Below are 1,153,433 nucleotides of genomic sequence, written 5' to 3' on the forward strand. Positions count from 1 at the left end.
AGTGGTAATACAGGTGTGTTTATTTTAACTTGATAAGTGATAAAAAATAACCACAAATGCATTACACCTTAAAAAAAATAAGGAGAACATTTACATTTCTTAAAATTCTGAAAATGCACTAGACAAGGAGAAATGTTACATTAATAAATAAATTAAATGGTTTAAGTTTAGAACCAACATTGATTTTACATTGATTTGAAAAAAAGAGTTTACCTTGTCTACTGCAATTTCTAAATTAGATTACATTTCAATTATTCAAATAATGTGTAATGTATACGTTTATAATTTGATAGTTTACAAATAATAATTAAATACACCTGTATGGATACATTTAGATTTTTGATTAATGTAAATTTGTGCGTAAATTTCCATTATGATGAAGGCAGCTTGCACCAAATGTGAGTTTTTTATTTGTTTTATACAGGTGTGTTTCTTTAAATTTCTTAAACAATAACATTACACACACATATGCATTACACATTGGAAAATTATTGCTTGTAATAGAGAATTAAAAATGCTTGAGTCCAGAGCTAATCCAAACAGACAAGTCAAATGGAAACAAGTAGTTCAGTTCAGTTCAGTTCAAAATCTTTATTTCGATGGTTTAAAAATCATCATAAAAAGTACATATTAAAAATACAGCAACATATACAGTTATACATATCATCAATATAAAAATAACCATCAGCCGAACTGTTACAATTCATTTAGGTGCAAATAGTGAATTAGTCTCTAGTATTCCTTAATCTCACTGCAGCTTTCAAAAAGCTTATCACTGAACATAAAGTGTACATATCACTTGCTTTTTGGAGAAACAACAAAGCTACCTTTGCATGTCGGAATTTTCCACGTTTTAAAATATCAATTAAAAACATTTGTCTAGGTAAACGGTAAAATGGACACAATAATACAAAATGAAGGGTGTCCTGCGGAGACAAGTTGTCGCAGCCGCAGGCACCCTTCTGCTCAATAGTTGCAGTAAAACCCGATGGATAAGATAAAATATTATGCAACAAATTGAGCCTAAAACGACACATTAAAAATCTATCCTGTTGTTTATGCAACAGGAATAGATATGGTTCCATGCCCCCTGTCTCCTTAACTAGACAATGGGCTACCACTGAGCGTTTTGATGTGAGTGCTTTAGTCTCCCTGAGGGCTTCCATTTTATCCACCAACAATCTTTTAATTTGTGTTTTACTATTTCTTGAAATTAGAGCAGGGGAGCTAAAGAGTGTGTGCTGGCCTACAGATTCTAGGGTTACTTTAACATATTTCAGCCATGGGATTGACATTCCTTTGTCTCTTTGTAAGCAGTCATTAAGAATTTCCTTGCTTAGTTCAGCATCCGGGTTTGCCCAGATGCTGAGCCAAGCCAAAACTGGTTTAGTTTTGACCAAGTCAGCAATGTATGGGATACCAAGTTCAGAGTGTGCGATTTCAGCTGGTATCGTGTGTGGGATCTTCAGTATTCTGCGAATAAATTTATCTTCTTCCATTTGCAGATATTTAACATCCCTGAAGCCCCACACCTCTGCTCCGTATACCGCTTTGGCTATACTTATTGAGTTGTATAAGGTCATTACTTGCTCGGGGGACCAGCAGCCTAATCTTTGTGCGAAATTCAGGATTGCACCACATGACGAAGCTAATTTAGAGCAGCGTTCCTCCACCAATTTATCAAATTGATTTTTTTGATCAAACAGTAGACCTAAATACGGGAAGGTATTTACTATATCCATGACATGGGTCCCAATATTGAACACTGGTTTTTTAATCGGTTTTTTGCCTGCGATCAACGCAAATGACTTGGTCAGGTTTACAGACAAATCTAATTTTTCCATAAAGTCTACAAAACCATTAATCAATATTTGGAGACTTCGCGGTGTCCGAGCAAGGAGGACTGCGTCATCCGCATATAAAAGAACAGGTATTTGACGCTTTCCTACCCTGGGACAATCGGCTGCCTTGGCTACGAGGGTTGCCTCTAAGTCATTTATATATAGTGAGAATAGGAAGGGGGCAAGAATGCACCCCTGCCTTACTCCACTTGAACACGGGAAGGTATCAGTTTGTCCCCCCTCCATGCTATAGCGCACCCTCGCCGTAGTGTTCCAGTGTAGCTCTCTCAGAATGTTTATCAATCCCTGATCAATCCCCAATGCAGTCATCATTTCCCAAAGCTTACTTCTGTTCACGTTGTCGAAAGCCGCTGCAAGGTCCATAAATCCCATGTAAATGGTCCCATTACTCGCACAGGTATATTTAGCGACCAGTAAGTATAAATTTAAACATTGATCACTGGTCGATCTTCCCGCTCTAAAACCATACTGGGTGTCAACTATTGTGTGCTGTTCTTCCGTCCAGGCCATTAGACGATTTAAAACCACCCGCCCCAAAATTTTTGCCGAAACATCAATTAGTGATATAGGTCTATAACATTGGGGATTGTCCTTATTTCCTTTTTTAAAAATAGGAACTATTAGGGCAGTGGACCATGACCTCGGGAGTCCTGTTTTAATGGCTGCGTTTAGCACTCTCATCAAAATAGGTGCCCACAGATCAACATTACTTTTATACAGATCTGGGGGAGTGCCATCTGGCCCAGGTGCTTTGTTTGAAGTTAATCCATTAATTGCTTGCGTTATCTCCGTGAGTGTGAAGTCCCGTGCCTCATTCCTGTTGCCAACCCATTCCCCTTCTTGTTTACAGGCCTTGGAATTATTATAGAGCTTCTCAAAGTGGGCTACCCATTGCTGTGGGAGTATATTTGTGCTGACGACCGGTGTGTTACAATCATACAGAGAGGGCCTATTTATGATCTTCCAGAATTCAGTAAAGTCTCTGTTTTCACCAGCCTCTCTTAAATCCGCCCATAATTCAGCTTTTAATGTGGCTTTTCTTTCTAGGATCGTTATGTTATAGATTTTCCTATGCTTTGCCACTTCCCCAATATCCCTCGGCTTTACCTTTAGGCTTGACTTTAGATTTCTTAGTGCACGTGCACAATTTACATCAAACCATCTTGGGTGACTCATTAATTTTCTGGAGCCTTTTGCCACCAAAAGTTTCCCAACGCGTTCCGTTAGCTCCCTAAAAGCGGCAACTAAGTCAGCTCCCTCAATGTGGAGGTCTAAACACTCCTCAAGCCACTTTCTCCCCTTTTGCACCAATGCAATATAAAATTCAGGGGCGTTGATTTTTGCCCATTTTAACCGCCTTCCCTGATCGGTGGGATGTAGAATAATATCCAGTTGTTTATTCATTTTAGTATGGTCTTTGTACAGTATATCTATAACCAAAGGGTTATGATCGCTGAAGGCACTCCATTTGGTATTTATCATCCCAATCAGGTGTTTAGCGAAGGTGGATATAAAAATATAGTCTATAATAGACGAACATCCCCTTCCTTTGAAGGTCGGTATCAGGGTGCCCTCAGGTTCTGGGATTACCAAGTCAATGGTATGTACTAATGAGTGTCTCCCTAATATTTTTGATATTAGTATACCCTCGACTGTGTGCTCCAAATGTGGGCCCTTTTCAAATGGGCATAGATCCCAATGGGTAGTTACCGGTGTCAAACGTGCGCAAAGATGACAATTTAGGTCCCCCATTAGGAGGACGAATAAATTATCTCCGCCTTTTCTTAGATCAGATTCCTGTTGTAGTCTAAGATCTAATTCTTCCAGCACGGCATTAGTGCCACTTCCCGGGCCGGGGTTATAGAAGTTAAATAATTGTACCCTCAGCCCATGTCCCTGGAAGGTAACTGCTTGCAAGTTATCTGAGGTCCAAGCAGGCACAGTCCATCTCCCCTTCAGGTTAACATCAGCGTATATTAATAGACCTCCCTTTGCTCTACCAGCCCTACTCTCTCGAGCTGGTACAAAGAAGGATTTATACCCCTCTAAATAATAATTATCGGGCTCAACTGCCCATGTCTCCTGCAGGGCTATTATATGGGAATCCCTTAATTGCTTCCTCCATTCTGTATTGCTTATTTTCCCAGCAAGGCCTGCAATATTCCAGGATGTTATTTTCACTATTGGGTCCTGTGTCCCGGAGAGCCTTAAGCCATGGGTAACCAATTCGTGTACCTCCCTCCCTTCTAATAGTGTATCTGTCCTCTCCCCAATCTGGTGTTGCGGGCCGATTTCTAAGTCATTGGATGTGTGCATTCCCTCTGATGTTAGTTCACTTATTTCCGTGGGCGTCTTTAATTCCTTCCCTACCAAACATACAACTGATTTAATCAGTCAATCATTTTCGTCCAATGATTGGAGGGGGCTGAATCTATTCTCCCACTGTGGGCCCAGCGAGTTTAAAGGTGGGAAATAACTGTATTCACTATTCCTTATCCAGCCTCCATCTGTACCTCCTCCTTTCCCACCTAGATTGTGAGTCAGAGGGGGCACAGGGCCATTTCTAGGATAAAAATAGGCCAGAGGCAAAGTTCGAATAGTACTAGTTGCATTTTTGTTGTAATTTCCCAGTATATACTCCACTAACTTTGGGTTCCTAAAATTTGCGATAATGCAATCCCCTTCAATGTCTTTTCCTCTGTTGCCCAACCATGGTACTCTTCTTACATGGATGATTTCTCCCCTTTCCCTCCCCTGGAGCGGTCTGTGTGTATTTAACCAGTATATAATTTTATTTTTTAGCTCTAGGTGTACCTCCCTTTGGCCCCCCCTGAGTTCAGGAACCCCAGCGAAAATCACAACATAGGGGCTTGCTTCAGGGGGTAAATTTACTCCAGGGGGGGAGGGGCAGATTTTTCCCTTGCTAATAGGTACTTTCTGCCATGCATCCGCCTGCTCATGGGACACAACCTGCCCTGACTTTACCTGCGGTCTACTAGACTGATCTTTATTTCTGAGTTGACAGTCTTCAGTGTTTTCAGGCCGACCTCTATCCTGTAACTGGTCTGCACTTATAGATGGAACATGAACCTGGGCAGTAATGCATAGCTCATTTCTAGTGCTAGTGTTATCCATGGGTGGTGGCCTTGATGGGGGATTTACAATTGGGGTTGAATTTCCAGCAGGGTTGGAGTTACTTTCCTTCAACTTAGCCTGTTTATGAAGCTCATTAGTGATTTTATCTAGTTTGCTAAAGAGTGGCTTTATTTGAGCAGTGATGAAGGATTCTAGATGTTTTTGCAAATCAGCTATAACTGGTTGTAGCCATCCTGGGGGATTTAGTGGAGTTGATGTATTTACATCTATAGGCTCGTCCTCAGTTAATTGCTTCTTCCTACACTTATTAGAAGGTTTTGACTTCTTTGCTTGCGTGAACTTGGGGCCTCTTTTAGGCAACATAGATTTATCAGAGTTGAGTTTTTTTGTTACCTTAGCAATTGGTGAATCGACCTCTATTAGTTGCTGGCCACAAGGTAAATTTTCAATTGAAATATCCCGGCTGTTACCTAACAGGCTATCACACAGATTTACTTGTGGGCCTTGCATAGGACTACTGTGTGTTTGAGTATGAGGGTTTTGCGTGGGGGTCATTGATAAGCGTCTCTGGGTGCGTTCAATTTCCCCGTTTACTGCCCCAATGACCTTCCGTAGCATTAAATCAATGGCCGTTGGGGGTGCAGAATACCCGACAAGAGTATCAGTGTTAGATGGGCCATTTGACGTAATCAGCGGGGTGCTCGCTTTACTTTTGGTTGATCTAGTTTTTGGTTTGGTAGCCATTGCCCTCTTTATGTAAACAACCCCCTTACACCCAATATGGTGAAAACTAAGTGACCAGATATTATTCAGCGTTTGTTAATCAGCAGTTACCTACTCAATACAACAATACACCTCATATATATCAGTTACTCTATTACCTGTAGCGCTACACAACCACCACACCAATCAACATATGTAACCTGGACAGTCCGGATACCGCTACAATATTCACAGGTTTGCAACAGAAGCTCTCATATGTCATACGAGTCCAGTACCCAATAATCAATTGTGACTGGACGTGGCCCAGCCCGGCCTCCTAGTGCCTCTGAGGGCCACAGAGGGCCCGCCCTTTGCCCGGGCTTAGCCCGGCGCGTCCCGCGCGCGTCCTCGCGGGACGAGCAACCGCCCTCAGATTTAAATGCCTCCAGGCGCGGGAAAGCTCGTCAGCAGGAGCGGGAGCGTCACCTGGTCCCCCTGGAATGCTGGGAGATGCAGTCCCTATCGGCGGAACCCAGCCTGGCCGATCGTGGCGTTGAGGGGAAAAGCAGTGCAAGTGTGCTCAGCGGAGCACAAGCCCGGCCGCACACAAAGGATTCCAGCAACAGCCCACAGAGTCCTCGCCACCGCCCTCAGATTTAAATGCCTCCAGGCGCGGGAAAGCTCGTCAGCGGGAGCGGGAGCGTCACCTGGTCCCCCTGGAATGCTGGGAGATGCAGTCCCTATCGGCGGAACCCAGCCTGGCCGATCGTGGCGTTGAGGGGAAAAGCAGTGCAAGTGTGCTCAGCGGAGCACAAGCCCGGCCGCACACAAAGGATTCCAGCAAGTAAAAAAGAAGCTTACCTTCGATTCCAGCGATGATGGGGTCGATTTGCTTCATGGTCAAGTAGCAACAGCAAAGGAAAAACTTGGCCGATAGGGTTCATGTCAGAAACAGAAGTGGAAAAAGAAAAAAAGGTCAATTTCTACCTTAGATACCTTTGAAACCGCCAAATCTGGTGTGGAGGTTTACCTGCCACAGTTACATTGGCGGGAAGGCACAGCGTGATTGGCCCGGTAGGAATATTGGCTGGACTCCCTCCAACAGCTGTTTTTGCTTATGGCGCCGTCGATGTGGGATGAAAATGTTGACAGAGACGGCGGTACTCAGAAGGACTAACGTCCATAGGCCAGCCAGCATCTAAACTGAGCGGGCAGACCACCTAGTAGGCGGGAGGAAAAACCTATGAAAAAGTGACAGCGGGACTAGATACGCCAAGATCTAACTCAGGCCCTAAGAATTGGGCTATTGTGTTGTCTGCAAGCTCAACCCTAAACAACAGTGTGTAAACCTTGCCATACACAACTATTCCCACAACTCCTTTCATTACCCTACCCACACAGATCACCCCAACTATTACTGCCAGAAGCCCCAAACAGGTAGCATACTCAACCATCTAGGCATTGCAGAGGTGATACACACCAAACAAGTGTGGTGTGCCCACTAGGGCCCATGCTCTTTGAAGGCAATGTTAATTTTGCATCATGAGTGGTGCGATGCCCGCTATACATTTTCATAAAGGGCTCTAAGGTACCATCTCAATATCCACCGTTGCCTGCTGGTGAGAAAAATACAATACGTTTATCCAATACTATGTTGCTGTCTTTCCTTTTCGAACACTAAAAACAAACAGGTCGCAAAGGTGTTTCTCTAAGTATGTACAGTGATATTGCTCTCCCCCATCATGGGCCCTTGATTCCCATCCAAGGGTGGCAGTAGCTTGGGAGTCAATGACCATCTCCATACATTGATGCACTTAATGCAGAACTTGATCGCCACTGCTGCATCTGTAAATTTGTTAGGTTTTCCATTGTCATCAACCTTTAATTTTTTTGTTTTTTTAAACATTTGTTTATTGAGTCTTGGATTTTTTTGCAATTACAAACAATTGTGCATGCATTATTCCCACATCATTACAGCAAGTTAGCAGCGTTAGGCCAGTTTGAAGATTTATTGTGTACGTGTCTTACAGTTGTCACAGCTGTCCCTATATTGTGACATTCCAGCAGGCTTTCAATGTCTGTGATTAAGTCCAGACTGATTTTTGCACTTATTGAGGGCCTTTAACAGATGATTGTTACTACCGGGTTTAACATAAACAACGGTAACTTCTGAGCATTTACCAGTGACTTCCCTTCAGGACATATTAAAGAGTATCAATGGCGTGCGATTCCCCCCTTGAGTTTCTAGGCACTATATCAGTTGAGTGGGTATTGTGCGCAGCATAGTGTGTATAACCAACTGTTCGCAGGTATGTTCCAGGGAGTTTGCGCCTTGGGGGGAGGGGTGGCGCATGATAATTATATTCAGCGGCTTGCAGTCAGTCCAACGCACCACTCTTGCCATATGAATGCGTACTGGGTGTGTGGTGACGTGTGGCTCCCACAAGTCTCGCATTAGTTCAGCCCACCTACCCATTGCAGAGATCTACCTGGCACGTCTATAGAGAATGGAGGAGGGGGTGAACATTGCAGGGCCCTCACTGTGTGAGATGGCCATTCGGCCTGTGACTCCCTATCTTGGCCACCAGGAATGACAGGGGAGGCCGTGGCGGAGGCCCTTATGTTATCTGTTTGCAGCCCTTGAAACTCTTGTGTAATGGCCTCCCACTGCACTGCAATAGGTTCTTTGCGAAGGCCTCTGGTGTCTTCGGTTTGGAGCGCTTTGCCCTCTGCTCTGGCCCACGCTAGTAGCGACTGACTCCATGCCAACAACACAGGGGGATCAGGTTTCTTCCATCGTTTTGTGATCATACGCTTACCAGTCAGCATGCCTAAATCAAGGAAGCGGGAGGTGACCTTCAGTCTCTTGCCTCTAGGGTAGAGGTGCAAAATGCCCTCCTCCTTTGTGCACTCCAGTCGGCGGTCCGTGGACACTGCCAGGGTGACACAAACTTGGTGCCAGTGAGTATGTAAAGTTGAGCAGGCCCACAGCATGTGCAGTAGATCAGCGGCTGGTTGCTGACATCTGGGGCAAAACATGTCTGTCCTCCTATAGAACTTGTTAATTTTTGCTGGAGTGAGGTAGGCCCTATGAAGTACATAATGCTGGATGACCCTAAAGCGTGAGTTTACGCGGGATGATTATAGGTCTATTCAGTATATCTGTCCACTCCTTATCTGTAAAAGGGTGTTCCCTGTCTGTCTGCCACCTCTGTCTCACTGGTGTCCTCGATATCGCTGTGTGGAGTCGTAGCAAATCTGTGAACCATCTGGTAAGGTACATACCCTTGCCCATGACATGCAAGTATTGGAGGGTGAGGTGTGTGGGCTTGTTCCGCACTCATGTCACCCCATTTTCCTCTGAGGACCGCTAGGAGAGAGTGGTATGGTAAAAACTGACCAGGCGGTCGGTCATTTATATCCTACACAAAATCAAAAAGGAGTGGAGCTTTGAGGCCTCGAGGGATCTGGATATAAAAAATATGTATGTGACCCTCAACAGCCCTTTTTCGCCGTTGGTATGTCTTTTGCTACTGGCATAATACTTGTTGGTAGCATCATCATCGGGTCTTTGTTGGCCTCCATCAGGAGTTGATACCGAGGAATTAGTTGGGATCTACTTTGTGAAAAATGTGAGTTAAAATTACCTCTTTATCATAGACTCAATTTTTTATTTTTTAAACAATAAGGGTAAGGTTAAAAACAACAGTGGATGTGGAAAATAGGACCTGCAATGTGTCCTTCACATCTCTATCAAAAAGGTTAAAAGAATGGTCTACATCAGGGGTACTCACAAACTTTCTCTTGGGGGCCAAATTTACAGTGTGGTTTGTGGCCGAGGGCCGCACTTTGGGGGCGGGCTCACTGGGGGAGGGAGCGGGGCTAGAGCAACAAAATAAAACTGTGACCATGAGGTGGAACACAGGTCTCTGCAGCGGACGCCTTCGTCCACTGAGCCACCGGACCCGGCATACACATATCTCTCTCTCTCCCTCTCTCTATCTCCCTCCCTCCTCCGTCTCCCTCCCTCTCTCCTTCTATCCGTCTCTCTCCCTCTCCGTCTCTCTCTGTCTCCCTCTCTCTCTGTCTCCTTCCCTCTCTGTCTCCCTCCCCCTCTCTCCCTCTCCCTCCCTCTCTCCCTCTCCCTCCCTCTCCGTCTCCCTCCCTGTCCCTCCGTCTCCCTCCCTCTCCCTCCGTCTCCCTCCCTCCTCCATCTCCCTCCCTCCTCCGTCTCCCTCCCTCTCTCCTTCTATCCGTCTCTCTCCCTCTCCATCTCTATCCGTCTCCCCCTCTCGGTCTCCCTCTCTCTCGGTCTCCCTCCCTCTCTGTCTCCCTCCCTCTCTGTCTCCCTCCCCCTCTCTCCCTCTCCCTCCCTCTCTCCCTCTCATTCCCTCTCCGTCTCTCTCCGTCTCCCTCCGTCCTCCGTCTCCCTCCGTCCTCCCTCTCCCTCCGTCCTCCGTCTCCCTCCCTCCACCGTCTCCCTCCCTCCCCCGTCTCCCTCTCTCTCTCCGTCTCCCTCTCTCTCTGTCGCCCTCCCTCTCCGTCTCCCTCTCCGTCTGTCTCTTTGCCTCTCTGTCTGTCTCTGCCTCTATCTGTCTGTCCCTGTCTCTGCCTATCTGTCTCTGTCTGTCCCTGTCTCTGTTAGTCTCTATCTCTATCTGTCTGTTTCTGTCTCTCCCTACTGCCCTCTGTCACCCTCTGTCCCCTTACCCGACTCTCACACCCTGCTGTTCTCTTACCATTCTTTGTCACCTCTCCCCTCCCCCCCCGCACCCCCCCTCCGCTTGCGTGGCAGCTGAGGCAGCTTCCCTTCCAGGGCACACACACAGCCCCACCCGAGTACTTCACAGGTCTTTAAGAGACCATTTGCATGATAACGAGGCTTTGTTGTATTTCACCTCTTAGCGCCCCAGCAGCTCCACTCGGACTAACGCTTGAATCCCCAGGCCCCCACAGAGCAGAGTCTGTGTTTGCTGACACTGTTAAAAAAACCCAAAAAACACCTGTACGATGTCTGCAAGGTCCGCGGGCCGCCAAGAAAGGCTTGCCGGGCTGCTGGCGGCCCGTGGGCCGTACTATGAGTACCCCAGGTCTACATGTTTCAGCCGACATGTACCCTTGCCAGGTCGATGGCCTTTGTCAGGACCTTTTTGAGGGGAGAAAGGATAATCCCCCCTTGTTTTTTCTATATTACTCACGTCAGGTGGAATACTATCCCCTGGATATGATTATTCAACCGGTTGTATTTATTCCGGCAAGCGAGAATGCATTTGTTCTCAGCTTTATAAATCACCAAACATTCCTATAGGTAGCAGGAGAGATATGTCGGCTGCCCTCTTGAGGTGCAGATTACAGCCTCCGGTTCGATCTCTCCCCTCCTGAATGTTGTCAGGGCAGCCTCAAGAGGGCAGCCTACACATCAATCTATGGGGAATGTTTGGTGATTTCAAAAGCTGAGAACAAATGCATTCTCGCTTGCTGGAATGAATACAACCGGCGGAATAATCAGATCCAGGGGATAGTATTTCACCTGATGTGAGTAATCTAGAATAAACAAGGGGGGATTATCCTTTCTCCCCTCAAATAGGTCCTGACGAAAGCCATCGACCCGGCAAGGGCGCATGTCGGCTGAAACATCTAGACCATATTTGTTACCTTTTTGATAGAGATGTGAAGGACACATTGCAGGTCCTATTTTCCACATCCACCGTTGTTTTTAACCTTACCCTTATCATTTTTTTTAATACATTTGAATCAATGATAAAGAGGTAATTTTAACTCACATTTTTCACAAAGCAGATCCCAACTAGTTCCTCATGATCACCTCCTAGTGGAGGCCAACAAAGACCCGATGATAATGCTACCAATCAGGATTACTTCTAAATACAGTGATCCCTAGACAAGGATTAATGAGAGCAAACAATAAATATAGACCCAATCAGTACTATATTTTACAGCTGTCCAGCTGGACAGGTGTTTTTAATATATAGTTGCTTAAATATACACAAAATTCAGCAAGAAACAACTAAAGCGGGACACAAGCCTGTATCCAACTTAGTGGGAAGGACGTACAACATGAAACAAAAAGGCTCAGGCAGAGTAAATTGTTTCTGCGAGACACATTTTGGTAGGACAAACAAATTATAGTGGAGACACTGCTGGAGCAGAGTTTTCAGTTTGAAAATTCAGTGGCTTTTGAAGCTCTGGCATGTCTATTCGTTGTACTAATTTATTAATAATTAATAATTAATTATTTGTCTTGTGCAAGTGCGTTTATTAATCAATCTGTTTGTCCTAACAAGAGAGAGTTACACGTGGGTGTGCATAAATGTGCTGTTTTAAAAATAACGTGCGTGTTTTCATGTTTAAACGTTGCTATGTGCTGTTTATTTTTGAGCACAAAATGCTTTCCGAATTAATGCTTTTCCATGTTGCAAGTGCTAGATAAATGCATACACATAAGGGTATTAGTGGGGTTAACACTGTTTAATCACTATGCTGTGGTAACGTTGTTTTTGTTTCTTTTAATTAAGATGGTCTATTGAGGCCTATGATGGCCTAGAAAAGATGGCCGATTTGTCAGCCTGGCTGTGATTTATAATATGAAAACTGTGACGAGGGAGACCCCTGCTGGAAATGGTCCTGAAGCTAACTGACCATGGTCCTTGCTTGCTTGTTTGAAAACTTTCCATGAGGACAGCAGCAGTTTTGGGAGATCTCCAAGTGAAATGAAAATGTCCTTGGCAGCCTTGGGAAACAAAGGAGCCTTAGAGAAAACTCTGAACTGTGGCTCGATTGCCGAGGAGAAGTAGAACTAATATGATACATGTTTTATTTCTTGGTTCCTGTTCCGTAATCTTCATTATGTGAACTTTTCCTGAGTGGAGATTTTCAAATGTAGCGATGTTACATCCTTTCCTTCTCGCTCTGCTCAGCAAGTCCGGCGGACATTACAGTTTTTTCTATGTTTCCAATGTATCTTTCCATTGTTTAGAAACTATAAGAAATGTTAGCCTAGAGAGGGTTTTTGCCATTTGCCATTTTGCCTTTGCCGCGTACCGAATCTGCGTTGCTGAGGATTGATGCTGAAGGGACTTCGTCTTGAGAGACATTTACCGAGAGACTTGTCTTGACCCGTTCTGACATTTAGCTCGAATAGGTAACTATGAGAAATGATTTACTCTGATTGATTTTCTTTGACTAATTTTAGATAAAGCAATATAATTTTAAACATGGTGTTGGATATTCTTTCTTGTCAATTATTGGGTTTACATTTTTGATTATTGCTGTATATGTTGTATAGATTATGCTTAAGGACAGTCACAAAAACCAGGTCTTATCGACCTCGATATAGATGCAGGGTGATTAGGAGTTTTCCTTCCACAGGTTTATTGCTGGTAGAGTATTTGAGCGTATGTTAGTGAAATGGGCCCTAGCGTATGATGTATGCATGTGCGTGTAACTGTGAGATTACTCTATCCGTGGTAGTGGGAATATTATACACATCCTGATCTCTATCAATTTCCTGGTAGCAGAGGATGGTTTTTGATGATTGTCTTGATCTGATAAGATTGCTTGTACATTAGTTTATTGATTATTGATTATTGGTTCATGTTGGTATATGTACTAATACTATATGTTGGAGTCGTAATGTTGAGTTATATGTAGTGCTTCTGGAACTTGGAAGCTGTAGCAGTTCCGTAGTAGGGCAGAGGGAAGTATATGCTGCTCTCGGGAAAGACGGAATTGTGAGGAATAACGTGTGACAATTGAAGTTGCGCGTCACATTGTCTGGGTTCGGAATCAGTGACATCGTCGTATGTTACTATTAGATATTTCTGGTATATAAGGAGTGTGTATGATAGTGAAGGTTATCTGTGAAACTCTGGTCTTAAGTCCCAGGGATCCGTAAGGATTTCCGTTAAAGCTTATCGCGGGAGGAGTAATAGGTATTCTCTGAGCTTGTTTGAAGAACTGGGCAAAGAAAGTTTGCTTAGTTGATGTATGTTCTAATTCTGTAGTGGAGCAGATTGTCTGTTCTCGGGAAGCAGGATTCTGTGCGTATGTACTATATTTCCTTGTATGAATGTGCGTGAATGTTTGTACATTTAGTTGATTGTAAGACTCTTTGGACAAGTCCTAGAGGAAACAGTTAATGAATGTATGTTAGTAGGGCAGAGTAGAGGAAGTGCTACTGTGTCAATGAAAGGTCTCTTATGAAATAGATTCTCTTTTACTATTCTGTGGTTAGCGAAGCAGACAATGGAGATGTTTTTATGTTGTAACTAATAGATTTTGTAGAAATTTTGACACGAAGTCTACTGAAAAGATTTTGTAAAGGAGGGGTAGACGAGTGACAGAAGACAGGAGACAAGCGACTGCAGCGACTGTTGACGTCAGAAAGACCGCGCTCTGATTGGATGGTAGATCAGAATAGTGCTCGTGCTAGGATTGGTGCGTTAGTGTGAGCCGCGCAAGGATTGGAAGGGCTATTTAGTGACGTAGACGTTCCAGGATTGGTGCGTTAGTGTGAGTCGCGCTGCAATTGGTTGAAAAATTCGTATTGTATATTTATAATACGGAAAGAGTAGAGAGTTTTGGTAAACGCTAAAATGTATTACCAAGAAGAGAAAAAGAAGAAAACATTTTTTGGTAAAATTAAAAAGTGGTTTAGCAAGGATAAAGATGTTAAAACAAGAGAGGGTGAGTTGTTACCTCCACCGAAAACACCTGCATCCTTCATGGCTGCAAGACATGGGTTTCATACCTGTATATGGTTGGAGAATTGGGTTAGGTATACTAAAGAAGATGGTGTTCTAGCATTTCCAGAACATGGTTCATTTAATTTGGCCGTGTTGAGAAATTTACGGGAAAAAGATGCTATGTCTTGACCCGAAACCGAGACCTACACAGTTCAAGGCTTTAGTGGAATGGGAAGAGGAAGTACATGAGAGAGAAAAACAGAGATCTGGAGGGTACTATAGGTATATGTTTGGGAGGAGACATGATCGTGAGACTCATCATGATCGAATGAAAAGGTGGCGAGATGTTAGTATGTCAGAGGGATTATATCCGATGAGAACAGTTGAAGGAGGAGCAGAAAGGGTTCCTGAGTCAGAAATGAGAAAATATGGAGTTAATGAGTATTAGGATGAGGTCTTGAATGATATGATTTACAAGAGACCACCTCCATATAGACCAGAACCGGATAAAAGTACACCAGTTGTTTCTCCGATAAGAGATACAGTTTGTGTTAGTGAGACGGAAAATGAGACACCTGAGGTAAGAAGTGATCATTACCTTGATGAGAATGCCAGACAATTAGCCAGAACTACAACAGAGTTGACAGAGAAGATTAGGGAGTTAACGAAGAATCTAGAAGCTGTTACGGTGCCTGTAACAATAGGTCCGGTTATGCCTGTGTTTGATAAACAGAGGACAGGTGAGAATGGACTGGTGATTCCATATGTTGGGAATAATCTGACAAATTCAGTTGGTCCTTCAGGAGATTCAGGCAAAAGAGCAGAAAGAAGTGACCTGAGACAATCAAGACATGACACATGTAGTGAAATATTGGATGCTAGTGAAGCTAGTTGTTCAGGGATGCCAATTTTAGAACCGCAAAAGAGAGTGGTTCCAGTGAGAAAAACTGCTGAAATAACAGTTGATGATTTGAATGATTGGATGAAGGTTCTACAGAAAAAGGATAAAGATTCACAAGTAATTGATGTAGCTAGGTTACGTGTAGAACTAGAAGAGCTTGTTACAGGAACAGTTCCAAGAGAGATTCTGAAGAGTCATCATGATGGTGAACTAATGTTTATGTGCAAGAATATTACCTGGAGAGCAAGAAATACACATGACAGGCTAAGAGCAATAGCAAATGAACAGGGAGTTGACATTGATAAAGTGAAAGCTTTACAAAGAACTTACAGGATGGATTTTACAGAGAAAGATATTGAAAATTTGAATGCTACTGGTAGAACAGGACAGATTAAGGAAATGGTAGCATTATTGCGAAGATGGGGTGATGTAGAAAAGTGGAAGGATAGGTGGTACAAGAAAAGAGATGAGGCTGAAGATAGAACAACTTATTCAGCATTTCCAGTGAGAGAAAAGGAGAAACCAGTGGATAATTATCCTATGAGAGAAATACCTGGAGGAGGATATGTACATGTTCCATGGACCAGACAGGATATTTTATCATTCACGAATGATTTTCCTCGATTGAGAGAAAAGCCCGTCGAGTGGTATAGGCAGGTAGATAGGTTTGTGAAATTGTCAAAAGTGCTGTGGGTTGACCTGAATAGTCTGTTTGATATAATTGTTCCAGCAGACTTATGGACTGAGTGTAAAATAGTTGTGAGTTGGCCTACTGAGGAATATCCAAGAGACCCAAGAACAGGGGCACCAGATCCAGAGGTAATGAGAAAGTATGATCAGGTGATGGTATACCTGAAGAGTAAAGTTCCTGCAAAAGAGACAGACTGGGTAAAGATAGATCGAACACAACAGGAAGCGAAAGAATCAGTTCATGCTTTTTACGAAAGGCTGATACTGGCATTTAAACAATTCAGTGGAGATGAACACCTGGGTGACAAAGATTTGAGTCATTTTGTATACAGATTTGTATATGGCCTTAGACCTGAAATTGGTGAGAGAATTCGTGAGCACACAGTGGATTGGCAGAGTAAGAAAGTAGATGAGATCCTGAGGCATGCAAAATACTTCAGTGATGAAATTGAAGCAAAACAAAGAAAGCTGAAAGAGAAAGCAATGTGGGCACAAGTGAAAGTTGCGGAGAGACAGGAAGCACAGTTAGTGGAACAAGCGAATAATCCAGGAAATAATGCAGGGAATAGACCTAGATATGCAGGGAAAGGAAAAGGAAGTCTTGAGGAAGCGAAGAAAAAGTTTCCTTGTCACAACTGTGGCCAATTGGGGCATTGGAGATCGGAGTGTCCTAATCCACCATTAGTGAGTAATGAGAATAAATCCTTAAATCAACAGGTGCAGAACGAAGGAAATAATCAACAGCAGCAACAACAGAAAGTTGTGAGACAGCAGAGTCAAGAGCCAAAACCGCCCTTGCCGCAGAATAGAGGATTACAAAAGTATAATCAGGATTCAGGATTCTACAATGATGAGCAGGTAAACAAACCAAGACGTTCTAACAAAGTACAACAGTACTTGTTAAAGAGTGAAGGGAGTGAGTCTGAGGGTGATTATTGACGGTGCCGAGGAGAGGAAGAAGAGTGCATACTTGGTGCAACTCTAGAAATAGACCAGGCAGGACCATTTGTGGATGGGAAAATAAATGAGGAGAGTGTTATTTTTTTGGTAGACACAGGTGCGACAAGATCAACTGTCAGGTCAACAGATGTTAGAAATCTTCCTCTCTCGGATGAAGCAATCCAAGTAGTTGGTGTAGCCAATACGCAAATCAGAACACGTCTTACTGAACCTGTAAGAGTACAGATAGGGAAATTTTCAGACATGCACAGATTCATTGTCTGTGACACGAGTCCAGTGAACCTATTGGGTAGGGACTTGTTGTGCAAATTGAACTGCACAATTTTTTGTACACCGGATGGAATAGCCTTTGAGACACCAGATGAAGATGTTTTGTACCGAGTGACTCTAGAGAATAGAGAAAGTGAGTTAATTGGTGCATTTGCTGTGTTTAATCCGGAGGATTTGCCTCGAGAGCTGAGAGACACAGTGAAAAGGACAGTTTGGATTTTACTGGAGAGGATGTGGGATTGATGAATAATGTAGATCCAGTGAAAATTGCAGTGAAAGAGGGAATCACATATCCTAACATTCCTCAATACAAAATGACACCAGAAATAATTGAAGGGATAACTCCTATAATTGAGAAAATGATTCAGCAAGGAGTCCTGAGAGAACTACTGAGTAGTCCGTGTAATTCACCGATAATGGGACTAAAAAAGCCCAATGGGAAATTTAGAATCGTACAGGACTTGAGAAAAGTTAATCAAATTGTGGTGGCATGTTGTCCTATTGTGCCAAATCCATCAGTGATCCTGTATCAAATTCCACATGATGCTGAGTGGTATACAGTGATTGATTTGTGTCATGCGTTCTTTTCAATTCCATTGCATCATGATAGCCAGCCGATTTTTGCATTTAGGTTTGGCCAGCGTATCTTAGCATGGTGTCGTATCCCACAGGGGTATACGGAGAGTCCTTCAATATTCAATCAGTTATTGAAGAAATCGTTGGAAAGTTTGATCATGCCCGAGAGTTCAGTGCTAGTGCAGTATATTGATGACCTACTGGTGGCATCAAAGACACGTGAAGCTTGTGAAGTAGATACCATAGCTTTACTGAATCATCTGGCAGATGGAGGGTTAAAGGTATCTCCAGCCAAATTGCAATTTTGCAAGAAAGAGGTGCATTATCTTGGACACAATATTGAAAAGGGTCTGAGAAAAGTGACTAATGACAGGATCAGAATAATCAGAGAAATGAAAGCTCCAAAAACCCAGAGAGAAGTGAGAATGTTCCTGGGTATGGTGGGTTATTGTCGTCAGTGGATAATTAATTTTTCCTTGATAGCAAAGCCACTGATTAAACTGACAAAAAGTGAAATGACAGATCCATTGGATCTAGATGCAGAACAAATGGCAGCATTTGAAGAGCTCAAAAATAAAATGTGTGAGGCTCCAGCTTTGGGTATGCCTGACTACGAAAAGGAATTTGAGCTGTACTGCAGTGAACGAAATGGATGTGCACTTTCAGTGTTAATTCAGAAGCATGGATTACTGAGAAGGCCTATTGCGTACTTCTCATCGACACTTGACCCTGTAGCTATGGGTTTACCAGGTTGTCTGAAATCTGTGGCTGCAACATGCAGAAGTCTGGAACAGAGTGAGGGAATCATAATGGGATATCCTGTAAGGGTATTCGTACCTCACAATGTGGCAATTCTTTTGACAAGAAGCAGAACTCAGTACATGTCACATAGTCGGTTGACTAAATATGAAAAAGTGATTCTGGGAGCATCAAATGTGACTCTCGAGAGATGTGTAAATGTGAATCCAGCGACACTTTTGCCAGATATTGAAAATGTGGGTGTGAAGATGGAAGATGATCATGATTGTTTGGATGTGCTTGAGTACTGTACAAAACCGAGACCAGACATAAGGGATCTACCCTTGAATGAGAGTGATCATGTGTTGTTTGTGGATGGATCATGCCTGAGAAATGATGATGGTGTGCTATGTGCAGCATATGCGGTATGCAAAGTTTCAGAGGTCATGGAAGCATCACCATTGAAAGGAGTGAAGTCTGCGCAAGTTGCTGAATTGGTGGCATTGACAAAAGCTTGCGAAATTGGGAAAGATTTGAGGACAACTGTAATGACTGATAGTCAGTATGGATTTGGAGTGGTGCATGATTTTGGCCAACTTTGGCTACAAAGAGGTTTCTTGACATCGAGTGGAACTCCGATAAAGAATGCTGAAATGATTGGTAAATTGCTTGAGGCGATACAGCTGCCTAAGGAGTTAGCAGTTGTAAAATGTGCTGCCCATGGACAAGGGGAGGATTTTATAACGGTCGGAAACCGTTATGCAAACGATGTTGCGCAATACTGTGCCAAAACAAATCAGTCCATCAATAGGGACAGAGAAGGGGAAATGTCTTTACTCTCTGTGATGTTTACTAATGTCTTAGAAACCTGGGATGAAGTGAAACAGTTGCAAGATGAGGCAGGAGAGGAAGAGAAAAAAGATTGGATTAAGGCAGGATGTGCTCCAAGAGAAACAGACCATGTTTGGGTCTACAGAGATGGCAGACCAGTAATGCCCAACTCCATCTTGTCGTCAATGGCAAGGATGTATCATGGCCAGGGACATTTGGGGAGGGACGCGATGGTTAGGTCGTTCAAGCAAACCTGGTACAATGCAAAGTTCAGGACAATTGCAGAAAGCATCTGTCAGAGGTGTTTAGTTTGTCAGCAATTTAACACTGGGAAAAAGACAGTGGTGAGTCTGGGGACAATAGGCAGAGAAGGAGGTCATTTTACAAGAATGCAGATTGATTTCATTGAAATGCCCCAAGTAAACAGACTGAGGTATGTTTTAGTGGTAGTCTGTTTGTTTTCAAGGTGGGTGGAAGCTTACCCGACTAGAAGAAATGATGGATTAACAGTGGCAAAGTTACTGTTAAGGGAGTTGATTCCTAGGTACGGTTTTCCAGTAACAGTTGAGTCTGATAGAGGTGGACACTTTCAAAATGAGCTTATGGGTTTGATTTGTGAAGCATTGAAAATACAGCAGAAGCTACATTGTGCATACCGACCAGAGGCTTCTGGTGTGGTTGAGCAGATTAATGGCACAATCAAGAATAGGATTGGAAAAATGTGCTTAGCCACTGGCATGAAATGGCCAGATGTTTTACCTCTAGTTCTGATGACTATGAGATCTACTCCAGATAGAACTACTGGTTTGAGTCCGCACGAAATAATAATGGGACGTGCAATGCGCCATGCATTCGTGCCTGTCAATAAGTTGGTGACAATAACTGATGACATGATTTTGGATTACTGTAAAGGCCTGGCTGACGCAGTTCATTCTGTGTTTCACCAGGTTGGAGAAGAAGCTACCACACTTGAGAAGAAGCAAGCCCATGATCTGAGTCCAGGAGACTGGGTGAGGATAAAAGTTCACAGAAGAAGAAATTGCTTGATTCCAAGGTGGGGAAGGCCGAGACAAGTTATTCTGACTACGACGACTGCAGTAAAGTGTGCTGGAGTGAAGCACTGGGTACATGCAAGTCATACTCTGAGAGTTCCAAACCCAAAAGAAGGGACTGGTAAAGAGTATTTTGAAGAGTCAGATTCCAGTGATGATGAAGATACAGAATCAGTGGGGAAAGAAGTAGGAAAAGCTTCGAATGAACCACTGCGAGTATCAGAGAAGAGATCAAATTCTGTAAGAGAGCCTGAAGTTTCAAACAGCACTGAAGGAAAAAGAAAAGAAAAGAGAAATCACACAGAGACTACTCCTGAATCAGAAGAAGAGGAGATTGAAGAACCACTTGAGATTATACTTGAAGAAGTAGGGTCAGAAGAAGATAGAGAGGGACAGATTGCGGAAGACCCCCGAGGAGGTGTAGGGAACATTCTTGATGAGCCAGGTGAAGGGACAAGTAGACAGCAAGAAGATTGCGTGTCGGAGACCCGAGGAGGGACAGAAGTAGGGAAGTCTCAAACAGTGGTGAAAAAATCTGTGGAAAAGAAGAAAGCTGCTGGAAAACGGAAACAAGAGGCACTTGAAACAGATGATGAGGATGAACAAACAGAGGGTCGAGTTCTGAGAAAGAGAACTTGGATTGGAGAAAGAAGTAATAAAGAAATAAAGCCGAAAAAGGTGTTAAGAGGAGATCGTTGGCCTAACAACAGAGTTAAGAGGCTGAGATACAAAATAATAAGAGCAAGTACATCGAAAGCTGAACAAGTGAATGAAGTTTCGAGTCAAAGTTCAAAAGCTGAAGGAGAAGAATCAAAGGAGTCAAACGAACCAGTGGAAATAAAAAGAGTAAGAAGACCCAACCAAAAGTACAGATCACCGGAAGGGTCTTATGTGGCACTGTCTGAAGGAGGAAAAGAAGAAACAGTGACTCGAGATAATCCGGAAGAGATCTTGAGAGAAGTGGTTGAGGAAGATACTGGTGAAATTCTGAAAGTACTCTTGACTGACATTGGAGAAGAGTCGAGTACTGAAGATTTTGATGTTGGAGATCTAATACAATTTGATGTTGAAGAAATTGAAGTGAAGAATGACAAGTATCCAAACTGAATAAAAGAAGGATTCACTTGGATTAAGTGAACGAAAAGATCATTTGGAAAAACAGAAAGCTGAAGAATTGCTGAAGAATTGAAGAAGTTCCAACAGTAGTGGAGTAGTAGAGGCTAAAATAAAGTAGTAAAATGGCTAACATAGAGGATAATAGAAATAGATGTGCCTTCTTTAAAAGGTGGTGTAGGATGTGCTGCTGCTGTACTGGATTATTAATGCTTCTATGGGGTGTTTTAGTTTTATTAGTTACTTTTAAAGTAGAGTTTGAGATGCATACAGAGAATGTGACAAATGTAAGAAAGAATTCGCAAAAAGTAGTTCCAATTAGAATTAGTAATACTTACATACACAAAGATAGGTCAATTAATAACTTTTCTAGTAATGTTTTTTCAAAATTGTTATATGAATATGTGAAAACAATGGAAGTAAGGGATTGCTACGTCTGTATGCAATTACCTGTATCCGTTTCAGAGGGTGTTACTTATCATCATTTACCAGCTACATATGGTATTTCCTGTAGTATTTTAAGTAGTGTTTTTTATTTGTTAGGGAAAGTAGATTATAAGATGTCTAACAGAGATAGTATTTTTGGACATTTGCCAATGAACAACGAGCTGAATCCAGCTAAAGAAGCTAACACTTTTGGTGAGATTTTTATTGAAGAAAAAGGATTAACATTAGATTACATTTTTAAGAATAATTTAACTTGCAGTTTGAAAGGAGAGGAGAAAGCTTTCCTGGATATGGTAGAAGAAAGGAGATTGAACATGCATGAGAAAGCAGGAAAATATAAAGTGAGTGAGACAATTTGGGACATTGAGATGGGAAAAGAGTTGAAGAATGGGGCTAGTCCAACTTTAGCTTTAGATGCACCACAGAAGGGTAAACTTTGTATTACAAGAAGGAAATCCCAATATGATACATATTTTGTCGGGACTAGTGAGTGCCATGATACATACTTCATTGCAACAGGTTGGGGTTTCAGAGGTGGAGAAGATACAATTTTTCCAGGAGTATATTATGTTTGTGGGAATAAGGCTTATTACAAGTTGCCTGACCATTGGTATGGCACGTGTTATGTGGGCCTAGTTTTTCCAAAGATTTTTCATATAGATAAAATAACAGATGTAGAACATATTAATTTACTAATGCGTTTTAAGAGAGAAACTTGGTCTGAAATAGTGGGTGATATTTTTGGGGTTTTGATTCCAGCAGTGGGAATTTCTTTGAATGCTTATGGAATTCGGAAACTGTCCACAGTGGTTGATCGCTTATCGACAAATACCGCTGGAGGGTTTCTTTTGGTGAATACGGAATTAAGTGCTGTACGTGCCATGTCTATGCAAAATCGACTTGCCCTTCATATTCTATTGGCCAAGGAGGGTGGAGTCTGTGGAATGCTGAAAGTTCAACATTGTTGCACTTACATTCCAGACGAAAGCAAAGACCTGAAGGTCTATATCAAAAATATTACTGATTTGCATGAAGAATTAGTACCACTTGAAGCTGAGAATTTATGGACTAAAATAGCTAATAAAATGATAGCTGTTAAGGATTTTATTGCAAAAATAGGTAGTACTATTATAGGTAGAATATTGTTTCCCTTAACTTGTATAATTGTTGCTTTATTGATAATAAGATTGGTGTGTGTGTGTTGTAAAAACAGGGGAGGGAGGAAGAAATTGAATAAAGAAAAGAAAAACAAGAGGTTGAAAAGAGAACCGCAAGAAATTGAATTAGAAGAATTGAGGGAGAGTGTTTACTTAGAGACAAAAAGGGATGATGAAAGAGTGACTGGTGTGTAATGTTGTGTAAGGGGAAAAGACATTTCCGATTTCTCCTAAAATGGGACTAAATTTTCACGAATTTTTTTTTTTGGGTTTATTTGGTGATAAAATCACCAAAGGGGGGATTGCTGGAGCAGAGTTTTCAGTTTGAAAATTCAGTGGCTTTTGAAGCTCTGGCATGTCTATTCGTTGTACTAATTTATTAATAATTAATAATTAATTATTTGTCTTGTGCAAGTGCGTTTATTAATCAATCTGTTTGTCCTAACAAGAGAGAGTTACACGTGGGTGTGCATAAATGTGCTGTTTTAAAAATAACGTGCGTGTTTTCATGTTTAAACGTTGCTATGTGCTGTTTATTTTTGAGCACAAAATGCTTTCCGAATTAATGCTTTTCCATGTTGCAAGTGCTAGATAAATGCATACACATAAGGGTATTAGTGGGGTTAACACTGTTTAATCACTATGCTGTGGTAACGTTGTTTTTGTTTCTTTTAATTAAGATGGTCTATTGAGGCCTATGATGGCCTAGAAAAGATGGCCGATTTGTGAGCCTGGCTGTGATTTATAATATGAAAACTGTGACGAGGGAGACCCCTGCTGGAAATGGTCCTGAAGCTAACTGACCATGGTCCTTGCTTGCTTGTTTGAAAACTTTCCATGAGGACAGCAGCAGTTTTGGGAGATCTCCAAGTGAAATGAAAATGTCCTTGGCAGCCTTGGGAAACAAAGGAGCCTTAGAGAAAACTCTGAACTGTGGCTCGATTGCCGAGGAGAAGTAGAACTAATATGATACATGTTTTATTTCTTGGTTCCTGTTCCGTAATCTTCATTATGTGAACTTTTCCTGAGCGGAGATTTTCAAATGTAGCGATGTTACATCCTTTCCTTCTCGCTCTGCTCAGCAAGTCCGGCGGACATTACAGTTTTTTCTATGTTTCCAATGTATCTTTCCATTGTTTAGAAACTATAAGAAATGTTAGCCTAGAGAGGGTTTTTGCCATTTGCCATTTTGCCTTTGCCGCGTACCGAATCTGCGTTGCTGAGGATTGATGCTGAAGGGACTTCGTCTTGAGAGACATTTACCGAGAGACTTGTCTTGACCCGTTCTGACATTTAGCTAGAATAGGTAACTATGAGAAATGATTTACTCTGATTGATTTTCTTTGACTAATTTTAGATAAAGCAATATAATTTTAAACATGGTGTTGGATATTCTTTCTTGTCAATTATTGGGTTTACATTTTTGATTATTGCTGTATATGTTGTATAGATTATGCTTAAGGACAGTCACAAAAACCAGGTCTTATCGACCTCGATATAGATGCAGGGTGATTAGGAGTTTTCCTTCCACAGGTTTATTGCTGGTAGAGTATTTGAGCGTATGTTAGTGAAATGGGCCCTAGCGTATGATGTATGCATGTGCGTGTAACTGTGAGATTACTCTATCCGTGGTAGTGGGAATATTATACACACCCTGATCTCTATCAACACCATTACACATAATAAGTATTAAATAAGGAGGTGTATATGGTGTACAACAAGTCAACGGCGTTTCGATCCTTCCAAAAAATATAGGATCATCATTAGGACATTAACAATGGTATGCCTGTATACATTTTGCCTAATAAGGGCTGTTGAAATGTTCGCACCGCGGAGCGGTCTTGAAATCAGAGTGGCCTATTGCAGTGGACTGCTGTATATGAGGGACGGCAAGCCAGTAATGTGTGTGCCGCGTCCGCGGTCTCTATTGACAAGGAATGGGGTTGAGTCCAATCTGTGAACAACCTCTGTTACTCATGTCTTGCTTGTCGGGATCAGGGATATGTGTCTCACCCTTCAGACATAACAGCAGAGGGTTATGGTCAGAGTTATGGTCAGAGTGTGTGCAACCAAGGTACTCTATCTATCATAGGGTGGAATGTCAGAGAGCCCACTATCCAGTCAATGCGCATATGGAGTCCATGCGGCACTGAGTAGGACGAATATATTCTTGTTCTAGGGTTCGTGTGTGCCATAGGCTTGCAGCGACCAGTAGTGCAGCTGGTCTTTCAGTGTGCGGGTGTTAGTTAGAGAGTGTGTGCTAGACAGCAGAGGAAAGGAACGATCTAGTGTCGCGTTGATAGCGGCATTATAATCTCCACCTATCAACCATGGGAGCCCACTCCAGCCCGCCAAGACAGCCAACAGGGATCAGAGGAACAGCGCCTGCTCCACATTAGGGGCATTTACCACACCCAGTATCAGCAGTATGCCTTTCAGACGTGCTTTTATGAACACATATCTCCCATTCAGGTCTACTTTAACCTCTTCCGCCGCAAAGGGAGTCCCCGCCCACACCCAGATCATCACCCCTCTCGCATAAGAGGAGTAGCCAGCAGCAAAGATCTGTCCACGCCAACCGCGACGCAGACGGTTGTCCTCCAGGGCAGTCAGGTGTGTCTCCTGGAGAAGAGCTATGTCGGTAGACCTACGTTTAAGGTAGGAGCAGATGAAGTAGCAACGCACAGGTGTGTGCATGCCCCTCACGTTCCACATTATTATATTTGTGTGTGCTATTGTTGCTGTGGTATTGTGTGCCCCGTGCCAGCCTGTCCCCCTTTGCAATAGCTGCTCGCACGCCTACCTATGTTGTGTGTAAGGAAGTGAAGCAGCGTGTAGGGCAATATTGCTCAGTAACTGGGTAGTTATAACAACAATTATTAGCCCTTAATTTATAGAACAATAGCAGGGCAGATATGTAGGAGGGATCCGCCCAAACTGGTACACCAAATTTTGACAACAAGCGTAGGCCCCCATGCACGATGGGCTCGATGTGCATTTCCTGTGGAGGATGGGGGCGAGGTCACTTTTTTCCCTGTACCCATTTGACTATATATGCTGCTAGCCGGTTAAGTTGCTTGTGCTCACATATATTGGTACAGAGCTAGTATGTATTTCCATCGTAATCATTTTCTACATGCAATTTACAGCACATTTTGATTGCGAAGGTTGTGGGGGGCACCCCGGGGCTTAGTCAATGGCCATTGCAGAGTGGGAGTCCGAAGTTAGCTATGTCCTAGGGATGCGCACGGTAATTTGTATTGTGAGGTCAGATGATATGGTCTGCTGTTTGTAACTTCATTTCAGCTGGCGTCGGTGTATCAGAGTCTGACGTGTGTCCAATTATGGATTCTTCTTCGCTAGTCGATTTCGCTCAATCGTTATCTGGGTCAGAGGCACGGGTCTCTGTGTGCAGTGCTGCCGCTGTTTGTAGAGCGCTCCGTCGCTCTGAGATCATTTGTTCTAGGTTAGGCACCGCCACCAACTGCCCAATCCAGTTGGCTCATCCACACCTACCGCGGTTCCGCCACCGCGATGTGCCAGGAGTTCTCTCCACTGTAGCAGGTCGTGTTGCCGCTATTGCGTGGCCCACCGACTCCATCTAGTCGCAAGCATCCTCTGGAGCATTAAAAAAGTGAGTATTGCCATTGTCCACCACTCTAAGGCACGCAGGAATGAGCAGTGAATAGTGTATATTCAGTTTGCGCATTACCCATTTGACTATATATGCTGCTAGCCGGTTAAGTTGCTTGTGCTCACATATATTGGTACAGTGCTAGTATGTATTTCCATCTTAATCATTTTCTACATGCAATTTACAGCACATTTTGATTGCGAAGGTTGTGGGGGGCACCCCGGGGCTTAGTCAATGGCCATTGCAGAGTGGGAGTCCGAAGTTAGCTATGTCCTAGGAATGCGCACGGTAATTTGTCTTGTGAGGTCAGATGATATGGTCTGCTGTTTGTAACTTCATTTCAGCTGGCGTCGGTGTATCAGAGTCTGACGTGTGTCCAATTATGGATTCTTCTTCGCAAGTCGATTTCGCTCTATTGTTATCTGGGTCAGAGGCACGGGTCTCTGTGTGCAGTGCTGCCGCTGTTTGTAGAGCGCTCCGTCGCTCTGAGATCATTTGTTCTAGGTTAGGCACCACCACCAACTGCCCAATCCAGTTGGCTCATCCACACCTACCGCGGTTCCGCCACCGCGATGTGCCGGGAGTTCTCTCCACTGTAGCAGGTCATGTTGCCGCTATTGCGTGGCCCACCTACTCCATCTAGTCGCACGCATCCTCTGGAGCATTAAAAAAGTGAGTATTGCCATTGTCCACCACTCTAAGGCACGCAGGAAAGAGCAGTGAATAGTGTATATACAGTTTGCGCAGACGCTTTTTAATAGCCAGGAAAGAGTGTTGGTGTTTCTGGACCACCATGGTGTAATCTGGGAATAACATCAATACAGCGCTGTTTACTTTAATCTCCTGTTGCCGGCAGGCTTCATGGAGGATACTGTCATTGTCCCTGTAGTCAGGTAGACAGAACAGGTATAGACTGGCGCTGGCCCCCAGTGGCGGTTTCCACGCTGGCACTCGATGCACCCGTTCTACCACAAATTCTGAAGATAGTTCTGTTTAGGGGCATCCATTCACGCAGCCAGTTCTCAGTGAATTTCACAGCATCCATGCCTTCAGCACCTTCTGGTAGTTCAATCACAGGCATATTGTTGCTGCGTGATCTGCCTTCCGCGTCTTCCACTCTGTCTTCTAAAGCAGATATGCTCCCCATGAGCGCTTGCAGCTTGGACGTATATTCTTGTGTAACTGGCTGCAACTCTTCCAATTGTAGTCCAGTTGTGCGCTACTTATCTGCTAGTTTACATTGGTCCGCATGCAGTTGGTTAAAATCAATAGTTATTTTGTCTATTTTGCTTTCGAGTGACGTCCTCGTATTTTCTAGAGCTGCACAGATTTTCTCCACTGCAGATAACACAGTGTCTATCTTGTCGTTTAGCGCCATGTCTGTGTGCTTTGACCTCATCTGTGAGTCATCCTCTAGGAGTTTCCCCAATGACTGGGAGGGCTCCAACGGGGCAGAAGAGGGGTTAGAGCACAGGTTTCCAAACTTTTCATGCTGGTGACACACTTTTTTGACATTCCTGCTTTAGTGACACGGTAATGCGAGCGAGCGTAGCGAGTGAGCCGGAATCACCACAGAGGTGTTCGGGGGGGTTTAAAAAATAGTGGGCAAATGGTGCATTTTCAATCAAATTGGAGAAAGCAAGAAGGTTTAATAAAGCAATTGTGAATCTGTTTTTAACAAAGACAGTGACTGGCAAAACAGGGAGTAAGGTTAGGTTTGTGCCTGAAACAAGAATATAATCATGCACACATCGACACATGCCCCAGTGATTTACAGCACAAAAAGGGCACCCCCACAGCATATGGAGTGTTGGTTTTGGCAAACGTTTCTTCCTTCTTAAATACTAAAAAGAAACATGTGAATCAAATTAGAATAATTCCCAGTTAAAAAAAACAAGGCAGTACATTAGATCAACTGTCGGTTGGGTTGTGGAGTTTTGTTTCGCCACGTTATCAAAAGAAAACCTATTTCCTGTATTGGGCCAAATATTAAGTTGCTGGTGAGCTATTATATAATAATCAACTTTAAGCATGTTGGCCTTGTTTGTCATATTCTGTCCTTTTTTTTTTTTTAGGTCCCGTCTAGGCTGCGCATGTGCTGTCTCGAACAGCATGTTTTCAATCTGTGGGCTTCAGCCCGCCCATTGCCTTACCACTTGTTTGCTCCATCGTGCTCTCATATCCGTCGTTCCCGTTAGTCCATAGCATAAAAGCGTCATGCTTCTTCCTGTGTTTGACCCTTCCCCTGAACATGGACCAAGTGCTTGCGTCATTCCACTACTCCCGTTATAGGAGCTACTATTTTCTTTGTCTTTGAGCACTCCACACGAGTGCTGGTGTTTTCACTCACTCCATCTCCTCCCGCCCGCCCCAACCCTGTTGATTCGTTTTCTTTGTAGATCGGCTTTATTATTCACCTCACTCACCGAGCCAGCAAAATGATAAGTGATGTGTACTTACCCCTTTGAGCTCATCCACTTACGCACAGATCAAGAAAATAAATGGCCTTCCTGCTAGTTAGGAGCTTGGGCCTCAGTTTTCTAAATGCACCTGTTTTAACTAGCATATTAATAATTTCCTAAACACCGCTTCATGGTTCGTTGTAAAGGAAATGTACTATGTACCTATCTACTAACTTACACTGCAAAGATCTCTTGCCCTCGCTTTTCAGTATTAGGGCACACAGGTGAACTTCATCATTACTAAAATGAGCAATAGCTGCTACATAGCGTCAAGAGATGCACATGCATCTCTTGGCACTATGTAGTAGACCGGGCACAAGTTGAGGGTAGACTGAGTCTATCCACTCTTTTCACAGGGTGATCGCAGTCTACCCTGCTATGAGATTGGGCCCCACAGAAATATGGTAAACTTGTCTTGGTGCAATTTTTAGACACCGGGACACATTCAACAGTGCCTGCACATTGTTTGCTTTTGTTCCAAGCAGCAATGTACAGACGGGGAAGGGGCTTATCAGATTCCAGCTGGGCCTATAACAAAGGTCGAAGTTAAGGGGCCATCAGGTCTCCTTTTCTTGGAGTATCCAGGCTGGGAGCTATCAGGAGCCTCACATCTAAATGAAATGGAGGAGAAACAAAGGCACATAGCTTATCACATCACATCACACAAGAGGCAGGCATGCTTTTGACTTTGTTCAGTCCTTTTATATAAGAGATATGCATGTGTGTAGGAATGTCAGATTTGTTAGTCTGTCCCAGTATTTACACAAACAATTTAAATGCCACTATTTTGTTTTGTTTCTTTTACAGCGCTATAGTGCTACTAATCCCATTGTAGTGTCAGAGTGCTTTATACATACACATTATACATTGACAATAAATGATGTGTGTAAATCAAGGGAGTGTTACATAAGATGGGGAGAGTTACAAGGTGTAGGAGCCACATGTCCTTCTTGGCTCACTGTGCTATATTAGAAGAATTACAATGTATGAACTGCAAGTAACAAAAGGATCTCTGTGTTCAAAGCGCTAACTCACTTGCCCATTTACATACAATAAAAATCTGTCATCTGCGCGTTACATAATGTGCTTTCCAGGAGACCTATTAACCCTCAATGCTACTTTGATCCAAAACTGGGACTAGACAAAACACAAACCTCTCCAGCAAATAGTTATTTTACCATTATTATTATTCCCCGAGCTTTACTGAGCACACAAAGATCTCTGCCACAGGTGCCTTAACCCCATGATATTTTAAAATACAGACTTTGCAACCAGTTGAGTAGAACAGATTTACTGCCGCATTTCTCCTTGTTGCCAGTTTCTTTGTGGCAGGATTTAAAAAAAAAAATACATGTTAAGGCCCTGATTTTGCATCGGGTTGCATAATTTTTTTGCACAACCCCGAAGCAAAATCTAATTTGTTAAATATTGTAATGAGCTCAAATGTACTTACGATAGACCTGCTAAACAAACATATAACTTTCATGTTTGGTTTCTTGTGCTACTGGCAGTGACTAATATTGATTTTTAGTTTTTGTTTTCAGCGGCAGTCATTAAAGCTGTGAGATAATTGAGAGGATTTGTTAAATAATTGATAGTTGTCATTTTGCTTTGTCGGGTTATTACCTGGTAAAAGTAATACAGTTGTTCAACTCATCGTTCAGTGGGAAAAGCCTGTTGTTTAGTTCAGCTTTTTGTAAACAGCAGTGTGCAGGGGTGAGAGTATTGCCTGAAACAGCTTGAAGCAGTAACTGCTAAAGAGCAGTGAACATGTTGCATTAGCCATGCGTTAGGGATTGTTTAATGACATGTCTTAACCAAAAGGGTTGGGGTGTTGGGTGTGTGTAAGTGAGAGAGGGACATGGAATAAGGTAGAAAAGGGCTGGTAAAAATGGCCCCATGGCCTGCGACCTCTTATTTAATTATCCTGATCAGGCCCGGCTCCAGGAATTTTTATTTGGGTGGGCCAAGGGTGCATTTGTGGGGGCCACTGCGGGATCGATTTGTCGCATATATGTCTAGGCAGGCCTGCTTCAGTGCCCTCCTTTATCTCTTCTTAGTCTTACAAGGCCCAGTAAAACGTACTCTTTTCCAAATCTCTTTCTAAATATTATCACTCTCAAAAAGTGTTTTTTCTATGAAATGTTCCTTTGATGGGAAAAGGAGGTTCCTGAGGTGGTAGTATCAGGCAACTGACACTACTCGGGCTCCCTCTGAGCGAGCCTTCAGGGAGAATCCCTCTTCATTACTACCTCCACCTGACCCCGGACTCTGCAACGCACTCCCTTACAGGCTTGATTATCCACTACTCCTCTCCAGTGCACCTTATCTCACAGCTGACCTTGGGCCCTAGCCCCATATCAGGCACCATCGGGCTCCACTTTCATTTTTCCCGGTAAAAACAATAGTAAAATCACCTTCAAACTTAAAACATTGAATAAAGCAGTAAATATAATTAGCACGCACTTTAAAGTATGTTCCACAGTAGCCTGTATGACCAGACTGCTAATTAAACAAAAACAGAAAGGCCATGACAGGGCCGGGTTTAGCGCTGATGCGAAAGTCTTTTTTGGCGCCACACTAATAATCTCTTTCTCCGTAAATACCTTTACTACCACCTTCCAACAGTGCCCCTCATCCCTCCATGGCCCCCCCATTGACCTCTTCCTCGGATTCCCTCACTGCCACACTCCACAAGTGCCCCTGATCTCCCCATAGCCCCTCCCCCTCGTGACCTCCTCCTCGGATTCCCTCACTGTCACCCTCCACCAGTGCCCCTCATCTCTCTGTAGCCCCTCCCCCTCATGACCTCCTCCTCAGACTCCCTCTCTACCACCCTCCACCAGTGCTCCTCGTCTCTCCCTAGCTCCCCCCCTCCACCCCATGACCTCTTCCTCGGATTCCCTCACTGCCGCCCTCCAACAGTGCCCCTCATTGCTCCATAGCCCCTCCCACCACCACCTCCTCCTCAGATTCCCTCGCTGCCACCCTCCAACAGTGCCCCTCATCTTTACGTAGACCCTCTCTCATATGCATTTCATTTGTTGTATAGCGCTACTCATGTCAGTGTAGTGTGTCAGTACTTTACACCACGCACACATTATACAGAGACAATGAGTCATACAAGTATGTAAATCAGTCTACAGGGAATGTCACATAAGCCAATGAGGATGACAAGGTGTATGAATCACGTCATACATACTGGTGGGCAATATATTTTAAGAGGGTTTGGTGTGGGGAAACAACTTTAGGATTTAAAGAGTATTACATGGGGGTCAGCTTTACTGATAAAAATGTATATCTGCCCAAACATACTCATTTCAGCAACATTAGAATAATGAAAGACTGGGGAAGTTCTAACTATATCACAAAACAAAAATAAGCGAAGTTCTAACTACACCATTCATGTTTGTATGCAGCTCTTTGGTGACAGTTCATTGGTCACTGTCCTATGTTAGGATTGTAACTTCTGAACTGCAAGTAGCACAAGGATCTCTGTGACAAAGGCAGTAACCCACTGAGCTTCCACATAAAATACAGTTGATCTGCATTTAAAAACTACGGACAGACAAACGATTGCCCTCCAGCAGGATCATTAATCACCAGCGTTATCTGGGCATGTTGTGTTGTCTTATTTTATCCTGCATCGGTCATGATAATGATAAAAAAATTGTTTAAATGAAGCACGCACAAAGTATGTGTCCTGCTGGTCCTGTGCACATTTTAAATCGAAAAACAAATAGTGACAAATTCCCCTACCTACTTTATTAGTCAAAGTGTGTCACAGCCTGGTGTGATAAACTGCTGCAGGGGTCGGGAAAGGTGACAGGAATAAACAAACTTCTTTTCTCCTGCACTGCATAGAAAAGGAAATATCCACGCAGCAGGACAGTCGGCAAAGGTTACCGGTGACAAACAAAGGATTTGTCCCTTTCGCCATGTGGAGATGGAGGGGTGAAAAAAAAAACAAAGCCTCGTTAATGGTCTTGTAAAGACCTGTGAAGTACCCGGGTGCGGCTGCGATAATCTCAAAGCTGTCTGTGTGTGTGGGAAGCTGTCTCAGCCTGGGCGCGCGCACACACAGACAGCTCTTTGAGCTCAATTCCGTTGCGCCCCTGCCTTCAAGCCCTCACTGCGAGGGCCAAGGCTCCTGTTGCGCGACACACCCACGAAGGTCAGGCGACACAGTAACGTGTCGCGACACATACTTTGGAAAGCTCTGGGTTAGAGCGAAGGCGTCCCATGACCAGCTGCTGAGCTGTGAGCATCTGTCAGTCTGCAGGGAGTTCCTAATTGCCGTGTGAGTGGTGCCATATGTGTAGCCCAAGGTGAACTCCCCAGTCTTCAACGGTCTAGTGTAATAGGGCATTATCACTGCACTCTCCGCCGACCCAGTGATGCTACTCAATAGGCTTACATGGAATAAATATTGACCCCCTGCTACTCCAGTGTACCCAGTCCTGAGTCCCACCCAGAGGGGTGGGACAATTAACCCTATCCCTGATGTGCCTCTCTAGCACTCACCTTTAGTAGCAGGGCACACCAATAGATCAATGCCAGGCTGTAGTAGATAGCATTCTCCTTCAAAAGTTGCCCCAGTTTGGACAGAGCGCCCTCAAGTATAACTGCCCCCCACATCCCCCCTCACAAGCCCCTGCCTCAATACAAATCAGTGTCGACCCACTCACTATTATTACAGTCCGATTTAGTGCTCAACGTGTCCCACGCCTCCGCTCCCTATGTAGTTAGTGCCTTCCCCTCAGGCAGCACGGACGTGATCGTGGTAAGGGTCAGCCATACCCCGCACCACCTCCCAAGCCCGCCCCCAGTCTACGGGCCGGCTCTTGGCCCACGCAGCAGCGAGGAAAGGGCAAGGCGTCAATTCTTTCACAGGTGTGCCCTCCCACAGACATGGGGGAGTCCCCGGGGTACGTCCTCTACTTGGACTCCATCAAGGCATACAAGTCCACACCTGTCAATACACTTGCCATCTGGGCCAGCTCCACACACTCTCCATGCTGAGACCTGGGTCTCCCAGGACACCTGCGTCTGTCTGCAGTGCGAGGCCTCAGCTCCAATAGGCGGAAACAAAATCCAGATTCAGTAGGCTCTATTGAGGCAGTGTCAGTATTAGACGCTCGTAATGTACTAGGCAGAGTGCAAGAGGGCCACAACCAGGCCCAGTCCAGTGTCTTTCTTTGTGTCCAGAGCCACTCCCCTGCAGCCAGTCACCACTGCCCGGATTTTAGTCTCATTCTCCTCTGCTTCTATGCAGCGCAGTCTAGACCCAGGACAGGCCCCAGGTCCCTGCAGTCCCCACTCCGCAGGGGAGGGAGGCTCCCAGTGGATGGATGAAAAGCGTGCGCCACACTGCCCGTGACCCCACACCCTCCGACCTGGGCCGGATCCGGCACCCGGGTCTGCCCAGTCACCAACAGAGAAGGAACCCAACAAGCGAGCAGCAGGTGAGTGTTGCGCCTGTCCCCCACGCGAGGCCTCACCCAAATGCACGGCAGAGGACTGATTCCCTACTTCAACCTGGGCCCCTGCGGCCATGGCACTGGGGAGGGGAAGATCCCCAGCAATCAGGTGACAGACTGCCACTACTCAATCCCTGACTCTGCGTCACACGGCCTGGGGCCGATACAGACCCCGGGCCCACTCAGCCACTCTTGTCCAGAAGGGGGGGTACGCCAGTTGGATGACACGAGGGGTCCTTCCACCCCAATCTGCACGCCTCATGGCCTAGGCCCGATCCGGCCCCCGGGGCCACACAGCTGCGGTCACGCATGGGGGGATCCCAGATGATAAAGGGGGCCAGAGGTCCACCAGATAGCACTCACCTCTAGTGCCTCTGTCCGCCAGGACAGCTACCACAGCTCAGCACACCGTGTTGTGGAATGTACACGACCCAACAGCAGCTTCGATGGCAGCGATGCTCCGCATCTCAAGCCCGGGTCCATTCGGGTATGAAACGGCTGGCGGTAGGTAAATGTTCTGTGTAGTAGGCCACGTAACCAATTTCGGTCATCCCAGCCAGATACACAAGCAGACGTTGGGCCACTGGATCGAGTCTCGTCAGGCAAGGCCCCCGGTGAGTGCACGGACTTGTGTCGAAGTCAAAATACCAGGGCATTGAAGAATGCCCAGGGATAGTGTGGGTTTCCACCCCTCGTGGTGCTCGTGGTTCCAGGGCAGTAGGCATCTACACACGTCTCAAGTGTAGTGGTAGACAGCCAGGGGATGGGTTGCACCTGTTACCAGTTCTCAGCAGCTCCACGCGGAGGGCCTAGGCCCAGCACTGTTCCGGCCTTTACTGGTGCAATCACACATCGCTCTGCACAGCAGATGGCCAGTGGGGTTCTCTGGGGGGTTTAAGGGTTTCTGCAAACTCCAGGATGGAACTGTAGAGTCACTGCAGGCTAGGATATATGCCGGATGGAGAGGCAGGGATTCGGAGCTTCAAGCAGAAGCATCCGCCTTCTCAGCATGTTGGCCATGCCCCCTTGTCATCAACCTTTAATATGGCAGGATACAGCATTGCATATGGGGCCTATTAGGATGGCGGTGGGAAAACCACCCCGACCGCCATGGAAGCGGAAAACAACTGCCCGCCGGCACCGTGAAAAATACGGCGGTCAAATTAGGATCATCCGCCAAAAAACACTGACCGCGGCGGAACGGGGCCAAGAAAAACCGCCCGTAGCAGGCGGTGATTGCCAAAATCCGCAAGCATAGCGGAGACACCGCATGGGAAAATAGGATATCCCGACGGTCCCGTGGTACGTACCGCTGTTTCCGACCGCCACGGTCGCACACTGGGATGAATGGGAGAGCCAGCGGAAGAGCTGCAGCACAGCCACCACTGCGGATGATCCGTGAAAAATATGGCGGATGAAGCAAAAAACCCACAATAAGGCTAAAAAGTGCAGACAGCAAACTAGCCATGCCCCGCAAATACACAAAACACACCCCAATAACACTACCACATGGCAAAAAGAAAAATACATTTCCCAGGACAACACACACACCACACCTGACAGCAATACCCCATTTGGACACACCCACATAGCTGAGTATAAAACCAGCCCCTTCCCTGACCACAATCCTTTGCAATACTCGGACGCGCTGAACAGAGACCGAGCAGATTTATTTTGACACAGCGAGGAGCAGGAGCACCTGGTAAAGGGCTCCCATTCTTTGCACTGCTTTTTAAACATTTATGTACTGCTTTTAACTTTGCTTTTTAAAAAAAAGAATTGACACGCTTCACCGTATTTTAACTTGTTGCACTCACCTTTCATTCTGTGCCCATTCCCCGGTCCACCACCGATTAGCGGATTGAGTGGAGGGAATTCGGACCCACAGAAAGACACTCCGGAAGTGATTACTACTTCCGGGTCACCGGGAGAGTCAGCTGACTAGCAGCTGAGCTCGCCCCTTTATAAACAGGACTCCTCTCTCCATGCGCACGGACGCGCTGAACAGAGACCGAGCAGATTTATTTTGACACAGCGAGGAGCAGGAGCGCCTGGTAAAGGGCTCCCATTCTTTGCACTGCTTTTTAAACATTTATGTACTGCTTTTAACTTTGCTTTTTAAAAAAAAGAATTGACACGCTTCACCGTATTTTAACTTGTTGCACTCACCTTCTTTCTGTGCCCATTTCCCGGTCCACCGCCGATTAGCTGATTGAGTGGAGGGAATTCGGACCCTCAGAAAGACACTCCGCAAGCGATTACTACTTCCGGGTCACCGGGAGAGTCAGTTGACTAGCAGCTGAGCTCGCCCCTTCATAAACGGGATGCCTCTCTCCACGCGCAGCAGACGCGCGCAGTGGGCGTGCCACCGGCACGCCAAAGGCAAGCCCGTCTGTGCCTGTCCGTGGCCGGCCGGGGCCAGGGACTATGACCCCAGCTCGTTCTACCACCCATGTCAGGAGATACAGCCCCAACTCTCTACATAAACTCAGAGGAAAGGTCTCACCCCATGCCTCTCCACATGTAACCCAGCAGAACAAGGCTCAATCTGCCCACATTGCGAATTTCGGCCTCTCTCCGACCTCCCATTGAAAAACACCCAGCGAAGCATGTATCTCCTGAACTGCAGATCACTCCCTAAACACACTACAGAGATATCCCTGCTTTTAGATGAATTAAACCCAGATGCCCTCTTTCTGACAGAAACCTGGCTCCACTCCAAATCAGAACCTGATATCATCCAGGCCCTACCTAGAGCATACCAAATTTTACGCGTAGACCGCTCAACAGGAAGAGGAGGTGGCTTAGCAATTATCTACAAAGATTGCTACGGCTGCCGAAGCTCCCCCAACCCAATTCCCAACTGCGAAAGTCTCGCCTTCTCCCTTGACTTCTCCCCCACTAGCACCTTCTTGGGGATGCTTGTATATCGTCCACCCGGGACCCTGGGACAATTTCTCAACTCCCTGTCTTCCTCTATAGCAACCTAGCGGGTAGCTCAGCAAACTACACACTCCTAGGGGATTTTAATATCCATTTTGATGACACCATGGACCACAATGCCCTAGACATGACTACCAGCCTCGCCGCACTACAACTTCAACAACTAGTGCTGAAACCAACCCACTCCAAGGGTCATCTCCTTGATCCCATTTTTAGCAATTGTACAGATCTCCTAGTGGGAAATCCCTCCCCCCTGCCATGGATGGACCACGTCCTGATCCCTGTCTTCTGGGTCACTACACATACCCACCCTTCCTCCACTATAGTTACTCGGAATGAACGCAACTGGTCAAAACTCCCCCAGGCCGAATGGGCATCGACCCTCGAAACTTCTAGACTACCCTGCAACTCTGACCCCACCCTAGCCAACGAACACTATAATAGATGTATCTCAAACTCACTAGACTCTGTACTCCCCATAAAACGCACTGAATCCAAGCGCAGCACTAAGACTGCCCCCTGGTATTCCCAAGATTTACGAGAAAGGAAACGTCAATGCAAAAAACTGGAGAGGAAGTGGCGTCTGGACTACTCACTCCCCAGAAAAACCGCATATAGAGCTGAGGCAAAATCATATAAAAATGAAATAAAAATCTCGCAAGCGGCCTTTTACGAAAACAAGATCAATGCAGCTGCCTGCAGGCCTAAGGAAATTTATCAAATTGCAAAAACCCTTCTCAAACTCCCAGAAAAACCTCAAAATCCCCTTAATGCCCAATCTCGCTGCAATTACCTGGTAGAGTTCTTTTACAATAAAATACAAACCATCTATACCTCCTTTCCCCACACTCAGATCCCTACATCGCCCGCCAAACCTCCTGAGCTAGAGCTCCACTCCCCAGCAACACTCGATAACCTTCCCTTTCTTGACTCTTCCACGCCACAATCTATCATGCTTCAGGTAAAATCCGGCTCCCCTAATGACCCAGCACCCCGCGCTCTCTGCTGACAGTTACCACGCACATCCTACCTACCATTCTTGAATTGCTCAATGCCTCTCTAGCCACCGGGACCGTCCCGCTCCCCTGGAAACGGGCTGTGGTCAAAGCCCTCCTTAAAAGACCCAACTTAGATCCAAACAACCCTGGGAACTACCGACCAATCTCCCTACTACCCTGGCTTAGCAAGATTATAGAGAAACACGTCAATAAGACACTGACGGAGTTCCTAGAGATCAACCACTTGCTTGACCCTTCCCAGATAGGATTCCGACCCATGCATGGGATTGAGACCGCCCTCGTCGCCGTGACAGAGGAGGCAAGGAAGATCATGGCTCAAGGAGGCACCGCAGCCATTTTCCTCCTTGACCTAAGTGCCGCCTTTGACACTGTAAATCATAACATCTTACTGCAAAGACTTACCAATCTAGGAGTCTCAACGAAAGCACTCACATGGTTTGAGTCCTTCCTGTCTGATCGATCCTTTCAAGTCTTTGAGGGCGACGTCACCTCCCCCAGCAAACCTCTCGGATGTGGTGTGCCGCAGGGCTCTTCTTTGAACCCTACGCTCCTTAATATCTACATGAGCCCCCTTGCTGAGATTGTCCGCCCCTTTGGGATAAAAATTATTACCTATGCGGACGATACTCAGCTAGTGGTGGCCCTAAAACAACTTCACACCGGGCCCAACAACTTAAGGCATTGCTTAGAAGCGGTGACCTCATGGATGACATAATCTTGTCTCAAACCAAACGGAGACAAGACCGAGCTGATGCTCCTAGGCAATTCCCCTAATAACATCATTAACTCCCTCTAGCCGGCGTGTCTCGGACCCGCCCCACTCCCAAGGACACAATTAAGAGCCTGGGCATCTGGCTAGATAAATCTTTTAATTTTAACCACCAAGCAGCCAAACATTCGGCCATCTGCTTTGGTATACTTAGGCTTACCCGAAAAATCCTTCCCCTACTACCCTTTAAGGCCAGACAAATCATGATTCAGGGTCTCATTTTGTCTCGTTTGGACTTCGGGAATGCCCTTTACCTAGGGGCCCCCCAGGCCACCCTAAACAAGCTCCAGGTCATCCAGAACTGTGCAGCAAGAACCCTCCTTCAGATCCCTCGTCGCCTCTCTGTCAAGTTCGAATTGAGAAAACTTCATTGGCTCCCAATCAGGGAAAGAATCCTATTCAAGAACCTGTGTATTGCCCACCGAGCCTTCTGGAAAACAGGCGCCTTTATTAACCATTCTCTGATCACCCCCTACCAACCCAACAGACAGCTCAGATCAGCTTCTTCCTTTCTTGTCACAGTATCCAAGATCAAGAGAGCCAGGTGTGGGGGCCGTTCGTTCTCCCACAACTCGGCTAAACTCTGGAACTCTCTACCCCTCCACCTGCGTTCAGAACCCAATCATCTGCCCTTTCGAAAAAAGCTAAAAACCCTGCTGTTCAACAAATCAGACTAGGTCCCCTCCGTTCCTCCACACGCGTTTGTCCACAGCACTATGACGCCTCAGGGTAGCTATCGCGCTATACAAATGATCTTTTCATTTAATTTCATTTCATTCAATACTCCAGGAGAGAAGGGACATACACCCCAGCTTAAAGGAGAGGCAAAGAACACAACATCACTAGCCACACCACCACTTCCACACCTGCACCACTAACACCCCTGCACATCACACACCATACACGTCACAACCACACCCACCACTCACACCCCTGCACCCCTGTACCCACAACCACTTTGCACACCAAACACCATGTCAACACATAAAATGCCCAAATTCACTGAGAGTGAGTTGACAGTCATGGTAAATGAGATAGTCAGAGTGGAACCACAACTGTTTGGTAGCCTGGTCCAACAGACACCATTAGCCACAAGGACACAAATGTGGGCAAGGATAGTCCAAAGGGTCAATGTAGTAGGGACCACCCCAAGATCCCAAAAGGAGATCATGAAGCGGTGGCATGATCTGAAGAGGGTTGTCAAAGAGAGGAGAAGCAAGAACCGTGAGCTGGCTCAGAGGACTGGCGGTGGCTCTCCCATTCCACCAAAACCATTCACACCATGGGAGGAGAAGGTGCTTGCCATACTGAATCCAGAGAGTCTCACAGGAGTAGCCAGGGGAGTGGAGGCTGGTAAGTACAAACAAATGACTACCACCACACTGCTATGTACTGTCTTGCACAACTACAAAGCTACACCACCTAGGACAAATTCCATCCATGTGCACCACACACTCACAAAAACATGTCTTACAGATCCAATATTCACCCACTCCCATTCACCCCAAACATAGCTACCAACATTACCATGGGGGCATATGTACAGGCAACCAGCACTACTACTCCTATTCGGCCCCCTTGTCCCACAGCATGAGCAAGATGGAGCCCTCACCCCACCCCACCCCACCCAGAAGCATGTGTCAGCCATTACATTACCCTTATCAAACTTACAGGTAGGTAGCCATCTTCCCTGGGAGTCGATTTGTGGCTGGGAGGCCTGTACCACTACTCCCACCATGCCCCCTGGCCCACACCTCAGCAGGATGGAGCCCTCCCCCCACCCCACCCAGAAGCAAGTGTCAGCCATTACATTACCCACATCAAACTTACAGGTAGGCAGCCAACTTCACAGTGAGGGTGTTTGTGGGTGGGAGGCCTGTACCACTACTCCCACCATGCACCCTGTCCCACACCTAAGCAGGATGGAGCCCTCCCTCCACTCAGAAGCAGTTGGAATCCATTGCAGTACACCAACCACACTTACAGGTAGGTAGCCATCTTCCCTCGGAGGGTGTCTGTGGGTGGGAGGCCTGCACTACCACTCCCACCATGTCCCCTGTCCCACACCTGAGCAGGATGGAGCACTCCCCCACCCAGAAGCAGTTGGAAGCCATTGCAGTACACCAAACAAACGTACAGGTAGGTAGCCATCTTCTCTGGGAGGGTGTTTGTGGTTGGGAGGCCTGTACCACTACTCCCACCATGCACCCTGGCCCACACCTCAGCAGGATGGAGCCCTCCCTCCCCCCTCCCAGAAGCAGTTGGAAGCCATTGCAGTACACCAAACATACTTACAGGTAGGTAGCCATCTTCCCTGGGAGGGTGTTTGTGGGTGGGAGGCCTGTACACTACTCCCACCATGCCCCCTGGCCCACACCTCAGCAGGATGGAGCCCTCCCCAACACCACCCAGAAGCAAGTGTCAGCCATTACATTATCCTCATCAAACTGACAGGTAGGCAGCCAACTTCACAGTGAGGGTGTTTGTGGGTGGGAGGCCTGTACCACTTCTCCCACCATGCACCCTGTCCCACACCTGAGCAGGATGGATCCCCTCCCTCCACCCAGAAACAGTTGGAAGCCATTGCAGTACACCTAACAAACTTACAGGTAGGTAGCCATCTTCACAGTGAGGGTGTTTGTGGGTGGTGAGGCCTGTACCACTACTCCCACCATGCACCCTGTCCCACACCTAAGCAGGATGGAGCCCTCCCTCCACCCAGAAGCAGTTGGAATCCATTGCAGTACACCAAACAAACTTACAGGTAGGTAGCCATCTACCCTGGGAGGGTGTTTGTGGGTGGGAGGCCTGTACCACTACTTCCACCATGCCCCCTGGCCCACACCTCAGCAGGATGGAGCCCTCCCTCCACCCAGAAACAGTTGGAAGCCATTGCAGTATACCAAACAAACTTACAGGTAGGTAGCCAACTTCACAGTGAGAGTGTTTGTGGGTGGGAGGCCTGTACCACTACTCCTACCTTGCACCCTGTCCCACACCCGAGCAGGATGGAGCCCTCCCTCCACCCAGAAGCAGTCGGAAGCCATTGCAGTACACCAAACAAACTTACAGGTAGGCAGCCAACTTCACAGTGATGGTGTTTGTGGGCGGGAGGTCTGTGCCACTACTCCCACCATGCACACTGACCCACACCTGAGCAGGATGGAGCCCTCCCCCCACCCCAACCAGAAGCAAGTGTCAGCCATTACATTACCCTCATCAAACTTATAGGTAGGTAGCCAGCTACACAGTGAGGGTGTTTGTGGGTGGGAGGCCTGTACCACTACTCTCACCATGCACCCTGGCCTACACCTGAGCAGGATGGAGTCCCCCCTCCACCCACCTAGAAGCAGTTGGAAGCCATTGCGGTACACCAAACAAACTTACAGGTAGGAAGACATATCATTCGGTCTTATGACACCACTGAGCAGGATGTAAGCCTCCACCACGCACACACAGATGTGTCACATCACAAAGCCAAATGCGAGCACGTAACAGGCAAGTAGCTAGTACGTGCACCCACACATTTGTCACAAAAGAAATGGTGCCATATGACAACACCAGTCCTCCCATTGCACAAATATGCACACCGACCCCATTGCCACGCACAGTGTGCACACAGGTAAGCTAAGGAAACTGTCACAGCTACCAAAGTGTGACACACCAATGCACATGTAGAAGAAAGTCTGGGCACAATCATGCACAGCACCTATTTACATGTGCATCGCTATGGGGCAAGTGCTACAAGGACCATTCAAAAAATACAAAAGCATGTGTGGTGGTACAAATCAAGATATGCACATGACAAGACAAAGGTATGCAGGAGATGATAATGGCCAGTCCATGGCCAGATGTGACACCTGCCAGGTCAGACAAATCAACAAAGAGTCCTCAATGAAAAACATGTTGTGCTAGTCCCTAGATGGCAACAGGTCCCTGTAATCATAAATTATGCACAGGTCGCATGGTATGCCTTGACACCTCACACCATGGACAAGTAATGCATGTACCACTGCATCATGTCAGGAAGCACAGTAGTGCACATAGGAAACAATGTGGTGACCAGTCAATTATGCAGTGTAAAAAAAGTGAATGACACAGCTAACACAAAGCTTGTGGGGTGCACTACAATGACCATTTCCCATCTGATCCACAGGTGACCAAGAACTCACTGCAGAGGACAACACCAGCAACCTGCAGAGCCAGTCTCCCCCCGGTCCATGGACTCTCGGATGTTGACTCCCAGGATTCCCAGGATTCCCTGGACGATGAGCTCGAAGCTGGCCCATCTGGTGTGCCAGGGAGCAACAGATCCCAGGACCCCATCATCCCCCCACCACATCTGCGGCAATAACAACTTCACTGCAGACCCCTGCTGTTACAGCCTGTGTGGCCACCGCCACCACCACCACCACCAGTGCTGCCTGCAACACCCTCCCTGTCCCAGAGGATGACCACCCCACACCACCAACAGAGGAGGGCAGGGAGAGGATGCAGGTGCCCACAGTGGTGGGGCAACAGGTCCGTGGCAGCAGGATAGGTGGGAGGGGCAGGGTCACCCACAGACACCAGGAGGCTGGGACCCAATCCCTGGAACACATCACCAGAGTCCTTGGTGCATACGAACAGGCCCGGGGACGAACAGGCCGGTCAGACGAACTGTTGCACAAGCTCATCTTGCTGATGAGGTCCATCGACACCCACATGGGACAAATTGTGGACCTCTTGGGCCAGCAAGTGGCGGTACTGAGGGACAGGCCTGCGCCACAACCAACACCTTCACCTCCCTCTGGTGGGCCGCAGGATGACAGTTCACCATCCTCCCCTGCGCCCGCAGAGAGGGGGAGTCCTCAGACCCCACTGGCCCTGCAGCAGGGCCCCCCATGCCAAACGACAAAGGGGCCATCCTAAGAAGACCCTGGGAATATCTGGAGGCAAAGCACCTGCCAAACGCCAGTCACAGAGCCAGCCATGATGGCAACCCTCTTCACCTCTGCATTGACTTTTTGGACTGTCCTTCCCCACACGCCTTGTGAATGGCATCTGTCTGTTGGACTGGGTCACCACATCAATGTGGTGACTACTCGATTATCTCATTTACCATAACTGTCAACTCACTGCTCCACCACCACCTCAATGGAAATGTACACCCCCCTCACATGTCACCATTGCAAATAAAATATCCTTACACACATGTTGTCGTGTCTGCTCCGTCTTTATTGCAGGATGTACAGTCTTCAACATGATCACAATGTACCAGGAGTATGGGCTGTATGTAGGCAAGGAGAAGTTGAAGGCACCTAGGGAAACACAACAGAATAACATTCACTGGTCTGAGTGTGGCATCACAGAAATCACACAACACCTACCATCAAGATAACCCAACATGCACACGTCACAATGGGCAACAAGTGTCAACATACCTGTCCTGTAGATGTTCCCAAATGACCTGTACCAGAAACATTGCCAACCACTGCTGAGTCTACAACTGGCTGCTGTTACAATTCTCACATACGCCTTCACGACAACAGCAATATCAGCAGAAAATGGGTATGTTGTACATGGTCACCCACCTTCAAGTGAAGTAGCGGGTGATGAGTTGTTCACGCAGGTCAACACCTTCCTCCTCTCCAGTGACTTCATCACTGGATACGGGTTGGTTTGCAGACTGGGGCCTTTTGTCCTCACCATCATCCAGGAGCAGGGGAATCTCCTTGCGAATGGCTAGGTTGTGGAGCATGCAGCATGCCACTACAATCTGACACACCTTCCCGAGCGAGTATGCCAGTGCACCTCCAGCCTCCTCCTATTTGAGATGAAAGTGGACACATGTCAATGCAATACATCATGAGATGGGCACGGCATCTCACGTTCTGGATGACACAACAACAACAATGACTGCCATCAATATTGAGTAACAGACCAGCTTACATGTAGGGACACCTTCAGCTACACAAAGGGCACACCTGTCAACTTACACAAAACAAATACCTCAAACACTACCTTGGTCAATGTGAATGCACATAGGGATATAGCCACATTTCAAATGGGCACACCTGGGAGTGTAGCATCCAGCATATGTGTAACAAATCAACCCCACTGTCTCATACCTTCATGCGTCATTTCAACCTGGCACACATCCACAACACAATGACCAGAGTCGGCGCAGAAATGACGATTGTGTGCATGAGCAGACATAAGAGGCCATGCAAAAAAGATCATCATTCATTGAGACGAGCATTGCTGTGATTGGCACCTCAACACATTGGCATGTGCACACATTGTAGAGTCCAGGACAACACTGTCCTGCCTACCCGACCATCAAATCCATAAGTGACATGTGAGGGAGTACAGGCCAATCTACGAAATCACATACACAAACATGGCATGTGTAGTCACCAGTGGAGTAAATGGAACATTGGCATAGTGTGCACAATGATGTGCCATTGACCATGTGGGCACTGTGCACTGTTGATGTTTGCCAGATGGCTATTGCCATTGTATGGCACCCATATCGCGGTAGCTACCGCCTGGCTCCAGCGGTGTGTCACCAGCACCCCCATTCACACATGTGCGGTAGTGATAGGCATGGAGACATGGGAAAATGGCGGTTGGCATTCTCCACTGCCTGAATCGCGGTGCCTCATGTCAATGTATGGCACCCATATCGTGGAAGCTACTGCCTGGCCCCGGCGGTGTGTCACCAGCATCCCCATTCACACAAGTGCGGTAGAGATAGGCATGGAGACATGAGGAAATGGCAGTTGGCATGCTCCACCATCCATATCGCAGTAGCTACCACCGGGCACCGGCGGTGTGTCACCAACACCCCCTATTCACACAAGTGCGGTAGTGATAGGCATGGAGACATGGGGAAATGGTGGTTGGCATGCTCCACCATCCATATCGCGTTAGCTACCACCTGGCCCCAGCGGTGTGTCACCAGCAACCCCCATTCACACAAGTGCGGTAGTGATAGGCATGAAGACATGGGGAAATGGCGGTTGGCATGCTCCGCAGCCTGAATCGCGGTAGCTTCCGCCTGGCCCCGGCGGTGTGTCACCAGCACCCCCATTCACACAAGTGCGGTAGTGATAGGCATGGAGACATGGAGAAATGGCGGTTGGCATGCTCCGCCACCAAAATTGCGGTAGCGCACACCTGGCCCCTGCGGTGTGTCACCGCCATGGAGCTTGCCCTGGAGCCACTGGGAACCTTGATAGAGGGGACATGATGCAATTTTAAAGATCACGGTAGGCATGCTCCGCCACCGGGGAGGCGGTCATTGGATGCATTTGAAAGATGCACCATCGTGCTAGCTCACACCAGGGCCCTGCGGTGTGTCACTGCCTTGGAGCTTGCCCTGGAGACAATGGGAACCTTGATTGCGGTGGCATGAAGCAATTTTGAAGATCGCAGTCGGCGTGCTCTGCCACCGCGGATGCAGTCATTGGATGCATTTGAAAGACGCACCATCGCGCTAGCGCACACCGGGCCCCTGCGGTGTGTCACCGCCATGGAGCTTGCCCTAGAGCCAATGGGAACCTTAATTGCGGTGGCATGATGCAAGTTTGAAGATTGCGGTAGGCGTGCTGCGCCACCGCGGAGGCGGTCATTGGATGCATTTGAAAGAGGCAGACCTGGACCACCAAGTGCTGCAGCTTGGCACCTTTGAAACGACCCCAGGGGGCTATATATGTATGGGAGTGAGCCTCACATTACCACTGCCCCCCGAGCTTGCTGCCAGACACCCCTCACCTGCTGCTGCCTCCAGGGACTGCTGCCTGAGACCCCTCGCCTGCTGCTGCCTCCAGGGACGGCTGCCTGAGACCTCTCACCTTCTGCTGCCTCCAGAGACTGCTGCCTGAGACCCCTCACCTGCTGCTGCCTCCAGGGACTGCTGCCAGGCACCCCTCACCTGCTGCTACCTCCATGGAATGCTGCCTGAGACCCCTCACCTGCTGCTGCCAGAGACCCCTCACCTGCTGCTGCCTCCAGGGACTGCTACCTGAGACCCCTCACCTGCTGCTGCCTCCAGGGACTGCTGCCTGAGACCCCTCACCTGCTGCTGCCTCCAGGGACTGCTACCAGAGACCCCTCACCTGCTGCTGCCTCCAGGGACTGCTGCCTGAGACCCCTCACCTGCTGCTGCCTCCAGGAACTGCTGCCAGAGACCCCTCACCTGCTGCTGCCTCCAGGGACTGCTGCCAGAGAACCCTCACCGCCCAATTCTGCCGTTGTTGTCTCATGTCCACAGTGATGGCAAGGACAGAGAAGATGCGTGCCAGTCCCTTCACATGCGAGGAGCTGGAGGTCCTGGTGTACGCGGTGCTCACACAGTACCCAAGGCTATATGGTGCCCCAAATGTCATGGTAAGTCCTCAACAGTGGGGGGGTAGGGCAGGGGGGGCACACATGTAGTTGGACTGATGCAGTATGTGCCTGGGAGTGTGGGGTTGTGTCATGCACTGCCTGACATGCTGTCTCCAGGGGGAAGGTGTGTGTACCCAATGCCACAGGTTTGCCTGCCTGCACTTGTATGTATGAGTGACCTGTGTTGTGTTGTCAGCCATGCAGTGACGCAGAAGGTTGTTCATGCATGAGTCAGGACAGTGATTGCTTGGCTGAATGGCTGTGTGTGCCCGTGAAGTCCATCTCAGTGTGAGCCCAGCTGGCCAGCACAGTCCCCGCCCACAAAGACAAGGACACATCACTTCACTTACAGAGTATTACATCAGTCTTTTCACATTGCACTCCAGCTATGGGCCATCTCAGCACTGTAGATTGCACACAACCGGCCCTGTGAAGAGGATTTTGGATTTGTGAGATCATGTCCCTCAATTTGACATCCATGACACAGTCATCTATTCACAGGGCAGGGACATTGAGGGCTGTGCAGTCTTGGACACAGTGAGTCTACCCCCAAACACAGGTTGATATGTGATGTATGTGTTGCTCAACCCAACAATGAACTGGAGATGTGGACAGGCAACATAGGTGTTTCAGTGCTGGCATCCTGCATGGGTGTGAGATGTGCAGGAACTGTGTTCCCCTCACACCTGCATGCATTTACATCAGCTTTTCCCATGCAGATGTACCATGTGAGATGTACTCCTGTCTCTGATAGACATATCGTTGGATATGTGATGAGTTTGTATCTTGCTGCTATACTGATAGATGTCGGTACATAACACTGTGTCACTGATCATTTCCCCCACTTGTCTCCCATGCCTGCAGCTCAAGGTACACCAGTGTAAGGCCGTGTGGAGGGATATTGCAGCGAAGGTGCGAGCTCTGGGGGTCTCAAACCGACGGCACACCCACTGCCACAAGAGGTGGGACGACATCAGCCGGCTGGCGAAGAACGTGGAAGAAATTACCTTGGGGCTGTTTCCTCGCACTGGGCGTTTGGCACGGCGCAGCATGACACCACTAATGGGGCGCATCTTGGTGGTGACACAGCCTGAGCTGGATGCACGTTTGAAGGAGCATCAGCAGCAAGCCAGGGGTGAGCATATGGGGAAGGTGACTTTGGCTGGGAGTGGCTTCATGTGTACAGAGGCCTGTGCCAGCGCTGGCCTATGTGATGTTGGTAGTATGATGCAGTGGCATGTAAGTGGCTGCTGGGCTGGGTGCCGGTGTCATGCATTTGCCCTACCTGCACTTAAAAGGTGATTTGGATGCTGTGCATTCACATTGCATTCTGAGTTGTACTCTTCAGGTTTCTTCTGCATTGGGGTAGTCTTGGGAATCCCATGGGAGGGAACGGCAGTGTGCCCGATCTGATTGTGCCTTCATCAATGCGTCCATTGCATGCACCCAGATTGGGGAGGCCTAGACATCTGACAACAATGTGCACCAGTCTTTTGTCCCCAAAGTACAACATGGTGGGTGGCATGGGCTAATGGCCATTGTGGACTGTCATGTTGTAGTCTGTGTCTGTGTTGTCCCCTCCTGTTCCATCCAGATCTGTCATTGGCAACAAGTAGTGTGCCCCCATCATGTCCCTAGGTGTGCTCAGAGCTAGTTGTGTGTCTGGTTGAACAGAGCCACAAGCAGGGTGTTGTGCTGTGTGGTCATCACATGGCTCACTCATGCCTGAGTTTCCAGTTTCCATGCACTGTTTGAGTCTATATAGTGAGTTGGCACAATGTGATTGCACAGGGTGGTGTGCAACATGTAGATGTGGTCCTCTTTTGTTATGCATTGCTTGCATATGTTTGTTCTGTTGCTGCCACTGACCTGACCCTACATCTCTCTCTCTCTCATGCAGCATCTCCTGTGGTCACATAGGAACAGGAGACGGACACCAGTGGGGGTGAAACTAGCACAACAGCTGCACAGGAGCCCAGTGACACAGATGTCACCAGTGCCTCAGAGGGGGACAGGAGTCTGCTGAAGGAATCCCAGCCTGAGACACAAAGCACCACATCATCTGATGCCAGCGGGGATGCATCCATGTTGGCGGGCACAGGGAACGGGGACTCTGCATCGTCTTCCACCAAACAGCGGCCAGTGGCTACCCTCCCAGACACTTCCTCTGGTGCTGCCCGTGTCTGCCTCAGTAAGAGGGGAAGAGAGTCCTTCACCCCTAGCACCGCTGCCCCTGCCCCCCTGCTGCCATCAGTGCTGAGTCTGTGGACCATTTGCGCCAGCTGTGTGTAGGCCAAACAGCTCTCCTCAATGCCTTCAAAAAATTGGCCCAGGTGGTTGCGTTCATGGTGGACATACATTCAGACGTGGGTGGGCTGCACCGGAATGTTCAGTCTTTGTCCTCAACAGTGACGTATGCCCTTCGACAGGCACATACTCACAGTCCAGCTCCGGTCCCTTTGTTCACCCCCCTGGCAGTGGCCACATCTGACGATAGTGACCATGGTTCACAGACATCAAAGTCACGATACGGCACATGAAGCACACAGCAGCAGCAACCCAAGCGGTCCCGGGCGCAGACACCATCCCCACAGAAGACCAAAGCCACCCCAGAGCGCAGAGAGAAAAGCCCGTCAGGCGACACCAGGGGACAATAAGTAAAGCAGCAGACCTCAGGCACACATGCCTCAGAGGCTTCACCATCCAAGGATTCTCCTGCCCCTAAAGCATCTTGCAAAGAAAAGCATACAGTGTCTGTGCCCACCAAGGAGGTGGTGCATGCCAAGGGTACACCTAGGAAGGGCTCCAAGGCAGATTCACCCACCACCTCGACTCCCATTCCAAGCCCAGTGAAGCAGGGGAAGGAGGGCACTGTAGGGGTGACACCTAGTAAACAGAGGAAGGGGGGCAGAGGCGAAGCCAGGCAAAGCGTTCCGCTGGGTCCAGCACATCTCCAGAGGGGGTGCCAGTGTCTGCACCTGATGCAGCTTTGGTGGTGAGCGTTCCTGTTGTGTCCACACCACTTCCCATTGATCCAGAGTCAGTCAAGCCATTTAGGATCCCCAAGAAGTGGAAAGGCACCCCTCCACAATCTCCCAGCCACACCATGTCTCCCGTCTGCATGACCCCGCCTCTACGTGCCACTAAACCATCTGGTCCATGGAGCCCTCCAGCTTGCCAAGCCACTGATAGCTCTACCTCAGCTGTTCCGCTCTCTCCCTGGTCAAGTGCCCTGCGGGTCCCCGAGACACAGCTAGCTCCCAGTCCGCTTGACAGCCAAGTCTGAGTGTTAGTCGCCCTCACACACCTGTCTCTCACACACATAGGCCTGTACTGCACATTGTTACCCACTGACTGTGTTGCTGACCATGGATAGGTACAGTCGCACACATTCCCTGTGCAGCTTCTCATGGACCTACTCTGCACTTTGCCCTGGCCACTGGCCTTGTCATTCACTGCTGTGTGCCCCTTGCCTGTGCAGCTTCTCATGGACATACTCTGCACTTAGCCCTGGCCACTGGACTTTCTGTTTTGCCCTTGCAGCTTCTCATGGACATACTCTGCACTCTGCCCTGGCCACTGGCCTTGTTGTTCACTGCTGTTTTGCCCTTGCCTGTGCAGCTTCTCATGGACATACTCAGAAACTAAGCCCTGGCCACTGGCCTTGTTGTTCACTACTGTTTTGCCCGTGCAGCTTCTCATGGACATACTCTGCACTTTGCCCTGGCCACTGGCCCTGTCATTCACAGCTGTGTGCCCCTTGCCTGTGCAGCTTCTCATGGACATGCTCAGAAACTAAGCCCTGGCCACTGGCCTTGTTATTCACTGCTGTTTTCCCCTTGCCTGTGCAGCTTCTCATGGACCTACTCTGCACTTTGCCCTGGCCACTGGCCTTGTTGTTCACTGCTGTTTGCCCTTGCCTGTGCAGCTTCTCATGAACATACTCTGCACTTTGCCCTAGCCACTGGCCTTGTCATTCACTGCTGTGTGCCCGTTGCCTGTGCAGCTTCTCATGGACATGCTCTGCATTTTGTGCCTTGCTCTTCTCTTATCATGGTGCCTATCTGTGCAATATGTGAATAAAGACAGTTGCTCCTGTTGTCTATTTTGTCAGTGTCCTTACTGAATAAAGTTATTTTGCTGTGTGTATATGGTTTACTGTGCCACATGGTCTGTGTGCCACTTCAACATAGTCAATGTTTGGGCTCACTTACTCACTTTCTTTCAGGGGTGACAGGGTCTTCAGTTTTTCCTGACCCAGATACTTGTGGGGGCAATGGTGCCAATTTTCAATGGGAAGCAGTTGTCATTTACTTAATTTGTTCATGTTGGCTATATTGTACACATGTCAGGTTGGGGGGCACTGCCAGCACAGAGTGGGTTTCTGCACACAGTATTGCAGGCAGGCTGGCCAAGGTCATCATGTATGTGTATTCTTCCTTTATGTGTGCCCAGTGGTGTATGTGTGTGGTCATCTTGTGATGGCCAGTCATCCTAGTCCCATGGCTTACTTTCCATGTGTGCTCTTGGATGGTCAGGTAGTGTGGAGGGGGTGAGTTTGTGGGGAGTGTTGATGTGTGCATGCCCCTGCATTGTCAACTACACACATGTGTCACCCAGGAGTTGAATGCCTGTTGTTTTGATTGTTCAGACCTGTGGATGAGGTTGTATGCACATGTGTGAGTTGTATGTTGTGCACTGTGCAGTGTGTTGGTGTGTCCTTGCAGTTCTGTCTGACTCCTACTTGTTGTTTTTGTCACTTGTGAATATGCACAGTGTGTGACTGGCAAGTCAGTGTTGTGTTTTGTTGCACATCCATGTGTCTTGTTGCTGTTTGTGGTGACTGTGCAGACCTGCTGTTCCACACTGCCATTGTGATGGTGTTTTCTCATGCATCGCTGTCACATGGTGCCTTCTTGCCTCCAGTGTGGCATGTTGTGTATGTTGCCATACCATCCACTATCTGTGCTTCAGATGCCTACCCATTGTGGCTCTGCACTCCTTCTCTTTGTGTATGGTACACTCCTGCCATGTCCCCTACTGACATGCAGAACACTTCACTTTGGTGTGAGCTGTCCCCTTGGTTTACATGTGTGTGTGCCTCCCCATCACTTCATTTGTGACACTGTGCTTTGTGGTGCAGTTCTTTGGCCAGGGTCAATGTGTCACTCAGGGCATTTCACCAATGCGTTGTATGTGATGTTGTGGTGCTGTTTGTCAGTCATGGTTGCTCCTATGCAGTTCAACTATGTGTGCTGCCCAGTCCTCTGGTCAAGTTGTTTCCACCTTTGTGTCCCAGACTTGTGCATCTGTTGGTGTTGTGTTGGATGTATGTGTGTTGGCTGTGTTATTGCTTCACTTCCTGGGTGTGCTGTTGTCTTTGTGCTGTGCTGTATGGTGTTGTGTGGGATGCTGTTCTGTCACTGATGTCTGTGTGTGGCTGGTATGCTTGGTGTGCACACACTGCTTGTTGTGCATGCAGTGCTGTGTGTGTATGTTGCCTTGTCATTGCCTGGTGTGCATCCCCCGATGTCCTGTTGTGTTTGCTATGTGATTTGTTTTGCCCGTGCATTTGTTGTTTGTTTGATGTGGCTGTGTTGTTCTGTGATGGTGCACTTCTTGTGTGTGTTGTGGTATGTTATCTGTGCATTGTTCCTGAGTGATGAGGTTGTGCACTCCTGTTGTGTCTGTGCTCCCACTGCCTTTCCACAGTTTAGCTACACAGAGCATATGTGGTCTTGTTGTGGTTCTGTGTGTGCTTCTGTTGGGTTATGTGTCTGTGTGTTGTTTTGTGCAAACATTTGTTGTGGCATCCCTGTGTGTGTGTGTGATGTTTGTGGCTACCCCCAGGGTGTGTAATTGTTTGTGTGTGTATTGACTGGCAAGTATTGCCAGCCTTCAGTGTGTTTGACACTGGTGTTGTGTGCTGCTGGTGTGAGGGGGTATGTGTGTAGATTCCTACTGGTGTTTGTCAGTCATGGAGTGTGTTAATGGGCCCTGTGTGTAGTGCTGCTGGTGTACTCCTGTGTAGTAGTTGTATAGATGTGTGGCTGTTCACAGTTTGACTTCAGGGCCTTCCTTTCATCGTTGTGCCTATACATGGTTTGCCTTGCTGTCTCCCTGTGTTGTTGCACTGTTATGTCTGTGGTTTGACCTCACTGACTGTATCAGCCATGTGTGCTTTGATGGTCTGAGGGTGTTGTTCTCTGTTCCTTGTCTTGCATGTGATGTACACATGCTTGTTGTGTCTCTCCATGGCCTTCCATTTGTGTGCAGCCCACTTTGGTTTTCCTATTTGTTGTGCTCCATTGCTGTTGGCATGTGGGGTGTGTATGTGTCTGTGTGTCAGTCTGTGGTAAGTATGTGTGACAATGCAGGCTGTGTGTCCATTTGGATGTTTGTTCCTTGTATGTGTTCATGTGGTGCTTGTCCTCATTTTTGTTTACCTGAGTGTGGTGGTGTGGTGGTGTGCATGTTTCCCTGGCCCTGTGCTACTGTGCTGTGTGTTCCTGTGCAGCCACTCCTGCAGTGTCTGTCTCCCTGGTTGTTTGTTGTGTGGTGCAGGGTGTGTATTCACCTGGCTTGCTGTTGTGCATGGGGTGCACAGGAGGGGCACATGACATGTGCCTTCATGGGGTGTGCTAGTGTGTGGTGGGAGGGGGTGTGGCCCTGTGGGCTTTGTGCCCTGCCCATGCCTGGCACTGGCCCTGCCTTCTGCATTGTGCGCATGTATTTCCTTTTCTTCACCGCTGCGGTGACGTGGCCGAGACATTGCTGCATAGTGACGGTAGCTGTGTGTCCAGGATGCAGAGGGGTTACTTGGTGGCTGGTGGGTGATGTGTGGGTGCCCTTGTGGATGTGTCCCTGTCCCCACCAGGGTGTCTGATGTGGATTTGGACCCTGTGTCAGCCCATGTGTTGTGTGTTGTCTTATTACATACCAGCGGCGGCGTCCGCCGCGGTCCATGAGTTGCTGATGATGTAGCAGGTACAGCACCGGAAAAACGTGTAGAACTGGATCCATGGCGGTCGTGACCGGGTGGTGTGGACCGGGACTCTGGTTTCGCGCTCCGCTGTCGAGCTTCCGCCGTCTCTGGTTGGGCGGTTTCTCCGCTGCGGTGCGTCTGCTTGTTTGTGGTATCCTAATTTGTGGAGCGGGGCGGACGTCATTCCGCACCGCGGAGAGTCTCCATTGGCGCCCACCGCCACGGTGGCAGGTGCACTTTGATGGCGGTGCGCGTCGCACTGCGGTGGTTGGAAAATGGGCTATGTTTGGCCATGCCAATATGGCGGGCGTGAGGACCGCTGCTCGCGGACAGAAAAATGCATTTTTCCGCACCGCCAGCACCGCGGTGGTGCCACCGTCTGACATTCTAATGGACCCCTTAATATCCTTGGAACTGAGGATGTGTTTAACTTCTGCATATTTACATTTGGCTTCTTTGACCACCAAAGTACAGTCCGGATATATGGCAATAATCACAGCTTGATACTAAAGCGGATCTTTCTTGCTCGCCATTTGAAGAGCCACATAACAATCCCTAAAGTTGAGGAGCCTTGCAACAATTGATCGGGGAGGCACTCCTTATGACAGTTTGTGGCCCAAAGATCAGTGGACTCTCTTAATCGGGAATTCTTCCGAAAAACAATACCGACTGAATAACTCAGATAGCAGATTTTCAACAAAGGAGTTGGGGCGACCCATGAGTGCTGACCCAGCGACGTCTTTAATCCTTATTTGGTTGAGTCATGATCATGCTTCCAGATCTTCCTTTTTGGCTGCTATGCTGTTGACTAATTTTTCCATTTTCAGTCATTTCTATGTGACTACTGTGGAGTCATCTTCCAGGTCGGATGGCTGACACTCTGCTTCGTCCAGCCTGACATTCTGGCGACCAATGCCCTCTGTAAAGTGAACCAAGCATGATGTCATCACATTAAATTTGCTGTCAAGTGATCTAAGACTGACTTTAAGGTCTAGTAAAATGGCCATCCCCACTGGGGCCCAGCTGATCCGAGTCCATCAGGAGAGGAGGCGGTATAGGAATAGCCGCAGGGTTGGACTGGAGATCCCTATATTGGAGACCACTACCGTGGAATGGTCCGAACTGTGCATTTTTTTAATGAAAAAACAATCCAAGGGAACTTGGAGAGGGGCATTAGTGTACAGACCTCCCGGCCCCAAAACCAACTTTATAAACCATCTGACTGAGACAATTGCCCCACATGTACTAGCGGCTGATAACTTTCTTCTCATTGGGGACTTTAACTATCATGCGGAACTCCCTTCAGACACTGATACAAGTAAACTGATCTCTAATTTAAATACACTGGGTCTAGTTCAAATGGTGACGGGACCTACCCACCTGGCAGGTCATACCCTTGACCCTTCATTGTTCACCAATACGGCCAGTGTCAAAGTGGAGTCTCCCATCCCTCTGCCCTGGTCTGACCACAGCTTATTGAAATTTTCTCTAAAAATATTCACCATCTAAAATAATTTTAACAGTGAGCTCAGATGGAGCAGGCCATGGCGGAAAGTCACCCCTGCCTCCTTTTCGTCCCATTTTAGCCTCCTGCCCCTACCAAGCACTGAGAATATAGACCATGCCGCAACAGCCTTTGAGGCAGCAATCACACTGACCTTGAATACCATTACACCTTTGTCTAGGGTCAAGTTTAAGCCAAAGCTATCACCCTGGTTTATCGAATTACTAAAAACTGAAAAACATTCCAGTAGGCAAGGGGAACGCAAATGGAAAAAAACCACAAGCACTGAAGATCGTCAAAGGTATAAACGTACCCACCGAGGTTATCTAGACAATATTAAGCTAGCTAAAAAACTATATATTATATACAGGATCGAAAAAGCTGCCAACTCTAACAAGGAACTCTACAAAATACTAAAGGAATTTATCAACCCTTCCCCCTGTCAGCCCAGTAATCCATCTTCACAAGAATGGGTAGACACGTTGTCCACTTTTTTTGAGGAAAAGATCAATATAATTCATAGTTCCTTCCCACATCATGATATTAAAAATCCTGACAATGATCCTAACATCAATCTTAAACCTACCATCACATTTTTTGGAAGAGTTCACCGTATTTACCGCAGATGAAGTTTCAACTACTTTGTTTAAAATTTAGGGGTCTATTAGAATGGGGGGGCGGATCGCCACCACCCGTCTGGCGGTGGCGATCCGCCCGCCATTTTATACCGCCTGCCTACCATTTCGCCCCCGCCAAATTACGATGGCGGTGGGGACCCCAGCCGACGGAAAGACCGTCCACCGGTTTTACGCCGATCGGACAGGCGACCGGGCAGAAAAGGGCTCCAATATGGTGGCGGTGTCTTCAAGACACCGCCATCCATATTAGGATGGGCGGCAGTGCAGGGCTTTCCATGGCGGAGACCCCGCCATGGAAAGCCAGGCGGAGTTCATTTTCGGTGGCCTGTTGCGGGCCCCAAGGTGTTGGGGGCGCACTTGGGGGGTACCCATGGTACCCCCCTCCATTTGCATGCACAATGTGGCAGGCACCGTGCGGTGCCTGCCAGGTTGCGCATGCAAATGCATGACATGCATATATTGCATTGTGGCGGGTGCTGCTTACAGCACCACCCGCAACAATGCAATATATGCGGGATGCCACCATGGCGGTGGCATCCTGATTCCCATGGCGGGACCGCTGCACCTGTGGCGGCCGGTCCAGTTTCCCGGTACGGTTTGTCCGCCCGCCATCGTAATAGGTCCCTTAGTCGGGTTCCACAGTAGACCCAGTCTCACCTCGTCTTTTTTCTATGCTGACCCCCCTACTCCTCAAGAACCTCACTGATCTATTTAACATGTCCTTAGCCCAAGCAACTGTCCCTGTCAGATGGAAAGCGGCAAAGGTTAAACCCATTTTGAAAAAACCTTCTACCAATCCTAAGGAACCAAGAAGCTGTCACTCAATTTCTTTGCTTCCTTACTTTGGAAAGGTACTCGAGTCAGATCAATGATAAAATATTGACTACAAAAACCTCGTCCTAAAAAAATATCGCTGAAAAAATATTGTAAACATAAATATCGACACCCTATACTTAAACTAGGAATTACACAAACATCGATAAAAATATATATATATTTTTCTTTTTTTTTTTTTGTGTTCTCATTTGCCTTACCCCACATAGAATATCCCGTAGAGCCAGCTGTTTTGTTTACAACACTTCAGCCGAAGGGATTCCAATTGCTCAAGGGAAAATCTTTTTTGCTCCACCAAGGATATTTCGTATCCTGCTGGACCGTGATGCTGGGAGGCCCTTTTGTTGTTAGTCCGAGGAGAGATATAGGCATAATCATAGGACCCGGGGGGGAAAAAAAAAAAACCCGGACTCCTATCTCCATGATCTCAGTAAATCCCCAAAAAACAGATTTTTCTTGTTACAGGATCTAGCCATATCTACTTTAGACACTTCATACAACGATGTCAACCATTCTGAGTGAGTCGGTGGTGAGGCCTCTACCCAATATTTACATATTAGTCTTCTAGCGATAAGAATCGCATAGAAAAGTAAAGATCTTGCAGGCCCCCTAATAGTATCGACCAGACCAAAAATGATTAAGGGTAAACTGATGGTCAGAGGAACCCTAAGAATGGATTCCATTGATGAAAAAACTCCGCCCCAGAATTCCTGTAACAGAGGGCAGTCTTTAAACATATGTATGTCCGATGCTGCGATGAGGCCACATTTATTGCATGCTTTATCGGGCTGGAATTTTGATAGCCTAAGAGGAGAAAAATAAGCTCTATGGGCTGTAAAGATGTGATTACGCCTAAGCCAAGCAGGTTTAACAGTTCTAAACAGTGTATTGAAAGAGTCCCTCCAAATCGATTCACATTGCATGCTCATCTGCTGGCCCCATAGAGCATCTGCTAATTTAAACTCGCCATCTACTTCCTCTACTATTGCTCAATACCAAAAAGAGACCTCCCTTCTTACTCTAGGCTTTGAAACCAGTTGCTCCTCTAAATTGCTCTCCCTTCCTAAAGGCGCGGTACTCCTAGCCTGTGATTGTGCCCAGCTTCTCAATTGAATATACTTAAATTTTGAGAGTCCGGGCCCAACTATCTCCTAGAGCACATCCCAAGGAGGGAGGTCAGCACCATCCAATAGATCCCCCCACGACAGAAACCCTGCATCTCTTAAAGGCGTGCTCAAGCTGTCACGGAGGCATGCAGGAGTGCCGGGGGAATCCCATATTGGGGCCTTTCCTGAGAAGTAACCCAGCCCTATTCTCCTTCTTATTGCTAACCAGCTACTAGCTGATGACCGAAGGATTTTTAGTTTGACTTTTTTGAAGTATTTATGGTCTCCGAATTTAAACATAAAGCCATCTTCTGACAAATCTGAGCCCCTCAGCATAGCCCGGAACAGGTGTCCTTCTGTAGTATTAGTGGGTGTCTTCAACAGCATACGAGAATGAGACAACTGGAATGCCCATGCGTAATATTGCAGATCGGGCATAGCCAGACCCCCCTTCTCCCTCTTCTGCCTAAGCTTCTTCCATGCTATCCTAGTAGTTTTATTCTTCCAGATAAATGAATTCAAAACTCCTTGACATTTTACCAATTGTTTCATATCAAAGGCCAGAGGGATAGCACCGAAGAGAAACAAGATCTTAGGGAGGATAGACATTTTAATCAAGTTAATCCTACCCAAAATTGATAAAGGGAGATGCACCCATGAGTTCAATTGAATTTGGCATTCTTTGAATATTTTTTTAAGGTTACATTCCGGGATCTTTTCCACTTCCTGAGTGATTCTAATTTCTAGGTATCTCATGTTAGTGACGATATGATGATGCGTGGGTTCCATATTCCATACCATGATCTCCGTTTTACTTGGGTTAATCTCGTATCCCGAGATCATGCCAAACTCTTCTCAGCGTGTGATGGTCGTATTAAAGGCACTGTCAAGATCTGCTGTGAACATTAGTATGTCATCTGCATACAGTGCCACTCTCCTTTCCCACTCTCCTAATTTAAAAGGGATGATGTTATGTTCTTCTCTTAAAACCTGTGCAAAGGGTTCTATATATAAATTAAACAGGAGAGGGGAAATGGGGCAGCCCTGTCGCGTTCCCCTGGTGATGGAAAAGGGATCTGTCAGACCCCCGTTGACAAGTAATCTGGCAATCGGAGCTTTATACAATAATTCAATTGTCCAGCAGAAGCCGGCTCCCAAGTTAAACTTTCTCATCACCTCCAAGAGATATGGCCAGTAAACCCGATCAAAGGCCTTTGTTGCGTCTAGTGTTAATACTGCCAAGGGGAGGGAAAAGGAAGACGCAGGTCGTAGGTGAGGTCTGTTAGTTGTCTGCCTTGGATAAAGCCCTTCTGGTCTGGATGGATAACCTTATATACTACACCTCCTAACCTTTTTGAGAGGATGGCGGTAAAAAAATTGAGGAGAGATATGGGGCGATAATAACCACAGTCAGTAGGAGATTTTCCTGGTTTTAAAATTACAACGACTGTTGCTTCGCTCCAAGACCCCGGAGGGTCATCTCCATCCACCAATATACTATTAAAAAGTCTAGATAGAACAGGGATTATAGAATCTAAAAGAAGGCGATATAACTCTGCTGGAAGGCCATCAGGCCCTGTCACCTTACCTTTTTTGGAGTTATTAATTACCATTCTAATTTCAGCTTCAGTGATTTCGTTATCCAAAGCATCATGCTGATCCCTCGTGAGGCTTGGAAGTTTAATCTTGTCCAGCCAGTTACATCTTCTCACGGGATCCTCAGTGGTGTCGTTAGTATATATCTTCTGAAAAAAGTCTCGAAAAGCCGCCCCGATTTCTGAATTAGAGAAACGGGGAGAACTTTCTCCATCCACCACTATCTGCTTGATATGGTTCCGGACCTGATCGGCTTTTACTTTCCACGCGAGCAATTTATCAGCACTCTCCCCGAATTCAAATGGGGAAATTTTGCTCGCTTCCCATTTGCGTGAGATTCTGTCTTGGAGAACACTCTCCAATTTTTTTTTTAGGGAATCTAATTCTTCCAGATCCACCTTAGAGTTACTTCCTGGTATAACATTTAATTTTGATTGGACTCTAGCAATGTCCTCTTCTAACCCTCTAACAACATTACTGAAAGTCTTTTTCCTAAAGGAGGCACGATTAGTGATGCAGCCTCTCCAATAGGCTTTCAAAGTATCCCACACCGTCGATATTTTCGCTGAGTTCAGATTTAGGTTGAGGAACTGAGTTGTCTCAAGTTTAAGAAATTTTATCTCGTCCTCCACTAGTAATATAGTGTGGTCAAAAGACCACGATCTAGGTTGGTGCTGCTGCGGAAGTGTTAAAGAGAAAGCTAATGCAGAGTGATCTGACAGATGGGATGGAAGATATTCAATAGATTTAATCATATCCCTTAACGCATAGCTGAAGAGGGCATAATCAATTCTGGATTTATGATGGTATTTCAGATTGATGAACGACACCCCAGGTTGGTCTCCAGCACGCTCTCTTCAGACATCTGAAAGGCCGATCTGTCTCATAATACTTAATAGAGTAGAGCGTGATTTAGATGGAACCCCGGCTCGTGACTTAGGCGATTTATCCAATCCAGGATGTAACACAATATTAAAGTCTCCCATCCAAATGATGGGATCCGTAAAATCAAGCAAGTGAGTACTAACTGTATCTAAAAAGGAAGGATCATCTTGATTCGGTCCATAGTAGACTACTAAGGTAAAAAGCGAATCGGAAAGTAATGTTTTTAATATGAGCCATCTTCCACTGAAATCCTCCCTACATTCTAGTACCTGAGCCTTTGCTTGTTTTTTAAAAAGAACCATCACCCCTCTAATATTGGCCGTCTGATCATTGCAGGCAAAGACGTCGATCCATCTCTGATTAATTAAAATTTCAGAGGTCTCTGCTTTTAGCAGATGAGATTCCTGGATTGCAATGACTTGCGCAGGTGAATCTTTTAAATATTGTAAAATTCTAGCCTTTCTATTCCTTGTACGCAACCCATTCACATTCCAGGACAGAAAGTGGATTAGTGCCATACTAATATTCTTATTTCAACCTTTAGTGCCATCCCATCGGCCCAACAGCGCAACAAGCTTATAAAGACCTGCAAAGGAGAGTTAAACCCGAAAGAATAATACTGGGGCAACGAAAAATGAGGACTTTTTATGCTTTTACCCTTCCCAAACCTTCTCCCCCCTCCCATGGGAAACCCCACCCTTATTGCTATGACCTGGTGTAAGGCCATATTTACGTCACACTGCTTCTGCTGATCCCCCCCTGACCTACTACTAGGGGGTTAAGATCAGCAACACTATAAAAAAAAAAAAAAGTGACCAATCCATCAAGAAAAAAAAAAAAAAAAAGCAAAACTAAGTGGTGTGCAAGCATCGGTTGAGAGAGTTGATTGAGGACCCCATTAGAAGTTAGTGCATTACTAAATTAACTATATAATTTTTATTTTTTCAAATTTCATATATATATTTTATTTTTTATTTTAATTTTTTTTTATTTTCTCTCCCTTCTCCACCTTTCCTTCTTATTTTTTTCTTTCCTTTTTTTTTCTCTCTTGTCCCTCTTTCTCTCTTTTTTCCCTCTTTCCTTCCCCCTCCTTCTCCTCTTTTTTTTTGTCCCTTTTTTGTCCCTTTTTTCTTCCTTTCCTTCTCTTTCCCTATCCTTTTTATCCCTTCTCTTTTATATATACCTCTTTCCCCTCACTCCCCCTTTTTCATTTTTCTTTTCCCTACATTTCTTCTCATCAATTCTAGTCATTTAAACTAGCTTGTACCTAAGCATCTTGTACTCTTCTCTGATTTTCAGCTTCCTGGAAGTGAGGGGGCGGAGGGGGGGGGCATACCAGATTGGGTTTCCTAAGATGAATCAGTTCAAACTTTCTCGCTTCTACTTAAGGACTCTAATAGTTCATCGGCCTCCTGTGGAGATCTAATGTTAAACATTTTGTTGTTATGCATGATCTTGAGGAAGGCGGGGAATCTCATCTGAACTGTGGCACCCACTGCCCTGAACTTATCCATCCTCTGACCCAATTCCCATTGGCGCTCCAGAGTTACTTTGGATAAGTCCGAGCGCACTTCATACGAAAAACCCGGTCCTCTTAAAAAAGACTTCGCCTTAAGCGCCAGGTTCAGAATCTTCTCCTTTAGCGCATAAGTGAGGAAGTTTATAAGGATTTTCCTTGGTTTCATTCTCCCGCGATTCAATCGAAATGGATCCCTATGAATCCTCTGGATATCATTTCCAAGGAACTCTGGTGACTCTTCCAGATTGAGAGAGTCTTTAAGCATAGCCACGACATACGCCTTTAAATCACTCCCCTCCTTCCCCTCCGGAACCTTTAGGAGACGTAAGTTATTTCGGCGTGAGTTGTTTTCAAGTGACTCCACTCTCTCCCTCAGGGCATCTCCGTCTCTACGTAAGGCCTGGATTTTATCCTCAGCAACCCCTAAATTAGCCTTAAGATGCTCAACAGAGCCCTTCAGATTATCAGTCCTCACATTCAGGAAATCCACTTTCTTTTCTAAGGCATCACATGCAGCTCTTATCTCAGCCTGGTTCTCAGAAGAGACCGCAAACCCTTGTTTAATGTCGTTTTTTACTAACAAAAAGAGGGCCTGTATCGAGTGAGTCTCCACTCCTGCCCCTCCTCCCTTCTCCGAGTCAGTCAGAGTTACAGCCTGGATCAAACCCTGATCTTGCGCCGCTTCCGAAGAAACAATAGTGGGCGCGAAGTCCACAGGGATAGAAATCGTGCTGTTTGGGGCTGCAGATGCTATCATAGGGGGTATAGCCTGAGACGGTGTAGAGACTATAGAATTGTTAACTTCTGAGACATTAGAAGTGGCCGAGACATCAGAGGTAGACATGGAAGATAGAATGAGGATATCAGGTATACTGGGCGCCCCCCTATCAGGACTAGCAACGGTATCAGGATTCTCCGTCCTGGATAATGAGAGGGGGGGAGCTCTTGGGTCGCCCCCCAAGGTGGGAGAGCAGTACAACTCGAGGGAGTCTCTTGGCTTATAATGTTTAATATCTGGGGCTGGACCCTAAAAAAAGAGCGGAGTGAAGGCGTAACTTTTACGGTAGTAGATCTAGTAGTGGCCTTAGCACAGCTCTCCTTGCTTGACTCTATTGCTCTCCTCCCCTTCACAGAAATGTTGTAAGTTTTCTGGGATATCTGCTCCACCCGGGTCAGAACGTTTTGCTCCCCCCTTCTCTTGCCTGGTAATGGTATAACAAGGGAGATCTCCTGACCCCCTGCCTCCTCTTCTAAATCCGAGGAAACCCAGTCCAACGACTTCTCTCGGGATATCGCCTCACTCTTTTCCTTCCTTTTGCCCCCTACGATAGAAATACTTTGCTGTGTCCTTTTAGTTTTAATTTCGGCCCGACCGGCTTTCTTCACCCGAGTAGAGGAAGATGAGCTAGATCTCTCTGATAAGGGATTAGGATGTTCCTTACCGGCCACAGAATCATGCCCTCGATCCTCGCTATTGTCCTTTTTGGATGTGGCAGAGACAGCAACCTTACCGTCTTTAGACTCCTTAACGCCGCACTGTAGGAGGTAGGCTCCGATCCCCCTTGTGCTGACACTGCCTGTATTCTCCCGGAGGAGACCGCGAGCCGCCGCTCTGCGCCCGCGTCGCAGCTCCAGGGCGGCTCTGTCCCAGCGCGGCAGAAACAAGGGGCAGGAGAGACCGGGACTCATCCGGAGAACCTCGTAGGTAAAAGACGTTTATTCAGCAGAAGAATCCTCACTCAACCCGGTGATTTAGGTGTTGGACCCGGCCTCGTAGAATGGCCCTCCGTGCCCCCGCACCACCGAAACCTGGTACATACAGCCCAAGCCCCCGGCCCCGCCGAACCTCCCCACCAGGACACACGCACCGACCCGGACATCCCCGTCCCTGGCCTCTCCCCTTTCGGCCACCCCGGGCCCGCGTGCCCACTTCATGCACCAAGATGGCCGCCCGGCCCCAGCGCGACCCGGGCATAGAGGCGCCACTCCGGCTGGAGGACATCCCGCTTCCAGGGGAGGAGAGAGGGAGGAGCAGTTTCTATCGCACCTCTGAACTCCCCCGGGACGATGGGTTTCGATCGGCCCTCCGGCCTCCCTGAGGGCTGGCTCCACGCCTGCTGGGTGTCTGGGACTCCTCCCGACCCGGCCCTGAAAGAATCAAAAGACTATAGCAGGAAATCCCGACAAGCGACCCCCAGGTGACAAGACCCCTGCCTGCACAGACTCCGGACATCAAAGAGGGGTCGAACTATAAGAAGGGGTGCTCTGGGGCTGTCCGGCAGATTCGACGCTGGAACAACGAGAGCCTGCTGACGTGGTCGCGGCTCCTGGAACTGGAACTCACCTGAGCCCTGCTGAGTGACTCGCGGCTCCCTGAAGATCGTAAGACCTCCGAACTTGTACCTGAGCCCTGCTGAGTGACTCGCGGCTCCCTGAAGATCGTAAGACCTCCGAACTTGTACCTGAGCCCTGCTGAGTGACTCGCGGCTCCCTGAAGATCGTAAGACCTCCGAACTTGTACCTGAGCCCTGCTGAGTGACTCGCGGCTCCCTGAAGATCGTAAGACCTCCGAACTTGTACCTGAGCCCGCTGAGTGACTCGCGGCTTCCACAGACTCCACCGGTCCCGCCGGACCCCACGACAACCAACCTACCCCCCAGCTCGAGGATTGTGAGCTGTGCGCCGGGTACGTCCCTCCTTTGAACCGTTACCAGAGACAGTCCCGCTACCCCCTACCTTTCCGAGACTCTTGAGCCCGTGCTCACCTTGTACATATTTGCAGTGATACCTGTTTGATAAAACTTGTTCTGAGAATACCCAGTGTGGTCCCTCTGTGTCGTGTGGTGCCAGAAGTACGATCTTAGTTGCGAGAGTCCTCCCCCTGGGGAATCTCCCGCCAGTGCCCGGCTACGATACTTTGAGGGTGGGTCTCAGGGTAGTCAGGACCCCCTTTCCGGGCTCCTCTGAGGTCGCCGTCTAACATTGGTGGCAAGCGACGGGATTCGGGCCCATCACCTAGAGATCGTACAGTAAACGACGGACGCACGACCAACAAAGATGGCAGAAGGAAGCGCCACGAGCTCCGCAGAAACCAACGCCAACAGAGTGTTCCAGGTGGAGCATCTGGAAGAATACACACACAAAGAGCTAAAACAATTTTGCAAAGAACTTAAAATCGCTACCACTGGCCTCAACACTAAGGAAGACTTGCAGAAAGCACTGAAAACTTGGGTGGAGACCGGGGCCTCCCGCCCGGAAGGCACGGGGGAGCGCCCCGACGAAGCTGAACCCCCCCAAAGTGAAAGCAGTAGCAATCAGGTGCGAGGCATCGTACCAGACGGGGGCCTATCCCCGGAAGAGCTCGCGGACAGAGAGAGAAGCCGCAGTCATGAACTCGAGTTAGCCAAACTCAAAATCGAGGGCGAATTGAAGTTAGCGGAGAAGAAGCTAGCAGTAGAGCAAATGCGTGTACAAGGCGAACTGGAAGAAAAGAAGCTCCAACGGGAGCACGAAGGAAGAAAGCTCCAACTGGAGCACGAACGGAGCTTAAAGGAACTCGAGCTCAAGGCCTGAAATGAGGACGGGAGGCCCTCGGGGAACCGAGAGACGGCCCCCCCAGCGGAACAGAAGGTCCACATCCCCAAGGATGTGGTCAAAGAATATTATAAAAACGATGACATTCAGCAATGGTTTCGGGCCTACGAGGTCGCCATGACCTCCCATCGGATTCCACAGAAGGACTGGGGGGCGGGGTTGTGGGGACGGTTTCTGAGCGAAGGAAGGGACACCCTGCTCGACCTACCCCTCTCCCTGCAGACCTCCTACAGCCACATGAAAGAGGCTCTCCTCACAAGATACGGCCTCACCCCAGAAATGTACCGCCAACGGTTCCGGGACTGCAGGAAGATCCCGGGCACCACCTGGGTGGAGTATGTAAACTTTTTTAGTCGGGCCTTCGATGGGTGGGTCAAGGGCAGCAAAGTCACCACCCTTGCCGAACTCACTGACCTCATGTTATGGGAACATTTGGCTGCGAACTGCTTCGTAGAGCTACGTCAACATCTGCTGGATAGCAAGCTCACAGATCCCCGGAAGCTGGCCGTGGAGGCCGACCGCTGGACCAACACCCGGGTCTCCCGGGGCATGGTAGGAGAGTACCCCCGAACCAGTCAGGGACCACCCCGCCAGAGAGGGGGAGGGAACCAGGGAGGGCCGAGGGAGTCCCAGCCTAGCCCCCCGAAGACACCACCTCCACCTTTCCCGGCGCCCCCCCCACCAGTAACAGGGCCCCCTGGGAGACGGGGACACCGGGTGACCGTCACATGTTTCCGCTGCCAGAAACCCGGGCACTACGCCAATGACCCAGAGTGCCCCATGGCCACCCAAGTCACCCCTGCGAGACAGATAGCCAACGTGGCCCTAGGGGAGGAGGTTGAGGAAGCCGAGGAGTGGGAACCAGCCGCGATGGCCCTAGTATCCCTGGGAGATAGGGAAATGATCCCTGGTAGCCTCCTACCGTCCAACACACAGAAATATGGGCAGCTCGTCAAGATCAATGGCCACCAGGTAGAGGCCCTGCGGGACACCGGGGCCAGTATCACCGGTGTCCTCAGGCACCTAGTTCCCGTGGAGCAGATCCTCCCCAATGTCTTTTGCCCCGTGATATCTGCAGACAATAGGGAAAGTATGTGTCAGGTGGCCCTGGTGCCATTTGAGTGGGGAGGGGTGATAGGTAAACTCAAGGTGGCCGTAAGAACCTCCCAGCCGGTCGACTGCCTCTTAGGGAACGACCTGGAGAGTTCTCCCTGGAAGCACGTAGAGCGCAAGGCCCACCTAGGAATGATGGGACTCCCCGAGTGGGTGTGTGCCACCACCCGATCTATGACAGCCCGACTCACTCCCCGGAGAGAAATCGAGAGCACCCCGGTCGAAGTAGCCAGCACCGTCCCCGCCGAGGGTCCTCCCGTTCCCCCATCGGAAGGGTCCGTCGCCAGCGACGAACCCGCACCATCCGACCCCGCCCCGGTCCCCGAGTTGGGGGATCTACCCGAGTTGGCCCATTGGCGCCACGAGGGCGGGCCCACCCGAGAAGAATTTTGCCAGGAACAAGCCACCTGTCCTTCCCTGGTCGGGCTGCGGCGCCAGGCCGAGGGCCAAGCCGCAGGTGACCAGACCGGAACGCACCGAATCTATTGGGAGAATAACGTCCTGTATAGTGAGCAGAAATCAGTGGAGCTGGGATCCGGACGGGTACTGGTGGTACCTCTCCGCTTCCGGGATTTCCTCCTGGGCTTAGCCCACGATGTCCCCCTCGCCGGTCACCTGGGTCAGGACAAGACCTACAGCCGTCTCGTGACCCATTTTTATTGGCCTAAGATGAAAGCAGCGGTAGAGGCCCACTGCAAGTCCTGCCCCACGTGCCAAGCCAGTGGGAAGAGTGGGGGGAAGCGCAAGGCTCCCCTCCAACCCTTCCCGGTCGTCAGTACCCCCTTCGAACGAGTCGGGATCGACATCGTGGGGCCACTGGACCCCCCCACCTCCCAAGGTCACCGTTTCATCTTGGTCCTAGTGGACCACGCCACCCGGTACCCAGAGGCTATTCCCCTACGCACCATTACGGCCCCCGTGGTGGGCCGGGCCCTGATGGGGATCTTCTCCAGGGTGGGTTTCCCCCGCGAGGTCGTGAGCGATCGCAGCACTAATTTTATATCCAGGTATATGACGTCCCTGTGGCAACAATGTGGGGTGTCCTATAAGTTCACCACCCCGTACCATCCCCAAGGGAACGGCCTAGTAGAGAGGTTTAATAGGACTTTGAAAGGGATGATCGCTGGCCTAGAAGAGCCCCTCCGGCGTAAGTGGGACGTCCTGCTCCCCTGCCTCTTGTTCGCTTACCGGGAGGTCCCCCAGAAGTCCTTAGGGTTCAGCCCGTTTGAATTACTCTATGGGCACCCCGTCCGAGGTCCCCTCAGTTTAGTTAAGGAAGGGTGGGAGGCAGCACCCCAGACCACCCCCCGAGATGTGTTCCAATATGTCCTGGCCCTCCGGAACCAGACCAGGAGGTTCCGAGAACTGGCCGAGGCCAACCTGGAGGCGAGTCAAGAAGAAATGAAGCGCTGGTACGACCAGAATGCTACTCTGGTCGAGTTCCAGCCGGGCCAGCAGGTGTGGGTCATGGCCCCCGTGAAGCCTGGCTCTCTCCAGGACCGATGGACTGGGCCCTACAAAGTGGTCGAGAAGAAGAGCCAAGTCACCTACTTGGTGGACGTCCAGTCGCCTCGGGATCCCCTCCGGGTCCTGCACGTGAACCGCCTCAAGCCTCACTTCCAGCGGACAGAACTGAGCCTCCTGCTGGCCACCGATGACGGGGCCGAAGATGAGTCGGATCCCCTCCCGGACCTCCTGTGTATCAAGGAGCAGGATGGCTCCGTGGAAGGAGTGAACCTCTCCCCAGCCCTCACGGCCCAGCAACAAGCGGACTGCCGCCAGCTCCTAAGACAATTTTCTGACCTCTTCTCCCTGACCCCCCGGGTCACCAACTGGTGTGTTCATGATGTGGACACCGGGGACAGCCCGCCGGTGAGACACCGAGCCTACCGGGTTCCTGACCGGGTCCGGTCCTGCATTCAAGCGGAAGTCTCGAAGATGTTGACCCTGGGGGTGATCGAGCCCTCTGACAGTCCCTGGGCCAGCCCCGTGGTCCTGGTCCCGAAGGCAGCGGCCCCCGGTGTCGCCCCCGAGCTCCGATTCTGCGTGGACTACCGGGGGCTCAATGACGTTACCCGAGCCGATGCCCACCCCATTCCACGAGCCGACGAACTCATTGACCGACTAGGGGCAGCCCGGTTCCTCAGCACATTCGACCTCACCTGCGGATACTGGCAGATTGCGCTCACCGAAGGGGCCAAAGAGCGGTCCGCTTTCTCCACCCCCGATGGGCACTACCGCTTCCGCGTAATGCCCTTCGGGATGAAAAATGCCCCGGCCACTTTCCAGCGACTGGTGAATAGAGTCCTGGCCGGGCTAGAACAGTTCAGCGCGGCATACCTGGACGACATCGCTGTCTTCAGTTCAGAGTGGAGTGAGCACCTCCAGCACCTCCGAAGGGTGCTAATCGCCCTGCGCCAGGCAGGCCTCACAGTAAAAGCCAGCAAGTGCCAGATCGGGCAAGGATCCGTGGTCTACTTGGGGCACCAGGTCGGGAGTGGCCAGGTCGCCCCGCTACAGCCAAAGATCGACGCCATCCTGGCCTGGGAACCACCCATCACCCAGACGGAGGTCCGAGCCTTTCTGGGACTCACGGGCTACTACCGAAGATTCATTCGGGGGTATGGCAGCCTTGTCGGCCCTCTCACAGAACTCACGTCTAAAAAACAGCCAAAGAAAGTGCAGTGGACGGCTGCCTGCCAGGAAGCTTTCGATGCCCTAAAAAGGGCCATGTGTACTGCCCCCGTCCTCCAGGCTCCCGACTACGCCAAGGAGTTCATAGTCCAAACCGATGCCTCCGAGCATGGCATTGGGGCCGTCCTGTCCCAAGTAAATGACCAAGGCCTAGACCAGCCCGTCGCCTTCCTCAGTCGGCGGCTGTTGCCCCGAGAACAAAGATGGAGCACCATAGAGCACGAAGCCTTTGCCGTGGTCTGGGCACTCAAAAAGCTACGACCCTACCTGTTTGGCACCCATTTCAGAGTCCAAACTGACCATCGGCCCTTACGTTGGCTCATGCAGATGCGAGGAGAAAACCCCAAGCTACTGCGGTGGTCAATCTCCCTCCAGGGGATGGATTTCACCGTGGAACACCGCCCTGGTACGGACCACGCCAATGCTGACGGCCTCTCCCGGTTCTTCCGCCTCAGCGAAGAGAACCCCCCAAGCTGATGGGCAGTTCTCTCCGGCTTTCAGCTGGGGGGGACGCGTGTTGGACCCGGCCTCGTAGAATGGCCCTCCGTGCCCCCGCACCACCGAAACCTGGTACATACAGCCCAAGCCCCCGGCCCCGCCGAACCTCCCCACCAGGACACACGCACCGACCCGGACATCCCCGTCCCTGGCCTCTCCCCTTTCGGCCACCCCGGGCCCGCGTGCCCACTTCATGCACCAAGATGGCCGCCCGGCCCCAGCGCGACCCGGGCATAGAGGCGCCACTCCGGCTGGAGGACATCCCGCTTCCAGGGGATGAGAGAGGGAGGAGCAGTTTCTATCGCACCTCTGAACTCCCCCGGGACGATGGGTTTCGATCGGCCCTCCGGCCTCCCTGAGGGCTGGCTCCACGCCTGCTGGGTGTCTGGGACTCCTCCCGACCCGGCCCTGAAAGAATCAAAAGACTATAGCAGGAAATCCCGACAAGCGACCCCCAGGTGACAAGACCCCTGCCTGCACAGACTCCGGACATCAAAGAGGGGTCGAACTATAACAAGGGGTGCTCTGGGGCTGTCCGGCAGATTCGACGCTGGAACAACGAGAGCCTGCTGACGTGGTCGCGGCTCCTGGAACTGGAACTCACCTGAGCCCTGCTGAGTGACTCGCGGCTCCCTGAAGATCGTAAGACCTCCGAACTTGTACCTGAGCCCTGCTGAGTGACTCGCGGCTCCCTGAAGATCGTAAGACCTCCGAACTTGTACCTGAGCCCTGCTGAGTGACTCGCGGCTCCCTGAAGATCGTAAGACCTCCGAACTTGTACCTGAGCCCTGCTGAGTGACTCGCGGCTCCCTGAAGATTGTAAGACCTCCGAACTTGTACCTGAGCCCGCTGAGTGACTCGCGGCTTCCACAGACTCCACCGGTCCCGCCGGACCCCACGACAACCAACCTACCCCCCAGCTCGAGGATTGTGAGCTGTGCGCCGGGTACGTCCCTCCTTTGAACCGTTACCAGAGACAGTCCCGCTACCCCCTACCTTTCCGAGACTCTTGAGCCCGTGCTCACCTTGTACATATTTGCAGTGATACCTGTTTGATAAAACTTGTTCTGAGAATACCCAGTGTGGTCCCTCTGTGTCGTGTGGTGCCAGAAGTACGATCCTAGTTGCGAGAGTCCTCCCCCTGGGGAATCTCCCGCCAGTGCCCGGCTACGATACTTTGAGGGTGGGTCTCAGGGTAGTCAGGACCCCCTTTCCGGGCTCCTCTGAGGTCGCCGTCTAACATTAGGCATATGTTTTCTCGCTGGGTAGGTCAGGGAGGAACGCAGAGCAGGGACGTGCGCGACCGCTCAGCTAGCGAACGCCATGTTTCCCCTCGAGGATAATAATATATTGTCAACAAATATATCGATAACAAAAATATCGACAACATAAATATAGCCAACAAAAATACCAATAACATTAAAAAATAAAAAAAATACACCAAACATATCGATATCAACAATATCGACTACACAAATATCGATAAAATATATATAAACGACATCGAAAAGATGATTTAACATTAAAAAACAATATTTAAAATTATAAAATTTAATTACATATCCCAATTACTTAATATAAACTATAACAAGATATATAAAAATTAGATTATTTAAATAAAATACTATTATAATACTAATACAAATAACAAAAATAATTAACTATACAACATTAAATGAATATCCAAGAAACCGAAAATGAACTCAAATTAATATATATCAACTGTAAATAAATTACATTTGATTTATTTACAATTATATTTAACCGCTCCAGTGCCCATGACGAGCTGGACAGTCGCGCTGTGCCCATGACGAGTCCAGCTCGTCATGAGGCATTCCCTGGGGAATCCCTATGGTGCGGGCACCAGAGGGATTCCTTTTTAGTGAAAATAGCCTCGGGAGCTGGGGAAGCCCCCCCCCCCTTTCACTGTAATGACGATCGGCGCGCACGTCGCGCCGACGTCATTACAGTGAAAGTGAAACTAAAATGAGCCAAGAGGCTCATTTCAGTTTCACTTTCTACGTGCTCAGGGGGCTATCTCAGCCCCCTGAGCACGTAGAAAGACGGGAGAGGTATCGTTGGAAAGGGGAGAATCTCCCCTATCCAATGGTACCCCTCCCCAGTGGATCCCTGCTTGGGGATCGCCACAGGAGGGTGTTGGACAGGCCACACGAAGGGCTTGCTCCCTCCCCGCATGACAGGGCCTAAGCCCCAGCCCGCCAGGCGTGACCCACACGAATCACCCGCACTCCGTCTCCCGACGGAACTCCTGCCCCCGGACCTCCATGTATCACGGGACCGAGCCACCACCGGCTCCCCCGGCCGGATCAAGCCGCCATCTTGGGCCCTGCGCCACGAGGCCGCGTGGCCTCCACCCGACCCTAACCCTGGGCCTGGCCGGCCCCGGCATCCCGGCACCACCATCCACCAGGAGGTGAGCGGACCACTTGGCAGGTCAATGGGAGAACGAAGCGTCAAGGGCTCTCCCCCGCCAGGTGCCGATCGCCTCCAGCTCCCCCCAGGCGCTGGCTCCACCCCCTGCTGGGTGTCTGGACACCTTCATCCCGGACCCTCCGACCTCCAAGTGCGAGGGTCCGGACATCAAAGGGGGCCAGACCTATAACTAGGGCAGCTCCGGAGAAGGACGGCAGTTGTATCCTGGAGTCGAGAGACACCGAGAGAACTCAGCCTTGACGGACTACTGGCGCTGCCGTAGCCCTATCTTGTGAACTATCGTCCTGCCTGCTGGCGCTGCCGCGGCCTTCTGCAACATCCATCCTCGTCGGGACCTGCTGGCGCTGCCGCGGCCCGTTGTAACGACCATCCTCACCGGGACCTGCTGGCGCTGCCGCGGACCGTACATCGACCATCTCTCCGGGACCTGCTGGCGCTGCGCGGACCGTGTATCAACCATCTCCACCGGGACCTGCTGGCGCTGCCGCGGACCGTGTATCAACCATCTCCACCGGGACCTGCTGGCGCTGCCGCGGACCGTGTATCAACCATCTCCACCGGGACCTGCTGGCGCTGCCGCGGCCCGTCCCAGCTAGAACACCGAGCTCGAGGATTGTGAGCTATCCACCGTACCACCTCAACTACCAGACTGGTAACCAGACTGTCCCGCTACCCCCTTTCCCCATCTTGAGAGACTTGAATCGAGGGGACCCCTGAGTCCAGACCTCCTTGTACCTTCCATCGTACCGTAAGAAATTGCCTATAAAGAACGCTAAATCTTCTCCGTGTGTGGTGTCTGTCTGTGGGGGGGAAGCTAGTTATCTGTACGATCGCTGGAGACGGCTCTCCCCGGAGACCTCTCCCCTTGTCCTCGGCCGACCCTCCCGGTCCGTCTAACAGAGGGCGATCCCCAAGCAGGGATCCACCCACTAGACACCAGGGAGGGGGGAGCGGCCCCTTGGGCAAGGGCCTTTGCTCCCCCCTGGTTATTTTGTTGCAATTTAGTCTTTTCTCCCCCCCTGGGGGGCAGATGGGGGCATTATCCCCCAATCTGCCCCCCGGGGGGGCAAAAAGCCCACTAGACACCAGGGAATTAAAAAAAAAAACAAATAGGGGTGGGGGCTGCCCAAAACGGGCAGGCCCATGCCCCCACCCCACCCCCCAATTACTACAGTCTTTCTGCCCTCCCCGGGGGGCAGATGGGGCATTGGCCCCTAATCTGCCCCTTCGGGGGGGCAAAAAGCCCACTAAATACCAGGGATTAGTTTTTAGTTTTTTTATTAGGGTGGGGGCTGCGCGCAACCGACACGCCAATGCCCCCACCCACCCGCCACCATTACAGCCTTTCTGCCCCCCCTGGGGGGCAGATGGGGCATCGGCCCCCAATCTGCCCCCCCCCCCCCGGGGGCAAAAAGCCCACTAGACACCAGGGAATAAAAAAAAAAAAAAAAAAAATAGGTGGGTGCTGCCCAAAACGGGCGGGCCCATGCCCCCCCAATTATTACAGTCTTTTTTCCCCCCATGGGGCAGATGGGGCATTGGCCCCTAATCTGCCCCTTTGGTGGGGCAGAAAGCCCACTAAACACCAGGGATTGATTTTTAGATTTTTTTTAGGGTGGGGGTTGCCCGAAACGGGCACGCCAATGCCAACACCCACCCGCCACCATTAAAGCGTTTCTGCCCCCCCCCTTGGGGGCAGATGGGGCATTGGCTCCTAATCTGCCCCTTCGGGGGGGCGGAAAGCCCACTTGATGCCAGGGATTTTTTTCGCGCAATTTTCTTTAGGGTGATGGATTTTATTTAGGGTGGAGGGTGCCCGAAACGGGCACGCCAATGCCCCCACCCCCCACCACCATTACAGCCTTTCTGCCACCCCCAGGGGGCAGTTGGGGCAGTAGCCCCCAATCTGCCCCCCCCAGAGGGGCAGAAAGCCCACTATCCACCAGGGATTTTTTTGCGCAATTGTTTTTAGGGTGTGGGCTGCCCGAAACGGGCACGCCAATGCCCACACCCCCCCCCACAAAAATGACAGTCTTTCTGCCCCCCAGGAGGCAGATGGGAGCTGTAGCCCCCAATATGGCCCCCCCTGGGGGGGGCGCAGAAAGCCCACTAGAAACCATGGATTTTTTTGTTTTATTAGTGTAGGGGTAGGGGCTCCCCAAAATGGGCATGACAATACCCCCAACCCACCCCCAGAGAAACTCCAGTCTTTCCGCCCCCCTGGGAGGGTAGTTGGCGGCAGCGGCCCCTGATCTGCCCCCTGGGGGGGCAGAAAGCCCACTAGGCGCCAGCGAGTACGCAGGCTTCTTTTATGCGTGGGGTGGGGGCTGCCCAAAATGGTCATACCAATGCCCCCACCCCCACCCCCACAAAAAATATCCACAGTCTTTCTGCCCCTTTAGGGGCATATCAGGATGAAACCCCCTTCCCCGATTCCCCCCCAGGGCGGCAGAAAGCCCACTGGGCTCCGGCTTTTTTTTAGCAATGTGCATACCTGTGGATTTTGGGCCCCAGGCGCAGTTGGCACGTAGGCAAACCTAGCAAACCTGTACATTTTCTAAAACTAGACACCGAGGGGATTCCAGGATGGGGTGACTTGACTGGCTCTCACCAGGTTCTGTTACCCAGAATCCATTGCAAACCTAAAAATGTGTCCAAAATAACAAATTTTCCTCACATTTCTGTGGTGGAAAGTTCTGGAATCTGCGTGGGTCCACAAAATTCCACCCACCCCGCGTTCCCCAAAGTCTTCTGAGAAAAATGGTACCTCACTTGCGTGGGTAGGCCTAGTGCCCGCGTCAGGCAAGGGACCAAAACCAATTGAGGAGACCTCAAAATAACCTATCACAAAACAACCTGGTTTTGCAAAGGGGGTCCCTTGAGTTTTTGGCCCCGGGCTTGGCGGCTATCTAGGGAAACCTACCAAACCCACACATTTCTGAAAACTAGACACCCGGGGGATTCCAGGGAGGTATGGCTTGCGTGGATCCCCCAACGTTTCCTTACCCAGAATGCCCTACAAACCTCAAATTTAGCTGAAAAAATCACCTTTTTCACAAATTTTTGTGTGGGAAAGTTGTGGCATCAACGGGCTGACACAAATTTCCTACCACCCAGCGTTCCCCCGGGTCTCCCGATAAAAATGGTGCCTCACTCGTGTGGGAGGCCCAAGTACCCGCGACAGGCAAGGGCCCACAACGTAGTGAGGCGACATGAAAATTGCCTATCTCAAAAGGACCTGGTTTTGCAAGGGGGGGGTCACTTGGGTTTTTGGCCCGGTGCTCGGCGGCCACCTAGGGAAACCTACCAAACCCACACATTTCTGAAAACTAGACACCCGTGGAATTCCAGGGAGGTATGGCTTGCGTGGATCCCCCAACGTTTCCTTACCCAGAATGCCCTGCAAACCTCAAATTTAGCTGAAAAAATCACCTTTTTCACACATTTTTGTGTGGAAAAGTTGTGGCATCACCGGGCTGATGCAAATTTCCTACCACCCAGCGTTCCCCCGGGTCTCCCGATAAAAACGGTGCCTCACTCGTGTGGGAGGCCTAAGGACCCGCCACGGGCAAGGGTCCAAAACATAGTGAGGTGTACTATGTTTAGGACCCTCGCCTGTTGCGGTGCACTACGTTTTGGACCCTTGCCTGTCGCAGGTACTTGGGCCTCCCACACGAGTGAGGCACCGTTTTTATCGGGAGACCCGGGGGAACACTGGGTGGTAGGAAATTTGTGTCATCCCGGTGATGCCACAACTTTCCCACACAAAAATGTGTCAAAAAGGTGATTTTTTCAGCTAAATTTGAGGTTTGCAGTGCATTCTGGGTAAGGAAACGCTGGGGGATCCACGCAAGCCATACCTCCTTGGAATCCCCCAGATGTCTAGTTTTCAGAAATGTGTGGGTTTGGTAAGTTTCCTTAGGTGGCCGCCGAGCACCGGGCCAAAAACCCAAGTGACCCCCCTTGCAAAACCAGGTCGTTTTGAGACAGGCAATTTTCATGTCGCCGCACTATGTTGTGGGCCCTTGCCTGTAGCGGGTACTTGGGCCTCCCACACGAGCGAGGCACCGTTTTTATCGGGAGACCCGGGGGAACGCTGGGTGGTGGGGAATTTGTGTCAGCCCGGTGATGCCAGAACTTTCCCACACAAAAATGTGTGATAAAGGTGATTTTTTTCAGCTAAATTTGAGGTTTGCAGGGCATTCTGGGAAAGGAAACGTTGGGGGATCCAGGCAAGCCATACATCCCTGGAATCCCCCGGTGTCTAGTTTTCAGAAATGTGTGGGTTTGGTAGGTTTCCCTAGGTGGCCGCCGAGCACCGGGCCAAAAACCCAAGTGACCCCCCTTGCAAAACCAGGTCGTTTTGAGATAGGCAATTTTCATGTCGCCTCACTAAGTTTTGGGCCCTTGCCTGTCGCGGGTACTCGGGCCTTCCACACGAGTGAGGCACCGTTTTTATCGGGAGACCCGGGGGAACGCTGGGTGGTAGGAAATTTGTGTCAGCCCGGTGATGCCACAACTTTCCCACACAAAAATGTGTGAAAAAGGTGATTTTTTCAGCTAAATTTGAGGTTTGCAGGGCATTCTGGGTAAGGAAACGTTGGGGGATCCACGCAAGCCATACCTCCCTGGAATCCCCCGGTGTCTAGTTTTCAAAAATGTATAGGCTTGCTAGGTTTCCCTAGGTGCCGGCAGAGCTATGATTCAAAAACTACAGTTAGGCACTTTGCCAAAAAAGGGTCATTTTTCACAGCAAAATTGAGGTGTGTCCACGTTGCGTTTTGCGCCGTTTCCTGTCGCGGGCACTAGGCCGACCCACACAAGTGAGGTACCATGTTTCTCAGAAGACTTTGGGGAACGCGGGGTGGGTGGAAATTTGTGGATTCATGCAGATTCCAGAACTCTCCACCAGAGAAATGTGGGGAAAATGTGTTTTTTTTGGCAATTTTTTAGGTTTGCAAGGGATTCTGGGTAACAGAACCTGGTGGGAGGCAGTCAAGTCACCCCATCCTGGATTTCCTTGGGTGTCTAGTTTTCAAAAATGTATAGGTTTGCTAGGTTTCCCTAGGCGCCGGCAGAGATATGGTTCAAAAACTACAGCTAGGCACTTTGCCAAAAAAGGGTCATTTTTCGCTACAAAATTGAGGTGTGTCCACGTTACGTTTTGCGCCGTTTCCTGTCGCGGGCACTAGGCCGACCCACACAAGTGAGGTACCATTTTTCTCGGAAGACTTTGGGGAACACTGGATGGGTGGACATTTGGGGATCCAAGTAGATTCCAGAACTTTCCACCAGAGAAATGTGGGGAATATGTGTTATTTTTGGCAATTTTTGAGGGTTGCAAGGGATTCTGGGTAACAGAACCTGGTGGGAGGCAGTCAAGTCCCCCCATCCTGGATTCCCCTGGGTGTCTAATTTTCAAAAATGTATAGGTTTGCTAGGTTTCCCTAGGTGCCGGCAGAGCTATGGTTCAAAAACTACAGCTAGGCACTTTGCCAAAAAAGGGTCATTTTTCGCTGTGAAATTGAGGTGTGTCCACGTTACGTTTTGCGCTGTTTGCTGTCGCGGGCACTAGGCCGACCCACACAAGTGAGGTACCATGTTTCTCAGAAGACTTTGGGGAACGCGGGGTGGGTGGAAATTTGTGGATTCATGCAGATTCCAGAACTCTCCACCAGAGAAATGTGGGGAATATGTGTTATTTTTGGCAATTTTTGAGGGTTGCAAGGGATTCTGGGTAACAGAACCTGGTGGGAGGCAGTCAAGTCCCCCCATCCTGGATTCCCCTGGGTGTCTAATTTTCAAAAATGTATAGGTTTGCTAGGTTTCCCTAGGTGCCGGCAGAGCTATGATTCAAAAACTACAGTTAGGCACTTTGCCAAAAAAGGGTCATTTTTCACAGCAAAATTGAGGTGTGTCCACGTTGCGTTTTGCGCCGTTTCCTGTCGCCGGCACTAGGCCGACCCACACAAGTGAGGTACCATGTTTCTCAGAAGACTTTGGGGAACGCGGGGTGGGTGGAAATTTGTGGATTCATGCAGATTCCAGAACTCTCCACCAGAGAAATGTGGGGAAAATGTGTTTTTTTTGGCAATTTTTTAGGTTTGCAAGGGATTCTGGGTAACAGAACCTGGTGGGAGGCAGTCAAGTCACCCCATCCTGGATTTCCTTGGGTGTCTAGTTTTCAAAAATGTATAGGTTTGCTAGGTTTCCCTAGGCGCCGGCAGAGATATGGTTCAAAAACTACAGCTAGGCACTTTGCCAAAAAAGGGTCATTTTTCGCTACAAAATTGAGGTGTGTCCACGTTACGTTTTGCGCCGTTTCCTGTCGCGGGCACTAGGCCGACCCACACAAGTGAGGTACCATTTTTCTCGGAAGACTTTGGGGAACACTGGATGGGTGGAAATTTGGGGATCCAAGTAGATTCCAGAACTTTCCACCAGAGAAATGTGGGGAATATGTGTTATTTTTGGCAATTTTTGAGGGTTGCAAGGGATTCTGGGTAACAGAACCTGGTGGGAGGCAGTCAAGTCCCCCCATCCTGGATTCCCCTGGGTGTCTAATTTTCAAAAATGTATAGGTTTGCTAGGTTTCCCTAGGTGCCGGCAGAGCTATGGTTCAAAAACTACAGCTAGGCACTTTGCCAAAAAAGGGTCATTTTTCGCTGTGAAATTGAGGTGTGTCCACGTTACGTTTTGCGCTGTTTGCTGTCGCGGGCACTAGGCCGACCCACACAAGTGAGGTACCATGTTTCTCAGAAGACTTTGGGGAACGCGGGGTGGGTGGAAATTTGTGGATTCATGCAGATTCCAGAACTCTCCACCAGAGAAATGTGGGGAATATGTGTTATTTTTGGCAATTTTTGAGGGTTGCAAGGGATTCTGGGTAACAGAACCTGGTGGGAGGCAGTCAAGTCCCCCCATCCTGGATTCCCCTGGGTGTCTAATTTTCAAAAATGTATAGGTTTGCTAGGTTTCCCTAGGTGCCGGCAGAGCTATGGTTCAAAAACTACAGCTAGGCACTTTGCCAAAAAAGGGTCATTTTTCGCTGTGAAATTGAGGTGTGTCCACGTTACGTTTTGCGCTGTTTGCTGTCACGGGCACTAGGCCGACCCACACAAGTGAGGTACCATGTTTCTCAGAAGACTTTGGGGAACGCGGGGTGGGTGGAAATTTGTGGATTCATGCAGATTCCAGAACTCTCCACCAGAGAAATGTGGGGATAATGTGTTTTTTTTGGCAATTTTTTAGGTTTGCAAGGGATTCTGGTTAACAGAACCTGGTGGGAGGCAGTCAAGTCACCCCATCCTGGATTCCCCTGGGTGTCTAGTTTTCAAAAATGTATAGGTTTGCTTGGTTTCCTTAGGCGCCGGCAGAGATATGGTTAAAAAATTACAGCTAGGCACTTTGCCAAAAAAGGGTCATTTTTCGCTACGAAATTGAGGTGTGTCCATGTTATGTTTTGCGCTGTTTCCTGTCGCGGGCACTAGGCTGACCACCACAAGTGAGGTACCATTTTTCACGGAAGACTTTGGGAAACGCGGGGTGGGTGGAAATTTGTGGATTCATGCAGATTCCAGAACTCTCCACCAGAGAAATGTGGGGAAAATGTGTTTTTTTTGGCAATTTTTTAGGTTTGCAAGGGATTCTGGGTAACAGAACCTGGTGGGAGGCAGTCAAGTCACCCCATCTTAGATTCCCCTGGGTGTCTAGTTTTCAAAAATGTATAGGTTTGCTAGGTTTCCCTAGGTGCCGGCAGAGCTATGGTTCAAAAACTACAGCTAGGCACTTTGCCAAAAAAGGGTCATTTTTCGCTGTGAAATTGAGGTGTGTCCACGTTACGTTTTGCGCTGTTTGCTGTCGCGGGCACTAGGCCGACCCACACAAGTGAGGTACTATGTTTCTCAGAAGACTTTGGGGAACGCGGGGTGGGTGGAAATTTGTGGATTCATGCAGATTCCAGAACTCTCCACCAGAGAAATGTGGGGATAATGTGTTTTTTTTGGCAATTTTTTAGGTTTGCAAGGGATTCTGGGTAACAGAACCTGGTGGGAGGCAGTCAAGTCACCCCATCCTGGATTCCCCTGGGTGTCTAGTTTTCAAAAATGTATAGGTTTGCTAGGTTTCCCTAGGCGCCGGCAGAGATATGGTTAAAAAACTACAGCTAGGCACTTTGCCAAAAAAGGGTCATTTTTCGCTACAAAATTGAGGTGTGTCCACGTTACGTTTTGCGCCGTTTCCTGTCGCGGGCACTAGGCCGACCCACACAAGTGAGGTACCATTTTTCTCGGAAGACTTTGGGGAACACTGGGTGGGTGGAAATTTGGGGATCCAAGTAGATTCCAGAACTTTCCACCACAGAAATATGGGGAAAATGTGTTATTTTTGGCAATTTTTGAGGGTTGCAAAGGATTCTGGGTAACAGAACCTGGTGGGAGGCAGTCAAGTCACCCCATCCTGGATTCCCCTGGGTGTCTAGTTTTCAAAAATGTATAGATTTGCTAGGTTTCTCTAGGTGGCGGCAGAGCTATGGTTCAAAAACTACAGCTAGGCACTTTGCCAAAAAAGGGTCATTTTTCGCTACGAAATTGAGGTGTGTCCATGTTACGTTTTGCGCTGTTTCCTGTCGCGGGCACTAGGCTGACCCCCACAAGTGAGGTACCATTTTTCACGGAAGACTTTGGGAAACACGGGGTGGGTGGAAATTTGTGGATTCATGCAGATTCGAGAACTCTCCACCAGAGAAATGTGGGGAACATGTGGTTTTTTTGGCAATTTTTTAGGTTTGCAAGGGATTCTGGGTAACAGAACCTGGTGGGAGGCAGTCAAGTCACCCCATCCTGGATTCCCCTGGGAGTCTAGTTTTCAAAAATGTATAGGTTTGCTAGGTTTCCCTAGGCGCCAGCAGAGATATGGTTCAAAAACTACAGCTAGGCACTTTGCCAAAAAAGGGTCATTTTTCGCTACAAAATTGAGGCGTGTCCACGTTACGCTTTGCGCCGTTTCCTGTCGCGGGCACTAGGCCGACCCACACAAGTGAGGTACCATTTTTCTCGGAAGACTTTGGGGAACACTGGGTGGGTGGAAATTTGGGGATCCAAGTAGATTCCAGAACTTTCCACCACAGAAATATGGGGAAAATGTGTTATTTTTGGCAATTTTTGAGGGTTGCAAGGGATTCTGGGTAACAGAACCTGGTGGGAGGCAGTCAAGTCCCCCCATCCTGGATTCCCCTGGTTGTCTAGTTTTCAAAAATGTATAGGTTTGCTAGGTTTCCCTAGGTGCCAGCAGAGCTATGGTTCAAAAACTACAGCTAGGCACTTTGCAAAAAAAGGGTAATTTTTCGCTGTGAAATTGAGGTGTGTCCACGCTACGTTTTGCGCCGTCTGCTGTCGCGGGCACTAGGCCGACCAACACAAGTGAGGAACCATGTTTCTCAGAAGACTTTGGGGAACGCGGGGTGGGTGGAAATTTGTGGATTCATGCAGATTCCAGAACTCTCCACCAGAGAAATGTGGGGAAAATATGTTTTTTGGGGTAATTTTTTAGGTTTGCAAGGGATTCTGGGTAACAGAACCTGGTGGGAGGCAGTCAAGTCACCCCATCCTGGATTACCCTGGGTGTCTAGTTTTTAAAAATGTATAGGTTTGCTAGGTTTCCCTAGGCGCCGGCAGAGATATGGTTCAAAAACTACAGCTAGGCACTTTGCCAAAAAAGGGTCATTTTTCGCTACAAAATTGAGGTGTGTCCACGTTACATTTTGCGCCGTTTCCTGTCGCGGGCACTAGGCCGACCCACACAAGTGAGGTACCATTTTTCTCGGAAGACTTTGGGGAACACTGGGTGGGTGGAAATTTGGGGATGCAAGTAGATTCCAGAACTTTCCACCACAGAAATATGGGGAAAATGTGTTATTTTTGGCAATTTTTGAGGGTTGCAAGGGATTCTGGGTAACAGAACCTGGTGGGAGGCAGTCAAGTCACCCCATCCTGGATTCCCCTGGGTGTCTAGTTTTCAAAAATGTATAGATGTGCTAGGTTTCTCTAGGTGGCGGCAGAGCTATGGTTCAAAAACTACAGCTAGGCACTTTGCCAAAAAAGGGTCATTTTTCGCTACGAAATTGAGGTGTGTCCATGTTACGTTTTGCGCCGTTTCCTGTCGCGGGCACTAGGCTGACCCCCACAAGTGAGGTACCATTTTTCACGGAAGACTTTGGGGAAAGCGGGGTGGGTGGAAATTTGTGGATCCACGAAGATTCCAGAACTTTCCACCAGATAAATGTGGGGGAAAAGTGTTTTTTGGCAATTTTTTAGGTTTGCAAGGGATTCTGGGTAACAAAACCTGGTGGGAGGCAGTCAAGTCACCCCATCCTGGATTCCCCTGGGTGTCGAGTTTTCAAAAATGTATAGGTTTGTTAGGTTTCTCTAGGTGCCGGCAGAGCTAGGGTTAAAAAACTACAGCTAGGCACTTTGCTAAAAAAGGGTAATTTTGCATTGTGAAAATGTGGTGTGTTCACGTTTGGTTTTGAGCCATTTCCTGTCGTGGGCACTATGCCTACCCCTACAAGTGAGGTACTGTTTTTATCGGGAGACTTAGGGTAATTCAGATTTGTAAAGGAACTGTTATTACCTATTGACTTTCGATGCATTTCTGCCTTCCAAATGAAAGACATTGTGTAAAAAAGAAGTCATTCTAAAAAATGACTGATAATTCTCATGCTAGTATGAGTATTCCCAATTTCGGAAATGTGCAAATATCTACTGTTTCTAAACTCTATATTTTGTTCCCATTTCAGAAATACATAGGTGTCTTTCATACCGATTTTTCCATGTACACATTTTTACAGAATAATTACTACATACCCGGTACATAATAAAAAACCATTGCAAGTTGCTGCTCAGTTTTTGGCTCTGGGTTCGTCGGGTTCTTGGTGAACCTACAAGTCTTATATATCACCACAACCAGTAATGTCCAGCGGATGTAACGTTATATTGCTTTCAAAGAGCTGTCATAATTAGAAGAAGTTACAGGTGAAAACGTTGAATAAAAAAGCCTTTTGTGTCAACACATTTTCAATTTATCCTATATTTAACTGTTAGTTTCTATAACAAAACCTTGATGGATCTACACAAATGACCCCTTGCTGAATTCAGAATGTTATCTACTTCTCTAAAATGTATAGCTTTCCAGGATCCATTATTTCTTTTGTATCCATTTCTACCATTAACTGGAAGGAGGTCGAAAGCACAAAAAATAGCAAAAATAGGCCAGATGTCCCAGAAAAATGCCAAAACTGTGTAAAAAATGTTGGGTTTCTGACAAAAGTCTGGTATCCCCTAAAAGCTGGGAAAATGGTGATTTCAGCCCCACAAACCCTTTTTCGATAACACTTGCAGGGAAAAACCCAGAAGCTTTCATTTGCAGCCCATTTTCCCCCCAAAAAACAAAATTTTGCTGTATTTTGGCTAATTTCTGTGACCCCTCCAGGGGAATCCACAAACCCTGAGTACCTTCAGAAGCCCCATGATGTTGGAAGAAAAGGATGGAAATTTGGCGTGGATACCTTATGTGGTCAAAAAGTTACAGGGGCCTCAGCGCGCACTACCCCAAATAGCCAAAAAAGGGCGTGGCACAGGAGGGGGAAAAGGCCTGGCAGCGAAGGGGTTAAATGACAACAATATATAACAAATACAAACATTAAATAAACATTACATATATGATAAACTAATTTAAAGGTAACTGCTAAAAAATTCAAAAAAGGTATCTTTACCAATAAATTTAAACGAAACTAAAATATACCAATAGAAAACATAATTAAATAAACACTATAAAAACAAGGAATTAATTAAAGCAATTTTACCGTATATCGGCCAAACAAGGAGGAAGAGCGTTACTTTTGCGAGACAGAGAACAGAGAAGAAAGAAGAACTACATAAACAACTATATCAAATTTTCTAATACACAGGTAATAAGAACAATACTTTATAACAAATTATAAATACTTCACCTTCTTTAATTTAATTAAGTTAAAATAATTACATGTTTTTCTTTAAATATCACAGATTAAACTTCATAACAAACACACCTAGAAAATATAGAAGAAACATTTTGGGGCCGATTCCAATCCTGTAAAAAGGCCGTACGAATCGTTGTACGGAGCGTATTCCCCATATGACTCGTACCCGGTAAACTTTCTGTACAACCTAGGAAGTATGAATCGTACAGAAAGCCTATTTCCGTACGTTTCGTACAAAAGCCCATACGGGTCAAAAAAACCTACGATTCTGATCCGGAACAGCTTGTACGCGACGTCCGGACATATTCAGGCAGCGGTTTCCGGCTAAGCAAGTACGATTCATACCTACGTCACTCCGTACGTCTCTTTTTTTACGGGACCCAAACACAGCCTGAAAAGCAGAGTCCTACGCGAACCTCTACGCAACGGAGCCCCGGTACAGGACGTACACGCCATGAACCCCGTTGTACGTGTCATCCCGGTCCTCTTAGCATACGACCTGGTGCACCGCACCCGACGCACACGCCGCAGAAGGTGAGAACAACAACCAGGGGCCAGGGTGGGGGTGAGGGGCAGGAAACATACCCCATACTCAAAGCCAAACCTATAATATGGAGGCCATACATTACCACCAGGGTCTGGTCACTTGGGGGGGCGTGTCCAGCAACCCCTGCGTACCGCAACAACGGAAGTGGACGTGTACGGTGCGTACCACACGTACCCCTATGGCACAGTACAGCAGTGATATGGACCGTACACACGCAATGAATGCGTGGGTACGGTGCGTACCACATGTACCCCTACAGCACAGTACAACAGTGAGACGGACCGTACACACGCAATGAATGCGTGGGTACGGTGCATCCCACACGTGCCCCTACGGCACAGTACAACAGTGAGACGGACCGTACACACGCAATGAATGCGTGGGTACGGTGCGTACCACACGTACCCCTACGGCACAGTACAACAGTGATACGGACCGTACACACGCAATGAATGCGTGGGTACGGTGCGTGTCACACGTACCCCGTTACGGCACCAGTACATTTTGTATACGAGGCGTACACACGCCAGGAATGTGGGCTTAGAGGACTGGACCAGCATGTTACCTTCATATTGGTGTGTGTGTAGGTCCAGGCCAGCAGTGTACTGCTCCTAGGGCGTGCGTGCGTGGGTGCAGAGGACTCCCAGCATTGTCCAGACATATGAGGGGTGGGTGCATAGGACTCCCAGCAGTGTCCAGACATATGAGGGGTGGGTGCATATGACCCCCAGCAGTGTCCAGACATATGAGGGGTGGGTGCAGAGGACTCCCAGCAGTGGACCGAGATATGAGGGGTGGGTGCAGAGGACTCCCAGCAGTGGACAGAGATATGAGGGGTGGGTGCATATGACTACTAGCAGTGGACTGAGATATGGGGGTGGGTGCATATGACTCCCAGCAGTGCCCAGACATATGAGGGGTGGGTGCATATGACTCCCAGCAGTGGACTGAGATATGGGGGTGGGTGCAGAGGACTCACAGCAGTGGACAGAGATATGAGGGGTGGGTGCATATGACCCCCAGCAGTGTCCAGACATATGAGGGGTGGGTGCAGAGGAGTCCCAGCAGTGGACCGAGATATGAGGGGTGGGTGCATCTGACTCCCAGCAGTGCCCAGACATATGAGGGGTGGGTGCATATGACTCCCAGCAGTGTCCAGACATATGAGGGGTGGGTGCATATGACTACCAGTAGTGGACTGAGATATGGGGGTGGGTGCAGAGGACTCACAGCAGTGGACAGAGATATGAGGGGTGGGTGCAGAGGACTCCCAGCAGTTGACCGAGATATGAGGGGTGGGTGCAGAGGACTCCCAGCAGTGGACTGAGATATGGGGGTGGGTGCATATGACTCCCAGCAGTGCCCAGATATATGAGGGGTGGGTGCATATGACTCCCAGCAGTGTCCAGACATATGAGGGGTGGGTGCATATGACTATCAGCAGTAGACTGAGATATGGGGGTGGGTGCATATGACTCCCAGCAGTGGACAGAGATATGGGGGGTGTACATCATTATCAGATGGCCACACCTACATGGTGGTATGGACGCATCCCTAACTTTTGATTATGATTTTAGTGCTATTACAACACATCACTGACAGCAGTGTCCCACCCCCAGGAGGATGGATGTCTTTCACACACTGCATGACACACCAAATGTGGGTGTGAGGACATATAACACATGCATACCCACCCATGGCGGATGCAGCACAATACACACCCTGAATTCATGCCACAAGACTGTATAGTCATGTAACTGCATACAAAACTAAGATAGCCAAAGGGAACACACACTGTCACGCACATCCCAGGAGTGATAGGAATGTTCAGGTGCTGGTCCAGCCACCAAGATGCTGTCTCTCATGGAAGGAATAGGGTTCAATTGCACTAGATACAATGCCCACAATTGTGAGTCAGGTGCACAAATACCCTGCATAACAAGTACCATTTGTGTAGTAGGCCGTGATTACACACATGCATAGTGCTGAAAAGGGCCAATTTGTCCCTGAAGGCATTCCTACAAACCCAAAACACAAGTACAGTGACTAGCAAGGATGGCACAGACGATTCAGCAGGAGACATCGGTGAGCAGGCAGGGCCATTGTAGAAGGGATCCCTCACCAACAAAGGAAATGTTGACACAGGTCAGCACAACAAATGTGCAACTGTTTGCAGGGAAGATGTCAGGTGCCACAGAGGAAGGAACACTCCTTCGGACAATGTCTCAAAAACAAATGAACACACACTACCAATGATTCTTTGCTGAGACATTGTGATGACACACAGATCCCATGGTCCACCTCATAACCATCATACAAAAACATTTATAGACTATGTACAAAGGCCAATGGCCAGTCCATTTTTCAAGTCCAAGGGTGGACGTAGGGGACCGCGTCCACCCCTACCTTGCCTGCACAAAGGAACCTCAAGGTTTGTCGACCGGGGGGGGTGTCATCTGTGGCAGGACCAGGCACTGCAGGGACAGTAGGGGGATGGGTAGGTGTGGTGGGTGCAGGGGTGGACGTCTCCACCACAGGGGGTGGGGCAGCGCCAAAGGTGGAGGTGAGCACGGCGCTGCACATTTCTGCTACGGCCGCCATCTTGACCCCTGTACCTGAAGATACCCCATTGCCAACGGAGGGTGTGGTGGCCGAGGGATGGGGTGCAGCGCTCTTGGGGGAGGGGGTGGACATGGTGGGGGACTCAACTCCCGTGCCCGGGAACTTCCATATAGATGTCCTTGGGTGAGAGTTTGGCAGGAGAGCTAAGAGGAGTGGTTTTAGAGGAACTGGGTTGTGAGGACTGCGGACTGCGACTGTGGCTGCGTGTCTGTCGTCTGCCCCCAGACCCTGTGGGTGTGCCTACATCCCCCTGAGTGTGTGTGCCAGGAGGTGTGCGCTGCGCCTTACTTGGGGGTGTGCTGGATGTGTCTGTTGGGGTGCGTGCCCGTGACAGTCTGTGTGTGCGTTGGGCAGGCATGGGAGAGGGCAGTGTGGATGGGTCCGGGGTAGGGGGGGACAGAGCGCTGCAGGAGAGAAACTGCTGCCGTCAGGTAAGAGTCCATGGACCGCAGAATCCTGCGTTGCTCAGACATCGTTGATGACATGCCCTCCACGAACGACACCAACTGTGTGAGCAGTTTAGTGTGTCCATGGAGGACAGTCAGCACCGATGCCTGACCAACCTGCAACTGCCGCAGTATGTCCAAAGACTCTTCACTGAGGGCAGCAGGGGTGACAGGGGCAGGGGGTGCGGTGCCTGGGACGAAAGAGACATGGTGGGACTCTGCACAGACAGAAGGGACGGGAGCAACTGGGAGGGCGGAGATGGCAATGGAGGAGGCGGGTACAGATGGTTGGATGCTGCCAGTTGTTGTTGCAGCCTCCGCCTCCTCAAGGAGGTCAGCCTCGGACCCGTCGGCGTCGTAGATGCTCTCGCCTCCAGACAGGTCCTCCGACTGACTCCCCTCGCCCTCCGTGCCACTGGCTCCTGCTGACTCCACTGCACTGGTGGCACTGTCGCTGGGTCCCTCCTCCAGGTCCATGCAGGTGTCTCCCTCGCTTGCGGATGATGATGCTGTGGGCAAGGAGAAGAAACCAAACTGCATCAGTCACCTGTATACACCTGACACATGAGCACAAGAACAATTGGTCACAGTGCATATCAGGCAATGCATCATGAGTAACAGCTAGATTACTCCGCACATATGTAAGCCCTGTACTGCCCAGTTGGTAGACCCACTATGCCACTTGGACACCAGGAAAAAAAATACACAAAAGGCCACACATTGAATGAGAAATACACTGAGAAGCAAGTGTCTGTGAACTGGTGAGCACAGCAATACAATGAAGTCATGCCACCTCGTGTTTACCCTGAAAGAAACAGTAGTGGTGCACCCAAGGTAAACTAACACACCTCAATACTCAAGGTGTCACCACGCTCAGAGACCTGTAAGTACTTTGGAACTCAAAACGAAAAAATGTTGCTATCTTGGGACTCACAATACTTTACACAATCAACATGTTTTGAATGTGCCAATTGGCCATTTCGTGAAAAGAACACTCATGTGCCTGCATGCAATATGTCGCACAAGGCAGTGCACACAAAAGTACATTGACACTGTCATTGAAGAACCTGGCACCTTTTCTAAGAAGCCACTGTTAGAAATAAATGGTGTTGCAGAAAGTACATATACATGGGCCCACGGAGGTCTTGATGTCTTGAGACTCGTTATTTTGTCTCACCAACAACAAAGAAGTCTCACAAAATCAAGACCACTGTGGGAACATGTATATGGAGAATCTGCAACACCATGTCATTCTAACAGTGGCTTCTTTGAAAAGGTGCCAGCGTGTTCCATGAAAGTGGAAATGTCGTTTGGTGTGCACTTCCTTGGGAGACTTTTTTCATGCACGCACATCAGTGTTCTTAACACAAATCTTTACATTTACACATTTAAAACATGAACAACTGTTGACAAGTGCTGTGAGTGCCAAGGTACAATATTTTGGTAGTAACAACTTGAATTATGTCAGTTGTCACATGGCCATCCGTCACCTGATTACACAGTCGGCTACACATATGACCTACTGCCTGTCATCTGGAGTAGCACACATGTCCACACCCAGGACAATGCATAGGCTAATGGGCCTGCAATTGGGTTGAAAAAAAGCCTAGCTGTACTGTGGGGACACCCTCATGGCCAGCCAGAATGTACACACAGATGTCAGCACACAAAGTCCAAACTGCGTTGCATCTCAACCACACACAGGTGCCAAAAATGTATGAGCAGGATTCATGTTTTTAAAAAACTGACACAGGCTGCAAAGCACGAACATCAAGCACTGGACAGCATCACAGGGGCACTGCACGGTGATTCTCTGTACAGCCAAGTCTCACACACAAGTCAGTGAAAAATCAGGGTTGCACATGTATGCCACTCCCGCACCCCCCCCATACCTGAGTCAATGTGATTGATACAGATCAAGAAGTGATACCTCTTATTCAGGGTTACAATAACTGTGCATGAAATATTGCTTCATTTACACAACATCACCTCGTGGGGCTGGCAACACATATTTGTGACAAACAACCATCAACAGATTGTTGTGAATAGCCACACAGGCACTGTCCAGTGTGAGTATGCACAAGCAAAATGGTGTATCCCTGTCCAGTGGACACATGTAGCACACATTTGCAAAATACAAACTAGGCCAGGGAACAATGCCACAGAGGCAGACCTATGCTGAACCCACAGAGAATGTGCACAGTGTTGGATGACACACATGATTAGGAGGCCAGGGTGTCTCAGGGGACTGTAGTGGGCACACTGCTCCGTGGTCCTGGAATGAGCTGACTGTACCATGTTCAAACGTCATGGCACTATGCATATCTCCCACTCATGCACATCATGTTTGAGGCCACAACATTGGTCATGCATGCTGCAAGCGTGTTCATTTGAAAGCTCACACTCCTATGTTGAGAATCATCATCAGTGACAACAAATATGGACCCCCAACATAGTGAACAGGTCATGGCACAGGCAAGGTACCAACACAAGTCACAGACCACCCTCCCACATGATGCAGAAAGCTATGTGCACTTAGATTCACTGGCACCCTAGATGACCATGTGCAAATGTGATTACACACAGACCAGGGGACACATGTCAAGGAGGGGAAGGGATGAAAAAGAGCACCAGGTGACATTGGGGAACAGAAAATGCACTGCACATATAAACTCTGGGAGTGTATCCGGCCTACAGAGCACTTCAAAAAGCTGGCGACACATAACACGACAAACAGCCATGTACCTACCCCCTCCTTGCTGCAGTCTCTCCTGTAACTGCCTATCGAGCTCAGGGAAGACCACTGCCAGGACACATCTCATGTGGGGGGTCAGGCGTCAGCGGCCGCCGTGGGGGCGAGGAAGGTCGAGCCCCAGCTGGACCCGGGCGATCCGCCGGGTCCAGCACCGGATGTCCTGCCACCTCTTGCAGACCTGTGGCAGCTGCCGACTACGCTCCCCCTCAGATCTCACGGCCCTGACGATGTCTTTCCAGATCACCCTCTTCTCGTAGGCAGTTACCTGTCAGGATGACAAAGTGAAACAACATCAATACACCTGCTCCATGTCCCAGAGACACACATTTGAACATCTTTGAAATGTTGAACAGGGCATAGGATGCAGACTGGAATTACATCATACACATTAAGAAATTTGCCTGTGTGCAAGCCCCAATGCACTACATGGCATTGAAAGTCAACAGGTTGGCATGAGGGGGGACCACTGAATCACCTCAGGACAATAGGAAAAAAAAGCCACCAAGGATTTGCCAGGCTGAATGTGTCATGCACTATGCAGTGAAAGTCACAGTAAGCACAATGCAAGTGAGGAGTGCACACAGGAACTACATCATGCTCTGCATGAGAGACATCAGCATGTCCCCCCCCGGGACCCACTCTAAACAACATTGCATGTCTGTTCCACCAGGACACAATATTCAAAGTCACACAACAGGTGCATGGGCAAAGGTAGTGGACTCAGCACTCACCTGCTCCCCTGGTCTCCCATACAGCTTGGGGTACTGTGGGAGGAGGGCGTCCAGCAAGGCCTCATTCTCCTCCTGGGTGAATGGCTGGGCCCTCTCCACAGTACGTGACATGGTCCAGAGGAAGCAGAGACAGCAGCAATGTGGTCAACTGGAAAGTTGTGCAGGCAAGTGCCCTCTCATGGCTTCTGGCTGCCTTATATCTGTCTTGCTGAGGGGCATTCATTTTGAGGAGTACATAGTGATTGGTCAGACTCATTAGCATCGTACGTTTACTCCAATCCCTTTAAACATACACCAATGACAGCATTCGCATCGTTCAAATTTTGAGCATCATGTCAAGTCAACAACCACTTTGCAACATTGTATTTTGTGGCCAACTGACTGTTCCAGGACACCTGATCGACACTTTTCAACTGAAAACTCTGTCTCCATGACTCCATGTCTACTACTAGTGCGAACACGTACGTGTACGCACTAGTAGTACACATACTGTGTACGCACTAGGAGTACAGTGCGTACACATACGTGTACTACTAGTGCATACACGTACGTGTACTACCTTAGTACTCGTACGGGTACGCACTAGTAGTACACGTACATGTGCTACTACTAGTACCCGTACGGGTATGCATTTCACACGCTTACAATGGTAATACAGGCGTACACATGCCAGGAATGGAGGGCTACGAGTCGCACAAGGATGTCCATCAAGTACTTGTCATTGCATACTGTCATGTGCAGGCCCTAGGTGTGGCAGCCAGTGATATTGCAGAGGTCATCTCATCTAGTTGCACAATTGATGTGTGATGACCTGTGGACACATGTCATGTGTGATGGGGCACTATGTGGCACACATCACCTTGACACTTGCCACATGTGTGTCTGTAGTCCAACTGTGTCATGCACAGAAGCAGTGGGATGGCACAGTCATCAACACCCGCACCTGTCTCCTGATGCCAGGGACAGGGACACTCTATCAACTGACATGTCACGATCAGCGTGCCCCTTTGTGACTATGTCAGGTGTGTGTCATGTGTTCCCATGAGCTTGATGTCAGTGTCCCGTCAACTGTATCTGCTGTTGGTGCATCCAACAGGGGTCTGTGTGGAACACATCTATGCACACCATGTCACATGTGGATGTAGGGTCTGTGTGCATCGGACATCATATTTTCCCAGTCATACATGTGTGCATTGCCTCAATGGCTGTGTCTTTGTGTTGTCACGTGTACCCCTTCATCGCACTGTGTTTGATATGTACATTTGACATTCCCTGTGACCTGTGCGTGTGCCTTGCAATCAGCTGTCTGGATGAGATGACGTCCTTCCTGTTAGACCTGGCACCATTGGCGTGTGTCACCCTTCCATTTTTGTCTGTGCCTCAATGTATTTTTGTGCTGGTGTTAGCTGCTCAGGGCCCTGTGACACTGCCATCCAGTGCCACAGGGCAAGTGCTCCCTATGGGAAAATGTATTATGTGAATTGACTTCCATATTTGGCTTATTTGGTTTACTATCAGTCCCTAGTAGAGTGCACCAGGGGTGCCAAGGGCTTGTATATCCAAATGCTGCTAGTGGGCTTGCAGCACTGGTTGTGCCACCCACAGAATCAGCCTGGTAAAATGTGTCTAAGGTCTGCCACTGCAGAACCTGCATGCAGTCTGGTACGGTCATGCTGACTGGGCAAGTGTCCCCACTTGCCAGTCCCTAAACCTTCCCTTACCTTCATGTTAGTCACCCCTAAGGTAGGCCCTAGGGCAGGGTGCATTGTAAGGATAAGGTAGGACATGCCCTGAAGTGTGTGGCATGTCCTAATAGTGAATTACAGCCATTTTCGTTTTTCACTATTGCAAGGCTACCTGCTCTCCATAGGCCAGAATGGGCTGCTAGATTATAACACTCTATAATCCTAGCAGGCTCAGGAAGCATGGTAGAAATTCATGTTTAGTATGCCTGAACTCAGAATAATAAAATACATCTTTTAGCAAAGGTTATTTTAATATCCTGGGTTTGCAAATGCTACTTTTAGAAAGTTAGCCTTTGCGTGCCTAACCATCTCAGTCCGCCTCTGCTGGGAGGGGCTGTCTTCTTTGTGTGTAGCTTGAGTGACAGGGCTGGGAAGTTCCAGGAGACAGGCTGGGGCTGGCAGGTGGTGAATAGAGAGATTACACCAGGATGGGTGGGAGGAGTGCACCTTGACTCTGAATAGGACCGTGCTCTGCCACCACAATGCTGGCTCCACCCCTTGGGGAGCGTCTGATGTCTCTGCCCTGCCTGCTGAAAGAAGAAGCCAGAGTCCCAACAACAAAGTGCTCCTCACTGAAAAGAACTGGACTGGGATTATGCAAAGGCCCCCCTGGCCTGTAAAGACAAAAGAAACTTGGTATAAATGTAGGAGCCCTGCTCCTAAGAAATCAGATCCTGATTGAACCACGAAGAAACTCTACTTGACTAGAAGGACCTGGAAGAAGCTGAAGGAGGAGTAATTTTCCCTAACCTGGGGGATTGGCCTGCAGTTGGTGCCTTGCTGAGAAAGGAGAGGAAAAGACTAAGAGAGACTTTGCACTTTGTTTTCAACAAATCTCCAAGGGCTTGGAAGAAGAGCTGGCCCCCTGAACTGAGTCCCAGGACCATTGGGCTCATCTGCCTTCCAAAACTGAGTTGCCTGGACAATTCTTGCTTGTTTCCCGCTGGATTTGGCCCCCAGTACGACTCGTACCCCATCCGCCGCGAAGCCGTGTCTTTGCCGCCGGGCACCGTGTGTCTACGCTGATTTAACCCCTTCAGTGCCCGCCCCTTTCCCCGCCCTGTGCTGGCCGTTTCATTAGCGGGCGGGGTTTATGACGAGCTGGTCTCGTCATGGGCACAGCGCCACCGCGGCCCATGACGAGACCAGCTCGTCATGGGCATTGAAGAGGTTAAAAGCGTTAGTACGCACCGTATCCCTCCCGGCCGCATCGCACCTAACCTTCCCCGCCGATTCGAGTCGTACACCCCTGGCTGCCTAATCCTGTACGCCAGACCCAAGCTTCGTTGTCCCGCAGGTACGGTCTGTACGCTGCTAACGTACTGCACCGTGCCGTACTCAGAGCTGAGAAGCCGCATCACGCTGATCCTCCCCGTACGCTGTACGGCTCGCCGAGAAGTGTCGCCGCCTGTCCGCACCGAAGGTACGGCTCGAACGCCGAACGCCACGGACTCTGCAAGCTGATCCGGGCCATCCGCACGTATCCCTGAAGGTCCCGTACCAACGCCGCGTCCCGATGCCGCGACCCGACCAGCATCCGAATACGTTGCCGAACTACGACCCGGACCCATCATCTTGTCCCGCACTGTCCGTCGCGGACCCTACAGCCCCCAGGTACTTTGTTCTGTTCGCACCGCAGCCTGCATGTCACGGACCCCGGAGTCCGCAACGATTGTTTGACTCGTACTTCCCTTGTTTTGAATGCCAACGAGTCGCACATCCAGGTACGAACCGTACAGAGCCTTGACAGAAGCCTATTTTTGCATTTTAAGCCTTTCTACAAGAACATTGAACTTTAAAATAATACTGTGGTCATTTTATTCGTTATTCTGGTCTTGTGCTAAGCCTTATATAAAGAAAACTATTTTGATACAACCTTGACTGGTGTCCATTTGTGGTGTGTCATTGTATTACTGTATGTGTTCACAAATGCTTGACCTATGACGCCCTGAGAATAGTCTTGACTGCTTGCGCCACACTACCTAAAGGGTGAGCAGGGGTTATTTGAAAGGGTGATCCCCTTACTCTGACTTAGAAGTAAGAGTCCCTGCTTGTCACAAGGGCATACCTGTGCCAACCAGAGATTCACAATTCTAACATTGGTGGTCAGCGGTGAGGATTTTAATTTGCATTTGTGATTCATGTACAGTAATTGAGTGAACACCACGTAGTGAGTTCAGACCAATAACGCAGCCACACAGTATTGATTTTTGATTTTGCTGAAGAATCTCCACTTTGAGAAACCATGCCTAGCTCAGACAATGGAGGCAGGGCGTCCTCTATATTCTCTGGGGTTGATGATCTAGATTGGGAGGAGAAGGCACTGATGACGCGCACAAGTGAAGTCTTGAAAGGATACCTCTCCAAGTACAGAATTAACCAAACTGGATTGAAAAACAAGGAGCAGTACACAAAGGCGCTGAGGGCCTGGTACGAATCCAAGTTCCCAGAGAATGTGCAGGAGGTGATACCCCCAGAAGGTACTTCTGAGCCTGGCAGAGGCCTGTCGCCAGAGGAGATGGCCGACAGGATTGCTGCAAGAGCACATGAAGTGGAGATGGCAAAGCTTCAAATGGAAATGGAAAGACAAAGGCTGGCCATGGAGCATGAGGTAAAAATGAGGGAGTTGGATCTCAAGGCCAAGAGTTTAGACCACTCTCCCTCTGGTGGCAGCAATTTAACAGAGTCAAGGGTGCACATTCCTAAAGATGTGGTGAAAGAGTATTACAAGCAGGATGATATCGGGCAGTGGTTCAGGGCCTATGAAGTAGCCATGTCCTCCCATGTTGTGTGGAAGGTTCCTGAGTGAGGGGCGGGACACACTGCTGGATCTCCCCTCTGATGTCACCACATCCTATCCGCACATGAAGGAAGCTCTGATGACAAGGTATAGGTTAACTCCTGAATTGTACAGGCAGAGATTTAGGGATTGCACCAAGAAGCCTGGTACCACTTATGTAGAATATGTGACTTTTTTTCCAGAGCGCTAGATGGTTGGGTGAAGGGTAGCAAAGTGAATAATTACCAAGGGCTGTTTGATCTAATTGCATGGGAGCACTTGTCTGATAATTGTTTTCCTGAGCTACGCCAGCACCTGATCGATAGCAAGCTAACTAACCCTAGGAAGCTTGCTGAGGAGGCGGACCGCTGGATCAGCACCAGGGTCCACAAGGGTCCCGTAGGAGGCCCCGCCAAAGGTGGTCAGGGTCCCCAGCAGAAGAGTGGGGGGGACAAGGGTAAACAGAGGGAGTTCTACAGAGGGCCCCAAAGTAATTCCCAGAGGAACCAAGGGAAAGGTTCTCAGCCACCCCCACCCCCGAAGCAGACCGGGGCCCCGACAGGTAACCCTGTTCAAAGAGGGCCCCCCAGATGTTACAAGTGTAACAACCTGGGGCACTATTCCATGGATCCCAAGTGCCCCATGTTTGGTAAACCAGCACCCCCTGGTGCTCCACCCCCCAAGCAGGTGGCTAGTGTAGCCTTTGGGAGGGAGGTAGATGTCCAAGGGGAGGGGGATCCCGTACAGATGACCCTAGTCTCATTAGGAGACAGTGAGATGGTCGCTGAGGCCCAACTGCCCCCCAATACTCAAAAGTATGGGCAGTGGGTGACCATAAATGGCAAAAGGATGGGGGCTCTTAGAGATACAGGAGCCAGTGTGACTGCTGTCAAGCAACACCTGGTGTCTCAAGAGCAGGTGGTCCCACGCGCATTCTGCCGTGTTGTCAACGCTGACAACACAGAGAGTCATTGTCCAATGGCTCAAGTTCCCTTTGAGTGGGGGGTTCTCTGGTACTCTGCAAGTTGCTGTGAGAACTGCCATGCCTGTAGACTGTCTCCTAGGGAATGATTTGGAGAGCTCCCCTTGGGAAAAGGTGGAGAAGACAACTCACCTGCGGATGGTGGGTTTACCTGATTGGGCGTGCGTGACCACCCGGTCGATGGCAGCCAGTAGGGGTGTTGAAGGGACCCTGGAGCCTGAGGGAGAGGCCCAGGAACCGGCCTTAGGGAGAGGGTGCAGGAGGCACAGGAAACCGGCTCCTAACGTTCCCACGGCCCAGGAGGAAGCAGACCTTGAGGGGGATGCCCTGGAGCCTACCGGGGAACAGATAGCCGACTGGGGGACCTGCCTGAGCCGACCCATTGGCAGCAAGAAGGAGGCCCCACCAGGGAGGAATTCTGCAGGGAGCAGAAAGAGTGCCCCTCTCTAGTGGGCATGCGGCAGCAGGCTGCAGCCCAGGCCAATGGTGATCAGTCCGGTACTCACTTAATCTACTGGGAGAACGACCTCCTGTACTCAGAGCCTAAGGTTGCTGAACCTGGGTCAGCCCGTGCGCTGGTGGTACCCCAGAAGTTCAGAGCCTTCCTACTGGGGCTGGCTCACGACGTTCCGTTAGCAGGGCATTTGGGGCAGGACAAGACCTTCGAAAGGCTTGTCACCCACTTTTATTGGCCTTAAATGCGCAGGAGTTCTGACACTCACTGCAGGACATGCCAGACTTGCCAGGCAAGTGGTAAGAGTGGAAGGAAGCTGAGGGCTCCACTCCAACCTTTCCCTGTGGTCAGTACCCCATTCCAGCGAGTGGGGATTGACATTGTGGGGCCACTGGACCCCAAGACAGCCATGGGCAACAGGTTTATCCTGGTCTTGGTGGACCATGCCACCCGGTACCCTGAAGCCATCCCTCTGAGGACAGTGACGGCCCCCGTGGTGGGACGGGCACTGATGGGAATTTTCTCACGAGTAGGATTCCCTCTAGAGGTGGTGTCTGACAGGGGGACCAATTTCATATCGAAATATATGAAATCCCTTTGGCAAGAGTGTGGTGTGACATACAAGTTCACCACCCCTTACCATCCCCAAGGAAACGGGTTGGTTGAGAGATTCAACCGAACCCTAAAGGGCATGATTATGGGCCTTGAGGAGCCCATGAGGTGTAAGTGGGACGTCCTCTTACCATGCCTTCTCTTCGCGTACCGTGAGGTGCCACAGAAGTCTCTGGGGTTCAGTCCCTTTGAGCTTCTGTATGGCCACCCAGTACGAGGACCTCTTATTCTGGTCAAGGAAGGCTGGGAGCAATCTCCCAGGAAACCTCCCCAGAATGTATATAGTTACATGCTGGCCTTTCGGAACCAGACTAGGCGTTTCAGGCAACTTGCTGAGGCAAATCTGGAAGCCAGCCAGGAGGAAATGAAGCGGTGGTACGACCAGAATGCCACTCTGGTTGAGCTTCAACCTGGTCAAAAGGTATGGGTCCTGGCCCCTGTGGAGCCCTGTGCACTCCAGGACAAGTGGACAGGACCCTTTGAGATTGTGGAGTGCAAGAGTTCTTTCACCTACTTGGTGGACTTGCAGTCTCCTAGGAACCCCTTAAGGGTCCATCATGTCAATCGACTGAAGCCCCACTTGGAGAGGTCCGAAGTAGGCATGCTCTTGGCCACCGATGATGGGACAGAGGAGGAGTCTGAGACTCTTCCTGACCTCCTGGTAGCCTCAGAGCGAGACGGGTCAGTGGATGGAGTTAACCTCTCACCCACCCTGACCCCTGAGCAACAGGATGACTGCCGCCAGCTGCTGGGGCAGTTTCCTGACCTGTTCTCCCTGGTTCCTGGTATCACAGATTGGTACGTCCATGATGTGGATACAGGAGACAGCTTACCTGTGAAGCACAAAGCTTACAGGGTAACTGACAGGGTCAGAGCCTGCATCAAAGAGGAGGTCTCAAAGATGCTTGCTCTAGGGGTGGTTGAGTCCTCCAGCAGTCCTTAGGCCAGCCCAGTGGTCTTGGTCCCAAAGGCTGCCGCGCCGGGTGTCACACCCGAACTCTAGTTCTGTGTGGACTACAGAGGACTCAACTCAGTCACGAAGACGGACGCGCACCCCGTCCCCAGAGCTGACGAGCTCATCGATCGGTTAGGGGCGGCACGGTACCTCAGCACGTTTGATTTAACGTCTGGGTACTGGCAGATCGCCTTGACTGATGGGGCCAAAGATAGGTCCGCATTCTCCACACCAGATGGGCATTTCCAGTTCCGGGTTATGCCATTTGGGATGAAGAATGCCCCTGCCACCTTCCAGAGGTTGGTCAACCAGGTGTTGGCTGGGCTGACCGAGTTCAGCGCCGCATACCTGGATGACATCGCAGTGTTCAGTGGCACATGGAAAGAACACCTGCAACATCTCTGGGAAGTGTTGATGGCACTGCGCAAGGCAGGCCTGACGATCAAGGCAAGCAAGTGTCAGATCGGGCAGGGATCAGTGGTGTACTTGGGACACCAAGTGGGGAGCGGCCAGGTGGCGCCCCTCCAACCCAAGATTGAAACCATCCTGGCTTGGGAGCCCCCAAAGACCCAGACAGAGGTGACGGCCTTTTTAGGACTCACAGGGTACTACAGGAGGTTTGTCAAGGGGTATGGCAGCATTGTTGCCCCCTTGACAGAGCTGACTTCGAAGAAGCAGCCCAGGAAAGTGATATGGACTGACACCTGTCAGAAGGCCTTTGACACCCTGAAGACTGCCATGTGCACGGCGCCCGTGCTCTTGGCTCCTGACTTCTCCAAAGAATTCCTTGTGCAGACAGATGCATCAGAGCATGGTGTAGGGGCTGTTCTCTCACAGATGACTGAGGAGGGCTGGGACCAACCGGTAGCCTTCATAAGTAGGAGGTTACTTCCCCGGGAACAAAAGTGGAGTGCGATTGAGCGAGAAGCATTTGCTGTGGTCTGGGCATTGAAGAATCTAAGACCCTACTTGTTTGGGTCTCACTTCCGGGTTCAAACAGACCACAGGCCCCTCAGGTGGTTGATGCAGATGAGGGGTGAGAATCCTAAGTTGTTGAGGTGGTCCATTTCCCTACAGGGGATGGATTTCACGGTGGAACATCGCCCCGGTATAGACCACGCCAACGCTGATGGTCTTTCCAGATTTTTCCGCCTTAGTGATGAGAACTCCCTGGGGTAGGGTAGTTCTCCCCACATTTCAGCTGGAGGGGACACGTGTTAGACCTGGCACCATTGGCGTGGGTCACCCTTCCATTTTTGTCTGTGCCTCAATGTATTTTTGTGCTGGTGTTAGCTGCTCAGGGCCCTGTGACACTGCCATCCAGTGCCACAGGGCAAGTGCTCCCTATGGGAAAATGTATTATGTGAATTGACTTCCATGTTTGGCTTATTTGGTTTATTATCAGTCCCTAGTAGAGTGCACCAGGGGTGCCAAGGGCTTGTATATCCAAATGCTATTGGGCTTGCAGCACTGGTTGTGCCACCCACAGAAGCAGCCTGGTAATATGTGTCTAAGGTCTGCCACTGCAGAACCTGCATGCAGTCTGGTACTGTCATGCTGACTGGGCAAGTGTCCCCACTTGCCAGTCCCTAAACCTTCCCTTACCTTCATGTTAGTCACCCCTAAGGTAGGCCCTAGGGCTGGGTGCATTGTAAGGATAAGGTAGGACATGCCCTGAAGTGTGTGGCATGTCCTAATAGTGAATTACAGCCATTTTCGTTTTTCACTATTGCAAGGCTACCTGCTCTCCATAGGCCAGAATGGGCTGCTAGATTATAACACTCTATAATCCTAGCAGGCTCAGGAAGCATGGTAGAAATTCATGTTTAGTATGCCTGAACTCAGAATAATAAAATACATCTTTTAGCAAAGGGTATTTTAATATCCTGGGTTTGCAAATGCTACTTTTAGAGAGTTAGCCCTTGCGTGCCTAACCATCTCAGTCCGCCTCTGCTGGGAGGGGCTGTCTTCTTTGTGTGTAGCTTGAGTGACAGGGCTGGGAAGTTCCAGGAGACAGGCTGGGGCTGCCAGGTGGTGAATAGAGAGATTACACCAGGATGGGTGGGAGGAGTGCACCTTGACTCTGAATAGGACCGTGCTCTGCCACCACAATGCTGGCTCCACCCCCTGGGGAGCGTCTGATGTCTCTGCCCTGCCTGCTGAAACAAGAAGCCAGAGTCCCAACAACAAAGTGCTCCTCACTGAAAAGAACTGGACTGGGATTATGCAAAGGCCCCCCTGGCCTGTAAAGACAAAAGAAACTTGGTATAAATGTAGGAGCCCTGCTCCTAAGAAATCAGATCCTGATTGAACCACGAAGAAACTCTACTTGACTAGAAGGACCTGAAAGAAGCTGAAGGAGGAGTAACTTTCCCTAACCTGGGGGATTGGCCTGCAGTTGGTGCCTTGCTGAGAAAGGAGAGGAAAAGACTAAGAGAGACTTTGCACTTTGTTTTCAACAAATCTCCAAGGGCTTGGAAGAAGAGCTGGCCCCCTGAACTGAGTCCCAGGACCATTGGACTCATCTGCCTTCCAAAACTGAGTTGCCTGGACAATTCTTGCTTGTTTCCCGCTGGATTTGGCCCCCAGTACGACTCGTACCCCATCCGCCGCGAAGCCGTGTCTTTGCCGCCCGGCACCATGTGTCTACGCTGATTTAAAAGCGTTAGTACGCACCGTATCCCTCCCGGCCGCATCGCACCTAACCTTCCCCGCCGATTCGAGTCGTACACCCCTGGCTGCCTAATCCTGTACGCCGGACCCAAGCTTCGTTGTCCCGCAGGTACGGTCCGTACGCTGCTAACGTACTGCACCGCGCCGTACTCAGAGCCGAGAAGCCGCATCACGCTGATCCTCCCAGTACGCTGTACGGCTCGCCGAGAAGTGTCGCCGCCTATCCGCACCGAAGGTACGGCTTGAACGCCGAACGCCACGGACTCTGCAAGCTGATCCGGGCCATTCGCACGTATCCCTGAAGGTCCCGTACCAACGCCGCGTCCCGACTCCGCGACCCGACCAGCATCCGAATACGCTGCAGAACTACGACCCGGACCCATCAACTTGTCCTGCACTGTCCGTCGCGGACCCTACAGCCCCCAGGTACTTTGTTCTGTTCGCACCGCAGCGTGCCGGACCCCGGAGTCCGCAACGATTGTTTGACTCGTACTTCCCTTGTTTTGAATGCCAACGAGTCGCACATCCAGGTACGAACCGTACAGAGCCTTGACAGAAGCGTACTTATGTGAACGAAGCGTATTTTAACTAAAAGAAGCCTATTTTTGCATTTTAAGCCTTTCTACAAGAACATTGAATTTTAAAATAATACTGTGGTCATTTTATTCGTTATTCTGGTCTTGTGCTAAGCCTTATATAAAAAAAACTATTTTTGATACAACCTTGACTGGTGTCCATTTGTGGTGTGTCATTGTATTACTGTATGTGTTCACAAATGCTTAACCTATGACGCCCTGAGAATAGTCTTGACTGCTTGCGCCACACTACCTAAAGGGTGAGCAGGGGTTATTTGAAAGGGTGATCCCCTTACTCTGACTTAGAAGTAAGAGTCCCTGCTTGTCACAAGTGCATACCTGTGTCAACCAGAGATTCACAATTCTAACACTTCCAATGCAGCTATGTGGTTGTGTGTCACTCCGGTGATATCTGTGGCTCTTCACTCAGACTGGCCCCCAGCTCATTTCAGGGCATGTCATGTATACTTGACAAACAACAGGTGTATCTTGTTTTTTGTAGGAGTGCCAGCAAGCTGGCATATGTGTCCTGTATGTATTGCACACACCCGACTCCATAGTTACCTGATGTGTATTAGCAGTGTAGCATGTGCTATGTTCATTGACATTGATATTGGCAGACTCTCTATCTTCATTCTTACAAACAATCTCTTGCAGGGCACAGCCTGTCCCAAGAACAATGCCAGACTTGGGTGTCATGAGGGAACGTGCCTGCATCCGCCGTTACAGATTCACTCGCAAGTTGATTGTGGACTTGACAGACAAGCTGGCACCACACCTCCAACCGCGACACAGGTATCCTACTGCGCTGACCCCCAAGATGAAGGTGATGGCAGCTCTACATTTTTTTGCCACAGGTACGTTTCAATTGACCATAGCTGATGTGGGTGGGATGTCACAGACAATGTTCAGCCGTGTCCTGCGTGATGTTTTAGCAGCCATGTTGGAGCACCTTGATGAATTCGTCAAATTTCCTACTCCTGAGGAGTTGACAGAGGCCAAGGGTGATTTCTATGCCCTTGGAGGGACGCCCCATGTAATTGGGTCCATTGATGGGACACATGTGGCTTTGGTACTACCACAGGCACAAGCCTATCGCAATAGAAAACATTACCACTCGATAAATGCCCTTGTGGTGTGTCTTGCTAACATGCTGATTTCCCATGTCTGTGCACGTTTTCCAGGATCAGCACATGATGCCTACATCATGAGGTGTAGCAGGGTGCCACAAATGATGCTGCGGCTGCACAACAAACGAGCATGTCTTGTTGGTGGGTATACTCTGTTTGTCCTGTGTGTTGTGGTATCTTTGGCTCTTACGGCATCTCCTGACCCACTTATTTACATGACGTTTCCATGTAGGGGACTCTGGATATCCCAACATGCCATGGCTGATGACACCTCTCCGCAACCCAAGAACAGCTGCAGATCACCGGTACAACAATGCACACGGGCAGACCAGGCGAGTGATTGAGAGGACGTTTGGACTCCTGAAGAGCCGATTCCGGTGCCTGGACAAGACAGGCGGGTCCCTCCCTTATGCCCCGGAAAATGTCTGCCAAATCTTCCTCGTATGCTGCATGCTGCACAACATGGCCATTGAGAAGGCAGTGCCACTCATCCTTGATCCTGATGAGCAGGAACATCCACCCGTGGAGGATCCAGGGCTTGGTCACGAGGCAAGTGATGAGGAGGAGGAGGATGATATCCGGAGTCAGCTCATACGCAACTTCTTCTCATAATGGTGAGTCACTGGGTATGAGTGTGCAAGCTTGTAGCATTGAGTGGCATGTGTTGCAATGTGTGTGTCCAGCTGACTGAATGCAAAGTGACTTTGATGTGGGTTCTAATGTGTCACTCGAGTGATGATGTCATGCCATACTGTTTTGTGTAGAGACTTTCTTCCAAATGTACATGTGTCCAACATTGTTCATGTTTCGTAACTGACCATGTGTGCGGCGAGAATTGTTTTAGGTGACTTCTTGTGTGTCTGTCATTCCCAGGTTTTTGTGCCTGTTGTCTGCTCGTGTTATCATTGTCCTCCTGCTATTCCTCATGAGGATTGCAACGTGTGCTGAATCAGCGTTCCATGCACGGACATGTGGAAATGTCAGTTTGGGTAAGGATTGCAGCAAGTCTTTTTGGTGTTGGTACGGGTTGGGAATGTGTGGGCCTGCTTCGGTGCATGTTGTGGTAACATGCATACATGTCTTCTCACCATGGAGCATATAACATGTAGCATCACTCCCATGACATGATAGTCACCCTTCTTGACAGTCATCTGTAGTGGAGTGTGGCGTCGGATGAAGGCATCAATGTGTGTAAACCTTGCCTCTGAAACATTGCGGATGGTACGGGTGGACATAGTATGGGACATCACACCAACAGGCTCTATGGGGAATTGCAGCCTCTCCGTGTGCAGCAGGATGTGTTTGGCTCATCTCCTTAACTTGTGTGCCAGTTCATTTGGATTTACATCATCCGTGTTGTGAAGGGGGGTCCAGCGTATGTCCTACATGTTCTGGCAACTGACCTGTGAGTCTGTTAATATGGATGCATATCCCTTTGTGTGTGTATGTGGAATAAAGGTGTTCAGCACAATACAAAGTGCCTCATCTCTGTCACTGCATATCTCTTGCCACTTTGCATGCGTCATCTATGGCATAATTGGCAAAGAATGAGCATATGTGTGTATGTGTACCTCGGCAAAATGCATGCAGTTCTTCATGTCTAATAATATCTATTGTGCATGGAGTACCTGGTTGTGTATGTATTTGTGCAGCTTACTCCCCACAACAGGACGTGAACGCATGCTGATGGTGTTTCTCCTGTGCACAGCTCCGCTTTTTGTTGCCTGATCCTGTGGCCATAATTTTTGGTGATTGTTCATACATTTTCCCGGAGTGACCCATGAGTAACCTGACACTCCTTCCTTTACATACACCTGTTGCACTGTGCCTTTCTGTCCTCCTTGTCTTTGTGGGCTACTTTTTGACTAATATCTCACCCCTTCCACCTGCTGCTGCCTCACCTGCGGCACTGCCCCACAGAGTGCCCTGATTCTGCAACCCACACGCCTACAAAATGCTCAGCCCTTCCCCTCAGACGGATCCAAGATCACCCGCAGGGACGGCAACAACAATCCCGGAGGATGAATTGCAATTTATTCACAAGTACACCCTCAGAGTCACTAATCCAGTTTGGCAGCAAATCCCTGGCAACTCTCAGAGTAACACTCATCTACAGATCTCCAGGCCTACATCCACAAATCTGATAAGAGATCAACACGTACATCTGCACGCACGCCCTCAGCTCCACAGGCTACATGTGGCAGGGGGCCAGTAACTTCTTGATGGAGGAGAACCACACCACCATCCATCATTGGTCCATCAACATTTGAATCCACGTCTCCGACAAGCAACACACTGCCCCACACCCCACTACCGATACCCCAAAGATGCTTGATGTAAGTCACCACAGACAAGCTGTGTGGGACACTCGAAACAACACCACCGCCACACCCTGCAACCACACCCACTGGATCAGCAACTGATCAAACAATCTTGCCACATTGACGGACTGTCCTGTGAAGCACAACAACAGTTAAGGCACCTGGGACAAGGCCGACCTACTGGACTCCTACAGACCTAGCCAGACTCTTGTGCAAACCTTTCAACACAAAGAGCCATCATTTACCTTACAGCCCTGGAAAACACCACACACAGCCATCACCATATCATCACAAAGGACAAGTGGAGATCCTTCAGATAGTGCCGAGACACCTAGACACACGACATCAAGGAGCTCATCAGCATTGTGAGTGAACTGACAGCAGATCTCCATCCAAGACACCCCACCCTTGCAAGGCAGATCACATCCCTTGCAACTTTGTACCACTGCAAGCTCATGGCCATACACGGCCGCCTTAGCACACAGAGGCAGACAGCACTATTATCCGCAGGACAAACATCCCTCAGGTTCTGGACTCCCGTCAGCAGCAAGTACACAACCTGGGTCATGTGCAAGATCCACTCTGGCTCTCCATCAGGCCCCTTCCCACACAACATCTCAACCACATCATTCCCCATCCTTGAAGCCCACGTCCAGCTCGTCATGAATGTCTCCTTTGAGTTTGCCACATTCCATGGGTGCTGGAGGCATGCAGAGACACAGGGCCTTCTTAAACAACGGACGGCAGTACCGCAGGATCTCCTGGAACATCACTCTGCTTCCCTACACAACAAATGTCATCACGAACACACTCAACAAGCAAATGACAAATTTCCTCCACGCAAACTGCTCCAGGCAACCGGCACCTGACCATCTTCCACAGTAATCACCACTGCAACCGTCATCATTGCCACCACCGATGACAACTTTGCCCTGCTCAACTATGGTGAGGCCAGCCCCCTTGACCTCTCAACGGCATTCTACACCATGTGCTACCACACTGTCAGCTCACACATCTCCAACACTGGTATCCAGAGGAGGGCCAAGGATTAAATCAGGAAGTAGCTGTTCTGCTTGGGTTGTCGGATCAGATAGAACCCGCTCAACAGAGCCTTTCTAACCCAGCCAGAACGTTACCCCCTCCCTAGGGCCTATTCACAATAAGTAACCACATATATATATACCACCTAAGGACAGGGAATTCCTACTATATATATATATATATATATATATATATATATATATATATATATATCAAGACCTCGTATAATACAAGTGGCGGCCTCGCGATCCAAGACGGACCCAGGACTTCCTACCCAGACGGCAGCCTTAGCCTCGCGGTCCCAAACGGACCCAGAACTTCCTACCCAGACGGCAGCCTTAGCCTCGCGGTCCCAAACGGACCCAGAACTTCCTACCCAGACGGCAGCCTTAGCCTCGCGGTCCCAAACGGACCCAGGACTTCCTACCCAGACGGTAGCCTTAGCCTCGCGGTCCCAAACGGACCCAGGACTTCCTACCCAGGCGGCAGACTTAGCCTCGCGGTCCCAAACGGACCCAGGACTTCCTACCCAGACGGTAGCCTTAGCCTTGCGGTCCCAAACGGACCCAGGACTTCCTACCCAGACGGTAGCCTTAGCCTCGCGGTCCCAAACGGACCCAGGACTTCCTACCCAGACGGTAGCCTTAGCCTCGCGGTCCCACACGGACCCAGGACTTCCTACCCAGACGGCAGCCTCAGCCTCGCGGTCCCAAACGGACCCAGGACTTCCTACCCAGGCGGTAGCCTTAGCCTCGCGGTCCCAAACGGACCCAGGACTTCCTACCCAGACGGCAGCCTCAGCCTCGCGGTCCCAAACGGACCCAGGACTTCCTACCCAGGCGGTAGCCTTAGCCTCGCGGTCCCAAACGGACCCAGGACTTCCTACCCAGACGGCAGCCTCAGCCTCGCGGTCCCAAACGGACCCAGGACTTCCTACCCAGACGGCAGCCTTAGCCTCGCGGTCCCAAACGGACCCAGGACTTCCTACCCAGACGGCAGCCTTCACGAGTTCATCCTATGATCACTATAACATACGACAAGGGAATCAGTGTATCAGATCACACAAGAACTGCCAGTTTGAGCACAACCTGTTCTCTGGTTCGAGGGGCTCCTTTCTCCCTTATTCAGCTACCACTTACCGGATCAGGGTTAACATCTGTTCATGTCGAGTTGCAGCTGACTAGAAGAATAGGCTACCCTCTTATACAAGAACACGCAGCACATGTTGATTTACTACAAACTGACTTTATTATATATATACATATCATATACGCAAGCACATAATGTAACACATAACCTGTAAAGAAAAAGTGAAAGATTAGGTTGTACACTCTAATAAGAAAGGGGTCGACATCACCTTAGTCGTGTGTAGCCTGCACTCAATGGTCATCTAGGTCCCCTTCTCGTCTGTGCCTCGGCTCGCCTGGGGATCACACCTCCGTAGCTCCCTTCTCCGAGTCACTGGGACCTCTTCCTCATCGGCTACTCTCTCCTCTCTGGCAATTCTGCTAGAAGAGTATCTGTCTCTTGGTCTTTCTCCGCCCTCAAGTTTGTCATCTGTCTTCCCTGGAATAAGTAGTAGCTTTTCTGCTAACGGCTAGGTGCCGCCTATGGATTGAAAGAATAAGCGCCAGTATCTGCCTCAGGCTTTCACTAATATAGAGGTGCATTTTCTCATGGAAAATTCCAGCCCGTAACCTGCCGCCCACCAAATTCTTGTACCTCCCCGTGCCAAGGACACTTTCCCAGCCGGCCGGCCTGATGTAGCGTCTTCGGCATGAAGAAAAATACAATCCTTCGATAAGGGCCGGTCTGAACCGGTTCTCTCCAAGCGAATAACACCTCATAACTAAAACATCCCCTGTAACCTAGAAACATCTCAAGCTGCTGGAGCAGAAAGAAAGATGGAGTCTCCCCCGTTTGAGGCCTACCAGGCCTGAATTCAACACGGCTCCATGAAATACCCTCACTACAGGGCAGGTTATCCCTAAGACTAACGAATCTATCCCCTAGGATATGTGTGCAAGCCCTAATCTATGGGGAAGAACACAGGATCATGTCGAAGTGCCTAGTAAATAGACTTCATTCACTACTCTAACCCTTAGGCTTGAATGGTAATAGACTGAAGTCACCCTAATCACCCATCAACACAATAGGGCCGGGAAAATCGAGCAGTACATTTCACCCTTGACTTCAGTCCATTATACATTCATTAAACCGAACTAACATCCGTAGAGGAATAATATGAAACAAAACTAACTGACCTATGTCTAGTACCAAGTGTGCAGAATTGAAGTAGTGAAGGGATACACTGAATAAAACAACAAATAGAGATCAAAACAGCGATGGTAAGTAGAATACCTCCTAATATTCGACGTAATAGATACAGGTCAGGTAACCAATTAAAGAGCCAGTCAAACCAGCCCTGGTCAATGTGTTTTCTCACTTCCTCCGTCAAATCATGTAACCTGTCAATGTGGGCACGAATAGATTGTGTATGATCAGACAAGTTAAAACAACAAAGACCCTCAAAGTCAGAGCAGTCATGTCCATGTTTAAGTAAAAGATAATCAATGGCCGCTCTATTTTGCAAGATGGCTCTACGTTCACCCTGGGCGTCTAACAGCATGTCAGATAGGACTGTAGAAGTATGATTAATAGATTTTACCATCCAGCAGGCCATTTTCTCAATAGATTTAGCATTATAAACCGCCAAAGCAGGAACACCAATAATTGAAATAGCCAAGCTAAGGTATTCAGACTTGGAATACAAATGCAAAGACGAGTCACAATCCTCCTGTAACATCACTGTATCTCGAATCACACGAGAATTGGCATTCGGATGTGACGAGAACATTAGTAAACTGAGTCTTGTAATAGCACAGGGGCCACCGGAAATATTCGCGGGGACATATGGCCAAGAAGTATTACCACATGAGAAAAGCCATCCGGCAGGTAGCAACATCGTGCGATAATGACTAGGGGTAACTACCAAACTCTTGCAAGTCATATTGTTCATAACCGAAGCACATGTTTTCGGTGTCCTTTGAAAGCACAAAGTTCGCTCATGAAAGGTGAAGGAAGTAGCACCTTTCAATTTCAGCTGTAGACATTCAGAGATTGCACTAGGATTACATGTAAGAAAAAAGCATATATCACCTTGTGTGATATTATAGGTAACTATTTGGGATTGGATGGGGGGTATCCTGTCCGGAAGTTCCGTACATAAGGGGCAATACGTGTGGGTGGCAAAATCGCCCAGAAGAACATTGGGGCGAGCCTTCGAAATGTTGAAAATATTAGTTAGGGTTTCCAGTGAAGCAGGGACAGCAACCAGACAGGTCGCTAGGATATCATGTACGGATCTCATCGGCGTCAAACAAAAGTGAGGGGCATCGGTCACCCTTTTCGCCAGTAGTGTCCAAAAGTTCGATGACGAATCCCACGCAGCAAAGGAACGCGACACTCGGGCGCGTAGCTCATCCGGGGTTGACGGGAGTCCTCCTCCCTCGTCGAACCAACCCGAAAATAGTCCTGCGACGACACATCCTGCAGCAACAGTCCAAAGAATGATCTGAAAGAGAATCAAATACAGGCATTAATCATTCTCGTAAGTAACATTTGTCAGCCGGGACTGCTTCCCAGCTATCTTTCCCTGGTCTCATAACTAAAATGGTATTATCATGACCGGTGGCAATGACCTCTGCCTGTTCAGGGGGAGTCTTAGGCGACTGCACCCAAACCCTGGCCCCAGGGTTATCTGTGGAGCCAAAACCTTTCTGGCCTCGTACAGTTAGCAAAGTTGGGGCAGTGCCTTTTACCATCCCACCACTGAAGACAGGCATTATCAGTAATTGAGCCACTCGGTCAGTTCGATGGATCAGCAAATCAGCCTCACTGCTATTTAGCAGGAGCACCTTAATCTCTCCCTGATAATCGCTGTCAATGACCCCTCCAAGTACCTGAATGCCTTTTACGGCCAGCCCCGATCTAGGGGCGATTAATCCAAAATTCCCGGGTGGTATATGAACACCAACACCGGTCGCGATGATGACCCGATCTTTACCTTTTAGAACGGTGTCATCCATGGCATGCAAGTCTAAACCTGCCGACCCTGGGGTCGCTCTACATGGAGCCAAAGCTCCGGGAGTAATCTCCCAGTACATCACAGTCTCTCTGATTTCATTTGGCTGAGCATTAACATTCGGAGGGAACAAACGCATAAGTGGAGATTCAGCATTTAGAAAAGGACGATTATTCAAAATTAATAGTGCTTGAGACAAAAAGTCTCGCCAATTCTTATATTTGTCATCAGTTAGTTTACGCAGCTGCCCCTTCAGCAGACCATTCATTCTCTCCACAAGACCTGAGGCCTGTGGATAGTACGGGACATGGAACACCCAGTCAATATTGTTTTCCACACAGAATTCCTGTACCAATCTTCCACGAAAATGGGATGCATTATCAGATTGAATTTGGAATGGCACACCATAATACATGATAACCAATTCCAACGTTTTAATGGTATTCAATTGGGTAGCTTGCTTACAGGGAAGGGCTACCAACAAGCCACTGTATGTATCAACAATTGTGCAAACATATTGACAATTCCTGCTCATGGGAAGTGGACCAATGTAATCAATTTGCCAAATTTGAGCGGGCAGTTTCCCGCGATGTAAATGACCTTTAACAATTTGGGGCACTTTGCGCTGTCTGATATGCTGACAAATGGGACAATGTAAAATAACATTCTTGATGAAATCCAAGGGAATATAAATTCCTCGATCAGCAGCCCACCTGCTAGTGGCTTTCTCTCCAAAATGTCCTGCCTTCTGGTGGGCCCATTTCGCCAATCCCGCCATATCAGAATCTTGCCTGTCCACCACTGCCTCAGCAATTTTAGATTTCTCATCTGCAATGTTATGAAAAAATTTGTCAAGAGAATCTATCGGGGTGTGAGCATCCACATGGAAGATTGTAACAGTACTCTGTGGGAGCATCTCCCAAATCTCTTGCCATAACTCTCTTCCCCACAACTGTTTTGAATGCAATTCCCAATTATGGGAATGCCAAGTCGGTAACCAAACTGCCAATCCATTGGCAGTAGACCAAGAGTCAGTGAAAATATGACATGTACCGGGTAATTCTTGTTTCAGGACTTGATAAACAGCATACAATTCAGCGAATTGGCTGCTCTTACCTTCACCAGTTGTGCTCAGCAGTTTCTGCGTGACCGGATTATAGGACACCGCTTTCCAGTGCCGTTTCGGCCCTATGAACCTTGCTGAACCATCCGTAAACCAGACATGGTTCCTGTCCTCTACGGACAAATCATCAAAGGGTCTACCCCACTTGACAGGAGACTCCTGTACTAAAGGTACGGAACATACACTCTCAGTCTCAGTCGATGGCGCTCGCGCCACCTGCTCATGCAAAGATGCAACTCCTTTCTGTCCCACACGTGCCCTGTCTTGTATATACCATTTCCATTTAATCACACTCGCCTCCTGAGCGTGTCCAATGCGGTGAGTTTTTGGCGAACTCATAACCCACTGCATAATAGGAATCTCAGGTCGCAAAACTATATCATGTCCCAAAGTCAATTGCTCGGTATCCACCAGAGCCCAATAACATGCAAGTAACTGTTTCTCAAAGGGTGTATAACGCTCACTAGCATCAGGTAACTTTTTGGTCCAGAAACCTAACGGCACTCTACTTCTGCCTTGCTTCTGCCACAAGCTCCAATTCGCATAAAGGCCCTGTACAGACACATTTAAATCTACCTCCCCATCACGTACGGGCCATAAATCCAAAGCATGTTGAATTGCCTCTTTTGCTAGGTCGAACGCATCTTGCTGTGGTGTATCCCAATCAAACGCATTCTTTTTACGGGTGACACGGTACAAGGGGGCCAATATTTGACTCAAATGAGGAATATGCTGATGCCAAAAACCAAATAAACCAATGAAGCTTTGGGCTTCCTTCCTATTCCTTGGAACTGCAAAATCAAGAATCTTCTGTTTAACCTGAGGGATCACTTCACGGTGCCCTTCATGCCAATTAATACCCTAAAATTTCACAGCCTGGGACGGGCCTTGTAGTTTATCCGGATTGATTTCCCAACCTTTATCACGCAGGCACTCAATGACTCTGTCCAATTGGGTCTGAACTTCCTCTTGTGTTTCGCCTTGGATCAAAACATCATCAATATAATGACACATCTGAACCTGTGGATGAACTGGTACCTCAGCCAAATGCTCTGCCACCAGCCGGTGACATATAGTAGGGCTATGCACATAGCCCTGAGGAAGACTCCTAAACGTCATTTGACGCCCATTCCACGTAAAACTGAACTGTTCCTGACACTCAGGGGCAATCGGGATCGAAAAGAAAGCATTAGCAATATCAATTGACGCATACCATGTACCCGGATGTTTTTGGATTCTTTCAATTAGAGTAATAACATCCGGTACTGCAACAGTCAAAGAGGGTGTGTGTTTGTTCAATTCTCGATAATCAACAGTCATACGCCAAGAATTATCACTCTTACGTACAGGCCAAACAGGATTATTCCAAGCAGAAGTAACTGGGGCTATAACACCTGCATCCACCAACTCCTGAATAGTGGTACTAATCTCCTCATGACCACCCGGAATACGATACTGCTTCTGACAAACCACTTTTGTCGCCTGAGGAACTGTTATAGGGGGCATTCGTAAACGACCAACCCGTATAGGCCTGGACGATATATAATGCGTAGTTCCAAATTGGTAACATCCATCATCTAAATGCAAAGTCATTCCTTTCAAAATATCTATTCCAATTATGAATTCCAAGAGAGGCACCACTAGTACAGAGTATTCTTTTCTAGGGATTCTACCTATTCTCATTTCAAGTAATGTTTGAATTGCGGGAGTTTCCTTTCCACCTAATCCGGTAATTGTAAAAGGCTGACCTTTAAACTTCTTTGATTTACCATGAATAAGAGTGGCCTCCGCTCCTGTATCTACCAATGCTTGGGCTCTTTGGATATTACGATGTCTCCAATAAATTTCAATATCTACATAGGGTCTATTATCTCTGTGAGCCCATCGGTGTACTGGAGCTTGACCTATTTCCTAGTCATGTTTACCGCATTCTGTGTACCAGGATAAATCAGGATAAAGACTCTCACGTTTCTTAGGTATAGGTGCCTCCTGTTCATATCCATTCCCAGTACGAAATGGATTTGTGTCAGCAGCAGTACAGTGCTGGTTTCGATCGGCCAGATTATGACGATCCTCTCTCCTCCTCAACTCAGGGGATTGATCCCTATCATCTCTACGTCTATTGTAAATATAATCATTTTTTCCCCTCTCTCTTTCCTCTTCTCTCTCTCTGTCTCTCTCTCGACGGGGGGACATATCACGTACATAACGTCGGTCATCACGACGAACAGAGCGCCCACGGCGGTCATCATCACCGCTACCGTCAGAACCACCGCGATCACACTCAGACATCCGAACACGCCGGGCACCCTCCTTCCGATCCAAGCCACGTTTGCGAAACAACTCCCACAAACGAGCAGTTGTCTCACCGTCAATGTCCTCCCTCCGCACACCATCAGCCAAAAGACCAGAAAAGATATCACGTCTAGTAAGCTTATTGTCACCAGGAGTACGAGTGTCAGGCCGGGACTGACGTTCAGGTTTAAACCACTCGCCTAACTCACCGAGTTGGCGTACCGATTCCAGTACTGTAGATAACACGTTACCAGTTTGATTAATCAATAAAGTCATCATGACCTGCTTATAAGCAACAGGGGAAGAACGAATAATACGATTCCGCACAGAAGATGTCAATGAACCATCAAGCAACCGGTCAGCAGTACCTAGAAAAATCGCCGTTTTCATCACCTCTTCTTTGAGACGTTGTGCAGCGTCGCGCAAAGTATACCACTGTTTGTCATTCACAGGCCAATCAGACTCAGTAGGGTACTTTATATTACAACCCTCAGTCGCCAATTGAAGTAAAGAAATTTGACCACCACCATTATAGTTACGAAAATGATCCTGTACAGTAGAATCCGAGCTCAAGGAACAAAACTTCAAACAATCACCATTATCCAACATAATGCCAGCAGCGCCCAGTTCATAAAGGCGCACCATCCATGTGAGTAATGTCTCACCAGCTCGCTGCCGAAATCGCTGCAAAATATCACTAATTTCCTGTTGGGTAAAGTCCTCTAAAGAGTCTAAAGAAATACCCTGCGGAGCAGCAGGAGACTGCTGCAATTTCCGACGAAAAACTGGATGCACCGAGACCGCGGGGTGAGCATCACAAGGAGCTCGACCAGTACACGTAGAGGAACAATCAGCGGAAGCATCAACCCCGCTCGAAGGACGAGCGCAATCACGGGGTGCACCATCAGGGGTGCGAGAAGCAGGCTTACAATCATGGCGGGAGCGGGAGGACTCACATTTAACAAATTCCTCACCCGAGGAACAAGAATCGCTCGAGTTCCAGATATTACCATCCCATTCATCAGGATTCCAATCCAGTCCGGCATTCGCCACGACCAGGCGCACCTTTCCCGTCGAAACCCGGCCGCGCCGATGTTTGTATTTATAACGGGCAATTCGCACAGCCGCCCTCTCGGCAATAGTCTGATAAGTCTCAAGTTTGTCAGTAAGCAACTTATTTTGACACCGCAATAAAGTATGAGAATTCTGAATCTCAACAAAGTGCGCTTCCACATCCTTAAAAGAGATCTGTAGCTTCAACAACCTCTCATGCAGAATTCTGTACGCAGACAGGACAATCCAACCTCTGCGCCCTAAAATGGGAATCTCCTCACCCTTCGAGATGGGTGCCTTCTGTAAACAAGTAATCACATTAGCCGGCTCCGCCAGCTCCAAAGAAGAATTCCAATTCTCACTCAAACCAGTAGAATCATCCCACTCCCGGGCTAAGGCTTCATAAGGCGTTGAATCCCATCCGGGAATATCAATGGGCAACTTAAAAGTAGATTTTGACTTTTTAGAAAACATTGTGGAAAAGAAAGAAGAAAGGAAAGAAAAAGAAAAACTATACACACAATTATACCACAAATAATATACAAAGAAAACCACGCACACGCCGAAAGCAAACACAAGACAACACGACGCACACAGGTTTCGAAAACGGTTCGTGACGCCAAATGTTCTGCTTGGGTTGTCGGATCAGATAGAACCCGCTCAACAGAGCCTTTCTAACCCAGCCAGAACGTTACCCCCTCCCTAGGGCCTATTCACAATAAGTAACCACATATATATATACCACCTAAGGACAGGGAATTCCTACTATATATATATATATATATATATATATATATATATATATATATATATATATATATCTCAAGACGTCGTATAATACAAGTGGCGGCCTCGCGATCCAAGACGGACCCAGGACTTCCTACCCAGACGGCAGCCTTAGCCTCGCGGTCCCAAACGGACCCAGAACTTCCTACCCAGACGGCAGCCTTAGCCTCGCGGTCCCAAACGGACCCAGAACTTCCTACCCAGACGGCAGCCTTAGCCTCGCGGTCCCAAACGGACCCAGGACTTCCTACCCAGACGGTAGCCTTAGCCTCGCGGTCCCAAACGGACCCAGGACTTCCTACCCAGGCGGCAGACTTAGCCTCGCGGTCCCAAACGGACCCAGGACTTCCTACCCAGACGGTAGCCTTAGCCTCGCGGTCCCAAACGGACCCAGGACTTCCTACCCAGACGGTAGCCTTAGCCTCGCGGTCCCAAACGGACCCAGGACTTCCTACCCAGACGGTAGCCTTAGCCTCGCGGTCCCACACGGACCCAGGACTTCCTACCCAGACGGCAGCCTCAGCCTCGCGGTCCCAAACGGACCCAGGACTTCCTACCCAGGCGGTAGCCTTAGCCTCGCGGTCCCAAACGGACCCAGGACTTCCTACCCAGACGGCAGCCTCAGCCTCGCGGTCCCAAACGGACCCAGGACTTCCTACCCAAGCGGTAGCCTTAGCCTCGCGGTCCCAAACGGACCCAGGACTTCCTACCCAGACGGCAGCCTCAGCCTCGCGGTCCCAAACGGACCCAGGACTTCCTACCCAGACGGCAGCCTTAGCCTCGCGGTCCCAAACGGACCCAGGACTTCCTACCCAGACGGCAGCCTTCACGAGTTCATCCTATGATCACTATAACATACGACAAGGGAATCAGTGTATCAGATCACACAAGAACTGCCAGTTTGAGCACAACCTGTTCTCTGGTTCGAGGGGCTCCTTTCTCCCTTATTCAGCTACCACTTACCGGATCAGGGTTAACATCTGTTCATGTCGAGTTGCAGCTGACTAGAAGAATAGGCTACCCTCTTATACAAGAACACGCAGCACATGTTGATTTACTACAAACTGACTTTATTATATATATACATATCATATACGCAAGCACATAATGTAACACATAACCTGTAAAGAAAAAGTGAAAGATTAGGTTGTACACTCTAATAAGAAAGGGGTCGACATCACCTTAGTCGTGTGTAGCCTGCACTCAATGGTCATCTAGGTCCCCTTCTCGTCTGTGCCTCGGCTCGCCTGGGGATCACACCTCCGTAGCTCCCTTCTCCGAGTCACTGGGACCTCTTCCTCATCGGCTACTCTCTCCTCTCTGGCAATTCTGCTAGAAGAGTATCTGTCTCTTGGTCTTTCTCCGCCCTCAAGTTTGTCATCTGTCTTCCCTGGAATAAGTAGTAGCTTTTCTGCTAACGGCTAGGTGCCGCCTATGGATTGAAAGAATAAGCGCCAGTATCTGCCTCAGGCTTTCACTAATATAGAGGTGCATTTTCTCATGGAAAATTCCAGCCCGTAACCTGCCGCCCACCAAATTCTTGTACCTCCCCGTGCCAAGGACACTTTCCCAGCCGGCCGGCCTGATGTAGCGTCTTCGGCATGAAGAAAAATACAATCCTTCGATAAGGGCCGGTCTGAACCGGTTCTCTCCAAGCGAATAACACCTCATAACTAAAACATCCCCTGTAACCTAGAAACATCTCAAGCTGCTGGAGCAGAAAGAAAGATGGAGTCTCCCCCGTTTGAGGCCTACCAGGCCTGAATTCAACACGGCTCCATGAAATACCCTCACTACAGGGCAGGTTATCCCTAAGACTAACGAATCTATCCCCTAGGATATGTGTGCAAGCCCTAATCTATGGGGAAGAACACAGGATCATGTCGAAGTGCCTAGTAAATAGACTTCATTCACTACTCTAACCCTTAGGCTTGAATGGTAATAGACTGAAGTCACCCTAATCACCCATCAACACAATAGGGCCGGGAAAATCGAGCAGTACAGTAGCTCACCAGCAAGGCCCAGGGAGTCTGCCTCCACCCTGCAGCATGTAGTACACTGGGGTCATCTGGCCCATGCCCCAGGGCCCTTCTCTCAGCGTGACAATCTTCAATGTCTCCATGACCCCCCTCTCCACCATCACGCGCACACGACCTCATCATCATCTCGTATGCCATTGACACCCAGCTGCTCCTCACCCTCATCAAAGACCCAGCCATTGCCAGATCCACCCTTCAAGAAGGCATGAGATCCGTTGACGAATGGCTGAACATCAGCCACCCGAGGCTGGACTTGGACAGGACTGAGGTCATCATCTGAAGATTGTCCCCTTACGGATGGGTCAACTCCTTGTGTCCCACCGGCCTGGGTACCGCACCAGCACCCAGTAGCCACGCACGCAAGCTGGTGTTCATCATGGACCCATCGCTCACAATTACCATGCAACTCACCACCATCTGTACCTCATGCTGCAACACCCTCCACATGCTGCAAATGACCCACAGATGGATCCACTCCAAGGCAAGACAGACCTTCCCCCTGGGCCACGACACCAGCCGGCTCAACTAAAGCACCGGCCTCTACGGAGAACAACAGCAAAACTGCAGGAGAAGTTGTCCACACCCAAGGTGCATCCGCACACCTCATCTGCAACATCCCCTGCCCCAGCCACATCACCGTCCACCTGAGATAGGTACAATGGCTCACTGTCTGCTGCTGGATCACCTTCAGACTCCTCAACCACACTCAGGAGGCAGTCCACAACCCCAGACCCAAAACCGACCTTGGACGTCTGTTATCCAACATCCAGTTGGCCCAACTCCATGCAGCCCACCTTGCCCTGGCCACCATTCATCACATCCACATAAAAACTGCATGCAGGAGATAGTTGTCCCACCTCGCCAAACAGACCTGGGACTCCCTCCCCGGGCACATAAACATGACACATGACTTCTACACCTTCATGATACTCTTCCAAATTGGTCTGTCTGAGCAGTATTGCAAGCCCCCCCTCAGCAGCTTGAGGCCATCACGGGTGAGTATTGGGCTCCATGTCTGTATTTGGTGATACATTGTGACTCATGTGTGTCCTCGAGCGGACTCAGATCCAAGTGTATGGATGGCTGGAGTTAGTTCCACTCTCAGGCATACTTTGACATATCCCCACACGTATGTTGTGTACTCATGCTAAATGACTTCAACATAAAATTTCAAGTATTAATTTTTTAATTATAGCTCTGGGGCGTGATTTGTGTACATAAAAAGGTGCAATGCAGGGACCATAGAATCCAAATTTCATAGGGGGAGATGGGATCCTTGGCATTTGAAGTCATCAGAGTCCAGACCACAGTGTTTGGCATCATTGGTCAGACTGTGACCAGCAGGTCCATGTGGCAGATGATGTCAGTCAATGAGGTGATGCTGTCGCACATGAAGACCAGGTGCCAGGCCAGGTGAACTAGGAGATGTGGATGGGCCGCTGCCTCTCACGGTCTTTTCCGTGGACGACCCACCTTCCTCGCGGGATCCTCAGATGCAGGCCTTGACGATGCTTGGGACGCGCCGTCGGACGAATCCTCCTCCTCCTCCCTCCCTGTGGCTGGTGGTGGTCTGCGCCTGGTGGCACAGGGAGGGTTGCCCATGTTGTCGGCGATCCGACGGAGTGAATGGCTTATGTCCCTTTGCACCGCCAGGAGCTCAACCAGTCTTGCCTCCATCCGTCCTTGATGTTGTTGTTGACTGGCGTGTTGCTCGGCCTGCTGGTTCTTGATCTCTGTGAGGGTGACCACTACCTGGCTGAACTCCGGCTGGAAAACCGACGCGAATATCACCGACCGACACGAACCCGGAATGAAGGGGACCGACCCGTGCCCGCAATGTACGATTTGCGCAGTACGATGCAATGCGTGCGAAACCAGACCGACTTACACGGAGAACAAGCAGTACCGACACGAACAGACAACCCGGCACACAAGCAATAGAGACCGCCGCGAACTACGCGTACCAAACACAGAAGACAGGCAGCGTGAATGAGGCAGAGAAGCCCGCACGAGGACACAGCAGCGTCCGTTTCCACACATGAACGTCTCCTTCATGCCTACAAAACACAAACGAAAAAAGACAAAAAAAGGACCAAACAAGCAATCAATCAATCAACATGGTATTTGTAAAGCGCGCTACTAACCCGTGAGGGTCTCAAGGCGCTGAGGGGCGGGGGGGGGGGGGGGGGGGGGAAGTTGCACTACTGCTCGAAGAGCCAGGTCTTGAGGAGTCTTCTGAAGGCGAGTAGGTCTTTGGTCTGCCGTAGCTGGGTAGGTAGGGTGTTCCAGGTCTTAGCGGTGAGGTAGGAGAAGGATCTGCCGCCGGAGGTTGTTCATTGGATGCGGGGGACGGCGGTGAGTGCGAGGCTGGCGGAGCGGAGCTGGCGGGTGGGGGTGTGGAAGCTGAGTCTGCTGTTCAGGTAGGCTGGTCCGGTGTCGTGGAGTGCTTTGTGTGCGTGGGTGAGGAGTTTGAAGGTGATCCTCTTGTCGACGGGGAGCCAGTGTAGGTTTGTCAGGTGGGGGGTGATGTGGCTGCGGTGGGGGATGTTGACGATCAGTCGGGCGGAGGCATTTTGGATGCGCTGTAGTCGTCGTAGGTATTTGGCTGGGATTCCGGCATAGAGTACGTTGCCATAGTCCAGCCTGCTGCTGACGAGGGCCTGTGTCACCGTTCTTCTTGTTTCGGTCGGGATCCACTTGTAGATCCTGCAAAGCGTGCGGAGGGTGTTGTTGTAGCAGGAGGAGGAGACGGCGTTGACCTGTTTGGACATGGAGAGGGAGGAGTCGAGGATGAATCCTAGATTGCGTGTGTGGTCAGTGGGTGTCGGTGCTGTCCCGAGAGTGGTCGGCCACCAGGAGTCGTCCCAGGCCGAGGGGTTGGGTCCGAGGATGAGGACCTCCGTCTTGTCCGAGTTCAGTTTCAGCCGGCTGCTCCTCCAGTCGGCGATGGCCTTCATTCCGTCGTGGATGTTGGTTTTGGCAGTGCGTGGGTCCTTGGTGAGGGAGAGGATGAGCTGAGTGTCGTCGGCCTAGGAGATGATGTTGAGGTTGTGGTGGCGGGCCACTTGTGCGAGGGGGGCCATGTAGAAGTTGAACAGCGTTGGGCTGAGGGAGGAGCCCTGGGGGACGCCGCAGATGATGTCGGTGGCTTTGGATCGGAAGCGTGGGAGTCGGACGCTCTGGGATCTGTCGGAGAGGAAGGATGTGGTCCAGTCGAGGGCCTTCTCTTGGATACCGGCTTCTTGGAGGCGAGTTTTTAGAGTGTGATGGCAGACCGTGTCGAAGGTGGCCGAGAGGTCTAGGAGGATGAGGGCTGATGTTTCGCCGTTGTCTAATTGGCACCTGATGTCGTCTGTGGCGCCGATGAGGGCAGTCTGAGTGCTGTGGTTTTGTCTGAATCCGGATTGGGACGGGTCCAGTATGTTGTTGTCTTCGAGGTGGTGGGTCAGTTGCATGTTGACGATTTTCTCAATGACCTTCGCCGGGAACGGGAGCAGGGAGATGGGCCGGAAGTTCTTGAGGTCCTTGGGGTCCGCCTTGGGCTTCTTGAGGAGGGCGTTGATTTCGGCGTGCTTCCAGCTTTCCGGGAATGTCGCTGTTTCGATAGAGATGTTGATGACCTTCCGTAGTTAGGGGGCAATGGCTGCGCCTGCCTTGTTGAATATGTGGTGTGGGCACGGGCCGGTCAGAGATCCTGAGTGGATGAAGTTCAGGACCTTGCGTGTCTTGTCGTCGCGGACGTTGGCCCAGGAGGTAAGGCGGTTGGCGTTGTTGGTGTTCGGAGGAGGGGTGGAGTCTGGCGTGGTCGGGTCGGTCGTGGTGTTGAAACTGTCGTGGGTGTCAGCGATCTTGCGGTGGAAGAAGATGGCCAGTGAGTCACACAGTTCCTGTGAGGGCGGGATGTCGTTGGTGTTGGCGCTGGGGTTGGATAGTTCTTTAACAATGCGGAAGAGCTCTTTGCTGTCATGTGCGTTGTTATTCAGGCGGTCTTTGAAGGAGGACCTCTTGGCTGATCTGATGAGGTGGTGGTGTCTGCGGGTGGTGTCCTTGTGGGCTGCGTGGTTGTCCGGTGTACGTTCGTGGAGCCATTTCTTCTCCAGTTTCCGGCATGCGCGCCTGGAGACCAGGAGCTCGTCGGTGAACCAGGTGGCTCTTTTGCTGGCGTGGCTGTTGGAGGGTTTCTTCAGTGGGGCGAGAGTGTTGGCACAGTCGTCGATCCACTGTCTGAGGTTGCGGGCTGTGGCGTCTGGGTTGGTGGGGGTCGGTGGGTGGGTTCTGGGAGAGGGTGGTGAGCAGCTGGTCTTCTGTGACTTTGCTCAAGCCGCGGCGAGGCAGCTGTTAGGTGCGGTGGTGCGTGGTTGGTTTTTTGAAGGTGAAGTGAATGCAGCGGTGGTCGGTCCAGTGGGGTTCAGTGGTGTGGTTGAAGGTGACGTGGGTGCTTGTGGAGAAGACGGCGTCCAGCATGTGGCCGGCGGCGTGGGTGGGTGCAGTGACGAGTTGTCTGAGGCCGAGGTTGGCGAGGTTGCCGATCAGCGTGGTGGAGTTGACGTCGTTGTTGTTCTCGAGGTGGAAGTTCAGGTCCCGAGGAGGATGTAGTCTGTGGAGGCGAGTGAGTGGGTGCTGGCGAGGTCGGTGATGAAGTCGCTGAACTGGGCCCGGGGTCCGGGGGATCTGTAGACGAGCGTTCCTCTGAGGGTGGTGTTGGGGTCGGTGTGGATCCGGAAGTGCAGGTGTTCGGCGGCGTTGAGGGTGTCGTCTGCGTGGGTGGTGACCTGGACTGGATGAGGAGCATGGGACAAAGACACACCCACCACTCCAACTATATAAAGGACTACAATCACTACCATCATCCCTTGAAAACAGGAGACACAGCCAGCAGCAAACACCACTCACAACTCACCCATCACACATCACACAACTCACACACCATCAGCACCTCATACAAAAGCACACACAGATACACCCAGCAAAACCAACACCAACCCACCATCACTTGTACCCTCACACACACATCCCTCACCACCACCACCACCCATCACCATGCCTCCAAAGAAGAATCCAAAGTTCACAGATAGTGAGTTAGAAGTGCTGGTAGACGAGATCATCAGAGTAGAGCCACATTTGTTTGGTACATTGGTCCAAAGGACCCCCATCTCACAGAAAACCAAGATGTGGGCGAGGATTGTGGACAAGGTGAACGCCCAAGCACCAGCAAGGTGCACTAAGGACGACATCCTGAACAGGTGGTATGACGTGCGCAGGAGGGTCAAGAAACTCATCGAAAAAGATCACGCCTTGAGTCAGTGCACCGGCGGTGGCCCTCCTGCCAAACCAGTCTACTTCAGGACCTGGGAGGAGAAGGTGCGGGACATCCTACCACCAGAGAGCGCCCATGGCCTAACAGACATCCCAGAGCCTGGTGAGTACACAAACAACATACCCAAGATTGTGTGGCAAGGGGACAGTGAAACCATGCACCGCAAGCAAAGCTACAGTACCAATAGATAATCAGCCCAAGATGTGTATGCCAGTCACACAAACACAATACCTGCCACCTCATAGTGACTGGGAACTGTGTCATGACATGCACCAACCTACAAACAAATAGAGCAAGCCAGTGGCACTAAGCCAAATACACCCTGCCAGACAGTTTGACACCACAAACACACCACCTCACAGTACAGCTGACTGTCAGGAAGGAATAGTGGGGATGCAGGTGAAGTGAGTGTAGACAAAAGAATGATGGGGCCTGTAGTCACAGATAATGCTCCCCCTCCTGATTGGCCCATCAAGACCTCTCTGAAACATGCCCACATCACAGGGAGTGGAAAATGACTGACAAGATGGCTGACACTGGGTCCTGCTCTGGGGAGCACAAGGCCCTGCTAGGGCCTGTGTGCAAATCAGAAGCAGGACACCACTGATTGACATCCTGAAAGACAATTTGCACACCCTACAATGGAAGCAGGTTTTATGATGGGAAAGAGGACTGACAGCCCTGACCATACTAATCAGCATGGGGAGACACACCCCCTCAACACAAACTCCACACAACTCACTGGGAACAATGCATTATTACACACCTCATTGAAATATCAGCAAAAGATACCCCGAACTGGGTGCTGCTGTGTGAAGCACAGGGGCTCACTTGGGACTTGTAGCCTAACAAATACCAGGATTTCTCAGTCAGCCATCTTGCCATTGCTGTCACACCCCCTCACAGGGAAGAAGAGTCAAGAGGGAGGAAGTATGGGCATGGTGGGAAGGGGGTGTAGCCAAGAGTATGATGGGACTCGCAGCCACAGACAACCTACACCCACCCACATGGCCCAGCAAGATCAAACTGAACCATACTCACCTCACAGGGAGTGGGTAGGGACTGACAAGATGTCTGACACTGGGCTCTGTTGTGGGGAGCACAAGGCCATGCTGGGAAATGGCCAACAACAAACATCAGGATTTCACAGTCAGCCATCTTGCCATTGCTGTCACACCCCCTCACAGGGAAGAAGAGTCAAGAGGGAGGAAGTATGGGCATGCTGGGAAGGGGGGTGTAGCCAAGAGTATGATGGGACTCGCAGTCACAGACAACCTGCACCCAACCACATGGCCCAGCAAGAACAAACTGAACCATACTCGCCTCACAGGGAGTGGGTAGGGACTGACACGATGTCTGACACTGGGCTCTGTTGTGGGGAGCACAAGGCCATGCTGGGAGATGGCCAACAACAAACATCAGGATTTCTCAGTCCGCCATCTTGCCATTGCTGTCACACCCCCTCACAGGGAAGAAGAGTCAAGAGGGAGGAAGTATGGGCATGGTGGGAAGGGGGTGTAGCCAAGAGTATGATGGGACTCGCAGCCACAGACAACCTACACCCACCCACATGGCCTAGCAAGATCAAACGGAACCATACTCACCTCACAGGGAGTGGGTAGGGACTGACAAGATGTCTGACACTGGGCTCTGTTGTGGGGAGTACAAGGCCATGCTGGTAAATGGCCAACAACAATATCAAACTCTGTCAGTGACAAGCTGGGAAAAAGCAGTGTACAGGCAGGCATCTGTTTGAAAAGTAGAAAATGTCATGTTTGTGAACCAACGATGCATGTAGAAACATAAATCACATTGTGTGTCTCTTCCAAACACAGGTGGTGCCGGGCACCCAGCACCAAATGATGAGGATACCCAGTCCCAGACTGTGGTGGACACTAAGATCTCTGGTCTGACTCTCACTGTCCTCTTCGGATGACTACGACCAACCTTGCCCCTCTGGTGTGAGTTATCATGCAGCACCAGCAGCATCAACATCTGCTCCCCCTGTACCCACGCCTCCAGCATCTGGACACCGACAGGGCACCCCCACCAACACGGACAGACCAAGGATAATCAACACCCACAGCACAGGGACACAGGACCCCCCGGAAGCTACAGCCAACACCACCAGCAACACCACCCAAGGGGTCCCAGTGTCACCTGTACGTCCTGCCCGTGTGGAGAGGGGTGCTGGGAGGGGTGGGAGGCCCAGGGCGCACCTTGCAGAGGGGTCTGGACTGCATGATGACCCCCACCTGGCACGCATCTTAGATGCGTACCAGGATAGCACCGGAGGATTTGGCCAGGTAGTGGGGATCCTCAAGGACATGCAACATGAGCAGGTCGCCCACCATGCCCTCATGGAGGCCAAGTGGGATGATATCACTGCGGTGCATCGGGACATACTACAATGCCTCCGCCAGATCAACACCAACCTGTCCACACCCCCCTGTGTGCCCACAACATCTGTCGCAACACCATCTGCCAGCGCCACAGGGAGGGAGGAGGACTCTGGTAGAGAGTCCCCTGCACCGCAGAGGCCTGCACATGAGGATCCCCCCCCCCCCCGGAAGAAGAGGGGTCGTCCGAAGAAGGACATGTGAGAGGCAGATGTCCCAGCACATCCCCCAGGGCATCTAAACCTGTTCTGGACAATGTTCTTTGTGCGCAACCGGTTCACCTTGTCCATTCGCACACAACTCGCCCACATGACATGGAGGGTTCATGTTGGGCCAATGTATCAGATGACTGTGGACTTTACTCTGGACATTTCATCTACCAGCACTTCCAACTCCAATGTGAACTTTGGATTCCCAAACCACTGTACAGCACCCACCATCTTGTGCACTTCCCTCACACATGTTTGTAAATAAACTCACCAGTACACCATACTTGACTCTGTTGTGATTCCAACTTGTCATGTTCAGGGAGATGTCGATCTGCTACACAACACAGTGCATGCCAAATACTGCAACACTGTGACCAACGTAAGGTGAGTCATGGGGATGTGACACATGTGAGGGAGACACACCACTATGGCAACACAAAACATACTCACCATGGCCATGTTACTCATCACACACAATGATGTTGACCTGAAACACATTAGCATGCACAGACGCAACACCAAGCCCAGTCAGTGGTAACAAGTCCACAGGTGAGGTAAGCAGATGTCACGCAGATGTGGGAAGACAGACAACGCACATAAAGCGTAGCACAGGTTCATTACACATCAGCAACATGTTTATTCCACACTAGTTGCACGGTAATTCTACGTAACAGTGGACACACGCTCTCAATGTGTTGGAGAATGGAAGTCCAGGGATGTGTGGTACATCAGTTGATGGGAATTGTCAACTTCCACACTGGTGTTGGCTTCTGGGTGTTGGGGGTCAGAGTTGACCACACAACAGGCAAAGTACGCTGGGAAGGACAGACAAGATACAGTCAAAAGCACAGAAGAACAGGAGAGAAATGCAATACACATGCACAAAACATGTTGCAAGACACCTACACAAACACTAGTTAGCAGCACTACCCTATTGTGGAGTACACACCACCTGAATGGACACATCACAGCACGCATCCAGTCAAGTGGCACACAGACACACTCAGACAGCAACAGAGCTGGCACAACACATTCCTTTCTACCTCCATACATTCACATAACAACCCTGGAAACTCACATTCAGGTGAAGAAGTTGTTGATGAGCTGGGAGCAGACGTCACCCTCATCTTCATCATCACTGGCATCTTGGCCCAGGCCGGGATCCTGCCGAATGTTGGTCGTCGTCATCGTCATCCTGGATGAGAGGCACCTCCTTCCGCACCGCCATGTTGTGTAGCATGCAGCAGACAAGGATTATTTTGCACACCTTTGCAGGCTGATATGGGAGGGCCCCTCCAGTCTTGTCCAGGCAGCAAAAGCAGCTTTTCAGGAGGCCGAATGTCTGCTCAATCACCCTCCTGCTCCGACCATGTGCCTCATTGTAGCGCAGCTCGGCTGGTGTCACAGGGTTCCTGAGGGGTGTCAGCAACCACGGCATGTTGGGGCATCCGGAGTCACCTACACACACAAAAATGAACAAGTATCTGAGTTTTGTCGGAGTGCGGAATACAACATTGACAAACACACACAATGAGAAACAGGCAGTACACACCGACAAGCCAGGCATGCTGAGCTGGCATCTGTAACATCAGTGTTGCAATGCGACTACTCCTCATAATGTAGACATCGTGCGCAGAACCAGGGAACAGTGCACACACATGTGTGATCGACATGTCAGCAAGACAGACCACCAGAGCATTGATCGAATGGTAGTGCTTCCTGTTCCGGTATGCCTACTCATGTGCCTGTGGTGGTATCAGGGCAACATGCTTCCCATCAATAGATCCGATGACGTTCGGCATCCTCCCCAGTGTACAAAAGGCATCCTTTATTTCAGGGAGTTCAGCTGGGCTCGGGAACTTGATATACAGGTCGAGGAATTGCAACATCCCCTCCAAGACATCGCGTAGCACCCGACTAAACATCGTTTGCGACATCCCACCAGCAGTAGCCACAGTGTACTGGAAGGTACCAGTAGCAAAGAAGTGCAGGGCTGCCATCACCTTCACCTCTGGGGTCAGTGCTGTAGGGTATGTCCGGCCAGGTGGCAGATGTGGCGCCAACTGCTCCACCAACTCCGCAATCAGTGGCCTGGTGAAGCGGTACCGTCTGATGCAGTCGCGTTCTTGCATGGTTGCAAGTTCTGGGAATGGCTGATGGACAGCTGGTGCCCTGCAGTACAGAGATGCACAAAGGAAGATTGTCAGTTCATCCACCCATGTGGCCATGACCACGATCACTATCACATGCTAGTTCATGACATTACACAATGTACTGAGGTGTGTGCTGTTGGTCATGGACACATATGTCACCTACAAGACCACCACCTCACATCTCAATTCCACATGTCCACATGAGTCCCATGTAGTGCAATGGCCAATCATCTGGCTGTGTCACCCAACCTATGTGCCGCTGCAACGTTCCAAAAACACACCACAGTGACAATTGAGGGCTCATGTCTCCCAGGCATCACAGATCTTTGCCATGCAGAAACCCAGGCTCCCTGTATTGCCACATCAACACAGCAATGGACATGGCGTAGCACGTACACACCACAAGGCAAGGGTAAGTCCCACAGGTAGTGGCCACTGTTGTTCCCACCGGCCCTATATGTACGTCTCTTAGACACACACCCCATCAAGGTTGATGCATATACCACATGGATGTGGAGACTGTCACCCATTGGTAACATTTGATCAGACACATCTGAGACACAACATGCACACAGACTGTGGGTGCACATCAGTATTGTGGCTACAGGTCTCACTGTGACGTACATGCCATCACCCCCAGGACTCAGGGTGTATGTGACCTGTCCTAAACATATCCAACCTGACACTGTGTCCGTGACTCATGCCCATTACTGTCCAATTGCACATCACAGTGGTAATGTGCACAACACACAAAGGATTCTGCCCCCATGTACACGTGCACAGCCTGGGAGTGGCTGCACAAAGTGCCAGCCAAAAAAACAGATGTGGCCCCCCCAAACACCCAGGGAATGCAGCCTTACATGCCATGGGACACTGTGTGGCCAATGCTGTTGTGTGGTAGGTGTTTACAGGTGTCCCTGGCCAGTATATGTGTGTTGTATCCGTATAATAGTCACACTAATGAGGTCCGACGCGGGTGACAATGCGTGCGCATTGCACGGGTCATGTCCGAGCCGTGCGTACTCTTTGTCATTGAATGCAATGAGGTCCGACACGGGTGACAATGCGTACGCATTGCACGGGTCATGCCCGAGCCGTGCGTACGCTTTGTCATTGAATGCAATGAGGTCCGACACGGGTGACAATGCGTACGCATTGCACGGGCCATGTCCGAGCCGTGCGTACGCTTTGTCATTGAATGCAATGAGGTCCGACGCGGGTGACAATGCGTATGCATTGCACGGGTCATGTCTGAGCCATGCATACGCTTTGTCATTGAATGCAATGAGGTCCGACGCGGGTGACAATGCGTTCGCATTGCATGGGTCATGTCCGAGCCGTGCGTATGCTTTGTCATTGAATGCAATGAGGTTCGACGCGGGTGACTATCATGCATACGCGTCGGACAGGCATGGTCCGAGACAGGCATACGCCTTGACCATTGAATCGTATGGAGACGGGTGCATGTGTATATTCAAAATACGCGTTGTACAGTCAGTTGAACGAGCCGGGCGCACCCATTGGCTCAGGACTGTCATGGAGACGGATGCGGATTCATAACTTATACGAGTTGTGCACTGGAAATTCAGTTGGATGCCTACAACAATGTTGCAATTTCACGTGTTGCATGAAGGTGAAGATTTGAACGATGCGGAAGGCGTGTACGAGTCGTACTTTTGAATGGATTGGCCAGATTCATAGAATGCAACCGTGTTGGCCCTATCACTTGAGACACATGGCACAGAGTCTGACTCTGCAGCACAGATATAAGTCTGGTTGGCCCCCAGGGAGCTCACTTGCCTGCACTACATGCTACTGGACCACATCCCTGCTACCACTGCTGCTGTCTCTGCATCCTCTGGCTCCTGCTATGGCACGTACTCTGGAGAGGTCCCCAGCCTTCACTGAGGGGGAGAACCAGGCCCTGCTGGACGGGCTCCTTCCAGAGTACAGAAAGCTCTATGGGACACCAGGGGAGCAGGTGAGTGTGCAGTCCACTGCCTTCCTAATTTTGCATGTTGTCTGACTAGCAGTACTAGCAGTGTGTACACCAGTGGCAAGCATTCTCACTGACTACTTTCATCCCCCAAAGTTTGTAGGTACATGTAATGAATAGTTTTCCTGCTGCTAAAGTGCATTATTGCAAGTTTAAATTATCCAGGCATTGTTAACATGTCAGACATGCATGTGATTTTTCCTTCCCCATGGTTGCACTACCTGTGTAATTTATTTCCCTTTGTGATGATGACATGTATATCCAAATGTGTGCTGCACAAATCTGGGGCATGTGTGTTAATGTACTTTTCACTTTGTCCTCCTCACAGGTTGATGCCCAACAGAAGCAGGAGATTTCTGGCTGACCATCGCCCGGACTGTTCGTTATGTGGGGGTCTACAGGCGCCGGATCCGCAACTGCCAGAAGAGGTGGCAGGACCTTCGGGGCTGGACCCGGAGGATAGCTAGAGTCCAGCTGAAGCTGTCACCTCCATGCAGGAGGGGTGGATACCGGGCCCTGACTCCCCACATGCTCTGTATCCTGGGGGTGGTCTTCCCGGACCTGGATAGGCAGCTGAAGGTCAGACAGCAGCAGGAAGGGGGTGAGTCCATGTCTGATCTGTGTACTATGTCTGACATGCAAATAGCAGTCTTTTGTCCTGGTCACACTTCCAAATTACGTAGGTCTTGTAGTCCCAAACTCAGGTCCCTCATTTGTGTGATGCACCCTCCTCATCTGTTCCACAGGTGTGGCCCCTCCAGTCTGTTGCTTGTGTCACTAGGGCACTGTGTCCCTGCAGTCAGATATGCTTCAGGTACCGGTCAGCATCAGTTCCCGTGAATCTGTTGTGTGTTTCATGGGTGGGTCAATTGTTTACACAATGCCTGAGATTTGACATGTGATCTGTGTGTGCCCTTGAGATGTGTACCAATTGCTGGTCTGACTCGCAACATGTGGCTGGGGTATTCCAAACAAACCCATGTAGCAGGGGACTCCAATTTTTGGGCCTCAGGAGTATGTATATCAAGTATGTCACACTTGCTTAGCCACCTGACTACTGTCCAGGGCCAAACACTGTTTCACTTAGTCCTGGCCAGTCATGCCCCCTCAAGGGCATTTAGAAACACTCTGTAATCCCACTCCTGTGTATGAAATTGCAGGTTGTGCTTAGTGACATGTGCCCTCAGGTGTCTGCCTCTGTGTCATTAGGGGTGTGGCTTGTTGCTACGTACAACTGGGGTGTCCATGACTCAGAGGGTCAGCATGACATCTGCGATGTGACTGTGAGAGACAAGACCTGTGTGACATATAGGTGTGTGATCATCTGACAACGCACAATGGTGTATGCAACTGTGTCCTTCATGCAGCTGGGTTACATGCATGGCAGCCTGTGATGTGTTAATGTACAGGGATTTGTGTTTGCTGAGACTCATATGTATGATTTGCATGATGTGGGGTCTTCTGGGTCCTGGATCTGTTGTTTGCATGGGATGGGCAAGTGCGCCGGTCATCATGGCACGTGCATGGGAAGCGCTAGTGGTTGTCCTCCAGGGGTACGGCAGCGGAGGAGGGCCCTGAAGCACTGGAGCAGCCGGCAGAAGCGTAGGTGTGGGGAGACACCGGATGGATTGCACATGAGGGCGGGAGAGCTTTCCTTCTCCTTTCTGCTCTGAGCCTGACCATGGGGGTGGGGAGTAGCCCGCGGCCACTAACACGGCTACTTGCAAGAAAGACTTATCCCGGCACCTGATGTTATGGCACACTGACATGAGGGTGGGGGGGGGAGGGTGCATTTGCTTAGGGGGGGTGTTGGGGGACAGTGCATTGGTAATTGGAAGTGGTCTACACTGTACTATGCAATGGTTTCTATCTGCGGGAGATGACCACTGATATGATGGATATTGCGGCTGGCAATTGTAATTGAGTAATGCAATAAAAATTGTTTTTGCAAGTGCGCCGGTCATCTGCAGAGTTAGCTTTACCCCTGAGCTAGGATTGTGAGTCAGTGCATATTGTTGTTGTCTGGATGCTCTGACCCTGTGACAGGAGACAGTGTTGACTGGCTTTTAGGGCATCCCAGTGCCATGGCATTTAACTTGCTATGAGTGAGCCTGCATTGTGTTCAAGTGTGCACCATGAACCCCATTGTGGCATTGCCCATCAGGACATGAGTATATCATAGTGTGTGTTGCTGGCATGCATCCCAAGCATGTGAAATGAATCTCTGCCCATCCCTTCATCCGGACACCTGTACTGAGTCAGTAGCAAGAGATGTGCTGTGTGTATACTGACATACTCCTACATGTTCACATGCATGTACAACTAATGTGTGGGTGGTGCGTGTTGGCACATTGGGGTGTTAGCATCCAATATGCAACGGACATATGTGTGCAAGTCAAGGAGGGATATGTGTGCCATGGTTGATGTTGAGAATGACAATTGTCTTATCCTAAACAGTGTTGGCACTTTGAGCTGTGTTCAGCTGATGATGCCAGGGCTTGCCCTATGATGTGATGTACTCACACTGGTGTGTGCAGTCGGTGCAGGTGACTGATGTTGTTCTCTTACTTCCTATTCCTATCCAGATACATCCACAGCCACAGGAGGGGACAGCTCCATGGACCAGGAGGAGCCACAGAGCCTTACAGGGACAGAAGGAGAGGAGTCAGGTGGACCCAGTGGCACGGAAGGCGAGTGGAGCCACACAGAAGAGTCGTCAGCACCATCCCCCCCAGCTGAGGGCCACAGCAGCTCTGAGGAGGACTCCCTTGTGGAGGCGGGTGTCAGCAGCCACCAAACCCCAGCTAGTGAGGCTGTCCCCGCCCCCGCCACCACCACCCCCACCCCCCTCCTATCGGCTCCCATCCCAGAGGTCCCTGTGGGCTCCCGTGTTCATGAGCATGTCTCCTTTGTGCCAGGCACCGCACCCCCTGCCCCTGTGTCCCCTGCTGCCCTGAGTGAGGAGTCTGTGGATTTACTTCGACAGATCCATGTAGGGCAGATGTCGATGCTGAAGGTCCTCCATGCACACACAGGTCTGTTGACACAACTGGTGTCATTCATGGAGGGCATTTCCTCGGGCATGTCTGCCCTACAGAGGACCAATCAGTCCGTGTCCCTCCTCCAACAGTCCCGCACCCCTCCTACCCCTGCACCACCCATGATTTCTAGCGCCCTACATGTCCCAAGCACAGAAACCCCCAAACCAAGGTCTAGACGTGCACACAAGCAAGCGCAGGGGACTGGTTCCACACTCACAGGGGCTGTTTTGCAGACACACACACAGTCATCCACAACCACTCCGCAGTCTTCCGAGACCTCTCCCTCCCAGCCCCCTTCCCTTGCCTCACCTGCAACCCCATCCCCCCAGAAGCTCTTCCTCTGTGACCTTGGCCTCTTCCCCACCGACCCTGCAGATCCTGATTACAAGGGGAAGAGGAAGTCCCCACACACACTCACTTCCACATACTTTGTGCTCATCACCACTGGACCTACAGGTGTGGGCATCATTGTAATAGGAGCAACTGGGGCCTCTGTGCAACTTGCTAGACATATGTTATGGGTATGTGCAGATGACTTAGGGGAGACTCACGTACCCAGGCTGTTGTGACCAGAGCCTTCATTGTGTGGTAACTGATGGCTGACTGACCAAGTGTTCTGCAGACATGAGTGGGACTTGCGGTGAATATGTTTGGCACAGCTGGGCTCCCACAGGAGTTGGGTCCCCTCAAGTAAGTGTGTTGTCCAGTGACATGTAATGCAAAGAATTTGCTCTACCTATCTAAATAATAAGAACGCTGAAAAGTCGTAATATCAAAAGGTCACTCAGGCTAGACCATATGAAAAACATAAGAAAAATAGACAAACAACTTATGTTGACAATATTTATTTTTGTCTTTGTTGATATATACAAAAAAATAATTAAATATCAAAATTCATTGGTATAATATAATGAAAAATATGCAAAATCGATAATGACCCCATCAGGATGATCATTTAAATGGACAGCCTAACATATCTCATTCATACAACACAGGCATACGATAAATCCATTCACAACCTAATTCCATGCAACACATTCATCTCCAAAGCATACAATCTATATCAAAAGAATCGTCCCAACCGGAGGTTGGTATACGTTGTTAGGATTGATCTGAAAGACAGAAAAACAAGAGGACACGCCAACGGGCATTTCGGTGCTATCTCCCTTTGATGCGGGTGCCACCTTCTTCAGGGCGTAAAATATATATGTTTCAGGAGTCCAAGGGGCCTAGACTTGATCGAGGTTTTAGACCGATGAAAATGTACTGGATAACATATAAACAATAGTGTATGAATCCGATGTGTTTGGAATAGAATAATATGACGGATAAAATGAAGAGTTGCAGGTGTTCGTAAGAGCAGACTGGAAATGGAAAATGTTACACACCGTGCGGTAATGGGCTCTAATGTATGATCAATCTTTTGAAGTAATGAGCAATCTCGTGAAGCTAGAGTTGGATAGAAGGTTTCTGTAGCCTCGAGTTTGCCCGGTAATGAATGGTTTTGAAATTCCGTTTTGGTGCTTCTGATACAAGTACACTAGACAGTGCGATGGGTAACCGCTCGATAGAATCGTCCTGCCGCGTTGGTTGGAGGCCGATGCAGCCTACAGGTGTGGGCATTATTGTACTAGGAGCAACTGGGGCCTCTGTGCAACTTGCTAGACATATGTTTTGGGTATGTGCAGATGACTTAGGGGAGACTCACGTACCCAGGCTGTTGTGACCAGAGCATTCATTGTGTGGTAACTGATGGCTGACTGACCAAGTGTTCTGCAGACATGAGTGGGACTTGCAGTGAATATGTTTGGCACAGCTGGGCTCCCACAGGAGTTGGGTCCCCTCAAGTAAGTGTGTTGTCCAGTGACATGGCCTGGGCCCATGGTATGTGTTGTATGAGCATGTGTGTGTGTCCACATCCCTGTTCATACACAGACAGTGTTCCCTTAATATGTTCCTGTTGTTGATGCTTGCTGAGTGGTACTGGGTTCATCCCACTACTTTTCCAATGGGCTACCAGATGTGTGGGTGCATGACACACTACTGTTAATTGGTGTATCATCATTGGGATTTGCCAGTTCTGAGTGGTGATGATGTTGTCAGACACAGATGGGACACAGTCAGGGTTCCTCAAGGCACCTGTTTATTTGCTAAATCATGTAGTTGTCCCTAGGTGGTAGTTTTCAGTGATTGAGACATTTGTATGTGTGTGTGACTGCTCCCACTTGTCGGGTTCATGGCTGCGATGCTGGCAGGTGTCAGCATGTGTGCCTTGTGGTTCTCCTTGGCATCTGCATTGTCCTGGGATTGTGGCAGGAATTCTGAAGGTTACATGAGCTTTGAGGTCATGGCCATGTGCCGCATACTGTGCAGTATGTCTGTCATTCCCCAGGGTTGTGAACTGTCCTTGTGTGATGAGTCTCTGCACCTTAGTTCCTCCCAACATTCCTGTGTTTGTCATGGGTGCATGTGCAATGTCACCTGTCCATGTGGGCTTCACAGATACACATTGTTGCAGTTCAGGGTGTGTGGTGTTGAGGGTAGACTGATGTGAAAGTTTGCATGGGTGGTCCCCTAGCTCCCGTTTGTCCATGGATGAGGGGCCATGCTGAGTGATTTGTGTTTGTGTATGTGTGATGTACGTTTGTGGCACAGGACACATGTCTGGGTTTCCCAGTTTGTACGACATCTGCCTTTGTCATCACAGTGGAGGTGTCATGCATGCTTGTGTCACCCCAATGTCTGGTCCCTAGTGGGTTGGGGTGTTGTGTGTCAGTCTCTTGCTGTGTTAGTTGGTGTTCATTCCAGCTTGTGTCACATGTGTCTGTTGTGTTCCCTCTCACCTCCCAATACCTGATTGCCCACTGAGGGTGTCCCAATGATGGTTTACTTTTGTGTGGCACTGTGTCCACATCTGTGTCACTGTGGTTCAGCCCCCCTCATGTGTTGTGTAGTTGCCTTGGGCTACTGTGACACACATACACACACACACACATGCTGTGTCAGATGTACAGTGTGAGTTTGCCTGATTTTTTTTGTGCATCTGCAGCAGTGCATTGGTATTGCTGTTGTGGGTCTTTGTCTGGATGCTGTTTCTGTGATTTTGCATGCTATCCCTGTGAGTCATATCACATCATTGTGCACATTCATCCTGGTTGTTAGGTGCCATTGCTGGCATGGAATGTGAGTTTGGGATCTGACACCTACATTCTACACATGTTGTTTTGATTGGTGTGTCTATTTTCGAGATGTGTGCATGCTTGGTGATGTTCACTTCTGCTGTTGTGTCATTGTACGCTGTATGCATTGTCAGCCCCCATGTGTGGTGCTTGTCTGCACATGGCCGAGAGTGTGTTATGTTTTCACAGCACTGTTGGCCTCACCACATCTCTGTGTGTATGGGACGTAACCACTAGTTTGCCCCAGAAGTGTTTGATGTGTTGAGAGCAGGGATCATACATGCTGTTTGTTATTTGCAGCTTTGACCATGATGACACTTACCTTTTGGTCACTGTGATGAGGGGTGTTTAGTCCCCATCACCACAATGCTCAACATCTGCTGCATTTTGGAACCCCCCCACTTAACTTCTGTTCTACACAGTGAGGAGGTGTTCTTTTAACATTGCCACAGTGCTATGGTGATGCTTGCCCTGTGTATGTCACACTCATGTGTTGGTCACACATGTGCTGTTACTTACATTGTGTGCTCTTAGCCATAATCACTGTTGTGGGCATTTGTCACAGACTACACACTGTTGACATGATGTTAGGGGGGATGTATTTTGCGGACATACCTGATGTTGGAGTATGCTGGATGTGTTGCGCACCACCCATCCTATGGGTGGGGGTGGCAGTAGTGATGGGCAACAGGTCCCCTGTGAGTGTGGGTGGCAGGGGTGATGGGCAACATCAGCCATATGGGTGGGGGTGGCAGGGGTGATGGGCAACAGATCCCCTATGGGGGTGGCAGGGGTGATGGGCAACAGGTCCCCTGTGAGTGTGGGTGGCAGGCGCGATGGGCAACATCAGCCATATGGGTGGGGGTGGCAGGGGTGATGGGCAACATCAGCCCTATGGGTGGGGGTGGCAGTAGTGATGGGCAACAGGTCTCCTGTGAGTGGGGGTGGCAGGGGTGATGGGCAACATCAGCCATATGGGTGGGGGTGGCAGTAGTGATGGTCAACAGGTCCCCTGTGAGTGTGGGTGGCAGAGGTGATGGGCAACATCAGCCATATGGATGGGGGGGCAGGAGTGATAAGCAACAGGTCCCCTATGGGTGGGGGGCTGTAGTGATGGGCAACATGAGCCCTATGGCTGGGGGTGGCAGTAGTGGTGGACAACATGAGACCTATGGGTGGGGGTGGCAGGGGTGATGGGCAACATAAGCCCTATGGCTGGGGGTGGCTGTAGTGATGGGCAACATAAGCCCTATGGCTGGGGGTGGCAGGGGTGATGGGCAACATCAGCCATATGGGTGGGGGTGGCAGGGGTGATGGGCAACATCAGCCATATAGGTGGGGGTGGCAGGGGTGATGGGCAACAGGTCCCCTGTGAGTGTGGGTGGCAGGGGTGATGGGCAACATAAGTCATATGGGTGGGGGTGGCAGGGGTGATAGGCAACAGGTCTCCTATGGGTGGGGGTGGCTGTAGTGATGGGCAATATGAGCCCTATGGCTGGGGGTGTTAGTAGTGATGGACAACATGAGACCTATGGGTGGGGGTGGCTGTAGTGATGGGCAACATAAGCCCTATGGCTGGGGGTGATGGGGTGATGGGCAACATCAGCCATATGGGTGGGAGTGGCAGAGGTGATGGGCAACATCAGCCATATGGGTGGGGGTGGCAGGGGTGATGGGCAACAGGTCCCCTGTGAGTGGGGGTGGCAGGGGTGATGGGCAACATCATCCATATGGGTGGGGGTGGCAGTAGTGATGGGCAACAGGTCCTCTGTGAGTGTGGGTGGCAGGGGTGATGGGCAACATCAGCCATATGGGTGGGGGTGGCAGGGGTGATGGGCAACAGGTCCCCTATGGGTGGGGGTGGCTGTAGTGATGGGCAACATAAGCCCTATGGCTGGGGGTGTGTTAGTGGTGCTGGCCATGCAACCCGTATGGTGGGCTGTTAGTGGCCAGGATGTGGATCCCCTGTGTGTGTGTGCCATTTTGCGGGTACGTGTCGTTTGCTTATGTGGTAGGTGTCCGCGTCGGTTCCTGAGCCGGTCATGGATGTAGAGTACTGGTATGACCTGCACGATGGGATTCATGATGTGTTCGTGTCGTACACGCTGCTTGTTGCTCCGTCTCGTACCCGCTGCAAGTTGGTCCGTCTCGTAGCCGTGTATTGAGTTGTGGCACGAATCGAAGCTGATATGTTTGTTTTCCGGATGCTGTGACGTGTCGTACGTGATGACTCGTCCGGCGCATAGGAAGTACGCATCGTACTTGTCATGCCGGAAACTGCTATGGATACTGCTTCCGGGCAACTCAGTTCAGCGTTAGGAGTTACAGCTCGGACGGAGAATGGAGCTTGAATCACAGCCTATGTGTTGGTCGTGTTTTTGGCAGTTATGCGCATCGTACTTACTCTACAGGACGGACCGGCTCCGGGTACGTGTCGGTCGCATGGTAAGGCTACGGACAGCTGTCCGACCGGCTATCGGAATCGGCTCCTAAATAGCAATTCCTTAAATATGACTATTAAAGATTTGCAATCCTTTAACTTCATACATGTGTTCATAAATTATGTAAATAATCTAATAAACTAAAAATATAACCTTTTCTCTTTTACTTCACAGCTTACACTTCAATACAACTGCACCAAAAAAGGTTACAACAAACAACTTCGAAGAAAACTTCAAAATCTACATTAAAGAAAAAAAATCAAACAAAGTAAGTATATAAAGGAACTAACAAATCAAACAAAATAATGAACAATAAATTAAATAACAATTTTAACTAATACATTATTTTCTCTTCTCAGCTTCTGCAAACTGCACCAACAAAAAACATCCACAAAATTAAATTCATCAACTACAACTAGTAAGTATTAATTATTTGCCTACTAAAGACAAAAGGATACAATTTAATTAAAAATATGTATAATTTTTTAATAACAAAAACATTTTGCTTTCATACCAACAAAAACTATAACAGTGAACAAACAAGGACCATCAATACATACCATAAGAAAAGTAACGCAACACTAATGTAAGTATCATTTATATAATATTAATTTATTATTTAACATTGCATAATTATTAAACATATATATATATATATATCTTCACAAATATACCCCAAAAATGACAGAAGGAGCAAAATTAATTTCATCGCAAAAAGGGAAACTAATGCTTTGCTACATGGGTTACACTTATACCCAAGAAAAAGGTATTGAAAATAAAACACACTGGAAATGTAGTAAATATTATTCCAATGCCTGTTATTATAGAGCCACTACAATAGATACAAAAGTTGTAAATGTTAGAGAACACAACCATCCCCCCAATGTAACTGAAGTTGAAGTAAGAGATGCCCTAGAGACAATAAGGAAAGCAAGCACAAGTTCCCAACAAACAAGCACCCAAATACTGAAAAATGTAGACTAGAGTGCCAGAACATGTCACAGAACAACTACCTTCTATCCCCAATTTGAAAAGACTAATAGCAAATACTAAAAGAGCTACATCTCAAACTCCACCTATCCCCCAAACTTTTAGAGAAATTCAAATACTACCTTAGTATACCATCACCCACAAAGAGGAAACATTCCTTATTTATGATAAGAAAGTGATGAAAAAAGAATTATAATGTTTGCAACTAATACAAATTTACAAAAACGTTAAAACTGCGCAACGTGGATGATGGATGGTACATTTAAAGTTTGCCCAAACCATTCTATCAGCTGTATACCATCCACAGAAAATATGAAGACAAATATCCCCTTTATTTACGCATTACCGCCTAATAAACAAAACACCACTTATGTAGAACTACTAACTACAATCAAACAATTCACAGAAAACTACTGTCCCCAAAGAATCATAATAAACTTTGAGCAGGCAATGATTCAATCCATCCTCAAACTATACCCACACACTGCAATACAAGGTTGCTATTACCATTTTAATCAGAGCATATGGAGGCACCCACAGAAATCTACTTTGAGCATAGATTATCCAACAAATAGCAACTTTGCTTATAAAATTAAAAAATGAATAGCCCTGGCCCATGTGCCAACTACTGAAGTAGCCAATCACTACAACTTACTTATAGAAAGTCCTTTCTATCGAGCCAATGAATCAAAATTAAATTCCTTCCTAGATTACTTCAAAGACACCTTGGTGGGAAGGTTACATAGGTCAGGGCACCGCAGACAACCTACATTTCAGATCCCCTGGTGGAACGTATACGGCAGTACTGTGGCTCAAAAAGCCAAAACAAACAATACGGTGGAAGGATGGCATAATGCCTTCCAAGCCACAATAGGAATGGGACATCCAACACTACGTAAACGAAATGAAGCAATTAAAAAAAGAACACAGCTACCAAGAACTCAGACTTAAGCAATCACTAAGGGGTCGATTCCGATCCTGGATTTTTTTTTCCCGTACGAATCGTATCCGTATTTTTTTACGTATGAATCGTACAAGTCCCGTACAAACAGCGAAGTACGATTCGTACGTGGAAAATACATACGAATCGCCTCGGGAAAAGTCTACGAGACTTCCCCGGTCAGTTTTACTTACAACTCGTAAAACTGAAGTCCGAGCGCGCTAGTACGATCCGTACCGCCCGTCCGAACACAAGCGCATGGAAAAGGCCCCGTACAGAGCGAACTTTGTACGACCCCTACCCCGAGTACACTTGTGCCCGGGGTACGAGTCGTACGGCCCCCCCAGCCTCCCACCCCTCCCGCGTACGTCCGCACCGTACCCCCCACCCCCCGTATGTACGGACCGTACCCCCCAACCGTGTATGTCCGCACCGTACCCCAGGCGTACTCCCCACCCGCGTATGTCCGCACTGTACCCCAGGCGTACCCCAATCCTCGCGTATGTACGGTCCGTACATACGCAAGGATTGGGTACGCCTGGGGTACGGTGCGGACATACGCGGTGGGGGGTACGCCTGGGGTACGGTGCGGACATACGTGGGTGGGGGTACGGTCCCTACATACGGGGGTGGGGGGTACGGTCCCTACATACGGGGGTGGGGGGTACGGTCCATACATATGCAATGTTGGGGTACGCACCGTACATGATGACACGCACGATGTGGGTGATGGCGTGTACATCACGTTGCGGGCCCCCTTTTCCTCGTGCATCGCAGCGTACTTAGCTTTTCCGGCACTTTTTGGCTCCCGTAAAAATATAGCCGTGCGGAGTGCTGTAGGTACGAATCGTACTTGCTGGTCCGTAAAACGCTGCCTGACTCCGTGCGGACGTCGCGTACGCTCTGTTCAGGATCAGAATTGTATGTATTTTTTTGCCGTACCGTGTTTTTTACGATTCATACGGAAATGGTATTTCTGTACGAATCGTACTTGCTGGTTTGTACGGTGGAATTCCTGGGTACGAGTCGTACGGAGAAAACGCTCCGTACGACCATTCGTATCCTGGTTTTACAGGATCGGAATCGGCACCTAAGTAAAATAGGCCCTAAACTAAGCAAACTAAAACCATGTACGAATACCTGCAACATAAAACTACGTTGTATCCAACTACACAAGGTCTAGAATATCTAGACAATCGCTAAATCAATTCAAAACATATAAACATCATAATTTCTTTTTTTTAAATAATTATGGTATACAATGTTAAATATAGCACACAATTATATGACATAATATAAATATGAAATAAAAAATAAACAATGAAAAGAGATACATTTCCCATCCATAGTGAAAAAATAATACTCACAGTTATGTAGCAGTAGAATATCCTCGAAAACGATAAAATCCACGGCAAACAAATTAAATAGGAATCCATTGCATAACAAACCCCCCAAAAAATGCAAAAAAAGAAAACACATGCCCAAAACACAAATACAAACCCACAAGCATTAATATCAACATTAAAAATACAATAATACATTTATTAAACACATAACTAACTCTACATAACATTCTAATTATATCCAACACTATGTCAAACACATAAAACACTAAACTACCAAAACAACACCTAACTACACCAAAAACCACCAAATAACGCCCTAACAAAGCTTTTTACACTACTAGCACCTTACCACTACCCTAAAACTAACTTAAAAATATGTAAAATTAAACTTACCTGAACGGATGAAAAGCAGTTCCCAACCGCGAGGTTCCGTCTTCCAAAATGACCTAAAAACGAAACCGATAGAAAGAAAAGTGAGGAAAAAAAATAAAATAGCCGCATAATTGAAATGAATAAAAGACTAACAGGGTCATTAGGATGGCGGGCGGATCGCCACTGCCAGGCCGGCGGTGGCGATTCGCCGGCCATCCCAACCTGATGTACCCCTGCCATATTATCATGGCGGGTGTATCGACTTTGCGTCCGGTGCTTTTTCGCCGGTCGGCAATCGGGCTGGGTGGAATTGGGCCTCAATATGGTGGCGGTGCCTAGCAGGCACCGCTTTCCATATTAGGATGGGTGGGAACAAGGCCTTTCCATGGCGGCATCGCTGCCATGGAAAGGCTGGCGGGGATTCACTTTGGGGGCCCATTGCGGGCCCCCAAGGGTGTGGGGGATGCACTTGGGGCCATGCACAAGGTGGCAGGCACCGCGTAGTGCCTGCCATGTTGTGCATGGCATTGCACAACATGACATTTCACCATTGTGGCGGGTGCTGCTTACAGCAGCACCCGCCGCAATGTTAGAAATGCAGAATGCGACCGCCAGGGTGGCGGTCGCATCCTAATTAGCGGTGTGGGAATCCGCCGCACGTCTGGCAGCCGGGACCAAAGTCCGCTCGCCATGCCAATCAGCCCCTAACTCCCCATAGAAAACAATGTGAAATATAGAAAAAAAAATATATAAATATATACAACTGTATGAATTGCTATTTTTTTTCCTAATGTTTAAAAAAAAAAATATATATATATAAAATATACATTAAGGGCTCGATTCTGATGCAGTTTGGAAAGCTTCCCAACTGAATTGGTTTGGAAATGGATTCCGACCCACTCGGATCGGGAGAGTCCCACCGACCGAGTACGATGCATCCAGATGTTTCCAGATACGATTTGGTTGGACTCCCATTGGCTACAATGGGAGCATTTGTTCCCAACCGCATCGTAATTGGGCCCTCGGTCGGGAAAACATGTTCCCGATCCGATTTGGAAGGAGCAAATGCTGTTAGGAGGCCTTCCTGACCGCATCATAATCGGGCCCTAGGTGGGAATGCTTTCCTAACCGCATCAGAATCAGGCCCAAACTGTTATATTATTAAAAAAAGAAAAATATAATATTTGATGTACATAAAAATATATGTTTATTTCATGCAATGTGAATGTACAAAAAATATAAAAATGTGATAAAAAATGTATATATTGTACAAAAAATGTCTGTTAAAAATATTGTAAATTATTTAACATATTAAATATTATTTTATTAAAAATAATATTCAATATACTAAATAATAAAAGATAACCTTGTTAAATACATATTATTTAATTTTCCAAAAATAAAAAAATATGTAAAATATTTTATACAAATGTTTTCTTTTATGTACAAAAAAATAAATAATCCATAAAAATGAAACTGTTTCTAAATAAAAAATGGAAAATACTTTGCTTTACCTTTCCATGACTAAGGAGCTCATTACGATGGCGGAACGATCGTTACCGCCAGGCTGGCGGTGGCGATCATTCTGCCATCACAATGAGATTTACCCACCGCCATATTAGGATGGCGGTAGGTATCGCGGCAGATGCAAAATCCGTCTGCCGCTTTTCCACCGGTGGCAATCGTAACAACTGCCTGGCGGGCGGAGCAGAGCCACTAATATGGTGGCGGTGCCTACCAGATACCGTCCACCATATTAGGATGTGGTTATTGGAGAGGCCTTTCCATGGCGGCGATGCTGCCATGGAAGGGCTGGTGGGGATTGGGTTTGGGGGGGGGGGGGTCGCTGCACGGGGGGTAACCATGGTACCCCCCCTGCATATCCATGCACCAAGTGGCAGGCACCGCGTGGTGCCTGCCACGCCTTGCAGGGAAATGCAGTGCAAGCACCTTCAACATTGCGGACGGCGCTGCAGCCAGCAGCACTGCCCGCAATGTTGAAAGCCCAGTATGCTCGTGCCAGTATGGCAGGCGCATCCTAATTGCAGTGGTAGGACCGCCACATGTATGGCAGGCGGTCCCAATCACCGTTACGGTGGCAGGCGGACTAAGTCCGCCCACCATCGTCATGAGCCCCCATGTTACCAAAAAATGTACTCTATTTCGAAATTGTATAAAAAATTATTATATGTTTAATATTTACACATAAAAAATGAATGTTACAAATATGTTATGCTTTGTAATAAAATATTCATACCATCAAAATTAAAGATTTATGTTTTCATATATTATAATACATTTTCTAACCAAACAAAATGCTAAGAATTTAATTGTGAATGAAAATATAAACGTTTTCAAATAAAGAAATGTTGAAAAAAAACGAACAGATTTCTATGTACTTATTGCAATATACATATAAACTGTACAAACATTTTTACATAATAAATTAAAATCCCTATTACTAACTTCCAAATAAAATAAACTGAAAAAACATCAAAATATTACCCCCCAAATTACAATCTCAACAATAAAAATAACTATACTCAACAAAACTATTTTATAATAAACAATAATAATTTACTATTCCAACTCGAAATCCAACTAAACCCAGTGAAAGTGCTAGATAGTAAACCATAATAATTTACTATTCCAACTCCAAATCCAACTAAAGTCAGGGAAAGTGCTGGATACTAAACCATAATAATTTACTATTTCAACTCCAAACCAAATTAAACTCAGGGAAAGTGCTGGATAGTAAACCATAATAATTTACTATTTCAACTCCAAATCCAACTAAAATCAGGGAAAGTGATGGATAGTAAACCATAATAATGTAATATTCCAACTCCAAATCCAACTAAACTCAGGGAAAATGCTGGATAGTAAACCATAAAAATATACTATTCCAACTCCAAATCCAATTAAGGGGGTCATTATGATGCCGGCAGCACCGCCACCGGCAGCCGTGTGGTAGCGATCCATCCGCCATCAAACGTGGATTGTCAACCCGCCAGATTAGGATGGCGGGCGGATCCACACTACAACCGTGGCGGACACAAAGACCGTCCGCCTCAGAACTGCCACAGGCAATCGGATCGATTGCCTGGCAGAGCGGTCTGCATGCATAAAATGGTGGCGGTGCCTAGCAGGCACCGTCCACCATATTATGATGCAGGCTTGATCCAGCCTTTCCATGACGGCAAAACTATCATGAAAAGGCTAGCGGAGGTTCTTATCGGGGGCCCGTTGTGAGCCCCCAATGTGTTGTGGGGAGGTGTATGTGCACTGGGGTACCCTCCTACATTTCAGTGCACTAAGTGGCAGGCACCATGTGGTGCCTGCCACGTAGTGCACTGAAATGCACAATATGCACTTTTGACATCACGGCGGGTGCTGCTGTCAGCAGCACCCACTGCAGTGTTAACATGCAAGATGCAACCGCCATGGTGGCGGTCGCATCCTAATTTGGTGAGCGGAACTGCCGCATTTATTGCGGACGGTCCCGGTCACCACCACGATGGCAGACGGACTTAAGTCCGTCCGACATCATAATCGACCCCTAAATTCAGAGAAAGTGCTGGATAGTAAACCATCATAATTTACTATTGCAACTCCAAATACAAATTAAATAAAGGAAAATACAAAATAAACACCCCTCCCTGTATTGATCTTTCAAACAAAAAAAATTGATGATTAACAAAAAGAAATCACGTAATTTTTATATTTTTTACAAAAACCTATACAATACTTTTTTTAAAATTTGAAATATTTCATATTTTCAAATTGTCTATAAATATGTAGAATATATAAATATTTAAAATATATATTTTAAATTAATTTAAAAAATATATATTTACAAATACACATATTTGATAATTTTTAAAATGTAATAAAAAAATTAAATATTATTAAAATGCTTAATAATTGCGAAATTTAAAAAAAGTACAAAATTGTATTACATTTTTTTTATCAACGCAATATTTTTAAATTACTCCCCTCCCTTATCTGCTATAAACCCAACATCCCGTTCCTAAAATATATAACAGAACTGAAATGATATACATTTTTCATCTACATTTTTAAATTACCCCCCACCCTTATCCCTTATAAACCAACATCCCGCTCCTAAAATATATACAAATTAGATTTTTATATTAATTTGAAATCAATATTTTTATATTACTCCCCACCCTTATCCCCTATAAACCCAACACCCCACTCCTAAAATTTATATTAAAACAAAAAAACCATTAAACATTAAAAAAATTAAAATTATAACATTAAAAAAATTAGAAACCATAAAATCGATATTATTTACATCTATATTTTTACCATCAATATTTTCGATTTCGGTATTTCTAAAAAACATTAAAATCGATATTTTTAGCATCAATAAAACTTACCTCGATATTTAAAACAATTCGATATTCTTACCTCAATATTCTTGCATATCGATGTTTTTACATCAATATTCTTTCTCTGCACCCTCGAGTCCCTGGTCAACAAGCAGCTCACCACCCACCTGGAGAGCCATGGATTGTTGGATCCTTCGCAATCATGGTTTAGGGCTGCCCATAGCACTGGAACCTCATTGGTGGAGGTTGTCGACAATATAAGACTTGCCCAGGACAACGGGCAGTCAGCAATGCTTGTCCTGTTGGACCTGTTGGCTGCTTTCAACACCATCTTCCACAGTATTTTAGAACAACGGCTCTGGGAGATGGGAGTCAGGGGGATCAGCTCTAGACTGGCTTAGAAATTACCTAACTGATCGAAGCTCTGGTGTATAAGTGGGCACCCTGGTCTCCTGTAGTCGGCCGGTAAAAATGGGAGTCCCCCATGGATCCATCCTAAATCCCATGCTTTTCAATCTTTACGTGACACCTTTGGCCAAAGTGATCAGGTCCTACGGGTTTGATGTGGTGTAGTATGCTGAGGACAGCCAGTTACTGATCACTCTTGGCCCCAACCCTACCGACACGAGGATCCAATGAAAAAATTGTATGACCGACATTGATAATTGGATGCATATTAACCATCTCCAACTCAATGCTAGTAAGACAGAGGTCATCCTCTTTAGTAAGGCACTCACATTTTGGTTAAACGACTGGTGGCCCCAGAGCCTTGGTCCCTGTCCCTCTCCTAAGACTATGGTGTGGAACCTTGGAGTAAAGATTGACAACCAGTTATCCATGAAAAATCCCATAAATCATATAACTGGCACCTGCTATGGATAAATGTGTAGCTTACGTAAAATCCTTCAATGGATTCCAATTGAATCAAGGAATCCGCTGGTCCAGGAACTAATCATAAGTCGGCTCGGCTACGGAAATGCCCTACTGGCATCCATTAATGAGGAGTTCTATTCTCGACTTCAAGTCCTGCAGAATACTGCTGCTAGGCGGGTACTAAACCTTCCATTGAGATCCCCATCTGCGTTCAGTTTGAAGACCCTCAACTGGCTCCCCATCAGGAAACAAATTCGTTTTAAAGTCCTCTGTCTGGTACACAAGAACACGTATGGGATCGGGCCAAGCTACTTTGCCAAAAAACTCAGTTGGTATCAGCCTAACAGGATGCTTAGGTCGAGTACCAAATTTCTCCTTACCCCTCGTAGGATCCGCACCGCCAGGAATGGTGGCAGATCCTTTTCCTACCTGGCTCCTGCTTTTTGGAATGAGCTTCCATTACAGCTCCGCACTATCGCAGGCCACAAGCTGTTCCGCAGGGAATTAAAAACCTGGCCATTTGCTCATCTATAATGGCCCTCTCTGTTTCAGTTGCCTTTCAGCCCTTTAAAGGAGTTTCTCTAGTACCATGAGACCCATGGTTGATATGTGCGCTCAATAAATCTCTATGACTTGACTTGACTGCCACTGGTTCCAGTGTAGCTATTGTGTGTCTCTGCACTCTCTACTGATTAGAAACAGGTTCTCTGGGCCTCGGGTCACTTTTGCCCACTGCAATGTCAAAGAGAGTGCTGAATCTATAACACGGTATACAAGGGTCAAATTAGTGATTACGATACACATGATGCCGTAGACACATCATGCTTTCTGCAGACTACTCTCTCCAGGTCGCTGATGGGGAGCTATGTCTCCTACTCAGATGCTCTACAGCCCAAAATGAAAGTCAGCAGTTTTAAGGCCAGATTATCTGCATGGAAGAGGACAGAGTCCACACTCTTGCCACCTGCCAAGCCAGGGGTACGTTAAACCAACCTTAGCATAGTGTAAAGCTGCATCAATCACCACAGGTAAGCAAGGGTATCTCCGATGTGACCAACCGGTTGTAGTGCGTTTCTTCTATTTCCACACCCTTTCAGCACCCAACACCTGTCTTAGGACCGGCCACCAGCCTGGGCCCAGTAATCAGCCACAAAACCCACTGTAGCTGATTGTGGGCAATATTATCCTAGGAAGAAGGATGATTTGAGAAACATCAAGTTGAGTTCCTGCAAATTCCCACAAGAGTGAGAAGTTGTCGAGGGAGTCAGAAGAACTTCTGTGAGGCTGAGGAGTTCTTGCGAGAGCTGGCAGCCCTTTTTAGTGTGGCAATAGTATTTAAAACCACCCCCAAACCGCTGACTTTGCTTTTCGTTCAGGATCTTGAAAAAGGAGCTCCTGATAGAAGCAGTTCCTGATAGAAGCAGTGTTAGCGCGAAGTAACTCACCTGTATTTTTCACCTTCATACTACACACGGCTCAGCAGCAAAGAATTGGTTATGACAAGACAGACCTGTGAGGAGAGAATTAGGACATAATCTTGGAAGCAAGGCACGGTGCAGGCGCCTAATATGAATCTTCATAACTTACCTGATTAATCCATTCCCTCTGGAAGCACAGACAGATCCTTGGAGAACCAAAGGCAAAGTCAGGAGTTTATGCTTTATAGCAAGAGTTTGTTGAAAAGTGCAAAGAGCCAAGCAGAGGCAATGCAATGCAATACAAGCACACTATCGTTTTTTGAGACATTTAACAGTTGTATATTACAGTTGGATTACTTCCTGGTAAATTGTTTTGTATGGAGTATCGAGAGAGATCTCTTCAGTGATTCAGGGTGAGACGCTAACACCTACATTTTGAAAAACTTAAGGAAAAAGATGTTATCAAAACTCTAGAGTCACTGAGTGATTTCCAACTCGGTAAGCAATAACACACAGTTCCAAGGAGAGACAGTTAAACCCAGAGAAAGTATTTTTGGGAAAGGGGATATTAAATGGCGCAACACGGTCTTACCTGTGCCATTGTATTGGTTTCAGATAACCACTTATTCCAGAGTCAGGGAACTCTTCATAGCCAAGAGAGGGGAGCCGGGGTGTTTTAAGTAGGTAGTACACAACCCAGAGGGGCTACGAAGTGGAGGCTACATGGAATACTGCACTAGTCAACTAAAAGTTATAACTCCATGGTTTCTGTCTGCAGAGCTATTTGAACGTTCGTAGACTAGCTGACAGCGTGACCCAAAAGGTTTTCGGAGGCATCCGCCTCCACAGTCAAGACAGCCCAGTGGTGCTCACGCTCCTCAGATCTCCTCTCCTTCTTCCACTCCTTACTTCCCCTGCCTGTCCTCCAGGTATTTACCTGCGTGTTTTCTCTTTTGCACGGTTAGTCTAGGGAAAAATTGGAGGGGGGGGGGGGGGTGTGGGGACTAGCAGCCCGGTAGATGTATGTCTCTCCCTAAGGAGGGAAATCACAGATTAGTACTCTCATATCGGACACTGCATGGGTGTAAATTCTGCCAGGTGATATTGAGGGCTAATTCTGCGTTCCACACTCTTCCCTCAGGAAGCATGCCCCTCCGAGGTGGCACCGGCACCAGAGCCAATAGGCCCGCAAAGTGGGAGCAGCATTGGGCCCAGAAATCGATAGGGACAGCAGCAGGGGTGGGGTGGGGTGTGCAGGCTCACCCAATCACCGTAGCAGGTGTCAGCGAAAGCAGCAACAGAAGCCCTTGCTACTATTGTCCCGGTCAAGCCCTGAGTTCCCACCAAATGCATAGACCACACCTCGGGATCAGCGTCAGGCCCACAGAGATGTAGAACAGGTAGAGGTGCCTACACCAAGGGTCTGTGCAGGGGGGCACAATGGCTGGGGGTTTGCACAGCTGCCCATATCTATAGGTGGGCAGATAGGGTGGCCTCAGTAACACCGGCTGCCCCTGTTTCAGCCAGGCCTACAATCCTCCCGTGTGACCTGTGGCCCAGCTCTGCCATCAGCACCTAGTCAGTATTGAGCCCCCTGGGCCATGATTGTCTCACGACCCCTCCCTCTGCACCCAGTTCCTCGTATCTGTCTTCTCGACCTCTCAGGCACTAAGCCTTAAATAAGGAGGACAAACAGGGATGCTGAACTCCAATGTTACACGGCTATCTTGGCTCTCCTTTCGCTTTTATATTTTAACAATACCTGCATTTAAACTGTGGCTATTTAGTTGAGTTGCTAACGTTTTTTTGGAAACACTTAAATCTGTTATAACCAAAGCTAAAAATAACTTCACTTTAAACGTTATTGTGGTTCATTGAATTTGAGTTTTATTCTGATCATGTACCACATGCAAAAGTTTGCTGTGCCTGACCAGCCATGAGCAAACAGCCCCCACAAGGCATGACATTGGCCTACAAGGGCATTGGTCACAGGGACTAGCAGTGCATAGCAGAGGTAAGCTGTAATGCTTGGCCTTTGGCCAGACCAGAACTTTTCCACAAACCCCTGCGCACATGGACTACAGAAATGGCGAGACAGCCAGGCCCTGCATCCATCTCACAGCATGCAGCCAACCACAAGGGCTTCAGCTACATGCAGGAGGCGTTGCAACAGGACCCACTCCTGACATGTGTGGCCAATCCCCAATGTATATGATCTTTGACAGTGTACCGCAGTGGTTGACAGCAAAGTCTGGACTGCGGGTGGCCATGCTCCGAACCAGTGGCATGTTGGCACCATTCACATGTGAATGTTGGCCAGGCGCAGCAGTAGTGTCCAGAATACTTTTTTTCATTTTTGGTAAAGGATTCTCAAACCCAGTGCTGGATCCTAGACCCTCACTGCGTCCCTCCGACCCAAGGAGTATCCATGTTTCAAAATATATATTATTACATTTATTCATTTTGTCCGAGGGTCCCTTAGGGGCTCTCCCACATACATCTTGGAGTAAAGCTGGGTGCACCCGGCCTTCTTGTGACTTTTCTCTTTTTCTTTTTCCCAACGCAGTCCTTGGTGCATTTTTCCGTGACACCCAGAGAATAAAAGAATGAAGCAGACTTGTGATTCCACAGCTAGATTTGCAAATCAGCAGCACACAACAGGAGAACTAGCTCCCTAGTCTAATGGTGTGCCTGTTTTTTCAAACAGGATTCATGACTCCTTTGTGGAATTGTAAATCTGAGCAGGATTTTTGTAGTAATGGTCGAAATATCAATTATATTTTACTCTTCATGCCCCGAATGGAAAACTTTTTCTATTTGATGGCAAGTTTAGTGTAATTAATTGTAGCCCTTTCTTTGTATGGAGGAGCAGGAAATCCTAATGAAGTTAAAATGGGAAATGGCACTTGTGGGATCCTTGCCATGAAGAACCCAAAGTGGATGTACGTTTTTTTGGGAAAGTTTTATAAATATTTATTTAACAATGTCAATTTTATTAAGAAACAAATGTATTTGGAAAGGAAACTCTGACCTCACAATAGCTACATAGTCACCACAGTGTGTATGTGTATACATATATTTATCTGAATATCTATCTATATCTATCGATATCTATATCTATATATATTACCTACTGGCGGTCGCTAGTAGGTAGTTATAGTTAGGGCACAGTATCCATGGGAAAAGCGTATTTTGATTTGCCAATAATTTTGGCACCGTTTGACGAATCTTTGCGAATTTTTCAAAACTAATGGGGTGGTCAGGTCAGCTGCTGTGTTGAAGGTTTCGGGGTGATTCGTTAAGCGGGGGTCGGGTAAAATGGGGGTCCCAAAATGCTTTTTCTCCATGTTAATTTCCATAGGTAACTGTTGACATAGCTACAGCCCAAACTGCTGAATGGAATTATACCAAATTTGGCAGAAAGGTAGCTTTTGGTCCAGAGTGCACTCTGTTTGTTAAATGGTGTAAATCTGTTTAGTAGTTCCTGAGAAATGTAAAGATTTCTCAGATATATAAATATGGCCGCGGAGGATCCACAAACCCTCCTGATCTCGAGCCTGCGATCTGATTGGCTGCCAAAACTTCAAACCAGGATGTGTTAGCAGCCATCTTGTGACTCAGTTGAACTGAGTCACAAGAAAAAAGGTGAAAAAATCGTAAAAATCAAGAAAAGTGGTCAGAGTAAAAACCTGACACCCTAGGCCTGCACAGGGGGTCCCACCGGGAGCCCCAGGGCCCAAAAAGCATTTAAAAATGATATATATTTGGTGGGAATCGCGTTCAATCCGTGAATCCCGCCGAAAGGTCTTTTCAAAAAGTAGCGCAAGTTCCTGCGCTTCGTTTTCTTTGTTTTAAACCACCGGATGGGCCTGGTCCCAGGGGTTATGATTGAAATAGTTGCAGGGGCCCACGCTGGCCCCCACAGCCCCGGGGACCGCCACCTCCCTGGGGCTAATTATGTTAAATGCGGGGGGGTTCAACGTGGCCCTCCACAGCCCAGGGGACCGTCACCTTCCCCTGGCTAAATTGAACAGATGCGCTGGGTAAACCAGCCCCCCACGGAGCTACGGGGTACGCCACCTCCCCGGAGCTAATGTATTGTAATGCGGGGGATCACGTGCCCCCCGCAGCCCCGGCGACAACCTCACGGCCCCCCCCCCCCCCCCCCGCAAGCCCGGGGACAACCACCTCTCTGGGGCACAATTTAAGTAAAGGCTTGTTGCGGACCCCCAGCCCCGGGGCTACAATGTAAATGGGAGGGGGGCTGCATGGCCCATCTCCACGAGACTCCATGGCCCAGGGGACCGCCATCCCGCAGGACCGCCCCCAGGAATGTCCCTGGGTGCCCACCCCCAGGACATTGCATTTTGCTATGGCTTGGCGGGAGCACTGCTCCCACCAATCAATGGCAAACTCTGCTTCGCTTCATGGAAGTGAGAGCAGGGAAAAGTTTGAAGAATTTGCTTTGCCCCACTGCCTCCCAAAAGACATAAAGAAAACAAACATGTATAATAAATAAACACTAAATCACTGGCATGCTTTACAGTAACATTATAAATAAAATAAATGTTACTTACCTGGGCTGCATCCTCTGTGTCCTTTACAGTCTGTGGCTCTCAGCACAAGTCGAAGAGCTAACTTCCCTGAGCAATACAGACGCTGCTCTCATGCTGTTTCACCAGCATGGGAGCAGCGCCAAGATTGGATGGAGCTGGCTGGCTAGACGCTCCTTCAGGCCGTGGAGGCCTGTGATTGGTCTCTACCCTGCTGTCTAAGACAGCTGGGTTGAGTAGCCGCAAAGAGCGTGTGTCAGGCTGGCCATCATAAGACAGCTGGCCAAACTGACTTGCACACTTTGCAGCGTCTGGTCAGCCACTGCTCTAGTGCTCCATGCTGCCAATCGGTGGCAGGGGACATGATCTGCATTTCTCCCGGCTCGGGGGCAGGCTGGCGTCTGTGGCACGCCTCAGGAAAAATAAAATGGCAACAAAATTATTTAATTGCCATTTTATTGAGGTGAAAGGAGCGACGGATAGCCCGTCCGCTATATCACAAGTGCAATTGGATATAATGCACTTTTAATGCGGCAGACATTATATCTGTTAATTTTGTGATGGAGTAACCCATCCGCCTAACTCTAAAGAGGCCCATTTCATGTTCCCTCAATTATAGAAACTAGAAAAATACAATAATAGAAACTAGAAAAACTTATTGATTCATGTACAACAACAGAACTACGTTCTCATTACTGTCAATTCATTTGCAAAACCGAATTAACACACTAAAGTATACATAATCAGTGAAGATATGCATAACATTTAAATATTAAATGCATTAACTTGGAGTGACATTTCTAGAGGACTGATTATCCCACTGTTGTAACTGGTAGAACTGATTAATCCACCAGACACTGCCATTTTGAATAAAAAAAGAGTCACCCATCTCTCCTTGTTGGACATTTTAACTAAAAGAAATCAAATGATTGTTAATCGCTGTAAGTGTAGCTCGGAGTGCAATAAAGATGTTTTAAAGTTATGTGCTGTTGTGTTCACTAAATGGCAACTCAAGGACAGCGAAGCTGTAATTTGTGAGGAAATAAAATCTATTAGAAACATTGATAGTATACTGTTCTTCATGCAAAGTCACTTGGTATCACAAACGGCCTAGATAATTGGCAATTATTTGCTAGAAGTTAAGGGAAAGGGAGAGATATTTGGCACTTGGAAAATGAGGTTGAGAAAGGTATTGCAACTGCGGTTGGACCAGCCTATTTAGGAGCCTGATTCACAGACTTCATTTTGCAATAGAAAACAGGCACCTTTAGTAAATATAGAACTAAAAGAGACAAAACAGCAAATTAGAAACACACCTTGCACACAACAAAGAGCAATCGAGACAAACTTCACCTACGGAAACTTAACGGATTAAATAAGTCAGCTACCAAAACAGCTAAAAAAGGTACTTTTCAGACAGAATTCAAAATGTTAAGTGTGCCAATAAAGAATTTTACAAAATTCTCACAGAATTTCGTAAACCTAAATGCATAGAAAGAACTCATCCAATTGCTCAAAAATTCACTGACAAACTGGGAAACCATTACACAACAAAAGCAGACATTTTGGTATGGCTCCTTGCTTGCTACACTGGTTTCCCCACACCTCGAAGACTAAAATAACTAGTAAATTTATAGATCTGGGATTGGTACTGGCCAAGCGGGAGATTACATCTAACTGGAAGGCACAACGTGGGCCGAGATTGCAGAAGTGGAGGGCGGAATTCGTTCGGTGGGCGGACTGTGAAACGGCTCTTAGGTTGCAGGCGGCCACTCGAGTTCATAGCGATAGGGCGCTGGACTCGGCCCGAGCCTGGAGAGCCTTAGCAGAACTTCTGAAATCCACAGACTCTGATATGGAAGTGGGGTCGGAGATTAGTGATACGCAAAACATGCCCTCCTCTGGGCCTGGTTAGAACGGTTACGGGAGAATAGATGGACCTTATTGCTAGCCTGTCAGTAGTCCTGAAACGGGAAAGTTTGATGTTCACCTTAGAATTGTAGAAGATGCAAGTATGCGCACAGCCGAAGGCCTTGTTCTGTATCCACTCAACAAGCCATGCCAGGGGAGTTGTGGGAATGGGGGGTGGGGGGGGAGGAGGGGAGGTAGCATGGGATAGGTTTAAGGGTTTTATGTACTTGTCTTTATTACGATATGGAACTTCCGAGGGCACTCACTGTTATTCGCATTGTTGCGGTGCGCCTTGATATGAAAAGATAATGGAGCGGCTATTGGGTGGTATATCACAGGATGTTACAATGGGTATGAGCAACTCTGTCTGTAAATCATTGCACATGAACAGTATTGTTTGTACGAGGAGGATGGTGGATTAGGATCTTAGTATGTGCGCGGAAGTTTTTGCTTGAAAAGTTCCTGAAGTACTGTACAAGGTTACTTAATAAACATATTTTACAAAAAAAAAAAAACAACAAAAGCAGACATGTTGGACTCCTATTGAAAACAAAGGAAAACCACCAGCATCAAACCATTTCCAAAATACACTCCAGAAGTAGGCTAACCAAGCCTTTCCATTCCTTCAAACAAATATCACAAAGTGAATTTATGGACCCGGACAAGGCAAGCAGGCCTGCCTTCAGCGCTTCTGAGCCTTGTCCACCACAAATATTCAAGAACATTCTTCTAACTACCTCCGCGGCCACAACAGTAAGAAGAATCATCAATAATTCCTTAACCATGGAAATCTTTCCAGAAGACCTAAAAAAGGCATACATACACCCATTATTAAAGAAAACTAACCTGGACCCGCTTGACCCCGACAACCACAGACGGATTACAAATGGACCTTTCCTGGGCAAACTGATGGAAAGAGCAGCATTTGCCCAGATGTCACAATTCATTCACGGTAACTCCATACTTCCGACTTCCAAACAAAATTCCATCCAGGAAGAGGCACGGAATCTACCCTCATCGCCATCTGGGATGACCTTAAAAACATAGTAGACCTCAAGGGGGTTGCTGCACTACTTCTCTTGGACCTCTCAGCTGCCTTCGACACAGTTGACCATGACACTCTAATCCAAAGACTCTATGAAGCCGACATAGAGGTGACTGCCCTCGACTGGATCACATCCTACCTTCAAAACAGAACAAATGTCATCCATTCTCCACCATTCTCAGCCAAACCGTACTTCACAAAAGCAGGAGTCTGTCAAGGCACTATCATCTCAACCATGCTTTTCAACATCTACATGAAGTCATTACCGGCAATCAATGAATTCCAGCTCACATGCTATAACTATGCAGATGACACACAAATACTCATTCAACTGGAAAGCCCCAAAGACATTGGGAACTCACAAATCTTCAGTTGCCTCCGAGCCATTGATCAGTGGATGACATGGCGCCATCTCAACTTGAATGTTTCCAAAAAGGAAATACTCACATGTGGCGATTGGAAAAATTATGACCCACTTTGCACCTGGGCTGACGATCTGGGACCACCTTCTAAAATATCTAAGGAATAAAGAAACCTTGGAATTACCATGGACTCCAAGTCATCAATGAATGCCCAAGTGGACAAATTAGCAAGATCAAGCTTCATCACTATGAAAATTCTGTGACACATCTTCCCCCACCTGGGATTTCCACACAAGATCCAAGCCACTATCTCTTGTACTGTTCCAACATGATTACGCCAATGGCCTCTACCACGGAGCATCTTTAACAACTATGAAAAGACTAGAATAGATTCAGACTCTGCTGCCAGACTATGCCTACATGTAAAGTCACAAGCCCACATCTCCCTTGCCTTCAGGGCCCTATATTGGTTACCGGTTGCCAGATGATCCACAATCAAGCTGTTTTTATCACCCAAAAAGCAATACATGGAACAGGACCGCCTTTCTTTAGGAATAAAATCACCAAATACATTCAACAAAGGAACCTCCGCTCCAGATTGGCACCTCGATTCGAAAATCCTACCATACAAAGAAAAAAAATATAGGTGCCACATCTTTCTCTGTTCAAGCAGCCACACTATGGAATTCATTACCCCCAAACATAAGATCCACAGATAACTATCTTATTTTCATAAGACTACTAAAAAATTGGCTCTTTTCCTACATAACCACCATACTCAAACACAAATCGTCAGGGGTAGTAAGCGCATTATAAATGCAATTACAATACAATACAAATGCACAGCATATCCCTGTGTGCATAAACATTTCATTTTAACATATGTATGTATCTAGATATGTGTATTTCTTGATATAAACATGTATAATATCTACAATGATGTATCTATATACTTATTACTTTACTCCTACTGAAAATAAAAAACGTTGACTCTCTCCAATGCACTACCCTATCTTTCACCCAGTACCTCTCTCAATATATCCTCTACCTCTACTCTCGGGCTCATCCCAAACCTCATTCTACTACTATGATCTCCAATATTACCCTTTCTAGACTCTTCCCTCCTCTATCCCTCCTTGGATCACCCCAAACCTCATTTTAATACTGTGATCTCGCAAACAACCCTTCTAAATTCATCCCTCTCCTATCCCTTCTTTGACTCATCCCAAAACTCATTTTACTACTACGATCTCCCTAATCCATTTCTAGACATTCTTCCCTCCTCCATCTCTCCTTATACTCATCCCAATCCTCATCTTATTACTATGATCTCCCAATAAAACTTTCTAGATTCTTCCCCCTTCTATCCTCCCATTATCCTTTTCAATCCAACTAACATGTCTACTGCCTAAATTAACTCACATTTCACTATACTAATCCACCACTAATAATTTTTGGGTTCCGGAGTAGCGTGCTACCTGCCGAAAAGAGCTTCTACGCCTCGTCATGGGAAGTAAGTGCTATATAAATACAATTATAATACCATGGGAAATACTACTAAAAGGGAGGGGCCCAGGGAAATTTAAGGAGGCATTTGGGAAGGACATGCTAATTGCAAAACACACACCTAAGAAAAAGTAAGACCATTATCACAAAATACACTTCTGAAGTTACTACAAACCTAAGTGTATGAAAATTCCACCCCAGTCTTGAAGTAAGTCAAGCACCCCACATGGCTAACCACTGGTGCTGCAACACACTCCATTACAAATCATTGGAGGCAGGAAATTAAAATAACACTACAGAGGAACTAATGTTAAAATATTTAAATTAGTCTAACATTTAAAATTATATATTTAATTGATGAAAAAAATATACATAGAAATATATACTTATTTACTTTATTTAACGTTTTAATTAAAGGAAAAAATACAATCAACTTAGGCAGTCAAACATATCATTACAGTTATTAGCAAATCCAATAAAGTATTCTCACCATAGAAATAACAAATACATTATCAATCAATGCAAATCACATCTATCTATCTGAAATAGAAGTTTAAGTATCATATCATGTAACATATCATGACAATCAAGCCAACAGATTGAATTATTACACTGTCAACACTTCTTGCTCTTAAGAAATTGCATCTATTATGCGACGTTAGAGGGCTGCTTTGTAATCTCAAGATTCCCAACCAAAGACTCCCCCCTCAGCTGAGTCTTTCTTCATCAATTTTTAAAAAAAAAATCAAAACATATTGATCAGCATTGGCATCACTGATGGGAATACTTCATACGTGCTGGCAATTTCCTTGAGACATGGTCGTCATTCTTGATTTGGGGCAGACTTATGACATTTACCACCCAATTAGGCACTTGTGTTCCTCCACTTGGATCACTTCAGTCCAGCACCCTGTGTGTCAGTCCTTCATGCCAGTACCACACCATGTTTCTCCTAGCATTGTCACTTTTAGTCTTGGAGTTCTTTCCATGGGCCGCAGATGTTTATACATTTATGGTGGCATCCTTGTGCCTTATAGATAGCATCCTCTTCTTGTATTTACCAAACCATATTCTGGGCCCACTGTGTCTCTGTGGGTGTCTCAGTGCTCCTCATAATCTTATATCTCTTCTGGCCACCATCAAAGCAATATTACAACCAAACCCAACATACTCAGGTTGCTCAAAGAAAGGGCTCTGGCCCTGGGTAACATTTCTTTCAGATGTGTCGTAAACAGGAGCATGTATTTTAGATCCACAGCTCTAAGCTACTGCTTCACCTCCGAAAAATGACTTCCTGGGAGTTTGGACCTTACTATTATAGTCCAGGTAAACAGTAACGTTATGGTTCTCAAGTGCTCAGCCTCTCGAGCCATCCTCAGAATACAGTCCTTGCCCGTGTAAATAAGTCTTCAGACTATCAAGGCTCTCGGTGCAGCCCCCGGTGGCGGTATCAACAGAGCAGCCCTGTGTGCCCCTTCAATCACAAACATGTTCGACAGTCCACGTGGGTTTAATTCTCGTTTAATCCACACCTCCCAATGTGCCTGCCTCTTTTGCACGCTTCTGAAATCCGAGGAAATCTACCAGGGGGGTTTTCTGCACCCTCCTCTGCATTCAAGGATTGTCTTTACCATTGTCATTTTTGCCATCCTGTATTTTTCAAACCTTTGACTTCAGATTGCAGATTTTCAACAGCACCCTAATGCACCCTGTCAACCAGCATGTAAAAGGTTCATCTCTACTGGCAATTTTCCCCTCATGGGCAGTATAGTATCCATGAACGGCTGACAGGAGGTCAGCTCTGGATGGTTCCTCCATGGGTAACTCTTGGCGCAAGGACTTTTGGGCTTCGACCTGTCTCGTCTCACTTTGGGTGAGAGCCTGTGGTGTCATGTACTCATATTGCCTTGTTGGACCTTTTTAGAACTGCCTTTCACCATTGTACCGCTGTCCTTCCGCAGTGCAATGGATGCACCGATATGGTGTATATTCTGCTCTGCTCAGTGGCCCCCACTAGCCAAGCACTTGGTCCACTTTACCTTCTTAACTTCACAATATTTACCCTCTCCATGGAGGCACCATCAAGGATCAGTCTCTCACCCTCAGCAGGAGGACAAGGATGGTTTGGGGGAGAAAGGAATCCAGGGCTCCCCGCCTTGCTAGACAACTCCCCACATGGATCCAGCCAGGCCTATCTGATCCACCACTGAACACCAGCAGGGTCATCTCTGACAAACGTCCCTATCCCACATGCCAGCTAATCACTATGGGAGATTCACAGTCAGCTCATGACCAATATGTAAGACTGCCGGGGATCCTAGATCCCCTGTCTCTCCCCTCAAGGAAGCAAATTAATGTACGTGGGCCGCAGTTGGCCCCAAATCAAAAGAAAGGGAGGTTAAAGGGCCTGGGAGCACAAGTCCCGCCGATATAATCCCCACCAGGCTTTGCAATCCTTCCACAAGCCCACTATATCTTCAAGTTGGGTTCAGCTTCAGCTTCTGGGGCCAAGTGATCATCTCACCATCCGCCACCTCTGGCCCTTGCAGTCACCCACCGCCCTACAGGCCATTTCCCGGCTACAGCGCACCTCCCCTGGGAGTGAGTCCAGTTTAGGATTGCATTTGGGGGGATAGTCACTCCTTCTCCGTGCCCCCTAGGCCCCTGTGTCGGCACCCTGCCGCCCAGGTCACTCCCTGCATCAGCTCCTTCAGCTGGACTGCTCCTCCAGCCAATCGCAAGAGACATTACCACTGCTTACCTCTGCAGCTATGTGATTTAACCAAAAATGAATTTACATTTATCAATGCAACAGAATGTTTGCACTGTCATCATCATCAATAAATCTTTATTGGGCTTAAGTAACCATAAAATAATACAAATAAGAAAAGAAACATTCAGTACATTAAAAACATCACATAAGGGATCCATGAGTCTTGTCAAAACATAGGATAAAGTGCATTTCTAGTGGGCTTTATAGCAACTGAGTAGACCTCCATAGATTCCAGGTTAATTAAAACCATAAAACACAAAGAACTAACTTGGGTCTAAGAGTGAACAATGATCACAAGTGACAGAGGTTAGTTACGGTAAACTCCCACTAGGAAAAATCCCTTTAGAGGACTGGAACCCTCACTCACCCTAGGTGACATGCTTCCTCATTAAGTTCTTTCTCCCGATGGAAAAACCTAGTTCCACCGAGGGCTACAAACCCCTCACTGTGAGGGAGGAGTCCAGGGATGTTATATGTAAAGATGAGGCTGTATACAAAGGAGATCCTTTTTAGTCCCTTATGCGGTGAGTGGAGTGAGAAAACAGCAGCTCAAACAATAAGCTAATTTAGGAAAAAGAGTGTGGTGAAGTTAAAACTAAGTGGTGAGAACCAAAATATTTTTATTTTGTAGGTTTCATCATCAGGGTTAAAAAGCAGTGCAAACAGAGCAGTATAGAGCTTTAAACTGCTCGATGTAAAAGGTCAACATGTTTCAGCCCTATTGATCTGTAGAGAAGTATCCGGGCTTTCTTCAGGACCATGTGTAAACAATAAGCTGCTGCTATTTGGTGCTTAGACAAACGAAAAATAAATTTTGATACTACACCAGTAATCAGTTCATATGTCTTCGGTATTACTGGGTATATCTAAAAGAATAACGTAAACAAAATCTCTGTCAGAAAAGTGTCAAAAGTTCATACAACACTATTGTAGTATATATTTACTACTAATAAACCAATTAGAAATAATTGGAAGCCCGTGCTGTGGGCAAGGCACTTACCCAAATAGTTGGATATCCACCCTCACCTCAACCTGGTAACAACTCAGGGAAGGGGGGCCCCGCTCTAAGAAGAATAAAAAATCCCTCTGTCAGACCGTGGAGAAACCTACTTGCTGACAAATTGGTCTATTCCTCAAAATATTCTTAAGTGTCACATAGAGACACATCAGCAAACAAACCAACTTTAAGACTATGTATGAATATTAGGTAGACTGGCCTTCAGTCAAAAGAGTAATAAATGATGGAATTTAAGTAAGGTTGTCTGGTGACATACAACTATTGAGCAATAAAAGGGTTTGGGAGGTACCGACTGGAGGCTAACCCACTCTGTTAAATAGTGCCTGTGATCAAGGTTGACTGCCGGCAGCTGTGGTGGACCCAGAAGGTGCCTCCGAGTGTGCCTGATTGGAAAAACGGTAGTTCCACGTACTGAGCATGTGCCAAGATATGTAGTTGGATATCCACCCTCACCTCACCCTGGTAACAACTCAGGGAAGGGGGGGCACGCTCTAAGAAGAATAAAAAATCCCTCTGTCAGACCGTGGAGAAACCTACTTGCTGACAAATTGGTCTATTCCTCAAAATATTCTTAAGTGTCACAGAGAGACACATCAGCAAACAAACCAACTTTAAGACTATATATGAATATTATGAATATTAGGTAGACTGGCCTTCAGTCAAAAGAGGAATAAATGATGGAATTTAAGTAAGGTTGTCTGGTGACATACAACTATTGAGCAAAAAAAGGGTTTGGGAATGCCAATCAGACAGTATGTGAAAATATATCTGATGGAGCTCATTCTCCCAACACACTCTCTTTGTAATGCTAGTTTCAAAATCAAAGAGAATCAGAGGGTAACAAAATAATAGAGAAAAAGAGTAGGGGACATAATCTAAACAGTTTCTGAATCAAAGTTCCTATTCTGCTCATGCAATCCCTTACCTCTCCGTCGGTACCCGGGACGGTCGTTGAGCTGGAACCGGAGGCACCGACTGGAGGCTAACCCACTCTGTTAAATAGTGCCTGTGATCAAGGTTGACTGCCGGCAGCTGTGGTGGACCCAGAAGGTGCCTCAGAGTGTGCCTGATTGAAAAAACAGTAGTTCCACGTACTGAGCATGTTCATAGAGGCAGCTACTAACCTAATGCAGTGTCCCATGAACCGAGCATGCCCAGTAGAGAGGCGGTGGTTCTACATACTGAGCATGCTCAAAGGGGCAGCCGCTAACATAATGTAGTGCCCCATCAATCGAGCATGCGCAATTGAAAGGGAACACATACAAAGAATTTATTGGAATATTCCACAGTGTTTAAATGAAACTCTATGCACGAAATGTTATTAAATGAATGTTTTCAACAAAAGAATGAATACAGTAGGTTATTTGTAAACTTGATGAACTGTTTAAGCATAACACCCAATATTTGAGAAGCCAAATATTATCCGTGTTTATGAAACACGTGCAGGAAGTGCAACATGTAAATGGTTCATCAAATTTGTTTAACAAAGTAAACACCCAAATAGTACCATCAAGAGTCCTAGCTGGTGCCAAGGCAAGAAGGAAGGCAGTACCGATGGTATTTACCTAACTAAGAAAGTTTATGAGAGACTCACATTAAAGGATGCAATACATGATGAGAAGGGCCATTAATGTGAACAGAGCAATATGTCACAATCATGAACTTGTATCAGGAAAGCAGACTACTGATCTTTACTCATGGCTAGTTCTAAAGCGATAGCCATGGTATATCGTTGATTAACCCCATGGTGTCAGTATGCAATTTGTGCACCCAACACTGTTCTCAAATGAAGAGAAACTTCTGAATATCTGTCACGTGTGGGGGAATAGAGGGTTGCTCCAACACTACCCATTTAATATCCTGCTCCGTATGATCATAATTAATGAAATGGTTAGTCATTTTAGTGGAACTCTTTTTACACCTGACAGTGCTTTTGTGTTCAAGGATTCGTGTCTGTATTTTCCTTGTAGTCATCCCAACATATCGCATATTGCAGGGGCACGTGATCATATAGATCAGTTTCTCACTATTGCAGTTAGTGTGTTTAGAGACACACCATGGTCTATCCGTGCCTATATCAATCTCAGTAGTGTGCGTAGTTAGTGGACAAACAGCACACGAGCCGCATGGAAAGTGTCCCTTAACGGGGGACAAACCCCAAAGGGATACTTGGTTGAGTGGTTTTTTGGAGTGAGGGCGAGTGTGCACCAACATGTCTTTTATATTGCTGCTACGCTTAAAAGCAAACAGGGGAGATGGTAAAGATGTGGCTCCAACATTGAGAATACGCCAATGTTTCAGAATGGTATTCTTTTTTTTTTTTTCTTTTTTTTTTTTAAAGAAACCTTTATTATACAATAAAATACATACAAGGGCCAACAACCACCAAGGCCGGCCGCTACAGAGCCCGAAGGCCCGCAATGCAACGCCAAACATTCAAATGAACCAGAGGCAAAGCTCCCGGCAGTCCGAGAGCACATGCAACAGGCCGTGGCTATAGGCCGAGAGCAATAAAAAAAAAAACAGTTTCATTTTTTGTTAAATACAAAACACACTCAAGGCAATGAGAGTCCGAAATAACAACGTGCGCTACCCAGGACAGGGGACAACGGACGGTGTCTAAAGCAGTTCTTGACAGGAAGTGGTAGCGGGGGGGCAACGGGGAGACAAAGCATGGAACACACCTCACACAATCCCGCAGAATGTGTGGCTAGGGGGACAAAGCAATATCGAGCTCTAACGGCAGAGGCGGGGTGCAGATATGTCCACGATATAAATTCCATGGACCCCAAACCTTAGTCCATTTCCCAGGCTTGCCTCTCGCCACATACACCGTCTTTTCCCTAAACATACACCAGTCCATATTCTCCTTCCATACCGCGACCATGGGCGGCCTCGGGGAACCCCACAGCTGTGCAATGTTACGCTTAGCCACCATGTACCCCAAAGTCACCCACTGCGCCTGTGCCACATTATAGTCATTCGGTTCCCAGACATTCAACAAACACATCCTAGCCTCTGGCAACAGAGCAACGTGCGTGACCTCCTCCATTACAGCGTGGATACCGTTCCAAAATCGCACAACCTCCAAACATTCCCATAGGATATGAAGATAGGTACCCGACAGGCCACATCCAAGCTTACACATTCCATCCATCGAGTAACCCATACGTAGCAAACCGGGCCCCGTGACATACACTCTGTGGAGGATCTTCAGCTGTACGAATCGTAAGCGGGCTGGGATCGTCACCTCTTTCGGGGAGGCCACCGCCGTTACCCAGTCCTCATCGTCCAGTTCCAAGCCGTCGCCCGTCCATGCCTCCCGCAGACGGATTAGCAAGTCCGTGCGATCATTAATAAGTTTTTTGTAGATCAGAGAAATAGTGCTGTCGGGCACATAGCCATCTAACACTCTATCCTCCAGCGGGGAATATTCGGGGATAGCAGCAACGTCCGGAAAGACCGAACACAGTGCATGGTAGACTTGTGCATACCGGAAGTACTCTCTATCATTTAATTTGTATTCAGTTTTAAGCATTTCAAACGTTTTAACAGACCCCTTCGCCCAAAGGTCACCCACCTTACATATACCAATCATATCCCATTTCTCAAAGCCTTTCGTTTTCCACAAACAACCCAGCCGCTCGGAGGCATACAACGGCGTCGCCCGAGTCAAGCGACCCCTCCACCCCATCGCAGCACTCGCCGCATGCCACACACGCACCGCAACCTGCGTGGGTCCTGTCAACCGTGCATCCGGGGTCACCGAATACAGCGCCCTATTATAATCCCCACCCGGGAGTAGTAATGTATCCATCTCGAAGGCCGGATTCAAGGCGGGACCGTATATCCCGTGGTTCACCGCCGCTAATTGAGACGCCCAATAGTATCTTTTAATATCGGGAAGGGCGACCCCCCCATCATACCAAGGGAGTGTCAACTTGGCGAGAGCGATCCGCGGCCGCCCGTCCCAAAACAGTTGGCGCTGAAGACCCTCCACCTCATGGAAATAACGGGCTGGCACGACGTCTAGAGTATTTTGCAAAGCGTACAAGAAGCGAGGTAGCGACATCATTTTAAACAATGCCGCCCGTCCGAGCGGCGAGAGCGGAAGTCGTCGCCACCTCGCGACGTCGGCCTTCAATCGCTGGAGGGGAGGGAGAAGGTTCCGCTCATAGCGGACCGCGGGATCCAGAGAGATAAAGATTCCCAAATATTTGAACCCCAGTGTAGCAATCTGGATAGGGCAATCCCGCGGCAGAAGGGGGGCCTCACCCGCGAGGACGTAAACACATGACTTGGCCCAATTGATAACCAGGCCAGAGTTGCGACCAAAGGAATTCAATACGTCCACCAATACAATTAGTGACTGTCGGGGGGAGGTAAGATACAGAAGGATATCATCTGCGTAAAGGGAGACACGGTCCTCAAACTCCGGCGTCCATCTAATGCCCCGCAGCAACGGCTCCCAACGCAACCAGGCGGCGAGGGGCTCCAAAGAAAGTGCAAAGAGAAGGGGTGATAACGGACAACCCTGCCGCGTACCTCTCCCCAGTGCGAGGTGAGCCGACACCCTACCATTCACCACAAGCTGAGCCAGTGGGTCAGCATATAGTAATTTTACCCAACCAATAAACTCAGGGCCGAACCCGAATTTCGCCAACACGGCCCAAATATATGGCCACTCCAAAGTGTCAAACGCCATAGTAGCGTCTAAAGATGCCAAGATGGCCGGCTCACGTATGAACTCCGCTCTAGCAAGCACGCCGTGCAACCGCCTCAAATTCAGGGCGGTATTCCGATGGGGTATAAAACCGGACTGATCCTGATGTATCAAGTCGCCCACGACCCGGGCCAGCCGATTAGCCAATACTTTGGCAAGAATTTTGGGTCCTGCATTCAACAGCGAAATGGGCCTATAGGAGGCGCAGCGATCTCGCGGCTTCCCCTCTTTTTGTATCACAACTATGGTGGCGAGACGTTGGTCAGGGGGGAGGAAGCCCGCCGCACATGCCGCGAAAAACATGTCCCGAAGATACGGCGCCATCTTATCGGGACGCAACTTATATAGTTCAATGGGAAGACCATTAGGACCCACAGCCTTACCAGACGCGATCGAGCGAGTGGCCAAAGCGATCTCATCTGACGACAACTTCGCCTCCATCAATATTGCATCAGCCTCTGATAGGGTTGGCAACGCAATGTCTCTAAGCAACAGCTGAGAATCCTCCTCCGAACGCACAGAAACCGGAGAGTATACCCCGCGGAAATAATCCGCGAAGCAGTCAACAATCTCCACAGGGTCAGTCACACGCACTCCATCCATTCTCTCCACAACGGGCACCACCCTGCTCGCTCTCTCCTTCTTATCCAACCAAGCAATCAACTTTCCGGCCTTATCCCCCACATCATACAATCGTCCTTGCTGCTCTCTACTCATCTCTTTAGCGGCATCCGTGACTAGCGCTCTATAATCTGATTGTTTGAGGCCGAGAACGTGCAATTTCTCATCAGTAACACCCCGCTCCAAGTCCTCCTCCATTTCAGCTATTTCAGTTTCCAGGCGAACCACCTCTGCTCTCCCGCACCTCTTAGCATGGGAGATAAGTGACAAGGCCTGCCCCCTGATCACCACTTTGTAACCCTCCCATAGGGAGACAGCCGACGACACCGACCCCACATTATCATTGAAGTAGTGATCGGTGGACTTGACCAGTTCCGCGCGGATCTTAGGGTTACGTAAATACCAGGGGTTAATGGGCGCTACTCTCCCCTCTGCCCCGGGGACAACCTTCAGTTGCAACCATATAGGGGAATGGTCAGAAATACCTCGGGCCAAATGACGCACCTCTCCAATCATCCCAGCCTGGACCGCCGGCATAAGCATATAATCAAGTCTCGAGAGACTTCCATGGGCCCCCGAGTGAAAGGTGTATTGCGCCTGTCCCGGGTGCATCAACCTCCAGCAATCTACAAGTCCCAAAGTGTCCAGAAAGCCACCCAACCAGGCCTGGGCCCTAGGGAGATCTCTGGGGGGGCGACGGTCCTCCAACCCGGATACAACAGCGTTAAAGTCACCCCCCAACACCAGAACCCCCCCAGGAAGTCCCAGGACCAGACGTCCCAAATCAGCAAATGTAGCCGTCTGTAACCCCGGAGGCACATAAACAGCAACGAGCGAAACAGTCCTACCCTCCCATCTCCCCACCAGTGCCACATAGCGCCCCCTATCATCGTGAAGCACCTCGTCCACCTCCAATGAGAGAGAGGTCCGAACCAAAATACCCACTCCCCTTGAGCCAGAAGTGAAACCAGAGTGAGCGGCAAGGCGATAGCCCCTCCTATTTAGGGCATGGAAGGAGTTCCCAATCAGATGTGTCTCCTGCAGGAAAACAATGTCGGGCGAAATCCGTTTCAAAAACTGCAACACTACCCCGCGCTTGATCCTGTCCCCCAATCCATTCACATTCCACAAAAGGATTCCCAATCCCCTACCCCCCATCCCACTCCCGTGCATGATACCCACATCCCGGAGAGCACAACCCGGACAAGTCAGCAGAGAACTTCACATTGCCTTGCGAAACAAACGAACAATCCCCAACATCCCCCCTCCCCCACAATCCCCCAACCACAACTCCCCCCTCCCTGCACCCCTGCATGAGCCCAAACAGCCCCCCCAAATCGCAGTGTGCCTGTCACCCTAACATATACCACAAAAAGAACCCCAGAAGGCGGAAAAGGCCCCAATAAGCTCCCCACAACCTCCAGCATTTGAAGGGCATAGTGTCCCAAACTAGAGTCCAGTTGAGCCAAGGTACAAGACGTCACCAGTCCAGTCCATCTCCAGGAACCAAGTTCTAGTCCTGCTGCACCAAACCCTCTACGATCTCCGCCATCTGACCGTCCCGATCCTGTCCCCGAGGCAGGGCATCCAACCAGTCTCCAACCGCCTCCGGCCGGTCGAAGAAGTGTGAGCGACCCCGGAACTCAACCCGCAGCCTGGCCGGGAATAACATCGCATATTTCAGCTCCATGTCCCTCAAGCGCCGCTTGACGCCCAAAAATCCCAGCCGTTGTTTTTGGACCGCTTGCGTGAAGTCCGGGTAAAAACTGACATTAGAGTTCTCAAACTTCAGCGGCCCAGCCACCCTCGACGCCTGAAGGATAGCATCCCTATCCCGAAAGTTAAAGAGTCGGGCGATTATAGGCCGCGGGGGAGCCCCCACTTTGGGCGCACCACCCGGAATCCTGTGGGCCCGCTCCACCGCGAAGAACTTGCTCAGTCCCTTGGGCGCGAGACGATTGATCACCAGATCCTCCACAAAAAGGTCGGTAGCAGAGTCCTCCGATCTTTCCAGCACTCCGATGATACGAACATTGTTCCATCTAGCCCTGCTTTCGGAGTCCTCAAGTCGACGGTCCGTCTGGTCACTGGCAACCCGCAACCTACGGACTTCCGTCTGCAGGGCAGCCACGTCCACAGTCAGGCTCGACGCAGCTTGAGCCAAAGAGTCGACCCGCTCGTTAGTTTTGGACAGGTCTGCCCTGACCAAATTCACATCGATCAGGACCGCGTCCAATTTATGAGCCAGGGTATCAAACTGCTGACCCACAGCAGCCTTCATCTCCTCAATGGCACCCATAACATCCAGCAAGGTCAATTCCGACGAAGGGCCCGAGACCTCTTTGGACCTCTCAGGCGATTTATGCGAGCCACTAGGGGATCCCTTTGTCTGCGCATAACGATCCATGTTATTGACCTGAGTATAGGCTCCCCTCCGGGTTGACTTGGGTTTCGACTTGTCTCCGTCTAGTCTCGCCGCCATCGTCCGGAGGCCACCAAAGTTGGCACTCGCCAGCACCAGGAACAAGGACCAGGTAGCTACTTCAGTTGAACACAGCCGTCACAGACAGGAAGCCCGAGTATAGTCCGAGAGGCAGGCCAGACACTCCGCCATCCGCGCCCCTCTGAAGCACCAAAGTCCCTCAGCTGATATCAGAATACAAGCTTGAAAACGAAAGTGAAAGTGCGGGGTACGTGGCAGGTCGAGCCCAGCCTGCCGCTGTTGTTCACTTCGTACCCGGGCACCTCACCAACTCGAGATCGGGACCAAGGCAAGAGCAGGCCGCAAACTTCGGAGCGCAACCATTCCGGTTCCCGGCGTCTGATCCGAATTTGGAAAACGGGTGGCACCTCAGCGCAAGTTCATCAGCAAAAGCCCGTCAAATAAATCAGGATTAAGTCAGGATAGACGTGGGAGGTTGCGGAGGCCCTCGAGAGCCGTAAGCCTACGCGGCCATCTTGGATGCGCGCTAGGCTCCTCCCCAGAATGGTATTCTTGATTTTATTAGAATAACCACATAACGTGTTAACACAGGTAAGTCTCTGTAATGCTTCTTTGGCTGGGGCTTTTTCAATGAGGGCTTCACGATGGTTATTCGAAGCCCTCTTTCTGCACCTACGAATGATGTTAACAGGATATTGCCTTTCTTTAAGCTGTGCAGAAAGGGATCTAGCATGTTCTGTGTATTTCTCCATACTGGAACAGTTCCGACGGAGATGTAGAAATTGCCCAAATGGAAGATTGTCCCACAGGGCTTTTGGGTGGAAGCTATTGTAGGATAACAACGAATTGCGTACCATCGGCTTGCGATAGAGTTCGGTTGCAAGCAAACCGTTCTCCGGATAGATCCTGACATCAAGAAAAGGAAGGCTGGATTGAGAGAAATCATATGCGAATCGTAGATACTCATTTCTTGTGTTTAGCCAGCTGTGGAAGACTATGACTGATGCCGGTGTCCCTTTCCAGATCACAAAGATGTCATCTATGTACCTCTTCCAGGTCAGTATGTGGTGTCTGAAGGGATTGGATTGCTGGAGAACCTTAGTCTGTTCAAAAGTATGCATGTAGAGATTTGCCAGGCTGGGGGCAAAAACACTGCCCATGGAAGTCCCCGATGTCTATAGGAAAAGTTCTTCCTCAAACTTGAAAAAGTTTTCTTTCATCGCCAAGGTGGCACAGGCCATGATGAAACTCAAAGGAGTGATAGAGTCAAGGTCTTCTTCCTCCAACAGAGACTGAATAGTGACGAGAGTCTCGTCCTGAGGGATACATGTGTATAGTGACTCTACGTCGAACGAGACCAAGAGGTCTTCTTCTTGGTCAAAAGTTAAGTCTTGTAACAGGCGTAACAGGTCTTTAGTGTCCTGTATATATGTTGGCATCTTCGCTACAATGGGTTTCAAGAAGAAATCCACAAAGGTCGACAGGGGCTCAAGCAGGGACCCTATCCCCGAAATGATGGGTCTGCCCAGAGGTGGTATCTTTTCTTTGTGGATCTTCGGTAACACGTAGCAGTATGGTGTTACAGGATGTTGGGTGGTCAAGAAATTCGCCTCATTGTCAGTTATCCATCCTTCACTTTTGGCCTCATCCACAAGGCCTTTGATGGTATTGGTTAACCTCTTTGTGGGGTCCATTTGCAGGGATCTGTAGTATCTCCTGTCTTCCAGTTGACGTCTACATTCAGTTCTGTAAACTTCTGTATCAAGGATGACAGTGGCACCCCCCTTGTCTGCTGGCTTTATGACGATGGATTCATCCTTCGCCAAAAGTTGTAAAGCCAGTCGTTCGGCTTTCGGAAGATTCTGATGTTGATTGGTATCCGTGTTGATGATGGTTTCCACATCGTAGAGAACCGCTTTTTCAAAGGCGGCAATCTCAGGGGGGACCAAGTGTATCCGAGGGTTAAACGTAGACTTTGGTTTTAACCCAGTGTTGGTAGTCCTGGAGTCAGTTATCATTGAAGATTTGTCACTGTAAAAAGCTTGTAGTCTCATTTTCCTGAAGAATCCAGCCAATTCTTGCATGATGGTAAAAGAGTCCCCTTTGATTGTAGGAACAAAGCCTAGTCCTTTTTCTAGGGCAGTTTTCTCCACCTCAGTGAGCACACGTTGGCTGAGGTTCACTACTAGAGTGTTTCGCTGCTCATCCCTGGAACTGCCGATGTCTTCAAGTTGCTGCGTGTCCGTCATGAGGGAGGGGGGCTCCAGTGCACATTGGCCTGCGGGCCCCTTCTGCGTCCTCTTGGTCGGTTTTAGCCCTGTCCTAAAAAAGACTCATTGGGCATTACAGTAGAGAAGGGTTGAAAAGGAGACATAGGTGTTTGGAAAGGTTGTTGCGGATACCCATAAGGGCCAGGCGGCCACCATTGCGGGGGTGCTGGTCGAAGGTAACCTCCTCTTCCTCTCCTCGGACCTCTGTTGCGTCTACCTTGATTCCTTCCGCCTTGATTCTCATAGTTGGAGGCATCAGAGTCCGAGGAGCCATCTTCACTGGCGGAGGTTGAATAGTTGGAGCCATATCGTTTGTTTCTTTGGTTAAATTGGGGTGGTACATAAGAGTCGCTTGTGTACGGGTAGACTCTTTCAAGAGAGAATTTGGCCAAATCTTTTTTGAACTTCCCGATCTTGTTGGCTAAGACTGCATCCTTAAAGTCCTTGTTGTTTTTATCTGTTTCTTTGGCCTGTTTGTTGTAGGCAGTAGTGACTAATACGGACTTTATCTGTGCCTCCAGGGTCTGGATCTCTACTAATATGGTGTCTGCTATCTTTTTGGCCGTGGTGATTATCAAAATCAGCCAGTACCTAGTGCATCGCCATGCAATGAGGGACCAATCTTTGAGGAAGGCTTTATCCTCTAAGAACAGCCTGGGGGCATTTTTCACAATCAAGCCAGTTGGTGCACAGTCTGCCCTTAAATACTCCGTCATGATGGCCCCATGAATATAGGTGCGGGAGTGTGAGCGTTTAAGGACTAATAATGTCCAATCATCATTAGGGCTGGTGTTGGTAATGGGACCAGAGTCTATGATACTAGGCGTAGACAGAATGTCAGCTGCAATTGTGTCATCAAAAGCTAGGCCTTGTCGTTCCGACATGTTGGTAAATTAAAGTTAGTTGGTGCGAGCGTAAATCGTGACACAAAAAGAAATAAAGAGCGTGAAAATATGAAGGCTCCAAAGGATTGTGGAGACACAACCAAAAGGACCCACGGCCGAAGGCCGTACTAAATAGAAAACACAACAATGGGGGAGGGTCCAAGGGAGAAAAGTTTATAGACCTGCAAGATAGTAATACCCCAATCAAGTTTACTACAAAACACAAAGAACTATCTTAGGTCTAAGAGTGAACAATGATCACAAGTGACAGACGTTAGTTACGGTAAACTCCCACTAGGAAAAATCCCTTTATAGGACTGGAACCCTCACTCACCCTAGGTGACATGCTTCATCATTGAGTTCTTTCTCCCGATGGAAAAACCTAGTTCCACCGAGGGCTACTACCCCCTCAATGTGAGGGAGGAGTCCAGGGATGTTATATGTAAAGATGAGGCTGTATACAAAGGAGATCCTTTTTAGTCCCTTATGCGGTGAGTGGAGTGAGAAAACAGCAGCGCAAACAATAAGCTAATTTAGGAAAAAGAGTGTGGTGAAGTTAAAACTATGTGGTGAGAACGAAAATATTTTTATTTTGTAGGTTTCACCATCAGGGTTAAAAAGCAGTGCACATAGAGCAGTATAGAGCTTTAAACTGCTTGATGTAAAAGGTCAACATGTTTCAGCCCTATTGATCTTTAGAGAAGTATCCGGGCTTGCTTCAGGACCGTGTGTAAACAATAAGCTGCTGCTATTTGGTGCTTAGACAAACGGGAAAAAAAATGGATACTACACCAGTAATCAGTTCATATGTCTTCGGTATTACTGGGTATATCTAAAAGAATAACGTAAACATAATCTCTGTCAGAAAAGTGTCAAAAGTTCATACAACACTATTGTAGTATATATTTACTACTAATAAACCAATTAGAAATAATTGGAAGCCCGTGCTGTGGGCAAGGCACTTACCCAAATAGTTGGATATCCACCCTCACCTCAACCTGGTAACAACTCAGGGAAGGGGGACCCCGCTCTAAGAAGAATAAAAAATCCCTCTGTCAGACCGTGGAGAAACCTACTTGCTGACAAATTGGTCTATTCCTCAAAATATTCTTAAGTGTCATAGAGAGACACATCAGCAAACAAACCAACTTTAAGACTATGAATGAATATTAAGTAGACTGGCCTGCAGTCAAAAGAGGAATAAATGATGGAATTTAAGTAAGGTTGTCTGGTGACAAACAACTATTGAGCAGAAAAAGGGTTTTCAGATAGTTCTCGAGGAACAGGAAGCGTAAGTCCAACAATCACAAAAACAAAAGGACAAACAATAAAAAACAAAAGGCGAGTTATGAGGGAAACCAGTGCGGGTCAGGCTCCCCCCGGGAAACTCCAGTCAGGACAATTGAGCAAACCGCTAAAGAGAGGAGTACCGGGAGGCCGGGGACGGAGGGGGGGGGGAGGGGGTCAAGGGAGATGAACGTCCATATGTAGTTGTTCCAAAAGGCGCCAGGAGCCATCAAGGGTCAGGGGGACATGGCGATATCAGTATCTACCAGGGGGGGCGTACAGATGCCTCCGCGATACGCGTTCCATTGCCCCCAAATTCTACCCCATGCCCCCGGCTTGCCACGGGCCACATACACTGTCTTCTCCCTAAACATACACCAGTCCATATTCTCCTTCCATACTGACACGGTGGGCGGCCGTTGAGCGCCCCAAAGTTGTGCTATGTCCCTCTTGGCAATCATGTTCCCTAGGGCCGCCCACCGAGTCTGAGCCGCGCTGTAGTCATTGGGCTCCCACACATTCAGGACACAGCGACGCACCTCCGGCAGCAGCACAACCCCAGTGACCTGTCCCATAACCGTGTGGACCCGGCGCCAGTAGTCCGCCACCTCGCGGCACTCCCAAAGGATATGAAGAAAGGTGGCGCTGAGCCCACAGCCTCGCTTACAGAGCCCGTCGCCGGAAAATCCCATCGAGACCAAGCGCGGACCCGTCACATACACCCGGTGGAGAATCTTGAGCTGTACCAACCGGAGACGAGCCGGAATGGCAACCTCCTTGGGGGACGACAGTGCAGACTGCCAATCTTCTGCCAAGAAATAGTACTATCAGGGACATGTCCGTCAAGTATGCGGTCCTCGAGGGGCGAGGAAACAGGGATCTTGGTCCCCTCCCCGAAGACCGAGAGCAGGGCGTGTCGAACCTGGGCGTAGCGGAAGAACTCCCTGTCGGTCAGCTCGTATTCGGCCTGGAGCACCGCGAAAGTCTTGACCGCGCCCTTGTGCCACAGGTCTCCCACTTTGCTGATACCAATCGTGTCCCACTGGTCAAACCCCTTCGTGGTCCACAAGCTGCCCAGGCGGTCGGAGGCAAACAAGGGAGTAGCACATGTTAATCGCTCACTCCAGCCCATGGCCGCAGTGGCAGCCCTCCAGGTCCGCACAGCAATCTTAGTAGGACCCGTAAGGGTCCGGCCAGCCAGGCGGGAATAAAGTGCCCTGTTGTAGTTCCCGCCGGGGAGCAGGAACTTGTCCATCTCATACGCCGGATTCAAGCCGGGCGCATACGTGGCGTGGTTAATGGCAGATAGCTGCGAGGCCCAATAGTACCTGCGAATGTCAGGAAGCGCGATGCCCCCGTCATACCAGGGGAGAGTGAGCTTGGCAAGAGCAATACGCGCCCGCCCGTCCCACACCAGTCTCCTCTGCAGGCTCTCCACCTCCCGAAAGTAGGCCACTGGGATAACGTCGAAGGAGTTCTGGAGTGCATAGAGGAACCTGGGAAGGGACATCATTTTAAACAGCGCGGCCCGACCCAGCGGGGACAGGGGGAGCCTGCACCACCGGGCCGTGTCCTCCCGCAGTCGCCGAAGTGGACGCAGGAGATTCTGCTCATAGCGAGCCACCGGGTCCAGCGAAACGTATATCCCCAGGTACTTAAAGCCGCTCAGAGATATTTGAATCGGGAGCCGAGGCGGCAGGAGAGGAGGACCACCAGAGATGGGATAAACGCAGGATTTAGACCAATTGATCGTGAGACCCGAATTGTTCCCAAAGGAGGTCAGAACGTCAAAGAGGACGTTGAGTGACTGCCGCGGTGAGGTGAGATACAGGAGAATGTCGTCCGCATACAGCGAGACCCGATCTTCGAAGCCCGGGCCCCACCGGATCCCTCTAAGCGAGGGCTCCCAACGGAGCCAGGCAGCGAGTGGCTCCAGGGCGAGAGCAAAAAGCAACGGGGACAACGGGCACCCCTGCCTCGTGCCCCTGCCGAGGGCAAAGGGCCGAGAGACCCGCCCATTCACCACCACTTGAGCCATGGGTCCCGTGTAAAGGAGCCTCACCCAGCCAATAAATCCCTCTCCAAAGCCGAATTTATCCAAGACGGCCCAGAGGAATGGCCACTCAATAGTGTCAAAGGCCATCGTGGCATCCAAAGAAACCAGCACGGCCGGTTCGGAGAGGAACTCCGCCCTGGCAAGGGCACCGTGAAGACGCCGCAAGTTAAGAGCGGTGTTGCGGTGCGGGATAAAGCCGCATTGGTCCGGATGAATAAGGTCGCACACGACACTCAACAATCGATTGGCCAGGACTTTCGCCAGGATTTTAGGCTCCGCATTGAGCAGTGAAATAGGCCGGTAAGAAGTACAGCGGTCTCGCGGCTTGCCCTCCTTGGGGATAACGACTATAGTGGCCAAGCGCTGGTCGGCCGGAAGGGAACCCGCCGCAAGAGAGTCGCGGAACATGCGGCTGAGGAAGGGCGCAAGCTTATCAGGACGCAATTTGTATAGTTCAATGGGCAGACCGTTAGGACCCATAGCCTTGCCCGAGCGAAGGGAACGGATCGCGGTCGCTATTTCATCCGACGACAAGGGGGCGTCCAGCCGCTCCCGGTCCTCAACGGACAGGCCGGGCAGAGCAATATCTCTCAGTAGGAGGCGAGAGTCATCCTCATCCCGGTCAGTCACCGGGGAGTACACCGCCCGGAGGTGGTCAGCGAAACATTCCACAATCTCATCCGGCTCAGTCACACACACACCATCCGCAGCACGCAACTCGGGGACCACACGATTCACTCTCTCCTTTTTGTCCAGCCACGCAATCAACTTTCCCGCCTTGTCCCCCGCGTCATACAATCGGCCCTGCTGCTCCCTATACATAGTTTTGGCCGCGTCAGTGACCAGGGACCTATATTCGAACTGTTTCAGGCTAAGGGCATGTAGCCCGTCCGGAGTAACATTCGCCTCCAAGGCCGACTCCAGCCCCGAGATGTCAGTCTCCAGCTTCACCACCGCCTCGCTCCTAACCTTCTTGGCCACCACTATCTGGGCGAGGGCGTGTCCGCGTATCACAGTTTTAAAGGCTTCCCAAAGGGACAACGCAGACGACACCGACCCCTCGTTTTCACTGAAGTATTGGTCCATGGCCTTAACCAGGCTGTCACGAGTCGCAGGGTCCCGCAGGTACCAGGGGTTAATAGGAGCTATCCGCCCTGCGGACCGCGACCCGGTGTCAAAGAGAAGCCACAGCGGAGAATGGTCGGAGATACCACGCGCCAGGTGTCTGACCTCTCGAATCCGACCAGTCTGCGCCGCGGGCATAAGGAAGTAGTCTAACCTGGAGAGACTCCCATGCGCCCCCGAATGAAAGGTGAACTGACACTGGGTCGGATGCATTAGTCTCCAACTATCCACCAAGCCGAAGGTCTCCAACATCCCACCCAGCCATGACTGGGCAGCGGGGAGGGTCCTTGGTGGGTGACGGTCCAGTTCACCCGAAACCACAGAATTAAAGTCCCCGCCCATGAGCAGGAGGCCGTCCGGAAGGTCAAGCAGCATTCGACCCAAGTCAGTAAAGGTGGAGTTCTGGAGGCCCGGGGGGACGTAGACTGAAACCAGGGTAAGGGGCTGCCCCTCCCACCTCCCAATCAAACACACATAGCGCCCTCTGTCATCCGAGACTATCCTCGTGATCTCCACCGGAAGGGAGGTTCGCAGGAGAATGCCCACCCCCCTGGAGCCAGTTGTGAAACCAGAATGGGCTACGAGGCGGTATCCCCCCCTGTTCATCGCATGGCAGACATTGCCGACCAAGTGCGTCTCCTGGAGAAACACCACATCAGGAGTCACACGACGCAAATATTGCAGAACAACACCCCGCTTAATACGGTCCCCCAACCCATTGACGTTCCATGACATAAGCCTCAACCCGTCTCCCCCCATCCCCTCCAATAGATCAAGAGGCCCCCAGCCCGCAGCACGGTTCCCAAATATGGACAAAAATCAATACCTCGCCCTGTAAACAAAAAACACACAACAAAAAAACCCCTCTTCCCCCCAACCCCACCCCAAGTCCAACTCCCCCCACCCTGCACCCCTGCGGGCCAAAGACCCCCCCCAACTTGCAGTGTGCCTGTCGCCCCCCTAACCCCATTCTACAAAAAGACCCCGGAGGAGGAAAGGGACCCGAACCCGCCCGCACCCCTCACGGGTCCTGGTAAGACACAGTATGCAAAAGAAGTAAGACCCAACTGTACAATGCAAAACCGCAAAAGCAAGGACCAAATGTCAGTCTAAGGGGACCCGTCACCTGCGGTGCCCCCAGAGGGCCCGGGCCGGCCACCCCCGTCCGGCAGCGAGTCCAGCCAGTCACTTGCGGCCACAGGAGAGTCAAAAAAGGCTGTCCGCTCTCCATGCTCCACTCGGAGTTTCGCCGGGTAGATCATCGAATACTTCAGGCCTAGCTCGCGGAGACGGCGCTTAACCCCTTGGAATCCCATCCGCTGTTTCTGGACCAGTTGCGTGAAGTCCGGATAAAAATTGATGGTCGAGTTCTCGTAGCGGACCGGGCCACGGGTCCGTGAAGCCTGCAGAATAGCGTCGCGGTCCCTGTAGTGGAACAGTTTAGCCACGATAGGCCTCGGGGGGGCCCCCGGCCGCGGCCGGCCGCCCGGAACTCGATGGGCCCGCTCCACGGCGAAGAATTTGCTTAGGCCAACCGGGGACAGCTGTTGCAGGATAAGTTCCTCGACCACGAGGTCCACCGGGCGGCCGTCGGAGGACTCCGGTACACCAATGATGCGGATGTTGTTGCGTCGGGCCCGTCCCTCGAAGTCCTCAAGCCGCCGGGCCATATGGTCGTTGACCACTCTAATGTCCCCAAGCGCGGCCCGCAGATCCGACACCTCCGCACCCAGGGTGGAGGTCCGTGTATCAAGGGCCTGGACCCTCTCGTTGGTTTTGGAGAGGTCGGCCCGAATCAGGGTGACATCGATCGCGACAGTGTCGATCTTACGGGCCAGGGCCTCATATTGCGTCGCGATGGTTTCCCTGATGCCCTCGATGGCGCCCATAATGTCCTGCAGGGAAAGTTCCGCAGAGACGGTCGTGCCTCCCCCTGCAGCATCCGGGGAGAGGCCAGCAGCGCCAGGGGACCCCCTGCCCTGGGTGTAGCGGTCCATGTTGTTGCTCTGGACCGCTCCCCCGCGCAGAGAAGCCTTGGTCTTGCGCCCCTCCGGACCCCCTTTGCCCGCCATGCGAGCGCAGTCTCTCAATGGGACCTCCGATCAAGAGGTGTGCGGGCGCCAGCAAAAGGACCACAAACTGTCGGTGTAGGGGTCGGAGGCGTTAGGCCCACCAGTAGCAGATGGAAGCAAGCCTCGGTCAGAGGCCCAGGAGGCACCTCGCCACCTTGAGCACGCACGCCAGCCGATCTCCTGAAGGCCAAAACCGAAACCGAAAGTGCTGAATCGGCAACTGGCACCGCGCTGAGGCCGCTGTTGTTCAATTGCAGCCCGGCCCCACGGGTCACCTTCACCCCGGCCACCTCCGTCGGGTGGGTCCCAAAAGTTCCGACGACGACAACTCAGGATTCCCAGGTCCGATTAGAGTTTTAAAAAGAGATATATGATCAGCTGGTCTTCATCTCCCAGATTCCATAAACCAAATCAGGATAGTCTCAGGATATATTCCGAGGAGCAGAAAGGGTCCGGGGAGCCCTGTGCTCACGCGACCATCTTGGATGCGCGCTAGGCTCCTCCCCGAGACAACTTCAATGTGTTCTTATTCATATCTTTTCCTGATGGCCAAAGATACTTTTATGTAACTGGCTATTGCACTGCAAATGTCTGGGGTGACCAATGATTGCAAATATTTAAGACCATCAACATATGTACAAGGGCGAATTTTCTTTAACAGTGGAATTATAAATCTACTCCTTGCCGTTTTATATAAAAGGCAAAATAGAATAAAGTGCAAAGTGCTTTGGCTTGTGAGGCTATCACATGGGCGAAGAGAGAGATCATTCGCCCAACCACACTGGCGTGGAAACGCCAGCAAAAAATGCACCATACCTAACCGAAATATAGTTAGGTAAAATCTAATCTATGAGTTAGTGGTGAATGCTAAATAATATTGCAGTGGGGCAGGGGCAAATGCATCGGACCAATTTAATCTTGATGAAGATAACGCATGTTTCCCCTTGAATGCAATGCCTCTTTGATGATAAAGTTGGCATTCAGTGGAATACTTTCAGGTCTATCAGAAAAATGCCCCAGTCTTATTTCATGATATTTGTCTTTCAGGAAGCGAAGCCATGGTATTTTCAGAGAATTGGCCTTGGCAGTCTTTTATTATTTCTCGTGAGAACATTCGTTCTTCAGAAAGCCAAATTTTCCCCCATAATAGTAGAGGGGCACCAGATATACGGTCTTCTAACTGTTCTAGACCCAATTCATCATGACATAGGCGGTAAGGGGCCCTATTAGGCGTCATAATAAGCCTTTTAATGAATTTATTTTCCACTACTTTTAACTGTTGTGTATTGTGATGCCCCCACAGCCCTGCGCCATATGTTGCGATTGAAAGGCATTTGGCTTTATAAAGAGTAAGGATTTCCCTCACTGGCTTATGGCCTAATTTGCAGGCAAAACGAAAAAAGCTCATCCACCGCCCTAGTTGTATGGTGAGCTCTTGCTGTCATGAGTGGGTCCCAGCTAAGTTTATTATTAAATAAGTTGGCCAAGTACTTAAAATTCTCAACCTTTTCTATTCTCTTGTCCCGTGCTACAAAGATCTTAGTCTTCGTGCTCTTTGGGCCGCAGACCATGATATAAGATTTAATAAAATTAACTTTAATGACAAAGTAACGACATAAAATCGATAAAAGTGTCCAGGGAATTCTGAAGGCCATTCGCTGTTGTGGTCATTAGCACTGTGTCATCAGCGAAAGATAACAAGGGGACAGATTTGCTGTCAATCTTGGGAAAATCCCAATTTCTATTTAATAGGGAAGCCTCCAGACCATTAGTGTAAATTAAAAACAAAAAGGGGCTAGGATGCACCCTTGCCGGACGCCCTCTGTTGAAGCTATCTGCTCCGTTTTTTCCCCTTGGGTGCCATATCTTATGGAAACTCGGGTGTTGAAGTGTAGCCTACGGATAAGCTACACCAGGGCTTGTTCCACCCCTAAACTTTCCAGCATATCCCATAGTTTCTCTCTGTTAACAGTATCAAAGGCGCTAGACAAACCTATGAAGGCCAGGTGGATTGAGCTCTTCCTGGCCTTCACCTATTTATTAATAATTAAGGACAGGTTTAGGCATTGTTCACACGTACAGAGCCCCTTCCTGAAACCATTTTGCGTATTGGATATCGCTCCTGACGCTGTTGCCCAGGTCTCCAGCCGAGCAAAGAGAACTCTACCCAATACCTTGGCCACGGCATCAATGAGCGATACTGGCCTATGACAGGCCGGGTCACTTGTATAACCCTTTTTGAAAATAGGGACCACTATTGCTTTCTTCCAGGTCACAGGCATTGGGCCAATAATTACTGCCTTAAATACGTTCGTCAGCAAGGGCGCCCACAGGTTTGGATTATTTTTTAAAAGGTCAAGGAGGACCCCATCAGGACCTGGTGCTTTCAGTTGGGACCCCAGGGCTAGTGCCTCCTCGACCTCAGTTACTGTAATAGACATACTGAGTTTGGTAGCCGCACCTAGATCTACAAGCAAGTCCCTTGTGTGTTCCTCCACCCTTTTGTTTTGGGGATTAAATATGCCATTAAAATGGGCAACCCAATTGACTCCCAGTATCAATGATTCCATCTGCCTGGGTTCTTCAACAAATAATGGGCGATTTATGATTTCCCAAATTATTTTTGTATCTCTTAGGGCTCCTGCTCTCTCTAGTTCTTCCCACGCTAAACTTGTTAGATCTGCTTTCCTCCGCTCAATTATTATTTTATATTTATGCCTTGCTGCTTTAATTTGCTCTGTGTTATGGTGGATAACATGGAGCGCCCTTTTTAAGTCTTTATGGGCCCTAGAACAATCGGGGTTAAACCACCGAGCCTCCTGGGGTTCCCCAGGCTTGGGGTTCCTTGTCAGCCTTCAGGCTACCTCAGCACACAGTGACCCAAACTCCTGAACAACATCCTCTGAGTGTTAATCTGAGTTCAGACACCCCATAATTAATTGGGGATAGCCTTTGACAATATCTCTCTCAAATTTTAGGGGATCAATCTTGCCCCAATTCAACCTGACACCCTTGTTGTGATGGAAATGGATCGGGCTATCAATGCCCTCTCCTGCTTGGATCTTTAATTAGAGGGAGACGATAAGGGGGTTATGGTCACTTAGGCAGTGAGGTTCCACCACAAAGTCCAAAATATATTTTTTAAAGTTTCTAGATATTAATATAAAATCAATGTATCTAGCCCTACCGCATCCAACATAAGTGGGGCACTGCAGTGAGAAGCCCTTGACCCATCAATTGATAAGGCCTAGGTTGGTCCCTATCAGGACAGAATTTAGAGCTTCTCCATGTAATGAGTGGGTAAACTGGGGTAGGGGATGTCCCTTAGTATCTTCCAGACCACACACACGCTGCGTGATGTGCTTACACAATGTACAGGTAAAATCCCCTACCCAGATGATACATAGTGGCTGCCACTTCCCAGTGATTTCCGTGAGCTCATGTTGTAGAGTCTCAATGGCTTTACAATTATTTGGGTCAAAGATATTATGGTACCAATTGGCCAAAAATATTTTGGCCTTGCTTAAATTATCAATCATAATTAGTTGGTACCAGGGTGTTGAACTTTTACTAGTAACTTTAGGAGATCCGTATTTTACTGATATCAGGACTGCAATCCCACCCCTGGCCCGTCCAGCAGCAGAGGGTAATACAGGCACACAAAAGGAGCGATAGCCATCCAGGCATATGTCATCTCTCGACCAAGTTTCCTGGAGGCAAATGAGGTCAAAGCCTCTGATATATCCTAGCCACTCCTCATTCCCTATCTTAGAACAGAGGCCTGCAATATTCTATGAAATGATTTTGAAACAAGAGGTAGATTTCCCCTTATTTTCTGTGCCCCCAACTCTATTAATGGGGGGATGGGATATGGGACACACTAAGGGCACATGCCCTATATCTACAGTTTCTACAACCTCCGTGGCTCTGCTTGAATTTTGGCCAGCCTGTATAGTTCCTCCCTCCTCAGGAACATCTTTGGGATAAACTGACAGTCAATCAATATCAGCAAGATCTGATAGGATTCCAAACCGGTAGGGGTTGGTAGGCACCGATTGCTGCAAATAGGTATAAGTTCTTGGGCCTAGGGTATAGGGCCTTTGGGACTGGCTAATCCCCCTATTGGGTGGGTAAGAAAAGCTCAGGGGGTGGACCCTTATGGGTTCGTTCTCCCCTGCCGCATCATTAAGGGACCTCAGAAGGAAGTGCACTAGCCCAGGGTCCCTAAAGTTGAGAATCACACAATCTCCCTTCACTGATTTTGTTGTACGGCCCACCCAGCTCACTCGCCTAGCCATGCTGATGTTATCTATCAGGTTTGCCTGGAGCGGTAATTTGCTACGACACCAGTGAGCTGATTTATTAATATGACTTTGGCAATTTTCTTGACAACCTGGTGGGAGATAGGGAATTCCAGTGAGTACCAAGGTGTAGGGGGTACAATCTGAAGGTAGGTTCAATATAACTTTTTCACCCTCCCTATTTAGAGATGTAGTTCCTGGGCACTCTAGATTTGGGGTGTGAAGTGGATGTCGTTAGTTGGACCGAATTGTCACTTTGAAGGTAATATTAATAATAGATTCTCAGTTTCGTGATTTTTGCGCTCCAATAGATCTTGTCTTGCCAAAGCATCAAATTTCCCATTCTAAGAACCGGGTTTTTCATTTGTCACATAATCTTAGCCAGAGAAAAACCAAGTACATCATAACGGTCTAGGGAAAAAGCGCTTTTATAGTGTATTTGTCTCCTAACTTATAAGATCTACATTCTTCAAAAGATCTTTTAATAGCCAAAGATTCTCTCTCTGTGATGGTATAATTTAAGTATGATAGTGAAAATATCTTAGAAAAGTAAGCTACCAGATGAACCTGATCAGTATTTGGATCTCTCAGAGATAAATCACCTCCCATCACATGATGGGAAGCCTCTGTCGCAAAAATGATGGGACATTTTACATTAATGGGTTGCAAAATTGGATCCCTTGAAAAACATTGTTTAAAAAAACAAATGCCTGATCTGCTTCAGTTAACCAAAGAAAGGTTACACAATTCCTCACCGTAGTAACTTAGTGATGGATTTTATAATTTAAAACAACTGATGAATAAACTTCCTATAAAATTGGCAAAGCACAGAAAACTCTGAGTTGCCTTAAATGAAATAGCTGTAAGCCATTGCATTATTGATGCTAATTTTCGTTAAACTATCTTGGTACCCCCGGGGCGTGGCTTAGCGCACGGCAAGATGGCTGCACTGTAGTGCAGCTCTGCCGGCCGCCGATATTATCCTTCGGCTATCCTGATTGCTGCATGCCATCCGCGCTTGTAAATGCGTGGAGATACGTTTAACACAGCGTCTCATCTAAATCGTGGTGTGTGAAAGGCAGTGGAGGTTACTGGCAGCTGTGTTTGACGAGCGCCACTGCATCACCTATGAGGCAAGATGGCGCCTCCATAGAGCGCGGTGCTCGGAGCTGGGACACTGAGCATGGCCTTGTTGAATATTACGGCCCAGGGGTCATAGAATTGTGGATCCCACCTACTGTGGCTGGGCCCGGCGTGGGACGAGCTGCACATTCCGACTAGCTGCATGAGACCACCTATCGGCGGAGCCACGCATGCGGGTGCACGAGCGGGGCTGCATCTAGCCCGTTGAGCCCGCCCGCGGCCCTGTGTGTTGGGCTTGGTGCGTGGCGGCCTCGCCGGGGGGCCTGTGGTGCTGGCGGCTCCCATGGCTCAGCTGGTGCTGCGAGAGGGACTGGTCCGGCGGGGTCGTGTTGGTGAAGGAGGTATGTGAGCCGCCAGTACGGCCTGACTGCGGGTGCCATTTCACCTCGGCCGCCCCGAGTGGGCGAGAGCCTGCATCGTTGTGACATCCTGCCAACGTGCGTGTTAAAAACTGCAGTGACTCTCTGAGGTGTGCTACTGGGGGAGTGTTTTCAAAACTAGACATCTATTGTCGGACTGTAGCAGAACCTGGCGGGCTGGACATTGCTGTTACTGGGCCTCGCCCCTCCCCGCTACCCATTGCACGGCCCTCGGGCCTGGTTGCGTGCGGGGCCTGGCTTCCATGTTACTACGGCATCCTTCGCTGTCTACATCACAAGGGCCCACAGCTAACCACAGGGACGGCTGCTCTTACTGCACAGCACCGGCTTGGGAGGGACATAGTTTGGCAGACGCACAGAGCGACACGGATCTGAGCCCATTTCTACCGCTACAGCTGCGCATGAAGTGAGTCACCCTGTCGCTATCTTCTATGTACTGTGCTCTACCTCACTGCCACGTGTGTTGCACTGCGTGCTGTCGGGTTGCGGGGCACCCGCCTAGGTCCTCTGGCCTGGGCACTAGAGTATCTGCTGTGGAGGTCTGTCTGTGAGCGGTGTGCAAACCTGGGAGCAACTATCCCCAAGAGTACACACGGTCTGCCATATAATCTCTCAGCAATAGCAGGACTCGAATCGGCTAAGAGGGCTTCATCTCGCAAATAGGTGTCGGTGCCTTCCTATTCTAGTCATCTTGGGCAAACCTGATAAAAATCGACCCCGCCTCAATTTTGAGCTACGCAAATCAGGAAAATCCTATCAAATGGCCGCATCTGACTCAGAACTGGACAATGCAGCCGAGTCTCCGTCTGCACTCGAAAAATCGCATGCTGCTATTCAGGCTAGCCTACAGTCGATAGACGGAAAAATTGAGGCCCTCAGTAATCGGATGGACCACATGTCAGCTAAGCTGGATAAGCAGGCAGTCAGGATCGGCGAGGCGGAGCAACGCACAGAGGACGGGCTGCAGCAGGTCGCTACCAAAACAACGGACATAGAGAAGATCCTGGCGGTCATTCAAGCGAAAAATAAAGACCTTGAAGCGAGCTCTCGGCGCAATAATATTCTTATTTTGGGACTGCCAAAGTCCACAAATGTGGGAAGATTAGAAACCTACGTGGAACCTGCTCCGAGACATCTGTGGCGCTGAAAACCTGTCTGCTATGTTCATTGTGGAGAGGGCTATCGGTCTCTTGCGGTCCGCCTGCCACCGGGGGCCCCTGCTAGGCCGATCATCGCCTGAGTGCTAAATTTCAGAGACCGTGATGCGGTGCTCTGCATTTCCAGACAGAAGGGCACCATCACCTACCAAGGTAACACCCTGTTGTTCTATACAGATTTCACAGCAGCAGTCCAGGTGGCCAGAAAGGAGTATAACCAAGCCAAAAAGATTCTGATTGCTGAAAATGTACAATATGCAATGCTCTATCCAACCCGCCTTCGAATAGGAACGGACGACAAGGCCAAGATTTTCACAAGTCCCAAACAGGCCTTAGACTTTGCCAAGTCTCTTCTGCGCGAAAAACAGGTTCCTCCGGATATATCAGATAAGGATGACTGACAGGCAAGACCCACTTAAATGTCCTCGGAGCTACAGGCCACCTCCTGGATCGTACATGGTCCGGTGGGTTGTGGTCACCAGGGTCATCGACCACGATGACAAGGGGCTTCATGCGGGCTGCTATTCCCTTTTTCATTGCCAAGACAGAGTGCCTTCGCTGGCTTTCTATATGTACTCATATCCTTTTACTCTATGCTGATTTTTGATTCCACGGGGACTGTAGGACGATTGCATAATGTTTGCTGATTGTCTGTATGCTATGTGGGAGACGCAGCTCCTTTCTATTAGAAATTTCGCCACTGTAGGTTTCCTCCTTTCTCTAATTGTTGTTGGATTGCAGGAATATGAGATTTCCTTAGTCGGCTACCTCCCTGTTTCACCTGGGAGGGGAATGTGCTGTGGTGTCCCCCAATGGGTGTACCCCATACTGTGCTCTGTAGTTGTTTTTATCTGTTGGGGTATGTTACAATTTTGGGGTATGGCTTTGGCAAAATGGGTCTGCTGAAGTGGGTCGTGGGGGGTTTGTAGTTTCCCTTGGGGACTGTTTGTTGTGATTGTACTACGACACTTGTCTATCCGCCTACATATTACTGCACCTGCCTATGCCCTGCTTAGCTATGCCTATGTGCTTGGATTTATTAAACCTGGTAATGGGCGATAATAACACATGTCTAACCTGGAACGTTCTTGGCCTAAATTCTCCAAAAAAGATCCGACAAGTCTTTGCCTCTTTAGATAGGCATGGGGTGCAGCTAGCTCTCCTGCAGGAGACACACTTGTCGAGGGTGACGGAGGCCAAGATCACGCTCAGGTGGGCGGGTTACAAACTTGCCTCATCGTATTCCATCTACGCCAGGTGGGTACTTATTTTATTCAAAAGAGGGATACCATTTACTCCACTCAAAACCTATACAGATGATGAAGGGCTTTGTGCTATGGTTCATGGGAAGCTGGGGATGTCAATGATCACGATTACTAATGTATATGGCCCTGTTGTAGATGAGACTTGGGTATTCATACAAATGCTAAACATACTGTGCACCTGGCCAGAAGCAGCTATCTTGTAGGGTGGGGATTTAAACGTACATTGGACCCTTGCAGAGACAGTTCCAATCCACTGGGTGCGCGCACTATTAAAGTTGCTCAATGCATAAAAGATGCCATGCTAGAATTGGGCTTTTTGGATGCGTGGCGCTTGAGGAACGGCGAAACACGGGAAGGCACACACGCTACACTGGCGCATAACAGTTGGTCCCGCTTGGACTATTGGTTAATGAGCGAGGGGGTGAGTGGGTGGGTCACAAATATTTCTTCCCTTCCACACCCCTTATCTGATCACAACCCAGTGCGACTGGACCTCAATATCCCTACAAACACTCATCGTCCCTTCACGTGGTGCTTTCGACCGGAGGCCCTGCTCGACCCCACATATGAGGATGCTATTAGAAAGGCAATAACACAATACTTCGAATTAAACGTGGGCACGGTTGGTAGCACGGCCAACTTATGGGAGGCGTTTAAGGTCACTGTGAGGGGAGCCTTCATTAGCACATCAGCAGGTATACTGCGCGATATCAGGGGCCAACTGTCCAAGATAGAGAAGGAGCTGGGCGATTTGGAAAAACGATACACGGCCACACCAAATGCTTCCACTCTTGCTCGCATACATGAGCTGCTTGTGGATTATAACACCATGGCGGAAACTAAAACACACTATCTATCACGTCAACATGTCGCCAGGGCATATGGTGAAGGGGGCCGAACAGGACAGCAGCTGGCTACTAGGTTAAAATTTTGGGTCGAACATCACCACATTACTAAGATCGTTGATACCCATGGGGGGGGGGGACATTTTACACCGCAGGATATAGTGGATCAGTTCAAGGATTGCTATGCAGATATATATAAGTCATGTGGGAGCTTGGCAGAGGATGCCCTAGATGTTTACTTATCTGATATTGCCTGTGCCTGGCTGTCAAACGGGCATCGCGAGTATCTTAGCCAACCCATTGACAAATCCGACATTAAAGCGGTAATAATTTCTCTCCCAAATAACAAAGCCCTGGGACCGGACGGTCTGATCGCCGAATTTTATAAAGCATATGCTGACCTTCTAGCGCCCTATCTTTTGGAAATGTATGCAGAGGCCCATGAATCGGGCCTTAATCATCACACTCCTTAAAAAGGATAAATCACCCTCTGTGAATCATACCGTCCTCTTTCGCTGATCAATCTGGATGCAAAAATCCTGGCTAAAATCCTAGCTACCAAGCTTCAACCTCTAATGTCCAGTTTAGTATTACCAGACCAATCCGGGTTTATACCAGAGCATTCCACTTCTCACAATCTGAGAACCATATTTGCTATGCTCCATGTCTTGGATCCGGATTTACCCGCTGCTGCTGTGATGTTGGATGCAGCCAAAGCATTTGACTCCATTAAATGGAGCTATATGTTTAATATTTTAAAACGGATGGGGTTTCCGGGTCTTTTTCTGGGTTGGGTGTAACTCCTGCATACTGATCCATCGGCACGGGTGCGAATGGGAGGGCTCACCTCTCAGCCATTGAAGATCGATAGGGGCACCCGCCAAGGCGGCCATCTATCGCCACTCTTATTCGCTCTCATGCTGGAGCCACTGGCGTGCGTGATCCGACAGAGTCATAGGGAATCAGCACTAAACTTCCTACATTGCCCTGTCGGCATATCCTTATATGCGGACGATATGGTGCTTTTCATCCGGAAACCGCACAAGTATCTGTCCCCTGTTTTGCGAGAATATATTTGATTTGGCTTGTTTTCGGGTCTCACAATCAACTGGGATAAGTCGGTGATAATCCCCCGACCGCGAATACTACCCCTCCACCAATGGAATATCCACTTGTGTGGTCAACTGAACCAGTGAAATATTTGGGGGTGTGGGTGCATCACGACCCGGAGATTGTTACACGGGGAAACTATGGCAAAGCCTGCACCGTACTTCAGCGCCAGGTGGATAGATGGTGACCACTCCCGCTGTCCCTGGCAGATCGCATCGCTGTCATTAAAATGGTTATCTCACCACCTTTTTTATATCTTTTTTGCAGTATACTATGAAACTATCTAAACGATTTTCGCAATGGTGAAAACTCAGTTGCTTAGACTTATATGGAGGGGCAAACAGGCAAGAGAAAGTTGGTACATGCTAAAACCGGACTATGGGAGGGGCGGCTTCTGTGCGCCGGATTTCTACATCTATTATCTTTATGCACAAGCGCAATAAGCCTATTACTGGTATCGTACCCATGCTTTCACACCTCACGTTGCAGTGGAGGACAGTGACACACATCCTGTCCCTTTGGCTGGTATGATTACACACATAAACAGAGTCATGCCTAGATCAGAGATTAATACCCTACGATCGCTGCCTAGCAGGCCATTGGCAAGCTTGCGAATAAACTCTGGCTTTGCGGTTGGATGGCCATGCAGCTCTATCGGTGACGCAGGAGGCTGGACCAATGCGCTTGCTTAGGGAGGCTGGTCTCGAGCGCATGCAGGATATATACCCGGACGGGATCTTGATTACACCTGAGGGCTTTGCATACATCACTAACCAGTCTCCTCTCTTTCCTCTTTCAATTCACTCTACACCATATGAAGCTTGCAGTCAAGATGCACTACACGTCTTATCCTGCAGAACCGCTCCCTTACACTCCCTGCAGTTGTTATTTGTTGCCCCCACTCGGCGCCAGCTGGTCACCAAATTATACAAAGCAGTGTGGGGTGAAACAGGGTGGGAGGTGGATAGAAGCCTAGCTCGATGGAATGATAACCTAACTCCTCCACTGACTCTGAAGGAATGGGAACACATCTGCACACTGACCAGCCAACTCTCTCCTAATGGTAATTTATGAATTATTCATTTTAAATACATTCATCAAATATATCACACGCCTCTCAAACTACACAAAATTGGCCTCAAGTTACACAAGTAATTGTAAGTGGTGCGGCCAGCCAGATGCCGACTCTCGGCACCTGGTGTGGTACTGCAAGCTCCTTTTTCAGTATTGGAATGATGTAGTGACACGCATACATGCTATGTTGAATAACTCTTTGCGATGTACACCTCTGATTTGTTTGCTCTGCTATGTGCCCCACTTAAAAGGTACTCTAGGGACATTTGTGAGAATCGCACTGTTATTGGCAAAGAGGCACGTAGCGCTAACATGGAAGGTGTTATGGCACCCCGTGCTAACAGGTGGATCAAAGACATGGTGTACTGCAGGGAAAACCTAGAATTGTACGCAGAAGAACTTCCATCTTCCTCGAAGCCAAAGGACACTTGGGAACCACTTAGGCAATATCTACTACTGCAGGCCCTAGACAAATCCGTGCAGGACTGTTGACCAATACTAATTGGGTATTAGGTGTTTTATCCTGATAATAAGTGTTGTTATGTGGGATTAAGGATCAGATGCAGTTATACTGCTAGGGGCTCAATCACAGCTTTTTATTTTTTTTGTAATATTATTGTTTCTCCTTTTTTTAAATTATGTATCGCCTAACATGGCGGCAATGTTGACTGTCTACTTTGAAAATTCAATAAAAAGATTTAAAAATAAATAAACTATCTTGATATCCTCAGGCATAATGAGGTACCCCAAAAACTCCACAGGATTTGTGTGAAACAGGCATTTATCCAGCTTAGCATAAAGGCGATGCTCCCTTAAGCATTACAACATTGCTTTAAAATGTGATATGTGAGCCTCCAATGTGTCAGAGAAAAAAGAAATATCACCTCTACAGACAACGTAGAAAACATCTTTAAAATCTTCAATATTTAATAAAATATAAGAATGCTGTTGAAGCATTGTAGAGTCCAAAGGCATGGCCTGGTATTAGAACAATCCAAACCTAGTACAGAAAGGGTTCTTCCTCTCATCGCCCTCTCAGACTCTGACTAGACGATAGCTCCTTTTAAATGATACTTACTTAATAGTTTTGCATTTCTGATCTGATGTATTAAAATAGATATCAAAGAAAAGGAGTAACAATTCTTTACCATAATTCTATCCAGGGCTCTGTAATCTATACATATTCTCAACTCACACCCTTTCTTACATTCGAAAAATAATGGTGAAGAAGGTGGCATCTGTGAAGGTCTAACAAAACTATTGGTCACATTTTCATCTAGATACTGCCTGAAATATTCTGTTTCTGATTCAGTGAGCACATATACTCAGCTACCAGGTGTACCTGGTTCTAAATCCACCTAGCAGTCGTAACGTATGTTCTGTGGTAATACATTTGCCTTTTTCATGTCAAAAACACCACCAAATTCTTGATGACGAGGAAGTAAAGAAATGGCACACGCTACAGATGGCAACATACCTACTCCTGCAATGATCTTGGATAGACAATTTTCTCTTGGTAGAAAGAAATCACCCAGATATCCTGTCAATTTTCAGGATTCAACTGAACTGTTCTGGCAGCTCATCCAACACAAGGATTATGCAGTTATGAAGTTAACCAGGGCATACCAAGAATCACCTTATACTGAGGAGCATCTATAACATGAAAACAAATGTTCTCTTGATGATTCCCAAAACAAAACATAGAAATCATATGTGTATGGAACCTCATTAAACCCGAGGCTAGATTGGAACCTTCCACTACCCGAACATCGTCAGGAATATTTAGCTTAATAACTAGAATGCTTGGTGCTGTGCAAGGACTTTGCGGGGACTACATAGCCCATAAACCTGCTTTGACCCTTTGTGACCTGATGGAGGAGGGACCTAGGAGCACTCTTAAGTGCATTCTCATCTCCCCTGCAGTGCGGCATGATTGGTGCTCTGCAGGTACCTTGCTGGGACTACAAAACCCATAAAACCCCTCTGACCCTTTGTACTGTGTGGGGACTTTGTGGGGACTACAAAGCCCATAAACCTGCTCTGACCCCTTGTGACTTGACAGAGAAGGGCCCAGGAGTGCTCTTAAGCGCATTCTCATCTCCCGCAGCATGGGACGCTTGGTGCTATGTTGGGACTACAAAACCTGTAAACCTGCTCTAACCCTTTGGGACCTAATGGAGAAGGGTCCAGGAGCGTTCTTAAGCACATTCTCATCTCCCGCAGCGTGGAATGGTTGGTGCTGTCCGGGGATTTTTCTGGGTCTACAAAGCCTATAAATCTGCTTTGATCCTTTGTGACCTGATGGAGAAAGGACTCAGGAGCACTCTTAAGTGCATTCTCATCTTCCCGCAGTACGGGATGCTTGGTGCTCTGTGGGTACTTTGCTGGGACTACAAAGCCCATAAACCTGCTCTGACCCTTTGTGCTGTGCGGGGACTTTGCGGGGACCACCAAGCCCATAAACCCCCTCTGACCCTTTGTGACTTGACGGAGAAGGGGCCCAGGAGTGCTCTTAAGCGCATTCTCATCTCCCGAAGCGCAGGACGCTTGGCACTATGTGGGGACTACAAAGCCCGTAAACCTGCTCTGACCCTTTGTGAACTGACGGAGAAAGGCCCAGGTGCATTCTTAAGCACATTTTCATCTCCCGCAGCACGGGATGGTTGGTGCTGTCCAGGAACTTTGCTGGAACTACAAAGCCAATAAACTCTGGCCCCATGTGATCTGACGAAGGAGGGGCCATGGAGCACTCTTAAGCACATTCTCATCTACCATAATACGGGACGCTTAGTGCTGCGTGGGGACTACAAAGTCCATAAACCCGCTTTGACCCTTTGTGACCTGGCAGTGGAGGGGCACTGGGGCACTCATTAGCACATTCTCATCTCCCGCAGTGAGGGATGGTTGGTGCTGTGCGGGAATTTTGCAGGGACTACAAAGCCCATAAACCCTTTCTGACCCTTAGAGAACTGATGAAGGATGGGCCTAAGCACGCTCTTTAGTGCATTTTCATCTCCCACATCGCAGGACACTTGGTGCAGTGCGTGGAATCTGCGGGGACTACAAAGCCCATACACCTGCTCTGACCCTTTATGACCTGACAGAGGAGGAGCGCTCTTAAGCGCATTCTCATCTCCTGCAGCGAAGCATGCTTGGTGCTGTGTGGAGACTACAAAATCCATAAACCTGCTCTGACCCTTTGTGACCTAATGGAGCAGGGGCCCAGGGGAGCTCTTAAGCACATTCTCATCTCCCACATCATGGGACGCTTGGTGCTGTGTGGGGACTTCTAGGGGACTACAAAGCCCTTAACCCCACTCTAACCCTTTGTGACCTGACAAAGGATGGGGCCCAGGCTCACTCTTAAGCACAGTCTCATCTCCAGCAACGCAGAATGCTTGGTGCTGTGCAGGGACTCTGTGGGGACTACAAAGCCCATAAACCGGCTCTGACCCTTTGTGACCTGACAGAGGAGGAGCCCAGGAGGGCTCTAAAGCGCATTCTCATCTCCAAGATTAAACCAAAAGGTAAGCCCTTGGCAAAAATATTTGAGAAAAGAACTGGCAATGCATTCAAACCATGAGAGACCCCGGTTAATCGCCCCCCTAGTGCTGTCAATGGATGTGTTCAAAATGAGCCACTTCAGGTCGAAGCAATATGTGATCCTGCTCCTATAGTGGACTCCTATGACATCATGGTGCATTGTGAGAATCACTTTGAAATTTTACAGGACAGGATCCTCCCTTGGCTCATGATGATTCAGTACAAGGGGAGTCGGTAAAATTGGATGTACTCAAGGATTTTAATGCTCTAAAGCTGGAATTAAAGGAGCTTAGAGAACATGTGACAGTACTAACATATTAGGTCTCATCAATCATCCCTCTTTTGCATCAATTGTCCCCACTTAATCTTCAGCATTAAAATAGTATATATTCTGGGAACATCTGTGATTTGGTCGCTCCTACGAATTGTCGCACCACTCTTTTGGAGGGAAGTCACTCCCTACCCTCTCGAGAGCATGATCCATCTTTTTTGAATAGAGCTAACCTTGAAGCTAAAGCAGGCCGTTAATGCCTAGTCTTATGTTCAGCTCGCTTGTTCCTTGTAAAGGATCCTATGTGTCAGAAGGGAGGGACTATCGCTCTTATAGGAGCTCTTCAGCTAGTTTCCTCTTCTGCTCACCCTTCCAACCAAACTGTTAACACATTGCCTATTACTAAAAATGAATTGCTTAATGATCCTGTCGTATATATGCATAGTGTGCCCAAACTCCCTCTTGGGGCAAGAGAAGCAAGGAACTCATTGACTAACAAAGTCATTGATTGGTTTTGCAATGTGTTCAAATGTCTATCTGTAGTTCGCTCGGACATTGTGAGTGTGATTCGCCACCAGGTACCAGGTGATAACTATGATTACTTTGAAATAACATTAAATTCCCAGACACTGATGGAAGACCTCTTGCCTAGGAAGTTTGATCCTCTTGTTATGTCAAACTAAAGTATAATCGTTCTGAGACCAGGGTGGCCCCACGTCTAGCTGCTACTATCACAACTTTGGATTCTACGGAGTCCCAGCTAGCAAATAACAAAGAGTGACTCAAAGAGGACATTTGTTCCCAAAATTATATTCTGTGACTCCCATTGATGAATGGAAAGTTCTCTGTTGGAACGTTGCTGGGCTAAAATCCAAAATTGCTGACCTTGATCGGGGGTCTTTTGTTGACTCTTGATATTTGTATTGTCCAAGAGAATTGGTGTGTTGATCCAGTTTTCAGGTTGGAGTTCAAGATTTACCATTGTGAGGCAATTTATTTGGGTAAGGGGCGCCCTGCTTGGGTTCTAGCAGTTTGGGTCAAACCTATGCTTAATTGCAGTATCAAAATGCTCCTTTTAAACTCAGCTGATATCCTTGGGTTGTTGATTTCTTCTGCTAATGAAAAGCTTCTCTATATTTTTAATGTGTATAATAGGCCTTATGAACATAACCAAGAGTCGGGTACTGTCACTAGACTTGAAGACTTTGTTAATGGTTTATTGCCTAGCAGTTTGGTTATTGTTGCTGGAGATTTTAACGTTACCTTTGAACCGTTCGACAACTCTTATTTTGATATTACTGAATAGGATGATAAAGCTTGGAGCGTACCACAATTAAATTTTGCTCAGTTGAAAAGCCGATCTGTCCATTCTACCCAACTTCTGGGGTTTACTTTAAATCTTGGCCTTAGCCTTAGAGCGTATAATGGCAAATCCTCCTCTGATTTGAATGCTGTGCACATGTTCAAGCGATATAATCACTCAGTAGAATAGATTATTTTCTGCTTTCCTTGCATCTATGGCCATATCTGGTAGGCATAAAGATCATTCCTGGAAGCGATAGTGACATAATGCGCTCCAATTGACAATGAAAGGACATATAGTAACGGAAAGTAAATTGCAGTTTTCTCAACACCAGAGGGAACCTTGCTATGCTAACAACAAACATTCCCTAAAGTGGTCCCCTGTTTTTGGTAAACCCAATATTATGGCTGAAATATATAGCACAGCTGCAGGCTCAATTGAGCTGATGTCAAGTATCAAGCTAGATGGGGATGGTGTAAAGTGGTATCTCAAACAGCATGGTGACTTATTTGACCAAATAGGTAAAAAATTATTTAGGTAATGTAATAGGCCACACAAAGGAAGACCTAAACATCATTGATTTAACAAGCAGTGTAGATCCCCTAAAACAGCTTTGATACAGTCTATTAAATTAAATAATCGGGGGCAAATTGTACAACCAAGAAAGGAGTTCAGGGGCCAGCTTCAGAATGCTAGATCCAGCTGGGAGATGGATGATTGGGAAGAACTGGTTAATGTAGTGAGAGGTGGGGATAACAAGTCTTTTTTTAATATTGCTGCCCATGGAAGTAAATCTGCTGAAACTCATGTTCAGCCTCATGCCTGGGTCGAGTAGTTTGAAGAGCTTTATTCTGACTCTATTATGACCTCTAGGTCTATACAATCTTAAGTAATTTGCTTATCTTCATGACACATCACTTCAATAGTCACTGGAGACCCTGGCAGCCCCGGGCCCTGATGATATACTGTGTGATTTGTTTGCTGCCGAACCTAATATATCGGGCCCTTACCTAAATTTCCTTACAAAGTCAATCTTGGGGGTGGGCCTCCTCCCAATTCATGGCACCTTGCTGAAATAGTTTCCATATTTAAAAAGGGCAGTCAAAAAGACCCACGTAATTATAGGCCTATCAGCTTGATAGATGAAATGCAAAAACGTTTCTATCGCCAAATCTTGGGGAAACGTGCTTATTGGGCCTGTGAGAATAATATTTTATCTGATCTCCAAGCTGGCTTTTGGGATGAGGTCTGCAAAATGGATCAGATATTTTGCTTTTACACTTTACATTGGAACACACTGCTAGTGAAGAAGGGTCACTTGTATGTGGTTTTTGTGGACCTGAAATCGACCTTTGACTCCATTCCCAGACATAAGTTATGGACTGTATTGGGCGATATGGGGGTCCCTGATTGAATCCTATCAATTTTGATTCGGCTGCATGAGTTTAATTTTGCTCGGCTTAGGTGTGGTAGGAAGGGCAAGTCGACTAAAAGTTTTAGATTTCAGAAGGGAGTGCATCAGGGCTGCATGCTGGCTCCTACTCTCTTCTCATTATATATAAATGAATTTGTGTGCTATATGGACTTCGTAAAGTCCCAATATTATTGTTTGCGGGCGATACATTGCTCATACATAAAACTCCATCTGGTCTACAGGCCTAGTAGACTGTTTTCTATCATGGGCGGGTGGTGGATTTTGAAAGTGGTGGGGCAAAAAATGTTGTACCCTAATGCAATAAGCGAGCAAGCGAAGCTGCGAACTGCAGAAGGAGGGTGCGGGGTGAACCTCCCCCAGCAAGAAAAGTTTGAAAAAAATTGATTAAAATGGTGGGTTTTACACCACATATTTACTGCAAATTGTTGAAAAAAGGGGGGATCCAAATATAGCATTTTGAAGTACAAGTGTGAAGAAAGCATTAGAATCAAATCAAAAATGTGCCCAATCCTCAAACTGGTCTGCTTGCAAAATGACCCCCAAGCCAAGCACATACAACCAACGGAAACAGGCCATCTAAGTGTTTCCCACCAGTAACACATCTCTGAACCACCTATGTTTTCATTGTATATAATAATGAAAATGCTGCAGTTTGTTCTTATTTATCTTATGCAACTTACAACCATTGACAATGGGAACCATTGACATCCCATAACGTTGCCAATCACAGAGTACAAACTACTCTGAGCACCCTAACAACAAACTGCACTGTGTATCACACTCATTACTAACGTTGTGTATCAAAGAGAACACACACAACACAGTCCATCACACATTACTCACAGCACTATTCAGCAGATACCACAGCTACCAATGCACGTCACAACACAAACAGTAGAGAGCTTGCCGTGCAGAGCATTGGTGCACTTACTGGGATGAATCGCTATAATACAGACAGCCTAACAGCAGTGCAGATGTAAATGTTCCCCCTGACCCCTAAGCCAAGAGTTTGAAAAATAATGGAGCAGCAGGCACATAGGCAGAAGAGAAAACACTCATCAGCGGCGCATGACTGTGTCATCCTGTCCAGTGATTAAGGCATACCAGCACCTCGTGGTGTTCACATAGAAGTGCATTTTCAGTCACTGACTTACATGAAATTGTCATCAAAGGTACCAAGAAGTCAGATGGCCGACACTCAAAATGGGAAGAAACGTGCAGGGACCTGAACAGAGATATCGGTGTTCTCTCCCTGTTCGATATTTCTACAGAGTGGCTCACGGTTTAGATATGGTACAGCGAGTGGAGTAATATTGTCTCCTGTTTAGCGCGAAGGCCGATTTTCAGCTGTGTGAGAAATCACGCTGCATTCCTATCTAAATACTTCCCACATTTTATTTTGAACGCTAGGTACTGCCCTCGCGTCAGAAGGGAATCACACAGGCTGGAGACAAAACATTTCATCTAATCGCGAGCAGAAACAACGCAGCACATGTGCACAGCAGAAATGTAAAACGTCCTGAGCAGCAGTAAATCCTCCTGAGCCCCTCGCAATACCAATGAGCGACATGTACAGAATTAAGGGTGGACACAACATCTACATGCAGCCTACGAATGTCACCCCTCTCACCTGAAATGTTTATGCATTCCATTTAAACTAATGCAGCCCGACAGCCTAGTCGCGGCTCACGCTCCAATTCTCGCGGAGGGGGGGTGTTGGGGGTCACGCGTGGAGATTAAAATGAAGCAGCATTATTTATTAAGCAAACTAAACTTACCGGGTCCGCGCCGCCTCTGCGAGTCCTCTAAATCCTGGGCCGGGTTCCGATTCCCGCATTGGCGCCTTGGCAAGTACCGCCTGCATCGGTCTCAGCCAATCCAGATGCTGTTCCAGCAGCAGCGCCAGCCCGGACATGCGCACTAGGCTGCTCATTAGAAGAGCGGCATGGAACAACCCTCACTCTTCTAATGAGCACCGCGTAGTGCGCATGTTCGGGCTGGTCGCACATTTTTTAAGCCCTCAACAGAGCATGCGCACTCTTGACGTTGTGCGCTCTGCTGACCACCTGTGATACATGTAGATGTCAATCATTCAGACACTTGCAGCAGCTGAACTCCTGTAGTGTTGCCCCGCCCCTTCTGAGCCAACTGCCTCCGCTCCAGTGGCCTGGGATAGAATTATTGCATTGTGTGAGTGGGACGAGAGTCGGAGAGAGTGACTGACGGCAACACTCAGTGGGGGGGCAACGCCCAAGTGCCCTAATGGACGCACCGCCCCTGTTTTCTATCCATCTGTGCAGAGAGAGGATTGGAATTGAATATAAAAAGATATCATTTATGTCTTTTAATACATATACATCTGGGAGGTGCTCTATTCTGGCACAAAATGAATCGCTTGAGCAAATAAAAGATGTTGACTGCCTTGGAATCAGATTGACTAATAACCTTGCCTGGTCCTCACAGATAGAGAAGAGTGCACTCAAGGTCCAGTAGGAAACTAGGGCGATCTTATTGATGACAAAGAAGACTAGGGCCAGGTTACTGTCTCCAGTGATCGGGAAATACAATGGTAAGGCCAAAGGGTCTTCCCTTTATAATGCTAAGCTTTGGAGCCATGCCATGGTCAAGAGTCTTTCAGGAAAAAAATGTTTTAGGTCCCTGCTGAAAGTACCACCTGTTTACCACAGTTTTTAGATGTGGATGTTTTTCTGATTGCTTTAGTAAGCAACTTTAGACCCCACCTGCACTGGCACAAATTGCAGACTAATGACGAGCTGGTTCTGTATAGATTTCCTCTTATAAAATTAATGCGTCCCAATGTCTGTATGACAATTCCTCGGCTAAGGTTTGTCAAGGAAATGATCTTTAGGCTTGGTCTAGCTGCCCTTTGAGACTCCCCTGCAGATGCTGTTCTCATTTCCAAATCTATGGCAAAAGACAGACTTAAGGTTTATCTGTGTGATGAGGAATTAGAAAATGTCAATCAAGCAGTTGGTTGGATATTTTTCTAGATTTTAAAGAGGTTCCATCTTTTGAGCCATTTTTGGACAGGATTGTTTGTCCTTTAGCCAATCAGTTGTTTATGAGATTTAGCTATGAAACTCTACCTTTCAATAGTTTTTGTATCCGTTGGGGAGCAAGCTACTGCAACAGCACCTTATGCTTTTCTTGCAACTTGGAGTCTGAAACTTTACACCATTTCCTTTTTTAGCAATGCTATATAACTCCTCTCAAGAAGTGGATTAAACAAATGCGACGCTCTTTAGGTATTAGGCAAATTGAACATGCGTTGAGAATAATGAGATCTGAAATGAATAAAATGATTTTTATAAGTGTTTCTACATTTGTATTCTCTGCATGGACCATTTGCAAGAAACTTATTAGTGCTCAAATCTGATCACTATTTTATTGCGATTAATTATCAGCTGTGATATGTATTCTTGGAATTCAATGCGTGTTTTGCACCTACTGTACTCTTGCATTTTATAAGATTTACGTGCATCACTATTGCTGATTGGGGATGCTCATAATCTGATTATTTTATTACTACACTATTGTTTTTGATGATTGACTGTGCAATCGTTTTAAATATATTTTAAACAACAAGGGAACCCAAAGGTAATGGACCAGGGACCTTGGGAGTTAATTATTCTAGAAAACAATGGTCCCTAGAAGGAAGAATGTTTGAGAGCGAAATGAATATAGACTCAGTCGTTACTATATTGGCTTGACTTGCCCAGCTGGGCAGAGGTCTAATATTTTCTTTTAAACAATTTTAAAAACAATTAGTACAAACAGTACATAAAGTGGGACACAAGCCTGTGTCCTACTTAGCCATGAGGTACAAGAGAGAGCGGTGAACAACAGGAGGCTCAGTCAATGCTAATTGGTTTGTTACACATGAGTATACACAGAATTGTGAGGAACAAATCGCAAAAAACACCTTTACAAAGAAATAAATAGCAGTTTTTCGTATAAGGTGTATCAAGGTGTCGACGGCGTTTCGAACCGTGGAAAGAATGAGCGGTTCATCATCAGGACATAAGGTACATGCCTGTTAGGTAGAGTCTATTAGCCTGAAGGGAAAGTGTGGAAGGAAAATACAACAAGGAGGCAATTAGGGTATATATGCTTAGATGTCAAGAAGTTAAAATACAACGCGGTTTTAAACTCAGGAAGGTGTGGATTGAAGAACGGTGAGTGGTAGTGAGTTGCGTAGTTAAGGAGCGGTACTGGAAGTGATAGGGTACGTGGTATAGTGTATTAGGGATATGCGTGTGACCTATCAAGGTGGCTAATTAGGCCAAAAGCGTACAGTGCTGATGCGAGCAATAACGGCAAATAGGAACCATGCTGGGGAAGATGTGAATAGGATCAGTTACATGCTACGAACACGTAGAATGAGCATATTTAAGGTTAAGGTGTCGTTTTAAATATGTCTTGATTCTCAGGAATCTAATGCGTGTTTTGCACTCACTGTGTTTTGGCACTTTGTATCATTCATGTGCAATATTATTGTTGAGTAGGGATGTTTATAAATTGGTTGTTATGTTGCATTTGCATTCTATCATTATCAAGTACACTATTTGTAAAAATGACCCTTATAAATTGTTAATTGGGACTATATCGAACTCTCGTCATACCCTTGTGAGCTGTGATTACCTTCTATTCGAACTGTGATTTATGGTCCTTTTACTTGTGTGCAAAGGATAGAGTGTTATTTACCATTTTATTGCTATGTGATTTTATTGTGATTGTTATGATATATAGTTGACTGTCTTAATATGATTGATGTATTTTTTAAGGATCTTGAATCTGAAATAAACTATATTAATTGAAATAATGACTAGAATTTGTAAAGATTGAAATAGGCATATAATTTCCAGACGCTCCGGGATCTACAAATTCCTATTCTTCTGACAAAATCATCTTTATAGGAATTATCATGGGTATTACAGTTGACTTCATAGTATTTACAAAGCATATGAGAAGGTGGTCAGCCGGGAGTAACTCCAGAAGGCTGTAAGCATAAGAATTGTACTGAAGGAATACCAACAGATTATTACTCAATGCAAGGTCCAGTGGTACTGTATGAACACTGGAATATACTGGGGAAATAGCTTAACAGGTGTGCTCAGCCACCGGGTAAACTGTATTCTTAGTGCTCTTGTGTTCCTGGAGTTTGCCTGGCCCTTGCATTAAGTAATAATCTGTTGGTATTCTGTCAGTAGAATTCATACGCTTACTGGTTATTCTATAAGTATAATGTGTGCCTACACAAGTGACTCATGATTGACTACCCTCACATTTTTTCAATCACACTGATTTTCACTTGATTTGTTCATGTAGAGATTAATGAAGACTCCATTCCTTGTCCCTACTGATTCTAGCCCTGGTAAGTACTGGCTCTATGTCGCCCTACTGCTCAGCCAAATTATATTAATCTATTAATCTAAGTGACTGCTCGCTAACTTAATATTCTGCTGTTTTTAGTGTCCTCACTAACTTCACAGTACTTCCTGACTGCTCTTGAGAGATTCCTTAGGACCCCTCGGACCTCTGCAAATCTTATCTCACTTAACATTAGAGTGATGTCTTTCTGAAGGTCACCCTACTCTATTTTTAATTCTTCATATTCTCTCTTTAATGCTCACAACTTCTCTTTGTCCCATGACATTAAAAGGTCAAAACGCTATCGATTTAGATGCATTTAGACTCTTTGACATAGCTTTTTTTTGTATGTCTCTAAGTCTTGAGTCATCTGTTCATTAGTATACACGTCACCCCTTCACGTCTCCTGTACTGTGTGATCACTACTTTGAACAGTTTATTGTATTTTATTGACTTTATTTGTTAAATAAATAATTTGGTAATTGACTTATGTTTATGTGTTGATTATGTAGCGATTGGCTGATTGTTGTTTGAAACTATTTGCTATATGTTCGATCATATTTGTAAAGCCACTAAGTCTTGTATATTTAAACTAAATGAATCCACAGTGACCCATTGTCTTTTTTGATATTTAATTTAGCCTTGGCTCCTGATTTGCATATCAGGGTAACCCTTGTTATTTTTACCTCTTTAAAAGTTCTTCTATAGCATAACCTAGCCAATATGCTTAAATGAGAGAAGAGTGTATAATATATTGGGGTGCTTGAAACAGATTGCGGCAGCACATTATGAGTAATTGATGTTTCTCTAAAAACAAGTAAAATAATTCAGAGAGGTTGGTTGGTCATTGTTGTCACTTGTTTTTTTCTTTTTCTTTGGTGTGAGTTATACCAAGGGTAGTAAGCTCATAGGTCTGCATATGGCAACCACAGATCTGCGAGGGTTCTCCATTTGTGGGAGGCACGGAAGGATAAAGGAGATGGGCCCGAGTGGGAGTGGGTTGAGAGAAAGGATAAAATGTTGTCATATTATGCAAGAGAGACTGGATAACCTCATGGTTTATAGTGATTAACCAGGGTGAAAATACCCCTCAGGTTTGGATCTGGAACTTTAACGGTTTAAAACTGAAAAGAAATAGAGAGGGGGAGACTGGTAGAATATGTGTTGTTTAAGGGAGTTGAAATTATCTGTCTGCAAAGTACCCATTTCACCGAGAGAGAGGTTGCCAAATGGCTAAAAAAGATGGTTGAGCAAGGTTATTGCCACTGCTCGAAACACTTAAATATGAAGCACCACAATCTTAATTGGCTGACTTTCTTTGCTTTAGGCTCTCCAGATTCAGTTTGTCCCTCCTGTTGCCTAAACTGTGTTTACTGTATTCTTCCACAAACTCCCTTTCTGTAAATAGGCCTTTCAGTCTTGTTCTTATCTTGTAACATTTGCTGTGCATTCAAAGACTGAGGTCAAATTTCAGGAGCTGTCTTCAAAGGGGGCTTGTTTACTCTTGTTTCTCTGATTTTAAAATGAGAGCATTTGTGTAACAATCTTGCATGATCCTGGGAGTAGTAAAGAGGTTTTTTTTCTAGCACACGACAACATTTAAATGAACTGTGTAAGTATTTCAGAATATATCAGAATTAAGAACACAAATGAAGCACGTTTGTTGTTATTTCTGAAGAATGTTTGAAACAAATACTTTAATATGGTCAAAACAAATCATTACACTAGGTGATGCAATTTCCATAAATATTTGTTAGTACACTGTATCGTTTTATTAGTAAAACTGTATGTCTGTGCAAATGTAATGGTCATTTCAATTGGAAATGTGTTGTCTGTAATGGCAGTGCTCTACCATACCATGCATACTCCACTCTACGCCACTCCACTCTACTCTGCACCACTCCACACCACTGCACTCTACTCTGCACCACTCCACTTTACACTGCTCTATGCCACTTCACGCTATGCCTCTCTACTCTAATCTACCCTGTACCACTGTACTCTATGCCAAAGCACTCTTTGCCACTCTATTCTACACCACTACACTCTGTCACTGCACTCTAGACCACTTCAGTCTAGGCTACACCAATCTACTCTGCACAACTCCACTCTGTGCCACTGTTCTCTTCGCCACTCTGCAACACTGCACTCTACGCCATTGCACTTTACTCTGTAACACTCAACTCTATCCCCCTGCACTCTATGCCAATCCACTATACACCACTCTAATCTACTCTGCAGCATTCCACTCTACACAACTTTACTCAATGCCATTACACTCTATGCCACTCTACGCAACTGTACTCTATCCTGCACCACTCCACTCTACTCTGAAACAATCTACTCTTCGACACTGCACTCTATGCCACTCTAATCCATTCTGTGCCACTGCACTCTACTCTTAACCACTGCACTATATGCCAATGCACTCTACACAACTGCACTCTATGTCACTGATCTCTATTATACTGCACTCTATTCTGCATCACTGTACTCTACGCCACTGCTCCACTCTACACCACTGCACACTGACACTCTGCTCTGCAACACTGCACTCTCCACCACTGAACTCTATACCACTCTTCTCTACACCACTGCACTCTTTGCCACTGCACTTTACGGCACTATACTCTACTCTGCACCACTTCATGCTACTCTACTCTGCACCATTCACCGCCACTGCACTCTATGCCACTCAACTCTACTCTGCACTCTACGCCTTTACACTATGCCACTCGACTCTACTCTGCGTCACTGCCCTCTGCATCACTCAACTCTATGCCACTCCACTCTGGACCAGTCTATGCCACTCTACTCTATGCCACTGCACTCTACGCCACTCTACTCTGCGCCACTCTACTCTGCGCCACTCTACTCTGTGCCACTCTACTCTCTGCAACTCTACTCTGCGCAACTCCACTCTGCACCACTGCACTTTACTATGCACCACTCTAATCTACGCCACTGCATTCTACGATGCTGCATTGTATGCCACTGAATTCGATGACACTGCACTCTACTCCACTCTACTCTGCAACACTCTAAGCCAATGCACTCTACACCAGTCCACTCTACTTCATGCCGCTCCGGTGTATGTCACTCTACGCGACTCCACACTATGTCACTCCAATACATGAAACTCTCTGCCACTCCACTCTACAACTCTCTACTCCTCTCTTCGCCATTCCACTCTCCAACACTCCACACGATTCTCCTGTACGCCACTGACTTTTAGGCATGCTGAACAGCAGCCACACTGGTGTACAACATGGCTAAAACACGTTGGCAAAGCCAATAGCTCTTGCATAGGTGAGACCTATTGGCTTTGCCAATGCTTGTTAAAACAGGATAAGGAACACTGATGTTTATTTCCGGCTAGCGTTGTTTTTCCCAATTGAGAAACATTGCTCAGATTTAAAATAAAATGCAGATGCCTCGCGTTCCGCTCTTTTCCCACACCACCAAAGCAGAGTCCAGAGTATGGAGCGATGGTGGAGATGTGGGAGTTGGAGCGCATTGACCTTTCCTACCAGCACAGTGACGATCCCTGGTCTGTTGATCAGATCAGATAAGGGAAGCTCTCTAACCATAAAAAAGAGTTATCGCCCGGCATGGTGTTTGTTTTCTTAACTTGTTCCTTAGAAATGCAGTCCTGGAGCAGCTCGGCAGGTAAAGAAAACAAACCCCACTCGGGGAATACGATTTTTTTTCTCCCCCTGTGGGCTTCTTTAATATCGCCGGCAGTGAATGGGCACTAGCAATGTTGCAGAGATTTTGCAAATCACGGAATGACGAAAAGCTGGTAGGGCTGATTACAAAACATCACACAACTACAATGCAGAACATGTACACGAATACAAAACTGAATAGATGAAACAGGTCGCACGGACGTGCCCCGGCTTGTGGGTCTCCAGCTTGTCATTGAGGTGTGGCAAGGCCTTTGCCACGACCCTCTGCTGAAGTGGGGTGACCTGAGGGTGCCTAGGGGGCCTAGCAAGAGTACCTCCCGGCGCTTCCTACAATCCCAGGCTGTCCTGGAGGTTTCGCCCATAGCAGTGTATTTCCTGATCTTCTCAGTCCAAATCGCTGTGTGTGCATTCTCGGCAGCTGGTTGTCTAGCCCCCTAGGACAGCTGAGGCTAGTGTCTGAGGACTCCCTCCCCAATGATGTCCACTTCCTCTTGTATGAAGCTCTGGCCCTCTCTGGCCCTTCCAAAGCTATTTCTGAAGCTCAACAGTTGTACAAAGCAACAGGGCGGAGGTGGATTCCATCTCAATGAGTGGATGGATCAGGAATGGCCGATTTTCTTCTTCCAATACATTGCTCATGGCTTCATGCGGTTGATGCCCCCCTCGCCCCCGCCGCAATGTACATGTACGCAGTGTAGAGTCTGGAAACAGGAAAAAGGAAAGGCGGGAGGGAGAAAGCAGGCCACATGTAGGTGTGTTTGTGTATTTAAATCTCCTACCCTGTAGGCCTTCATTTTCAGACTGGTCCTCACATTCTGAGGTAGATATTCCCCACTTTCCAACTCACTCCCACTTGCCATTCCTTCCTACATTTACACCTCTGTAGTATGTTTATGTGTGTAGAGTAACACTCAGTCACTTCCTTATAGGTATTACAAACTCCTCAGAGCTTAATGTTCTTTCCAAACCTAGCACATGAAGCAATAAAATTGTTCTCATATTTGTGGGCCCAGAAGGTGGTAGTATCTTCTGGTTTTCTGCTCGTATCTTAATTTTAACTAATTATTTTACTTACTTGTTAATAAAACTATTTATCATTGAAGTTATAACTGACTGAACACTGAGTTTAGTGTGTGGTATTTCTAGTTAATGCTCAATTATATAATTGTGTTCCTAAGCTCTACTATCTCCTGTAGTGAGCTTTGACTTTGCCATTCATGGAGAATCAAGTGTCGATGAGAGTAACTCTGTTTTTTATTATTTTAGGATCATTTTTATTGGGTTTTATTGATTATTGACATCAGTAGTTATAGCAGGATAAGAACAAGAGCAGGCAGCATTCCTCAGATACATTACAATTGCAGTACGATGAACGCAAGGAAACACGATTTAGTTACTATACAGTCAATATTAAAGGGAAATAACAGGATATCGGTTTCAGCTTGTGAGTCGTTCTCTAGGCTGAAAAAGGAATGCCCTGGCTCACGATGAGTTGTACATGTGCGCATTCTTCAAATATTAGCTGCCGCATAAAGCGTCACTGTGGCGCTATATCTCCTCACGTGTCCTAGTAGGATGAGGGGAACCCAATAGATGACAACATATAGAGCAACTGGTGTGGAAGGCTGAGGATGGGGATGGGTTGCTGAACTGGGAAGGAGGTTCCAGGGGGGGCAGGAGCGGTGGTGGTAGAATGATACTAAACACAATTAGGGGGATTTGCGGGTTGGAGGGGGTCGCATGGGCGAGCATGTATGGGAACAGTCACCCGGGAGGTATGACCTCTGGCAAGTCTCGGTGTGACTAGCAGGGTGGGGGGTAATGTTAGGGAATGAGGGAGGGAAGTTGAGTTGACACCCGAGGAGATATATGGCAGTGCTGAGACGAGGGCCAAGGCTGTTATTGGCTCCCGAAGGAAGCCGGGGACCAGATTTGGGCTGGTGAGGGAGGGAGGACCTCTTCACCTAGTTCTTTGAACTGCATGAGCATTGTGTCCCAGGCTGTGGCTAGAGGGTGCAGGTATATTCGTCTGGCTTCTTCCCAGTGAAGTGAGGAGCTTTCTGCCTCTCCCCATCGGAGTAGTGCCTTGTAACATTTGGGGAGAGCCGGAGGGTGTTGGGTTCTCCAGTGCATGGTTAGGAGACGCTTGTTCAATAGGAGGGCAAGGTCGGCGAAGCAAGCCCGTAACTTATGGTTCTTCTCTCACGGGAAAATACCTAGTGCTGTAGCTTCCCAGGATTTTAATGTGGTGAGTCCAGTGACTGTGGCTAGTGAGGTATGTACAGCATGCCGGAAGCTTGCTATACTGGGGCAGGACCAGAGCATATGCTGGAGGTCGGCTACCTGGGTGAGACATCTGGGGCAGGTGCGATTGGCCATGGGGAACATACAATTTAGTCCAGAGGGTGTAAGATATGCCCTGTCAATGATCATATACTGGATATTTTTAAAACAAGCTTTCCTCTAAACAGTCTTGTGGGACTCCAGGGTTCTGGACCACTCAGTGTCGTGAAGAGATCTTGCTAAGTCCTCTTCCCAAAGGCGGCGAAGATAAACCAGAAGGGTACCCATGTGCTCCCTAATAGCTTTGTATAGCCATCTAATGAGGTGTCGACCTTACACCATGAGGTATAGATTATGTATCACCGCATGGGTAGGCGGTTCTTCATCCAGCACTCCCCACAGTAAACAGAGTGCCACAGTAGCTGCCTGTGTGTTAGAAACTGGCCCGGGGGGAAGTTATTTGCTCGAAAGTAAGGATCTGGGGCATCTTGAAAGAAGTCTCGCACTGCGTTTAAGGAGTTTGCTTGCCACTCTGACAGCTGGTCTGCTGTGAACGGACCTAAGGGTCCCAGTAGGCCCTGGAGGGGGATATTAGGGGAGTAAATGGTGATCTTTCTCATCAACGGGAAAACCCTAGTTAGACATTTCTGGGTGACCCACCCGTGTAAGGACCAATATCGATGTGTCTTAATAGTAGGGTGCAGGAGCTGGAGTATTATATAGGAGGGGAGAGGACTGTCTCCTGTGCTCGCCTCGTAGAGGTTTGTACCCACTGGAGCTGCGCCGCTATGTAGTATGTTTCAAAGGATGGCACTCCAAGCCCTCTTTGAACTACCGGTAGTTGGTGTTTATGAAGGGCCATACGTCGCCTCCCATCATTCCACAGCAGGTTCCCTAGCAACTGGTCCAAATTGCGAAAAAAGTGATGGTGGGGGAACACCAGCAAGTTTTTGAAGTAATATAGGAGGCGGGAGAGGGCGATCATTTTGGAAAGCACTATCCTACCTGTTAGGGCAAGGGGAAGCCACTGCTAGAAATACACTTGGGATCTGAGGGATGTGAAAGCACATTTCAGGTTGCCTTTAAACAGGTCTCTTTGGGAGTGACATAATCGAACCCCTAGATAACGGACCGCTGCTGTCTTCCAGGTTAGTGAAACATCGCCCATTCAGATTGCCTGTGGGGAAGCATCGGAGTGAAATGGAAAGGCACACAATTTCCCCTAGTTCACATAGAGGTGTGCCACTTCCTCAAATTCCCAAAAGGTAGTCAATATCAAAGTCATGCCTGTGGATGGTCTTGGATATATAGTAGCAAATTGTCCACATAGAGCGACACTGCATGGGTAGTCCCGTCTAGAGGGATCCCCATTGTTGGCCTTCCAAGCGAAGGCAATGGGCCAACGGCTCCATGAAAATAGGATAGGGGAGCAGGGGCAATCCAGACATGTACCCCAACCTATGGGGAAGGGGGTCGAGATCAAGTGACAAATGCGCACCCTGGGTGACGGGTTTGTGTACAACAGCTTTGTACTGGCCAGCCGACGCTGGCCTAGGCCTGCTGCCAGCAGGACCTCGAAGAGGTATTCCTAAAATAAGGAATAAAAGGCCTTCTTGAGGTCCAGTATGAGGCATGCTCACTTTGGGGCACATTAGGATGGCGGGCAGACTTCAGTCTGCCTGCCATCCCAGTGACAACGGGACCGGCCGCCAGACATGCGGCGGTCCTGCAGCCCTGATTAGGATGCGACGCCACCCTGGTGGTCGCATTCCGCAAATTAACATTGCGGCAGTTGCTGCTCACAGCAGCCCCCGCCGCAATGTCCAAATGACATGACGTGCATTCCCATGCACAATGTGGCAGGCACCGCGCGGTGCCTGCCACCTTGTGCATGGGAAGGTAGGGGGTACCCCCCAAGTGCAGCCCCCCACCCTCCCCCCCCGGGGGCCCGCAATGGGCCCCAGAGCCATTCACTGCCAGCCTTTCCATGGCGGCCTCGCCACCATGGAAAGGCCTTAACAGCAATACATCCTAATATGGATGGTGGTGCCAGCTAGGCACCGCCACCATATTAGGGGCCAATTCTGCCTGGCCGGCAATCGTAACGATTGCCAACCGACGGAAAAGCGGCAGACGCACTTTGCGGCCACAGCGAAACCCCCTGCCATAGTAATGTGGCGGGGGTTTCACTCGTTACGATGTCGTGACGGTCGCCACCGTCGGCTCGGCGGTGGCGAATGTCACGACATCATAATGAGCCCCTAAGCCACTGAATTCAAGTTAGCCTGGCTGATGAGGGGCCTTACCCCGAAGCCGGTCCCAGGATGCTTGTTTCCATGCCAGGGAAGATATGGCTTTGCAGTTCGGGCTGTACTGTTCCCATGAGGCACAGGGTCAACCAATGTTCCCTCTAATTTTTTTCCTCTGTGTGCGACAGTGTAGGGTCTCTGTGCGCTGCAGCCATGGCTATGTGCGCCAGGAACCAGACCGCGCATGTGTGCAGCGCCAAATATTACTTAAACATTTGCTTAAAACCCTAGCAGCCCAGCTCTGTTAAGAAGAGACATTTTATTCCTCTGTCTGATGTAACATTTCTTATACATTGATTTACACACTATGATTCAGTGTTTTTGTGTAATGTGTATGCGATGTAAAGTGCCTAACACCTTACACTGGTAGGAGTTGCGCTATTAAACAAAATAAATATGAAAGAGAGAGGGGTTATGAAGACTTGAGGGTCACTGTTAAAGTTTGGTAATGAGAGTATGAGTGGCGGAGGTGGTCATTGGGGCGCCAACAAACATTGTTACACCAAGCACCACCAGCACTAAAGACAGCCCCCTTCAAATGGCGCTAATAATTATAGTGAAATTATGAAAACATTCCACATTGCAATTTGAAACTTTGGCAGCTATGTTGCTACATTTCTTTTCCTCATTGGGTTGTGGGGTGATAGTGTGCATTTGTTAAGGTTTTCATGTTCATTGCAGCTCATGATGGGTGCTGCGATTAACATAAAACTGTAACAAACGCACAGGGACATCTTAAGGATTTTGAGTGCCAGGGCCAAACTTTTTTCTGACATCTGACGGCTAATTTTAATCTACGCATAATACACTTTAAATACCTCCAACAGATGTACTACATGCCCCTTCAATTGCACAGGTACGGATTGAGAGAGATGGCTAGCTGCAAATGGTGTGGGATGCAAGAGTCTGATTTTCGTCATCTGGCTTGGGATTGTTATAATGTCAATGATTTTTGGACGTTGGTTAAACAAGCTTTAACAATAATGGTGTAGGAGAAAGTTGACTGCTCGCCTCGGATCTGCTTGCTAGTCCTGGTGAAGTGCTAAAAACCAAAGAATAGTCGACTGGTCCTGATTGCATTGTTACTAGCAAAAAGGAAAGTGGCTCAAACATGGGACAGTAACCGGGTGCCAACATTTTAAAGCTGGATACAGGACTTGGTGTTCTGCAGAGATCAACTGGCTTGCCATGCAGAAGAACTTCCAGCCCCCTCCAGGGCCAAAGATGTCTGGTCACCTCTGACTACTTATCTACTGTCTAGTCCTCAGGATGCGGCAGGAGTTTTGGATTCACCCTAGTAAAGTTAAAGATGTACTGTTACGACTATGTGGGTTAATATGTGGGACTGGCTGTACGACAATATATACTGTACACAATATACCTGTTGTCACACGGGGGGAATGTTGCGTGTAATACACAGAAGTTTCATGTCATTTTTTAAATGCAAAAATAAAATAAAAAAATAAAAAGAATACTATTTTTCGTTTATATAACTCTAAGATTTATGTGTATTGATTATTTGAGCAAGGAATATCATTACCCTGATGACGTCTATGACGTATATGCTTTTTGTCGCCAACTGGGAAACACGCACTGTGTTCTTTATCAGTGGATAGTAATCAAGGATGCTCTCAAGAATCTGATAAGAACCATAGCCACAATGTGCAATGTTCATCTAGAGGTAATATCCTGATGTGATATTTAGCACTTATGCTCTTACAAAGCACACCCGATACTGGAGTGCATGGTTTACTTTGATGAACACGAGATAGTTCTCCTCTATTGAGAGTGATGTTGAAGTATTCAAGATCTGACTTTCCACTTACCTGATAAAGTTACATATCCGTTTGTTGGCTATAATATGGGCAGTGGTCATATCCTAATACAGCAAGCAGTGTTGTACGTATTTATAGTGGTTATTTATAGGAAGTGTATTTTACCTAGAATTTTAGCACATCAAGTTTGAGATGAACACATGCTAGACATATTTTTTTGTGAACAAGGACATCCCAACGCCGATCCTCTTTCTGATTAGTGTAGCCTCTAGATAGATTATGTAGCAAAGGCACTTGCGGATAAGGTTTAGTATGTCCAGCCTACATACACGCACAGTTCCCTCACAAAGAATCAATGAGTGGTAGAAGAAGTCAGTGCTATATCACTACTCTTAGGTCCCTTTGTGTGCTATGAATTCCTGGGGTTTTCAGCAGCGCACTAGCCCTGAGTTTCCAGAGATATGTTGTAGCCTAGTAAGTACTTCTTTGTCTATTCGTTTTAGTTCTCCTGAATGATATTCTATAATCATTTACTGCATAATCTGTAGATATTAACAAAAAGCACCTCAACTACTGAACAGGCTCCAGACAATTAAAAACGCTGCAGCAAGGCTCATCCTCGACCTCCCGAGTTGGTCCCATATTACCCCCCCACCTCAAGTCTCTGCACTAGCTCCCCGTCAGCAAACAGTGCCAGTTTAAACTGCTCACCCACGCCTACAAATCACAACACAACAAAGGATCATCATACCTCTACTACTGGGCAAACTTCCCACCAGTAATCTATGATCTGCATTCCTCTACATGGCCCACTTGCCCCGCATATACAGGAGAAGGAGCGGCGGCCGCGCCGTCTCGCACCTGGCAGCCAGATCCTGGAACGGCCTCCCCCTCCACTTCCGAACAGCCCCCACCCTACTGGAATTCAGCAAGGGCCCGAAAACTTGGCTCGTTGACCAATCAACTCAGCAGCAGCACCCCCCAGCACCCAGAACAGGAGTACCCTCACAGGTGATAAGCAGCGCTCTACAAATCCTTATTGATTGATTGATTGATTTCTGGCTCCAACAGGTCAAAAGATTCTAAAAATGTTGGGAATTCAGTAAGGGCTTAAAAACTTGGCTCTTCGACCAATCAACTCAGCAGCAGCACCCACCAGCTCCCAGAACAGGAGTACCCTTACGGGTGATAAACAGCACTCTACACATCCTAATTGATTGATTGATTGATTGATTGATTGATTTCTGGCTCCAACAGGTCAAAAGGTACTAAAAACGTGGTAACGTGTTTGCGCATAGTGGAAGGCCCTTTGCAACGGTTAACTGGTTATCTTTCAGCTGCTTTTTCTTGATATGGTTGCTAAACTGGTTACTAATGAGGTCAATCAATCAATCAATCACATTTATAAAGCGCGCTGCTCACCCGCGAGGGTCTCAAGGCGCTGGGGGGGTGGGGGAGGGGTGCCGCTACTGCTCGAAAAGCCAGGTCTTGAGGTGCCTCCTGAAGGAGAGATGGTCCTGGGTCATACGTAGGTGGGTTGGGAGGGAGTTCCACGTCTTGGCAGCCAGGTAGAAGAAGGATCTTCCTCCGGTGGTGGTTCTGCGAATCCGTGGGACTGTGGCGAGGCTGGCGGAGCGGAGCTGGCGGGTAGGTGTGTAGAACGTGAGGCGGGTTTTGAGGTATTCGGGGCCTATGTCGTGGAGAGCCTTGTGTGCGTGGGTGAGGAGTCTGAAGGTGATCCTCTTGCTGATGGGGAGCCAGTGCAGGTCTCTCAGGTGGGCCGAGATGTGGCTGTGTCGGGGGATGTCCAGGATGAGTCGGGCAGATGCGTTCTGTATTCGCTGGAGTTTTTTCTGAAGTTTGGCGGTGGTCCCGGCGTAGAGGGCGTTCCCGTAGTCCAGACGGCTGGTGACGAGGGCCTGGGTAACCGTCTTCCTGGTTCCGGTGGGTATCCATCGGAAGATCTTACGGAGCATGCGGAGTGTGTTGAAGCAGGAGGATGTAACGGCGTTGAATTGTTTGGTCATTGTGAGGGAGGAGTCAAGGATAAATCCCAGGTTGCGTGCGTGGTCTGTGGGCTTGGGGGCGGTTCCCAGGGCGGGGGGCCACCAGGAGTCGTCCCAGGCGGAGGGGGATGGACCGAGGATGAGGACTTCCGTCTTGTCTGAGTTCAGTTTCAGACGGCTGAGCTTCATCCAATCTTCGATGTCTTTCATTCCTTCCAGGAAGCTGGCTTTGGCGGTGGCGGGGTCGTTGGTGAGGGAGAGGATTAGTTGGGTGTCGTCGGCGTAGGAGATGATGTTGATGTTGTGTTTGCGTGCGATGGCTGCGAGGGGGCTCATGTAGACGTTGAAGAGGGTTGGGTTGAGCGAGGATCCTTGGGGTACGCCGCAGATGATCTTGGTAGGCGCTGCGAGGAAGGGCGGGAGACGGACTCTCTGGGTTCTGTCGGCGAGGAAGGAGGTGAGCCATTCCAGGGCCTTCCCTTGGACCCCGGCGCGGTGGAGACGGGTTGACAGGGTGCGGTGGCAGACAGTGTCGAATGCGGCCGACAGGTCGAGGAGGATGAGGGCGGCCGTTTCACCGTTGTCCAGCCGGGCCCTGATGTTGTCGGTGGCTGCGATGTGGGCGGTCTCGGTGCTGTGGTTCGCTCGGAATCCGGACTGTGATGGGTCGAAGGAGTCGTTCGTCTCGAGGAAGGCCGTCAGCTGTTTGTTGACGGTCTTCTCGATGACTTTGGCTGGGAAGGGGAGGAGCGAGATGGGGCGGAAGTTCTTGAGGACTGTGGGATCCGCGGTGGGTTTTTTCAGGAGGGCGCTGATCTCTGCATGCTTCCAGCTCTCCGGGAAGGTGGCAGATGTGAAGGAGTTGTTGATGATGTCCCGGAGTTGGGGTGCGATGATGGAGTCGGCTTTGTTGAAGATGTGGTGTGGGCAGGGGTCCGCTGGGGAGCCGGAGTGGATGGAGTTCATCGTGTGGGTGGTGTCTTCTGTGCTGACGGGGTTCCAGGTGCAGAGGGTGGTGGTGGGGGGCGTAGACTTGGTAGGAGGGTGCGTGGTGTGGGTGCCGAAGCTGTCGTGGATGTCGGCGATCTTGCGGTGGAAGAATGTTGCGAGTGAGTCGCAGAGGTCTTGTGATGGTGTGATGTCGTTGTTGCTGGCGCTGGGGTTGGAGAGCTCTTTGACGATGCTGAAGAGTTCCTTGCTGTTGTGGGAGTTGTTGTCCAACCGGTCTCTGAAAGCCGCCCTTTTGGTGGTGCGGATCAGCTGGTGGTGTTTGCGGATGGCGGTCTTGAGGGCTGTCATGTTTTCTGATGACTGGTCATTGCGCCAAGTTTGCTCGAGGGTACGGCAGGATTTTTTGGAGTCTTTGAGATCGTTGGTGAACCATGAGGCTTTCTTGCTGTCAGAGTTGCTGGGGGGGTTCTTCAGTGGTGCGAGGGCGTCGGCGCTGTTGGTGATCCACTGTGTGAGGTTGAGGGCTGATTCGTTTGGGTCCGTAGTGTAGGAGGGTAGGTTTTGGCTCAGGGAGGTGGTGAGCTGGTCGTTGGTGATCTTGCTCCAGCATCTACGGGGTGCTTGTTGTGGGCGGTGGTGAGTTGTGGCTTTCCTGAAGTTGAAATGGACGCAGCTGGTCAGTCCAGTGAAGTCCGGTGGAGTGGCTGAAGGAGATGTGGTTGCTGGAAGAGAAGATGGGGTCCAGCGTGTGGCCGGCGTAGTGGGTGGGGGTGTTGACCAGTTGCTTGAGGCCGAGGTTGGCGAGGTTGTCTAGCAGGGTGGTGGTGTTGTTGTCCTTGTTGTTCTCCAGGTGGAAGTTGAGGTCCCCTAGGAGGATGTAGTCGGAGGAGGCGAGGGCGAGCGGGCTGATGAAGTCTGCGATGGCTTCGCTGAATTGTGTGCGAGGGCCCGGGGGTCTGTAGATGAGGGTACCTCTGAGGGTGGTCTTGTGGTTGGTGTGTATCTGGAAGTGGAGGAATTCGGCGTCAGTGAGGGTGTCGTCGGTGTTGGTCGTGATGCGGATGGTGTTTCTGTAGACAATGGCGATGCCGCCTCCGGCTCGGTTGATGTGGTCCTTCCGGGTGATCTTATAGCCGTCCGGGATGGCTATGGCGATGTCGGGGGCTGAGGAGGCGTTCATCCAGGTTTCCGTGAGGAAAGCGACGTCCGGAGCCGTTGTGTCGGGGAGGTCCCAGAGTTCGACGGCGTGCTTGTGGACGGAGCGAGTGTTGAGCAGGATGCACTTGAGGTGGTTGTTGTTGGTGCCTGTCCTGGCGTGCGCGGTGCAGGTCCGGGGGCAGGTGAACTTGCAGGCGTGGCAGGTGAAGGCTCCATGGGTGCGTTTCGGGGTGGCTCTGAAGCAGGCTGGATGTTGGCCGGTGTTGGACAGGCCACACAGAGGGCTGGCTCCCCCCCCGCACGACAGGGCCCGAGCTCCGGCCCACCCAGCATACCCCCGTGACAAGCCCCTGTACTCCGTCTCCCGACGGACCCTCTGCCCTCGGACCCCTACTCATCACGGGGTCCAGCCCCACCGGCTTCCCCGGCCAGGTCAAGCCGCCATCTTGGGCCCTGCACCACGCGGCCGCGTGGCCTCACCTCGACCCTAACCCCGGGCCTGGCCGGCCCCGACATCCCGGCACCACCATCCACCCAGGAGGTGAGCGGACCACTTGGCAGGTCAATGGGAGAACGAAGCGTCAAGAGCTCTTCCCCCGCCAGGTGCCGATCGCCTCCAGCAGCCCCCAGGCGCTGGCTCCACCCCCTGCTGGGTGTCTGGACACCTTCATCCCGGACCCTCCGACCTCCAAGTGCGAGGGTCCGGACATCAAAGGGCACCAGCCCTATAACTAAGACAGCTCCGGAGCAGGAAGGCAGTTGTATCCTGGAGTCGAGAGACACCGAGTGAACTCAACCCTGACGGTCTACTGGCGCTGCCGTAGCCCGCTCTTGTGAACCATCGTCCTGCCTGCTGGCGCTGCCGCGGCCTTCTGCAACCTTCATCTTCCTGGGACCTGCTGGCGCTGCCGCGGCCCGTTGTACCGACCATCCTCACCGGGACCTGCTGGCGCTGCCGCGGCCCTCTGCAACCTTCATCTTCCTGGGACCTGCTGGCGCTGCCGCGGCCCGTTGTAACGACCATCCTCCCCGGGACCTGCTGGCGCTGCCGCGGCCCTCTGCAGCCTTCATCTTCCTGGGACCTGCTGGCGCTGCCGCGGCCCGTTGTATCGACCATCCGCACCGGGACCTGCTGGCGCTGCCGCGGCCCATACCACCTAACCACCAAGCTCGAGGATTGTGAGCTCATCACCATCTCATCCGAATTACCTGATTGGTAAATAGACTGTCCCGCTACCCCCTTCCCTACCTTACGAGACTCTAATCGAGGGGACCCCTGAGTCCAGACCTCCTTGTACCCTTTTACCGTACCTTAAATAAGTGTCGATAAAGATCACTGAACCTTATCCGTGTGTGATATCTGTCTGTGGGGGGGAAGTTACTTGTCTGTACGATCGCTGGAGACGGCTCTCCCCGGAGACCTCTCCTCCTGACCCCGGCCGACCCTCCCGGTCCGTCTACCTTTTCTAACATTGGTGGCCAGCGGCGCGATCCGAATCAACGCGTAATCGTACAGAGAGTAGCTCACCCCACGACAAAGCACGATGTCGACCAAAGATAGCAGCTCCACCGAGAAGTTCCAAATGGAGAAACTAGAGGAGTACAACCACCGCGAACTGAGACAATTTTGCATAGAACTTGGCATTGCTACCACTGGCCTGAGTACCAAGGATGACCTAAAGCACGCCCTTGAGTCGTGGACAGAAACGGGGGTCGCAAGACCCTCCGACCAAAACAGCGTCACACCAGAGGGGAACGCCACGACTCCCGAGGAACGGGGAACGGGCCGATCACCGGAGGAGATACGAGAAAGAGACAGAGTCAGACTGCACGAATTAGAGATGGCACGACTCAAGATGGATGGGGAGCTCAAGTTAGCTGAACAGAAACTCAACCTCGAGCAGATGCGGATTCGAGAGGAGCGAGAAGAAAAACAGAGACAGAGAGAGCTGGAAGAGAAAAAGATAACGCTCGAGCACGAGCGCCAATTGGCAGAGATAGAACTGCGCAAACAGCATAAGGACTTGGGGGTGCCTGAAAGACCACACACCCCGGGACCAACTGAGAAAAAAGTTCACATCCCCAAGGATGTGGTCCGCGAGTATGTCCGAGAAGACGACATACAACAATGGTTTAAGGCCTATGAGTTCGCAATGACCTCCCACAGGATCGACCGGAGTGATTGGGGAGCCGGACTTTGGGGGAGATTTATCAACGAGGGTCGCGATGCCCTGCTGCAGCTCCCCGATCACCAAATGTCGTCCTACGACCACATGAAGGCTGCCCTCCTCACCCGCTACGGCCTCACGCCCGAGATGTACCGCCAGAGGTTCAGGGATTGCACCCGGATCCCAGGTACCACTTGGGTGGAATACGTGAACTATTTCAGCCGGGCCTTCGAGGGTTGGATCAAGGGAAGTCAGGTCACCACCTACGAACAGCTCTTCAACCTCATGGTATGGGAACACCTGTCAAACAACTGCTTCGTCGAGCTCCGGCAGCATCTACTCGACAGTAAGCTGACTGACCCCCGGCAGCTCGCCGCCGAAGCTGACCGGTGGGAGAGCACCCGAGTGGGCCGGAAAGGGCCACACGACCAGAACAGAAGCAACCAAGGCCAGCACCGTCCTCGGGGAGGAGGAGGAGGCCAGGGGCGGGGGAGAGACGCCTTGCCAGCAACAACCGTGGCCAGCACCCCGCCGCCGACCGGCCGGGGCAACCCCCCGTTGCGGCCTGGGTACCGAGCCAACGTCACGTGCCACAGATGCCAGCGACTAGGCCACTACGCCAACGATCCGAACTGCCCGCTGAACCAAACGCCCAAACCCCGCCAGGTAGCTGCCGCTGCCCTGGGGGAGGAGCAGTCGTTGGAGGGTCCCGAGGAGTGTGAGCCGGACCAGCAAGGGTGGGAACCGGCCGCCATGGTCCTGGCATGCTTAGGGGGAAGAGACATGGTTCCGCGGGCTCCCCTACCCGCCAACACCAGGAAATACGGTCAGTGGGTGACCATTAATGGACAGAGAGCTGAGGCCTTGCGCGACACCGGCGCCAGCGTGACGGCCGTCCGCTGTCACCTGGTGAAGCCCGAGCAGATCTTGCCGAACATTCTCTGCCCCGTCCGCTCGGCAGATAACTCTGAAAGCATGTGCAAGATGGCCTGCGTCCCGTTTGAATGGGGAGGGGTCTCCGGCCTACTGAAAGTGACGGTCCGGGACGATGCCCCCGTGGACTGCCTCCTGGGGAATGACCTCGAGAGTTCCCCGTGGGCCACCGTCGAGAGAAGAGAGCACTTGGGGATGCTGGGCCTCCCGGACTGGGCCTGCATAACCACCCGATCCATGGCCGGCCGGGCCGCCCCCCGATCAGAAGAAACCGAATGGCCGGCACCTCCGCCCCCGGTTGCCCCCGTAGAGGACAACGGCGAGGCCGACCTCCCAGACCCGGCCCCCGAAGAAAACGCGCAACCCCAGGACCTTCCGGATCTGGCTCAGTGGCGGCAAGAAGGGGGGCCCACCCAAGAACAGTTCCGCCAGGAGCAAAAGACCTGTCCCTCCCTCGAGGGGCTTCGCCAACAAGCCAGCACCCAAGCCGCCGGGGACACCACCGGAACCCACTGGGTCTACTGGGATAACGACCTGCTCTACAGCGAGCAAAGAATCGCCGAGCTGGGGGCCAGTCGAGTTCTGGTGGTACCGCTCCGCTTCCGAGACTTTCTACTCAACCTAGCCCACGATGTCCCCCTGGCTGGGCACCTGGGCCAAGATAAAACGTACAGTCGACTGGTGACCCACTTTTTCTGGCCAAAAATGAGGAATGACGTCCTGAACCACTGCCGATCGTGCCCCACATGCCAAGCAAGCGGGAAGAGTGGCCGGAAGCTTAAGGCTCCTCTACAACCCTTCCCGGTGGTCACCACCCCGTTCGAGAGGGTGGGGATAGACATTGTGGGGCCGCTGGACCCTCGCACGGCACAAGGACACAGGTTCATCTTGGTACTAGTGGACCATGCCACCCGCTATCCCGAGGCGGTGCCCCTACGGACCGTGACCGCTCCAGTGGTTGGCCGGGCCCTGATGGGGATCTTCTCCCGGGTAGGCTTCCCCCGAGAAGTCGTCAGCGACCGAGGTACGAACTTCATATCGAAGTACATGAAGTCCCTCTGGCAACAATGCGGGGTCACATACAGATTCACGACCCCCTATCACCCCCAAGGAAACGGACTAGTGGAGCGGTTCAACCGCACTCTCAAAGGGATGATTGGGGGATTGGAAGAGCCTCTCCGTCGCCAGTGGGATGTACTGCTCCCGTGCCTCCTCTTCGCCTACCGAGAAGTACCCCAGAAGTCCCTCGGCTTTAGCCCCTTTGAACTCCTATACGGACACCCTGTGCGAGGGCCCCTCAGCCTCGTGAAGGAGGGCTGGGAGTTGGCCCCCCTAACGACCCCTCCAGACGTCTTCAAATACCTCCTGGCCCTACGAAACCAGACCCGGCGCTTCAGGGAGATGGCCAAGGCGAACCTCGAGGCCAGTCAGGAGGACATGAAAAGGTGGTATGATCACAATGCCTCCTCCGTTGAGTTCGAGCCTGGGCAGCAAGTATGGGTGATGTCCCCCACCGAACCATGTGCCCTGCAAGACAAGTGGACGGGGCCCTTCAAAGTGGTCGAGCGTAAAAGCCCCGTCACTTACCTCATCGACATGGGGTCCACCCGGAACCCCCTGCGGGTCCTCCACACCAACCGGCTCAAACCACACTTTGTGCGCTCAGAACTAAGCCTCCTGATGGCGACCGACAGTGGTACAGAAGAAGACTCCGAGCCCCTCCCGGATCTCTTAAAGACTCAGGAGAAGGACGGCTCCGTGGATGGGGTCCGGCTCTCCGACGCCCTCACTTCGGAGCAACGCCAGGACTGCCGGGACCTCCTGCTGCAGTTCGCTGCCCTGTTCTCACTCACCCCCGGGGTCACCCCTTGGTGTTTGCACGACGTAGACACCGGGGACAGTCCCCCTGTCCGGCACCGGGCCTACCGCGTACCAGATCGGGTACGGACCTGCATACAGGAGGAAGTGGCCAAGATGCTCACGATCGGGGTCATCGAGCCCTCGGACAGTCCCTGGGCCAGTCCGGTTGTATTAGTTCCCAAGGCCGCTGCCCCCGGCACCGCCCCTGAACTGAGATTCTGCGTCGACTACCGGGGCTTGAACGCTGTCACCCGGACCGACGCTCATCCCATCCCCCGAGCAGACGAGCTGATCGACCGGCTGGGGGCCGCCCGCTACCTTAGTATCTTCGACCTGACGGCGGGCTACTGGCAGATCGGCCTCACACCCAGGGCTCAAGAACGGTCAGCCTTCTCCACCCCCGATGGCCACTATCAATTTAAGGTCATGCCCTTTGGCATGAAGAATGCCCCCGCCACATTCCAACGTCTTGTGAACCAGGTCTTGGCAGGGCTCGAAGAATTCAGCGCTGCCTACCTGGACGATATCGCTGTATACAGCCGCCACTGGTCCGACCACCTCCGTCACCTCCAAGAGGTCCTCCAAGCCCTCCAGCGGGCCGGCCTCACCATTAAAGCCGGCAAGTGCCAAATTGGCCAAGGGTCTGTGACCTACCTGGGGCACCAAGTGGGAAGCGGGCTGGTGGCCCCACTACAACTTAAGATTGCTGCCATCCAGTCCTGGCAGCCCCCCGTCACCCAGACCGAGGTCCGAGCCTTCTTAGGGCTCACCGGCTACTACCGGCGGTTCGTGAAGGACTACGGCAGCATCGTGGGGCCCCTCACGGGACTCACATCCAAGAATCAACCGAAGCGGGTCCACTGGACTCCTGATTGTCAAGCGGCCTTCGAAGAGCTGAAGGCCGCCCTGTGCACCGCCCCGGTGCTCCAGGCCCCCGATTACAGTCGGGAATTTGTAGTACAGACCGACGCCTCCGACCACGGCATCGGGGCCGTCCTCTCTCAGCTGAACCCCGAAGGTCATGACCAGCCGGTGGCCTTCATCAGTCGACGTCTCCTGGCCCGAGAACAGCGTTGGAGCACAATCGAGAGGGAGGCATTTGCAGTAGTGTGGGCCCTCAAAAAGCTCCGGCCCTATCTCTTCGGTACCCACTTCCGGGTACAAACCGACCATCGACCCCTGCAATGGCTGATGCAGATGCGGGGGGAGAACCCAAAACTCTTGCGCTGGTCCATTTCCCTGCAGGGAATGGACTTCACTGTGGAGCACCGGCCAGGCCAAGACCACGCCAACGCGGACGGCCTGTCCCGCTTTTTCCGCCTCGACGAAGAGAGTCCCCAAGGAGATGGGTGACTCTCCCCGCCTTCAGCTGGGGGGGACGCATGTTGGACAGGCCACACAGAGGGCTGGCTCCCCCCCCGCACGACAGGGCCCGAGCTCCGGCCCACCCAGCATACCCCCGTGACAAGCCCCTGTACTCCGTCTCCCGACGGACCCTCTGCCCTCGGACCCCTACTCATCACGGGGTCCAGCCCCACCGGCTTCCCCGGCCAGGTCAAGCCGCCATCTTGGGCCCTGCACCACGCGGCCGCGTGGCCTCACCTCGACCCTAACCCCGGGCCTGGCCGGCCCCGACATCCCGGCACCACCATCCACCCAGGAGGTGAGCGGACCACTTGGCAGGTCAATGGGAGAACGAAGCGTCAAGAGCTCTTCCCCCGCCAGGTGCCGATCGCCTCCAGCAGCCCCCAGGCGCTGGCTCCACCCCCTGCTGGGTGTCTGGACACCTTCATCCCGGACCCTCCGACCTCCAAGTGCGAGGGTCCGGACATCAAAGGGCACCAGCCCTATAACTAAGACAGCTCCGGAGCAGGAAGGCAGTTGTATCCTGGAGTCGAGAGACACCGAGTGAACTCAACCCTGACGGTCTACTGGCGCTGCCGTAGCCCGCTCTTGTGAACCATCGTCCTGCCTGCTGGCGCTGCCGCGGCCTTCTGCAACCTTCATCTTCCTGGGACCTGCTGGCGCTGCCGCGGCCCGTTGTACCGACCATCCTCACCGGGACCTGCTGGCGCTGCCGCGGCCCTCTGCAACCTTCATCTTCCTGGGACCTGCTGGCGCTGCCGCGGCCCGTTGTAACGACCATCCTCCCCGGGACCTGCTGGCGCTGCCGCGGCCCTCTGCAGCCTTCATCTTCCTGGGACCTGCTGGCGCTGCCGCGGCCCGTTGTATCGACCATCCGCACCGGGACCTGCTGGCGCTGCCGCGGCCCATACCACCTAACCACCAAGCTCGAGGATTGTGAGCTCATCACCATCTCATCCGAATTACCTGATTGGTAAATAGACTGTCCCGCTACCCCCTTCCCTACCTTACGAGACTCTAATCGAGGGGACCCCTGAGTCCAGACCTCCTTGTACCCTTTTACCGTACCTTAAATAAGTGTCGATAAAGATCACTGAACCTTATCCGTGTGTGATATCTGTCTGTGGGGGGGAAGTTACTTGTCTGTACGATCGCTGGAGACGGCTCTCCCCGGAGACCTCTCCTCCTGACCCCGGCCGACCCTCCCGGTCCGTCTACCTTTTCTAACAGCCGGTGTTGAGTGCGTGGAGGGCGGTGGCACTGTATCTTCTTCGGGTGGGCTGGCTGTGTCGGGAGCCAGGGGTCCTGGCACTGGGCGCGATCTGGGCTCGGACGGGCGCAGACGGGCTTGCCTTAGGCGCGCCTTCGGCACGCCAGCGGCGCGCCCGCTGCGCGCGGCCTCCATATAAGTGGGAGTGGGAGGGAGGAGCAGCTGGGAGGCGGGAGCGGGGTGGCGAATGGGGCCGCGGGGGGCGTGGCCGCAGGGTGAAGCGGCGGGAAGGTGGACCAGAGGGAGCGGGGGGAGGGGGGCACGGGCTGGAGCGTGGGACTAGGGGGCAGGGTACAGAACGAAAAACGGGTCACTGGGGGCACAGAGCAGGGCACAACAGAGCGGGGGAAGCAAAAAACGGGGTACAGAACGAAAAACGGGTCACTGGGGGCACAGAGCAGGGCACAACAGAGCGGGGAAAGCAAAAAACGGGGTACAGAACGAAAAACGGGTCACTGGGGGCACAGAGCAGGGCACAACAGAGCGGGGGAAGCAAAAAACGGGGTACAGAACGAAAAACGGGTCACTGGGGGCACAGAGCAGGGCACAACAGAGCGGGGGAAGCAAAAAACAGGGTACAGAACGAAAAACGGGTCACTGGGGGCACAGAGCAGGGCACAACAGAGCGGGGGAAGCAGACAAAAACGGGGTACAGAACGAAAAACGGGTCACTGGGGGCACAGAGCAGGGCACAACAGAGCGGGGGAAGCAGACAAAATGGGGTACAGAACGAAAAAACGGGTCACTGGGGCACAGAGCAGGGCACAGCGAGCGGGGAGCCAGCAGGCGCAGGGACTCACTGGCAGCAGCGAGAGCTGGCAGGCAGCAGCAGGGCACAGGAGGACCGTCTGGCGGCTGGGGGGGCGACCTACCTGCAGGCAGGGTCAAAGGTCGCTCCCTTCAGCGCTGCGCGGCCTCCATATAAGTGGGAGTGGGAGGGAGGAGCAGCTGGGAGGCGGGAGCGGGGTGGCGAATGGGGCAGCGGGGGGCGTGCCCGCAGGGTGCAGCGGTGGGAAGGTGGACCAGAGGGAGCGGGGGGAGGGGGGCACGGGCTGGAGCGTGGGACTAGGGGGCGGGGTACAGAACGAAAAACGGGTCACTGGGGGCACAGAGCAGGGTACAACAGAGCGGGGGAAGCAAAAAACGGGGTACAGAACGAAAAACGGTTTACTGGGGGCACAGAGCAGGGCCCAACAGAGCGGGGGAAGCAAAAAACGGGGTACAGAATGAAAAACGGGTCACTGGGGACACAGAGCAGGGCACAACAGAGCGGGGGAAGCAAAAAACGGGGTACAGAACGAAAAACGGGTCACTGGGGGCACAGAGCAGGGCACAACAGAGCGGGGGAGGCAGACAAAAACGGGGTACAGAACGAAAAACGGGTCACTGGGCGCACAGAGCAGGGCACAACTGAGCGGGGGAAGCAGACAAAACGGGGTACAGAACGAAAAAAACGGGTCACTGGGGCACAGAGCAGGGCACAGCGAGCGGGGAGCCAGCAGGCACAGGGACTCACTGGCAGCGGCGAGAGCTGGCAGGCAGCAGCAGGGCACAGGAGGACCGTGTGGCGGCTGGGGGGGCGACCTACCTGCAGGCAGGGTCAAAGGTCGCTGAGGTGAAATATTTGCTCAGACAGTATTAATTATTCATATACCAGAGCAACATGGCCATAGTTAAGCTTCAGCCAAAAGCTGTTTTTCAAAATGCCAAATTTTAAGTGAAATGCCAGCAGTTCCATTTCACATTTGGGTGAAATGAACTTAACTTCAAATTATAGAAGGGGAATTAGTAATCAAAAAAGATGAGATATTATGATGGCGAACTGTGAGCTGAAACCTAAATGCATCAAAGTATAATTTCAAAGTTTGATTAGTTAAACACTATATTCATGTCTTATAAACGGTGCTGTTGGTATGGGGCAGGTTATTTAGATAATACTGCTTTTTAGGTTGAAGCCTACCAGACAGCGCAGCTGTCTAGTTGCAAATACATATTGGGGACATGCTTAAAGCGTACCTAGGAAAACATTTCACCCTTTGCATATCACTGGCTTTTTGTTTAGTCAGTCACAATTGCTTTCTTTCTTTTCTCTGGCTCTATTTATTTTAGCCCCTCCAGCATGTCTTTGTCCTTCCTTGGGTGCATATCACCTCTCTGATTGACTCCTCCTATACTTCAGGAGTGCTTGCTTTTCGGGGGCTCTTTTTTTCTTTATCCTGGAGCACTCCATGACAGTGCGTGTTTTATCCAGTTGACTCCCTTACATACTTCTTCTACCCCACCCTCTGCCCTCCATGTTGCTCTTTAAAGCACAGTGTACAGCTGTGCAACAACTGTGCTCCAAGTTACAGTCTTTCCTGTGGGCAGCCGACGCGCGACTTTATTGTAGTCTCATGTGCACCTGTTTATTTTTCATTTATTTATAGCGTGAACTCAGTGCAAGGATTTTAGAGCACTTTACGACCGATTACATTGCACAGTGTGACACTCATTTTTGGGCACAGGGGAGAATAAATAATGTCCCCACAATCACACGATGTTGAGCTGATGCTGGGCCTCGAACCTGGTTTCCCAGTTCCAAAGAGGGCTATTCTGGCCGTAGGCTACATCAGCTGCTCCTCTCTCACTGCTTTCTGTATTCCTCGTCCCGTCCGTGTGATCTATCCGCCCACTGAAATACTGTCCAGTTAGTTTTCATTAGAGAAGTCAACATATCCTTAAGCCGGAATCTGTTGACTTTGCCAATGCATGTTTACTCCGGGCTTTTAGTCATGTTGTGAGACAGGTGAAGCAGCACCATCTTCTCAGGTCTCTAGCCAAAACGCCACATCATGTTTGAGGTAACAATGACATCAGGGCAGTTAAAATTAGTCAATACTGCTTCTCGTAGCTATCGGGCAGAAGGAAGACGACGTTCGAAAAAAGTGTGCTCCCAGAAGAGACTATTGGAGGGGCTGTATATGGGAACACAAGCAGGGCAGCCATGGTAAGAAGAGAAATTCATTACGTTTAAAAAACGACGTGTGCTGATGATCAGATTGTGTGCTTTTGTTTAAAGTATTTATGTTAATTGCAGCTCGTGATGGCGCTGCAATTAATATGAATACTTAAACAAAATCACACAGTATGCACCGCAGCGTGAAAGAAACACCCGTTTTTCGCGCCGCTCGCTTTTTAAAAGCAGCGGCACGAACGTTCTCGTTTGATGTGCTGTGTGTGTGTGCGCTCCACCCACAGCACTGCGCGCTACATGCAGCAGAGGTGCGCGCGCGCACATGCGCACACGTTATTGGGAACAGTGGTCAAGACTGATTTGCATATAGCTGTGTCTGAACTGAGGTGGCAAAGCTAAAGAATGATGATGGATTCAACCCAGATCTATGACTGGGGGTGAGTTTTTGAAAGGTTTCAGTGCTCCATCCATCATCTCCTTGTGTTTGCTTTGTTCGCCCTAAGTTGGCAGGGTATGCCCAGACGTGGGTCCCTTGCTTACTTTGTCACTGGATTGAAGCTAGCCTGGCTGATGAGGGGTGTTACCCTGAAACCGGTCCCAGGATGCTTGTTTCCAGTCCAGGAAAGATATGGCTTGGCAGTTGAGACTGGATTGTTCCCATGAGGCACAGGGTCAAGACTGATTTGCATATAGCTGTGTCTGAACTAGAGTGGCAAAGTGAGTTAAATAATGATGATGGATTCAACCCAGATCTGTGACTGGGGGTGAGTGTCTGAAACGTTTTGGCGCTCCATCCATCATCTCCTTGTGTATGCTGCCTGTGGGTATCATAGTGAGGCCTGAGGGAGTAACTCTGTTATCCAACTAGAGTGCAATGGTATTGATGGCCCCTGGACTGCAGACATAAATTATAATACACACACTGGATAGTGCCTAGTAATCATTGACTGTACCTGGGTCAACAAGAAAGGGTAGCATAAGAGAAAACAGTGAACGCCTGGGGCACATCAGCATGGGGACAACTTCGAGCTGCTTCTTCAAGTTATAAGACCTACCACATTGCCAGTTGTGGAATCAGCAAAGTGAAATAAAAACCACTATCACTACTCACGTCTTTAATTTAAAAAGAAAAAACAAGAGTCATGTTTATTGGGGAAGGAGGTTAATCTGAATGTGGATCACTGACACAATATTGAAAACAACAATATCGTGAAACAAAAATATTGTTTACAAAAATATCATGTCACTATACTTATAATGGTAAGTACAAAAATATCCCAAAAAATATCGTTTCACACTGATATTATTAAAAATATAATTGTGTAATATATATATAATATATAGTTTAAAATAGTTAATCTTAAATACTTTAGTATATAACATTAATATAATGTAAATTAAATAATATTTAATACTGTATATAAATATATACCTATATAAACAGACACACACATATGTGTGTGTATGTTTATATATATAGATATATATATCTATATATACACATCATGTCACACTATTATTAAAAGTATATATTTTACATTATATTAAATATATATGTATATATATATATATATAAAACATAAAAAGATTAACAAATCAACTGCAAAATATTCAATAAATTACCAAATTTTTAAAATATAAAAATATTAAATCCCCCCAAAATATATTTATTAATCTATATATATATATCTCTCTCCAAAGAAACAGTCACTCCGCCCGGGAACCTGGAGACCCGAGGGGGGTGGCGCGCACGCCGGCGGAGTTTCCGGCAGTAGTGTTGCGTGAACAAAGCAGAATAAAGCGCACTCTCAGTGACACCAGATTTGAAAAAAAGAGGAAGATATATTCCTTCAAAAATCCACAACGCGTTTCGGCTATCAAGCGGCCTTGGTCACATGAACGTATGACGGCCGAAACGCGTCGTGGATTTAAGAAGGAATAAATCTTCTTCTTTTTCTTCAAATCTGGTGTCACTGAGAGCACGCTTTATTCTGCTTTGTTCACGCAATAGATAGATATATATATATATATATACACACACACACACATAAATAATATAAAATTAAAAAATAAACAAATAATAGATATATTTAAACAATATTGGGAAAAGTATTGGAGTCTGGGAATAATAGATATACTATTCCCACTCATTTATGTAACGTTAGTGAAAGAGTAGGCTTTCAGAGGGGTTACATTTATTATTCCCACTCCAAACATGTCAACAGTAGGGAAAGTATTGGACTTAAGAGGGGTAAGATTTACTATTCCACCTCCAGTCTGTGCAACAGAGGGGTAAGTATTGGACTTCGTAGGGGTAATATTTACTATTCCCACTCCAGTCTGTGCAACAGTAGGGAAAGCGTTAGACTTTGGAGGTATTACATTTACTAATCCTACTCCAGTCTGTGCAACAATAGTGAAAGCATTGGACTTTGGAGGGGTAAATTTACTATTCCTACTCCAGTCTGTGCAACAGCAGGAGAACAGCGCTGGACTTCGGAGGGGTAAGATTTACTATTCCCACTCCAGTCTGTGCAACAGCAGACAAAGCATTGGACTGTGAAGGGGTAAGATTTACTATTCCCACTCCAATCTGTGTAACAATAAAAAAAGCTTTGGACTTCAAAGGGGTTAAATGTACTATTTCCGCTCCCATCTGTGCAGCAGTAGGCAAAGCTTTGGACTTCGGAAGGGTACATTTACTATTCCCACTCCAGTTTAGCAACAGTAGGGAAAGTACTTGATTTCAAACACATTACATATTTAAATAACGCTATTAATTCAGAACAATATCAAACTCTTAATATGAAAATTATTAACTCAAAAAGAATTATATATGTAAAAATAAAAACAATCAATTTACATGATTTTTAAACAATTTAGTAATTATCAATTTTAAAAAAATTGGAATGTATTACTTAATTAACTTCCAACACTATACCCCTACAAACCTAGCAGCCCACAGTTAACATATAATTCAAATAAATAAGTATAACATAACTTACATAATTGATAATCAATTAACTAGTTAATTATTACTTAATTAATGTCCCACCCTATACCCCTACAATCCTAGGAACCCACAACTAAAATATTAATAAAATAAATCAGTATTACATAATGTACGTAATTCATTATCAATTAAATAATTAATAATACATAATGTATGTTAATTAATTATTGATGAAGTAGCTTTGCACCCTATAGCCCTACAAACCCAACATCATACCCCTAAATATATAACTAAAATATAAAGTTATTACACAATTTACACAATTAATCAATTAAATAATTATTAAGTTAATAAATAATTGTTAATGAATTATTACTTAATCAACTTCCCACCCAAAACCCTTAAAACCCAGCAGCTCACACCTAAAATATAACAAACAAATATAATTACACCATTCACACAATTAATAATCAATTAAATAATTCATAATAAATTCATAATACATTGATAATTATTACTTAACTAACTTCCCACCCTATACTCCTAAAAACACAGCTGCCACACCTAGAAAATATAATTAAAAGTATAATTCTTATACAGTTTGCATATTTAATAATCAATTTAATTATTAATAATACATGAATATCACTTAAAATAACAAACTATATTTAAAAATATTATTAACAATTAAACAAATAATAACACAAAATTAATATATGAACTAAAATGCATTCAGATAATTTAAAAATTATAGTTTTTACAACTATATTATTAAAAACGATATTAACAACAGCAATATTCTTAACAATGCTATAATTTACCTGGAAAAAACGATATTCTTGACAACAATATTTCTGCACCACGATATTTTTGTATCAAAATATTTTTCCCGATATTTCTGTCTCCTGATATTTACAACTATTTTGGCCAATTACCCTGAATGTGGAGAACTGATGATGTTCTGGTTATCCTGCAACACTTTATTTTTCGGTCCTGTCCGCCCCTTTCTTTTAGGGCCACCATGACAACATTAGAGGTAGGCTACAGTTTTACCATTTTACATTCTGCACTGGGTTCTTGTCTACATAAGTTACTTTAGATCTCTTAAGTTACCAAGTTAGGCACAAGCTACTGTTCCTTGTTATGTGTTTTTTATCCTTACACTCTTGTACTTGTAATTTTGTTTTTTGAAGTTGTGAGGAAATGGGGTGTATTTTTTGGTGCGGTTGTGTGACCTCACTGTGTAATACACTTACCAACCCCTTTAGGACCAGTAGGCTTTGTTTGACAAACTTTCCGCTCAACTCTTGGTAGCTGTGGCTCTGAGCAGCAAGACTTACACAAAGGAACATGTGTAAACCATTTAAACAGCACCAAAACAATTGAAGAAGAAATAACCAAGACTCTTGAGAAATCTGACACCAATTTATAAAAATAGACTGTATTTTAATGTATTTTTAGAGACCACAAATCAAAGCATAACACTCAACTGCAAACAAGTATTGGCAAATTTAACAAATTTGACAGTTAGAAAAAGTTTTGGGTAGTTTTAATGCGGTCATGCAGTGTCACTTTAGATGACCAACTCTAGTGGGCAGCCAGTCAGAGGGACCAGCAAGGTCCTTAGAAATAGTTACCTCAACAGGTGAAGCAGTTTTCAGTGAGTTACGGGCACTTTTATCCTTTGCACGGGTTTCCTATGGAAGTGGTTCTAATGCAAGGGATGAAGGATGCTGAAGATGTTCAAGGGTGCTGTGGATGCAATGCGGTCAACGGGGGTCTTGATGCGACTACTCCTTGGTCCACAAAAGGGGTGAGGTGGTCCTGGTCCCAGGGCTCACTTCCCTCAAAGCCTTCTTGGTGCTGACAGAAGTCCAGTCGCCAGTCGCCATACTGTCCAGTCATCCAGTATTGCAGTTACGGCCAATCGTTGCTTGATAACTCGTCTCCTGGGTGACCCAGCTCCACTCCAATGACACTCCTTAGCTCAGCAAATTCGGGAGCAACTTTGTGCATTGGGTCCTGGTCCTTGATGCTGCACAGCGGCGCTTGGCTGCAGGTTGAAGATTTTGGGCTACCAACTTGCCGCAGCAGACTTCACAGACGTATTGGCCCTGTGATGTGAACAGGGGGTCAGCTGATTGACCCTTAGAGTCTCTTGGCTTTGGCTGGGCTCTTTGAATGATGTTCTCATAGAGCAGGATACAGCAGCCATAGTCCCTCTTCTTTGCCAGCCTCCAGGATCAGCAGATGCAATCCATGCCGATGTAGCCTCTCTTTGCAGGTTGCAGGTCGCAGCAGGGCAGTCCATCTTCCAGTCCAGTTGAGATCTAAGTTCTGGGTGCCAGGGGTGTACAACTTATTCTCAGAAAATACCCTCAGGAAAGGATGGGGTTGGTAGCCAATGGACTACCAGGTCTCCTCCCACATGATAACCACTTCCTGCGAAGTGTGGCATCTGGGCATCCCGGATGCACCATTCTGCCCACTTCTAACATGGCCGCAGGACCCCTCTCTTGGCGTGTGGAGCTTTATAGCCCAACCCAGAGGTGTGGCTACCAAGGGGGTACACGGCCCTGAAGAAACCATTTTGGCAACTGGCTTCCCCTCCCTGTCCCTAGTGCCAGCCTGTTTGCCTAAACAATGGATCAGCCCCCTTCCCAAGTGTTACCTATTTGCCCTTCAAGGGTGGCTTCTTCGCCTTTGAAGCACACCTTTTGGGCCAACACCGGTGTGGCTTCCTGCAGGAGGGAGGTAACACCTCCTCCCAGGGCAGGCCGCTATTGTATCTTTTCCAGGTAGTCATTAGCATGTCTCCACAGGAGTACAGAAAGCTGTCTCAGTGACAGGACAACTATGTGCAACGGTAAGGGCACAGTGGACTCAAGGCAACAAAGTGTCATTTTTTTTTTTGCACAGTGTGTTTCGTTACATTAATTTTGACGTGAGAATCAAGCCAGGCTCAATGTAACAAATCGCTGGATAGCTTGGATGACCCACTTTGGTCGCACTGTTCCTGAGTTAGGATCGCTCACAGCGTCAGTGCGTAACACTGTACTCGCCAAATGGGGGACCGAGTCTCACCGTAGTAAAAAAGATAGTTTTGCGTTTTTACTAACAGAACATGTCAAATACAGGTCCACCCTGCAGAATGTGTTGCACCCTGCCTTAGGGCTCGATAGGCTTGCCACAGGGGTGACTTACACATATGGCAGGAGGAATTCTGGCTTTGCCATTACTTTAAATGGCAAAGTCGGGCTAGCAGTTTAAACTGCTCTTCCAGTTTGCAAATGGTGGACTGGGGTCTCGTTTTACACGTGTTTTCCCCCAGGCTGTCAAACCAGTGTAGCAATCCCTGGGGTGATCCTCTAACTTACATGCCAAGGGTACGCTGGGTACCATTTACTAGAGACTTACAGGTAAGTTAACCTAGCCAATTACGCATGAAACCATTCGCTATATATATGTTTAAAGGTAAGGTAACACGCACTGAGGTCTGTTAGCCGGACTCAGTGCACTCTCAGAGTCAAAAAACCAACTGCCTCTGTCTAAAAACACGGGGGTGACCATAGAAAAGAGGTTTTTCCTTACACAAGTCTAAATGTGGTGCCAACTGTACCACAATGTGAAACTTCAACCTGAACTGGAGGGCGGCTGAATCCTGCATCGGAGCAGACGGAAGACATCATGGTGGTGTTGACACTCGTGTGCATTTGAGGTCCTTCGGGTAGCACTGCTTGGCTTGAAAGTTGTCTCGGGGGCCTGGCTCATGATTTCTGTACCAGTGGCTTGAGGTACATTGCACTTGGGAGATAGGCAGACAATTATTTTAGGCAAGGGGGCCCCATATCAAAAGGTAACCCTCTGAAAGGGTATATGCCAAATTCTCTTCCCCCTAAATATAATATTAGCAGCCAAGTTTTAACTAAAAATGGACACCTGCTTGCCTTGCTTTGGTTCTGTTACGACACAGAAGCTCATATTAAGCTTAAAACCTTCCTTTACTACTTGCCAGCAGCAAATACATTTCAGCAATACATATATACTACCACTACCATGAGTTTGTAGTGAGTGTCATAACATAGTAAACATAAAAGTAATATAGAACAGTCAACTAATCATCTTCGCCAGTCTGTAACTGCACTAATGAATAGCCCTTTGATATCCCCTATGGTTTTTTTTGCTGCTCGTCAGTGAGTTATGCGTCCTTTCATATCCAGCTGGAATTCTTGGCATATTTGGGAGGGTGTTATACATCAAATTACTTGTGGTTCACCGTATTCTGTTGTATTTATTCTGTCCCCTGCTGTGCATATCCACCATATAGGCAGAGCCACTGGAATTATGCTATTGTGCGGCTGCTGCGATTTTCGCATCATTATAGATTTGCCGCATTTGCCACATAATGCATCACCTGCTGCATAATCTGCAGATTTTAACAACAAAAAAAATAGTTTTAAGCGTGTCATTGGGGCTTTGATGGACTATACTGCTTGTCGAGCCATGTCAGAAGTCCTGGAACTTTAACTTTTAAAGGAGGCCTTAGCAAAGTTATCGCAACATTTTCTGCGGCCTTTGATCCTGTTTGGGTGGGGTGGGGGGGTACCCAGGCAGGAATCTGTAGTGCATGGTTCTGATAATGCTCTCACATGGAAAAAAGAGGAGGAAATATGTGCACCTAGAGGCAAGGGACAGTAGTAGGCACCTTCATGGGGAGCTTCCTCCTCAGCTCAAGCGGTTGCAAGACTCCTCTGGCGGAGGCGCTGAAGAAGAAGAGCCACAGGTGGGTCCTTCATGGGACATGGATCTTTTCACAGGAAATGGATACTTTCATAAGTTTAAGGACCTTTTTTGGCAGAGGCGGCTCAGGGCTATGTGATGATACTACCGTGGGCAGAAGCAAGCCCAGGAGAACCAGGAAGGAAGGAAATACGTCCCAGAGTGATTCTGACTGCACCGAGTTTACATCTGCCTCCTCTGAATCGGACACCAAATCCAAATGGGATGACTTGCTGCAACTGAAACTTCACAAGTGGGAACCCCCAAAGGCACCTCAGAAAAACAGCAAATGGGAGGATACTTAGCGCAATTCCTACAGAAATGGCAAAAGCTTTCACAAGGAGCTTGGATTCTACAAACCAGTCAAGGGTTCAAAGTTAGAATTCACAGAACAATCCAAACAATGTCAAGGATGAAGGCCCATTATGTTCTACAAAGAGCATCAACTGCCTATACATGTAGAGGTCACAAACCTTGCTCAGAAAGGCGTCTTTGTAAAGGCGGATCTGACCAAAGACAGTTTCGTGAGCAATATTTTTCTTGGAGCAAGAAAAGATTCACTGGAAATGTATCCAGTAATCTGTGGAAGTTAAACCAGTGGATCTTGTACAGATATTTTAAAATGGAGGGGATTCACCTCCTTCGACATGTGTTACACCAGGGAGACTTGATGGCTCGTCTCAACTTAAACGACATGTACAAAACTGAGCCCATTTGGGAACCTCGACAGTGCGTTCTAAGGTTTGAAGAGGTCAGCCAGACCTGGGAGTTTCTTGTCTAACCTTTGACTTCTTGTCTGCTCTGTGGTTCTTCATGAAGCTTCTCAAACTGTTAGTGGCTTGTCTGAGATCAAGGGGAACCAGAATGATTGTCTATTTGGAATATATAATTTTCATGGCAAAGGATGCTGTATTGAAACGCCATCAGATGGAAAAAGGAATACAGTTACTGCAGGATTTAGGATTTGCCATAAATTGGTAGAAATCAATCCTTTGTCCAGTACAGAGGATAGGCTCCATGGGTTTCTGAATAGATTCTGTGCAAGCAGTACTTCAACTGTCAGACAAGAAATTGAAAGATGTATTCAAAAGGAGATAACACAACCTCTGTGGTCCCCTGTGATCTCTTTGTGATCCCTGGCACGTATAGTGGTTTGCTTCTCTGCATCCATACAGGCGATCTTTCCTGAGTCGCTCATTACGGGGCCCTACAGAGAATGTAGATTTATTACCTAGGCGATGGTCTGACTTATGCGAATGAGGCTCCTTGGATGACAGATGCCAAAGAGGAACTGCAATAGTGGCTGAACCACGTTTAATCATTGAAAGGAAGAGCCATATTCAGGACGTTACTGGATGTGGCCATAGGTTAAGATGCCAGTCTCATGAGTTAGGGAGCCCAATGTGGTGACTTAACAACAGGAGGATGGTGCTCAGAACAAGAAATTATTAGTGAGGTCTTTCCAGATCCAGACCTTTGCCAAAGACAGAGTTTGCTGTTGTATTGTGTTATAGATAGGCAATATCCCAGCAGTGAGCTAAGTTAATTGCCTGGGAGGAACTTGGTCCATATCTGGCGGAAATGACTAAAGGAATCTAGCACTTTTCTCTAGAACAAAAGGTTGCAGTGATCACAGAATATCTTTTCAGGCTGTCTAACATGGTGGCAGATTGCCAATCTTGTCATGTCAACAATAAGACAAATTTAAAACAGGATCTGACCGCTGTGCTTCAACTTCAAGAAATCTGGGGTCAGTGTGCCATAGATCTAATTACATCCATACTGGTGAGACAGATGCAACACCATTTCAGTTGGAGACAGGATCCCGATGCGTTACCAACAGATCCTTCCCTTCAAATGTGGGCCCTTCAATGGAATTATGCATTCCCCCTTTTGGATGACTCCGAAAACATTAGTGCAAGTCAGATGACAAGATGCAGAATTTATCATAATTACTCATAGTAGGCAACTCATGTATGGTATCCAAACTTGCTCGAGTTATCAATAGACATTGCTAGACTGTTGCAAATGGACAAAGATATACTGCCAAACTCATCAGGAGACATCCATCCTTTAGCGCAGGAGTGCATCCGACGTCTCCCGGCTTGGAGGACGGCAGCTCAAGGTGGAGCATCAGAGGGCTTTTGGGCTAGGCTGAAAAATTCATCAGGGAATCATGGACCCCAGGAACTCTTAGGAGTTACAAGACTACATGGGGTAGATGGTCTAGCTGGTGATTGGAGAGAAGCTTGCATTCCTCTTAGGCCCCTTTCCTGCAATTTATTTTTGTATTGGAATTGGTTCAAAAACACAATGCATATATAGACTATAAATATTTACAGGTCCACAATTTCAGAAGGAAAGTAAAACAAATTGCATGTTAAGTATTTATCCTGAGTTTCCATCAAAGCCTAAGCTATGTGTGGTCAGACATCTGAGAGAATATGAGAGCAGCTTGTATCACGTCAGCGGGCATAAAGCAATTGTCTACTTCTTTGAAACCTCCAAATTAGGCTGTTGCCTTACCTACTATGGCTAGAAGAGCAAAATTATTTATAAAACAAGTAGACTTTGACACTGAAGATTTTGGTGCACCATCTACCAGAGGGGCTATGGCATTGAAGGTGTTCCAGGTGGGAACACACTTGGAAGATTTTTTGAGGGCTGTAGATTGTTTTTTATTTGTTTATTTTTTTAACACAACCTTTATTGCATTTCCACATACAAGTAAGCGCTACCAACAGAGCGAGTAATAAAATATAAAATCTATATGACCAACAAATTGGTAAAATCAATGCAAGGCTCAGTTACAAATACCAACACAAAAAGAGGGTAGAGGCTGTTTAATTCCGCACCCAACAAATGATCCGTGTCTGTGATCTATGAAATAGCGCAACGAACCAAGGAATACTCCCCTCTATACTCCTTATTTAGGAACAAGTCCTAGTTACAAATACATTCGCAGGTGTGCAAAAAAATATCACGTCATATTTACCTACAGCATTAAAAGAAAAATAAACAGAGACTGCAATCCTTAATCTAAAAATAAACGTACAACCTCAACCCGCCCCACCCCCCAACTTAAAAAAAAAATCGAATTTTTTCACAGGGCACAAATGTCATTGTGATAAATCCTCCCCTTTCACAACGTCCCACTTATTATTACATTTCTATATGTCTACAATGTTCCATCAATAACCGCTGTCAACATGATATGCCATTGTAACCTTCAGCAACTAACCCCCCCTCCTTCCCATCCTCCCCTCCCACTGTGTCCTTGTGTCGAGATCAGTCCAATCCTATCACATTTCGGGGTGTCTGTTATTCATTTATTGATCTCGTCTTCTGATTGATCATCACCTTGTGCTATATAAACTATAGAGTTCCTCTCATCTCCTCCCATTACATTGTTATGTCTGTCTCATGCGTCTGGGGGACCCCTCAAGTCTGTTACCATAGTCGTCCATGCCCTAATGTCGTCTTCAAGTTTCTCATCTCTCCGGACCTGTTTCATGTGGACCTTCTCCGCTGTTACCCATTCGCACACCTCTTCCGTCCATACCTCAATTCTAGTGGGCAAGGAGCTTAACCATTCTGTAGCAATTCATCGCTTTGCCAACACTAGTCCCAAAAGTACGAACTTCCTGCTTAATTTCTTGTTTTTGGGAGCAGGCAACAACACTAGTAACACTGTACTGACCTTCCTGGACACCTCCCATCCCGTAGCGTATTATTATCCCCCAGTATGCAGTTACATCTGGGCACATCCCCACCATGTGTATAAAATCTGCCTCCGGTTCTTTACATTAAGGGCATTTGCTTAGAGTTTTGGGGATGAGTTAGGTCTGATGTACATAATTATATTGGATCAGTTTAAAAACCGTTCATTCGAACTCACTTTCTTAACCCCCTCATGTATTTGTATCCATTCCTTCTCCATCAGGGGATCCCCCACCATGACTTCACATTTTGCCTGCACAGGAAGGACTTCACTCGGGAGGTCATCCCGGAGTGCCCGGTATAAGTGAGAGGCGGTGGCACAGCAGTCTGGGGCAGAAATATGCTGACTGTGCTGCTAGCACCGCCCAACATTACTTGCAGTACCTTAGTGGTAGGGGGTTCCTGGCTTTAACTTATAGGTCCCCGGGCGTAACACAGGCCCCCCGCAGCCCTCGCGGTGCGGGGGGCCCCACGCTCCAGTGGCCCCCTCACTCTAAGCGGAGGGAGACGGCTGCGCCTGCAAGCAAGCCTCTTCACCCTCCCCAAGTCCTCATAAATGAAACTGTGCGCGCACACCACGGTGACGGCATCTAAGCCTCCTAGTCTTCCCTCTCATTCTGTCTCGCTGCTCAGTTAGTGAAAACCGAGACTTCAAGAAACGGGTATTACCCTCTCTTTCCTCCTTTCGTTTATTTGCTCCCCTGTGAAATGGATCCAAAAAAGAATAACATTTTTGCTGGAAACGTTGTCTTTTTCTGACACAAGTGCAGCCTCCGGGTGGAGAGAAATAAAACATTCCAAATGTTTGCCAGTGAAGTGATACTTTTGTTTACTCCTCTCTCTTTGAACAAAATTGTTTTCCATGCTTGGGAAAGTGCACCTTGCCTGGAGGTACTGAAATACTTGCTTGATGGGTGAATTGGAAAACAAAATGTGTACAGCAACTGTGTGTTTACGAATGTGGTCTTTTTAAACCATACTGCCTATGTTTTGAAAGAATATAAGCAATGGGCACTGCAACGGGTCCCTTCTGGGCCCTGTAGTCATGGCCTTACCTTTTCACGCAAAAGCACTCACTAATTTCAGAATAATGAGTGTAAAAGGAAAAAAGTAACCATTTTGTTCCTGCTTACATTTCACATGCTTTACTTAATCTTGCATTCCCTATGAGTGTTTGCTTTTTCTAGGATGTTGTTAATTTTTTTAGGCATCATATTGCTCTTGTCTAGTGCGTAATTAGAATTGAGTCACATCCAGGTGTTTATAGTGGGTCAGTGCAGTGCAAGTTTCTCTAAGTGGGGCAGTATGGTGTTCAGTGGGGGAGAGGATGTGGCGCTATGGTCAGAGCTGCTGAAGTGGAACTGGTGAACCAGGTTCCTCCTTAATGACCAGGCTCCCAGACCACTCTCCTGAGGGAGCACATTCCTGTGCTACACCTTAGAAGCGCTGCAAGATCTTAAAAGCCCTGGTGTCTTAGCACCAGCAGGTGGACCCTAGCGGTGGCAAGTGTGCATTAACCTTGAAGGCCTGTCCACCACTATCCATGAAGTTCATCTCCAGTCTTGGGGACAGACCTATGAAGCAGCACACCATAGAGTGGCAGTGACTCTGTCACTGAGGTCACAGGACCCTTGAGCAGGGTGGCTCTAGGACAGTACGACCGCACCGGGCGCTAACTTCAGGTGGGGGCGTCGTGTTTGTAAGTATATTATGGTTTTGAAAGCACTTGCTGCCTCCTTCCTGGCCTCCAACATTTTTGGGCAGCAATAAAAATGTCTTGATAACTCCAGTGATTAATGTTCTTAGTAGAGAGAGATGGTGTTTGAGTTTGAGTTTAAAATATTTGTAGAGCGCACGTACACCTGGCGGTTTCATGGCGCTATGAAGTACTGAGGCCAAGAGGGCAAGAGGGTCGGGGAGGAGGGGGAGAGTAGGACGATTATGATGGGAAGGCCTGTGAGAAAAGCAAGGTTTTGAGCGCCTTGCGGAAGTGCGGGTATTGAGTGGAAGATCTAAGGTGGGCGGAGAGAGAGTTCCAGAAGGCAGGAGCAAGTTTGGAAAATTTCGTGCCCCCCCACTTTGTACGCCTAAAGCGGGAAATTGTCAGCAATTGTTGAGAGGATGAGCGTAGTTCTCTGGCGGGAGCGTAGGCTTTGATTTCCGAGGAGATGAACGCAGGGGCTACGCCAGCCCGAGCTTGAAAGGTGATACATCCTATCTTGAATTGAACTCGTTCTCGAACAGGGAGCCAGTGCAAGGACTTCAAGAGCGGAGTGACATGGTGGAGTTTGGCCAGATTGTGAACCAGGCGGGCAGCCTGGTTTTGGACCAGTTGTAATCGGCGCATGCTGTAGGCGGGCATGCCGCTGTATAGGGCATTGCCATAGTCTAGGCGGGAGATTACCATCATCAGGACAATGAGTTTCAGGGCGGAAAAAGAAAAGAAACGGGAGACTTTGCGGATGGTGCGGAGTGAAAGAAAGGAGGAGGACACCACGGAGCTGACCTGGGAGTGCAGAGTGAGTTGGTCGTTCAGTTTGATCCCTAGAGTTTTCACGGAGGAAGAGGGAGGAGGGGGGGGACCTAGGGAGGGGGGCCAGAAGAACCCTTTTTTGTGTTTTGTCTATTGGAAGATTTGACTCATGAAAAGGAATGGCAGAGGTGTAATGTGCATGCTGCTAAGAACATGTGCCATGCATATCACAAAGTGCACATAATATGAATAGGTCAGTGGGTTACTGCTTTTGTCAGAGAGACCCTATTGTTACTTGCAGTTAATAAGTTAAAATCCTAACATAGAAAAGTGAGCTATTAACTGTCATGTAAGAGCTGCATGCAAACTGCAAGGTATAAGTTAGAGCGTTATGTTTTTTTCCCCAGTCTTCGATTATCCTAATGTTGCAAAAAAGGGTTCATTTGGGTAGAAATCAATTCTGATTATTAAAGAGAAACCCTAACCATGGTATTATGTTTTTAATTCTGAGTTTGTGTTTCTGCAGACCAATCACTATTAAACTATGCTGCCTACTAGTATGGTTGTCATGTGACTCCTACACCTTGTAATTCTTTGTCTTATGTAACATTTCCTACACAGTGATTTGCACACATATGAATGATTGTCTCTGTGTAATATGTGTGATGTAAAGTGCCCTACACTGGTATTAGTGGTGCTGTACATTTTCTGATACTTCATTATTTTGAAAGTTTTACACATGCTAACAGTCTCTGCAAAGATGTTTCCTTATTAGTACTAGTGGAACATACAACTGCAGCAATGAGAAAGGTGACCAGTCAACCTTTGCAAAGGGCCTTCCACTTCACAGCAGCAGAAGTCACATTTTTTAGTAACTTTTAATGTGTTTGAGCTATAAACAATTTATTAGTTAAAATCGTCAGATTATGCAGCAGATGATGTATTATTCGGCAAATATGGTAAAGCCATAGTTATGTGGAAAACATTTGCAAACTAGGATATTTTGCCATTCATGTTTGAACTCTCTCTCTAGGCATCTTGAAGCTGGAAAACTCCTGCATCCATCCCAAACTGGGTGGGTCTCTAGCCGTGATATTGTTAGATCTCAGCGCGGCATTTGATATGGTTAATCACTGTATCCTAATGCATCGACCCAAAGATCTTGGTGTGACAGAAACAGCCCTGAATTGGCTGTGCTCTTTCCTCGAGGGTAGATCCATCCAGGTCTTCGAGGGCGAGGCCATTTCAAGCCAGAGGCCCCTTTATTGTGGAGTGCCTCAGGGGTTGTCCCTGAGTCCCACTCTATGGTTTACATTGCTTCTCTCTCAGACATTGTTCTACCCTTTGGGGTGCATATAATTACATATGCCGACGACACTCAATTAGTGGTGGCATTTAACTACAAAAGCAGTTCCCCTACTTGTCTTGGCCAATGCCTCGAGGAGGTGATGAGGTGGATGTGCCATTCCCATCTAAAACTGAACGGTGATAAGACCGAGCTTATGTTGCTCGGTAATCCCTCCCCCCTCGAGGTTTCCTCTATCTGGCCAGCATGTATGGTCCCGGTGCCTATCCCCAAATCCGAAATAAAGCGTTTGGGTTTCTGGCTTGATTCTGAGCTTAGCTTTTAAACCCAAACAAGGAAAGTTGTTGCCTCCTACTTCGGTATTCTAAGACTGCTGCGTAAAGTGTTGCCTTTGCTATCCCCTCAAGCAAGAAAGCTCGTGGTCCAGGCACTTGTCTTATCCCGCCTGGACTATGGCAACGCTCTTTATCTCGGTGCTCCCTGTGCGGTCTTTAAGAAACTTCAAATCATGCAAAATTGTGCCGCAAGGATTCTTGAAGGTACTCCAAGCCGCCAGTCAGCCAAAGCTGCACTTAGGTCTTTACATTGGCTTTCTATTCAGGAAAGAGTCCACTTTAAAGCCCTCTGCACCACCCATAAGATGCTAGGGGGTGTGGGACCAGCTATCATTTCTTCCTTTGTCCAGCCCTACCAAGCCAACAGGCGGTTACGTTCAAATGACCTCCACCTGGCGTCTGTTCCCAGAATCAAGAGGTCCAGAAGTGGCGGCCGGCTCTTCTCTTACAACGCCGCTAAACTCTGGAACTCCTTGCCGCTTCAGCTACGTAAAGAGCCAGACCACACCGTCTTCCGCAGGAGGCTCAAAACCTGGCTTTTCCCTAATTGATTGCCACAGCTTAGTGCGGTTTCTGCCCTAGCACTGGGATGCCTTCGGGTAACCATGCGCTTTGTAAATGCTATTTCATTCATTTCATTTCAACTGCTCTTGTGGAAAAAGGGAGGAGAAGTGCTGATGACAGAAACTCCATGGCTGGGAGACAAATGGCTTGCGATTCCACTTTTAAGGATATTTGGGACATTCTGTGATTGGAAATGTATCCCACTTTGTGAATGTATTTTAATGTCAATAACACATATTTAACCTTAAATAAACATGTGTATCTATTGGATAAATTAAATAATGTAATAAGCTGTAACCGGTTAGTGAAATGGGAAACGAATACTAAAAATTGGGATATTTTGCTCTTTCTGCCACACCTCTCACTCCGCCCACTGACCCAATCCATTGGTTATTCCCGCCCTCTGATTTTCCTCCCACAGTTCATCTACTTTTTTTCCCCCACTTCGACCACTGCCTGGCACTAACATGCATTAGAGACAACTGTGGGCTTTTACCACTGGATCTCTTAGAGAATGACACCTCAGGTCCATACACGGGGGCTAAACACAGCACGTTTCTGGGTTCTCCGCACAACGTGTTTGCTATTTGACGCCAGACTTCTGCAGCATGTGTTGAGGAAATTAAACATCCCCTTGTGCTTGTATAAAACATAGCTGCCAAGTGGCATTGGCACCATGTCGTGTCCATTCGTAGCTTTTATCCAACAACACTTTGCATGCTGGAATGTTTAACCCCTTACTTAAATGGTCACAGCACAACTCCCAGAATGCAAGGCGCTGTTGGCTTAAAATCCAGGCCTGGCTGGCGGTGTCACACGTCACGATAGAGACATTTGGAGGCAATGGTGAATCTGTAATTTAGCAGGCGTGCCTATACTCTTAGTAAATTGTAAATACTGCCAGTGTTATCACACTGAGGTCTGAGGCCTCTGTTTGTTATGAACTAAGGCCCAGTCTGGTGGTTCAGTTCAGTCCTTGTGAGGGAAGCTGCTGGACTTGATTTTACCATGCACTTTGAAAGTATTTTCACCTTGATGCAAGAAGAAAGTTGGATTGTATTACGAAACATGCTTGATTTTTGTATATTGCTGGACTGGTGATTGCTTTATTTTGCACTTGGAAAGTATTTGCACTTTTTCTTTTGCTTTACTAACTACAGTTTGTATAGATTGTCATTAGGTACTTGCTGATATGGTTTGTTTTTATTCTACATGCAGTGTTATTTATGGTGTATTGCATGCACTTGTCTGTAATACGTGTACCTTAAATCTTGTATTTAGCATTGTTTACACTACAGAAATGATAAATTAAAACAGACAAACAAGGGGGGCGTGGTCACGGCGCCGACGAAGATGGCCGCCTGATTCGGGACCTCCGGCGCACCGGACTGCTTCTTCCATGCCGGTCCCGATTTCTGCTCGTTTCAAGTCCACCTGAGGTCAGATTATACTGGGGGAACAGAGCGCGCTTCTGGTGAGCGCTGTTTTCTTCATTTTCAGTGCCGAAATGCCTCTTTTTTTGCCGCGCTCATTATTCCCTCAGTGCGGCCGCCATTTTGTTTAACGCACGACGCTCGCGCTTGATAATGGCTTATTTTTATTCATTTGCCTTTACCCTAAACTGGCCTCTTTGATGTTTTGAATACTCTGGAGACTGATTTTCCAACCACCTTGGATATTGAACTGTTTCAACTGATGCCTTTTCAACCACTTTGGATACTGGACTATTTTTATTGATGCATTGTCACTTTTGTTTTCCATACTACAGAAATGAGTTCATTTTCTCACTGTTGTTTTTATATATGTGAGTCTACATTTTCTTTTGATGCATTTCGCCGCATCTTTGGCTTGGATATTCGTTAACGTACTTGGCACCGACATTGCAGTCATATTTTTTTGGGTGAAGACCCTCACTAACCTGCCCTTTTGTGGATGTTTAATCTTGTTCAAGTTTGGGGCATTTTTGCGTTTATTAATCTCCTTCACGATAAACTCTGCCCTCTCTTTTTCTATTGTGCATGGACTGCTTTGGCTACTCCTGAATTGTCTTTCTAGCCACTCCTCTTGCTCTCCTATTGACATTGCTATTACACTACATGTGAGTGGACTCCTTCATATCCTAGGCTCCTTCATCCTGTGGTTTCCTCACCTCTTCCACGGTTGCAACGACCTAGTTTTTCTATGGGCAAATTACGCAATCCGAAATTTGTCTTTATTCCCTCGGGGAGCACTCCTGTTACAACATCTTCACTTCCCTCAACAACGGACTCCCCTTCCAAGGCAGCCCAAATGGCGGGAGTGTCTCTTCCTCACTCCTCTTCAACGCAGCAGCTTTTGAATAAATCTTCACCTCCATCAACGTCTACTAAGCGTCTCAAGCAGGACTCTTCCTCCCCAGATAAGTCGTCATCTCCCATCTCTATGGAGATGCTTTTGGAGGAAATTCGTGCTTTACGCCCATTTGTAGAAGAAACCAACAATAAAATGCAGTTTCTTGAAGAGAAATGGTCGTCCATGGATAATAGAGTGACATCTGTGGAGCGGCAGATTTCGGAGCTTCAATCTACATCTCAACGAGTTTCCTCTCTGGAAAAGTCTGTTTTGGCGCTCCAGCAACATACTGAGGAATTGGAAAATAGAAATAGGAGGAATAATCTTCGTATTTATGGTTTGCCGGAGTCTCTGGAGGGGGACGATCCTGTGCTCTTCTTCTCCTCTTTTCTTCCAAAGCTTTTGGCTATGCCGTCCACCACCTCTCTTAATATTCAGAGAGCTCATAGACTTGGCGCTCGTTCATCCACGTCAACCAAGCCAAGGGGAGTCATTATTCTTTTTTTGAAATTCACGGATCTTCTTTCTGTTCTCTCAGCAGCTAGATCTAAACGCCATGTCTCCTGGTTGGTTCAGAGAGTGTTCCTCTCTCAGGATGTTTCGAATGCTACTGCTTCTCGACGGAAGGAATTTTGGTCTCTGCGTGCTCCTCTAAGATCTCTTGGTGCTAGATATGGTTTATTTCACCCATGTACTTTCAAAGTCACTCACCAAAATCAGACATGGACCTTTCAAGATCCTGCTGAACTTAAAAACTTCATTCATATTCGTTCTAATTCTGCTATGGAAACTTCCTCCTCTTCCTGTGGCTGATAGTTTAACTTTTTCTTCTTTTGCAGGGTTCCTGAATGTGTTTAACTTTTTCTTCCTTTACAGGTTTTTATAATTATGTTTTTTATCTTTGTTTCCATATGTCAGACTTTAAATATTACATTGTAAATTCGCTCCTTTCCAATTTTTCTTCTAACTATAATTCATTTCTTCCCTTTGTTTAATAATAATGTATCCTTTTTGTTCTTCCTTGATCTTTTTAGGCATCTCATTTCTCCATTACCCTCATTTCTTCTAATTGTTTGTCTCTCTTTAACATTTTACCCTTGGTTTCTCTTTGTATATTTCTATGATCTCAAATGCTATTTATTTATTTATTTATTTATTTATTTATTTATTTATTTATCTAGATGGATTGATTTCTTCCCTATTTGGTTCTTCGTTCAAGTCCTTCGTCCTGGTGCGATCCGGTCTGGACTCCCGTTTTGGGAGGCCTGTCTCGTTGAGTGTCGCCATTTCCCCTTGTCCTCTCTCGTATTCCCCTCAGGTATGTTTACCTCAGTCATCCTTTTGGGATATGTACTGTCTCTTCTTGTAATTTCCTCCTTTTTTCCTTTTTCCTTTTTCCCTTTCTTTCCCTTTTACTTGTTGGTCAAATTCATTTTTCCTTCATTTCCATTTCTCCCCTATCCCTCTACTCTATTTTATTTTTTCGATACTCTCCATACTTATCTCGTTTTAGGCTTTTTGTACATGCATCTTTTTTACTTTTTTCTATTCTACTTGATTTTATGTTATTTGTAAATTCAAAGTTGTTACTTGGAATGTAAAAGGTTTCATTAAGCCTATTAAGCGGCAGAGAGTTCTTTCCCATTTAGCCTCTTATAACCCGGATATAGTTCTTTTGCAAGAAACCCACCTTAATGATATTGAATCTCTTAAGTTAAAAAGGAGTTGGGTGGGTACAGTCTTATTCTCTCCTTCCAATAATAAAAAGAATGGAGTTGCTATCCTATGTCACAAAAAGCTAAAGTGTATGGTGCTGTCTCAAGAAAAGGACACTGAAGGACGATGGATATTAGCCAAATTATAACTTAACTCTATTCCTTTAACTATCTTCAATGTTTATGGAGCTATGCAACCGGATTGCTCTTTTTGGCCTTTAATTACAAAGAAATGTATCCAATATAAGGATGATACATATATTTTAGGTGGAGATTGTAACCAGATTGTTGACCCATTCCTTGACCGTAAATCCACAGTTCGCTTCCCACCACACAAATCTCACAAACAATTTCTTAGCACCATTTCACAATCACATCTCATTGACTCTTGGCGTCTTTCACACCCTGACACTTTGGACTACTCTTTTTTCTCTCCTCCTTACTCATCTCTTTCTCGTCTCGACTATATCTTTCTTTCTAAACCTTTATCTCAGAACTTGCTGTCTTCTTCTATTGAACCCATTGTCATTTCGGACCATGCCCCTATTGTAACAGATCTTGATCTACTCCCACCACATCCCAAGCCCTCTCGTTGGCGCTTTAATAGCGCTCTTCTTACCGATCCCAATTTCTCCTATTCTTTTCGTTCTTTTGCTGCGGAATTCTTTCTCTTTAACTGTGACCCTAACATCTCTCCTTTTATTCTCTGGGACTCCTTTAAGGCCACTGCAAGGGGATTCATTATTGATTTTGTATCTCGGAAAAAAAAACAATATCTTCAAAAACGGAAAACCTCTCTGGCACATATTACATTTTTGGAGCACCAGTTTTATACCTCTTCAGATAAATTTATGTCACCAGATCTCTTGCGAGCAAAACTGGAGTTCAATAAATTAACTACAGATAATGCCTCTTCGATTCTTCTTCGTAGTAGTGCCCGTTATTATGGCGGCCGCAATAAGTCATGAAAACTCTTAGCTAATTATCTTAAATCCCGTAAAGAACGTACTCTTATTGACTCCATCTACTCTTCTGACAATGTTCTTCTCCATAAAGATAAGGAAATACTTGACCAATTTCAATTATTTTATCAACAACTCTACATCCCAGAATGCTCTTCTACTCCTTCTCTTATTCAGGATTATTTTGAGAAACTTCCTAAACCGTCCAACTCTCATCTTAACTTTCTGGACCTTGAACTTGACCTCTCATTGCATGAACTTTCTGAAGCCTTGACCTCTCTTACTAAAGGTAAAACCCCAGGCCCTGATGGCTTTCCTGTGGAATTTTATTTGCATTTTTCAGATCTTTTACTGCCCAAACTCTTGACTCTTTTTCAGTCATTTTATTCATCTGGTAAGGCAGAGGGTACTTTTCAGGATGCTACCATCTGTCTTATCCCAAAAGAACGTCGTGACCATCAGCTATGTAAAAATTATCGTCCGATCTCTTTAGTTAATGTGGACTATAACATTTTTGCCAAATTACTTGCGATGCGTTTAGACCCCCTCATGCCTCATCTCATTGGCAAAGAACAATGTGGCTTCGTTAAAGGTAGACTCACGTCGGATAATTCTCGCCTATTTCTTAATGTCCTCAATAAAGCTTCCTCACTTTCAACCCCTCTTGCCGCTATTTCTGTTGATGCGGAAAAGGCCTTTGACAGGGTCGATTGGTCTTTTTTGTTTGCTTCATTACATTGGCATGGCTTTGGCCCCAAATTTATATCCCTTATCTCTCTGTTATACTCTGCTCCCAAGGCCTCGGTGCTTGTGGACGGTCAGCTTTCTTCACCTTTTACTCTCCGGAGGGTTGTTCGCCAAGGTTGTCCGCTCTCCCCACTTCTCTTTGTCTTGACTCTTGAACCTTTTTTATCTTCCATTCGTAATTATATTTCTATTTCTGGTTTCCCATACGGTAATAATCAATTAATGCTTTCTGCCTATGCAGACAATATTTTATTGTTTATTTCTGACCCAGAAACATCTGTACCCCCCTTATTATCTGAATTCATATCCTTTTCCTTGGTATCAGGATATAAGATTAACTCAGATACGACTGAAATTCTCTCTCTCACCACATCCTGTCTCCCTCACTTTTTTTCCTCTACCGGTTTTGCTTGGAATAGTTCAAGGATTAAATATCTTGGTATTTGGTTCTCTAACTCTATTTCCTCTTCAGTTAAATTAAATATGTCTGCAGTTGTCTCTAGAATTGACCAGTTGTTTTCAGCTTGGAATCCTCTTTTTCTCTCCTGTTGGGGTCGATTGGATTCAATTAAAATGATGATAGCCCCTATTCTAATTTATATCTTCTCCATGTTAACGGTTCATATTCCTGCATTTTACTTTAAACGTATTGACTCTCTCCTTTCGCAATTTCTCTGGAAGAATAAAAAACCCAGGATTTCTATTGCAACTCTTCGTAAACCTAAATCCAATGGTGGAATTAACTTTCCAGACTTCCGTCTTTATCATAGATCCTTTTCTTTACGACAAGCCTCGAGATGGATCTCATCAACTCTTTCCCCTTTCACTCCTCTTTGGCTCCTCATTGAACACTCATTACTACTACCTTTCTCCTTCGCCGAAGTGGTGCGTTTTTCTGCCAGGAATTCCTATTCTTTGTTTCCCTTATTCAAACACACTTCTTCTCTTTTAAGATCTTTGGTTCTTCCTTCTACCATTACACGTACATCATTTTTAGATACCCCTATTTGATATAATTCACTTCATCTTTTGGAGATCTTGGAGAGTGAGGGGTGTAATGTGGGTCAACCAACTCTTTGTGTCAGGCGCTGAGCTTGGGCGCCTACCCGGACTGAAGCTGGGCCCGGGACTACGACACCCACAACACCCGGCTACAGGAAGGCGTGGCCTTGGGCTCAAATCTCGGAGACGCGAGCCGCAAGGCGCGCATTATTCTGCCATTTGGAATCCGGAAGCGACGGAGGACTACGCGTTGCCGGAGACCGTTTGTTAATCCGCCAGGAGTTGGAGGTTCCCGCATCACGGGTAGCCGTTGTGAAGCGCTGAGGTAAGCGCCTCGAATCCAACCCAGGAACTCTTCCAAAGGTACGCAAGGGAGCCGACTGGGTGTCGTTTGGCGGCCCTGACCCTGCATTCGTGATTCCCGCCAGGAGGGAGACTACCGCAGGGCGCTGCGGTAGCGCCGCTGCTTCTTTCCTGGATTCAGAGATCTCGTCCGTTCCGAACGGAGGAGCGACACCCGCCTGCCTCAGTAAGAGGCAAAGTACTCGCTGCCTGTTCGGGATTAATAACACTCTCAGCTCGCCGAGTACTAAAGGAAGGGTGACTGTCCCTAGCGAGACTTGGTTTACATTGGCTGCATTATTTCTGGAGACCTTGGGCTACATATTATGTTTCTTCATGACTCATAGCCTATTTTAGGGCTAGCATGGAACTAATGCTAGTGAGGCTATCCATTACGTGCAGGGCAACACTTGGATTATAAAACCTTGGAAATCGCTGTAAAGCACAGCAGAGTTCGGTTATAATTTGGAACAGGGACAGGGAGGAGTTGTATGAATGTTTAGTAAGGATGACTCCAAGCAGTCTGAAGAAGTATGAAGATGTTTATTGGGGAGGATAAGTCTCACCATGAAGGGGCCCTGGAGCAACTGCTTACAATCAGAATGCAGTGCTCTCATGACCTCATCACACATTCTAATGTCTGGACATTCTGAGCCAATGCTCACATTACCACACATCTCCCTTTTTACAAAACAAAGTATGATACAATACATTTATACAAAGTATGAAGCAAGATAAACATTTTAAACATAAAACTTTAAATATAGTACCCATACCCCCTTCCAAAAAAACAAGGTAGGTAAACAAAAGAAAAGATAAGAAAGAAAAGAAGGAAGAACAAGAAAGAAGAAAGAAAGGAAGAGACAAAGAAAAAGCGAAAAAGAAAAAGAAAATAGAAAGAGAAAAGAAAATAAAGTTAAATAAAGTCATTCAAATTTTTTTTTTAGGTCGTACAGGAATGCGAGAACTATTCCTGATGGTCACATTATTTCTTGAATGCTCTTTGATAGGTAAAGAGGAACATTGTGAAAAATACTTTTCAGTGTTGCTAGACATATCATCGTGAGGAACAGGTGCCACATGAGACATACCCCACCAATTCCCATCAGAAAGTTTAACAGAATTCTTCCCTAGTTCACAAACTTGAACTGGAGTTTTGAATTTGGACAAGCCTTTGCTAACAAGGATTGGATTCTTCACACGTACCCAGTCACCTATTTTCAATGTGGTTACTCTTTTTGAACTGGGAATACTTTTAGTAAACCTCTTCAAGTTTGCAAAATTGGAATTAAATTCAGCTGATTTCCACCAGTCATCCACGTTTCCATCTTTTTGAGAAATTCTTGTGGTCCAAAAAGGGCAAAGTTCAGTGGATGGTTCTCTACCTCTCATCAAAGAGGCAAGAAAGGCAGCAGGTAAGAGAATTTTGAAGTAATGTAGGTTGTTGCGCTGGCTGAACAAGGAGAATGGAGCGTAAAATGCAGAAAAATGCAGGCGAAGTAAAGATGTGCTCTCTGTTCGTATCGTGAGATGTTAAAAAAACACGCGCTCCTCACAGGATGCTGGTAAAGTCTAGAGCTCGTGAGAAAGAGCGTGGCAAGTACGGCGGCCGGATGAAAATCAGTGGCAGTCCGATACTGAGGCCAATTAAAAAACCACTGTTGCCACAGAAATTGAAATATGAAAATAAAAGCAACACAGTGCTCAAAGTACACCACAGATTGTCGAAGATATAGCGCAAAGCTTTCGAGACATAGCGCGTGGGACAGTACACAGTGGCAGTTGAAGCGCTAGGCAGGGCTCAAGAGCAAAAATCAATGTGGAAACCACAAAAAACAAAACTACGAAGCGATGAGCAGATGAAAGAAAAATGGGTCTCTCACCTTGGTGGTTCACTTACTCGTGAACAATGACGAATTCAATCCTGAAGAAAACAAGCCAGTAAATAGTTTGCTCTCTGGCCCCTTCTTTATCCTGTCATTATCCAAGTTGCGTAGTGACATCTAGGAACATCCCAGGTCGTCGCCAGTTTAGTAAGGATGACTCCAAGCAGTCTGAAGAAGTATGAGGATGTTTATTGGGCAGGATAAGTCTCACCATGAAGGGGCCCTGGAGCAACTGCTTACAATCAGAATGCAGTGCTCTCATGACCTCATTACACATTCTAATGTCTGGACATTCTGAGCCAATGCTCACATTACCACAGAATGTTCAATGGCTGCTTGATGTTTCAGGGCTTGGGAGGTCCTTCTTGAGGTAAAAAGCATTGTTACAGGGATTCGGTGCATGTGAGGTGGAGTGCATGTAGAGACACACGTATTGAGGTGTATTTAGTGAGACCTAAAGAGAGTAGCCATGATGTTTGTTCTGTTATTCTTTGGGTAATCTTTTGTTACAGGTATCCTCTTCCCCACTGTTCCCTTCCTAATTCCTTTCCCTCACCTGATAGCCCTAGCACTCTGTGTTGGTTTAAATCCAGAGTCGGGGACATCTGGAGGTGGAACCCTTTGTGCTTCGGTCAAGACCAACGGAGTCGCAGTGGAACGTGACAGAATAACGCGCCCACAAAAATACTCCTTGGGGTTTTGAGCGAGGCACAAACATGGCGTCCCTAGATGACGTATTGCAGGCTCTCCTGGCAGTGCAACAAGAATTAGCTGCCTTTAAGGCGGAAACTGCCGCCCTCAGGGAAAGGGTTGATCGACAGGGTAGGAATCCGTTTGACGCCACTCAAGCGTCATCCCCTATACACGTAAATGTCTCTCCTCCCAGTCCGCTGGCTAGTCCCGAGCGGTTTTCAGGGGACCCCTTCAAAATCCAGACATTCCTCACTCAGATCATGTTACACTTTTCATGTAAACCTGCGTCGTTTCCCACTAACCATTCACGGGTAGCTTTCGCCATCTCGTACATGACAGGGGATACGGCCAATTGGGCGGTTCCCTTGGTGAAATACGACGATCCTCTGCTCACTGACTGGAACTTCTTTCACAGGGAATTTGAGAGGGTGTTTGACCGCAGAGCCACCACCTTCTCGGCTGACCGAGAATTGCTGGAGCTTAGGCAAGGAAAACAGGATTTAGTGACATATCTCACCCAGTTCAATCGTCTTATAGCTGAAACAGCATGGCCGGAAGAAAAGAGAATGTCTCTATATTATCAGGGGCTGCGAGACGACATGAAGGACGTGCTTGCACAAATCGATCCTCAACCAACCACATACACAGATCTAATGAATCTCACCCTACGACTGGACCATAGGTTGGCCGAAAGGAAGGGAGAGAGGGTGTACGCTCATGTCGAGAAAGCAGAGAGGGGCACCAGAACGACGGGTTCCTCCTCTGAGGCCCCGTCGGAACCCATGGAGGTGGGGGCGATCAGAGCTCCGTTGTCTCGAGCCGAACGAGAGACCCACAGGGCCTCAGGCTTATGCATGTATTGCGGGAAGAAGGGTCATTATGTGCGGGAGTGTCCCGTAAAACCCAGGAAACCTAGTGGGTATTTCCCTGGTAAAAAAGTGGCGGTCACTAGGATCGTCACCCCTCTTCCCGTCCAAGTGGTCCCCGGAGAGAAGCCCGAAGCACCCCAACTACAGGTATTGCAGCTGCCCTCATTGGCGGTAATCGACTCGGTTGCTTCTGAATCCCACATCACGTTGTCCATGCTTCTGGCTGTGGGCACACAAGCCCATGAGGTAGGGGTCATGGTGGACTCGGGAGCCACCGGGAACTTTATTGATAGCGGGTTGGTATGGCGCCTGGGGTTGCAGCATCTCCCGAGGACCATTCCGGAAAACGTCTTAGCAGTAGATGGGAAACCGCTGAAATCTGGGCCTATCACTGAAGTCACAGAAACACTCACACTAACCAAACCTGGTTATGACTGGGATCACGTAGAGGAGTTGTCGTTGAACATCATCGAGGCCCCTCAGTACGAGATTATCCTCGGTATGCCGTAGTTGGGAAGACACAATCCTACGATAGATTGGAAGCAGAAGACAGTAGAATTCGAAACCGAGCAGTGTAGAGAGAATTGCTTGAGTGCGCACCCTACCCATCTCCTGGCTCTCACGCAGGGTTACCATATCGCTACAGCCGCAGAGAAAGAGACAGTCCTTCCCTCCGTGTACGAAGAATACCGGGAGGTGTTTAGTGAAAGTAAGGCCGAGCAGCTGCCGCCACATCGAATATATGACTGCCAGATAGATTTGATACCAGGGGAACTCATGCCTTCATGTAGAGTGTATGCCTTGTCAGATCCAGAAACCACTCATCTACGCAGTTACCTTGAACATTACGTGAACATCGGGTTTATTAGACCCTCTCGTTCCCCTGCTGCTTCGCCTCTTTTTTTTATTAAAAAGGCCAATGGCGATTTAAGGGCATGCATTGACTACCGCGTGTTGAACAGAAACACAGTACGCAACCGATACCCTCTTCCACTCATCCCTGTCTTGTTGGACCAGGTGAAGGAGGCAGCCGTCTACACTAGATTGGATCTAAGGGGGGGCCTATCACCTGGTCCGGATAAGAGAGGGAGATGAGTGGAAGACGGCGTTCAAAACGCGCTATGGCTTATTTGAATATTTGGTTATGCCGTTCGGGCTTTGTAATGCCCCGGCGGCTTTCCAATATTTCCTCAATGATGTCCTCAAGGAGTACATAGATAAGACCACCGTCGTGTACATTGACGACATCCTGATTTATTCCAATGATCAGGAAGCGCACATTCAGCACGTGTCACAGGTTTTACAAAGATTAAGGGAAAACCATCTGTTTTGCAAGTTGAGCAAATGCGAATTCCACGTGGACAGAGTGGAATTTCTGGGGGTGGTATTGAGTCCCTCCGGGTTGTGCATGGCGGAGAGAAAGGTGGGGGCAGTGCAGGATTGGCCGATCCCGAAGAATGTGAGAGATGTCCAGTGTTTCTTGGGTTTTTCAAACTACTATAGAAGATTCATTTCGCATTTCTCTTAACTAGTCTCTCCTCTCACACGTCTGCTATGCAAGGGACACCAGTTTTGTTGGACCCCAGAGGCCATGGAGGCCTTTTGCTGCCTAAAGAAGGCGTTCACCACAGCTCCGATCCTAGGACACCCACAATCGGACGTACCATTCATCGTCGAGGCTGACGCTTCAGACATTGCTGTGGGAGCGGTATGGTCGCAAAGGGAGAAACTCACGGGACAAATGCATCCCATCGCCTTCCTGTCCAGGAAACTGTCTCCAGCCGAAGTGAACTACACGATCGCGGAGAAGGAATTTCTGGCTATAAAACAGGCCTTCCAAGAGTGGAGGCACTATCTGTGGGGGGCTCAACACCAGGTCACGGTGTTCACAGATCACCGGAATCTGCAATACCTAAAAACAGCCCGGCATCTCACACAACGACAGATGCGATGGATGCTGTTTTTTGGTGATTTTGACTTTGTCATCACCTTTCGTCCAGGGTCGGAAAAAAAAAGGCGGATTCGCTATCATGGCAAGACAACGGTCAAGAGTCCAGACAAGTAGTTTCCGAGGCCATCATCCCTCCAGAGAAGGTGGTAGGGGCAGTCACGGTGCAAACGTTTTTGGACACCATAAAGACACATCACACTCTTGTTCAATGGTTATGATGGGCGGAGCATGACCCGCATCGAAACATCAAAGAGGGATTGCCCTTCTTTCGAGACAAGTTGTTCTTACCCTCGCTAGTTCTTAGGCGTAAGGCCTTCACCTGGTGTCATGATTCACTGCTAGCCGGTCATCCCGGATGCACGAAGACTCTGCAACTGTTGCAGTGAGAGTTCTGGTGGGATCGCATGGACAAGGACATTCGCCTATGGATGTGCCCGGGCCAAAGGCGAACGCTCGAAAGCTAAGGGCCTGTTGGTTCCTTTGCCTACTCCTGCAGGACCCTTGCAAAACATAAGCATTGATTTCGTGTTGGGACTGCCACTAGACCAGGGATGCAACGCGATAATGGTCGTGGTAGACAGCCTCACTAAGATGGGGCATTTTGTTCCGTGCAAAAACCTGCCCACGGCTAGTGAAACCGCCCAACTGCTACTGTCCCATGTGGTGCGGTTGCATGGCTTTCCAGGAGTGATTGTGTCGGACAGAGGCCCGCAGTTTATTGCCAGGTTCTGGAAAACATGGTGCAAGGCTTTGCAAATCAACATGTCCACGTCCACCAGTTTCCACCCGCAGACGGACGGCCAGACTGAACGTCTGAATCAGACGCTGAAGTCCTATCTCCGGTGCTACTCGAAAGAAGTAAGCACTTCGTGGGTATCCCTACTTTGGTTGGCCGAACTGTCCTACAATAATGCGTGGCACAGTTCCATTAAAGAATCACCCTTCCGGGCCAATCATGGATTCCATGCCAAGGTTCTTCCAGTGTTGTTCCCCGACGACGTGCGGAATCAGCCCGCTATCGCATCCCGGTTGAAGGTCCTTTGGGCGATCAGAAGTAAAATACGGAGGAACCTGGAACATACGAAGACGCTTTACAAGTCGTGGGCCGACCGGCATCGTCAGGACGGGCCCTCCTATGTTCCGGGCGACCGAGTGTGGTTGTCCACGAAGTACATTTGCTTCAAGTTGCGCAGCATCTTCCATCCCCGGTATATCGGTCCGTATACCGTGCTGCGCCGCGTGGGCTCGGTGGCGTGTCGCCTGCGGTTGCCCATCTCTATGCGCATCCATCCGGTCTTCCACTGCAGCCTGCTGAAACCGGCGACCGGGGCTCGTCGTGTGGCAGTTCCGCCGGTGTGCCGAGACGGTCATTTGGAATACGAGGTGCGGAAGGTGTTGGATTCTCGATACCGTCGGGGCCGATTGTGGTATCTCCTGGCTTGGAAGGGATATTCGGCGGAGGAGGACTCGTGGGTCCCGTCGTCGAATGTCCACGCCCCGGCCGCGGTACGCCTGTCACTTCCCGGACAAGCCTGGTTCTAGGAGGCGCTTGGGGGGGGCATACTGTCAGGTGCTGAGCTTGGGCGCCTACCCGGACTGAAGCTGGGCCCGGGACTACGACACCCACAACACCCGGCTACAGGAAGGTGTGGCCTAGGGCTCAAATCTCGGAGCCGCGAGCCGCAAGGCGCGCGTATTTCTGCCATTTGGAATCCGGAAGCGACGGAGCACTACGCGTTGCCGGAGACCGTTCGTTAATCCGCCAGGAGTTGGAGGTTCCCGCATCACGGGTAGCCGTTGTGAAGCGCTGAGGTAAGCGCCTCGAATCCAACCCAGGAACTCTTCTAAAGGTACGCAAGGGAGAGGACTGGGTGTCGTTTGGCGGCCCTGACCCTGCATTCGTGATTCCCGCCAGGAGGGAGACTACCGCAGGGCGCTGCGGTAGCGCCGCTGCTTCTTTCCTGGATTCAGAGATCTCGTCCTTTCCAAACGGAGGAGCGTCAACCGCCTGCCTCAGTAAGAGGCAAAGTACTCGCTGCCTGTTCAGGATTAATAACACTCTCAGCTCGCCGAGTACTAAAGGAAGGGGGACTGTCCCTAGCGAGACTTGGTTTACATTGGCTGCATTATTTCTGGAGGCCTTGGGCTACATATTATGTTTCTTCATGACTCATAGCCTATTTTAGGGCTAGCATGGAACTAATGCTAGTGAGGCTATCCATTACGTGCAGGGCAACACTTGGATTATAAAGCCCTGGAAATCGCTGTAAAGCACAGCAGAGTTTGGTTATAATTTGGAACAGGGACGGGGAGGAGTTGTATGAATGTTCAATGGCTGCTTGATGTTTCAGGGCTCGGGAGGTCCTTCTTGAGGTAAAAAGCATCGTTACAGGGATTCGGTGCATGTGAGGTGGAGTGCATGTAGAGACACACGTATTGAGGTGTATTTAGTGAGACCTAAAGAGAGTAGCCATGATGTTTGTTCTGTTATTCTTTGTGTAATCTTTTGTTACAGGCATCCTCTTCCCCGCTGTTCCCTGCCTAATTCCTTTCCCTCACCTGATAGCCCTAGCCCTCTGTGTTGGTTTAAATCCAGAGTCGGGGACATCTGGAGGTGGAACCCTTTGTGCTTCGGTCAAGACCAACGAAGTCGCAGTGGAACGTGACACTTTGATGGTGCTTTGCCTTGATCCTTTCCCCAATTTCAACTTTTATTTCATTGTCCTCGGTCCTTTTTGCAGAAATTTACAACCCTCATGGCAATAATCCTTGACCGCTACTATTCTCTCCCTTCTTCGTCCCCATTAATACCTCCATCTCCTCTTCTTAATATTCTTAATACCCTCCCTAAAGCGTCTCTTATCTATAAATTTTTCGTATCTCCTAATCCAAACCGTGCCAAAACTAAAGTGGAGCTTTCTTGGGAAGCAGATTTTGGTTGTACCTGGTCTGTTGCTCTTTGTGATAAACTTTGGTCCAGATCTTTAAAAATTTCTCGTTCTGCTTCTCTTACTCAATCCTTATTTTATCTGTATCATAGACTTTATCTCTCTCCTCTTTCCTTGTCTCGTTTCTCATCCTCTTCTGATTCTAAATGCTGGACTTGTTTTACTTCTAATGCTGACCTTTTACATTTGTTCTTTTTGTGCCCTGTCGTCTCTACTTTTTGGGAGAAAGTTTGGTCATGCCTTTCTCGCATCTTCACTCTTTCTACTCCTTTCTCAATCACTTTTCTCTTCTGGGGTAGTCTCTCTGAATCTTTAAATTTATCCGTACCCTTACATGGTCTTTTCGACCTGACACTTGCTCTTGCCTTCCAGCACATCGCCTCTAACTGGAAATCTCTAACAAACATTTCTTTACAAGGCTGGTGGAACTCTTTATGTCATTTTCACAGACTAGATGTTTCCTTTGCCTCCACTTGCAAACCTATGCGTATTGTTGATCTTTTTTGGTTACCCCTCACCACATATCTTGATCGATTGGCTTTGAAGAAGTCTATGCATATCAATTCAGAAAATTTTAAACCCCCCTGAACGAATTGAACTCTCTCCTTTTTGTTATCTCTTATAGGTTTATCCAGTTCTATTTTTTGCTTATACTGATCATTTTGTATCGTTCATTTATATAACTTGGTTGTATGCCGTAAACAGTTTATGGTTTGTAATGCTAGTTCTTTATCCCTCCCACCTCCCTTCCCTTCCTATCTCTTCCCTTCTCTTCTCCCCTTTAGCTTTAAAATCCTCATAAAATGCTTTTTGGTTTTCTTTTAGCATTGATATTAGCAGTATTAAGGTTTTATACTGGATTTATGTATTATTTCTATGTATGCTAATATCTTTATGTGTTAACAAATTCTTCAATAAAGCTTTCAAACATAAAAAAAACAGACAAACAACTGCATCAATGTTCTGAAGCATCCAAACAGTTTTCTTCCTCAGCCTTGTTTGCCTGCCTGTTTTGCAGTGCTTACTAATAAAGACATTATGATTGAAATTGCTTCCTCAGTTCACGTTATTATCATGCACAACCCTTGACAGCCGCTAGTGTGTGGCATGCAGATAATTCACCAGTCTATTTCTCTTGACTTTCGCAGGATACTGAGTTATAGGTTGTGTACTTCTCATGTATATTGTCAGTCGAGTTTTTGTGGAATTGCAGGTTTGGGTTGGTCTTTCAAGGTTTCAAGGTATTGGCAATTCTGTTTCAGATCCTTCATAGTTGTTCTTTGTTCTTCAGCCATAGGCAGTTCCTGAGACAATAGGACCGCTCCCTGGCATAGTTCTGATTGCTGCCTCAGTTAAATAATCTGCTTTTGATAGTATTGTTACAAATGGCATTGCTTGTATGTTAAGAGTGCTTCCCACTTTCTCATTAGAACTTAGAGAAAGACAATATAGATGCATTTCATTTAAATGTTGGAGGTATCAAATCAAAATATGCTAGATTTCTGGGTGGTAGGGCAAAGTGGTAGATGGAGGGCCGCCCCGCCGGGGGAGGGGGGCCCCCTCCATGTGCTTTGCAGGGGGGCCCCCTCAAGTTTTGTTACGCCACTGGGTCCCCCATTATTAGGCAGCCTCCTTCCCTCCATCTTCCTACCGACATAGACCATGCGATTTTACAGAAAGGCTGTGCAGCCCATAGTGGTGTGTCCTGGGAAAAGGGTGCGTGCCGCACTGCCTTTCATATTGGGGTCTCCCAAATTTCCACCACATGATGTGTTATATGTGGGTAAGTGGAGGGGACCCTCCCACCAAGCATCAATAGTTACGGTAAAGACCTTTCCCCGTGTGTACCTGCCAGAAGCTGTTTTTCCCAATTATCGTGATCATCTAACCAATGGATTGCATGTTGAAGCAGAGAGGCCATGTAGTAGTGTTTCAGACATGGTACTTCTAAGCCCCTGCAATTCCATGCTTTCTGCAACTTTGCCAGGCGAACATGTTTATGTTTGGTGCCCCACAGGAGGCCGGTTAGTAAGCCATTTAGGATTTGAAAGTAACCACAGAGAAGTCTATACATCGAATGTTGTAGTGTATAGAGGCATTGGGGCAGGATGATCATTTTTGTAATAGCCATCCTGCCCATAGGGGACAGAGGCAAATCCCCCCAGAACCGCACAGACCCATGAAAACCCTCCACCACTCTCCCTATATTGAGCTCCATGTATAAGGCAGGCATGTGTGCCACTCTAATCCCCAAATATTTAAGTTCGGTGGTTGCCCAGGGGAGCCCCACCTCCATACCACCCCGAACTTGACATTGTCACTGTATGAATAGGGATGTCCGTATCATGTAAGTTGTTCATAAAAGCTGAATAAAAGAATGGTATTTGGGAGTGGTATGCGCACCATGGCCTAACATCCGTAGTGGGGAAAGTCATGAGTGTTAGTCAGAGGTGAATGGGGAGAAGCGCATGCACATTTATATCATGCAGGTAGGCGAAGGTTACAAAGCAGCCTTGGGCGTGACGGAAATATTAAACTCAGGAGGGTTGGACCTCCAACCGATAGAGCCCTGCTTAATCCTCACTGGAGTTTTGAGCTTTGAAGAATTCCAACAGAGCATCCCATTCCGGTGTTGAGGGTCGCTTGTGCAAGCCCCTATACTCCTCCATACAGAGGGCCTCGCTTTTGGACGGAGCCCAGCACTCTACCTCCATTGGGAGACATGGGGTGCTGCCGAAGACTTCCAACACCCTGTTAATAGATGATTTGCCAGTTCCCCAAGCCAGATCGATCAGTAGCGTGTTTAGTAGTTTAAAGATCCGGGCCAGAACAAGGATGGGTAGATTCACAAAATCACAGGGAAGATAAAGTAGCATGACCATCTTTGCTAGTGTAAGTTCCATTCTAACAATAAAGATCTGCATGTGTTTTGTACAATCATGATGACATTTCTGTACAGTCACTTATTATACAATACTAATTTCATACATAGGTACTTCCTAACATTACATGTCTTCACCCGAATCACTATCTTCTTCTGGGGGCGAACAGATGTTTCCTCTGTGTTCATTCCACCCTCCCCACACCCTAGCCCATTTGCGGGGGCATTTCCTATTTATGAACGTGGCCTTTTCCGCTACCATGGACATATCCAGGTCCCTACGCCACTGCTTTATTGTTGGTACCGTTCCCACTCCCCACTTTTGCGCTATATTTCGTTTGGCTATGATCATGCCAGTTCAGGCCCATAAGCGTTTGGCGTGGATGAGATCTGTTGGGCCCCAGACATTAAGAATGCAGCATTGAGGCTCAAGTGGGACCTGTTTCTTGGTGACGTCTGCTATTGTGTCTACCACTTCCTCCCAGAGAAGGTGTAGGATTTGTCAATATTAAGGCAGAGGCCAGAGAAATCATTAAACACAGAACACAAATGGGAGCTCTCATCAGTGTTCATCTGGAGATCACTCATATACAATATCATACTGTTAGCATACAATGATATTGAGTTTGTTTTGGGACCAATAGGGATCTCCCAACCCGAGCATCTTGCCGAATTCAGTGTGCCCGGGGCTCCGGCACCAGAACAAAAAGCAGTGGGGATAGCGATCTATCTTGTCTGGTGCCATGAAATATTGGGTATGAAATATGTGGTCTGGTCCCTCGCAGTGGGAGAAGTGTACAAAAGTTTAACTCACCGTATGTAATTGGGGGAATGCTAAAACACGTAAGGTCTGCAAGCATAAAGTCCTAGGCCATGTGTCAAAAGCATGTCGAAGATCTAAAGACAGACGGCCGGCCAGTGGATAATGATCATTTGCCCCATCTTTGATCTGATGCAAGCGGCATATCTTGAATGAGGTGTAGCGGCATGGGACAAAGACGCATTGGTCCATGTGTAGGAGTTGTGGAAGCCCTGGTGCCAATACCGGACTCAAGATTTTCTTTTCAGTGTTAAGTAAAGATAAAGGCCTGTAGGAGATCATATCCATTAAGGGCTTACCTGATTTCAGAAGGGAAAAGACCGATGCCTGTCTGGTTGTGGGTGGTAGTGCTCCCTCTCCAGGGAGACCTTACATAGCCAGTCCAGCCGCAGAACTAATTGTTCAGTGTAGGAAGCATAAAATTCAATGGGAAGGTTGTCAGACCCTTGTGTTTTGTTACGTGCAAGTTCTTTGATGGCCTCATAAATTTCGCTCGGGTGATAGAGGCACTCATGGCCTCCCTTTCTGTATACGGAACTTTGAGCAGTGTCAACTGTTCCAAAAAGGAGCATACGGCCAGTGGGTCTGTGGGGTGGGGGAGTTTGGGGGGCCTCGTATAGGTTGTTATAAAAGTTGTGAAATGCCTCATTGATCTCCACATGGATGTTGACAGTGGTGCTCTGTGGTGTGGTTATAATGAGGATAGGTATGGGCATATGCTCGGGCCAAATCATGCAGGCTAGCAGGGCACTGGACTTGGACCTGTCAGCCTCACAGTGGACCTTCTGCATATGAGCCCAATAATCAAGAATGTGCATGCACTTGAGGAGCTCTTCATGTTCAATTCTTGCCTCTTGCAGCCTAGGTGCATGTACATCATTTGCTGCTGTGGCCCTTTCAAGAGGGTCCAGACTGTTCTCAACTTAAGTAAGATCACGAAGAATTGTTTTGCAGGCACCGACAACTGTATTAATAGATGTCCCAGCATTACATTCATTCAAAGTGCCCAATGCATTTCGGGCATGTGAGCCCTTCATCAGGGGCCGATGTGCTAAAAAGGGTTTCCTTTGTACAATACTGATTTAGAGAGATCTTTATGGAACTGCCCTAGACATTTTTGTGCACTCTGAGTTGTATCATGGGCCATGAGTGCCTGTATCTTTTCAAATATGGGAATTACCCTCGCGTAAAGCATGGGTATCTTCTCTGGGTTGGAAACTAATCTCTCCCATTTCACTCTGCGTCTATTATGTGTGAGGCCGAGCCCCACCTCTGATGTTACCCTCTGGCTTACCCTGGGGTCGAGACCGGGATGATCGTATTCCAGTTCCAACGCATTGTGGTCACTGTCTACCCTAGGTATCACCTGGAAGTCAATAATACGCGGCCACAGAGCTAAAGGAACAAGGATGTAGTCCAGTCTCGACTCCCTACCCGCTCTATTATAAGTATACCTGGCTGGAATATCCGAGTTTATCCTGCCATTACAGGCCCGAAGACCATATTTCAGGGTTAGAGAGGTGATTTGTTTGGCTAAGGGCGTCCAGGCTCTTGGTGGCGGTGCATATAGGAGAGGTATCGACCACTCCAAGTCCTCCTCCTGTGCCAAATCCACCAATAAGCCCGGGAGGGGCTCGAAGTGGCAGTTAAAATCTCCCCCGATTAAGATGGGGGTACCCTGTGGAATTTCATCTAAAGCGAGTGCCAACTCCTCTATCGTACGCGAGTCCTGCGAGATGTTAGTTGGCCTTGAATAGACATTAATCAGCAGGAGACTGTTTGCGTTCGGCCACTCGAGCCGAACTATGAGAATATCCTCCGATTTTTGTGGGTAAGCATTGGCCCTACATCCCAGATCATTAGCCACCCATGTAGCCAAACCTCCCGAGGGGCGTCCTATACCGCCCCATTTTGCTTGCACAGCAAAAGTTGCAAACCCTGGGTGGGGAAGGTGTTCTCTCATCCAGGTTTCTTGAAAGAAACAGAGGTCTTGGTCCTGAATATAGGCGCACCAGTCTGGGCAAATTAATTTAATGCCCAGACCGGCCACATTCCAGGATAGAATCTTAAGGGAGGGGCAATTTATTCTCTCCGTTGCTAAGTTAAGAGACTCTCCTGTGTCGTGCCTTAATGGTAAAATATCAACTGGGCAGGCTACTTGGGGTAAGATTTCCTCTTTTAAGCTGGACGTAGATAGAAAAGTCCCGGCGCCTTTCTCTTGATCTAAATGTTCCCAGTTGCTTTTAGCCTTTACTAGAGGAACTGTTTCCCGAGCTTGAGTTTTATTAGTCCTTTTGGGCATTATGGCCTCCTCCCCCACTATCTTTTTTGGTCAGTCCACCATGTCAAGACTACTAAATCTGTTATAGGTGGAAAAATGGTCAAATCGTGGTGGTCTGAGATAGGGATTTACGCTTGTGTCCCTAGTCACCCGATTTCTACCCCTTCTGGGGACTAGTTCCCATTGCTCCTCTGCCTGTTCACGATTGACAAATGGACAGCAGAAAGATAGGGGAAGTGGATGTATTGAGGTCCCTTGTGTCTGATGTGACCAACTACATATGTGAGTGACGGTAAGGGGATCTCTAAAATTAATCAGGACACAGTCACCTTGAATTGACTTACTGGTGTTTCCTATCCAAGGGACACGCCTCACCATCAACACTTCACTGTATATTCCTTCCGGAAGAGGCCTGTTGGCGGTGAGCCAATGTATAATTTATTCTTCAAGGCCCCCCGGTGGTTCTCGCGTGGAGGGCTTTAGTTCTGGGATACCAGTTAAAATTACTGTATAAGGAATGGCCTCTGGTGGCAAGTTAATAGATCTATAATTTGCGTCTCTACCGGAGGTGCCCATTAAGGGTTCAGGCGTCTTCGCGTACTGGCTCGAGCCTTGAATATTCAATGGGAGTTTAGAATTTAGAAACTCCGAAGTCTCGGGCATTTGCTGTTGCAGTTGTATAGCCTTAGGTGACAAACAGCCGACCTCAGTTAAGGTCACAGATGGAGGGATCGTTACAGTACCGGGCAGTCTGTCACTTGGAATCTGATTGGATGAGTTAGTTCCCTCTATTAGTCGGGTTATACCCTTCTGAAGGTGCACTAGGGATATTTCTATCGTTGCCAAACGATTTTCAAGAGGATTAAGTAGGTCCCTTAGGAGAGCACCAATATTTGACATGGTAAGGCCCTCCTCCCTCGGTACGGCATTTGGACTGGGTTTTTTTTGGGGCATAATGTTAGGAGTTAATGCGGTATGTTGTTGAGATTTATCCGGACCCTTTTTAGCCGAACTATCTAAGATATTCTCACAGATGAGATTGTATTTGGGATTCTTGGGCTTGCGCCCTCCTGTTATTTGTGCCCTTCTTTTTCTTTTCGGGATATCTCCTTCCCGTACGTGTTGGAGTGTTAGGTCGGACTGGGAGGCCTTGGTAATGATTTGCTCTCTGTTTGTTATACTAGATTTGGTATTAATGACAGGTGTTAATGTAGTAGGTGGTGGGAGGGGTAATAAACTGAAATCAGTATGAGCGGAAATATCGCAATCAGTTATTGTGGCACTATAAATGCTAAGTGCAAACTGATCAGTTATTACATTGGATGATACAATAGGTCCCCCCCCTTCTGCCAATATGCGACTGGGCAAAGATCTGGAATTATAGCATGTTGAAGAGGACCTAAGGATGACCTTCTAACCCATTCTATCTCTTGGGAAATACGCCTTTCTAATGTGGTAATTTCGTCTATGAGAAGGGACCCCGCCTTGGCAAAGTACGTGGCCAAAGTACCTTTAGGGGCCCCCGTGGCCAACGATGTTTTACTCCTCGTTTCTCTTGCTGACATCTTTCCCAGCTCAGTTCCAAGCTTCGTAGCGAGGGCGAGAGCCTAGTGTCTTAGCCCTTGCCCTTCCTCGCCCGTACTCGAACGGCCTCAAACGGCCCGCTCGCGTCCCGCTAGCGCGTAAGGGCTGGGCTATACTAATGAAAGAGAGGGTAAAAGGAGGAGGAGTCGGGAAGAGGAGCCAGGTGCATCAGGTGAGTTGTGCGCTAGGCACCCTGGTCCTCGCAGACCCGGCTGCAAGTAGTTCCGATTAAAATCAGCGTTCCCCCTCAATGCGACGTGGCGTCCTCTGCTGCCGTGGAGCAAGACCTAGATGGAAGCACAGCCGGTTGAAGCCAAAGTCAAATCCTTCGAGCGGCTCCCGCGAAGCGGGGGCCGCAAGGCGTAGAGTAGGTGATGGGGAGGAGTCGGGAAGAGGAGCCAGGTGCGTCAGGTGAGTTGTGCGCTAGGCAACCTGGTCCTCGCAGTCCCGGCTGCAAGAGGTTCCGATTAAAATCAGCATTCCCCCTGAATGCGACGTGGCGTCCTCTGCTGCCGTGGAGCAAGACCTAGATGGAAGCACAGCCAGTTGAAGCCAAAGTCAAATCCTTCGAGCGGCACCCCTCAAATCCTTCGAGCGGCACCTTTTTTATTTAACCTTTTCGGTGCTCGTGACGAGACCAGCTCGTCATGAGTCACGGTGGAGCTGTGCTCATGACGAGCTGGTCTCGTCATAACGGCTGCGCTCCGCCCACGCACGATTAATTCCTCGCCTGTGCGGGCAAATTAATCAGTGGGCGGGGTCGTGACGAGATCAGCTCGTCATGAGCACAGCTCCACCGTGACTCATGACGAGCTGATCTCGTCATGACCACCGCAGCACCGCGCTCACCCCCCCGCTGCCCCCCCCGCACAGTGGGGGGGATTACCCCCGCAGGGAAGGGGTTAACCTACACTACAAGATAAGGCTGGTAAAACATGCTGCTTAGCACTCCTTCAAGATAAACCTGAAGGCTATTTTCACAGCTACCACTTTGAGTGCAAGGTGCATCACTTAAGTGATCCCCATATACTAAGTCAGCCTCCTACATTGGTATACAGTGGTTGGGATTTAAGCCTGCACTGTTTTACCAGCTAATCTAGGTGTTGTTCTGGGAAAAAACATCACTAGCTTAGGCGCATATAAAATGCTTTTTGTAATTAGTAAGTTCTACTGAACTTTTTGGATTGGCAGTTAAAGGTCAAGCACAACCCTTTCTCCAATCTTTGGTAATTTCGTTTTCATTAGGGTAGGTAGGTGTAACACCACACTACACCTAGTAAACATGTCATTAGTTGGGAAGGTCAGTGGGTCCCAGCCCTCTAGATACAGTGTTCTGAGGGTCCAGAAACTCAGGACCCTGGCTACATCTAGAAAGCTAAACACGCTAACAAATAGCAACTCATAGAGATGCTTCTGAGATGCTTCTGCACTATGGCCTTCAGAATCCTGAAAGGCCAGAAGAGCAGGATGACATTGGGATGGTGGAGGCCAAGAAGAAAGGTCAGGAGTGGCTCACCCCAATGACCTCAATTCTGAGCCTGACCAGGAGGAGTCTGAAGACCCCACACTGGTAAACTCTGATCTCCCAGGGAATGGGTTAGATGGCCTGGAGGTAGTCCCTAGAAGTATGTCCCCTTAGTTCCTCCTGGGAGGGTGAAAAGAATTCAGGGGAGGTCTAGAGCCTCCTCTGTCAATTCAACCTCATCTAACACTTCAAATGGGACCTTCATCTCGAGCAAGAGCGAGGACTCATTAGAAAGGACATACCACCTGCTCAAGCTGAAGAGAGCTAAGCTCAGGCTCAGGAAAGAGCAGTTAGCCCTTGATAAGGAGACCCTGGAAGTGCAGAAGGCTAGGAGGAATTTGGGACTATTATCCCATGGTGGCAGCACTAGCAACCCTAGGATCAGGGAGACTTCCTTTGATACTAGGACCCTGAGAAGGATAGTCCCTCCTTACCAGGATGGGGATAATATTCATAAATGGATCACTGCTTTAGAGAGGCCCTGTAAAGTTCAGAAGGTCCCTCAAGGGCAGTGGGCAGATATCCTGTGGCTCTCCTTTGCTAACAAAGGTAGAGATAAACTTCTCACTGTTAGTGTCAGGCCCAGCTTCGCAGAATCCAGTTGTAGCAGAAAATAGGTCCACCTAAAAATATTTCCAACACCAAGAAGCTGAAAGTAACTGGGTGTGTGAAAGATCAGGCGGGGGAAAAGGAGTGGGAAGGGACAGCAGTGGAATAGAACCTGTGGAAACAAAACATAAAGGGGTAAAACACCGCAATATTTCTACTCTCAATACTTTCTCGCTAGGATTGACAGGTACCTGCTTTCGACACTGCGGTTGTATCACCCTGGAAGGCCTGCACGTCCTTAGACCACCACACGACCTATTTGATAGAAGAGGCTCTTTATTACATCAACGGACCCATCGCATGCGCCATACAATGCTTGCCAATCACATAACTCACATACCAGGGAATAACAAGCAGTAAGCAGAACCACTGGGAATAACTCCTTCCGGAAATCCTCAAAGAATAATAGTCTCGAAAAAACTAAAGGATAATTATTATGCAGAGGTATTGACCCTCTCCTCAGTCTCTGCTCATCAATAAAGAAATCCTGAGGTTACTTCACCTCAAATCACTCCACTCCTTTTTGTGTCTGAATCGTAAGTAATATCAAAGTTTGAAGCTGCCAGCATCATCCCAAAAGTATATACACGAAGGAACGCACACACGGTAATACGCGGTTGAGTCACCGCCGTATTCCGCTGTGCTACCCGTCACAGAGAGAAACAAGGAAAAACGACCTCTTGTCCCAGAAACGGCAATTTGCGGAGCACCGCTATATTCCGCTCTAAGCGCGACCTCCGCAGTGGCCACTCGGGAACCCACAAGGTGAGCCTTTCTTTCGGCTCCGTGCCCCCATCTCTCTCTCTCTACTCACGGTTACGTGATTTCTCCTTGCCGCTCTCGTCCGCCTCAAATCCCCGGATTCAGGCGGCTGCACTCCTGACGGCACGATGAACTCCAACCTCCTCTACGCTCAGCCGAGGCAGAGGTAAGTCCTCGAAATCAGAATTACGCGCAACTTCCTGCGCGACGGGGCGACCTAAATCCATTCTTCCTACGAGCATCATGGGAAATGTAGTTCCGGGACCTCGGTAGGCGCGGTGATGCGTGAATCCTGACAGTTGGTACCCCTTTCCTAGCGCCTCCTAGGCCCAGGTTTCAAAGGGAAACGGAGATGGAACGAACGAACAGCCTTCGGGGCGTGCACATTCCTCCAAGGCTCCCATGAATCGTCCTCCGACGGATACCCTTTCCAAGACACAAGGTACCACAACACCCCTCTCCTCAGCTTGGAATCACGAATGCTTCGGACTTCATATTCCAAGCCTCCATCGCATAGCACCGGAGGTGGTGCTTGTCTGCACGCCCCCAGGGCAGGTTTCAAAAGATTGCAGTGAAACACAGGGTGGATTCGAAGTGTTCCGGGCAACTTTAGCTTGTACGTGACGGATTGAGTTGACGTACTATGGTGTATGGGCCGATGTATCTGGGATGAAAGATACTTCGCAACTTGAAACGTATATTTCTGGTGGACAGCCACACTCGGTCTCCCACCTTGTATTGCGGCCCCTCTCTTCTGTGGCGGTCTTCCCACTTCTTATAGGTCGCCTTGGCCTGCGTCAAATGTTTTCTGACCTGGCGATGTACGGAATGAAGTTTCCGCACTTGAGACAGAACCATGGGTTGGTTGCGCACTTTCTCTGGTATGTGGATAGGCATTATTCTGGCATCAAACCCAAAATTGGCATGAAAAGGGGAGAGACCGACAGAACTATGCCACACATTGTTGTATGCCAACTCTGCCATCCACAACATCTCTATCCAGGACTCTTGGGCCTCCTTGGCGTAACATCGGAGGTATTTCTTGAGAGTCTGATTTATTTTTTTGTGTTTCAATTTTTTATTGAAATTTACAAAAGAATACATATAGTATAATAACTGTTTGCATTATCATACAATAAATATATAAGAAAATTGTTATATATAAGCATATAATAAAACTTTCTGAATAATTAATCATATTATATAATTTAATAAATACATAAACAGATCCATGCAAAAACAAATATTTGACTTTATATTGAGGCCATAAAAGATGGAATTACGGGAAGGGGGGGGGGGTAGGAGAGAGAAAGGGAAGGTAAAGAAGGGAACACAAAAGAAAACGATAAATGAAAATGTACACAAATATAAGACATAATGCTATATAAAGCTATATAAATATGTTCCTGAGAAAAGAAGACACTCTAGAAAACCAATAAGAATAGAGAAAAGATGAATATAAGGGATAATAATTTCACTTGATGTATAAATATATATATTAAAAGATACAGAATTATATGTAAGTGTTCTGGTGAGTAGCTATTAAAAACAACAACAAATAATAGGTAGACACAGTATGTATTAAGATTTATTAACCACCAATAATGAATGATGAATGAGAATGAAAAGGGATAAGAATTAAATTACTGCGTAGATGGGTCATTAATATTAGCATTGGTATTTAAAGCTAGAAAAGGTGACCATACTCGAAGAAAGAGATCAGATTGATCCTGTATGTTGTATATAATACGTTCGTAGGAAGCTGTTTGAATCATGGCCACCATCCATATTTCTTGTGATGGTGGTTGAGGTGACTTCCATTGCCGTAGTATACAAATTTTGGCTGTAGCTAAGGCTGTGTGTAAGAGTCGGGCTTGTGGTTTAGAGAGTGATTGTGATTGACGTGTATCATGCAGAAGAATGGTAGCATGCGAAAGTGGAGTTTGTAGAGGCATCGTGGAATGTAAGGTTTTACCTATATAATTCCAAAAGGGTTGGATCACTGGACATCCGCAAATGATATGAGAAATGTTACAAGACGTACTATCACATCTCCAGCAGTTTGAATGGGGAAGCAAGCCAGCTTTATGCAGTTTTGTGGGTGACCAGTGCCAATCATGTAAGATCTTGAATAAGCAAAATTTCAATCGTGCTTCACGTGCACCCTTGTTGAGATTGTTAAGAATGTCAGACCATTCATTATCAGTATAAGAGACTGATAATAAGGTTTGCCGTTTAGTACGTAAAGTTTGCGATAAGGGTTGAGAAAAAAGATGCGAAGTGAGAGTTTGGTAAAAGCCAGATGTAGCTCCTTTCATCTTACCCCAAGTGTGGAGATATGTTACAATTGGTGAGTCAGGCAAGAGCCATGGTGGAGGTCCTAGACTCCTCCGTAAGGATTGTCGTAACTGGTTGTATTTTGAGACTTGTATATCAGGCAAATGGAATTTTTCCTGCAGTTGGGCAAATGATTTAATATCTCCGTTTGAAAAAAAGTTGATCTAAGGTGGAAACACCTGCTGTTTCCCAAATAGGCCAAGATATTGATTGTCTATTAATACGAATTGCAGAATTATTCCATAATGGGGCTTTTCTATGAAGACGAGGATGTGAGCCCAGTAAGCGGTGTGCCCTTTGCCAAGCAGCACGCATAGCAGACAAAATAGGATTAGTGGTGGAGTCTCGGGGACGAAATTCCGAGCCGTATAAAACAGAAAGACCTGCGTTTGTTAATGAAAGGTGGCGTTCAAGATGTACCCACTGTGGTGTATCCGATGAATGTGAAAACATATATGACATTTGAGAAAGCTGTAATGCCAAAGCATAATGCTCCACTGAGTGTAGACCTATTCCTCCATAGGAGCGATGAGCCTTTAGTTTTGAAGCTGAGACACGGGGTTTGGCAGAGTTCCATATAAAGGATTTTATCTTAGAATCAATTGAACGTAGCGTGGTTAAAGGGATTTGAATAGGAAGCATCCCGAGGACATAAAGAAAACGGGAAAGAGTAACCATTTTCACGGCTTGAACCCTTCCCCACATTGAGAGACCCAGTGCCTTCCATTTTTCAAAATCACGTTGCATTTGAGCGATGAGGGGATTGAGATTATCCGTAACCATACTCTCTACGCCTTTGTTCACTAGTATGCCCAAATACTTGAGATGAGAAGATTTCCATTGAAAAGGAAAACCTTGAATGGCCGCTTTTGTGGTCCCATTCTAGATGGGCAGTGCTTCGCTTTTGTTCCAATTAATTTTGTACCCAGAAATGGAGGAGAAGTCATCTATTATTTTTAACACAGATGGTAAAGAGATGGAGAGATCTGTGAGTGTAAGGAGAATATCATCTGCGTAGAGATACATTTTGGATTCTCCTGTCGGAAGAGAAATGCCCTTAATATAAGTACATTGTCTTAAGGAGGCAGCCAACGGTTCCATGGCTAGAAGAAAGAGTAACAGGGAGAGGGGGCAACCCTGACGAGTACCTCGATTGATAGAGAATGGATCTGAGATAAAGCCCCCACAATTTACCTGTGCTGAAGGATTTTTGTACAACAAGCGTATTTTGTTTATGAATTGATCTCCCAGGCTGAATTTTTGTAACACCCTAAAAAGATAATCCCATTCAATTCGATCAAACGCCTTTTCCGCGTCAAGCGACAAGACCAAAGCGTCATCCGGAAGATTCTTGGCATACCATAGTGTGTGGGCAAGAGTGCAAAGATGGTTCCTAGAGGAATGCCCCGGAACAAATCCTACTTGGGTATGATGTATGAGAGATGGGATAACCTTACGCAAGCGAGAGGCCAGAATGCTAGCTAGAATTGAGAGTCTGATTTAGACGCTCCGTTTGCCCATCCGTCTGTGGGTGGAAGCTGGTCGACAGGGAAGAGTCTATGTGTAGGGCTCTACACCATAATTTCCAAAATCTTGCTATGAATTGTGGGTCTCTGTCAGACACGATGATTTCAGGCAGGCCATGTATTCTGATGACGTGGGTTAACAGGAGCTGTGCAGTGAGGCCCGCGGTAGGGAGATTCACACAAGGAATGAAATGTCCCATCTTTGTCAGCCCATCCACCACCACCATGATGGCAGATTTGCCCTTCTCTAACGGCAGTCCAGTGACAAAATCCAGACTGATGTTTTGCCACGGGCGACTTGGAGTGGGCATTGGGATAAGTTTTCCTTTCTTTCCCAAGGTCTCGTTTTTGGCTCTAGCACAGTCTTCGCACCGCGACACCCATTAGGCTACATCTTTGGAGATCGTACTCCACCAAAAATGACGTTGGATCAAGTGCAACGTTTTCCGTATTCCTGGATGTCCTGCCAAGGGGGATACATGACACCACACGAAAGCCTTCTTTTGTAACTCCTTAGAGGGAAGGTGTGAGAAGTTGGCCTGATGTATGATGTCACTAATTCTAGTGTACACCTTGTATCAGTCCAAACAACCCTTATGGTGATTGGTTGTAAAGTCAACCTTATAGACCAGCTATCCTAGTGGTAGCAAGGACAAGAGCAGTCTTAGGCTAAACTCTGTATGGCATGTGAAGCCAGCTGTTATACCATTTGCAACCCCTTGAATATCAAATGAAAGGACACCACAACAGATATATAAAAATAGAATGTATTTATTCTAAGTCAAAACACCCTCAGCACTCTTTATGAGATTCGAGGTAAGTACCACACAATCTTATTCAAGCATACATAAGTCACACAGGTAAGTAATACAGTTAGGCCCTAGGGGCCACGCAAACCATATACTAAGTAAGTGGTATAAGAACCACTGTCACGAACACAGGATAGGCCTAGGCCTAGGGAATCGCTGGGGCTACACTACACTACCAGGAATTAGGAAGTAGGAGGCCCACGGGATTCAGGTGCAGAGTGGAAACACTCACGCGTAATGCGTAAAAGTCGATAGAAATAGTGATAGTTAGAAATTAAGAGTTTTAGGACACTTCTGAAGTAGCTAGGAGCTCGAGACTTGGAAACTAGACCCTAGGATAGTCAATACCCTTGTGAGCACCGGAGTACTCAAGTTACCTAGCCCACGGGCTGCGGGTGCATAGATGTGAACTTGCGTCGGGTTTCGTCGTTGACTCCTATGGATGCCTGAAGAAAAGTTGCTGACAGGCAGTCAGTGAAGAGTGTCCGGTGGATTCCGGGGATGGAATCAAGAAGAAGGAGTCCTGCAAGAAGAAGGGACAGAGTCTAGGCCACCAGCCCAGGACCAGGAGGGAACCAGGAAGGAGCCAGGCGATGTCGTGAAGATGCAGGTGGAGAGGTGAAGCTTGTCTCAGCAGCCACGGGTACCAGGAGGCGTCGAGGACGACCAGAACCAGGAGGCGAGCTGTCCCACGAAGGCTCTTGCTGTTGGCGGCGTCGATGTCGAGATAGGACCCAACAAGCCTTGGCAAGCGTAACCCATGCAGGATGGAGGACTTGCTTCTGTTGCAGACCAGGAAGGTCTGGGGTGCTTCCCTTTCACAGGGGAGGGAGTGCAAGTCTGGAGGAGCCGGACCAGCAAAGCAAAAATAGCAGGTTCGTCGTCACAGAGATCACTAGCCAACGGGCCAGCAACCGAACAACGAGTCGAGCAGCTCAGGTGCAGAAGGGCCCCACGCAGAACACGAGAAGTGTGGGGAGCTGATCTTCTTTGCAGATGGTACTCGGGAGTGGGGCTTCTCAATTCCCCAAGCACAACCTCGAGGGAGCCTCAGAAGTCGTGCTAGTCAGTTACTAGCCACTTTTCCCAAGTCGCCGGTCCCACGTCCCTCGTCGCCTCCACGGGTCTCAGCTTTGCTGTAGATGTGGATCTGGTTCAGAGGTGTCTGGAAGTCATGGCGCTGGTCAGTCTCTGCAGTCGTTCCTCGTGGATCAGTCACAAAGCAAGCAGCGGTCGCTGGATGGTGCCTGGTTGCCCAGGGTGGTCACTCCTTGGCCACAAGGGAGATTCTTCAGTCTTCTTCCTGAGGTCGAATGTCGAAGGTCCAGAGTTTCTGTACAAGTTGCAGATTTTCAGGGTAATCTAATTCTGCAGGGCTCAGCTACCTCCTAATATACTAGGCTAATGGGCTGGGCTACCTGCAAGGTCCCTCCTATGGGTGGGACCAGGAAGGGGAGTGGCTACACCCCCTTTCCTTTGTCCAGTTTCGCGCCAGAGCTGGGGCTGGAGTGCCCCAGGACCGGTTTGAACTGGACTATGCATGGGACACCTTGTGTGTCACAGGCAGTGTCTCATTCCTTTCAGCCCTCCCTGCCCCAATACACTAAAGTCTGTCTGGGGAGGTGCTAGCACCTCCCCAAGGAGGAAACCTATTGTCCAGGCCTCCCTGGCTGGGAGGGCTCCCAGCTGCAGGAGGTCAGACTCGGGTCTGTGGCAGCAGCATCCAATTTGTGATGCTGAGGCTTTGGTTAGAGTTAAACAGCAAAGTAGGATTTTAACATGTCTCTCCCTCTAGAAGGGAGGAATAATATCCTCATCACCAGAAATGGTATGGGGGTATTATTCCAAAGTGTAATACACCTTACACAACATGTTTTGATAAAGCCAAACCATAGTTACCATAACCGTTTAAGATTATAAGGCACTTAAGAGTATATGGTAGGCGATATCATAGAACAGCTATAAGGACATGGTTCCGAAAGCTGCAGACAGGCTCAGCTCATGCTAGAGCACCATCTCACATGTTACCAAGCACTCTGCCTCCAGGATTGTTAAGGCTTGCCATAGGAGTGGCTTACAGGTACACATGTGTCTATTTTAAGTGTAGATATAGGTATACTATATCTAAGCAAGGAGTGATTACATGACCTTGCCCCAGCTGAGTGATCAGCCAGTTGTGTCTGATTGGAAGGCCAGGCCAGGGGTGGCATAATATATGCTGCAGCCCCTGGTAGGCCTAGGGTACACCTATGCCCTGGGTACCTATGGTACACTGTACAGGGGCTCATAAGGTGATCCTCCCAATTGTGTATGTACCTAGGGTACATGGAGTCCATTTGAAAGAAAGAGCAGACAGCCTGAGACCCTGAATGGCAGGTTCTCAGGCCAACTAAGTCGAAAAATCAGCTAGACACTAGGCAAAAAGTTGGGGGTAACCATAGTCAGATATTCACCTTCCTACAGAAGGTACAATCTGTTTCGATAGAAAGGCAACCCCTTCCTGACAGAGCGTTCTGTAGCCTTGTTAGCCCAGGTTTCCCATTTTGTGAGGGGACGATGTCTTCGTACTTCTGTCAAGAAATTTTCTGCTCGCACTACACACAGCACCTTTGAGGGATTGATGATGGCTTCCGTCTTTTGGTCACGAAGGGCGAGATTGGTTGTTTCTTGTCTAGACAAAGAGTCTGCCTTGCGATTCTCCACCCCCGGTCTGAATGTTACCATGAACTCGTATTCGGCAAAGAACAACATCCATCTCATTTGTCTTTGGGAAAGATGTCTAGCAGACTTCATATACTGTATATTTCTATGATCCGAGTACACCGAGATAGGATGTTGGGCCCCCCACAGGTACTGTCTCCATTCCTGGAACGCCTTCTTGATAGCTAGTAGTTCTTTCTCCGCTACTGTATAATTCCTTTCTGCTGGATTCAGTTTCTTTGACAGATAGGCCACGGGGTGCAGCTGCCCCGTGTTTGGATTTCTTTGTGACAGTATGGCTCCAATGGCCTCGTCGGAGGCGTCTGCCTCCACCACAAAGGGGTGCTCTGGTCGCGGATGTGCTAATATTGGAGCGAAAGTGAAAGCATTCTTGAGGAATACGAATGCTTCCTCCGCTTCTTTGGTCCATTGGAAAGGGACCCCCTTCTTAAGTAACCTCGTGATCGGAACAGCCACCTGAGAGAACTGTAGAATAAACCTACGATAGTAGTTCGCGAAGCCCAGGAAACTCTGTACCTCACAAGCGTTCTTTGGGGTAGGCTATTCCTGAACTGCCACCACCTTTCTCTCAGCCATGTGTAACCCTTCGGGACGAAGCATAACCCCTAGGAATTCCACTTGTTTCACCCCAAATTCACATTTACTCAATTTACAGAATAACTGGTGCACTCTCAACCTATTCAATACTCTGAGAACATGACTGGTGTGTCCTTCTACCGTGTCAGAATAGATGAGGATGTCGTTGATATACACCACTACAAACAAATCCACGTAGTCCTTTAAAACATCATTAAGAAAATACTGGAATGCCGCTGGGGCGTTACACAGCCCGAACGGCATGACAGTATATTCAAATAAACTGTACCTGCTCTTAAACGCCGTTTTCCACTCATCCCCAGCCCGCTCGCGCACCAAATGATAAGCACCCCGTAGGTCTAACCTGGTATATATCTTGGCCTCTCTCACTTGGTCTAGCAGAACTGATATGAGTGGCAACGGGTAGCGGTTCCGGACAGTGTTTTTATTTAAAACACGATAGTCCACACAAGCCCTCAAATCCCCGTTAGCCTTTGGAATGAAAAACAGTGGGGAAGCCGCCGGTGACAGAGAAGGTCTTATGAACCCTAGTTCCAGGTAATGGTCTAAATAGTCCCTCAAATGTCTAGTCTCTGGCACCGACAAGGCGTACACCCTACATGTAGGGATAGTTGCTCCCTCTACCAGATCTATTCGACAATCGTACTCCTGGTGAGGGGGGAATTGTTCTGCTTGTTTCTCACAAAACACGTCCTGATACTGCGAATATTCTTCAGGTAACATAATATCCTTTTCTGCAGCGGTGGCTACCACATGCGAATGGATCAACGACACGACCTGAGTGGGGGTATTATCAGGGACTACATGCTCCCGACATTCGTCGGAATGGAACTGCACGATCTTTGTTTTCCAGTCTATATCAGGGTTATGGTAACACAACCAAGGCATACCCAAGATAACTTCATACTGAGGGGCTTCTATGATGTTAAGCGATATTTTCTCCTGATGTCTTTTCTCCCCCAAGGCTAAGGTCATGAGCAGCCTTTCCGTTTGCTCAACAATCAACCCTGATTTCAAGGGCTTGCCATCTACGGCAAACACCTCTTCCGCTGTCTTCCTCGGCACCCTTAGTAACCCCAGAGTATTGACCAATCCGCTGTCTATGAAATTCCCGGTAGCCCCGGAATCTACCATGGCCTTTATCTGTTGAAAGCGATCCCCCTGTTTAAGAGTCATAGGGAGCACTATGTGTGTTTCTGTATCATGTATGTCGGGGGTGGCCAATGAAGGTATTTGCCAACCCGTCTCCTTGTTTCCACCGCTGAGAGGGAGCCCTGCCCCCTCCCCTGCTGCAGGTGAGAATGTAGAGACAGCTACTCTCTTATTTCTGGACCAGGCTTCGGTGGGCTTCGGTTTTGTGGGACAGTCTCTAACGTAATGGCCTTTTTTCCCGCAGTACATACATAAACCCTGTACCCTTCGACTCTCTCTCTCTTCTCTGGACAACGGGCTCTTAACCACCCCTATCTCCCTAGGTTCCGAGGACGTCTCAGTGCTCATTACAGGTCTATGGGAAGTTCCCTCTACTCTGTAAGAACCTCTTTCCCACTTCTTCTTCTCACCTCCCCTTTCCAGCATTCTCCCATCTAAGCGCAAGGTCAAGTTAATCATGTCAGTGCAAGTGGTGGGTTGTGGGTCTATTTGGGCTAAGACGTCCTTCATCTCCTCCCTCAGCCCCTGATAATACAACGACATCCTCTTCTCTTCAGGCCAGGCGTTTGCAGACACTAAGCGGTTGAATGTGGTTAAATAAGTGACCAAATCATTTCTTCCTTGTTTGAGTTCTAACAATTCTTTATCCGCACTGAGCGTTGTCGCCCTCCTATCAAATACCCTCTCGAATTCGGACCTAAACGCCGCCCAATCCGAAAGCACAGCATCATTGTTCCTTACTAGCGGGACAGCCCAATTCGCAGCATCCCCTATCAGATAGGAAATGGCCAACGCTACTCTAGAATGATTAGTAGGGAAGGAGGCTGGTTTGCAAGAGAAATGCAGCATAATCTGTGTAAGAAAAACCTGTATTTTCAAGGGATCCCCGGCTTATCTCTCCGGACTCGCCAATGGTATAGGAGGAGGCACCGTGACCTGTATCTGAGATGCCACAGGAGAGGCATCAAATGGGTTCCTAGATAACCTCTCCACCTTTTCTCGTAGGGCTGCGGTTTCGGCTTTGGAGGAGGCTAATTCCTGCTGCACTAACAGTAATGCCTGAAGAACATCCTCCATGGTGGCCATTGTCTACCTCAACCAAACCGGGCGAAGCTACAATTCGTGGGCGCGTAATTCTGTCAGACCCAGCTTCGCAGGATCCGGTTGTAGCAGAAAATAGGTCCACCTCCAGATATTACCAACACCCAGAAGCTGAAAGTAACTGGGTGTGTGAAAGATCAGGCGGGGAAAAAGGAGTGGGAAGGGACAGCAGTGGAATAGAACCTGTGGAAACAAAACATAAAGAGGTAAAACACCGCAATATTTCTACTCTCAATACTTTCTCGCTAGGATTGACAAGTACCTGCTTTCGACACTGCGGTTGTATCACCCTGGAAGGCCTGCACGTCCTTAGACCACCACACGACCTTTTTGATAGAAGAGGCTCTACATTACATCAACGGACCCATCGCATGCGCCATACAATGCTTGCCAATCACATAACTCATATACCAGGGAACAACAAGGTAGTAAGCAGAACCACGGGGAATAACTCCTTCCGGAAATCCACAAAGAATAATAGTCTCGAAAAAACTAAAGGATAATTATTATGCAGAGGTATTGACCCTCTCCTCAGTCTCTGCTCGTCAATAAAGAAATCCTGAGGTTACTTCACCTCAAATCACTCCACTCCTTTTTGTGTCTGAATCGTAAGTAATATCAAAGTTTGCAGCTGCCAGCATCATCCCAAAAGTATATACACGAAGAAACGCACACACGGTAATACTCGGTTGAGTCACCGCCGTATTCCGCTGTGCTACCCGTCACAGAGAGAAACAAGGAAAAACGAACTCTTGTCCCAGAAACGGCAATATGCGGAGCACCGCTATATTCCGCTCTAAGCGCGACCTCCGCAGTGGCCACTCGGGAACCCACAAGGTGAGCCTTTCTTTCGGCTCCGTGCCCCTCTGTTGATCGTGGTAGGGGGAGCACCTTGTTCTGAGGCTGTAGGCTTCTTCAGGAGTGTCGAGGGAGGTCCTTGGGTGCCGGACTCGGGGTCACGGTCGCCGTGGGGTCATCCTCGTTGTCATTGTTCACTCCGGTACTGGCCAGGCTTGGCTGGTGCAGAGTGTGCTGGGTTCACGGTTCCGGGCTGCTGCCAGGGATTAGAGGTAGGTTTTGAGTAGAGCCTCTACTCATGGGAGTCCCAGGGGCTTAGAGCCAAAAGGTAGCCAGGTCCTTCGCGGTTGGTGAGGTTGCTGGCCACAAGAGATGCCGGGTTGGAGCAGGAGCAGGTTCGAGGGTCGACAGGCCGGTAGGGCTGGGGCCAAAGCAGTTGGTGTCTTCCTCTTTTTAGCAGCTGCAGGGCAGGTCTTCTTTCTTCTTGCTCTTCTTTGTAGTTTTTGAATCTGGAATCTGGGGAAGGAAGGTTCAGGGTGCCCCTAAATACTAGATTTAGGGGCGTTACAGGTAGGTGAAGGGCAGGGACCAATGGGTCCCTGTCCTGGGGTGGGTACACCCCCTATCCTGCCTCTATCCTGTGGGAGGGGGGCAGTAGCCTAGTCCTGATAGGGTAGGGCTTAAACTCTTCAAGATGGCGAGAGCCAGCAGATGTGCTTCACCTCGCCTCCCCCACCTGAGGGGTGAGGTTGGCAGGCTGGCACATCCCCTGTCCTTATTTGGGGTTTCCGGCCAAAGCTTCCCGCCAGAGTGGGGGGTTGCAGTGGCCTGGGGAAGCTCACAGAGGCGGCATGCCTTTGAAGCTTCCCCCTGCCCATCCTGGAGGAGGAGATTTAGCACCTCGCCCAGGATGTGCATTGTTGCAGGCCCAGGAGAGCAGGGGCTCTCCTACCCAGGGGTCCAGCAACATGTCTGCTGGGTGGCAGCTTAGGCAGCCTCAGAGAAGACGTGGATTGTAGGTTAGGTTTAAGGGGGCACCTCTAAGATGCCCTCTGGGGTGCTGGATACAGTAAATCCCAGAACAACAAAAGAGCCCGTGGGTCTGAGGAGATCTACCTAACGATGAAACCTAGAAACCAGTTTGCATACCCCAGTAGAGGATCCTATCTACAAGGACCAAGTCCCATCACCCACCGAGGTGGCATGCTTCATCATCTGGCTGGCTATGACTGAAAACTTCTTCAAGTTTGAGAATCAGTTTTACCTTCAAACATCTGGTACTTCTATGGGCAGTGTTTTCTCCCCCAGCCTGGCCAATCTCTACGTTCACTTGTTTGAACAAGGTTCTGTCCTTAATGCCACCAATCCCTTTCACGACAGAATAGTCGTATGGAAGCGCTACATCGACGACATTTTTGTCATTTGGCGAGGAGATCTAGCCACCCTGAACACCTTTCATTCGTGGCTCAATGATCAAAACCTGTTTTTGAATTTCACTATGGAAGCCAGCAAATCCAGCTTGCCTTTCTTAGACCTGCGGGTTTTTTCTTCGGACAATGGCCTGGCTAGTGAGTTATACACCAAGCCGATGGCGAGGAATTCTCTGTTGTCCTTTGACAGTTTTCATCCGAAATCTCTCCGTGCAGGTCTACCGTTTGGGCAATTCCTGAGATTGCGGCGTAACTGTTCTACTACTGCTAGTTACAAACAACATGCTGCTGTCCTGTCTCGGAACTTGAAGGCCCGCCAGTATCCTTCTAGTCTGGTCCGACGAGCATCAAAACGGGCATTGAATAACAACCGAGAGGCCTTACTTGAACCATCTACACCTAAGCCCCCATTGGAAAGACTTACTTGTGTACAAACATTTAGCACACGGTCGAACCATATTCAGAAGATCATACGGAAGCATTGGCGTATTCTGAATGCAGGGCATTTACATCTAGCTCCTCCACTGTTTTCGTTCAAGAGAAGCGCTAATTTGCGCGACACCCTGGTTCACACACGTCCGGGAGATATGCCGGTTGCCACAGCTAACACACTCTGGAATTTGCCACCAGTTCAGGGGCATTATGCCTGTGGTAACTGTGGTGTATGTGCCTACACACAACATACCACTGAGATCGACATCGGTAGTAACAAACCCTGGAAACAACTGAAACATAACAATTGTAACAGCGAGAGAGTGATCTATATGATTACCTGTCCCTGTCATAAGAAGTATGTGGGGATGACCATCAGAAAGGTCAAAATACGGATCATGGAGCATAGAAGCACCATAAGATGCCATAGACAGGCGACACGTCTAACTAAACATTTTCTGGATCTGAAACACAGTTCTGATGACATCAGGTGGACGGTTTTGGAACAACCCTCGATCCCCTCCCATGTCTCAGATGTTTCTAAATTTCTGTTCAGAATAGAACAGCGCTGGGTCTTTAAATTGAAGAGTGATCAATCAGGGCTCAACGAGGCAATCCCGTGGTCCTCACTGTGACGATAATGAGGGGGCTTTTGTCCTACGCATGAGTCTTCTTGTCATCATGATAGACCCTGATGCCTTCGTTTTGCATGTCCACCCATATATACATTGTTGCCAGGTCCGCTGGGTTCCTATTGTCTGTTGTCATCATCATAACAATCGTCATGGCGACATTAACCTACTCTTAGGACTTAATTATCATGGTCCTATTTGATGTGCGGCTTGGTTATATACTATATTGGGTTGCTGGTGCTTTTGTCATGTACGAGTAAGTTTAACTTCTTGACAGAATGTACTGTCTTATCTTGGCATGTCCACCCTTGTGTATACTGTTGCCACGCTGGATGAGTGATTACTAGTTATGGACAGGATGAGCACAAGTGTTGTGGCGACAACAACCCTCCTATATGAATCAGACACATTGTTTTGGTTGTTGCGCAGACGAGTCAGATTCCATTTGCTATATAACAAAAAAAATGTTGTGGGCACTTTGTGTCCGGAATTATTTTTAATCATATGGTGCGGTTTGGTGGCAGATGGAACGTCTTTGCCGGACCATTTTGGTGGTTACGTGTGCCTTGACACTGTGTGTGTGTTCGGCAGATTAAACGATTCACTCGAAGCGGGTCGGGGCGTCTGTCCGACTACATTACCCAACATGCTCCGATATTCGCCAATAGGCCCCCCCCCCCACGGGTCAACCCTCATCACATGGGTTGGTGGCCGGGCATGTGATTGGTTCATGTACCGATATCCGCCTATATGCCCCTCCTAATATGTCAACTCTCAGATCACGTGTTGGGGGCCGGGTTGTGATTGGTGCATGCGCGTCTGCGAGGCCTCAAGGGCGGCATCCACACAGTTCCGGCTACCACTCGGCACATCCAGGAAGGAGGCCCGGGGTAGCGACGGATAGGTAGGCGAAGTTCTTTGTACTTTGCACCAGCGTAGCCTTTTTACTGCATGGGCTGTATGGTTAAAGTTATCCTCTGTGTTGTCTTAGGGAACGCGTAGCCTGGAGCCGTAGACTGTACTAGCTCAGCCCTATATTGTCAGTGGTTCTGCTTTACCCCTGAGCTCCACTCGAGAAGGGTTGAGGTCCCATTTATTCATTTTCTTTGGACCTTAGCAGTTAGAGTCGGAAACGGCAGACTCTAGAAATGTATTGCTTTTGTGGCATTTTAATAACAGCCCCATAGTCTATTGCAGCCGGGCGTGAATGCCCTTATTAACCCCATTGGTGTGACCAGCTGTACCAATTTAGATTCATAGAATGGCCCCAGAGCGTAATTCCTTGTGAGGGGCATTCAGTTTTTCTGAGTTATAGTCAATTCACCTTGTATTACAATGTGTGAGTCTTAGAGCTAACCGTAGTAAATGTTTACATCAGTGAGCAGATTACATTCTGGTGTATCTGTTCCTCTTGTTTTTTTAGAGCGTTGCCTCACGCCCTGAGTTGTGACCAGGAGTGTGGGACGTTCCCCGATCTCTTGACGGGTAAGGAGGCATTTTTTGATCCTTTTCTAGACAGACGTTCATTTATTTAACGTGTGCTGTAGATCTACCATCATGTCTTTTCGATCCAGTTTGCAACAATTTGTATGTTTATCCTAGGTCAACAATAATTTCATTTTGAACAGAGACCATTCTGTCTTTTAACAGGTGACCTGAATACTCCCAGATGGTGCCGTAGATCAATGACAAGCAGGTACCACTGTTGGTTGTATCGTTCCTTTTTTATTCCTTTGCACACTTTATCACATTGCAGTAGTGTATTACTTTGGTCCTGAAGAAAGCCACGGTCATCTCTCAGAGACGCTAGTTGGCTGAAACATGTAGACCTACACTCAGAGTACGTGTTCCGTATTGTTTGGTGTACACGCTTTACTCTATTATTTCTGCGTCTTTTTATTGTTGATATCACTGGATATTTAATAAAACAGTTTTCCCGTGGTAATCAATTTTAAATTCACATTTTTCACACACTGCACTTCATTTCACTACACCATAGGCAGCTTCCTTCCATTTTGGTAGTGTTTTCCCCCCCTGTTGGATAGTTAAAAACATCCCTGAGCTCCTCCTTTTTTAAGTAATTAAAGGAGTAGTAGCTCTTTAACCACACCAGGTGTGGTTAACGGGAGGTCCCAGATGATGAAGCATGCCACCTCGGTGGGTGATGGGACTTGGTCCTTGTAGATAGGATCCTCTACTGGGGTATGCAAACTGGTTTCTAGGTTTCATCGTTAGGTAGATCTCCTCAGACCCACGGGCTCTTTTGTTGTTCTAGTTCTGGTATTTGGGGATTTGCCCGTGCTGGTCTTTAAATTCCCTTAGACCCTCCATCCATTGTGTGTTTACCTACAGTAAATCCCACACTGGCATCAGTGTGGGTTTAATGTGCTGAAAAGTTTGATACCAAACTTCTCAGTCTTTAGTGTTGCCATTATGGTGCTGTGGAGCTCGTGTTTGACGAGCTCTCAGCACCATGTACTCTTAAATGGCAGCACTGCACTTACAGTGCTCAGGAATGGACCTGGGCACTGTAGGGGCACAGGGCTCCTGCTCCTGTGCCCACACCATTGGCATAAGGCACCCAGCTAGAGGGGTGGCTGATGTATGCCATGGCAGTGTAGGTGATGGGCATGGCACACAGGGATGTGTGTCATGTCGACTTTGTTTTTGTCTTGCACTCAAACACTCAGCCTGCAAAGGCAGTGTGTGTGTGTAAGGGTACAGGGCCTCTAAGGGTGGCACAAGGAGTGCTGCAGCCCTTAGAGGCCTTCCCTGGTCACAAGGCCCTGGGTGCCTAGGGTACCATTTACCAGGGGCTGACATGTGGCCAGGGTTTGCCAATTTGGGTTTGGTTTATTTTAGGGAAGGAACATAGGCCCTGGGAACCCGATTGGCAGGAGTCCAGGGCACACTCAGTCAAAGTACATTCAGCAATTCAGCAAAAAGTGGGGGCATACCATGCAAGAAAGATGGCACTTTCTCACACAACCCCCCCCCCCCAAACGAAAGGTGATGAGACTAACCTTGCCCTATGGAGTCTTCATTGTCTAAGTGGAAGAACCTGGAAAGTCCATCTGCATTGGCATGGGCAGTCCCTGGTCTGTGTTCCACTTCAAAGTCCATTTCCTGTAGGGAGATGGAGCACCTTAGTAGTTTTGAATTTTCCCCTTTCATCTGCATTAGCCATCTGAGAGGTCTGTGGTCAGTTTGAACCAGGAAGTGAGTACCAAACAGGTATGGCCTCAACTTCTTCAGGGACCAAACCACAGCAAAGGCCTCCCTCTCAATGGCACTCCAACGCTGCTCTCTGGGGAGTAGCCTCCTGCTTATAAAAGCAACAGGTTGGTCTTGGCCTTCAACATTGGTCTGGGATAGGACCGCTCCTATCCCTAGCTCAGAGGCATCAGTCTGCACTATGAACTGCTTGGCATAATCTGGAGCTTTTGGAATTGGTGCTGAGCACATTGCTTCTTTTAGGGTGTCAAAAGCCTTTTGGCAACTAACTGTCCAGTTAACCTTCTTGGGCATCTTCTTGGAGGTGAGTTCTGTGAGGGGGGTCACAATGGACCCATACCCCTTCACAAACCTCCTGTAGTACCCAGTCAAGCCAAGGAATGCCCTGACTTGGGTCTGGGTTATTGGAGCTATCCAGTCCATGATGGCCTGGATCTTGGGTTGTAAGGGCTGTACCTGGCCTCCACCTACAAGGTGGCCGAGGTACACCACAGTGCCCTGCCCTATCTGGCATTTGGATGCCTTGATAGTGAGACCTGCATTGTGCAGAGCCTCTAAAACTTTTCCAAGGTGGATCAGGTGATCCTGCCAGGTGGAGCTAAAGACAGCAATATCATCAAGATAAGCTGCACTAAAGGACTCCAGCCCAGCCAGGACATGGTTCACCAGCCTCTGGAAAGTGGCAGGGGCATTATTTAACCCAAAGGGCATCACAGTAAACTGATAATGCCCATCAGGGGTGGAGAATGCTATCTTTTCTTTTGCTCCTGGGGCCATGCCAATCTGCCAGCACCCTGCAGTTAAGTCAAAGGTACTGAGGAATTGGGCAGCCCCTAATTTATCTATCAGCTCATCTGCTCTTGGGATAGGGTGAGCATCTGTCTTGGTGACAGAGTTGAGCCCTCTATAGTCCACACAGAACCTCATCTCTCTCTTTTCACTTTGTTGATGAGGTTTGGGGACCAGAACCACTGGGCTGGCCCAGGGGCTCTCAGAGGGTTCAATGACCCCTAACTCCAGCATCTTGCTGACCTCAGCTTTGATGCTCTCCTTGACTTGGTCTGACTGTCGATAGATTTTGTTTTTGACAGGTGCACTGTCACCAGTGTCCACATCATGGGTACACCAGTTTGTCAGACCAGGGGTCAGGGAAAAGAGGCTAGCATACTGCTACAAGACCTGCTTGCAGTCAGTCTGCTGTTGGGCAGAGAGGGTGTCTGAGAAGATCACACCATCTACTGATCCATCTTTTGGGCTTTCGGAGAGGAGGTCAGGGAGAGGTTTACTCTCTGCTTCCTGCTCCTCATCAGTCACCATCAGCATGGTGATGTCAGCCCTGTCATTGTAGAGCTTGAAGCGGTTCACATGGATGACCCTCTTGGGTGTCCTGCCAGTGCCCAGGTCAACTAGATAGGTGACCTCACTCTTTCTTTCTAGGATAGGGTAAGGGCCACTCCATTTATCTTGGAGAGCCCTTGGTGCCACTGGCTCCAAAACCCACACCTGTTGCCCAGGTTGAAATTCAACCAGTGCAGCATTTTGGTCATACCAGTGCTTCTGGAGCTACTGGCTGGCCTCAAGGTTCTTGGATGCTTTTTCCATGTACTCAGCCATTCTGGACCTTAGGCCAAGCACATAGTCCACTATGTCTTGTTTGGGCTCTTGAAGAGGCCTCTCCCAGCCCTCTATTACAAGACAAAGTGGTCCCCTTACAGGATGACCAAACGGAAGTTCAAAGGGTGAAAAACCTACTCCCTTCTGTGGTACCTCCCTGTAAGCGAAAAGCAGGCATGGTAACAGGACATCCCATCTCCTTTTGAGTTTTTCAGGGAGCCCATGATCATACCTTTCAATGTCTTGTTGAATCTCTCAACAAGGCCATTGGTTTGTGGGTGGTAGGGTGTAGTAAACGTATACTGCACTCCAAACTCCTTCCACATGTGTGTTAGGTAAGCAGACATGAAGTTGGAACCTCTGTCTGAAACCACCTCCTTAGGAAACCCCACTCTGGTGAAGACACCCAGGAGGGCCTTGGCTACTGCAGGAGCTGTAGTAGTCCTAAGTGGAATTGCTTCAGGGTACCTAGTTTCATGATCCACTACCACTAGAATAAATTTGTTCCCTGAGGCTGTAGCGCTAAGGAAAAGGATGCCACTAACCTGGAAATGGAGCCAGTGGGGACGATGATGGACGAGAAGCCCCCTTCTTCCCCTGGGCGCAAGCTCTCAAGGAGGGGCAAGCACTCCTGGGGAAGGGAGCACTCCGGGAAAAAAGGGGAATTAGTGGAAACACAAGACGCGGCTGTTCTGAGTTCCCCTGCTGTTCTGCTTCTCAATGGGGGTGTCTAGAAGTTTCCCATGTTCTTTCCGAGGGACCACTATACGAAAGGAGAGAAAAGGCGATAAAATAGAGTAGGGACTTATTGGATAAGGTACCGCTCTACTATCAGCCCCCAACCCCCACGAGAAACCCCCACTCACTTCAGAAATCAGCAAAGGTGGGGTGGAGCCTCTTCAAGGACACTGAGGGATTTTAGGAGCAAGAAGGATGGTCCTCCCTGGAGAGGCAAGGAACTGTATATCTGACAGGACTTTAGGATTTCAGAGCGGGGGAGCCGTTCTCTAGGCACTGTAAGAGCGTCTTAACGCTGTAAGTATTTACAGCTTAACTGAAGTGTCTGCACCTGGAGTCTCGCTGTTCTCTTCACAGCGGGAGGTGCATTGTAGGCCATAGCTCGGCCAAGTACATTCCAAACTTCACCATTCAATGCACAGTGAGCTTGGCAAGGCTTTTGATTTGGGCTCTCTATCAAAGAGTCCGGAAACGCGGAGGAAAATGTGCCGGCGTCTTCCTTCGTTCTAGGGAAATGGGGGCCCAAATACCTGGGAGTCCCACGACGAGGTGTGCCTTCAAATGCGGGTGAGGAGCGCCGTCTGGGAAGATGCCAGTCTTTTCTGACTTCTGCAGCAAGGTTGGAGCTTTCAATCCGTTCTGCGACTTTCGCGGACCTCCGGGGGGGTAAACAAGTCGATCCGGTGAGGAAAACCTTCCGCCACGAACCAGGAACCACAACTGATGGCAAGATTGTCAAGCGCCGCCCCTCGGAACCAGGTGCACGGTTTTTACCCAGCGGGCGCTCGGCAAGGGAACTTGGTAACCATGACAGAACCCCCTCTCGAGGATCGCCGTCACGGCGGTCGGCCCGGTTTACCAGGATGAGCTGTATGGAAGCGTTCCAATAAGTCAGGGCAGTGGAGTTCCCAGGACCTATCTTCCACCCTGAACCCCTTCCAATCCACCAGATATTGAACCCTTCCCCTTACTAGCCGGAAGTCCAGGAGCTCCCTCACCTCGTACTCTTCTTGACCGTCTATCTCTACAGGGGGGGGGTTGGTCTGGAAGCCTAACATCTGTGGCGCAGGGCTGAAGCAAGGAGACATGGAACACAGGGTGGATGCGCCAGGAACGGGGCAAGGACAATTTCATGGCCACGGGATTAATTACTCTTTCAATACTATAGGGACCTATGTATCGCGGCTTTAGTTTATCAACCCCTTTTAAATGGAGATTCTTTGTGGCAAGCCACACCTTATCTCCCTCCTTATATACTGGCTCCTCTGTTCTCCTCTTATCTGCATAACGTTTATGTGCTGTTTGTGCTGTGGTTAGGTGCCTTCGGGCTTCACACAAAACGGCTCGGAGATGAGCGTGATGTTCCTGAATACTGGGAAGTTTGGTTTCTATTGGCCAGTCGAAAGGCAGCATGTTCGGGTGATGACCATACAAGCAGAAAAAAGGGGAACATCCTAAGGTAGCGTGCTCAGCATTGTTGTAGGCGAATTCAGCCAGCCAAATCAGTCGGTGTTGTTTTGCAGGGTAAAGCATCGCAAGTACTGTTCTAGTGTTTGGTTTAACCGTTCTGTCTTACCATCTGTCTGGGGATGGTAACTGGTTGAAAGCCTGGCGTCCACTGCCAAGGTTTCACATAAGGTTTTCCAAAACCGGGAGGTGAACTGAGTTCCTCTGTCTGTGATGATAACGCTGGGTATTCCATGGGCTCATACCACGTGCTGTAAGAAAATGAATGCCAACTCGGAGGAGGTGGGAAGTTTCTTTAGCGGAATGAAGTGTCCCATTTTTGTCAGATGATCCACTATCACCAGGACGGTAGTATACCCGTCACAAGGGGAATTTCTACAATGAAGTCCATCGAGATGGTATGCCAAGGTCGGAGAGGAATAGGTAGTGGCCGCAACAGCCCTACGGGTTTAGAATGGCTAGCCTTCCCCTGCGCACACACAGAGCAGTTCTTTATGTATGTTTTAGTGTCGTTCCGTAATGTAGGCCACCAAAAGGAACACTCAAGGCAAGAGATAGTCTTATACTCCCCCAGATGTCCACCTAACGTTGAATCGTGGACCCATTTCAGCGCTTGTTGTTGGAGCGGGATGTTTGGGATGTATAAAGCCTGGAAGTGGTATGCTAACCCCCTTGTTGTCGTCCGGTGTTCGGGGTTTTCTTGTACCCATGCCTGAATGTCCTGATCTGCTAGGGCTGCCTTTACTTCTTCCAGGTAGTTCTGCGATGACACTAGGGCTAGGGAGGTGTATTGGAAGGCGGATTCAGGAAGGATTGAAGGAGCGGCAACACGCTTTCTCCAGGGTCATCTAGGCGTGATAAGGCATCGGCTTTTCCGTTTTGCTGTCCTGGGCGATATTTTATTACGAAATCGTAATCAGAAAAGAAGAGCGTCCATCTCAACTGACGTGGTGTGAGGGCCTTGGCTGTTTTTAGGAATAACAGATTAAGATGGTCCGTGTAGATTTCCATAGTGTGATGCGCCCCCAAAAGGTAATGTCTCCAGTCCTCACAAGCCCTTTTTATGGCCAGTAGCTCCTTGTTGGTGATGGAGTAATTGGCTTCACTAGGGGCGAGCTTCCGAGAGAAGTAGGCTACGGGGTGCACCTGTCCTGTCTCAGGGTGTCGTTGCGACAGAACTCCGCCGATAGCATGCTGTGAGGCGTCTGTTTCAACGATGAAGTGGAGCTGGAGATCAGGGTGCCGCAGGACGGGAGCCTCTGTGAATCTTTTCTTCAGGAACTGAAATGCTCTCTCGGCTTCTTTGTTCCAGAGAAAGGGGGTGTTTTTTCTCAGCAGACGGGTAATGGGGTGTATGATTTTGGAAAAGTCCTTGATGAACCGACGGTAGTAATTTGAAAACCCCAGGAAACTCTGCACTGCCTTGACGTTACGAGGGGTTGTCCAGTGTGTTATCGCCTTCACCTTACTAGTGTCCATCTGACACCCTTGAGCGTTAATCACGTATCCTAAGAATGTGACTTCCTGGACGTGAAACAAACACTTTTCCAGCTTGGCGTACAAGGAGTACTGTTGCAGCCGGTCCAATACAGCCTTCACGTGGGTTACATGTTCCTGGGGGTCTGAGGAGTAGATGAGGATGTCGTCGATATAGACTACGCAGAATGTTTCTAGGAACCCTCGTAGTACCTCGTCCATAAAATACTGGAATGCAGCTGGGGCGTTACAGAGGCCGAAGGGCATTACCAAGTACTCGTAAAGCCCGAACTTCGTGCGAAACGCCGTCTTCCACTCATCCCCGCTCCGGACCCGCACTAAGTGATAAGCCCCCCGTAAATCCAGCTTGGTGAAATGACGAGCGCCCTTCAGTTGGTCCGGCAAAACCGGTATCAGAGGTAACGGGTAGCGATTCTTGATAGTGACCCTGTTTATCGCTCTGTAGTCTATACAAGGACGCAATTCGTCACAGTCTTTCTTAGGAATAAAAAAAAGAGGAGAGGAAGCTGGTGAAGAGGAATGCCTGATAAAGCCAGAAGCCAAGTTGTCTTTTAGGTATGTTTTGAGGTACTGTGTTTCTGGTTCAGTGAGAGCGTAGACCCTGCTGCAAGGAATGGCTGCTCCGGGCGTTAAGTCGATGCGGCAGTCGTACACATGATGAGGGGGGGAGTTGGGTGGCTTTCTTCATATCGAATACTTGAAGGTATTCCTGATAAACATCCGGTAGGGTGATTGAACAGCAGAACCGTTCTTCCTCCCGTCCAGTGGCCAGAAATCCGGCCAGGGTTTCTCTTGCTCCTTCCTGTTTGACCTCATGTTTTGTACAGTGCTCTTTGCAGAAGTCGGAGGTTAATAACACAGTGCGGGCTGCCCAATGAACGACAGGATGATGCAGGGTGAGCCAGGGCATGCGAAGAATGAGGCGGAACTGTGGAGCATCGATGATGTCGAACTGAATGATCTCGAAGTGGTCCTCACCGTACTGCATCATAAGAGGGGTGGTATGGTATCGCACTGGACCCGAGGTGAGTGCAGTTCTGTCAACGGCCTTCACGACTTCAGGAGTTTTCTTTCTCACCCATGGCACCGCGATGTTTTTTGCATAGGTCTGGTCTATGAAGTTTCCGGTGGCTCCGGAATCGAGCAAGGCAGGTAACTCCAGTGGGTGTTCAGTCAATAACCAAAGGGTGACGAACACGTTCAAATGCGCTACTGATGTTTGCATGGTGTTGGCTATGACTGAAGAGATCGTCTTCTGTCTATCACCCGAGTCGGCGATCTCGTCCTGTCTCGGGCGTCTCAGTTTTCCGCCGGCTCTGTGCGAGCCTCTGGCTGGAAGGTTACAGCCTGCAGCCGTTGCGAGTAGGGGCGATCTGGAATCTTAGTTCGTGCTTTACACTCACAAATGAAATGCCCGTCTTTCCCACAGTAGAGGCAGAGCTTCATCTTCCGTCTCTTATCTCTCTCTTCCGGCTTGAGGGGGCCTCGAATGCCCCCGATTTGCATAGGTTCATGTCCATCTTGGGACTTAGCGGGTTACTCAGAGGCAGCCTTCGTCCTTGGGTATGGAAGCTGGCCTTCTCCTCTGCTTCTGTCCCCTTTCCGCTCTTGGAGACGGTGATCCAGTTGGACCGTAAGTTCAATCAGTTCTTCACAGGTTTGCGGGAGCTGCACCACTTGTGACAATACGTCTTTTAACTCCCCCCATAGTCCTTGATAATACAAGGTCGTTCTCTTCTCCTGGGGCCAGTCTGTCTCTACTACGAGGCGATTGAACGTTGTTATGTATGACAGAAGGTCCTGCGAACCCTGGCGGAGAGTGATGAGTTCTCTATCCAAAGCCATCATGTGTGATTTTCTGTCAAACAATTTTCTCATTTCCAGGCAGAAGTCGGTAAAGTGGTGTAACACAGGATCATTTCTTTCCATTAGGGGAATAGTCCAACTGGCAGCGTTACCTCCCATATAAGACATCATGAACGCGGTTTTTGCCGTGTCATCTTGGAATACTACGGGTTTACACAGGAAATGCAGCCTACATTGATTTAGAAACGTCTCGAATCTTTTTGGGTCTTCATAGAAGCGTTCTGGTGGTGCCAAGGGAATGCTGGTATTCTGTATCACATGGATGGTGGGAGTGGGGTCCGCAGGATGTGTGGGAGTTGTGGAACCAGTAAAGTACCCCGCCCCTTGAGTGCGGTCGGATGTGTGCGGCAACCCTGCCTGTGCTGGAGGGGGAAGCATCCACTCTCTAATGTACGACCCCATACCTCTGCCTTCTGATTGGCCCTTTCTAGACAGGCCTGCCACTTCTCTATGCAGGGTACCAATCTCCTTTTTCAATTCCTGGTTTTCTAATCTAGAGGTGTGGACCTCCTGTTGAAGTGACGTCATGCTCTCCAACAGAGAGGCCAACACTACACTGGTGTCCATCGTCCAGGCCGTTCGATTTACGTGGGCTTGACAATCTGTCACGACTTGATAGTAGCGCTAAGGAAAAGGACGCCACTAACCTGGAAATGGAGCCAGCGGGGACGATGATGGACGAGAAGCCCCCTTCTTCCCCTGGGCGCAAGCTCTCAAGGAGGGGCAAGCACTCCTGGGGAAGGGAGCACTCCGGGGAAAAAGGGGAATTAGTGGAAACACAAGACGCGGCTGTTCTGAGTTCCCCTGCTGTCCTGCTTCTCAATGGGGGTGTCTAGAAGTTTCCCATGTTCTTTCCGAGGGACCACTATACGAAAGGAGAGAAAAGGCGATAAAATAGAGATTTTAATTCTCCCGTTTTGTCTTTTACTTTGTTTTTAGTTGTGCTCACTGCTTTACCTTGCTTTTATTCACCCTCCGCATTGCCGCACTATAATCGTGCCCCTCACCGCTATTTGGCGGCTCTGACCTTCGCGTTCTGTAATTACTGGGCGCCTTCTTGGGTGGGTTTTAGGGAGCTCTCTCCTCACTCTGCGCTCTAGCAGTCAGGTGGACTGGATAGAGGCAGTTCCTGGGCATTATTTTTATAAGCACGGCTTGAGGTAGGAACGACCCATTAGGCTCCCCACTACTGCGCGATGCGCTTGCACTAAGACGCTTCAGAGATTTTAATTCTCCCGTTTTGTCTTTTACTTTGTTTTTAGTTGTGCTCACTGCTTTACCTTGCTCTTATTCACCCTCCGCATTGCCGCACTATAATCGTGCCCCTCACCGCTATTTGGCGGCTCTGACCTTCGCGTTCTGTAATTACTGGGCGCCATCTTGGGTGGGTTTTAGGGAAGCTCTCTCCTCACTCTGTGCTCTAGCAGTCAAGTGGACTGGATAGAGCCCTATTTTAACTGGACATCATGGCGCGCAGCGTCTGCGCGCAGCGTGTGCACCACAGTGACGCCAGAGTCCAGCCCGTCTGCGCCCGTCCGCGCTGAGGACTGGCTGGCCGGCTGGACGTCCGGTCATCGCAGGGCGAATCCTATGTCCTTTAGATATTCTAGGCATGACCTTCTCAGGCTTAAACCATTAGGACTTTCATGTTCCCATAAGAACTCTCCGGATGATCTTCTACTTCCTTTAGGCTGCGGATGTTCATTGGTAGGTTCTGGGGGTCCGTTTCTTCCTCCATTCCCCCATTCGTCAAGACACAATATTGATATAGGAATCAGTTCGGTGAGAGAAGACTGTATTCTTATTAACGCCCGCTCGCTGATAAAGAATAATATTGCTTTTAAGGAGCTTGTACTGGACAGGAAACCCTCGTGGGTCTTTGTCACGGAGACGTGGGCGAAGGACTCTTCTGGTCCTGATCTTGTTGAAGCGGTCCCTGTGGGCTATTGCCTGTCCCGGCAGGATAGAATGGGTCGTGTGGGAGGAGGCTTAGCGATTCTGTATAAAGACAGCTTTCATTGCCATACCCTACCTCTATCAGACCCCAAGGATAACTTCCACGCCCTGTATTTCTCTTTAAAAGGTGTTCATGTGACCACTTTTAATGGGATCCTGATTTATCGTCCCCCCGGTCCTAGAGTGGACTTTGGACAACAGCTGCTCCATATTTTAGAACCCTATTTTGGCCGCTAAAATGTAACTGTTCTGGGAGACTTAAATTATCACCTGGAGTTGTTGGAGGCCAATGATACTCTTTCCCTGCTGGATGTTACATCAGCCTGTGGACGGGATTTTCTCGAATGATGGGAGGTTGGTGGTAAAGGACCCCTTTTTCCTCTCATGGTCCGATCACCTGGCCGTTCCGTTTGAGGTGTCTTGCCCGACCGTCGACAGGTACAAAAAAGTTCTGAGCAAAATGGAACTACGTAGGGATTTTAAGAATATCACTAATAGTTCCTTTGCTCCTTGGACTTCTAGCCTGTCCATTCTTCAGGAGGAGAATGTCCAGGTGGCGGTCGCGCAATTTGAAAAGGCTGTCATTGAGGCGCTGGATGAGTTGGCTCCTATCCGGGCGCGTTACTCAGCGAGAAAAAAGCCATCTGCCCCTTGGTTTTCGGAGCATTTAAGATCTTTTAGACAGGAAGTCAGGAGACGGGAGCGGCTATGGCATACTAGCTGGGATCGGGTGAACAAGGAGGCCCACAAAACCCTGATGAGGAAATATAAGATGGAAGTGATAAGGGCTAAACAGGAATATTTTACGGCCCCTACCACCTCACTCTCCTCCCCGAAGGAGCTTTTCAGGATAGCGGACTCTCTTATGTCCCTTCAAACCCCGGACCCTGTTACTGCCTCGCAGCAGCTCTGTAACAGCATAGCTGTCTTTTTCCAGACGAAGATCTCTGACATTTATTCCGCTTTAGAGCTGCAGAGGACTTTAACCATTGAGCCCCTTGTACCTGTGGATGTGGCTCCTGTTCCCATTGCTTTTACTGAGAATCCCTCTCTGGGACGTTTGGAATCCTTCCCTCCTCTCTCCTTGCAGGATTTAGAGAACCTCCTGAATAATACCAAGTCAGGCTCGCCATTGGATACCTGCCCGCTTAAGATCCTTAAGCAATGCAGGGAATCCCTCCTGCCCCCTCTCGTTGACATCATGAATAGGGCCATGAGGGATGGTATTTTTCCCCCTCAATGGAAAAGGGCGGTAGTGAAACCTTTACTCAAGAAACCATCTCTTGATCCTGGGGTTTTAAAGAACTTTCGCCCCATTTCACTGCTCCCTGCCCCTGCGAAGATGTTAGAAACTCATCTGAATAAACATCTCGCAGCTTTCGTAGAAAGTTCGGGCTGCCTAGATTACTCCCAGCATGGTTTCAGGAGGGAACATAGCACCGAGTCGGCCCTCACCATAGTGCTGGATAATATCCGCACACGTGCGGATGGGGGTCAGACCACCCTCCTGATCCTGCTGGACCTCACGGCAGCCTTTGACACCCTTTCTCCCTCAGTTCTATCATCTCGTCTGAGGGAGATCAGGGTTGAGGGAGCTGCCCTGTGTCTACTGACCTCTTTCCTCGACCAAAGAGAGCAAAGAGTGAAGCTGGGGGAGTTTCTATCTCCATCCATGTCTGTGCAATGTGGGGTCCCTCAGGAGTCGGCATTAAGTCCGACCCTTTTTAACATATATGTGACCCCCCTTGCCAGACTAATCAGATCTTTTGGGATGGAGGTAGTTTCCTATGCAGACGACACACAGATCCTCGTCTCTCTCTCCCAGTCAGTTAGTTCGACTGCCTCCAATTTTAGATCTTGTATGGAGGCAGTCGGCCAATGGATGATTCATAATTCATTGAAACTGAATGGGGAGAAGACGGAGGTGATGGTGTTTGGAGGAAAGGAAGAGGTATGGTCAACCGATTGGTGGCCGGACTCATTGGGAGCGTGTCCTGTTCCCGCCTCTTCGGCCAAGAATCTAGAAGTTTTGATCGACCCCACCCTCAGCATGTGTCAACAAGTCAATAGAACTGTCTCTACCTGTTGGGGCATTTTACACATACTGAGGAAAATCAGGCATTATCTCTCGCAGCAGGCAAGGAAACAAGTTGCTGTTGCTCTCATTGGCTCCCGGCTGGACTACTGCAATGCGCTATATGCGGGACTGAATAGAAGTCTGCTGCAGCGCCTGCAAATGGTCCAGAACGCAGCAGCTAGGTTTGTCCTGGATCTGCCCAGGCGTGCTTCGGCTACCTCTGCCAGAAAACTGTTACACTGGCTTCCTATAGAGGACCGGATACTTTTTAAGACCATGTGCATGACCTATAGGGCCTTAGCTAATGGTAGCTCTACTGGAATTGGATCTATTTTATCTTTTTATAGCCCCTCCAGGAACTTGCGCTCCTCTAATAGACTTCTCTTGTTAGTACCCCGTATCCGGAGAACTAAATGGGGGGGCAAAGCCTTTTCCATTCTGGCACCTAAGGGGTGGAATGCTCTTCCACTGGAACTTAGGTCCCTTCCCACTCTACAGCTATTTAGAAATGCTTTGAAAACCCGTCTTTTTGCGAGGTCATACTTGTAGTTGTTTTCTGCCTTCTGGTTTTGATCTGGTTTTGATTTGTTTTGTAGGTGCCTTGATGCCTTCGGGTTTTAGTTGCGCAATATAAATTTTATTTCATTCATTAGGGACTTATTGGATAAGGTACCGCTCTACTATCAGCCCCCAACCCCCACGAGAAACCCCCACTCACTTCAGAAATCAGCAAAGGTGGGGTGGAGCCTCTTCGAGGACACTGAGGGATTTTAGGAGCAAGAAGGATGGTCCTCCCTGGAGAGGCAAGGAACTGTATATCTGACAGGACTTTAGGAGTTCAGAGCGGGGGAGCCGTTCTCTAGGCACTGTAAGAGCGTCTTAACGCTGTAAGTATTTACAGCTTAACTGAAGTGTCTGCACCTGGAGTCTCGCTGTTCTCTTCACAGCGGGAGGTGCCTTGTAGGCCGTAGCTCGGCCAAGTACGTTCCAAACTTCACCATTCAATGCACAGTGAGCTTGGCAAGGCTTTTGATTTGGGCTCTCTATCAAAGAGTCCGGAAATGCGGAGGAAAATGTGCCGGCGTCTTCTTTTGTTCTAGGGAAATGGGGGCCTAAATACCTGGGAGTCCCACGACGAGGCATGCCTTCAAATGCGGGTGAGGTGCGCCGTCCGGGAAGATGCCGGTCTTTTCTGACTTCTGCAGCAAGGTTGGAGCTTTCAATCCGTTCCGCGACTTTCGCGGACCTCCAGGGGGGTAAACAAGTCGATCCGGCGGGGAATACCTTCCGCCACGAACCAGGAACCACAACTGATGGCAAGATTGTCAAACGCCGCCCCTTCCGGGGGGAGGCACTTTATGGGTTTTGCGGAAGAGAAACAGTGCGTGTCTTTCTCTGGTGCCCCAGGGAGTTATGGGGCATGTAGTTCTTAGCGCGCCGTCCACCTCGGAACCAGGCGCACGGTTTGTACCCAGGGGGCGCTCGGCAAGGGAACTTGGTAACCATGACACTCAGGCTCTCAAGAGTGGGACAGTCTCGCTGACCCTGGCACAGCTCTTCCCTAGAGGGTCCCCCTGGACCCAAGAGTTCAACCTGGTAAGGGTCAAGCTCCATGGACTCAGTTCCCTCAGGGGTATCCAAATCCTCTCCCTGGGGAGAGGGGTCCTGAATGTTTTGCTGTGTAGAAGCTGGTTCCCCAGTCTTCTTTCCTTTTCTCTTGGTTGGCTGGGCCATTATTTCAGGCTCCAGACCTACCTTTTCACTCTTCCTCTTGCTCTGTGCTCTGGTTTGCACACACACCAATTCAGGGATGCCCAGCATGGCTGCATGGGCCTTTAGCTCAACCTCAGCCCAGGCTCATTTCCAAGCAGACAGGCAGCTGGAAACTTTGGAGAGACCACTACCTGTTTCAGGCCAGTAACTCCCCCCCCAGCCTAATGTTACCATGGCCATGGGATGACTAGTGGTGACACTGTCAGCGTTGGTGACTGGGTAAGACTTCCCAATCAAGTATTGCTCAGGGGACACTGGCACCTGTATCCCTCAGAGCTTCTACCCTAGTTCCATTCACCCAGGGGTACTGTAAGTATTTCTTTAAGTTGGGGGGCCACACAGCTACAGTGGCAAACTCCACTTCTCCCAAGGAGACTAGACTTGCTTCATTGTGTTCCCAGATTTGCTCAGGGTACACCTCTGATCCCAGTTGTATGCTTGCTGCCCCAGGCGTAGCTGTACTGGGTGCCTTAGGGGCTTTGTTTTGGGGGCAAGCTACAGTTAGGTGTCCTGACAGTTATTACACCAGGCCTTTAAGGGATCAAAGTTCTTCCCCCTATATGGTTGGGGCACATAGGGAGTAGTTTGGGTCCCACCCACCTGAACAGGTTTTTGGGGCCCTTTGGAAGACTCAGACTTTTTATCTTGGGGATTCTCACCACCTTTCCCCTGGGGAGGTTTTGTGACCACTTTCTTTTGGTCACCCCCAGTGGCTGTCCTTGTCACCCTAGTCTTGACCCAGTGGTCTGCCTTCTTTCCCAATTCTTGGGGAGAAATTAGACCTAGGTCTACCAAATGCTGATGCAACTTTTCATTTGTGCAGTTACTCAATATATGTTCCTTCATGAATAAATTATACAATCCAGTAAAATCCTGCACACCATATCCAGCTAACCAACCATCCAGTGTCTTCACTGAGAAGTCTACAAAATCAATCCAGGACTGGGTCTGGGTTTTGTGAGCCCCCCTGAATCTAACTCTATACTCCTCAGTGGTGAATCCAAATCCCTCAATCAGAGCTTTCTTCATGAGGTCATAGGATCCTGCTTCTGGCCCAGAAAGGGTCAGAAGCCTGTCCCTGCAGTTACCAGAGAACAGTTCCCACAGGAGTGCCCCCCCCCGAGAGGTTTCCTTACTTTTCTGATATCACAAGCCCTCTCAAAGGCTGTGAACCATTTGGTGATATCATCACCTTCCTTAAATTTAGGGACAATCCCTTTGGGGATTTTAAGGTCAGAAGTTTCCTCCCTATCCTTATTTTTGTTATTGCTGCCACCATTGATGGGTGCTAAACCCATCTCTCTCCTTTCTTTTTCTAGAGCCAGGAGTCTGGACTCTAGTTCTAGTCTTCTGGCCAGCCTCATAAGGCTGTCCTCTTCACTGGTGGGTCCCCCAGTGTTCTCTCTGGTACCAGAGTCACCTGTGTAAACTCTAGGTGCCCAGATGCTAATCCTTGGATTGAAGGGTATGGGTGCCCTCTCCTCCCTAGGGGATAGTATGGGGGGGGGTTATTGCCAACCTCCTCTGCTTCCCCTTCCTCATCTGACTGGCCATCACCATGTTCAGATGGCTGGTCCTTAGCATACTCAGCCAAGAGCTCCTGGAGCCCTTGTTTGGTTGGATGCAGGCCCATTGGTACATTTTTAAGTTTGCATAGGGACCTCAATTCCTTGAAAGACAAGTGTAAGTAAGGTGTGAGGTCGAGCTCCTCCACCAGGTCCATGTTATTATTGTCACTAACAGCTGGGTTTGTTTGAGTCATTCTAACCTGACAGTTCTAATCCTCTACCCTGACTATAGTGACTTTTATTTTCTAAAATTCTAATGGGACTTAAGCAAGGCCCCAGCAAGACTTTTAGTAATTTTGGAAAGACCAATCAGAATTCTAAAGGCAATTTTAAGAGTTCTGTCGTGTGATCAGATGGTAACCAAGTAGTCCAACAAATGCAAGTTTGTATCCCACCGCTGATCCACCAATGTGAGAAAGTGGCTCTGTATATACAGTTCCTTAATAGGTACAGGGTGTACAGAGTCCACAGTCCCCCAGGGTTTGACAGAGGTTAAAGTTAGATATAACCTTACTCTCTAAAGTGGTAGCTTGGTCGAGCAGTAAGGCAGTATCAGAGGACAGTGTAAAGCATTTGTTGTACACACTCAGTCAGCAACTGGTCTCACACACTCAATAACTGAACTCTAGGCCAATGGTTTATATATAAAAAATATATGCTTGTTTTATTTTAGAACCAACACTTGGATTTAAAATATACTTTCTCAGAATGAGATGTTTCATATAAATACTTTTGCAATATGCAATTGACTTTTGTAAACAGTTACAAGTGGTTGCAATAGGCAACTCTATTTTAAACACAACATTGCATTGAGTTCAATGGAAAATTCAAGTTATTTGCAACAGATTACTTTTTAGATTACTTTTGGAATTCCAGGACTGGATCCTAGATTCAGTCCTGGGTCAGTACTCAGAATCAAGTGATGAAAGTCGACTTAATTACTTTAATGTTTTTTTTTTTTTTTTTTTGAAACCGTTTATTACAAAATTCAAAAAATATACAAAGATGGGCCTACAACCTTCAGGCCGGCCGCTAGCAAGCAAGAGGAGCATGTGATACAAACAATAGCGCGCATGCCGCGGCAAAGGGAAATGCACAGGAGTTAAAAGCGGTGGTAGCCACACCATCCGGACCCCACATAACGGTTTCATTTTAATATAAATAACAACAACAAACAAATCCACAAGGCAACCCACAATCGGAAACAGCAGCATGTGCTCCCCTAGAGGGGGGGCCCTACCAATCCATAGGAGTATCAAGGGGGGGAAAAAGTCGAGACGGGGATTAGGTGGACTCAGTGCACTTTAATGATTTTTAAACAATATTTAGCTATTTGAAAAGTTGACACTTAGAAAATATTTCAAAGAAAACAGTCAATGATTCCCTATGGAAGAAAATTCAAGTTGCAGGTTACTTTTGTAATCCAGTACTGGGTGCCTAGACTCAGTACTGGGACCTTTATCCAAAACAGGTAAGTAATTACGTTTTCAGATATTATACGATTTTTGAAGAATATTTAAAGATTGTAGAAATTGACACTTAAAAGAAATTTCACAGAAAAACAGTCAATGATTTCCTATGGAAGAAAATTGGGTTACGGGTAAGTACAGTTGTAAGTATTTTTCAGAGTCAGTGCTGGGCACCAAGATCCAGCACTGGGAGCTCACCTAAGAGCAGGTGAGTAATTTCGTTTTCGTTACTCGGCTGATTTTTGGTGAATAATTTAAGATTTGAAAAGTCCACACTTAGAAGAAATTTCAGGAAAGAGCCAGTCAATGTTACCCTATGAGGAAAATAGAGTTATCGGTTTAAGGGTAAGTACTCGACTGGCAGAGTTGAGGTTCTGGGCATAGACTCAGGGGTCCCCCAGGGTCAGGTAGGTACAGTTGGTTCACCCTCAGCGACTCTAGGGCGGCCGGGTGCAGAGAGAGTTAGGCCCAATGTTATCCTATAAGGGATAGGGGGGCCTTGGTTGGTGGCTGCTGACTGGCAAGCCACGCGGCTGCGGGAGCTGGGCTCCTGGCCACTTACTCAGGGCAAGTGGGGAAGTAGGTAGGTGTAGAGTTTTCACTGCCAGGGCCACTCGGGCGGCTGGGTGCAGGGTGCTTTTGAGCCTTCGGGCGCTCAATTGATTTCAATGGGAAATCTCCGGTTTAGAAAAAGACTGCAAACTCGGGGACGAGGACTCTTCAGGTGCCACCACCACTTCGAGAGGTAAGTTGGGTAGTTGGAGGATAGGTAGGTACCCCGTGATTGGGCACAGGGGGCCGCGGGGCACCGCGTGCAGGGGTGCCTTTTGGTGCTGGGAAATCTTACCCTCTGTTGATCGTGGTAGGGGGGGCACCTTGTTCTGAGGCTGCAGGCTTCTTCAGGAGTGTCGAGGGAGGTCCTTGGGTGCCGGACTCGGGGTCACGGTCGCCGTGGGGTCGTCCTCGTGGTCTTTGTTCACTCCGGCACTGGCCAGGCTTGGCTGGTTCAGAGTGTGCTGGGGTCACGGTTCCGGGCTGCTGCCAGGGATTAGAGGTAGGTTTTGAGTAGAGCCTCTACTCATGGGAGTCCCAGGGGCTTAGAGCCAAAAGGTAGCCAGGTCCTCCGGGGTTGGTGAGGTTGCTGGCCACAAGAGATGCCGGGTTGGAGCAGGAGCAGGTTCGAGGGTCGACAGGCCGGTAGGGCTGGGGCCAAAGCAGTTGGTGTCTTCCTCTTTTTAGCAGCTGCAGGGCAGGTCTTCTTTCTTCTTGCTCTTCTTTGTAGTTTTTGAATCTGGAATCTGGGGTAGGAAGGTTCAGGGTGCCCCTAAATACTAGATTTAGGGGCATTACAGGTAGGTGAAGGGCAGGGACCAATGGGTCCCTGTCCTGGGGTGGGTACACCCCCTATCCTGCCTCTCTCCTGTGGGAGGGGGGTAGTAGCCTAGTCCTGATAGGGTAGGGCTCCCCATCTTCAAGATGGCGAGAGCCCGGAGATGTGCTTCACCTCGCCTCCCCCACCTGAGGGGTGGAGTTGGCAGGCTGGCACATCCCCTGTCCTTATTTGGGGTTTCCGGCCAAGGCTTCCCACCAGAGTGGGGGTTTGCAGTGGCCTGCGGAAGCTCACAGAGGCGGCATGCCTTTGAAGCTTCCCCCTGCCCATCCTGGGGGAGGAGATTTAGCACCTCGCCCAGCATGTGCATTGTTGCAGGCCCAGGAGAGCAGGGGCTCTCCTACCCAGGGGTCCAGCAACATGTCTGCTGGGTGGCAGCCTAGGCAGCCTCAGAGCAGACGTGGATTGTAGGTTAGGTTTAAGGGGACACCTCTAAGATGCCCTCTGGGGTGCTGGGTACATTAAATCCCACACTGGCATCAGTGTGGGTTTAATGTGCTGAAAAGTTTGATACCAAACTTCTCAGTCTTTAGTGTTGCTATTATGGTGCTGTGGAGCTCGTGTTTGACGAGCTCTCAGCACCATGTACTCTTAAATGGCAGCACTGCACTTACAGTGCTCAGGAATGGACCTGGGTACTGTAGGGGCACAGGGCTCCGGCTCCTGCTCCTGCGGCCACGCCATTGGCATAAGGCACCCAGCTGGAGGGGTGGCTGATGTATGTCATGGCAGTGTAGGTGATGGGCATGGCACACAGGGATGTGTGTCATGTCGACTTTGTTTTTGTCTTGCACCCAAACACTCAGCCTGCAAAGGCAGTGTGTGTGTGTAAGGGTACAGGGCCTCTAAGGGTGGCACAAGGAGTGCTGCAGCCCTTAGAGGCCTTCCCTGGTCACAAGGCCCTGGGTACCTAGGGTACCATTTACCAGGGGCTGACATGTGGGCAGGGTTTGCCAATTTAGGTTTGGTTTGTTTTAGGGAAGGAACATAGGCCCTGGGCACCTGATTGGCAGGAGTCCAGGGCACACTCAGTTAAAGTACATTCAGCAATTCAGCAAAAAGTGGGGGCATACCATGCAAGAAAGATGGCACTTTCTCACAGATCCATAGTGTGCTGAGAGCAAATCAGGGTCAACAATGAGGCTGTTTTAGTCTCTGAAGGGGAGGGAGGGTTAGCCACTTTGGCTGTCTAGCCCCCTAACTTTAAGACATACATGCAGTATCCCTTAGTGAATTGGACTAAGATAGAAGCCCTGAGGAGTATGGGTGCAAGTGTCACCATGGTGAGAGGCACTGTGTTTTCCCCAGAGCAATCCCTGACTGGAAAGACTTATCCAGAGACCAATGCTGACAGTGTCACCACTAACCATGCCATGGCTGTGGTGACATTAGACTGGGGGAGCGGGGGGTTGCTGGCCTGAAACAAGTAGTGGTCTCTCCAAACCTCACAGCCACCTGTCTGCTTGGAAATTATATGGAAACCTCAGCATAGGTTGAGGTAGAAAGAAAGACACATGCAGCCATGCTGCAAATCCCTTAGATAGTGTGTGTGAGAACAAGAGCATAATGCCTAGTACAGGGTGAAAAAGGAGAATTGGAGCCCTGAAAATATGTCCCAGCCTCCCAAGAGAAAAGGTAGGAAGACTGGGGAAACTGCTTCCACACTGCACAAGGATCAGGATCCCTCTCCTCAGGGAGAGGACTTGTCAGCCCCAGAGGGAACTGAACACATGGAGCTTGAAACTTAGGAGGTAGACCTCTTGGGCCTGGGGAGACCCTCCAGAGAACAGCTGTGTCTTAGGTCTGCCCCACTCTTGACGGCCTGAGGCAGCAAGATGCTGCACAGGAGCAGGGAGATGTCAGTGGCTCCCACAAGGTCTATTGGTAGGAAGGCCTCCTGTATACTAAGGCCAGAGACCCCAATCATGGTGCCACCAGGAGACTGGTAGTGCCTCAGTTGTATAGAGAGTTTCTACTCACAATAGCCCATGACATCCCCCTAGTTGGACATCTAGATCAGCAAAGACTTAGGAAAGACTTGCCACCCACTTCTATTGTCCACTGATGTCCCAAAAAGTAAAGTAGTTCATATGCTCCAGTGTCACCTGTCGAGCCAGTGGCAAGACAAGAGGACACCCAAAGACCTCCTTAATTCCACTACCAGTGGTTGGGTTCCCTTTGTTGATATAGTGGGTCTACTTGAGCCTCCCACCGCCTCAGGAAACAAATTCATACTGGTGGTAGTCGATCATGCCACCAGGTATCCTGAAGCCACTCCACTTAGGACTACTACAGCCCCTATAGTAGCCAAGGCCCTTATTGGTGTCTTCACCAGGGTAGGGTTTCCTAAGGAGGTAGAATCAGACTGAGGTTCCAACTTCATGTCTACATACTTAAACACGTGTGGGATGAGTGTGGGGTGATCTATAAGTTCACAACACGTTACCACCCACAAACCAATAGCCTTGTTGACAGATTTAACAAGACATTGAAAGGCATGATAATAGGACTTCCTGAAAAACTCAAAAGGAGATGGGATGTCCTGTTACCCTGCCTGCTTTTTGCCTACAGAGAGGTGCCGCAGAAGGGAGTGGGGGTTTTACCATTTGAACTTCTGTTTGGTCACCCTGTAAGGGGACATCTCTATCTTGTGAGGGAAGGATGGGAGGAACCCCATCATGTACCAAAGTAGGATGTGGTGGACTATGTACTAGGTCTTCATTCCAGGATGGCAGAGTACATGCAGAAAGCATCCAAACACCTTGATGCCAGCCAGGAGCTCCAAAAGCTCTGGTATGACCAATATGCTGCACTGGTGGAGGTCCAACCAGGGCAGCAGGTGTGGGTTTAGGAGCCTGTGGCACCAAGGGCCCTCCAGGACAAATGGAGTGGCCCTTACCCTATCGTAGAAAAAAAGAGTGAGGTCACCTACTTAGTGGACCTGGGTACTAGCAGGTCCCCCAAAAGGGTGATATATGTGAACCGCCTAAATCTCTATTGTGACAAGGCTGATGTGACCATGCTGATGGTTACTTATGAGGATCAGGAGACAGAGAGTGAAGCTCTCCCTGACCTCCTCTCTTAATGCCCCCAAGTTAGGTCAGTAGAACGAGATGTCTATTCAGACACCCTCTCTGCCCAACAGCAGGTTGATTGCAGACAGGTTCTGCAACAGTATCCACAGCTCTTTTTCTTAACCCCTGTTCAGACCCCCTGGTGTACCCATGATGTGGACACTGGACATAGCTTGCTTGTCAAAACCAAAATCCATCACCATTCTGACCAAGTTAAGGAAAGCATCAAAGCTGAGGTCAGCAAAATGCTAGAGTTGTGGGTCATTAAGCCTTCTGAGAGTCCCTTGGCCAGCCCAGTGGTCCTACTCCTTAAACCTCATCCACAAGGTGGAAAGCGAGAAATTATGTTTTGTGTGGACTACACAGGCCTCAGTGCTGTCACTGAGACAGAAGAACACCCCATCCCAAGAGCTGATTAATTGATAGATAAGTTAGGAGCTGCCAAATACTTAAGTACCTTTGACTTAACTGCAAGTTAATGGCAGATTAGCATGGACCCTGGAGCAAAAGAAAAGACAGCATTCGCCACTCCTGATGGGCCCTGCCAGTTCATTTTGATGTCCTTTTGTCTAAAGATTCCCCTGCCACCTTCCAGAGGCTGGTTAATTAAGTCCTTGCTGTGTTGGAAGGCTTTATTGCAGCTTATCTTGATGATATTGCTGTGTTTAGCTCTTCCTGTCAGGATCACCTGATCCATATAGGGAAGGTTTTATAGGCCCTGCAACCTGCAGGCCTAACTGTCAAGGTATCCAAGTGCCAGATAGGAGAGGGAACTGTTGCATAATTGAGCCACTTTGTAGGTGGAGGCCAGGTTCCACCACTTCAGCCCAAAATCTAGACCATTCTGAATTGGGAAGCCCCAACCACCCAGACCCAACTTAGGGCATTTCTTGGCTTGACTGGGTATTACAGGGGGGTTGTGAACGGGTATGGGTCCATTGTGACATCCCTCACAGAACTCACCTCCAACAAGATGCCCAAGAAAGTTAACTGAACAGTTGGCTGATAAAAGGCTCTTGACACCAAAAAAAAGGCAATGTGCTCAGCACCTATTTTCAAGGCTACAGATTACACCAAGCAGTTCATTTAGCAGACTGAGGCCTCTGAGCTAGGGATAGGAGCGGTCTTATCCCAGACCAGTGATGATGGACAAGACCAACCTATTGCTTTCATAAGCAGAAGGCTACTCCTCAGGGAACAGCGTTGGAGTGCCATTGAGAGGGAGGCCTTTGCGGTGGTTTGGTCCCTGAAGAAGCTGAGAACATGCCTGTTTGTTACTCACTTCCTTGTTCAAACTGACCACAGACCTCTCAGATAGCTAATGCAGATAAAAGGGAAAAATCCGAAACTTTTGAGGTGGTCCATCTCACTCCAGGGAATGGACTTCACTGTGGAACATATACCTGGGACTGCCCATGGCAATGCAGATGGCCTTTCCAGATTTTTCACTTAGACAATGAAGACTCTCTTAGGAAAGGTTAGTCTCCTCCTCTTTCGTTTGGGGGGGTTGTGTAGGAAAGTGACCCTTTTTGCATGGTTACATCCCCCTTCTCACCTGACACATGATGCACTTTGACTTGGTGTGCCCTGGGCCCCTGCCAATCAGGTTCCCAGGGTTGTGTTCTGTTCCAAACCTGTACTTTGTATCCACAATTGGCAGATCTCTGGCCACAGGTAAGCCCCTTGTAAAAGGTGCCATGGGCAACAAGGGCACTGTGATTAGGGAAGGCCTCTAAGGGCTGCAGCACCTATTGTGTCACCCTTAGGGGCCCTGCACCTTAACACCCACACACTGTCAGTGCAGGCTGCTTGTTTTGGTGCAGAGACTGTAAAAAGACATGGAACCTGACGGACAGAAAGCCAAAGACCCCACACTACAAGCAGTACAAAATATGGGCACAAGACGCCACCTCATCACATGGATCTACAGATCCATCATAGAACTCACGGCTCACGCGGCTCCGATCTAAATAGGAAGATGAAGTTGGCCATGCACTACATGATAAAGAATGGCTGACAGCCCTAGAGCACCATAAGAAAGTATTGCAAAATCAACACTTCAAAAATATCCAGTTTAACACCCGGCGTATCTCACACCGGCAAGTCTCAAGCGATTTTACACCGAAACACAGTTCGAATGCCCACGATGCCACCTGCCCAGTACCCCATTTGTGCACATGCTCTGGACGTGGCCGGTGCTGCAGTCATGCTGGTCACAAATACATACCATACTGCAAACAACCACAGGCCTTGCAGGCCTCGACACATGGGAAGCTTGTGCCCTGGGTATATTCAAGCGCTAGAAAAATAAAAAAATAGAGACGCGATTCGCATTGGTAACCTTACTCCTAGCAAAATGAAGCATCACATTACATTGGCGCTCACCTACAGGTCCTCCAATAGAGGCATAGAGGGGGCGGTTATAAAATGGGGCGCGGCAGAAGAATTTGCGATCAGACTTGAAGAAGCAAGAGGGATACGTCGCCGCCCTGTATCAATGGAATGGGCAGCAGTCCTCCAAATCTTTAAACAAACACACAAGACACCTACGAAATCCCCGGCGGCCACCCCGGTGATACCATTCCCCACAACTCCTAGCACCCCGCACACAAACACTTGCGGGAAGTCCGTTCCTCCAACTCCCCCAACTCTTCACAACACCTGCAAGCGCCACAATAAGAAAGCAAGGCCCATGTGTAATCAGGCCACCCAAAACAACACACTACCACAAGCCCTAAAGCCCATACCCAGCTACACCTTCCAAGTTACACCCCCAGTTGGTTTATTGGAAACAACACTCATAGGCAATCCATCAGCAGCAGGGATACACTGCAATGCTCAAGAACCAAAAACTATACTATAGACCTAGGTTACTCCCAAATTTACACCCCTCCTACATCAGTCACAACTCACCCAAACACCCAGACAACCGAACCGTATTACACTCTGGCAACATAATGTAACTAAAAGTTGAATAATCACAATTGATATTGATTCCGTATATTCTATCTGAACCTGAAAACTCAATAAAAAGATTTACAAAAAACAAATGAAGCGTTTCTAACGTGGCTTCTGGGGATCTAGCAAAAAATCCCTGAGATCCATGTCATCTGACAGTAAGGACAACTGTTGTTTAACCTGGGACAGTGTTGAGGTTCTTAGCCACTCTAGGCATAACTTCCCAACACTGTAAGATGTCACTACCCCGTGTGTTCTCTTTGTACATAGCGCTGGTTAGGCCTATGCATACAAAACCCTTCAGTGGTACCCCTGAATCTTTACTGGCACCTATTCGTGTCGATAGGCCAGACCAACCATCCCTTCCAAATGGGGTCAGATGAATTGTAGGAGCCATCATGTAGACTGTCATCTAATGTTTTCTCACTATGTTGTGTATAGTTTTGTCATCCCTCAAAGTGTGTAAGTGAGGGAATCCGTGGTGTGTTCAAGTCCTTGATCTTGGCTAACCCAAGACAGGAAGTTTGTTGCACTCTGTCGTTCAGGAATATTATCTGATGTGTTATGAGGCATGCTCTAAATAAGACCTCAGTTCCCTGAACTTGTCATTCTTTAGTCCCCCAGACAGATTTTGTGTCTATAGGGCCCCTCCAATAGTCAAAACCCTGTAAAAACTGTTGGGAAATAAAGGAAGCAGAGTATATCTTTTTCGTGTTTGTGGGCATATTTATCTTTGTAGGTGTAGGTGCAACCTTATAATAATAAGTAGTCGGGTCTGATGTGTTAAACCCAGAAAATGAAGCAACCTTTTGTGCAAAAGTAGCTGAATTATCTTTTGGTGGTGTTGGGCAATATTCTCATTGATGGTAAGGGAAAACTTTACATGGGATACTTGCTTTGTACAAAATACGATGACCATAGTGTTGGTAACAAAACATGGTGTCAAAATTAGATGTATCATCATACAGTTCATCACTAGAAAATGCAGCAGATTGTTCTACAGCAATAGTATTTACAGTTTCAAAGTCCCAATCATCAGAGAAAGTACTGGAGGCGACGATATAATTTAAGGACATTTTAAACAAGTGTGGTATTTTAAAAAGTTCAGTTGGGCCATATACATCATATGAAACCTTGTCCCAAACTATTCCTCCAGGAACTGGAACTGCTTTAATGTTCACCAAGGACAGGTCTCTCTGTTCATGGTGTGATGATGCATGCGGTTTCAGGACCAAGGTCACATGTTATACTGCAGCGTTCTGGGAGGTAATGTCCATTCAGGAGCAGGAAAAAGACTGTCACAACACCTATCTAGAGGCGAAGGAACAGTAGACCTATAGCAATCTAGACCTGTAGCCAGGGAGAAACAAAGTAAGTCTTTTTCAGCCAAAGGTAGAAGTCACAAATTTGTTGTTTGTGGGAAACAGGCGGTGACGGTAACTTGGGTTCACTGGGATCCAATGAGAAAGTATCAATATCGATGAAGTAGCCAGACGCAGTTTGATCTATCTTTGGCAGCTTAGCACGTTTTGTAGAACTGGCAGATGTCTCCTGTAGAGACATATTCACGTAGATGTCGTTATTAGGCCGAATTGAGATCTGTGTTTCATTTGTACTTTGTTGTTGTTAAATTTCAACTGGTACAAGTTCAATTCCATTGTTGGTGACTCCTTCACTTTGTATTGTAGAGTCTTCAAACGTTATTAATCTTTTTGTTTGAACTTCCTGTATGGTAGCAAGAAGAGATCTGGTGCTACCCAGGAGCACACGCCGCATACTATTGAGAATCAGCCACATAGCGGGGTTTGATCAGATCAATTGAGATGAATCTTTTTTCTTTCTTGCCGGCAAGAGGCGGAAGTAGTACTGTTCTCGTTCCTTCAGCAGCCAGGACAGGTACAGGCGTAAGATGGCCCCAATTCTTTTTTGTCCACAATCTTTTCTCTGACCTGATCCCCAATCTACAGGAGCCAGGCAGGTCTTGCCGGTACAGCTTTCACTTCTCCTGTGGAGGTGCGTTTTACTTGGACGTTGCTTTGTAATGCCTAGAACTCATTGAGTTCCGATAAAACAGCCAAACGATCATTGATGTCAAATGGTTTTTCAGCCGCCACTGTGCTGCCACAGTCGAGGTCAGGTACCCACATTCTAATCCCGAACAGGACAGCATATGGAGTACAGCCCCCCAGGGAACTTCTTAGCATGTTATTAAGTGCCCTCTGGACCTCATATAGGTGACTGACCCAACTGCCACCCGAGCTTATTACCTTAGCTGTTAAGGATTGCTTTAAGTCCCGGTTTTTCCTCTCCACAACTGAATTTCCCTTGGGGTGATACAGAGAGGAGTATCGCAATGCAACCCCAAAACTTCCCATGGCTTCTTTGTAAGCCCATGATCTAAGCGCAGGGCCACGGTCAGAACGCAATGTGCAAATTGCGGATGTCCCTATAAAGACTCAAAAATCGTTGATAACAGTCTGGGCGTCAGCCGAGCACTAGGGTGAACACCACAGGAATCTACAGCATGAATCTACTGCCACCAGGATGTACCTGTAAGCCCCGTCTGATTGTAAGGGGCTGCAGTGGTCCAAATAGACACATGCGAAAGGTCTGTCTGATTTCAGTAATGGTGTTTGCGGTGGACGTGCTACGGTGGAATCCTTCATCTGCTGACAGATGTCACACTTAAGGACATAACCCTTGATCTGTTTAGTAAGACCCGGACAGCAGAAACGCTGCTTCAGTAATGAAATAGTTGCAGCAATACCCGCATACTGAACACAGACCCTAGTGTGCAGCTACCATTAATCCTAATATGCGATCCATGTTTGGTATTACTCTATCTCCCACTCCTGGAATTGGAGCATATAGAATATTTTGCGCATCTAACTTGTAAGAGTACTTGAGTGGAAAATGTTTTGGCAAGGCTAAGCTGTTATTGTGCGTAGCGTTCACAGCTATCATTATCTGTTCGTCTATTCTCGTACTAGAATGAGTGGTTGCAGCAATGGCAGCAGTTTTCACTGTCGCCTTGGCGGCTTAATCAGCCAGTGAATTCCCTTCAACATGCACGCCAACACACTGATGACTCAATGTGTGAATTACATGAGCCCATGGCAAGGCTTTTTTCACCTCTGCCACTTGTTCCCACAACTTGTGCTTTAGTGTGCAACCTTTGGCATCTCTAAACCCATTTTGGCCCCAATAGTGAATTCCCCACACTCTCAGTGTGGGGAATTCAAGATCCTTTTTTTTTTACTGCCAGTATCAGGGCTTTTAGTTCTGCCAGCTGTGCTGTGCAATCTCCTAGAGACTGCGTCTGTGTATTGTTAGTACGGAACTTGCCATCTCGCATACGTCCCATCACAATCGCACATGCTGTGCTATATAGCTGTCTCCTTCCTACGACAGGCTGGGCAGATCCTTCAGTGTAAATGATATATTCATATTGACCTAGAGGCATTATTTCATTTGGGAGAGGATATTCTTGTTCGTATTGCAGAAATGCTTATGTTTTTAATATAGAATCAAATTTGTAGTCTAAATCTGTTGCTGTGAGAAAATTAGCCTATCTTATCCATTGTGGATGCAGTGCTTTTGTGTTTGGAACGCTTGCTTTGGTAACAGCCTCTAAGGTTGGTACCAGAGTAACAACAATTATGCGTTTCCCCTGAGCTAGTGCTCTCACTACAGCAGTCTGTACTGCCGTCAGTATCTTTTTTGTGGATGCAAAACGCATTTCAGCGTTTGTTTACAAATGTGATTTGGATGCAATGGGTACAGTCGCCTTCATTGAAGGTTAGATAAGTGTACCCTGATTGACCCGCAGCTACACGGATCACCAAATTCATGGTGTTTACACGTGTGTGTAAGTGTTTTGAAGCTATCATGTCAGCTTGTATGAAACATAGAATTTCAGTGTGGTTCTGTGTCCAATGTCGAACTGAAAAATCAGGTCTGATCATGTCGTAAAAAGGTTTTACTTTTTCTGCATAATCCAAAATGTATGTTCTGCCAGAGTTTAGGAATTATAAAATGAATTGTAATCCTTTCAGAGTCTTTGGAGGTTGGAGAAGCGCACATTAAAAAAAAAATAGCTGTCAGGCTTTTCCCTTCACTTGTTAGTTCATATCCTCTAAAAAGGACATTTAGGTGGGCAATTTTCGATTTTTTTAAAATTAAATTTGTAGCCCACAGTGGCAAACCTCAAAATTATATTGTTCACCGTGTGTAAGTAATCCGGTAATTCATAGTCCGTCAGATAAATATCATCTACATAGGACAAAGCCTCCTCATCATAGTTTTGAAGTAACTCTGTTACTCTTGCTGAGAACAACCCAGGGCTATTCTTATATGAATTGTCAGGTTTCATTACGGAAAACAGAGGCTTATTCATGGAAGAGGTGCAATTTTCAATCACACCTTGGTATTCAAGTTAATCTAAGAATTCCCTGACCTGTTTATTTGTGTCATGTTTTATTGGGTACTTCCTCTGTGGTATAGGAGTAGTTTTAACTGGGATTTCATGGTGAGGTGACTCAGCATCTTACCCTACATGATTGCGATAAAGTGCAGGAGCTAGCACTAATGCCCACTCCTGCGCGTATATATGTTTGAGTGAAACCAGTAAAATTACCTCTTCCCCCTTTGGGCAGTCCATGACGAACTCAGGCGGCCAATCTCTTTCAGCTAAAAGGATATCGTATCCAAAAGTCAGGTTCTTCCAAAAGAGACCCTTCACTTTTGAGGGTATGTCCCCCTCCATTTGGAGTGTCATTTCATATAACTGTTCTGCGACACTGACCCTAGTATCATGTGTTTCCACCGTGATATGCTCATTTAATGCTGCTGTCACCAGAAATTCCATTAGGTTCTGGTGATCTATTGTTACTTCTGCTGCGCTGTCTAGCATTGTCAGAGTCTATTCCCCGTTCAGTAGTAGAGTACTCAGTGGCCTGGGCATTTCCTATTTTAAGGTTGGCTACCTTTTTCTTTTTAAATTGAGGTTTATCATTAATAATGTAGTCTGAAGTGCGATGTGTCTCTCTTCGCTTGGGTCGCTCTTCTGATCTGCGTTCTGAAGGAAGTGATTAGATTAGGGCTACCCAGGTCACTCGCGACCACCTCTCAGCCTTCCATAGAGATGAAGAGTCGGTCAGACAGTAGAGAATACAAACCAAGTATTTATTCAGGTACACTTGAGCGGAGCCCAATCTGCCCAGTCTCTAAGGATTGCTGCAGAGGGACTGATATCAGAAAACATGGTGATACATTATGTACGATTCAGAAGCAATGAAGGCACGCCCAGACTGTAAATTTCCAAATATAGGCAGCTACATAAAGGAGGTATAGAAGAATAAGTTTTGATCCTGAGACCAGGCACACACTATCTCTATGCCAAGGTCGTTCTGCCTGCGCCCATCGCTGGACTAGTGGGGCAAGGCTTCTATCTAGTGGAAAAGGTATGCGCTAGTAAGAACAGTGTATTCATTAGTACAGAAAGGCCCAACCTTGGAGAAAATGAAAATTACCAAAGCTGCTTCTCGCAGAGGCAGAGAGAGAGAGAGATTAGTTTTGCCCATGGATCAAAATGGCAGCCAAACATAAAATGGTGCAATGAATGCTAAATTATGCAGAACAATATATAAATGACACAGCTAAGACATTTTTTATTCTAACAGACCCTCCATTTAGCAGAAGCTAACAATTTTATGTTACTTTCAAGGAACGTATAACATGTTGCAAGGATAAGAAACATCACTATGAACTGGTGCTCACATAATCAGTATTCAAAGACACCCTCATCGATCTGCATCATGTCATCAATGTCCTACTGCAACATGATCGCAGCACTAGAATCATGAACTGATATTTTCTGTTTAGGGGTTAGAACCTTTACACAATAGGTGCAACAAACCGGGAGACAATGTATACAGAAGCAATATGAAAAAATAATACTAGCAACCACAAACAAAAAGATGAGAATCTTCCAACCACATGTTGTTAGCATATTCCAGAACCGCTCGATAGGGTCCAAGTACCTGTCTCTTAGTTTATGTCAGACAAGAGTCTATGCAATTTTTGTATAGCTGCATACACATTGGGAGCGTGATCAGGTATGTAAACGCAACAGCTGCTGCCAATTACGCGACAGGCCCATCCCCGATCTGCAAGGATGACGTCTAACAGTATCCTGTTCTGCAAAGTGACTAATCTCGTAGCCTGGAGCTCAGCAGTGATATTTGTCATGATCCCCGCAGTTATATTGATAACCCCTTCAACAACTCTTGTTAGCTGGCGAATTTTAAGGCTATTAGCCATGGAACCCCAATAAGGTAGTAGGCCCTTCAAAGCATCCCCAAACTGCTGTGCGGTTGTGTCAGTCTGATCTATGTCATTCGTATCAACGATCCTCTTGACTCGGGACAGGGATGGACTTCTACGCTGCAATCAATGAATTTGGTGATAGTTTGACGGGGCAACATATACAGGGGGAAGGTGGAAAAAGAGATAACATGTGCCTGACCATCCCCTCAGAAGCTAGACATGAGCTTGGGCTCCACAGACAAAATAGACATTATGGGGCAGGATCAAAGGCGGACTCCTAGTTGTATTCAGCTTGTTGGAGAAATTACATTTACTCTTCCCCACCTTCATCTCCCCAGTCCCCTGGACACAAAAACTAGCTGTTGTGTTGACCACGGACACCGGTATTGGTTTGTATTTGGAAATATTGCAAGCTTCGAAAGATTGAAAATACTCAGATGTGGTGAACCTTTGGAAATCAACCATTTCCATTCGAAACCACTTCCGCAGTGTGAGAACCCAGAATAGAGAGTTGTAATTGGTAGTACACCAGCAGAAACAATTCAAACCAACCTTTACAGCTACCAATATACGACAGTGGCATGAACAACACATTTTTGCTCTTATGAGTGACTGAAGGGAGCAACCCACAAACCCAAAAATGTGTTGTATTCGAGACGTTATGAGCTTGATGCAACATTTGTATAAAAACGTTATTCGTGTAGGACAACCTGTGCGTTGCTTTGTGTGGAACCAAAGTGACAAAAACTTGCTCGGGGGAGTGGGCGTTGTACCATTCACGGAATGTACAGGATATTTCTCCTCTAGAAACCAGGATATTCCAAGTATTGTTATTAGCGTAATCACAACAATTAATATGCAAACTATCTTACTCTTTGTTGAGCAACCCCGCGCTACATGCCTTGGTGCAAATGGGTGTTCCTCTTCCTCAATAGGTCGACCGAACAGATGCATTATAGAACAAGAAGAGGAATGCAATAAAACTGATAGCAAAGGTAAATGTTCCCAGTGTCCGTCAGAGCCTCACTGGTACAGGCTCCTATTGTTCATCAAAGTTAGCGCTCTTGAGCACCGGCGGTGGAGCTTGCTCAGTCATTAGCTCACAATGAATCCCACTTCACTCAGAATAAGGTACCCCCTTCTTATGGAGCACGTTCTATTTATCCTGTCCAATGTCAGAACAGTGCACCAATCACACGACACCCTAAACTAACACCATTGGTACTATAGCAAAGTACACCCTAACTTACACAGTCCATCCCTGGCTAATGTGACTTCTCCTTTGGTGCACTATTCCTAAGCTGAGGACGTAAATTTTACCTGGTGATTCCAAGCACAGAGGGGTCAACAAAAAGTAGCTCCTTAATGGCTCAAATTTCTGGAGGGACCGCTGCATTTAGCGCGTCATCATTCTCTGCATCCATTTGGGTCTACGTTAACTTTGCGTCGCTAAAGGGGACGAACTTAGGCCCCTTCTCACACTCAGTGTCCCCAATGCCATCCCTCACCCACTGATCATAGGGCAAGGGTAAGGGGATCCTGCAGCAATGGCTAGTGTGTATCCAGTTCTTTCGGCCGGTGACTTTCACAGCGGTTCGAGTGGCCAGGAGGATCTGTTCAGGTCTCTTCCAATGGGGCTCCAAACTCTTCTTCCGCTGGAAGTTCTTCACTAGAACGAAGATTCCAGGCCGAATAATAAGTCCAGGCCCCTCTGGTGTGGGTGGAAGGGACTCGCGGACCTGTTGGTGAATAGAACGCAGATTTTCAGTTAACTGGCAAAGATAGTCTGTCAACAATGGATACTCAATATCAGAAAATCTACGAGGGTGTGGGACGCCCCAGACCTTTGCCAGGCATACAAACACGACCTCGTAGGGTGACAATCCTGTTCTAGAATGTGCTGTTGCGGTGTTCTTGTCGACAAAAGAACTAATGGCAAAGCATTTGGCCACTGTAACCCTGTTGTCTCCTGAATCTTTGCTAACTTCAGTTTGAGAGTACCATTGTACTTCTCCGCCAAACCTGCTGATTGCGGTGGTTTGCAGCATGGAATTTCTATTTTATGTTCAACCCGTCACAAATTAACTGTATGACCTTGGCATTAAGGTGGCTTCCGTTATCACTCCAGATCAAACAGGGAAAGCCGAAACGAGGAAAGAACTCCTTCAGGAGTACCTTTGCAGTCACAATGGCTGTATTGTCTCCAGTGGGGTAAGCCTCAACCCATTTACTGAATGCACAAACAATCACCAACACGTACTTCAAATTCTTGACCCTGTCCAATTCAATATAATCTAACTGGAGGACCTCAAAAGGGAAAGTAGGTGGTCTAGGGGTACCTTTTCCAGGATTGTGCATCATGCACACCATGCAATACTTCACTAAATGTGAAGCAGTTTTAGAGATGTTATCATTCTGCCATACAGGGTGTAACAACTTGCAAATACCCATAGCACTGATATGGGCTGGGTCATGGGCTATTGTGACTACAGGAAGAAGATATGCATCTGACAACATCCATCTTTGCTTCCCTAACTTGTCAATCCAACATCCCCCATTGTTCAATTGTGCTGTACTTCCTTGCCACACTGCTAATTCCTCCACTGTGGCCTCACTCTGTAGTTCCTTCATATTCTCAAGTGTTTCTTCAAACATGGTGACCTCAGGTACCCACCTAGCGGGACCTGCTACGAACATTCTTTTCATCCTAGTCCAGGCTGTTTCCTTAGCTGTCCCATCTGCAAAAGTGTTTCCTTTACCTACATCGTCAGTAACTTTCCTATGGATGCTACACTTTACTATTGCCAATTTCTTAGGGAGTGTCAAAGAGGACAGAAGCCTACATATAAGATGATCGTGCTAAATCTTTGCACCATGGGAAGTAAGGAACCCTCTCTCTGCCCAGAGTCGCCCGAAATTATGGGTGACTCCAAAGGCGTACTGGCTGTCAGTATAAATATTAACAATCAGTCCCTCACTCAACTCGCAGGCTCGTATTAGGGCAACAAGCTCTGCAGCTTGGGCCAATTGATAGGGAACTCGTGATGTCTCAATTACCGTACACAGCGTAGTAATAGCATATGCAGTAGTTGTAGTGCCATCTGATCATTTAAAACAAGAGCCATTGACATATAGTTCCCCTTGAGGGTCAGATAAGGGAACATCAGTCAAGTCTTCCTGTCCTTTTGTCTCTTCTTCCATCCGGAAGATACAACCATGTATGTCAATCTCCTTATTCTCAGAAGGGAGGGGTAGTAACGTTGCTGGACTCAGAGTAGCACATCGTTGGATCGTAATATATTTGGTGAACAGTGTTAACTCATACCCTGTCGGATGTGCACTGGTGAGGTGCTGTATCTTTGTCTTATTCAAAAGTGTATCCACAGTATGGGGTACCATGACTGTGAATTCAGTATCAAGTACGAGTCTAGCCGATTGCCTTATCGAGACAGCCACGGCCGTGACCGCTCTTTGACAGCTCGGGAAGGCTCCTGCGACTGGATCAAGCACAGCAGAGAAGTAAGCACACGGCCGTTCCTTATCTCCAAATTTTCTAGTTATTTCAGAAAACGCGCAACCAGCCATCTCATGGACGTACAACACAAACTGCTTAGTATAGTCTGGGGTGCGGAGTACTGGAGCCAAACAAAGCGCAGTTTTCAATTGCTCAAAAGACTGCTGACATTCAGGCGTCCAGGGCAGGGGTCCATGCACATCCTTCAATGTTAGAGCAAGCAGGGGTTTGATTTACAGCGAATAGCTAGGTATCCACTGCCTGCAATAGGAAGTGATACCTATGAAAGCGCGCACATCTTTCTGAGTTTGCTGAATGGGTATTTTAACAATGGTACTGGTGCACTCATGGGTTAATCTGCTACCCTGCAACCTTGTTCTGTATCCGAGGCAATGAGCAAGTCATCGACATACTGAAGCAATACAATACCTGTAGGGAGCGACAAGGAATCCAGCTGACCTTTTAATGCCTGACTATAGATACTCAGACTATCTGTATAGCCTTGAGGAGCGTGACAGAATCTAAAGATTCTACCAGCTAGGGTGAACCCAAACAGATACCTGCTGTCCAGATGAATGGGAATACTGAAGAATGCATTTTTAAAGTCAATGACAGAAAAGAATGTAGCAGAAGAGGGAATCATTGTCAAAAGAGTTGTAATGTCAGGGACCACCGGAAACTGGGGAATCACTATTTTATTAACTTCCTACAAATCAATCACAAAGCGATAAACATCTGCATGATCATCAGAGGAACCCGAAGGTGTCCGTTTGAGAATGGGAAGAATAGAGCTATTACAAACATTAGCAGTCGTCTCCTCAACCACTCCTTTCTCAATCAAGTCCTGTATAATTTGCAATAAAGGTCGCTCCCCTGCCTGCGGTATTTTATACTGAGGGATGTGAGGTAAAATAGCATTGCCTTTAACTCGGATCGAAACTGGCGGTATCTGTAACAGTCCCACATCTCTGTCACCTGTTGCCCAAAGGGTGGGCGGTACATCTTTAAACTCCGCAGGGAGAGACGCCTCTTTGGACAGGCACTGCGCAGCGCACACGACATCCGGACCCATTGTCATGTAAACACACGACGGGTAGCAGAATATCGTAGCATGCAATTTCTTCAACAGGTCCAAACCCATCAAATTTTCTCCACAATTAGACATCAACATGAATGGTGAATCCACAGTGAAAGGACAAATAGTCAACGCAAGGGTTTTTTAAATGGGGCTCACAACCAGTACACCAGAAAAACCTATTGAAACATTATTATGGCCAGACAGTGCCACTCCAGGGACCAAGGAACGAGAAATAGAACTGCTCATCACACCTGTAGCCACCAAAAACTCCTTAGCTGAGCCATGCACTTCCACATTAACACACGGACCGTGTTGATCTACAGGTATCGGAACTGGTCCCTCACTCTGTCCCTGGCTGTCCTAGCTGTAAGACATCCCTGTCACCTCATCCGTGTCATAAGCATCATGATAATACTGTCCTCCTTGCTCTTTGTTCAAAACCACAAGGAGGCGAACTCCAGGACAATGTCAAAAGAAACTGTTCCCATCTTATTAACTCCAAAATATAGTTCAAGGGAGATAGCAACGTACCACATACTGTTCCACAATGTAGATAGTCCAGCTATGCCCTTGTTACTCTGCACAGTCCTATTGGTTGCCTCGCCGAGTCTCCGATCCTAAATGACTTTCACCGCTGAGTTCCGCGGTTGCATCACCGCCGTCCAGACCCAGCGCGGTAGAATCCAGAACACGCTCACTGCCGAGCGTTGTGGCATTTAGTCCGCTTCCTCGTCGGCTGTTATCCAGCCATGAGATTTCAGGAATCCTTTGATAGAGGCTCCGATGTCCAGTCGAGCCTAATTTGAGTCCCAGATACATTCAGTATTATGCACACTCTCCACCATGCATCGCGTCTACTTGTAGACGCTGGTTCCTCCCCGCCTGCATCTGGGAATTGTAGTTTTACCAGCTAGGCAGGCGCGTAACCACACGATCCCTGACACAGACGTAACAGTGTGGTTTAGGGATGTGCGAGAGTGGGCATTAGCTGAAGAAGTTCATATGAAATTAAATCGTTAGAGATGATAAGCTGCAGACAGACCAAACGGAGTGGCGGGAACTGTGCAACTCTGTCTTTAATTCCGATACTCCTGAGAATGTCCAACATGAGTCTGAGATGAACAAGGGTGGTCCGGGTGGAGCGGATAATGGGTCTGGAAAGTAGTCAACATGCACAGAACAGCTGTGCGACTCCCCTCAACTACATGTGCCTATTGTTATGTTTTATCTTTCTTCATTGTCACTTGAAATTGTGTAACTGGGAGACTGTTGGCTTCAGGGAACCTGCTAATGTGTACAAGATTATTGTATCCTAATGACTGCTGCACTGTTTGTCTGTTATCCATGAGACAGTGTGTGTGAAAACAACAGCACAATGTCTAGCTCAGTGTGAAAAAGGAGAATTGGAGCCTGAACTCTCCCAAGAGAAAGGGTAGGAAGACTGGTGAAATAGCTTCCACACAGCACAAGGATCAGGACCCCTCTACTCAGGGAGAGGACTTGTCAGCCCCAGAGGGAACTGAGCCCATAAAGTTTGAAACTTATGAGGTAGACCTCTTGGGCCTAGGGGACCATCTAAGGAAGAGATGTGCCTTAGGCAGCAGGTCTGCCCCAATCTTGAAGGCCTGAAGCAGCAAGATGCTGCACAGGAGCAGGAAGATATGAGTGGATCCCACAAGGTCTATTGGGTGGAAGGGCCAGAGACCCTAACCCTGATGCCAAAAGCTGAGTGGTAGTGCCTCAGTTGTATAGAGAGTTTCTTACACCTGACATCTCACTAGCTGGACATTTGGGTCAGACAAAATCTCTTTAATTCCACTACCAGTGGTTGGGTTCCCTTTGAGAGGGTAGGTGTGGCCATAGTGGGTCCACTTGAGCCTCCTACTGCCTTAGGAAACAAATGCATACTGGTGGTAGTGGATCATGCCACCAGATATCCTGAAGCAATTCCCCTTAGGACTACTACAGCCCTTGTAGTAGCCAAGGCCCTTATTGGTGTCTTTACCAGGGTAGTGTTTCCTATGGGGGTAGTATCAGACTGAGGTTCCAACTTCATATCTGCATACTTAAAACACAAGTGGGATGAGTGTGGAGTGATCTATAAGTTCACAACACCTTACCACCCATAAACCAATGGCCTTGCTGAGAGATTCAACAAGACGTTGGAAGGCATGATAATGGGACTCCTTGAAAAACTCAAAAGGAGATGGGATGTCCTGTTCCCCTGCCTGCTTTTTGCCTACAGAGAGGTGCCGCAGAAGGGAGTGGGGTTTTCACCATTTGAATTTCTGTTTGGTCACTCTGTAAGGGGACCACTCTCTCTTGTGAAGGAAGTATGGGGAAAACCCCATTATGTACCAAAACAAGATGTGGTGGACTATGTACTAGGCCTTCTTTCCAGGATGGCAGAGTACATGCAGAAAGCCTCCAAACACCTTGAGGCCAGCCAGGAGCTCCAGAAGCTCTGGTATGACCAATAAGCTGCACTGGTGGAGTTCCAACCAGAACAGAAGGTTTGGGTTTTGGATCCTGTGGTACCAAGGGCCCTCCAGGACAAATGGAGTGATCCTTACCCTATCCTAGAAAAAAGATTGAGGTCACCTACTTAGTAGACCTGGGCACTAGCAGGTCTCTCAAAAGGGTGATGTGAGAAAGTGGCTCTGTATATACTGTTCTCAAATAGGTACAGTGTGTACAGAGTCCACAATCCCCAGAGGTTTGGCAGAGGCTAAAGTTAGATATAACCTTACTCTCTAAAGTGGTAGCTTGGTCGAGCAGTAAGGCAGTATCAGAGGACAGTGTAAAGCATTTGTTGCACACACTCAGTCAGCAAATGGTCTCACACACTCAATACCTGAACTCTAGTCCAGTGGTTTATAAAAAAAAGATATGTCTGTTTTATTTTAGAACCAACAATAGGTATTAAAATATACTTTCTCAGAATGAGATGCTTTGGTTAAATATTTTTGCAATATGCAATTGACTTTTGTAGATAGTTACAGGTTGTTGCAATAGGCAACACAATTTCAAACACAATAATGCATTGAGCTCAATGGAAGTTTTAAATTATTTGCAATAGATTACTTTCAGGATTACTTTTGTAACTCCAGGACTGGATCCTAGATTCAGTCCTGGGACAGTTCTTAGAAACAAGTGATAAAAGTCGACTTAGTTACTGTTGTGATTTTTAGGCAATATTTTGCTATTTTAAAAGTTGACACTTCGAAGAAATTTCATAGAAAAACAGTCAATGATTCCCTATGGAAGAAAATTCAAGTTGCAGGTAAAGTAGGTTCTCGTTACCTTTGTAATCCAGTACTGGGCTCCTAGACTCAGTACTGGGACCTCTATCTAAAACAGGAAAGTAATTACGTTTTCACAGTTGGTACGATTTTTAAAGAATATTTGAAGTTTGCAAAAATCGACACTTAGAAGAAATTCACAGAAAAACAGTCAATGATTTCCTATGGAAGAAAATTGGGTTACTGGTAAGTATGGTTGTGAATATTTTTCAGGGTCAGTGCTGGGCACCAAGATCCAGCACTGGGATCTCTCCTAATAGCAGGTGAGTATTTTCGTTACTCAGCTAATTTTTGGTAAACATTTTAAGTTTTAGAAACTCCACACTTAGAAGAAATTTCAGAAGAAACCAGTCAATGTTACCCTAAGGAGGAAAATTGGGTTATCGGCTTTTGGGTAAGTACTCGACTGGCAGAGTTAAGGTTATGGGCACAGACTCAGGGGTCTCCCAGGGTCAGGTAGGTACAGTTGTTACACCATCAGCGGCGCAGGGGCAGCCGGGTGCAGAGTGAGTTAGGCCCAATGTTTTCCTATGGGAGGTAGGGGGGCCTTGGTTGGTGGCTGCTGACTAGCAGGCCACGCGGCTGTGGGAGCTGGGCTCCTGGTCACTTGCTCAGGGCAAATGAGGAAGTAGATAGGTGTAGAGGTTACACTGCCAGGGCCACTCGGGCGGCTGGGTGCAGGGTGCTTTTGAGCCTTTGGGCACTCAATGGGTTTCAATGGGAAAGCTCCTGGTTGAACAAAGGCTGCAAGCCCGAGGACGAAGATTCTTCAGGTGCCACCCCCACTTTGAGAGGTAAGTTGGGTAGTTGGAGGATAGGTAGGTACCCAGGAGTTGGGCACAGGGGCCGCAGGGCGCCGGGTGCAGGGGTGCCTTTTGGTGTCAGGGAATCTTACCCTCTGTTGATCGCGGTTGGGGGGCTACCTGGTTCTGAAGCTGCAGGTGTCGTCAGGAGCGTCGGGGTGAGTCCTTGGGTGCCGGATTCGGGGTCACAGTCGCCGGGGGGACGTCCTCGGGGTCTTTGTTCACTCCGGCACAGGCCAGGCTTGGCGGGTGCAGAGTGTGCAGGGTTCGCGTTTCTGGGCTGATGCCAGAGATTAGAGCTGATTTTGAGCAGAGCCTCTGCTCATGGGAGTCCCACGTGCTTAGAGCCAAAACGTAGCCAGGTCCTCCGGGGTTTGTGAGGTTGCTGGTCACTAGAGGTGCTGGGATGTAGCAGGAGCAGGTTCGAGGGTCGACAGGCCGGTAGGGCTGGGGCCAAAGCAGTTGGTGTCTTCCTCTTCTTATCAGCTGCACGGCAGGTCTTCTTTCTTCTTGCTCTTCTTTGTTTTTCAGAATCTGGAATCTAAGGAAGTAAGGTTCAGGGTGCCCCTAAATACTAGATTTAGGGGCGTTACAGGTAGGTAAAGGGCAGGGACCAATGGGTCCCTGTCCTGGGGTGGGTACACCCCCTATTCTGCCACTCCCCTGTGGGAGGGGGGCAGTAGCCTAGTCCTGATTGGGCAGGGCCTCCCATCTTCAAGATTGCGAGGGCCCGGAGATGTGCTTCACCTCGCTTCCCCACCTGAGGGGTGGGGTTGGCAGGCTGGCACATCACCTGTCCTTATTTGGGGTTTCCGGCCAGGTTTCCTGCCAGAGTGGGGGCAGCAAGTGGCCTGGGGAAGCTCACAGAGGCGGCATGCCTTTGAAGCTTCCCCCTGTCCATCATGGGGGAGGAGACCTAGCACCACCCCCAGGATGTACATTGTTGCAGGCCCAGGCGAGCGGGCTCTCCTACCCAGGGGTCCAGCAACATGTCTGCTGCGTGGCAGCCTAGGCAGCCCCTCAGACCAGACGTGGATTGTAGGTTAGGTTTCAGGGGGCATCTCTAAGATGCCCTCTGTGGTGCTTTGTACATTAAATCCCACACTGGCATCAGTGTGGATTTAATGTACTGAGAAGTTTGATACCAAACTTCTCAGTCTTCAGTGTTGCCATTATGGTGCTGTAGAGTTTGTGTTTGACGAGCTCTCAGCACCATGTACTCTTAAATGGCAGCACTGCACTTACAGTGCCCAGGAATGGACCTGGGTACTGTAGGGGCACATGGCTCATGCGCCAGTGCCCACACCACTGGCATAGGGCACCCAGCTAGAGGGGTGGCTGATGTATGCCAGGACAGTGTAGGTGGTGGGCATGGCACACAGGGATGTGTGCCATGTCGGCTCTCTGTTTTGTCTTGTACCCAGACACTCAGCCTGCAAGGGCAGTGTGTGTATGTTAGGGTACAGGGCCTCTAAGGGTGGCACAATGAGTGCTGCAGCCCTTAGAGGCCTTCCCTGGTCACAAGGCCCTGGGTACCTAGGGTACCATTTACCAGGGGCTGACATGTGGCCAGGGTTTGCCAATTTGGGTTTGAGGTTTTTAGGGAAGGAACATAGGCCCTAGGCACCTGATTGGCAGGAGTCCAGGGCACACTCAGTCAAAGTACATTCAGCAAAACGTGGGGGCATACCATGCAAGAAAGATGGCACTTTCTCACAGGTGATACATGTGAATCACCTAAACTCTATTGTGACAGGGCTGATGTGACCATGCTGATGAGTTACTGATGAGGATCAGGAGACAGAGAGTGAACCTCTTCCTGAACTCCTCTCTTACAGCCCCGAAGATGGGTCAGTAAATGGAGTTGTCAATTCAGACCCTCTCTGCCCAACAGCAGGCTAATTGCAGACAAGCTCTGCAACAGTAAGCACATCTCTTTTCCTCAACCCCTGGTCAGACCCCTTGGTGTACCCATAATGTGGACACTGGAGACAGCTTGCCTGTCAAAACCGAAATCTATCGCCAGTCTGACAAAGTTAAGGAAAGCATCAAAACTTAAGTAATTTGCCTAGAACCGAGATACCTCATGTAACAAATATCATTGTTGTACCTGCGATCCACCATCCCAATTGCTGTAATGCTGAACTTTATTGTTCTGCCCAAAAAATAGAGTTTAAAAAAAACTGAGGTCAACATGATGCTGGAATTGGGGGTCATTGAGCCTTCTGCGAGTCCCTGTGGTCCTGGTCCCCAACCCTCATTCACAGGGGGAAAGTGAGAAATAAGGTTTTACGTGGACTACAGAGGTCTCAATGTTGTCACCAAGACAGATGCACACCCCATTCCAAAAACTGATGAATTGATAGATATGTTAGTGGCGACCAAATACCTAACTACCTTTGACTTAACTGCAGGGTACTGACAGATTGGCATGGCCCATGGAGAAAAATAAAAGACAGCATTCTTCTCACCTGATGGGCACTTCTAGTTCACTGTGATGCCCTTTGGTCTAAAGAATGCCCCTGCCACCTTCCAGAGGCTGGTGAATCAAGTCCTTGCTGGGTTAGAAGACTCTAGTGCAGCTTATCTTGATGATATTGCTATGTTTAGCTCTTCCTGGCAGGGTCGCCTGGTTCACCTGGGGAAGGTTTTACAGGCCCTGCAAACTGCAGGCCTAAGTATCAAGGCATCTAAGTGCCAGATAGGACAGGGAATTGTTGTATACTTGGGCAAGATTGTAGTTGGAGGACAAGTTCAACCGCTACAGCACAAAATCCAAATCATTCTGGATTGGGAAGCTCCAACCACCCAGACCCAAGGCAGGGCATTCCTTGGCTTGACTGGGTATTACAGGAGGTTTGTGAAGGGGTATCAGTACATTGTGACCCCCCTCATAGAAGTCAACTTCAACAAGATGCCAAAGAAAGTTACCTGGATAGTTGGCTGCCAAAGGGGTTTTGACACCCTAAAAGAGGCAATGTGCTCAGCACCTATCCTCAAGACTCCAGATTACTCCAAGGAGTTAAAAAACAAACACAAAGTGATAGGGGGTCTAAGGGAATGTTTAAAGACCTAGCATGGATATATTCCCCATCAGTAACTATAAATACAATAAAATATACACGTGTCTAGCGAGCCTGTACAGAGTCTAGGCATAAGCAGAGACCTTTAAACCTGTAATCGCCAACAGTCCTTAAAAAGGAAAATCCTTAAAAAAGGACGGATTCCTTTCACTCACCGAAGTGACATGCTTCATCATCTGGGATCTCCTTCTGGTTGCAAAAGTAATGCAACCAAGGGCTACAACCCCCTCACTCAGAGAGGGGAGTTCAGGGATGTTTTCAAAATAATCTAGTTTTGCTAGAATAAAATCCAACAGATGTGAATATTTATAATGAATATCAGTGATGGGCACAGTGCATAAGTGTGCAAAGTGAAGATTAAAATTGGTTAGCAAGAGAAAGAAGTTTTATTCGTTATCGCTTGATATCCAAATTAAAAACAGTGCAAGTGCAGTTTTGAAATAATAACTGCATGAGTCCAAAAACAAGGTCTACATGTTTCAGCCAAATGGATTATGTGTAATCTAGGCCTTCCTCAGGACCTCAATATAATATTGCTACTGCGTAGTGAATAAGTGGAAAAAAACAACAACTCAAGGCTGGAAAAAAATACAACCTTATAACCTGATATCGAGGTCCTCCGTGGATTTACAGAATGCTGTTGGCACCCGTAATTCATGAGGAAACAACCTCACCTCACCTGGCACCTGCTCAGAAAATGAGGCTCCCGCTCTGTCTGTCGGTACCTCGGGCGCTTCTGAGCTACATACGGAGGCATTCTGTAACTCCACGGAGGACCTAGATATTAGGTTATAAGGTTATGCATTGCACCCATCACTTATATTCATTATAAATCTTCACATCTGTTGGATTTTAGGAAATCCTAGCAAAACTAGATTCTTTTAAAAACATCCCTGAGCTCCCCCCTCTCAGTGAGGGGGTTGTAGCCCTTGGTTGCACTAGGTTTGCAACCAGGAGGAGATCCCAGATGATGAAGCATGTCACTTCGGTGAGTGATGAGAATCCGTCCTTTTTTAAAGGTTTTTCCTCTTTAAAGACTATTGGTGATTACAGGTTTAAAGTTCCCTACTTATGCCTAGGGTCTGTACAGGCTCGCTAGACCCGTGGCTATTTTGTGATAGACAAGACCAACCTGTTGCTTTTATAAGCAGATGGCTACTCCCCAGGGGGCAGCGTTGGAGTGCCATTGAAAGGGATGCCGTTGCTGTCGTTTGGTCCCTATGAAGCTGAGACCATACCTGTTTGGTACTCACTTCCTAGTTCAAACTAACCACAGACCTTACAGATAGCTAATGCAGATGAAAGGGGAAAATTCAAAACTTTTGAGGTAGTCCATCTTCTTACAGGGAATGGACTTCACAGTGGAATACATACCTGGGACTGCCCATGCCAATGCAAATGACCTTTCCAGATTTGTCCACTTAGACAATGAAGAATCTCTTGGGAAAGGTTAGTCTCATCCTCTTTCATTTGGGGGGTGGGTTGCATAGGATAGTGCTTCTTTTTGTAATGGTTACCCCCATATTTTGCCTGACACATGATGCACTTTGACATGGTGCACCCTGGGTCCCTGCCAATTATGTTCCCAGGGCCTGTGTTCTTTCCCAAAGCTGTACCTTTTTACCCACAATTGGCACATCTCTAGCCACAGGTAAGGCCCTTGTAAATGGTACCGTGGGTACAAAGGAACTGTGACCAGGGAAGGCCTCTAAGGCCTGCAGCGCCTATTGTGCCACTCTTAGGGGCCCTGTACCTTAACACTGACACAATGCCATTGCAGGCTCCGTGTTTTGGTGCAGAGAAACGTGAAGAGTCGACATGGCACACATCCCTGCGTGCCATGCCTGCAATCCACTGCCTGTGGCCTAGGTAAGCCACCCCTCAAGCAGGGTGCACTGGACCACAGATGAGGGTACAGTTGTATGAGCATTGTACCCCTACAGTGTCTAAGTCCATTCTTAAACATTGTAAGTGTAGTAAAGCCATGAGAAGTATATGGGCTAGGAGTTGATCATTATGAACTGCACAGCTCCATAATGGCTTCACTGAACACTGGATGTTTGGTAGCAAACTTCTCAGCACATTAAACCCATACTGATGCCAGTGTGGGATTTAATGTAAAATGCATAAGGGGCATCTTAGAGTTGCCCCCGGAAAACAACCAGCCCTGGTGTGGTTCCTGAATGGCTGCACGCCATTTACCACCACCAGACAGGTTTCTGGACCCCTGGCTGGAGAGCCTCCGCTCTCCATGGTCCTGAAACAAAGCCCATCCTGAGCTGAGGTGTCATGCCAACTCCTCCAGGATGGGCTGGGTCCACGAAGGGGAAGCTTCAAATGCCTACCGCCTTTGTAAGCTGTCCCTGCCTTTTGTTGTCCCATCAAGTGGCTCGCACTGGTTCTGACCCCCACTTTGGGTTGGAGAATCATTGGGAAAACAAAACTAGGAGTAGAGGTATGCCCACCTTTGCAAACCCCACGCCTAAGGTGGAGGAGCCAAGGTGAAGCATACATCTCAGCCTCCCTACATCTTGAAGAGGACAAGACCTATTCAATTAGGAAGAGTATCATGCACCCCTCCCACTGGAGGGTGACCTAATAAGGGGTTTACTCACCCCAAGGAAGGGACACATTGGTCCCGACCTGCACACCCCTGTAAATGCCGCTAAATTTAGTATTATGGGGTGACCTTGAACCTTTCCTCCTCAGATTAGAGAAAGAAAAAAGAAGGACCGAAGAGCCGTGCTGACTCAGGAAGAAGAGGACACCAACTGCTTAGGCCCAGCCCTGCCGGCTTGTCCCAACTCTGACCTGCCAATAGCAGATACCCCGGCTTGTCCAGCAGCTCCCCCAGAGCCCAGAGGACCTGCCCTGCAACCATCTTAAAGACTCTGCCTCCCGTGACCCCCGGATTTGCTCAAACGAAGACTCACCTCAGAATCCGGATGCAGACAGCTCCGTGAATTTGCACCACTCTGCTCCCGATGTACACGGCCCGAGTTTAAGTGGCCCAACACCACGAGGAGGTCTCCCTAGTGATCCTGACCTGGGATCTGGTGATCCCTGACCTCACTCAAGCTTCAAGCCGACACCTGCAACTTCAACCTGAAGGGTCCCCCAATCACGACCGGAGCTGGTAAGAAGATCCGACACCAAAAGACACCCCTGCACCAGACGTCCCACGGTCATGGGTGGCCCAATCGATGGTGTGCAGCCTTCCCCCAAGAACCCAACTTACCTCTCCAGTTGGTGGTCGCCTTTAGGAAGCCTTCATGACTGAGCCTGCAGCATCTTTTCCGAATTGGAGATCTCCATTGGAATCCACAGGGCCCCCAACATCTCCTTGGCACTCTGCATCCGGCAGCCCATGTGTCCCTGGTTGTGCAGCTCCTGTGCTGATTGTTGGCCCCTGCATTGCTGATATCTACACCAGGAACTTTGCTTCCACAGCCAAGTGGCCTGCTCGCAAGCAGTCCCTAACCGAAGACCCCCCATAGCCCAATTGGCTAACATTGTGCCCCTACAAATTACACACAAAAAAGAGAGGCAACAGGTATGAACAGTCATATAAGAGACAGAAACGTTCTTGAGTCTTCAATCAAATACAAAATTCTTGTTTAATGATTTTAATTCTTGAAAAGTACAGCCGATGCGTTTCTCGCTAAACAGGGCTTCATCAGGGCTGCAAATACAATATATGCACATCAAGATACTGTACATACAGCACAATCTAAAATACAGTCACCAATGTGAACAAACAAATGTATTTAAAAAAGCCTAAGTGACACACAAATTCATGTGCACGTGACATGTAGCCTCAAAGCTCTTAACACCTGTGTGAAGACCAACAGGCATTCAGAAAATGTAAAACCTCTTTATAGAACAGCTGGAAGAACTCAAGAAGAAATTAGAGAAGAGCAGTGTGTTTTAAGAAAAAGTGGACAGGAACACACACCCAAAAAGATTGTGTAATTACTTAAATAGAGTCATCTAGTGCATCACACCATCACAGACCGCTCTAACTAGAAAACGAGTTGTGGCCGTCATGTAGTGCTAAAACGAGTGGTCAAGTGCATTATTCTAACTTGCTTACCAATGATAATGTCATCCCGCGATTATCCGGATTATGTACGGTGTTGTCTAGCGTAAAGGACACAGACCTAGGAGTGTAGTCTTCCTACAAAAAGGGACTAACAAAACTCAAAATACGTACTCCTTAATTTTTTATTTTTTTTAAGTTACTTATATAGCTACTGCCCCATAAGGGTTCTGAAATACCTTACAATGAAACAATCATGCACTCCCTCCTAGTCAGACTGGCTAATGTAATAGCACAGGTAGCGTATCTGGGAGAAGCAGCAAATCTTGTACCTTGCACAGAAAAACTCATAATATTAAGACACTCAAGAGGCCCTTAAACATTACTCGGGGGCAAATACCTCATTCTATTTAAAAAGTAGATAAAAGGGCCCGATATCTGTTAATGAACTGGGAACCAAATTCATTTATCCGAATTCAAAGATGCGGGCACATCAAAAGTACGTCTGGCCTGTCAACGCTGTAAAACTACCCGCTCTACAGCCAGCACCAGAGACGTATCCGTGTGCGGCTCTCTTCTCCTCCCACCGGTACACAAGGTAGAAACGCCGTCAATAGACTTACGTTTCGTGAATCTTATGATCTGCTTCAAATGGAGGGATAGCCTATGTCCATCTGACACATCACATTCGGGGCGTGGCCTACCCTTAGCAAGTTCCGTCTACTCTACCGTGCCACCTATCATGGGCATAGGCTCATCAAATCCCGAGTTTGAACAGACTTTATTGTTCACTCGCGCATAAGGGGTTTGAAACGAAACTTATTCATTACGAAATGAAGCTAGTACGCAAAGTACTCGGTAATACCAACTCAGCTATCACAACTCCATAAAAAAAGCGATTCTTCGCCAGGTCACACAATTGAACAAACTTTATTTTTTCACCTGTGTATCTAGTTGCGCACAAATATGCGATGGATTCATTAAACAGATGTCAGATCACATTCAATAATTCCCGTGTATCCACAGATTCCATCGTGTCAACAACCTAACAGTTACAATAGCCAGGTACCAAAAAATTAACAATTAGATTACATATCTTAGTGATTCGAAGTACCAAAGGAGAAAAATATAACGCCCCTCTGGGGTGAGATCATTTATTTCTGGATAAAACATAAATGTTTACACAGCAGGTAACCACAGAAAGTGTCTACAACCATATTAACCTGATTGTGAATAAAAGAAGCGGAGGGTGGGGGGAGACACAGAGTCAACCAACAACCATAGGAAAAATGACAGAAACAATAGTACGCATGGAAAGTGCCTTTCAGAACAGATTTGCCACAAAATATTACACACTTCAATCCCATATTTAAACATCATATACCCTTAAACACATCAAGTATATGTTCAGAGATAAGAGCCACGTATATTAGCAAGTACTGTAAAGTAGAAGTGCCTGCTCAAAATAGGCAGGAAAAAAACAAATAACAAACACATCAATAGAAATAGCTCCCTTATAAGGGGTTTTTGTTCACATTGATTTGCTCAGCAATTAATTGCAGAAAAAAATAGTACAATTGTCACAATTCAGAATCCAATTTGGTTAAACAGATTTTTTTGTACCATATCGCTCTAATAGCACCGCAATGATCCAAAATTCTGGCGAATTACATTATTAGAGTCACAAAGAAACCACAAACAACAAGATGTTAGTTCCAGGTACATGAAACAACAGGGATCCAAACGTCTAGCAATATTGTTACAAACCTCACATACCCTTTAATGAATCCAAGCATCATGATGTTGAAATAGATTAAAGGAAGAAATGAATTTCATTATCAGTATTGAAGCCTTGGGCCACAGCCCTCAATTTACAGATCCATTGGACCTCCAGTTTTCGTAGGTGCAATTCTCTATTGCCACCTCTTATATCCTGGTTTACAGTCTCAATACCATGAAATTTAAAGATGGCTTTAGAGATGTCTGGATCGCAGGTGTGTGCTCCCGAGGCATATGACGGGTCATTCCTTAGACAGGTTTGATGATGTTCTTGAATACGAACCTTTAACTGTCTAGTAGAACTGCCTACATAGATCCTAGAGCAGTTGCAAATAATGACATAGATCACAAAGGTAGACTGACAATTCAAAAATTGGTGAATATGGTATGTATGTCTACTGTTGTAAGTAAACTCATGTGTTCTATTTAGACCTAGACGGCAAATATTGCTTTCCCCTCAAGTAAAGAAACCATTTGGACGTTTCAACCAGGTTCCCACATGTTATGGTCTTGGGGCAGTATAACTTGGACAGAGTAGTTCTGTGAAGGTTTTAGACCTTTTATATGTGATTGAAGGTTTGTCCTTCAGTAAAGATCCCATCCCTGGGACACCCTTCAGATTCTCCCAGTGTTTATGAAGAATTTTAAACACATCTTGATAGCTTGGACTTTGGAGAACCTTGGTCCTAACCCCTAAAACTCACTCGCATAAGTTGTTTACTTACCTGAGAACCGATAAGATTCTTTTCCCCATAGGAACCAATGTTACAAGTTGTGTTCCTAAAAAATGTCTGTGGTGATCTACTATTTGCATGAAAAGAAAGTAAGTGTGCTTGAATTTTAGAATAGTCGTACTTACCTGTAAGTGACAACATTCAGTGTGTGATGTCTCGGCATATCACCTCAAGTCCTAAAAGTAACTGAAAAGTAATCAAAGAGTAATCAAAAGTAATCTATGTTTAAACTGTTTTAAACGTAGTACAAACCTGTGAACAGTTCCAATACAATCCACAATTGCATTTCTATGTACAGCTTTGCATTTGAAAGTATTCTTCCTTACCTGTGCTAAGTCATGCTTGGTTCTACAAAATAAATTACAAATATATCTTTTTATGTTAAACTAGTTGGTCTGGATTCAGCCTCTGAGTGTGTGCCATCAGCCTTGAGTGAGTGAATACACACCCTTTGGATAAGCCTAACTGCTCGCCCACACTACCACAAAGAGAGCTGTTAGTACTTGTCTAATTTAGCCTTTGCTATACCTCTTGGAACTCGCTGGATGCTGTGTACACTATACCTTACTTTGGTGTAGTATATACAGATCCAGCTTCCTACAGTGGACCATGCCACTAGGTATCCAGGAGATATTCCACTTAGGACCACTATAGCTCCTTCTAATGGCTTGGGGCCCTTCTAGGAGTCTTTTCCAGAGTGGGGTTTCCTAAGGAGGTCTTGTAGGACAGAGGCACAAACTCCATGTCTTGCTACATCACTGCTATGCGGAAAGAGTGTGGTGGAAACTACATGTTTACCACATACTACCATTCACAGTGTGCAATGGGATTGTTGAAAGGTTCAACAAGACCCTAAAGGGTCTGATCAGGGGAATCCCAGAAAAGCTGAGTAGAAAATGGAAAGTCTTTCTGCCCTGCTTTCTCTTTGCCTATTGAGAGGTTCTTCAAGAGGGGGTGGCCTACAGCCCATTTGAGCTTCTGTTTGGACATCCAGTTAGGGGCCCATAGTGTCTGGTTAAGGAGGGAAGGGAGCAGCATATCAAACCACCGAAATAGGACACAGCAGACTATGTGCTTGGCCTGCATTCTCATATGGCTGAGTACATGAAAAAGGGCAGCAAAAACCTTGCTGCCAACCAGAAGCTTCAGAAAGCTTGTCATGACCAAAAGCCTGACTGACTGTTTACCAGCCAGGACAGAAAGTGTAGGTGTTGGAGCCCGTGGCCCCAGCAGCTCTCCAAAACACGTGGTGTGGCCGCTACATTATCCTTGAGAAATAAGGTGAGGTCACCTACATGGTTGACCTAGGCACTCCAAGAAGGCCCCACAGAGTTCTTCATATGAACTGGCTAAAGCTTTTTATTGGGGCTGACATGAGCTTGCTCGTGGCAACTGATGAGGGACAGGAGGAAGAGCGTGACCCTCTCCCTGATCTCCTCTCCCAGGACACTGTTGATGGGTCAGGTGATGGTGTAGCCTTGGCAGGCAGCCTCACTGACCAGCAGCATGCTGATTGTGGACAGGTTCTCAATCAGTTTCCCAGCTTATTCTCTCTGACTCACAGTCAAACCAACTGGTGTACCCATTAAGTGGACACAGGTGACAGTCTGCCTGTGAAGAGTAAAATCTACAGACAGCCTCACCATGTCAGAGATTGCATCAGGACAGAGGTCCAAAAGATGCTGGAGTTGGGGGTCATTGAGCCTCCGGATAGCCCCAGGGCTAGTCCTGTAGTCCTTGTGCCAAAACTTCACACCCAGAATGGTAAGAGAGAGATAAGGTTTTGTGTAGACTATAGAGGTCTCATTGCAGTCAACAGAGGACTGATGACCATCCAATTCACGGGGCAGATGAGTTGATTGATACTCTGGCGTCTGCCAAGAATCTGAGTACAATTGACCTGACTGCTGGGTACTGGCAAATCAGACTCTCTGGAGATGCCAAACCAAAAACAGCATTTTCCATCCCCAAGTAGGCATTTTTAATTTATTGCAATGCCTTTTGGTTTGAAGAATGCACCTGCCACATTTCAGAGGTTGGTGAACAAAGTCCTAACAGGTCTGGAAGCCTATAGTGCAGCATATCTAGATGATATTGCTGTCTTTAGCTCCACCTGGGAAGCTCACCTGGTCCACCTCAGGAATGTTCTGGAGGCCCTGCAAAAGGTAGGCTTCACTATCAAGACCACGAAGTGTCAGACAGGGCAGAGTAATGATGTGTACTTGGGCCACTGTAGGAAGCTGGCTCTGTATATACTATACCCAAGTGAGGTATAGTGTGCACAAAGTCCAGTGGATCCCCATGGGTAGGCAGAGGTAAAGTTAGATAGCGCCTCACTCTCTATTTGTGGTAGTGTGGTCGAGCAGTAAGGCAGTATCAGAGGACAGTGTTAAGCATTTGTTGTACCCATTCAATCAGCAAATTATTTCACAAACTCAAAGACTGAACTTCAGACCAATTGATTTTGTATGAAAATATTCTTTTAGTTATTTCCTAGAACCAAGCAATCCTGCCACAGGTAAGTTGATAAATTCTTTGCAGTAAATATACAGTTTGGAATTCAGTTGTAAATGTACTTTAAAATGTATACAGTTTGAATTACTGGTAATACAATACGGTGGAATGCTGTACATATACTTTGTATCAATTGTGCAGTAAAAATTACAGGTAAGTTACTTTTACGTTACTTTTGAGATTACTTTTTGGATTACTTTTTCTACTCAGTGTGATATGCCTAGATATCACACTGGGACATTTCCTAGAGAAAAGGTAAGTTAAATCAGCTTTTCACAATTGTTATTTTTCAGGTTTCCATACAAATCAACTCTACACTTAAAACATTTTTCAGAGAAAAACAGCCAATAGGTTCCTAGGGAGAGAAATTAAGTTAACAGTTACCAGGTAAGTAATTGGTCTTTGGAGTTGAGCTTCTGGGGTTAGAACAAGGGTTCCCCCAGGGTCAAGAATGCACTCTTGTTACACCCTCAGCGGCACAAGGGCGGCCGGGTGCAGAGTGCTGAGGCCCAATGTTATTCAATGGGGGATAGGGGACCTCCGGTTGGTGGCTGCTGGCAAGCAGACCACTTGGTTGTGGGAGCAAAGTTCCTGGACATTAGCTCAGAGCAAATGGGGAAACAAGGTAGCACCAAAGGTGCACCCTCAGCGGCACTAGGGCGGCCGGGTGCAGGGTGCTGTTTCGACGTCTGGCGCCCTGTTGGTTTCAATGGGGAACCTCCGGTTTGCAAAGGCACTGGAGGCTCGGGCACGAAGGTCTTCTGGGTGCGACCACCACTTCGAGAGGTAAGTTGTGAAGTTAGGGGTTGGTTAGACACCATCTGATTGGGCACACAAGGCCGTGGGGCGTTGGATACAGGGGTGCCTTTTGGGGTCGGATCTTCTTACCAGCTCCTGGTCGAGGTTGGGTGGATCTTCTGGATTTAGGCTGCAGGCGTTGGCTCGTGGCTTGAGGCAGGTCAGGGGTCACCGGATCTTGGGTCAGGATCGCTGGGGGGACCTCCTCGTAGTGTTTGCCCACTCGAGTTCGGGCTGTGGGCGGCGGCTGCAGAGTGGGCGGATCTGCGTTTTCCGGCCGGAGCCAGAGGTTGCAGATGAACAAATCTGGTGTTTACGGCAGACAAGTCTTTGTAGTTGAAGGCAGTCAGGTACTCTGGGGTTTTCGAGGTTGCTGGCTGCAGGACACACCGGGATTTCGAAGGAGCAGGTTTGAGGGGGGACAGGCCCGTAGGGCTTGGGCCAAGTCAGTGGGCATCTTTCTCTTGTTAGCTGCTGCATGGCTGTTCGGTCCTTCTTCTTCTTCTTCTTGTAATTTCTTCTTGTCTGAGGGAGCAAGGTTCAGGGGTGCCCCTAAATACTAGATTTAGGGGTGTTACAGGTAGGTAAAAGGCAGGGACCATTGGGTCCCTTCCCTGGGGTGGGTACACCCCCTATTATGCCACCCTCCAGAGGGAGGGGGTCATGAGCCTGTCCCTGGTTGGCAGAGTCCCCCCATCTTCAAGATGGCGTGGACTGAGAGTTGTGCTTCACCTCGTCTCTCCCCCACCTAATGGGTGGAGTTGGCAGAGGTGGGCACACCTCTCTTCCTCACTTGTTTTTCCTGCTGGTTCTCCCGCCCAAAGTGGGGGTCAGAACCAGTGGGGACAAAGGCGGCAAGCCATTGAAGCTTCCCCTCGTGAACACTGCCCATCCTGTGGGAGGAGGCTTGGCACCTCGTCCCAGGATGTGCATTGTTTCAGGCCCCAGAGAGCAGCAGGCTCAGGGGTCCTAAAACATGTCTGGTGGTGGTAGCTGAAAGCAGCCACTTAGCCTGGACACTGGTGGTAGGTTAGTTTTCAGGGGGCATCTCTAAGATGACCTCTGTGTGCATTATTCATTAAATCCTACACTGGCATCAATGTGACTTTAATGTACTGAGAAGTTTGATACAAAACTTCTCAGTTTTCATTATAGCCATTATGGTACTGTGGATTTCGTAATGACAAACTCCCAGCACCATATAACCTTAATGGCAGCACTGCACTTACAATGTCTAAGAATTGGCTTAGACACTGTAGGGGTACAGGGCTCATGCACCTGTACCTGCACCACTGGTATAGTGCACCCAGCTAGAGGGGTGACTGAGCTATGCCAGGGCAGTGAGTTGCAGGCATGGCACACAGAGATGTGTGCCATGTCGACTCTTCACTTTGTTCTGCTCCAAGACACGCAGCCTGCAAAGGCAGTGTGTGAGTGTCAGGGTACAGGACCTCTAGGGGTGGCACAATAAGTGGTGCAGCCCTTAGAGGCCTTCTCTGGTCACAGTGCCCTGGGTACCTGTGGTACCATTTACCAGGGGCTGACCTGTGGCCAGAGATGCCAATTAGGCTTAGGCTTCAATGCAGTTTTAGGGAAAGAGCATAGTCCCTGGGCACCTGATTAGCAGGAGCCCAGGGCACACTCAGTCAAAGCACATCAGCAATTCAGCAAAAATTGGAGGCAACCATGCAGAAAGAGGGCACTTTCTCAAAGCCACCTTAGAGGCGGAGGCCAGGTTCAGCCATTGGAGAGCAAAATCCAAACCATAATGGATTATGTTGCTCCCACTACCCAGACTCAGGTCAGAGCTTTCTTGGTCCTGACTGGGTACTACAGGAGGTTTGTTAAGGACTATGGATCCATAGTGACACTTCTTAATGATCTCACCTCCAAAAGAATGCCTAAGAAAGTTCAGTGGACAGTTAGCTGTCAGAGAAGACATTTGATGACCTGAAGCAGGCCATGTGCTCTGCTCTCATCCTGCAAAGTGCTGATTTCTCCAAAACCTTCATTGTCCAGACAGATGCTTCTGAAATAGGGGTAGGTGCAATATTATTACAACTTAACAGAGATGGCCAGGACAAACCAGTAGCTTTTATAAGCAGAAGGTTAACCTCCAGGGAGAAACGTTGATCGGATATTGAGAGAGAGGCTGTTGCTGTGGTCTGGGCCTTGAAGAAGTTGAGGCCATACCTGTTTGGTACTCAATTCATTGTTCAGACAGATCACAAGCCCCTCTTATGGCTTAAACAAATGAAGGGTGAACATCTCAAACATTTAAGGTGGTGAGGTGGTCTATTTCCCTACAGGGGATGGACTTTTCTGTGGAACATAGACCTGGGGGTAACTATGTCAATGCAGATGGGCTCTACAGATATTTTCACTTAGAAAATGAAGCCTCAACTGGGCTGGTTTGGTCTTATCTCCTTTTGTTTAGGGGGGAGTCGTGTAGAAAAGTAGGATCTGCTTTCATGGTTCCCCCCCTTATTGCTTGGCGTTAGTATGTTTTTGACAAGTCTAACTGGGATCCTGCTAATCTGGACCCCAGTCAGTGTGCTTTCTCCCTAAATTGACCATGGTACTTCTGTACCTACACAATTGGCTATTAGTGTACCCCTGTAAGTCCTTAGAATATGGTACTGAGGTACCCTGGGCATAAGTACACTAGGGGTCTCCCATAAGCTGCAGCATGCATTCTGCTCCCGATAGGAGCCTACTTAAACTGTGACTACAGGACTGCCATTGCAGCCTGTGTGAGTAGGTGCTTGCACCTCTAATGACAGATATAAGTTTCCTTATATCTAGGGTCACTATACTTAAAACCTATAACTCACCACTATGGCAGGCCCTTCAGTACTGAGGGCAGGCTGCTTGGTTATAAGTTTGAGGGTGCCCCTGCATGAGCAGGACACCCCTATAAACGTTAGAGTCAATTATTCAAGCTTTGTTAGTGAGGGCAGTCATGTTAATACATATAGTGGGCATCATTCATTATGAGATTTTTAACTATATAGTGGCTGCACCGAACCCGGTGATGTTTGGTATCAAACATGTTGGGATTATACTACAACACTGATTCCAGAGTTGAAAGTATGATCCCATGTACTGGGAGCTCGCTTGGGGTACCCCCCTGAACTACCACTAACAGCCTTTAATGGTCTGACAGCAAGTTAGTGCTGCTGCCAACCAAAGACACAATTCTCCCCTCTTGCTGCTGAGCCAAGCTCGAGCAGGGGAAGGTAGAACAATAGGATTCCAGTTGCAGTGAGGGGTGACCACCTCCCAGACAGGACTTTGTGTATTGAGCTAGGGTGGGGGTGCTTGTCAGCGCCACCAAACTGCTTTGTCGGGCACATTTGTTGCCCTCCTTGCATACTTCAGCTTGAGCCAGTTCAGGGAGCCCTTGGCTCCCGCTCTGGCGCGGAACTGGATAAAGGACATGGGAGTATCTTCCCCTCTGGCCAGCCCCTCCTCTGGGAAGGACCTCTGAGTCGTTCCAACCATTTCCCTAGGGTACTTAAGGGCTTACCTGTGGTTGGCTCTTCAGATTCGTTGTGGGACAAGACTCAAGCCTGAAACCACGTCACTCTTCGAGCATCTGGACACTTGGACGTCGCCTGGAATCGAGACTACATCAAGGAAGATTCATGCAGCTCCTGGTCTTGCAAGTCTTCTTTGTTGTCTCTGTCTGTGCTTCTTCCAGGATATTCAACAGACCTGTGGGCATTAAGGACACCCAAAGTAATCTCCCTTGGAGTGAAGGAGTCACTCCCCTGTATCTCTAGGCACCACAACTAAGCTAACACGGCTACTGCTCCTAACGTCCCACGGACTTCAAAAGGATCAGTAACACAGGTGGTAGTTCTGCAACTCCCTTGAGGCCTGGCCTGTCCTCTCGCCAATTTTGACGCCACTATTCCTCGATGAAACCACTGGGACCCAACCACTGTGCACTGCGTCAACTTGCCGTTGCCAAGGCTAGTTGCCTCTGCACTCCAGAGATCTTCAGGCTACAAGAAGCTCCAGCCACCAGCATCTCTTCCTCCCAGGTATAGCACCCTAACCACATCCTCTGCAACGTGGGTCTTTCTTCTTGATGAGCTGCTTGAGGTCCTCCTGCGACTTCTGTACCTTTGGCCTGTGACCGTTCCTGAGGGTCTTCTTCTGCTTCAGTTGGCTCCCCTGCTTAGTTGGGACCTGCTCTCAGTCTCTTGCTTATGGTGAGTCCCTTGGACCTTGCTGGTCCCTTGGACCTTGCTGGTCCCAACATTGCTCCTTCTTCATTTTCCATTGCAGTTGCAGCTGCCAAGCCTTTTCAGAGCTCCCGCCGGACACCGACCCTCTGGTTCTCGACTTCCGATGTGGGACAGGTCGTGCATGGGTCCTGGTCTTCCTCAGAGTCGCCTGGTCCTCATAGCTGCAGCTATCAACACTTCTGAACCGTCCGACTTCGGTGGGCATTGCTCTTCAGAGCCTCCTGGTCACCTCTGAGTGACATAGACTCTGTCCACTCCGCTTACAGATTCTTCTCTTCAAGAATCCACCCATGGAATCCACCCGACTCTTGCACAGTCTTCTCCAGCGGCATCTTCTTCAAAGTCCTCCATTGTGTTCTATGGCGGTTTCTGACAACATTTCACACCTAGGAAACCAAGCTTCCCTGGTGTAGATATCCTGCTTCCTGGGGTATCCACGGGTGGGGTGACTCTCCAAACTTCTGTCTTTCACAGGGTTTCTTCAGGGTCTGCTGGGAAGGGTCCTTCGTCTTAAAAACTGCAACCACAACTTTCCCCTTGACTTGGACATGCAGCTGTGTTTCCACTCTGCACACAGCCTCCGTGGAGTTCCTGGCTACTTGCCATGGGTGGTTCCATGTGTCCCCAGCTCCTTTGAGTCTCCTGGTCCAAGTCCCGACTTCGGTCGCAGTTCGCATTCCACTTTTTATTATATGGTTTGGTCTCCCACAGAGACCACTGTATTTTGTACTTATTTACTTGATTGCAATTAAGTATTGTTGTGTATTTGTGTTGATATCTCTGGGTAGGAGATATACCAATGTGTTAGTGAGTGCTGAATAATAAATAGACATATATTTATATATACACTGTGTGGTTCTTTTTTGTTTAACCTACACTACATGATTAAACTGGTAAAACAAGCTGCTTAACGCTCCTTCAATATAAGCCTGAAGGCTGCTCTCCACAGCTACCGCTTTGAGAGCTTTACATGATTATCAAAGACAACTAAAATGACCATAAGGGTTGCCTTGATTAGTGGAATTTGCATCACTTAAATAAGTGTGCACCATATACTAGGTCAGCCTCCTACACTGTGCCTCGAGCAAATGCAAAATAAGAAGTGTGGAGCAGCTGACTCCTCCATCTTCTTCACAGTTTGAGGGCCTCCGAGTTAGTGAGGGGGGTCTTCCAAAAGTACACTATGGTGCCAATTCCGATCCGGTAAAAAAATTCCCCGTCCGACTCGTATCCGGATTTTTTTCCGTCCGAATCGTCAAAGTAGCGTACAAACTGCCAAGTACGATTCGAACGGAAAAAAGTCCATACGAATCGCATTGGGAAGATTTCCCCACACGTCCTCGGGTCGGGAAAAGTCACCGACACGTCCCCGGGCGAGAAACCCACCGTGCGGAAAAATAAAGTCCGACTGCGCAAGTACGATCCCTCCCGTCCTCCCCATTTCACAACCGTACGCAAAAAACACCGTCCGAACCGAACTCCCATAGCAACCATGGAGACATGTGCCCGCATACGCGCCGAACACCCCACCACCCCCCGCCCGCGTATGTACGCCCCGAACCCCCACCCGTGTATGTACGCACCAAACACCCACCCGTGTATGTACGCCCCCGAACCCCCCCCAGCCGTGTATGTACGCACCGAACCACCAGCCGTGTATGTACGCCCCCGAACCCCCCCCAGCCGTGTATGTACGCACCGAACCACCAGCCGTGTATGTACGCACCAAACCCCCCCCCCAGCCCTGTATGTACGCACCGAACCACCAGCCGTGTATGTACGCCCCCGAACCCCCCCCAGCCGTGTATGTACGGACCGAACCACCAGCCGTGTATGTACGCACCAAACACCCACCCGTGTATGTACGCCCCCGAACCCCCCCCAGCCGTGTATGTACGCACCGACCCACCAGCCGTGTATGTACGCACCAAACACCCACCCGTGTATGTACGCCCCCGAACCCCCCCCCAGCCGTGTATGTACGCACCGAACCACCAGCCGTGTATGTACGCCCCCGAACCCCCCCCCAGCCGTGTATGTACGCACCGAACCACCAGCCGTGTATGTACGCACCAAACCCCCACCCCAGCCGTGTATGTACGCACCGAACCACCAGCCGTGTATGTACGCACCAAACACCCACCCGTGTATGTACGCCCCCGAATCCCCCCCCCAGCCGTGTATGTACGCACCGAACCACCAGCCGTGTATGTACGCACCAAACACCCACCCGTGTATGTACGCCCCCGAACCCCCCCCAGCCGTGTATGTACGCACCGAACCACCAGCCGTGTATGTACGCCCCCGAACCCCCCCCAGCCGTGTATGTACGCACCGAACCACCAGCCGTGTATGTACGCACCAAACCCCCCCCCCAGCCCTGTATGTACGCACCGAACCACCAGCCGTGTATGTACGCCCCCGAACCCCCCCCAGCCGTGTATGTACGCACCGAACCACCAGCCGTGTATGTACGCACCGAACCACCAGCCGTGTATGTACGCACCAAACCCCCCCCCCAGCCCTGTATGTACGCACCGAACCACCAGCCGTGTATGTACGCACCAAACACCCACCCGTGTATGTACGCCCCCGAATCCCCCCCCCAGCCGTGTATGTACGCACCGAACCACCAGCCGTGTATGTACGCACCAAACACCCACCCGTGTATGTACGCCCCCGAACCCCCCCCAGCCGTGTATGTACGCACCGAACCACCAGCCGTGTATGTACGCCCCCGAACCCCCCCCAGCCGTGTATGTACGCACCGAACCACCAGCCGTGTATGTACGCACCAAACCCCCCCCCCAGCCCTGTATGTACGCACCGAACCACCAGCCGTGTATGTACGCCCCCGAACCCCCCCCAGCCGTGTATGTACGGACCGAACCACCAGCCGTGTATGTACGCACCAAACACCCACCCGTGTATGTACGCCCCCGAACCCCCCCCAGCCGTGTATGTACGCACCGAACCACCAGCCGTGTATGTACGCACCAAACACCCACCCGTGTATGTACGCCCCCGAACCCCCCCCCAGCCGTGTATGTACGCACCGAACCACCAGCCGTGTATGTACGCCCCCGAACCCCCCCCCAGCCGTGTATGTACGCACCGAACCACCAGCCGTGTATGTACGCACCAAACCCCCACCCCAGCCGTGTATGTACGCACCGAACCACCAGCCGTGTATGTACGCACCAAACACCCACCCGTGTATGTACGCCCCCGAATCCCCCCCCCAGCCGTGTATGTACGCACCGAACCACCAGCCGTGTATGTACGCACCAAACACCCACCCGTGTATGTACGCCCCCGAACCCCCCCCAGCCGTGTATGTACGCACCGAACCACCAGCCGTGTATGTACGCCCCCGAACCCCCCCCAGCCGTGTATGTACGCACCGAACCACCAGCCGTGTATGTACGCACCAAACCCCCACCCCAGCCGTGTATGTACGCACCGAACCACCAGCCGTGTATGTACGCACCAAACACCCACCCGTGTATGTACGCCCCCGAACCCCCCCCCAGCCGTGTATGTACGCACCGAACCACCAGCCGTGTATGTACGCCCCCGAACCCCCCCCAGCCGTGTATGTACGCACCGAACCACCAGCCGTGTATGTACGCACCAAACCCCCACCCCAGCCGTGTATGTACGCACCTAACCACCACCCCACCAGGGAATGTACGGACCGCACCCCCACCAGTGCATGTACGGACCGTACTGACGCCAAAAAAACACGTACTGAACCCGGACAAACCATATTTACACAAGGAGAGTCAAGTAGAGTTTCCCCACACCACCAAACAGGCCCAACAACCCCACAAACATCACATACACTCACCTGCAACTGCCAAACTGCCAAACAGAGGCCCAAAACTCAATCACTCCTCATAACACACCCACACAAATTTCAAACACAGCCACACCCACAAATGGACCAATTAAAATGGACCACACACACAAACCATGAGCCTTTGCAACAGACCCACTGCTGCCAGAGCCCACAGACGACCCACACCACCATACTTGAACCTCACACTTGCATACCTTCACACAACCACCTACACAAACACCCCCTCATCACATTCACACACACACCTCCACTACCACACCCACACACCCACAGCCATCCACACCCACACCCCCACAACCACACCCCACGCCATGTCCACCACCAAGAATCCAAAGTTCACAAAGGAGGAGCTGGAGATCCTTGTCGACGAAATCCTCAGAGTCGAGCCACAGCTCTTTGGGACATTGGTCAGACAGACCAGCATATCCGAAAAAACCGCCATGTGGCAGAGGATCGTCGATTCTGTGAATGCTGTTGGGACAACCAGAAGGACCAGGCACGAGTGCCAATCCAGGTGGTACGATCTGCGGAGGACGGTCAAGAGGAAGATGACTGACAATCACAACCAGGGGAACATCACTGGAGGAGGGCCGCCCCCCAGACCGGTACAATACCATCCCTGGGAGGAGAAGGTGATGTCCACGCTGGCGGTGGAGGGACTACACGGACTGCCAGGACTCCCAGACCCTGGTGAGTACACAAACAACTCACCTCACATGGGGGGGATGCCATACACAATCAATCATGCATGCCACCCCCCCCAAGCCACCACCGGACACAACAACACTCCACAAACACACACATGCCACTGGCACCTCCATGCCCCATGCATCAATCAGGGCCATGCCAAGTCACAGGCCACACAAAACACCAACACAACACAGGATGTGGTCGATGCTGGGAGTGGGGGCAGCAAAACTAACATTGAGCAACTCACAAGCACACAACAATGCCCTCAGCCCATATGGCCCAGGGCACAGCCATACAAACTGTGTGTACCCACACAGTACTGTCTTGCCTGCAAATGATGGCTGCCATGCAGGATGCCATGGGTCTGAAGGCACAATTTGCACATAACAGCAGACAATGAAGATGCATCGCTCTGATAGAGTCTCAGCACACACCGCCACAGCAGCAGCCTACACTCAGACACACTGCCCAATGGGTGCCCGGAGAACAGGGACTAACTCACATGAACAAGCCAATGGCCATTCAAAGACCGGCTAACTGTGTGTGCCCAGGAAGCTGGCCTGAGGTGACAGAGAGTGACAAAGAGAGGGAGGGAGAGGGGGAATGAGAGGGAAGGAGACAGAGGGGGGACACAGGGAGACAGACAGAGGGAGGGAGTAGGGTGACAGAGGGAGACCGACAGAGGGAGGGAGGAGGGTGACAGAGGGAGGGAGGAAGGGAGACACAGGGAGACTAAATCACCCTTGGGTGGTGTGGCCATGTCCACTCGTCAGCCGGTGGACTGTGTGCATGCAGACCAGGTCTGGCAGTGCCTCAACCCCCCCTTCCGTAGATGAAGACCGGTCCATGTGTCAATCTGTGCACGAGTCCATCCGTGCTGCAGGCACCGACCTAACCACACACCCAGTATACCCACCCACCGTGTCGGTAAGAACCCTGTCACAAATGCTTCAGTCCCCTACCTGCAACATCAAATTGCCTTGCCAAAACACCATTTGGCCACGTACAGTGCAACACGTAAGGCGCCTCTGCATGGCTCGCTACGCCCGCACACCACACTGCTGACTGTGTACCCAAATAGATGCATCAACTAAGATTGTGTCTCACACATGCGTAAAGCCCTGACAGCTGTGGCCAAGGGACATAGCCATGCACAAGTGCACTGTGAGAGGAATGCAGGACAGATCCAACTACCCAGAGGAAGAGTGCCAAATCAGAAATGCATGCAACATGGATGCCACATGTGACACTGTTAACATTGTCTCTCTCACACACAGGTCAACGTCGACGAACACCCCCCAACACTGGGGGGGAAGTCACACAGGACCAGGCTCCGCGGGATGATGACCCCACCGCCAGCGATGACTCTCACCACTCCGTGGATGACCCAGACCAACCTGGCCCCTCTGGTGTCCAACCACCTGCAGCACCTGCGTCAGGTACAACTGTGCCAACCACCACCCCCATTCCTGCCACATCCCAGGAGACGTCCAGGAGCCCTGCCCGCACACGACCACCCAGCCAGTCTGCCCAGGAGGGACACGGTCCTCCGGGCACCCAGGAGGAGGCAGGCGGCAACGCAGATGCCATCCCTCAGGGGTCCCGGAGACCCGATGCACCCACAACGGCAGGCCAGGTGCACGTGGGCAGGGGTGGCGGGAGTGGAGGACGGCGGAGGCGCGAACCTGACCAGGCAGCTCAGGACCCGGTAGTGTCCCAGGTCAGCAACATCCTGGATACATACCGGCGTGACACCAGGGGCATGGACCAGATTGCGTCCACCCTCAATGACATCAAGGGGACCCTCCAGGAGATGAAGACCCTGCAGTCCCAGCAACATGCCTGTCAACTGCAACACCAAGGAAGGATGGAGGATAGACAGGCTGAGCTCGTGGCGGTGCAAACCCAAATGACCGGTGTACTCCGTCGGATTGCCGACAACATGGGCAACCCTCCCTGTGGCACCAGGCGAAGGCCATTACCAGACACAGGGAGGGATCAGGAGGAGGAGGATTCATCCGACGGAGCGTCACAGACATCGTCACGGACTGCTTCCGAGGGTCCCCGCAGGAAGGTGGGTCGTCCACGAAAAAGACTGTGAGAGTCAGCAGAACATCACCATCTCCCAGGTCACCTGGCCTGGCACCTGGCCCTCTGGCCCAATAGCAGCACATGACATTCTCTGCCACATGGACTTGCTGGTCACTGTCTGACCTATGTTGACGAAGACTGTGGCATGGACTCTGACATTTTGCTACGACAAGGATACCAACTCCCCCAGTGAACTTTGGATTCTACACTCCCGCTGTGCACCTCTTGTCATCCCCACAAACCCGTACCCCACCACAAATAAATTAATCACACTTACAAGATGATGCCGTGATTCTACATTATTACAATACATGTGTGTGTCGTACAGTCAAAGCATGCCTGATCTCAGAATTAACTCCAACCATCCAAACCGTGGGGTCGCAGTCTTGCCCAGGACACACATGGGTCCCAATGTCTCATCTGATACAGACATGGAGTACCAAACTCACCTGTGCTGGGCCCAACCAGCTGAGTGGTTCCCGCACAACTGTGGCTACAGACACATTCAGGGGAGCAACAGTCATGCGCAGAGGTCAGGGATCATGTGGAGTGACCTGGCTTGCCGCTCCCAGGTATGTCTAGACATGTGTCCCTACAATGTGCAGCATGCTTGCGTCAGGCGGATGTTGAGAATGGTGGCTAGGCCAAGGTTGGATGCATGGAGATGCCAGAATGCAGTTTAGGATCACTGTGCCACATGGTTGTGTTGGGGTTGTGGGCTGCATCATGAGTGTGGGCGTGGATCTAGAAGGTCATCCTGCAGCTGGCTGTGAAACATTCCCCCCATCCCGTTAGGACGTTGATGTGGCCTGGTTGCCCGACGCAGTAGCAGAGCTGTGCAGATGCACTCCGGATATGGACAAGTACCATGGGAGTCGTGAGGCACATGTCCGTAGACTGCAGGGTAGGATTCTACACAGATGTTGTAGTTTCCCTGGGGGATGGTCTCTCTTGCCTTGAGGTGGATGGAACTGTGCATCTTGTGCATAATACAGTTCCCACTCCCTGACAAACCCCTAGCATCTTGTCACTCTACACATAGACACATATGCACCACCTATGAAAACTATGCCAGACCTGCGGCACGCACAGTGGCAACAGGGCACCATTGACAGGGAAGAGGCACCTTGGAGACAGAGGGACAAATTTATTAGTCATGTGTGTTGGAATGACAATGATACTCTGTCAACACATACACAGGTCATGTGGATGTACATGTGGGAGCAACACTGGCACCCCCCATTGCAACACAGATGCTGGCATCCCATTGACCTGGCACACAAGTGACGGATAACAGCTAAACACCCCCTGCTGCCACGGAGAGGCCGCTATACACCATTGAGGCCCTGATGGGGCAATCACACACCATGTCAACCCGGTGCAACCTGTATGTTTCCGAGGCCAGTGTTACACACAATGATGGCCTCATCACAATCCCCAATCCCCTGCCACATGACAGTCACCAAGTCTGAGCATGGCTCCAGGTGAAGCCTGCCCCATGTCATGTTCCCCATGTAGGATCACCATGTATGCAAATGGAACACACATGAACCGGAGAAGTGCACACAGACTACAAACAATTCACACACCCAAAACGACGTGAGGCATCCCTTACCCTGAGGAGATTTCAACACTTGCCCGTGCATGTGACGCTGAATCAGCACATGTCGCTGTGTTCATGAGGAGTAGCAGGAGCACAACAATGCCACCAGCAGACAGCATGCACATGGACCTGTGGAAGAGAGACACACAAGGATTCAGCACAAAGGAGCACATCCGCAAGCATGTACTTAACACGTATCATGTTGTTAACATGACAGGTGACAATGATGACCCTCAGACAACATCCTTCCATTGCGCCATCACTTGAGTGACACTTCAATACACACCACTGACTCACTTGGCAGACATGCAGATGGACACACACATTGCAACACATGCCACACACGGCCCAATGCGTGCACACTCAGACACTGGAACTCACCACTAAGCAAAGAAGTTGCGTATGAGCCGACTCCGCATGTCCTCCACAGCCTCCTCCTCCTCCACATCACTTGCCCCGTCACCAAGCCCTTCATCCTCCACGGGTGGATGGTCCTGGTCATCTTGATCCAGTATGAGTGGAACAGCTTCCTCCACTGCCATGTTGTGCAGCATGCAGCAGACGATGATGATCTTGCACACCTTCACCGGGGCATATGGGAGTGCTCCGCCGGTCTTGTGGAGGCACCGGAATCGGCTCTTCAGAAGTCCAAACGTCCTCTCAATGACTCTCCTGGTCCGCCCATGTGCGTTGTTGTAGAGGTGCTCGGCAGCCGTGCTGGGGTTGCGGACAGGCGTCATCAGCCATGGCATGTTGGGATAGCCAGCGTCCCCTACAAGGAAACATCATGGACAGAAGTGTGTCAGCACAGGCAGTGAGATTGGAAGATGACGCCAAACACTGAACTGCCAGAGTCTACCCACCAACAATACATGCTCGCTCGTTCCGCAGCTGCAGCATCATTTCTGGCACCCTGCTACGCCTCATGATGAAGGCATCGTGTGCTGATCCTGGAAAGCGAACACAGACATGTGAAATCACCATGTTGGACAGACACACCACAAGGGCATTAATGGAGTGATAATGTTTGCGATTCCTATACACCACCTCCTGTGCCTGTGGTGGTACCAACGCAACATGTGTCCCATCTATGGACCCAATGACATGGGGCATCCCTCCCAGGGCATAGAACTCACGCTTGACATCTGTCAACTGCTCACGATTTGGGAATTTAATGTACTCATCCAGGTGAACCAACATGGCCTCTAAGAAATCATGCAGAACACGGCTGAACATCGTCTGGGACATGCCCCCGACATCAGCAATGGTATGTTGGAACGTACCCGTGGCAAGGAAATGTAGGGCTGCCATCACCTTCAACTTGGGTGTCAGTGCACTTGGATACCTGTGGCGCGGGAGGAGTTGTGCTTCCAGCCGGCCAGTCAACTCATCAATCAACCGTTGGCTGAATCTGTAGCGGCGTATACAGTCCCGTTCATGCAGGGCAGCAATGTCTGGCATACGTCGAGGGAGAGGCGGAGCCCTGCAGTGAAATGGAAGGAACACCTAAGAGTGAGCACTGTACAACAACATCGTCAATGCACTGAGCACATGTTACACAGCCAATACACATATGCCACGTTGTGAGTCAGGTCTGTGCCACAGTTCCTGGACACGAACGCCAGTCAGGTTACACTCCTACCAAGGGACAGCCACTAACGGAGGGGGGCAAGATCACGATGACATGGCATGAGACTAGCTGTGGGCCAGTGTAAGTGAACATGCACACGCATCACAGGATTCACAGACATCCACACATGTGCAGAAGTAGTATGCGTATGGTACAGACAGGTAGTTGGATGCGATATGCACTGGTCACATGTCATAGGAATAGGACAGGCCACACACATTGCCTTTGAGGAGTACATGTCGAGACAGAACATACATAGGGAGCATGTGGATATGTACTTGTGTTGATACTCCGTGTAGTTGGATACATACACACCTCATGGCAAATCACATATGTGGGCTGGTGTGCGGAACAGTGTGCCATGCCCATCGACACACAGACACATGTTGGCAGCAGCAACTGCTGACACATTGAATCACACACCTACAGCAAAATCATGGAAAGACATGCCACACACATGACATGGTTGCAGCATGCAACGCAGCCATACACGTGTCATATGTAATATTCCGTGTACCTGGCATCAGGGGACAGGTGCGGGTGTCCGTGACTGGGACATGCAAGTGACTCATGGCTCCACTAGTGTGTACGACATGCACACATGTCAAAGGAGTGCAGGGGATGTGTGGTACAATGCGCACCATCACACACGACATGTGTACACAGCTCATCGTACATGTGCTTTGCCCACACCTCAGGGGTAAAGTGCCACATCACATCCTGACACACCTGTGTCACACACAGGTGGTATTGCACAGACAATGCATTGGTGTCCACCCTTGGCAATACCTGTCCGCTCCATTCCTGTCTGTGTGCCGCCTGTCACCACTGACAGTTGTTATACGCACCGTACATACGCTCGGAGCGCGTGTATAGGGTCCCTGGGCCAATATTGCCGCTGGCGTATGCGTACGCCACAGTAGTACGGACTGTACACGCGCTTGTGCGGTCCGGATCACAATATGGGCGCTGGCGTATGCGTACGCCACAGTAGTACGGACTGTACACGCGCTTGTACGGTCCGGATCACAATATGGGCGCTGGCGTATGCGTACGCCACAGTAGTACGGACTGTACACGCGCTTGTACGGTCCGGATCACAATATGGGCGCTGGCGTATGCGTACGCCACAGTAGTACGGACTGTACACGCGCTTGTACGGTCCGGATCACAATATGGGCGCTGGCGTATGCGTACGCCACAGTAGTACGGACTGTACACGCGCTTGTACGGTCCGGATCACAATATGGGCGCTGGCGTATGCGTACGCCACAGTAGTACGGACTGTACACGCGCTTGTACGGTCCGTACTACTGTGGCGTACGCATACGCCAGCGCCCTTATTGTGATCCGGACCGTACAAGCGCGTGTACAGTCCGTACTACTGTGGCGTACGCATACGCCAGCGCCCATATTGTGATCCGGACCGTACAAGCGCGTGTACAGTCCGTACTACTGTGGCGTACGCATACGCCAGCGCCCATATTGTGATCCGGACCGTACAAGCGCGTGTACAGTCCGTACTACTGTGGCGTACGCATACGCCAGCGCCCATATTGTGATCCGGACCGTACAAGCGCGTGTACAGTCCGTACTACTGTGGCGTACGCATACGCCAGCGGCAATATTGTGATCCGGACCGTACAAGCGCATGTACGGTCGGTATCACTGCTTGTGGGGTGCCCTAGGGCGTGGAACGCACCGTACCTGTGTGTAAATGTATGAAAACACATAGGGGACACATGAGGGACAAGTATAAGGGCCGAAATGCCTGATGGTTGCCATGGAGACTGAGTTAAATTTTTGAATTTGAGCACCAGGTGCACAGCAGAAGTCAGTTTGAAAGAATCTACATTGTTGCAATGTGGATGTTGACTTGACATCATTATCAAAACTGAAACCATGCAAAGCCACACACTGGGGTAGGTTTGAAGGGATTGGATGAAACGTAGGATGCTAATGTGACTGACCAATCAATCTGTACTCCTATACATGAACAGGCCAGCCAGGCATATATAAGGCAGCCAGGTCCCATGAGAGAGCACTTGCCTGCACATCCATTCATCCATGACCACTGCTGCTGATAGTGATTCCTCTGGCACCATGTCCAGGACTGTGGAGAGGTCACAGCCATTCACCCAGGAGGAGAACCTTGCCCTGATAGATGTGATCCTCCCACAGTTCCAGAGCCTGTATGGTCGACCAGGGGTTCAGGTGAGTGCAGACTCCACTAGCTTAGACTGTGCCCCTTTTGTGTGACAGTGACTTCTGGCATTGTGTCCATGTGTGACAGACATGCACTGTTGTTTGGAGTGGGTCCCAGGGTGTGGAAGGCCTCATGTCACCCATGCAGAGCATGCTGTGTTTCCTGTGTGCACTCCTCACTTGCATAGTGCCTACTGTGACAATGAATGCAAGGTGCATGGCACATTCTGCCTGCATACTCCTCCTGGGGATGTTGTTTCCACAGTCCTGATGTGATCCTGTGTTCCCCCCAGTGTGACAGGTGTCAGTACCCATGGATGTGTGTTTGTTCAGTGTACCTGTGCTGTGAGTGTCCAAAGGCCGTGTTCGTCCCCTGCACATTGGTGTGTGTGTTAGTCCCCTGTCATGTGGGTGAGTGCATATGGGGAGTGTTGCACACAAGCAGCATGAGGGATGGATATGGCCTGGCCATCGGATGTGAGCAGGGAGCAGTGCTGTGTGCATGCCGTGCTGAGCCAGCCCCACACCTGTGACACCCCCGTCTACTGGCACATGGGCAGAGTGAGGTGTGTACCCGCAGTTGGCAATGCCATGTGATTGTCCTGTACCTGTGTGTGTCTGTGTACTCTGCTGAGGTAGCATCAGTGTGCTGGGGCAGGTGACTGCTGTGAGGTGCTGTACATAATCCTGGTGTAGCCTGTGAGGCACAGTGTGATCCCTGGTCAGTGAGTGTGTGGTACCCCTCATGCCACCCGTGTGCTTCCACTGGCACGTAGTGCATTTGGCCTTCCACAGTGGATAATGTCCCTATGACAAAGGTGCAATTAGTTGCATGCATACCATGGCCTGTTCATAATGAGGATTGTTCTATATGTGTGTCTCTGTGTCTTTGCTCATGTGGATTAATGTATTCTCTCTTTTGCATCCTCACAGGTAGGCGCCATTGCCAAGGGGGAGATCTGGAGGGAAGCCGTCAGTGCCGTGAGGGGTACAGAGGGTCGGAGGCGGAGCCTGTCTCAGGTGAGGAAACGCTGGCAGGACATCCGGTGCTGGACGAGGAGGATTGCACGGCTCCTGCTGGGGGACTCACCTGAGAGCCGTAAGAACCGTGGCCGCCGTCGTCTGACCCACATCCAGAAGCGTGTGCTGGCGGTGGTCTTCCCCGATATGGACAGGCGCCTACAGGAGAGGCAGCAGCAGGAAGGGGGTAGGTACATGTGTGTCAGTTGTGTGTCCCCAGCCAATGTAAGTGTGCAGTTGCATGGATACACTGCCAGGGTTTGATTGTGCAGTGCGTCAACTTCTCCACAAAGTAGCACAGTGCTGTTCTCACTCCCTCCCTTCCCCTCCTTGCAATGTGTTCCCTGGTCTGTCGCCACTCTTGCACAAGGTTATTTATGCAGGCAGTTCATGCAGGTGCCCTATGCTATCAGCATCATGTGTGGGGGTGATGTGCCACAGGTATGGGGACCTTGCGTGTGCCATGGCCAATTTCAGTCATTGTGGTGTCCATGTCACTTGGCACTGATTGTGAATCACGACATAGGGGTGTGTCTCCAAAATGTACAGCCTTCCAGCATGCATGTCCAATTGTGTGCCCTCTGACATGATGTGCCTGAGTGGGAGGCCTGCTAAGTGCAGGGACGGTTGCTTAATTTGCAGTCATGTCCATCCTGGACCATGGAGGAGTGTGGGCACTACTGTGCCCTGGGGCACCTCTTCCTAGGTATCATGTGCGTCATCCAACAATATGGCCATTCACTGTGTCTTTGCCATGGGTTGCGTAGGGTGGCATTGTACCCTGGGCTCAACTGTTAGGACCTACAGGTTGCTACATGTGTCCACTGTACAGGGGGACCCATTTTGCTTGTGCATACTCACAGTGGGCATTACCTGTGTGTGTTGTTGAGACAATCTGATGATGTTTGCCTGTCAATGATGTGTGGACATGGCCACCAGGGGCTGTGTGTTTACAGTCATGAATTAGTGGAGGCCATGTGTTTCCATCCCAGAGTAAGAGGTGTACATACTTTCTCCGTCTCAATGAGATTGTCTCAGGTGTGGGTGGTTTGTGCGTACAAGGCCTACATGTCAGAAGCTTCATCCTCCTTGCTGGGTTTAGCCTGTGTGTGATGTTTGACTGGACATACGCTCAAGGTGCAGTGACCCTGTCATGTGTGGCCTGGTTTCATGTATTGCCTTTGCAGCATGCGGCAAGAGTAAATGGATATGATTCATGCTCATCCCTTTTTGACGACGCAGTGTGGTGCAGGTGCTGTGCACATTTGTCCCCAGAGGCTGACTCCTCTCTAAAATTTCAGGTGCAGTGATTTGCTGTTGTGTCATGATCTCCATTGTGTCTCAGTGGCATGGTGGGTAGAAAAACTGTGTGTTCCATGGCCTACATGTGTACATTGTTTTGTAGGTGTTACTCCTGTTGCTTTTCAGGCTATGCAATGTGACCTATGTATATTTGACTCATGTGACATAAGTGTACAGGTGTCTGATTTTCTCCTGTCTCTTCACCTTGCCCACAGCATCGCCGGGGGACACGGAAGGAGACACTAGCACGGACCGGGAGGAGAGATTGAGCACCAGTACCAGCAGTGCTGTCCTGTCTGGCACATGGAGTGGCACGGAGGCCGAAGGGAGTGAGGCGGAGGACCTGTTGACTGCCAACACAGACTATGACGCAGACGGGTCCGAGGCTGAGCTCCCAGAGGTGGCGGAGTCTGCCCCCCCAGCTGATGGCAGCCCTCCACATCCCCCCGCCACCTCAGGTTCCATCACCGGCCTCCCACATGCTCGTGGCCCTTCCCTCCGTGCTCGGTCCCCACATGTCTCCTTCCTGCCAGGCACCGCACCCCCTGCCCCTGTCACCACTGCTGCGGTGAGTGCGGAGTCTGTGGACATCCTGAGGCAGTTGCAGGTTGGTCAGACTGCGATGCTAAATGTCCTCCATGCCCACACCCAGGTGCTGACCCAGATGGAGGCATACATGGAGGGCATGTCGGCTGCGCAGTCTGACCAACGGCAGTTGCTGAGGTCCATAGACTCCACACTGACTGCAGCACTGGATCTCCTGCAGCGCTGCGTAACACCCCCTACCCCTGCCCCATCCACAATTCCCACTCCCGTGCCTGTCCCACGCACATCCAGACGTCAGCGTGCACGCACCCCAACAGACACAGGCACCACACCACCAGGGAAGTCGAAGCGCACACCTCCTGTCACGCACACACAGGGTGAGGAAGGCACACCCACTGGGTCGGGGGGGAAACGTAGAACACGCAGCCACAGTGGGAGTCCGCATTCCACACAACCCACTCCCTCCAAATCCACTCCCCTTAGCTCTCCTGGCCAACAGTCAGTGACAGCATCATCCACTGCGAGTGTGCCCCCCAGCCCCAGGATGACACCACCCCGCAAGCGGTGGAGGCGGGACCCGGCCAGGGGAGTTGAGTCCCCCACCCTGTCCACACCCTCCCCCAGTGGCGCTGCGACCCATCCCTTTGCCCCCCCCCCCTCCTTGGGGCCTGTGGTTGGATTGGGTACGGGGGAGTCGCTGGGGGAACTTGCCGACGTGTGCAGCGCCATTCTGTCCTCCACCTTTGGCGCTGGCACCCCCCCTGTGGCAGATTCATCCCTCCCTGCACCCACAACACCTACCCTTTCCCCTCCTGTCCCTGCGGTGCCTGTTTCCACCCTCCCCCCTGATGCCCCCTCTTCTGTGGATGAAATGGACTTGTGAACTGTGCAGGCAAGCTAGGGGACACACGTCCCGATGTGTACCCCCCCCCCGGACATTGCTGCTGGGCTGGCCCATGGCCCTTGTACATAGTGGACATTTTCTCTGATATATTTTCCTGCTGAATAAAGCCTTTTCTTTTTGTTTTGCACACTGATGCTTTCCTGGACTTGCTGTTGGTGCTGGTGCTCCCTGCGTTGGGGTGGTGATAATGTGTTAGGGGTCTGTGAAATGTTGGAGTGTGCTGCTCATGGGGTGTACCCTGCCATCTGCGTGCCATCACAAAGGTCTCTGCAAATGGTATTTGGTCATGTTTGCTCTCACTGTATGGTGACATTGTCCCAAGGTGTGTTCCGTCCTCTGTGGCCCAGGCCATTTTTCCTGCAGGGTGTCTCCCAAATGCTGTGCTGTGCTGTGTCTACATTTCCTGGATGTGTGAGGGTTGCCTTTCAATATAGCCATGCTGGCTCAGCGATGGCTCCGCCTGCATCTGGGGTATCACCCTTGTAGGTCACTGAACTTGTTGATGGGGTATATTGTCCGATGTCTGGGCACTGCTGGGAGTGATAGGTACACACCCCTCCTGTGTCTGGGCACTGCTGGGAGTGATAGGCACACACCCCTCCTGTGTCTGGGCACTGCTGGGAGGACCCTGCACCCACCCCTCCTGTGTCTGGGCACTGCTGGGGGTGTTTTGCACACCCCATTCTTATAGCAGGTTCGGTGCGTACATGCACGGGTGGGGGTTTGGTGCGTACATACACGGGTGGGGGTTCGGTCCGTACATACACGGGTGGGGGTTCGGGGCGTACATACTCTGCTGGGGTGGGGGTTCGGTGCGTACATACACGGGTGGTGGTTCGGTGCGTACATACACGGCTGGGGTGGGGGTTTGGTGCGTACATACACGGGTGGGGGTTTGGTGCGTACATACACGGCTGGGGGGGGTTCGGGGGCGTACATACACGGGTGGTGGTTCGGTGCGTACATACACGGGTGGTGGTTCGGTGCGTACATACACGGCTGGGGTGGGGGTTTGGTGCGTACATACACGGCTGGTGGTTCGGTGCGTACATACACGGCTGGGGGGGGGTTCGGGGGCGTACATACACGGGTGGTGGTTTGGTGCGTACATACACGGCTGGGGTGGGGGTTCGGTCCGTACATACACGGGTGGGGGTTCGGGGCGTACATACTCTGCTGGGGTGGGGGTTCGGTCCGTACATACACGGGTGGGGGTTCGGGGCGTACATACACGGCTGGGGTGGGTGTTAGGTGCGTACATACACGGGTGGGGGTTTGGTGCGTACATACACGGCTGGTGGTTCGGTGCGTACATACACGGCTGGGGGGGGGTTCGGTCCGTACATACACGGGTGGGGGTTCGGGGCGTACATACTCTGCTGGGGTGGGGGTTCGGTGCGTACATACACGGGTGGTGGTTCGGTGCGTACATACACGGCTGGGGTGGGGGTTTGGTGCGTACATACACGGCTGGTGTGGTGGTTTGGTGCGTACATACACGGGTGGGCGTTTGGTGCGTACATACACGGGTGGTGGTTTGGTGCGTACATACACGGCTGGGGTGGTGGTTTGGTGCGTACATACACGGGTGGGGGTTTGGTGCGTACATACACGGGTGGTGGTTTGGTGCGTACATACACGGCTGGGGTGGGGGTTCGGTCCGTACATACACGGGTGGGGGTTCGGGGCGTACATACTCTGCTGGGGTGGGGGTTCGGTCCGTACATACACGGGTGGTGGTTCGGTGCGTACATACACGGCTGGGGTGGGTGTTAGGTGCGTACATACACGGGTGGGGGTTTGGTGCGTACATACACGGCTGGGGGGGGTTCGGGGGCGTACATACACGGGTGGTGGTTCGGTGCGTACATACACGGGTGGTGGTTCGGTGCGTACATACACGGCTGGGGTGGGGGTTTGGTGCGGACATACACGGCTGGTGGTTCGGTGCGTACATACACGGCTGGGGGGGGGTTCGGGGGCGTACATACACGGGTGGTGGTTTGGTGCGTACATACACGGCTGGGGTGGGGGTTCGGTCCGTACATACACGGGTGGGGGTTCGGGGCGTACATACACGGCTGGGGTGGGGGTTCGGTCCGTACATACACGGGTGGGGGTTCGGGGCGTACATACTCTGCTGGGGTGGGGGTTCGGGGCGTACATACACGGGTGGGGGTTCGGGGCGTACATACACGAGTGGGGGTTCGGGGCGTACATGCACGGGTGGGGGTACGGGCCGTACTTCCACGGGTGGGGGTACGGTCCGTACATACCCCTGCCCACGCTCTGCGTGCCTGGGTACGGGCCGTACCCATGCCTTTGGTGTGTGGGTACGGTGCGTCCCACCATTGTTGCGGGCCGTGGGGTCCGCACCGTACACAGGCCTTGGGGGCGTGGCTACGGGTCGTACCACGCGTACCCCTACATGACCCCAGCAATGCTGGTACGAGCTGTACCAAGGCCTTTCTGACGTGGGTACGGGCCGTACCGCTATTGTTGGAGTGACGTAGGGGGACGCGTGGTACGTTCCGTACCCACGCTCTTGCGGCCTGGGTAGGGTACGTACCGGTTCGCGTGACCATCCACTTCCGTTGTGGCGGACGCTTGCGTTGCTGGCCTTGCCCCCACCCCCTGGAAGTGACCAGGCCCTGATGGTCAGGTATGTCCAGGCCATGTGTGATTTGGTACCATGTGTTGGTGTTGTGTGTCCTGCCCCTGCCCCCCCCTTTGCCCCTGGTTGTTGTGCTGACCTTCTGCGGCGTCTGCGTCGGTTCCTGTACGCCAGGTGGACTGCTAGGAGGGCAGGGATGGCACGTAGGTTCGGGTCCATGTCTGTTCGTCGCGTCCAGCTGCTCCTTGCGTGTGTCGTCCTGATTTCCCGGCAGTTTTTGGCAGCCGGTAAATATTTTCCGTGCGGGATGACGTCGGTTCGAATCGTACTTCCTGGTTCGTGAAACGTAGGCTGGATGCGTACCGACGTCACGTCGGCTCCTTTCAGGATCGGAATTGTGTTTAGTTTCTGTTCGGTCGGTGTTTTGTTCGAATCGTACGGAAATGGTGTTTCCGTATGAATCGTACTTGCATTTTCGGATGGATTTCGCACCGGGTACGAGTCGGACGGAGAAAAGGCTCCGTCCGACGGTTCGTACCCGGTTTTTACCGGATCGGAATTGGCACCTATGTGTGTCTGATGGCGGTGCAACTGTGCCAGTGTCTTGTACCTTTTTAATCAAACTCATGCCGTGGACATTCCAGGTGATCACATTATATTTACATACAACATCCAGCATCTTACAAAAAAAGGGAGTGACAGGGTCCACATATCTTTGAACATACATGTTTACCATAAGTATAAAACACGTGACATGATTTTTTTTTACCCCAAAACTAGCCCCTAATACCAGGTCCAGCGTTGACCATTCGTTCGACTAAAACTGTAAGAAATGTATATAAACAACAGAACATGCATACACCCTTGGGATAGTGGCCATACACCTCGTCTACTCCTCCCGCTGAAGTCGGTAGACGCCGCTGTGTCCCGCGTAGGGCACCCGTGGCAGTCAATGCCTGGTCCACGAGGACTGCAGGCGGCAGTCATTGCAGGTTCTTGAGTACTGTGTGCCGTGCCTACAACCCACTGCCCTGGCATAGGTCAGCCACCCCTCTAGCTGGGTGCACTATACCAGTGGTGAGGGTACAGGTGCATGAGCCCAACAATGTCCAAGCCAATTCTTAGACATTGTAAATGCAGTACAGCCATTAAGAGTATATGGTGCTGGGAATATGTCATTACGAACTCCACAGCATCAAAATGGCTTTAATGAAAACTGGAAAATTTGGTATCAAACTTTTCAGCACATTAAACCCAGTGTGGGATTTAATGAAAAGAAATGCACTCAGAGGGCATCTTAGAGATGCCCCCTGAAAAACAACCTAACACTAGTGTCCCGGATGAGTGGCTGCTCGCCAGCTGCCACCACCAGACATGTTTCTGGACCCCTGGGTCAAGACCCTGCTGCTCTCGGGGGTCTGAAACAATGCGCATCCTGGGACGGAGTGCCAAGCCTCCCCCCCCCCCCCCCCCCGGATGGGCAAGGTCCACGAAGGGGAAGCTTAAAGGCTTGCCACCTTTGTGAGCTACCCCAGGCCTTTGATGCTTCCAGCAGCTGGCCCCCACCGGTTCTGACCCCCACTTGGGGTGGGAGAATTTGGCAGGAAACCCAAATGAGGAAGGGAGCTGTGCCTACCTTTGCCGACCCCATCCCTCAGGTGGGGGAGGCAAGGTGAAGCACAACTCTCAGTCCCGCCATCTTGCAGATGGGGGACCCAGCCAACCAGAGTGAGGCATATGCCCCCCTCCCATTGGTCCCAAGCTTTACCTACCGGTAACACCCCTAATTCTAGTATTTAGGGGCAACTCTGAACCTTGCCTCCTCAGCCAAGAATTGACAAGAAGAAGAGAAGAAGGACCGAAGAACCCGTGCTGAAACTAAGAAGAGGAGGACACCCACTGACTTGGTCCTAGCCCTACCGACCTGTCTCCACCTCGAACCTGCTCCAGCACAATCCCGGTGTGTCCTGCAGCTAGCAACCTCAAGAACCCTGAGGACCAGCCCTACCTTCCAAGTTAAAGACTTTGTTTCCCGTGAGCACCGGATTTGCTCACCCACAGACTCTGGCCCCAGCCAAAACAGTGAGTCTGCACCACTCTGCACCCGACGCTTATGGCCTGAGTTCAAGTGGCCCAACACCACGAGGAGGTCTCCACAGCGATCCTGACCTGAGATCTGGTGTTCTCTGACCTGCTTCGAATCTCCTAGCAAAGCTTGCAGCCTCTTTCTGGAGGATACCCCGACCGCGACCGGAGCTGGTAAGAAAACCCGATGCCTAAAGACAACCCTGCACCCGACGTCCCACAGCCTTTGGTGGTCCAACCGATAGTGTCCCAGCATCCCCAGGCATTCCAACTTACCTCCCCAACTGGTGGTCACCTCCAGAAGATCTCCGTCCCCGAGCCCGCAGTCTTTGTTGCAACCGGAATATCCCCATTGAAACCAACAGGACACCTGACGTCAAAACAGCACCCTGCACCCAGCCGTCCCTGCGTGGCTGTGGGTGCACTTTGGGTGCTAACTTGGATTCCCCTTTGCCTTGAGCCTAACACCAGGAGCTTTGCTCCCACAACCTTGTGACCTGCTTGTGAGCAGCCACGAACCGGAGGCCCTCTATCCCCCATTATAAAACATTGGGCCTCAGCACTCTGCACCCGGCCACCCTAGTGCCGCTGAGGGTGCTTTGAGAGTGCATCCTTGACCCTGAGGGAATCTTGGTTCTTACCCCAGAATACCAACAACCACAACCAAGTACTTAACTGTTAACTGACAACCACATTTTCTCCAAAGGAATACATTGACTGTTTTTTCTTGAAGATTGTTTTGTGTGGAGTTGGTTTTGTATGGGAACTTGAAAAACTGCAAATAACTAAAAGCTGCTTTACCTACCTTTTCTCTAGGAAATGTCCCAGTGTGATATCTAGGCATATCACACCGAGTAGAAGAAGTAATTCATAAAGTAATCTGAAAAGTAATCAAAAGTAATCTAACAGTAATTTCCACTGTATTGAAAAGATTTACAAACTTGTAACAAAGACATTTTTATACAGCTTGCTTGTATTGTTCAACCTGCTTGAAAAGTACAATTTACATTTACCTGTACCATGTTTGCTTGGTTCTAGAAAATAAATATAACTAAATAATATTTTTATACAAACAAATTGATCTGAGTTCAGTCTTTGAGTGTGTGACATAATTTGCTGTCGAGTGTGTACAACAAATGCTGAACACTACCCTCTGATAATGTCTTACTTCTCGCCCACACTACCAAAAATAGAGAGTAAGGTGCTATCTACTTTTACCTCTGCCTACGTTTGGGGTTCTCCTGGACTCTGTGCACACTATACCTCATTTTGGTATAGTATATACAGAGCCAGCTTCCTACAGCTGCACAGGCGCCCACATGTGGTTTCAGGACTCGACACGTGTCGATGTAAGTGTTTAAAGTGTGATGTGACCCATGTGATAGTCTTTCCAGGACGATGTGCTTTCACCATGTGTCCCTTGCATACTACCACCTGTAAGGGCTCAGTTGCAAAAGGAGTATTTGTTTTCCGCTTCTGTCTCTGTTTAACCAGTACCCAATCTCCTTTGTCAACGGTGTTTCAAACTTTGTCAGCATTTACTGATCGATCCAATGTCCATTGAGGTGGTTTTGCTGTGAGGGCTCTCCCAAAAAGCAAGGTGGCTGGACTCTCACCAGTTGTGGAGTGAGGAGTAGATCGAAAGGCCCAGAGGGACTAGCACAGGCTTGGTTCTGATCGATTCTTTCCATTGACGCTTGTTGAATCAGCTTCTTGACGGTACCCATAAATCGTTAAACTACATAATTGGCTTGAGGACAGAGGGGCATAACTTTTGGTGTTTGATGTTGAGTCTAATCAGAAATTCCTTGAACTCTTTGGTATTGAGAGGCGGGATATTATCATATTTGAGGATCGTGGGGATTCCCCATGCTGCAAAGATGTCATCAAGCCGCTCTACGACCTTGTCATGAGTTGTCGACGATAAGTCTTCTACTCAAGGAAAACGTGAATAGTCATCTATGACTACCATGAGATGGTGTCCATTTCCAGGAGGCCCAAAGAAATCAACTGCAACTCTCTCCCAGGCATGAGCAGGAAGATCAGACATTGTTACTGGGTGTGGCGTCACATTGGGGGACAAGCAGTGGTAAATGTGGCATGCTTTCAACTCCTTCTCAACTCGCTCATCTAGTCGAGGGAACCACACAATCTATCAAGGCTCTTTTCGTTGTTACAATACCACAGTGTTCTTCATGGGCCAGCTTGATGACCCGCTGCCTCAGGCTCTCAGGTATGACAATTCTCAAGCCTCTCAATATTTTGCCTTCTTGGGTGACTACTAGTTCATCCTGTACATTTTTTTACTTTTGGAATTCAATATCATCGGCAAGGGGACGAGTACTTTTTCTCCATGATTGTGCTGTAATTAGGTCTTTGATGATAGTCATGTCACTGTCTGTATTGGTGGCAGCAATGATTTGTTCCACAGATAGATCCGCTGATGTACTGAATTTCATGATTAAGTTGAGATATTCTTCAGCCATCCTTGATGTCCAACTGTGAAGTTGTAGCGCCACATGTGAGAAGTAATCTGCTGGGTTTGGATCCTTCCACGGTTTGTGTACAATATCATAGTCGTACTCTTACAGCCTCAACCCACACCTCTCGATGCAAGCAGGCAACTTGGCCTCTGGGTTTCCAAAAATACTGAGTAACGCCTGGTGGTCCGTGGTGACAGTAAATCGTTTTTCATAGAGTAATACATGAAAATGTTCATAGGCCCACACCACAGCCAGGCACTCCTTCTCCTGCTGGGAGTAGGCATGTTCTGTTGCAGATAGACTTTGACTAACATAGGCCACAATGTGTCTCTGAGCATCTGGATGTCTGTTGTGTTGAGCAAGGATTGCCCCCAGCCCTACTGGGCTCGCGTCTACCATGATTTCAGTATGTAACTTGTGGTCAAAGTAGGCCATTTTGGTTGCATTCTCAATCACATGCTTTATTTCTTTGAAATTTTTGTCGCATTCAGGAGACCACTTGAATGGGAAATTTAACTTTGTTAAGTCTCTCAGTGGGGCACTGCCTGTAGCAAAATTGTGACTGTATCTTGAGCAATAACTACCGATGCCCAAAAAGGTTCGCAGCATGGTAACATCTTGGGGTGGGGGGGGGGGGAGAGGCGAGTGGATGACAGTGCTTCCACTTTGGCTGTGTCTGAAATCATTCCCCATCCGAGAATATGTGCCCAAAAAACATCAGTTTGGTTTTGCAAAACTCACACTATGCTGCATTCAGAGTGAGACCAGCATCAGCAAGTAGCTGGCACACTTGAATAAGGGCTTTGTCCTGTTCTTTTGTCTGTCCTCCCAAAAATCAGTATGTTGTCACTGTAATCGAAAGCATGGGTAGCAGTTTGGATTTCTCAGCAAATAACATCCTGAAATATCTCAACAGCTGAAGACACTCCAAAACTCAGTCTCTTGTATCTGAACAAACCAACATGAACTGAAAAAGTAGTTATATACCTGCAGTTCACTCCTAGCTCGAGTTGATGGAATCCTTTATTGAGGTCAAGATGGGCGAAGACTTTGGTTCAGTTCAGTTGCATGATCATGTCGACTATAGGGGGACCAGGGTGCCTCTCCTTCTCGATTGCTTTGTTTGCCTGGCCCATATCAACACAAACGTGCACCTCTTCGCAACTGTCCTTTTTTGGTACAACTATGGATGAAAGCCATGACGTGGGGCCTGTGGAGCGTTCAATTATGTTTTGCTTTAGCAGTAAATGTAACTCTTTCTCTACGGCATCTTGTAAATAAAAAGCAACTCTGCAGTGCTTGACGGAGTGAGGCATGGCACAGGGGACAGGCTGTTAAACTTTTCTAATGGCATGATATTAATTGACGCTCCACTATCTATGATGAAGGTTACTGGCTAGTCGTTCACTTTCAATGTAATTTTAGGACAGTGTCAAAATGGTGTTTGTCATTTTGTGAGTCTTCTTTTACTTTTGATCTTCTCTACAGCTGCCACAGCCCATGTAGGTAAGAGTGGGGGGTGGTAGGGCAGGGTGGGAGGAATATCAACAGACGTCCACGAGGGAAAATTAAATAAATAATTAATGTTCCCTTGTTTTTGTCTGTTGAACCCCCTCCCACTCCTCCTTACTGGCCCTACCGCCCCAACGCTCTTACCTGCACGGCCACGGCTGCCTTACAGGCAGCTAAACCCACATGTGCATGTCGTCCTTTAGTAGCTATCATCGGCGCACATCCGTCTTCTTCACTGGTGCTCAATATTGACGTTGAAGAACCTTTGTATGACGAACTTGACGACGATTGATTTTGCTTGGTTTCTACTTGTAGCTGATGGTGCTTTTTGGATTTGTAGGTGTGGCGAGAGTGCTTCTGGAACGTTCTGGCATATATATTTTCTTTCCTTTGGTGGAGCAGGTAAAACAATTTTTTTTGTATACCTCCTCTAGTTGCATGAAAATACTAATTACTTAATCATTCTAATTATTAACCTATACCAATTGTGTGAAGACTTGGTATTAACCAACTGTACACCTTAATAGACACGAATTACACGTGGGACTGAATGCAAATTGCATGGCAAATAACCCTAATGAATAACTGTGGTACGCATATTGACGGTAGATTGTGTTAATATAGAAATTTGCATGATTTATGTTGCTTTTGTAATGTTCTGCGTTCCTGATGGGGCGAAATGGTGAGTATTATTGCTTTAAATGTTGCTATAAGCTAGGAAAATACTAATATATAAAGGGATTAGTGTGGGTTTAACATTAGAATCTTCATTTCTGTATATTAATTATTTCCTTATGTTTGTTTCGCTTAAGTTGGCATTCGGGCCTACTAGGCCGCAATATCCAAAATGGAGTTCGGAAGTGGCCCCCATCGTGTGAGCACGATGTCTACTGCGCAGACTCGGATGGCTCTGAAGATCTCCATGCATCCTCCGATCAGGTCACAGTGTTCCTTGTCAAGGATAGGAACGTGGAGGACTGCCAAAGCTCAACTAGTGAGACTGACAGAGAACAAAAGGGACACCTGTCCCGAGCAGACCGAATATTGATACGTTGGACCTTTTCACATGAGAACTGCCCAAACCAGGACATGACATCTTTAGTTTCATGAGAATGAAGGAGCTATGGGAATCGTACTCGACCTCACAAAATGTGATGATTTCACCAATCACCGACAGTCCCAACTCAACAAATGTAGCATGTTATCCAAAATTTATTATAAAAGGGGGTTAGTAGACGAGGGTGTAGATTAGTGCGTTCCAGAAGGGTGTCCCAAACTTGCGTGATCGATTTGCTTGCACGATTATCTGGTCCTTTGGACATCTTTGGGACTGAGTCGTGCCGAGCGAAAGAACTTTTCCGGACCTCTTTTGGAGGTTACCCTGTACGCGAGTGGTATGATTTCACACGAAGGGATTTGATTTAAGCAGAGCTAACAGGGTTTGAGAAAGGGTCCCCGATATCAAGAATTAGATAAATATGATTGGCATGCTAAATTGTGCTGAATGATCAAATTTGAACTCTGTGTTGACCGAAATACTGATTATGCAACTGGAAGCAAATTGATTAGATAAACTAAGCATTGATTAACAGAAAATGAGTTTGTGATTCTTTGAAGGTTATTGATTAAGGATTCTAAACTTTAAAATGTGTTTTAGCTGGTTCTAAATCACCATCAACCAGTCCAACTAATTGGTCCATCGACCAAGTGGTGGAGTGCCTTGATGTTAAAGCTAGGATTCTACAGATGCAGATGTACATAATGTATTTAATGTAAATATATTTCCTATAGGTAATAATGTACCCCCCCACATGTCCAGCGCTTCCTTCCTCCTGTGTGCAGACTCGGAGTGAGACGTATGAGTGTTGGTGTTATGGGCCCCACCAATGAATGCGTGCGTGAATGAGTAAGGGTGATGACGGATCTGTGACACAGGGAGGATATGTAAATTTGCCCTTTCTCGCTGGAGCAGTTTTTCTGGTAGCAGAGTTATGGTTTTATTGTATTGGTTTGGTGATTATTGATTATTGATTATTTGATTACTGATGATTGATTGATTAATTGTTGATTTATGTTCTAACATTCTATGTTGAGTTGCGTTGCATTCTATGTTGTTTTGAAGACTTCCGGAATGTAGGAAGTTGGACGCCCTGTAGGTACACGGGGAAAACGTGTGGCAAGTGAAGTCGCACGGTGTATTGTCTTGTTGCCCTGTAGGTACACGGGGAAAACGTGAGGCGATTGGAGTCGTGCGACGCATTGTCTGGTTTCGAAAGTGGTAACATCGTCGTGTGTTATTGTTAGGGACATTTCTGTGTGAAAGTGCGTGAGTGAAATAGCAACAGGTTCTCTCGTGAAACTCTGGCCTTAATTCTCAGGAGCAGTGTAGTCTCCGCATGTGTTTTATCCCCAGAGAAATGGTTAGCCTTTTTGCTTGGTAGAAGGGTAAGGTAGAGGGACGTGCTACTTTATCGGCGAAACAGAATAATTCCGTGGGAGGGCAGAGGTAAGCGCTGCTCTCGAGAAATACGGAATTCTTGTGTAATTGGATAAAACTATCTCTTTGGTTTAGCGAAACAGGCAATGGTGGTGTTTTTATGTCGTTACTAACAGAGTTTGATTGAAAAGAACGTCAGAGAAAGGTTGCAGATACATTTTGTAAAGGAGCGGTCAGCAGAAGCTGGAGTAGCAAGAAAAGCTGACGTCAGTAAGACCGCGTTGGGATTGGTCAGCTGTGAAGTGACGTAGACGCACAGGACTGGTGCGCTGGTGTGTGCCGTGACAGGAGTGGAGAATTGCCAGTGTGACGTAGACGCTCCTGATTGGTGCGTTAGTGTGAGTCGCGCTGTGATTGGAGAATTACGGAACAACGTAGACGCTCCTGATTTGGTGCGTTAGTGTAAATCGCGCTGCGATTTGACAGCAAGCAGAATAGTCGTAGTGGAGCGATTCAAGGAGTCTAGCAAATCGAGATTACATACAGACTAAGAAAATGATGTACTATGATCCTCCCGAGAGAGAGAAAAGGTCATAGTTTGGGAAGATCAAGAATTTATTTAAAAAGGATAAGCCGATAGTGACTAGAGAGGGACAGTTACTTCCTCCACCGAAATCACCTGCATCCTTCATGGTAGCAAAATATGGATACCATACATGTATCTGGCTAGATAATTGGGCAAAGTATACAAAAGACGATGGAGTTTTAGCGTTTCCGGAAAATGGTTCATTTAATTTAGCGGTATTAAGGAACTTAAGAGAAAAGATGATGAGAATAGAACCAAGACCTAGACCTACACAGTTTGAAGCTTTAATGGAATGGGAAGATGAGATGTACGAAAGAGAGCGACAGCAAAGTGGCGGAAGGTATAACCACATGTTTGGTAGACCGTGTGGACAGGAAAGTCATGATGACAGAATGAGGAGATGGTGAAGTGCGAACATGGCTGATGGAATGTTTCCGTTAAGAAATGCTAAAGAGACCAGTGGTAGAAAATGTACAGAGAAGAGAAATAATACAGGGTCAGAAGGTTACAAGTATGGTGTGAATGAGTTGGAGGATGATGTGCTTGAGGACATGTTTTATAAAAATTCTCCCCCGTATCAGCCGAACTCCACGTTGCTGACGCCAAGTGCGCCAGTAAAGGAAGTACCACAAACTAAAACTTTTGAACAAACGCCCCCTGATGTAGGGAAAAATAATCCCTTTAGAGAATCTGAAATAGCACGACCTGTTAGGATGGTAAATGAAAATTCAGCAGAACTGGCTAGGACTACTTTGGAGCTAACTGAGAAAATTAGGGAATTAACCAAAAATATGGAAGCTGTAACTGTGCCTGTAACTATAGGACCAGTAATGCCCATTTGTGATAAACAAAAGGATAGCGAACATTGCTTGACCATTCCATACCATAGTAATAAACCAATTGAGACAGAATCAAGAAATTGGGGAGAAAATCCATGGGGAAAATTAGCAGGAACCTCGGGATTAAGTACTCCTAAAAATCTGACTATGAATCAAAGTCCAGCAAGTAAAACATTAATGACAACAGAATCAACACCAGAGACCCCAGAGAGGTGTAGAACGAATAAGAAATGAAACAATTCCTGTAGGTCCCACTACCGACGAATTAAGTGACTGGTTAAGGAGTTTACAGCAAAAAGATACAGAACCGCATCCTTTAGATGTGGCGAAACTAAAAATATCTCTGGAAGAATTAATAGTAGGTACTATTCCAACCGAAATATTGAAGGCATATCAGGGCGAGGAATTGATGTTTTTGTGTAAGAGTATAACTTGGAGAGCAAGAAGTTTGCATGAGAAACTAGAAGAGACAGCCAGCGAAATGGGTATTGATTTTGTTGCAGAAAGGTTAACACAAATCAGCGAGCTGATTGCCTTACTAAAGAAATGGGATGATGTAGACAGGTGGAAAAGTAGGTGGTTCCGGAAAAGAGATGAAGCAACAGATTAGACTTTTTCGGCATTCCCGGTAAGAGAAAAGGAGACAGTGGTAACCGAGTGTCCCATGAGAGGGATCCCAGGAGGAGGGTATGTCCATGTTCCTTGGACTAGACAGGACATTTTATCATTTACAAATGATTTTCCCCGACTTTGCAAGAAGCCCGTGGAGTGGTACCGGCAAGTAGAAAGATTTGTTAAATTATCGAAGGTACTGTGGATAGATTTGAATAGTCTGTTCGATATAATTGTGCCGGCAGACTTATGGGCAGAATGTAAGATTACGATTGGTTGGCCCACTCAAGAGTATCATAGGGATGCAAAAACAGGTGCCCCTGATCCCGAAGTAATGAGGAAATATGAGCAGGTAATTACCTTTTTGAAGAATAAAGTGCCCCCGAGAGAAACTGATTGTGTGAAGATTGATAGAACTCACCAGGAAGTAAAAGAATCTGTACATGCCTATTATGAGAGGTTACTATTGGCGTTTAAACAATACAGTGGTGATGAGAAACTGAGTGAGAAGGATTTAAGTCATTTTGTATATCGATTTGTGTATGGGTTAAGACCTGAGGTAAGTGAAATGATTAAACACCATGCTGTGGTTTGGCAGAACAAAAAGATAGATGAAGTATTGAGACATGCAAAATATTTTAGTGACGAAATTGAAGCCAAGCAACGTAAGCTAAAGGAAAAGGCCATGTGGGCTCAGGTCAAGATAGCAGAAAGACAGGAAGCCCAACTGATTGAACAAGCAAATGGCATGGGCCATGTAAAACTAAAGCCAAATATTGGAAAAGGAAAAGGACAGATTAGTTTAGAAGAAGCCAAAAAGAAGTGGCCATGTCATAATTGCGGAAAGGTAGGGCATTGGAAATCCAAGTGTAAATTTCCCCCAAGTGCTAATGGCGATAATGCATCATTAAATCTGCAGGTGCAGAATGAGGTGAGTTGTCAACCACAGCGTCAGCAGCAGATTGTTGCCCAACAGTGTCAGGTGCCAAAGCCACCTTTTCCACAGAGCGTAAACCCTCAGAGATACAGTAATGAGACAGGATTCTACACCGAGAAACAGGTAACAAAGCTACCGCGCGCTAGTGCTGTATCGCAGTATTGGCTGCAACGTGATGAGAGTGAGTCAGAAGAGAGCTATTGACGGTGCCGAGGAGAGGAAGAAGAGTGCGTACTTGGCGCATCTCTAGAAGTAGACCAGACAGGCCCTTTTGTGGACGGAAAGATAAACAATGAGAATATTACTTTCCTGGTAGATACTGGTGCTACTTGTTCAACTGTTAGATCAGCTGACGTTAAAAATCTTCCTCTCTCGGATGACACGATCCAAGTAGTCGGAGTTTCAAACAGACAGATAAAAACGTATCTCACTGAACCAGTTAAAGTTAAAATAGGGAAATTTGCAGACATGCACCGCTTTGTTGTGTGTGATATTTGTTAGGAAGGGATTTGTTGTGTAAAATGAATTGCATGATTTTCTGTACTCCTGATGGTATAGCTTTTGAAACTCCTGATGAGGATGTACTGTACAAAATTACTATGGCCAATCTGGAACCCGAGGTTACTGAGGCATTTGCTGTATTCGACCCAGAAGAATTGCCTCAGGAATGGAAGAAAACAGTGAAACCCGAAGTATGGGATTTCACAGGTGAAGATATGGGGCTAATGAGAAATGTAGATCCTGTAAAAATAACCGTAAAGGAAGGAATAAGTTACCCAAATATTCCCCAGTATAAATTGACACCCGAAATAATTGCAGGAGTCACCCCTATAATAGACAAAATGATTGAACATGGTATTTTGCGATAGAAAATGAGCAGCCCATGTAATTCACCAATCATGGGTTTGAAGAAACCTAACAGAACCTTCAGAATAGTGCAAGACCTGAGAAAGGTGAATAAAATTATTGCACCATATTTGTCCCATAGTACCAAATCCTTCAGTGATCCTATACCAGATTCCTCATGATGCAGAATGGTATATGGTCATCGACCTGTATCATGCTTTCTTTTCCATCCCATTGCACCCTGACAGCCAACAGATCTTTGCGTTCCGATTCGGCGAACGTACCTTGGCATGGTGCCGAATCCCACAGGGGTATACAGAAAGTCCATCGATATTTAATCAGATCTTAAAGAAATCCCTGGAAGATCTAAAAATGCCCGAAAGCTCAGTATTGGTGCAATACATCGATGACCTACTGGTTGCATCGAGAACCCGAGAAGCCTGTGTGGTAGATACAGTTGCATTGTTAAATCACTTGGCAGATGGAGGACTTAAGGTGTCCCCATCGAAATTACTATTTTGCAAAAAGGAAGTACAATATTTAGGCCATAAAATTGAGAAAGGTTTGAGGAAAGTGACTACAGACAGGATCAGAATAATAAAAGGAATGAGAGCACCAATGACTCAAAGAGAAGTGTGAATGTTTCTTGGAATTAATGGATACTGTCGTCAGTGGATCAGCAACTTTTCACTGATTGCAAAACCTTTGGTGCGACTAACGAAGAGTGACGTGAAAGATCCCCTTGAATTGAATAAAGAAGAGTTGAAGGCTTTTAAACAATTAAGAGACAGTTTATGTGAAGCCCCAGCTCTTGGAATGCCTGACTATGAAAAGGAGTTTGAGCTCTATTGCAGTGAGAGAGATGGATGTGCACTTTCTATGTTAGTACAGAAACATAGAAAATTGAGAAGACCAATTGCATATTTTTCAGCTGTATTGAATCCTGTAGCTGTGGCATTGCCTGGTTGTCTGAAAGCAGTAGCTGCTACCTGTAAGAGCCTGGAACAGAGTGAAGGAATTATGATGGGATACCCTGTGAGAGTGTTTATACTGCATGATGTGGCGATCCTTTTAACAAGGAACCGCACCCAATTTATGACGCATAGTCGCCTGACAAAGTATGAGAAAGTCATTTTGGGAGCAACGAATGTGAGCCTTGTGAGGTGTCTCAATGTGAACCCCTCGACGTTATTACCCGATGCTGAGAATGTGAAAGTAAAAGATGACGTATATCATGTCTGTCTGGAAGTACTTGATTATTGCACCAAGCCACGTCCAGACATAAAGGATGTGCCTCTAAAAGAAAGTGACTATGTGATGTTTGTGGATGGCTCATGTTTGAGAACAGATAAAGGGATCTTGAGTACAGCATACGCAGTGTGTACTGTAGCGGCTGTGTTGGAAGCATCTTGGCTGAACGGAGTGAGATCGGCTCAAGTTGCTGAACTGTTTGCGTTAACAAGAGCATGTAAATTGGGAAAGAATCTGAGAGTCACTGTGATTACCGATAGTCAGTATGGCTTTGGAGTGGTGCACGACTTTGGGCAAATATGGTCCCAAAGGGGGTTCTTGACATCGAGTGGAATTCCTATAAGGAATGCTGAAGTGGTTGGGAAATTGCTTGGGGCGATACAGCTGCCTAAGCAATTGGCAGTGGTGAAGTGTGCAGCTCACTCAAAGACTGCTGATTAAGTGTCAGCGGGAAACGAGTTCGCAGACAACATAGCGCAATATTGTGGGCGCAATCAGAATTCGATAAACAGAAACAGGGAAAAGGAGATGAATTCATGTCCCTTACGTTTTACTAACACCGTAAATACATGGGAAGAGGTGAGGCAGTTGCAGGAAGAGGCAGGAGATGAGGAAAAGAAGCAGTGGATAAAATCAGGATGCGCACCTCGAGAGTCAGACCGAGTTTGGGTTTATCGGGATGGAAGACCAGCCATGCCTGATAGCATGGTCTCTACCATGGCACGGATGTACCATGGACAGGCACATTTAGGAAGGGATGCTATGATCAGGCTTTTCAAACTGACATGGTATAATGCCAAGTTTCGGCTTGAAGCAGAGAGCCTTTGTCAGAGATGTCTCACATGTCAGCAATACAATCCAGGAAGAAAGACAGTGGTGAGTCTGGGAACAATAGGACGGGAGGGAGGTCCTTTCACCAGAATGCAGATTGATTTCATTGAGATGCCCCCATGTAATCGGCTGAGATATGTCTTGGTAGTGGTTTGTTTGTTTTCACGATGGGTAGAGGCGTACCCAACCAGAAGAAGTGATGGGGTTACGGTATCCAAACTCCTATTGAGAGAGTTAATTCCTAGGTTTGGCTTCCCAGTTACGATTGAATCAGATAGAGGAAAGCATTTTAAAAATGAAATCATAAAATTGATATGTGAAGCATTGAATGTACAACAAAAACTGCATTGTGCCTACCGTCCAGAGGCTTCTGGGGTAGTGGAACAAGTAAATAGCACCATTAAGAACAGATTGGGAAAAATGTGTTTGGCCACAGGATTGAAATGGCCTGATATCTTGCCTCTGGTACTCATGACTGTTAGATCTATTCCTGACAGGAATACTGGATTGAGTCCTCATGAGATTATTATGGGTAGGGCAATGAGACATGTTTTCGTTCCTGTCAACAAACCACTGCCTATATCTGATGACTTTGTGTTGGATTATTGCAAGGGCTTGGCTGATTCCGTTCATTCTGTGTTTCATCAGGTTGGATTGGATGCAACCACTATTGAAAAGAAGCCAGCTCATGATTTGAGTCCAGGTGACTGGGTAAGAATCAAAGTATATAGAAGAAGAAATTGTCTGGTCCCACGCTGGGGAAAGCCACGGCAAGTGATTCTGACCACGACGACGGCTGTGAAATGTGCCAGGGTGAAGAATTGGATTCATGCAAGTCATACTCTGCGAATCCCTAGTCCAGTGGGTCGACTGGAAGAAGAATATTTCGGAGAATCTGATACCAGCTCAGAGTCGGATTCAGAAGAAACAGGAGCCAGATCAACTCAGAGAAGAGGAGAGTTGGAACCAAGTCAAGTTACAGAACCAGAGAATTTGCCATTAAGAAGGCGATTGGAGATTTCTGATACTAGCTCAGAGTCAGATCCTGATCAAGAGAAGGAACAGGAAAGTGTAAAGGAGAATATTGAAGAGACTGTTAAGGAAATTTTTGATAAAAAGGCTCCACATGCAAGTGCACGAGAAATTCCACCAGAGGTCGTAGAAGTAGAAGGTGAGGAATTAGGTACAGGGAGAGAGGGCAAGATTGTTGCGGAAGAGCCCCTAGGCGGTGTAGGGAAACAACACACCCAGTTAGAAGAAGGGAAAGTTAGTCAGCAGGAAGATTGCATGGAAGAAACACGAGGAGGGACAAATGGAGACAGGGAACAGGAAGTTGTGGAAGAAAAATCGATGGAAGGCAAAAGTCAGAGTGAGACTGAATCTGCGGATAGCGAAGGAGAAGTACAAGAAGGACGAGTCTTGAGAAAGAGACCCTGGAAAGCAGAAAGAGATGAAAAGGTGAATAAGTTGAAAAGGCCAGCGAAGGAGGAAATTTGGCCAAACAAAGTAAAAAGACTGAGGTATCGATTGACACGAATGAAGTTATCCAAAGCAGAACAAGTGAATGAGGTGTCGAGCCAAGAAAACCCTGGAGACACTGATCAGGCACACTTGAAGAAGGGAAAACGAATTAAGAAACCCAACCAGAGGTATAAGACACCGGATTGCAAGTATGTGGCACTTCCTGAAGTACAAGAGGAAGCAGACAGCCAAGACAGTCTAGGAGTGACTGTACCGGAAGTGGTTGAGGAGGAAGAAGATTCGGAAATCCTGAGAGTTATCTTGTCCGATATAGGAGAAGAAACTGATGTTCAGGAAGTTCTGAACCAAGATTGTGAAAACAAAGTAAAAGACGATCAAATGCCAGACTGAAGCGATAAGAAAAGGTTGCGGAGAGATTGAATTACCGGATAAAGACATATAACTGAAGGAACCAAGTAGGCGCTCAGAGCCTTTGGTTTAGACAAAACCTAGTGTGAGTAGACGAGGCTAAGTCAAAAGACACTGATGATTTCCGATATGGCAAACACAGAAGGTAGAAAATCTACGTGTGTGTTCCTTCGAAGATGGTGCAAGGTGTGTTGTTGTTGTACAGGATTACTAATGCTTCTGTGGAGTGTGTTAGCTTTGATAGTTTCATTTAAAGTAACATTCGAAACGATAGAGGGTCATATTGAGAATAAGACTAATGTAGAAAAGAGTCATGATACTGATACAACTAGATTGATAGATAGAACTGACTTACATAAGGATAGGTCTATAACAGATTTTTCTAACAACTTGTTTTCAAAGTTATTGTATGAATACGTAAAAACCATGGACGTTAGAGATTGTTATGTCTGTATGCTGTTACCTGCATCGGTGTCAGAGGGTGTTACATATCACCACCTTCCTGTGACTTATGGAATAACACGTAGTGTGCTAGCAAGTTTGTTTTCAAGTCAAGAAGGCTTTATTTCGATATAAATATATCTTAAAAGCATACATACACAAGGTACACATTAAAATATTTAAAAGACATCAGTGCATTAAAAGATAGCCAAACATTTCAGAACCGCTACTGGTGTCAATAATTTAAGTAAAAGCCAAAATATTTAGATAAAAAACAGATTAAACAAGATAGGAAAGCCTAGTTGATCTAATGCGCCAAGCCCAACCTAGGAACTTGGCTAACCCACAGGCAAAAAGGGGCCGTGGGTCGTTTTTTAATATTCGCATGGCCTCTGTGTGGAACCTGGTTCCAAGTTCTCTGCAAAGGGGCTTGAGCCATCTGCTCCGGGGGGCTGCATAAGCCGGGCATTCAAACAATAGGTGGGGTACAGACTCAAGCCTATTTTCACAGAAAGGGCAGGAGGAAGTTGTCTGGGTTGGAACCTTCCACTTAGATGTCAGATCACCAACGGGAAGTAATCCTACTCTGAATTGGAAGTACAAGGCCCTATCTTTGCGGTTTGAAATAATGTCCAGGTAGGGTTCACAGAAATACACTTCCTTGATCAGGAGAAAGTCCTTAGATGTCCTACACAAATTGGCATCACTATTTCTAGTACCAGCTACCCAGGCCCAGTAGATCTTTTTCAACTCTAGCTTAGGAGGAGCAGTTCTATTGGTCCAGTTTACGCTGAGGCCAAGGTTGAAGAGAAGACGCTTGACTTCCCTCAGCCAAGGAATTTTGGCCCAGGCTGCTGAACCCAGCACGTCGGTTAGGCCGTCAGCGTAGCTTGATAATTCTGGTGTTCTCCATATTCTTGCCCATAGGAGGAGAGGGCGAAGCTTTGCTTGGTCGCTCAATGGGCGAATTCCTGTATCTAGAAACAGGGGGAGGGTTGGGGTGCTATAAGGAAGCCCCATTAGATCTTTAAGGAATTTATTTTCCGAACGGGAAAGAAGATCTACCTTTTGAACCCCCCAGAGTTCGGCCCCATATAGAGCAGCGCTAGCAGCCCTTGCCTTGTAAATGTCCAGAACAGCAGCGATGGGTTTTAAGGATGAAGCGCGGTGTTCCTTGAGCAAGGCACCCACCACCCTCTTATGTGTCAGCAACATCTTTTGAAGGTGGCAATTCCAGCTCATAGAGTCACAGAGTCGGACACCCAGGTAATCGAACTCAGAGACTCTCTCCAGCGCGACAGAATCTAAGATCGGTGGTTTAGCCAGTTTTTTGGGGGGGTTGAGGACCAAATACTTGGTCCTTGCAGTGTTAATAACTAACCCTCTTGCATCGCAGAAGGACTTGAAGTTAGTTAACAGACTCTGGGGAGGAGCCTAGCGCGCATCCAAGATGGTCGCGTGAGCACAGGGCTCCCCGGACCCTTTCTGCTCCTCGGAATATATCCTGAGACTATCCTGATTTGGTGTATGGAATCTGGGAGATGAAGACCAGCTGATCATATATCTCTTTTCAAAACTCTAATCGGACCTGGGAATCCTGAGTTGTCGTCGTCGGAACTTTTGGGACCCACCCGACGGAGGTGGCCGGGGTGAAGGTGACCCGTGGGGCCGGGCTGCAATTGAACAACAGCGGCCTCAGCGCGGTGCCAGTTACCGATTCAGCGCTTTCGGTTTCGGTTTTGGCCTTCAGGAGATCATCTGGCGTGCGTGCTCAAGGTGGCGAGGTGCCTCCTGGGCCTCTGCCCGAGGCTTGCTTCCATCTGCTACTGGCGGGCCTAACGCCTCCTACACCGACAGTTTGTGGTCCTTTCCCCTTGATCGGAGGTCCCATTGAGAGACTGCGCTCACATGGCGGGCAAAGGGGGTCCGGAGGGGCGCAAGACCAAGGCTTCACTGCGCGGGGGAGCGGTCCAGAGCAACAACATGGACCGCTATACCCAGGGCAGGGGGTCCCCTGGCGCTGCTGGCCTCTCCCCGGATGCTGCAGGGGGAGGCACGACCGTCTCTGCGGAACCTTCCCTACAGGATATTATGGGCGCCATCGAGGGCATCAGGGAAACTATCGCGACACAATATGAGGCCCTGGCCCGTAAGATCGACACTGTCGCGATCGACGTCACCCTGATCCGGGCCGCCCTCTCTAAAACCAACGAGAAGGTCCAGGCCCTTGATACACGGACCTCCACCCTGGGTGCGGAGGTGTCGGATCTGCGGGCCGCGCTTGGGGACATTAGATTGGTCAACGACCATATGGCCCGGCGGCTTGAGGACTTCGAGGGACGGGCCCGACGCAACAATATCCGCATCATTGGGGTACCGGAGTCCTCCGACAGCCGCCCGGTGGACCTCGTGGTCGAGGAACTTATCCTGCAACAGCTGTCCCCGGTTGGCCTGAGCAAATTCTTCGCTGTGGAGCGGGCCCATCGAGTTCCGGGCGGCCGGCCGCGGCCGGGGGCCCCCCCGAGGCCTATCGTGGCTAAACTGTTCCACTACAGGGACCGCGATGCTATTCTGCAGGCTTCGCGGACCCGTGGCCCGGTCCGCTACGAGAACTCGACCATCAACTTTTACCCGGACTTCACGCAACTGGTCCAGAAACAGCGGATGGGATTCCAAGGAGTGAAGCGCCGTCTCCGCGAGCTAGGCCTGAAGTATTCGATGATCTACCCGGCGAAACTTCGAGTGGAGCATGGAGAACGGACAGTCTTTTTTGACTCTCCTGTGGCCGCAAGTGACTGGCTGGACTCGCTGCCGGACATGGGTGGCCGGCCCGGGCCCTCTGGGGGCACCGCAGGTGACGGGTCCCCTTAGACTGACCTTTGGTCCTTGCTTTTGCGGTTTTGCACTGTACAGTTGGGTCTTACTTCTTTTGCATACTGTGTTTTACCAGGACCCGTGAGGGGTGCGGGCGGGTTCGGGTCCCTTTCCTCCTCCGGGGTCTTTTTGTAGAATGGGGTTAGTGGGGCGACAGGCACACTGCAAGTTGGGGGGGGTCTTTGGCCCGCAGGGGTGCAGGGTGGGGGGCGTTGGACTTGGGGTGGGGTTGGGGGGGAAGAGGGGTTGTTTAGTTGTGTGTTTTTTGTTTACAGGGCGAGGTATTGATTTTTATCCATATTTGGGAGCGGTGCTGCGGGCTGGGGGCCTCTTGATCTATTGGAGGGGATGGGGGGAGACGGGTTGAGGCTTATGTCATGGAACGTCAATGGGTTGGGGGACCGTATTAAGCGGGGTGTTGTACTGCAATATTTGCGTCGTTTGACTCCTGATGTGGTGTTTCTCCAGGAGACGCATTTGGTCGGCAATGTCTGCCATGCGATGAACAGGGGGGGATACCGCCTCGTAGCCCATTCTGGTTTCACAACTGGCTCCAGGGGGGTGGGCATTCTCCTGCGAACCTCCCTTCCGGTGGAGATCACGAGGATAGTCTCGGATGACAGAGGGCGCTATGTGTGTTTGATTGGGAGGTGGGAGGGGCAGCCCCTTACCCTGGTTTCAGTCTACGTCCCCCCGGGCCTCCAGAACTCCACCTTTACTGATTTGGGTCGAATGCTGCTTGACCTCCCGGACGGCCTCCTGCTCATGGGCGGGGACTTTAATTCTGTGGTCTCGGGTGAACTGGATCGTCACCCACCGAGGACCCTCCCCGCTGCCCAGTCATGGCTGGGCGGGATGTTGGAGACCTTCGGCTTGGTGGATAGTTGGAGACTAATGCATCCGACCCAGTGCCAGTTCACCTTTCATTCGGGGGCGCATGGGAGTCTCTCCAGGTTAGACTACTTCCTTACGCCCGCGGCGCAGACTGGTCGGATTCGAGAGGTCAGACACCTGGCGCGTGGTATCTCCGACCATTCTCCGCTGTGGCTTCTCTTTGACACCGGGTCGCGGTCCGCAGGGCGGATAGCTCCCATTAACCCCTGGTACCTGCGGGACCCTGTGACTCGTGACAGCCTGGTTAAGGCCATGGACCAATACTTCAGTGAAAACGAGGGGTCGGTGTCGTCTGCGCTGTCCCTTTGGGAAGCCTTTAAAACTGTTATACGCGGACACGCCCTCGCCCAGATAGTGGTGGCCAAGAAGGTCAGGAGCGAGGCGGTGGTGAAGCTGGAGACTGACATCTCGGGGCTGGAGTCGGCCTTGGAGGCGAATGTTACTCCGGACGGGCTACATGCCCTTAGCCTGAAACAGTTCGAATATAGGTCCCTGGTCACTGACGCGGCCAAAACTATGTATAGGGAGCAGCAGGGCCGATTGTATGACGCGGGGGACAAAGCGGGAAAGTTGATTGCGTGGCTGGACAAAAAGGAGAGAGTGAATCGTGTGGTCCCCGAGTTGCGTGCTGCGGATGGTGTGTGTGTGACTGAGCCGGATGAGATTGTGGAATGCTTCGCTGACCACCTCCGGGCGGTGTACTCCCCGGTGACTGACAGGGACGAGGATGACTCTCGCCTCCTACTGAGAGATATTGCTCTGCCCGGCCTGTCCGTTGAGGACCGGGAGCGGCTGGACGCCCCCTTATCGTCGGATGAAATAGCGACCGCGATCCGTTCCCTTCGCTCGGGCAAGGCTATGGGTCCTAACGGTCTGCCCATTGAACTATACAAATTGCGTCCTGATAAGCTTGCGCCCTTCCTCAGCCGCATGTTCCGCGACTCTCTTGCGGCGGGTTCCCTTCCGGCCGACCAGCGCTTGGCCTCTATAGTCGTTATCCCCAAGGAGGGCAAGCCGCGTGACCGCTGTACCTCTTACCGGCCTATTTCACTGCTCAATGCGGAGCCTAAAATCCTGGCGAAAGTCCTGGCCAATCGATTGTTGAGTGTCGTGTGCGACCTTATTCATCCGGACCAATGCGGCTTTATCCCGCACCGCAACACCGCTCTTAACTTGCGTCGTCTGCACGGGGTCCTCGCCAGGGCGGAGTTCCTCACCGAACCGGCCGTGCTGGTTTCTTTGGATGCCACGATGGCATTTGACACTATTGAGTGGCCATTCCTCTGGGCCGTCTTGGATAAATTCGGCTTTGGAGAGGGATTTATTGGCTGGGTGAGGCTCCTTTACACGGGACCCATGGCTCAAGTGGTGGTGAATGGGCGGGTCTCTCGGCCCTTTGCCCTCGGCAGGGGCACGAGGCAGGGGTGCCCGTTGTCCCCGTTGCTTTTTGCTCTCGCCCTGGAGCCACTCGCTGCCTGGCTCCATTGGGAGCCCTCGCTTAGAGGGATCCGGTGGGGCCCGGGCTTCGAAGATCGGGTCTCGCTGTATGCGGACGACATTCTCCTGTATCTCACCTCACCGCGGCAGTCACTCAGCGTCCTCTTTGACGTTCTGACCTCCTTTGGGAACAATTCGGGTCTCACGATCAATTGGTCTAAATCCTGCGTTTATCCCATCTCTGGTGGTCCTCCTCTCCTGCCGCCTCGGCTCCCGATTCAAATATCTCTGAGCGGCTTTAAGTACCTGGGGATATACGTTTCGCTGGACCCGGTGGCTCGCTATGAGCAGAATCTCCTGCGTCCACTTCGGCGACTGCGTGAGGACACGGCCCGGTGGTGCAGGCTGCCCCTGTCCCCGCTGGGTCGGGCCGCGCTGTTTAAAATGATGTCCCTTCCCAGGTTCCTCTATGCACTCCAGAACTCCTTCGACGTTATCCCAGTGGCCTACTTTCGGGAGGTGGAGAGCCTGCAGAGGAGACTGGTGTGGAACGGCCGGGCGCGTATTGCTCTTGCCAAGCTCACTCTCCCCTGGTACGACGGGGGCATCGCGCTTCCTGACATTCGCAGGTACTATTGGGCCTCGCAGCTATCTGCCATTAACCACGCCACGTATGCGCCCGGCTTGAATCCGGCGTATGAGATGGACAGGTTCCTGCTTCCCGGCGGGAACTACAACAGGGCACTTTATTCCCGCCTGGCTGACCGGACCCTTACGGGTCCTACTAAGATTGCTGTGCGGACCTGGAGGGCTGCCACTGCGGCCATGGGCTGGAGTGAGCGAATGACATGTGCTACTCCCTTGTTTGCCTCCGACCGCCTTGGCAGCTTGTGGACCACCAAGGGGTTTGACCAGTGGGACACGATTGGTATCAGCAAAGTGGGAGACCTGTGGCACAAGGGCGCGGTCAAGACTTTCGCGGTGCTCCAGGCCGAATACGAGCTGACCGACAGGGAGTTCTTCCGCTACGCCCAGGTTCGACACGCCCTGCTCTCGGTCTTCGGGGAGGGGACCAAGATCCCTGTCTCCTCGCCCCTCGAGGACCGCATACTTGACGGACATGTCCCTGATAGTACTATTTCTTTAATTTATAAAAAATTGATTAATCACCGGGCGGATCTCCTGGTGCGCCTTCGGGAGGCTTGGACTGGGGATGGGGTCGAATTGGACGACGAAGACTGGCAGTCTGCACTGTCGTCCCCCAAGGAGGTTGCCATTCCGGCTCGTCTCCGGTTGGTACAGCTCAAGATTCTCCACCGGGTGTATGTCACGGGTCCGCGCTTGGTCACGATGGGATTTTCCGACGACGGGCTCTGTAAGCGAGGCTGTGGGCTCAGCGCCACCTTTCTTCATATCCTTTGGGAGTGCCGCGAGGTGGCGGACTACTGGCGCCGGGTCCACACGGTTATGGGACAGGTCACCGGGGTTGTGCTGCTGCCGGAGGTGCGTCGCTGTGTCCTGAATGTGTGGGAGCCCAATGACTACAACGCGGCTCAGACTCGGTGGGCGGCCCTAGGGAACATGATTGCCAAGAGGGATATAGCGCAACTTTGGGGCGCTCAACGGCCGCCCACCGTGTCAGTATGGAAGGAGAATATGGACTGGTGTATGTTTCGGGAGAAGACAGTGTATGTGGCCCGTGGCAAGCCGGGGGCATGGGGTAGAATTTGGGGTCAATGGAATGCGTATCGCGGAGGCATCTGTACGCCCCCCCTGGTGGACACTGATATCGCCATGTCCCCCTGACCCTTGGCGGCTCCTGGCGCTTTTTGTCACAACTACATATGGACGTTCATCTCCCTTGACCCCCTTCCCCCCCCCCCCCTCCGTCCCCGGCCTCCCGGTACTCCTCTCTTTAGTGGATTGCTCAAATGTTCTGACTGGAGTTTCCCGGGGGGAGCCTGAGCCGCACTGGTATCCCTCATAACTCGCCTTTTGTTTTTATTGTTTTTATTGTTTTTCATTTTGTCTCTGTTATTGTTGGACTCACGCTTGCTGTTCTTCGAGAACTATCTTGAGCCACTGCGGGGCAGTGCCCTGGGAACTGACTGTAGCCTTGATATGTGTATATTTCCTTATGTACCTAGCGGCCGGCCCGGGTGGTTGTAGGCCCATTCTTGTAACCGAATTACTGTTCAATAAAAACTTTTTCAAAAAAAAAAAAAAAACAGACTCTGCAAACCTGCCGGGGATTTTGAGATCAGGAGGGTGTCATCTGCAAATAAAAGGGTAGGTATTCTTCTACCAGCCAGGGATGGTGCATCTGCTGGGTGTTGGAGCAGGTGCTCCACCACTCCATTAACATATAGGGAGAACAAGGTAGGAGCAAGAACACATCCCTGGCGTACCCCTCTATTTTGTTTTACAAAACAGGGAAATTAGAATACTATTTCTCAGATGTAGATAATATTTTATCACAAGTACCTGTAATTCCTGTACTAAACAAGATAAAACCTGGTAACGTTTTTGGTGAATATTTCTTAGAGACTAGAGAGCTAACTTTAGAGGCAGTATTTAGAAATAATCTTACTTGTAGTTTGAAGAAGGAAGAGAAGACTTTTTTGGAGATGGTGGAAGAGAGAAGAATTAAGATGCAAAGGAAAATTCCTGAGGGAAAAGGGGAGACGACAGTTTGGGATGTAGAAAGAGAAAAACATTTGAAAGGAGAAACCAGTCCGGCTATGGCTTTAGATTGGCCTCAGAGAGGAAAATTGTGTATCAGAAGAAATGAAACTGTGTATGATAACTATTTTATAGGTGCGAGCGAATGCCATGATACATATAGAATCATGGGAGGATGGGAATTTAAAGGAGGAAACAATCCGGTATTCCCTGGGTTATATTTTATCTGTGGGAACAAAGCTTATTATCTGTTGCCGGACCATTGGTATGGCACATGTTACCTAGGTCTGGTCTTCCCAAAGTTATTTCATGTGGGAAGGGGAAAGGATGGTGCGCATGAGATAGGTAGACAACTAACACGTAGAAGGAGGGAAAGTTGGTCAGAAGATGTAGAGGATATTTTTGGAGCACTGATACCCGCCGTTGGAATATCTCTGAATGCACACAAAATTAGAAAATTGTCTACAGTAGTGGATCGCTTATCGACAAGCACTGCTGGAGGGTTCTTATTGGTAAATACTGAAATGGTAGCCATGAGAGCCATGGTAATGCAAAATCGACTTGCCCTTGACATTATTTTGGCAAAAGAGGGAGGAGTTTGTGGGATGCTGAAAGTGCAACATTGTTGTACTTATATTCCTGACGAGAGTCAGGATTTAAAGACATATATTAGGAACATTACGAATTTGCATTAGGAAATTGTTCCATTGGAGGTTGAAAGTGTTTGGGAAAAGATTGGTAAAGGATTTTCTACTATTAAAAACGTCTTAATTAAGTTAGGTAGTTCATTCATAGGTACAATTCTAATTCCAGTAACTTGTGTGGTAATACTAGTATTAATCTTGAGATTAGGGTATGTATGTATAAAAAGAAGAAAACTACAAAATAAAATAAAAAGAGAAGTTGCCAAGAAAAGAGAGAAAGAAAGATAGAAAAGAGAAATGGGAGATATAGAACTCGAAGAAGGGAAAGACAATATGTATAAGAGAACAAGAGAGGATGAAATGAGGGAAACAATGATGTGACGTAACATTTTGTAAGGGAACTGAAACCATTTCCATAAAATTTAAACTGAAATTTAGTGGGATTTGTGATGATATTAAAAATCACCAAAGGGGGGATTGGTGGAGCAGGTAAAACAATTCTTTTTGTATTTTTTTTTGTATACCACCTCTAGTTGCATGAAAATACTAATTACTTAATCATTCTAATTATTAACCTATACTAATTGTGTGAAGACTTGGTATTAACCAACCGTTCACCTTAATAGACACGAATTACACGTGGGACTAAATGCAAATTGCATGGCAAATAACCCTAATGAATAACTGTGGTACGCATATTGACAGTAGATTGTGTTAATATAGAAATTTGCATGATTTATGTTGCTTTTGTAATGCTCTGCGTTCCTGATGGGGCGAAATGGTGAGTGTTATTGCTTTAAATGTTGCTATAAGCTAGGAAAATACTAATATATAAAGGGATTAGCGTGAGTTTAACATTAGAATCTTCATTTCTGTATATTAATTATTTCCTTATGTTTGTTTCGCTTAAGTTGGCATTCGGGCCTACTAGACCGCAATATCCAAAATGGAGTTCGGAAGTGGCCACCATCGTGTGAGCGCGATGTCTACTGCGCAGACTCGGATGGCTCTGAAGATCTCCAGGCGTCCTCCGATCAGGTCACAGTGTTCCTGGTCAAGGATAGGAACGTGGAGGACTGCCAAAGCTCACCTAGTGTGACTGACAGAGAAAACAAAGGACACCTGTCCTGAGTGGACCGAATATTAATACGTTGGACCTTTTCACATGAGAACTGCCCAAACCAGGACATGACGTCTTTAGTTTCATGTGAATTAAGGAGCTATGGGAATCGTACTCGACCTTACAAAATTTGATGGTTTAACCAATCACCGACAGTCCCAACTCAACAAATGTAGCATGTTATCAAAAATGTATTATAAAAGGGGGTTAGTAGAAGAGGGTGTAGATTAGTGCGATCCAGAAGGGTGTCCCGAACTTGCGTGATTGATTTGCTTGCACGATTATCTGGTCCTTTGGACATCTTTGGGACTGAGTCGTGCCGAGCGAAATAACTTTTCCGGACTTATTTTGGAGGTTACCCTGTACATGATTGGGATGATTTCACCCGAAGGGATTTGATTTAAGCAGAGCTAACAGGGTTTGAGAAAGGGTCCCCGATATCAAGAATTAGGTAAATATGATTGTCATGCTATATTGTGCTGAATGATCAAATTTGAACTCTGTGTTGACCAAAATGCTGATTATGCAACTGGAAGCAAATTGATTAGATAATCTAAGCATTGATTAACAGAAAATGAGTTTGTGATTCTTTGAAGGTCATTGATTAAGGATTCTAAACTTTAAAATGTGTTTTAGCTGGCTCTAAATCACCATCAACCAGTCCAACTAATTGGTCCATCGACCAAGTGGTGGAGTGCCTTGATGTTAAAGCTAGGATTCTACAGATGCAGATGTACATAATGTATTTAATGTAAATATTTTTCCTATAGGTAATAAGGTACCCCCCCACATGTCCAGCGCTTCTTTCCTCCTGTGTGCAGACTCAGAGTGAGACGTATGAGTGTTGGTGTTATGGGCCCCACCAATGGATGCGTGTGCTGCTGACGGGTCTGTGACGCAGGGAGGATATGTAAATTTGACCTTTCGCGCTGGAGCACCTCCATAACGCACTTAAATTCTCTTTAGCTCGGCACACCTGTCCTAGGGCTTGATTAGCCTTCATGGGGGAACGAAGATTGACATTGGAAGCATAACTTTGGTTTCTTTGAAGACGTTGACTTGTGTACATCTGTTTTGTGCCTATGCTTGCTTTTCACAGCCAACGCTGATTCATTTTGTGCTGTCCCTACTTCCATGTCAGCAGCTTGTCGTTCTGCTCATTCCTCTGCTCTCGCAGCCATCAGCATTTTCTCTAGGCTGAGAGTCTTGCTCAGCATGCGCCTTCTAAAGGGATCCAAAAGACAACCATCGATGACTCTGAGGCACATGGCTTCTTCGTCTGTAAAATCACAGAACTTGTAATGTTTAATAAGTGTGTCAAGTCTTTCAACAATTTCATCCATTGTTTCACCAGCTTGTTGTCATGCTTGGTTGAAAATGTACCTTCTATTCGGTATTGGATTGAACTTGGTTTCCAACGCTTCTTTTACCTTTCGATACGATGTTGCATCAGTTTGTGAAACATTCTTTAGTACTTCTTTCACTCCATCACCTGTGAGGTTTTTCAAATATTTAATGATTTCCTTGTCATCTTCTTCTAGTGAGTCTATAAAATCATCAAATGTTTCAGTCCACTTGGCACCAATGCTCTGTTTCTTAGTGGTGTTGAATGGTGGTTATGTTATGCTAATTGAATTTGTAGAGTACGATGGTTACCAAAAGGTGTCCTGGCGCTATGCACTGTGGTGGTGGTTTCAGGACACGGCTGAAGTCTGCCGCCATTGTGTGAACATGTGTCATTCAGACAACTTTCACTGAGCAGAGTGGCACCGACAACTTCTGCAAGCAGAAGTCGCCACAGAAGCATGTGCCGCAATATGCTTTAATTGCCTTTAAAAGGGAGTATGTTTTCTGTTTTTCATACCTTGTTGGTACTGTCATTTTCTTTTTTTCTTTCGCTTTGTCAGAATAATTGCTTTCTGTTTGGGTGCAGCGCAGTGTCTTTGCTGACCATCACACTGGTGGCTTTCTGGTGGACGTTTTGAATATGCTCCTCTGTAGAGCCTACACTTTCTTCAGTGGTTGTGTATTGTAGGACGGTGGAATCTGACTATATGGTTGCCCCCAACTTTTTGCCTGGTATTTGAATGGTTTTTGACAAGACTGGCTGGGATCCTGCTATCCAGGACCCCAGCCTATCTGCTTCCTCTCTATACTGATGTGAGTACCCTAGGTACATCCCAATTGGATACTGAGGACACCCTGTCAGCCCCTTGTAGATGGTACCCTAGGTACCCAGGGCATGGGTCCCTCAGAGGCCTACCAGGGGCTGCAGCACTTATTGTGCCACCCCTGGGACAGCCATACAAACAGACACCACCCGACCACTACTGTAGTCTGGGTAAGGTGGTGCTTGCACCCCTTACAGGGATATAGGTATCCTGTATCCCACTTAATACAACACATATATCCTCATAGGTCACCCCTAAGGCAGGCCTTGCTAATCCTACAAGGCAGGGTGCTGAGATATGTGTGAGGGGGAACCCCTACCTGAGTAGGGCCGCTCTGCAACCTTCGTAAAACTATTGCTGGGTTGTTTGTAGTGCAGCCATACCATATGCTCTTAACCGCATTATAAGTAATCGCGATAGCGTGATAACTTGAGAGTGGCTGCACAGAACCATGTCGTGTGTGGTGTCAAACATGTAGGAATCATACCCCCAATCCAACCATGGGAGTGAGGGCATGATTCCCCCCTGCTAGAGGGGCGATATGGTAAAAGCGGCAGATTTTAGACACCAATTTAAAAGTGCACACGTAGTACAAAATGGATGCTACCCGCCACCCACACGACTCTGGCTGCCTGTTGCTGGGCAGAACTCCAGCCACGGCAGCTGGACAATAGGGATCTTGTTGCAGGGAGGTGCTCCCACCTCCCCAGACAGACTATGTGGATTGGAACTGGGTGGGTGCACCATAGGATGTTATTCAGATTTGCACGTAGGCTTCTCCAGTGCCTACTTCTGCATACACCGCCTCAAACCGGTTCAGGTGCAAAAACAACAATTGATGGACAGAATGCAGAACAATGTCATACATTCACCCCAGTACAGAGATCTGGACCTAAATCCATCGTTTTTTTGCTCACCATGCCATTCCAGTTTGAACCCAGCCATATGCAAATCAGTCTTGACCCTGTGCCTCATGGGAACAGTCCAGCCCGAACTGCCAAGCCAGGTCCTCCCTGGACTGGAAACAAGCATCCTAGGACCGATTTCGGGGTTTCACCCCTCTTCAGCCAGGATAGCTTGATTCCAGTGGCATGGAGAGCACGGGACTCACGTCTGAGCATACCCGTCCCACTCGGGGTGACAAATGCAAAAACAACAATTGATGGACAGAATGCAGAACAATGTCATACATTCACCCCAGTACAGAGATCTGGGCCTAAATCCATCGTTTTTTTGCTCACCATGCCATTCCAGTTTGAACCCAGCCATATGCAAATCAGTCTTGACCCTGTGCCTCATGGGAACAGTCCAGCCCGAACTGCCAAGCCAGGTCCTCCCTGGACTGGAAACAAGCATCCTAGGACCGGTTTCGGGGTTTCACCCCTCTTCAGCCAGGATAGCTTGATTCCAGTTCAGGGGCATCCTGTCCCCTGCCCAGGCGGGAAACCACACAAAGGAGAGAGGGTGTAGCCACCCTTTCCCGCCTGAACTCTCATAGGTGGGCTCTGATCTGGACACTCCCCTAATCTTTGGATAAAGGTGAATACAGGGTCCCCCGAGCCTCAGATTATTCTTGGACTTTACAGACTTGAACTTCGACTTGCTGCCGCACAGCTGAATGAAGAAATCTTCCTTGGGGTAAAGGAGTTACCCCCCTGCTTGGCAGGCACCTGAAACACTGCAAGTGACCCGGTTGGAACTTTGCTGCTCCTACGGACATCGACGACTCTTTCCTACCTTGAGGTAGGTTTCCAAGCATCCCAGAGGCCTGTGAGTGTGCACAGCAAAGCTCAGCACCGTGGACCCCGTGGGTGCCGAGATCCCCAATACCATAGGACACCGGCCACCTCTTGCACAGTACACGACCCCGACGAATGGGGAAGTTGTGCTTTGGCCCATTATTGAGCCAACCTCTCACCATCATCTGTGCCAAAGATCGACGCCCTAGCCCGCTTCGGCGACCCGTGGGCGCATCTTTATGCACGCCAAATTGCTGCCTCCCGCGGTCCCTTGTCTCTCGACTGGTGGGCCCTGGTGGAGGTCAATCTTCACTTCCAAGAGTTTTCCTGGTTGCTCCAGGCCTGCTCTTCAGTCTCCTCGCTGGAAACCTGGCTCAGACCTTGTGGGTCTGCACCAGTAGCTGTTTTGTGATTCTTGCGTGGGTTGCGGTTGCCAAGGCTTAGTGGATCCAATCCGGACACTAATACTGCAGCGACCCTCATCCTTCCTGGGACAGTCGCCCTCCAGAAGCTGGCCTTCCTTGACGCCTCCTGGACCCTGTGGCTGACGATCCAAGCTACACCTCTTGCACCTGGAAGCACCTGACATTGAAGGGCTCTTTCTCCTCAGCCCCCTGGTCACTGTGCCGTGACCCAGACTCTGTCCCCTCGGCTTTCAGGTCCTTCTCTTCAAGATCTACATCTTCAATCTTCACGACATCGACGACGCTTCTTGCTAGCAGCAGTTCTTCAGGTTTTGCCATCGAAAATCAGCCCGCGACCCGACATCGAAAACGACCTATGCACCCGGCTTCCCTGGGGCAGGTAACAGTGGTACCTCGGTACTCTCGTGGGTGTAGGCTCTTCAAAAGCTTAACTCTAAACTCTTGAACTTGAACTCCTGCTAGAAGTGTTTTTAATCTTGTAAAATTCAACTGCGACATTCTCCATAGGCTTTAATAGAGATCCCGACAGTAGCTTCTGCCACTGCACGCGTCTCCCGTGGGTCCCCTTCCTCACTACCTTGGGTGGTTTCACAAAGGGCCAGTGACCCTAAATGCCCTAGGCATTGTCTGTAGAATTGTCGTGGTTCTTATACCACTTTTTTGATATTTGGTTTGGTCCCCCCCTGGGGCCCTATGATTCCAGTGCTATTTATTGTAACTATCAATGCTTGTTTGAATTGTATCTTTACCTCCAGCCTCATAAATAGACTAGTGGAATTATTCTTAGAATAAATACATATATTTTATATATATACCTGTGTGGACTACTCTTTCATTTGGTTATTCAAGAGGTTATCTATGGTAAAGCAATAAGCTTAACACTCCTTCAAGACTTAGCCTGAAGGCTGCTCTCCACAGCTACCACTAGGATAGCTTTCTTTAAAGGTTGTCTTTAACCTATCACCATAAGAGTCAAATTGGACTGGTACAAGGTGTCCCTTATAACTAGTGGACAGCATATGCCAGGCCAACTTCTCACATGTATGGCCTGGAGTAAGTCTTTGACTCCACATGTGCCAGTCACGGACTGTCTTACATCGATTCGGGGAACACATGGCACTCACAACCAGTTTGCCATACCGTTGCAAACTCTCAGGGAGAACAGCAGCCTTGTTTTCCACGGGCACGTATCTCATCCTCGTCACTAGTTGTAGCATCTTCCACAGCCCTGGAGCATGCAACCGAACTACACCACACACACTGAGCTATGTTTCAGACTTCTTTGTTCTCCAACATCCACTCGCACAGTGCTCATTGTGTCATACTTCCCATAACCACACTCCCAGCATATCACGCAGTTCCTGTCCAGAATCTGCGCAGAACCACAATTGTCCTAGTGCGTACGGCAATAATATGCTACAGGAAGATGCTCTTTTTTGAAACCCCAAAAATATTTTTGCCTTTAGACAATGTTTTTTTTTTAACTAAAGAGGGAGCATTTAAAGAATTTTTTATACAATCTCAAGGTACAGAATGATACACAATTGAATCCCAAGAATGCTGTTATTCTTTTACTCCAAATAAGCGGAGGGAGTCACATGATTTTCAGTACAAACGTCTTTTTTTGATGTTTCATCAATATTCAGCACCTCAGCCAACGCGTTTCATCCTGTAAAGGACTTCATGGGGACGCGCAGCGCTTGGAGTGTGGACCTGGCTGATTGACACTCGAAGGAACTACCAAGCCCAGAAACACCTTGGGGGCAGTATCACCACCTGTTGGCCCTCCCATTTACCGGCGGCGGATTTAAAAGCGCCTCGCGCCTCCCGCTTCGCGGGACGCGCAGCGCTTGGAGTGTGGACCTGGCTGATTGACACTCGAAGGAACTACCAAGCCCAGAAACACCTTGGGGGCAGTATCACCACCTGTTGGCCCTCCCATTTACCGGCGGCGGATTTAAAAGCGCCTCGCGCCTCCCGCTTCGCGGGACGCGCAGCGCTTGGAGTGTGGACCTGGCTGATTGACACTCGAAGGAACTACCAAGCCCAGAAACACCTTGGGGGCAGTATCACCACCTGTTGGCCCTCCCATTTACCGGCGGCGGATTTAAAAGCGCCTCGCGCCTCCCGCTTCGCGGGACACGCCGGGCTAAGCCCGGGCAAAGGGCGGGCCGTCTACGGCCGTCCAAGGCTGACCGAGGCAGGGCTGGGCCACCCCTCTTTCGCTGGCTACCCAAACTCAACAACTCGCTTAAAAACCAGGTGACTGTCATTTGTTCAGTTTCACGTTTGGGCATAAGAGGCCTGTTCTCAGTAGACGTCGACTGTTTTTTGATTTATGTGTTTTACCATCTCCTCTGCAAGTCAACTTTGGTTCTTATTTTTCATTAGTGTTTTAAGTTTGTAAAAGAGAACAAATAGTAATTCACTATGGCTACACAATCCACAAAAACAAGGCCTTCCCTGTTAGGCGGCTCAGTGAGGGGGACTCTAGACCATTTTATTACTAGGGCGGCATCCGTGTTAGAAAAAGAGATCGCTATCACGGAACGCCGTCTTTCATTAGACCCTGTGTTCCAGAAGCGTTCCTCTTTGGGTCAAATCCAACAGGTTTCTTCTCCGCCAATCAGGAATCTGGATCCTGAACGACCTGACGACTTTGGTCTTCCCGCGCAACTGTGCGATTCAATGAATATAATGCCTATTTCAAATGAAATTGGGATATCTTCTTCTATTTTGCAACCTTTAACGGGCACTTCCCCTGTGGACTCTTCCCTTACTTATATCGCCCCGACTTCTAAAGGGAAATCCGTTAAAAGTAGGCTTCCTAGTTCAAAGTCTGTGGCAAAAAAAAACTTATATGGTCCCAACAAAAAAAAGGAGAAAAGATCGCCATCTGGATGTGCCTAAAGCCATGCCCCAACCTATATTAACTCCCTCACGAACTAAGCAACCAACTCCACCGACACAGCCTCCCATGTTTCCTTTTTCTAATCTACTGTCAGATGTAGAGCGCATGGTAAGAGCTCTACTTTTACCTCTAGTAGAGAGAGTAAAGAACATTGAGATATAATTAACATCTTTGGAAGCATCTCATGCCTCCCTTATTTCACTAAACACTGATCTGAATTCCTACTTGCGTAAAAATTCTACTGAGGTTATTACACACCCTCCCCTAACTCAAATAACTACTCAGTCTAACACATTGAATCATATACAGAACACACAAGTCTCCCAGCCCATACGAGAGAATCAACCTACCGCCAAGAGGGATTTGAGAGAAGACCAAATTATTAACTCCGTAGCACCCCTGGGCAATAACAGTAATAGGCAGCCTCTCCCAGATTATAAACTGGATAAAAGCTCCCATATTGACTTGCCCCCCGAAGCGGCTCCATATGTAGTGACCCTAATGGGGGTCCCTGTTCTTGCTCAGGGTAAAACTGAGAGCTACCAGCAACTTAAAAACAAAGTAGTGCACTGGTTGACTCAAAATAGACCACTTCCCCCTGAAATTAACGGTGAAATACTACATGTTAGGAGACTGAATTGGTTGGGTCCTAGACCTAAGGACAAACAGGGCGATGTCATTATAATCAATTTTCGAGACCGTAGGGTGTTACCATACATAGCGGACTGGTATACCCCGGGAAGGAGTCTTGGAATCACAACGGCCGATCTCAGTTACTTTTACCCCCGTTCTCTCTTGACAAATTTTTCACTTCCATATCCACCACCGAGGGCTATCACTGAGATATCTCATTCCACCATTCCAACTTCAAACAGATATGCTATTCTATCAGGACTGGACGAACAGGATTGACTCCCCAACCGTGAAATCACGACTGATAATCCCCCTATCATGATTGATATTTCTAATCTACATCGTGCAGAATTAAATTCTTCCACCACGGAAAACCCAGGAGTTATACATATTGACCGATCAGATTGCTCACCTGAATCTTCTTCTACTGATGTTTACCCTGGTTTTGAGTTATACGATGCTTATAATGTGTCTTTAGTCTCCTGGAACGTAGCAGGACTGGCCGATAAAATAAGTGATCCTGCCTGGTTGGCATTTGTTAAAAAATACACCATCATTTGTCTTCAAGAGACATAGTTGGAAGACAATAGCGAAGGATATCAAAGCTTTATTAGCCCAGCAATTCCCTCAGTTAGAGGTAGGGCAAAGGGGGGTCTGGCTATTTTTATTAACTTGGCTCTTTCCTGTGTTATAAGTAACCGACATCACGCAAACAGAAATGTCCAAATACTTGATTTAAAGAGAGGCAAACGTGATTTGACTTTGATTAACTTTTATAATGCTACATCCAGTCAAGGGGATTGTAATATAATGTCTTTGAAAGAAATGTTGGCAGAAGGCGCAGGTGTGATGTCATGTAATTTATTAATAGTAGGAGACTTTAATGTGCACCCCTGCGGTAACCCTCGAGATACTCCTATGGGGTCTCTAGGATGTAACAATGTGAACGGCTTTCATTTCAACCACACTAGGTGTGGACTCCTCTTAAATGATTTGCTAAATGAAAACAACTTGTCCGTAGCTATGTCTGTGGTACCGGAGGACAAGGTATATGACGTGCCAACTTTTAAAGGTTGTGCCCACGGGTCTTTTATAGACCATATAATTTTATCCGCAGACCTTACCATCCAGGCTTCTAGTTTCACTATTCAATCGAATATCTTTAGTGATCATAACCTGTGAGAAGTTGGCCTGATGTATGATGTCACTAGTTATAGTGTACACCTTATATCAGTCCAAATACCCTTATGGTGATTGGTTGTAAAGTCAACCTTATAGACCAGCTATCCTAGTGGTAGCATGGACAAGAGCAGTCTTAGGCTAAACTCTGAATGGCATGTGAAGCCAGCTGTGATACCATATATAATCCCTTGAATACCAAATGAAAGGACACCACAACAGATATATATAAAATAAAGTGTATTTATTCTAAGCAAACCCTCAGCACTCTTTATGAGATTAGAGGTAAGTACAACACAGTCTTATTTAAGCATACATTAAGTCACACAGGTAAGTAATACAGTTAGGCCCTAGGGGCCACGCAAACCATATACTAAGTAAGTGGTATAAGAACCCCTGTCACGGAAATAGAATAGGCCTAGGCCTAGGGAATCGCTGGGGCTACACTACACTAGCGTTAGTTAGGAAGTGGGAGGCCCACGGGATTCGTGTGCAGAGTGGAAACACTCACGCGTAATGCGTAAAAGTCAATAGCAATAGTACAGTTTAGAAAACGGTAGATTTAGGACACTTCCGGAGTAGCTAGGAAGTTGAGACTTGAAAACTAGACACTAGGATAGTCACTATCCTGATGAGCACCGGAGTACCCAAGTTACCTAGCCCACAGGCTGCGGGTGCATAGGGGTGAAGATGCGTCGTTTTCGTCGTCGACTCCTATGGATGCCTGAAGAAAGATGCTGACAGGCAGTCAGTGAAGAGTGTCCGGTGGATCCCAAGGCTGGGATTAAGAAGAGAAGAAACCTGCAAGCAGAAGGGACAGAGTCAAGGTCACTAGCCAGTGACCACGTGGAACCAGGAAGGAACCAGGCGATATCGTGAAGATTGCAGGTGAAGGTGAAGCTTGTCGCTGCAGCCAGGAGGACCAGGAAGCGTCAAGGACGACCAGGACCAGGAGGCGAGCTGTCCCACGAAGGCTCTTGCTGTCGGCGGCGTCGAAGTTGGACTAGGACTCACCAAGCCTTGGCAAGCGGGACCCACGAAGAACGAAGGACTTGCTTCTGGTGCAGACCAGGAAGGTCTGGGGTGCTTCTTCTTTGCAGAGAAGCGGGAGCCAGTCTGGAGGAGCCAAACCAGCGCAGAAGATTTCAGGGTGCGTCGTCACAAAGGCCACTAGCCAGCGGGCAAGCAACCGGACAGACGCGGCAAGCAGGAAAATGCTGAAGGGCCCCACGCAGGACTCGTGGAGTGTGGGGGGCTGATCTTCGGTGCAGATGGTGCTTGGGGTTGGGGCTTCTCAATCCCCGGTGCACAACTTCGAGGGTACCTCAGAAGCTGCGCTTTAAGTTACTAGCCACTTTTTCCAGGTAGCCGGTCCCACGTCGCTCGTCGCCTCCACGGATCTCAGCTCTGCTGTAGATGTGGATCAGGGTCGGAGAAGTCTGGAAGTCAAGGCTCTGGTCAGGCTCTGCAGTCGGTTCCTCGTAGAACGTGGGCAAAGCAAAGGGTAGTCTCTTGATGGTGCCTGTTTGCACAGGGTAGCCACTCCTTGGCTACAAGGGAGATTCTTCAGTCTTCTTCTTTCGTCGAATGTCGAAGGTCCAGAGTTTCTGTTCAGTTTTGCAGGTTCAGGATAATCTAAAGTCTTGAGGCCCAACTCCCACTCTTATACTAATCCGGGGGGCTGGGATACCTGCTAGGTCACGCCTTATGGGTGGGACCTGGGAGGGGGTGGTTACACCCACTTCCCTTTGTCCAGTTTCGCGCCAGAGCTGGGGCTGGAGTGCCCCAGCGCCGGTTTGAACTGGACTATGCAAGGAACACCTTGTGTGCCCCAGGCATGTCTCATTCCTTTCAGCCCACCCTGCCCCAATACACTAAAGGCTGTCTGGGGAGGTGCTAGCACCTCCCCAAGCAGGAAACCTATTGTCCAGGCCTCCCTGGCTGGGATCACTCCCAGCTGCAGGAGGTCAGACTTGTGTCGTGGCAGCAGCATCCATTTTGTGATGCTGAGGCTTTGGTCAGAGGCTAACAGTTGAAGTATGATTTTAACATGTCTTTCCCTCTAGAAGGGGGGAATAATATTCTCATGTCCAGAAATGGCATGGGGGTATTATTCCACAGTGTTAGACACCTTACACGACATGTTTCGATAAAGCCAAACCATAGTTACCATAACCGTCTAAGATTATAAGGCACTTTAAGAGTATATGGTAGGCTATATCATAGAACAGCTATAAGGACAAGGTTCCGAAAGCTGCAGACAGGCTCAGCTCATGCTAGAGCACCATCTCACATGTTACCAAGCACTCTGCCTCCAGGATTGTTAAGGCCTGCCATAGGAGTGACTGATAGGTACACATGTGTCTATATGTAAGTTAGGTATAGGAATACTACACCTAAGCAAGGGGTGATTACACGACCTTGCCCCAGCTGAGTGATCAGCCAGTTGTGTCAAAATGGAAGGCCAGGCCAGGGGTGGCATAATACATGCTGCAGCCCCTGGTAGGCCTAGGGTACACCTATGCCCTGGGTACCTAGGGTACACTGTACAGGGTCCAATAAGGTGATCCTTACCAATTGGTTATGTACCTAGGGTACATGGAGTCCATTTTACAGAGAGAACAGACAGCCTGAGACCCTGAATGGCAGGATCTCAGGCCAACTAAGTCGAAAAACCAGCTAGACACTAGGCAAAAAGTTGGGGGTAACCATAGTCAGATATCCACCTTCCTACATAACCCCTTAACTATTAAACTGGGTGGAGGAATTTTTGAACTGCGTAGGTACCGTGAAGATCGGGGAACCTTAAAATGTATTAATGGAAAACGTCGTTTGAAGTGGAATTTAGTTAATCATGATAACTTTTATAATGAAATCAATAAGTTATGTGGCCAGGAACTTGCGGCTTGTGTATCAACATCTATTTCTCCTGAACAAACCATAGCCTCGTTTGAGGTTGTGGTGTCTACTGTAGGTTCCATGCTGCTAGTTCCAGTGAAGGGACAAACCAGAAATTACCCTAAATGGTTTGACCATACCTGCTCCAAGGCAAGCAAAGACCTAAGAAAAGCTTTGAAAATTACACCTAGGGACTCAGGCCTAATTAAAAATCTACGTGCGACTTATAAAAAAGCACTCGCCAGACGTAAAAAGGAAATCAAGGCCTTTACCTGGGATTCTTTGCTTGACCCCTCAACTCTGGGCAACAGCAGTAAATTCTGGGAAATTATTAACAAACCCCTATTTGACAATCCCAGTGATACTGACCTAGGAACTAATATCCCAGAGGAGGACTGGATTAATCACTTTAGTGTAATCTTTAAAAGTAATAAGCAACAAGCAGAATTCGATTTTTTAACTATAAGGGTGAATCCTCTGTGTTTTCTGGACAACGAGGTAGAAAAGGCCATTCAAGGGCTAACTGGAAATAAGGCACCTGGCCCGGATGGCCTACCTCCGGATCTTTTTAAATCTTGCACTTCACTTTGGGCCCCCGTACTTACTAAAGTAATAAATGCTGCCACGGTTTCGGGTTGCCCGAAGACATGGGGGCACTCGACAATAGTCCCCGTGTTTAAAAAGCGTGACCGTAGCAACCCATCGTGCTACAGACCAATTTCATTGATAAATTCAGTAGCAAAGGTAGTGGGGGGTGTAATCCTGACTAGATTAACAACATGGGCCCAAGAGAACAAAATTTTATCCCCAATACAATATGGATTCAGACCTGGTCACTCAACAGTGACCCAATGCCTGAATCTATATTTGATTACAGGTAAATATACTTTGGCCCGGAAGGGAACTATTCATACGGCTTTCATGGACCTATCGTCCGCTTTTGATTGCGTGGATAGGGGTAAACTATGGGACAGCATGTTAAAAATGGGTGTCGAGCAAAACCTAATCCATCTATTGGCTGATTTGCATTCTGACACAAGAGCAAACGTCCGTTACACCCAAGATTTGAAAGTGACTGGGGACATAAGAATTAAAAGGGGTGTTAGACAAGGCTGTATCTTGGCCCCATTCCTCTTTAACCTGTATATCAACGAGTTAGAGGACTACTTGTTGAGAACAGGTACGGATTATCCTTATGTAGGTCTAAGAGGAGTTCCGGTTCTGCTTTATGCAGATGATGCCGTCCTGATTTCAAGGACAGCGAATGGTCTCCAGACTCTTCTAAATTCATTTTATCTTTTTATGGAGTCTCGAGGCCTCAGTATTAATAACTCTAAGTCGTTTGTCATGAAAATTGGCCATGGTTCGCGAAAACCAAATTCCTTTACTATAAACGGGGAAAAAATTCCAACATCTAAAACTTTCTCATATCTCGGAGTCCTTCTCGATGACCAATTATCTTGGGGCCCAGCAGTCCATAAAAAAAAGGACGAAATGACTCGTGTCAACGCAGCCATATTAGGATTTGCGAGAAAAATGGGCAATAGCCCGGTGGCGGCCTTGCTTAAATTATACCAAGCAAAGAGCATTGCCGTTGCCTGCTATGGCAGCGAACTCTGGGGCTATAGCCAGACGCGAGACCTAGAGGTCACAGAAAATAATTTTCTAAAGAAGATTCTAAGGCTGCCTAGGGGCACCGGAAACTTCTCGGTTAACGAGGAGCTAGGTGTGCCCTTTCTAAGCGATAGATTAGCCGCAAATCCCATATTTTGTTGGTTGAACTCTTGGTTGAATAATGACATACCCCTTACCCACGATATATTAAGAGAAGCCCTAACCTGGGATGGTAGACTCAAGGTCCCATGGCTGAAATATATAAAAGATTGCCTTACTGAACTTGGACGGCCAGCCCTGTTTTTAACCCCATCCACTATAACAAAAGCTGATGTCACATTTGTGAAAAAAGCATTTTTTACAACCAGGTACTTTGCCCGGGAGGAGGCCGAGTTTGTGAAAGGCAGTGTCAGGAAACACGCCCTACTTAAAACATGTTTACACTTGGAACCATATCTTTCATGGCCTATATCTGGCTATGACCGTTTTTTGCTGACTAGGTTCCGCTTCGACCTGTTCCACCTCCTATTGGCAGTACCATCATCATCAAATATCTTTATTCGAATGTAATACAATACATCCATAAAAGTACATTTTAAAACATACAGACATAACATATTCCTTTCATATAAAAAGAAGCCATCCATTTCATCAATGAAACGCAAGATAATGTGCAAGAGTTTTGTAAAACCAGGATAACACATAAAATACAACAAGTTAAAAATATAAATAATTGTACAGAGTTAAAAAGGGATAAAAATACAACGATAGTAGCAGCATAATTAACCTTCCATACTTTTCCTGAAGGTGATAGCAAGTTTCAAAAAGCTACATATAAACAGAGTATAATCACAATTCAGGAGTTGGAGGTAATAAAGTGCTGGTTTGATTTGGGTAAATTGTAAATCCTTTAAACAAGGCTTCAAATACAACCTCCGAGGTACTAGATAATAAGGACAAACAAATAAAAAGTGTGCCAAATCTTGCGGAGACTTCCCGTCGCAGCCGCAAGCAGGTAACACTTGACCTCGGTGGGCTCCTTTTGGTGTTGCCAACAGGAGATGAAATAAATCAAAACGGAACCTTATCAAGAGATAGCGTTCATACCCTGACATAGGCCAGGATAGGTATGGTTCCATTTGAGAACATGTCTTAAGTAGGGCGTGTTTCCTTACACTATCTTTCGTCAACTCGCCCTCCTCCCGGGCAAGATACCTAGTAGACATGAATGTCTTTTTCACAAAAATTACATCAGCTTTGGTTATAAAATTTGGGGATGAGAACAAATCCGGCCGCCCCATTTCAGTGAGGCGGTCGTTAATATACCTCAGCCACGGAACCTTAAACCTACCGTCCCAGGTTAGAGCTTCTTCTAGTATAGCATGAGTGAGAGGTATATCATCATTTAGCCAGGAGTTCAACCAACATAACAGGGGATTTGCTGCTATTCTGTCACTCAGGAATGGTACACCTAATTCCTCGTGTACCGAGAAATTTCCGGTGCCCCTTGGCAGCCTCAATACCTTCTTTAAGAAGTTATTTTCTGTAACCTCCAGGGCTCGTGTCTGGCAGTAGCCCCATATCTCACTGCCATAGCAGGCGATGGCGACACTTTTGGCTTGATATAGTTTGAGCAAGGCGGCCACCGGACTGTTGCCCATTTTTCTAGCAAAGCCAAGTATTGCTGCATTGACACGTATTACCTCGCCCTTTTTTTTAGCAATAGCTGGGCCCCACTCTAGTTGGTCGTCGAGAAGGACCCCGAGGTATGAGAAGGTTTTGGAATTTGGAATTCTTTCCCCATTTGTATGAAAAGAGTTGGGTTTACGTGACCCCTGGCCTATTTTCATAGTGTAGGACTTTGAATTATTGATACTTAAGCCTCTGGACTCCATAAATTCATAAAAAGAATTTAGAAGTTTCTGAAGACCAATTGCGGTCCTTGAAATAAGGACAGCATCATCCGCGTAGAGTAAGACTGGGATACCTTTTTTGCCTACATAGGGGTAATCTGCACCTGTTCTCAACAGACAGTCCTCCAGCTCATTTATGTACAAATTGAAGAGAAATGGTGCTAGAATACATCCTTGACGGACGCCCCTATTAATTCTGATGTCCCCTGTCACCTTCAGGTCTTGTGAGTAACGGACGTTGGCTCTTGTGTCTGAGTGCAAATCGATCAGGACATAAACTAAGTTCTGATCAATGCCCATTTTCAACATAATGTCCCATAATTTACCTCTGTCCACACAGTCAAATGCGGACGATAGGTCCATAAAGGCCATGTGTATGGTTCCCTGGCGGGCTAGAGTGTATTTACTTACAATTAAATACAGGTTCAGACACTGGGTCACTGTTGAATGGCCTGGTCTGAAACCGTATTGTATTGAAGATAGAATATTTTTCTCGTTTGCCCATGTTGTAAGTCTGTTCAAAAGCACACCCCCTACCACTTTTGCTACAGAGTTAATTAAGGATATTGGTCTGTAGCATGTCGGGCTGCCACGATCACCCTTTTTAAACACGGGGACGATAGTTGATTGTCCCCAGGATTTTGGGCACCCAGATATTACAGCTGCATTTATTACATTTGTAAGGATAGGAGCCCATAACTGAATACTGGATTTAAAAAGATCCGGAGGAAGGCCATCCGGACCAGGTGCCTTATTGCTAGTTAAACCTTGGATTGCCTTTTCTACTTCGTTGATTGAGAAACAGGGAGGCTTCTCCTCTAGAATTAAGAATTCATGATCTGAAAGTTGATCATGACTTTTAAAAATTGCACTAAAATGGGACACCCAATCTGCCTCTGGGATATTTGTGCCTATTGCAGTATCACTTGGGTTGTCAAACAAAGATTTGTTGACAATCTCCCAAAATTTGCTGCTATTTCCCAGGACAGCTGGGTCAAGCAGGGACTCCCAAGTACTGGCCTTAATTTCCTTTTTCCGCTTGTCTAATGCTTTTTTATAGGTATAGCGGAGGATCCTGATTTCGCCTAGATCTCTAGGTTCGTTTTTTAACGCCATCCTTAAATTTCTGTTTGCGACAGAGCATGCATGATCAAACCATTTAGGGTGACTATCAACTTGCCCATTTGCTGGAACCAGTAACATAGAGCTTACTATTAACGCTACACCTTCAAAAGTGACTAAAGTTTGCTTTGGAGACATAGAAGTTGAGGCACAGGTCGCTAATTCCTCACCACATAACTTATTAATATCGTTGTAAAAGTTTTCTTGATTTACCCTATGCCATTTCAAACGACGTTTACCATTTGTACATTGTAGAATTCCCCTGTCTTTACATTGTTTACGTAATTCAAATATACCACCATTCAAATTGATAGAAATGGGGTTGTGATCACTGTAAATATTCATGTGAATAGTAAAGCAGGAGATCTGGTTTACAAGGTCAACAGATAATAATATATGGTCAATAAAAGACCCATAACGTGACCCTTTAAACGTCGGGACATCAAAAACTTTGGATTCTGGCACCAAAGACATGGCTACAAACAAGTTATATTCGTTGAGTAAATCATTAAGAAGGGAACCGCGTCTAGTATGATCAAAGTGAAAACCATCCATGTTGTTACACCCGAGGGATCCCATTGGGGTATCTCTTGGGTTACCGCACGGATGTGCATTAAAGTCACCTACAATCAATACTTTACAAGGTAATATGTCTGTTCCTTCTTTCAACATTTCCTTCAATAATAGTATGTTACATTCCCCTTGACTAGATGTGGCGTTATAAAAATTGACTAAAGTCAAAGCATTTTTGCCTCTCTTCAATATAAGCACTTGAAGGTTACTATTTACATGTTGGTGAATGGTTATATCACAAGACAGGGCCAAGTTTATAAAAATGGCCAGGCCCCCTTTTGCTCTGCCACTAGTAGAGGGGGATGCTGGCCTAAGGAAGCTTTGATACCCTTCGATGAAGGCAGTATTTTCTTCTAACCATGTTTCTTGGAGACATATAATCGCATATTTTTTAACAAAAGCAAGCCAGGCAGGGTCGCATATCTTGTCTGCCAAGCCTGCAATGTTCCAAGAAACTAAACTCATTTTACAACCATCATCATTCTCTGTGTTCATGGGAGCCTCATTACTAGTAAGTTCTGATAACTGGTTTTGTTGTTCATTGACAATAAATCCCAAAGTTTCTACTGCAGAGGATTTTAATTCTACATTAGATAGGTCAACGTTAAGTGCATCAGACTGATGATGCAGTATATTAGGATATTCACAATCAAGGGATACAGGCCTGGGTAACAAACAATCTATATCTGGTTCTACAAAATTTATGTTGTCTAATTCTTTATTTGGATGACAAATGGAAGCATCGCAATTAAAATCACTTAATGGGGAATCAGCAAGCGTAGGCATTGCTGCTGCAGCATACAGTCAATCAACCCCTCCTAGACCATTTTGCTCGTAAAAAACATCAAACCTGTTTGTGGTTGGGACATTATAATATGTATTAGAAGGTATTGGTTGGAAATGATTTTGATAGCAATATGAGTCATCTGGGGTCTTCCGTCTTTCATGATAAGCAACTGGATAGTTAACATTTCTGGGTCCCCCAAATATATCATTGGCAGTACCAAGAGGGTCCCATCGTGGACAAGTGCTACCTGCTTGCGGCTGCGACGGAAAGTCTCCGCAAGATTTGGAGCACTTTTTATTTTTTTGTTCTTATTATTCAGTACCTCGAAGGCTATACCTAAAGCCTTGTTTAAAGAAATTAAAATTTACACAGATTAAACCAGCACTTTATTTCCTTCAACTTTTGAACTGCGATTGTACTTTATATGTAAGCAGTTTTCTAAAACTAGCTATTACTTTCAGGAAAAGTATGGAGGGATAATTATGTTGTTATTATTGTCCTATTCCCCAATGATTTTTAACTTTGTACAAATTATTTATATTCTTAACCTGTTTATCCTGCTTGTTGCCTTTACTCATATTGTTTACATAGTCCGCCTATCATACATAAGTATTGGACAGCCTTTTTAAACTTTTTCTTTTTTTTATGCAATTTATTTGTGAAATGTTTATTCATGTATTGCGCTTTTATGATTGTTAAATTTTACAATCGAATAAAGTTATTTGAACTTGAACTTGACTTCATCAGGGTTTTTCATAATCATATATAGATTCTTTAAAAGCAGGTACAATCTGAGGAAATATGAAATTCTACAAGCTGTGTTTCCCACAGAGGATATTGTATGATGGTAAGACAATCCTCAAAAGTTGAATGTAACCAATAAAACCGGGGCATTGAGCAAGTATTTTTTACCAAGTGGGATCTGCAGAGTGATGCAGTTTAGCATGCGTCAGCACTGTTGCCGGAAAATAGTGGCTCTCACAATTTCTTACAGGAAATCGTCTGGCTCCCTCCTCCTATGTGGACTGAAAGAAGAACAGAATGTGTGGGATTCAATTGTGTATCAATCTGTACCTTGAAATTGAGATTGTATTAAAAACACTAAGTCTTCCCTCTTTGGTAGAATCTTTGCATACGTATAGTGATTCCCGGGCTGTGAAACCACAAAGGGTTGAGCACTATTACCTAATACATCCAACACTAACGCTTGTGTGGTCATTCTAGGGCCAACACTGCTCGGTTCTTATGTGCTTATTTTTTTTAAAGATTATTTACGGTTCAGCAGCTTTCCCAATCACAAAGTTTTGCAAAATCATGAGGACGAAATAAGAATTGCCAAAGGGCTTGTTCTAACCTATTGGAGCAACTGTTGTCTTGTGAAGCGCTCTGATACCCTTCTGGGTTTTGTTCATACTACATAAATAAGCCAATAGACTTAGTTAGACACTCACAGGTGATGTGGCGGCAACTCATAGGTGCCACGTTTGCCAGAATCTCTCTTGAGAGATTTGTTGCACCAAAAGACTCGGTCCAGTTACATTTTGAAGACGAGGTTGTTGGTATAACGAAAGTGTGCAAAATCACAGCCTTTTCAGCCAAATTATTTGGGAATGTCTGAGAAGGTCAGGGAAAGGTAACATTGAGTTGTAAAGCTTGAGGTACAGTTTGCCTTTCCCTGCTAAACTTTCTGTGATAACTTTTATTGTCTCACAAATAGCCCAGTGATGTATGTTCACGAGCTTTAAAATCATAGGGTTTTCCTTCTTCTGATCCCAGGCCATAACAGTGTATTATTACATATTATGTTATTAATCACTACGCGCCTCCCAAAAAGAGTCATTGCCCACTATCCCACCCCCAGAGTTGCGGGTAAGCTGCGTGAGAGAGAATGCCGCACCACGCACTCGGATGCAGCCGTGGGCGAGTGCCCGATCCCTTAGATAACTGTGCGAGCGCGAGCACGACGAGTTAGACGAGCACCCGCATGACGCGATGACGTCTGGTGCGTTTAAGAACACAGTGAAGACTCTGACGTCGTTCAGTTAGAAGCAGTTCTTCTTACGGGGTGGAGGTGGTGACGAACCTTCTTTGAAGCAGCGCGACGGACGTCGAGCACGCATAGAACAGCAACCCCGAACAAAAATAAAAATCAGAAACATCACCAAGCACACGTCTCCGGATTCCATAAAGCGAGAATCGACTCCTTTATCCTTTAGTTATGAGTCATGTGGCCGTCGAAAATGTACTCAATCTAGATCAGCAGGTGAGCTGTCGCGTTGTTTCCCTACATCTCAGCCTATATGTTAAGGTGATGATAGAAACCGGTCATAAAAGCAGGGTGGGGGCAAGGGCAGCGGTTGGTTGATGTGTTCTCCCGGGTGAAATGTGTCCTGCGTTTTGTGATTGTGACGTCATCGCGCGTCGGTTAGCGGGTGCTGCGTGGAGCCGGCGCTGTTACTGGCATCGAGTGTGTAAAGATGGCGCAGAAGGGGGGGGCGGTGGTTAGTAGCAGCGACCATAATGGCCGCTGCTTCTATGGACAATAGGAGGCGGATAAGCGGATCGTCCGCGGCGGCCATTTTCTCACGGTTTTATTGCTAGCCGGCCAAAGAGAGAGAAATAGCTTGTATAGATTCCCCAAGTGTCTTTCTGGAGCACCCCGCCATTTTGAATAGTTCCCCCACCGGGTCAATTAAAATGGTGGGTCCAATCGGCTTTGAAGGTGGCTTACCTGGTACGCTGGTCTTTAATACAAGTTTCTTGATGGTAGTTTAAGAAGTTACAGTTCAATGACCTTTATGGTCCCTTTTTCTGTAACCAATGTGTTTATGGTGACCAGTGCGTGGTCGTTAGTGCAATGTCCTGCCTGTCAAGTATGTGTACTATTGCCCGGAGGCTAAATTTTGGGGCCCAGATGTTTGCCGGCCGGAAGCGATGCGCTTTCCTGTTGGTCTTTTGTTTTGTTGTCACCCTTACACCGCCTTCTCTCCGTAGAGCCGGGTGACGTAGCGTAGTGTGTCTTTGGCCTCTGCAGGGAGTGGCCTCCATTCGACGCATTCAGGGAGACTTGGCTGCCAAGCTCTCTGGGACTGCGCTGTCAGTCGTCCACGACGGACCTGGCTTCCGTCTATGTAATATTACTGGGCGCAGCAGTCTTCGCCTCGCTTGCTTTCTTTTGCACAGGGGAGGCTAGCGGCCGTATATCTTCGTTCGATTGATATAATTCTTAGTCAAGGGGAACGGAATTTAAGACTCAAAGAGTGAACTGGACCAGTACTGTTAGTTCGCGCACCTTTGCAGTAGTATGCGTAGAAAGGTCTGAGGGATATCGGTTTAGGTTATCATATATTTGCCTTTTGGGGTTAAAGGGCAACACCGGCATTCATATGCGCCTATGTAGTGTTGTACATTGAGATGTAAACGAATAAGTCAGTCAGATGAGCCCCTACCATCCCCTTGGGCCTATGGAGCTTCCTGGTCTGGAGAATGCTTAGTAACTTACTGGATTCGATATAAATAAGACGCATGTGACGCCATGACGTTCGAAATTCCGCGTACCTCTTAAAGAACAGTAAAATCACCTTCATAATAAGGCGCATTAATGCTGATCCACTATCACGCCTTGGACACCATTCTAAAGATGCCTTCTTCCTGACAACGGGCACGAAATTGGGTTTATGTAATGTTTTTGCTAGACGGCTGCAGCAGGTACCTTGGCGTCGTGACGTTGATGTAATTGTCTGGGATGAAGGGTGATTTTAATCGATTGTCATTTACGTGAAGACTGTCGACATCATTGTGAAGTGTGTTTTTTCATCATTTATGTTTGCGCCCTCGCTGTAACCGTCATTGAATCATGAGCTTGTACGCCTTTGAATAACATTCCTTAATTTTTACAGGACGTTTTAAACGTTTCCCTGGACCTCACCTGAAGAACCTTTTCATTATAGGATATTGCTAAACTGTGTCTTGTTGCAACTAACCTCAGTTTGTTCTTGCAGTTTAACAGTTCTAATGTTTTAAACTGTCCTTTAACTAGCCACTTTCACAGTGTGCTTTAAACCTAACTATGGTAGGATTAGTCCCCTTTGGTGCCATTCTCTGTGATTACCGAAGATGTAGTTGACCTAAAGTGGCATCTCACGCACTCTGCTGCCCCGCTTTGCCGACCTGCAGGTGGCACAGAATGTCTTGTCTGTTTTTGGAGGGCAGTATTGGGGCAGCAGACACGTAGTATTTGCAAATTTCTTTATTGGCAGTTTACTAACGCATATATTTAGATATAAACAATTCATAGTATTGGACTGAACTGTTGTGTAGGTTCTTTCTTTTTCAGTGTTGCGTGTCCTTGGTAGAGATGCACGTTGTATCTCTACATGTGTTAAATACGCCAGTAATTTTCGCTATAATGTACTGTGCGAGCATTAACCGTTGTGCTATTTTACTGCACTAAGACGTACTGCCACACATTCTAGTGAGGCCCGTGGTCTCCATGCCACTGAAATCAAGCTATCCTGGCTGAAGAGCGGTGAAACCCCGAAACCGTTCCTAGGCTGCTTGGTTCCAGTCCAGGGAGGACCTGGATTGGTAGTTCGGGCTGGACTGTTCCCATGAGGCACAGGGTCAAGACTGATTTGCATATGGCTGGGTTCAAACTGGAACGGCATGGCGAGCAAAAAAACGATGGATTTAGGCCCAGATCTCTGTACTGGGGTGAATGTATGACATTGCTATGCATTCTGTCCATCAACTGTTTTTACACATTCTTGTGGGCAGAGTCCGCCCACTGTTGGTCTGTGATTGTTAGGTCTGCCGGCCCTGTTACTCACACTTATTCCTCATCTGGGCCCTTTTTTCCGGAAGTATTTTAAATGTAATTGCTATTTTAGTTGCAAAAAAACAGTATGTCTGGCATGTTCGATGGTGAATACACACCAAAGCCGATGCTTTAGTTGTGGATTGTTTTTACAAAACTTGGAAAGACACCCCCCTCGCCCTTCACAGATTACCATAGTTGCAAATTATTTAAATGCTGCTTTGACCGCTTGGGAAACCTGTATGGTAGATTTGCTCTAGTAATGAATGTCTTGAGGCCCCATTAGGGTGGATGTATTTTCTTAGCCAACTTGATTTGTACATATTTGTAATTATGGCTGTCTTGTTGCCATGTATTTGGAAAGCTTATGCTTAATACAGTAGGTCTGAGTTGGTTATGTTGACAAGCAAATTCCGAGTTATGTCCAATGCCATAGGCCCCTCATAACTGTGAAAAGCATTAGTTAAAGCTCAAAGGCTGCAAACATATTTTCCTACATGTAATCTCACAAATGACTACCAGACAATTGATTTTGTTGGGCGCCCCTCTAACAAACTCTTTGTGGTGAAGCTGTGCAATTTGATGCCCGTTTTAGACCCTTTTGAAAGGGGGTGCATTTTTTTGTCCACTTTTTTGTACCCATTTGTAATTTTAGAACTGCATGCCTGATAGTTGCCATCCCATGGACAGTACAGTAGTTCTGAGCAGTTTACGGTGACAAGTCTAAAAGAAAAGTAATTGCATCATTTGGTAAAGTTATGCCATAGGCTTGATATGAGTATTATGCAAAGGTAGTAAGTAACCCTGATGTAATTATTATAAGTTTATAAAAAAGTTAAAGCCAATAGTCTTTTATGGGCTGATTGACACTGCATTTTATTGAAGATGGGCTGCGGGTATTATGTTACCCAGAAGGTCACTGGTCACCTTACAAGTCCAGAATGTTGGTGCTATCCTTTGACAAGCACGGGGGGTGGTCGGCTATCTGCAACGTATGTGATTGTCTAATGGTTGCTTTGTAGGAAAACGAATGTTCAGCATAACAGGCTGTAGGAGGTTAACCAGACTAATTTAACGTGTATAGACGTCATAACTTTACTGGGAATTACGCCTCTCCTAACTGATTTCTTATGAAAAAGTTAAGACAAAAGCAAGCACTACGTTCGACTTTTTATGAAAAAAGCATACATGAAAGTCAATATGCCTAACAGTAGTGTTTTTTTTTTTTTTTACCTTCACTTTTTTTGTTGAATGGAATCAAACTAATTATATTAGTAGGTAAGGACTTTTGGTAGAAGGCTTGTACTTTGATAATCCTAGCTGTATCCTCTCTTAAAAGTACCTTTAAGGTTTAGTTGTCTGTCAGGCACTTGCTATACAAATACATTGCGTTTTATTTATTATAGATGTATTTGTAAAAAAAAAAAAAGTTTCCTAGACGATTCTACTTAGTCGCTTGTTTGCTGTTCATTCGATCCGCAATGCAGCGCATCCAGCATGGCCACCGATTGTAACCTGGGCTGCTGTCTTGGAATATAGTATTCTCCACAGTGTACTGTTGATCATTTCAAGTTGGCCAGCCCTTTCCCTCTAATGTGGTAGTCATGTTGGAACTTTAAAACAGTGGTACACTAAGTACAGTATCGCTGCAAGACGTTTCTGCTGCTTGTTACTTTTTTTTGTTTCAGAATTTTAAGTATACTGTTTAGACAGACTTGTTTTTTCCTACTTCTAATTTATCGTGCACGTGCTTGTTATGAACGTGTGTTTTATTGTGGATAGGCGAGTGGTTGACTCCGAGTGCACGGATAAATGCATGCCAGTGAGTGACAGTTTGTATTTATCTTGCTGTATGGGGTACCTACCCACCAGTGACTGAAGAGGTACTTAAGAGACAAGCCAAACCTATTAACATTGCCAGTGTTGGTTTATACTCTGCTTGCAGTCTAGTGATGTCCTGGCTGTGTTTGTTCTGAGCCTCTGGAGACGGTGAGCTTTCCAGCTACATGGACTGGGCTACCAGTCTTGAAGGCTTTGTACATGAATACGATTTATTCAAGCTAGAGAAGACTGTGCAGTTCGTCAGGATGGGGGTAATTTGATCCTATTTTCTCAGGCCATGGATGAAGTGTGAAGTGTGATGCTGTATCTAGCGTGCCCATAAGAAAAGGGGGTAGTATGGAGTCTGGAATGCCATGGGGCAGGGTAGTGCCACTATCTAATGCAAGGGAGTTTTGAAGTTGTTTTCTGGAAGGGACAGTTTCACTTTCTTCAATAGCGAGCTGGTACCATGCTTTATTTTCTTGAAGTGCTCTTTAGGGTGAGGTTGGTACCCAGGTTTAAACAAAGTCACTTGGCATTTGGAAGTTGGGGAGTTCAGAACCACCTGGCTTAATTTCATTTGACCGGTTTGATTAGTTGTGGCTTGTTGGCAAATTTGAGTCCTGTGTAAACTTCATGTAGGTGAACCAGTTAATATTTATGGATACTGCCGTTTCTTCCTTGAGTTGTAATTTTTATCGTGTGGAATAGAAAACAGATGTCTTGCATGAAAAGAGTAGTCAGCTGCCTGTTTTCTTTGCATGTGCTGATTTCTATTTCCTCCGGATGAAGGTCTAGGTGAGCGAGCCCCAATAGTTTACTTGGCTATTGAATAATTTGCAGCTGATTGGAGTTTTCTTTTGGTGGTTGGTCCACAGGTACACAACAGCAAAACTGAAAGATGCATGTACTACTATGACTTCTCGTCTCCATCCATTCCCCATCGGCAGTTCTTTCAATCATATCAACCCCCCCCCCACCTTATACAAGTCCTATTAGGGCTTCTGATTTTATGGTATATATATTTTTAACATTTCCATCTGTTCAGATTTGGTTTTTGGCCATCAAATTGGTATTGCTCTGTGCATGTTCACTTATGCCTTTATTTAAGGAAATCTTATGTCTTTCTATCTCCCCGTGCTCTCTATCTGCTCAGCTGTTGCCCTAAAATTCACGAAGGACGGCATGGAGTCTCTCAAAAGAAGCAACATTTTCTATATTTTATCCGTTTTACAAATACAGACAAACTTAGTTTTCTGTCTGAATTTAACTGTAAAAGCTTAGAATCCTAATCTTCTGTTTGCAAGATGGTTCTTATCACTACATAGATTTGTGATGGTGTGTTTCTAGCAGTGGTGAAATGTGGTGCAGAGGTGGGGACTTGAATGAGCTGCTTAACAATTCAAGGTGTGTTTGAGAGATCAGAGCCTTACTCGTGCAACATCAGAGCAATGCACGAAGTGGTAGAGACAACTATACATCAACGTAATTGATTTTGAGAACTTTTGATCGTATTACCGTGACATCCCTCGCTTATACTGAGAGCTTATCGCATACCGCAGCAGATAGTTCTCATCATGAGAGCCAATGACCATTTTACTTGCAAGGTGGGAGATGGTGAGTATGACTTCGAAGTTCAGACCTGTGCAAAACAAAGATGCGTGATGTCGGTGTTCCTCTTCAGCCTAATCCTCGACTGGGCGATGTGAGACCCAATTAAAGATCAAACCAAAGGGGTCATATGTACCTTATTCTCTACACGGGAGCACCTTGACTGTGCCGATAACTAGCCTAATATACACATGCATATGCATGAACACACACACCTCGCCTCATGATCTATGCACATCAAGTGGGCCAGAAGAATAACGTCCCAAGCCCTTCGCCAATTAAGGTGGAAGTAGAGGACCTAGCCATGACATAAGAGTTCACTACTGTCAGACATGGAGGGCTGGCGGTGATATCAAGAGATGATCTAAGAATCCAGGCCAGGAATGCCTTCAGAATGCTGAACAATTTGTGGGAGTCATTTCAATACAAAACCAACACCAGACTGAGGTGTTACCAGGGCTGTGTTCTCGCCGCACACTTGTATGGGTCAGGATGCTGGTAGATGACAAAGCGACATCACCAAACTGTTAGCCTTCCATACCAGTAACATGAGCGTAATCTTGCTCATATTCTGGCTGTGAACTATCTCCACAGGAACTGGTCACCAGATGCAAGCAATAGACCCTGGACACAATCATTATGAGAAAAAAGATGGAAATGGGGAAGGACACCATCGGAAGAGACCAAACCTCCATAGCAAAAACAGCTCTCCGTTGGACCCCTTGAAGGACAACTGTAGCGAGACAGGCCAAATAATACCTGGAGGCGAACAACTGGAACAGAAATGAACCCCATATCACAAATGGGGCACAGTACAGAACCTTGCCCAAAGCGGGAGTGGAGGTCCTTTGATGCTGCCAGTTGGCATAACGAGCAGCAAGTAAGTGTCCTCTCTGGGATGCTTTTGAGCAGTGCATTGCCTCCATTTAGGTGAGGGGGCGTCTAGGACTTGAAGTGTCTTTCTAAAAATTTCTCCTGGGCAAAAGTTTCCTTTCAGAGGAGACTTGGACCCAAGCTGTGTTTGGCATTTGTGACAATGTCTTCTTCAAGGCTCAAGTTAAGGGTGAATCTGGGGCTCAAGTTGAGGGTGAATACGGGGAATTTGGCTTGTTCATTTGGAGTGTGATGCCCTTAGGGTTTGGTAGGAAAGCGGAGGCTCAACATTTTTAACATTGTTGGCAAACATTTTTTCTATGTTTATGGGGTTTAGCATGAAGTGCAAGAAATCCAGTTGTGGGCAAGTTTGAGGCATCGGTTACATCTGTCTATTTTAGTTAAGGTGCTTTTGAGAGAGCTGGGTGTCATCTGCATACTGTTAAATTGTAATTAGGGCTCCCGGTTTTATGGTATTTCTTTTTGAACATTTCTGTCTGTATTCATCCGCATTTATTTTTGGGACATTTTATTGGTATTTATCCATATTTATTTTGTGTGTTTTGTGAATAGATGAGGTGATAACTCATGTATTTCTGCATTTAACGGATAAACGCGGACTCCTACTCTGACTGTCAGGTTTTAGCACATTACACAGCCGAAAATAACCCACCTTAAAGTGTTATAACACATGTACATGTTGAGTGAGATGTGCAGTAATTTATAAACATCCCATTGAGCTTTGTAGCTTCTCCCATGAAGTCATTATGTACAGCTACTTGCCTGAAAGTCCTTAATCTCAGCATGGTGAATCATTTAAAAGAAGCTAAATTATCTGTATTCCGCTTTTTAAATAAGTACAGACAGGAGAGACTGTTTTCTGTCTGTATTTATCTGTAAAAATCAGAACAAACGGCAGCCCAAATTGTAATATTGCGGTCTACTAGAATGGCGCCCATCGATTCCCTATAAGGGTTGAAAATGGTGGGGCACAATATGGAGCCCTGGGGACTCTGCAGGTGACTGGGAGAGTCTGGGATTTGCTAGTTGATAACACAAGTTTCTGTTGGTTGAAAAGGTGGGATATGAACCATCATAGACTTGTGCCAGTGAAGCCCCAGCACGTTTTTAGGGGTGAAACCGTACCAAATCAGATTGTCTGGTCTGTAACCTGGCATTGAATGAGTTTCCTTAACAGACTGTCGCCAATAAAATTTCTTCCTTGCCATTTGATGATTTTAATTTTTGGGCTGACTTATCTCCATGTACTCTCGCTAAACTCTTTTCTTGGTTATTAATTTTGATTGTCTGCAGTGAATGAATTCTCTATGTATAGACGGCTACTAAATGAACATGAAGGGACAGTGTTGCCTGATATGCAGTGATGAGTCTGGGGACCAGGTAACAGTATACATCTTCGCTGGCTAGCTTGAGAGCCTGGCTACTGGAGTGTTTGTAGTCATTAATAGTATGGACGGTTCTAGGAAAATCAAATCTCCCTTTTCATTTTGATGAAGTTTACAGTAGTGATTATTGGGCCTGCAACCATAAAATATTTGTCCATGGCTCGGCTATGGGGGGGGGGGGGGGGGGGAAGCACATTGTGCGTTAACCAGATTATCATTTTTAAAACATTTTGCTAGCTGTTAGTGTATCCTATAACTTAGGCCCCAAATGTTTTCAGGGAGTTTTAAAAAGAAAATGTGTGAACGGTAGGATCTGCTAAAGACCTCAGTAAGAAATAATTTGTTGATGACACTAGTGTTTAGCAGCAAAAATCATCAACTTTCGAACGTGATAAGACATTTCTAGCTCACTGTGAGGAAACTCGGGGGGGAGAGAAAAGCGAGGTATGGAGAGGTAAGGCAAATTGGCATAGGTAACAACGTTGCAGAAAGGACCAGGTAGTTGCCCAAGAGAGAATTCTGCCAGTCACCTGATGTTTATGCCTTTCTGTAAATGCAGGATAAGTTGGATGCCGCAAGAGGAGTCTTAATGCCAACACTTCTCATCTTTGGTACCTCGATCACAGCGCGTTTTTTTTCTTCTCCCCCCCCCCCCCCCCACCTTAGTACCTTCCTCTATTTCAGGATTCAGCCTCCCAAGTGTCAGAATGATTCCACTTGTGTTGATAATGTTATCTTGACACCTAGCCAAAGCCCAAGCTTTTCTTTCTTCCCCATGTGACGTTTCTTGCTGAAACTGGCTAGTAATAGGCACCTAGTTAAGGAATAGTTGGATCTCCTGTTTCTCAGATCTCTGAATTGCTGGAAATTCTTAGTATAAATGTTTACAGACCGTCCCAAATTTTCTAGTTCCTCTATTATCTAGCATCAACATTGCCAGCAGGACTTTAATTTCACTTAGTCTTGCACCTTCTTGTAGGGCAACATGTGCATTGCATCTACTGCAGTGGACGAGCACTCTGCTGTATCAGTTTTTTTTATTGCATTATGTGCTGCAGTGTTTTGACCCTGCATCATATCTTCTGCTGCCACTTAGCATCTGTGTTTGCATGAAGTCCCCATCAGAGGGGTCAAGATTCTGAAACCATAGCAATGGAAAGTTCTTAGGTCTGGTCTTCAACCGTTATCACAATCCTCTGGAGTGCTTCTTGGTGGTATTCTGATGCAAAGCATTGTTCATCTATTCCTAACCAGGCAATGGGCTAGTGAATTAATTGCCGATTTGGATGGTTGGCGTGTGCTGCACAGAGTGGTGGTGTCCTTTATTTGAGCTGGACGTGTCACTCTGGTACATTCAGCCTTCATGCCCCCACATTCCTAAACACTACTGATGGATAAAAGTGGATTCTTAGCAATTTCTTTTGTAGTCCCCTGCCTGGAGGAAATGTGTCTCCCAGTCCTCCTATTTCCTTTTTGCAAACTTCTGAATGTTGGAGACCTCCACCCCAATTGACTGACTGCCATCCTAGCTTGATTGCCAGAGGTGTATCAAGTACTGCTTCCTTCTGCCTGTAGTTGGTTAATTCTTTGTCATCTGTACACTGAGACTTGTACTCTGGAGAAGGATGGAAGACACCTTGGACCCGTGGTAAAATATCTTATGGTTTGTTTCACCCCCTCTAGTCGAAGTGTGCAAGTTGCCTTGCTGCAGTGACCTGGGGAGTTTTGGGTCTCCCCAAAAGCTGAACTGTACTTAGTAGGAGCATTGTGACCCCCTCCGTCAGGAAGACCCGCAGACAGCTGAGCTGACTTATCTGCATGAAGGTAGTTTGATGGACTGAGCCTGCCCAGGAAAAGCCAGGCTGGCATAGCCTGGTCAATTCTGGGTTTCATCCATTTGATGGGCAACATTTATTCCCCTTTGCTACCACAGTGATATCCAAGGACTGAAGTTGCGCCAAGAACCTACTCTACTGCATCCATTGCCTGCTTTCAGAATATTTTGTGAGTGCTTAACCACTGCTAAAACTATAAACCTGTGTTTCTGAAGTTCCCCTGTTAGGCAGAACTATACCCTGCAGGATGACATTGGCCATAGAGCCTATTTAAACAAAACATTTCGCGCGGAGTCTCCACTGTGTACTTGGCACCCATACGACTCAGTAGAATTGACCCCACCTACACAGATAAGTGTCCGTGCTGCAAAAAAAGAGGTGCAGGCTTCATACATGTTTTGGGATTGTGTAACTCCTCCAATATTGACAGGAGGCCTGGGATCGTTGAGCACGCGTCACCCATATTCAGCTTGAGGCTTCAATCAAACTGGGTTTAATGGGCCTTATTCCATCCCCCAAGTAAGGAAGAGTACGCCATAGGTTTTTCCAACTGGGTGCATTGCTAGCGAAATGCAGGGTTGCCATCGGGCTGTTTTCTCTGGCCAGGCCCACAATCTTTGCATGGTCCCGGAACCTCATGGAGTGGTCTTGAGCAGAATTGACTCCTGACATCCGTATAGCTGAACGCTTGAAAGATGATTGTCTAGAGTGGGAGCTCATGATACAGGACGTAACTGAAGAGGGAGGGTCAGCACAGAGTGGGACATTAAATGTGGTGGCACTAGAGGGGGGCGGGGGACACAACTCCTGAGGAGAGGGCAGCTCAAATTTGCGAACCGTAAAAAGCTGAAGGGGGGGGGGGGGGTACCGTCGTAGACCTGGCTGAGTGGGGCTAGGGCCTTTCTGGGGTCCTGATTATAACTAGAATATGGGGCACTGCAAAATGGAAGACCGCCTGGAGAAATAGTTCAGGGAGACAGTGAGTCTGAAGACGCCTTCTCATATGGACAAACATGATTATTCTCTTAATGTACCGGCATGACCTCACCCGGACACATGGTTGCTTTGCTCGGACACTTGGGTGGGTTGGCACAGCTGCAAATTCTTGGTTGTAACACAGCCATGCGCTATGACTGTTACACTATTGGGAAATCTTGATAAAGCTTTAACAAAAATCTAGCGCTAAAGAACTGTACTAACATAACTCTAGAGGTTCATGCCCATGTAAATCCTTGTTTTTCTTAACTGCTGTAATGCCTTCTTTTTTCTAAAGTCAAGTTCTGACTTAACTTAGATTTTTTTGTGCTTTCACAGTTTCACCTCGCCCTCAGAGTAAGCTTTGACTACTGTCCCTTGCTGTCCTGCAAGAGAAATGCCCAACTGGTTTAGGGGGTAAAAGAAGCCTTTTCGCAAGGACCTTTGATGGTCTCATTACTGGGTCCCAACTTGTGTGACTTAAGGTAGCTTGTCACTGGTTCTAGGGCCATCATAACTGTGTACACTAATTGAACTGCTTAGTACTCCTTAAAGCACTTCTGTATCTCAGGGTAGTTTTCAATAAAGGCTTATTTCAGGAGCCTGGAATGGCTTAGGAATTCTGTGTGAAACCGTGGGAAAGTTAATAAAACAAATGTACAATCGCAACTTTTTAAAATAAAGTAACTATCTAGCACCTTTTAACGGGTGGTGAAAATAGGTAGTGCATAGACCAGTCATGAACCTACAAGGCACTGGGTGGCTCAACTCTCTTAACTTCTTGTCCAAGCCCAGGAGTAATTTAGTTATCCATGTTTTTGTTGTGGTCCATGGCATCAGTAATAAATGACAGAACTGCTTCAGGATGCAGTCCTGTAACCACTAACTGCTCGGAACCCCAGAAAAGACCTCAGTCCGGGCTAGGAAAAACTTTCCAGAGGTTGTGAAATCTGGTTCAATTTCACATACGCTGGAGGTGGTGAGGCATTCACCTGGTCTGTGAAAACCTGGTACTTTCGGAAGAGTTGCTGATCTCGTAAGGATACAAGATTGGTTGGGGTTCTTGGTGACTTCCACTTTGCTGCAAATCTATGACTTCGGTCTATTTCATGTCCTCACCAGCAGGATACAAGGATTTTGTGACTCCTGGTGCTCTTGTTGATTGAGAAAGTATCCAGATGGACCCTCTGCATGTTTCCGGAGATCAAGTAGCTTTCTGACAGTCCTGCACTTGTTGGCTGAAGTCTGCGCCTCTCCAAATGTCACAGCAGCGCTGCTTTATGCAGTATTCCAGACTTTTGTCTAGTTTTTTTTTGTTTTAAATCTTTTTATTGAGAACTTAAACGCAGTTAGCAATTCAAGGGCCGCACTTTAGCAGTTGGCACACGGTCAAAGCATGTTATGTCAAAAATGGCTGTACATGTTAGGCGCCCAACACAATTAGAGAAGTGTGATAATACTTATAAAGGAGTCTTACTCTAACCCCCCCCCCCCCCCCCCTCCCTGTCCCTTGTCCACTGAGAAAGAAGAGGAAAACAGGTGGAAAGAGACATGACGTAACCTATGTGTAATCCTGACACACCAGATGTCATGAGTCTGTTTGCCGTTGGTCAGAGTCTCAAAAGGCAGAGGTACCTGGGACCGGTGACTTCCCGCAATTCAGAGGAAAGGAGGGACGGGTATGGCTTCCGTAATTCGTTGAATGTGGATCCCTTCCCCATCATGGTCAGAGTGAGCTTCCCCATACCCAACACGTGCCATAGTCGATATAACCAGCCTGTAAAGGTAGGAATCTGGGGGGGGGGGGGTGCGCCAGTGTGTCAGAATGTTTTGAACGGCTGATCCCAGCGCTATGGCAATCAGCCGGCCTCTGCGAGATTTTAGTGGGTAGGTCAGTGGATTCGGAAGGCCCAGAAGGACATAGGCAGGGAAGCGTGGGATTGGTGTCTGTTTATTCACTTCCGCAAGGATTTGGCCCCAGTAAGATTGGAAGTGGTTGCATTCCCACAACAAGTGTACAAGAGTGCCCCTCCCCCTGGCAGCAGTCCGCCTCTCTGGAGGGATCCCTAGAGTGTAGATGGTCAGGGGTGTAGTACCAGTATGTAGTCAGTTTAGTGAAGGTATCGGCCAGGCCCATGTGATATGCTGAATGGTGGGCTCTGTAGTACACCCCCGCCCATTCTTTGTGGATTAGTGTTCTGCCTAGATCACTTTCCCATCGCTCACGGCTCGTATGTGTTCCTATGTAGTAGCATCTTGTATAGATCTGAGATTAGATTTTTGTCCGAAGTACGGGTGACTAGCCATTTCTCAAAGGTTGAGAGGAGTCTGCTGGCAGAAGGCTGAACCTGGTTGTGTAAGGCCCAATGCATAAGTTGAAGGTACTGTAGCCTTGCGGTCTCGGTTAACCCGTAGTCCCACTTGAGTTGATGAAATGGGATAATCCCAGCAAGATCAAACAAGTGGCCAAGGGAACGACACCCTGTGGGCCTCAAACGTGTGAAGGTGGCTCCGTCGAGTCCCGGCTGAAAGTCTGAGTTGTCAAAGAGGAGTAAGCGGCGAGGGAAAGGTGGTCACATTATGCTTGGTGTTAGTACGGTCCCACGTTTCAAGGGTGGTCCGAGTGATAGAGGACGTGTGTAAATTGGGAGGCCTATGCACCTTCCTAAGGAAGGGGATCCCGGATCCCCTGTAGAGGCCAGGCAGTTACTGCCTGATCTTGGAACAGCCAGTGTTTTTTGTGATTCTAACTGGCTCCACTCCACTAAATGACACAGTTGCGTCGCCTGAAAATACATCTGGATATCAGGGACACCAAGGCGTCCCTCTTCAGGTGGAAGCACTGTCAAAGCCTGTCATCCGCGGCTTACAACCATTACAAATCGAGCCAAGTCAGATTGAGTTTGCTGAATCCACCCCTGTGGGGGTTGGAGAGGCAAGGTTTAAAATAAGTACAGAATCTGAGGTAACGGGGGTCATTTTGACTGCCGCTATTCTACCCAGCCAACACTGTGGGTAATGTTTCCATTGGCGTAATTCCCGTTGCAACTTTGCCCGTAGTTGTGCCTAGTTAATGGTTATTGTGGCTGGCAGAGAAAGCCAGCTGGATCCCGAGATATGGAACAGAGTTGGACGCCATTGTATGGGGAGATGCGCCTGGAGTTGTGCACGGGTAGGAGATGATGGGGAGAGATCCAACGCCACCAATTTTTTTTTTTCCGCATTCACCATGAATCCCGAATTTTGTGCAACGGTCTCCAACTCTGCGAGACAGGCTGTGAGAGGACCGGGTTCGACAACAAGATCGAGGCGTCATCTGCATATAGGCTAATCACATGAGTGTCCCGCCAAATTTAATCCCCTTGATATCCGGGTTATGGCGAAAATGGGAGGCCAAGGGCTCAATATAACGCAGAGAGGGGCAACACTGCACCCCAGTCTTGTGCCACTCTCTATTGGAAACCAGGATGAGGTATGGCCATTGACCCGCACCGTAGCCTTGGGAGACCGGTAGCAATTGAATATGCGCGTTCAGAACTTCTCACCCATCCCCACCCGCTCAAGGACTCTGTCTGGCCAATGGACCCTATCAAACGCCTTTTCTGCATCGATGGCAAGGAACATGTATTCCCCTGGCGTCCTAGTGGCTTTCTCTGAGGTGGAGTGCCTGTTTGGTATTGTCGCATGTTTGGTGTTGGGGAATAAAGCCCGCTTGATCTGGGTCTATCAGACCTGGTATATGGGGCGTAAGGCGGGCGGCTAAGATTCCAGTGTATAGCTTAATGTCCACTTTAAGAAGAGATGGGGCGATAAGCACCGCATTTCGTTTTCTCTTTGCCCGGCTTCGGGGTGGCCACTATTGAGACCTCTGGCATTTCTTCTGGAATGGCTCCAGGTTCTGCGAGTTGAGGAGTTTAGTGAGTATCGGGCTATCAGTGCGCAGAAAGTTTTGTAGAATATGGGCGAAAAGCTGCCGGGGCCTTTGGCAACTTTAAGGTGGGAGATTGCTGCGATGACCTCCTCTATCCAGATGTCCCTGTCTAGGGAAGCTGCCTGGGCCTCAAAGTGGACATGTCAGTGGCTGCTAGCTAACCAAAATCATCAGAAGATATGGGCGCACTAGCGTATAAGCGGGCATAAAAGTCGTGAAACTTCTCGACTGTTGTGGCATCCTCTGAGACGCAACTACCACCCCATCCCGGATCTCCTGGCCCTGCCTCTGTTGGGTCTCACCTAATATGTGGGCCAGAAGCTGACCGCATTTGTCACATCCGGTGTAGTAAACATGGCGCAACCGGAGGGCTGCGTGCTCTGCTCTGTCCTGGTCGAGGGCCACCAACTGTTTCCGCACTGCCATCAACTGACGCCACACCTGCAGCACCCCTGTCCGTTGGTGCATCTGTTCAAGCTCCTTCGTTTTTGGGGTGAATTCTTTCCTCTTACGCTCCCGTATTTCCCCCTCGGAGGACCGCTTTGAGCGCTGTCCATTGGGTGGCTAGGGACGTATCTGTGTTGTCATTGTGAGAATCTTTTATCATGCGTTTTAGTTCTACCACTGTGGCACGGTGTAGTAGGGTGTCGTGCAGGATGCTGCATGGGGGGGGGGGGGGAGTGAAGTGTTAAGGTGGATAGCACAGGTGCATGATCTGATAAAGAAGCTACCCCTATGTCTACAGTCGTCGCTAGCGCACGTAGTGTAGTAGAGGTCAGCAGGTAGTCCAGCCTGGCGTAGGTATTGCGTGCGTTAGAATAATAAGAGTATTCCTTGGAACTGGGATGGAAACTATGCCACAGGTCGATAAGGCCTCAGTCTCGTAAGCGTGTCAACCCTGCCTGTGACAGTGCCCCCGATTGCCCGGTGCGGTGACCAGATCTATCCACCACATTATCTGAAACCAGATTCAGATCTCCCCCCGTAGGATCCGCCTTTCCGTCGTGGCCGTTGCCTCAGTGAGTGCTGTGTGCAAAAACTTTTCTTGTCCTTCGTTAGGGCCATACACGGAGCCCACTGTGAACGTGAGGCCTCCTAAAGTGAATCGGTACGTGAGTAGCCTCCCCCTGATCTCGGCCTCCTTATGTAGGAGCTTACCTCGGAACCTCTGGGCGACTAATATAGCAACTCCCGGTGTGACTGCAGGAGAATAGCTGGGTTGGAAATCTACGGGACTTAAGCCGGTAACAATCTTTGGGTAAAAGATGCAGTAGGCATATATCTGCCTCAGTGCTTTCAAGACTGGATACGACAGCCCTGCGCTTGACAGGATTACATCCCTGCACATTCAGTGTAAGGACCTTAAGTGTGGTGGGAGTCATTCAGGCGGAAGTGGGTGATGGCCATGTGCACCGGCTAACGCCTACGTTTGTGCTCTCTGGGAACGAATCATGGTGCCGAATAGCTACTATTGCAGAACTGAGTTGCTAATATAGAAGAGTGGACAAGGGACCCCAAAGGAAACTACCCCACACAAATATCAAAGCAGAACTCTTCCGCGTGAAGCAGAAGTAAAGTGGTTAACAAATGTAACCACTAAATAGTCTGTCATCCGCAGATGAGCGAGTAAGTCATCATGGGGTAAAGATCAGAACCGGGGGCATCCCCCGCACCCCCACCGGCGGCCTGCTATTGTAGAAACGGGCAGCAAAGGAATGGGCAAGCCTCAGCCAGGCTGCGATTTTGCCAGTAGTAGTAGGGGGGGGGTGGTAGATGCCCAAATGCTACAGGCCTCGAATAGTGAACGGAGTTGGAACAGCTTGCTGTTCATCCAGAAGATCAGGCGAAATGGGTGATCCCAGCTGTAGGATATGCCCCGGTCACGGAGATGCGAGGTCACCGGTCGGTAGGTTCTCCTCTTGTGCAGGGTGAGGGCTGCTAGGTCTTGGTATAGTACAAGATTCTGCCTGCAGAAGGACAAGGGGTGCGTCTGTCTGGCTTTCTGAAGTATTTCCTCCTTGATTCTTCCTCCATACAATCGTTGGCCTGAGCTTTTGCAAACATCTTTCCGTGTTTTTTGGCTCTGGCCTCTGGAGGTGGTCATGGCATGCAGCTGTAGGCACCAGTCTCAGGCGCCAGATCGCTGTCTGCAAGAGAGGGCCAACCAAAGTCTAGTGTCTCCTGTCAGTGCCCGGAGTCCCCTGCTCTGAAGTCAGTCCGCAGCCCTGTACCCCAGCCTCTAACCGACACTCAAACCTCGGGGAGCTCCCACAAGTCTCTGTGCCAGGCGGGAGCAGGGGGAACACCCACCACCCTGATGCACCCAACGCAGGTCCTCCACGCCCCTGCTGTAGCCCCCTGGGCGCAAGGGGTCTGGAAGGTTCTGGCACCTCCAGTCGTGGGAGCGTGCAGGGATCTGTCGGTGCCCTGAGCGAGGCAGCCAAAGTCGGCAGGCTATGTATTGTGTGGCCAACCTCTCCTCCCGCTTCTCCGAGGGTCTGCAATGCCCAAGGCCCCTGGTGCGCCCCAAGTATAGCCGTTAGTTTGGGCCTCTGTCCGCTGTGAGCGTTGTCCCAGGCGCAGCCACTACAAGTGTCCGAGCCGCGGGCCGACCTTTCCCGCCGAGTTCCTCTGCAGACCGGCATACCTGGGGGGCCCGCTGCAGGGCCTAGTCGGGATGACGGTGGGGGGGATGGTAGCCAGTACACCGCCAGGTGGACTGCCGTTAGGCTGTTGCTGAAGGCAGGGCACTTGACCTCTCCCTGCGCAGCACGTTCACGCAGGGTCTGTGCGTCCTTTGCTCACCTCGGGGTGCTATTACAGGGGGGTTCACGCAGGGTCTGTGCGTGCTTTGCTCACCTCGGGGTGCTATTACAGGGGGTCCAGCTCTAGGTGTCGAAGCCGTGGTGAATCGGCTGCTTTATGCACTGGGTGGACTGCCTTCCGCCATTGAAGCCCATTCCCCGGGGTAGACTTTCCGCTCCTCTCCACTCCTCCCAGCACCGGGCACCCAGTGCGCCGGCCGTCCCTGAGGTGTATGGCTTGCCTGTGATGCGGCGGGCAGTGGCAGCAGTGATCTCCAATTCCTGGGGTGGCAGCAACAACTGGCGCCCGGCCGCGGCACAAGATGGCGCATCGGAGGGAGCAGCTCAGGGGTGCTGTAGTCTGTGCTGAGCGGACCAGTCAGCGCACTCAGGTTTCCACTCACTGGGCGACGTCCCTGTTGTCTGGCCTCCCATGGATGGAAGCAGATACTCCTACGGACTGCACCGATGTCTGGCCTTGCCCGCCGCCTCTGCTAATCTGCGATCCCGGGCAGGGCTTGACCACCGTTCAGCCCAGCGATTGCCTCCAGAGCCTTCACCACTTGCGGGGTCACCGCGTCAGCAGTCTGTTTGCTGTAGACTGCGAGATGCCATTGCTTTTCAAGGTCGCCGGCGGGAGTGAAGACACCGCACGTCCTATCTGTTTGCCATCTTGGCCACGCCCCCTTTTGTCTAGTTTTAAAATGTATATCCCCTCACAACATGGTTGTAAATAGAAATTAATCTAGAAATCCAATGAGATCTAGGAGTCTGCCCATCCGGGCAAAGAATCTTTAATATATTTAAAATAAGTCAATATTCAAGTGGGAACACATTACACTATAAAGGGGGAAGAAGGCAGACATTTGCAAACGCTTGGGTTAGTAAAGTATATAATTTTCCAAGCAAACGCATAAAGCAACACTGTACACTTTGACGCAATCATTTTTTAGGTCTCGCCTGGCGATAGCACCGCTGCTCTCGCCATGCGAGTGCTCTTTGTAATCGATTTCAAGATGTGCACACGTAGAGAGGGACAAAATTAACGTGCATGTGGACAGCCCAACGCCATCTTTGTTTACTCTCTCTACCCTTCCCTCCACCCTCATCCGTGCCCTGGCGCTGCCCGGCACCCTCCACACTCTGCTGCTTCCCAAAGTTCAGTCCGTGGCTAAAAAGCACTGTGCCATTATTCTCTCTGCGCTTCCCTCCCGATACCCCTGATCTCCCCCCCCCCCCCCCCCTGTCCTTCGCATCGCTGCTTTCTGTCAAGTTTTCAGCTCACTACTCCAAGTGTGAGTAAAGTAGAGATGGCTTCCATTCCCCTCTGCCCGCAGTCCTGCCCCTTCCCTCCACCCTCTCTCCATTTTATCTATTTATTCACCATTGCAGGCTACCTCACTGCTCCCTGTTTACAGCTCATGACAAAAGGAGAACGTGCCTAGCTCCACAGCCCATCTGCTCCACTCTACCCACCACACAACCTCCCGCCAGCAGCAGTGTTAAATGCTTGCAAACAAAACGAGCATTAAAAATGCAATAGGTCTCGCCTTTTAAGTTAAAGCCGTTTGCTTTGCTATACAATACCATTTGCAAAGGAAGTGGCTAACTTAATCAAAGGTGAGACCTATTGCAATGCTTGTTTTTACATTGTATGGTGCTAAGAAGTTGAGGGCATTTCAATCCCAAATAACAAGGTACCGGGGATCATCATCAGGACATAACATTATTTGCCTTGAGACTAATGCCTGTTGATCTCAATCAAGTCGGTGATTCCATGTCCAAAGTGGAACCGGGATGAACTAACTTTGCAGGCACCGGGCATGTGCCGTAAAGAGCACCCCAAGGAAGGTTTGGTAGCCCCAGAAGCTGGTGCAACACATTCGCGGCAAATAGATTTCCGGTTAGCAGGTACTATATATAGACAATGAATCACCTAGGTGCCACGGTCGGTCCGGATGGGTCCAATAGCACGCGGGCGAGCAGGAAAATCGCTCAATCGCCTGATGTGTACCGGATCGGGGCTACAAGTTTTAAGAGAACAGCATCCAGTAGCGTGCTTGCTCTGGAAACACTTATTTGCTCCACATTGGTGCAAGTTTCTAAGTCCAAATTGGGTACAAATTAATGGCTGGGGAGGTGGTTTTCCTCTGTACACGGTACGGTATCAAACACCTCCACCAAGCATGTATAGCCCTTGCAGCTGAGCAGCTGCACAGCCATGATTGCTTAGTAACTACAATTAGCATGTAGTGCTTATAGTTCTCCAGTATTGGGGTGTCTTTCATAGTTCTCTTCCAGGGGATCCTCATCAATAGTCATAAGCACTGAATATTCCCGCCCATGTGCGGGGACCCCGGAAATAATAAAATTATATATGTAAAAAACATACATATATACACAGCTCTGTATATGTATAAACATATATCATTTTTTCCAAGCAAATGCAGCTCCCATAAAAGGCTAGGCAATGTAAATATACACCTCCAATAACATATATATATATATATATATATATATATATATATATATATATATAAAGGTATAACAATACACCTAAATCTTTTTTTTTTTTTTTTTTTATGAGGTAAACACTCATGAGAAAGCAAAAAATAAAGAGAACAAACTGTGGAAAAACACAGATGTACAACACATTGCCAGCCTGCAGGCTGCATTGCAATATAATACCATAGAGACTAAAGCCCTGTACAGGTAAAAACTGGCACCGTGCCTTTAAGGCAGCCCTGACTTCCATATCCCATCATGCCTCAGGGGTGACAGTTAGGTCAGTTGTTCTTTCCGGCTCCTTCAGTCAGGACCCTGGAATTCAGCTCTCTTCTTTTTTGACTCTTTAGTCAAGAATTATTACTACTTTAAGATTTTTTGGACTTCTTCTTAGAACTTCTTTGAGGAAGTCTGTATCCTGTGTTTTTCTGACTGACTTTTTTGCTATTTTGTCAGAAAAATGCCTTCTTTATTTGTTCCATGTCCATCTTGTGGAAAAAAGAAGGCGGCTTCAGACACACATGAGGTGTGTATTATCTGTCTGCCGGACTCTCACTCTCCAGCAACATGCCATCATTGTGAAGACCTTTCCAAAAGGACTTTAAAGGAGAGGGAGAGGATTAGGCTGTATGGCCTAGCAGAACGGTCGACGTCGAAGCAGTTGGTCCCTGTTTGCTCCCCATCGACGTCGGGCTCGGCGTCGAAGACTCCAGCGGCGGGATCGTCGCTGAGAGGTGAGGAGTCAAGGGGAAGTCATGCTGCAAAGAGAAAATCGTCGTCGACTTTAGATTCAGCGTCGAAGCGGATGCGTTCGACGTCGACGGCGTCTAAAAGCTCGGCGTCGAGGACTCTGCGCCATAGTTCAACGTCGAAAAAGCATCTGTCGACGTCAAGAGAAGATCGATCGACGTCTGCACAGAGATATCGTTCGTCGTCGAAAGAAAGACATCGTTCGACGTCTAGGTCGGCGAGACATCATTCGACGTCGCAAGAAGTACGTAGACTATCTCCACAGTCGACGTCGAGACCAAGATCGCCATCAAGATCGCCGTCGAGGAAACATCGTTCGACGGCAAAGAGGCTTTCGACGTCGTCGGGAGCATTCGACGTCGAGACAGAAGTCTCCGTCAGGAGTGACGTCGAGGCAGACGCCTCCGTCAGGGCCGACGTCGACGCAGAGGCCTCCGTCGGAGTCGACGCAGAGGCCTCCGTCGGAGTCGACGCAGGGGCCTCCGTCGGAGTCGACGCAGGGGCCTCCGTCGGAGTCGACGCAGGGGCCTCCGTCGGAGTCGACGCAGGGGCCTCCGTCGGAGTCGACGCAGGGGCCTCCGTCGGAGTCGACGCAGGGGCCTCCGTCGGAGTCGACGCAGGGGCCTCCGTCGGAGTCGACGCAGGGGCCTCCGTCGGAGTCGACGCAGGGGCCTCCGTCGGAGTCGACGCAGGGGCCTCCGTCGGAGTCGACGCAGGGGCCTCCGTCGGAGTCGACGCAGGGGCCTCCGTCGGAGTCGACGCAGGGGCCTCCGTCGGAGTCGACGCAGGGGCCTCCGTCGGAGTCGACGCAGGGGCCTCCGTCGGAGTCGACGCAGGGGCCTCCGTCGGAGTCGACGCAGGGGCCTCCGTCGGAGTCGACGCAGGGGCCTCCGTCGGAGTCGACGCAGGGGCCTCCGTCGGAGTCGACGCAGGGGCCTCCGTCGGAGTCGACGCAGGGGCCTCCGTCGGAGTCGACGCAGGGGCCTCCGTCGGAGTCGACGCAGGGGCCTCCGTCGGAGTCGACGCAGGGGCCTCCGTCGGAGTCGACGCAGGGGCCTCCGTCGGAGTCGACGCAGGGGCCTCCGTCGGAGTCGACGCAGGGGCCTCCGTCGGAGTCGACGCAGGGGCCTCCGTCGGAGTCGACGCAGGGGCCTCCGTCGGAGTCGACGCAGGGGCCTCCGTCGGAGTCGACGCAGGGGCCTCCGTCGGAGTCGACGCAGGGGCCTCCGTCGGAGTCGACGCAGGGGCCTCCGTCGGAGTCGACGCAGGGGCCTCCGTCGGAGTCGACGCAGGGGCCTCCGTCGGAGTCGACGCAGGGGCCTCCGTCGGAGTCGACGCAGGGGCCTCCGTCGGAGTCGACGCAGGGGCCTCCGTCGGAGTCGACGCAGGGGCCTCCGTCGGAGTCGACGCAGGGGCCTCCGTCGGAGTCGACGCAGGGGCCTCCGTCGGAGTCGACGCAGGGGCCTCCGTCGGAGTCGACGCAGGGGCCTCCGTCGGAGTCGACGCAGGGGCCTCCGTCGGAGTCGACGCAGGGGCCTCCGTCGGAGTCGACGCAGGGGCCTCCGTCGGAGTCGACGCAGGGGCCTCCGTCGGAGTCGACGCAGGGGCCTCCGTCGGAGTCGACGCAGGGGCCTCCGTCGGAGTCGACGCAGGGGCCTCCGTCGGAGTCGACGCAGGGGCCTCCGTCGGAGTCGACGCAGGGGCCTCCGTCGGAGTCGACGCAGGGGCCTCCGTCGGAGTCGACGCAGGGGCCTCCGTCGGAGTCGACGCAGGGGCCTCCGTCGGAGTCGACGCAGGGGCCTCCGTCGGAGTCGACGCAGGGGCCTCCGTCGGAGTCGACGCAGGGGCCTCCGTCGGAGTCGACGCAGGGGCCTCCGTCGGAGTCGACGCAGGGGCCTCCGTCGGAGTCGACGCAGGGGCCTCCGTCGGAGTCTACGTCGAGGCAGGTGCCTCCGTCCTCACAGGTCTCCAAAGCTTTGGTGAGGTACATGAAGCCTCCGTCGAAGATAATCTCGACGTCGAGACAAGAAGCTCGGAGCCTCGAAGATTCGAGTCAAAGATCTCCGGTGATAGGCCTATCACCGTCGAGGCAGCCCTCTGTTGAGGGTACGCAGGAGGTGTCACATATTCGCCTCACGATTCGACCAGTCTCAAGGCGGAAATCTCCTCATAGACTGATATATACGACTCCTGAATCACCGCGTCTCATATCTATCTCGCCTTCAGGATCAGAGGGCTCAGGTTCAAGATCAGAATCACCAGAGCTTGTGCATCAATCTCCAGTACCTGCAAGAGAAAGTTCGCAGGAGGAGGACAATGCTGTACCTCAAAGTCCCGTAAGGGAGATGCCTCAGGACCCTGCTATGCCAGACGCAATAAAGGCATCGCTAACAAGAATAAGGGGCGTGGTATTCCCAGCGACACCGATCAGACCAAGATCTCGAGAAAGAGAATCCCGAAGTCACTCTCGAGCACCAAGAAGGCGATCCAGGTCTCCCTCCCGCAGAAGAGAGTCGACCAGATCAGAGAGAAGGCGCCGTAGGACCCCTTCTACCTCCCCTTCTTCCAGATCATCCAAAAGGGATTATTCACCGACACTCTCGGAGACGCCACCCTCTCGGGTATCTCCGGTAGATGATATTTCTACGTTTCAAGAAGTGTTGTGTAGAGGAGCTACAAAATTAAATATCCCTATGCCGGTTCAGGAGACCACTTCATCCATAATTTTTGAAACTCTTCATGAACGCACAGTGTCACGCCCTTTATTGCCGTTAGTCCCCGGTTTGCTACAACCGGTAATGGATATCTTTCTCACACCAGCAACCACCAAAACGGCGCCGGCGAGAATTCTAAAAAAGTACCGTCCAGCTCCGGAGGATCCTCTATTCCTAAATCGGATCCTCCACCGGACTCTGTCATCACCGCCGCTGCCAGGAAGACACATGCAGTAGCGGGATCTTCAACGGTACCACCAGATAAGGACAGTAAAACACAAGACTCCTGGGGGAGGAAAGTTTGCGGCTCAGCATCCTCAAGCCTTAAGGTGGCGAGTGCCTCGGCGCTTCTGGGGCGCTATGATAGGTCATTATGGGACTCTCTGCAGAGGTTCATTGACAAAGTTCCATCAGAGGACAGACGGGACTTTGAAGAGATTTTGCATGAGGGGAGTCTGGTTTCTAACCAGATCATAAGTGCAGCGGCAGACGGGGCAACACTGGCAGCGCATGAATATGCACATGGAGTCACAGCCAGAAGATCATCCTGGCTTAGATTGACGGCCTTGAAACCGGAAGCGCAGGCAAGAATTTTAAATCTGCCTTTCTCCGGTAGTTCTCTTTTTGGGTCCCATGCAGACGAAGAAATGGCCCGTATGAAAGCAGAGCTGGAGACCATGAAAGCTGTCGGGCTTGAAAAGAGAAAGTTTCGACGCCGCAAGGGAAATGACAGGCGCAGTTACCAACAGAGGGTTCAAACCCCTCATTGGCAAAAGAACCAGGACCAGCAAGGTCAAAAGAAACAGCAATACCAGTCTCGCAAGCCATCCAGGGGACGAGGTAACAGGCAGTCTAATGCTGGAAACAAAGCTCCGGGGAAGCAATGAGAAGCCGCTTCCTCCGATGCTGTCCACCGCTCCGGTGGGAGGAAGTGTTGCACATCATCTTCCAGAGTGGCAATCCATCACAAAGGACAAGTGGGTACTGAATATACTGCGTCATGGGTGCTCGCTTCGTTTCAAAAGTCACCCCCCATCGATTCCTCCTGTCAATTCATCCCAGCATCTAAAGCAGCTCAGAGAAGAGGTAGCGACGCTACTACTCAAATCTGCAATAGAGAAAGTGCCCATAAACCAGAGAGGAAAGGGAGTTTACTCCAGATACTTTCTCATCCAAAAGAGGAGTGTGAAGGTAGAGTTCAGACCCATTTTAGACCTACGGATACTGAACAAGCACATAAGAAAGGAAAAATTTCGCATGCTGGCGCTCCACCAAATATATCCTCTTCTCCGGATGGGCGATTGGATGTGTTCACTGGACCTTCAGGATGCATATTTCCATATTCCCATCCTAAGGAATCATCGAAAATTTCTCAGGTTTGTGGTAGGCAACTCTCACTATCAGTTCAAAGTCCTCCCTTTTGGCCTGAAGTCAGCTCCTCGGGTATTCACAAAATGCGTGGCAGTAGTAGCGGCTGCTCTGAGACGCGCAGGAGTCTTCGTCTATCCCTACCTAGACGACTGGCTAATAAAGGGCTCATCACCACAGAATGTGCGGTCACAGCTGTCGCTATGCCTGAACTTATGTCGCAAGTTGGGTCTCAGAGTGAATGTCAAAAAGTCCAATTTTTCACCAACGCAGAGGATCCACTACCTGGGTGCAACTATAGACTCCGTAGTAGGAAAAGTGTTTCCTTCGGAGGAAAGACAGTCATCCATTATGCTAAAAGGCAGACAGATCATAACCAGCAATCTGTCGTCGGCAAGGCGAATCTCATCTCTGCTAGGGGCCATGGCATCCTGCATCTTCCTAGTGCCCAATGCCAGGCTAAGGATGCGTCCTCTCCAGCAAGATCTCGAGGACAAATGGGATCAAAGGAACTCCCTGTGGGAAGAAAAGGTTTGCCTCTCCTCTGCAGCCAAACAGTCAGTCAAGTGGTGGCTGAAGCCAAGGAATCTACAAGTGGGGATCCCCTTCCATCAAGAACCCCCAATTCAGACTTTAATCACCGACGCATCCCTTCAGGGATGGGGTGCGCATTTTGGGACGCTGCAAACTCAGGGACGGTGGTCCAGCAGCGAGCAGTTGTACCACATCAACATGCTGGAGCTCAGGGCAGTCCACCTAGCCCTCAAAGCGTTCCTGCCTGCGATCACGACGAGTACCATTCTAGTACAGACGGACAATACCACCACAATGTACTACCTGAACAAGCAGGGGGGGTACTCGATCCAGAACGCTCTCGCTGGAAGCTCAGTCCCTGTGGCACTGGATCCTAGCAAGGAACATCTCATTGAAAGCGGTGCACCTACCAGGAGAACTCAACGTGCAAGCAGACTTGCTCAGTCGGCATTTTCAAGAACCAGAGGACTGGGTGAAAAACGACGAGGTGTTAGACATCTTCGAGGAATGGGGGCGCCCGCAAGTGGACCTCTTTGCGGACGAGCAAAACACAAAATGCCGAGGCTTCGCCTCAAGATACCATCGACCAGGATCCCTAGGGAATGCCCTTTTGATCAATTGGTCGAATGCCCTTTTGATCAATTGGTCAATGACATTTGTGTACGCTTTTCCGCCTCTCCCACTAATTCCCAAGGTGGTGACCAAGCTACAGAATTCATCTGCCAAGATGATCCTCATAGCACCGGACTGGCCGAGGCAGTGGTGGTACACGGATCTCCTACACATGTCGATCCGCCCCCACAAGCGGCTGCCGTGCAGGCCGGACTTGTTATCCAAGATGCAGGGGAAGATTTACCATCCCAGCCTTCCCTCGCTGAGCTTAACAGCATGGCTCCTGAAGTCCTCCAGTATGGCCATCTGAACCTCCCTCAAGAGTGTATGTCCATACTGAAGGAAGCCAGGAGGCCTTCGACAAGACACTCCTACTTCTGTAAGTGGAAAAGATTTTATATATGGTGTGCTCAGCATCATTATGATCCCACTAAATGCCAGGAGGATGTAATTTTGCCCTATCTTCTACATTTAGCAAGGGCAGGGTTGAAATTTTCATCCATAAAGGTTCACCTAGCAGCCATAACAGCATACAGGCGTTCGCCTTCACAGCAGTCATTTTTTAAAGTGCAGGTAGTGAAGGATTTCTTGCAAGGACTCAAAGTCTATCCCGCTGTTAGACCTCCCTCTCCTTCCTGGGAGCTAAACTTGGTTCTGTCGAAGCTCATGGGTTCGCCTTTTGAACCTATTCTTAAGGCTACCCTACAGCACCTCACATGGAAGACAGCATTTTTAATAGCCATCACTTCAGCACGGAGGGTCAGTGAGATACAGGCCCTCTGTTCTAAAGAACCCTACACAATTTTTCATCTAAATAGGGTGGTGATGAGAACTCATCCTTCGTTTCTACCCAAGGTGGTATCGGAATTTCATGTAAACCAAGCCATCTCCTTACCAACCTTTTTTCCCAACCCCTCCTCTCCGGCAGAGAGGGCGTTGCATTCTCTAGATGTCAAAAGGGTCCTAAAATTCTACCTAGATAGGACTAAGAATGTCAGGAAATCTGATCAATTGTTTGTGAACTATGGGGTTGTCCGTATGGGCTTTGCTGCATCCAAACGTTCCATTGCTAGGTGGATTGTTTCAAGTATTACATTGGCCTACCAACTGGCTCAGAAACCATTGGGGGCGCGCCCTAAAGCGCATTCGACAAGAGGAAAAGCGGCTACCGCGGCTTTTCTCAATAATGTCCCACTCTCCGAGATCTGCAAGGCAGCCACTTGGAGGTCTGTCCACACTTTTACCAGGCATTATTGTCTGGATTCGGACACCAGAGCAGACACTCCAGTAGGACAAGCCTCCTTGAGGAATCTGTTCCATGCATAATCATTTTCATGATTCTCTTTCTCCATGGGTGATACAACCTTAGTTTCATTTGCCTGCTGGTGGAAGGGGAGCTTGCTACTCTATTCAGTGCTTAGGACTATTGATGAGGATCCCCTGGAAGAGAAGGGTAAGTTACTTACCTGTAATCCTAGTTCTCTTCCAGGGGTATCCTCATCAAAGTCCTAAGCAACCCACCCACCTCCCCAGGCAAATGAGAAGAAGTGTATTATTCATTATGGAAAGGATATATCTTTGTGTTTAGGACTACGGTCCCGCAAAGAACAACTGACCTAACTGTCACTCCTGAGGCATGATGGGATATGGAAGTCAGGGCTGCCTTAAAGGCACGGTGCCAGTTTTTACCTGTACAGGGCTTTTTAGTCTCTATGGTATTATATTGCAATGCAGCCTGCAGGCTGGCAATGTGTTGTACATCTGTGTTTTTCCACAGTTTGTTCTCTTTATTTTTTGCTTTCTCATGAGTGTTTACCTCATAAAAAAAAAAAAGAGATTCAGGTGTATTGTTATACCTTTATTTATTTATGTGTGTTATTGGATGTGTATATTTACATTGCCTAGCCTTTTATGGGAGCTGCATTTGCTTGGAAAAAATGATATATGTTTATACATATACAGAGCTGTATATATGTATGTTTTTTACATATATAATTTTATTATTTCCGGGGTCCCCGCACATGGGCGGGAATATTCAGTGCTTATGACTTTGAGGATACCCCTGGAAGAGAACTAGGATTACAGGTAAGTAACTTACCCATTCACATGCTTGAATATTCCCCGTCGTCGGAGTGGGAGTCCCACGGTAAATAATATAGCAATATATACAGCCATTATATATATATATATATATATATATATATATATATATATATATATATATATATATATATATATATATATATATATATATATATTCACTGAAAAAACCATAGGTTTCACACATGTTATAGTTAGCTGGACATTTTACTGATAAAAAAACCTATGAAATTCCCCCGTTGTAGTTAGTGCAGGCAACTATGACTCAAGTGACCGCAATCCTCTGCTGATGCTAATACTGTATTTAGACACTTATTTGCCCATGTCTTCTTCCATTAAATTTAAGCTATACATATATTACAAATATTTTTTTTTCATAAAGACCCACATGTCATCAGCAGAGGATTGCGGTCGCGTGAGTTAGTTGCCTGCACTAACTATAACGGGGGAATTTCATAGGTTTTTTTATCAGTAAAATGTCCAGCCAACTAACATGTGTGAAACCTATGGTTTTTTCAGTGAATTTGCAAGGTTTTTTTAAATGCTAATTCTAACTATAACGTGTGTGAAACCTATGGGTTTTTCAGTGAATTTGTACGGTTTTTTAAATGGTAAGTTACTTTACGCCATTCGTGGCGTGCGCGCCCACTTAACGCAGTTCGTTGCTTTGCGCACCGTGCGCCCACTTAACGCAGTTCGTTCCGTGCGCGCACGGTCCGCTTCGCGCACAGTGAGCACGCGGTGCGCTTTGCGCACCGTGCGCCCACTTTACGCAGTTAGTGCCGTGCAGGCACGGGCACGCGGTGCGCTATGCGCACCGCGTGCCCACGTTACGCTGGATGGGCCATGTACGCACGATACGCTTCGCGCACATGGAGGACATATTATGCGCTTCGTTGTGCAAGGTAAACTTTTACATTTTCATTGACATATATGACATGCACAAATGGTGCCCTTCGGGCACCATTTACACACGGGGTGGGGAGAGTATGGTTGATTTTGTTTAAAAAAAACTTTTTCATTTTCAGACTGATATTAAGCATGCACAAATGATGCCCTTCAGGCACCATTTGCACATGGGGTGGGGAGAGTATGGTTAATTTAAAAATTTTTTTTTTTACCATACACGTACGGTAAGCATAATCGGCGATTTTGCAAAAAAAAAATAAATTGACTTTTTGGCCTTGGGGGTTCTTTGGGGACACCATCAACAAGGCTAGGGGGTTAGGAGCTGTCTAAACAGCCCCTTTACATGTTTTTTGGCTTTGTTTTTCCTCTTCCCCCCCCCCCCCCCCCCTTCAGAGTGCGAGAGAGAAAATGGCAGCCGCCGCTTCCTGGTTTCGACCGATTCGAATGTTTACTAAGATCTAACAGCCAATCAGAATCGCGCACGTCACCGTACGCGTACGGTAAGCTTACCGTAAGCGCACGGTAAGCGCACCGTAAGCTGCCACAGATATATATTGATTTAAATGCTATTTTCTCAGGAACTACTGAACAGATTTACACCAGACCTACAAAAGGCACTTCCTTGACCTGAGGACTACCTCTCTGCCAAATTTCAAGTAACTCTGTTCAGCCGTTCGGGCTGTAGCTGTGCCTAAAGGTCCTATGGAAAAATGCATGGGAAAAACGTGTTTTGGGACCCCCCCTTTTTTCTCAGCCCCCGCTTGACGAATCCCCCCCCCCCCCGAGACTTTCAGGGTAGTATATATATATATATATATATATATATATATATATAATCTATCCCCTACTGGCGGTAGAGTTTTGTAGAAAAAGTTCTACAAAACTTACATTTTGCCACTTCATGATCTGGGTACCAACAGTAAATACACTTACTGTGTGGGTCCTCAGAAAATAAACGCAGCTTTCCACACGAAGGACATGGTCTAAACAAAGATTTCTTACTTGAAGACATTCTGACTGACAAAAACTGAGCAGAGCTCAGGGAGACTCCCTGTCACACGATGTGCGGTAGAAAATCTGAGGTGAGGAGAAGGTTCTAGAGAGGAGCTGGCGCCTGATTGGCCGTACTAACATAATGACAGAGATAGACTACGAATGTCTTTTCTCTTTCCATCTATCTCTATGGAGATTCCATATAGGGACATTCTTGATGGTATCACTTGCTTATAATAAGCAAGTGATACCATCAAGAATGTCCCTATATGGAATCTCCATAGAGATTCATGGAAAGAGAAAAAAGACATTCGTAGTCTATCTCTGTCATTATGTTAGTACGGCCAATCAGGCGCCAGCTCCTCTCTAGAACCTTCTCCTCAGAGCTCCTCACCTCAGATTTTCGTAGCACCAAAGTGACCTTTAGAGTGTATGAGGAGAAGAGAGCCTCTGAAGGGAGGAGGGAGGGTCGCATGTGAATCTATGAAAGACACCAATACTGGAGAACCACCTGTTTACAGGTAAGTAACAATTGTTGTTCTCCAGTATTGGGGTGTCTTTCATAGATTCACATGCTTGAATATAGAATAGCTAGCAGTAACAATCATCATTGTTTCCATGATCACACAGCTTCGAAATTGTAATGACAATCAATCTTCTTATGCATATGACAGTACTGAATAACTGTAATAGTATAAATGCATCGTATGTCAATTATAAATGGAAACAAAATGGAGGCGGGAGGAAGAGGCTCACCTTATTTAAAAAGATTGCGTAGCACTGCTTGTCCTACTGCAGAGTCCTCCTCGCTTAATGTTGCCAAGCAGTAGTGCTTAGTAAACGTGTGTCTGGTCGACCACGCAGCTGCTCTGCAGATGTGTTGCAAAGGTACTCCAGCAAATAAGGCAGTAGATGATGATACTGCCCTAGTGGAGTGCGCTCTCACTGAAGACTGTAGGGGTTTGTTTGCCTTTTGGTGGCAGAAAACAATAGCTGCCGAAATCCAGCGTGCAATCGTCGGCTTAGTAACCTAACGTCCATATGCTATAAAAAATTGATCGGATTTTCAAAACTAACTTGTCCTACTGATGTCGAATTTTAGGCATCGCTTCACGTCCAAAGAGTGCAATCTTTGCTCTGCAGGTGTCTGAGGATTGGCAAAGGTCTTTAATATTACTGGTTCATTAATATGAAAATCAGTAGGCACCTTGGGTAGGAATGATGGATTGGTGCGCAACACTACAGCATCCGGTTTGAACTGCAGGAACGGAGGTTTGACGGTAAAAGCATGAATGTCACTGACACAACGTGAAGACGTTAATGCCAGAAGTAGTGCGACCTTCCAAGTTAGATATTTTAAGTCGGCCTTGTGAATGGGCTCGAACGGAGGTCTCATCAATTGCGCCAACACAACGTTAAGATGCCACAACGGAGGAGGGCGCCGTACTGGCGGAAATTTTCGGAATAAGCCTTTAAAGAATTGGCGGATTATTCTTGAGGAACAAAGGGAATTTGATCGATCCTGCCGGAAACGGGAAATTGCTGCTAGGAAAACCCGTAAGGTTGCATGAGACAGTCCAGAATTAGCTAGGTGCAAGAAGAAAGGTAGTAATTGGTGCGCCGTGGAGTGTATCGGGTGGACTCCGTTAGAAGCACACCAGTGGCAGAATCTTTTCCATTTGAACTTGTACGTCCTGATTGTAGAGGGTGCTCTTGCTTGGGCCAAAATATCCCTACAATCCTGCGGGATGTCTAGATGGGCGAACTCATGGTGTTCAGGTTCCAGGCCGATAAGCTCAGTGAGGAGGGATTTGGATGACAAATTCTCCCTTCGCTCATTGTGAGCAGATCTGTCCGATGTTGCAGGAGGATTGGTTGACATTGGGACATCAGGAGCAGTTCTGAGAACCACGCTTGTCGGGGCCAGCGTGGGGCTATTAGAATCAGGTGGCAAGGCTGTCTCTTCATCTTCCAAAGGACCCGAGGTATGAGGGGAATTGGAGGAAAGGCATACGCAAATAGATTGCACCAGTTTATCAAAAGGGCATTCCCCAGCGACTCCTTGTGGGGATGCCAGCTTGCATAATTCTGGCATTTCCGGTTCTCCGGCGTAGCAAAGAGATCCAGTTGCGGACGACCCCATAGTTGGAATATCCTCGAGTGGGTCGGTGTAATTCCCACTCGTGGGTCGACGAGGAGGACCTGCTCAGGGAATCCGCTAGGACATTGGATACTCCTGGCAGGTGTACTGCTGTAATCATGATTTGATGACTGAGAGACCAGTCCCAAATTCTTTGAGCTAACCTGGACAGACTTGGGGATTTTGTTCCGCCCTGTTTGTTCACATAGTGCATACAGGTTGTGTTGTCTGTCTGTATTAGCACTGACTCTCCTTGGATCAAGGGCAGAAAGGACTTTAGAGCGAGATAAATCTCCCATCAACTCCAACCTGTTGATGTGCCAAGTTCTTTGGTGTGTTGACCATCTCCCTTTTACCGAGAGATCCTCCAAATGTGCACCCCATCCCTCTAATGAGGCGTCTGTCGTGATTGTCCAGTCCGGCGGAACCGACAGAAAAGACGTGCCTTCTGTCAAGTTGGCTGGATTTGTCCACCATGCGAGTGCTGACCTCATTTGATCTGAGACACGTACCATGTCGTGGAAAGGACCCGTTACTTGACGCCACTGAACATCCAGTGCTTCCTGAATAGGACGTGTTCTCAGCCTGCAATGGGGAACTAAGGCAATGGAGGATGACGCCATCCCCAGAAACTATTTTAACAATCTCACAAACTGACTCTTTTGACTTGATCAAAGCCACCAGCCGTAGAATCTTTTGCAGACGCTCTTGGGAAAGAAACGCTCTTGCTGATACCGTTTCCAGAGTTGCTCCCAGAAAATCCCTTTGCTGAGCAGGATGAGGTTGGGATTTCGCTGCATTTATGGACAGACCTAATGAGCGAAACACGTTCTGGCATAGAAGTATGTGTTGTCTTAGGTGAGTGCTTGACTGAGATTTCAGGAGAAAATCGTCCAGATATGGAAAAATTTGCACTCCCTGGAGTCGCAGAAACGCTATTACTGGAGCTAGCACCTTCGTGAACACACGAGGGGCCGAGCGCAGACCAAACGGTAACACTTTGAATTGGTAATCGTGTTGACCCACTCGAAAGCGCAGGAACTTGCGATGCCTTTGTAATATAGGAATATGAAAATAGGCATCCTGGAGATCTATAGTTGCCATGAAATCTTCCTGCGAGAGTAGACGCAAGATGTCTACTAGCGTCATCATACGAAAGGATTGGCTCTTTAGGTATTTGTTTAGTGCCCTTAGATCGAGGATGGGCCTCCACTCTCCGTTCTTTTGTGATCAGAAAGAATCGGGAATAAAAACCCTTTCCCCTTTGAGATACTGGCACCAATTCTACAGCTCCCTTCTGCTTTAGAAGTCTAACTTGATGCAAAAGTTCTTTCATGTGAGCAGGTGGTGGTCCGGAGGGTGGTGTGGAAGGAGGGAATTTGGTGAATTCTAAGGCATGTCCTTTTTTCACAATGTCCAAAACCCAACGGTCCCTTGTGATGGAGGACCATTGAGAAAAGAACAGAGATTCGACCTCCAACCTTGCATGTCCGGAAAGAGTCTGTCTTTTAGATGAATTTCCTCTGTATGAGGATTTCCCTCTATACGACTTGGAGGCCTGCTGTCGTGAAGATTGCTGTTGCTGGCCATTTGAATATTGGTTGGATCCTTGATTATAGGGTCTGTATTGATTACTACCCCTTCGAAAATTTGAGGAGGTGCCGCGTCCGCGTGCACCACGAAAATTTTGCCTTTGAAATTGTAGGTTTCCTAAGGATCTAGCTGTTTCAGTATCCTTTATGGACTGGAGCGCCTCATCAACGTGACTTCCAAATAACGCCTCGCCGTCGTAAGCCATGTTAAGGATCATGGACTGTACCTCCTGACGAAAGGATGTTGATCTTAACCATCCTTGCCTGCACAGAACAGCCGCTCCGGCAAGCTGACGGAACCCCGTGCAGGCGATGTCTACTGCACAATCAATTATCTCCGCCGATGCTGCTTCTCCCTCTTGAAGCAACTTCATTGCTTCTGCCTTAGATGGCTCCGGCAACTCTTGCAGCACATCTGAAATATCAGCCCACACTTGTCGGTCATAGCGACCCAAAATGGCCAAGGCATTAGCTGCTCTAACCACAGTAGAGGCCATTGAAGAGAACTTACGCCCTATGGCATCCATTCGACGTCTGTCACGATCCGGTGGTGCGGTGACAGTCGACGCCGGATTTTTTGCCTTACGTTGCGCTGCCTGCGTAACGACTGACTCCGGTTTAGCCTGTCCCGTGAGGCATGCTGGGGTTCCTATTGGTGCCTTATATTTCTTCTCTAAACGAGGCACCTGTGCCGGCAAGGTATTCGGTGTTTGCATCAACTTCTTGCCTTCTTCCCAAATAAATTCCACAATAGGAATGGCATAAGTCTGTTTAAAAGGTTGACTCTTAAAATCATACAGGAAACAATCTTCCTCTCTGCGCTCCGTTGTCAGTTTAAAACGTTGCGCCGTCCTCTCCATTAGTTGGTGAAAGTTCGCTATGTCCACTGGAGGTGAATCCCCTGTTACTATCTGCGAGGGGGATGGAGTTTGTCTGTTTTTATATGATTACTTATGTGTATGTATATATATATAATTATGGCTGTATATATTGCTATATTATTTACCGTGGGACTCCCACTCCGACGACGGGGAATATTCAAGCATGTGAATCTATGAAAGACACCAATACTGGAGAACCACCTGTTTACAGGTAAGTAACAATTGTTCTTCCTAATCGAACAGGCACCATGACCCTTTCATACTATCCAATGTTGATTAAGAGGGTTTTTCTCTGTATATCCATGTGGTACAAAGTTGGGTTGGTTCCTACAAATCTGAGGAGAATTTCAAACATCCTTTAGCTTTGAGGTACATATGACACTTTGTTCATGAGTGTTTGTTGGTTTTGAAGTAGGTGAACTGACCTTGAGCCTTTGTCTTTTAGTTTGCTGGCCTAGACTTGAATTCAGCTGATGGTCAGAGTGGTGGTGGAACAACAAGCAGTAAGTACTATTCGTAAACTTGTATTTGTATGATTAGTTTTTTCTTTTTGGTTTCTGTGAAGGTGCATTTGTTGAAAGTTCAATGAACTAAGTTGCTTTGTTAACTCTAATGAGAACACTCGCTTAAAACTACTTTAAAGTTATGAACCTCCTCCTAGAGTGACATAGAGTGCAATTCAAACAATGGTACAAGAATGTGGCCAAGCAATGGCCAGTGACTGATGCTTTTGCAATCATTTAGCCATCTCCTTTGAATTGAAAGTACTACAAAAGGTGAAAGCTACTCTACTTTTACTAGACATGCCTTCCACGTGCAGGCATCACAGGACAAAGTTTAAAACCAAATATATATTTTGATTTATAAATAAACATGCAAGTAACAATTGTGTAACTTTAGTCGCATGTAACCTAGCCATCCATACCAAACTCCCTTCGCCCCTGGGGTGAACTCATGATCATCGTATTCAGTGAGGGGTGTTCTTTGCCATTTGATTCCATTAGTTGGAGCAACTTGCGGCATTTTCATTTTGAGTCTCGATTTTCGGTTTTGATATCTACTCCGGAGGACAGTGCTATGTTGTCCTGTGTATTATCACGGAGGTCCACTCTGTGGTATCGCTGCCACTGTCCCCATACTCTTATTTTTTTGGGGCATCCTCTGCTCGTACAAGTGGTACGCTCAGTGGCCACATATAGATCCATTCCCCCTGGTCCATTCCTGCACTGTGGGTGTCTGCCCGCCCCCCCCCCCCCCCCCCCACCCCCAATTGTCTAGCAACATCCCGCCTCGCCACTACCAAGCCTAAAAAGGCGAAGAGTAGTTGTGTTCTAGGCACATCTACCTCACTTGGGATGCCCAGATGTACAAACAGTCCAGCAGCAAAGTCTCCTCCAGTACCTCCCCTCAATGTTCCAAGTATGACCGTCCAGTAAGCCTGAATGGCGGGGCATGGCCATATTGTTTGATAAATGACCTGTAGTCTCTTTGCAGTCCAATACAATGTGATGTCTTCTCCCTGCCCATCTTGTGTAACTTGTCCCTGTTCTATGTAGAATCTTGTACTGTACAAGGCGTAGCCTGGCTTTAATGGCTTTCTCTCGGGGGTGTATTAGTGCCGCCTCCTTGTCTATGTACTCCAAAGGCCCTATGTCTGTCTCCCATCTCTTTAAGCTTGTGCAGTTGGTCAGGTGTATTTATGGTTTTATATGTAAGGGATACTGCCTTCTCTACAAGTTCTTCTTATAGAAGCCTCCCCTAAAGTGGGGTCCATTCGGACATGTCCGAACGCAGGAAATTCTGCGTTTGCCATGCATGGTGCTGCTGCGCGTATTTAATGAATGGGATCTGTCTAGCCCATGTTCCTGCCTTATTTTGGGACATGTTTTAATGGTCACTTGTTCCAGGATGTCTCTAATTACGGGGATGCCCAGGAGGTCCCATGCCTTGAGGCCCTTTAGCTTCCCCAACCCCCTCATAGCAGCATAGCGTGTGATACGATTTGCCCATCCAATAGCCTTTGTGGCTCTCTCCCATGACTCCATGGTGACCTTTGTTGCTGGTAATAACTGAGCTGAGAGATGCATTTCACCCATATAGGTAGTGTAGGTGTGTGAGGTGACATCCGTTCTCTTTATTTGATATGTGGGGTGATCACGTGTCACATGCGACCATTCACTAATAGAAATAAGGTGGGCAGCCCAATAATAAGCCTGTCTGACAGTGCGATTCCACCTTTAAATGGCTTTGTAGCATCTTCAGCGCTATTCTGGGCTGTCCACCCTGCCATAATGGGGATCTAATGTCTTTCTCTAGCCCCTTGAATGTCGCTCATGGTAGGGGGTGGTACGTGTTCTGGAGTGTGTAGAGCAGTTGTCGGAGGATAATCATTTTAAGAATAGCTGACCTTCCCAATAGAGGCAATGGGAGTTCTCTCCATCTCTCCGCATCTTGTCTGCAATTTTGCAGTACCCTTCCTAGGTTAAGGTGGCATCCTTTTTGGCTTAGGAAGGTTTTCAGTATCTAGGAATCTTCAATACCCCACACACTCTTAGCTCTCCCGGTATCACCGGGTTATCCAAGCCTGTGGCTGGGCAGTAGATTGTGGACTTGATCGGGACAGGGTGGGGTGTGCGGTAAGAGTCCGCCCGTGACCACCTGCTCGCGGGCCAGTCCGTCTCCTCCGGCTGGCCCTTTTTACCGCATTAATGCAGGTGTGCCGTCCGCCTCTGTGCTGTTATCCTATCCCTCTGTGATGTCTCTTGCCCAGCGTGGTCTCAGTCAGTCTCATACATGGCAGGGGCTCAGTCTTTCTCCCAGGTCAGTGGAATTGATGAAGCAATCTGAATACAATGGCAGCGAGGGCTCAAAACAAGGGCGCACTGGTGTCTTACCAAGACAAATTCTGTTATCACGCTCAACTTTCAGTTGCCCCACTGCCCCTGGGCCGCGTTAATACGAAGTCCAACTTTTGTAGTAAAGGAGCATGTACTAATCAGTCAATTTTGTCTTCCAATATTCCAAGAGTATTAACTGTTGTCCCATAACTTGTTCCATAACTTATTCCATCCATCATCAGGACTCTAGATCTCGATTGGAGTTGAGCATGGACCACATCGACACAAGGTGAGCTGCGGTTAGGAGGTCTCGACGAACTGGGTGTGGAGTTTTGCGGCACAAAAACCTATGGAACAGGCAGCCACAAATGGCCATATAGTGTGCTGCCCCTGGATAGACTAATTTGAAGCTTGAATAGAGTCTGCTGACTCAAATCATGATCTAGAGCCTTGATGTCCACTTGGATGAAACGTGTTGGCTGGGCTGAGCTGACTACTTGTGATGAGTAAAATTGATTGAATGAACCTTTAGATTGGAAGGAAACGCAAAACTCCCAAGCGATTATTTGGATGGAATAAGTTATGGTATAACCATTACTATTCTTGGAATAATGGAAGAAAAATTGATTGATTAGGGCACTCCTTTTCTACGAAAGTTGGGATTTGATGAAACGTTAAACCTCTCAGGGGGAGGGCAGGGAGTTGTAATCTGTCGCGCCTGGGGTGCAAGTTTCTCCAAAGAGCGGCTGCAGTTCCTCACGAGCCCCGTGAGGGGTGGTGCCATTTTGTTGGGCGGCCCTCCAAACCGCAGCCGCACGGCATCAGTTTGTGTTATCGGGTCAGACTTTTTTACGGCTGTCTACCTACTGACCTCTGGACCCTCAGCAGCCGGTAGGCTTTGGCAGACTTGATCTCTCCCCAGGTTGGCAGCATTTGTCACGGATTATGAGGTCTGTTGGGAGCTCTAACGAAGGACGTCTCACTTGGCCATTGCTCAGGCCACGCCCCATCACCGGACAATGTTAACATGTAAACCATAAATAAAACTACTGAAAATCTTGGATTTACTAAATGTATACATACTTGCCTTACTAAAGTAATCTTTTCCATTTTAAAAGAGGCTCATAAAATCAAGTCGCAGTATGAGCCCTTACATGACTGCCTGAGAAATTAGAAGCTTTTGCAGAGCAAAGAAAATGTAAACTGATGAGCAGCATCCTAAGACCAGTTTTTAAGGATGCAGCTGGTTCCATATCATATCATTCCTGGCATTTGATTGAACTACATGGCTAGTTTTTTTTTTTTTTTTTTTTTTTTTTTTTTTTTTTTGGCGCTGGACACTGGTCCAATGAGTTAATTTTTTTTCTTTGATAGTTCGGGGGTGAAGAGGAGTAGGAAGAACGTTTCTGCGGCTAGATGGGGGAGGTGGTTGTAAGAGATGGGATGATCACATCCTACCTAGGTGGATAAATGCTTCCCCCAGACTGATTTCCCCCTGGGCGACATGGCCTGCATTCATGATCTCCTGCAGTGCGTCACTGACATTCACCAATGGCTTCTGTAAAACTATTTCTTTACATTGTATAGAACAATTCTCTTTAAGGACTGCTATGCTTTCACATAGCTCACACCTAGAACCATTGGCTGGCAGTGAGTGAAATGTATGAGTAGTACACGGCTCTGTGCCTACAAACCGGAGTCTGACGGCATATCTCGATCATGGGTTTTATGAGATGGCTACTTGAACGACAGTGAAGTAGAAATGCCAGTAAAAGGCAATGTAGGGTTATACTATCCTTCTCTCCCCCCCCTTTTTTTTTTCTCACCCCCTTTCCCGATCTCCACCACAACCTAGTTTCTTTACAGGGCTCGAAAAATGGTACTAGTCCTGCAGGTCTAGTCCCTTGGAAAATCCCCTCGACCTCACTGCAACCTACTTGACCTCCGTCTCTGAAAACAGAGTAAAAGTGACAAGATTACAAGATTTAAAGGCATCTTTATTGCTCATTCCCTTTGTGAGCAATAAAAATGCCTTTAAATCTTATCTTGTCACTTTTGCTCTGTTTTTAAAGACAGGACAAAAGTTAGTTTGTCTTCCTACTCGCCAGAAAGGGCGAGTAGAACCTAAAAATAGCTAGTCATCAATTTTCCCTCACAAATGCCAGCAGGCGAGTGGATTTGTCGAGCCCTGCTTTGTCTTAATTTCTAACGAATCCCTTGAGCCTCTTCGTAAAGGATGAGGTTGTTTTCTTTCAGACAACAAACTATGTGGTTTCCATATCCTTTTGCGGCACCAGGCGCAGAGCAGGTGTTCTGGGCGGGTCACTTACCCCAGTATTGGAACTTTCATAGATTCTCATGCTTAGTATCATTCCCCGTCGTCGGAATGGGAGCCTCGGTAAATAAAAAAAATGTATATATGTATATATGTATATATATATATCATAATCTCATAACCATAGAAACAAAAGAGAAAAATAGGCCTAGGCCTCATCTCATTTTGTAGTATATCACCCTCTTTGTGTAAAAGAGCCCAAACTTTTGCCAGGACCAATCAGCACAGCCTCACCCCTTGGAACCTTCCTGAGAGAGCTCAGAGCCTCAGATTTTTCTACCGCACGTTGTGCTAGGGAGTCTCCACTGAGCTCTGCTCAGTTTTCTCACAAATTTTCTGTTAGTAATCTACATTGCCATCTTTAGTGACATTATGTCAGAAAAGGAGAAGAAAGCCTTATTCAGACCTTGTGCTTCTTGTGGAAAGAAGAGACTTTTCGTGGAAGATAAGCATGACCATTGTATTTACTGCTTATACCCGGAACACAAGGCCACAGACTGCAAGATTTGTGGGACCTTCTTTACCAAGACTTTGCGGGACAGAGAAGGTCGGTTGCTGACATGGCTGCAAAAGCTGAAGACCAGGACGGAGGTTCTCTTCAGATGAGGATTCGATTTCTGGCACCACCTCCAGGAGATCAAAGAAGAGGGGTAGGTCATCTCCCTCCATCTCTGCGGAACCCCCTGTCAAAGCCCCTCACGTGATCTCTGAAAGGTCTGAGGAGGCTGGTCCCATGAAATCTCCTCACGGAAGTGTAAAGGAGAGGCAGGGACAGGCTGCTGGTGTGGACACAGTTTCTAGGGAAAAAAGGAGGTTTCCATATCTTCTCCTCCGTCCCAAAAGGAGAAACCTGCGAAGAAGCACGCTGCAGGAACTCCACAGACAGTTCCGATGAAAAAACAGCGTCCGTCGACGCTGACTACAGCAGGTACGTCGACGACAATTTCCATAGTAAAGACTGTTTCCATGGAGGCGTCAACGGGACCGTCGACTGTCTGCTTCATCGTCTATGACCGCCTCATTCTCGTCTTTGACGGCGGTGTCGACGACTAAGACCACGGCGACGTCTATGTTGATGACAAGTTCGTCGACGAGACCATCGACGGTTGTCCCGTCTACAATGAAACACGTTCCGTCGACGAGCCTGCCGTCGACTACCTCGTTGTCTACGACGATTCTCGCTCCGTCGACGAAGACTACCCTGCCGGCGACTATGTCATCGTCTAGTTGGACAACGCTTGGGATTCCTTCGTCGACGGGACCGGCGACGGCGAAAAATTCAGGATTTTCAATCCAGAGGTTGAAAATTACACCAGGACATGACTTCACCTAGGCGGGTCACGCCTTTACCACCATCCATGCTTCTCGATGACTCGGAGGATGAGGAGTAACAGTATGGGGACGCCTACAGCCCTTCAGATCTGCATGTAAAGCAACAAGACGCTGATACTGAGGAGTATTATGGTGAAGAGGTGCAGGAGGAGCGACAATATGTTCACCAGGAAGTACATTCTCGCTCTTTGAGGCAGGATATGATAGCTTTACCAGTGGCTCTAGTTTCGGATTTGCAGATGATGCTACAAGACTACAAAGCTCATTTTCCGTCACGCCCGGACGTCCCACCAGTGCACCCATCTACGCCGGTGGTTCCGCGAGAAACTGCAATGGACTTGCCACCTCTTCCTAAGGACATATCCCGTACCGCTTCAATAGTGGTTCCTCAGACTTCATATTCGGAACCTGCCAATGGGGATACACAAGATGTGGATACAGATGACGATGAGGGGCATGTGATACCACTAACTGATCCAGGGGATCCGGATGACACTGGATTGCAAGATCCAGATGCTGCAGGCCAGGAGATGAACATGTCGCCTCTGGCAGATATGGGGGGGGGGGGGGTTCCATAATCTTATGGAGCGTGCATCCTAGAGGTTTGGTCTGCCTCTTACAGTGGAACAGTCGGACTGTTTTCTGTATGACTTTAAAGCGCAGTGTAAAGTCGGTCAGATCAATTCCCATCATTGCGCATGTCTGGGATGAGGGAATTAAGACTATGCAGAAGCCAGCGACGGTCATCCCGGTTCTTCCCCGGCTGGAGAAGAAATACAAGGCCCCTGAGGGCAGTCCTGCATGTCTTCTAGGACAACCAAAACCTGACTCTGTAATATCTCAGGCCGCGCAGAGCAAGTCCAAGAACCCGTCAACTCCTTTAACTACGCCTCAGGATAAAGAGGGCAGGCGGCTGGAAAATGTAGGGAAAAGATTTTCCACCATGGCCAGCTTGTTGGTTCGAGCGGCAAATTCATTGGCCATTCTAGGCAGGTACGACCGCCAGATGTGGTGCGACATGGAGCAGTTTATGGACCTACTGCCAGATTCGAGTCAGGAGGAGTCCAGGCAAGTTCTTATGGAAGGAGAGAGATGTTCTTCAAGAGTCATTGACTGTGCTATGGACATAGCCTCTACTGCTTTCAGGGCTTTGGCAGGGTCAGCGGTCTTGTGCCGTCCAGGCTGGTTAAAAGCAACCTGGTTTCGTCAGGAGGTCCAAAATAAGATCCTGGACCTTCCCTTTGACGGAGAAATGCTTTTCGGTAAGCATGTAGATGAAGCCCTGCAAAGCATAAAGAAGGACACGGACACAGCTAAGTCCTTAGGATCCTTGAATTATCGCAAGGTTCCATTCAGAGGAGCACGTGGTCGAGGGTTCTCTACTTGCAGATGAAACCAACGTCAGTATTCCACACAGTCAGGACAGTCCTATAAAAATCAATACTCAAAACTGAAACCTGCTACAGTCAAAGTGATTTGTTAAAGATAGTGTTCGAGGCATATGAGCTACAGATTATACACTTTTGCATAGATCGCCATCTGGTGTTGGGCCCGGATGTTTGCAGTTTGTTTTTCCTCTTGGAAAGTCTTTGGAAGTCACGAGGTCGGTGACTCCTCCTTTAAATCGTATTGCGCATGGGCTTCGGCTCCATCCTCAGATTGGTTTTTTTCCGCCATCGGGCTCGGATGTGATCTTCGCGCTCCGGTTCCGAACAGCTTCCAGTTCGACGATCGACACGCAATCCTCACCCAATCGCTGTATTGTTTCGATCACGATCTCTTCAATCAACATGCCTTCTCATCGACACACACCTTCGGTTCCAGTAGTCGACTGCGGCCTTCGGGCCTACCCAGGCCCCGGTTCCGGCTCATGGAAAGAACTCCATTTAAAAAGTGCCCTCGATGTGGGTCCAAATTTCCCCACACCAATCTTCATGAGGTATGCAACCTTTGCCTCTCCCCGGAACACTAGGCTCGAGACTGCCAGGCCTGTAAGTCTTTCCGATCCAAAAAGACTATTCGGGACCGAAGAGCCAGAAGGAACATGGCACACTCCTCGACGTCCATTCCAGTCGACCTCTTCAGAGACTACATCGACTATCCGGAACATCATCGTACCGAAGAGGACCTCGTCAGAGCTTCCGAGGCCGACGAGTCTGATGTGGAGGACATCACCCCGGCGCAGAGGGTCGTGAGTACCAATCTACCCCCTCCCACACCCGTGCCAACACCCAAAAAGGCTTTGGTCACGCCTTCGCCTCCAGGCCTAGGCAAGACCAGAGACACTGCTTCACACACCACACCTTCAGGCCCGGTGAAGAAGCCAAGTAAGCCTTCCGGCGGCTCTGGCTCAAGCCAGCCTGCCAGTGGTACCGAGAAACACACGTCGGCACCGAAAAAGAAGACTGCCTCCACCTCGACACCGAGCTCCGCACCGAGACCCTCGGGGTCGAAACCCAGCCCTTCGGCACCGACCAAACCACACAAGGCCACCGACACTTCCAAGCCGAAGCCCATCTCGGTGCCGACCAAGAGACCGGAGGGTCCCAAGCCGGGTTCTAAACCTCAAACCGGCACGGAAAAACCTGAAATCATCGGCCCGACTCCTTCGGCGCCGACTGACCAAACTACCTCACCAGAGATATTTACACCGGATCCCTTGCAAAAAACACTTACCAAGGATCCAAAAACTGGACATTTGACGCTCTCTACTAAGAAGAGACATTTGGAGAAGCCTGCTCCGCCTCCACCTCCAATGAGGAAGGACTTTGCTACCTCACCATTCAGAATACCTTCCCCCTCCTCCTCCTTCCCCACCTCCACCCCCACCTCATCGTTCTCCTACTCTGTCTCCAGACGATAATCACGGGGACCTATATTATGAATCATAATATAGGTCCCCAGGGGATGTGCCACAAGACCCCACCCCTACAGGATTTCCAGATCCATGGGACGATTACCATATACCAGATATCCCCAACGTCCCACAAGACGATATTTACCCTTCTAGACCATCTCCACCAGAAGATTCACTAGGGTTTAACAATCTTCTGCAAAGAGCAGCACATTATCATGGGGTGGACATGCATAATGACCCTGTGGAGGAAGATTTCCTCCTAGACACATTCGATACTACAAAGGTCCGCCTCCATACTGCCCATGCTCAAAGGGGTGGTAAAGCATGCAGCAGAAGTTTTTAAAGACCCAGTTAGAGCCAGGGTCCTTAACCCACATATCGAAGTACAAACCTGCTCCCTCAGATCCCTCTTACATCAGAGGACCAGCGCCACTAGATTCATTAGTGGTTTCTACGGCACGTAAAAGGGCAAACTCAAAAGCGTCCGGTGATGCAGGCAAACGCACAGCATCCCAGGCCGCCAACATATGGCGTATAGCAAACACTCAGGCACTTCTGGACAGATATGACAGGGCTCATTATGACGAATTAGAGAGCATAATGCAACATCTCCCTGAAAAATATCAAAGTAAAGCCAATGAGTTGATTCAAGAGGGTAAAACAATCACAAACACCTCCTATACGTTGTGCCCTAGACGCAGCAGAAACAGCCTCCAGGGCCATTAACACCAGCGTCCTTCTCCGGCGTCCTGCCTGGTTAAGGGTATCTGGGTTTAAACCGGAAGTACAAGCCTCCATCCTTAACCATCCTTTTGACCAGGAACATCTATTCGGGCCAAAGGTGGATGAGTACATTGGAGTACATTCAGAGGCTACTCCTCAGACAGTGTCCACATCGTACAAGCCCCCTAATCAGACCACCTTTACAAAAGGTTACCAAAGAGGCGGCTACAGGGGTAACAACAAGGGCAGTGGCAAAACAAACCACGCCCGTTCTGCCACACCTACTACCCAATGACACCCCCCTCCCCCTAACCATTCCACTTCAGTCGGGGGCAGACTCACAAACTTCCTTCATGCCTGGGAGACCATCACCTCAGACAAATGGGTGACCCAAATGATTCGGTCAGGATACTGCCTGGAATTAACATCTACCCCCCCAAACATTCCACCCAGGCAACGCCCAATGTCACAAGAACATTCCACATTGCTACAGCAGGAGGTAATCTCCCTCCTACAAAAACAGGTAATAGAACCCGTTCCTGTCAATCAACAATTTGGGGGTTTACTCCCTAGATTTTCTAATACCAAAAAGGGATGAGACTCTACGACCTATTCTAGATCTCCAGCCCCTAAACACCTACATACTTGGACCATTGTCATATGGTAACGCTTCAGCAGGTACTTCCGCTCCTCTCCCAGAACGATTTTCTCACCACACTGTACTTGAAAGACGCATACTTCCACATTCCAGTACACCATGCTCACAGAAAGTACCTCAGATTTGTAGTGGACGGACAACACTACCAGTTCAAGGTGCTCCCATTCGGAGTCACAACAGCACCACGGGTATTCACCAAGTGCCTAGCGGTAGTGGCGGCACACCTCAGACCGCGCATTCACGTCTTCCCATACTTGGACGTTTGGCTGATAAAAGCAACTTCATACAATCAATGTGTACACCACACCGCCACTACAATCCAACTACTTCACCAACTAGGCTTCACGGTGAACCACAAAGTCCCAGCTAACACCATCCCACATAAAACAATACCTCGGTGCCACCATAGACACCTCAAAAGCAATAGCCTACCCCAATCCGGCCAGGATTGCAAGCATTCAGGCTTTGCGACAAATTCGTGCTTCAACACTCCCTTCCAGCAAGAGTGTTTATGCAACTGATAGGGATGATGGCCTCTTGCATTTTCTTAGTGCCTCACTCTATACTCCAGATGCGTCCACTCCAAGAGTGCTTAGCGCGCCAATGGAACCAGGCCCTGGGGCAACTTACAGATCTGGTGTTGGTAGATGGTTGCACCCATCGCTCTCTGCAGTGGTGGAACACCACAAACCGTTCCAAAGGTTGACCGTTCCTGGACCCGGTTCCCCAAATAATACCGGACGCATCGCTCTCCGGCTGGGGATCTCATCTATTACACCTCACAGTGCAGGGCACATGGACGCCGCAACAAAAGTTACTCCATAACAACCATCTGGAGTTACTAGCAATCTTTCTAGCCCTGAAATCCTTTCAACCATGGATTTTGCACAGACAACATGACGGCCATGTATTGTATTCAAAAACAAGGTGGCACACACTCCACAGCTCTCTCAATTAGCACAGAGCCTATGGAGATGGGCAATTCCCCACCAAATCTTTCACTTAGCTTAACATGTCCCAGGAATCCTAAACACTGTGGCAGATCTGCTCAGCAGACAGACACAACAGATCCACAAGTGGGAACTTCACCCACAGGTTCTTCATCCGTTCTTTCAAATGTGGGGGCATCCTCAGACCTCTTCGCCACCCACAAACACAAAATGCCCAAGCTTCGCCGCCAGATACCAACACCCATTGTCCAAAGGAAATGCGATATGGATGAACTGGTCAGGCAAATTTGCATACGCTTTTCCGCCTCTCACACTCCTTCCATTAGTGGTGCGAAAGCTACAACAGCACTCCCTCACACTGATCCTAGTAGCTCCAACGTGGGCCAGACAACCGTGGCACTCTCAGTAGTACCACATCAAAAGCTACACCTCTCACCATGCCTCCTAACCCAGAACCACGGAGAGATCAGGCACCCAGACCCAGCTCAGCTCAAACTTGCGATCTGGCTCCTGAAATCCTAGAATTCAGGTACCTAAACCTTCCCCCTGACTGTATGAACGTCATCAGAGAAGCTAGACGCCCTGCCACTAGAGCCTGCTACGCTGCCAAGTGGAAAAGATTTGTTGTTTGCCATAACACAATCAATCCTCTAGACGTGTCTATACAACACATCATATGCTACTTACTCCACCTACAAAGGTGTAATCTAGCCTATACCTCCATTCGGCTACACCTCGCAGCAATTGCAGCTTTCTTACAAAACAGGCAGCACCTATCCATTTTTAGTGTACCTGCCATTAAAGCCTTCATGGAAGGCCTCAAAAGAATAATTCTCCCCAGAGTACCACCCTCACCTGTGTGGAACTTAAATATCGTTCTCAAGGCTGATGGGGCCTCCCTTCGAACCTTTCCATAAATGCGACCTGCAATTCCTCACATGGAAAACAGCTTTCCTTGTAGCCATCACTTCCCTTAGAAGGGTCAGAACCTTTTCTTCAAATGCACCAGAACAAGGTTGTTCTCCGTACCAACCCAAAATTCCTACCTAAAGTCATTTCCCCTTTTCACCTAAACCAATCTGTAGAATTAACAGTATTTTTCTCGCAACCTCAGACTGTTGCAGAAAGGGCTCTGCACACGCTAGATGTTAAACGAGCCTTACTTTACTATATCCAAAGAACACAACCTTTCAGAAAGACCAAACAACGGTTTCTCTTTCTCTCCACCACACAAGGGCAACCCCATCTCAAAATCAGGGATAGCTAGGTGGATTGTAAAATGCATCCAGATTTGCTACCACAAAGCAAAACTAACGCTTTCCGTTCCCCCTAAAGCCCATTCTAAACGTAAAATAGGGGCTTCCATGGCTTTTCTAGGGAACATCCCACTAGATATCTGCAAAGCAGCTACATGGTCAACACCGCACACTTTCACTAAACACTATTGTGTAGATGTGCAAACCAAGCAACAAGCTAGTGTGGGCCAGGCTGTACTAAAAACACTATTTCAAACCACTGCAACCGATACCGGTGGTCGCCGCTAAGGTTGGGAACTGCTATATAGTCTATGCAAAAGTGTGTAATCTGCAGCTCGTATGCCTCGAACGGAATATGCTACTTACCAGTATGCATCTGTTCTTGGCATGTAGAGCTGCAGATCTACACATGCCCACCCGTCTCCCCGGCTACCTGTATCTGTTCCTGTCTATCTTATTTAGATACAACACACATGGGTTTCTTCACTGTTACTACGCTCCATCTTTCCCTGCTGACGAAAAACAATGTGAGGATGGAGCCGAAGCCCATGTGCAATACGATCCAAAGGAGGAGTCACCGACCTCGTGACATCCAAAGACTTTCCAAGAGGAAAAACAAACTGCAAACATCCGGGCCCAACACCAGATGGCGATCTATACAAAAGTGTGTAGATCTGCAGCTCTACATGCTAAGAACAGATTCATACTGTTAAGTAGCATATTCCTTACTAAGTACAAAGCGCAAAAGCAAAGTATTATGGCAGGCACATAGTTTCCCATCTGGCTTAATTATACCCACAGAGACCTTACTTGCATGGCCTAGCTAGTGCCAGCGACATACAAAGGACAAGTGTATTAGGTGGCAAAAAATGCTGTCGCCAATTAATGTGAGAAGCAGCAGAATGAGAGAAGCAAAAGAACAAACAAAGGTAACAAACGGTTAAAATATCGGGCGTAAAACAGTAAACCATTGATCTATGGTGGAGAGAACACTTTCAGAAGTCATAGAGGGGGGGGGGGGGGGGTGGTGTCAAAGGCACTGACCCAGCATGATTTGCTCTGCTGCTTACTCCAATACGGAGAATACATCTCGTATTCCCAAAGATTAAAAAAGACTTGAGGCTGTATAACAAGCCAACTAAAGAGAATAGCGAACGGGTCACAATACTATCATCTCAGCTAATAATTCGCCATGTTTAAAAGCTTGTTCAGAAGGGCCGTCGAACATTCTCCAATTGTAACTGGAAAGCGTGCCATGTTACTTCTACCTCAAACCGATCTTTTATTTACCACTACTGTTAATCATAATAAAAATTGAGCAACAGAATAATTGAAACAGTCTTCATCCTCAATAGGAGAGTAAAGTTCTACAGAGCTGTCTTCAAACACAGCAAATGACCGCTTCGTACAAAAATTGCAGAGAAGGAAAATAAAACCAGCCTAAAGGGTGAAAGCCGACCTTCCAAACCCAGACTCTCCAACTAAAAATAAACAAGATGTCAATTGCACCATGGAAGCAGTCTTAAAAATAAAATATAAAAACATGTGGATGTACATGAACTGGCAAAATCAACAAAGGAGAATACTGATAATATGTAAAGTGAAATCTCTGCAATCCGTCCAGACATCAGTGACCAACTCTAGAATTGCAGAAGCAGACGGCCGCTAAATTGAGCAAATCCTTCCAGACACTGTTACCATGATTTCAATGAATAAGCTCCTCGTAATTGGAAGACCGGAACATGCGTGGAAACCTGTGTTTTTGGAGTCCCAGAAGGCAAAGAAGAATCATACTGATCATGCATCACCTTTCTTGAAAAATAGTTCACACCTCCCACAGTCCAGGAAGAGCCATCTGTGGCAGGGGGAGCTTCAAAGGCCTTGCTGTCCCCAGCCTCTCCTGTATCAGGAGCATGCCCCCTTCCTGTTGCCCCCCTTTTCGGTGGGAAGAGAGGTGGATAAAAATTAGCCAAACCAGAAGGTGTGGCCCCCACCCCTCAGGTGGGGGAGGCTAGGTGACGTCCCCTCTTCAGTGCCTGCCATCTTGCAGATGGCAGGCACTCTCCAATCAGGATTAAGGATTATGCCCACTCACCCATATAGGGTGAGCACACCAAGGGTGTAGTCACCCAAAGGTCAGTGGCCAATGGCTACTGACCTCGAGGCCCCTAAATACAGTATTTAGGGGGCAGCCCTTTACCAAGAAGACAGATTCCCGCAGCCTACAATGGACGAAAGACTCACAGCAGAGGAGACTGCAGAGAAGAATTGACTTTACCACAGCCCTACTAGCCCATCTGCAGTTTCCTGAGATCCTGCGCCAAACGTCTCCTTGTCCTGCAGCCGGCAACCTCCAGAACCCTAGGAGGATTGACTGCCTTCAACAAAGCCCGGATCATCTGTGAACCGCAGCTCTGTTCAAAAGTATTCTCAAGACACAGCCTGCTGAGGATTAAAACACCTGGAACCACCAGTGCACCTGTCCCCTAAAGCCAGAGTTCGAGTGGCCCACCAGTCCCAGCGAGGTCCCCCAGCACTCCAGTGTCTGATTCCACCATGGATTGGCCACCCCTCCAGGACTCCCCGATGTCGCCTGCAGCCTCTGCAATGACCCTCCCCCAATTGCGTTTGGCACTGTAAGGTGAAATCTGACCTAGACACCCGTGCATCCAGCCACTCTGCGCCCAGAAGGGAACCTGAGGTGCACCCATGTACCTGAGCCCTTCAACGTACCTGCCCAGCTGTTTGTCCCTGTCAAGTCTTCCTGGACCGATCCTGAAGCTAAAAAACAACCAGCAATCCCCACTGAAAACTGGGCACCCGATTTTTATTTATTTTTTTATTTTTTATTTTTATAAAAACAACTTTTAACACCCAGCCGCCCCTGCGCTGCTGCAAGTGTTCTTTGGGTGGTAACTCTGATTCCCCCTTTGCCTTGGGCCTAACACCAGGAGCTTTGCTCCCACAACCCTGTAGCCTGCTCGTGAGCAGCCAGAAACCGGAGGCCCCTTCTCCCCCCCCCCCCCCCTCCTCTATTGGATAACATTGGGCCTCAGCACTCTGCTCCCGGCCCCCGTTGTGCTGTTGAGGGTGCTTTGAGAGTGCTTTCTTTACCCTGGGGGAACCCTTGTTCTAACTCCTGAAACTCCACCCCAAATACTTAACTGGGAACCGATAACTTAATTTCTCCAGTATTGGGGTGTCTTTCATAGATTCACATGCTTGAATATTCCCGTTGTCGGAGTCCCACGGTAAATAATATAGCAATATATACAGTCTTAATATACAAGTAATCATATAAAAGATATAAACAGGTGATAAGCATCAAGAATATCCCTATATATGAAATCTCCATAGAGATACATAGAGAGAGAAAAAGACATTCGCAGTCTATCTGTCATTATGTTGGTCCAAACTACGGCCAATCGGGCGCCAGCTCCTCTAGAACCTTCTCCTCTGAGCTCCTCACCTCAGATTTTCTAGCGCACGTCGTGTGAAAGGGAGTCTCCCTGAGCTCTGCTCAGTTTTCACTTCAGCATGTCTTCAAGTAAGTCTCTGTTTAGAGCTTGTTCCTCTTGTGGAAAGCTGCGCTTGTATTCAGAAGATCGACACAGTAAGTGTATTTACTGTCTTTACCCTGACCACGAAGTGGGTAAATGTAAATTCTGTAGAACTTTTTCTACAAAGACTCTTAAGACAGGGGAGGTGGTCTCTTGTGGTCCAGAGACTGAAAGATGAGGATGAGGTGGTTTCTGAAGTAGAACGCCTTACTTCTGGCCGTTCCCTCACAGCCTCAAAACGCAGTAGTGTTCAAGATCTACCTTCTCCATTCATTAAGAAGAAGAAAATGTCTTTCTATGACATCTGCCATGTCTTCATCTATGGCTACTGCGATATCGCCCACGAGACCTAGTTCTCAGGCTTCTGAGGCATCGACTTCCCTGATTTCTGGCAAGAAATTGGCTTCATCGTCGACGAGACCTCCGACGAAATCCGCAGTGTTCGAGGCATGTGGGCTGCTGAATTCATATCTGTGCATAGATCGCCGCCTAGTGTTGGGTCCAGATGTTTGCACGTTGTTGTCCTGGAAGAGTCTTCGAAGTATCCTTGGATAGGTGACTCCTCCCCTGGACTACAGTGTGCATGGGCATCCTCTCCATCCTCAGATTGTTTTTTTCCGCCATTGGGTTCGGATGTGCTTATCTTGACTCAAGTTAGGAAAAACTCTTTTCAGGCCAAAAGGCCTCTAGTTCGCGTCGGTACTGTTCCCGATCGGTATCGATAGTATCTTTGTTAGTTTACTAACTTCCAGAACCAACTTTTTCGCATCTTACCCGACATCGACGATGGAATAGAGGACACCATTCAAGCGGTGCCCTGTATGCAATGCGAAATATCCACACATCGACGTCCATCCGGTGTGCAACAAATGCCTTTCACCGGATCACGACAAATCTACGTGTATGGCCTGTGCCCGATTTCGATCCAAGAAGACTCTCCGGAATCGGGGAGCGGCGTGACTCGAGGCGCAGCAAGCGGCACCGGCCCCGGCCGACATCTTCAGCGCCGAGACCGAAGATGTCGAAGAAGTGGAGAACCTACCCTCCAGCCCCGCTTCCGAACATGACTCCGGATCGGAAGACGTCGACGAAACACTCTTTCGCAGAGATGAAGACGACACCGAGGTAGGAGACTACAATGAGGCCTTAGGGGCCGAAGAGAGTAGCTCCGATGACGAGCAAGGCCTACCCGTTCAGACTGAGGAAATCCCAGTGCAACAGTCTATGGCACCGGTCGAGGAATCGCCTTCGGGCCTTACCCAAGACCTATCCCGCAGTTCTTCGGCCCCGCCCTCGGACATTCAACGGCAGCCATTAATGCCCAAACCGGCTGGTTTCCCTTCTTCGAAACCGAAACCAAAAGCTGTATTGGTTCAACTGAAACCGAAACCGAAAGTGGCGCTGGTCGAATCGAGGCCCTCCACACCAGCAAAACCCGTCGGCACCGAGCGCAACAAACGAGACTTCGGTGCCGAGCTCGAAGCGGCCGACGTCGGAGTCGACATACGGAGAAAGACCTTCGGTGCCACCAAACCTACTTTGCTCCCAGCACCGACGCGATCGACTCCGACCCCAAAGGTCAAACTACCTGCCGCGTCTCGCGCCACTTCGACGGCACCACCAAAGCCACACTCATCGAAGGCGTAGACTACCATTCCCGCCCCTCGACTCCACGACTCACCGGCGCCGAAAAAGTCCACGCCCGCCTCCACAGAACCGGTCGGCGCAAAGGAATCCAGGGCGCTCCAGGTGCCACCCGTTGCTGCGCAGCGCACCAAAAATAAAAATGTCCTCCAGCACACTTCGGGCTCCGAGCCAATAAAAGCTCCCAACAGCCTCTTCGGCACCAGCCAACATTACTTTTGGCCTGCCACCATCCACGGCCCCGAAACTGTTCCAAATCAGGACACGGGTCACCCACACCACGATCACGCCTGCCGAACACTCTGCGGAGACGTCTCCATCGCATATCATCGACGCAGACACCGGCAGGATGATTATCCACAAAAGGAGAATAACTTCTGAGCCAGCTTTGGACTCCTTCCGGATCCCACTTAAGAGAAAGCTGCCAGTGGCTTCAGAACCAGTTCTTTACGAACCTTTCCATTCACCCTACCAGGATCCACAATCCTTCTCTCTCCCACACACTCCGACACGGATGCGTTGGAGGACTACATAGGTGACCAAGTCCCCTACCCCGGAGGGATGGACCCTGATGGCCAACAGGACCCTGATCAAGCTTGGGATGACCCTGTAGACCCAGGTGCACCTATGGATGCAGAGGACCCGCAACTCTATGGAGCAAAAACATCTCCCACAGAGGACACTGCCGCGTTCAACGCTCTAATTGAACATGCTGCGGCCAATCATGGGGTGCAACTTCACTCGGACACCATCGAGGACGACTTTCTCATGGATACTTTCGCATCCTCAGAAAGGAATATAAAGACTCTGCCCATGTTAAAGGGGGTCCTCAAGCCAGCAAAGGACATCTTCAAAGAACCCACCAGGGCAAGAGTGATAAACCCCAGGATCGACAAAAAATACAGATCAGGGCCTGGGGACCCTACTTGCATTAGAGGCCAATTACCTCTGGATTCCATTGTCGTTGCGAATGCTCGCAAGAGGGCACATTCGCAAACAACAGGTGATGCTCGTCCCCCGGACAAAGAGTCCAAGGTGCTAGAGACCTCTGGCAAACGGGTTGCCGCCCAAGCAGCTAACATTTGGCGCATTGCCAATACTCAAGCGCTCCTCGCTCGCTATGATCGAGCGCACTACGACACATTAGAGCAACTACTCCAACATCTCCCTGACCAATACAAAGAAGGTGCAGAGATCCTCATCAGGGAGGGACAACTGCTCACAAATGCATCCATTAAGTGTGCACTGGATGCCGCGGATACAGCTGCCAGAGCCATAAACACTAGCGTCATGTTGCGACGACGCGCCTGGTTGCGAATCTCCGGATTCAAACCAGAGGTACAAAATAACATCCTCAACCAACCTGTCAACCCAGACTACTTATTCGGCCCGGAGGTTGACACTACCCTAGAGAAAATAAAAAAGGACACGGACACTGCAAAGTCCATGGGGGCCCTACAGACGCAGTCCTTTCGGAGCGGCTCCTTTCGTCGCCCCGGAAAAGCGAGGAGCAGGTAGAGGACAGGGGTCACAGCAAACATACAACAAGGGCAACACACAACACCTACGATAAAAACACCCGGGGTGGATATCGTGGCTCCAGCACAAAAGGCAGAGGATGCGGCTACGGCAACACCAGGTCCTCTCCCAAGAACAAGCAGTGACGCCCTCTCCCTTCCTCCCGACCACATAACACCTGTCGGGGGAAGGCTACAAAGGTTACTGTCCACGTGGAACTCCATCACCACGGACAGGTGGGTCAAAGATATTGTCAAATACGGTTACTGTCTAGAACTAACCTCCACTCCACCCACCATACCTCCAAAAAACCGTCCTATGTCCTCAGAGCACTTAACGCTCTTGCAGCAGGAGGTGCAAAGCATGCTTCTAAAAGGCGCAATCGAGGTCGTACCAGTCCACGAGCAAGGTACGGGGGTGTACTCCCTGTACTTTTTAATACCGAAAAAGGACGGGTCACTCAGACCTATATTAGACCTGAGACCCCTGAACCAGTACATTCTTTCCGAGCATTTTCACATGCTCACTCTACAGCAAGTCCTCCCGCTGCTCAAGCAGGGAGACTTTCTGGCCACACTGGACCTCAAGGATGCGTATTTCCACATACCCATTCACCCCTCACACAAGAAATACCTCAGGTTCACTGTTCAATGGCAGCACTATCAATTCAAAGTCCTTCCCTTCGGCGTGACAACAGCACCCAGGGTGTTCACAAAGTGCCTAGCTACTGTGGCGGCACATCTACGGAGGCAGCACATACACGTCTACCCTTACCTGGACGACTGGCTCGTTCAAGCGAAGTCAGCCCAGCAATGTGCCAGCCTCATGTCCCGCACCATCCACCTCCTTCACAGTCTGGGGTTCTCACTAAATTACCCAAAATCCCATCTCCAGCCCGCACACGTACAACAGTACCTCGGTGCGACTATAGACACTCTGGCGGCCACAGCGCAGCCTAACTTAGTGAGAATCAACAGCATGCAAATGCTGATTTCCAAGTTCAAACCACAACACTCCCTTCCCGCGCGAGTGTTCATGCAGTTGATAGGCATGATGGCCTCCTGCATCTTCATAGTCCCACACGCGAGACTACATATGCGCCCGCTTCAGGAGTGCTTAGCACATCAGTGGAATCAGGCTCAAGGACAGCTGAAAGACCTAGTGTTGGTGAGCGGTCGGGCATACAACTCTCTGCATTGGTGGAATCCACAAAACCTTTGCAAGGGCCGACCGTTGCAAGAGCCTGTCCCACAGATAATACTGACGGCGGACGCGTCTCTCCAGGGATGGGGAGCTCATGTACTCCATTACACAGTGCAGGGACTATGGACACAACAACAGAAGATGCACATCAACCTTCTAGAGCTGATGGCAATCTTCCTCGCTATGAAAGCATTCAAAGTACACTTGTGCAACAAAGTCGTGTTGATCCGGACGGACAACATGACTGCAACATGACTGCAATGTACTACATACAGAAGCAGGGAGGAACACTCTCCACAGTTGTCTCATCTGGCTCAGAGCCTGTGGAAGTGGGCCATTCAGAGGAACATGTTCCTCATGGCAGAACACCTCCCCGGCAAGGACAACCAGATGGCGGATCTGCTCAGCAGACACAGCCACCAGATGCACGAGTGGGAGTTACACCCATCAGTACTCCAACCGTACTTCCAGCAGTGGGGTCATCCAGAGATAGACCTATTTGCGACAAGCGAAAACGCAAAATGCCAAAGATTTGCCGCCAGGTTCCCACATCCACAGTCGCATGGCAATGCGATATGGATGAACTGGTCCGGCAGATTTGCGTACGCTTTTCCCCCAGCACCACTGATACCGCTGGTGGCACGCAAACTCAGACAACACTCACTGACACTCGTCCTGGTTGCTCCAACGTGGGCACGCCAGCCATGGTACACCACCTTTCTCGAACTTTCCGTGGTGCCTCATCAAAGGCAGTGGATCAAACCTGCGCATTTGACGCAGAACCATGGAGAGATTCAGCACCCAGATCCACAACAGCTGAACCTGGCAATCAGGCTCCTGAAGTCCTAGAGTTTGGCTACCTAAACCTGCCACCTGACTGTATGGACATCATTAAGGAGGCCAGGAGACCCACTACCAGAGCTTGCTATGCAGCCAAATGGAAGAGGTTCGTCATTTATTGCAATAATAATGACATTAACCCGCTAGACGCATCCATCCAAAACATTATTTTTGCAGCGTGAATCTTTCTGGATTCACTATGCTGTGCATTATTCCGCGATCTTGTGGTTGGGTCCGGATTCGTAGTCTTTTCTTTGTGTTTTTTTTTTTTGTAGCCCAGGTGGGCGGCGACGACCACCATTTGGTGCACCTTCCGTGACGTCGTCGTGCTTCCTGCGGAAGTCCCACCTTTGGGGCGCCATCTTCAGATTCTTTTTTCCGCTGTTGGGTCTGGATCGTCATCGAGAAGCTCCAGAGTTGCAACCGAAGAAAGAAGAAAGAAAAGCGAGTTTCGTCGACAAATACATCGGAGTTTTCACAGGAAAGGAGGTTATTTCATCAGCAGCGCGAAGAAAGGAGGTTCAGCGCCCTTTTTTTCTTCGACCTTGGAGAATGCGCACTCAGAGGCCCTGAGCGCAATGGACAAGACGCCATTCAAGTTCTGCCCAAACTGCCACCACAAGTTCGCGCAGAAAGACCAGCATCCGGTCTGCAACCTCTGCCTACCGGTCGAACACCAGAGTAAGGACTGCAACGCCTGCTCAGCCTTCGCGCCGAAGACGCTCAGGGTGAGAGATCGGCAGAGAAGAGCCAACGCCAGCATGGATGGCAAGGGTAAGGCCCTGTCGCTCTACGATCTGGGCCTCTCCTCGGACGACGAGGACAACGTCGCCGGGACAGCCGAAAACTTCACGGTCGTAGAGACCGACAAGAAAAAAGAAGACTAGGTAAGAGAATCGTCGAGCGAAAAACAGAAAGTACCTCGAACACGAGGGTGACTCGAGAAAATCTGAGTCTGTCCACGAAGGGAGCCCCGGCGCCGAAAATTTTGACGACCAAAGGGGGAACCATGGACAAGAGGCCGAGCGGATCCTTAGAGAAGGACTCCCTGGTGCCGAAAGACGCCGAAAGGCAAGGGTCGTCGAAGACAACCCAGGGAGCGGCCCGATCGACACTGAAAGAACGGTCAACGTCGACGCAAGTTTCGACAAAGATCCGCGGTCGACGCCGAAAGCATCTCCGAGATGGAGAAAAAGAAGAGGCGGCTCGAGGCCGAAATGGAGAACATCCTTCAAAGGAAGAAGGAGTTCGACGCCAGAATGAAGGAATTCAAGATTCCAACGGTTTCATCGGCGGACGTCGTCTAGTTCGAGGAAGAATTCGACACCGAGGGACTGATGAGGGATCTCGAAGAGGAAGACGAGACCTATTATGAAGAGGAAGAAGACCAACAGTCGGTCTACGGCTCGGCACCATCGACCAGCCACGAGATTGAATGGCAGGATCTCGACACCGAGAACCCGGAGGAGTCCGTGGACACGTACCCTTCGAGGCCTTCGCCACCCGACGACATCGGGGTGTACAATATGGTGGTCAGGAGCGCAGCGACAGCCTTCGGCGTCAAACTCGACGAAGAGAAGCCGAAAGCCGATTTTCTCGTCGAGACCCTGCTCCCCATCCAGACGAGGAGCCAGTTCCTCCCCATGCTTCAAAGCGTGATGAATCAGGGGAGAGAAGCCTTCAAGGAACCAGCGACCTGCCGGTCGATCACTCCCAGGACTGAAGAAGTATAAGCACTCTTCCCTGGACCCCCCTTACATCAAAGGTAGCGTGACCGCAGACTCCATCATAGCGTCCACAGCCAGGAGAAGGGCCAACGTACCAGCAACCTCGGGCCCACCTCCGGATAAGGAGAGCAGGAGGATAGACCTCACAGGAAGAAAGGTCGAGAGGAACGCCGCTATGCACTGGCGCATGGCGAATTCCAATGCTCTCCTCAATAGACACCAGTACCAGCACTGGGACGAGATGGGAGAGCTAGGAAAGCATCTCCCCGAAGAATACCGCCAGAGAGCCTCACACCTAGTTGATGAAGGCAAAAACATCGCCAACTCCTGCATAAAGACGGCGTTGGACGGGGCAGAAACTTCAGCAAGACTCATGGCCATAGGGGTCACCGAGAGAAGGCATGCATGGTTAAGAATCTCGGGATTCAAACCGGAGGTGCAGAACAACATCCTTAGCACCCCCTTCAACGGAGAGACACTGTTCGGAGCAACAGTTGACAAGAAGCTCACCCAGCTAAAAAGAGAACGAAACGGCGAGGTCCATGGGGGCCCTACAGCAGAGGGGAATGAGGCGAGGCAACCCCTCAAGGAGACCCTACGGTAGGGGAGGAAACCAACAGGGCCCGTCGCACCAGACGTTCCAGCAGGGTCAGCAGGGTGAAGGTCACGGACAGGGTCAGCAGAAGCAAAACTGGCAGTACCAGCCCCGGGGCCAGTCCTTTCGCGGGAGAGGGAACGGACGTGGCCAGAGAAGGAGAGGGGGGGGAGCAGCCCTCATCAAAGTGACTCTGCACGCAGGCGGACGCCTACCCTCGACATGCCCCCAAGGGTGAGGCGCGAAACAGTAACATCGAGGGGGAGAGAAGGATCAGAAGCCTACGAGCATACAACACCAGTAGGCGGAAGGCTGAGACTCTACCTTCACGAGTGGCAGCGTATAACCACAGACAAGTGGATACTGAACATCATGCAGTACGGGTACTGCGTAGATTTGGAAAGGAAACCGCCAAACAGGAAGCCAAGGGGAAGGCAAAGATCGGGCCAAGAACTGACCCTACTCAGAGAAGAAACACGGAAGCTTCTACAAAAGGGAGCCATAGAGCCAGTGCCGTTCAGAGAACGCAACAAGGGGGTCTACTCAAACTACTTCGTGGTCCCGAAGGTAGACGGGAGCCTCAGACCCATCCTAGACCTGCGCTACCTAAACAAGTTCGTCAGAACGCAAAGGTTCAAGATGACTTCGCTGCAGGAGGTGCTGCCCCAAATAAGACACGGAGACATCATGGTCACCGTGGACCTCGAAGATGCCTACCTGCACATCCCAGTAAACAGAAGACACAAGGGATTTCTAAGGTTCAACATCGACCAGGAACACTACCAGTTCACAACCCTGGCATTCGGATTAAAATCAGCACCAAGGGTTTTTACAAAATGCCTGTCGGCGGTCGCGGCCCACCTACGAAAGCAGGGGATACACGTCTACCCCTACTTAGACGACTGGCTGGTCAAGGCAAACTCGCGCGAAAAGTGCGCGAGGCACGCAAAACGCGTAACAGACACTCTCACGAAGCTGGGGTTCTCGATCCACTTGGGGAAGTTGTCGATGGAACCGGAGCAGGTGAAGATTTTCCTGGGGGCAAAAATCAACTCCCTGAGCGGCACCGTGGTGCCCAGCGACAGGAGGACAGATGCCCTACTGAAGGAGACGCGGCTCTACAAGAAGGGGCGAGCTCTGACAGTGAGGACGGTGAGCAAATTGATGGGGATGATGGCGTCGTGTATCCAGCTAGTGCCGAATGTACGCTTGCACATGAGAACATTCCAGGAATGGCTACAACAGCAATGGTCACAAGCAAACTGAAGTTGGGAGGATCTAGTGGTTGTTACGCACGCAGTGCAGGAGGAGAACTTGGTGGAACAGAGACAACATGACAGCAGGGAGAAGCCTGACACCACCAAACCCAACAATGACCATTACCACGGACGCATCGCAAAAGGGATGGGGGGGCACACATGGACAACCTCAGAGTGAGGGGTCTGTGGGCTCCAGCAGATGCGGTTCGCCATATCAATTACCTCGAGTTGAAGACAATCCTACTAGCCCTGAAGGCATTCCAGAGGCACCTGTACAACCAGAGGGTGTTGGTTCAAACAGACAACACCACGGCAATGTTCTACATCAACAAACGGGGGGGGGACAGTCGTTCCCTCTCTCCTCTCTGGCTCAGGAGATTTTGAGATGGGCCATACCTCTCAGGATAGATCTACTGGCAATTCACCTACCGGGGAAGGACAATGTGGAGGCAGACTGGCTAAGCAGGCAGACCTCTGCATCTCACGAGTGGGAGCTCAATGGCCAGGAAACGAAGAAGCTTTTCCGGAGATGGGGAACTCCCACAATAGACCTATTTGCAACACGCCAAAATGCAAAATGCCAAAGCTTCGCGTCCAGGGAACCAGATCAGCAATCCCAGGGGAATGCCCTATGGATAAGCTGGTCGAGGACATTTGCCTACGCCTTTCCACCGACACCCCTGTTGCACACAGTGCTCAACAAGTGCAGGACCAGCAACATGACTCTAATCCTAGTGGCCCCGCAGTGGGCGAGGCAGACATGGTTCTCACAAATTCAAGAAATGGCGCAAGGCAATCCGTACAGGTTCGAGAGGAGAAAATACCTGCTCTCAATGCAAAACGGGGAGGTCCTGCACCCAGAGCCAGAGACCCTCAACTTGGCGGCATGGCTCCTGAAGACCTAGAGTTCGCACACCTAAGGTTGCCTCAGAGCACTATGCGAGTGCTACGGGAGGCAAGGAAACCAACTACAAGAAAATGCTACAGCGCAAAATGGAAAAGATTCACGGTGTGGTGCAGGAAAAAAGGCCTGCAAAACAGAATGACAAGAGACTCAACTGTGCTGAGGTACCTCACACACCTTCTAAAGAGTAACCTCTGCTCGAGCTCCCTAAGGGTACACCTAGCAGCGATCGTTGCCTACACCAGAGGTGAGAAGGGTACAAGTTTCTTCACCTCGCAGGTGGTGAGGAGATTCCTGGAAGGAGCCAAAAGAATGGCCCCCCCGAAAAGGTTGCCGCCGCCGGCATGGAATTTAAACGTGGTTCTGACGGAGCTCAGGAAGGCGCCGTTTGAACCCATTCACAAGGCCACTCTGCAAATGTTGACGATGAAAACTGCCTTTCTAGTGGCCATAAGCTCACTACGCAGGGTGAGCGAGCTTCAGGCACGAACGCTACAGGAACCCTACATTCAAATTCACAAAGACAGGGTAGTCCTGAGGACGGACCCACACTTCATGCCCAAGGTAGTGTCGGCGTTCCACATGAATCAGAGTATCCAGATACCAAGTTTCTTCCAAAACCCGACTACAAACGCAGAAAAGGCCCTGCACACCCTCGATGCCAGAAGAGCGGTGATGCACTACATTGAAAGAACCAAGGAACTCAGGAAGTCGAAGCAGCTGTTTGTGTCCTTTGCTACTAGCTTCATGGGTAGACCAGTGACCAAGGGCACCATCGCTAGGTGGATTGCCCTCACTATTCAATTCTGTCACAGACAGGCTGGACAGGAGCTAGCGGAGGGGCCCCAGGCTCACTCCACAAGGAAGAAGGGGGCCACCGTTGCCTTCCTGGCAAACACGCCCATCCAAGACATTTGTCTCGCTGCAACTTGGGCATCTGTGCACACGTTCACAAAACACTACTGCGTGGACATTCAAATGAATAAGGAAGCACAGGTCGGACAGAAGGTGCTACAACACATTTTCAACGACCAACGCTCATCTTCCACCCAGCCACCACAAAATTAGGAAAACCGCTACAAAGTCTATGCACAGCATAGTGAATCCAGAAAGATTCACGCTGCAAAACGAATAGTTTCTTACCTGTCGGTGTAGTTTTGCAGCTTGAAGATCTTTCTGGATTCACTAGCGAACCCACCCACCTCCGCCAGGAAGATGAGGCTGGAGGAAGAGGGGGTAAAATGGAAAAGATCAAAGAAATGGAAACGTTCAGAAAATGGACAAAAGGATTGAGCAATCGCCTAGGGTAAAAAAAAAGAGGGAAAAAAGAACCCGAAGATGGCGCCCCAAAGGTGGGACTTCCGCAGGAAGCACGACTACGTCACGGAAGGTGCACCAAATGGTGGTCGTCGCCGCCCACCTGGGCTACAAAAAAACAAAAAAAAAACAAAGAAAAGACTACGAATCCGGACCCAACCACAAGATCGCGGAATAATGCACAGCATAGTGAATCCAGAAAGATCTTCAAGCTGCAAAACTACACCGACAGGTAAAACTTTTCGATACCTGCAAGCAGAAGGGACAGAGTCTGGGTCACTAGCCAGTGACCACGTGGAACCAGGAAGGAACCAGGCAATGTCGTGAAGATTGCAGGTGGAAGGTGAAGCTTGTCGCAGCAGCCACAGGTACCAGGAGACGTCGTGGACGACCAGGAGGCGAGCTGTCCCACGAAGGCTCTTGCTGTTGGCGGTGTCGAAGTCGAACTAGGACTCACCAAGCCTTGGCAAGCGGAACCCACGAAGAAAGGAGGACTTGATTCTGTTGCAGACCAGGAAGGTCTGGGGGGCTTCTCTTTTGCAGAGGAGCAAGAGCCAGTCTGGAGGAGCCAAACCAGCAGTGGAAATTCAAGGGTGTTTCGTCACAAAGGCCGCTAGCCAGCGGGCAAGCAACCGGACAGACGCGGCAAGCGGGAAAATGCAGAAGGGCCCCACGCAGGACTCGTGGAGTGTGGGGGCTGATCTTCGGTGCAGATGGTGCTTGGGGTTGGGGCTTCTCAATCCCTGGTGCACAACTTCGAGGGTGCCTCAGAAGCTGCGCTGGAAGATACTCGCCACTTTTCCCAGGTAGCCGGTCCCACGTCTCTCGTCGCCTCCACGGATCTCAGCTCGGCTGTGGATGTTGATCAGGGTCCGAGAAGTCTGGAAGGCAAGGCTCTGCAGTCGGTCCCTCGTAGAACTTCAGCAAAGGGTAAGTCTCTTGATGGTGCCTGTTTGCACAGGGTAGCCACTCCTTGGCTACAAGGGAGATTCTTCAGTCTTCTTCTTTCGTAAAATGTCGAAGGTCCAGAGTTTCTGTTCAAGTTGCAGGTTCAGGATAATCTAATCTCCTGGGGCCCAGCTACCACTTATATTAATCTGGGGGGCTGGGTTGCCTGCTAGGTCACGCCTTATGGGTGGGACCTGGGAGGGGGGTGGTTACACCCCCTTCCCTTTGTCCAGTTTCGCGCCAGGACTGGGGCTGGAGTGCCCCAGCACCGGTTTGAACTGGACTATGCATGGGACACCTTGTGTGCCCCGTGCAGTGTCTCGTTTCTTTCATCCCTCCCTGCCCCAATACACTAAGGCCTGTCTGGGGTGGTGCTCGCACCTCCCAAGGCAGGAAACCTATTGTCCAAGCCTCCCGTGCCGGGATCACTCCCAGCAGCAGGAGGTCAGACTTGTGTCGTGGCAGCAGCATCCATTTTGTGATGCTGGGGCTCTGGTTAACTTTAACCGGGTAAGTAGGTTTCAACATGTCTTCTCCCTCTAGAAGGGAGGGATAATATCCTCATCACCAGAAATGGGATGGGGGTATTATTCCACAGTGTTAGACACCTTACACGACATGTTTCGATAAAGCCAAACCATAGTTACCATAACCGTCTAAGATTATAAGGCACTTTAAGAGTATATGGTAGGCTATATCATAGAACAGCTATAAGGACAAGGTTCCGAAAGCTGCAGACAGGCTCAGCTCATGCTAGAGCACCATCTCACATGTTACCAAGCACTCTTCCTCCAGGATTGTTAAGGCCTGCCATAGGAGTGGCTGATGGGTACACATGTGTCTATATATAAGGTAGGTATAGGAATACTACACCTAAGCAAGGGGTGATTACACGACCTTGCCCCAGCTGAGGGATCAGCCAGTTGTGTCATAATGGAAGGCCAGGCCAGGGGTGGCATAATACATACTGCAGTCCCTGGTAGGCCTAGGGTACACCTATGCCCTGGGTACCTAAGGTACACTGTACAGGGGCCAATAAGGTGATCCTATCCAAAAGGGTTATGCACCTAAAGTACATAGTAATAATTTAGAGAGAACAGCAGGGCTGTGGGTCTGATTAGCAGGCCCACAGCCACATCTAAGTCGAACCAGAAAAGCAAAAAGTGGGGGTGAACATGGAAAGCAGACCCTACTCTCCTACACCGTCGACGCTGGTTCCGTCGACGTTGGTTCCGTCGACTATTCCGTCTGCGAAGATGTCGACAGTGGCTCCTGTACTTCCGATCCCGTCGACGGCAGTCTAGTCGATGATAAAGATTAAGAAGGTTTCAAAATCATCTTTGACACCAGCAACGACTATTTCTGCGCAGAGGTCAATAGATGCACAAAGTTCTTCCGCGCCTTCAACGACTACTTCGTCCTTTGCCTCTGTACCTTTGTTGCCATTGCAACCAAGTAGCCAACAGGATATGTTAAAGGAGGTTATACCCTTGGATGATTCTCAACTTCCTTCACCTTTGTTCGCAACTGATTCCGATCAAGATTCAGGAGAAGGTCTACCTGAATCTTTCGGTACAGCACACAGTATCGGATTTGATAATAAAATGCCAGGAGGAAAGTGATGATGATGATTAACAGTTTTATCAGGAAGAAATTCCTATGGAAGAACAGACTGCGGCGTTACCCTTGTCGCTGATTACAAATCTTCAACTCATGTTGGAGGATTTTAATCGGCGTTTTCCTTTATCACCAAGAGTCTGTAGTTCCTGCTGTTCCAGTGGTTCCAACACCTGTGTCGGCGCCAGTGCCAGTTATAACGCCTTCAGTTCCGCTGATACAATCATCAGCTCGGACATTGACTGAACATGACCATGAAGACTAAGTTCCTCAAGACAAGGAAGATGGTGAGATCCTGGATGATGGTGGCGATGGTGGTGGCGATGGTGGTGGCGATGGTGGTGGCGATGGTGGTGGCGATGGTGGTGGCGATGGTGGTGGTGGTGGTGGTGGTGGTGGTGGTGGTGGTGATGGTGATGGTGATGGTGATGGTGGTGATATGGCAGAGTGGGGATGACTACCATGCCCAAACACCATCTCCCTCTCCAGTGGTAGCAGGAGATTCACCACCAGTTGACATTGCAAGTTTTCACCAGTTGATGGATCGAGCGGCCTAACGGTTCAAATCAACTACGGAACATAAAGAAGAGGATTGTTTTCTGTATGATTTTAAAAATCAACCTTTCAAGCAGACGCATACAATCCCTATTGAGTTTATTTGGGATGAAGGTAAAAAGATAATGAACACCAAATAGCCTTCCGGCACAGTTACCTAGGTTGGAGAAGTATAAGCAGCCGGTAGGAGCTCCAGCGTGCCTCACTGGTCAGTCAAAACCAGATTCGGTAATCGCACAAGCAGCGCAACGTCGGGCTAGAAACCCTGTATCTACAATCACTGCACCACCTGATCGTGATGGACGTCGCTTGGATGCCATAGGGCGACCGTCAACTATGGGCGGATATATCGGCTTTAGTTGAAATGCTACCTGATGCATCTAAGACTGAAGCTGTGATGCTACTTCAAGAGGGAGAGAGAACATCTGAAGAAATAATTGACTGTGCAGTTGACATCGCTTGTACAGGTTTCCGTCAACTCGCTGGAGCAGCGGTATTGCGCAGGCAAGGTTGGTTGCGCTCGACATCTTTTCGCCAGGAGGTGCAGGCGAAAATTTTGGATATGGCATACGACGGAGAATCTTTATTCGGAGATCATGTGGATGAAGCTCTCCAATCGATCAAAAAAGATACAGAAACTGCTCGCTCTCTAGGTACATTGCAATTTAGGAAAACGCTCTTTCGGGGTGGACGCGGCACCTCTAATTTTCGGAGAGGAAGCAATCCATATCGACCATACAACCAGGGTTCCAATCGTTATACCTACAATCAACAGCAATCCTCTCGGCAGCAGTCTTCCAAGACTTTGAGGGAAATCCTCGTACAGAGGTTCCACTCCTAAAAGACAATGACTTACATCAGTCCCAGAAAATTGGAGGTCGAATCTCACTGTACTGTTCTCAATGGTCCTCCATAACAAAGGACCGTTGGGTTCTGGACATTGTAGAAAAAGGTCACACGTTAGATTTCATCTAATTTCCCCCACCCACGCCACCTACCGGACCACCGCCGGCTTATATCAAAGAACTTTTTCATCAAGTTCAACTTTTAATACGCAAAGGAGCCATAGAGTTAGTACCAAGATCTCAAAGAGGGAGAGGATTTTATTTCCGATTCTTCCTTATCACCAAGAACGGGGAATGGAGGCCAATACTAGATTTAAGGGCTCTCAACAAATTTAAAGAAACAATCCTTTCGTATGTTAACGCTTGTAGAGATCTTGCGATTACTCTCAAAGGGAGATTTCATGGCAACAATCGACCTCCAAGACGCATATTTTCATATCCCCATACTACATCGACATCGGAAATTTCTACGCTTTCGAGTCGGTCAAAAGGACTTCCAGTTCAAGGTATTACCTTTCGGTCTACGATCAGCCCCTCAAGTGTTTACGAAAGTGCTCGCTCCTGTGGTAGCTTTCCTACGTCTCCAGGGTGTTCAAATCTTCCCATACCTGGACGACTGTCTCCTAAAATCGGAAACTCAACTTCTACGGGACACACGTCTGTCAGGAGGTGTTTCGCTCCTTAGGACTATCCCATAAATTCCATAAAGTCCAAACTACTCCCATCTCATCGCAAAGAATTTCTAGGAGCAACATTGGATACAGTGTCAACAAAGGCGTTTCTCTCCCAAGACCGTCTACAAAGGATTCTTCGATTGGTGTCCCTTATACGATCAAAAAGGTCCGTTTCTGTAAGACTATTAAAGTCATTTATAGGGATGGCGTCATCGTGTATTGCTTTGATCCCTCATTGCAGATTAAAGACACGCCCCATCCAAGAAGAACTAGACATCAATGGTGTCAAGTTACTGGCTCGTTCAACGACGTAAACGTCACAGACCGTATGAATTCGGCACTCAAATGGTGGACAGAGCCATCGAATCTAATAAAAGGAATTTAATTTGTCGGTAGTACCAGACATGACAATAACAGACGCCTCTCTAGAAGGATGGGGTGCTCATCTGGAGGATTTGTCAATAAAGGGGAAGTAGACGATATGTCAAAAAACCTGGCACATCAACAGGTTGGAGCTCATGGCTATATTTCTAGCTCTCAAGTCGTTCCTTCCTTTAATCCAAGGAGAAACAGTCCTAATACAGATGGACAATACAACCTGCATGCACTACATAAACAAGCAGGGCGGAACAAAATCTCAAACTGTCTCGACTAGCTCAGTCTATCTGGGACTGGTCTCTCGACCATCGCATCACGATTGCAGCAGTTCATCTACCGGGGGTATCCAATATTCTGGCGGATTCCCTGAGGAGTTCCTCATCGACCCACGAATGGGAGCTACATCAACCAACGATAATATTTCGACGATGGGGTCGTCCACAGCTGGATCTCTTTGCCACACCAGAGAACCGGAAATGCCAAGATTATGAAAGCTGGCATCCCCATCAAGGGTCATGGGGCAATGCCCTTTTGATGAACTGGTACAATCTGTTTACCTACGCTTTTCCCCCAATCCCTCTCGTACCTAGTGTCCTGTGGAAGATGCGGAGGCAGCCCTGCCATCTACTTCTCATAGCCCCACGATGGCCTAGACAGGCATGGTTCTTGGAATTACTCCTACTTTCCCAATGCGAACCCATCCTTCTACATCCTCGTGCAGATCTACTTACAATGAGCAAGGGGCAAGTTTGTCATCCGAATCCCTCCTCACTGAGCTTATCAGCTTGGAACCTGAGCACTGTGAATTTGCCCATCTAGATATTCCACAGGACTGTAGAGACATCTTGGCTCAGGCGAGGGCTCCTTCTACGGTGAAAACGTACAAATTAAAGTGGAGGAGATTCTGCCATTGGTGTGCATCTACTGGGGTTCATCCAATTCACTCTACACCAGAACAACTGCTACCGTTCTTCTTACAATTGGCTAAATCCGGACTTTCTCTTGCAACCTTGAGAGTTTTTCTTGCGGCAATTTCTCGTTTCCGTCAGGATGGTTCAACTTCCCTTTGCTCTTCGAGGATAATGCATCAATTCTTCAAAGGGTTGTTTCGTAAATTCCCACCTGTTAGACGCCCTCCTCCATTGTGGCACCTTAACATCGTGTTGGCACAATTAATGAGACCACCGTTCGAACCAATACACAAGGTCGATTTGAAGTATCTGACATGAAAGGTGGCTCTTCTTCTAGCACTAACGTCTTCACGTCGGTGACATTCACGCTTTTACAATAAATCCTCCTTTCCTACAGTTCAAACCAGATTCTGTAGTACTGCGCACTAATCCAACATTCTTGCCTAAAGTGCCTTCAGACTTCCATATTAACGAACCAGTGATCTTAAAGACTTTCTTTGCTAAACCTCAAACTCCTGCGGAGCATCAATTACATTCCCTGGATGTGAAACTATGTTTAAAGTTCTACATCAGCAGAACAGCTTCTTTTCGAAGATCTGATCAGCTCTTCATAGTTTATGGGCGTTTTCACAAGGGACGTCCAGTTACTAAACCAACAATTGCACGTTGGGTTTCAGCAGCCATCGTCTTCTGCCATCAAAAAGCGAACAAGCCTTTGCAGTCACCAGTGAGGGCTCACTCCACTAGAGCAATGTCCTCCTCAACTGCCTTATTTGCTGGAGTGCCTTTACATCACATCTGCAGAGCAGCTACATGCTCGAGTAGACCTACTTTTACAAGACACTACTGTTTGGTGGCTTTAAACAAAGAGGATGCTGCAGTTGGGCAGGCAGTGCTTCGCAATCTTTTTAAATAAGGTGAGCCTCTTCCTTCCTCCATATTGTTTCCATTTACCGTTGAATAGTGGCTCATTTGCACTTGTATAGATATTGAATGATATCATATATATATAAGGATATTGATTGTCATTACGATTTCAGTTTAATATGATTATGGAAACAATGCTAATTGTTACTGCTAGCTATTCTATATTCAAGCATGTGAATCTATGAAAGACACCCCAATACTGGAGAAGAACAATTGTTACTTACCTGTAAACAGGTGGTTCTCCAGTATTGGTGTCTTTCATAGATTCACATGCAACCCTCCCTTCTCCCTTCAGAGGCTCTCTTCTCCTCATAAACTCTAAAGTCACTCTGGTGCTACGAAAATCTGAGGTGAGGAGCTCTGAGGAGAAGGTTCTAGAGAGGAGCTGGCGCCTGATTGGCCGTAGTTTGGACCAACAGAATGACAGACTGCGAATGTCTTTCTCTCTCCATGTATCTCTATGGAGATTTCATATAGGGACATTCTTGATGCTATCACCTATTTATATCTGTTTTATATGATTACTTGTATATTATGACTGTATATATTGCTATATTATTTACCGTGGGACTCCCACTCCGACGGGGAATATTCGAGCATGTGAATCTATGAAAGACACAAATACTGGAGAACCACCTGTTTACAGGTAAGTAACCATTGTTCTTATCTCCGTAGGAATACATTGACTGTTTCTCTGGAAAATGTTTTAAATGTGGGAAGGAAGATGGCATGCTGATGCCGCCACTGCTCGCTGGCGCCGAGAGCAGCTCCCAGCCTTGACACTCCCGTCAGACTGAGAACGTGGCGGAGGCAGGAGAGGGAAGAAAGAACTGAGCACAGCGGCGAGAAAACGGCAAACTAAACCCTTTAATCCTGCAGGCATTGCAGCAGCAAAGGTTGGAGGCACAAGATCACTATGCGGAGGTTAGGGCAGACAACCTCAATGTCCAGCAGTACTTAATTGAGGTGACCAGCACGGTGGGGGTACTAACAAAGACCTTGCAGAGCAGCAAACACTGACAGAGGAGACTACTAATGCATCTATTGGAATTGCACTGACCCATAACTAGCAGATACTAGCCATGCATACAAAAATGGATGATTTGGAGAACCCGCAACGTCGTAACAACTTGAGGCATGGAGGGCTCCGATTGTTCCTACGTGGTCCAGCTATTCCAAAGGGCCTTCCCTGAACTGTCGGACTGGGATTGTCAAATCCAGCAAGCACACAGAATGCCTGTAATTCTGCACAAGCCAAAATCTCGCTATCCCAGACATTTCCTGATCTTTTTGGCAGCTTATTAAGGCAGGAGATATGTAAAGCTCGACCCGGTACCCCAGTATCGGTTGATTCCCTCTATTTTAGTTAGATCAGACCTATGCAGAGCCACCATGGACAGACACTTGAATATCAGACAGCTTATCGAGCCATTAAAGGCAGAAGGCACCCAGGTGTATTTGCAAGAGCCGGCCCGATTAAAGGCTATCAAAGGTGGATCCTCGAAGTTCTCATCCAGGGGATACTCATCAATAGTCATAATCTATGAATAATCCCCGCCCATGTGCGGGATCCCGGAGCATATAGAAAATATATATATATATATATATATATATATATATACATATGTGAAAACATATAAATGCAGCCTAATGTTCAAAACATGGCAATGCTGTAAATTACATATCTTTGCATAGTAGTGCCCCCGTAACCCGTAAGGAAAAAAGGAAGCATCAGGCAAATTATAACACAGCACTGCTTTATTGCTATAAAGCAACATGTAATTGTAGGCATTCGCCAGTAGGCTGCAGCAGAGTATCAAGAAACCAAGAAAACTGACACCCTGCCTTTAAGGCATTAGAGTAGGGGGACCATGCCTTTAAGGCCTGCCTGTGACCCCCTGCTCCCATGATGCACTACAGGTGGCAGTTGGGCCAGTTCTTTTTTCCGGCTCCTTCTGTGAGGATCCTGGAGCTTGAGCTCTTCAGTTTTTTTTACAGAAATTTTGAATTATAGCTTTTTCAAGCTTTTTTCGACGTTTTCTGGCTTTTAAGGGCTAATTCTGCTGGTTTCCAGTGATTTTCCAATTTTTTCCAGTCAGAATGTCTCCTTTATTTAGGAAATGCCCTTCTTGTGGTAATAAAATGGCACTGGCGGATCCACACTCGGTGTGTATTGTGTGTTTACCATCAAAACACGATCCTGACCAGTGTCCCCACTGCCAGAAGTTCTCAAAGCGCACTCTGAGGGACAGAGTGCATTAAACTGCATGCAAGACTGGAGAAGGAACGAAGCCGTCGTGAAGGCGAGCATTCATCATCAAGACCACCTTCAGCTACGCAAGTACAGAAACGGTGACATACCAGCTCCCCGGGCTCCAAAAAGACCAGGAGTCCAAGAGGTTCGCCGTCTACGTCGAGGATGCCAGCGAAAAGGCAGAGAACTTTGGCGTCGAGGGATTCATCCCACCATCAAGAGTCTCTGCCGCGCAAAAGTAAGTCGGCGTCGAGGCGGCCCTTCGGGCTCGAAGGCTGCTAGTCTGGTGACATCTGGACTGTCTCCGTCTACGTCGAGGCTTCCGTCGACGTCGAGACACTCTCCGCCACCCTCGAGGGGGTCGACGTCGAGAGATGCGGCGACGTACATTCCGCCGCGAGTGGGCCGGTCGCCGTCGATGGTTACCCCCCACTCGGCGACATAGAAGGTCGACGTCGAGAGGAAGATCGACGTCAAGATCACCACGTCGACGTCGAGAGGTAAACGTCGAAGTCGCCCAGTCGACGTCGAGAGGTCGACGTCGAAGACACGACGTCGAAGACACGGTCGAGGTCATCTAGCCGACGTCAGGTGCCAGAGAAGAGGTCGAGGTCTCCGCGATCGGCGTCAAGACCAGAATGGCATACCTCACACTTGCCGATGGTGACGCAGACGACGTCGACGTCAAGGGATTCGACGTAGAGGGCGAAAACTGGACCGCCTGCGGAGAGGTCCCCAGGAGAACAGTCATCTCCGGGACTGCACATCGTGCAAATATCTCCGGAAAGATCACCCGAGGCTCCAGAGCAGTTCGGACTGTCACCGCGCTGGTTACAAGATGTGGGCGCTGGTGCATGTCGGAGTCCGGGATCGGACTACCCCCGCACGTATTCCCCACCGCGCAGGAGTAAATCGCCTCTGAGGGATCCAAGGCCAATTTCACCACGCCGGTCTCGTTCCAGGGACCGTCGCACCGCGTCAAAACGTCCAAGATCTCCGTCCAAGCGCAGATCAGGATCAAGGGCTCACCATAGCGAACGCTCCCACAAGAGGCGACGCACCAGGTCGTCCACTGGGACTTCATCCACAAGATCCTCAGTCCGGGACTACTCTCCTACTTTTTCATCCACGCCTCCATCGCGAGTGTCCCCGGTGGATGACATTATAACTTTCTCGGACGTCCTGGGTAGAGGGGCGCAGAAGTTGAACATCGCACTGCACGTCCCTCAGGCACCCACTTCTGTGATCTTTGACACTTTACACCATTCGTCAGCTCCCAGACCTCTGCTCCCGTTGGTGCCAGGATTGTTAGAACCAGCGATGGCCACGTTCCTTACACCGGCTACAGCGGGCTCGGTCCCCTCGAATAGCAAGGAAGTACAAGGCTCCGACCGAGGACCCTTTATTCTTGAGGGCGGACCCGCCAGCGGATTTGGTGATCGTGGCGGCGGCCATGAAGTCTCACTCAGCCTCAGTATCTGCTTCTGTCCCCCCTGAGAAGGACAGCAAGCTGATGGACTCCTACGGCAGGAGAATGTGCAACACCTGCCTCGCACATGAAGGTTGCTAGCGCTTCAGCCCTGCTGGGGAGGTATGATTGCTCCCTATGGGATTCCCTGTCCAGAATCGTGGAGAAATTGCCTAGGGAGGACAGGCAGGACTTCACGGAGATCCTCCATGAAGGCGGACTGGTGGCCAACCAAGTAATAAGCGCAGCGGCGGATGCATCAGACCTAGCCGCGCATGGCTACTCCCGCCGTTCGGCCTGGCTCAGATTAACGGGCCTCAAACCAGATCCGCAGAAAAGAATTCTTAATCTGCCGTTTAATGGATCATCGCTATTTGGAGCTCATGCGGACGACCAAATGAGCAAGATGAAAACGGAATTGGACACCGTAAAGGCTGTGGGACTGGTAAAGCGCAAAGAGTTCCGCAAGCGCTTTCGACAAACGTGCCTTTCACCAGCGCGTTCAAACGCCCCAATGGTCCTCTCAAAACCAACAGAGGTCCCAGTTTCAGCAAAGGGGCCGGGGCAGAGGAAGAGGAAATGCTTAACAGCAGCAGTCCTCTAACAAGCAACCTCCCAAACAGTGAACTTACTTCCTCCGCGCTCGTTCGCCACTCCGGTAGGAGGAAGTATCACCGCTCACCTGGCAGAGTGGAATGCAATTACAAACGACAGATGGGTGCTGAGTATTGTAGAGCGTGGCTACTTGCTGAGGTTCAAATCTCCCCCTCCGCAGGTACCCCCACGGAAACAGCCACTCCCTCCCAGCCAAAACAAGCTTTTAAAGGACGAAGTTGCCACTCTCCTCTCCAAAAACGCCATAGAGGAAGTTCCAAACAGGCAGAGAAATCGGAGTGTAGTCCCGGTACTTTCTTGTTCAGAAAAGAGGAGCGATCGGAGATTACAGACCCATCCTCGATCTCCGCCTACTCAACAGATTTCTCAGAAGAGAAAAATTCAGGATGCTAGCACTGCACCAGATCTTCCCACATCTACACCAGGGGGACTGGATGTGTGCCATCGACTTACAGGATGCATACTTCCACATTCCTGTCTCAGCGAAACATCGAAGTTTCTCAGATTTCACATCTTTCACCAACATTATCAATACAAGGTCCTGCCATTCGGCCTCAAGTCCGCGCCACGAACATTCTCAAAGTGCATGGCGGTGGTGGCTGCATTTCTCCGCAAACGGAAGATATTAGTCTACCCCTATCTAGACGACTGGCTCTTAAAAAGTTCCACTCCGGCTCGACTCCAGAGTCCTCTCTCGTTCTGCCTAAACCTTCTACACTCGCTGGGCCTTCAGGTCAACTACAGGAAGTCGATCCTCAATCCAACTCAGCGGATCCACTACCTGGGCGCCTCTCTAGATTCCTCAAGCGTGTGTCCTTCGGAGGAGAGGTTATCCTCCATGCTGCAAAAAAGCCGCACGCTTCTCAGCACGGAATATCCCACAGCCAGACAAGTGTCATCTCTCCTGGGATCCATGGCCTCGTGCATCTACATCGTGCCCAACGCACGTCTGCACATGCGTCCTCTGCAACAAGACCTAGAGGATCAGTGGTCGCAGAGGTCCGGCCGCTGGGAGGATCACATTACCCTTCATCAAGTTGCCAAAGATTCCATCCGGTGGTGGATGAAGCGCTCCCATCTGCTTCACGGCGTCCCTTTCCATCAGGCGCCTCCGACAGACAGTGGTCACAGACGCCTCCATGCAGGGCTGGGGGGCTCATATGGGCCGGCTTCAAGTACAAGGTCTCTGGTCCGCTACCGAACAGAGCTATCGCATCAACTTCTTGGAGCTACGAGCAGTCCATCTCGCTCTCAAGTCCCTGTACCCATCCCTGCAGGCTGACTATGTTCAGGTTCAGACGGACAACACCACAACTATGTTCTATCTGAACAAGCAAGGAGGGACCAGATCACGGGTCCTGTCTCTGGAGGCCCAGTCAATCTGGAAATGGCTTCTGGCGAGAAACCTGACGATCGTCGCTGTTCACCTGCCAGGGACCCTGAACGTGCAGGCGGACGGCCTCAGCAGAGACTTCGTCGAGGCGCACGACTGGTTGCTCAACGAAGATGTCGCTCAAGTCATCTTCCGCTTGTGGGGCATACCAGGCATCGATCTGTTCGCAGACGCGGACAACAAAAAATGCCCCGTCTTCGCCTCCAGGTTCCTTCAACGGGGGTCGCAGGGGAACGCGCTTTTGATCAGCTGGTCGAGGACATTGCTTTACGCTTTTCCTCCTCTCCCTCTCATCCCGGCTGTGATTCAAAAGTTCTACAGGGCCAGAACTCGGATGATCCTAATAGCACCGGAGTGGCCCCGGCAGTGGTGGTACCCAGATCTACTCCAGCTGTCGGAGGTACCACAGAGGAGGTTGCCATGCCTGCCGAACTTGCTGACCAAGGACAAGGGGAGAGTGTTCCACCCCAATCTCCCCTCCCTCCGCTTGACGGCATGGCTCCTGAATTCATCCAGTATGGACACCTAGATCTTCCACCGGACTGTATGAGCATTCTTCGGGAGGCAAAGAGGCCCTCCACGAAGAAGTCGTATGGCTTTAAATGGAAAAGATTCTGCTTCTGGTGTAGAGAACACCCTTGATCCGATCCGGGGTCAAGAACAGGTTCTTCTCCCCTACTTACTGTACTTGGCGAAGTCTGGGTTAAAGTACTCTTCCATCAGAGTGCACTTAGCTGCTATTACAGCCTATAGGAAGTCTCCTACCCAGACCTCATTCTTTCAGATGCCAGTGGTAAAGGATTTCTTAGAAGGGCTTAAGAAAGTTTACCCACCTGTGAGGTCTCCTTCCCCTTCCTGGGAACTGAACATCGTTCTCTCTAAGCTGATGGGAGCCCCTTTTGAACTGATTCATAAGGCCTCCTTGCAACATCTGACCTGGAAGGCTGCCTTCTTAGTAGCCATCACTTCGGCCCGTAGGGTTAGTGAAATTCAGGCCCTCTGCTGCAAGGAACCTTACACTGTTTCATGCTAATAGGGTGGTGCTCCGTACCCATCCGAGCTTCCTACCCAAGGTGGTCTCGGACTTCCACATTAACCAGGTGATCACGTTGCCCACCTTCTTTCCTCAACAGACCACTCCCCCGGAGAGAGCCCTACACTCTCTTGACCTCCGGAGGGTTTTGAAATTCTATCTGGCTAAGACCCTTACTCTTAGAAAGTCAGACAGGCTCTTTGTGAACTATGGGCCCACGAATACCGGGCTGGCTGCATCCAAGACATCTATTTCAAGATGGATTGTCTCTTGTATAGCTTTGGCTTACCAACTATCCCACAAAGTTCTGCAGGGTAAACCTAGAGCACACTCTACTCGAGGGAAGGCTTCTACGGTAGCACTCCTTCGCAACGTTCCCATGTCTGAGATCTGTAAAGTGGCTACATGGCGCTCAGTCCATACTTTTACGCGCCATTACTGCCTAGATTCAGACGCGCAGGCCGACGCCCAGGTGGGGCAGGCTTCTCTGAGGAACCTGTTTGCATAACTGTAATGCAAAATGTGTTTTGCTGTTTGTTTTTTAAGTTTTTTGCTCGTCCGCGAGACTTTGGGGTATGGGCTTGCTACTCTATTCATAGATTATGACTATTGATGAGTATCCCCTGGATGAGGATTAGTTACTTACCTGTAATCCTAGTTCTCATCCAGGGGTATACTCATCAAAGTCATAAGCGACCCACCCACCTCCCCGGACGAGCAATGTTTTCTCTTTAAATAAGTGATGTATGGAAGGCAGATCTACTCGGGTGCGGAGGCACCGCCAAAAAGAACTGGCCCAACTGCCACCTGTAGTGCATCATGGGAGCATGGGGTCACAGGCAGGCCTTAAAGGCATGGTCCCCCTACTCTAATGCCTTAAAAGCAGGGTGTCAGTTTTCTTGGTTTCTTGATACTCTGCTGCAGCCTACTGGCGAATGCCTACAATTACATGTTGCTTTATGGCAAAGCAGTGCTGTGTTATTTGTCTGATGCTTCCTTTTTTCCTTACGGGTTACGGGGGCACTACTATGCAAACATACGTAATTAACAGCATTGCCATGTTTTGAACATTATTAGGCTGCATTTATGTTTTCACATATGTGTATATATATATGTATTTTCTATATGCTCCGGGATCCCGCACATGGGCAGGGATTATTCATAGATTATGACTTTGAGTATACCCCTGGATGAGAACTAGGATTACAGGTAAGTAACTAATCCTTCTTTCTCATGGACCAGGAGGCTAAGCAAGCTTTAAGCCAATGGCAATCGGAGAGGGCTCCCAAAAAGACCTAGAAGTTTAAGACAATAAGCGCTTTAGCCCAGAAATGAAGCTAATTGTTTGCTTTCTGTTTTTTCTTTTTTTCTTTGAACTTGATTTTTGGGATGGCTCTACCTCTCTTCTCTACGGAACATTTTGGTGGCTGGTGATGGGTGGGCAGAGGGCTTCTCTGGGTGTGCTGCGGGCTGATGCTGCCAATTCAAATGGCCGCCTATAAGGACGATTTTTTGACGACGCGGGGGGGGGGGCGCGTGTGTGGGCTAAGAGGGGAAGGGTGGTCGGGATGGGGCTCTAGATAAAAAGGTCAAAAGGGCACACGTAGGGAAGGAGGGTGGCAGGGAGCAGGACTAGGGAACATCAAGATGGCTTGAAGATTGATAATGGGTCCACTCTTAAAATGCACTGTAGCAGCACAGCTCACCAAGTCCTATGGTCTTTAAGGTCTTCCTGCGCGGGACTACTGACCACTTGAGTCAACCTTTGGTGACCAATGTGTCGATGGAGGAAATGCCCCTATTTTTTTTTTTTTTTTGTTTTTGAAACCGTTTATTACAATCTCAACTAGTTACAAGGATGGGCCTACAACCGTCTGGCCGGCCGCTAGAGTGGCAGTAGCATATACCATACATACAAGGAAATCTCTTGGCGGTGCAAAAAGGGTAAGTCAGGAGATATCAGTAGTGCAGGCCACATAACTCCAAACCAACGATACGGTTTCCTTTTATCAAAACACAACAACACAAAAACAACCACACCCGCAAGGCAACCCACAATCCCAAGTGACAGCACGCGCTCCTTAAGTGGGGGACCCTAACCAATCGCCAAACTCTGACGAGGGGAATGAGAACAGATCAGGGACTGGGGAACCACGTGCCAATGGCTGTGGGAGGGGGTCGGCTAGGGGGACGGAGCTGGCGAAGCAGCCGGCAGCAGCGGCGGCTCGCAAATACCCCAGCGATAGGCGTTCCAGGGGCCCCAGATTTTCACCCACGCCCCAGGCTTACCCCTCGCAACATACACCACCTTTTCACGAAACAGACACCAATCCATGTGTTCTTTCCAGGCCGACACCGCCGGAGGCCTCTGGGATCCCCACAATTGGGCAATGTCACGCTTAGCGATCATGTATCCCAGAGTCACCCACCGCGTCTGCGGAACCGAGTAGTCATTTGGCTCCGCCCCTATTTTTGAATTTTGATATTCACTATTTAGGAAAGCATTATGCTTTGCTTTTCCATCACCATTGAAAAAATATTTTAATCTGTGCATGCTGTTAAGGTGAAAATGCCATGAAGTCACGTTTGATTAGATCAACTTGACAATGCTGTGGAGCTAATTTTGTGTTTTTGTTTCTCCAAAGAACGGTACATACCACCCCATTTAAGAAACAAAGAAGCTTCAAGACAAGGTTAGTGTTTAATCTTGATGGATAACCACTGAAATAAATTGTGTATAATTGTATGCCTTGAAACCACTACTAATTTACGCTTTAGAGGCCCAGATTAATTGAACAAAATATAAGCACTAGTCATGCATGTTCGCTTTTTTTTACATTTTTGTGTGGCTGAGGTGTAGGTAGATTATTATACAGGAGAGGGAAAACCCTGTCCGACTGACTGCAGCACTTACTGAAGAAAACAAGGTGGTTTTCTTCATTCACTTTCTGTTTTTTTTTTTTTTTTTTCCCTTCCGCGTTTAAATCTAATGCTAAACGTTAATCTAAGATTAAATTTATAATTTCAAAATTTGTTTCCCTTTTGCCATTATTCCAATAGTTCCTTGGTGGCAATCATGTTAGTCATCCATATCATTATGGAACCCAATGCATTTCGGGTCAATGTTGGCCCTTCGTCCGGGGTCTGAACAGTAAATTCGAGCCGACGCTTGGGAAAACCTCATGTTCAAACCAGAAGTGTCACCTGTTTGAACATGAAGTTTTCCCAAGCGTACTCAATTCCTGCATTTACAATGGCCCCTACACACTCAGACAGAACTTAACATTTCTATTCTTTCACATCCGCAGAAATTATCTCCGGTTCCACGCCTGGGCACTTCATTTGCCAGTCGTTTGATACACTGGCCTTCAACCTTTTCATGTCCTATGTGGTGCAAGGCACATTCTGTTTTGCTTCTGACCGAGGGGACTCACTCCCCGAATTCCCCCTCTCACTTCACCAAGTTTGGGAAGATGGCGGTTTCATCCAGCACACTTAAGTAAATGAAAAATGAACATTTACTAATTATGTGATAATAACCTTCACTGTTTACCACCCACCTTGTTCTATTCCTTGAAGTTACCTGGCAAAAGCTTTAAGCGCAAAGCAGCAGCATTTATTATTCCAAAGCAGGATGCAATATTACTGATGCACATGTGGCGTAGGTATTACAATATTTATTTACGTGTTAGTTCAAGCATTTCCCCTGTGTTCATGTTGGGTGTACGATAGTGTTCCTACTACTACTTACTTGGGCTTTGCAAATATTTTAAGTAATCCTTCTGTGACTCTCGGCCCTACTTTTTAATGGGCATGGATCCTTCTCTACGATAGATTTTATATTGGTGTCTAATTGCTTTGGCTCAATTATTGACAATTTCTCCCAACACCAGATTGCACTGAGCGACCATTTTGCTCCGTGTCGGTTTATCCCCATTTAGACATAACATAGGTAAGGCCAATAGTCCAAACGCTATTTTAGAAAATCATTATTCGAACTAGTCAACATGGTTACACCCTGAGTTGGGAGAAAGTGGTACCCTCAGATTTTATGGCTGGAGTGATAACAAACTGTTATGAGGCGATTAAGGTATGTCTGGATAAATGCTGTACCTAAGGATATTACAGACCGTTTTATCATAATCACAGATCACATTAAAAAGGCGCTTACTATCAATATAAAGCGTAGGAATCACTAAAGCGAAAAAGGGCTGGTTTGATCCAAACTGTACCCGGGCCTATAGAAACCTCAAGCATGTCCTGCATCAAGAGGTTAAAGATGGGGGACAAAATTAGAGAGGCACAGAATGAGTATAAGCAGGCTCTAAAAGGTAGAAAAGCTAATTTGAAAACAGAAGCATGGACAGCCCTCCGTGAAGCATCAATTGCTAAAGATTCTTGTGCATTCTGGAGAGCAGTTAATGCTCCCTTTCTCAAAGAGAAGGCGGTATCTACTATTGAGGTGGCTATTGCTGAGAATAAATGGATAGAGCATTTCTCGCTATTGTATGATGCAACAACTCCACACTCGCATGTAATTGGGGGTGTACTGAGGGTGACCAAAGCCTACTGCCTAGGAAAGTAGTGTCCTTTGAGCTCAATGAGGTAATGCTGGCCATTGCTGCAAGTTCGGGAGGTAAGGCAGCAGGGCCGGACGGCGTTCCTGTTGATATTTTTAAAGCTAATACTGCGTTATGGGGCCCTCTATTGACACAAGTATTTAATGCATCAAGTTCGACTGGCTTTATTCCAACATGGTTTTATTCCAACATGGTATGAGTCCATCCTCGTCCCAATATTTAAAAAAGAGGACCGGAATGATCCAGCCTGCTATCGACCAATATCGTTGTTAGATTCAACAGTAAAAATAGTAGGCCGGGTCATATTGAACAGGCTCCAGGATTGGGCAGAAGAGTGGGCGGTGATAAGCGACTTACAATTCGGCTTCCGTAAAAAATTAGGTACGATTGAGCAGGCCTTAAACTTAAATATTTTAATGAATAAGTATATCAAGGCAAAAAGGGGCCCTTGTATATGGCTTTTTTTGACTTATTGGCATTTGATTGTGTAAACCATAAGCTGTGGCTTATTTTAGAAGAATTGGGCGTCCAATCAGTTTTATTTTCCTACATGGGGATAGTGTTTGATTGTACGGGTTCAGGCTGTCAAAGCAAGGAGACTGCTATACATTAAGATCTGCTCTATCTAATTTCAGTAGGAAATTGGGTAGATGCCCTACACTGGAACTTTTCGATATCTACAAAAGCGAAATGCGTCCGCGTTGCAACGTATGGAGCAGGCATATGGGGATATGCGGACTTGGGCTCACTCCAGGTAGTTGAAAACATGTTTCTGAAATTCTTATTGATGGTTCCTAATAGTACTTCCTCCTTTGTCACACTGAACTAGGACTTGTATATTTGGAAGATATTGTAAGGATTCAACCTGTCCTATTGTGGCACAGGATATGGATAACGGAGGAGACCAGTTTTAACAGGAGAGTTTTAGAAGACTAGGGGCCTGGACGGGGCTTTAAGGATTGGATGGTTTGCATGTTAAATCCATTTTTATATAAGATAGGTCTTCATGATTTTTATGATAAACCGCTAACTATGGTCGGGACGAGCAGGAGATATTTAAAGAATACCTCTTTGAATTACCTGTTGGAACAGAGACTGTGTACTGAGCTGAACAAATCCTCGGTCCAAGCACACACTTATATTAACAACTTTTAGTCTCCAACCCTACCTACGCCTGAGTGATTATGATCAATTTTTACTTGTGCGTTTTCGTCTGGGTACTTTCTATAGAGTAATAACTATTCCTGTTCCGAATGACTGGTCTAAACATCTCTGCAAATGCCCATGTGATACCTCTGACCAGTCAATTATACATGTTATTCTTTTGTAAATTTTATATCCTGCAGAGAAAAACATGGATTGTCCCTGTTTTAAAAGAATTGGGCATGAGGTCCTGTCGCCCAGCTCTTTTGGTGCTCCAACAATTAGACAGTTTTGCAGCGTGAATCTTTCTGGATTCACTATGCTGTGCATTATTCCGCGATCTGGTGGTTGGGTCCGGGCTCGTAGTCTTGTGTGCTTTTTTTTTTTTGGTAGCCCAGGTGTGAGTCTACGTCCCACCATTTGGTGCACCTCTCGTGACGTCGTCGTGCTTCCTGCGGAAGTCCCACCTTTGGGGCGCCATCTTCAGATTCTTTTTTCCGCCGTTGGGTCTGGATCGTCACCGAAAAGCTCCAGAGTTTCTATCAAAGGAAGGAGAAAACACGAGTTTCATCAAAGAGAAAATTGGAGAAAACTACAGAGGAAGAACTTGTAGCTGGGACGCGAAGAAGGAAGAGATCCCCGAAATTCTTCGATGCCCATAGGAAAATGTGCACTCAGAGGCTCTGAGCGCAATGGACAAGACAGTTTAAATTCTGCCCTAGCTGCCACCACAAGTACGCGCAGAAGGACCAGCATCCAGTCTGCAACCTCTGCCTACCGATTGACCACCAGAGCAAGGACTGTAACGCCTGTTCAGCATTCACGCCGTAGACACTCCGGGTGAGAGAACGACAGAAGGGCCAACTTCAACATGGAAGGCAAGGGTAAGGCCCCGTCGCTGTACGATCTGGGCCTCTTCACAGACTATGAAGACAACATCGCCGAGGGACCTGATGTCTTCACGGTCGTAGAGACTGACAAGAAAACGCCTGACTAGGTAAGAGACGTCGAGTTCAAAACCCCCGAAAGGGCCCCGAAAGTGACTCTCGGAAATCAGAGTCAAAGTCCACGAAAGGAGCATCGGCGCCGAAAACTTCGACCAAGGGTGGATCCATGGACAAAAGGCCGAGCGGATCCTTCGAAAAGGACTCCCTGGTGCCGAAGGCCGCCGAAAAGCAGAGTTCGTCGAAGCAGGCCCACGAGGTGGGGCGTTCGGCGACGAAGGACAAGACTGCGTCGACACACGCTCCGTCGAAGAGACCTGCGGTCGACGCCAAACTTCTCCGAAATGGAGAAAGAAGAGAAGGCTCGAGGCGGAGATGGAGAGCATCCTTCAGAGGAAGGAGTTCGACGAAAAAAATGAACAATTCAAAATCCCTACAGTCCTGTCAACGGACGTCGAGATCGAGGAACAGGATGAATTCGATGCTGAAGAGCAGCCGAGAGATCCTGAGGAGGAAGAAGGTCCCTACTATGAGGGCGATGACGAAGATGACCAGCAATCGTTCTACTGCTTGGTGCCGTCAACGACTCAGGAGCTGGAGTGGCAGGACATCGATGCCGAAAATCCCGAAGAACCCGTGGACTCTTATCCTTCGAGGCCTTCGCCGCCTGATGACATCGGCGCATACAACATGGTAGTAAAGAGTGCTGCAGCAGCCTTTGGAGTAAAATTGGATGAGGAGAAGCCGAAAGCTGATTTCCTCCTCGAGACTCTGCTCCCCATTCAGACGAGGAGCCAGTTCCTCCCCATACTTCAAAGCGTGATGAACCAAGGGAAGGAGGCGTTTAAGGATCCAGCATCATGCCGGTCTATCACGCCCAGGACGGAGAAGAAATAAAAGCATTCCTCCCTGGATCCACCTTACATCAAGGGATCGGTCACTGCCGACTCCATCATTGCCTCCACGGCCAGGAGAAGAGCAAATGTACCAGCGACCTCCGGACCACCTCCTGATAAGGAGAGCAGAAGGATGGACCTCACTGGAAGGAAGGTGGAAAGGAATGCCGCAATGCACTGGCGCATGGCGAACTCTAATGCGCTACGGAACAGGCACCAGTACCAGCATTGGATGGGGGAGCTAGTCAAGCATCTCCCAGAGGAGTACCGTCGGAGGGCTTCCCACCTGGTGGAGGAGGGAAAGAATATCGCCAACTCATTATTTTTTATTTTTTTTAGTCTTATATAGCGCGTAGTTACCCTCGGGCATCCCAGCGCTTGATCAGACACACCCTGGCCAAGATCAACTTAAGCACATCACTGAGGAAATAAGTAAGATTTCAACAGCTTCCGGAAACTAAGAGTGCCAGTTTCTGAACGCAACTCCAACGGGAGCGCGTTCCAAAGGGTGGCTATGTGGACTGCAAATCTTCTGCCGCCCGTCCGGGCCTTTAACACCCTAGGAACCTGGAGGAGGAATTTCTGATCGGAACACAAGGCTCTGGAGGCTTTATAGGGCACCACCAGCTTTCTTAAAATAGGGGGGCCTTTACCCTGCAGGATTTTGTGCTATGCAGAGGGACTTAAACTTGACCCTCTCCCGCACAGGGAGCCAATGCAAAGTCTTCAAGGCTGGTCTGGCCGACTGTCTCTTAGGCACACTGGTCAATAACCTGGGTGCGGCGTTTTGAACTTGTTGGAGCTTCCTCAGCGTCGCCTCCGGGGCGCCAAGGAAGATCGCATTGCAGTAATCTAGCCTTGATATAATCAACCCCTGAATAAGTAACTTCCTTGAGGTGGGAGGAAGAAGGGGCAGGACTTTGTGAGCGGAGCGAAGGAGCCCAAAGCAGATCCCTGCCGTGCATTAAGACTGCATTGGACGGGGCGGAGACTTCGAGCAGACTGATGGCCATAGGCATTACGGAAAGGAGGCAGGCCTGGCTCAGGATTTCTGGATTTAAGCAGGAGGTCCAGAGCAACATACTGAACGCACCATTCAATGGTGAAACGCTGTTCGGGGCAACAGTGGACGAAAAGCTCACCCAGCTGAAGAAGGAAAATGAGACAGCAAGGTCCATGGGGGCCCTGCAATTCAGGGGGATGAGAAGAGGCACACCAACTCGGAGACCCTTCGGAAGGGGAGGAATCTAGCAGGGAGCGTCGCACCAGACTTTCCAGCAAGGACAGCAGGGTGAGAGTCACAGCCAGCAAGGACAGCAGAAGCAGAGCTGGCAGTACCAGCAGAGGGGCCAGTCCTTTCGCGGGGAGGGGAAACGGACGTGGCCAAAGGAGAGGTGGAGATCAACCCTCTTCTAAGTGACTCCGCACGAAAGAGGACGCTCACCCCCAGGGGTGAGGCGCAATACAAACACAAGGGGGTTACACAATACAAACGCCTACGAACATGCAACACCGGTAGGCGGAAGACTGAGACTCCACCTTCGAGAATGGCAACGAATAACCTCAGACAAATGGATTCTAAATGTCATGCAGCACGGATACTGTATAGAACTAGAGAAAATGCCTCCAAACAAAAAAACAAAAAAGACTACGCTCGGGTCAAGAGCTTGCCCAACTCAGAGGAGACACTGCAGCTGCTCGAAGGGAGCCATAGAACCAGTGCCATACAGAGGAAGGAACAAGGGGGTGTACTCTAACTACTTCCTGGTACCAAAAGTAGACGTAAATCTACGACCCATCCTGGACCTACGATTCTAAACCAATTCATAAAAGCGCAAAAATTCAAAATGACATCGCTGCAAGAAGTGCTACCCCAAATACGTGGCAGAGACTTAATGTCCACCGTGGTTCTCAAAGATGCCTACCTGCACATCCATATGAACAGGCGGCACAAAACCTTTTAAGATTCAACATCAACCAGGATCATTTCCAATTCACAACACTGGCCTTCGGTCTGAAGCCAGCCCCAAGGGTATTCACGAAATGCCTCGCGGCAGTCGCGGCGCACTTACGAAGGGAAGGGATTCATGTGTACCCTTACCTAGACGACTGGCTAATCAAAGCAAGCACTCGCGAAAGGTGCGACGAACACGCAGAACGGGTGACAAGAACCCTGGCGAACCTGGGGTTCTCGATCCACTGGGGAAAGTCATCAATGGAACCGGAACAGGTGAAGATTTTCCTGGGAGCGAAAATCAACACCATAACCAGAACGGTCATGCCCAGCGACAGAAGAACAGCCCTACTGAAGGAGATTCTTCTCTACCAGAAGGGGCGAGTTCTGACAGAACAGTGAGCAAGATCATGGGCATGATGGCATCATGTATCCACCTAGTCCCCAATGTACGACTTCACATGAGACCATTCCAAGAATGGCTACAACAGCAATGGTCACAGGCAAACTGAGTTGGGAGGATCTAGTGGTTGTTGCGCACGCAGTGCAGGAGGAGATAGCTTGGTGGAACAAGGTCAACATAACTACGGGAAAGAGCTTGACACCTCCAAACCAAACCGTGACCATCACCACGGACGCATCACAAATGGGATGGGGAGCACACATGGACAAGCTCAAAGTGAGGGGTCTGTGGACTGACCTATCAATTTCCTGGAATTGAAGACTGTCCTGCTAGCCCTGAAGGCTTTCCAGAAGCAGCTATACAACCAGAGAGTGTTGATTCAGACGGACAATACCACAGCCATGTTCTATATCAACAAACAGGGAGGTACACAATCATTCCCCCTCTCCTCTCTGGCACAGGAGATTTGGAGATGGCCTATCCCACTCAAGATAGACCTTCTGGCCATACACCTACCGGGGAAGGACAATGTGGAGGCAGACTGGCTCAGCAGGCAGAAGTCTGCATCCCACGAGCGGGAGCTCAATGGACAGGAAACACGGCCTATTCCAAAGGTGGGCAACTCCCACAATAGACCTGTTTGGCATTTTGCATTCTGGCGTGTTGCAAAGCTTCACGTCCAGGCAACCAGAACAGCAATCCCAGGGGAATGCCCTATGGATAAGCTGGTCAATGACATTTGCTTACGCTTTTCCGCCGATACCACTGTTACACAGGGTGCTCGACAAGTGCAGAACCAGCAACATGACCCTGATCCTAGTGGCACCACAGTGGGCAAGGCAGACTTGGTTCTCCCAAATAATGGAAATGGCACAAGGCAATCCTCACGTATTCACAAAAAGAAAGGACCTGCTCTCCATGCAGAACGGGGAGGTCCTACATCCAGAACCAGAGAGCCTCAGCCTAGCGGCATGGCTTCTGAAGACTTGTTTGCGCACCTTAAATTGCCTCCAAGCACTATGCGGGTGCTGCGGGAGGCGAGGAGACCAACAACACGCAAATGCTATGGGGAGGAATGGAAAAGATTTACAATATGGTGCAGCAAAAATAAACTACAGAATTAAATGACTAGTCAACGGTGCTTAGATACCTCTCACCTTCTGAAAAGTAATCTATGCTCGGCCTCCCTAAGGGTACACCTAGCAGCCATCGTAGCTTACACAAGGGGAGAAAAAGGAGGAAGTTTATTTACGTCTCGGGTAGTAAAGAGATTCTTGGAGGGGGCAAAAAGAATTGCTCCAACGAAGAGTGTGCCGCCACCGGCATGGAACCTCAATGTGGTCCTAACAGAACTTATGAGGGCACCTTTTGAACCCATCCACAAGGCATCACTGCAAATGTTGACGATGAAAACAGCCTTCCTGGTAGCCATAACATCGCTACGCAGGGTGAGCGAGCTGCAAGCACTGACGCTGCAGGAGCCCTACATAGATACACAAAGATAGGGTTGTCCTGAGAACGGACCCGCACTTCATGCCTAAGGTGGTGTCTGCATTCCATATGAACCAGGCAATTCAAATACCGAGTTTCTTTCAGAACCCAACTTCAAGCGCAGAAAAGGCTCTGCACACTCTAGACGCTAGAAGGGCGGTGATGCACTACATCGAGAGGACCAAGGACCACAGAAAAACCAAACAGTTCTTTGTGTCCTTTGCAACGAGTTTCCTGGGTAGACCAGTGACCAAAGGCACAATCGCTCGATGGATCGCACTAACAATACAATTCTGCCACAAACCGGCAGGACAGGAGCTATCTGAGGGGCCACAAGCTCTCTCCTCAAGGAAAAGGAGTAACCATTGCCTTTCTGGCAAATACCATTCAGGACATATGCCTGGCGGCAACATGGGCTTCAGTGCACACGTTCACTAAGCACTACTGCGTGGACATGCAGATGAACAAGGAAGCACAAGTAGGTCAGAAGGTGCTTCAACACATATTCAACGACCAACGCTCATCTACCACCCAGCCGCCACAAAGCTAACAAACCGCTACAAAGTCTATGCACAGCATAGTGAATCCAGAAAGATTCACGCTGCAAAACGAATAGTTTCTTACCTGTCGGTGTAGTTTTGCAGCTTGAAGATCTTTCTGGATTCACTAGCGAACCCACCCACCTCTGCCAGGAAGATGAGGCTGGAGAAAGAAGTGTAAAGACAAGGAAGAACAGAAGATTTGATACACTAAAGAAAATTTGAAAAGGAATTTAATCGAACGCCTATGGTTAAAAAAAAGAAAAAAAAAACGAGAGGAAAAAAGAACCCGAAGATGGCGCCCCAAAGGTGGGACTTCCGCAGGAAGCACGACGACATCACGAGAGGTGCACCAAATGGTGGGACGTCGACGCCCACCTGGGCTACGGAGAAAAAAAGACTACGAATCCGGACCCAACCACCAGATCGTGGAATAATGCACAGCATAGTGAATCCAGAAAGATCTTCAAGCTGCAAAACTACACCGACAGGTAAACTATTCGTTACGCTAGCTAGGACATTTTCCATTGTACCTAAATCACTAAGGTTAAATTTGTAGCATGAATATTTTCTGGATTCACATGCATGTATTTAGAAATCTAGTTGTTTGTTCCAGGAATGTACTCACCCCTTCCCCTAAGTGTCGACCAGTTGGTGGGCAGTGCTATCACCAAAATCATGTCGGGCGTATGCCCACTGTTCCCCAGTTTGTGGTCTTCAAACTATTCCATTGGGTTCAGTAGCACTGTCCACCGCAGATAACAGTGTTTTGTCAGAGGAATATGCCAAAAAGTGGTAAACACCAAAAAGCGTGACTCTGTACCCGAACCCAGTGACAAACACAAAAAACCCCTGAAGATTTGTGTTTTGCAATTGGGCTTTGACCACATGGTTGAAGGCTGTTTGGGTGTGGAGGGTTGGGTCGAGGTTTAGATTTCCCTAGTCACCCTACTTAAGACCTGAAGGGATGTTAATTTATAATTTTAGGGTTTGTCTTCAGGACCACAACAACTTAGCATAGCTGGCAGTTTGAAATTTGTGCATACCGAAAGACCACTAATTGGAGGGGTGCAAGGCATTTGCAAAATTACTTTTACAATTGTAAAAGTATAAGAGAAACTGAGGTGAACATTACACAAGGCAATTCAAACATGGACCCTTTAAAGACCTAGAACTCACAAGTGACAGATCCTTGAGGAAATAGGGAGGCCAATAGACAAAGGGTCTGACATTGATGAAATTACATTCTTTGAACCAGAAGGTGCTACTAACAAAACCAAAAGACAGATGGCAAAAATGTATGTCCCCTGTGCCACAGTGTAGCAGAACTGAGGTTTGGGCTCCTGGTAGCTCTAAACAGCCCGTTGAGCAGAAGCACATGGCAGTGAAAGGGAAGACCAAAACAAGAAACCATTTACCTTAAGAATGCCTGCTTCCATATCTTGATGAACATGCACCATATCGCCACTTGTGGTGACCAACTAATTAACAAAATAAAATGCTTCCATTTGGGATAAAGTGAGCACCAACTGTTTACAAAATGTCTTGCTGTCAAGACAGCCCAGATCCGAAGGAAGATGCAGCTGTACCCCAGCTAGACAGGACTACACATACTGGAGTCCTCTAACTTCGAGGAATCTTCTCCACGTATGAAGGATAGTGTTCTTACAGTGACTCTGAATTTGGCTTTGGCTTTCCTGCTACTAAGGAGCATTGACTTGGCAAGATCAGCTGTAAGGCGCACAGTGAGTATGGAGTTGAAATTGCTTGGTATGATGTCATATTGACAGCTGCATTCCAATGACACTTACTGCACATACTTATCAACTGAGAAAGTGTTCACGAATTGACAGCCTTTATATCTGAGTCCAATAGAGCCAAAAAGAGACCGAGAAGCACATACAAATATGTTGGGACTCATGACAGTCTGTGTTCAATGTATTTCACAAACGCAGCACAGGCATTAATACAAATGGACACCACGAAATGAGCAGAGGAACCAGGTCATACTTGCTTTCCAAACTAGCACAAGATGTAGAACCAGCATTTGCATTGCAATCTGTCTTGCCTTTGGGACCTTGTAAGTGTTTAGCCAAAGATATTGGCCCTGCTAAAGTGTTAAGTTATTTAAAAAAACAATTTAAGTGATCCGCAGTTGCCAAGGCAACAGTCCTATTTGTGTAAGTTCTCCTGTTATATTCAGACTTTTACTGTTAATTACAGGTAAATTTGTTAGCAAAAGATGTGTGGGCCTAGACAACGGCACGATCTTGCTGAGTGCTGCTTCTTTACTGGAAATAAGTGCGGGAGTCTAACCAGACTGTTTGCGCACTCCGATGAAAAGTTATTGGAGTATTAAATGAATGTGTATTGAAAGGTTAACCGGGGTGCCACATGTAAATGGCAACTGAACAATACTCTAGAGTCCTTTCGGTGATGTGTATTCTTACAGCGCCACAATGGGCAATAGCAGGACAGCAAGAGAATGTGTTAACAATTGTGTGCACTGTTTGTTATAGCACTAAAATTATAAATGAATGTGACAGGAAAGTATTTGTTTAAAAAATAAAAATACCCAGTTGCCCTTTCAGGTGACAAACCGCTGCGGGTTCCTCACCTCCTGTTTGGGGCCTTTGTAGAGCAATGCTTACTTGACCGGAGGTGTAAAACTCAACCAATGGTGAAAATTTGCAGCTACACTATTAATTCTAATGTTTGCAGTTGTGAAGTAGCGTGTTACACAGATGCTTTCCAGGCTTGGCTCGTGCTTTAGCTATTAGGGTGAAGCTGGGTCTCACGAGAGGGGAAGAATTGAAAGCGATGGCAGGGTAGGTCCAAGAACTCAAAACAGCAATATGAGGTTGGGTTAAGAATTGTAAACAATGGGTGAGGAGAATTGAAAACTGTGTGGGGATTGAAGTCAGTCTGCTATAAACTCATCACAAGGAGCAGGTGAGAGGTAGGGACTGTGTGCAAGTAACTGAGCATTTAAACCGGTCGAAGGCGGCTGTATCGAATTGGCACTATATAAAGCTGCAAAATAAGTTAAAGCCTTGCCAAAGCTTTGCGAATGTTAGCGAGTTGAGAGGACCGACATTCTGAGGCTATTTGTGAACAGGAGGGGGGATGGGAAAGAGCAAGGTGTGCGGGAGACCAGGGAGAGCGAGCAGAAGGTGTTGGGGGGTGGTAGAAGCAAGAATGCAAGTGGGGAGTGTGATTACGCGTGTGGTATTCCAACAATTGATCTGCTTGAACATGCCAGGCCACAAGCACATGTTAGCAGCCTTGCATGTCCTCCCCTCCAAGGTTGTGCTACAGTTAAGCTAGGGCGAGGGGAGCCGGGCAAAGCCATTGTACTCTAATAAATTATGTTCCTGTCCCCCAAAGTGCGAATTTAACATCTGCAAAAGGAAAGGGGGGTGAAACGATCTGCTGTTGTCCCCTCCGACAAGGATAAACTAGGGTGAGGGGAGGAATATTGGTGGAATGAAGGCACAAGCCACTACCGTAGATACTTTTGCTCAATGAGCTGCCTGGATCAATTAAAAAATGTGCCCATACGGGTATCGATACCACAACCTCTGCAGCATTAGCACTGTTTTGACAAGAGTGGGCTGTCTGATCAGGCTCAATGATCCCTGTGCATGTTTACACAGCTGAAGAAACATGCTGCTCGGATAGTTCACTTATAGCGCCGTGTCCGATGTGCCCCAAAATGCCTGGAGGCATGGACAGTAGCCCCTAAAGGGCACTGCCAGGAGACAAGAGAAACTGCCCCAAAAGGCCCTAGACTCAACCCATGAAGTCAGATGTTGCCTCCTGGCTCAAGAGCACGAGAGGGAAAGGGCAACCAGAGTAAAGGTCAAAGTGCTTTGAAAGCAGCTATGTGGGGGACGCAGCTATGCAGAGGGGGCAGGGTTTTTCAAGCAGTGATCTGGGAGGGGTGCTGTCGGTGGGTAAGTAGCAAAGATGTGCCTCTGTGGTCCTAGAGAATTACAGCACGGCTTGTTGCACCCAGTACCTGAGATGGGAACTGCCACTCTGGCTGTTGGTGGGCTGCTCCCAAGGAGCTTGTGGTACTAAAGTCTGAGCTTGGCTCTTGAACTGCAGGGGACCGTATTGAAATAAAAATGCAAGTAGAAAGCTCTGGTGCAGCACTTGGGTGCCGTGCATAATTAAAAAAAGAAAGGCACATGCGTGAACATGATCACATGTGAATAGCTGTTCAGAATACATTAAAAAAATAAAGTTCCAGAACAGATCGTTAAATCAAAGGCCCAGGCAAACAAATCCTTGGGCATTACTCCTGAGGAGTCAGTGAGTTGCAGAAAGGATAGAACAGCACGAACCATTAGCAAATTAGAAGCAACATTTTTCAAAGGACACTGACAAAAGACAATCAAAAGCTAGAGGAAGCTGGAGGCGTGGTCTTAGCCCACAGTGAATACAGTACGCATGCACGGTTTAGGCTCGACCTAAAAAAGGAATACAGACAGATCTAGAACTGTTGGTTCTATAAAACATATAAGCAGACTGAGCTGGCTAGAAGCAGTCTTGTGCAAGTCTGAACTAGATCTGGAAGCAGTACAAAAGATGTTCAGAGAATAGGGACACCCACACACACACCTAAGACTTGAGACACTGGTACCCTCTTCACCTATCAAGGGATTCCCCGCTCTATAGACTGATCTGGTGGATTTGCATACAGCTTTTCCTTTATCCCATTCATTCTTGTGGTGATAAACCGACATACCTGGCAATAGGCCAGAAAGACATGGGTTTTAGACCTGGTGGAAAAAGTACATACACTAGTCAGGGTGATAAAAATATCAATCTCTAAATCTAGTGACGCATAAGGGGGACAGATGCCACACAGCCACTGCAAGTCTGAATAATGCACACCATGCAAGTCCCAACAAACCTCCTGCAGCAAAACTGTTGAAGTTGGTAATCTTTTCCTTTCTTTCTATTTGGCTGTGTAGACCTTCCAGGCTCCCTGCTTGGCAGTGGTTGAGCCACAGCCATGCTTTGTTAGAATTTGGGTATAGGATGGCAGGGTGACTATTGATTGGGAACTAGTCTTTGGTAGTGGATTTGACCTAAATGGTTCCTTTCAGCTGTTCATCCAATAGAAATTACAACACCCAAGGAGACTTGTTTTCCACTGGGTGATTTAGAGTTTAAGCACTATTCTATTATTCCCCCGTATACCCATATCTACTCCCCTCAACCCCCCACTCCTTTCTGCGTTCACTAATTTTTTTGTTTTTTTAAAAGCCTGCTTCAGTCTTGGCCCTAAAGCATTCCAAGTGGAGACTGTCATCTAGTTTCGTTAGGCACTTGTCAAATCACATCACTTAGGCATTTTCTGCCAGCGGAGACCCCAGTCCACTAGAAAATATGGAGAATAATCCTCCGTGGAGACGCCTCTGTTTACATATTGTCGGTTTTCCCATACGCTAATTAGTGGGTCAAACCCTGTGTCAATGTGTTGAGGCTTTTAGCAATTTTAGTAAGAAAACACAAGTCCCTATTCGAAAGATTAATGTTGTGGGCAAAGATCTCCGTAACTAAGTGTGCCTGAATATGGATCATGTGCTATAGCAAAGAAAAATGTACATATTTAGCTATATAGTAACAGTAACAAAATATATCAATGTGCAGGCAATTTAAACAAATATATAAATATTTTAACAGGTAATCACGATATCAGTGAAGTTTATTTAAATAAAAAAACAAGTTTTGCAGCGTGAATCTTTCTGGATTCACTATGCTGTGCATTCCGCGATCTGGTGGTTGGGTCCGGATTCGTAGTCTTTCTTCTTTTTTTTTTTTGTAGCCCAGGTGGGCGTCTACGTCCCACCATTTGGTGCACTTCTCGTGATGTCGGCGTGCTTCCTGCGGAAGTCCCACCTTTAGGGTGCCATCTTCAGATTCTTTTTTCCGCCGTTGGGTCTGGATCGTCGTCGTCGAAGCTCCAGAGTTTTAACGAACGAAGAACAGAATTACACGAATTACACGAGTTTCATCGAAGAGAATTTATAGAAGACTACAGAGGAAGAGCATACAGCAGGGACGACGACTAAGGAGGAGATCCTCAATCTTCGCCCATAGGAAAATGCGCACTCAGACTCTGAGCGCAATGGACAAGACACCCTTTAAATTCTGCCGTAACTGCCACCACAAATATATGCAGAAGGACCAGCATCCGGTCTCCAACCTTTGCCTGCCGATCGACCACGAGAGAAAGGACCAACGCCTGATCCGCCTTCACGCCGAAGACACTCCGGGTCAGAGAAAGGCAGAGGAGAGCAAACTTCAACATGGAAGGCAAGGGTAAGGCCCCGTCACTGGGCCTCTCCACCGGCGATTAAGACATCGCCGAGGGACCTGATGTCTTCACAGTCGCAGAGACCGATAAGAAAACTACAGTCAAGGTAGAAGACACGTCTAGTACGAAACCCCCGAAAGGGCCCTGAAAATCTGAGTGACTCTCAAACAGTCAGTCCTCGAAAGGAGCACCGGCGCCGAAACTTTCGACAACCGCGAGTGGATCCAAGGACGAAAGGTCCAGCGGATCCTTCAAGGAGGACTCCCAGGGGCCAAAGGCTGCCGATAAACAGTTATTTGAAGCAGGCCCACGAGGTGGGGCGTTCGGCGACGAAGGACAAGGCTGCGTCGATGCAAGCTCTGTCGAAGAGACCAGTGCTAGACGCCTAACATGTCTCCGAAATGCAGAAGAAAAAGAGAAGGCTCGAGGCGGAGAGCATCCTTCAGAGGAAGGAGTTCGACGAAAAAATGAGTTCAAAATCCCAACTATTCTGTCGACGGATGTCGTCGCGATCGAAGAACAGTCGAGAGATCCTGAAGAAGAGGAAGAAGACCCCTACTATGAGGGAGAAGATGAGGAAGAGGAACAGCAGTCGATCTACGGCTCCGCGCCATCTACGCATGAGCTGGAATGGCAGGACATTGACGCCGAAAATCCCGAAGAGCCCGTGGAGACCTATCCTTCGAGGCCTTCGCCGCCAGACGACATTGGGGCATACAACATGGTCGTCAAGAGCGCTGCAGCAGCTTTTGGCGTGAAATTCGACGAGGAGAAGCCGAAAGCAGATTTTCTACTCGAGACTCTGCTCCCCATCCAGACTAGGAGCCAGTTCCTCCCCATGCTCCAAAGCGTAATGAACCAAGGGAAGGAGGCGGTCAAGGATCCTGGAACTTGCAGATCCATCACTCCCAGAACTGAGAAGAAATACAAGCACTCCTCTCAGGACCCGCCTTATATCAAAGGATCAGTCACAGCTGACTCCATTGCGTCCACGGCCAGGAAAAGGGCCAATGTACTGGCAACCTCGGGACCGCCTCCCGACAAGGAGAGCAGAAGGATGGACCTCACCAGGAGAAAGGTTGAGAGAAATGCGGCAATGCACTGGCGCATGGCGAACTCCAATGCCCTATTTAACAGGCACCAGTACCAGCACTGGGACGAGATGGGAGACCTAATCGAACATCTCCCTGAGCGATACTGGCAGAGGGCTTCCCATCTGGTGGAGGAAGGGAAGAACATTGCAAACTCATGCATTAAGACAGCATTGGACGGGGCATAGACATAGAGCAGGCTGATGGCTATAGGAATCACTGAAAGGAGGCAGGCCTGGCTCAGAATTTCAGGATTCAAGCAGGAGGTCCAGAACAACATACTGAACACCCCTTTCAACGGTGACGCTGTTCGGTGCTCCGGTGGACGAAAAGCTCACCCAACTGAAGAAAGAAAATGAGACGGCAAGGTCCATGGGGGCCCTGCAGTTCAGAGGGATGAGAAGAGGCACCCCAGCTCGGAGACCCTACGGAAGGGGAGGAAACCAGCTGGGAACGGCACACCAGACATTCCAGCAAGGACAGCAGGGTGAAAGTCACGGCCAGCAGGGACAGCAGAAGCAAAACTGGCAGTACCAGCCTCGGGGCCAGTCCTTTCGCGGGAGGGGAAACTGACGTGGTCAAAGGAGAGGGGGGAGACCAACCCTCAACTAAGTGACTTAGCACGGAACAAAATGCTCACCCTCAGTATACCCCGAGGGGTGAAGCACAAAGTAAGCACAGTAAGGGGGGTACACAAACCGAACACCTACGAACAACTAACACCGGTAGGCGGAAGACTGGGTCTTTACCTTCAACAATGGCAAGAAATAACATCAGACAAATGGATACTCAATGTCATACAGCATGTATACTGCATAGAGTTGGAAAAAAGACCCCAAACAAGAAACCCAAGAAGACAACGCTCTGGTCAAGAGCTTGCTCAACTCAGAAGAGACGCTACAACTACTTCAAAAGGAGGCCATAGAACCAGTGCCATGCAGAGAAAGGAACATGTGAGTGTACTCAAACTACTTCCTGGACCCAAAGGCGGATGAAACACTAAGACCCATCCTGGATCTACGGTTCCTAAACACATTCATAAAGACGCAAAAATTAAAATTTGACATCGCTACAAGATGTGCTACCTCAAATACGAGGAGGAGACTTCATGTCCACCGTGGATCTCAAAGATGCCTACCTGCACATCCCGATGAACAGGCGCCACAAAAACATGTTAAGGTTCAACATCAACCAGGATCATTTCATTTCACAACCCTGGCATTCGGTCTGAAGTCGGCCCCAAGGGTTTTCACAAAATGCCTAGCAGCGTACCTACGAAGGGATTCATGTGTATCCTTACCTAGACGACTGGCTAATCAAAGCAAGTACTCGCGACAAGTGCGAGGAACACGCAGAGCGGGTCACAAGAACATTAACAAACCTGGGGTTCTCCATACACTGGGGAGAGGGGAGAGTCATCAATGGAACCAGAACAGGTGAAGATCTTCCTGGGGGCGTAGATCAACACCATAGACAAAACGGTCATGCCCAGCAACAAAAGAACAATAGCCCTGCTGAAGGACACGTCTCTAACAGAAGGGGCGAGCTCTGACAGTGAGCCGCGAGCAAGGTCATGGGGATGATGGCGTCATGCATTCACCTAGTCCCCAATGTACGCCTTCACATGAGACCACTCCAGGAATGGCTGCTACAGCAATGGTCACAAGCAAACGGAAATTGGGAAGATCTAGTGGTTGTTACGCACGCAGTGCAGGAGGAAATAGTATGGTGGAACAGGGAGAACATAACTATAGGAAAGCCCTTGATACCACCAAACCAAACTGTGACCATCTCCACAGATAGGATGGGGAGCACACATGAGCAAGCTCAGAGTGAGGGGGTCTGTGGACTCCAGCAGATGCGATCAGACATAAATTACCTGCAATTGAAGACTGTCCTGCTAGCCCTGAAGGCCTTCCAAAGACAGCTATACAACCAGAGAGTGATACAGACGGACAATACTTCAACCATGTTCTACATCAACAAGCAGGGAGGGACACAATCGTTCCCCCTTTCCACTCTGGCACAGGAGATTTGGAGAGGGGACATCCCACTCAAGATAGACCTGCTGGCCATACACCTACCAGGGAAGGACAATGTGGAAGCAGACAGGCTCAGCAGGCAAACCTCGGCATCCCACGAGTGGGAGCTCAATGGACCGGAAACGCAGAGGCTATTCAAAAGGTGGGGTACACCGACAATAGACCTGTTTGCAACACACCAGAATGCAAAATGCCGAGACTTCGCATCCAGACAACCAGAACAATCCCAGGGGAATGCCCTATGGATAAGTTGGTCAAGGACATTTGCCTACGCTTTTCCGCCAATACCACTGTTACACAGGGTGCTCGACAAGTGCAGGACCAGCAACATGACACTGATCCTAGTGGCACCACAGTGGGCAAGACAGACATGGTACTCACAAATAGTGGAAATGGCACAGGGCCCTCCTCACAAATTTGCAAAAAGAAAGGACCTGCTCTCCATGCAGAATGGAGAGGTTCTACACCCAGAGCGCCTCAGCCTGGCGGCATGGCTCCTGAAGACATAGTGTGCACACCTTAAGGTACCTCCAAGCACTATGCGAGTGCTGCGGGAGGCAAGGAGGCCAACAACACGGAAATGCTATGGGGAGAAATGGAAAAGGTTTACAATGTGGTGCAGCAAAAATAAGCTACAGAATAAATTGACAAGAGAGTCAACGGTGCTTAGATACCTCACACACCTACTGAAAAGTAATCTATGCTCGTCCTCGCTAAGGGTACACCTAGCGGCGATCGTAGCTTACACACGAGATGAGACAGGAGGAAGTTTCTGTTCGAGGCATATGAGCCGCAGATCACACACTGAGGATAAGATCGCCATCCGGTGTTGGGCTCGGATGATTGCAGGTTGTTGTTGTCTTCGGAAGAAGCCTTTGGTCACGAGGTTGGTGACTCCTCCCCTGGACAACAGTGCGCATGGGCATCCACTCCATCGTCAGATTGTTTTTTTCCGCCATTGGGTTCGGATGAACTTTTTTCTGCTCCAGCAGAAAACTTCCAGCAATCGATTTAACTCTTCAATCTTCATTCCATCGACGTCTAAATCAACTCGGACCGGTTCCGGAAGCGGCTGATAGACAGGACACCCTTCAAAAAATGCCCCCAGTGTGGAGCGAAGTTCCCCCCACAGTGACCACCACGAGGTTTGTAACCTCTGCCTGTCGCCGGAACACAACGAATCGACCTGTCCAGCTTGTGCCGCTTTCCGTTCGAAGAAGACCCTCCGGGACCGAAGAGCTCGACGCCATATTATGGCCAAACCAGCTCCAGAACCGGAGGACATCTTTGCTCAAGATGTTCCTGAAGATGACACCGAAGATCTCGATCGTGTCCGAGGCCGACTATTCCGATGACCTCATCACTCCAGGGCAGCGTGTGAGTACCACCCCCCCTGCCCCTGCCCCTGCCCCATCCAAAGACAGTGGTCAAGACTCCGCCAGCTGGGCCCAGTCGCGACCGGAAATCCTCTTCAGAAGCCCCGCCCTTGGGCCCGGCTCCGAAGACATCTAAGCCTGTAGGTGGCTCGGGCTCGAGCAAACCTCATGTGATTGTGCCTTTAACACCCTCGGCACCGAAAAAACCACTGTCTGCACCGAAACAGGCTTCAAGACCGAAATCTCCACCGGCGCCGAAACGTTCTTCGACATCGATGCCTAAAAATCCATCGGCACCGAAAAATCCATCGGCACCGAAAACTACGTCCACACCGAAAAAAGCTCATAAAGACCCGAAACGGCCGTCGCCGCCACCACCTTCGGAGCCAGATGAACTTTTTCGCCCAGATCCTACTCAAAAGCGGATCTACATCAATCCCGACACTGGACATGTGACTGCCGTCCCATATAAGAAACGGAAGCTGGACATCACACCTCCTCCAGCTCCCATACGGAAAAAGGACTGTGCCACTTCACCACTTCGTCCTTCCTCTCCTGTATTACCTCCTAACCCGTCCCGTCCCCCCCCCCCCCCCACCCTCCTCCTCCTCCTCCTCCTCCTCCTCCTCCTCCTTTACCCTTACCGTTACCATCTCCCTATCATTCACCTCCTCCACAGGATGATAATGATGACTTGGGGGGGGGAGGGGCGGACCCTGATTTATTTAATGATCCTGTTGATCCACACGACCCTTTTACATTTCCAGACACAGCACCAGTAGCTGACTGGTCTTATCCAATGCCTGACATGCCTGACCCCACTACCTACCCCTCCAAGCCCTCCCCTCCTGATGACCATTTGGGGTTTGGCCAACTAATAAATAGGGCAGCAACATTCCATGGTGTCACTATGCACACAGACCCCCTTGAAGAGGACTTTCTCCTCGATACTTTTGAGCAGTCACAAAAAACTGTTCACATACTGCCCATGATTAAAGGGGTTATAAAGCATGCCACTGAGGTCTTTAAAGACCCTGTTCGAGCTAGGGTTCTCAACCCCCGCATTGAAAAAAAGTACCGACCAGCCCCGCAGGACCCTGCATACATTAAAGCCCAGCTCCCTTTAGACTCCTTGGTCGTATCAAATGCCAGGAAGCGCGTTAACTCACAGACAACTGGAGAAACGCCTCCCCCGGACAAGGAGTCTAAGCTTTTAGAGGCCTCAGGCAAACGAGTCGCCGCACAGGCGGCGAACCACTGGCGTATTGCCAATACCCAGGCCCTGTTAGCCCGGTATGATAGGGCGCATTATGACCAACTTGAGGACCTTATGCAACATCTGCCTGATCCCTTTAAATCCCAGGCCGCTGACCTCATTCAAGAAGGCAAGTTAATATCTAATGCCTCCATTAAATGCGCCTTAGATGCAGCAGACACTGCTTCTCGGGCGGTCAATACTAGCGTCTTACTCAGACGACATGCCTGGCTCCGTATTTCCGGTTTTAAACCAGAGGTTCAAACCGCAATTCTAGCTCAACCTTTCAACCAAGAGCAGTTATTTGGCCCTGCAGTGGACACTGCATTAGAAAAAATGAAAAAGGATAATGAGACTGCCAAGTCTATGGGAGCACTGCAGTCTCCTCAAAACCGGGGTTCCTTTCGTCGCTCCTTTTATAGAGGAGGCTCCAAAAACACGGCAACTGAGACCACGTCCACCTTTAAAAATTCTGGACAAACATCCCCTAACAGAGGATATTTCCGGGGAGGTTATAGGGGAAACGATAACAAAGGTCGAGGGCGGGGCAACAACACCCGCACCTCCCCAGCCACCAAACAGTGACTTGCCACCACTCCCCCCCCCCAGATCATTCCACTCCGGTCGGGGGGCGACTCCAACAATTCCTACCTGTCTGGACTTCCATCACCACAGAAAGATGGGTAAGACAAATTATCCAGTCTCGCTACTGCCTAGAACTCATACAATACCCCCCAAACATACCACCCAAACAACGTCCAATGTCCTCACATCATCTCTCTCTCCTCAAACAAGAAGTTCAATCCCTGTTACAAAAACATGCGATAGAACCAGTCCCTCTTCAACATCAGGGAACAGGGGTGTATTCTCTATACTTCCTCATTCCCAAAAAGGACAAAACATTACGGCCCATACTGGATCTCAGACTGCTAAACCAGTATATACATTCAGATCATTTTCATATGACTACCATTCAACAAGTCCTCCCACTGTTACAACAGGGAGAGTTCCTTGCCACATTGGACCTTAAGGACGTGTACTTTCACATCCCTATGCATCCCGCTCACAGAAAATATCTACGATTTGTGGTAGATGGGCAACACTATCAATTTACAGTTCTCCCATTCGGAGTAACGGCACCCAGAGTGTTCACCAAGTGCTTAGCAGTCGTGGCAGCGCACCTCAGAAGACAACAGATCCATGTCTTCCCCTATCTGGACGATTGGCTCATAAAAGCCGATACTCACCAAAAATGCGTTCTCCACACTCCGCACGATTCAAACTCTCCACAATTTTGGATTCACTATCAACTACCCCAAATCCCATCTACAACCTTCCCACTTATATCAGTATCTAGGAGCAACCATAGATACATCCAAAGCCATTGCTTATCTCAGCACTGCCAGGATAGCCAGTATACAAAATCTCATCTCTCAATTTCAAACTCGTCCATCTCTTCCAGCAAGAGTGTTCATGCAGCTCCTAGGCATGATGGCGTCATGCATCTCCATAGTCCCACAAGCACGACTTCAAATGCGTCCCTTACAGGAATGTCTAGCACAACCGTGGAACCAAGCTCACGGACAACTTACCGATCTGGTGTTGGTGGACAGTCGCTCACTTCGCTCACTCAAATGGTGGAACACCATCAACCTGTCCAAAGGGCGACCGTTCTTAGAGCCTCTTCCACAAGTTGTGCTAACTACCGACGCATCTCTCACAGGGTGGGGAGCCCACCTCCACCATACCACTCAGGGCAGATGGACCAATCAACAGAAACTGCTCCACATCAACCACCTGGAACTCTTAGCAGTGTTCCTAGCACTAAAATCCTTTCAGGTTCACCACCTAAAGAACAAAACTGTCCTCATACGCACAGACAACATGACGACAATGTATTCTATACAGAAACAGGGAGGGACACATTCTCTCCAACTGTCCCAACTGGCACAGCAAATCTGGAGATGGGCAATTCCCCAAAACATCTACCTGTTAGCAGAACATCTCCCAGGGATCCACAATCAAGTGGCCGACCTCCTAAGTCGCCACACGCATCAGATCCATGAATGGGAATTACACCCCAAGGTTCTACTCCCCTTCTTCCAAAAATGGGGACAACCAGACATAGACCTGTTCGCCACTCCCGAAAACACAAAATGCCCAACCTTCGCCGCCAGGTTTCCACACCCACAGTCGAAGGGCAATGCCCTATGGATGAACTGGTCAGGCAGATTTGCGTACGCTTTTCCGCCTCTCCCACTAGTTCCATTTGTGGTGCGCAAACTGAAACAACAGTCGCTAACGCTAATACTAGTAGCTCCCACTTGGGCACGTCAACCGTGGTTCACCACACTTCTGGAACTATCTTTAGTTCCACATCAAAGGCTACGCCTCTCCCCGGATCTATTAACCCAGAACCATGGAGAAATCAGACACCCAGATCCTCAAACTGAACCTAGCAATCTGGCTCCTGAGGTCTTAGAGTTCGGATACCTCAATCTCCCTCCAGACTGTATGAATATCATAAAGGAAGCTAGACGACCTACTACTAGGGCGTGTTATGCCGCAAAATGGAAACTATTTGCCATCTACTGCGCTAATAATGACATACATCCATTGGATGCTTCCATCCAAAACATCATTTGCTATCTACTACACTTGCAAAGATGCAATCTAGCGTATTCCTCTATACGTTTACACCTGGCAGCCTACTTGCAAAATAGGCAACACCTGTCCCTTTTTAAGGTACCAGCCATCAAAGCGTTTATGGAAGGTCTCAAAAGAATTCTTCCCCCAAGATTGCCACCTGCCCCAGTGTGGAATCTCAATGTGGTTCTAACAAGACTTATGGGACCCCCATTTGAACCTATGCACAAATGTGAATTACAATTCCCAACATGGAAGGTAGCTTGCCTTATCGCAATCACTTCCCTACGCAGAGCAAGTGAAATACAAGCCCTTACACTAGAGGAACCTTTCTTACAACTACACCGTAACAAAGTGGTTCTTAGGACAAACCCTAAATTTCTTCCAAAAGTGATTTCCCCTTTCCACCTTAACCAATCAGAGCTACCAGTCTTTTTCCCAAACCCAGACTCCGTAGCTGAAAGGGCCCTACATACCTTAGATGTCAAAAGAGCCTTGCTTTATTACATCGACAGGACAAAACCTTTTCGAAAGACGAAACAACTCTTTGTTGCTTTCGCACCACCACATAAAGGCAATCCAATCTCCAAATCCGGTATAGCCCGGTGGATAGTTAAATGCATCCAAATATGCTACCTAAAGGCTAAACGTACACTTACAGTTCCCCCTAGGGCGCACTCCACGCGTAAAATAGGGGCTTCTATGGCCTTCTTAGGTAACATTCCCTTAGACATTTGCAAGGCAGCCGCGTGGTCTACCACGCATACCTTCACTAAACACTACTGTGCAGGCCAAACAACAGGCCTCAGTGGGCCAGGCTGTCCTAAAAACTTTATTTTAAGCTGCTGCAACGGATACAGGCGACCACCGCTAAGGGGAAGCACTGCTGTATAATCTATCCTCAGTGTGTGATCTGCAGCTCATATGCCTCGAACGGAATATGCTACTTACCAGTATGCATCTGTTCTTGGCATGTAGAGCTGCAGAGTCACACATGCCCGCCCGCCTCCCCGGGACCTGTATCTGTTCCAGCATCCGTCTTACTTAGACATTACACATGGACATCCTTTCTTTCATTCCTATACACCATCTTTTCCCATCATGGCGAAAAAACAATCTGACGATGGAGTGGATGCCCATGCGCACTGTTGTCCAGGGGAGGAGTCACCAACCTCGTGACCAAAGGCTTCTTCCGAAGACGACAACCTGCAATCATCCGAGCCCAACACCAGATGGCGATCTTATCCTCAGTGTGTGACTTTGCAGCTCTACATGCCAAGAACAGATGCATACTGGTAAGTAGCATATTCCTTTCTTGCAGCTAGACCCTGTTTCTTGCAGCTAGACCTAAACCAGACTGTCATAGTATCCGCTGTGAGAACGCATGCGTTTGGACCAGAAACATAAGTTGCATCAGGTACCAGAAATATCGGAGGATACTACTCCTTGAAGTCTATAGGCAAAACAATCTGACATCCGCAACAATTTCAACCCCGAGTCTACTCTAGAAGTGTCCATGAAAACCAACAGCAGCAACGTTGCTTATCACCCAGCAAGCCAAGAACAGTTTAAACAATGAGGTCATCACTTCACTCGTGGTGAACACTTTTATGAGGGAGTAAATCTGAACTTAACAGAGGGGATCCAAATAACATCGGATAGATAGGTTCTACAAATCATCGAACACAAATATGCTATCCTATTGAAATCTCCCCCTTCCACAATTACTCCAAAAAGTGCACCGAAACATGAGCGGCACCCATTAAATGCTTCATATCCCCTATAAAACAAGCAGTACAACCTGTTCCTCCATCACAAAGAGGAAAAGGGTATCTTTTTAAGAGAATATTTTGGTTACCAAAAAGGGCCAGAAAAAAAATATTCTGAATCGAGACACAAGCTAACAAACTCTAGGAGACAAAACAGATGTTGATTTTGCATAAAATTTATCGCCAATTGTTAAAATGAGATTGGATGCTTTTGGTGGACCTTAAAACATTCCAATTTCAATAACAGAAAACACTTAAAATCCCTGAGTCTTACATTACAAAAAACACACAACCATTACAGAGTTGTTCGTTTCTTTCTGAAATCTGCACTGAGTGTTTTCCGAATGCTTGGCGGAAGTAGCACCATTCCTATACAGAAAGATGAATTTACACATACCTTATTTGGTTAATAAAAGCAAACTAAATTACAAGTTGAATGCAAAAGCTGTGCAACCTTAAGCACAAAATGAACAGTCTCCTCGGAAGAGTGTTTAACAAATTAAATGGTAGCAACTTCGACGTTCTCTTTTTGCAAGATCAGTTTCCTCCGTGCTCCGAGCAAAGGCCCCTTGCATTATTCTATTTCCAAAAGCACATCTCTACATGAGACCTCTACCTATGCAAGGAAGATTGGTGGAATCAACACAGCCCATTTTAAGACTAACTGATCCTAATTGTTCAAGCTGTGGTGTCAAAAAATCTCTCAAAAGGGAATCCTTTCCAGATCCTTTCATGACTATAGTAATATATTGGTCTGACTGGTTGTGCAGCATATCTACAAGACTTAACCTAGAGTAGTCTCTGACCTGAAGCCCTATCATAAATGTACTAAAATTCAGCACTGTACATCTGGCATTGAAAGCTAAACAGCTCTCCATTACTATAAACAAGCGGTTGAATCATAGCGGCAACACAACCAGTTTATTAATTGAAGTAAGGCCGTATCAGATCCAGGATTTTATCTGCTCTGAGATCCTGATTGAGAAGGAGGCTGCGGGACTGCTCCAGGAGCCCCAAGTAGTCATCTTCCCATTCCTGGTCCGCGGGCGATTCACGGAAGAAGCACAAGAAACACAAGCAGTTGAAGTGTACTTCTACGTCCCCTCGTTTGTTGGCTGGCGTGACGAAGGATCATAGACGTTCAAGCCATGGTTCTTTGGAATTGTTGCCAGGGCCGACTCATAGCCCCCAACTTTCCTAGGAGCTGGAGCAACTACCGCTCAAGTATTTTACTCTGCCATGAGTATGTGTGAAGTGTGACCCCTTCCGGGTACCTTTGTGTCCCGTGGGGTTGGAGGCCCCATCCGGTTCTGTGCGGACTGCTCCAGTCTAGATACTCTTGACGGGTCCCCATAGATCTGGGCAAGGATCCCAACCATCACCAATCCTGCCGCTGCTGAGCCCTATTCTGAAGGGCTAGGCATGGGAGTGTAGGGGTCACTGGACCTTTTCGAATACCATTTAGAAGGTAGTATGGACTGGTGCGAGGAACTCTGGGAGGCCAGTAATCTGGACACTTCCCCAGGCACTGGTATGCTTCCCCCCCACCCCCCCAATCCCCCTCCCCGCTGTGGCTTCGGAGGAAGGCGTCTTATTCCATGTTTGTGAAGAGGGCAGCTGAGGTCCTGGATCTCAAGTTGCCCTCCGTGGCAGTCAAGACTAACATCTTGACGTAAGTGCTGCAGCCATGAGCTTTTTCCTTCCAAACCCTTGCTCCCTTTTAATGAAGCACTTATGGGTGTCCTGCTAGGAACCTGGTCCAAGCTCAGGACTGGGTTTCTGGTCAACAGGACAATTGCCTGCCACCTGAGGACCTGAAATTCCTCACTTAACACCCCCCGCAGCCTTGCGTTGCTGTCAAGTGAACACCTGGTTTATTGGGCTGCTACTCCCTCACTCTTAAGGACATGGTTGCACAGTTGGTGCCACAGGTCCTTGGGCTTCTCAGTTGCCCTGTGTCAAGCCCAGTCTTTTAATCACTCCTTTCTTGGCTACGGAAGGGTTTTTCAACTGCGTCTGCCATACGCCAGCTGCCGCCCCATGCAAACTTTCCAGACTGTGGGTGAGGACTTGTTTTAATACGACCCTGTGGTTTATATGCTAGGTTGGCCACAGCTACGAACCCCCCCCTCACCCCCCCTCTCCCACCACCACAGCCACAACCTCTAAGCCCGCCTAATCTTGCTCTCAAAGATCATGGGCCTCACAGTGGTGGCAGTATCTGCCATCATTTCCACCACTGGCAGTCCAGAACATCAGACAGGTGGGGTCTTACAGATCATTCGGAGCGGGTACTCCCTCTGAATCCTCCCCCTTTGCCTCCATCTGACAACCGGCTGACAGAGTATCATTTGTCTTTGCTCCATGAGTAAGTCACAGCTCTTTGCCAAGAGACCCATAGAGAGGGATCTGATGTCAGAAGGGGGTAGTGGTTGCTATTCTCGCAATGGTTCCCAAAAGAACAAAAGTTTACAGTATTTTAGCTCTTGGAACCCTCAATCTCTTTCTCAAGGAAAAGTTAAAGATACTCACATTGGCTCGGGTTTTGTTTGCCCTGGACCCAGGAGACTGGATGGTAGCGTTGGACTTGCAGGATGCCTATTTTCATATTCGTCGTGCCTGCCTATCATAATTACCTCCGGTTTACAGTAAGCCACAAGCATTTTCAGTTGATCGTGCTCCCCTTTGGCCTTGACAGCGCCCCTTGAGTGATCACCAAAGTGATGGCGGTGATTGCAGCTCATCGGCGCACATCAGAGGTGCTGGTCTACCCCGATCTCGACTGGCTGCTGCAGGCGAACTCACCCCAGGTTATCTCCCACCTCCAGACTATGGCGGATGTCCTGCATTTGCAGGGGTTTACTATTAACATGTTAGTTTCCCCAGACACACTCCCTTTCATCTGAGCTGTTCTGGACTCAGTGCAGTTCTGATGGATACATCTGCCTGTAAATTCCTCACCTTTCGAATTGCACCTTGCGCAGCATTCCACAATCTTTTTTCATAGCTCTCCCATGTTGACGAGGACATAAAATTACACAGCTCTGCATGACCTCATCGGAGCCAATAGAGGACCTCGTAGGGGTGCGGAAGTCATTTCCCTTTTTTCCACGCCGTCGACTTGTAACGGTTTTCTCAGGGCTCTCCATTTCTTTGTGGTCTAAATTGTTGCAGTTGCCTTTAACCTGGTTCTGTGCAATGGCTTCTTTGAAGAAGCCTGGTTTTAAACCCTGTGGGGAATGTCTGTCAATGACCCCCCACAAAGATTGCCTTTGTTTATTGTCTGACCACGTCGAAGAATGTTCTTCATGCACTCAGATGAATCCGAAGGCACTTGAAGAAAAAGGTGAAGTTGTTCATGGCCCTGGCGAGAAAGGGGAAGAGAGGTCAGAAGAAGACTAAGTTGAGGTCCAAGTCGCTGGCTTTCACTCCATGAAGTCGTCAAATTACTCAAGCTGCTTCTTGGGTCCAGGCATTACTCTTCAAAAGATAGGTCATCGAAGTCTGTTCTCGGTCCTGCGCCGCCGTTGGGATGTTTCGTCTTCTCCTTAACTGCAGGTGAATCCGGTTCAGTCTCTGATGCAGAGAGACTCTCCGGTGCCTAGGGAGGCGTCTCCTGTGCCTGCGGGTGCTCAGATTCTAGGTCCAGTGTCTCCGGGCTTCGCTCCAAGAACCTGCTTCACATCCTCTGCCTATTTTGAACCTTGGCTGTTCCAGATCCGTACCCACCTTGCCTGGCACCAGGAGCGTGTCATCACATTTTCTTAATGTGATGTATGGCATGTTTGCTAGGGTGTTAAACCCATCCAGCACGCATGGTGGCCCCATAGGACTGTCTTCTTACAATTTGGGCATTCCTCAAAATTATGCTTAGGCGCCATTCATGCCGATTGCTCCATCTTGGGCTCTTCAGGCCCGAGGTTCTTGATGCCGATTCCAACCCAGGAGGGTTGGAATCGGCTGTCCGGCGCCGTCTATTTGTACAGAGCTGCTGGCCATTCCTGAGCTGCTTCCCTAGATGCCGGCTCTGAGATTACGGACGTAGAGTTTGGTGCCACCGCCTATTCCTAAATTGCAGAGGGAGGCTCTGAGGCTTCTGGAAGAGGAATAATTCCAGGAACAGGAGCAAGCTGAAGAGGGGGATATTCTTGCGTCTGTCGATGACCTTGTGGGTCTCCAGGAGGCCAGTGGGCTGGATACTTAGCCAGAGTAGGAGCGGTCTTCTTCCAAAGCTCTTCCTTCTCAGGAGGTTGCCCCTTACCACCCTGTTACAAGGAAGGGTGCAGACCATCTGGCCTGCAGTTGCCACTGTGGAAGTCCAATTTAACTTTTTGACTGAGGTTCTGCACTTCCGTCATGATCAACGGAGCCTTTGCTTCTGTTCAATGGGTCCTTAAAGGAACCAATTTTGGAGGTCTGGCAGAAGGCGGTGACTGCCCCTGCAATATCCAAGACTGTGTTCTAAGGCAGCACCTGGTGACCTGGCATTTTTAACTTCCCACCATTCACCAGTCACCAGAAAGCTTGGTGGTTCAAGCTTCATGTTCTACTAGGCAGTCTGCAGGTAACTTCCCCACTACTCCAGGGGATAAGTATTCCAAAAAGCTGGATCAGTCAGCTAAAAAGTGTGTTCTTAAAGCATGACTTTGAATTCTACTAATGTCACATGCCTGTTAGGAAGGTATGTACATGCTTTGTTGGACACAGCTAAGGATGTGGCTCCTAAGCTGCCTGAAGATGTGAGGTCACTTCATGGAGGTCCTGACAGATGCACAGGTGGTGACCAGTCAGTTGATCCAGTCTAGTCTTGATTCTGCAGTTTGTCACCAGGGTGAGTTCTTCGGTGGCAACCATGAGATATGCCTGGTTGAGAGGATTGGGTTTCTCTCCAGATGTTCAAACCACGCTGCTGGATCTTTCCTGCAATGGCTCCAGACTCTTAGGGACGGATGCATACTCAGCTCTGCAAGGTTTAAAGGATACCGGTAGATATTGGGCTTTTAAATCTTGTAGAAAAGAGGTAGGCCCCAACTTTCTAGGAGTTTCCTGCACCTTTCCCTCCTTGACAGGGCTGGTGTTCGGAGGACCATCTGTTGCTCCTGCAGCAGGAGTTTTTTTCCCTGTTACAGAAAGGTACGATAGAGGTGGTTCTAGAGCAGGAAAGGGGTCGGGGGTGATACTCCCGGTATTTAGTGATTCATAAAAAGGACGGTCGTTTAAGGCCGATCCTAGAGCTGTGGATCTTTAATTTGTATCTCAAACAGCAGGAGTTCAGGATGTTGACTAGTTCAGGTTCTTCTGGTACTGCAGCTGGAAGACTGGATGGTGTCGTTTGATTTGCAGGATGCGTATTTCCACAGCTCCATCCTGAGGTTGCTTTGAAAGTATCTCCGTTTTACAGTGGGATCTCGCACCATCAGTTTGCAGTCCTCCCTTTCGGTCTTACATCCACACATCTTTAGGAAGGTGATTGCTGTGGTGGTAGCACATCTCGGGAGCTAGGGGATTCTTGTTTACCCCTATCTGGATGACTGGCTGCTCAAAACGAGGTTGCCAGAGCGCTTCATCCTCCAGTAACACCGGGACACTGCAGCGGAGCGGTCTTCGTGGAGCGTTCCGTGCAACCTGTCTCAAGGAAAGCCTTTTCAACCTCCTTCTCTGGCCACAGTAATATGGATCCCTCTCCTCTAGGGTGGGGAGCTCAGCTGGGGTATTTGGAGATTAAGGGCCTTTGGTCTCCAGAGAAAAGATTGCTTCACATCAATCTTCTGGAGCTGCGGCCAATGTTTGGCATTTAAGGCCCTTCTTCCCTCCCTTCGTGGTCAGTCGGCTCAGGTCCTGAGACAACACTACTGCATTGTGGTACGTCAAACAGGGAGGAGTAGGGTTGTATAGTTTCAGCAGAGACTCTGACTCTGGGCGCGACCACCAGATTTGCGCAATTGCAAATCTGTCCAGGGTGCTGAATGTGCGTGCGGACAGTCTTAGTCGGCCTATCACGAGTGACGTCTTCACTCGGAGGTGGTTCACCACATTTTGGGAATGTAGGGGGGTTTCCTCGGGTGGACATTTTTGTGACTCACGAACGCTCACTGCATGTCGTTCTACAGTATCCGATGCGGGGAACATTGGGGGGATGTGTTTCAACTAGATTGGAGTCTTCAACTTTATGTGTTTCCTTCCATACCCTTGATTCCTCTGGTTCTGAGCCAGGTTTGCCAAGACCTGGCCCAAGTCATATTGATCACCTCGGATTGGCCAAGAAGGGAGTGGTACACAGACATCTCATCGCATCCTCTGCTCAGTCCCCCTCTCGGGGCAGACCTCTCTCAATCATAAGGCCAGGTTCTACACCCCCACTGCCAGAGCCTGCATCTTCATGCCTGAAGGGATGGTTGCAGACTTGATGGTGATCACTCAAATTGGTATTTTGAGAGGCACTGTGGATTGTATTGAAAAAAGAGCCCTTTCTATTCCTCAAGGTTCACTTTCGTTGATAGTTTGGCCCCTTTTAAAAACTCTCCACTTCCCTCAGAGGCCCGAGGCCATAAATGTTTGGTATCGAGAGTTGTAACTTTCTAGGACTGACTTATGATGAAAATTGGATTGATCGTCTTCTAAGCATACCTTCTGGTAGCAGAAGCCCCACCCCCTTCCTCTCCCAGCCCCTCTCTGCAGGAAGAAAGGTTGGGAAACCCACAATATCCAGGAGGTGTTCCTTCCTCTTCCAACCCGCACCCCTCAGGTGGGGGAAGCGAGGTAAAGCCTTAAATTCGCTTCCCACCATCTTGAAGATGGGGAAAGATCGCCAATGGTGTTGGGGAAATGACCAGGCCCCACCTCACCCCTTCCCGGTCAGGGGCCCATTGGCCTTTGCCTTCTACGTTACTGAAATGCCCCTAAAGGGACCTCCCCAAACCAGGAAACCAGATTCCACGAAGTAGGAACAGTTGCTGTAGCAGGAACAGATTATCTTGACAGACATTTTGGTGCCGATCCCCTGCCTACCACTAACTTTAGAATCTCCCTCAGCCACTCCTGCAGCTGGGTGGCCTCTAATAAACCCCGAGTGCTGCCAGCCTTTAAAGAAATTTAAAGATCGCCCTCAGCACAGAGGTACTTTCCCCTTGCAGTTGCCTGAAACCCCTAAAGTCCAGTACCATGTTTTTGCTCTGCCCATTCAAGACCACCGAGAGCAGAGCTTTGGTACCAAACGTGAGGGTCAGATCCACCGCACCAAATTTGGTGGTCTCAGGACCACCTTAGCCCACCTGGCACTAATACCAGAGGTACCAGGCTACGAAACTAAATGTGAAACTAGTCCTAGCGGCCTCCCACCTGCCAGCACCCCTCCAGGGATGTCCAACCTCCGGAGACCCACTGCCTCAAGTGGCCCAGAAGACCTGGAAACCTGATGAGAATCCTGCTTTCCCTGAGAATCCTGCTTTCCCTGACCGAAACACGCACCTTGGTGCACGGTGCCAAGCTGTTCTGTTTGTGCTGTTTCCTGCTAGGATCTTCAAAAACCTGCAAAGGTCCCGCGACGCTTGCAACCTTCTCCCCCTTTGGGGAGACCTGACTTCCTTGGAAGTCCCTTTCTACCGCCTTCATCCAGGTGGCTACCTCTTGGTGGTGCACCAGTGACAGTGTTCCGTTCTCCCCAAAAACTTGCGAGTTTCCCCGCAAGGCACTCCTTAGAACCTTTGACCTGAGCCTCGACTGCCTGCTCTTTAAAGGTGAACCCTGTAATGCTGTGCATTGTATATTTTCTTACTGTGCCACATTTCTCCTTAGCAAACGTGTGGTGTGCCATTGTGCACCCTTGGATAACATCTTAGGGGACAGAATTGTCTTGTAAAAATGTTTTCACTTGTATTCAAAGCCTTAAAACGCCTTTCTAAATTGAATGGCCCTAGGAAAAGTTTCCAGTACATATCTGTTGAAAGTGCTGACCTGTCTTCCCTTCATATTCATAGGATTGCATGGCACTTTTCTGACATTGCACGAAGTATTGATTTCTCAAAGTATTACAAAGCATTTCCAAACACTATGTATTTTTATCCTACTGTAAAGTATTTTACTGACCTTGCAAAACAATCCTACTGCATATGAAAAGTATTAATGCTTTTGGAATGGTACTTTACCTGCAACTGACTTTCTTTGTTCTAGAAATAAAATATATATTTTTTAATACAAATAATTGGTCTGGATTCAGTCTGTGTGCTGTCATTTCTTGTCCAGTATGTGTACAATAAAGGTTTAACCCAGCCCTCTCATAAGCCTAACTGCTCGACTACACTACCTCAGTTGGAGCTTTTAGTATTATCTACTTAAACCTCTGGGGATCCAATGAACTCTGTGCACACTATACCATACCATAGTATATACAGAGCCAGCTTCCTAGAGTGTTTGATACCAAACTCCCATTATTTTCACTGAAGCCATTGTTTATCTGGGTAACTCGTAATGACCAGTACCCAGTACATACCTTAAAAATGGCTACCTGATCACTTTCAATGACTAGTAATGGAACGAAGCTTTATAGGGGCGTCTGCTCTTTCAGATGTGCCCTCAAATGTAATGCATCCTCGCAATGTTAAGTTTTGAAAATTATTTTCACTGATCCTGCAATGGAAGTCTGCATGTAGTTTGTATGTAGGTCCCTTAAGGTGGCATAGTACATGCTGCAGCCCATAGGAACCCTCTTTAGTACCCATGCCATGGGTACTAGTGGTACCATTTACCAGGGGCTTGTAGGAGTGTTTAAGTCCTTGCCAATTGGGTTACAATTATCATTTGTATAGTGTTAGGAAAAGAGCTTGGATACTGGGGTGTGGTTAGCAGGGACTCAGTGCACCTCCAATCAAACACATCAGTACCAGTGAGCAAAAAGTGGGGTGGTGACCATGTCTAAAAGAGGTACTTTCCTTTAGATACCAACATAACGAGTTTGAGGCCGAAGGTGCTGCCATCAAAAGGGTGAAGACACTGGAAAAAAAAAACCCTGAAAGACACGGGAGTCTGCAAACTGACTATAAACCAAAGGGTGACTGGGAGCAAAGCACTTCAGACTACAAGCACGCCAAAACCACAGACTGCAAAATCCATTCTTCGTGGATTGAGAAAAAACCCCCAAAAAATCAAGTCCCTCGGATCCAAAATCTGGGATACCTCCGACACCCAGGGAGGGGGGGGGGCGCGAATGAATGCAGCCAAGTGGAGCCTTTTGTGCTGTAAAAAAACCTTTTTGACATCTACCAAAGGGCACTCCACATTGAAAAGAAGTGTGACGGGAAGGAGGCCTTAGGAAAGGTTGAGAACCTAATGTTTATTTTTCCACTTTAATCCCCTAAGAAGAAACCAATTGAGGTTGAATAGAAAATGGATCTATAGACTACGTCGGAACACGTTGATGAACACGAAGCAGCAATCTTGTAACTGGGAAATCTCGTAAGGCCCTTATTGACTGGGAGCAGTTGAAGGAAGAATGATGGCAGGATTGAGATGGTGACTTGCCAGAGGGCAGGGCTGAGATGGTGACTCGCTTGAGGGAATTCAGCATCTACACCTCTAGGCAAACATGGTTACTTGCAATGCAGTAGTAAAGAGACTGCTGACACTAGGGGCAACAAACTCTTTCTGGACTCACTATGCTGTGCATTATTCCGCGATCTGGTGGTTGGGTCCCGATTCGTAGTCCGTTCCCCCCCCCCCCCCCCCCCCCCCCCCCCTCTTCCCTAGCCCAGGTGGGTGTCGACTTCACACCATTTGGTGCACTTCTCGTGACGTCGGCGTGCTTCCTGCGGAAGTCCCACCTTTGGGGCGCCATCTTCAGATTCTTTTTTCCGCCGTTGGGTCTGGATCGTCATAGAGAAGCTCCAGAGTTAACGAACGAAGAATAGAAATACACGAGTTTCATCGAAGAGAATTTATAGAAGACTACAGAGGAAGAGCATACAGCTGGGACGACTACTGAGGAGATCCTCAATCTTCAACCATAGGAAAATGCGCACTCAGACTCTGAGCGCAATGGACAAGACACCCTTTAAATTCTGCCATAACTGCCACCACAAATACGCGCAGAAGGACCAGCATCCGGTCTGCAACCTTTGTCTGCCGATTGACCACGAGAGCAAGGACTGCAACGCCTGTTCCGCTGTCACGCCGAAGACACTCCGGGTAAGAAAGGCAGAGGAGAGCCAACTTCAACATGGAAGGCAGGGTTAAGGCCCCGTCGCTGTACGAACTGGGCCTCTCCACCGACTAAGACAACATCGCCAAGGTACCTGATGTCTTCACGGTCACAGAGACCGATAAGAAAACTACAGACAAGGTAGGAGACATGTCGAGTACAAAACCCCCGAAAGGGCCCCGAAAATCTGAGTGACTCTCGTAAAACAGTCAAAGTCCTCGAAAGGAGCACCGGCGGCGAAAATTTCGACGACCGCAAGTGGATTTAAGGACGAAAGGCCCAGCGGATCCTTCGAGAAGGACTCCCAGGGGCCATAGGCCACCGATAAACAGAGTTCGTCGAAGCAGGCCCATGAGGTGGGGCGTTCGGCGACGAAGGACAAGGCTACAGTGATGCAAGCCCCCTCAAAGAGACCAGCGCTTGACGCCGAACATGCCTCCGAAATGGAGAAGAAAAAGAGAAGGCTCGAGGCGGAGATGGAGAGCATCCTTCAGAGGAAGGAGTTCGACGAAAAAATGAGAGTTCACAATCCCAACGATTCCGTCAACTATGTCGTCGAGATCGAAGAACAGTCGAGAGATCCTGAAGAAGAGGAAGAGGAATAGCAGTCGATCTACGGCTCCGCGCCGTCGACACATGAGCTGGAATGGCAGGACATAGACGCCGAAAATCCCAAAGAGCCCGTGGAGACCTATCCTTCAAGGCCTTCGCCGCCAGACGACATTGGGGCATACAACATGGTCTTCAAGAGCGCTGCAGCAGCTTTTGGCGTGAAATGAAGCCGAAAGCAGATTTTCTACTCGAGACTCTGCTCCCCATCCAGACTAGGAGCCAGTTCCTCCCCATGCTCCAAATCGTAATAAACCAAGGGAAGGAGGCGGTCAAGTATCCTGGAACTTGCAGATCCATCACTCCCAGAACTGAGAAGAAATACAAGCACTCCTCTCAGGACCCGCTTTATATCAAAGGATCAGTCACAGCTGACGCCATTGCGTCCACGGCCAGGAAAAGGGCCAATGTACCGGCAACCTCGGGACCGCCTCCACACAAGGAGAGCAGAAGGATGGACCTCACCGGGAGAAAGGTTGAGAGAAATGCGGCAATGCACTGGCGCATGGCGAACTCCAATGCCCTATTTAACAGGCACCAGCACTGGGACGAGATGGGAGACCTAATCGAACATCTCCCTGAGCGATACCGGCAGAGGGCTTCCCATCTGGTGGAGGAAGGGAAGAACATTGCAAACTCGTGCATTAAGACAGCATTGGACGGATCATAGACATTGAGCAGGCTGATGGCTATAGGAATCACTGAAAGGAGGCAGGCCTGGCTCAGAATTTCAGGATTCAAGCAGGAGGTCCAGAACATACTGAACACCCCTTTCAACGGTGAGACGCTGTTCGGTGCTCCGGTGGACGAAAAGCTCACCCAACTGAAGAAAGAAAATGAGACGGCAAGGTCCATGGGGGCCCTGCAATTCAGAGGGATGAGAAGAGGCACCCCAGCTCGGAGACCCTACGGAAGGGGAGGAAACCAGCCGGGAACGTCGCACCAGACATTCCAGCAAGGACAGCAGGGTGAAAGTCACGGCCAGCAGGGACAGCAGAAGCAAAACTGGCAGTACCAGCCTCGGGGTCAGTCCTTTCGCGGGAGGGGAAACGGAGGTGGTCAAAGGAGAGGGGGAGACCAACCCTCAACTAAGTGACTTAGCACGGAACAGTATACCCCGAGGGGGTGAAGCACGAAGTAAGCACAGTAAGGGGGGTACACAAACCGAACGCCTACGAACATTCAACACCGGTAGGCGGAAGACTGGGTCTTTACCTTCAACAATGGCAAGAAATAACATCAGACAAATGGATACTCAATGTCATACAGCATGGATACTGCATAGAGGTGGAAAAAAGACCCCCCAAACAAGAAACCAAAGAGAAGACAATGCTCTGGTCAAGAGCTTGCACAACTCAGAAGTGACGCTACAACTACTCCAAAAGGAGGCCATAGAACCAGTGCCATGCAGAGAAAGGAACATGGTAGTGTACTCAAACTACTTCCTGGACCCAAAGGCGGATGAAACACTAAGACCCATCCTGGATCTACGGTTCCTAAACACATTCATAAAGACGCAAAAATTCAAAATGACTTCGCTACAAAAAGTGCTACCTCCAATACGAGGCGGAGACTTCATGTCTACCGTGGATCTCAAAGATGCCTACCTGCACATCCCGATGAACAGGCGGCACAAACATGTTGAGGTTCAACATCAACCAGGATCATTTCATTTCACAACCCTGGCATTCGGTCTGAAGTCCGCCCCAAGGGTTTTCACAAAATGCCTAGCAGCAGTAGCAGCGTACCTACGAAGGGAAGGGATTCATGTGTATCCTTACCTAGACGACTGGCTAATCAAAGCAAGTACTTGCGACAAGTGTGAGGAACACGCAGAGCGGGTCACAAGAACATTAACAAACCTGGGGTTCTCCATACACTGGGGGGGAAGTCATCAATGGAACCAGAACAGGTGAAGATCTTCCTGGGGGCGCAGATCAACACCATAGACAAAACGGTCATGCCCAGCAACAAAAGAACAATAGCCCTGCTGAAGGAGACACGTCTCTACCAGAAGGGGCGAGCTCTGACAGCGAGAGCAGCGTGCAAGATCATGGGGATGATGGCGTCATGCATTCACCTAGTCCCCAATGTACGCCTTCACATGAGACCACTCCAGGGTTGGCTGCAACAGCAATGATCACAAGCAAACGGAAGTTAAGATCTAGTGGTTACGCACGCAGTGCAGGAGGAAATAGCATGGTGTAACAGGGAGAACATAACTATAAGAAAGCCCTTGATACCACCAAACCATCATCACAGATAGGATGGGGAGCACACATGAGCAAGCTCAGAATGAGGGGTCTTTGGACTCCAGCAGATGCGGTCAGACACCAATTACCTGGAATTAAAGACTGTCCTACTAGCCCTGAAGGCCTTCCAAAGACAGCTATACAACCAGTGTTGATACAGACGGACAATACTACAACCATGTTCTACATCAACAAGCAGGGAGTGACACAATCGTTCTCCCTGTCCACTCTGGCACAGGAGATTTGGAGATGGGCCATCCCACTCAAGATACACCTGCTGGCCATACACCTACCAGGGAAGGACAATGTGGAAGCAGACTCGCTCAGCAGGCAAACCTCTGCATCCCACGAGTGGGAGCTCAATGGACAGGAAACGCAGAGGCTATTCAAAAGGTGGGGTACACCGACAATAGACCTATTTGCAACACACCAGAATGCAAAATGCCGATACTTCGCATCCAGACAACCAGAACAATCCCAGGGGAATGCCCTATGGATAAGTTGGTCAAGGACATTTGCCTACGCTTTTCCGCCAATACCACTGTTAACCAGGGTACTCAACAAGTGCAGGACCAGCAACATGACACTGATCCTAGTGGCACCGCAGTGGGCAAGACAGACATGGTACTCACAAATAGTGGAAATGGCACAGGGCCCTCCTAGAAAGGACCTGCTCTCCATGCAGAACAGAGGTTCTACACCCAGAGCGCCTCAGCCTGGCGGCATGGCTCCTGAAGACATAGTGTGCACACCTTAAGGTACCTCCAAGCACTATGCGAGTGCTGCGGGAGGCAAGGAGGCCAACAACACGGAAATGCTATGGGGAGAAATGGGAAAGGTTTACAATGTGGTGCAGCAAAAATAAGCTACAGAATAAATTGACAAGAGAGTCAACGGTGCTTAGATACCTCACACACCTACTGAAAAGTAATCTATGCTCGTCCTCGGTAAGGGTACACCTAGCGGCGATCGTAGCATACACACTAGGAGAGACAGGAGGAAGTTTCTTTACGTCACAGGTAGTAAAGAGATTCCTGGAAGGGGCGAAAAGAATAGCGCCACCAAAGAGGATGCCGCCGCCGGCATGGAACCTCAACGTAGTCCTGACGGAACTTATGAAGGCGCCGTTTGAGCCCATCCACAAGGCCTCACTGCAAATGCTGACAATGAAAACAGCCTTCCTGGTAGCGATAACCTCGCTGCTGAGAGTGAGCGAGCTGCAAGCACTGACGCTGCAAGAGCACTACATCCAGATACACAGACAGGGTTGTATTGAGAACGGACCCGCATTTCATGCCTAAGGTGGTGTCTGCATTCCATATGAACCAGGCAATTCAAATACAGAGTTTCTTTCAGAACCCTACTTCAAGCGCAGAAAAGGCTCTGCACACTAGACGCTAGAAGGGCGGTGATGCACTACATCGAGAGGACTAAGGAGCACAGGAAAACAAGCAGTTCTTTGTCCTTCTCAACAAGTTTCCTGGGTAGACCAGTGACAAAAGGCACCATCGCACGATGGATCGCACTAACAATACAATTCTGCCACAAACAGGCAGGGCAGGAGCTAACGGAGGGGCCACAGGCCCACTCCACAAGGAAGAAGGGAGCAACTATTGCCTTTCTGGCAAATACGCCCATTCAAGACATATGCCTGGCGGCAACATGGGCTTCACTGCACACGTTCACTAAGCACTACTGCGTGGATATACAGATGAACAAGGAAGCACAGGAAGGACAGAAGGTGCTTCAACACATATTGAACAACCAACGCTCATCTACCACCCAGCCGCCACAAACCTGACCGCTACAAAGTCTATGCACAGCATAGTGAATCCAGAAAGATTCACGCTGCAAAACGAATAGTTTCTTACCTGTCGGTGTAGTTTTGCAGCTTGAAGATCTTTCTGGATTCACTAGCGAACCCACCCACCTCCGCCAGGAAGATGAGACTGGAGAACAAGGTGGAGAGACAAGGAATACCAGAACAAGATACTGAAAGGATATATAAAAGGAAATTAATAGAACGCCTAGGGTTAGGAAAAAAAAGAGGAAAAAGGGAAAAAAGAACCCGAAGATGGCGCCCCAAAGGTGGGACTTCCGCAGGAAGCACACCGACGTCACGAGAAGTGACCAAATGGAGGGACGTAGACGCCCACCTGGGCTAAAAAAAAGACTACGAATCTGGACCCAACCACCAGATCGCGGAATAATGCACAGCATAGTGAATCCAGAAAGATCTTCAAGCTGCAAAACTACACCGACAGGTAAAACTATTCGTACCCCAGCATGCTGTGACAGCCCTTTTTGAGGTAGGGTCTGGGGAAGTGGAGCAGCACCATGGAGTGTTGGATACAGCAACAAGGACTCCTGGGTGGAGCTCCTATACAAATCACTGATGGGCGCAAGAATATACTGTAAATTAGATCTGCTGTGCCTTGGGTAGAAGTGGAAGATTTGCTGCAGAATCTCCATAGAAATGATTCAGAAAGGGGACAAGAGGTCTGCTTGCTCGCCCCACAATTAGAGAAGCCCCTTAGATGCAGCTTCGATCTTGGGGCCCTCTACAGTTGCATCTCTACACAAGCTTCAGTAGACCACTCTGCAGAAGGTTATACCGCTTGTGCGAAGAGGAAATTATATGGCAACAGACCTCTGTTGCATGCCTCCACGTGCCAATGAATGACACAAAGTTTTAGGAACTTCACAGTAAGCAGACCTTTTTAAACAATATGCTTCCTCACCTACCTTAACAATGTATCCCACACGGGATGGGTAGCACACACCGGAAAATTAAATGTTGGTGGGGGGGGGGCCTTTGCAGATGTGAGGGGCAGTCCAGCACATATATTGGAATGCAAGATTGTTTTCCTAGGCATGAAAGCTTTTCAGTCAGAGAAAGGTGAAGGTAGTACAGAAAACACTACCACCATGTTCTAGATTTCACGTTGCTGTACAAACTAGCACAGAACATGGGCTGAAGAGATACAATAGTAGCAATTCAACTACCAGGAGTACAAAACACAGATGGACAGGCTAAGTGTGCAGTAGAGCACTTTGTGGAGTTTCCCATCTTTTGAAGTTCTTATGTACTACCTGCTTCAGCTGCCACTCATTCAATTAGACCGGTTTACCCCCCAAGGAAAATGCATAATGCCAAAAATGTGCATCCAAATGACCAAGCCACCATTCGCTGAGGAATGGCATATCAGTAGTATGCTCAGGGAAATGTACATACTGTCCCCCCCCCCCCCCCCCCCCCCCCCCCCCCCATTGCTGATTCCCCCTTCCCAGTGACAGAGCAGTAAAAGTAAGCAATCCTGATCCTCATTGTACACTAAAGAGCCAGATAAACCAACTTCTGTAGTAGGGGATCTCTGTGTATAGTCATAATGTATGAATAGTCCCGCCCATGTGCGGGGACCCCGGAGCAATCAATATCTCTTAAGGTGTCCTGCATTTGCAAACCGGCAAAGACACTTAAGAGACCGACAAAATAATACAGCCTAATACAACATGGCTGCACTGGCCAGCACTTTATTTTGGCTTTTGTGTTCACTTCAAATGAAGTTTAAATATCATTTTTATTCACATCTGACATGTACCTTTAGTGTATCACACTCCCTTCACCAAAATCCCTTTAAACAATAGAGGAAGGGGTGGACAGACAAGCCCTATAGGCTGTCATTATGTGTCTGCTAAAAGGATACCGTGCCTTTAAGGAACTCTCCAGAGCCCCCCTGGTATCCCAGGATGCACAGCCCAAGCAAGTTACTTTCAGTTCTTTTTTCTGGCTCCTGCTAGCAGGACCCTGGAGCTTGAGCTCTACCCTTTTGGGTGGATATTTGGATAAAAATTGTTTTTTTTAATAAAGTTTGTTCATTCGACGTCTAGAGCCTCTCTACTGCATCCTGCAATTTGGTGCAGTTTGACCCGCTCTTAGCATGGCATTATTTGATAAATGCCCTGAGTGTGGGAGGAAAAAGGCCAAGACGGACCCACATGATGTCTGTATCCTCTGCTTATCAGCTTCACATGTCCCTGCTACATGTGACATCTGCAAGACCTTCTCCAGGAGGACCCTGAGGGACAGAGAAGATTCGCCTCCAGGGACAGGAGAAGCAGAGGACAGGTGGGACTTCGGGGCATGGAGGATCTCATTCCCCTTCCTCTGCCCATGCTTCAGCCACTGGAGGGACCTCCGGGCAGAAAAAGGAGCAGAAACGGCACCTACCGGCTGGTAGGTCGCGTTCGACGTCAAAGGCGGCGATGTCGACGGCGAGAGGTAAAACGCCGGTGTGTTCGCCGTCGATCCAGGGCTCTGGATCTCTGTGTTCTCGCCGTTCGACGTCGAGAGAGGGGCCGGCGAGACCTAGGACTAGGTCGCCGTCGAGGATTCCACAGTCTACGTCGACACCATCGACGTCGACACCATCGACGTCGTACCGAGCCCCACAGACAGCGCAGCTCGCCGTCTAGGCGACCCCGCTCGTCTCCTTCGCCGTCGAGTCATGGATCGACGCCGACTACCAACGCCGAGACACCGGCGACTGCCGTCGAGACGAAGGAGATCGCCGTCGAGGCACAGATCGCCGTCGAGGCGCCACCGTTCAACGTCGGGGGGGGGGGGGGCGCCGTTTGCGGTTGACGAGGAGACGCCGTACGAGGTCGACGCTCAGTTAGACGTCTAGGACATCTGGTAACACGTCTTCGGTGATTACGATCTCCAGTCGTGGATCTGGGAGAAGAAGGCGCTCCCCCCTCGTTTACTTCGGCACGGGATAGGCCCGCCGAGAAGGGTGGACGGGAGTCCGGACAGTGCTGGTCCGGGTTCTCCTGCAAGGAGTGATGGAGCTCCGCAGCCTCTCCCTCAGCCGCTGCCTCAGAAGCCTGCTACGCCTCCTCCTCCGCGACCTAAGCCACCTCCGCCGGTGCCACAGCTCCCGCCGTCTCACCGGCTACCGGTGATTCCCAAGGCTCCACGCAGACCGAGGTCACGCTCTCGCTGTGGCCGGAGGTCACGGAGCAGACAGATCGTCCACTCACACAAGGCATGGACGACGGAGATATAGATCTCGTTCCAGAGGCACGAGGTATACGGACTATTCTGGCAATGGACGGCTCTCCCCCTCGTTGTCGGAAACACCGCCTACTCGAATCTCGCCGGTGGATGATATTGCCACTTTCCAGGATGTGCTGATGAGGGGGGCGGCGAAATTAGGAATCTCAGTAGCAGTCCCGGTTCCCACTACCTCTGTGATATTTGAGACCTTGCATAAGGCTCACCTGTCACGCCCCCCTCCTTCCTTTGGTTCCAGGTTTGGAGGAACCAGCCATGGAGGTCTTCTTGACACCTGCCGTGGTGAAGTCTGCTCCCTCACGGTTGCAGAAGTACAGGGCCCCTGATTCGGACCCGGCGTTCCTCAGGGTGGACCCTCCCCCGGACTCTGTCATTGTGGTTGCGGCTCGTAAACAACACTCCACGACGCCCTCTTCCACGGCTCCTCCGGATAAGGAGAGTCGCAAGATGGACTCCTTGGGGAGGAGAATGTGCTCTAAGTCGGCCACGACTATGAAGGCTGCTAGCGCCTCCGCTCTGCTGGGTCGCTATGACCGATCGCTTTGGGACTCCCTGCAACAGTTTGCTGCCTCCCTGCCTAGGGATAAAAGGGAGGACTTTCAGGAGGTGTTGAACGAGGGCATGATGGTCTCCAACCAGATCATCAGTGCGGCGGGGGATGTATCGTTGCTGGCGGCCCATGGGTACTGTCATGGAGTACACATGAGGAGACCTTCCTGGCTGAGGCTTACCTCTCTAAAACCTGAAGCGCAGCAAAAGATTGCTAACTTGCCTTTCTCTGGCACGACGTTGTTCGGGTCTCATGTGGATGACGAGATGGCCCGCATGAAGGCCGAAGCAGAAACCCTGAAGGCCGTGGGGTTGGAAAAACCCAAGGAACAGAAGAGGTCATTCCGTTCCTATGGCAGGCGTTATTCTAAGCAATGCGGCCAAGGGCGTCAGTCTGGTCAACAACACCAGCAACAACAGTTCCCGAGGCAGTCCTTTCAAAGGCGCCAGAGGCCAGCATCAATCCTAGTCAGGGAACAAAGGCCCGGCCGGGTCGAAGCCCTGAAAAGTCACTTCCCCCTCATCCGTTACCCGCTCCAGTGGGGCGGTGAAGTATTCAATACTACCTGGCAGAGTGGAGGACAATAACTCGGGACAAGTGGGTGCTGAATATTGTTTGCAATGGATAGTCTTCGTTTCACCAGCCCTCCTCCACAGATTCCACCAGTGCGCTCTCCCTACATGGTGCGAGAGCTCCAGTGGGAGGCGGACGTTCTGTCAAAGAAGGCGATAGAAACTGTTCCTTTGAGGCAAAAAGGAAAAGGTCTTTACTCCAGGTTCTTTCTCGTCAGAAAAAAGGACAAGAACGAGTTCAGGCCTATTCTAGATCTGCGTCAAGCAAACAAGTGGATCCGCAGAGAAAAGTTCCGTATGTTGTCCCTGCATCAGATTTACCCTCAGTTGCATCGAGGAGACTGGCTGTGCGCCATAGATCTGCAGATCGCAAGTTCCTGAGGTTTCTGGTAGGCAACAACCATTACCAGTATACAGTACTCCTGTTTGGTCTGAAGTCTGCACCGAGGATGTTCTTTTAGTGCATGGCAGTGGTGGCAGCACACTTGCGGAAGAACAAAGTGTTTGTGTACCCATACCTGGACGATTGGCTGATCAAGGCTTCCACGTGCCAGGAAGCCCAGTGTCATTTCAACAGGACAGCTGCCTTGCTTCACCTCCTGGGACTGCACATCAACATGTCGAAGTCAGTGCCGATCCCTGTGCAGTGTCTCCAGTACTTGGGGGGTCTCAGTCAATACTTTGAACGCAAGCGTGTGTCCTTCGGAGGAGAGACGCTTATCGATCTGTGGGAATGCTCTGCACCTCCTCTCAGCCCACTCTCTTACAGTGAGGACGGTGTCCTCTTTACTGGGGTCGATGGCTTCCTGCATCTTTCTCACCCCCAATGCACGTCTGCATATGAGGCCTCTGCAGGAATGTCTGGAGGATCAATGGGACCAGAGGCAGGGGAGTTGGGAGGACAAGATTCATCTGTCCCAACACGCTCTACAGTCTCTGAAATGGTGGTGCTCCTCAGAGAATGTCTGCAAGGGGACTCCCTTTCACAAGGATATTCCGGTCCAGACCATAGTGACCGATGCGTCTCTCCAGGGCTGGGGAGCGCATTCGGGCCCTCTTCAGATTCAGGGGATGTGGTCGCAGACAGATGACTTACCACATCAACTTTTTGAAACTCAGAGCAGTACACTTGGCCCTGAAGGCGTTCCATCCCTCCTTCAAGACAAACTCCCTGCTGGTTCAGACGGACAATACTACTACCATGTATTCCCTCAACAAGCAGGGGGGCTCCCGTTCACGCACGCTGTTTCGGGAGGCACAGATGATCTGGAATTGGCTGGTGGCCAGGAACCTAACGATCACGGCAACCCATCTGCCGGGAGTGCCGAATGCCCAAGCCGATGCGCTCAGCAGGCTCGTTCAAGAAAATCACGAGTGGGTGCTAAACGACGACTTGCTCAGACCACTTCGCAGAGTGGGGCACTCCGGATATCGATCTGTTCGCTACGGCAGAAAACAGCAAATGCCGCGACTTCACGTCCAGGTACTACCAACCAGGGACACTGGGGAATGCACTATGGATTAGCTGGTCCAACAGCTTTCTCTACGCCTTTCCACCCATTCCCCTGATTCCGGCGGTGCTGGTCAAGCTGTTGCAATCCAGAGCCAGGATGATCCTGATTGCTCCGGAGTGGCCGAGGCAATGGTGGTTCACCGACCTTCTTCACCGGTCTGTTCTGCCACACCGGCGCCTGCCGTGTCGGCCGGTCCTTCTCACGAAATTCGGAGGACAGATGGTTCACCCCAATCTCTCGTCCTTGAGTTTGGCAGCATGGCTCCTGAGCTAGTACAGTATGGACACTTGAACCTGCCTCAGGACTGTATGGAGATCTTGAAAGAGGCGAAGAGACCGTCTACGAGGACTTCTTATGCCTATAAGTGGAAGAGATTCTGCTTATGGTGCACGGCAAAGGACATTGACCCTACATCCTGTAAGGAAGATGTTATTTTGCCTTATCTGCTGCAGTTAGCTCAATCTGGGCTTAATTTTCACTCTATAAAAGTTCATCTCGCAGCTTTGACTGCGTATAGAAAGGGCCCTTCCCAAACCTCATTTTTTCAAATCCCTGTGATTAAAGATTTTTTGGAGGGTTTGTGTAAGGTGTTTCCCCCTGTTAGACTACCTTCTCCACCATGGGAATTGAACGTGGTGTTGTCCAGATTAATGAGGGAGCCTTTTGAGCCTATTCATAAGGCTTCTTTGCAGCATTTGTTCTGGAAGGCTGCCTTTCTTGTGGCCATTACATCGGCCAGGAGAGTAAGTGAGATTCAGGCTCTGTGTTGTCAAGAGCCGTATACTGTATTCCATGCTTCTAAAGTAGTAATGCGTACTCATCCTAAGTTTTTACCTAAAGTGATATCTGATTTCCATGAAAATCAAATGATAACTTTGCCTACATTTTTTTCAGCATCCCTCCTCTCCGGCGGAGAGGTCTCTGCATTCACTAGATGTGCGTAGGGTGTTGAAATTCTATCTAGATAAGACAAAAGACATCCGCAGGTCGGATCAACTGTTTGTGAATTATGGTTCGGTAAGAACTGGTCTAGCTACCTCAAGACAGTCCATATCCAGGTGGATTGTGTCCTGTATTCAGCTCTGTTGTCAGAAAGCTAATAAGACGTTAGGGGGTAAGCCTACAGCGCATTCGACTAGGGGCAAAGCAGCGACTACAGCTTTGCTTAGGAATGTTCCAATCGCTGACATTTGTAAGGCTGCCACCTGGAAGTCGGTCCATACGTTTACAAAGCATTACTGCCTGGATTCTGATGCGGCAGATGCGCAGGTTGGACAGGCTTCGCTGAGGAATTTGTTTGCACAGTAATTTGTTGGTGTTTGGTTTTTACTCCACCGCTGTTTGTTGGTTGGGATGGGCTTGCCATTCTATTCATAGATTATGACTATACACAGAGATCCCCTACTACAGAGAGTAGTTTCTTACCTGTAACTCCAGTTCTGTAGTTGGGGTATCTGTTAGTCATAAGCGACCCTCCCTCCTCCCCGGTGGAGTAACCTGACAGTATCAGGCCTGTTATACACCTTTAAAAAGAACTGAAAGTAACTTGCTTGGGCTGTGCATCCTGGGATACCAGGTGTCTCTGGAGAGTTCCTTAAGGGCACGGTATCCTTTTAGCAGACACATAATGACAGCCTATAGGGCTTGTCTGTCCACCCCTTCCGCTATATTGTTTTAAGGGATTTTGGTGAAGGGAGTGTGATACACTAAAGGAACATGTAAGATGTGAATAACAATGATATTTAAACTTTTATTTTGGCTTTTGTGTTCACTTCAGATGAAGTGCTGGCGAGTGCAGCCATGTTGTATTAGGCTGTATTATTTTGTCTGTCTCTTAAGTGTCTTTGCAGGTTTGCAAATGCAGGACACCTTAAGAGATATTTTGATTGCTCCGGGGTCCCCGCACATGGGCGGGACTATTCATACATTATGACTACCAGAGATACCCCTGCTACAGAACTGGAGTTACAGGTAAACTACTCCCGTCTCCCACCTAGTGGAGCTACTTGCAACAACCATGCAGCTGCTGCAACTACCAGACCTACTCATCAAGGTAATTTGTTTCACCTGGAACCGAAAACACTTGGCACCATGGCTCCTGAAGACCGTTTGTACATTTAAAACTTCCACAAAAAGAAACCCATAGACTTCTTGAAGTATGTGAGGAGACTGATAACGAACTGCTACGCCACCAAATGGAATTGATTACGACGATGCTCCACTGAAATCGATTTCCAGACCTGGATAGAGGACGGCACAGTCCAAAATAGCCAACAGATTTCCTCTAGGAGAGGGTGCCCCAGTGCCTCTATTAAGCTACGTTTAGCAGCCATTGTGGCATACACACGGGGAAGTGGTCAATTCCTTGCATATTAAGGATCTTCTTCCTAGTGGCCATCACATTTTTATGCAGGATGATTGAGCTCCAAGCACTCAATACAAGAGCACTACCTTAATCCAGAAGTACAGATTGGTGATGAGAATTAACCTAAACCTCCTTCCTATGTAATCTTCCACATCAATTGCACTTTATACCTGCTACCCTTTTCCCAGCACCCGAAATCACAGGCAGAATGCACCCTTGGCATACTTGCCATCTGAAGGGGAGTAATGTACAACTTGCACAAAACCAATCAAGTAGACGAGTTATTGGTTTCCGTCTCCCCAATAAACGGGAGTCACCAGTTTTCAAAACCTATTGCCAAATTGATATTTTAAGCGTTACCAAGGTGCTTCTCAGCAGGAAGAGTAACACTAGAAGACGCTAAGCCTACATTCCACGAGAAAGAAAGGAGCAACAATCTCCTTCACATCTAATGGCACCATCACATAAGACAATTGATGGTTCGTTCATACCTTCACCAAACACTACTGTGTAGTTATTCAAGCTAACGAAGAACAGGTGGGATAAAGTACGCAAACGCATGTTCACAAATACAAACATTCTTCCCACTCTCCGGCATAAGGAACACTGCTATTAAATCCTGTTCTGGATGTGAATGTTAAAAATAAAAAATAAATCATTCTACAAAACTAAATGATTCCTTACCTGTAGTACTGCAGCTTGAAGACTTTTGGGATTCACATGTGACCCTCCCACGGCTGCCAGAAAGCAAGGTAATCAATTTGCAAAAAAAAAGAAAGGAAGCTCCAAACCAAGATGGCAAAAAGAATCTGAAGATAACCATGCTGTGAGATCTGTACATCGAACGTTGGCACAACATCCCAAGGTGGAACCTCACTCAAAACAAAACTGGAAGATTCCGTTCTCGACCCAGTCACTACTTGGCAGAATAATGCAGTGCATGTGAATCCAGAAAGTCCACAAGCTGCAAAATTACTACTACAGTTAAGTAATCTTTTTGTTACTTGCTTCACTTGGGGAATTTGAAGTCCCAATATTCTTCCATTCAAGTCCACCTGGCTGTATTTAGTGCATACAGGAAGGGCCAAAACCAAGATTATCAGTTATTTTTGTGGGGAGTGTAACATATTTCTTCTAAGATGGCAGCCCCCCCAGTACCTGAATCAATTTATTTCTCTCGTAGGGGATTTCCATGCATAGTCATAATTGTTGAATAGTCCCGCCCACCTGCATGGACACCGGAGCACTTTTTCCAATACTTAAGTGCTGAAGTACAGTGGTGAAAAGACTTCATCTTAATATAATAAAAGGGGAACATTCAGTGAAACTTGCAACTAATGCAATAAAAAAATCTTTCACAAACCCTTTGTTCTGTGAGAAGAATGAAGTGCGAGGCAGTGTAGCCCATAGTGTCAGGCTATTTCTTCCCTTACAATGGGAGTCTGCCTTTTAAGAACTGTGACCTCCAATATCACATCATGCTCAGCCAGGGGCAGTTACTGCATTTTTGGGCATCTGCTCACAGGACCCTTGGAGCATTGAACTTTACTCTTATGTTTTCTTCCTTCAAAATATAGTTTTAAATATTGGTGACTATTTTGCTCTATCTTTTGTCTTCCACTATTGATTTTTTTTGTCTTACAAATGGAGGTATATTTCTGTATTGCAATGCCTTAATTTGACAAATGTCCCCGCTTTGGCAGGAAAAAGGCCAAATCAGGGCCCCCCCATGAGGTCTATCTGCTGTCTTCACATCTACCTGCCTCCTGGGACATCTGCAAGACTCAGCAGGTGAACCCTGCGTGACTGGGAAAAAAATTCACCTTCTAGGTAAAGAAGTTGCCAACTACCCAGTGTGACCTTTGAGCAAAGGCTCTTCCCTTAGCCTCCAGTGGTAGTGGAGGGTCTGAGAGGCATTTTTCAGGAAGAAAACTTTGTCCCGGTCAACGTTGAGGAGGTACGGCGCTGTCATGGATTGGCTCGACATCTTACAAACATTGTCGCATGACGTCTAGACACTCATTGGTGACTTCGACAATCTTTAAATCGCCACCCAGCGTCAAGTGCATCGAAGTTGAGCGATACTGACTTGCTGTCACCCAGGAGAAGCTCAATGTCTAGAGGCAAACGTTGATTGGAGTGGTCGAGGTTGATCAACTTCGAGATCAAGGCAACAGACCGGTCCCTCGACATCTAGGATCTAAAAGGAGAATCTGCTAATCAAGTGTCTGTCAATCCAGATCTCATTCTCCACCACCAGCTACAAAGTCGCCTTTGCGGGCCAATGCTTCCAATGGAGTTGCTGGCTTCGCTGTCTCCTGTATTACTGGTACTACCAGCCTCGTTGCCTCCAGTGGCTTCTCCACATCCAGTATTGCAGGCACCACCTGCTCTACCAGCACATGTCATTCCAGCTCCTACAGTGTCTCACGTGCCTAGCACTACAGGTCCCAGGCACTCACACTCAAAATGGTGCCATCTCTCATGCCATGGCCATTTTCCATCTGGGCATTCTACCAGATCACAACACTCTCGTTCACATTGCAGATCACGCCATACATCAAGGTCATGATCTCGCCATCACCATAGGTATACATCCTTTTACACCAGGGACTGATGACACACTTTCAAGAAGTTCTTGTTAGAGGTGCTGCTAAACTGAACATGTCAATGGCTTTTCCAACAGCATCTACCTTGGTGATCTTCGACGCTCCACCAACATGTGGCCTCAAGACTTAATGAACACTCAAATGGTAGTGATGGTCAATTAGGAATGCACATCAATTTTAGAAAGTAACTAACTGTTCAGTGTATAAGAAGAACTAATTGTATCGGTGCCCCTCAAGGTAGTCGAATAAAGACACCCCACTGCCACTGGTGTCTAACGAGGGATCCTAAGAGCTCCCATTTAGAGCTTAAATACTCAATATCTCGGCACTCTTGATATGTCTCAAATAGTCACATAATTTAGATGAAGTAATGCATCCAGAGTCAGTGTGTGAACTCACAGGAAACCAAACCAAATAGTCAGTAAACTGCACAATGTTATTTAATGCAAAAGATTTTTTTTTAAACGCAATATAACTACAATAGAAAAATAGGGGTGTAATCCCAAATATAAACCTAGTCCTTAAATTTCCACGGAGGTCGAGATCATATGGTCTCTTTTGTTGGCAATGATGGGAAAACAGTCAGCAAATAACATTGTGCAGTTTATTGACCATTTGGTTTGGTTTCCTGCGAGTCCACACACTGACTCCGGATGCACTACTTCATCTAAATTATGTGACAATTTGGGACATGTGTGCCATGGCCTCAAGACCTTATGCTCAAGAAGACCCAGCACAAGAGGGAGCAGCCATGGACTTGTTTCTTACTCCAGCTGTGGCAAAGTCTGGGACTTCCAAGCGCCAGAAAAAAATATGGTCCTCCAGATCAAGGCCCTGCGGCTACATCCATGAAGGCGGCCAGTGCAACAGCCCTCTTGGGCCAATATGACAGCCTTGTGGGATTCAAATCTCCAATTTGCAGAACACCTCCCGAAAGATCACAGCAGGATTTTCTGGATATTGGCAAGAAGGCGCCATGGTCTCTAACCAGATCATTAGTGTGGTGGATTTCTCTATTCTAGCAGCTCAGGGTAACTGCCATGGAGTATCCTTGCGCAGACCTGCATGGCTTCCACAGACTACCTTAAAGCCTGATGCTCTGCTGCTTATCCAGAACTTGACATTTTTGGGCTCTACTCTGTTTGGATCATGCTGATGATGAAATGGCAAGGATGAAGGCAGGCACTTTAAAAGCCTTTAGGCTTGAGAAATAGGACCAATGCCTATTCAGTCTCTATCACCGTTTTTCGTCGGAGGGTTCAAAGCCCTCAATTGCAGACTGGGAGATGGCAGCAGCAGTACCAAAGGTCCTACCAATATTGGCGCAAGCAGCTAAAGGGACATGCGGCCCAGGAACCTAGCCAGGAGGGCCGACCACCTACAACCTCAAATTCATGAACCTGTCACCCCCCCCCCCCCCCTTGTTACACTCTCCGATAGGAGAAAGCCTCTCGTATTAACTAGGAGAGTGGCAACGCATAGCTACCATCAACTGGGTCTTGAATATTGTGAAAAATGGTTCCGATTTAGTGCCCCACCACCAGCCATTCCACCAAGGTCATACGCCTCTCACCTCGACCTTCTAAAGAAAGTAAACACTGTCGCAAAAAGGCAGTGAAACCTGATCGCTCTGTCGCAGGGCAAGGGTACTACTTGTGCCAAAAAGGGAAAAACAAGAGTCTGGCCCATTCTCAACCTCAGGATTGCCAACAAATTGATTCGAAAGGAGAAGTTCAGGATGCTGGCTTTACACCAGATATACCCTCTGCTTCACCAGGGAGACTGGCTTTGCTCCATCGACCTGCACAATGCTTATTTTCATATTCCCATTGCAAAGAAGCATTGGAAGCTCCGAAGATTGGTCGTGGGGCAAGACCACTACCAATATAATGTCCTACAGCTTAGTCTAAAATCTGGGCCCAGGATGTTCTCCAAGTGCATGGCCTTGGTGGCAGCACATCTAGAGCACCACATCTTTGTCTACCCTTACCTGGACGACTGGTTGATCAAGGCATCCACCTTTCCAGAAGTACAACTATGTTTTAAATTGACTTGCGTCCTCCTTAATCGGTTGGGTTTTCAGGTCAATTTTTGCACTATTTCAGAGCAACTATCAACACACTTCACAGTAAGGGTGTCCTCCGGAGGAACACCGCTTCTATTCTCCAGAAATGTCACGCTCTACAACGAATGTGTCGTCCAACAGTCTGCATGATCTCCTCACTGCTCGGTTCGATGACCTCCTGCATCTTTTATAACTCCAAAGCTCTCCTCCACATGCACCCTCTCCAGGAGTATCTGGAGGACCTGTGGAACCAGTTGTCAGGAAACTGGGAAAACAAGATTCTTCTATCCCTTCATGTCATTAGGTCCTTCAAGTGGTGGTGGTCTCTGAGCATCCTGCATAGAATGCCATTGCACCAACCGGATCCAATGCGGCCCATCGTGATGGATCCCTCTCTGATGGGAAGCCCACATGGGTCACCTGCCAATACAAGGCTCATGGTCTCCGAAGGAAATCCATCTAACAATGCGCAGTTCATTTGGCGCTCTAGGCGTTTCAGCAGTGGCTTACGACTGGCAGCCTGCTTGTTCGGACGGACAATACAACCACCATCTACTACCTGAACGGGTAACAAGGTACAGAGCCCTGTCTCAAGAGCCACAGACTATCTGGCACTGGCTTCTCAACAGGAATATGAAGGTAACAGCCACTCACCTTCCAGGCATTCAGAATGTTCAAGCAGATGCGCTCAGCAGGGCTCTCGACGAAAACCACAAGCGGTTGCTGAACGAAGATGTCGTACAAGATATCTTCTGCTTGTTGGGCACTCCTTCTAGCGACCTTTTTGTAACCGTGGAAAACAAAATGCCTCAACTTTGCTGACCGGTTCACACGAACTCAACATGTTTCTTTCAGGTCTGATGCTACACCCTTTGAGCCCAAAGATAAAGCATCTCCACCAAAACTGCTTTCCTTGTGGCAATAACATTTGCGCTACTCTCCGGATGTAAAGTGACTTTTAAAGTTTTTTTTTTTTCTAGATAAAACCAGATTCTATTGGCAAACCACAGCAATTGTTCATCAATTATGGCCCAGTTCCGACTACCTCCAAACAGTCAGTTTCCAGGTGGATTGTCTTACACCCTCTTCTGCTATCAACTAGCTAATAAGACTTGCTGGCAAACCCAAAGAATACTCCTCTAGGGTTGCTGCCTTGAGAACTATTGGTACATCTTTGCAAAGCAGCTACATGGAAGATAGTCCGCACATTCACTAGGCGCTACTGTCTGGACTTTGCTAGAACGGGTGCTTAGGTGGGACAGGCGTCTCTCAGGATTTGCTTTGATAAGCTGTATATCTTCCTATTGTTTGTCTACTGCAGCACGTCGGGGGGGGGGTATGGGCTTGCTACTCTATTTAGCGCTTATGACTGTACAAGGAAGACCCTATGAGAGAAGGTATAGTTTCGTTCTCCCGTAGGAGTATTTCCATGATAATTATAAGCAACCCTCCCTCCTCCCCGGTGGATTACAGGTGTTTTCATGGTTCGCTACAAAAAATTTGAGTCAATGGCCTCCGGCTGAACATGTGAAATTGGAGGTCAGTTCTTAAAGGCAGTCTCCTTTTTCTTCCCTTATAATGGCAGCCTATGGGCTACACTGCCCTACTTCATTCTTCTGTCACATAACAGAGGGTTGTGAAAGATTTTTCTTTTTTGTTACATTACTAAGTTTTTCATGCCTTAGTTGCATGTTTCTTTGGACATTCCACTTTTGTTATAACAAGATAAAGATTTTTGACCACTGCAGCCTAATTCTATAGGCTGCATAATGACAAAGTGACTATTCAAAGCCTTCCTGAAGAAAGGTTAACTTCAGCACTTGATAAGATATAGTGGAAGAAAGTGCTTTGGGATCCCTGCAGGTGGGTGTGGCTTTCCACGCTTGGGATGATCATGGAAATGCCCCTACGAGAGAACGGGAGTTACAGGTAAACCATACCTTCTAAATTAATGGCCCTCATTGTGAGGATTTCCATAAGACCATGTTGCAGCATCTGGCTTAAAAGGTAGCTTTTTGATGGCGATTGAAGATAAAGACTGCAGGTCATTACAACTGCTAGGTGTCAATTAGGCCTTATACGATTCTCCATATAGTAGAGTTGTTGTATGAACAAGTCCAGATTTCCTACCCAAGGAGTTTCTGATTTTCAGATTAGCCTGACTTTCCTATTTTCTTCCTAATCCTTCCACTCCTGCAGAGGTCACTTAACTCTTTGGGTGTTTCTGTTAAGATGGGCCAAAGCATACAAGAAACACTAGTCAACTATTTAATTATGGACCCCTCTGTATTGGCATGGCATCTAGAACACAAACCGTTGGCTAGACTGATTATTTCCTGTATTTTTAATTAACAAACTCTTTCCGGGTAAACAAAGAGCTCCTATTTCCATTTAGTAGTTTTTCTACCCTACATGTGGAAGATGGTACTGAGGTTTATGAAATTATTGAAAATGGTTATGACCAAGAGCACGGTTAACTGAGAAATATTTTTTTACTAATTTTCAATACAAACAAAATAGCGCAGCATTGTGCTATCAAGTTTCCTCACATTATTGATGTCGCAACTGGAGCTTCACAGCCCGGGGGCAAGGAAACAAGAGAGATAGATCAATGCATTTGGATGCCATATTTTGAAGTGTTGTACAGGGGAACAGTGCGTGCGGTTGAGCTTTTCGTGATTCTTGAATGGACTCACTAGTGGCAGTAGGGGACACCATGGCTCATCTAGCTCAGTCTTGGATTTCGCAGTGGGCGCTGCGTCTCCATCCGGTTTTAGAATCTGATTCGTCACACAAATCTCTTGATCACCCAACTTGCCTAGCATGTCACCCCAACACACACTGGTAACCTTAACCATATTTTTGCCTCTAAGGAAGCTAGAAATTGACTCATAATCATCTCTTCTGTTGCACCTCTGCAGCATGGGTCTCCAGCAAATGTTCTTTTTCTTTAAATGTAGTGTTTATTCCGCCATTGAAATAGAATCCATCTTTTTCGTTGGAGTGTTTTAGTTTTAACTAAATGTTAAGTTGAAGGATATGCCATGTATGATTGAACTGCAGTATTATAACACTTTGACCTGCAAGGTGTTTATGTCCTTCATTTTAAGATACCACCTGGGACTCTGGTCGTGGAGGTAATGCATATGTGAATGGATTTCATGACCGTGACAGCAGAGTGAATGGCTATGACAGAGATCGCAGTGGTTTTGCCACAAGAGGTGGACCTGGAAGCAGTGATAGAGGTGGGTTTTCTTTTTTTTTTCTACAGTTTTTGTTGCTAGATAATTGCATCAAGCATTTTAGGTGTTTGTGAAAGGGGTTACATACAGCTTTTTTGTGAGAGGGTGGAATCAATTAAGATAAGTTAATGTTCGAGGCAAATGAGCTGCAGATTACACACTTTGCATAGATCGCCATCTGGTGTTGGGCCTGGATGTTTGCAGTTTGTTTTTCCTCTTGGAAAGTCTTTAAAAGTCACAAGGTCGGTGACTCCACCTTTGGATCGTATTGCGCATGGGCTTCGGCTCCATCCTCATTGTTTTTTTTCCGCCATCGGGCACGGATGTAATCTTCGCGCTGCGGTTCCAAACATTTTCCAGTTCGATCGAAGCGGAATCCTCATCTCGCGGTATTGTTTCGATCGCGATCTCAATCAACGCACCTTCTCATCGACAAATCTTCGGTTCCAGTCGGCGGCCTTCGGGCCTACCCAAGCTCCGGTCCCGGCTGATGGAAAGAACTCCATTCAAGAAGTGACCTCGCTGTGGGTCCAAATTCCCCCACACCGATCTTTGAGGTATGCAACCTCTGCCTCTCCCCTGAACAAGAGGCTCGAGACTGTCCGGCCTGTAAGTCTTTCAGATCGAAAAAGACTATTGGGGACCGAAGAGACATGGCACACTCCTCGACCTCCGTTCCAGTCGATATCTTCGGAGACTACATCGAAGATCCGGGACAGCAGCGCACCGAAGAGGACCTAGTCAGTGCTTCCGAGGCAGACTACTCAGATGTGGAGGAAATCACTCCGGCGCAGAGGGTCGTGAGTGATATACCCCCCACACCCGCGCCAACAACCAAAGGCTTCGGTCACACCTTCGCCTCCGGGCCTAGGCAAGACCAGAGACACTGCTTCACACACCCCACCTTCGGGCCCGGTGAAGAAGCCAAATAAGCCTTCTGGCGGCTCGAGCCAGCCTGCCAACGGTGCGGAGAAACACACTTCGGCACCGAAAAAGAAACCGGCCTCTACCTCAACACCGAGCTCCGCACCGAAGCCCTCTGGTTCGAAACCCAGTGCTTCCGTACAGACGCCATCTTCGGTACCGACCAAACCCTATAAGGCCCTTGGCACCAACACTTCCAAGCCGAAGTCCACCTCTGCGCCGACCAAGAAATCTGAGGTTCCCAAGCCCAGTGCTAAGCAAACTGGCACGGACAAGCCTAAAGTAATCTGCCCTGAAGACTTCGGCGTCTACGGACCAAACACTGTCACAGGAACTATTTACACCGGATCCCTTACAAAAAACTCTCACCAGGGATCAAAAACTGGACATTTGGCACTCTTCCAAAAAGACATTTGGACAAACAGGCTCCACCTCCAAAGAGGAAGGACTCTGCTACCTCTCCTTTCAGAATACCTTCCCCACCTCCACCCTCTCCACCTCCGCCCGCTCCGCCTTCTCCACCTCCCACCTCATCGCTCTCCGACCCAGTCTCCAGACGATGATGATCAGGTGGACCCATATCACAATACAGGGGATGTGCCCCAAGATCCCACCCCTACAGGATCCCCAGACCCATGGGACCACTACAATAACCCAGATATTCCCGACGTCCCACAAGATGACCTTTACATTTCCAGGCCATCTCCCCCGGAAGACTCATTAAGTTTCCACCATCTACTTCAAAGGGCGGCACACTATCACTGGGTAGGGTTGCACACTGACCCAGTGGAGGAGGATTTCCTCCTTGACACATTTGATAACACACAGGTCTACCTCCATACTACCTATGCTTAAGGGGGTGGTAAAGCATGCGCCAGGTTTTTAAGGACCCAGTCAGGGCCAGGGTCATTAACCCACGCATTGAAAAAAAATACAAAGCTGCCCCCACAGATCCTGCCTATATCAAAGGGCCAGCGCCACTAGATTCCCTAGTGGTTTCCACTGCACGAAAAAGATCAAATTCCCATGCGTCAGGCGAAGCACCACCCCCTGACAGTCAAAGCTACTGGACGCATCAGGAAAGCGCACTGCGTCACAGGCAGCCAATATATGGCGTATCGTCAACACCCAAGCGCTATTGGCCAGATACGATAGGGCACATTATGATTAATTAGAAAACATAATGCACCACCTCCCTGAAAGTTATAAAACTAGGGCCAATGAATTAATTCAAGAGGGTAAGACAATCACTAACACCTCTATACGCTGTGCCTAAGATGCAGAAGACACAGCCTCCAGGGCCATTAATACTAGCGTCCTCCTCCGTCGCCATGCTTGGCTAAGAATATCAGGATTTAAACCAGAGGTACAAGCCTCCATCCTGAATCATCCCTTTGACCACCTATTCGGCCCAAAGGTAGATGAGGCCCTCGCAAAAATAAAGGACACCGATACGGCGAAGTCCATGGGAGCCCTGCAGTCACACCCTCCTAGGCGCTCCTTTCGCCGCTCTTCCTTTCGGAGTACATCTAGAGGCTACTCCTTAGATAACGCGTCCACTTTCTACAAATCCCCCCACTCAGTCCAGCTTCACAAGGGGTTATCAAAGAGGCGGCTATAGGGGCAATAATAATAAAGGCAGGATTGCAAGCATTTAGGCTTTGCGACAAATTCGTACTTCAGCAAGAGTGTTTATGCAACTGATGGGGCTGATGGCCTCTTGCATTTTCATAGTGCCTCACGCAAGACTCCAGATGCGTCCACTCCAAGAGTGCTTAGCGAGCCAATGGAACCAGGCCCAGGGGCAACTGACAGATCTGGTGTTGGTAGACGGTCGCACCCATCGCTCTCTGCAGTGGTGGAACACCACAAACCTTTCCAAAGGTCGACCGTTCCTGGACCCGGTTCCACAAATAATCCTAACAGACGCATCGCTCTCCGGCTTGGGAGCTCACCTATTACATCTCACTGTGCAGGGCACATGGACGACTCAGCAAAAGTTACTCCATATCAACCATCTGGAGTTACTAGCAATCTTTCTAGCCCTAAAGTCCTTTCAACCACGGATTTCAGGCAAGGCAGTCCTTATTCGCACAGACAACATGACGGCCATGTATTATATTAAAAAACAAGATGGCACACACTATCCACAGCTCTCTCAATTAGCACAGAGCATATGGAGATGGGCAATTCCCCACCAAATCTTTCTCCTAGCCCAACATGTCCCAGGAGTACAAAACACCGTGGCAGATCTGCTCAGCAGACAGACACAACAGATCCACGAGTGGGAACTTCACCCACAGGTTCTTCATCCGTTCTTTCATATGTGGGGGCATCCACAGATAGACCTCTTCGCCACCTACGAAAACAAAAAATGCCCAAGCTTTGCCGCCAGATACCCACACCCATTTTCCAAAGGAAATGCGATATGGATGAACTGGTCAGGCAAATTTGCGTACGCTTTTCCACCTCTCCCACTCATTCCATTAGTGGTGTGAAAGCTACAACAGCATTCCCTCACGCTGATCCTAGTAGCTCCAACATGGGCCAGACAACCGTGGTACACCACGCTGCTACACCTCTCACCATGCCTTCTAACCCAGAACCATGGAGAGATCTGGCACCCGGACCCAGCTCAGCTCAACCTTGCGATCTGGCTCCTGAAATCCTAGAATTCAGGTACCTAAACCTTCCCCCTGACTGTATGAACGTCATTAGAGAAGCTAGACGCCCTACCACTAGAGCCTGCTACGCTGCCAAGTGGAAAAGATTTGTTGTTTATTGCCATAACACAATCGTTCCTCTAGATGGGTCTATACAACACATCATATGCTACTTACTCCATCTACAAAGGTGTAATCTAGCATATACCTCCATTCGGCTACACCTCGCAGCAATTGCAGCTTACCTACAAAACAGGCAGCACCTATCACTTTTCAGCGTACCTGCCATTAAAGCCTTCATGGAAGGCCTAAAAAGAGAAATTCCCCCCAGAGTACCACCCTCACCTGTGTGGAACTTAAATATTGTTCTCACAAGGCTAATGGGGCCTCCCTTCGAGCATTTGCGTAAATGCGAACTGCAATTTCTCACATGGAAAACAGCTTTCCTTGTAGCCATCACTTCCCTTAGAAGGGTCAGTGAAATACAAGCACTTGCCATACAAGAACCTTTTCTTCAAATGCACAAGAACAAGGTTGTTCTCCGTACCAACCCAAGATTCCTACCTAAAGTAATTTCCCATTTTCACCTAAACCAATCTGTAGAATTAACTATTCCGCGATCATTATTCCGCGATCTGATGGCTGGGTCCGTATTCGTAGTCTTTCTTGTGTTTTTTTTTTTTGTTTTTGTTTGTAGCCCAGGTGGGCGTGGACGTCCCACCATTTGGTGTACTTCTCGTGACGTCGGCGTGCTTCCTGCGGAAGTCCCTCCCTTGGGGTGCCATCTTCAGATTCTTTTTTCCGCTGTTGGGTCTGGATCGTCAACGAGAAGCTCCAGAGTTTTTTAACTAAGAAAGAAGAGCACGAGTGTCATTGAAGAAAAATAAAGCAAAGACTACAGAGAGGAAGAACATGGAGCCGGGACGACAAATAAGGAAGAGAACCTCAATCTTCGATGTCCAACGGAGAATGCGCACTCAGGAACTCTGAGCGCAGGAATGGACAAAACACCTTTTAAATTCTGCCGTAACTGCCACCACAAATGAGACTACGAATCTGGACCCAACCACCAGATCGCGGAATAATGCACAGCATAGTGAATCCAGAAAGATTCACTCTGCAAAACCAGTATTTTTCTCGCAACCTCAGACTTGCAGAAAGGGCTCTACACACGCTAGATGTCAAACGGGCCTTACTTTACTATATCCAAAGAACACAACCTTTCAGAAAGACCAAACAACGGTTTCACTCCACCACACAAGGGCAACCCCATCTCAAAATCAGGGATAGCTAGGTAGATTGTAAAATGAATCCAGATTTGCTACCACAAAGCAAAACTAACGCTATCTGTTCCCCCTAAAGCCTATTCTACACGGAAGATAGGGGCTTCTATGGCTTTTCTAGGGAACATCCCATTAGATGATATCTGCAAAACGGCTACATGGTCAACACCGCACACTTTCACTAAACACTACTGTGTAGATGTGCAAACCAAGTAACAAGCTAGTGTGGACCAGGCTGTACTAAAAACACTATTTCAAACTACTGCAACAATATACCGGTGGTCGCCGCTAAGGTTGGGAACTGCTTTATAGTCTATGCAAAAGTGTGTAATCTGCAGCTCATATGCCTCGAACGGAATATGCTACTTACCAGTATGCATCTGTTTTTGGCATGTAGAGCTGCAGATCTACACGCGCCTCCCCGGCTACCTGTATCTGTTCCAGTCTATCTTATTTAGATACAACACACATGGGTTTTTTCACTGTTACTACTACGCTCCATCTTTCCCTGCTGGCGAAAAACAATGTGAGGATGGAGCCGAAGCCCATGCGCAATACGATCCAAAGGAGTCACCGACCTCGTGACTTCCAAAGACTTTCCAAGAGGAAAAACAAACTGCAAACATCCGGGCCCAACACCAGATGGCGATCTATGCAAAAGTGTGTAGATCTGCAACTCTACATGCCAAGAACAGATGCATACTGGTAAGTAGCATATTCCTTTCTTAATGCTCCAATTTTGCACTACTAAAAGCACCACTTTATTGTAAGTGGTGCACCTAGTTTCATTAAGACAAAGTACTAATTTACCTGTGTTTTTATGAAGGAAGCCAAGGGAAACGCCCTCTATCTGGGGGCCCCCCAGTCCACTATCAAACTTCAGGTCATTCAGAACTGTGCAGCACAAATGCTCCTGCAAGCTCTCCGCTACGTTTCAATAAAATCTGGTCTAAAGAAACTGCACTGGCTCCCAATCAGGGAAAGGAATCTCCTTTAAGAGTCTATGCATTGCTCATCGTGCTTTTTGGAAAACTGGCGCCACCATAAACCATTCCCTGATCTCCCCCTACCTTCCAACCAGACATCTCAGGTCAGCGTCCTTGTTCCTGACCACAGTGCCTAAAATTAAGAGAACAAGAGCTGGCGGACGATTGTTCTTATTCATCTAAACTCTGGAACTCTCTCCCTCTCCATCTACGCTCTGAATCTAATCATCTTTCTTTTCGAAAGGGGCAAAAAACGCTGCTGTTTACCACTACAAGCTAGGTCCCTCTATCCATTCACGCATACGCAGGTCTTTTTAGCACTGGGACGCCTCAGGGTAGCCATCGTGCTTTATAAACTCCTTTCTTCTTTCATTGCTGCATGCAGGCAGTCTGACTATCCTGATATTAGATTTGTCAGCTGCCTTCGATACGGTTTTCCCAGTCCATCCTTATTCAAAGACTGTATGATATAGGCGTACATGCGAAAGCGCTAGCATAGTTCAGAGTCTTTCTGGTTGATAGAACCTCTGAGGTCTTGAGCCTTCCCTTTTCAAATATCAGTCCCAAATAAGCGGGTATCTTGGGGAACCTTCCTGAGTCCTACGCTTTTTAAAATTTGTTTCCCAGCTTGCAAATACGGTCCAATCCTATGGAATAACCTCTTAACCTGACACCCAACTGGTGAAATGAAGTGGGCAAGATCTAGAGTTTTAAAGCTGAATTCATTGATTGTATGAGAAAGGTGCAGCCTAGATAAGTTGGAGGTTTTTAAAACTCGGTGGAGGAAAGACCGAAATGTTTGTTTGGGAAAGCGCAGGAACTTTGGTCCAAATATTGTTGGCCAGAAGAACTTGGTCTGGCACCCTGCACTAAGGGAGTGGTCAACAATCTTGGCAGTTCGGTTGACAATAAGCTATCCATGGAGGAACAGGTGACCTCATTTTTGCCACCTGTTTTGGCACCTTACAGCTGCTTGTGTTCCCTTGGCTTCGAATAAGTTCCAGAAACACATTGGTTCAAGCCCTCATTATTATTTGTTTGGACTATAGGAATGCACTTCTGTTAGCGGCCATCAAGACCCTCCTCCAAATTACAGGTGGTACATAACACTGGTGCCCCACTGGTCTGTAAACTCGTGCCTGGCTCTCCTTCTGTGCCCAACGTTAGAGCAGTACACTGGCTACCAGTAACAAAGCTATTTAAACTGGTCTTATTCCTAAAATAATTAATAGGAACGGCCCCACATACCTGCCTACAAGGCTTACTTGATATCGTCTGGGTAAAATCTTGGTCCATGGATAAAGCTCTCCTGAACCCAGTGTATCAAAGTGAACCTTTACAAAGGCGTTAGTTTCCCTGTTTAGCACCTCATCATTGGATTAGCCATTTACACATTTGCTCCTGCCTCGATTTTGCAAGGTTTAAAAATTGTGCTAGACAATAATTACTTGCTAAAATTGTAATTCTTGGGTTTAATGACTTCCTTGTGAACAACTGTATTTTGGCTGCTTAGCTAAACCAGTTCGCATGGACATGCAGGTTGCTCTTGTTTTTTGTTTGAACTCCAAGTATCTGTGCACCAACCTGCATAAAGTCTGCAACTTGTACCTCTCACCCGAGCACAAAGATTGTGACGTGTGTCGATCGTTCTGATCAAAGAAGACTTTACAGGATTGTCTGGCTCGATGAAGGGACATGCATTGGCAGAACATCGAACACACCACGGATTACTTCAGGGAAGATGCCGAGCAGGAATAGATGGAGGCGTCTAGGCCCTCTCTAGTCAATCAGACTTGGAACTGGAGATTGAGCTATTGTCTCAAGACCTTCCAGCAGGACAGTATGACGCGAGTAACAAAGCCCCTTTGCCCTTCAAACTTTCTTCCATCAAACAAAAGGCTTTCTGGGCCACCACTGCCTTCTGGCCATGGTCAGCACCGATAGACTGCTTTCAACGCTCAGCTCTCGGGCGTCCCACCGAAACAGACTAGCTTTCCGGCTCTGGACTGAGTCGAGAAACTACCTTCAGCACGGAAATCTTTTGCTTCACAGGATAAAGACAGGCCCAGTTCAGCTCCGAAAATTTCGGCGCTGAGAACAAAGTATGCTCATTGAACAGATTCTGGATATTACGCAGGAAAAACTGGATCCAAAGGTGAAAAATGTACAATAATCCAGACACTTGACACATACTAGCTATAAATGTCACACCTTCCAAAAGAAACATTCCTTCAGAGCATACAAAATTACTCTAAAGAAAAAGGACATGGCTACAAGCACTATTCAACCTGTTCCTGAAACCCCTCTACTATCTTTACCCCCCATGAAACCAAAACCCTTTAGACATTACACCATAGGGTTCTCCGAACACATAAACCTGATACTGATTATAGTGGTGACGAAAGTCCACCACCAATAGATCCTTGGAATGATTATAACATTGATCCTCCAATGGATAATGATCCTGACCTATACGCTACGAAGCAGTCCCCTCTTGATGACAACACAGCATATCCGAAGTTAATTTGCAGAGCAGCATCATACCATGGAGGGGGTCATACTACATAAGGATTCTTTAGAAGAGTATTTTTTTGTATTTGAAACACAAGGAAGCTCTCATAGGATGATGCAATTTTTACCCATGTAAAAAGGCATGATGCAACATGCTGATATTTTTAAAGACCCTGTACGTGCTTGTGAAAAGTGGCTTTCTGTTGCAGTAAATCCTCCTCCCTTTTTTTTGTTTTTGCTGTGGCCAGACTACTGATGCCCTTTGACTTCGTGTGCCCTGGGCTCCTGCCAATCAGGTGCCAGGGCCTGTGTTTCTCTTCCAGTAGATACTCATCAAAGTCATAAGCGGTGAATTATCCCCACCCACGTGCGGGATCCCGGAGCGCATATAACATATAACATATATATATATATATATACACACACACGTGTATGCCCAGAACATAAAGCAGAAGACTTTCAACCCCATACACCTACATATGTATGCATACCTACATACATGTAAATATGCAGCCCCATCAAACAGTCCAAAAACAAATGGGGCAAACGGCCAATATTACACCAGTTTTACTTGTACAACAAGTCTCAAGACTGCTTGTAATAGAGACCATACACTATAATAGTTTGGCCCATAGGCTGCATAAGAATAACTGTCTTAGTACAGAAAGGGATCACTCTGCTCCCAGAATGCCCCACAGTTCCTTTTTTCAGGCTCCTTCTGTGAGGATCCCGGAGCTTGAGAACGACAGTTTTCTGACTTTTCTGTCAGGAATATATTTTTTGGGGTTTTTTGCGGTTCTCCTGTGCTGGTTGAAGTTTATCATATTTTTCTGACAAATTCTTCATCTTTTCCTGTGAGAATGCCGGCTCTTTTCCGCAACTGTCCAGCTTGTGGAAAGAAGATGGCCATTTCAGATCCACATTCTGTGTGTATCGCCCATCTTCCTTCTAGTCACGGTATAAATTTGTGTTATCACTACAAGAAGTCTTCTACGAGGTCTCTACGTGATGAAGAGAGGATTCGCCTTTAAGCTGAGGATTAGCCCGGTGGGAAAGTAGCCTTGGGAGTCGAGAGACCGCCTCATCAGGAACGTAGACGCCAGCATCATTCTGCCTCTTCAGCATCAAAGAAAAGGCAGGTTTCAGACTGTTCGTCATTACCGCCGTTATAGAAAAGGCCTACAGTCTCTGACGTCGCGACGGCGCGAGTCTCCGTCGTCGAAAGGCTTTGACGTCGAAGCAGACTACCTTGGGCTCTAGGTATGTGCAGGAGGCCAGTCAATCGATGTCTAAGCTCGATCGACGTCGAGGCATTCTCCGTCGCTTAAGTTCGCTGACGGCGAAGAGACCTCAAGACCAGTCGACATCTAGCATTGAAGTCTACGTTGAGGAGGCGAGAGCACTCGCCGTCTATCACTACGACGCCATGGACTGTCTAGGTCTCCGTTGAGGACGGCGAGGTCCTTAACTCCTGCCACGCATCACCCCACGTTGGGGGGAGAAGCACGGGTTGACGTCAAAGGAGAAGCATAAGTCGACGTCTAGGGACGAAGACCCTGCTGCTGCCTCGGAGGAGGGTGAAGTTGCATCTCGGTCGCCCTCAAGGACTGCTTCGTCGCCAGGACTCCATATTGTCCAGGTTTTCCCGAGGGCTCTCCGGTGATTGGCGAAGAGAAGTGTAAAGCCCTCAGTAGCCCGGGTTTGGACTATTGCCGTACCTACTCTCTACGCCTGCCAAGATTTCCGTCACGTACTGAGGCTCCACAGATGTCACCACGAAGGTCAAGCTCACCAATGGTGGTGGTGTCTAGAAGTCTGCACAGATCGCACTCTCCGCATCGATCATGTCCATTCAAGGGACAGATCTCACTCTTATCATTCTTCACTGAAGTTAAGGTGGCAGAGGTCTCCCACCTAATCTACCAGGTCTTTGAGGAGAGGTTACTCCAACTTCCACCTCTACACCTCCATCAAGAGTGTCTCCAATTGATAATCTCATCCCCTTCAATGAGGTACTCTGTAGCGGAGCGAATAAGATAAACATTACTATGTCAGTACCTACTGTTTCCTCTTCGGTGATTTTTGAGACTCTCCATCACCGTTCTTCAGTCAGGCCTTTACTGCCTCTTGTCCCTGGCATTATCGAGCTTACTACGCAGACTTTTCTGACACCAGCAACTGTGGGTTCTGTGACCCTCCAGATAGCTTAGAAATGCAAGGCTCCTGATCAAGATCCGCTATTTCTTTGCTCTTCTCCTCCTCCAGATTCCATCATTGTGGCAGCAGCTAGGAAGATGCACTCTTATGTCTTCCTCCTCGGCACCTCCAGATAGGGACAGCAATTTGATGGACTTTATGGGTAGAAAGATGTGCACTACATCAGCGTCTTTCATGAAAGTCGCTAGTGCCTCTGCTCTGCTAGGGAGTTATGATGGATCCTTCTGGGATTCTCTGGGCTGTTTTGCAGACAAATTCCCTAAAGATCAGCAAGATTTTCGGGAAATACTGAAAGAGGGAGGTCTTCTTGGCGAATCAGAATATTAGTGCATTGGCGGATTCGGCTGATCTGGCTGCCCACGGCTACTCCAATGGTATTTGTTCAAGGCGTTCTGCGTGTCAACGGTTGACTGGCCTCAAGCCTGAGGTACAGCGGAAGATGACCAATCTACCATTCAATGGGTCTTCTCTCTTGGGTCCGCATGCGGACGATGAGATGGTGAAGATGAAAGTAGAATTGGACACAGTGAAAGCTTTAGGGCTGGAGAAGAGAGAATTTTGCAGGTGTTTTTGCTCCTACGATAAGCACCCTTTTCAGCAGAGGGGTCAAAACTCTGTGGTCGTAGCAAGGTCATCAGCAGCAACGAAGGTCTCATTTTCACCAACTAAGACCAGGAAGAGGGAACAATAAGCAGCAGACCACTACCTCAAAGCAACCATCAAAGCAATGAGGGAGTGCTTCCTCTAAACACTTAATCCACTCTGGTAGGAGGAAGGATCGCTGGTCATCTGGAGCAGTGGAGAGCTATAACCGACGACAAATGGGTGTTCAATATTAGATCTGCTAAGATTCAAGGCCTCACCGCCATAGATTCCTCCGAGTGGCGGACTCCGCTTGTGTCATCCTATTTTACACAAAGTAAACTATCTTCTGCTAAAGAAAGCCATAGAGTATGTTCCTGTTCATCAGAGGCGCCAGGGGATACACTCTCTATTTCCTGTTCGAAAAAAGAGGTCCTTCAGTGGAGTACAGACCAATTCTGGACTTAAGCATTTTGAACAAATATATCCGCTAGGAAAAGTTTCAGATGCTCTCTCTGCACCAGATCTTCCCTCTTTACATCAAGGAGACTGGATGTGCTCCATAGATCTGCAGGACGTCTATTTTCACATTCCAGTGACCAGAAAACATCGGAAAATTCTCCAGTTTTCAGGTTGCTTTGCGCCATTATCCCTTCAGAGTTCTACCATTCAGACTCAAGTCCGCCCCAAAGACTTTTTCAAAGTGCATGGCAGTGATGGTGGCTTTTCTTCGCAGGCGACTAATATTTATTTATCCATACCTGGACGACTGGCTACTGAAGAGTTCCACTCCAGCCCTACTTCATTTGCATCTCTCCTACAGTCTCCAGATTCTGAATAAACTGGGCCTACGGGTTAATTTTACAAAAATCGATTCTTAACCCGACTTGGAACGTTCACTACCTAGGAACGTCTCTAAACACCGTGGGTGCAAACTAGTGTCCTTCGGCGGAGAGATTTTTATCGATCAGGATGAAAGGCCAAGAACTCCTACGGACTTTGCACCCGATGGTCAGACAAGTGTCCGCTCTCCTGAGGTCCATGGCTTCCTGCACTTTCATCGTCCCCAATGCCCGATTGCACATGCGTCCCCTGCAGCAGGCTCTAGAAGACCAGTTGGTGCAAGCGTCAGGCAGTTAGGAGAATCGGATTACTCTTCCCCAGTCTGCCAGGTACTCCCATCAGGTGGTGGACAAAGAGGGCTCATCTAATGAAAGGTGTTCCCTTCCATCAATAGACTCCAACTCAAACATTGTTACGGATGCCTCCCTACAGGGTTTGGGTGCTCATATGGATCACCTTCAAGGGCTATGGTTGGACACAGAGGGGATATCATATCAGCTTACTGGAACCGAGGGCTGTCCAGCTAGCCCTAAAGTCCTTCTTCCGGTCTCTTTGATCCAACTCCCCCTTGATTCAGACAGACAACACCATGACTTTTATCTGAACAAGCAGGGAGGCACCAGGTCTAGAATTCTGTCCCAGGAGGAACAAGCTATCGAAGTAATTACTCGCACACCTCACCATCACGGCGGTCCACGTCCAGGGTGTTGCAGACTTCCTAAGCAGAGTTCGTAGAATCACATAACTGGGTGCTAAACAACGAGGTAGCTCAAGACATCTTTCGTAGCGTGGGGGGTGGGGGGGGTTCTGGACATAGACATGTTCGCAGACGCACCAAACTCCAAATGCCCAGTCTACGCATCCAGGTTTCACCAACCAGGAATGCTCTATTTTTTTTTTTTGTTTTGAAAACCTTTATTGAGCTATTACGATACACAGCAAAGAGCCAACAACCCATCGGGCCGGCCGCGAAAAACACATTTGGATGAATATCTGATCACACAGCCCTATGCCGTCAACCCGGAGGTACGGCGGCGTTACGGAATGCACAGGTACCGTGAGGTAAGAGAGTGTTATTCGTCTCAGACTTAGCAAACAATCACGGCGGAAGGCAGATTGCCAGGAGGTATACAGTGCAGGGATTTACCGACTCCCCCCCCCCCCCCCCCCCCCCCCCCCCCCCGAAACGTCGATCAGCACTGCGTTTTTATATGCGCCCTTGGCGAGCCAGCGCTCTCCCTCCCCTCTCCAGCTCCATAAGTTGCGGTGAGACGGGTCTAAACGTCTCCCGGATCATCCTGCACAATGGAGGGAGGCTCGCAGATTCCTCCCCTAAAGTCATTCCACTTGGACCATACCTCGATCCACTTGCGCGGGCACCCCCTAGCCACATACACTGTCTTTTCGTGCAGCATGCACCAGTCCATGTCGCTGGCCCAGTCGGAAAGTTTCGGTGGAACAGCACTACCCCAGAGCCTGGCAATATTCCGTTTTGCTATCATTTGCCCAAGTGTAACCCAGATCCTCCCTTTTGGCGACAGGTCAGTTGGTTCCCATATGTTGAGGCACCTCTTGGCCTCCGGGCGTATCCCCACCTCCCACACCTCTTCCATCTCCCGCACCACCCTCCTCCAGTACCTCTGAATCTTGGGGCAGTCCCACAGCACGTGGAAAAAGGTTCCAACACCCCCGCACCCCCTCCTACATAGCGTTGTGTCAGCCCTGCCCATCATATGTAATCTAGTGCAAGATATATAAACTCTGTGCAGGATCTTCAATTGGATGAGCCGCAATCTGGCCGATATCGCGACCTCACGCGGAGAGGCCAAAGCGTGCGTCCACTCCTCGTCATCTATTTCCAGCCCTTCGGCGATCCACTTGTCTCTGAGGGGGAGGAGCAGGTCTGGGGGGTTGTTAATAAGCTTTTTATAGGTGAGGGATATGGCATGTTCCGCGAGGAGCCCGTCAAGTAATCTATCCTCGAGCGGGGAGGCTGGCGGCAGCTTGACCGCCGGTGGGATATTTGCCTGCAATGAGTGGCGCACCTGCAAGTATCTATAATGTTCGGCATCTGCCAATTCGTAGGCTTCCTGCATTTGGGCGAATGAGCGGACCCCGGTGGGTCCCCACATATCTTTGATTTGAGAGATGCCGATAAGGTCCCACTCACGGAATCCTTTGGTGCGCCGCAGGTTACCCAACGCGTCCGAGGCCCATAGTGGCGTGGCCATCGTGAGGACTCCGGACCATCCGAGCTTTTTCTGCGCGATGTGCCACAGCTGTACCGAGTGCAGCGTCGGGCCGGTGAGTGTGCGCGCCCCCCGCCTGGAGTAGAGCGCTATTTCGTAATTGCCTCCGGGCAGCAGCCATCTATCCATCCCGTAAGCCGGGTCATTCCCGTCCCCGTAAGTCCCTTGGTTGATTGCGGCTAGGTGGGCCGCCCAGTAGTACTTACGAATGTCGGGGAGAGCGATGCCGCCGTCGTACCACCCCAGTGTTAGTTTGGCCAGTGAGATTCGTGGCTTCCCGGCCCAGAGGAGTTCGCGGAGCGCCGCTTCGATTGCCAGAAAGTAGCTGTTTGGGACCAGGTGCGGGTAATTTTGAAGCGCATATAGAAACCGCGGGAGCGAGAGCATCTTAAATAGGGCTGCCCTGCCCAGCAATGACAGGGGCAGATGCTGCCAGGACTTCGCCTCCCGTTGAAGCCGAAGGAGCGGCGGCTTGAGGTTGTGTTCGTAGAGCAGAGCTTTATCAAGGGTAATATACACTCCGAGATATTTAAACCCGTCCTCTGCCACCCGAATAGGGCAAGAGGCAGGGAGCCTGGGAGGGTCCCCACGGAGGACGTATAAATGCGATTTGGCCCAGTTGACTCGGAAGCCAGAATTGCGGCCGAAACTGTCCAATATATTCAGCGCCGCGATCAATGACCCGCGCGGCTTTGAGAGGTAAAGAAGTATGTCGTCGGCATATAAAGATATCTTATCCTCCCATCCCTCCGTCCATGTTATGCCCTGCACGGTGGCCACCTGTCTTATCCAGGCCGCGAGCGGTTCAAGGGAGAGGGCGAATAGGAGGGGGGACAGGGGACAGCCCTGTCGAGTTCCTCTGGCCAGCTTGAATACTTCAGACACCTTATTATTTACAAGCACCTGCGCCAGGGGTTCCGCGTAGAGTAGACGCACCCAAGCGATAAACTGGGGTCCAAAGCCCAACTTGCGCAGAACTGCGAACATGTAGGGCCACTCTAGGGTGTCGAAGGCCATGGTGGCATCCAAGGAGACCACCACCGCGTCCTCTTGCAGACTGTGGCACTGCCCCAGCACCCCATGCAATCTTCTGATATTGAGGGCCATGTTGCGGTGGGGCATGAATCCCGATTGGTCAGGGTGTATTAGCGACGAGAGCACCGGCTTGAGCCGGTTGGCCAGCGTTTTGGCAAGTATTTTAGGTTCCGCGTTTAGAAGCGAGATGGGTCTGTATGATGCGCAAGCGTCTTTAGGTTTACCTTCTTTCGGAATCGCGACTATGGTCGCCAACCGCTGGTCCCGGGGCAGCCGCCCTTGTGTTTTACAGCTATCGAACATGAGTTTGAGGTGCCTACTGGTGACGTCTGGCTGGAGTTTGTAGAGCTCTATAGGTATGCCGTTCGGTCCGAGCGCTTTACCAGGACGGAGGTTACCGATCGCCTGCTGGAGCTCAGTCTCGGTGAGCGGGCTGTCAAGAGCCTCCCGATCCGTGTCCGAGAGAGTAGGCAGTCGTATGTCCGCGAGGAGGTCCATGGAGTCCTCCTCCGGCCTGTCCGACTCTCGCCTGTACACCTGCCGGTAGTAGTCAGCGAACTGTTGTACTATTTCCCGGGGTTCCGTGAGCACTCTCCCCGAGTCAGTGCGCAACTCCGGCACCACCCTGCTGGCTTGTTGTTTCCGCTCAAGCCAGGCGATAAGTTTCCCGGCTTTATCGCCCTGGTCATATATCCTGCCGATCCTATTACGAGCCACCGTCTGGGCCTCCTGAGACACCAGCTCTCTGTACTCCGCCGCCTTTAGCTGCATCGCGTGCCTGAGTTCCCGGTCGCCGCTGGTCGGTGCCTCCCTTTCAAGTTCCCCGAGTTGCTCCTCTAGCGCTACGGTCTGCTGGCTACGTTCCCGGCGCCGAGCCGCGATAGCCGACAGAGCCTCGCCTCGCACCACAGTCTTAAACGCCTCCCACAGGGTGGCAGGGGAGGCGACCGACCCATCGTTCTCCATAAAGTAGCGCGAGATTGAGGTGGATATGTGTTTACTAGTGACCTCGTGTTTTAGGTGCCAGGGATTAATGGGCGCAGTGCAGCCCTCCCGTCTATTCCCGAATATAATCTGTGCAAGGAGCGGTGAATGATCGGAAATACCCCGGGGTAGGAGTTCGGCCTCTAATATCGCCATGTCGTGTTGGAGCAGGGTGAGGATGTAGTCCAGCCGCGAGAAGGAGTGGTGTGCGCCGGAGAAGAAACTGAAGCTACTGTCAGTGGGGTGGAGTAGGCGCCAGACGTCCGTCAGCCCGAAGGACTCGAAGTCCGGCAGCCACCGTTGCCCCTGGGGCAGGTCTCTAGGTGGCAATCTGTCTTGTGTTCCCGATGCCACAGCATTCAGGTCCCCTCCCAGAACGAGCCGACCATCGGGTAGCGATAGTAGGAGTGAGCCCAGGTCTTCGAAGGCCCGGGCCTGTAGGCCTGGGGGGGATATAGACTGAAAGGAGATTGAGCGCCTGGCCCTCCCAGCGCCCCGACACTGCCGCGAAGCGGCCCTGCGGGTCGGTCTTGGTGGTGTCTACGTGGAGAGGCAGGGAGCGGCGCAGGAGTATACCTACTCCTCGCGATCCAGTGGTGAAACCGGAGTGCACTACTAGAGTGTACCCATATCTATTTAGAGCGTGACAGACATTCCCCAATAGGTGGGTTTCCTGCAGAAGCACCACGTCTGGCTGGTGCCGTTTGAGGAACTGCAGTACTATAGTACGCTTGAGTTTGTCCCCTAGACCGTTGACGTTCCAGCTGAGAATCTTGAGGCTTTTTTCCCACCGTCTAGTCATGGCCGTGTCGTAAGAGGGTGTCTTGTCCCACCACCCGGGCAACCGTCGTGTGATAGCAATGTGCGTGATCGTAAAGGATCCCCAACTCCCACCCCTCCCTGAGTCCCACCCCCCAATAATAAATCAGACATATAACAACAATCCCAACAAGTCTGACGTTAAACTCCCTCCCGGGGCTGGCCCCAACCTCCCAGCTCCCCCACTCAAACCCAACTCCCCCCACCCTGCCCCCTGCTCCGCGGGTCTAGAACTGCCCACCACCCCAATTAGCAGAGCGCCTGTCGCCCCACCCCCCCCCCGGCGAACCCACCGAGAAACTCAACTTGGGAAGTTCGTGGGCTAGTCCCCTGTGGTCGCCCTTCCGTAGTGTCCCAGTTCGTGCAACCCCCTTATTACGGAGTCACCCATAGAGGGAAGTCACCCATGTAGGCAGTGAGGCGGCCAAGGCACCCCAGAGTTATTAACAAGTCTCAAAATAGAGGCACGTGAGGTATACATACTGTCTGGTATCTTCAGCGCTATTACTCAAGGCCTCAGCGCGGCGTCCCTTCTCTGGACGAGCCCCAGCGGGGACTGTTGGACCTGGAACGCCAGGACCGCTGACTCGGCGCACCACCCTCGGGCCGGCCTGACGCCGATTCCGTGACGGGCTGGTCCGCTTCTTGCCGCTGTAATTCGCCACCACGGGAGTCCTGCGTCGCCTCTCCCCCATCCAGCCACTCCTGCACCGCTTCCGGCGTGGTGAAAAAGAGGGATCTCCCACCGGTGATGACCTTCAGTTTGGCGGGGAAAAACATCATATATTTGATCCCACGCTCGCGGAGCGCCAACTTAACCCCTTGGAAGGAGCGCCTTTCCCGCTGGACCTGGAGTGTGAAATCGGGAAAGAATCGGATTGTGGCCCCCTCATATCGCAGGTCACCGTGCTGTCTCGCCGCCTGAAGTATTGCGTCTCGGTCCCGGAAATTCAGGATTTTGGCAATGATCGTACGTGGCATGGCTCCAGGCTTGGGTCGTGGGATAGGGGCCCTGTGCGCCTGCTCAATGGTGAAGAGTTTCGAGAGACGCTTGGGTTTAAGATGCCGTAGGATCAGATCCTCCAGGAATAGCTCCACACTGTCTCCTTCAAGGCCTTCCGCCACACCCACGACGCGGATATTACTTCTCCGAGCCCTCCCTTCTTGATCATCGAGCCGCAGGGCCATAAGGCGGTGCTGGTGTATTAGTTCGTTCACCCGTCCCTCAAGTCGCTTCTCCGAGTCCTGTAGGGCCTTAATATCGACTTCGTTAGTCTTGGAGCGGTCAGTAGTTTTCCCGAGGTCCGCTCGTAGCAGGGCCACTTCGATAGTGATCTTATCCATCTTGGTTTCCAAGTTCGTGCCCAGGGTCTGAATCGCAGCCATGATGGACTTCAGGGAGGGGTCCGCGGGGTCCGCGTCTTCCTTCGGGGCCCTCTCCGCCGGAGGTGGCGCCTTGACTACTGTGTATTGGTCTAGCTTGTTGGCCTGAGTTGCGGCTCCGCTCTTGGGTCGCATGGCGGTCCGGGCACCCTGCGGGCCGCAGGCGGCACCGCCCTCCGCAGCTCCGAGGCGTCCCGCGGTCCGATCAGCGCTCACAGTCACAGCCCCTGGGCCCCGCTTGCGCCCCGGGATTAAAAGAGGAAGGAGACCGCCGCCGCCACCAGAGAGGCCCAGGATCCGCTCAGTACCCCGTCTCGCTCCGGGTCAGCCAGGCGGTGTGCAGTTCCAGTCGCGGCTGCGGCCTTACCGGGTGTGTGGGCCGGGCGCTCCCAGGCAGCAGACAACCTACTGCTCGGCTGGGCTGTGGCCCCAAATTAGCGTCCCCTCCTCTGCCCGGGGACCACTCCTCCGCAGCCCCAGTCACGGGCGTGCTCCTTCTCAAGGACAGCCAGGGGCCCCCTCCACAGCGCCCAGGCGCCCCCGGCTCCGGATTGGGTCGATGGCCAGAGGCTGGAGCTTAAGGTAGTCTGCCAGGGAGCGACAGGGGGAAGAGGGTCCCCGTCGCCACCAGTCGGGTCCGAGGAAGGGTAGAGCTTCCGTCTCCTCCCAGCCAGGCGGTGCGCAATCAAAGGCGCGCTCCGAAGTCTCACCGGAGGGCAGGGCAGGGCGTCCCTCGGCTACAGGCCTTCCTCCGCTCCCTTGCGGTCGATAAATGGCGCCCTCCACACGGCCAGGGATGTAGTCCGTCGCGGCCCCAGTCGCGATCCACAACTGCTCCGGTGCAGCCGATGCTTTCCGGCTCCAATCCGCGACGTCAGCCGCTTTTCCCCAACCGCGTTGCTTTGTGCGCGTCAGCGCGTAGGCCCTCGCCGGGGCCTCACGTATCCTCAGGAGCCGCTGCAGAGTTCCGGAGTCAGGGCGTCCGGCCGCCGTCGACCTCCGCAGCCACCCACCTTGGTCGTGTGGGCGTCACCTGGGGCCACCGAGCCGCCCCTACGGGCACTTGGTCAGGGGGAGCCGGGGGGGTTCCACGGGGGCTCCCCACGGCGCGGATTAGGTCCGGATTTCAATGGGACATCTACGGTCCCGGCGGAGCTCCGGGATCAGGCGGCCATTCACATCGGCGCCTAGCCACGCCCAGGAATGCTCTATTGATGGTCTCATAGCTTACTCTAAGCTTTTCCTTCGCTACCTCTCATCCCGGCAGTGATCACAAAGTTCTAAAAGACCAACTCCAAGATGATGCTGATCGCTCCAGAGTGGCCGCACCATTGGTGGTACCCGGACCTTCTACAACTCTCCGAGGTCCCACACCGGAGGTTGCCTTGCCGTCCGGACCTGCTGTCCAAGAGCCAGGGGAGAGTGTTTCATCCCAACCTTCCTTCGCTCAGGCTGACGGCATGGCTCCTGAAGTCTTGCAGTATGGACACTTAGACTTGCCGGAGGACTGTATGAACATCTTTAAGGAAGCTTAGAGACCTTCTACCAGGGCTTCCTACACATTCAAGTGGAAGCGCTTCTGCATATGGTGCTTGAATAATGGTCATGACCCAGTTAGAGGTAAAGAACAAGTAATTCTGCCGTATCTTTTATATCTAGCTAAGTCGGTCCTGCAATTCACATCCATTAAGGTACACTTAGCAGCATTACGGCATATAGGATATCGCCTACCCAGGGTTCTTTTTTCAAGTTGTCAGTGGTGAAAGATTTTCTTGAAGGGTTAAACCAGTACAAGCCCCTTCTCCGTGGGAGCTCAATGTGGTCCTTACCAAAATGATAGGAGCACCTTTTGAACCAATACACAAGTCCTCCCTGCAGCACTTGTCTTCAGAAGCCCTGCCTTCGAGCCCGGCTCCAAAGAAATACAAGCCTTCAAGTGGTTCGGGCCTGAGTAAACCACATATTACTGTACCTTCGGCACCGAAGACGCACGACTTCTCTGCACCGAAGCAGGCACCGAGACCAAAGTCATCGAGGCCCATTGACAAACGGGCATCGAAAGCTCCCAAGCTTAAAGATCCCGTTTCGGCACCCAAACCGTCCTCGGCACCGACCCACCCATCTAAGGGCCATTCTACAAAAGACTCTACCGATCATCCAAAACATAGATCGGAGCCCAAAAAAATCGACACCAAAGCAGATTACGGAGTATCATGAACTTTTCCACCCTGATCCAACGCAAAGGAAAATTTATATCAATCCTAAAACTGGACATGTCACTGCTGTGCCATATAAAAAGAGGAAGCTGGACTAAACACCTTCTTCAGCTCCTATAAAGAGAAAGGACTCAGCCACTTCACCTATTTGTCCTTCCTCTCCTGTACCACCTCTTACCCCACCCCCCCCCCCCCCCCCCCCCTCTCCACCTCCTTTACCTCTACCATCCGCTTCACATACACCACCTCCACAGGATGATGATCTCTTAGGGGCAGGGGGTAATCCGGATGATCTTTATGATCCTAATGATCCTTTCACAAATCCGGACACGGTACCCTTAGCCGACTGGGCGTACACACTACCTGATGTTCCCGATCCTACTGCATACCCTTCCAAACCCTCCCCTCCAGATGACCACCTAGGGTTTGGGCAACTCATCAACAGGGCAGCACTTTATCATGGCGTCACCATGCACTCAGATGCGCCTGAAGAAGATTTTTTGCTGGACACATTTAAACAGTTCAAATCTTACCCATGATCAAAGGGGTCATGAAACACGCCCCAGAAATCTTTAAAGACACTGTACGGGCCAGGGTACTTATCCCCGAATTAAAAAAAAATATAGACCTGCCCCAGAGGACCCTGCTTACATTAAAGGACAGCTCCCTCTAGACTCTTTAGTAGTTTCCAACACCAGAAAGCGGGCTAACTCCCAAACAACTGGAGACACAGCTCCACCAGACTAAGAGTCTAAGCTTTTAGAGGCCTCAGGTAAAATATTTGCAGCACAAGCAGCTAACCATTGGCGTATTGCCAACACACAAGCCCTATTGGCACGCTATGACAGGGCTCATTATGATCAATTGGAAGACCTTTTACAACACCTACCAGATCAATATAAGACTCGGGCCAATGACCTTATCCAAGAGGGAAAGCTCCTATTCAATGCATCAATTAAATGTGCACTGGACGCTGCGGACACTGCCTCTAGGGCAATCAACACCAGTGTACTTCTCCGACGCCATGCAGGTCTACATATTTCAGGCTTTAAGCCAGAAGTACAAACTACAAAATTAAATCAACCATTCAACCCAGAACAGTTGTTTGGACCGGCAGTAGATACTGCATTGAAAAAGATGAAAAAAGATAGACTGCTAAATCAATGGGAGCATTAGTCTCCACAACCACGTGGCTCCTTCTATAGAGGAGCCTCCAAAAATACGGGAGCAGACACCTCATCCACTTTCAAAACCTCTACGCAAACATCCCCCAATAGAGGATATTTTCGAGGGGGATATAGGGGAAACCATGCTAAAGGAAGAGGTCGAGGTAGTACTAACACTCGTACCTCCCCCACCACTAAACAATGACTTTCCTCCACTCCCCCCAGACCATTCCACTCCAGTCGGGGGAAGACTCAAACAGTTCCTACCTGTCTGGAATTCCATTACTACAGACAAGTGGGTAAGACAAAATATCCAATCTGGTTATTGCCTACAACTCACAAATACCCCCCCCCCCCCCCCCCACCCCCACCCCCATCATACCCCCCAGACATCGTCCAATGTCACAAGAACATCTTGCGCTCCTCAAGCAAGAAGTTCTTTCCTTACTTCAAAAACAGGCAATAGAGCCAGTTCCACTCCAACATCAGGGCACAGGAGTATACTCTCTATACTTCCTAATTCCCAAAAAGGACGAGACGTTAAGACCCATTCCCGACCTCAGACTACTCAATCAGTATATACACTCGGATCATTTCCATATGATCACTCTTCAGCAAGTGCTCCCACTACTACAAGGCGATTTCCTTGCCACACTAGACCTCAAGGACGCCTATATTCACATTCCCATGCACCCTGATCACAGGATGTACCTAAGATTTGTGGTGGACGGACAGCACTATCAGTTTACTGTCCTCCCATTCGGAGTAACTACTGCGCCCAGAGTCTTTACAAAATGCCTAGCAGTAGTAGCAGCGCATCTCGGGAGACAAGAAATTCACGTCTTCCCATATCTCGACGATTGGCTCATAAAAGCCAATTCATTCAGCAAATGCGTTCTGCATGCTCACCAAACTATCCTAACCTTGCACAACTTGGGATTCACCATCAATTATCCCAAATCTCAACTACATCCCTCCCACATACATCAATATCTGGGAGCTACCATAAATACTTCCAAAGCTATAGCGTACCCCAGCCCAACCAGGATAGCCAACATACAAGCTCTAATCTTAAAATTCCAACCCCAACACTCTTCCAGCAAGAGTGTTCATGCAACCGTTGGGCATGATTGCGTCATGCGTCTTCATTGTGCCTTACGCACGACTTCAAATGCGTCCCTTACAAGAGTGTCTAGCACGTCAGTGGAACCAGGCTCACTGACCACTTTCAGATCTGGTGTTGGTGGACAGCCGCTCACAACGCTCACTAAAATGTTGGAACCATAAACCTGTCCAAAGGGCGACTGTTCCTAGAGCCTCTTCCACAGATAGTGCTGACAACCGACGCATCTCTTACAGGATGGGGAGCCCCCATCTCCTAGGACACACCACTCAGGGCAAATGGACCACACAACAAACTGCTCCATATCAATCACCTAGAACTTCTAGCAGTGTTCCTGGCGTTGAAGTCATTCCAACCACATCTACAGAACAAGGCTGTCCTAATCCGGACAGACAACATGACAGCCATGTATTACATACAAAAATAGGGGGACACACATTCTCTCCAGCTCTCTCAGATAGCACAGAACATTTGGAGATGGGCAATTCCCCAAAACATCTACCTACTGGCAGAACACCTTCCAGGGGTTCACAACCAAATTGCCGATATGTTGAGTCGACAGACAACAAATCCACGAATGGGAATTACACCCACAAGCCCTACTCCCATTCTTCCACAAATGGGGACAACCAGACAGACCACTTCGCCGCCAGGTATCCCCACCCGCAGTCGAAGGGCAATGCGATATGGATGAACTGGTCGGGCAGATTTGCGTACGCTTTTCCGCCTCTCCCACTCCTTGCATTCGTAGTACACAAGCTCAGGCAACAGTCCCTCAAACTGATCCTAGTGGCTCCTACTTGGGCACGCCAGCCCTGGTTCACAACACTACTGGAACTCTCCGTAGTTCCACATCAAAAGCTGAACCCCCCCCCTCCTTGCTAACCCAGAACTGTGGAGAAATCAGACACCCAGATCCACAACAACTCAACTTAGCGATCTGGCTCCTGAAGTCCTAGAGTTCGGTTACCTCAACCTACCACCGGCCTGCATGAATATTATTAATGAGGCTAGACGGCCTACTACCAGAGCGTGCTATGCAGCTAAATGGAAAAGATTTGCCATTTACTGCAATAACAATGATATACGCCCACTAGACGCATCCATCCAAAACATCATTTGCTACATACTACACTTGTAATGATGTAATCTAGACTATTCTTCAATACGTCTCCAACTAGCTGCATTAGCAGCCTACTTGCAAAATCGACAGCACTTGTCACTATTTAAAGTGCCCGCGATGAAACATGGAAGGTCTTAAAAATCATTCCTCCAAGATTACCACCCTCTCCAGTGTGGAATCTAAATATTGTGCTCACTAGGCTAATGGGTCCCCCATTTGAACCTCTACAGAAATGCGAGCTACAATTTCTCACATGGAAAGTGGCTTTCCTTATTGCTATCACATCCCTTAGACGGGTAAGTGAAATACAAGCCTTAACCATACAAGAACCATTCCTACAATTACATCGTAACAAAGTGGTTCTTAGAACCAATCCAAAGTTTCTGCCAAAGGTCATTTCTCCATTCCATCTTAACCAATCAGTTGAGCTACCAGTGTTCTTCCCAAATCCTGACTGTAGCTGAACGAGCTCTTCATACCTTAGACGTTAAAAGAGCCCTTCTTTATTACATTGACAGAACCAAATCTTTCCGCAAAACCAAACTGTTTGTTGCTTTCTGCCCACCACTTAAAGGCAACACAATTTCTAAATCAGGGATAGCCAGGTGGATAGTTAAATGTATCCAAATTTGTTACCAAAAGGCTAAACGCAAGCTTCTGTGGGTCAGGCTGTCCTTAAAACCTTATTCCAAACTGCTGCAACAGATACAGGTGACCATCGCTAGGGGAGACACTGCTATATAGTCTATCCTAAGTGTGTGATCTGCAGCTCATATGCCGCGAACGGAATATGCTACTTACCAGTATGCATCTGTTCCTGGCATGTAGAGCTGCAGAGCCACACACGCCCACCCATCTCCCCGGGACCTGTATCCGTTCCAGCATTGTCTTACTTAGACATTACTCATGGACATCCTTTTCTTTATTCTTACACACCATAATTTCCCATCATGGCGAAAAACAATCTGAGGATGGAGTGTATGCCCATGGGCACTGTACTCCAGAGGAGGAGTCACATATCTCGTCACCAAAAGGCTGCATCATCATCCGAGCCCAACACCAGATGGCGATCTTATCCTAAGTGTGTGGCTCTGCAGCTCTACATGCCAAGAACAGATGCATACTGGTAAGTAGCATATTCCTTCCTCTCCCTGCACGCTAGGTATGCCAAAGAGAAATGCGTTCCTCACTGTCGAATATGAAACCCAGCTCTCGCTACAGGCTTGTTGCACCAATGAAGGGGGGGGGGGGGGGGGGGGGAGTATAAAGTGCTCGCCATTCACTATGTAAAGAGTTCCTAACACCTGCTGGTTGGAGGAATAAGAAAGGTAAAGATGCCTACAAGGGATTTATTCAAATAAAAGGAGTTTGAATATAATAAAAATCAGTGGAATAACTCAAAACTAATTAAACAAAATAGATTGGTAAATCAATTACAACTGGGTGGGTCAGCCTAGAGAAAAATATTTGAAATATCATAAATAGGAAAAATGAGGGTACAGAAATTAGTGAGAAGACTCCACGAACATTGACAACAGAAAACATTTAAATCCGATATAGAAAAATATCCTAGTTATCAATATATAGCTGTTCGAGGCATGTGGGCTGCTGAATTCATATCTGTGCATAGATCGCCGCCTAGTGTTGGGTCCGGATGTTTGCACGTTGTTGTCCTGGAAGAGTCTTCGAAGTATCCTTGGATAGGTGACTCCTCCCCTGGACTACAGTGCGCATGGGCATCCTCTCCATCCTCAGATTGTTTTTTTCCGCCATTGGGTTCGGATGTGCTATCTTAGCTCAAGTTAGGAAAATATTTTTTTCGAGGCCAAAAGGCCTTTAGTTCGCGTCGGTACTGTTTATCGATCGGGTTTCGATAGAATTTGTTAGTTTACTAACTTTCAGCACCGACTGCTTTCGCATTGACCTGTCCATCGACGACTTCGACGATGGAATCCAGGACGCCGTTCAAAAGGTGTCCGGTATGCAATGCGAAGTACCCACACATCGACGTCCATCCGGTGTGCAACAAATGCCTTTCGCCGGACCACGACGAATCAACATGCATGGCCTGTGCCCGGTTCCGCTCGAAGAAGACTCTGCGGAATCGACGAGCGGCGAGACTCGAGGCGCAGCACGCGGCACCGGCCCCGACAGACATCTTCGGCGAGGCCGAGGACGTCGAGGAATTGGAAGTCTTGCCCTCCAGTCCCGTTTCCGAACACGAACCCGGATCGGACGAGGAAGACGAGTCACTCTTCCACAGAGGTGAAGACGACACCGAGGTAGGAGACGACGAGGAGGCCTTCGGGGCCGAAGAAAGTAGCTCCAATGATGAACAAGGCCTACCTGTTCAAACCGTTCAAACACCAGTGCCACAGCCTATGGCTCCGGTCGAGGGATCGCCTTCGGGCCTTACCCGAGACCCATCCCGCAGTTCTTCGGCCCCGCCCTCGGGCCCGGCCTCGGACGTTCAGCGGCAGCCATTACTACATAAACAGGCTGGTTTCCCTATCACAAAACCGAAACCGAAAGCTGCTCAGGTTCCACCGAAACTGAAAGTAGCGCTGGTCGGATCGAGGCCTTCGACGCCAGCGCACCGCGTCGGCACCGACCGCACCAAGAGGGACTTCGGTGCCGAACTTGAGGCGGGCGACGTTGGAGTCGACAAACGGAAAAAAGCCATCGGCACCGACAAACCTGCTCGGCTACCGGCACCGACGACACCAAGGGCCGTACCGCCTGCTGTGTCTCACATCGCTCCCTCGACGACACCTAAGCCTCAGGTATCGAAGACTTCGACGGTGATCTCTTCACCCAGACTCGATGACCCTCCGGCACCGAAAAAATCTACGGCCGCCTCTACGAGCCTGGCCGGTGCCAAAGCCTCGAAGGCGCCCCAAGTACGACCTGGTGTGACGCAAGGCAGCAAAACCACACCTGTCCTCCAGGACACGTCGGGCTCCGGTTCGGTCGGAGCTCCCGCAGCCTCTTCGGTGCCGACCAACATTACCTTCGGCTTGCCTCCGTCAACAATCCCAAAAATGTTCCAACTCAGGACACGGGTCACCCAACCTACGGTCACACCTGCTGAGACGTCTCCAGCACGTATCATCGACGCCGGCACTGGCAGAATGATTCTCCAGGACCGAAGGATAACTTCGGAGCCGCCATTGGACCCTTTCAGGATCCCACTAAAAAGGAAGTTGCCTGCAGAATCGGAACCTCTCCTTTATGAACCCTTCCATTCATCCTACCAGGATCCACACCGGTTCTCCCCCACACGCTCCGATACAGACGCATTGGGGGACTACATGGCTGACCAAGTCCCCTACCATGTAGACACGGACCCTGATGACCAGCAGGACCCTGATCAAACTTGGGGCGACCCTGCAGACCCCAGTGCACCTCTCGATGCACAGGATCCACAACTCTATGGGGCAAAGACATCTCCTACGGAGGATACTGCAGCGTTCAATGCTCTTATCGAACGTGCTGCCAATAACCATGGGGTGCAGCTTCACTCTGATACCATCGAAGATGACTTTCTAATGGACACCTTTGCATCCTCAGAAAGACATGTAAAGACTCTGCCAATGTTGAAGGGGGTCCTCAAACCAGCCAAGGACATTTTCAAAGAACCCACCAGGGCACGAGTGATAAACCCCAGGATTGATAAAAAATACAGATCAGCACCTGGGGATCCTACTTACATCAGAGGACAATTACCACTCGACTCCATCGTCGTAGCGAATGCACGCAAGAGGGCACACTCGCAAACAACAGGTGACGCTCCTCCCCCGGACAAAGAGTCCAAGGTGTTAGAAACCTCTGGCAAGCGAGTTGCCGCCCAAGCTGCCAACATATGGCGCATAGCCAACACTCAGGCGCTCCTTGCTCGCTATGATAGAGCGCACTATGACACACTTGAGCAAATATTCCAACATCTCCCTGACCAGTTCAAGGAAGGCGCAGAAATGCTCATCAGAGAAGGACAGCTACTAACGAACGCTTCCATCAAATGCGCACTAGATGTTGCAGACACGGCTGCCAGAGCCATAAACACAAGCGTCATGTTGCGACGACATGCCTGGCTACGGATCTCAGGATTCAAGCCTGAGGTACAAAACAATATACTGAACCAGCCCGTCAACCCCGACTATTTATTCGGGCCAGAGGTTGACACCACCCTCAAAGATAAAAAAGGATACGGACACTGCAAAGTCCATGGGCGCACTACAAACTCAGTCCTTTCGGAGCGGCTCCTTTCGTCGCCCCGGAAACAAGGGAGCAGGTAGAGGACAGGGGTCACAACAAACATATAACAAAGGCAATACACAGACCACCTATGATAAAAACACCCGAGGTGGATATCGTGGCTCCAGCACAAAGGGCAGAGGACGCGGCTACGGCAACACCAGGTCCTCCCCCAAGAACAAGCAGTGACTCCCTCTCCCTTCCTCCCGACCACATAACACCTGTCGGGGGAAGGCTACAAAGGTTCCTGTCCACGTGGAATTCCATCACCACGGACAGGTGGGTCAAAGATATTATAAAATACGGTTACTGTCTGGAGTTAACCTCCACTCCACCCACAATACCACCAAGAAGCCGTCCTATGTCCTCAGAGCACTTAACGCTCTTACAGCAAGAAGTGCAAAGTATGCTTCTAAAAGGCGCTATAGAGGTCGTACCCATCCACGAGCAGGGTGCGGGAGTGTACTCCCTCTACTTCTTAATTCCAAAAAAGGACGGGTCGCTCAGACCTATATTGGACCTGAGACCCCTGAACCAGTACATTCTTTCAGAGCACTTTCATATGCTCACTCTACAGCAAGTCCTTCCGCTTCTCAAGCAGGGAGACTTCCTAGCCACACTGGACCTCAAGGATGCGTACTTTCACATACCCATCCACCCCTCACACAAAAAATACCTCAGGTTCACTGTTCAGGGGCAGCACTATCAGTTCAAAGTCCTTCCCTTCGGCGTGACAACAGCGCCCAGGGTTTTCACGAAGTGCCTCGCTACGGTGGCAGCACATCTACGGAGGCAGCATATACACGTCTACCCCTACCTAGACGACTGGCTCGTTCAAGCGAAGTCAGCCCAGCAATGTGCAAGCCACATGTCCCGCACCATTCACCTTCTTCACAGTCTGGGATTCTCACTGAATTATCCAAAGTCCCATCTCCAGCCCGCACACGTACAACAGTACCTAGGTGCGACTATAGACACTCTGGCGGCCACAGCTCAGCCAAATTTAGTGAGGATCGACAGCATACAACTGCTGATCTCCAAATTCAAACCCAATCACTCACTTCCAGCGCGAGTGTTCATGCGGTTGATAGGCATGATGGCCTCCTGCATCTTCATAGTCCCGCACGCGAGATTACATATGCGCCCACTTCAGGAGTGCCTAGCACGTCAGTGGAATCAGGCTCAAGGACAGTTAAAGGACCTAGTGTTGGTGAGCGGTCGGGCATACAACTCTCTGCATTGGTGGAATCCACAAAACCTTTGCAAGGGCCGACCGTTCCAAGAGCCTGTCCCACAAATAGTACTGACAGCGGACGCGTCTCTCCAGGGATGGGGAGCTCATGTACTCCACTACACAGTGCAAGGACTATGGACAACACAACAAAAGAAGTTGCACATCAACCTTCTGGAATTGACGGCAATCTTCCTAGCCATGAAGGCGTTCAAAGTACATCTATGCAACAAGGTCGTGTTGATCCGGACGGACAACATGACCGCAATGTACTACATACAGAAACAGGGAGGCACACACTCTCCACAGTTGTCTCATCTGGCTCAGAGCATGTGGAAGTGGGCCATTCAAAGGAACATGTTCCTCATGGCGGAACACCTCCCTGGCAAGGACAACCAAATGGCGGATCTGCTCAGCAGACACAGCCACCAAATGCACGAGTGGGAGTTACACCCATCAGTACTCCAACCGTACTTTCAGCAGTGGGGTCATCCGGAGATAGACCTATTCGCGACAAGCGAAAACGCAAAATGCCCAAGCTTCGCCGCCAGATTCCCACATCCGCAGTCGCAGGGCAATGCGATATGGATGAACTGGTCCGGCAGATTTGCGTACGCTTTTCCCCCAGCGCCATTGATACCGCTAGTGGCCCGCAAACTCCGACAACACTCCCTGACACTCGTCCTAGTTGCTCCCACGTGGGCACGCCAGCCGTGGTACACCACCTTCCTCGAACTTTCCGTGGTGCCGCATCAAAGGCTGCGGATCAAACCCGCGCATTTGACGCAGAACCATGGAGAGGTTCAGCACCCAGATCCGCAACAGCTGAATCTGGCGATCTGGCTCCTGAAGTCCTAGAGTTTGGCTATCTCAACCTGCCACCTGACTGTATGGACATCATCAAGGAGGCCAGGAGACCCACTACCAGAGCTTGCTATGCAGCCAAATGGAAAAGGTTCGTCATTTATTGCGGAAATAATGACATCAACCCGCTGGACGCATCCATCCAAAACATCATCTGCTATCTCTTACACCTATATCGATGCAATCTGGCGTACACCTCTATACGTGTCCATTTGACCGCAATATCAGCCTATCTGCAAACCAGGCAGCACCTCTCTCTATTCAGAGTGCCTGCCATCAAAGCATTCTTGGAAGGGCTCAAACGAGTCATTCCACCTAGTCACCCACCGGCCCCAATGTGGAACCTCAACTTGGTCCTCACACGCCTGATGGGTCCACCCTTTGAACCTCTACACTCATGCGAGATTCAATTCCTTACCTGGAAAGTGGCCTTCCTAGTAGCGATCACTTCCCTCAGAAGAGTTAGTGAACTCCAGGCACTAACCGTTCAAGAGCCATTTATTCAGGTTCACGCTAACAGGGTCGTACTACGTACCAACCCCAAGTTCATGCCCAAGGTAATATCACAGTTCCACATGAACCAGACTATTGAACTGCCCGTTTTCTTCCAAAACCCACAAACTGTTGCAGAAAGGGCACTACATACACTAGATGTACGGAGGGCCCTCATGTACTACATCGACAGGACTAAACCATTCAGGAAGACAAAACAACTGTTCGTTGCCTTTGCCCCACACCACAAAGGTAACGCCATCTCCAAAGCAGGGATAGCCAGATGGATAGTTAAGTGTATTCAAATCTGTTATCAAAAGGCAAAACGCACATTAACTATTCCACCACGAGCCCACTCAACACGTAAGTTGGGGGCTTCCATGGCCTTCCTAGGAAATATTCCCCTGCATGATATATGCAGAGCAGCCACATGGTCCACTACACACACATTTACAAAACACTATTGCGTAGATGTGCAGTCAAAACAGCAGGCAGCTGTAGGACAGGCTGTTCTCAAAACACTTTTTCAGACCGCTGCAGCTGGCACGGGTAGCCGCCGCTAATAGAGGGCACTGCTATGTATTCTATGCACAGATATGAATTCAGCAGCCCACATGCCTCGAACTGAATATGCTACTTACCAGTATGCATCTGTTCTTGGCATGTAGGGCTGCTGACATTCATATCGCCCTCCCTCCTCCCCGGCGCCTGTCGCAGCTGCAGCTCTCAGAATTACTGCAAGCATGGTCATCACTTTCTGTATCTACTCCATCACTGCCACAATGGCGAAAAACAATCTGAGGATGGAGAGGATGCCCATGCGCACTGTAGTCCAGGGGAGGAGTCACCTATCCAAGGATACTTCGAAGACTCTTCCAGGACAACAACGTGCAAACATCCGGACCCAACACTAGGCGGCGATCTATGCACAGATATGAATGTCAGCAGCCCTACATGCCAAGAACAGATGCATACTGGTAAGTAGCATATTCAATCCATCTTCATTAAACAGTACAGTGAGTCTGTTTTGTCTTTTTGAGAGGTAAAGCTAGGTTCATTGATGGTGAGGCTAGTTAAACGACGATTCAAAGTGTGGTTAAGCAGATTATTGACAAAGTGTTTTGAAGTATATAAACTATTATTGCTTTAAACCCAGATCATACAAACAATGTCTGAAAATATGGATTATAAGGTTTTTTGAAATATATTTTATTTATATGGATTATAAGCTTGTTTTGGAAAACGCCTCCTACCTCTGCCTGTCACACTTAAATACTTGTGTGCCGCTCTGTCGACAATCAAGTCCCGGGATCAAGTGACCAAACCAATACTGTGCCTCCGGTTCAGGAAAGTACACCTGTTCAGAGGGCACGGCAGGAGCTGAGAAGTGATTGTTTTGTCAACAATCTCTGTCCAGGCTGATGCGAGGGCTTAGGAAGGAATAGGCCCAGCAGGCTGTAAAACGAGAACATCCTGCGCAAGAGGCTCAGGGAATGTGACTTCTCAGATTGTGGGTGCGAAAAGGAAAAACAAAACTTCCACCCGCCGGTGTGTCCAATCTTCGCAGCATGTGTGCACTTCTGGTGACCAAAAGAGGGGTGTGTGAGTGCCATGTTTCTTGCATGGTATGCCCCCACTTTTTGGTGAATTGCTGAATGTACTTTGACTGAGTGTGCCCTGGACTCCTGCCAATCAGGTGCCCAGGGCCTATGTTCCTTCCCTAAACACACAAAACCCAAATTGGCAAACCCTGGCCACATGTCACCCCATAGTAAATGGTACCCTAGGTACTCTGGGCCCTGTGACCAGGGAAGGCCTCTACGGGCTGCAGCACTCATTGTGCCATCCTTAGAGGCCCTGTACCCTTGCACACACTGCCCTTGCAGGCTGGGTGTCTGGGTGCAAGACAAAAGTCGACATGGCACACATCCCTGTGTGCCATGCCCATCACCTACACTGCCATGGCATATATCAGCCACCCCTCTAGCTGGGTGCCCTATGCCAATGGTGTGGGCGCAGGAGCCCTGTGCCCCCACAGTACCCAGGTCCATGCCTGGGCACTAAGTTCATTGCTGCCATTTAAGAGTATATGGTGCTGAGAGCTCGTCAAACACGAACTCCACAGCACCATAATGGCAACACTGAAGACTGAGAAGTTTGGTATCAAACTTTTCAGCACATTAAACCCACACTGATGCCAGCACCCCAGAGGGCATCTTAGAGATGCCCCCTAAAGCCTAACCTGCAATCCACGTCTGTTCTGAGGCTGCCACACAGCAGACATGTTGCTGGACCCCTGGGTAAGAGAGCCCCTGCTCTCCTGGGCCTGCAACAATGCACATCCTGGGCGAGGTGCTAAATCTCCTCCCCCAGGATGGGCAGGGGGAAGCTTCAAAGGCATGCCGCCTCTGAGCTTCCCCAGGCCATTGCAATCCCATTCTAGCGGGAAGCTAGGCCGGAAACCCCAAATAAGGACAGGGGATGTGCCAGCCTGCCAACCCCACCCCTCATGTGGGGGAGGCGAGGCGAGGTGAAGCACATCTCTGGGCTCTCGCCATCTTGAAGATGGGAAGCCCTACCCTATCGGGACTAGGCTACTGCCCCCTCCCACAGGAGATAGGCAGGATAGGGGTTGTGCCAACCCCAGGACAGGGACCCATTGGTCCCTGCCCTTACCTGTAACGCCCCTAAATCTAGTATTTAGGGGCACCCTTCCTTCCCCAGATTCCATAATCTGATGAGCTAGAAGAAAGACCTGCCCTGCAGCTGCTAAGAGGAAGACACCAACTGCTTAGGCCCCAGCCCTACCGGCCTGTCGACCCTCGTACCTGATCCTGCTCCAACCCAGCATCTCTTGTGGCCAGCAACCTCACAAACCCCGGAGGACCTGGCTACCTTTTGACTCTAAACCCATGGGACTCCCATGAGTAGAGGCTCTACTCAAAATATATGTTCGAGGCATATGAGCTGCAGATTGTACACTTAGTATAGATCGCCATCTGGTGTTGGGCCCGGATGTTTGCAGTTTGTTTTTCTTCTTGGACAGTCTTTGGAAGTCACGAGTTTGGTGACTCCTCCTTCGGTCCGTACTGCGCATGGGCTTCGGCTCCATCCTCAGATTGTTTTTTTCCGCCATCGGGCTCGGATGTGATACTTCGTGCTCCGGCTTCGAACTTCTACGGTTCCAGCCTCGACGGAAAATCCTCGTTTCTTCATCTTCATCTCTCGAAGCGGCACTTTTCTCCATCCCGTACATCGGCACCGGCCTTCGGGCCCTCCTCGACTCCGGTCCCGGCCGATGGAAAGGACTCCGTTCAAAAAGTGCCCAAAATGTGGGTCTAAATTTCCCCACACCGACCTCAATCAGGTGTGTAATCTTTGCCTCTCTCCAGAACACGAGGCCAGAGACTGCCCCGCCTGTAAGTCTTTTCGATCGAAGAAAACCATCCGGGATCGAAAAGCTCGACGCACCATGGCGCACTCATCGTCTGCAGCTCCACCGGACATCTTCGGAGACGGCGCCGAAGCTTCGGGGCAAACACACACCGAGCAGGAAGAAGACGTCGTCAGCGCTTCCGAGGCCGACGACTTCGACGTAGAGGACATCACACCGGCGCAGCGGGTCGTGAGTACTGTGCCCCCTCCCACCCCCGCGCCCAAAACCAAAGAGACTCGGGTTACTCCCTCGCCTGCCGGCCTGGGCAAAACCAAGACCAAAGCTTCTATCACCCCACCTTCGGGCCCGGTGTCGAAGCCTCCAAAGTCTCACGGCAGCTCGGGATCGAGCCAGCCGACGCCCGGTGCCGAAAAACAGCATCCGGCACCGAAGAAAGCAATATCCAGCTCGACTCCGAAGCCACCGGTGCCGAAGCCTGGACTCTCGGTGCCGACCAAACACAAATCTGTCGGCACCGACGCTCCGGCGCCGAAAACTCCTTCGACGCCGAAAAAACCGGAGGCCCCAAAAAAGCATGGCGCACACAAACCATCGAAGCCCTCGGTTCCGAAATCACCGGTGCCGACGGACGATTCGGCGCCATTGGCTCTGTTTACACCAGACCCTTTACAAAAGACTCTGTCCAAAGACTGGGCTATTGACTTTAATTATCAAGAAAAGACGCCTTGATACTCCGGCTCCTCCTCCACCACCCAAACGGAAGGACTCTGCTACTTCTCCCCTCAGAGTGCCCTCCCCACTACCGCCTCCCCTCCCTCCTCCACCTCCTCCACCCCCTCCCCCTCCCAGGTCTCCGCCACCTTTACCTCACTACTCTCCGACCCCGTCCCCAGATCCGGATGACGGGGACCCGGACAATTACCCGGCGGACGCCCCAATGGATCCCACTCCACCGGGGACCCCAGACCCATGGGAGGATTACAATAACCCTGATGTACCCGATATACCTCAGGACGACCTATACCCATCCAGGCCGTCTCCTCCAGAGGACTCCTTAGGGTTCCATCATTTAGTGCAGAGAGCAGCACACTACCATGGGGTGGACATGCACACTGAACCAGTGGAAGACGACTTCTTACTGGATACATTTGACATACAGGACAAATCCACTTCTATTTTACCCATGCTTAAGGGTGTCACCAAGCATGCCGCAGAGGTGTTCAAAGACCCTGTCAGGGCCAGGGTACTAAACCCTAGAATAGAGAAAGTATAAGGCGGCACCCACAGACCCTGCATACATTAAGGGCCCTGCTCCCTTAGATTTCCTAGTTGTCTCTACAGCTAGAAAGCGGGCTAACTCCCAGTCCTCAGGAGAAGCCCCACCGCCAGACAAGGAATCCAAACTCCTAGACGCGTCTGGCAAGCGCACCGCCTCTCAAGCTGCAAACATGTGGCGCATTGCAAACACACAAGCGCTACTTGCGCGCTATCACAGAGCACACTACGACGAACTCGAGGCTCTTATGCAGCACCTTCCCGAGAAACACAAGCCTAGGGCTCATGAGCTAATACAGGAGGGTAAACTCATTACAAACACCTCCATTAAGTGTGCCCTCGATGCAGCAGACACTGCTTCTAGAGCCATAAATACCAGTGTCCTGCTTCGTCGCCATGCCTGGCTCAGGATCTCAGGGTTTAAGCCTGAAGTCCAGGCGTCCATACTCAATCACCCCTTTGACCAACAAACTCTCTTTGGGCCCAAGGTAGACGAAGCGTTGGAAAAGATGAAAAAGACACAAACACAGCAAAGTCTATGGGGGCACTCCAAACACAAGCCTCTAAACATTCCTTTTGACGCTCCTCCTTTCGTGGCACAGGCAGAGGCTTCTCCACCGATAGCACCTCTACCTCCTACAAATCCCCTCCTCAAAATACCTTTTCAAAGGGCAACCAAAGGGGTGGTTACAGAGGCAACAACAATAAGGGCAGGGGCAAAACTAACACCACCCGTTCTGCCACCCCGCCCACACAATGACTTCCCTCCGCTCCCCCCAGACCATTCCACTCCGGTCGGGGGCAGACTACAAAACTTTATCCACGCATGGGAGTCCATAACATCGGACAAATGGGTGACCCAAATCATTCGGTCAGGGTACTGTCTCGAGCTAACATCTACCCCACCCAATATCCCACCAAGGCACCGTCCAATGTCTCAAGAACATTCCACACTGCTCAAACAGGAGGTACTCTCCCTCCTCCAAAAACACGCTATAGAGCAGGTCCCCATCAATCAGCAAAATCTTGGGGTTTACTCCCTATATTTCTTAATACCAAAGAAAGACGGGACCCTCAGGCCCATTCTGGACCTCCGGCCTCTAAATGCCTACATACATTCAGACCATTTCCATATGGTCACCCTACAACAAGTCCTCCCGCTCCTCTGTCGGAGACTTTCTCACAACCTTGGATCTGAAAGACGCATACTTTCACATTCCAATACACCCCTCTCACAGGAAATACCTCAGGTTCGTGGTGGACGGGCAACATTACCAATTCACGGTTCTCCCCTTTGGGGTCACCACCGCACCACGGGTGTTTACCAAATGCCTAGCGGTAGTAGCAGCACACCTCAGACGTCAACACATTCACGTCTTCCCTTACTTAGACGACTGGCTGATAAAAGCCGCGTCTTACCACCAATGCGTGCAGCATACAAACGGCACCATCCAACTGCTCCACCAGCTAGGCTTCACGGTGAACTACCAAAAGTCCCACCTCATACCATCTCACACAAAGCAATATCTCGGGGCCACTATAGACACCTCCAAAGGTATTGCCTATCCAAACTCAGCCAGAATCACAAGCATTCAAGCCTTACGCAAAACATTCCTTCCCCAACACTCTCTTCCAGCAAGAGTGTTCATGAAGCTCATAGGAATGATGGCGTCTTGCATCTTTATAGTGCCCCATGCAAGACTCCACATGCGTCCACTTCAAGAGTGCCTAGCACAACAGTGGAACCAGGCCCAGGGTCAACTGACGGATCTGGTGTTGGTGGACGGCCGCACACATCACTCTCTGCAGTGGTGGAACACCACAAACCTTTCCAAAGGGCGGCCGTTCCTGGACCCGGTTCCTCAGGTGATTCTAACAGCGGACGCATCGCTCTCCGGCTGGGGAGCGCACCTCCTACACCTCACAATGCAAGGTCTATGGACGCCACAACAAAAATCGCTCCACATCAACCATCTGGAGCTCTTGGCGATCTTTCTAGCCCTAAAATCTTTCCAAAAACAGATTTCGGGCAAAGCAGTCCTCATTCGCACAGACAACATGACTGCAATGTATTATATCCAAAAACAGGGGGGGGGACACACTCTCCCCAGCTCTCCCGCTTAGCCCAGAGCATATGGAGATGGGCAATTCCCCAGAACATCTTTCTCCTGGCACAACACGTTCCAGGCGTACAAAACACCATGGCAGATCTGCTCAGCAGACAAACGCAACAACTACACGAATGGGAACTGCATCCACAAGTTCTTCAGCCATTCTTCCAACAGTGGGGGCATCCTCAGATAGACCTCTTCGCCACCCACGAAAACAAAAAATGCCCAAGCTTCGCCGCCAGATACCCACACCCATTGTCCAAGGGCAATGCGATATGGATGAACTGGTCAGGCAGATTTGCATACGCCTTTCCACCTCTCCCACTAATTCCATTAGTGGTCAGGAAGCTACAACAGCACTCCCTTACACTCATTCTGGTAGCTCCGACGTGGGCCAGGCAGCCGTGGTACACCACGCTACTACAACTATCAGTGGTACCACATCAAAAACTGCACCTATCCCCATGCCTCCTAACCCAGAACCATGGAGAAATCAGGCACCCGGACCCAGCTCAACTCAACCTGGCGATCTGGCTCCTGAAATCTTAGAATTTGGATACCTTAACCTTCCCCCTGATTGCATGAACATCATCATGGAAGCCAGACGTCCTACCACTAGAGCATGTTATGCCGCAAAGTGGAAAAGATTTGTTATTTACTGCCGTAACAATACAATCAACCCTTTAGATGCATCCATACAGCACATCATATGCGATCTGCTCCATCTTCACAGGTGTAACCTGGCATATTCATCCATACGCCTACACCTAGCAGCGATCGCTGCTTATCTACAAAACAGACAGCATTTATCACTCTTCAGAGTGCCTGCTATTAAAGCCTTCATGGAAGGCCTTAAACGAGTAATTCCTCCCAGGGCACCACCTTCCCCTGTATGGAATCTAAATTTAGTTCTTACACGACTAATGGGTCCGCCCTTCGAACCAATGCATAAATGCGAGCTACAGTTTCTCACCTGGAAAACAGCTTTTCTCGTAGCTATCACTTCCCTTAGAAGGGTTGGTGAAATACAAGCGTTCACTATACAGGAACCCTTCATACAAATACATCACAGCAAGGTCATACTTCGCACAAATCCAAAGTTCCTGCCCAAGGTCATTTCCCCCTTCCATCTCAATCAATCGGTGGAATTACCTGTCGTCTTCTCGCAACCTCAATCTGTTGCAGAAAGGGCCTTACACACACTCGATGTAAAAAGGGCCTTGCTATACTACATACAAAGAACGCAACCCTTCAGGAAGACTAAACAATTGTTCGTCTCCTTCTCTCCACCACATAAAGGCAACCCCATTTCTAAATCGGGGATAGCTAGGTGGATTGTAAAATGCATACAGATTTGCTATCAAAAGGCAAAAAGAACATTATCTGTTCCGCCTAAAGCCCATTCTACAAGAAAGTTAGGGGCTTCTATGGCCTTTCTAGGGAATATACCCTTAGATGACATCTGCAAAGCAGCCACATGGTCTACACCGCACACCTTCACAAACCATTACTGTGTAGATGTGCATTCCAAGCAGCAAGCTAGAGTGGGCCAGGCTGTACTAAAGACACTATTTCAAACCACTGCAACGGATACCGGTGGTCGCCGCTAAGGTTGGGTACTGCTATATAATCTATGCTAAGTGTACAATCTGCAGCTCATATGCCTCGAACGGAATATGCTACTTACCAGTATGCATCTGTTCTTGGCATGTAGAGCTGCAGAGTTGTACACGCCCACCCGCCTCCCCGGCTACCTGTATCCGTTCCAGTACATCTTATTTAGATACTACACACATGGGTTTTTCACTGTGATTACCAAGCTCCATCATTTCCCTGTTGGCGAAAAACAATCTGAGGATGGAGCCGAAGCCCATGCGCAGTACGGACCGAAGGAGGAGTCACCAAACTCGTGACTTCCAAAGACTGTCCAAAGAACAAAAACAAACTGCAAACATCCGGGCCCAACACCAGATGGCGATCTATGCTAAGTGTACAACTCTGCAGCTCTACATGCCAAGAACAGATGCATACTGGTAAGTAGCATATTCCTTCTAATCCCTGGCAGCAGCCCGGAACTGCGAACCCAGCACACTCTGCACGAGCCCAGCCTGGCCTGTGGCGAAGTGAACAAAGACCACAAGGACATCCCCACGCGACTGTGACCCCAAGTCTGTCACCCAAGGACCTCCCTCGACACTCCTGAAGAAGCCTGCAGCCTCAGAACAAGGTGCCCTCCCACCCGCGATCAACAGAGGGTAAGATTTCCCGACACCAAAAGGCACACCTGCACGCGGCGCCCTGCTGCCCCCTGTGCCCAATCCCGGGGTACCTACCTATCCTCCAACTACCCAACTTGCCTCTCGAAGTGGTGGTGGCACCTGAAGAATCCTCGTCCCCAAGCTTGGTCTTTTTCTAAACCAGAGATTTCCCATTGAAATCAATTGAGCGCCCAAAGGCTCAAAAGCACCCTGCACCCAGCCGCCTGAGTGGCCCTGGCAGTGCAACCTCTACACCTATCTACTTCCCCACTTTCCCTGAGTAAGTGACCAGGAGCCCAGCTCCCACTGCCGCGTGGGCTGCTAGTCAGCAGCCACCAACCAAGGCCCCCCCCCCCCCACCTCTCATAGGATAACATTGGGCCTAACTCTGCACCCGGTCGCCCTTGTGCCGCTGGGGGTGAACTAACTACCTACCTGACCCTGGGAGACCCCGGAGTCTATGCCCAGAATCTTAACTCTACCAGTCGAGTACTTACCTTTAAACCGATAACTCCATTTTCTCCATAGGGTAACATTGACTGGCTTTTTCTGAAATTTCTAAGTGTGGGCTTTTCAAAACCTAAAATATTCACCAAAAATCAGCTGAGAAACGAAAATACTCACCTGCTCTTAGGTGAGCACTCAGTGCTGGATCTTGGTGCCCAGCACTGACTCTGAAAAGTACTTGCAACTGTACTTACCAGTAACCCAATTTTCTTCCATAGGAAATCATTGACTGTTTTTCTGTGAAATTTCTTCTAAGTGTCAATTTCTGCAATCTTTAAATATTCTCTAAAAATCGTATAATATCTGAAAACTTAATTACTTACCTGTTTTGGATAAAGGACCCAGTACGGCGTCTAGGCACCCAGTACTGGATTACAAAAGTAACGAACATACTATACCTGCAACTTGAATTTTCTGCCATAGGGAATCATTGACTGTTTTCTTTGAAATATTTTCTAAGTGTCAACTTTTAAAATGGCTAAATATTGTTTAAAAATCATTACAGTAATTAAGTTGACTTTCATCACTTGATTCCAAGTACTGACCAGGACTGAATCTAGGATCCAGTCCTGGAATTCCAAAAAGAATCCTAAAAGTAATCTGTGGCAAATAATATGATACTTGCATTGAACTCAATGCATTATTGTGTTTAACATAGTTTTGCCTATTGCAACCACTTGTAACTGTTTACAAAAGTCAGTTGCATATTGCAAAAGTAATTATATAAAGCATCTCATTCTGAGAAAGTATATTATAATTCCAATTGTTGGTTCTAAAGTAGAATGTGTGTGTATATATATATATATATATATATATATCAACCATCGGCCTAGAGTTCAGTTATTGTGTGAGACCATTCGCTGACTGAGTGTGTACAACAAATGTGGGAAAGCAGCATGCAAGACCCCCCCCCCCCCCCGAGTAGACTCGCAGGAAGGCTGGTGGGGCACGGCTAATTGATCTGTTTAATCCTGGCCTGCCTGCTCATCGCTGTTTATGAATATTATATCTGACGCATAGCATCTTAAATTTGAAGGCACAGTTGCATGCTCTCGTATGTTAGACAATTTTAGCATGCTGGTGCTGCCTCGTTGGCAGTGTGCCTCAATTGCAGTATTGTCAGAGGGGCACTAGAATAGGTGACTAATGCATTTGAATGCGGTGATGCAGACAGTAGCATTAAAATGTTAGTCGAAAGCCTGATTCAACCCTACCCCAGCCCCTGAAAACGCAAAAAGTAGCATTTGTTGAAGTTTTCATGTTAATCGCAGCGCCTATCATGAGCTGAAATTAACAAACTTGAACTGCACACAATCGCCCCGCAGCCCAGCTCTATTAAGAAACGAAATGCAGCAACATAGCTGCTAAGATTTCAAATTGCTATGTGGGATGGCTCCAAATCTGCCTTTAACACCGTTCACATGGATCTGTATGTGAGGAAATGCACCGTCTTTTCACTTTTTTAAGCAAGTTTGGCGTGATATTTGGCACTGTACCCACACGCGTGCCTGGTTACTGGCGCACATAGCCTAGGTTGCAGCGCACATAGACCTTACACTGCCGCACACAGAGGAAAAGAATTAGAGGGAACATTGTTTACAACACACAATACCATAAACTACCTCCATCAATTGGAGTTTACAGTCTATGCGCTTAAGTCCCATCTTCAACTCCTCGCAACTGCAAACATATCTAGTAGCAAAACTAAACTCTCAAAGCTCTAGCCTCTCCCAATGCAGCCAGAATTCAAAACTTTATTACTACAGTTTCAAAACAACCAATACTTAATAGTCCAAACTTTCATGCAACTATTAAGGATGATCGCATCATGCATTGCAATAGTGCCTCACACAAGATAAAACACACGTCCTCTACAGGAATGCCTAGCACTTCAGTGGAATCAATCACAGGGTAAATTAAGCTTTCTAGTGTTGGTAGATGGTCTCACTCCTTGATCTCTGCAGTGGTGGAACACAACCTATCAAAAGGGTGATTCCACAGCTTGTACGATGAGCAGATTTATTATCTCACAGGTTGGGTTGCCCATCTCCAATTCAGGGTTTATGGGACACCAACCACAAGTCTCTCTCAATTACTTGGAGCATGTAGCGGTTTATCTAGCACTAAAAGCTTTTCAGCCTCGCCTCATAGGGAAAGTTGTCATAGTCTGAACGGAGAATATGACACCTATTTACAATAAAGGGTCAGTTCTCACGCCTCTCAGACCATTTGGCATTAGGCAATACACCAAAAAATTCATTTTCTAGAAGAACACCTTCCAGGCATGCACAACCAATTTGCTGACCTCAGCAGGATGTGGCAACAAATACACAAATGGAAACTTCGTCCCCAGGTTCTCCTTCCATACTTCAAAAAATCAGGGTTTCAACACATAGACGTCTTTGCCACAGCAGAGAACTCAAAATGCCCAAACTTTGCCTACAGATTCGCAGACATTGCCTTTGGATAGATAGTGAGGGAAACAGACAACATTTCCATATTCAAAGTTCCAGTAATTCAACCTTTTATGGAAGCCCTTAAAAGAATAACACCTAGTGTAGCACCTACACCTGTCTGGAACCTTAACATCGTTTTGCAGCGTGAATCTTTCTGGATTCACTATGCTGTGCATTATTCCGCGATCTTGTGGTTGGGTCCGGATTCGTAGTCTTTTCTTTGTTTTTTTTTGTTTTTTCGTAGCCCAGGTGGGCGTCGACGTACACCATTTGGTGCACCTCCCGTGACGTCGTCGTGCTTCCTGCGGAAGTCCCACCTTTGGGGCGCCATCTTCAGATTCTTTTTTCCGCCGTTGGGTCTGGATCGTCATCGGGAAGCTCCAGAATTACACTCGAAGGAAGAAGGAAGAAAAGCGAGTTTCGTCGATAGAAACACTAGAAGATATCAGGAAAGGAAAAGATTTCATCAGGAGCGCGAAGAAAGGAGGACCAGCGCCCTTTTTCTTCGACGGCCTTGGAGAATGCACGCTCAGAGACCCTGAGCGCAATGGACAAGACGCCATTCAAGTTCTGCCCAAACTGCCACCACAAGTTCGCGCAGAGAGACCAGCATCCGGTCTGCAACTTCTGCCTACCGGTCGATCACCAGAGTATCGACTGCAACGCCTGCTCAGCCTTCGCGCCGAAGACACTCAGGGTGAGAGAGCGGCAGAGAAGGGCCAACGCCAGCATGGACGGCAAGGGGAAGTCCCCGACGCTCTACGCTCTGGGCCTCTCCTCAGACGACGAGGACAACGTCGCCGAGTCAGCCGAAAACTTCACGGTCGTAGAGACCGACAAGAAAAAAGAAGACTAGGTAAGAGAATCGTCGAGCGCAAAACAAAAAGTACCTCGACAACACGAGGGTGACTCGAGAAAATCTGAGTCAAAGTCCACGAAGGGAGCCCCGGCGCCGAAAACTTCGACGTCCAAAGGGGGAACCACGGACAAGAGGCCGAGCGGATCCTTAGATAAGGACTCCCCGGTGCCGAAAGACGCCGAAAGGCAAGGGTCGTCGAAAGCATCCCATGAAACGGGCCGATCGACGCAGAAAGAACATTCGACGTCGACGCAAGGTTCATCGAAAAGACCCGCGGTCGACGCCGAAAGCATCTCCGAGATGGAGAAGAAGAGGCGGCGGCTCGAGGCCGAAATGGAGAACATCCTTCAAAGAAAGGAGTTCGACGCCAGAATGAAGGAATTCAAGATTCCAACGGTTCCATCAGCGGACGTCGAGGAGGTCGAAGACGAGTTCGACACCGAAGGGCTGACAAGGGAACTCGAAGAGGAAGAAGAGCCCTATTATGAGGGAGAAGCCGAGGAAGAAGACCAACGGTCGTTCTATGAATCGGCGGCATCCACCAGCAACGACGTCGAATGGCACGATCTCGACACCGAAAACCCGGAGGAGCCCGTGGACACGTACCCTTCGAGGCCTTCGCCACCCGACGACATCGTGGTCTACAATATGGTGGTCAGGAGCGCAGCAATGGCCTTCGGCGTCAAACTCGACGAGGAGAAACCGAAAGCCGATTTTCTCGTCGAGACACTGCTCCCCATCCAGACAAGGAGCCAGTTCCTCCCCATGCTACAAAGCGTGATGAATCAGGGGAGAGAAGCCTTCAAGGAACCTACAACCTGCTGGTCGATCACGCCCAGGACAGAGAAGAAATATAAGCACTCCTCCCTGGACCCCCCCTTACATCAAGGGTAGCGTGACCGCGGACTCCATCATAGCCTCCACGGCCAGGAGAAGGGCCAACGTACCAGCAACTTCGGGCCCACCCCCGGATAAGGAGAGCAGGAGGATTGACCTCACAGGAAGAAAGGTCGAGAGGAACGCCGCAATGCACTGGCGCATGGCGAATTCAAATGCACTCCTCAATAGACACCAGTACCAGCACTGGGATGAGATGGGGGAGTTAGTAAAGCACCTCCCCGAAGAATTCCGGCAGAGAGCCTCTCACCTGATAGATGAAGGCAAAAACATCGCCAACTCCTGTATAAAGACGGCGTTGGATGGGGCAGAGACTTCAGCAAGACTCATGGCCATAGGGGTCACAGAGAGGAGGCATGCATGGCTAAGAATCTCTGGATTCAAACCGGAAGTGCAGAACAACATCCTTGGCACCCCCTTCAATGGAGAGACACTGTTCGGAGCAACCGTGGACGACAAGCTCACCCAGCTGAAAAAAGAAAACGAGACGGCGAGGTCCATGGGGGCCCTACAGCTAAGGGGAATGAGGCGAGGAAATCCCTCGAAGACCCTACGGTAGGGGAGGAAGCCAGCAGGGGACGTCGCACCAGGCGTTCCAACAAAGTCAGCAGGGTGAAGGTCACGGACAAGGTCAACAGAAGCAAAACTGGCAATATCAACCTCGGGGCCAGTCCTTTCGCGGGAGAGGGAACGGACGTGGCCAAAGGAGGAGAGGGGGCGAACAGCCCTCGACGAAGTGACTCAGCACGCAAGAGGACGCCTACCCTCGTCAGGACCCCAAGGGTGAGGCGCAAAAAAGTGTCATCAGGGGGAAGAGAAAATTCAAGAGCCTACGAGCATACAACACCAGTAGGCGGAAGACTGAGGTTCTACCTTCAGGAGTGGCGGCGTATAACCACAGACAAGTGGATACGGAACGTTGTGCAGTACGGGTACTGCGTAGATTTGGAGAAAAGACCTCCAAACAGGAAACCAAGGGGAAGACTGAGATCGGCCCAAGAACTGGCAATACTCAGAGAAGAAACGCGGAAACTCCTGCAAAAGGGAGCCATAGAGACAGTGCCGTTCAGAGAACGCAACAAAGGGGTCTACTCAAACTACTTCGTGGTTCCGAAGGTAGACGGAGACCTCAGACCCATACTAGACCTCCGTTACCTAAACAAGTTCATCAGAACGCAAAGGTTCAAAATGACTTCACTGCAGGAGGTTCTGCCACAGATAAGAGAAGGGGACTTCATGGTCACCGTGGACCTCAAGGATGCCTATCTTCACATCCCAATAAACAGAAGGCACAAGGGCCTTCTAAGATTCAACATCGAACAAGAACACTACCAGTTCACGACCCTGGCCTTCGGATTAAAATCAGCACCAAGCGTCTTTACAAAATGCCTGTCGGCGGTAGCGGCGCACCTACGAAGGCAGGGAATACATGTCTACCCCTACTTGGACGACTGGCTGGTCAAGGCAAACTCACGCGGAAAGTGCGAGAGGCACGCAAAACGCGTAACAGACACCCTCACAAAACTGGGATTCTCGATCCACTGGGGAAAATCATCGATGGAACCAGAGCAGGTGAAGATTTTCCTGGGGGCAAAGATCAACTCCCGCAACAGTACAGTTGTGCCCAGCGAGAGGAGGACAGAGGCTCTACTGAAGGAGGCGAAGCTCTACCAGAAGGGGCGAGCTCTGACAGTGAGGGCTGTGAGCAAGATGATGGGGATGATGGCGTCCTGTATCCAGCTGGTGCCGAATGTACGCCTGCACATGAGAACATTCCAGGAATGGCTACAACAACGGTCACAAGCAAACGGAAGCTGGGAGGATCTAGTGGTTGTTACGCACGCAGTGCAGGAGGAGATAACTTGGTGGAACAGAGGCAACATAACAGCAGGGAGAAGCCTGACACCACCAATCCCAACAGTGACCATTACCACGGACGCATCGCAGAAGGGATGGGGAGCGCACATGGACAACCTCAGAGTGAGGGGTCTATGGGCCCCAGCAGATGCGGTCCGCCATATCAACTACCTCGAGTTGAAAACAATCCTGCTAGCCCTGAAGGCATTCCAGAGGCACCTGTTCAACAAGAGGGTGTTGGTCCAAACAGACAACACCACGGCGATGTTCTACATCAACAAACAAGGGGGGACACAGTCGTTCCCGCTCTCATCCCTAGCTCAGGAGATTTGGAGATGGGCCATACCTCTCAGGATAGATCTACTGGCAATTCACCTACCGGGGAAGGACAATGTGGAGGCAGACTGGCTAAGCAGGCAGACCTCAGCATCACACGAGTGGGAGCTCAATGGCCAGGAAACGGAGAAAATCTTCCGGAGATGGGGGACTCCCACAATAGACCTTTTTGCAACACGCCACAATGCAAAATGCCAAAGCTTCGCGTCCAGGCAACCAGATCAGCAATCCAAGGGAAATGCCCTATGGATAAGCTGGTCGAGGACATTTGCCTACGCCTTTCCACCGATACCCCTGTTGCACAGAGTGCTCGACAAGTGCAGAACCAGCAACATGACCCTGTTCCTGGTGGCTCCGCAGTGGGCGAGGCAGACATGGTTCTCACAAATTCAAGAAATGGCACAAGGCGACCCATACAGGTTCGAGAGGAGGAAGGACCTGCTCTCAATGCAAAACGGAGAGGTCCTGCACCCAGAGCCAGAGACCCTCAACCTGGCGGCATGGCTCCTGAAGACATAGAGTTCGCGCACCTAAAATTGCCGCCGAGCACGATGCGAGTGCTACGGGAGGCGAGGAAACCAACTACACGAAAATGCTACAGCGCAAAATGGAAGAGGTTCACTGTGTGGTGCCGGAAAAAGGGCCTGCAAAACAGAATGACAAGAGACTCAACAGTACTGAGGTACCTCACACACCTTCTAAAGAGTAACCTCTGCTCGAGCTCACTAAGGGTACACCTAGCGGCCATCGTGGCCTACACCAGAGGTGAAAAAGGTGGAAGTTTCTTCAGTTCGCAGGTGGTGAGGAGATTCATGGAAGGAGCCAAAAGGATGGCCCCCCCGAAAAGGTTGCCGCCGCCGGCATGGAATCTGAATGTGGTCCTGACGGAGCTCATGAAGGCACCGATTGAACCCATGCACAAGGCCACACTGCAGATGTTGACTATGAAAACAGCCTTTCTGGTGGCCATAACCTCACTACGCAGGGTGAGCGAGCTTCAAGCACTAACTCTGCAGGAACCCTACATTCAGATTCACAAAGATAGAATAGTCCTGAGGACGGACCCACACTTCATGCCCAAGGTAGTGTCGGCGTTCCACATAAATCAGGCTATCCAGATACCAAGTTTCTTCCAAAACCCGACTACAAACGCAGAAAAGGCACTGCACACCCTCGATGCCAGAAGAGCGGTGATGCACTACATTGAGAGAACCAAGGAACTCAGGAAGTCGAAGCAGCTGTTTGTGTCCTTTGCTACTAGCTTCATGGGTAGACCAGTGACTAAGGGCACCATCGCAAGGTGGATTGCCCTCACTATTCAATTCTGCCACAAACAGGCTGGACAGGAGCTAGCGGAGGGGCCGCAGGCTCACTCCACAAGGAAGAAAGGGGCCACCGTGGCCTTCCTGGCGAACACGCCCATCCAGGACATATGCCTCGCGGCAACTTGGGCATCTGTGCACACGTTCACGAAACACTACTGCGTGGACATTCAGATGAACAAGGAAGCACAGGTTGGACAGAAGGTGCTTCAGCACATTTTCAACGACCAACGCTCATCTACCACCCAGCCGCCACAGAACTAGGAAAACCGCTACAAAATCGATGCACAGCATAGTGAATCCAGAAAGATTCACGCTGCAAAACGAATAGTTTCTTACCTGTCGGTGTAGTTTTGCAGCTTGAAGATCTTTCTGGATTCACTAGCGAACCCACCCACCTCCGCCAGGAAGATGAGGCTGGAGGAAGAGGGGGTAAAATGGAAAAGATCAAAGAAATACAAACATACAGATAAAGGAACAAGAAGGATTAATCAATCGCCTAGGGTTAAAAATAAAAAAAAAAAAGAAGCAAGGAAAGGAAAAAAGAACCCGAAGATGGCGCCCCAAAGGTGGGACTTCCGCAGGAAGCACGACGACGTCACGGGAGGTGCACCAAATGGTGTACGTCGACGCCCACCTGGGCTACGAGAAAAAAAAAAAAAAACAAAGAAAAGACTACGAATCCGGACCCAACCACAAGATCGCGGAATAATGCACAGCATAGTGAATCCAGAAAGATCTTCAAGCTGCAAAACTACACCGACAGGTAAGAAACTATTCGTTCTCACAAGGCTCAGGGGTCCCCATTTTCAGCCATTAGTTGTTCATTGCAATTTCCTTCATGGAACATTGCCTTTCTAATGGCCATCACTTCATTGAGACCTGTTTGTGAGCTACAGGCATTCATCTTAGAAGAACCTTTCTTTCAACTTGCAGGAAACTTTCCTTGGCCACATTGTCTGACAGATGGACTGCTGCTCTAACTTCAGAGGTACAAGGTAGAAGATGGGCCTTTTTCAGTGAATGAGTCAACAACATTCCTAATGTTTCTGCAAGAGTGTTAAAAGGTGTTCTTTAACTGCTGTGTTGAATGATGTAGCTGCATGATCTAAGGAACCACCTCATTTTTTTAAAATTTGCAATGGATTAGATAACTGCCATAGATCGCAGTTCATCTTCTGGGGTAATCTGTGACCAAGAAGTTACTACAGCCTTAAGCGCTTGACTCCTCAGTCCATTTCAATCCTCTGAAGTGGACTCCGTCATCCTTGCTGTTGTGAAGGACAGCACTTCCTTTGATAATGCATTAAGCCGTCATCACCTAAATGTACCTTACACTTTGAATAGTGTATCCCGTCACTGCAGCCTCAAGATCATTTTGCCAGCAAAGTGCTACTGCAGCCTCTGCTCAAGCTTCTAGACAGAAGAATTGAAAGGTCATTTTGGGGCAGCCTTTAAGCTGGTCCAGTTTAAAGTATCCTGATCTAGATGAGAATCATACCACGTTGAAAGATGCAGGAAACTAGAAGGTCATGGGAGGTTATTTCAACGAGTTCAGAAATGCCTACATGGAGGGGAATGGCTTAATATGCCAGCCGTCTTGATCCCTCTAGGAGTAATATCCCGAGCCAGTCATGGTAACAGTATCTTAAACTTTGATAAATTATTTAGCACATGAGGGCAGAGTACTAGGCACGGTTTCTTGAATTGTTAAAGGGTCTGTAGAAAGCTGGCCCCGTATATACTATACCAAAGTAAGGTATAGTGTGCACAGTCCAGTGGATCCCCAAAGGTAGGCAGAGGTAAAAGTAGATACCTTGCTCCCATTTAGCGGTAGTGTGGGCAAGCTGTAAGGCTTTATTATAGGGTATGTAAGAGTGTCCACTTTTTGCATGGTTGCCCCACTTTTTGCTAAACTGTTGACGAACTTGGAGCGTGCCTTTGGGTTCCTGCCAACCAGGTGCCCAGGGCCTATGTCTTCCCTGAACTGCATTAAGACCAAACTCAGTTAGCACTCTTTGGCCACATGTCAGTTGCTTGTAAGTGGTACCATTGGTACTAAGGGCACTGTAGCCAGGTCAGGTAAGCCCTCTAAGGGCTGCAGCACTTATAATTCCCCCCTTGGAGAGGGCAGGGTCCTGAAACAATGCACATCCTGGGGATGAGGTGCCAAGCCACCTCCCCAGGATGGGCAGGGTCCACGAAGGGGAAACTTAAAAAGGCTTGCCACCTTTTGTGAGCAGCCCCAACCGGTTCTGACCCCCACTTTAGGTGGGAGAATCGGCAGGAAAGCGAAGTGAGGTGTGCCCCCCCTTTGCCAACCCCCACCCATCAGTTCGGGGAGGCGAGGTGAAGCACTACACAGTCCCCTTCATCTTGCATGTGGGGGGATCCAGCCAACCAGAGGCATATCCCCCCTCCCACTGAAGGGTGGCATAATAGGGGTTGTACCCACCCCAAGGATGGGTCCCATTGGTCCAGGCCTTTACTTACCTGTAACACCCCTAAATCAAGTATTTAGGGGCAGCCCTGAACCATGCCGCTTCAGACAAGGAGTTGGCCTAACTGCTAGGGCGGTCGACCTCGAATCTGGGGAACTGCCTTCCAAGACTGTCTCCCGTGAGCACTGTATTTGCTCAACCACAAACCCTGGCTCCGGCCAAATCCCACGGCCTAACTTTGAGTGGCCAAACACCACAAAAAGGTCTACCCGGCGATCCTGACCTGAGATCTGGTGATGTCGGACCTGCCTCGAATCTCCAGTCGATAAATGCAGCCCTTTTCTGGAGGATCCCCCCCCGACCAGAGCTGGTAAGAAAACCAGACTCCTAAAGACAACCCTGCACCGCACCTGATGTCCCACAGCTTGGGAGGCCCAACCAACTGTGTCCTAGCATCCCCAAGTATCCCAACTTAGCTCTCCAACCGGTGGTTACCTCCTGAAGATGTTTGCCCTCGAGCCTGCAGTCATTGTTGCAACCAGAGAATCCCCCATTGAAAACAGGGCACCCAATGCCAAAAGAGCACCCTGCACCCAGCTGCCGCTGCAGGTGTACTTTGGGTGCTAACTCTGCTCCCCCTTTGCCCTGAGCAAAACACTGGGAGCTTTGCTCCCACAATCTTGTTACCTCCTTGTGAGCAGCCACCAACCGGAGGCAACCTAGCCCCAATTGGATAACATTGGACCTCAGCACTCTGCACCTGGCCGCCCTAAGGGTGTTCGGAGTGCATCCTTGACCCTGGTTTTTACGCCAGAATGCCAACTCCCACAAATAAGTACTTGCCTGCGAACCGTTAACTAATTTTCCTTCCGTAGGATTGCTTTGACTGCTTTTCCTTAAATTCTTCAAAGTGTGGAGTTGGTTTGTATGAAACATTGAAAAACTGCAAATGTACTAAAAGTGAATTACTTACCTTTTTGTCTAAAATGTCTGATATATAGGTATATCACACGGATTAGCATAAAACTTATAAAGGTAATTAAAAAGTAACCTGCACAGTGATCTGTAAAGCTATTGGAAAGTAATTTTGAACTGTTGCCTTACTTGTAATTCAACCAACCTGCATTCAACTGTAATCACTGCAGATTTTGCAAAGTTTTATTTCACTTCCCTGCACCAGGCTTGGCTAAATGTTTTTGATACAAATTGGTTTGAGTTTAGTCTTTGAGTGTGACATTTGCTGATTGAGTGTGTACAACAAATGCTTAACACTACCCTCTGATAAAGCCTTACTGCTCGCCCATACTACCACAAATGGTTTGTAAGGTGCTATCTACTTTTACTTCTGCCTACCTTTAGGGTTCCACTGGCCATCTATATGTATCTGTTACCTATACTGGGATTAAACTGTTTTGCAGCGGGAATCTTTCTGGATTCACTATGCTGTGCATTATTCCGCGATCTGGTGGTTGGGTCCGGATTCGTAGTCGTTTTTTTTTTTTTTTTTTTTTTTTTTGTAGCCCAGGTGGGCGTCGACGTCCCACCATTTGGTGCACCTCTCGTGACGTCGTCGTGCTTCCTGCGGAAGTCCCACCGTTGGGGCGCCATCTTCAGATTCTTTTTTCTGCCGTTGGGTCTGGATCGTCATCGAGAAGCTCCAGAGTTTTAGACTAAGGAAGAAGGAAAATACGCGAGTTTCATCGAAGGAGTATCTTTAGAAGACTACAGAGAAAGATATTACAGCCGGGACACGAAGGAGGGGATCCTCAAATTCTTCGACGCACAGAGGAAAATGCGCACTCAGAGCCTCTGAGAGCAATGGACAAGACACCATTTAAGTTCTGCCCTAACTGTCACCTACAAGTTCGCGCAGAAGGACCAACATCCGGTATGCAACCTTTGCCTGCCGTTCGACCACGAGAGCAAGGACTGCAACGCCTGTTCCGCCTTCGTGCCGAAGACTCCGGGTGAGAGAGCGTCAGAGGAGAGCCAACTTCGGCATGGAAGGCAAGGGTAAGGCCCCGTCGCTGTACGATCTGGGCCTATCCACCGACTATGAAGACAACATCGCCGAGGGACCTGATGTCTTCACGGTCGCAGAGACCGATAAGAAAACGCCTGACTTGGTAAGAGACACGTCAAGTACAAAACCACCGAAAGGGCCCCGAAAAGCGGATGGTGACTCTCGAAAGAATGAGTCAAAGTCCTCGAAGGAAACACCGGCACCGAAGATTTTGACGTCCGCCGGTGGTTCAAAGGACAAAAGGCCGAGCGGATCCTTCGAGAAGGACTCCCAGGTGCCGAAGACCGCCGAGAGGCAGAGTTCGTCGAAACAGACCCAAGAGGTGGGGCGTTCGGCGACGAAAGACAAGGCCACGTCGACGCAAGCTCCGTCGAAGAGACCTGCGGTCGACGCCGAGCACATCTCAGGCATGGAGAAGAAAAAGAAGGCTTGAGGCGGAGATGGAGAGCATCCTTCAGAGGAAGGAGTAGTTCAACGAACAAATGAAACAATTCAAAATCCCAACGGTCCCGTCGACGGATGTCGTGGAGATCGAGGAAGAAGGGGATTTCGACGCCGAAGAGCAGTCGAGGTCCTGAAGAGGAGGAAGAAGGCACCTACTATGAGGGGGAAGGTGATGATGAGGATCAGCAGTCGTTCTACGGCTCTGCGCCGTCTACGAGCCAGGAACTGGAATGGCAGGACATCGACACCGAAAACCCCGAAGAGCCCGTGGACTCGTATCCTTCGAGGCCTTCGCCGCCTGACGACATCGGGGCGTATAACATGGTCGTCAGGAGTGCTGCAGCATCCTTTGGGGTGAAATTGGACGAGGAGAAGCCGAAAGCAGACTTCCTACTCGCAACTCTGCTCCCCATCCAGACGAGGAGCCAGTTCCTCCCCATGCTCCAAAGCGTGATGAACCAAGGGAAGGCGGTGTTTAAGGACTCGGGAAAATGCCGGTCCATCACACCCAGAACGGAAAAGTACAAACACTCCTCGTAGGATCCTCCTTACATCATGGGATCGGTCACGGCAGATTCCATCATTGCTTCCACGGCCAGGAAAAGAGCCAATGTGCCGGCGGCCTCGGGGCCACCTCCTGATAAGGAGAGCAGAAGGATGAACCTCACTGGAAGGAAGGTAGAAAGGAACGCCGCAATGCACTGGCGCATGGCAAACTCAAACGCGCTACTGAACAGACACCAGTACCAGCACTGGGATGAGATGGGGGAACTAGTCCAGCATCTCCCAGAAGAGTACCGTCAAAGAGCTACCCATCTAGTGGAGGAAGGGAAGAGTGCGAGGCATGTGGGCTGCTGAATTCATATCTGTGCATAGATCGCCGCCTAGTGTTGGGTCCGGATGTTTGCACGTTGTTGTCCTGGAAGAGTCTTCGAAGTATCCTTGGATAGGTGACTCCTCCCCTGGGCTACAGTGCGCATGGGCATCCTCTCCATCCTCAGATTGTTTTTTTCCGCCATTGGGTTCGGATGTGCTTATCTTGACTCAAGTTAGGAAAAACTCTTTTCAGGCCAAAAGGCCTCTAGTTCGCGTCGGTACTGTTCCCGATCGGTATCGATAGTATCTTTGTTAGTTTACTAACTTCCAGAACCAACTTTTTCGCATCTTACCCGACCATCGACCCGACATTGACGATGGAATCGGACACCATTCAAGCGGTGCCCTGTATGCAATGCAAAATATCCACACATCGACGTCCATCCGGTGTGCAACAAATGCCTTTCACCGGATCACGACGAATCTACATGTATGGCCTGTGCCCGATTTCGATCCAAGAAGACTCTCCAGAATCGACGAGCGGCGGGACTCGTGGCGCAGCAAGCGGCACCGGCCCCGGCCGACATCTTCAGCGCCGAGACCGAAGATGTCGAAGAAGTGGAGAACCTACCCTCCAGCCCCGCTTCCGAACATGACTCCGGATCGGAAGACGTCGACGAAACACTTTCGCCGAGATGAAGACTACACCGAGGTAGGAGACTACAATGAGGCCTTAGGGGCCGAAGAGAGTAGCTCCGATGACGAGCAAGGCCTACCCGTTCAGACTGTGGAAATCCCAGTGCAACAGTCTATGGCACTGGTCGTGGGATCGCCTTCGGGCCTTACCCAAGACCTATCCTGCAGTTCTTCGGCCCCGGCCTCGGACATTCAACGGCAGCCATTAATGCCCAAACCGGATGGTTTCCCTTCGAAACCGCAACCAAAAGCTGTATTGGTTCAACTGAAACCGAAACCGAAAGTGGCGCTGGTCGGATCGAGGCCCTCCACACCTTAGACGCCAGCAAAACCCGTCGGCACCGAGCGCAACAAACGAGACTTCGGTGCCGAGCTCGAAGCGGCCGACGTCGGAATCGACATGCGGAAAAAGACCTTCGGTGCCACCAAACCTACTCGGCTCCCGGCACCGACGCTATCGACTCCGACCCCAAAGGTCAAACTACCTGCCGCGTCTCACACCGCTTCGACAGCACCACCAAAGCCACACTCATCGAAGGCGTCGACTGCCATTCCCGCCCCTCGACTCCACGACTCACCGGCGCCGAAAAAGTCCACGCCTGCCTCCACAGAACCGGTCGGCGCAAAGGAATCAAGGGCGCTCCAGGTGCCACCCGTTGCTGCGCAGCGCACCAAAAATAAAAATGTCCTCCAGGACACTTCGGGCTCCGAGCCAATAAAAGCTCCAACAGCCTCTTCGGCACCAGCCAACATTACTTTTGGCCTGCCACCATCCACGGCCCCGAAACTGTTCCAAATCAGGACACGGGTCACCCACACCACGATCACGCCTGCCGAACACTCTGCGGAGACGTCTCCATCGCATATCATCGACGCCGACACCGGCAGGATGATTATCCACAAAAGGAGAATAACTTCTGAGCCAGCTTTGGACTCCTTCCGGATCCCACTTAAGAGAAAGCTGCCAGTGGCTTCAGAACCAGTTCTTTACGAACCTTTCCATTCACCCTACCAGGATCCACAATCCTTCTCTCTCCCACACACTCCGACACGGATGCGTTGGAGGACTACATGGGTGACCAAGTCCCCTACCCCGGAGGGATGGACCCTGATGGCCAACAGGACCCTGATCAAGCTTGGGATGACCCTGTAGACCCAGGTGCACCTATGGATGCACAGGACCCGCAACTCTATGGAGCAAAAACATCTCCCACAGAGGACACTGCCGCGTTCAACGCTCTAATTGAACGTGCTGCGGCCAATCATGGGGTGCAACTTCACTCGGACACCATCGAGGACGACTTTCTCATGGATACTTTCGCATCCTCCGAAAGGAATATAAAGACTCTGCCCATGTTAAAGGGGGTCCTCAAGCCAGCAAAGAACATTTAAAGAACCCACCAGGGCAAGAGTGATAAACCCCAGGATCGACAAAAAATACAGATCGGCGCCTGGGGACCCTATTTACATTAGAGGCCAATTACCTCTGGATTCCATTGTCGTTGCGAATGCTCGCAAGAGGGCACACTCGCAAACGGGTGATGCTCCTCCCCCGGACAAAGAGTCCAAGGTGCTAGAGACCTCTGGCAAACGGGTTGCCGCCCAAGCAGCTAACATTTGGCTCATTGCCAATACTCAAGCGCTCCTCGCTCGCTATGATCGAGCGCACTACGACACATTAGAGCAACTACTCCAACATCTCCCTGACCAATACAAAGAAAGTGCAGAGATCCTCATCAGGGAGGGACAACTGCTCACAAATGCATCCATTAAGTGTGCACTGGATGCCGCGGATACAGCTGCCAGAGCCATAAACACTAGCGTCATGTTGCGACGACACGCCTGGTTGCGAATCTCCGGATTCAAACCAGAGGTACAAAATAACATCCTCAACCAACCTGTCAACCCAGACTACTTATTCGGCCCGGAGGTTGACACTACCCTAGAGAAAATAAAAAAGGACACGGACACTGCAAAGTCCATGGGGGCCCTACAGACGCAGTCCTTTTGGAGCGGCTCCTTTCGTCGCCCCGGAAATAGAGGAGCAGGTAGAGGACAGGGGTCACAGCAAACATACAACAAGGGCAACACACAACACCTACGATAAAAACACCCGGGGTGGATATCGTGGCTCCAGCACAAAGGGCAGAGGACGCGGCTACGGCAACACCAGGTCCTCTCCCAAGAACAAGCAGTGACGCCCTCTCCCTTCCTCCCGACCACAACACCTGTCGGGGGAAGGCTACAAAGGTTCCTGTCCACGTGGAACACAATCACCACGGACAGGTGGGTCAAAGATATTATCAAACACGGTTACTGCCTAGAATTAACCTCCACTCCACCCACAATACCACCAAAACACCGTCCTATGTCCTCAGAGCACTTAACGCTATTACAGCAGGAAGTGCTCAGTATGCTGGAAAAAGGCGCAATAGAGGTCGTACCCGTCCACGAGCAAAGCACGGGGGTGTACCCCCTGTACTTCTTAATACCAAAAAAGGACGGGTCTCTCAGACCTATACTAGACCCGAGACCCCTCAACCGCTACATTCTCTCAGAGCATTTCCACATGCTCACCCTACAACAAGTCCTCCCGCTGCTCAAACAGGGAGACTTCCTGGCCACGCTAGACCTCAAAGATGCGTATTTCCACATACCCATTCACCCCTCACACAAAAAATATCTCAGGTTCACTGTTCAAGGGCAGCACTACCAATTGAAGGTTTTTCCCTTCGGCGTGACAACAGCACCCAGAGTTTTCACAAAGTGCCTAGCAACAGTAGCGGCATATCTACGAAGACAACACATCCACGTCTTCCCTTACCTGGACGACTGGCTTGTTCAAGCAAAGTCAGCCCAGCAATGTGCCAGCCACACGTCCCACACCATTCACCTTCTTCACAGTCTGGAATTCTCACTAAATTACCCAAAATCACATCTCCAACCCGCACACGTACAACAGTACCTAGGCGCGACCATAGACACTCTGGCAGCCACAGCTCAGCCAAATTTAGTGAGAATCAACCGCATGCAAATGCTGATCTCAAAATTCAAACCTCAACACTCCCTTCCGGCACGAGTGTTCATGCAGTTGATAGGCATGATGGCCTCCTGCATTTTCATAGTCCCGCACGCGAGACTACATATGCGCCCGCTTCAGGAGTGCTTAGCATGTCAATGGAATCAGGCTCACGGGCAATTAAAAGACCTAGTGTTGGTGAGCGGTCGGGCATACAACTCTCTGCATTGGTGGAATCCACAAAACCTTTGCAAGGGCCGACCGTTCCAAGAGCCTGTTCCACAAAAAATACTGACGGCGGACGCCTCTCTCCAGGGATGGGGAGCTCATGTACTCAATAACACAGTGCAGGGACTATGGACGACACAGCAAAAGAAGATGCACATCAACCTTCTAGAACTGATGGCAATCTTAGCAATGAAAGCATTCAAAGTACACTTGTGCAACAAAGTCGTGTTGATCCGGACGGACAACATGACCGCCATGTACTACACACAAAAGCAGGGAGAAACACTCTCCACAGTTGTCTCATCTGGCTCAGAGCATGTGGAAGTGGGCCATTCAGAGGAACATGTTCCTCATGGCGGAACACCTCCCCGGCAAGGACAACCAGATGGCGGATCTGCTCAGCAGACACAGCCACCAGATGCACAAGTGGGAGTTACACCCATCAGTACTCCAACCGTACTTCCACCAGTGGGGTCATCCAGAGATAGACCTATTCGCGACAAGCAAACGCAAAATGCCAAAGCTTTGCCGCCAGGTTCCCACATCCGCAGTCGCAGGGCAATGCGATATGGATGAACTGGTCCGGCAGATTTGCGTACGCTTTTCCCCCAGCACCACTGATACCGCTGGTGGCACGCAAACTCAGAACACTCACTGACACTCGTCCTGGTTGCTCCAACGTGGGCACGCCAGCCATGGTACACCACCTTTCTCGAACTTTCCGTGGTGCCGCATCAAAGGCTGCGGATCAAACCCGCGCATTTGACGCAGAACCATGGAGAGATTCAGCACCCAGATCCGCAACAGCTGAACCTGGCAATCTGGCTCCTGAAGTTCTAGAGTTTGGCTACCTAAACCTCCCACCTGACTGTATGGACATCATTAAGGAGGCCAGGAGACCCACTACCAGAGCTTGCTATGCAGCCAAATGGAAGAGGTTCGTCATTTATTGCAATAATAATGACATTAACCCGCTAGACGCATCCATCCAAAACATTATTTGTTACCTATTACACCTATACCGATGCAATCTGGCGTACACCTCTATACGTGTCCATTTGACCGCAATCTCAGCCTATCTACAAACCAGGCAGCACCTCTCTCTATTCAGAGTGCCTGCCATCAAAGCATTCTTGGAAGGACTCAAACGAGTCATTCCACCTACCCTCCCACCAGCCCCAATATGGAACCTCAACTTGGTCCTCACACGCCTGATGGGTCCACCCTTTGAACCTCTACACTCATGTGAGATTCAATTCCTTACCTGGAAAGTAGCTTTCCTAGTAGCGATAACTTCTTTACGAAGAGTTAGTGAACTCCAGGCACTAACCGTCCAAGAGCCATTCATACAGGTTCACGCCAACAGGGTCGTACTACGTACCAACCCCAAATTCATGCCTAAGGTGGTATCGCAGTTCCATATGAATCAAACTATTGAACTGCCTGTTTTCTTTCAAAACCCACAAACTGTCGCAGAAAGGGCACTCCATACACTAGATGTAAAAAGGGCCCTCATGTATTATATCGACAGGACCAAACCCTTTAGAAAAACAAATCAACTTTTCGTTGCCTTTGCCCCACACCACAAAGGTAACGCTATCTCCAAAGCAGGAATAGCCAGATGGATCGTTAAATGTATTCAAATGTGCTATCAAAAGGCTAAACGCACTTTAACGATTCCCCCTCGAGCCCACTCAACACGTAAGTTAGGGGCCTCCATGGCTTTCCTCGGAAACATTCCTTTGCATGACATATGTAGAGCAGCCACCTGGTCCACTACACATACATTTACCAAACACTATTGTGTAGATATGCAATCAAAACAGCAGGCAGCTGTAGGACAGGCTGTTCTCAAAACTTTTTCAGACTGCTGCAGCTGGCACGGGTAGCCGCCGCTAATAAGAGGGCACTGCTATATATTCTATGCACAGATATGAATTCAGCAGCCCACATGCCTCGAACTGAATATGCTACTTACCAGTATGCATCTGTTCTTGGCATGTAGGGCTGCTGACATTCATATCGCCCTCCCTCCTCCCCGGCGCCTGTAGCAGCTGCAGCTCTCAATTACTGGAAGCATGGTCATCACTTTCTGTATCTACTCCATCACAGCCACAATGGCGAAAAACAATCTGAGGATGGAGAGGATGCCCATGCGCACTGTAGTCCAGGGGAGGAGTCACCTATCCAAGGATACTTCGAAGACTCTTCCAGGACAACAACGTGCAAACATCCGGACCCAACACTAGGCGGCGATCTATGCACAGATATGAATGTCAGCAGCCCTACATGCCAAGAACAGATGCATACTGGTAAGTAGCATATTCAATATCGCCAACCCGTGCATCAAGACTGCATTGGACGGGGCGGAAACTTCGAGCAGACTGATGGCCATAGGGGTCACTGAAAGGAGACAGGCTTGGCTCAGAATTTCTGGATTCAAGCAGGAAGTCCAGAATAACATACTGAACACCCCTTTCAACGGTGAAACGCTGTTCGGGGAAACTGTGGACGACAAGCTCACCCAGCTGAAAAAGAAAAATGAGACCGCAAGATCCATGGGAGCCCTGCAATTCAGAGGAATGCGTAGAGGCACACCAAATCGCAGACCCTACGGAAGGGTAGGAAGCCAGCAGGGTACGTCACACCAGGCATTCCAGCACAGGCAGCAGGGTGACAGTCACAGCCAACAGGGACAGCAGAAACAGAACTGGCAGTACCAGCCTCGAGGCCAGTCCTTTCGAGGGAGAGGAAACTGACGTGGCCAAAGGAGGAGAGGGGGAGACCAACCCTCATCTAAGTGACTACACACACAAAAGGACGCTCACCCACAGCATACCCCGAAGGGTGAAGCGCAATGTAAAAATACCAAGGAGGTTACGCAAAACAAGCGTCTACGAGCATGCAAAACCGGTAGGCGGAAGACTGGGCCTCTACCTTCGACAATGGCAACAAATAACATCAGACAAACTGGTTCTCAACGTCATACAGCACGGATACTGCATAGAGTTAGAGAAAAGGCCTCCAAACAAGAAACCAAGGAGGAGACAGCGCTCGGGTCAAGAGCTTGCTAAACTCAGGGAGGAGACACTTCAATTACTGAAAAAGAAGGCAATAGAACCAGTGCCACGCAGAGAAAGGAACAAGGGAGTGTACTCAAACTACTTCCTTGTACCAAAGGCGGACAAATCACTAAGACCCATCCTGGACCTAAGGTTCCTAAACAAATTCATAAAGACGCAAAAATTCAAGATGACATCACTACAAGAAGTGCTACCCCAAATACGAGGCGGAGACTTAATGGCCACCGTGGACCTCAAGGACGCCTATCTGCACATCCCAATGAACAGGCGACACAACCTGCTAAGGTTCAACATCAACCAGGATCATTATCAGTTTGCAACCCTGGCATTCGGCCTAAAGTCAGCCCCAAGGGTCTTCACAAAATGCCTTGCAGCAGTAGCAGCGTACCTACGAAGGGAAGGGATTCATGTGTACCCTTACCTAGACGACTGGTTGGTCAAAGCAAGCACTCGCGACAAGTGCGAGGAGCACGCGGAACGGGTGACAAGAACACTAACAAACCTGGGGTTCTCGATACACTGGGGGAAGTCATCGATAGAACCAGAGCAGGCGAAGATCAACACCATAGACGGCATGGTGATGCCCAGCGACAGAAGAACAATAGCCCTGCTGAACGAGACTCGTCTCTACCAGAAGGGGAGAGTTCTGACAGTGAGAACAGTGAGCAAGATCATGGGGATGGTGTCATGCACCCACCTAGTCCCCAATGTACGGCTTCACATGAGACCATTCCAAGAATGGCTGCAACAGCAGTGGTCACAAGCAAGCGGGAGTTGGGAGGATCTAGTGGTTGTTACGCACGCGGTGCAGGAGGAGATAACATGGTGGAACAGGGAGAACTTAACTACAGGGAAGACCTTGAAACCACCAAACCCAACTGTGACCATTACCACGGACGCATCACAAATAGGATGGGGAGCACACATAAACAAATTCAGGGTGAGGGGTCTGTGGACTCCGGCAGATGCGGTCACACATCAATTACCTGGAATTGAAAACTGTCCTGCTAGCCCTGAAGGCCTTCCAGAAACCGATATACAACCAGAAAGTGTTGATACAGACGGACAATACTACAACCATGTTCTACATCAACAAGCAGGGAGAGACACAATCGTTCCCCCTTTCTTCTCTGGCACAGGAGATTTGGAAATGGGCCATCCCACTCAAGATAGACCTGCTGGCCATACACCTACCGGGGAAGGACAATGTGGAGGCAGATTGGCTCAGCAGACAGACATCGGCATCCCACGAGTGGGAGCTCAATGGACCGGAAACGCAGAGGCTGTTCCAGAGGTGGGGAACACCGACAATAGACCTGTCTGCAACACGCCTGAATGCAAAATGACAAAACTTCGCATCCAGACAACCAGAACAGCAATCGCAAGGGAATGCCCTATGGATAAGTTGGTCAAGGACATTTGCCTACTCTTTTCCACCGATTCCACTGTTACACAGGGTGCTCGACAAGTGCAGAACCAGCAACATGACACTGATCCTAGTAGCACCGCAGTGGGCAAGGCAGACATATTTCTCTCAAATAGTGGAAATGGCACAAGGCACTCCTCACAAATTCACAAGACGAAAGGACCTGCTCTCCATGCAGAACGGAGAGGTCCTGCACCCAGAACCAGAGAGCCTCAGTCTGGCGGCATGGCTCCTGAAGACTTGGAGTTTGCACACCTGAACCTACCTCAAAGCACTATGCGAGTGCTGCGGGAGGCAAGGAGACCTACAACACAAATGCTATGGGGAGAAATGGAAAAGGTTCACAATATGGTGCAGCAGAAATAAACTACAGAATAAAATGACAGTCAACGGTGCTTAGATATGTCACACACCTGCTAAGTATTCTATGCTCATCCTCCCTAAGGGTACACCTAGCGGCAATCATAGCTTACACACGAGGGGAGAGAGGAGGAAGTCTCTTTACGTCACAGGTAGTAAAGAGGTTCCTGGAGGGGGCGAAAAGAATTGCGCCACCAAAGAGGATACCGCCGCCGGCATGGAACCTCAACGTGGTCCTAACCGAGCTTATGAAGGCGCCGTTTGAGCCCATCCACAAGGCCACGCTGCAAATGCTGACAATGAAAACAGCCTTCCTGGTAGCGATAACCTCGCTGCGCAGAGTGAGCGAGCTGCAAGCACTGACACTGCAAGAGCCCTACATACAGATACACAAGGATAGGGTGGTTCTAAGAACGGACCCACACTTCATGCCTAAGGTGGTGTCTGCCTTCCATATGACCCAGACAATTCAAATACCGAGTTTCTTTCAAAACCCCACGACAGGCGCAGAAAGAGCACTGCACACCCTGGACGCTAGGGCAGTGATGCACTACATTGAGAGGACCAAAGAGCACAGGAAGACCAAGCAGCTCTTTGTCTCTTTTGCAACTAGTTTCCTGGGTAGACCCGTGACAAAGGCCACCATTGCACGATGGATTGCACTAACAATACAATTCTGCCACAAACCAGCAGGGCAGGAATTATCGGATGGGCCACGAGCCCACTCCACAAGGAAGAAGGGGGCAACTATTGCCTTCCTGGCAAATACGCCCATTCAGGACATATGCCTGGCGGCAACATGGGCTTGAGTGCACACGTTCACTAAGCACTATTGCGTGGACATTCAGATGAACAAGGAAGCACAAGTAGGACAGAAAGTGCTTCAACGCATATTCAACAGCCAACACTCCTCTACCACCCAGCCGCCACAGCGAGAACAAACCGCTACAAAGTCTATGCACAGCATAGTGAATCCAGAAAGATTCACGCTGCAAAACGAATAGTTTCTTACCTGTCGGTGTAGTTTTGCAGCTTGAAGATCTTTCTGGATTCACTAGCGAACCCACCCACCTCCGCCAGGAAGATGAGGATGGAGATGGAGGTGGAAGGACTAAGAAGATCAGAATAATTGGAATAGTAAAGAGAATTGGAAAAGGAAAATTAAGACCACGCCTAGGGTTAAAAAAAAAAGGGGGAAAAAACCCCGAAGATGGCGCCCCAAAGGTGGGACTTCCGCGGGAAGCACGACTACGTCACGAGAGGTGCACCAAATGGTGGGACGTCAAGGCCCACCTGGGCTACAAAAAAAAACAAAAAAAAAACGAATCCGGACCCAACCACCAGATCGCGGAATAATGCACAGTATAGTGAATCCAGAAAGATCTTCAAGCTGCAAAACTACACCGACAGGTAAGAAATTATTCGTTATTCGCCGTCCAAAAGAACAGACCTAACTGTCACCTGTGGTGCATGATGGGAGCCTGGGGGTACACTTCATCAGGGACGACTGCACTGTGAGGCACTCTTCAATACCATAAGGGGCATATCAAAGCCCAAGTATCTCAGACTACCAAAACTAGAAAACTAGTGTTCTGATGTGAACAATACGAGATGCAGTCGAGTGATGCAACCTAGTATTGTATACAGAGGGACAGATCTCTTTTTCCAAGACTGGGACAACTTCCATACAAAGTTACTTGGTGGTTTATGCGAATACAGATTAAAGCCTTGAAAAAGTTTAAAGAAACGAAACGCGTGTCTGCTGCCAGTTCAACGTATGAATTGTCACATCAAGCTGCCTAATCCTGACTTTGTTGCTACTGTCTTAACTTTGTGAATTTAGACTTTGCTTTCTACTTGTATTAAATGGTCTCAGCATAAAGTATACCTATGTGGTGTTGATATTTGGAGCCAACATTCTGAACAACTTTATGAATCAATAGAGGACTGAATATAGAGTGCCGATGTTTATGGTCTTGTTTTCGGGTTCCTGGAGGTCTTAAAGGCACGGCGCCAGTTTTGCAATTGTCTATATATAGCCTTTCTAGGCTAATCTGCCTCTATGATCTTGCCTCTTTACCTTTGCAAATAAAGGTTGTGTGTTTCAAAGCAGTTTTATTTGTATCATAAGTATATCATGACTTGTGTCTTTATTTTTACAAATGTAAAAGATTTACAATGCAATTGTGCCAGTTTTAAGCCTAGTAACATGTTTACAGGCTTCAATTTGAATGTGTGTGTATATATATATATATATAGATATCTATATATAGATATATATATATATATATATATATATATATATATATATAGATATGTGTGTGTGTATATATACATCATATCTATTTATGGGTATTTATGTAGGTGTGTATAGATGTGTGTATGTAGATGTGTGTGTATGTAGATGTGTGTATAGATAGATGTGTGTGTATAGATAGATGTGTGTGTATAGATGTGTGTGTGTGTATAGATGTATAGATGTGTGTGTGTGTATATATATATATATATATATATGTAGATAGATGCATATTATTGGCAATTGCTCCAGGGTCCCCGCACGGTGGCAGGACTGTTCAGTGCTTATGTCTTTGACTATACCCCTGGAAGAGAACTAGGATTACAGGTAAGTAACTTATCCGTACTGCAGTCCTTAGAGGCCTTCCCTGGTCAGTGCCCTTGGTACCCATGGTACATTTTACAAGGGACTTAAATGTGGCCAGAGGTGCCCGTTGGGGGTACAAGGTACCATTTTGGGAAAGTATACAGGCCCTGGGAACCTGATTGGTATGGACCCAGGGCGTATCAAGTCAGAGCATCAACATCAGGCAAAACTGCTGTCGGGGGTGGGGGCAACCATGCAAAAAGGGGTACTTTCTTACAATTGGCTACAGTATATTGCTACCAGAACTCTAGCCCCACTGAGCAGGAACACTTGTTTTAAATTGTGCCAAAAGAGTACATTTTCTATCAGAAGTGCATCCGTATTGTGGCACTAGAAACTGTCTACTTGGTAAGCTGCCTTGCAATCACTTTCAGCCTCATGACCCCTGAAGTCTTTATTCTTGTGTCCCTACAGTAAAGACTGGACTACTCTGGGGAAGATGACTGGTGTTTTAGTTTGCCAAAGTGTTCCACTCATAAAAGCGCATCAGAAACCAATGTGATCTTGGAAAAAGAAATGGCTGCAGCAAACTCTTATGAGACATAAAAGTTTAACCACTTTTGACTCCCCATCCTTAATGCCATTTGACCGTTTTGAGGAATCCGGTTGTAGAGAACCATCTTTCTTCAAACATGCCCCAAGTTTATTTTTCTTAAGATTGTTAAAGATGGTGATGTTGTGGAATGTTTAGCAGCATGAATCTGGTTCTGGAATCAAATGCTCTTCATTATCCCGCCATATAGTGATTGTGTCCGGAATAGTCTGTTTATTTTTTTTTTTCTTGCTTGGGGTGTCTTAGACCACCATTTGGTGCTAGGCCATTCCCTTGTGATGTCAGACGGTGCACCGGAAATTCCTGTGCATGGTAGCCATCTAGAGTATCTTTTTCCCACTATTGGTCCTGGAAGCAAAGACACTCCTATTCTTTCGGGTGTTTCGTCCCAATCTTTGGAGTTAGAGTGAACAAACAATCAATCCTAGACTACGTAGACTCTGGAGAAGGACCTCCAGATACCCTTTTTCTGTCGGGGGAGCCTGATGGAGCAACTATGCCGATGGATGAACAGAGGGCGAGGTATGGCCATGGAAAATCTGCCTAAAGTGCCACTACAAGTTTGCACAACGCGATCCACACAACTTTTGTATCCCCTGCCTGCCGAGGGATCATTAGGGTAAGGACTGCGAGGCCTGTGCGGTGTTTGTGTCGAAGACAGTCGAGGTATGCTGAAAGCATAGGGAAGACCACTACGCTGCCATGCTCTAAAGCCAGAAACTACCTTTTTGGGGGGAGGGGTGTCAATCCTCGAAGGCTACACTGAGGAGGCGTACTGCGAAGAAAGCGACGGATCAAGACCGACAAGGTAAGAAACCCTCAACCATCTGAAACAAAGGGCCACGAAAAGAAGGCGCAAAAGACAGCTAATGCATCGAAGAAAAGTATGACCAAGGGTCAGCTGCGATCAAGAGAACCCCACTGATCCCACTTCGGGGATACAGACCAGGGAAGATCGACTAAGGCGAGTGCTGAACAGGATGCCACGAAGGGAAAGACCACACCCTTGGGCCTGGAAACCAACACACCCAAGAAGATCTACCCTGCCTTGGATGCCGAAAGACCCTTGAGGTGGAGAAGCAGATCGGCGGGTGTACTTCAACAAAAGGCGTTCAAATCGCTAAAGGAATTCTAGGTTTCGCGCAGCCCGGTGACTCTGCTGAAAACACCAAAGAGGACGATGCCCTCTAAGCTCAGGCAAGCCCTCAACCACGCAAGGAAAACATTGAAGAGGAACTCTATGCTCCAGAAGACGAGGAAGCCTCGGGGACTTTAGAGGAAGAATAGAATGACCTCAACAAAACCCAGAAGAGGTCTGTAGCTATTCCTCAAAGGCTTTTTCACCAGACGACCTAGCCTTCTACAACAGCCTCATCTAGAGAGCAGCTGATACCTTTGGTGTTCCCTTTGAGGAGAACGGAGACTTGTTTCCTCCTAGAAACATTGGCACCATCCACCCAAGGGATGCAATATCTCCTAATGCCACCAAGCATCCTGGCTCAGTGCAATGAGGCTTTCAAGGAGGTAACCCTAGGGTCTAAGGACCCTTAATGCATGCAGGGAAACCGTGCCAGACCCCTTCATTGTCACCACAGCAAGAAGGGGTAACGCCCACTCCTCCACTGGTCCACCTCCAGAGAGAAAGCAAAAGAATGTACGTGGTAGGAAGAAAGATGGCGAAAGAAGCAGCAACTCAATGACTGATTGCAAACCTCAACGCTCTCCTCAACAGATATTGCCACCAACAATGGGATTACATCGAGGAACTAATAAACAAACTCCCGGACGAAGATAAAGGGCAAAATCCATCATACAGAAGGGGAAGAACATAGCCAACACCTGCCTGACATCCGTCCTAGACGCAGCCGATACAGCCAGCAAACAAATGTGCGCAGGCACAACATTGAGAAGGCACGCATGGCTCAGAATATCAGGCTTCAACCAAGAGATACAAACCTCAATCAACAGGCCCTTCACAGGAGATGCCCTGTTTTTAAGTAAAGTTGATGAATCACTTAAACAAATAAGTCGGTGAACCTGCCAGGGCTCTCTGAGCCCTACAACAGAAGGGCACATTAAAAAGAGGCTTTAACACCAGAATACCCACAGGAAGGAGAGTCTTCTCAACGGCCAACAAACTCCAGGCTGTGGACAGCAATCAAACCAGCAGTCAGTGTGGTATCCTGGCAACATCAACCAAGGCAGCCCTTTCGGGGAAGAGGCAGGGGACAACCCTCAAGAGGAGGAGCAGGATTCAACTCAAAGTGCCTTGCCCACAAGAAATAAAGGAACTCCTGCAAAAACAAGCAATTGAGAAAGTACCATGGTGGGAAAACTTCCCAGGAAACTATTCACCGTACTACTTGGTACCAAAGCAAGATCTCACGCCAAGACCCTTCTTAGACCGCAGGTTCATAAAACATTTCATTCGCACACAGCACTTCCAAGTTGACAACACTGCAGGAAGTAATCCTGCAGCTGTAAAAGGGAGATTTCATGGCAACAATAGATCTAAAGGACACCTATCTGCACATCCCTATGAACCAAGCTCACCAGAAATGCCTCCGTTTCGTCCACGAGAACTCAATACCATTCAAAGTCCTGCCTTTCGGGGATAAAATCGGCACCAAGAAACTTCACAAAAGTGCCTAGCAGCGGTAGCTTCATCCCTAGGAAGGAGAGGGATACAAGTCTATCCCTACCTAGACGACTGACCGGTGAAGGCAAATTCAAAGCCAAAATGTTACATGTCCAGGTGTTCACCACACTGCAAAAACTGTCAGTGGGAGATAAAAACAAACCACCTTGCAACAGGTTTTCAACCTTTGGGGAAAGCCAGACATAGACCTATTCGCAATAATGGAGAACAAAAAATGCCAATCCTTTGCCTCCAGGTTTCAACACCACCTATCAAAAGGGATTGCCTGTCACTAAACTGGTTAGGGATATTTGCATATGCTTTTCCTCTGATTACCCTACTACAAAAGACAACCAGGAACAAATGTAATACTACACTAACTGTCCAGGAAACAAATGATCGAGCTCAAAGCAGAGAAGGACCTCCTCACAGTGCAATGGGGGGGAAATCTTTCATCCAGAACCAGTGACGCTCCGCCTAGTAGCCTGGTGCCTGAATATAGTTCGGACCTTTAAACCTACCACAAAAAAACCCATGGAAGTACTAAAGGAGGCAAGAAAACAGACTACCAAGACGATGCTACGTAGCTAAGTGGAAATGGTACACCGTATGGTGCTAAGAAAACAATACCCTAAGCTCAATTTCCACAAAAACCGTGCTCATAAATCTGACACTTGCTTGACAGTAACATCAACTTTTCCTGCCTCAAGGATCACCTGGCAGCAGTTGTAGTCTACACCAGTGGAAATTCATGAACGTTTCTTCACAGCACCAGTCCTAAAACGATTTATTTAGGGATCCAAAAGGCTTACACCCCCAAGAAAGGCTCCAGCCCCTATGTGGAGCTTAAACACTGTCCTAACGCAACTAATAACTGGACTGTTGGTCCGTTAACAAAGCAGAACTCAAATACATCCCCATAAAGACTGCCGTCTTAATAGCCTCTCTACAACGAGTAAGTGAACTACAAGTGTTGACTATTGAGTAACCATACATGCAAATGCACAAATACAAAGTTGTCTTAAGGACAAACCCTCCATTCCTACCTAAGGTAGTAGGCAAGTTCCACATGAACCAAAGCATACAGGTAGTAGTTTTCTTCCAAAACCTGCAAACTAATTAAAAGAAGCCTTCATACCCTGGACGCAAGAGCTTTACTATACTATCTACAAGAGACAAAACAACTCCGTAAGTGCAATTAATTGATGATCTCTCACGCCAAATCCAACGTAGCACTCCTGACAAAGTAGACAATAGCACGTTTAAGGCAATTTAAGTATGCTCTGCCTTACCAGGAAAGACTCTTAAACACATGACCAAAAGCCCATTCAACCAGGAAAAAAGGGGCAACCCTGACGTTCATTGCCAGCGCGCCTATAGACACCATATGTGCTGCAGCAACATGGGCATCCCCACACACATTCACCAAATGATACTGCATGGATATACAGATGACTAGGGAAGCTCAAGTGGGACAAAAGGTAATTCAACACGTGTTTGCAAAGTCTTTCTCATCTTATCACAGCCACCCCAAGAGGGGAAAACCGCTGCAAATTCTAATGCACAGCATGTGAATACAGAAAAGGGTTCATGCTGCAAAACGAAATGGTTTTGCAGCGTGAATCTTTCTGAATTCACTATGCTGTGCATTATCCCGCCATCTTGTGGTTGGGTTGTGATGTCGACGCACTTCCTCTAGAAGCTCCCACCTTTTGGTTGCGATCTTCAGATTTTTTTTTTTCCGCCGTTGGGTCTGGATAGTCACCGACTAATTCCAGAGTTTTGGAGAAAGAATCGACAAATTGAAAAAGTCAACAATCAGTTTTTCAGCACACCCGACTATAGGTCTGGTAACCAGGACTACGAAGGAGAAGAATTTCTCACGAGATCTCGACGTTCACCGGAGATTGAGGACACGGGGGCTCCCTAAGTGCACGAATGGACAAAACACCTTTCAAGTTTTGCACCAATTGCCACCACAAATACGCCCAGAAGGACCAGCATCCAGTCTGCAACCTCTGCCTGCCGCTCTACCACAACAGCGAGAACTGCAACGCTTGCTCGGCGTTCACACCCAAGACCCCTCAGTAAGAGGCAGAGAAGGGCGAACCACACCATGCAGGGGCAGGTGCCACCTCCATCGCTCCCCCCCCCCCCACACTTGGACTGACACTCGTAAGAGTGGAACAACGTCTTCGAAGGGAGCGTTACCGTCGCACTCAGCGAAAGCAACAGCACCGAGGGACAAACAGCCCAGCGGATCCTTCGAAAAGGACTCCCAGTTGGCAAAGACCCATGAAAAACCTAGGTAGTCGAAGGAAGCCCCTGTAAAGGACTCCTCGATGCAGAAAAAAGAAGGGTCAACAAAAACGTTAAATACCTCGCAGCAAAGCGTTCAAACTCTTGACGCCGAACAAGCTATGGAGATGAAGAGGAGGCGGCTCGAGGCCGAAATGGCAAGCATCCTGCAGCGGAAAAAAGACAAAGATGAGCCAGTACACTATTCTGCCGAAGTCCGCGGCCGAGTTCGAAAAGGGCGACTAAGAGCCTGAACCGCCAAATGCCTTAACCGGTCTAAGAACAGGAGGAAGAGGCCCTGTATTACTTCGAGGGAGAAGGCGAGGAGCAGCAAACCCACCAGGACTCTACGTCCTCGGAGGCGCAAGACTGAGTGACATGACGTCAACACCGAAAGGAGTAGACACATATCCTTCGAGGCCTTCACCACCAGACGATACAGGGATCTATAATATGGTGGTCAGAAATGCTGCAGAGACATATGGAGTGAAATTGGAGAAGCCCAAAGCTTATTTTCTCCTGGAGACTCTTTTGCCTACACAAACAGTCCTTTCCTGCCCATGCTTCCGAGTGTGCTGGACCAGGGCAGAGAGGCTTTCAGGGAGCCAGCTGTATGTAAATTGGTGACCCAGAAACAGAAAAGTACAAGCACTCTTCAAAGGACCCTGCATACATTCAAGGTTCCGTGTCAGGTGATGCAATAATTACTGCAACAGCTAGAAAAAGGCCAATGTGCCCACAAATGCCGGCCCTCCTCCTGACAAGGAGTAGAAGAATGGACCTCGTAGGGACAGAAGTAGAACAGAGTGTGGCGATTCAATGGCGCATCGCCAACTTAAACACCCTAATCAGCACACGCATACCAGCACTGGGAGGAAGTGGGGCAGCTCCTGAAGCATCTACCCGATCAGTACCAGCAAAGGGCAGCCCACCTGGTAGAGGAAGGGAAAAACATGGTGAACATATGTTTAAAGTCCGCCTTGGACGTGGCTGAGATGTCCAGCAGGCAGATGATTGGGGTGACTTTTTGGCACGCCTGTTGACAAAGTTAACCCAACTCAAAAAAGACAACAAAACTACAAGTTCCATAGGAGCACTGCAGTTTAGAGGGATGAGAAGGGGGTACACCCTCAAGAAGGCTAAATAGTAGGGGAAGCAACCAACCGATTACCTCGCACCAAACCTTCCAACCAGGTTATCAAGGAAACCGCCAGGGCCAGCAGCAGCAGGGACAGCAGCAGAACTGGCAGTACTGGCCACGAGTGCAGTCCTTTTGAGGTTGCTCAAACTGACGAGGACAGGCAGAGGAAGGCAACCACCCACCTCCAAGTGACTTCCGTAAGGCAGATGCCCACCCAGACACCTCTAGGGGGGCATCAAAACACAAAGACTGAAGTTCACAAAACAAACAGTTCCCCAAACATATAACACCAGTACGAGGCAGAATAAGGAACTTCCTCCAGGAATGGAAAACTGTCACAACAGACAAATGGATAGTAAACCTACAATATGGCTACTGTTTAGAGCTAGAAAAACAACCTCCAAACAAGAGGCCAAACAAGGTGCACTCTGCAAAGGAACTTTCACTCTTGCTGCTAGAGGCATAGGAACTGCTCAACAAGGAGGTAATAGAGTGCTGTACAAGGAAAAACAAGGGGGTTTATTCCAACTACTTCCTCGTACCAAAAGTGGACGAAACGGTAAGGCCTATTCTGGATCTAAGGTTCTTAAACAATTTCATAAGGACACAGATTCAAAATGATCTCTGCAAGCAGTAATACCCCAGGTACAGGAAGGGGATTACGTGGCAACTATAGACCTAAAGGACGCCTACTTGCACATCCCCCATCAACAAGAAACACAAAAGCCTACTAAGATTTGTGATCAACAAGACTCCCTACCAGTTCACAGTGCTCGCATTCGGACTCCAGTCCGCTCCAAGGGGGTTTACAAACAGCCTAACAGCGGTAGCAGCACACCTTAGGAGGCAAGGAATAAATGTATACCCCTACCTCGATGACTGGCTCAAAAGGCAAGCTCCTACAGCAACTGCAAACAGCACATCCAGCAGGCGATACAAACACTAATCCAACTTGGGTTTTCAATCCATTAGGGAAAGTCTTCAATAGAACCGGAACATGTGAAGATATTCTTAGGGGCAGAGATCAACACCAACAGGGCAATGTGTTCCCCCGCACAAACTTTGGCAATACTGAAAGACACGTCTCTACTGTAAGGGGCAAGCTAATGGGAATGATGGCGTTGTGCATACACCTGATCCCAAATATTCACCTACACACAAGACCGTTCAGGCATGGATACAGTGGCAATGGTCACAGGCAACGGAGTTGGGAAGATCTTGTGGTTGTCACACACGCAGTGCATCAGGAAATAGGGTGGTGAAACAAGGAAAACATATCACAAGTGAAACCATTCACACAGCCAACTCAAACAGTGACCATCACAACAGACTCCTCCCAGCTGGTGTGGGGCGCGCTTGAACAAACTCAAGGTGAGGGGCTTATGGTCGCAGCAAGATGCGGTGAAACACCTCCACTACCTGGAGCTAAAAATGGTGTTCCTAGCCTTAAAAGCCTTTCAAAGGGAGCTATACGGAAACAGGGTGTTCATCCAAGCAGACCACACAACCACCATGTTCTAAATCAACAAACAAGGAGGAACACAATCTGTGCCACTATCAGGGCTAGCACAGTAAATATGTACATGGGCCATTCCCCTAAGACTAGACCACCTAGCAATATATCTCCCATGGAAGGACAATGTGGAAGCGCACTCGGCAGACAAACGGCAGCATTCCACGAATGGGAGCTCAATCAACAGGAAATATAGAAACCTTTCCGGAAATGGGGCACACCGCAAATAGACCCTTTTTGGAACACACCAAAATGCAAACACTTCGCAACCAGACCATCGGCCGCAAGGGAATGCGCTATGGTTAATAATAATAATAATAATAATAATACCATTTCTAGAGCGCCTGGTTACACTACCATAGTGTCCCCGCGCTAACAAATGCTGCTGCTCACCTAAGACCAGAGACCGGGTGCAAACCCCAATCCCAGATGCAGAGAAGTTAGTTTATACCCGGGAATAGGTGGGTTTTCAATTTTAAACGGAATCTTGCTTCAGAAGGCTCCATACGAAGATCAAGAGGAAGCCTATTCCAGTGTTTACAGGCCAAAAACCTAAAAGAAGCACCTCCGATCCTGGTCTTACGAACCCGGGGAAGTTGGAACCTCATAGCTCCCGCAGACCTAAGGTAGCGGACGGGGCGATGAAGGGTAAGAAGGTTACGCAGATAGCCAGGGCCTTTACCCTGAGCTATGCGATGGGCTAAGCAAAGAGCCTTTCATAATGGTGAGCAGCTCCTGCCTCTCCGGAACTAAAAAACATGTCAGAGGGTTTAGATGCATGGTCGTATTGCGTGCCATTATGACTAGTGGACGGATTTCCAACAAAAGTGGCATGAATCGTGTCAACCTTTTTCATAAAGTCCGCTATGTCGTCACATAGCTCATTTGAGTAGGTGTCTTGAGCCACCAATCTGCCTGGAGTGGTAAGTTCTTTATAGATGGAGAACAGTTCCTTGGTGGGATTCTTAGCAAGTTCAATGCGTTCCTTAAAGAAGGCGCCTCTAGCTGCTCTTATTAATTTATGGTATATTTTTAGCTCATTTTTATATTTCAGCAAGTCTTCGGGAGAATAGTGTTTTCTCCAACCACGTTCCAAATTTTAGCATTTGGCTTTTGCGACCATAAGATCTTTAGAAAACCAGGGGGCAGTCTTGGATTTTCTGGCAGGAGGCTTGGTTGTCCATGGAGCAACCGAATCCAAAGCCCTGGACATCCATGTCTCATAGGTATTCCACGCCTTAAGCAAAGTTTTGCTAGATGGGGGAGGATCCGCAAGTAAAGCGGCTTGAAAATCCTCCGGCGTGAACTTTCTCCAGTCCCTACGCTTTAGGGGCTTGGACTTAGTCACTAAATTTTTACTTTGGGCTAAAGCTACTTCAATGGGAATCAAAAAATGGTCGGACCACGGTATTTGAATTGGGTTTGCAACTGTCACCCCCTCCCAGTTAGCAAAAACAGGGTCTAAGAGGTGGCCCAGTTGATGAGATGGGGAAGAGGATTGAAGTTGAAGTGCAAGGGATTGAAGTGTAGCTACTACTTCCTGTGCCTCCCTACTATTAGTTTCTTCAAAATGAAGGTTGAGGTCGCCCAAAATAAGAAATTTCTTATAACGCAGAGCAGGTTGGGTTATAAGCTCTGCAAGTTGGGTATTGAATTGACCGGGCTTACCGGGAGGCCGGTACAAAAGAAAGCCATTAATAGTGGTTTGAGGGTTGACGCCAATAGTAAAAAAAAAAACAACCTCACAGTAGGGTAGAGTAGCCTTCTCTAAACTACAATTGAGGTTGTTTTTAAAAATTATGGCCAGCCCCCCCTCCCCCCACCCCCCCCCCCCCCCCTTTATTTCCTATATCAAGTCTGAGAAGGCAGTAGTTAACAGGTACCGCTTCCAGAGTCTCGGGGGTAGAAGCATCATCCAGCCAAGTTTCCGTTAAAAAAAGCACATCGAGATCGCTATCTATAACTAGATCGTGTATCTCCTGTTTATGCTTTTTCATAGATCTGCAATTTAATAGGGAAAGATTCAGCTTTCTTAACAGCAACTCACCTTTGCTCCCATAGTTTGTGGAAAACTGACAAGTACCACAGTGAAGGGTGGAGGCAGCACAGTCAACAGACATAGAGTGGCGACAGCCGTCTGCGACTGTGGGGCGTAGGGCCAACAGATCATTATGCGTATATTGATACTGTCTGTGTACGTCCCAGGGAATATTCTTGCCAGGGGCAGGGGTCCTGGCCCCGAGCCCCGGTCGGCCGCGGACGGGCGCAGACGGGCTTGCCTTTGGCGCGGACGGAATGATACCGTGTTTTTATACATGAACCTGAAGGGTAGGAGGGAGGAGCAAGTAGCCCGTCAGCCTTCCCCTACCCAAGATGGCGGCTGAGGTAGGACGAAAGAGCCCCCGCCCAACAACAGCAGCGGAGATTCAGGGACGGTCCGTTACCAACCTCAAATGAGTGCCAGTCATGCCGCAAAGTAGCAGGTGAGGTAAAATATGCAATTTAAAATATATACACGCTCTAAAACCGTTGTACATAGATAAAAGACACACAGCCTAAAACTTGTAGCAGCAGTTCTAAGGAAGAGCAAGAACCCCCGGCTTCCGCCTCGGGAGAGAAAACAAACAAATGCAGCGATAGGGGAAAACCGCACTCTAAAATATCATGGGAAGGCGGGAGGGAGGAGCAAGTAGCCCGTCAGCCTTCCCCTACCCAAGATGGCGGCTGAGGAAGAACAAAAGAGCCCCCGCCCAACAGCAGCAGGTTAAGTTGGTCATATGCTTTTCCTCCCGATACTACTGATACACAGGGTACCCAACAAATGAAGTATGAGCAACATGACGCAGCATGGCTCCTGAAGAGCTAGAGTTTGCACACCTCAAATTGCCAGCAAGCACAATGGCGGTGCTCAGGGAGGCAAGGAGACCTACCACAAGAAAGTGTTGCGTAGCAAAGTGGAAAAGATTCTCCGAATGGTGCATTAGGGAGAAACTACAAAGGAAAATTACAGAAGAATCAACAGTACTGAAATACCCAACGCATCGACTACAAAGTAAACTAAGCTACACATCCCTAAGGGGGCACTTAGTGGCAATAGTGGCTTATACAAGAGGAGAAACGGGAAAGAGCTTCACCTCACAGGTAGTAAAAAGATTTCTAGAAGGGGCAAAGAGAATCCTACCTCCAAACAGAATGCCAGCACTAGCATGGAACCTCAATGTAGTGCTAACTCAATTGATGAAGGCACAGTTTGAGCCTATTCACAAAGCTACACTGCTCATGCTATAAACAGCCTTAGTGGCTATCACATCGCTACGAAGGGTGAGAGAATTATAAATGCTAACACTTCAAGAGCCCTACCTGCAAATACACATTGATAGGATTGTAATAAGAACAGACCCACACTTCATGCCAAAGGTGGTGTCACGGTTCTCCATCAACCAGACAATTCAAATACCAAGTTTTTTCCAAAAACCTACCACAAGCGCAGAAAGGGCGCTACACACAGGACTCCAGGAGGCCAGTAGTGCACTATATGGAATGGTCGAAGGAGTGCAGAAAGACAAAGCAGTTCTTCGTATCCTTTGCCAGCAGTTTTTTGGGTTGACCAGTTACCAAAAATCTCTTGCGCCTACCATACAACTCTCCCACAAACGAGTGGGACAACAGTTGCAAGGAGCAGCTCATGCTCACTCAACAAGGAAGAAAGGAGCGACAATTGCGTTTCTAGCAAACACATATCCAAGACTTTTGCCAAGCCGCAACAAGGTCTTCAGTGAACACGTTCACTAAGCACTACTATGTAGATATTCAAATAAACAAGGAAGCGCAAGTAGGACAGAAGGTCTTACAACACATATTCAGTAACCAGAGCTCATCATTCACCCAGCCACCACAATAACGTCAATCCGCTACAAAGTCTACGCACAGCGTAGTGAATCCAGAAAGATTCACGCTGCAAAATGTATAGTTTCTTACCTGTTGGTTTAGTTTTGCAGCTTGAAGACTTTCTGGATTCACTAACGATCTCACCCTCCTCCGCCAGAAGATGAGACCGGAGGAAGAGGAATAAGACTCTAAGAGTTCAAAGAAGAGAGTAACGCAAGAAAAAAGAATCCAAAGATGGCGACCAAAGGTGGGAGCTTCTGGAAGAAGCGTGTCGACGTCACGACCTAACCACAGGATGGCGGAATAATGCACAGCATAGGGAATCCAGAAAGTCTTCAAGCTGCAAAACTACACTGACAAGTAAGAAACTAGAAGTTATTTACCAGGAGTAGTTTTGCAGCTTGAGTTTTTGGGATTCACATGCGACCCACCCCCCTCCCATCAAATTAGGATTGCTAACCTTTGGGACAAAAGATAACCAAAACCAAGGCACTAACCTCTAGAGACAACGGGATTTCCGACATACCCTATAGAAAAATGGGGGAATAAATAATCCAAAGATGGCTACCACGCACAGGAACTTCCAGGGCGCCGTTGCACACAAGCTGGACCTAGCACCCATTGGTGGTCAATGCCTCCAGCAAGAATGGACTATTCCGTGCTCAACCACTAGGTGGCTAATGACCAGCATGTGCATCCAGAAAACTGCAAAACTACTCCTACTGGTAAGTTACCATTTCGTTACATGCAAGTAAGAGTTGTGCCTTCAGCTTGCAGGCTATTATGGTAACAGTCGTTTTTAGAAGTGAATTTTATTTTTTTTGGTAGGTGGTGTAAGTGACGGTAAAGGATGGAGCTCTGGCAGAGATACCGATGCATATAGCAGCTTTGGTTCCCGTAGTGATCGTGGCAATGGAGCGAGAGGAAGGTTAGTATTTGTGTTTTTGATTTTTACTTGGCCAATTTTGTTCGGAAGTCTGTTTAATGTTTCATTCCTTGATCAATTTCCATTGAAAGCGAAAATAAGTTTTGCAGCGTGAATCTTTCTGGATTCACTATGCTGTGCAGTATTCCACGATCTGGTGGTTTGGTCCGGATTCGTAGTCTTCTACATCCCACCATTTGGTGCACCTCTCGTGACGTCGTGCTTCCTGCGGAAGTCCCACCTTTGGGGTGCCATCTTCAGATTCTTTTTTCCGCCGTTGGGTCTGGATCATCATCGAGAAGCTCCAGAGTTTTAAACTAAGGAAGAAGGAAAATACGCTAGTTTCATCGTAGGAGAATTTTTAGAAGACTACAGAGGAAGGAATTACAGCCGGGACGGCGAAGGAGGAGATCCTCAATTCTTCGACGCCCATAGGAAAATGCGCACTCAGAGGTTCTGAGCGCAATGGACAAGACACCATTTAAATTCTGCCCTAACTGCCACCACAAGTACGCGCAGAAGGACCAACATCCGGTCTGCAACCTTTGCCTGCTGATCGACCACGAGAGCAAGGACTGCAACGCCTGTTCCGCATTCACGACGAAGACACTCCGTGTGAGTGAACGACAGAGAAGAGCCAACTTCAACATGGAAGGCAAGGGTAAGGCCCTGTTGCTGTACGATCTGGGTCTCTCCACCGACTATGAAGACAACATCGCCGAGGGACCCGATGTCTTCACGGTCGCAGAGACCGACAAGAAAACGCCTGACGAGGTAAGACACGTCTAGTACAAAACCCCCGAAAATCTGAAAGTGACTCTCGAAAACCAGTCAAAGTCCTCAAAAGGAACACCGGCGCCGAAAATTTCGACGACCGCGAGTGGATCCAAGGACAGAAGGCCGAGCGGATCCTTCGAGAGACTCCCAGGTGCCGAAGGCTGCCGATAAACAGAGTTCGTCGAAGCAGACCCACGAGGTGGGGCGTTCGGCGACGAAAGACAAGGCGAAATGGAGAAGAAAAAGAGAAGGCTCGAGGCGGAGATGGAGAGCATCCTTCAGAGGAAGGAGTTCGATGAAAGAATGAAGAAAATTCAAAATCTCAACGGATGTAGTCTATCGAGGAACAGGAGGAATTCGATGCCGAAGAGCTGTCGAGAGGTCCTGAAGAGGAGGAAGAAAACCCCTACTATGAGGGAGAAGATGAGGAAGAGGATCAGCAGTCGTTCTACGGCTCGGCGCCGTCGACCCATGAGCTGGAATGGCAGGACATCGGCGCTGAAAATCCCGAAGAGTCCGTGGACACTTATCCTTCGAGGCCTTCGCCGCCAGACATCGGGGCATACAACATGGTCAAGAGTGCTGCAGCAGCTTTTGGTGTGAAATTGGACGAGGAGAAGCCAAAAGCAGATTTCCTACTCTAGACTCTGCTCCCCACCCAGACGAGGAGCCAGTTCTTCCCCATGCTCCAAAGCGTGATGAACCAAGTGAAGGAGGCATTTAAGGACCCAGCAACATGCCGGTCCATCACGCCCAGAACGGAAAAGTACAAACACTCCTCGCAGGATCCTCCTTACATCAAGGGATCGGTCACTGCCGACTCCATCATTGCTTCCAAGGGCAGGAAAAGAGCCAATGTGCCGGCGACCTCGGCCCCACCTCCTGATAAGGAGAGCAGAAGGATGGTCCTGACTGGAAGGAAGGTAGAAAAACGCCGCAATGCACTGGCGCATGGAAAACTCTAATGCGCTACTGAACAGGCACCAGTACCAGCATTGGGATGAGATGGGGGAACTAATCGAGCATCTCCCAGAAGAGTACCGTCAAAGGGCTTCCCATCTAGTGGAGGAGGGGAAGAATATCGCCAACTCGTGCATTAAGACTGCATTGGACAGGGCTGAGACTTCGAGCAGACTAATGGCCATAGGGATCACTGAAAGGAGGCAGGCCTGGCTCAGAATTTCAGGATTCAAGCAAGAGGTCCAGAACAACATACTGAACACCCCTTTCAACGGTGAAACGCTGTTCGGGGCACCGGTGGACGAGAAGCTCACCCAACTGAAGAAGGAAAATGAGACTGCAAGGTCCATGGGGGCCCTGCAATTCAGAGGGATGAGAAGAGGCACCCCAGCTCGGAGACCCTACGGAAGGGGAGGAAACCAGCAGGGAGCATCACACCAGACATTCCAGCAAGGACAGCAGGGTGACAGTCACAGCCAGCAGGGACAGCAGAAGAAGAACTGGCAGTACAAGCCTCGAGGCCAGTCCTTTCGCGGGAGGGGAAACTGACGTGGCGAAAGGAGAGGGGGAGACCAACCCTCCTCTAAGTGACTTTGCACGCAAGAAGACGCTCACCCCGAGGGGTGAAGCGCAATGTAAGCACAGCGAGGGGGGTACACAAAACAAGCGCCTACGAGCATGCAACACCGGTAGGCGGAAGACTGGGGCTTTACCTTCAACAATGGCAACAAATAACCTCAGACAAATGGATACTCAACGTCATACAGCACGGATACTGCATAGAGTTGGAGAAAAGGCCTCCAAACAAGAATCAAAAGAGAAGACAGCGCTCTTGTCAAGAGCTTGCTCAACTCAGAGGAGACACTACAACTACTCAAAAAGGGGGCCATAGAACCAGTGCCATGAAGAGAAAGGAACAAGGGAGTGTACTCAAACTACTTCCTGGTACCAAAGGTGGACGAATCACTAAGACCCATCCTGGACCTACGATTCCTAAACAAATTCATAAAGACGCAAAAATTCAAAATGACATCGCTACAAGAAGTGCTACCCCAAATACGAGGCGGAGACTTCATGTCCACTGTGGATCTCAAAGATGCATACCTGCACATCCCAATGAACAGACGACACAAACCTATTGAGGTTCAACATCAACCAGGACCATTACCAATTCGCAACCCTGGCATTCGGTCTGAAGTCAGCCCCAAGGGTTTTCACAAAATGTCTTGCAGCAGTAGCCGAGTACCTACGAAAGGAATGGATTCATTTGTATCCTTACCTAGACGACTGGCTAATCAAAGCAAGTACTCGCGACAAGTGCGGTGAACATGCAGAACGGGTGACAAGAACACCAACAAACCTGGGGTTGTCGATACACTGGGGGAAGTCATCAATGGAACCGGAACAGGTGAAGATCTTCCTGGCGGCAAAGATCAACACCATAGACCGAACGGTCATGCCCAGCGACAGAATAACAATAGCCCTGCTGAAGGAGACTCGTCTCTACCAGAAGAGGCGAGTTCTGACAGTGCGAACAGTGAGCAAGATCATGGGAATAATGGTGTCATGCATCCACCTAGTCCCCAATGTACGACTTCACATGAGACCATTCCAAGAATGGCTGCAACAGCAATGGTCACAAGCAAGCAGGAGTTGGGAGGATCTAGTGGTTGTTACGCACGCAGTGCAGGAGGAGTTAGCATGGTGGAACAGGGAGAACATATCTACAGGAAAGAGCTTGACACCACCAAACCCAACAGTGACCATCACCACGGACGTATCACAAATGGGATGGGGAGCACACATGGACAAGCTCAGAGTGAGGGGTCTGTGGACTCCGGCAGATGCGGTCAGACACATCAATTACCTGGAATTGAAGACTGTCCTGCTAGACCTGAAGGCCTTCCAGAAGCAGCTATACAACTAGTGTTGATACAGACGGACAATACTACAACCATGTTCTACATCAACAAGCAGGGAGGGACACAATCGTTTTCCCTTTCCACTCTGGCACAGGAGATTTGGAGATGGGCCATCCCACTCAAGATAGACCTGCTGGCCATACACCTACCAAGGAAGGACAATGTGGAGGCAGACTGGCTCAGCAGGCAGACCTCTGCATCCCACGAATGGCACCTCAATGGACAGGAAACGCAGAGGCTATTCCAAAGGTGGGGAACACTGACAATAGACCTGTTCGCAACACGCCAGAATGCAAATTGCCGAAACTTCGCATCCAGACAACCAGAACAGCAATCCCAGGGGAATGCCCTACGCTTTTCCGCCGATTCCACTGTTACACAGGGTGCTCGACAAGTGCAGGACCACCAACATGACACTGATCCTAGTGGCACCACAGTGGGCAAGACAGACATGGTTCTCTCAAATAGTGGAAATGGCACAAGGCACTCCTCACAAATTCGCAAAAAGAAAGGACCTGCTCTCCATGCAGAACGGAGAGGTTCTACATCCAGAGCCAGAGAGCCTCAGCCTGGCGGCATGGCTCCTGAAGACATAGTTTGCACACCTTAAGGTACCTCCAAGCACTATACGAGTGCTGCGGGAGGCAAGGAGACCAACAACACGCAAATGCTATGGGGAGAAATGGAAAAGGTTTACAATATGGTGCAGCAAAAATAAACTACGGAATAAATTGACAGTCAACGGTGCTTAGATACCTCACTCACCTACTGAAAAGTAATCTATGCTCGTCCTCCCTAAGGGTACACCTAGCGGGGATCGTAGCTTACACATGAGGGGAGAGAGGAGGAAGTTTCTTTACGTCACAGGTAGTAAAGAGATTCCTGGAAGGGGCGAAAAGAACTGCGCCACCAAAGAGGATGCCACCGCCGGCATGGAACCTCAACGTGGTCCTAACTGAACTTATGAAGGCGCCGTTTGAGCCCATTCACAAGGCCTCACTGCAAATGCTGACAATGAAAACAGCCTTCCTGGTAGCGATAACCTCGCTGCGCAGGGTGAGCGAGCTGCAAGCACTGACGCTGCAAGAGCACTACATCCAGATACACAAAGATAGGGTTGTTCTGAGAACGGACCCGCACTTCATGCCTAAGGTGGTGTCGGCATTCCATATGAACCAGACAATTCAGATACCGGGTTTCTTTCAGAACCCAACAACAAGCGCAAAAAAGGCACTGCACACTCGACGCTAGAAGGGCGGTGATGCACTACATTGAGAGGACCTAGGAGCACAGGAAAACCAAGCAGTTCTTTGTGTCCTTTGCAACTAGTTTCCTGAGTAGACCAGTGTCAACAGGCACCATTGCACGATGGATCGCACTAACAATACAATTCTGCCACAAACAGGCAGGGCAGGAGCTATCGGAGGGGCCACAAGCCCACTCCACAAGGAAGAAGGGAGCAACTATTGCCTTTCTGGCAAATACGCCCATTCAAGACATATGCCTGGCGGCAACATGGGCTTCTGTGCACACGTTCACTAAGCAGTACTGCGTGGACATAGATGAACAAGGAAGCAAAAGTAGGACAGAAGGTGCTTCAACATATATTCAACGGCCAACGCTCATCTACCACCCAGCCACAAAGATAACAAACCGCTACAATGTCTATGCACAGCATAGTGAATCCAGAAAGATTCACGCTGCATAACGAATAGTTTCTTACCTGACGGTGTAGTTTTGCAGCTTGAAGATCTTTCTGGATTCACTAGCGAACCCACCCACCTCCGCCAGGAAGATGAGGCTGGAGAAAGAGGTGGAAGGACAAGGAAGAACAGAACAAAGAAAATACTAAAGGAAATTTGAAAAGAAAATTATGAGAACGCCTAGGGTTAATTTTTTTTTTTTTAAAATTAAAAAAAATGGCGCCCCAAAGGTGGGACGACGTCACGAGAGGTGCACCAAATGGTGGGACGTCGACGCCCACCTGGGCTACCAAAAAAGACTACGAATCCGCACCCAACCACCAGATCGCGGAATAATGCACAGCATAGTGAATCCAGAAAGATCTTCAAGCTGCAAAATTACACCGACAGGTAAACTATTCGTTATGTCATCTACTTGACATCCTATTGAAATGTGAATACAAAGTATATGTAATATTTCCAAGCATTGCGTTACCAGTTGTTCTACTGTAATCAAACCAAAGTGTATATATAATACTGCAATTGAAACTGTATTATAACTGCAAGTACAAATCACTTACCTGTGCCAGGCTTGCGTGGTTCTAGAAAAACTAACAAAATATTTTTTATACAATTTGGCCTGAGTTCAGTCTTTGTGTGACAGTCATTTGCTGATTAAGTGTGTACAACAAATGCTAAACTCTACCCTCCTGATAAAACCTTACTGCTCGCCCACACTACCACAAATAGAGTAAGGTGCTTCCTACTTTTACCTCTGCCTACCTTTGGGGTTCCACCAGAGTGTGCATACTATACCTCACTGTGGTATAGTATATACAGAGCCAGCTTCCTACACATCGCAAGTTTGCAAGATTTCACATGCGTCCACTACAAGAGTGCTTGGTATGTCGGTGGAATCAGTCACAGGGTTGATTAACCGATCTAGTGTTGGTAGTGGACCGTATCCATCACTCTGCAGTGGTGGAACCTACAAAACTTGTCTCAAGAACAGCTTTTATCGACCCTATTCCACAGATCGTGCTCGCAATAGATTCATCTGACAGGTAGGGGTGCTCATCTTGAAGACTACACAATATAAGGTCTGTGGAGCAACAAACCAGTCTCAACATCAACTATCTAGAGCTTCTAGCACTTTTTCTAGAATTCAATGCTTTTCAAACTCTCCTCATACACTAAACTGTCCTAGTCCGAGCAGACGACGGCAGCAATGTATTATGTACAAAAGCAGGGAGGGAACACACGATCTTTCATCTGTCAAGACTTGGTCAAGCCGTTTGGAATTCGGTGTTAAATCACATGTTCAAGGCATATGAGCTGTAGATCGTATACTTGTGCATAGATCGCTATCTGGTGTTGGGCTAGGATGTTTGAATTTTGTTTGTCTTGGAAGAAGTCTTTGTAGTCACGAGGTAGTTGACTCCTCCTTAGGACGATGGTGTGCATGAGCATCGACTCCATCTACAGATTGTTTTTTTCCATCATCTGTTTCGGATGCGATTTGCTGCGCTCCTAGTTGATATCTATTTCAAATCGCCCTTTGACTCGCAATCCCTCTACACTGGACGGTATTGTCTCAATCACATTTCCTTTCCGACGCGCATCTTTAAAACAAACTCCTTTAACTTCGACGCGGGCCGTTGGGCTTATCTGTGCTGATCATGCCAGCAGTCCATGAAAAGGAATCCGTTTAAAAAAAAAAAAAAAAAAAACTTTTTAAAAATGTTCCGGGTGTGGTGGTAAGTTTCCACACACTGACTTGCACGAGGTTTGTAATCTCTGCCTCTCCCCAGAGCACGAAGACGAGAACTGCAAGGCTTGTGCATCTTTCAGGTCGAAGAAAACCATCTGTGACCGTTGGCCTCGATGTCACGAAATGACTTGTGGAAGCAGCTTGATTCCGGACAGCTTCGGAGCAGATCCCAATGTCCAGCCGGAACAAGGTGATGAAGAAGAGTTCTGTCTCCGAGGCCTACGACTCTGACATCGAAGAGGAGACAATCATCCCAGCTCAGCGGTCCATGAGTACCGAAACCCCTCTCCCAAAAACCAAACCTAAGGCTCCGGTAACACCTTAGCCCTCGGGCTCAGGTCGACACCGGCAACATGTCTGACGCCCCGCTATGAAACCTAAAGACAAGCCTTCTGGCTCGAGCCAGCCCCATTCTGGTACCGAAAAGTCACCTTCGGCACCGAAGCACAAGACCAAAGATGTGCCATGCCCTTCTTCGTCGGCACCAAAGACAGCCTCGACGCTTAAGCCTTTGCCGTCAAAACTCACCAAGTACAAACATTCGGAGCCTCCGGGAAAAATGTCTTTGGAGCCGAAAGGTCCTATACCAAAACCTAAAGTCCAAGGCCACCCAGAAAGCCTTGGACTCTGTCTAAAGAACATTCTGACCCTAAATTTTCGGCACCGAAAAAGGACATCCTACCAGATTTTTGGGATCCAAAACAAAACTCTTTACCAGTTTCTGGGTCCGATGTCTCCAAACCTAAGAAGAGAACTGGACACTTCAGAAGAATATGAAATAACCAAGAAACTAAGGGAAATGGGCACTAACGCTTCTCCACCTCCTTCTCCTGCTGATCCAAACCTCTTAATTTCTCGAACACTCTCCACAACATACTTTTTCACCTCTACCACAAGATGAGGATGATGCTGATGGGGGTGGGAATGGAGATCCAGATAGGGATGATGATGCACACACCATCCCACACAACGTAGACCCTTGGGATGACTACAACACCGATGCCGACTCACATAATGACCTGGACCTCTACCCATCTAGACCATCACCACCAGATGACAATATTGGTTTTGCACAACTAATTAATAGGGCTGCTCAATATCACTGAGTACAATTACATTCTGATCCCTTAGAGGAATTATTTTTACTTAACCTGTGCACCCTCACAAAAATCCACGTACACCCTGCCAGTGTTAAAAATATCTGGCACAAGAGGGCAAACTCATTTTAAGCCATTACACAAGTGCCCCTTGCTATTCCTATCATGGAAGGTTGCTTTCCTCATTGCAATCACATCACTGAGGAGAGTTGGTGAGCTACAGGCATTAACCTAAACCATTGTTTCAGCTTCACATAGACAGGGTAGTTCTACACACCAACCCTAAATTCCTTCCTAAAGTGATTTCTGCTTTTCATATAAACCAATCGGTTGAGTTACTAGTCTTTTTTCCTCAGCCTAATTCTGTAGCAGAACATGCTCTTCACACGCTCGATGTTAAAGCTTTATTGTACTGCATAGATAAAACAAAAACACTTTCACAAAACTGTTACATTTGTTCCACCTCACAAAGGCAGTCCCCTCTCTAATCTAGCATTGTAAGATAGTTTAATGCATTCAAACATGCTACAATAAAACTAAACTTTATCCATACCTCCTAGAGCGCATTCCTCTTGCAAAATGAGGCTTCTGTGCCCTTTTTAGGTAACATTCCTCTAGCTGAGAAATATGTAAGGCAGCTACATTGTCTATACCACACATTTACCAAACACTTGTGTAGATATGTTAGCACGTCAACAAGCTAATGTAGGCCAAGCAGTACTTGAAACTCTATTTCTAACAACTGCAACATCTATAGGTTAGCCACCGCTTTGGGAGTATACTGCTTTATAGTCCATGCAAAGCATGTGGATCTACAGCACATATGCCTCGAACGTATGTTATCCAGTAAGCATCAGTTCTTGGCATGTAAAGCTGTAGATTCACATGCACTCACCCGCCTCCCCAAGTACCTATAGTTAATTATAAATTCATATGCATGGACCTCTATTCTTTACTTACTAACTCCATTCTCACCCTCTTGCGGGAAAACTGTCTTCGCAATGGAGTCGATGACCATGCACACTGTCACTGAAAGGAGTCACCTTACCTTGTGACTAGGAAAGACTTCTTCGAACAAAAACAACACTAGATGGTAGGAGTATGTAAAGCATGTGAATCTACAGCTCTACATGTCCCCCATGCGGAGAGACTGCCCACTCTGAGAAGAATGCCTTTGGAAAATCGTGGCTGTGGCAAAAAGACTGATGGGCGCAGCGGCAAAGAGGTGGTGGGGGTGCGAAGTGGACAAAACAATCAAAGTTCCACCGAAAAACCCCTGGGAAGTAGACTGTCAACGGCTGATTACCAAACGTTTCAGTCCAGTCTGGGTAGGTCTGCAAGTGACAAAGAAAAAAAAAAGTGAGGAGCAAACTGCTGCTGACTCCACATCTACCCTTGCTGTGGAACCCGCACCTAATCTTCTGAATTCCCCTGGCATAGAAGTCACTCTGGATGCAGGGGACCCTCTCCATACAGATTACAGTCAATACCTCAAGAATGACCAAGCAGTAATTATAAATAAAAGGCAGGGGCAGGTACGGACGTCGAATAAAGCAGCAAACAGTCACGATGGGATAGATCTCCTGACACGCACGAGAAGTCAGTTCTCGGGTGCATCATACCAGCCTCTAGGGAAAGAGAAGGGGCCAACTTGAACAGTTCCGGGCCGGAATACCCTTTTAAAGGCACAAGGGCAAAGGAAATCCCTAACAAAAAAGCAAGGAAGGACCTGCGTGTGGCCTCCGACTATTTGGCCTCACAGTGAACCACTCTTAACAGATCAAACAACCAGATCTGACGTGAATCTCGCGATGGCAAGCAATGGAGAGGCCTCGGGAATTGGGAAACAGAACGATCCTTCCCTGTCACTGGTACTGCAATCGAGCAAGAGCTTCCAGGAGGAGGTGAAGATAGACAATCGAAGAGATAGTCTGGCTGCAAACAAAAATGCAGGGGGTAGTCAGAAAAGTAGGCAGAACATGCGCGTTCCTGTTTAAGATTTTGGTTTTCGTGGGTTGGACAGAGTAGTTTAACTGTTTCATTGATATGGAAAGTTATGATGTGATCAGAACAGTCACCGGGGTTGATCGCTTCAAGCTGGGTGGTGTCCGCTTTGGAGATTATTGGAGTGTAGATCGAGGGTTGAGCCTTTCATGAGTGGGGCTGTCACAGATTTGAGACCAGTTAAGGTCGGATAGGAAAGCTTTGAGTCCGTTAACTTCTGGGTCATCAGGGTCATTCCAGAGGAGGTTAAAGCCCCCCAGGAATATTTAAATGTTTTGTTGTCCGACATTTGTGGTTAGGATATCCATGACCTGTTCGATGAAGGTGAGGTTATTTCATGGGGCTGGTAAAATAAATGTCGTGAGTATATTGGCTTGTTAATCTTAGTGTTGTCTAAACATGGGTATTCACATGAGGAGAGAACCGGGGAGTTGGAGCGGTTTACCAAGAGGTTGTTCCACTGTATGCAAGCAATAGCACCACCTGGCCTATCCGGTCTAACTAGTCTTGTGATGTGATAGTTTGGGGGTACTAGTATGTCTAGGATTGGTGTTGATGATTCATTTAGCCATGTTTCTCTTAGAATTAGGTCAGGTTACATTAGTGTGTAGACGGCTATGTCAGCAGCATGACTTGCGGCCGACCTACAGTTTAGCAGAATACTTTAGCCTGGCTTTGGTAGGAGTTGGTAGGAGTTGTTGGGTTCGTATTGGATGGGGATATCAAGATGATTTAAGAGGATCCTAGGGAAGTTGAGAATTATCTAGCCAGGTCTGGTGGCTCAGTGGACTAAAGCAGCCACTGCAGGGGCCTGTGTTCAACCGCATGGTCACAGGTTCAAATCCTGGCGGGTTCACTTAGCCTTTCATCTATCTGAGGTCGATAAAATGAGTACCATTGAGTTGGGTAACAAACATCTGTTCAGCTCCAAGATGCCTACGGGTAATCGTGTGCTTTACAAATACACGTTATGTTATCTGGACTCAAACCTGGGAGTAGAATTCCCCGTAGAAGAGCAACAGTTAGTATCTCTATCCATTGCGAGAGATCATCTACTATGCATCAATAGCCTTCCTAATGGCAAGGCTACAGGCATGGATAGTATTCCCGCTGAAGTTTACAGAAAATTCTCGCAGCAACTCAAAGAATGCCTGTTCCAGCTGTTTGTCCGTGTATTTAAAGGGGGGTAGACCTCCAAACTCCTGGTCTTCCGCAAAATAGCGATCTTTCGTAAAAACAGCAAGTGATTCTAGCTCATATCGCCCAATAACACTGATCAATAGTGATAGTAAGATATATTCCAAAATGTTTGCCTCCCATCTGGCGCAAATCCACAAGGTAATTTCAAACCGCCAGCATGGATTTATTCCAGGGCGGGGGACAATTGACCATAAAAGGAGTGTTATTACACTTCTAGATGCCACAACAGTATCAAAGAATCCTATAGCTTTAATTCTATTGAATGCGGAAAAAGCCCTTGACATGGTCTCTTGGCATTTTTTGTGGGAGGCCCTGCCAAGCATCGGAATTAAGCAGTTTATTGCAGGCCATTAAAACGTTCTATTACCACGCTCTATTACCATCCAACGGCCAGGGTTTTTGTCAATGGAGCACTATCGGACCGATTTGCAATAACTAGAGGGACCCGACAAGGTTGTCTGAGCTCACCCCTGCTATGTGGTATATATTGACCCTTTTATATGCCAGCTTTAAAGCAGGGCCATCAGATTGATCGTGACACATGGATGGGATACAAGTGTAGGCATATACTGACGACATTGCCCTTGTAACCCCTGACCCTACTACCGCTTTACAGGAAGTAGAGTAAGCAGAAAGGTTTGGGAAACGCTCCGGCTATGCTCTTAATCGCTGTAAAATGCAATTAGTGGTCATTAGGAATATAACAAATTGCATCCGAGTGGTTAAGAATGCAACCAATCTAGGGATCAATATTTCAGCAAACATGGATGACATGGTCTAAGAAAATGTAGAACGTCTATTAGTCAAAACCAGACAGGACTTGCTCGGATTAAATTATCTCCATCTGTCTATTATTTGGAGATGTAATAGTCAAAATGCTGTTCTTTCCCAAGATTTTATATATTTTTTTGGCAATCCCATTAGAATTTTCAATTGACTGGCTGACAATTAGAAGACCTATGTTCGAGGCATATGAGCTGCAGATTACACACGTTTGCATAGCGCCATCTGGTGTTGGGCCCGGATGTTTGCAGTTTGTTTTTCCTCTTGGAAAGTCTTTGGAAGTCACGGGGTCGGTGACTCCTCCTTTGGATGGTATTGCGCATGGGCTTCGGCTCCATCCTCAGATTTTATTTTTCCGCCATCGGGCTCAGATGTAATCTTCGCGCTCCAGTTCCGAACAGCTTCCAGTTTGACTATCTACGCGCAATCCTCACCCCAAATCGCGGTATTGTTTCGATCGCGATCTTTTCAATCAACGCGCCTTCTCATCGGCACAAACCTTCAGTTCCAGTCGTTGACTGCAGCCTTTCGGGCCTACCCAAGCTCCGGTCCCGGCTCATGGAAAGAACTCAATTTAAAAAGTGCCCTCGCTGTGGGTCCAAATTTCCCCACACCAATCTTCATGAGGTATGCAACCTCTGCCTCTCCCCTGAACACGAGGCTCGAGACTGTCCGGCCTGTAAGTCTTTCTGATCCAAAAAGACTATTCGGGACCGAAGAGCCAGAAGGAACATGGCACACTCCTCGACGTCCATTCCAGTCGACATCTTTGGAGACGACATCGACAATCTGGAACAGCATTGCACCGAAGAGGACCTAGTCAGCGCTTCCGATGCCGACAAGTCAGATGTGGAAGACATCACTCCGGCGCAGAGGGTCGTGAGTACCAATCTTCCCCCCCCCCCCCCGCGTCGACACCCAAAAAGGCTTCGGTCACGCCTTTGCCTCCGGGCCTAAGCAAGACCAGAGACACAGCTTCACACACCCCACCTTCGGGCCCGGTGAAGAAGCCAAGTAAGCCTTCCGGCGACTCTGGCTCGAGCCAGCCTACCAGCGGTGCCGAGAAACACACTTCGGCACCGAAAAAGAAACCGGCCTCCACCTAGACACCGAGCTCCGCACCAAAGCCCTCTGGGTCGAAACCCAGCTCTTCGGTACCGACCAAACCACACAAGGCCACCAACACTTCCAAGCCGAAGCCCATCTCGGCACAGACCAAGAGACCGGAGGTTTCCAAGCCGGGTTCTAAGCAACAAACCGGCACAGAAAAACCTAGAAAGACATCGGCCCGACTCCTTCGGCGCCGACGGACCAAATAACCTCACCAGAACTATTTACACCGGATCCCTTGCAAAAAACTCACCAAGGAGCCAAAAACTAGACATTTGACACTCTACCAAAAAGACATTTGGAGAAGCCTCCACCTCCAAAGAGGAAGGACTCTGCTACCTCTCCGTTCAGAATACCTTCCCCTCCCACCCCCGCTCTCTCCACCCCCACCTCATCGTTCTCCGACCCAGTCTCCAGACGATGATTATCAGGGGGACCCATATCATGATATAGGGGATGTGCCACAGGACCCCATCCCTACAGGATCCCCAGACCCATGGGACTATTACAATATTCCAGATATCCCCAACGTCCCACAAGACTATCTTTACCCTTCTAGGCCATCTCCACCAGAAGATTCACTAGGGTCCAACCATCTTTTGCAAAGGGTGGCACATTATCACGGGGTGGACTTGCATACCAACCCCGTGGAGGAAGATTTCCTCCTAGACACATTTGATGCCGCACATAGGTCCACCTCCATGCTGCCCATGCTCAAAGGAGTGGTAAAGCATGCGCCAGACGTTTTTAAGGACCCAGTTAGAGCCAGGGTCATTAACCCACGTATTGGAAAAAAAAATACAAACCTGATCCCTCCTACATCAGAGGACCAGCGCCACTAGATTCTTTAGTAGTATCTACTGCACGTAAAAGGGCAAATTCACAAGCGTCAGGTGATGCACCACCACCTGACAAAGAATCAAAACTACTAGATGCATTAGGCAAACGCACAGCATCCCAGGCGGCCAACATTTGGCGTATAGCAAACACTCGGGCACTACTGGCCAGATATGACAGGGCTCATTATGATGAGTTAGAAAGCATAGTGCACCATCTCCCTGAAAAATATAAAGCTAGGGCCAACGAGTTAATTCAAGAGGGTAAAACAATCACAAATACATAGCTCCATACGTTGTGCCCTAGATGCAGCAGACACAGCCTCCAGGGCATCAACACCAGCGTCCTTCTCCGTCGCCATGCTTGGCTAAGGGTATCTGGTTTTAAACCAGAAGTACAAGCCTCCATCCCTTTGACCAGGAACATCTATTTGGGCCAAAGCTAGATGAGGCCTTAGAAAAAATGAAAAAAGACACGGATACCGCAAAATCCATGGGGGCCTTACAGTCACACCCGCCCAGACGCTCCTTTAGCTGCTCCTCCTTTCGGAGTACATCCAGAGGCTACTACTCAGACACAGCGTCCACATCATACAAATCCCCTACTCAGACCATTTTCATATGGTAACGCTTCAGCAGGTACTTCCACTCCTCTCCCAAAACGACTTCCTCACCATTCTGGACTTGAAAGACTCATACTTCCACATTCCAGTGCACCATGCTCACAGAAAGTATCTCAGATTTCTAGTGGACGAACAACACTACCAATTCAAAGTGCTCCCGTTCGGAGTCACAACAGCACCACAGGTATTCACCAAGTGCCTGGCAGTGGTGGTAGCACTTGAGAAGACCGCAAATTCACGTCTTCACATACCTAGACGATTGGCTGATAAAAGCCACTTCAAACAAGCAGTGTGTACAACACACCTCCACCACAATCGAACTACTTAACCAACTAGGCTTCACGGTGAACCACCAAAAGTCCCAGCTTCAACCATCCCACATAAAACAATACCTGGGTGCCACCATAGACACCTCAAAAGCGATAGCCTACCCCAATCCGGCCAGGATTGCAAGCATTCAGGCTCTACGACAAAAATTCATACCTCAACACTCCCTTCCAGCACGAGTGTTCATGCAACCAATAGGGATGATGGCCTCTTGCATTTTCATAGTGCCCCACGCAAGACTCCAGATGCGTCCCCTCCAAGAGTGCGTAGCGCACCAGTGGAACCAGGCCCAAGGTCAACTGACAGATCTGGTGTTGGTAGACTGTCGCACCCATGGCTCTCTGCAGTGGTGGAACACCACAAACCTTTCCTGGACCCGGTTCCCCACATAATACTAACCACGGACGTATCACTCTCCGTCTGGGGAGCTCACCTATTACATCTTACCATGCAGGGCACATGGACGCCTCAACAAAAGTTACTCCATATCAACCATCTGGAGTTACTAGCAATCTTTTTAGCCCTAAAATCTTTTCAGAGACCGATTTCAGGCAAGGCAGTCCTCCTTCGCACAGACAACTTGACTGCCATATATTATATACAAAAACAAGGCGGCACACGCTATCCACAGCTCTCAATTAGCACAGAGCATATGGAGATGGGCAATTCCCCACAATCTTTCTCCTAGCTCAACATGTCCCAGGAGTCCAAAACACCTTGGCAGATCTGCTCAGCAGACAGACGCAACAGATCCACGAGTGGGAACTTCACCCACAGGTTCTTCATCCGTTCTTTCAAATGTGGGGGCATCCACAGATAGACCTCTTCGCCACCCACGAACACAAAATGCCCAAGCTTCGCCGCCAGATACCCACACCCATTGTCCAAAGGAAATGCGATATGAACTGGTCAGGCAAATTTGCGTGCGCTTTTCCCCCTCTCCCACTCATTCCATTAGTGGTGCGCCAACTACAACACTCCCTCACACTAATCCTAGTAGCTCCAACGTGGGCTAGAAAACCGTGGTACACCACGCCGCTGGAACTCTGTAGTACCACACCAAGAACTACACCACTCACCATGCCTCCTAACTCAGAACCATGGAGAGATCAGACACCCGGACCCAGCTCAGATCAACCTTGCGATCTGGCTCCTGAAATCCTAGAATTTGGGTACCTAAATCTTCCCCCTGACTGTATGAACGTCATCAGAGAAGCTAGACGACCTACTACTAGAGCGTGCTACGCTGCCAAGTGGAAACTATTTGTTGTTTATTGCCATAACACCACCATCAATCCCCTGGACGTGTCCATTCAACACATCATAGGCTACTTACTCCACCTACAAAGGTGTAATCTAGCCTATTCGACTACACCTCGCAGCAATTGCAGCTTACTTACAAAACAGGCAACATCTATCACTCTTTAGAGTTCCTGCCATTAAAGCCTTCATGGAAGGCCTAAAAAGAATTCCCCCCCAGAGTACCACCCTCACCTGTGTGGAACTTAAATATAGTTCTCACAAGGCTAATGGGGCCTCCCTTCGAACCTTTACACAAATGCGAACTTCAATTCCTAACATGGAAAACAGCTTTCCTTGTAGCCATCACTTCCCTTGGAAGGGTCAGTGTGATACAAGCACTTACCATACAAGAACCTTTTCTTCAAATGCACCGTAACAAGTTTGTTCTCCGTACCAACCCAAAATACCTACCTAAAGTCATTTCCCCTTTTCACCTAAACCAATCTGTAGAACTACCAGTATTTTCTCGCAACCACAGACTGTTGCAGAAAGGGCTCTGCACACGCTAGATGGTCAAACAAGCCTTACTCTACTACATCGAGAGAAACACAACCTTTCCGCAAGACCAAACAAATGTTTGTCTTTCTCTACACCACACAAGGCCAACCCCATCTCAAAATCAGGGATAGCTAGGTGGATTGTAAAATGCATTCAGATTTGCTACCACAAGGCAAAACTAACGCTATCCGTTCCCCCTAAGGCCCATTCTACACGAAAGATGGGGACTTCCATGGCTTTTTTTAGGGAACATCCCATTAGATGATATCTGCAAAGCAGCTACATGGTCAACACCGCACACTTTCACTAAACACTAATATGTAGATGTGCAAACTAAGCAACAAGCTAGTGTGGCCCAGGCTGTACTCAAAACATTTCAAACCACTGCAACAGATACCGGTGGTCGCTGCTAAGGTTGGGAACTGCTATATAGTCTATGCAAAAGTGTGTAATCTGCAGCTCCTATGCCTCGAACGGAATATGCTACTTACCAGTATGCATCTGTTCTTGGCATGTAGAGCTGCAGATCTACACACGCCCACCTGCCTCCCCGGCTTCCTTTATCTGTTCCAGTTTATCTTATTTAGATATTCACATGGGTTTCTTTTCCTAATCCCAGACATTATTTTTGGGCCACCACACTATTTCATAACCTGGTACAAGAGAAAGCTCAATCTTTATACACCGCTGACAAATCTTTTCAACTTATTCATGAAATATTTGTAACATTGGTCGTTGAAATGGAAAGAGTAAATTGGTACATCGGAAGATATATTCCAGCAATCATTTAAAAGCGCAGAGTATTCTAATCCCGGCTTGGCTACAGGCACAATATTACTAGACCTGTTTTCACTATAGTACACCCCACATTAGATGGCTAAATGGGGGAGAGTGGCAAAGGGACATACTGCCCTCGTTGTGCAATATACTAAGCAGAGTGGTTCATATCTTTGCTTTCTGTAATATGCTCATGAAGTTGAAACAAGAGATTACCAAATTCTTTAAGGAAGCTTTAGGAATAGAATGTTTTGCAGCGTGAATCTTTCTGGATTCACTATGCTGTGCATTATTCCGTGATCTGGTGGTTGGGTCCGGATTCGTAGTTTTTTTTTTTTTTTTTTTTGTAGCCCAAGTGGGCGTCGACGTCCCACCATTTGGTGCACTTCTCGTGACGTCGGCGTGCTTCCTGCAGAAGTCCCATCTTTGGGGCGCCATCTTCAGATTCTTTTTTCCGCCGTTGGGTCTGGATCGTTATCGAAGCTCCAGAGTTTTAACAAACGAAGACACTAGTTTCATCGAAGAGAATTTATAGAAGACTACAGAGTAAAAGCATACAGCAGGGACGACTAAGGAGGAGATCCTCAATCTTCGCCCATAGGAAAATGCGCAATCAGACTCTGAGCGCAATGGACAAGACACCCTTTAAATTCTGCTGTAACTGCCACCACAAATACGCGCAGAAGGACCAGCATCCGGTCTGAAACCTTTGCCTGCCGATCGACCACGAGAGCAAGGACTGCAACGCCTGTTCCGCCTTCACGCCGAGGACACTCCGGGTGAGAGAAAGGCAGAGGAGAGCCAACTTCGACATGGAAGGCAAGGGTAAGGCCCCGTCGCTGTATGAACTGGGCCTCTCCACCGACGATTAAGATATCGCTGAGGGACCGGTGTCTTCACGGTCGCAGAGACCGATAAGAAAACTACGGACAAGGTAGGAGACACGTTGAGTACGAAACCCTCGAAAGGGCCCTGAAAATCTGAGAGTGACTCTCGAAAAACAGTCAGTCCTCGAAAGGAGCACCGGCGCCGAAAATTACGACTACCGCGAGTGGATCCAAGGACGAAAGGCCCAGCGGATCCTTCGACAAGGACTCCCAGGGGCCAAAGGCCGCCGATAAAGAGTTCGTCGAAGCAGGCCCATGAGGTGGGGCGTTCGGCGACGAAGGACAAGGCCGCGTCGATGCAAGCTCCGTCGAAGAGACCAGTGCTAGATGCCGAACATGCCTCCGAAATGGAGAAGAGAAAGAGAAGGCTCAAGGCGGAGATGGAGAGCATCCTTCAGAGGAAGGAGTTCGACGAAGAAATTAGAGTTCACAATCCCAACGATTCCGTCGACTGTCGATCGAAGAACAGGAAGAGCTCGACGCCGAAGAACAGTCGAGATCCTGAAGAAGAGGAAGAAGACCCCTACTATGAGGGAGAAGATGAGGAAGAGGAACAGCAGTCGATCTACGGCTCCGCGCCGTCGACACATGAGCTGGAATGGCAGGACATCGACGCCGAAAATCCCGAAGAGCCCGTGGAGACCTATACTTGGAGGCCTTCACCGCCAGACGACATTGGGGCATACAACATGGTCGTCAAGAGCGCTGCAGCAGCTTTTGGCGTGAAATTGGACGAGGAGAAGCCGAAAGCAGATTTTCTACTCGAGACTCTGCTCCCCATCCAGACTAGGAGCCAGTTCCTCCCCATGCTCCAAAGCGTAATGAACCAAGGGAAGGAGGCGGTCAAGGATCCTGGAACTTGCAGATCCATCACTCCCAGAACTGAGAAATACAAGCACTCCTCTTAGGTCCCGCCTTATATCAAAGGATCAGTCACAGCTGACTCCATTGCGTCCACGGCCAGGAAAAGGGCCAATGTACCGGCAACCTCGGGCCGCCTCCCGACAAGGAGAGCAGAAGGATGGAGCTCACCGGGAGAAAGGTTGAGAGAAATGCGGCGATGCACTAGCGCATGGCGAACTCCAATGCCCCACTGAACAGGCACCAGTACCAGCACTGGGACGAGATGGGAGACCTAATCAAACATCTCCACGAGCAATACCGGCAGAGCTTCCCATCTGGTGGAGGAAGGGAAGAACATTGCAAACTCATGCATTAAGACAGCATTGGACATGGCAGAGACATCGAGCAGGCTGATGGCTATAGGAATCACTGAAAGGAGACAGGCCTGGCTCAGAATTTCAGGATTCAAGCAGGAGGTCCAGAACAACCTACTAAACACCCCTGTTCGAGGCATATGAGCTGCAGATTATACACTGTGCATATATCGCCATCTGGTGTTGGGCCCGGATGTTTGCAGTTTGTTTTTCTTCTTGGAAAGTCTTTGGAAGTCACGAGTTCGGTGACTCCTCCTTTGGTTCGTACTGCGCATGGGCTTCGGCTCCATCCTCGGATTGTTTTTTTTCCGCCATTGGGCTCGGATGTAATACTTCGTGCTCCGGTTCCGAAATTCCCAGTTCAACCTTTGACGAAAAATCCTCGTTCATCGAGATCCTTCAGATAAAATCTTCATCGTCTCTCTTCGGCACTTCTTCGATTCCAGGCGTCGACTGCGGCCTTCGGGCCTATCCCGACTCTGGTCTCGGCTGATGGAAAGAACTCCCTTCAAGAAGTGCCCTAAATGTGGGTCTAAGTTTCCCCACACCGATTTACATCAGGTGTGCAACCTCTGCCTCTCTCCCGAACACGAGGCTTGAGACTGTCCCGCCTGCAAGTCTTTTACGTCAAAAAAGACTATTCGAGATCTAAGGGCTCGACGCAGCATGGCGCACTCCTCGACCTCGGCTCCACTCTACATCTTCGGGAACTACGTCGAAGCTCCTGGGCAGCAGCACACCGAACAGGAAGACTACCTCGTCAGTGCTTCCGAAGCAGACTACTCCGATGTGGGGGGGACATCACACCGGCGAAGAGGGTCGTGAGTACTCTACCCCCTCCCACACCGCACCCACACCTAAAAAGGCTTCGGTCATGCCTTCGCCTCTGAGCCTAGGCAAGACCAAACAACCTGCTTCTATCACCCTACCTTCGGGCCCGGTGAAGATGCCTCAAGTCTTCCGGCGGCTCGGGCTCGCGCAGCCTACTAGCGGTGCTGAAAAACACCCTTCGGCACCGAAGAAGACTTCGACCCCCACACCAAGCTCTGTTCCAAAGCCATCTGTATCGAAACCTGGCCTCTCGGTGCCGACCAAACACCATAAAGCCCTCGGCGCCGACATTTCCGTGCCGAAGCCTATCTCGGCACGAGCAAAAAATCGGAGGTCCCAAAAAAGCACGGCACAGGTAAACCGAAAAAGCCGTCGACCCCCGTAAACGTCGGCGCCGACCGATCAATCGGTGCCGGAGGAACTATTCACGCCGGATCCTTTGCAAAAGACCCTAACAAAGGATCCAAAGACTGGACACTTGGCACTGTCTTCAAAGAAAAGACATTTGGACAAACCAGCTCCACCGCCAAAGAGGAAGGACTGTGCTACCTCCCCTTTCAGAGTGCCTTCCCCACCACCTCCACCCTCTCCATCCCCTCCACCTTCTCCACCCTTGCCTCATCGCTCTCCAGACCATGACCAAGGGGACCCATACTACTATCCAACAGATGTCCCACAAGACCCCACCCCGCCTGGATCCCCAGACCCATGGGATGATTATCATAATCCAGATGTCCCTCAGTATGACCTTTATCCATCTAGGCCATCCCCACCAGAGGACTCCTTAGGGTTTCGACACCTGCTCCAAAGGGCGGCACACTATCATGGGGTGGAGTTACATACTGATCCAGTTGCGGAAGACTTCCTACTTGACACCTTTGACATCGCAGATTAATCTACTGCTATACTACCCATGCTTAAAGGGGTAATTAAACATGCGACCGAGGTTTTTAAAGACCCAGTCAGGGCTAGGGTCCTAAACCTCCGAATAGAAAAAAAATATAAGGCCGCACCCACAGATCCTGCCTATATTAAAGGACCTGCACCTTTGGATTCCCTCGTGGTATCCACAGCTAGGAAGTGGTCCAATTCTCAGTCCTCAGGGAAAGCTCGACCACCTGACAAGGAGTCCAAGCTCCTAGACACGTCAGGGAAACGCACTGCCTCACAAGCTGCCAATATATGGCGTATAGCCAACACACAAGCGCTGTTTGCAAGGTACGACAGAGCGTACTATGATGAGCTGGAGACTTATCATGCACCATCTCCCAGAAAAATATAAGAATAGGGCTAATTCAAGAAGGGAAAACCATCACCTCTATACGATGCGCACTGGACGCAGCAGACACAGCCTCCAGGGCCATAAACACTAGTGTACTACTTCGCCCTCACGCCTGACTCAGAGTTTCAGGTTTTAAGCCAGAGGTCCAAGCCTCTATATTAAACCACCCTTTCGACCAGCAACACTTATTTGGCCCAAAAGTAGACGAAGCCCTCAAAGATTAAAAAAAGATACAGATACGGCGAAATCTATGGGAGCCCTACAGTCCCACCCTCCTAGGCGCTCCTTGCGCCGCTCGTCATTTCGAGGCACTGGCAGAGGCCACTCGGATAGCGCCTCCACATCCTACAAATCCCCTCCTCAGTCTACCTTCACAAGAGGTTATCAAAGAGGCGGTTATAGAGGAAATAATAATAAGGGCAGAGGCAAAACTAACACCGCCCGCTCTGCCACACCGCCTACCCAATGACTTCCCCCAGACCATTCCACTCCGGTCGGGGGCAGAATACAAAATGTTCGAGGCATATGAGCTGCAGATCACACACTGAGGATAAGATCGCCATCTGGTGTTGGGCTCGGATGATTGCAGGTTGTTGTTGTCTTCGGAAGAAGCCTTTGGTCACGAGGTTGGTGACTCCTCCCCTGGACAACAGTGCGCATGGGCATCCACTCCATCGTCAGATTGTTTTTTTCCGCCATTGGGTTCGGATGAACTTTTTCCGCTCCAGCAGAAAACTTCTAGCAATCATTTTAAATACTTAATCTTCATTCCATCGACGTCGAACTCAACTCGGACCGGTTCCGCAAGCGGCTGATGGACAGGACACCCTTCAAAAAATGCCCCCAGTGTGGAGCGAAGTTCCCCCACAGTGACCACCACGAGGTTTGTAACCTCTGCCTGTCGCCGGAACACAACGAGTCCACCTGTCCAGCTTGTTCCGCTTTCCGTTCGAAGAAGACCCTCCGGGACCGAAGAGCTCGACGCCATATTATGGCTAAACCAGCACCAGAACCGGAGGACATCTTTGCTCAAGATGTTCCCGAAGACGACACCGAAGATCTCGAGATCGTGTCCGAGGCCGACGATTCAGATGACCTCATCACTCCAGGGCAGCGTGTGAGTACCACCCCCCCCTACCCCTGCCCCATCCAAGAAAGCATTGGTCAAGACTCCGCCAGCTGGGCTCAGTCGCGACCGGAAATCCTCTTCAGAAGCCCCGCCCTCGGGCCCGGCTCCGAAGACATCTAAGCCTGTGGGTGGCTCGGGCTCGAGCAAACCTCACCTGATTGTGCCTTTAACACCCTCGGCACCCAAACACCCACTGTCGGCACCGAAACAGGCTCCAAGACCGAAATCTCCTTCGGCACAGAAACGTTCCTCGGCACCGAAGTCTCCACCGGCACCGAAACGTTCTTCAACATCGATGCCTGAAAGTCCATCGGCACCGAAAACTCAATCGGCACCGAAAACTCAATCGGCACCGAAAACTCAATCGGCTCCGAAAAATCCATCGGACCCGAAAAAATCATCGACGCCGAAAACTGCGTCCCCGCCGAAAAAAGCTCATAAAGACCCGAAGCGGACACCACAGCCATCACCTTCGGAGCCAGATGAACTTTTTCAACCAGATCCTACTCAAAAGCGGATCTACATCAATCCTAACACGGGACATGTGACTGCCATCCCATATAAAAAGCGGAAGCTGGACACTACACCTCCCCCAGCTCCCATACGGAAAAAGGACTGTGCTACTTCACCACTTCGTCCTTCCTCTCCTGCTTTACCTCCTAACCCGTCCCCCCCCTCCTCCTCCTGATTCTCCTTTACCTTTACCATCTCCCTATCATTCACCTCCTCCACAGGATGATAATGATGACTTAGGGGGAGGGGCGGACCCTGATTTATTTAATGATCCTGTTGATCCAAACGACCCTTTTACGTTCCCAGACCCAGCACCCATGGATGACTGGTCTTATCCTATACCTGACATGCCTGACCCCACTACCTACCCCTCCAAGCCCTCCCCTCCTGATGACCACCTAGGGTTCGGCCAACTTATAAATAGGGCAGCAACATTCCACGGCGTCACAATGCACACAGACGCCCTTGAAGAGGACTTTCTCCTTGATACCTTTGAGCAGTCACAAAAGACTGTTCACATACTGCCCATGATCAAAGGGGTTATAAAGCATGCTACTGAAGTCTTTAAGGACCCTGTTCGAGCTAGGGTTCTCAACCCACGCATCGAAAAAAAGTACCGACCAGCCCCGCAAGACCCTGCATACATTAAGGCCCAGCTCCCTTTAGACTCCTTAGTCGTATCAAATGCCAGGAAGCGCGCTAACTCACAGACAACTGGAGAAACGCCTCCCCCAGACAAAGAGTCTAAGCTTTTAGAAGCCTCAGGCAAACGGGTCGCCGCGCAGGCGGCTAACCATTGGCGTATTGCGAATACCCAGGCCCTGTTAGCCAGGTATGATAGAGCGCATTATGACCAACTCGAGGACCTTATGCAACATCTGCCTGAACCCTTTAAGTCCCAGGCCTCTGACCTCATCCAAGAAGGCAAATTAATATCTAACGCCTCCATTAAATGCGCCTTAGATGCAGCAGACACTGCTTCTAGAGCGGTCAATACTAGCGTCTTACTCAGACGACATGCCTGGCTCCGTATTTCCGGTTTTAAACTGGAGGTTCAAACCGCAATTCTAGCTCAACTTTTCAACCAAGAGCAGCTATTTGGCCCTGCAGTGGATACTGCATTAGAAAAAATGAAAAAGGATAATGAAACTGCCAAGTCTATGGGAGCACTGCAGTCTCCTCAAAACCGGGGTTCCTTTCGTCGCTCCTTTTATAGAGGAGGCTCCAAAAACACATCAACTGAGACCACGTCCACCTTTAAAAATTCTGGACAAACATCCCCTAACAGAGGTTATTTCCGGGGAGGTTATAGGGGAAACAATAACAAAGGTCGAGGGCGGGGCAACAACAACAACACCCGCACCTCACCAGCCACCAAACAGTGACTTGCCACCACTCCCCCCAGACCATTCCACTCCGGTCGGGGGGCGACTCCAACAATTCCTACCTGTCTGGACTTCCATCACCACAGACAGGTGGGTAAGACAAATTATCCAGTCTGGCTACTGCCTCGAACTCGTACAATCCCCCCCCAAACATACCGCCCAAACAACGTCCAATGTCCTCGCATCATCTCTCTCTCTCCTCAAACAAGAGGTTCAATCCCTGTTACAAAAACATGCGATAGAACCAGTCCCCCTTCAACATCAGGGAAAAGGGGTATATTCTCTATACTTCCTCATTCCCAAAAAGGACAAAACACTAAGGCCCATTCTGGATCTCAGACTACTAAACCAGTATATACATTCGGATCATTTTCATATGACCACTCTCCAACAAGTCCTCCCACTTTTACAACAGGGAGACTTCCTCGCCACATTGGACCTCAAGGACGCATACTTTCACATCCCTATGCATCCCGCTCACAGAAAATATCTACGATTTGTGGTAGATGGGCAACACTATCAATTTACAGTTCTCCCATTCGGAGTAACAACGGCACCCAGAGTGTTCACCAAGTGCCTAGCAGTCGTGGCAGCGCATCTCAGAAGACAACAGATCCATGTCTTCCCCTATCTGGACGATTGGCTCATAAAAGCCAATACATACCAAAAATGCGTTCTCCACACATCGCACGATTCAAACTCTCCACGATTTGGGATTCACTATCAACTACCCCAAATCCCACCTACAACCTTCCCACTTACATCAGTATCTAGGAGCAACCATAGATACATCCAAAGCCATTGCCTATCCCAGCACTGCCAGGATAGCCAGTATACAAAATCTCATCTCTCAATTTCAAACTCATCCATCTCTTCCAGCAAGAGTGTTCATGCAGCTCCTAGGCATGATGGCGTCATGCATCTCCATAGTCCCACACGCACGACTTCAAATGCGTCCCTTACAGGAAGGCTTAGCACAACAGTGGAACCAAGCTCACGGACAACTTACCGATCTGGTGTTGGTGGACAGTCGCTCACTTCGCTCACTGAAATGGTGGAACACCATCAACCTGTCCAAAGGGAGACCGTTCTTAGAGCCTCTTCCACAAGTTGTGCTAACTACCGACGCATCTCTCACGGGGTGGGGAGCCCACCTCCTTCACCATACCACTCAGGGCAGATGGACCAGTCAACAAAAACTGCTCCACATCAACCACCTGGAACTCTTAGCAGTGTTCCTTGCACTAAAATCCTTTCAAATTCACCTAAAGAACAAAACTGTCCTCATACGCACAGACAACATGACGACAATGTATTATATACAGAAACAGGGAGGGACACACTCTCTCCAACTGTCCCAACTGGCACAGCAAATCTGGAGATGGGCAATTCCCCAAAACATCTACCTGTTAGCAGAACATCTCCCAGGGATCCACAATCAAGTGGCCGACCTCCTAAGTCGCCACACACAACAGATCCACGAATGGGAACTACACCCCAAGGTTCTACTCCCCTTCTTCCAAAAGTGGGGACAACCAGACATAGACCTGTTCGCCACTCCCGAAAACACAAAATGCCCAACCTTCGCCGCCAGGTTTCCACACCCACAGTCGAAGGGCAATGCCCTATGGATGAACTGGTCAGGCAGATTTGCGTACGCCTTTCCGCCTCTCCCACTAGTTCCATTTGTGGTTCGCAAACTGAAACAACAGTCACTAACACTAATACTAGTGGCTCCCACTTGGGCACGTCAACCGTGGTTCACCACACTTCTGGAACTATCTTTAGTTCCACATCAAAAGCTACGCCTCTCCCCAGATCTGTTAACCCAGAACCATGGAGAAATCAGACACCCAGATCCTCAAACACTGAACCTAGCGATCTGGCTCCTGAGGTCCTAGAGTTCGGTTACCTCAATCTCCCTCCAGACTGTATGAATATCATAAAAGAAGCCAGACGCCCTACTACTAGAGCGTGTTATGCCGCTAAATGGAAACGATTTGCCATCTACTGCGCTAATAATGACATACATCCATTGGATGCTTCCATCCAAAACATCATTTGCTATCTACTACACTTGCAAAGATGCAATCTAGCGTATTCCTCTATACGTTTACACCTAGCAGCCTTGGCAGCCTACTTGCAAAATAGGCAACACCTGTCCCTTTTTAAGGTACCAGCCATCAAAGCGTTTATGGAAGGTCTCAAAAGAATTCTTCCCCCAAGATTGCCACCTGCACCAGTGTGGAATCTCAATGTGGTTCTAACAAGACTCATGGGTCCCCCATTTGAACCTATGCACAAATGTGAATTGCAATTCCTAACATGGAAGGTAGCTTTCCTTATCGCAATCACTTCCCTGCGCAGAGTAAGTGAAATACAAGCCCTTACACTTGAGGAACCTTTCTTACAACTACACCGTAACAAAGTGGTTCTTAGGACAAACCCTAAATTTCTTCCAAAAGTGATTTCCCCTTTCCACCTTAACCAATCAGTAGAACTACCGGTCTTTTTCCCAAATCCAGACTCGGTAGCTGAAAGGGCCCTACATACCTTAGATGTCAAAAGAGCCTTGCTTTATTACATCGACAGGACAAAACCTTTTCGAAAGACAAAACAACTTTGTTGCTTTCGCGCCACCACACAAAGGCAACCCGATCTCCAAATCAGGAATAGCCCGGTGGATAGTTAAATGCATCCAAATATGCTACCTCAAGGCTAAACGTACACTTACAGTTCCCCCTAAGGCGCACTCCACGCGTAAAATAGGGGCTTCTATGGCCTTCTTAGGCAATATTCCCTTAGAAGACATTTGCAAGGCAGCCACGTGGTCTACCACGCATACCTTCACTAAACACTATTGTGTTGACGTGCAGGCCAAACAACAGGCCTCCGTGGGCCAGGCTGTCCTAAAAACTTTATTTCAAGCTGCTGCAACGGATACAGGCGACCACCGCTAAGGGGAGCACTGCTGTATAATCTATCCTCAGTGTGTGATCTGCAGCTCATATGCCTCGAACGGAATATGCTACTTACCAGTATGCATCTGTTCTTGGCATGTAGAGCTGCAGAGTCACACACGCCCGCCCGCCTCCCCGGGACCTGTATCTGTTCCAGCATCCGTCTTACTTAGACATTACACATGGACATCCATTCTTTCTTTTCTATATACTCCATCTTTTCCCATCATGGCGAAAAACAATCTGACGATGGAGTGGATGCCCATGCGCACTGTTGTCCAGGGGAGGAGTCACCAACCTCGTGACCAAAGGCTTCTTCCGAAGACAACAACAACCTGCAATCATCCGAGCCCAACACCAGATGGCGATCTTATCCTCAGTGTGTGACTCTGCAGCTCTACATGCCAAGAACAGATGCATACTGGTAAGTAGCATATTCCTTCCTCAACGTCTGGGAGACCATCACCTCAGACAAATGGGCGACCCAAATTAATCATTCTGGGTACTGTCTCGAATTAACATCCACCCCCCCCAAATATTCCACCCAGGCACCGCCCAATGTCGCAAGATCATGCCACATTGCTAAAACAGGAGGTAATCTCCCTCCTGCAAAAGCAGGCCATAGAGCAAGTCCCCATCAATCAACAAAATTTAGGGGTCTACTCCCTGTCTCTTTTTCATACCAAAAAGAGACGTGACTCTACAACCCATTCTAGATCTTCGGCCTCTAAATACCTACCTACATACATTCAGACCATTTTCACATGGTAACCCTCCAAGTTCTTCCACTCCTCTGCCAGAACGATCTTCTCACCACACTGGACTTGAAAGACGCATACTTTCATATTCCAATACACCCTGCTCACAAAAAGTACCTCAGATTTGTAGTGGACGGCCAACATTATCAGTTCAAGGTTCTCCCCTTCGGGGTCACAACAGCGCCAAGGGTATTCACCAAGTGCCTAGCAGTAGTGGCGGCACACCTCAGAAGACAACACATTCACGTCTTCCCTTATTTGGACGACTGGCTAATAAAAGCCACGTCCTACAACCAATGTGTACAACACACGCCACTACAATCCAACTACTTCACCAGCTAGGTTTCACGGTGAACCACCAAAAGTCCCAGCTGATACCGTCTCACACAAAGCAATACCTCGGTGCCACTATAGACACCTCAAAAGCTATAGCCTACCCCAATCCAGCCAGGATCGCAAGCATCCAAGCTTTACGTCAAAGGTTCATTCTTCAACACTCTCTCCCAGCCAGAGTGTTTATGCAACTCATTAGGATGATGGCCTCTTGCATTTTCATAGTGCCTCACGCAAGACTCAAGATGCGTCCACTCCAGGAGTGCTTAGCACGCCAGTGGAACCAGGCCCAGGGGCAACTGACAGATCTGGTGTTAGTAGACGGTCGCACCCATCGCTCTCTGCATTGGTGGAACACCACGAACCTTTCCAAAGGTCGACCGTTCCTGGACCCGGTTCCACAGATAATCCTAACAACGGACACATCGCTCTCCGGCTGGGGAGCTCATCTGCTACACCTCACAGTGCAAGGCATATGGACGCCACAACAAAAATTACTCCACATAAACCATCTGGAGTTATTGGCAATCTTTCTATCCCTAAAATCCTTTCAAAGGCAGATTTCAGCCAAAGCAGTCCTCATTCGCACAGACAATGACTGCTATGTACTACATTCAAAAACAAGGGGGGACACTCTCCACAGCTCTCTCGACTAGCACAGAGCATATGGAGAAGGGCAATTCCGCAAAAAGTCTTTCTCCTGGCCCAACATGTCCCAGGAATGCAAAACACCATATCAGATCTGCTCAGCAGACAAGCGCAACAAATGCACGAATGGGAACTTCACCCACAAGTTCTTCACCCATTCTTTCAAAAGTGGTGACATCCTCAGATAGATATCTTCGCCACCCACGAAAACAAAAAATGCCCAAGCTTCGCCGCCAGATACCCACACCCATTGGCCAAAGGCAATGCAATATGGATGAACTCGTCAGGCAAATTTGCATACGCCTTTCTGCCTCTCCCGCTAATTCCATTAGTGGTAAGGAAGCTACAACAGCACTCCCTCACGCTCATTCTGGTAGCTCCAACATGGGCCAGACAACCCTGGCACACCACACTGCTAGAACTCTCGGTAGTACCACACCAAAAGTTACGCCTCTCACCATGCCTCCTAACCCAGAACCATGGAGAGATCAGGCACCCGGACCCAGCTCAGCTCAACCTTGCGATCTGGCTCCTGAAATCTTAGAATTCGGATACCTCAACCTTCCTCCTGATTGCATGAACATTATCAGGGAGGCTAGACACCCTACTACTAGGGCATGCTATGCCGCAAAGTGGAAAAAATGTGTTATTTACTGCTGTAACACAATCAACCCTTTAGATGTATCCATACAGCACATCATGTTTCCTGCTCCATCTACAAAGGTGTAACCTAGCATACACATCCATCCGGTTACACCTTGCAGCAATTGCTGCTTACCTGCAAAACAGGCAGAATTTATCACTTTTCAGGGTACCTGCCATTAAAGCTTTCATGGAAGGCCTCAAGAGTAATTCCACTCAGAGTACCACCCTCACCTGTGTGGAATCTAAACCTAGTTCTTACAAGGCTAATGGGACCGCCTTTTGAACCACTGCATAAATGTGAGCTACAATTCCTTACATGGAAAACAGCTTTTTTAGTAGCTATCACTTCTCTTAGAAGGGTTAGTGAAATACAAGCGTTCACTATACAAGAACCCTTTCTACAGATGCATCAGAACAAGGTTGTAGTTCGCACAAACCCTAAATTCCTACCCTAAGTAATTTCCCCCTTCCTTTTGAATCAATCGGTAGAACTACCGTTTTTTTCTCGCAATCTGTTGCAGAAAGAGCTCTACATAAACTTGATGTTAAAAGGGCCTTGCTTTACTATATACAAAACGCAATCTTTCAGAAAGACCAAACAGCTGTTTGTCTCGTACTCTCCACCACATAAAGGCAACCCCATCTCCAAATCAGGGATAGCTAAGTGGATTGTAAAATGCATACAGATTTGCTACCACAAAGCAAAATGAACGCTATCTGTTCCACCTAGAGCCCACTCTACAAGAAAGATAGGGGCTTCTATGGCTTTCCTAGGGAATATACCCTTAGATGACATCTGCAAAGCAGCCACATGGTCAACACCGCACACTTTCACAAAACATTACTGTGTAGATGTGCAAACCAAGCAACAAGCTAGTGTGGGCCAGGCTGTACTAAAAACACTGTTTCAAACCACTGCAACGGATACCGGTGGTCGCTGCTAGGGTTGGGTACTGCTATATAGTCAATGCACAGTGTATAATCTGCCGCTCATATGCCTCGAACGGAATATGCTACTTACCGGTATGCATCTGTTCTTGGCATGTAGAGCTGCAGATCTATACACGCCCACCCGGCTACCTGTATCCGTTCCAGTCTATCTTATTTAGATACAACACACATGGGTTTCTTTACTGTTATCACTACGCTCCATCTTTCCCTGCTGGCGAAAAACAATCTGAGGATGGAGCCGAAGCCCATGCGCAGTACGAACCGAAGGAGGAGTCACCGAACTCGTGACTTCCAAAGACTTTCCAAGAAGAAAAACAAACTGCAAACATCCGGGCCCAACACCAGATGGCGATATATGCACAGTGTATAGATCTGCAGCTCTACATGCCAAGAACAGATGCATACTGGTAAGTAGCATATTCCTTCAACGGTGAGACGCTGTTCGGTGCTCCGTTGGACGAAAAGCTCACCCAACTGAAGAAAGAAAATGAGACGGCCAGGTCCATGGGGGCCCTGCAGTTCAGAGGGATATGAAGAGGCACCCCAGCTCGGAGACCCTACGGAAGGGGAGGAAACCAGCAGGGAGCGTCACACCAGACATTCCAGCAAGGACAGCGGGGTGAGTCACGGACAGCAGAAGCAAAACTGGCAGTACCAGCCTCTGTGCCAGTCCTTTCGCGGGAGGGGAAACTGACGTGGTCAAAGGAGAGGGGGAGATCAACCCTCAACTAAGTGACTTCGCACGGAACAGAATGCTCACCCTCAGTATACCCCGAGGGGTTAAGCACAAAGTAAGCACAGTAAGGGGGGGTACACAAACCAAACGTCTACGAACATGCAACAACGGTAGGCGGAAGACTGGGTCTTTACCTTCAACAATGGCAAGAAATAACATCAGACAAATGGATACTCAACGTCATTCAGCACGGATACTGCATAGAGTTGGAAAAAAGACCCCCAAACAAGAAACCAAAGAGAAGACAATGCTCTGGTCAAGAGCTTGCTCAACTCAGAGAAGAGACGCTACAACTACTCCAAAAGGAGGCCATAGAACCAGTGCCATAAAGAGAAAGGAACAAGGGAGTGTACTCAAACTCCTTCCTGTTCCTAAAGGCGGACGAAACACTAAGACCCATCCTGGATCTACGATTCCTAAACGCATTCATAAAGACGCAAAAATTCAAAATGACATCGCTACAAGAAGTGCTACCTCAAATATAAGGCGGAGACTTCATGTCCACCGTGGATCTCAAAGATGCCTACCTGCACATCCCGATGAACAGGCGCCACAAAACATGTTACGGTTCAACATCAACCAGGATCATTACCAATTCACAACCCTGGCATTCGGTCTAAAGTCCGCCCCAAGGGTTTTCACAAAATGCCTAGCAGCAGTAGCAGCGTACCTACGAAGGGAAGGGATTAATGTGTATCCTTACCTAGACGACTGGCTAATCAAAGCAAGTACTCGCGACAAGTGCGAGGAACACGCAGAGCGGGGTCACAAGAACATTAACAAACCTGGGGTTTTGCAGCGTGAATCTTTCTGGATTCACTATGCTGTGCATTATTCCGCGATCTTGTGGTTGGGTCCGGATTCGTAGTCTTTTCTTTGTTTTTTTTTTTTTTGTTTTGTTTTTTTTCGTAGCCCAGGTGGGCGTCGACGTACACCATTTGGTGCACCTCCCGTGACGTCGTCGTGCTTCCTGCGGAAGTCCCACCTTTGGGGCGCCATCTTCAGATTCTTTTTTCCGCCGTTGGGTCTGGATCGTCATCGGGAAGCTCCAGAATTACACTCGAAGGAAGAAGGAAGAAAAGCGAGTTTCGTCGATAGAAACACTAGAAGATATCAGGAAAGGAAAAGATTTCATCAGGAGCGCGAAGAAAGGAGGACCAGCGCCCTTTTTCTTCGACGGCCTTGGAGAATGCACGCTCAGAGACCCTGAGCGCAATGGACAAGACGCCATTCAAGTTCTGCCCAAACTGCCACCACAAGTTCGCGCAGAGAGACCAGCATCCGGTCTGCAACCTCTGCCTACCGGTCGATCACCAGAGTATCGACTGCAACGCCTGCTCAGCCTTCGCGCCGAAGACACTCAGGGTGAGAGAGCGGCAGAGAAGGGCCAACGCCAGCATGGACGGCAAGGGGAAGCCCCCGACGCTCTACGCTCTGGGCCTCTCCTCAGACGACGAGGACAACGTCGCCGAGACAGCCGAAAACTTCACGGTCGTAGAGACCGACAAGAAAAAAAGACTAGGTAAGAGAATCGTCGAGCGCAAAACAAAAAGTACCTCGACAACACGAGGGTGACTCGAGAAAATCTGAGTCAAAGTCCACGAAGGGAGCCCCGGCGCCGAAAACTTCGACGTCCAAAGGGGGAACCACGGACAAGAGGCCGAGCGGATCCTTAGATAAGGACTCCCCGGTGCCGAAAGACGCCGAAAGGCAAGGGTCGTCGAAAGCATCCCATGAAACGGGCCGATCGACGCAGAAAGAACGTTCGACGTCGACGCAAGGTTCATCGAAAAGACCCGCGGTCGACGCCGAAAGCATCTCCGAGATGGAGAAGAAGAAGAGGCGGCTCGAGGCCGAAATGGAGAACATCCTTCAAAGAAAGAAGGAGTTCGACGCCAGAATGAAGGAATTCAAGATTCCAACGGTTCCATCAGCGGGCGTCGAGGAGGTCGAAGACGAGTTCGACACCGAAGGGCTGACAAGGGAACTCGAAGAGGAAGAAGAGCCCTATTATGAGGGAGAAGCCGAGGAAGAAGACCAACGGTCGTTCTACGAATCGGCGGCATCCACCAGCAACGACGTCGAATGGCACGATCTCGACACCGAAAACCCGGAGGAGCCCGTGGACACGTACCCTTCGAGGCCTTCGCCACCCGACGACATCGGGGTCTACAATATGGTGGTCAGGAGCGCAGCAATGGCCTTCGGCGTCAAACTCGACGAGGAGAAACCGAAAGCCGATTTTCTCGTCGAGACACTGCTCCCCATCCAGACAAGGAGCCAGTTCCTCCCCATGCTACAAAGCGTGATGAATCAGGGGAGAGAAGCCTTCAAGGAACCTGCAACCTGCCGGTCGATCACGCCCAGGGCAGAGAAGAAATATAAGCACTCCTCCCTGGACCCCCCTTACATCAAGGGAAGCGTGACCGCGGACTCCATCATAGCCTCCACGGCCAGGAGAAGGGCCAACGTACCAGCAACTTCGGGCCCACCCCCGGATAAGGAGAGCAGGAGGATTGACCTCACAGGAAGAAAGGTCGAGAGGAACGCCGCAATGCACTGGCGCATGGCGAATTCAAATGCACTCCTCAATAGACACCAGTACCAGCACTGGGATGAGATGGGGGAGTTAGTAAAGCACCTCCCCGAAGAATTCCGGCAGAGAGCCTCTCACCTGATAGATGAAGGCAAAAACATCGCCAACTCCTGTATAAAGACGGCGTTGGATGGGGCAGAGACTTCAGCAAGACTCATGGCCATAGGGGTCACAGAGAGGAGGCATGCATGGCTAAGAATCTCTGGATTCAAACCGGAAGTGCAGAACAACATCCTTGGCACCCCCTTCAATGGAGAGACAGTTCGGAGCAACAGTGGACGACAAGCTCACCCAGCTGAAAAAAGAAAACGAGACGGCGAGGTCCATGGGGGCCCTACAGCTAAGGGGAATGAGGCGAGGAAATCCCTCGAGGACCCTACGGTAGGGGAGGAAGCCAGCAGGGGACGTCGCACCAGGCGTTCCAACAAAGTCAGCAGGGTGAAGGTCACGGACAAGGTCAACAGAAGCAAAACTGGCAATATCAACCTCGGGGCCAGTCCTTTCGCGGGAGAGGGAACGGACGTGGCCAAAGGAGGAGAGGGGGTGAACAGCCCTCGACAAAGTGACTCAGCACGCAAGAGGACGCCTACCCTAGTCAGGACCCCAAGGGTGAGGCGCAAAAAAGTGTCATCAGGGGGAAGAGAAAATTCAAGAGCATACGACACCAGTAGGCGGAAGACTGAGGTTCTACCTTCAGGAGTGGCGGCGTATAACCACAGACAAGTTGATACGGAACGTTGTGCAGTACGGGTACTGCGTAGATTTGGAGAAAAGACCTCCAAACAGGAAACCAAGGGGAAGACTGAGATCGGCCCAAGAACTGGCAATACTCAGAAGAAACGCGGAAACTCCTGCAAAAGGGAGCCATAGAGACAGTGCCGTTCAGAGAACGCAACAAAGGGGTCTACTCAAACTACTTCGTGGTTCCGAAGGTAGACGGAGACCTCAGACCCATACTAGACCTCCGTTACCTAAACAAGTTCATCAGAACGCAAAGGTTCAAAATGACTTCACTGCAGGAGGTTCTGCCACAGATAAGAGAAGGGGACTTCATGGTCACCGTGGACCTCAAGGATGCCTATCTTCACATCCCAATAAACAGAAGGCACAAGGGCCTTCTAAGATTCAACATCGAACAAGAACACTACCAGTTCACGACCCTGGCCTTCGGATTAAAATCAGCACCAAGGGTCTTTACAAAATGCCTGTCGGCGGTAGCGGCGCACCTACGAAGGCAGGGAATACATGTCTACCCCTACTTGGACGACTGGCTGGTCAAGGCAAACTCACGCGGAAAGTGCGAGAGGCACGCAAAACGCGTAACAGACACCCTCACAAAACTGGGATTCTCGATCCACTGGGGAAAATCATCGATGGAACCAGAGCAGGTGAAGATTTTCCTGGGGGCAAAGATCAACTCCCGCAACAGTACAGTTGTGCCCAGCGAGAGGAGGACAGAGGCTCTACTGAAGGAGGCAAAGCTCTACCAGAAGGGGCGAGCTCTGACAGTGAGGGCTGTGAGCAAGATGATGGGGATGATGGCGTCCTGTATCCAGCTGGTGCCGAATGTACGCCTGCACATGAGACCATTCCAGGAATGGCTACAACAACAATGGTCACAAGCAAACGGAAGCTGGGAGGATCTAGTGGTTGTTACGCACGCAGTGCAGGAGGAGATAACTTGGTGGAACAGAGGCAACATAACAGCAGGGAGAAGCCTGACACCACCAATCCCAACAGTGACCATTACCACGGACGCATCGCAGAAGGGATGGGGAGCGCACATGGACAACCTCAGAGTGAGGGGTCTATGGGCACCAGCAGATGCGGTCCGCCATATCAACTACCTCGAGTTGAAAACAATCCTGCTAGCCCTGAAGACATTCCAGAGGCACCTGTTCAACAAGAGGGTGTTGGTCCAAACAGACAACACCACGGCGATGTTCTACATCAACAAACAAGGGGGGACACAGTCGTTCCCGCTCTCATCCCTAGCTCAGGAGATTTGGAGATGGGCCATACCTCTCAGGATAGATCTACTGGCAATTCACCTACCGGGGAAGGACAATGTGGAGGCAGACTGGCTAAGCAGGCAGACCTCAGCATCACACGAGTGGGAGCTCAATGGCCAGGAAACGGAGAAAATCTTCCGGAGATGGGGGACTCCCACAATAGACCTTTTTGCAACACGCCACAATGCAAAATGCCAAAGCTTCGCGTCCAGGCAACCAGATCAGCAATCCAAGGGAAATGCCCTATGGATAAGCTGGTCGAGGACATTTGCCTACGCCTTTCCACCGATACCCCTGTTGCACAGAGTGCTCGACAAGTGCAGAACCAGCAACATGACCCTGTTCCTGGTGGCTCCGCAGTGGGCGAGGCAGACATGGTTCTCACAAATTCAAGAAATGGCACAAGGCGACCCATACAGGTTCGAGAGGAGGAAGGACCTGCTCTCAATGCAAAACGGAGAGGTCCTGCACCCAGAGCCAGAGACCCTCAACCTGGGGGCATGGCTCCTGAAGACATAGAGTTCGCGCACCTAAAATTGCCGCCGAGCACGATGCGAGTGCTACGGGAGGCGAGGAAACCAACTACACGAAAATGCTACAGCGCAAAATGGAAGAGGTTCACTGTGTGGTGCCGGAAAAAGGGCCTGCAAAACAGAATGACAAGAGACTCAACAGTACTGAGGTACCTCACACACCTTCTAAAGAGTAACCTCTGCTCGAGCTCACTAAGGGTACACCTAGCGGCCATCGTGGCCTACACCAGAGGTGAAAAAGGTGGAAGTTTCTTCAGCTCGCAGGTGGTGAGGAGATTCATGGAAGGAGCCAAAAGGATGGCCCCCCCGAAAAGGTTGCCGCCGCCGGCATGGAATCTGAATGTGGTCCTGACGGAGCTCATGAAGGCACCGTTTGAACCCATGCACAAGGCCACACTGCAGATGTTGACTATGAAAACAGCCTTTCTGGTGGCCATAACCTCACTACGCAGGGTGAGCGAGCTTCAAGCACTAACGCTGCAGGAACCCTACATTCAGATTCACAAAGATAGAATAGTCCTGAGGACGGACCCACACTTCATGCCCAAGGTAGTGTCGGCGTTCCACATAAATCAGGCTATCCAGATACCAAGTTTCTTCCAAAACCCGACTACAAACGCAGAAAAGGCACTGCACACCCTCGATGCCAGAAGAGCGGTGATGCACTACATTGAGAGAACCAAGGAACTCAGGAAGTCGAAGCAGCTGTTTGTGTCCTTTGCTACTAGCTTCATGGGTAGACCAGTGACTAAGGGCACCATCGCAAGGTGGATTGCCCTCACTATTCAATTCTGCCACAAACAGGCTGGACAGGAGCTAGCGGAGGGGCCGCAGGCTCACTCCACAAGGAAGAAAGGGGCCACCGTGGCCTTCCTGGCGAACACGCCCATCCAGGACATATGCCTCGCGGCAACTTGCGCATCTGTGCACACGTTCACGAAACACTACTGCGTGGACATTCAGATGAACAAGGAAGCACAGGTTGGACAGAAGGTGCTTCAGCACATTTTCAACGACCAACGCTCATCTACCACCCAGCCGCCACAGAACTAGGAAAACCGCTACAAAATCGATGCACAGCATAGTGAATCCAGAAAGATTCATGCTGCAAAACGAATAGTTTCTTACCTGTCGGTGTAGTTTTGCAGCTTGAAGATCTTTCTGGATTCACTAGCGAACCCACCCACCTCCGCCAGGAAGATGAGGCTGGAGGAAGAGGGGGTAAAATGGAAAAGATCAAAGAAATACAAACATACAGATAAAGGAACAAGAAGGATTAATCAATCGCCTAGGGTTAAAAAAAAAAAAAAAAAAAAAGAAGCAAGGAAAGGAAAAAAGAACCCGAAGATGGCGCCCCAAAGGTGGGACTTCCGCAGGAAGCACGACGACGTCACGGGAGGTGCACCAAATGGTGTACGTCGACGCCCACCTGGGCTACGAAAAAAAAAAAAAAAAAACCCAAAGAAAAGACTACGAATCCGGACCCAACCACAAGATCGCGGAATAATGCACAGCATAGTGAATCCAGAAAGATCTTCAAGCTGCAAAACTACACCGACAGGTAAGAAACTATTCGTTCTCCATACACTAGGATTAGTCATCAATGGAACCAGAACAGGTGAAGATCTTCCTGGGGGGCGCAGATCAACACCATAGACAAAACGGTCATGCCCAGCAACAAAAGAACAATAGCCCTGCTGAAGGAGACACGTCTCTACCAGAAGGGGCGAGCTCTGACAGTGAGAGCAGCGAGCAAGATCATGGGGATGATGGCGTCATGCATTCACCTAGTCCCCAATGTACGCCTTCACATGAGACCACTCCAGGAATGACTGCAACAGCAATGGTCACAAGCAAACGGAAGTTGGGAAGATCTAGTGGTTGTTACGCACGCAGTGCAGGAGGAAATAGCATGATGGAACAGGGAGAACATAACTATAGGAAAGCCCTTGATACCACCAAACCCAACTGTGACCATCACCACAGACGCATCACAGATAGGATGGGGAGCACACATGAGCAAGCTCAGAGGGGTCTGTGGACTCCAGCAGATGCGGTCAGACACCAATTACCTTGAATTGAAGACTGTCCTGCTAGCCCTGAAGGCCTTCCAAAGACAGCTATTCAGAGTGTTAATACAGACTGACAATACTACAACCATGTTCTACATCAACAAGCAGGGAGGGACACAATCGTTCCCCCTGTCCACTCTGGCACAGGAGATTTGGAGATGGGCCATCCCACTCAAGATAGACCTGCTGGCCATACACCTACCAGGGAAGGACAATGTGGAAGCAGACTGGCTCAGCAGGCAAACCTCGGCATCCCACGAGTGGGAGCTCAATGGACAGGAAACGCAGAGGCTATTCAAAAAGTGGGGTACACCGACAATAGACCTATTTGCAACACACCAGAATGCAAAATGCCGAGACTTCGCATCCAGACAACCAGAAAAACAATCCCAGGGGAATGCCCTATGGATAAGCTGGTCAAGGACATTTGCCTACGCTTTTCCGCCAATACCACTGTTACACTGGGTACTCAACAAGTGCAGGACCAGCAACATGACACTGATCCTAGTGGCACCGCAGTGGGCAAGACAGACATGGTACTCGCAAATAGTGGAAATGGCACAGGGCCCTCCTCACAAATTCGCAAAAAGAAAGGACCTGCTCTCCATGCCGAACGGAGAGGTTCTACACCCAGAGAACCTCAACCTGGCGGCATGGCTCCTGAAGACAGTTTGCACACCTTAAGCTACCTCCAAGCACTATGCGAGTGCTGCGGGAGGCAAGAAGGCCAACAACACGGAAATGCAATGGGGAGAAATGGAAAAGGTTTACAATGTGGTGCAGCAAAAATAAGCTACAGAATAAATTGACAAGAGTCAACGGTGCTTAGATACCTCACACACCTACTGAAAAGTAATCTATGCTCTTCCTCGCTAAGGGTACACCTAGTGGCGATCGTAGCTTACACACGAGGTGAGACAGGAGGAAGATTCTTTACGTCCCAAGTAGTAAAGAGATTCCTGGAAGGGGCAAAAAGAATAGCGCCACCAAAGAGGATGCCGCCGCCGGCATGGAACCTCAACGTAGTCCTGACGGAACTTATGAAGGCGCCGTTTGAGCCCATCCACAAGGCCTCACTGCAAATGCTGACAATGAAAACAGCCTTCCTGGTAGCGATAACCTCGCTGCGCAGGGTGAGCGAGCTGCAAGCACTGACGCTGCAAGAGCACTACATCCAGATACACAGACAGGGTTGTATTGAGAATGGACCCGCATTTAATGCTAAGGTGGTGTCGGCATTCCATATGAACCAGGCAATTCAAATACCGAGTTTCTTTCAGAACCCAACAACAAGCGCAGAAAGGGCACTGCACACTCTAGACGCTAGAAGGGCGGTGTTGCACTACATCGAGAGGACCAAGGAGCACAGGAAAACCAAGCAGCTGTTTGTGTCCTTCGCAACATGTTTCCTGGGTAGACCAGTGACAAAAGGCACCTTCGCACGATGGATCGCACTAACAATACAATTCTGCCACAAACAGGCAGGGCTGGAGCTGTCGGAGGGGCCAGGGGTCCACTCCACAAGGAAGAAGGGAGCAACTATTGCCTTTCTGGCAAATACGCCCATTCAAGACATACGCCGGGCGGCAACATGGGCTTCAGTGCACACGTTCACTAAGCACTACTGCGTGGATATACAGATGAACAAGGAAGCACGAGTAGGACAGAAGGTGCTTCAACACATATTCAACGACCAACGCTCATCTACCACCCAGCCGCTACGAAGTCTATGCACAGCATAGTGAATCCAGAAAGATTCACGCTGCAAAACGAATAGTTTCTTACCTGTCGGTGTAGTTTTGCAGCTTGAAGATCTTTCTGGATTCACTAGCGAACCCACCCACCTCCGCCAGGAAGATGAACAAGGTGGAGGGACAAGGAATAACAGAACAAGATACTGAAAGGATATATAAAAGGGAATTAATAGAACGCCTAGGGTTAAAAAAAAAAGAGGAAAAAGGGAAAAAAGAATCCGAAGATGGCGCCCCAAAGGTGGGACTTCCGCAGGAAGCACGCCGACGTCACGCGGTGCACCAAATGGTGGGACGTAGACGCCCACCTGGGCTAAAAAAAACAACAAGACTACGAATCCGGACCCAACCACCAGATCGCGGAATAATGCACAGCATAGTGAATCCAGAAAGATCTTCAAGCTGCAAAAGTACACCGACAGGTAAACTCTTCGTTCCCTTTATTCAAGCTTGATTGTGCTAGGTGTGGCGTAAGAAGAGCTGGGGGATGAGAACATTTGTTTGTTGGTAAGGCGGTTCTGTGACTATCTGCTTGGCTGGACCCCAGTCCCCCTGGATTTCTGCAGTAGCTTTCCTGATATTTGCCAATTTACAATTTAGAAAAGGCTGTTTATGCGATGAGGGGGTTACAAGCTCGAATAAAAGGTTTAAAAAATATGGGTGCCACTGACAGAATGGGTAGAGAAAAATCTGTAAGGATAAATCTTGGATGTTGACGCTATGGCACATTGCACTTCATTGGTTTAGAAGTGAAGAAATTTATATGAAGTATGATTTATATAAACACTGGTGCTTTCTGGTTCCTTTAAGATTGCTATATTTGCACTGGGAATGATTAGCTTAGAAAGTTTATACAACTGTTTAGAATGTAAAGTATTTATAGTCCGAGGCTCTCACCAGCCCCTGGAAGATAGGTGTGCGGAAAATGAAAAATGCACGTTGTCTTGATGATGATTTCCATTATGTATATATTTGTAGTACTGGGCAATAAAAAATTAAAAAATACAGCTCTAAATTAAAAAATACAGCTCTACATGCCAAGAACAGATGCTTACTGGGCAAGTAACATACGTTCGAGGTATGTGTGCTGTAGATACATTCTTTGCATAGACTAAAGCAGTATACTCCCAAAGCAGTGGCTAAAGTGTAGTTAGTTGTAGGAAATTCTTCTAGGTACTGCTTGGCCTACATTAGCTTGAGTAACCTTATCCATATAGCATGGGCGTAGCACTGCAGTGCTCATAAATGCAAGTTAGATTCCGGCAGAGACTAGTAGTAATGCTAGTAAACTATAACATTGAAGTGATACTTTTAATGCATTGCCATAGAGAAGCACCTTTCATAGTTTCATAGTTCAACGTTTTAATTTGATTAAATTGAGTAACTGCGTTGCTGAACAGAATTTAAATCACTTTTGACTTTGCTTCAACTGATACTTTTTTGCAGATTGGATGATCGCCCAAGAGGTAGTGATGGTTTTGGTGACCGAGGTGGCTTTGGTCGTAATGACAGAGGGAACAGTCGTTGGTCCGATGATAGAAATGATGACGATGATTGGTCCAAACCAACAGCAGCTAGTGAACGACTTGAGCAGTAAGTCTGAAATTACTGTTTTTTTTTTTTTTAAAGATTCTATTGCAAGCCTGTGTATTTACTTCTGCCTTTTACTTTTCTAGAGAATTATTCGCTGGCGGAAACACTGGCATTAATTTTGATAATTATGACGACATTCCTGTTGAAGCTACTGGTAACAACTGTCCACCACACATTGAAAGTGTAAGTTTTCCCCCCAAATAATTGTTCTGTAATTGCACATGCTGTGTAAACTATCCCATTAATTTTTTGCTGTATCAGAAGGCAACAAGAGCAAACATTCTTAATTCCCTAACCCCCTGGTACCATTCCACAATCACTTATCACTCTTACCGTCATAACCTGGGGAACCTTAGCAAGAGGGAAGAACAGTCAATCTCTAGGAGTATTTAAACAAACACTGCTGTACTGTGCTTTCAGATGGTGAGTTTGCAGGTGGTGCGTGGGGTTCTTGTACCAGGAAGTCCTTCACAATGCCTAGCTGACTGTGAAGGTCATTTTCTAAATGTCTTAATTCCTTGGTGGTGATGAGGAGCCAAAAATCTCGGTACAGCTTGCAGATGAAAAGATGGGCACATTGTCTTCCAGGGGATTCTCCTCCATAGTCCTAACCACTGAATATTCCCGCCCATGCGTGGGGACCTCGGAACTAATAAAAGTATGAAAATATGTCATTTTTTCACATATCCATGCAGCCCCTATAAAAAGGGCTATCAATGTAACAATATCTGCTCTTTCAATCCCATACTTTAGAACATGGACCACAGGAGGCCAGGCATTACTTGAACTCTTTTTAATGAGGAGACTCAAAACTCACCTGTAAAAGAGATAGCATTGTTAGCCTATAGGCTGCAAAACCAATAGCCTAGAAAAGGAAAGCAATTAAACATAAACTGGCACGGTGCCTTTTAAGGCAGCCATGACCCCCAGCTTCCCATTATCCCTCAGGGGTGACAGTTAAGTCTGTTCTTTCTGGCTCCTTCAGTCAGAACCCTGGATTTAACAACTTTGACTTTATTGATAAATATTGCTTCATTTTATTCTGGTTTTCTACCTTTCACTCAATGTCTTTTTGGTCTTAGAAAACAAAACACTGTCAAAAAAATGGTCTCACTCTGTTACTATGCTATCTTTTTTACCCTTGCCCTCCTGTGGCAAGAAGGCCAGATCTAACAAATTCTGTGTGCACTCCTCGGAGACCTGCCAGCAGTGCAAAAAGCTTTCCAGAAGAACTCTCAAGGAGAAAGAAAAACTATGTCTTTATGGAATTTGAGAGAAAGTTCTCCAGTGAGACAGAAGAAAATGAGGTCCAGATTGACTAAGTAAAATCTCACTTTGTTCCCCATCTGTGTCTTAATTAACAGCAACAAAGAAACTGATGTAGTCATCGAGACCTTCACAGTCAACGGTGCACCAATCGACGCCAAGACCGAAGACTAACGTTTTGACGTAGTCAACAGGTATCGAACCCTCCGTTGGCATCAACCAGGCTACACTCCATGCCGAGGATCCGGTCAGTTTTGGCCCAACGTTTGACGTCGAGGCATATGACTGTCTGTATCCTCTCTTGGGCGTTGGACATCGAGGCTGACCTCTGTGTCGGAGGCTGACCTCTGTGTCGGAGGCTGACCTCTGTGTCGGAGGCTGACCTCTGTGTCGGAGGCTGACCTCTGTGTCGGAGGCTGACCTCTGTGTCGGAGGCTGACCTCTGTGTCGGAGGCTGACCTCTGTGTCGGAGGCTGACCTCTGTGTCGGAGGCTGACCTCTGTGTCGGAGGCTGACCTCTGTGTCGGAGGCTGACCTCTGTGTCGGAGGCTGACCTCTGTGTCGGAGGCTGACCTCTGTGTCGGAGGCTGACCTCTGTGTCGGAGGCTGACCTCTGTGTCGGAGGCTGACCTCTGTGTCGGAGGCTGACCTCTGTGTCGGAGGCTGACCTCTGTGTCGGAGGCTGACCTCTGTGTCGGAGGCTGACCTCTGTTCACCAAGTCCAGTGAGCATTTCTCCGTCTCCTTCGCCGGCGTAGAGTGCTGAATCGCCTGTGGTGGTTTAGGACATAGTAACGCCATGTTCAACGTCTAGACACTCATCGGTCAGCTTAGACCCATCACACAAGTTCCAGACTCATATCTTCAACCTCCAGGTCACCGGAGGTAATTTAGATATCGAGCAATCTGGTGTCTTCTCCTGTACGCCCTGCTCATGCACTGTGCCTCCTGCACAAGAGGCAGAAAACAATCTGTACACCTCTCCTAGGTGGATGTTACCCCTGCATCACTGGCAGTAGGCGGGAACAACACAGGCACGAATTCCTCAGGACTATTCAAGTCCTCTACACATGTCTCCACTGGCCCGGCTGGTACAAGCAGTGGATCTCGCCTACCACTCAGAGGGGTCATGGTCGGACACGTACGCCGGCGGCCTCTCCAAGAAGATCTACAGCTCTGGGTCATCGGAGAAGGCGCAGGTCATTGACTCATTCTCCCTCTTCTACCCAATCTTCGAGGATCTCTCCCCAGTGGATGACACCAGTACTTTTCAGGATGTCCTTGCCAGAGGGGAAGCTAAGTTGATCATCATTGTGCCTAAATGCTCGGAGTTAATCTTCAGTGATTTTTGAGAGTTCATCAAAGATCAGCAGCCAGACCATAGCTACCCTTGGAACCGGGTGTCTTCCAAAATCTTACACCAGCAATGCTCAAGAGCGTGCCAGCGAATCTTTAAGTACAGGCCTCCAGAAGAGGATCCATTATTTCTAAGATCCGACCCACCTCCTGATTCTGTAATGTGGCTGCGAAAAAAGGCACACTCAGTAGCATCCTCATCAACGGTTCCTCCCCATAAGGTAAGCAAAGTGCAGCACTCGTGGGGGAGGAAAGTCTGTGGCACGTCTACCTCTGTTGGTCTCCAGCGACACTCGACGTTATTAGGGCAGTATGATCGGTCCTTGTGGGACTCTTCTAAGGATCGCAGAAAAACTGCCCAAAGAAGACAGCAGGGAGTTTGAGGGGCTATTGCAGGAAGGCAGCTTGGTGGAAAATGAAGTTATCGGCTCCTTTGCGTACAGAATCTGTGCCAGACTATCATCTTGGCTCCGACTAACTGTGCTAAAACCTGAAGCTGTCATGGATTCGAAACCTCGCTCTCTCGATCTTCCTTGTTTGTCACTCACCCAGATGTCGAATGATGACCGAACTAGATACCCTAAGTGCACTAGGGCTTAAAAGAAAGGAGTTTAGACCCTTCCATCAGTTTTCAAACCCCTCAGTGGTAGAGGCACCAGCATCAGTCAATCCAAGTCCCACTATCAGGTACATCGTTTTCCAGAGGAACTCCTTGTCAATCTGCTGCCGCAGCAAAAACTCCTTTGAAGCAATGAATACTCGCTTCCCTCATCGCTGTTTTCCACCCCAGCCAAACCATCTGGAAGAGTGGCAAGATATCACAAGAGACCAATGGGTTTAGAGTAGGCTGTATAATGGGTACTCTGTTTCCGACATCGGACTCCTTCAATCCTCCAGTAAAAACTACGTGTCGCCAGATGCAGATACTGCAGCAGGAAGTATCCACCCTTCTGCGAAAATCAGTCATCGAGGAAGTTCTTATTCCGCAGCGAGGTCGAGAGGTATAGTCAAGGTACTTCCTAGTGACGAGGAAGGGTTGGAAATCCGAATACAGACCTAGCCTGGATCTTCTTGCCCTCAAGAAATCCATCAGGAAAGAGGCTTTTGCATGTTGACTCCATCAAATATATCTCCATCTCCAACAAGGCGATTGGATGTGTTAGCTGGATCTGCAGGATGCGTACATTCATGTCTGTCAATCCACATCAAAAAGTTCCTGAATTTTCTGGTGGGAACGACCCATTATCAGTTCAAAGTACTGCCCTTCGGATTGAAGTCAGCTCCTCGTGTTTAGAAAGTGCATGGCAGTAGTAGCAGCTGCCCTACGGCGCAAAGGTATCTTTGTGTTCGAGGCATATGAGCTGCAGATTACACACTTGTGCATAGATCGCCATCTGGTGTTGGGCCTGGATGTTTGCAGTGTGTATTTCCTCTTGGAAAGTCTTTGGAAGTCACGAGTTCGGTGACTCCTCCTTTGGATCGTATTGCGCATGGGCTTCGGCTCCATCCTCAGATTGATTATTTTCCGCCATCGGGCTCGAATGTAATCTTCGCGCTCCAGTTCCGAACAGCTTCCAGTTCGATCGACGCGCAATCCTCACCCCAATTCGCAGTATTGTTTTCGATCGTGATCTCCCCACTCGATGCGCCTGTCGACGGCGGCCTTCGGGCCTACCCAAGCTCCGGACCTGGCTAATGGAAAGGACTCAATTTAAAAAGTGTCCTCTGTGGGTCAAAATTCCCCCACACCGATCTCCACGAGGTGTGCAACCTCTGCCTCTCCCCTGAACACGAGGCTCGAGACTGTCCGGCGTGTAAATCCTTCCGGTCCAAGAAAACTATTCGGGATTGTAGAGCCAGAAGAACCATGGCACACTTCGGCGATCCCGGATGACATCTTCGGGGAAGGCGTCGACGCTCCAGAAGAACACCACACCGACGGACTCGTCAGTGCCTCCGAAGCCGACAATTCAGATGTGGAGGACATCACTCCAGCACAGAGGGTCGTGAGTACTACTCCCCTCCCCCCCCCCCCCCCCCCCCCCCTCCTCGCCGGCACCGATGAAGGCTTCGGTCACGCCTTCGGGCCTAAGCAAGACCAAAGACACTGCTTCCCACACCGCTTCTTCGGGCCGGTTTAGAAGCCAATTAAGCCTTTAGGCGGCTCGGGCTCGAGCCAGCCCACCGTCGGAGCCGATAAGCATCCTTCGGCACCGAAAAAGAAACCGGCCTCCATCTCGACACCGAGCCCCACACCGAAACACTCTGTATCGAGACCCAGCTCCTCGGCACCGACCCCCATCCTCCATGCCGACAAAAGCCCACAAGACCACTGGCACCGACATTTCGTAACCGAAATGCATCTCTGTGCCTACTAAACAACCGGAGCTTCCCAAGCATGGTTTCAAACAACGAACCAGCACCGACAAGCCTAAAAAATCAACGGCCCAGAAGCCTTCGGCACCGACCAACCAACCTCTCCAGAACTATTTACACCAGATCCCTTACAAAAAACCATTACCTAAGGATCCTAAAACTGGACATTTAATGCTCTCTATCAAAAAGACAGACCAACCTGCTCCGCCTCCCCCTCCAAAAAGGAAGTACTATGCTACCTCCCCCTTTCAGACTATCTTCCCCACCTCCTCCACCTTCCCCTGCTCCACCCCACCTCATCATTCCCCCACTCCATTCCCGGATGATGAAGGGGATCCATACGACATAAAGGGATGTACCCCAAGATATACCTTCAGGGGACCCCACTCCCACAGGATCCCCAGACCCATGGGACGATTGTAATATCCCTGATGTCCCTAACGTCCCAAAAGACTACCTTTACCCTTTCAGGCCTTCTCCACCAGAAGACTCCTTGGAGTTCAATGATTTATTGCAAAGGGCGGCACACTACCACGGGGTAGATTTACATACCGACCCAGTGGAGGAGGATTTCTTCCTAGATACATTGGACACCACACATAGGACCACCTCCATATTGCCTATGCTAAAAGGTGTTATGAAACATGCGCCAGAGGTCTTTAAAGACCCAGTCAGGGCCAGGGTCATTAACCCGCGCATTGAGAAAAAATATAAAGCCGCCCCAACAGACCCCTCCTACATCGGAGGGCCAGCTCCACTAGATTCCTTGGTGGTAGCCACAGCACGGAAAAGGGCCAACTCCCAGGCGTCGGGTGACGCACCACCACCTGACAAGGAGTCTAAACTCTTGGATGCATCAGGCAAACGTACTGCGTCTCAAGCGGCCAATATATGGCGTATCGCCAATACACAAGCACTGCTAGCGAGGTATGACCGGGCCCAGTATGACGAGCTAGAAGCCATAATGCACCATCTCCCTGATAAATACAAAGCTAGGGCCAATGAGCTAATTCAGGAGGGCAAAACAATTACCAATGCCTCCATACGTTGTGCCTTAGATGCAGCAGACACAGCCTCTAGGGCTTTCAATACTAGTGTCCTCCGTTGCCATGCCTGGCTAAGGATATCAGGTCTACTCCCTGTATTTTCTCATACCAAAAATGGACGAGACTCTACGGCCCATCCTAGACCTTCGGCCCCTAAACACATACATACTCAGACCACTTTCATATGGTGACGCTTCAGCAGGTACTTCCGCTACTTTCCCAAAACGACTTCCTCACCACTTTGGACCTAAAAGACGCTTACTTCCACATTCCAGTGCACAAGGCCCACAGGAAGTACCTCAGATTTGTAGTGGACGGCCAACACTACCAATTCAAAGTGCTCCCGTTCGGAGTCACAACCGCACCACGAGTATTCACCAAGTGCCTAGCCGTGGTGGCAGCACATCTGCGAAGACAACACATTCATGTCTTCCCATACCTAGACGACTGGCTAATAAAGGCCAGTTCATACACTGTGTGTACAACACACACACCACCATCCTGCGACTTCATCAGCTGGGCTTCACGGTAAATCACAAAGTCCCATCTCCAACCTTCCCACGTAAAACAATATCTAGGTGCCACTATAGACACCTCAAAAGCGCTAGTCTACCCCAATCCTGCCAGGATTGCAAGCATTCCGGCTCTACGCGCAAAATTCATAGCACAACACTCCCTTCCAGCTCGGGTGTTCATGCAACTAATACGGATGATGGCTTCTTGCATCTTCATAGTACTTCACGCAAGATTCCAGATGCGTCCTCTCCAAGAGTGCTTAGCGCACCAATGGAACCAGGCCCGGGGTCAATTAACAGATCTGGTGTTGGTAGACGGTCATACCCATCGCTCTCTGCAGTGGTGGACCACCACAAACTTTTCCAAAGGTCGACCGTTCCTGGACCCGGTTCCACAGATAGTACTAACAGACTCATCGCTCTCCGGCTGGGGAGCTCATCTATTACATCTCACCATGCAAGGCAAATGGACACCTCAACAGAAGCTACTCCATATCAACCGTCTGGAGTTACTAGCGATCTTCCTAGCCCTAAAATCCTTTCAGACACAAATTTTGGGCAAAGCAGTCCTGATCCGCACAGACATGACAGCCATGTACTATATTCAAAAACAAGACTGCACACTCTCCACAGCTCTCTCAATTAGCACAGAGCATATGGAGATAGGCCATACCCTGAAATCTTTCTCCTAGCCCAACATGTCCCAGGAGTACAAAACACTATAGCAGATCTACTCAGCAGACAAACCCAACAACTCCACGAGTGGGAACTTCACCCGCAAGTTCTTCACCCATGCTTTCAAATGTGGGGGCATCCACAGATAGACCTCTTCGCCACCCATGAAAACTAAAAATGCCCAAGCTTCGCCGCCATATACCCACACTCATTGTCCAAAGGCAATGCGATATGGATGAACTGGTCAGGCAGATTTGCGTACGCTTTTCCACCTCTCCCACTCATTCTACTAGTAGTGCGCAAACTCCAACAGCACTCCCTCCTACTAATATTAGTAGCGCCAACTTGGGCCAGACAACCGTGGTACACCACACTGCTGGAACTATCGGTAGTACCGCATCAAAAATAACGCCTCTCTCCACACCTCTTACCCAGAACCATGGAGAGATCAGACACCCGGACCCAGCTCAGCTCAACCTTGCGATCTGGCTCCTGAAATCCTAGAATTCAGGTACCTAAATCTTCTCCCTTACTGTATGAGCGTCATCAAAGAAGCTAGGCGCCCTACCACTAGAGCGTGCTACGCCGCCAAGTGGAAACGTTTTGTTATCTATTGTCATAACACCATCAATCCACTAGATGTGTCCATTCATCACATCATAGGCTACTTACTCCACCTACTACGGTGCAACCTAGCCTATACGTCCATTTGACTACACCTAGCAGCCATAGCAGCTTACCTACAAAACAGGCAACATCTCTCACTCTTTAGAGTACCTGCAATAAGCCTTCATGGAAGACCTTAAAAGGATAATTCCCCCCCCAGAGTGCCACCCTCACCTGTGTGGAACCTAAATATCGTTCTCACCAGACTAATGGGACCTCCTTTTGAACCCCTACACAAATGTGAACTTCAATTTTTAACATGGAAAACCGCTTTTCTTGTAGCCATCACTTCCCTCAGAAGGGTCCGTGAGATGCAAGCATTTACTATTCAAGAACCTTTTCTACAAATGCACCATAATAAGGTGGTTCTCCGTACCATCCCAAAATTCCTCCCTAAAGTCATTTCTCCTAAACCAATCTGTAGAACTACCAGTATTCTTCTCGCAACCACAGACCGTTGCAGAAAGAGCTCTTCACACACTAGATGTCAAACGAGCCTTACTCTACTACATCGAGAGAACACAACCTTTCCGTAAGACCAAACAACCGTTTGTCTCTTTCTCTCCACCACACAAGGGCAGCCCCATCTCCAAGTCAGGGATAGCTAGGTGGATTGTTAAATGTATTCAAATTTGTTACCATAAAGCAAAACAAACGCTATCCGTTCCCCCTAAAGCCCATTCTACACTTAAAATGGGGGCTTCAATGGCTTTTCTAGGGAACATCCCATTTGATATCTGCAAAGCAGCTACATGGTGAACACCGCACACTTTCACCAAACACTATTGTGTAGATTTGCAAACTAAGCAACAAGCTAGTGTGGGCCAGGTTGTACTCACAACTTTATTTCAAACCACTGCAACAGATACGGGTGGTCGCCGCTAACGGTGGGTACTGCTATATAATCTATGAACAAGTGTGTAATCTGCAGCTCATATGCCTCGAACGGAATATGCTACTTACCAGTATGCATCTGTTCTTGGCACATAGAGCTGCAGATCTACACACGCCCGCCCAGCTACCTGTATCTGTTCCAGCTTATCTTAATTAGATAACACACACATGGGCATCTTCACTGTTATTACTACGCACCATCTTTCCCTGCTGGTGAAAAACAATCTGAGGATGGAGCAGACGCCCATGCGCAATACGATCCAAGGGAGGAGTCACCAAACTCGTGACTTCCAAAGACTTTCCAAGAGGAAAAACAAACTACAAACATCCGGGCCCAACACCAGATGGCGATCTATGCACAAGTGTGTAGATCTGCAGCTCTACATGCCAAGAACAGATGTATACTGGTAAGTAGCATATTCCTTACCCTTATCTCGACTGGCTTCTGATAGGTCCTCCCCAGAGTGTGAAGTCCCACTATCGGCAATGTCTATCCCTTTGCCAAAGGCTGGGGTCTCGACATCCACTTCGAGAAATTGACTCTGCATCCCACACAAAAAATGCACAATCTGGGCACAACAATAGATTCCACAGTAGGAAAAGTGTTTCCTTCGGAAAAGAGACTAATCTATCACCAAGGAGGATGTGATTTTACCGTACCTGCTTTACTTAGCTTAGGCAGGTCAAAAATTCTCTTCCATAAGTGCACCTGGCTGCCCTACGGCATACAGTCGGTCCCCTTCTCAGCCTTCTTTCTATCTGCTGAAGGTAGTTAAGGATTTCTTACAGCGGTTAAATAAGGTCAACCTTCCTATTCGACCTCCTTCACTCCCCTGGGAGCTGAATCTGGTAATGTCTAAGCTGATGGCTCCCCCATTCAAACCTATTCACAAAGCAACCCTCCAGCACCTAACTTGGAAGGCAGCTTTTTTGGTGGCAATTACTTCAGCTCGCAGGGTGAGAGAGATCCAAGCTGTGTTCGAAAGAACCATACAGTCTTTCATCTTGATTGTTGTTTTGAGAACCCACCCCTCCTTTCTGAAGGTGGTGTCGGATTTCCATGTCAACCAATCAATCTCACTATCTACCTTTTTTACTAACCCCTCTACACCAGCTGAGAGGTCCTTTCACTCTTTAGACCTGAAAAGGGTTTTGAAATTCTACTTTGACAGGTCTAAGGCAATTAGGAAATCTGATCAACTGTTCTTTAATTACGGGTCAATCAGAACAGGTTTTCAAGCCTCCAAACGCTCCATCTCCGGGTGGATAGTGTCCTGTATCAAACTAGCTTATCAGTTAGCACAAAAGCCACTTTTGTCTCGGCCCACAGCTCTTTCCACTAGAGGAAAGGCAGCTACAACAGCTTTTCTTAATAATGTACAGATTTCTGAGCTCTACCAGGCAACCACTTACTTGCAGAGCTATACATACATATACAAGACACTTGTCTTGATTCGTATGCTAGAGCAGACACTCCAGTAGGTCAGGCCCCCTTGAGAAATTTAGTTCCAACACTGATTAAACTTGGCTATTTGTTCAGTCGTTTTTTCTTATTTCCCCGCAGGCAGAGGATGGGCTTGCTCTACGATTCAGTGCTTATGACTATTGATGAGGATCCCCTGGAAGAAAAGGATAAGTTACTTACCTGTAATCCTAGTTCTCTTCCACGGGTATCCTCATCAGTCCTAAGCAACCCACCCGCCTCCCCAGGCAAATGATTTTTAAGCTATATCTTTGTGCCCTTACCCTCGGGTCCCCGCAAAGAATTGACCTGTCACCCTTGAGGCATGATGGGAAGCTGGGGGTCATGGCTGCCTTGAAGGCACGGTGCCAGTTTTGCAGCGTGTAGCTTTCTGGATTCACTATGCTGTGCATTATTCTGCGGTCTGGTGGTTGGGTCTGGAATCTTAGTCTTCTTTTTTTTTTTTTTAAAAAAAAGAAATTTGTAGCCCAGGTGGGCATCTACGTCCCACCATTTGGTGTACTTCTCGTGACGTCGGCATGCTTCCTGCGGAAGTCCCACCTTGGGGCGCCATTTTCAGATTCTTTTTTCCACCATTGGGTCTGGATCGTCACCGAGGAGCTCCAGAGTTTTTTAACTAAGAAAGAAGAGCACGAGTTTCATCGCAGGAAAATTAAAGGAGACTACAGACAGAAAGAACATCGAGCCGGGACCACAAAGGAGGAGAACCTCTATCTTCGACGTCCAACGGAGAATGCGCACTCGGGGACACTGAGCGCAGGAATGGACAAAACACCTTTTAATTCTGCTGTAACTGCCACCAGAAGTACGCGCAGAAGGACCAACATCCGGTCTACAACCTTTGCCTGCCAGTCGACCACGAGAGCAAAGACTGCAACGCCTGCTCTGCCTTCACACCGAAGACACTCGGTGAGAGGGAGGCAGAGGAGAGCCAACTAACACACGGAAGTTTAGAGTAAGGCCCAGTCTCTGCACGAACTGGGCCTCTCCAGCGACTATGACCACGTTGCCGAGGGACCTGATGACTTCACGGTCGCAGAGACTGTTAAGACGTCTGACAAGGTAGGAGAGACGTCGAGCACAAACCCTGAAAGGGCCCCGAAAACCAGAGTCGAAGTCCTTGAAAGGAACACCGGCGCTGAGAATTTCGACGACCTCTAGTGGATCCAAGGACGAAAGGCCCAGCGGATCCTTCGAGAAGGACTCCCAGGTGCAGAAGGCCGCCGAAAAACAAAGTTTGTCGAAAAAGGCCCATAAGGTTGGTCGTTCGACTAAGGACAAGGTCGCGTCTACGCAAGCTCCGTCAAAGGCCAGCGCTCGACGCCGAACATGCCTCCGAAATGGAGAAGAAAAAGAGAAGGCTTGAGGCGGAGATGGAGAGCATCCTTCAAAGGAAGGAGTTCGACGAGAAGATGATGAAAGTTACAATCCCAACGAAACCCCCGACTGTTATCGAGGTCGAAGACCAGGACGAATTTGACGCCGAAGAGCAGTCCAACTCCCGAAGAGGAAGATGACCTCTACTATGAGGAGGAAGAGGAGGAAAAGCAATCTTAACTACGGCTCAGCCCTGTCAACGACGCAAGACCTGGAACGGCAGGACTTCGTTGCCGAAAATCCAGAAGAGCCCGTGGAGACTTATCCGTCGAGGCCTTCGCCGCCAGATGATATTGGGGCTTACAACATGGTTGTAAAGAGCGCGGCTGCAGCTTTTGGCGTGAAACTAGAGGAGGAAAAACCGAAAGCGGATTTTTTTACTCGAGACAATGCTCCCCATCCAAACTAGGAGCCAGTTCCTCCCCATGCTTCAGAGTGCCATGAACGAGGGGAAGGAGACGTTCAAGGACCTTGCAACATGCAGATCAATCACACCCAGAACAGAGTAAAAATATAAACATTCCTCTCAGGACCCTCCATACATCAAGGGATCTGTCACAGCAGACTCCATTATCGCATCTACAGCCAGAAATAGAGCCAATGTTCCGGCAACCTCTGGGCCACCTCCTGACAAGGAAAGCAGAAGGATGGACCTCACTGGCAGGAAAATAAAGGGAAACGCGGCAATGCACTGGCGCATGGCGAACACCAATGCACTATTGAACAGGCACCAGTACCAACATTGGGACGAAATGGGGACCTAATCGAGCATCTCCCCTAGCAATACCAACATAGAGCTTCGCATCTAGTGGAGGAGGGGAAGAATATAGCAAATTCATGCCTTAAAACAGCATTGGCCAGGGCAGAGACATCAAGCAGGCTGATGGCAATAGGAATCACTGAAAGGAGACAGGCCTGGCTCAGAATTTCAGGATTCAAGCAAGAGGTACAGAACAACATCCTGAACACCCCTTTCAACAGAGAAACGCTGTTCGGGGCACCAGTCGATGACAAACTCACCCAACTCAAAGACCGTGAGACGGCGAGGTCCATGGGGGGCCCTGCAATTCAGAGGGATGAGAAGAGGTACCCCGACACGGAGACCTTACGGAAGGGGAGGAAACCAGCCTGGAACCTCACATCAAACATTCCTTCAAGGCGAGGGTCACGGGTAACAGGGGCAGCAGAAACAGAACTGGCAGTACCAGCCCCGGGACAGTCCTTTCGCAGTAGGGGAAACGGGACGAGGCCAAAGAAGAGGGGGAGCCCAACCTACCTCAAAGTGACTTCGCACGGAAGAGTGCTCACCCACAACACCCCTCCAAGGGTAGAGCACAAAGGAACCAACAAAAGAGGGTTACACTAACCAAACGCCTACGAGCATGCAACACCGGTGGGCGGCAGACTCAGATTTTTCCTCCAAGAATGGAGACAAATAACAGACAAATGGATACTCAACATCATACAGTACGGATACTGCATAGAGTTGGAAAAGAGACCCCCCCCCCCCCAAAACAAAAAAACAAAGTGAAGGGAACACTCGGGGCAAGAGCTAGCACAACTCGTAGCGGAAGCACTACAGCTACTCCAAAAGGAGGCCATAGAACCAGTACCTTTCAAAGAAGGGAACAAGGGAGTGTACTCAAACTACTTCCTGGTACCAAAGGTGGACGAAACACTAAGACCCATCCTGGATCTACGATTCCTAAAAATTACGTAAGGAAATAAAAGTTAGAGGCATGTGGGCTGCTGAATTCATATCTGTGCATAGATCGCCGCCTAGTGTTGTGTCCGGATGATTGCACATTGTTGTCCTGGAAGAGTCTTCGAAGTATCACGATAGGTGGCTCCTCCCCAGGACTACAGTGCGCATGGGCATCCCCTCCATCCTCAGATTGTTTTTTTCCGCCATTGGGTTCGGATGCGCTTATCTTAGCTCAAGTTAGGAAAATTCAGTTTAAGGCCAAAAGGCCTTTAGGTTTCGTCGGTACTGTTTCTGTTCGGTGTAGACTAGTTTTCTTTAGTGCTGTAGCACCTTTTTCAAGCTTTTCGGATCAGCTTGGTCCGAACATCATACTTCGATCGATGATGGAATCGAGGACTCCATTCAAAAGGTGTCCCTTATGCCACGCGAAATACCCACACATCGACGTCCACCCAGTATGCAATAAATGCCTCTCACTGGATCACGATGAGTCAATGTATGGCCTGTGCCCGATTCTGCTCGAAGAAGACTCTCCGGAATGGACTGGCCGCGAGATTGGAGGCTCAGTAATCGGCGCCTGCCCCAGCCAACATCTTCAGCACCGAAGACTAGGACGCCGAGAGCGTGGAAGACGTAGACTCCAGCCCCGCTTCCGAACACGACTCCAGATCGGAAGACGACGACGACGAGGTGATCTTTCAGAGAGAAGTCGTTGAGGTAGGAGACTACAATGAGGCCTTTGGGGCCGAGGAAGATAGCTCCAGTGAGGAGCTAGGCCAACCCGTCGATACGGAGGCCGAAAAAAAAACGTCATGAGGCTCCGGTTGAGGGATCGCCTTCGGGCCTTACCCGAGATCAATCTCACGGTTCTTTGGCCCCGCTTCCAGGCCCGGCCTCTAACATTTCGCAAGAGCCATTATCATCGAAGGCGACTGGGCTCCAGAAACCGAAACCACCCATCGCACCAGTTCCATTGAAACCGAAAGTGAAACTGGTTGTGATCAGCTCGAAGGCCTCGCAGCCCTCCACTCCTTCGACGCCGACAAAGGCCATCGGCTCCGACTGCGCAAAAAGGGATTTCGGTGCCGAGCTCACCGCAGTGGATACCGAGCCAAAAAGGAAGATCCTCGGTCCCCACAAGGCACCTCGGCCTCTGGCACCGAAGACATCGGCCCCAACCACCAAAGTGGCCACTCCGTCTACGTCGACATCTAAATCGCCGACGCCTGCCAAGTCATCGACTCCAACAATCGTCGATACCTCTCTCCGGATCGATGACCCCATGCCTGCAAAAAAGTCTGGGGCAGCTTCAACGCCTACCCCCAAACTGCCAACCGGCTCCAAAGAGCCATCTGCATTCACCGTGCAACAGGTCTCGGCATCATTGCAACGCATCAGAGAACGGGCAGCCCTCCAATCTACGTCGGGTCCCGACACGCGCAAGACTTCGAAAGCACCCTCGGTGCCGACCAACATAACGTTTGGGTTGCCGCCGCCCACGGCACCGAGACTGTTCGAGATTCAGACACGTGTCCACCACACACAGTCCACATCCACTGGTCAAACTGATCTCGAGCCTTCACAGCCACAATTTATCGACGCCAATACTGGTAGGTTGATGCTCCGCAAGCGGAAACTCACGCCAGAGAGAGGATTAGACTCCTACAAAACTCCTCTCAAACACAAATTGCCGGCAGAGTCAGAACCAGTGCTTCATGAGCCCTTTCAACCCTACCATCAGGATCCACCATACTTTTCTCCTACACCTTCAGAAGCAGACGTGGTAGAGGACTATGTAGGGGATGGTACCATCTACCCTGGGATATTGATCCTGATCACCTACAAGACCCAGATCAGGCATGGGATGACCCCACAGACCAGGGTACCGCACAAAATACCCTTGACACGCAGCTTTATAACCTAAAAATTTCTTCCACAGAGGAAGCTGCTGCCTTCAATGCCCTCATTGAACGGGCTGCTGCTAATCATGGAGTAGAACTCCATTCTGACACCGTCGAAGAAGACTTCTTGGTGGACACTTTGCCTCTTCCGAAGGAACTGTCAAAACTCTGCCCATGTTAAAAGGAGTTCTCAAACCAGCAAAAGACATTTTCAAAGAAACCACCAGGGCACAGGTGTTAAACCCCAGGATTGAAAAAAGTACAAGCCTGCACCAGGAGACCCTACGTACATTAGGGGTCAGTTACCCTTGGACTCCATGGTGGTTGCGTATGCTCGCAAAAGAGCACACTCACATACAGGTGATGCTCCTCCCCCAGACAAGGAGTCCAAAGTGCTGGAGACGTTAGGCAAACTAATTGCAGCGCAAGCAGCGAACATCTTGCGCATTGCCAACACACAGGCACTCTTGGCCCGTTATGATAGATCCCACTACGACACACGAGTCATTACTCCAACATTTGCCAGACGAATACAAAGAGTCAGCAGAGCTCCTTATCAGAGGGACAACTCCTTACCAACGCATCCATCAAGTGCGCACTGGATGCAGCCGACACAGCGGCTAGGGCAATCAACACAAGCGTCATGTTGAGACGCCATGCATGGTTGAGAATCTCAGGCTTCAAGCCCGAGATTCAGAACAATATCCTAAATCAACCGGTCAACCCAGCCTACTTATTTGGCCCTGACGTTGACACCACCCTCAAATTAAAAACGACACTGCCACTGCAAAATCAATGGGGGGCTCTGCAGACGCAGCAGTTTCGTAGTGGCTCCTTTCGTCGCTCCGGGAATAGAGGAGCAGCTAGAGGCCAGGGGTCACAGCAGCAATACACTAAAAGCAGCACGCAGAGTACCTATGATAAAGCCAACAGAGGTGGTTATCGTGGCTCCAGCACCAAGGGCAGAGGACGTGGTTATGGCAACACCAGGTCCTCCCCTAAAAACAAACAGTGACTCCCTCTCCCTGCCCTCCGACCATATAACCCCTGTCGGGGGGAGACTCCAACGGTTCTTGTCAGCGTGGAAAACCATCACCACAGACAGGTGGGTCAGGGACATTATCCAGCACGGTTACTGTCTAGAATTAACGTCCACTCCACCCAATATACCGCCAAGGAACCGTCCTATGTCCGTAGAGCACTTGAAATTATTGCAGCAGGAAGTGCTAAGTATGCTACAAAAAGGGCCGATAGAGGTCGTGCCCGTCAACCAGCAGGGGACAGGGGTGTACTCTCTGTACTTCTTAATCCCAAAAAAGGACGGGTCGCTCAGACCTATACTAGACCTACGGCCCCTCAACCAATACATTCTCTCGGAGCATTTCCATATGCTCACCCTACAGCAGGTTCTCCCGCTACTCAGTCAGGGAGACTTTCTAGCCACACTAGACCTAAAAGATGCGTATTTCCACATACCCATTCACCCTTCACACAGGAAATATCTCAGGTTCACTATTCAAGGGCATCACTATCAGTTCAAAGTTCTCCCCTTCGGAGTAACAGCACCCAGGGTCTTTACCAAGTGCCTAGCAACAGTAGCGGCATATCTACGAAGACAACACATCCACGTCTTCCCTTACCTGGACGACTGGCTTGTTCAAGCAAAGTCAGCCCAGCAATGTGCCAGCCACATGTCCCACACCATTCACCTTCTTCACAGTCTGGGATTCTCACTAAATTACCCAAAATCACATCTCCAACCCGCACACGTACAACAGTACCTAGGCGCGACCATAGACACTCTGGCAGCCTCAGCTCAGCCAAATTTAGTGAGAATCAACAGCATGCAAATGCTGATCTCAAAATTCAAACCTCAACACTCCCTTCCGGCACGAGTGTTCATGCAGTTAATAGGCATGATGGCCTCCTGCATTTTCATAGTCCCGCACGCAAGACTACATATGCGCCCGCTTCAGGAGTGCTTTGCACGTCCATGGAATCAGGCTCACGGGCAATTAAAAGACCTAGTGTTGGTGAGCGGTCGGGCATACAACTCTCTGCATTGGTGGAATCCACAAAACCTTTGCAAGGGCCGACCGTTCCAAGAGCCTGTTCCACAAATAATACTGACGGCGGACGCCTCTCTCCAGGGATGGGGAGCTCATGTACTCAATTACACAGTGCAGGGACTATGGACGACACAGCAAAAGAAGATGCACATCAACCTTCTGGAACTGATGGCGATCTTACCCCAGTATTGGAACTTTCATAGATTCTCATGCTTTGTATCATTCCCCGTCGTCGGAATGGGAGCCTCGGTAACAAAAATATATATATATATACATATGTATAACCATAGAAACAAAAGAGAAAAATTAGGCCTAGGCCTCATCTCATTTTGTAGTATATCACCCTCTTTGTGTAAAAGAGCCCAAACTTTTGCCAGGGCCAATCAGCACAGCCTCACCCTCTGGAACCTTCCTGAGAGAGCTCAGAGCCTCAGATTTTTCTACCGCACGTTGTGCTAGGGAGTCTCCACTGAGCTCTGCTCAGTTTTTTTCACAGAGTTACTTTTGGATATCTTTATTACCATCTTTTGAGACAGAATGTCAGAAAAGGAGAAGAAAGCTTTATTTAGGGCTTGTGCCTCTTGTGGGAAGAAGAGACTGTTTGTGGAAGACAGGCATGAGAACTGCATATATTGCCTGTACCCGGAACACAAGGCCACCGACTGTAAAATCTGTCGGACCTTCTCGACCAAGACCTTGAGAGACAGAGAGGGGCGCTTGCTGACGTGGCTGCAGAAGATAAAGACCAGGGAGGTCATTTCTTCGGATGAGGAAGAATCTATCTCTGGCACCTCCTCCAGGAGATCGAAGAAGAGGGGTAGGTCATCGCCCTCCACTTCTGCGGAACCCCCTCTCAAGGTTCCTCTCAAAGCCCCTCACGGGATCTCTGACAGGTCTGAGGAGGCTGGTCCCAAAAAATCTCCTCACGACAGTGTAAAGGAGAGGCAGGGACGGGCTACTGTGGACATAGCCCCTAAGGACAATAAGGGGGTTGCTACATCTACCCCTCCGTCCCAGAAGGAGAAACCTGTAAAGAAACAGGCTGCAGAAACTCCTCAGTTGGTGCCACTGAAGAAACCGCGTCCGTCGACGCAGGCGGCAGCAGGTACGTCGACGACGATCTCCTCAATTAAGCCTATTTCCATGGGGTCGTCCACGAGACCGTCGACAATATCTACTTCGTCGACGGCGGTGTCGACGACGAAGACCACGTCGACGATGACGACGACGACGACGAGTTCGTCGATGTTGATGACTACAAGTTCGTCGACGAGACTGTCGACGGGTGCTCCGCCGACGATGAAACATACTACGTCGACGAAAAAGAAAGCTCCGTCGACGACTGCTCCGTCGACGACTGCTCCGTCGACGACTGCTCCGGTGACGGCTGCCCCGTCGACGACTGCTCCGTCGACGACTGCTCCGTCGACGAGGATTACAGGACTGTCGACGACTATTTCAGCTCCGTCGACGACAGTTGCCTTTCAGTCGTCGTCGAGTACGTCGACATTGGAAATCCCGTTGCCATCGACTCCGTCGACGGGACCGTCGACGACGAAAAATTTGGATTTTTCAACCCAAAGATTAGTGATTACACCGGACATGACTTCCCCTAGGCGGGTCACGCCTTTGCCACCATCCATGCTTCTCGAGGACTCGGAGGAGGATGAGGAGGATGGGCAGTTTGGGGACGCATACAGCCTTTCAGACCTGAATGTCAAACAGCAGGACACAGATACGGAGGAGTTTTATGGCCCAGAGGGGCAGGAGGGGCACCAACAGGGATTACGCCCCCGCCCTATAAGGCAGGACCTAATTGCCTTGCCAGTGGCTTTGGTGTCGGATTTGCAACAGATGCTGCAAGACTACAGATCTCGTTTTCCGACGTTGCCGGATCGCACTCCAGTGCGTCCTTCTCCTTTGGAAGTGCCACGTGACATACCAATGGACTTGCCACCCCTACCAAGAGAGGTACCTCGGTCCATTTCACCAGTGCTGCCCTTAGTGGTTCCCCAACCTTCAGGTACGGAACCTGCTGATGACGCGGACGATGGAGATACGGACGAAGACGACGAGGGACAGGTGATCCCTCTTACAGATCCAGGGGATCCAGATGGGGACCCTGATGATACACAGGATCCTGATGCTGTAGGCCGAGAGACAAATATATCGCCTCCGGTGGACATTGGTGGTTTCCATAATTTGATGGAACGGGCATCCAAGAGGTTTGGTTTGCCCTTTACGGTGGAGCAGTCCGACTGCTTCCTATATGACTTTAAAGCCCAATATAAGAAGTCTGTAAGATCAATTCCCATTATAGAACATGTCTGGGATGAGGGATTGAAGACAATGCAGAATCCAGCAACTGTCATTCCAGTTCTTCCCCGGCTGGAGAAGAAATACAAGGCACCAGAGGGCAGTCCTGCGTGTCTTCTAGGACAACCTAAGCCGGATTCTGTTATTTCACAAGCTGCTCAAAGTAAATCTAAGAATCCGTCCACTCCTTTAACCACGCCTCCAGATAAAGAAGGCAGAAGACTGGACAATGTGGGTAAAAGATTCTCCACCATGGCCAGCTTGTTGGTGCGGGCAGCAAATTCTCTGGCTATTCTGGGCAGATACGACCGCCAGATGTGGTGTGATATGGAACCATTCCTGGACCAGCTACCAGAAACTAGTCAAGACGAAGCCAGACAGGTGCTGATGGAGGGAGAACGATGCTCCTCGAAAGTCATCGACTGTGCGATGGACATTGCCTCAACTGCTTTCAGGGCTTTGGCGGGCTCAGCAGTCTTGCGCCGCCAAGGCTGGTTGAAGGCGACTTGGTTTCGCCAGGAGGTCCAGAATAAGATCTTGGACCTCCCCTTTGACGGAGAGATGCTTTTTGGAAAGCATGTGGATGACGCCCTCCAAGGCATTAAAAAGGACACCGATACAGCTAAGTCCTTAGGCTCCTTGACCTACCGCAAGGTGCCATTTAAGGGGGCACGTGGTCGGGGGTTTTCTAACTACAGAGGAAACCAACGGCAGTATTCCTCTCAATCTGGACAGTCTTATAAAGGACAATACTCCAGCCAGCGCCAAGGACAGTCGGCGTCTTTCTCTCGGCAGTCCCAGAGAGGACGTCAGAATCGTCAGGGACGAGACAACGCCAAGAGGCAATAGCGGCCTCCTGGCTCTGGCTACTGTTCCTCCCCTGCCACAAACACCGGTCGGGGGCAGGATATCTTTTTGTCTGGACAGCTGGGTGCGTTTAACATCAGACCGGTGGGTCTTGAACATAGTTCAGAGTGGCCATACGTTGGAGTTCCAAGATCTTCCTCCAACAAGAGCTCCAGACGCCCGTGCAACGAAACATCTCCGACTATTACATCTCGAAGCCCACCAGCTTTTCATCAAGGGGGCGATAGAGCCCGTGCCACTTTCACAAAGGGGCAAGGGGTTTTATTCCAGGTTCTTCCTGGTTCGGAAGACGGAGGAGGCATGGCGTCCTATACTAGACCTCAGGGAGCTCAACACCTATCTCATCAAGCTCTCTTTCAGGATGGTCACACTCCAGGATATTCTAAGGCTGCTCAATCCGGGAGATTTTTTGGCATCCCTGGATTTAGAGGATGCTTACTTTCATGTTCCGATCCACCCAGCTCACAGGCAATATCTACGCTTCACAGTAGGCAAGAGCCATTTCCAGTTCAAGGTGCTCCCGTTTGGCCTTCGGTCGGCACCCCGCATTTTCACGAAGATGCTGGCACCAGTCGCTGCTTTCCTGAGGAAGCAGTCCTTGGAAGTGTTCCCGTACTTGGACGACTGGCTCATCAAGGCTCCGTCGTTCAGGGCAACGTCTCAGGCTGTGTCAACTTGCATAAGATTGTTCGCCCATTTGGGTCTTCAGCTCAATGTGTCCAAGTCGGAACTGATACCCTCCAGGTCACGGAAGTTCCTTGGGGCAATTCTGGACACGAGACGATGCACGGCTCGTCCGTCAGAGGAGCGTCAGGGCAAACTGGCCGCTTCCGCTCGTCTACTACTACACAAGAGACATGTATCGGTTCGACAGTACAAGTCCTTGCTCGGATCAATCTCATCCTGCATACCTTTGATACCGCATTGCAGGCTACATATGCGTCCTCTACAGGAGGAGCTGGACAAACAGTGGCGTCAGGCAGAAGGATCGTTCAACGACAAAGTATGGATAACACCTGCCATGCGCAGGGCTTGCGAATGGTGGCTGGGGAAGGAAAACATCGCAGGAGGATTAACGTTCCGAATCCCTCCTTCTCCTATGGTGGTCACCACGGATGCTTCCCTAGAAGGGTGGGGAGCTGTCCTCCAGGAGCTTCAGGTCAGCGGTCACTGGAGTCCAGCAGACAGACTGCGCCACATCAATCTTTTGGAGCTGAGGGCCATTCACTTAGCCTTGCTGGCGTTCCTCCCCAGACTTCAGAACCGTGCAGTGCTGGTCCGGACAGACAACACTACGGCCATGCACTATATAAACAAGCAAGGGGGAACGAGATCACGGACGCTGTCCAAAGAAGCTCAGGTGATCTGGGAATTTGCCATCTCTCACGGGATCACTCTGCGAGCCGAGCACCTGGCGGGGTGTCTCAACATCACAGCGGATGCTTTAAGTCGGCAGACGAAGGTGACGCACGAGTGGGAGCTGGATCAGGCCACTCTGGAAGCAGTGTTCAAGAAATGGGGCACTCCGACCATAGACCTCTTTGCGACCCCGGAGAACGCCAAGTGCCGGTTTTACGCAAGCAAGGTTCCCCAGCGAGGGTCTCTGGGGAATGCCCTTTCGATTGCTTGGTTCGGCGCATTTTGCTACGCCTTTCCTCCGATTCCCCTCATTCCTCGAGTTCTCAGGAAGGTCAGGGCAGAACCATGCAAAATGATCCTCATTGCTCCAGCATGGGCGCGGCAGTTCTGGTTCTCGGAACTCCTACTTCTCTCCCAGGATCGCCAGATTCGCTTGCCACTGATTCCATCTCTGTTATCGAGAAATCAGGGGCAAGTCCTCCATCCGGATCCGGAGTCACTTCACTTGTCAGCGTGGCTCCTGAACACAGAGAATTCCGCCATCTGAATCTGTCTAAGGAATGCAGGGATGTTCTATCTCAGGCACGGGCACCCAGCACTAATAAGACCTACAGGGCAAAGTGGAAGAGATTTTTCCTTTGGTGCCAGAGGAATAAACTCCATCCTTACAAATCCCGGCCACATCAGATTCTGCCCTACATCCTGTCTCTGGCCAAATCAGGTCTGGCGCACTCTTCGATCAAGGTGCATCTGGCTGCCTTATCCCGCTTTCGACGGAAGACATCGGGGCCATCTCTATGGTCTGCAAGAATTGTTAAGCAGTTCCTTAAGGGGTTATTTCGGATGTATCCTCCGGTCCGGCCACCTCCGCCTATCTGGCAACTTAACCTGGTACTGGCTCAACTGATGAAAGCGCCCTTTGAGCCGATTCACAAAGCGGACTTGAAGTTCCTATCTTGGAAACTGGCCCTTCTCCTAGCATTGACTTCGGCTAGGAGAGTTAGTGAACTCCAGGCTCTCTCTATAGTGGAGCCTTTTCTACAGTTCAAGAGGGATGTCATGATTTTGAGAACCAACCCAAAATTCATCCCGAAGGTGCCTTCGGAGTTTCATTTGAATGAACCCTTAATTTTGAACTCCTTTTTTCCGCGTCCTTCCACTCAAGCGGAACGAACATTGCATTCTTTGGATGTCCAAAGATGCCTGAAATTCTATCTGGAGCGTACACGCTCTTTCAGAAAGTCTACTCAACTATTTATCGCCTACAGTGCACCACGGAAGGGGTTACCGCTCGCCAAGAGTGGCATTTCCCGCTGGATCTCCAGTGCAATTCAGTACTGTCATCAGGCTGCGGGCAAACCTTTGGATAAAAGGGCCCGGGCGCATTCTACGAGAGCGATGGCGTCTTCAGTGGCTCTCTTTGCTGGAGTGGCGATTAAGGACATCTGCAGGGCAGCAACGTGGAGCAGTGTACACACCTTCACGAAGCACTACTGCCTGGAATCGGTGGGACGAGCTGACGCTGCGGTTGGTCAAGCAGTCCTCCGGAATCTTTTTCAATGAGAGGTGAGCTTTCCCTACAATCCCTCCATCCTGGTAAGCACATTTGGTTTCAGTAATGGTTGTTTTAGCATGTGCACTGAGATGATTTTGTAAAGCCATGTAATTACCGAAATGTGCTTCTCGTGATCTACTGCTTGCTATTCTGATACAAAGCATGAGAATCTATGAAAGTTCCAATACTGGGGTAAGAAAACAAGTTACTTACCTGTAACTTTGGTTCCCCAGTATTGGTAACTTTCATAGATTCTCATGCGCCCACCCACCTCCCCTGGGAAAGCTCTGCAGGTTTACTAAGATAGTGGCTGTTGGCACAACGGCTACGAAAATCTGAGGCTCTGAGCTCTCTCAGGAAGGTTCCAGAGGGTGAGGCTGTGCTGATTGGCCCTGGCAAAAGTTTGGGCTCTTTTACACAAAGAGGGTGATATACTACAAAATGAGATGAGGCCTAGGCCTAATTTTTCTCTTTTGTTTCTATGGTTATACATATGTATATATATATATTTTTGTTACCGAGGCTCCCATTCCGACGACGGGGAATGATACAAAGCATGAGAATCTATGAAAGTTACCAATACTGGGGAACCAAAGTTACAGGTAAGTAACTTGTTTTCTTCCTAGCCATGAAGGCATTCAAAGTACACTTGTGCAACAAAGTCGTGTTGATCCGGACGGACAACATGACTGCCATGTACTACATACAGAAGCAGGGAGGAACACACTCCACAGTTGTCTCATCTGGCTCAGAGCATGTGGAAGTGGCCATTCAGAGGAACATATTCCTCATGGCGGAACATCTCCCCGGCAAAGACAACCAGATGGCAGATCTGCTCAGCAGAGACAGCCACCAGCCACCAGATGCACGAGTGGGAGCTACATCCGTCAGTTCTCCGACCATACTTCCAACAGTGGGGTCATCCAGAGATAGACCTATTCGCCACAAAAGAAAACGCAAAATGCCAAAGCTTTGCCGCCACGTTCCCACATCCACAGTCCCAGGGCAATGCGATATGGATGAACTGGTCCGGCAGATTTGCGTACGTTTTTCCCCCAGCGCTATTAATACCGCTAGTAGCACGCAAACTGCGACAACACTCACTGACACTCATCCTAGTTGCTCCCACATGGGCGCGCCAACCATGGTACACCACCTTCCTAGAACTTTCCGTGGTGCCTCATCAAAGACTGCGGATCAAACCCGCACTTTTAACGCAGAACCATGGCGAGATTCAGCACCCAGACCCGCAACAGCTGAACCTGGCAATCTGGCTCCTGAAGTCCTAGAGTTTGGATACCTAAACCTGCCACCTGACTGTATGGACATAATCAAGGAAGCCAGGAGACCCACTACCAGAGCTTGCTATGCGGCTAAATGGAAAAGGTTTGTCATTTACTGCAACAACAATGACATTAACCCGCTGGATGCATCCATTCAGAACATCATCTGTTACCTCTTATACCTATACCGATGCAATCTGGCATACAACTCAATACGTATCCATTTGACCGCGATAGCAGCCTATCTCAAACAGTCAGCACCTCTCTTTATTCAGAGTGCCTGCCATCAAAGCCTTCTTAGAAGGACTCAAGCGAGTAATTCCCCCAAGACACCCACCGGCACCGGTGTGGAACCTCAATTTGGTCCTCACCAGATTAATGGGGCCACCCTTTGAACCTCTCAATTCATGTGAGATTCAGTTCCTCACCTGGAAAGTGGCTTTCCTAGTGCTAATCACTTCGTTAAAGAGTTAGCGAACTCCAGGCACTAACCATTCAAGAGCCATTCATTCAGGTTCACGCAAACAGGGTTGTACTATGTACCAACCCCAAATCCATGCCCAAAGTCATATCGCAGTTCCACATTAATCAAACTATCGAACTGCCCGTTTTCTTTCAAAATCCACAAAATGTCGCTGAGAGAATGCTCCATACACTAGATGTAAAAAGGGCCCTCATGTACTATATAGACAGAACAAAGGATTTCAGGAAAACAAAACAGCTTTTTGTTGCCTTTTCTCCACAACACAAGGGCAACGCCATTTCCAAAGCAGGGATAACCAGATGGATCGTTAAATGTATTCAAATTTGCTATCAAAAAGCTAAACACACATTAACGATTCCCCCACGAGCCCACTCAACACGAAAGTTAGGGGCGTCCATGGCTTTCCTAGGAAACATTCCTTTGCAGGAAATATGTAGAGCAGCCACATGGTCCACTATACATACATTTACCAAACACTATTGTGTAGATGTACACTCTAAACAGCAGGCAGCTGTAGGACAGGCTGTTCTCAACTCTTTTTCAGACTGCTGCAGCTGGCACAGGTAGCCGCCGCTAAGGGAGGTACTGCTATATATTCTATGCACAGATATGAATTCAGCAGCCCACATGCCTCGAACTGATTATGCTACTTACCAGTATGCATCTGTTCTTGGCATGTAGGGCTGCTGACATTCATATCGCCCACCCTCCTCCCCGGCGACTGTAGCGGCTGCAGCACTCAGAATTTCTGTATAGCATGGTCATCACTTACTGTATCTACTCCATCACTGCCACAATGGCGAAAAACAAGGATGGAGGGGATGCCCATGTGCACTATAGTCCAGGGGAGGAGCCACCTATCTCGTGATACTTCGAAGACTCTTCCAGGACAACAATGTGCAAACATCCGGACCAAACACTAGGCGGCGATCTATGCACTGATATGAATGTCAGCAGCCCTACATGCCAAGAACAGATGCATACTGGTAAGTAGCATAATCAATTCAAAATGACATCCCTACAAGAATTACTCCCACAAATCAGAGATGTGGACTTCATGTCCACAGTGGATCTCAAAGATGCCTACCTGCACATCCCAATGAACAGGCAGCACAAGAATCTGTTAAGGTTCACCATCAACAAGGATCACTACCAATTCACAACCTTGGCATTCGGTATAAAGTTGGCACCAAGGGTTTTCACCAAATGCCTTGCAGCAGTAGCAGCGCACCTGCGGAGGGAAGGATTTCAAGTGTATCCTTACCTCGATGACTGGCTAATAAAGGCAAGTTCACGCGAAAATTGCGAGGAACATGCACAGCGTGTCACAAGGACACTGACAAAGCTGGGGTTCTCAATACACTGGGGGAAATCATCAATGGAACCAGAACAGGTGAAGATCTTCCTGGGGGCGCAGATCAACACCGTAAAGAAAAGTGTGATCCCCAGCGAGAAGAGGACACTAGCCCTGCTGAAGGAGACGCACCTCTACCAGAAGGGGCGAGCTCTGACAGTGAGAACAGCGGGCAAGATCATGGGGATGATGGCGTCATGCATTCACCTAGTTCCCAATGTACGATTACACATGAGACCATTCCAGGAATGGCTGCAACAGCAATGGTCACAAGCAAACGGAAGTTGGGAGGATCTAGTGGTTGTTACGCACGCAGTGCAGGAGGAGATAGCATGGTGGAATAGGTAGAACATAACAATAGGGAAGCCTTTAACACCACCAAGCCCAACTGTGACCATCACCACAGACTCATCCCAGATAGGATGGGGAGCACATATGAACAAGCTCAGAGTGAGGTGTGTGTGGACTCCAGCAGATGCGGTCAGACACATAAACTATCTGGAGTTAAAGACCCTTACTGCTAGCACTGAAAGCCTTCCAGAAGAAACTGTACAACCAAAGGGTGTTGATACAAACGGGCAATACTACAACTATGTATTACATAAACAAGCAGGGAGGGACACAATCGTTCCCCCTGTCCAACCTGGCACAGGAAATTTGGAGATGGGCCATCACGCTCAAAATAGACCTGCTTGGCCATACACCTACCGGGAAAGGACCATGTAGAAGCAGACTGGCTCAGCAGGCAGATTTCAGCATCCCACGAGTGGGAACTCAATGGGCAGGAAACGCAAAAACTATTCAAGAGGTGGGGCACATCGACAATAGACCTGTTTGCAACACACCTGAATGCAAAATGCCAAAACTTCGCATCCAGACATCCAGGAAAACTAAGGGGAATGCCCTATTAAGTTGGTCAAGAACATTTGCCTACGCTTTTCCACCGATACCACTGATAGACAGGGTACTCAACAAGTGCAGGACCAGCAACATGACGCTGATCCTAGTGGCACCACTGTGGGCAAGACAGACATACTCGCAAATAGTGGAAATGGCACAGGGGCCACCACACAAGTTCACAAGAAGAAAAGACTTGCTCTCCATGCAGAACGGAGAAGTTCTACACCCAGAGCCAGAGAGCCTCTGCCTAGCGGCATGGCTCCTGAAGACAGTTTGCACACCGTAAGTTACCCCAAGGCACTATGTGAGTGCTCCGGGAGGCAAGGAGACCGACAACACGGAAATGCTATGGGGAAAAATGGAAGAGGTTCACACTGTGGTGCAGAAAAAATAAAGTACAAAATAAGTTGACCAGGGAATCAACGGTGCTTAGATACCTCACGCATCTACTAAAAGCCAAGCTAAGTTCGTCTTCGCTAAGAGTCCACCTAGCGGCGATTGTGGCCTACACACGAGGTGAGACGGGAGAAAGTTTCTTTACGTCACGAGTAGTAAAGAGATTCCTGGAAGGGGCAAAAAGAAAAGCGCCACCAAAGAGGATTTCGCCGCCGGCATGGAACCTCAACATAGTCCTGACGGAACTTATGAAGGCGCCCTTTGAGCCCATCCACAAGGCCTCACTACAAATGCTCACAATGAAAACTGCCTTTCTGGTAGGAATAACCTCGCTGCGCAGAGTGAGCGAACTGCAAGCGTTAACGCTGCAAGAGCCCTACATCCAAATACACAAGGATAGAGTCGTAATGAGAACTGACCCACACTTCATGCCTAAGGTCGTGTCAGCTTTCCATATGAACCAAACTATTCAAATACCTATTTTCTTTCAAAACCCAGTCACAAGCGCAGAAAGGGCACTACACACTCTAGACGCTAGAAGAGCGGTGATGCACTACATCGAGAGAACAAAGGAGCACAGGAAAACCAAGCAGTTTTCGTGTCCCTCCCAACCAGCTTCCTGGGTAGACCAGTAACAAAAAGCACCATCGCGCGATGGATCGCACTAACGATACAATTCTGCCACACAGGCAGGGCAAGAGCTAACGGAGGGGGCACGGGCTCACTCCACAAGAAAGAGGGGAGCAACGATTGCTTTTCTGGCAAACACACCCATTCAAGACATATGCCTGGCGGCAACATGGGCTTCAGTGCATTCGTTCACTAAGCACTACTGCGTGGATATACAAATGAACAAGGAAGCACAAGTAGGGCAAAGGGTGCTTCAACATGTATTCAATGACCAACGCTCATCTTCTGCCCAGCTGCCACAGATGACAAACCGCTACAAAGTCTATGCACAGCATAGTGAATCTAGAAAGTTTCACGCTGCAAAACAAATAGTTTCTTACGTGTCGGTGTAGTTTTGCAGCTTGAAGATCTTTCTGGATTCACTAGCGAACCCACCCACCTCCGCCAGAAAGATGAGCAGGAGAGGAAGGTGAAAGGACAGAGTAAAAGAACAAAAGAATACTGTAAGTGGACACATTGAAAAAGGAAAATACTAAAGGACGCCTAGGGTTAAAAAAAAAAATGGAAAAAAGAACCCGAAGTTGGCGCCCCAAGGTGGGACTTCCGCAGGAAGCATGCCGACGTCACGAGAAGTACACCAAATGGTGGGAGGTCGACGCCCACCTGGGCTACAAAAAAAAAAGACAAGAGACTACGATTCCGGACCCAACCACCAGACCGCGGAATAATGCACAGCATAGTGAATCCAGAAAGATCTTCAAGCTGCAAAACTACACCGACAGGTAAACTATTCGTTTTGCAGCATGAATCTTCTGGATTCACTATGCTGTGCATTATTCCACCATCTAGTGGTTGGGTCCTGAATTGTGGTATTTCTTTTTTTGAAGTTGGTGGGCGTGTCGCCTGACTTTTTGGGGTCAATGCTGCTCTTACCTCCTTCGTTTTCTTATCGACCTAGACAACTGGAACTTACGATTCCTCTTCTCCATACACTTGAGCGACGTCCTCTTCGCTGGAGAGACTGAGGTCTCGAAGCGACGTTGGTGGTCCTTGACCCTGCATGCTGTAATTTGCTCCGGTCTCTCTTACCCTCAAAGTTTTTGGGGTGAACGCTGAGCATGCATTGCAATCTTCGCTTCAGTGGTCCAGCGGCAGGCAAAGGTTGCAGACCGGATGCTGATCCTTCTCTGTTTACTTATGGTGGCAATTGCTGCAGAACTTAAATGGTGTCTTGTCCATTACCGTGGACAGAGAGCCCCCTGTATGCACATTATGTGGATGACGTCAAAGTTTTCTCTTCCTCTTCGCTGTGTCCCGGTTCCCAGACTCAAAAACCAGTATGTGGAAGTTCTTCTCTTTTTTTTTTTTTTTTTTTTGTTTGTCGTCGCTTCTTCTCTCATCTTCTGGAGCTCCTCCCATATCGATCCAGACCCATCGGCGGAAAAAAAGATCGGAAGATGGCCACTAAAGGTTACATCTGTCACAGAGGGACACCAAATGGTGGTATGTGGACGCCCACCAACTACAAAAACAAGCACTGAAAATGCAATGGGTCTCGCCTTTGATTAAGTTAAAGCCATTTCCTTTGCTAATGGTATTGTATAGCAAAGCAAATGGCTTTGACTTATAGGCGAGACCTATTGCATTGTCAATGCTTGTTGTAATAGAAGCCGTTGCAGGTCAAAGTCCATGGCATCAGTCCCCCGCTTGGTATACCAGAGGATTCACGAGCATCCATCCTCATCCACGGAGAGACACGCAGGGTGCTCTAGGTCTTCCTCACACCGCGGTGAACAGAGGGGATAGTGAGAGCACAGATAGCACTGTACTCGGAGGGAGGTAGGAGACAGATGGGGTGGGAGAGATTAGGGGTGCAAGACAAGTGTACAAATCTGCTGTAATTGCAAAGGAGCAGGGAGGCAGGAGCAGGACACGCACTCCCATTGAGTGATCAATGAGAAATTAACCCTTAAAAATAGTTTTGACATCAGCAGTGGAAGGATAAAATTGAGCCAATCTAAAGAGTGTAATGAGGAAATACTCTGAGCCAGGACAAACAGAAGACTAGGGAGGACAACCATCCAATAAAGAACAGGAACCGAGACAGTCTAGAGCAATCACAAGCAAGGGACTGGCCCACAGACAATATATATCTCTTTATGAAATGTAAATGCCAGCATTTGTAAAGCGCACAGCTAGCTCCAACAGAGGTGTCCCGGTGCTGGGGGCTGTCGGGAAGATTAGGCAAGCTATTGCCCAGAGTCGCACAGTGCTGGGCTAACCTGGAGCTGCAGATCGAACCGAAAAACCCTGTGGTTAGGAGTCCGGCACCCTGGCTGCTTCGCCACACCTCTTCCACAATGCTGTCCGAGACAGCCTGCTAAAGTTGTCTGAAGCGAGACTGCAAAAATGTGAAACTGGACTAAAAAAAAGGCCAGTTTTGGAAAGCCGCAAGGCAGGAGAATGATGGGAGAGTTGGAGTAAGATTGCTGTAAGGGGAATGAAAAGGGAAAGAATGGGGGGGAAATGAAAAGGGAAAGATGGGGGGGGGAAATGAAAAGGGAAAGATGGGGGGGGGGAATGAAAAGGGAAAGACTGGGGGGTAATGAAAAGGGAAAGACTGGGGGGGGAATGAAAAGGGAAAGACTGGGGGGGGAATGAAAAGACTGGGGGGGGGGGGAATGAAAAGACTGGGGGGGGTAATGAAAAGACTGGGGGGGGTAATGAAAAGACTGGGGGGGGAATGAAAAGACTGGGGGGAGAATGAAAAGGGAAAGACTGAAAAGGGAAAGACGGGGGGGAATGAAAAGGGAAAGACGGGGAGGGGAAATGAAGGGAAAGACGGGGAGGGGAAATGAAGGGAAAGACGGGGAGGGGAAATGAAGGGAAAGACGGGGAGGGGAAATGAAGGGAAAGACTGGCGGGGGAATGAAAAGGGAAAAACTGCAGTGAAAGGGACCGGGAAGCACCAGCGCCAAGATCACAAGAAGGGATGAAGCGCTGAAAGGGAGCGAGGGGACTCTGAGCTCTGCCCAGGGGTGTACCGCACACTGGTGCATTAAAGTGAGCGGCGGTGCAGGAGGAAGGTTTTTAAAAAAGCTGCTGAGCTGGATGCCCATCCCGCCCCCCACGTCAGCCATGGCGTCCCAGGAATGCCTCTGCCATGACCATATACAATGAAGGGGTGAGCGGGTGCTAATCCCCCTCCCCGCATCACTGCGGACGCTAAGGGTAGCCAGGGGTGGGCCAGGCTCTCCCATGTCATCCTGGTGTATCTTTAGCGTGCTGGTTTAGTATTGGGCTATGGGAGACCACCGTCTTAGCCCCTGCTTTGTATGAGGAGCAGTGACGTGAGGGGCCGCTTGCCTGCACTGACAAATGCCTGGTCCGGTCCCGTCAATCACTTGCGGGGGGGGGGGGGGGGGGGGGGGGGGGACCAGATCTCACAGGGCAAATTTAAACCACGCCCTGTGGAAGCTGAGCGTGTCGCTGGCAGGAACCCGTCCAGTTCTCACCCTCTAGAAAGCACGGGTCTTCCGGAACCACAGGGAGTCTCTACAGATTGCTAACACGGACAGGAGAGATGGACGGAAAGAGACACCATGACTCGCGTGAAAGGGACGACAGTCAGGGGAGAGGCATGGCTGCGCAGGGTCAAAAGGGGCCGGAGTCTGCTGTGAAACAAGACACATGTCCCTGTTCCCTCAAAATGCCAAAGGAGGAGGGGGGCTGTTCCGCCCTCCAACCTCCACATTACTCCTAGAGCGCGGTCCCGAAAGCGAAAGAGTACCGTGCTGCAGCTGGATCTCTTGTCTTTATGGGGCCATGTGTTTGAAACACCTGGCCCCATAAAAATAAGAAACCTTTTGTGACGCAACGGAAAGCAGGCGAGCCCGTCCAAGTGGGCCGTCTGAAAGCCACAAGTACACGTCATAAGCGCTTTTCCAATGGCTGGCCACCGTTTAGCATAAACGGTGACTCCGGCCAATGTAAAAGAGGGGCGGGGCTCAAAGCCCTTTACAGAAGTTACTCAATCAAAAAATCTCGCCGAGCGAGCTGCGCATGTGCGCAACCACGCCAGCCAAGACCTAAAAAAGAGGAAATACAATTCCGGACCCAACCACTAGATGGCAGAATAATGCAAAGCATAGTGAATCCAGAAACTTATGTAATTTTATTTCCGGGGTCCCCGCGCATGGGCAGGAATATTCAGTGCTTATGACTTTAATGAGGATACCCCTGAAAGAGAACTGGTATTACATGTAAGTAACTTATCCATCCTGTCTTCTCCTGTCGCTGGAGGTGTGGAGTCTGTAGATTACCTGACCCATCTCTAAGAAGGGGGTGGGGGTGTGTGCCCCATTGTCATTATTAGGATCAGAGGCTAGTTTGTCCTTGTGCTGCTAGTATAGTCAGACTAGTTTAAACCCCTTTCTGGGGGGGGGGGGGGGAGGCGGGGGGTGCTGCGACAACCACTGCTAGCCCTTCAACAGCAACAGGTCTCATCCATGTACTACCTTGGATCCCCTCAACTCGAGTTTGTAATTTATATTTTTTTTATTAGAATGAATCATCTAATCGGACCCATAAACATGTTTGTGTTCCTTTGCAGTTTCATGATTTAGACATGGGAGAAATTATTATGGGCAACATTGCACTGACTAGTTATACTCGGCCTACTCCTGTGCAAAAACATGCAATTCCCATTATAAAGCAAAGGAGAGACTTGATGGCATGTGCTCAAACAGGTAACATTAAAGCATGTGCTTTGTTCTTATTTTGACCCATATTTATGTATTGATCATTTTTTGTGCCCTAATGTAATTAAGCATTGTTAAAGTACCTGCCATACTTTAATACCTACAAGCAATGTTTTTTTTTCTTTGCCGCTCCTCAAAGGTTCTGGAAAAACAGCTGCATTTCTTCTGCCAATTTTAAGTCAGATCTATACAGAAGGGCCTGGAGAATCTCTACGTTCTTTAAAGGTAAGCTTGTTAAATTATCCTATTGCTCAGCTTGTTTAATTACCCTAGAACCTGAATTGAATAATTCCCAGCCTGGTGCAGAAATAATTCAAGCATGCGAGTCTATGAAGGATCCGAATGCTGTGGAACTAACTACAAGAAACCTTTTGTTCTCCAGTATTGGGGTATCTTTCATAGATTCACGTGCTATAATCATTCCCTGTCGTTGAAGTGAGTCCCCGGTACATTAAACAGTAAGAATTACTCTAACATTAAAGTTAATAGAGAAAAACCATTCACTTTAATATCTCATCCTAGTCATTAGGATGGTCCAAACTACAGCCAATCAGGCAACAGCACCCTCTAGAACCCTCTCCACAGAATCTCCAGGCTTTCAGATTTTCTACCACACGTCGTGTGAAGGGAGTCTCCCTGAGCTCTGGTCAGTACTTTCTCTTGGCCTTCTGGATTTCTTCAGTTCAATTAATCAGATTCCCCACCTGAGGACTGTGAGAAAGTGGCTCTGTATATACTGTTCCTTAATAGGTACAGGGTGTACAGAGTCCACAGACCCCAAGGGCTTAACAGAGGTTAAAGTTAGATATAACCTTACTCTCTAAAGTGGTAGCTTGGTCGAGCAGTAAGGCAGTATCAGAGGACAGTGTAAAGCATTTGTTGTACACACTCAGTCAGCAAATCGTTCCACACATTCAATAACTGAACTCTAGGCCAATGGTTTATATATAAAAAATATATGCTTGTCTTATTTTAGAATCAACAATTGGAATTAAAATATACTTTCTCGACAGACGTTTCATAAAAATACTTTTGTATATGCAATAGACTTTTTAGTAAACAGTTACAAGTAGTTGCAGTAGGCAACTCTATTTCTAAACACAATACATTGAGATCAATGATAATTTCAAGATATTTGTAACAGATTACTTTTGTAATTCCATGTCTGGATCCTAGATTCAGCCCTGGGTCAGTTCTCAGAATCAGTTGATGAAAGTCGTCTTTGGTACTGTAATTTTTAAATAATATTTAGCGATTTCAAAAGTTGACACTTAGAAAATATTTCACAGAAAACATTCAATGGATCTCTATGGCAAGAAATTCAAATTGCAGGTAGAGTGCTTTATCGTTACTTTTGTAATCCAGGACCGGGTACCTAGACTCAGTACTGGGGTCTTTATCAAAAACAGGTAAGTAATTACGTTTGCAGAAATTGTACGATTTTAAAAGAATATTTCAAGATTGCAGAAATCGACACTTAGAAGAAATTTCACAGAAAAACAGTCAATGGTTTCCTATGGAAGAAAAATTAGTTAAAGGTAAGTATAGTTGTGGGTACTTTTCAGTCAGTGCTGGGCACCAAGATCCAGCACTGGGAGCTCACCTAAGAGCAGGTGAGTAAATTAGTTTTTGTCACTCGGTTGATTTTTGGTGAATATTTGCAGTTTTGAAAAGTTCACACTTAAAAGAATTTTCAGGAAAAAGCCAGTCAATGTTACCCTATGAGGAAAATAGAGTTTGCGGTTTAAGGGTAAGTACTCGACTGGCAGAGTTGAAATTCTGGGCATAGACTCGGAGGTCCCCCAGGGTCAGGTTGGGACAGTTGGTTCACCCTCAGCGACTCTAGGGCGGCCTGGTGCAGAGAGAGTTAGGCCCAATGTTATCCTATGAGGGATAGGGGGGGGCCTTGTTTGGTGGCTGCTGTCTGGCAAGCCACGCGGCTGTGGGAGCTGGGCTCCTGGTCACTTACTCAGGGCAAGTGGGGAAGTAGGTTAGAGTAGAGTTTTCACTGCCAGGACCACTCGGGCGGCTGGGTGCAGGGTGCTTTTGAGCCGTCGGGCGCTCAATTGGTTTCTATGGGAAATCTCCGGTTTGGAAAAAGACTGCAGGCTCGGGGACGAGGACTCTTCAGGTGCCACCACCACTTGGAGAGGTAAGTTGGGTAGTTGGAGGATAGGTAGGTACCCCGGGATTGGGCACAGAGGGCGGTGGGGTGCAGGGGTGCCTTTTGGTGTCGGAAAATCTTACCCTCTGTTCGCGGTTGGGGTGGCACACTGTTCTGAGGCTGCAGGCTTCTTCAGGATTGTCGAGGGGGGTTCTTGGGTGCCGGACTCGGGGTCTCAGTCGCCGTGGGGTCGTCCTCGGGGTCTTTGTCCACTCCGGCACTGGCCAGGCTTGGCTGGTGCAGAGTGTGCTGGGTTCGCGGTTCCGGGATGCTGCCAGGGGTTAGAAATAGGTTTCTGAGTAGAGCCTCTACTCATGGGAGTCCCAGGGAATCAGAGTTCAAAGGTAGCCAGGTCCTCCGGGGTTTCTGAGGTTGCTGGCCACGAGATGCCGAGCAGGTTCGAGGGTCTACAGGCCGGTAGGGCTGGGGCCAAAGCAGTTGGTGTCTTCCTCTTTTTAGCAGCTGCAGGGCAGGTCTTTGTTCTTCTTGCTCTTCTTGTAGTTTCGAATCCGGGATCTAGGGAAGGAAGGTTCAGGGTGCCCCTAAATACTAGATTTAGGGGCGTTACAGGTAGGTGAAGGGCAGGGGCCAATGGTTCCCTGTCCTGGGGTGGGTACACCCCCTATCCTGCCTCTCTCCTGTGGGAGGGGGGCAGGAGCCTAGTCCTGATGGGGCAGGGCTTCCCATCTTCAAGATGGCGAGAGCCCAGAGATGTGCTTCACCTCGCCTCCCCCACCTGAGGGGTGGGGTTGGCAGGCTGGCACATCCCCTGTCCTTACTTGGGGTTTCCGGTCAGGCTTCCCGCCAGAGTGGGGGGTTGCAGTGGCCTGGGGAAGCTCACAGAGGCGGAATGCCTTTGAAGCTTCCCCCTGCCCATCCTGGGGGAGGAGATTTAGCACCTCGCCCAGGATGTGCATTGTTGCAGGGGCTCTCCTACCCAGGGGTCCAGCAACATGTCTGCTGTGTGGCAGCCTAGGCAGCCTCAGAACAGACGTGGATTGTAGGTTTAGGATTCAGGGGGCCTCTCTAAGATGCCCTCTGTGGTGCTTTGTACATTAAATCACACACTGGCATCAGTGTGGATTTAATGTGCTGAGCAGTTTGATACCAAACTTCTCAGTCTTCAGTGCTGTCATTATGGTGCTGTGGAGTTCGTGTTTTTGACAAGCTCCCAGCCCCATATTCTCTTAGCTGGCAGCACTGCACTTACAGGGCCCAGGAATGGACCGGGGTACTGTAGGGGCACAGGGCTCCGGCCTCTGTGTCCACACCACTGGCATAGGGCACCCAGCTAGAGGGGTGGCTGATGTATGCCAGGGCAGTGTAGGTTGTGGGCATGGCACACAGGATGTGTGCCATGTCGATTCTCTGTTTTGTCTTGTATCCAGAGAGCCTGCAAGGGCAGTGTGTGTGTGTTAGGGTACAGGGCCTCTAAGGGTGGCACAATGAGTGCTGCAGCCCTTAGAGGCCTTCCCTGGTCGCAAGGCCCTGGGTACCATTTACCAGGGGCTGACATGTGGCCAGGGTTTGCCAATTTGGGTTTTGACTGTTAGGCAGTTTTTAGGGAAGGAACACAGGCCCTGGGCACCTGATTGGCAGGAGCCCAGGGCACAACAGGGAAAAGTGCCTCAGCTATTTAGGCAAAAAAAAGGGGGGGGGGGGTACTGCAACAGAAACCCACTTTCTTACAAGGACATAGAGAGTTTCCATACCCTTTTGGAGAGATAGGCAAGGAGGTTTCAGCTTCACATAACTGAACAAGCGGATTGTTTCTTGTATGATTTCAAGGAACAGACAGGTTTGCTCTGTTCCCCATAGACTGTCAGCCCCTCTGGATAGGAATGGAAGACTTCTTGACTCCATGGAATGACATTTTCCACCAGCCAATTCGCTTGCCATTCTAGGCAGATACGACTGCCAACTGGTCAGTCAGCATTTCTGTAAAGGGCGAAATGTCTACCAGAAGAATCCAAGGCTGAGGCGCTCAAGATTCTGCAGGCGGGAGAAGGGATCTCTGCTGAGATTGCGCACATGGATGTTTCCTCCACAGGATACCGCCAACTGGCTTGGGCTGCGGTCCTGAGGCGTCGGGCTGGCTAAAATCTAATTCTTTCAGGCAAGAAGTTCAGGTGAAGGTAATTGGACATGCCTTACCATGACGAATCCCTATTTAGACACCATATCGACGAAGGCCTTCAGACCATCCAAAGAACAGATACTGAAAAGGCTCTTGGCACTCTACCATTTAAGAAGCTGCCCTTTCGTGGGTCATGAGGACGTTGTTTGTTCTCCTTTTGATGAAGTTACAGCCAGTACAAGCAGTACCAGCCATATCTGGGTCAATCAAGGCACACATCACAACAGCAACAAACGCTTAAACAACCTCCTGCTTCCTACAAGCACTACAGGGGAAGAACAACCTTCAGAGGCATGGATAACTCCAAGAAACAGTGACACACAAACTGCCGGCCACAGTTCCCATAAACACTGTCAAAGTTGGTGGAATTTCCTTTTGCCATCCTGAATGGTCTACAATAACAATGGACAGATGGGTTTTAGATATAGTTTTCAACGGTCACACTTAAGAATTTCTAAAGATCCCTCCCAACTGTCCTCCCAGAGGTCCCCCTCCTGCTCATCTCAAAGAGCCCTTGTCTCAAAGATAAGGAAGGGAGTGATCGAAGTGGTACCAGCTGTACAGCGAGGAATAGGGTGTTCGAGGCATATGAGCTGCAGAGCACACACTAGCATAGTAGATCGCCATCTGGTGTTGGACTCTGATGCTTGCACGTTGTTGTCTTGGAAGAAGTCTTTGTAGTCACAAGATAGGTGACTCCTCCCTTGGACGATAGTGCGCATGGGCATATACTCCATCGTTGGATTGTTTTTTTCCGCCATTGGGTTTGGATGCAACTTTTCCGCTCCGGTTGGAAATCTCAATTCCAAGCTTCTCGAAGTGCAAAATTTACAGAAAAACAATCCATCTTCGACATCGATTTTATCGGCTCGATGCCGGACATCGTCGCGGGCCACTGGGCCTATCCACGCCGTAAGACCTACGGCTCATGGAAAGGACGCCTTTCAAAAAATGCAACCAGTGTGAAGCAAAATTTCCACACAGTGACCATCACAAGGTCTGCAACCTGTGCTTATTACCTGAGCACGACGAGTCCAGCTGCCCAGCCTCTGCATCTTTTCGATCCAAAACGACCATCTGAGATCGAAGGGCTAGAAGACACATCATGGCACAGCTCCAGAACCAGAGGACATCTTTGAGGGCCCCGATGTCCCAGAAAGATTTCGAGGATCTCCATCATCTCTGAGGTAGAAGGCTCAGACGACCTCTTCACTCCTGAGCAACGTGTGAGTACTACTACCCCTGCCCCAACTCCTCCAAAGGCAGTGGTCAAGACTTCGCCTGTTGGCCCCAGTCGAGACCAAAAACACCCTTCAGAAGCCCCGCCTCTGGGCTCGGCGCCAAAGAAAATACGAGCCAAAAGAACACTCTGTTCCAAAATAGTCTCCGACGCCTTCCACCTTCAAATCGGCCCTGAAAACGCCAAGGCCCATAGAGAAGCCGGCTTCGAAGGTTCTCAAGCCTAAAGATCCAGCTTCGGCTCCAAAACTAACATCCTCTGCACCGAAACAAACGGCTAAGGACTCTGATACACCTCCTAAAGCCAAAACCTAGAAGGATCAACCACAACCTCGCTCGGAACCGAAAACAATCGGCACCGAAAACTGTTATCGAGGAACAAGAGCTTTTTCACCCAGATCCCATCGATCCAAGGCAGAAAAAGAATATCAACCCAAAAACTGGACATGTCACAGCTGTGCCATGTAAGAAACGAAAACTGGACACACAATCCGCTCCAGTTCCTGTACACAAGGACTCTGCAACATCACCTATGCCCCTTCTACACTGCCTTCTAACCCACCTCCTCTGCCTACACCACCCTTACCTGTAACTTCTCCACCACATACACACCTCCAGATGATGACGACCTAGGGGGTGGGGGTGACCCAATGACCCGTTCACAGATCCAGATACCTCACCACTTGATGATTGGGCATTCCCTATCCCAACAGACCTACCAGACCGACCCACCATATCCCTCAAAACTATCTCTCCGAGATGATCACCTGGGTTTGGCCAATTATTAAAGCTGCACTTCATCATGGTGTTACAATGCACTCCGACGCACCAGAGGAAGATTTCCCTTTAGATACTTTTGAACAATCTCAAGTCAGTGCAAATATTACCTATGATCAAAGGAGTCATTAAGCATGCCCCGAAGTATTTAAAGACCCGTCCGTACCAGGGTTCTTAACCCTAGAATAGAAATATAGGCCTGCCCCTGAAGATCCTACTTGCATCAAAGGACAGTTGCCTTTGGATTCTCTGGTCGTTTCCAATGCTAGGAAACTCGCCAACTCCCAGACCTCCGGAGATGCACCACCCCCGTATAAAGAATCCAAACTGCTAGAAGCTTCTGGCAAGAGTAGCAGCACAAGCAGCTCATCACTGGTGTATTGCCAACACCCAAGCACTACTGGCACTATGACAGGGCACACTATGGCAAATGACCTTATCCAAGAGGGCAAGCTCATTTCAAATGTGTCAATTAAATGTGCACTTGACGCAACAGACACTGCCTCTAGATCAATTAACACCAGAGTGCTCCTTAGACTAGATGCCTGGCTACGCATTTCAGGCTTTAAGCCAGAGGTACAAACTACCATACTCAGCCATTCAACCAAGAACAGCTATTTGGGCCGGCTGTAGACACTGCCAATGAAAAAGGACACAGAGACTAAGTCCCTGGGAGCATTACAGTCTCCACAAACGCGTGGCTCCTTTTTGACGCTCCTACAGAGGAGCCTCCAAAAATATGGGCACAGACACCTAATCTACATTCAAAGCCACTACACCTACAGCCCCCAGTAGAGGATATTTTAGAGGCGGATACAGAGGGAACAACAAGGGACACGGTCGAGGTAATAACATTTGCACCTTCCCTGCCACAAAACAGTGACTTTACTCCAGGCAGGGGACGACCCCATCGCTACGAGACTTGGGACTCTCCAGCGGAGAGGAAGACAAGGTAGCAGAAGGACCAGAAGACGTCGTGGTCTAGGTCGAAAAGAAAACATCGACTGAGGTAAGTCGTTGAACACTAAACCCTCCACGGATACTCGCAAAGGTAAGCAAAAGTCCTCCAAAGGAGCAGGGCCGTCGAAGCACTCTCGACTACTGCATCCAGGGGACAAACAGTCCGTCGGCTCCTCTGAGAAGGACCACCAGACAGAGAAATCCCAAGACCAGGGAAAGGTGCCGAAGAGCAGCCACGAAAAAGAGGCCTCGATGTCGAAAGGCGAAGGCCCGAGACAGGTTTCGACTTCGTCGACAACTGCGAAGAGGAAGGTCGAGGCCTTCGAAGCCGATCACTCTGCAGAAATGCATGAAAAAAAGAGGCTCGAGGCCGAAATGGCTAATCTTGCAACGCAAGAAAGACTTCAACGAAAAGCTAAAATCCTACAACATACCGTCCAAGACCACACCCAAAACAGGAAAGGGCGTCAAGGAATTCGAAGCGCCGAACACACCTGAACCTGGAGAGGAACAGGACCTGTACTAAGGGACAGGCGAAGGGGAAGAAGAGGAGACTTACCAAGAGTCGACTTCTTCGGAGGCTCAAGACTTGCCGTGGGAATATCTCGATGCTGAATCACCGTAAGAGGGCGTAGACTCGTATCAGTCGAGGCCTTCGCCACCAGACGACATAGGGATCTACAATCAATTCATCAAAAGGGCGGCTGAGACGTATGGGGTGCAGTTAGAGGAAGAGAAACCCCAGTCTTGCTTCCTCTTGGAGACCTTGCTGCCTTGATAGACTAGAAGCCAGTTCCTGCCCATGCTCCCAAGTGTGCTGGACCAGGGGAAGGAGGCATTCAAAGAGCCTGCCATGTGTAAAGCTGTGACTCCACGAGCAGAGAAGAAATATAAACATTCTTCCTAGGACCCCATGTACATCAGAGGGTCAGTACCAGCCGACTCCATTACATCCACAGCTCGGAAAGGAGCAAATATACCCACAAACTCTGGCCCTCCACCAGACAAAAAGCAAGAGGATGGACATAATGGGTAGGAAGATGGAAAGGAGTGCAGCCATACAATGGCGCACCGCCAGCTCCAATGCGCTCATCAACACATGCATACCAGCACTGGGAAGAAGTGAACTGCTCAAGCATGTTCCAGAACAATACCAGAGAAGAGCAAGCCACCTGGTAGTAGAGGTGAAGATCATGGCTAATACATGTTTAAAGTCAGCCCTGGACGCAGCAGAGACCTCGAGCAGGCCGATGATGATGGGGATCACAGAAAGACATGCCTGGTTAAGAATTTCTGGTTTTAAGAATGAGGCCAAAACAACATCCTCAAAACACCCTTCAACGGGGAACAGCTGTTTGGAGCACCAGTTGTTGAAAAGTTGAACCAGCTGAAGAAAGATTACGCAACAGCGAGACCTATGGAGGCGCTGCAGTTCTGAGGTATGAGAAGAGGAACACCTACCAGGCAGAGTAAATCAGCCTGGGGCAACACACCAAACACCCAGCAAAGTTATCAAGGAGTTAACCAGGGATAGCAGCAAGGACAGCAGCAGCAAAACTGTTAGTACCAGCCCCAAGGACAATCCTTTCGGGGGCGCGGCCGAGGAAGGGGTAACTGCCAGAGGGGATGTCAGCCTCCCACAGGAAAGTGACTCACCAGCAGAAACCACGCACTCCTGGATGAGACCTCAGGAAGTGCAAAAAGACAGGACAAAAACCAGCAAAAAATTCAAAGACTCCTCCAACACCCACTCACCGGTAGGAGGCAGATTAAGACGCTTCCTCCAGGAGTGGAGGAAAATAACATCAGACAAATGGATATTAAAACTCATACAATATGGGTACTGTATAGACCTGGAAAGACAACCGCAAAACAGAAGGCCAAAGGTCGGAGTGCGCACAACAAAAGAGCTGTCACACTTGAGGGAGGAAGCAAGAGAATTAGTAAAGAAAAGAGCCATAGAAATTGTGCCACAAAAACAAAGTAACAAAGGGGTATACTCAACCTACTTCCTCATACCAAAGGTAGACTGAACATTATGCCCAATTTTAGACCTCAGATTCCTAAACAGGTTCATAAACTCAAAAGTTCAAAATGACCTCCTGTGTGAGAGTGCCATCTTTCTTGCATGATATACCCCCACTTTTTGCTGAATTGCTGAATGTACTTTTGCAGCGTGAATCTTTCTGGATTCACTATGCTGTGCATTATTCTACGATCTGGTGGTTGGGTCCGGAATCTTAGTAGTCGTTTTTTTTTTTTTCTTTTTTTTTGTAGCCCAGGTGGGCGTCGACATCCCACCATTTGGTGTACTTCTCGTGACGTCGGCATGCTTCCTGCGGAAGTCCCACCTTGGGGCGCCATCTTCAGATTCTTTTTTCCGCCGTTGGGTCTAGATCGTCACCGAGAAGCTCCAGAGTTTTTTAACGAAGAAAGAGCACGAGTCTCATCGGAGGAAAATTAAAGGAGACTACAGACAGAAAGAACATCGAGCCGGGACGACTAAGGAGGAGAACCTCGATCTTCGGCGTCCAACGGAGAATGCGCACTCGGGGACACTGAGCGCAGGAATGGACAAAACACCTTTAAAATTCTGCCGTAGCTGCCACCACAAGTACGTGCAGAAGGACCAACATCCGGTCTGCAACCTTTGCCTGCCAGTCGACCACGAGAGCAAAGACTGCAACGCCTGCTCCGCCTTCACACCGAAGACACTCTGGGTGAGAGAGGCAGAGGAGAGCCAACTACAACATGGAAGGCAAGGGTAAGGCCTTGTCTCTGTACGAACTGGGCCTCTCCACCGACTGAAGACAACGTCGCCGAGGGACCTGATGAAGACGTCTGACCAGGTAGGAGAGACGTCAAGCACAAAAACCCCGAAAGGGCCCCAAAAACCAGAGACTGACTCTCGAAAAACAGTCGAAGTCCTCGAAAGGAACACAGGCGGCAAATTTCGGCGAGTGGATCCAAGGACGAAAGGCCCAGCGGATCCTTCGAGAAGGACTCCCAGGTGCCGAAGGCCACCGAAAAACAAAGTTCGTCAAAATGCCCACGAGGTTGGTCGTTCGACGCAGGACAAGGTCACGTTGATGCAAGCTCCGTCAAAGGCCAGCGCTCTATGCCGAACATGCCTCTGAAATGGAGAAGAAAAAGAGGGCTCGAAGCGGAGATGGAGTATCCTTCAAAGGAAGTAGATGTTCGACGTGAAGATGAAGAAATTTACAATCCCAACGAAACCACCGACGGTCATCTAGGTCGAAGACCAGGACTAGTTCGACGCCGAAGAGCAGTCAAACTCCCGAAGAAGAGGAACAGCAATTGAACTACGGCTCGGCGACGCAAGACCTGGAATGGCAGGACCTCGACGCCGAAAATCCAGAAGAGCCCGTGGAGACTTATCCTTCGAGGCCAGATGATATTTGGGGCTTACAACGTGGTCGTAAAGAGCAGCTGCAGCTTTTGGCGTGAAACTAGGAGGAAAAACCGAAAGCGGATTTTTTACTTGAGACACTGCTCCCCATCCAAACTAGGAGCCAGTTCCTCCCCATGCTTCAGAGTGCCATGAACCAGGGGAAGGAGACGTTCAAGGACCCTGCAACATGCAGATCAATCACACCCAGAACAGAGAGAAAATATAAACATTCCTCTCAGGACCCTCCATACATCAAGGGATCTGTCACAGCAGACTCCATTATCGCATCTACAGCCAGAGAGAGGGCCAATGTTCTGGCAACCTCTGGGCCACCTCCTGACAAGGAGAGCAGATGGATGGACCTCACTGGCAGGAAAATAGAGAAACGCAGCAATGCACTGGCGCATGGCGAACTCCAATGCACTACTGAACAGGCGCCAGTACCAACATTGGGACGAAATGGAGGACCTAATCAAGCATCTCCCCGAGCAATACAAACAAAGATCTTCGCATCTACTGGAAGAGGGGAAGAATATAGCAAATTCATGCCTTAAAACAGCGTTGGACGGGGCAGAGACATCAAGCAGTCTGATGGCAATAGGAATCACTGAAAGGAGACTGGCCTGGCTCAGATTTTCAGGATTCAAGCAAGAGGTACAGAACAACATCCTGAACACCCCTTTCAACGGAGAAACGCTGTTCGGGGCACCAGTCGATGAGAAACTCACCCAACTCAAAGAGAATGAGACGGCGAGGTCCATGGGGGCCCTGCACTTCAGAGGGATGAGAAGAGGTACCCTGACACGGAGACCTTACGGAAGGGGAGGAAACCAGCCTGGAACGTCACTTCAAACATTCTAGCAAGGCGAGGGTCACGGGCAACAGGGGCAGCAGAAACAGAACTGGCCATACCAGCCTCGGGGGCCAGTCCTTTCGCAGTAGGGGAAACAGACAAGGCCAAAGAAGAGGGGGAGACCAACCCGCTTCAAAGTGACTTTGCACGGAGGAGAGTGCTCACCCACATCACCCTTCCAAGGAAAGAGCACAAAGGAACCAACAAAAGAGGGTTACACAAACCAAACGCCTACGAGCATGCAACACCGGTGGGCGGCAGACTCAGATTTTTCCTCCAAGAATGGAGAAAAATAACAGACAAATGGATACTCGCCATCCTACAGTACGGATACTGCATAGAGTTGGAAAGGAGACCCCCAAACAAAAAAACAAAGCTAAGGGAACACTGAAAGTGGCTCTGTATATACTGTTCCTTAATAGGTACAGGGTGTACAGAGTCCACAGTCCCCCAGGGGTTGACAGAGGTTAAAGTTGGGTATAACCTTACTCTCAAGTGGTAGCTTGGTCTAGGAGTAAGGCAGTACCAGAGGACAGTGTAAAGCATTTGTTGTACACACTCAGTCAGCAAATGGTCTCACACACAATAACTGAACTCTAGGCCAATAGTTTATATAAAAAATATATGCTTGTTTTATTTTAGAACCAACACATGGATTTAAAATATACTTTCTCAGAATGAGAGGTTGAATATAGATACTTTTGCAATAAGCAATTGATTTTTGTAAACCGTCACAAGTGGTGGCAATAGGCAACACTATTTCAAACACAACAGTGCATTGAGTTCAATGGAATTTTCATACTACTTGACACAGATTACTTTTTGGATTACTTTTGGAATTCCAGGACTGGATCTTAGATTCAGTCCTGGGTCAGTACCTGGAATCAAGTGTTACAAGTCTAATTAATTGCAGTGATTTTTAGGTAATATTTATCTATTTCAAAAGTTGACACTTTAAAAATATTTCCTAGAAAACATTCAATGATTCTCTATGGCAAGAAATTAAAATTGCAGGTGTAGTACTTTCTCGTTACTTTTGTAATCCAGTACTGGGTTCCTGGACTCAGTTCTGGGGTCTTTATCAAAAACAGGTAAGTAATTACGTTTGCAGATGTTATACGATTTTTGAAGAATATTTAAAGATTGCAGAAATCGACACTTAGTAGAATTTTCACAGAAAAAGTCACTGGTTTCCTATGGGAGAAAATTGGGTTACTGGTAAGTACAGTTGTGAGTATTCTTCGGAGCCAGTGCTGGGCACCAAGATCCGGCACTGTGAGCTCACCCGAGAAGAGGTGAGTTTTTGTGGCTCGGCTGTTTTTTTTTTTTTTTAAACCGTTTATTACAGAATCCAAAAAATATACAAAGATGGGCCTACAAACTTCAGGCCGGCCGCTAGCAAGCAGAAGGAGCATGTGATACAGACAATAGCACGCCTGCTGCGGCAGAGGGAAATTCACAGGAGTTGGAAGAAGCGTTGGCAGCCACACCAGCCGGACCCCACATAACGGTTTCTTTTTAATATAAATAACAACAAAAAACAAATCCACAAGGCAACCCTCAATCGGAAACAGCATGTGCTCCCCGAGGAGGGGGACTCCACTAGTCCATAGGAGTATTGAGGGGGGGGAAAAGGTCAGGACGGGGACTAAGTTGACTCATTGCCCAGAACCGGGAAGACAAACTGGCTAAGGAGACGGGGCCGGTGACGGATCGGGCAATAACGGCGGGGTACAGATTCCCTCACGGTAGGCGTTCCAGGGGCCCCCATACTTTCACCCATGTCCCAGGCTTGCTTCTCGCAACATACACCACCTTTTCCCGAAACATGCACCAATCCATGTTATCCTTCCACGCCGAGACAGTCGGCGACCTCTGGGAACCCCACAGTTGAGCAATGTCACGTTTGGCCACCATATATCCCAGAGTCGCCCACCACGTCTGCGGCGCAGAGTAGTCGGTTGGCTCCCACACATTCAGAAGACATCTCCTCGCCTCGGGCAGCAGTGGCACACGCGTAACTACCCGCAAAACCTCATGCACACCACGCCAGAATCGCGCCACATCCGGGCATTCCCACAAAATATGGAGAAAGGTCCCCAAAGAGCCACACCCACGCTTACACAACCCGGCCACAGCATAGCCCATACGCATCAGCCTCGGCCCCGTAACATAGACCCTATGGAGTATCTTGAGCTGGACGAAGCGAAGGCGGGCCGGTATGGCCACCTCTTTCGGGGAGGCCACCGCAGACACCCAGTCCTTGTCATCCAGCTCCAGTCCATCGGCAACCCATGCCTCACGAAGGCTAGTCAGCAGTCCCGAACGGTCATTGATAAGTTTTTTATAAATTAATGAAATCGTGCCGTCCGGTACATGCCCATCCAGCACTCTATCTTCCAGAGGGGAGTACTCCGGGATGGAGGCGACGTCCGGAAAGACTGAGCACAACGCATGACGAATCTGCAGATATCGAAAATACTCCCTGTCCTGCAGCTGGAATTCTGTCTGCAGCACATCGAACGTCTTGAATCCCCCCCCCCCCTCGTCCAGTGATCGCCCACCCTGCTGATGCCTATCATGTCCCACTTCTCAAAGCCCTTCGAGGTCCACAGGGAGCCCAGTCGCTCAGATGCGTATAGTGGCGTCGCCGGGTCAAGCGGTCTCTCCACTCCATCGCCACGTTAGCCGCGTGCCACACTCGTACCATGACCCGCGTGGGGCCCGTCAGACGTGCGTCGAGCGAGCTAGAGTAAAGCGCCCGATTATAATCACCACCCGGCAGTAACATCTTGTTCGAGGCATGTGGGCTGCTGAATTCATATCTGTGCATAGATCGCCGCCTAGTGTTGGGTCCGGATGTTTGCACGTTGTTGTCCTGGAAGAGTCTTCGAAGTATCCTTGGATAGGTGACTCCTCCCATGGACTACAGTGCGCATGGGCATCCTCTCCATCCTCAGATTGTTTTTTTCCGCCATTGGGTTCGGATGTGCTATCTTAGCTCAAGTTAGGAAAAACTTTTGTCGAGGCCACAAGGCCTTTAGTTCGCGTCGGTACTGTTTATCGATCGGGTTTCGATACTTTTTGTTAGTTTACTAACTTTCAGCACCGACTTTGTTCGCATTTGCCTGTCCATCGACTCTACTTCGACGATGGAATCCAGGACGCCATTCAAAAGGTGTCCGGTATGCAATGCGAAGTACCCACACATCGACGTCCATCCGGTGTGCAACAAATGCCTTTCGCCGGACCACGACGAATCGACATGTATGGCCTGTGCCCGGTTCCGTTCAAAGAAGACTCTGCGGAATCGTCGAGCGGCGAGGCTCGAAGCGCAGCACGCGGCACCGGCCCCAGCTGACATCTTCGACGAGGCTGACGACGTCGAAGAAGTAGAAGTCTTACCCTCCAGTCCCGTTTCCGAACACGAACACGAACCCGGATCGGACGAGGCCGACGAGTCACTCTTCCACAGAGGTGAAGACGACACCGAGGTAGGAGACGACGAGGAGGCCTTAGGAGCCGAAGAGAGTAGCTCCGATGATGAACAAGGCCTACCTGTTCAGACCGAAATTTCACCAGCGCCACAGACTATGGCTCCGGTCGAGGGATCGCCTTCGGGCCTTACCCGAGACCTATCACGCAGTCCTTCGGCCCCGCCCTCGGGCCCGGCCTCGGACGTTCAGCGGCAGCCATTACCGCTTAAGCCAGCTGGTTTCCCTTCCACGAAACCGAAACCGAAAGCTGCTCAGGTTCCTACGAAACCGAAACTGAAAGTGGCGCTAGTCGGATCGAGGCCTTCAACACCTTCGACGCCAGCGCACCGGGTCGGCACCGACCGCACCAAGAGAGACTTCGGTGCCGAACTCGAGACGGGCGACATGGGAGTCGACAAACGGAAGAAGGTCATCGGCGCCGACAAACCTGCCCGGTTACCGGCGTCGACGCCACCGACACCGAGGGCCGTCCCGCCTGCTACGCCTCGCAGCACTCCCTCGACGACACCAAAACCTCACGTGTCGAAGACGTCGACGGTGATCTCCGCACCTCGACTCGATGCGCCACGGGCGCAGAAGATATCTGCAGCCGCCTCGACGACCCTGGCGGGGGCCACGACCTCTAAGGCGCCCCGAGTACGGCCTGGCGCGATGCCAGGCTGCAGATCCAAGGACGCCCTCCAGGACCCGTCGGGTTCCGGTTCGGCTCCGGCGGTTTCGTCGGTGCCGACCAGCATTACCTTCGGCTTGCCTCCACCCACAATCCCGAAGGCGTTTCAACTCAGGACACAGGTCACCAAAACTGCGGTTACACCTGTCGAGCCGTCTCCGTCACACGTCATCGACGCCGACACTGGCAGGATGATTCTCCACGGCCGAAGGATAACTTCGGAACCGCCATTGGAGCCTTTCAGGATCCCGCTAAAGAGGAAGCTGCCTGTGGACTCAGAACCTCTCCTGTATGAACCCTTCTATTCACCCTACCAGGATCCACACCGGGCCTCCCCCACACGCTCCGACACGGATGCATTGGGGGACTACTTGGATGAACAAGTCCCCTACCATGTGGACACGGACCCTGATGACCAGCAGGACCCTGACCAAACTTGGGGCGACCCTGCAGACCCCAGTGCACCTCTTGATGCACAGGACACACAACTATATGGGCCAAAAACATCACCCACAGAGGATACTGCGGCGTTCAACGCTCTGATTGAACGTGCGGCAAACAACCATGATGTACAGCTTCACTCTGATATCATCGAAGATGACTTTCTAATGGACACCTTTGCATCCTCAGAAAGACATGTAAAGACTCTGCCAATGTTGAAGGGGGTCCTCAAGCCAGCCACTGACATTTTCAAGGAACCCACCAGGGCACGAGTGATAAACCCCAGGATCGATAAAAAATACAGATCAGCACCTGGGGATCCTACTTACATCAGAGGCCAATTACCACTCGACTCCATCGTTGTGGCGAATGCCCGCAAGAGGGCACACTCGCAGACAACGGGTGACGCTCCTCCCCCGGACAAAGAGTCCAAGGTGCTAGAGACCTCCGGCAAGCGAGTTGCCGCACAAGCTGCAAACATATGGCGCATAGCTAACACTCAAGCGCTCCTCGCTCGCTACGATAGAGCGCACTATGACACACTGGAGCAACTTCTTCAGCACCTCCCTGACCCCTACAAAGAAGGTGCAGAAATCCTTATCAGAGAGGGACAGCTACTCACAAATGCTGCCATTAAATGTGCACTAGACGCTGCAGACACGGCTGCCAGGGCCATCAACACTAGCGTCATCCTACGACGTCACGCCTGGCTACGTATCTCAGGATTCAAGCCTGAGGTACAAAACAATATACTTAATCAGCCCGTCAACCCCGACTTTTTGTTCGGACCTGAGGTTGACACCACCCTCGAGAAGATAAAAAAGGACACGGACACTGCAAAGTCCATGGGCGCCCTACAAACTCAGTCCTTTCGGAGCGGCTCCTTTCGTCGCCCCGGAAACAAGGGTGCAGGTAGAGGACAGGGGTCACAACAAACATATAACAAGGGTAATACGCAGACCACCTACGATAAGAACACCCGAGGTGGCTATCGTGGCTCCAGTACCAAGGGCAGAGGACGTGGCTACGGCAACACCAGGTCCTCCCCCAAGAACAAGCAGTGACGCCCTCTCCCTTCCTCCCGACCACATAACACCTGTCGGGGGAAGGCTACAACGGTTCCTGTCCACGTGGAACTCCATCACCACGGACAGGTGGGTCAAAGATATTATAAAACACGGTTACTGTCTGGAGTTAACTTCCACTCCACCCACAATACCACCAAGAAACCGTCCTATGTCCTCAGAGCACTTAACGCTCTTACAGCAAGAGGTAGAAAGTATGCTTCTAAAAGGCGCTATCGAGCTCGTACCCATCCACGAGCAGGGCACGGGGGTTTACTCCCTCTACTTCTTAATTCCAAAAAAGGACGGGTCGCTCAGGCCTATATTAGACCTGAGACCCCTGAACCAGTACATTCTTTCAGAGCACTTTCACATGCTCACTCTACAGCAAGTCCTTCCGCTTCTCAAGCAGGGAGACTTCCTAGCATCACTGGACCTCAAGGATGCGTACTTCCACATACCCATCCACCCCTCACACAAAAAATACCTCAGGTTTACTGTTCAGGGGCAGCACTATCAGTTCAAAGTCCTTCCCTTCGGCGTGACAACAGCGCCCAGGGTTTTCACGAAGTGCCTAGCTACGGTGGCAGCACACTTACGGAGGCAGCATATACACGTCTACCCCTACCTAGACGACTGGCTCGTTCAAGCGAAGTCGGCCCAGCAATGTGCAAGCCATATGTCCCGCACCATTCACCTTCTTCACAGTCTGGGATTCTCACTAAATTACCCAAAGTCCCATCTCCAGCCCGCACACGTACAACAGTACCTGGGCGCGACTATAGACACTCTGGCGGCCTCAGCTCAGCCAAGTTTAGTGAGGATCAACAGCATACAACTGCTGATCTCCAAGTTCAAACACAATCACTCGCTTCCAGCGCGAGTGTTTATGCAGTTGATAGGCATGATGGCCTCCTGCATCTTCATAGTCCCGCACGCGAGATTACATATGCGCCCACTTCAGGAGTGCCTAGCACGTCAGTGGAATCAGGCTCAAGGACAGTTGAAAGACCTAGTGTTGGTGAGCGGTCGGGCATACAACTCTCTGCATTGGTGGAATCCACAAAACCTTTGCAAGGGGCGACCGTTCCAAGAGCCTGTTCCACAAATAGTACTGACAGCGGACGCGTCTCTCCAGGGATGGGGAGCTCATGTACTACACTACACAGTGCAGGGACTATGGACGACACAACAGAAGAAGATGCACATCAACCTTCTGGAACTGATGGCAATCTTCCTGGCCATGAAGGCTTTCAAAGTACATCTGTGCAACAAGGTCGTGTTGATCCGGACGGACAACATGACCGCAATGTACTACATACAGAAACAGGGAGGGACACACTCTCCACAGTTGTCTCATCTGGCTCAGAGCATGTGGAAGTGGGCCATTCAGAGGAACATGTTCCTCATGGCAGAACACCTCCCCGGCAAGGACAACCAGATGGCGGATCTGCTCAGCAGACACAGCCACCAGATGCACGAGTGGGAGTTACACCCATCAGTACTCCAACCGTACTTCCAGCAGTGGGGTCACCCAGAGATAGACCTATTCGCGACAAGCGAAAACGCAAAATGCCAAAGCTTCGCCGCCAGATTCCCACATCCGCAGTCGCAGGGCAATGCGATATGGATGAACTGGTCCGGCAGATTTGCGTACGCTTTTCCCCCAGCACCGTTGATACCGCTGGTGGCTCGCAAACTCCGACAACACTCCCTGACACTCGTCCTAGTTGCTCCCACGTGGGCACGCCAGCCGTGGTACACCACCTTCCTCGAACTTTCCGTGGTACCGCATCAAAGGCTGCGGATCAAACCCGCGCATTTGACGCAGAACCATGGAGAGGTTCAGCACCCAGATCCGCAACAGCTGAACCTGGCGATCTGGCTCCTGAAGTCCTAGAGTTTGGCTATCTCAATCTGCCACCTGACTGCATGGACATCATCAAGGAGGCCAGGAGACCTACTACAAGAGCTTGCTATGCAGCCAAATGGAAAAGGTTCGTCATTTATTGCGGTAATAATGACATTAACCCGCTGGACGCATCCATCCACGACATCATATGTTACCTCTTACACCTATACCGATGCAATCTGGCGTACACCTCTATACGTGTCCATTTGACCGCAATATCAGCCTATCTGCAAACCAGGCAGCACCTCTCTCTATTCAGAGTGCCTGCCATCAAAGCATTCTTGGAAGGACTCAAACGAGTCATTCCACCTAGTCACCCACCGGCTCCAATGTGGAACCTCAACTTGGTCCTCACACGCCTGATGGGTCCACCCTTTGAACCTCTACACTCATGCGAGATTCAATTCCTTACCTGGAAAGTAGCCTTCCTGGTAGCGATCACTTCCCTAAGAAGAGTTAGTGAACTCCAGGCACTAACCGTTCAAGAGCCATTTATTCAGGTTCACGCCAACAGGGTCGTACTACGTACCAACCCCAAATTCATGCCCAAAGTAATATCGCAGTTCCACATGAACCAGACTATTGAACTGCCCGTTTTCTTCCAAAACCCACAAACTGTTGCAGAGCGGGCATTACATACACTAGATGTACGGAGGGCCCTCATGTACTACATCGACAGGACTAAACCCTTCAGGAAGACAAAACAACTATTCGTTGCCTTTGCCCCACACCACAAAGGTAACGCCATCTCCAAAGCAGGGATAGCCAGATGGATAGTTAAGTGTATTCAAATCTGTTATCAAAAGGCAAAACGCACATTAACTATTCCACCACGAGCCCACTCAACACGCAAGTTGGGGGCTTCCATGGCCTTCCTAGGAAATATTCCCCTGCATGATATATGCAGAGCAGCCACATGGTCCACTACACACACATTTACAAAACACTATTGCGTAGATGTGCAGTCAAAACAGCAGGCAGCTGTAGGACAGGCTGTTCTCAAAACACTTTTTCAGACCGCTGCAGCTGGCACGGGTAGCCGCCGCCAATAGAGGGCACTGCTATGTATTCTATGCACAGATATGAATTCAGCAGCCCACATGCCTCGAACTGAATATGCTACTTACCAGTATGCATCTGTTCTTGGCATGTAGGGCTGCTGACATTCATATCGCCCTCCCTCCTCCCCGGCGCCTGTCGCAGCTGCAGCTCTCAGAATTATTACAAGCATGGTCATCACTTTCTGTATCTACTCCATCACTGCCACAATGGCGAAAAACAATCTGAGGATGGAGAGGATGCCCATGCGCACTGTAGTCCATGGGAGGAGTCACCTATCCAAGGATACTTCGAAGACTCTTCCAGGACAACAACGTGCAAACATCCGGACCCAACACTAGGCGGCGATCTATGCACAGATATGAATGTCAGCAGCCCTACATGCCAAGAACAGATGCATACTGGTAAGTAGCATATTCAATTCATTTCAAAGGCAGGGTTTAGAGCGGGCCCGTACAGGCCGTGATTGATCGCAGCCAGCTGGGAGGCCCAATAATATCGCTTGATATCCGGGAAGGCGACCCCCCCCCCCCCCCCCCCCGTCGTACCACGGGAGCGTCAGCTTCGCCAGGGCGATACGCGGTCTACCCTCCCAAAACAGTCTGCGCTGCAGACTCTCCACCTCGCGAAAAGTAGCGCGCCGGGACGACGTCCATTGTGTTCTGTAAAGCGTACAGGAAACGTGGCAGCAACATCCTCTTAAACAATGCCGCCCGGCCGAGCGGCGAGAGCGGCAAGCGCCTCCAACGCGCGACGTCCTCCTTCAGGCGCTGAAGGGGGGGAAGCAAATTCTGACTATATCGGGCCTCCGCGTCCAGGGTAATGAAGACACCCAGATACCTAAATCCCCGCGGGGCGATCTGGATAGGACAACCCCGCGGAAGGATAGGATCCTCCCCAGAGAGAACATACACACACAATTTAGCCCAGTTGATGACCAGGCCGGAGTTGAGGCCAAATGAGCGCAATACATCAACCAGTACTATCAGTGATTTACGTGGGGAAGCCAGGTACAGAAGAATATCATCAGCGTATAGAGATACGCGGTCCTCATACTCAGGGGTCCAACGGAGACCACGGATAGAAGGATGCCACCGCAGCCACTCCGCCAGGGGCTCCAAGGCAAGCGCGAAAAGGAGCGGTGCCCCTGCCCAGCTCGAACGGAGCGGACACTCTACCGTTCACAACCACCTGTGCCAGCGGTCCAGAGTACAACAATTTTACCCAACCGATGAATCCTGGGCCAAACCCAAACTTCGCGAGTCGCCCAAATATATGGCCACTAAAGTGTGTCAAACGCCATAGTGGCGTCCAAGGACGCCAAAATGGCCGGCTCCCGTATGAACGGGACACGTGCGAGCACCCCATGCAAGCGCCGCAGGTTAAGCGCAGTGTTGCGATGAGGGATAAAGCCGGACTGATCCTGGTGAATCAAGTCGCACACCACGCCAACCAGCTGAGTAGCCAACACCTTGGCGAGAATTTTGGGCTCCGCATTCAACAGCGAAATAGGCCGATAGGATGTGACCCGGTCCCGCTGCCTCCCCTCCTTATGAATAACCACAATAGTAGCCAGACGCTGGTCTAGCGGGAGGGAACCCGCCGAGTGGGCCGCGAGGAACATAGCACGGAGATGCGGCGCCAGCGTATCCGGTCGCAGCTTGTACAACTCGATGGGAAGACCATTAGGACCCATGGCCTTGCCGGAAGCGACCGAACGTATGGCGAGGGCAATTTCCTCAGATGTTGGGGCGGCGTCCAACGACACTCTGTCCTCCGAAAGGGAAGGTAGCGCGATATCTCTGAGCAGGGCATGGGAATCCTCTTCCGAGCGGGAGGACACCGGGGAATACACCCCACGGAAATATTCTGCAAAGCAGTCAACAATTTCTTCCGGTTCAGTGACGCACACACACCATCCTGTTTCTCAATCGTTGGGACAACTCGACTCGCTCTCTCCTTTTTGTCCAGCCACGCAATCAATTTACCAGCCTTATCACCCTCATCATACAGTCTCCCCTGTTGCTCTCTACTGAGGCCCCTGGCCGCCTCCATGACGAGGGCCTTATAGGCCGCTTGCTTGAGTCGGAGAACATGTAATTTGTCATCCGTCACCCCACATTCTAGATCACCTTCCAACTCGGTTATCTCAGTTTCAACACGGGTCACCTCCTCCCGCTCGCGCCTCCGGGAATGGGAAATAAGGGACAGGGCCTCCCCCCGGAGTACCGTCTTGAACGCCTCCCACAGAGACCGCCGATGACACAGACCCCACATTATCGTCAAAGTATCGCTTAAGGGATTTAACCAACTCTGCGCGAATGGTGGGGTCACGCAGGTACCAGGGACCACCCTACCCTCTCCCCTCGGGAGAATATCAAAGTGCAACAAGAGCGGGGAGTGGTCTGAAATACCCCGCGCCAAATGGCGCACCTCCCCTATCCTCCCCGCATGCGCCGCCGGCACCAGGACAAAATCTAGCCTGGAGAGACTACCATGGGCCCCAGAATGAAAGGTGTACTGTAGCTGCGTGGGATATTTCAAACACCAACAATCCACCAGCCCCAAGGTATCCAAGAGGCCAGACAACCACGCTTGGGCACGGGGGAGATCCCTAGGGGGGTGACGATCCTCCGTTCCGGAAACCACAGCGTTAAAATCCCCCCAACCACTAGAATCTCCTCCGGAAGGCCAAGGAGGAGGCGTCCCAGATCCGCAAAGGTGGTAGTCTGCAACCCTGGCGGGACATAGACACAAAACGACCACTCTGCCCTCCAATCTACCCACCAGAACCGTGTAACGTCCCCTGTCATCATGGAGCACCTCATCAATTTCCAACGGGAGCGAGTTCTTGGCTATGATGCCCACACCCCTTGAACCAGACGTGAAGCCCGAATGGGCCACAAGGCGGTAGCCCCGTCGATTCATAGCACAAAAGGAGTTGCCAATGAGGTGTCTCCTGCAGAAAGACTATATCGGGTGAAATTCGTTTCAGGAACTGCAGGACCACACCTAGTTTTATCCTGTCCCCCAGTCCATTAACATTCCAGGACAAAAGACTCCGTCCCCTACCCCCCATCATAAACGAAAGCAATCACTCGTCCCCCAGAGAGCACTTTAGAAATAGCACACCGATACTTTTGCCCTGTGGTGTAAACGAACCACACCCCACCCCAACCGCCCCAACAAAACTCCCCCCTCCCTGCACCCCTGCATGAGCCCAGACAGCCCCCCCAACTTGCAGTGTGCCTGTCGCCCCTATATAATGAAACTAGCTAGACCCCCTAGAGGAGGAGAGTACCCCTTCTAGACCCCGCGCCACCTCCAAAGGAGGGAAACGAATACAGAAGAACGAAAAACCCTAAGCTTGGCCGAAAGTGGCATCATATCCGTCCAGAGTGAGGCCCAGTATCAACACCTCAGTCCCGGTCCAATGGGCGGTCTCCTCCCCCCCCCCCCCCCCTGCCATCCCGATCACGACCCCCAGACAGAGTGTCCAGCCAGTCCCCGGCCACTTCAGGACGATCAAAAAAGTGCGTGCGACCATCCACCTCTATCCGCAGCCTGGCCGGGAAGAGCATGGCATATTTTAAGTTCATGTCCCGAAGCCGCCGCTTGACGCCCAGGAAACTCAGTCTCTGCTTCTGGACCACTTGGGTGAAGTCAGGATAAAAGTTCACCTCCATGTTCTCCAGCTTAATCGGCCCTTGCAGTCTGGAGGCTTGCAGAATCGCGTCCCTGTCCCGAAAGTTAAAAATACGGGCAATGAGAGGCCGCGGAGGGGCTCCGACCTTCGTCTTTCCCCCGGGAACTCTATGAGCCCTCTCCACGGCAAAGAATTTACTCAGTCCCCAAGGCTGGAGATGGGTAGTGATCAAGTCCTCCTCAAAGAGATCCGCCGCCGCCTCCTCCTGTCCCTCGGGTACTCCGATGATGCGGATGTTATTCCTCCGGGCCCGACTCTCGGAGTCCTCCAGGCGCCGATCCATGAGCGCACTCGCCTGACGAAGTCGGTGCACCTCCGTTTGGAGGGCCGCCACCTCAGTCGTGAGGCCCGACGCGGTGTGGGCCAAAGAATCGACCCGGTCGTTGGTCTTGGAGAGATCAGCCCTCACCAGGTTGACATCGAGGACCGCGTCGATTTTATGGGCTAAAGTGTCGAACCGCTGGCCCACCGAGGCCTTCATCTCAGCAATGGCGCCCATGACGTCTTGCAGAGTCAGCTCTGTGGGCAAATCCGGGGCATCCGGGGGGCACTCAGAGGACTTGTGCGGTCCACCGGGAGATCCCTTCGGGAGGGTGTAGCGGTCCATGACGTTGGCCTGATGTGCGGCGCCACGCCGGGTCGACTTGGCCTTCAACCGATCGCCATCTTGTTTCGTGGCCATCGTCGCGGGTCTCACACCCTCACCAGCCACGCAGTAAAAGGCAAGCAATCAAGGCCACGGGCTCCGGGGGGTCACCCCAGGACGGCGGAGCGGGCCACAGCAGGCAGGCAGGCTGGGTCACCCAGCGAGGCCACCCCAACACAAAGAGCGCCGCGATCCCTCTTGCAAAGACGGTAAAGGGGCGCGAAAGTGAAAGTGCAGGGTACGCGACTCGCCAGGCCCAGCCCGCCGTTGTTGTTCACTTTGCCACCGGGTCGCCCCCAAACGCGAGTCCGGGGTCAGGAGCGAAGCAGGCCGCAAACTTCAATCGGTGCTCACTCCGGCACCCGAGGTCCGATTCGGAAACGGGTACCACCTCGGCTCAGGCTCAGCGACACAGTCCCCTTAACCGATGCAGGATGAAGACAGGATAAACGTAGGAGGTCGCGGAGGTCCTCGGGAGCCTCGCACCTACGCGGCCATCTTGGTTGCGCGCTAGGCTCCTCCTCGCTCGGCTGATTTTTAGTGAATATTTTAAGACTTGAAAAGTCCACACTTAGACGAAATTTCAGGAAAAAGCCAGTCAATGTTACCCTATGTAGAAAATAGAGTTAGAGGTTTTCAGGTAAGTTCTCGACTGGCAGAGTTGAGATTCAGCGGTCCCCCAAGGTCAGAGGCAGTTAGTTCGCCCTCAGCGGCTCTAGGGCGGCTGGGTGCAGAGAGTTAGGCCCAATGTTAGCCTATGAGGAATAGGGGGGCCTGGGTTGGTGGCAGCTGACTAGCAGGCCACGCGGCTGTGGGAGCTGGGCTCCTGGTCACTCGCTCAGGGCAAGTGGGGAAGTAGAACAGTGTAGAGGTTGCACTGCCAGGGCCACTCGGGCGGCTGGGTGCAGGGTGCTTTTGAGCCTTCGGGCGCTCAATGGATTTCAATGGGAATGCTCCGCTTGGGAAAAAGACTGCAAGCTCTGGGACAAGGATGCTTCAGGTGCCACCACCACTTCGAGAGGTAAGTTGGATAGTAGGAGAGTAGGTAGGTGCCACGGGATTGGACACAGGGGGCCGTGGGGCGCCGGGTGCAGGGGTGCCTATTGGCGTCGGGAAATCTTACCCTCAGTTGATCGCGGTTGGGGTGGCACCCTGTTCTGAGGCTGCAGGCTTCTTCAGGAGTGTCGAGGGAGGTCCTTGGGTGCCGGACTCGGGGTCAGTCGCCGTGGGGTCGTCCTCATGGGTTTGGTGCACTCCGGCACCGGCCAGGCTTGGCTGGTGCAGAGTGGGCTGGGATCGCGGTTCCGGGTTACTGCCAGGGATGAAAGATAGGTTTGGAGTAGAGCCTCTACTCATGGGAGTCCCAGGGGTTTAGAGTTCAAAGGTAGCCAGGTCCTCCGGGGTTTCTGAGGTTGCTGGCCACAAGAGATGCCGGGTTTGGAGTAGGAGCAGGTTCGAGGTCGACAGGCCGGTAGGGCTGGGGCCAAATCAGTTGGTGTCTCCTTCTCAGCAGCTGCAGGGCAGATCTTCGTTCTTCTTGCTCTTCTTGTAATTTCGGAATCTGGAGTCTGGGGAAGGAAGGTTCAGGGTGCTCCTAAATACTAAATTTATGGGCGTTACAGGTAGGTGAAGGTCAGGGACCAATGGGTCCCTGTCCTGGGGTGGGTACACCCCCCTATCCTGCCTCTCTCCTGTGGGAGGGGGGCAGTATCCTAGTCCTGATAGGATAGGGCCTCCCATCTTCAAGATGGCGAGAGCCCGGAGATGTGCTTCACCTCGCCTCCCCCACCTGAGGGGTGGGGTTGGCAGGCTGGCACATCCCCTGTCCTTATTTGGGGTTTCCGGCCAAGCTTCCCGCCAGAGTGGGGGGTTGCAGTGGCCTGGGGAAGCTCACAGAGGCGGCATGCCTTTGAAGCTTCCCTTTGCTCATCCAGGATGTGCATTGTTGCAGGCCCAGGAGAGCAGGGGCTCTCCCACCCAGGGGTCCAGTAACGTGTCTGCTGTGTGGCAGCCTGGGCAGCCTCAGAGCAGACGTGGATTGTAGGTTAGTTGTAAGGGGGCATCTCTAAGATGTCCTCTGGGGTGCTTGGTACATTAAATTCCAGACTGGCATCAGTGTGGGTTTAATGTGCTGAGAAGTTTGATACCAAACTTCCCAGTCTTCAGTGTTGCCATTATGGTGCTGTGGAGTTCGTGTTTGACAAGCTCCCAGACCCATATTCTATATATTCTCTATATATATATATCTGGCAGCACTGCACTTACAGGGCCCAGGAATGGACCTGGGTACTGTAGGGGCACAGGGCTCTGGCCTGTGTCCACACCACTGGCATAGGGCACCCAGCTAGAGGGGTGGCTGATGTATGCCAGGGCAGTGTAGGTTGTGGGCATAGCACACAGGGATGTGTTCCATGTCGACTCGGTTTTGTCTTGTATCCAGACACTCAGCCTGCAAGAGCAGTGTGTGTGTGTGTGTGTGTTAGGGTACAGGGCCTCTAAGGGTGGCACAATGAGTGCTGCAGCCCTTAGAGGCCTTCCCTGGTCACAAGGCCCTGGGTACCATTTACCAGGGGCTGACATGTGGCCAGGGTTTGCCAATTTGGGTTTTGGCTGTTAGGCAGTTTTTAGGGAAGGAACACAGGCCCTGGGCACCTGATTGGCAGGTGCCCAGGGCACAACAAGGAAAAGTGTATCAGCTATTAGGCAGGGGGGGGTTACTGCAACAGAAATCCACTTTCTTACAGCCTCTACCAGAAGGGGCGAGCTCTGACAGTGAACAGCGAGCAAGATCATGTGGATGATGGCGTCATGCATTCACCTAGTTTTGCAGCGTGAATCTTTCTGGATTCACTATGCTGTGCATTATTCCGCGATCTTGTGGTTGGGTCCGGATTCGTAGTCTTTTCTTTGTTTTTTTTTTTTTTTTGTAGCCCAGGTGGGCGTCGACGTCCACCATTTGGTGCACCTCCCGTGACGTCGTCGTGCTTCCTGCGGAAGTCCCACCTTTGGGGCGCCATCTTCAGATTCTTTTTTCCGCCGTTGGGTCTGGATCGTCATCGGGAAGCTCCAGAATTACACTCGAAGGAAGAAGGAAGAAAAGCGAGTTTCGTCGATAGAATCAATAGAAGATATCAGGAAAGGAAGAGATTTCATCAGGAGCGCGAAGAAAGGAGGACCAGCGCCCCTTTTCTTCGACGGCCTTGGAGAATGCACGCTCAGAGACCCTGAGCGCAATGGACAAGACGCCATTCAAGTTCTGCCCAAACTGCCACCACAAGTTCGCGCAGAGAGACCAGCATCCGGTCTGCAACCTCTGCCTACCGGTCGATCACCAGAGTATAGACTGCAACGCCTGCTCAGCCTTCGCGCCGAAGACACTCAGGGTGAGAGAGCGGCAGAGAAGAGCCAACGCCAACATGGATGGCAAGGGGAAGCCCCCGACGCTCTACGATCTGGGCCTCTCCACGGACGACTAGGACAACGTCGCCGAGACAGCCGAAAACTTCACGGTCGTAGAGACCGACAAGAAAAAAGAAGACGAGTTAAGAGAATCGTCGAGCGCAAAACAGAAAGTACCTCGACAACACGAGGGTGACTCGAGAAAATCTGAGTCAAAGTCCACGAAGGGAGCCCCGGCGCCGAAAACTTCGACGTCCAAAGGGGGAACCACGGACAAGAGGCCGAGCGGATCCTTAGAAAAGGACTCCCTGGTGCCGAAAGACGCCGAAAGGCAAGGGTCGTCGAAAGCATCCCATGAAACGGGCCGATCGACGCAGAAAGAACGTTCGACGTCGACGCAAGTTTCATCGAAAAGACCCGCGGTCGACGCCGAAAGCATCTCCGAGATGGAGAAAAAGAAGAGGCGGCTCGAGGCCGAAATGGAGAACATCCTTCAAAGGAAGAAGGAGTTCGACGCCAGGATGAAGGAATTCAAGATTCCAACGGTTTCATCGGCGGACGTCGGTGAGGTCGAAGACTAGTTCGACGCCGAAGGGCCGACAAGGGATCTCGAAGAGGAAGAAGAGCCCTATTATGAGGGAGAAGCCGAGGAAGAAGACCAACGGTCGTTCTACGAATCGGCGGCATCTACGAGCAACGACGTCGAATGGCACGATCTCGACACCGAAAACCCGGAAGAGCCCGTGGACACGTACCCTTCGAGGCCTTCGCCACCCGACGACATCGGGGTCTACAATATGGTGGTCAGGAGCGCAGCAATGGCCTTCGGCGTCAAACTCGACGAGGAGAAACCGAAAGCCGATTTTCTCGTCGAGACACTGCTCCCCATCCAGACAAGGAGCCAGTTCCTCCCCATGCTACAAAGCGTGATGAATCAGGGGAGAGAGGCCTTCAAGGAACCTGCGACCTGCCGGTCGATCACGCCCAGGACAGAGAAGAAATATAAGCACTCCTCCCTGGACCCCCCTTACATCAAGGGTAGCGTGACCGCGGACTCCATCATAGCCTCCACGGCCAGGAGAAGGGCCAACGTACCAGCAACTTCGGGCCCACCTCCGGATAAGGAGAGCAGGAGGATTGACCTCACAGGAAGAAAGGTCGAGAGGAACGCCGCAATGCACTGGCGCATGGCGAATTCAAATGCACTCCTCAATAGACACCAATACCAGCACTGGGATGAGATGGGGGAGCTAGTAAAGCACCTCCCCGAAGAATACCGCCAGAGAGCCTCTCACCTGATAGATGAAGGCAAGAACATCGCCAACTCCTGTATAAAGACGGCGTTGGATGGGGCAGAGACTTCAGCAAGACTCATGGCCATAGGGGTCACAGAGGAGGCATGCATGGCTAAGAATCTCGGGATTCAAACCGGAAGTGCAGAACAACATCCTTGGAACCCCCTTCAACGGAGAGACACTGTTCGGAGCAACAGTGGACGACAAGCTCACCCAGCTGAAAAAAGAAAACGAGACGGCGAGGTCCATGGGGGCCCTACAGCTGAGGGGAATGAGGCGAGGAAATCCCTCGGAGACCCTACGGTAGGGGAGGAAGCCAGCAGGGGACGTCGCACCAGGCGTTCCAACAAAGTCAGCAGGGTGAAGGTCACGGACAAGGTCAGCAGAAGCAAAACTGGCAATATCAACCTCGGGGCCAGTCCTTTTGCGGGAGAGGGAACGGACGTGGCCAAAGGAGGAGAGGGGGCGAACAGCCCTCGACGAAGTGACTCAGCACGCATGAGGACGCCTACCCTCGTCAGGACCCCAAGGGTGAGGCGCAAACAAGTGTCATCAGGGGGAAGAGAAGATTCAAGAGCCTACGAGCATACGACACCAGTAGGCGGAAGACTGAGGTTCTACCTTCAGGAGTGGCGGCGTATAACCACAGACAAGTGGATACGGAACGTTGTGCAGTACGGATACTGCGTAGATTTGGAGAAAAGACCTCCAAACAGGAAACCAAAGGGAAGACTGAGATCGGCCCAAGAACTGGCAATACTCAGAGAAGAAACGCGGAAACTCCTGCAAAAGGGAGCCATAGAGACAGTGCCTTTCAGAGAACGCAACAAAGGGGTCTACTCAAACTACTTCGTGGTTCCGAAGATAGACGGAGACCTCAGACCCATACTAGACCTCCGTTACCTAAACAAGTTCATCAGAACGCAAAGGTTCAAAATGACTTCACTGCAGGAGGTTCTGCCACAGATAAGAGAAGGGGACTTCATGGTCACCGTGGACCTCAAGGATGCCTACCTTCACATCCCAATAAACAGAAGGCACAAGGCCCTCCTAAGATTCAACATCGAACAAGAACACTACCAGTTCACGACCCTGGCCTTCGGATTAAAATCAGCACCAAGGGTCTTTACAAAATGCCTGTCGGCGGTAGCGGCGCACCTACGAAGGCAGGGAATACATGTCTACCCCTACTTGGACGACTGGCTGGTCAAGGCAAACTCACGCGGAAAGTGCGAGAGGCACGCAAAACGCGTAACAGACACCCTCACGAATCTGGGATTCTCGATCCACTGGGGAAAATCATCGATGGAACCGGAGCAGGTGAAGATTTTCCTGGGGGCAAAGATCAACTCCCGCAACAGTACAGTAGTGCCCAGCGAGAGGAGGACAGAGGCTCTACTGAAGGAGGCGAAGCTCTACCAGAAGGGGCGAGCTCTGACAGTGAGGGCTGTGAGCAGGATGATGGCGTCCTGTATCCAGCTGGTGCCGAATGTACGCCTGCACATGAGACCATTCCAGGAATGGCTACAACAGCAATGGTCACAAGCAAACGGAAGTTGGGAGGATCTAGTGGTTGTTACGCACGCAGTGCAGGAGGAGATAACTTGGTGGAACAGAGACAACATAACAGGGAGAAGCCTGACACCACCAATCCCAACAGTGACCATTACCACGGACGCATCGCAGAAGGGATGGGGAGCGCACATGGACAACCTCAGAGTGAGGGGTCTATGGGCCCCAGCAGATGCGGTCCGCCATATCAACTACCTCGAGTTGAAAACAATCCTACTAGCCCTGAAGGCGTTCCAGAGACACCTGTTCAACAAGAGGGTGTTGGTCCAAACAGACAACACCACGGCGATGTTCTACATCAACAAACCAGGGGGGACACAGTCGTTCCCACTCTCATCCCTAGCTCAGGAGATTTGGAGATGGGCCATACCTCTCAGGATAGATCTACTGGCAATTCACCTACCGGGGAAGGACAACGTGGAGGCAGACTGGCTAAGCAGGCAGACCTCAGCATCACACGAGTGGGAGCTCAATGGCCAGGAAACGGAGAAACTCTTCCGGAGATGGGGGACTCCCACAATAGACCTATTTGCAACACGCCACAATGCAAAATGCCAAAGCTTCGCGTCCAGGCAACCAGATCAGCAATCCAAGGGAAATGCCCTATGGATAAGCTGGTCGAGGACATTTGCCTACGCCTTTCCACCGATACCCCTGTTGCACAGAGTGCTCGACAAGTGCAGAACCAGCAACATGACTCTGATCCTGGTGGCCCCGCAGTGGGCGAGGCAGACATGGTTCTCACAAATACAAGAAATGGCACGAGGCGACCCATACAGGTTCGAGAGGAGGAAGGACCTGCTCTCAATGCAAAACGGAGAGGTCCTGCACCCAGAGCCAGAGACCCTCAACCTGGCGGCATGGCTCCTGAAGACCTAGAGTTCGCACACCTAAGATTGCCGCCGAGCACGATGCGAGTGCTACGGGAGGCGAGGAAACCAACTACACGAAAATGCTACAGCGCAAAATGGAAGAGGTTCACTGTGTGGTGCCGGAAAAAGGGCCTGCAAAACAGAATGACAAGAGACTCAACAGTACTGAGGTACCTCACACACCTTCTAAAGAGTAACCTCTGCTCGAGCTCACTAAGGGTACACCTAGCGGCCATCGTGGCCTACACCAGAGGTGAAAAAGGTGGAAGTTTCTTCAGCTCGCAGGTGGTGAGGAGATTCATGGAAGGAGCCAAAAGGATGGCCCCCCCGAAAAGGTTGCCGCCGCCGGCATGGAATCTGAATGTGGTCCTGACGGAGCTCATGAAGGCACCGTTTGAACCCATTCACAAGGCCACACTGCAGATGTTGACTATGAAAACAGCCTTTCTGGTGGCCATAACCTCACTACGCAGGGTGGACGAGCTTCAAGCACTAACGCTGCAGGAACCATACATTCAGATTCACAAAGATAGAATAGTCCTGAGAACGGACCCACACTTCATGCCCAAGGTAGTGTCGGCGTTCCACATGAATCAGAGTATCCAGATACCAAGTTTCTTCCAAAACCCGACTACAAACGCAGAAAAGGCACTGCACACCCTCGATGCCAGAAGAGCGGTGATGCACTACATTGAGAGAACCAAGGAACTCAGGAAGTCGAAACAGCTGTTTGTGTCCTTTGCTACTAGCTTCATGGGTAGGCCAGTGACTAAGGGCACCATCGCAAGGTGGATTGCCCTCACTATTCAATTCTGCCACAAACAGGCTGGACAGGAGCTAGCGGAGGGGCCGCAGGCTCACTCCACAAGGAAGAAAGGGGCCACCGTGGCCTTCCTGGCGAACACGCCCATCCAGGACATATGCCTCGCGGCAACTTGGGCATCTGTGCACACGTTCACGAAACACTACTGCGTGGACATTCAGATGAACAAGGAAGCACAGGTTGGACAGAAGGTGCTTCAGCACATTTTCAACGACCAACGCTCATCTACCACCCAGCCGCCACAGAATTAGGAAAACCGCTACAAAGTCTATGCACAGCATAGTGAATCCAGAAAGATTCACGCTGCAAAACGAATAGTTTCTTACCTGTCGGTGTAGTTTTGCAGCTTGAAATCTTTCTGGATTCACTAGCGAACCCACCCACCTCCGCCAGGAAGATGAGGCTGGAGTGAAAGAGGGGGTAAAATGGAAAAGATCAAAGAAATGAACTTACAGATAAAGGGACAAGAAGGATTAATCAATCGCCTAGGGTTAAAAAAAAAAAAAAAAAAGAAAGGAAAAAAGAACCCGAAGATGGCGCCCCAAAGGTGGGACTTCCGCAGGAAGCACGACGACGTCACGGGAGGTGCACCAAATGGTGGACGTCGACGCCCACCTGGGCTACAAAAAAAAAAACAAAGAAAAGACTACGAATCCGGACCCAACCACAAGATCGCGGAATAATGCACAGCATAGTGAATCCAGAAAGATCTTCAAGCTGCAAAACTACACCGACAGGTAAACTATTCGTTCCCAATGTACGACTACACGAGACCATTCCGGGAATGGCTGCAACAACAGTGGTCACAAGCAAACTGAAGTCGGGAGGATCTAGTGGTTGTAACGCACGCAGTGCAAGAAGAGATAGCATGGTGGAACAGGGAGAACATAATGGGGAAGCCCTTAACACCACCAAGCCCAACAGTGACCATCACCACAGACGCATCCCTGATAGGATGGGGAGCACATATGAACAAGCTCAGAGTGAGGGGTCTGTGGACTCCAGCAGATGCGGTCAGACACATCAACTATCTGGAGTTAAAGACCGTACTGCTAGCACTGAAGGCCTTCCAGAAAAAGGGTGTTGATACAAACGGACAATACTACAACTATGTTCTACATAAACAAGCAGGGAGTGACACAATCGTTCCCCCTGTCCAACCTGGCACAGAAAATTTGGAGATGGGCCATCACGCTCAAAATAGACCTGCTGGCCATACACCTACCGGGAAAGGACCATGTAGAAGCAGACTGGCTCAGCAGGCAGACCAGCATCCCACGAGTGGGAACTCAATGGGCAGGAAACGCAAAAACTATTCAAGAGGTGGGGTACACCGACAATAGACCTGTTTGCAACACACCTGAATGCAAAATGCCAAAACTTCGCATCCAGACAACCAGGAAAACTATCCAAGGGGAATGCCCTATGGATAAGTTGGTCAAGAACATTTGCCTACGCTTTTCCACCGATACCGCTGATACACAGGGTACTCAACAAGTGCAGGACCAGCAAGATGACGCTGATCCTAGTGGCACCACTGTGGGCAAGAAAGACCTGGTACTCACAAATAGTGGAAATGGCACAGGGGCCACCACACAAGTTCACAAGAAGAAAAGACTTGCTCTCCATGCAGAACGGAGAAGTTCTACACCCAGAGCCAGAGAGCCTCTGCCTAGCGGCATGGCTCCTGAAGACAGTTTGCACACCGTAAGCTACCCCAAAGCACTATGAGAGTGCTCCGGGAGGCAAGGAGACCGACAACACGGAAATGCTATGGGGAAAAATGGAAGAGGTTCACACTGTGGTGCAGAAAAAATAAAGTACAAAATAAGTTGACAAGGGAATCAACGGTGCTTGGATACCTCACGCATCTACTAAAAGCCAAGCTAAGTTCGTCTTCGCAAAGAGTCCACCTAGCGGCAATTGTGGCCTACACACTAGGTGAGACGGAAGACAGTTTCTTTACGTCACGAGTAGTAAAGAGATTCCTGGAAGGGGCAAAAAGAAAAGCGCCACCAAAGAGGATTCCGCCGCCGGCATGGAACCTCAACATAGTCCTGACGGAACTTATGAAGGCGCCCTTTGAGCCCATCCCCAAGGCCTCACTACAAATGCTGACCATGAAAACAGCCTTTCTGGTAGCAATAACCTCGCTGCGCAACTGCAAGCGTTAACGCTGCAAGAGCCCTACATCCAAATACACAAGGACAGAGTCGTAATGAGGACTGACCCACAATTCATGCCTAAGGTCGTGTCAGCATTCCATATGAACCAAACTATTCAAATACCTAGTTTCTTTCAAAACCCAGTCACAAGCGCAGAAAGGGCACTACACACTCTAGACGCTAGAAGAGCGGTGATGCACTACATCGAGAGAACAAAGGAGCACAGGAAAACCAAGCAGTTTTCGTGTCCTTCGCAACCAGCTTCCTGGGTAGACCCGTAACAAAAAGCACCATCGCGCGATGGATCGCACTAACGATACAATTCTGCCACACAGGCAGGGCAAGAGCTAACGGAGGGGGCACGGGCCCACTCCACAAGAAGGGAGGAAAGATTGCTTTTCTGGCAAACACACCTATTCAAGACATATGCCTATCGGCAACATGGGCTTCAGTGCATTCGTTCACTAAGCACTACTGCGTGGATATACAAATGAACAAGGAAGCACAAGTAGGGCAAAGGGTGCTTCAACATATATTCAACGACCAACGCTCATCTTCCACCCAGCCGCCACAAAGATGACAAACCACTACAAAGTCTATGCACAGCATAGTGAATCCAGAAAGATTAACGCTGCAAAACGAATAGTTTCCTTCCGGTCGGTGTAGTTTTGCAGCTTAAAAATCTTTCTGGATTCACTAGCGAACCCACCCACCTCCGCCAGAAAGATGAGCAGGAGAGGAAGGTGGAAGGACAGAGTAAAAGCACTGAAAGAAGACACATTGAAAAAGGAAAATACTAAAGAACGCCTAGGGTTAAAAAAAAAAAAAGAACCCGAAGATGCCGCCCCAAGGTGGGACTTCCGCACGAAGCATGCCGACGTCACGAGAAGTACACCAAATGGTGTTACGTAGACGCCCACCTGGGCTACAAAAAAAGACTAATATTCCGGACCCAACCACCAGACCGCGGAATAATGCACAGCATAGTGAATCCAGAAAGATTTTCAAGCTGCAAAACTACACCGACAGGTAAACTATTAGTTTGAGTGTGCCCTGGACTCCTGCCAATCAGGTGCCCAGGGCCTATGTTCCTTCCCTAAACAAAAACCTCCAAACCAAATTGGCAAACCCTGGCCACATGTCAGCCCCTGGTAAGTGGTACCCAGGGCCTTGTGACCAGGGAAGGCCTCTAAGGGCTGCAGCACTCATTGTGCCACCGTTAAGAGGCCCTGTACACACACACACACACACTCACACTCACACACTGCCCTGGCAGGCTGAGTGTCTGGGTACACGAAAAAACAGATGACATGGCACACATCCCTGTGTGCCATGCCCACAACCTACACTGCCCTGGCATACATCAGCCACCCCTCTAGCTCGGTGCCCCTATGCCAGTGGTGTGGGCACAGAGGCAGGAGCCCTGTGCCCCTACAGTACCCAGGTCCATTCCTGGGCCCTGTAAGTGCAGTGCTGCCATTTAAGAGAACATGGTGCTGGAGCTTGTCAAACACGAACTCCACAGCACCATAATGGCAGCACTGAAGACTGAAGTTTGGTATCAAACTGCTTAGCACATTAAATCCACACTGATGCCAGTGTGGCATTTAATGTACCAAGCACCACAGAGGGCATCTTAGAGAGGCCCCCTGAAACCTAACCTACAATCCACGTATGTTCTGAGGCTGCCTAGGCTGCCACACAGCAGACCTGTTGCTGGACCCCTGGGTAGGAGAGCCCCTGCTCTCCTGGGTCTGCAACAATGCACATCCTGGGCGAGGTGCTAAATCTCCTCCCCCAGGATGGGCAGGGGGAAGCTTCAAAGGCATGCTGCCTCTGAGCTTCCCCAAGCCACTGCAATCACCCACTCTGGCGGGAAGCTTGGCCGGAAACCCCAAATAAGGACCGGGGATGTGCCAGCCTGCCAACCCCACCCCTCAGGTGGGGGAGGCGAGGTGAAGCACATCCCCGGGCTCTCACCATCTTGAAGATGAGGAGCCCTGCCCAATCAGGATTAGGCTACTGCCCCCTCCCACAGGAGAGGCAGGATAGGGGGTTACCCACCCCAGGACAGGGACCGATTGGTTCCTGCCCTATACCTACCTGTAACACCCCATAATCTTAGAATTTAGGGGCACCCTGAACCTTCCTTCCCCAGATTCCAGAATGCAAAGAAGAGCAAGAAGAAAGACCTGCCCTGCAGTTGCTAAGAGACACCAACTGCTTTGGCCCCAGCCCTACTGGCCTGTCAACCCTCGAACCTGCTCCTGCTACAACCCGGCATCTCTTGTGGCCAGCAACCTCACAAACCCCTGAGGACCTGGCTACCTTTTGGCTTCAAGCACCGTTCCTCAAAACCTTTTCCTACTAGCACAAAATCTCCCAGAAACAAAATCATATGGCAGATCTGTGAAGTCGACAGACACAACAGATTCAGGAGTGGGAACTTAACCCACAAGTTCTTCAACCGTTCTTCCAAATGTGGAGGCAGCCAGAGATATTTGCCACACTTTACAACACAAAATGCCCAAGCTTCGCTGCCAGATATCCACACCCGTTGTCTAAAGGCAATGCGATATAGATGAATTGGTCAGGGAAATTTGCGTACGCTTTTCTGCCTCGTCCACTCATTCCGTTAGCGGTACGCAATCTGCAAGACTCTCACACTGATCCTAGTTGCTCCAACGTGGGCCAGACAACCTTGGTACACATTATTGTAACTTTCAGTCCCGCATCAAAAACGACACCTCTCCCCACATCTCTCAACGCAAACGTGGAGAGATCAGACACCCAGATCCAGTACAGCTCAACCTAGCGATCTGGCTCCTGAAGTTCTAGAGTTTGGTTACCTCAATCTTCCCCCTGATATCATGAACGTTATCAAAGAGGCTAGACGCCCCACCACTGGAGCCTGCTATGCAGCCAAGTGGAAAAAAAGATTTGCTATTCATTGTAACAATATTAACCCTCTAGATGCCTCCACTCAGCACATCATGTTATCTTCTGCATCTTCAAAGATGTAACCTAGCATACACATCAATTAGGTTACATCTCGCTGCCATTGCAGCTTACTTGCAAAATAGAGAGCACCTATCACTGTTCAGGGTGCCCACCATTAAGGCATTTATGGAAGGCCTCAAAAGAATATTTCCGCCCAGGGTACCTCCTTTCCCGTGTGGAAACTAAACCTCGTCCTCAGAAGACTAATGGGTCCTCCATTTGAACATCTGCATAAATGTGAGCTACAATTCCTCACATGGAAAGTCGCTTTCCTTGTGGCCATTACATCTTAGTCGGTGAGCTACAGGCACTAACCTTTCAAGAACCGTTTTTACAACTCCATCAAATTTGTTCTCAGAACAAATCCCAAATTTCTTCCTAAAGTTCTCTCCCTTCCATCTGAACCAGTCTGTTTTGCCAGTGTTCTTCTCGCAACCACAAACAGTAGCATAAAGGGCTCTTCATACACTATATGTAAAGAGAGCACTCCTTTACTATATAGACCGAACAAAACCCTTTCGTAAAACAAAACTTTTTGTATCCTTCTCACCGCCACATAAAGGCCATCCCATATCAATCTGGCATTGCAAGGTGGATTGTCAAATGTATACAAATTTGCTACCACAAGGCAAAACACTATCTATTCCCCCTAAATCCCACTCTACCTGAAAGATAGGGGCTTCAATGGCCTTTTTAGGCAACATTCCCCCTAGATGACATCTGCAAAGCAGCTACTTGGTCTACACCACACACATTCACACTACACTATTGTGTAGTTGTGTATGCAAAACACGCTAGTGTGGCCCAAACTGTACTTAAAACATTATTTCAAACTACTGCAACAGACCCTGGTGGTCGCCGCTTAGAAGGAGTACAGCTATGCAATCTATGCATAAGTGTGTGATCTACAGCTCGTATGCCTCGAACGGAAAATGCTACTTACCAGTATGCATCTGTTCTTGGCATGTACAGCTGTAGATCCACACACATACACCCACCTCCCCGGCTACCTTTATCTGTTCCAGTATTATCTTATTTAGATACAACATACATGGGCATCTTTTCTGTTTCCTATAAAACTCCATGTTCGAGGCATATGAGCTGCAGATTACACACTTTTGCAGATTGCCATCTGGTGTTGGGCCCGGCTGTTTGCAGTTTGTTTTTCCTCTTGGAAAGTCTTCGGAAGTCACAAGGTCGGTGACTCCTCCTTTGGATCGTATTGCGCATGGGCTTCGGCTCCATCCTCAGATTGTTTTTTTCCGCCATCGGGCTCGGATGTAATCTTCGCGCTCCGGTTCCGAACATTTCCAGTTCGACGATCGAAGCGGAATCCTCACCTCACATCGCGGTATTGTTTCGATCGCGATCTCCTCAAATCAACGCACCTTCTCATCGACAAATCTACGGTTCCAGTAGTTGACGGCGGCCTTCGGGCCTACCCAAGCTCCGGTCCCGTCTGATGGAAAGAACTCCATTCAAGAAGTGCCCTCGATGTGGGTCCAAATTCCCCCACACCGATCTTCATGAGGTATGCAACCTCTGCCTCTCCCCTGAACACGAGGCTCGAGACTGTCCGGCCTGTAAGTCTTTCCGAACAAAAGACTATTCGGGACCGAAGAGCCAGAAGAAACATGGCACACTCCTCTACCTCCGTTCCAGTCGATATCTTCGGAGACGACATCGAAGATCCGGGGCAGCAGCGCTCCAAAGACTACCTCGTCAGTGCTTCCGAGGCCGACTAATCCGATGTGGAAGACATCACTCCAGCGCAGAGGGTCGTGAGCGCCAACACCCAAAAAGGCTTCGGTAACGCTTTCGCCTCCGGGCCTAAGCAAGACCAGAGGCACTGCTTCACACACCCCACCTTCGGGCCCGGTGAAGAAGCCAACTAAGCCTTCCGGCGGCTCGGGCTCAAGCCAGCCTGCCAGCGGTGCCGAGAAACGCACTTCGGCACCGAAAAAGAAACCAGCCTCGTACCGACGCCATCTTCGGTACCGACCAAACCCCCATAAGGCCCTCGGCACCAACACTTCCAAGCCGAAGCCCGTCTCGGCGCCGATCAAGAAATCTGAGGTTCCCAAGCCCAGTGCTAAGCAAACTGGCACGGAGAAGCCTAAAGTCATCGGCCCCAACGGACCAACCATTGTCACAGGAGGTATTTACACCGGATCCCTTACAAAAAACTCACCAGGGATCCAAAAACTGGACATCTGGCACTCTCTTCCAAAAAGAGACATTTGGATAAACCAGCTCCGCCTCCAATTCCAAAGAGGACGGTCTCTGCTACCTCTCCTTTCAGAATACCTTCCCCACCTCCGCCCCCTCCGCCTTCTCCGCCCCTCCGCCTTCTCCACCCCCACCTCATCGCTCTCCAACCCAGTCTCCTGACGATGATGATCAGGGGGACCCATATCACGATATAGGGGATGTGCCCCAAGACTCCACCCCTACAGGATCCCCAGTCCCATGGGACGACTACAATAACCCAGATATTCCTGACGTCCCACAAGATGACATTTACCCTTCCAGGCCATCTCCACCGGAAGACTCATTAGGGTTCCACCATCTACTTCAAAGGGCGGCACACTATCACGGGGTAGTTGCACACTGACCCAGTGGAGGAGGATTTCCTCCTCGACACATTTGATACCACACATGGGTCTACATCCAGACTAACTATGCTTATGGGGGTGGTAAAGCATGCGCCAGAGGTTTTTAAGGACCCAGTCAGGGCCAGGGTCATTAACCCACGCATAGAAAAAAAAAACTAAGCGGCCCCCACAGATCCCGCCTATATCAAAGGGCCAGCGCCACTAGATTCCCTAGTGGTTTCCACTGCACGAAAAAGATCAAGTTCCCAGGCGTCAGGCGAAGCACCACCCCCTGACAAAGAGTCAAAGCTACTGGACGCATCAGGAAAGCGCACTGCGTCACAGGCAGCCAATATATGGCGTATCGCCAACACCCAAGCGCTATTGGCCAGATACGATAGGGCACATTATGATGAGTTGGAAAACATAATGCACCACCTCCCTGAAAGATGTAAAACTAGGGCCAATGAATTAATTCTAGAGGGTAAGACAATCACTAACACCTCTATACGCTGTGCCTTAGATGCAGCAGACACAGCCTCCAGGGCCATTAATACTAGCGTCCTCCTCCGTCGCCATGCTTGGCTAAGAATATCCGGATTTAAACCAGAGGTACAAGCCTTCATCCTGAATCATCCCTTTGACCAGGAACACCTATTCGGCCCAAAGGTAGATGAGGCCCTCGAAAAAATGCAGGACACCGATACGGCGAAGTCCATGGGAGCCCTACAGTCACACCCTCCTAGGCGCTTTTTCCTCCGCTCTTCCTTTCGGAGTACATATAGAGGCTACTCCTCAGATAACGCGTCCACTTCCTACAAATCCCCCACTCAGTCCACCTTCACAAGGGGTTATCAAAGAGGCGGCTATAGGGGCAACAATAATAAAGGCAGAGGCAAAACAAATACCGCCTGCTCTGCCACACTGCCTACCCAATGGCTTCCCCCCGCTCCCTCCAGACCATCCCACTCCGGTCGGGGGCAGACTTTAAAATTTCCTTTGTCTGGGAGACCATCACCTCAAACAAATGGGTGACCCAAATTATTCGGTCAGGATACTGCCTGGAATTACCATCTACCCCCCCAAACATTCCACCCAGGCAACGCCCAATGTCACAAGAACATTCCACATTACTAAAGCAGGAGTTAATCTCCCTCCTACAAAAACAGGCAATAGAACACGTTCCCGTCAATCAGCAAAATTTAAGGGTCTACTCCCTATATTTTCTAATACCAAAAAGGGACGAGACTCTACGACCTATTCTAGATCTCCGACCCCTAAACACATACACTCAGACCATTTTCACATGGTAACGCTTCAGCAGGTCCACACTGGATTTGAAAGACGCATACTTCCACATTCCAGTACACCATGCTCACAAAGTACCTCAGATTTGTAGTGGACGGACAACACTACCAGTTCAAGGTGCTCCTCCCATTCGGAGTCACAACAGCACCACGGGTATTCACCAAGTGCCTAGCGGTAGTGGCGGCACACCTCAGACGGCACATTCACGTCTTCCCATACTTGGATGACTGGCTGATAAAAGCCACTTCATACAACCAATGTGTGCACTACAATCCAACTACTTCACCAACTAGGCTTCACGGTGAACCACCAAAAGTCCCAGTTAACACCATCCCACATAAAACAATACCTCTGTGCCACCATAGACACCTCAAAAGCAATAGCCTACCCCAATCCGGCCAGGATTGCAAGCATTCAGGCTTTGCGACAAAAATTCGTGCTTCAACACTCCCTTCCAGCAAGAGTGTTTATGCAACTGATAGGGATGATGGCCTCTTGCATTTTCATAGTGCCTCACGCAAGACTCCGGATGCGTCCACTCCATGAGTGCTTAGCGCGCCAATGGAACCAGGCCCAGGGGCAACTGACAGATCTGGTGTTGGTAGACGGTCGCACCCATCGCTCTCTGCAGTTGTGGAACACCACAAACCTTTCCAAAGGTCAACCGTTCCTGGACCAGGTTCCACAAATAATACTAACAGACGCATCGTTCTCCGGCTGGGGAGCTCACCTATTACATCTCACAGTGCAGGGCACATGGACGACTCAGCAAAAGTTACTCCATATCAACCATCTGGAGTTACTAGCAATCTTTCTAGCCCTAAAGTCCTTTCAACCACGGATTTCAGGCAAGACAGTCCTCATTCGCACATGACGGCCATGTATTCTATTCAAAAACAAGGTGGCACACACTCTCCACAGTTCTCTCAATTAGCACAGAGCATATGGAGATGGGCAATTCCACACAAAACCTTTCTCCTAGCCCAACATGTCCCAGGAGTCCAAAACACAGTGGCAGATCTGCTCAGCAGACACAACAGATCCACGAGTGGGAACTTCACCCACAGGTTCATCTGTTCTTTAAAATGTAGGGGCATCCACAGATAGACCTAGGCGGGAGTGGTCCCTTAAGCTTCTCGAGCTTCGCCACTCTGCTCCGCACCCCTCTCGATCCCGGTCCAGGAGGAGGTCCAAGGATCGGTCGCGGAGCCGCAGCCAACATCATCGCTCGTCTGGCTCGAAGTCTTCGGGTAAGTCGAAGCGATCCAAGAAGTCCAAGAGGCGACACCGCTCTTAGGACTCCCCTCACCGGTCGCGCGATTCGGCAGAGGGTCAGGGTGGTCCCACCACCGCGGCTCCGCAGCCGACGTCAACATCGCTCGTCTAGCTCCAAGTCTTCGGGTAAGTCGAAGCGATCCAAGAAGTCCAAGAGGCGACACCGCTCCTCGGACTCCCCTCGTTGGTCGCGCGATTCGGCCGAGGGTCAGGGTGGTTCCACCCCCGCGGCTCCAGCAGAGCCGCAGGCGCCGAGCATGTCCCCATACCCGCCGGTCCCTGGGACTGACGCGACGCCGGCAGAGTTCAGTGCCTTCCTCTCGGCCATGAGGAGTCTGGCCCCGCCGTCGACGCCTGCTGGCGCGCCTTCGGGCCCCACATCTCGACTGGGCGACCTTGCGCACCGGCGGCCCCGGCGCCGTCTGAGGCTCCGGCCCCGACGCCGCAGGTCCCCGAGGGGCCCATGCCTGTGCCCCCGTCGACGCTGGTCGACCTCGTAATGCCTCCTCCGCCAGCGTCGACACCGGTGCCACCTCCGACGCTGCCTCTGGTCGACGTCATTCCCCGGTTCAGCCCCTGTCCGGACCCGGCGCCGGTGCAGCGCCGCTCGACGCCGCATCCGATGCCGCTAGAGACACATTTTGTCTATTGTCCGGCTCCGATCATTCCTCCTGTTTACCAGGAATCGGATGACAGGGGTGACTGGGAGGGGTCCGAGGACCCTATGGCCGTTTAGGCTCAACTTTCACAGGACTGGGCAGATGAACTAGGGGGAGGCCAGTGGTCTGGATACCTCACCGGACACTGGATTCATCTCTCCTCCGACTGTGGCTTCGGAGGAGGGTGCATCTTCTGTGGTGCTGCGCATGGCGGCCGCAGCCCTTGGGCTTGAGCTGCCTGCTGTGGCTGTGAGGACCAACATCCTCACTGAGGTGCTTCAGTCTGCAGCAAGCTCCACTGAGCCTCTGCTGCAGTTCAATGAGGCTCTCATTGACGTTCTGCAGGGCACCTGGTCCAAGCCCTCCACAGTTCCTCCTGTGAATAGGAACGTTGCCAGGCGCCACCGCCCTGCTCCGGGCGACCCCAGTTTTCTGTCCCAACACCCCACCCCGAGAGTCTGGTTATCCAGGCCTCTACCTCCCAATCCTCCTTCCCATCCGCTCCTCGGACCGGGATTCCGAGACACTTGAACAGTTCGGTAAGAAGCTGTTCTCCTCGCTCAGTTTGGGCCTGCGGTCTTTGAACACCGCCTGTCTCTTGGACCGTTATTCCCACTCTGTGGGATACGGTGGAGGACGGTCTGCCCCTGTGCCCTGAGGAGGCCCGGGCACGACTTTCCCAAGCTCTGGCCGATGGGAGAGATGCAGCGCGCCATGCAATCCGATGTGGACTCGACACTACGGACTTGCTGGGTAGGGCGATTTCTACCACGGTGGCGCTTCGACGTCACGCCTGGCTGCGGTCCACGTCCTTTTTCAGGGGATGTCCAGAGCACTCTCATGGACATGCCTTTTGATGGCACTCGCCTTTTTGGTGAGAAGGCGGACAATGCGCTGGCTCGCTTTAAGGACTCCTGGGCTACGGACAAGTCCTTGGGCCTGTCGGCCCCGCGGCCACAAACTTCCGCTTTTCGCTCCTTTCGTGGCCAAGGAAGGGGCACCTCCTCGTGTCCGCCTAGCCACCGGCCGCAGAACCAACCTGCACGCGGTCGTGGATGTGGTTTCCGCCGAGGCGGTTCTGGAGGACAACGCGGTCAGTCCACATCCACCCCGGCAGCATCCGCCTCAAAGACTTCCTAGTCCGAGCTTTCAGGCCCATTCCTTGCCAGTGGGAGGCAGAGTTCGCCATCACCTGCTCCACTGGCGTACCATCACTTCGGACAGGTGGGTGCTGCAAATCGTCCGAAGGGGCTACTCCCTCCCCTTCGAGACGACCCCTCCAGCCATGCCACCGCAGCACCACCGTATCTCGGAGGATCATTTGAATCTTCTGCAAGAGGAAGTTTCAGCCCTCTTGGCCAAAGAGGCCGTCGAGCGCGTTCCGAGCCCAGAAGTAGGTCGTGGTGGTTGTTCCCACTACTTTCTGGTTCCCTAGAAGGGCAAAGGGGGCCTACGCTCTATCTTGGACCTCGAACGTCAATGCATTCCGGAAGGAACGGTTCAAAATGTTGACTTTGGCTCAGGTTCTAGCTGCCCCGGAGACTGGATGGTAGCGTTGGACTTGCAGGACGCATATTTCCACAACCCCTGTCCTGCCGGCCCACCGTCGTTACCTGCGGTTCACGGTGGGTCAGGAGCACTTTCAGTTCACCGTGCTCCTCTTCAGCCTCACCAGTCCCCCTCGGGTGTTCACGAAAGTGATGGCGGTTGTCGCAGCTCATCTGCGCAGATCAGGGGTTCCAGTCTTCCCCTATCTCGACGACTGGTTGTTGAAGGTGGGCTCGCCCCAGGCAGTCGTCTCCCACCTCCAGACTACGGCGGATCTCCTGCATTTGTTGGTTTTCCATCACCGTGCCGAAGTCACACCTGAGTCCCTCTCAGAAGCTCCTCTTCATCGGAGCGGTTCTCGATTCGGCGCAGTTCCGGGTCTATCCACCGGAACAGCGGGTCCGGGATATTCAGGCCCTGATTCCCATCTTTCGGCCTCTATCCTGGGTTTCGGTCAGGTTAGTGTTGCGGCTTCTGGGGCTGATGGCCTCCTGCATCCTACTAGTGCATCACGCCAGGCGGCGCATGTGGACTCTGCAGTGGGACCTGAAGTTTCAGTGGGCCCAGCATCACGGCAACCTGTCGGACCATGTCTTGATCTCGGAGGGCACTGCACAGCATTTGCAGTGGTGGCTCACGGACAGCGATTGGGTCACGGGCAAGAGCCTCTCCCTCTCCCTACCCCTACCGGAGCATGTCGTAGTGACGGATGCGTCCCTCATGGGATGGGATGGCCATATGGGAGAGGCGGAGATCAGAGGCCTCTGGTCTCCGGCGGAGTCTCGCCTCCACATCAACTTGTTGGAGCTGAGAGCGATCCGACTTGCACTGAAAGCCTTCCTTCCCTCTGTCAGGGGAAGTGTCATGCAGGTGTTCACGGACAACACCACCGCCATGTGGTATTGCAACAAACGGGGCGGGGTGGGGTCCCTTTGTCAGGAGGCTCTGTGTCTCTGGACATGGCTGGAACACCAGGGCGTCACCCTGGTGGTTCAACATCTGGCGGGCTCTTTGAACGCCAGAGCAGACGAACTCAGCCGCCGGTGCATGATGGATCACGAATGTTGTCTGAACTCCGAGGTGGCGCAAGGTCTCTTTCAGCAGTGGGAGAGCCTTGGTTAGATCTATTCGCCACCGACGAACGCGTAATGTCAGCAGTTCTGTGTGTTGGAATTTCCAAGGCGGCACTTGCTCGGCGACGCTTTTCGTCACGAGTGGAGTTGCGGTCTGTTGTACGCCTTTCCGCCTATACCACTTCTGCCCAGAGTGCTGAAGATCAGGCACGACCGGGCCCAAGTCATCTTGGTGGCTCCGGATTGGGCACGAAGGTACTGGTATCCCGAGCTACTCAGTATGTTGACCGATCCTCCGATACGTCTGCCCCTTCGGGAGGATCTTCTGTCGCAGCAGCAGGGGACGGTCCTCCACCCGAACCTGTCCAGCCTCCACCTCCATGCGTGGAGATTGAGCGGCGGCAGTTGATGCCATTTGACTTGCCTCCTGAAGTCTGTGATATCATTCTGGCAGCCAGGCGTCCCTCCACAAAGACAGTAGACGCCTGCCGGTGGCACAAATTTGTGGCATGGTGCACAGCAAAGGCTTTGGATCCCCTTTCCGTCCCTCATTCTGAGGTTCTCCTCTTTCTTCTTTCTTTGGCCCAGCAGGGCTCTGCCTTGGGCACCTTGAAAGGTTATCTTGCTGCCATCTCTGCCTTCTTACGGCTTCCTGATCAGCCTTCTCTTTTCAAGTCCCCTGTAGTTTCACGCTTTCTTAAAGGCATTACTCACACGTTCCCTCCTGTCCCTTTCGTAATGCCTCAGTGGGACTTCCCTCCTGTCCCTTTCGTAATGCCTCAGTGGGACTTCCCTCCTGTCCCTTTCGTAATGCCTCAGTGGGACTTGAATCTTGTTCTTACATTTCTGATGTGCGCTCCCTTTGAGCCTCTTCACAATTGTCCTCTTCGTCTTCTGACTCTTAAGACTGCTTTCCTGGTAGCCATCACCTCGGCTAGACGGGTGAGTGAGCTCCAGGCTCTTTCGTCAAAGCCTCCTTTTCTATCTGTTCATCCGGACAAGGTTGTCCTTCGGCCTCGTCCTTCCTTTCTACCGAAAGTGGTGACCCCCTTTCATCTCGGGCAATCTGTCACCTTGCTCACCTTCTTTCCGCCTCCGCATCCTTCCGAAGAGAAGCTCCACCGTCTGGACCCAAACCGTGCGCTCTCCTTTTATTTGGACCGCGCAAAACAGTTCCGGGTGGACGACAAACTTTTCGTTGAATACGTGGGTGCTAAGAAGGGGAAAGCTGTGCACAAATAAACCATCTCCCGGTGGGTCGTTTTGTGCATAAAAACCTGTTATTCCTTGGCAAAAAAGGACCCTCCTGTTGGGCTGCGAGCCCATTCTACTCTGGCCACAGCGGCTACTACTGCTTTGGGACGGGGAGTCCCTTTGCAGGACATCTGTCAGGCGGCGACGTGGGCTTCGCTACACACGTTTGCCAGGCATTATTGCCTAGACAGCCAAGTCCGGAGGGATGGCTTCTTTGGCCGTTCTGTCCTCCAGGACTTTCTGGTGTGATCTTAGTTCGCAGACCCACCACCGGGGATGATATTGCTTGGGTATCTATTCTAAGGTGAGGAATCTAACTAACGTGTTTCTTTCAGATGAACAAGTTACTTGCCTTCGGTAACGATGTATATGTAAGAAACATTAGTTAGATTCCTCACCGACCCACCTAGCCTCCCCGTTCTGCGAACTGACATCTAGGGTTAAGGTTATCCTTTTCAGGCCCCTAGACTTTTTTGGTACCAGTTTCGGTCTCTTGCATTCCTGGCGCGGAAAGCTATGTACTAGGACTGACGTCGGCGCGCGAGGGCGGCGTCTAAGTACTCGGTCATTCCGGCGCACGACTGACGCGGAGCCGCAGACGACGCCTAGCGACGCGCAAGGGGTATTGCTACAAAAATCTTCCGGATCCAGTCTGACGCCTGGGGATATTCTAAGGTGAGGAATCTAACTAACGTTTCTTACAGATACATAGTTACCGAAGGTAAGTAACTTGTTCTACTTTACTATATACAAAGAACACAACCTTTCAGAAAGACCAAACAACTGTTTGTCTCTTTCTCTCCACCACACAAGGGCAACCCCATCTCAAAATCGGGGATAGGTAGATTGTAAAATGCATCCAGATTTGCTACCACAAAGCAAAACTAACGCTATCCGTTCCCCCTAAAGCCCATTCTACACTGAAGATAGGGGCTTCTATGGCTTTTCTAGGGAACATCCCATTAGATGATACCTGCAAAGCAGCTAAATGGTCAACACCGCACACTTTCACTAAACACTATTGTGTAGATATGCAAACCAAGCAGCAAGCTAGTGTGGGCCAGGCTGTACTAAAAACATTTCAAACCACTGCAACGGATACCGGTGGTCGCCGCTAAGGGGGGGAACTGCTATATAGTCTATGCAAAAGTGTGTAATCTGCAGCTCATATGCCTCGAAAGGAATATGCTAGTTCGAGGCATGTGGGCTGCTGAATTCATATCTGTGCATAGATCGCCGCCTAGTGTTGGGTCCGGATGATTACACATTGTTGTCCTGGAAGAGTCTTTGAAGTATCACGAGATAGGTGGCTCCTCCCCTGGACTACAGTGCACATGGGCATCCTCTCCATCCTTAGATTGTTTTTTTCCGCCATTGGGTTTGATGTGCTATCTTAGCTCAAGTTAGGAATATTCAGTTTTAGGCTAAAAGGCCTTAAGCTTTCGTCGGTACTGTTCCCGTTCGGTGTCGACTACTTACTTTAGTGCTTAGCACCTTCTTCCAACTTTCGGATAGGTTTGGTCCCAACATCGAAGCTCGATCGACGATGGAATCGACTCCATTCAAGAGGTGTCCTTTATGCCACGCGAAGTACCCACACATCGACGTCCACCAGGTCTGTAATAAATGTCTCTCGCCAGATCACGACGAATCGAAATGCATGACCTGTGCCCGATTCCGATCCAAAAAGACTGTGCGGAATCGAAGGGCAGCGAGACTGGAGGCGCAGCAAGCAGCGCCTGCCCCAACCAACATATTCAGCACCGAGGACGAGGACGCCGAGAGCGTGGAAGAAGCCCCGCTTCCGGACACGATTCCCGATCGGAAGACGACTATGAGGTGATCTTTCACCGTGAAGAAAACGTCGATGAGGTAGGAGACTACGACGAGGCCTATGGGGCCGAGGAAGACAGCTCTCCTGAGGAGCTAGGCCAACCCGCCGAAACAGCACGTCGTCATAAGGCTCCGGTCGAAGGATCGCCTTCGGGCCTTACCCGAGATCAAATTCATAGTTCTTCGGCCCCGCCGCCTGGCCTCGAACACTTTCCAAGAGCCAATATTATCGAAGACGACCGGGTTCATAAACCCAAAACCATCAATCGCACCAGTCCCTCCGAAAGTGAAACTGGTGGTGGTCACCTCGAAGACGTCGAAGCCAAAAAGGTCATCGGCTCGGACCGCGTACAAAGACTTCGGTGCCGAGCTCACCGCAGCGGATACGGTTGACAACCCGAAAAGGAAAGCCCTCGGGCACCACAAGGCACCGAGATCTTCGGCGCCGATATCGAAGGCCATAACCTCCGCAGTTAAAATGGCCGCCCCAGCTACGTCGACATCTAACGCAACGGCGCCGACTAAGTCCTCTACTACGTCGAGCGTCGATACCTCCCTTCGGACCGATGATCCCCTTCCTGCAAAAAAATCGGGGCCGTCCTCGACGCCTACCACTACAGTGCCCACCAAACCACCATCTGCGTTCACTGTGCAGCAGGTCTCCACATCTTTGCAACGCATCCGTGACCGGGCAGCCCTTCACTCTATCTCGGGTCCTGACACGAACAAAACCTCTAAAGCGCACTCGAAGCCAACCAACATTACGTTTGGGTTGCCACCGCCCTCGGCCCCGGAACTATTCGAAATTCGGACACGTGTCCTCCACACACAGTCCACCACCTCTGGTCTAACAGAGCAAGACTCTTCGGGGCCACAATTTATCGACGCCGACACTGGCAGGTTAATGCTCCACAAGCGCAAAATAACGCCAGTTAGGGAAGAGGAGCCCTACAAAATTCCTCTTAAACGCAAACTGCCAGCGGGGCAGGAACCAGTGCTCCAGGAACACTTCCAACCCTTCCATCCAGATCCGCAGTCCTTGTTCGAGGCATGTGGGCTGCTGAATTCATATCTGTGCATAGATCGCCGCCTAGTGTTGGGTCCGGATGTTTGCACGTTGTTGTCCTGGAAGAGTCTTCGAAGTATCCTTGGATAGGTGACTCCTCCCCTGGACTACAGTGCGCATGGGCATCCTCTCCATCCTCAGATTGTTTTTTCCCGCCATTGGGTTCGGATGTGCTATCTTAGCTCAAGTTAGGAAAAAATTTTGTCGAGGCCACAAGGCCTTTAGTTCGCGTCGGTACTGTTTATCGATCGGTTTTCGATACTCTCTGTTAGTTTACTAACTTTCAGCACCGACTTTGTTCGCATTTACCTGTCCATCAACTACTTCGACGATGGAATCGAGGACGCCATTCAAAAGGTGTCCGGTATGTAATGCGAAGTACCCACACATCGACGTCCATCCGGTGTGCAACAAATGCCTTTCGCCGGACCACGACGAGTCGACATGTATGGCCTGTGCCCGGTTCCGTTCAAAGAAGACTCTGCGGAATCGTCGAGCGGCGAGGCTCGAAGCGCAGCACGCGGCACCGGCCCCAGCTGACATCTTCGACGACGCGGACGACGTCGAAGAAGTAGAAGTCTTACCCTCCAGTCCCGTTTCCGACCAAGAACCCGGATCGGACGAGGCCGACGAGTCACTCTTCCACAGAGGTGAAGACGACACCGAGGTAGGAGACGACGAGGAGGCCTTAGGGGCCGAAGAGAGTAGCTCCGATGATGAACAAGGCCTACCTGTTCAAACCGAGAATTCACCAGTGCCACAGACTATGGCTCCGGTCGAGGGATCGCCTTCGGGCCTTACCCGAGACCTATCACGCAGTCCTTCGGCCCCGCCCTCTGGCCCGGCCTCGGACGTTCAGCGGCAGCCATTACCGCTTAAGCCAGCTGGTTTCCCTTCTACGAAACCGAAACCGAAAGCTGCTCAGGTTCCTACGAAACCGAAACTGAAAGTGGCGCTAGTCGGATCGAGGCCTTCAACACCTTCGACGCCGGCGCACCGTGTCGGCACCGACCGCACCAAGGGGGACTTCGGTGCCGAACTCGAGACGGGCGACATGGGAGTCGACAAACGGAAGAAGGCCATCGGCGCCGAAAAACCTGCTCGGTTACCGGCGTCGACGCCACCGACACCGAGGGCCGTCCCGCCTGCTACGCCTCGCAGCACTCCCTCGACGACACCGAAACCTCACGTGTCGAAGACGTCGACGGTGATCTCCGCACCTCGGCTCGATGCACCACGGGCGCAGAAGATATCTGCAGCCGCCTCGACGACCCTGGCGGGGGCCACGACCTCTAAGGCGCCCCGAGTACGGCCTGGCGCAATGCCAGGCTGCAAAACCAAGGCTGCCCTCCAGGACCAGTCGGGTTCGATCGATCCAGCGGTTTCGTCGGTGCCGACCAGCATTACCTTCGGCTTGCCTCCATCCACAATCCCGAAGGCGTTTCAACTCAGGACACAGGCCACCAAAACTGCGGTTACGCCTGTCGAGCCGTCTCCGTCACGCGTCATCGACGCCGACACTGGCAGGATGATTCTCCACGACCGAAGGATAACTTCGGAACCGCCATTGGAACCTTTCAGGATCCCGCTAAAGAGGAAGCTGCCTGTGGACACAGAACCTCTCCTGTATGAACCCTTTCATTCACCCTACCAGGATCCACACCGGGCCTCCCCCACACGCTCCGACACGGATGCATTGGAGGACTACATGGGTGAACAAGTCCCCTACCATGTGGACACGGACCCTGATGACCAGCAGGACCCTGACCAAACTTGGGGCGACCCTGCACACCCCAGTGCACCTCTTGATGCACAGGACCCACAACTATATGGGGCAAAAACGTCACCCACAGAGGATACTGCGGCGTTCAACGCTCTGATTGAACGGGCGGCGAACAACCATGATGTACAGCTTCACTCTGATATCATCGAAGATTATTTTCTAATGGACACCTTTGCATCCTCAGAAAGACATGTAAAGACTCTGCCAATGTTGAAGGGGGTCCTTAAGCCAGCCACTGACATTTTCAGGGAACCCACCAGGGCACGAGTGATAAACCCCAGGATCGAAAAGAAATACAGATCAGCACCTGGGGATCCTACTTACATCAGAGGACAATTACCACTCGACTCCATCGTTGTGGCGAATGCCCGCAAGAGGGCACACTCGCAGACAACGGGTGACGCTCCTCCCCCGGACAAGGAGTCCAAGGTGCTGGAGACCTCCGGCAAGCGAGTTGCCGCACAAGCTGCAAGCATATGGCGCATAGCTAACACTCAAGCGCTCCTCGCTCGCTACGATACGGCGCACTATGACACAATGGAGCAACTCCTTCAACACCTCCCTGACCCCTACAAAGAAGGTGCAGAAATCCTTATCAGAGAGGGACAGCTACTCACAAATGCTGCCATCAAATGTGCACTAGACGCTGCTGACACGGCTGCCAGGGCCATCAACACTAGCGTCATCCTACGACGTCACGCCTGGCTACGTATCTCAGGATTCAAGCCTGAGGTACAAAACAATATCCTTAATCAGCCCGTCAACCCCGACTTTTTGTTCGGGCCTGAGGTTGACGCCACCCTCGAGGATAAAAAAGGACACGGACACTGCAAAGTCCATGGGCGCCCTACAAACTCAGTCCTTTCGGAGCGGCTCCTTTCGTCGCCCCGGAAACAAGGGAGCAGGCAGAGGACAGGGGTCACAACAAACATATAACAAGGGTAATACGCAGACCACCTACGATAAGAACACCCGAGGTGGCTATCGTGGCTCCAGTACCAAGGGCAGAGGACGTGGCTACGGCAACACCAGGTCCTCCCCCAAGAACAAGCAGTGACGCCCTCTCCCTTCCTCCCGACCACATAACACCTGTCGGGGGAAGGCTACAACGGTTCCTGTCCACGTGGAACTCCATCACCACGGACAGGTGGGTCAAAGATATTATAAAATACGGTTACTGTCTGGAGTTAACTTCCACTCCACCCACAATACCACCAAGAAACCGTCCTATGTCCTCAGAGCACTTGACGCTCTTACAGCAAGAGGTAGAAAGTATGCTTCTAAAAGGCGCTATCGAGGTCGTACCCGTCCACGAGCGGGGCACGGGGGTTTACTCCCTCTACTTCTTAATTCCAAAAAAGGACGGGTCGCTCAGGCCTATATTAGACCTGAGACCCCTGAACCAGTACATTCTTTCGGAGCACTTTCACATGCTCACTCTACAGCAAGTCCTTCCGCTTCTCCAGCAGGGAGACTTCCTAGCATCACTGGACCTCAAGGATGCGTATTTTCACATACCCATTCACCCCTCACACAAAAAATACCTCAGGTTCACTGTTCAGGGGCAGCACTATCAGTTCAAAGTCCTTCCCTTCGGCGTGACAACAGCGCCCAGGGTTTTCACAAAGTGCCTAGCTACGGTGGCGGCACATTTACGGAGACAGCACATACACGTCTACCCCTACCTAGACGACTGGCTCGTTCAAGCGAGATCGGCCCAGCAATGTGCAAGCCACGTGTCCCGTACCATTCACCTTCTTCACAGTCTGGGACTCTCACTAAATTACCCAAAGTCTCATCTCCAGCCCGCACACGTACAACAGTACCTAGGTGCGACTATAGACACTCTGGCGGCCACAGCTCAGCCAAATTTAGTGAGGATCAACGGCATACAAGCGCTGATCTCCAAGTTCAGACCCAACCACTCGCTTCCAGCGCGAGTGTTTATGCAGTTGATAGGCATGATGGCCTCCTGCATCTTCATAGTCCCGCACGCGAGATTACATATGCGCCCACTTCAGGAGTGCCTAGCACGTCAGTGGAATCAGGCTCAAGGACAGTTGAAAGACCTAGTGTTGGTGAGCGGTCGGGCATACAACTCTCTGCATTGGTGGAATCCACAAAACCTTTGCAAGGGCCGACCGTTCCAAGAGCCTGTTCCACAAATAGTACTGACAGCGGACGCGTCTCTCCAGGGATGGGGAGCTCATGTACTCCACTACACAGTGCAGGGACTATGGACGACACAACAGAAGAAGATGCACATCAACCTTCTGGAACTGATGGCAATCTTCCTGGCCATGAAGGCTTTCAAAGTACATCTGTGCAACAAGGTCGTGTTGATCCGGACGGACAACATGACTGCCATGTACTACATACAGAAGCAGGGAGGGACACACTCCACAGTTGTCTCATCTGGCTCAGAGCATGTGGAAGTGGGCCATTCAGAGGAACATGTTCCTCATGGCGGAACACCTCCCCGGCAAGGACAACCAGATGGCGGATCTGCTCAGCAGACACAGCCACCAGATGCACGAGTGGGAGTTACACCCATCGGTACTCCAACCGTACTTCCAGCAGTGGGGTCACCCAGAAATAGACCTATTCGCGACAAGCGAAAACGCAAAATGCCAAAGCTTCGCCGCCAGATTCCCACACCCGCAGTCGCAGGGCAATGCGATATGGATGAACTGGTCCGGCAAATTTGCGTACGCTTTTCCTCCAGCACCGTTGATACCGCTGGTGGCTCGCAAACTCCGACAACACTCCCTGACACTCGTCCTAGTTGCTCCCACGTGGGCACGCCAGCCGTGGTACACCACCTTCCTCGAACTTTCCGTGGTACCGCATCAAAGGCTGCGGATCAAACCCGCGCATTTGACGCAGAACCATGGAGAGGTTCAGCACCCAGATCCGCAACAGCTGAACCTGGCGATCTGGCTCCTGAAGTCCTAGAGTTTGGCTATCTCAATCTGCCACCTGACTGTATGGACATCATCAAGGAGGCCAGGAGACCCACTACAAGAGCTTGCTATGCAGCCAAATGGAAACGGTTCGTCATTTATTGCGGTAATAATGACATTAACCCGCTGGACGCATCCATCCACAACATCATATGTTACCTCTTACACCTATACCGATGCAATCTGGCGTACACCTCTATACGGGTCCATTTGACCGCAATATCAGCCTATCTGCAAACCAGGCAGCACCTCTCTCTCTTCAGAGTGCCTGCCATCAAAGCATTCTTGGAAGGACTCAAACGAGTCATTCCACCTAGTCACCCACCGGCTCCAATGTGGAACCTCAACTTGGTCCTCACACGCCTGATGGGTCCACCCTTTGAACCTCTACACTCATGCGAGATTCAATTCCTTACCTGGAAAGTAGCCTTCCTGGTAGCGATCACTTCCCTAAGAAGAGTTAGTGAACTCCAGGCACTAACCGTTCAAGAGCCATTTATTCAGGTTCACGCCAACAGGGTCGTACTACGTACCAACCCCAAATTCATGCCCAAGGTAATATCGCAGTTCCACATGAACCAGACTATTGAACTGCCCGTTTTCTTCCAAAACCCACAAACTGTTGCAGAGAGGGCATTACATACACTAGATGTACGGAGGGCCCTCATGTACTACATCGACAGGACTAAACCCTTCAGGAAGACGAAACAACTGTTCGTTGCCTTTGCCCCACACCACAAAGGTAACGCCATCTCCAAAGCAGGGATAGCCAGATGGATAGTTAAGTGTATTCAAATCTGTTATCAAAAGGCAAAACGCACATTAACTATTCCACCACGAGCCCACTCAACACGCAAGTTGGGGGCTTCCATGGCCTTCCTAGGAAACATTCCCCTGCATGATATATGCAGAGCAGCCACATGGTCCACTACACACACATTTACAAAACACTATTGCGTAGATGTGCAGTCAAAACAGCAGGCAGCTGTAGGACAGGCTGTTCTCAAAACACTTTTTCAGACCGCTGCAGCTGGCACGGGTAGCCGCCGCCAATAGAGGGCACTGCTATGTATTCTATGCACAGATATGAATTCAGCAGCCCACATGCCTCGAACTGAATATGCTACTTACCAGTATGCATCTGTTCTTGGCATGTAGGGCTGCTGACATTCATATCGCCCTCCCTCCTCCCCGGCGCCTGTAGCAGCTGCAGCTCTCAGAATTATTGCAAGCATGGTCATCACTTTCTGTATCTACTCCATCACTGCCACAATGGCGAAAAACAATCTGAGGATGGAGAGGATGCCCATGCGCACTGTAGTCCAGGGGAGGAGTCACCTATCCAAGGATACTTCGAAGACTCTTCCAGGACAACAACGTGCAAACATCCGGACCCAACACTAGGCGGCGATCTATGCACAGATATGAATGTCAGCAGCCCTACATGCCAAGAACAGATGCATACTGGTAAGTAGCATATTCATTCTCCTACGCCTTCCGAAACGGACGCAATAGAGGACTATGGCGGGGATGATACCATCTACCCTGGGGACGTAGATCCAGATGAGCACCTACAAGACCTGGATCAGGCATGGGATGACCCCACAGACCAGGGTGCCGCGCCACATACCCAGGATGCGCAGCTCTATAACGTAAAAACGTCTCCCATAGAGGACACTGCTGCCTTTAATGCACTCATCGAACGGGCTGCTGCTCATCATGGGGTAGAACTCCATTCTGATGCCATTGAGGAAGACTTCTTGCTTGACACTTTCGCATCTTCAGAAAGAACTGTCAAAACTTTGCCCGAGTTAAAAGGGGTTCTCAAACCTGCCAAAGACATTTTCAAAGACACCTCAAGAGCACGGGTGTTAAATCCCAGGATTGAAAAAAGTACAAGCCTGCACCAGGTGACCCTAAATACATTAGGGGTCAGTTGCCGTTGGACTCCATGGTGGTTGCTAATGCTCGCAAGAGAGCCCACTCACAAACTACTGGTGATGCTCCTCCCCCAGACAAGGAGTCAAAAGTGCTAGAAACATCGGGCAAACGAATTGCAGCGCAAGCAGCGAACATCCTGCACATTGCAATACACAGGCACTCCTGGCACGTTATGACAGGTCACATTACGACACGCTAGAGTCACTGCTCCAACATCTACCAGATGAGTATAAAGAGTCAGCGGAGCTACTCATCAGAGAAGGACAACTCCTCACTAATGCATCCATAAAATGCGCACTTGACGCAGCTGACACAGCAGCTAGGGCAATACACACAAGCGTCATGCTACGACGCCATGCATGGTTACGAATCTCAGGCTTCAAGCCGGAGATCCAAAACAATATCCTGAACTTACCAGTTAACACAGAATACTTATTTGGCCCAGACGTTGACACTACCCTAGAAAAAATAAAGAAAGACACTGACACTGCGAAATCAATGGGGGCTCTGCATACGCAGCAATTTCGTAGTGGCTCCTTTCGTCGCCCCGGAAATGAAGGAGCAACAAGAGGTCAAGGGTCACAATAGCAGTATGCTAAAAGTGGCACACAAAGCACCTATGACAAAAACAGGGGTGGATATCGTGGATCCAGAGGCAGAGGACGTGGTTATGGCAACACCAGGTCCTCTCCAAAAAACAAATTGACGCCCTCTCCTTAACCCCCGACCACATAACACCTGTTGGGGGAGACTCCAGCTGTTCCTGTCCGCGTGGAAAAACATCACCACAGACAGGTGGGTCCGGGGCATCATCCAGCACGGGTACTGTCTAGAATTGACGTCCACTCCACCCAACATACCACCAAAGCACCGTCCTATGTCAGTCGAGCACTTGGCATTATTACAGCAAGAAGTGCTAGCTATTCTCACAAAAGGAGCAAAAGAGGTAGTGCCCATCAACCAGCAGGGAACAGGGGTGTACTCTCTGTACTTCTTAATCCCAAAAAAGGACGGCTCGTTCAGACCTATTCTAGACCTGCGACCCCTAAACCAATACATTCTGTCAGAGCATTTCCATATGCTCACCCTACAGCAGGTTCTCCCACTACTCAGGGGGATTTTCTAGCCACGCTAGACCTAAAGGATGCATACTTCCACATACCCATACACCCTTCACACAGGAAATACCTCAGGATCACTATTCAAGGGAATCACTATCAGTTCAAAGTTCTCCCCTTCGGAGTAACAACAGCACCCAGGGTCTTTACCAAGTGCCTAGCAACAGTGCCCGCATCTGCGAAGACAGAACATTCACGTCTTCCCTTATCTGGACGACTGGCTAGTTCAGGCCAAGTCCGCACAACAATGTGCCACCCACATGTCCCACACCATTCACCTTCTTCACGGTCTGGGATTCTCACTAAATTACTCAATCACATCTCTAACCTGCGCACGTACAACAATACTTAGGCGCCACACGATCTAAGCGCAGCTTTCGACACGGTATGCCACAAAACCCTATTAGCTCGACTCTGATCTTGGCATATCAGGAATCGCCCTAAATTGGCTGAGATCGTTTCTCAGCAACAGAACCTTCCAGGTCTTTGATGGCAACTCCTACTCCAATAAACGACCTTTGGACTGCGGTGTGCCTCAGGGTTCCTCACTGAGCCCTACGCTGTTTAACGTGTACATGAGGCCACTGGCGGGCGTCGTCCAAAAATACGGTATCAAAATCATATCGTATGCGGACGACACCCAGCTGGTGGTCTCCCTGACACAGAAAGGCAGCGTGTCCCCAGCCCCCCCCCCCCCCCCCCCCACACCCAATCTGGCAGCATGCATGGAGGAAATCCAAAGATGGATGACTGTCATCCTTAAAACTTAACGGTGACAAGACCGAGATTATGATCCTCGGTCCTTCTCCCCTCCCCCACAACCTATCACTAGCTGTGGCCCCCAAGCATGGGACCTATGCCAACTCCCAAGGAAAATATAAAAAGCCTAGTAGTCTGGCTAGATAATAAACTCACATTAAACACCCAAGCAACCAAAACAGCTGCAACCTGCTTCGGAATTATCCGAATGTTGAAGAAAATTCTTCCACTACTAACTTTCGAAGCCAGGCAAGTGGTCATTCAGGGCCTTGTACAATCTAGGCTGGATTTCAACAATGCTCTATACCTAGGAGCCCCAGAGTATGTGTTGGAAAAACTACAAAGAACACAGAATTGTGCCGCCCGCACTCTCTTACAGATTCCTCACAGAGTCAGTCAAGGCAGGGATCAGAGCTCTTCACTGGCTCCCAGTCAGGGAGAGAATAAAATTCAAGGCGCTCGGCATTTCGCATCAAGCTTTTTACAGAGCAAATCCGAAAATCAATCATTCACTTCTCTCCCCCTACTGCCCTGGAAAATCCCTGCGCTCCACGAATGCACTTCTCGCCGTAGTCCCTAGAATCAAAAAAGCTAGAGCAGGAGGCAGGTCCTTTTCTCTTAACGCTGCCAAGCTCTGGAACTCACTCCCCTTCCCACTCAGAGCCAACCCCACCCTTCTACTCTTCCGCAAAGAACTCAAAACACTCATATTTAGAAACTAATCCCCCCTGCCCCCCACTACCCGCAGAACCGTCTTCCTTCCATTACCAGCGCTTGGACGCCTTCGGGCAGCAGTCGCGCTCTACAAAACCCCTTCACTTCACTTCACAATCAACACTGGCTGCCAAAGCTCAGCCAACTTTAATGAGCATCAACAGCATGCAACTGCTGATCTCAAAATTCAAACCTCAACACTCCTTTCCTGCGCGAGTGTTCATGCAGTTGATAGGCATGATGGCCTCCTGCATTTTCATAGTCCCGCACGCAAGACTACATATGCGCCCGCTTCAGGAGTGCTTTGCACGTCCATGGAATCAGGCTCACGGGCAATTAAAAGACCTAGTGTTGGTGAGCGGTCGGGCATACAACTCTCTGCATTGGTGGCATCCACAAAACCTTTGCAAGGGCCGACCGTTCCAAGAGCCTGTTCAACAAATCATACTGACGGCGGACGCGTCTCTCCAGGGATGGGGAGCTCATGTACTCAATTACACAGTGCAGGGACTATGGACAACACAACAAAAGAAGATGCACATCAACCTTCTGGAACTGATGGCAATCTTCCTAGCCATGAAGGCATTCAAAGTACACTTGTGCAACAAAGTCGTGTTGATCCGGACGGACAACAGGACTGCCATGTACTAAATACAGAAGCCGGGAGGAACACACTCTCCACAGTTGTCTCATCTGGCTCAGAGCATGTGGAAGTGGGCCATCCGGAGGAACATATTCCTCATGGCGGAACACCTCCCCGTCAAGGACAACCAGATGGCGGATCTGCTCAGCAGACACAGCCACCAGATGCACGAGTGGGAGCTACACCCATCAGTTCTCCAACCGTACTTCCAACAATGGGGTCATCCAGAGATAGACCTATTCGCAACAAAAGAAAACACAAAATGCCAAAGTTTTGCCGCCAGGTTCCCACAGTCGCAGGGCAATGCGATATGGATGAACTGGTCCGGCAAATTTGCGTACGCTCTTCCCCCAGCACCATTAATACCGCTGGTGGCGCGCAAACAGGCAACACTCACTGACCCTTATCCTGGTTGCTCCAACGTGGGCACACCAGCCGTGGTACACCACCTTTCTGGAACTTTCCGTGGTGCCTCATCAGACTGCGGATAAAACCAGCACTTTTTACGCAGAACCATGGCGAAATTCAGCACCCAGATCCCCAACAGCTGAACCTGGCGATCTGGCTCCTGAGATCTTAGAGTTTGGCTACCTAAACTTACCACCTGACGTATGACTATCATCAAAGAAGCCAGGAGACCCACTACTAGAGCCTGCTATGCGGCCAAATGGAAAAGGTTTGTCATTTACTGCAACATCAATGACATTAACCCACTGGACGCATCTATTCAAAACATCATATGCTACCTCTTACACCTATACCGCTGCAATCTGGCATACAACTCAATACGCATCCATTTGACCGTGATAGCAGCCGACCTCCAACAGGCAGCACCTCTCCTTATTCAAAGTGCCTGCCATCAAAGCTTTCTTGGAGGGACTCAAACGAGTAATTCCCCCAAGACACCCACCGGCACCAGTGTGGAACCTCAACTTGGTCCTCACCAGATTAATGGGTCTGCCCTTTGAACCTCTCCATTCATGTGAGATTCAATTCCTCACCTGGAAAGTGGCTTTCCTAGTGGCCATCACTTCCTTAAGGAGAGTTAGTGAGCTCCAGGCACTAACCATTCAAGAGCCATTCATTCAGTTTTAAAGAAATATGAGAGGCAACACAAAAGAAAGCTGTATGGAAGTAATACAACTCAAGCACAAATTTTCAGTTCACACGAAAAGTTTGCAGTATTCAGATGTTCTTTATTCCAAGACGTAGTGCAACAATGTTCACAGCCAACGCGTTTCGCCCAAACATGGGCTTTTTCAAGGCTGTTTGGGGATCATACAAAAATATGGGATGTATCCTTACTCGGTACACATAGAGAATTCATTTACAAACCATAGTGGTAAGAGAGAGAAACGTTTAGGAGAAGGCAAGCGAAAGGAAAGAAAAAAGCATGCTGATGACAAACAGGGAAAAAACAACGGAGTTGTTTCAAGAATATAGGTGCGGAATAGACCAAGCTGGTGAACTGCCGTGGTCTATTTCTATTGGTTTGTAAATGAATTCTCTATGTGTACCGAGTAAGGATACATACCATATTTTTGTATGATCCCCAAACAGCCTTGAAAAAGCCCATGTTTGGGCGAAACGCGTTGGCTGTGAACATTGTTGCACTACGTCTTGGAATAAAGAACATCTGAATACTGCAAACTTTTCGTGTGAACTGAAAATTTGTGCTTGAGTTGTATTACTTCCATACAGCTTTCTTTTGTGTTGCCTCTCATATTTCTTTAAAACATGTTGTATTTGTGGTCTTTCAAGCAGCAGGCCATTTGAGGTGGGCAATACTAGCACTACTGCATGGTGACAGGTCTAGGCTGTGCACTCGTATATAACCTAGCTGCTTTCTTTTCTAAGCTATAAGCCATTCATTCAGGTCCACGCAAACAGGGTTGTACTACGCACCAACCCCAAGTTCATGCCCAAAGTCATTTCACAGTTCCACATTAACCAAACTATTGAACTGCCCGTTTTCTTTCAAAATCCGCAAAATGTCGCCGAAATAATGCTCCATACACTAGATATAAAGCGGGCTCTCATGTACTATATTGACAGGACGAAGGATTTTAGAAAAACTAAACAACTCTTCGTTGCCTTTTCTCCACAACACAAAGGCAACGCCATTTCCAAAGCAGGAATAGCCAGATGGATCGTTAAATGCATTCAGATTTGCTATCACAAAGCTAAACGCACATTAACGGTTTCCGCACGAGCCCACTCAACACGAAAGTTAGAGGCGTCCATGGCTTTCCTAGGAAACAGTCCTTTACAAGAAATATGTAGAGCAGCCACATGGTCCACTATACATACATTTACCAAACACTACTGTGTAGATGTACACTCAAAACAGCAGGCAGCTGTAGGACAGGCTGTTCTCAAAACTCTTTTCCAGACTGCTGCAGCTGGCACAGGTAGCCGCCGCTAAGGGAGGTACTGCTATATATTCTATGCACAGATATGAATTTAGCAGCCCACATGCCTCGAACTGATTATGCTACTTACCAGTATTCATCTGTTCTTGGCATGTAGGGCTGCTGACATTCATATCGCCCACCCTCCTCCCCGGCGACTGTAGCGGCTGCAGCACTCAGAATTTCTGTATAGCATGGTCATCACTTACTGTATCTACTCCATCACTGCCACAATGGCGAAAAACAAGGATGGAGGAGATGCCCATGCGCACTGTAGTCCAGGGGAGGAGCCACCTATCTCGTGATACTTCGAAGACTCTTCCAGGACAACAATGTGCAATCATCCGGACCCAACACTAGGCGGCGATCTATGCACAGATCTGAATGTCAGCAGCCCTACATGCCAAGAACAGATGCATACTGGTAAGTAGCATAATCACTTACCAGTATGCATCTGTTCTTGGCATGTAGAGCTGCAGCTCTACACACGCCCACCCGCCTCCCCGGCTACCTGTATCTGTTCCAGTCTATCTTATTTAGATACAACACACATGGGTTTCTTCACTGTGGTTACTACGCTCCATCTTTCCCTGCTGACGAAAAACAATCTGAGGATGGAGCCGAAGCCCATGCGTAATACGATCCAAAGGAGGAGTCACCGACCTCGTGACTTCCAAAGACTTTCCAAGAGGAAAAACAAACTGCAAACATCCAGGCCCAACACAAGATGGCGATCTATGCAAAAGTGTGTAGATCTGCAGCTCTACATGCCAAGAACAGATGCATACTGGTAAGTAGCATATTCCTTCCCTTCTTGGCAAAAAAAACTATCTGACGATGGAGCCGATGCCCATGAGCACTATTGTCCAAAGGAGGAGCCACCTATCCCAAGACTTTCCAGGACAACAACAATGTGCAAACATCTGGGCCCAACACCAGATGGCGATCTATGCACAAGTGTGTGGATCTACAGCTCTACATGCCAAGAACAGATACATACTGGTAAGTAGCATTTTCCTCACTAAACACTATTGTGTGGATGTCTTAGCATGCCAACAAGCCTTTGTACGTCGGGCATTGCTACAGACCGTTTTTCATACTATTGCAACTCCCACACGGTACCCACTCCTTTTAAGGAGGGACTGTTTTACAGTCTATGCAGAGCATGTGTATTTGCAGCCGCACATGCCATTGAACGGATGAATTCAAAATATTTTAATTAGATTTATCATGAGTAACAGTGCTGCATTTCTTTTTGCTCTTGTTTGTTCACAGGAAAATGGGAAGTATGGAAGACGCAAACAATATCCAATGGCTTTGGTATTGGCTCCTACCAGAGAACTGGCTGTTCAGATCTATGAAGAGGCTCGAAAGGTAAATAAGTGGGTTTTTAATAATTGTTCTAGGTTTTGGAGCGAAATATTGCATCTTTTTGTAATATTTTTAAATATTTTTTTTTTCAGTTTGCCTATAGATCCAAAGTTCGTCCTTGTGTGGTGTATGGAGGAGCAGACATCGGTCAACAGATTCGGGATTTAGAGCGTGGTTGCCATTTACTTGTTGCAACCCCTGGACGTCTTGTTGATATGATGGAACGAGGGAAAATAGGCCTGGATTACTGCAAGTAGGTTTCCCCTATATGATTTCAGTTTAATGTGGTTCCATTAACAGCTACAACTTGTTGCAAGATGGGCATGCAAGGTAGACGTGACATCTGGAATGGCTGGCTTTTCAGTTAATCACTTCAAACATCTAGGGGTTTGAATGTTGTGTAAACCTAACTTCTGTTTACTGTCTAATACACTCCTTTCACACGAGCCTGGGTCTTTAAAACACCATTTGCCTTATTTTGATGGAGGGTACATTTAAGACTATTTTTATTGAATCAGTAGTGCAGTTGTTTGGGTATTTAACACAAAAAAAAAAAAATAATTTTCCAAATTGATGTGAGTCAGCTTGATTAAGCAGCCTTATGCTATTACATGCAAGTATACAAATATACCTTCTGGTAATGTTTGACGCATGTGAGCTGTAGATCACATGCTTTGCATACTCCTGCCATCTAGTAATGGGTCTGGATGTTTTGCAAGTTGTTTTTCTTCGAAGTCTTTTCCAGTCACAAGGTAGGTGCCTCCTTTCGGTGATTATTATCCTCCTCCTCCTCCGACGAAATGTCAGTTGAATAGCCAGGTTTTTAAATGCTGCTTAAAAATAGTTAACGAGGGGAGGAGCGCAGTTCTAGAGGCAATGCATTCCAATGTTTCGGCGCCAGATTGGAAAAGGCACGGCCCCCCAGCTTTGCTTTTTTTATTTTAGGCACTATGAGAAGCTTTTGGCTGATAGACCTTAAAAGTCGCAATGGAATGTACCAGTCCAGCTTTTTCAAGAGGTATTTAGGTCCCTGTCCATGGAGTGCCTTGAATACTAGGCACAGAAGTTTGAAGAGTGCCCTTTTTCTGATAGGCAGCCAATGGAGCTCTTTTAGAAGTGGCATGGATGCCGTCCGCGGGGTTTGTTTAAGGCCAAGCGAGCGGCCGTGTTTTGCACGACTTGTAGCCTGGAAAGTAGGTGTTCGAGGCATATGAGCTGCAGATCACACACTGAGGATAAGATCGCCATCTGGTGTTGGGCTCGGATGATTGCAGGTTGTTGTCGTCTTCGGAAGAAGCCTTTGGTCACGAGGTTGGTGACTCCTCCCCTGGACAACAGTGCGCATGGGCATCCACTCCATCGTCAGATTGTTTTTTTCCTCCATTGGGTTCAGATGAACTTTTTCCACTCCAGCAGAAAACTTCCAGCAATCGATTTAACTCTTCAATCTTCATTCCATCGACATCGAAATCAACTCGGACCGGTTCCGGAAGCGGCTGATGGACAGGACACCCTTTAAAAAATGCCCCCAGTGTGGAGCGAAGTTCCCCCACAGTGACCACCACGAGGTTTGTAACCTCTGCCTGTCGCCGGAACACAACAAATCGACCTGTCCAGCTTGTGCCGCTTTCCGTTCCAAGAAGACCCTCCGGGACCGAAGAGCTCGACGCCATATTATGGCCAAACCAGCTCCAGAACCGGAGGACATCTTTCTTCAGGATGTTCCTGAAGATGACACCGAAGATCTCGATCGTGTCCGAGGCCGACTATTCCGATGACCTCATCACTCCAGGGCAGCGTGTGAGTACCACCCCCTGCCCCTGCCCCATCCAAAAAGACATTGGTCAAGACTCCTCCAGCTGGGCCCAGTCGCGACCGGAAATCCTCTTCAGAAGCCCCACCCTCGGGCCCGGCTCCGAAGACATCTAAGCCTGTAGGTGGCTCGGGCTCGAGCAAACCTCATGTGATTGTACCTATAACACCTTCGGCACCGAAAAAACCACTGTCTGCACCGAAACAGGCTTCAAGACCGAAATCTCCTTCGGCACCGAAACGTTCCTTGGCACCGAAGTCTCCACCGGCGCCGAAACGTTCTTCGACATCGATGCCTAAAAGTCCCTCGGCACCGAAGCCATCGGCGCCGAAAACTCCATCTGCACCGAAAAATCCATCGGCACCGGAAACTACGTCCACCCCGAAAAAGGTTCATAAAGACCCGAAACGGCCATCACCGCCACCACCTTCGGAGCCGGCTGAACTTTTTCGCCCAGATCCTACTCAAAAGCGGATCTACATCAATCCCGAAACTGGACATGTGACTGCCGTCCCATACAAGAAACGGAAGCTGGACATCACACCTCCTCCAGCTCCCATACGGAAAAGGGACTGTGCTACTTCATCACTTCGTCCTTCCTCTCCTGTATTACCTCCTAACCCGTTCCCCCCCCCCCCCCCCCCCCCCCCCCCCCCCCTCCTCCTTCTCCTTCACCTTTACCATCTCCCTATCAATCACCTCCTCCACAGGATGATAATGATGACTTAGGGGGAGGGGCGGACCCTGAGTTATCTTGTACATTTCCAGACACAGCACCAGTAGCTGACTGGTCTTATCCAATGCCTGACATGCCTGACCCCACTACCTACCCCTCCAAGCCCTCTCCTCCTGATGACCATTTGGGGTTTGGCCAACTAATAAATAGGGCAGCAACATTCCATGGCGTCACAATGCACACGGACCCTCTTGAAGAGGACTTTCTCCTCGATACTTTTGAGCAGTCACAAAAAACTGTTCACATACTGCCCATGATTAAAGGGGTTATAAAGCATGCCACTGAGGTCTTTAAAGACCCTGTTCGAGCTAGGGTTCTCAACCCCCGCATCGAAAAAGTACCGACCAGCCCCGCAGGACCCTGCATACATTAAAGCCCAGCTCCCTTTAGACTCCTTGGTCGTATCAAATGCCAGGAAGCGCGTTGACTCACAGACAACTGGAGAAACGCCTCCCCCGGACAAGGAGTCTAAGCTTTTAGAGGCCTCAGGCAAACGAGTCGCCGCACAGGCGGCGAACCACTGGCGTATTGCCAATACCCAGGCCCTGTTAGCCCGGTATGATAGGGCGCATTATGACCAACTTGAGGACCTTCTGCAACATCTGCCTGAACCCTTTAAATCCCAGGCCAGTGACCTCATTCAAGAAGGCAAGTTAATATCTACTGCCTCCATTAAATGCGCCTTAGATGCGGCAGACACTGTTTCTCGGGCGGTCAATACTAGCGTCTTACTCAGACGACATGCCTGGCTCCGTATTTCCGGTTTTAAACCGGAGGTTCAAACAGCAATTCTAGCTCAACCTTTCAACCAAGACCAGTTATTTGGCCCTGCAGTGGACACTGCATTAGAAAAAATGAAGAAGGATAATGAGACTGCCAAGTCTATGGGAGCACTGCAGTCTCCTCAAAACCGGGGTTCTTTTCGTCGTTCCTTTTATAGAGGAGGCTCCAAAAACACGGCAACTGAGACCACGTCCACCTTTAAAAATTCTGGACAAACATCCCCTAACAGAGGTTATTTCCGAGGAGGTTATAGGGGAAACAATAACAAAGGTCGAGGGCGGGGCAACAACACCCGCACCTCCCCAGCCACCAAACAGTGACTTGCCACCACTCTCCCCCCCCCCCCCCCCCCCCCCCCCCCCCCAGACCATTCCACTCTAGTCGGGGGGCGGCTCCAACAATTCCTACCTGTCTGGACTTCCATCACCACAGACAGATGGGTAAGACAAATTATCCAGTCTGGCTACTGCCTCGAACTCATACAATCCCCCCCAAACATACCACCCAAACAACGTCCAATGTCCTCACATCATCTCTCTCTCCTCAAACAACAAGTTCAATCCCTGTTACAAAAACATGCGATAGAACCAGTCCCTCTTCAACATCAGGGAACAGGGGTGTATTCTCTATACTTCCTCATTCCCAAAAAGGACAAAACATTACGGCCCATACTGGATCTCAGACTACTAAACCAGTATATACATTCGGATCATTTTCATATGACCACCCTCCAACAAGTCCTCCCACTATTACAACAGGGAGACTTCCTTGCCACGTTGGACCTCAAGGACGCGTACTTTCACATCCCTATGCATCCCGCTCACAGAAAATATCTACGATTTGTGGTAGATGGGCAACACTATCAATTTACAGTTCTCCCATTCGGAGTAACAACGGCACCCAGAGTTTTCACCAAGTGCTTAGCAGTCGTGGCGGCGCACCTCAGAAGACAACAGATCCATGTCTTCCCCTATCTGGACGATTGGCTCATAAAAGCCAATACTCACCAAAAATGCGTTCTCCACACATCGCACGATTCAAACTCTCCACAATTTGGGATTCACTATCAACTACCCCAAATCCCATCTACAACCTTCCCACTTACATCAGTATCTAGGAGCAACCATAGATACATCCAAAGCCATTGCTTATCCCAGCACTGCCAGGATAGCCAGTATACAAAATCTCATCTCTCAATTTCAAACTCATCCATCTCTTCCAGCAAGAGTGTTCATGCAGCTCCTAGGCATGATGGCGTCCTGCATCTCCATAGTCCCACACGCACGACTTCAAATGCGTCCCTTACAGGAATGTCTAGCACAACAGTGGAACCAAGCTCACGGACAACTTACCGATCTGGTGTTGGTGGACAGTCGCTCACTTCGCTCACTGAAATGGTGGAACACCATCAACCTGTCCAAAGGGCGGCCGTTCTTAGAGCCTCTTCCACAAGTTGTGCGAACTACAGACGCATCTCTCACAGGGTGGGGAGCCCACCTCATTCACCATACCACTCAGGGCAGATGGACCAGTCAACAGAAACTGCTCCACATCAACCACCTGGTACTCTTAGCAGTGTTCCTAGAACTAACATCCTTTCAAGTACACCTAAAGAACAAAACTGTCCTCATACGCACAGACATGACGACAATGTATTCTATACAGAAACAGGGAGGGACACATTCTCTCCAACTGGCACAGCAAATCTGGAGATGGGCAATTCCCCAAAACATCTACCTGTTAGCAGAACATCTCCCAGGGATCCACAATCAAGTGGCCGACCTCCTAAGTCGCCACACGCAACAGATCCACGAATGGGAATTACACCCCAAGGTTCTACTCCCCTTCTTCCAGAAATGGGGACAACCAGACAGAGACCTGTTCGCCACTCCCGAAAACACAAAATGCCCAACCTTCACCGCCAGGTTTCCACACCCACAGTCGAAGGGCAATGCCCTATGGATGAACTGGTCAGGCAGATTTGCGTACGCTTTTCCGCCTCTCCCACTAGTTCCATTTGTGGTACGCAAACTGAAACAAGTCGCTAACGCCAATACTAGTAGCTCCCACTTGGGCACGTCAACCGTGGTTCACCACACTTCTGGAACTATCTTTAGTTCCACATCAAAGGCTACGCCTCTCCCCGGATCGATTAACCCAGAACCATGGAGAAATCAGACACCCAGATCCTCAAACACTGAACCTAGCAATCTGGCTCCTGAGGTCTTAGAGTTCGGATACCTCCATCTCCTTCCAGACTGTATGAATATCATAAAGGAAGTTAGACGACCTACTACTAGAGCATGTTATGCCGCAAAATGGAAACTATTTGCCATCTACTGCGCTAATGACATACATCCATTGGATGCTTCCATCCAAAACATCATTTGCTATCTACTACACTTGCAAAGATGCAATCTAGCGTATTCCTCTATACGTTTACACCTAGCAGCCTTGGCAGCCTACTTGCAAAATAGGCAACACCTGTCCCTTTTTAAGGTACCAGCCATCAAAGCGTTTATGGAAGGTCTCAAAAGAATTCTTCCCCCAAGATTGCCACCTGCCCCAGTGTGGAATCTCAATGTGGTTCTAACAAGACTTATGGGTCCCCCATTTGAACCTATGCACAAATGTGAATTACAATTCCTAACATGGAAGGTAGCTTTCCTTATCGCAATCACTTCCCTACGCAGAGTAAGTGAAATACAAGCCCTTACACTAGAGGAACCTTTCTTACAACTACACCGTAACAAAGTGGTTCTTAGGACAAACCCTAAATTTCTTCCAAAAGTGATTTCCCCTTTCCACCTTAACCAATCAGTAGAGCTACCAGTCTTTTTCCCAAATCCAGACTCCGTAGCTGAAAGGGCCCTACATACCTTAGATGTCAAAAGAGCCTTGCTTTTACATAGACAGGACAAAACCTTTTCGAAAGACAAAACAACTCTTTGTTGCTTTCGCACCACCACATAAAGGCAATCCCATCTCCAAATCCGGTATAGCCCGGTGGATAGTTAAATGCATCCAAATATGCTACCAAAAGGCTAAACGTACACTTACAGTTCCCCCTAGGGCGCACTCCACGCGTAAAATAGGGGCTTCTATGGCCTTCTTAGGTAACATTCCCTTAGACATTTGCAAGGCAGCCACGTGGTCTACCACGCATACCTTCACTAAACACTACTGTGTTGACGTGCAGGCCAAACAGGCCCCAGTGGGCCAGGTTGTCCTAAACTTTATTTCAAACTGCTGCAACAGATACAGGCGACCACCGCTAAGGGGAAGCACTGCTGTATAATCTATCCTCAGTGTGATCTGCAGCTCATATGCCTCGAACGGAATATGCTACTTACCAGTATGCATCTGTTCTTGGCATGTAGAGCTGCAGAGTCACACACGCCCGCCTGCCTCCCCGGGACCTGTATCTGTTCCAGCATCTGTCTTACTTAGACATTGCACCTGGACATCCTTTCTTTCATTCCTATACACTCAATCTTTTCCCATCATGGCGAAAAAACAATCTGACGATGGAGTGGATGCCCATGCGCACTGTTGTCCAGGGGAGGAGTCACCAACCTCGTGACCAAAGGCTTCTTCCTAAGAAGACCACAACCTGCAATCATCCGAGCCCAACACCAGATGGCGATCTTATCCTCTGTGTGTGACTCTGCAGCTCTACATGCCAAGAACAGATGCATACTGGTATGTAGCATATTCCTCTCCCTTGCCCCCACCAAGAGAGCATTCCCATAATCCAGTCTGCTTACTAGAAGTGCCTGGATCAGGGCCCTTCTGGCGGAGATGGGAATCCACGGGACGACCTTCCTCAACATACGCATAAGTCCAAAACATTGACCCGAAAGGGTTATTGATCTGTTCTTCCATGGATAGATTGTTATCCATTAAGATACCTAGGTTTTTTTACCCTGTTTTTGGGGCATGGAGCTGTTCCTAATTACTCTGGCCACCACTCATCTGTCCAAATCTCTGCTGCTTTGCCAAACAATAAGATCTCTGATTTGTTGGAGTTAAGCTGCAGGTAGTTGTTTTTCATCCATGCAGAGATTTTTATCATACAGCTTTTAAATCTGACTCTGGTCACCATGGGGTCCTTCTCTATGGGAATTATCACCGGAGTGTCATCGGCATAGGAGATGGTTTGGAACCCACAGGATTTTATAATGGTGGCCAGGGACAACACGTAGATATTGAACAGGGTGGCTCTTCAAATAGAGCCCTGAGGAACCCCCTTGTCAACTGCCGAGGTCTGAGACAAAGGAGTCAAAATGAACACATTGCGATCTATCCAAAGGAAACTCTGCAGCCACTCCAATGCCCTTCCCGTGACACCAATCTCTCGTAGTCTCTCCAGCAGGATTTTGGGAGAGATGGTGTCAAAGGCTGCTGACAGATCCAGAAGGACTAGTACCACAGGGGTTCCTTCGTCAAGCAGCATTCTGATGGTGTCAGTTACCTCAACCAGCATGGATTCCATGCTGTAGCCCGCACGGACACCTGACTGGGAGGTATCCAGGAGATCAAACCACTTAAGATGATCTGATAGTTGGCGGTTAATCAAAGTTTCCATGATTTTAGAGCAGCAGGGAGGAGCGAGATCGGTCGGTAGTTCTGTAGGTCGGCAGCATCTGCCGTGGGTTTCTTGGGTAGGTGTTTGACGAAGGCCTTTTTCCAGCTCGCTGGAAAGGAGGAGGTAGCTAGGGGTAGATTGCATATTTCAGTGATGGGATCCACTAGTTCTATTGCTAGCTCAGACAGCACATATGGGGGAGCTATGTCGGACGGGGAGCCTGACTTATCAAAAGAGGAAGCACCTGTTCCCTGGTGAACGTTGCCAAGGTCTCCAGCTTTTCTATGGAGGCATTTTCTATGATATGGATGCTTTCCCCGTTGCCTGATCCCTGCTCGAAAGTGTCATAAATGGTATCTATTTTATTTTTGAAGTGAGTGGATATATTATCGCAAAGTTCCTGCGAGGAGGGGCACGTGGGGGCTGCTACTCTGGGGGGGGTGAATTCCTTGAGAATCCTGAACAGTTCTTTCGACGAGCCCTTCGCCTCCTCGATACGAGTGGCTAATAAAGTTCTTCTCGCACTGTTAGTTTTGGAGATGACGCCTATGTGCTGACTTAGAGGCCAGTCTATCTACTTCAGTTTTTGTTTTTCTCCAATTACGCTCCTTAACCCTGCAGGCAGCTTTCTCCAGCTTTAAGCTGACCGAATACCAGGGTGCTGGGCTCAATCTCTCATATATTGTAGTTTTACTAGGGGCGATTTTGTCAAAGGCCCTAGTGACCTCTGCCTCAAGATTTCCTAGGGCTACATTGATATCGACACCTTTGTTGCCCATAGGAGGAGAAAAGACAGTACTGAATGTTTTGGGTGTTATTTTTCTCCATTGCCTGCGTGTGACTCTACGTCCTAGTGGTTTTTCTCTGCTATTAGGCGCCGCGAAAGAGAACCTAAGGGCCATATGGTCCGACCAAACAACTGCTTGCGGAGGTTCAGCGTTCAAACTGGAAATGTTGGTAAATATATTATCCAGCGTATGGCCTGCTAAATGGGTCGGGCAAACTACTTTAGGCCCCAAGTCTTATCGCCTCCATAGCTGCTAGTAGGTCGGTGGTATACAGCTGCTGCTACTACCTTTGACCGGTTGAATGGCTAGAATCCGCTCCAGTCCGGGAGATGATACAGTGTGCAAAACTTTAGGATTAAATGTGGGCCGGGTCGCTATGGCTAACCCTCCCCCTATTTTTCCCATTCTATCTAGCGTTACTACCGCGTACTCTGGGGGGGGAAGCGATGGCTAGAGAAGGCGTGGAATGTGTGTAGCCATGTGTCCGTGAAAAGGCAAATGTCAGGTTTATGATCATACAGAGGTCTGGGACCTGTTGGGGCATGCTTGGATAAGGACCATGCATTAATATATAGCCCTTTAAAGGTGCCACTGGGCATCCTATCGTTGGAAAAGTCTTCCTTAAGGGTCATGTTGGTCAAAGAAAGATTTCCAGGGGAGGTATATAGATTCCAAGAGCCTACTACTCCATGGGGCTGACTGACCAATAAGTTGCAGCAGGGGCGACAGTTTATAAAGGCTCCAGAGTCCAGCAAAACCTACCATCACACTGTAGGCTAGATCTGCTGGTCCTAATCTTAAACAGCGAGTCCCTTGCGTAAGTTAGGGGCAACATTTTGATGGGCGCAGGAACAGGCCGGGGTTTATCCCAGCTGGCAGCGTTCTGGCGCAGACGGGCTTGCCTTAGGCGCGCCTTCGGTGCGCCAGCGGCGCGCCCGCGAGTGAGGGGATATTAAATGACTCGGCGGTGGATCACTAGAGCGCCAACCCTCCAAGATGGTGTCCGCTCTGTGTCCCACTTAGAACAAGGTTTTTCTCTCTCCACTTCAATCGGTCATGAGCAAGACCGTGGTGGACCGGAGAGACCCCCGATGGTAGGTAGCAAGCTAAAATGCCCAGACAAACTCACATTCAGATAAAATAGGTGCCCCCCACAGGCCAAACACAGATGTTAGAATTGTAAAACGTTTTCCTAAACGGCGGCAGATATCGATTCAAATTATTTTTAAAAGCAAGATAATAGCCCTGCTGACATGCGAGCGTTCAGAAACTCAGCCCGGTGCCAGTGCCAGTTCACGTACTTCAAAGAGAAGCCTGCTGCTCCGCTTGGGCATCGACTCTATTGTTGGATTGTTTTGTTTTTTTCCGTCATCGGGTGCAGATGTGAATTGCTGCCCTCCGGATCTGAAAGAAACACGTTAGTTAGATTCCTCACCTTAGAATATCCCCAGGCGTCAGACTGGATCCGGAAGATTTTTCGTCAGCAATACCCCTTGCGCGTCGCTAGGCGTCGTCTGCGGCTCCGCGTCCGTCGTTGGCGTCGTGCGCCGGAATGACGTTGTCTGAGTACTTAGACGCCGCCCTCGCGCACTGACGTCAGTTCTTCTTCTTTTTTCCGCGCCAGTAAGCGCAGATCCGGGAGAGCTACCCCTTTTAGTCTTTTTGACTACGTTTTTTGATCCTTTTTGATCTTGTCTAGACTCCGGTGCCGGTAGGATGCCTGGTTTCAAGGCCTGTACTGCCTGTAACCGCTTGATGTCGGTTACGGATCATCACCGCCGGTGCCTTTACTGTTTGGGCCTCTACCCCGACGCGGAGTAGTGTTCGGACTGCAAGGCCCTGACCTCGAAGGCTAGACGGGAGCGGTCCCGTAAGCTTCTTGAGATTCGCCACTCTGCTCCGCGCCCCTCTTGATCCCAGTCCAGGAGGTCGTCCAAGGATAGGTCGCGGAGCCGCAGCCGACGTCAACATCGCTCGTCTGGCTCCAAGTCTTCGGGTAAGTCGAAGCACTCCAAGAAGAGTCTTCGGGTAAGTCGAAGCACTCCAAGAAGTCCAAGAGGCGACACCGCTCCTCGGACTCCCCTCGTTGGTCGCGCGACTCGGCCGATGGTGGTTCCACCCCCGCGGCTCCACCCCCGCGGCTCCAGCAGAGCCGCAGGCGCCGCGCACGTCCCCATACCCGCCGGTCGCTGGGACTGACGCGACGCCGGCGGAAGTCAGTGCCTTCCTCTCGGCCATGAGGAACCTGGCTCTGCCGTGTACGCCCGCTGGCGTGCCTTCGGGCCCCGCGGACCCGACTGGGCGACCTTGCACGCCGGCAGCGCCGTCGACGGCTCCGGCCCAGACGCTTCAGGTCCCCGAGGGACTCGACGCTGGTCGACCTCGTCACGCCTCCTCCGCTGGCGTCGACACCGGTACAACCTCCGACGCAGACTCCGCTCGGCGTCGATCTCCAGTTCAGCCCCGCTCCGGATCCGGCGCCGGTGCGGTGTCTATGGACGCCGCGTTCAGCGCAGTTAGACACATTATGTCTACCATCCGGCTCTGATCTTTCCTCCTGTTTACCAGGAATCGGATGACGGGGGCGACTGGGAGGGGTCCGAGGACCCTATGGCCGTTCAGGCTCAGCTGTCACAGGACTGGGCAGATTAACTGGGGGAGGCCAGTGGTCTGGATACCTCACCAGACACTGGATTCATCTCTCCTCCGACTGTGGCTTCGGAGGAGGGTGCTGCTTTCTCTGTGGTGCTGCGCAAGGCGGCCGCAGCCCTTGGGCTCGAGCTGCCTGCCGTGGCTGTGAGGTGCTTCAGTCTGCCGCAAGCTCCACTGAGCCTCTGCTGCAATTCAATGAGGCCCTCATTGACGTTCTGCAGGGCACCTGGTCCAAGCCCTCCACAGTTCCTCCTGTGGACAGGAACGTTGCCAGGCGCCACCGCCCTGCTCCGGGCGACCCCAGTTTTCTGTCCCAGCACCCCACCCCCCGAGAGCCTGGTTATCCAGGCTTCTACCTCCCAATTCTCCTTCCGGACCGGGATTCCAAGAGACTGGAACAGTTTGGTAAAAAGCTGTTCTCCTCCCTTAGTTTGGGTCTGCGGTCTTTAAACACCGGCGGTCTTTTGGACCGTTATTTCCACTCTCTGTGGGATACGGTGGAGGACGTGCTGCCCCTGTGCCCGGAGGAGGCCCGGACACGACTTTCCCCGGCTCTGGCCGATGGGAGGGATGCAGCACGACATGCAATCCGATGTGAGCTTGACACGACGGACTTGCTGGGTAGGGCGATTTCTACCACGGTGGCGCTTCGACGTCACGCCTGGCTGCGGTCCACGTCCTTTTCGGGGGATGTCCAGAGCACTCTCATGGACATGCCCTTTGATGGCACTTTCCTTTTTGGTGAGAAAGCTGACAGTGCGCTGAATCGCTTTAAGGACTCCCAGGCTACGGCCAAGTCCTTGGGCCTCTCGGCCCCGCGGTCGCAACGTTCCGCTTTTCGCCCCTTTCGTGGCCAAGGAAGGGGCGCCTCCTCACGTCCGCCTAGCCACCGGCCGCAGACCCAACCGGTGCGCGGTCGCGGACATGGTTTCCGCCGAGGCGGTTCTGGAGGCCGACGCAGTCAGCCCACATCCACCCCGGTAGCATCCGCCTCCAAGCCTTCCTAGTCCGAGCTTTCCAGCCCATTCCTCGCTTGTGGGCGGCAGAGTTCGCCATCACCTGCTCCACTGGCGTACCATCACTTCGGACAGGTGGGTGCTGCAAATCGTCCGAAGGGGCTACTCCCTACCCTTCGAGACGACCCCTCCAGCCATGCCACCGCAGCACCACTGTATCTCGGAGGATCATTTGAATCTTCTGTGAGAAGGTTTCGGCCCTCTTGGCCAAAGAGGCCGTCTAGCGCGTTCCGAGTCCAGAAGTAGGTCGTGGTTGTTATTCCCACTACTTTCTGGTTCCCAAGAAGGGCAAGGGGGGCCTACGCCCTATCTTGGACCTCCAGAACGTCAATGCCTTACGCCGGAAGGAACGGTTCAAAATGTTGACTTTGGCTCAGGTTCTAGCTGCCCTGGAGACTGAATAGTAGCGTTGGACTTGCAGGATGCTTATTTCCACATCCCTGTCCTGCCGGCCCACCGGCGTTACCTGCGGTTCACGGTGGGTCGAGCACTTTCAGTTCACCGTGCTCCCCTTCAGCCTCACCAGTCCCCCTCGGGTGTTCACGAAAGTGATGGCGGTTGTCGCAGCTCATCTGCGCAGATCAGGGGTTCCAGTCTTCCCCTATCTCGACGACTGGTTGTTGAAGGCGGGCTCGCCCCAGGCAGTCGTCTCCCACCTCCAGACTACGGCGGATCTCCTGCATTTGCTGGGGTTTTCCATCGTGCCGAAGTCACACCTGAGTCCCTCTCAGAAGCTCCTCTTCATCGGAGCGGTCCTCGATTCGGCGCAGTTCCGGGTCTATCCACCGGAACAGCGGGTCCGGGATATTCAGGCCCTGATTCCCATCTTTCGGTCTCTATCCTGGGTTTCGGTCCGGCTAGTGTTGCGGCTTCTGGGGCTGATGGCCTCCTGCATCCTACTAGTGCATCACGCCAGGCGGCGCATGCGGGCTCTGCAGTGGGACCTGAAGTTTCAGTGGGCCCAGCATCGCGGAAATCTGTCCGACCATGTCTTGATCTCGGAGGGCACTGCGAAGCAGTTGCAGTGGTGGCTCACGGACAGCGATTGGGTCACGGGCAAGAGCCTCTCCCTTCCCCAACCGGAGCATGTCGTAGTGACGGACGCGTCCCTCCTGGGATGGGGTGGCCATATGGGAGAGGTGGAGATCAGAGGCCTCTGGTCTCCTGCGGAGTCTCGCCTCCACATCAACTTGTTGGAGCTGAGAGCGATCCGACTTGCACTGAAAGCCTTCCTTCCCTCTGTCAGGGGAAATGTCGTGCAGGTGTTCACGGACAACACCACCGCCATGTGGTATTGCAACAAACAGGGCGGGGTAGGGTCGTGGACCCTTTGTCAGGAGGCTCCTCGTCTCTGGACATGGCTGGAACACCAGGGCGTCACCCTGGTGGTTCAACATCTGGCGGGCTCTTTGAACGCCAGAGCAGACGAACTCAGCCGCCGGTGCATGATGGATCACGAATGGTGTCTGAACTCCGAGGTGGCGCAAGGTCTCTTTCAGCAGTGGGGAGAGCCTTGGTTAGATCTATTCGCCACCGAAGAGAACGAGCAATGTCAGCGGTTCTGCGCGTTGGAATTTCCAAGGCGACACTCGCTCGGCGACGCTTTTCGTCACGAGTGGAGTTGCGGTCTGTTGTACGCCTTTCCGCCTATACCAATTCTGCTGAAGATCAGGCACGACCGGGCCCAAGTCATCTTGGTGGCTCCGGACTGGGCACGAAGGTACTGGTATCTCGAGCTACTCAGTATGTTGACCGATCCTCCGATACGTCTGCCCCTTCGGGAGGATCTTCTGTCGCAGCAGCAGGGGACGGTCCTCCACCCGAACCTGTCCAGCCTCCACCTCCATGCGTGGAGATTGAGCGGCGGCAGTTGATGCCATTTGACTTGCCTCCTGAAGTCTGTGATTTCATTCTGGCAGCCAGGCGTCCCTCCACAAAGACAGTATACGCCTGCCCGTGGAACAAATTTGTGGCATGGTGCACAGCAAAGGCTGTGGATCCCCTTTCCGCCCCTCTCGCTGGGGTTCTGCTCTTTCTTCTTTCTTTGGCCTAGCAGGGCTCTGCCTTGGGCACCTTGAAAGGTTATCTTGCTGCCATTTCTGCCTTCTTACGGCTTCCTGATCAGCCTTCTCTCTTCAAGTCCCCTGTGGTTACACGCTTTCTAAAAGGCATTACTCACACGTTCCCTCCTGTTCCTTTCGTAATGCCTCAGTGGGACTTGAATCTTGTTCTCACATTTCTAATGTGCGCTCCCTTTGAGCCTCTTCATAATTGTCCTCTTCGTCTTCTGACGCTTAAGTCTGCTTTTCTGGTAGCCATCACCTTGGCTAGACCGGTGAGTGAGCTCCAGGCTCTATCATCGAAGCCTCCTTTTCTCTCTGTTAATCCAGACAAGGTTGTCCTTCGTCCTCGTCCTTCCTTTCTACCGAAGGTGGTGACTCCCTTTCATCTTGGGCAATCGGTCACCTTGCCCACCTTCTTTCCGCCTCCTTCCAAAGAGGAAGAGCGGCTCCACCGTATGGACCCAAAATGTGCGCTCTTCTTTTATCTGGACACCACAAAGCAGTTCCGGGTGGACGACCAACTTTTCGTTGGATACGTGGGTGCTAAGAAGGGGAAAGCTGTGCACAAACGGACCATCTCTCGGTGGGTTGTTTTGTGCATCAAACTTCGTTATTCCTTGGCAAAAAAGGACCCTCCTGCTGGGCTGCGCGCCCATTCTACTCGGGCCACAGCGGCTACTACTGCTTTGGGACGGGGTGTCCCTTTGCAGGACATCTGTCAGGCGGCAACGTGGGCTTCGCTACATACGTTTGCCAGGCATTATTGCCTTGACAGCCAAGTCCGGAGGGATGGCTTCTTTTGCCGTTCTGTCCTCCAGGACTTTCTGGTGTGATCTTGGTTCGCAGACCCACCACCGGGGTTGGTATTGCTGGGGTATCTATTCTAAGGTGAGGAATCTAACTAACGTGTTTCTTTCAGATGAACAAGTTACCTTCGGTAACGATGTATCTGTAAGAAACATTAGTTAGATTCCTCACCGACCCACCCATCCTCCCAGTTCTCCGAACTGACATCTAGGGTTAAAGTTGTCCTTTTCAGGCCCCTAGATTTATTTTTGGCACCAGTGTCGGTCTTTGCATGGCTCTGCGTTCCTGGCGCGGAAAGCTATGTACAAAAACTGACGTCAGCGCGCGAGGGCGGCGTCTAAGTACTCCGTCATTCCGGCGCACGACGCCAACGACTGACGCGGAGCCGCAGTTGACGCCTAGCAACGCGCAAGGGGTATTGCTGACGAAAAATCTTCCGGATCCAGTCTGACGGCTGGGGATATTCTAAGGTGAGGAATCTAACTAATGTTTCTTACAGATACATTGTTACCGAAGGTAAGTAACTTGTTCTTCAATGCAGTTTCTCTGGTTTCCCTCTGTGCGCAAGACCCCCTCGACGGTATTGTTTTCGACAGTGTAATTCCATCCCCCACATATTGAATTTACTGAACCTTCTTTCGATCGGGTAGCTCGTGGAAGGCAGTCAGGGCTACCCACGTGGGTCCCCCCCCCGGAGCACAGTGAAGAGGACTGCCACGCAAGTAAGGCTTTTCTTCCAGGGGATACTCATCAATAGTCATAATACTCATCAATTATCCCCGCCGACATGCAGGACCCAGGAGCATATACAAAAATACATGTATGTGTTTCAGTAAATAAAGAGTACCTCCGAACAGACATACATGTATATGTAATTAAACATGCAGCCTAATATATTTCAAATAGGCTAATGTGCCAAATTTACTTGGGTTTTTCAGAGAGAACAATCTCATATAAACACTGTAACAAGAGAACATACACTAATAGTGTTCCAACACAGCCCTTTATTTTCAGAAAAAAAGCAAGTAATAGGCAATTAGCGCATAGGCTGCATAGAAGGAAAAAACATCACAGTATTAAACTGGCACCCTGCCTTTAAGGAATCCAAGAACCTGGACACCGTGCCTTTAAGACCTCCAGGAGGCCTCTGCTCCCGTTATGCACCACAGGTGACAGTTAAGGGAGTTCTTTTTTCCGGCTCCTTCTGTGAGGATCCTGGAGCTTGAGCTCGTCCTACTAAATTGAGTATATCCCTGGAAGAGAACTAGGATTACAGGTAAGTAACTTATCCTTTTTCGATCGAAGAAAATGCTTCGTGACCGTCTGACTCGACGTCACGACATGCAGAGCCAACACACAAGGTCCATTTCGGACCTCTCCGGTCAAGAGGCCGGAGACTCAGTCGGAGCCGAAGATGAACAAGACCCGATCGCCATCTCAGACTACAGCACCAAGGTGGACGAAGACCTCCTACAACGGCAGCGTATCATGAGTATAGATCCTCCCTTGCCCCAAAGTCTACCTCAGCCCAGGAAAAAAGCTTCGGTCCAAACCACACCTCTGGGCCACGGTCTGCACAGAGAACATGTTTACGACGCCCCGCTGTGAGAAAGTGGCTCTGTATATACTGTTCCCTAATAGGTACAGGGTGTACAGAGTCCACAGTCCCCCAGAGGCTGATAGAGGTCAAAGTTAGGTATGACCTTACTCTCAAAAGTGGTAGCTTGGTCGAGCAGTAAGGCAGTACCAGAGGACAGTGTAAAGCATTTATTGTACACACTCAGTCAGCAAATGGTTTCACACACTCAATAACTGAACTCTAGGCCAATGATTTGTATATATAAAATATATGCTTGTTTTATTTTTAGAACCACAAAGGGGGTAAAAATATACTTTCTCAGAATGAGAGGTTGAATATAAATACTTTTGTTTCAAGCAATAAATTTGTGTAAACAGTCACAGTTGGTTGCAATAAACAATCCTATTTCCTAAACATAACAATGCATTGAGCTCAATGGTAAATTCAGGTTATTTGTAATAAATTACTTTTCAGATTACTTTTGGAATTCCAGGTCTGGATCCTAGAACCAGCCTGGGGTCAGTATTCAGAATCAAGTGATGAAAGTCGACTTAACTGTAATGATTTTTAAATAATATTTAGCTATTTCAAAAGTTAGCACTTAGAAAATATTTCACAGAAAACATTCAATGGATCTCTATGGCAAGAAATTCAAATTGCAGGTAGAGTACTTTATCGTTACTTTAGTAATCCAGGACTGGGTGCCTAGACCCAGGACTGGGGTCCTTATCAAAAACAGGTAAGTAATTTCGTTTGCAGAAATGGTACGATTTTAAAAGAATATTTCAAATTTGCAAAAATAGACACTTAGAAGAAATTTCACAGAAAAGCAGACAATGGTTTCCTATGGGAGAAAAATGAGTTAGAGGTAAGTATAGTTGTGAGTACTTTTCAGGGTCAGGGCTGGGCACCAAGATCCAGCACTGGGAGCTAACCCAGGAACAGGTGAGTAAATTCGTTTTTGTCACTTGGCTGATTTTTGGTGAATTTTTACAGTTTTGAAAAGTTCACACTTAGAAGATTTTTGAAGAAAAAGCCAGTCAATGTTACCCTATGAGGAAAATGAAGTTAGCGGTTTAAGGGTAAGTACTCGACTGGCAGAGTTGAAATTCCGGGCATAGACTCAGGGGTCCCCCAGTGTCAGGTAGGTACAGTTGGTTCACCCTCAGCGGTTTCAGGACGGCCGGGTGCAGAGTGAGTTAGGCCCAATGTTATCCTATGAGGGATAGGGGGGGCCTTAGTTGGTGGCTGCTGTCTGGCAAGCCACGCGTCTGTGGGAGCTGGGCTCCTGGTCACTTACTCAGGGCAAGTGGGGAAGTAAGTTAGTGTAGAGAGTGCACTGCCAGGGCCACTCGGGCGGCTGGGTGCAGGGTGCTTTTGAGCCTTCGGGCGCTCAATGGAAATCAATGGGAATGTTCCGGTTTGGAAAAAGGCTGCAGGCTCGGGGACGAGGATGTTTCCGGTGCCACCACCACTTCGAGGGGTAAGTTGGGTAGTTGTAGGTTAGGTGGGTACCCCGGGATTGGGCACAGGGGGCCGCAGGGCGCCGGGTGCAGGGGTGCCTTTTGACGTCGGGAATCTTACCCTCTGGTTGATCGCGGCTGGGGTGGCACTCGGTTCTGAGGCTGCAGGCTTCGTCCAGGATGTCGAGGGGGGTCCTTGGGTGCCGGACTCGGGGTCACAGTCGCCGTGGGGTCGTCCTCAGGGTCTTTGTCCACTCCGGCACTGGCCAGGCTTGGCTGGTGCAGAGTGTGTTGGGTCCGCGGTTCCGGGCTGCTGCCAGGAGTTAGGAATAGGTTTCTCGAGTAGAGCCTCTACTCATGGGAGTCCCAGGGAATCAGAGGTCAAAGGTAGCCAGGTCCTCCGGGGTTTTTGAGGTTGCTGGCCACAAGAGATGCCGCGCTGGAGCAGGAGCAGGTTCGAGGGTCGACAGGCCGGTAGGGCTGGGGCCAAAGCAGTTGGTGTCTTCCTCTTTTTAGCAGCTGCAGGGCAGGTCTTTTTTCTTCTTGCTCTTCTTGTAGGTTTCTATCTGGAATCTGGGGAAGGAAGGTTCAGGGGGCCCCTAAATACTAGATTTAGGGGCGTTACAGGTAGGTGAAGGCCAGGGACCAATGGGTCCTTGTCCTGGGGTGGGTACACCCCCTATCCTGCCTCTCTCCTGTGGGAGGAGGGCAGTAGCCTAATCCTGATAGGGTAGGGCCTCCCATCTTCAAGATGGCGAGAGCCCGGAGATGTGCTTCACCTCGCCTCCCCCACCTGAGGGGTGGGGTGGGCAGGCTGGCACATCCCCTGTCCTTGTATGGGGTTTTCGGCCAAGCTTCCTGCCAGAGTGGGGGGTTGCAGTGGCCTGGGGAAACTCCAACTGGCGGCATGCCTTTGAAGCTTCCCTTTGCTCATCCTGGGGGAGGAGATTTCTCACCTCACCCAGGATGTGCATTGTTGCAGGGGCTCTCCCACCCAGGGGTCCAGCAACGTGTCTGCTGTGTGGCAGCCTGGGCAGCCTCAGAGCAGACGTGGATTGTAGGTTAGCTGTAAGGGGGCATCTCTAAGATGCCCTCTGGGGTGCTTAGTACATTAAATCCCACACTGGCATCAGTGTGGGTTTAATGTGCTGAGAAGTTTGATACCAAACTTCCCAGTCTTCAGTGTTGCCATTATGGTGCTGTGGAGTTCGTGTTTGACGAGCTCTCAGCACCATGTACTTGTAAAAGGCAGCACTGTACTTACAGTGCCCAGGAATGGACCTGGGTACTGTAGGGGCACAGGGCTCCTGCTCCTGTGCCCACACCATAGGCATAAGGCACCCAGCCAGAGGGGTGGCTGACATATGCCTCGGCAGTATAGGTAATGGGCATGGCACACAGAGATGTGTGCCATGTCGACTCTTTGTTTTGTCCTGCACCCAGACACTCAGCCTGCAAAGGCAGTGTGTGTGTGTAAGGGTACAGGGCCTCTAAGGGTGGCACAAGGAGTGCTGCAGCCCTTAGAGGCCTTCCCTGGTCACAAGGCCCTGGGTACCTAGGGTACCATTTACCAGGGGCTGACATGTGGCCAGGGTTTGCCAATTGGGAGTTTGTGTGTTTTAAGGAAGGAACATAGGCCCTGGGCACCTGATTGGCAGGAGCCCAGGGCACAACAAGGAAAAGTGCATCAGCTATTAGGCAAAAAAAAGGGGGGTTTACTGCAACAGAAACCCACTTTCTCACACCCGCCCTCTGGCTCGGCCCCAAAACCTACCCAACAGCCTTCCAGCTCTGAACAGAGCTGTTATAAAATGGGCAGCGAGCCGAAACCTTCAGGATCGAAAGCAGACTGGCTCCACCCCGCCCCCTTCAATGCCAGAAACTTCTTTGGATACGAAATCCTCAATCAGGTGTTAGTTAAGTGCGACTACTCACCCATAAGGGTCTCAAGGCGCTGAAGGGTGGGGCGGGGGGGTCGCAGGTTCCAGTCCATCGAGTGGGTCTGTCGAAGAGCCAGGTTTTGATGTTTCTTGCGAAGATGGGGAGTGATGTCTGTCTGAGGTGGAGCAGAAGGAGGAGCGGCGGCCTCCTGATCTAGTCTTTCTGGTGTGGGGGACCACGGCGTGGGAGAGCTGGGCTGATCGTAGGGTCCTTTGGGGTGCGTGGCTGTTCGAGTATGCTGGTCCGGTGTCGTGGAGGGCCTCTGCATCGAAACCTTCAGGACCGAAACAAACTGATGTGCTGATTCCATCCTAAGAGCAACATTTTGATGCCCCGCCCTCCAAACCAGATGCGAAACAGCAGGAGCTCGAATTCACCCCACAAATGGACATATTTCCACTAAAGTGACAATAAAACGCAAGCCTGAGTGGTCTACCACATTCCTTTAAAAAGGAAAAATGTCGGTACCAATCTTTCTCACTCACCTTCTCCTCCTTTTCAACCATCACTAATTTCACTTGAGCACTCGCCACCACATACAACTGAAGATCAGGGTGATGGGGACACTGAATCAATACCCTTGGACCGATTACAACTCCTATTCCCCCTACAGGGAATGATCCTGATCTGTGCCCTACCAAGCCTTCTCCCCCGAGCGACACTGTAGGATACATAGACCTTTTGGGTAGAGCTGCTAACTACCATGGGGTTCAGCTGCTTAAGGAATCCTTGGAAGATGATTTCCTTTTCGAGACTCCTAGTCGTACACAAGTCCTCTCACTCCCCATGCTGAAGGTTTTGATCAGAGACGTAGATAATATTTTTAATCCCGTCAGAGTACCCATCTTCACCCCTAGGGTAGTCGAAACATAAGCTGGCACTATCCGATGCAGCATACACAAGGGGACAGTTAGCATTGGATTTATTGGTAGTTGCCAACGCACACAAGGGCCAATTCTCAAACCGGAGCTGCTCTACCCCAGACATCTAATCTGCTAGATGCCTCTGGGAATAGGGTAGCCTCCCAGCCTGCGTACTTTTGGTGCATCTCCAATACACATCACTGTTAGGCGCGTTGGGATGAAATGCAGCAGTTGCTCCAATTTCTACTTAATGAGCACAAGTCCAAGGTGCAAGACCAAGTGCGGGAGCGACAGCTCGTTTCCAATAATTCTATCAGGTGCGCCCTAAATGCTGCAGACACCGACAGCTCTTATTACAATAACAGCTTCATTTTAATAAGGCATGCCTGGTTACTTATTTCAGGATTCAAACCAGAGGTTCAAACTTCTTTCCTGAACACACCTTTTGACAAGGAACACCTCTTTGGCCCTGTGGTAGATTCCTCACTAGATAAAATGAAGGACCCAGAAGTGGCCAAATCTATGGGAGCCCTTCAATTAACCCCAGGACGTGGTTCCTTTAGGCGCTCTTACCGCGAAGGGTCCAAGAATACCTCCTCAGATACTGCCGCCGCATATAAAGGCAACAATTGACCCTCTTCCTCAAAGGATTACTATTGGCAACAATGGCAAAGGTTCTAATACACGCTCCTCCAACTTCAAACAGTGACTTACCTACACCCATGTCCATTTAACCTGGCCATGGGGGGGGTACTGGGAATCTGTTCTGGTTATTGCCTGGAGTTCACGAACAATGCTCCCAACATTCTTCCACTTTCACACACTGTCACTGGATCACTTGCAGCTCCTCAAACAAGAGGTTTAGTCTCTCCTTTTAAAAGGGGCTATAGAGCCTGTACCTCTACAATACCATGGGTTGGGTGGATGCTCCTTTACTTTCTCATACCCAAAAAGGACTGTTCTCTCGGACCAATCTTGGACATCAGAATTAAATGTGTTTATAGTCAGACCATTTTCACATGGTAACTCTTAAACAAGTGCTCTCACTTCTGCAACTGGGCGACTTTCTTGTCTACTATAGACTTAAAGGACGCATATTTCCACGTTCCAATACATTACGCTCATCGCAAATTTCTCAGATTTTCTGGTAGTGGGGCAACATTACCAATTCAAGGTACTCCCATTTGGAGTTACCACTGCTCCCATAGTCTTGACCAAATGTCTGGCAGTAATTGCTGCTCACCTATGAAGACAACACATTCAGCTCTTCCCCCTACTGAGACGACTTGCTTATCAAAGCCAGTACGTATCCAAAATATCGCCAGCACTCGCATAACACTGCAGTTACTACACTAAATGGGGTTCACAGTCAATGTGTTGAAATTATATCTTCAACTTTTGAACACTCAATTATCTAGGAGCCACTTAAGATACTGAAAGACCTTTAGCTTTTCCCAATGCAGCCAGAATTTGCAATATTAAGGCGCTAATTATTCGGTTTCAGCCCTTCCACTCACTACCAGCTCAAGTGTTTATGCAGCTGCTCCGAATGATGGCCTCGTGCATCATGAATGTTCCCCATCCCAGGCTTCACGTGTCCCCTTCAGGAATGTTTAGTATGTCAGTAGAACCAGTCACAGGGTCTCTTAAACGATCTAGTGTTGGTAGACGTCCGTCCTCACTCTCTGCGGTGGTGGAACACACAATTTATCAAAAAGACGGATTTTCATAGACCCGGCTCCACAAACCATGCTAACAGCAGGTTCGAGGCATGTGGGCTGCTGTATTCATATCTGTACATAGATCGCCGCCTAGTGTTGGGTCCGGATGATTGCACATTGTTGTCCTGGAAGAGTCTTCGAAGTATCACGAGATAGGTGGCTCCTCCCCTGGACTAGTGTGCGCATGGGCATCCTCTCCATCCTCAGATTGTTTTTTTCCGCCATTGGGTTCGGATGCGCTTATCTTAGCTCAAGTTAGGAAAATTCAGTTTAAGGCCAAAAGGCCTTTAGGTTTCGTCTCTACTGTTTCCGTTCGGTGTCGACTAGTTTTCTTTAGTGCTTTAGCACCTTTTCAAGCTTTTCGGATCCGCTTGGTCCGAACATCAAACTTCGATCGACGATGGAATCGAGGACTCCATTCAAAAGGTGTCCCTTATGCCACGCGAAATACCCACACATCGACGTCCACCCAGTATGCAATAAATGCCTCACCGGATCACGATGAGTCGAAATGTATGGCCTGTGCCCGATTCCGCTCGAAGACTCTCCGGAATCGACGGGCCGCGAGATTGGAGGCGCAGCAATCGGCACCTGCCCCAGCCAACATCTTCAGCACCGAAGACTAGGACGCCGAGAGCGTGGAAGACGTAGACTCCAGCCCCGCTTCCGAACACGACTCCAGATCGGAAGACTACGACGAGGTGATCTTTCAGAGAGAAGTCGTCGTCTAGGAGGTAGGAGACTACGATGAGGCCTTTGGGGCCGAGGAAGATAGCTCCAGTGAGGAGCTAGGCCAACCAGTCGATACGGAGGCCGAAAAAATACGTCGTCATGAGGCTCCGGTCGAGGGATCGCCTTCGGGCCTTATCCGAGATCAATCTCACGGTTCTTCGGCCCTGCCTCCAGGCCCGGGCTCGAACATTTCGCAAGAGCCATGATCATTGAAGGCGACTGGGTTCCAAAAACCAAAACCACCCATCGCACCAGTTCCATCGAAATTGAAAGTGAAGCTGGTTGTGATCAGCTCGAAGGCCTCGAAGCCCTCCACTCCTTCGACGCCGACAAAGGCCATCAGCTCTGACCGCGCAAAAAGGGATTTCGGTGCCGAGCTCACAGCAGCGGATAAGGTTACCGTGCCAAAAAGGAAGGTCCTCGGTCCCCACAAGGCACCTTGGCCTCTGGCACCGAAGACATCGGCCTCAACCACCAAAGTGGCCACCCCGTCTACGTCTACGTCTAAATCGCCGATGCCTGCCAAGTCATCGACTCCAACAATCGTCGATACCTCTCTCCGGATCGATGACCCCATGCCTGCAAAAAAGTCTGGGGCAGCTTCAACGCCTACCCCCAAACTGCCAACCGGCTCTAAAGAGCCATCTGCATTCACTGTGCAACAGGTCTCGGCATCATTGCAACGCATCAGAGAACGGGCAGCCCTCCAATCTACGTCGGGTCCCGACACGCGCAAGACTTCGAAAGCACCCTCGGCGCCGACCAACATAACGTTTGGGTTGCCGCCGCCCACGGCACCGAGACTGTTCGAGATTCGGGCACGTGTCCACCACACACAGTCCACATCCACTGGTCAAACAGATCTCGAGCCTTCACAGCCACAATTTATCGACGCCAATACTGGTAGGTTGATGCTCCGCAAGCGGAAACTCACACCAGAGAGAGGATTAGACTCCTACAAAATTCCTCTCAAACACAAATTGCCGGCAGAGTCCGAACCAGTGCTTCATGAGCACTTTCAACCCTACCATCAGGATCCACCATCCTTTTCTCCTACGCCTTCAGAAGCAGACGTGGTAGAGGACTATGTAGGGGATGGTACCATCTACCCTGGGGATATTGATCCTGATGATCACCTACAAGACCCAGATCAGGCATGGGATGACCCCACAGACCAGGGTACCGCACAAAATACCCTTGACACGCAGCTTTATAACCTAAAAACTTCTCCCACAGAGGACGCTGCTGCCTTCAATGCCCTCATTGAACGGGCTGCTGCTAATCATGGAGTAGAACTCCATTCTGACACCGTCGAAGAAGACTTCTTGGTGGACACTTTGCCTCTTCCGAAGGAACTGTCAAAACTCTGCCCATGTTAAAAGGAGTTCTCAAACCAGCAAAAGACATTTTCAAAGAAACCACCAGGGCACGGGTGTTAAACCCCAGGATTGAAAAAAAGTACAAGCCTGCACCAGGAGACCCTACGTACATTAGGGGTCAGTTACCCTTGGACTCCATGGTGGTTGCTAATGCTCGCAAAAGAGCACACTCACATACAGGTGATGCTCCTCCCCCAGACAAGGAGTCCAAAGTGCTGGAGACGTCAGGCAAACGAATTGCAGCGCAAGCAGCGAACATCTTGCGCATTGCCAACACACAGGCACTCTTGGCCCGTTATGATAGATCCCACTACGACACACGAGTCATTACTCCAACATTTGCCAGACGAATATAAAGAGTCAGCAGAGCTCCTTATCAGTGAGGGACAACTCCTTACCAACGCATCCATCAAGTGCGCACTGGATGCAGCCGACACAGCGGCTAGGGCAATCAACACAAGCGTCATGTTGAGACGACATGCATGGTTGAGAATCTCAGGCTTCAAGCCCGAGATTCAGAACAATATCCTAAATCAACTGGTCAACCCAGACTACTTATTTGGCCCTGACGTTGACACCACCCTCAAAAAAATTAAAAAAGACACTGACACTGCAAAATCAATGGGGCCTCTGCAGACGCAGCAGTTTCGTAGTGGCTCCTTTCGTCGCCCCGGGAATAGAGGAGCAGCTAGAGGCCAGGGGTCACCGCAGCAATACACTAAAGCAGCACGCAGAGTACCTATGATAAAGCCAACCGAGGTGGTTATCGTGGCTCCAGCACCAAGGGCAGAGGACGTGGTTAAGGCAACACCAGGTCCTCCCCTAAAAACAAACAGTGACGCCCTCTCCCTGCCCCCCGACCATAGAACACCTGTCGGGGGGAGACTCCAATGGTTCCTGTCAGCGTGGAAAACCATCACCACAGACAGGTGGGTCAGGGACATTATCCAGCATGGTTACTGTCTAGAATTAACGTCCACTCCACCCAATATACCGCCAAGGAACCGTCCTATGTCCGTAGACCACTTGACATTATTGCAGCAGGAAGGGCTAAGTATGCTACGAAAAGGGGCAATAGAGGTCGTGCCCGTCAACCAGCAGGGGACAGGGGTGTACTCTCTGTACTTCTTAATCCCAAAAAAGGACGGGTCGCTCAGACCTATACTAGACCTACGGCCCCTCAACCAATACATTCTCTCGGAGCATTTCCATATGCTCACCCCACAGCAGGTTCTCCCGCTACTCAGTCAGGGAGACTTCCTAGCCACACTAGACCTAAAAGATGCGTATTTCCACATACCCATTCACCCTTCACACAGGAAATATCTCAGGTTCACTATTCAAGGGCATCACTATCAGTTCAAAGTTCTCCCCTTCGGAGTAACAGCACCCAGGGTCTTTACCAAGTGCCTAGCAACAGTAGCGGCATATCTACGAAGACAACACATCCACGTCTTCCCTTACCTGGACGACTGGCTTGTTCAAGCAAAGTCAGCCCAGCAATGTGCCAGCCACATGTCCCACACCATTCACCTTCTTCACAGTCTGGGATTCTCACTAAATTACCCAAAATCACATCTCCAACCCGCACACGTACAACAGTACCTAGACGCGACCATAGACACTCTGGCAGCCACAGCTCAGCCAAATTTAGTGAGGATCAACAGCATGCAAATGCTGATCTCAAAGTTCAAACCTCAACACTCCTTTCCTGCGCGAGTGTTCATGCAGTTGATGGGCATGATGGCCTCCTGCATTTTCATAGTCCCGCACGCGAGACTACATATGCGCCCGCTTTCTGGAGTGCTTGGCACGTCAATGGAATCAGGCTCACGGGCAATTAAAAGACCTAGTGTTGGTGAGCGGTCGGGCATACAACTCTGCATTGGTGGAATCCACAAAACCTTTGCAAGGGCCGACCGTTCCAAGAGCCTGTTCCACAAATAATACTGACGGCGGACGCGTCTCTCCAGGGATGGGGAGCTAATGTACTCAATTACACAGTGCAGGGACTATGGACAATACAACAAAAGAAGATGCACATCAACCTTCTGGAACTGATGGCGATCTTCCTAGCCATGAAGGCATTCAAAGTACACTTGTGCAACAAAGTCGTGTTGATCCGGACGGACAACATGACTGCCATGTACTACATACAGAAGCAGGGAGGAACACTCTCCACAGTTGTCTCATCTGGCTCAGAGCATGTGGAAGTGGGCCATTCAGAGGAACATATTCCTCATGGCGGAACATCTCCCCGGCAAAGACAACCAGATGGCAGATCTGCTCAGCAGACACAGCCACCAGATGCACGAGTGGGAGCTACATCCGTCAGTTCTCCGACCGTACTTCCAACAGTGGGGTCATCCAGAGATAGACCTATTCGCCACAAAAGAAAACGCAAAATGACAAAGCTTTGCCGGCAGGTTCCCACAGTCACAGGGCAATGCGATATGGATGAACTGGTCCGGCAGATTTGCGTACGCTTTTCCCCCAGCGCCATTAATACCGCTAGTAGCACGCAAACTGCCACAACACTCACTGACACTCATCCTAGTTGCTCCCACATGGGCGCGCCAACCATGGTACACCACCTTCCTAGAACTTTCCGTGGTGCCTCATCAAAGACTGCGGATCAAACCCGCACTTTTAACGCAGAACCATGGCGAGATTCAGCACCCAGACCCGCAACAGCTGAACCTGGCAATCTGGCTCCTGAAGTCCTAGAGTTTGGATACCTAAACCTGCCACCTGACTGTATGGACATAATCAAGGAAGCCAGGAGACCCACTACCAGAGCTTGCTATGCGGCTAAATGGAAAAGGTTGGTCATTTACTGCAACAATGACATTAACCCGCTGGATGCATCCATTCAGAACATCTGTTACCTCTTACACCTATACCGATGCAATCTGGCATACAACTCAATAAGTATCCATTTGACCGCGATAGCAGCCTATCTCCAACAGGCAGCACCTCTCTTTATTCAGAGTGCCTGCCATCAAAGCCTTCTTAGAAGGACTCAAGCGAGTAATTCCCCCAAGACACCCACCAGCACCGGTGTGGAACCTCAATTTGGTACTCACCAGATTAATGGGGCCACCCTTTGAACCTCTCCATTCATGTGAGATTCAGTTCCTCACCTGGAAAGTGGCTTTCCTAGTGGCAATCACTTCATTAAGAAGAGTTAGTGAACTCCAGGCACTAACCATTCAAGAGCCATTCATTCAGGTTCACGCAAACAGGGTTGTACTACGTACCAACCCCAAATTCATGCCCAAAGTCATATCGCAGCTCCACATTAATCAAACTATCGAACTGCCTGTTTTCTTTCAAAATCCACAATGTCGCTGAGAGAATGCTCCATACACTAGATGTAAAAAGGGCCCTCATGTACTATATAGACAGAACAAAGACAGGAAAACAAAACAGCTTTTTGTTGCCTTTTCTCCACAACACAAGGGCAACGCCATTTCCAAAGCAGGGATAGCCAGATGGATCGTTAAATGTATTCAAATTTGCTATCAAAAAGCTAAACACACATTAACGATTCCCCCACGAGCCCACTCAACACGAAAGTTAGGGGCGTCCATGGCTTTCCTAGGAAACATTCCTTTGCAGGAAATATGTAGAGCAGCCACATGGTCCACTATACATACATTTACCAAACACTATTGTGTAGATGTACACTCTAAACAGCAGGCAGCTGTAGGACAGGCTGTTCTCAACTCTTTTTCAGACTGCTGCAGCTGGCACAGGTAGCCGCCGCTAATGGAGTTACTGCTATGTATTCTATGCACAGATATGAATTCAGCAGCCCACATGCCTCGAACTGATTATGCTACTTACCAGTATGCATCTGTTCTTGGCATGTAGGGCTGCTGACATTCATATCGCCCACCCTCCTCCCCGGCGCCTGTAGCGGCTGCAGCACTCAGAATTTCTGTATAGCATGGTCATCACTTTTCTGTATCTACTCCATCACTGCCACAATGGCGAAAAACAATCTGAGGATGGAGGGGATGCCCATGCGCACTGTAGTCCAGGGGAGGAGCCACCTATCTCGTGATACTTCGAAGACTCTTCCAGGACAACAATGTGCAATCATCCGGACCCAACACTAGGCGGCGATCTATGCACAGATATGAATGTCAGCAGCCCTACATGCCAAGAACAGATGCATACTGGTAAGTAGCATAATCAACACATCACTCACTGGTTGGTGGGGGAGGGGTTCATCTCCAAGATCAGTTCAAGGCTGGTGGAGTCCAAAGAAAAGAGCTCTCCGCATAAACCGAGAGCTGCTAGCTGTGTTTCTAGCGTTCAGAGCCTTTCAAGTACACCTTGTAATCACAGCTGTCCTAGTTCGCATAGACATGATGGCTATGTATTATATACAGAAACGGGCGGAGGGTGCACTCTCCCCAACTGTCACACCTGGCTCAAGACATTTGGAAGTGGGCCATTCACCACAATCTCTCCTAGCAGAACACCTCCAAGGAGTAAACTATCAGATTGCCGAACCTTATCTTGCAGACAGAGGCAGCAAATCCACGAGTGGTAACTTCATCCTCAAGTTCTCCTCCCATACTTTCAAAGTTGGGAGTTTCCTCAAATAGATCTTTTCGCCACACACTAATGCAAAATGCCCAAGCTTTGCCTCCAAGTATCCACACCTGCTCTTCAAAGGCAATGCACTATGGATGAACTTGTCAGATATTTGCCTAAGCTTTTCCGCCTCTCCCACTCATTTCATCACTGGTTCGGAAACTCAAACATCTCTCACTCATTTTAGTAGCTCCCACATGTGCCCATCAACCTTGGTTCATGACCCTGCTGGAGCCATCAGTAATTCCGCATCAATAGCTGCATATCATATCCAATCTCTTCACACAGCCTTGGAGAAATCAGACACCCAGATCTAAAAGAACTGAACCTAGGGTTGTGGCTCCTGAATTCATGAAGTTTGGTTATCTGTATCGTCCACCAGACTGTATTCTCTTGATGCTTCCATACAAAATATCATGTTATCCCTTGCACTTTCAGCAGTCAGAATTAGCTTTCACTTCTGTTCACTTACATCTCGCTGCAATAGCTACGTATCTGCAAAACAGGCAACTATCAAATCCTTTGTGCAAGGACTAAACAGTTATACCACCAAGACTTCCACCTCCCCCATTGTGGAATCTTAACATAGTCCTCGCACAATTTATAAGCCCACCTTTTGAAACCATGCATAAATGTGAACTATTTCTCTCGTGGAAAATCGCTTTCCTCATTGCATTCACTTAATTGAGGAGCGCTGGATGAGCTATAGGCACTAACCATGCAAGAACCTTTTTTCCAGCTCCACAAAGTGCTTCTTCATACCAACCCTTATTTTTTACCTAAAGTGGTTTCTGCCTTTCATATTAACCATTCCGTTGAGTTACCCATGTTCTTTCCTCAACTGGATTCACTTGCAGAACAAGCTCTACACTACAGCTGTCAGAAAAGCCCTAAAGTCATTCTGTAAGACTAAACCACTTTTTGTTGCTTTTGCTCCACCTCACAAGGGCAATCCTATTTCCAAATCCGGTATTGCCATGTGAATTGTTAAATGTATTTAGACCTGGTATGCAAAAGCAAAGAACTTTACCAATACCCCCTAGAGCGCATTCCACTCGCAAAATGGGGGCTACTATGGCTTTCCTAGGAAACATTCCAAGTGTTGACATTTGTAAGGCTGCAACATGGTCTACACCACACACATTCACCAAGCACTATTGTGTAGATGTGTTAGCAAGTCAACAAGCTAATGTAGGCCAGGCAGTTCTTGAAACACACTTTCAGACCACTGCAACAGCTACAGGTTTTGCAGCTTGAATCCTTTTCAGGTTTCACATGCTGCGCATCATTCCGCCATCAAGTGGTTGGGTCCGTAATTGTCTTTTTTGGGTTTGCTGTCGACTACCATTTGGTGCAAGGCACGTCCCCTGTATGACGTCAGACGGTACCCCGAGGTCGACGTGCGTGGTGGCCATCTTCAGATTTTTTATTTCCCCCCCCGCAGTCTGGTCGCAAAAGTCGTATCTAAGTATCACTTGTATCAAAACAGTCTACTGCCAGTTTTCTTAATCAAAGACCCAAAAACAAAAGGAGAGGCCTTTATACCCTGTATTTACAGAAAATAGAAAAAATCTGAAAAACAATTTGTTGCTTACGCACATAAAACAGGATCTGCGGTCACAAAACCAACTATTGCAAGATGGATAGTACAAGCTATCCAATTGTTAAGCCAGTGGCAAAAAGGAGCTAACATTGCAACCAACAGCCCACTCCACAAGGAAAAAAGGAGCAACGCTGGCATTTATTACCAATGTGCCCATTAACTCAATTTGCGCAGCAGCAACGTGTGATCGCCGCACACATTTACGAAGCATTATTGTGTGGATGTACAAATGAATAAAGAAGCTCAAATTGGAAGGAAGGTGCACACCTGTTTGCAAGGTCTTCCTTTCACCCCAGCCCCCCAGACAGGGGAGAAAACACTACATAATCTGATGCTCCGCATGTGAACCCAGAAAAGGATTCACACTGCGAAACGAAATGGTTCTCATCCAGGGGATACTCATCAATAGTCATAATCTATGAATAATCCCCGCCCATGTGCGGGATCCCGGAGCATATAGAAAATACATATATATAAATATATATATATATACATATGTGAAAACATATAAATGCAGCCTAATAATGTTCAAAACATGGCAATGCTGTAAATTACATATTTTTGCATAGTAGTGCCCCCGTAACCCGTAAGGAAAAAAGGAAGCATCAGGCAAATTATAACACAGCACTGCTTTATTGCCATAAAGCAACATGTAATTGTAGGCATTCGCCAGTAGGCTGCAGTAGAGTATCAAGAATCCAAGAAAACTGACACCTTGCCTTTAAGGCATTAGAGTAGGGGGACCGTGCCTTTAAGGCCTGCCCGTGACCCCCTGCTCCCATGATGCACTACAGGTGACAGTTGGGCCAGTTCTTTTTTCCGGCTCCTTCTGTGAGGATCCTGGAGCTTGAGCTCTTCAGTTTTTTGACTGAAATTTTGAATTACAGCTTTTTCTAGCTTTTTTCGACGTTTTCTGGCTTATAAGGGCTAATTCTGCTGGTTCCAGTGAATTTTCCAATTTTTTTCCAGTCAGAATGTCTCCTTTATTTAGGAAATGCCCTTCTTGTGGTAATAAAATGGCACTGGTGGATCCACACTCGGTGTGTATTGTGTGTTTACCATCAAAACACGATCCTGACCAGTGTCCCCACTGCCAGAAGTTCTCAAAGCGCACTCTGAGGGACAGAGAGCGCATTAAACTGCATGCAAGACTGGAGAAGGAACGAAGCCGTCGTGAAGGTGAGCATTCCTCATCAAGACCACCTTCTTCAGCTACGCAAGTACAGAAACGGCGACATACCAGCTCCCCGGGCTCCAAGAAGACCAGGAGTCCAAGAGGTTCGCCGTCGACGTCGAGGATGCCGGCGAAGAGGCAGAGAACTTCGGCGTCAAGGGATTCATCCCACCATCAAGAGTCTCCGCCGCGCAAAAGTAAGTCGGCGTCGAGAGGCGGCCCTTCGGGCTCGAAGGCTGCTAGTCTGGTGACATCTGAACTGTCTCCGTCGACGTCGAGGCTTCCGTCGACGTCGAGACACTCTCCGCCACCCTCGAGGGGGTCGACGTCGAGAGATGCGGCGACGTACATTCCGCCGCGAGTGGGCCGGTCGCCGTCGATGGTTACCCCCACTCGGCGACATAGAAGGTCGACGTCGAGAGGAAGATCGACGTCAAGAAGTCGACGTCGAGAGAGGTCGCCGTCAAGATCACCACGTCGACGTCGAGAGAGGTCGACGTCGAAGTCGCCCAGTCGACGTCGAGAGAGGTCGACGTCGAAGAGTCGACGTCGAGAGAGGTCGACGTCGAAGTCGCCCAGTCGACGTCGAGAGAGGTCGACGTCGCCGTCGCCCAGTCGACGGCGAGAGAGGTCGACGTCGAAGACACGGCCGACGTCGAGGTCATCTAGCCGACGTCAGGTGCCAGAGAAGAGGAGATCGACATCGAGGTCTCCACGACCGGCGTCGAGACCAGAACGGCATACCTCACACTTGCCGATGGTGACGCAGACGTCGTCGACGTCAAGGGATTCGACGTCGAGGGCGAAGACTGGACCGCCCGCGGAGAGGTCCCCAGGAGAACAGTCATCATCTCCGGGACTGCACATCGTGCAAATATCTCCAGAAAGATCACCCGAGGCTCCAGAGCGGTTTGGACTGTCACCGCGCTGGTTACGAGATGTGGGCGCTGCCGCATGTCGGAGTCCGGGATCGGACTACTCCCGCATGTATTCCCCACCGCGCAGGAGTAAATCGCCTCCGAGGGATCCACGGCCAATTTCACCACGCCGGTCTCGTTCCAGGGACCGTCGCACCGCGCCAAAACGTCCAAGATCTCCGTCCAAGCGCAGATCAGGATCAAGGGCTCACCAAAGCGAACGCTCCCACAAGAGGCGACGCACCAGGTCGTCCACTGGGACTGCATCCACAAGATCCTCAGTCCGGGACTACACTCCTACTTTTTCATCCACGCCTCCATCGCGAGTGTCCCCGGTGGATGACATTATAACTTTCTCGGACGTCCTGGGTAGAGGGGCGCAAAAGTTGAACATCGCACTGCACGCCCCTCAGGCACCCACTTCTGTGATCTTTGACACTTTACACCATCGGTCAGCTCCCAGACCTCTGCTCCCGTTGGTGCCAGGATTGTTAGAACCAGCGATGGCCACGTTCCTTACACCGGCTACAGCGGGCTCGGTCCCCTCGAGAATAGCAAAGAAGTACAAGGCTCCGGCCGAGGACCCTTTATTCTTGAGGGCGGACCCGCCAGCGGATTCGGTGATAGTGGCGGCGGCCATGAAGTCTCACTCAGCCTCAATATCTGCTTCTGTCCCCCCTGAGAAGGACAGCAAGCTGATGGACTCCTACGGCAGGAGAATGTGCAACACATCTGCCGCGCATATGAAGGTCGCTAGCGCTTCAGCCCTGCTAGGGAGGTATGATCGTTCCCTATGGGATTCCCTGGCCAGATTCGTGGAGAGATTGCCTAGGGAGGACAGGCAGGACTTCACGGAGATCCTACATGAAGGCGGACTGGTGGCAAACCAAGTAATAAGCGCAGCGGCGGATGCATCAGACCTAGCCGCGCATGGCTACTCCCATGGCATCTGCTCCCGCCGTTCGGCCTGGCTCAGATTAACAGCCCTCAAACCAGATGCGCAGAAAAGGATTCTTAACCTGCCGTTTAATGGATCATCGCTATTTGGAGCTCATGCGGACGACCAAATGAGCAAGATGAAAACTGAATTGGACACTGTAAAGGCTGTGGGACTGGAAAAACGCAAAGAGTTCCGCAAGCGCTTTCGCCAGGGCGACAAACGTGCCTTTCACCAGCGCGTTCAAACGCCCCAATGGTCCTCTCAAAACCAACAGAGGTCCCAGTTTCAGCAAAGGGGCCGGGGCAGAGGAAGAGGAAATGCTAAACAGCAGCAGTCCTCTAACAAGCAACCTCCCAAGCAGTGAAAACTTACTTCCTCCGCACTCGTTCGCCACTCCGGTGGGAGGAAGTGTCACCGCTCACCTGGCAGAGTGGAATACAATTACAAACGACAAATGGGTGCTGAGTATTGTAGAGCGTGGCTACTTGCTGAGGTTCAAATCTCCCCCTCCGCAGGTACCCCCACGGAAACAGCCACTCCCTCTCAGCCAAAACAAGCTTTTAAAGGACGAAGTTGCCACTCTCCTCTCCAAAAACGCCATAGAGGAAGTTCCAAACAGGCAGAGAAATCGGGGAGTGTACTCCCGGTATTTTCTTGTTCAGAAAAGAGGAGCGATCGGAGACTACAGACCCATCCTCGATCTCCGCCTACTCAACAGATTTCTCAGAAGGGAAAAATTCAGGATGCTAGCACTGCACCAGATCTTCCCACATCTACACCAAGGGGACTGGATGTGTGCCATCGATTTACAGGATGCATACTTCCACATTCCTGTCTCAGCGAAACATCGGAAGTTTCTCAGATTTCGCATCTTTCACCAACATTATCAATACAAGGTCCTGCCATTCGGCCTCAAGTCCGCGCCACGAACGTTCTCAAAGTGCATGGCGGTGGTGGCTGCATTTCTCCGCAAACGGAAGATATTCGTCTACCCATATCTAGACGACTGGCTCTTAAAAAGTTCCACCCCGGTTCAACTCCAGAGTCATCTCTCGTTCTGCCTAAACCTTCTACACTCGTTGGGCCTTCAGGTCAACTACCGGAAGTCGATCCTCAATCCAACTCAGCGGATCCACTACCTGGGCGCCTCTCTAGACTCCTCAAGCGCAAGCGTGTGTCCTTCGGAGGAGAGGTTATCCTCCATGCTGCAAAAAAGCTGCACGCTTCTCAGCACGGAATATCCCACAGCCAGACAAGTGTCATCTCTCCTGGGATCCATGGCCTCGTGCATCTACATCGTGCCCAACGCACGTCTGCACATGCGTCCTCTGCAACAAGACCTAGAGGATCAGTGGTCGCAGAGGACCGGCCGCTGGGAAGATCACATTACCCTTCATCAAGCCGCCAAAGATTCCATCCGGTGGTGGATGAAGCGCTCCCATCTGCTTCACGGCGTCCCATTCCATCAGGCGCCTCCGACACAGACGGTGGTCACAGACGCCTCCATGCAGGGCTGGGGGGCTCATATGGGCCGGCTTCAAGTACAAGGTCTCTGGTCCGCTACCGAGCAGAGCTATCACATCAACTTCTTGGAGCTACGAGCAGTCCATCTCGCTCTCAAGTCCCTGTACCCATCCCTGCAGACCGACTATGTTCAGGTTCAGACGGACAACACCACAACTATGTTCTATCTGAACAAGCAAGGAGGGACCAGATCACGGGTCCTGTCTCTGGAGGCCCAGTCAATCTGGAAATGGCTTCTGGCGAGAAACCTGACGATCGTCGCTGTTCACCTGCCAGGGACCCTGAACGTGCAGGCGGACGGCCTCAGCAGAGACTTCGTCGAAGCGCACGACTGGGTGCTCAACGAAGGCGTCGCTCAAGACATCTTCCGCTTGTGGGGCATACCAGACATCGATCTGTTCGCAGACGCGGACAACAAAAAATGCCCCGTCTTCGCCTCCAGGTTCCCTCAACGGGGGTCGCAGGGGAACGCGCTTTTGATCAGCTGGTCGAGGACATTGCTTTACGCTTTTCCTCCTCTCCCTCTCATCCCGGCTGTGATTCAGAAGTTCTACAGGGCCAGAACTCGGATGATCCTAATAGCACCGGAGTGGCCCCGGCAGTGGTGGTACCCGGATCTACTCCAGCTGTCGGAGGTACCACAGAGGAGGTTGCCATGCCTGCCGAACTTGCTGACCAAGGACAAGGGGAGAGTGTTCCACCCCAATCTCCCCTCCCTCCGCTTGACGGCATGGCTCCTGAATTCATCCAGTACGGACATCTAGATCTTCCACCGGACTGTATGAGCATTCTTCGGGAGGCGAAGAGGCCCTCCACGAGGAAGTCGTATGGCTTTAAATGGAAAAGATTCTGCTTCTGGTGTAGAGATAACACCCTTGATCCGATCCGGGGTCAAGAACAGGTTATTCTCCCCTACTTACTGTACTTGGCGAAGTCTGGGTTAAAGTACTCTTCCATCAGAGTACACTTAGCTGCTATTACAGCCTATAGGAAGTCTCCTACCCAGACCTCATTCTTTCAGATGCCAGTGGTAAAGGATTTCTTAGAAGGGCTTAAGAAAGTTTACCCACCTGTGAGGTCTCCTTCCCCTTCCTGGGAACTGAACATCGTTCTCTCTAAACTGATGGGAGGTCCTTTTGAGCCGATTCATAAGGCCTCCTTGCAACATCTGACCTGGAAGGCTGCCTTCTTAGTAGCCATCACTTTGGCCCGTAGGGTTAGTGAAATTCAGGCCCTCTGCTGCAAGGAACCTTACACGGTGTTTCATGCTAATAGGGTGGTGCTCCGTACTCATCCGAGCTTCCTGCCCAAGGTGGTTTCGGACTTCCATATTAATCAGGTGATCACGTTGCCCACCTTCTTTCCTCAGCCGACCACACCCCCGGAGAGAGCTCTACACTCTCTTGACCTCCGGAGGGTTTTGAAATTCTATCTAGCTAAGACCCTTACTCTTAGAAAGTCAGACAGGCTCTTTGTTAACTATGGACCCACTAATACCGGGCTGGCTGCGGCCAAGAGATCTATCTCTAGATGGATTGTCTCTTGTATAGCTTTGGCTTACCAACTGTCCCACAAAGTTCTGCAGGGTAAACCTAGAGCACACTCTACTCGGGGGAAGGCTTCTACGGTAGCACTCCTTCGCAACGTTCCCATGTCTGAGATCTGTAAAGCGGCTACATGGCGCTCAGTCCATACTTTCACGCGCCATTATTGCCTAGATTCAGACGCACAGGCCGACGCCCAGGTGGGGCAGGCCTCTTTGAGGAACCTATTCGCATAACTGTAATGCAAGATGTGTCTTTTAATGTATGTTTTAACTGCTTTGTTGCTCGTCCGCGAGACTTTGGGTATGGGCTTGCTACTCTATTCATAGATTATGACTATTGATGAGTATCCCCTGGATGAGAAGGATTAGTTACTTACCTGTAATCCTAGTTCTCATCCAGGGGTATACTCATCAAAGTCATAAGCGACCCACCCACCTCCCCGGACGAGCAATGTTTTCTCTTTAAATAAGTGATGTATGGAAGGCAGATCTACTCAGGTGCGGAGGCACCGCCAAAAAGAACTGGCCCAACTGTCACCTGTAGTGCATCATGGGAGCAGGGGGTCACGGGCAGGCCTTAAAGGCACGGTCCCCCTACTCTAATGCCTTAAAGGCAAGGTGTCAGTTTTCTTGGATTCTTGATACTCTACTGCAGCCTACTGGCGAATGCCTACAATTACATGTTGCTTTATGGCAATAAAGCAGTGCTGTGTTATAATTTGCCTGATGCTTCCTTTTTTCCTTACGGGTTACGGGGGCACTACTATGCAAAAATATGTAATTTACAGCATTGCCATGTTTTGAACATTATTAGGCTGCATTATATGTTTTCACATATGTATATATATATATATTTATATATATGTATTTTCTATATGCTCCGGGATCCCGCACATGGGCGGGGATTATTCATAGATTATGACTTTGATGAGTATACCCCTGGATGAGAACTAGGATTACAGGTAAGTAACTAATCCTTACTTACCTGTAGGAGTAGTTTTGCAGCTTGAAGAGTTTTCTGGATTCACATGTGACCCACCCGGCCTTCCCTAGAAGGAAAACCAACAGGTGGGAAGCAAAGTACTACAACAATTTCAAGACCATCTCAAGGATTACAAGACATAATAAAGACAGAAAAAACAATCCAAAGATGGCCACCACGCACGTCGACCTCCAGGATACCATCTGACGTCATACAGAGAACATACCTGGCACCAAATGGTGGTCGACAGCAACCAAAGAGACCATTCCGGACCCAACCACTAGATGGCGGAATGATGAATAGCATGTGAATCCAGAAAACTCCTCAAGCTGCAAAACTGCTCCTACTGGTAAGCACCCATATCGTTATCCACCGCTTTGGGAGAATACTGTGTATAGTCAATGCAAAGCATGTGATCTACAGCTCACATGCCTCAAACAGATAATGTAACTTTTCCAGTAAGCATGTGTTCTTGGCATGTAAATTCACATGCGCCCAACCGCCATTCCGAGTACCTGTAGCTGCTTCTGTTCTCTTTAGTATACATACATAAGCATGGACAACTCTATTCTACTCTTACTAAATCCTTTCTCACCCTCTGTGGGAAAATATTCTAACAATCGAGTCGATGCCCATGTGCACTATCATCAAAAGGAGTCTGTCACCTACCTCCTGACTGGAAAGACTTCTTCGAAGCAAAACTTGCAAACTTCCGGACCCAACACTAGATGGCAGCAGTATCCAAAGCATGTGAATCTGCAGCTCTACATGCCAAGAACAGATGCTTACTGGGTAAGTAACATTATCCTTTTATGCTGTAATGGACATCAGCTATAAAGTGAAGCACGTCAAACCACTGCAAAAGAACACACTTGTGCATGCACCAACAATATGAAAAGCGGGCTCAAACAATCCTACTTACCCTATAAATTGGTGGTTCAGGAGTAGTGAGCATCTGGCAGGGGTGCCCTCCTGCAGTCAAACAATTTTTTTTAATAGCGGTATAATTTAGTTAGTCCTACTGTACTACAGCTGATATCGCCCTGTGCATACTGAGATTATATATTAAATACACCTAGTTTGTTAGGTGATGGTCTTCTAGAAAACAAAGTAGAACTATTGGGGTTGGGGGGGGGGGGTGTAGCTTAACTGTATTTGCGATCTTTGTGAAACTGATACCGGGGATTGGTGTTTACCCGCGTTAATCGTGTGCCATTGAATAGCTATAAGTGCTAGGAATCCCAAGTTGTCCTGATTTTTGAGGTTGCGTTAATAGAAAAAGAAACTGCTTATACAGTTAAGTGAGCCATCCCCCAAGCGTGCTCCACTAGTAGAAGTTCCTTGTGAAGTAATTGGTGCTGGCAGCGGGATTACCACTGTCTGCTGGAATGGTTGCCAGTATCCCTTCGAGCCAGTGCCTGCCTTTGAAACCTGCAGGTACCTGCACAGACTACCGCAGAACAATCCGTGTTCACGCAGCCAGGTCTTTTGAAGGAGAAACCAGGTAATTGGGGTTGGCACGCAGTGTAGTTAAGACTAGTAATGCGGGAATAGTTAGGGGCTCATGGGATTTAAAGTGCAAACCAGGGACGCGATATAGGAGGAACTGCACCTGAGCATTGGTAAAATTGGAACCGTGAGGGGACGTGTTCAAGCCTGCGGGAATGCAGAGTGCTATCAAAATGATCGTTAAGTGGGCCGTCATTATGACAGGCCTGCATTATCACTCAGAATATGGTATGGTGTCTATATGAAGATAGTTTTGAGCTCAGTAAAAACATCAGAACAAAAGAGAGCATAAAACAAAATCTTATGTTCGTGGCATGTGTGCTGTAGATACACATGATTTGCTTACTCCTGCCATCTAGTGCAGGGTCCGGATGTTTGCAAGTTGTTTTTCTTCGAAGAAGTCTTTCCCAGTCATGAGTTAATGTGCCTCCTCCTTTCGGTGATAGGGCACATGGGCATCGACTATTGTTGAATTGTTTTCTTTCCGCCAACGGGTTCGGACATGTATTGCTGCATTCAGGTTCGAAACAGTCCTTCCGGTTCCCCTCGGTGCGCAATCCACTCTATCCCCTATGGTATTGTACGTGTTGCCCTCTCTATCAATTTGATTAGAAAATCTCATCTTTGGTTGAAAAAATCGTGGCCGGCCTTCAGTCTAGCCGCGTCGATCCATCCCTCTGATTGAACGGTCTGGTTCGAGGCATGTGAGCTACTGTATTTATAAGTTAGCATAGATCGCCGCCTAGTGTTGGGTCCGAATGGTTGCACTTTGTTGTTGTCCTGGAAGAGTCTTTTTGTAGTATCGCGATAGGGGACTCCTCCCCTGGACGACAGTGCGCATGGGCATCCTCCTCCATCTTCAGATTGTTTTTTTCCGCCATTGGGTTCGGATGTGTTCGATAACTTCGGATCGAAGTTAGATTTTTTTTTAGTCAAAACAATTTTTACTCGACTGTATTGTCTACGCTCGGTACCCTCTAAATTAATAGAATCAGTTTCCAAGAATTTTGGTCGAATCGGGCCCTTGGGCCTTCTCGACGCCACGTGGTCCATTAGTTAATGGAACGGACCCCTTTTAAAAAAAATGCCCTCAATGTGGGTATAAGTTCCCACATAGCGATCATCATACAGTCTGCAATAGGTGCCTTTCTCCGGATCATCGAAGATTGCTCAGCTTGTGCACAGTTCCGATCGAAGAAAACTATCCTGAACAGAAGAGCAATTCGAGAGAGCATGCAGAGATCTGTACCTGATCCCGAAGACATCTTTGAGGGCGAGCCAGAGTGTTTTCGGAAGCAGACGATCCAGATGATCTCCAGATCGTGACGGTAGAGGATCAATCCGAATCAGACGATCCACTCACACCAGGTCAACACGTGAGTACAAGCCCCATCCCTCCACCCGAGAATAAAACCAAGGTCAAGACATCGCCAACCGGCCTTCGTCAAGACCAGCATAAGTGTTCGGAAGACCCACCATAGAGTCCGGCTCCGAAAAAGTCACAAACCAAACAACATTTCGGAAGCCCCACTACAAAGCTCGGCTCCGAAAAACACTGTTCAGTCAACTAGTGACTCTGTGCCGACAAGACCACACCTTGACACTAAAAATACCTCAACCTCGAAAAAATATACGGAACCGAGGCAAATGGCCGGCACCAGTGGCACCGAGCTGAAAGAGAATCATCGAACCAAAAGCCCTTAAGGTCAACCCGAAGCCAACAAAGACTAAGGCTATCGAGGAAAAGGGTTCTGACCCGAAGAGTCAAGAACCAAAAGACATTAGTAAAAAGACGAGCCAACCAAAGACGAGCCAACCAAAAAACACGGAACGAAAAAAATTCGACCGGAAACAGTCCAACCGAAACAAAAGATCGTCGAACCGAAACCCGTCGATCCGAAAAAAGGAAATAAAGACATTCCTTCAAAGCCGATCGGTTCCGGCTCAAATTTTGGTGCCAAAACGCCAAAAAATACAGGAAACTCTATGTTCGAGGCATATGAGCTGCAGATTGTACACTTAGCATAGATCGCCATCTGGTGTTGGGCCCGGATGTTTGCAGTTTGTTTTTCTTCTTGGACAGTCTTTGGAAGTCACGAGTTTGGTGACTCCTCCTTCGGTCCGTACTGCGCATGGGCTTCGGCTCCATCCTCAGATTGTTTTTTTCCGCCATCGGGCTCGGATGTGATACTTCGTGCTCCGGCTTCGAACTTCTACGGTTCCAGCCTCGACGGAAAATCCTCGATTCTTCGAGTTCCTTCATCATCTTCATCTCTCGAAGCGGCACTTTCTCCATCCCGTACATCGACACCGGCCTTCGGGCCCTCCGCGACTCCGGTCCCGGCCAATGGAAAGGACTCCGTTCAAAAAGTGCCCAAAATGTGGGTCTAAATTTCCCCACACCGACCTCCATCAGGTGTGTAACCTTTGCCTCTCTCCGGAACACGAGGCCAGAGACTGCCCCGCCTGCAAGTCTTTTCGATCGAAGAAGACCATCCGAGATCGAAGAGCTCGACGCACCATGGCGCACTCATCCTCTGCAGCTCCACCGGACATCTTCGGAGACGACTCCGAAGCTTCGGGGCAAACACACACCGAGCAGGAGGAAGACGTCGTCAGCGCTTCCGAGGCCGACGACTCCGACGTGGAGGACATTACACCAGCGCAGCGGGCCGTGAGTAATATGCCCCCTCCTACCCCCACGCCGAAAACCAAAGAGACTCAGGTTACTCCCTCGCCTGCCGGCCTGGGCAAAACCAAAACTTCGATCACCCCACCTTCGGGCCCGGTGTCGAAGCTCCCAAAGTCTCATGGCAGCTCAGGATCGAGCCAGCCGACACCCGGTGCCGAAAAACAGCATCCGGCACCGAAGACTGCAAAATCCAGCTCGACTCCGAAACCACCGGTGCCGAAGCCTGGACACTCGGTGCCGACCAAACACAAACACAAATCTGTCGGCACCGATGCTCCGGCGCCGAAACATCATTCGACGCCGAAACACCCGGAGACCTCAAAAAAGCATGGCGCACACAGACCATCGAAACCCCCGGTTCCGAAATCACCGGTGCCGACAGACGACTCGACACCATTGGCTCTGTTTACACCAGACCCTTTACAAAAGACTTTGTCCAAAGATCCAAAGACTGGGCTTTTGACTTTAACTACCAAGAAAAGACGCCTTGATGCTCCGGCTCCTCCTCCTCCACCCAAAAGGAAGGACTCTGCTACTTCTCCCCTCAGAGTGCCCTCCCCACTACCGCCTCCCCTACCCCCTCCACCTCCTCCACCACCTCCACCTCACAGGTCTCCGCCACCCGTACCTCACTACGATCCGACCCCATCCCCAGATCCGGATGATGGGGATCCGGACAATTACCCGGCGGACGCCCCAATGGATCCCACTCCACCAGGGACCCCAGATCCATGGGAGGATTACAATAACCCTGATATACCCAATGTACCTCAGGACGACTTATACCCATCAAGACCGTCTCCTCCAGAGGACTCCTTAGGGTTTCACCATTTAGTGCAGAGAGCAGCACACTACCATGGGGTGGACATGCACAGTGAACCAGTAGAAGACTTCCTACTGGATACATTTGATATACAAGACCAATCCACTTCCATTTTACCCATGCTTAAGGGTGTCACCAAGCACGCTACAGAGGTGTTCAAAGACCCTGTCAGAGCCAGAGTACTGAACCCTAGAATAGAGAAGAAGTATAAGGCGGCACCCACAGACCCTGCTTACATCAAGGGCTCTGCTCCCCTAGATTCCCTAGTTGTCTCCACAGCTAGAAAGCGGGCTAACTCCCAATCCTCAGGAGATGCCCCACCGCCAGACAAAGAATCTAAACTTCTGGACGCGTCTGGTAAACGCACCGCCTCCCAAGCTGCAAACATGTGGCGCATTGCAAACACACAAGCACTGCTTGCGCGATATGATAGAGCACACTATGACGAACTAGAGGCTCTTATGCAGCACCTTCCAGAAAAATACAAGCACAAGGCTCATGACCTGATACAGGAGGGTAAACTAATTACAAACACCTCCATTAAGTGTGCCCTCGATGCAGCCGACACTGCTTCTAGGGCCATAAATACCAGTGTCCTGCTTCGTCGCCACGCCTGGCTCAGGATCTCAGGTTTCAAGCCTGAAGTCCAGGCATCCATACTCAATCACCCCTTTGACCAGGAAACACTCTTTGGGCCAAAGGTAGACGAAGCGCTCGAAAAGATGAAGAAAGACACAGACACAGCAAAGTCTATGGGGGCACTCCAAACACAAGCCTCCAAACGTTCCTTTCGACGCTCGTCCTTTCGTGGCACAGGCAGAGGCTCCTCCACCGATAACGCCTCTACCTCCTACAAGTCCCCTCCTCAAAATACCTTTTCAAAGGGCAATCAGAGAGGTGGTTACAGGGGTAACAACAATAAGGGCAGGGGCAAAACCAACAACACCCGTTCTGCCACCCCCCCCCCCGCACAATGACTCCCCTCCGCTCCCCCCAGACCATTCCACTCCGGTCGGGGGCAGACTACAAAACTTTATCCACGTATGGGAGTCCATAACATCGGACAAATGGGTAACCCAAATCATTCGGTCAGGGTACTGTCTCGAACAAACATCTACCCCACCCAATATCCCACCAAGGCACCGTCCAATGTCTCAAGAACATTCCACACTGCTCAAACAAGAGGTACTCTCACTCCTCCAAAAACACGCTATAGAGCAGGTCCCCGTCAATCAACAAAATCTAGGGGTCTACTCCCTATATTTCTTAATACCAAAGAAAGACGGGACCCTCAGACCCATTCTCGACCTCCGGCCTCTAAATGCCTACATACACTCAGACCATTTTCACATGGTCACCCTACAGCAAGTCCTCCCACTCCTCTGCCAGGGAGACTTTCTCACAACCTTGGATCTGAAAGACGCATACTTTCACATTCCAATACACCCCTCTCACAGGAAATACCTCAGGTTCGTGGTGGACGGGCAACATTACCAATTCACGGTTCTCCCCTTCGGGGTCACCACCGCACCGCGGGTGTTTACCAAATGCCTAGCAGTAGTAGCAGCACACCTCAGACGTCAACACATTCACGTCTTCCCTTACCTGGACGACTGGCTGATAAAAGCCGCGTCCTACGACCAGTGTGTGCAGCATACAAACAGCACCATCCAACTGCTCCACCAGCTAGGCTTCACGGTGAACTACCAAAAGTCCCACCTCATACCATCTCACACAAAGCAATATCTCGGGGCCACTATAGACACCTCCAAGGGTATTGCCTATCCAAACTCAGCCAGAATCACAAGCATTCAAGCCTTACGCAAAACATTCCTTCCTCAACACTCTCTTCCAGCAAGAGTGTTTATGAAGCTCATAGGAATGATGGCGTCTTGCATCTTCATAGTGCCCCATGCAAGACTCCACATGCGTCCACTTCAAGAGTGCCTAGCACAACAGTGGAACCAGGCCCAGGGTCAGCTGACGGATCTGGTGTTGGTGGACGGCCGCACACATCACTCTCTGCAGTGGTGGAACACCACAAACCTTTCCAAAGGACGGCCGTTCCTGGACCCGGTTCCTCCGGCTGGGGAGCGCACCTCCTACACCTCACCATGCAAGGTCTATGGACGCCACAGCACAAATCGCTCCACATCAACCACCTGGAGCTCTTGGCGATCTTTCTAGCCCTAAAATCTTTCCAAAAACAGATTTCGGGCAAAGCAGTCCTCATTCGCACAGACAATATGACTGCGATGTATTATATACAAAAACAGGGGGGGGGGGGGGGGACACTCTCCCCAGCTCTCCCGCTTAGCCCAGAGCATATGGAGATGGGCAATTCCCCAAAACATCTTTCTCCTGGCACAGCACGTTCCAGGCGTACAAAACACCATGGCAGATCTGCTCAGCAGACAAACACAACAACTACACGAATGGGAACTGCATCCACAAGTTCTTCAGCCATTCTTCCAACAGTGGGGGCATCCTCAGATAGACCTCTTCGCCACCCACGAAAACAAAAAATGCCCAAGCTTCGCCGCCAGATACCCACACCCATTGTCCAAGGGCAATGCGATATGGATGAACTGGTCAGGCAGATTTGCATACGCCTTTCCACCTCTCCCACTAATTCAATTAGTGGTCAGGAAGCTACAACAGCACTCCCTCACACTCATTCTGGTAGCTCCGACGTGGGCCAGGCAGCCGTGGTACACCACGCTACTACAACTGTCAGTGGTACCACATCAAAAATTGCATCTATCCCCATGCCTCCTAACCCAGAACCATGGAGAAATCAGGCACCCGGACCCAGCTCAGCTCAACCTGGCGATCTGGCTCCTGAAATCCTAGAATTCGGATACCTTAACCTTCCCCCTGATTGCATGAACATCATCATGGAAGCCAGACGTCCTACCACTAGAGCATGCTATGCCGCAAAGTGGAAAAGATTTGTAATTTACTGCCGTAACAATACAATCAACCCTCTAGATGCATCCATACAGCACATAATATGCTATCTGCTCCATCTTCACAGGTGTAACCTGGCATATTCATCCATACGCCTACACCTAGCAGCGATCGCTGCCTATCTACAAAACAGGCAGCATTTATCACTCTTCAGAGTGCCCGCTATTAAAGCCTTCATGGAAGGCCTTAAACGAGTAATTCCTCCCAGGGCACCACCTTCCCCTGTATGGAATCTAAATTTGGTTCTTACACGTCTAATGGGTCCGCCCTTCGAACCAATGCACAAATGTGAGCTACAGTTTCTCACCTGGAAAACAGCTTTCCTTGTAGCTATCACTTCCCTTAGAAGGGTTGGTGAAATACAAGCGTTCACCATACAGGAACCCTACATACAAATGCATCACAGCAAGGTCATACTTCGCACAAATCCGAAGTTTCTGCCCAAAGTCATTTCCCCCTTCCACCTCAATCAATCAGTGGAATTACCTGTCTTCTTTTCGCAACCCCAATCTGTTGCAGAAAGGGCCTTACACACGCTTGATGTAAAAAGGGCGTTACTATACTACATACAAAGAACGCAACCCTTCAGGAAGACTAAACAATTGTTCGTTTCCTTCTCTCCACCACATAAAGGCAACCCCATTTCAAAATCAGGGATAGCTAGGTGGATTGTAAAATGCATACAAATTTGCTATCAAAAGGCAAAGAGAACATTATCTGTTCCCCCTAAAGCCCACTCTACAAGAAAGTTAGGGGCTTCTATGGCTTTTCTAGGGAATATACCCTTAGATGACATCTGCAAGGCAGCCACATGGTCTACACCGCACACCTTCACAAAACACTACTGTGTAGATGTGCATTCCAAGCAGCAAGCTAGGGTGGGCCAGGCTGTACTAAAGACACTTTTTCAAACAGCTGCAACGGATACCGGTGGTCGCCGCTAGGGTTGGGTACTGCTATATAATCTATGCTAAGTGTACAATCTGCAGCTCATATGCCTCGAACGGAATATGCTACTTACCAGTATGCATCTGTTCTTGGCATGTAGAGCTGCAGAGTTGTACACGCCCACCCGCCTCCCCGGCTACCTGTATCCGTTCCAGTACATCTTATTTAGATACAACACATGGGTTTCTCACTGTTATTACTACGCTCCATCATTTCCCTGTTGGCGAAAAACAATCTGAGGATGGAGCCGAAGCCCATGCGCAGTACGGACCGAAGGAGGAGTCACCAAACTCGTGACTTCCAAAGACTGTCCAAGAAGAAAAACAAACTGCAAACATCCGGGCCCAACACCAGATGGCGATCTATGCTAAGTGTACAACTCTGCAGCTCTACATGCCAAGAACAGATGCATACTGGTAAGTAGCATATTCCTTTTCCCGGATTCTCTCGATCCAAATCAATACAGGCTATCTATAGACCCACAAACAGGTCATATAATAGCACCTAAGAGGAAATTGGACACTGAAGCGCCAACTCCAGTTCCAAGCAAGAAAAAGGACTCTGATACTTTTCCTTCTACACCTCTTATTCCCTCTCAGAATCCTTCTCCCCCCTTACCCCACACACCTCCACAAGACACACATATGGAGAAACAACACATTATTCCACCACAAGAAATACCTATGGAGGAAGATCAGGAAATATCTCTAGATGAGGAGGATTATTACATAGACCCCGATGAGGAGGAGGCCCCACAAGATGACTGGCAAGACCCAGATTATGGGGTAGAACCATCAGACATGCCTGCACCATTGCCATACCCAACTAAACCCTCTCCACCTGATGACACCTTAGCTTTCCATCAGCTTGTAGATAGAGCAGCTACATATTTTAAAGTAGACATGCATACTGACCCGGTGGAAGAAGATTTTCTATTTAATACCTTTAGCACAGTAGAAAAATCAGTACGTACTTTACCAATGCTTAAGGGGATGCTAAAACATGCGCCAGACATATTTAAGGACCCAGTGAGACAGAGTACTCAACCCAAGGTTAGAGAAAAAGTATAGGCCTGCTCCTTCAGACCCAACCTATATCAAAGGGCAACTACCATTAGATTCCTTAGTGGTAGCAAATGCTAGGAAGAGAGCGAACTCCCAGACATCAGGGGAAGCACCACCACCTGATAAGGAGTCAAAGTTGTTAGATGCATCAGGCAAAAGGGTAGCCTCTCGAGCAGCAAATTCATGGAGGATAGCAAATACACAAGCGCTACTAGCAAGATATGATAGAGCGCATTATGATCAATTAGAACAACTCATGCAACATCTTCCAGAAACCCATAAAAATCAAGCACAGGATTTAATACAGGATGGTAAAACCATAACAAATGCATCAATTAAGTGTGCATTGGATGCCGCAGACACGGCGTCAAGAACCATTAACACCAGTGTACTGCTTCGCAGACATGCATGGCTGCGTATATCAGGCTTCAAACCAGAAGTGCAGAACACCATTTTAAACCAGCCTCTGAACCAAGAAGCACTATTTGGCCCACAAATAGATGACATCTTAGAAAAGATGAAAAAAGACACCGATACCGCAAAGTCAATGGGAGCTTTGCAGTTCCAGTCTAATCGGAGTTCTTTTGTCGCTCCTCTTTTAGAAGAGCAGGCAGAGGTCACACACCACAAACACGGAACTACACCTCTCCCACACAAAATAATTTTGGAAGAGGGAATTTTAGGGGAAACTACAGAGGAAATAATACCAAGGGTAGAGGACGTAGGGGTAACAATACCCGACCCTCCTCTACCTCCGAAAAGTGACTCTCACACACTACCCCCAGACCACATAACATCAGTCGGGGGCAGATTATCACAGTTCCTACCGGTCTGGCAATCCATCACCACAGACCAGTGGGTAATACAAATTATCCAATATGGCTATTGCCTAGAACTAACTTCTACCCCACCCAACATACAACCCAAACACCGACTAATGTCAAAAGAACACACAACACTACTTCTGCAGGAAGTAAAGTCAATGCTAGAAAAGAATGCAATAGAACAGGTACCATTGCAACAACAAGGGACAGGAGTATACTCACTATACTTCCTTAAAAAGACGGCTCTCTCAGGCCAATACTAGACCTCAGACCCCTTAACGCATACATACACTCGGATCACTTCCATATGGTCACACTGCAACAAGTACTCCCATTATTACAACAAGGAGAATTTCTAGCTACAGTACACCTCAAAGACGCATACTTCCACATTCCAATACATCCAGCACACAGGAAATATCTCAGATTCACAGTGGAAGGCAAACATTATCAATTCAAAGTACTACCCTTCGGAGTCACAACAGCACCAAGGGTATTTACCAAGTGCTTGGCAGTAGTAGCAGCACACCTCAGAAGGGAGCACATACATCTGTACCCCTATCTAGACGATTGGCTAATAAAGGCAAACACATACAGTGTGCAAGCCATATCAACAGGACTATTCACCTCTTACACGATCTAGGGATCACTATAAACTACCTCAAATCCCATCTACAACCCTCCCACGTACAACAGTACTTGGGGGCAACAATAGACACAACCAAAGGCAGAGCTTACCCAAACCCAGTCAGGGTTGCGAGTATAAAGTCACTACTACAAAGATTTCAACCACAACACTCACTCACAGCCAGAGTGTTTATGCAACTGATAGGCATGATGGCCTCATGCATATTTATAGTTCCATATGCTCGTCTGCGAATGCGTCCCCTTCAAGAGTGCCTAGCACGTCAGTGGAACCAAGCTCAGGGACAATTAAATAACCTAGTGTTGGTAGACAGTCGCACGCGTCACTCTCTGCAGTGGTGGAACACAAACATTTCCAAGGGGCGACTGTTCCAAGAGCCAGTTCCACAAATTCAGTTAACAGCAGACTTATCACAGACAGGGTGGGGAGCCCATCTACTTCAACACACTGTTCAAGGACTTTGGTCACAGGAACAAAAGAAATTCCATATCAATTATCTAGAACTCCTGGCAATATTCCTGGCACTAAAAGTGTTCCAGAAACATATAGTCAACAAGGTGGTATTAATCCGGACGGACAATATCACAGCAATGTACTATATACAAAAACAGGGGGACACACACTCTCCACAACTCTCTCTCGTCTAGCACAGAGCATTTGGAAATGGGCCATTCCTCAGAACATTTACCTCCTAGCGGAACATCTCCCAGGAACACAAAACCAACTAGCAGATCTCTTAAGCAGATACAGTCAACAAGTACACGAGTGGGAAATTCATCCACAGGTACTACAACCGTTCTTCCAACAATGGGGGCATCCAGAGATAGATCTCTTTGCCACACACGAACGCAAAATGCCCCTCCCTCGCCGCCAGATTCCCGCACCCTCAGTCGGAAGGCAATGCGATATGGATGAGCTGGTCAGGCAGATTTGCGTACGCTTTCCCCCCCCAACACCAATGATTCCACTAGTGGTACGCAAGCTCGCACAAGAATCACTAAAAATGATTCTAGTTGCGCCCATATGGGCAAGACAACCTTGGTACACAACGCTTCTGGAACTATCAGTAGTCCCACATCAGAGACTACAACTAACTCCAACACTCCTTACACAGAACCATGGAGAGATAAGGCATCCAGACCCAGCACAAATGAACCTAGCGATTTGGCTCCTTAAATCCTAGAATTTGGATACCTTAAACTGCCTCCAGAATGTATGAATATAATTATAGAGGCTAGACGCCCCACTACCAGAGCCTGCTACGCTGCTAAATGGAAGAGATTTGTGATATACTGTAAAAACAACATAAATCCTCTAGATGCTTCCATACAAAATTTGATTTGCTATTTGCTACATCTACATACATGTAACCTTGCATATACATCTATAAGGTTACATCTAGCGGCTATTGCAGCCTACCTGCAAAACAGACAGCACCTGTCTGTATTCAACATACCAGCTATTAAAGCCTTCATGGAGGGCTTAAAAAGGGTAATCCCACCTAAAATTCCACCTGCTCCACAGTGGAATTTAAACATAGTTTTAACAAGACTCATGGGACCACCCTTCGAACCATTGCATTCATGTGAGATACAATTCTTAACATGGAAAGTGGCTTTTCTTATTGCAATTACTTCACTTAAAAGAGTAAGTGAATTGCAAGCCTTAACAATACAAGAACCATTTCTACAAATACACAACAAGGTAGTCCTCAGGACAAATCCAATTTTTTTTACCTAAGGTAATATCGACCTTTCACATGAACCAATCAATAGAATTACCTGTATTCTTCCAAAAGCCACAAACAGTAGCTGAAAGAGCACTACACACACTAGATGTTAGACGTGCACTACTGTATTATATAGACAGAACAAAATCCTTCAGGAAAACCAAACAATTGTTTGTAGCTTTTGCACCACCACACAAAGGTAATGCAATATCAAAGATAGGAATTGCTAGATGGATAGTGAAATGCATTCAAATATGCTATCACAAAGCTAAGAGAACATTAACAGTTCCCCCAAGAGCACACTCTACTAGGAAGATGGGGGCATCTATGGCATTCCTAGGGAACATCCCAATAGAAGAAATCTGTAAGGCAGCAACATGGTCTACCATACACACCTTCACTAAACACTACTGTGTTGATGTGCAAGCCAAGCAGCAAGCTGCAGTAGGCCAGGCTGTACTTAAAACGCTTTTTCAAACTGTTGCAGCTGACACTGGTAACCACCAATAGAGGAGATACTGCTATACAGTCTATGCTAACTTATAAATTCAGCAGCTCACATGCCTCGAACTGTAAATGCTACTTCTCATCCAGGGGATACTCATCAAAGTCATAATCTATGAATAATCCCCGCCCATGTGCGGGATCCCGGAGCATATAGAAAATACATATATATAAATATATATATATATACATATGTGAAAACATATAAATGCAGCCTAATAATGTTCAAAACATGGCAATGCTGTAAATTACATATTTTTGCATAGTAGTGCCCCCGTAACCCGTAAGGAAAAAAGGAAGCATCAGGCAAATTATAACACAGCACTGCTTTATTGCCATAAAGCAACATGTAATTGTAGGCATTCGCCAGTAGGCTGCAGTAGAGTATCAAGAATCCAAGAAAACTGACACCTTGCCTTTAAGGCATTAGAGTAGGGGGACCGTGCCTTTAAGGCCTGCCCGTGACCCCCTGCTCCCATGATGCACTACAGGTGACAGTTGGGCCAGTTCTTTTTTCCGGCTCCTTCTGTGAGGATCCTGGAGCTTGAGCTCTTCAGTTTTTTGACTGAAATTTTGAATTACAGCTTTTTCTAGCTTTTTTCGACGTTTTCTGGCTTATAAGGGCTAATTCTGCTGGTTCCAGTGATTTTTCCAATTTTTTTCCAGTCAGAATGTCTCCTTTATTTAGGAAATGCCCTTCTTGTGGTAATAAAATGGCACTGCTGGATCCACACTCGGTGTGTATTGTGTGTTTACCATCAAAACACGATCCTGACCAGTGTCCCCACTGCCAGAAGTTCTCAAAGCGCACTCTGAGGGACAGAGAGCGCATTAAACTGCATGCAAGACTGGAGAAGGAACGAAGCCGTCGTGAAGGCGAGCATTCCTCATCAAGACCACCTTCTTCAGCTACGCAAGTACAGAAACGGCGACATACCAGCTCCCCGGGCTCCAAGAAGACCAGGAGTCCAAGAGGTTCGCCGTCGACGTCGAGGATGCCGGCGAAGAGGCAGAGAACTTCGGCGTCAAGGGATTCATCCCACCATCAAGAGTCTCCGCCGCGCAAAAGTAAGTCGGCGTCGAGAGGCGGCCCTTCGGGCTCGAAGGCTGCTAGTCTGGTGACATCTGAACTGTCTCCGTCGACGTCGAGGCTTCCGTCGACGTCGAGACACTCTCCGCCACCCTCGAGGGGGTCGACGTCGAGAGATGCGGCGACGTACATTCCGCCGCGAGTGGGCCGGTCGCCGTCGATGGTTACCCCCACTCGGCGACATAGAAGGTCGACGTCGAGATCGACGTCAAGAAGTCGACGTCGAGAGAGGTCGCCGTCAAGATCGAGAGGTCGACGTCGAAGTCGCCCAGTCGACGTCGAGGAGTCGACGTCGAGAGAGGTCGACGTCGAAGTCGCCCAGTCGACGTCGAGAGAGGTCGACGTCGAAGTCGCCCAGTCGACGGCGAGAGAGGTCGACGTCGAAGACACGGCCGACGTCGAGGTCATCTAGCCGACGTCAGGTGCCAGAGAAGAGGAGATCGACATCGAGGTCTCCACGACCGGCGTCGAGACCAGAACGGCATACCTCACACTTGCCGATGGTGACGCAGACGTCGTCGACGTCAAGGGATTCGACGTCGAGGGCAAAGACTGGACTGCCCGCGGAGAGGTCCCCAGGAGAACAGTCATCATCTCCGGGACTGCACATCGTGCAAATATCTCCAGAAAGATCACCCGAGGCTCCAGAGCGGTTTGGACTGTCACCGCGCTGGTTGCGAGATGTGGGCGCTGCCGCATGTCGGAGTCCGGGATCGGACTACTCCCGCATGTATTCCCCACCGCGCAGGAGTAAATCGCCTCCGAGGGATCCACGGCCAATTTCACCACGCCGGTCTCGTTCCAGGGACCGTCGCACCGCGCCAAAACGTCCAAGATCTCCGTCCAAGCGCAGATCAGGATCAAGGGCTCACCAAAGCGAACGCTCCCACAAGAGGCGACGCACCAGGTCGTCCACTGGGACTGCATCCACAAGATCCTCAGTCCGGGACTACTCTCCTACTTTTTCATCCACGCCTCCATCGCGAGTGTCCCCGGTGGATGACATTATAACTTTCTCGGACGTCCTGGGTAGAGGGGCGCAAAAGTTGAACATCGCAATGCACGCCCCTCAGGCACCCACTTCTGTGATCTTTGACACTTTACACCATCGGTCAGCTCCCAGACCTCTGCTCCCGTTGGTGCCAGGATTGTTAGAACCAGCGATGGCCACGTTCCTTACACCGGCTACAGCGAGCTCGGTCCCCTCGAGAATAGCAAAGAAGTACAAGGCTCCGGTCGAGGACCCTTTATTCTTGAGGGCGGACCCGCCAGCGGATTCGGTGATAGTGGCGGCGGCCATGAAGTCTCACTCAGCCTCAATATCTGCTTCTGTCCCCCCTGAGAAGGACAGCAAGCTGATGGACTCCTACGGCAGGAGAATGTGCAACACATCTGCCGCGCACATGAAGGTCTCTAGCGCTTCAGCCCTGCTAGGGAGGTATGACCGTTCCCTATGGGATTCCCTGGCCAGATTCGTGGAGAAATTGCCTAGGGAGGACAGGCAGGACTTCACGGAGATCCTACATGAAGGCGGACTGGTGGCCAACCAAGTAATAAGCGCAGCGGCGGATGCATCAGACCTAGCCGCGCATGGCTACTCCCATGGCATCTGCTCCCGCCGTTCGGCCTGGCTCAGATTAACAGCCCTCAAACCAGATGCGCAGAAAAGGATTCTTAACCTGCCGTTTAATGGATCATCGCTATTTGGAGCTCATGCGGACGACCAAATGAGCAAGATGAAAACGGAATTGGACACTGTAAAGGCTGTGGGACTGGAAAAACGCAAAGAGTTCCGCAAGCGCTTTCGCCAGGGAGACAAACGTGCCTTTCACCAGCGCGTTCAAACGCCCCAATGGTCCTCTCAAAACCAACAGAGGTCCCAGTTTCAGCAAAGGGGCCGGGGCAGAGGAAGAGGAAATGCTAAACAGCAGCAGTCCTCTAACAAGCAACCTCCCAAGCAGTGAAAACTTACTTCCTCCGCACTCGTTCGCCACTCCGGTGGGAGGAAGTGTCACCGCTCACCTGGCAGAGTGGAATACAATTACAAACGACAAATGGGTGCTGAGTATTGTAGAGCGTGGCTACTTGCTGAGGTTCAAATCTCCCCCTCCGCAGGTACCCCCACGGAAACAGCCACTCCCTCTCAGCCAAAACAAGCTTTTAAAGGACGAAGTTGCCACTCTCCTCTCCAAAAACGCCATAGAGGAAGTTCCAAACAGGCAGAGAAATCGGGGAGTGTACTCCCGGTATTTTCTTGTTCAGAAAAGAGGAGCGATCGGAGACTACAGACCCATCCTCGATCTCCGCCTACTCAACAGATTTCTCAGAAGGGAAAAATTCAGGATGCTAGCACTGCACCAGATCTTCCCACATCTACACCAAGGGGACTGGATGTGTGCCATCGATTTACAGGATGCATACTTCCACATTCCTGTCTCAGCGAAACATCGGAAGTTTCTCAGATTTCGCATCTTTCACCAACATTATCAATACAAGGTCCTGCCATTCGGCCTCAAGTCCGCGCCACGAACGTTCTCAAAGTGCATGGCGGTGGTGGCTGCATTTCTCCGCAAACGGAAGATATTCGTCTACCCATATCTAGACGACTGGCTCTTAAAAAGTTCCACCCCGGTTCAACTCCAGAGTCATCTCTCGTTCTGCCTAAACCTTCTACACTCGTTGGGCCTTCAGGTCAACTACCGGAAGTCGATCCTCAATCCAACTCAGCGGATCCACTACCTGGGCGCCTCTCTAGACTCCTCAAGCGCAAGCGTGTGTCCTTCGGAGGAGAGGTTATCCTCCATGCTGCAAAAAAGCTGCACGCTTCTCAGCACGGAATATCCCACAGCCAGACAAGTGTCATCTCTCCTGGGATCCATGGCCTCGTGCATCTACATCGTGCCCAACGCACGTCTGCACATGCGTCCTCTGCAGCAAGACCTAGAGGATCAGTGGTCGCAGAGGTCCGGCCGCTGGGAGGATCGCATTACCCTTCATCAAGCCGCCAAAGATTCCATCCGGTGGTGGATGAAGCGCTCCCATCTGCTTCACGGCGTCCCATTCCATCAGGCGCCTCCGACACAGACGGTGGTCACAGACGCCTCCATGCAGGGCTGGGGGGCTCATATGGGCCGGCTTCAAGTACAAGGTCTCTGGTCCGCTACCGAGCAGAGCTATCACATCAACTTCTTGGAGCTACGAGCAGTCCATCTCGCTCTCAAGTCCCTGTACCCATCCCTGCAGACCGACTATGTTCAGGTTCAGACGGACAACACCACAACTATGTTCTATCTGAACAAGCAAGGAGGGACCAGATCACGGGTCCTGTCTCTGGAGGCCCAGTCAATCTGGAAATGGCTTCTGGCGAGAAACCTGACGATCGTCGCTGTTCACCTGCCAGGGACCCTGAACGTGCAGGCGGACGGCCTCAGCAGAGACTTCGTCGAAGCGCACGACTGGGTGCTCAACGAAGGCGTCGCTCAAGACATCTTCCGCTTGTGGGGCATACCAGACATCGATCTGTTCGCAGACGCGGACAACAAAAAATGCCCCGTCTTCGCCTCCAGGTTCCCTCAACGAGGGTCGCAGGGGAACGCGCTTTTGATCAGCTGGTCGAGGACATTGCTTTACGCTTTTCCTCCTCTCCCTCTCATCCCGGCTGTGATTCAGAAGTTCTACAGGGCCAGAACTCGGATGATCCTAATAGCACCGGAGTGGCCCCGGCAGTGGTGGTACCCGGATCTACTCCAGCTGTCGGAGGTACCACAGAGGAGGTTGCCATGCCTGCCGAACTTGCTGACCAAGGACAAGGGGAGAGTGTTCCACCCCAATCTCCCCTCCCTCCGCTTGACGGCATGGCTCCTGAATTCATCCAGTACGGACATCTAGATCTTCCACCGGACTGTATGAGCATTCTTCGGGAGGCAAAGAGGCCCTCCACGAGGAAGTCGTATGGCTTTAAATGGAAAAGATTCTGCTCCTGGTGTAGAGATAACACCCTTGATCCGATCCGGGGTCAAGAACAGGTTATTCTCCCCTACTTACTGTACTTGGCGAAGTCTGGGTTAAAGTACTCTTCCATCAGAGTACACTTAGCTGCTATTACAGCCTATAGGAAGTCTCCTACCCAGACCTCATTCTTTCAGATGCCAGTGGTAAAGGATTTCTTAGAAGGGCTTAAGAAAGTTTACCCACCTGTGAGGTCTCCTTCCCCTTCCTGGGAACTGAACATCGTTCTCTCTAAACTGATGGGAGGTCCTTTTGAGCCGATTCATAAGGCCTCCTTGCAACATCTGACCTGGAAGGCTGCCTTCTTAGTAGCCATCACTTCGGCCCGTAGGGTTAGTGAAATTCAGGCCCTCTGCTGCAAGGAACCTTACACGGTGTTTCATGCTAATAGGGTGGTGCTCCGTACTCATCCGAGCTTCCTGCCCAAGGTGGTTTCGGACTTCCATATTAATCAGGTGATCACGTTGCCCACCTTCTTTCCTCAGCCGACCACACCCCCGGAGAGAGCTCTACACTCTCTTGACCTCCGGAGGGTTTTGAAATTCTATCTAGCTAAGACCCTTACTCTTAGAAAGTCAGACAGGCTCTTTGTTAACTATGGACCCACTAATACCGGGCTGGCTGCGGCCAAGAGATCTATCTCTAGATGGATTGTCTCTTGTATAGCTTTGGCTTACCAACTGTCCCACAAAGTTCTGCAGGGTAAACCTAGAGCACACTCTACTCGGGGGAAGGCTTCTACGGTAGCACTCCTTCGCAACGTTCCCATGTCTGAGATCTGTAAAGCGGCTACATGGCGCTCAGTCCATACTTTCACGCGCCATTATTGCCTAGATTCGGACGCACAGGCCGACGCCCAGGTGGGGCAGGCCTCTTTGAGGAACCTATTTGCATAACTATAATGCAGGATGTGTCTTTTAATGTATGTTTTAACTGCTTTGTTGCTCGTCCGCGAGACTTTGGGTATGGGCTTGCTACTCTATTCATAGATTATGACTATTGATGAGTATCCCCTGGATGAGAAGGATTAGTTACTTACCTGTAATCCTAGTTCTCATCCAGGGGTATACTCATCAAAGTCATAAGCGACCCACCCACCTCCCCGGACGAGCAATGTTTTCTCTTTAAATAAGTGATGTATGGAAGGCAGATCTACTCAGGTGCGGAGGCACCGCCAAAAAGAACTGGCCCAACTGTCACCTGTAGTGCATCATGGGAGCAGGGGGTCACGGGCAGGCCTTAAAGGCACGGTCCCCCTACTCTAATGCCTTAAAGGCAAGGTGTCAGTTTTCTTGGATTCTTGATACTCTACTGCAGCCTACTGGCGAATGCCTACAATTACATGTTGCTTTATGGCAATAAAGCAGTGCTGTGTTATAATTTGCCTGATGCTTCCTTTTTTCCTTACGGGTTACGGGGGCACTACTATGCAAAAATATGTAATTTACAGCATTGCCATGTTTTGAACATTATTAGGCTGCATTTATATGTTTTCACATATGTATATATATATATATTTATATATATGTATTTTCTATATGCTCCGGGATCCCGCACATGGGCGGGGATTATTCATAGATTATGACTTTGATGAGTATACCCCTGGATGAGAACTAGGATTACAGGTAAGTAACTAATCCTTACCAGTATGCATCTGTTCTTGGCATGTAGAGCTGCTGTATTTATAATCCCTCCCTCCTCCCTGGTTCCAGTGATAGTTTCAGCATAATCTTAATTAGATACATTTACATGGACATCCCTCTATACTTTCCTTACTCCATCTTTGCCACCAACGGCGAAAAAACAATCTGAAGATGGAGGAGGATGCCCATGCGCACTGTCGTCCAGGGGAGGAGTCCCCTATCGCGATACTACAAAAAGACTCTTCCAGGACAACAACAAAGTGTAACCATCCAGACCCAACACTAGGCGGCGATCTATACTAACTTATAAATGCAGCAGCTCTACATGCCAAGAACAGATGCATACTGGTAAGTAGCATTTACATTTCAGTACTGTCCTTGTTGCCACTCTAACTACCCTCACACTGATCTACACCAGGTCTGAAACTTGTGCTGGTCACCGGAGCACAAGGAAGAAGACTGCGAGGCCTGTCACTCCGAGAACATTGCCTATCCCAAATGTCGCCTCACTACGTTTTGGGCCCTTGCCTGCCGCGGGTACTTGGGCCTCCCACACGCTGGGTGGTGGTAAATTTGTGTGAGCCCGGTGATGCCACTACTTTCCCACCCCAAAATGTGTGAAAAAAGTGATTTTTTTGAGCAAAAAATGAGGTTTGCAGGGGATTCTGGGTAAGGAAACGTTGGGGGATCCACGCAAGCCATACCTCCCTGGAAGCCGCCGGGTGTCTAGTTTTCAGAAATGCGTGGGTTTGGTAGGTTTCCCTAGATGGCCGCCGAGCACCGGGCCAAAAACCAAAGTAACCCCCCTTGCAAAACCAGATTAACTATTGTTACTACAGCGTGAGAATTTTGGAATAATACTGCAAAGAAAATGTGGCAGACAGTTTGAGGTTTACAGGACAATGGGGATAAAAAATAATTTTCAATTCACTAGAGAGACATCACCATGAACTCCCAAGGGTTTTCGACAATATCTACAGTTGGTGGGTTATTCTTGCATGGAAAGTGCACCTTGGCAGAGAAACTAAAGACAAAGATTCCTGCACAACCATCTATTCCTCAAACACACACATACTGGTTGGATTTGGCACGAGGGCGAGTCATGGTTCAGTGTATTCAATTTTATTAACAAGAGATTTCACAAAAATGAAATGCACTGTCAATTAAATTCACAAAAAACCAAACCAATGACTCGCAGCGCGTGAGCTGTAAAGCCACGTCAAGGCACCAACCACTTTACAGGCCATTCACACACCTTTCATACGTGATACAAACAAGACCATTCGCACCACCAGGTACAAAAGCAACACAGTACAAAAATCACCAAAAAGGGACAAGGTACACCCTGCTTCAGAAAGACAAATATTACTGCACAGCCATCTAATCCGCAAGCACACACACATACTGGTTGGATTTGGCACGAGGGTGAGTGATGGTTCAGTAGATAAAATTGTATTAGCAAGTGATTTCACAAAACATGAAATGCACTGGTAATAATTGAAAGGGCGAGAAACTGAACCATTGACTCACAGCTCGTGAGCTGTAAAGCCACGACAAGGCACCAACCTCTTTACAGGCCATTCATACACCTTTCATACGTGTGAGGCATACAAAACCATTCACACCGCCAGCCGCGGGCCCATCACATAAAACTCACACCAGCACACAGCGCCATTCAAGGGCCCATCACTTTCACACGCCCACAATCCAGACACAGCAACTACACAGGCTGATCGATTGCGTGGAGTGGCACTCAGCTAGCAGTGTGTGTAGTGACCAGCAGAAAGTCACTACTCACACACAGCCAGCAGAGTACCAGTCCACACACACCGCCAGCCAAGCGCCAGTCCACGCACACCGCCAGCCAAGCGCCAGTCCAGGCACACCGCCAGCCAAGCGCCAGTCCAGGCACACCGGCCGCCAATCCACCTACACCGCCAGCCAAGCTCCAGTCCACGGACACCACCAGCCAAGCACCAGTCCGCACACACCACCAGTCCACGCACACCGCCAGCCAAGTACCAGTCCACGCACACCGCCAGCCAAGTACCAGTCCACGCACACCGCCAGCCAAGCACCATTCCACGCACACCGCCAGCCAAGCTCCAGTCCACGCACACCACCAGCCAAGCTCCAGTCCACGGACACCACCAGTCCGCACACACCACCAGTCCACGCACACCGCCAGCCAAGCACCAGTCCACGCACACCGCCAGCCAAGCACCAGTCCACGCACACCGCCAGCCAAGCACCATTCCACGCACACCGCCAGCCAAGCACCATTCCACGCACACCGCCAGCCAAGCACCATTCCACGCACACCACCAGCCACGCACCAGTCCACGCGCACCGCCAGTCCACGCGCACCGCCAGTCCACGCGCACCGCCAGCCAAGCACCATTCCACGCACACCACCAACCAAGTGCCAGACCACACACGCCAACAGCCAAGCGCAAGCCTACACACACCGCCATCACATTTAGGATTTTTTTAGAAAAAAATAAAAACACAAACAAATTGCAAATAGATACAAATCTTCTAACAGAAAATCAGCAACTAAATACATTGCCCTAACACCAACCTTGAAACAGAATCATATTTTCCAAAGAATACAGACCAGCCAGTTCACTTTACCACTCATGAATGTTCCCAAAAGTTTTTTCGCGTATGGTACGCTCTGAAACAAGCAGGGAGACACAGTGCAGGATGAGAGGGACAATCGGGGCAGTACATACGACTCTCCTTCCGCAAACCTCTTCGCCAACAGACTCTACATCTCCTACTGGGAAAATCTTTTGCGGGTGTGGGAGGAATGTGATCTGGAAAGTGGCGTTCTTTCAATCTAGCAACATCCTCCACCACTCCAACTCTAGGAACACTTGCCTGTTCCACTACAACAAGGCTGCCTATTACAGACTCCTGAAACTTAGCAAAAGTCATCTTTGACTCAGGGCAAGAATCCTGGAACACAACAAAAGCAATAAACATTGCCAAGTGGAAAAGATGGATAGCCAACTTCTTGTACCAAATGTAAGCCTTACGAAGGGCAGTGTAAGGTTCCAACCTCTGATCTACTCTGTCAACACCACCCATGTGCCTATTATAGTCTAAAATGCACAAAGGTTTGCGCGCTTCAGCGACCTGACCCCAAACAGTCACAGGTGCAGTGCTTTCATCATGGATGGAAGTCAGCATGTAGACATCTCTCCTGTCTGTAAACTTCACAGCAAGAAGCTCCTGGCAACGCAACGCACTGCACTGTCCCCGCACAAGCTTTTGACAAACAAGTTCTTTCGGGAAACCTTTACGGTTAGAGCGGATTGTGCCACAAGCAACAGTGTCCACTTTGGCCAATTCCACGAACAACCGCACACCAGTGTAGAAGTTATCTACATATAAATGGTGGCCTTTGTTAAAAATTCCTCTACCAAGTTCCCAAACAATTTTCTCAGTCACTCCAAAAGTGGACGGACAACCAGGGAGGTTAAACCTAGATTCCTTACCGGTGTACACCCTGAAATTAGAGACATATCCAGTCCTACTGTCACACAGCATATACAGCTTTATTCCATAGCGTGCCCTCTTACTAGGAATGTATTGCCTAAAAACCAAGCGGCCCTTGAACAACACCAAAGACTCATCCACTGCAATTTCTCTACCAGGGGCATAAATCTCAGAAAATCGATCAACAAAGTGATCAAGGACAGGCCTAATCTTAAAAAGACGGTCACAATCATGGTGATCTCGTGGCAACGCTAAACCATTATCAACAAAGTGCATCATCCGAAGCAGAAGCAAATACCTGTCACGACTCATGACTGCCGGAAAAATAGACGTTGCCATCAAGGGACTGCTAGACCAATATGAAGACATTGATGGCTTCCTTAGCAATCCCATCAAAAAAGTTAAACCCAAGAACTTCTTCATCTCCAACATTTGTGGGAGTCCACCGGGTAGCTCTAGAGTGTGGCTTAAGACTGGCACTGTTGTCCCTCAAACTGTTCGGCATACAAATTAGTCTGCTCAACAATCTCTGCCAAAAACACATCGTCCATAAACAACTGAAAAAAATTTACCGGCAAAAAGTTTTCAGTATTCACTCTAGGCCCTGGAACACCAGTAAACTCTGGCAATGCCGGCTGCACCATGCCAGGGGCAACCCAGAGGTCATCACTTTCAACGGGAAGCCTTGCAGCCCCAGCCTGCAGCCCAGATGCCTCTTGCCGCACTACACCAACGGGAAGCCTTGCAGCCACAGGCTGCAGCTCAGAAACGCACTACACCAACGGGAAGCCTTGCAGCCGCAGGCTGCAGCCCAGAAGCCTCTTGCCGCACTACACCAACGGGAAGCCTTGCAGCCGTATGCTGCAGCCCAGATGCCTCTTGCCGCACTATCGGCACATCAGTCTCCTCCTCTAACACAGGCACTTCATCCGCACTAAGAGTATCTTCATCATCCGATGACCCCATACGGAGAGAAAACTCACTGCCAGAATCGTCCCCTGCCTCCTCTCCCTCAGATGCAGAGTCAGTCTCTGAACCATGGTCAGAGGAAGACTCAAACAGCAAACCAACAACCTGCTGAGCAGTAATCCTGCGGCTAGCCATTATACTTACTAAGATAGAAGACTGCACAAACAAGTCAACAACAACCAACAATGTGCAAACCAAGTAAGTAAAGAAATGTGTACCTTTATCACAAAGATCAATGTACTCAAAAACTATACAATCCAATTACAAGAGACAGCTGCACTCGCCAGAAACCAACTCTGCAGTGACACAGCAAAAACCAACGATATCAAACTAGAAAGAAGAAAAAAAAAAACAATTACTCACAAGACAACAAAATACACATCGAGCACCAATGCAAAAAGTTTTTGACACTCAAAAACCAAACATACTGCTATTATTACACCATTTGCAAAACAGGCAGAGAAATCAAACACATTTACATTGTACAAAAATAAGTCTCTTACCAAACTACACAAACAGCAGAACCACCAGTCACAAAACTGCAACGTGAAATGAAGAAAAGCCTTCACCTAGAACAAAAAAGTAAACAAAAAAAATTACAATTGGAATTCACAAAAAATATAACAATAAACATAACATGCTATGTCACTACCCAAATGGTCAATCGGGTTGTGTGCCAGAAAACAAATTACACCCTGGAAGCGAGGGGTCACTTCTATTTTTATTTGAACTAATTCCCTGGTGTCTAGTGGCCTTTTCTGCCCCCCCCCCCCCCCCCCCCCCCCCCCCCCCCCCGGGAGCAGAAACGGCAAAAAAATAACACCGATCTGCCCCCAGAGGGGGCAGAAAAGTCTTCAAAAAATTTAGGGGCCCAAGGAAGCGACCCTTGCCCAAGGGGTCGCTTCCTACAATAAGATCCCTGGTGTCTAGTGGGCTTTTCTGCCCCCCTGGGAGCAGAAACGGCAAAACAAATGACACCGATCTGCCCCCAGAGGGGGCAGAAAAGTCTTCCAACAATTTAGGGCCCCAAGGAAGCGACCCTTGCTCAAGGGGTCGCTTCCTACATAAATAATGATATCCCTGGTGTCTAGTGGGCTTTTCTGCCCCCCCTGGGAGCAGAAACGGTGAAAAAAAAACACCGATCTGCCCCCAGAGGGGGCAGAAAAGTCTTATAATTATATATGGCCCCCAGGAAGCGACCCTTACCCAAGGGGTCGCTTCCAAAATAAAATAAAACACATCCCTTGTGTCTAGTGGGGCATCCCTGCTCCACGATCGCGACGCTGTGCGCGATCGTGGAGCAGGAATGCCCTGTATTGAGACATCAGGGGAGAGGAAATACTCTTTCCTCTCCCCCGATGCCTCAATACGCTCTGAAAGGCCCCCGCTGCCCCACCGGAACACACAAGACTCACCTACTCGCTGTGGACGCCTGGAAGCAAATGGCTTCCAGGCGTCCAAGCACTTCCTGATGACGCCGGCGTGCGCTGACGTCACCAGGAAGCGTGGGGGGGCTCGGAGGTGGCAGCGGAAACTCTTCCGCTGCCATCCCCGTCTGTGGGGGCACGATCGATACCCCAGGGGGGGGAGCGCCAGCGCTTCCCCCAGGGGCTGTCCTCATGACGGAGCGGTTCCGTCATGAGCACAGCCCAACTGATGCTCATGACGGAACCGCTCCGTCATGAGCATCCAAGGGGTTAAAATAGTATTGCTTATTGCAACAACTTGTAACTGTTTACAAAAGTCAATTGCATATTGCAAAAGTATTTATATAAAGCATCTCATCCTGAGAAAGTATATTTTAATACCCATTGTTGGTTCTAAAATAAAACAAACATATATATTTTTTTATATATAAACAATTGTCCAAGAGTTCAGTTTTTGAGTGTGTGAGACCATTTGCTGACTGAGTGTGTACAACAAATGCTTTACACTGTCCTCTGATACTGCCTTACTGCTCGACCAAGCTACCACTTTAGAGAGTAAGGTTATATCTAACTTTAGCCTCTGCCAAGCCTCTGTGGACTCTGTACACTCTGTACCTATTTGGGAACAGTATATACAGAGCCACTTTCTCACACCAGCTCGATGTGTTTGGTGCCTGTAGATGCAGGGGGATGGCTCCTCGACCCCAAGGGAGATGCTGCTTGGTGGTTAAAGGTGAGAGCAGTTCTTCCAGGGTTTGGGGAGCTTGGTCAACTTCTGGATGAGTAGTTTTTTTGGGATTGTCGCGATGCAAGCAGCCAGACAGGGTTTGGCGCCGATTTCGATGCAGGTACTCTGTCAAGGCTTCGGCTCTTTGTCCCTCCTTCTGTTCCCAGTAGACAAATCTCTTTTCCTGGTGTCTGGGGGACCCCTAAATACTGAATGTTCGAGGCATGTAAGCTGTAGATCACATGCTTTGCATACTCCTGTCATCTAGTGTTGGGTCTGGATGTTTGCAGTTTGTTTTTCTTCAAGGAAGTCTTTTCCAGTCACAAGGTGTCCTCCTTTCGGTTTTAGTGCGCATGGTCATTGACTCCATGGTTAAATTGTTTTTTTTCGCCATCTGGTTTTGACGTGAATTGCTGCGCTCTGGTTTGACACTTTCTTCGGTTTCCCTCAGTGCGCAAGACACTCGCCGTCAATGGTTTTGTTTTCGATTGCGTATCCCATTCTCTGCCTATCAAATTTACTTCTAAAATCCCTCTTTTGATCAAAAAGCTTGCGGAAGGCCTTCTGGCCTACTTGCGTCAGTCCGCCGCGCAGTCTAATTCAAATTCTGCCCTCAGTGACACACAAAGTTTCTGCACACATACTCACTCCAAGGGTGCGACCTGTGCTGGTCTCCGGAGCACAGAAAAAAGACTGACGCATGCAAGGCTTTCCACTCCAAGAAGATGCTTTGCAATTGTCTGGCTCAACGTCGTGAAATGCAGAGCAAGTTCCATTTCGGACCTCTTCGGAGAGTATTTGGAACAAAAAGCCGAAGAACAGGATCCCTTCTCAGACTACGGCTCTGAGGGGAACAACGAAATCCCGCAAGGGCAGCGTACCGCGAGTACCGATCCTCCCTTGCCCCAAAGTCCACCTCAGTCCAAGCAGAAGGCTCCAGTCCAACCCCGGGCAATGGTTGGCACTGAGAACCTGTTTGACGCCCCGCCCTCCAGCTCTGACCAAAACACACCCCAAAGCCTTCAGGCACTGAGTCGCCCAAAAACTAACTCCTATTCAGAACCTTCGGGTTGGAGCTAGGCTCCAGCACTCCCCATTTTGACCTAAAAACCCTTTCGTATCCGAAATCAGGATCCAAAACCTCAGCAACTAAAAATTCAGAACCGAAATAACCAAACATGCTGATTCGATCTCAACAAGATTTTGATGCTCCTCCAACCAAACCGGATCCGAAACATAGTTGTACATCCAACTACTGGACATATCACCACAAAAATTGACCCTTAAAAGGAAACCTGACACAGGAGGCCTCCCACATTCCTTTCAAGAGGAAGAATGTCTTGACTAATCCTTCTCCTCACCTTTCTCCTCAGCCTCAATCTTTAATGATTTCACCTGAGCGCTCACCAGCACATACACCTGAAGATCAGGATGATGGGGCTGGGGACAATGCACCATTATTCTGACTCATGGGCTGATTATTATACTGACTCTTCCACAGGAAATGATCCTGAGCTGTACCCTCCCAAGCACACTCAACCGGATGACAGTGTAGGTTACATAAAACTGGGTAGAGCTGCCAAATACCATGGTGTACAGCTGCACAAAGAATCCCTTGAAGAGTATCTACTTTTTGAATTCTTAGCAGCACACAATCATCGCACACTCCCCATGCTCAAGGATATGTTCAGGCACTTAAACATGTTTAATGACCCCGTCAGGGTCCGTATCCTTACCCCTAGAGTAGATAAAGTTCAAGCCAGCACCCTCTGACCCAGCGTACATAAAAGGACAATTACTGGACTCCCTAGTGGTGTCCAATGCATGTAAAAGGGCCAATTCCCAAACTACAGGAAATGCTCCACCCTCAGATAAAGAATCCAAACTTAATGACGCTTAACTCCCTGTCGCCTGTGACCCTTGTGTGAAGAGGATCAAGTGGTTGTCACACAGTTCATTAGGAGATGGCATGGCGGAACAATACAAACCTAGCACCGCGGAGACTTTTCACACCACCAACTCAAATAGTGACCATAACAGATGCGTCCTCTAATAGGATAGGGAGCACATATAAATAACCTCAAAGTGAGGGGTTGTGAACACAGCAAGATGCAGTGAAACGTATCAATATCTTGTAACTGAAGATCGTGTTCTTAGCCTTAAAAGCCTTTCAGGAAGAGCTATACGGGAAAGGGTGTTGATGCAAACACAACCACAATGTTTTACCTAAACAAGGAAGGACTCGGTCTGTAACACTCTACGCTAGCTCAAGAGATTTGGAGATGGACAATCCCAAGGGTAATAGACATGTTAGCAATAGGCTTACCAGGGAAAGACCATATAGAAGCAGACAGACTGGGAACTAAATTAACCCTTTGCGAAGCGGGGCTACGCGGAGGTCCAGAGTTGCAAACCAAGTCCATGGAGCTCCGCTATGCCACCCACCTCCACCCCCCCATCTATTAAAAAGTAAGTTAACTGTAATTAAAAATAAACTTAAAACCACTTAGCTCTTTACTGCGGCGTCCCCGGGCTGCCCTCCTTCTTCCTTGCTGTACCGGTAATACTTAAGAAAACTGCCCATGTAAGTTACTAAATCCTTTCTCACCCTCTGCGGGAAAACAATCTTAATAATGAAGTCTATGCTCACTATTGCCGAAAGGAGTCGTCCCCTACCTCGTGACTGGAAAAGACTTCTTCGGGGGGGAAAAAATTGCAACACTAGATGGCAGGAGTATGCAACGCATGTGAATCTACAGCTGTACATGCCAAGAACTGATGTTTACAACCTTAGTGGAGTGTAGGGTAGTAGCCAATGGGCTACTTAACCCTAGGGTGACTACTGACCCCCCCCCCCCCTGGTCTGAAAGTGACACGCTTTTACACTATTAATTTCTTCCTCCTTCTCTGATGCCAAATGGGCCTTACGGCAGGTGGTGATATTCCTCAGGTTTGGAGTGAAGCCATGGTCTGGTATGCAAGGCGGCAGAGGCTTTGAAGTCTGTCCTTGATATGCTGATTTCACTAGCCATCCTGCTGGACGAAGTGTCATCACCTTCTGCTGGAGCAGACATTGTTTCTGATCTGGTCCAGGCTCTCACCTACAGTGGGGGTCAAACTTGTCTGTGGTAGTAGGCTGGACAATACCAGTCAACCAGCACACTGGAGGACTAATAGGTTTTCAGCATGCCACAATAAATCTGATCCTGGCAACAGTAAAGGTTTGAGATTTGATACCAATCACCATTGGCTTCAGGTTAGGCATCATGTAGCTGGGTTACTCGTAATGACCAGTGCCCCAGTACATGTCTTATGATGCCTGCCCTATCCCATGCAATATCTAGTAATTGAATTAGGTAAATCAGGGGCCCATCTGCTCATGGAGATGTGCCCTCACATAAAATGCACCCAGCTTGACTGACTTATAGCATATGCAGTTTACCGTGGCATAGCACAAAGGGAGTGTGCCACGTCCTCTTTTCAAAATAGTTAGTACCATTACACGCATCCTTTGATGGCAGTCATGAAGTTTTTTGTGTGGGTCCCTTTGGGTGGCTTGATACATACTGCAGCCCATAGGGACCCTCTTTAGTACCAATGCCCTGGATGCTAGGTGTACCATTTACTAAAGGGCTTACGGGATGCTAAATTCTTTGCCAATCGAGTTACTCTTAGACTTCCACCTTGTAAGAGAAATGGCACTGGGGGGGCCTTGTTAGCAGGGGCTTTCAGACAAAAAACATCTGTACTGTGGCAAAAAGTGGGGGTGACATGTCAAAAAGAGCACTTCCTACAGATGGGCAATGATTTAAGCATGTACATTTCTTGTAACTGACACTATTTTTAGTGGTATCAAGTAATGCTTGTATGCTTCTATTCAAGTAATTGTGTAGCGGTTTATTGCATTTTCTGCTTTATCAATTCCTCGTGTTAGATATTTAGTGCTGGATGAAGCAGATCGTATGCTTGACATGGGGTTTGAACCTCAGATTCGTCGCATTGTTGAACAGGACACCATGCCACCGAAGGGAGTTCGCCACACTATGATGTTTAGTGCTACTTTTCCTAAGGAAATACAGGTGAGTGTTGTATTTAAGCTTTTCATGAACTTTGTGTCCGTTAAATCCTTTACTGACTGTGTTTTTCCTCTCTAGATACTTGCTAGGGACTTTCTTGATGAATACATTTTTCTGGCTGTTGGCAGAGTGGGTTCCACCTCTGAAAATATTACACAAAAAGTTGTGTGGGTGGAAGAGTCAGACAAGCGATCATTTTTGCTGGATCTCCTGAATGCAACAGGTAACTAATTCTGTAGTGATCACAAACTATTTGTCATGTTTGCTATTTGTATAGTGCATGCTGTCACTAATATGGCCCCAGGAGCTTTACAATCCTTGTCTGATATGTTGCAATAAAGAACTTGTTTGCATGGCTGGCCGTGTATGTTTGCTATGACCTATGTGTGACCTGTTACGAAGGAAGACTGTACGGTTGCTCCAAGTAGGAAAGTGGGTGTTCGAAGCATATGAGCTGTAGATCATATGATTATGCATAGATCGCCATCTAGTGTTGGGTCCGGATGTTTGTACTTTGTTATCGTTCGAAGAAATCTTTCCAGTCCATTTTCAGATCCCTTTGACGCGCAATCCACTACCCTTGATGGTATTATCGATTGCAGTTCCCCATTCGACGTACATCGTCTCACCTCGGAAAACCTTTGATCGGGAAACTCGTGGCAGGCAGTCTGGCCTACCCGCGCCGACTGCACTAGCAGTCGATGGAACGGACTCCCTTCAAGTTCTATCCCAGGTGTTGTGCTAAGTTTCCATGCACCGACTTCCACGAATTGTGCAACCTCTGCTTGTCCCCGGAACACAATAATAATGACTGCGACACTTGTCAATCGTTTCGATCGAAAAATACACTTTAGGCTCGACACCACGAGATGCAACACCCCACCGGCTCCGCACCAGACATCTTCGGCGAAGAGTCCGACACTGAACATCCAGCTCAAGGAGCCCAAGAACTGATCTCCATGTCCAAAGCCGACTCCGACATGGAAGAAGAGGGGCAGGTTACTCCAGGTCAGCATACCGTGAGTAAAGATACCCCTTTGCCCCCTCAACATAAAACAAAGGCTTCGGTCCTTCCTCTGCCCAAGGTCGGCGCCGACAAAGTTTCCAACTCCCTGCTCTTGGGCCCAGCTCCGAAACACAGAAGCCTTCCGGCTCGGGCTGGCCCCACTTTGGCACCGAATCACAAGTCCACGCATGTGTTGGTCACAATACCACTGTTGCCCAAGATTCAACCTTCGACGCTCAAAGGCTTGGAGCATAGACCTTTGACTCCGAAACCAGAACATAGAGACACACCCTCTAAAGATCCTTGTCCTGATTCTCTGCCCCCCCACCCCCCCGATCCAAAGCAGGAAAAACTGGTGATCAACCCTGAAAAAGGACATATTCATTCCACTAAGATTGACCTACCAGGGGACTACCACATTCCTCAAGAGTGTGGGTACTAACCCTTCTCCCCCTTATATTCCACATCCTTTTCCCACTGATCCCAACTTGCTTATCACACCATCAAATTCACCGCCACCATTTTCACCTGACCCACAGGATGAAGGGGGTGGGGATCAGAATAGGCCACTGGACACTGACTCTTGGGAGGATTATCATACAGTTCCAAACAGACAATGACCCTGATTTGTATCCCTCCAGACCCTCCCCACCCGACAACCACATTCGATGCATTGAAGAGGATGTTCGAGGCATATGAGCTGCAGATTGTACACTATGCATAGATTGCCATCTGGTGTTGGGCTCGGATGCTTGCACATTGTTGTCTTGGAAGAAGTCTTTTGTAGTCATGAGATGGGTGACGCCTCCCTTGGACGATAGTGTGCATGGGCATCGACTCCATCCTCAGATTGTTTTTTTTTCCCCACCATCAGATTCGGATGTCTGGTTCGGCGCCATATCCTCAAAACCTTTTCGACGCGCAACACCTCAAACTCTACTGTATTCTCGATAGCGTGATCTTCGACACTTCAAATATTCGATTCTGGCCGCCAACACGGGCCGCCGGGCCGATCTATGCCGTTCAGGCCGATCTCTGCCGTTCGGGCCTATGGCTCATGGAAAGGACTCCATTAAAAAATGCCCCCAGTGTGGAGCTGAATTCCCACAAAGCGACCACAAGGTCTGTAACCTGTGTGTCTTGCCCGAGCAAGACGAGAATAATTGCCAGACCTGCGCCACCTTTAGATCCAAAAAGACCATCCGTGATCGCCGGGCCTGACGACACATCGTGGCGCAACAAGCGGCTCCGGTACCAGTGGACTTCTTCGATGAAGGCCCCGATGTCCCGGAGGAGGATTCTGAGGATCTGGAAATAGTGTCTGAAGCAGACTCAGACGACCACATCACTCCAGGTCATCGAGTGAGTAAACTGCCCATACCCCAACCTGGAAAAATGGGGGGGCCTCGGGCTGGTGGCTGCTGGCAAGCAGGCCACTGGGTTGTGGGTGCAAAGCTCCGAGGGAAGGTCAGGGCAAATGGGGAAACAAAGTAGCACAAAAGGTGCACCCTCAGCGGTACTGGGGTGGACGTGTGCAGAGTACTGTTTCGACGTCAACTCCCTGTTTTCTATGGAGAACCTCCGGTTTGCAAAAGCACTGCAGGCAAGGAGACAGAGGACTTCTGGGTGCAACCACCACTTGGAGAGGTAAGTTGGGAAGTTAAGGGTTGGTTAGGCACCATCTGTTTGGGCACACAAGGCCGTGGGGCGTCTGGTGCATGGATGCCTTTTGTTGTTGGATCTTCTTACCAGATCCTGGTTGCGGTTAGGGGGGCCTTCTGGATTTAGGATGCAGGATCTCAGGTCAGGTTCGTCGGGGGGTCCTCGTGGTGTTTTTCCACTCGAGCTGGGTTCGGCGGGTGCAGAGTGGGCTGGAAAGCTGCAGTTTGAACAAATACGGTGTTCACGGGAGATGCCGTCTTTAGAAGTGAAGGCAGGCAGGTCCACCAGGTTATCCAGTATTGGGGTATCTTTCATAGATTCACATGCTTAGAATCATCCCCGCCGTCGAGGCGGGTGTCTCGCAGTACTAATAAAATATATACATAATGGTAGTAAAACAGTATACAATAGGCTACTATGGACAGTAAAGTCACTAAATTAGCCTGTCAGTCTTTTTGTAAAAGAACCAAATCTTGAACACCGCTAATCAGGCTCCAGCACCCTCTTAGAAAACTCCACAGAGAGGCAAACCCTCAGATTTTCTACCGCACGTCTTGTGACAGGGAGTCTCCCTGAGCTCTGCTTTCTTCACCTTTTGGTTGAACTCTGAGAGGAGCTATGTCTGATTCTTTAAAGATAAGCTTGTTCTTCATGCGGAAAGAAGAGATTACATATCGAGGACCGCCACAAAGAATGTATTTACTGTCTTTATCTGGCTCACAAAGTCAAAGACTGCAGAATTTGTAGAACTTTTTCTGCCAGGACTTTGAAAGACCGAGGGGTAAGATTGCTGGTTTGGCTTGAAGTTGTAAACTACCTCTGACTTCATTTGAATTGAAAAGTCTCTTGTATAGCGCATGGCTACTCGTAAGCATCCCAGCGCTCAGGCAAGGTAACCAAAGGATAATGGAAGGACCATTAGCTAATCTAAAAACTCTGCTTTCACGGAAAGAGCCATGTTTTTAGCTTCTTCCAGAACACAAGTAGACTGGACTCTTGGCGAAAAGATAGAGGAAGAGAATTCCACAGTTTGGATACATTTAGTGAAAAAAGACGGCCACCAGCACGGGATCTGTTGATCCGTAGAATCACTGCAAGATTCTGGTCGTTAGAGCGAAGATTTAGAAAGGACTTGTAGGGCATTACCATGTTTTATAAATGGGAGGGCCTTTTCCATGAAAAATGTTATGTGCTATACACAGTGACTTGAAATGGACCCGCTCTTTCACTGGAAGCCATTGGAGAGTTTTTAATGCGGGTCTAGCTGATGTGCGATGACTGGTGCCCGTAAGTAGCCTTGCTGCCGAGTTCTGGACAACCTGAAGTTGTTTAGTCAGAGGCCAGGGCTCCTAAATAGATGGCATTCCCATAATCTATCCCTAGATAAAATTGTATTAAGATTTTTCTTGCTTTTTCCGGCAGAGGGAGGATTTTACGCATGGATTTCAGGAGCCCAAAGCAGATAGCAGCTGTTTTTCTAGCCTGAGTTCTATACGACAATTCTGCATCAAGCCAGAACCCAAGGCTTTTAATTTCCGACTTAGGGATGGGGCCAGGACCCATACAAGAAGGCCAAAAGGTCGCGTTGTCAAATGTAACCTGTCGTCCCAACAGCAGCAATTCTGTCTTTCCACCGTTCAGCCTAAGATGAGACTGATCCATCCAGCTTGCAACGGCTTCTAGACAGTTACACAGCTTCAAAGGAGAATGTGCAGTCTGATTCAAGGAGAACACCAACTGGGTGTCGTCGGCATAACTCACCAACTGAACCCCAAAAGGAGCCACTATCTCCACCAAGGGTGCCATATACACATTAAACAGTGTGGGGCGAAGGGAAGACCCCTGCGGCACCCCACACTGCAACGGAACCGGGCAGGAGCAATGATCATCGTCAAACTCCCTAAAGAATCTGTCCCCAAGGAAGGATTCCAGCCACTTGAGGGCCTTACCCGTGATTCCGATGTTACTGAGGCGGGAAATAAGAGTATGATGGTTAACCGTATCGAAGGCGGCGCTGAGGTCCAGGAAGATAATGGCCGCGCTGCCACCTGCGTCCAGAATCCTCCTGGCCTCCTCCACCACCCTCAACAGGGCTGTTTCAGTTCCCTGTCCTTTCCTAAACCCAGTTTGGGATGAATGGAGCAGATTATGTGATTCCAAAAAAGAGGCTAATTGTATGTTGACAAACTTCTCAGTCAGTTTACTGATCCCCGGAAGCAAGGAAATGGGGCGATAGTTGGAAAAGTCCCCTGGGTCCAGGCTGGGCTTTTTCAACAAAGCCCTGACCATCGCTACCTTCTACTCTCTAGGAACCACAGCTGACTCCATTGATGCATTAACCACGTTCACCATTGGTTTACTAATGGTAGGCAAAACTGCGTTTAAGATATTCATCGGGGCAGGATCGAGCGGGGAACCACTCTTTATGGCGTTCAGTAAAGGGGGCAAGAGATCCTCCCTAAGAGGAGAGAAGGAGAGCCTAGGATGATCCAATTGATCCTGGATGGAAGATGAGGATTGAAGATCAATTAGAGGTATTGGAGGAAGCGTATCAATGATCTTTTGGATTTTAGTGCTAAAGAAGGTTGCCAATTCTTCACATCGACTACCAGATTCATCTGGAGCGGGCGACGGATCAGGTACTTTCATCAAAGACTTTACTATTCTAAATATCTCCCTAGGGGCATTAGCGGAGGACTCCATTTTTCTAGCGAAGAAATCCGATTTAGTGGTTAACAGAGCAGTCCTATATTTCTTTAGAGCCGCTCTACATCTCCTTTTCTTTTCACCGCTGAACTCTTTTCACCATTGCCTCTCTTCCCTTTTACACTCTTGTTTAAGTGCTCTTAGCTCCGAATTAAACCAGGGATGTTTAGTGTGGCCTTTCTTTAGTGTTGTCGTTTTTTTTGGCAGCAGGCTATCCAAGGACCGTTCTATCCACTGGTTAAAAACCTTATTAGCTCTAGCCACGTCCGAATGGGCTAAAGGTTCAGTCTTCGGAATTTTTGCCCATTTAGAGAGCTCAAGCTTGGACCAATGCCTAGCCAGCCCTCTGTGAAAGATTGGGGTTGGACTAGGCCGAGGCACCTTCCACGTAAAAGGAACTACCATATGATCTGACCAGGGAACCGGGACAGGGACATCAATGGTGAGGCCTGGAATATTAGAAAAAAACGGGGTCCAGGAGATTGCCCTTCAGATGAGTGGGGTGTTGTACCTTTTGGCTTAAGTCATAACTCCCCAGTTCTTTTATTACTTCTGAGGCAATAAAGTCAGAAGATTTATTAAAATGGAGATTAAAATCCCCCAACACCATAAAGTTAGAAACAGTACTGGCTACGTCCATTACTGTTTCGACCAATTTTTCCTGGAATTGCCCTAAAGGACCCGGTGGGTGATAGATCAAAAATCCTGAGAAAGAAATAGCTGGAGAAATTGAGATGGCAAAATGTACACTTTCACTGTCAAATTGAAAGGTCGAATAGGCGACACGCTATATAATCCTTATAAATAATGGCGACCCCCCCCGTCCCCCCACCTTTACGGCTCTGTCCTTATGTTGAATCGGATACCCAGAGGACAAAGACTGGACGATATCAGGGTCCGAGTTAGGTCCCAGCCAAGTTTCCGTGAGAAACAATATGTTCGAGGCATATGAGCTGCAGATTATACACTGTGCATAGATCGCCATCTGGTGTTGGGCCCGGATGTTTTTGCAGTTTGTTTTTCTTCTTGGACAGTCTTTGGAAGTCACGAGTTTGGTGACTCCTCCTTCGGTCCGTACGGTGCATGGGCTTTGGCTCCACCCTCAGATTGTTTTTTTCCGCCATCGCGCTCGGATGTAATACTTCGTGCTCCGGCTTCGAACCTTTTCCAGTTCGACCTTCGACGAAAAATCCTCGTTCATTGAGATTCTTCAGATAAAATCATCTTCTTTATCTCTCTTCGGCACTTCTTCGATTCCTGGCATCGGCCTTCGGGCCTATCTCGACTCCGGTCTCGGCCGATGGAAAGGACTCCCTTTAAGAAGTGCCCTAAATGTGGGTCTAAATTTCCCCACACCGATTTACATCAGGTGTGCAACCTCTGCCTCTCTCCCGAACACTAAGCCCGAGTCTGTCCCGCCTGCAAGTCTTTTTGATCAAAAAAGACTATTCGGGAACGAAGAGCTAGACTCACCATGGCACACTCCTCGACCTCTGCTCCACCGACCTCTTCGGAGAAGACATCGAAGCTTCGGGACAGCAGCACACCGAACAGGAAGACGACCTCGTCAGCGCTTCCGAGGCCGACTACTCCGACGTGGAGGAGATCACGCCGGCGCAGAGGGTCGTGAGTACTCTACCCCCTCCAGCGCCCACACCGAAAGACTCCGGTTACACCTTCGCCTCCGGGCCTAGGCAAAACCAAACCTACCGCTTCCATCACCCCACCTTCGGGCCCGGTGAAGAAGCATCATAAGTCTTCCGGCGGCTCGGGGTCGAGCCAGCCTACTAGCGCTGTTGGCAAGGTACGACAGAGCACACTATGATGAGCTGGAGACTATCATGCAACATCTCCCAGACAAATATAAAAATAGGGCTCATGAATTAATACAAGAGGGAAAGACCATTACCAACACCTCTATTAAATGTGCTCTTGACGCAGCAGACACAGCTTCCAGGGCTATAAACACCAGTGTTTTGCTTCGCCGTCACGCCTGGCTCAGAATCTCAGGTTTTAAACCAGAGGTACAGTCATCTATACTAAACCACCCTTTTGACCAGCAACACTTATTTGGCCCAAAGGTAGACGAAGCTCTGGAAAAAAAGATAGATACGGCGAAGGCTATGGGAGCACTACAGTCCCACACTCCTAGACTCTCCTTTCGCCGCTCCTACTTTCGAGGCACTAGCAGGGGCTACTCTGCCCATAACGCCTCCACATCCTATAAGTCCCCTCCTCAGACTACCTTCACAAAGGGCTATCAAAGAGGTGGATATAGAGGAAATAATAAAGGCAGGGGCTAAACCAGCAACGCCCGTTCTGCCACACCGCCCACACAATGACTTTCCCCCGCTCCCCCCAGACCATTCCACTCCAGTCGGGGGCAGACTACAAAACTTCTTTCAAATCTGGGAGACCATAACATCAGACAAATGAGTGACACAAATTATTCGGTCAGGGTACTGTCTCGAATTAACATCCACCCCCCCAAATATTCCACCCAGGCACCGTACAATGTCGCAGGAACATACCACATTGCTCAAACAAGAGGTAATATCCCTCCTGCAAAAACAGGCTATAGAGCAGGTCCCCATCAATCAACAAAATGTAGGGGTCTACTCTCTGTACTTTCTGATACCAATAAGAGACGAGACTCTACGACCCATTCTAGACCTCTGGCCTCTAAATACATACATACACTCAGACCATTTTCACATGGTAACTCTCCAACAAGTTCTCCCACTCCTCTGCCAGAACGATCTTCTCACCACACTGGACTTGAAAGACGCATACTTTCAATACACCCTTCTCACAGAAAGTACCTCAGATTTGTAGTGAACGGCCAACATTATCAGTTCAAGGTTCTTCCCTTCGGGGTCACAACCGCACCAAGAGTGTTTACCAAATGCCTAGCAGTAGTGGCGGCACACCTCAGAAGACAACACATTCACGTCTTCCCTTACCTAGACGACTGGCTAATAAAAGCCACGTCCTACAACCAATGTGTGCAACATACAAACACTACCATCCATCTATTTCACCAGCTAGATTTCACGGTGAACCACCAAAAGTCCCAGCTGATACCGTCTCACACAAAGCAATACCTCGGTGCCACTATAGACACCTCAAAAGCCATAGCCTATCCCAATCCGGCCAGAATCGCAAGCATACAAGCCTTGCGTCGAAGATTCATTCCTCAGCACTCTCTCCCAGCAAGAGTGTTTATGAAGCTAATAGGGATGATGGCATCTTGCATTTTCATAGTGCCTCATGCAAGACTCCACATGCGTCCACTCCAAGAGTGCCTAGCACGCCAGTGGAACCAGGCCCAGGGGCAACTAACGGATCTGGTGTTGGTAGACGGTCGCACCCATCGCTCTCTGCAGTGGTGGAACACCACATCTTTCCAAAGGGCGACCGTTCCTGGACCCGGTTCCTCAGGTAATTCTAACAACGGACGCGTCGCTCTCCGGCTGGGGAGCGCATCTATTACACCTCACAGTGCAAGGTATATGAACGCCACAACAAAAGCTACTCCACATAAACAATCTGGAGTTATTGGCGATCTTTCTAGCCCTCAAATCATTTCAGAAACAAATCTCAGCCAAAGCAGTCCTCATTCGCACAGACAATGACTGCAATGTACTACATTCAAAAACGGGGGGGACACTCCACAGCTCTCCCGCTTAGCCCAGAGCATATGGAGATGGGCAATTCCCCAAAACATCTTTCTCCTGGCACAGCACGTTCCAGGCGTACAAAACACCATGGCAGATCTGCTCAGCAGACAAACGCAACAACTACACGAATGGGAACTGCATCCACAAGTTCACCCATTCTTCCAACAGTGGGGGCATCCTCAGATAGACCTCTTCGCCACCCACGAAAACAAAAAATGCCCAAGCTTCGCCGCCAGATACCCACACCCATTGTCCAAGGGCAATGCGATATGGATGAACTGGTCAGGCAAATTTGCATACGCCTTTCCACCTCTCCCACTAATTCCGTTAGTGGTAAGGAAGCTACAACAGCACTCCCTCACACTCATTCTGGTAGCCCCAACATGGGCCAGGCAGCCGTGGTACACCACACTACTACAGCTATCGGTGGTGCCACACCAAAAACTGCACCTGTCCCCATGCCTCCTAACCCAGAACCATGGAAAAATCGGGCACCCGGACCCAGCTCAGCTCAACCTGGCGATCTGGCTCCTGAAATCTTAGAATTTGGATACCTTAACCTTCCCCCTGATTGCATGAACATCATGGAAGCCAGACGTCCTACCACTAGAGCATGCTATGCCGCAAAGTGGAAAAGATTTGTAATTTTCTGCCGTAACAATACAATCAACCCTTTAGATGCATCCATACAGCACATCATATGCTATCTGCTCCATCTTCATAGGTGTAACCTAGCATATTCATCCATACGTCTACACCTAGCAGCGATTGCTGCTTATCTACAAAACAGACAGCATTTATCATTGTTCAGAGTACCTGCTATTAAAGCCTTTATGGAAGGCCTTAAACGAGTAATTCCTCCCAGGGCACCACCTTCCCCTGTGTGGAATCTAAATGTAGTTCTTACACGGCTAATGGGTCCACCCTTCGAACCAATGCATAAATGTGAGCTACAGTTCCTCACCTGGAAAACAGCTTTCCTCGTAGCTATCACTTCCCTTAGAAGGGTTGGTGAAATACAAGCGTTCACTAAACAGGAACCCTTCCTACAAATACTTCACAGCAAGGTCATACGTCGTACAAATCCGAAGTTTCTGCCCAATGTCATTTCCCCCTTCCATCTCAATCAATCGGTGGAATTACCGGTCTTTTTCTCGCAACCTCAATCTGTTGCAGAAAGGGCCTTACACACACTTGATGTTAAAAGGGCTTTGCTGTACTACATACAAAGAACGCAACCTTTCAGAAAGACTAAAAAATTGTTCGTCTCTTTCTCTCCACCACATAAAGGCAACCCCATCTCTAAATCGGGGATAGCTAGGTGGATTGTAAAGTGCATACAAATTTGCTATCAAAAGGTATAAAACATTATCTGTTCCACCTAAAGCCCACTCTACTAGAAAGTTAGGGGCTTCTATGGCTTTTCTAGGGAACATACCCTTAGATGACATCTGCAAGGCAGCCACATGGTCAACACCGCACACCTTCACAAAACATTACTGTGTAGATGTGCATTCCAAGCAGCAAGCTAGTGTGGGCCAGGCTGTACTAAAGACACTTTTTCAAACCACTGCAACGGATACCGGTGGTCGCCGCTAAGGTTGGGTACTGCTATATAATCAATGCTAAGTGTACAATCTGCAGCTCATATGCCTCGAACGGAATATGCTACTTACCAGTATGCATCTGTTCTTGGCATGTAGAGCTGCAGAGTTGTACACGCCCACCCGCCTCCCCGGCTACCTGTATCCTTTCCAGTCCATCTTATTTAGATACAACACACATGGGTTTCTCACGGTTATTACTACGCTCCATCATTTCCCTGTTGGCGAAAAACAATCTGAGGATGGAGCCGAAGCCCATGCGCAGTACGGACCGAAGGAGGAGTCACCGAACTCGTGACTTCCAAAGACTGTCCAAAGAACAAAAACAAACTGCAAACATCCGGGCCCAACACCAGATGGCGATCTATGCTAAGTGTACAACTCTGCAGCTCTACATGCCAAGAACAGATGCATACTGGTAAGTAGCATATTCCTTTCCTCATAGGGTAACATTGACTGGCTTTTTCCTGACATTTCTTCTAAGTGTGGACTTTTCAAATCTTAAAATATTCACCAAAAATCAGCCGAAAACGAAATTACTCACCTGCTCTTAGGTGAGCTCCCCGTGCTGGATCTTGGTGCCCAGCACGGACTCTGAAAAATACTTACAACTGTACTTACCAATAACCCAATTTTCTTCCATAGGAAATCATTGACATTTTCTGTGAAATTTCTTTTAAGTGTCGATTTCCGCAATCTTTAAATATTCATCAAAAATCGTATAATATCTGAAAACGTAATTACTTACCTGTTTTGGATAAAGGTCCCAGTACTGAGTCTAGGCACCCAGTACCGGATTACAAAAGTAACGAGAACATACTGTACCTGCAACTTGAATTTTCTTCCATAGGGAATCATTGACTGTGTTCTTTGAAATATTTTCTAAGTGTCAACTTTTAAAATAGCTAAATAATGTTTAAAAATCATTACTGTAATTAAGTCGACTTTCATCACTTGATTCAAAGTACTGACCCATGACTGAATCTAGGATCCAGTCCTGGAATTCCAAAAGTAATCTGTGGCAAAAACCATGAAACTTCCATTGAACTCAATGCATTATTGTATTTAAAATAGTATTGCCTATTGCAACAACTTGTAACTGTTTACAAAAGTCAATGGCATATTGCAAAAGTATTTATATAAAGCATCTCATTCTGAGAGAGTATTTTAATTCCAATTGTTGGTTCTAAAATAAAACAAGCATATATTTTTTAATGTTCGAGGCATGTGGGCTGCTGAATTCATATCTGTGCATAGATCGCCGCCTAGTGTTGGGTCCGGATTTTTGCACGTTGTTGTCCTGGAAGAGTCTTCGAAGTATCACGAGATAGGTGACTCCTCCCCTGGACCATAGTGCGCATGGGCATCCTCTCCATCCTTAAATTGTTTTTTCCGCCATTGGGTTCGGATGTGCTTATCTTAGCTCAAGTTAGGAAAATTTAGTCTAAGGCCAAAAGGCCTTTAGTTTTCGTCGGTACTGTTCCCGTTCGGTATCGACTGCTTTCTTGCTTAGTTTAGAAACGTCTTCCAGCCTTTCGGATCCGTTTGGTCCGAAAATTGACCTTACATCGACGATAGAATAGAGGACCCCATTCAAACGGTGTCCTGTATGCCACGCCAAATACCCACACCGACGTCCACCCGGTATGCAACAAATGTCTCTCACCGGATCACGACGAATCGAAATGTATGGCCTGTGCCCGATTCCGATCGAAGATTTTCCGGAATCGACGGGCAGCGAGATTAGAAGCGCAGCAATCGGCGCCTGCCCCGGCCAACATCTTAAGCACAGAGGACGAGGATGTAGAGAGCGTGGAAGAAGTAAACTCCAGCCCCGCTTCCGAACACTATTCCCGATCGGAAGACGCCGATGAAGTGCTTTTTCACAGGGAAGAAGCCGTCGACTAGGTAGGAGACTACGATGAGGCCTTTGGGGCCGAAGAGGATAGCTCTAGCGAAGACCCAGGCCTACCCGTCCATACGGAGGAAGTTATAGTGCGTCATTCTACGGCTCAGGTCGAGGGATCGCCTCTGGGCCTTACCCGAGATCAATCCCAAAGTTCTTCGGCCCCGCCTTCGGGCCCGGCCTCGAACATCCAGCACGAGCCATTACCAAAGACGACTGGATTCCGTTCTACGAAACCGAAACCAATCGTCGCACCAGTTCCACCGAAACCAAAAGTGAAACTGGCCGTGATCGGCTCGAAGCCCTCGAAGACCTCCACTCCTTCGATGCCAACAAAGACAGTCGGCTCCGAACGCACTAAGAGGGATTTCGGCGCCGAACTCGCTGCAGCGGATGTCGGTACCGACCCGAAAAAGAAGGCCCTCGGTCCCGCGAAAGCGCCTCGGCCCCTGGCACCGAAGCAGTCGGCCCCGACCACCAAAGTCAACATGGCCGCTCCATCTGCGTCCACTTCGAAAACGGCGGCACACGCCAAGTCATCGACTCCGACGACCGCTGATACCTCTCTTCGGCTCGCTGACCCTTTGGCTCCAAAGCAGTCGACGCCTACCTCCATGGTACCGACCGGCACCAAGGAGCCTCCAGCGTTCTCGGTGCGACAAGTCGCGGCGTCGTTGCAACGCATCAGAACGGGCAGCCCTCCGATCCACGTCGGGCCCCGACACTAACAAGGCTGCACCCTCGGTGCCGACCAACATCACTTTTGGTATCCGCCATAGACGGCGCCGAAGATGTTCGAGATCCGGACACGTGTCCGGCAGACAGTCCCCATCTACTGGACACTCACCTTCTGAGCCTTCACAGCCTCAATTCATCGACGCCGACACTAGCAGACTGATGCTCTGCAAACGGAAGATCACGCCAGACAAGGGCTTGGACTCCTACAGAATACCTCTGAAGCACAAATTGCCAGCAGAGTTGGAACCGGTTCTGTATGAACGCTTGCAAACCTATCGGGTTCCACAGTCCTTTTCTCCTACGCCTTCCGAAACAGACGCAGTGGAGGACTACATGGGTGATACCACCTACCCTGGGGATGCCGATCCTGATGAGCAGCAGGACCCAGATCAAGCAAGGGATGACCCTACAGACCAGGGTACCGCGCCAGATACCCACAACACGCAGCTTTACAGCGCAAAAACATCTCCCACAGAGGACACTGCTGCCTTCAATGCCCTCATAGAACGTGCTGCCGCCAATCATGGAGTACAACTCCACTCTGACACTGTTGAGGAAGACTTCTTAGTGGACACTTTCGCATCCTCCGAGAGAACGGTCAAAACTTTGCCCATGTTAAAAGGTGTTCTCAAACCTGCAAAGGACATTTTCAAAGAAGCAACCAGGGCACAGGTGCTAAACCCCAGGATTGAAAAAAAATACAAGCCTGCGCCCGGAGACCCTATGTACATTAGAGGTCCGTTACCTCTGGACTCCATGGTGGTTGCTAACGCTCGCAAACGAGCCCATTCGCAAACAGGTGATGCTCCTCCCCCAGACAAGGAGTCCAAGGTGCTGGAGACCTCGGGCAAAAGAATTGCAGCTCAAGCAGTGAACATCTGGCGCATTGCCAATACACAGGCCCTCCTGGCCCACTATGATCGCTCACACTACAACACACTAAAAGCGCTACTTCAGCATCTGCCAGATGAATACAAAGAGGCAGCGGAGCTCCTCATCAGAGAGGGACAACTCCTTACCAACGCATCCATTAAGTGCGCACTGGATGCTGCCGACACAGCAGCGAGGGCAATTAACACCAGCGTCATGTTACGCCGACACGCTTGGTTAAGAATCTCAGGATTCAAACCAGAGATTCAAAACATCCTGAATCAGCCAGTCAACCCCGACTACTTATTCGGCCCAGAAGTTGACACCACACTAGAAAAAATAGAGACACTGACACTGCGAAGTCACTGGGGGCTCTGCAAACGCAGCAATTTCGTAGTGGCTCCTTTCGTCGCCCCGGGAATAGAGGAGCAGCTAGAGGCCAGGGGTCACAGCAGCAATACACTAAAGGAGGCACACAGAGTACCTACGATAAAACCAACAGAGGTGAATATCGTGGCTCCAGCACCAAGGGCAGAGGACGTGGTTACGGCAACACCAGGTCCTCACCCAAAACAAACCGCGACGCCCTCTCCCTTCCCCCCGACCACATAACACCTGTCGGGGGGAGACTCCAGCGGTTCCTGTCCACGTGGAAAACAATCACCACGGACAGGTGGGTCAGGGACGTTATCCAGCACGGTTACTGTCTCGAATTAACCTCCGCTCCACCCAACATACTGCCAAAGCACCATCCTCTGTCCGTAGAACACTTAGCATTATTGCAGCAGGAAGTGCTAAGTATGCTACGAAAAGGGGCAATAGAGGTCGTGCCCGGCAACCAGCAGGGGACAGGGGTGTACTCTCTGTACTTTTTAATCCCAAAAAAGGACGGGTCGCTCAGACCTATACTAGACCTGAGACCCCTCAACCACTACATTCTCTCAGAGCATTTCCATATGCTCACCCTACAGCAGGTTCTCCCGCTGCTCAGCCACGGAGACTTCCTAGCCACACTAGACCTCAAAGATGCGTACTTCCACATACCCATACACCCATCACACAGGAAATATCTCGGGTTCACTATTCAGGGACAGCACTATCAATTCAAAGTCCTCCCCTTCGGCGTGACAACAGCACCCAGGGTTTTCACCAAGTGCCTAGCTACAGTGGCTGCACATCTACGGAGACAACACATTCACGTCTACCCTTACCTGGACGACTGGCTTGTTCAAGCAAAGTCAGCCCAGCAATGCGCCAGCCACATGTCCCTCACCATCCACCTTCTTCACAGTCTGGGATTCTCACTAAATTACCCAAAATCACATCTCCAACCCGCACACGTACGACAGTACCTGGGCGCGACCATAAACACTCTGGCAGCCACAGCTCAGCCAAATTTAGTGAGGATCAACAGCATGCAACTGCTGATAAAAAAAGTTCAAACCTCAACACTCCCTTCCTGCGCGAGTGTTCATGCAGTTGATAGGCATGATGGCCTCCTGCATTTTCATAGTCCCGCACGCGAGACTACATATGCGCCCGCTTCAGGAGTGCTTAGCACGTCAATGGAATCAGGCTCATGGGCAATTAAAAGACCTAGTGTTGGTGAGCGGTCGGGCATACAACTCTCTGCATTGGTGGAATCCACAAAACCTTTGCAAGGGCCGACCGTTCCAAGAGCCTGTTCCGCAAATAATACTGATGGCGGACGCCTCTCTCCAGGGATGGGGAGCTCATGTACTCACTTACACAGTGCAGGGACTATGGACAGCGCAACACAAGAAGATGCACATTAACGTTCTCGAACTGATGGCAATCTTCCTAGCCATGAAAGCATTCAAAGTACACTTACGCAACAAAGTAGTGTTGATCCGTACGGACAACATGACTGCCATGTACTACATACAGAAGCAGGGAGGAACACACTCTCCACAGTTGTCTCATCTGGCTCCGAGCATGTGGAAGTGGGCCATTCAGAGAAACATATTCCTCATGGCGGAACACCTCCCAGGCAAGGACAACCAGATGGCGGATCTGCTCAGCAGACACAGCCACCAGATGCATGAGTGGGAGCTACATCCGTCAGTGCTCCAACCGTACTTCCAACAGTGGGGTCATCCGGAGATAGATCTATTCGCCACAAACAAACGCAAAATGCCAAAGCTTTGCCGCCAGGTTCCCACATCCACAGTCGCAGGGCAATGCGATATGGATGAATTGGTCCGGCAGATTTGCGTACGCTTTCCCCCAGCGCCATTAATACCGCTGGTGACACGCAAACTGCGACAGCACTCACTGACACTCATCCTAGTTGCTCCCACATGGGTGCGCCAGCCATGGTACACCACCTTTCTAGAACTTTCCGTGGTGCCTCATCAAAGGCTGCGGATCAAACCTGCACTTTTAACGCAGAACCATGGCGAAATTCAGCACCCAGATCCGCAACAGTTGAACCTGGCAATCTGGCTCCTGAAGTCTTAGAGTTTGGCTACCTAAACCTGCCACCTGACTGTATGGACATCCTCAAGGAGGCCAGGAGACCCACTACCAGAGCTTGCTTTGCGGCTAAATGGAAGAGGTTTGTCATTTACTGCAACAACAATGACATTAACCCGCTAGACGCATCCATTCAAAACCTAATCTGTTACCTCTTACACCTATACCGATGCAATCTGGCATACACCTCCATACGTATCCATTTAACCGCGATAGCAGCCTATCTCCAGAACAGGCAGCACCTCTCTTTATTCAAAGTGCCTGCCATCAAAGCCTTCTTAGAAGGACTCAAGCGAGTAATTCCCCCAAGACACCCACCGGCACCGGTGTGGAACCTCAACTTGGTCCTCACCAGACTGATGGGTCCACCCTTCGAACCTCTCCACTCATGTGAGATTCAGTTCCTCACCTGGAAAGTAGCTTTCCTAGTAGCAATCACTTCGTTAAGAAGAGTTCGTGAACTCCAGGCACTAACCATTCAAGAGCCATTCATACAGGTTCACGCAAACAGGGTCGTACTACGTACCAACCCCAAATTCATGCCTAAAGTAATACCGCAGTTCCACATGAATCAAACTATTGAACTGCCTGTTTTCTTTCAAAATCCACAAAATGTCGCTGAGAGAATGCTCCATACACTAGATGTAAAGAGGGCCCTCATGTACTATATAGACAGAACTAAGGACTTTAGGAAGACAAAACAACTTTTCGTTGCCTTTTCTCCACAGCACAAGGGCAACACCATTTCCAAAGCAGGTATAGCCAGATGGATCGTTAAATGTATTCAAATTTGCTATCAAAAGGCTAAACGCACATTAACGATTCCCCCACGAGCCCACTCAACACGAAAGTTAGGGGCGTCCATGTCTTTCCTGGGAAACATTCCTTTACAGGAAATATGTAGAGCAGCCACATGGTCCACTATACATACATTTACCAAACACTATTGTGTAGATGTACACTCAAAACAGCAGGCAGCTGTAGGACAGGCTGTACTCAAAACTCTTTTTCAGACTGCTGCAGCTGTCACTGGTAACCGCCGCTAATAGGAGGTACTGCTATGTATTCTATGCACAGATATGAATTCAGCAGCCCACATGCCTCGAACTGAATATGCTACTTACCAGTATGCATCTGTTCTTGGCATGTAGGGCTGCTGACCTTCCTATCGCCCACCCTCCTCCCCGGCGCCTGTGGCAGCTGCAGCTCTCAATTACTGTATAGCATAGTCATCACTTACTGTATCTACTTCATCACTGCCACAATAGCGAAAAACAATCTAAGGATGGAGAGGATGCCCATGCGCACTGTGGTCCAGGGGAGGAGTCACCTATCTCGTGATACTTTGAAGACTCTTCCAGGACAACAACGTGCAAACATCCGGACCCAACACTAGGCGGCGATCTATGCACAGATATGAATGTCAGCAGCCCTACATGCCAAGAACAGATGCATACTGGTAAGTAGCATATTCAATATAAACCATTGGCCTAGAGTTCAGTTATTGAGTGAGAGACCATTTCCTGACTGAGTGTGTACAACAAATGCTTTACACTGTCCTCTGATACTGCCTTACTGCTCGACCAAGCTACCACTTTAGAGAGTAAGGTTATATCTAACTTTAGCCTCTGTCAAACCCTTGGGGACTGGACTCTGTACCTATTAAGGAACAGTATATACAGAGCCACTTTCTCACACCAGCTCCCTGCACCATATACCCTTCATGGCAGCACTGCACTTACAATGCCTAAGGATGGACTTGGACACTGTTGGGTTACAGGGCTCATGCACCTGTACCCTCACCCCTGGCATAGGGCACCCAGCTAGAGGGGTGACTGATCTATGCCAGGGCAGTGGGTTGTTGGCAAGGCACACAGGGATGTGTGCTATGTTGACGCTTTACTTTGTTATGCACCAAAACATGCAGCCTGCAAAGGCAGTGTTTGTGTAAAAGTACAGGGCCTCTAAGGGTGGCACAATAAAAGCTGCAGCCCTTAGAGGCCTTCTCTGGTCAGTGCCCTGGGTACCTGTGGTACCATTTACCAGGGGCTGACCTGTGGCCAGAGATGCTAATTGGGTTAGTTTTGGGGAAAGAACACGGGGCCTGGGAACCTGATTGGCAGGGACCTAGGGCACACCAAGTAAGTGCATCAGTAGTCTGGCAAAGTGTGGGTGGGGTTACTGCAACAGAATACCACTTTCCTACACTATATTAAACCTCAGAACTAAATCTGTGCATTCAGTCGGACCACTTTAACATGGTTACACTCCCAACAGGTGCTCCCACTCCTTCAGAAAGTTAATGTTCGAGGCATATGAGCTGCAGATTACACACTTTTGCATAGATCGCAATCTGGTGTTTGGCCCGGATGTTTGCAGTTTGTTTTTCCTCTTGGAAAGTATTTGGAAGTCACGAGGTCGGTGACTCCTCCTTTGGATCGTATTGCGCATGGGCTTCGGCTCCATCCTCAATGTTTTTTTTCCCCCCATCGGGCTCGGATGTAATCGTCGCGCTCCGGTTCCGAACATTTTCCAGTTCGACGATCGAAGCGGAATCCTCACCTCAAATTGCGGTTTTGTTTCGATCGGGATCTCCTCAATCAACGCACCTTCTCATCGACAAATCTTCGGTTCCAGTCGTCGACTGCGGCCTTCGGGCCTACCCAAGGTCCGGTCCCGTCTGATGGAAAGAACTCCATTCAAGAAGTGCCCTCGATGTGGGTCCAAATTCCCCCACACCGATCTTCATGAGGTATGCAACCTCTGCCTCTCCCCTGAACACGAGGCTCGAGACTGTCCGGCCTGTAAGTCTTTCCGAACAAAAGACTATTCGGGACCGAAGAGCCAGAAGAAACATGGCACACTCCTCTACCTCCGTTCCAGTCGATATCTTCGGAGACTACATCGAAGATCCGGGGCAGCAGCGCACCAAAGACTACCTCGTCAGTGCTTCCGAGGCTGACGAATCTGATGTGGAAGACATCACTCCAGCGCAGAGGGTCGTGAGCACTATACCCGTGCCAACACCCAAAAAGGCTTCGGTCACGCCTTCGCCTCCGGGCCTAAGCAAGACCAGAGTTACTGCTTCATAAACCCCACCTTCGGGCCCGGTGAAGAAGCAAAGTAAGCCTTCCGGCGGCTCGGGCTCGAGCCAGCCTACCAGTGGTGCCGAGAAACGCACTTCGGCACCGAAAAAGAAACCGGCCTCCACCTAGACACCGAGCTCCGCACCAAAGTCTTCGGGGTCGAAACCTAGCTCTTCTGTACCGACGCCATCTTTGGTACCGACCAAACCCCATAAGGCCCTCTGCACCGACACTTCCAAGCCGAAGTCCATCTAGGCGCCGACCAAGAAATCGGATGTTCCCAAATCCGGTGCTAAGCACACTAGCACGGAAAAGCCTAAAAAGACATCGGCCCCGACATCTTCAACACCGACTGACCAAACACTTTCACAGGAACTATTTACACCGGATCCCTTGCAAAAGACACTCACCAAGGATCCAAAAACTGGACATTTGGCTCTCTTCTAAAAAAGACATTTGGACAAACCAGCTCCGCCTCCACCTCAAAAGAGGAAGGACTCTGCTACCTCTCCTTTCAGAATACCTTCCCCCACCTCCTCCACCCTCTCCACCTCACCGCCCTCTGCACCCCCACCTCATCGTTCTCCGACCCCCGTCTCCAGATGATGATGATCAGGGGGACCCATATCATCATCGTTCTCCGACCCCCGTCTCCAGATGATGATGATCAGGGGGACCCATATCACGATATAGGGGATGTGCCCCAAGACCCCACCACTACAGGATCCCCAGACCCATAGGACGACTACAATAACCCAGATATCCCCGACGTCCCACAAGATGACCTTTACCCTTCCAGGCCATCTCCACCGGAACTCATTAGGGTTCCACCATCTACTTCAAAGGGCGGCACACCATCACGGGGTAGAGTTGCACACTGACCCAGTGGAGGAGGATTTCCTCCTTGACACATTTGATACCACACATAGGTCTACCTCCATACTACCTATGCTTATGGGGGTGGTAAAGCATGCGCCAGAGGTTTTTAAAGACCCAGTTAGGGCCAGGGTCATTAACCCATGCATAGAAAAAAAATACAAAGCTGCCCCCACAGATCCTGCCTATATTAAAGGGCCAGCGCCCCTAGATTCCCTAGTGGTTTCCACTGCACGAAAAAACAAATTCCTAGGCGTCGGGCGAAGCACCACCACCTGACAAAGAGTCAAAGCTACTGGACGGATCAGGAAAGCGCACTGCGTCACAGGCAGCATCGCCAACACCCAAGCGCTCTTGGCCAGATATGATAGGGCACATTATGATGAATTGGAAAACATAATGCACCACCTCCCTGAAAAATATAAAACTAGGGCCAATGAATTAGTTCAAGAGGGTAAGACAATTACTAACACCTCTATACGCTGTGCCTTAGATGCAGCAGACACAGCCTCCAGGGCCATTAATACTAGCGTCCTCCGTCGCCATGCTTGGCTAAGAATATCCGGATTTAAACCAGAGGTACAAGCCTCCATCCTTAATCATCCCTTTGACCAGGAACACCTATTCGGCCCAAAGGTAGTTGAGGCCCTCGAAAAAATGAAGGACACGGATACGACTAAGTCCATGGGAGCCCTACAGTCACACCGTCCTAGGCGTTCTTTTCGCCGCTCTTCCTTTTGGAGTACATCTAGAGGCTACTCCTCAGAACGCGTCCACTTCCTACAAATCCCCCACTCAGTCCACCTTCACGAAGGGTTATCAAAGAGGCGGCTATAGGGGCAACAATAATAAAGGCAGAGGCAAAACAAATACCGCCCGCTCTGCCACACCACCTACCCAATGACTTCCCCCTCGCTCCCTCCAGACCATCCCACTCCGGTCAGGGGCAGACTTCAACATTTCCTTTGTCTGGGAGACCATCACCTCAGACAAATGGGTGACCCAAATTATTCAGTTAGGACACTGCCTGGAATTAACATCTACCCACCCCCCTTAACCCCCCCCCCCCGCAACATTCCACCCAGGCAATGCCCAATGTCAAAGTACACTTGTGCAACAAAGTCGTGTTGATCCGGACGGACAACATGACTGCCATGTACTACATTCAGAAGCAGGGAGGAACGCACTCTCCACAGTTGTCTCATCTGGCTCAGAGCATGTGGAAGTGGGCCATTCAGAGGAACATTTTCCTCATGGCGGTACACCTCCCCGGCAAGGACAACCAGATGGCGGACCTGCTCAGCAGACACAGCCACCAGATGCATGAGTGGGAGCTACACCAATCAGTGCTCCAACCTTACTTCCAACAATGGGGTAATCCAGAAATAGACCTATTTGCAACAAAAGAAAACACAAAATGCCAAAACTTTGCCGCCAGGTTCCTACACCCACAGTCGCAAGGCAATGCGATATGGATGAACTGGTCCGGCAAATTTGCGTACGCTTTTCCCCCAGCACCATTAATACCGCTGGTGGCACGCAAACTCAGGCAACATTCACTGACCCTTATCCTAGTTGCTCCAACGTGGGCACGCCAGCCGTGGTACACCACCTTTCTGGAACTTTCCGTGGTGCCTCATCAACAACTGCGGATAAAACAAGCGCTTTTAACGCAGAACCATGGCGAAATTCAACACCCAGATCCCCAACAGCTGAACCTGGCGATCTGGCTCCTGAGGTCTTAGAATTTGGCTACCTAAACTTACCACCTGACTGTATGACTCATCAAAGAAGCCAGGAGACCCACTACTAGAGCCTGCTATGCGGCCAAATGGAAAAAGTTTGTCATTTACTGCAACATCAATGACATTAACCCACTGGACGCATCTATTCAAAACATCATATGCTACCTCTTACACCTATACCGCTGCAATCTGGCATACAACTCAATACGCATCCATTTGACCGTGATAGCAGCCGACCTCCAACAGGCAGCACCTCTCCTTATTCAAGGTACCTGCCATCAAAGCTTTCTTGGAGGGACTCAAACGAGTAATTCCCCCAAGACACCCACCGGCACCAGTGTGGAACCTCAACTTGGTCCTCACCAGACTGATGGGTCCCCCCTTTCAACCTCTCCATTCATGTGAGATTCAATTCCTCACCTGGAAAGTGGCTTTCCTAGTAGCCATCACTTCCTTAAGGAGAGTTAGTGAACTCCAGGCACTAACCATTCAAGAGCCATTCATTCAGGTCCACGCAAACAGGGTTGTTCTATGCACCAACCCCAAGTTCATGCCCAAAGTCATATCACAGTTCCACATTAACCAAACTATTGAACTGCCTGTTTTCTTTCAAAATCCGCAAAATGTCGCGGAAAGAATGCTCCATACACTAGATGTAAAGCGGGCTCTCATGTACTATATTGACAGGACAAAGGATTTTAGAAAAACTAAACAACTCTTTGTTGCCTTTGCTCCACAACACAAGGGCAACGCCATTTCCAAAGCAGGAATAGCCAGATGGATCGTTAAATGCATTCAGATTTGCTATCACAAAGCTAAACGCACATTAACGGTTCCCCCACGAGCCCACTCAACACGAAAGTTAGGGGCGTCCATGGCTTTCCTAGGAAACATCCCTTTACAAGAAATATGTAGAGCAGCCACATGGTCCACTATACATACATTTACCAAACACTACTGTGTAGATGTACATTCAAAACAGCAGGCAGCTGTAGGACAGGCTGTTCTCAAAACTCTTTTCCAGACTGCTGCAGCTGGCACAGGTAGCCGCCGCTAAGGGAGGTACTGCTATATATTCTATGCACAGATATGAATTCAGCAGCCCACATGCCTCGAACTGATTATGCTACTTACCAGTATGCATCTGTTCTTGGCATGTAGGGCTGCTGACATTCATATCGCCCACCCTCCTCCCCGGCGCCTGTAGCGGCTGCAGCACTCAGATTTTCTGTAACATGGGCATCACTTACAGTATCTACTCCATCACTGCCACAATGGCGAAAAACAATCTAAGGATGGAGAGGATGCCCATGCGCACTGTAGTCCAGGGGAGGAGCCACCTATCTCGTGATACTTCGAAGACTCTTCCAGGACAACAATGTGCAATCATCCGGACCAAACACTAGGCGGCGATCTATGCACAGATCTGAATGTCAGCAGCCCTACATGCCAAGAACAGATGCATACTGGTAAGTAGCATAATCAATCCTTCCTCTCTCCTGTGGGAGGGGGGCAGTAGCCTAGTCCTGATAGGGTAGGACTCCCCATCTTCAAGATGGCGAGAGCCCGTAGATGTGCTTCACCTCGCCTCCCCCACCTGAGGGGTGGGGTTAGCAGGCTGGCCCATCCCCTGTCCTTATTTGGGGTTTCCGGACAAAGCTTCCCGCCAGAGTGGGGGGTTGCAGTGGCCTGGGGAAGATCAGAGGCGGCATGCCATTGAAGCTTCCCCTGCCCATCCTGGGGGAGGGGATTTAGCACCTCGCCCAGGATGTGCATTGTTGCAGGCCCAGGAGAGCAGGGGCTCTCGTACCCAGGGGTCCAGCAACATGTCTGCTGGGTGGCAGCCTAGGCAGCTCAGAGCAGACGTGGATTGTAGTTTAGGTTTGGCACCTCTAAGATGCCCTCAGGGGTGCATGGTACATTAAACCCATACTGATGCCAGTGCGGGATTTAATGTGCTGAGAAGTTTGATACCAAACTTCTCAGTCTTTAGTGTTGCCATTATGGTGCTGTGGAGCTCGTGTTTGACGAGCTCTCAGCACCATGTACTCTTAAATGACACCACTGCACTTACAGCGCCCAGGAATGGACCTGGGCACTGTAGGGGCACAGGACTCCTAGTCCCACACCATTGGCATAAGGCACCCAGCTAGAGGGGTGGCTGATGTATGCCATGGCAGTGTAGGTGATGGGCATGGCACACAGGGATGTGGTCATGTCGACTTTGTTTTTGTATTGCACCCCAACACTCAGCCTGCCAAGGCAGTGTGTGTGTAAGGGATCAGGGCCTCTAAGGGTGGCACAAGGAGTGCTGCAGCCCTTAGAGGCCTTCCCTGGTCACAAGGCCCTGGGTACCTAGGGTACCATTTACCAGGGGCTGACATGTGGCCAGGGTTTGCCACTTTGGGTTTGTTTTGTTTTAGGGAAGGAACATAGGCCCTGGGCACCTGATTGGCAGGAGTCCAGGGAACACTCAGTCAAAGTACATTCAGCAATACAGCAAAAAGTGGGGGCATACCATGCAAGAAAGATGGCACTTTCTCAGTCCCCTACAAGAATGCTTAGCACGTCAATGGAACGAGGCTCAAGGTCTGTTATCAGATCTAGTTTGGGCGGATGGCCGCACCCGTTGCGCTCTACAGTTGCGGAACATACAAAACCTTTCAACGGGCGGCCATTCCTCGACCCGGTTCCACAGATAGTGCTAACAGCAGACTTATCGCTCACTGGTTGGGGAGCTCATCCCCAAGCACACAGTTCAGGGCAAGTGTAGTCAACTCATCTCCAAGCACACACAGTTCAGGGCTGGTGGAGTCAACAGCAAAAGCAGCTCCACATCAATCACCTAGAGCTCCTAGCAATATTTCTAGCACTCAAAGCCGTTTAAGTTCACCTTGTAAGCAAAGCTGTCCTGATGGGTACAGACATGACAGCCATGTATTCTATACAGAAACAGGGCTGGACACCTTCTCTCTGGCTGTCACAACTTGCACAGGATGTTTGGAGGTGGGCTATACGTCACAAAATCTATCCCCTTGCAGAACACCTTCTGGGAGTAGACCATCAAATGGCAGACCTGTTCAGCAGGCAAAGATCTGTTCGCCACGCACCAAAACTCAAAATGTCCAAGCTTTGCCTCCAGGTATCCACACCCATTGTCCAAGGGCAATGCACTATGGATCAATTGGTCAGGGATATTTGCCTACGCTTCTCCGCCTCTCCCACTCATTCCATGTCTGGTTCGGAAGCTCAGGCAAACGTCCTTGATACTTACCTTAATAGCTCCCACATGGGTCCGTGAACCTTGGTTCACCACCCTGTTGGAGCTCTCGGTAGTTCCTCATGAAAAACATCTCGCATCCAATCTCATGCACAGCCGTGGAGAGATTAAACCCCCAAATCCTAGACATCTCAACCTAGCCAAACTAGGACTTCAGGTGCCAGATCGCTATCTCAATCTTCTGCCAAACTGTATGAACATTATTAAAGAGGCTAGGCGTCCTACTACAAGAGCTTGCTATGCAGCAAGGAAGCGATTTGTTTACTGTAATAACCATATCAACCCGCTTGATGCTTCAGTTCAAATCATTTGCTGTTTATTGAATTTACAATGATCAAATTTAGTGTACACATCCATAGGCTTGCATTTCGCTGCAATAGCTGCATAGCTTCAAAACAGGCATCTGTCTTTTCAGAGTGCCTGTTATAAAGGCCTTTATTGAAGTGTGAGAAAGTGGCTCTGTATATACTGTTCCCTAATAGGTACAGGGTGTACAGAGTCCACAGTCCCCCAGAGGCTGATAGAGGTCAAAGTTGGGTATGACCTTACTCTCAAAAGTGGTAGCTTGGTCGAGCACGAAGGCAGTACCAGAGGACAGTGTAAAGCATTTATTGTACACACTCAGTCAGCAAATGGTTTCACACACTCAATAACTGAACTCTAGGCCAATGGTTTATATATATATATATAAAATATATGCTTGTTTTATTTTTTAGAACCACAAAGGGGATAAAAATATACTTTCTCAGAATGAGAGGTTGAATATAAATACTTTTGTCTTGAGTAATACATTTTTGTAAACAGTCACAGTTGGTTGCAATAAACAATCCTATTTCCTAAACATAACAATGCATTGAGCTCAATGGTAAATTCAGGTCATTTGTCATAAATTACTTTTCAGATTACTTTTGGAATTCCAGGTCTGGCTCCTAGATCCAGCCCTGGGTCAGTATTCAGAATCAAGTGATGAAAGTCGACTTAATAACTAATGATTTTTAAATAATATTTAGCTATTTCAAAAGTTAGCACTTAGAAAATATTTCAAGGAAAACATTCAATGGATCTCTATGGCAAGAAATTCAAATTGCGGGTAGAGTACTTTATCGTTACTTTAGTAATCCAGCACTGGGTACCTAGACCCAGGACTGGGGTCCTTATCAAAAACAGGTAAGTAATTTCGTTTGCAGAAATGGTACGATTTTAAAAGAATATTTCAAATTTGCAAAAATAGACAGAAGAAATTTCACAGAAAAGCAGACAATGGTTTCCTATAGAAGAAAAATGAGTTTGAGGTAAGTATGGTTGTGGACACTTTTCAGAGTCCGGGCTGGGCACCAAGATCCAGCACTGGGAGCTCACCTAGGAGCAGGTGAGTAAATTCGTTTTTGTCACTTGGCTGATTTTTGGTGAATATTTGCAGTTTTGAAAAGTTCACACTTAGAAGATTTTTGAAGAAAAAGCCAGTCAATGTTACCCTATGAGGAAAATGAAGTTGGCGGTTTAAGGGTAAGTACTCGACTGGCAGAGCTGAAATTCCGGGCATAGACTCAGGGGTCCCCCAGTGTCAGGTAGGTACAGTTGGTTCACCCTCAGCGGTTTCAGGACGGCCGGGTGCAGAGAGAGTTAGGCCCAATGTTATCCTATGAGGGATAGGGGGGCCTTGGTTGGTGGCTGCTGTCTGGCAAGCCACGCGGCTGTGGGACTCCTGGTCACTTACTCGGGGCAAGTGGGGAAGTAGGTTAGTGTAGAGAGTGCACTGCCAGGGCCACTCGGGCGGCTAGGTGCAGGGTGCTTTTGAGCCCTCGGGCGCTCAATGGAAATCAATGGGAATGTTCCGGTTTGGAAAAAGGCTGCAAGCTCGGGGACAAGGATGCTTCAGGTGCCACCACCACTTCGAGAGGTAAGTTGGGTAGTTGTAGGTTAGGTGGGTACCCCGGGATTGGGCACAGGGGGCCGCAGGACGCCGGGTGCAGGGGTGCCTTTTGATGTCGGAAATCTTACCCTCTGGTTGATCGTGGTTGGGGTGGCACTCTGTTCTGAGGCTGCAGGCTTCTTCCGGAATGTCGAGGGGGGGGTCCTTGGGTGCCGGACTAGGGGTCACAGTCGCCGTGGGGTCGTCTTCAGGGTCTTTGTCCACTCCGGCACTGGCCAGGCTTGGCTGGTGCAGAGTGTGTTGGGTCTGCGGTTCCGGGCTGCCGCCAGGGGTTAAAAATAGGTTTCTTGAGTAGAGCCTCTACGCATGGGAGTCCCAGGGGCTTGGAGCCAAAAGTTAGCCAGGTCCTCCGGGGTTGGTGAGGTTGCTGGCCACGAGAGATGCGGCGCTGGTGCAGGTTCGAGAGTCGACAGGCCGGTAGGGCTGGGGCCAAAGCAGTTGGTGTCTTCTCTTTTTAGCTGCTGCAGGTCCTTGTTCTTCTTGCTCTTCTTGTAGTTTTCTATCTGGAATCTGAGGAAGGAAGGTTCAGGGTGCCCCTAAATACTAGATTTAGGGGCGTTACAGGTAGGTGAAGGCCAGGGACCAATGGGTCCTTGTCCTGGGGTGGGTACACCCCCTATCCTGCCTCTCTCCTGTGGGAGGGGGGCAGTAGCCTAATCCTGATAGGGTAGGGCCTCCCATCTTCAAGATGGCGAGAGCCCGGAGATGTGCTTCACCTCGCCTCCCCCACCTGAGGGGTGGGGTGGGCAGGCTGGCACATCCCCTGTCCTTGTATGGGGTTTCCGGCCAAGCTTCCCGCCAGAGTGGGGGGTTGCAGTGGCCTGGGGTAACTCCAAATGGCGGCATGCCTCTGAAGCTTCCCTTTGCTCGTCCTGGGGGAGGAGATTTCTCACCTCACCCAGGATGTGCATTGTTGCAGGCCCGGGAGAGCAGGAGCTCTCCCACCCAGGGGTCCAGCAACGTGTCTGCTGTGTGGCAGCCTGGGCAGCCTCAGAGCAGACGTGGATTGTAAGTTAGCTGTAAGGGGGCATCTCTAAGATGCCCTCTGGGGTGCTTAGTACCTTAAATCCCATACTGGCATCAGTGTGGGTTCAATGTGCTGAGAAGTTTGATACCAAACATCCCAGGCTTCAGTGTTGCCATTATGGTGCTGTGGAGCTCGTGTTTGACGAGCTCTCAGCACCATGTACTCTTAAATGACAGCACTGCACTTACAGCGCCCAGGAATGGACCCGGGTACTGTAGGGGCACAGGGCTCCTGCGCCTGTGCCCACACCATAGGCGTAATGCACCCAGCTAGAGGGGTGGCTGACATATGCCTTGGCAGTGTAGGTGATGGGCATGGTACACAGTGATGTGTGCCATGTCGACTCTTTGTTTTGTCCTGCACCCAGACACTCAGCCTGCAAGGGCAGTGTGTATGTGTAAGGGTACAGGGCCTCTGAGGGTGGCACAATGAGTGCTGCAGCCCTTAGAGGCCTTCCCTGGCCACAAGACCCTGGGTACCTAGGGTACCATTTACTAGGGGCTGACATGTAACTAGGGTTTGCCAATTTGGAGTGTGTGTGGTTTAAGGAAGGAACATAGGCCCTGGGCACCTGATTGATTGAGAGTACCCTGGGTTCCTGCCAAAGTACATTCAGCAATTTAGCAAAAAGTGGGGGCATACCATGCAAGAAAGATGGCACTTTCTCACATGAAGGCCTTTGTTATTAACACAGGACTTCCACCTGCTCCAGTGTGCAATCATATTCTCACCAGATTGATGGGTCCACCCTTTGAGCCATTGCATTAATGTGAATTACAATTTCTCACTTGGAAAGTGGCTTTCCTCATTGCTATTAAATCACTTAGAGTGGGTGAGCTTCAGGCACTAACCATAGAACTGTTTTACAAATACACCACAACAAAGTGGTTGTTTATACTAACCCTAAATTCTTACTCAAAGTAGTATCTGCCTTCCACATTAGCCAATCTGAGTTGCCTGTGTTCTTTCCTCAACCAGATTCAGTGGCAGAACGAGCCTTGCACACATTAGATGTGAAAAGAGCATTACTCTATTACATAGAAAGGCCAAAACCTTTTTGTAAGACTGTTCCTTTTGTTCCCCCACAAAGGCAATCCCATTTCAAAATCTGGTATTGTGAGGTCGATAGTCAAATGTATTCAGACAACCTATGCAAAAGCAAAAATAACTAAATTCCCCCCTAGAGTGCATTCCACTCGCAAACTGGGTGCTTCTATGGTGTTCTTAGGAAACCTCCCCATAGCTGACATCTGCAAAGCTGCAACATAGTTTACACCTCACACATTCACAAAACATTGTGTAGATGTATTAGCAAGAAAACAAGCTAATGTAGTTCAGGCAGTTCTATGTTCACTATTTCAAACCACAGCTTAGCCACTGCTTTTGGAGGATTATTGCTGTATAGTCTATGCAAAGCATCTGCTCTACAGCTCACATGCCTCGAACAGAAAATGATACATCTGTTCTTGGCATGTAGAGCTGTAGATTCACATGTACCTATACATGTTGCAGTAATATCTTAAATGCATACATATCTCTATTCTACTCTTACTAACTCCATTCTCACCCTTTACGGGAAAACAATTTAACAATGGAGTTGATTCCTTGGTGCCCTATTACTGGAAGGAGTTTGCCTACCTTGTGACTGGAAAAGGCTTCTTAGAAGAAAAAGAAAGTGCAGACATCGGCAGTCTTATGCTAAGCATGTGAATCTACAGCTCTACATGCCAAGAAGAGATGCATACTGGGTAAGTAGCATTTTTCATATGAAAGATACCAATACTTTATTACCACAGTTATAGGTAAGTAACTTTTTTCTCATCGGCCAGCTAAAGCAAGCGTTGTAGTGGAGAATGCTTTCGAAGAGCCTTGTTTTTCAGTCTGCTCTGCATCTGATGAAACAACTGCAGATACGATGATTGATAGAAGTGTCGGTTGATTTTCCTACAGAAGAGTTGATAGCAGGATGATTGAATCTGCATATCCAGTCCGTTTGATCGTGCCTGCAAGCTTTTTCTCCCATATCTAATTAACACTAGTCCACATTTACACAGGTAACACATTGTTGATGCATTAGTGTTAAGCTGGGTCCACAGAGAATTGTATTTGAGACTTGGCTACTAGTGTACACTCAAGTTGCACCCCAATTGGTAAATCCCAGGGCTCAGATTTTTAACAAAAAAAGTTCTGGTCCCTAACTGGATTCTACTTGTAGAGTCTACTGGGGGGGGGGGGGGGGGGGGGAATAAAGACCAGCCAAAAGTAAGGAACATGCAAGGACTTCTATCTTAACACCCTGCCAAAAATACTGCTTGTTGCTAAAAAAAAAAAAAAGCAGAAGGGTTTTAACACCCCCCCCTCCTTACATCCACACTGCTTTCACTACATATTTTTCACTACTTCATAGCAAAAAAAACTTTGAAACCAGTGCAGGTGTTACTACACTGTGAGCAACTGCACATTTTTAGTGATCGTGCTGCACTGAGTGAGTTAATGTTAACTGTACGTTTTCTGACATTTTCAAAACAAGGTGTGTATCTGACCATATATATTTTGTTTTAGGTAAAGATTCGCTGACCTTGGTGTTTGTAGAAACAAAAAAGGGAGCGGATTCGCTAGAGGACTTTCTGTACCGTGAAGGGTATGCTTGCACAAGCATTCATGGGGATCGCTCTCAACGAGACCGAGAAGAAGCTCTACATCAGTTCCGCTCTGGGAAATGTCCAATTCTGGTTGCCACTGCAGTAAGTATTTTTTTTTCTCCAAACATATTTTTATTGGTTTTGTGTGCAAGGTACAAATTACACCATTGCTGTCAAGTCACCCCTCGCAGGGCGGCATTGGGGTAAATGAGTGCAAGGTTAACAATACATAACATACTGTATCAGTCCAACTCCGAGATCTTTTAGGTTGCTAACAAGGTTACAGCTTCATATATGAATGGAGTATGGGTGAAAGCTCTAACAAAAGTCAAGGATGGCCAACAGGTCAGCGCGCGTCCCATCTTTTGCGATGGGGAGCACACGCACCCCCTCCTACCGAGGGAGACACCAGAACAGCTTGCATCTATAGACAAACTGTCCCCAACCGGGGGATAGTGAACCCAAACAAAATATATACTTATAGTTGGAAGAGATGAGCTCTAACGGACGAAGGGCATACTGCAGATGGAAGTCCTCGTGAAAGGAAGGCAACCAGCGGGCCCCATTTGAATTCAGTTTTTAAAATCATCCCTAAAGACTTCCGTAATTCGTTCCAGACTGAGCAGTTTCGACAATCTAGAGTGCTATAGGGAGATCCCCGGTGCCTCCCTTCGTTTCCAGGCGGGTGCCAGGGTAATTTTCGCTGCGCCTATACAGAGCCACATGATCTTTTTGTCTGCCCGCGTCTGGCGTTCGAGCGCAGGATCACGAAGTCCCAGAAGGACCCCTGCCATAGTGGTAGGGACAGGATACCCCAATATGTCCTTAATATGCGCCAATATTTCCTCCCAAACGGGCCGGATAGTCTGGCCATCCCACCAAATGTGTTGGAAGTCTCCCAGTAGCCCACACCAGCATCTGTCAGAAGTGTTGGGGAATATTTGCTTAAGTCTAGAGGGGTGAAGGTACTAGGCCATCATAGTCTTGAGGTGGGCCTCCCGTAGTTCGGAGGAGTGGTTGAATCGTGGGATATCCATCCAGAGGTGACCCCATTCAACATCAGAAATAGCACGATGGAGAATATCTTCCCACATGGACATGTATCAAGGTCTTGGGGAGAGTGTAGTAGCGAAGACATTTGTATATAAAGGAAATAGCCCCTTTCATAGCTATGGCCTTAGTGAGGAAGGATTCAAACTTCGTGAGAGGGCGGGTAGCCGCTGCACGATTCTGCCAAGTAAGGGCCCAGTGCATTCATTGGGTGTAATGGTATCGCTCCGCCTCCTCCAGGCCATAATCTTGCTGGCAATTGCTGAAGGTGAGGGGGTCGCAGTTATGAAAAAGGTGAGTCAGAGCAAGGCAGCCTCCCTGTCTCCAAGCATCAAAGGGACCCTCGTGAATGCCCGGTGGAAACTCCGGGTTAAAGTGGAGCGGTGTAAATGGTGAGGGGAAGGAGGTCCAGCGGTCATCTCCCGCTACCGTGTCCCATACTTTCAGTGTGGTGCGTGTAGGTGTAGCAATGTAAGTGTTTATGGGTCTATCCTTTTTAGGGCACCAGACCAAGTCCCAAATAGTTCTTCCAGTCACACTGCGATACATGTGCGGCCAATGTTTATCGGATTCCCCTTTTGACCACTCAACCAGAACCCTGCAACTGAGCTGCTTTGTAATATAACTGGATGTCTGGTAGTCCCCCGTCCCCCCCCCCCCCCCCCCCCCGCGGGGCCGACGCAGAAGGGAAAACTGACAACCCCCCCTCCCCCGCCAGATAAAATGAAGGATCATAGTCTTAACCCGGCAGAAGAAGTCTCTCTCCAATGCTATGGGCAAGGCCTGGAAGAGGTAAAGAAGCTTAGGAAGGAGTCATTTTTACTGCATGTATCCTTCCAAAACAAGAGAAGGGGTTTCCATTTTGTGAGTTCAGCTTGGATGCGAGTGAGAATGGGAGGAAAATTGGCCGCATAAAGCCTTTCTATCCTCTGAATCAGACAGACCCCCAGATATTGGATGGAGGAGGAAGCCCATGCGAGGGGGGTAAGGGATTGGAGCCTGTGTACCTCCTGCAGCGGCAATGTGAGTTTGAGGATACAAGATTTACTAAAATTAATTTTAAAGCCTGCAACTACTTCATAGCGTTCCAGTTCTGTCTGTAGGGCTGGAAGAGATTGGCCGGTTCAGAAAGCGACAAGAGGACATCTGCGAAGAGGGAAATTTTATGGGGTTCCCCAGTGAATGGTATGCCTCGAATACTGGAATTATCTGATTGCCATTGCTAGGGGTTCAATGCTGAGTGAAAAGTAGGAGCGCGAAAGGGACAGCCCTGTCTGGTGCCTTTAGAATTGAAGAAGGTAGTTGAGCGCACCCCATTGACTACTACCCTAGAGCGAGGTTGCCGATAGTTAGCACTGAGCATGGTTAGAAATTTGGATGAAAAGCCGAATGACTGAAGTGTGTGGAATATAAATGCCCAGTTAACCCGATCAAAGGCTTTCTCGGAGTCAAGACCTACCAACACAGCAGGTATCTGACGTCTGTTGGCCTTCTCAATGAGATGAATAATTCTACGGGTGTTATCATGAGTTTGCCGCCCTTTAATGAAGCCCGACTGACCGAGGTGTATGAGGTAATTCAGTCGCTTAGCGATGGAGTACAATTTCGCATCCAAATTTAAAAGCGCAATAGGGCGATAAGATGCAGTGTTGGGGATCTTTCCCGGGTTTCGGAATCACTGAGATCGCGTCTCAGTCATGGAGGTAGGGGAGTCACCTTCCTCGGCCATCTGGTTGTAGAGCTGCGTAAGGTAAGGGCAGATGTCGGAAGCAAAGGTTTAGTAAAAAAGAGCGGCATAGCCATCCGCACCCGGGGCTTTATGGGGCTTAAGGGCTTTAATTGCAAGAGCGACTTTGTCGTGTAAGATGGGAGCGGAGAGTCGTTCGTTCCATTCATTAGATACCTGAGGCAGGGGCAGTGCTCGGAGGTAGTCCTGTTGGGCGTCTTCATCCAGGTCGTCCCCAGAGTAAAGGGTGTCATAAAATGTCTTTAAGAGATCGGCTTTGTCCTTGTCCCTATAAGTAACTTCCCCATTAGGACCTATAATGCCCCCTATGTATTCCCTCTCTCGTTTCTCTTAGCTGCCTGGCGAGGTGTTTGCCAATTTTATTGCCTTGCGAGTAAGCTAAGTGGCGGAGTTTAGGAAGGGTGAACTCGGCTCTGTTATTATAAATGGCACGTAGCTTGCCGCGAAGCGCTATCAGGTTGCGAAGGGTTTGCCGAGTGGGATTCAATTTGTGGGCATTTTCAACCGAAGTCAGCTCCTGCTCTAGTTGCTCCCGGTCTCTAGCTCGTTGCGCATTTAGCGCGGAGTTGAGGGCAATGCACCTCCCCCGGAAGACTGCTTTAAATGCGTCCCAGGTGGTAAACCCAGACGTATCCTCTGGTTTGTTAACTACAAAAAATTCCGTAATGGTGTCTCTGAGCGAGGCACAAGAAGCCTTGTCTCGCGTCAGCGAGGCCGGGAAGTACCACCTGGGCTCTACTGGAGCATCTCCATACCAAGACATGCAAATAAGATCTGACACTGATAGAGGGAATATTTTTGCTTCCTTTAGAGAACCCAACAGAGACTGGCTAATAGATATAGTCCAGCCTAGAGTATGTACGATGAACATAAGAATAAAAGGTAAAATCTCAGGTGTGTGGGTAAAGAGTACACCAGGAGTCTAGCAAGCCCAGGTTCTGGATGCGTTGTTGAAAATCCAAGGAAAAGGAGCCCATTTCTGAGTGTTGTGTGCTGTCCAGGTCCCTGTGCCAGGTCAGATTAAAGTCACCCATGAGGACTGCCTGTCCCTCTACAAAATCCAGCAATTTCCCCAGTAGAGTATGTAAGAACTGTGTCTGCCCAGAATTAGGAGCATATAAAGCTACAAAGGTGCCAGTTTTCCCTCTCAAACTACCCTTTACCATGAGCCAGCGGCCCTCTTTGTCGCTAAGGACACCCCTGTGTTGGAATTTTGTGGTAGAGCAGAAAGAGAAGAGCCACTCCTCGGTGCTTCGTAAGGGCAGAAGATCTATAGATTAAGGGGTATTGTTTATGCTTGAGCCATGTGTCTTCAGCCCTGGCTAAGTGTGTTTCCTGGAGCGCCACTACATCCAGATGGTGGTCAATAATGTATTTCCATACCCTTTGTCGCTTTTGAGGGGAATTAAGGCCCTTGACATTCCAAGTTCCGATGGTTAGTGTCATAGTAGCAATGTGTGACGTGATCCCTCTTTGGGAGCCCCCTTGTTCTGGGTGCGTACTGGCCTGGGTGGCCCCTCCACTTCATCCGCAGTTGCAGAAACTACAGAAAGCTCACTCGAGCTACATGCTAAGAAGCCGCCACCATGTGTTCTCTTCCCCCCCCCCCCCCCCCCCCAAACCCCAATAAACAGACAACCAAAACTCGTTAACAGAGCTCTGCTGGGAGCGTGAAGCCCCCACGGATACTAAGGGGGACATCGGGTCCGAGGTCCACGCCCAACCCGGCAACAAACTAGAGAGGCTAAAGCGTGACCTTTTCTAGGTGCAATTAAATCAGAAGCACTAACACAGGACCCTCCCAAACTAGAGGCCACTTACAGGTCGCCTGCACAAGGGGAGAAAGCAGATTGAAGCACAATGTAAACCCCGGCAGTACATAACCATTGCATACAGAGAGTCTGCGTATATAGATGGTGCCAGCTTACTACAAGGAGCCAGTGAACAAAACCAGATAAAGGCTCCATTCTTACTGTTGGAGAGAAGGCAGTTTGCAGCATTCTGAGCCCCCCCCGCGCCTCCTGGGCCCCAGGCGCCATGGTCCAGGCAGATCTTGTTGACTAACAACTCGGTCAGATGTCTGAAAGCAACAGTGAACCCGGCGCTCAGCTCCAGCCGTCCGGGAGACCCCGCAGGTGAAGGTAGACGATCCATTGTCCCCACAGCGGACCCCAGCTGGTCAGCGGCGGTCCCTGCGAGAACCCACCGACCACCCAGAGGCCGCCGCAGTGCCTCAATTGGTCACCAGCAGTGTCATGCGCCGGGTTCGAGTAGTCTGTCGTGATGCCCAGGAGCTCCAGACCCTCCTTCAGGTTGATAATATGCTGGTGTTTGTTCTGATCAAAGCGGAGTCCGAATGGATATGTCCATCTATATCGATTGTTGTCCTCTTGCAGTCTGGAAGTAATGTCTCAAAACTGCTGCCTCCGTGCCAGAGTGGGCGGCGCCAGGTCTTGATAGACAGAGCACGAGTGATTTTGGAAGGAGATGAAAGTCTTTGTCCTGGCCGCCTGCAAAACCGCGTCCTTTACCTTGAAGGAATGCAACTTCGCCAGAATATCGCGCAGCTTCCTCTTCTCCCCAGGTTGTAGGCTGCCCACGCGGTGCACCCTGTCCAGCTTAATTTTAAGTGTTTGGGGAGCCAGCACCTCTGCAAACAATCCCTCCACGGAGGCCTCCAGATCAGGCCCCTCCGCGCCCTCCTTCAGGTCTCTTAATACGTATGTTCTCCCTCCGTGACCGATTTTCGAGGTCCTCTGCCTTGAGTAGAGACTGGCAGAGCTGATTCTGGAGAAGGCGGATATCTTCTCGCAGTTCCGTAGATAGCCGCTCATGTTCCTGGGAATGTCTCCAAGTCCAGGACTCTGGTGCCCACCGAATCGACATCCTGTTGGAGGGAGGTCAAGCGTTCAGTGAGGTCCGTCCGCAAGCGGTCAGAAGATTTAATGGCCTGACTTGGGTCATTGCGGAGTTCCACTTTAAAATCCTGAAACATAGCCTCCAAATCTGTCTTCGTAATCGCCATGTCTGTGGCCCCCGCGTCACCCACCCCACCGGGTGCTTGTCTGGGGGAACGAAGAAGTCGGAGACCCTACCCGTCTGTTTGCTTGATGTCTTCTTTGGCGGCATTTGGCAAGGACAAAGGCTGGCCCCTGCACAGCTAGCAAAGGCAGCGATGTAGTCAGAGCCCCAAGTTGAAGGCAGCCGCTTGTGGTGATGAAAGCGGGCAGAGGCTGCCGGATCCCAGGCACCACAAGAGATGGATGAATTCTTAGCTAGGGGCGCACTGTTGGAGACACCTCACACCCAGCTGTTTGCAGCAGCGCCACGCGAGGGTGGAATCCGGGGATCAATAGTAATAAGAAGCAGAAGAGACTGCCGTCTGGCTGACCAAAGTGGGGGGGGGGGGGGGGGGGGAGGTAGGGCACACAGTGGCATCGGCGCAAGCCGTGTTCTGGTGTTTCAGCAATGGTGACCTTAAGGAGCGTAGTGAGCAAAAGTTAGGGTGTCCACAGGGCGCGATCGCCACTGCTCGTCGGGCGCCGCCCCCGCCGGTCGGGTCAGAGGAAATCCAACACCGGACCCCAATGCCGCAGTTCCAATCTGTGCTGGCAGCAGCCCCGGGGCGGCGACTGGGGGAGTAGGAGAGATGGAGGGACCAGGGGCAACCCGCTGAGCGCCAAGACAAGTGGAAGCAACCTACAGTGAGTCGGGTAGCAGAGCGAGCACTCCTCACATGTCGCCGACAGGCGCCATCTTAGGGTCAGGCAGGCTCCAGAGTGAATACCTCAATGCGGGATGCCTCCAGATCAGCTCCGTTAACATGGCCCCCGCAGCCGGCACAAACCAACAGTCTCCACAGAGGGCCACATCCCAGGCCTCAGACGTACATCCGAGAGGGGGCCGCGGACAGCTTCAGTCACAGAGGCGCCGACCGCCATTTTGAGCAGCGCAGCGTTGCCTCTCCCATCGGAAAGTCAAGCCGCACCCGCAGCACCAACTGTGTTCAGGGCTGCCCCGCAGATTCCTCACATCCTCCGCCGCATGAAAAGAACCATGGATCCCACTGAGGAAGCAATACAGCCACCCAGATCAGGGCCGGAGCAGCGCGTGGACTGGGAGCCGGGACGGTCTACGTCCGCTCAACCATCTTGCCCGGCCACACCCCAGTATTTTATTTTTAAAGCTCTGTTAACTTTTGAGAGTAAGTGCCCGCTTTCTGCATGGTGTTGCCTCCACTTTTTGCTGATGTGATTTGTGTTCCCTGGGCTCCTGCCAATAAGGTACCCAGGGCTTATGTTCTTTCCCTAAAATTGCATTGAAGACCAAACCAATTGGCACTCTGGCCAAAGGTCAGTCCCTGGTAAATGGTACCACAGGTACCCAGGGCACTGTGACCAGGAAAGGCCTCCTTCAGGGAAAGAACATAGGCCCTGGGTGCCCGATTGGCAGGAGCCCAGGGTACACTTAAGTCTCAACAGTATAGAAAAAATGGGGACAACTGTTGAAAAAGAGGGCACTTTCTTACACCATCAATTCTTTTCTCTCAAGGAATCATGTAACAGTTTATGAAAGGACTATTTAGGGTATTTCCTTCTGTAGAGTGCTCTCATCTTCTGTAGAATGCTCTCCAGTGTCATGGGAACTTAACTCGTCTCACCTGATGCTGCCTCTCCACGAACCGATCTGCAAAGCACACCTACAGTTTCTCTCTTGGAAGACCTGCTTCTCCTAGCACTTGATCAACTAGGAGAGTGGGGGCAAATGCAGGCATTCACTGTCTAAGTACCTATTATGCTTTTCACAGGGGACAAATAAATCTTACAAACCAGCCTAAATGGTATGCTTACGTCCCTACTGACTTTCATCCGAATGAACTTGCCCTACTACTCATTCTTCCTGAATCCAGCACCAGCCACAAAAAAAATCCTTGATCTGTTTAGACGTGAACAGACACATTAGGTTCAATATAGACAAGACAAAAACTCAGTTCAGGAGACCAAGACATGTTAGTGGCAAGGTTTGAAAGATTGGGTGCGAGGGCGGTTGTACCCTGATGAGAAATGTATAACATTTCAGGAGGCGTTGGGGTTTAATATAGGCCACATAGTCGCAAGTAACTTGAGTTCTTTTAATGAAGGGAACGATTTATCTGGTATTATCACATAGGGCGGGGGGGATTATTCAGTATTTTGTCCGTTTAAACATTTTCTCCCTTTTAGATTTGTTAACTCTTAATTTTATTCTTTTAGGTTGCTGCTCGGGGACTGGATATTTCAAATGTGAAACATGTAATTAACTTCGATTTGCCAAGTGATATTGAAGAATATGTGCATCGAATTGGTCGTACAGGCCGTGTAGGAAACCTTGGTAAGGAATTTTAATGCATTCGCTTTAAAGTGAAATGGGTAGAATTTCTCTAATTTACTTGATAAGACTTGGAGTTTAAAGTTAGTGGGTGCATAGGAATGGTCCTGGGTACTGTAGGGGCACAGGGCTCATATTCCTGTGCCCACACCACTGGCATAGGGCGCCCAGCTAGAGGGTGTGTGTGATGTATGCCCGGGCAGTGTAGGTTGTGGCCATGGCAAGGAATGTGTGCCATGTCATGTGTGCCATGTCTACTGTTTGTCCTGTACCCAGACACTCAGCCTGCAAGGGCAGTGTGTTTGTGTTAGGGTACAGCGTTACAACAAACAAATGATGGACGGAATGCTGAGAATGCAGACATTCTCCCCCAGTCAAGAGATCTGGGTTAAATCCATCGTTCTTTTGCCCACTACGCCACCCCAGTTTAGACATGGCCATATGCAAATCAGTCTTGATCCTGTGCCTCATGGGAACAGTCCAGCCCGAACTGCCAAGCCATGTCTTCCCTGGACCGGAATCAAGCATCCTAGGACCGGTTTCTGGCTATCAGCCGTCATCAGCCAGGATAGCTTGACTCCAGTGGCGTAGTGAGCACGGGTCCCAGGTCTGGGAATACCCATCCCAGTTAGGGGGAAAAGCGTTACAACAAACAAATGATGGACGGAATGCTGACAATGCAGACATTCTCCCCCAGTCTAAACTGGGGTGGTGTAGTGGGCAAAAGAACGATGGATTTAACCCAGATCTCTTGACTGGGGGAGAATGTATGCATTGTCAGCATTCCGTCCATCATTTGTTTGTTGTAACGCTTTTCGCCCTAAGTGGGATGGGCATTCCCAGACGTGGGACCCGTGCTCACTACGCCACTGGAGTCAAGCTATCCTGGCTGATGACGGCTGATAGCCAGAAACCGGTCCTAGGATGCTTGTTTCCAGTCCAGGGAGGACCTGGCTTGGCAGTTCGGGCTGGACTGTTCCCATGAGGCACAGGATCAAGACTGATTTGCATATGGCCATGTCTGAACTGGGGTGGTGTAGTGGGCAAAAGAACGATGGATTTAACCCAGATCTCTTGACTGGGGGAGAATGTATGCATTGTCAGCATTCCGTCCATCATTTGTTTGTTGTAACGCTTTTCGCCCTAAGTGGGATGGGTATTCCCAGACGTGGGACCCGTGCTCACTACGCCACTGGAGTCCAGCTATCCTGGCTGATGACGGCTGATAGCCAGAAACCGGTCCTAGGATGCTTGATTCCGGTCCAGGGAAGACATGGCTTGGCAGTTCGGGCTGGACTGTTCCCATGAGGCACAGGATCAAGACTGATTTGCATATGGCCATGTCTGAACTGGGGTGGTGTAGTGGGCAAAAGAACGATGGATTTAACCCAGATCTCTTGACTGGGGGAGAATGTATGCATTGTCAGCATTCCGTCCATCATTTGTTTGTTGTAACGCTGTGTTAGGTTACAGGGCATCTAAGGGTGGCACAATAAGTGCTGCAGCCCTTAGAGGCCTTCCCTGGTCACAAGGCCCTGGGTACCTAGGGTACCATTTACCAGGGGCTGACATGTGACCAGGGTTTGCCAATTTGTGTTTTGTGTTTTAGGGAAGGAACATAGGCCCTGGGCACCTGATTGGCAGGAGTCCAGGGCACACTTAGTCAAAGTACATTCAGCAAAAAGTGGGGGCATACCATGGAAGAAAGATGGCACTTTCTCACAGAAGCTTCAAAGGGATGCCGCCTCTGAGCTTCCCCAGGCCACTTGCTGCCCCCACTCTGACAGGAAGCCTGGCCGGAAACCCCAAATAAGGACAGGTGATGTGCCAGCCTGCCAAACCCACCCCTCGGGTGGGGGAGGCGAGGTGAAGCACATCTCCGGGTGCTCGCCATCTTGAAGATGGGAGGCCCTGCCTAATCCGGACTACGCTACTGCCCCCCTCCCACAGGAGAGTGGCAGAATAGGGGTGTACCCACTCCAGGACAGGGACCCATTGGTCCCTGCCCTTTACCTACCTGTAACTCCCCTAAATCTAGTATTTAGGGGCACCATGAACTTTCCTTCCTTAGATTCCAGATTCCGAAAAACAAAGAGCAAGAAGAAAGACCTGCCGTGCAGCTGCTAAGAGGGTAACAACTGTACCTACCTGACCTTGGGAGACCCAGGAGTCTGTGCCCAGAACCTTAACTCTGCCAGTCGAGTACTTACCCAAAAGCCGATAACCCAATTTTCCTCCATAGGGTAACATTGACTGGTTTCTTCTGAAATTTCTTCTAAGTGTGGAGTTTCTAAAACTGAAAATATTCACCAAAAATCACCCGTGTAACAAATACCCACCTGCTTTTAGGAGAGATCCCAATGCTGGATCTTGGGTGCCCAGCACTGACCCTGAAAAATATTCACAAACGTACTTACCAGTAACCCAATTTTCTTCCATAGGAAATCATTGACTGTTTTTCTGTGAAAATTCTTCTAAGTGTCGATTTTTGCAAACTTCAAATATTCTTTAAAAATCGTGCTAACTTTGAAAACGTAATTACTTACCTGTTTTAGATAGAGGTCCCAGTACTGAGTCTAGGAGCCCAGTACTGGATTACAAAAGTAACGAGAACCTGTTTTACCTGGAACTTGAATTTTCTCCCATAGGGAATCATTGACTGTTTTCTATGAAATTTCTTCTGTCAACTTTTAAAATGGCAAAATGTTGCCTAAAAATCACAACAGTAACTAAGTCGACTTTTATCACTTGTTTCTAAGAACTGTCCCAGGACTGAATCTAGGATCCAGTCCTGGAGTTACAAAAGTAATCCTGAAAGTAATCTATTGCAAATAACTTAAAACTTCCATTGAGCTCAATGCATTATTCTGTTTGAAATTGTTGCCTATTGCAACAACCTGTAACTATCTACAAAAGTCAATTGCCAAAGTATTTAAAGCATCTCATTCTGAGAAAGTATATGTTCGAGGCATATGAGCTGCAGATCACACACTTGGGATAAGATCGCCATCTGGTGTTGGGCTCGGATGATTGCAGGTTGTCTTCGGAAGAAGCCTTTTGGTCACGAGATAGGTGACTCCTCTGGACAACAGTGCGCATGGGCATCCACTCCATCCTTAGATTGTTTTTTTCCGCCCTTTGGTGGAAGACAAATTCCAATTTCCATCGACGTCTATCATTTATCGGTCCGGTTCCGGAAACGGCTCATGGAAAGGACGCCTTTCAAAAAATGCCCCCAATGTGGAGCAAAGTTCCCGCATAGCGACCACCACGAGGTTTGCAACCTCTGTCTCTCCGCCGGAACACGACGAGTCCAGCTGTCCAGCCTGCGCCGCATTCCGCTCCAAGACAACGATCCGGGATCGAAGAGCTCGACGCCACATCATGGCCCAACCAGCTCCGGAACCTGAGGACATCTTTGATCAGGGCCCCGATGTCCCAGAAGAAGATGATTCCGAAGAATTACAGATAATATCCGAAGCAGACGACTCAGACGACCCAATAACACCTGGGCAGCGTGTGAGTACCTTGGCCCCTACCCCCACCCCTCCCAAAAAGGCTCTGGTCAAGACTCCGCCAGTTGGGTCCAGTCGAGATCGAAAGCAATCTTCAGAAGCCCCGCCTCCCAGCTCGGCTCCGAAGAAATACAGGCCTTCCAGTGATTCCGGCCCCAGCAAACCTCCTATCACTGTACCCATAGCACCTTCGGCACCGAAGACCCAAGACCTCTCGGCACCGTAGCAGCCTCTGTTGCCCAAACCAACGAGGCCTCTTGACAGCCCGGCACCCAAGCTTAAAGACCACGGTCGGCACCGAAACCGTCTTCGGCACCGAAACCGTCTTCGGCACCGAAACCGTCTTCGGCACCGAAACCGTCTTCGGCGCCGAGACAAACATCTAAAGAACGTTCTCCAAAAGACTCCACCGATCGGTCAAAACATAGATCGGAGCCCAAAAAGTCGACGCAGAAGCCAATTACGGAGGATCATGAACTTTTTCACCCTGATCCAAACCAAAAGAGAATTTACATCAATCCAAAAACTGGACATGTCACGGCTGTGCCATATAAAAAAAGGAAGCTGGATCCAACGCCATCTCCAGTTCCTGTTCAGAAAAAGGACTCATCTACTTCACCCATTTGTCCTTCCTCTCCTGTACCACCTCCTACCCCACCCCCCCTCTCTCCACTTCCTTTACCACTACCATCCCCTTCTCATACACCACCTCCACAGGATGATGCCGATCTCTTAGGGGAGGGGTGATCCAGGTCTTTATGATCCCAATGACCCATTTACAAATCCTGACACCGTACCCTTAGATGACTGGGGCAGACACACTACCTGATGTTCCAGACCCAACTGCATACCCTTCCAAACCCTCTCCTCCAGACGACCACCTAGGGCTTGGTCAACTCCTTAACAGGGCGGCTCTTTACCATGGCGTCACCATGTATTTAGATGCCCCTGAAGATGATTTTTTGCTGGACACATTTGAACAATCGCAAAAATCTGTGCACATCTTACCTATGATCAAAGGTGTCATAAAACATGCCCCAGAAATCTTTAAAGATCCTGTACGGGCTAGGGTAATACCCCCGTATTGAGAAAAAGTATAGGCCTGCCCCAGGGGACCCTGCTTACAATAGGACAGCTCCCTCTAGACTCCTTTGTAGTTTCTAACGCCCGAAAGCGGGCTAACTCTCAAACCACTGGAGAGGCTCCACCACCGGACAAAGAGTCTAAGCTGTTAGAGGCCTCAGGGAAAAGGGTCGCAGCACAGGCAGCTAACCATTGGCATATCGCCAACACACAAGCCCGGTTGGCACGTTATGACGGCCCATTATGATCAATTAGAGGAATTATTACAACGTTTACCTGACCAATATAAAACCCAGGCCAATGACCTCATCCAGGAGATGGTAAGCTTATTTCTAATGCCTCTATCAAATGCGAACTAGATGATGCCGACACTGCCTCTAGAACATAAACACTAGCGTTCTTCTTAGACGCCATGCATGGCTCCGTATCTCAGGCTTTAAGCCAGAAGTACAGACCACCATCTTAAACCAACCGTTCAACCAAGAACAGTTGTTTGGGCCTGCAGTAGATACTGCTTTGGAAAAGATGAAGAAAGATAATGAAACTGCCAAATCAATGGGAGCATTACAGTCTCCACAACCTCTGGGTTCCTTTCGTCGCTCCTTTTATAGAGGAGCTGCCAAAAATTCAGGAACAGACTCATCTACATTTAAAACCTCAACCCAAACATCCTCTAATAGAGGGTATTTCAGAGGAGGATACCGGGGAAACGTCAAAGGAAGAGGTCGAGGTAGTACAACCACTCGTACCTCCCCTACCAATAAACAATGACTTTCCACTCCCCCCAGGCCATTCCACTCCAGTCGGGGGAAGACTAAAACTGTTCCTACCTGTCTGGAATTCCATCACTACAGACAGGTGGGTGTGACAAATTATCCAGTCTGGCTACCGTCTCGTACTCACAAATAACCCCCCCCCCCCCCCCCCCCCCCCCCCGACAGCGTCCAATGTCAAAAGAACATCTTACGCTACTAAAGCAAGAAGTTCTCTCCTTACTACAAAAACAAGAAAAAGAACCAGTTCCACTCCAACATCAGGGCACAGGAGTATACTCTCTGTGCTTCCTCATCCCCAAAAAGGACGAGACCTCAAGAGCTATACTCTACCTCCGCCTACTAAATCAGTACATACAATCGGATCATTTTCATACGATCACTCTTCAACAAGTACTCCCACTACTACAACAAGGCGATTTCCTTGCTACACTAGACCTCAAGGACGCCTACTTCCACATTCCCATGCACCCTGCTCACAGGAAGTACCTAAGATTTGTGGTAGACGGACAGCACTATCCGTTTACTGTCCTCCCCTTCGGAGTCACTACTGCGCCCAGAGTCTTTACCAAATGTCTAGCGGTAGTAGCAGCACACCTCAGGAGACAACAAATCCAGGTCTTCCCGTATCTCGACGATTGGCTCATAAAAGCCAATTCATTCCAAAAGTGCCTGCTACACACCCACCAAACTATCCTACTCTTACACCAATTGGGATTCACCATAAATTATCCCAAATCTCACCTACATCCCTCCCATATACACCAATATCTGGGAGCTAACATAGACGCCTCAAAAGCTTAGTTTGCCCCAGCCCAGCCAGGATAGCAAACATACAGGCTCTCATTTTACGATTCCAACCCCAACACTCTCTTCCAGCCAGTGTTCATGCAATTCTTAGGCATGATGGCGTCATGCGTATTCATTGTGCCTTACGCACTTCAAATGCGTCCTTTACAAGAATGTCTCGCACGTCAGTGGATTCAGGCTCACGGACAACTCTCAGATCTGGTGTTGGTGGACAGCCGCTCGCACCGCTCACTAAAATGTTGGAACACCATAAACCTGTCCAAAGGGCAGTCCCTCACACTAATACTAGTGGCTCCAACTTGGGCGCAACAACCCTGGTTCACGGCACTTTTGAAACGCTCTGTAGTTCCACATCAAAAGCTGAACCTCTCCCCGTCCTTGCTAACCCGGAACCATGGAGAAATCAGACACCCAGATCCACAACATCTGAACTTAGCAATCTGGCTCCTGAAGTCCTAGAGTTCGGTTACCTCAACCTACCACCAGACTGTATGAACATTATTAAAGAGGCCAGACGACCTACTACCAGAGCGTGCTATGCAGCTTAATAGAGATTTGCCATTTACTGTAATAACAATGATATACATCCACTAGACGCATCCATCCAAAACATCTTTTGCTACCTACTACACTTGCAAAGATGTAATCTAGCGTATTCTTCCATACGTCTACATCTGGCAGCATACTTACAAAATCGTCAGCACTTATCACTATTTAAAGTGCCCGCAATCAAAGCCTTCATGGAAGGTCTTAAGAGTCATTCCTCCAAGATTGCCACCCTCTCCTGTGTGGAATCTAAATATTGTGCTCACTAAGTTAATGGGTCCCCCATTCGAACCTCTGCATAAATGCGAGTTACAATTTCTTACATGGAAAGTGGCTTTCCTCATTGCCATCACATCCCTTTGACGGGTTAGTGAACTGCAAGCCTTAACCATACAAGAACCATTCCTCCAGTTACATCGTAACAAAGTGGTTCTTGGAACAAATCCAAAGTTCCTGCCAAAAGTCATTTCTCCATTCCATCTCAACCAATCAGTTGAACTACCAGTGTTCTTCCATAATCCAGACTCTGTAGCGGAGCGAGCTCTTCATACTTGAGATGTCAAAAGAGCCCTTTATTACATAAACAGAACCAAATCTTTCCGCAAAACCAAACAGTTGTTTGTTGCATTCTCACCACCACATAAAGGCAACCCTATTTCCAAATCCGGGATAGCCAGGTGGATAGTTAAATGTATACAAATCTGTTATCAGAAAGCTAAACGCACTCTTACAGTTCCCCCTAGAGCGCATTCCACGCGTAAAATAGGGGCTTCCATGGCTTTCTTAGGAAACATCCCCTTGGAAGATATCTGCAAGGCAGCCACATGGTCTACAACACACACCTTCACTAAACACTACTGTGTTGACATGCAAGCTAAGCAACAAGCTTCTGTGGGTCAGGCTATCCTTAAAACTTTATTCCAAACTGTTGCAACGGATACAGGCGACCACCGCTAGGGGAGATACTGCTGTATAATCTATCCTAAGTGTGTGATCTGCATATGCCTCGAACGGAATATGCTACTTACCAGTATGCATCTGTTCTTGGCATGTAGAGCTGCAGAGCCACACACGCCCACCCAGCTCCCCGGGACCTGTATCCGTTCCAGCTTTGTCTTACTTAGACATTACACATGGACATCCTTTTCTTTATACTTATACACTCCATCATTTCCCATCATGGCGAAAAACAATCTGAGGATGGAGTGGATGCCCATGTGCACTGTTGTCCAGAGGAGGAGTCACCTATCTCGTGACCAAAAGGCTTCTTCCGAAGACAACAACCTGCAATCATCCGAGCCAAACACCAGATGGCGATCTTATCCTAAGTGTGTGGCTCTGCAGCTCTACATGCCAAGAACAGATGCATACTGGTAAGTAGCATATTCCTTTAATTCCTATTGTTGGTTCTAAAATAAAGCAGACATATTTTTTTTTTTTAATATAAACCATTGTCCTAGTTATTGTGTGTGAGACCATTTGCTGACTGTGTGTGCAACAAATGCTTTACACTGTCCTCTGATACTGCCTTACTGTTCAACCAAGCTACCCCTTTAGAGTAAGGTTATATCTAACTTTAGCCTCTGCCAAACTTCTGGGTACTGTGGACTTAGTACACACTGTACCTATTTAGGAACAGTATGTTCGAGGCATGTGGGCTGCTGAATTCATATCTGTGCATAGATCGCCGCCTAGTGTTGGGTCCGGATGCTTGCACGTTGTTGTCCTGGAAGAGTCTTCGAGGTATCCTGGGATAGGTGACTCCTCCCCTGGACTACAGTGCGCATGGGCATCCTCTCCATCCTCAGATTGTTTTTTTCCGCCATTGGGTTCGGATGTGCTATCTTAGCTCAAGTTAGGAAAAACTTTATCGAGGCCAAAAGGCCTTTAGTTTGCGTCGGTACTGTTTTCTCGATCGGTTTCGATACTCCTTTGTTAGTTTAACAACTTTCAGCACCGACTTTTCGCTTCTTACCTGCCCATCGACTACATCGACGATGGAATCGAGGACACCGTTCAAGAGATGTCCGGTATGCAATGCGAAATATCCCCACATCGACGTCCATCCGGTGTGCAACAAATGCCTTTCGCCGGATCACGACGAATCGACATGCATGGCCTGTGCCCGGTTCCGTTCCAAGAAGACTCTACGGAATCGACGAGCGGCAAGACTCGAAGCGCAGCACGCGGCACCGGCCCCGGCAGACATCTTCAACGCCGAGACCGAAGATGTCGAAGAATTGGAGATCCTACCCTCCAGTCCCGTTTCCGAACATGACTCCGGATCGAACGACGTCGACGAATCACTCTTTCGCAGAGATGAAGACGACACCGAGGTAGGAGACTACGATGAGGCCTTAGGGGCCGAAGAGAGTAGCTCCAATGACGAGCAAGGCCTACCCGTTCAGACTGAAGAGAGCCCAGTGCCACAGTCTATGGCTCCGGTCGAGGGATCGCCTTCGGGCCTTACCCGAGACCTATCCCGCAGTTCTTCGGCCCCGCCCTCGGGCCCGGCCTCGGACGTTCAGCGGCAGCCGTTATTGCCTAAACCGGCTGGTTTCCCTTCTTCCAAACCGAAAGCTGCACTGGTTCAATCGAAACCAAAAGTGGCGCTGGTCGGATCGAGGCCTTCCACACCTTCAACGCCAGCGAAGCGCGTCGGCACCGAGCGCACCAAGCCAGACTTCGGTGCAGAACTTGAAGCGGCCGACGTCGGAGTCGGCATACGGAAAAAGGCCTTCGGTGCCAACAAACCTGATCGGTTCCCGGCGTCGACGCCATCGACTCCGACACCAAAGGTCACACTGCCGGCTGCGTCTCACATCGCTTCCACGGCAACACCGAAGCCTCATGCATCGAAGACGTCGACGGCCATTCCCGCCCCTCGACTCGATGACCCGCCGGCGCCGAAAAAGTCGACTACCGCCTCTACAGACCTGGTCGGCGCGAAAGCCTCAAAGGCGCTCCAAGTGCGACCTGGTGCAGCACAAAGCAGCAAAACCAAAACGGTCCTCCAGGACACGTCGGGCTCCGGCCCAATAAAAGCTCCAGCAGCCTCTTCGGCGCCAGCCAACATTACTTTTGGCCTGCCTCCGTCCACGATCCCAAAAATATTCCAACTCAGGACACGGGTCACCCACACCACAACTACACCTGCTGAGGCGTCTCCGTCACATGTCATCGACGCCAACACCGGCAGGATGGTTATCCACGAACGGAGGATAACTTCGGAGCCACCTTTGGACCCTTTCCGGATCCCACTAAAAAGGAAGCTGCCTGTGGACTCAGAACCTCTCCTAAGCGAATCTTACCACTCGCCCTACCAGGATCCACAATCATTCTCTCCCACACACTCCGACACAGATGTGTTGGAGGACTACATGGCTGACCAAGTCCCCTACCACGGAGACATAGACCCTGATTACCAACAGGACCCTGATCAAACTTGGGGCGACCCTGTAGATCCAGGTGCACCTCTAGATGCACAGGACCCACAACTCTATGGGGCGAAAACATCTCCCACAGAGGACACTGCAGCGTTCAACGCTCTTATCGAACGTGCCGCAAATAATCATGGAGTGCAGCTTCACTCTGACACCATCGAGGACGACTTTCTTATGGACACCTTCGCATCCTCAAAGACATGTAAAAACTCTGCCCATGTTGAAAGGGGTCCTCAAACCAGCCAAGGACATCTTCAAAGAACCCACCAGGGCACGAGTGATAAACCCCAGGATCGATAAGAAATACAGATCGGCGCCTGGGGACCCTACTTACATCAGAGGCCAATTACCACTAGACTCCATTGTCGTAGCGAATGCTCGCAAGAGGGCACACTCGCAGACAGGTGACGCTCCTCCCCCGGACAAAGAGTCCAAGGTGTTAGAGACCTCTGGCAAGCGAGTTGCCGCCCAGGCTGCCAACATATGGCGCATAGCCAACACTCAAGCGCTCCTCGCTCGCTACGATAGAGCGCACTATGACACATTGGAGCAACTACTCCAACATCTCCCTGACCAGTACAAAGAAGGTGCAGAAATTCTTATCAGAGGGACAGCTACTCACAAATGCTTCCATCAAGGTTGCACTAGATGCCGCAGACACGGCTGCCAGGGCCATTAACACAAGCGTCATGCTGCGACGACATGCCTGGTTGTGAATCTCCGGATTCAAACCTGAGGTGCAAAATAATATACTCAACCAGCCTGTCAACCCCGACTATTTATTCGGACCGGAGGTTGACACCACCCTTGAGAAAATAAAAAAGGACACGGACACCGCAAAGTCCATGGGAGCTCTCCAGACTCAGTCCTTTCGGAGCAGCTCCTTTCGTCGCCCCGGAAATAGAGGAGCAGGTAGAGGACAGGGGTCACAGCAGACATACAACAAGGGCAATACACAAACCACCTACGATAAAAACACCCGGGGTGGATATCGTGGCTCCAGTACAAAGGGAAGAGGACGCGGCTACGGCAACACCAGATCCTCCCCCAAGAACAAGCAGTGACTCCCTCTCCCTTCCTCCCGACCACAACACCTGTCGGGAAGGCTACAAAGGTTACTGTCCACGTGGAACTCCATCACCACGGACAGGTGGGTCAAAGATATTGTCAAATACGGTTACTGTCTAGAGCTAACCTCCACTCCACCCACAATTCCTCCAAGAAACCGTCCTATGTCCTCAGAGCACTTAACGCTCTTACAGCAGGAGGTGCAAAGCATGCTTCTAAAAGGCGCAATAGAGGTCGTACCCGTCCACGAGCAAGGTACGGGGGTGTACTCCCTGTACTTTTTAATACCGAAGGACGGGTCACTCAGACCTATATTAGACCTGAGACCCCTAAACAGATACATTCTTTCCGAGCATTTTCACATGCTCACTCTCCAGCAAGTCCTCCCGCTGCTCAAGCAGGGAGACTTTCTAGCCACACTGGAACTCAAGGATGCGTATTTCCACATACCCATTCACCCATCACACAAAAAATACCTCAGGTTCACTGTTCAAGGACAGCACTACCAATTCAGAGTCCTTCCCTTCGGCGTGACAACGGCACCAAGGGTGTTTACAAAGTGCCTAGCTACTGTGGCGGCACATCTACGGAGGCAGCACATACACGTCTACCCTTACCTGGACGACTGGCTCGTTCAAGCGAAGTCAGCCCAGCAATGTGCCAGCCACATGTCCCGCACCATTCACCTCCTTCACAGTCTAGGGTTCTCACTAAATTACCCAAAATCCCATCTCCAGCCCGCACACGTACAACAGTACCTAGGTGCGACTATAGACACTCTGGCTGCCACAGCTCAGCCAAATTTAGTGAGGATCAACAGCATGCAAATGCTGATCTCCAGGTTCAAACCCCAACACTCACTTCCAGCACGAGTGTTCATGCAGTTGATAGGCATGATGGCCTCCTGCATCTTCATAGTCCCACACGCGAGATTACATATGCGCCCGCTTCAGGAGTGCTTAGCACGTCAGTGGAATCAGGCTCAAGGACAGTTGAAAGACCTAGTGTTGGTGAGCGGTCGGGCATACAACTCTCTGCATTGGTGGAATCCTCAAAACCTTTGCAAGGGCCGACCGTTCCAAGAGCCTGTTCCACAAATAGTACTGACGGCGGACGCGTCTCTCCAGGGATGGGGAGCTCATGTACTCCACTACACAGTGCAGGGACTATGGACGACACAACAGAAGATGATGCACATCAACCTTCTGGAACTGATGGCAATCTACCTGGCCATGAAGGCATTCAAAGTACATCTGTGCAACAAAGTCGTGTTGATCCGGACGGACAACATGACTGCCATGTACTACATACAGAAGCAGGGAGGAACACACTCTCCACAGTTGTCTCATCTGGCTCAGAGCATGTGGAAGTGGGCCATTCAGAGGAACATGTTCCTCATGGCAGAGCACCTCCCGGGCAAGGACAACCAGATGGCGGATCTGCTCAGCAGACACAGCCACCAGATGCACGAGTGGGAGTTACACCCATCAGTACTCCAACCGTACTTCCAGCAGTGGGGTCATCCAGAGATGGACCTCTTCGCCACAAGCGAAAACGCAAAATGCCAAAGCTTTGCCGCCAGGTTCCCACATCCGCAGTCGCAGGGCAATGCGATATGGATGAACTGGTCCGGCAGATTTGCGTACGCTTTTCCCCCAGCGCCGTTGATACCGCTGGTGGCTCGCAAACTCCGACAACACTCCCTGACACTCGTCCTAGTTGCTCCTACGTGGGCACGCCAGCCATGGTACACCACCTTCCTCGAACTTTCCGTGGTGCCGCATCAAAGGCTGCGGATCAAACCCGCGCATTTGACGCAGAACCATGGAGAGATTCAGCACCCAGATCCGCAACAGCTGAACCTGGCAATCTGGCTCCTGAAGTCCTAGAGTTTGGCTACCTCAACCTGCCACCTGACTGTATGGACATCATCAAGGAGGCCAGGAGACCCACTACAAGAGCTTGCTATGCAGCCAAATGGAAAAGGTTCGTCATTTATTGCAGTAATAATGACATTAACCCGCTGGACGCATCCATCCAAAACATAATTTGTTACCTCTTACACCTATACCGATGCAATCTGGCGTACACCTCTATACGTGTCCATTTGACCGCAATATCAGCCTATCTGCAAACCAGGCAGCACCTCTCACTATTCAGAGTGCCTGCCATCAAAGCATTCTTGGAAGGACTCAAACGAGTCATTCCACCAAGCCACCCACCGGCTCCAATGTGGAACCTCAACCTGGTCCTCACACGCCTGATGGGTCCACCCTTTGAACCTCTCCACTCATGCGAGATTCAATTCCTCACCTGGAAAGTAGCTTTCCTGGTAGCAATCACTTCTTTAAGAAGGGTTAGTGAACTCCAGGCACTAACAGTTCAAGAGCCATTTATACAGGTTCACGCCAATAGGGTCGTACTACGTACCAACCCCAAATTCATGCCCAAGGTAATCTCGCAGTTCCACATGAATCAAACTATTGAACTGCCTGTTTTCTTCCAAAACCCACAAACTGTCGCGGAACGAGCACTCCATACACTAGACGCAAGGAGGGCCCTCATGTACTACATCGACAGGACTAAACCCTTTAGGAAGACAAAACAACTGTTCGTTGCCTTTGCCCCACACCACAAGGGTAACGCCATCTCCAAAGCAGGGATAGCCAGATGGATAGTTAAGTGTATTCAAATTTGTTATCAAAAGGCAAAACGCACATTAACTATTCCCCCACGAGCCCACTCAACACGCAAGTTAGGGGCCTCCATGGCTTTTCTAGGAAATATTCCCCTGCATGATATATGTAGAGCAGCCACCTGGTCCACCACACACACATTTACCAAACACTATTGTGTAGATGTGCAATCAAAACAGCAGGCAGCTGTAGGACAGGCTGTTCTCAAAACCCTTTTTCAGACCGCTGCAGCTGGCACTGGTAGCCGCCGCTAATAGAGGGCACTGCTATACATTCTATGCACAGATATGAATTCAGCAGCCCACATGCCTCGAACTGAATATGCTACTTACCAGTATGCATCTGTTCTTGGCATGTAGGGCTGCTGACATTCATATCGCCCTCCCTCCTCGGCGCCTGTAGCAGCTGCAGCTCTCAGAATTACTGTAAGCATGGTCATCACTTTTCTGTATCTACTCCATCACTGCCACAATGGCGAAAAACAATCTGAGGATGGAGAGGATGCCCATGCGCACTGTAGTCCAGGGGAGGAGTCACCTATCCCAGGATACTTCGAAGACTCTTCCAGGACAACAACGTGCAAACATCCGGACCCAACACTAGGCGGCGATCTATGCACAGATATGAATGTCAGCAGCCCTACATGCCAAGAACAGATGCATACTGGTAAGTAGCATATTCAATACAGAGCCACTTTCTCACACTGGCTGCTAGCCAGGAACCTATCGATCACAGCAGTCCATCTGCTGGGAGAGCAGAACGTACGAGCAGACACCCTCAGTCGTCACTTCCAAGAGCAAGAAGACTGGGTGCTAAATGACAAAGTGGTGGTCATTTTTCATCAACCTCTTTGACCTCGACCTCTTTGCAGACAAAACCGAAAATGCCACGCCTTCGCATCCAGGTTTTACCGACCAGGAACGAGGGGGAAATGCGCTTTTGATGGATTAGTTGGGGATGTTTGCATACGCCCTCTCATTCCGAACTTGGTGGCCAAACTCCTGCGATCCAGAATGAAGATGGTACTCAGCACCGGACTGGCCTCGCCAATGGTGGTATCCGGACCTGTTGCAACTCTCGGTTCGCCCGCATCAGAGACTTCTGTGCAGGCCGGACCTTCTCACCAAAATGGGAGGGAAGAGTCTGCATCCCAGCCTTCCCTCGCTCCGCTTAACAGCATGGCTTCTGAAGTCCTGCAGTACGGACATTTGAACCTTCCTCAAAGGAAGAAAGGTAGAGAGGAATGCCGCAATGCACTGGCGCATGGCGAATTCCAATGCACTCCTCAATAGACACCAGCACTGGGACGAGATGGGGGAGCTAGTAAAGCACCTCCCCGAAGAATACCGCCAGAGAGCCTCACACCTGGTAGATGAAGGCAAAAACATCGCCAACTCCTGTATAAAGACGGCGTTGGACGGGGCAGAGACTTCTGCAAGACTCATGGCCATAGGGGTCTCCAAGAGAAGGCCTGTATGGCTAAAAATCTCGGGATTCAAACCGGAGGTGCAGAACAACATCCTTAGCACCCCCTTCAACGGAGAGACACTGTTCGGAGCAACAGTTGACGAGAAGCTCGCCCAGCTGAAAAAAGAAAACGAAACGGCGAGGTCCATGGGGGCCCTACAGCTGAGGGGAATGAGGCGAGGCAATCCCTCAAGGAGACCCTACGGTAGGGGAGGAAACCAGCAGGGGCCGTCGCACCAGACGTTCCAGCAGGGTCAAAGTCACAGACAGGGTCAACAGAAGCAAAACTGGCAGTACCAACCTCGGGGCCAGTCCTTTCGCGGGAGAGGGAACGGACGTGGCCAGAGAAGGAGAGGGGGGGGACCAGCCCTCATCAAAGTGACTCAGCACGCAGGAGGACGCCTACCCTCGACATGCCCCCAGGGGTGAGGCGCGAAACAGTAACATCGAGGGGGAGAGAAGGATCAAAAGCCTACGAGCATACAACACCAGTAGGCGGAAGGCTGAGGTTCTACCTTCACGAGTGGCGGCGTATAACCACAGACAAGTGGATACTGAACATCATGCAGTACGGATACTGCGTAGATTTGGAGAAAAAAACGCTAAACAGGAAGCCAAAGGGAAGGCAAAAATCGGCTCAAGAACTGACCCTACTCAGACGAAACACGGAAACTTCTAGAAAAGAGAGCCATAGAGGCGGTGCCGTTCAGAGAACGCAACAAGGGGGTCTACTCAAACTACTTCATGGTCCCGAAAGTAGACGGAAACCTCAGACCCATCCTGGACCTGCGATACCTAAACAAGTTAATCAGAACACAAAGGTTCAAGATGACTTCGCTGCAGGAGGTACTGCCCCAAATAAGACACGGAGACTTCATGGTCACCGTGGACCTCAAGGATGCCTACCTGCACATCCCAATAAACAGAAGACACAAGGGACTTTTAAGGTTCAACATCGACCAGGAACACTACCAGTTCACAACCCTGGCCTTCGGATTAAAATCGGCGCCAAGGGTTTTTACAAAATGCCTATCGGAGGTCGCGGCCCACCTACGAAGGCGGGGGATACACGTCTACCCCTACTTAGACGACTGGCTGGTCAAGGCAAACTCACGCGAGAAGTGCGAGAGGCACGCAAAACGCGTAACAGACACTCTGACGAACCTGGGGTTCTCGATTCACTGGGGGAAGTCGTCGCTGGAACCAGAGCAGGTGAAGATTTTCCTGGGGGCAAAAATCAACTCCCTGAACAGTACAGTGGTGCCCAGCAACAGGAGGACAGATGCCCTACTGAAGGAGACGCGGCTATACCAGAAGGGGCGAGCTCTGACAGTGAGGTCAGTGAGCAAGATGATGGGGATGATGTCTTGTATCCAGCTGGTGCCGAATGTACGCCTGCACATGAGACAATTCCAGGAATGGCTACAACAGCAATGGTCACAAGCAAACGGAAGTTGGGAGGATCTAGTGGTTGTTACGCACGCAGTGCAGGAGGAGAACTTGGTGGAACAGAGACAACATGACAGCAGGGAGAAGCCTGACACCACCAAACCCAACAATGACCATTACCACGGACGCATCGCAAAAGGGATGGGGAGCGCACATGGACAACCTCAGAGTGAGGGGTCTGTGGGCTCCAGCAGATGCGGTTCGCCATATCAATTACCTCGAGTTGAAAACAATCCTGCTAGCCCTGAAGGCATTTCAGAGGCACCTGTACAACCAGAGGGTGTTGGTTCAAACAGACAACACCACGGCAATGTTCTACATCAACAAACAGGGGGGGACACAGTCGTTCCCTCTCTCCTCTCTGGCTCAGGAGATTTGGAGATGGGCCATACCTCTCAGGATAGATCTACTGGCAATTCACCTACCGGGGAAGGACAATGTGGAGGCAGACTGGCTGAGCAGGCAGACCTCGGCGTCGCACGAGTGGGAGCTCAATGGCCAGGAAACGGAGAAGCTTTTCCGGAGATGGGGAACTCCCACAATAGACCTATTTGCAACACGCCAAAATGCAAAATGCCAAAGCTTCGCGTCCAGGCAACCAGATCAGCAATCCCAGGGAAATGCCCTATGGATAAGCTGGTCGAGGACATTTGCCTACGCCTTTCCACCGATACCCCTGTTGCACAGAGTGCTCGACAAGTGCAGAACCAGCAACATGACTCTGATCCTAGTGGCTCCGCAGTGGGCAAGACAGACATGGTTCTCTCAAATTCAAGAAATGGCACAAGGCAAGCCATACAGGTTCGAGAGGAAAAGGGACCTGCTCTCCATGCAAAATGGAGAGGTCCTGCATCCAGAGCCAGAGACCCTCAACCTGGCGGCGTGGCTCCTGAAGACCTAGAGTTCGCGCACCTTAGATTGCCTCCTAGCACTATGAGTGCTACGAGAGGCAAGGAAACCAACTACACGAAAATGCTACAGCGCAAAATGGCAGAGATATACTGTGTGGTGCAGGAAGTAGGGCCTGCAAAACAGAATGACAAGAGACTCAACAGTACTGAGGTACCTCACACACTTTCTAAAGAGTAACCTATGCTCGAGCTCCCCAAGGGTACACCTAGCGGCGATCGTTGCCTACACCAGAGGTGAAAAGGGTGGAAGTTTCTTCACTTGGCAGGTGGTGAGGAGATTCCTGGAAGGAGCCAAAAGAATGGCCCCTCCGAAAAGGTTGCCGCCGCCGGCATGGAATCTTAACGTGGTTCTGACTGAGCTCATGAAGGCACAGTTTGAACCCATTCACAAGGCCACACTGCAAATGTTGACGATGAAGACGGCCTTTCTAGTGGCCATAACCTCACTCCGCAGGGTGAGCGAGCTTCAAGCACTAACACTACAGGAACCCTACATTCAGATCCACAAGGACAGGGTAGTCCTGAGGACAGACCCACACTTCATGCCCAAGGTGGTGTCGGCGTTCCACATGAATCAGAGTATTCAGATACCAAGTTTCTTCCAAAACCCGACTTCAAACGCAGAAAAGGCCCTGCACACCCTCGATGCCAGAAGAGCGGTGATGCACTACATTGAGAGAACCAAGGAACTCAGGAAGTCGAAACAGCTGTTTGTGTCCTTTGCTACTAGCTTCATGGGTAGGCCAGTGACTAAGGGCACCATCGCTAGATGGATTGCCCTCACTATTCAATTCTGCCACAAACAGGCTGGACAGGAGCTAGCGGAGGGGCCTCAGGCTCACTCCACAAGGAAGAAGGGGGCCACCGTTGCCTTCCTGGCGAACACGCCCATCCAGGACATTTGTCTTGCGGCAACTTGGGCATCTGTGCGCACGTTCGCGTAACACTACTGCGTGGACATTCAGATGAACAAGGAAGCACAGGTTGGACAGAAGGTGCTTCAACACATTTTCAACGACCAACGCTCATCTACTACCCAGCCGCCACAAAATTAGGAAAACCGCTACAAAGTCTATGCACAGCATAGTGAATCCAGAAAGATTCACGCTGCAAAACGAATAGTTTCTTACCTGTCGGTGTAGTTTTGCTGCTTGAAGATCTTTCTGGATTCACTAGCGAACCCACGCACCTCCGCCAGGAAGATGAGGCTGGAGGAAGAGGGGGTAAAATGGAAAAGATCAGAAGGAATGAAAACTTACAGAAAAATGGACTAGAAGAATTAATCAATCGCCTAGGGTTTAAAAAAAAAAAGGGAAAAAAGAACCCAAAGATGGCGCCCCTGTGAGAAAGTGGCTCTGTATATACTGTTCCCTAATAGGTACAGGGTGTACAGAGTCCACAGTCCCCCAGAGGCTGATAGAGGTCAAAGTTAGGTATGACCTTACTCTCAAAAGTGGTAGCTTGGTCGAGCAGTAAGGCAGTACCAGAGGACAGTGTAAAGCATCTATTGTACACACTCAGTCAGCAAATGGTTTCACACACTCAATAACTGAACTCTAGGCCAATGATTTGTATATATAAAATATATGCTTGTTTTATTTTTAGAACCACAAAGGGGGTAAAAATATACTTTCTCAGAATGAGAGGTTGAATATAAATACTTTTGTTTCAAGCAATAAATTTGTGTAAACAGTCACAGTTGGTTGCAATAAACAATCCTATTTCCTAAACATACAATGCATTGAGCTCAATGGTAAATTCAGGTTATTTGTGATAAATTACTTTTTAGATTACTTTTGGAATTCCAGGTCTGGATCCTAGAACCAGCCTGGGGTCAGTATTCAGAATCAAGTGATGAAAGTCGACTTATTATTTAAAAATCATTACAGTTATTATTTAGCTATTTCAAAAGTTAGCACTTAGAAAATATTTCACAGAAAACATTCAATGGATCTCTATGGCAAGAAATTCAAATTGCAGGTAGAGTACTTTATCGTTACTTTAGTAATCCAGGACTGGGTGCCTAGACCCAGGACTGGGGTCCTTATCAAAAGCAGGTAAGTAATTTCGTTTGCAGAAATAGTACGATTTTAAAAGAATATTTCAAATTTGCAAAAGTAGACACTTAGAAGAAATTTCACAGAAAAGCAGACAATGGTTTCCTATGGGAGAAAAATGAGTTAGAAGTAAGTATAGTTGTGAACACTTTTCAGAGTCGGGGCTGGGCACCAAGATCCAGCACTGGGAGCTCACCTAAGAGCAGGTGAGTAAATTCGTTTTTGTCACTTGGCTGATTTTTAGTGAATATTTGCAGTTTTGAAAAGTTCACACTTAGAAGATTTTTCAAGAAAAAGCCAGTCAATGTTACCCTATGAGGAAAATGAAGTTAGCGGTTTAAGGGTAAGTACTCGACTGGCAGAGTTGAAATTCCGGGCATAGACTCAGGGGTCCCCCAGTGTCAGGTAGGTACAGTTGGTTCACCCTCAGCGGTTTCAGGACGGCCGGGTGCAGAGTGAGTTAGGCCCAATGTTATCCTATGAGGGATAGGGGGGCCTTGGTTGGTGGCTGCTGTCTGGCAAGCCACGCGTCTGTGGGAGCTGGGCTCCTGGTCACTTACCCAGGGCAAGTGGGGAAGTAAGTTAGTGTAGAGAGTGCACTGCCAGGGCCACTCGGGCGGCTGGGTGCAGGGTGCTTTTGAGCCTTCGGGCGCTCAATGGAAGTCAATGGGAATGTTCCGGTTTGGAAAAAGGCTGCAGGCTCGGGGACGAGGATGTTTCCGGTGCCACCACCACTTCGAGGGGTAAGTTGGGTAGTTGTAGGTTAGGTGGGTACCCCGGGATTGGGCACAGGGGGCCGCAGGGCGCCGGGTGCAGGGGTGCCTTTTGACGTCGGGAATCTTACCCTCTGGTTGATCGCGGCTGGGGTGGCACTCGGTTCTGAGGCTGCAGGCTTCGTCCAGGATGTCGAGGGGGGTCCTTGGGTGCCGGACTCGGGGTCAGTCGCCGTGGGGTCGTCCTCAGGGTCTTTGTCCACTCCGGTACTGGCCAGGCTTGGCTGGTGCAGAGTGTGTTGGGTCCGCGGTTCCGGGCTGCTGCCAGGAGTTAGGAATAGGTTTCTCGAGTAGAGCCTCTACTCATGGGAGTCCCAGGGAATCAGAGGTCAAAGGTAGCCAGGTCCTCCGGGGTTTTTGAGGTTGCTGGCCACAAGAGATGCCGCGCTGGAGCAGGAGCAGGTTCGAGGGTCGACAGGCCGGTAGGGCTGGGGCCAAAGCAGTTGGTGTCTTCCTCTTTTTAGCAGCTGCAGGGCAGGTCTTTTTTCTTCTTGCTCTTCTTGTAGGTTTCTATCTGGAATCTGGGGAAGGAAGGTTCAGGGGGCCCCTAAATACTAGATTTAGGGGCGTTACAGGTAGGTGAAGGCCAGGGACCAATGGGTCCTTGTCCTGGGGTGGGTACACCCCCTATCCTGCCTCTCTCCTGTGGGAGGAGGGCAGTAGCCTAATCCTGATAGGGTAGGGCCTCCCATCTTCAAGATGGCGAGAGCCCGGAGATGTGCTTCACCTCGCCTCCCCCACCTGAGGGGTGGGGTGGGCAGGCTGGCACATCCCCTGTCCTTGTATGGGGTTTCCGGCCAAGCTTCCTGCCAGAGTGGGGGGTTGCAGTGGCCTGGGGAAACTCCAACTGGCGGCATGCCTTTGAAGCTTCCCTTTGCTCATCCTGGGGGAGGAGATTTCTCACCTCACCCAGGATGTGCATTGTTGCAGGCCCGGGAGAGCAGGGGCTCTCCCACCCAGGGGTCCAGCAACGTGTCTGCTGTGTGGCAGCCTGGGCAGCCTCAGAGCAGACGTGGATTGTAGGTTAGCTGTAAGGGGGCATCTCTAAGATGCCCTCTGGGGTGCTTAGTACATTAAATCCCACACTGGCATCAGTGTGGGTTTAATGTGCTGAGAAGTTTGATACCAAACTTCCCAGTCTTCAGTGTTGCCATTATGGTGCTGTGGAGTTCGTGTTTGACGAGCTCTCAGCACCATGTACTTGTAAAAGGCAGCACTGTACTTACAGTGCCCAGGAATGGACCTGGGTACTGTAGGGGCACAGGGCTCCTGCTCCTGTGCCCACACCATAGGCATAAGGCACCCAGCCATAGGGGTGGCTGACATATGCCTTGGCAGTATAGGTAATGGGTATGGCACACAGAGATGTGTGCCATGTCGACTCTTGGTTTTGTCCTGCACCCAGACACTCAGCCTGCAAAGGCAGTGTGTGTGTGTAAGGGTACAGGGCCTCTAAGGGTGGCACAAGGAGTGCTGCAGCCCTTAGAGGCCTTCCCTGGTCACAAGGCCCTGGGTACCTAGGGTACCATTTACCAGGGGCTGACATGTGGCCAGGGTTTGCCAATTGGGAGTTTGTGTGTTTTAAGGAAGGAACATAGGCCCTGGGCACCTGATTGGCAGGAGCCCAGGGCACAACAAGGAAAAGTGCATCAGCTATTAGGCAAAAAAAAGGGGGGGTTACTGCAACAGAAACCCACTTTCTCACAGCCCCAAAGGTGGGACTTCCGCAGGAAGCACGACGTCACGGGAGGTGCACCAAATGGTGCGTTGTCGCCGCCCACCTGGGCTACAAAAAAAGACTACGAATACGGACCCAACCACAAGATCGCGGAATAATGCACAGCATAGTGAATCCAGAAAGATCTTCAAGCTGCAAAACTACACCGACAGGTAAACTATTCTTTCTACGCAAGTTGGCTTCCCCAACCAAAGTCCTGCGGGAATGCCTGTTTGATGAACTGGTCCAAAATATATGCTTACGCTTTTCCACCAATACCTCTAGTCCCGAAGGTTCTATGGAAAATGAGGAAAGAACCCTGTCGGCTTATCCTTATAGCCCCCCGATGGCCTCGACAAATCTGGTTCACGGAACTGCTGCTCCTGTCTCAGTGCAAACCGATCATGCTTCGTCCTCTTCCGAATCTTTTGACCATGGAACACTGTCAAATTTGTCATCCCGACCCTGCATCTCTACACTTAGCGGCTTGGAACCTGAGCACTTTGAATTTGTGAATTTGGACATCCCTTTGGATTGCAGAGAAGTCTTGGCAAAAGCTAGAGCTCCTTCTACTGTGGAAGCATATAAACTCAAATGGAAACGATTTTGTTTATGGTGCAGTGATGCCAAAATTCATCCTATACATTCCAAGCCAGAACAACTTTTGCCTTTCTTTTTGCACCTAGCAAAATCGGGCCTCTCATACTCTACCCTTAAAGTCTTTCTAGCGGCAATCTCACGATTCTGACAAGATGGCTCTAACTCCCTTTTACTCGTCAAGAGTAATTCAACAATTTTTCAAAGGGCTTTTTCGAATGTTTCCTCCGATACGTCGGCCTCCTCCACCTTGGCATCTAAACATTGTATTGGCGCAGCTCATGAAATCACCATTCGAGTCAATCCATAAGGTCAGTCTCAAATATGTCGCATGGAAGACTTCTCTCCTCCTGGCTCTTACATCCTCACGCTGGGTCAGTGACTTGCAAGCATTTACCATTAACCCACCTTTTCTTCAATTTACTAAAGACTCTGTCCTGCTTCGCACCAATCCGGCCTTTATCCCTAAGGTACCATCTGATTTCCACCGGTTGTTTTAAAAACATTTTTTCGTAATCCTCAAACTACTGCAGAAAAGACACTTCATTGTTTGGATGTCAAAAGAGGTCTCAAATTTTATCTTCAGAAAACCGCTGCTATTCGTAAGAATGACCAACTCTTTTTGGCCTACGGACGGATGCGACAAGGTGTATTGGGGCAGGGAGGGGTGAAAAACGACACTGCCTGGGGCACACAAGGTGTCCCATGCATAGTCCGGTTCAAACCGGTGCTGGGGCACTCCAGCCCCAGTCCTGGCGCGAAACTGGACAAAGGGAAGGGGGTGTAACCACCCCCCTCCCTGGTCCCACCCATAGGAGGGACCTAGCAGGTAACAATAGTTACTTACCTTTAATCTGGTTCTCCAGTAATGGTGTCTTTCATAGATTCACATGCCTGAATCATTCCCCGTCGTCGGAGTGGGAGTCCCACGGTACATAGAAAAGCAATAATTATGCATATAACAACCAAAAAACCCTGGTAACCTGAAACCAGGAAGTAAAGTAGCCTAAGCTACAAGGAAAAAACTTCCACATCTATGACTCAGTCATTATATCCAGTCCAAACTACAGCCAATCAGGCGACCGCACCCACCAGAATGTTCTCCTCAGAGGCTCAGGCTCTCAGATTTTCTACCGCACGTCGTGTGAAGGGAGTCTCCCTGAGCTCTGTTCAGTACTTCAAGTTTTTCTTTACTACTTTGGAATCTTTAAGGATGTCAACTTCAAAAAGATCCCTTTTCAGGCCTTGAGTCCTGTGGAAAGCTTCGGCTTTTTTCTGAAGACCCTCACAAGAAATGTATTTGCCACTATCCGGATCATGAGGTGAAGGAGTGCAAGATCTGCCGGACCTTCCCTCAGAAAACAGTCAGGGAGAGAGAAGGGTGCCTACTTCTGTGGCTACAGAAGATCTAGGATAAAGACAACCCTTTGTCGGAGGTAGAAAGTGCCTCTGGATCCTCTATTTCTTCCAGAAAAAGGGTGGCTGAAGGAGTTTTCTTCTCCTGGGGCGAAGGTGTTGAGGAAAACCCAGCCTGGTAAGGGATCCGGCCAATCTTCGTCTTCATCAAGGAAGACGTCTCCATCTTCAAGAACCAAGCCTGCTACGCCCCTGAGGAAATCGGGAAAAACTATGCCATCTAAAAGTTTTCCTGACAGGAATTTATCTCCGGTAAAATTGCCGTCGTCGACTGTCATCGTCGATGCTATTTCAACGTCGACTATTACATTCTCGGCGCCGAGGCCTGCTATAATAATGTCTTCAGCTTCGTCTCCGTCAACGCTGGTCTGGGTGAGTCAAGCCCATCTCGTCGACGAAGGAAGTGTCATCACTCGGCTCCGTCCCGTTGACGGTAAGCAGTAAGAATTTCATCGTCGACGAAGACTTCCTCGTTGGCTGCTGCATCGTCGACTAAGATTGCTATCCCGTCGCCGAAGATTGCCTCGTCGCCGAAGATTGCCTCGTCGCCGAAGATTGCCTCGTCGCCGAAGATTGCCTCGTCGCCGGCTAACGTCTCGTCGACAAATCGCCTCGTCGTCGCCGATTTCTGTATCAGGACAGGTGTCATTGCCTATACCGCCATCGTCGACGACTCCATCGGCGCGCTTGTCAGCACCTCTTTTGTCTACCTGCATGGATATGCAGGTCTGGACTGAGACTTCGGTGTCTGCCTTATCTGACCAAACGTCAAGGGCGACTACACTTCAACGCCGTGGGTCATCTTTGGAAGCCATTTCGCCTTTAAAATTTGCTGGCAAAGCTTCTAGAATCTGAGGAGGACGAATCCGGTGAGGATGAAAGTGTAGAAGAGTAGGGTCTGCTTTCTATGGATACCCCCATTTTTTGCTTTTTCTTCACTGGTTTTCGACTTGGCTGTGGGCCTGCTAATCAGACCCACAGCCCAGCTGTTGACTCTCTAAATTCATACTATGTACTTTAGGTACATAACCCAATTGGTAAGGCTCACCTTATTGGCCCCTGTACAGTGTACCTTGGGTACCCAGGGCATAGGTGTACCCTATGCCTACCTGGGGCTGCAGCATGTATTATGCCACCCCTGGCTGGCCTTCCAGTATGACACAACTGGCTGATCACTCAGCTGGGGCAACGTCATGTAATCACCCCATGCTTGGGTATAGTATCCCTATACCTGCCTTATATATAGACATGTGTAACCTGTGAGCCGCTCCTATGGCAGGCCTTAATCCTGAAGGCAGAGTGCTTGTTAACATGAGATTGTGCTCTAGCATGAGCTGAGCCTGTCTGCAGCTTTCGGAACCATGTCCTTATAGCTGTTCTATGATATCGCCTACCATATACTCTTAAAGTGCCTTATAATCCTCGCGGTTATGTAACTATTGTTTGGCTTTATCAAAACATGTCGTGTAAGGTGTCTAACACTTTGGAATACTACCCCATACCATTTCTTGCGATGAGGATAGTATTCCCCCCCCTTCTAGAGGGAGAAGACCTGTTGAACCCTACGTACCCGGTTAAAGTTAACTCGAGCCCCAGCATCACAAAATGGATGCTGCTGCCACAGACACAAGTCTGACCTCCTGCTGCTGGGAGACCTTCCAGCAAGGGAGTCTTGGACAATAGGTTTCCTGCCTTGGGAGGTGCTAGCACCACCCCAGACCGGACTTGGTGTATTGGGGCAGGGAGGATGAAAAACGAGACACTGCCTGGGGCACACAGTGTGTCCCATGCATAGTCCGGTTCAAACCGGTGCTGGGGCACTCCAGCCCTAGTCCTGGCGCGAAACTGGACAAAGGGAAGGGGGTGTAACCACCCCCCTCCCTGGTCCCACCCATAGGAGGGACCTAGCAGGTAACAATAGTTACCTGTAATCTGTGGTTCTCCAGTATTGGTGTCTTTCATAGATTCACATGCCTGAATCATTCCCCGTCGTCGGAGTGGGAGTCCCACGGTACATAGAAAAGCAATAATTATGCATATAACAACCAAAAAACCCTGGTAACATGAAACCAGGAAGTAAAGTAGCCTAAGCTACAAGGAATAAACTTCCACATCTATGACTATCAGTCATTATATCCAGTCCAAACTGCAGCCAATCAGGCGACAGCACCCACCAGAATGTTCTCCGAGGCTCAGGCTCTCATTTTCTCGCACAGGAGTGAACCAAAGTATAACAGCCTAAAAAGCCTCTGAGGGGAGGTGGGCGGGTTGCATGTGAATCTATGAAAGACACCAATACTGGAGAACCACAGATTACAGGTAAGTAACTAATGTTCTTCTCCAGTATTTGGGGTGTCTTTCATAGATTCACATGCCTGAATCAGAGTAGATAGCAGTACGTAACCTCATGCTCATAAGACGCTGCTGTGTATCATAGACCATATACATTATGAAACAGTATAACCACCGAGAAATACATGTGTGCTTCAACATATGCAAAACAATTTCAAGATAGAAATAGTAAGGAAAAAAGTGTCTTATAAAAGCATAGTGGAGGAGGGAGAACAGAGGCTCACCTTATTTGAAAAGATTGCGTAGAACAGCTTGTCCCACTGATCCACCCGCATCACTTGCTGCTTCCAAACAGTAGTGTTTGGTAAAAGTATGTCTGCTGGACCATGTTGCCGCTTTACCGATTTGATGAAGAGGCACACCGGCGAAAAGAGCTGTAGATGAAGAGATTGCTCTCGTAGAATGTGCTCTTGGGGTCGCTTGCACTGGTCGTCCAGCTTGGTCATGACAAACAAATTGCAGCAGAAATTCAACAAGCTATGGTTTGCTTTGACACTGCATTTCCTTGACGCGGTTTACCATATGCTACAAATAGTTGGTCCGATTTGCGCAGTGTTGCTGTCCGCTGTAGATAAAACTTCAGACATCTTTTGACGTCAAGAGAATGCAAGGCTTTTTCTGCAGCTGTTATAGGATTTGGGAAGAAAGTCTTTAAAGTTACAGGTTCATTAAGATGGAAATCAGTCGGAACCTTTGGCATAAACTTCGGGTTAGTGCGGAATACTAAGGCTTCAGATGTAAATTGCAGAAAAGGTGGATGAATAGTGAACGCTTGAAGGTCACTAACTCTTCTGGTTGATGTCAAAGCCAGCAATAAGGAAACCTTCCAAGAAAGGAACTTTAAATCCACCTTGTGAATGGGCTCGAAAGGGTGCCGAATTAGTTGTGAAAGTACTATATTAAGGTGCCAAGCCAGAGGTGGATGCCGGATAGGAGGTAACATCCGGAATAACCCTTTAAAAAAATTATTTGATGACTATTGGAATGAAGAGTTAATACCATCCTGCCGAAACCTTGAAATTGCCGCCAAGAACACCTTCAGGGTAGAATGGGAAAGACCGGACCTTGCCAATTGTAGGAAGAAAGGCAGAATTTGTTCTGGTCTTGCATGAATAGGATGGAGATTAACAGACTGACACCACACGCAAAACCTCTTCCACTTTAGTTTGTAGGTTTTAACAGTTGCCGGTGCTCTAGCATTAGCCAAACTTCTTGACACTCTGGAGGGATATCTAGGTGTGCAAATTCAAGGTGTTGAGGAGCCATGCTGCGAACCTCGGCGATGCTGGGTCCGGATGACAAATTTGGCTGTTCTGAAGGGTCAAAAGCTGCGGAATTGGTCGAAACTGTATGGGCTCAGTCTCCTAGAGGAGGAGAAGTTCCGTAAACCAGTACTGGCGGGGCCACCTGGGAGCAATTAAGATCGTGCGGCAAGGTTGTTTCTTGATCTTGCGCAGAACTCGTGGAACCAACGGAATTGGTGGAAAAGCGTAGACCTATTTGCTACCAATTCATCAAATGCATTTCCCAGTGAGTCTTTGTGGGGAACCCACTTGCAAAGAATGGGCATTTGCGGTTCTGGCTGGTTGCAAAAAGGTGTAGATCGGGATTCCCCCATTCCTGAAACACTGTCTAGGGATGGTTGATGTAGCTCCCATTCATGGTTTGACGTTGTGGTTCTGCTGAGGGAATCCGCCTGTCATTCCTTGAAGGTGCGCTCCCCAACCCTCGAGGGATGCATCTGTGGTGATGGTGAAATCCGGCATTTCGACTAGAAATGCACAACCTTCTCTGAAGTGCTTTACCTGGGTCCACCAATGAAAAGCGTTCCGCTTTCGTAAGGTGATGCGAATGATATCTTCGAATGATCCTGTGATCTGGAGCCATTGAAAATTGAGCTCTTCCTGTAACTGCCTCATTCTGTACCGGCAGTTGGGAATGAGATGAATGCAGGATGAAATCATCCCTAGAAATGATTTGTATAGACAGACTGAAACGCACTCTTTTGATAGCAATGAGCGCGCAAGGTTGCATATCTTGATTTGCCTTTCTTTTGACACAAAGGCCTTGGTCAATTTTGTGTCCAGTGTTGCCCCTAGGAAAATTCTTCTCTGCGAAGGAGCCAAATGCGATTTTTCCAGATTTGTGGAGAGATCCAGAGACTGAAAAGCAGGAGGCATTCTCGAACATGTTCTGATACTATTTTGGAAGAACTCACCTTGATAAGGCAGTCGTCCAGGTACGGGAAAATTTGAATTCCCTGCAGGCGAAGATGTGCAGTTACTGGTGCGATGACCTTTGTGAATACCCTCGGTGCTGAACGGAGTCCAAATGGGAGGACTTTGAATCGAAAATCCCTGCCAGCCACTCTGAATCGTAGAAATTTTCTGTGTGGGTAGGATTGGTACGTGAAAATAAGCGTCCTGTAAGTCGAGGGTGGCCATGTAATCCCCGCTGAAAGGAACTGTAAAACTTCTTGGAGCGTTAACATCCGGAAGGACAGCGTCTTTAAAAATATGTTGAGCGCGAAGATCGAGAATTGGACGCCACTCTCCTGACTTTTTCTTGATGAAGAAAAATCTTGAATAAAAACCTGTTCCTCTCTGCAGCAGAGGGACTTCCTCAATTGCTCCCTTCCGAATCAGATTTATTTGGGAAAAAAGCTCCTTGAGACGAGCAGAGGGTGGACCTTTGGGAGGAGAATTTGGTGGAATCCTTGTGAATTCCAGAGCATGGCCTCTGGATACTATATCCAACACCCACTTGTAGTAATTTTGGACCAGTTCGAATAGAAGTGGGATATTTTTCCTCCAATTTTTATGTGGGGCAACGGTAGAGATGGTGGCAGGTGGCTGTTCGCATTGTTTTTTACTGGACTCTCGTCCACGAAAGAATTGTTTCCTTCTAGACTGTGAATAGGACTGACTCCGTTGTCCATAGGATTGCTGCCGATAATTTTGAGATCTTTGGCCAGTCTGGGAGGATTGAAAGGATCACTGCTGATTATAACCTCCCCTGTTGGAGAAGGATCCACGTCCCCTGGCACCACGGAAGGAAGACTTACGGAATTGCAGGCTACCAAGAGACCTCGCCTTCTCCGTATCTTTTTTAATCGCCTGAAGTGCTTCGTCCACGTGTGGACCGAATAAGGACTCGCCATCAAATGGCATGTCTATGATCTTCGATTGAACCTCCTGACGAAAAGATGTTGAATTTAGCCAACCCTGCCTTCTTAACACTGCAGCTCCCGCCAATTGCCTGAACCCAGTAGATGCCACATCCACTGCTGCATCAATGATTTCTGCCGATGCATACTTCCCTTCCTGCAAAATCTTTAAGGCCTCGGATTTTGAAGGCTCCGGTAGCTAAAGGAGAGATGTCGGACCACATCTGGCGATGGTATCTCCCCAATATAGCTAGGGAGTTTGCAGCCCGAACAGTGTTCGCTGCCATCGTGGAAACCTTTCCTATTGCATCTAACCGTCTGCCATCTCTATCAGGTGGAGCTGATATGGACGATGATGGATTCCTGGCCCGTCTTTGAGCCGCCTGAGCTATGACGGAGTCAGCTTTAGGTTGACCGATGAGGCATGCCGGTGGGTTACTTGGGGCTTTATACTTCTTATCCAACTGTGGTAAAACTGCTGGAAGAGAGTTTGGAGTAGCCTTTAGTCTTAATCCCTCCTTCCAAATAAAGTCAATGATCGGAATTGCCTGAATCTGCTTCCTTGGTTGGTCTTTAAAATCATATAGGAAGCAGTCGTCCTGTTTTGCCTCCATGGGGATAAGGAATCTCTTGGTAGCTCTCTCCATAAGGAGATAAACTCCGGATATCTGCCGGAGCACTTGGAGACTGAGTTTGCACTTGATAACAGTCCCACTCCGACATCACTGACCAATCATCTCCTTTTTCCTCCCTTTCATCGTCAGTAGTATGTGAGTGACGCGATGGCAATGGAGAAGGTGGTCTTGGAGACTGAAAAGAAGGCTACGTGGACTCTTGGCATAGGCGTCGACTGAAGAGACTCCGCCGATTCTGAAGGAGGGAAACGCCTATAATAGTCCTGCAACATGTACTGAAGATTTTGCAGCGTGAATCTTTCTGGATTCACTATGCTGTGCATTATTCCGCGATCTTGTGGTTGGGTCCGGATTCGTAGTCCTTTTTTTTTTTTTTTTTTTTTTTCGTAGCCCAGGTGGGCGTCGACGTACACCATTTGGTGCACCTCCCGTGACGTCGTCGTGCTTCCTGCGGAAGTCCCACCTTTGGGGCGCCATCTTCAGATTCTTTTTTCCGCCGTTGGGTCTGGATCGTCATCGGGAAGCTCCAGAATTACACTCGAAGGAAGAAGGAAGAAAAGCGAGTTTCGTCGATAGAAACACTAGAAGATATCAGGAAAGGAAAAGATTTCATCAGGAGCGCGAAGAAAGGAGGACCAGCGCCCTTTTTCTTCGACGGCCTTGGAGAATGCACGCTCAGAGACCCTGAGCGCAATGGACAAGACGCCATTCAAGTTCTGCCCAAACTGCCACCACAAGTTCGCGCAGAAAGACCAGCATCCGGTCTGCAACCTCTGCCTACCGGTCGATCACCAGAGTATCGACTGCAACGCCTGCTCAGCCTTCGCGCCGAAGACACTCAGGGTGAGAGAGCGGGCAGAGAAGGGCCAACGCCAGCATGGATGGCAAGGGGAAGCCCCCGACGCTCTACGCTCTGGGCCTCTCCTCGGACGACTAGGACAACGACGCCGAGACAGCCGAAAACTTCACGGTCGTAGAGACCGACAAGAAAAAAGAAGACTAGGTAAGAATCGTCGAGCGCAAAACAGAAAGTACCTCGACACCACGAGGGTGACTCGAGAAAATCTGAGTCAAAGTCCACGAAGGGAGCCCCGGCGCCGAAAACTTCGACGTCCAAAGGGGGAACCACGGACAAGAGGCCGAGCGGATCCTTAGATAAGGACTCCCTGGTGCCGAAAGACGCCGAAAGGCATGGGTCGTCGAAAGCATCCCATGAAACGGGCCGATCGACGCAGAAAGAACGTTCGACGTCGACGCAAGTTTCATCGAAAAGACCCGCGGTCGACGCCGAAAGCATCTCCGAGATGGAGAAAAAGAAGAGGCGGCTCGAGGCCGAAATGGAGAACATCCTTCAAAGAAAGGAGTTCGACGCCAGAATGAAGGAATTCAAGATTCCAACGGTTTCATCAGCGGACGTCGGTGAGGTCGAAGACGAGTTCGACGCCGAAGGGCTGACAAGAGAACTCTAAGAGGAAGAAGAGCCCTATTATGAGGGAGAAGCCGAGGAAGACCAACGGTCGTTCTACGAATCGGCGGCATCTACCAGCAACGACGTCGAATGGCACGATCTCGACACCGAAAACCCGGAGGAGCCCGTGGACACGTACCCTTCGAGGCATTCACCACCCGACGACATCGGGGTCTACAATATGGTGGTCAGGAGCGCAGTAATGGCCTTCGGCGTCAAACTCGACGAGGAGAAACCGAAAGCCGATTTTCTCGTCGAGACACTGCTCCCCATCCAGACAAGGAGCCAGTTCCTCCCCATGCTACAAAGCGTGATGAATCAGGGGAGAGAAGCCTTCAAGGAACCTGCGACCTGCCGGTCGATCACGCCCAGGACAGAGAAGAAATATAAGCACTCCTCCCTGGACCCCCCTTACATCAAGGGTAGCGTGACCGCGGACTCCATCATAGCCTCCACGGCCAGGAGAAGGGCCAACGTACCAGCAACTTCGGGCCCACCCCCGGATCAGGAGAGCAGGAGGATTGACCTCACAGGAAGAAAGGTCGAGAGGAACGCCGCAATGCACTGGCGCATGGCGAATTCAAATGCACTCCTCAATAGACACCAATACCAGCACTGGGATGAGATGGGGGAGTTAGTAAAGCACCTCCCCGAAGAATACCGGCAGAGAGCCTCTCACCTGATAGATGAAGGCAAAAACATCGCCAACTCCTGTATAAAGACGGCGTTGGATGGGGCAGAGACTTCAGCAAGACTCATGGCCATAGTGGTCACAGAGAGGAGGCATGCATGGCTAAGAATCTCGGGATTCAAACCGGAAGTGCAGAACAACATCCTTGGCACCCCCTTCAATGGAGAGACACTGTTCGGAGCAACAGTGGACGACAAGCTCACCCAGCTGAAAAAAGAAAACGAGACGGCGAGGTCCATGGGGGGAATGAGGCGAGGAAATCCCTCGAAGACCCTACGGTAGGGGAGGAAGCCAGCAGGGGACGTCGCACCAGGCGTTCCAACAAAGTCAGCAGGGTGAAGGTCACGGACAAGGTCAGCAGAAGCAAAACTGGCAATATCAACCTCGGGGCCAGTCCTTTCGCGGGAGAGGGAACGGACGTGGCCAAAGGAGGAGAGGGGGCGAACAGCCCTCGACGAAGTGACTCAGCACGCAAGATGACGCCTACCCTCGTCAGGACCCCAAGGGTGAGGCGCAAAAAAGTGTCATCAGGGGGAAGAGAAAATTCAAGAGCATACGACACCAGTAGGCGGAAGACTGAGGTTCTACCTTCAGGAGTGGCGGCGTATAACCACAGACAAGTGGATACGGAACGTTGTGCAGTACGGGTACTGCGTAGATTTGGAGAAAAGACCTCCAAACAGGAAACCAAGGGGAAGACTGAGATCGGGCCAAGAACTGGCAATACTCAGAGAAGAAACGCGGAAACTCCTGCAAAAGGGAGCCATAGAGACAGTGCCGTTCAGAGAACGCAACAAAGGGGTCTACTCAAACTACTTCGTGGTTCCGAAGGTAGACGGAGACCTCAGACCCATACTAGACCTCCGTTACCTAAACAAGTTCATCAGAACGCAAAGGTTCAAAATGACTTCACTGCAGGAGGTTCTGCCACAGATAAGAGAAGGGGACTTCATGGTCACCGTGGACCTCAAGGATGCCTATCTTCACATCCCAATAAACAGAAGGCACAAGGGCCTTCTAAGATTCAACATCGAACAAGAACACTACCAGTTCACGACCCTGGCCTTCGGATTAAAATCAGCACCAAGGGTCTTTACAAAATGCCTGTCGGCGGTAGCGGCGCACCTACGAAGGCAGGGAATACATGTCTACCCCTACTTGGACGACTGGCTGGTCAAGGCAAACTCACGCGGAAAGTGCGAGAGGCACGCAAAACGCGTAACAGACACCCTCACAAATCTGGGATTCTCGATCCACTGGGGAAAATCATCGATGGAACCGGAGCAGGTGAAGATTTTCCTGGGGGCAAAGATCAACTCCCGCAACAGTACAGTAGTGCCCAGCGAGAGGAGGACAGAGGCTCTACTGAAGGAGGCGAAGCTCTACCAGAAGGGGCGAGCTCTGACAGTGAGGGCTGTGAGCAAGATGATGGGGATGATGGCGTCCTGTATCCAGCTGGTGCCGAATGTACGCCTGCACATGAGACCATTCCAGGAATGGCTACAACAACAATGGTCACAAGCAAACGGAAGTTGGGAGGATCTAGTGGTTGTTACGCACGCAGTGCAGGAGGAGTTAACTTGGTGGAACAGAGACAACATCACAGCAGGGAGAAGCCTGACACCACCAATCCCAACAGTGACCATTACCACGGACGCATCGCAGAAGGGATGGGGAGCGCACATGGACAACCTCAGAGTGAGGGGTCTATGGGCCCCAGCAGATGCGGTCCGCCATATCAACTACCTCGAGTTGAAAACAATCCTGCTAGCCCTGAAGGCATTCCAGAGGCTTCTGTTCAACAAGAGGGTGTTGGTCCAAACAGACAACACCACGGCGATGTTCTACATCAACAAACAAGGGGGGACACAGTCGTTCCCGCTCTCATCCCTAGCTCAGGAGATTTGGAGATGGGCCATACCTCTCAGGATAGATCTACTGGCAATTCACCTACCGGGGAAGGACAATGTGGAGGCAGACTGGCTAAGCAGGCAGACCTCAGCATCACACGAGTGGGAGCTCAATGGCCAGGAAACGGAGAAACTCTTCCGGAGATGGGGGACTCCCACAATAGACCTTTTTGCAACACGCCACAATGCAAAATGCCAAAGCTTCGCGTCCAGGCAACCAGATCAGCAATCCAAGGGAAATGCCCTATGGATAAGCTGGTCGAGGACATTTGCCTACGCCTTTCCACCGATACCCCTGTTGCACAGAGTGCTCGACAAGTGCAGAACCAGCAACATGACCCTGATCCTGGTGGCTCCGCAGTGGGCGAGGCAGACATGGTTCTCACAAATTCAGGAAATGGCACAAGGCGACCCATACAGGTTCGAGAGGAGGAAGGACCTGCTCTCAATGCAAAACGGAGAGGTCCTGCACCCAGAGCCAGAGACCCTCAACCTGGCGGCATGGCTCCTGAAGACCTAGAGTTCGCACACCTAAGATTGCCGCCGAGCACGATGCGAGTGCTACGGGAGGCGAGGAAACCAACTACACGAAAATGCTACAGCGCAAAATGGAAGAGGTTCACTGTGTGGTGCCGGAAAAAGGGCCTGCAAAACAGAATGACAAGAGACTCAACAGTACTGAGGTACCTCACACACCTTCTAAAGAGTAACCTCTGCTCGAGCTCACTAAGGGTACACCTAGCGGCCATCGTGGCCTACACCAGAGGTGAAAAAGGTGGAAGTTTCTTCAGCTCGCAGGTGGTGAGGAGATTCATGGAAGGAGCCAAAAGGATGGCCCCCCCGAAAAGGTTGCCGCCGCCGGCATGGAATCTGAATGTGGTCCTGACGGAGCTCATGAAGGCACCGTTTGAACCCATTCACAAGGCCACACTGCAGATGTTGACTATGAAAACAGCCTTTCTGGTGGCCATAACCTCACTACGCAGGGTGAGCGAGCTTCAAGCACGAACGCTGCAGGAACCCTACATTCAGATTCACAAAGATAGAATAGTCCTGAGAACGGACCCACACTTCATGCCCAAGGTAGTGTCGGCGTTCCACATAAATCCGAGTATCCAGATACCAAGTTTCTTCCAAAACCCGACTACAAACGCAGAAAAGGCACTGCACACCCTCGATGCCAGAAGAGCGGTGATGCACTACATTGAGAGAACCAAAGAACTCAGGAAGTCGAAACAGCTGTTTGTGTCCTTTCCTACTAGCTTCATGGGTAGACCAGTGACTAAGGGCACCATCGCAAGGTGGATTGCCCTCACTATTCAATTCTGCCACAAACAGGCTGGACAGGAGCTAGCGGAGGGGCCGCAGGCTCACTCCACAAGGAAGAAAGGGGCCACCGTGGCCTTCCTGGCGAACACGCCCATCCAGGACATATGCCTCGCGGCAACTTGGGCATCTGTGCACACGTTCACGAAACACTACTGCGTGGACATTCAGATGAACAAGGAAGCACAGGTTGGACAGAAGGTGCTTCAGCACATTTTCAACGACCAACGCTCATCTACCACCCAGCCGCCACAGAACTAGGAAAACCGCTACAAAATCGATGCACAGCATAGTGAATCCAGAAAGATTCACGCTGCAAAACGAATAGTTTCTTACCTGTCGGTGTAGTTTTGCAGCTTGAAGATCTTTCTGGATTCACTAGCGAACCCACCCACCTCCGCCAGGAAGATGAGGCTGGAGGAAGAGGGGGTAAAATGGAAAAGATCAAAGAAATACAAACATACAGATAAAGGGACAAGAAGGATTAATCAATCGCCTAGGGTTAAAAAAAAAAAAGAGGAAAGGAAAAAAGAACCCGAAGATGGCGCCCCAAAGGTGGGACTTCCGCAGGAAGCACGACGACGTCACGGGAGGTGCACCAAATGGTGTACGTCGACGCCCACCTGGGCTACGGGAAAAAAAAAAAAAAACAAAGAAAAGACTACAAATCCGGACCCAACCACAAGATCGCGGAATAATGCACAGCATAGTGAATCCAGAAAGATCTTCAAGCTGCAAAACTACACCGACAGGTAAGAAACTATTCGTTATTGAGCAGGTCTAACGGCATTTGTGTAGAAGACATTGAGACAGGCGGTGGCGGCTGTGGATCAGTATCGGGATCTTCCTCCTGGTCGTCATCTTGATACTTGATGAAAAGCTCCGATGACTCCTTGCAGTCCGAAACCTTTCTGTGAGAAGTTGGCCTGATATATGATGTCACTAGTTTTAGTGTACACCTTGTATCAGTCCAAACAACCCTTATGGTGATTGGTTATAAAGTCAACCTTATAGACCAGCTATCCTAGTGGTAGCATGGACAAGAGCAGTCTTAGGATAAACTCTGTATGGCATATGAAGCCAGCTGTTACACCATTATAATCCCTTGAATACCAAATGAAAGGATACCACAACAGGTATATATAAAAGTAGAATGTATTTATTCTAGCATATACCCTCAGCACTCTTTATGAGTGGAGGTCTAAGTACAAACAATTTCTTAAATAGCATACATTAAGTTACACAGGAAAAATACAGTCAGGCCCTGGGGCCACGCAAACCATATACTAAGAGTGGTATAAGTATCACGTCACGAATAGGGAGTATGCCTAGGGCCTAGGGAAATCGCTGGGGCTACACTACCCTACCAAGAGTTAGGAAGTGGGAGGCCCACGGGATTCAGGTGCAGTGTGGAAACTCATGCGTAATGCATTAAAGTCGATAGAAATAGTAGTAGTTAGAAATTATGAGTTTTAGGACACGTCGGAATGAGCTAGGAGTTGGAGACTTGGAAACTAGACCCTAGGATAGTCAATACCCTTGTGAACACCAGAGTACTCTGTTTACCTAGCCCACAGGCTGCGGGTGCATAGGTGTGAACCTGCGTCTGGTTTCTCTGTCGACTCCTATGGATACCTGAAGAAAAGGTGCTGACAGTGAAGAGTGTCCGGTGGATTCCAAGGTTTGAATCAAGAAGGATACCTGCAAGCAGAGAGGACAGAGTCTAGGTCACCAGCCAGGAGCCAGGAAGGGACCAGGAAGGAACCAGGCGATGTCGCGAAGATGCAGGTGAAGAGGTGGCTTGTCGCAGCAGCCACGGGTACCAGGAGGCGTCGGACGGCCAGAACCAGGATACGAGCTGTCCCACGAAGGCTCTTGCTGTTGGCGGCGTCTGTCAAGTTAGGACCAAACAAGCCTTGGCAAGCGCAACCCACGCAGGATGAAGGATTCGCTTCTGTTGCAGACCAGGAAGGCCTGAGGTGCTTACCTTTCACAGGGGAGTGAGTGCCAGTCTGGAGGAGCTGGACCAGCAGAGCAAAACGGGTTCTTCGTCGTAGAGGTCACTAGCCAACAGGCCAGCCACCAGACAACGCATCTAGCAGCTCAGGTGCAGAAGGGCCCCACGCGGAACACGTGAAGTGTGGGGAGCTGGTCGTCTTTGCAGATAGTGATCGGGGCTTCTCAATTCCCCAAGCACAGCCTCGAGGAAGCCTCGGAAGTCGCGCTGGTCAGTTACTAGCCACTTTTCCCAGGTCGCCGGTCCCTCGTCGCCTCCACGGGTCTCAGCTTTGCTGCAGATGCGGATCTGGTTCAGAGGTGTCTGGAAGTCACGGCGCTGGTCAGTCTCTGCAGTCATCCCTCGTAGGATCAGCCACAAAGCAAGCAGTGGTTACTGGATGGTGCCTCGTTGCCCAGGGTGGTCACTCCTTGGCCACAAGGGAGATTCTTCAGTCTTCCGTAGTCGAATGTCGAAGGTCCAGAGTTTGTTCAAATTGCAGTTTTTCACGATAATAAAGTCCTAGGGACTCCCACTCTTATACTAATCTGGGGGGCTGGGTTCTTCCCCTCTCACAGGGCAAGGTCAGCAGGCAGGCATGGTAATTCATCTAACTTGGGGGCAGCAGGTCCTAGGATCAGTCCGCCTCAGTAGTGTAGTAATCCCCCTAGCTCAACAGCTTGCACTCCAGCGGAGGGTTCCCAGGTTCAGTGATGCAACTGCCTTATCGGGTTCCCTCCATTTCTTTTATTCCCCTAGGTCAGGTGACCCTTCCAAAAGGTGTTAAGTTCTGCCGGCAACCTGGGGGGGTTGGAAGGTTCTAGAGGAATTTGGAGACTGGTATCTGTATGGTGACAAGAGGCGGGACGGTCAAGGTTACAGTAGCATTAAGTCCCAGCCTTATCCCAACTACTAGTGCACAGATAAGACAGTGGCCTCACCGCAGTAGCAGGGGCCTGTGGCAACCATGTTAGGAGAGCACCTGCACCTTAGCACTGTTTAGCAGCGGTAAGGCACCCAGAGTTCTATGTCCAGCAAAAATGGCGGTCAGTAACGAGGCAAAAAGGAGGAAAAAATATAGGGGGAGACAACCCTAGGGCTGACAGGTCTAACACTATGCAAAAGGAAAACCAACATTAACAGTTCCCCCTAGAGCACACTACACGCGAACTGGGGGCTTCTATCGCATTCTTAAGAAACATACCCATAGATGACATGTGCGAAGCTGCAACAATGTCTACACCTCACACATTCACAAAACACTATTGTGTAGATTTTAGCTAGACAGCAAGCTAGTGTGGGCCAAGCAGTTTTACGTACACTTTTTCAAACGACTGCAACAGCTGCAGGTTAGCCACCGCTTTGAGGTAACTGCTCTGTAGTCTATTCATAGCATGTGATCTGCAGCTCGCATGCCTCGAACGTAAAATGTTACTTAGCCTGTATGCCTCTGTTCTTGGCATGTAGAGCTGTAGTCTTGTGCGCCTCCCCGGGTACCTATACCCGTTGCCGTGACAAGTTATTTATATCATGCATTCATGGACTTCTTTTTACTACTCTTACTAACTCCATTATCACCCTCTGCGGGAAAATAATCTCTATCTATGGAGTCGATGCCCATGCACACAATCACCGAAAGGAGTCACCTACCTTGTGACTGGGCAAGACTTCTTTTAAGAGAAACAAAGTGCAAACATCCAGATCCAACACTAGATGGCGATCTATGCATAGCATTTGACTCTACATGCCAAGAACAGATGCATACTGGGTAAGAAGCATTTTCCTTCAACTACGCAGACAGGGTAGTTCTACTCACCAACCCTAAATTCCTTTCCAAAGTAATTTCTGCTTTTCATATAAACCTATCAGTTGAGTTACCAGTCTTTTTTTTTTCTCAACCTGATTCTGTAGCAGAACGCGTTCTTCACATGCTTGACGTTAAAAGACCTCTATTGTACTACATAAAGATTTCCACAAAACTGTTAGTTGCATTTGTTTCGCCTCACAAAGGCAATCCCATCTCTAAATCTGGCATTGCAAGATGGATTGTTAAATGCATTTAAACATGCTACGCTATAGCTAGAAACTTTATCCATACTCCCAAGAGCGCATTCGCAAAAAGGGTCTTCTGTGGCCTTTTTAGTTAACATTCCTGTTGCTGACATATAAGGCAGCTACATGGTCTACACCGGACACTTTTACCAAACACTTGTTTAGATATGTTAGCACGTCAACAAGCTAACGTAGGCCGAGCACTACTTAACACCATTTCAAACAACTGCAACATCTACCGGTTATCCACCGCTATGGGAGTATACTGCTTTGTAGTCTATACAAAGCATGTATATCTACAGCTCTACATGTTAAGAACAGATGCTTACTGGTTAAGTAATATTAGCCTTTCTTGCTTCTTGACACTCCCCATTGACAAATGCTTGGTTGCACTTTGCTGTGACTAATAATTTTGCTTTACTGCATTCATTAATGATTTATATTTGACTTGATTTTAGGTCTCGCTACATCCTTCTTTCATGAAAAGAACATCAATATCACCAAGGACTTGCTGGATCTACTTGTAGAAGCTAAGCAGGAAGTACCATCTTGGTTAGAAAATATGGCTTATGAACAGCAACACAAGTTTAGCAGCCGTGGTGGTGGTCGTTCAAAGAGGTGAGATGTTTGATATTTTGTTTTGGCAGCTCATTAAGAAAAGAGTAATTTACCAACTATGACCACTTTTTAAGTGTCATTGGTTCCTTTGCAATATGCTGTGCTGTTACTGTTTTGATCAATTTAGGTTCATAACTCAAGATAGCAAGGATGTGCGATCCAGACTGAGAGAAACTGATTCAGAATGAGTATGAATGTATCTGAAAGACACGTAAGTTATAGATAACCCAGGCTTCGCACTGGATCCGGAACGTTTTGCTAGCAGTACCCCTGCGCGTCAGTAGGGGGGTCCTGCAGCTCCGCGTGCGTCTCAAGTGCTGAGAGGATGTCACTGAGACTACTTGGGCGCCACCCATGCGCGCTGGCGTCAGTTTTGTACACTACTTTCCGCGCCAGAACACGCAGATCCAGTTGGAGCAAGTACCTTAGTCACTTTTTGACTAACTTTTGAGACTTTCTCCTGTTTACGTTTACTAGTGCACGTAGGGATGCCTGGATTGAAGTCTTGTGGGGCCTGCCGTCACAATGTGTCGGTGGAGGAACCCCACGATGTCTGCCTCTACTGCCTGGAGACCGACCACGACTCCCGGGCCATGGCCCCGAAGGCCTTGAGGGAGCGGTGCCGGAAGCTCCTGGAGGTCCGGCACTCGTCCCAGTGCCGTTCCCGGAACCGCTCGCAGGGCTGCAGTCTTCGCTCCTCGGGCTCAGTCTTCACCCTCTGATTTGGGTAAGGGACCACAAAAAAGTCGAAGCGTATTCGCTCTCCGGGTTCCCCCCCCCCGTCAGTCCTTGGATGCGGACGAGGGGGGCAGGGGCTTTACCCCTGCGGCTCCTTTGGAGCTCAAGACTCCCGCGGCCTACCCACCTTACCTGGGTTCATTGGCGACTCCCGCACAGGTGCAAGAATTGCTCTATAAACAATATATCACAAAAAAACAGGGAAGAACCAACAGCACAAAGTATGCTTAGCATTTAGCCCAAAACCTCAGATAGGACTGAAAGCATTGACAGCTCACAGGCTGCATTGTGGAAAACTACAGCCTAGAAAGCTAACTCATAGCAACATAGAAAAACTGGTACCGTGCCTTTAGGGCAGCCATGACCCCTAGCTTCCCATCATGCCTCAGTGCTGACAGTTGGGTCAGTTCTTTCCGGCTCCTTCAGGCAGAACCCTGGTTACACAGCTCCACTCTTTTCTGGTTTTCAGGAAAATGTTATCTTCGACGTTTTACATCTAGTCAAGTAAGGTGTTTACCTTTTCTGATTAATTTTGGCATTTTTTTCCACTCAAAATGCCATCTCTTTTTGATCCCTGCCCTTCTTGTGGAAAAAAGGCCAGGTCAGACTCTCACTCAGTCTGTATTCTTTGCCTGCCTAAAGATCTTGTTCCCAAGACTTTCCTCATTGCCAGTCGCTCTCTAAAAGAACTTTGAAAGACTGGGAGCGTATACGTCTTTATGGGCTGGCAGCAAAGGCTTCCAGAGGCAGGTCTCCGGTAAGAAAAGGCTCTAAGAGGCCCAGATTCTCTTCTAGACCATCAGCGTCTGGCTCTGCGCTGAGAAAACAGCCACCGGAGTGACATACATCTAAAACGACTGTCGATGGCGGGCTCGCCGTCAAGAGAACGCAGGCATGAAGTTAAGTCATTACATTCAACATCGACGTCTAATTCGGGAGCCTCCGCCAACATCAACTCTGCGACGATTGGCATCGAAGAGCCAAAGTCCTCCGCCGTCGTCAACCCGGTGACGATCGGCGTCGAATCAGCAGACCAACGTCTATTAGACGTTTGACGTCGAGAGCTGGCAACCCTCCGTCGCCGTCACAGACTACGTTCGAGGTCGAGGGTAGGGAGTTTGCCGTCGCAAACCAGGTGGCGATCGGCATCGATCGAAAGCAACGATCGGCGTCTAGGAGAGGAAGTCCCTCGGCGCCGTCGCTACCACAACACCCGACGTCGAGACGAAGTGTATTGCCGTCGATGCGCCATTTGCTGTCGAGACATTCGCCGTCTAAACAAGCGGAGTCGACACCGAGACCGGTCCCAGAACCTGGTCGAGTTTCGGCTAGAAGATCATCTAGATCGACGTCTAGGAGTGCTCCGTCGGAGCGGGCTATACGCTCTACGTCGAGACCCACATCACATAGATCTGAAGAGGGTTCAGTGGTTTTAGTGACTGAATCAGCCTCAAGACACTCGTTCCTCGTGACGTCCGACGCATTCTCCATCTGCGTCCCCAGAACATCATTCGAGGAGAACACGACAGAGGTCCCTATCGCATCAGAGGAGGACCTTTCCTTCTATACATTTATCTCCATGATGACTTTTACCAGTCCATCACTGGAGTAAGACAACCGGGGGAGGGGGGGTGAGCAGCGAGAAGGGAGGAAGAATACACAAGCCCTATCCACATATCCCCTCTACAAAGATTGGTGCATTAGGTGGATAGATCGCCTTCGCCGGTACGTCAGCACCGTGCAGGAAGATCTAAGGAACGCAGGCCATCTACGTCGCACCGAAGGTCTCCTTTATGGTAGTCTTCCTCCACCCACTCCTCTAAGAGGGGCTATTCGCCTACTCTTATCGGACAGCCCTCAGTCGAGAGTGTCTCCGATAGACGACATTAACACATCATGATGTGCTGCAGAGAGGGGCACAAAAACTGAACATTAAAATGTCCACCCCTCAGGTCGCAACAGTGATCTTTGAGACGCTGCACCAAAGATCTGCTTCGCGCCCGTTGCTGCCTCTGGTTCCTGGACTTCTGGAACCAGTAATGGACATTTTTCTGACACCCTCAGCGATTAAGGCTTTACCGGCCAGAATTCAAAAGAAATACAAGCCTGCTGATGCAGATCTGGTGTTTTTGAAAACTGACCCCCCTGCGGATTCAGTGATCGTCGCAGCGGCATGTAAAACGCACCCAGTCTCTGCTCATGCGTTGGTCCCTCCGGATAAGGAGAGTAAGAATTCTTGGACGAAAGGTTTGTGGTTCTGCAGCATCTTCGCTTAAGGTCTCTTATGGGACTCTTTGGATCAGTTCAAAGAGAAGCTACCAAAGGAGGATCAGAAGGACTTTGAGGAAGGAAGTCATTACAGAGGGGTCTCTGGTAGCTAATCAAATGATCTGAAAGAAACACGTTAGATTCCTCACCTTAGAATATCCCCAGGCGTCAGGCTGGATCCAGAAAGATTTTTCGTCAGCAATACCCCTTGCGCGTCGCTAGGCGTCGTCTACACACCATCGTCTGCGTCGTGCGCCGGAATGACGTCGTCGCAATACTTAGACGCCGCCCTCGCGCGCTTACGTCAGTTCTTCTTTTTTCCGCGCCAGACAGCGCCGATCAGGGGAGAGCTTACCCCATTAGTCATTTTTTGACAAACTTTTTTGATACTCTTTTGTCTACTCGTCGACTCGAACTGGTGCGGGTAGGATGCCTGGTTTTAAAGCCTGTGACTCCTGTCACCGACTGATGTCTGTAACGGACCACCATCGCCGGAGGCTTTACTGCCTTTGGGCTGACTAAGACGCGGAGTCGTGCCCCGACTGTCGGGCCTTGACCTCGCAGGCTAGGTGGGAACAGTCCCGCAAGCTTCTTGAGCTCTGACACTCTGCTTCGTGACGTTCCCGGTCCAGGAGGAGGTCCAAGGACCGGTCGCGGAGCCGCAGCCACCACCACCGATCGTCGGGATCCAAGTCTTCGGGTAAGTCGAAGCATAGTAAGAAGTCCAAGAGACGACATCGCTCTTCGGACTCCCCTTGCTGGTCGCGCGACTCGGTCGAGGGTCTGGGGTGGTACCACCCCCGCGGCTCCGGTCTGTCCCCATACCCGCCGGTCCCTGGGACTGACGCTACTCGGGCGGAGATCAGTGCCTTCCTCTCGGCCATGAGGAGCCTGGCTTCGCTGTCGACGCCTGCCGGTGTGCCTCTGGGCCCTCAGGCTCGACTGGGAGGCCTAGTGAGCCGGCGGCTCCGGCCCGGTCTACTTCGATCTCGACGCCACAGGTCCCCGTGGGATCCAGGCCTGGATCTCAGTCGATGCTGGTCGACTTCACAACTCCTCCTCCGCCGGGGTCTACACCTTGTTCTCATCCAGGGGATACTCATCAATAGTCATAATCTATGAATAATCCCCGCCCATGTGCGGGATCCCGGAGCATATAGAAAATACATGTGTGTGTGTGTGTGAACATATACATGCAGCCTAAAATGTTCAAAACATGGCAATGCTGTTAATTACGTATGTTTGCATAGTAGTGCCCCCTAACCCGTAGGGAAAAAAGGAAGCATCAGGCAAATTATAGCACAGCACTGCTTTATTGTCATAAAGCAACTTGTAATTGTAAGCATTCGCCAGTAGGCTGCAGCAGAGTATCAAGAAACAAAGAGAACTGACACCTTGCCTTTAAGGCATTAGAGTAGGGGGACTGTGCCTTTAAGACCTGCATGAGACCCCCTGCTTCCATGATGCATTACAGGTGGCAGTTGGGCCAGTTCTTTTTTCCAGCTCCTTCTGTGAGGATCCTGGAGCTTGAGCTCTTCAGTTTTTGACTGAAATTTTGGAAATTACAGCTTTTTCAAGCATTTTTCGACGTTTTCTCACTCTGAGGGATAGAGAGCGCATTAGACTACAGGCACAGCTGGAGATGGACAGAAGCCGTCGTGCAGGCGACCCTTCATCAAGACCACCTTCTTCAGCTGCACAATCACAAAAACGGCGACACACCAACTCTCCTGGCTCCAGAAAGACCAAGAGGCCTAGGGATTCGTCGTCTACGTCGAAGAGGCCGTCAAAGGCAGAAGACCGCTTCGGCGTCAAGGGATTCATCTCACTGTAGAGATTCTCCGCTGCGCAAAAGTAAGTCGGCGTGGAGGCGCAGTCCTTCGGGCTCGAAGGCTGCTAGTCCGGGGAGGTCTGGACTGTCTCCGTCGACGTTGAGGCTTCAGTCGACGTCGAGACACTCTCCGCCACCCTCGAGGGGGTTGGCGTCGAGAGATGAGACTAAGTACGTTCCGCCGCGAGTGGGCAGGTCGCCGTCGAGGGATTCCCCCACTCGGCGACATAGTAGGTCGACGTCGATCACATGGAAGGTCGACGTCTATCAACAATTCGACATCGTGAGAGGTTGAAGTCGCCCGCTCGACGTCGTGAGAGGTTGAAGTCGCCCGCTCGACGTCGTGAGAGGTTGAAGTCGCCCGCTCGACGTCGTGAGAGGTTGAAGTCGCCCGCTCGACGTCGTGAGAGGTTGAAGTCGCCCGCTCGACGTCGGGGTATGGGCTTGCTACTCTATTCATAGATTATGACTATTGATGAGTATCCCCTGGATGAGAAGGATTAGTTACTTACCTGTAATCCTAGTTCTCATCCAGGGGTATACTCATCAAAGTCATAAGCGACCCACCCACCTCCCCGGACGAGCATGGTGTCTCTAAGTACGTGATGTATGGCATGCAGATCTAGTCAGGTGCGGATGCACCGCCAAAAAACTGGCCCAACTGCCACCTGTAATGCATCATGGGAGCAGGGGGTCTCATGCAGGTCTTAAAGGCACGGTCCCCCTACTCTAATGCCTTAAAGTCAAGGTGTCAGTTCTCTTTGTTTCTTGATACTCTGCTGCAGCCTACTGGCGAATGCTTACAATTACAAGTTGCTTTATGACAAAGTAGTGCTGTTAATTTGCCTGATGCTTCCTTTTTTCCTTGCGGGTTAGGGGGCACTACTATGCAAACATACGTAAATTACAGCATTGCCATGTTTTGAACATTTTAGGCTGCATGTATGTTTTCACATGTGTATTTGTATATATATGTATTTTCTATATGCTCCGGGATCCCGCACATGGGCGGGGATTATTCATAGATTATGACTTTGAGTATACCCCTGGATGAGAACTAGGATTACAGGTAAGTAACTAATCCTTCCGCCCCCGGCGCCGTCTCCGGACGACGCCGTTCACCAGTTTAGGTCCGGGCCCAGCACCGCAGCCGACGCCGATGGGTGACCATTTCATCTTCCTTCCGGCTCCGATCATTCCCCCTGTTTATCAGGAATCTGATGACTGTGGCGACTGGGAGGGGTCTGATGACCCTCTGGCCCGCCAGGGCAGTTATCACAGGACTGGGCAGATGAGCTGGGGGATGCCAGTGGCCTTGACACCTCCCCTGACACTGGCTTCATCTCTCCTCCGACCGTGGCTTCGCAGGAAGGTGCTACCTTTTCTTTGGCGTTGCGTAAGGTGGCCGAAGCCCTCGGGCTGGAGCTACCTACTGGGGCCGTGATGACTAACCTCACTGAAGTGCTCCAACCGTCAGCAAGCTTCTCGGAGCCTCTGCTGCCGTTTACCGAAGCACTGATGGACGTTCTCAAGTGCACATGGTTCAAGCCCTCCACAGTACATCCTGTGGATCGGAACGTGGCCAGACGCCACTGCCCTGCACCGGGCGACTCCAGTTTTCTGTCCCAATACCCCACCCCTGAGAGCCTGGTTATCCAGGCCTCTACTTCCCAGACCTCCTATCCGTCCGCTCCCCCGGATTGGGAATCCAAGAGACTGGAACAGTTTAGCAAAAAGCTGTTCTCCTCCCTTAGTTTGGGGCTGCGGTCTGTTAACACCGCTTGTCTCTTGGACCGTTACTCCCACTCTCTGTGGGATACGGTGGAGGACGTGCTGCCCCTGTGCCCGGAGGAGGCCCAGACATGGCTCGCCCAGACACTTGCCGGCGGGACGCAGCGCGGTATGCCATCCGATGTGGTTTGGACACGATGGACTCACTTGGCAGGGCAATGTCGTCCACGGTGGCGCTTTGTCGTCACGCCTGGTTGCCGTCCACGTCTTTTTCCAGCGATGTCCTGAGCACCCTCATGGACATGCCCTTTGATGGCGTTCGCCTCTTTGGCGACAAAGCGGACAGTGCGTTGGAGTGCTTTAAGGACTCCAGGGCTACAGCTAAGTCCTTGGGTCTCTCGGCCAGCGCCTGCAAACTTCCGCTTTTGCCCCTTTCGTGGCCAAGGAATGGGTGCCTCCTCACGTCCGCCTAGCCACAGGACGCAGACCCATCCTCCATGCGGTCGCGGGTTCCGCCGAGGCGGTACAGGGGCTCAACGTGACGGTCCATCCACATCCACCCCAGCAGCATCCGCCTCAAAGCCCTCCTACTACGTGCTTTCAGGCCCATTCCACGCCAGTGGGAGGCAGAGTTCGCCATCACCTGCTCCACTGGTGTTCCATCACTTAGGACAGGTGGGTGCTGCAAATCGTCCGAAGGGGCTACTCCCGCCCCTTCGAGACGACCCCTCCAGCCGTGCCACCGCATGTCGGGGTATCACTTGAATCTTCTATGGGAGGAAGTTGCGGCTCTTGGCCAAAGGGGCCGTCTAGCGCGTTCCTGGTCCAGAAGTAGGTCGTGGTTGCTATTCCCACTACTTTCTGGTTCCCAAGAAGGGCAAAGGGGGCCTACGCCCTATCTTGGACCTCTGGAGCGGCAACGCCTCCTCCGGAAGGAGAGGTCCAAGATGCTTACCCTAGCTCAAGTTCTGGCTGCTCTGGATCCAAGAGACTGGATGGTAGCGTCGGACTTGCAGGACGCTTATTTTCACATCCCCGTCCTGCCAGCATTACCTGCGGTTCACGGTGGGAAGCATTTTCAGTTCACTGTGCTCCCCTTCGGCCTCACCAGTGCCCCTCAGGTGTTCACGAAAGTGATGGCGGTGTTCGCAGCTCATCTGCGCAGATTAAGGGTTCCAGTCTTCCCCTCTCTCGACGACTGGCTGTTGAAGGCGGGCTTGCCCCAGCAAGCAGTCTCCCACCTCCAGACTACAGCCGACCTGCATTTGCTGGGGTTCTCCATCAACGTGCTGAAGTCGCATCACAGAAGCTCCTTTTCATCGGGGCGGTTCTGGACTCAGCGCAGTTCCGGGCTTATCCTCCGGAGCAGCGGGTTTGGGATAGTCGGGCTCTGATTCCCATCTTTCAGCCTCTATCCCGGGTTTCGGTCAGGTTGGTGCTGCGGCTTCTGGGTCTGATGACCTCCTGCATCCTGTTAGTGCATCACGCCAGGTGGCGAATGTGGGCTCTGCAGTGGGACCTGAAGTTTCAGTGGGCCCAGCATCGGGGCAACCTGTCCAACCATGTCTTGATCTCGGAGGGCACCGCACAGCAGTTGCAGTGGTGGCTCACGAACCGCGATTGGGTCAACGGCAGATCCCTCTCACTACCCCACCCGGAGCACGTAGTGGTGACTGATGCGTCCCTCCTGGGATGGGGGGGCCACATGGGGGAGGAGATCAGAGGACTCTGGTCTCCGGCGGAGTCTCTGCTCCATATCGACCTTTTGGAGGTGAGAGCGATCCGACTAGCACTGAAAACATTCCTTCCCTCTGTCCGGGGAAGTGTCGTGCAGGTGTTCACAGACAACACCACCGCCATGTGATATTGCAACAAACAGGGCGGGGTGGGGTCGTGGACCCTTTGTCGGCTCTGCGCCTCTGGACATGGCTGGATCAGGACATCACCCTGGTGGTTCAACATCTGGTGGGCTCTCTGAACACCAGAGCAGACTAACTCAGCCGCCGGTGCATGATGGATCACGAATGGCGTCTCAACTCTGACGTGGCGCAAGGCCTCTTTCAGCAGTGGGGAGAGCCTTGGTTAGATCTATTCGCCACCGAAGAGAACGCGCAATGTCAGCATTTCTGCGCGTTGGAGTTTGCAAGGCGGCACTTGCTCTGAGATGCTTTTCGTCGCGAGTGGAGTTGCGGTCTGTTGTACGCCTTTCCGCCTATACCACTCCTGCCCAGAGTGCTGAAGAAGATCAGACGTGACCAGGCCCAAGTCATCTTGGTGGCTCCGGATTGGGCACAAAGGTACTGGTATCCTGAGCTACTCAGTCTGTCAATTGATCTCCCCGATACGACTGCCTCTTCAGGAGGACCTTCTGTCGCAGCAGCAGGGCCCGGTCCTCCACCCGAACCTGTCCAGTCTCCACCTCCATGCGTGGAGATTGAGCGGTGACAGTTGATGCCATTTGACTTGCCTCCTGAAGTCTGCGATGTGATTCTGGCAGCCAGGCGTCCCTCCACTAAAACGGTATACGCCTGCAGGTGGAATAAATTTGTGGCATGGTGCACAGCAAAGGCTGTGGATCCCCTTTCCGCCCCTCTTTCTGAGGTTCTTCTCTTCATTCTTTCTTTGGCCCAGCAGGGCTCTTCTCTGGGCACTCTTAAAGGTTATCTTTCTGCTATCTCTGCCTTCCTCCGGCTTCCTGATCAACCTTCTCTTTTCAAATCCCCTGTTTCTCGATTCCTTAAGGGCATTACTCGCATGTTTCCTCCTGTCCCTTTCGTAATGGCTCAGTGGGATTTGAATCTTGTTTTGACATATCTGATGTGCGCTCCTTTTGAGCCGCTTCATAATTGTCCTCTTCGTCTGTTGACGCCTAAGACTGCTTTCCTGGTAGCCATCACCTTTGCTAGAAGGGTGAGTGAGCTCCTGGCTCTCTTCTAAGCCTCCTTTCCTTTCTATCCATCCAGACAAGGTTGTGCTCCGCACTCGCCCTTCCTTCCTTCCGAAGGTTGCGACTGCCTTTCACATCGGGCAGTCAGCTACGCTGCCCACCTTCTTTCCGCCTCCGCATCCCTCGAAAGAGTAAGAGGCTCCACCGTCTGGACCCAAAGCGTGCGCTCTCCTATCTGGACCGCACAAAACAGTTCCGGGTGGACGACCAACTCTTCGTTGGCTACGTGAGTGCTAAGAAGGGGTGGGCGGTGCACAAGCGGACCATCTCTCGGGTCGTTTTGTGCATCAAAGCTTGTTACTCCTTAGCTAAAAAGGAACCTTCTGTTGGGCTGAGGGCCCATTCCACTCGGGCCACGGCGGCGACGACTGCCCTGAGTCGTGGAGTCCCCTTGCAGGACATCTGTCAGGCAGCAACGTGGGCCTCGCTGCACATGTTTACCAAGCATTATTGCCTGGACAGCAAAGTCCGGAGAGACTGCTTCTTTGGCCGTTCTGTTCTCCAGGACTTTCTGGTACCCACCACCGGGGTTGATATTGCTGGGGTATCTATTCTAAGGTGAGGAATCTAACGTGTTTCTTTCAGATGAACAAGTTACTTACCTTCGGTAACGATGTATCTGTAAGAAACATTAGATTCCTCACCGGCCCACCCATCCTCCCCGTTCTGCGAACCGACATCTAGGGTTAAGGTTATCGTTTTCAGGGCCCTAGACTTTTTTGGCACCAGTGTCTGTCTCTTGCATGGCTCTGCGTTTCTGGCCCTGAAAGCTATGTACAAGAACGGACGTCAGCGCGCGAAGGCGGCGTCTAAGTACTCCGACATCATTCCGGCGCACGACTGACGCGGAGCCGCAGGCGACGCGCAAGGGGTATTGCTGACACATCTGTCCAGATCCAGTCTAAAGCCTGGGGATATTCTAAGGTGAGGAATCTAACAAACTAATGTTTATTACAGATACATAGTTACCGAAGGTAAGTAACTTGTTCTTTAGCACTGCAGCGGATGGTGCCACATTATCGGCGCATTCGTATTCGCATGGCATTTGCGCAAGGAGGTCTGCCTGGTTAAGGCTTACAGCTCTTAAACCGGATGCTCAGCAGAGGATCCTTAACCTGCCTTTTTCTGGTTCTTCATTGTTTGGCTTCCACACAGATGAAGAGATGGCTCGAATGAAAGCCGAACTGGACACTTTGAAGGCGGTGGGGTTAGAAAAGAAAAATGAATTTAGACTAAGATACAGACCCAACCAGCACAAGGGATACCAACAGAGGGTTCAAACCCCTCAGTGGCCTCTAAGCAAGAACCAGGGAAGATCGCAGTTTCAGGGTCAAAAGTCGAACCGAGGTAGAGGAGGTAATCAACAGCAATCCTCCTCCACAACTCGAACAGCAGGAAAGCAATGAACCAGAGCTTCCTCTGACGCCGTTGCCCACTCCAGTGGAAGTGTTTTACGTCATCTGAAAGAGTGGTGCAACATAACAAAAGATCGTTGGGTGCTCTGTATACAGCGCAATGGATACGCACTACGTTTCCGTGTGTCTCCAAAGGACATTCCTCCAAAAAGATCTCGTCCTCACCAGCTAAAGTTACTACGACAAGAAGTGGTGGCTCTTCTGCAAAAAAAGGCAATAGAGAAGGTTCCCACTCTCAGCGAGGGAAGGGAGCGTACTCCAGGTACTTCCTTGAATTTAAAGAGATCAGGAGCTCAAGTTCAGACCTATCCTGGACCTTTGGTCGCTGAACAAGGTCATCTTGAAAGAGAAATTTTGCATGCTGGCACTTCATCAAATATGTCCACATCTGCAGGCAGGAGATTGGATGTGTTCAGTGGATCTCCAGGATGCGTATTTCCACATTCCTGTAATTCCCAGTCATCACAAATTTCTGCGATTCGTGGTCAGCAGTAGTCACTACCAGTTCAGGGTGTTGCCCTTCGGACTAAAATCTGCCCCACGAGTCTTTACCAAGTGCATGGAGGTGGTAGCGGCGGCTCTACACAGAAGAGGTCCGTTCGTGTATCCGTACTTGGACGATTGGCTCTTGAAAAGGCCATCTCCTCAGCAGGTAAAGAGCAACTTCCAAGTGTGTATCTCTGCTCCGCAGGCTAGGCCTGCACGTGAATATGGAGAAGTCAGTTCACCAGCCTACACAGGTGATCCATTACCTGGGCTCCGTTCTACATACAAACCTAGGAAGAGCGTTTCCTTCTGAACAGAGACTTTTATCAATTCAACAGAAGTGCGAAGTTCTTCTCCAGACAAATCGCCCAACAGTCCGGCAAGTGGCGTTGCTAATGGGGATCAATGGCTTCTTGCATATTCCTCATTCCCAACGCCAGGCTGAGAAAGAGGCCTTTACAACAGGACCTGGAGGACAAGTGGAACCAGGCAACGGGTCTCTCGGATGACCGGATTGTGCTTTCACAAGCAGCAAAATCGTCTGTTCTATGGTGGACTCGTCCACAGAACCTCTTAATGGGAGTTCCCTTCCATCAACCTGTTCCTACCCAGTCCTTGGTAACAGATGCATCTCTGCAGGGATGGGGAGCACACATGGGTTGCCTACAGATGCAAGGGCGGTGGTCCGTCCAGGAGCAATCCTACCACATAAACATGTTAGAGCTGCAAGCAGTCCATCTATCTCTCAAAGCTTTAAAGCCCTCAATCGTGTCCAACTCAGTCCTCATCCAAACTGACAACACAACCATGTATTACCTCAACAAACAGGGTGGTACGCGTTCTCGCCCTCTCCCTGGAAGCTCAAAAGGTATGGCATTGGCTTCTAACCCGAGGCCTCTCCGTCACAGCGGTGCACCTCCCAGGGGAACGAAACGTGTGAGCAGACGCACTCAGCTGGCATTTCGAAGATCAGCCAGACTGGGTGCTAAACGACGAAGTAGTGGCAGGAATTTTCCATCAGTGGGGCAGCCTTCCATAGATCTGTTTGCAGACGATTTAAACAAAAAATGCCACGCCTTTGCCTCCAGGTTCCACCGTCCAGGGACGAAGTAGAATGCTCTTTTGATGGATTGGTCCGGAATATTTGCATACGCCTTTCCTCCCCTGCCTCTGATTCCGAAGGTGGTATCCAAGCTCATCCGGTCCAACATGTCTCTGATCCTGATAGCCCCAGACTGGCCTCGGCAGTGGTGGTACCCGGACCTATTACAGCTGTCGGTGCACCACCACAGGAGGCTTCCTTGCAGGTCGTACCTACTGACCAAGATGGACGGGAAGATCCTACATCCCAACCTTCCCTCACTGAACTTGGCAGCATGGCACCTGAGGTCCTGCAATATGGACATTTGAACTTACCACAGGACTGTATGCATATACTAAAGGGCTTCGTACTCCTTTAAGTGGAAACGGTTCTACTTGTGGTGCACTCGTAATCCTTTTAATCCAACCACAGGGCAGGAGGTTATTCTTCCTTACCTCCTGTACTTGGATAAATCAAGTTTTAAGTATTCATCGATCAGAGTACATTTAGCGGCAATTAGGGCCTACAGAAAGTCTCCAAACCAGCCTTCCTTTTTTCAACTACAGGTGGTCAAGGATTTCCTACAGGGGTTGAAAAAAGTGTATCCCCCTGTTCGACCTCCTTCCCCTCCTTGGGAGTTGAATCTAGTCCTCTCTAGATTGATGGGTCCTCCTTTTGAGCCCATCCATAAAGCCACGCTGCAGCATTTGACATGGAAGACCACTTTCTTAGTCACGATTATATCAGCGCGTAGAGTAAGCGAAATCCAAGCGCTGTCTTCCAAAGAGCCATATACCATCTTTCACCACAACAGAGTAGTATTAGGGACTCACCCTGCTTTTCTGCCGAAAATTGTATCTGATTTTCATATTAATCAGTCAATTTCTTTGCTGTCTTTTTTCCCAATCCTGCAACTCTTGCGGAAAGGTCACTCTGTTCCTGAGACCTTGAGTGCTTAAAATCTATCTAGAGGGAACAAAGGTCATAAGAAAATCGGAGCAATTGTTTTTTAATTATGGTTCCATGAGGACAGGTTTTCCAGCTACCATAAGATCCATTTCCAGATGGATAGTGTCCTGTATAAAATTAGCCTACCAGCTGGCAAATAAACCCCTATTGTCACCTAAAGCACGCTCCACTAGGGGAAAAGCAGCTGCAGTAGCTTTCTTGCATGACGTTCCGATGGCAGAAATTTGCAAGGCAGCAACCTGGAGATCTGTGCATACTTTCACAAGGCATTGTCTTGAATCCGACTCCAGGGCAGATACTCACGTAGCCCAGGCCTCCTTGAGAAATCTGTTCAGATAAGAGAAATGTCTGAATTGTCAAGTTTAGTGGTCAGAGCTTGATTGTTAATTATTTTCCTTTGCCCGCAGTGGATGAGGTGAGGCTCGCTATTCTATTCTAGTGCTAAAGACTATTGAGGATCCCCAGGAAGAGAAGGATTAGTTACTTACCTGTAATCCTAGTTCTTTTCTAGGGGTATCCTCATCAAAGTCAGAAGCAACCCTCCCGCCTCCCCGGGCAAAGGATTCTTATTTTTAAGGCATTGTCAACTCTTTGTTTCATGACTTTCTGTCACCGCAAAGAACTGACCTAACTGTCACCCCTGAGGCATGATGGGAAGCTAGGCGTCATGCCTGCCTTAAAGGCACGGTGCCAGTTGCTAGGAGTTAGCTTTTTAGCCTTTTTAGGCTGTAGTTTTCTACAATGCAGCCTGTGAGCTGTCCATGCTTTCAGTCCTATCTGAGGTTTTGGGCTAAATGCTAAGCATTAAAACAGTTTTCAAACGTGCTTTGCTGTTGTTTCTTCCCTGTTTTCTGTGATATATTGTTTATATTAGATATATTATTTATATACAGGGGAGTCCTTACAGCATTATTCAGCTATGGTTACGAAAGGCTGCATTTACTTTTTTTATTATGTATGTATAGCACATATGACTGTTTCCGGGGTCCCTCGCATGGGCCGGAATATTCTAGTGCTTAAGACTTTGATGAGGATACCCCTGGAAGAGAACTAGGATTACAGGTAAGTAACTAATCCTTCTTGCCACCGTGGACCGCCTTTTTAGGCCTCTGGCTTACGCCGGCACGCCCTCTGGCCCGTGTCAGGATCCTGCACCGCTGGCTTCAGCCACGGCACCACAAGGTCCAGCGCTGCCGGCTTGGGCCCCAGCGCCGCCCTCTGCTCTGCCTCCGGCGCCCCAGTCTGTGCCTATTGTCCCGCCCTTGCCCTGGTTCCAGGACCATTTTGCTCATATCTGGGATCCGCATTGGGACACAGCGCCGGTTCGGCCCCATCCGGTGCAGTTCTTGGTGCTGTTCCCGACGCCGTATGTCCCTTCTCCGGCTCCTGCCCCGCTGCGGTCGGTACCACCACCACCACCAGAGGTGGACGACTGGGAGGGGTCTGAGGACCCTCTCACCCATCAGTGTCAGGACTAGGCGGAAGACTTGGAGGACGCTGGCGACCTCGACGTCTCTTCTGACCCAGGGTTTGCCTCTCTCCCACCCACAATGGAAGGCGCCTCCTACACGTTGGTGCTCCGTTGGGCAGCTGAGGTCCTTGACCTTTATCTCCCTACGGTTGCCCTCAAAACTAACCACCTTACTGAGGTGCTCCAGACGGCATCCACATCGTCCGCCCCTGCTCCCATTTAACGACGCCCTTACCAACGTCTTGCTGGGCACTTGGTTGCGGCCAGCCACTGGGGCACCTGTGGGTAAGAATGTCGCCACTATCTTGACCGTTCATCCTACGCCGGAGTCTGGTCATTCAAGCTTCGACATCGCAGAGTGCCTTTCCCACGGCTCCGCCGGATAAGGACTCTAAGAAGCTGGAACAGTTCGGTAAACGTTTGTTCTCCTCTGCCAGTTTGGGGCTGTGGTCAGTGAATACCGCCTGTCTATTGGGCCATATTCCCTCGCGGTGTGGGACATAGTTGCGCAGGTGTTACCTCAGTGCCCTTAGTAGCCCCAAGCTGTTGTCCCAATCCATTTCAGAAGGTAAAGATACGGCCAAGTTTGCCATTCGGTGTGGTTTAGACATCGCTGACTCCTTCGGTTCTACGACTGTGGCGCTTCGTTGCCACGCTTGACTCAGATCTATAGGGTTCTTGCCGGATGTCCAAAGCTCACTCATGGACATACCCTTTGATGGCACTTGCCTGTTTGGCGATAAAGCAGACCGTGCGATGGAGCGTTTTAAGGATTCGCGGGCCACAGCAAAGTCCTTGGGTCTTTCCGCGAAAAGCCCTGCCACTCCTGGTTTTTGTTACTTTTGTGGCCAAGACAGAGGAGCCCAGGCATGTTCCTGCAACAGCCTGTGCAGAACCAGCCTCAGCGTGACCGCAGCTTTCGCAGGGGCGGCTCTGGGAATCCGCGTGCGGACCAGTCCACCTCCGCCCCCGTTGCTTCTACCTCCAAACCTGACCAGATGGCCGAGGGGAAAGGGAAGGGGAAGCCTCACCGGGCCCTCCGGACCCTGCCCCGGGGACCCTGCCACGTGGCAGGACCCCGGACGGAGCCCGGGGCGGCGAGCCCCGTGGGGCTCTCGCTTCTGGCTCCAAGCGCCCGGCGCCCGCCGGGCGCGACCCACTCCGGGGACAGTGGCAGGTGGCCTGGGCTTAACCCTCCTTGGTTCCCGCCGAGGGTCCGGGTGCTGGGGACACGGGGTCCACCCTTTCCTTTCAGTCCACCCCTCCAGCCATGCCACCTCTGTGCTGCCGCATGTTGGGGGACCACTTGGCGACTCTTCAGCAGGTAGTCACGACCCTCTTGGCCAAGGGGGCCACGAGTGCGTTCCTGGACCAGAAGTAGGGAGTGGTTGTTCCCACTACTTTCTGGTCTCCAAGAAGGACAAAGGGGGTCTGCGTCCCATCTTGGACCTCCGGAATGTCAACCGCTTCCTACGGAAGGAGAAGCTCAAAATGCTGATTTTCTCAGGTCTTTGCTTTCCTCGACCCTGGATACTGGATGGTAGTGTTGCACTTGCAGGACGCATATTTTCACATCCCCGTCCTGCTGGCCCACCGGCTTTACCTGACGTTCACGGTAGGCCAGGAGCATTTTCAGCATTAGAGGCTAGACATCCTACCACAAAAGAATGCTATGCAGCAAAGTGGAAGCAATTCGTTGTTTGTTGTAAAAATAACAATCAACCCTTTGAAAACCTTATCTGTTATCTCTTGCATCTACAAGAATGTAATTTGGCATATACATCTATACGACATCTAGCTGTTATAGCTGCTTACCTCCAAAACAGACAACACTTTTATCTATTTCAAGTTCCCGCTATCAAAGCGTGCAAGGAAGGACATAAAAGAATAATTCCACCTAGAGTTCCTCCCTCCCAAGTCTGGAACCTCAATATTGTCCTTACCAGGCTCATGGGCTCCCCATTTGAACCTCTACACAAATGTGAGTTACAGTTCCTCGCTTGGAAAGTAGCCTTCCTGGTAGATATCACATCCCTCAGGAGAGTCGGTGAACTCCAGGCACTAACCATAAAAGAAGCATTTTTACAAATGCATCATAGTAAAGTGGTTCTTGGGCCTAACCCAAAATTTCTACCCAAGGTAGTTTCTGCCTTTCACCTTAATCAGTCTGTTGAACTCCCAGCTTTTTTTCCCTCAACCAGACTCCGTGACAGAACGTGCTCTTGACACACTAGACGTCCAGAGCGTTTCTATACTACATAGAAAGAACTAAAAACGTTTTAGAAAGAGTAAACAACTTTGTATCTTTCTCCCCACCTCACAAGGGCAATCCCATTTCGAAAACAGGAATTGCAAGTGGGATTGTCAAGTGCATCCAAATATGCGATCCCAAAGCTAAACGCTCAACCATTCCCCCTTGAGCTCATTCCACACGCAAACTAGGGGCTTCTATGGCATTCTTAGGGAACATTCCCCCTAGATTACATCTGCAAAGCAGTAACTTGGTCTACACCACACACTTTCACTAAACACTGTTGTGTAGATGTGCAAGCAATGCAACAAGCTAGTTTGGGCCAGGCTGTATTGAAAACACTTTCAGACCACTGCAACGGATACAGGTCGCCACAGCTAAGGAGAGAAACTGCTATATAGTCTATGCTAAAGTATACAATCTACAGCTCGTATGCCTTGAACGGAAAATGCTACTTACCAGTATGCATCTGTTCTTGGCATGTAGAGCTGTAGAGTTGTATACGCCCACCCACCTCCCCGAATACCTTTATCCGTTGCAGTATTATCTTACTTAGATACATTACACATGGACATACTTTTCTACTTTCCTACTAACTCCATCATTACCTTTATGGCGAAAAACAATCTGGGTATGGAGTCGATGCCCATGCGCACTGTCACCATAAGGACGAGTCACCTATCTTATGACTAACAGAGTTCTTCTACAAAAACAAACTGCACCCATCCGAGCCAACACCAGATGGCTATCTAGGCTTAAGTATACAACTCTACAGCTGTACATGCAAAAACAGATGCATACTGGTAAGTAGCATTTTCCTTTTCATTCAGCATGTTTGTATTATTCAACCAGTCTTGAAAAGTACCATTTACACTTAACTGTACCAGGCTTTCTTGGTTCTAGAAAATGAATACAACTACATTTTTCTACAAACAAATTGGTCTGAGTTCAATCTTTGTGTGCAATCATTTCCTGCCTGATTGTGTACAACAAATGCCTTACACTACCCTCTGATAAAGCCTGACTTACTGACTGCCCACACTACCACAGATGGAGTAAGCTGCGATCTACTTATACCCCTGCCTACCTTTAGGCTTCAACTGGACCCTGTATATACTATACCCAAATTAGGAAGTGTGCACAGAGCCAGCTTCCTACAATCCACATATGGAGTGTTTATACTGCTCTTATCCAAGGCATGAGGTGAGAATGCAAGATCTGCACATTAAACAGAGGGAAGGTTATTGTGGCTTCAGACCACAATACACCAGTCGCCTTCAGATGGAGAAAGTGAGAGCCTCTACATGCCATAAGGGGGCCAGATCTAAGGACCGGTCCTCTGAAGGTAGGAAACGTCAAAAGCCTTCTCATGACCCCAAGGCTTCTATAAAGAGAAGGGAGCTGAACACCTCTGAGCCGGCATTACATGTACCTTTTATGCCTTCCAGGAAGGAAGGAGAATATACTATAGCCTCTTCGGATCCTGTGGAGAGAATCTCAAAATTGTCTTCCATGACACTACCTCACTTGACATTCAGTATTAATCGACTCCAATGGTCGACGGCAATCCAGGCTCCAATACCATCTATTAGAATCTCTGCGTCAATGATGTCATCATCGTCTAAGACCATCGACGCTCCCTCGTCTAATTTACTGTCAGCGAAGATCCCGACTCATCGACTATTGCCCCGTCGACTGCTCTTCCATAGACACAGTCGATGGTACAGTCGATATGGTGTGGCTCATAGCCCCTATGAGCTTTACGTAACGTGTTAAGATGACTACCATGATGAGCTGCAATACTACCAGCAGGGGTATATGGCTCAGTGTCACTGTTACCATTCCTATGGTTTTCAGCCGGAGCCGTGCCCCAGGGACATGGCCCATCTGCCACCATCACTGATACAGGATCTACAGGCTATGTTGGCGAACTACTGGTAGCGGTTTCTGCTGCAACAGGATCAGCCAGACTAGCCAGTACCTCAAATGGATCCACCAGGTACCGTAGCCGCTAAGCACACTTGTGACTGTTCCTGACTCCGGGCCAACCGACCCTGGAGCACCCGATGCCGCCTCTTCCTACGAAGATGGAGAGTAAGGTGAGCTGCCCGATCCAATTTCTGCTCCTGATCCTTCGGGCAAATGTTATTCCAACTGCCTCCCCTCCTCTGCATCTCCCATCATTCTCCTGAGGATATTGGAGGGTTTCATAATTTAAAACCGAGGGCAGCCAACAGGTTTCATCTGCCTATTACGGTCAAACACACCGAATGCTTTTTGACTGAAAGAAAGACAGGATCCATACCAATTATAGATTACATATGGCAGGAATGCATAAAAAAAATGAAGACACTCATCTGATAGACAACTAGCCGCAGATTCCTTAACTTAGAATGTTCCCAGGCGTCGGAGTGGATCCGGATTTTATTTTTTTTGCAGCAGCAGCAGCACCTCTATGCGCCGGGGGACGGCGCCACAGACCCTGCCCTGACGTCCACGTACGTGACGTCAGCGAGGTCCTGCAAGTCCCTCCCGGCACGCTGACATCAGTTTCCTCCTTGTTCGAGGCATGTGGGCTGCTAAATTCATATCTGTGCATAGATCGCCGCCTAGTGTTGGGTCCGGATGATTGCACATTGTTGTCCTGGAAGAGTCTTCGAAGTATCACGAGATAGGTGGCTCCTCCCCTGGACTACAGTGCGCATGGGCATCCTCTCCATCCTTAGATTGTTTTTTTTCCGCCATTGGGTTCGGATGTGCTTATCTTAGCTCAAGTTCGGAAACTTTAGTTTAAGGCCAAAAGGCCTTTAGATCTCGTCGGTATTGTTCCCGTTCGGTATCGACCAGTTTATTTTGTGTTTTAGCACCTTCACGCTTTTCGGATCCGCTTTGGTCCAAACATCGATCGACGATGGAATCGAGGACTCCCTTCAAGAGATGTCCTTTATGCCATGCGAAATACCCACACGTCGATGTCCATCCGGTGTGCAACAAATGTCTCTCACCGGATCATGATGAGTCAATGTATGGCCTGCGCCCGGTTCCGCTCGAAGAAGACTCTCCGGAATCGACGGGCAGCGAGATTGGAGGCCCAGCAATCGGCGCCTGCCCCGGCCAACATCTTCAGCACCGAGGACGAAGACGCCGAGAGCGTAGAAGACATACACTCCAGCCACGCTTCCGAACAGGACTCCCGATCGGATGATGAGGTGATCTTTGGGGACGAAGACGTCGTCTAAGAGGTAGGAGACTACAATGAGGCCCTTGGGGCCGAGGAAGATAGCTCCAGCGAAGAGCTAGGCCAACCCGTCGATACGGAGGCCGAGAGACAAAGTCGTCATAAGGCTCAGGTCGAGGGATCGCCTGCGGGCCTTACCCAAGATCAGTCACACGGTTCTTCGGCCCCACCTCAAAGCCCGGCCTCGAACATTTCACAGGAGCCATTAATATCGAAGACGACTGGATTTCCTTCAGTGAAACCAAAACCGTCCGTCGCACCGGTTGCATCGAAACCGAAAGTGAAACAGGTTGCGATCGGATCGAAGGCCTCGAAGCCCTCCACTCCTTCGACGCCAGCACAAGTCCTCGGCACCGAATGCACCAAACGAGATTTCGGTGCCTAGCTCACCGCGACTGGTCCCGGCGCCGAGCCAAAGAAAAAGGCCCTCGGTCCCCACAAGGCGCCTCGGCCTATGGCACCGAAGATTACGGCCCAACCCACCAAGGTCAAGGTGGTCGACCCGTCTGCGTCGACATCCAAGAGTGCGGCGCCTGCAAAATCATCGACTCCGACTAGCGTCGATACATCCCTTTGGATCAACGACCCAAAGACTGGAAATAAGTCGGATGCCACTTCGACGCCTGCCTCCAAGGTGCCTATCGGTTCCAAAGCGCCATCTACGTTCACCTTACAACAGGTCTCAGCGTCGTTGCAACGCATCAGAGACCGGGCAACCCTCCAACCTACGTCGGGTCCAGAAACGCACAAGGCCGCAAAATCACACTCGGCGCCGGCGCACATCACATTTGGATTGCCGCCGCCCAAGGCACCGAAAATGTTCGAAATTCGGACACGTGTCCGCCAACCACAGTCACTATCCACTGGACATATCGAGCCTTCAGAGGCACACTTTATCGACGCCGACACTGGTAGGTTGATGCTCCGCAAGCAGAAAATCACACCAGAGAAGGGATTGGACTCCTACAAGATTCCTTTGAAACACAAACTGCCGGCAGGGTCCGCACCAGTGCTTCATGAAACCTTTCAACCCTTCCTTTAGGATCCACCGTCCTTTTCTCCTACGCATTCAGAGGCAGACGCAGGAGAGGACTATATAGGTGATGATACCACCTACCCTGGGGATATCGATCCTGATGATCACACGCAAGACCCAGATCAGGCATGGGATGACCCCACCGACCAGGGTAACGCACCAAATACTGCTGACACGCAGCTTTACAATATAAAGACGTCTCCCACAGAGGACACTGCTGCCTTTAATGCCCTCATAGAACGGGCTGCTGCCAATCATGGAGTGGAACTCCATTCTGACACTGTGGAAGAAGATTTCTTAGTGGACACTTTCGCCTCCTCTGAGAAAACCGTCAAAACTCTGCCAATGTTGAAGGAAGTTCTAAAACCTGCAAAAGACATTTTTAAAGAAACAACCAGGGCACGGGTGTTGAACCCCAGAATCGAAAAGAAATACAAGCCTGCACCCGGAGACCCTATGTATATTAGGGGTCAGTTACCTTTAGACTCCATGGTTGTTGCTAATGCTCGCAAACGAGCCCATTCACAAACAACGGGTGACGCTCCTCCCCCCGACAAGGAGTCCAAAGTGCTGGAGACGTCCGGCAAAAGGATAGCAGCTTAAGCGGCAAACATCTGGCGTATTGCCAACACCCAGGCACTCCTGGCCCGTTATAGGTCCCACTACGACACACTAGAATCACTGCTACAACATTTGCCAGATGAATACAAAGGCAGCGGAGCTCCTTATCAGAGAGGGACAACTCCTTACAAATGCGTCCATCAAATGCGCACTGGATGCAGCCGACACTGCAGCAACGGCCATCAACACAAGCGTCATGTTGAGGAGGCACGCATGGTTGAGAATCTCAGGCTTCATGCCTGAGATTCAGAACAATATCTTAAATCAACCGGTCAACCCAGACTATTTATTTGGCCCTGAGGTTGACACTACCCTCGAAAAAATTAAGAGACACGAACTGCAAAATCAATGGGGGCTCTGCAGTCGCATCAGTTTCGTAGTGGCTCCTTTCGTCGCCCCGGGAATAGAGGAGCAGCTAGAGGTCAGGGGTCCCAGCAGCAGTACACTAAAGGGGTTACGCAGAGTAACTATGATAAAACCAATAGAGGTGGATATCGTGGATCCAGCACCAAGGGCAGAGGACGTGGGTACGGCAACACCAGGTCCTCCCCCCAAAAACAAACAGTGACGCCTTCTCACTGCCCCCCGACCACATAACACCTGTCGGGGGGAGACTCCAGCAGTTCCTGTCAGTCTGGAAAACCATCACCACAGACAGGTGGGTCAGGGACATTATCCAGTACGGTTACTGTCTAGAATTAACATCCACTCCACCCACCATACCCCCAAAGCACCGTCCTATGTCCGTAGAGCACTTGGCATTATTGCAGCAGGAGGTACCAAGTATGCTGCAAAAAGGTGCACTAGAAGTCGTGCCCGTCAACCAACAGGGGACAGGGGTGTACTCTCTGTACTTCTCAATCCACAAGACGGTACTCTAAGACCTATACTAGACCTGAGACCCCTCAACCACTACATTCTGTCGGAGCATTTCCATATGCTCACCCTACAGCAGGTTCTACCGCTACTCAGTCAGGGAGACTTCCTAGCCACACTGGATTTGAAAGAGGCGTATTTCCACATACCCATACACCCATCGCACAGAAAATATCTCAGGTTCTCTATTCAGGATCACCACTATCAGTTCAAAGTTCTCCCCTTCGGCGTAACGACGGCACCCAGGGTCTTTACCAAGTGCCTAGCGACAGTGGCTGCACATCTACTAAGACAGCACATTCACGTCTTCCCTTACCTGGACGACTGGCTTGTTCAGGCAAAGTCAGCCCAGCAATGTGCCAGCCACATGTCCCTCACCATTCACCTTCACAGTCTAGGATTCTCACTGAATTACCCAAAATCACATCTTCAACCCGCACACGTACGACAGTACCTGGGCGCGACCATAAACACTCTGGCAGCCACAGCTCAGCCAAATTTAGTGAGGATCAACAGCATGCAACTGCTGATCACAAAGTTCAAACCTTAACACTCCCTTGCAGCGCGAGTGTTCATGCAGTTGATAGGCATGATGGCCTCCTGCATTTTCATAGTCCCGCACGCGAGACTACATATGCGCCCGCTTCAGGAGTGCTTAGCACGTCAATGGAATCAGGCTCACGGACAATTAACAGACCTCGTGTTGGTGAGCGGTCGGGCATACAACTCTGCATTGGTGGAATCCACAAAACCTTTGCAAGGGCCGACCGTTCCAAGAGCCTGTTCCGCAAATAATACTGACGGCGGACGCCTCTCTCCAGGGATGGGGAGCTCATGTACTCAATTACATAGTGCAGGGACTATGGACCACACAGCAAAAGAAGATGCACATCAACATTCTGGAACTGATGGCAATCTTCCTAGCCATGAAGGCGTTCAAAGTACACTTATGCAACAAAGTCGTGTTGATTCGGAAGGACAACATGACTGCCATGTACTACATACAGAAGCAGGGAGGAACACTCTCCACAGTTGTCTCATCTGGCTCAGAGCATGTGGAAGTGGGCCATTCAGAGGAACTTATTCCTCATGGCGGAACACCTCCCAGGCAAGGACAGCCAGATGGCTGATCTGCTCAGCAGACACAGCCACCAGATGCACGAGTGGGAGCTACATCCATCAGTACTCCAGCCGTACTTCCAACAGTGGGGTCATCCAGAGATAGACCTATTTGCCACAAACGAAAACGCAAAATGCCAAAGCTTTGCCGCCAGGTTTCCACAGTCACAGGGCAATGCGATATGGATGAACTGGTCCGGCAGATTTGCGTACGCTTTTCCCCCAGTGCCATTAATACCGCTAGTGGCACGCAAACTGCGAAAACACTCACTGACACTCATCCTAGTTGCTCCCACGTGGGCACGCCAACCATGGTACACTACCTTTCTAGAACTTTCCGTGGTGCCCCATCAAAGGCTGCGGATCACACCCACACTTTTAACACAGAACCATGGCGAAATTCAGCACCCAGATCCACAACAGCTGAACCTGGCAATCTGACTCCTGAAGTCTGAGTTTGGCTATCTAAACCTCCCACCTGAATGTATGGATATCATCAAAGAGGCCAGGAGACCGACAACCAGAGCTTGCTATGCGGCTAAATGGAAAAGGTATGTCATTTACTGCAACAACAATGACATTAACCCGCTGGACGCATCCATTCAAAACATCATCTGTTACCTCTTACACTTATACCGATGCAATCTTGCATACAGCTCCATACGTATACATTTAACCGCAATAGCAGCCTATCTTCAAAACAGGCAGCACCTCTCTTTATTCAGAGTGCCTGCCATTAAAGCCTTCTTAGAGGGACTCAAACGAGTGATTCCCCCAAGACACCCACCGGCACCAATGTGGAACCTCAATGTGGTCCTCACCAGATTAATGGGTCCACCTTTTGAACCTCTCCATTCATGTGAGATTCAATTCCTCACCTGGAAAGTAGCTTTCTTAGTGGCAATCACTTCATTAAGAAGAGTTAGTGAGCTCCAGGCACTAACCGTTCAAGAGCCATTCATACAAGTTCACGCAAACAGAGTTGTACTACGTACCAACCCCAAATTCATGCCTAAAGTGATCTCGCAGTGCCACATGAATCAGACGATTGAACTGCCAGTTTTCTTTCCAAATCCACAAAATGTCGCAGAGAGAATGCTCCATACACTAGATGTAAAGCGGGCCCTCATGTACTATATAGACAGAACAAAGGATTTTAGGAAAACAAAAACTTTTTGTTGCCTTTTCTCCACAACACAAGGGCAACGCCATTTCCAAAGCAGGGATAGCCAGATGGATCGTTAAATGTATTCAAATTTATCAAAAAGCTAAACGCACATTAACAATTCCCCCACGAGCCCACTCAACACGAAAGTTTGGGGCGTCCATGGCTTTCCTAGGAAACATTCCTTTGCAGGAAATATGTAAAGCAGCCACATGGTCCACTATACATACATTTACCAAACACTAATGTGTAGATGTACACTCAAAACAGCAGGCAGCTGTAGGACAGGTTGTTCTCAAAACTTTTTCAGACTGCTGCAGCTGGCACGGGCAGCCGCCGCTAATGGAGGGACTGCTATATAATCTATGCACAGATATGAATTCAGCAACCCACATGCCTCGAACTGAATATGCTACTTACCAGTATGCATCTGTTCTTGGCATGTAGGGCTGCTGACATTCATATCGCCCACCCTCCTCCCCGGCGCCTGTAGCGGCTGCAGCACTCACAATTACTGTATAGCATGGTCATCACTTCCTATATCTACTCCATCACTGCCACAATGGCGAAAAACAATCTGAGGATGGAGAGGATGCCCATGCGCACTGTAGTCCAGGGGAGGAGCCACCTATCTCGTGATACTTCGAAGACTCTTCCAGGACAACAATGTGCAATCATCCGGATCCAACACTAGGCGGCGATCTATGCCACAGGGGTCGGTGGACCCTCCTCGTCCCGCTCTGGGTCGAGGCCGAGGAAGGACCCTCCGTCCCTCCCCCACAGGCGGCTGCCTCGTCGGAGGGCGAATCAGGTTTGATCGTCCCTGGGGCTGCCACATGGGTTGCCGAGCGATCTGCGCCTCATTCTGGGCCGCGGCTGCCGGGGGGCTGCATGCCACTCCCCAGGCCAGTCTCGTACCCCCCTCGCCCCCCGGCAGGTGGCTGCTACTGCGGGGGTCGGGTCGGCATCATTCTGGCACGGCTCCAGCTCTACTCCGGTCTCCAGTGCGGTGTGACTTAGGTGCCGACGTCCTGCCTCAAGCAGCGGACTCTACAGCTCCGCGCAGGGGTTGTACCGCGGATTAGTCTTCGGACACTCCTTCGGAGGCAGGCTGTATATTGGTGTCGTCTTCCCCGGAGACTGGTCGCCGTGTGGTCTTTTTCACCGGCATCGAAGGGCGGTTCCCCGCCCTTCCTGAGGCAGAGGTGTTCGTCGGAAAAGCGGCAGGTCCCTCATTCTTCGGCTCCTTCTGACTTCCAGGTCTGGCCCTTCCCTGTCCCGCTTGGCCTCGGGGACGGCCGCCTTAGTTTGCAGCCGTTGCCCACGGAGGAGCTGCTTTCTCCACCACGGGGCCCTACGGAGGCGGGTACGGCCTTTGCTCACGCGGTGTCCACGGCTGTGGGCATCCAGAGCACAGGTGATCCGGTGGCTCACTTTCCAGCGGACCATCTATTGGGGGTCCTCCACCAGGGCTCTGGTGGGAGGGAAATCTTACTTCCCTTTGAAGGTTCGCTCCTTTCTTCCATGACGGGGGGCTTGGAGGCGTCCTGCCTCAGGGGACCCGTTGCCTCAGCAGCTTCTTCACCGGCGCCGCATGACCCAGCGTGCATTTCCCTTCACCCCTCAGCTGCTAGCCCCCTTTTGTGGACTGCTTTTCCCCCCCTGCCGCCACTGTTGACTCCACCTGCGGGCCCTTAACACCTTGTATGTGCTGCCTAGGGCCTCCTCCTGTTTGTGGGACTCGGCTGAGTCTCTGGGATCTGCAGCGTCCCAGGAGTCTGGTCAGGTGGACTTACGGCATCATGCATTGGATGGCCGGGAGCTTGCGGCGTTTATTCTCCGCTCCGGACATCTGAGGTGCCGGGCCATGGCTTCCTCAGTTGCTCTCCGTTGCCATGCTTGGCTTCGTGACAGAGTATTCCCTGAGAATATTCGGGAGCGATTCGTCGACCTTCCGTTTGATGGCAGCCTGTTCCATGCCCTGGCCGACTCAGCCATCCAAATGCTTTTGGCAGGGCTTCCTCCTTCCTTCTCCTTCGGACTTTGACATAGTTGGCTGCTGGACAGCCCTTGTGTTGATTGTGTGGGTTCTGCAGAAGTTGTTGCGCAGACTTTGGCCCTGAGATTGGGCCTACTGCTTTCCTTGAGTTGTATAGATCAATCGGGTGACCCGATAGACCACTGGACTCTGGTAGATAATGGTACACAAATAGTAGTCACAGTGGAAATTATTTGCAAAGCATCAAGGAAACCTATATGTAATCACTATGCAGAAAAATATAACGCCAATCATTTGCGATGAATCACTGATTTAATCAATTAAATCAGCGTTGTCGGAGGATCAACAGTTCATATGACAAATTGAATGTCAATCACAAATTTGGTAAGAACAGGTGCAAGCAAGGTGAAAGTGCAGAATTTAGGGTCAGTGCAGGTGATGTGCAAGGGGAAGGTAGTCCATATATATATACATCCACATTGAATTTTTACAACCTATCCTTCCAGATTTCTTGCAAATACAATGAATGTAAGAACATAAACAAGTAGATCCAGTTGTAATATCACGGTCATCCATGTTTGAGATAGACAGTAAAGAAAAGTCGACGTTTCGACCCCATCAGGAGCCAGCAAAATGAGACTTGGTGGTGGGTTTTCTTCAGGACTGGAGGGTTAAGGGGTGTAAGCACCTAAGGATGATAATAAATGGTATTGCAGTGTTTAAAAAGAGAAAATAATCTCATGGATAGGAAAAATCAGAGCGCAATTTACCAGCATCAGCAGGAATCAATCATGTTGGAGAATTTGAATGGGAGACCTCAGCGCTCCTGGGGAGAGGAAAACAAACCGAAGTTGCGGTCATGCTTATAAACTTGTGGCTGACGGGGAAATTAATTAAAAACATATGGGAAGTCTGTACTCACCATTGGGAATTAGGCAAAACCATAAGCAATGAATATCTTGGGTAGATTGATGAATCTGCAGCGGAACACAGCACGGTTCAGTCGTAACCGCGCCTTGTTGGGAACAGGAAAAGGGAACGAAGCACGTTGTTGGCATTGGAAATGCATGTCATTGATTCAGCGCTTAGCAGGAAGTACCGTGAAGCAGTTGAGAAAGTTCTGCGAAGTGCTAGGCGCACACCCGTGCGACGCGTGCGGAGAAAAATGAGCAAAGGTTCCAGAGCAGAAAGATGTCACAGTGTGACTTCGTCAATCTAGCTAAGATATTCATTGCTTATGGTTTTGCCTAATTCCCAATGGTGAGTACAGACTTACCATATGTTTTTAATTTTCCCCATCAGCCACTAGTTAATAAGCATGACCCCAACTTCGGTTTGTTTTCCTCTCCCCAGGAGCGCTGCGGGCCCCCATTCAAATTCTCCAGCATGATGGAGTCCTGCTGATGCTGGTACATAGCGCTCTGATTTTTTTCCTATCCATGAGATTCTTTTCTCGAGACCCGAGATCCTGTGACCCCCCCCCCCTGACCTGCCTGCAGCCTAAATCCAGAAGGTCCCCCTAAGCGCGACCAAGTGCTGGTAAGAAGATCCGACCCCAAAAGGCACCCCTGCACCAGACGCCCCACGGCCTTGTGTGCCCAACCAGATTGTGCCTAGCCAACCCTTAACTTCCCAACTTACCCCTTCAAGTGATGGTCGCACCCAGAAGTCCTTCGTCTCCCTGCCTGCAGTGCTTTGGCAAACCAGAGGTTCTCCATAGAAAACAGGGTGCCCGACGTCGAAACGGCACTCTGCACCCGGTCGCCCCAGTGCCGCTGAGGGTGTATATTTTGTGCTACTTTGTTTCCCCATTTGCCCTGACCTTCACCCTAGGAGCTCTGCTCCCACAACCCAGTGGCCTGCTTGCCAGCAGCCACCAACCGGAGGCCCCCTACCCCCCATTGGATAACATTGGACCTCAACACTGCACCCGGCCGCCCTAGTGCCACTGAGGGTGCAACAGTGCATCACTGACCCTGGGGGACTCCAAAGTCTAACCCCAGAACCTTAACTTCCACAGTCGCTTACTTACATGTGAACCGTTGACCTGTTTTCCTCCCATAGGATAACATTGACATTGACACTTTTTCTCCAAAAAGTTTCTAAGTGTGGAGTTTTGAAACCTAATAATAATCCTTAATCGCACAAATAACCAAAACGTGTTTACTCACCTGTTTGCAGAAATGTCCCAGTGCACAATCTAGGTATCTAGCACAGAGTTAGAAAAGTAACGTGAAAATTAACTTACCTGCAATTTACTGTAAAAGACTACATTTCAATGCACTGCTCCAAAAAGTTTTTAAGTTTGGAGTTTTGAAATCTGAAAATATTCTTTAAAAATCGCATGAATAACCAAAACGTAATTTCTTACCTGTTTCCAGGAAATGTCCCAGTGCTGAATCTAGGTATCCAGCACTGAGTTAAAAAAGTAACGTATAAAGTAAGTTACCTGTAATTTACTGAAAAAGCCTATTCATTTCAATGTACTGCATTTTCTAAGGGTTGTATTCTACTGGTCCCCTGTAAATCAAAGTACAATTTCTATAGCATTTTCAAACTGTTCTATATCCAGTAACTTATTAGGGAAAAGTATTTAATTCTTACCTGTGCCAGGCTTGCTTGGTTCTGAAAATAAAGTTTATTTTTATACAAAAACAATTGGCCTAGAGTTCAGTTCTTGAGTGTGTGAATTAATTTGCTGACTGTGTACATCAAATGCTTAACACTGTCCTCTGATACAGCCTTACTGCTCGACCAAGCTACCACTATTGGAGAGTAAGGTTCTATCTAACTTTTACCTCTGGGGACACTTGGACTCTATACACACTATACCCCATTTTGGTGTAGTATATATATATATCTCAGTGGTTCCTTTAGGCAACTTTCTACCGCAGAGGCTCTAAAAATACCTCCTCGACGACAACCTCCACCTAAAAGGGCAATAACCAACCCTCTGCCTCTAATGGTTACTTCAGAGGGGGGATAGAGGCAACAAAGGCAGAGGTAGAGGTTGAAACACACACACACACACCCTCCAATACATAAGTATAAGTCCCTCCTACCACTCAACACCTGCCTGGGGAAGACTTTTTACCAATCTGGCAGTCAATAAGACAAGTGGGTACTACAAATTATCCGTTCTGATTACTTCCTGGAGCACCAACACTCCTCCAAACATTTCCCCAAAGTTGCACAAACTTTCACCAGATCACCTACACCTCAAACAAGAGGTACAGTCTCTCCATCTAAAAGGGGCTATAGAGTCCATACCACCACATCATGGGTCGGGCGTGTACTCTTTTTACTTCCCAATACCCCAAAAAGATGTTTCTCTCAGACCAGTATTAGATTTCGGAGAACTATCTTTACAAAGTCAGATCATTTCCACATGGTAACACTTAAACAAGTAGTACCTCTTCTGCAAAAAGGCTACTTTCTGTCTACTCTAGACTTAAGACGCCTATTTCCATATTCCAATCCACCCCGCTCATCGCAAATTCCTCAGGTCTGTGTTAGCGGGTCAACACTTCCAGTTCAAGGTACTCCCGTTCGGAGTCACTGCTGCCCCAGTCTCTTCCGTGTCTGGCGGTAGTAGCTGCTCACCTAAGAAGACAAAGCATCCAGGTCTTCCCATACTTGGACGACTGGCTCATCAAAGCCAGTACGTACCAGCAATGTCTTCAGGACACTTTCAGAACAATTCAGTTTTGCAGCGTGACTCTTTTCTGGATTCACTATGCTGTGCATTATTCCACCATCTAGTGATTGGGTCCGGCATTGTAGTATTTCTCTTTTTTTTTTTTTTTTTTTTTGTTTGTGGCCTGGTGGGCGTCAACATACCAACATTTGGAGTCCTTCTGTGACGTCGACCTATTTCCTCCGCAAGCTCCCATCTTTGGTCGCAATCTTCAAATTTTTTTTTCCGCTGTAGGGTCTGGATCGAAACGGAAGGAGCTCCAGAACTTTGGAGAGAAGAATCCATGAAAAATATCGGGAAAAGCAGGAAAACTTTATCGACACAACGGCTTTCGAGGCGGTGAACCGGGACGCAGAGAAGAGAAAAACACGAACTTCGACGTCCTACAGAGAATGAGTTAACAGGGGGCGCTGTAATGGACAAGACACCATTCAAGTTCTGAGACAATTGCCACCACAAGTACGCATAGAAGCATCAGCATCCGGTCTGTAACCTGTGCCATACGCTCGACCACCTAAGCAAAGATTGCAACGCGTGCTCTGCGTTCACCCCGAAGACTTTAGGGTGAGGCAGAGAAGAGTGAATTATAACATGCAGGGTCAAGGACCACCACTGTCGTTTTGAGACCTGGGCCTCTTCAGCGAGGAAGAGGACAACGTCGCCGAAGGCGAGGAGGACGTGCATGTCTAAGTCCTCAACGTCAAAGAAAACTCCGAAGGAGGTAAGGGAAACAGCGACCCCTAGACAGTCAACTGACCCATGAAAGTGACTCTGTCCTCAAACGGCCTCGGCATCGTAACATTCGACCACCGCAAGTGCATCCAAGGACAAACAGTCCATTGGTTCCTTTGACAAGGACTCCCAGACGGCGAAAACCCTCGATAAAACAAAGTCGTCGAAGAGCATTCACAAGAGACTCCATCCCCTAAAAAAGAAGGGGTGAAACAAGCTTCGACATCGACAAGAGAATGCTCGAAGATCTCAACGCCGAAGCACAGGCGTCGGAGCTAGAAAAGAGGCTCGAGGCCGAAATGTTAAGTATCTTGCAACGAAAGAAGGATTTCAACAAAACAATGAGCATTTTACATTCTGCCAAACTTCGACACAGCCCGAAAAAGAAGTCCAGGAACTAGAGATACCTACAACACCAGAACCGGTTGAGGAGTATGAAGAATAGTACTACTTCGAGGCCAAGGGAGGAAAAAACCAAACCTATCACGGTTCGGCGACCTCGTAGACACAAGACCTGCAGTGGCAAGACCTTGAGTCCCTCACCACCCAATGACATTGGGATGTTCAATCGGGTGATAAAGAAGGCTGTAGACACTTATGAAGTGCAATTAGAGGAAAAACCACAATCCTGTTTTCTCCTAGAGACCTTCCTGCTCACACAGACAAGGAGTTAATTCCTTCCCATGCTACCAAGTGTGTTGGACCAGGGAAGCTTTTAAAGAACCTGCTACATGCAAGGCTGTAACACCAAGGGGTGAGAAGTGCAAACACTCCTCCAAGGACCCTATGTACATCAGGGGTTTGGTGCCTGCTGACTATGATCGCTTCCACAGCCAGGATAAGAGCTGAAATACCCACTAACGTAGGACCACCGCCAGACAAAGAGCAAAAGAATGGATCTCACTGGGAGAAAGAACGAAGTGCCGCAATTCAATGGTGCATAGCAAATTCAAATGCATAGATCAATAGACATGCATACCAGCACTGGGAGGAAGTAGGTGAACTGCTGAAGCATCTGCCAGATCAGTTCCAGAGAAGGGCGAGCCACTTGGTGGAAGAAGGAAAAAACATGGCAAATAAATGTTTAAATTCAACCCTGGATGCTGCTGAAACATCAAGCAGGCAAATGATCGGGGTGACGGAGAGAATCTCAGGGTTCACACCAGAGGTACAGAGCATCATTTTAAACACCCCGTTTAGTGGTGAACAACTATTCGGAACAGCTGTGGATGATAAATTGAACCGGTTAAAAGAAAATGAAACTGCAAGGTCCATGGGGACACTACAATTCAGAGGTATACGTAGGGGGACACCATCACGGAGACAAGCAGGCAGGGGTAGCCAGTAGCCTCACACCAAACCTTTCAACAAGGTTACCAAGGAGGTAACCATGGCCAGCAACAAGGTCAACAACCAGGTTGGGAATATCAAAACGGAAGGCAATCCTATCGCGGGCGCACTAGAGGAAGAGGCCAACAACAAAGAGGGGGACAGCAACCTACCTCCAATTGACTGCACTGTAAAGTCTGCACACATTCTAACAAGATCTCAGAGGGCGCAACAAGTAAATATAGTAAAAGAGAATGTCCCAAAGAACAAACAATCCCTCCAGCATGTAACAGTGGGAAGCAGAAAAGGAAACTTCTTCCAGGAGTGTAATATTACATCCGACTAATGAATATTAACCATATTACATTACGGATACTGCATAGAACTGGCAAAACAACCTCCATGCAAAAGACCAAGGAACAAGGTTCCTTCAGCAAGAGCTGTCTCATTTGCTCGAAGAAGCACAAGAGCTTCTAAACAAAAGGGCCATAGAGAAGGTACCTTACAAGGAGAGGAGCAAGGGAGTGTACTCTACGTACTTCCTCATACAAAAGGTGGATTGAACATTGAGACCTATACTAGACTTAAGGTTCCCAAACAAGTTCATAAAGACCCAAATTCAAGATGACATCCTTACAAGAGGTAATGCCTCAGATACAGGCAGGGGACTACATGGCAACTATAGACCTAAAGGGTGCGTACTTGCACATCCCCATGAACAGCAGTCACGAGCCTACTCAGATTTGTGATCAACAAAACGAACTACCAATTCACGGTACTAGCATTCAGACTGAAGTCAGCACCAAGAGTCTTCACAAAATGCCTAGCAGCAGCAGCGGCGGCCCACCTAAGAAGGCAGGGGATACACATTTATCCATACCTAGACGACTGGTTAGTAAGAGCAAACAGTCTTTGCAAGTAACTCATACAGAAGGTCCTAGAGACATTGGTCTTGCTCAGTTTGTCAATACATTGGGAAAAATAATCAATAGAACCAGAACACGTAAAGATTCTTAAGGGCAGAGATCAACACAACACTAGGAAAGGTGTTTCCAAGCACTAAGAAAATAATAGTAATACTGAAGGAGACGCATCTATACCGCAAGGGGCAAGTTCTGACCGTGAGGACAGAGGGCAGACTGCTAGGTATGATGGCTTCATGCATTCATCTAGTCTCAAACATTGGCCTACACGAGACAATTCCAGGAATGGATTCAACAATGGTCCGTCGACAGGGAGTTGGGAGGATCTAGTGGTTGTCACACAGACCGTTCATCAAGAGATGGCATGGTGGAACAAGAAGAACATAACACAGGAGACTTTTCACACAACCTACTCAAACAGTGACCATTACAACAGATGCTTCTCAACTAGGGTGGGGAGCGCACATGAACAGCCTCAAAGTAAGGGGTTTATAGACGCAACAGGATTTGATAAAACCAACTTCCTGTAGTTAGACAGTGTTCCTAGCCTTAAAAGCCTTTCAGTAGGAGCTTTACGGGAAGAGGGTGTTCATTCAAACGGACAGTACAACTACGATGTTTTACATCAACAAACCAGGGGGAACACAGTCATTAACACTATCAACCCTTGCCCAAGATCAATGGAGATGGGCTATTCCAAGGAACATAGACTTACTAGCAATACATCTGCCAGGAAAGGACAATGTAGAATTAGAGTCTGAGCAGACAGGCATCAGCATCCCACGAATGGGAGATGAATCAATCAGAAATCCTGAAGATATTTAAAAAAAAAAATGGGGAACTCCGCAAATCGACCTATTTGCAAGCCCCCAAAATGCAAACACTTCACATCCAGACAGCCCCTAGGGAATGGGCTATGGATAGACTGGTCAGGGACATTTGCTTACGCTTTTCTCCTGATACCACTGCTACACAGGGTGCTCGACAAGTGCAAGATCAGCCACATCCTCATAGCACCACAGTGGGCCAGACAAACCTGGTTCTCGGATAATGGAAATGACGCAAGGAGCGATGCACAAGCTTGCCAAGCGAAAGGACCTCTTAACAATGCAAAGCAGAAGGGTGCTACACCCAGAACCAGAGAGCCTAAGCCTGGCAGCATGGCTCTTGAGGACTTGACATTTTCTCACCTCAAACTATCAGAGCTCCATAGCAGTACTCTTGAGGCAAGAAGACCTGCAACAAGGAAGTGCTACGCAGCAAAATGGAAAAGATTCTCCCATTGGTGTCATGAAGAAAAGCTTTCATGAAGGATCACAAGGGCATCAACAGTACTAAAATATTTAACCTATTTACTACAAAATAAACTAAGCTAATCATCTATAAGGGTACACTTGGCAGCAATCGTGGCGTTCACAAGGGGAGAAACAGAAGATTTCCTTCACATCCCATGTGGTCAAAAGATTCCTAGAAGGAGCAAAGAGGATAGCACCTTCAAAGAGGGTGCCACCACCCACATGGAACCTCAGTGTGGTACTAGCGCAAATGAAGGCACCATTCGAACCAATCCACAAGGCAACATTACAAATGCTCACACTAAAGACTGAGTTTTTACTGGCAATTACATCACTAAGTAGAGTAAGTGAATTACAGGCTCCTACACTACAAGAGCTCTACTTCCAAATACATAATGACTGAATCGTCATGAGAACTGATCCACGTTTTATGCCAAAGGTGGTATCGAAGTTCTACCTAAACCAAACAATACAAATACCGAGTTTTTTCCAAAACCCAAAGACACAAGCAGAGCATTGCACACCCTGGACGCCAGAAGGGCAGTCATGTACTACGTAGAAAGAACGAAGGACTGCAGAAAAACAAAAACAGTTTTGTATCATTTGTGAACAGTTTTCTTGGACAACCAGTCACAAAGAATGCCTTTGCAAGATGGATTGCAGATGCCATACAGTTGTGCCACAAACAGTCAGGTCAAGCATTACAAGGAGCACTGCAAGCTCATTCGACAAGGAAGAAAGGAACAGTGGCTTGCCTAATAAACACACCTATTCAAGACATTTGCCAAGCAGCAACATGGTCTTCAGTGCACACATTCACAAAGCACTACTGCGTGGACATTCAGATGAATAAGGAAGCACAAGTAGGACAAAAGGTCTTAAAACATATATTCACAAACCAACGCTCCTCTTCCACCCAGCCACCACAAGACTAACAATCCGCTACAAAATCTATGCACAGCATAGTGAATCCAGAAAAGATTCACGCTGCAAAACGTATAGTTTCTAACCGGTCTGTTTTTCAGCTTGTAGAATGTTCTGGATTCACTAGCGAGCCAACCCACCTCCGCCAGAAAGCTGAGACAGAAGCCAGAAATAAAGGAAACAAGAACGAACAATGGAAAGGAAAAAAAACAAAATACGAAGAAGGCGACCAAAGGTGGGAGCATCCCGAGAAAGCACGTTGTCACAGGACACCAAATGGTGGTATATCGACGCCCACCAGACCAAAAAAAGGAAAAATACAATTCCAGACCCAACCACTAAATGGCGGAAGCTGCAAAATTACACCGACTATGTTACTACAGCAACTAGTGTTCAGTAAATGTGCTAAAATCACATCTCCAAACAGCCGATGCTCAAAAGGCTCTGGCGTTTCCCAACGCAGCCAGAATTCACAACTTTCAGGCTTTAGTCCTCCAGCTTCAACCCAATCATTTGCTTCCTGTTTGCGTTTTTATGCAACTGCTGGGAATGATTGCTTCTAGCATCATGATCGTTCCCCCCCGTCCCTCCCCCCCTCCCTTCCCCCCCTGTGCCAGGCTGCACATGCGTCCACTTCAAGAATGCTTAGCCAGTCAGTGGAACCAGTCACAGGGGCTATTAACCGATCTAGTGTTGGTAAGCGTCTGTACTCCTAGCTCTGTCGTGGTGGAGCACAAAAAATGTATCAAAAGGACGGCCCTTCATAGAGCCAGTTCCACAGATCGTACTAACAGCGAACACGCCCCTCGCTGATTGGGGAGCTCATCTTCAACAACACACAGTACAAGGCCTGTGGAGCCAACAGCAAAAGTTGCTCTAGATCAGTAATTTAGAGTTGCTTGCAATCTTTCTATCTCTAAAGGCGTTTCAGACTCGCCTGAAAGGCAAATCTGCCCTGGTTCGTACAGACATGACCGCTATGTATTGCATACAGGAACAAGAACAGGGGCGCGCTCTCTCCAACTGTCCCACTTAGCCCAAGACATCTGGAGGTGGGCCCTTCACTAAACTTTATCTCCTAGCAGAACACCACCCAGGAGTGATCAACCACAGCAAATAAACGAATCGGAACTTCACCCTCAAGTTCTCCTCCCATACTTCCAAGCTTGGAGGGTCCCTCAGATAGATCTGTTTGCCACACATCAAAATTGGCAAAGCTTCGCCTCCAAGTACCCGCACCCACAATCCAGAGGCAATGCACTATAGATAAACTGGTCAGGGATATTTGCCTATGCTTTTCCACCCCTCCCACTCATTCCATTGGTGGTTTGGAAGCTCAGGCAATCATCTCACTAATCCTAGTAGCTCCCAAATGGGCACGTCAACCTTGGTTCACAACCCTGTTGGAGTTGTCTCTGGTCCTGCATCAAAAGCTGCATTTAACCTCCAGTCTCCTCACACAGCTATGGAGAAATCAGACACCCAGATCCCAAAAAACTGATCCTTGTTATCTGGCTCCTGAAGTCAGTTTGGTTATTTAAACATTCCACCAGAATGCATGACTTTCATTAGGGAGGCTAGAAAGCCTACCACAAGAGCCTGTTACGCAGCTAAGTGGAAGCGATTTGTTATTTGTTGTAATAACATTCATATTAACCCTCTTGATGCTTACATACAAAACATAATCTGCTATCTGTTGAAACAGTCAGCATTGGCTTACACCTCCATCAGACTACACCTCACGGCAATAGCTGTGTATCTACAAAATAGGCAGCATTTGTTGTTTAGAGTACCTGTAATTAAAGCTTTCATGGAAGGATTAAAGAGTCATACCACCAAGACTCACACCTGCCCCAGTGTTGAATCTTAACATAGTCCTTACAAGATTATTGGGCTCAACTTTTTTGAGCCCATGCACAAATGCGAACTACAGTTCCTTTCTTGGAAAACCGCTTTCCTCATTACAATCGCTTCACTAAGGAGAGTGGGTGAACTACAGGCACTAACCATACAAGATTCTCTCTTCCAACTACACTAAGTGGTTCGTTGACCAACCCCAAATATTTACCTAAAAGTAGTATCTGCATTTCACATAAATCAGTCGGTAGAATTACCTGGATTCTTCCCTCAACCGGATTCTTTTGCAGAACGAGCTCTAGCATATATTTGCAAAGCAGCTACATGGAATAACCCACATATATTCACAAAACATTGTGTTGCCTTAGCTTGATCCACATCAGCTTACTGATTAGCAGTCTTAAGAATACGTTTTCAAACTTCTACGTTAACCACTAGCCTAACCACCGCTTTTGGGGACCACTTTTTTACATTCAGTGCTAAGCATATACAGCTACCACCAAAACATGCTACGAATGAAATGTTACCCTGTAAGCATCTATCCGTAGTGCTGCAGATTCATATGCACCCCCTTTGCTATTGGTTAACATGTTGTCTGTTCACAGCTTTACATTATGCTAACATTCACTCGCATGCTCAACTTGTGATCTCATGCCACCACCGGCCAGGCTATATGGAGTCCACTAACGCCCTGCTTACTCGCATCTACTTGATGTTACATCCACAATATTCTCACTGTGAAATTGCCCTTACCTTACGTTTTGTTTATCCAATAACGTATGCCACCCTGCAGCAGTTATGCTTTGTGCTTGCCATTGTGTCTGTAAAATTTAGGATTCTCTTTCCTTCTCTCCATCCCAACTGAACAAGCTTGTGATCTTATTGGTAACTGTATTTTTTTTTTTTTTTTACTATTGACTAAAGATAATGGATACAATGTTTTAAAGTGGGATTTTTTTCTCTCCACTTATTGCAGTAGGTTCAGTGGAGGATTTGGTGCCAGAGACTACAGGCAGACTAGTGGTGGTTCCAGCAGCAGCAGCAGCAGCTTTGGTAGCAGTCGTGGAACCCGCAGTGGAGGTGGCAGTACTCATGGAAGTAGCAGAGGGTTTGGAGGAGGTAAGCATTTTGCATCAAACCCATATATTGAGTTACTATTTAGTCCTTCAGATTTTCAGAATGCATCTTCGCCATATAATTAAATGAGTTCAACTGAGTGTGGACATTTCTCACTATTTCACTTTATTTTTATTTTTTAGGTGGCGGTGGATTTGGAGGATTTTATAACAGTGATGGATACGGTGGGAACTATGGTGGGAGCTCCAGTGTTGACTGGTGGGGAAACTGAAGTATCAGTTTGCAACAGATGCCTACCAAACAAGCTAATATGGAAACCACATGTAACTTAGCCAGACTATACCTTGTGTAGCTTCAAGAACTCGCAGTACATTACCAGCTGTGATTCTCCACTGAATTTTGTTTTTTGATGGGAGCTCGAGGTCATGAATCAACAATAGGAACAAGAAGCCCTACTCCGACGGTGTTTGGAAGATTTCATTGCTGCACTTTGGATTAATTCCCTCCCTCCATCCCCCTCCAGGCAACTGCATTTATAATTTTGTGACTGAGGATCATTTGTTTGTTAATGTACTGTGCCTTTAACTTTAGACAACTTTTATTTTGATGTCCTGTTCGCTCAGCAATGCTCAAGATATCAATTTTTGACTCAATAAATGTATTGAACTTGGGCGTAATCAAACCTTGGCACACAGGTGTGATACAACTCAAACAGGAATCGTCAGTTTATCCATGCATAATTACAAGAACTTTGTCAGTTGTCTGCATTATGACTCCTAGCACATACAGATAAATATCTATAAGCATTTAGTATGCACGGTTTCTAATGTAAATAACTGTGCAAAGTTCACCGAAGTTCTGATTTGCTCACTCTATCCTGGATAGGTACTTTAGAACCTGAAGTCTTTTTAAGCCATTCCAGTCATTATGATGTATGGACACCTACATACATTGGAAGCACTGTTTTTAAAGTTAATGCAAGTAAATACAGCAATTCCTTTTTTCAATGTTTAGGCAGATCATTAATGTGAGATAGCCAAATGTGGGCCGAATATTACAGGGAATGTTTAAAGATCTGATAACTTGAAATCGTTTTTTAGGACAAGTCATCTATTTAGACTAAATGCCTGTCATATGAAAATGAAATGGTAGAATGGCTGACCACAGCAGCAAGCGGTCCCACTTTATGGACCTAGCTGGTTTTGGTCTAATAACGCATGCTAGTGTTGATGTTTTTTGGTCAAGAGGGTATGAACAGGAAGAATTATGCAGCAGGCTTTATTTTAATGCAGATTCACAATACTCTGTTCAAGCTGCGTTGAGGTAAACATACTTGGCTTACTGTAGACTGTAAAATGGCTCCTGAAGAGTAAACTGAAATCTTTAGAGATCACAGAGGTTGGAAATGTACATTACTGCACAAGGTGTTAATTCTGCAAATAAGTGCAGTTTTCAGTCAGTTTTAGTTGCATAGGTTTCCATTGTATTTAGTCGGTTTATGCTAAATCTGGCCAAAGATAAGTATTGTCCACCATTTAAATGCCTCTGCCACAAGTTTACTAATTGTCATGTGGCTGTGATCAAATCTTAATCAATTAGTGGCATCAGAAAATGGCAAAATCTCCTAAAGTGCAATAGAAAGTGTATTGTGCCTTGTTCCGAACCTTTTAATTAGGTGCACTTGACAGTATTGAGGTCATTTGTTATGGTGCTATTTCAAATAGTCTAGGTTTTAGGCCCTTGTACATTTTGACCATAACTTTTTACAAAATACTTCTTTTATTGCACATGCAGAGAATTTTATATATATGTCTTGTGTGCGTGTCCTTAACTTCCAATCTTTAGTCTCTTGGAGAAGTTGAACTCAGCTTAAGGGGTAAGGGTTAGATTAAAAATATATATTTGGGACCATGGGAATGATGGTTGGGAAGGAAACTATTTTGCACACGACAGATTTCTAGATACTTTTTGCTGCTAGTTTGTGTGATATTTATTGAACATTTTGACAAATATTTATTTTTGTAAGCCTAAAGTGATTCTTTGAAAGTTTAAAGAAACTTGACCAAAAGACAGTACAAAAACACTGGCACTTGAATGTTGAATGTCACCGTATGCGTGAAATTATATATTTCGGGGTAGTGTGAGCTTTTAATGTTTAAGTCATATTAAACTCTTAAGTCAAATTAAGCAGACCCGGTATTGGCAGTGTAGCCACAACTTTCTGGTGTAATTTAAAACTGCAAAAAATTGGCAATTAAAGTGAAATGCCAAGGTTTTGATACACTTGTCTTAAGATATTAATGAAACACTTCAAAACACTTATGTGAAGTGTCCAGATTCTCAGATGTTTGTTGCGTGAGTTTTGTTTAGTTGTGTGTTTTTTTTTATTTCAGTGAATGTCTGGCACATTGCAATCCTCAAACATGTGGTTTATCTTTGTTGTATTGGCATAATCAGTGACTTGCATATTCAGTCAGAGCAACTTGGCAAGATTTGTTGGCAGCAATATTTTCAGTTCAGAAATAAGGTTTCAAAAATCATATGCAAAGAATGGATTCAAACTTGCTAATTGTCAAGATTGAACTTGAAGTCACTGTAGGTTTAGTAATTGCTATTGTACTAGTTTAGATGATAGCACAGCATGTGCTGTGCGTTACTCTGATTTTATTAAAATAAAAGTTGAACTGCACTTTGCTTTTTAATTCCAGTGATTTTATGAATTATTCTTTGCAAAAGACAGACCAGGGAGGCAGCTTCCTGAAAAGAAGCCAGGAGACTTTAACTCACACTGCAACACCTTCAGGAGAGAAGTACCCACGTATTTGGGAAAGGATTACTTGAGAGCAAGTGCAGGTCTGTTCACATGGGACAGGGCCTCACTTTCGATCCTCTCTGACTTCTAGCCGCTAAAATCAATTCAAGTGCTATGGCACTTGCTCTCATATGTAAACTGGGGGGACACTTCTTTATAGAAATGAAGGGGTTGCTATAGAATATAAATTGTAAAGCACACACTGTAAAACAAGGTTACCCTTCATGGGGGGATCTCCATTGATATTCCTGAACAGAGTAGTCCCGCCTACAAGCAGGATTCTGTAGCATTTCTTCCAAAGTGTAATTTTCTGTTACATCACCACCTGAATACAGGACTGCCAGAAATGGGTTTTTTGGAACAGCTAAACATGTAGCTGCCTATGATGCAGGTTGTATTTGCTAATTCAATTAATTTGCTTTAAAAAAGACATTGAAAAAAGGAGTCACCCCAGTTGAAAATAAAAAGTTTGAAAAGTTTTTTTCAAAATTGAGGAGGGGGGGGGGGAATAAGGGAAATGTATCCAAATATTCTGCATTAATGTTAAGCTGAAAAGTGACACTGCACTTTTAGGGGCTCCATGCCCTCCAGTATCTCGTCGTACCCTGTAGGTGGCAGTCCCCACTTTTGTTTCCAGCTTCTGGTGATGTGGTTCTGAATCACTGCCTTTTCAAGCTTTCCTGAAGAACTAGTTTTCCTTTGAGAAAATGACAGAACCATTTGCAAACTATCCTACCTGTGCTAGGAAGATAGCTAAAGCAGGCCACCACAGATGTAAGAATTGGAAGACTTCCAGGTTTGCCTTCATAGGCATTAAGAGAGCCAAAGACATCCGAGATCCCTCTAGCAGTGCTGGAAGGTCTCGAAATTAAGGAGAAGGTGTTTTCTATTAATGTTCCTCATCCTATCTCTTAGGACTCCCACAGATTGAGGAGAGGCAGTACCATTCCTGCCGACATGTAGGGCTTTGTTGGGTACTGCTCCTACATGTGCGCTGGCTCATCGAAAAGGAAGGAATCATTTGATGTCAAAGGATCACTTTGTCTACTTCATTTAATGTCAATATTCACAATCTACTGCTCTGTGAATTATGACATTTATTCAGTTGTATAAAAACAATCCTGAAAGAACAAAATACGTACTGCTCCTGTTGATAAAACTGCAGATTGGCTCACAAGATTGAAGGTGCAAAAACTTTCTTCGGAATCAGATTCCTATTCCAGCACCATCTCTCCAACTAGGCCTCTCAAGTGCTGATTCCAGACTCCCATCTCAACCACATTCACCTTCTTGCCCAGTCTCCTCTTCTTCCACCATCAGTGATTCCTGCCAACCCATCCTCTCCAGCTAGTTTCTATGGAGCAGTGACCCAGACCTACTGCTGTTATGGTACCTACAGGGTAGTCCAAGTCCCATCACATCACTCTAAACCTTGCTGTGGGGCTAGGACAAGGTCACTGTCTTGCTGTTCAAGATCTAGGCATTCAAGACTTTCCTTCTCCGGTGTAGGTGAGGATGGCTTTACCAGATCATGCTCTCCCTGATTATCTTAATCATGGACTGTAAGACTTACTCCTGCACTGACTGATTCCCCTCCAGGGTAGATTTGACAGATGACAATACTTTCAAGAGGTCCTTATCAGAGGGGTGAATAAACTCTTGTTCGAGGCATGTGAGCTGTAGATCACAAGCTGTGCATAGATCGCCATCTAAATTTGGGTCTGGATGTTTACACTGTTTTCCCTCGAAAAAGGCTTTCCAGTCACTAGGTAGGTGGTGACTCCTTTCATATAGTGCGCGTGAACATCGACTCAATTTTCAGGTTTTTTCCCACCATTGGGTTTCAGACGTTAGCCGCTGCGCTCCGATCTGACACGTTCCTTCGTTTTTCCTCGGTGCGCAATAAAATCATCCTAAACGGTATTTTCCTATCGCAAATGCCATTCGTCGTGTTAACTTATAAAAACCCTCTTTCTATCGGAGAGCTCGTGGTAGGCTGTCAGGCCTACCGGCTTTGGTTCGATTCACAGTCGATGGGAAGAACTTTCAAATTCTTCCCTCTGTGCCACGTGAAGTACCCGCGCACCCACTCACACGGAGTGTGTAACCTGTGCTTGTCTCCTTAGGACCGAGCACAGGACTGCAACGCATGCCAGACTTTCCGCTCCAAGAAAGGCTCAACGTCGCGGCATGCAGAGTCAACACGCAGGCTCTATTCCAGACCTCTTCGGACCTCAATCGGATGAAGAAGCCAGAAATACTATCGGGGCCCAGGAGGAACAGGAACCGATCTCCATTTCAGAGTACGGCTCTGACCAGGATGAAGACATCCCGCATATACAGAGTAATGCAAGTACAGAATCTCCCTTGCCCTGACATCCATCTCAACTGGAAAAAAATGCTCCGCTCCAGCCCATGCCCTCTGGCCCTGGTCAGCACCGAGACCATGCTTTTGACGCCCCGCCTTCAGACTCTGTACCGAAGCATGCGAAAAAGCCTTCTGGTTCCAAAAAGCCCAACTCCAAATCGGCCACCGAGCCGAAACTTCGGGATCGAAACCAAAGTCCAGCTCCGAGCCACATTACTCGGCACCGAACACTTTGGATCCGAAGACACCATCTCCTAAAATGTCTGCATCAAAACCTTCGGCGCCTGAAACACCAAAGTCACCAAAAAAGCACAGTTTTGATGAGCCGCTCGATAAATGGACCCGAAACAGAAGGTGTTGTATATTAATCCTCAGACTGGACGTATTACCATAAATGTGACTCTAAAGGACTGCGGAAGAGGAATATCACATTCCTTTGAAGAGAACTGCTGGAACTAACCCTTCCCCTCTTTCTTCTTCTCCTCTATCATAACCTCCTCAGTTTCTACCTGTACCAACTTCACCTGAGCATTTACCACCACATCTGACAATTGGGATTGGGATGATATTCAGCCTATACCTACAGTCCCATGGGACGACTGACACTAACTCGCCCAGAGGCAATTATCCTGACTTATTCCCTATCAAGCCCTCTCCACCGGACGACTTTGTAGGCTACGTTGAATTGCTGGGTAGGGCTGCTGATTAACATGGGGTGAAGCTCCACAAAGTGTTTCTAAAAGGATTTACTCTTCCAAACAGTTAGCAGTACACACATTACACACGGTACCCATGCTCAAAGGGATAATTGGGCGTGTAGATGATATATTTAATCCTGTCAGGGCAGGTATCCTTACCCCTAAAGTAGATAAATGTGTGCACCATCCGACCCAGTGTACAAAAGGGGACAATTACCATTGGACTCATTGGTGGTGTCCAACGCACGCAAAGGGGCCAACTCCAAAACTACAGGCGATGCGCCACCCCCAGACAAAGAATCTAAGCTTCTTGATGCTTCGGGGAAAAGGGTGGTCTCTCTGGCAGTACACTTCTGGCGCATGTCGAACGCATGATTTGCTAGCTAGATACGACCCTGGGCACTTGCACGAAATGGTACAATTACTCATATTTCTACCCCAAGAACATGGAGCTAAAGCTCAAGAACTATTGAGGGAAATAATTAAATCAGGTGCTTCCTAGATGCTGCAGACACTGCTGCCAGAGCGGTAAACACCAGTGTCCTTCCTGTTAAGGCACCCCTCGCTACGCATATCTGAAAGAAACAGGTTCGAGGCATATGAGCTGCACTTCATGTGATGTGCATAGATCGCCATCTAGTGTTGGGTCCGGGTGTTTGCACTTTAGTTTTTCTTATACTTTTCCAGTCACAAGGTAGGTGGTGACTTTTCGGTGATAAAGCGCATGGGCATTGACTCAATTGTTACCTTGTTTTTTCCCGCCATCAAGTTCGGATGCAAGTCGCTGCGATCCGGTTCGATACCCTTCCCTCTGTTTCCCTCAGTGCCCAAGACACTCTACCTCAATCATTTTGATTCCGATAGCGTATTCCATTCTTCTTGTGTCTTGTTTACTGATAAAACACCCTCTTTCGATCAGAGAGCTGGTGGTAAGCTGTAGGGCTTACCTGCGTCGGTTCGACTTGCAGTCGATGGAACCAACTCCTTTCAAATTCTGCCCTCGGTGCCATGCGAAGTACCCGTGCACTGACTAACACGAAGTTAGTAACCTGTGCTTGTCCCATGAGCACAGCGAATAGGACTGCGAGGCGTGCAGCGCTTTCCGCTCCAAGAAGACGCTTCGCGACTGAGAAAGTGGCATCCTTCTTGCATGGTATGCCCCCACTTTTTTGCTGAATGTACTTTGACTGAGTGTGCCCTGGACTCCTGCCAATCAGGTGCCCAGGGCCTATCTTACTTCCCTAAAACCCAAATTGGCAAACCCTGGCCACATGTCAGCCCCTGGTAAATGGTACCATAGGTGCCCAGGGCCTTGTCACCAGGGCTGCAGCACTATTTGTGCCACCCTTAGAGGCCCTGTACCCTAACACACACACACTGCCCTTGCAGGCTGAGTGTCTGGGTACAAGACAAAACAGTTGACATGGCAAACCTCCCTGTGTGCCATTCCCACAACCTGCCCTGGAAAACATAAGCCACCCCTCTAGCTGTATGCTTCTACCTGTGGTGTGGGCACAAGAGCATGAGCCCTGTGCCCCTACAATACCCAGGTCCATTCCTGGGCACTGTAAGTGCAGTGCTACCATTTAAGAGTATATGGTGCTGGGAGCTCGTCAAACACGAACTCCACAGCACCATAATGGCAACACTGAAGGCTGAGCGGTTTGGTATCAAACTTCTCAGCACATTAAACCCGCACTGATGCCAGTGTGAGATTTAATGTACAAAGCACTGCAGAGGGCATCTTAGAGATGCCCCTGAAACCTAACCTACAATCCACGTCTTGTCTGAGAGGCTGCCTAGGCTGCCACACAGCAATGTTGCTGGACCCCTGGGTGGAGTGCCCCCCGCTCTCCTGGGCCTGCAACAATGCACATCCTGGGCGAGGTGCTAGGTCTCCTCCCCCAGGATGGGCAGGGGGAAGCTTCAAAGGCATGTCGCCTTTGTGAGTTTCTCCAGGCCACTTGCTGTACTCAGCAACTGGCCCCTACCAGTTCTAGACCCACACTCTGGCGGGGAGACTGGCCGTAAACACCAAGGAAAGACAAGGGATGGGACAGCCTCTGCCAACCCGACCCCTCAGGTGGGGGAGGAGAGGTGAAACCACCCCGGGCTCTCGCCATCTTGAAGATGGGGAGCCCTGCACAATCTGGACTAGGCCACTGCCCCATCGGGACTAGGCCACTGCCCCCCTCCCACATGAGTGTGGCAGGATAGGGGGTGTACCCACCACAGGACTGGGACCCAGTGGTCCCTGCCCTTTACCTACCTGTAACGTCCCTAAATTTAGGGGCACCCTGAACCTTCCTACCTCAAATTCCAAAACAGCAAAGAAGCTCAAGAAGAAAGACCTGCCGTGCAGCTACTAAGAAGAGGAAGCCACCAACTGCTTTGGCCCCAACCCTACCGGCCTGTCGACCCAACCTGCTCCTGCTAAATCCTGGCACCTCCTGTGGCCAGCAACCCCTCAAACCCCGGATGACCTGGCTACCTTGTGACTGAGACTGAGACTCCCACAAGCAGTGGCTCTGCTCAAAGCAAGTATCTAACCCCTGGTATCAGCCCGGAAGCGCCTGTGCTGGAGTGGACAAAGACCCAGAGGACGTCCACCCCCCCCCCCCCCCCCACCCCCCCCAAGCGACTGACCCCGAATCCGGCACCCAAGGACCCACCTAGACTCCTGACTCCTGACGCCTGCAGCCTCAGAACCAGGGACCCCCTCCAACCACTCAACAAAGGGTAAGATTTCCCGACACCGAAAGGCACCCCGGCGCCATGCAGCCCCCTGTGCCCGACTCGTGGGTACCTACCTATCCTCCAACTACCCACCTTATCTCTCAAAGTGGTCACACCTGAAGGATCTTCGTCCCCGAGCTTGCAGCCTTTGTTCGTCTTTGAGCTTTTCCATTGCAATCCATTGAGCGCCCGAAGGCTCAAAAGCACCCTGCACCCAGCCGCCCAAGTGGCCCTGGCAGTGCAACTTCTACTCCTACCTACTTCCCCATTTGCCCTGAGCAAGTGACCAGGAGCCCAGCTCCTACAGCCGCATGGCGCACTGGCATAGGGCACCCAGCTAGAGGGTGGCTGATGTATGCCTGGGCAGTGTAGGTTGTGGGCATGGCACAGGGATGTGTGCCATCTCGACTGTTTTGTCCTGTACCCAGACTCTCAGCCTGCAAGGGCAGTGTGTTTGTATTAGGGTACAGGGCCTCTAAGGGTGGCATAATAAGTGCTGCAGCCCTTAGAGGCCTTCCCTGGTCACAAGGCCCTGAGTACCTAGGGTATCATTTACCAGGGGCAGACATGTGGCCAGGGTTTGCCAATTTGGGTTTTAGGGAAGGAACATAGGCCCGGGGCACCTGATTGGCAGGAGTCCAGGGCACACTCAAAAGTACATTCAGCAATTCAGCAAAAAGTGGGGGCATACCTTGCAAGAAAGATGGCACTTTCTCACATCAGCTGTGTACTCTTTTTACTTTTTAATACCCAAAAAAGACTGCTCACTCAGACCAATATTAGATCTCAGGGAGCTACAGTGTTATATACTCGGACCATTTCCACATGCTAACACTTGAGCAGGTACTGCCTCTTTTGCAAAAGGGCGAGTTTGTCTACTCTGGACTTGAGACGCCTACTTTCATATTCCAATCCACCCGGCTCATCGCAAATTTCTCAGGTTTGTGTTAGCGTGCCAACATTACCAGTTCAAGGTACTTCCATTTGGAGTCCCCGCTGCCCCAGAGTCTTCACAAAGTGTCTGGCGGTAGTAGCTGCTCACCTGAGAAGACTAGGCATTCATGTCTTCCCATACTTGGACGACTGGCTCATCAAGGCCAGCACGTACCAACAATGCCTCAAACATGCTTCCATAACCATTCAGTTACTACATCAACTAGGGTTTACAGTCAACGTGCTAAAATCACAACCTCGACCAGCCAAGACTCGAACTATCAAGGAGCCACTTTAGATACTCAAAAATCTAGCGTTTCCCAACGCAGCCAGAATTCACAACATTCAGGCTTTAGTTCTCGAGTTTCAACCCAATCAATCACTATCAGCCCGGTTGTATATGCAACTGCTGGGGATGGCATCCTACATCATGATGGTCCCCCAGGCTAGGTTCATATGCTTCCACTTCAGGAATGTTTAGCCAATCAGTGGAACCAGTCAAAAGGTCTATTAACCGATCTAGTGGTGGTAAGCGGCTGTACTACTCGCGCTCTGCAGTGGTGGAACACACAATTTTATCAAAAGGACAGCCGTTCCTAGACCCGGTTCCACAGATAGTACTGACTGCAGACACGTCCCTCACTGGCTGGGGAGCTCCTCTACAACACCACATAGTGCAAGGCTTGTGGAACCAACCCCAGAGGTTCTTTCACATCCATCACCTAGAGCTGCTTGCAATATTCCTAGCACTCAAGGCATTTCAAACTCACAAAGGGAAAAGCTGTCCTAATTCGTATAGACATGACAGGCATGTACTACATACACACACTGGGGGAACACACTCCAACTGTCCAGCTTGGCCCAAGACATCTGGAGGTGGTCTATTCAACACAAAATGGATCTCCTAACGGAAAATCTCCCAGGAGTCAACAACCAGATTGCAGGTCTCCTTAGCAGACAGCAAATGCACAAATTGATACTCCAATCACACACCACCCCCTGGTCCTCCTTCCATACTTTCAACGTTGGGGAGTCCCTCACATAGACCTGTTCGCTAAATTGCAAAATGCCCAAACTTTGCGTCCAGGAATCCACACCCATTGTCCAAAGGCAATGCACTATGGAGGAATAGGTCAGGGATATTTGCGTACGCTTTTCTGCCTCCCACTCATTCCATGAGTGGTTCGGAAATTCAAACAAGCGTACCTGACACTAATTTTAGTTGCTCCCAAATGGGCACATCAACCCTAGTTCACAACCCTGTTGGAACTCTATGTAGTTCCTCACCAAAAACTATCTGATAGAGATGTCTAGCTGCAGATTACTTAACTTAAAATATCCCCAGGTGTCAGACTGGATCTGGAAAACTTTCCGCAGCAGCACCTCTGTGCGCCAGGGGCGGCGCCGCACACCTCCGCCCTGACATTGTCCACGGACGTGAGGTCAGCAGAGCCATATATGCCCCTCCTGGCGTGCTGTTGGCGGTCTTAATTTCGGTGTACCAACGCGGATTCTGGAAGACCAGCAGTTCCTTGGCCTGGTTTTTTTAGGCCTTTTCAACACCTTCGTTGTCGCCGGAACAGTGTGCAATGCCTTCGATTTTAAGGCTTGTGAAGCCTCTGTGCGTCAGATGTCTGGCACTGACCCATATCTCATCTGTATGTGGTTCCTTGGCGTGCACCACGACTCCAGAGTGTGACCCCTGGCAGAGGATGAAGCCCAAGTCCCTCCGAGTGCCGTATGGCACTGCTGTCCAGTCCAGCACCTTCGTGTCGCCGCTCTCCCACTCCGGCTCGGGCTCCGTCCAGAAGTCGTTCCCGCGAATGTCGTTCAATGTCAGGTAAGCACGGAGGTCCTCCCATTCACGTACTGCCTGTGCCCACTCCTCTCGCTGTATGCCAGGTAAGTGCGCCCGGCAGTCGCTTCCTCCATACCCTCCCTTTCCGGGGGTTGGGGCAACGCCTGCCCTAATGGAGGATAATTCTATTGCACTCCAGTTGTACGAGTTCCCACCTCTCCCTGGAGCGTCTTCGGGTCCCAAACAGGTGGAGGGCACTCATGTCTGGTGCCCTCCACCTGTCGGGTCCTCGCCGGCGGATTCTTCCTCGGATAGTCTCCGAATCCGGAGACTATGCGGCGCCGACAGGCCATGCCCCAGTGGGTCCTCAGTCGCCTGTCCAGCCCACCCTGTCACTCTTAGCATAGCCCTGAGCGGCTTCCTGTGCTGACATCTAAGGCGGCCGACCCAGACACCCGGCTTGACCAAAAGGGCACATTTTGCAGTGGGATCTATGTCAGACAGCGTCCAGGTCGAGTCCCCTCTGGAGGTAGTCTACGTCCAGACGACTCCAACCCGTCGATCGATTCTGGTGCCACCGTCCACGCTTCTTCACGAGGTTGCTGCTCCTCCCGACTCCTCGGACGTCGCTGCGACCTCCACACGGTGTCGATCACTGCCGGCAACAACGCCTCCTGGTCAAGAAGTGACGCTTCTCTGGATTCCCTGGATCGGGGGCCCATGGTGCAAGTCCCTTGTGTTGCCTGGCCTTCGGGTCAGTCTCTGGCTCCTCCACTTTTGTTGTCCAGTGGACGGCTTAGTCTTCAGCCATCTCCTACCGACAGCTTATCGCCTAGCCGAATGGCAACTGAAGCTGGGGCTGCTTACGCATGTGCCATTCACAGGACAGCTTCTATTCTTGGTTTTCAACCTCCTGTGGGCCCCTCTGCTATCTGATCCCTTACTGGATCTGCTCCATATGGGGCCTATTGAGGTGGAGTCTTTGCTGCCATTTGGCAGCTCTGACATTTTGCATGGCTCATGGGCAAGGCCCTCTTCTGGTGACCCTGTTATCTGAAAGAAACACGTTAGTTAGATTCCTCACCTTAGAATATCCCCAGGCGTCAGACTGGATCCGGAAAGATTTTTGTAGCAATACCCCTTGCGTGTCGCTAGGCGTCGTCTGCGGCTCTGTCAGTCGTTGGTGTCGTGCGCCGGAATGACGTCATCGGAGTACTTAGACGCCGCCCTTGCGCGCTGACGTCAGTTCTGTTTTCCGCGCTGATCCGGGAAGAGCTTACCCCTAGTCAATTTTTTTACTAACTTTTTGACTACTTTTTTGGTCGACTCGACTGTTGGTGCCAGTAGGATGCCTGGTTTTAAAGCCTGTGACGCCTGTCATCGACTGATGTCGGTGACGGATCACCAGTGCCTCTTCTGCCTGGGGGCCGACCACGACGCGGACTCGTGCCCCGACTGTCAGGCCTTGGACATCGAAGGCTAGGCGGTAGCAGTCCCGCGAGCTGCGCCGCTCGAGGTCCAGGAGGAGGTCCAAGGACCAGTCACGGAGCCGCAGTCATCGACATCGCTCGTCTGGCAAGTCGAAGCGGTCAAAGAAGCGACAGCGCTCTTCGGACTCCCCTCGCGCGACTCGGGTCAGGGTGGTTCCGTCCCTGCTGGAGCCGCGTCCGTCCCTGCTGGAGCCGCGTCCGTCCCTGCTGGAGCCGCGTCCGTCCCTGCTGGAGCCGCGTCCGTCCCTGCTGGAGCCGCGTCCGTCCCCATACCCTCTGGTCCCTGGGACTGACGCGACGCCGGCGGAGGTCAGTGCCTTCCTCTCGGCCATGAGAGGCCTGGCTCCTCGTGAGGTCGCCCAGTCGAGTCCGCGGGGCCTGAAGGCATTCCTCCGGCTCCGGCGCCGTCGACTGCTTCGGCCCAGACGTCGCAGGTCCCCGAGGGATCCAGGCCTGGATCTCTGTCTGCGCCGGTCGACCTTGTCGCGCAGACCCCGGTTCCACCTCCAGCGCCGTCCTCGGACGACACCGTTCCCTGGTTTGCCCCCATTCCGGACCCAACGCCGGCTCTGTGTCGCCCGATGCCGATGGATGAGCACGTCATCTACCGTCCGGCTCCGACCCTTCCTCCTGTGTACCAGGACTCTGATGACTGGGGCGACTGGGAGGGATCTGAGGATCCTCTGGCCAGACAGGCCTATCTTTCTCAGGACTGGGCAGACTAACTGGGGGATGCCAGTGGTCTGGACACCTCCCCAGACGCTGGTTTCATCTCTCCTCCGACTGTAGCATCGGAGGAAGGTGCAGCTTTTTCAGTGGTACTGCGCAAGGCGACTGAAGCCCTTGGGCTGGAGTTGCCTGCTGTGGCCGTGAGGACCAATGTCCTCACTGAGGTGCTTCAACCGACAGCAAGCTCCACAGAGCCTCTGCTGCAGTTCAATGACGTTCTCCAGGGCACTTGGTCCAAGCCCTCCACAGTCCCTCCTGTGGATCGGAACGTAGCCTGGCGCCACCGCCCTGCTCCGGGCGACCCCCAGTTTCCTGTCTCAACACCCCACCCCTGAGAGTCTGGTTATCCAGGCCTCTACATCCCAATCCTCCTTCCCATCCGCTCCTCCGGACAGGGAATCCAAGAGGTTGGAACAGTTTGGGAAGAAACTGTTCTCGTCCCCGAGTTTGGGACTGCGGTCTATGAACTCCGCTTGCCTTTTGGACCGTTACTCCCACTCTGTGGGATACGGTGGAGGACGTGCTGCCTCAGTGCCCGGCGGAGGTCTGAGCACGGCTCGCCCAAACACTTGCTGATGGGCGAGATGCAGCGCGACATGCTATACGGTGTGGACTAGACACCACGGACTCGCTGGGTAGGGCGATTTCCACCACAGTGGCGCTCCGGTGTCACGCCTGGCTGAGGTCCACGTCTTTCTCAGGGGATGTCCAGAGCTCTCTCATGGACATTCCCTTTGACACTCGCCATTTTGGTGAGAAGGCGGATAGTGCGCTGGCTCGCTTTAAGGACTCCCAGGCTACGGCCAAGTCCTTGGGGGTCTCGGCCCCGCGGCTGCAAAATTCCGCCTTTCGCGGCCAGGGCAGGGTCGCCTCCTCACGTCCGCCGAGCCACCGACCGTAGAACCAACCTGCACGCGGACGTGGTTTCCGCCACAGCAGTATGGGAGGACAACGTGCCGGTCAGTCCACATCCACCCCGGCAGCATCCGCCTCCAAGCCCTCCTAGTCCGAGCTTTCAGGCCCATCCCACCCCAGTGGGGGGGCAGAGTTCGCCATCACCTGCTCCACTGGCGGTCCATTACTTCGGACAGGTGGGTGCTGCAAATCGTCCGAAGGGGCTACTCCCTCCCCTTCGAGATGACCCCTCCAGCCATGCCACCGTATGTCAGAGGATCACTTTAACCTGCTGCAGGAGGAAGTCACGGCCATCTAGGGCAAAGAGGCCGTCGAGCGCGTTCCTGGGCCGGAAGTAGGTCGTGGTTGCTATTCCCACTACTTTCTGGTTCCCAAGAAGGGAAAAGGGGGCCTACGCCCTATCTTGGACCTCAGGAGCGTCAACTCCTTCCTTCGGAAGGAGCGGTTCAAGATGCTCACGCTAGCTCAGGTTCTGGCTGCCCTCGATCTTGGAGACTGGATGGTAGCGTTGGACTTGCAGGACGCTTACTTTCACATCCCCGTCCTGCCGGCCCGTCGGCGTTACCTGTGGTTCACGGTGGGCTACAAGCATTTTCCGTTTACCCTGCTCCCCTTCGGCCTCACCAGTGCCCCTTGGGTGTTCACGAAAGTGATGGCGGTGGTCGCAGCTCATCTGAGCAGATCAGGGGTTCCAGTCTTCCCCTATCTCAACGACTGGTTGTTGAAGGCGGGCTCGCCCCAGCAAGTCATCTCCCACCTCCAGACTATGGCCGACCTCCTGCATTCGCTGGGGTTCTCCATCAATGTGCTGAAGTCGCACCTGAGTCCCTCCCAGAAGCCCCTTTTCATCGGAGCGGTTCTCGATTCGGCGCAGTTCAGGCTCTATCCTCCGGAACAGCAGGTCCGGGATATTCAGGCTCTGATTCCTATCTTTCGGCCTCTATCCTGGGTTTCGGTCAGGTTGGTGCTGCGGCTTCTGGGGCTGATTGCCTCCTGCATCCTGTTAGTGCATCACGCCAGACGGCGCATGCGGGCTCTGCAGTGGGATCTGCAGTTTCAGTGGGCCCAGCAGTGAGGCAACCTGTCCGACCATGTCTTGATCTCGGAGGGTACTGCACAGCAGTTGCAGTGGTGGCTCATGGACCGCGATTGGGTCAAGGGCACATGTCTCTCTACCCCACCTGTAGCATGTAGTAGTGACGGATGCGTCCCTCCTGGGATGGGGAGGCCATATGGTAGAGGCGGAAATCAGAGGCCTCTGGTCTCTGGCGGAGTCTCGACTCCATATCAACTTGTTGCAGCTGAGAGCGATCCGACTAGCACTGAAAGCCTTCCTTCCCTCTGTCCGTGGAAGTGTCGTGCAGGTGTTCACGGACAACACCACCGCCATGTGGTATTGCAACAAACAGGGCGGGGTGGGGTCGTGGACCCTTTGTCAGGAGGCTCTGCGCCTCTGGACACGGCTGGAACATCAGGACATCACCCTGGTGGTTCAATATCTGGCGGGCTCTCAACGCCAGAGCAGACGAACTCAGCTGCCGGTGCATGATGGATCACGAATGGCGTCTCAACTCTGACGTGGCGCAAGGCCTCTTTCAGCAGTGGGGAGAGCCTTGGTTAGATCTATTCGCCACCGAAGAGAACGCGCAGTGTCAGCAGTTCTGCGCGTTGGAATTTCCAAGGCGGCACTCGCTCGGAGACTCTTTTCGTTGCGAGTGGAGTTGCGGTCTGTTGTACGCCTTTCTGCCTATACCACTTCTGCCCAGAGTGCTGAAGAAGATCAGGCACGACCGAGCCCAAGTCATCTCAGTGGCTCCGGATTGGGCACGAAGGTACTGGTATCCCGAGCTACTCAGTATGTTAACCGATCCTCTGATACGTCTGCCTCTTCAGGAGGACCTTCTGTCGCAGCAACAGGGGGACGGTCCTCCACCCGAACCTGTCCAGCCTCCACCTCCATGCGTGGAGATTGAGCGGCGGCAGTTGATGCCATTTCACTTGCCTCCTGAAGTCTATCATTCTGGCAGCCAGGCGTCCCTCCACTAAGACTGTATATGCCTGCAGGTGGAACAAATTTGTGGCATGGTGCACAGCAAAGGCTGTGGATCCCCTTTCCGCCCCTCTTTCTGAGGTTCTTCTCTTCTTTCTTTGGCCCAGCAGGGCTCTGCTCTGGGCACCTTGAAAGGTTATCTCTCTGCCATCTCTGCATTCTTGAGGCTTCCTGATCAGCCCTCTCTTTTCAAGTCCCCTGTAGTTTCACGTTTTCTTAAAGGCATTACCCACACGTTCCCTCCTGTCCCTTTCGTAATGCCGCAGTTTGATTTGAATCTTGTCCTGACATTTCTGATGTGCGCTCCCTTTGAGCCTCTTCACAATTGTCCCCTTCGTCTTCTGACCCTTAAGACTGCTTTCCTGGTAGCTATCACCTCGGCTAGACGGGAGAGTGAGCTCCAGGCTCTATCATCTAAACCTCCTTTTCTGTCTGTTCATCCGGACAAGGTTGTCCTCCGGACTCTTCCTTTTCTTCCGAAAGTGGTGACCCCCTTTCACATCGGGCAATCTGTCACCTTGCCCACCTTCTTTCCGCCTCCGCATCCTTCCAAAGAGGAAGAGAGGCTCCACCGTCTGGACCCAAAACGTGCGCTCTCCTTTTATTTGGACCGCACCAAAGAGTTCCGGGTGGACGACCAACTTTTCGTTGGATACGTAGGTGATAAGAAGGGTAAAGCTGTACACAAACGGACCATCTCGCGGTGGGTCGTTTTGTGTATAAAGGTCTGTTACTCTTTGGCAAAAAAGGACCCTCCTGTTGGGCTGAGAGCCCATTCCACCCGGGCCACGGCGGCTACTACTGCCCTGGGACGGGGAGTCCCTTTGCAGGACATCTGTCAGGCGGCGACATGGGCTTCGCTGCACACGTTTGCCAGGCATTATTGCCTGGACAGCCAAGTCTGGAGAGACTGCTTCTTTGGCCGTTCTGTTCTCCAGGACTTTCTGGTGTGATCTTGGTTCGCAGACCCTCCACCGGGGTTGGTATTGCTGGGGTATCTATTCTAAGGTGAGGAATCTAACTAACGTGTTTCTTTCAGATGAACAAGTTACTTACCTTCGGTAACTATGTATCTGTAAGAAACATTAGTTAGATTCCTCACCGACCGACCCAGCCTCCCCGTTCTGCGAACTGACATCTAGGGTTAAGGTTATCCTTTTTGGGTCCCTAGATGTTTTGGCACCAGTGTCGGTCTCTTGCATGGCTCTGCGTTCCTGGCGCGGAAAGCTATGTACAAGAACTGGCGAGAGCGGCGTCCAAGTACTCCGACGTCATTCCGGCGCACAATGCCAACGATGGACGCAGAGCCGCAGACTACGCCTAGCGACGCGCAAGGGGTATTGCTACAAAAATCTTTCCGGATTCAGTCTGACGCCTGGGGATATTCTAAGGTGAGGAATCTAACTAACGTTTCTTACAGATACATCGTTACCGAAGGTAAGTAACTTGTTCGATAGGGCTATTGTCCGTAGGCACCGTCCTGCTCCAGGTGATCCACTCTGCCTGTCCACTCGCCCTACGGCTCACAGGCTCGTTGCTCAGGCGGCCTTTAACTTAGTCTTCATATGCCTTGCCATTATTACCTCCCACTAGGGAGTTTAGGTGGCTGGACGTGCTTGCTCGCCAACTTTTTGTTTCTACCAGTGCGGGTATCTGCGCATTGAATACTGCGTGTGTGTTTGTGCGTTCATCCTCAACCCTTTGTGACCTGGTCGAGAACCTTCTCCCTTCTATTCCAGTGGAGCCGCGGTCACAATTGTTTTGGCTTCTGCTTGATGGCAGGGGGTTGGCGCAATTTTTGCTCCTTTCTTTCCTTGATGCCACTGACTCTGTGGGACGTGCTCTTGCTCGATCTGTGGCTTTGCGCCGCCATGCATGGCTGCGCGACAGTTTCCCCAGATAATGTTCGGGATGCCCTCAGATCTACCGTTTACTGGTGTGGAATTTTTTGATGCAGATTCGGCAGTCTCCCGGCCTTATTCCGGGTTGCCATATTGCACTGTTCTGTGACTTATTTTCCTACACCTCTATCACAAATATGTATAGTAGGTTCCCCGCTTGCTGTCCACGGCTGTTTAGCCTTTGATTTTTGGGATTTCAGCCGTATGGCTGGTTTAATCTTCTGTTCAGTCCTCTGACTGTGTGTTTTGCCCAAGAGGATCCCCTTATCAGGGGACACTTAACCTATGTGGGGTATATGCTGTTGCTGGGCAACTGCCTTGCCTTAGTAGGCTCCTATGAAGTATTCCTCGCGGACACCCTTTGGGGAGTTCCTCCCTGTCTTTTGTCCTGCGATCCTATTCGCATCGCCCTGTCGCACTTCGGGTGCCTTTGGTCCCACTTGTCTGTAGTGCTTCTGTCCTTGTTTTTACGGCTCATACCGTCTCCGCCGCTGTGCGGCAATGTTTGGTATAGTACCAACTTGGGCACGCAGCCCTTATTGGGCTCGTCCTCCAAGGTACTAGCTTAGTATTTCTCTGCTGAATGTGGCTTCTTTTCTCACCACTTCTACAGCGTTTTTTTCCACGTTCCCTTCTGCCCAGCAGCGGTGTTTCCACACTTCTGCTTGGATCATGCTGGGGATTTTTCATGGGGTGCATTTCTTCTGAATACTTGCTTCTTGTAGTCCGGGGCACTTACATCATTGATCCTGACTGTTTCCACTGTTTTGCCTCTAGTTTGCAGGGGACTGTGGTTCTTCTGGAGCAAGGGAGGGATGTTGCTCTTTCCTTCATGCGGTGCCTGTAGTCACAGACCCGGACTGCTTGTGCCACTGCCTCTGTGGTGCTCTGCTGCCTGGTTTTCCTTTTGGGCCGTTGCCCTCTTGATGTTGTGCGCATCAGAGAGGCCTTTCCTTTCTTCATGTGGTTCCAATGACCACACGATGTGCTTGGTTGCCTTCCGGTATGCTTTGTTGTCTTGGTGTTGCTCCTAGTTTGACGCTCTGCTGTGTGCAATTGGCCCTTTCGCCAGTTGTAACAGACCACCTATGTCTTGGCATGTCTTCTAATTTACTACCGGCCTTCTGGCCATGGATTGGTCGCCTGCCAATGTCACATGTGTCTAGCTGATGCAGCTTGAAAAGTGCTTCTTCTGCTATTCTACATACTGGGCCGGTATGCTGTTACCGGTTGCCATCTCTCTGGGTTTTGCTTGCAGGCGACACATTATATGTGGTGGATCTTTCACACCGTAGGTTCAGTTCCACTTCTGGCGGTGTCATCCGATTCCTTTTAACTCTAGCATATTTAGTATGCGTGTTCTTGTTCCATACCGGCACTTGCTGGGCAGGAGTCAGCCTTTTGCCTTGGTTGCCCCCTGTATTTTGCAGGCGCGGGTTCAACAGTGTTTTTCCCACTGCTTTGCCTGGTCAACCGGTAATCGCTTTTTGCCGACAATTCGGATCCTGCAGATCACTTTGGCCCTAGGCTTGGTTCATCTTCCCTTTTTGAAGTTGTGAACTCTTGCTCCAGCATGCGCATTCTGGCTCTGGGCTTTCCCTCTCTAAACCAGTTATACACGAGAGGTTTTCGTGCTGTTCTTGTCGGCATATGGTGCCTTCGCCTTCCATTGTTCTCCGCTCTCTTCTGAGCTTCATGGTATGTGAGTTAGCTGCGCTGACATTGCTGTCCCCACTGTGTTCGTCACATGATTGATGGCACTGTTTTAGTCACTTTATTGACGGCCAAATTCTCTCTAGAACTTGGTGGTGGTCAGTCGCAGACCTGCCTCCTCTATGGGTATGACTTTGGTATCTAGTCTGAGCTAAGGAATATGCAGCTAGAGGTCTCTATCAGATGAACGAGTTGCTTACCTTCGGTAACGATGTATCTGGTAGTGACAGTCTAGCCGCAGATTCCTGCCTTCCTGCCCGTCCTCCCCATTCTTCGAGGACCTTTTCAGGTTGGGCTTTCTACGCTCGCCTCCCTTCGGGTGGCTTGATCTTTCTGCAGGGTGACGCTTTCACTTCACTCCCACACAGAATGCTTCATTCTGCTTTCAGAGCTCTACTCCGCCCATTTTTGTAATTGGACGGTATGCTCATGTATCCTTTCCAACCCTATGCCCTGGGTTGTACAGTGTGGGTTCTATTTGTGTTTTTTCCCACCCCTCGCTCTCCCTTTCTTTATTGCCTTGGGGTCTCTTACCACCCCTGTGCTCCATTGGTTTGAGGTCTATTGGCTCTGCCACAGTTTTTGAATCTCTTATTGGGGATACAACGTCTTTCTGGTGACGTCATGTGGTCAATTGTCCTAGCTCCTATGTTCCGGACTTGTTGTCCTTCACGGTTATACATTAAGGTTGCGGACTTTGTCGTCTGCCATGATGTTTACATATTCATTTACCTTCCAGGGTGGTTGGCCTTCACTTATGCGGGGATGCTTCTCATAGCGGTGCTCTGCTCTTTCCCTTTACTAGTTTCCAATATACTGTGCCTGGCACTTTCCTTTATGGTGCGGTTTTTCATCATTCCATGTCTTCCTCATTTTCGCACACTGTTCCCATGTTCTAACAATTTTTTGGTGGTTGCTCCACGTTGCGGTGCGGAAATGTTTCTCCGAAAACTGACGTCAGCGTGCCAGGAGGGGCATATATGGCTCCACTGATGTCACATCCTTGGACGACAGGGCGGAACCGTTTAGTGCCGCCCCCGACACGCAGAGTTGCTGCTGCGGGAAGTTTTCCAGATCCAGTCTGACGCCTGGGGAAATTATAAGTTAAGGAATCTGCGGCTAGACTATGTCTCTACCAGATACATCGTCACCGAATGTAAGTAACTCGTTCCTTACACCCAGTCTCCTCACACAGCCATGGAGACATAAGACATCCAGACCCCAGTCAACTCAATCTGGTAATCTGGCTCCTAAAGTCTTCGAGTTTGGCTATCTTAATCTACCACCGGACTGCATAAATATTATCAAAGAGGCTAGACGTCCTACCACAAGAGCCTGCTATGCAGCAAAGTGGAAGTGGTTTGTGATATACTGTAATAACCACATCAACCAGCTTGACACTTCCGTACAAAACATGTTATTTGTTACATCTACAACGTTCCAATTTAGCGTACACGTCCATACTCTTACATCTGGCTTCAATAGCTGCATACCTACAAAATGGACATCTCTCTTTTTAGAGTGCCGGTTATTAAAGCTTTTATGGAGGGACTCAAGAGTCCACCCTCCACCTCCCCCACCCCCGAGACGTCCAACTGCTGCAGTGTGGAATCTAAACATTGTTCTCACCACAGTAATGGGTCCACCCTTTGAGCCATTGCACAAATGCAAACTGCAATTTCTCACATGGAAAGTTGCTCTCCTTTATTGCTATCACATCACTCAGAAGGGTGGGTGAGCTTCAGGCATTAACTATTGAAGAACCCTTTTTACAAATGCACCAAAATAAAGTGGATCTTTGAACTAATTCCCTAAAGTAATTGCTGCTTTTCATATCAATCTGTTGAGTTACTCAAACAGATACAGTGGCAGAATGCGCCCTACACACATTAGATGTGAAAAGAGCATTGCTTTATTACATAAAAAGGAAAAAACCGTTCCGTAACACAAATCCACTAATTGTCGCTTTTTGCTCCACCACACAAAGGCAATCCCATATCCGAATCGGGTATTGCAAAGGTGGATAGTCTAGTGCATTCAAATGTGCTATGCGAAAGGAAAACTAACGTTAACAGTCCCCCCCCCAAAATAGCACGCTACACACAAACTGGGTGCTTCTATGGCATTCTTAGAAAATATACCCATAGATGACACATGCAAAACTGCAACATGGTCTACACCTCACACATTCACAGAACACTATTGTGTAGATGTGATGGCAAGACAACAAGCTAGAGCGGGGCCAGGCAGTTTTACATGCCCTATTTCAAACCACTGCAACAGATAGGTTAGCCACCGCTTTGGGAGAGAACTATGTAGTCTATGCACAGCATATGATCTACAGCTCATATGCCTCGAACGGAAAATGCTAATTATCCGGTATGCATCTGTTCTTGGCATGTAGAGCTGTAGTTCTATGCGTCCACCCGCCACCCCGGGTACCTATACCTGTTGCAGTAACATCTTACTTGGATACATGCATTCATGGACATCTCCTTTTACTACTCTTACTAACTCCAGTTGATGCCCATGCACACTATCACCAAAAGGAGTCACCTACCTTGTGACTGGAAAAGAATTCAAAGAAAGAGCACACATCTGGACCCAACACTAGATGGCGATCTATGCACAGTTTATGACTGCAGCTCTACATACCAAGAACAGATGCATACTGGTAAAGTAGTATTTTCCTAATGGATTCCTTACCTTATGATTGCCCCCAGGCGTCAGACTGGATCTGGAAAGTTTTTCGTCAGCAGTACCCCTGCGCGTCTGAAGGTGGCGTCGGTCAACTGTTTTTTGTAGGCATCGTGGTTGCCGGGGTGGTGTCACGGTAGCTACATAGACGCCGCCCTTGTGTGCTGACGTCAGTTCTTACTTTTTCCGCGCCAGCAAGCGCAGATCCGGAGAGAGCGGTACCAGTCACTTTTTGAGTGACTTTTTCTAGACTTTTGTCGACTTCGTTTTTTGAGTCCAACTCCTGGTGCACTAAGGATGCTCGGCTTCAAGGCTTGCGGTTCCTGTAAGACTGTCGGTGACGAATCTGCACCGTGTGTGCCTCTACTGCCTGGAGCACAGCCACAACCAAGTCGTGCTCCGACTGCCGGACCATGTCGCAGAAGTCACTGGAGCGGTCCCGAAAATTACTCTAGGCCCTGCTTTCGGCTCCGGGTCGCTTGAGGTCGTGGTTGCCTAGGAGGTTGAGGGATCGGTCACGGTGCAAGACTTTCTTCGGGTCAGGTAAGTCGAAGCACAACAAGATGTCAAAGAATCATCATCGCTCTTCAACTTCCCGTCTGTCAGCCGACGCAACTAGGGATGCGGGTGATGCCCCTCCGGCAGCTCCACGTGCAGAGCCCAAAGGGTCAGCTCCAAGTTTCTCTCCTCACCCCCCCCCCCCACTTCCCAGTAGCGACCCCTGCCCAGCTTAGTCAGTTTTACGAAGCGATGCACGCCACCTTTGGGAAGCCCGACTCCGCCAGCGTGCCTTCGGGCCCTGCAGATCTGGATCGTAAGCTCCAGGTTGACACTGAGTCGGACCGGCGTTGATTGGTACTTTTGTGCCCCTGTTCTACCCTGGCTTTGAGACCAGATTGGCAGCCGGATGCGGGTAAGGAGGACTGAGGGGGTCTGGGGACACTTTAACTGACCAGTTAGATTACGAACCGAACTGGAGAGAGGAACTGGGAGAAGCCAGTGGTCTGGATACCTCCCCAGACCTTGGCATGTTGTCTCCTCCTACCGTGGCAATGGAGGAAGCGTCATACGCAGTGGTGTTGCATAGGGCGGTCTTGGCACTCCACCCCAAGCTACCTATTTGGCAGTCAGGACTAACCACCTGACAGAGGTGCTTCAACCGGCAGCGAGCTCTTCGGAGCCCCTGCTGCAGTTTTAATGAAGCCCTCATGGACATCCTTTTGGGCACATGGTCCTGGTCCAACACAGGGGCTCCTGTGGACAGGGTGGTTGCCCGATGCCACTTCCCAATTCCGGGTGACCCCACTTTCCTCTCCCAACACCCCACCCCTGAGAGCTTGGTGGTCCAAGCCTCCACCTCCAAAGGCGCATTCCCTAACACCACCCAATAGGGAATCTAAAAGGCTAGACCACCTTGGGAAGAAAATGTTTTCTTCCTCCAGCTTGAGACTGCGGTTGGTAAACACCACATGTCTGTTAGGCCGTTACACTCACTCTGTGTGGGATAAGAGTGCAGGTGCTGCTCCAGTACCCGGAGGAGGCCTGGTCCGTGTGCTCCCATGCAGTTGCTGAGGGGAGAGACGCAGCGAAGTTTAACATATGGTGTTGGCTGGATACCGCCAACTCACTAGGCTGGACGATTTCCACGTCAGTAGCCCTTCAACGCTACGCCTGGTTGAGGTAGACTGGTTTTTACGGGGATGTCCAATCCACTCTTACGTATGTGGGTATCGAGGACCCCCTGTGGAATAATGTAATTCCTGGAACAGGGCACGAAAACAGTGGAAAGTATAGTTCCCAGGCAATATTAAAATTATCGATTCAAAACAGTATAGTACAGAAAATGAGTTAAACAGTCAATTGATAAAAATTCACAGATTTAATTGAGAAAACATATATAATGACATATGGTAAAATACATGATCTAGTGTAAACAGAAAATCCATTAGATATGACAGTAGCGAAAAAATTGAATTTTCTAATGACATAAATCAATCTAATAAAATGCAAAAGTGGCAGTTGAGTTTCTTCGCGCGTTTCGACACGTGAGTGCCTTCGTCAGGAGTAGCCACAGTAAATCTACAAATTTGATTAAAACAATAATTAAACACTCATTTCTGTAACATAAGACATTAATACATTTAAAACTGAATGAGCTGAGTTTCTGTCTGTTAAAGTTTTACAAATTAGAAGAATTGTAAAGACTAACATTTGTCTAATATCTGTGTATATCATTTAACATATTTTTAAATAAAAAGGAGAGAGTGCCTACATGGAATGAGGAAAGGAAGGAAAGAAAGTGGAATAGGGAAGTGCCAAGATAAACCAAATATTTTATACTCCTTATTATTTCCACTGAATCACCCGTGAATTGATGGAAGGGGATTATTCTTGGAGAAGAGACATTGATGCTTACTTGACTTATATATTAAGTGTGGACGTAGTTCTCTGGTTTGCGAAAATTAAGAATACCGTAAAAGGATCTTGTTCGGTATATAGGATGTTGTGCTAAGGAAAAAAAATGGTTGACGCAGTGAGATATTTGTAGTATCTGGGTTTTATGATATAAAATAACGTTAAAACTAAGAATAGAACTATACCAAGGGTTTGCTGATCGCCGTGCATACCTTATGTTGACTATTTATTTTTTATTTTTTTTAAAAAAGAAACCTTTATTGGACTTCAATGAGTTACAAACATGGGCCTACAACCCTTTGGGCCGGCCGCTAGGTAGCATGAAACTTATCATTCACCGTTATACAAATTGATCAATCCGGGTAGCCCGTCGGTCCATCATCTCACCCAATGAAGGCGAAAGCAACAGTTGAGTGACAGTATTAAATACGGTTTCAGTTTTCAATTTAAAATTAAGAAACATTACACACAAACAAGGCAATAGACAGTGTGAATAGCAGGACGCGCTCCCCGGGGTAGGGAAACAATGATCAGTGGCAGAAAAGGGAGGGGGGCACGGGAGCAGAGGAAAAAGCAAACTGTAACACACTCATAACTGAACAGACGAGGAATGCTCGGCTAGGGGGACGAAGAGGCATCCAGCCCAACAGCCAGTGGAGGGGCACAGATGTCTCCGCGATAGGCGTTCCACAGACCCCACACCCCAGTCCATTTCCGCGGCTTGCCTCTCGCTACATACACTGTCTTTTCTCTAAACATGCACCAATCCATATTCTCCTTCCACACCGAGACCGTCGGCGGCCTCTGGGAACCCCATAACTGGGCGATGTTACGTTTGGCCACCATATTTCCCAAAGTCGCCCACCGCGTCTGTGCCACATTATAATCGTTTGGCTCCCACACGTTCAGCAGGCACCTCCTAGCCTCTGGAAGCAGCGCAACATGAGTGACCTCCTCCATTACCGCATGCACCCGACGCCAAAAGAGCGCCACCTCAGGGCATTCCCATATGATGTGAAGGAAAGTACCCAGCGAACCACAGCCACGCTTACACATCCCATCCTCGGAGAAACCCATGCGCATCAGGTGGGGACCAGTAACGTACACTCTATGGAGTATCTTTAGTTGTACGAACCGAAGGCGGGCCGGAATTGCCACCTCCCGCGGGGAGGCTATTGCCGAGACCCAGTCCTCGTCATCTAATTCCAAACCGTCAGCCACCCAGATCTCCCTCAAGCGGGTCAACAGATCCGCCCGATCGTTGATAAGCTTTTTATAGATCAAGGAGATTGTGCTGTCAGGCACGTAGCCATCGAGCACCCTATCCTCCAGCGGGGAATTTTCCGGGATAGCGGTGGCATCAGGGAAAACAGAGCGCAACGCATGACGGACCTGGGCATATCGGAAATACTCTCTATCGTTTAGCTTATATTCCGCTTTCAACATTTCAAACGTTTTAAACTCCCCTTTCACCCAGAGGTCACCCACCTTACATATGCCAATCATATCCCATTTCTCAAACCCTTTGGTTTTCCACAAACAGCCCAGCCTATCCGAAGCATACAGTGGAGTCGCTCGAGTCAGGCGGCCCTTCCAACCCATTGCAGCATTAGCAGCATGCCACACACGTACCGCTATCTTTGTTGGGCCTGTCAACTGCACACCAGGAGACCTCGAATACAGTGCTCTATTATAATCCCCCCCAGGCAATAGCATTTTATCCATCTCGAACGCCGGGTTCAGGGCCGGCCCATACATCCCGTGGTTCACCGCCGCCAATTGGGACGCCCAATAATATCGCTTGATATCGGGGAGTGCAATACCCCCGTCATACCAAGGGAGTGTCAATTTTGTGAGAGCGATTCGGGATCGCCCGTCCCAAAACAACCGCCTCTGCAAACTCTCAACCTCACGGAAATAGCGGGCCGGTATGACGTCGAGTGTATTTTGCAGTGCATACAGGAATCGACATCATTTTAAACAACGCCGCGCGGCGAAAGCGGAAGCTGTCGCCACCTCGAGACGTCGGCCCTCAGTCGTTGGAGTGGGGGGGAGTAGGTTCCGTTCATAACGGGCCACAGGGTCCAAAGTTATGAACACTCCCAGGTATTTGAACACTGACTGCGCAATCTGAATAGGGCAGCCACGCGGAAGGAGAGGAGCGTCCCCAGAGAGAACATAGACGCATGACTTGGCCCAGTTAATGACCAAGCCGGAGTTGCGACCAAATGAGTTGAGAACATCGACCAGTACTATCAAAGACTGCTGGGGAGATGTGAGGTACAGGAGAATGTCATCCGCATAAAGAGAAATGCGGTCCTCAAATTCAGGCGTCCATCTAATGCCGCGCAATGAGGGCTCCCATCGTAACCAGGCAGCCAGAGGTTCCAAGGCAAGCGCAAAAAGGAGAGGTGACAGCGGGCAACCCTGCCGCGTGCCTCTTCCCAACCCGAAGGGAGCCGACACTCTGCCATTCACAACTACCTGGGCCAACGGTTCCTCATACAGCAACCTCACCCAACCGATAAACCCGGGGCCAAAACCAAATTTCGCAAGCGCCGCCCACAGATATGGCCATTCTAGGGTATCGAACGCCATAGTGGCATCCAAGGACGCCAAAACGGCCGGTTCACGTATGTACTCCGCTCTGGCGAGCACTCCATGAAGACGCCTCAGGTTCAGGGCCGTATTACGGTGAGGAATGAAACCGGACTGATCCGGATGGATCAAATCGCCGACGACCCCAACCAGACGGTTAGCTAAAACCTTAGCAAGAATTTTAGGCTCAGCATTTAATAAGGAGATGGGCCTGTAAGAAATACACCGATCCCGCGGCTTCCCCTCCTTGTGAATCACAGCTATGGTAGCGAGACGCTGATCATAGGGGAGGGAGCCCACGTCACGTGCCTCAAGAAACATGTCGCGGAGATGAGGCGCCATCTTGTCCGGGCGCAATTTATACAGTTCAATGGGAAGGCCATTGGGACCCATGGCCTTGCCGGAAGCGATCGAGCAAATGGCCAAAGCAATCTCGTCAGGCGACAACGTCGCATCCATCAGTGCCCTATCCGCCTCAGACAAAGACGGCAACACTATATCTCTCAGCAACAGATGAGTCATCCTCAAGACCATTCGAGACTGGAGAATAGACGTCACGGAAATAAGTCGCGAAACATTCAACAATGTCCGCAGGGTCAGTCACACGCACGCCATCCGCTCTCTCAATAACCGGCACCACTTGACTCGCTCTCTCCTTCTTGTCCAACCATGCAATCAATTTACCAGCCTTGTCCCCCACATCGTATAAGTGCCCCTGTTGCTCTCTACTCATCACTTTGGCTGCTTCAGTAACCAACGCTCTATAGTCGAGCTGCTTAAGACTGAGAACATGCAACGCCTCTTTCGTAACACCCAGTTCCAGGTCCCCCTCCAACTTGGCTATGTCGTTTTCAAGGCGAACCAGCTCTTCAGTCTTGCTTTTCTTGGAGTGGGAAATGAGAGAGAGAGCCTGCCCACGGAGCACTGTTTTGAAGGCTTCCCGTAACGAGACAGCAGAGGATACTGACCCCTCGTTTTCAGTGAAATAGCGGTCAATAGACTTGACCAGGTCCGCCCGGATTTTAGGGTCACGCAGGTACCAGGGGTTTATCGGTGCCACCCTCCCTTCAGCCCCGTGTGTGACCTCAAGGTGCAACAGGAGTGGGGAGTGATCGGAAATACCCCGGGCCAGATGTCTTACTTCTCTAATCATCCCAGCTTGGGCCTCCGACATAAGGACGTAATCAAGTCTCGACAAACTCCCATGGGCTCCTGAGTGAAAGGTGTATTGCGCCTGCCCCGGGTGCATTAGTCTCCAGCAGTCTATCAGTCCGAGGGTGTCTATAAATTCACTCAGCCAGGCCCGTGCCCCCGGGAGATCCCTGGGAGGGTGATGATCCGCCCGGCCAGATACGACCGAGTTAAAATCGCCCCCCACCACCAGAATCCCCCCCCCCCCCCCGGGAGTCCCAGGACCATGCGCCCCAAATCAGCGAAAGTTACGGTCTCTAATCCTGGCGGGACATAAACAGAAACAAGCGAGATGGTTCTGCCCTCCCATCGGCCTACAAGTGCAGCATACCACCCCCTATCATCAAGGATCACATCGTCCACCTCCAACGGGAGAGAGGCTCTGATCAGGATGCCCGCCCCCCGTGAGCCAGAAGTGAAACCAGAGTGCGCAACAAGACGATATCCCCTCCTATTCATAGCATGGCAAGAATTCCCAATTAGATGCGTTTCCTGCAGAAAGACAATATCTGGCGACAGTCGTTTCAAAAACTGCAGCACTACTCCGCGTTTAATCCTATCTCCCAAGCCATTCACATTCCACGAGAGTATCCTCAATCCCCTACCCCCATCCCATCCCAGCGCACAATCCCCCCCCCGCCCCCCCAGAGAACACGATCCCGACCACCAATAGTATAGCGTGAAGTTGCCTTGTAGAACATTCAAACATTCCCCAACTCCCCCCCCAACCTTCCCGTTACAACTCCCCCCACCCTGCACCCCTGCGTGAGCCCATGTAGCCCCCCCAACTTGCAGTGTGCCTGTCGCCCTAACATGAACTACGCTACAAAAAGAGACCCCAGAGGAGGAAAGAGCCCCACTGAGCACCCCACAACCCCCGGGCATTGAATGGAAACACCAAACCAAAATATGGAAGTGTCATCACAGTAGTCCGTCACCGGGAACCAAAAGTCTATTCCTGTCCAGCCGAACCCGCTCCGTTCCCCTCGGTCTGTCCCTCTCGACGTCGGTGCTGAGGCAGGGTATCAAGCCAATCTCCAGCCTCCTCCGGCCGATCAAAGAAGTGCGTCCGATCCTCAAACTCAACACGCAACCTGGCCGGAAAGAGCATCGCATATTTCAGGTCCATGTCTCTCAGCCGCAGTTTAACGCCCATGAACTCCTGTCGCTGCTTTTGGACCAATTGTGTAAAGTCCGGGTAGAAGCTGATATGAGTGTTCTCGAACTTCGTCGGCCCACTCACCCTCGAGGCCTGCAGTATAGCATCCCTGTCTCTGAAATGAAAAATTCTGGCGATGATGGGCCGTGGGGGAGCGCCCGGCTTGGGCTTACCACCCGGAACTCTATGGGCCCGCTCAACTGCAAAGAATTTACTCAAGCCTTTGGGTGCGAGATGGTTGATCACAAGGTCTTCCACAAAGAGGTCAGCCGCAGGGGCCTCCGATTTCTCCGGTACCCCGATTATGCGCACATTATTCCGCCGAGCCCTGCTTTCAAAATCCTCCAGTCGACGGACAGACAAAGCAGTGGACGCCCGCAGATTACGGACCTCCGCTTGCAGGTCAGAAACGTCTGTTACCAGACTCGACGTCGTCAGGCCCAAGGATTTGACCTTTTCATTTGTTTGTGAAAGGTCCGCTCTGACTAGTTTAACGTCTATCAAGACCGCGTCCAATTTATGGGCCAATGTGTCGAATTGCTGACCGACCGCCACTTTCATCTCATCGATGGCACCCATGACGTCCTGCAATGTTAACTCCGACGACGATCCTGGGCCATCCTTGGGTCTCTCCGGTGACTTATGAGGGTCACCAGGGGAACCTCTCGACTGGGTATAGCGATCCATGCTGTTAGCTTGAGTATGAGCTCCCCGACTAGTCGTCTTGGATTTTTGCTTATCCCCGTCCAGTCTAGCCGCCATTGTCAGATGGTCGCCAAGGGTGTCGGCCACCAACACGATGAGCAATCCCCAGAGAGGCAATCTAGGGAGCCTCGGTGATCCCGAAAGGTAGCCCAGGCTAGTGTCCAAGAGCAGGCAGGATACTCAGTCGTCCCACTATAAATCTGTGCTGACAATCCAGGGCCCCTCAGTTTCAGCGAGGAGACCCGAAAGTGAAAGTAGGGGGTGCGCACCGGTCCAAGTTCCGCATGCCGTTGTTGTTCACTTTCTGCCCGGGCACCATGCCAACTCGAGTCCGGGGCAAGGTCCTGAGCAGGCCGCCAACTTGGAATCGATGCTATTCCGGTTCCCGATGTCCGATTCAAATTTGGACAACAAGTATCACCTCCGCGTAGGTTCGCCCGTAGAAGCCCGTCGATGGAATCAGGATAAATTCAGGATAGACGTGGGAAGTTGTGGAGGCCCGCGGGAGCCCTGTGCCTACGCGGCCATCTTGGTTGCGCGCTAGGCTCCTCCTATGTTGACTATTTTTGAATGAGGTTTTCACCCGCTTGAAACACCTTAACTGAAAATAAATGATTAATTAAAAACACTCAGTCTTTCATGTAATCCATGGACTAGAGAATAAGTTTATTTGCTAGTAATAATTTTGATTCAGCATTTATTCCATGAATACCTCAATATATAATCATCTATATTCATATACAATTTACGTTGAAATATATACAATAATGCTAATACTTTCTTTTTTACAATTTTTACATACAGATTTTAACGTTATAAAAATAAACCTGAAAGAGAAGTTCCTTCCTTCAGTTCCTTACCAAATAGCTCATTCGACTTTGCCTAAGTAGATTAATTTAGGAAAATACTGAGCAATTTTATATCCTAAAACCCAGATACTACAAATATCTCACTGCGTCAACCATTTATTTTCCTTAGCACAACATCCTATTTACCGCATCCTAGGGCTCTCACTTGGAATATTACGCCTATACACAATAAAAGACAAGTAAGCGTTTAAATCAAATACATCTAAAGATCCGTAAACTCACGTTATCCTGTTCATCTAACTAAACTCTTAATATCATCATGTTTTCACTCCATAGAACAAGATCCTTTTACGGTATTCTTAATTTTCGCAAACCAGAGAACTACGCCCACACAATATAAAAGACAAGTAAGCATCATATGTCTCTTCTCCAAGAATAATCTCCTTCCATCAATTCACGGTTGATTCAGTGGAAATAATAATGAGTATAAAATATCTGGTTTATCTTGGCACTTCCCTATTCCACTTTCTTTCCTTCTTTTCCTCATTCCATGTAGGCACTCTCTCCCTTTTTATTTAAAAATAATGTTAAATGATATACACAGATATTAGACAAATGTTAGTCTTTGCAATTCTTGTAATTTGTAAAACTTCAGACAGCAACTGAGCTCATTCAGTTTTAAATGTATTAATGTCTTATGTTACAGAAATGAGTGTTTAATTGTTTTAATCAAATTTGTAGATTTACTGTGGCTACTCCTGACGAAGGCACTCGCGTGCCGAAACGCGCGTCGAAGAAACTCAACTCTGCCACTTTTGTATTTTATTAGATTGATTTAGGTCATTAGAAAATTCAATTTTTTCGCTACTGTCATATATCTAATGGATTTTCTGTTTACACAAGATCATGTATTTTACCATGTCATATGTTTTCTCAATTAAATTTGTTAATTTTTATCAATTGACTGTTTCTCATTTTCTGTACTATACTGTTTTGAATTGATAATTTTAATATTGCCTGGGAACAATACTTTCCACTGCAATCCACTCTTATGGACATGCCCATTGATGGCTGTCGCCTTTTCGGCGATAAGGCAGACAACTCACTGGAGCGCTGTAAGGACTCTGGCTATGGCTAGGTCCCTGGGTCTCCACCACCAGCCCAGCGCAGTCTGCCTTTCGTGGCTACGAAAAGTGCGCACTGCCACGTCCCGCCCAGAGCCACAGGCCAGCGCAAGCTGTTCAGCCTCTGCGCGGTCGGGGATGTGGGAACCAGTGCTGTGTTTCTGGGGGCTAGCGGGCGGGACAGTCCACCACAGCCCCCTATGCAGCAGCCTCCAAACCATCTCAGTGCCACCAAATGCCAGTGGGCATCAGGATTCTCCATCACCTCCTCCACTGGCACACCAGCACATCGGACAGGTGGGTTTTGCAAATAGTCCAAAAGAGCTACTCTCTCCCCTTCGAGACTACCCATTCCTCCATGCCACCTCAGTACCATTGCATGTCGGAGGATTATCTGGCCCTTCTCCAACGGGAAGTTTCGGCAGTCTTGGGCAAGGGAGCCATCGAGCACGTTCCTGTCCCAGAAGTAGGTTGTGGTTGCTATTTCCACTACTTTGTCGCCCAAGCAGGACAAGGGCCTGCGTCCTAGCTTGGATCTCGGGAGCGCCACGAGGTGCGGCGTTTCCGGTTCCACCCTCTGCGCCACACTGGGTGCTGTTTATTCCTCCTTTGCCCCGGTTCCAGGGCGGTTTGTTCCGGCCTGGGATCCGCATTGGGAGACGGTGCTGGTCCGACCCCGGCCGGCGCCGTTCGTCCCTTCTCTGGCTTTGCAGCCGACCCTGGCTCCTTTGACGCCAGAGGCGGACGACGACTGGGAAGGGTCCTCTGACCCTCTTGCCTGGCTATGTGACTCCGAGCCGAATTGGGTGGATGACTTGGAGGAGGCAGGCGACTTCTGTCTCCTCTGAGCCGGGTTTCGCCTCCCCCCTCCCCCCCCCCCCCCCCCCCCCCGATGGAGGAAGGTGCCTCCTACACAATGGTCCTCTGTCGGGTAGCTGGGGCCCTCAATCTTGACCTCCCCACAGTGGCCCTCAAGACAACCTCCCCACAGAGGTGCTCCAGACGCAGTCTACTTCATTGGAGCCGTTGCTTCCCTTAAATGACGCCCTTACCAATGTCCTCTTGGGCACATGGTCGACGACGGGGGCCCGATGGATAAACACGTCGCCAGGCACCACCGACCGGTGCCCGGTGACCCCGCCTTTTTGACTACTCACCCTACGCCCGAGAGCCTGGTCATTCAGGCCTCGACGTCTGAGTGCTTTTCCTACGGCCCCGCCAGATAAGGACTCTAAATGGCTGGACCAGCTTGGGAAGCGGTTCTCTTCGACCAGCTTAGGGCTGCGATCGGTGAACACCGCCTGCTTGTTGGGGCGCTTCTCCCATGCGGTGTTGGATGCTGTTGCTCAGGTGTTGCCTCAGCGTCCTGAGGCGGTGCGGGCTGTCCTTTCTCAGGCAATTGCTGAGGGTAAGGATGCGTTTAAGTTCGCCATTCGGTGTGGGTTGGACACCACTGACTCATTGGACAGGGCGATTTCTACAACTGGCGTTGCGACGTCACGCCTGGTTGCGTTCGACTGGGTTCTCGTCCGATGTCCAAAGCTCACTCATGGACATGCCCTTTGATGGCACCTGCCTGTTTGGCGACAAGGCTGACAGTGCCCTGGAGCGCTTTAAGGAATCGCGGGCTATGGCCAAGTCCTTGAGCCTTTCTACTAAGAGCTCGGTCTCTTTTGGTTTTCGTTCCTTTCGTGGCGAAGGTAGAGGCAGTCAGGCGCGCTGTCCCCTAAGCCTGCGCAGAACCAGCCCCAGCGCAGCCGGGGTTGTGGTGTCCACAGGGGTGAGGCGGTTAACCAGCGTGCGCGTCCGTCCACCTCCACCCCCGCTGCTTTCGCCTCCAAACCTTCCTAATCTGAGCTTCGGGAAGCACCCCACGCCGGTGGGTGGCAGGATCCGCCGACGCCACCTCCCTCACTGGCCCGAGATTACATCAGACAAATGGGTGCTGCAGATAATCTGCCACGGTTACTCCCTTCCCTTTCAGTCCTCCCCTCCTGCCATGCCACCTCAGTGCCACCGCATGTCGGGGGATCACTTGGCTCTTTTCCGACAAGAAGTCACCGCCCTCTTGGCCAAGGGGGCCATTGAGTGCGTTTCTGGACCGGAAGTAGGGAGTGGTTGTTCGCACTACTTTCTGGTCCCCAAGGACAAAGGGGGTCTGCGTCCTATCTTGGACCTCTGGGACGTCAATCGCTTCCTCCAGGAGAAGTTCAAAATGTTGACGATCTCTCAGGTATTGTCTGTCCTAGAGACTGGATGGTAGCGTTGGACTTGCAGGACGCATATTTTCACATTCCCGTCCTGCCGGCTCACCGGCGGTTCATGGTAGGCCAAGAGCATTTTCAGTTTGCCATGCTCCCCTTCGGCCTTACCCAGCGCCCCTCGGGTGCTCACGAAAGTGATGGCGGTGGTTGCAGCTCATCTGCGCAGGTCGGGGGTGTCAGTCTTCCCCTACCTCGATGACTGGTTGTTGAAGGCGGGCTCGTCCCAGGCAGTCTTCACCCACCTTCAGACTGCGGCCGACCTCCTGCATTTGCTGGGGTTCTCCATCAACGTGCCGAAGTCGCACCGGAGTCCCTCTCAGAAGCTCCCCTTCATTGGAGCGGTTCTGGATTTGACGCGGTTTCGGGTTTATCCTCCCGAGCAGCGAGTCTGGGATATTCAGGCTATGATTCTGATCTTTCAACCTCTGTCCCGGGTTTCAGTCAGGATGACCCTCCGGCTCTTGGGCCTGATGGCCTCCTGCATCGGCTAGTGCAACATGCCAGATGGCATATGCGGGCTCTGCAGTGGGACCTGAAGTTCCAGTGGGGGCAGTATCAGGGCAACCTGTCCGATCATGTCCAGATCTCGGAGGGCGCTGCACAACACTTGCAGTGGTGGCTCACGAATCTCGATTGGGTCAATGGCAGATCCCTCTCCCTTCCCCAACCGGAGCACACAGTAGTGACTGATGCATCCCTCCTGGGATGGGGAGGCCACTTGGGAGAGGCGGATATCAGGTCTCTGGTCTCCGGAGGAGTCCCGGCTCCATATCAACCTCTTGGAGCTGCGAGCAATCAGTCTTGCACTGAACCCATTCCTTCCCTCTGTCCGGGGGAGTGTGGTGCAGGTGTTCACGGATAACACTACCGACATGTGGTATTGTAACCAACAGGGTGGGGTGGGGTCATGGACCCTATGTCAGGCGGCTCTGCGCCTCAGAACGTGTTGGAACGTCAAGGCATTACCTTGGTGGTTCAACATCTGGCTGGTTCTCTGAACGCTAGGGCAGACTAACTCAGCCTCCGGTGCTTGATGGACCACAAATGGCATCTGCACTCGGACGTGGCGCAAGGTCTTTCAGCAGTGTGGAGAGCCTTGATTAGATCTATTCGCCACCAAAGAGAACGCGCAATGTCATCAGTTCTGCATGTTGGAATTTCTAAGGCGGCACTCGCTCGGTGACGTTTTTCGTCGTGAGTGTAGTTGCGGTCTGTTGTACGCCTTTCCGCCTATACCACTTCTGCTCAGAGTGCTGAAGAGCAGGTGCGACCGGGCCCAAGTCATCCTTGTGGCTCCGGATTGGGCACGAAGATACTGGTTATCCCGAGCTACTCAGCATGGCAATCGATTCCCCCAATCCGACTGCCTCTTCGGGAGGATCTTCTGTCAAAGCAGCAGGGGACGGTCCTCCACCTGAACCTGTCCAGCCTCCACCTCCATGCGTGGGGATTGAGCGGTGACAGCTTTCGATCTTCCTCCCGAAGTCTGATGTCATCTAGGCAGCCAGGCGTCCCTCCACTAAAATGGTGTACGCCTGTCGGTGGAACAAATTTGTGGCATGGTGCACAGCGAAGGCTGTGGATCCCCTTTCTGCCCCTCTTTCGGAAGTTCTTCTGTTCCTGCTTTCCTTGGTCCGGCAGGGCTCTGCTCTGGACACTATCAAAAGTTATTTTTCTGCCATCTCCGCCTTTCTCCGGCTTCCTGATCAGCCTTCTCTTTTTAAGTCTCTGGTTGTTAACCGTTTCCTGAAAGGCATTACACACATGTTCCCTCCAGTTCCGTTCGTAATGCCCCAGTGGGACTTGAACCTTGTGTTGACTTACTTGATGTGCGCCCCCTTTGAGCTGCTTCACAACTGTCCTTTGCGTCTTCTCACCTTAAAGACTACTTTCCTGGTTGCTATCACCTCTGCCAGAAGAGTGAGTGAGCTCCAGGCCCTTTCTTCCAAACCTCCTTTCTGTTCATTCGGACAATGTGGTCTTAAGGACCCGTCCTCTCTTGCCGAAGGTTGTTACGCCCTTCCACATCGGGCAGACTATCACTTTGCACACCTTCTTTCCGCATCCTTCAAAAGAGGGAGAGGCTCCACTGTCTGGACCTGAAACGTGAGCTCTCGTTCTATCTGAAGTGTACACAGCGGTTCGGGGTGGTTGACCAACTCTTTGTTGGCTACGTGGGCACCAAAAAAGGTCGGGCCGTGCACAAGCGGACCATCTCTTGGTGGGTCGTTCTGTGCATCAAGGGCTGTTACTCGTTGGCTAAGAAGGAGCCTCCTATGGGACTGTGTGCCCTTTCCACCAGGGCAACGGCGGCCACTACTGCCTTGGGACGCGCCGTTCCCTTGCAGGACATTTATCAGGCAGCTGCATGGGCCTCGCTGCACACGTTTACCAAGCACTACTACCTTGACAGTCAAGTTCGGAGTGACGGCTTCTTTGGCCGTTCCGTGCTATGTGACTTTCTGGTGTAATCTTGTTCGCACACCCACCACCGGGGTTGGTATTGCTGGGGTATCTATTCTAAGGTAAGGAATCTATCACTAACGTGTCTTTCAGATGCACAAGTTACTACTTGTGTAACGATATATCTGTAAGAGACATTAGTTAGTGATAGATTCCTTACCGCCCCAGCCATCCTCCCCGTTCTGCAAACTGGTTACTAGGGTTAAGGGCCCTAGTGTTCTGCACCAATGGTCAGTATCTTGCCGGGCTCTGCGTTCCTGGCGCGGAAAGTCGTGTACAGAACTGACGTCAGCACGCATGGGTGGCGCCTAAGTACTCTCTGGCGTCATCTCGGTGTACGATGCCAGTGACGGACGCGGAGCCGCACAACGCCACCTACTGACGCGCACGGGTACTGCTAAGCGAAACTTTCCGGATCCAGTCTGACGCCTGGGGATATTCTAAGGTAAGGAATCTATCACTAACTAATGTCTCTTACAGATAAATCATTACACAAGTAGTAACTTGTGCTTCGTCGCAAGTGGTGTTGCGGTCTTCTATACGCCTTTCCGCCTATACCACTTCTGCCCAGAGTGCTGAAGATCAAGTGCGACCGGGCCCAAGTCATTCTTGTGGCTCTGGATTGGGCATGAAGAGTCTGGTATCCCGAGCTGCTCAACATGGCAATTGATCCTCCGATGCAACTGCCTCTCGAGGATCTTCTGTCGCAGCAGCAGGTGACAGTCCTCCACCCGAACATGTCCAGCCTCCACCTCCTTGCATGGAGATGGAGCAGCGGCAGTTGACGTCGTTTGACCTGCCTTCCGAAGTCTGCGATGTTGTCTTGGCAGCCGGGCGCCCCTCCACTAAGATGGTATATGCTTGCAGATGGAGCAAATTAGTGGCATGGTGCACAGCAAACGCTGTGGATCCCCTTTGCGGCTCTTTCTGAGGGTCTCTTGTTTCCTCCTCTTTGACCCAGCAGGGCTATCCTCTGGGCACTCTAAAAGGCTACCTCTCGGCCATTCTAGCCTTCCTTAGGCTTCCTGATCAGCCTTCTCTTTTTAAGTCTCCTGTTGTAAATAGATTCCTTCTCTTCCATTCCTTTTTATTTATTTTTTTTTGAGACAAACCTCATATGAGCGAAAAGAAAACACTGCCAAACACAGATCAAAAACATTGTTAGCCTGCAGGCTGCATTGTAATACAATACCATAGAGACTGAAAAGCCTTGTACAGATAAAAACGGGCACCGTGCGTATAAGGGAGCCCTGATCCCAAGATCCCATCATGCCTCAGGGGTGACAGTTGGGTCAGTTGTTCTTTCCGGCTCCTTCAGTCAGGACCCTGGAATTCAGCTCTCTTCTCTTTTGACTTTCTAGTCAAGAACTTACCAATTTTTGGTGATTTTTTTTCTTCATTCAAAATATTCTCCTGTTTGGTGAAGCATTTACTGATTTTCCTGACAGATTTCTAACTTTTTTCTGTCAAAAATGCCTTCCTTGTTCATGGCTTGTCCATCCTGTGGTAGAAAGAAGGCTACTTCGGATTCACATGTGTGTATCATTTGTCTACCTGACGCACATTCTCCTGCTTACTGTCGTCATTGTAAGAACCTTTCAAAAAGGACTTTGAAAGAAAGGGAGAGGATTAGGGTTTATGGCCTTTCAGAGATGCGGTCGACGTCGAAGCAGTTGATACCTGTTTGTTCTCCATCGGCGTCTGGCTCGGCGTCGAAGACTCCAGCGGCGGGATCGTCGTTGAGAGGTGAGGAGACAAGGGAGAGTCAAGCTTCCAACAGAAAGTCGGTTCGACGCAAGATCCGGTGGCGAAACGCAGACGTTCGTCGTCGAAAGCATCGCCGTTGAGGAAGCCTCGATCGGCATCTAAGGAGAAGCATCACCGTTCGGCGTCGAAGTCGACATCTAGAAGGAAGTCGACGTCTAGGGAAAGGCACGGATGGTCGCTGTCGAAATCCGCAGCGACGTCGAGACGAATATCGACTTCGAGAGTAAGGCGCAGGAGATCGCCGTCAGACATCCGCGACGTCGAGGCGAGGATCGTCGAGAGAAAGGAGCAGGCGATCGCCATCGAAAGCATTAGCGACGTCGAGGCAAAGATCGCTGTCGAAGCAAGGATCGACGCCGAGGCAGACTCCTCCGTTGGGGTCGAGGCAGGCGCCTCTGTTGGGATCGACATCGAGGCCGGTGTCTCCGTCGTCTAAAGTGTCCATGACGTCGAGGCGAGGTTCCCCGTCGGGTTCTAGGCCTCCGTCCAGGATAAGCCCTCCGTCGACGACAAGTCTCTCGACGTTGAGGCACGACTCATCGCCGTTTATCCAGTCTGTGTCGCAGTCCAGATCTCCGGCGATAGGCTTATCGCCGTCGAGGCAGTCCTCCGCTGTGGGGCTTCAGGAGACGTCCAGACGTAGATCGACGTCCAGGTCAGCGTCGAGACGGAGGTCTCCGCATAGAGTCGTCAGGACAACGATCTCCACCTGATGTGGCATCGGAGCATGGTTCAGCGTTGAGGTCTCCACCTATTTCCATTTCTCCATCGGCCTGATCAGGATCAGGATCTCCTCTGTCTCCTTCAAGATCCAGATCCCCAGAAGGGATACATTTTTCTCCAGCTCCACTTTCCCCAGTAGAGCATCCTAGACCAGCAAGTCCTCAATAGAGAGCGTCACCGACACTCCAAAAGGCAGGAAAAGGGACATCTACCGGGACAAAGTTCCCCCAGTTTTCTGCCTGAGTCCATACCTCCACGCATGCCTTCTATGCCGCATGCAGTGAGCATTTCCTTGACTAGATTGAGGAACCTTGCCCAACCAAGGAGACCAGCAAGTTCTCATTCTCGGGAAAGAGATTATGAGCGACGTTCACGTTCGCCCAGGAGAAGATCCAGATCCACCTCCCGCAGAAGGGAGTCGGGGCAACTTGAGAAACGAAGGCGGAGGTCTCCTACATCTTCTTCATCTGGCTGTTTTCCTAACGCCGGCTACCATCAAGTCGGCTCCGGCAAGAATCCTTAAAAAATATCGTCCCGTTCCAGAGGATCCTCTGTTTCTCTAGGTTGATCATCCTCCTGATTCTGTAATCACAGCGGCTGGTAGGAAAACACACTCAGTGGCATTGTCGTCTACAGTACCTCCGGATAAGGAGAGCAAGACGCAAGATTCTTGGGGTAGAAGAGTATGTCGATCAGCTGCTTCCAGCTTAAAGGTTTCTAGTGCCTCAGCGCTCTTAGGGCGCTACGACAGAGCGCTTTGGGATTCTCTCCAGAGATTCAAAGACAAACTTCCTCAGGAGGATAGGAAGGATTTTGAGGAGATCCTGCAGGAGGGCAGTGTAGGAGAGTAGGGTCTGCTTTCTATGTTCACCCCCACTTTTTGCTTTTGCTCCACTAGTTTTCGACTTGGATGTGGCTGTGGGCCTGCTAATCAGACCCACAGCCCAGCTGTTCTCTTTCTAAACTCACACTATGTACTTTAGGTACATAACCCAATTGGTAAGGATCACCTTATCAGCCCCTGTACAGTGTACCCAGGGCATAGGTGTACCCTTGGCCTACCAGGGGCTGCAGCATGTATTATGCCACCCCTGGCCTTACAATTAGACACAACTGGCTGATCCACTCGGCTGGGGCAGGGTCGTGTAATCACTCCTTGCTTAGATATAGTATACCTATATCTACATTCACAATAGACATGTGTACCTATCAGTCACTCCTATGGCAGACCTTAACAATCCTGGAGGCAGAGTGCTTGGTAACATGTGAGATGGTGCTCTAGCATGAGCTGAGCCTGTCTGCAGCTTTCGGAACCATGTCCTTATAGCTGTTCTATGATATCGCCTACCATATGCTCTTAAGTGCCTTATAATCTTAAACGGTTATGGTAACTATGGTTTGGCTTTATCGAAACATTTCGTGTAAGGTGTCTAACACTTTGGAATAATACCCCCATACCATTTCTGGCAATGAGGATATTATTCCTCCCTTCTAGAGGGAGAAGACATGTTGAAATCCTACTACCCGGTTAAAGTTAACCAGAGCCCCAGCATCACAAAATGGATGCTGTTGCCACAGACACAAGTCTGACCTCCTGTTTCTGGGAGTCCTTCCAGCGAGGGAGGCTTGGACAATAGGTTTCCTGCCTAGGGAGGTGCTAGCACCACCCCAGACAATGGTGTATTGGGGCAGGGAGGGTTGAATGAAACGAGACACTGCCTGGGGCACACAAGGTGTCCCATGCATAGTCCAGTTCAAACCGGTGCTGGGGCACTCCAGCCCTGGCGCGAAACTGGACAAAGGGAAGGGGGTGTAACCACCCCCCTCCCTGGTTCCACCCATAGGAGGGACCTAGTAGGTAAACCAGCCCCCCAGATTAATATAAGAGTGGGAGCTGGGTCCTTAGGACTTTAGATTATCCTGAAGCCTGCATCTTGAACAGAAACTCTGGACATTCGACGACAAGAAGACTGAAGAATCTCCCTTGTGGCCAAGGAGTGGCCACCCTGTGCAAACAGGCACCATCAAGCGACCGGCCATTTGCTTTGCCCACGTTCTACGAGGAACTGACTGCAGAGCCTGACCAGCGCCGAGACTTCCAGACTTCTCTGACCCTGATCCACATCCACAGCCGAGATCCGTGGAGGCGACGAGAGACGTGGGACCGGCTACCTGGGAAAATTGGCTACTAGCATCCAGCGCAGCTTCTGAGGCATCCTCGAAGTTGTGCTCTGGGGATTGAGAAGCCCCACTCCCAAGCACCATCTGCACCGAAGATCAGCCCTCCACACTCCACGAGTTCTGCGTGGGGCCCTTCTGCATTTCCCTGCTCGATGCGTCTGTCCGGTTGCTGGCCAGTGACCTCTGTGACGAAGACCCTGAAACTTTGCATCGCTGGTTTGGCTCCTCCAGACTGACCCCTGCTTCCCTGCAAAGGAAAAGTACCCCAGACCTTCCTGGTCTGCATCAGAAGCAAGTCCCGCATCCTGTGTGGGTTACGCTTGCCAAGGCTTGTTGAGTCCTAACTCGACATCGATGCCGCCGACAGCAAGAGCCTTCGTGGGACAGCTCGCCTCCTGGTCGACATCGACGCCTCCTGGTACCCGTGGCTGCTGTGACAAGCTTCACCTCTTCACCTGCATCTTCACGACATCGCCTGGTTCCTTCCTGGCTCCTGGCTGGTGACCTAGACTCTGTCCCCTCTGCTTGCAGGTCTCCTTCTTCCTGATTCCAGCCTTGGAATCCACCGGACACTCTTCACTCACTGCCTGTCAGCATCTTTCCCGACACAAGTTCACACCTATGCAAGCGCAGCCCTTGGGCTAGGTAAACTGAGTACTTCGGTGCTCACGAGGGTATTGACTATCCTAGGGTCTAGTTCTCAAGTCTCTTAACTCCTTGTTACTTCCGAAGTGTCCTAAAACTTTATATTTCTAAATACTTCATTTCTATCGACTTTTACGCGTGAGTGTTTCCACTCTGCACCTGAATCCCGTGGGCCTCCTACTTCCTAACTCTTGGTAGTGTAGTGTAGCCCCAGTGATTCCCTAGGCCTAGGCGTATCCTGTGTTCGTGACAGTGGTTCTTATACCACTTACTTAGTATATGGTTTGGGTGGCCCCTAGGGCCTAACTGTATTACTTACCTGTGTAACTTATGTATGTTTGATTAAGATTGTGTTGTACTTAACTCTAATCTCATAAAGAGTGCTGAGGGTATTTTGACTAGAATAAATACACTTTATTTTATATATATCTGTTGTGGTGTCCTTTCATTTGATATTCAAGGGGTTACAAATGGTATAACAGCTGGCTTCACATGCCATTCAGAGTTTAGCCTAAGACTGCTCTTGTCCATGCTACCACTAGGATAGCTGGTCTATAAGGTTGACTTTACAACCAATCACCATAAGGGTTGTTTGGACTGCTACAAGGTGTACACTAGAATTAGTGACATCATATAGCAGGCCAACTTCTCACAGGCAGTTTGGTTTCCAATCAGGTGATAAGTGTGGCAGCAGATGGAGCTACTCTGGCAGCTCACTCCTACGCCCATGGCATTTCGGCCAGAAGATCCTCTTGGCTGAGGTTAACGGCTCTTAAACCTGAGGCTCAAGCTAGGATTCTCAACCTACCTTTTTCTGGAACTTCTCTTTTTGGCTCACACACCGACGACGAGATGGCTCGTATGAAATCAGAGCTTGAAACCATGAAAGCTGTGGGTCTGGAGGAGAGGAAGGAATTCTGCAGTCGCAGGGGATCCAACAGGCGTACCTTCCAACAGAGGGTTCAAACCCCTCTCTGGCAAAAGAACCAAGACCAGAAAGGGCAGAAAAAGCAGCAATTACAGTCTCGTTGATCATCAAGAGGACGAGGGAATAACCGCCAATCCAACAGCGGTAACAAAGCTCAGGGCAAACAATAAGCAGTCGCTTCCTCCAAGACTGTCCACCGCTCCAGTGGGGGGGAAGTATTTCTCAACATCTTCAAGAGTGGCAAAACATCACCAGAGACAAGTGGATTCTAACTATACTGCGACATGGATACTCTCTTCGTTTCCGGAGTCTTCCTCTCTCAATCCACCCAGTGCATTCGAATCATCAGCTCAAGATGCTACGGGAGGAGGTGGCTACCCTTCTTCTCAAATCGGCCGTAGAAAGGGTTTTGAGAGCACAGAGAGGGAGAGGACTCTACTCCAGGTATTTTCTGATTCAGAAAAGAAGTCCAAAAACAGAGTTCAGACCCATCTTGGATTTACGAACACTCAACAAACATATCAAAAAAGAGAAGTTTTGCATGTTAGCACTCCACCAAATATATCCACATCTCCGTTGAGGCGATTGGATGTGTTCGCTGGACCTACAAGATGCGTACTTTCATATACCCATCTGCCAACGTCATCGGAAATACCTGAGATTTGTGGTTGGAACCTCCCACTACCAGTTCAAGGTTCTACCCTTTGGCCTGAAATCAGCACCTCGAGTGTTCACAAAGTGCATGGCGGTGGTAGCTGCTGCCCTGAGGCGCGCAGGAGTCTTCGTCTATCCCTATCTAGACGATTGGTTACTAAAAGGTCCATCACCCCAGAGTGTAAGCTCACAGCTGACACGCTGCCTAAATCTGTGTCACCGATTGGGACTCCGGGTCAATTACAAAAAATTGACCCTCAAACCAACGAAAAGGATACACTACTTGGGAGCACTAATAGATTCCGAAGTAGGAAAAGTGTTTCCTTTGGAGGAGAGACAGTTATCCCTCGCTCAAAAAGGCAAATGTATCCTGGTCAACAATCTGTCTACAACGCGACAGATATCATCCCTGCTAGGGGCCATGGCATCGTGCATATTCCTAGTGCCCAACGCCAGGTTAAGAATGCGTCCTCCAACAGGATCTAGAGGACAAATGGGACCAAAGGACTTCTCTTTGGGAGGACACGGTGTGTTTCAGCGACAACCAGGCAGTCGATCAGGTGGTGGATGAGACCGATCAATCTACGGGTTGGAATCCCGTTTCATCAAGAACCCCCATCGCAAACATTGATCACCGACGCATCGCTCCAAGGGTGGGGCGCGCACCTGGGGACTCTGCAGACTCAGGGGCTTTGGTCCAGCAGCGAGCAGCTATATCATATCAAAATGCTAGCGCTCAGGGCAGTCCATCTCGCCCTCAAAGCTTTTCTGCCCTCAATCAGAACGAGTTCCATTTTAGTACAAACGGACAAAACCACCACAATGTACTACCTAAACAAGCAGGGACGTACTCGTTCCAGGACTCTCTCTCTGGAGGCTCAATCCCTATGGCACTGGATCCTGGCAAGGAACATTTCCATAACGGCGGTACACCTGCCAGGCGAGCTCAACGTTCAAGCGGACTCGCTCAGTCGGCACTTTCAAGATCCAGTGGACTGGGTCCTCAACAACGAGGTGCTAGAGGACATTTTCGAGGAGTGGGGCCGTCCGCAAATAGATCTCTTCGCGGACGAAAGCAACACAAAATGCCGAGGCTTCGCCTCAAGGTACTTTCGACCAGGGTCAATGGGGAACGCCCTTTTGATCGACTGGTCAATGACATTTGTGTACGCCTTTCCTCCTCTTCCGCTAATCCCGAAAGTGGTGACCAAGCTGCAACACTCAGCCACCAAGATCTTGATAGCACCGAGGCAGTGGTGGTACCCAGATCTCCTTCATCCATCGATCCGCCCGCACAGGCGTCTCGCGTTGCAGGCCGGACTTGCTAACCAAGATGCAGGGGAGGATTTACCATCCCAACCTTCCCTCACTGAGCTTAACAGCATGGCTCCTGAAGTCCTCCAGTATGGCCATTTAAACCTTCCTCAGGATTTTATGACCATATTGAAGGAAGCTAGGAGACCTTCTACAAGACACTCATACTTCTGTAAGTGGAAGAGATTTTACATATGGTGTATTCAAAATCAATATAACCCTACAAAAGGTCAAGAGGAAGTGATTTTACCTTATCTACTCCACTTAGCCAGGGTGGGATTGAAATTTTCCTACATCAAAGTGCACCTAGCGGCCATTACGGCCTATAGGCGCTCTCCCTCTCAGCATTCATTCTTTAAACTGCAAGTGGTTAAGGACTTTTTGCAGGGCCTCAAAAAGGTTTACCCCCCCAATAAGGCCTCCCTCGCCTCCTTGGGAGCTGAACCTGGTTCTTTCAAAGCTTATGAATCCACCTTTTGAACCCATACATAAAGCTACTTTACAGCACCTTACGTGGAAAGCAGCCTTCTTGGTAGCTATTACCTCAGCACGTAGGGTGAGTGAAATACAAGCCCTTTGCTCAAAAGAACCCTACACGGTATTTCACCTTAATAGAGTGGTGATGAGGACTCATCCATCTTTTTTACCTAAAGTGGTGTCCGATTTTCATGTAAATCAGACGTATCTCGCTGCCAACTTTCTTTCCTAACCCCTCCTCACCAGCGGAGAGGGCGTTACATTCTTTGAATATTAAGCGAGTTCTCAAATTCTACCTGGATAAATCTAAGACTATCAGAAAGTCTGACCAACTGTTTGTAAATTATGGTGCTGTCCGTACAGGTTTTGCAGCATCTAAACGCTCTATTGCCAGATGGATTGTGTCAAGCATTAAATTGGCTTACCAACTAGCTCAAAAACCGTTGTGGCCTCTACCTAAGGCACATTCCACAAGAGGAAAAGCGGCTACTGCTGCGTTTCACAGTGTCCCACTCTCCGAGATCTGTAAAGCAGCTACTTGGAGACATTATTGTCTGGACTCGGACACCAGAGCAGACACTCAAGTAGGGCAAGCCTCCTTGAGGAATCTGTTCAACAACTGACTATCTCGGTTGTTTTTTCATTTCAGTGCAGTTCTCATTTGCCTGCAGGTGGAAGGTGGGCTCGCTATTCTATTCAGTGCTTATGACTATTGATGAGGATCCCCTGGAAGAGAAGGCTAAGTTACTTACCTGTAATCCTAGTTCTCTTCCAGGGGTATCCTCATCAAAGACATAAGCAACCCACCCGCCTCCCCAGGCAAATGAGAGGATTCTATTCTTAAATATGAAAGAAGTATATCTTTGTGTTTAGACCTACGGGTCCCGCAAAGAACAACTGACCCAACTGTCACCCCTGAGGCATGATGGGATCTTGGGATCAGGGCTGCCTTAAACGCACGGTGCCCGTTGTTACCTGTACAAGGCTTTTCAGTCTCTATGGTATTGTATTACAATGCAGCCTGCAGGCTAACAATGTTTTTGATCTGTGTTTGGCACAGTGTTTTCTTTTCTTCCTCATGAGGTTTGTCTCATAAAAAAAAAAAAAAAAATGAAAAAAAGGAATGTTTACATTCATTATTATTACATTGTCTAGCCTACTATGGGGGCTGCATTGGTTTGGAAAACATATGTGTTTATACATATACAGAGCTGTATATATATGTGTTTTTCATGTATAATTTTTATTATTTCCGGGGTCCCCGCACATGGGCGGGAATATTCAGTGCTTATGACTTTGATGAGGATACCCCTGGAAGAGAACTAGGATTACAGGTAAGTAACTTATCCTTAAGGGCATTACTCATCTTTTTCCTCCTGTTCCCTTCGTAATGCCCCAGTGGGACTTGAAGTTGGTGCTTACCTATCTTATGTGCGCTCCCTTTGAGCCGTTACATAACTGTCCTCTCAGGTTTCTTACTTTGAAAACTGCCTTTCTGGTGACCATCACCCCTGCACCCTCCCTTTCTGGCTGTCCATCTGAACAAGGTCGCCCTTGGAACTAGACCTTCATTTCTTCCCAAGGTGGTTACTTCTTTCCTCATTAGCCAAACCATCAATTTGCCCACCTTCTTTCCGCATCCTTCAAAAGAGGAAGAGAGGCTTGTGAGAAAGTGGCTCTGTATATACTGTTCCCCAATAGGTACAGGGTGTACAGAGTCCACAGTCCCCAAGGGTTTGACAGAGGCTAAAGTTAGATATAACCTTACTCTCTAAAGTGGTAGCTTGGTCGAGCACTAAGGCAGTATCAGAGGAAAGTGTAAAGCATTTGTTGTACACACTCAGTCAGCAAATGGTCTCACACACTCAATAACTGAACTCTAGGCCAATGGTTTATATATAAAGAATATATGCTTGTTTTATTTTAGAACCAACACTTGGCATTAAAATATACTTTCTCAGAATGAGATGCTTTATATAAATACTTTTGCAATATGCAATTGACTTTTGTAAACAGTTACAAGTGGTTGCAATAAGCAACACTATTTTAAACACAACAATGCATTGAGCTCAATTGAAATTTCAAGTTATTTGCAACAGATTACTTTTGGAATTCCAGGACTGGATCCTAGATTCAGTCCTGGGTCAGTACTTAGAATCAAGTGATGAAAGTCGACTTAATTACTGTGATGATTTTTAAACAATATTTAGCTATTTTAAAAGTTGACACTTAGAAAATATTTCAAAGAAAACAGTCAATGATTCCATATGGAAGAAAATTCAAGTTGCAGGTACTGTATGTTCTCGTTACTTTTGTAATCCAGCACTGGGTACCTAGACTCAGTACTGGGACCTTTATCCAAAACCGGTAAGTAATTACGTTTTCAGATATTATACGATTTTTAAAGAATATTTAAAGATTGCAGAAATTGACACTTAGAAGAAATTTCACAGAAAAACAGTCAATGATTTCCTGTGGGAGAAAATTGGGTTACTGGTAAGTACAGTTGTAAGTATTTTTCAGAGTCAGTGCTGGGCGTCAAGATCCAGCACTGGGAGCTCACCTAAGAGCAGGTGAGTATTTTCGTTTTCGTTACTCGGCTGATTTTTGGTGAATATTTTAATATTTGAAAAGTCCACACTTAGAAGAAATTTCAGGAAAAAGCCAGTCAATGTTACCCTATGAAGAAAATAGAGTTATCGGTTTAAAAGTAAGTACTCGACTGGTAGAGTTGAGGTTCTGGGCATAGACTCCGGGGTCCCCCAGGGCAAGGTAGGTACAGTTGGCTCACCCTCAGCGACTCTAGGGCGGCCGGGTGTAGAGAGAGTTAGGCCCAATGTTATCCTATGAGGGATAGGGGGGCCTTGGCTGGTGGCTGCTGACTAGCAAGCCACGCGGCTGTGGGAGCTGGGCTCTTGGTCACTTACTCAGGGCAAGTGGGGAAGTAGGTTAGAGTAGAGTTTTCACTGCCAGGACCACTCGGGCAGCTGGGTGCAGGGTGCTTTTGAGCCCTCGGGCGCTCAATTGGTTTCTATGGGAAATCTCCGGTTTAGAAAAAGACTGCAAGCTCGGGGACAAGGATTCTTCAGGTGCCACCACCACTTCGAGAGGTAAGTTGGGTAGTTGGAGGATAGGTAGGTACCCTGGGATTGGGCACAGGGGGCCGCAGGGCGCCACGTGCAGGGGTGCCTTTTGGTGTTGGGAAATCTTACCCTCTGTTGATCGCCGTAGGGGGGGCACCTTGTTCTGAGGCGGCAGGCTTTTTCAGGAGTGTCGAGGGAGGTCCTTGGGTGCCGGACGCGGGGTCACAGTCGCTGTGGGGTCGTCCTCGTGGTCTTTGTTCACTCCGGCACTGACCAGGCTTGGCTGGTGCAGAGTGTGCTGGGTTCGAGGTTCCGGGCTGCTGCCAGGGATTAGAGGTAGAGCCTCTACTTATGGGAGTCCCAGGGGCTTAGAGCCAAAAGGTAGCCAGGTCCTCCGGGGTTTGTGAGGTTGCTGGCCACAAGAGATGCCGGGTGTAGGAAGGTGGATATCTGACTATGGTTACCCCCAACTTTTTGCCTAGTGTCTAGCTGGTTTTTCGACTTAGTTGGCCTGAGATCCTGCCATTCAGGGTCTCAGGCTGTCTGCTCTCTCTTTAAAATGGACTCCATGTACCCTAGGTACATTCCCAATTGGTAAGGATCACCTTATTGGCCCCTGTACAGTGTACCCTAGGTACCCAGGGCATAGGTGTACCCTAGGCCTACCAGGGGCTGCAGCATGTATTATGCCACCCCTGGCCTGGCCTTCCATTCTGACACAACTGGCTGATCACTCAGCTGGGGCAAGGTCGTGTAATCACCCCTTGCTTAGGTGTAGTATTCCTATACCTAACTTACATATAGACACATGTGTACCTATCAGTCACTCCTATGGCAGGCCTTAACAATCCTGGAGGCAGAGTGCTTGGTAACATGTGAGATGGTGCTCTAGCATGAGCTGAGCCTGTCTGCAGCTTTCGGAAACAAGTCCTTATAGCTGTTCTATGATATAGCCTACCATATACTCTTTTTTTTTTTTTTTTTTTTTTTTTTTTTTTGGAAAACCTTTATTTAACGGTATGTGCAGACAAATACGGGCCTACAACCCTCAGGCCGGCCTCGACAATAAAGGGCACATCAGCAAGCAATTATACAACTCAGCAGCATATCAGTACAGGCACGAATAGACCAGGTCACGTTATACACAATTGTGCCGCCGAGCGCCAGGATGATGAGGTTTAATTTTTATAAAGTTTTGAAATAAGTCCATTGCAACAGGTCTGGAAGGATCCGAATCAAAGCAATGCAGTTAGGACTATAGTGGGCAACGATCATCAGAAGAGTCAGCAAGCATTATACGTAAGGTAATCAATCGCACTCGATGAAATCAGGATAGAAAAGAAACATATCACATGACGATCCCCAAGCACTACCCACGAGTTCCCAATCCTCCCATCGACCCAAGAAAGAAGAAAGGGAAGAGCAAGCGAGAAAGGTAAAGAGTAGAAAGGGAGAAGAGAAAAAGAGAAGAGAAAGAAAGAAAAAGGAGGCCCATAGAAAAAAAAAATAACAACAAGGAAATATACCCCCCACCCTACACGCATGCAGAGGCTACGGCCTACCCCCCCTAGCAGTGTGTCTGTCGCCCCAAAAGAGTACCCGAAATGTAGGAGAAGAGAAAGAGAAGAAAAAGAAAAAGAATGTCGCGGTTGAGCGGAGGAGGGCCAAGGATCTATTCAATGCAAGCAAAATCGTTATCCGCGGTCACCCAACCCCAGGCCCCGACCCAACACCCATGCTACATGTACCTCCAACAGTCACAAGTCCCAGTCCCAGCCATATACGTATCAATGTGCAACAAGAAAAACCCCCTTCCTCAGCCTTGGCCCCTTCGAATCTGCAGTCCAACAGAATCCAATTGCAGTACAGCCAACCTGGACGGGATGGGCCACCATGGAGTCCGTTGCAGAAGTCGAGGTGTAAGAGACAAGTCAAACTGGAGTGAAGCTCGATAGTAAAGGACCACAGAATGCGCCACTGCTATGCCGTGGCTAGTACAACAGGGAGCAGGACGATGCATAAGTTCCAGAGTAGCGGCCGGCCGATGTACAGGAAGCAAGTCCAGGAAGACGCTCAAAAACGTGGCACCAAAGGACAAAAGAGATGGGCAAAACGGCGTCTGAGACACAAGCTCCGGCCATACCAAGGGAGCAGTATTGTCAGACTCCTCCAGGGCAGAGCCGAAGAGTACCGCAGCGGGCACTGTGACACGTCCCCCCGTCACTGACACATACCTCAACTCGGGTGATCCACCGACAGTCGACTGAAGATGTGGCTTAACATGCCGCACTGGAGAATCATCATGGCCAGCTGAAAAAGTACAATCAAACCGGTCCTCCAAATCAGTGGCAGAGTCGTGGAAGGCCAACCGCAGGTCCTCCAGTGCTGCCAGGATGTCGCGAAGCCCCAGCGGTGGATCAAGGATGGAGGGTGCTCTTGCGTCCGCCATCTTAGGCAAGCAACCATCGAGCGCCCCGGGAAGCAAGCCCCCCTCACCAACCATCGGTATCTGGAAAGTGATGAGCTCTCTGCGGGGCCCTGGTGGTGCCGGAAACGTGGAGGCAGCCGGTCGTGGAGAGGCCTCAAGGACAGGGGAATCTGTGGCGCAGGGAAACCCACCGGCAAGACCAGGGCTTCCGATGCGGAAGATGGCGTCCGCTGCTGTAGGCTGCAACAAAGAAACGATCCCGGCCCTCTCCCAGCTGGGCCGGGATACAGTATACGAGAGCCGGATACAATGTTGCGAGCGGGGCGCGCTGGGCAGCCGAGCATGGAAAAGGCGGCTGTGAGAATCCCAGCGCCGCGCTCCAGGTCCGGTGCACCGGCTCCTCCCTCTCCACAGCGGCCGCTGCTATCGTTGTCGCCGCCGGCCGTCCCCACTAAACAATGGCCCGGCTGTGACCGCTTGGAAGGCCGGAATGGAAACCGGGGCTCAACTCCGCCGGGGCAGCTCCGTTCTCGACCGGAGTCACAGTAACGTGGTCAGGAACGTGGCGCAGGTAAGCGTAGGGCTCGGAGGCACAGGATTCTTGCCAGGATATCGACGAAGGGCGCAAGGGTCGGCGGAGCCGAAGAGCTAGGCTACCATATACTCTTAAAGTGCCTTATAATCTTAAACGGTTATGGTAACTATGGTTTGGCTTTATCAAAACATGTCGTGTAAGGTGTCTAACACTTTGGAATAATACCCCCATACCATTTCTGGTGATGAGGATATTATTCCTCCCTTCTAGAGGGAGAGACATGTTAAAATCCTACTTTGCTGTTTAACTCTAACCAAAGCCTCAGCATCACAAAATGGATGCTGCTGCCACAGACACAAGTCTGACCTCCTGCTGCTGGGAGTGATCCCAGCCAGGGAGGCCTGGACAATAGGTTTCCTGCTTGGGGAGGTGCTAGCACCTCCCCAGACAGCCTTTAGTGTATTGGGGCAGGGTGGGCTGAAAGGAATGAGACATGCCTGGGGCACACAAGGTGTTCCTTGCATAGTCCAGTTCAAACCGGCGCTGGGGCACTCCAGTCCCAGCTCTGGCGCGAAACTGGACAAAGGGAAGTGGGTGTAACCACCCCCCTCCCAGGTCCCACCCATAAGGCGTGACCTAGCAGGTATCCCAGCCCCCCAGATTAGTATAAGAGTGGGAGTTGGGCCTCAAGACTTTAGATTATCCTGAACCTGCAAAACTGAACAGAAACTCTGGACCTTCGACATTCGACGAAAGAAGAAGACTGAAGAATCTCCCTTGTAGCCAAGGAGTGGCTACCCTGTGCAAACAGGCACCATCAAGAGACTACCCTTTGCTTTGTGAAACGTTCGACGAGGAACCGACTGCAGAGCCCGACCAGAGCCTTGATTTCCAGACTTCTCCGACCCTCATCCACATCTGCAGCAGAGCTGAGATCCGTGGAGGCGACGAGCGACGTGGGACCGGCTACCTGGGAAAAGTGGCTAGTAACTTACAGCGCAGCTTCTGAGGTACCCTCGAAGTTGTGCACCGGGGATTGAGAAGCCCCAACCCCAAGCACCATCTGCACCGAAGACCAGCCCCCCACACTCCACGAGTCCTGCGTGGGGCCCTTCAGCATTTTCCTGCTTGCCGCGTCTGTCCGGTTGCTTGCCCGCTGGCTAGTGGCCTTTGTGACGACGCTCCCTGAAATCTTCTGCGCTGGTTTGGCTCCTCCAGACTGGCTCCCGCTTCTCTGCAAAGAAGAAGCACCCCAGACCTTCCTGGTCTGCACCAGAAGCAAGTCCTTTGTTCTTCGTGGGTTCCGCTTGCCAAGGCTTGGTGAGTCCTAGTCCAACTTCGACGCCGCCGACAGCAAGAGCCTTCGTGGGACAGCTCGCCTCCTGGTCGTCCTCGACGCTTCCTGGTCCTCCTGGCTGCAGCGACAAGCTTCACCTACACCTGCAACTCTTCACGACATCGCCTGGTTCCTTCCTGGTTCCACGTGGTCACTGGCTAGTGACCTTGACTCTGTCCCTTCTGCTTGCAGGTTTCTTCTCTTCTTGATCCCAGCCTTGGGATCCACCGGACACTCTTCACTGACTGCCTGTCAGCATCTTTCTTCAGGCATCCATAGGAGTCGACGACGAAAACGACGCATCTTCACCCCTATGCACCCGCAGCCTGTGGGCTAGGTAACTTGGGTACTCCGGTGCTCATCAGGATAGTGACTATCCTAGTGTCTAGTTTTCAAGTCTCAACTTCCTAGCTACTCCGGAAGTGTCCTAAATCTATCTATTTCTAAACTGTAACATTGCTATTGACTTTTACGCATTACGCGTGAGTGTTTCCACTCTGCACACGAATCCCGTGGGCCTCCCACTTCCTAACTAACGCTAGTGTAGTGTAGCCCCAGCGATTCCCTAGGCCTAGGCCTATTCTATTTCCGTGACAGTGGTTCTTATACCACTTACTTAGTATATGGTTTGCGTGGCCCCTAGGGCCTAACTGTATTACTTACCTGTGTGACTTACTGTATGCATTAATAAGACTGTGTTGTACTTACCTCTAAACTCATAAAGAGTGCTGAGGGTTTGCTTAGAATAAATACACTTTATTTTATATATATATCTGTTGTGGTGTCCTTTCATTTGGTATTCAAGGGATTATATATGGTATCACAGCTGGCTTCACATGCCATTCAGAGTTTAGCCTAAGACTGCTCTTGTCCATGCTACCACTAGGATAGCTGGTCTATAAGGTTGACTTTACAACCAATCACCATAAGGGTATTTGGACTGATATAAGGTGTACACTATAACTAGTGACATCATACATCAGGCCAACTTCTCACATTGGTGAGCAGCGGGTGGGATCTGAGCTTGCTGTTGTAATACCATTGTAATCTTGAGATACTAAATTGAAAGATCACACAGATATTGTCTAGGTACATATAACATAGATTATAATACTTAAGTCCTACTGGACTTTGTAGTTGTAGGTTGAAGGGAGTAACACACCCTGACTACAACTACTAGAGAGGTTTAGTAGATACAACTAGTGTAGGTAGGTGCACACACCACACCCTCACTAGATCATGCCTCTGGGAGGAGATCAAGTAGATGCTCTCTCAGGAGGGGCAGGTCTGCAGAAGACCCCCTCTAGGTATGATACCTTAACATTCCAGGAGATGAGACACTTGTGTACCTCCAGAGGAATAAAACAGGGTTCCAACCCTACCCTTAGACAGCTAGTGGAGCTTCTGGAGGTCTATGATGCTGAAAGAGCTGCCAGGGATGGTGCCATAGCTGTAGATAAGGGTCTACCCACCACAGATGAGTCAGATGGGACTTCAGATGGGGAGGTAGACAGCCAGAGCCAAGTAAGGAGACTTAGCCAGGCTAACCTAAGTTTACATGGGAGTTTGCATGGGGTCCCCCCATACAGACCCCCAAGTAGGCTTTCACAGAGAAGCAGGAGGGACAGATCCCCTTCAAGGGAATCCATCCACTCCCATGTTTCTAGCATCTCTAATGCTTCCTCTCACAGGGGAATGACTTCACCTGAGAGAAAGGAGCATAAAGCCAGAATGAGGGAAGCTAATCTGAGGATTCAGAGGGAAGAAATTGCCCTTGCCAAAGAGAAGCTTGCTCTGGCTAGAGAGCAAAAATTGTGTGGGTCAGAACCCACTGGTGGCAGCAACATTCCTAGAGATAGGGATAGGTCTTATGACCATAGAAACCTAAGCAAGATAGTCCCCCCATATCAGAATGGGGATGACATCCACAAATGGATGACTGCTTTGGAGAGGGCCTGCAAAGTACAGCAGGTACCCCAAAGTCAGTGGGCAGCTATCTTGTGGCTCTCCTTTTCTGACAAAGGTAGAGACAAGCTCCTCACAGTCAGTGATGAGGATGCAAACAATTACAAAGTCCTGAAGAGTGCTCTGATAGATGGGTTTGGCTTAACCACTGAGCAATATAGGTTGTTGTTCAGAGACACCCAGAAGACACAGACACAGGACTGGTCTGATTTTGTGGATTGTGCCACTAAGGCTTTGGAAGGTTGGTTAAATGGCAGCAAGGTGCAGGACTATACAGGATTGTACAACTTGATTATGAGGGAGCAGATCCTTAGTAATTGTCAGAACCAGCTTCTCCATCAACACCTGGTAGACTCAGATTTGACCTCTCCCCAAGAATTGGGAAAGAGGGCAGATAAATGGGTCAGGACCAGGATTAGGCCTAAAAATCAGGGTGGTGACCAAAAGAAAGATACCACCAAGCCTCAAGAGAAGGGTGGGGATAAAGCAAAAGAGAAATCTTCCTCAGGGCCCCAAAACTCCACACAGGGTGGTGGGTCCCAAGCTTCCTCCTCTACCACAGTTAAAAAGCCTTACTGCCATGTGTGTAAAACACCTGGGCATTGGAAAACTGACAGCAGTTGTCCACAGGCTAAAAACAAAACTGTTCCTCCAACTACTCCTGTCACACCACCTATTACCGTCAGCAGTAATCCCCCAGGTGGTGGGAGTGCCCCCAAAAATTTGGTTGGGTTTTCTTGGGGAACACAGGGGGACTCTGGCTTAGCCAATTCCCCTACAGCAGCTACTCTTGTCTGTGATGGTGGCATGGGGTTTGCCAACTTCACTGCCTGTCCCAACACTTTGGGTAGGTACAGACAGGAACCCTACATCAATGGTAGAAAAGCTGAGGCCTACAGAGACACTGGAGCTAGCATCACTATGGTGGCCCATAGGCTAGTTCCCTCTGAGCAGCTTTTGCCTGGTTTCTCATACCAGGTAACTAACATTGATGGCAAACAGAACAGTCATCCCATGGCAGAGGTATGTCTCAGCTGGGGAGGGGTCACTGGCCCTAAAAGGGTGGCAGTGTCTCCAACCTTGCCTGTGGACTGCTTACTGGGGAATGACTTAGAACTCTCAGCTTGGGCTGGAGTTGAACAAGACACCCATTCTAAAATGGTAGGCCTTTCACAAAAGGGTAGTGGGGTTGTGCCAGCCACAACCCCTGTCCAAGTAGATTTCCTCCCTGAAAAGGTTGGAAGGGCAGTGGTAGCCACAGCCCAGGCAAAGACAGACTTCCCTGTAGAGACTGGCAGAGCTGTGACAGTCACAGCTCAAACCCAAACTGAGTGCTTCCCTGAAAAGGTTGGCAAGGCTGTAATGGTCTCAGCCTATACTCAGACTGACATAGGTGTAGTGAAGCCTGAAACTATGGATCACTCCACACAAACAGAGAGTAGTGGGGAGGAAGAAAAGTCTCCCTCTCCCCAGACATTAGGAAAAGGTCAGCCTTCGCAGGGATCTGACCTCACCCCTTGTGAAGGAACTGCCCCAGAGGTAGCCAGGCCTGGCCTGGCAGAGCCTCTGATGTCAGTGGCCCCTTCCAAGGTGGGACCCAGTCTGGTGCAGGTAGCCTGCCTCTCTCTACCCTGCCTCAGTCAGCCCAGGGCTGCAGAGGTCAGGGAGGCCAGTGGACCCCAAGAGGGCCCCTGTCCACAAGAACCCCCCAATCAAAAGAATGAGGATTGCCGGGCTAGTAGCCCTAGCCAGGTGATGGGTAAAAACATTCCTGAGGGATCCCCTTTACAGGTAGTTAGGGACCTCCCCCAGAGGGATTCTGTTGGGCACAGGCAAACCTGGGACCTTAGGGCCCCAAACCTGACCTGTCCCTCCAGTAAGCCCACAAAAGGGACCCAGCCTCCAGCTTTAGGTAGCCAGAGGCTGACCCTGAGAGCACAGTGCAACTCAGTTAGAGAAAGAAAGGCATCCATGGTGGAGGATGATTGGAGGAAGCTGAGGCCTCACTTTGAGGGCACTCACTTCAGTACTCCATCTCAACACCAGCCTTTTACTTTGCAAAGACACACCAAAGGTAGAGATTCCCTATGGTGGAGACCCTATGATATCTTTAGGATGAGGGATTGCTTAGTGGACCATGAGACAGGGGGTAACCATGCCAGTGCTGGTTCTTCCTTATATGGCCACTCAGGCAATAGAGGCTTACCTTGTCAAGGCCAGCCTTATCTCCTTTCGTTTGGGGGGGGGTTGTGTAGGAAGGTGGATATCTGACTATGGTTACCCCCAACTTTTTGCCTAGTGTCTAGCTGGTTTTTCGACTTAGTTGGCCTGAGATCCTGCCATTCAGGGTCTCAGGCTGTCTGCTCTCTCTTTAAAATGGACTCCATGTACCCTAGGTACATTCCCAATTGGTAAGGATCACCTTATTGGCCCCTGTACAGTGTACCCTAGGTACCCAGGGCATAGGTGTACCCTAGGCCTACCAGGGGCTGCAGCATGTATTATGCCACCCCTGGCCTGGCCTTCCATTCTGACACAACTGGCTGATCACTCAGCTGGGGCAAGGTCGTGTAATCACCCCTTGCTTAGGTGTAGTATTCCTATACCTAACTTACATATAGACACATGTGTACCTATCAGTCACTCCTATGGCAGGCCTTAACAATCCTGGAGGCAGAGTGCTTGGTAACATGTGAGATGGTGCTCTAGCATGAGCTGAGCCTGTCTGCAGCTTTCGGAAACAAGTCCTTATAGCTGTTCTATGATATAGCCTACCATATACTCTTAAAGTGCCTTATAATCTTAAACGGTTATGGTAACTATGGTTTGGCTTTATCAAAACATGTCGTGTAAGGTGTCTAACACTTTGGAATAATACCCCCATACCATTTCTGGTGATGAGGATATTATTCCTCCCTTCTAGAGGGAGAGACATGTTAAAATCCTACTTTGCTGTTTAACTCTAACCAAAGCCTCAGCATCACAAAATGGATGCTGCTGCCACAGACACAAGTCTGACCTCCTGCTGCTGGGAGTGATCCCAGCCAGGGAGGCCTGGACAATAGGTTTCCTGCTTGGGGAGGTGCTAGCACCTCCCCAGACAGCCTTTAGTGTATTGGGGCAGGGTGGGCTGAAAGGAATGAGACATGCCTGGGGCACACAAGGTGTTCCTTGCATAGTCCAGTTCAAACCGGCGCTGGGGCACTCCAGTCCCAGCTCTGGCGCGAAACTGGACAAAGGGAAGTGGGTGTAACCACCCCCCTCCCAGGTCCCACCCATAAGGCGTGACCTAGCAGGTATCCCAGCCCCCCAGATTAGTATAAGAGTGGGAGTTGGGCCTCAAGACTTTAGATTATCCTGAACCTGCAAAACTGAACAGAAACTCTGGACCTTCGACATTCGACGAAAGAAGAAGACTGAAGAATCTCCCTTGTAGCCAAGGAGTGGCTACCCTGTGCAAACAGGCACCATCAAGAGACTACCCTTTGCTTTGTGAAACGTTCGACGAGGAACCGACTGCAGAGCCCGACCAGAGCCTTGATTTCCAGACTTCTCCGACCCTCATCCACATCTGCAGCAGAGCTGAGATCCGTGGAGGCGACGAGCGACGTGGGACCGGCTACCTGGGAAAAGTGGCTAGTAACTTACAGCGCAGCTTCTGAGGTACCCTCGAAGTTGTGCACCGGGGATTGAGAAGCCCCAACCCCAAGCACCATCTGCACCGAAGACCAGCCCCCCACACTCCACGAGTCCTGCGTGGGGCCCTTCAGCATTTTCCTGCTTGCTGCGTCTGTCCGGTTGCTTGCCCGCTGGCTAGTGGCCTTTGTGACGACGCTCCCTGAAATCTTCTGCGCTGGTTTGGCTCCTCCAGACTGGCTCCCGCTTCTCTGCAAAGAAGAAGCACCCCAGACCTTCCTGGTCTGCACCAGAAGCAAGTCCTTTGTTCTTCGTGGGTTCCGCTTGCCAAGGCTTGGTGAGTCCTAGTCCAACTTCGACGCCGCCGACAGCAAGAGCCTTCGTGGGACAGCTCGCCTCCTGGTCGTCCTCGACGCTTCCTGGTCCTCCTGGCTGCAGCGACAAGCTTCACCTACACCTGCAACTCTTCACGACATCGCCTGGTTCCTTCCTGGTTCCACGTGGTCACTGGCTAGTGACCTTGACTCTGTCCCTTCTGCTTGCAGGTTTCTTCTCTTCTTGATCCCAGCCTTGGGATCCACCGGACACTCTTCACTGACTGCCTGTCAGCATCTTTCTTCAGGCATCCATAGGAGTCGACGACGAAAACGACGCATCTTCACCCCTATGCACCCGCAGCCTGTGGGCTAGGTAACTTGGGTACTCCGGTGCTCATCAGGATAGTGACTATCCTAGTGTCTAGTTTTCAAGTCTCAACTTCCTAGCTACTCCGGAAGTGTCCTAAATCTATCTATTTCTAAACTGTAACATTGCTATTGACTTTTACGCATTACGCGTGAGTGTTTCCACTCTGCACACGAATCCCGTGGGCCTCCCACTTCCTAACTAACGCTAGTGTAGTGTAGCCCCAGCGATTCCCTAGGCCTAGGCCTATTCTATTTCCGTGACAGTGGTTCTTATACCACTTACTTAGTATATGGTTTGCGTGGCCCCTAGGGCCTAACTGTATTACTTACCTGTGTGACTTACTGTATGCATTAATAAGACTGTGTTGTACTTACCTCTAAACTCATAAAGAGTGCTGAGGGTTTGCTTAGAATAAATACACTTTATTTTATATATATATCTGTTGTGGTGTCCTTTCATTTGGTATTCAAGGGATTATATATGGTATCACAGCTGGCTTCACATGCCATTCAGAGTTTAGCCTAAGACTGCTCTTGTCCATGCTACCACTAGGATAGCTGGTCTATAAGGTTGACTTTACAACCAATCACCATAAGGGTATTTGGACTGATATAAGGTGTACACTATAACTAGTGACATCATACATCAGGCCAACTTCTCACACCGGGTTGGAGCAGGAGCAGGTTCGAGGGTCGACAGGCCGGTAGGGCTGGGGCCAAAGCAGTTGGTGTCTTCCTCTTCTTAGCAGCTGCAGGGCAGGCCTTCTTTCTTCTTGCTCTTTGTATTTCAGAATCCGGAATCTGGGGAAGGAAGGTTCAGGGTGCCCCTAAATACTAGATTTAGGGGCGTTACAGGTAGGTGAAGGGCAGGGACCAATGGGACCCTGTCCTGGGGTGGGTACACCCCCTATCCTGCCTCCTGTGGGAGGGGGGCAGTAGCCTAGTCCTGATAGGGTAGGGCTTCCCATCTTCAAGATGGCGAGAGCCCGGAGAAGTGCTTCACCTCGCCTCCCCCACCTGAGGGGTGGGGTTGGCAGGCTGACACATCCCCTGTCCTTATTTGGGGTTTCCGGCCAAGCTTCCCGCCAGAGTGGGGGGGTTGCAATGGCCTGGGGAAGCTCACAGAGGCAGCATGCCTTTGAAGCTTCCCCCTGCCCATCCTGGGGGAGGAGATTTAGCACCTCGCCCAGGATGTGCATTGTTGCAGGCCCAGGAGAGCAGGGGCTCTCCTACCCAGGGGTCCAGCAACATGTTTGCTGTGTGGCAGCCTAGGCAGTCTCAGAACAGACGTGGATTGTACGTTAGGTTTTAGGGGGCATCTCTAAGATGCCCTCTGTGGTGCTTGGTACATTAAATCCCACACTGGCATCAGTGTGGGTTTAATGTGCTGAGAAGTTTGATACCAAACTTCTCAGTCTTCAGTGTTGCCATTATGGTGCTGTGGAGTTCGTGTTTGACGAGCTCTCAGCACCATGTACTCTTAAATGGCAGCACTCCACTTAGTGCTCAGGAATGGACCTGGGAACTGTAGGGGCACAGGGCTCCTGCTCCTGTGCCCACACCATTGGCATAAGGCACCCAGCTAGAGGGGTGGCTGATGTATGCCATGGCAGTGTAGGTGATGGGCATGGCACACAGGGATGTGTGCCATGTCGACTTTGTTTTGTCTTGCACCCAGACACCCAGCCTGCAAAGGCAGTGTGTGTGTGTAAGGGTACAGGGCCTCTAAGGGTGGCACAATGAGTGCTGCAGCCTTTAGAGGCCTTCACTGGTCACAAGGCCCTGGGTACCATTTACCAGGGGCTGACATGTGGCCAGGGTTTTCCAATTTGGGTTCTGTAGTAGGGGATCTCTGTGTATAGTCATAATCTAGTGAATAGTCCCGCCCATGTGCGTGGACCCCGGAGCAATAAAAAATAATCTCTAAAGGTGACAAATCATGCAGACCTGCATACACCTTTAAGAGAGAATTTAATTTAAAGACAGATAATGCAGCCTATACCCACAGGCTACACTGTCCAGTACTTCAACTAGAATTCCACCAACATCCACAAACAGCACTGCCTGTCTAGTTTTTCTCCATATAGGAAAAAACCCTGCCTCTACCAGCAAAAGCCACTGGAATGATAGAGAGGAAGGAGTGGACAGACAAGCCCCATAGGCTGCCATTATGTGGCTTAAAACAGGATACTGTGCCTTTAAGAAAACTTTCCAGGTTTCCAGAACTTTCCCCAGTATCCCAGAATGCCCAGCAGGTCCCATTTACTTTCAGTTCTTTTTTCCGGCTCCTGCTAGCAGGACCCTGGAGCATTGAGCTCTCCCCTTTTCAAGGGATTATTGGAGATTTTGGCAATTTTTGTCACTTTTTGCTAGTGTTAGTAGCTGGTACTGTCAACATGCCTGGCTTGTTCGACAAGTGCCCGGAATGTGGTCGAAAGAAGGCTAAAACTGATCCACACGAGGTGTGCATAGGTTGCCTTCCCCAGTCCCACGTGCCTGAAAGCTGTACCATCTGCCACTCGTTCTCAGCCAGGACCCTGAGGGACAGAATGAAAATCAGGCTTCAAGTTCTGGAGGAGAGAAGACTGAAGGCACCAGGTGGGTCTGGAGGGGCTGATTTGGCCCATACTGACGCCCCTGGGGGGCTCCCCAGGGGAAGGAAGACCAGTAAGCGCTCCCACTCCCCGTCGAGGGCGTCGACGGCGACGTCGAGGAGGATGACCACCGTCTGTTCGCCGTCTACCCAGGGCTCTGGGGAGAAGCGGCGTCGACGTTCGCCGTCGAGGGACCTGAATAGGCCGCCGTCGACTACTTCGGCGTCGTCGGCGACGACACCGTCGTCGGCCCCGTCCAGCGGTCGGCGTCGAGATCGGACCCGGCGTCGGCATTCGCCGTCGAGGGATCGCCGTTCGCCGTCAATGAAGAGGAGACGGTCGACGTCGCCGAAGAGGAGATCGACGTCGAGACGCTCAAGGTCGCCGTCGAGGCGCAGGTCGCCGTCGAGGCGCAGGTCGCCGTCGAGGCGCAGGTCGCCGTCGAGGCGAAGATCGACGTCGAGGAGAAGATCGACGTCGAGGAAGAGCGAATCACCGGAATCGGTGTACTCGGTGGTGTATACGCCTCCCCGGATGCCTCCGTCGCCGCCTCCTCTCCCGCCTCCGCTGACTCCTCCTCCACCACCTCCACCAACGCCGCCTCCTCCACCTCCACCGCCGCCACCTCCACCACCGCCACCTCCGCCGCCCCCACCTCAGCCGCTTCCACGCACTCCTGTGGGACCGCCGCCGGTTCCCCCACGGTCGGTTTCCCTTCCAAGGTACCCGACGCCGCCGCAGGGGCCCCCTGAAGCCACGATGCCCGCGGTCGCCTGGACCGGCTAGACCGGCGGACAGGCCGAAGCCGAAGAGGTCGCGCTCCCGCTCTCACAGGAGGAGAAGGTCACGGAGCCGTGGATGGTCCTCGTCGGACTCAAGACGACGCCGTAGGAGGTATAGGTCCAGGTCGCATACGCGCTCCTTGGACAGGGACCTTTCCCCGATGCTGTCGGACTCCCCGGGGACTAGGGTGTCTCCGGTGGACGACTTGGTCTCTTTCCAAGAGGTGCTGTTGCGAGGGGCTGCAAAGTTGGGTATCACGGTGACGGTTCCAACACCCACGACGTCCATGATATTCGAGACGCTTCATAAGAAACACCTGTCTCGCCCCCTACTGCCTCTTGTACCAGGACTGGTGGAACCCGCGTTGGAGCTGTTCCTCACTCCCGCGACGACGAAGGCCGCTCCCTCCAGGCTCATGAAAAAGTATAGGGCCCCGGAGTCGGATCCTTCCTTTTTGAGAGTGGACCCAAAGCCGGATTCGGTGATCGTGACGGCGGCAAGAAAACAGCATGCGACCGCCCCGTCATCCACGTTTCCGCCGGACAAAGAAAGCCGCTGGCTGGATTCTGCGGGCAGGAAGGTGTGTGGGACCGCCGCCACTACCATGAAGGCGGCGAGTGCAGGGGCTTTGTTGGGCCGTTACGACCGGGCCCTGTGGGAGTCCCTGCAGCAATATGCGGACCTACTGCCACGGGACAAGAAGGAGGACTTCTTGGAGACAGTGCGCGAAGGCATGCTGGTTTCTAATCAAGTGATCAGCGCAGCGGCGGATGTGTCCTTATTGGCCGCCCACGCCTACTGTCATGGCGTCCACCAGCGGCGTCATTCGTGGTTGCGCCTGACGTCCCTCAAGCCAGAGGCGCAACAACGAGTGGCCAACCTGCCCTTCTCGGGGGAAACCCTGTTCGGGAAGCATGCGGACGATGAGATGGCCCGCATGAAGGCGGAGGCGGAAACCCTGACGGCCGTTGGGTTGGAAAAGGCCGAAAAGAAGAAGCGCCCGTTCCAGAGGAGGTTCGGGTCTTCGGGCAGAGGGCGTGGGCAGGGCTCGGGACAGCAGCAGCAGTTCTGCAAGCCCTTCCAGAAGCGCCAGAGGGGTAGAGGAGGCCAGCAGGCTACTACCACGACCAAGGGCCCGGCCGGGTCTCGGCCCTGAGCGGCTACTTCCCCCTCAACCGTTACCCACTCCAGTGGGGGGAAGCATTCAATTTTTTCCGGCAGAGTGGAGAAAAATTACTCAGGACAAGTGGGTGCTGAATATTGTTTGCAATGGATACAGTCTTCGGTTTACCAGCCCGCCTCCAGCGATTCCGCCGGTCAGCTCTCGATTCCAGCTGAGAGAGCTCCAGGCGGAGGCAGACATCTTGTTGAGAAAAAAGGCGGTAGAAGAGGTACCTCTGTCTCAAAGGGGAAGAGGTCTGTACTCTCGGTTCTTCCTCGTTCGCAAGAAGGACAAGAACGAGTTCAGGCCCATTCTGGATTTGCGACAGGCAAACAAATGGATTCGCAGAGAGAAGTTACGCATGCTTTCGTTGCACCAGATTTACCCTCAGCTGCAACGGGGAGACTGGCTCTGTGCCATAGATCTACAGGATGCGTACTTCCATGTTCCCATAGCGAGGAAGCACAGGAAGTTCCTGCGATTCCAAGTCGGCGCCAATCACTATCAATACACAGTACTGCCATTCGGGCTAAAATCTGCGCCCAGGACCTTTTCGAAGTGCATGGCGGTGGTGGCGGCACACCTGCGGAGGAACAAGGTGTTTGTCTACCCGTATCTGGACGATTGGCTGATCAAGGCATCATCCTTCGCGGAAGCGCAAGAACACTTCCGATGGACGTGCGAGCTCTTGCACAAGCTGGGGCTACACGTCAACATGTCCAAGTCGGTCACGACTCCGGTCCAGTGCATACAGTACCTGGGGGCCTCCATCGATACGCGGTCAGCAAGCGTGTCTCCTTCGGAGGAGAGACGGTTATCACTCCTTCGGAAGGCTCAGGACCTCAGGACTGCTCCATCGACGACAGTGAGGAAGGTGTCTTCTCTACTGGGATCGATGGCCTCCTGTATCTTCCTCACGCCTCACGCTCGGCTACACATGAGACCACTGCAGGAGTGTTTGGAGGATCAGTGGGATCAGAGGACAGGCTCTTGGGACGACAAGATACGTCTGTCGCTGCATGCTCTTCAGTCTCTGAAGTGGTGGTGTTCGTCGGAAAACCTCCTCAAGGGGGTTCCCTTCCACAAAGACATTCCCACGACGAGTGTCGTGACGGATGCGTCTCTCCAGGGCTGGGGAGCGCATTCCGGGGACTTGCAGATTCAGGGAAAGTGGTCTGCTTTGGAATCGACGTACCACATCAATTTCCTGGAACTCAGATCTGTCTTCCTGGCACTGAAGGCCTTCCTTCCGTCCTTCCAGACCAACTCGCTGCTGATACAGACGGACAATACAACCACGATGTATTATCTCAACAAGCAGGGGGGTCGAGATCGCGCACTCTGTCGCAGGAGGCGCAGGCGATCTGGCGCTGGCTGCTGGCCAGAGGACTGACGATTACGGCCACGCATCTGCCAGGAGTGCAGAATGCTCAGGCGGACGCCTTGAGCAGGCTGATTCAGGAAAACCACGAATGGGTCATAAACGACGAAGTACTAGGAGAAGTCTTCGCAAGGTGGGGGACTCCAGACGTAGATCTGTTCGCCACCGCCGAAAACAGCAAATGCCGAGACTTCGCATCCAGGTACTACCAGCGGGGGACGCTGGGGAATGCGCTATGGATCGATTGGTCGAACAGCTTTCTGTACGCTTTTCCACCCATTCCCCTGATTCCGGCAGTGCTCATCAAGCTGTCCCAGTCCAGGGCGCAGATGATCCTGATCGCCCCGGAGTGGCCCAGACAGTGGTGGTTCACGGACCTGCTTCACCGGTCTCTCCTTCCTCACATGCGGTTGCCGTGCAGGCCGGACCTTCTCACGAAGTTCGGGGGGCGGATGGTGCACCCCAACCTCTCGTCTTTGAGTTTGGCGGCATGGCTCCTGAAATAGTGCAATATGGCCATCTGAATCTACCAGACGATTGTATGGACATACTGAAGGAGTCTAAACGACCTTCCACTAGGACATCCTATGCTTACAAGTGGAAGAGGTTCTGTATCTGGTGTAAGTCCAAGAACTTTGATCCGACGACATGTAAGGAAGATGTCATCCTTCCGTACCTTTTACATTTGGCGCAGTCTGGCCTTAATTTCCATTCCATTAAGGTTCATCTGGCTGCTTTGACTGCCTACAGGAAATGCCCTTCACAGACTTCCTTCTTTCAGATTCCTGTGGTCAAGGATTTTTTGGAAGGCTTGAAGAAAGTGTTTCCTCCCGTCAGACTTCCCTCGCCTTCCTGGGACTTGAATGTGGTGCTGTCCAGACTGATGAAGGAGCCTTTTGAACCCATCCACAAGGCTTCGTTGCAGCACCTATCCTGGAAGGCGGCGTTCCTAGTGGCCATTACATCGGCCCGCAGGGTGAGTGAACTTCAGGCATTATGTTGTCAAGAACCTTATACTGTATTTCATGCTGCTAAGGTTGTGATGCGTACTCACCCTAAATTTCTTCCTAAGGTTATCTCTGACTTTCATGTCAACCAGACTATAACTTTACCTACGTTCTTTCAGAATCCCTCTTCGCCAGCGGAAAGGTCTCTCCATTCCCTGGATGTTCGGAGGGTGTTGAAATTTTATCTGGATAAGACCAAGGATATTCGTAGGTCTGACCAATTGTTTGTTAATTATGGATCAGTCAGGACGGGTCTTGCGACCTCTAAGCAGTCCATTTCTCGGTGGATTGTGTCCTGCATACAATTGTGTTATCAAAAGGCTAATAAGACCTTAGGGGGTAAACCTAAGGCTCATTCCACTAGGGGCAAAGCTGCCACGACGGCTTTGCTGCGTAATGTTCCGATTGCGGAAATCTGCAAGGCGGCCACTTGGAAGTCGGTCCATACCTTTGCTGCGCATTACTGTCCGGACACGGATGTCAGGGCAGATGCTCAGGTTGGGCAGGCTTCGCTGCGAAATTTATTCGCACAGTAGTGGTAGTGTCTTGTGTGTTCTCCACCGCTTTTGTTGTGTGGGGATGGGCTTGCCATTCTATTCACTAGATTATGACTATACACAGAGATCCCCTACTACAGAAGGAGTAGTTTCTTTTCTGTAACTCCAGTTCTGTAGTAGGGGTATCTCTGTTATAGTCATAAGCGCCCGCCCTCCTCCCCGGTGGAGAGATACTTATTCATATGTAGAATGCTACAGGTCTGGCGTGCTACGCCTTCAAAAAGAACTGAAAGTAAATGGGACCTGCTGGGCATTCTGGGATACTGGGGAAAGTTCTGGAAACCTGGAAAGTTTTCTTAAAGGCACAGTATCCTGTTTTAAGCCACATAATGGCAGCCTATGGGGCTTGTCTGTCCACTCCTTCCTCTCTATCATTCCAGTGGCTTTTGCTGGTAGAGGCAGGGTTTTTTCCTATATGGAGAAAAACTAGACAGGCAGTGCTGTTTGTGGATGTTGGTGGAATTCTAGTTGAAGTACTGGACAGTGTAGCCTGTGGGTATAGGCTGCATTATCTGTCTTTAAATTAAATTCTCTCTTAAAGGTGTATGCAGGTCTGCATGATTTGTCACCTTTAGAGATTATTTTTTATTGCTCCGGGGTCCACGCACATGGGCGGGACTATTCACTAGATTATGACTATAACAGAGATACCCCTACTACAGAACTGGAGTTACAGAAAAGAAACTACTCCTTTTGTGTGTTCTTGGGAAGGAACATAGGCCCTGGGCACCTGATTGGCAGGAGTCCTGGGCACACTCAGTCAAAGTACATTCAGCAATTCAGCAAAAAGTGGGGGCATACCATGCAAGAAAGATGGCACTTTCCAACAAGGCTCCACCGTCTGGATCCAAAATGTGTGCTTTCTACCTGAATCGCACAAAGCAATTCCGGGTGGACGACCAGCTCTTTGTTGGTTACGTGGGTGCTAAGAAAGGTCCGGCCGTGCACAAATGGACAATCTCCTATGTTTCTTACAGATGTATCGTTACCAAAGGTAAGTAACTTGTTCATCTGGGTTCAAACCTGAGGTCCAGACTTCTATATTAAATACACCCTTTGATTAGTAACACGTCTTTGGCACAGTGGTAGATTCTGCATTGGAAAAGATGAAGAAAGACACTGAAGTGGCCAAATCCATGGGAGCCCTTCAGTCAACACAAGGCCGTGGTTCCTTTCGGTGCTCATTCTATCAAGCAGGGTCCAAAAATACTTCCTCAGACTACACCCACCTACAAGGTCAATAACCAACCGTCTGTCTCTAAACATTACATCTGATAGACTACTAGCCGCAGATTCTCTTCCAGGGGATCCTCATCAATAGTCATAAGCATTAGAATATTCCCGCCCATGCGCGGGACCCCGGAAACACTATATTATATGTGCCCCACATATATATATATCCATATATATATATACATATACATACATATATATATATATATATATATATATATATATATATATATATATATATATATATATATATATATATATAAGCAATTGCAGCCCAACAAACATTAGAGCTGAAACATGCTGTAAGGAATTTCCACTAAACATATAAAACATGCATTAGAAACAGGAGAAACAACCATAAAAATTGTTTAGAAACTGTTTTATTGCTCAGACAGTAGAAATTCTCATAAACCACTGAAAGCATAGTAAGCTCCCAGGCTGCATTGCAAATACCCAGTCTAACAAGACTGAAAAGCTAACCTGTAGCTGCATAGCAATAAACTGACACCGTGCCTTTAAGGCACACCTAATCCCCCAGCTTCCCATCATGCCGCAGGGGTGGCAGTTAGCTCAGTTGTTCTTTCCGGCTCCTTCAGGAAGGATCCTGGCAACACAGCTCCACTTTTTTCTGATTTCTCTCCGAAAATAATTTCACTTTTAACAACTTTTATACCTTACTTCGACGTTTTCCATCTGTTCAAGTAAGAAGCTGTCTTTTTTTAACAGATTTAGGCATTTTTTAATACCTAAAATGCCATCTCTTTTTGACCCTTGCCCTTCTTGTGGCAAAAAGGCCAAGACTGATTCCCATAGGGTCTGTATCCTATGTTTGCCGGAGGACCATGATCCTAAGACCTGTCCTCACTGCCAGAACCTGTCCAAACGAACTTTGAAGGACAGGGAAACGATTCGCATATATGGCCTGGCGAATCCATCTAGAGGAAGATCTCCAGTCAGGAAGGGTTCCAAGAGGTCCAGGACGCCTTCTAGAAGTAAGTCCTCGCGTCCTTCTACTTCAGCGTCGGGCTCGGTGCTGAAAAAAGACCTTCAGATGGGACATATCTCCTCAAACAGACCCTCGACAGCGGGCTCGCCGTCGAGAAAAGGTACGTCGTCGAAGAGTCGCCCGCCGTCGTCAACCCGGCGACGATCGGCGTCCAGAGGCAAGACCCCTCCGCCGTCGTCAACCCGGCAACGTTCGGCGTCGAGAGATAAGACCCCTCCGCCGGCGTCAACTAGGCAACGCTCGGCGTCGAGTAGCAGAGACCCTCCGCCGGCGTCGACCATGCGACGCTCGGCGTCGTGTAGCAGAGACCCTCCGCCGGCGTCAACCAGGCGACGCTCGGCGTCGAGGAGTAACACCCCTCCATCGTCGAGGGCGGGCTCTCTTCCGTCGTCGCAGTTACATCAGCGGTCGACGTCGAGAGCGAAGAAGACTCCTCCGCCGTCGTCAACCAGGTGACGATCGGCGTTGAGGATGAGGTCTCCGTCGTCGTCTTGACGGCGTTCGGCTTCGAGGGCGAGAAATACCCCTCAGCCATCGTCGCGTGGACTGTCGAAGTCGAGATTGGACGCACCTCCGCCGTCGTCTACTCGGCGTTCGGCGTCGAGAGAGAGGGTCCCTCCGTCGTCGACTTTACATCGCCGTTCGATGTCGAGGCACCATTCTTCGCCTACCTCTCATCGGCGCAGGTTGCCGTCGACAAGGCGTTCGACGTCGAGCAGACGGGAGGCCCGACATGCAGGAAGACACAGATCGACGTCAAGAGCACGCTCGACGTCGAGACAAGCCTCGGTGAGGTCTGGGGACTCCGTGGTTCTAGTGACGGAGTCGGCTTCGCGCCATTCATCCTCACACTCGTACAGGAGGGCTTCTCCAAGGTCAGCAACTCCACAAAGCCGTTCCAAGGATGCTGTCCAGGTCCGCAGGTCTCCTTCAAGGCCACATGAGACCACTTCTGCGGTTCAGCTGTCGCACGAATGGCTGCGACCCATGCATCACTGGCGGGATTCAGGGGCGACTAGGAGGATGCAAGACTATGCCAGTCTGCACCATTGGTCTCCTCTCCAGAGACTGGTGGAAGAAGTGGACAGGGTGAGCCCGCCTAGACGAGCACGCGAGAGGTCACCTGTCAGACAGCGCTCTAGATCGCGCTCCCCCAGGCGAGATGAACGTGCGGTGAGATCCAGGGATCACGATGATCGTGCTGGGAGATCCAGGGATCATCGGCGGAGTAGGAGAACACCGTCTACTTCCTCGACTTCATGCACCCGGTCCTCAAGGCGGGACTACTCCCCCACACTTTTGGACAGCCCGGTATCCAGGGTCTCACCTATTGATGATATTAATACATATCATGAGGTTCTGCAGAGAGGCGCTCAGAAACTCAACATCCAAATGTCAGTCCCTCAGGTCACAACAACTGTGATTTTTGAGACTCTTCACCAGAAGACAGCATCTCGACCTCTGCTGCCCTTGGTTCCTGGGGTCCTCGAACCAGTCATGGACACCTTTTTAACACCTTCGACCATCAAGGCGGTGCCTGCTCGCATCCTGAAAAAGTATAAGCCGGCTGCCTCTGATCCGGTGTTTGTCAAGTCGGACCCTCCGGCAGACTTGGTGATAGCAGCAGCAAGGAAAACTCACGCCGTATCGGCATCTTCCTCTGTCCCTCCTGATAAAGAGAGCAGATCTCAGGACTCATGGGGTCGCAAAACTTGTACGTCAGCGGCTGCATCCCTGAAGGTCTCCAGCGCGGCGGCGCTGCTCGGCCGTTATGATAGGGCCCTCTGGGACTCTTTGGACCATTTTAAATCCAAGCTTCCAAAGGAGGACCAAAAAGGCTTCGACGAAATAGTCACGGAGGGATCTCTGGTGGCTAATCAGTCAATCAGCATGGCAGCGGATAGGGCAGTGCTGGCAGCTCATTCTTACGCGCATGGGGTGTGCGCCAGAAGATCGTCCTGGTTGAGACTGACGGGGGCTGAAGCCGGATGCTCAGCAGAGAATATTAAACCTCCCATTCTCTGGCTCTTCTCTCTTCGGCACGCATGCGGATGAGGAAATGACCCGCATGAAAACTGAGCTGGACACTCTCAAGGCGGTTGGGCAGGAGAAGGAGTTCAGACGCCGCTACAGACCCAACCAGCGCAAAGGGCCTTAACAGAGGGTTCAAACCCCTCAGTGGACCCAGAGCAAAGCGCAGGGAAAATCGCAGTTTCGAGGTGGAAAGTCCAGCAGAGGTAGAGGAGGCCACCAGCAGCAGTCCTCGACCACAGCGAAGGCAGGAGGAAAGTCATGAACAGTGGCTTCCTCTGCCGCCGTTGCCCACTCCAGTGGGAGGAAGTGCTTCACAACATCTGGCAGAGTGGGTCAGCATCACAAAAGATTGCTGGGTGCTGAATATACTGCGCAATGGATATGCGCTACGTTTCCGTGTGCTCCCAAAAGACATTCCACCAAAAAAGTCCCGTCATCATCAATTACTACTGCTCTGAAAGGAAGTAAGGACACTTCTCCAAAAGCAGGCTATAGAAAGGGTTCCTCTGTCTCAAATTGGCAAGGGAGTATACTCCTGGTACTTTCTGGTCCCCAAAAAAGATCAGGAGCACAAATTTCGGCCAATTCTGGACCTTCGCCTTCTGAACGAGTCATAGTCAAAGAGAAGTTTCGCATGTTGGCACTTCATCAGATATGTCCACATCTGCAAGTGGGGGATTGGATGTGTTCAGTGGACCTCCAAGATGCGTACTTCCATATTCCCATAGCAAAGCGTCATCGCAGGTACCTGCGGTTTGTGGTCGGCCGCAAGCATTATCAATACAAGGTCCTGCCCTTTGGTCTCAAGTCGGCTCCGCAAGTCTTCACCAAATGCATGGCAGTGGTGGCAGCTGCCCTCCACATAAAAGGTCTCTTCGTCTATTGTAGGAAGGTGGATATCTGACTATGGTTACCCCCAACTTTTTGCCTAGTGTCTAGCTGGTTTTTCGACTTAGTTGGCCTGAGATCCTGCCATTCAGGGTCTCAGGCTGTCTGCTCTCTCTTTAAAATGGACTCCATGTACCCTAGGTACATTCCCAATTGGTAAGGATCACCTTATTGGACCCTGTACAGTGTACCCTAGGTACCCAGGGCATAGGTGTACCCTAGGCCTCCCAGGGGCTGCAGCATGTATTATGCCACCCCTGGTCTGGCCTTCCAATCAGACACAACTGGCTGATCACTCAGCTGGGGCAAGGTCGTGTAATCACCCCTTGCTTAGATATAGTATGCCTATATCTACCCTTATATATAGACACATGTGTACCTATCAGTCACTCCTATGGCAGGCCTTAACAATCCTGGAGGCAGAGTGCTTGGTAACATGTGAGATGGTGCTCTAGCATGAGCTGAGCCTGTCTGCAGCTTTCGGAACCATGTCCTTATAGCTGTTCTATGATATAGCCTACCATATACTCTTAAAGTGCCTTATAATCTTAAACGGTTATGGTAACTATGGTTTGGCTTTATCAAAACATGTCGTGTAAGGTGTCTAACACTTTGGAATAATACCCCCATACCATTTCTGGTGATGAGGATATTATTCCCCCCTTCTAGAGGGAGAGACATGTTAAAATCCTACTTTGCTGTTTAACTCTAACCAAAGCCTCAGCATCACAAAATGGATGCTGCTGCCACAGACACAAGTCTGACCTCCTGCTGCTGGGAGTGATCCCAGCCAGGGAGGCCTGTACAATAGGTTTCCTGCTTGGGGAGGTGCTAGCACCTCCCCAGACAGCCTTTAGTGTATTGGGGCAGGGTGGGCTGAAAGGAATGAGACATGCCTGGGGCACACAAGGTGTTCCTTGCATAGTCCAGTTCAAACCGGCGCTGGGGCACTCCAGCCCCAGCTCTGGCGCGAAACTGGACAAAGGGAAGTGGGTGTAACCACCCCCTCCCAGGTCCCACCCATAAGGCGTGACCTAGCAGGTATCCCAGCCCCCCAGATTAGTATAAGAGTGGGAGTTGGGCCTCAAGACTTTAGATTATCCTGAACCTGCAAACTTGAACAGAAACTCTGGACCTTCGACATTCGACGAAAGAAGAAGACTGAAGAATCTCCCTTGTAGCCAAGGAGTGGCTACCCTGTGCAAACAGGCACCATCAAGAGACTACCCTTTGCTATGCCCACGTTCTACGAGGAACCGACTGCAGAGCCCGACCAGAGCCTTGACTTCCAGACTTCTCCGACCCTGATCCACATCTACAGCAGAGCTGAGATCCGTGGAGGCGACGAGCGACGTGGGACCGGCTACCTGGAAAAAGTGGCTAGTAACTTAAAGCGCAGCTTCTGAGGTACCCTCGAAGTTGTGCACCGGGGATTGAGAAGCCCCAACCCCAAGCACCATCTGCACCGAAGATCAGCCCCCCACACTCCACGAGTCCTGCGTGGGGCCCTTCAGCATTTTCCTGCTTGCCGCGTCTGTCCGGTTGCTTGCCCGCTGGCTAGTGGCCTTTGTGACGACGCACCCTGAAATCTTCTGTGCTGGTTTGGCTCCTCCAGACTGGCTCCCGCTTCTCTGCAAAGAAGAAGCACCCCAGACCTTCCTGGTCTGCACCAGAAGCAAGTCCTTCGTTCTTCGTGGGTTCCGCTTGCCAAGGCTTGGTGAGTCCTAGTCCAACTTCGACGCCGCCGACAGCAAGAGCCTTCGTGGGACAGCTCGCCTCCTGGTCGTCCTCGACGCTTCCTGGTCCTCCTGGCTACAGCGACAAGCTTCACCTTCACCTGCAATCTTCACGACATCGCCTGGTTCCTTCCTGGTTCCACGTGGTCACTGGCTAGTGACCTTGACTCTGTCCCTTCTGCTTGCAGGTTTCCTTCCTTCTTGATCCCAGCCTTGGGATCCACCGGACACTCTTCACTGACTGCCTGTCAGCATCTTTCTTCAGGCATCCGTAGGAGTCGACGACGAAAACGACGCATCTTCACCCCTATGCACCCGCAGCCTGTGGGCTAAGTAACTTGGGTACTCCGGTGCTCATCAGGATAGTGACTATCCTAGTGTCTAGTTTTCAAGTCTCAACTTCCTAGCTACTCCGGAAGTGTCCTAAATCTACCGTTTCCTAAACTGTACTATTGCTATTGACTTTTACGCATTACGCGTGAGTGTTTCCACTCTGCACACGAATCCCGTGGGCCTCCCACTTCCTAACTAACGCTAGTGTAGTGTAGCCCCAGCGGTTCCCTAGGCCTAGGCCTATTCTATTTCCGTGACAGTGGTTCTTATACCACTTACTTAGTATATGGTTTGCGTGGCCCCTAGGGCCTAACTGTATTACTTACCTGTGTGACTTAATGTATGCTTAAATAAGACTGTCTTGTACTTACCTCTAATCTCATAAAGAGTGCTGAGGGTTTGACTAGAATAAATACACTTTATTTTATATATATATCTGTTGTGGTGTCCTTTCATTTGGTATTCAAGGGATTATATATGGTATCACAGCTGGCTTCACATGCCATTCAGAGTTTAGCCTAAGACTGCTCTTGTCCATGCTACCACTAGGATAGCTGGTCTATAAGGTTGACTTTACAACCAATCACCATAAGGGTATTTGGACTGATATAAGGTGTACACTAGAACTAGTGACATCATACATCAGGCCAACTTCTCACATCTATCCATACTTAGACGACTGGCTGCTGAAAGGTCCATCCCAGCTGCAGGTGAGGCACGACTTCCAGATGTGTCTTCAACAGTTGCACGATCTCGGCCTTCATGTCAACATGGAGAAGTCAGTGCAACAGCCCACTCAAACCATCCACTACCTTGGCTACGTTCTGGACACAAGCGTGGGAAGAGCGTATCCTTCGGAGGAGAGACTGTCTTCCATGAAACAGAAATGCAAGCTTCTGCGCCAGGTGCAGAATCCAGCGGTCCGGCAGGTGGCTTCCCTGCTGGGGTCCATGGCGTCCTGCATCTTTCTCATCCCCAACACCAGGCTGAGGATGCTGCCTCTGCAGCAGACTCTGGAGGACCAGTGGGATCAGTCAACAGGTCGCTGGGACGATCGGATCTGTCTCTCCCAGGCGGCAAGATCCTCCCTCGCATGGTGGACTCGGCAGCGGAATCTGATGGTGGGAGTCCCTTTTCACCAGCCACTACCAGTGCAATCGTTGGTCACGGACGCGTCTCTGCAAGGCTCGGGGACACATATGGGGTGCCTTCAGATACAAGGGCAGTAGTCGGCGAAGGAACAGACCTACCACATCAATATGCTGGAGCAACGAGCAGTCCACCTTGCTCTGAAAGCTTTCCTACCGGCAATCGAGTCAGGTTCGGTCCTGGTCCAGACAGACAGCACGACCATGTTCTACCTAAACAAACAGGGCGGAACTCGGTCGCGTCCTCTTTCCCTGGAATCTCAGGCGATCTGGCACTGGCTTCTCGCCCGGAACCTCTCGGTGGTGGCAGTACATCTTCCAGGAGAGCTCAATGTCAAGGCAGACGCACTCAGCAGGCACTTCGAAGATCAGCCAGACTGGGTGCTGCACGACGAGGTAGTGGCGACCTTTTCCATCGTTGGGGTCGTCCGGAAATAGATCTGTTCGCAGACGACAAAAACACAAAATGCCACGCCTTCGCGTCCAGATTCCACCGTCCAGGGACAAGGGGGAATGCACTTTTGATGGACTGGTCAGGGACATTTGCCTACGCCTTTCCTCCTCTGCCCCTGATCCCGAAGGTGGTGACCAAGCTACTCAGATCCAGCATGACCATGATTCTGATAGCTCCAGACTGGCCACGGCAGTGGTGGTACGCGGACCTTCTTCATCTGTCGGTACTTCCACAAAGGAGACTACCTTGCAGGCCGGACCTGCTGTCCAAAATGGGCGGGAGGGTTCTTCATCCCAACCTTCCCTCACTGAGCTTGGCAGCATGGCTCCTGAGGTCTTGCAATACAGACATCTGAATCTGCCTCCTGATTGTATGCATATTTTGAAAGAAGCAAAAAGACCTGCCACAAGAGCGTTGTGAGAAGATGGCCTGATATATGATGTCACTAATTCTAGTGTACACCTTGTATCAGTCCAAACAACCCTTATGGTGATTGGTTGTAAAGTCAACCTTATAGACCAACTATCCTAGTGGTAGCATGGACAAGAGCAGTCTTAGGCTAAACTCTGAATGGCATGTGAAGCCAGCTGTTATACCATTTGTAACCCCTTGAATATCAAATGAAAGGACACCACAACAGATATATAAAACTAGAATGTATTTATTCTAAGTCAAAATACCCTTAGCACTCTTTATGAGATTAGAGGTAAGTACAACACAATCTTAATCAAGCATACATAAGTTACACAGGTAAGTAATACAGTTAGGCCCTAGGGGCCACGCAAACCATATACTAAGTAAGTGGTATAAGAACCACTGTCACGAACACAGGATAGGCCTAGGCCTAGGGAATCGCTGGGGCTACACTATACTACCAGGAGTTAGGAAGTAGGAGGCCCACGGGATTCAGGTGCAGAGTTGAAACACTCGCGCGTAATGCGTAAAAGTCGATAGAAATGAAGTATTTAGAATTAGAGAGTTTTAGGACACTTCGGAAGTAGCTAGGAGTTAGATACTTGATAACTAGACCCTAGGATAGTCAATACCCACGTGAGCACCGGAGTACTCCGTTTACCTAGCCCCCGGGCTGCGCGTGCATAGGTGTGAACTTGTGACGGGTTTCGTCGTCGACTCCTATGGATGCCTGAAGAAAGATGCTGACAGGCAGTCAGTGAAGAGTGTCCGGTGGATTCCAAGGCTGGAATCAGGAAGAAGGAGACCTGCAAGCAGAGGGGACAGAGTTTAGGTCACCAGCCAGGAGCCAGGAAGGAACCAGGCGATGTCGTGAAGATGCAGGTGAAGAGCTGAAGCTTGTCACAGCAGCCACGGGTACCAGGAGACGTCGAGGACGATCAGGACCAGGAGGTGAGCTGTCCCACGAAGGCTTTTGCTGTTGGAGGCGTCGATGTCGAGTTAGGACTCAACAAGCCTTGGCAAGCGTAACCCACGCAGAATGCAGGACTTGCTTCTGTTGCAGACCAGGAAGATCTGGGGTGCTTCTCTTTTGCAGGGAAGCAAGGGCCAGTCTGGAGGAGCCAAACCAGCGGTGGAAAGTTACAGGTTCGTCGTCGCAGAGGTCCCTAGCCAACGGGCCAGCAACCGGACAGATGCGTCGAGCAGGAAAATGCAGAAGGGCCCCACGCAGAACTCGTGGAGTGTGGAGGGCTGATCTTCGGTGCAGATGGTGCTCGGGGATGGGGCTTCTCAATCCCCAGAGCACAACTTCGAGGGTGCCTCAGAAGCTGCGCTGGAAGCTAGTAGCCAATTTTCCCAGGTAGCCGGTCCCACGTCTCTAGTCGCCTCCACGGATCTCAGCTGGGCTGTGGATGTGGATCAGGGTCGGAGAAGTTTGGAAGTCACGACGCTGGTCGGGCTCTGCAGTCGGTTCCTCATAGAACGTGGGCAAAGCAAACAACAGGTCGCTTGATGGTGCCTGTTAGCACAGGGTGGCCACTCCTTGGCCACAAGGGAGATTCTTCAGTCTTCTTGTCGTCGAATGTCGAAGGTCCAGAGTTTCTGTTCAAGTTGCAGGTTTTCAGGATAATCTTAAGTCCTAAGGACCCAGCTTCCACTCTTATACTAATCCGGGGGGCTGGTTTACCTGCTAGGTCCCTCCTATGGGTGGGACCAGGGAGGGGGGTGGTTACACCCCCTTCCCTTTGTCCAGTTTCGCGCCAGGACTGGGGCTGGAGTGCCCCAGCACCGGTTTGACCGGACTATGCATGGGACACCTTGTGTGCCCCAGGCAGTGTCTCGTTTCATTCATCCCTCCCTGCCCCAATACACTAAGTCCTGTCTGGGGTGGTGCTAGCACCTCCCTAGGCAGGAAACCTATTGTCCAAGCCTCCCTCGCTGGAAGGACTCCCAGCAGCAAGAGGTCAGACTTGTGTCTGTGGCAGCAGCATCCATTTTGTGATGCTGGGGCTCTGGTTAACTTTAACCGGGTAGTAGGATTTTAACATGTCTTCTCCCTCTAGAAGGGAGGAATAATATCGTCATCCCTAGAAAGGGTATGGGGGTATTATTCCAAAGTGTTAGACACCTTACACAACATGTTTTGATAAAGCCAAACCATAGTTGCCATAACCGTTAAAGATTATAAGGCACTTAAGAGTATATGGTAGGCGATATCATAGAACAGCTATAAGGACATGGTTCCGAAAGCTGCAGACAGGCTCAGCTCATGCTAGAGCACCATCCCACATGTTACCAAGCACTCTGCCTCCAGGATTGTTCAGGCCTGCCATAGGAGTGACTGATAGGTACACATGTGTCTATTGGGAGTGTAGATATAGGTATACTATATCTAAGCAAGGGGTGATTACACGACCCTGCCCCAGCTGAGTGATCAGCCAGTTGTGTCTAATTGTAAGGCCAGGCCAGGGGTGGCATAATACATGCTGCAGCACCTGGTAGGCCAAGGGTACACCTATGCCCTGGGTACCTAGGGTACACTGTACAGGGGCTAATAAGGTGGTCCTTACCAATTGGGTTATGTACCTAAAGTACATAGTGTGAATTTAGAGAGAGAACAGCTGGGCTGTGGGTCTGATTAGCAGGCCCACAGCCACATCTAAGTCGAAAACCAGTGGAGCAAAAGCAAAAAGTGGGGGTGAACATAGAAAGAAGACCCTACTCTCCTACAAGCGTCATATGCGTTCAAGTGGAAAAGGTTTTTTCTTTAGTGTAGGGATAATCACCTTGATCCTACGAAGGGTCATGAAGATGTCATTCTCCCTTATCTTCTATACCTAGTTAGATCAGGTTTAAAGTATGCCTCTATCAGGGTCCATTTGTCTGCCATTACGGCATACAGAAGATCACCTAGTCAGCCCTCGTTTTTCCAGATGCAGGTGGTCAAGGACTTCTTACAGGGGTTGAAAAAGGTGTATCCCCCTGTTCGAAACCCTTCTTCTCCGTGGGAGTTGAACCTGGTGTTATCCAAATTGATGGGCCCACCATTTGAGCCCATCCACAGAGCTTCCTTGCAGCATTTGTCTTGGAAGACCGCTTTTCTGGTAGCCATTACATCAGCACGCAGAGTAAGCGAGATCCAAGCGCTGTGTATCAAAGAGCCTTACACAGTTTTTCACCATAACAAGGTGGTCTTGAGGGCGCATCCATCTTTTCTCCCTAAGGTAGTGTCTGATTTTCATATCAATCAGTCCATTTCCCTTCCATCCTTTTATCCAAATCCTGCGACCCCGGCTGAGCGGTCGCTTCATTCCTTGGACCTCAAGAGGGTACTTAAGTTCTATTTAGAAAGTACCAAAGGCATAAGAAAAATGGATCAGTTATTTGTCAATTATGGCGCCATGAGAACAGGCTTCTCAGCCGCTAAGAGATCCATTTAGAGATGGATTGTGTCCTGCATTACCCTAGCTTACCAGCTGGCGAAAAGGCCTTTACCGTTAACCCCTAAGGCTCATTCCACTAGGGGGAAAGCGGCCACAGTTGCTTTCTTGCATGACGTCCCAATGTCAGAGATCTGCAAGGCGGCAACCTGGAAATCGGTTCATACCTTTACGAGGCACTACTGCCTAGAATCTGATTCCAGGGCTGATGCTCAAGTAGGCCAGGCCTCCTTGAGGAATCTGTTTGGATAGTTTTTTTGCTCTATCCGAGCTTGGTTTATTAAGCTTACTGATCACATTTCTATGTTCTCCTTTGCCCGCAGGGAGATGAGGTGAGGCTCGCTATTCTATTCTAATGCTTATGACTATTGATGAGGATCCCCTGGAAGAGAAGGATTAGTTACTTACCTGTAATCCTAGTTCTCTTCCAGGGGTATCTTCATCAAAGTCATAAGCAACCCTCCCGCCTCCCCGGGAAAAGGATTGTTATCTTTTAAAGATGTGGTCATCTCTTTGTGCCATGGCTTTTTCAGTCTCCGCAAAGAACAACTGAGCTAACTGCCACCCCTGAGGCATGATGGGAAGCTGGGGGGTTAGGTGTGCCTTAAAGGCACGGTGTCAGTTTATTGCTATGCAGCTACAGGTTAGCTTTTCAGTCTTGTTAGACTGGGTATTTGCAATGCAGCCTGGGAGCTTACTATGCTTTCAGTGGTTTATGAGAGTTTCTACTGTCTACTGAGCATTAAAACAGTTTCTAAACAATTTTTATGGTTGTTTCTCCTGTTTCTAATGCATGTTTGATATGTTTAGTGGAAATTCCTTATAGCATGTTTCAGCTCTGATGTTTGTTGGGCTGCAATTGCTTATTTTTATATATATATGTATATATATATATGGATATTTATATGTGGGGCACATATAATATAGTGTTTCCGAGGTCCTGCGCATGGGCGGGAATATTCTAATGCTTATGACTTTGATGAGGATACCCCTGGAAGAGAACTAGGATTACAGGTAAGTAACTAATCTTTCCTTCACGTAGAATTATCCCCAGGCGTGAGACTGGATCCGGAAACTTTTTTGCCACAGCATCCCTACATGCCGGGGGCGGGGCGACATCACCGACTCCGCCCAGGCGTCACATAAGACCCGCCCCGGCGCGCCTACGTCAGTTTTTATCCTTTTCCGCGTGCAACGCGGATCCGATCCTTGCTATGGGCCTGTTAGGGCCCCTTTTTCTTCCGTTTCTTTTTGGGGGAACAGTGTGCGAATGCCTTTGGGCTTTAAATCTTGCACGTTTTGTGGGTCTTATGTTGGCGACTGACCCTCACCTCAGTTGTATTTGGTGTTTCGGGGAGGATCACGGCACCACAGATTGTGCGGCGTGCCAACAGTTTAAGCTGAAGTCGCGGCGGGAGCGCCGGATGAAACTTCTCTTGGCGCGTCCCTCCAGGTCGATGTCCTCCCCTCGGTCTGCTTTGGCAGACGGCTTCAGATTCGGCTGTCGTCCTCGCCCTTCTCTGTCACGTGAGCGTCGCTCCCCGGTGGGTAAGTGTCGCAGTTAGTTCCCGGGGGCTGGTTTCCGGTCTCCCGGGGGTGTGGACTCTCTGCGGCTGGTGCGGCCCCGCATGCCGTCCTATCCACCGTTTCCCGGTGTTGGGGCGTCGAGAGTCCAAATGGAGACATAGGCGGCGGCTTTACAGGCCTCGCTGGTGTCTCCTCCTTCCCCTCCTGGGGCGTCGGCGGATCCCTCGCCCTGCGCAGGGCCCTCCGCGGCACCGCCGGTGGCTCTGGCTGGTTCGGATCCAGGTTTGGAGGATGTGGTGCTGTTGGGGTGCGGCTCCTCTGGGGCACCTCCTTCAGGCCACGGCGTGTCTGCCTCACTGCAAACTCTCGTGGGGGTCCCTGTGGTGTCGCGGGAGGTTGCCAGGGCTCGGGTCGCATCCCGAGCCCCTCTCGGTCCTTTGACAAGGTGGTCCTGTCTAAGGCAGATGTTACGGCGCTGGCAGCAGCTTGACCGTGCGGAGCCACAGGGGTCGGTGGACCCTCCTCGTCCCGCTCTGGGTCGAGGCCAAGGGAGGACCCCTCGTCCCTCTCCAGGCCCCTCTCGTCCCTCCCCACAGGCGGCTGCCTCGTCGGAGGGCGAGTCGGATATTGGATCGTCCCTAGCGCCACCACATGGGTTGCCGAGCGATCTTCGCCTCATTCAGGACCGCGGCTGCCGGGAGGCTCCATGCCACTCCCCAGGCCCGTCTCGTTCCCCCACGCATGTGGCTGCCTCGGCAGGGGTCAGGCCGGCATCATTCCGGCGCCGCCCCAGGTCCAGTACGGCTCCGGCTCTACTCCGGTCTCTGGTGCGGGGTGACTTGGAGGTACCTTGTCCGATGTCACCGGCTGGTGCCGACATCCTGCCTCAAGCAGCAGACTCTACAGCTCCGCGCAGGGGTTGTACCGCAGATTCATCTTCGGACACTCCTTCTCTGGAGGCAGGCTGTATATTGGTGTTGTCCTCCCCGGAGACTGGTCGCTGTGTGATGTCTTTTTCACCGGCATCGAAGGGCGGCTCTCCGCCCTACCTGAGGCAGAGGTGTTCGTCGGAAGAGCGGCAGGTCCCTCATTCTTCGGCTCCTTCTGATTTCCAGGTCTGGCCCTTGCCCGTCCCGCTTGGCCTCGGGGACGGCTGCCTTAGTTTGCAGCCGTTGCCCACAGAGGAGCTGCTTTCTCCACCGTGGGGCCCTATGGAGGCGGGTGCGGCCGGCTGTGGGCATCCTGCACATGGGTGACCCGTTGGCTCACTTTCCGGCGGACCATCTATTAGAGGTCCTCCACCAGAGCTCTGGTGGGAGGGAAATCTTACTTCCCTTTGAAGGTTCGCTCCTTTCTTCCTTGACAGGGGCTTGGAGGCGTCCTGCCTCAGGGGATCCGGTGCCTCAGCATCTTCTGCACCGGCACCTCCCGGCGCTGCGTGACCCGGTGTGTCTTTCCCTTCACCCCTCAGCTGCTAGCCCCCTTTTGCGGACTGCTTTTCCCTCCCTACCGCACTGTTGACTCCGCCGTCCTGAGAGGCCCGCTGGCTGGACTCTTAGGGATGCAACATGTTTGCCTCGACCAGCGCCGCCCTGCGGGCCCTTAACACCTTGTGTGTGCTGGCTAGGGCCTCCTCCTGTTTGTGGGACTCGGCTGAGTCTCTGGGATCTGCAGCGTCCCAGGAGTCTGGTCAGGTGGACTTACGGAATCATGCATTGGATAGCCGGGAGCTTGCGGCGTTTATTCTCTGCTCTGGACTTCTCAGAGGTGCTGGGCCGGGCCATGGCTTCCTCAGTCGCTCTCCGTCGCCATGCTTGGCTTCGGGACGGTGTATTCCTTGAGAATATTTGGGAGCGACACATCAACCTTCCGTTTGATGGTAGCCTGTTCTTCCATTCCCTGGCCGACTCCGCCATCCAAAGGCTCTTGGCAGGGCTCAGTCCTCCACCTCCTCTGCCTTATCCTCCTCTGTCCCCTCCTCTGTGACTTCTGAGTTGGATTGATTCTGGGCCTTCTTAGGCCGGCTGTTCTGGCTGTGGAGTGTATTTTCGGGCCGTTTACATCCTTCCTTGGGACTTTGGCATTGTTGGCTGCTGGACGGCCCTTGCGTTGATTGTGTGTGGGTTCTGCAGAGGTTGTTGCGCAGACTTGGCCCTGAGATTGGGCCTTCTGCTTTGGTTGGGCGGCTTGTCAAGCCTTCAGCGGGGGTGTTTTTTCCCCCGTGGCTCTTTTGTTTTTTCCTCTGCTGCGGAAGTTCTTCCAAAGCAGGTTCCCATATCTTGGGACTTAACATACCCTATGTGGGGTAGTGGTAGCTGTAATATGGCTTGCACTCTGCTGGAGGGTTCTGGTCGCCTTTGGGTGCCTGTTCTCCATGGCGTTTAGGTAGGTTGCTTTTGCTTCCTGAGGTCCTGTGCGCAGCCACTCGTAGTGGTGTGCCCGGGCATCTCCTCCTCTCCCTGCTCCTGTCCTGAGGTCTGGAATGATCCTGTGTTCTCCCTTGCCAGGCATCGCCTACTCGGCACCTCGGGCTGCTGTTCTGGCGGCTTTGACTGCTGGCGCTGTTCTGGCTGGTAGGCTGTTCTCCATCTGGAGTGGGCTTGCCTTCTTTTCCCTCGTTTCCTTGGGCCCTCTAGGTTTCTTCTTCCACTTTTCCTGTCTTGGCATTTGGCGGAAGCTATGTTGCCTTGTGGGGGAGTGGGGTGCTTCGGCCTGTCCGCACTTGCCCTTGGTTCCTCTGCTGTGAGTGTATGAGCCTCTTCAGCCATCTTTCCTTCCTACATCCCCTTGGGGTCGGTGGGGGTCCTGCTTGTGGGGGTTCCCTTGGCCTGGCAGGGGCGAGGTTCTACCTGGTCCACAGATCTGGTCCCCTGTGGGGCCCTCTGTTCTGCTTTGGCGGTGGGGTCCTTTCGCAGACCCTCCTTCCCAGGGGGTATAGCTACGGTATCTATTCTACGTGAAGGAATCTGCGGCTAGTAGTCTCTATCAAATGTACAAGTTACTTACCTTCGATATGGATGTATCTGGTAGAGACAATTCTAGCCGCAGATTCCTTCACGGCCCGCCCTTCCTTCCCTATTCTGCGAGGACCTCCCGGTGGGGGGCTGTAACTCCTGTGAGTGCCTTCCTTGTTCTTGACGGGCGACTGTCTGGGGGCGGTTCATGCCTCCTTTGGTTCTTTGCAGGATGGGGTTCCGGTGCCCTGCTGCTCTGGCTACTCCAGGTTTGGGGGGGGGGGATTGCTTTCCATCCCTGCCCCCCCTCCCTTCCTTTGCTGTCCTCTGATTAAGGGTCTGTCGGGCCAGATCTTGCCCTTGTCCCTTGTGGGTGGTTGCCCTCTAGGTTGGGGTGGCTTTGAAGTTTGTCGCCCCTGTCTGTCTTGGGCCTGGTCCCATTCCTTGCTCAGGATGGGGGGGGGTGGGGTTTACTACGTGGGCCATGCGTTTACGCATCTTCTTTGCCTCCAGGGGCACAGGGATGGGAGGCTGTCTATGTGCTGGCAGAGTGACTGCGCAGGTTTCTGCTTCTTCTTCCCTGCCCTTGGGTTCTGTGGTGTTGGCATTACTCTGGTGGTGTTAGTCACAGTTTCTTTCCAATTTTTCTACTCTTCGCACACTGTTCCCATGGTTCCACAGTTTATCTGGTGGTTCTGCGTTGTGGTGCGGAAAAATTCTCCAAAGAAAACTGACGTAGGCGTGCCGGGGCGGGTCTTATGTGACCTCGCTGACATGTATGCGGACGACGCCTGGGTGGAGTCGTGTGATGTCACCCCGCCCCCGGCGCGCAGGGATGCTGTGGCAAAAAAGTTTCCGGATCCAGTCTCACGCCTGGGGATAATTCTACGTGAAGTAATCTGCGGCTAGAATCGTCTCTACCCGATACATTGTTTCCGAAGGTAAGTAACTCGTACTTCAGAGGGGGTTACAGAGGAAACCGTGGTAGAGGTTCAAACGCACGCTCCTCCCTGTCCAATACGAAACCGTGGCTTACCTATACTTCCTCCCGACCATTTGACACCTGTCGGGGGTAGACTGTCAGATTTCTTACCAACTTGGCAGTCAATAACAGACAAGTGGGTTCTACAGGTTATCCGTCCTGGTTACTGCCTGGAGTTCATCAACACTCCTCCAAACATTCCTCCAAAGACACAAACTTTCACAGGATCACATACACCTCCTCAAACGAGATAGTCTTTACTAAAGGAGCTATAGAACCCGAACCACTACAACACCAAGGGTGGGGCGTGTACACCTTTTACTTCCTAATACCCAAAAAGGATGGTTCTCTCAGACCAATATTAGATCTCGGGGAACTATTTTTACATAGACCATTTCCACATGGTAACACTTCAACATGTACTACCGCTTTTGCAAAATGGCGACTTTCTGTCTACTCTAGACTTAAAGGACGCCTACTTTCATATTCTAATCCACCCTCCTCATTTCAAATTTCTCAGGTTTGTGTTAATGGGTCAGTATTACCAGTTCAAGGTACTTCCATTCGGAGTCACCACTGCCCCCAGAGTCTTCACAAAGTGTCTAGCGGTAGTAGCTGCTCATCTGAAGACAAAGCATCCATGTCTTCCCATACTTGGACGACTGGCTCAAGGCCAACATGTACCAACAATGTCTCAAGCATACTGCCATAACCATTCAGTTACTGCATCAACTAGGGTTCACAGTCAATGTGCTAAAATCACATCTTCAGCCAGCCAATACTCAGAACTATCGAGGAGCCACTTAAGATACTCAAAAGGCTCTGCCATTTCCCAACACAGCCAGAATTTGCAACATTCAGGCTTTAGTTCTCCAGTTTCAACCCGATCAATCACTTCCATCTCTGGTTTATATGCAACTGCTGGGGATATGCATCTTGCATCACATGCGTCTGCTTCAGGAATGCTTAGCCAGTCAGTGGAACCAGTCACATGGTCTGTTAACCGATCTAGTGTTGATAAGCGGGCATACTCATCGCTCTCTGCAGTGGTGGAACACACAAAATTGACGGCCCTTTATAGACCCGGTTCCCCAGATAGTACTAACAGCGAACACATCCCTAACTGGCTGGGGAGCTCATCTTCAGCAACACACAGTACAAGGCCTGTGGAGCCAACAGCAAAAGTTGCTCCACATCAACCATTTAGAGCTGATGGCAGTATTTCTAGCTCTCAAGGCTTTTCGGACTCACCTAGCTGGCAAAGCTGTCTTGGTTCATACCGACAACATGACAGCTATGTATTACATACTAAAACAGAGGGGGACACTCCAACTGTCCTACTTAGCCCAAGACTTTTGGAGGTGAGCCATCACCACAAAATCTATCTCCTAGCGGAACACCTCCCAAGAGTGAACAACCAGATTGCGGACCTCCTCAGCAGGCAGAGGCACCTAATACACGAATGGGAACATCACCCTTAAGTTCTCCTCCCATATTTCCAAGCTTTGGGAGTCCCTCAGATAGACCTGTTTGCACACACCAAAATGCCAAACCTTCGCCTCCAGGTACCCACACCTGCAATCCAAAGGCAATGCACTATGGATGAACTGGTCAGGGATATTTGCCTACGCTTTTCCGCCTCTCTCACTCATTCCATTAGCGGCTCGAAAGCTCGGACAAACATAGTAGCTCCTACATGGGCATGTCAACCTTGGTTCCCAACCCTGTTGGAGCTGTCTCTGGTCTTGCATCAAAAATTGCATTTAACCTCCAGTCTCCTCACACAGAGCCATGGAGAAATCAAAACCCAGATCCCAAACAACTGAACCTCTCGATCTGGCTCCTGAATTCATAGTTTGGTTCTGTGAATCTTCCACCAGACTGTATGAACATCATTAGGGAGGCCAGAAGGCCTACCACAAGAGACTGTTACACAGCTAAATGAAAGCTGTTATTTATTGTAATACCAATCATATCAACCCTCTTGATGCTTCCATACAAAACATTATCTGTTACACTTACAGCAGTCAGCATTGGCTTATACCTCCATCAGACTGCATCTCACTGCAATAGGTGCGTATCTTCAGAATAGACAACATTTATCATTCATTAGAGTGCCTGTAATTAAAGCTTTTATGGAAGGACTAAAACAAGTCATACCACCAAGACTCCCACCTGCCCCAGTGTAGAATCTTAACATCGTCCTCAGTAGGTTAATGTGCCCGCTCTTTGAACCCATGCACAAATGTGAACCACAATTCCTATCTTGGAAAATGGCTTTCCTCATTGCAATCACTTCATTGAGAAGAGTGGGTGAACCTCGGGCACTAACCATAGAAGAACCTTTTTTTCCAAATACACAAAGATAAAGTAGTTCTTCGTACCAATCCCAAATTGTTACCGAAGGTGGTATCTGCATTTCACTTAAATCAGTTGGTAGAATTACCTGTGTTCTTCCCTAAACCTGATTCTGTGGCAGAACGAACTCTACACACCTTAGATGTCAGAGGAGCACTCTTGTATTACATTGAAAGAACAAAATCATTTTGTAAGACCAAACAACTCTTTGTTGCTTTTGCACCACCTCACAAGGGCAATCCTATCTCTAAATCAGGTATTGCAAGGTGGATTGTTAAATGTATTCAAATTTGCTACACAAAAGCGAAAAGGACTTCTCGCAAGCTAGGGGCCACTATGGCTTTCTTAGGAAACATCCCATAGCTGACACTTGCAAAGCTGCAACATGGTCTACACTGCACACATTCACAAAGCACTATTGTGTAGCTGTGTTAGCAAGACAACAAGCTAATGTGGGCCATGCAGTACTTTAAACACTGTTTCAGACCACTCCAACAGCTACAGGATAGCCACTGCTTTCGGAGGACACTGCTGTATAGTCTATGCACAGCATGTGATCTACAGCTCACACGCCTTTAACTGAAAATGCTACTTCCCCAGTATGCATCTGTTCTTGGCATGTAGAGCTGTAGAGTCACATGTGCCCACCCACCTCCCCGGGTAACTGTAGCTGCTATGGTTCTCTTTACTATGCATATATACACATGGACACCTCTATTCTTTACTACTACTCCATTCTCACCCTCTGCGGAAAAACAATCTGAAGATGGAGTTGATGCCCATGCACACTATCACCAAAAGGAGGTGTTCCCTACCTCGCGACTGGAAAGACTTCTTCGAAGGAAAACAAAGTGTAAACATCCGGACCCAACACTAGATGGCGATCTATGCACATCATGTGACTCTACAGCTCTACATGCCAAGAACAGATACATACTGGGTAAGTAGCGTTTTCATTCCAGCAGTAACTTTCACTATCTGTTATTGAGACGTTGCATGATAAATCAATCACACGGCCTCTGCATACCCTAGTTACAGGTCTTATAAAACCAGCCATGGGCCTTTTTTCTTGCACCAGCTTCTGTTGAAGCAACTTCCTTGAACTTTCAAAAGTACAGAAGCCATTGTTCTCTTCCAAGGGATACTCATCAATAGTCATAAGCACTGAATAGTCCCGCCCATGTGCGGGGACACAGGAGCATATACAAAATATATGCATATTAAAAATGTGTATTGATGATTAACCAAATCTAAGGACTAGTCCTGTGGAAACATGCCTCAAACATATATATATATATAGATGTATGTGTGCTGTAGATAAACATGCTTTGCAAACTTCTGCCTTCTAGTGTTGGTTCCGGATGTTTGCAAGTTGTTTTTTTCTTCAAAAAAGACTTACCTGGTCATGAGATAAGGTGACTTCTCCTTTTGGTGATAATGGACATGGGTATCGGCTCCAGTGTTAGATTGTTTTCTTTTGGCCATCGGGTTTGGATGTGTATGGCTGCGCTCCGGTTCAAAACCGTCCTTCAGGTTCCCCTCGGTGCGCAATCCATTCTACCCTCGACGGTATTGTTTTGCAGCATAGACGTCTTCTAGATTCACATACTGTGCATATTCCGCCATCTAGTGGTTGGAGTTGGAAAGTGCTTTGCTTTTATTTTCTGTTGGGTGGGTGTGAAAGCTGACCCAACCACTCCCACCCACCCCGGTCAGGCTACAACCCCTTTTGTGTGTGTGCACGCTTTAAGATAATTTTTTTCCGCCATGGAGATTGGAGGTACACTGAAGGCGTCTGAGAAACTACAGCTGCAGACGCAGGCAAGAAAGGAAGCCCACCAGAAACTCCGATGAAAGAAGTGGTACCGAGGAAGGTCACATAAGTGAGAAATATGAGCAAAGCAGTTTGTTTACCGCTGCTCACTTTCTTCCTCATGCACCAGGGCAAGTACATTTTTTTGCTGGCAGAACAGTCCCAAGTATTTGAGGGGAAGTTTCTGCAGGGAGCTGATGCTTCATCCTGAAACAAGGTAGGAAGTTGCTCTTTAATACATAATGTAGGAGCAAGAGCACAGGCGAATTGCTCCACGTATCTGAAAGAAACATGTTAGTTAGATTCCTCACCTTAGAATATCCCCAGGCGTCAGACTGGATCCGTAAGATTTTTCGTCAGCAATACCCCTTGCGCGTCGCTAGGCGTCGTCTGCGGCTCCGCGTCCGTCGTCGGCGTCGTGCGCCGGAATGGCGTCGTCGGAGTACTTAGACGCCGCCCTCGCGCGCTGACGTCAGTTCTTCTTTTTTCCGCGCCAGTAAGCGCAGATCCGGGAGAGCTACCCCTTTAGTCAATTTTTGACTAACTTTTTGATCCTGTCTCGACTCCGGTGCCGGTAGGATGCCTGGTTTCAAAGCCTGTACGGACTGTAGCCGCTTGATGTCGGTTACGGACCATCACCGCCGGTGCCTTTACTGCTTGGGCCTCGATCACGACGCGGAGTCGTGCTCGGACTGCAAGGCCCTGACCGCGAAGGCTAGACGGGAGCGGTCCCGTAAGCTTCTCGAGATTCGCCACTCGGCTCCGCGCGCCTCTCGATCCCGGTCCAGGAGGAGGTCCAAGGATCGGTCGCGGAGCCGCAGCCCACGTCACCATCGGTCGTCGGGATCCAAGTCTTCGGGTAAGTCGAAGCATTCCAAGAAGTCCAAGAGGCGACACCGCTCTTCGGACTCCCCTCGCCGGTCGCGCGACTCGGCCGAGGGTCAGGGTGGTTCCACCCCCGCGGCTCCGGCGGAGCCGCAGGCGCCGCGCACGTCCCCATACCCTCCGGTCCCTGGGACTGACGCGACGCCGGCGGAAGTCAGTGCCTTCCTCTCGGCCATGAGGAATCTGGCTCCGCCGTCGGCGCCCGCTGGTGCGCCTTCGGGCCCCGCGGACCCGACTGGGCTGCCTTGCCTGCCGGTGGCTTCGGCCCCGGCGCCGTTGACGGCTACGGCCTCGACGCCGCAAGCGCCCGTGGGACCCGTTCTCGAGTCCCCGCCGACGCCGACGCCGGTCGACCTCGTCACGCCTCCTCCGCCGGCGTCGACACCGGTACCACCCCCGACGCCGACGTCGACTCCGTTCGACGTCGAGCCCCGGTTCAGTCCCACTCCGGGCGTCGATGGACGCCGCGATCGGCGCCGCTAGAGACACATTATGTCTACCGCCCGGCTCCGTTACTTTCTCCTCTATACCAGGAGTCGGATGATAGGGACAACTGGGAGTGATCCGTGGATCCTATGGCCGTTCAGGCTCAACTGTCCCAGGACTGGGCAGATGAACTGGGGGAGGCCAGTGGCCTGGATACCTCTCCAGACACTGGATTTGTCTCTCCTCCGACTGTGGCTTCGGAGGAGGGCGCTGCTTTCTCTGTGGTGCTGCACAAGGCGGCTGCAGCCCTTGGGCTCGAGCTGCCTGCCGTGGCTGTGAGGACTAACGTCCTTACTGAGGTGCTTCAGTCTGCAGCAAGCTCCACTGAGCCTCTGCTGCAATTCAATGAGGCCCTCATTGACGTTCTGCAGGGCACCTGGTCCAAGCCCTCCACAGTTCCTCCTGTGGACAGGAACGTCGCCAGGCGCCACCGCCCTGCTCCGGGCGACCCCAGTTTTCTGTCCCAACACCCTACCCCTGAGAGCCTGGTTATCCAGGCCTCCACCTCCCAATCCTCTTTCCCGACCGCCCTGCCGGACCGGGATTCCAAGAGACTAGAACAGTTTGGCAAGAAGCTGTTCTCCTCCCTTAGTTTGGGCCTGCGGTTTTTGAACACCGCTTGTCTCTTGGACCATTATTCCCACTCTCTGTGGGATGCGGTGGAGGACGCGCTGCCCCTGTGTCCGGAGGAGGTCCGGACACGACTTACCCAGGCTCTGGCCGATGGGAGGGATGCCGCGCGACATGCTATACGATGTGGGCTTGACACCACGGACTCGCTGGGTAGGGCCATTTCTACCACAGTGGCGCTTAGACTTCACGCTTGGCTGCGGTCCACGTCATTTTCGGGCGATGTCCAGAGCACTCTCATGGACATGCCCTTTGATGGCACTCGCCTTTTTGTCGAGAAAGCGGACAGTGCGCTGAATCGCTTTAAGGACTCCCGGGCTACGGCCAAGTCCTTGGGCCTCTCGGCCCCGTGGTCGCAAACTTCCGCCTTTCGCCCCTTTCGTGGCCAAGGAAGGGGTGCCTCCTCACGTGCGCCTAGCCACCAGCCGCAGAACCAACCTGCGCGCGGTCGCGGACGTGGTTTCCGCCGAGGCGGTTCTAGAGGACGACGAGGTCAGCCCACATCCACCCCGGCAGCATCCGCCTCAAAGCCTTCCTAGTCCGAGCTTTCAGGCCCATTCCACGCCAGTGGGCGGCAGAGTTCGCCATCACCTGCTCCACTGGCGGTCCATCACATCGGACAGGTGGGTGCTGCAAATCGTCCGAAGGGGCTACTCCCTCCCCTTCGAGACGACCCCTCCAGCCATGCCACCGCAGCACCACCGTATCTCGGGGGATCATTTGAATCTTCTCCACGAGGAAGTTTCGGCCCTCTTGGCCAAGGGGGCCGTCGAGCGCGTTCCGAGCCCAGAAGTAGGTCGTGGTTGTTATTCCCACTACTTTCTGGTTCCCAAGAAGGGCAAAGGGGGCCTACGCCCTATCTTGGACCTCCGGAACGTCAATACCTTCCTCCGGAAGGAAAGGTTCAAGATGTTAACTTTGGCTCAGGTTCTAGCTGCCCTAGACCCCGGAGACTGGATGGTAGCGTTGGACTTGCAGGACGCATATTTCCACATCCCTGTCCTGCCGGCCCACCGGCGTTACCTGCGGTTCACAGTGGGCCCAGAGCACTTTCAGTTTACCGTGCTCCCCTTCGGCCTCACCAGTGCCCCTCGGGTGTTCACGAAAGTGATGGCGGTGGTCGCAGCTCATCTGCGCAGATCAGGGGTTCCAGTCTTCCCCTATCTCGACGACTGGTTGTTGAAGGCGGGCTCGCCCCAGACAGTCGTCTCCCACCTCCAGACTACGGCGGATCTCCTGCATTTGCTGGGATTTTCCATCAACGTGCCGAAGTCACACCTGAGCCCCTCTCAAAAGCTCCTCTTCATCGGAGCGGTTCTCGATTCGGCGCAGTTCCGGGTCCATCCACCGGAACAGCGGGTCTGGGATATACAGGCCCTGATTCCCATCTTTCGGCCTCTATCCTGGGTCTCGGTCAGGCTAGTGTTGCGGCTTCTGGGGCTGATGGCCTCCTGCATCCTACTAGTGCATCACGCCAGGCGGCGCATGTGGGCTCTGCAGTGGGACCTGAAGTTTCAGTGGGCCCAGCATCACGGCAACCTGTCCAACCATGTCTTGATCTCGGAGGGCACTGCACAGCAGTTGCAGTGGTGGCTCACGGACCGCGATTGGGTCAAGGGCAAGAGCCTCTCCCTTCCCCATCCGGAGCATGTCGTGGTGACGGATGCGTCCCTCCTGGGATGGGGTGGCCATATGGGAGAGGCGGAGATCAGAGGCCTCTGGTCTCCGGCGGAGTCTTGTCTCCACATCAACTGTGAGAAGTTGGCTTGATGTATGATGTCACTAGTTCTAGTGTACACCTTATATCAGTCCAAATACCCTTATGGTGATTGGTTGTAAAGTCAACCTTATAGACCAGCTATCCTAGTGGTAGCATGGACAAGAGCAGTCTTAGGCTAAACTCTGAATGGCATGTGAAGCCAGCTGTGATACCATATATAATCCCTTGAATACCAAATGAAAGGACACCACAACAGATATATATATAAAATAAAGTGTATTTATTCTAGTCAAACCCTCAGCACTCTTTATGAGATTAGAGGTAAGTACAACACAGTCTTATTTAAGCATACATTAAGTCACACAGGTAAGTAATACAGTTAGGCCCTAGGGGCCACGCAAACCATATACTAAGTAAGTGGTATAAGGACCACTGTCACGGAAATAGAATAGGCCTAGGCCTAGGGAATCGCTGGGGCTACACTACACTAGCGTTAGTTAGGAAGTGGGAGGCCCACGGGATTCGTGTGCAGAGTGGAAACACTCACGCGTAATGCGTAAAAGTCACTAGCAATAGTACAGTTTAGAAAACGATAGATTTAGGACACTTCCGGAGTAGCTAGGAAGTCGAGACTGGAAAACTAGACACTAGGATAGTCACTATCCTGATGAGCACCGGAGTACCCAAGTTACCTAGCCCACAGGCTGCGGGTGCATAGGGGTGAAGTTGCGTCGGTTTTCGTCGTCGACTCCTATGGATGCCTGAAGAAAGATGCTGACAGGCAGTCAGTGAAGAGTGTCCGGTGGATCCCAAGGCGGGGATCAAGAAGAGAGGAGACCTGCAAGCAGAAGGGACAGAGTCAAGGTCACTAGCCAGTGACCACGTGGAACCAGGAAGGAACCAGGCGATGTCGTGAAGATTGCAGGTGAAGGTGAAGCTTGTCGCTGCAGCCAGGAGGACCAGGAAGCGTCGAGGACGACCAGGACCAGGAGGCGAGCTGTCCCCCGAAGGCTCTTGCTGTCGGCGGCGTCGAAGTTGGACTAGGACTCACCAAGCCTCGGCAAGCGGAACCCACGAAGAACGGAGGACTTGCTTCTGGTGCAGACCAGGAAGGTCTGGGGTGCTTCTTCTTTGCAGAGAAGCGGGAGCCAGTCTGGAGGAGCCAAACCAGCGCAGAAGATTTCAGGGTGCGTCGTCACAAAGGCCACTAGCCAGCGGGCAAGCAACCGGACAGACGCGGCAAGCAGGAAAATGCAGAAGGGCCCCACGCAGGACTCGTGGAGTGTGGGGGGCTGATCTTCGGTGCAGATGATGCTTGGGGTTGGGGCTTCTCAATCCCCGGTGCACAACTTCGAGGGTGCCTCAGAAGCTGCGCTTGAAGTTACTAGCCACTTTTCCCAGGTAGCCGGTCCCACGTTGCTCGTCGCCTCCACGGATCTCAGCTCTGCTGTGGATGTGGATCAGGGTCGGAGAAGTCTGGAAGTCAAGGCTCTGGTCGGGCTCTGCAGTCGGTTCCTCGTAGAACGTTAGCAAAGCAAAGGGTAGTCTCTTGATGGTGCCTGTTTGCACAGGGTAGCCACTCCTTGGCCACAAGGGAGATTCTTCAGTCTTCTTCTTTCGTCGAATGTCGAAGGTCCAGAGTTTCTGTTCAAGTTTGCAGGTTCAGGATAATCTAAAGTCTCGAGGCCCAACTCCCACTCTTGTACTAATCTGGGGGGCTGGGATACCTGCTAGGTCACGCCTTATGGGTGGGACCTGGGAGGGGGTGGTTACACCCACTTCCCTTTGTTCAGTTTCGCGCCAGAGCTGGGGCTGGAGTGCCCCAGCGCCGGTTTGAACTGGACTATGCAAGGAACACCTTGTGTGCCCCAGGCATGTCTCATTCCTTTCAGCCCACCCTGCCCCAATACACTAAAGGCTGTCTGGGGAGGTGCTAGCACCTCCCCAAGCAGGAAACCTATTGTCCAGGCCTCCCTGGCTGGGATCACTCCCAGCTGCAGGAGGTCAGACTTGTGTCGTGGCAGCAGCATCCATTTTGTGATGCTGAGGCTTTGGTCAGAGGCTAACAGTGAAGTATGATTTTAACATGTCTTTCCCTCTAGAAGGGGGGAATAATATCCTCATGTCCAGAATTGGCATGGGGGTATTATTCCACAGTGTTAGACACCTTACACGACATGTTTCGATAAAGCCAAACCATAGTTACCATAACCGTCTAAGATTATAAGGCACTTTAAGAGTATATGGTAGGCTATATCATAGAACAGCTATAAGGACATGGTTCCGAAAGCTGCAGACAGGCTCAGCTCATGCTAGAGCACCATCTCACATGTTACCAAGCACTCTGCCTCCAGGATTGTTAAGGCCTGCCATAGGAGTGACTGATAGGTACACATGTGTCTATATGTAAGTTAGGTATAGGAATACTACACCCAAGCAAGGGGTGATTACACGACCTTGCCCCAGCTGAGTGATCAGCCAGTTGTGTCAAAATGGAAGGCCAGGCCAGGGGTGGCATAATACATGCTGCAGCCCCTGGTAGGCCTAGGGTACACCTATGCCCTGGGTACCTAGGGTACACTGTACAGGGGCCAATAAGGTGATCCTATCCAAATGGGTTATGCACCTAAAGTACATAGTATTAATTTAGAGAGAGAACAGCAGGGCTGTGGGTCTGATTAGCAGGCCCACAGCCACATCTAAGTCGAAAACCAGTAAAGCAAAAGCAAAAAGTGGGGGTGAACATAGAAAGCAGACCCTACTCTCCTACACAACCCCCCCCCCAAACTTAGGGACATTAAACTAACCTTGACCAGTTGAGTCTTCATGTTCTAAGTGGAAATATCTGGAGAGTCCATCTGCATTGGCATGGTCAGTCCCAGGTCTATGTTTCACTGTGAAGTCCATCCCCTGTAGGGAAATGGACCACCTAAGAAGTTTGGGATTTTCACCCTTCATCTGATTTAGCCACAAGAGGGGCTTATGGTCTGTCTGAATCTTGAAGTGAGTGCCAAACAAGTATGGCCTCAGCTTCTTCAGGGCCCAAACCACAGCAAAGGCCTCCCTCTCAATAGCTGACCAACGTTTCTCTCTAGGGGTCAGCCTTCTACTTATAAAAGCAATGGGCTGGTCTTGACCATCTACATTCAGTTGTGAAAGAACAGCTCCCACACCTAACTCAGAAGCATCTGTCTGGACAATGAACTCTTTGGAGTAGTCTGGACTTTTCAGAATAGGTGCACTGCACATGGCCTGCTTCAGGTCATCAAATGCTTTTTGACAGCTTACTGTCCACTGAACTTTCTTTGGCATCTTCTTGGAGGTCAAGTCATTAAGTGGTGTCACTATGGACCCATAGTTCTTAACAAACTTTCTGTAGTACCCAGTCAGGCCCAAGAAAGCTCTGACCTGAGTCTGGGTAGTTGGAGGAGCCCAGTCCTTTATGTTCTGGATCTTGCTCTCCAGTGGTTGAACCTGACCCCCGCCAACTAGGTGGCCCAGGTATACAACCTTGCTCTGCCCTATCTGGCACTTAGTGGCCTTGATAGTGAGGCCTGCCTTTTGCAGGGCCTCCAAAACATTCCTCAGGTGGACCAGGTGATCCTCCCAGGTGGAGCTAAAGACAGCAATATCATCAAGATAAGCTGCACAATAATCATCCAACCCAGTAAGGACTTGATTTACCAACCTTTGGAAAGTGGCAGGTGCATTCTTCAAACCAAAGAGCATTACCACAAATTGATAATGTCCTCCTGGGGCCGAGAAAGCAGTTTTGGCCTTTGCACTCTCAGCTAGTCTGATTTGCCAGTAGCCTGCTGTCAGGTCAAATGTGCTCAAAAACTTAGCAGCTGCCAGTCTGTCAATGAGCTCATCTGCCCTAGGTATTGGGTGGGCATCTGTCCTAGTGACAGCATTGAGACCTCTGTAATCCACGCAAAACCTCATCTCTCTCTTACCATCTTGGGTGTGAGGTTTTGGCACAAGAACTACAGGACTAGCCCAAGGACTCTCTGAAGGTTCAATGACTCCCAGCTCCAACATCTTTTGTACCTCAACTTTTATGCAGTCCCTGACATGGTCAGGTTGCCTGTAGATTTTACTCTTCACAGGCAGACTGTCACCAGTGTCCACCTCATGGGTGCACCAGTTTGTCTGACTTGGGGTCAGAGAGAACATATGTCTGTAGGATTGCAGAACTTGTCTGCAGTCCTGTTGCTGATGGACAGTGAGGCTGTCAGAAAAGACCACACCATCAACTGAGCCATCATCAGGGTTCTGAGTCAACAGGTCTGGGAGAGGGTCACTCTCTTCCTCCTGCCCCTCATCTGTAGCCATGAGTAGCCCCATGTCTGCCCTGTCAACATATGCCTTCAATCTGTTGACATGAAGCACCCTGTGGGGGCTTCTGGGAGTCCCAAGGTCCACCAAGTAGGTGACTTCTCCCTTTTTCTCAACAATAGTGTGAGGTCCAGACCATTTGTCTTGGAGTGCTGCTGGGGCCACTGGCTCCAACACCCACACTTTCTGCCCTGGCTGGTAAACAGTCAGTACAGCCTTTTGGTCATGCCAAGCTTTTTGGAGTTCTTGGCTTGCCTCAAGGTTTTTAGAAGCCTTCTTCATATACTCTGCCATCCTGGAGCGGAGACCAAGTACATAATCCACTATGTCCAGTTTGGGTTGTCTGAGAGGTCTCTCCCATCCTTCCTTTACTAAAAATAGGGGTCCTCTTACAGGATGCCCAAACAAAAGCTCAAAAGGGCTGTAGCCAACCCCCTTTTGTGGGACCTCTCTGTAAGCAAACAGAAGGCAGGGTAAAAGGATGTCCCATCTTCGCCTAAGCTTGTCTGGTAATCCTTTTATCATTCCCTTTAGGGTCTTGTTGAATCTCTCAACAAGCCCATTGCACTGTGGGTGATAGGGTGTGGTGAACTTGTAGTTAACACCACACTCCTTCCACATTGCAGTCAAGTATCCTGACATGAAGTTGGCACCTCTGTCAGAAATGACCTCCTTTGGAAAGCCCACTCTGGAGAATACTCCAAGCAGGGCCCTTGCCACAACAGGAGCTGTTGTGGTCCTCAGGGGAATTGCTTCTGGGTACCTGGTGGCATGGTCCACTATCACCAGTATGAATCTGTGCCCAGATGCTGTTTGTGGGTCCATTGGTCCTACAATATCTATGCCCACTCTTTCAAAGGGGACCCCCACCACAGGTAGTGGTATGAGGGGGGCCTTTGTGGTGCCACCTGATTTGCCACTGGCTTGGCAGGTGACACAGGAGCGACAAAACTCCTTAGTATCTTCTGACATATGGGGCCAGTGAAAGTGAGGGACAAGCCTGTCCCAAGTCTTGTTCTGGCCTAGATGTCCTGCAAGGGGAATATCATGGGCCAAGGTAAGAAGGAAGCCTCTGAACTTCAGTGGTATGACCAACCTCCTGGATGCACCAGGCTTGGGGTCTCTAGCCTCTGAATACAGTAGCCCTTCATCCCAATACACTCTATGGGTACCTTGAGCATTCCCTGCAGCCTCAGCAGCAGCCAGCTGTCTGAGGGGTTCAAGAGAGGGGCAGTCTAATTGAGCCTGCCTCAGATCTGCCCTTGAAGGTCCCCCTGTCCCAAGAAACTCAACCTGATCAGGTTCAAGTTCTTCTAGGACAGTTCCTTCAGGGCTCTCAGAATCATCCTCCTGGGAGGGCTGATCCACCACCTGAGGCAGGGGGGAAGGCACAGCCTTAACCCTACTGCTCTTTCTCTTGGGTTGTGACTGGTCCATAGTTTCAGGATCCAGCACTTGTTCAGTGGTGCACTTTTTGGCCTGTGACCTGGTCACAGCAAGGACATGTGCATCTATCCCCAGCATTTCTGCATGGGTCCTATACTCCACTTCAGACCAAACTGAAGTTTCAAGATCATTGCCCAGTAAACACTCTACAGGAAGGTCTGAACTAACAACAACTTTCTTGAGGCCAGTTACCCCTCCCCAGGAGAAGTTAACAATAGCCACACTATGGGAGGTAGTGGCATTGCTAGCGTTGGTCACTAGGTAATTCTCACCTAGTATGATCTGTCCAGGGTCCACAAAAGCAGGTGTCACCATTGTGACACTAGCCCCAGTGTCCCTGTAGGCCTGAGCCATTCTTTGGTTGATAAAAGGAGTCTGTCTGTACTTGCCCAGGTTACTGGGGCCTACAGTAGAGGACAAAACTAAGTCCCCATCACAGATCAGAACAGCCTGAGTAGGTACTCTGACTAGGCCAGAATCCTCCTCAGTTCCCAGGGTTAACCCTACTACACCCTTTTGCTGGGAACCACCACTTACAGCTGAACTAGGGGGTACAGTTGCCTTAGGGGCAATGGTGGCTGGGGGCTTATCCTTTTTGGTGCACTCACTAAACCAATGTGAGTTGGACTTACAATAGTTGCACCATGGTTTCTTTTGGCCATCTTTCTTTTTATCCTTTTTGGGACCACCCTCCCCCTGAGCCTTTTGGGGGCCTGGTGAAGACTTCTGGTCTTTTTGTTTCTGATCATAACCCTTCTGGTCTGCCTTTTTCTGATCACCGCCCTGGTTCTGGTTTTTCTGCTTAACTCTAGTCCTGACCCATCTATCTGCCTTCTTTCCCAATTCTTGGGGAGAAGTCAGATCAGAATCAATCAGGTGTTGATGCAATAGCTGGTTTTGACAGTTGTTAAGTATTTGTTCTCTCATGATCAAATTATACAATCCTGTATAGTCCTTAACCTTACTTCCCATTAGCCAGCCTTCCAGAGCCTTAGTGGCACAATCTACAAAGTCAGTCCAGTCCTGAGTCTGTGTCTTCTGGGTATCCCTGAACAACAACCTGTATTGTTCAGTGGTTAGGCCAAACCCATCAATCAGAGCACTCTTCAGGACAGTGTAATTATCTGCATCCTCATCACTAACTGTGAGGAGCTTGTCTCTACCTTTCTCAGAGAAGGAGAGCCACAAGATAGCTGCCCACTGACTTTGGGGTACCTGCTGTACTTTGCAAGCTCTCTCCAAAGCAGTTATCCATTTGTGGATGTCATCCCCACACTTGTAGGGAGGGACAATCTTGCTCAGGTTTCTATTATCATAGTGCCTGTCTCTATCCTTACGGATATTGCTGCCACCAGTGGGTTCTGACCCACTTAACTTTTGCTCTCTAGCCAGAGCAAGCTTCTCCTTGGCAAGGGCAAGTTCTTCCCTCTGAATCCTCAGATTAGCTTCCCTCATTCTGGCTTCATGTTCCTTTCTCTCAGGGGAAGTCATTCCCCTGTGAGAGGAAACACTAGAGATGCTAGAGACATGGGAGTGGATGGATTCCCTTGAAGGGGATCTGTCCCTCCTGTTTCTCTGGTTAAGCCTACTTGGGGCTCTGTATGGGGGGACCCCATGCAAACTCCCATGTAAACTTAGGTTAGCCTGGCTAAGTCTTCCTACTTGGCCCTGGCTGTCTACCTCTCCATCTGAAGCCCCATCTGACTCCTCTGTGGTGGGTAGACCCTCCTCTGCACTTAGGGTACCTGCCTGAGAGGCCCTAAGAGCATCATACTCCTCTAGGAGTTGTCTTAACTGAAGGAGGGTAGGGTTTGCACCCTGTTTTATTCCTCTGGAGGTACACAATTGTCTCATCTCCTGGAATGTTAGGGTATCATATCTAGAGGGGGTCTTCTGCAGACCTGACCCTCCTGAGAGAGCATCTACTTGATCTCCTCTCAGAGACATGATCTAGTGAGGGTGTGGTGTGTGAACCTACCTACACTAGTTGTTTCTACTAAACCTCTCTAGTAGTTGTAGTCAGGGTGTGTTACTCCCTTCAACCTACAACTACTAAGTCCAGTAGGACTTAAGTATTATAATCTATGTTATATGTACCTAGACAATATCTGTGTGATCTTTCAATTTAGTATTTCAAGATTACAATGGTATTACAACAGCAAGCTCAGATCCCAACCGCTGCTCACCAATGTGAGAAGTTGGCCTGATGTCTGATGTCACTAGTTCTAGTGTACACCTTATATCAGTTCAAATACCCTTATGGTGATTGGTTGTAAAGTCAACCTTATAGACCAGCTATCCTAGTGGTAGCATGGACAAGAGCAGTCTTAGGCTAAACTCTGAATGGCATGTGAAGCCAGCTGTGATACCATATATAATCCCTTGAATACCAAATGAAAGGACACCACAACAGATATATATATAAAATAAAGTGTATTTATTCTAGTCAAACCCTCAGCACTCTTTATGAGATTAGAGGTAAGTACAACACAATCTTATTTAAGCATACATTAAGTCACACAGGTAAGTAATACAGTTAGGCCCTAGGGGCCACGCAAACCATATACTAAGTAAGTGGTATAAGGACCACTGTCACGGAAATAGAATAGGCCTAGGCCTAGGGAATCGCTGGGGCTACACTACACTAGCGTTAGTTAGGAAGTGGGAGGCCCACGGGATTCGTGTGCAGAGTGGAAACACTCACGCGTAATGCGTAAAAGTCAATAGCAATAGTACAGTTTAGAAAACGGTAAATTTAGGACTCTTCCGGAGTAGCTAGGAAGTTGAGACTTGAAAACTAGACACTAGGATAGTCACTATCCTGATGAGCACCGGAGTACCCAAGTTACCTAGCCCACAGGCTGCGGGTGCATAGGGGTGAAGATGCGTCGTTTTCGTCGTCGACTCCTATGGATGCCTGAAGAAAGATGCTGACAGGCAGTCAGTGAAGAGTGTCCGGTGGATCCCAAGGCGGGGATCAAGAAGAGAGGAGACCTGCAAGCAGAAGGGACAGAGTCAAGGTCACTAGCCAGTGACCACGTGGAACCAGGAAGGAACCAGGCGATGTCGTGAAGATTGCAGGTGAAGGTGAAGCTTGTCGCTGCAGCCAGGAGGACCAGGAAGCGTCGAGGACGACCAGGACCAGGAGGCGAGCTGTCCCCCGAAGGCTCTTGCTGTCGGCGGCGTCGAAGTTGGACTAGGACTCACCAAGCCTTGGCAAGCGGAACCCACGAAGAACGGAGGACTTGCTTCTGGTGCAGACCAGGAAGGTCTGGGGTGCTTCTTCTTTGCAGAGAAGCGGGAGCCAGTCTGGAGGAGCCAAACCAGCGCAGAAGATTTCAGGGTGCGTCGTCACAAAGGCCACTAGCCAGCGGGCAAGCAACCGGACAGACGCGGCAAGCAGGAAAATGCAGAAGGGCCCCACGCAGGACTCGTGGAGTGTGGGGGGCTGATCTTCGGTGCAGATGATGCTTGGGGTTGGGGCTTCTCTACCCCCGGTGCACAACTTCGAGGGTGCCTCAGAAGCTGCGCTTGAAGTTACTAGCCACTTTTCCCAGGTAGCCGGTCCCACGTTGCTCGTCGCCTCCACGGATCTCAGCTCTGCTGTGGATGTGGATCAGGGTCGGAGAAGTCTGGAAGTCAAGGCTCTGGTCGGGCTCTGCAGTCGGTTCCTCGTAGAACGTGAGCAAAGCAAAGGGTAGTCTCTTGATGGTGCCTGTTTGCACAGGGTAGCCACTCCTTGGCCACAAGGGAGATTCTTCAGTCTTCTTCTTTCGTCGAATGTCGAAGGTCCAGAGTTTCTGTTCAAGTTTGCAGGTTCAGGATAATCTAAGGTCTTGAGGCCCAACTCCCACTCTTATACTAATCTGGGGGGCTGGGATACCTGCTAGGTCACGCCTTATGGGTGGGACCTGGGAGGGGGTGGTTACACCCACTTCCCTTTGTCCAGTTTCGCGCCAGAGCTGGGGCTGGAGTGCCCCAGCGCCGGTTTGAACTGGACTATGCAAGGAACACCTTGTGTGCCCCAGGCATGTCTCATTCCTTTCAGCCCACCCTGCCCCAATACACTAAAGGCTGTCTGGGGAGGTGCTAGCACCTCCCCAAGCAGGAAACCTATTGTCCAGGCCTCCCTGGCTGGGATCACTCCCAGCTGCAGGAGGTCAGACTTGTGTCGTGGCAGCAGCATCCATTTTGTGATGCTGAGGCTTTGGTCAGAGGCTAACAGTGAAGTATGATTTTAACATGTCTTTCCCTCTAGAAGGGGGGAATAATATCCTCATGTCCAGAATTGGCATGGGGGTATTATTCCACAGTGTTAGACACCTTACACGACATGTTTCGATAAAGCCAAACCATAGTTACCATAACCGTCTAAGATTATAAGGCACTTTAAGAGTATATGGTAGGCTATATCATAGAACAGCTATAAGGACATGGTTCCGAAAGCTGCAGACAGGCTCAGCTCATGCTAGAGCACCATCTCAGATGTTACCAAGCACTCTGCCTCCAGGATTGTTAAGGCCTGCCATAGGAGTGACTGATAGGTACACATGTGTCTATATGTAAGTTAGGTATAGGAATACTACACCTAAGCAAGGGGTGATTACACGACCTTGCCCCAGCTGAGTGATCAGCCAGTTGTGTCAAAATGGAAGGCCAGGCCAGGGGTGGCATAATACATGCTGCAGCCCCTGGTAGGCCTAGGGTACACCTATGCCCTGGGTACCTAGGGTACACTGTACAGGGGCCAATAAGGTGATCCTATCCAAATGGGTTATGCACCTAAAGTACATAGTATTAATTTAGAGAGAGAACAGCAGGGCTGTGGGTCTGATTAGTAGGCCCACAGCCACATCTAAGTCGAAAACCAGTAAAGCAAAAGCAAAAAGTGGGGGTGAACATAGAAAGCAGACCCTACTCTCCTACATCAACCTGTTGGAGTTGAGAGCGATCCGACTTGCACTGAAAGCCTTCCTTCCCTCCGTCAGGGGAAGTGTCGTACAGGTGTTCACGGACAACACCACTGCCATGTGGTATTGCAACAAACAGGGCGGGGTGGGGTCGTGGACCCTTTGTCAGGAGGCTCTGCGCCTCTGGACATGGCTGGAACACCAGGGCATCACCCTGGTGGTTCAACATCTGGCGGGCTCTCTGAACGCCAGAGCAGACGAACTCAGCCGCCGGTGCATGATGGATCACGAATGGCGTCTGAACTCCGAAGTGGCGCAAGGTCTCTTTCAGCAGTGGGGAGAGCCTTGGTTAGATCTATTCGCCACCGAAGAGAACGCGCAATATCAGTAGTTCTGAGCGTTGGAATTTCCAAGGCGGCACTCGCACGGCGACGCTTTACGTCACGAGTGGAGTTGCGGTCTGTTGTACGCCTTTCCGCCTATACCACTTCTGCCCAGAGTGCTGAAGAAGACCAAGCGCGACCGGGATCAAGTCATCTTGGTGGCTCCGGACTGGGCACGAAGGTACTGGTATCCCGAGCTACTCAGTATGTTGACCGATCCTCCGATACGTCTGCCCCTTTGGGAGGATCTTCTGTCGCAGCAGCAGGGGACGGTCCTCCACCCGAACCTGTCCAGCCTCCACCTCCATGCGTGGAGATTGAGCGGCGGCAGTTGATGCCATTTGACTTGCCTCCTGAAGTCTGTGATATCATTCTGGCAGCCAGGCGTCCCTCCACAAAGACGGTATACGCCTGCCGGTGGAACAAATTTGTGGCATGGTGCACAGCAAAGGTTGTGGATCCCCTTTCCGCCCCTCTTTCTCAGGTTCTCCTCTTTCTTCTTTCTTTGGCCCGGCAGGGCTCTGCCTTGGGCACCTTGAAAGGTTATCTTGCTGCCATCTCTGCCTTCTTAAGGCTTCCTGATCAGCCTTCTCTTTTCAAGTCCCCTGTAGTTACACGCTTTCTAAAAGGCATTACTCACACGTTCCCTCCTGTCCCTTTTGTAATGCCTCAGTGGGACTTGAATCTTGTCTTGACGTTCCTGATGTGCGCTCCCTTCGAGCCTCTTCACAATTGTCCTCTTCGACTTCTGACTCTTAAGACTGCTTTTCTGGTAGCCATCACCTCGGCTAGACGGGTGAGTGAGCTCCAGGCTTTATCTTCAAAGCCTCCTTTTCTGTCTGTTCATCCGGACAAGGTTGTCCTTCGGCCTCGTCCCTCCTTTCTTCCGAAAGTGGTGACTCCATTTCATCTCGGGCAGTCTGTCACCTTGCCCACCTTCTTTCCGCCTCCGCTTCCTTCCAAAGAGGAAGAGAGGCTCCACCGTCTGGACCCAAAACGTGCGCTCTCCTTTTATCTGGACCGCACAAAGCAGTTCCGGGTGGACGACCAACTTTTCGTTGGATACGTGGGTGCTAAGAAGGGGAAAGCGGTGCACAAACGGACTGTAGGAGAGTAGGGTCTGCTTTCTATGTTCACCCCCACTTTTTGCTTTTGCTTTACTGGTTTTCGACTTAGATGTGGCTGTGGGCCTGCTAATCAGACCCACAGCCCTGCTGTTCTCTCTCTAAATTAATACTATGTACTTTAGGTGCATAACCCATTTGGATAGGATCACCTTATTGGCCCCTGTACAGTGTACCCTAGGTACCCAGGGCATAGGTGTACCCTAGGCCTACCAGGGGCTGCAGCATGTATTATGCCACCCCTGGCCTGGCCTTCCATTTTGACACAACTGGCTGATCACTCAGCTGGGGCAAGGTCGTGTAATCACCCCTTGCTTAGGTGTAGTATTCCTATACCTAACTTGCATATAGACACATGTGTACCTATCAGTCACTCCTATGGCAGGCCTTGACAATCCTGGAGGCAGAGTGCTTGGTAACATGTGAGATGGTGCTCTAGCATGAGCTGAGCCTGTCTGCAGCTTTCGGAACCTTGTCCTTATAGCTGTTCTATGATATAGCCTACCATATACTCTTAAAGTGCCTTATAATCTTAGACGGTTATGGTAACTATGGTTTGGCTTTATCGAAACATGTTGTGTAAGGTGTCTAACACTGTGGAATAATACCCCCATGCCATTTCTGGACATGAGAATATTATTCCCCCCTTCTAGAGGGAAAGACATGTTAAAATCATACTTCAACTGTTAGCCTCTGACCAAAGCCTCAGCATCACAAAATGGATGCTGCTGCCACGACACAAGTCTGACCTCCTGCAGCTGGGAGTGATCCCAGCCAGGGAGGCCTGGACAATAGGTTTCCTGCTTGGGGAGGTGCTAGCACCTCCCCAGACAGCCTTTAGTGTATTGGGGCAGGGTGGGCTGAAAGGAATGAGACATGCCTGGGGCACACAAGGTGTTCCTTGCATAGTCCAGTTCAAACCGGCGCTGGGGCACTCCAGCCCCAGCTCTGGCGCGAAACTGGACAAAGGGAAGTGGGTGTAACCACCCCCTCCCAGGTCCCACCCATAAGGCGTGACCTAGCAGGTATCCCAGCCCCCCAGATTAGTATAAGAGTGGGAGTTGGGCCTCAAGACTTTAGATTATCCTGAACCTGCAAAACTGAACAGAAACTCTGGACCTTCGACATTCGACGAAAGAAGAAGACTGAAGAATCTCCCTTGTAGCCAAGGAGTGGCTACCCTGTGCAAACAGGCACCATCAAGAGACTACCCTTTGCTTTGCCCACGTTCTACGAGGAACCGACTGCAGAGCCCGACCAGAGCCTTGACTTCCAGACTTCTCCGACCCTGATCCACATCTACAGCAGAGCTGAGATCCGTGGAGGCGACGAGCGACGTGGGACCGGCTACCTGGAAAAAGTGGCTAGTAACTTAAAGCGCAGCTTCTGAGGTACCCTCGAAGTTGTGCACCGGGGATTGAGAAGCCCCAACCCCAAGCACCATCTGCACCGAAGATCATCCCCCCACACTCCACGAGTCCTGCGTGGGGCCCTTCAGCATTTTCCTGCTTGTCGCGTCTGTCCGGTTGCTTGCCCGCTGGCTAGTGGCCTTTGTGACGACGCACCCTGAAATCTTCTGCGCTGGTTTGGCTCCTCCAGACTGGCTCCCGCTTCTCTGCAAAGAAGAAGCACCCCAGACCTTCCTGGTCTGCACCAGAAGCAAGTCCTTCGTTCTTCGTGGGTTCCGCTTGCCAAGGCTTGGTGAGTCCTAGTCCAACTACGACGCCGCCGACAGCAAGAGCCTTCGTGGGACAGCTCGCCTCCTGGTCCTGGTCATCCTCGACGCTTCCTGGTCCTCCTGGCTGCAGCGACAAGCTTCACCTTCACCTGCAATCTTCACGACATCGCCTGGTTCCTTCCTGGTTCCACGTGGTCACTGGCTAGTGACCTTGACTCTGTCCCTTCTGCTTGCAGGTTTTCTCTCTTCTTGATCCCAGCCTTGGGATCCACCGGACACTCTTCACTGACTGCCTGTCAGCATCTTTCTTCAGGCATCCATAGGAGTCGACGACGAAAACGACGCATCTTCACCCCTATGCACCCGCAGCCTGTGGGCTAGGTAACTTGGGTACTCCGGTGCTCATCAGGATAGTGACTATCCTAGTGTCTAGTTTTCAAGTCTCAACTTCCTAGCTACTCCAGAAGTGTCCTAAATCTACCGTTTTCTAAACTGTACTATTGCTATTGACTTTTACGCATTACGCGTGAGTGTTTCCACTCTGCACACGAATCCTGTGGGCCTCCCACTTCCTAACTAACGCTAGTGTAGTGTAGCCCCAGCGATTCCCTAGGCCTAGGCCTATTCTATTTCCGTGACAGTGGTTCTTATACCACTTACTTAGTATATGGTTTGCGTGGCCCCTAGGGCCTAACTGTATTACTTACCTGTGTGACTTAATGTATGCTTAAATAAGACTGTGTTGTACTTACCTCTAATCTCATAAAGAGTGCTGAGGGTTTGACTAGAATAAATACACTTTATTTTATATATATATCTGTTGTGGTGTCCTTTCATTTGGTATTCAAGGGATTATATATGGTATCACAGCTGGCTTCACATGCCATTCAGAGTTTAGCCTAAGACTGCTCTTGTCCATGCTACCACTAGGATAGCTGGTCTATAAGGTTGACCTTACAACCAATCCCCATAAGGGTATTTGGACTTTCGGAGGGTAATCGACAAAGAAGGTAGATATGCACTACTGGAGGGTCTTTTAGACGGACAGGTAGTACTTCTCGGTAGCATTTACGCCCCTAATGTTGACCAAGACAAGTTCTGGGACCATCTCACAGGGGTCCTTGCCCCATTTGCTTCCATACCCTGGGTTCTGGGAGGAGACTATAATTGCTCACTAGACCTGCACCTTGACCGATCGCACCCACCTCCACTGCACTCCCCGGCACATAAGCAAACCACTAGATTCCGGGCATGGATTTCACACTGGTCGCTAACTGATGCTTGGCAGCTGCGCCACCCCCAGGTCCGCTTGTATTCCTTTCATTCCATCCCGCACAACTTGCGCGTCCGCCTTGACCGCTTCTTATGTACGGCGACTATCCTACCCCGGATCACCCACACAGACTACCTGGGCAGGATTATATCCGATCATGATGCCCACATTCTCCAGATACGCTGGCAGCCCCCACACCCACCGGTCCCCATGTGGCGTTTGCCACGGGACTGCCTATCGGACCAGATCTTTCGTCACGATCAGGAGGGTAGCATCCAAGACTATTTCACGCGCAACTCGGGGACGGCGTCCTCTAGGTTGGTGGAATGGGATGCGTTTAAAGTGGTGGCCCGGGGAGAATGCCTGCGGCAAATAGCGGGTGTTCGACGCGTGTTGGAACAAGCCCTCACCACCGCGGAACACCGCCTGGCGACCCTCACCAAGCGGGATGCTACGTCCGAAGAGGAAACGCGGCGTATAGCAGAAGCCAAAACAGCCTATCACTCGGCCTCCACGGATCTGCGAAGGTGCAACTTCCGATCATATGCTACCCGGATGCATAAAGAGAGGGACAAGACGGGCACGCTACTGGCGTGGTTAGCCAGGCAAGACACGGAAGTCAAGCCCATTACCGAGATACTGGACCCTAGGGGGGTGTTAGTGCACTCCCAGGCGGAGATTCTGGGGGCCTTCCGCGACTACTATGCCGAGACATATAGTGACCCCACCTCTACCCCGCAGGAAGTAGTTGATCGCTTTCTAGATCCTTTACCGCTCCCAACAATCACGAGAACAGAGCAAGAGGCCCTAGATACCATACTAGTTTCGGTGGATGTGACGCGGGCCCTGCGTGCCCTGGCCCGCAATAAAGCTCCGGGGCTGGATGGGTTCCCTCTAGAATATTACACAACATTTTCAGTGCACCTGGTCCCTCGGTTAGTGGAGGTGTTTACGGCGGCGCTGAAGAAAGGAGAACTGCCGAAATCCATGCGAGAATCCGTAATCGTGACATTCCTGAAACCACATAGGGACCCACAACTAATGGCCTCCTACCGTCCGATATCGCTATTGTCTGCCGATTGTAAACTCTTCGGGAAGACCTTAGCGGATAGATATGTCCAAATTATACGCTCTCTGGTTCACCCGGACCAGTGCGGATTTATACCTGGCAGATGTACGTCCCAGAACATACGGCGAGTCTTCCACATTCAGGATCAGGTACAGGGGATATACCCTCGAGCGGCCTGTCTCATCTTAGACCTTGAGAAGGCCTTCGATTCCCTCACATGGCAGTTTCTGTTCTCGGTGCTGCAGCGAGTAGGCATAGGGCCCACCCTCCTCGCCTACACGCGCTTATTGTACACCGGACTGACTTCGCGGGTGCGCCTAGGCCGATGCATATCGACGGAGTTCGCGGTTCAGAGAGGCACGCGACAGGGCTGCCCGCTGTCCCCTCTGCTCTTTGCCCTGGCGGTGGAGCCCCTGGCTGTGCGGCTCCGGAGGGAAGGTGAGAGCTGGGGCATCCCGATAGCGGACACGGTGCATAGTGTTTCCTTGTACGCAGATGACCTACTGATCTATGTACGGGACATTGCGGATGATCTGACACCCCTCTGGGAAACCTTGCAGGAATTTACCATGGCCTCAGGACTACGAGTAAATTGGGATAAATCCGCAATTTATCCGCTGCACCCGGGACTACCTCCACAGGTGGTTCACATGGGAACCCAGCGTGTACCCTGGAGCGCGGAGGCCCCCCGGTACCTGGGTATTCGTCTCTACCATTCCACCGCAGATATGTTCGAGGGTAATCATTGCAGGGCTTTAGCGAGCATTAGGGCTTCGATCGGCTTTTGGAAGAGCCTCCCATTGGCTCCCATTGGGAGAGTGGCATTGGCCAAAATGATTATGGTTCCGAGATTGCTGTACTTTTTTACCAACCTCCCCGTAATCCCGCCCAGGACCTTTTTCCGGGACCTAGACTCCCTTCTTAGTGCGCTCATCTGGGGGTCTAACAGACACAGAATAGCCCTGACAAAACTACAACTGCCCACCACGCAGGGTGGCTTGGGAGCCCCATCCTTCGAAGCCTACTTCTTAGCAGCACAATTGCAATGGCTGTCTCATTGGACAGCAGACAGGTACACTGTGGAAACGCATACCATCGCGGGACGGGTATCAGTTCCGGAGATCCGTCGCTTGCTCCTCCCTGGCACACGCCCAAAGCCCACGTACCCCTTACAGGTGCTGGTCGCACGTAAGTGTATGCTGCGGATACACCGCATGTCCCCGGGGACCCCATTGTACTCCCCTTTACTCACTCTAGTGGGATGGCCCAATCGGGAACACTACTACACGAATAGCGCGCTTCGCACATGGACGGGATGTGACTTAACAGAGGCAGCGTCCCTTTTCGAAGACGGGCAACTAAGACCGTTCCTTAGTTTGGTGGAGGAATACGGGCTTCCCTCAGGGCAGTTTCTGCTCCACCGCCAACTCCTAGACAGCTACCGACCACATCAGGACCTAAGTAACGGGGAACCGCTCCCACACCCAGTGCTCCACACGATCCTACACATGGGAGCAGGACGCCATTTAACTACATGGCTTTACAAAGCCATACGGGAATTAACTAATAAACCATTGGCGACCCTCCGGGCCACCTGGGAGGCAGAAATCGGGCGGGCGCTTCATGACGGGGAGTGGGTGAAGGCTTTGAGATACCCGAAGAAAGTCTCCAGAAACGCACGATTTAAAAACATCCAATATTATATCCTACACAGGGCCTATCTCACACCTGCACGCCTCCAACGATTCTACCCTGACACTCAGTTCCTATGCCCCAGATGTCAAGAACAAAACGCAGACTTTCGACATATGTTCTGGAGCTGCTCCGTCATTCAAATCTTCTGGCATCACATTCACACCGCTTTGGGCACCCTCACTGGGCTAACCTGCATGAACACTTGGGAGGCCAGCGCCATAGGCATCTTCCGCATCAGTAAGCAACACAAGGTGCAGACTCGCTTCCTCTCCTTAGCGGTGCTCTTGGCCAAACGCAGCATAGCCATGCATTGGCGTTCCCCCATCGGCCCTCCGGTGGCGGCGTGGGTGGGAGCTACACTCAAATGGGCGGCGGCGGAGGAGGAGACATTACGGGAGGAGGAGGTGAAAGGGACCCGCAAGCACCCTATATCAATGGAATGGGCTATGTTACTGTACCAATTTAGGCAGCTCTCCCCGGGGGCGGACCCGCCAGACGACGCATCTACACAACTAATCCGGAATACACAATCACAGGCTCTGCCCACCTGAACCCGTAGGCCCCCAGCTGTGCAAAACCTTGACAGACCCTAACTCCAGGCGCACTGTTACGATTTTGGGTCGCAACGACCAAGATAGGCACACATGGTATTGGAGGTACCTCACCATCACGACGCTGCATTCCCCCCCTAGTGCAATTGGATATATTCTTCCATATTCATCCCCTAGTTTACACCATTGTTGACCCCCAGTTCCTTTGCCATATATGGAACCCGAGATTGTAGGCTGTGAACGTCACGATGATTGTATACATTGTTTAGGCCTCTTGGTAACGAATCATCAAGCAATACAATTGTTGAGTAACCTTACAGGATGCATGATCGGATACGACCACTTGACGAATATGTATGATGTACAATATAAGAAATGTGAAAATGGCAATAAAAATAAGTTTAAAAAAAAAAAAAAAATAAGGGTATTTGGACTGATATAAGGTGTACACTAGAACTAGTGACATCATACATCAGGCCAACTTCTCACACGGACCATCTCTCGGTGGGTCGTTTTGTGTATCAAAATGTGTTACTCCTTGGCGAAAAAGGACCCTCCTGTTGGGCTGCGCGCCCACTCCACTCGGGCCACAGCGGCTACTACTGCTTTGGGACGGGGTGTCCCTTTGCAGGACATCTGTCAGGCGGCGACGTGGGCTCCGCTACACACGTTTGCCAGGCATTATTGCCTTGACAGCCAAGTCCGGAGGGATGGCTTCTTTGGCCTTTCTGTCCTCCAGGACTTTCTGGTGTGATCTTGGTTCGCAGACCCACCACCGGGGATGATATTGCTTGGGTATCTATTCTAAGGTGAGGAATCTAACTAACGTGTTTCTTTCAGATGAACAAGTTACTTACCTTCGGTAACGATGTATCTGTAAGAAACATTAGTTAGTTAGATTCCTCACCGACCCACCCATCCTCCCCGTTCTGCGAACTGACATCTAGGGTTAAGGTTATCCTTTTCAGGCCCCTAGATTTTATTTTTGGCACCAGTGTCGGTCTTTGCATGGCTCTGCGTTCCTGGCGCGGAAAGCTATGTACAAGAACTGACGTCAGCGCGCGAGGGCGGCGTCTAAGTACTCCGACGACGTCATTCCGGCGCACGACGCCGACGACGGACGTGGAGCCGCAGACGACGCCTAGCGACGCGCAAGGGGTATTGCTGACGAAAAATCTTCCGGATCCAGTCTGACGCCTGGGGATATTCTAAGGTGAGGAATCTAACTAACTAATGTTTCTTACAGATACATCGTTACCGAAGGTAAGTAACTTGTTCACTAGCGTAAAATAAAAAAAATAAAACGCAGCACAGCAGTTTTTTTTACCAAGTTGAAAAATACAAGCACGTCTACCATGCTGCGCTTACAGCAAGTGTCAATGTGCTGTTCACACACTTCGTATGCGGTGATTAAATGAATTTTAAGCATATATTCATAGTTATAGTACTATGTTGGCAACGCACAACAGTGCCTCTTCTACATACCACGGGGGCTTCCGGAAAACGAAATATTCCCCTGTGTTCCTCTTTGTTTCTAACATAGCTAAAGGCTCAGATATGCGTGCTATGCTTACAAGGGTTTACCAAAAAACAAGGGGTTTTTTTGGCTTCAGAGGAGCTTTTAGGGATCTCTTATACAATATGCAGATCTACGGGAGGTTTACACCCCCAATATTTAGCACAGCAACGTAAAATACATTCACTAAGCCATCAAATAACGTTTTGGCTGACTGCAAAGCCCCCTTTCTTCCCAGGCATTAAATAGCTGGGCACAACACTTCTAAGGCGGCACCAAATGCAGCTCACTTCTATAGAATTTCTGCCAAGCGGACGTGAAGGTCATAAACCCCCTCTCATGCACCCCACTCCCTTTCAGTATGGACACAAGAGACTGTAAGAATCATAAAATGGCCTACATGTTGAACTTAAAGACCCTATAAATCTGGCGCTTATTTTCAGGAAGCGCATTCTCTAGCTGCCCTCTTTACACAGGAAAGCAGGTTTACTGTTTCGGCAGTATAAAGGAGAAGAGAAAAAAAAGGGAGCACTTAATTTTCTTTTTCATCCTTTGCTCTGCGAAATCGAAAAAAGGGAGCTTATCTTCTCTAAGCACATGAGTTGTTTTTTTTGCAATTGCCAAGGCTATGCTATATAACACAGCATCCACGATAACACAACCCATGTGTCTAAAAAGCGCACTAACGAGGATAAAACTTGCAACAATTTAAAGTTACGACAGCCGCCTGATTAAGATTTAATGCAAGGGCATTTAGCGAGCAACAGTTCACAACTATCCTATACATATGCCTAAAACAAGCATTTGCAATGCAATAGGTCTCGCATTATAAAAGTGTGAGCAGTTGGTATTGCTAATAATAATGCAACACTAGCTATTGGCATTGTAAATGATAATGGCATTTATTTATGTGTTTGTTTTTATAAAATAGATAAAAGCATTGTCATGAACAATGCCAATAGCTTACACTTTTGCAAATGCGAGACCTATGTGAGATCTATTAGCTTTGTCATTGTTTTTTAGTTATTTGGTATTGTATGGCCTGGCATTGTACATTTCTCATTGAAAATAGTATGAGGGCTCTAGGCACGTGACACAGGATGTGAGCTAGGGTGTCCCCGGATGTGTGACAGAGCGTGAAAGGTGATAGGCGTGTGGGCAAAGGATGTTAAGGCCTCAAACCCATGATTGCAAGTTTGAGCTTCTCGGGGGACGTAAGGTGAAAAAATAAAGTCTGTTACCAGAAACATTTAATATGTACCACCAGACATATAACAAACATCAACCACAGTAACATTATTTCAGAGTTAACACAGTATATCTACTTGGCAAATACTCTTATTATGTCAAATTAATACGGACTCAAAAACTATTTTGACTTAAAAATAAACAACGCTCGTTTCTGAGGAAGATGTGGTCTAGTGCCAACAACGTCATCGATAGAAGGGGAGATTGGAATCCTAATCCCAACTTCCCTGCTCTGTGTGTGATCCTGGGCACACATATTGTGCCTTGGTCTCTGTATTTGCCACAGTCTGGAGCGCTTCGAAGTAGTTATTTGTACTTTCACTCCCTAAGCCCACGTTCTGCACTCACCTCTCGAGCTTTCACCTGTATATGCTCAAGATCCTGGTATAAAAGCAGCCTGTGCGCCTTCAGCAGGTGGGTGCCTGGGGCACAGTTGATCTGCTGGCAGGGCTGGGGACGGGAGCTGAAGATGTTAATATTACCTAATTTATGGTATTAAAATACCCAGCCTAGGAAGGACGGAAGGGCAAGTCTTGCTGGTGTTAGAAATCGTGATTTTCAGATCACTACGTTTTGTTAGCGCGTTTGTCTTTGGCAGTCGTTCAACTCACTGAGCCATTCTGCCCAGCCTCCCCACCTCCCTCAAATCTTCTACACATAGTGATTATCAGGTCTTTTCTAGAGTCCTGGGACAAGGTAGATATTGTTAAAAAAGGTCTGGCTGACTGTCGTCCAACTATTTGGAAAAAGGGGACCCCTACTTAACTGATAAACTTGCTATGTGTAGGGAGAAGAGCTATTTAGGTAAATAATTATAGCAAGTGAGTGAACATGACTAGGTGTATAGTGAAAGAATAACCATTCACCACCATCAATTTATGAAAAAAGGAGAATTTTTTCTTCCACACACAAATATTAGTTAGAAAAATATATATTTAATGTTTATTTTTTCACTTTTTATCCATCATTCTTTTTTTACTTTTTTTACATATAATTCATCATTTGAGCATTTATATAAACAATGTAGATACATAGAGTTGATGGAAGCAATGCGGTAGATGGAAAACTACGCGCGTTTCGGCTATGCAGCCTTCGTCAGGGAACCGTCTATTGCTTAAAGCTGTGTAAAATATATAAACAACATATATTGTGATGGTTATAAATTTATAATTATAATACATATACACCTAGATTTTAAGTATTTATAGTCTTTTTACATTTTTATAGACACATATATACATATAATACATTTATTGCGGTTAGTACTAAATACTACTTTTTGACAAGAAAAAAGAAAAAAGAACACATAAGAGAAATCATCATATTATCTAGTTTTATAAGACATATATTGATGCATTATTGTCAAATAGTACTAAACAGACACAAACATAATACCACATCAAAAATCAACCAACGATATATACACTGATTGTAACCTATGAAAATCAAGTTATACACATCTGTACATTATATCCAATCCTATTCTATACATAATATAGGAACAAAGAAAAATAGAGAAAATATATTTATATTGAAAAGAGAATAAAAAGATAGAAAGTAGTGAAAAACAAAGTTTGCAACCTACAAAGGATGTCAAGGTGGAGTGAAGGATATATAAACACAATTAACGTGACAAAATGAAAGATAGCATAAGAAAATAAAGAGTATGTGAAGGGAATAACTGTAATTAAATAGAGACATGAGGGAAAAAGAATCAATAACTACGGACCACAATGTAGAACTGAAAATAAGCAGTCTCATAATACCCGTCTCAACAAGTTCCATTTTACTCACTTGCTCTATATGGGTATAGAATTCTTGCAAACAAGAGTTCTAGATGAAACTTCGAAAATAAATGGCTCCGAAATAGTAGTGAGACAGGGCAAGTTCATAGAGGACTTTCTGCATAAACAGTTCGTAAAAACATATAAAGAATTGTGGATGATTAAATTGGGTACAAATACCCAATAAGATGTATACAGAGGAGAAAAACGGGGGACATATAAGCAATGATTTATACTTACTATTTAGTGATTGCTCATTTGTATCAATCGGCTTATATGTATCCTAATCTTGTTTAAGTCGTTTCTCCGGGCAGCTTTCCAATGTGGAATACCAACAAAGGTGTCAATAGGTACGCTATATCACGAAAGGGATGAAAAAATCAAGCCAGACCGTCTAATTAGTTCATATGGTGAGAGTATGTTACTGGATATAGATCACCATAATTATATCTATAAGTCAATTTACACTAAGGATGGCTCCTGATAAGTCCCGGTATGATTAAAAGTTCTGTAGCGACAAGCAGCCAGATACGAATGCGGTAGTGGTTTTTAGGAGGAGAGGATAATGCAAATATTACCACCTGAACCTAAGGACAAAATAGTATTGTATATAAATAAGTAAATGTGGGATAAACTATCTATTGACTAAAGTTTTAGCCAGGCTCTGTGCCAAGCGAACGTACCTCGTTCTGTTTCCGAGTAGATATACGAATAACTCCGATCGATGTGGGAGAAGTGCTTCACTGAAAGGGTATGTATGTGATATCGTCCTATATAAGCGTCTCGGCTAATTCGCGCGCCAAACAAAGTTACCATAGAGTACTGGGAAACAAACAGTATTCAATAGAATAGGTAATGAAGACAAAAAACGGACACAAAGTATCACGTAGAACAAGTCTAAACGTTTGTTTGTGGATCAAACAGAGGCAGATGCCTAAAAATAGCTAATATGCAGGCTACAGAAGAATTATACGTATGTTCCCCGAATAGATAAGGCTCATAACTAATTATTATAAACGATGAAAAATAAAGAGTCTAGAACGAATAAATAGCAATCTAACAGATAGAATTTTATATATAGAAATAGAAGAAAAATAAATAAAAGATGAAGCGTATTTAATGACAATCGGTGAATAAGCTACAATTGAGACATAAATAACGGACTACAGAATGGAGTCCGTTGTGCAAAGATGACAAATTCCTATGCGTAACCATAGAAGACGGGCCACACATTAAATAGATAGAATCGATTTAGCGATGGGTAGATATATGTATAAAAATAGAAATGTGAGTAATCAAACCACTTGTTGAATCTCTGATAAAGAATATACATATACTTCGTTGTAACCACAATGGAGACAACATGATGTATGGCACAAAAGCGGCGCCATATTGAAATGGAGCAAAATTATGCTTAATGTAAGGAGATTACTTTTATGCTGTAGAATTACATGTATCTAAAATAAACGATGTGCTTTCTACAAGATGTCCAACAAAACACTAATGCCATCTAGATAAAAAGAGAGAGATGTATATCAGTGCTTAATCCTGGAGAGTTATGAACCCATTCTACAAGGTTAACCATAAAGAGAAGTGTAGATATTAGCCTGCTCTAGTCAGATGGCAGGCTATTATAGATAGTGTCACCAAATCAATATATATAGATCCAAACATCTGATTAGATGATAGCCTGATCCCAGGGTATCTCCAAATTCAGGCCCTTTTTAACTGTATCAAGGTAAAATATCCAGAAAACTTCACGTTTTTTTCTTATTTTTTCAGAGCAGAGTCCTTCTTTGTTTGCGATTTTTTCCCAAAATAAACCAGCGAATATTATCCGCATTGTGATTATTTTCTAGAGAATGCAAAACCATAGGGGAGGTTATTTTTTTGTTTCTGATTGCGGATCTATGTTTAGTCAGTCTGGTGTTAAGAGATCTAGACGTCTCGCCCACATAACCTTTGTTGCATGGACATATTAATAAGTCGATAATGTTTTTAGTCTTACAGTTGCTCATTCCCTTGACCATGATAGTTCGTTCATTAAAAAGGAGTTCTTTTGATTCAATTGCAAGAGGGCAAACTATGCATGTTCCACATTTATAGTTGCCCTGAATAGGTAGCATGTCTTCAATACTTCTCTGTATTGGCTTTTTCTTTATAGGCATGCGAGATCTTACAATGCGATCTTTAAGATTTTTATTTTTCCGGTAGGCAAAAAGAGGTTTTTCCACTGTATCAACTTTAGTTCTATTAATGTTGAGTAGATACCAGTTAGAGCAAATAATTTGGCAGGTCTGCTCATTCAGTAATGAATGACGTGTTACGAATACCAGGTTTGCTTCTTTTTTTCGACTGTTATCTTGTAACAAGTGCTGGCGATCATAAAACCTAGCACGTTTATACGATTCTCGTATAATTCTGTGAGGGTAACCTCTATCAAGAAACTTCTTTTTCATGTCAGTTGCTTTTAAATCATAATCCTCAACTTTAGTACAGTTACGCCTAAGGCGTAAAAACTGACCAAATGGGATGCTGCTTTTTTGTTTTGTTGGGTGAAAGCTTTAGTAATGCAACAACGTGTTGCGGGCAGTGGGTTTTACAAACAGATCAACATACAACTGGTCATATTCATGCTTTATTAGGATGTCCAAAAACTCAATATGGGTATTGCTGATATGGGATGAGAATTTATGATTTGGGTCACAAAGGTTCAACCAAGCGATAAATTCACCCAAAGTATCTTCATTGTCATCCCATATGAACACAATATCATCTATATACTGGGACCAGTGTAGTATAGATTCGAAAAAAGGAGCTACTTCATTAAAAATAAATTGTTGTTCGAATTTAGACATATAGATGTTTGCTATTGTAGGGGCGCAAGATGTGCCCATACTTACTCCTTTTATCTGTTTATATAGCTCCCCTTGAAATTCAAAAATATTTTCATGGAGAATGATTTTCAAGCAGTTGATGATAAACTCATTGTTGCATTCGATATCATAAAGATCAATAAACCATTCAACTGCTTCAATAGCTCCATCACATGGTATGTTAGAATACAGACTTTCCACATCTAATGTGACAAGCCATTGTCTATTGGAATTGAACGGGGTGCCTTCCATAAGGTTAATTATCTGGCGAGTATCTAGAACATATCCAGGGATTTTGTGTATAGATGGTCGTAATATTAAATCTAGATATTTAGAGATAGGCTCAGTAATTGATCCAATAGTGGTGACAATTGGTCGAAGAGGGGGATCAACCTCATTCTTATGTACCTTAGGGGTGCTATAGAGACTACCCATTCTGGGGTTATCTATATTCAAATAGTTGAACTCTTTTTCACAGATGTGACCATGTTGTAGGGCTTTTGCAGTTAATTTATAGATTTTATTTTTTATCGTTTGAGTAGGATTTCTCGTTATTCTAGTATAAAACCTACTGTCCCTCAGCATGTCCTCAATTTTGTCAGTATACTTTGCTGTGTCTAATATAGCTATCCCTCCTCCCTTATCACAGCATTTTATCGTTATTTCGGGAGAGTTTTTTAACAAGTTGAGGGCTTCGTATTCTTCAACTGAGATATTATAAGGAGTTTTTGGAACATATTTGGTAGCAGTAGTAAGTTTGTTAAATACTACTTGCTCAAAAATACTCACCTCTGGGGCAATCTGTTCTAAAGTGGGGGTGAATGTTGATTTAGGCGCCAATCCTGAACGATTAATGTCAGGAACCACACTTTCTGTGTTGGAAAAGAACCATTTCAGACTAATCTTTCGAAAAAAGGACATCAAGTCATTGAATAGCTCAAATTTGTTAAGGCCCGAATGGGGCACAAAAGATAGTTCTGTCGATAGGAGAGAATAGGATGCTTGGCTAAGGATACAAGTACTTAAATTAAATATAGGGATATCTTTCATTGTCTCCAATACCGAGCATTCCGGGTTTCTAGGTATTGGTTCTGATTTGCTGGTTGATGGCCACGAAATGGTGTCTGGTATTGTGCACGAGGTTGATACTGTTGTTGATATTGTTGTTGGGGTTGATACTGTTGTTGGTAATGCGACTGATATTTGGGGGCGCCAATTGCCTCTGCTCTGATTTCGTCTCCCTAAAAAAGGGCGATAGCCTTGGTTGAACCGTGGAGTATACCAATTACCTCTGTCTTCAGATGTTGATATTATTCTCTTACTATCGGAGTCTGATGTGTCCGAGAAAGTGGTAACTTTTTTATTAAATGATCTATACTGTTGTTGATAAAGATTAGTATCTGATCCAAAAAGGTCAGATTGGGAATAGTAGCCATCTGCAAGATATGGATAGATGTATTCTTTGTTGAAGTTTCTTATATCTTTTTTGAGCTTATCTGTTTTACGCTTCATAAGATAATCATTGTAAGAACTCAGTTCAGCATCCAATTCCTCAAGTTTCTTTTTAGCATCCTCAATCGCCGTTATAGATTTTATTTTATTCTCTAGTTCTGATATCTCATTAAGTAACTGTAGAAACATTTCCTTAGCCGTCTCGACTATTAGCATCATCAGGTCCCTCGAACATCGGTTAGCAATGAGGGACCATTTTTCCAGAAACTCTTTAATTTGGACAAACAGGCCTGGGATGTTCTTAATCTGTAGTCCAGTTGGAATAATTCCAGCCCGTAAGTATTCCAACATAAATTGGCCATGGAGTTCTATCCTTTTAGTTTTCTTTTTAAGTGCTAACAGCTTTTGGAGATCTTCACTATGGTTTGTGTTGGGCATGGATCTGTTGTCAAAATTAATGGCAGCTCCTACCATAGATACGAAGTCATCATCAGAGAACCCGAAGGTTTTCAGATTAGACATATTGATTAGGGAGTGGCAAAATTAACCTGCAGTATGGGTACGGGCAAGTAGATAAGGGTAAAGAGACTTTCAAAGAAACTAGATAAATAAGAGAAAAAAATTATAAACCAAAATTATAAATATCAAGAAAATCTAAGAACCAGGGACCAAAAGATATAGTACATCATATAACATAGGGTCAGATATACAGTGCAATTAATTATACTTTAAATAATATATATTACATATATCTATAGACTGAAATTATTCATACAAACAAATATCGATTAATAACGAACCACATATAACACATCAGTTAAATGGCGAGCATAAGTACTAACCGTATCCTGATTAAGATAACACACATACCAGAGAATTCTTAAGACAAACATGAAACTCCCCTCATAGACAGGCTACGAGACTTACTATTTGGAAAAAAGGGGACCCCTACTTAACTGATAAACTTGCTATGTGTAGGGAGAAGAGCTATTTAGGTAAATAATTATAGCAAGTGAGTGAACATGACTAGGTGTATAGTGAAAGAATAACCATTCACCACCATCAATTTATGAAAAAAGGAGAATTTTTTCTTCCACACACAAATATTAGTTAGAAAAATATATATTTAATGTTTATTTTTTCACTTTTTATCCATCATTCTTTTTTTACTTTTTCTACATATAATTAATCATTTGAGCATTGATATAAACAATGTAGATACATAGAGTTGATGGAAGCAATGCGGTAGATGGAAAACTACGCGCGTTTCGGCTATGCAGCCTTCGTCAGGGAACCGTCTATTGCTTAAAGCTGTGTAAAATATATAAACAACATATATTGTGATGGTTATAAATTTATAATTATAATACATATACACCTAGATTTTAAGTATTTATAGTCTTTTTACATTTTTATAGACACATATATACATGTATACATATATACATTTAATACATTTATTGCGGTTAGTACTAAATACTACATTTTGACAAGAAAAAAGAAAAAAGAACACATAAGAGAAATCATCATATTATCTAGTTTTATAAGACATATATTGATGCATTATTGTCAAATAGTACTAAACAGACACAAACATAATACCACATCAAAAATCAACCAACGATATATACACTGATTGTAACCTATGAAAATCAAGTTATACACATCTGTACATTATATCCAATCCTATACTATACATAATATAGGAACAAAGAAAAATAGAGAAAATATATTTATATTGAAAAGAGAATAAAAAGATAGAAAGTAGTGGAAAACAAAGTTTGCAACCTACAAAGGATGTCAAGGTGGAGTGAAGGATATATAAACACAATTAACGTGACAAAATGAAAGATAGCATAAGAAAATAAAGAGTATGTGAAGGGAATAACTGTAATTAAATAGAGACATGAGGGAAAAAGAATCAATAACTACGGACCACAATGTAGAACTGAAAATAAGCAGTCTCATAATACCCGTCTCAACAAGTTCCATTTTACTCACTTGCTCTATATGGGTATAGAATTCTTGCAAACGAGAGTTCTAGATGAAACTTCGAAAATAAATGGCTCCGAAATAGTAGTGAGACAGGGCAAGTTCATAGAGGACTTTCTGCATAAACAGTTGGTAAAAACATATAAAGAATTGTGGATGATTAAATTGGGTACAAATACCCAATAAGATGTATACAGAGGAGAAAAACGGGGGACATATAAGCAATGATTTATACTTACTATTTAGTGATTGCTCATTTGTATCAATCGGCTTATATGTATCCTAATCTTGTTTAAGTCGTTTCTCCGGGCAGCTTTCTAATGTGGAATACCAACAAAGGTGTCAATAGGTACGCTATATCACGAAAGGGATGAAAAAATCAAGCCAGACCGTCTAATTAGTTCATATGGTGAGTATGTTACTGGATATAGATCACCATAATTATATCTATAAGTCAACTTACACTAAGGATGGCTCCTGATAAGTCCCGGTAAGATTAAAAGTTCTGTAGCGACAAGCAGCCAGATACGAATGCGGTAGTGGTTTTTAGGAGGAGAGGATAATGCAAATATTACCACCTGAACCTAAGGACAAAATAGTATTATATATAAATAAGTAAATGTGGGATAAACTATCTATTGACTAAAGTTTTAGCCAGGCTCTGTGCCAAGCGAACGTACCTCGTTCTGTTTCCGAGTAGATATACGAATAACTCCGATCGATGTGGGAGAAGTGCTTCACTGAAAGTGTATGTATGTGATATCGTCCTATATAAGCGTCTCGGCTAATTCGCGCGCCAAACAAAGTTACCATAGAGTACTGGGAAACAAACAGTATTCAATAGAATAGGTAATGAAGACAAAAAACGGACACAAAGTATCACGTAGAACAAGTCTAAACGTTTGTTTGTGGATCAAACAGAGGCAGATGCCTAAAAATAGCTAATATGCAGGCTACAGAAGAATTATACTTATGTTCCCCGAATAGATAAGGCTCATAACTAATTATTATAAACGATGAAAAATAAAGAGTCTAGAACGAATAAATAGCAATCTAACAGATAGAATTTTATATATAGAAATAGAAGAAAAATAAATAAAAGATGAAGCGTATTTAATGACAATCGGTGAATAAGCTACAATTGAGACATAAATAACGGACTACAGAATGGAGTCCGTTTTGCAAAGATGACAAATTCCTATGCGTAACCATAGAAGACGGGCCACACATTAAATAGATAGAATCGATTTAGCGATGGGTAGACATATGTATAAAAATAGAAATGTGAGTAATCAAACCACTTGTTGAATCTCTGATAAAGAATATACATATACTTCGTTGTAACCACAATGGAGACAACATGATGTATGGCACAAAAGCGGCGCCATATTGAAATGGAGCAAAATTATGCTTAGTGTAAGGAGATTACTTTTATGCTGTAGAATTACACGTATCTAAAATAAACGATGTGCTTTCTACAAGATATCCAACAAAACACTAATGCCATCTAGATAAAAAGAGAGAGATGTATATCAGTGCTTAATGCTGGAGAGTTATGAACCCATTCTACAAGGTTAACCATAAAGAGAAGTGTAGATATTAGCCTGCTCTAGTCAGATGGCAGGCTATTATAGATAGTGTCACCAAATCAATATATATAGATCCAAACATCTGATTAGATGATAGCCTGATACCAGGGTATCTCCAAATTCAGGCCCTTTTTAACTGTATCAAGGTAAAATATCCAGAAAACTTCACGTTTTCTTCTTATTTTTTCAGAGCAGAGTCCTTCTTTGTTTGCGATTTTTTCCCAAAATAAACCAGCGAATATTATCCGCATTGTGATTATTTTCTAGAAAATGCAAAACCATAGGGGAGGTTATTTTTTTGTTTCTGATTGCGGATCTATGTTCAGTCAGTCTGGTGTTAAGAGATCTAGACGTCTCGCCCACATAACCTTTGTTGCATGGGCATATTAATAAGTCGATAATGTTTTTGGTCTTACAGTTGCTCATTCCCTTGACCATGATAGTTCGTTCATTAAAAAGGAGTTCTTTTGATTCAATTGCAAGAGGGCAAACTATGCATGTTCCACATTTATAGTTGCCCTGAATAGGTAGCATGTCTTCAATACTTCTCTGTATTGGCTTTTTCTTTATAGGCATGCAAGATCTTACAATGAGATCTTTAAGATTTTTATTTTTCCAGTAGGCAAAAAGAGGTTTTTCCACTGTATCAACTTTAGTTCTATTAATGTTGAGTAGATACAAGTTAGAGCAAATAATTTGGCGGATCTGCTCATTCAGTAATGAATGACGTGTTACAAATACCAGGTTTGCTTCTTTTTTTCGACTGTTATCTTGTAACAAGTGCTGGCGATCATAAAACCTAGCACGTTTATACGATTCTCGTATAATTCTGTGAGGGTAACCTCTATCAAGAAACTTCTTTTTCATGTCAGTTGCTATTAAATCATAATCCTCAACTTTAGTACAGTTACGCCTAAGGCGCAAAAACTGACCAAATGGGATGCTGCTTTTTTGTTTTGTTGGGTGAAAGCTTTGGTAATGCAACAACGTGTTGCGGGCAGTGGGTTTTACAAACAGATCAACATACAACTGGCCATATTCATGCTTTATTAGGATGTCCAAAAACTCAATATGGGTATTGCTGATATGGGATGAAAATTTAAGATTTGAGTCACAAAGGTTCAACCAAGCGATAAATTCACCAAAAGTATCTTCATTGTCAACCCATATGAACACAATATCATCTATATACCGGGACCAGTGTAGTACAGATTCGAAAAAAGGAGCTACTTCATTAAAAATAAATTGTTGTTCGAATTTAGACATATAGATGTTTGCTATTGTAGGGGCGCAAGATGCGCCCATACTTACTCCTTTTATCTGTTTATATAGCTCCCCTTGAAATTCAAAAATATTTTCATGGAGAATGATTTTCAAGCAGTTGATGATAAACTCAGTGTTGCATTCGATATCATAAAGATCAATAAACTATTCAACTGCTTCAATAGCTCCATCACATGGTATGTTAGAATACAGACTTTCCACATCTAATGTGACAAGCCATTGTCTATTGGAATTGAACGGGGTGCCTTCCATAAGGTTAATTATCTGGCGAGTATCTAGAACATATCCAGGGATTTTGTGTATAGATGGTCGTAATATTAAATCTAGATATTTAGAGATAGGCTCAGTAATTGATCCAATAGTGGTGACAAGTGGTCGAAGAGGGGGATCAACCTCATTCTTATGTACCTTAGGGGTGCCATAGAGACTAGCCATTCTGGGGTTATCTATATTTAAATAGTTGAACTCTTTTTCACAGATGTGACCATGTTGTAGGGCTTTTGCAGTTAATTTATAGATTTTATTTTTTATCGTTTGAGTAGGATTTCTCGTTGTTCTAGTATAAAACCTACTGTCCCTCAGCATGTCCTCAATTTTGTCAGTATACTTTGCTGTGTCTAATATAGCTATCCCTCCTCCCTTATCACAGCATTTTATCGTTATTTCGGGAGAGTTTTTTAACAAGTTGAGGGCTTCGTATTCTTCAACTGAGATATTATAAGGAGTTTTTGGAACATATTTGGTAGCAGTAGTAAGTTTGTTAAATACTACTTGCTCAAAAATACTCACCTCTGGGGCAATCTGTTCTAAAGTGGGGGTGAATGTTGATTTAGGCGCCAATCCTGAACGATTAATGTCAGGAACCACACTTTCTGTGTTGGAAAAGAACCATTTCAGACGAATCTTTCGAAAAAAGGACATCAAGTCATTGAATAGCTCAAATTTGTTAAGGCCCGAATGGGGCACAAAAGATAGTCCTTTCGATAGGAGAGAATAGGATGCTTGGCTAAGGATACAAGTACTTAAATTAAAGATAGGGATATCTTTCATTGTCTCCAATACCGAGCATTCCGGGTTTCTAGGTATTGGTTCTGATTTGCTGGTTGATGGCCATTTAATGTGTGGCCCGTCTTCTATGGTTACGCATAGGAATTTGTCATCTTTGCAAAACGGACTCCATTCTGTAGTCCGTTATTTATGTCTCAATTATAGCCTATTCACCGATTGTCATTAAATACGCTTCATCTTTTATTTATTTTTCTCCTATTTCTATATATAAAATTCTATCTGTTAGATTGCTATTTATTCGTTCTAGACTCTTTATTTTTCATCGTTTATAATAATTAGTTATGAGCCTTATCTATTCGGGGAACATGAGTATAATTCTTCTGTAGCCTGCATATTAGCTATTTTTAGGCATCTGCCTCTGTTTGATCCACAAACAAACGTTTAGACTTGTTCTACGTGATACTTTGTGTCCGTTTTTTGTCTTCATTACCTATTCTATTCAATACTGTTTGTTTCCCTGTACTCTATGGTAACTTTGTTTGGCGCGCAAATTAGCCGAGACGCTTATATAGGACGATATCACATACATACCCTTTCAGTGAAGCACTTCTCCCACATCGATCGGAGTTATTCGTATATCTACTCGGAAACAGAACGAGGTACGTTCGCTTGGCACAGAGCCTGGCTAAAACTTTAGTCAATAGATAGTTTATCCCACATTTACTTATTTATATATAATACTATTTTGTCCTTAGGTTCAGGTGGTAATATTTGCATTATCCTCTCCTCCTAAAAACCACCACCGCATTCGTATCTGGCTGCTTGTCGCTACAGAACTTTTAATCATACCGGGACTTATCAGGAGTCATCCTTAGTGTAAGTTGACTTATAGATATAGTTATGGTGATCTATATCCAGTAACATACTCTCACCATATGAACTAATTAGACGGTCTGGCTTGATTTTTTCATCCCTTTCGTGATATAGAGTACCTATTGACACCTTTGTTGGTATTCCACATTGGAAAGCTGCCCGGAGAAACGACTTAAAAAAGATTAGGATACATATAAGCTGATTGATACAAATGAGCAATCACTAAATAGTAAGTATAAATCATTGCTTATATGTCCCCCGTTTTTCTCCTCTGTATACATCTTATTGGGTATTTGTACCCAATTTAATCATCCATAATTCTTTATATCTTTTTACCAACTGTTTATGCAGAAAGTCCTCTATGAACTTGCCCTGTCTCACTACTATTTCGGAGCCATTTATTTTCGAAGTTTCATCCAGAACTCTCGTTTGCAAGAATTCTATACCCATATAGAGCAAGTGAGTAAAATGGAACTTGTTGAGACGGGTATTATGAGACTGCTTATTTTCAGTTCTACATTGTGGTCCGTAGTTATTGATTCTTTTTCCCTCATGTCTCTATTTAATTACAGTTATTCCCTTCACATACTCTTTATTTTCTTATGCTATCTTTCATTTTGTCACGTTAATTGTGTTTATATATCCTTCACTCCACCTTGACATCCTTTGTAGGTTGCAAACTTTGTTTTTCACTACTTTCTATCTTTTTATTCTCTTTTCAATATAAATATATTTTCTCTATTTTTCTTTGTTCCTATATTATGTATAGAATAGGATTGGATATAATGTACAGATGTGTATAACTTGATTTTCATAGGTTACAATCAGTGTATATATCGTTGGTTGATTTTTGATGTGGTATTATGTTTGTGTCTGTTTAGTACTATTTGACAATAATGCATCAATATATGTCTTATAAAACTAGATAATATGATGATTTCTCTTATGTGTTCTTTTTTCTTTTTTCTTGTCAAAAAGTAGTATTTAGTACTAACCGCAATAAATGTATTATATGTATATATGTATTAATGTGTCTATAAAAATGTAAAAAGACTATAAATACTTAAAATCTAGGTGTATATGTATTATAATTATACATTTATAACCATCACAATATATGTTGTTTATATATTTTACACAGCTTTAAGCAATAGACGGTTCCCTGACGAAGGCTGCATAGCCGAAACGCGCGTAGTTTTCCATCTACCGCATTGCTTCCATCAACTCTATGTATCTACATTGTTTATATAAATGCTCAAATGATGAATTATATGTAAAAAAAGTAAAAAAAGTAAAAAAAGAATGATGGATAAAAAGTGAAAAAATAAACATTAAATATATATTTTTCTAACTAATATTTGTGTGTGGAAGAAAAAATTCTCCTGTTTTCATAAATTGATGGTGGTGAATGGTTATTCTTTCACTATACACCTAGTCATGTTCACTCACTTGCTATAATTATTTACCTAAATATGACTGTCTTCCAACTCCAGCAGCCGTTCGAATGCATCAGCCTGCCAGGAGGTCTCCGAATGCGACAGCAGACCAGGCCGCCCCATGAGAAGGAGCTGAATGTGTCAGAAGCATCCACTGCTGGCTCTCAGAGGAAGACAGCATGTCTCCAAGGAAATATCTGCCCCTGCTGGCTGCTTCTTTAGTGACAGCACAATGAGGCGCATTAATAATAATAATAATAATAATTATTATTATTATCAATTGTTATACGTCAAGAACTCAAGACCAGCCACCGTGAAGCAAGTGCCTAAGAAGTCATTATAAAACGTTGTATGCAGCCAGGCGGGCAACTAGAGCCAAATTTCGGGGGGGGGGGGGCTAAGTCTTCCAGCCATAGGCAGAGTGGCTGTAAAAAGGGGTGAAAACACAACAAAAGGCTCATTAACGAGTAAATGGTCTTTTAAAGACCTGTCAAGTACTCGGGTGCGGCTGCAATTAGACGGACGCCAGCCCGCGAGGCTGTCTCAGCCGGGCTGACACACATGACGGGGGTGGGGGGCTGAAGCCCGGTGAGCCCAATGGGTGTTGCGCTTGTATGCAGCGCTTGCTGCAGTCCTGCGGCTCCATGAGGCGTTACACAGCCTCACTCGTCGGAGAGTGCTGCATTACACCCCAGCTACTTTTATGACCCACTGCACGGGTACTTTACTTGTCCAACGCATGCTCCGAGCGAGGATTGCACAGCACCAACACAGTGAGCTCTCCCGTACCGGCATTGCCAGACTGATGTGACATTTCCAGCCATATACTCTGAATGTGCACGACTTGACAGAGAGCAGGCGTCAATGCAGACACAAAGGGTATTCCGTGGGAGTGTATGTGCAGAGCGCCCTGCACTAACATAGGGTGACCAGATTCTCAAAACAACAATGATTTGCAATGCAATGCAAAAGGGAGGGGGTGGCAAATGGTGTGCTCTTTCGCGGCCGCTTTGATGTTCTCAGTGGCCGCGCGGCTCACTGAGAACATCAAAGCGGCCGCGAAATGATCACGCAGGCTGCCAAATGGTGCGCGCGCCCGATGCACATGCACTGTAGTTGGCGGCCTGAAAGCACTGGTTTGCACTTCCAAATCCTCCTTTTACAAAAGCTCTCGCGAGAGCAGCGCTAAAGCGCTGGCTCAGGCAAAACCTAAAAAGCACTAAAGTGCAGCATTTAGCTCAGTCACTGGGTAACATGATCTCCTGATCATTTTGCATATGCACATCAGCGATAGGTTCATTGAGCCACAACAAATTTATAAACAAATTATGCTAAACTATTTTTGCTGCATTGCATTTGCAACGTGCAATGTGATAACAGAACCTCGTACTACAAAGTACAAATACGTACACACTTGCAGCATTACCTAGTGAGCCACTACAAACTCTAAAGTTGCTATGGTATGTTACGTTTGTAGATTAACCCTCTTGTACCAAAAAACACATCACCCGGGTATACTGTGTCAAAGACCAATGCGATTTTGCAGCGTGAATCCTTTTCTTCTGGATTCACATGCTGTGCATTATTCCACCATCTAGTGGTTGGGTCTGGAATTTGTCTTAGTTTTTTGTTTTGGTCGCTGTCGACCACCATTTGGTGCCAGGTACGTACCCTGTGTGACGTCAGACAGTATTCTGTAGGTCGATGTGCGTGGTAGCCATCTTCAGATTCTTTTTTCCGCCGTTGGGTCTGGAAGCAAGACGGGAAGCTCCGAGGAAATTTTCTATTTTTCTCAAAAAAGATTGCTGAGAAATATAACCGGAGACCGGAGCAGAGCTTTGATGTTAACACCACAGAGGACCACTTCCGTCCATGAATGGCGACGTAGGGGTCATAAGAATACCACCATCTGAAAGAAACACGTAGTGATAGATTCCTTACCTTAGAATTACCCCCAGGCGTCAGACTGAATCCGGAAAGTTTTTGTCAGCAGTACCCCTGCGCGTCAGGCGGCGTCGTGCGGCTCTGCGTGCGTCATTGGCGCTGGGATGACATTACTGGAGCTACTTAGACGTGACCACGTGCGCTGACATCAGTTCTCTCTTTTTCCGCGCCAGTAAGTGCAGATCCGGGAAGAGCTAGTACCCCCAGTCATTTTTTAACTGAGTATTTTTAGGCCTTTTGTCTCACTTTTTCTCGAGTCGATCGAGTCCTGGTGTCGTAGTGATGCCTGGGTTTAAGAACTGTGGGGACTGTCACCGCATGATGTCGGTGACGGACCCACACCGCGTGTGTCTCTACTACCTGGGGCGCGACCACGACTCCTAAGTCGTGCCCCGACTGCGGGGCCATGGCGCCGAAGACTTTGCGGGAGCGGTCACGAAAGTTGCTGCAAGTCCGGCAGTCGGCTCTGCGCCGTTCAAGGTCCCGGTCCTGCGGGAGGTCGAGGGACTGGTCGTGGAGCCGTACCATCGTTCTTCTGGATCGAAGTCTTCGCACTCAGGGTCAGGTAAGTTGAAGCATTCCAAAAAAGTCAAAGAAGCGTTGTCGCTCCTCGACTTCCCCTCGTGCGACGTGCCTGCGGGTGGTGCTACCCCCACAGCTCCGACGGAGACTGCGATGTCGCCGCCGGCCTACCCACCCTTCCCGGGTCCATTGGCGACACCTGCCCAGGTGCAAGAGTTTCTTGCTGCCAAGTCCCGACTCTTTGCACCGTCTGGCCCCGCCAGTGCGCCTACGGGCCCCGCGTGCAGGACTGGGAGTCATGCCCTGCCATCGCCGGCCGCTCTAGCCCCGGCGTCGCCAGTGGCTCTGGTGCTGCAGGACCCCCTGGGATCGGACCCCGGTCGACTCCAGTTGACCTTATTATGCCTCCACCAACGTCGACATCACCTCCGATGTCGCCCGCTCCTCGGGATGACTGAGAATGTGGCTCTGTATATATTGTTCCCAAATAGGTACAGTGTGTACAGAGTCCACAGTCCCCAGAGGTTTGGCAGAGGTTAAAGTTAGATATAACCGTACTCTCTGTGATAGCTTGGTCGAGCAGTAAGGCAGTATCAGAGGACAGTGTAAAGCATTTGTTGTACACACTCAGTCAGCAAATGGTCTCACACACTCAAGAACTGAACTCTAGGCCAATGGTTTATATAAAAAATATATGGTTGTTTTGTTTTAGAACCAACAATAGGTATTAAAATATACTTTCTCAGGATTAGATGCTTTAGTTAAATACTTTTGCAGTATGCAATTGACTTTTGTAAACAGTTACAAGTGGTTGCAATAGGTAACACAATTTCAAACACCATAATACATTGAGTTCAATGGAAGTTTTAAGTTATTTGCAATAGATTACTTTCAGGATTACTTTTCTAACTCCAGGACTGGATCCTAGATTCAGTCCTGGGACAGTTCTTGGAAACAAGTGAGTAAAGTCGTCTTAGTTACTGTTGTTATTTTTAGGCAATATTTTGCTATTTTAAAAGTTGACACTTAGAAGAAATTTCATAGAAAAACAGTCAATGATTCCCTATGGGAGAAAATTCAAGTTACAAGTATAGTATGTTCTCGTTACTTTTGTAATCCAGTGCTGGGCTGCTGGGCTCCTAGGCTCAGTACTGGGACCTCTATCTAAAACAGGTAAGTAATTACGCTTTCACAGTTTGTACGATTTTTTAAGAATATTTGTAGTTTGGAAAAATCGATTTCACAGAAAAACAGTCAATGATTTCCTATGAAAGAAAACTGGGTTAATGGTAAGTACGGTTATGAGTACTTTTCAGGGTCAGTGCTGGGCACCAAGTTCCAGCACTGAGATCTCTCCTAATAGCAGGTGAGTATTTCCGTTTTCAGTACTCGGTTGATTTTAGGTGAATATCTTAAGTTTTAGAAACTCCACACTTAGAAGAAATTTCAGAAGAAACCAGTCAGTGTTACCCTATGGAAGAAAATTGGGTTATCGGCTTTTGGGTAAGTACTCGACTGGCAGAGCGAAGGTTCTGGGCACAGACTCAGGGGTCTCCCAGGGTCAGGTTGGTACGGTTGTTACACCCTCAGCGGCACTGGGGCGGCTGGGTGCAGAGTGAGTTAGGCCCAATGTTATCCTATGGGAGGCAGGGGGGCCTTGGTTGGTGGCTGCTGACTAGCAGGCCACGCAGCTGTGGGAGCTGAGCTCCTGGTCACTTCCTCAGGGCAAGTGGGGAAGTAGGTAGGAGTAGAAGTTACATTGTCAGGGCCACTCGGGCGGCTGGGTGCAGGGTGCTTTTGAGCTTTCGAGCGCTCAATGGATTTCAATGGTAAAGCTCCAGGACGAACAAAGGCTGCAAGCTCGGGACGAAGATTCTTCAGGTGCCACCACCATTTCGAGAGGTAAGTTGGGTAGTTGGAGGATAGGTAGGTACCCAGGAGTCGGGCACAGTAGGCCGCAGGGCGCTGGGTGCAGGGGTACCTTTTGGTGTCGGGAAATCTTACCCTCTGTTGATCGCAATTGTGGGAGTCCCTGGTTCTGAGGCTGCTGGCGTCGTCAGGAGCATCGAGGTGCGTCCTTGGGTGTCGGATTCGGGGTCACAGTCGCCGGGGGGATGTCCTCGGGGTCTTTGTCCACTCTGGCACAGGCCAGGCTTGGCGGGTGCAGTGTGTGCAGGGTTTGCGGTTCCGGGCTGATGCCAGGGGTTGGAAACTTGCTTTGAGCAGAGCCGCTGCTCATGGGAGTCCCAGATGTTCAGAGTCACAAGGTAGCCAGGTCCTCCGGGGTTTGTGGGGTTGCTGACCACAAGAGGTTCCGGGACATAGCAGAAGCAGGTTTGAGGGTCGACAGGCCGGTAGGGCTGGGGCCAAAGCAGTTGGTGTCTTCCTCTTCTTTAGCAGCTGCACGGCAGGTCTTCTTTCTTCTTGCTCTTCTTTGCTTTTTTGGAATCTGGAATCTAAGGAAGGAAGGTTCAGGGTGTCCCTAAATACTAGATTTAGGGGCGTTACAGGTAGGTAAAGGGCAAGGACCAATGGGTCCCTGCCCTGGGGTGGGTACACCCCCTATCCTGCCACTCTCCTGTGGGAGGGGGGCAGTAGCCTAGTCCTGATTGGGCAGGGCTTCCCATCTTCAAGATGGTGAGAGCCCGGAGATGGGGGCGTGGCTTAGACGCCGATGGGGGACGGTCGCGTGAGCCCTGCGCCGCCCCTGTTAATTATCCTACCTGTACGTTGACCGCTCTATCGGCGACCCTGGTGGGGGGGGGGGGGCTCCTGATGTTGGGGACCAGCGGCGGTGAGGACAGGAGTCCTGCTGCCCGGGAACGGAGCTAGAACCCTCTGAAGAGGCAGCAGCGAAATGACGAGGGGACAAGATGGCGGCCGGACTGCCGCGTATCGCCGACGACTGAGAGAAATGCCGACTGAGGGCTTGATGGCTTGATGTCAGCCCTTCCCTGATCGGGACCCGGCGGCGGCTGTGCAGGCGGCCCGCTGACGAGCCATGGTAAATACCCGCTGAGAAGCTACGCGGGTCGCGGAGCGGGCTCAATTGATCTACGCGGCGGTACTGGCTCCCCACTGCCTCAACGGTTGGAGTGCTTTGCCGGGGCCCTCACCGGTGTCCTCTGCGGTACTAGACTGGAACCGAGCCAGTCCGCGGGCCGCTGCCTGCTTTGGGGGAGATCGGCCTGTCGCATTCTACCAGGAGCGATGGCGGCGTGACCTAGGAGCCGGCCGCCTTTGATGTGCCTCCGAGCGGCGTGGTTGGTATCACCGGCTGCGAGGAGTGCGGGATACGACTGCTCCAGGGGGTGCGCAGGAGAGGTAATTCAGAGTGGGGCCCAGGCGCGAGCGGAAGCTGGGCTGCACAGTGGTGCCACCATACCCCCATGTCCCTCAGAGAGGAAGAGTCATGATTTCACCTGTGTTACCCTGGGGGAAATAACCTTCATACAGTAGGCGCTAAGGCCAAAGCAAATACTGCTGAGTGAGTTGAACTCCCTGGGGGGCTGGTTCAGGATTACAGTGTGCTGGCATCCAGTCGAACAGTCCTTGCAGCGGCAGGTCGGTGAGCGTTCCACCAGCAGAGGTCGCGACTGGCGTGTCTCTTTCAGACCCCTTCTTTTGCCTCTTGTGGTAGCCCAGGACAGTGAAACCTCCGGTGTCAAGGGTAACTCTCCCACTCCTGTATTGGTGCTGACTGACAAGCGGAGCTGCAGGGGGGTTGCGGCAGGGGTCGTGGACTGATTGTCGGCGCATGGCACTGTGAGATCTTGCCCCTGGCGGGGGAACCGAGGCAACGCTGGCTGTGGTGCGGCAGGCGGGACTCCGCCATGGGCATTCTACCTGAGGTTAGCTGCCTACTCGGTGGCGTGATTTGCCTGCCGCTTCGGTTACCCTGTGTCGGTGGATACTTGTGGGGCGTGCGGGACGACTGGTGGCGCAGTGATCGGGAGGCCTGATACGGCGTTGGATCCGAGGTCTGACCACCAACGGAGGCCGGCATTTCTGAATTGGAGTGAACTGGGGGCTCCGGCGCCCGACAACCCCATTATTATGGGAAAGGCACGTGGAAAACAGGGAGGGGGGCACCCGGACCCGGACAGTGAGTTGTCGGAGCAGAGAGTCCGGGGACTGGCTGATCCACCTCCCGAGGGGATGATTCAGCAGCAGGTGGATCAGATTCTCCGGTCCATCTCGGACACGAAGGATGCACTCCAGCAAGACATTGCTCAGGTGTCACTGGGGCTCGGGCTTCTGCGAGCTGACCATGCGAAATTGGTGGACCGGGTGAAGCAAACGGAGACGACTCTGGAGGTCCTGGAGCCGTCAAAGAAGGTACTGGATGTTCAAATGGCGGATGTTCTGCACAGGGTCCGGGTGCTGGAGAAAAGAGCTGAGGATGCCGAAGGACGCGACAGACCAAATAACGTACGAGTAGTGGGACTGCCGGAGGGGATTGAAGGTGACAATATGATTGACTATCTGGAACACTGGTTGCGCACAGAGGTGGCCCCGGAAGGTCTGACATCATTTTACACTCTGGAACGTGCACACAGGGTCCCTGCCCACCCGCTGGCGCCTGGGAGGCCACCCCGGCCGGTGGTGGCCAGACTGCTCCATTACAAAGATAGGGACCTCTTGTTGCACAGGGCGCGTACGTCTGACCCCTATAGGGTGGGCAATGGCAATGTGACACTGTTTCCAGATTACATTTTGGAGGTGCAGCGCCATCGAGCTTCGTTCTTGGCGGTCAAGAAGACCCTTCGAGAGGAAGGCATTCAATACTCTTGGATGTTCCCGGCGCTGCAGCGAATATCGTTGGATGGCAACACTATCTTTCATAATGCTCCCGATGAGGCATGGAGTTGGCTAGAATCTTACCATGCAGGAAGGCCTATGACGGTGAGCACAGACGAACAGAGGGTGGATTTGCCCCGACTGCGCCGGGAGCGGCGCTCTAGGAGATGACTCACTGAGGCACAGAGGCCCACCGCTACTCAGACGGAACAAGAGAGACTGGCGGTGCTGCAGGCGGTGTCGGCAGTATCATAGAAGAGCGATACGGCATTGTTGGGACTGATACACTCTGAGAAGGGCTCGGAGGGCACTGATTCAGATGAAACTGATGGGGGGAGTGTCACGATGCCGCATATTACTCCGGGGACGGCGGATGAGATTGTGGACGCTTGAACTGATGCAGTCACTAGTAAGAGGGGCCTGGTGTGATGAGTGCTGGTTGTTTGAGGGGACACGTGGGGAGAGTGCTTAAGCAAGTGGCGGGGTTCGATGGATTGCCTAGAGCGCGCTGGTCCTTGCCTGTTGGGGGGGCCCTTGCTGGGGGGTGGAGTGTCTTTTATAATGGGGGCTGGCATGGGAGTGCGATGAGGCAACGGGCCGGTCTTCTTGGTGTCGCTCTCTCCACCCTTAGTTCGCTATTAGAGCGATTCTCTGGTAGCTACCAGAGAGACTATTAGGAGACTGTTTGGATGGGTACTAGCAGTTTGGAGCCTGTTCTGGGGAGGGGCGTTGGGGGGGTTTGAGGGTTCAGTTAAGGGGTTGTTGGGGGGAAGTTCGTATCACCGGTGCGCCACGATGGGGGGGCAGTTACGATGTATGAACGAACTGTATAATGGGGTCCATACCTGAGCTAAAATGTATTACTTGGAATGTGTGGGGGATGCATACAATGGTGAGATGCCACAGGATCCATGCTTATCTGGTACGAAGAGGGGTACAGATAGCTTTCCTCCAGGAAACCCATATAGACAAAGGGGAAAGCTGGGCGTTACAGCGCCGTTGGAGAGGGCAACTTTTCTGCACTACGTATTCTACCTATGCCAGGGGAACTCTGATTTGGGTGAGAGCGGGGGTTCCTTTTCAGCCAACACAGCAAGTGGTGGATCCAGAAGGTAGATATGTAGCGGCCATGGGTAGACTGGATGGGAGGGATGTGACACTGTGCAGCGTGTATGCCCCTAATGTGGACCAGAAATCCTTTTTTTGCACAGTTAACGGGAAAACTGGCATCTTTCTTGACGGGATCTGTACTAATGGGGGGTGATTTTAACGTATTGGATGCTGAACTTGACAGGTCACACCCACCATTACCTCAAGCTCCCGCCCATCAGATCTCGAAAATTAGGAAGGACTGGCAGACTGAGTGCGGATTGGTGGACTCTTGGCGAGCCCAGCATATAGGGGAGCACGACTACTCCTATTATTCACCCCTCCATGACTTGTATGTGAGATTGGACGCGGTGTTGTGCTCTTCGGATGTACATGCCCGGGTGCGTTGTAGTGAATATCTGGGGAAAATGCTATCGGATCATAATCCGTTGTTACTGGCGGTACGATGGACCCGTGAATGGCCGCGTATCCCCACCTGGCGGCTGCGCCCGGAAACCTTGGAAGACCCAGTTTTCCGAACGGAAATCGGAGAAGGGATAGAGCGTTATTTACATGAGAATGAGGGAACAGTGTCGACTTGAGGCCTGGAATGGGAGGCTTTTAAAGTAGTCTTGCGGGGTAACTGTATCGCTAAACAGGCGGGTGTGCGGAAAACGTTGTTGCAAGATATAGAAAAGGGGGAACAGCAGTTGCGGCGCGCAGAGATAGCCTGTCCAGAAGATCCTGAATTGCGAGATGAGGTTTTGGCGGCAAGGGAGGGGGTGGCAGCGCAGGTAGAGCGCTTGCGCTGCTTTGACCACAAGGAATACTTGATCCGTGCACATGCGGAGAGGGACAAGACAGGCTCCCTCTTGGCATGGCTAGCGAATCCGGCTCCGCGAGGTATGCCTATTCTGGCATTAACTACCCCGCTGGGAGAACCAGAGTATACCCAGCGCGGGATTAATGAGTTGTTCCTAACATATTACACGACACTTTATGAGAGTAAGCTGCAGGTCGACTCCGAGGGATTGCCCGTGTTTTTAGCTGAGGTGCGGTTGCCACGACTCGAAGTTCTGGGAGAGCTGTTGGGGCAGGGAATCACGAAGGGAGAAAAACGCAGTGCAATAAAACATATGGCACTCAAAAAATCCCCAGGGGTAGACGGATTGCCTATAGAATTTTATTCGGCGTATGTGGACGTGTTGACCCCCAAGCTCCGGGCGGTATATCAGGAGGCCAAGGAGGTGGGATGCTTGCCGAGCTCTACCCGAGAGGCCATTATTATTCCGCTGTTAAAGCCAGGGAAAGACTCAGAGTCACTGGCGGCTTATCGCCCGTTGTCAATGGTGACAGCGGACTATAAGATTTTAAGTAGGATCCTGGCGTCCCGGCTGCTGCCCCATATGTCACACCTGGTTCATGGCGATCAAGCGGGATTTATACCAAAGAGAACTACTGCTACCAATGTGAGGCGCCTTATGCAGATTCTGGGAGAAAGTCACGTTGACATGCCGGATGCGGCGGTTCTCTCGGTAGATGTAGAGAAGGCGTTCGACAGTCCGGAATGGCCATACTTGTTCTTTATGCCTTTGGTCTTGGGAAATCCTTCGTAGAGTGGCCGGAGCTGCTATACAGGTCAGCGACGGCGCGAGTACGCACGGGCGCGACGATCTCCTCTGTTTGCCCGATTGGACGAGGCACGCGGCAGGGATGCTCGCTCTCTCCATTGTTGTTTGCCCTGGCCATTGAGCCTCTGGCGTCTCATGCCCGACTGGGGAACTATTATGCCGGTTTGTATCTGCTGGGAGAGGTTCAGTTTATTTCTTTATACGCCAATGACTTATTGATGTTCCTAGGGGACATAGCGACGGAGTTAGATGGGGCGAGACATTTGCTTCGGGTGTTTGGAACTTACTCAGGGTTGAAGGTGAATTGGGCAAAGATGCCTATTCCCAGTGGCCCGACATTGAGTGACCCTCCCAAGTCGCTGGGAGTGAGATGGGAGCCTAGATGTTTACCTTATCTTGGCACTAACATTTATCATGCCCCTGACGATGTATTAGAGGGCAACCTGGGCAGAGTAGTATGGTATTCTGGAGTGCTCTGCCCGTATCGGTGGCCGGGCGGGTGGTACTCCTGAAGAGGGTAGCGCTGCCACGGTTGCTGTACTACTTTCGGACTTTGCCGCTCTGGGTCCCGGGAACCGTGTTCCGGCAGCTCTGATCCATGATTTGCGGGTTCCTGTGGGGGTCTGGCAGGAGGCGAGTAGCTTTAACTACAATGATAAGGCCAAGAGCAGACGGGGACATGGCAGTCCCAGATTTTGAGTGGTATTACTTAGCGGCGCAGCTGCAGTGGCTCATGCATGCAGTGGCGAGGGAGTTCCGAGGTCCGGATGGCCCTGTGGGTCGCTGGATTCCAAGGTACATTTTATCCTTTATAGTTTTGCAACAAAAGATGCGGCTTGAGTTACTTACGACTGAAGAACAGACACTGAGGCTGTGCTGGAACCGGAGTCAACGTAATGCTGGTATAGCCCGTCCGTATACCCCAGAGATACCACTGGGGATGAGCACGGCACTCCCTCATGGAGGGGATTGGACAGCACTGGCAAATTGGGAGGCCCTGGGACTACAGGTGCTGGGCAATTTATACGAGAATGGGACCTAGTTTTCCTTCCAGAATTTACTACATAGGTATTACCTTCCAAAGGGGGATTACCTGTTGCACTCAGCGCTTGTTGCCGCAATTCAACGCTATTGGAGGACGGGTTTGTCAGAGCCAAGAACCTCAATGGCGGGCCAATACGTAGTGATGGCAGCTGGGACCTATACAGCTATAACATGTTTATACCGTTTAATGCTAACGGAGAATTTAGAACCATTGCGTACACTGCAGGGGAAATGGGAAGTGGAGCTTGGCAGGGAGATCCCGGAGAAGACGTGGGCCCAACTGGTTAAAAGAGCGTGGAAGAGTACAAGAAATGCCCGGTTTCAATTGATACAGTTCTATGTCCTACACAGAGCATATCTAACACCCGAGAAGCTCAATCGATATTTTGGGGCGGCAGCTCGGTGCCCACGCTGTGCTCTGGAGGGAGCGGACTTCCTTCATATGATGTGGGGGTGTACGAAGTTAGCGACGTATTGGGGGGAGGTGATGGATACCTTGAATTCTATTACGGATAGGACGGTGGAACTGGATCCTGGGTGCTTGCCTGCTCCATTGGTTCCCGCACACTTCCAGAACTAAAGTGACTAGTAAATTTATAGACTTAGGGCTGGTATTGGCTAAACGGGAGCAAACTATGCATTGGAAATCGTGCCAGGGTCCTAAGGTGGGGAGATGGAAGGCAGAACTGCTTAAATGGGCAGGCAGCGAGGGCACACTTAGATTATGACAGGCCTCACGTGGGAGCAGCGATAAAGAGTATGAGGCGGCAAGGGCATGGGAGGCTTTAGTGGAAGTACTTCAGTCACTGGATTCAGAGGAGGATATCCCTGGGGAGGAGAGGGGAAGCCCCGGACCACGGGACGGAATAGCTTGACTATCTTGCTCTGAGCCAGAGCTCCCCCAGTACAACATTGCCCCAGCCAGACACTGTAACAAAGCTACATGGGGGACTTATGCAACTGATTGTATTGTAAACACCTCACGGCGCACCGGTAGATAAGGAGGGAGGGAGAGGGGGGGAAATTTGGAAAGGGAGGGCTGGTAATGTGATGTCCTGTCTGCAACACGGCAATATTGCTGATATATTTGATGCTTTGGTTGTTATTTTGATGTTTGATTTGGAAATACAATAAAAAAAAGTTTTTACAAAATAAATGGCGAGAGCCCGGAGATGTGCTTCACCTCGCCTCCCCCGCCTGAGGGATGGGGTTGGCAGAGGCTGGCACATCCCCTGTCCTTACTTGGGGTTTCCAGCCAGTCTTCCCGCTGGAGTGGGGGTCAGAACCGGTGGGGGCCAGTTGCTGAGTACAGCAAGTGGCCTGGAGAAGCTCACAAAGGCGGCATGCCTTTGAAGCTTCCCCCTGCCCATCCTGGGGGAGAAGACCTAGCACCTCGCCCAGGATGTGCATTGTTGCAGGCCCAGGAGAGCGGGGGCTCTCCTACCCAGGGGTCCAGCAACATGTCTGCTGTGTGGCAGCCTCCCAGACCAGACGTGGATTGTAGGTTAGGTTTCAGGGGGCATCTCTAAGATGCCCTCTGTAGTGCTTTGTACGTTAAATCCCACACAGGCATCAGTGCGGGTTTAATGTGCTGAGAAGTTTGATACCAAACTTCTCAGTCTTCAGTGTTGCCATTATGGTGCTGTGGAGTTCGTGTTTGACGAGCTCTCAGCACCATATACTCTTAAATGGCAGCACTGCACTTACAGTGCCCAGGAATGGACCTGGGTACTGTAGGGGCACAGGGCTCATGCGCCCACACCACTGGCATAGGGCACCCAGCTAGAGGGGTGGCTGATGGATGCCAGGGCAGTGTAGGTTGTGGGCATGGCACACAGGGATGTGTGCCATGTTGACTCTTTGTTTTGTCTTGTATCCAGACACTCAGCCTGCAAGGGCAGTGTGTTTGTGTTAGGGTACAGGGCCTCTAAGGGTGGCACAATAAGTGCTGCAGCCCTTAGAGGCCTTCACTGGTCACAAGGCCCTGGGTACCTAGAGTACCATTTACCAGGGGCTGACATGTGGCCAGGGTTTGCCAATTTGGGTTTTAGGTTTTAGGGAAGGAACATAGGCCCTGGGCACCTGATTGGCAGGAGTCCAGGACACACTCAGTCAAAGTACATTCAGCAATTCAGCAAAAAGTGGGGGCATACCATGCAAGAAAGATGGCACTTTCGCACAACGACGCCCCCAGTTTCAGTGCTGAACCGGACATGGTGCCGGATCGGTGCCGATGGGGCAATTTTTTTCCCTGTGTCCGTCCTCCGTATTTTCAGCCTGTTTCACAGACTTCGGAGGAAGGGAAGGACTGGGAGGGATCTGGGGACCCTCTCGCACAAGACTGTACTTATGCCCCGGACTGGGCAGAGGATTTGGGGGAGGCCAGTGGTCTTGACACCTCACCTGACCTTAGCATGCTGTCTCTTCCTACCGTGGCCAAGGAGGAGGGAGCCAGTTACGCAGTGGTGTTGCGTAGGGCGGCCGAGGCCCTCCACCTCGAACTCCCTACAGTGGCCGTCAGGGCTAACCTCCGGACAGAAGTGCTCCAGCCGGCGGCTACCTCTTCGGAGCCCTTGCTGCCCTTAAATGAAGCACTGTCTGACGTTCTTTTGGGCTCCTGGTCCAGGCCCAACACAGGGGCTCCTTTGGACAGGAACGTGGCCTGACGCCATCGCCCGGCTCCGGGCGACCCCCTCTTCCTCTCCCAACACCCCACTCCTGAGAGCTTGGTTGTCCAAGCCTCTGCTTCCCAGAGCGCGTTCCCTTCCGCACCTCCAGGTAGGGAATCCAAAAAGCTGGAGCAGCTTGACAAGAAGCTGTTTTTATCTTCCAGCTTAGGGCTGTGGTCGGTGAACACAGCATGCTTCTTGGGTAGTTATTTCCACTCTGTGTGGGACACTGCTGCGCAGGTGCTGCCTAGCTGTCCGGAGGAGGCCCAGACAGTACTCGCCCAATCTATTGTTGCTGGAGAGACGCAGCAAAGTTCACCATCCGTTGTGGGCTTGACACCACCGACTCGCTGGGCAGGGCGATTTCCACGACGGTGGCGCTTAGGCGCCAGGCCTGGCTGAGAACTGGCTTCTCGGGGGATGTCCAGAATACTCTGATGGACATGCCCTGCGATGGCATTCGCCTTTTTGGCTATAAGGCAGATAGTGCGTTGGAGCGCATTAAGGACTCACGGGCTACGGGCAAGTCCTTGGGCCTGTCGGACACTCGGCCTCCTCCGACTTCTGCCTTTCGTGGCCACAGGAAGGGGTGCCCCACTACGTTCGCAGGGCCACAGGCCAGCGCAGCAACAGCGCGGCCGGGGACGTGGGAACCATCGAGGCGGTTCAGGGAGGCCAACGGGCAGGTCAGTCCACCTTCACCCCCGCAGCATCCACTGCAAAGCCTTCCTAGTACAGTATTTATGGGCCATCAAACACCAGTGGGTGGCAGAATTCACCATCACCTCCCCCACTGGCACAACATCACTTCGGACAAGTGGGTGCTGCAAATTGTCCGAAGGGGCTACTCCCTCCCCTTCGAGACTATCCCTCCAGCCATGCCACCTCAGTACCACCGCATATCGGGGGACCATCTTGCGCTTCTTCAGCAGGAAGTCACGGCCCTTTTGGCCATAGAGCGCGTTCCTGGGCCAGAAGTAGGTTGTGGTTGTTATTCCCACTACTTTCTGGTCCCCAAGAAGGACAAGGGCCTGCGTCCTATCTTGGACCTCAAGAACGTCAACTGCTTCCTCCGGAAGGAGAAGTTTAAGATGTTGTCGCTAGCTCTGGTCTTGTCTGGCCTCGACCCTGGAGACTGGAGCATTGGACATGCAGGACGCATATTTTCACATCCCCGTCCTGCCGGCTCACCGGCGTTACCTGCGGTTCATGGTAGGCCACGAGCTTTTTCAGTTTACCGTGCTCCCCTTCGGCCTTACCAGCGCCCCTCGGGTGTTCACGAAAGTGATGGCGGTGGTCGCAGCTCATCTGCGCAGATCAGGGGTTCCAGTCTTCCCCTATCTTGATGACTGGCTGTTGAAGGCGGGCTCGCCTCAAGCAGTGGTCTCCCACCTCCAGACACGGTCGACCTGCATTTGCTGGGGTTTTTCATCAACGTGCCGAAGTCGCACCTGATTCCCTCTCAAAAGCTTATCTTCATCAGAGCTGTTCTGGACTCAGCGCAGTTTCGGGTTTATCCTCCCGAGCAGCGAGTCCAGGATATTCAGGCTATGACTCCGATCTTCCAGCCTCTATCCCAGGTTTTGGTCAGGATGACCCTCCGGCTACTGGGCCTGATGGCCTCCTGCATCCTACTAGTGTATCATGCCAGATGGCATATGCGGGCTCTGCAGTGGGAGCTGAAGTTCCAGTGGGCACAGCATCAGGGCAACTTGTCCGACCACGTCCAGATCTTGGAGGGCACTGCACGACAATTGCAGTGGTGGCTCACGAATCGCGATTGGGTCAATGGCAAATCCCTCTCCCTTCCCCAAACGGAACACACAGTTGTGACGGACGCATCCCTTCTGGGATGAAGCGGCCACATGAGAGAGGTGAAGATCAGAGGCCTCTGGTCTCCGACGGAGTCCCGGTTCCATATCAACCTTCTGGAGCTTCGGGCGATCCGAGTTGCACTGAAAGCATTCCTTCCCTCTGTCGTGGGGAGAGTAGTGCAGGTGTTCACAGACAACACCACCGCCTTTTGGTACTGCAACATGTCTGGTTGGGTCGTGGACCCTCTGTCAGGAGGCTCTGCTCTTCTGGACATGGCTGGAAAATCAGGGCGTGTCCCTGGTGATTCAACACCTGGCAGGTTCTCTGAACGCCAGGGTGGACAAACTCAGCTGCCAGTGCATGATAGATCACGAATGGCGTCTGAACTCAGACATGGCACAAGGTATCTTTCAGCAGTGGGGAGAGCCTTGGTTAGATCTATTCGCCACCGAAGAGAACGTGCAATGTCATCAGTTCTGCGCGCTGGAATTTCCAAGGCGGCACTTGCTAGGCGATGCTTTTCGTCGCTAGTGGAGTTGCGGTCTCCTGTACGCCTTTCCGCCTATACCACTTCTACCCAGAGTGCTGAAGAAGATCAAGCGCGACCGGGCCCTAGTCATTCTTGTGGCTACTCAGTATGGCGATCGATCCCCCGCTCTGACTGCCTCTTTGGGAGGATCTTCTGTCGCAGCAGCAGGGGAGTGTTCTCCACCCGAACCTGTCCAGCCTCCACCTCCTTCAATGGAGATTGAGCGGCGGCAGTTGATGTCTTTTGACCTCCCTCCTGAAGTTTGTGATGTTATCTTGGCAACCAGGCGTCCCTCCACTAAAACGGTATACGCCTGCAGGTGGAATAAATTTGTGGCATGGTGCACAGCAAAGGCTGTGGATCCCTTTCTGCCCCTCTTTCAGAGGTCCGTCTATTTCTCCTTTCTTTGGCCCAGCAGGGCTCTGCTCTGGGCACTGTCAAGGGCTATCTCTCGGCCATTTTAGCCTTTTTACGACTTCCAGATCAGCCTTCCCTTTTCAAGTCCCCTGTTGTGAATAGATTCTTCAAAGGCATTACTCATCTTTTCCCTCCTGTTCCTTTCATAATGCCTCAGTGGGACTTGAACCTGGTTCTGACCTATCTGTGTGCTCCCTTTGATCCACTTCACAACTGTCCTTTTCGTCTTTTCACTTTAAAGACTGCTTTCCTGGTTGCAATCACCTCTGCCAGAAGAGTGAGTGAGCTCCAGGCTCTTTCTTCTAAACCTCCTTTTCTCTGTCCATCCGGACAAAGTTATTCTAAGGACTCGTCCATCTTTTCTGCCAAAGGTTGTCACTGCCTTTCACATCGGGCAGTCCATCACTTTGCCCACCTTCTTTCGGCATCCTTCAAAAGAGGAAGAGAGGCTCCACCGTCTGGACCCAAAACGTGCGCTCTCATTCTACCACAGCCGCACACAACTGTTCCGGGTGGATGACCAACTCTTTGTTGGCTACGTGGGCGCCAAGAAAGATCGGGCCGTGCACAAGCGGACCATCACACGGTGGGTCGTTCTGTGCATTAAGGCTTATTCTTTGGCTAAAAACGGAGCCTCTGGTGGGGCTACGCACTCATTCTACCAGGGCGACGGCAGCCACTACTGCTTTGGGGCGGGGAGATCCGAGTGCATGACATCTGTCGGGCAGCTACGTGGGCCTAGCTGCACACGTTTACCAAGCATTACTTCCTGGACAGCCAAGTCTGGAGAGATGGCTTCTATGGCCGTTCTGTTCTCCAGGACTTTCTGGTGTGATCTTGGTTCGCAGACCCACCACCGGGCTTGGTATTGCTGGGGTATCTATTCTAAGGTAAGGAATCCATCACTACGTGTTTCTTTCAGATCCTTCGGTAACAATATATCTGTAAGATACATTAGTATTGATAGATTCCCTACCGCCCCACCCATCCTTCCCGTTCTGCGAACTGATCCTAGGGTTAAGACCTTCCCTTTCAGGGCCCTAGTTTCATGGCACCCGTGGTCAATTTCTTGCATGGCTCTGCGTTCCTGGTGCGGAAAGTCGTGTACAGAACTGACGTCAGAGTGAGCGGGCGCGTCGAAGTAGCTCCAGCGACGTCATCCCGGCGCCAACAACGCACGTGGAGCCGCACGACGACGCCTACGGACGCGCAGGGGTACTGCTGATAAACTTCCCAGCTCCAGTCTGACGCCTGTGGGTAATTCTAAGGTAAGGAATCTATCACTACTAATGTTTCTTACAGATATATTGTTACTGAAGGTAAGTAACTTGTGCTTCAAGGTCTACCCAGGTGTCACCACAAGTATGCTCAACGCGACCCACACGACGTCTGCAACCACTGCCTGCCCAAAGATCATCCGGACAAGGACCGAGGAGGCCTGCACAGCGTTCCTGTAAAAGACACGGAGAACATGCCTAAAGCAAAGACTGGCCCAGTACGCCACAATGTCGCAGACAGCAAAGAAAACTTCTCTCGGAGACCTGGGTTTCTCTAGCGACGAGGAAGAACATGGAGCACCAGCGGAATCGACGCAAGAGGGATCGGACGTCGAAATTCAATAAGGGGACTCTGGAAAAAATCCACACCGAGAAGAAGGCGAGTGATCCGTAAAAGAGAAGGTAAGACACCATAAAAAAACGCCAGAGCCGAAGGGCCATGAACATAAGGTGCCCAAAGCAGCCCCGACGCCTAACAAAAAGGCGACCGAGGGTCAGCCCCGCAGAACCCAACCAAAGGTTATAGAGGGAAAATCGCCAAAAACAAAGGTCAAGCATTAACCCACGAAAAAGGGCACAACACCTGAGACTAACGTAGATGCCGGGAAAAAGAGAAGCTCTCCGATGCCGAGAGGGCCCTCGTGGTCGAACGGAAAAGAAGACTCGAAGAAATGGTGACGCTCCTACAGAAGAAAAAGGAGTTTGACGCCTCGCTGAAAGATTTTCGCATCCCAAAGGCACCGGTTGCTGAACAGGAAAATGTCTACGCCGAAGAGGCAGAAGACGCCGAGGGAGAAGAAGGTATCTTGGAATTCCCTCCAACCCCTGAACCTCGAGACGTAGAACCTGAGGAATACAGAGACGTATCTGAAGAAGAGGAAAACTCCGAAATGGTCGAAGATACATGGAGCGATCTCGACACCGAAAGCCCGTAAGAAGAGATCTACAGTTACCCTTCGAAAGCTTCGCCTCCAGATGACCTAGCTTTCTACAATAAGCTCCTTAAAAGGGCAGCAAATCAATTTGGAGCAGCCCTAGAGGAAGAAAAAGGGGACACATGTTTCTTACTAGAAACCATGACACCAGCTACAAAAGGGACTCAATACCTTCCTATGCTGCCTGGTATTCTGGACCACGGCAAAGAAGCCTACAAAGAACCAACTTCAAACAAGGGGATAACCCCCAGAGTGGAAAAGAAGTCTTAAGCCTCCTCCATAGACCCTAAATACATTCAGGGGAATATAGTACCCAACTTAATTATTGTCACCACAGCAAGAAGGAAAGCTAATGCAGCCTAACAACGGACCTCCACCATAGAAGGAGAGTAAGAGGATGGATATGGTGGGGAGAAGAATGGATAAGGAGGCAGCAACACAGTGGCGTATTGCAAATTCAGATGCCCTACTAAATAGACATAACCACCAACAGTGGGATGAGATAGAGGGAATTCTTAACTCCCTGAGGAGAACAAGAAAAGGGCAAGATCTATTGCCCAGAAGGAAAAGAATGTGGGAAACATCTGCCTTAAGTCTGCTTTGGATGCATCAGATACTGCTAGTAGGCAGATGTGCACAGGAACCATCCTGAGAAGACATGCCTGGCTCAGAATATCGGGGTTCAAACAGGAAGTTCCAACCTCCAACATTTACAGACCATTCAATGGAGAAGCACTGTTTGGAAAGGAGGTAGATGAATCCCTTCAACAGATAAAAAAGGACAACTAGACAGTCTGCAAGGGCAATGGGGGCCCTACAGCAGAGAGGTTCCTTCAAAAGGGGGGGGGGGTCAATAACAGAAAGCCCACAGGTAGAGGCACCTTTGGACAAGGACAACAAACACAGCAACCTCAAGGGCAGAATCTAGGTCATCAAATGGGTCAGCAGTCAAGCTATCAAGGGTGGCAACAGAAGTAGCCCTTTTGGTCGAGAGGCAATGGCAGAGGAAGAAGCTAACCCTCGAGAGGACGAGGAAATGGATTAAACTGATTCACTCACAAGCAGGGATCCACATAAAACACCAGTGGGAGGAAGAATATCGTTATTCTTCAAACAATGGAAAAATATCACAAAAGACAATTGGATTTTAAATTTTGTAAAATATGGATATTGCATAGAGCTGACGAGAACTACCTGCAAACCCACCCAAAACAAGAAGATTCCTGAAATCAGAGCGCATACTGATAGTCAGAATTCAAAGAACTATACCAATAACAAGCAATAGAATTGGTACCGAAATAAGAATGGTTCAAAGGAAACTATTCCCCGTATTTCCTAATACCCAAACAAGACTTAACTCTAAGGCCAATCATGGACTTAAGGTACATAAACACAAATTCATACTAATACGTTGTTTCAAAATGTGTACTCTTCAAGAAATAATACCACAAATCTAAAAAGGAGACTATATGGCAACAATAGATCTCAAAGATGCCTACTTACATATCCCTATGAACAAAAGACACAAAGTACTTGAGATTCCTGCACAACGGAACACATTATCAATTCAAGGTCCTACATTTCGGAATAAAATCAGCTCCATGAGTATTCACAAAATTCCTAGCAGCACACCTCAGAAGAGAGGGTATCCACGTCTACCCTTATTTGGACGACTGGCTCATAAGAGCACATTCAAAACAAACATGCTACAAACATGTCCAAGCAGCGATCCAAATGCTACAAAAACTGGGGTTATCAATAAACCACAAAAAATCATCAACCCAGAAACGGGAAAGAAATTCCTGGGAGCCATATTGAACTCCAAAAAGGCAAAAGCGTATTCCGCACAAAACAGGATACAAGCTATCCATCAGGAGACAACACTCTACCAGAAGGGTCAGTCTCTGACTGTGAGGAAGGTCATGAAACTAATGGGCATGATGGCATCATGCATCCCACTTATCCCCCATGCGCGCTTACACATGCGCCCATTCCAAGAATGGCTAACCAACAGCTGGACCCAAGCCACAGGAGATTGGGAAGATCTAGTGGATGTAACACAAGCACTAGAGACAATGGTGGGCATCCAACAACATAGCACAGGGGAGACCTTTCAGGAACCCAAGGATGCATCCATTCGTGTTTGGGGAGCACACTGCAACCAGCTGAAAGTACGGGGACAATGGAACAAACCGGATTCCGTAAAACACATCAACTTCTTAGAGATGACAACAGACTTCCTGGCATTGAAATCATTCCAAAGGCACATTCAGGGGAAGACTATCCTGATACAAACAGACAATACAACAACAATGTTCTATCTGAACAAACCAGGAGGTAGAAAGTCCTTTCCCCTCAGCAAACTACTGCAGGAGATCTGACAGTGGGCAGTAGTCTACAACATCAATCTACAACTGTACATCTACCAGGTGTAGACTACATATACAGCGGATCAGCTGAGCAGACAGAACAATATGAAAATACATCTCCAACACCCTATGAAAAAGAACTGTCAGGTCCTAGAACCAAGAGAGGACACAGATTTGCTCACAGGGACGGACATAGAACTCTCCTGTTATTGCAGGAACTAGGGGAAGGTTGTGACACCCAACTACGAGAAGGAGGAGAAGAAAATTTTATAGACCAATTAGAACAAGCTGGGGTTTCACAAAAGAGTTGCATCGGTAACCTTAAAACGAAATCCAAATTCACTCCACGAACCACACAACAGTATTGATTCCTTCCAAGAAATTGTGATTGAGGAACTTGTTTGTGGGCTGGTGGGAGATGCACGTGGCCTGGGCAGGGGACAATGAACATTGGATGGATAGCGTGGCATTATGGGCCCGCTACATAGATGATTTATTTATCATCTGGAGAGGTTCCCTAAGTGGAGCAGTATATATCTTCTTTAAATGAAAATGATTTAAATTTACATTTTATCAGTGACACTTGTGTAGAATACTTAGATCTAACAGTATACGTAGACAATGGTACACTACAGACAACACTATCGCAAACCCACAGCAGGGAATTCCATACTCCACGCTGAAAGTTGTCATCCACGTAGCGTGGTTGACAATCTTCCATATGGGGAATTGTTGCATATAAAACACAACTGCTGCACATCTAATGAAAACAATAAAGCTAAGTAGAAGGAAATAGGGAGGTTCTGAGAGAGAGGGCACCCCAAAGTAGTATTGGTGAGAGCAGAGAGAAAAACAGAACTCTCACCAAGGGGACAGTTACTCGTAGTTAGAGAACCCAGGGATGAACACGAGGAAATGGAAACTAAGAATATCATAAGAATGATAACCGACTACAGAAAACGCATCAGAGGTTTACCAAATCTTCAGAAGGAGTTGGCGTCTATTAAAGGCAGATAACATAATTGGCAAAAACCTATTGGATACACCACAGATCACATATAGGAGAAGCCAATCCCTAAAAGATAATCTAGTATGGAGCCACTACATAGACAAAGCCAGAAAAAAAGGATCCCATCACGGGATTCTTTCCCTGCACACTTTGCCAAGCTTGCAAGAACAGCTGGAAAGTACAAGAATATACAATTCCAGGGAAGAAAACACAGGTGCAGAATAACAAGTTTCTCACCTGTAGTTCAGACTTCACAGTATATTACATAATTTGTCCCTGTGGAAAGCAATATTTTGGGAGCACGATACACCCTGTCAAAAAAAGAATATTAGAATACTCGAGAGCAATAACGAACAGAGATCCGACTTATCCAGTGTCCCGTCACTTTGAACAGGAACACAGAAGTAATCGCAGTCTCCTCAGATTCTGTTGTTGAGATCAAGTGTGAAAGATGAGCGGGGAGGGGACAGAGTGAGTAGATTAAGAACACTAGAATCAAAATCTGTAATACAACAACAGAGCAAGGCTCAGGAAGGGTTGGAATAATGAGGAAGAAATGTGGATTCACATAGGATGAGTTAGTAACACAAGGTAACCAATACACACTTGTCTCTTACACCTTATGCAATTAGTGGGTACAAGCAATTAGTGGGTACAAGCAACACAAGGATAGATGATACTAGGTGGTGAAGAAGTAAAATGTGTAAGCCTATTCAGGGCTTGATTTGACTAGCAAACAAAACGTTTGGTGCCGAAATCGAAAGAACATATTTCAGACACTCCAAAACCAATCTTGGACATTGTGAAAGACAGATTGGATCCGAAGCAGAAAAAAATCTATATTAGTCCAGATACTGGACACATATCGGCCAAAGCTCCTTCCAACGGAAACTCAGCCCAGAGGATACTGGAGACCAGATTCCTCTCAAAAAGAAAAAGGACGTTGCTACAAGTCCTATCCATTTGCCTTCTCCACCTATACCAATACTGCCAGGCATAGATCCATTAACATAACTCCACAGGGATCTGCTCACACACAGCTTTATTTAGGAGATATGGATGATGACGAAAATGCTCCTCTGCCTACAGATCCATGGAATGATTATGTTGTTGATCCACCCATGGATAATGATCCAGATCTATATCCTACAAAATCTTCATCTCCAGATGATAAAGTATCTTATCTGGAGCTAATTTCCAGGGCATCAGCATATCATTGGATTACACTGCACAAGGAGGCCTTAGATGATTTATTGTTTGAGACACTAGGGTCTTAACATAGTTAGTCAAAGTCTCCCTATGTTGAAAGGCATGCTGAGACAAGCAGATGACTTCTTTAAAGAACCGGTTGGTGCACGAATCTTAACGCCCAAGGTTGATTAAAAATAAAAACCATTACCTTCTGATCCGGTTTTTAATAAAGGACAGTTCCCCCTGTATTCCTTGGTAGTTTCCAACGCCTGTAAAAGATCGAACTCGGTCATCTGGTGATGATCCTCCCCCAGATAAAGAATCTAAGCTTATTGATGATTCTGGTAAAAGGGGCAGCTGCTCAAGCCGCTAATCACTGGCTCATTGCCAACACACACAGGGCTTCTTAGCCAGATATGACAGGACCCACTGGGATGAAATGGAAGGTCTACTTCAGTACCTCCTAGACAAACGCAAGAAAAAGGCATAAGAGCTAGTTCAAGAAGGAAAGCTCATCTGTAACTGTTCCATTAGATGTGCTCTTGATGCTGCTGACACTGCAGCAAGAGAAGTTAATGCCTTCATTCTCTTACCTAGGCATGCCTGGCTTAGAATTTCCAGCTTTAAACCAGAAGTCCAACAATCTATCTTGAACATTCTGTTTGACAAACATCTTTTTGGACCTCAGGTTGGTGAGGCTCTAGAAAAGATGAAAAAGGACACAGATGCAGCGAAATCCATGGGGACACTTGAAAGTCTTCCAAGCAGTAGCTCCTTTTGTCGCTCATTCCTTACAGCAGGGTCTAAATGTACCTCCTTAAACCCCTACACTTCCTCCAACACGCAAACCTCTCCCAGTAGAGGCTTCTTTAGAGGAGGGTACAGAGGAAACAATTTTAAAGGTAGAGTTAAGGGCACGCCAACGCGAAACTCCCCTTCCCCCAATAAGCAGTGACTTGCCTTTACCCCCCATCATTTAACACCAGTTGGGGGAAGGCTTCAACAGTTTCTCCCCATTTGGCAATCCATAACATCAGACAAATGGGTGTTAGACATTATCCAACATGGTTATTGCCTGGAGCTCACCAGCAATCCTCCCAACATACCACCTCGTACCCACAAACGTTCAGCAGAACACTTACAGCTTCTCAAACAAGAAGTGCAAGCTCTTTTGACAAAAGGAGCTATAGAGCCAGTTCCATTACAGTACCAAAGCTCAGGGGTATATTCTCTGTACTTCCTAATCCCCAAAAAGGACAGCTCCTTAAGACCAATTTTGGATCAAAGGACATTAAACCTGTACATACTTTCAGAACATTTTCACATGGTCACGCTTCAACAGGTTCTTCCAGTGCTACAGCAAGGCGATTTGATGTCCACACTGGACTCCAGCTCATTGCAAATACCTCTTGATTTGTGATAACGGGAAAACACTATCAATTCAAGGTACTCCTGTTCGGAGTAACTACTGCTCCCAGGGTATTCTGGCAGTAGTGGCGGCACATCTCAGAAGACAACAGATTCATTTTTCCCATACCTGAACGACTGACTTTTCAAAGCCAGCACACACCAAAAGTGCTTATACCACTCTCAGACTACATTACACCTAGTCTACCAATTGGGTTTCACAGTCAATGCACAAAAGTCTCGCCTTCAGTCTACACAAATGCAGTCCTATCTGGGAGCGACGCTAAACGCTTACACAGCTCTAGCTTCTCCCAGTGCAGCCAGAATTCGAAATATTCAAACTCTGCTACTACAGTTTCAAACCAATCAATACTTAGCAGTCAGAATGTTCATGCAGCTGCTAGGAATGATGGCATCATGCATCGCGATAGTGCCTCATGCAAGGTTGCACATGTCTCCTCTACAGGAATGCTTGGCACGTCCGTGGAATCAGTCACAGGGTCAATGAACATATCTAGTGTTGGTAGACAGCCGCACCCATCGCTCTCTGCATTGGTGGAACACACAAAACTTATCAAAAGGGCGGACCTTTATTGACCCTGTTCCACAGATCGAACTAACAGTAGACTCATCCTTCACAGGTTGGGGAGCCCATCTTCACAACTTGACAATTCAAGGTTTATGGGACAACAAGTACAAAGCTCTGCACATCTAGAGCTTCTAACTGTAAATCTAGCACTGAAAGCTTTTTAGTTTCAGCTCATAGGGAAAGTTATCCTAGTCCGCACCAGCAACATAACAGAAATGTACAATGTACAAAAACAAGGGGGGACACATTCTCTTCAACTGTCACGCCTCTCTCAGACAATTTGGCGTTGGGCAATTCCATCACAAAGTTCATCTTCTGGCAGAACACCTCCCAGGGGTGGACAATCAGATTGCCAACCTCCTAAGCAGAAAGTGGCAACAATACACGAGTGGGAACTTCATCCCCAGGTTCTCTCTCTCTCCATACTTTCAAGATTAGGGGGTTCCACAAATCGATCTGTTCGCCACAGTGGGCAACTCAAAATGCCCAAGCTTCCCACACCCTCTATCCAAAGGCAATGCCCTGTGGATGAATTGGTCAGGAATATTTGCCTACACTTTTCCGCCTCTCCTTCCATTTCTGGTTCAGAGGCTCAAGCAAACATCTCTCACACTAATTCTAGTGTCACCCATTTGGGCCCATCAGCCGTGGTTCATCACAATCTTATAACTGTCAGTAGTTCCACATCAAAAGCTGCACTTCAATTCCAGCCTTCTCATACACAACCATGGAGAAGTCAGACACCCAAACCCCAAGGAGCTCAATCTAGTGATTTGGCTCCTGAAGTTCTAGAGTTTGGTTATCTTAACTTGCCTCCAGAATCTATGACTATTCTTAAAGAAGCAAGGAAACCTAATACTAGAGCATGCTATGCAGCTAAATGAAAAAGATTTGTTATATATTGCACTAATTACAATAGTGATCCACTAGATGCATCCAATCAAAATATCAATCGCTACCTTTGGCATTTGAAGCATGCTGGTCTACCCTACACTTCCATTTGACTGCATCTTTCAGCAGCTGCTGCATATTTGCAAAACAGACAACCTCTATGCTTGTTCAAGGTTCCAGTAATTAAAGCCTTTATGGAGGGCCTTACGAGAATTATACCACTCAGGACACCTCCAGAACCAGTTTTTGGATCTGAACATTGTGCTTACACGCCTCATGGGTCCACCTTTTGAGCCATTGCACAGCTATCCCCTACAGTTTGTTTCATGGAAAGCGGCCTTCTTCACTGTGACCACTGCATTGAGGAGAGTTGGTGTAGGAAGCTGGCTCTGTGCACCCTATACCTCACTTTGGTATAGTATATAGAGAGTCCAGTGGAACCCCAAAGGTGGGCAGAGGTAAAAGTAGATAGCACCTTACTCTCTATTTGTGGTAATGTGGGCGAGAAGTAAGGCTTTATCAGACAGGTAAGTGATTTTTCTTTGCAGTAATAATACAGTTGGAATTGCAGTTGTATATATATTTTGGTTTGATTACAGTAGAATCACTGGTAATGCAATGCTTTGAAATATTGTACACGGTAGCTACTTAGACGCTGCCCTCGTACGCTGACGTCAGTTCTTTATTTTTACACGCCAGCAAGCGCAGATCCGGAGAGAGCGGTAACCTCAGTCATTTTTTGTCTTAACCTTTTCTCGACTTTTGTCGACTTCATTGTTGTTTGAGTCCATCAACTCCCGGTGCACGAGGGATGCCCAGCTTTAAGGCTTGCGTTTCCTGTAACCGACTCATGTCGGTGACCGATCCGCACCGTGTGTGCCTCTACTGCCTGGAGCGTGACCACGACCCCAAGTTGTGCTCCGACTGCCAGACCATGGCCCGAAGTCTTTGCGGCAGCAGTCCTGAAAGCTACTCGAGGCCCGGCAGTCTGCTCCGCTTCGTTTGAGGTCCCGGTCGTGTAGGAGGTCGAGGGACCGATTGCGGAGCCAACACCATTCTTCCTCTAAGTCTTCACACTCGTGGTCAGGTAAGTCAAAGCACAAAAAGAAGTCGACTTCTCCCTGTCCGTTGGCCCACGCGACAAGGGATGCAGGTGGTGCCCTTCCCGCGGCTCCGTGTGTGGAGCCTGCTGGGTTGACTTTGGGTTTCACTTCCTTTCCGGGACCCAGTGCAACCCCTGCCCAGCTTTGGCATTTCTACGAAGCGATGCATGCCATCTTTGGGCAGCCCGACTCCGCTGGCGCGCTTTTGGGCTCCGTGGACTCGGCAGGAGGCCCTGGGCCTTCGGTGTCTGCGGCTTCGGCGCCACAGGGTCCCCTTGGATTCAGGCCTGGATCTGGTTCGCCGCCAGTCGACCTTGTTATGCCTCCCCCGGCGCCAATTTCACCGGCACCATGTCCGCAACCGGCGTCGGCTGTGTCCCCAGCCGAAATTGGCTGTGTCCCCAGCCAACGTCGACCCCGGCCTCCTCCTCGAGGTAGACACGGAGTCGGACCGACGCCAGATCCGACACTGATGGGTACTTTTGTGCCCCCTGTTCTACCCTGGTTCTTTGAGACCAGATTGGCAGCCAGAGGAGGGTGAGGAGGACTGGGAGTGGTCTGGGGACCCTTTAACAGACCAGTTGGTGTATGAGCAGGACTGGAGAGAGGAACTGGGGGAAGGCAGTAGTTTGAATACCTCCCCAGACCTTGGCATGTTGTCTCCTCCTACCGTGGCTATGGGGGAGGGAGCGTCGTACTCAGTGGTGTTGCATAGGGTGGCCGAGGCTCTCCACCTCAAGCTACCTACAATGTCAGTCAGTGCTAACCGCCTGACAGAGGTGCTTCAACCAGCAGCAAGCTCTTCGGAGCCCCTGCTGCCATTTAATGAAGCCTTCACGGACATCCTTTTGGGCACCTGGTCCAGGCCCAACACAGGGGCTCCTGTGGACAGGATGATTGCCCGACGCCACCACCCGGCCCTGGGCAACCCCACCTTCCTCTCCCAACACTTACCCCTGAGAGCTTGGTAGTGCAAACCTCACCGCCCAAGGGCGCATTCCCTACCGCTCCCCCGGACAAGGAATCCAAAAAGCTGGATCATCTTGGGAAGAAGATGTTTACTTCCTCCAGCTTCAGACTGCGGTCGGTAAACGCCGCATGTCTATTGGGCCCTTACACGCACTTCGTGTGAGACACGGTTACGCAAGTACTGTCTCAGTGCCCGGAGGAGGCCCGGGCTGTGCTCTCTCGAGCAGTTGCCGAAGGAAGAGACGCAGCAAAGTTTAGCATCCGCTGTGGGCTAGATACCACCGACGCTCTTGGCAGGGCGATTTCCATGTCAGTAGACCTTCAACGCTACGCCTGGTTGCGTTCGAATGGTTTTTCCGGGGATGTCCAATCCACACTTATGGACATGCCCTTTGATGGCGTCGCCTTTTCGGTGACAAGGCAGACAACGTGCTTGAAAGCTTTAAGGACTCGCGAGCTACGGCCAGGTCCTTCGGCCTCTCCACCACTCTTCCTGCGCAGTCTTCTTTTTGCCCCTTTCGTGGCTTCGGAAGGGGTGCCCCGCTATGTCCCGTCCGGAGCTACAGGCCGGCGCAAGCTGTTCAGCCCCAGCGTGGCCTGGGACGAGGGGAACCACTGCCGTGGCTCTGGGGACCAGCGGGCGGGCCAGTCCACCCCAGCCTCCTCTGCAGCAGCCTCCAAACCCTCCTATTCCGACCTTTCAGGGCCACCAAATGCCAGTGGGTGGCAGGATACGCCATCAGCTCCCCCACTGGCGCACCATCACGTTGGACAGGTGGGTTTTGCAAATAGTCCGAAGGGGCTACTCCCTCCCCTTCGAGACTACCCCTCCTTCCATGCCACCTCAGTACCATCGCATGTCTGAGGATCATCTGGCCCTTTTCCAACAGGGGGTTCCGGCACTCTTCGCCAAGGGAGCCATTGAGTGCGTTCCTGCCCCAAAAGTAGGTCGTGTTTGTTATTCCCACTACTTTCTGGTGCCCAAGAAGGACAAAGGCCTGCATGCCATCTTGAATCACAGGAAAGTCAATCGCTTCCTCTGGAAGGAGAAGTTCAAAATGTTGACGCTCGCTCAGGTCTTGTCTGCCCTCGACCCTGGAAACTGGATGGTAGCGTTGGACTTGCAGGACACCTATTTCCACATCCCCGTTCTGCCGGCCCACAGGCGTTACCTACGGTTCACAGTAGGCCATTTTCAGTTTACCGTGCTCACTTTTGGCCTTACCAACGCCCCTCGGGTGTTCACAAAAGTGATGGCGGTGGTTGCAGCTCATCTGTGCAGCTCAGGGGTTCCAGTCTTCCCCTATCTCGACGACTTGCTGTTGAAGGCAGGCTCGCCCCGGCTGTCATCTCCCACCTCCAGACTACAGCCGACCTTCTGCATTTGCTGGGGTTCTCCATCAACGTGCCGAAGTCTCACCTGACCCCCTCTCCAGAAGCTCCTCTTCATCAGAGTGGTTCTGGACATGACGCAGTTTCGGGTTTATCCTCCCGAACAGCGAGTCTGGGATATTCGGGCTATGATTCCGATCTTTCAGCCTCTATCCTGGGTTTTGTTCAGGATGACCCTCAGGCTGCTGAGTCTGATGGTCTCCTGCATCCTGCTGGTGGATCATGTCAGATGGCATATGCGGGCTCTGCAGTGCGAGCTGAAGTTCCAGTGGGCCCAACATCAAGGGAATCTGTCCGATTGCCTCCAGATCTCGGAGGGCACTGCACACCAATTGCAATGGTGGCTTACGAACCAGGATTGGGTCGAAGGCAGATCCCTCTCCCTTCCTTACCCAGAGTTGACAGTGCTGACCGATACCTCACTTCTGAGATGGGACTGCCACATGGGTGAGGCGGAGATCAGAGGCCTCTGGTCTCCGGCGGAGTCCAGGCTCTACAGCAGCCTTCTGGAGCTTCGGGCGATTGGTCTTGCACTCAAGACATTCCTTCCCTCTGTCCAGGGAAGAGTAGTGCAGGTATTCACGGAAAACACCACTGCCATGTGGTACTGCAACAAACAAGGCGGGGTGGGGTCGTGGACCTTATGTCAGGAGGCCCTCCGCCTCTGGACATGGCTGGAATACCAGGGCATATCCCTGGTGGTTCAACACCTGGCAGATTCTCTGAACGCCAGGGAAGCAAACTCAGCCGCAGGTGCATGATGGATCATGAATGGCGTCTTCACTCGGAGGTTGTGCAAGGTCTCTTTCAGCAGTGGGAAGAGCATTGGTTAGATCTATTCGCCACCAAAGAGAACGCGCAATGTCAGCAGTTCTGCACGTTGGAATTTCCAAGTCGGCACTCGCTAGGTGACGCTTTTCGACGCGAGTTGAGTTGCGGTCTTCTATACACCTTTCTGCCTATACCACTTATGCCCAGAGTGCTGAAAAAGCTCAAGCACGACCGGGCCCAAGTCATTCTTGTGGCTCCGGATTGGGCATGAAGAGTCTGGTATCCCGAGATGCTCAACATGGCCATCTATCCTCCGATCAGACTGCCTCTGGATCTTCTGTCGCACCAGCAAGGGACGGTCCTCCACCCGAACCTGCATGGTGTGCAGCAAAGGCTGTGGATCCCCTTTCCGCCCCTCTTTCTGAGGTTCTCTTGTTCCTTTCTTTGGCCCAGCAGGGCTCTGCTCTGAGCACTCTAAAGGGCTACCTCTAAGCCATTTCAGCCTTCCTTAGGCTTCCTGATCAACATTCTCCTTTCAAGTCCCCTGTTGTAAATAGATTCCTATGGGGCATTACTCATCTTATTCCTTCTGTTCCCTTCGTAATGCCTCAGTGGGACTTGAACTTTGTTCTTACCTACCTCATGTGCGCTCCCTTTGAGCCGCTACATAATGGTCCTCTCATCACTTTGAAAACTGCCTTTCTGGTGGCCATCACCTCTGCGTGCAGGGTGAGTGAGCTACAACGTCTTTCTTCCAAGCCTCCCTTTTTGGCTGTCCATCCGGACAAGTTCATCCTTAGAACTAGACCTTCCTTTCTTCCCAAGGTGGTTACTTCTTTCCACATTGACCAAACCATCACTTTGACAACCTTCTTTCTGCATCCTTCAAAAGAGGAAGAGGGGCTCCACCGTCTGGATCGTGCGCTTTCCTTCTACTTGGATCCCACCAAACAACTCCGGGTGGACGACCAGCTCTTTGTTGGTTACATGGGCGCTAAGAGAGGTCAGGCTGTGCACAAACGGACCATCTCCAGGTGGATCGTTCTGTGCATCAAAGCCTGTTACTCTTTGGCAAAGAAGGACCCTCCAGTGGGGCTGCGCGCCCATTCCACTAGGACGACGGCAGTTACTACTGCTTTGGGACGAGGAGTCCCCCTGAATGATATCTGTCAGGCAGCTACGTGGGCATCGCTGCACACGTTCACCAAACACTACTGCCTAGACAGCAAAGTCCAGAGAGACGGCTTCTTTGGCCGTTCTGTTCTCCAGGACTTTCTGGTGGGAACTTGGTTTGCAGACCCACCTCCGGGGTTGGTATTGGTGGGGTATCTATTCTAAGGTAAGGAATCTCTAACTAACTGTTTCTTTCAGATGAACAAGTTACTTAACTTCGGTAACGATATATCGGTAAGAAACATAGGTTAGTTATAGCTTTCTTACCGCCCCACCCATCCTCACCGTTCTGCGAACTGACGTCTAGGGTTAAGGTCATCCATTTCGGGGCTCTAGTTTTGTGTACCAGTAGTCGGTGTCTTGCATGGCTCTGCGCTTCTGTTGTGGAAAGTAGTGTACAGAACTGACGTCTGCACGCTAGGGCACCTCTAAGTAGCTACCACGACGTCATCTCGGTGACCACGACGCCAAACGCAGAGTCGACCGACGCCACCTTCCGTCGCGCAGGGGTACTGCTGACGAAAAACTTTCCGAATTCAGTCTGACGTCTGGGGGTAACTTTAAGGTAAGGAATCTATAACTAACCTATTTTTCTTACAGATATATTGTTACCGAAGGTAAGTAACTTGTTTGTTAGGTCAGTTCTTTTTTCCAGCTCCTTCTTTGAGGATCCTGGAGCATTGAGCTAGTCATATATTCGCTTTTTTGTCATTAAATGATATTCTCAAGTAGAGGTTTTTGGCTTTACTCAACATCTTTTAGTACAAGCTGTACTATTCTAAAAAAAATTCTGACTTCCTTAGATATCTTTTAGTCAGAAATGCCAGGTCTGTTTAACAAGTGTGCTTCGTGTGGGAAGAAAATGGCTAAATCAGACCCACACTAGGTCTGTATTGTGTGTTTACCATATTCACACAGACCAGACAAGTGTTACTATTGCCAGCAGTTCTCCAGAAGGACCCTCAGAGACAGGGAAAGGATTAAGCTGCATGCCTTGCAGGAGAGAGAAAAAGGATCCACAAATGGCCTGGAAGGTGATAAACACCATTCTAGAGAGCCCTCCTCAAGTACGGTCTGAGCATAGAAAAAGAGGTGAAAAAAGATATCTGTCAACTTAGCCATTGACTGAGAGAAAATCAGCATCTAAGATACCTCTATGCTTATCGTCGGCTTCCAAGTCGTCAACAGGAAGAACTTTTCCGCAGTTGACGTCGGAAGAACAATCGCTGATGAGGCAGTCGACGCCAGGCCAGTCAAACTAAGTAAGTCTAAGTCTAGACTTTAAGCGTCAACTACTCACCGACCGACTTCGACTGTTCCTCATCGACGGTTCAGGTTGGCTTCACCTCTGACGGCGGGGCACAGACGCTCAACGTCCAAGTCATGCCGACAGCATCGACATGGGTGGTCGCCGTCTGTCTACTACAGGGACTTCGAAGACACCACCAACGTCGAGGGTGCTACAGCGGGCGAAGACAACTAAGACGTTGCCAACATTGAAGACGCCACCGACTGCTGGTCCTGGGCACTTGGCACGTAGACGCTCTGCTTCACCATCACCGACGTCGGAGCGAAATCGATCGATGTCGAGAAGATCGACGTCAAGACCACTGTCCTCTCACACGTCTCCACCGGCAAAGAGACATTGATTGACTCATTCACCTGTACTGACGTCGAGAGATCCTTCGACGTCGAGGGAGATTCAAGTTGTGGAGCCTAAGGAACCAAAGTCGAGACAGTCGACGGCAAGGAGCGCATCCTCTTCACCGGGCCTGAGAATTGTGCAGATTACACCGGAGGGATCCCTTGCTTGAGAACAGCACACACCTATGATAAACCTCTCACCGAGATGGCTGAGGAGTGTGAAAGAGTGGAGAGTGCAAAGGCGCAGTCCAGGGTCAGACTACTCCCAAATATATTCCCCCTCTCGAACATCTGGCTGAGGGGTGCGTCCGCTGACACCAGCCACAAGGTCTCCTTTAGGATCTCCAAGGTAACAATCTCCAGCTTCAAGGAAACATCAATCACAGACACCACTCGGGCGCTCCCCAACTAGATCCAGACACTCCCATTCCTCAAAGCCTCAGGAGCATGTACACAGGTCTCCATCATGGTCTAAACACACCTCTAGATCCTCGTTGGAAGACTATTCCCCTACTTTGTTTGCCACTCCTCCTGCCAGAGTGTCACCAGTGGACGACATTACTTTCAACGAGGTCCTATGTAGGGGGTGCTGTTATACTGAACATTGAGATGCCGTCTATGACCCCTTCGGCATCAGTCCTCTTCGAAACCCTCCATCACAGGTCGTTCACTAGACCTCTGCTTCCCTTGGTACCTGGTCTACTAGAGCCGGCTCTTCATACCTTTCTCACTCCTGTCAATAGGAGTAGCGCCACCGCACATAATCAAAAAGTACAGAGCCCCAGACCAAGATCCACTGTTCCTGAGGACCGATCACCCACTATGACTCTGTCATAGTGTCAGCAGCAAGGAAAACGCACTCGGCGGCGTCTTCCTCTGCAGTCCCTCCTGACAAAGACAGCCAGTCAATGGACTCTTGGGAAGTACCTCAACCCCTTATATGAAGGTTGCTAGTGCCTCTGCACTCCTGGGAAGATATGATCAATCACTTCAATAAATCTTTCGATTCTGCAACATTCCCAGATATATGGAAGGAAACCATTGTGTTCCCACTATTAAAAAAAAAAGAAAAAGCTGGCATGGAAATCTACAACCCTGCAAATTACTGACCAATCTCCCAACTACCATACCTGTCTAAAGTACTAGAGAAACTAGTCAATACACAACTGGCTAACGTTTTTAGAAACTAATGAACTCGTAGATCCTTCTCAGACCGGTTTTAGAGCTTCTAATAGCACAGAAGCCACCCTACTTGCAGTATCTGACAACATCCTTGGTGGACTGGGTAAAGCTGCTGCATTGATCATCTTGGACCTGACGGCAGCATTCAACACTGTATCTCATGACCACCTGATGAGTATCTTACATGACAAGGGACTACACTCGAATACCCTTCAGTGGTTCTACTCCTTCCTACGCAACAGAACACACAAAAATCAAATGGGCCCCTTCTCCTCCAGTTCAAAAACTATGGTGTCCCGCAGGGGGCCTCCTTGAGCCCCATCCATTTCAATACCTATGTCTTCTCCTTAGCTGGGATCAGCAGGAAATGGGGCTTCAATATCTGCTCCTACTCGGATGATACGCAGCTTCTAATTTCCTTTGAAGAGGCATGAGGATACCAAAAACAATCTAACAACTGTCTCTCAGAAACAGCAACCTGGATGACAGAACATTGCTTGAAATTAAACGCTGAGAAGTCGGAGATTCTGCTTTTCGGTGGAGCACACTTAGTCTGGGACAATACCTAGTGGCCCGGGCGCTCAGAGCCACCCCAGAACCCAAGCTAGTTGCAAAAAACCTGGCCACACTCATCAACAATGCAAGACCAAGACCGAGCGCTGTGCGAAAAAAGCTTTGCCATGCTGAAACTACTAGGAAGACTTTTTTCATGCATCCCCTTAAACTGTAGAAAGACTATTATCCAGGCACTACTTTCAGAGTGGCCCCCGAATTCTGCAAGAATTTTTTTTATTTTACTCCCCCACACGAAATCTGAGGTCTTGCTATCACGCCTTGCCCAAGATTAAACGTATCAAGAAAGTTAGAGCAGGAGCCACTTATTCTCTAATCTGATGGCCGTTCACTGGAATTAACTACCCTTGAACCTTCACCTTAAGGACTTGTATATCGCCTTTAGAAAGAAGCTGAAAACATGATGGCATAGCCAATGACGCCTGCTGCCATCCTGGCATAGGCCCCACTCTCTCAGCTGTCCAGACATTCGGCACTCCTGTATCAGGAAAACGCTCTCCTAGCGCCGTGATATCCCTCGGGATGACTGTTGCGCTTAATAAATATAAATACTGTGGGACTCCCTCTCAAGGTTCACGGGCAAACTGCCAAAAGTAGACCACCAGGATTTCCAGGAGATCCTACAGGAAGGAGGACTCGTAGTGAACCAGGTCATAAATGCAGCATGGTTATTTGCATGGCATTTGTGCTAGACGCTCCTCTTGGCTGAGTCTCACGGGCCTAAAACCTCAGGCCCAACACAGTATTCAGAATCTTCCCTTCTACAGAACTCCACTTTTTGGCACTCACGCAGATGATGAGATTTCAAGAATGAAGTCCGAGCTATACACCCTGAAGGCAGTAGATCTCCAAAACCGTAAGTATTTCAGACGCAGATACCATCCTTATGATTGCCACCAATAACAACAACAGAGGGTTCAAACCCCTCACTGGCCCTGGCAACAACACCATTCCAGATCCCACTTTCACCAGTGCCGACCTGGATAAGGGGCTTCCAAGCAAACAACTCCCTCTGCTAGACAGCAGCCAAAACAGTGAGAGCTTGCTTCCCCCAGCTCTGTTACCCACTTCGGTGGGGTGGGGTGGGGGAGTATAATTTTCATTTAGACAAGTGGCACAAAATAACAAAGGACAATTGGGTGCTCGATATTGTGCAGAATTGGTACTCAATCAGATTCAAGTCCCATCCACGGCAATAACGCCTCGGCGATCATCAGTACATCAGCAAAACGTACTTCGGGCGGAGGTATCCATCCTGTTACAAAAGCAGGTCATCGAAAAAGTTCCCTGGCTCTAACGTCGACAGGGGATTTATTCCCGTTACTACTTTGTTGCAAAGAAAGGCCCAACCAAGGAGCACAGACCTATACTCAATCTCAAACTTTTAAACAAGTTTGTTCTCAAAGAAAGATTCAGGATGTTGGCACTACACCAAATTGTTCCTCAAATCCATCAAGGAGACTGTATGTGCTCCATTGACCTTCAGGACGCTTACTTCAATATCCTAATTTCTCGAAAGCACCGGAAATTTCAGCGATTCACGATGGCGTCATGCACTTCCAATACAAAGTCCTCCCTTTCAGACTCAAATAAGCCCCCCTCAAATGTTTTCAAAATGCATGGCGGTGGTAGCGGCTTTCCTGCGAAAGCAAAATATTTTTGTCTATTCATATCTAGACGACTGGCTGCTCAAGAGTGCTTCTCCCAGTCTTCTGCAAGAACACCTACAATACTGCATCCAGGTTCTATATCAGTTGGGTCTGTGCATCAACTACAAGAAGTCCATTCTCAAACCAACTCTCAGAATCCACTACTTAGACTCGACTCTAGATTCCGCAAACGCAAGCACGTGTCCTTCGGAGGAGTGGCTATCCTCAATCATCCACAAATGTCGCACTCTCCTCCGCACACCTCATCCCACGGCCAGATAGGTATCCTCTCTGCTGGGGCCGATGGCTTCTTGCATATTCATTGTTCCAAATGCCAGGCTGCAGATGAGACCGTTGCAGCAGGCATTAGAGGATCAGTGGTCTCAAGTCTCCAACCCCTGTGAGGACACCATATGTCTGGAACTAAGAGCTGTATATCTGGCACTCACAGCGTTCTTTGCCGCCATAAAGACACGCTCCCTGTTGGTTCAGACGGGCAACGATGTACTACCTGAACAAACCGGGAGGGACCAGATCCAAGCCTCATTCACACAATTTGGAAGTGGCTGCTGGCGAGGAAGCTGGCCAGATCGGCAATTCACCTCCCAGGTACTCTCAACGTGCACGTGGATGCGTTGTCACAACTTCATCGGAGTGCATGATTGGGTGCTAAAAGATGAGGTTGCAACAACCTCTTTCAAAGATGGGGTTATCCAGACATCGATCTGTTTGCGGATGTAACAAATGCAAAATGCTGTGCTTTTGCATCCAGGTACCCTCAACAAGGCTCCAGAGGGAATGCACTTTTGATGAACTGCTCAGAGACCTTACTCTTTGCCTTTCCACCAATCACTCTCATACCACTGGTGATCAACAAACTACAGATCCAGAACAGAGATGATCCTGATCGTGACAGTGACCTCGCCAGTTGTGCTATCCGGACCAGCTTCATCTTTCCAAGACACCACACAGGAGGTTACCATCTGGATCGGTTAACCAAGTTCGGAGGGAAAGTGTTCCATCCCAACCTTCCATCACTGAAATTGATGGAATGGCTCCTAAGTTGCTCCAATAGAACATCTAGGCCTCTCGCCAGACTGTATGCATATGCGAGGAGGCCATCTTCGAGGAAAACATATGCTTTCAAATCTTTGGTGTACAGCCAATCAACATAATCCCATTCTTGGTCAGGAACAGGTTGTTCTCCCATACCTTTTGGACTTTGCTAAATCAGGTCTACAGTTTACTTCTGTTAAAGTACACTTGGCTGCAATTACAGCTTATGGAAAGTCACCTACTCAGGTCTCTTTCTTTCAGATGCCAGTAATTAAGGGCTTCCTGGAAGGGTTGAAAAAGGTCTACCCCCAATTTGATCACCTTCCCCTCCCTGAGAACTTAATGTATTTATTTCTAAATGAATGGGTCCACCCTTTGAATCTATCCACAAAGCCTCATTGCCGCACCTGACTTGGAAGACTGCTTTCTTTGTGGCAATTCTTTCTGCTCGCAGAGTGAGTAAGATTTAAAAAAAGACCTGACCTAACTGTCACCTGTGGGGCATGATGGGAGGTTGGAGGTCTTAAAGGCACAGCACCAGTTTTGTAATGTGTTCTATATGCAGCCTTCTGGGCTAATCTGCCTGCCATTACCTTGCCTTTTTTCTTGAAAGGCCATGTTCAAACAAGATAAGAGTACATTTCTCTATGTCATGGAAATGTTGCATATATATATGTTTTATGTTAAATTAAAAAACACAATGCAATATTGGCATATTTGAACTTAATTTGGGGTTTAGGCTGCATATATGTGTGTACACCCATTTAAACGGATGAGATCGACTGAGGCTTCCAGCCGATTCTAGACCCATATCAAGGGGAACCAGATTATTTAACAACATTACCTGGGAAGGACTAAACAGTATGGATTTAATCAGAACTAGGCGATACGCCAATGCAATGAGTTGAGACTAGCGATTGCAGGAATCATTGTAACAAGCTTGAAGCAAGCACAAGACTGTGAAGATCTTATGATACAGAATTGTAAGCCCTGAAGAAGTGCAGTGGAGCGCGAAACACGTGTTGGCTGTTTTCTGTGGCTGCTTACTGTATAAAAGGCTGTTTGGCAGTATTGATATAAAATACCTGAAGAAAGAATAAAAGAAACTAAACAAGAAGTAGTTTTGTCAATTGTTCCTTTTTCCATATGATTTCAACACTATACTGGTGGGGAAGAGTAACGGAGATACTTAGCGCCGGGCAATAATTCTGTTACCAAAAGTGTATGATATAGATATATATATATATATATATATATATCTATATATATTCACTGAAAAAACATAGGTTTCAGGAACGTTATAGTTAGATGGATATTTCACTCATACAAAACCATAGAAATTCCGGCGTTAATGTTAGTTCAGCTAACTATAACTCGCACCCGCGCAATGCACTGCTGATGACATCACATATTACATCATTCATGACATGGTCAGTGACATCACTGATGACATCTCAAATGACATCACTGATGACATCATCCAGTGACTGTGTGTTTCTGTAAAGTTTAATTTTGTTTTATATATATGACATATTGAGGAATGAGTGGGTGTATAAGTGTCTGTATGGAGGATTTAGTAGGTACTTGACTGACTGTATAAATGAGTGATTAAATGTGTCTTACTAAATGCATGGGTTAGTTACTAAACTATGTGAAAGTCTGTATCAGTCTGTCTGTTGTGTAAGCTGCTGCATGGGTTGGTGAGTAGCTGCATGAGTGTCTATTTGGGTTATTAATTGCTTGCCTGAGTATTTGTATGGCTGCCTGAGTGTGTGGGTGGGTAGGAGATGTGTGACTGTGCATAGATGTGTGAGTGGTTGATTCACTGGGTGTATGGGTTCAAGAGTACATGTGGAAACAGCTGTATGGATGGGCGAGTGTGTGTATGGGTGTGTTGGTGAGTGAATGGATGTCTCAGTGGTACATGTGCAAATAACTACATATCTAAAAGGCAGTATATGTGAGTGATGGTGTATATAAATAACTATATGTGAGTGTCAGTAATTGTGAGAGTGGCTGCATGGATGAGTGTTTATTTGTATCAGTGATTCTATAAGAGTAATTATGTGTTAGTATCTGTAGTGAGGTTGTGTCTGTATAGGTGAGTAAATGGAAGTATGATTGATTCTTTGCATGACTGACTAAGTGTGTGAGTAACTCTGGATATGTGGTAGTGTGTGAGTGTCTGTATAGGTGTATGAGTGCATATGATAGTGTTGTATTTATTGAGTGACTGCATGTATGAGTGACTGTATTGGTGAATGATTGGATGTGTGTGTAGGCCTAGGAATCAGTCAGTGCGTATTTAGTAACTGGTATTGATTTGTCTATTTTTTCAAAAATGGTAGTCTGTATTTTAGAGTGGGTGTATCAAAGGTTATATTCAGGTGTGAAGAGGTGCATCAGATTTTCACGTGGATGATGTCATTAGGGATGTCATTTGAGATGTCATCAGTGATGTCATCAGTGATGTCACTGACCATGTCATGAATGATGTAATATGTGACGTCATCAGCAGTGCATTGCGGCGGCCCGAGTTATAGTTAGCTGACCTAACTATAACGCCGGAATTTCTATGGTTTTGTACGAGTGAAATGTCCAACTAACTATAAAGTTCCTGAATCCTATGGTTATTTCAGTTAATTTCTATGGATATTTAAATGCTAATTTCTAACTATAACGTGCCTGAAACCTATGGTTTTTTAAGTGAATTTCTATGGTTTTTTAAATGCTAATTTTTAATTATAATGTGCCTGAAACCTATGGTTTTGCCAGGCAATTTCTATGCTTTTTTAAATGAAAATTTGTAAGTCTAATGTACCTCAATCCTAAGTTTTTTTTCTTATATATATATATATACAGCGTTCGCGACCGGGAGGCTGCAGCATTGTCAATGTTCTCTGACAGCCTCCCATTGCCTGTCAATATTCGGAATGGTCATACCACGGATGTGGTTATAAAGGACAGTTCACTTAAGGAGAAATTTAAAGTATTGGAGAAAAAGCTACGGAGCGAGCAAAGTAAGTGGTGGGAATCAAAATCCCTCCAGAGTTACATTGATGTGGAGCGTATCCCTCGTGGGTTGCGTATCTTAACGGCTCCCAGCTACGAAAACCCTAATCCTGAGCTCATGCGTGAATGGGCTGAAACGAATCTGGAATCCTCACGTAAGCTGGTGTTGATTTTAATTAAGTATGCTGATATTGATAGGGCTCTGTTACTCAAGGAGATTGATGCAATCAATGAAGAGCTTGATAAAATTGATGAGTCTGATGAGAAAACCAGGCTAAGGAATGACATGATAGCAAGACTCAAGAAGGAGGAAACAAAAATTATGGAGAGAAAAACTTTTAAATTCCAACGAGACCGCAATGACTATCAATTGGGGCAAATTTTTACATTTGCGCGGAAATATGACGCATTGCGGGTTCCGAAATCCAAGATCATTCCTCCTAATAGGGGCCCTAATAAAGTTACTTGTGTGAATGATACTTCACAGTCGGATTTGAGTTCTGTTGGTGGCAGTGACTCTGAATCTGAGCTACGCGTCAATCTGGCAGCAGGACTGATCCCTAAACCGACACCAGCAGAGGAAATGAATTTTTTATGTGTGGAGAGGAGGCAAACCCTACGTCCAAGGCCGGCAACAACGAATCACGTCGTAGACGTGCAAACTTCAGGTCCAGGCAGAGGCAGAGGGCGAGGAAGAGGGGCCTCAAATCAGAACAGGAGAAGAGGAAGAGGATACTGGGCGAAGAATCAATAGTATGTAAAGACGCCAATACTATCATCAATCTGACATCTGTGAAGTTAACTGATGATGATAAGAGGATCCTCTCTTTAGGCCTCTCCTTTGCACCACAGAACAATTTTGATTATGTGTCCACGCGTCTTGATATCTATAAAGCTGTACGCAAACTCAAGCTTAAAAAATCCTTTGCTTTGCAAAACAATCGACGGAATACCACCAGCAATACACTTGAGGTATCGCTTCAGGATGCCATACAGGACTTGTGGGATACTGAGGGTGTGGACAAATGCAACCATACCAATTATCAGGATGGTGTCATCTTTCAGACCCAAATCCACATTTAATCCCATTATGCCCCACGATGCATTAGATATTTTTAATGAAAACGTGGTTACTGAATTGAAGGTTTTGCTTAAGGAAACTCAGATTAAGAGACGTTGTTACAACCGCCAAACGCAACAATATAATCAACTCATTCTTAAACTCAAGAGTGATAGAAAGACTATTGTTCGTCAAAGTGACAAGGGCGGCAACATTGTTCTTTTGACTAAGGAATACTATGACCATGAGGCCTTGAATCAACTTAATGATAGGAGCTGCTACATTCGCACCACAGCAGCAGCTATCCAGGTATCCAATAATGAGTTCCGTGGTAAATTGATCGGCTGGAAGAGGCATAAACTCATTTCTGAAGCTGAATTCAACTTTCTGAGTAATGACAATCCTGTTATCCCCACTATGTATTTTATCCCCAAGGTGCATAAGGATCCAAACAGACCCCCGGGCAGACCTATTATTTCAGCCCGAGATGGCATGTATGAAAAAACGTTGCAGTACATTGACTTTTTCTTGCAAGACTTTGTTAAATCTTTGGATTCTTTTATACAAGATACAGGGGATTTCTTGCGCAAGATAAGTAGGGTTGAATGGAGAGAGGAGTACTGGATGTTAGCACTCGATGTGACATCACTGTATACCAGTATTGGGCACCGGGATGGTATCCAGGCCATCAAACATTTTTTATCACGCAAACCAGCTCAATTTGGGGTCCACAATGAAATGTTGATTGATATGCTAGAATGCTGTCTTCTTAACAACAATTTTATGTTCAACAGCTTACTGTACCGGCAACTGAGAGGCGTAGCTATGGGGGCTTGTTTTTCCCCTAGCTACGCCTGTCTCCATATGGGCTATTGGGAGGAGATGATCCTCCAGAGGGACCATGCCCAATGTCTTAATGAAAATGTGGTTGTCTGGTTACGATTCATTGATGACTTATTTGTAATATGGAATGGATCTTTAGATGAGGCCAATGGTTTTATTGAGATTTTAAATGTCAACAATCTTAACCTTCATTTTACTGCAACATGTAGCCAAACCAGTGTTACATCTTTCAGACCCAAATCCACATTTAATCCCATTATGCCCCACGATGCATTAGATATATTTAATGAAAACGTGGTTACTGAATTGAAGGTTTTGCTTAAGGAAACTCAGATTAAGAGACGTTGTTACAACCGCCAAACGCAACAATATAATCAACTCATTCTTAAACTCAAGAGTGATAGAAAGACTATTGTTCGTCAAAGTGACAAGGGCGGCAACATTGTTCTTTTGACTAAGGAATACTATGACCATGAGGCCTTGAATCAACTTAATGATAGGAGCTGCTACATTCGCACCACAGCAGCAGCTATCCAGGTATCCAATAATGAGTTCCGTGGTAAATTGATCGGCTGGAAGAGGCATAAACTCATTTCTGAAGCTGAATTCAACTTTCTGAGTAATGACAATCCTGTTATCCCCACTATGTATTTTATCCCCAAGGTGCATAAGGATCCAAACAGACCCCCGGGCAGACCTATTATTTCAGCCCGAGATGGCATGTATGAAAAAACGTTGCAGTACATTGACTTTTTCTTGCAAGACTTTGTTAAATCTTTGGATTCTTTTATACAAGATACAGGGGATTTCTTGCGCAAGATAAGTAGGGTTGAATGGAGAGAGGAGTACTGGATGTTAGCACTCGATGTGACATCACTGTATACCAGTATTGGGCACCGGGATGGTATCCAGGCCATCAAACATTTTTTATCACGCAAACCAGCTCAATTTGGGGTCCACAATGAAATGTTGATTGATATGCTAGAATGCTGTCTTCTTAACAACAATTTTATGTTCAACAGCTTACTGTACCGGCAACTGAGAGGCGTAGCTATGGGGGCTTGTTTTTCCCCTAGCTACGCCTGTCTCCATATGGGCTATTGGGAGGAGATGATCCTCCAGAGGGACCATGCCCAATGTCTTAATGAAAATGTGGTTGTCTGGTTACGATTCATTGATGACTTATTTGTAATATGGAATGGATCTTTAGATGAGGCCAATGGTTTTATTGAGATTTTAAATGTCAACAATCTTAACCTTCATTTTACTGCAACATGTAGCCAAACCAGTGTCACTTTTCTTGATACAGAAATTTACATACGAGCTGGTAAATTAGAAACTAGGCTTTACCGCAAACCTACGGCAGGTAATTCGACCCTACACGCGACTAGTGCCCATCCGCCCCATCTCATCAAAAGTATACCTTATGGGGAGATGTTGCGCCTTAAGCGCGTGTGCAGTAATGATACGGATCTTAGAGTAGCACAGACTTTGAGTAAACAAAGATTCAGGCAGAGAGGCTACTCAGAGGGTGTCATTGAAAGTGCCATTACAAGATCCAATGCACTGAGCCGTGAGGATCTGTTGAAACCCACGTCCAACATTACGGTTGTCACTACAATACACGGCAACCAAGAGGGTAATGACACAAATTAATTTAATGCTTTTAGAATCATCATGGGCTACAGTAAACAACAAGCGGAATTACGCAGAATCATAAACAGGAATTGGCCCATTGTGCGGAGCGATCCAATTATTGGTCCTTTGCTTCCGCAGCGTGTTACCATCACTTATAGTAGGGCCCCTACTATGAGACAAGCCTTAGTTAATACTAATCCTGAAACCATTGATAAAACTTCTTGGCTGCAGCTCAATAGTGGGTTTTACAAGTGCAAGACATGCAAGGCCTGTACCCATGGTATCAATACTAAGGTATATATTGATCCATTTAGTAACAGACAGCACAAGATCAGCAAACTATTGACGTGCAAAACCGAGTATGCGATCTATGTCCTCACCTGTCCTTGCAATCTTAGCTACATTGGCAGTACTAAACTAGCGGTGCACAAGCGTATATTGCAGCACTTACGTGCTATTTCCAACCAAGACAACACCTACCCCGTCGCCCGACATTTTAAAGAAGTGCACAATAGCGACACTAGGGGGCTCAATTATTATGTCATTGATTCCATTGAGCCCAGTAGGAGGGGAGGTGATCGTGAGTTTAACCTACGCAGATTGGAAACACGTTATATTTTGCAACTCAACACCAAGACACCATCAGGATTAAACATGACTGAGGATCTGCACACTTGTTTGGGTTGAGTTGTTCCTCATACGTTATAATGTTGCACTAGAATCTGTAATGCATTAGGACTTCTTATTGCGATATTTGCACAAGTGTTCGTCACTTTTTAATCTCCATTGGCTTTTATCCTGTTATGTTTTACTGGAATTTATATCGGATGTGTATACGGCAATTTTAAGAAAAGTTTTAGTCTTTTGTCTTAAAGCTATTAAGTTATATTATTTTATGGCTATTTATCTAGTATTTAACTATTTATTATTGACAAACTGTAATTTTTATGTAAATTTTGCATTTTTGCACATCTGCTATTGTCATCTATTCCTATATACATAGCTTTGAGGGTCAATATTCGCACTCCGTAATTTGATGAAACGTCCTTACAATTTGTGGTATACCAGTATTTAATTTTGGACGCTTGTAATCCTCTCTATATTTGTCCCTATAACAATATGAACAGTGTCCTTTTTGACAGTTCCTGAGTCTTAACAACTTACTTTTTTGGTATGACCATGTCCAAATATGAAATGTTTTTAGATATTTACATCATTATATTATCTTTTTTTTAACAGCACAGGCGCTTTTGTATTTTTTGCACTATACACTTTTCTTATTTTATTGGCCCTAAGGGAGAACTGTTTACATGGTTTCTGACATTGAGAGCAGGCTGTATTTATTGACTTCGATATCAGCAAGTATGTTAAATATGCGTGTCATTTTGCCTTATTCTTACGAGCATTTATGCCGTTATTGAAGAGCATGTCTTTCTGTTGCAAGGTATTCGGAGATTTGAGTTTAATATATAACTACAGTTATTGGCAACTTTATTATATTGTCAGCCCGGTCTCTCGAACTATATATTTTTACCATGTCTATGAAATTGTAACCATGTGACTCCCCCATGTGACCAATACTAGCACTTTAAATTTGTGTTAACACGAGTGTAACGCTGTCATGTGAGCAAGGCTCTGAGGAGCCGAAACGTTATGGCCGTCGCTCTGGGTGAATAAATCAACCTGCACTTGAATTTGGCTTGTGTACTTACTTCGTAAAGCAGTTGAAGGATTTCAAGGCTGGTGGAAGTGGTAGCTGTGATATATATATATATATATATATATATATCCATCAGAAAACGCTCTAAAGCATGAGGCGCCCACACGATGTGCTTCTTAATCCTTTTATTGGCTGACTGCACAAAGCTCCATGGTGTCATTTCAGCAGCCCTTTCAAATGTCATACGCGTTTCAGGCTCACACAGCCCTTGTTCACTGACTGAGGCAAATTAAGTCCAGCATCAATTTCACCACGCACCTGCATGATTATAAATGTTCCGCCCAGTGGGCGTGTGCAACACTGCATCATGGTAGATGGAGTTCTACTGTTAATCACCTGCCGTCCTCATATCATTCACGCTAGGCAGATGCTCAAGTAGGGCAGGTTTCCCATAGGAAAATGATTTTCTTAAATCAGTCTACCTCTTTTCTCTGTCCCCTCCACCGCATTGTTTAAGGATGGGCTTGCTAGTCTGTTCAAGTGCTTATGACTATACATTGAAATCACCTACAAGAGAAGGAACAGTTTCTTACCTGTAACTCCAGTTCTCTCGTAGGGGTATTTCCATGATTAGTCATAAGCAACTCCACCTCCTTCCTGGTGGAATCGACAGAGGAATCCACACATATACCATGCATTCACTTCTCATCGCCCTCTAAAAGAACTTAAGTAACTGCCACTAGCTGTGCCTGATGGGATACTGGTGGTCTCTGGATTCTTAAAGGCACAGCTTCTATTTTTAAGACGTTTAATGGCAGCCTAAGAGGCTATTCTGTCCTCTCCTTTCATCTCTATCATGAAAAAAGGAGTTTTATGAAGGGGACTCTTCTATTTGTTAAACACTACAAAATTGCACAAAATATAGTATATTGGCGCCCTTTTTTCACTTCAAGATGAAGATGCGGCAGTGTAGCCTATGTATTTAGGTTGCATTATGTTATCTCTATCTCTTAAGTGTCTTTGCAGACCTTCCTTAGGAAAGGCAACAAATATCCACTTAAGGAGATAGATCTAAAGAAGTGCTCCCGGGTCCCAGCACGTGGGCGGGACTATTCAAGTGCTTATGACTTATCATGGAAGTACCTATACAAGAGAACTGGAGTTACAGGTAAGAATCTGTTCCTTTCCCCCCCTAATTCAGAGACCACCTTCTCCTGCAGGAGATAACTATTGTCCTTTTAAAGCTTGTGGGCTCTCCATTGAAACCTGTCCATAAACGTACTTACAACCCCTCTCCTCGAAGGCAGCTTACCATATGGCTTTAACTTCTGCTTGCAAGGTTAACGAAATGCGGACTCTGTTACTATGAACCTTATACAGTTTTCCATAGTAATAGTGGTATTGAGAACTCTGTGTAAATTCCTCTGTAAAGTAGGTTCAGATTTTCATTTAAACCAAACAATGACCTTACCAATGTTCTTTCAAAATCTTGCTCCAAGAGATCTTTTCGTAATCTTGATAGACCTGAAGTTGATTCTAGACAAAAACAAAAATCAGAAAATTCAAATAGTTGTTGATGATCCATTATGTACAGGTTTGGCCTCATTCACGCAACCTAAATCTGGATGGATAGTTTCTTGCTATCAAAAATCAAATAACTTTGGTGATCTGAAAGCCCATAAAAACAAGGGGGTCTTACTGAGAAATCTCCCTATGAGTACTACTGTTTGCAATATTACCGGAGGTTCCCAGGCTGATGATGGGGAAGGATTCAAGCATGTAAATCTATGAAAGATACCAATGATGGGGAACCGGAGTAACATTTTACTTTTTCCATTTCTAAGAACGCAAAAGCAGCTACCCGTTTATTCCTTTCAAAGCAATATTGTTTTGATTAATATTTTAGAGCAGATGTGCAAATAGGGCAAGCCTTGCGAAATGTCTTTGCATAGACTTTGTAATTTACCGCCCCTCTTTTGCTGCAATTTATGGAAATGTTTGTGCTGTTCTATTTATTTTTATGTTTCTCAATGTAGATCCCCTGAAAGAGAAAGATTGGTATTCGAGGCATGTGTGGCTGTAGATACACGTGCATTCTCCTGCCATCTAGTGTTGGGCCCGGATGTGTGCAGGTTGTTTTTCTTCGAAGAAGTCTTTAGAGTCACAACGTTCGGTAGACTCCTCCTTTTGTTTGTAATGATATAGGCATCGACTCTTGTTAGATTGTTTTCTTTCCGCTGTTCTGGTTCGGACATATGCTTCGGTTTAAGAATTCATCTGTACTTTTCAGTTCCAGCGGGTAACTTCTAACCTTCTGTATTTTCAAACGCGTATCCCATTTTCCTCCATTCTAGGTAGACTACTCCAGCTGTGCCCAGGAGATCCTCTGATTCCATCTGTCCCTTGTAGAGCCTTCCCTTTCTGGGCCTTCTTTCTCAGGGCTTCTGATTGGTTTCATACCATGTCACAAGAGTTATAAAACAAACGCCTTTTAGATATTGTCCTCAGTGCCACTCAAAATATCCACAGATCATTAGGTCTGTAACCTTTGCCTTTCGCTCGAGCATAACTGGCTTGCTTGCCGCTCCTTCAGATAAAGACCTTCCTTGACAGTCGGGCCCGATGCTTGGAGATGATGCGGAGGGGCAGCGAAGAACCGGTGGACCTTTTTGGCACTGAAGAGGGTTGGAGGTCTCAGTTGACGAGCCAGGTCTTCAGTGCCCTTCGAAATTCCAACAGAGAGGAGAAGGTATGTAGATGCAGGTCGAGGTTCTCCAGATATTGTTCACCAGGTAGGAGAAGGAGTGTCCGCCACTTCTGCTGCGGTGGATGTGGGGGGGTGTAGAGGAGAAACAGGGACGTGAAACATAGCAGTCTTGAGGGGTGGTGGAAGCTAAGGTGTTGGTTGATGTAGGCAGGTCCCTGGTTGTGTAGAGCTCTGTATGCATAGCTAAACAGCTTACATTTGCACCTTCTCTGTATGGGGAGCCAGTGAAGTTTACAGAGGTGGTGGGTGCTGGGTGTTCATGGGAGGTCAAAGATGAGTCTGGTGGCATTGTTCTGTATGGTCTGAAGGAGGTTGATGGAGATCCGTGCGTTGCCGTAGTCGAGTCGGCTGATGAGGGCCTGTTTGCCTCTGTCTTGTGTCCCAGGCGAGCTACTTGAAGATTCTTCTTAACATGAGTAGTGTACAGAAGCATGCAGAGGAGACTGCATTGATCTGGGATCTCATGGTCAACTTACTGTGTAGGACAGTGCCGAGGTTTCTGGTGTTTTGTAGGATTAGGTAATTGTCCTAGCACCGTGTGCTACCAGCAGTCGTTCCAGGCTGAAGCATCATTGCAAAAGATGAGTACTTCACTTTTTTCAGAGTTCAGCTTCAGACAGTTTTCGTTCATCCATGTCGCAATGCTAGTCATGCACTTGAGGAAGTGGGCTGTGGTGGGTTCACCAGAGAATAGCGCCAGCTCTGACCTGGAGTTCGAAGACCGTCCAGCAGCTCAATAGGACACGAGTACAGACCTTTTCACTCCTCGATACAGCTCACAAGCCGAATAGGTCTCCACAAAAGGTCACATAACCACCCTCTAACAACAGTAGCAGATGGGGCCACCACTGCCCTCCGGCCATGATTGGCATAGACTTTGCCCACAACGCCCAGGTCCTTCTCAGCACCAAAAGACACTCCAAACCAGCCAGCTCGACACAGACTGTGACCGGCTTGGCTTAAACTGTCAGAGCCAAAACCATTTGCACCGAATCAGCTCAGAAAACAGTTGGTCCCGAAGCCTTTGTCGACAAAGTAAAGTACCACCACAGTTTCTGATGAAACGGTTGAGCCACTCCTCCATTGGCTCAAAGAGGAGATTGATGCTCAACAGACATTTGGAAATACATCCTCACAGAGGCTCCGCCCACCTGAAACTGCTGTGCGGCCTCCAAAGAGGCAGCTTTTATTCCAAGAGGCCCTAGAAAATGCCCCTGGTCCAAAACAAAGAAAAAGGATGGGCAAGGCCAATAGTCCACGACCTGCTCCTCCATCACCAACACAGGGCACGCAGGACTCTCCTTACCCTCCCTCCTATCGAGGAGACCCCATTTCCCACACTCCATAGGGGTACGCTGGGTATATTTCCCTAGAACCAGACCCCTGGAACAAATATGACGCTGAGCCCCCAGCAGACACTAAACCTGATCTTTACCTAGCTCGACCATTTCCCCCTAATGATTTCTCCACATACTAGGAACTCCTCATCAAACAGCAACCTACCATAAAGTTCCCCTCCATTCAGATCCAATAGAAGAGGATTTTCTATTTGATACCCATCCCCTTCACATAACTCACTACACAATACCTCTCTATGCTAAAAGGTATGTTGCGTTATACAACCGACATTTTCCAGGAATCTGTATGTATTTGAGTAATTACTCCAGAGTTGATGAAGTATAAGGCATGCTGCTCAGATCTTCCTTATATTAGAGGTCAGCTTCCTATGGACAACTTGTGGTTCACGTGTTGTGGAAGAGGGCCTACTCCAAGGGGCCCGCTGGAAAAAAAAAATTAAAGACTAGATTCTGCGAGGAAAAGGGTAGAGGCGCAGTCTGCAACCACTGGCACATTTCCAATTCTGTAGGTCTGTTTGACAGATACGACAGAAATGAAGGGACGAAATGAAGGAACTGCTTCAATACCACCCTGAAAAACACAAAAGAGGGCTGGAGTTGGTTTCTAAAGGGAAATTAATCCCCAACACGACCATATGATGTGCACTTGATGCTGCTGAAACTGCTGTTCAGGGAGTCAACTCAAGCCTCCTCATACACCATGCTTGGCTTCGTATATTAGGGTTCATACCAGAGATATAGCAGAATTTACATGTACTTCCTTTTGACAGTCAACATCTTTTAGGACTTCAGCTGGACCAAATCCTTGAAAAGATGAAAAAGGATACTGAAAGGGCTAAGGCAATGGGCACACTTCAGGTGCCCACTTTCCGAGGTTCCTTTTGCCACAGTCATTTCTGTGGAGGTTTGAGACAAACCTCCCCAGAAGTCTTCATGGCATACAATAGACCACAGGCCCAGTCACCCTCTGGTTTCTCCAGAGGCAGCTATAGGGGTAATGGCTCCAGAGGAAGAGGTGAGGGTCCCTCCCCAAAACAACCCCCAGCTACAACTACTAAACCCAGACTTACTCCTCCTGCCTGATCACAAACTCCTGTTGGGGGCTATTTGCAAGAGTTCTTCCCCCACTTGGAGGAATATCACCGTCGACCATTGGGTGCTGGTCATCATACAGCATGGTTGCTGCCTGGTGCCAACTTCCACACCACCCACCATACCACCCTGCATACACACTGACACCAGAACACACAAAATTACTCAGAGGTTCAATCGCTCCTTCACAAAGGAGCCATCGAGCTGGTACCACCTCAACTCCAAGGCTTTGGCGTGTACTCCCTATACTTTCTAATTCCCACTGAGGACAGGTCTCTCAGGCCCATTCTGGACATAAGATACCTCAATAAATACATCCTCTTGGAACATTTTCATATAATCACTCTTCAGGATGTCATACCTCTTCTAAAGCAGGGTGACTTGGACCACTCTCAACCTGAAAGACTCTTACTTCCACATACCAATGCACTCAGCGCATTAGCGCTACCTTAGGTTTGTAGTCAGCTGCAAACAATATCAGTTCAAGGTACTCCCATTCAGGAGTGTTCACAAAGTGCCTAGCAGTAGTGGCCGTACACCTGTGTCAGCAGGGCATTCATGTCTTCCCCTATCTGGATGATTGGCTCATCAAAAGTACCACCCCCAACTACACGTTAAACACACTAAGATCACTATAATTCTACACCAGTTGGGGGTTCATCATCAATGTCACACAATCCTACCTCTAACCCCAACAAATACAGACTTACTTGGGAGCAATACCCAACTCTGAATGTGGGTTAGCCTAGCTGTAGGAGGCTTGTTTAGTATATGGTGCACACTTATTCAAGTGATGCATCTTGCACTTATCCAGGCAACCCTTATGGTGATTTTAGTGGTCTTTGATAACTATAATAACCTCTCAAAGTGGTGGCTGTGGAGAACAGGCTTATCTTGAAGGAGTGTGAAGCAACTTGTTTTACCACATTTTATCGCCATTTTAGATAAGATTAGAAAGAACCACTGTGTTTTATAAAAATAAGTCTATTACACAACACAATCACCAACATATTGGTATTTATCTCCTACCTGGAGATATCAACAATGCACACAAGAATACTTAAAAATAGTCAGGTAAGTAGCACAAATATACACTGGTCCCCCAGGGGAGACCAAACCATATGCTAAGAAAGTGGAATGCGAACTGCAAATGAGAATGGAACTTGGACTAGAAGACTCGGAGGAGCTGGGGACACAAGGAACCACCCACAGTAAGTACCCAGGAACCACACGGAGGCTGTGTGCAGAGTGGAAACAGCCGCGTGCCCAATGGAAGTCAATGGAGAAGTTGCAATTGCAGTTTTAAAGAAGGAACCTTCCAAGAGGACCCTGAAGAAACACTTTGGAAGACAAAGTTGGAGAGCCTCCTCACCCTTGGATGCCTCAGGAACCCAGGTCACCTGCATCAGGTAAGCCACGTTAATGGGGTGAAATGAGGCCAGAGCCTGCTGTAGACAATGGGAGACTTCGAAGAAGATGCTTTTGGAGAAGACTGTAAAGGAGGCCGTTGGAATCCACGGGTAGATTCCTGAAGAGGAGAACCTGCAAGCAGTGGGGACAGAGTCTATGCCACTCTGAGGTGACCAGGAGGCCCAGAAGCACAATGCCTACCCTTTTCAGGAGGTTCAGAAGTGAAGATGGTGACCTTGTCACTGCAGCTGTCAGGACCAGGACTGAGGAAGACCAGGAGCCATAAACAAGCTGCCCACATATGATCGTGTTGTCTAGGTGGTCGGTGTCTGGCGGGAGCACCAATAACCCTTGTTAGCCACAAATGACGGAAGCAAAAATGTGCAAACGTTGGAATCAGCAAGGTCCATTGGATTCACCAAGTGTAGGAGAGTAGGGGCGGGCCTCAAGCAAGCAGGGAACACCACTGAAGCAAAGGAAAACCCTGGAGGACCCACTGGCCGAAGGCACAGATGTCGCAAGAGGACCTCGAGCAGCTCACCAATGATGCAGCTCTACGGTGCAGAGGATGCAGTGAGGACTCTGATCTTCAAGGCATGAGGTGCTGGAGGCTGGAGCTTCTTGTAGCCCAAAGATCTCTGAAGTACAGAGCAAACAAGCCTTGGAATATCGATGCGGTGCACAGGGATTTGGTCCCAGCAGCTCGGAAAGTCTGTTGGACGACAGGAGCAGCACATTGGTCGGCTTTGTTGCGGTGCCTGCAGATGCAGGGGAGTGACTCCTTCACTCCAAGGGAGATTACGTTGGATGTCCTTGATGCTCACAGGCCTTCTGGAGATCTTGGATGAAGCACAGACACAACAAAGAAGACTTGAACAGCAAGACTAGGAGCAGCAGAAGTCTTCCTTAATGCAGTCTCTGTTCCAGTTGAAGTCCAAGTGTCTAGACATTCGAAGACTATCTTGGTTTCAGAGGTGAGTCTTGTTCCACAATGACTGCAAGGACCAATCGACAGGGGAACCCTTAAGTACCCCAAGGAAAGGGTTGGAACGATGGGGGGAGGGGTAGAGTTGGAGAACTTCCCTTCCAAAGGGGAGGCTGGACAGAGGAGAGGATACTCCCATGTCCTTTGTCCAGTTTCGTGCCAGAGCGGAAAGCAAGGGTTCCTCAACTGGCCCAAACCAGAGTATGCAAGGACGACACCAAATGTGCCTTTTAAAGCAGTCTGGCACTGCAAAGCGATGCCAACCCAATACACGAAGTCCTGTCTGAGAGGTGGTCACACCTCTCTGTTACAGGAACCTATTGTTCTACCTTCCCCTGCTTGAGCTCAGCAGCAGGAGGGTAGGGATTGTGTCTGTGGTCATCAGCAGCACTAGCTTGCTGGCGGGCTCTGAAAGGCTGTTACCAGGAGTCCAGGGGGTTTCCTAGGGAGCCCCCCAGTACATGGGATCATACTTCCAGCACCGGAATCAGTGTTTGTGTATGATTCCAACAAGTTTGATTCGGTGCAGCAATATTATTGTCAGACATCTCGTAATGATTGATATCCACTATATACCTTAAAATGGCTGACCATACTTACAAAGCCGGGAGAATCAACACTGGGGTTTGTAGGGGTATCCTGCTCATGCAGGGGCACCCTCACACATGTAACCAAGAACTCTGCCATAGGGGTCACTTATAGGTTTTGAGTGCAGTGACCGCCTATATTAGGAAACTTATATCTGTTATGAGAGGTGCAAGCATCAACTCACACAGTCTGCAATGGCAGAGTTTGAGTAGACTCCCATGGATGGCACAATACATGCTGCAGCCGTGAGAGACCCTTGGTGTACCTATACCCTGGGTACCTCAGTACCATATCTTAGGGACTGATAAGGGTACACCAGTAGCCAATTGAGGCGGTGCCAAAGTACTTACCAGAGACAATGTAGGGGAGAGAACCCAGATGCTGGGGTCCTGATTAGCAAGAACCCAGCAAACTAAGTCAAAAACATACTGACACCAGCAAAAAATGGGGGTAACCATGAAAGCAGATTCTATTTTCCTACACTACCCAAACCCTGTATGGATAGTGAAGGAAAGTGCCCTTTTTTGCATGGTTACCCCCCACTTTTTGCCTGACATCTGATGCAACCTGACTTGATGTGCGGTAGGTCCCTGCCAAACAGCGTCCCAGGGCCTGTGTTCTTTCCCAGGACTGTACATTTGCACCCACAATTGACACATCTCTGTCCACAGGTAAGCCCCTTGTAAAAGGTACTATGGGTACCAAGAACACTGTGACCAGTGAAGACCTCTAAGGGTTGCAGCACCTATTGTGCCACACTATGGCAGGATGTGTGTTTTGGTGCAGAGAAAAGTGAAGAGTTGACATGGCACACATCCATGTGTGTCATGCCTGCAACCCACTCCCTGAGGCCTAGGTTAAGTGTCTGAGTCCACTCTTAGACAGTGTAAGTGTAGTAAAGCCATAAGAAGTATATGGTCTGGGAGTTGGTCATTACAAACTCCACAGCTTCATAATGGCTTTACTAAAAACAGGGAAGTTTGGTAGCAAACCTCTCAGCACATTAAGCCCACACTGATGCCAGTGTGGGACTTAATGTAAAATGCACTCAGAGGGCATCTCACGGATGCCCCCTGAAAAAAGACCAGCCCTGGAGTGGTTCCTGAATGGCTGCTCACCATTTGCCACCACCAGACAGGTTTCTGGACCCCTGGGTAGAGAGGCTCCGCTCTCTGGGTCCAGCAACAAAGCCTATCCTGGGCAGAAGTATCAGGGCTCCTCCCCCAGGATGGGCTGGTTCCACGAAAGGGAAGTTTCAAAGGCCTGCTGCCTTTGGGAGCTGTCCCTGCCTTTTTCTGCCCCCAGTAACTGGTTCTGACCCCCACTTTGGGTGGTAGAATCAGCAATAAAACCAAGCTTGGAAGAGAGGTGTGCCCACCTTTGTCAACCCCACCCCTCAGGTGGGGGAGGCGAGGTGAAGCCCACATCTCAGTCCCCTCCATATTGAAGATGAGGGAACTCAGCCAATTAGGGAGAGGCTCATGCCCCCTCCCACTGGAGGGTGGCATAATGGGTGGTGTACCCACCCCAAGTAAGGGACCCATTGGTCCCGACCTGCACACCCCTTTAAACGCCACTAAATGGAGATTTTAGATGCAACCCTGAACCTTGCCACCTCAGATTTGAGGAAGAAAGGAGGATCGAACAGCTGTGCTGACCCAGGTAGAGGAGGACACCTATTGCTTTGGCCCCACCCTTTTCGCCCTGTCCCGACTCCGACCTGCCTACAGCGAAGAAACCAGCATCTCCACCAGCCCCCCAGAGTTCAGAGGACCTGCCCTTCACTCACCATACAGACTGTCTCCCGTGAGCACCAGATTTGCTCAGCATAGACCCCAAGATAAGAATCCGGATTCCAGTGACTCTGCGTTTCTGCACCCGATGCCCACAGCCAGAGTTCGAGTGGCACAACACCACGAGGTGGTCTCACCAGTGATCTTGACATGGGATCTGGTGATCCCCAACATCCCTCAAGCTTCAAGACAATGCCTGCAGCCTCAAACTAAAGGGTCCCCCCGTCCGCAACTGGAGCTGGTAAAGAAACCAGATGCCAAAAGACACTCCGGCACAAGACCCCCCCCCCCCCCCCCCCCACAGTCTTGGGTGAACCAACCAAAGCTGTCCAGGCATCCCCCCAAGAACCCAACTTACCTCTCCAGTCGGTGGGCCCTTGTTCCCAATCCTCCTTTGCCTCCTTTATTGGCTACGGAAAGGTCTTTCAACCGTGCCAACCCTATCCCAGCCACAGAGCCGCACAAGTTCCACAACCTATGTGAAGAAAGGGGCGCGGTTCAATCCGACCACGAGGATCGGGTAGCCCATGGCCCAGTCAAACCACCACCCCCCCAGCAGCTTAAGCCTCCAAGCCCTCCTAGTCTTGCCCTTCCAGACCACGGGCGTCCAGATGGTGGCAGGATCAGCCATCATCTCCACCACTGGCAAAACATTATATCGGACAGGTGGTTCCTCAGATCATCTGAAGGGCTTCTCCCTTCCCTTCGAGACCATACCTCCCTCCATGCCTCATTTCTACGATTGGCTGATGGAGGATTGTAGGAACTGGGGTCTCCAGTCCCTATGGCGGTAACGTGACACGAGCGGCTGGGCACCCAAAGGCCTGTGTGTAAAGCAACCATACAACACGCACCTCTCATGGAACGGGAAACACACACAATAAGGGACGCCACACTGTATAATTTATGCAAATACTCAAGTTTATCCAACAGTTAAAGATAAATGCAGTTCAGGAATTGTACATGCAGTTCAGGAATTATACAGGCAGTTCAGGAATTATCCCGGCAGACTTCGTGGGTCCCTAGTAACCTGGGCGCCTCAGGGGGCGACTACCACAAGTATGGGACAACTGAGCCGGGCCTGTGAGCATGACGCTACTCGTGGTGAAGGCGTAGTGAACTCCTGTGAGCGGAGCCTACCACCGTAGCGGTACTCGTAATAAGGGAGCATGTAACGATTCAAATCAGTGCCTGCAAACAAAGGGTTACTCGTGATAACGAGGCATGTGACATGTCAAAGTAGATCCTGCAAACAAAGCGTTACTCGTGACAACGAAGCATGTAAGTTTCAAAGCAGGGCCTACATCCAAAGCGCTAATCTCAGTAATGAAGCATGTAATATTCAAAGCAGCGCCTGCAAACAAAACGTTACTCGTGATCATCAAAGTTGACAATATTTCAGAGCGGACCCTGTACACATAGCGTCACTCGTAATTAGCAAAGCAGTTAATATCTTTCAGAGCGGACCCTGTACACATAGCGTTACTCGTAACTAGCAAAGGGTGTAATCTTTCAGAGCGGACCCTGTACACATAGCGTTACTCGTAACTAGCAAAGCAGTTAATATCTTTCAGAACGGACCCTGTACACATAGCGTTACTCGTAACTAGCAAAGGGTGTAATCTTTCAGAACGGACCCTGCGCACATAGCGTTACTCGTAAGCAGCGAAGCACACTTCAAGTGTCTCTTCAGTGCAGTCCGTGGGGCACCAAGCTTCTGAACAGTCAGTGGGGAACAAGGGGCGAATCCCTCGGAGGGGTCTCTCTGTCGTGGTGACCAGGGGACTCCCACGGAGAGGGAACCCGGGCTCAGGGTGCGGTATGGCTCCCAGCCTGTAGGGGGCGCACCGGGGTCAGTCCCAAGCCTCCGGGCTTACCTTGCTCGACGTCGGGAGGCGTCCACACCGGCTCCGAAGTCCGCAGGCGATCCTGTTGCGACGGGGGCCGGCCACGGCCTCACGCACCTTCATCACAGCTGCGACGGCAGCGGCGAGGCCCGGGCTTCTCCTCGGGCCTCGCGACGATGAGGGGCACTCTTCCGGCCTCCGGGCCGCAGCGGGGAGCGCGCTTCAGCCTCCACACCACAGGGGGGCTCAAATTAAGCAGGGGAGCTCCGCGCTCAACGGAGCACGCTGCCAGGGATCCCAGGCCAGGTCAGGGAGCGCAGGGGTCACAGCGCTAAGACCTGGTTGATCCTCAGCGATTCCACAATCAGCTAGGCATGTAGTTTCAATGTTCAGTCTGGACACGCAGTCTCAGCATTCAGTTCCTGCAATCAGTTGCACTAGGAAGTCTTGATGTCGCAGATGTATCTGGCGCCCTTAAGGGGTTCTGTTACAGGGGGGTAGGGAGTGAGTTGACGACTAGGTCCTTCCTAGTCAGGCTGGGCAGAGGTTCCCTGGGTCCTCCTACTGCTGGGCAAGATCAGTGGGCTTTACAGGATCCCTCACTCACTTAAGAGGCAGCACCTAAATCCTGTCACTCCCAGAGGCATAAGTCCCTGGCTAGGCCCTACCGCCTACACTCCTGCGTGGATTCTCCAGCTCTGCTTTACCCCACTGGCCAACTAACTACAAAATGTTCCCGCCCTCACTTAAGTAGCCCTAGGTCAGGTGACCTCTGGCCAAGGAGGCAAAAGTAAAACCACACCTCCCTTCTAGAAGGTTCCAGCACATTCCAGGAGCTTCCCCATTCTACCTATGGGACAAAAAGGCGGGCTGGTGTCGCAACATTGTTGAGGGGTTCCAGCCAGCTCCTGGCAGCTAGGGTGCTACTATGAAAGACCACTCTGCAGTAGCAGGGGTCTGTGGCAGCCATCTTGGGAGAAGTAAAAAAAAACGAAAAAACTCAGGGAAAAGGGCCAAGTCCAACACAACCCCCTTCCAGCCAAAAGCCAGGGTAGACCGATCAATGCCTTGATGGTCTTCCCTGCTTGGGGCGAGAAAAGGTGGACGCAGGCCCGCAACTGCAGATTCTCTTCCACGCTGGAACCCGATGGTTACCTCTCAATCCTTCCTGGACCAACGACACCACCCTACTGGGGCTCCCTAGCTAGTTGTGGCCAGGACCGGCCCCTGGGCCATCCAGATGTCTCTGGCCCTGGTGGTCTCGCAGAGTGGGGGGCAGTCGCCCCAGGCCTGTAGTGCCCGTTGACCACTCTCCTTCTCCTCCTTGCAGTCCCAAACTGCCACTGGTCCTTCCACCTGGGGTCCGCACTCTCAGGCTGACCAGCCTTCAGGGGCGAGGCTCTCCTCCCCCTAACTCTCCTTCTGGGGTTCCTCACCCTACCATGCGAGGCACCCTCAGACCACCACTCTCTCCCCAATCCAGGGCCTTGACCCTTCAACTGGTTCCCCAACCTAGGGTCTAAACCCTTAGGCTGAGTCGGTGCCCGAGGTGAGACCTTCCTCCCTCTGTACCCCCTTCCAGAGTTCTGCACCCTCCCAATGGGAAAAGTACCCCTGGAAGTCAATCCTGGGGGGATACTGTTAACAGACGTCCCACCCGCCAGGTCAGGCAACCCCTGAGCCTGGCACCCCAGCCCAGGATCTAAACCCTGCGACTGGGCCGTCCCCAGAACCTCGGGAGCTCTGATGACAGATGCTCCGGGTCCTCCTGACACTAGGGGCTCCCCTTCCCTGGATGGCACATCCGGACAGCCTAGGCTCCCAACCTGGGGCTCACTGACAGAACTCTCCAGGCCCTGAGACTGCGGTTGGGGCACCTCGGGACACCTCCCCGTCTCACTCCTTCCTATGGATAGGTCGTGAGGCCCTACAACCCTCTCACTTTCCTGGGACCTAGCTGGGATATCTGCAACCTCCCCCACCTCGCTGGGTTGGAAGATCCCTGCACCACCCCCTTCAGGGTCACACCCCAATGCCTCCTCAAACACCCTGGGTAAATAGAATGTTGGGTCTTGGGGATCTCTCGGTATGCTGCCACCATCGTCCCTATTGGACGCACTTAATTGGAGGGCGCGTAGCTCCAACTCTTTCAGCTGCAGCTCGTGCGCCATCTTCTTTTCCTCCATTGCCCATCTCTTATTTTCTCTTTCTTGTTCCAACTTGGCCAGTTCCCATTTTCTTTCTTGTTCCAACTTGGCCAGCTCCCACTTTAACTGCCTCTCCTCCCTCCTGTCCTCGTACTCCTTTGGGGACGCGCTCCTACTAGACCCTGTCCTACTACTGTCCCCAGAACGTCTCCCTGGGGGCACATTTTCAGACACATCTACATTTAGTATGTCTAGTACTTCCTGGGCGCTCTCCTCTTGAGGTGTGTCTGGCACCTCCTGTCCCTCATCCTCTCTCCCTTCTGGGTGGGCCTCTACCCATGCCCTAATGGCGGTGCGGAGTTCCGGTCCTTTGGCCTTCCGCATCCCAGGCACCCCCATCCCCTGCCCGAACTCTCTCAGTTGCTTTACAGTGTACCCCTCGAGGTCAGCTAACCGGAATTCCATCGTGACAGGTGGGGACCTAGATACTAAGGAAGAAATTCCTAGGATATGGGTGACAGGTACCAGCAGCCTGGACAGTGGAATTAATAAATGCAGCAATTAATGGTTTCAGAGCTTTAGAACAAATAGGCGTTTAATTGTGGCGCCCTCCGCTTCACGGAAGGGTGCTGTATGGTCACAGGTCCTAAAATCCCACCGCTGCCACCAATGTAGGAACTGGGGTCTCCAGTCCCTATGGCGGTAACGTGACACGAGCGGCTGGGCACCCAAAGGCCTGTGTGTAAAGCAACCATACAACACGCACCTCTCATTGAACGGGGAACACACACAATAAGGGACGCCACACTGTATAATTTATGCAAATACTCATGTTTATCCAACAGTTAAAGATAAATGCAGTTCAGGAATTGTACATGCAGTTCAGGAATTATACAGGCAGTTCAGGAATTATACCGGCAGACTTCGTGGGTCCCTAGTAACCTGGGCGCCTCAGGGGGCGACTACCACTAGTATGGGACAACTGAGCCGGGCCTGAGCATGACGCTACTCGTGGTGAGGGCGTAGTGAACTCCTGTGAGTGGAGCCTACCACCGTAGCGGTACTCGTAATAAAGGAGCATGTAACGATTCAAATCAGTGCCTGCAAACAAAGGGTTACTCGTGATAACGAGGCATGTGACATGTCAAAGTAGATCCTGCAAACAAAGCGTTACTCGTGACAACGAAGCATGTAAGGTTCAAAGCAGGGCCTACATCCAAAGCGCTAATCTCAGTAATGAAGCATGTAATATTCAAAGCAGCGCCTGCAAACAAAACGTTACTCGTGATCATCAAAGTTGGCAATATTTCAGAGCGGACCCTGTACACATAGCGTCACTCGTAATTAGCAAAGCAGTTAATATCTTTCAGAGCGGACCCTGTACACATAGCGTTACTCGTAACTAGCAAAGGGTGTAATCTTTCAGAGCGGACCCTGTACACATAGCATTACTCGTAACTAGCAAAGCAGTTAACATCTTTCAGAGCGGACCCTGTACACATAGCGTTACTCGTAACTAGCAAAGGGTGTAATCTTTCCGAACGGACCCTGCGCACATAGCGTTACTCGTAAGCAGCGAAGCACGCTTCAAGTGTCTCTTCGGTGCAGTCCGTGGGGCACCAAGCTTCTGAACAGTCAGTGGGGAACAAGGGGCGAATCCCTCGGAGGGGTCTCTCTGTCGTGGTGACCAGGGGACTCCCACGGAGAGGGAACCCGGGCTCAGGGTGCGGTGTGGCTCCCAGCCTGTAGGGGGGGCACCGGGGTCAGTCCCAAGCCTCCGGGCTTACCTTGCTCGACGTCGGGAGGCGTCCACACCGGCTCCGAAGTCCGCAGGCGATCCTGTTGCGACGGGGGCCGGCCACGGCCTCACGCACCTTCACCACAGCTGCGACGGCAGCGACGAGGCCCCGGGCTTCTCCTCAGGCCTCTCGACGATGAGGGGCACTCTTCTGGCCTCCGGGCCGCAGCGGGGAGCGCGCTTCAGCCTCCACACCACAGGAGGGCTCAAATTAAGCAGGGGAGCTCCGCGCTCAACGGAGCACGCTGCCGGGGATCCTAGGCCAGGTCAGGGAGCGCAGGGGTCACAGCGCTAAGACCTGGTTGATCCTCAGCAATTCCACAATCAGCTAGGCATGTAGTTTCAATGTTCAGTCTGGACACGCAGTCTCAGCATTCAGTTCCTGCAATCAGTTGCTCTAGGAAGTCTTGATGGCGCAGATGTATCTGGCGCCCTTAAGGGGTTCTGTTACAGGGGGATAGGGAGTGAGTTGACGACTAGGTCCTTCCTAGTCAGGCTGGGCAGAGGTTCCCTGGGTCCTCCTACTGCTGGGCAAGATCAGTGGGCTTTACAGGATCCCTCACTCACTTAAGAGGCAGCACCTAAATCCTGTCACTCCCAGAGGCATAAGTCCCTGGCTAGGCCCTACCGCCTACACTCCTGCGTGGATTCTCCAGCTCTGCTTTACCCCACTGGCCAACTAACTACAAAAAGTTCCCTCCCTCACTTAAGTAGCCCTAGGTCAGGTGACCTCTGGCCAAGGCGGCAAAAGTAAAACCACACCTCCCTTCTAGAAGGTTCCAGCACATTCCAGGAGCTTCCCCATTCTACCTATGGGACAAAAAGGCGGGCTGGTGTCGCAACATTGTTGTGGGGTTCCAGCCAGCTCCTGGCAGCTAGGGTGCTACTATGAAAGACCACTCTGCAGTAGCAGGGGTCTGTGGCAGCCATCTTGGGAGAAGTAAAAAAAAAACGAAAAAACTCAGGGAAAAGGGCCAAGTCCAACAAGGATCATTTAATTTTGCTCCAGAAGGAAGTTATGACGCTCTTGGCCAAGGGAGCCATAGAGTGGGTTCCGGCGCCAGAAGTAGGTCATGGTTGTAATTCCCACTTGTAGGAGGCTGGCTTAGTATATGGTGCACACTTATTTAAGTGAAGCACATTGCACTAATCCAGACAATGCTTATAGTGATTTTAGTGGTCTTAGATAACCATCAAAAGCTAAGTGGTAAAAAGGTGTCTAAGTTCAAAATCCTGGCGGTGTTGGTAGGGCTAGACGCAGAGAAAGCCTTTGATAGGGTGGACTGGCATTTTCTGTTCCTCACGCTAGACCGCTTTGGTTTTCGGGAAAGGTTCATCAAATTGATTAGAGCTAACTACGTGAGCCCAAGTTCTAGGGTCCAGGTGAACGGGGTCAGCACAAATGCCTTCAGTCTGGGCCGGGGCACACGTCAGGGGTGCCCGATTGCCCCTTTATTATTTGCCCTGAGCATCGAGCCGCTGGCGGCTCAACTACAGGCATCACCCGACATCCAGGGGATTAGGTTTGGGGGAGAGGAACATAAGGTCTCGCTTTTTGCGGACGACATTCTATTGACGCTCACCTCCCCTAGATCATCTCTGCGAGCACTCCAGGGGGAACTGAAGAAATTTGAGGCTGCTGCAGGTTTCCGAGCCAACCGGACTAAATCGGTGGTGTTAACCTTGACATTGACGGAGAGGGAGAGACTTCTAATTCAGGAAGAGTCCCCTTTTGCTTGGGCCAAACACACAATAACGTTCTTAGGGATTCATATCACTCCCCGCATAGAAGGTCTATTTAAAGAAAACTTTCCATCCTTGGTATCCCAGGTGCAGAAGGAGCTTAAGAGATGGAAGCTTCTGTTTATCTCTTGGTTGGGGCGGAAAAACGCAGTTAAAAGGACTGTCCTTCACAAACTCTTATACCTGTTCCAAGTACTCCCGATAGAATTGGAGAAAGATTTCCTACCCGGGGTCCGTTCCATGTTTCTACGCTACATCTGGCAAAATGGGAAAGCTCACCTACCATTCCAGATGCTGAGGAAACCACGGTCTGACAGCATTACCAGACTTTGGGTTGTACTATAATGTGGCACAAGTGGTCTCGGACTGGTCCAAAAGGGAGTCGGACAAGTACTGGCTCCACATGGATGGTGCTCTTAGGGGTAGGACAATCTGGGACGTTCTCTGGAAGCCCAAAAAAGACAGACCCCCTAATGTTTACTTGAGTACCCCCACCCGAACCACTCTCAGGATATGGGACGAGGTGACACGTGGACAGGGGTGGACCTCTTTCCCATTCCCACATACCCCTGTACATTTTAACCCAGAGTTCCCACCGGCACTGAGGGAGGGCCCGTTTGATACTTTGAGGGAGGGGAGTTGCTTGATGCTCTCTGATTTGTTTCATAACCATGACATCCTCACTTTCGAAAACTGCCAGCGGGACTTTAACATCCCACCATCAGAACATTTCCACTACATACAGCTGAAACACTGGGCACTCCACCCACCAGTGCGGGAGGCGGCAACCCGGGAACTGACCCCAATAGAATCATTTGTAAAGAAGGCAGAAGCCACGAGAGGGGTAATCTCCTACCTATATGCCCTCTTGGTCTCCACAACGATAACACCGAGACCGCGGTACACTCATTCTTGGGAGCAGACACTGGGTAGAGAAGTAACGGAGGGAGAGTGGAAACACTTATGGGCGGATATTGCTAAACACAATCACTCACTAGAGCTAAGGGAAGCCCACTACAAAACGTTATTTGAATGGTACCATAACCAACTAAACTCCAAAAGATCTTTCCTCAGACCTCTGTTGGAGATGTGGTGGACTGCTAGGGGGCGTCCACCACATCTGGTGGGCCTGCCCAGCCACTAAACTCTTCTGGGAGTAAATTCTGGCACAGATGAAAGAGATGCTGGCATACCCCCTACCGAACTCCACAGAAGCGACCCTCCTAGGCCTAAGGAATCCCATCCTAGAACACCAAACCAGGGCAGACAAGGCGATTATGTGGGCTTGCATTAAGGCGGCGAAAAAGGCCATTGCGATGAATTTGAAGAAGAATGAGGCTCCAGCTCTGGCACAATGGCACTCCTGTTTATGGAGAATACTTATGCTGGAGCAGATGGCAGACATCTTTTGAGATGATTCTAAGAATTTCAAGTACAAATGGAGCCGTTTGGTGACATATCTTACAAAAGGTCTTCCGTTGGTGGTCTGCCCTCCCACACTGAGAGGTCTTCATCTATTTCAGTTCTAGGTCACTTAGAGGGGTACTCTCACTGCGTACCTGGCCAAAGCAAGCAGGGGGCATTTTTGGTGACACTTGGGTAGATTTCACTTAGCAAACCAGGGCTCAGTAAGGAGCAAGATTGTGGTAACTGCTGCTTCTCCACCACAGGGGAGGGGGTTAAGGGAGGGGAGGGGTTCATTTTTTTCTTGAGTTCTTCCTTTTTCATAGTTCAGATAATGTAATGTTAGCACAACAGGGGCCTGCAGAGGCAAGCGTATTCCAGATTTCCTGCATCTTAAGACACTGTGTAGACTTCAGCTGGGGGGAGGGGGGTGGTGCTGGTGGGATAATATGTGTGACCTTGTGCCAGACGTTTGAATATTTTCCTTAAGAATGATACCATTCCCGAAATAACATCTCATGTAAATTGCAATGATTGGATTGATCATTTTACTAATATTTTTAATCCCGATAGGTTGGTTTTAGATTTGTTAGATAATCACAACTCTGTATGGCCATCGTCACCTTTATCCATTAGCCTGGACGAAGTTTATCTGGGGCTGACAAAAAGTAAAGGGGGCAAAGCCCCGGGCCCGGATGGTGTCCCAGTGGATTTATATAAACAGGAGATGGATCTTTGGGCACCCATTTTAACTCGTATTTTTAATGCCGCTATTGAAGGTAAACTTCCTTTGACCTGGGGACAATCTATTATTGTCCCGCTATTTAAGAAGGGTTCTAGGTCCGAGGCGCGTAATTATCGCCCTATCTCCCTCCTGGACTCATCAATTAAAATCTTGAGCAGAATACTCCTTAATAGACTGGAGATATGGGCTGAAGAAAATACCATTTTATCACCAGTCCAATATGGTTTCAGGAGGGGAATGGGCACCATGGAGCAGTGCCTGAACCTCGACCTCTTAATAAATAAATATGTCACGGTCAAAAAAGGGAATTTGTTTTTATGTTTTGCCGATCTTAGCAGTGCCTTCGATCTGGTCGAACACTCTATTTTATGGCCAATACTATTGGAAATGGGCGCCCCAACAGATATTGTGCACTTTCTGGCCAGATTATACGAAAGGCTCTCTTGCAAAGTTCGTTTTGGGCCTGACGGGGAATCTACCCCCTTTTTCAGAGTGACTCGAGGCATCAGGCAGGGCTGTGTTTTGGCCCCTTTGCTTTTTTCTTTATTTGTTAATCAAATTGATTTAATTCTTAGGCAAGTCCCTGCCGATGCCCCCCGTGTAGATGGCGACCCCATTCCAATACTGTTATATGCGGATGACGCCGTCCTCTTGTCACGTACCCAAATAGGCCTTCAACGTTTAATTAGCCGCTTCTGTAGGTTTATTGATGATAGGAAACTGCTAATCAATAAAGAAAAAACTTATGTAATGACTTGCGGGTGCAAGAAAGGTGCTAAAAAGACCTTCTTCCTGGATGAGAATAAAATCCAAACCGTGACCAGTTTTTGTTACCTCGGTGTCACATTCTCTGGTGATGGGAAATGGGATAACGAATGTGAAAATGTGCGCCTTAAAATGGTAAAGAACATCAATGGAGTGTTTAGATTTGCCTCCAAGCTTGGGAATAGTAGAATTAAGGACATGATTTCGATTTATAAAGCCAGATGTATTTCTTCCGCTTTATATGGTGCTGGTGTATGGGGGCACCATACCCTTTGTGGTAATCATATCCAACTTGATGAGAACTCATTTTTGAGACGTCTACTGTGTACCCCCGCATCAGCTTCCACGGAGTTAATTCACAGAGAGGTGGGGCTAGATTATATTGAAGATCTTGCAGCCCTTCGCCCCCTGACTTTATGGCGTTCCATCTGGTCCAAAACCGAAACCATATTTACCCAAAGAGTAATCAGAGATTGTCTAAGGCTGGACTATTGTCTGTATATACCCTGGCTCAGACACATTTATTACTGGTTCAAGCTCCTTTTTAATCAAGATCCATTTTTAATTCCCGGGGAAGCTGCCAGTATATCTAAATTTGATCTCAAGGTGTCTTTTTTACGTTATACAAGACAATCTAGAGATTCTTCTGTCCGTCTTAAACAGTGTACTTATGTCTTCTATGGTGAAAATAATCTAAACAAAGGTTTTCAGCCATATCTGACCGAAGTTACAAGAAGATCTCATCGTTTTGTTCTTACACGCTTAAGGCTCGGAATAGTACACCATCTCGTGTCCTTTCCTATCACCAGGCAGCACAGTAATATTTTATGCCCCTGTGATGATTCATCCAAACAGAGTTGTTGTCATTTTATGCTTTTTTGCAAATTTTATGTATTTTTAAGACGTCACTTTTTAAAACCTATCTTTTTAAAATACAATGCCCGGACTACAAAGAGCGCAATGCAGTTACTGTTTAATCTGGAGAGTGCAGATGTTTGTTTTTATACAGCTACTTATATTCTGAAATGTATGTGTGCCAGGAAATCTATTATTATGTAATTCTCTTGGCCTCCTATAAGTTGCACTGTCACTTTAGCGAGTGAGCAATACAAGCGACTCTTTGCACATATCCGGAATCGCGAATTGCACTTTACTTTGCATTTTTTTTTTTTTTTTTTTTTTTTTGCACTCTAACCGGCATGTTTGTTCTTTGGTCATATAAATTTTAAGTCTACTGGAATTATTTTATTTGTTTTATATTGTTCATCCTATCATGCACTGGCACTTTATACGGGGAAGGTAACATAAACAATTACTGGGGTCAGCATATCAACTATTTCTATTTTGTACCTATCTATGTAACTGGCCTTTATTCTGTTATTCTAAAGTTTTTATTGTATGATGTTGTATGTTATTTCATGTTTGCTATGTGGCTGTCTATACATGCCGAATAAAGCATTTTTGAACTGAACTGAATATTTTTTCTTTTTAAATAAACTGATGTTTGACAAAAAAGTTAAGTGGTAGCTGTGGAGAGTAGCCTTCAGGCTTAGTCCAGGAGGAATGTTAAGCAGCTGTTTTACCAGATCTAATCATGTAGAGTAGGTTAAACGAAAAAAGAACAACACAGTGTACTTCTAACAATGTCTATTTATTACACCTCACTCACTAGCACATTAGTATATCTCCTACTGGGAGATAGCAACACAAATACACCATAATACTTCAATTGCAAGAGGTAAGTAAGCACAATACACAGTGCTTTCCAGGGGGAGACCAAACCAAATAATAAGAAAGTGGAATGCGACCTGTGACTGAAGTTAAGACTTGGATCAGGAGACTCGGAAAAGCTCGGGACACAAGGAACCACCCAAGGTAAGTACCCAGGAATCCCACTGAGGCTGTGTGCAGAGTGGAAACACAGCCGCGTACTCAATAGAAGTTAACACCAAAGTTACGGTTGCAGTTTTTAAGAAGGGCCCTTCCCAGTGGACCCTGAAGAAACCCCGTGGAAGACAGAAGGTTGGAGAGTCGCCCCACCCGTGGATACCCCAGGAACCAGGATACCTACACCAGGGAAGCCTAATACACAGGTGGCAAGTGACATCAGAAACCGCCATAGACCTCAATGGAGGACTTCAGTAAAGATGACGCTGGTGAAGACTTTGCAAGAGTCTGGTGGAATCCCAGGGTGGATTCCTAAAAAGAAGAACCTGCAAGCAGAGGGACAGAGTCTATGCCACTCTGAGGTAACCAGGAGGCAGGGAAGAGGAATGCCCATCGATGACAGAAGAGTGATCATGTTGACCTTGTCGCTGCAGCTGTGAGGACCAGGCGATGCTGAGGAAGACCAGGAGCCGTTCATGAGCTGTCCCGCGTCGGAAGTCGAGAACCAGGGGGTCTGTGTCCGGAGGGAGCACCAGCAAGCCTTGGCAGCAGCAACAGATGTGGAAAACTATGAAGGAGCAACGTTGGGACCAGCAAAGTCCAAGGGACTCACCATGTGCAGGAGAGTCAGGGTAGGCCCCCAAGCCAGCAGGGGAGTCCACTGAAGCAAGAGAAAACCCTCAGGAGGACCCACAGGCCAAAGGCACACGAGTCGCAAGAGGACCTCAAGCAGCTCTCCAAAGATGAAGGCCCACGGATGCAGTGAGGACTAAGATCTTGGCAGGAAGAAATGCTGGTGGCTGAAGCTTCTTGTAGCCTGAGGATCTCTGGAGTGTAGAGCCAACAAGTCTTGGCAACGGCAAGTCGACATGCTGTAAAGGGGTTCTGTCCAAGGGATACTGGCCTCACAATTGCAGAGAGGACAGGTCAGGCCTTGAGGGAGTTGCAGAACCACCACTTGTGTTGCAGAGCCTTTCGAAGTCCGTGGGAAGTAAGGAGCAGCAGCAGACCAGTCAGTTTAGTTGGGGTGCCTGCAGATGCAAGGGAGTGACTCCTTCACTCCAGGAGAGATTCCTTCAGGTGTCCTTGATGCCCACAGGTCTATAGAAAAGACTGGGAGAAGCATAGACACGATAAAGAAGACTTGCAGAACAGCGAGATCAGGAGTCTTCCTTGATGCAGTCTCGGTTCCAGGCAAAGTCCAGCGAAGTCCGAGTGTCCAGACTGTCGAAGAGTGACGTGGTTTCACACTTGAGTCTTGTCCCATGGCAAATCAGAGGATGCACCCACAGGTATGCCCTTTTATCCTCTAAGAAAGGAGTTAAGACAACTTAGGGGTCCCTCCCAGAGGAAGGGCTGTACAGATGGAAGGATACTCCAATGTCCTAATTCCAGTTTTAAGCCAGAGCGGGAGCCAAGAGCTCCCATAACTGATTCCAACTGGAGTATGCAAGGAGGGCATAAACTGTGCCCTTCACAGCAGTCTGACAGCACTGGCAAGCGCCCCCACCCAGCCCAATACACTAAGTCCTGTCTGGGAGGTGGGCACACCTCCCTGTGACATGAAACCTATTGTTCTACCTACCCCTTCTCGAGCTCAGCAGCAGGAGGGCAGAATAGTGTCTGGGGTTGGCAGCAGCACTAGTTTGCTGGCAGACCCTGGAGTACTAGCGGCTACCTGGAGGAGCTCCTCAGTGCATGGAATCAGACATCCAACACCGGTAACAGTGTTGTGGTATGAGTCCAACATGTATGATACCAAACATGTATTCGAAAACACAGAGATTCACTCTGTCCTTAGACGACTAATTTTCTTCTCCTTCAGGAGTCCTCGAAGGTAGAATCATTTCTTTAAATAACCCTCACCCACCAGGGTTACCCCTTGGCGGCTTGCTTCATCATTGGGTTCTTCCCGTCCTGCTGCGGAACGGGGAATGCTGTGACCTACAGGTACATGGGAACACTGATAGTGCTTGATAACCTTCAGTTTGCCCAACTACACTTTCCAGGCACAAATCAGGCTGGAATTTGGCCTTAGAAACCAAATTCTAGAGCGAATGGGTGCCTATGCCAAAAGATGGCACAAGATACAGAGAGGGGAACCCACAAGCCTAAATCACCACCTATGGAAAGAGATGGAAAGTAAAAGCAAGAGCGCGGCTGCGCTATATCTTAACCACTCCTTAAATTCCTTGAGTCTTCAAGAAGCCTGGATGAGCAGCGAATCTCATAACACCTTTAAACTATTAGTTAACAAATCAGTTAGATCTACGTCGTTAATCAAGGACAAAGCAAGCCTAGCAACCCGGGCCCATGGCTGGACTGTCATTCAAAGCTACACAACTAGCCGCTGCCAAAGCTACCTAGGAGTCGGGTTTACCAGGCGCACAAAGGAGAAGTTCCTACGTCTACGGCTGGGCCAACTTCCAGTACAAAACCATCTCCCCCCATGGATAAGACCCAAGAAAACTATCAACTGCCGAGTTTGTGGGAACTCAAAGGAAGACATCCTGCATCTACTATGTACCTGCAAAGGTCTGGACGAAGAGTGCAGATCCCTTCTAAAAAAGCACTTCAACAGGCTGGCCACAAGAACACGCCGGCAGGCAGTAAAGGCCTGCTTGGAGGGAACGAACATTCAATTAGCATGCCACGTCGTCAAATTCTTGGACAAAGCAGAAAAGAAACAAGAATGACAGAGGGCGAAAACAGGCCGACGCCAACTAATGAAGTGAAATCCAAAACTGATAAGGAACCATTTCTCTTGACACGGGTAATGGCCTGATATCTGAACGGTAAAATAGGACACAATAACACTGCAGGGGACTGTTATGACCCAATAGTCCCAGCTATAAATATCATAGTTCGGCCAACATCCAGGCGCAAATCAAACATACAATCTTTCTTTTTTTTCTGTATTCATTATAACAACTCTTTTTATTTGAAGCCAATCTTGTTGTATATACATATCTGTCATTTTATCTTTTAAATACCAATTGTATTTACCTTACGGTTTTTATATGTTAACAATTGCAATGGTTTTAAGTAACTGAGCAATAAAGACTTCTTCTTCTGATAGTCCTTGGCTCGTTCAGATGAAAAAGGTAAGAGTGGGAGGGGATGGGGTTGTTTTTTGAGAGATTAAAAAATACCTAGCTAGCAGGAAAAAAATACTCTTTATTTGGACCGCTATCCGGTATGGTTAAAAAATGGGGAAAAGTGAAGACTCAAAGGGATAATTGTTGTGCCAGGAATAACAGGGAGGACGCCGGGTGGTGGTAGTAACAGCGTGTAGGTTTATTCAATGAATTTACAGCATATATGTCCTGTTAAAGGGCCCACGAGGAGCGGCGATGTCAGCTCGCCGCCAGCGCTCTCCGTCGAGTGTGTCCGCCCCCCTCCGCGTCACGGAGCCGCCCGTCCCGATTGGACGGGGCGTCACGTGACACAGAGGGAACGAGACACTCGTCTCTATGACCACGAAACACTAGAACGTTCAACAATAAAGTCCTTGAGTCTCACTGGTTGACATGTTTCTAGCCCTACCCCAAGGTTATTCTGCAGGACCAAGAAAAATACTCCCTGATACCACTCCTGTTGGCACGTATTTCACTGCATGCTCATTTGAAATCAGTCAATACCGATACATACAGCACCGGCGATGTTTTTTAAAAGCTCCTGTGTATTTTTGGAATGGTATAAAAGTAAGGGGTGACCTGAGGTTTATTAGTTAGAAATTTCTTTCCGAGATATCCAGTCATGGGCCAGTGCTTTCTCTATCATGCTTATTATATGTATCGGAACCGGCTCCCATAGTTTAGGATCCAGCACAGGAAAGAAGGGACCTTTCAGAGGAAGAAGGAATAACAGAAGGGGTTTTAGATATGGACAAGGCGGTAATATATATTCAAACACTCATCTTCTCCCACAACCTGCAAAAACAATATTGGATTCAAAAATATATTTTTAATGTTTAAAATATCCCATGCAAAATATTCCTTCTTCCTCCTTTTATCAATCCAGTATGAAATCGCCCGTAAATCCCTAATCGGGATGTCCATACGGCATGAGACGCAAGATACATCCCGTAAAAAGTCCCTTTCCGGGCTGCCGTTTTCATACGGTTGGCGTCCTAGTCTTTCGCAGACACGAGGACTCCGACGTCAGACTGACTCACGCAGTCTAATACGGTGCGGGCACCGCCCGCCGGCATCCTCGCAGCTACGGGCTGCGCAGGTCCCTGAGTTAGGGAGCAGCCTTGACGGAGTGAGTACAAATGAGCCTCTTTCTTCTTTCACGCATTCTCCCAGATACGCTTATAACAGAAGAGCTCATGTTGCCTTATTTCACTTTGCACAGAGTGTGACTACAGGCATCCCTTCCCGCCGTTTTGGACTCATGGTGCCTCAACAGGGCTAACAATATGTATGTTTTTTCTGTCATACATGACAAACAGGAGTGTGTGTTTTGTGTCCTATGTTTGTACATAGTTTTCTGTATTATACGGTTTTACGCATCACTAGAAGTGCTAACTTAATGTACCAGAAAAATATATCCCATAATCCACAACAGTGAAGTATTTTACAGCATAACAAATATAACTGGGCCAACTTGCCATGCCTTATTAACTCTCTCCTCCCCTGCATATACCTTTGCAGGTTTTCAAAAAACATCGCCATCTAGGTGCTGTATATATCGGAATTTACTCTTTGATTTTAAATGAGCATGCAGTGAATTAAGTGCCAACAGGAGTGGTATCAGGGAGTATTTTTCCTTGGTCCTGAAGAATAACCTTGGGTTAGAGCTAGAAACATGTCGACCAGTGAGACTCAAGGACATTATCCCTTTGAGTCTCTATTTTTCCACATTTTTTAACCAAACCGGATAGAGGTCCTAATAAAGAATATTTTTTTCCTACTATTCAGCTATTTTTTAATCTCTCGAAAAACACCCCCCACTCCTACCTTTTTTTGCCTGGACTAGCCAAAGACTATCAGTGCTCCCATGTACACCTAGGTCGCAGCACAACCCGTTCTGCAGCGGGACGGGAAGAACCCAATGATGAAGCATGCCACCAGGGGGTAACCCTGGTGGGTGAGGGTTATTTAAAGATATGTTTCTACCTTCCAGAACTCCTGAAGGGGAAGAAAATTAGTCATCTAAGGACGAAGTAACTCTCTTTGTTTTCAAATGACTTTTTGGAGGATAAGTCCCTTCTACCTCCTCGGTTTGATATTTCTGATACCAAACATGCCCAGGTTCGGCACAGCCACTATATAGTTATCCACCGCGTAATGATGCATGGCCACTATATGTATCATAATGGCTGACCACACAAAGCTTGGAGAATCGACTCCAGGGTTTGTAGGGGTGTCCTGCTCATGCAGGGGCAACCTCACACTTATAACTCTGCACCCTACCGTCAGGATTGAAAGGCCTGCCTTAGGGGTGACTTACCTTCTTTTGCCCAGCCAAAAGAAGTGAAGAAAATGAAGAATACGAAAATAACTTTTGTGCATTAATTGTTTGCATGAACTATGATATGATTTAGCATGTGCTTGGAGTTTTTGTTTGTACTTGGTAAATCTGACCAGGTAGGTTTTTCTGGGGAAACACAGGTTTCTCTATCACCATAGTGACACTGACCCTGTAATCTACAGCTTCCTGACCATTAATGAGGGGCTGTTGTTTGTATCTTCCCAAGTTAATGGGACTTACAAATAGGGTGGCAAGCTCCATGCCACTATCACAGAAATAAAAAAAGCACGAGTGGGTGTCCTGACTAGACCAGAACCCACTTCAGTACCCAAGGTTAACACAACTAAACTCTTGGGGGCACTACTACTACCAGTGCTATTGCTAGGGGCCCTAAGAGCATTAGGAGAAGTAGTATCCTTGGTGCTAGACTCAAAGCAATTGGCATCCTTCACCCTATGGCCTTTTTCTTCACACAAATAGCACCAATGTTTCTTGTTAGAGGAAGAGGATTGGGAACCACCCCAGAGGAAGATTTTTGGGGCCCTCCAGAAGACTCTTGTCTTTATCTTTCTCCCCACCTTTCTCTTGGGCCTTAGAAGAATATTGC

At 49.1% G+C, this 1,153,433-nt stretch overlaps 2 protein-coding genes and 2 long non-coding RNA genes across 4 annotated transcripts; 2 read left to right on the forward strand and 2 right to left on the reverse strand.

The window, feature by feature from the left end:
- The first annotated feature begins 407,856 nt into the window (after nucleotides 1–407,856).
- On the forward strand, nucleotides 407,857–952,879 carry DDX3X (DEAD-box helicase 3 X-linked). The gene is made up of 18 exons (XM_085622939.1): nucleotides 407,857–408,154; nucleotides 443,507–443,564; nucleotides 486,840–486,887; nucleotides 543,570–543,704; nucleotides 621,982–622,081; nucleotides 664,433–664,579; nucleotides 664,663–664,762; nucleotides 697,664–697,799; nucleotides 697,951–698,036; nucleotides 761,692–761,790; nucleotides 761,880–762,040; nucleotides 831,017–831,161; nucleotides 831,237–831,381; nucleotides 862,336–862,517; nucleotides 870,465–870,582; nucleotides 910,955–911,114; nucleotides 950,090–950,232; nucleotides 950,373–952,879. Exons 1-18 carry the CDS (start codon nucleotides 408,110–408,112, stop codon nucleotides 950,459–950,461), a joined length of 2,097 nt encoding a protein of 698 aa, XP_085479065.1. The 5' UTR covers nucleotides 407,857–408,109; the 3' UTR covers nucleotides 950,462–952,879.
- Nucleotides 589,278–592,431, forward strand: LOC146805666 (uncharacterized). Its single transcript, XM_085622938.1, has 2 exons — nucleotides 589,278–592,219; nucleotides 592,310–592,431. Exon 1 carries the CDS (start codon nucleotides 589,795–589,797, stop codon nucleotides 592,186–592,188), a length of 2,394 nt encoding a protein of 797 aa, XP_085479064.1. The 5' UTR covers nucleotides 589,278–589,794; the 3' UTR covers nucleotides 592,189–592,219; nucleotides 592,310–592,431.
- A 112,908-nt stretch (nucleotides 952,880–1,065,787) lies between the features above and the next one.
- Nucleotides 1,065,788–1,067,495, reverse strand: LOC146805667 (uncharacterized). Its single transcript, XR_014967488.1, has 3 exons — nucleotides 1,067,340–1,067,495; nucleotides 1,066,897–1,067,011; nucleotides 1,065,788–1,065,992 (listed from the first exon to the last, which is right to left on the reverse strand). It is a non-coding gene; the product is annotated as an uncharacterized LOC146805667 (long non-coding RNA).
- Nucleotides 1,067,496–1,072,157: 4,662 nt separating this feature from the next.
- Nucleotides 1,072,158–1,073,765, reverse strand: LOC146805668 (uncharacterized). The gene is made up of 3 exons (XR_014967872.1): nucleotides 1,073,657–1,073,765; nucleotides 1,073,216–1,073,330; nucleotides 1,072,158–1,072,295 (listed from the first exon to the last, which is right to left on the reverse strand). It is a non-coding gene; the product is annotated as an uncharacterized LOC146805668 (long non-coding RNA).
- Nucleotides 1,073,766–1,153,433: the final 79,668 nt, after the last annotated feature.

This window comes from Triturus cristatus, chromosome 8 (assembly GCF_964204655.1).
Source record: "Triturus cristatus chromosome 8, aTriCri1.1, whole genome shotgun sequence".
Classification (NCBI taxonomy): domain Eukaryota; kingdom Metazoa; phylum Chordata; class Amphibia; order Caudata; family Salamandridae; genus Triturus; species Triturus cristatus.

Coding starts and splice junctions, on each gene's coding strand:
- LOC146805666 (XM_085622938.1), top strand. CDS start 589,795: ATGCCTGTCGGCGGTAGCGGCGCACCTACGAAGGCAGGGAATACATGT.
- DDX3X (XM_085622939.1), top strand. CDS start 408,110: ATGAGTCATGTGGCCGTCGAAAATGTACTCAATCTAGATCAGCAG. Junction 543,705..621,981: donor ACCTGGAAGCAGTGATAGAG/GTGGGTTTTCTT, acceptor TTTTTTTGGTAG/GTGGTGTAAGTGACGGTAAA. Junction 950,233..950,372: donor TAGCAGAGGGTTTGGAGGAG/GTAAGCATTTTG, acceptor TTTATTTTTTAG/GTGGCGGTGGATTTGGAGGA.